Source organism: Anabrus simplex, chromosome 1 (genome assembly GCF_040414725.1).
Source record: "Anabrus simplex isolate iqAnaSimp1 chromosome 1, ASM4041472v1, whole genome shotgun sequence".
Lineage (NCBI taxonomy): Eukaryota > Metazoa > Arthropoda > Insecta > Orthoptera > Tettigoniidae > Anabrus > Anabrus simplex.
In genome coordinates this window covers 1,659,797,439-1,660,861,781 of record NC_090265.1, presented here as the reverse complement: position 1 = coordinate 1,660,861,781, position 1,064,343 = coordinate 1,659,797,439, and the positions used below count along the sequence as shown (strand labels likewise).

Genomic DNA, 1,064,343 nt, shown 5'->3' with positions numbered 1-1,064,343 from the left:
ACCCCCACCCCGCTACTTCCTTTCTGAATTCCCCATTATGTTTCATAATATGTTATTTATTTACTATTCACTTATTTATTACACATATATCTTATAAATACATTTGATTGCATGTCCCGTGGGGCTGTACTTCAATTAAGGCCATGGCGATTTCCTTCCCACTCGTATGCCTCTCCTATGGCATCGTCGCCGTAAGACCTATCTGTATCAATGCGACGTCAAGCAACTTGTAAAGACAAATTATTAGGTATAAAAATCGAAAGTAGTAATATTGCGAATGGACTTCACTTCCTCCATTAGCGTCATTATCTTTCTATGTTGTCGTAGTTTGTATGCTCAACAATTAAACTAATTTCTTCTTTATCACAGCTATCCTTGCTTGTAAGATCACATTCATGCTTTGATCAAAACATACATGTGGGAGTTATCCAAATTAGCTTTCAATTGCTCGGAAACTTCTTCACTCGTTTTTTAAAAATTATTCTATCCTCGGCAGCAGTTCGGCAGGGTGACATTCCTTCAATTCTATTAATTATTAGTTGTTTGTTAGGGAAGTTTTCAAAAATGTGTCGGATGTCAAGAAGAAAGTTTCTTTCAACAACTCACGTTGAGAAATCGGTTTCCCATGCATGCTGTACTATGCAGCGAGACAGCCGCACTGATATTGTTCCTGGGCCGGAAAGATGATACAAAAGAACTAGTTAGTTTTGTGTAATGTTCGATATTTTGTGAAACGAACTCCCTTCTTCCTTCATTTGAAATGGAACAAACATTTGAATGATTAGTCTCGAAATTGAGCTTTACATCAAATGTGGGGATACAATTGTTTTCGAACACACAACACATCTTTCTATCAGTCCAAATTCCCTTGTCCAGAGTTCTTGAAAAGTACGGTCACCACCTTTGTTAAGTTTCTGTTCTTTTCGGCACCGAAATATGTTTGTGATGTCCGTATAAAAACCACCAGAAAACGACACTGTTATCTCACTTGACTTTCGGACCTATCAGTGTAGCATTGTTGCCATATTGCACCTCCGAATGGAACTAGTATTTAGATTTTCGATATTTATTTCCTACACGCGAAACACTATAAGATATGAATTGTCCGTAGTAAAAGACGTATATAAAAGCATTATTATGTTCATGTGACGTGCCACCGAAATCGTGTTCGCGTGTCACCTAGTGACACGCGTGGCATAGGTTCGCCATCCCTGCTGTAGTATGTCGTACACTGTCGGTTCACTGTTCCTAGCCGACCTCTTTCACACTGCACCACATACACACACACACTTATACATATTCTCTCACAGCAGCTGGAGATAGACAGAAAAGAGCGAACACTCATTTCCCGGACAGAACTGTACTCATTGCACTGACTCTTCAACTCAAACCGAACCACTGACTGATCCGGTGCTCCAGCAGCTCTCACTTTCTGAACTCAGTCGAACTACTGACAGAACTCAACCCGTCTCAATCGCTATCGAAATTAAACTATTGAAGGTCGTCCAGCCTGCCTTAAATAGGGAGGTTGGCCCTACCAGGTACTTCACGAAAGGAAAAGTCTCCATAGTACCCTCGATTGGAATGCTCTGTGTTCATTTTCCTACCGTCGGAAGGCCTGCAGTAAGATAACGGACTGGTGGCAGTGGGTCTGGCCTTATGCGCTTGGCTCGTTCCTGACTGGTTGCTACAGCGGCGAGCTGATGTAGCCCTAAATCGCTGACGTCACTCGTGGCGGAGTCAGGCTAACTTGCTTCTCCCAAGGCCTTACAGTAAAATGGTGGACACCGTCACAGCATATTGTTGTAGACAGCTATATTGCTGCAGGCGAAGTGTGACCTCCTTCAGCTTTCTCTGTGCATGTCTCTTCAGGGGTGTTGTCGAGTAGTCGTGCATCCGAACTTGAGCTTTTTGTACCTTATCGGTTAGAAGCTGTGTTTTTCAGTGTCAGCTTGTTTGCAGTGACCGTGTAATAAACGAATTACATGCGTGTTCATAAAAACTGAAAGAAGGGCTCACAGCTTGTTTCATACAATCAGATGGGCATCTTCAGGTTCATGAAATCATGTCTGTTAAGTCTTCAACCTGCAGGATGGTTGAATCATCAAATAGCAACAATCGGGGCTATGCGTTTATAGGAAAACTACATAAACTTATAGCGCCGCTACATCATGAGGCGTACAAGCCATGATGAGGAGGGACGTAGTTTGTTGTAGGTTTTTTCACTTGGTCAAAACGTACTATTGCAGCACGTCTAGCTCTATGAGTAGCACCTGTCCAGACGCACTAATCGTGTTCCGAATGGCATTACTTAGCTCCTCCCATACCAGCCATAAATAAAACGGATCTTTTGGTGCAAGATACATACTGTTTTGATCTGTGCGGAAAGTCAGATGCAGACACACTGCATCAATCATTACATAGCAACAGGTGGACCTGAAATCACATCAAGCCAATATGAAATCACATTACAAAATATATCCAAGTACTGTATACAGTGTGTAACAAAAAGGTACAGCCAACTTTCAGGACACATTCCTCACACATAGGAAAAAACTGTTATATGGGCATGAGTTCCGGAAATGCTTTATTTCCACGTTAGAACTTATTTTCTACAACTCTACATAGTACATTGATCATGGGAAATACACGGGAACGGAACGTACCAGCATACCACACGAAACTCTTTCTTACATGAAATGTTCAAAATGCCCTCCGTTAGCATTGATATCAGTGCATCCGGTATTCACTGCGGTGGTGGGTTGCGAGACATTTAAACGCCTGGTGGTGTTTTGCGTGTAGCGAGGATACTGTATGAGTCCTTGTTAGAATGTTATCTGGTCGGTCTCCTTTACAAGTCCTCAATTTGTATTAGGATTGCAGTTGTTCGATTTCGAAACTACCGTTCGCATTTAATATTTATATACTATTATACCGGGTCATCCAATTAACGTAGTGCCGCGTGATGAATTCTAATGCAGTTTGAAAGTACTCACCCCTAATTTCTCGTCATGAAGAGGATCCTCATGGAGCAGATTAGGTTTGACGGCACTCCAATATCGGTTTTATTTTTAGGATAAATTACGTCCCGACGTAAAGTGAAACCACGCTTCGTCTAGAAGGCAATGATATTGTGATCAATTTCCCCGTTTTGCACTTTGTTCAAAATCGTCCACTAAATCTGATCTTACACTCAGGATCACCGGGTTTGAGTTCTTGCACCACAGTAGTAACTTCGTAGCCGTTTGTACGGAACTGTAAGAAATTCTCGTTTACTAAGAAATACGACTAAGAAATTTCTTGGGAGAATATTTCAGGCGTTGTCCTATGTCTTAGAGTTTTTTCTGTAAGTCACCTTCTTCCCTTCTTATCATTAATATTTCACGTTTCACGAAATTTATTAACTAATCTATGAACCGTCCCACGACTTGGAACTCGAACACATGGGGAATTTCTCTTGAAATAATCTCCTAATAGCTTGAGCGGGTTTTGTATGGACATACAAATGGTAAACAGTTTAAACACCGGATATGGAATATAATAATTAGGCCTATAGTTATTTTTCATTTATTCTGACTTTAATGGATAATTTGGGGATCTGATAGCTCATTAACGCTCCCGCTTCAGTGAGGAGATTAATCAAACCAAACCCCATGGCACTACAGCCCTTGAAGGGACCTTAGCCTACCAAGCGACCGCTGCACAGCCCGAAGGCCTGCAGATTACGAGGTGTCGTGTGGTCAGTACGACGAATCCTCTCGGTCGTTATTCTTGGCTTTCGAGACCGGGTCCGCTATCTCACGTCAGATAGCTGCTCAATTCTAATCACGTAGGCTGAGTGGACCTCGAACCAGCTCTCAGGTTCAGATAAAAATCCCTGACCTGGCCGGGAATCGAACCCGGGGCCTCCGGGTAAGAAACAAGCACGCTACCCCTACACCACGGGGCCGGCTCAAGGAGGAGACTACATGCGCTTTTTTTAAAATTTTGAACGTAAATCCGTTCCATTGAGAAAGAAGACCCCTCGAAAACTTGTCGAATAAAAATGAATGTTTAAATGTCTCGCACTAAAGAGACCTTAAGTAATTGTTCACTGTGAACGTTGCTACAGTTGTTTCTGTTGTGGGGTAGGCCCAAGCTTGTTACTGATGTGGAGGAGGTCTTGTTTTTAAACTTGTAGCAGGACAGAGTTATTAGAGCAGAAAACTGATTCACTGGAGCATGTACAGTATTCCCCTGTTGTTCCCTCGCTCTATGATCTAGATATTTTGGACTCCCCTGCCACCAGTGATGTGTTTGGTGTCGAATTTACGGTTCACTGGCTACACACATGGAGCTGTACTCGACATGATCAAAGCTCTCAAATAATCATTGTTGATAGATTGAGTTAAAAGACACAGAAATATCGAACAAAAATAATGATGTCTCACTGTGTCAGCTGTGTACAGAGCAGTCCAGAAGTAGCATATTATGCAGGTCGCTTCCAACACAGAAACAATGACTCTGCGCTTTGCGTCTGTTTCACTGGACCTTTTTGCTTTGCCGTTATGAATCCCAAGTGTAATGAACTAACATCAGAGCGGAACTAAGTAGAGCCTTCTTAGAAGTGTGTTGTTTATTCTCTTATGGTTCCACTGGTGACTATTTTAGTCTGTCTATTTTGTCTGTTTTCGTTTTTGCTGTGTTTTAGAACGGGGTTCCGCACAACACCAGCTCTAGTTGTTCGCACTTCGCCACCACGAGGTACGAAGCTGGCTTGTCTGTAAAGCTGACTGTTTTGAGCTTTGTCCAGGCCACTGTGTTACAATCGGTAACGGTGGTGACTTTTTTTTCGCAGTAGCTATATTACGCGAAACGTTTATAAAGGTTTGTACTTTTGTATTTTACCGAGCAAGTTGGCCATGCGGTTAGGGGCATGAAGCTGTGAGTTTGCATTCGGGGGATAGTTGGTTCGAGCCCTACTGTCGGTAGCCTTGAAGAAGTTTTTCTGTGGTTTCCTATTTTCACACAAGGCTGTAGGGCTTACCTTAATTAAGGCCACGGCCGCTTCCGTCCCTGTCCCATAGTCACCATAAGACCTATCTGTGTTGGAGAGGCGTAAAACAATTTTAAAAAACTTCTCTATTTTCATATTTCGCGACCTGTAAACCACTTTTTATCTGTTTTGAATGTGTCATAAAATGCTATGTAAAACCGAAAATGTTGGCTTCCAGACGTAAAACTAGTTTTAGCCCACATGCAGTACCGTTTCGAAATAATTAGGAAAACAGCAATAATTTAAAGTAAATTAAAATAATAATCATTTAAATATGGAACTTGGTTTAATTCGTGGTATTTTGTTTATGAGTTGCCCTGTCCCAGTAGGAAAACAATATTGCTTGTAATTATTTCTCAAAACGTTTCCACTGCAAAATGAGATGATATAATTCATCATCAACTCTCGTGTAAGATAATCTTGCGGTTTGCTTGAATCCCTTTAACTCCATTACGTACATACATAAATATGACTTGGTATATAGCGTGTATTCTATCTACTGGGATAGCAGCCAGAACAATGTTGAGACTTATACACTCCGGCAGAAGGACAGCACGTGGATTGTACGTAGATATCATTTATGTGGAGTAATTTCCTGGAAATATTTTGCGTGGCATACGTTGATGTATATAATGCATCTGAATTTAAATTTTCATTTGCTGTCTAATGTGTGAAAAATTTATTTAGCTAACGGTCGCGCGTGTGATTAACCTCCGTCATAGAAGAATCAAAGTGTGAGAGTAGAGCCAAGGCCAAGCTATGCCACACTGGGTTGAAGTTAGAATTCCCGTCAAGTTTTGATTGAACACTCGTTTTAATCAAGTTGAAAGAATGAAATAAAACAAGGAACAGAAGAACGTGCTGCACCTGAGTGCACTTGTGACAAATGCTAGCTCCCTCTCTAATAAACTCGGGAACGAACGAAATTGATGAATTGCGGAGGCGACGTAATTAATAACCGCATTGTTTCTCTGACGGAGTAATTCTGCAGGTAGTCAAGGTTAGGGCAGTGCTACGATATTGATCCAACTCTCCAATTTCCTTGTAAGTACGGTGTTTAGGCAGTACGCATATCAGTAGTGACGGAGTAGTTGCCTACATAACGGCGAACGCGGCAAGATTAACATCAGTAACTGAGATTGAAGATGGACTGGTATTGCGGTGCTTAGCCATGGCCATGTTTTGTGTGTTAGAACTTAGAACTGACACTTCTCTGATCAATAACGAGACATTCTTCTTCTTCTTCTGCTTCTTCTTCTTCTTCTTCTTCTTCAACCTGTTGACGTCTACTGCTGAACATAGGCCTCTTGCAATTTCTCCCATGTCACCCTGTGATGGACAGTGTGTATCCAGTTCCTCCTGGCATGATTAAAAGGAAGTTTAGATAGCGTTATTTTATTTCTGATTTAAGAGTTGGTGCCCGAGCCTTTCATTATATTCATAGTTTTAGTAGAGGCACTAAACGTTGATGCTTCATATGAGTGTCGCATTCTTCTTCTTATAGTCCGGATGTTGAGGCAGTAATTGGTTAGAATGCAAACTAATGTGGCTTGTAGGAAGTGTCTGCCCCCCTCTTCAGTAATATTGCGAGTGTAACGTATCTTCTAGAGGTTCTAATAGATTCGGTCCCTAATGTTTATGCAAACCCCGTACCGGAATTGTTGTCCGGGCTAGACTATACTTGTTATTCGCTTCAATAATATTACATTCCAACCTATAAATGCTTAAACATTCGGACTGTAATACCAATAACAAAACTAATAATAATAATGTTATTTGCTTTACGTCCCACTAACTACACTTTTACGGTTTTCGGAGACGCCGAGGTGCCGGAATTTAGTCCCGCAGGAGTTCTTTTACGTGCCAGTAAATCTACCGACACGAGGCTGACGTATTTGAGCACCTTCAAATACCACCGGACTGAGCCAGGATCGAACCTGCCAAGTTGGAGTCAGAAGGCCAGCGCCTCAACCGTCTGAGCCACTCAGCCCGGCAGTAACGAAACTGCAGTGAACAGAAATAATCTACGTAATAGAAAAATGTATAATGAGGTCAAGTAGCCTGTATACTAAATATACTGGAGATTCAGGCAAACAAGTGACATATTTTAATTTTGTTTCACTTTAATCAGCAAACATTACTGTTTTTGGTCGGTCATTCACTCGATATGTCGGTGTGTATACCAACCCTTAATTTCGTGCTAAAATGAGGGAATGGTTTTAATTAAACATTAACCTACAACAGATTCTTTTTTTTTTTTTTACAAGTTGCTTTACGTCGCACCGACACAGATAGGTCTTATGGCGACGATGGGACAGGAAAGGGCTAGGAGTGAGAAGGAAGTAGCCGTGGCCTAAGTAAAGTACAACCCTACCATTTGCGTGGTGTGGAAATGGGAAACTAATGAAAACCATCTTCAGGGCTGGTGAGAGTGGGGTTCGAACCCACTATCTCCCGAATACTGGCCGCACTATCGAGCTCGGGGTAAGCATATTAACTTCAGTTAAATTAAAACTTGTATTTTTCATTAGGTTTGAAATTAAAGCATTGTTTAAATTATTTTGAGCTACAAGAATTGAACAGTAGTAGTAATTAAAATAATTATTTAAGGAATATCTGGCTTTCTGACTGAGAAACACAAGTCTGTATGGTCTCAACTCCCTGCATATGTCAAAGACTGTTTTAGTTGGATATAGTTTGAGCTGTTTGTTAAACGGTTACGGTTAAAGCTATTAAAGATACACGATTCCTGGCAAACAAAAAATATTTGTTGAACTTAGTGGTTCAGTGAACAGGAATTTGATGAAGGTGACTTTGAAAATGTAGATCAGTGTCTCCGTATTCAAAATTCTCGGTTGATAACAGCTATTTAGATATCCTGACGTTCGTGATGTTTCAAAGATTGTGTTCATCGCGCGTTTTGTATCCTCGGTCAATTAAAAAAATGCCAGTAAGAGTAGCAAGTTCAGATCAATACACCACAAAAATCATGTTTGATGGGGAGAAGTTTCTGAGAAAGAGGTCTATAAATTAACCGTAATTAACGTTGCCGATAGGAATTACGGTCTTCCTGTAGCAGAAATTAGTAAGCACGAAACATCCTGCCTTTCCCTGTACCATATCTAGATCACATGTAGCCTAATTACCACTTCCATTTTGCAATTTGCAGCAGTGACAAAAGCGAATGGTCGAAAATGTTATTATTTGTTGAGAGTGCGCATGTTCCACTCACACTGGGCTAGTTGGCTATGTGGTTAGGGGCGCGCAACTGTAAGCTTACATTCGGGAGTTAGTGGATTCCAGCCCCACTGTCGGCAGCCCTAAAGATGTTTTCCTCGTAGTTTCCCATTTTCACACCTGGCAAATGCTGAGGATGAAAGGTATAAAGTGACAGAGAGGGATTCAGTTAGATGGAAATGTAGTAAGCAGTCTGGCCTATGCTGACGACTTGGTCTTAATACCACATTGTGCCGAAAGCCTTGGAACTTGAAAATAGGTGGAATGAGTATGGTATGAAAATTAGACTTTCAAAGACTAAATTGATGTCAGTAGGTAAGAAATTCAACAGAATTGAATGTCAGATTGGTGTTACAAAGCTGGCACAGGTTGATAATTTTAAGTATTTAGGTTCTGTGTTCTCCCGGGATGGTAATTAGTAAGTTTGAATCAAGGTGTACTAAAGCTAATGCAGTGAGCTCGCAGTTGCGATCAACAGTATTCTGTAAGAAGGAAGTGAGCTCCCAGACGAAACTATCTTTACATCGGTCTGTTTTCAGACCAACTTTGCTTTACGGGAGCGAAAGCTGGGTAGACTCAGGATATCTTATGCATAAGTTAGAAGTAACAGACATGAAGGTAGCAAGAATGATTGCTGGTACAAACAGCTGGGAACAATGGCAGAAGGGTACTCGGAATGAGGAGATAAAGGCTAATTTAGTAATGAACTCGATGGATGAAGCTGTACGCATAAACCGGCTTCGGGGGTGGGGTCATGTGAGGCGAATGGAGGAGGTTAGGTTACCTAGGAGAATAATGGACTCTGTTATGAAGGGTAAGAGAAGTAGAGGGAGACCAAGACTACGATGGCTAGACTCAGTTTCTAACGGTTTAAAGATAAGAGGTATAGAACTAAATGAGGCCACAGCACTAGTTGCAGATAGAGGATTGTGGCGACGTTTAGTAAATTCACAGAGGTTTGCAGACTGAACGCTGAAAGGCATAACGGTCGATAATGATTATGTATGTATGTATGTATGTATGTATGTATGTATGTATGTATGTATGTATGTATGTATGTATGTATGTATGTTGTACTAATAGTTATCCACGAGAGAGGACTGAATTCACCGGTAAAGGATATCTGTCTACGATATTCGAATGCTTGTTCTTTAGTTTTCCAATGGCGACGATGGGATAGGAAAGGCCTAGGAGTGGGAAGGAAGTGACCGTGTTCTTTAAGGTACAGCCTCAGCATTTTCCTGGTGTGGAAATGGGAAAACTAGGAAAACCATCTTTAGGGCTGCCGACAGTGGGGTTCGAACTCATTATCTGCTGAGAGCAAGTTGACAGCTGCGCGTCCCTAACCCCACGGTCAATAGCTTAGGTGTAGGTTGTTTTTTTTAAGTTGCTTTACGTCGTGCGGATACAGATAGGTCTTATGGCGACGATGGGACAAGCAAGGCCTAGGAATGGGAAGGAAGCGGCCATGGCCTTAATTAAGGTACAGTCCCAGCATTTACCTGGTGTGAAAGTGGGTAAACCACGGAAAACCATCTTCAGGGCTGCCAACATTGGGGTTCGAACCCACTATCTCCCGGATGCGAGCTCACAGCAGTGCGCTCCTAACCGCACGGCCAACTCGCCCGGTCTTAGGTGTAGTAGTAGTAGTAGTAGTAGTAGTAGTGCCACCTAACATCAAATTATGTAACTTTTTTCACATCCATTGTCCACAATAACTGGAGTGTTTACACCTTTATTTACACCTTCCACGGAGTTATTTTATGTACGAGTAATTTTCTTCCTTCCTGGCCTTGCCGTAAGTTTTTGAACGGTCTTTGCGATCGATCCATTGTGACCATGTGCTAACCATAAACCATGAACACAAGCAGTATGCAGGAAAAAACAAAGTAGGAACATAAACCCAAGATGAGAAAAAAATATTCTCACGCAAGCAGTTGAAAAATTTCTGTGGGCGTATCATGGAGTGTGGTTGGACATTTAAATGTCGATTCAAAGCACATGAGATGCGTTTCGGGGAAAACAAAAATATGTATATTTTTTTTTGCTAGTTGCTTTACGTCGCACTGACACAGATAGGTCTTATGGCGACGATGGGACAGGAAAGGGCTAGGAGTGGGAAGGGAGCGGCCGTGGCCTTAATTAAGGTACAGCCCCAGCATTTGCCTGGTGTGAAAATGGGAAACGACGGAAAACCATTTTCAGGGCTGCTGACAGTGGGGTTCGAACCTACTATCTCCCGAATACAATATGTATTTATAAAGGAAGCTCCAAACATACGTAAACACCGAATAACAAAAGCAAAATCGGCATTGTTTACGAAGACCGGCTACAGTCTCCCCCAGACCATCCTCGATGTTGTGCTCTCTTTTAAAAATAAAAAGCTGAAACCTGATCAGTAATTATGAGCGAAATTATCTGGAGTTGTATTCTTAAGTACGCTATACACAATAAGCGACATAGAACTTTCATTTACCGGGCGATTTGGCCGTGCGGTTGGGAGCGCGTAGCTGTGAGCTCGCATCCGGGAGAGAGTGGGTTCGAATCCCACTGTCGGCAGCCCCGAAGATGTTTTTCCCGTGGTTTCCCATTTTCACACCGGGAAAATGCTGGGGCTGTACCTTAATTAATGCCACGTCCGCTTCCTTCCCAATCCTAGTCCTTTCCTATCCCGTCGTCGCCACAGGGCCTGTCTGTGTCGGTGCGACGTAAAGCCAGTAGCTAGAACTTTTATTTCTTCACTTGTAAGGTACTCCTTAACGCTACAAAATGCTGTGGCTGTTAAGTTTAGAAGTGAACTCGTCTGTCGATTCAATCCCGTGAATTCCCTCTTGTATTTACAGCTCACACTGATCACTCGTAATTTAACTGCCCTACATCATTGTGCAAATGTTGATTATACAAACAGTATATAACCTTCGGTCGTTGTCTATCGCATAGTCATTTCGTTTATACTGTTTAACATATTCATAAACATTATGCATAAATAATTAGAGTAGATTGATGCTTTTATAGATTGAATTTGCTTATATAGTGTATACATTAATTGAATTGCAATGAGTTCCATGAACGTGTTGCACTGTTAGTTCATAATATGTTTTACGTTAAATATTGTGGTATTTTCCGTATAGGTTGGTATATTTTTCATCACTCACTATGCAGGGTTGTGCGACAGAATGAAGCACATAGAAATAAGCTTCAGGTAATCCTTTGTTTGGAAGTACCTCTATTCTTCTGGTTTCAGTTATTTTTTTAAATAAGCGTAAATGCAGAATTCAATCATCTTTTGGGTCTCTCATTTCTTCTTTGACCATCCGTGGCTGTATTTATTATTCTCCTCGATAACCTATCCTCCACTATTTGACTCGCATGATCCCAACATCGGGCGCAGGTTCTTCCAAGGTGTTTGGAGGGCGGGAAATGTATGATTGTCACTATTTGTCGCACGATATCGCCAGACACATGCTGGGGCTGTACTTTAATTAAGGCCCCGGCCACCACCTTCCAAATCCTAGCACTCTCGCATCCTTCCATCACCGCAAAACTTTCACGTGTCAGTGTGTTGTTAACCCAGTAGGAAAGAAAGAAGGATAATGTAGGAATACAAAATGTTCAATAATTATATAATTTAGAACAAGAATAGAATCACCCGCTTATAGCGTTAATCTTAACTGTGTCAAATTGCAAATGCCTATGGACTCACTCTGTATTGTCGGTTAGGAACCAGTAAAAGGCAAGGACAAAGTGCAAATTTTGCACCAGAATGAAAAACATATAGAGCTGCAGAAATGTCCCAGAAGTCGTATCTTAGGAATTGGTATCTTATTGTGAAATAACTCATCTAATTTGTCAGTAAGAAGAAGAGGAATGGAGACCTACAGGCTAGCGAAGGGAAGGAAGAAAGTTCGCACTCATACATTTTCTCCGCTACCACGGGAATTCAGTTGGGAATCGAGCCGAGGAACGATAAATTCCGCTCGATACAGCACTCCATAAGCTTCTTGTCTTCTACGTCGGCGCGAGTAAGGTTTGCTTTATCACCATTGGTTTTGAACGTGGCGAACAAAACTTAGGACAAACGGATACGTATTATCTGCATCGCCATCTAGTGGACATATCCGGGCTTAACTCCGCATCTGCCTCCTCTATCATAAACGGAGTGACATGCTCGATCTTGAATGTTCGCGGTTCACCGAAACAGATACTTCGGAAAGAATGCTCTCTGACGTGCTCTTTTCCTCTGTCCGCATTAGATTCGTTATCATCTAGAACTAAGGGCTTGCGTTCTCATTGCAACGTATAGATTACTCTACTGACCTAAGATACGTAGTTGGCGAACGTTGGTTGCCAGGGTTACAACGTTGCTCGGAAATTGGCGATGCTAATTCCAAATGACTGGGACCTTACTCACGAGATCCGATGCAGAATTGAGTAGGCCAGAACTTCTTTTCAGAGACGTAGAAAACTTTTGACAAGCCGTGACCTTCCATTACACTAAGGACACGACTACTCCGGTGCTACGTTTTCAGTTTTCTGTTATACGGCGTTGAGGCATAGACACTGTCTGAGACCGTGTGCAAGAAGTTGGAAGCATTTGAAATGTGGACGTACCGAAGGATGCTGAAGATACCTTGGACAGCTATGGCCAGTATAGACGTTTTGCACCGTATGAACAAAGAACCAGAAATTCTCACTACCATCAAGAGAAGGAAGCTAGAATACCTTGGTCATGTAATGCGGAACAGTAAATACCACCCTCTGCAAGTAATACTCCAAGCGAAATTTAATGGAAAACGTGGTCCGGGGAGAAGTAGGACATCATGGCTCGGCAACTTGAGCCAGTGGTTTGGGGTGACAAAGCTTACTCTGTTCAGAACAGCTATGAACAAACAATAGATCATGCTACTGATCGCCAACGTTCTGCGAGGACATGGCACATGAAAAAGAAGAGGAAGAAGAATAATTCCAAATAGACTCTAAGCCCAAAAATATATCAATGTTAAAACATATTTTCTGTACGCATTTGCCACGTTAGTTACGCGATGTTACAGCACTTCATTTGGCTCTAATCTGTTGTGTGTGTTGTTGTATCCACAGGGGAATATCTGTCAGCTGTGAAATGTTTGGCAAAAAACAACCGTCGTGTCATGTTCGCTGTCAGGGGCGAAGCCGAACTGAATCTGAACCATTTCTGCAGGACTCATAATACTGACCGATTAAGGCTTTAACCTGCTCGCGACCCCACAAGTGTGAGAAAAATTGGTCGAAGGAAAGGAAAATCCTTAGCCGGCCATGGCTGCGCTGCCCAGCCAGATGATCTGCAGACATTGGAGTGTCACGTGTTTAGCATGATGACACATTCAACCTTATTGCGTGGTTTTCTTGACGGAGACATGACGTCATAATTATGAAAAATTGTGCATGAAAACTTCATCTTGTGTATTGTTCGACGGGCCACTTCACTTACTTATCTGTATTACTGCTTATCTGTATTCCTGTTCCTATTATCACGTCGTCCATATTTCCCGACATCAGCCGGGCGTATTTGAGCATCTTCAAATGCCTTGAGATCGAACCCGTTTACTTGCGCTCAGGAAATCACCACTGTATCATCCGATCTATTCATTCTGCCGAATGATGGAATGGTAACTCAGCTAGCTTTCAAATTATGGAAATCTGCGTAACACTAGAATATAATAGATATTTTAAAAATCTAACATTTGGAATTCATGTGAGTTATGTTGATTCCTGTCTGACAATCTCCTCCATTGCGCTATGTATGTATGTATGTATGTATGTATGTATGTATGTATGTATGTATGTATGCACGTATGTTGAGTATTCAGCCCGAAAGCTTGTTTTATCCTTAACGGCTTTGCTACCAGCTGTTATAGAGGCGTCACTGAAGATGGGAAATGAGAAGTGATGTACTTTCCCGTTGCTTTCCTAACCGAACCAGAAGTTGCTAGTACTTGTCAGTCCGGCAAGCTCCCTGAAATTCATGCACCAACCCAGCCTATCAGCGTCATTTTCATACCATTCATAACAGGAACTGGCTGCATAAGGAGTGATATTACTGGCATCACTCACACCTGTCACTTTAAAGTTGCCAAAGCCAAGGATGAGACTGAGGCAGGTCAATGAATGTAACAAATTTATTCTAGCCCGTACCAGAAGACATAATGCACTGTAAACTCCCGCTAGCAAAGGCACCTGTTATATATCTACCTTTACCTGTTATATGCGTCAGTACGGAAGTCTTTCATAATTACGATCTCCTTGTATAATCTTGTTTTGCTGGCTTTTTATTCTGACGCTCCTTTGTTACGTTTCTGCTCCATCTGTCAAATGGTCGACTGGTACTGCAAACCATCCATTTAATAGTGGACGTATGTGCATTCAATTCAGCGGTTTCTCACCTATATCACTAGACACGTATAGAGAGATCATTGCATCAATCCATATGCGTTATCTCCCCTGCTGTGGAATGTTTAGGCAGCACGCATCATCAGCCAGCTTGATGAATAGCCTATATACATGGCGCGGGAGGCGAGCATCGTGCTGGCCGTGTAGTTGCAGTGGTTAACGGCGCATCTTGCTAATATGACATCCGGAGGTCAGAAAGCAAATATAGGATAGGAAACACAACGGCTCTGGTCTCGCCCTTGCGATTTCTTCACAAGTAGGATACCACGAAATGTAGTGAATCATGTAAGTCTACAATTGCCTTTTCCCCGAATCTGGAGAAGAGTGGAGGGGTGTATATTAGGCCTGTTGTTACATATCAAGGCTTTAATAATAATAATAATAATAATAATAATAATAATAATAATAATAATAATAATAATAATAATAATAATAATAATCGCCACTTGTTTTTGAACTCGAAGTGATGCCATTCGGGAGGCCTGCGTGATGATTTTGGGTTTTCCAATTGCACTGCCATCGAGCAAGACAAACTGATATTATTTTTTCCACGATTTCAGAAGCTGAGTTAATTGTTTGTCGGAGGAATCTTTCGTGTGTCGCCACGGGTCTTACGCCAACAATTAAATATGAAGCTGAGTGTTAACACTTTGCCAAGAAACCGACAACCTAGGTCGGGGTTGAACCGTTAATCTTGCGATCATGAGTAGATCTCCGTACCTTTATTCCACTGAAGCAGCGATCTCGGCTGCGTGGTATTTAAACCGTCGGTGGGAAATTAAAATATAACTTTCAACAGTTGTTGAGAGCATAGAAAAAGATGACGATCAGATAATCATGTCTGGTGGCTTAAATGTGTCTCACCGAGTGATTTGGCTACGCGATTTGGGTCGCATCGCCACTGGTCTCTCTTCAAAGAGGCCGAGATTCGAATACCAGTCAATGTTTGAGGGTTTTCAAATTGAGAGTTAAGTTCCCGTAGTTCGATTTTCTCATAATACTAGAGGTGAGATGGCTAGGGTCACGATACCAACCACCACGCAGAAGTACAAGCCCACTTACTATTTTCAAAAACAAAGAAGCAACTCGGTGTATTTAGAGGTGGGGGTGCGATGACAGTTACTTTCGAAAATGGAATGTACTAGAAAAACAGTACATTAAAAAAATTGCTGTTTGGCATTTGTGTAACTAAAACCTATTCGATTCTAATAGAATAGCAGAATTGTAAAATTTCAAATCCTGAGTAAGATCACAACTATTTTGTTACATAATGTCTGTCTGTTAGGTCATCAGCCCAGAGGCTGGTGGGATCCTCAAGTAGCACCACCAAAGATAATGAGGTTATAAGGAAACCCCAAAAACAAAAGGTAGCACAAAAATGAGGCGTACTAGGCAAGATGAGGAGTGAGGTAGTTTGCCATTGCTTTCCTCACTGGGCCAGAAAGTACTATTGCAGCACGACTGACCCTATGAGCAACATCTTTCATAACACTCATACACACTGGTCGTGCACTGAATGTCATTACTCAGCACCACCCATACCCCAGCAGCTTCCATATTTTCACAGCTATGGATGATACTGGGACTTCGGTGGAAGCTACACTTTACTCTGGCCTGTCACATAATACATTTTCAAATGGTGATTTAAAATCAGTCACGATTGATCTGCATTTAAGGATGTCGCCCAGCTGGCTCATTCCTTACCAGTTGTTTACCTATTCTTTCCTTAAATGATTTCGAAGAAGATGTAAATTTATCAAACATCTCCCTTGATAAATTATTCCAATCCTTATTTCCTCCTCCTATAAACGAGTATTGCCTTCTTGAACAACTTTATCTTCATTTTATGATCTTTCCTTCTTTTAAGGACTCCACTCAAGTTCATTCGTCTATTAATATCATTCCAAGCCATCTATCCACTGGCAGATGGAAACATTCCACTTAGTCGAGCTGTTCGTGTCCTTACTTCCAAGTCTTCCCAGTCGAAAGTCTGCAACGAAGAATACTCCAACTCTTCATGTTAGGCAAGGTATTCGCGAATAGAGGCCCTGGACACCGTCGGATCTCCTGGTTCACGAACCTCCTACAAAGGGCTGCTGGTTGACAACACCGGATGAAGCACCAGAGCAAAACTAATATCAGCTATAGGACCACGTCTATATGCGAATAGATCGCCACATGCAAAAAGCGAAGGATTATGGTACTGATTAATAGACTCACCTTGGAATCTAATTATTCTGTAGTTGGTGCGAAACGTTTCAGAATCACAATTACACTTCCTAATCGCCTAAAAATCACTAGCTGCAGGATACTTAACTATCGTGTAACTTTGTGTATAATAATTACAGTAGTGCCATTAGTGATTATCAAAGTGTGCTCCATGCTGAATGTTGGCGTACGAATTCCACTCTTCACTGGCTGCGAGCCGAGCTGTTCGGAGCCTGCATTGTGCGATGAGAGCTGCAAATATTGTAACAGCTCGGGTAAACCTGTCGGCGCACTGGCGTGGTTAGTAAACTTTAATTATAATCGATGTTTTAATGAGGCTGTACTTGAGCCACCGTTGCTTGAACAATTAATTCATTTAATAATGTAGCAAGATTTACCAGTTCTTATACTAGGGGTCGTGAAGGCTGAAAGGGAAAGGGTAATAATGTTACACATAATCGTGTTTTTCTGTGGGAAGGTAATGGGTTCGAATCCCACCGTCGGCAGCCCTGAAGATGGTTTTCCATAGTTTCCCATTTCGACACCAGGCAAATGCTGGGACTGTGCGTAAATTAAGACCACGGCCGCTACCTTCCCATTTCTAGCCCTTTCCCAACCTTCAGTCACCGAAAATCTTCGATGCGTTAGTGCGACGTTACACAAGTAGAAAAAGTAAAAATATTTAAGCTTTGTCTGTGACTGTGAGTTTATTCTTTATGAAATAATAAAAACTTTTACCTGTGACAGATTTTATTAAATTATTTGCTTCACTAAGCGTTTCGGAGACTGCGCCATCGTCATATGCTGAAATGATGATATATAATTGTTCCCCTGCGTGATACACATTTGTTTGCGCCGGAGAATAGGAACTATGTATATAATGAATTAATTACATCTATGTTGGATCAACTATAGATTGTGTCGTCTCAGAAATACGCATTTGCTGATAAAACTTAATATTGTTTTTAAATATTAATTTTCAGTTTTATCGTTGAGCATGTATTGCGCATCAACCGGGTGGGCAAAATAAAACTGGCTCTGAAAATATTTACAGTAAGAATGACGCGGGATTGACCCTTGTTGATGAACATCACAGACGGTGCTGGAAATGGCCTCATCTGAAGAAGTGAAAAACCGAGGATCCAAAAGTCGTGACTCCACTTCACTCAGAAACCACTAGCAGAACACATCACGTGAAGGTTCGTCCGGACTCTTGAACGCATGGACAACAGTAAATTTGTAAGGATACGGGTGGAGGACCTTTTTGATAATTTATTTATTTATTCATTTCGTATGGCAAAAATAAGGGTACTCAGAAAACATACAATAAACTTACATAAAATATTTACATGACAGACTGTAGGTAATATTTGGTTTGTTAAAATACAATGTCCAGTGTACGCAGCCAGGTCACTACTTCTTCGGTGGCACTATATATTTCTAGGATAGATCCATGGCACCTTCTTCTTGGACACTCCATAGCAACATGCTGGGTGGTCTGAGGCACGTTATCGCAGTCGTACAGTGGACTCGTAGTCTTTCCCCATTTGAAGAGCCAGAATTTACATCTTCCATGATTTGTCCTGATTCTGTTTAAAGATGTCCATTCCTTTCTCGGTAAGTTGAAACCAGGCGGAGATCTGCATGGATTTTAAGCTAAACGGTTCTTCTCAGAACCAAACAACAACATCGGCCCCTCTTTGTATATACTTTTTGATAATGTTTCGACACGACGATTTCTTAATTCCCACCTGCACAGATAAACGGCGTTGATATTTCGTCGGACTTCGTTCCAGGCTTTCCTTCACTCGAGCAATGTTTTCTGATTTTCGAACTCTTTTCCGATAGTTACGATTTTTATTCGCTACAGAGCCCGTTTTACGCCATTTTGCCATGAAGTTTTGCATTGCAGACTTTGCTGGGGATTTTGCCAAAACACTTCCAGTGTTAAACTCTTGCGCAAACATTTCCGCACAGGTTTTCCACGAATCGTGCTTCGCATAACTCTCAACAATGAACACGCACTGTCTTACCGTGACCACCACTTTGCGTTGCTTTCATCTACACTAGTGTCCAGAAGTTAAGCATAAGTTACGAGTAAGCAGGGCAACAGGAAATAGACCGCAAATCGCACGACATATGCACCTACTAACCTTACGTGCTCACTCTGTATAGGAAAGGAGTGTTCCCTGCTTTGACTAGCGGCCTAACCGCCATGTAAACAAAGCCAGTGCCTGCGCCCCATATTCCCTCAGTCGTGTTTGCCCTGTTATAGCCTGGGAGTCTAGCCTCGTAGTGACCGTGACAACATAATGGCACAACGACGCCATTTGGACCCCGTTTTGCAGGGTAGAATACTCGGCCACCTGGAAGCAGGCCAGACACAGACCGAAGTCGCCGTATCCTTGAACGTGCCACAGAGTGTCATTTCCAGGCTTTGGAGACAATTTCGAGACAGGAGATGTGAGACGTAAGCCAGTACCAGGTCGACCAAGGGTAACCACCCCACAGCAGGACCGATATCTGGCCTTGACCGCCCCACGAAATCGGAGTGCACCTACCTGCAAGACAATTGTCTACGGGGCTTGCGGCCGTCTCAGGGGTCGTCTTTCCCGGCAAACTGTGTATCGGAGGCTCAGAACAGCAGGGCTGTTTGTCCGACGTCCAGCGGTGTGCGTCCCGCTCACTCCAGCACAGACACGGGCCCCTTTACTGTGGAGCCGTCAACATCGAAACTGGACCATGAATGAATGGAAGCATGTGCTCTTCACAGGTGAATCCCGCTTCAGTTTGCAGAACGATTCCCGTCGCACATTAATCTGGAGAGAACCGGGTAGCCGATACAACCACAGGAACATCGTGGAACGGGACTAGTATTGTAGTGGTGGCGTCATGCTGTGGGGCAGCATCATACTGAATGGCCGTACGGACCTGCATATCTTCATGGGTGGTCCAAGGAACACTGTTAACGCTCGGAGATACAAGGATAAGGTACTGAGACCGCATGTTCGACTCTTTAGAGGTGCGGTTGGTCCAGACGATAATGCCCGACCGCACCGCGCTGCTCTGGTGGATGAATTTCTGGCTGGGGAAGACATTCATCCAGTGGACTGGTTAGCGAGGTCTGCGGATCTGACTCCTATAGAACATGTCTGGGATGCATTGGGAAGGCGAATTGCATCCCGTCAGCCTCCGCCACGGACCCTCCAGGACCTTCGCATTGCCCTTTCGGAGGAATGGGATCGACTGCCACAAGAGCTCTTGGACCCTCTGATAGAGAGCATGCCACATCGCTTCGAAACATATGTGGCCGTTAGCGGTAACCATACATCCTATCAGCAGCATTTTTTGTTGTGGAAGGCATTGCAAAGTTTTGTTAGTTGTTGTCAAAGGTGTACCTTAGGTATTAGAACCTTTCTGACAGTGCTTTTTTGGACAAGTTGTGTGACATATGGTGTGTGAGTCAGCTTCCATTTGTTCAGCAATCCGTCTGACATTCCTATCAGGCGGTATGGCCTCGTTTAGTGATTATGCTTAACTTTTGGACACTAGTGTAGTCACTAAACACGTCTGTTTCTCTCACTCACCCACTCACACGTAATGCCACTGTGACTTACTCTAGAGAGAGCATGCGGGAGATGCGTACGCGCAGACATGTAACAGCAACCGATTGGTGCATCGAAATTACGGTTTCCAGCATTTCCCGTGATTGGCAGTTCTCCTATTCATTAACAAGTGTCAGTTCCGCGTCAGTCTTTTAAATACTTTCCAGGCTAATTTTACTTTGCCCATCCTGTATTGATGTCTATAAATTTCTTGAGTTTCTAAAATGTTTTTTGAAATGGTTTTAGAAAAGTTGAATAGGGTAAAATTGGTGTAAGCTTTTCACATATAGAATTACTTTAAAGATACTTATGTGACAGCTTAAAACATACAATTTGGCAAAAGTACGGCTACCGGATGGGCCATTATTCGTGTAGAATTTGATGATCCTATATTTCCTATAAGTGTGTCAAACAATGAAATATACTTGCAAATATCACCAAATTTACGAACAATCCAGAAATATTGCCAAATCTAGCGTATAAGGGAGAGAGATACGACAAAAAGTCATAGGGCCAAAGTTGTAGATCACGCCGAATTGAACAAAGTTTGTGCCATCCGTTTTGTGATTCGACTTACCGTTTAGCCAAGAAATACCTCAAGAGGAATGTCTGCACAGGCATTAAAATTGATTCCATATTTCGATATCTTTGGGGTAAAAAGAGAAAAGTTTGAATTTTTCCGTCGGTTAGGGACTAAAAGCTATAATTTCAACAAATTTCAATTATCTACCTCGTCTGGTAGGTTGTGCCGCCATCTTGATTTGGAGAGACGGGGGATAAAAATTAGGAGGTTCCTGAAAATTTTTAAGCCCACGAAACCTATAGGTTGTCGCTTTGGATAAATTATACGACTGCTTTCTTATGCTGAGCCAAACATTTGAGGCCCCGCAGCGTGCCCCCTTCAGGGAATTTTGAGAATTTTCGATTTTTCTAGGGATCCTGGGGTCATCAGCTTCTCCCGTACCAAGCTTCAAATTTCTGAGATTTCTGAAAGTGCCTCATTAATTCACGTCTTTTTTCATTTTTAAATATTTATATATACATCGTTCCAGACCGACTTGCTTTTATATATAGATTTGCTTTAGGTCGCATCGACATATGAAAGTGAGTTGCCTGGTACAAGTAAGGCCGGGCTGAGTGGCTCAGGCGGTTGAGGCGCTGGTCTTCTGACCCCAACTTGGCAGGTTCGAACCTGGCTCAGTCCGGTGGTATTTGAAGGTGCTCAAATACGTCAGCCTCGTGTCGGTAGATTTACTGGCACGTAAAAGAACTCCTGCCGGACTAAATTCCGGAACCTCGGCGTCTCCGAAGACCGTAGAAGTAGTTAGTGGGACGTAAAATCAAATAACATTATTTATTATGGTACAAGTAAGTGGAAACGGTTCGTAAATCAGCTAGAGCTCCCGTGGTCGCCGATCCTTGCTTCTTGAGAGTTTCCCTTTTCAGTCGGCTCTTCGACAGGGAGGGTGTACTGTGGATGTATTTTACCGCCGCAATCTGCAGGGTAGCAGGAATACAGGCTCTTCCAAATCATGATGCAAGGTACGAATGAAGACAAATGTGGTCGTGGTAAAGGAACGTCGTGGCTAAAGAATCCGAAGAGCTGGCATAGAAAATATACATGCGAACAGGTTCAAGCACGTCCGATAAAGCGATGATCGCGGATATTCGCTAAGTGGATATTGCATATAAAGAAGCAGCATACGGTCAAAGGATAGTTCATGTAAAAAGAGAGTGGTTTTTCTAGAGTACGTTGGAAGGAACAGGTTACACTCTATTCGCTGGTGGCAATTACGTGGTTGTGCTGCGTTTACGGTTGGTCGTTGGCATTCCACTTGTCCCAGCTTGCTGTATGACGGGTGGTTGGTACACTCCTACCTGTGGTGTAGAGTGCTTGAGAATTAACACTATTTTGTCTATTAAACATTGTGGAATTTATACCTGAACAAATTGTAATAATGATAATTTGATTAATTTTATTATTAAATGTATTAAATTTACTATAATGATACAAAGATGTCTCCCCTCACTAGTGTGCTTTATTTTTTTTATTACTTTAAGTTGGAATGCGGAGATAATCGCTTGCTAAATTTTTACTCTGTCCAAATATTGGTTTGTATCGGGTTTCCTTTTTTCTTCACAATTTGCTTTACGTCACATCGACACAGATAGGTCTTATGGCAACGATGGGATAGAAAAGGGCTATGTGTGGGAAGGAAGCGACCGTGGCCTTAAGATACGGCCCTAGTATTTGCCTGTTGTGAAACCACGATAAAACCATCTTCAGGACAGTGGGTTTCGAACTCACTATCTCTCAAATGCAAGCTGACGGCTACGTGATCAAAACCGCGGAGCCACTCGCTTGGTGCAGCTTTCCGTGCAGTTAATCTCTTCAGCTCCAAGTAATTACGACAACCTTTGTTGCTTGTTGTTTAAAGGGGCCTAACATCGAAGGTCATCGGCCCACGACAACCTTTGTCGTGCATTATTTGGTTGATAGACAAGCGTTAGCCGTGGTCTGCAGCATCTACCATTTGTTCCGTCCACACTACCCTGCAGTATCGTGTGCAAAATATCGTCGTGCCTCAAGATATGTCCTATCCACTTGTCTCTTCTATGAGTTTATTTAACGAGTATGGCTTCTCTTCATTTCTTTTTAGCGTTTATTTATTTGTAATTTTATACACCCATGAAGTTTTCAGTATTCTCCTATAGCAGCACATTTCGATATCATCAATCTATCTCTTATCAGCCAATCCAAGAGTCCAGGTTTCACTTTCATACAGTAGTACACTCCAAACATATATCTTCACCAGACGTTTCCTAAGGGTCATACTGATATTATTGGATGTAATGAGGTTTTTTTTCCTTGTTGAATGCTGTTTACGCTTGCTGGATGCGACTGGCAATATCTCTTCTACTTCTTCCATCAGTTCTAATTTTCTGCCGAGATAAGCGGACTTTTGTACACTTTTCAACTGTCAAATTTGTGCTGTGGTGTGTAAATTGTAGTTTCGATTCAAAAACCCGTGCCGAACATTTCATGTAGTCCATTCCTATATCCTCTGCCTGCCCACACGAAAGTATCTCGCAGGCTAGGAAACCAAGGAAGCCGCAAGTTGGCGTGCACGTTGTACGAGAATAAGATAATAAAAAAGGAAGTTTACTGAAAAGTACCTCCTACACCAAAAAAAAATCCTTTCCAATATTCATCATCATCAAAATCATCATCATCATGTCCGGATCCATGGCTAAATGGTTAGCGTGCTGGCCTTTGGTCACAGGGGCCCCGGGTTCGATTTCTGGCGGGGTCGGGAATTTTAACCATCATTGGTTAATTTCCCTAGCACGGGGGTTGGGTGTATATGTTGTCTTCATTATCATTTTCATCCCCCATCACGACGCGCAGGTCGCCTACGGGAGTCAAATCAAAAGATCTGCACCTGGCGAGCCGTACCCTTCCTGAAATCTCCCGGCACTAAAAGCCATACGCCATTTCATTTTTTCATCATCATCATCATTATCAATATAATGTCATCAATGTAGCATGCTATACCTCGCATATCGTTCTGTCGCTAATAATTCTTTTTTGTTCTTGTTACAGGTATGTGCTGTCAGAATTTCAGATTCAGATACCTGGTAAGAGGCTAACTTAGTTTGCGTTGTTATGCACCTTCATTGACTTCAAAAGTAGAAAAACAGATGGCAGAATACTTCCAAATCTTGTTGATTCAGTATACATTTATGCAACAGCCACGTTACGAATGAGATGTTTACCGGCATTTCGAAACGAGTACGGTAAACTTATCACTTCAGTGGCTGTTGCGTACAATATTTTATTTAATACTATGGTGAATTTATTTTAAATTAAGTAAATTTAGTTATAAATAATTTTGATTCGTTGCGACCCGGACTGAGTGGCTCAGACGGTTGAGGCACTGGTCTTCTGAGCCAGACTTCGCAGGTTCGATCCTGGCTAGGCCGGTGGTATTTGAAGGTGCTCAAGTACGTCAGCCTTGTGTTGGTAGTTTTGCTGGCACGGTAAAGAACTCCTTCGGGCCAAAATTCCGGCACCTCGGCGTCTCCGAAAACCGGAAAAAGGTAGTTAATGGGACGTAAAGCAAATAACATTGAATCGTCGCGACGCAAATCGTCCATGTTTGATCCATACATTGACATTTTCTTCTTTTGTTTTTCGTACCTTGCAATGAAAAATATAAGAGGGTTGTGTATGGGGTTAAATTGTAATAAAACTTAGAAGTTGTTATTTGAAGCATTGAACAGTCTACTAAGCTAAATAGTCCTATGGTCCTGGATTAATGGAGGTAATACGAACTTCATGATATGCTGCGATATATGCGATATTTATCTGTTGGAAATGGATGACCCTATACATTAGTATTATGATGGCGGTATATTACTTGAACTGCGAAAGCTGAGACGCCATATTTTGTGTCGATAGTGCTGCAATCAGGCGGAGAAACAATTCAGTAAGGTTAAGTTCGGTGTTCCTTGATTCATGATTTCTCTGACTATCCCTGTTTACATTAGTGTAAAGTGGAGTTGAGTGTATCAGACGATTTGTAATAAAACAATGCGGGCAGTAATTACAGTACGAGAGGCCGATGACCTAGATGTTGTATGTTTAGTCCTCAGCCCGAAGGCTGGTTGGATCCTCAACAGCTCCGCCATCAGCTGTCTTAGATGGCCTAGGCATCACTGAAGAGGCGTACTAGGGAAATGAGGAGTGAGGTGGTTTCCCGTTGCTTTCCTCACCGAGCCAGAAGTTGCTATTACATATCAGTCTGCCAAGCCCACTGAAATGCATGCACCAACCGACCCTATGAACAATATTTTCATACCATTCATAGCAGGGACTGGCTGCAGAAGGAATGGCATTACTATCATCACTCATACCTCAGTCACTTTCATTTTGTCAAAGCCAAGGATAAAGCTCAGACAGATCAATGAAAGTAACAAAATTGCTCTAGCTCATACCAGAAGACATAGTGCACTGTAAACACTACATCTTGCCAGCAAAGGCACCACCTAGATGTTAGGCCCATTTAAAAAACAAGCACCAATCAATCAATTACAGTACGGTTAAGTGTCATTCTCCGTACTCTTTTGAGTACGGCAAGAAGGCAGTTACTTAATAGTGTGAAATAAAAATTCTCCTGTACATGTTTTACTAATCACTAAAGGCAGCCATAATATGAAAAAAAAAATGTGCATTACAAATTCATTGTAGACACCTGTACTTTTCAGCGTTCAGATTTATATTTAAGCTGCGATATGATTGTTACATTTCTCCTTATTGTAGGGAGTTGTCATGACTTCTTGTTCATGAGCGTCGCAGTTTTCACATGTTATCCCTTCTGCAAACTCAGGTGTACCGGATTACCTTTCATCAAACTTTAATTATCTCTCCTCCTATCCTGACCACGAAACACGATCTGACTCCTCTTTAACCATGTCTGTCACTCCAGGGCTTACAACCGCTCCTTTATAGTCACTGCCGCTAGGCTCTGGAATACCCTCCCTGCTACCATTAGGGATTTGCCCTCTCGTAGGAGATTTAAGATGGATTGCCGAAATCACTTGCTGGATAAATTCTAGCTGACTTGTACGATGACCGAAGTGTGAATAAGTGCGTGAATGAGCATACTTTCATAAAAATTAGAAATGTATTTGCTACTTAGAGGTTTTTTTACTGTCTTTCCATCTTTTATTATTACTATTCTTAGTTTTATAATTATTATCATGTTCATTTATATTGTCATATTGTACATTCTATAAATATTTCTATTATTGCTATCTCCATATTTGCTATTAGTACTATATTATTTTTTAAAAAGATTTGCTGTACCGTATTTAAAAATATATATCCGTTAATCATTTTAAATGTTGTGTTTAAGTGTCTAATTCCTTTCCTCTTTAGCTTTAAGTAATTCGATACTGAATCTTGGTCTCCCCCTACTTACCCTCCATGACCGAGTCCATTATTCTCCTAGGTAATCTGTCCCTCTCCATTCGCCCTACGCGAACACACAACCGAATCCGATTTATGCGAGTTCATTCATAACTTAGCCTTTATCTCCTCATTCCGAGTACCATTCTCCCATTGTTCCCACCTTTTTGTACCAATCATTCTCGTTACTTTCATGCCTGAAACAATTGAAAACGTTAAGAAATGATACACATATTTTAAAGTATATTTGTCTCCAAACCGTTTAGAGAAGGATTACATCATTATATACAAAATTAGCCGTATATATTAAGTTCTTTCTATTTGTAACCGCACAATACGCTGTGTAGGCCCTACCTAAGATTAAGTCTAATGCTGAAGAGGCACAAACACTCAGTCGCCGAGCCATGGGAATTAACTAATGGATCTTAAAGTCCCCCGAACCGACCGGGAATCGAACCCGGGACACCTTGGACCAAAGGCCAGCATGCTAACCATTTAGCCATGGGGCCGGACAAAAGTAAATTTGTGTCCTCGCCCCGAGGTGGTGCACCCCCAATAGAGGTGAGCTGCATGTACTTTCTTAACCACATAGCAGCCTTTCTGCCATTCTTAAATTTCTGAAGCCCCCGGAATCGAACCCTGGCCTCCGATGACGGCAGCTATTAGCACTAACCGTTACGCTGATGAGGCGATGAGGTGATGTGTAGACTTCAGATTCTTAGGCAATGGTAGGTTAGAATGCAAACTAATTCGGTTATTAGGAAATGTCGTCTACCCGTTCTACCATGGTGTAACGAGAGTAATATAAATTCTTGGGGTTCTGATGGACCTTACCCCTAACGTTAATGCAAAAATCATACCGTAATTGTTGTGCAGGCTAGTGTATACTTGTTACTCGGTTTAGTAAATTTGCATTCTAACCTGTTACTGCCTAAATATCCGGCCTCTAGTGATGTGTCAACCTTAAGGAAGATACTGAGAAGGCCAGTTGGCGACTACGTTAGTGTGACAAAGCTTCACTTCACTCTCTGCAGCATAGCATGAGTTACCCCCTCCACTACCTTCCTTCCCCTCCTTTCCCCACCAAGCTGGTGGCTTCGCGCAGCTTTGTGCCATCAGTTGGTAATCGCTCTACACCTTAATGTGGCGGTCGTCATGTGACGGTGTCATGGGTCAGCTACCTTGGTCACGTCTTGTACTTCAAAATAAATAAAAAGATTCCCATATATATAACGCTTTTCTTGAGCTATAATGTTTTGAAGAGTTTCATGGAAAGCGTTTCACTGATTTTTCGCTTGAGATTCCCCAACCCCGATTTGAAAGATATCTCACTAGAAAAATATGCTGTATGTAAAGATCGTGGAGTGGGCCTAACTTTTGCTATTGTGGTGGCACCGGTATGTGACTATTAAATACAACCAGTGATGAGAAGAGTACAAGAAAAATGTAATTGGTCACGTTTACAGTTACTTGAGAAATTTTTTACTCAAATTACAATTACAATTTTTAAAGTAATCTGTAAAATGATAATTACTTTACGGAATGTTAGTCTTAAGGAAAGCACTGATGGTTTTTGGGTTTGGAGCTGGAATAATACAAAAGTTCGCAAGGAAAAAGAAATTATTACTTCATTTTGTGTGCGGTTTTTTTTAGCAAAGATGTATTCAGTTGCTATCATCATTAGAAGAGACTAAACATGATATCTTGGAATTTTCGAAATGATTTCCCACCGTTTATATTTTAATTAATGAATTTGAGCGTTTGAAATGATTCTCCATTTAATGATGTTATTGTTATATCCCCACTAACTACTTTTATTTTCGAGAACTCTGAGGTGTCGTAATTTTGTTTCGCATACTTTCTATCACGTGCTAATAAATTACTCACAGGATCCTGACATAGGCTATTTGAGCAACTTCAAATACCACCGGATTGAGCCAGGATCGAACCTGCCAAGTTGGGCCCAAAAGGAGAGTCCTCTACCGATCGAGCTACTGAGCAGGGCGATTTTCCATTTACTTCGCAATTTAATTGGTTGGTTTTTAAAATTCTCATCGCTAATTCTCGAAGTCTTCACTGGGGTGAAATACATCTTTGCATTTACCGAAAAGATGCCCTACAGGGACGCTTGAAAGAATGTATGTTTAATTTTACCAGTAAGTACACCATTGAAATGTATTTGGAAGTACTGAAAAGGTAAGAAATTACCTCGTCCAGAACTGGTAAACCTGCTGGTTCTGCTGTAGTAGAACTAAAAAAGGTATCTTCATCACAATTTTCTTTTTCACATTTCTGCTTCCGTGTGATGTAGGCCTATATCAATTACTAGAATGTAACGATTACAATTTTATTTCAAGAAGTAAATTCTTTCTTTCTTTCTTTCTTTCTTTCTTTCTTTCTTTCTTTCTTTCTTTCTTTCTTTCTTTCTTTTTTGCTTTCTTTCTTAATCAGTTTACACTCCAGTGTTGGTTTTCCCACGGACTCAGCGAGGGATCCCATCTCTACCACTTCAAGGGGAGTGTCCTGGAGCGTGAGACTTTGGGTCGGGGATACAACTGGGGAGGAAGACCAGTACCTCAGCCAGACGGCCTCACTTGCTATGCTGTACAGGTCCATTGTAAAGGGCGGGGGGTAGGAAGATTGAAAGGGATAGGCAAGGAAGCGGCCGCGGCCTTAAGTTAGCTACCATCCCTGCATTTGTCTGGAGGAGAAGTGAGAAACCACGGAAAAAACACTTCGAGGATGACTGAAGTGGGAATCGAGCCAACCTCCACTCAGTTGACTTCCCGAGGCTGAGTGGACCCCGTTCCAGCCCTCGTACCATTTTTCAAATTTCGTAGCAGAGCCGGGAATCGAATCCTGGCCTCCGGGGGGGGGGGTGGCAACTAATCACGCTAACCACTATACCATAGAGGTAGACTCAGGAAGTATATTTACAAGTAAAGATTGTTTTTTGTAAAAAGTAACGATTACGAGTAAAAATTGCTAAGAATGTAATAGTTACAAGTAATTCGATTACTCTTACTCAATTATACTAGTGGCCAAAAGTTAAGCATAATCACTAAACGATGCTATACAGCCTGATAGGAATGTCAGACGGATTGCTGAACAAACGGAAGCTGACTCACACACCATATGCCACACAACTTGTCCAAAAAAACAGCTAAGGTACACCTTTGACAACAACTAACAAAACTTGGCAATGTCTTCCACAACAAAATATGCAGTTAATGGGGTGTATGATTACCCCTAACGGCCACACATGCTTCGCAGCGACGTGGCATGCACTCTATCTATCAGATGGTCCAAGAGCTCTTGTGGCAGTCGATCCCATTCCTCCGAAAGGACAATGCGAAGGTCTTGGATGGTCCTTGGTGAAGGCTGACGGGATGCAATTCGCCTCCCCAGTGCATCCCAGGCATGTTCTATAGGATTCAGATCCGCACACCTCGCTGACCAGTCCATTGGATGAATGTCTTCCCCAGCCAGAAATTAAGCCATCAGAGCAGCGCGGTGCGGTCGGGCATTATCGTCCATTAAGAGGAGGTCTAGACCAAACACACCTCTGAAGCGTCGAACATGTGGTCTCAGTACCTCATTCCTGTATCTGTGAGCGTTAACAGTGTTCCTCGGACCACCCATGAAGATGTCCAGGTCCGTACGGCCATTCAACATCATGCCGCCCCACAGCATGACGCCACCACCACCACCATACTGGTCCCGTTCCACGATGTTCCCGTGGTTGTATCGGCTACCCGGTTCTCTCCAGATGAATGTGCAAAGGGGAATTGTACTGCAGACTGAAGCGGGATTCATCTGTGAAGAGCACATGCCTCCGTTCATTCATGGTCCAGTGTCGATGTCGACGGCTCCGCAGTAAACGGACCCGTGTCTGTGCTGGAGTAAACGGGACGCACATCGCTGGACGTCGGGCGAACAGCCCTGCTGTTCTGAGCCTCCGGTACACAGTTTGCCGGGAAACGGCAACACCTGAGACGGCTGCAAGCTCCGCCGACAATTGTCTTGCAGGTAGATGCACTCCGATTTCGTCGGGCGGTTAAGGCTATATATCGGTCCTGCTGTGGGATGATTACCCTTGGTCGACCTGGTCCTGGCCTACGACTAAGATATCCCGTGTCTCAAAATAGTCTCCACAGTCTGGAAATGACACGGTGACCTTGGTCTGTGTCTGGCCTGCTTCCAGGAGGCCGAGTATTCTATCGTGCAAAACGAGGTCCATATGGCGTCGTTGTGCCATTATGTTGTCACGCTAACTACGAGGCTACACTCCGCACACTATAACAGGGCAAACACGATATGGGGCGCAGGCACTGGCTGTGTTTACCTTTCGGTTACGCCGCTAGTCAAAGCAGGGAACACTCCTTTCCTATACAGAGCGAACACGTAAGGTTGGTAGGTGCACATGTGCGATTTACGGTCTATTTCCTGTTGCCCTGCTTACTCATAACTTATGCTTAACTTTTGGACACTAGTGTACTTGGCAACTCGGAATACAACATTCACTGGTTCTCAAATCCATCCTATTGAAGAATATAGCTTAATGATGTATGATATTTGAATTTAAACACACTTTAAATTGTTTTCTGTTACAAACACCCAGTGGGTGTTTCCATGCCTCTCTTTGTTGTGTACTCATTCAAAGAGAGTGGTTGCGGAGATCAGAGTGCGCCTGCTGCTGCTGTTGTGTATTGGTATCCCCAGCCGTGGGGGCTTAATATATGTATTGTATATAAACTGATATATTCATTCTGGTAGGTTATTAAAACAGTTCCGATCAAATTACGTAGAAATACAAGCAATATGTAATAATAATGGGCAAATGAGAGCTCGTAATTTTAATAGATGGTGCGATCATTTAATAACAGCTGTTAGCAATATGACAAGTAACTCACATTTACAGTTAACAAGATAACTAAGTAAAACTACACAGTGGCCATTCTAGAATAAGTACTTTGGGTTGCCCCAAATTTAAAGTGCTCCTTTTCGTTAAATTAAAAAGCAGCACAATATTCAAAATATCACTAATGGGTTCATGTTAGCAGCATATTTTACAGAATGTTTCATATTGTTTCTAAACAATGCACTGCCTAGTTTTTTAATATAAAAATTTCCATGCTGTATTATAAACATGTAAAAATAAGTGAATCGACTGGAGCTGTTGTCACTACTTTTCAGGAGAAAGAAAAAACGTGCTTAAATCAAATGATGGAATTCACCATGAATTATTCTGCTTCCAATTTCACGTATACAGACTTACAGACTCTTCTCCTCTTTCTGCTTTTATATTTCATCAACTACGACAGGGGCCAATACAAATTCTCTTATTCCATTAATCCGCCATATTTAAACGGCTGTCTAGCATAGTTTAGCTTAGGTGTTTATTCGTGACATAGCACAACATAACTTGGCATTATTTAGCGTAGCGTAGCTTAGCTCTTTGTGTGTGGCTGCCTATACTCGACAGTCGATTCCTTCCACCTCCTTACTCACTTTCATTTACTATCGTTCATTAGCACCTCAATTGAGGTTGGCGACAGGAAGGGCATCTGGCCGTAAAAGAAACCTGCTATATCATTTAACCTCACCTCATCCCCGAACCCCGCACCGGTCAACGGGTCTAATGGGTAGACATACATTTATTACTCCCATGGTCACGGTACGTGGAAGTAGGTATGAGGGAGCAAGTGTCTGCGTAGTTCGGATCACATAGCTGTCAACTTGCATTCGGGAGATAGTGGGTTCGACCCACACTGTCGGCAGCCCTGAAAATGATTTTCCGTGGTTTTCCACTTTCACACCAGGCTGTACCGTAATTAAGGACGCGGTCACTTCCTTCCCGCTCCTAGCCCTTTCCTATCTCATCGTCGCCATAAGACCTATCTCTGTCCGTGCGAAGTAAATCATGTGGTAAAATAAAAAAGAGTATGATTTTTGTTAGGTGAACTCTTGGGTGATGGCGTCTGGTTCACGAATAAAGTGGTAGGTTTTCTCTTTCTCAGTTGAAATCACTGCTAATATAATAAGACGATCCGTGGTCATAGTCGTTCTTTTGATTGATAAACTTCGCTTTAAGATATAATAATTTCATAGTGTTCCGTATTGAAGCGAGTTCACTATTAAGTGGAAAGAAGATATATGATAGTTCATCCTTTCAATAAGTGCTATTAAAATAAGAAAAGTAATTTTTTTCATTCCTACCTAATTATAATTGGTACCGGTTTCGACCCTGGTAATTGGTATTGGTATCTTCTTTCAACTTAATAGTAAACTTCGCTTTGTCATGTCATTAGTCACAGGAAGAATGAACACATTTTAAAATAAATATTTCACTTTCTTGAAACGGCCATCCATTTTGTTAATTTTTGAGTAAACTCAAAAGTGTATTGTGTCAATCCTTGTGTTTCCTGTGCACAAGGAAAGCACTGACTGTATACAAGTGAACCCGAACTCCACCGACAAACTTTCGCAGGTGATTCAGGGATACCTTCTCATTGTATATTGACATAAGGAACCCGTGTTTTTCGGTGGCTTGTTACAATGCGATTGCATTTCGTTTGATTTCTTGCCCCAGTTAGCTTTGTGTCTGTATTGAAATGAAAATAATAATAATAATAATAATTTTATTTCTTTTACGTCCATTTTAAATGTTAATTCTTGACACATGCCGGGGTGTCGGTATGTTGTCCCGCAGGAGTTCAAGGTGCTGAAACCCAACGATACGGAGTTGTTACCTTTAAAACGCTCTTGAAATACGTATGATAGTCTTTTTTCAATGATTTGGATAACAAATCGAATAAATCATAATGAGCCTCCGGAAACCACGGGTCCTTTATACCAATATACTCAAAGGGTATCCCTGAACAACGTCCGGAAGTTTGTCGGTGGAGTTCGGGTTCACTCTGTATAAGTAAAAGTTTTCTCATCCCGACTGAGTGGAGTGGCCGCGCGTGTTAACGGCTAAGAAGCCAAGCTCTGCATTCTGGGGAAGTGTGGGTTCAAACCCCATTGTGGACTGTTCTGATAATAGTTTTCTTGAGTTTCCCATTTTCTTTCTCTCTCTATTAGTTTAGTCGATTCCGACTCTCCGTAACCCCATGAAATAAAATACGCCAATTTTCCCATTTTCACTTCCAGGCAAATGCGGGGAGAGTTCCTATTCATTGGCCACAGCCAATTCCTTCCATCTCCTTATCCAATTTCATTCGCCATCATTCATTAGTTCAATTGATGTTGGCGTCAGGAAGGGCATCTGGCCGTAAAACATTCCATGTAATTTTATCTCTCCTCGTGCTCGATCCTGAATCGACAAACGGGCCTAAGGGGTAGACACACATGCATGCATGCATGTTTTGTTTCTTTTTGCTACTTGTTCAAACGTCGCACTAACTCATCGAACGTTTTCGGCGTCGGAGGTGTGGGAAATGGCTAGGATTGGGAAGGAAACGGCCGTGGCCTTAAGTAATTTACAACCGGATGTGAAAATGGGAAACCACGGAAAACCATCTTCAGAACCGCCAACGTGGGACTCGAACCCACTATCTGCCGAATGCAAGCTCACAGCTGCACGCAGGCACACGCCCAACTCGCTCGGTTATATCCGTATTCGGGGAAAAAATGCTCTTACCGAGCATCGTAAGGCTACCTGGCCCATAAACGCTGAGTTGGAATGGCCTATCCTTTGATAGATACACCTTCACATTATTCCTCATTGCAGAAAACCTGTGCACTGTACAATAAACGCTATCTGCGGACAGCTTAAAGTTGTAATTTCTGTAATGTATAATTATGCATTTAGGGCGGCAAAATTAACCTTCGTGTGTTACCCATTGCTTTGTATTGTATATTTCTGAATGAGAATGGATGTATACATAATAGATTGGTGGATTGTGTGGGGAGGCAGACCAGCGAATTGTTCATTCCAATTGTGACTATTGATTATATGTCACTTGTTTATCTTCCTTTCGATAGCTGCTGTAATTGAATCACGGGTGAGTGGATATGTCGCGTCATATGTCATTCTTGCGTTACTTCATATGCAGGAAAGTATTATATTAGGATATTTGGAGTTATCTTCCAATTTATATTCTTCTATTTCTCAACCAGACGATAGTTTTCTTTATTTCTTATTCCTGTAACATTTGCACGGTAACACATTTTTTTATTAATTTGTCGACTGTTAATTCACATTTCAGCCATTTGGAAAGAGACTGGAAATTACAAGACGATGATATGGGAATGTACAGTGTCTACACTCCGTGAAAGGGAAGGATAGAGTTGCGGTCGTTGGTTTTTTTCCTTGCAAGGTTTCCGATGTTCCCTAATAAGGCGAGGATGAGGGCGGGGGATTCGTCTTGGCGAGAAGTGGAAGTCTTGGGAACGGGTTTAGTCTTCTCTTCAGTGTCGTTTTTAGATGTATGACTCTCCGTGAAGAGGTATGATCGGAAAACACGTTGTCCGTGTACAGTGAGAAAGGTGCGAGTTGTGAGCAACTATAAATTTCGAATATGTGAACTCAGGCAGCGTGGTCAAAAGTTAATGAGCACACATTAGAAAAAAAAAATGTGCACATTGATTGACGAGGTGTGGGTCTCAAGGTAATCGTAATCCATGCGCCGCGATCCATAGAGAATGTACTTCTAAAGGTGCAAAGAGAGAGGAGTGCTAGGAAATTACGAACTTCGAAGATGGTAAGGAAAGAAATTCTGGCATCTCCTAAAAATATTAATTAGTACATATTTTAGCATTTTCAAACAGCCGAACATGTACCTGTCAGAGTTACAGTACGCGAAAATGTCTTAATTACAGTAATAATACGTTGAGCGGAATACGACCCGTTTGTAGGAGGGGAGGGTAATGGAAACTGCTACGGGCTACTTCTCTTCGGAATAACCCATCGTACAAATTGTAAGGTCAATTCGGATACATTCCCGTGAGATTGGTCCGTAAATACATTCCGAAGATTGGACATCATCACCGTAGACAGTAACTTGAGAACAGGTAGGATTAGATTGCTACCTGTGTGGATCCACGAGCTTGGAGAGAAAAGTAGGGGAAGGAAAGTAATGGAGGAGATAACTACTGCAATACAGTTACAGTTAGGAGCCGACGTGAACACTTTCGTAGCAACTAGCAAGGATCATATAAGAGAAATAGATCCGTCACTCCTGTATAATAAAGTTGGCTGAGAAAACAGGTCATGGAAGCTACAGTGGCCACTTTCTCTCTGCCAACATAAGGAAATAAATCCCACGATAGTACCTCGTAGTAAACACGATGATGATAGTTGTTACTTTGTTAAAATTTTAATTGTGATAGAGATAATGATTGTATTTCGGTAGGAAAGTTGTATCTAAAGCTTCTCTCGTGTCTTTTACTTGAAAAGTAAATTGCAATTACCGTATTTGTATGTTGGCAATACTGTTATAATGCTAGCTTGTATCGTTGTTTCACCGTTCGCATTTTAATGTAAATTTACATCTATTAAGTGATAAATGCAACATTGATTACTGAAAATTTTAATGCAATTCATATAAAACCCAAAACGCCCATACTTGCCTAAATCACGATCTAACATAACCTCATTCTTTCGTTCGTTCGTTGAACCCTTTCCACGACTTTTATGTATGGGAATGGAAAACACTAGAAGGAAAGGATGAAAGTAAAACACAGCATAATGCACACAGTTTATATTTTGAATTTATTTATTCCAAACAGCAGGTAAGAAGCACAATCACACAGACGTTTACTCGCAACAGCTAGGTAGTTCAATGTGAAATACGTTCATGATCATAATACTACTGTATTTCTTCACACTAAGAACGCGCATAATTATAATTTCACACCATACTCTCGAAAAACTGGATCAAAAATCTCGTTCAATGCGAAAGAATCTCAACAAATTTTCGTCTAACAAGCACTATTACATACCGTACGACCAAGGTCCCTTCGCGCGCAACGATAACGGTGTTGTGTTTTGAATTTGCTGTACCACGCGACTGAATGTGTAATGCCAACCTCTACCTTCTAAATTAACCCTCTAAAGGAGAATTTTAGTTTTCATTAGTTGGCGGAGATCGATTGGCCCATCTCAGAACTGCTTCGGACGCTCCCTATGAAGTGTCACCCCCCTGGCAACTAGCGAAGTGAGCGTTCCTCCCCTCTCACTCACACTGCAGCACATGGACTCGCCCGCATAGGAAACGCACGTATTGCGCAGGTATGGTTTTGTGCCATCGGATAGTAACAGCGCTCTATACTTCCTGATGGAACAATTCAGCGGACTCATCCGGAAATACAGGCGTCAGGCTAAGCATACCTCCTCTCGTGCCATTGTCTTTCAAAAGAAATTATTTCTTATGTTATTATTTAACACGCATTTGTCAGATACAGGCATAGCCAAGACATCTGTGTGATAATTGTATTTATTTACCGCATGGCCATGTGAAGAGATCTGTAACCTTTATTTATAACATCGTTAATGTGATTACCTCAATGAAGATCTTTCCTTATGTTAACACCTAGGTACTTGCAGTGCTCCCTATGCTGCTTTTATCCCATCAACGCAGTAATGAAAATTGAGAGGACTTTTCCTCTTGGTGAAACTTATAACCTAACTTTTCATCCGGACTACTGACTACAGCGTGCGAAGTGAAGGACAGGAAGCGAGCCAGTCAGTCAGGTGGGCTCCGGGTGTCGGAAAAAGCCAGCCAGCCGGCTTTGGCTCAGCCGTGCCGGAACGGTCAGCTTATATACGCAAAACCGTTTTTGTATTAAGACGATCACAAACAGCCAGTTCCCAAATTAGAGGATTTAACTTTACATAGTTAAAATCATCGGCTGGGCCGGGGATCGAACCTGGAGTTGCGAGTTCAATTTTTCGAGTGGCCTCATGATCGCCACTTCTCCTTCCCGCAGGATGGCCGACGGGGTGTAAAAAAAATTGGATTTGACCACCTTGCTCCGAACCTCTTTCATGAATTAACAAAAAGATATGTTACATTAACTCCGTGGAGTGATGACTGCTTATAGATCCCCGGGGATATCGGTGGGCGAAATTCACCGTGTTGAAATAGCTCGGATACCCAGTCCTATAGAGGGGCTTGATTTGACATGCCCTGCTACGAAGATAGATACGAATAATTGTGCCTAGATCAAAAGACGTAAAATTTAAACATGGGAAATGGAGAGAAACGAAATAAAAGCTGACATGTGCTCACAAGAGAAAGTCTTGTGTTTGTTGAAGCAGTAATTATTGAATACTTCTGTTTTTTTATTTTTTTCGATTCATGTTCTCGTTAATGGACGACCGCGCGGCATTCATTACTCACGGTCGTCTTTTGACCGCTCGGTTCAGCCAGTTTTAATTACGGAGAGTCCAGCTGTAGTGGAGGGTGGTAATGCCCTTTTTCTAAGGACTTCCTTTCAATAACGCTTACAAAAGGGCTCATTCCATCTCATTCTTGCCTCTCTCCCTCGATTATAACGTATCGCCCTGAAGAGTATCGAGCGATCCTTACAGAACATTCCACTTGAAAGAGCGTGCGTCTTCCTTTTTATTTCCTAATGTACGAGTACCAAAGAACCGGTTCAAAGTGTATGGATTTCGAGCTCGGTGTCTTCCTTTTGTAAGAATTTTATTTCCTAATGTACGAGTACCAAGGAACCGGTTCAAAGTGTATGGATTTCGAGCTCGGTGTCTTCCTTTTGTAAGAATTTTATTTCATAATGTACGAGTACCAAAGAACCGGTTCAAAGTGTATGGATTTCGAGCTCGGTGTCTTCCTTTTGTAAGAATTTTATTTCCTAATGAACGAGTACCAAAGAACCGGTTCAAAGTGTGTGGATTTCGAGCTCGGTGTCTTCCTTTTGTAAGAATTTTATTTCCTAATGTACGAGTACCAAGGAACCGGTTCAAAGTGTATGGATTTCGAGCTCGGTGTCTTCCTTTTGTAAGAATTTTATTTCATAATGTACGAGTACCAAAGAACCGGTTCAAAGTGTATGGATTTCGAGCTCGGTGTCTTCCTTTTGTAAGAATTTTATTTCATAATGAACGAGTACCAAAGAACCGGTTCAAAGTGTGTGGATTTCGAGCTCGGTGTCTTCCTTTTGTAAGAATGTTATTTCCTAATGAACGAGTGCCAAAGAACCAGTTCAAAGTGTATGGATTTCGAGCTCGGTGTCTTTTGTAAGAATTTTATTTCCTAACTAGCGAATGTACCCGTGCTTCGCTACGGTATTCTACATTGTATTTGAATATCGAAGTAAATAGTGTACATGCATTAAATAAGATTGTTTTAAAATTGCATGTCTCTTAGCGTTATCCGAGAAAGAGCATGGGGAGGTCCCCGTACGTTGTTTCCAATGTAAGGTGGTTGTTATGGATTTGTGATATAACGGCAGGCTCACTTGCCTACTGCCATTCACAATCGAGTTGGGAAGTTTACATTATAATTGCAGGCCCCATTGCCTACTACGCGGACAGAATCGATTTGGGGACTTTTCGTTAAAATGGCAGCCCCCCTTTCCTACTTCCAGACAGATTACATTTGAGGAGTTTTTAATATATTGGCAGGCAATTACCCTACTATCACTCGAAATTGAGTTGTGCAGTTATCATTATAATGCCAGGCCCATTTTCCTACTTCCAGCCAGCTTACTGCCAGTCACACCAAGCTGGTGAGTTTCCATCAAAATAGCAGGCCACTATGCCTAATGCCAGTCACATTTTAGATGAGGACGTTTCTTTATAATGGCGGGCACCCTTGCCTACTGCCAAACACAATCCGGTAGGGGAGTTTTCAACAAAACTGCATGCTCACTTTCCTTCTGCAAGTCAAATCGAGAAGTGAACTATTCATTACAATTGTAGGCCTTCCTTACTAATGACAGTTACACAGGAGTTGGAGAAGGAACCCTTTCATACTGCCATTCAAAGTCGGTGTGGGGAGTACTGATTACAATAGCAGATCCACCCTTTCTCGATCGCTACAAATCGACATCAGTGAATATATATAGATCGACATACGAAAGTATATGCGTGTTTACAATATTGAAGACCTTCATTTACAGATTAACTGCTACTAAACGTACGTCATATCGACAAAGGATTATACCATAAGACACGCCGGATTTAGTGGCCTAAATGGCTGGTCCTATGATATGTCATCTATTCTTGGGTCAGATTGAGTTAGAAACGTGGAACAGGGTAAGGTTTTTGTAAGATTATCTCACATTACATTACTTTTCGGATAATTATGTGACAGCTACATACATAGCATTTGGCTCACATATGGCTACTGGGTGAGCCAATTTTCGTGAAGAGTTTGATGATTCTGTATTTCATATAAGTAATCGAAAGTATGAATTATGCATGTGAAAATTCCAAATTGACTTAACATCGATTAATAGAGAAAAATCAAACGTAAAAGGGATACAGATACGGCAAAAAGTCATAAGACCAAGGTTGTAGATCATTCCAAATTGAACGGAGATTGTGCAATCTGTTATGTGATAGGAATTTCCGAAGGTCTGCACCATCATTAAAATTGCCTGCATATTTCGATATTCTTCGTGGATAAAAAGTGAAAAATGTAATGATCTTGGATGTTTTCCGTTCGTTACAGGCTAAAACGTATAATTTTGGCAAATTTCAATTATCTTCTTTTTCTTCTGGCAGATTATGCCGCAATCTGGATTTTGGGCAAGGCGGGTAAAAATTAGGACTTTCAGGAAACTAAACCAAAAATTATGGAGATGGTCATTATTACCCCTTAAACGGAAAGCTGTACGAAAATTTCGCCAAAATAGTCAGTGTAGAGGCACACAGTCGTTACGATTTGATTGATATAGATAAGAAATCTGCTCCATGTAAAACACCTTTTGGGCTATGTCCGCTGGACTTAACCTGCAAAACTGACCATTCATGATATCTCCCGTAATAATCCTCCTGACGAAAAAATTCACATGAAAAAAAAAAAGATTTAGAGGTGGAATTCCATCACGTTTGGTCGATTTCCAGTCAGGCTGGTCTTGTTCTGTATATATTGTGGAAGAGTAAAATCACCATTACGGTTCCCTATAAACCGCTAGTCCATTCCGGAACATGAAATGTTATTTACGTTTAAAACCTACCTTTGGACAGGTGGATGCTAAATATAAATTTTGGTTCGAATGTCTTCAGTAGTTTTCAAGTTGTAAGGAATACGTTTTACACGCACCCGCTCGTGAGTTAAGTCCGATGGGACTTGTACAGAAAAACGGTCCGTTAATGATATCTCCCTTATTAATCCTCGTATCGAAATGATGCACATGAGAAAAAAGGTTTAGAAATTAATTTCTACCAAGGTAGGTAGATTTCCATTAAGTTTGGTTGTGTATATTTTGTGGAAGTGCAAAATCACTGTTTCGGTTTCGTATAAACCCCCAGTCAGTTCAGGGATTTAAAAACAATATTTGCCCTAAAACCTATCAAAGACAGGTGTATTCTAAATATGAGTCTTGGTGGAAATACATCCAGTAGTTTGTAGCACTCGCGTACATGCGGCGTAATTAAGGAATAAAATAATACAGTTAAGAAAGTTGTAAGTAACAGAAAATGGATTATAACTGAGGACAGCCGGATAACGACAAATATGTAAATGCCAAGTTAATGTATTGGAAAATCAAATGCCTCTCAATAAATTATGCTAGTGTGAGTTATGGATATAATAAAGCGGTAACAGAGGAGAAATTTAGGTCCAGTGATTCCTAGGTAAACAAATAATAAGATGACTAATGGTGTTATTACTTAATCTATTCGATATTCCGCCAATATCCCAGAGATAGGCCGATTGACGTCTCTCTTGCCTTCTACCCAAGGAACAACCACGAATTTAAAAGCATGATGAGGAAAATGGCAATACGTTACTTCCCTGCTGGCATGCAGTCAGAGACGTTGCCATGGTAACCTGTAGGTTCGTTGTCGGTCTGTCGGTCACTCAATGCAGAGCATGATACCAGCGGAAAATTGTAAATTTCTCCGTCATGTGAAGAGTAAGGCAAATTATGAACATAACGAAAGTTGTTTATAATGAAGAGACGTTTCACGTACGGTAAACGAAGTTTACAGAAATTCAATAGTATAAGAGAAAATGGAGGAAAACCATTCTGGCTTTCCTATAAACCCCCCGTGTATTCAAAGATTTTAAAATGATTTGCATATTGAAACCTTCCCCGGTATGAGTGTACTCTAAATACGAAGTTTGGTTGAGATCTATCCAGCCGTTTCGACGTGATGGTGGAAAAACCATTCTGGTTTTCCTATAAACCCCCCGTGTATTCAAAGATTTTAAAATGATATGCATATCGAAACCTTCCCCGGGATGAGTATACTCTAAATATGAAGTTTGTTTGAGATCTATCCAGCCGTTTCGACATGATGGTGGAAAAACCATTCTGGTTTTCCTATAAACCCCCCGTGTATTCAAAGATTTTAAAATGATATGCATATCGAAACCTTCCCCGGGATGAGTATACTCTAAATATGAAGTTTGGTTGAGATCTATCCAGCCGTTTCGACGTGATGGTGGAACAGACAGACAGACAGACAGACAGACACGAAACGTAAAAACCACCGATTCGGTCTTGAGTTGACCTAAAACGGATAAATATCTGAAAAATTGGCAAAACAAAAGAAATTACAGACAGGGGACCCCCTACAATTTTATTTATATAGATGAACGAGTACCAAGGAACCGGTTCAAAGTGTATGGATTTCGAGCTCGGTGTCTTCCTTTTGTAAGAATTGTATTTCCTAATGAACGAGTACCAAGGAACCGGTTCGAAGTGTATGGATTTCGAGCTCGGTGTCTTCCTTTTGTAAGAATTTTATTTCCTAATGAAGGAGTACCAAAGAACCAGTTCAAAGTGTATGGATTTCGAGCTCGGTGTCTTCCTTTTGTAAGAATTTTATTTCCTAATGAACGAGTACCAAGGAACCGGTTCAAAGTGTATGGATTTCGAGCTCTGTGAAGTCGACCACGAACCGTTTAGCGCTGTCACAACGGATTAGGCTTTCAAGGTCGGCGTCTTGATGAGTATAGAAAAAATGCGCGCTTGAAAAATCAGGGTTGAATTGGATTAGTAGCTCCGAAGGTTTCGCCGGAAACTACGTCCGGCATTCACAAGGTGTCCGTTATCTCCGAAGATCGGACCATTAATGGGGCACTCTTTCGAATCTGTCATGCTATAGATATTTACTCGCTGCCGAGTAAGATAAAAATAATAACTATATTTATTGGACTGCAGATACAGCCGGATCAACATGAATCCATGACCGCCTCCGTCGCGTAACAGGAATATTAACTGCGGTCGTCCTGGGCTCGGGTTTGATTCCCAGTACTGCAAGAAATTTAAGAATGGCAGGTTGGCTGGTATGTGGTTAAAATTGTACATGGAGCTCACCTCAGTTCGGGGTGTGCCTGAAAAGAATGAAGTCACGAGTTGACTAACATGAATCCCTAATAATTAACATGTTAATTTGTAATAAAAATGTTAAAAATGCATTCTGTAAATTCAAAAATGTAAAAGATGATGCAGTATAGTACAAAAACTTTCTCAGTGTTACGAAGGTGACTGTGGACGACTAAAATAATAATTTGTCTAACTTGCTCATAACATAACCAATTCACAATATACTAACATGTTCACGCAACGTAAACCGTATTAAACAAATACATGTATGATTTAAAGGGATGTGATAGAACCTGAGGACGTTCTCATAGAATAAAACGTGTCATTCTTTATTATGTGTTATTTTACAGGTATGTTACGGTATTATATGTGTTATATTAACTGAGTCGACACTGAACAGTATGTGGTTTCCTTATTAACAGAAATAAAAAATACAGGTGTGCCATCTACAAGTATACCCGAAGTATGCGAGAAGATAACGTCAATTTTAGTGTCCTTACAGCAACCTTTGTTCATCAACATGTTCAATAATAGTCAGTAACGTTGGGAACAATGTACGGCACGTGATGGTATACGTTTGGAACATATACTGCTCTAACGGTCGAGTGCACGGAACCTTGCCGATATAGAAACGGTGACTTATGTTTGTAATGGAACACCTCTGCCTCGCCAAGGGCTAATCCCATATCTAGTTCTGGCAATGTGTTTATGTTAATTGTCAGTCTAACCTTATCATTTGTTCGCATCGTCTAATGAGGTTAATCCAGATGAACAATCAAGTTTCACAGTAGCCCCTTTCAATCACTCGCATTCACTTCTTCTTATTATTATTTAATCTTACCTTATCACGTATGACCTACAGCTGGCCTTGTTCATAGATTAGTGTGTATGTCCCGAAATGTACTTCAAACCAATAAGAGGAGCTGTTGCGACCAACAAATGTTGAAGATTCTGACAACATTAGACGATAAGTCTAGGATTTTCCAGTCTGGAAGTTACAACTTTGTTCGGTGGCCATACAAGGTCAGTAAATGCATGGCAATACAGATGTCGTGAGCCTGCGGGTTGTTGCCCGAAAGCTACCCTTCGAGAGAAAAAGTCGGTGCATTATGCTCATTACGACGGCTTCCACCGTCGTTACGGGAAGGGGTGATTGTTAAAATCTGTGGGACAGTCATCCCTTCTTAACTCGATTGACAGGTGAAAGAAAGAGATCGGACCCTTCGAAGAGTCGGAGAGAGATTTTTTTAGAAGTATGGTAAACGATGTTAACCCAAAGACTAGGCTGCGCATATTGAAAGGTCGTCTAGCTGCGCGATACGCAAAGTGTAGGCGGATGGGGGGGGGGGGGGTAGTGGGGCAAAGAATGATACAGAGGGGTGCAACTATAATTGAAAGTTCATATAAGATTATAAAATTCATTTCCTTAATATGATATTATTATTATTATTATTATTTTAAATTAGTGTTATATTTACGAAGTCTAGCATGTCTCATTTTCTCACAATTCATGAGCCTTGCCATTACTTTGTGAATACACACATTTTTCTTTCGATTTATCGGAACTTCTTATCTCCCCCGTGGATGGACTCAAAGGATGCATTATCTGCACCCGCTGCATGTCGTAAGGTTATAAATTGCATTTCCTTAGCATAAATTAGCGTCATCAAGAGGGGAACAACGGAAGAATCTGTACTCGCTCTCTCGTCTTCTAACAAGCCCGAAACATATCCATGATTCTATGCTTTTCCGTGTAACGGAGAAAATGTACGGATGCGATATTTTTAAAAACAGTTTTCACAGCAAAATGAACCCAGACAGGGAATTCTGTTTGTTAGCCTTTCAGTCAGAGTATAGAGAGCGAACAGAACACTGTGCATGTGAATTATTCCTCGTACTGAGTGGGAGTACGGCAGTGTCCGGCTTCATGGTTAAATGGTTAGCGTGCTGGCCTTTGGTCACAGTGGTCCCGGGTTCGATTACAGGCAGGGTCGGGAATTTTAAACATAATTGGTTAATTTCATTGGCACGGAGCCTGGGTGTATGTGTTGTCTTCATCATAATTTCATCACGACACGCAGGACGCCTATGGGCGTTAAATCAAAGGACCTGTATCTGGCGATCCGAACTTATCCTCGGATACTCCAATACTCCACAGTACTGTAGTTAACCCTTCCTGTAGCGACATATATCATGTGTCTGTGGCTGAATCACAGTGATAAAAGGCGATTCAATGACAGTGATTTTTTTGAATGCATATTCTCCCTTGAAAATAGCGAATAAATAAAGAGCAAGATGCGAATTCCGTTGGAAGTTCGGTCGACTTCCACGTCGGCTTCTGCTCTCGCCAGTTATGTTCAATGTAAAACACACACACACACACACACAAAAAAGTGCGTAGAAAATCAAGACGAATTTTTGAAACTAGATTATATCATTATTCTTGTGAATAACCCCAGGATTATTTTGCATAAAGCTGTTGAAATTTGGTGCTGTTTAATGGAAGTTCTGAATTTGCACTTGATCGAGCATCATTTTGTTTTATGATCATGCTTTTAATATACATTCAAAGCTCATTGTTTTAGAAGCCTTTCTCGAGGACAGTCGATATTTCCTTCTGATGACACAAAGCATAGTTCTCTGCGAAACGTAAAGAATTTACCTTATTTCCTTAACACGGCATGCCCAAAAGCCTATATCACGTCTATAAGTACGGGCCGTGAAATCATCAATGGCAACATTATTATTAAAACTAAATCTTCTACCGCTGTTCTCAGGTATTCCTGAGGCCGAGGCAGACACTCTTGCTCAGTTTGGATTCGGTCCGCAATTTAAGGCCATGTGACTTTTCGCTTGAAAATCCCACAGCCCCTTGTCGCAGGTGCTCGAAGTTCGGCCGTCGGAGTAGGTAGCCACCAAGGAAGTCACTCTGTGCGATCATGCCTGCCATTATATTAGACAGACCTTACGCGACGATGGGATAGGACAGCCTCGGATTGGGAGAGAAGCGACCATGGCCTTAAGTAAGGTGAAAAAATTGGATACCACGAAAAACCATCTCTAGGGCTGCCGATAGTGGGGGTTCGAAACCACCATCTCCCGTGTGTAAGATCACACCTACGTGACTCAAATTGCGCAGCCAACTCGCTCGGTATTATTATTATTATTATTATTATTATTATTATTATTATTATTATTATTATTATTATTATTATTATTATTATTATTTCCTTTTTAATCCGTTTACCTTTCAGGGTTCGTTCTTCCCTCGGACTCAGCGAGGGATCGCACGTCTACCGCCTCAAAGGCAGTGTCCTAGAGGTTGAGACATTGGGTCGTAGGATAAAACGGGGAGGAGGACCAGTACCTCGTCCAGACGACCTCACCTGCTATGCTGAACAGGGGCCTTGGTGAAGGGATGGGAGGATTGGAAGGGATAGGCAAGGAAGCGGCCGTGGTCTAAAGTTAGGTACCATCCCGCCATTTGCCTGAAGGAGAAGAGGGAAACCACGGAAAACCACTTCGAGGATGGCTGAGGGGGGAATCGAACCCTCCTCTTATTTGACCTACTGAGGCTGAGTTGACCCCGAGCCCCCGTACCACTTTTCAAATTTCGTTGCAGAGCTGGGAATCGAACCCGGGATTTCGGAGGTGGCAGCTAGTCACGCTAAGCACTACACCACAGTGGCGGATATTTTATTATTATTATTATTATTATTATTATTATTATTATTATTATTATTATTATTATTATTATCTTCGAGTGGAGTGGCTTTGCGTGTTAACGCGCTATGCCTATGGAGCCAAGCTCTGCATTCGAGAGACGCGTGGGTTCCAGCCCCAGTGTCAGCTGTTGATTTATTATTTTAAAAAATGGTAATGAAATGGTGTATGGCTTTTTGTGCCGGGATTGTCCGAGGATAAGTTCGGCTCGCCAGATACAGGTCTTTTGATTTGATGCCTGTAGGCGACCCGCGCTTCGTGATGATGAAATGATTATGAAGACGACACATACACCCAGCCACCGTGCCAGCAGAATTAACCGATCATGGTTAAAATTCTTGTCCCTGCCGGGAATCAAACCCAGGACCCGTGTGACCAAAGGCCAGCACGCTAACCATTTAGCCATGGAGCCGGACATTTATTATGTCTTCGATTATGATATAAGATATTGTTTTAAATACATCTATATTTTACATCAAAGTTATCATTGTTGCTTTAATAATGTTCATAGTGTACTGTTCTCTAATGTTGACAGTACGTATAGTTATTAAATAATCAAATTAAAGACATGATCAAAACACTTCAGCATTTTAAAAATACGGTAATGCTATGCACCGTAAATCGCGGAGTGTATACCCAACCCTTATTCTGCTTCTCTACTAGGTCTGGTAGAAAGTGAGATGAATCTTCGTAGCGAATTTCTACGACAGGATGCCCTTCCTGACGTCAACCTCATCAGAGTATCAACTTGTGAAAGTTTAGATTTTATAATTCCACCTTTACAATACTGTAATTGTCTTTATAACAAAGACTACATTAAATTACACTCGTGAAACATGTTTCGTCCTCTTATAGGACATCTTCAGTCACAAATACAATACATAACATTAAAAATAAGGCAAGGACACATTAAAATAAGTAAATGCAAGTCTTTGTATACTGTGACGCGGCGTGATAGCGTCTTGTCAATCTTCAATGTTAAAATGGCGCGGTGTGAACATGATATGAAGCATGAAGTCCAATTAAAATCATATGTAAAAACTGTTGTTCAAAACAACTTGTCAATTATAAAACTCCGTAAGTGGCTATGCAAATAAAATTATGTGCATATTGTACATAAAACAGTGTTCTGGTGATGCCACATTGTAATAGATTTCTTGATTAGGAGGTGGAGTTATACTGATGCAAGTTGAACCTGATTGTGTGTTGACAATAGGGGCCTAAAAAGAAAAAGAAAATATGAATGAACTGAAGAATAAAATGCGGTATGATCAAGGCCTAACGTCTCAATCCGACGGAGGAATCAACCGCCCTCACTCCATATGAACACTGTGGAGAGCTTCGGAATTCAGTCCAGTTTTTCGGCACATAATCTAGCGATTATAAATAGTAAACGACCACCTCTCCTATTCTGCCGGCCAACATTCTGATGGTGATTTTTTTGTCAACAGGACACGAACCAGATAACCACCGTATTACACCACATAGACTTCTGTGAAGTTGTCTTCATGAGTTTGGCTCGGTATTACAGGGTTTCTTTACTTGATGCATTAAAGGAAGTAATTTCTCCAAGATGTAGGCCTACATTGAAAGCAACGTTTGATTTTTCCATATTTGGTATGGAGAAATGTGATGGTATTCGACCCACCGAGCGAGTTTGCCGTGCGGTTAGGGGCTCGCAGCTGTGAGCTTGTATTCAGGAGATAGTGGGTTCGAACTCCACTGTTGGCAGCCCTGGAGATGGTTTTGCGTGGTTTCCCATTTTCACACCAGGCAAATGCTGGGGGCTGTACCGTAATTAAGGTCACGGCCGCTTCCTTCCCATTCCTATCCCATCGTTGCCGTAAAACCTATCTGTGTCGGTGCGACGTAAAGCAACTTGCCAAAAAAAAAAAAAAAAAAAAAAAAAAAAAAAAAAAAAAAAAAAAAAAAAAAAAAAAAAAAACGAAAGTTTTCGGCCCATGCAGACTGTTTTATACAGCGATTTACTGGCAGAGATCTTCGTGATAATAGTTCGAAGATGATGATGACATATAAATAATAATATCGTTACCATCACCACCACCGCTACCACAACCCCACTAATTGTGTGCGCTTCTGAGGGAGATACTCTGAGGGCCGATTTCAGAAACGATGACAGTGTCTACCTAAACAACGCCCAAGTTCCATTACATAAACAGTGTTCAGTCGATAATAATAATAATAATAATAATAATAATTATTATTATTATTATTATTATTATTATTATTATAATTTTGTGTGGCTATTTCTAGCCGAGTGCAGCCCTTGTAAGGCAGACCCTCCGATGAGGGTGAGCGGCATCTGCCATGTGTAGGTAACTGCGTGTTATTGTGGTGGAGGATAGTGTTATGTGTGGTGTGTGAGTTACAGGGATGTTGGGGACAGCACAAACACCCAGCCCCCGGGCCATGGGAATTAACCAATGAAGGTAAAAAATCCCCGACTCGGCCGGGAATCGAACCCGGGACCCTCTGAACCGAAGGCCAGTACGCTGACCATTCAGCCAACGAGTCGGACGTTCAGTCGATGTTTAGTTAGACGTCATTTAAGTTTCAATATTGGCTCGAATATGGAAATAGAAGTATCCTCCATGCTACTGTTTGCCTGTCGCAACCAGTGAAATACGTCGGTGCACACGCCGAACGTTAGTCAGCTGCCCTCGGTTACATCGCGCATTCCTATCTATGAAATGTCACTGTAGAATTTGTCACAAATGGAACATAATAATTTCTTTTACTTGAATGAAGTAAAAAATCAGCGGTAAATTAAGAAATACCGCCGTTATTAGAGAAATATGAATACAAACTTAAGGCCTGTAGACAGGACTCCTTTATGTCGTATTCCGCTGCTGGTGCCATCCTCTGTTAATTTCTTGAGGTCCAGAGCTAGCACCGATGAATGGGAGTGCTATGTCTGTGGATTCTCATTGTCTTTGTCCATATGACTAGAGCGGCCAGTTCAAACAGCAAAATGGAGGTCAACAGCATTCACGATGTTATTTCGTTCTTCAATGAGGCAAATGACCATGTTATAGTGATGTGGCTGGAACTCTACGAAAAAAAAAAAAAAAACTAAGGGCGCATTCAATAACTTGGTGCTGCACATTACAGAGAAATATCGTAACTTCCACAAAAATGATATTGCATGATCCCTGGACCAATAAATATTTTTTATTTTTGTTCGAACGAAAATAACATGATCCCTGGACCAATAAATCACTAGTCCACAGAATTCTTCTTATGTACATTGGCCATAGCTTTTTGTCGCCTATTAAATTTTGCATATGGCGATACAATTCAGGAAATGATGTCATTGACAACTGAAGCAATGAAACGAAAGCAAAGAACTTCAGTGAACACAGACATCACACACGAAATTGTTGAAAGTGTAAGACAAACAGAAGACATACGTGTGTTATTGTGAGCGTAGCACCAAAAGTACTTGTAAAGTTGTAAAGTAGGTATACATAATATTCTCCAAAAATAAAATATTTCTTAATTTACCGCAGATTTTAGACTTCAACTGTGTAAAAGCAATTATTATATTCCATTTGTGACAAATTTTACAGTGACATTTCGTAGATAGGTCCTCTAACATATTACACAAATATGGCTAAACATGAGCATGGGCTTGCCCACAGATAAGAACATTGCTTTGTGTGGAAATGAAATCTTATAATATTAACCAGAGCAAAGCGAAACACCACCGTACGAGGAAGTGTAGCTTCGATTGTAGTGTTGTTACGGTGAGCGTAATCTTAATAGCACCGGCGAAGGGAAGATGAAACTATAATACTCTGCAGCCGAATGAGTTGTACGGGCCATATTGATATAGGCTTGCGTTCTGGAGATCGTAGGTTCGAAACCCACCATCGACAGTCCTGAACATTGTTTTCCGTAGTTTCCCCATTTTTACACCAGACAAATACTGGGGCTGTTATTAAGGCCATGGCCCTTCCTTCCTTCCTTCCTTCCTTCCTTCCTTCCTTCCTTCCTAATCGTTGCCAAAACTTATCTGAATTAGCGCGACGAGAATCCGCATAAATAATATTACAAAACTTACGCTGTAGTGTCACTATTATGTGTACTTGCTTGGCAGTAAATATAATTCCTGAAGAGCCTCCGTGGCTCAGGCGGCACTTCACCGCTGGGTTCTGTGGTTTAAATCCCGGTTAGTCCATGTGAGATTTGTGCTGGGCAAAGCAGAGACGGGACACGTTTTCCTCCGGGTACTCCGGTTTTCCCTGTTCATTCCAGCGACACACTCCAATATCATTTAATTTCGTCTGTCAGTCATTAGTCATTACCCCAGAGGAGTGCGACGGGCTTCGGCAGCCGGCAAGATTCCTATCCTTGCCGCTAGATGGGGGCACCAGTCATTTTCCATTCCTGACCTGGTCGAATGACTGGAAACAGGCTGATGATTTTTTTAAATAATCCCTCCCGGTTGATGTATGTGACAACCATCAGATGATCGGGACTAGTTGTGATATGGATGTAATCGATGGGACTTATTATTCCAGAAAACTGATCCCAAGAAAACAAAATAGGCTATATCGGCTTCTAAGAATTGTAGTCATATTGGCAGTCACCGGACTGACGTTGTGTCAAGCTATCTCCCCATACAATTCAAATGAATTGCTACGATTTCGCAGCGGACGACCAATAGGAGGCCGTCGGACTAAACTTCCTGTCCGGGAACTTCTCAATATAATATAATATAATACTAATTATATGTTTCATGGTACGGTGCATAGCCTCTGTTTGTGATTCAGTCATAAAATTTGAGGTTGAACAGTGTCTTGGGCAGTGTTTAAAACTGGCATGTTATACATCGGCTTTAGTCAGTCTTTGCAATGCGACAAGCCGTAAACATCGTCTAAATACCGTTTCTTCAATCGACCCATTAAGTAGACTCTTATCTAGATTTAGAGGAGGGTTATAAACATACCAAGTTTTGGAAGGAGAGAGGGAGAGAGAGAGAGAGTTGTTGAAAGACATTTCCATCCAGTTTCATGAATCACGCCGTGTTGACGTTCACACATCACGGTCGCAGCACAGTGTTTATTCTTGGGACCAGGAAGTTGTTATTTATAGACACATTCAAGTAACATTTTGCGTATTCTACTTTATGATCGTAAAACGTGGTTCCTAAGGACCGTTTTATAGAGCGATTTGCCAGCGGATGTGGTGATGGTTATAGTTTCAATCTGAAGTTTAAAAATAATATTTCTGATACTTCGAAGATTGAAGGAGTCGTTATAAGAGAGTGACTGAGGGATTTGGCTGCGCAGTACAAGTCGTGTAGTTGTAAGCTTGCATTCGGGAGATGATGGGTTCGATCTGTGAAGATATTTACTGTGCTTTCACGTTTTAACCCCAGACAAATGCCATATTGTACGTTTTACTGCCACGACTGTTACCTTCCGAGTCTTAGTTCTTTGCTCTCCCATTGTCGCCCGTGACCTACGTATGAATTAAGAGTAACGTCATGTTTCTAATATGGAATTGAGGAGCTTTCTTGCTAACAACACTTAAGTCATTTTTAACACTTTTTGCTTTTGTGATAACAATTCTTATTAACATGATATGCCGGGCTGAGTGGCTCAGACGGTTAAGGCGCTGGCCTTCTGACCCCAACTTGGCAGGTTCGATCCTGGCTCGGTCCGGTGGTATTTGAAGGTGCTCAAATACGTCAGCCTCGTGTCGGTACATTTACTGGCACGTAAAAAGAATTCCTGCAGGACTAAATTCCGGCACCTCGGCGTCTCCGAAAACCGTAAAAGAGTAGTTAGCGGGACGTAAAACAAATAACATTAACATGACATGCTCGCGTGTTTTCAGATGTAAATTGGGCGCGTCTTAAATGTTTCTTTCCACAGTTTGTACTGAAGCATGAACACGTAATTCAAACGAGAATTTTTAACATAAAAACAAAAATGACCTAAGTGGTATTTGCAAGAAAGCTCCTCAATTACAAGCAACTTAAATCCTTCTGTTATTGCCAGTCCCCCATTCACAATATTAGAGTAGTTCAAATGGTGAACAATACATAGTGCGTCTGTACCTTAAAAGGAGATTATGAGTTTGATGTAGTATTTGTCTGTCATTCGCACTCGTGTGTACTTCAGTTAGCTTCGTCCTTTACTACCTCCCCCTCCCCACTATGTTACCTATTTCCCGATAATCCAGAGGGATAAATCGAAGAAAATGATTGCGTGGTCTTATAGAGAATTTTCCTCTCTTTCTGATGATATTAAATGTAAAGTCATATATTGCTCATGTTCTGCGATAGCGGCAAAACTCCAAAAAATACGAATTTGGAGTTAATGCGGCATTGCAAATCGGTCTTCCTTCCAGCAGCAACACCGGAATATCTTCTCAGCTTTTACTTGGATCTCGGCAGTGCATTGTGTTAATCAGTAATGTTACATTGTAAGTTGTGATAGTGTTGCAGAATTTAATTTTATTTGCGGTCCGTCAGAAACTTTAAATGCATTTATCTCAGAACATTATTTTTAGTTGTGCCACCATTGTAGCTTACGAGAAAATAATTAATACAAGGCCTGTTTCTCACAGTTACGTTATTTTGGCGCGAATCTGTATTTTTGCAGATAAATAACTTCTCGCGCGATATATAATAAACGAAGTATTGAAATAGATAAAGGATTTTTGAATTACTTTATGTTGATAGAAAATGTTGTCTTTCCCTGGACATTATATGTTACGTCAGAATAAAGTTAAATATTTAATTTAATTTAATTAATTTAATTTCGCATGATAATACAGAAAATTTGGTAGCTAGAACCTATTTTGTTAATTACAATTTAGAGATTGGGTGTAAATAGTTGATTAGGTAATTTTTAAGGTAGTAGTAGATCAGTTAATTGTAACAAGAAAAGCATGCATGTATCAACAATAATTTGAAGTGTAATAAATGATTACTCTCTCCTCAGTTCCAGGCGATCTGGAAATAGGGGATGGGAGTATTCTATTCAAGTCTATTTTGTTATTGACTATACGTTGGTGACTAAGCGGTAAGAAATGTCTATAAATGTCTGAAATAGTTTTTAAAATATTAACCAGAGCTCGGTATCAGGTAGCATTCATAAGTTATCGCACTTCCGCCCAGCCTTGCATGTTGGTACATCGCCGACTGGTTCTGATTTGGTTGAATCTGGACCGTCCAGGGACACGGAAAAATCTATGAAAGGAATAACACCACTACCTGCGGAAGGGGGCGGACAGGCCTAAAAGTATGTAATTTATTCTAAATATTACTTTCCTTACATAGTTACATCCGTGATTTTGTATTATTATTATTATTATTATTATTATTATTATTATTATTATTATTATTATTATTATTATTGTATGTGTTGGGTATTCAGTCCGAAGGCTCGTTTTAATCTTCCACAGCTCCGCCAACAACTGTCATAGATAGCTTAGGCATCACTAGCGAAATAATGTTTCTCGTTGCTTTCCTCACCGAGCCGGAAGTTGCTATTACATATTATTGTGCCAATCCCACTGAAATGCATGCATCAACCGTCCCTATCAGTGATATTTTCGTACTATTGATAAGAGGGGCTGACTGCATAAGGAATGGTTTTACTAGCATCACTCATACCTCGGCCACTTTCATACTGTCAAAGCCAAGAATGAGACTGAGACAGGTCAATGAAAGTAACAAATTTATTCTAACACATGCCGGAAGACATTTGCACTGTAAACATTAGGTCTCACCAGCAAAGGCTTATTATTATTATTATTATTATTATTATTATTATTAGTAGTAGTAGTAGTAGTAGTAGTAGTAGTAGTAGTAGTGTCCGGCTCCATGGCTACATGGTTAGCGTGCTGGCCTTTGGTCACGAGGATCCCGGGTTCGATTCCTGGCAGGGTCGGGAGTTTTAACCTTAATTGGTTAATTTCGCTGGCACTGAGGCTGGGTGTATGTGTCGTCTTCATCATCATTTCATCCTCATCACGACGCGCAGGTCGCCTACGGGGGTCAAATCAAAAGACCTGCACCTGGCGAGCCGAACTTGTCCTCGGACACTCCCGGCACTAAAAGCCATACGCCATTTCATTTCAGTAGTAGTAGTAATAGTAGAAGTAAATTAAAATTATGTGTGCATTTAAATCGCTCTCTGAATTTTTACCTAAATTATTGTACCGTCGTTCGATCTGTACGGCATAAGGTACAATTATATGCAACAAACAAATATATCGGAAACTACGAGGTTTCCACTAAAAGACGCCTTTGGAAGAGTTCTGTCACAACGTGTGCCTGGCCTTGCACAATTCTGTATGCGCAGTAGATCTCGCATGAGCGCGCCCCTATGTAACGCCTGCTGTCTTGTAAGGTAAGAGACGCACTATAGCTTGCGTTAGCTTGTGAGCTTCATTCACTGAGTGTATTGACTGATCTCTTCTACAACTTCACGATTTCTGCACCTGTCTCTATCATATTATGGTCTGTATGCATATGTTTTCTAATAGTTCTTTGTAGAGGCCACTCTGACAAGAATAGTCTTACTTTCAATACTTACGAATCTTAACCTGATATATACCGGATAGGACAAATTGGCTTATGTTGGTTTCAGTTTAATTTTTGTGTGTTCCATCATCACGGGAATAGGTACAGATGGAGTTCATGAAAGTTGGTATTTATTTTCAGGGTAAAAACGTATAAGGTCTTAGCTATAAGTCGTCCAAAGTAGTTCAGCAGAAGGGGAGTATCAGAGCATCAGAGGTGTGAATATTGTTAGACTCAACACTGATTATTTTCGTTGTCGCATTACTTGTTACTACCTGCCCATCAAAATAAACGTATATCTTTTTGTGCTGCAGTGGGGGCTCTTTTACGTGTTATTTGTTGTCTGAGTATAGGACACAAGTTACATCTTTAAATTACATCAGTGATGATTGTATAGTCAATTTAGACTCCTGTGTCAATCATTAAAGCCAAATGTTGGGGATTTTTAATTCCTATTTTGAGTGTAATTAGAAAAAATCGAATTACATGAAGTGGTTGTGTGATATTTTGCTTTACTTGGAGCGCTCATATGACTCACTATATACTATCCAAACTCTCCGAAACTGAAGTTGCACAGTTGTCAACAGACCAAACAGAAAGATGTAACAATCTTAACCTAATATGTTAAAAATTATGGGTAATACATTATTTCACAAATTTCAGTCAGTTGGATTAGTATTTGATTGAAAGACAGGGAGTTCCAAGGTAAAAATTAGAAGGACAAGTGAAGGCAAAACCTAAAAACTAAGGCAATGTTATTTGTTAATCTTCTCCTTTGAATTTAATAATTTTCACACCTCTGTAAAACATAAAACTCAATGTAACACTGTTACGACCAGTTTGCATGATATTTCTTCATGACAAAATGTATTTAGAATATTATTTACATTATTTGTTTGTTCTGTGTTTGGTCCTGCTGAGGGATTATGGGATTACGGGCAGATTATTTATATTAATAGCAATCAAAGGCATATGGTAACAGTTACGCTACAGTTAGCATTGGTGGTAGAATGAATTCTCATTTCAGGGTAGGCCTATTTGCAGGGGTTCGAAAAAGTTGTAACCTTTTACCTTTTTTTGTTCATAGTTTACACGGATCATCTACTGAGAGGTGCAAAGTGCCAGGAAGGGACTGAGCTAGGTGGAAATGTAATAAACAGTTTGGCCTATACTGACAACTTAGTCTTGATGGCAGACTGTGCTGAAAGTCTGCACTCTAATATCTTGGAACTTGGAAAATAGGTGCAGTGAGTATGATGTGAAAATTACCATTTCCAACACTAAAGTGGTGTCAGTAAATAAGAAACCTAAGTAAATTTAATGTCAGGTCGGGAATACAAAACTGGAACAGGTAGATAACTTAAAGTATTCAGGGTGTGTATTATTCTTTCATACTGGTTTAAAGTCGCACTAGCCGGGCCCGTGGTGTAGGGGTAGCGTACCTGCCTCTTACCCGGAGGCCCCGGGTTCGATTCCCGGTCAGGTCAGGGATTTTTACCTGGATCTGAGGGCTGGTTTGTGGTTCACTCAGCCTACGAGATTACAATTGAGGAGCTATCTGACGGCGAGATGGTGGCCCCGGCCTAGAAAGCCAAGAATAATGGCTGAGAGGATCCGTTGTACAGACCACCCGATACCGCCTAATATGCAGGCCTTCGGGCAGAGCAGCGGTCGCTTGGTAAGCCATGGCTCTTCGGGGTTGTTGCGCCATGGGGTTTGGTTTGGTTTTTAAAGTCGCATTAACACTTCGAACGTTTTCGGCGACAGAATGAGGGGAAAGGGGTGGGATTGGGAAGGTAGCGACCGTGGCCTTACGGTACAGCCCCAGCATTTGCCTGGTGTGAAAATGAGAAACCGCCGGGCTGAGTGGCTCCGACGGTTGAGGCGCTGGCCTTCTGGCCCCAACTTGGCAGGTTCGATCCTGGCTCAGTCTGGTGGTATTTGAAAGTGCTCAAATACGTCAACCTCGTGTCGGTAGATTTACTGGCACGTAAAAGAACTCCTACACCTCGGCGTCTTCACAAACCGTAAAAGTAGTTAGTGGGACGTAAAGCCAATAACATTAAATTTAACTAAAATGATAAACCACAGAAAACCATCTTCAGGGCTGCCCACGGTGCGATTCGAACGCCCCATCTCCCGAATGCAAGCTCACAGTTGCGTGGTCCTAGCCGCAGGCTCCCTTGGTGATGTGGATTCTCCCAGGATGGTAGTAGAGTAAGTGAAATTTAATCAAGGTGCAGCAAAGTCAGCTCCCGGACGAAACCATCTTTACACCGGCTTGTTCTCAGACCAACTTAGCTTTATGCGAATGAAAGGTGGGTGGGACTCAGGATATCTTATTCATAAGTTAGAAGGAACAGATATGAGAGTAGCGGCAATGACCGCCGATACAAACAGGTGGAATTAATAATAATAATAATAATAATAATAATAATAATAATGGCGTGTGTCCTCCGGAGAGGCCTGGTGGAAGTCTTCTGATTTGACGCCCGTCCCGACCCTTCCGGGAATCGAACCCGGGACCCCTGTGACCAAAGGCCAGCACAATAACCATTTAGCCATGGAGCCGGACGGTGGAAACAATGACAGGAGGGTACTCGGTATGAGGTGATAAAGGCTATGTTACGAATGAACTCATTGGATGAAGCGGTACATGCGAAGGTTGGAACTTAAATGGTGGCAACTATTTATTTACAGCAGATACAAAAGAGTTACATGTTAGCAACCTTTACTGTCCTTCAATGTACTCACCAGCGTTGTGTATAACCCGTTGCCAGCGATGTGGAAGTCGTAGTATACCTTTAGCAGAGCCTGTTCTGTTGAAGGTGCGAATGGAGCGGTCTACTGCCTGTCGAATCTCTGCAACAGTTATAAAGCGAATGCTCACGAATCGTCTGGTTTCGATCACTGTCCAGTAACGCGGCTCGTAAAAGACGACCTGCCCGATGAATGTCCGCCACAGTTTGCCGACCATCGTTGAAGGTTTTTACCCAACGTGCCACTATTCTGTAAGGCAATGCAGATTCCCCGCAAGCCTCTTTGAAGACCTTGATGACACTCCAGTGTGTTCCTAAACGTATTCCTTTCTAACAGCTGGTCTTCCAAGATGCTTAACCTTTCCATATACTTCTTCGTTTCCTTAATCCATGCTGTAGTGGTCCTCTTTCTCCGGAAGTAATCGAATATCTGTTTGGTAAGTGTGTTTGCGTTCATTCTGTATAGATGTCCAAGAAACGCCAGCCTCCTTTTGTTCATGGTCTCTGAGATTCTTTCCGCCTTCTGGTAAACTTCTTTGTTACTCCGAAGTTTCCATCCGCTTTCAGTTTGGACAGCTCCCATAATTTTTCTGAGGATTCTTCTTTCCAGGACCTCTAGCTTCTCCAGCTTGTAGTTCGACAGGCATTCTGTTTTGAGCACGGTGTTGTAATGTTTTAATTTGGAATTCTAAGATAAGCACTTCTTATTGTAGATGTTTTTTGTCAAGCCGTATGCTCTCTCCATTTTTGAGATCCGATCTTCCACTGCAGCTTCTTCTAGTCAATTCTCCTGTATTGTCTCACCAAGGTACTTGAACTTCTTGACCCTTTCTATCCGTCCTATCTCTGATCCAGGAATTTTGGTCCATCTTTGATGTTCGTCATGAATTTGGTCTTTTCTGCTGAGATCCTCAGTCCTGTTTGGCTGGCGATTCTTTCCAAGAGGTTAATCTGGATGGTTGCGACCTCTGGACGTTCTGATAGTATAGCAAAGTCGTCAGCAAAAGCCAAGCAGTTGACTTTAATCCCACCTGATTTTCTCCCTAGACAGATCGGGATTGTCCCTTGATGTGCAAGTTCTCAGTTCCATATTCTCACTATATTTTCTAGGACACAGTTGAATAGGAGTGGGGATAGTTCATCCCCTTCCCTCACGCCTGTCTTGATTTCAAATGATTGTGAGAGATGTCCGAAGAATTTTACTTTGGAGGTTGTGCCTGTTAGGGTCTCTTTGATTATATATGCCAGTTTGGTTTTGACTCCAAATTCCCTAATGATCTTATCCGAAGTCTCTCTGTCCATCGAATCGAAGGCTTTTTTGAAGTCTATAAACGACACCACAATTTTCGTACCACTCAACATTCTGTGGCGGAGTATTGACTTCAGGTTGAATATTTGTTCGGTACAGGAGCGGCCTTTCCTAAACCCTGCTTGGTATTCCCTTCGTTGATGGCCCAGATTCGCTTCTATTCTGTTAAGAAGCAATTTTGAGAGAATTTTACAGACGATCGGGAGGAGGGACACGCCCCTATAGTTGTTGACATCCTGCTTGTCCCCTTTCTTATGCAGCGGATGGATAAGTGCTTTTTTCCGTTCTTCTGGGATTGTCTCCTTATCTAAGATTTCCGGTTCCGCCCACTTCAACATTTCTGCCATTCTTGAGTCCTCTCCACTTGCCCTGTTGTTTTTGAAGTTTTCAAGAGTTTCCTTGACTTCTTCCTTTGTTGGTGATTCGTCATCTTCTGTGTTCTCTGGTATGTCTGGAAATTCTAGTTTAGATGTTGGAGAAGGACAAGAGAGTGTGGAAGTACCTGGCTAATATCTCACAGTTTTCTTGGTTGTTCAGTCCTATTTTAACCTGTTCGTTTCGGAAGCTCAAACTTGGCGCTTGGTATCCTTTGAGTTTTCTATTGAAGGTCTGATAAAAGTCTCTGGAATCGTTCTTGACAAAGTCGGTCTGGATCTCTTCCAGTTGAGCTCTTTCAAATGATCGATTAGTCCTTCGAAATATCCTGGATGTTTCTTTCCTCTGTTGCCTGAATTGTTCCATGTGTTCCTTTCCTGTAGAGCATTTCCATTTTCTCCATTTGTCAGACCTCCCTGAGAGCTTCCTCGCACTCTTCATTCCACCATATTTCTCTTTTCCTCCTAACCTGTCTGAGTGTTTTCTTTGCGGCTTCATTGATTCCCGTGCATAGTTTTTGCCAGTTCCCTTTTCTGCTGTTTCGGATTTCGTCCCTGAAGTTTCTAATGATGTCTTCAGTGATGTTCATTTTGTTTGTGTTGTATCTCATTGTTTTAGGTGGGTCTATCTTTTGTCCTATTGGGAGAAAACGGATTTTATTATTATTATTATAATTCGCTGGGGCCATCAAGGACCACGTTAAGTCTTGTTGGATTTGACACTGAACTTGGCCTTCTTTAGAGCCCAAATTTCCCTCATTCTTTGTGAGTGGGCCTGCTTACGCTCCTCTGTCCAAGGGGCACCGTGTCTTCTCTTCGGTTGCTCGTCTCGGTTTAGCCCGTTCGTCAATATTTTCTTGCAGAAGAGATCTCTGTTAAGGGCGTCTTCAGCTGAGATATGTAGCATTTGCAGGTCTTCTTTGGTATTTCTAAACCAGGGAATTATGGTTTTGGGGTTTGAATAAAAAAAGTGAAAGATTTCTTTAGTTAACTTTCTTCCGTCCATTCTTTTCAGATGACCGTAAAATCGTGCCCGTCTTTTTCTGATTGTGTCGGTAATTTTCTCTATTTTGCTGTAGACTTGCTTGTTGGATCTCTTTTGATGGATTCCATTTCTGTACTTTGATCCCAAGATTCCTCTCACAATTTTGCGTTCTCTTTTCTCCAGTTCTTCAAGGAGTCCTTTGTTGGCATTTAGAGACAGGGTTTCGGCTGCATATAGAACTACTGGCTTCAGAACTGTTTCATAGTGACGTATCTTGGTGTTTTGGGAAAGGCATTTTTTGTTGTAGATTGTGCGGGATGTTTGGTAGGCTATTCCAGTTTGCGTACTCGCTCCTGAAGTGCTTCTTTGTCCAGTCCATTTTTCATGATGATCTCACCCAGGTATTTGAATTTGTCTACTCGGGTGATGTCCCCGTATTTTGTATGGAGTTTTGGTGGAGCCTCTTTGATGTTAGTCATTACTTCTGTTTTCTCAAACGATATCTGAAAACCAGTTTGTTCGGCAATTTCCTTTAAAATTTCTACTTGAGCTCTAGCGGTTTGTATGTCGTTTGAGAGAACAGCAATATCATCGGCAAATGCTAAGCAGTCTGTTGCGATCCCCTTGGATTTGGTTCCTATTCTCAAGGGACTGTAGTTGGTTTCCTGTAATCTCACCCGCCAGGTTCTGATGATCTTTTCAAGAACACAGTTGAAGAGTATCGGGGATAGCCCATCACCTTGTCGGACTCCTGTTTTGATCAAAGGAATGCGAGAGACATCCGTGGAACTTCACCTTGGATTTTGTATCGGTCAGGGTGGCTCTCATTAATGCCAGCATTTTCAAATCAACTCCAAATTCATTGTAGGTGTTTAGCAGGACTTCCCGGTCAATGGAGTCGTACGCTTTCTTAAAGTCCACAAAGACAGACACATACTGCTTGGACCTTAGTGTACAATATCTGATGATCGTTTTGAGATTTTGGATCTGTTCAGCTGTTGAGCGACCTTTTCTGAACCCTCCTTGGTATTCACCTATTTGATGTTCGACTTGTGCTTCCAAACGCTCCAGGATGGCAAGTGATAGAATTTTGTAAGTCACGGGTAGCAAAGATATTCCTCTGTAATTGGTGATGTTCTTCATGCTGCCTTTGTGTAATGGATGGATCAAAGCTATTTTCCAATCTTCGGGTAGGGTCTCCTTGTTCCAAATTTCTTCTGTTTGCTTTTGCAAGATATCAAGTGATTCCTCTGGGGCATATTTTCATAGTTCTGCTACTACTGAGTCTTCCCCCCGGCGCTTTGTTATTTTTGAGACGGGCAATGTGGCGCTTGATTTCATCTCTGTCGGTTGGTCTGGAATCTGGGTACCTGAGTAAGGGTTCCTTGATCTCACTGGCGCTTTGCGGTTTAGAGCAGTTAAGTAAATTCTTGAAGTAATCTGCCAGAATGCTGCAATTTTCTTCATTTGGCGTCGCCAGTGTGCCGTCCTTTCGCTCAAAGCATAGAGATGGTGGTTCATAGCCAGTGAGTTTGCACTTGAAGGCTCTGTAGTACTCTCTGCTTTCATTCTTCCTAAAGTTTTGTTCTATCTTTTCAATGAGAGAATTTTCGTATTTGCGTTTCTCAGTTCTAAACACCTTAGCTGCTTGGGCACGTAGGGTATTGTAGGTTTCCCAATCATTTTCTGATTTCGTAGAGTAGTACTGTTTCCACGCATTGAGTTTTTCTTGGAGGACTGATTCGCAGGTACCATTCCACCAGGCATGCTTTTTGCTTCTCTTGATTTCTGCAACGTCTTTGGCGGCCTCAACAAGGAGACTTTTGGCGTTGTTAAAGTCACAGTCATTTGGTCTAGCCTTCTCCTGGAACTCCTCGACCCTTTGCTGAAGTTTATCATTGTCGAAGCGTGTGATCTGTTTGGTTGTCTTCCTTGTGTTTGCGGGAATTGGTTTGAATTTGATAAGAGACATATAATGATCTGAGGCCTCATTGATGCCTTTCTTTACCTTGACATTCATAATCTCAGGGCTGTTTCTCCTGGAGGTCGCAACATGATCAATTTGGAACTCTCCGGGAGCTTGGACGGGAGAACGCCAAGTCATTTGCTTTCTGGGTAGATGGCGAAAGTGGGTCGACATGACCTGCAGGTTGTGATTTTCGCAAATGGTCACCAGTCTCTTGCCGTTGGGATTGGTTCTTTTGTGAGCAGGGTAATTTCCTATAACTTTCTTGTACTTCTGCTCACGACCTAGTTGGGCATTGAAGTCACCCAAAAGAAACTTGACATGGTGTTTGGGGATTTTGTTCAATTTTTCATCCAGTAGGTCCCAGAAATTATCAACTTCGTCTGGATCAGACTTGTTCTTATCGTTTGTAGGAGCATGTGCGTTAACTAGGGCGTAGGTTTTGTTCGCGCATTTAATTGTGAGTATAGACAATCTGTCATTCACAGGTTCGAAATTTGCAAGCGATTTAAGGATCTTGGTTCTAACAGCAAACGCGGTTCCAAGCATCACAGCTCCATTGAGGATTCCTTGGGCTTTGCTCTTGAAAAATCGGTAGCCTTTAGATTCAAAAATCTCTTCATCTGGTTACCTTGTTTCCTGTAGGGCTACTATGGATATCTGATTTTCGTGAAGAGCTTTGGTGAGGGTTTTCAGCTTGCCAGTTTGTGTAAGTGAATTTATGTTGAAAGTTGCTAGAAAGGTTTTAGATTTTGGCCTGAGTTTTTGACTCTTCGGGGTACACCGAGACGCTCCGACGCGTCTCTTGCATGATGTCGAGTCTCCCCCAGAATCCGAACGAGACTCGTGCGCCGTGGCGTTCACGACGAGGGATTTATCCGAAGATTTACCCCCTGGGGTATGTTTCTTGAAATGTTGTGCCATCATGCTTTTTGACTTGACTTTGCTTTGGACGGGTACCCATCCTTTTACAACTAAGGTTGTTAGCCCTAGAGGTTGCCTCAAGATATTTTCTGGCTTCTAGTCATTTACCAGTCTTCGCCGTAACCCTGGCAAGGGACCAGTTTTTTTTTTTTTTCACGGTGGTATTTTATTTCCCTACTACCCTCTGACTCTGCTGGCGGCAGAGCCAGCGAGCTTCCCCAATTCCAATGGGCCGCGCCCGATGGAGGTAACCGGTAAATCCCCACACGGGTATTATTATTATTAATAATAATAATAATAATAATAATAATAATAATAATATTATTATTTCTCCTCGCAGAAGTGAGTTGACAACGCGGTTCGAGTCGCATAGCTGTGAGTTTGCATTCTCGAGATGGGTTCGAATGCTGCCGTTGACAGATCTGATGATGATTTTTCATGGCATTTTCCTGTCTCGCAAATGCTGGGCCTGTACCATAATAAAATTACGTCCATGACAGCTAACTTCCCAGTCCTAAACCTTTCCCATCCTTCGGTCGCGGAAAATTTTGGAGATCTTAGTGCGGCATTAAAATCCACTAGTAATTAAGAATTTATTTCCCGTATTAATTAATTAATTAATTAATTAATTAATTAATTAATTAATTAATATCAAAACTTTGTTAGATCTGCGTATGAGTTAGAAAACATCAAAATATTCCGCGTCATCGTTGCTTTTCAATTATCTCTCGTCCTTCATACTCTCTAAGTTGCCGGAAGTGCTTTAGTTAATATAAATTTGTGATAATTTTTATGCAAAGGGAAGAACGATGATTTCATAAACCCCACGTAGAGTTTGGTTCCAGTGTATGGGATCCTCGCCACTATTACTTGATTCGAGAACTGGAAAAGATACAAAGGAAAGCAACACACTTTGCTCTGGGTGATCTCCGACAAAAGAGTAGTGTTACTAAGATGTTGCTAACTTCGGGCTGGGAAGCTTTGGGAGTAAGGAGACGAGCTGCTGCACTAAGCGGCATGCTCCGAGCTGTGAAGGCGTGGAATGACATTGTAAGAGCAGACGAATAAACTTGAATGGAGTTCTATTTAATTAGGAAAGATTCCAATTCAAGAAGTGGAATTCCAGAGGAGGAATTAGGGCAAATATTCGTTTGTAGGAAGAGGAATTAGGGATTGAAATAATTTTCCAAGGAAGATGTTCGAAAACTTTCCAACTTTAAAAAAAAGAAAAGAAAAAAAGAAAATACTAGGTAAACAACTGATAGGGAATCTGCCACCTGATCGACTGTCCTAAGTGATCGTTTGATAATGTTGTCGTGGGCACTTAAACTGCCAGTTCATTCGGTGTACTAAATTGAGCAGGTAACGTGAAAGGTAGACTTGTTTGGTGGTGATGGCAATTTTTTATAGTAGTACAAGTGGGCAACTATGATTTCATAGTACTAATGAGAGGAGAAAATGGAACAAGTCCGATCCTGTATCGGGTGAAGAAGGGAAGGGCCACGAAGGGCGTGAAAATGAGTGTCTAGGCCTCGCATTTCTAATGGCCTGGGAGGTGGAAGAGAAGAGGTGACCAAGGGAGAGATGAAAGTGATGAGTCTAGCATGAATACTTGGAAGCAGTGCCAGACTCAGCTAGATGCCCCATGGTGGCCAACCCACGCTCCTCTGGAAGTTACCCCCTTTTAGTCACTTTTTACTACAGGCAGGCGATATGTGGAAGTATTCTAACACCCCGCAGGAGAGTCTTAGTTATTGCTGTGTTAGTTTGTCTTGTATGATCTTGTACTCGTGTTGTGGAACATGAGGGAATTTACTCCAGATTATAGTAGCTTTTCATGTAGCAACGTAGTTTCTGAGTTGATTGAGTCCGTTCCTCACGGTTACTGCTCTCCGGGGCAGTAATGATGTTCACCTGCTCTACCGTTAGTACGTGCTGATGATGGTGTAATATACTGTGGCTATCTGCACACCGGGCAGGGCGGCGGGGCCCGTAAATATCTGAACAGTGGAGAACTTGAGCTCGATAGTTCAAGTGAAACATTGTCCAAGACTACGTCATTTTTTTCACCTCCCTTCTAGTTCAGCTGTGCTTTCTCATTGTTTAAACTCCAGTTCCCTTTTGTCATGACGAACCTGCCAAGTTGGAGTCAGAAAGCCAGCGCCTCAACCCCCGGCTTTATTTCTTAAACCTGAAATACTATGACTATACGATGCACGAGGTATGTATTGTCTATAGTACAAGATGTACATGAAAACGTGAATATGTGCATTTGGTGTGCCACCGAAATCGTGTTCGCGTGTCACTCGGTGACACAGATTCGCCATCCCTGAGTCCTAGGTATAATTTTTTTTTTCTATTTGTTTTACATCGCACCAACACAGATAGGTCTTATGGCAATAGGTATTAATACAAGGAAAGATCTTCATTGGGGAAATCACATAAATATGATTGTAAATAAAGGGTACAGATCTCTGCACATGGTTAAGAGGGTATTTAGTAGTTGTAGTAAGGATATAAAGGAGAGGACATATAAGTCTCTGGTAAGACCCCAACTGGAGTATGGTTCCAGTGTATGGGATCCTCACCAGGATTACTTAATTCAAGAATTGGAAGAAATCCAGAGAAAAGCAATTTCTGACAAAAGAGTAGCGTAACAAAAATGTTGCAAAGTTTGGGCTAGGAAGACTTAGGAGAAAGGAGACGAGCTCCTCGACTAAGTGGTATGTTCCGAGCTGTCAATCGAGAGATGGCGTGGAATGACATCAGTACACGAGTAAGTTTGAGTGGTGTCCTAAAAAGTATGAAAGATCACAATATGAAGGTAAAATTGAAATTTATCGTCGCCATAAGACCTATCTGTGTCGGTCGACGTAAAAGAAACTCGAATTCAGGAGGACAAACTGGGGCAAATATTCGTTTATAGGAAGTGGAGTTAGGTATTGGAATAACTTACCAAGGGAGATGTTCAATACATTTCCAATTTTTTTTGCAGTCATTTAAGAAAATGCTAGGAAAACAACAGATGGGGAATCTGCCACCTGGGCAACTGCCCTAAATGCAGATCAGTAGTGAATGATTAACTGTTCTGGTAACCACATGACCTGTAGTTTTTATATCCACCATCAGGGAATTTGCCCATTTATTTTGAAAACATGTAAGTCAATGACGTAAATATGTCTCAAAATAAACATGAAGCAGAACCAAACAAGGGGAAGGTGAAGGTTGTGTGCAATTTTGTAGGAATGCACGTTCGGGAAATATACTTAACTCAGTTTTATTTGATTCTATGACTTAACCCTTTCTCAAAACCAGATTCAGTTATGCCTATTTAGTTGATTACAGTCTCGTGAGGTCTCAATAGCGAGTTGGAGCGGCTGATTGAGTAGTATCTCTTCGGTCATTATCATCTCGAGAGTTACCCAAAGAGGTAGTTTCCAATTAGTTGGAAAATTTCAGCGAAGCCAAATATTTACAATGATGAACGGAAGAGAAGCGGTTTACTCGCGTCAATTCGCCAAATGAAAGGCAAATAATGCTGGCTGTTTCCCCGGGAGGTAAACAGCCTTCTGACAACGCCCAGAGCTTAGGCCTTTTAGAAGGAAACTCTGCTTGCTGATCAATACCTGTGACAGCGCCTCACAACTGGATGTGTGGGTAGTCCATTATTAGCTGTAAATATTTCTGCAATCTTATTTTTCACGGTGCTGTAGTCGTTGGATGTCGTAATATTGTTTTTAAAGATTGTATCCATGTGAACACCTCAGATATTCCTATTTTAGCGCACTTGTTAGCGACCGCAGGGCATCGAACAGAAACTGGCATTACTTCAACTTTTGTCCTGCTCCATGGCTAAATGGTTAGCGTTCTGGCCTTTGGTCACAGGTGTACCGGGTTCGGTTCCCGGTAGGACCGGGAATTTTAACCATTTGAACTGGCACGGGAGCTGGATGTAGCCTATGTGTCGTCTTCATGATCATGTCCTCATCACGACGTGCAGGTCGCCTACGAGCGTCAAATCAAAAGACCTGCACCTGGGGAGCCGAACATGTCCTCGGACACTCCCGGTACTAAAAGAGTCATACGCCATTTCATTTCACTTTCACTTTTTATGCCAGGTTCCTCAGGTACAATTTTCTTATGTCACTGTTCTTGGCCAGCTTTAGCGAACCGTCGTTGTTAGTTTTCCAGACCAAAGGAAGTCTATATTTTCACGACGGTCGCCTCCCCCTCACACTTTTTCTTGTCAGATACCGTAGATCATCGTTAAGTTGATCCCCTTTAACTCGGATCAGCGGATAACCCTGGCCGATTCGAGGAACAAGTAAAAAAAAAAATAGAATTGAAGGTAAAGAAGCCTCGGACGATAATCAGAGATAGAGCAAAAGCTCACAATAATCTTAGAAAATTGAATGTTATTTTGCAGGAGAACGACAGGCATGTTATTGCTTTGGTGTACCCAGTTATACTGTACTGTATAGCGAGAAGCTTACAAGATATTTCTCTAAGAAGTTTTTAAATATATTTCTGACGTGTTGTGTTCAATATAAAGAACATTTTATATGTATGCAGTGGGTTGGTGAAGATGTCTGTAGCAATTTAGCTGTGACAAGCCGTGTTAATATTATTGCAAGTTTGGAATAATGGTAAACCGTAGCGATAAAAACTACGCATTAGTGCCACTAATCGCCATCAGTTATATGTACTGCGTTATCAACCAACGCTGGGACAATTTTTCATTTCAATGCCTGAAGAAATCTACTGCTTTGGCGTTAAAAGAAGTCGACAAGCTAAGCTCGAAGATCATTTTCATCATGAAAAGAGCGCCCTTGCATATTGTTGGTTAAAGAAAGGAAGAGGTGAAATAGGAGGGTACAAGATCGGGATGTAATTGTTCCTCAATAACTGATTGTCACGGTAGTGGTTCCCGGTCGTGCATTATCGTGCAATAGCAATACTTGATGTCGTCCAGGTCGATTTGTTTTGTATTGTGCAAGGCGTCTCAGCTGTTGACTGTTTTCGTAAGTAGTGACTGTTTTATTTCTGACAAGCAACTCCCAAAACACGATACCCTCCTTGTCTTACCAGGCTTAACATAGAGCTTTCTGGGTGGGCGCTAGCTCTTGGTCGTGAGCTTGCCCTTTTTTTCTGTCAGGGCTCACTCATTCCGTTCATTTTTTTTGATGGCCACATAAGGGGACCATTTTTCATCATCTCTAACTATCGTGGACAAGAATGTTCAATGCTGTTTATGACCTAACCGGTAACGATCAAGCAAAGACGCACGATTGGTTACACGCTATTGTTGTGTCTTATAGCTGGGGGTCATCTGAAAATTTGCATCACGAAATTAGCGATACAGAACGTGTGACGCGATGTTACCTAGCAACCGTGCAGGCTGTAAATTGAAGTACTTATGGATGCCCATAACTGAGACATTATCAAAGCGGGGCGTTACAGTACAGTGGTCCATGTGATCTTGCAGACTGTGATGTGAAGTATTGATGGATGGCCATGACTGAGACGCATAGAAAGCTCTTTTATCAAAAAGGGCTGATTATTTAATTTGTGACAGTTCCATAAGCCATGAATCAGTTTCCCTCTTTCGATGGAATCCTACACTTGTCGACTCCAAATTCCATACAGCTGCGTCTCGAAAACTTTTCGGGGCCGATGACCTAGATGTTAGGCCACTTTAAACAACAAGCATCATCATCATCATCATCAAAACTTTTCGTTATATGAAAATAAATGAATCGTTACCAATTTGAGTTTAATTTATTGAATCATTTGATTTTTCCCAAAGGGAAATTTCACACCATTTTCAATTTACCATTCTTAATTGTTACTACGTTTGATTTTTGTGGATTCGTGTTGAGACCAATTTGCATAAGAAATTGATTGATCATATCTACATACCTATCATAGTTACAGCGGAGTCTTCATCTTTAGATACCAGAGCGATATCATAGGCGAAGCCCAGCGTTGCCAAATTTTCAAGATCATCCACAAGTGTATATCGAAGTTTAAAGACAATTTCATTATCGTTCATCTCCCTTAATATACAATCAATACCAGCATTGAATAATGGAGGCAATTAGGGCGAACCCTGAGCTGCTACTCGACGAATTTGTATGTCTTTGGTTCGTGCCGCTGCCTCGGGTTTTTCCTTAAATCATACGGTACTCACTACCCCCATTTCTGAAAATTTTTCATGGAATGTATATGTCCATGCACGACGGTTGACTGATTCCAAGTCATTACATTTCCTAACTCTCGGGTTAACTAACGTACCGTACGCGCACCTTTTAGTGATACATGGACACCCTGGTGCTGAATAGGTCGACATCGGGTATATTCGAGATTCGTATTGGCAACCTTTGAAACACAAACTATGATTCGCTTATGCATCGCTGTATGACATCTGGCGTACAATTTACGTACTAGTACTGTTGTTGTTTACAGAGCAAAGCCAAACCATAGAATTGATGCTGGGAACAGGATTTGCATCGAGAAATGTTATATAATGTTATATAAAGTGTGTATCACACAGTTGTTGGCTTAAGATAATAAAGGTTTAAAAAATTCATATCGATCGATCATATTATCGATTCAATTCAGATTTCATTTTCATTCAGTTGGCAGTATTACCGGAACCGTGAGAGCTGCCTCCTTACTCCACCCCCCGTACAAAGAAATATCGCTAAAAGGTGCGCGGACTATAGGTCATCATGAATCGAATGATGGTCTTCCTGAATGTGGATTGCCTTTCGAGTCAGTTATCCCGTTGTAAATGATTGAACCATTTTAGTACTCTTTGCGATAGCATCGTCTTTGTACACACTGCAAATGGTTCGAGCCGCCTCTGTTGCTTTTGCTCCTCTGTTACACTTGAAGAGAAATGTTCGTTCATCGCCACTTGGCACTCCATCTAACACTTTACCTTCTTTAGGGCAACACAATTCAAAGCAAATCTACAAGCACAATAATGGCACTCCGAATGACACCTTGAGTATCTCTACCTCAAGGATGCTAACTTATTTGCAAACGCTACGGACACATGCGTCAGCCTTATAGGGCCTATGTTCTCTCTTACTTTTTTTTTCTTTTTTTTTTTTTTCGGTTAACACTCGGACGCGCGGAGTTTTGGTTCACCTTCCGTGCGAGTCAGTTTATCAAATGTTGTTCTATTTCCGTTACAGTTGAACAGTTAAGCATATAACTGATAAGGATTTACTGAAATTACAGTGAATAGACCAAGTGAAATAAAATTGTATTTATTAAGATAATCAAATATCAATATAAATGCGTATTTGTAATTGCACAGATACTGTAATAATATAAACCAAAAAAAGGTGATAAATATAAGATCCAGAATATATGTTGAAAAATTATGTCCTACTTCTTTCGTCTATTTTCCACAGACCATTTTCTTACATTTTCTTTTCTTACATTTTCTTTCTTCTTTCTTCTTCGTTTGGTAGAGACAAAAATTAACCTCTGAATTGTCAAACAAAATTTCTCCCTTATCAGAATCATCTTCAAGAACTTCCTGAACCTCAAGACAGAAGCTCATCTTCGCGCAAATATCTATGCGACATTGAATAATCACACACAAATAGAAAAAACATAATACGCTACTAAAATATTTCACCGTTCACTATTGCATCTTTCCTACTAATGCAATTGTTGCCACAATGCATGCCTCTTTGTCATTGTATGGGCGGTATTACATCATACATAATAGCTATTGTCACTCTTGCGCAAAATGTGTTTAAGAAAACGACAAAAACGCATTATTAATTATTGGGCCAGAATGACTCACTTGGGCGTTTGAGGTAAGTTGCTGGATATTTCGGAATCAGTATTTGTTGCGTTGATCTTTTGTAAGTGTGAAGTACCTCAGAATGAATAAACGTCTTGAGAGTTAATGTTTATAACTTTAAAAGGTGTGAAACATGCATTTAAAAATGCCATCTGGTCAGATAGACCCACTTGGACATTCTGGTGTTAACCCAAATTCTCGTTTGCTTGAATCGGTTCCGATCCCAATTATTCCAACTTCAAGAAGTTCTTCTGTGCTTTCATTCTTTTCTCTTTCTCTTCTGAAAATAGTTAAGAAGGGTGTTGGTCTAGTTGCACTCGCCCGTAAATCAATAGTAATCATCTCCAGTACCAAATTTCCCGCATAGGTAGGGACCTACAATGCGTCCACGGGATCTCCTGTCCGTCGCAAGGGATGGTAATACTGAGGTTCTTTGCTGAGAGCGTATGTTGGCACCCCGTGTCCCCTAGTCTGGGACTGACTTGTACTAGGCTCTTGAATTTCATCTTTCCTATCCGTCTTCCCTTGATCAGATAGTGATCTTTTTCGACGACGATATTAGGTTTGAGAGGTTTATCGCCCATCGAGTCATTATTCAAAGGGTTGATTCTGGGCGAAAATTCAGAGTTCCAAATGCTCTGACTTCCCATACACGGCCTGTTATTGTTGGTCGACTTTTTTTGTACACCCTGCAGATAACGCTGGAAGAATGCAGTTCATCTGACAGATTTAACTTGTGCTGATGACAGAGATAGGCTATCACCATAGTCACCATCATTTATCAATCTCCCACTCCAGTCGCCCGGGTGTGGTTAACAAGCCTCCTCCACTCCTTTCTGTCATTCCACTTTTCCTGCGCCATTACATCCGCCACATCCAATGCAGCTTCACTCATGTCCTCCTAAATCCGATCCATCCACTTTCTCGGTCTTCCAACTGGTCTCTTTCCCTTAAATTCTCTTTCCAATTCCCTGCTTACTACCCGTTCCTTTCCCATTCTTTTTACATGTCCGAACCATCTCAGTCTTGCTTTCTGTATCTTCTGTACTAACGGTTCTATCTCGTCTCTGATTATAATTTTGAATTCTATCTCTTCTTGTCTTTTTAACCGTTGTTCTTAAAAATTTCATTTCTCTGCTTGGATCTTACTGCCTTGTTTATTAGTTACCAGCGTTTCTAGTCCGTATGTTAAAATTGGTATGCAATACTGTTTATATAATGTTAATTTTGTTCTCCTGGGTACCTTGTCATCCCATAAAAGCTCTCTGACTTGATGATAAAATGTTGTACCTTTATTAATTTCAGGATTGATTTCATCACCATAGTACCAGACGCTATTTGAGGTGATCGGCATAAGATACCGAGAAAGTAGGGGTAAAGGAGGATTATCTACAATCTTTACAAAAATCAGTCTGCAGTGGTTCGAGGGCTGAACAAAGAAGCACCAATCCAGAAAGCAGTGAGCCAAGGCTGCAGTTCGTCTCCTCGCCTTTCAGTTTTTATGTAGAAGAGGCAGTAAAGGAAATCAGAGGAGTATTTGGAAAGGGAATCACAATCCAAGGCGAGGAAATAAAAACTGAGATTTGGCGATGGTATTTTAGTCTGCAGAAGATCTGCAAAAAATGAATGGTATGGACACGGTCTAGGTGAAGGAGTATAAGATGAAGTCCGAAACAGAAGTACGGTAATGGAGTGCAGCCGAAGGAAATCAGATGGCATTGGAAGTGTTAGACTAGGAAATGAAGTCTTAAAGGAAGTAGATGAATATTGTTACTTGGGTAGTAGAATAACTAACAATGGCAGAATAATAAAATGCAGACTAGCAAAAACAATGAAGGCCTTTCTAAAGAAAAGAAATTTGCTCACTTCTAACATTGATATAGGAATTACAAAGATGTTTTTCAATAGCTCCGTCTGGAGAGTGGCATTGTATGGAAGTGGAACATGGGCATAACTAGCTCAGAAAGAAAGAGAATAGAAGCTTTTGAATTGTTGTGTTACAGAAGAATGCTGAAGGTGAGATGAGTAGATCGAATCACGAATGAAGAGATACTGAATCGAATCGGTGAAAGGAGAAGGATTTGGCGAAATTTGATGAGAAGAAGAGATAGAATGGTAGGACACATCTGAAGACACCCAGACTTGTTCAACAGGTGTAAGGGAAGACTAGGGCATGAATATGACAAACAGGTTAAAGCAGATGCAGGATGTAATAGTTGCGTAGAAATGAAATGGTTAGCACAGGGTAGGGTGGCATGTTGAGCAAAATCAAACTGGCCTATGGACTCATGACCCAAAACACCCCGAAACAAAAGTAACAACCAATATTAATGACTAGAATGTTCCCTGCAAGTGTAGGTAAGGATTGCTTCAAAGTTATGCACTGGTGATCAGTTACTAGCGTATTCTGCTGAGACTATTATCTCATTCTGTATTCCTGACGAGTCCAGAACAAGAAGAGTTAGCTATTCCGGAGAGTACAACAGACCAATGTAAACTCTCGGCCAACCTCTTAATTGGATCTCTTGTAAGTGGATTACCTGCTATCAGCAGTATTTTGGAAAACTTCCATTTATTTTAGTTGTATTCTGGTCCAACCTGTTCAAAACATTTTTTTAGCGTTGTGGAGAATCCTACAAATCGTGAAGACGTAATGTATTTAGTAGTTATTGCAAAGAATAGTGAAAACATCATTGCATACGGTAAAAGTTTCCTCCGATTGTGAAAAGATTTTTTTTTTCTGCTTGCTTTACGTCGCACCGACACAGATAGGTCTTATGGCGACGATGGGATAGGAAAGGCCTAGGAATGGGAACGAAGCTGCCGTGGCCATAATTAAGGTACACCCCCAGCATTTGCCAGGTGTGAAAATAGGAAACCACGGAAAACCATCTTCAAGGCAGTCGACAGTGGGGTTCGAACCCGCTATCTCCCGATTACTGGATACTGGTCGCACTTAAGCGACTGCAGCTATCGAGCTCGGTAAAGAAGAGTTCAAAAAATAAACCATATCCTAAGGCTGTAAAGAAGTTCGGCTCGATTCCCTGTAAGGAAGGAATTCGAGAAGTTTCCACATGAGACTACGTAGTTGGCCGTGCGCCTACGTTCGCTTGCGTTCAGGAGATAATTGGTTCGAACCGCACTCTCGGCAGCCCTGAAGATGGTTTTCGTGGCTTCCCATTTTCACACCAGGCAAAAGCGGGGACTGTATCTTAATTAAGGCTACGGCCGCTTCAGACCACTCCTAGTCCTTTCCTATCCCATCGTCGCCACAAGACCTATTTGGGTCGGTGCGACGTAGGAAAAACCCATAAGACTTCCATTTTTAAAGAGACACAAGGCCCTGCGGTTCTCAGCCTACACCAGTGGTGGGTCTACTCTAGACTACTGCTACATTCTACTTACGGACATATCTCAAGACAGTAATAAGATGCTCGAATGGAGTTTAAACACCTAAATTAGATTTATATTTAAAATGCTATATGATTCTCACATTTCACCATATTATTGGGAATTGTCATGGCTTCGTGTGCACGATCGTCGCACCTCCACATATTGAAGCTTCTGCACGGAGTTCTAAATTCAGATGTACCGTATTACCTTTCTTCAAAGTTTAATTACCCCTCCTCGGATTACAGCTATACACTAACTACTGTATATCTCTGTCACTCCAGGACTTACAACCTCTCCTGCGTAGTCGCCCTCCCTGCTAACATTAGAGATTTGCGTTCTCGTAGGAAATTTAATATGGATTGCCGAAATCACTTGCTGGGTGCCTCCAGCTGATATGTATGACTAGTGAAGTGTGAATGGGTGCATGAATGACAATATTTTCCTTAAAACTTTATTTGTTCGTTATAAGTGTATACTATACTACACTACAATTTATTTTAATCATTCTTCATTTATATTGTCATACTGCACCTTCTATAATTAGTTCTATTATCATTATATCCATGTTTGGTATTACTACTGTATTACAGGCATTTAATTGTGTCGTGTGGTTTTGTTGTAATTTTTATTATTTCTGTTACACAATTCTATAATTTTAATGGTGAGGTTGAGTATAAGAGATAGTCTTGAGCCTTAACTTCACCGCGAATAAAGAATGAATTAATTACTGACTGACTGACTGACTGACTGACTTGACTTGACTTTTCAGAAGAGGATATGTCGTTTCTAAATTTTTCGACTTCCTCACGGGCAATTAAACCCACGCCTTATCGGGCTAGGCACTTCCTCTTAAAACAACAATCGATCATCAAAATCACCTCACTCGGCGGTACTCGACCATAGCTGTTGTAATGAATAGGAATGAGCGATTGATCGACATTGGTTATATAATACGGAGGTTGTTGACATGAATATCAGGAAAATAATAGATCTTAATAAATGGAACTTGGCTGGAAGGTACTCGTAATGAAGTAAAGTGATACAGTTAAATATGAATGGTCAAATTAGTGAGGTCAGGGTGAGTATCGAGAAGATTAACGCTCTCAGCTGTAAAGGATACGAGCAATAGGGTTAGAGCCTCTACATATAAGGCGATTACCTCTGTGTTGATCTCCTGGGTATTAAAGTCACTGGGCTGTACAATCGCAAGCTCTTGACATGCAATAATACACTGCGGCAATAATCAGAGTTTCCAAAGGGTACCGAGCAAGTGGCCGTCCGGTTAGGAGCGCGCAGCTGTGAGCTTGCATTCGGGAGATAGTGGTTTCGAACCCCACTGTCGGTAGTTCTGAAGATGGTTTTCTGTGTTTTTTCATTTTCACACCAAGCAAATGCTGGAGCTGTGTCTTAATTAAGGCCACGACCGCTTCCTTCCCACTCCTAGCCCATTTTCCTATCCCATCGTCGACATAAGACCTACCTGTGTCGGTGTGATGTAAAGTAAATTATTGTTGTTTCCAAAGGGTGAACATTGACTTTGAATCATCCAGAATATTGGACCTTCCATTGCCGTTGGATGGTTTTAGAAATGACCGGGGAATAAGGTAGTAGTTACTTTCTCCCAGTTACAAGTTGTCTAGGTGGTTCAGTGGTACAGTGTTCCTCTCATGATCCCAGGTGCGCAGGTTTGATGATGGCATGTCAGTGTTGTTGGCATGTTGGTATCTCTTGTGGCACACTGCAAAATTAAATAAACTGTCCATAGGAACTGTCCAGTATAATTCCACACGTTCGTTGCTAGGTAGCAGCATGATCGAAAGGTCGAAATTGGAAGGCAGGCAAAAAGACCACTTTAGAAGATCTGCTGCTCTTTAGCTGTCCTAGTTACAAAGTGTTCACCGTTAAAAATCTGAGACAGAAAATAATTATATTGTACCAAAATCACACTTTTTATAGTAACTGTAACCGCATTCTTTTTCTGTGTATCATAAGTTCGAACGTGTGATTTTGTTGTTAATTATTGTGTTACTTCAGCGTCGCCGGATGCAGAGTGGGTCTCGGCCCACATGTGGCCACGGCTGGTCCGTGTCAGACAGCTCTGCACTCCGACCGGCCAACCGAGCGCAGAGGATGGGTGGCCACGGCTGGTCCGTGTCAGACAGCTCTGCACTCCGACCGGCCAACCGAGCGCAGAGGATGGGTGGCCACGGCTCTACCATGGCTCGTCGCCTGTGTATTCGTCGGCTGTCCTGAGAACGGTTTTCCATTCTTCTGCACTAAGGCAAATACCAGGACAGTTCCTAGTATAGGCCACGGCCGCCAACGCTCTCACCTTCACCGCACATCTCCTCCTCCGATACAAATCTCCTGGCCTGAGAGACTGCGTTACCGTCTAGGAGGCCCGCCTCCCCCTTCAGGGGAGAAATGAAAACATGGAGTAGTAGTAGTGTTACTTCAGGAGTAAACAAGCACTGGGACCATTCCCAAGAAATGAAGTGCCGCACTGAGACGACCGAGGCATCATTTACCAGTCTCCATCAAGTGCTCTGTAGCAGAGAACTACCATTACAGCTTCGTTGCTCCTTCTCGTGGTGTACGGAGTAGAGTACTGGGCTATGCCAAAAGCCATCATGAGAAGATTAGAAGCGTTTGAAATGTGGGTCTACCGCCGCATGCTTCGTATCAGGTGTGTAGACAGATTACGCAATGAGGAGGTATTGACCAGGAAGTGTAGAGAAAAAAGAACTGTGTAGGGATGTTTGGATCAAGAAGCTCTCCTAGTTTGATCATATCATGAGACACCCGGAGTCTCACACCCTCCTTTAAATAATTATACAAAGGAAGATCGAGGGGAAGAGAGGTTCTGGTAGACCCCGCACATCTTGGCTGGGAAACCTGCAACGGTGGTTCGGACAAGCAATTATTTTGGTATACCGCCCAGCTACCAACAAAACTAAAATAGCCAAAATGATCACCAACGTGCGATGACGAACATGGCGCTAGAAGAAGAACGGAACCAAGCAAGTTGGCAGTGAGGTTAAGGTCGCACAGCTGTGAGCTGCATTCACGACATAGTTGGTTCAAACCCCTTTCTCGGCAGCCCTGAAGATGGTTTTTCGTCGTTTCCCTAAGACAAATGCTGGGGATGTACCTAAATTAAGACCGCGGCCGCTACCTTCCCAATTCTAGCCTACTCCCTTTCTTCCGTCACCAAAAACCATCGATGTGTTAGTGCGACGTTATACGGCAGAAAACAGGAATTGCGTTTATAAATCTACTTGTCCTGTTTAAAAATGGAAAGGAGTATTGTTTCCTCTTCCTTAATCTCAGACAAATACACTGGGGGAAAAACATTCCGCGTATTAAGTTGGGTTCAGTACATATAGCACATAATTATTGTAGAAATGTTAAGTACGGAACAAAAATGGCCAACCAGACACCAGTGGTATACGAACCTACAACCGATTACGAGTTGGATGCTCGTACCATTGAGCTAAATCGTATTGTGTTCCTTTGGAGAGGATCTGAAGTACAGGTCTGGCACTACTGCTGAGTACGCGCAAATCGCCCGTTGAGATATTTCCTGTTTTAAATACAGTAGAACCCCGTTTATCCGAAATAAAGGGGGCGGAGCCAGTTCGGTTGACGCGTTTTTTTCGGATGACACATGGTAAATATTTTCGGAAGTTAAATGTCGAAATAAAAATGCATAAACTCTGTTAAGCAAAGGTGCATACTGTATATTAACATTAAAATGTTTATATGTTACTCATTGTATAAAGTCAGTGGTTTTCTTCTGAATTTTCTTGGTGCAGCGCTGTCGCGCAGCTATGTCGCGCCACCATTTAATCAACAATACATCATCTGGTGTAGATTCATTGCTTTGTTCAACAAAGCGCAAAGCAATTTGAAATAATTAAACATTTTTGTTACTACTGAACTGAATACTATATTCAGTAATTTTATTACATACTGTAATTAAGGTATGTGGTACTGTATTTTAATACAAATTCGAAATCATTCTTACCTCCAATGCATTAAATCCATCATCTGCTGTAACTCGATTCTCAGAACTGCTATTGTCAAGGTCGGAGTCGTCTGCATAATCTTCATGACGAATAATACAGTTGCTAATAATATAGTAATAATAATTCCTGCTTGTTCAAGAAAAATGTATCATGGAACGAACTAGAGGGTAAGAAACTGTTTTGTTTTATGCTACACATACAGTCTGGCATAAGTCATAATATAAAAATAGGGTTTGCCTAGTAGCTCTCAGCACATATAGCAAGAGAATTACTGATATCGACGGCTAAGAACGAGAGAGTAAAAACAAAATATTAAAATACAATTTTGCCAGAGCATTTCGGTTAAGCGAAGTTCGGTTAAGCGGAGCTCTACTGTAAAAAAACAAAAAACAAAAACAAAAAACAAACATGGATTCAGAATCCAACCCGATACATCGTGCTCGTGAAGCCGGAACGCTACCACCTCAGCCATCGACGGGTTGTGAATAGAGAAAACTTTTAAAAAATGAGAATACTGTGAATACCTTGAAGCCCTTCATTTCCAGATTGACTGGTTAGTGCCCCCTAATATTTTAATATAATACCTTGACGGTACGCTGTCACTATACAAAGCCTACTCCCAAAGTTTATTTCCCAGGTTGTGCCTCCATCAATCGATCTATCATCAATGATCTACCTTTAGGGCTGTCGCCCAAGTGACAGATTCCCTATCAGTTGTTTACCTAGCTTTTTTTAAACGTTCTCTTGACTTCTTCCTAACTTTATCTTCATATTATGAGCTTTCCTATTTGTAAAATTGACAGCCCGAAACATACCAAATAGTCGAGTATCTCGTCTCCTTACTTCCAAATCTTCCCAGTCCAAAGTTTGCAACATTTTCGTATCACTACCCCTTTGTCGGAAATCACCCAGAAACAATCGTGCTGCTTTCTTTTGGATCGTTTTCAGTTTTCGTATCAAGTAGTCCTGGTTTGGGTCCCATACACTGGAACCATACCCTAATTGTGGTCTGGTTATGTGAACGAATGCGATTCACTAAATGTCACTGTAATATTTGCCCCAAATGGAAGATAATAATTGCTTTCACTCAAGTAAAGTGTAAAATCTGCGGTAAATTGACAAATACCGTCGTTACTAGGGAAATATCTAGATAAATATGTATACGTACTTACGGGCTGTAGACAGGACTCCCTTATGTTGAATTCCGATGCTCTTGCCGTCTTCTGTTTCTTTCTTGAGGTCCCTGACTAGCACCAACGAATGGCAGTGGTATGTCTGTGAATTCTCATTATCTTTGTCCATAGGACTAGCGCGGGCAGTTCAAACAGCAAAATAGCATGATCCCTGGACCAATAAATATATTACTGTTTTGTTGAAAGGAAAATAGCATGATCCCTGGACCAATAATAATGAATAACTTAGGGCACAAAACAAATGAGCAACAACAAGAAAATGACACCTAATTAATTCAAACAACTTCAGTGAGCAAAGACATCACACACGAAGGTGTTAGACAAACGAAACATACGGAAGCGCTGCGACGTAGCGGAAAAAATAGTTGTAAGGTGGGGAATAAGGCTCTATAAGATGGGTATGCTTAGCTGCCAGTTTGGTTCATACGTGCTCGATGCGCCATGTGATCAAACTCTAGTTTCTCCTACAAGCGCTTGCTTCGTCACATTGAACGTATTGCTTTAATCACCGCGTGCAGGGACAAAATAGTGCTATATTGATGTGGATATTTATTACATAATGGTGAGTTGTTCTGCACGTAATTGTAGTAATGTTTCTACTGCGGGATACAGGTTGTTTAGATTCCTTTCTGGTGCATTATTCCTCCACTGCCTCTGACACACCTGCTACTTCAACTGTTGACGTAAACCTGCATCCATTTCCCACTGACATTACTACATCCCTTAATTCAGTCACATTGATCATTCAATATTCAGTTCTGTCCCCGAAGTCCGGCAATACGAGTTCAACATCCAAACACGACAGTTACAATATTTGTCAAAATTAACTTCATGACATAAATAATTTGTTTAACGTTGGTGGTAGTACAACAAATGCATTATTGAAAACTGAGATCTGTGGTAGGCCTATATGCAGACAGGTTTTAAACTGTGAGCTTTCTGACTCAAGCTCTGAAACATTTGTATTTTTAAAAAATTTGTTGGGTGGTCTAAAAAAACCAAATTGTGAAGTTATGAAATTAATTTGCAACTGTGAGGTCTTCTAGAGGGACTATAAGCATTATATTGCAAAATGGTGCAAATCTTGTAACGGAGAAAATTTCGAATGATAAATGTACCAGTACATGTTTTCTAAAGTGCTGTAATTTAAAAGAAAAAACGTTAGACACTTCTTCAAAATACGATCCTATGCTGTTGTGGACTTAAACAATAATGTATGGAAACGAGGTAAAATATATGGGACTGCTTCGGAAAAGAAGAGACAAATGTAAACACGGAATGGAATATTATTGTTTTGTAAATACTGTAATAAGAGGATACAGTCAATTTGTAAAATATTACTTAAATACATATTTTTTAATGTGCTGCCTGAGCAAGTTAACTGTTGCAACCCTCTGAAGTTTACTAAGGTGAGTCGTGTTGAGAAATCACACTGCTTCTCCTAAAATCAGAGCAATCTCTGTTTAAAAAAAAAAATCTGTTAACTTTGCCAAAGTCAAACATTGTCAGTATTCTCCACTGCTCGTGGGTCACTCCCCTTACAAGTCACTGGTGATTATCAGTGCAATACTTCAGGTTGGGAGAGAAGATACAGCTATAGAAGTAGTTACTCTATTCCTATTTTCTTCCCGAATGTAATTTATAACAACATAACATTTGTTTCATGAATGCTCGATTGAATAAACTAAAATCCTCTGTTCATTACAACTGCATAAGCTAATGAGATTCATCACACTCACCAAAAATTAATTTTATTTTACACTTAGGAGGTCTTTTTTTTAAAATAGGGCCTACTGGTAAATAAGAAAAGGGACTAAATTTTAGAAGAAACAAATAAACTTAAAGAATTCCAGTTACTTGGGTGTGTTCGTCTTCGTGCATCACATTTCAGCGTTATTTTTGTTCGAAGAATATTTTTCTTATTATTTCGACAACATTGAAAATAACGCAGAATCAGTATCACGCAAGTATGGAATACCGACTGAGATCATATGGTATCGAAATCTTCTATCACAATTTATATCTTTTCGACACTGACCGATTACCACATCAAATTACACGATTTAAGAATGACAGTAGCCTATATCAATACCACGGTGTCCCTCATTTCATTTGACGGTACCGCGGCGCATAGCTTACGATCAACCTATTCTACTTATCAATATAATAATAATAATAAAACCGATTTATTAGGAAGCTATTTTTTTCTAGTATTTCTCCAGTGAGAGTACATGTCTAGTTTGTTCGTTTATTAAAAGGCAAATTATCAACGACTTAGCTTTTACAATCACCGTCCCGAGTAAAAATTACACAATAATGTACGAAATATGCTAATATTATTTATGTTAACTAACCGTTTGAGTAATACTGAGAATGAGTATTTTTACAGTATGTTAGTCAACTGCCTTACCAACGCAGCGCAGGAATGAACCCTAATGGCGGGCAAGCATACCTAGTATTTAGAGAGCCCTAGTATGGAAAGGACTAAGATAACTGAGGTAGTTTTCTTGGCCTTAATTAAGGTACAGCTTCCGCATTTGAATGGTGTGCAAGTGGGAAACCGCGAATACCATCTTCAGGGCTGTCGAGGATGGGATTCGAACCCACCATCTCCCAACTGCATGCTCACACCTACGGGACTCGAGTCGCACAGCCAGCTCGCTCCATTAATCTTGATAATAATAATAATAATAATAATAATAATAATAATAATAATAATAATAATAATAATGTGTAAGAGGAATGGGACCGGAACGCCTAGCAAATAAGATCCTCATCTTTCAGGAAGGAAGAAAGACCCAAGTGATATGGCTGAAAGAAGTTCATCAGGATCTTAAAAAAATGTGGCATTGAGGAGGGAGATATTACAAACACAACAGTGTTCAGAAGGAAAATTGCGGAAGTGTCGGATCTATTCTTAGAGAAACCCAGGAACAAGAAGGGTGTTCTCGGATGAGGAACGAGCAAAACCGAGCCAGAGAATGCTCGTATTGGCGTAAAAAAGAAAGAATATCAACAGTCAAAGGAAGTTGTCATCGAACCCATAGCAGGTTGAAACGATCCTAAATAAATAAATAAATAAATAAATATAATAATGTATTTACGTTCCATTCACTACTTTTTTACGGTTTTTCGTAGACGCCGATGTGCCGGAATTTTGTCCAGCAGGAGTCAGAAGGCCAGCGCCTCAACCATCTAAGCCACTCGATTAACCGTAAAAATACTGTACTGTTAAGAACATCCCGAGGATGATTTTTTTCATCCATAGAATGATGAGTTCAATAATGGCGTTTGATCTCCGGAGAGAGACGTGGTGCAGATTTTTTGAATCGACACCTCTAGGCGACCTGCGTGTTTATGAGGATGGAGCTCTACCAGTGGTGAATTCTAATGTTGAAGGCAGCACACCCCCAGTCTCCGAGTCAGCGGAATTCCTGCCGGAAACTGATCTGACGACCCTTTGGACCAAGGGTCAGCACGCTAATCATTTATCCATGGAGCTGTATATGAGTTTAATTATATTACAAGGCTAAATGTAACTAGTGGTTGACTTCGTAATCACTTATAAACTTGTAATGGTGATTGGTGTAGGTGGTGGTGATTGTTTTAGGAGGAAGTTCAACTGGGCTACCATCCTCTATTTACACTAATCATAGGGAAAATATAGAAGGGGTCCAACTCTTTGAAAAATGAAGGTATTGGCCAAAGAAAGAAAAGGGCCACCATGGGCGTGAAAACGAGACTCGTAGGCCTCCATACCCATAACGTCGGGGTTGGAAAAGAAAGAGTTGACCAAGGAAGTTCGGATAGGATAGATGAAAGTGAGGAGTCTAACGCAAGTCGAAGCAATGCCAGTATTCTTCTAAGGGTCACGTCTTCGCTAACCCACACTCCCAACTTAAGAGCCCCTTTTAGTCGCCTTCTACGATGAGCAGGGAATGCCGGGGTGTTTTTCTATCGCTTTCATTCACAGGGGAATTGTAACAGTGACCCAGTATGGTGTCCGTTAAAAGAGTTACAAGGAAATAACTGTTGAGCACATTCTCTAGGATGGTTAAAATGCAACTTATTACACGAGAACGACTTATTAATATTTGGTGGTGGACTTGTTCATTACTTCGCAACGGTTCGTAGCTATTCCTTAATGCTGTATCGATATACATTGTTAACGGATGACACGCTGTTTTATTTATTTCTTGTATTTTGCATATAGCGGGTTCTTAATAAAAATCGATAAATATTATCTCTACTTTGTGATAGATTATCAAATTCTCTTCATGGTCGGTTGATCACTTTATTTTACACCAAATCATGTCATATTAAGTTTCAATAACTTACGAAGAGCAGTAGATTGTTATTGTCCATACTCGTGGCGAAGATAGGACTTTGGGGGCTTTCTATTTCACAATTTAATTAAAATTCTATCACATGAACATTAGAAGTAAAATATCAAAATTATTGTAATCATTTAAAACATTAACTCTCAAATTAATCGTAAAGAAAATGAAAATTCACAGCCTGCTTCCAGTCATTCGACCGGGTCAGGAAAGGAATGAATGAAGCCTCATCTAGCGGCGAGGATTGGAATTGCGCCGCCTGCCGAAGCCTGTCGCACCCCTCTGAGGCAATGATTAATGTCTGACAGATGAAATGAAATTGGAGGGTGTTGCTGGAATGAAAGATGAGAGAGGAAAACCGGAGTACTCGGAGAAAACTCTGACCCTCCCAGAGGTGAGAGGCCGGCACGCTGCCGCCTGAGCCACGGAGGCTTCTCTGATTAATCCTAATACATAATTATAATGTAAATACAATAATATGTGATAATTGATAATTATAATAGGAAATTTATGTTAGATTGCCGAAATCACTTGCTGGGTTGTTCCAGCTGACTGGTATGATGAGTTAAGTGTGAATGAGCATACTTTTCCTTTTAAAAGCGAAAGAAGTTATTTGCTCGTTATTTCTATTATCCGCATGTTTGCTATTAATAATAATAATAATAATAATAATAATAATAATAATAATAATAATAATAATAATACCGGTAATAATAATACACAAGAAAGGAGACTTGACTGACATCAATAATTATCGAGAAATCGCATTGGTACCTGTCACATACAAAATTTTCTCTAAAGCCTTATTAAATAGAGCCGAACCTCAACTAGACCCACAATTAGGAGAGTACCCGGCAGGATTTAGAAAAGGACGCTCTTGTACAGAACAAATACTCAATCTTCAATCAGTATTACATCAAGCAAAAATGGCCGGTAAGAAATACGTTGTCATTTTCGTCGACTTTACAAAGGCGTATGACTCAGTAGACAGATCTACTCTTATGAAGATTTTGCAGGAACTAGGACTAGATGAGTAGACCCACAACCTAATCAAACAGACTTTAAGCAACACCAGGTCACGAGTAAAGTTCAGAGGAACCATATCAGAAAGTTTTGAAATTAAATCAGGAGTGAGACAGGGAGATGGTTTGTCCCCTTCTCCTCTTTAACTGTGCCCTGGAAAAGGTAATAAGAGAGTGGCGAAGGGAATTAGCTAGAAAGGAGATTCCAAGTGGCATTTATCTGGGACATAAGCGTAATGAGCTCAATGTTGACTGTCTGGCGTTTGCCGATGGCCTGGCCATTATATCTAATTCAATAGAAACTTTAGTGAAACAACTAAATGTTCTCAGACAACAAGCAGCAAAGGTTGGGCTACGTGTGTCTCTTGAAAAAACACAATTCATCACGAACATCGGTGAAACTCCTTGTACGTTGCATCTGGAACAGAGAGAGGTCAGGAAAACCAACAGGTTTAAGTACTTGGGAGAATGGTTGGAATCTAATCTCACTGAAAGAACAGCTTTGTCAACTCGAGTTTTTTTTTTAAATTTATTTGGCTTTTGGTCCATCGACCATACAGCCAGCAAAAAACATTACAAATTCACAAGTCACACAGTAATATATATACATATGACAGACACAGGAATGAAATGACATAAATGGCAGACAGAAAAATCGCCTGAAAGTCTCTTTCACTTCACAAACTCCTGGATGTTCTGAAATTTACATTTTTTTTAACATGACTAAAATCAATATAAATGTCTGGTAAAATCAGAGCGGTCAAAAAGATACAAATTATATATTTAAAACGCTATATTTGAGAAATTGTGCTGAAGTCACATTCTCTGTTTGATAGGAGAAAGAAGAACTGGCACGCTGGTTAGAGACAGTCTCCTTCACACACATATGCCTTGAATATTCTGACACTCACAATTCATGATTTGCACTTTTTTTTTTTTCTGAACATGACGAAAACCATTACAAATTTTTGATTAAGAGAGGTAAAAATATTATTTTTAAAAAGGACACTAATTAGATATTTAGATCACTATTTTTGAGAAATTCGGCTAAAATCGCATATAACAACTCGAGTTAACAGGCTTGAAATGGCCGACCAACTGACGAAGAATACCTATAATAAAAAGTGTATCTCTCGTAATACTAAGACGAAGCACTACCGGACAGTCATCCGCCCTGAAGCCTTATATGCTTCAGAATGTTTAACACTCAACAGGAAGGGACTTACGGGAAAACTTGAAATCCGGGAAAGAAAGATAATGAGGAAGATTCTGGGGCCAGTCAAGGAAGGTGACAGTTCTAGAAGACGGCCTAACCAAGAGCTCTACGAGTACTGTGAAAGAATAACGAATGTAGCAAGGAAGAGACGCCTAGCATTTTATGGGCACATCTATAGGACGCATCCGACCAGGTTGACCAACCGGATTCTCAGCTACTGGCAAAATAGGAAGACCAAGTCACCATGGTTGATCGAAGTGGATAAAGATCTACAGGAACTGGGAATAACAGAAGGAAACTTAAAGGATCGGACAACACTCAGGAAGATACTTAAACATAAGGAGTTCCAGGACAGACTACCAACGAAGAAGACTGGCGCCCTTTGGACAAAGGAGAGGAAGGAGCAACACAGCCTGAGGATGCGCAACTACTGGGCAAACATCAAAGCCCATTCCAAAATGTAATAGTTGAATTTCGTGGTCCTTAGCTGGCCTATACGAAACAACAATAATAATAATAATAATAATAATAATAATAATAATAATAATAATAATAATAATAATAATGTTTTAAATTATTATTATTACTAACTCTGAAATTAATCCTAATACATAATTGTAATCTGAATACAATAATATTTGTAAATTATAATAGCTCTGATTAATTCTAATATGTAATTATAATCCAATGATAACAATAATTTGCCCATTCGCTTACACATTCATACCTTGGTCATTCTACAGTACAAGTCAGTTTGATTAATTAAGCAAGTGCCCCAAACTTAGTAAGGGAAGTCACGACTCACGCCCCTAATGTTGGGAGGGAAGAAATTTCATGACGTAGTAGCATAGATTATGAAAGAGCGCTTGTACCAAGTAGTACGGTGTAAAGAGAGGGACCAGACCGGATCGTGCAGTGGTGATGAGTTGTTGGAGAAATTTAAAGAATGAAGAAAAGTGATTTGGTTTATTTGAATTGAGTATACTGTGGAGAACAACTAGAGTTCACGACGGTCTTTCACTCAAGTAATAACAGTTTCCTATAATTGGCTGTTCTGTGGCTATCATAACGCCGATTAGAGATAAATCTAATGCAGCTACAGTATTTGAAATCCAGGCTAGTTTGTAATTATCTTGAGTTGTGTCTAGTAATGCAGTGTCACAGTAGTCAGCGGAAGAAGGCGTGTATCACGGGAGTATCCAGGGGCATGTTCGGTTCGTCGTGTAGCTCTTGTAAGGCAGACCCTCCAACGAGGGTGGGCGGCATATGCCGTATATGAGAACTCTGCTTTTGTAGAGGAGGATAGTGTTATGTGTGGTTACTCTCTGGTACCAGTAGCAACTTGGCAACACGTTCATATGGACCTTGTTGGCAACTGTTTCCTTATTAGTTGTATTGCATTCGCAACATCCATTATTCTCGCAACACCTTCGCTTTGCCAACAATTCTTGAATGTTAAATTTGTATCAAACCAGGTCTCAACGAGGTAAAATTAATATCGGTTTGCCTTCTTGCCTTAATTTTTGCAACTTTTGCAAGTACATACATCTCCAGTTAATAATATCTTGCCTTTCAAATGTTTTTTTTCTTTTGGTCCGCACTTTCTACAATAAAGCCTTTAATATCTTCCGCAATGTTGTATTTTTTCCGGTAAATTTAATTTTCTCTTCCAAAACCGGTGGCAGTTTTTATTACACGGCGGCACTACTTTTTGCCTAATATAAAAATCTTGAATTGTATCCCTAATAATGCGGTGATCAAATTCGTCAATAAATGCGTTTCGATTATCTATACGCTTATGTTACATTCACCGGCTGAACAATCCTTAATTTCTTTTCTAATGTGTTGAATGTTTTTCTCAGACACTGTACAGTGCATAGCTTTTCTAGCAATTGGCTTTGTTGAGGGATCAGATAGCGCTTTCTGTTCGGCCACATCAGCGACAACTTTCGTCGACACACTGTGTATGGTGAATCTCCGTTTCCGAACTGTGGTTTGTAAAGCCACACTGTTAAACAATACACACTTACAGCCGGATAAATAGGGGAAGTTTCAGCTACTGTGGCTGATTTGTTTTAGATACAATATGGTGAAAGTACAGTAACGGATGGAATGGTCAGGAAATGGGCTCGAACGTTACATGGTCGTGAACATGTGCATGACTATCCGTAGAGCGGCCGACCGTCTGCCGTCACTGACGATTTAGGTGTGTGCGGTTGAGGTGGTTGGTGGGAAAGGAACGCTACACATGCGGTGTTGTGTAAGTTTCAAGGATGATACAAAAGAAAAGACTGGTGTGGTTTGGGCACATTATGAGATGAGAGGAGGACTATGTGGGGAGGAGGGTGAACAGCCTGCAGTTGGTGGGAAGACGACCAAGAGATAGAAGGGCTGTATGGCAGATGACGTGGGAGAAGGGTCTGAGCGAGGAGGACGCGCTCGACAGGAAGAAATGCAAGAGGGACGATGGTCCTTAATTAAGAGTATGGAAAAGCTGAGGACAAGATAGCCCTGGCATGTAACCCACAAGGTAGCGGAGAAAAGGCAGACCAAGGAACACATGGAGTAGGAGTTTAACAGCGGAGGGAATAGAGAAAGGAGGGAAGATTTGGATCGAGATCAGGACAATGGCGCAGAGCAGAGTCCGGTGGCGGAAGTTCATTGATGCCCTATGCTCCACTTAGGAGATACAGGAAATACGTCAAAGTAAGTCAAAAACGGAGGAGGAGGAGGAGGAGGAGGAGGAGGAGGAGGAGGAGGAGGAGGAAGGAAGGAAATATTTCACCTTGCACATAGATACAAATAAGCACAACGAACATTATATCTACAGGTTCAGTAGTTTCTGAAAAAAGTGTATCTGTGAGGAACTTGTACAGTACCCACTATGCGCTTTTTTTTGAACGACTGTACATTACTTGTTCTTTACTTATCGATGTTTCTTTGGTGGAATGTTGCAACTCACCCTTTTCACTTGTTAAAGTCAAAAATATTCTTTGCTTCTTACCTGTAGATATAATGTTCGTTGTGCTTATTCACAGGGTTTGTATCTGTGTGCAAGGTGAAATATTTCCTTCCTCCTCTTCAGCTTTTGACTTAATGACTTATTTCCCGTATCTCCTAAGTAGAGCATAGGACATCAATGAATAAGGGTTTGAAATTAGAAATATCCATTCATTTTGTAGTTCTCTAGGAATGTCCATGAAAATCCTACAAATGTGGCAGAAATTGCTGGGGAGATTTAGATGGTAATGGACAACACCTTAACTGCAGATTGTCAATTAAAAATCACAGCATTGAAATACTGTTTTTGTAGTAATTATTGTTCTAGTTATAATTTTGCATTTCTCCGATAATTATTTTTATGCAAGAGGGGAGGCTATGATATGATAGCCGAGTAGGATTGTCACTAGCTTCGCAAGGCGGCCATGGTTCGAATCCCAACCAAAGGACATGGGAATTTTGAAATAAAAGGTGACGTCCCTGTAGCTTGGAGTACACATACAACTGGAAGTCTTGTTACTGTGATCACGATATCGACAGTACGGAAAACTTAATGGTTGCTTTTACTCAAAACTCGTCTGATCGGCCGTATTTAATTCCATCGCATCTCCTTAAGACAATGAGAACTTGTTTAGATGTGGGAATTCCAAGCAGGATCATGTCTAGTTTTAAATTATGACGCCGTTCACTGTTTTAGCTGTAACCTGGCTGCACTGGTGGTGATGCCAAAGTCAATCAGGTGTTCTGCCAGTCTTATGTAACCCAAATTCCCTTACAACAGCCTCGTTCCCCTCGGGTAAAACCAGATCCTCTGATATTTAATTTGTGTGAACGAGAACCTGTTGCACCACAGCTGACTTTGAGCAGGGTTTAACAGCTTAATACCTCTCCTTATATAATTCTGAACGTGCCACTTCCATCGAATAAGTTATATCAATAGTACTGACGGCTTTGAGTTTTAAAGTTCTGGGTGATTTCCGACAAAAGAGTAGCGTTACAAAAATGTTGCAAAGTTTGGGCTGGGAAGACTTGGGAGAAAGGAGACGAGCTGCTCGATTAAGTGGTATGTTCCGAGCTGTCAGTGGAGAGATGGCGTGGAAGGACATCCGTAGACGAATAAGTTTGAGTGGTGTCTTGAAATGTAGGAAAGATCACAATATGAAGATCAAGTAGGAATTCAAGAGGACAAATTGGGGCAAATGTTCGTTTATAGGAAGGGGAGTTAGGGATTGGAATAACTTACCAAGGAAAATGTTCAATAATTTTCCAATTTTTTTGCGATAATTTAAGGAAAGGCTAGGAAAACAACAGATAGGTAATCTGCCACCTGGGCGACTGCCCTAAACGCAGATCAGTAGTGATTGAAGTAGTGACTTACAATGATTGCCCATATGCTCTTGCTTTCTTATCCTTGTGATGCTTCCCATATTTGTGACACTCTTTTTGTTATCAACACCGAGAGGACTGTCATTGCATGTTAGATCAAACAGTGCTGCCCTCCACAATATCATCAGTGTTAATGACTTTAATGTGACTAGTGTACAGATGAAACAATGCACTGTCCACGTTTATTATGACTTAACATTATTATTGCGGCGAGAAAGGTTTGCCAAATTAAAGTTCTGAATAACTAATTTTCCAGGAAGTCAATATCCTTACCTCGGGGAACAGTGCCGAAACTGTTGCACCGGTTTCGGGTGAGCCAAGTTTTGAATAAGAGACTGCTATATTCAATTCCTCTCACTTCCTTAAGAGGGTCTATTTTTATTCTGAAAAACAATCTTTATAGCCTGTAGTAATTATGGTTAATATTACGAATGTTATTCATTTTTTTTAGATAATTGTTTATATATTATACTTTGTCGTACGACAGGCCTCAAATGATGAAAGTTTAAATAAATAAATACATTATTTCCACAGGTGTATATGAACAATTCCCTCATTTATTTGCAGATTTTTGCAAATATGTACTACGTGATCTAAAAATAAAATAATTGCTTGTGATTTATTTTAAGAGCTGGAAATGTTATCTGTGGGGAGAGTATACATATTAGGTTTCAATGAAAACAATATTTCTTCTTCTACTTATTCTTGTTTTTCTCTACAGTTCCTAGTGGACTTTGGTTTTTGCGACTGTTTTCCGTCAGCTATCCCGATTCTGTGTCATTGCTTTCCGTTTCATGTAGGTATACCGTTTTCCGTAAATTCCCCTGAACTCCATCTAGCCACCTGGTTTTGGTTCGATCTGGTCCTCTTCGTCCATCGGAGTTTCGGCGGCAACTCGAAATACTTGCAGCAGGCCTCCAATAGTCGGTAGTATCGTGTGTACTGTGTGTTGTAAGACGGATACAAACATTCAGTTCCCGATCGAGAGGAATCAACCACATAAAGTTAACATCCTCTGCCCGGCCAAGAACCGAACTCAAGGCCCTATGAGACGAAGGCCACTGCCCTGGTTATTCAGCCAAGGATCAGGACTTCATGTTGTGTGTAAGAATTAATCTTTTCCCTCATATTACGCCATGAATACATCCATACTTTTTCATTTGCAACTGTGGGTCAAAAAGATCCGACACCAGTGTGTATGTACCTTTCTGTCACGCGAGTTCTTAAGGGCTAATATACGTAGTTTAAGTCGGCTTTGTGTGTGTGCGCGCATTCTGTACGGACTCAGAACGTCATCCCAGTATAATATCATGGAAGATTCATGTGTGTATATGTATTCTCAGTGTATATTTAATGTATATGTTTTGTATTCTAATGTATTTCTAGCAGCCTGTTTGGTCTGGTACCTAAAGTGTGGCTTGGTGCATAATTTCACTGTGATACAGTATAGTTCTTCGCAAGAGGCAGTGTACTCTGCAGTCTGTTGATACCTGTTTCCTGCAACGCTCACGCGTACAACAGATTCAAGACCTACTCAGGTTGTGCGATGCTGGCACTAGACTCACTTTCGCGTGGCTTCAAGCCATGTTAGTATTGCTTGAAATGAACTTGCGGATCAAGCTGTAAAAGAAGCGGTACATTTGCCATCTAGACCTAAGGATTTATTCTCAGCTACGTCGTCGAACCATCTTGGCTTATTGGGTGTCGGAGTGGCTAGCTATAAAAACTCTCAACAAACTGAGAGCAATTAAGAAGACGACCGCATTGTGGCGGTCTTCTTTCCGGCCTTCGTGGAGAGAGGCCGTGCTTTTGTGTAGGCTGAGGATATAGATCATGGAAGGTCTACGCACCAAAGAGGGAAGCCTCATTTGATGCGTTTATGCCCTTTTCGGCTTAATAAAAGAGTTCATTTTTATTCATTTTTAAATTCCTCCCTTAAATTAGTTTATTTTCAATTTTGTTTCAAATTAATTTTTTTAGAGAGGATGGTTACCTGCTTGTATTCTCTCTTATAACAAAAATCACCACTCTGTTGTGGAGGTTAGTTAAATGGCAGTGGAGGGCGTGACAATGTCGATATTACAGCAAAGGGCAGATGTCAAATCTGTCAAAATATTAGGGAGGTCCACAGTTGTCTTTCGACTTGTTGGGAATTATCGGCGTAGAGTTCATCCTACAATGAACAACTGTAAACAAGAACAGCTCCAAGGAGCTTCTACGGTGTTTCAGTTTGTCAAAAGCATATTGAGTTGTGGCGTAAGAAAAACTGGCTGTTGCTATACGACAATACATTTGCACACCACTCTGTACCTGTCGAAGGGAAACTGGTAATGCAAGTGGTCACCTTTTCTCCACACCCTCCATACTCGCCTGATCTCGCACCGTACTATTTCCCTTTCCTCGCTTGAAAGCAAGGCTTCGTGTACGGAGATTTCATTCCGCCGAGACAATCATCACAACCATAAGAGCAGCCGTAGAGGATAGTCCCGTCACTATCTTCCATTAGTGCTTCCAACAGCTATACCAGCACTGGCAGACGTGCGTAACATCCAATTTCGACTACTTTGAGGAACAATGTGGAGGTGTGGAAGTGTACGCCGTGTTGTGTGACTACCTACTTTCTGTGCACCAGTCCACACATTTTGTTGGCTATGGTAGTATGCATATAATATTACCAGTGTTCAATACGAGACTTCCTATCGCGTTCGCGAGCCTTTGAGTTTCTGTGACAGTAAACAGTATAGCTACAATCTGGTGATCAATAATTTACTCTCGACTTCCTAAAAGCTCCAGTGTCTTGCCTTCAGCATGGTTATGCGCCCTAATTTCAGCTGTATGCCAGTTTATAATTGTTTTGAGAATAGTAGAGCTGATCTTGACCTCGGATGGTTATTTACTTATAGTTTGTTGTCTTTCCTCAACTTATCTCCATCAATCAAAATGAGCAGTTCACGAGACCGAATTCTTTCAAGTATCAAGCATGCAGCAGCTTACCTATACGGAATCGTAGGCATGCTGCGTTACATACGTTTGGTCTCACTAGTCATAGCGTTCTCTTAAGACGTTGGAGCCCACCTGTTTGCATTCTAACGCATTTGAGCTCTCTGGCACAGTTTTTTTTAAATTTGCTTTACGTCGCTCCGACACAGATACAGTGGTGGTCAAAATAATAGAGCCACCTGGCAAAGGTTTGGAATAAAGTACAAATTTATTACTAAACATGTTTGTACTATGATGGAAACAAAATTTTTCGTTGTACAGGACCCATTACAACAGAGTCACATTGTACCACAGTCAGTTATATAGATAACACAACTCAAACTAATCAATAATATTCAAAAGAATACCAGACCACAGGGTCAAAAAAATAGAGCCAATTGACACAAATATGTTGTACTTGATCGCAGTCTTACGAAATTTACAGGAAAAGTTGTTTTTGCACAGGAGTGAATTAGTACTCCGTGGGGTAACCCGTATTTTTGACGATTGCCCTGCACCTCTTACCCACAGAGTCGGCTAAACGCCTGCATTCGTCGCTGCTGATCGCATACCAGGCTCTCTGGATTTCTTCCCAAAGTTTATCTAAAGATGTAGCTTTTGAGCGGTCAATTTTCTTGTCTACGATCTCCCATGAGTTCTCAATGGGTGATGCGTCAGGGGACTGAGGTGGCCACTCTAATACTTCGATATGGTGGTCTTGAAAAAACTGCCTTATGATCCTTGCAGTATGCTTTGGATCGTTATCGTGCTGAAATTTCCATTTCAGCGGCATTTCCTCTTCAGCATAAGGCAGCATAACATTTGCCAAGATGTCTTTGTACATTTCTGCGTTCATTATACCATTGATACGGTGTATTGGGCCAATGCCGTACCATGAAAAGCATTCCCATACCGTAACACTTCCGCCGCCGTATTTCACAGTTTTTAAAGTGTACTTGGGATTAAATTCCTGCTTTGGTGGGCGGCGCACATAGACTTTTCCGTCTGAGGCAAATCTATTATACTTGGATACATCGGACCAAAGGATGTTCCTCCACCAAATATTAGGTGTTTGTTCATTTCTCCGGGCGGAGGCCAACCTTTTCCGAACATTAGCTTTTGAAACATGTGGCTTCTGTCTCGCAATGCGCCCATTCAATTTTGCGGATCTCAGTCGTCTTTGAATCGTTTAGGTTGATGGTTGAACATCATTTTTGTCGCTAAACAAAATGGCTTTCAGTCGTGGTGTTGACAAAAATGGGTCTTTCTTTACTTCCCTAGTGATGAGTCTGTCTACGCGAGGAGAAGTTACACGAGGTCGCCCCCTGTTCTCCAACTGCGGCTTTGTTTGTTTTGCCAGTCTAATGGTGTTCTGGACTCGTTTTCGCGAAACGTGTAAATCTTTGGCTGTTTGATTCATGGACATCCCACTTTTGAACATCCGGAACATTACTATACGCTCATCATCACTCGTATGCTTTGCTCTGCCCATCTAGAAGAATATAAATAAAACCAAACGTCAATTTACATACAAAATAATATTGAGTGGAGATTTGTTGACAAATAATATCGCTAGCCTCCAAAAGAACTGCAAAAAATCAATTTGAACGGGACTTATGTAAAACGGCTCTATTATTTTGACCCATAAGATTCTTACCTTTATGCCTCTTTTCGCACGTCTAGCTCAAACGCTCCCTTTCGCACGACTACAGATAGCAGCGACGTCTTCCCTGATGATGTCTAAAAGGGACTGACAACAGGGCACTCGTGGAGATTTTGCGAACTAATAGATATCCTAGTTCTTAATCCCCTCAATAGAGGTGGCTCTATTATTTTGACCGCCACTGTATGTCTTATGGCGACAATGGGATAGGAAAGGCCTAGGAATGTGAAGGAAGCGGCCGTGGCCTTAATTAAGGTACAGCCCCAGCATTTGCCTGGTGCGAAAATGGGAAACCACGGAAAACCATCTTCAGGCTGGCTCAGTTTCCTTGGAATTGAAGAATTTAGGGATCAGTTGGAAGGAGAACACGTTTGCACCAATGGTCTATGGAGCAGTAACTGAAGATGTCAATCAAAACTGTGTTGCAGAGCTGGAAACTACGAACATAACTGAAAAGTGGCGGCAGTGATTATTGTTGAAGGGAAAGTATGACGAGATGATCATCCCCACTTCACACTAATTAGAAGGGAAAAGAGAAGAGCTCGGATCATTTGTACAGTATGGTCCAGAATGAAGTACACCGAAATCAAGTATTAATTTATGTGACTTTGAGAATGCAAGACATGTTCCAGATATTAACCACCCAACGTAAAGAATCTTTCATACCTGTCCTGCAGGTTGTTAAACATCTCTGCTATTTTATCTGGACACGGAATGGACTATACGTCTGATGTTGGTCTTCAGCTGTTCAATATTTCGAGGCACTGGGTCTTTGTACACTTTCTCCTTTAAAAGACCCCACAAATGTGCATCTGGTGGTGAAAGGTCGGAAAAATTTGGCGGGAATGGATAGTCGGTTCGTAACGAACTGATGCTGTTTTGAAAATGTTCTCGCAATACACGCTCGTATTCTGAGCTGCGTTGTCCATTGCTCCGTCTTGCTGGAACCACTGCTTCGTGAATCACAAATTTCTTGCCCTTTTCGTTGACACAGAACGATTCCGGTTTGTCTAAATGTTTGCACAAGCTGTAGCATTGTTCTCTTTGTGGGAGGGATGTTATTGAATTCCTCTCGAAAACGTTCCGGCACAATCTTCACACATGGTCCCACTAATCGACCATTTCCACATGAGCGGAAATAATGCTCTACAACAAAATTATGTTTATTCTACCAAACCTAGAGTCATTGTTAACCACTACGTACTGTGACTACTTCGTTGGCAAGTGAAAGACAAACTGCAGCCTGACAAAAGACCTGCTCACTGGCTTGTCTCGCAGCACAGTGTCGCCAAGTTTGGTATACGTTATTCTGGGCGATGGTGTACGAGGAGGGTATCGGTTAATTAATGGCGTATGGCCTCTGGAGAGGTCTGGTGCAGGTCTTTTTCTAGTAGACGGCCTATTAGGCGACCTGCATGTCTGTAAAGATGAGGGGTGAGGATGATTTATAATGTTGAATACGCCACACATACCCAGCCCCCGAGCCATTGGAATTAACCAATTAAGGTTAAAATCGCCGACCCGGCCGGGAATCGAATCCGGGACCCTCTGAACTGAAGGCCAGTACGCTGACCATTCAGCCAACGAGTCGGACAGGGTATCGGTAAAGGGAATGGATATGAAAGGCGTCAAAATGAGAGTTTGCAGTGTCAAAAGCGTGGGGAAGGTACCGTAAGACCTATGATGACTGCTAGACCGAGAGAAGTTCGACGAAGGGTGGCAACGCCACGTTGAGCTTGGTATATCCACGTAACAGTGCAGAGGAGACAAACCTCTACTCAACAGTTACGAGATGACTTCTTGAGGGCAACCGTCTGCACAAACTGTACGTAATCCACAACGTAGTGCTCAGTTACGGTCATTTCGATAGATTCGACGTCTTTCACTAGAGAATCGTCATCGTCTTGAGAGGAGATGGGCCATCCAGCATCTTAATTGGGCTTGGATGAATGGCGTAATGCCATGATTGCTGATGAAACAAGGATATCACATAGGGCAGATACACGACGATAAAGGGTGTGGAAAGAAAGAATGCAGTGGCAAGTCCCGGCATGGTCCAAGACGTGCGTGCATTTGGAGGTGGTGGAGTAATGTTTGGGTGAAATTATTCATGACCGCCGTACACATTTGATACCAATTCGAGGGACGTTAACTTCCCAGCGCTATACCGATGAAATTCTTCGACCATTTGTACAAACCTTGAGGTAAGAATATGGTCGACGACAGTGCTCACCCTCCTCGAGGTGCATCAGTGAGGTACTTAATGAGAGAGGCGGGTATCAACCATATGAATTGGTCACCTAATTCACCTAATGAAATGCATTAATTATGCATGGAACAGGTCGAAGACGGCAGTTTATGATCGTCCACAATTTCCACAGACCAGTAGCGTAGCCAGGATCGGTCGATGGTGGGGTTATAGATACAAAATGGTAGAAAACAATGAATGTGCGTGTGTGGTGCGTGCATTATTAGAATACTGGTACAAGTGAATTAATTTGATATTCAGATTGCAGTGCACCAAAACATTTTACGTTAAAGTGCAGAGAGAATGTCGTGACCCTAGGGATGACAACAGGCTGAGGACTCGGGCTCGGAATTCTGGGAGCGTATAGTCAGATCGGCAAAATTTGAATATTAATTATATTCTAAACCCAAGAATATTCACACACATATATATACAAGTTACATATACAAATTTAAGCACAATATACTCTGACACCGTTTATTCGCAATCCATTCTCAAACGTCAGATCTTTCTGAATTAAGTCTCTATGTTACACTCTCTAATAAGTATATTCACTGGTTGAATACTTAACTACGGAATGGAATGGAATGGAATGGAATGGAATCGAAGTCCGTCCAATCGAAGTCTTCTCTCTTCGTCTCTTCTTTCTTCTGCGTAGATATCCACGGAATCCGTTACTCTTTCTCGGCGAGGCGTTATTCTCCCAAATATAAGAATTTACTAATTTATGACGATGATTATATTCCAACACCTACTTTAACAATCGGTGTGGTAAACCCTTGTGATCGCCCACTGACGAATCACACTTACTTTCAGAGCCTAATGTCCCTTTAACTTCTAACAGTTTTCAGCTACCGGTACTCATTCGCAGCTCTCCTAAGTTATCTCATCACACTAACAATTCTCTTGGCGATAGAGTCTACAGTTATAAAGCCCTCTTCGAGAGCTGCGAGTCAAAAAGCCTCTCCGAGTGATGAGCGTCAAAAGCCTTGCGCTTACAAATTCTGAGCTTATCTTCCCTATTCCCTTCTTTCGAGAACTCTCTACTTGATTAATCCACCACTACTACGCGTCACTTGTGCACGTCATAGTATCACTGTTCTCTGATTGGTTCTTTAGCATGGAACCACCCAATCACCCGCCAACTACATGTGATGTTCTAGAACACTTTGGAAGCTGTTTCTATGTCTCTTACACGTGACTCCGTATATTTCCAACCAGGAAGAAATGCGCATTTAACTTACACAATATTTCACACCATTAAGACACAAAGCTCTTGGCTTACGAGTTTTTACGCCACATCGAATATTCTAAATCCTTCTTTGGATTATTCTGTCATTTCTCTTATCACTTTCATTTATGAACTAAGAATTACGGACATATACAAACTCTCCTATAATTTCCTTTTATATGTACATGTATTTATATGCCTGCTACTTTTCAAAACACAGGATTTATACCCTGGAGGTCGCGGATTCGAATCCCATTCGAGTCCGTTCGCTCACTCTGTTAAATGCGAAATCGTCGGACTATGTACTCATACTTAATGCCTGATTACTTACACATACAATTGTTGATGGGCGCCAGCTACAGATAGATATAACGATAATAGAATGAGAGTCTTGAATATATCTAGGGTGTGAGGTAATAAGCTTACTTTGACAACATAACATATAGGTTCTGGGAAAAGGAGATCGGCGTTCGGTTTCCTCATTAAAATGTGAGGTTATATGATCTACTATTGAAATTAAACAATTAATTAATTTCTTACTAAGCAAAGTATATTCATTAAAAATTGACTTTAACGAGTGAGATTTACTGCGATAATTCAAATGATAATATAAAACTCTGATATTATAACTGAAGGAAACTATAGGGATAAAATTTGAAATCTCCTTGACCGGTCATTTAAAAGTTATGCAAAAAAATTTCCCCTCACTGTTCACTTGACTGTACCGCGAACACTTTGAGTGTGTTATAACGACGTATTCCTTTGAGTTGGTATCAGGTGTAGGTATCTCAAACCTAATTTGGTGATGTATCCTTCTACTTTCACAAACGAGATATAGCATGGCTTGAAATTATATTCACACTTCACAATCAACTTTACAAGTAATTCACTGATAACTGGTAGTCTGCATTACGACGACTCAATATTCGGCGTCACCTAACTGACACTAGAACTGAACCAAGCAGATGCACGAAACACACTCCGAACATATAATCCATTTGGTCACTGACGATTACGTATCCATATCACTGTTCCCCACTCGTCTCCTTCCAACCAGCTGAGCTATCCAACTGACTTCTCCAACTAAACTGCGGCCTCACTCTCCTTCCAACTTATCTGACCGACTGAGGCCTCACCATCCAAATGACGGCCGCTGTAAGATAAAGCCCATATGTATAGCCATTAGTTGACACCTAGTATAACACCCACGTCAGAGCTCAAAATAGATATGATGTCACTTCCACCCAGCTACAAATATTACAGATTATATTGAAATAGCCTCAGGCTAATGAGGGACTCCCTAAATGTGATCTCATCGCTAAAAGCATACAGTGACAGAGCGATGACTCGACAGTTACTGTAGCAGTATTGCACCATGCATTGCAATGTTTAAAAGGTAGTATCACAATTAATATATGCATATCTGATATTATGCATAAAGTCTCACTTTACATTATTTTGAGGCTAATACACACACACACATACAATAAATTAACTACAATGAAGCAAGCTATAATTAATGAATACATAGCGAAATCAGATTATAGAATAGAATCAAACAAGAATAATTGCCATGGTAATAATGGTAATAATAATAATAATAATATAAATGAGTGCTTGTAACGGGATTTGAACTGTTACAACGGCAATGGCAGGTTGTTTGCAGCTGTGCTGTGTTACACTCAATACAATTATAACAACAGCTGCTACTTGCAAGCACATGGCAATTCCTCTACGTACAAATTGTAGAAATAAACTATTTCGTCGTGATGTGGTCTTCTGACCATTTCCGTGCAGAGTGACGTTAGGCTAGATCCATATTATTTCTATTGTTTTGCGAGGAGGCTGCGAGGCCCCTTGAATGCCCGGGTCCGCCTGCATCGCAGGCCCTAACGTCACGCCTCTGCCCAACTGGTGTAGAGTCAAGTGATTCCTATAAGAGTTAGGCCGAGTATTTGACTGAGAATGTCTAGGCTTGTGCATTGATGGCGGGTGGTAAGTTTTATTAACTAAGATATCCCGTTAATAGGCAGGTCAAATTGGTAGATGTTATGTTCACTCATGTTTTAAGGAAAGCTCAATATAATCGTGAAAAGCTGTGCTGTATTTAATGACGAAGGGAAGGAAGAGGAATTAGGGATTGGAATAATCTATCAAGGGAAATGTTCGATAAATTTCCAACTTCTTTGAAATCATTTATTTTCTTACACTGATCGGGCAGAACATTATGACCACCTACCTAACAGCAGGTACGTCCACATTTGGCACGGATGACATCGGCAACGCGTCTTGGCTTGGAAGCCATTAGGCCTGGTAGGTCGCTGGAGGGAGTTGCCACCACATCTGCACACACAAGTCACCTAATTCCCGTAAATTCCGGGAAGGGAGGCGATGAGCTCTGACGCCACGTTCAATCACATCCCAGATGTGTTCGATCGGGTTAAGATCTGACGAGTTTGGGGGGCCAGCACATCAATTGCAATTCGCCACTGCGTTTCTCGAACCACTCCATCACACTCCTGGCCTTGTGACATGGCGCATTATCGTGTTAAGGCCTGGCCTTGTGACATGGCGCATTATCGTGTTAAGGAATGCTACTGCCATTCTTCTTCTTTTCTTCATGGGGGCTCTAAATATTAGTTCCTAATTAGCGTCGACCTCTAATATCTTTTGCTACCATGTTTTTTCCTTCTTTCCCAACTAGATATGCCTGCTCCCTTCACAAAGCTGCAAGTTGTTCTTATTGGGTCTTCTTGGATTTTTTCTCTCTCTTGACCTGGTAGTCCTAGAGTGGAGAGTCTGATTCTACCCAGCGCCTCACACTCGAAAAATATGTGTTCAGCTGACTCCTCTGCTTCATTGCATTTCCTACATATATTTTCTCTTATTACTCCAATTCTGTGTAGGTGTTTTTTCAGATGGCAGTGTCCTATCAACAGTTCTACTACCCATCTTATATTTTTTCTGCTGAGTTTCAACAGTTCTTTAGTATGCTTATTGTTTGGCCCTTTTATCAGTTCCTTTGGAAGCCTGCATTGCCACTGCCGCTGGGAAACATGTTCGTCATGCAGGGATGTACGTGGTCTGCAACCAATGTACGATAATTCTGGACCGTCATGGTGCCTTGCACGACCTCCAGTAGTCCCATGGATGTTTCACGTGAATAATTGAGCCGCTGCCAGCTTGTCTCCGTCCCATAGTACGGGTGTCAAGGAGCTGTTGTTGCCGATACAGTGGTGTTAACATTGGCACATGCGTGGGTTGTCAGCTGCGAAGGTTCATCCTTACGAGTGTTCGGTGCACTGTGTGTTCACACACACTTGTACTCTGCCCAGCATTGACGTCTGAGCTAGTTACGTCACAGTTCGCCGCCTGTCCTGTTTTACCAGTCTGCCCAGCCTACGCCGTCCGCCATCTGTTATAAGGGGTGGCCGCCCAATCCCTCAACGTTTGGACGTGGTTTCACCTTGGTTTCGCCACTTGTTGAAAACACTCTCCACAGCACTCCTCGAACACCCGACAAGTCGTGCAGTTCGCGAAATGCTCGTGCCGAGCCTCCGGGCCATCACAATCTGCCCTCGGTCAAACTTAGATAGATCGCGCGCCTTCCCCGTTCTGCACACGGACAGCACGCTCACTGATACTACATGCGCCGTGCGTGTGTCTCACTAGCAGTTATTCCTCGTCAGGTGACGCTGCTATCGCCTGGACGAGTTTATATCGATAGTAGGTAGGTGGTCATAATGCTCTGGTTGATCAGTGTATAGTATATATATATAATGATATGAGTAAAGAACTGGAATCACACATAACACTTCATGCAGATGATGTTCTACTGTATAGAGTTACAGGATTGTGAGTGACTGAAAAAAAATCTTCGAAAATGTTGTGAAATGGCTACCAGACAGTAGTATGATGGTAAAAGGGATGAAAAGTTAGGTTGTAACTTTCACCAAGAGAAGTCCTCTCACTTTCTCTCACTTTAAATTATTCTGTTGATGGGTTGAAAGTACCTCATGGGAATCACTGTTTTAAGTACTTAGGTATTAATGTAATGAATGATCTTCTTTGGGGTAATAACATTAACAAGGTTAATACGAATTACTGCCGGACTGAATGGCTCAGACGGTTGAGGCGCTAGCTTTTTAACCCCAACTTGGCAGCTTCGATCCTGGCTCAGTCCGGTGGTGTTTGTAGGTGATCAAATAAATCAGCCTCGTGTCGGTAGATTTACTGGCACGTTAAAGAACTCCTGCGGGACTAAATTCTGGCTCCTCGGCGTCTCCGAAAACAGTAAAAGTAGTTAGTGGGACGTAAAGCCAGGAACATTAATTAAGATTGCAGATCTCTCTTCATATCATTATGAGATTATTTAGGGATTGTAGTACAGATGTAAAGGAGAGGAGATGCAAGTCTCTGGTAAGACCACACTTAAAGAGTATGGTACCGGTGTATGGGGCTCTAACCATTATTACTTGATACGAGAACTGGAAAAAATCCAAAGAAAAGTAGCACGATTTGTTTTTGGTGAGTTCCGACAAAAGAGTGTTGTTACGAATATGTTAAAAACTTTGTGCTGGGAAGACTTGAGAGTTGGAAGACGAGGATGTTCCGAGCTGTCAATGGAGAAATAGCATGGAATGGCATTAGTAAACGAATGGGATTGAGTGGAGCTTTAACAGAAATGGAGTTAAAGTTGGAATTTAAAAGGAATAATTGGGGTAATTGTTTATTTATAGGAAGAGGAATTAGGAAATGGAATAGTTCATCAAGGGAGTTGTTCGATAAATTTCCAAATTCTTTGAAATCATTTAAAAAATCTAGGTGAGCAATCGATATGAAATCTGTTACTTGGTAACAGTCCAAAATGCAGATCAATAGTTATTTTTTATTTTTATTTAATTTATGCAATTATTTAAGAAAATACTAGGTAAACAATTGCTCATGGGATGACAGTCGTAAATACAGATCAGTGGAGAACGCCTTCACGGGTCTTGAAAGTATACGACTTTGTCTCGAGAGAAGATGACTCAAGTTAGTGTGCAGCAGCGAGTATTTTTAGCGAAGCGGCCCCTGTTATCCCTTGAACGTGCTCGAGGAGAACAGGGAAGCCTGTTACTTAGTAGCTGGTCGTCCTCTTTGTGATGGATCAGTCTCGTTGCGGGGGCGGTAAGCCTCTAGGACAGCTTGGCCGCTCCACCCTGCTCTCATAGACTCTTACTGTAGGTGTGCTCGAGTTATTTCTGGAAGTGTTGCGCTGGCTCTGCTCTACACCCCACTTCAATCTTCACTTTAGAACCGCGAAATGGACAAATAATTCACACGTTGACACCACGCATATCTTGCACGACGCAGATTACGTGACCGTTTACGACGGACTTGATGTTTACTTCATTTCTTCAAAACAAAATTCTAATAATAGATCCTGTAATTCAAGGATAAGTAACTGAAGATAAACTTTGAACAAAATATACAATACGCCACTGGAATAACATAAAGATAAGGCAACAGTAATTATAAAACATTTCAATAAAAGCTTTCTTTATCATATCTCTTGTATTTATGGGATTGCTCGAGCCATCCTGTCTTATGTTCACTTTTGCTGTGGGGTTTAAGCCAGAGTTTCCGCCTGAAATGTATGGCTTTTAGTGCCGGGAGTGTCCGAGGACATGTTCGGCTCGCCAGGTGCAGGTCTTTTGATTTGACTCCCGTTGGCGACCTGCGCGTCGTGATGAGGATGAAGTGATGAAGACTACACATAGGCCTACACTCAGCCCCCGTACCGGCGAAATTAACCAGTGATGGTTAAAATTCCCGACTCTGCCTGGAATCGAACCCGGGACCCCTGTGGCGAAAGGCCCGCACCCTAACCATTTAGCCATGGAGCCGGATGATTTTCGTCCTGACACGCAGTGAGTGATTCTTCAGGTGAAAATTTCAACCCAGTGTCCACCAGAATTCGAACCCCGACCGTACAGGTGGAATGCGGAAAGCAATATATGATACCCCTCTATCCATCTTTTGTTTTAACATCTTTGAAGGTATAGTGAGAGTTGAAACTCCCATTAAGGCCACACTTGGGATTGGATGGAGGAAGGATTTGAACCTCAGACGAAATAAATTATCGGCCCTGTAGTGGAGCGTGAATTAACACGGTTTTTTCAAAATTTAATGGAATGAGTTTCTAACCTGATTCCAAATGTTCCAACATTTCGTTCACACTTCGTAAATTCACCGTATTTTACGAATATCACCTGCTGAACCAACCTATAGTTGATAATCAAAAAGACTTGGGAGTACATTTTGACAGTACATCGTTGTTTCACACATAGACTGGGTCACCTCACGTGCTGTGTCACTCCTTGGTCTACTCTTCAGGTTTTTATGACCACAGATATAATTACCTTCAGAGCATTCTGTTTCCTGTATTTTACCGATTGCCGAATACGTCTGTCCTGCCTGGTCTATTTCTTCTTCAAATCTCAGCCACCGTGACCGTGTACAATATTTCTTCTGTGCAATCGGTAGAGCCAGAGTCCCTGTCCGTCGCAAGTTGAGCACTAACCAAGTGCTTGGGAAATTAAATCTCAAGATACTTTCTGCTCCGAGGAAAGGAGCCGACCTAAAGCTACAGTACAAAGCAGTTAGTGATTTATTTAGGTCACCAGAATTAGTTTCCTTATTTCCCCTCCACGCCCCTCCTCGAAGTATCAAAACGAAGACCCTCTTCCATATTCCTTACTCCCGGCTGTCTCTTCCCCAGACGTCCATCTCTATACGCATTCTAGCCATGTTTAATACCTTATCTATCAACAGGAACCTAGATATCTTCATATCGTGTCCTCCTTCCTCACATAACTTAATTTTCCTTCTGGTCCTTTCCTGTCTCTTCCCTTGTATTTAAGTGAATTTTCTTTTGTTTATGCCGTTGTTTATGTAAATATAGCATTGCAATACTGTATATACTTTCAGCCGACAAATATGTTTGACTGTAAACATGTCTGCGAAACAAAGTAATCTTTTTATTTCTCTACGAACGCTGAACACTGTCTTTCGTGTTACTTTAAGAATGCAAATAAAGACAAAATTATAATTATTAATTCAATCTTTATGAAGCATATTTTTTTCTCTTACGAAGCTTGAATTAGCTTATACATACACTAGCAGAAGTACCCGTTCTTCGTACGGGTTATCAGAAACTGGCTTTAGTCAAATACAGTAGAGACAATACGCGACATTTACGGATTTAGCCTTGCTAAAATGGGAGACAATTCGACGGTGGCGCTCCTAGTGACTTGACCTGAAAAAATCGCGCTAAATTCAAATATCAATGGAAATGTATATACGGAAATGGATAAATAAATTACGTCTAGAAAGAAAGTGTTATTGAGATATTAACTTCGAAGTTGCCAAAGCAATTCTGGATAAATGAATGAAGAATTATTTAAAAAGTTATATTCAGACTGAAATTAGACATATAAACAAGATGTGAAATTGACTGCTGTGAAATGGCTTGATCTTTCCTTTATGCACTACTTTTTTAGCTTTAGCATTCCTGCCTGAACTCTTACGGTTGGATTTGTCTTTTTTCTCATTTAAAAACATTGTATCATCACATTAAGACACTTGTCAATAAAAATATCGGCACATTCCTTACACATATGATGCAATGAATTAACATTTAATAGCTGGACAATTTTCCTCTTAACATGAAGCCTACTAACAGAAAGAAAATCTATAAAATCCCGGCTTTAATCTGAGAAGAGGGATAAAAGAAAGAAAAGTATGAAAATGTTGTCGATAGTGATGCTTTGAGGAATATTTACGTACAATGAGAGTAAAAATGTAACATACCCTTGGCTGTATAGTCGAGGATTTTTAAAGTCGCTGGCCTGGAAATGATCTGAACAGATCTTATAATTCTTATATAAGCATAACATCCCTTCTTTCTTGTACACCTTATCCAAATCACTTCTGTGACATTTCAAAACCCACAGATCACACCTACAACACCACATCGGTATTGAAGGTTAACTGCTGCACTATACAATAAAATATGCGTATTACATTTTAAGCCAGTTAAAATATGGGTCGAGCAGGTCAGAAGATTATGAAGTACTGTAAAGATCTCTGTCACTGGAAGAATATATTATATATGCAAACACAATATTACTTACATTTTCTTGTCACGAGGGAACCTGAAGAACGACCGCGCATTCTTCTCTACTTTATAGTTACTGCAGCCAAACACAGCACATACCATTCCCTCATGTTGAGAGGAGATATCAAGGAATGACACACGCTACTATTTAATTATGTCAATTCACTGAAAACGCGTAAATAACACCAAAAACTTCCAACAAAAATCCACGTGCTCTTATGACAGAATCAGTAGTTTTCAGGTCTACTCGCTAGAGAGAGCTCCAATAGCTGTCCCTCGATATCTCGCTCAGTGTCGCGTATTATCTCTACTGTATTTGCTTTAGTTACTCATACTTTCCGTGTGACTGACTTCATTAGATATTTATATCACTGGTGTATTTACTTAAGTACGTAGAAGTTATTTGTCATGTTTGGAATTATAGTGTATTTTCTTCTTCTTTTCATGGGGACCTATAAATATTAGTTCCTAATTAGCGTCGACCTCTAAGATCTTTTGCTACCATGTTTTTTCCTTCATTCCCACCTAGATATACCTGCTCCCTTCACAAACCTGCAGGTTTAGTGTAAGTATACTTCCGCTAGATAGTACCACAAATATAAATATTATTGAATGTATTTGTTTGATCCGACATTTCGTAACTATTACAAATGATCAAAGAAATACGCGATGCATAAAAGAAACTACTATAATTATCGAGATTTCTAGTTCTCATGGATTGTCACTCATGTCGCACATCATATAATGAATCTGAGTATAAATGTTGAGAATTTTTTTCAAGTCATGGGCGCACCATCTTGACAATTGTGTACAGTATATAGGTTGTTTTTATGGTTACAATGATCGTAAAAGTGGACCAAAATATCGGCACTAATAACATAAGTGATCCTACTACTCCATGATTTGATAGAAAATAGTTTAAACTATAGGTAACAGACTCCGCAAAATGCTGAAACCTAAGCCAGTACGTAAAACCGGAGGCCCGTCGGCAAACGCTGGTCGCTGTATTACGGAGATCTCCGGGGCTGTTATTTTTATACTTCACACACTTTCCATCCCCGCGCAAAGGAGTGCTATGAGCGTCTTACACAACAGTTTATTTTTTCCAGATAGTAAGTCATATGTGTATCAATTTTGGTTGGCAGCTATGCCCAACCGTACCTGCGTAATCTAGCTGCTGTAGAATCCTGGAGCTGACGTTGCCATGGTTACGGCCGTTCGTTTCTTTATCCGATTCCTAGAGCAAGGGTAGTGTGGTTCCAATATCTCCATAACGGTTGGTTTTAGGGCCTTAAAACATGTTTTCGGGCCCGAAGGGTTTACCGAGTTTTGTTGTTTGCGTCAAGGGGCTTAAAATGAGCTTTGTCTCGTCCTTGTACGACAAATTCGATTTCGCCTATATTAGCCTATTATTTTAATATTTTTATATCTTCCCCCGTCGCCCCTCAGCCCCCCCCTCTAATTGTTTTGAAAATAAAATACAGCCCATGTTACTCACTGGCAAAGTAGCTTTCTATAGGTGAAGTAATTTTTAAAATCGGTTCAGTAGTTTTTTAGTCTATCCGTTACAAACAAATATACAAATTTTCCTCTTTATAATATTAGTATATATATACATCATCGTTATAGACCGTTATGCCTTTCAGCGTTCAGTCTGCAACCCTCTGACTGTACGAAACGTCGCCATAATCCTCTATTTGCAACTAGTGCTGTGGCCTCATTTAGTTATATACTTCTCTTACCCTCTATAACATTATTCTTCTAGGTAAACTATCCTCCTCCTTTCGTCTTCCTCCGGGAGATGACTTCCTTCTTACAGAATAAGTTGACTGTTCATAATAACTGCGAGCTCACTGTATTAGCTTTAGTCTCATTTACTATACTACCATCCTGGGAGAATACACATCTTGAATACTTGAAATTATCTACCTGTTCCAGCTTTGTATCACCAATCTGACATTCAATTCTGTTGAATTTCTTACCTACTGACATCAATTTAGTCTTCGTAAGGTTAATTTTCATACCTTACTCATTGCACCTATTTTGAAGTTCCAAGATATTAGACTGCAGGCTTTCGGTACAATCTGCCTTTAGACAAATGTCGTCAGCATAGGCCAGACTGCTTTCCACATTTCCACCTAACACAATCCCTTCCTGCCACGTTATACCATTCAGCAGATGATTCATGCAAACTACGAACAACAATGGTGAAGCTATATTTTCACTCTGTACCCTGTCGTATGCTTTCTCTAGATCTATGAAACATGAATATAACTGTCTATTCCCCTCCTAGCATTTTTCAGTTACCTGGCGCATACTGAAAATCTGATCCTGACCGCTCCTCTGGTCTGAAACCACACTGGTTTTCATCCAACTTCCTCTCAACCACTGACCGCACCCTCCCTTCCAAGATGTCACTAAATACTTTGCCTGGTATTCTAATCAGTGAGATACCTCGATACTTATTGCAGTCCTTCCTGTTACCTTGCTTATAGATAGGTGCAGTTACGGCTTTTGTCCAATCTGAAGGTACCTTACCAACACCCCATACCAATCTTATTACTCTATGAAGCCATTTCATCCCTGCCTTCCCACTATACTACATCTTTGAGGTCTAATTTCATGTACAGTATTTATTTTCATACAAAAGTGTTTAATGGTCAGATTCAGATCGTCTTTTTAAAACAGTGCGTCCGTTGAAATTATGCATCCTGTAGACTACATAGAGCTTGGAGTGAATACGTGACTTCATCCCAGCAATGCTCTTCACACTGTTTCTGTTGAGTGGCGTACAAGCATCACTCGTGGTTTGCAAGCAGGAGCAAAGTACTGATGGAGGGGGAGGGTTGTTTGTCACTGTGCATACACAAAGAGCTCTACTGTAGAAATATGTCCATGGGAACAATTACTGAGTCGGACATCACTGCCACTTAATTTAGTTTCTCCTCTTTCCATCTTCTTTCTACGCTTGTTCTGATCTGTGCTCAGCGCTGTTAGAAGTCTCAAGCCTAGGCTGTGTTTCACTTTCACATCTCTTGTGCTCCTTTGATGAAGAATTATTCATCACTTCTTACATGGGTATAGGAGGTGGGGTTATTTTTCCAATCTTATTCAGACTATATTTCACTTTTTAAGATATCGAAATAAGCGAGGTGTCGTTTGAAAGAATAAGATCCAAATGTTTTAAGTTTGAGCAGAAATAAAATCGGACCATAGGGTCTCAAAATACAAGGAGTCAAAGTTCACCCTAGTTTTCGAAAACAGTCCTTGGATAAATTTCATTCGGACTTGAAAATATGATAGCTACATATTAATGTTATAAAACGTTGAAACATACAGGAAACGAAAAATCCAACGATATGCATACCATTTACGCTGGTTAGTTGCGTCAAAAGTTTAGTTGCAAAGTTAACTGAACTGTATAGGTTACGTCTCAAAACTCACGAGTCTCAAAAGTAACGGGCTAAAATTAGTAGAAAATAGTATGAAAACTCCCGACTTCAAAGTAGTAGCTAAATGAACATTCTATTGAGTCTCAAAATTCACACACCCGGACAGCAGGTGCTTGCAATGACCGCAGTAGTGCTGAGGTGCGCGGTGACTCATGCTGCCCTACACCTCATGTTTGTCCACCCACTTTTAGATGGGAAATCCCACGTATTGTTAACAGAAATTATCACCCTACATAGACCAAATTCTCAAAGTATAACACTGATCTTTACTCAGTTATTCTGCGTGGTGTCGTCGAGGAGTGCGCAACATGAATTCATTACTTCGCAAAAAGGTAAACTAAATTTGATGTGCAACGGTTATAGGTTTTATAAGCCGAGAGAAAACAAGTCGGGCGAAACAGTATCGTTTTGTCATAAAAGACTGTCGTTGACGTGTGCCAGTTAAGTTATAATTGCAAGTGACAATAGGGTTTTAAGTGAAACAGCCCATCAGTATGCGTCTGATGTCCGTGGGTTTCTCAACCTCCTGTCGCGTATGCTTTGTGGGGCCACACGACAGGCTCACCTCTTGATAAGAGATGTTTAATTGCGAGAGGGCACGCAGTTCCGGCTAGCGCTAACAATGAACCTTTTCGCACAATTCCGATTACATTTTCAAACAAGGTATGTACAGTCGTTATGTGGGTAGGGTGGGCTTTTATCCATTCAAAGAAACACTGGTCCGGCTCGTTAGTTTTGAGATTAGCCCAAGTAAAGAAACCTACTCTTGCTGTTCTTGGAATCGGTGAATTTTGGTACTCATGAGTTTTAAGACGTGTCTTCTGAGACGACACGACTTTATATAAGTCAGTTTGTTTCACATGTCGGTTTATTGTGAATCGTGGTGCAGTACAGACGTTTAAATTGCTCTTTTTTTTTTTCGATCTCATTGTATTGTAAACCTTTTTGCAGTACTCGCGTTTTAAATGTCTTCGCAGTAGGCTATCTAATGAGAAAGTATAAGAGCGTAAGAAGAGACGGGTTCAAGCTGCTGAACAGAATATCACCAGAGGCCCTATTTTATAGTTAATAGTCTTCTTCTTCTTCCTTCTCCTTTTCTACCGCCTTTGCCACACCTGTGGGGTCGCGGGTGTGAACTGTGTTTCACATGTAGATTTGGTCCTGTTTTATGGTCGGATGCCCTTCCTGACACCAACCTTATGTGGAGGGATGTATTCATTATTGCGTGTTTCTGTAGTGGTTGGCAGTGAGGTGTGTTGTGTGAAGAGGAGAATGTTGGGAGAAACTCAGATGCTTAGGCCGAGCGAGTTCGCCGTGCGGTAAGAGTCGCGCTACTGTGAGCTTACATTCGGGAGATAGTGGGTTCGAATCCCACTATCGGCAGCCAATGCTCACATCAGGCAAATACTGGGATGGACAAGTAGCAAAAAAAGAAAAGGAAAAAACTCCTCATCCAAGTACTTCCAGTTTTTCTTGGTCAAGTACTGTACTTTTCGCATTTTTTTGTTTAAGACTAAACATTCCACGGTATCAAGGCATTCCATTTTTATTGCAGAGCTGTAGGAAGTATTTTTGTTTTTACAGAAGGTTTTTTAAATTGTAAACACCTTTCGTCAATTATTCATAAATCAATTCCATTTCGTGAGCTCTATTTTTGCTTGCCTCTCTATATAGGCCGTTTGGATGTATTATATCTCCTACGAACTTCAATTTATTTATCATACTGAATCTGCCGTTTCTCTTCTTTTCATTATTATTATTATTATTATTATTATTATTGTTATTATTATTTTCCCGCCGCACAGACACAGGCAGACCTTATGACGATGATGGGATAGGACACAGAATGAAGCGACTGTGGCCTTAATTAAGGTACAGTGCCTAGCATTTGCCTGTTGTACGAATGGGAAACCACCGAAAACCATTTTCAGGCTACCCGCTGTCCCCACAGAATGCAGGCACACAGCTACGTGATCCGAACCGCATAGATCATGGAAGACTACTGGCAAAAATGAGTGCTATTGGACTAGAAAAAAGAGTGACTGAATGGGTGGCTATATTTCTAGAAAATAGAACTCCGAGAATTAGAGTAGGCGAAGCTTTATCTGACCCTGTAATAATTAAGAGGGGAATTCCTCAAGGCAGTATTATTGGACCTTTATGTTGTCTTTTATATATATATATCAATGATATGTGTAAAGAAGTGGAATCAGAGATAAGGCTGTTTGCAGATGATGTTATTTTGTACAGAGTAATAAATAAGTTACAAGATTGTGAGCGGCTGCAGGGTGACCTCGATAGTGTTGTGAGATGGACGGTGGGCAATGGTATGATGATAAACGGGGTTAAAAGTTAGGTTGTGAGTTTCACAAATAGGAAAAGTCCTCTCAGTTTTAATTACTGTGTTGATGGGGTGAAAGTTCCTTTTGGGGATCATTGTAAGTACGTAGATGTTAATATAAGAAAAGACCTTCATTGGGGTAATCACATAAATATGATTGTTAATAAAGGGTACAGATCTCTGCACATGGTTATGAGGGTATTTAGGGGTTGTAGTAGGGATGTAAAGGAGAGGGCATATAAGTGTCTGGTAAGACCCCAACTAGAGTATGGTTCCAGTGTATGGGACCCTCACCAGGATTTCTTGATTCAGGAACTAAAAAAATCCAAAGAAAAGCAGCTCGATTTGTTCTGGGTGATTTCCTACAAAAGAGTAGCGTTACAAAAATGTTGCGAAGTTTGGGCTGGGAAGACTTGGGAGAAAGGAGACGAGCTGCTCGATTAAGTGGTATGTTCCGAGTTGTCACTGGAGAGATGGCGTGGAATGACATCAGTAGACGAATATGTTTGAGCGCTGTCTTTAAAAGTAGGAAAGATCACAATATGAAGATAAAGTTGGAATTCAAAAGGACAAATTGGAGCAAATATTCGTTTATAGGAAGGGGAGTTAGGGATTGGAATAACTTACCAAGAGAAATGTTCAATAATTTTCCAATTTCTTTGCGATCATTTAAGAAAAGGCTAGGAAAACAGCAGATAGGGAATCTGCCAGCTGGGCGACTGCCCTAAATGCAGATCAGTATTGATTGATTGATTGATTGATTGATTGATTGATTGATTGATTGATTGATTGATTGATTGATTGATTGATTGATTGATTGATTGATTGAGCCAACTCGTTCGATGTGTATTGTTTTTAATGAGAACATCATTTCATGAATGGGTATGGATGGATATAAAAGCTCGAAATTTTGTTTTGATAGCATTTCAGATTTCGGAATCTTATTAAATTTAAGGTAGTGAAAGATGTACCTCCCCCCTTAAGTCAAGAAACAAGAATTTATTTCAGTGTTTGCTTCTATTCAAACTTAATAATTATTAACAGGCACAACTCGCACTATGAATCAGTTTATGTATAAAAAATAACATCCACAAACCGTGAAAATCCACAGCCTGTTTTCAGTCATTGAACCCGGTCAGGAATGGGATGAATAGGAATTGTGCCGGATGCCGAAGCCTGTCACACTCCCCTGGGGCAATGAGTAATGAATGACAGATGAAATGATATTGGAGAGTGTTGCTGGAGTGAAATATGCCAGTACCCGGAGAAAAACCTGTCCCACCTCCGCTGTGTCCGGCACAAATCTCACATAGAGTGACCGGGATTTGAACCACGGAACCCAGCGCTGAGAGGCCGGCGCGCTGCCGCCTGAGTCACGGAGGCTCTTAACTGATCCAAGAACCGTAATTTACCCTAATTGTTTCGGCGAAACGAATTTCTGTACCTGGTGTAGTTAAATAACAAGTACGGTTTTCTGCTGAATAGCTTCCACGCACCGCCAGCCTGGCTCAATAGGTCTTCCGAAGAACTGCAGCAATCAGAGCACTTTAATGAATGGAACACGTAAGCTTTTACTCGTAAACTTCTCCGCAGCGTTAATGGCTCTGCTTTATCTCCCCGCCTCTTGCGAATGTTGTGTTTGTTTAAAATAGCTCCTTCCTTCCGATACGGCGCGCTAATGTTTCTGTGTCTGCTAATTGTGGAATGGGCTGATCGTGAATGGATCTTTTAATTCCCTTTGGGAGCGATTTAAAAACTCGCAGTCTCAGTTTCTATAAACTAGCAATCATGCAATGATTGATTAATGCTTTAGTCCAGTAATTCCCGAAATGCCCTGACTTGCGAACCACTTTCTCAAAGATCCCTTATTAATATAGATAGCATTTGACAACCTTAAATTAACCCAAATTTTGCTGTATTTTGAGTAAACAGGCCTAATTTACGCTTTATTTCTAGACACGATGCAACAAATTTTTAAATATTACCTCTCGAGAGATGCTATTCGATTTGAAGCAAGTCCAAGAAAATCACTTTATCGTCTAGCGCAGGAAACGAACATATCCATGGGATCGGCCCACAAAGCTACCAGTCTGCCGAAAATTCGACCATATAAGGTTTGTGCAGGAACTTCACCAGACAGATTTCGCCGCAAGAATAAGGTTCTGTGATTAGTTTCGTGGAAGTATTTATAACGGAAATTTGGATCCGTAGCTGACGAGGCATGGTTCCATCTTTCTGGACCCCCTGTGGGTGGAGGATGCAGATGAATACACCCACGGTATCCCCTGCCTGTCGTAAGAGGCGACTAAAAGAGGGCGTCCAAGGAATGATGAATTTAGAACCATGAGACTAATTGTGGCTAGTACCATTACGTGCGAAACACCATGGGTCGACGTTATTTGTTACTAGTACCACCTTACGAGGAAAACCATGGGTCTACGTTACATAGGAGCAGTACAGTTATGTGAGAAACACTACGGGTCTGGGCGTTGTTTGTGATGTGTCATCGTGTACATTCCACCGGTCGGTTCCACTTGGTTCAAAATTGGCCTGTGTTACCTATGAGCAGTGCCACTTTATGGGAAACACCATGGGTCTACGTTGCTTGTGATTAGTACGACTATGTGAGAAACGCCACGGGTTGGGCTGGCGCCCGTGCTGAGTAGACCCCATCACTATGTGAGGAAGTTTTCAGTTTCATTTCGTTCACCTTGTACCATTAGGGGCGATGACCTAGCTGTGGGTCCCTTTAACCCCCCCCCCATGGCACTACAGCCCTTGAAGGGCCTTGGCCTACCAAGCGACCGCTGCTCAGCCCAAAGGCCTGCAGATTACGAGGTGCCGTGTGGTCAGCACGACGAATCCTCTCGGGCGTTATTCTTGGCTTTCTAGACCGGGGACGCTATCTCACCGTCAGATAGCTCCTCAATTCTAATCACGTAGGCTGAGTGGACCTCGAACCAGCCCGCAGGTGCAGGTAAAAATCCCTGACCTGGCCGGGAATCGAACCCGGGGCCTCCGGGTAAGAGGCAGGCACGCTACCCCTACACCACGGGGCCGGCGGGTCCCTTTAAACAATCAACATAACCATGCGTTGCCTGAGAGTAATACCATTATGTGAGGAACACCATGAGTATACATGGCCTGTAGTTAGTTCCACTAAGTGAGGAACACCACGGGAATACCGGCGCCCGTGATTAGTCCCACTATGTGAGGAATACCATGGGTTTGTGTTACCTGTGAATGGTGCCATTGTGTGTGACATACCATGGGTCTACATTATCTGTGATTAGTCAGTCCCACCATGCGAGGAACACCATGAGTCTATGTTACCTGTCATTAGTAGCACTATAGCTGCCTCTGTGGATCAGTGGTAGAGTGTCGGCCTCTGGATCCCAAGATAGCGGGTTCAAACCCGGCAGAGGTAGTCGGATTTTTGAAGGGCGGAAAAAAGTCCATTCGACACTCCATGCCGTACGATGTCGGCATGTAAAAGATCTCTGGTGACACATTTGATGTTTACCCGACAAAATTCATTAAATCTCAGCCATAGACGCCCAAGAGAGTTTCGGTTTACTCGGTCTGCCATCTAGTGGGCGTAGAGTAAAACGGAACGTCGAAATTGACGAGCAGACAGCCAGATGGCGTCAAATTGAAATGTCTGCACACGGTAGCTGAGGCCATACGATTATTATTATTATTATTATTATTATTATTATTATTATTATTATTATTATTATTATTATTATTATTATTAGCACTATAGGAGGAACACCCTGGTCCTGCTTTACTAGTGAGTAGTGCCATTATGAGGGGCCGGCTATATGGATTTTGGACCCCTTTAGATAATATCGGTAATTAAGGCATTGTGAATTGGATCCACTGATTGTGTGTCACTATCATATTTTTATCATCTTTCGTTTCAGATTCTAGTTAGTGGATACGTTTTGAAGTTTTCATTTTCATTTCGTTCACCTTGCACCATTAGGGGCGATGGCCTAGCTGTGAGGCCCCTTTAAACAACAAATAATCATCATCATCATCATCATCATCGTGCATCTTTCTGGACATGTAATTTCTCAAAATGTTCTATTGTGAGAAACCGCATATTGTACGGGAATTGCCAGAGCATCCCAAGGAGGGGTGTGGTGTACGGTAGGCCTAAGCGCATTGCGGATAATTGGGCCTGCAATTTTCGATGACCGCGAGAATTCAGATGTGTATGTCCGTTTTTAATGGACTGACACACAGGAATCAAAGGATTATGGATATTTTCAACAGAGCGGTGCCATAGCCCATACCGCTCTTAATTCTATAGACACTTCACGTCTAGTTTTTGATGACCGGATCCAATTGGTACAGGTTTTTGGCCCCTAGACCAGTCGACCTAACTTAATGTGATTTTTGTCTTCGGGAAACCTTAAAGGGCAAAGTTTACCGAAACAATCCCACTTTTTTTGTACAGTTTGCTTTACGTCGCAGCGACACAGACAGGTCTTAATGGCGACGATAGGATAGGAAAGGGCTAGAAGTGGGAAGGCTGTGACTTTAATTAAGATACAGCTAGAGAATTTGCCTGGTGTGAAAAGGGAAACCTCGGAAAACAGACAGTAGGGTTCGAACCTACTATTTCCCTAATACAAGCTCACTGCTGCTTGACTTGGAAGACTTGGGAGAAAGGAAACGAGCTGCTCGATTGGTATCTTTAAAAGTAGGAAAGATCACAATATGAAGATGAAGTTGGAATTCAAGAGGATAAATTGGGGCAAATATTCGTTTATAGATAGGGGAGTTAGGGATTGGAACAACTTACCAAGGGAGATGTTCAATAATTTTCCAATTTCTTTGCGATCATTTAAGAAAAGGCTAGGAAAACAACAGGTAAAGAATCTGCCACCTGGGCGACTGCCCCAAATGCAGATCAGTAATTGATTGCTTGCTTGCTTGATTGATTGATTAATTGATTGATTGATTGATTGATTGATTGATTGACCTTAACCGCACGGCCAATTCGCTCGGTCCCATATTATAGAGGAACTGAAGGCCTAAATAGCATGTGCAATAAAGTCAGTAATCGGAGCGGAATTACAGAAAGTGGCAGATACTTTGTTTAAACGATGTGCGGCAAGTCTTACTGTATACATCGTAAGTTATGATCTTCATTTCCGTGTTGACGTTTAACTAATGCAATTTTAATTATAATAATACAGTATTTAAATTCGTGGTCTTATATTATTCTTGTTTTATGTGTTGATTTGCCGGCAGTAACGGAACGCGCTCCCAACCGCTAACACGACACGCGACCAGGGGAGCGGATGTTGGCGGGCAGCTGAGTGATGCGGAAGTTTCCGCGTAAAATGAGAGCACAGCAGTTGCGGTTAGCAACATTATCCACCACGCATACCTCAGCAGCTTTCATGCTCTTGCAGTCACGATTCAGACTGAGACTTCGGTGGAAGCTGCAGTTTGATCTGACCGATGCCAAGAGACAGATACAAAAATAGATACAAGAAATAGTCACTCCTTAAGCCTGTTAAACTAATACCTTCGCAGTCGGAAGAAAGCAAGAGGCGACTAAGAGGGGGAGAGGTGGCCGATTAGAAAGATGAAAATGAAATTGTTGCAAGTGGAAGGAATGTAAGTCTCAGCTAGGGGCTCCGTGATCGCCAACACGCGCTCAAAGTTAAGAATCCATTACGTCTGCTTTTAGTTACTCTTAGGACAGGCAGAGGATATCGTGGATGAATGCAGTGCCTCCATCCGGAGTTGTCTTCCATTCTATGAATATGCACATACCATTCATGTTTCCTCTGCCCAATATCATCGACAAAATTGTAATTTCCGATTTGCAGCCACATTTAATAGACGTTTTGTTTATCTGATGGGATGTATCCAGCCTGTGGCCTCAGGAATTTAATTTCACGTCACTCGACTGTTATCTTGTTTGCGCGATTTACTGCCCAATCCTTTCATATGGAGGTTTGTTTTATATACTGCCTTGGTTAATAAAGTATCATGATCTCTGCGTGACTTCCAGACAGTGCTTATTTCATATATTAGACGACAGCGAAACAAATATATTTCTAGCAGCACTGTATATCCAGTCCAGATATTGCCGGGCAGGTCCTAAGACGGAAACCACTGTCGCTGATGCCGCAGTGAGGCAGAAACCATTGCACACATCAAGGGTGTCTGCTAGGGTTCGGATGTTTAGGAAAAGTCATATTTTTTTCTTTGTGTCTATTTTCTTGCCTGATTGGATTTTTGTGCAAATCAGGCGACTATCGTCACAATTAAGTTATTTTTATTTGTCTCATAAATGATTATTTTGGCTATTTTTGTCATACGGTTATATTTTAAACTATTTTCGTAGAAAAGTCATATTTCGGCGGTTTGACGACAGCTGTAGCTGTGCAAAATCCTCAACTTACCGAATGCTAATTAGTGTTCACAAAACTGCTTCTCGGTATCACATCTGCAGTTAATACAAGTGGAATACCCTTTGTATAGAATGAAGGTCACAGACCTCGACAGCTTAATCAACAGCAGTGATTTAACATTATCTAAATATGCACCAATAACGTCTTGTGGCGTAGAAAGGAGCTTCTCTTCTTACAAGAATGTGATAATCAGAGCATCTTTCGAACCTAATGGTTTCAAGATGAATCTTTCATACACTTCAATTCCCCCCGCGGAGAAGAATGAAAACTGTATGAGTGTTTGCCGCCCTACCATAATGTGTTGAAAGACATCTACTTAATTCCTTTTGTGGTGCTCAGTTTAAACTTTAACGCATTTGAATAATATTAATGAAATCTGGGCTTAAACGTTCCAAATGTTAAAAGAAAAAAAGAACTGATATCTAGTTTTCTCGTATTTTAAACCACCAGTGTAGGGCGCAAACATGTTTTGACTTTTAAAATGTTGTGTGATCTGATAATCTTAGCGAACTTAGTACTTTATAGGTATGTATTCACAAATGTTTAATAAATGAATCAAGGACAATAGTGTGAATAACTGTTAAACATGTATATTCAGAAAATTAATACCAAAGTAAGAATAAATAATTTAGTTAAATATGTATCAAATAAATTGGCGTATCGATTTATAATTTATTTTAAAACGACCATATATAGATTAATCCTTTCCGGGTCATATTTTGTAATTTTTCCGTCATATTTCTTTACTTTTGAGGTCATATTTGCTTGCTTATTTGGGCTATTTTAAGGTCTTAAACATCCAACGATCCAAGCCCTAGTGTCTGCAAACGTGGTGAAGCTCTTATAAATACCCTCTGTCACCGTATTAGAACCATGATCGCTGATGTCTTGTGGGGAAGCCAGTATAAAGTATGCGAGGAAGTATCTGGTGGTTATAACTTATCTTACCGAGAGAGTTCTCCGTGCGGTTAGGGGCGCGCAGCTGTTGGCTTGAATTCGGGAGATAGTGGTTTCCACTTCTCACACTAGGCGGATACCGGGGCTCTACGTTAATTAAGGCCACGACCACTTCCTTCCCACTCCTAGCCCTTTCCTATACCATCGTCTCCATAAGACCTATCTGCTTCGATGCGACCTAAAGCAACTTGAAAAAAAAAAAAACCTTCCCTTACGCGCACCCTTGCGTGAGCTCTTGAATGCACATTACAGGCGCGTCAGTGTTGAGTGCACGTGTGTGGTCGCTACTTTCGGTCTAGGAGTGGAGTGAGGAGTTTCAGCTTGTTAGAAATCTTGAGTGTGCATTCCAGGCGTGAGTGAATTTTCGGGTGTATTGTACATAGCTGTTGAGAATAGTAAAAAAATCGACAGATGTCCAACGAACTGATGCGAGATTTCATTGAACTATATCGACAGAACGAATGCCTGTGGAAAGTAAAATCACCTGCGCATGCTAATAAAAACCTACGAATTGAATCATAGGATAAACTTAAGTTAATGTAGCTACTTTCCTGATGTTGCCAAGGAGTTTGTGATTTTTTTAAATAAATACAATAAGAGGGTGTTTCCGAAAGAAATTAAAAACTGAACGAGTCGAAACGTTCTGGATCTGGGGTTGACAGCATGCACAAGCCGCCGTTATGGTATATTCATTTCATGTTGTTCACATCCGACCAGGGAACACTACGATACAGCTTGTCAAATTTCGATGCTGTGCCCGCAAACGAAAATAATTAAGACACAAGTAAGTACAACATATTTAATTTATTTTAATCGCTCCTTGGCTGGTATGGAGTTCATAATCACTGTATCTTGCTTCCTAGCACGATGCTTTATCTTTTCTAACAAAACAGTGAAAGCACTCTCCGATAAACGCATATAATTCTGGAAATCATCAGGGCTATTTTCTGATAACTCGCGAATTAACTTCAAGTGACTGAATTCTCTGTTTCATTAACCAGTTTTTATGATATCACCTGTTTCTTCTCTTTTTAACTTAATCCGCTTCATTTTGAATAGCTACGATAGCTCCAGCTAACTTCTTATTAAAAAGAACGGCATTTCCCTCGCTTTGCAGTGCATTTACAACTGAACATCTGTGGTCAAGTCGAAGAACGAGAGACGTGTAACATACGCACCCAGCACTCAAGAATGCACACTCCAGCATCACATTCAAGAGTACGCGTGTGTGACAGCCTTTAGAAAGGAAACTATTAATAGTACGCGTATCTTAAAGGCAGGGTTTATCAGGGGAATGTTCACACATGTGGTGATCTGAAGAGAAGCTTGTCGAGAGGTACCAGGCATACCCATGGAGATGCTTCGTACAGAGTGCTCTCCTTACGTTGTTAGACTGTCCTAGACAGCGATGAACACCATTTCGAGCACACTTTTTAGTCTGACGGATGGCAACGCGTTAAAAGTACTTCATTGAACTTAATACGTGATTTCTCTTCCGCATGTCCTTTACAATGTTTTGATTTTTAATGTTCATACAACCGCTGGTTTTCATCGTAGACACAATTGAGCATGGAATGTTTAGTTAAATTATAACCAGCCGGTGCATTAACGAGGTTGTAAATGGTTACGTATTTCTCTATATGGTTATGAGTGCATTTAGGGGTTGTAGTGAGGATACAAAGAAGAGTCACTAGTAAGACCTCAATTCGATTTTGGTCCCATTGTATGAAAAAGATCTAAAGGAAAGCAGCACGGTTTGTTCTGGGCGATTTCCGACAAAAGAGCAGTGTTTCGATAATATTGTACACTTTGGGCTGGGAAGACCTGGGAGTAGAGATGAGCTGCTCGACTAATGGTCGTATTCAAGAACAAGACTTTGAGGGGATATTTCACAAAATACAGCACATACAAATTGCCACACATGCTTGACATGACATGGGGTTTTATTGACACCAACAACGAGTGCACAAACAGGTCAACAAATAGCGCTGGACAGCAACACGTCAGCGGAAGTGACGTGAGAGAGGGCCTCAGATGCGCCTACAATCGCGGCATCTTGACGTTATCTGAAAAGGCACTGTTAGTGAAACTTACGTAATTTATTTTGGTGTCAATAAAACCCCATGTTATCTCAATCATGTGTGTCAAATAATACCTCTCTGCCTCAAATATTACATGAAGTATTGCCTCGTTAAAATGTTAACGGACTTCTTGGTCGCCCTGTATTTTACCTCAAATATTTGGTGCCCACGGCGACTGTCGGTACATTCTTAAATCCGATAAATAATACGATTTTCATTGGTTTGCTTGAGAAGCGATGTGGTCTCTTTAAGCGCATATTTGCCTACATATTTGGGCGATTTTTACGTCCTAAACATCCGAACCATAAAAATATTATTTCCTATTTTCATGAATGAGCGCAAAAACAACTAACACGTGTGCGAAGCCGTGATTAAAATCCAGTGAAGTGTCAATGGTATTAGGCAACAAGAGCTCCAAAATGAAACAGTTTTCGAGTACGCATTCCACGAAGATTTCGTTGCATTAATGAAATTACGCGATATTGCACGGGCTGGGTCTCTGAGACCAAATACTTAAAGAAGGGGCCTTCAATTATTTTTTCCGAGGGGTCCGAAATGATGCTAATATTGCAATAAAGGGGGCTCTGTGGTCCAAATATTTGGGTAAGACGGATGCTGGTCATGCTGTGATTGGTTCCTGGTTACAGAAAAATCATCCAGAGCCACACAGTACACTGAAGCATCACTCATTTCCTGCTTGAGTTTGGTACGAACATCCACTACTGACAATAACTCTGCGCCCATTTGTAATAAATTCGACTAGAATTACTTTCGCATTACTCGGAAATAACGTTCTGACAGTTTCAATAAGACACTCTTTCACAGTTTCAGCTCTGGCAAATTAAAGTTTTGCCCTGCCTAAAATCCAGGATACATTTGAAGACGCTTGTTACCTTTTTGTTGTTCTGTGGTTACTCATCTCTTGCGTTCTTGACCGGCCTCTGATGAAGCTTTAATCTTCCGGCATCGTGTAACACTGAAAATGAAAATCCACAGCCTGTTTCCAGTCATTCGACCGGGTCAGGAATGGAATGAATGAAGCCCCCATCTAGCGGCGAGGATAGCAATTGTGCCGGTTGCCGAAGCCTGTCGCACTCCTCTGGGGCAATGATTAATGAATGACAGATGAAATGAAATGATATTGGAGAGTGTTGCTGGAATGAAATATGACAGGGAAAACTGGAGTACCCGAAGAAAAACCTGTCCCGCCTCCGCTTTGTCCAGCACAAATCTCACATGGAGTGACCGGGATTTGAACCACGGAACCCAGCGGTGAGAGGCCGGCGCGCTGCCGCCAGAGCTATGGGGGCTCCACTCGTGTTCCACTGCTAAGTGAAAATTGTTGGTCGTAACTGAAATGTTTACTGCTCAAATTCCGCATTCAAAGCAGCTGTCTGATTCCATATTAAACTTGTCAGCTTTGCGTCTGTAGGCCTACGTTCAGGGAAAACGAAGAATTACGTCTCTTGTAGTCACTTACGAAGCAAAAGTCTGAAGTAATTGAAAACGGTTGTATAAACAACGCGTTATTTTTGAATTCGTGTGCGGAGCAGGGAACAACTAACTACTATATAAATGAGGAAGGGGCGAGGCCGCAGGCTAGAGAAACACAAAATGAACACTCACTGCCATCTGTGGAGCAAATAGGAAATCTCATATCTTCAAAATTCGGCACTGCCATTTGTGGAGTTGTTTTAGGGAAGGTGAAGTTGTACATTACTCCCTTAAGATATTTTTACTGTTTTTAGTCGTATTTTTCCCCTTTCTTACTCTTGACATTATGAACATAACGTTGGAATTCAAGAGGACAAATTGGGGCAAATATTAATTTATAGGACGAGGAATAAAGGATTGGAATAATTTATCAAGGGAAATGTTCGATAAATTTCCAAGTTTAAAAAAAAAAAGTTTAAGCAAAGGCTAGGTAAACAACTGATAGGGAATCTGCCACCTGGGTGACAGCTCTAGATGCAGGTCAATGATTGATTGATTGATTGATTGATTGATTGATTGATTGATTGATTGATTGATTGATTGATTGATTGATTGATTGATTGATTGATCTATCGATTATATATAAACCGTGCAGGTCCGGGGAAAATGGCATCGGGGTCCGGATCCGGACCGGAGTCCGTCATTTGAAGACCCCTGCTTTAAAGTATTTGGTGACACCCATGTACGTCTGTTTCCTTGATTTTCTCAGAGATGGAAGTAGGTGGTTCTCTCTTGTTTCCGCTACCTTCCTATCTAATCATGTTTAGTAACACTACAGGCGAAGTGTTTGCTTTCGCTCGTGATATGAGGAATATTTTAGTGCTCTCTCTGTAGGCCTGTCAGACACAACCCGTGCAGTCATATAAGTTTCTTCTTCACGCTATTCTGCCCTTTATTTCAAGCTGCGTACATAAATAGCATTTAGTTCTTATAGCGAATCTGGGGTAAAGGAAGGTGCATTTTCCGAATTTAACACCCGCCAATAAACTCAACATAATTCGCGCGCAAGAATATGCGGTACGTCCCAAATGCAATCTCAAAAGCAAAATCGGGCGTGGTCCGTACCTGAATGGGTGACCGCTCAGGTCTACCACATACTGCATCTCAGATTAAAAGCTGTGTCACCCAGTTACGTGAGAAAATGTCGAGAACCCGGCACCACACACTTACATTAAAACCACGTCTAAAACACACAAACATTAACAGGACTTCAAAAGAACGTCCAACCTCAAACATACAAAAACACACAAATAAGACCTACAGAGGAGCGCCAGGGGCGCACCGGTATCGGTACTCCTCACACCATAACCAGGGTCTGTGTCTGGGGTAAAGAAAGAAGTGAAACATAAAAATAGTGGGAATAAAAGAAGACGGTGTGCGCACTGCTAAGTCAGAAAGATTCGCTACTCGTGCTACCAGTGCAAAAAGTGCCTGTGTTTGGAGTACGCTGTATTGCTGCGCAGTGACATGTAATTGTAAGAGGGGGCCGTGAGCCCTAACTTCGCCACAAATACAAGAAGGAATGAATCAATGAATTTCTGTTGAATGAAACTGATAGTTGGGATTATAGAACCTACGTTTCAAACATTTTGAGTGTTACGTTAAATATAATATTAATATGTACACTTCATTCCAAACAATAACTGCATTGAAAAAAAGTATAATTGAGGTTAAATTTGTTGGTTTTCTGTGACGAAAATAAAGTAATTTTAAATAAATATTAAAATTTAGTCCGATTCTGTGGTGTAGTGGTTAGTGTGATTAGCTGCCGCTCCCTGAAGCCCGGGTTCGATTCCCGGCTCCACCACGAAATTTACAAAGTGGTACGCGGACTAGAACGGGTTCCACCCAGCCTCGGGAGGTCAACTGATTAGAGGGTATTTGATTCCCATCTTTCAGTGGTTTCCCACTTTTCTAGCCAAATGCCGGGATTGTACCTAATGTAAGGTCACGGCCGCTTTCATCCCTCTTCCTTCCCTACCCCTTCCAATCTTCCCATCCCTCACAAGGCCCCTGTTCAGCATAGCAGGTGAGGCAGCCTGGGCGAGGTACTGGTCCTCCTTCCCAGGTATATTCCCCGACTAAATGTCTCACGCCCCAGGACCCTGCCCTTGAGGCGCTAGAGGCGTGAATCCGGGAAAAGCCAACCCTGGAGTGTAAACGGATTAAATACAAAAAATAATTTTAAAAACCATGCACTCGCCTAACATATTGTGTGTGACCCGTTCACTGGCGGGTTAATGCACAATCAACGCGGAAAGTTTGCGTGGTTTCACTGTAAGAAAATATTTGAGAATACATCATGATTAGAATATTCTTCTTGGCCTTTTTCCGAATGTGTTAAGGGCGGCGTTAAATGGGCTATTTGGCTCAATTTTACGGTTGGATACCCTTCCTGACGCCAACACTATGGAGAGGGATATCATATTTATGGTGTGTTGTATGTAAATGAAGAGAAGTGTATTAAGACGAATAACACCACGCAGTAAAGTATTTAAACTACACGCAATTGAAATTCCCGTCCCCACCAGGAATCGAACTCAGGGCCCTGTGAACCGAAGGCCAGTACGCTGACCACTCGGCCAAGGAGCCGGACTCATCATGGCTAAAGTATTTCTGATGTTATGCTACAAAAAACTAGTCTGTCGTCATGCATACGGTTTAGAGACCGGTGTTATTATCTAATGGTTCTTCCGGTGTGGAACGTGGTAATTTATTTGCTCTGTCAGACGTTTCACATATATGATGTGGGCTTTTCAGTGACTGTCATGGTACATACTGGAAGAAGCGTTAAATCAAAGCAGCCACTGATAACAAAGAGAGAGGGATAATTAATTTTCCCTAGCTCATAAAATTATTAATGACCTACTCCACGTTACTTTAGAATATAGTGGTGAATACGGAAAAAAAACTATATTATCATATACCTGGAATAGTTGAAATGAAAATTGTGTAATTGCGAAGGTTGTCGTAGCTTTTTCACTTTTTCATTTACCGCTCATCTGTATTTTTAGGGTTGTCGCCTCGGTGGGAGATTTCCTATCAGTCGTCATCGGCAGGATAAGAGTTCGAGTGAAATCAAAGCCGCTCCCTTTGTTGATCTGTTGTGGTAGGGTGTCAGCTTCCGTATTCCACGATAGCGGGTTTGAACCCGGGAGAGTCGGAGTTTTGGAGGTCGCGAAATGTCCATTCGACATTCCATGTCTTAGATGTCAGGATGTAAATGATCTCTGGTGACACATTTGGTGTTCACCCGAAACAATTCAATAAAACGCAACCTGTCTGTCTGTTAGGTCATCAGCCCAGAGGCTAGTTGGATCCTCAAATAGCACCACCAAAGGTTATGCGGTTATAAGGAAACCGCAAAAACCAATGGCAGCACCGAAATGAGGCGTACTAGGCAAGACGAGGAGTGAGGTAGTTTGCCATTGCTTTCCTCACTGGGTCAGAAAGTGCTATTGCAGCACGACTGACCCTATGAGCAACACCTTTCATAACACTCAGATGCACTAGTGGTCCTCTGAATGTCATTACTCAGCACCACCCACAGCCATGGATGAGACTGGGACTTCGGTGGAAGCTACACTTTACTCTGGCCTGCGCCAAGAGATGGATACAAAAGTACTGTATCCATCATGAAATGGCAGCAGGCAAAACCCAACCATAGACGCCAAAGAAAGACTCGGTTTACCCTGACATGCAGTGGTCCTAGAGTAAAACGGAACATCGAAATTGACGAGCAGGCAGCCGTTAAATTAAAATGCCTGCACACGGTAGCTGAGGCCATATTATTATTATTATTATTATTATTATTATTATTATTATTATTATTATTATTATTATTATTATTATTATTATTATTATTATTATTATTATGTTAAAATTCAATGCTCCCCGTACGGAATAACAGGAATTAAGTCTAGTCAGTTAAGTATTGCCGACACCATACGACATGGAGTGCCGAATGGACTTTCTGTCTGCCCTTCAAAAATGCAGCGAGCTCTGTTGAATTTCAGTCCGCGATCTTGTGATCCATCGATCCAAAGAGGGAGCTCGAACACTTTAAAATTCAGTCTTTCCCCGGGCTAGCTTTTTGGTTTTATCACACCAGTTGTTTTTCTCTCTCAGGTTGTATTCGTTTGTGTGTGAACGCCAAACAATTCAATAACATATGTCCTGACAGCGGATAACTAACTCCAGTGGGATTAACAAACGTAAATACAACGCAGCTGAAGTATGCTGTTAGTTAATTTGCTGTCGACTTGTTGTGTATAGTGTACATCAAACGTTGTCGTTCTTCTGCTGTGATTGGACGGGGTTCAAGTACTACTTACTCTATCAGATAAACTGGTTGCAATCAAAGAGAAGTGCTAAACTAGCTGTACGTGTATTATAATTTCTCCCTCGGAAATGTTATTGGATTTTCCGCAACATTGTGGTCCTTTCTGACTTGAATATTTTGCGTAAAATAATATCACTTGAATATTTCGAGTAAAATAATATTAAGACATAATTCGTAACGAACATTAACAATGCTTCAAGACTTCCAAACACAAGATACGACAGAATCAATAGAGTGAATAAATTCAAATATTTACGGGAAATAATACAGCCAATTTGTCTAAATAAAGAAAGCAGATGGAATTGGCTTATCTATTAATGAAATACATTTACAATAAAAATCACTCTCGGTTAAAACCAAAGCCCAGCATTACAACACTTATAAAACTGAAATGTATTTATGCAGAAGAATGTTAGTCTTAAACAAAAAAAGAGAATCAATCTAAAAAAGGAGAAATTGAAGAATTGGATAAGAAAGGAAAGTGCTAGGGAAGATTCTCTGACCAAGAAAAGCTGGGGGTTCTTGGATCTGAAGAAGTGTAGATACATTGTAGTATAGATACAGTACATTTAGATAGTGCCGTATCTTGCCTGCTATATTCGTGTGTTATCTTTCGTGTGTATCTATTAGACCGTAATATTAATAATAATTTGTCTAAGCATTTAGCTTCGTTGGTAAACTTTGAGTACAGTAGTTCTTGCAAATTTCATTTCTGTTGTGCTTAGTAGTGACCTACGGTACGGTACCGGTATCGTAATTAGGATACGTCTGAAAGTAGTTTAAAAATTACTCTAGTGTACTGTACAGTAGTATACGAGTAATATCCTATTAAAATTGAGTGTGCTTATTTTATTATTGTAAAATATTTGTGTAGTACTGGTGTAGTAGAGGTATCCGTAGAAACTCTTACTAAAATACTGTTGTTGTAATTAGGATAGGCTTAATTGCAGTTTGGAATTGTGTAGTTCTTGTGTATTACTTTCGATATTCAGTAATTAACAGCAGTTTTTATCCTGTTAGGGGTTGTAGAATTTTTAAAAAAATAGAGCACGACTAAGTAGTATTGTAGTGTAGTCGTATATTAATTACCTTATTGTTGTGTACTATCCCAGACAATATATCCCTTCGTTCATTTATTTTTTGCAAATAAGTTATTTTATTTTTTAATTTAATTTTTCCCCCCCGTAAAGAATGACTAAGGAGCGCGAGTGTACTTATTGTGGGTGTGGTGAGGCATTGAGGGGTATGAGAGAGGAGTTGGAAAGTTTTAGGGAGATAATTAGGATTCTCACAGAAGACAGGAAGGAAGATAGGACTCCCTCAAACAATGTACAGGTTACAGTAGGTGTACAAGAGGGAGGGGAAGGAAAGGGAGGAGTTGTAGAAGACAGGTGGTCTAATGTTCTAAGGGGAAGGATATTGCAGGCTAAGGGCTCTATTCAGGATCAGAATTCAGGACAGGTGTCTGTGCGAAATCGGTACGAGTCACTCCAGGTAGAACAACAGAAGGAAGATGGACAGGGAACTGTTGCTGAGATGTGTGGAAGTAGGAGGAAGGGAAAATGTAGGAAAGGAAAATGTAGAGTAGAGGATAGGAAAAGACAGATGGAACAGGGTCATGGGAAGGAGAAAAGGGAGGAGGAAGTAGCTTCTGCAGCTATCAGGAAAGATAGGGCTGACCAGGAGGGGAGGGGATCAGATGAGGTGGGGAGGGTTGAGGCTCTGGTCATGTGGGATTCCATCGTTAGACACGTGGGGAAAGTGTCTGGAGGAAAAGGAACCAGGGTAGAATGTTATCCAGGAATTAGGTTGAGGCAGATGTTGAGGAAAGTAGAAGAGAGGGAGGAGGGGAAGGAGAAGGTGGTAGTGTTTCACGTTGGTACCAACAACGTAAGGCAAGCTGATATAAGTACCAACATAGTTGGAGATGTGTGGGATCTGGTAAATGCAGCACGGGTGAAGTTTAAGAAAGCGGAGATTGTTATTAGTGGAATACTGTGTAGGAGGGATACTGACTGGAGGGTGATCGGGGATTTAAATGAGACTATGGAGTGGGTATGTGGGAAACTGGGAGTGAAATTTCTAGATCCTAATGGGTGGGTAGGTGAAAGGGATCTGCGCTCAGATGGCCTTCATTTAAACCGCAGTGGTACGTATAAGTTAGGAAATTTGTTTGAAAGGGTAATAGGGAGGTACATTCAGGGAAACGGGATGGCCTAGGGAGCGGTGATAAGGGAACAGGGAACTGGAAATCAAGTAGGGATGACATAAAATTGTTAGTGTTGAACTGTAGAAGTATTGTAAGGAAAGGAATAGAATTAAGTAATTTAATAGATATATATTTACCAGATATTGTAATAGGTGTTGAATCATGGCTGAGAAATGATATAATGGATGCAGAAATTTTCTCACGGCACTGGAGTGTGTATCGTAGAGATAGGATAGGAATGGTGGGAGGGGAGTGTTCATTCTGGTGAAAGAAGAATTTGTAAGCTACGAAAAAGTTAAAAATGAGACACATGAAATTCTAGGTGTAAGGCTCATTTCTAAAGATAATAGGCAACTTGATATATTTGGAGTGTACAGATCGGGAAAGGGTAGCACTGACGCGGATTCGGAATTATTTGATAGGATAGTCAGCTATGTGGGAAACGACATGGAAAGAAATGTGATTGTAGCGGGAGATCTGAATTTGCCAAATGTCAATTGGGAAGGAAATGCGAACGACAGGAAGCATGACCAACAAATGGCAAATAAGTTAATATGGGAAGGACAGCTGATTCAGAAAGTGATGGAACCAACCAGAGGGAAAAATATCCTGGATGTGGTGCTGATAAAACCAGATGAGCTCTATAGGAAAACTGAAGTAATAGATGGTATTAGTGATCATGAAGCTGTTTTTGTGGTAGTTAAAAATAAATGTGATAGAAAGGAAGGTCTTAAAAGTAGGACTGTTGGGCAGTACCATATGGCTGATAAAGCAGGCATGAGGCAGTTTCTAAAAAGTAGCTATGATCGGTGGAAAACGGTAAATAAAAATGTAAACAGACTCTGGGATGGGTTTAAAGAAATTGTTGAGGAATGCGAAAACAGGTTTGTACCATTAAGGGTGGTAAGGAATGGTAAAGACCCACTCTATTATAATAGAGAAATAAAGAGACTAAGAAGGAGGTGCAGACTGGAAAGAAATAGAGTTAGAAATGGCTGTGGAAGTAAGGAGAAATTGAAGGAACTTACTAGAAAATTGCATCTAGCAAAGAAGGCAGCTAAGGATAACATGATGGCAAGCATAATTGGCAGTCATACGAATTTTAGTGAAAAATGGAAGGGTATGTATAGGTATTTTAAGGCAGAAACAGGTTCGAAGAAGGACATTCCAGGAATAATTAATGAACAAGGGGAGTGTGTATGTGATGATCTTCAAAAGGCAGAAGTTTTCAGTCAGCAGTATGTAAAGATTGTTGGTTACAAGGATGATGTCGAAATAGAGGAGGAGACTAAGGCCAAAGAAGTAATAAAATTTACGTATGATAACAATGACATTTACAATAAGATACAAAAGTTGAAAACTAGAAAAGCGGCTGGAATTGATCAGATTTCTGAGGATATACTAAAGACAATGGGTTGGGATATAGTACCATATCTGAGGTACTTATTTGATTATTGTTTGGTCGGAGGAACTATACCAGATGAATGGAGAGTTGCTATAGTAGCCCCTGTGTATAAAGGAAAGGGTGATAGACATAAAGCTGAAAATTACAGGCCAGTAAGTTTGACATGCATTGTATGTAAGCTTTGGGAAGGCATTCTTTCTGATTATATTAGACATGTTTGTGAAATTAATAACTGGTTCGATAGAAGGCAATTCGGTTTTAGGAAAGATTATTCCACTGAAGCTCAACTTGTAGGATTCCAGCAAGATATAGCAGATATCTTGGATTCTGGAGGTCAAATGGACTGTATCGCGATTGACCTGTCTAAAGCATTTGATAGGGAGGATCATGGGAGACTACTGGCAAAAATGAGTGCAATTGGACTAGACAAAAGAGTGACTGAATGGGTTGCTGTATTTCTAGAAAATAGATCTCAGAGAGTTAGAGTAGGTGAAGTTTTGTCTGACCCTGTAATAGTTGAGAGGGGAGTTCCTCAGGGCAGTGTTATCGGACCTTTATGTTTTCTTATATATATGAATGATATGAGTAAAGGAATGGAATCGGAGGTAAGGCTTTTTGCGGATGATGTTATTCTCTATAGAGTGATAAATGTTACAAGATTGTGAGCAACTGCAACGTGACCTCGAAAATGTTGTGAGATGGACAGCAGGCAATGGTATGTTGATAAACGGGGTTAAAAGTCAGGTTGTGAGTTTCACAAATAGGAAAAGTCCTCTCAGTTTTAATTACTGCGTTGATGGGGTGAAAGTTCCTTTTGGGGATCATTGTAAGTATCTAGGTGTTAATATAAGGAAAGATCTTCATTGGGGTAATCACATAAATGGGATTGTAAATAAAGGGTACAGATCTCTGCACATGGTTATGAGGGTGTTTAGGGGTTGTACTAAGGATGTAAAGGAGAGTGCATATAAGTCTCTGGTAAGACCCCAACTAGAGTATGGTTCCAGTGTATGGGACCCTCACCAGGATTACCTGATTCAAGAACTGGAAAAAGTGCAAAGAAAAGCAGCTCGATTTGTTCTGGGTGATTTCCGACAAAAGAGTAGCGTTACAAAAATGTTGCAATGTTTGGGTTGGGAAGAATTGAGAGAAAGAAGAAGAGCTGCTCGACTAAGTGGTATGTTCCGAGCTGTCAGCGGAGAGATGGCGTGGAATGACATTAGTAGACGAATAAGTTTGAATGGCGTTTATAAAAGTAGGAAAGATCACAATATGAAGATAAAGTTGGAATTCAAGAGGACAAACTGGGGCAAATATTCATTTATAGGAAGGGGAGTTAGGGATTGGAATAACTTACCAAGGGAGATGTTTAGTAAATTTCCAATTTCTTTGAAATCATTTAGGAAAAGGCTAAGGGAATCTGCCACCTGGGCGGCTGGCCTAAATGCAGATCAGTATTGATTGATTGATTAAGATTATCGATGTCGACAGCACGGCGGAAGGGGATTCATTGCGTGGGATGTTCCCCCGCCACTGAAACGTGGCTGGAAACCTACTTACGCAGCCAGATCTTGCCAGCACGACCTTGAGGCTTAACCCCTCGCCGGACGAGGTGTAGCGGGGCATGATTTGCACCCTGCCCCAGCGAACGGCCGTGTGCCGTAGCTGTCGTCTTCCTTCATCGGCGTGGTGGGATATTCCAACACTAGAAAGAATAGTACACCCTGGAGTGGGCTTGTTACTTCTTTTATTGGATGAATGTCGCTTTTTTGCTTAACGTCGTACCGACACAGATAGGTCTTATGGCGATGATGGGATAGGAAAGGCCTAGGAATGGGAAGGAAGCGGCCGTGGCCTTCGTTATGGTACAGTTCAAGCATTTGCCTGGTTTGAAAATGGGAAACCATGGAAAACTATCTTCAGGGCTGCCGACAGTGGGATTCGAACCCACTATCTCCCGGATGCTAGCTCACAGCTGCGCGCCCCTAACCGCACGGCCAACTCGCCCGGTGACTGTCGTATCAGGTAACTGCTGTGTGCGTTTTCACTTGTTCTATACTAACAAGGACAACAACGGCTTTACGTCTCACTAACTATGTACTTTACTACAGTATTTACATATTTTTCATTAACTGTAATTGTAATTATTTAACTTGTTTTTTCATTATTTGTAATTACATTGATAATTAAATTTAATGCAGTAAAATATAAAAAATTGTATGTGGTTAATTGTAAGAGAGGGCCAAGAGCCCTGACTTCCCTACGTTATGAAAACCTAAATAAATAAATAAATAAATAAATAAATAAATAAATAAATAAATAATATATACGTTTTTGTTTCAGGTAAGTTGATGATACCATAGCCGAGACCGAAACTTCGACATTACCAGTTGAAAGGTGAGCCTGTAATTATGTTTTATAATTGAACAATAACTAACACAGAAAGGGGGGAGGAAGGGAAGCTTTTGAAATGTTGTGTTACATAAGAATGCTGAGGGCGAGGTGGATGGATCAGATCGCTAATGAAAAAGTGATTGAATTGAATTGGCGATATTTGACCAGAAGAAATTATACCGTAAAGAATACAGTATGTACGTAAAAATAAAAGGTTTGCACACGATTGGGTGGCGTGAAGACCTGAATTAAAAGTGTATGGACTGGTAATTGATTATTTTAACTACTACAGTTCAGTAGTTTATTACGTGATTAGATCAGTGGCTTAACTAATGACTTTCCACGTGTGCGGCCGAAGTTTGAATTCCAGTTGATCGCTGGTTACACTTTTTTTTTTTTTTTTTTTTTTTTGCCTGAAAAATCGCATGGCACCAGGGAGGGTATCCATATCCCTAATGCCATATTAGAGCTACATGACCTTTACCGCGTAGCTTACTCGCTCGGGAAGAGTATTAGATTTAATTAAAATTCATTCCATGCGTGTGTGTAGGCAGATAGATCATAAGATCAATTCTTACGTAGTACATTGCCAGATGCTGTGATTCGCTAGTGTTTTATTGCATGTAATCATATTAGTACACATGTTTCACATGTAATTTTAGTAAAAGAGAACATATCCCCTCATGATGTGTATAATAACAGCATTGGAGACTTAACACCTTAGTTTTACTCGTTTACAGATGTTATTTTTTTATCGTTTTGAATCTGCCGTGGATTAAAATGCGTATTATTCTCTCTTGATCCCTTTGTTACCACCGTTTTCGTTTAGAATTTACCTGTTTGTTATTCCTTCTGTAGCTTCGCCATCTAATTTGATTGCACTCTGTTACTAAACACACACTGCAATATGGTAGCGAGATTACAATACATTGGCCGATTAAGAAAGTTCTATTAGGTGCTTATCGCTTAGAAAATCATGATGATCGTTATTCGTATGATGCACAAAATTAACTATAATGTGTTACAATACATCTCTTTCTCTTAATTTTATTTCTGTTATCGTAGTAGTGATGCGAACTACGAGGGAAAAAAATCGAAGCTGTATAATACAATCCTTGCGCATGCTGTAGTTTGTTGTTCATCCCTGAATTCGTTTTCAGTCGATCAAAGATCATTGATCTGAATATAGGGCTGCCCCAGGTGGCAGATTCCCTATCAGTTGCTTAACCTAGTATTTTCTTAAATGATTTCATAGAACTTGGAAATTGGTGTGTGTGTGTTTTTTTTTCAATTTGTTTTACGTCGCACCTACACAGATAGGTCTTATGGCGACGATGGGATGGAAATTGTTTTACCACATACCGTATATAGATGGCAGAGATTTCAGAGTACTACTAATTCAAAAGTTATCAGTTCGCAAGCCGTGAATGACCCACAAGGATCCTGGATTTTAGTATTTAGACGATGATAACTGAAAATATTAAAAATGTTGTAAATAAAGAAAACACTAAACGACTATCATTCAGGAGTAGTATAAATGATGATTTAAAATAGTCGCTGTTTCTTTTAAAATGTCCACCATATTTTTTCCAGTGTCGTGTGCAGGATCCCAAGGTTTTTTTCAGGATTTCCCACGTATGCCTCTGCTTCCGAATAGCAGATCCATCATGGATCAGTTTTCTGGGCGAATGTTATGTCTCTCACTTAGATGGGCTGCATGGTTCATAAATTTTATTTTCCTGGTCAACTTCCTTGGACTGAGAACTCTTTCAAGCCGATGGTTGGATCAAGAATAACCGCTGTCCGAGACTGCCGGTGGATGGCAACAATATCTGCTCTTCTGTTAGACTCCGTGGAAGAGATTCAGTGTAACCGAGTGGGTGGCTGCGTGGTTTGAGTCACGTAGCTGTCAACTTGCTTTCGGGAGATAGCGAGTTCGAACCCCATTATTGGCAGCCCCGAAGATGGTTTCCCATTTTCACACCAAGCAAATGCTGAGGCTGTACCTTAAGGCTACGGTCGCTTCCCTCCCGCTCCTGCCCCTTTCCTATCCCATACTCGCCATAAGACCTATCAGTCGGTGCGACGTAATGTAAAAAAAAAAAGACTCAGTTTATTTCTTCATAAACTGTCCACTTCACATCTCTCATTGAAGAGTCTAAGGTTACTCTTATTCTGTGATGACGGGTGTTCCTTAGCAATATTATCCTTGTAGCGGATTGTGCCCGCACATCTGCCAGGAATTGCTCGAATCGCTGAGAGGTTGCACATTTTGAGAGCATTTGCTTACTCGCTATTGCATAGTCCTTTCCGATTACTTATCCAGAAGTTTGCTTTAGGATGATCAGCATAAACTTGCATTATAAATGATAAGAAGTATTAAAAGCCTAGTGTTTTGATATGTTCATGTAGAGGACGCGTTAGTAAAATAAGTTTGTAGAGCGCAAAATTCTGTTCGCGTTGTCAAAATCTCATTTTCAGTATAAAATGTTTTATGTAACTTCAAATAGAACTCTATCGTTATTTCTACAGTACATATCTCAAGTTTTCTACGCCATCAGCTAATTTCTTCGAAATCTCTCGGATCCAAGCTAAAAAGTTCCCTTGTTAGGGAGTTCAGGCAGAGAAGATAGAATGCCATGCCGGATTCAGTTTAGAGTCCTGTGATTCCTAAGTACATTTTGGCAGCTGTGAAGTCGTGGGGAGGGGGGGGGGTGCTGGGGGGTAAGTATGCCTGTAGATTCTTAAAAATTCTAACTGTAGAATACTGTTGCGAGGTGTGGCTACCTTCTCATCAGTATTTAATACAAAGCTTGGAAAGAGTTCAAATAAAACAACTAAACCCCATATTGCAACAGCCCCGAAGGCCTGCAGATTATGATGTGGCGTGTGATCAGCACGACGAATCCTCTCGGCCGTTATTCTTGGCTTCCTAGACCGGAAAGTAGTCCAAGTAAGATCAATGAAATGGATCAGCTACAAAGGTTTGAGTGTTTCTCTCTCTTCGGCCGATTACGAGTCTGTTTGTCAGGCTATCAGTATAAGGATATTGCTCTCGCGCCGCAGATATGCCGATGCCCTCTTTCTTTATAAGTGTCTGACGAATAGAGGGAATTGCTCAGCACTGTTGGAGTTGATTCTATTACATGTTCCACATCGCAGTACTAGGCGGAAGTGTATTTTCTATATGACTAAAGTGAGAACTGTTGCTCGGGCAATATCATGGCTTCTGAGGGCACTATAATCACTGAGTGGGGTGGGTGAATCGGTGGACCTTCTTTTCACTCACCCGCCTCTAAAATTAGACGTGCCCTAACGACTTACGAAAATAGGTACTCTCTGTATTTATGTAGCCTATATAAACGTGTCTAGATTTAGTCTAAGCGTGGTAATTACTTTAGGAAATTGGTTTTATTTAATTTAAGGTGTATTTGTTGTAGTCCTATATCATTGAATCGTCTGTAATTGGGTAAATAACCTATTGATAATAAATAGCTAGCTATAAGAAACATTAGAAAATACTTGTCCTGAGATTAGGATTATTGGATCTATTGAGAAGCAATAGATACCACAGGGTCCGAAGCTGGATTGCTAGTTACCTCAAGAAGTTGAGAAAGTTTGAAGTATTTGAAGAGCTGCCATGTATTTCATCTGAGGATTCCCATAAGCGTGCTTACGTCGTAGCAAACGACAGAAAGAAGAAAATCGACTTCTTTATCGATCCAACTGTGATGTTTGAAGGAGGAAACACACCATCAGAAGAAGTTGAAGCTGAAAATAACAGGGAATCTTTAGGGGAATATTGCAAAAAATATTAAATCAAAAATAGATACATTAATTCAAAATGTTATTGAAATATTGTTTGAAGAGGGTTTAGGCATATGTTCACAACCTTTATGAAGTCTGAAGTCTGTCAGATCCTACCTAAACAGTTCTCTTGTTGGGGAGTTCAGGCAGAGAGAGAGAGAGAGAGAGAGAGAGAGAGAGAGAGAGAGAGAGAGAGAGATTCCAGATTCAGCTGGAATCCTGTGGTTGCTCAGCACATCTTGGTAGTTGTGAAGCTCCGCGTAGACAAGTATGGTAGTACGTAAGGGTTATTCTGCCCGAAGGCAGGCCCGAACCTCCGCAGAGGTGTTCCTGAGCCGGAGTTTACGTGCGGTAGGGTGGCCAGTTGCTTTCCGCTCTTCCATTCCCTTACCCCCCACCAACAGCGCGTGGCAACCCACCCAACTCTTGACCACGCCCAATGTCGCTTAACTTCAGAGATCTCACGGGATCCGGTGTTTCAACACGGCTACGGCCGTTGGCAGTATGGTAGTAGATTCCTAAAAATTCTAACTAGGCCTATATGGAAATAAACGTTAGGAAATACTCATTCTGAGATTAGGATCGTTAGTAATTCTTTGTTAAATAATGGGTGTGTTTCTTATGGTACTTCATAATTAAATTTATTTTATGTGACAACCGGATATTTCTCAGTAGAAAGGCTATTTGTGGCTGAAATTAGCAAACAGCTATTGAGATACTAAATGTAGTTTTTTATTCAGTCTAGAATGTTTGATTTGCAGCTAGATAATATCAGTCTAGATTTATACACCCGTTGATGAAAGTTTTCGTGTGTATCATTTGAAGCGCGTGGCAAACAGCTCATGTTTTTTGAATGGTGTGTAAAAGAGGCTTGTGTATTGATTTCCACGCTCGTTCAGTGCTCGACGTTCAGGTTGACTCAGAGCGGGAGAGTTACAGAAACCAACCCCTAGGATAAACACCAGAGGGAAGAGAGGATGCATGGGCCACTCTGCGGAAACATTAACTAATACGAGCTGCCATTTCAGCTCCTGGCTACCGTGCTTTCATTTAACTTCAACATAAACAGTAGCTCCCGGTTAGATAACGATAATAATTCAGTTGGTGTTAATTGTCTAACTCTCCAAGAAAATGGCAAAACATGCACCAAGAGAGAATTAACGCTGCTGTCAAAGCAATCTTTGAAATAAAAAATCGGAATACACTTTCAAACGGCTCAACGCCACAGTCAATTTACCTGCAAATAACACCAATAGCAACTTACGTATAGGAAATTTGAGAACAACTCAGTTTCGCAAACTGAGAAATTGGAAACCCAAGAGCTACTTTGCTTTAAAAAATGTCCGTTTGGAAACATCTAATGATCATAAATATATCTTTCAATACATGAAACTCAAATCGATAACGACAAATGTATATGCATCTAAACGAATCGTTTTCGAAACACGTCTGTGTGGAATTTGGAGTCGACAAGTGTAGGATTCATTGCGTCGAAGAGGGAAACTACCACGAATGAAGTAATTTCTCTAGAGTATGATGAGATGAGGCGTCTTTGCTAAAAGAGCCTTCTATATGTCTCTCAGTCATGGCCATCCATCAATACTTCAACAGCGTTTTCGGGTTGGCTGGGTGTTTTCGTCCAGACTCTCTTCCGGACACCACATGATTTTTCGGATAAAAATTCCAACCTAAGAACGACCTGGAATCTAATGTCGGCCTTTCGGGTGGAAAGTCACTAGCTAAACCACTACACTATTCTCACGCGGTTAAGACGGATCAACTAAAAATGTAATTATAATGTGTGCGGACAACAGTGTAGGCTGTTCAAACGGATTCATTGTCACATTACGCTAGTGATCCATGTTTGCAGTCGTAGTATAGACTATATCGTGTTCAATAAAACTATATATATATAGTTATACGAATCATTTACCAAAGAATCGCAGGACAATGTAAAGCCTAAGTAAGAGAAAACTATTTTGATTTTCAAAGAAATGTAGCAATACGCCAAGTAATTCGGACTATACATCTCACCTTTAAAGACCGAGTAAGGAAAGGCAAGTCCACGTATATAGCAGTTGTTGATCTGGAAAAAGCGTTTGATAACATCGATTATCCCAGGCTCCATGAGAATCTGAAGATTATCAGGATCAAATACAGGCAAGGAAGGGTTATTTATAATCTATATACCGGTAAATAAAATAAGAGTTTTGTCTGTACATTTCTCAGAATTTAGATAGAATGGCATTTCTGTATCGGACGTATCCACAGTAACAAGGAAATGCACTTTTTAATTTTCCGTTATGTCTTGTCTGTCTGTCTGTCTGTATGTATGTATGTATGTATGTATGTATGTATGTACGCGCATCACGAGAAAAGGCTGAAGAGAAATGAAAATCGGTTTGTAAAACCAGGGACACGTCGCTACAATCTAGGCCATAACATCAGGTCTACAGGGACTGGTCTGAGTACTGGAAAATGTCACAGCTTACAAGAGGAAAGCACTATGCTAAAATTCAGCCCACAATACCAATGCAAATATGGTTCAAGAATTTGAAACTAACTCGCAGACACCTTTTATCTTTAATAAGAATGCGTCTGGGGCATGGATGCTGTCCGAGTTATCTACACAGGATCAAGGTCTTCAACAACCCTCACTGCCCAGAAGACCCTGGAGAAATAGCCGACTTAACCACATCACACTGTCCTGTAAGAAGTACTCCCAACAACAGAACCATCTGTACTCTTATTTGGTGAAGTTAAATACCCCACTGCCAAATTCAGTTGCCATACTGTTATCAAACCTGACTCCACAATTGAAAAAATGAAAATCCACAGCCTGTTTCCAGTCATTCAGTCGGGTCAGGAATGGAATGAGTGAAGCCCTCATCTAGCGGCGAGGATGGGAATTGTGCCGGCTGCCGAAGCCTGTCGTACTCCTCTGGGGCAATGTTTAATGAATGACAGATGACATTAAATGATACTGGAGAGTGTTGCTGGAATGAAATATGACAGGGAAAACCGAAGTCCCCGGAGAAAAACCTGTCCTGCCTCCGCTTTGTGTAGCACAAATCTCACATGGAGTGACCGGGATTTGAACCACGGAATCCATCGGTGAGAGGCCGGCGCGCTGCCGCTTGAGCCACGTAGGCTCTCAACTATGCGCTGTAATTTGCCAGTATTTATCAGACTGTAATATTAATTTATAAGATATGACTTTTTCTTTTCAACCACGAAATGTATGTACCATAAATGTATGCTCACTCTGTAAATACTGACCGAATGGTCTTCCGAGGCCTAACGCTATTTCAGTAAATAAAAAATCTAGGCTGTAAATAATTTTATTGACACTGAGTAAAATGGTAGTTTAGGGGAAGGCCTAAAATGTAATTCTCAAATATTTGTTATTAGTAGTCCTATCGATAAATACTACAGAACTAAAGTAATACAGAATTAAATTTCCGACCATTTATGTCTTATGAATTTTTACCGTACCGGCTGTTATACCAGAGATATTCATGAATTTGTATTTTGTTGCTAAGTCCATATAAACGCCGAGACACGAGACAACGGGTTAACAGAACTTAACGAAAATCGGTATGTAGAGTTGGGGAATAAGAAACTACAGTCTAGGCTATAAATAATTTTATTCACCCTGGATGAAATTGTAAGTTAGGGGTAGGCACCTAAAATGTAATTTTTAAATACCCATGTTATTGGTCCTGTCGAAAAGTACTACATAACACAAGTTTTAGAGAATACGATTTCCGATCATTTATGGTTTATTCAGTTTAACCATACCGACTATGATAAGAGTGGTATTTCAGAGTCGGAAGAAAACTAAACATGAAGGCCTACAATATCGAAAGCTCATAAAATTAATCAACAACAACATTACATAGACCACTTTTGTTGTGATATTCTTTGTCTCGTCTGCTGCCACTCATCTCAAATAGATGGCATTGCTGTTGCATACAAAGTATAACAGCCTGCCTGATTATTGGCGGGAAATAGCTGGGGAGTTAGATAACTTCGTTCTTTAGCATGCCATTCCTCTGGTTCATACATTTTCTGATACTGCTGATACGTAACACACTGGTCCATCATAGTATTCCAGCTGTTCGATCCCTACTCTGAGGCACCGATTAGAATGAGCAGTGTGCACACTGAACGGTTGTCTGCGGCCTGGTCATTCCAGCTCTGGAACTTTGGACTGTTAGATCGGCAGCATATTACTGTTCGTTAAAAGTGAGAAAATGTGTGTGTGTGTTTTTTTTTCATTTGATCGAGTATTTCAATAGCATTGCTTTTAATCTCAACAAGACCTATCATTACGAGGAAAATTCCCTAACCCAGTCTTCACATGAGGAGAGACGTATTGTGACTTCCCCGTCGCGTTTCTGGGGTAACGTTAAGAGCTATGCACTTGAATACAACCTTACAACGTGTACACTGCTTATCCTAGAATTCTGTATACAGTGTAGAATTCCGTAACGAAGCACGGGTATATAACCTAGTCTGTATATAAATCAAAATGCAGTGGTCAGGGCAGATGTAATGGTAACCAGTTTGTACAGTTCCGAAAGACCAGGCCACGTGCGCGATTGGCCACGGAAATCACGCCGCGTCATTTTCTGGATATTCTTACATTATAAAGGCATTTAAAACTCATTATAAATAAAAACATAGTTCTAAATGAGGAAGTCAAACGTACAGTAATCTCTACTTCTCAAACACCCTCCCTCGCTCAGTCTTCCAATGTATTTCTTACAAACCAACAATACCCATATCCTAAGTCAACTATTGCCCAGAATCTAATCTTCTCCCTTCTTCTGAGGCAATAATACTACGACTACAGTACATAGCCAGCCTATTTCAAGGAAAATACTTGTTTCCATACATACAGCACTACTTTTCCGTTATTAATAAGCATTCAGTAATAATAACTAAAGACCATCATTTTCCGTTTGTTCGACTCCATGGCTACATGGTTAGCGTGCTAGCCTTTAGTCGCAGGGGTCCCGGGTTCGATTCCCGGCAGGGTCGAGAATTTTAACCATAATTGGTTAAGTCTGCTGGCACGGGGGCTGGGTGTATGTGTCGTCATCATAATTTCATCCTCATCACGACGCGCAGGTCACCTACGGGTGCCAGTTCAAAAGACCTGCATCTGGCAAACCGAACTTGTCCTCGGACACTCCCGGCACGCCATTTCATTTCCGTTTAATTCAACGCATTTTATCTGCCATGATCTTCCACTGGTCTATATCTACTGTCAACGAAGATCTTTTAAATCTATTCACCGGGCGAGTTGGCCGTGCGTTTAGAGGTGCGCGGCTGTGGGCTTGCATCCGGGAGATAGTGGGTTCGAAACCCACTGTCGGCAGCCCTGAAGATGGTTTTCCGTGTTTTCCCATTTTCACACCAGGCAAATGCTGGGGCTGTACCTTAATTAAGGCCACGGCCGCTTCCTTCTGGCTACTAGGCCTTTCCTATCCCATCGTCGCCATAAGACCTATCTGTGTCGGTGCGACGTAAAGCCACTAACAAAAAAAAATCTATTCAATCACAGTTAGATCGATTAAATTTAATTTATTTAATCACAATTTGTTAATCTCCTTACTAAGAAATTATTATTATTATTATTATTGTTATTACCTAATAGCTATTATATAAACAGATTATTTTGTATCAGTTACTAATTATAAATTGTCATCCCGTAACAATAACCCGACTCAGAGGGTGAGTGGGTGCAAAATATCAATATAACTGATTGAGCAGCTTGATTCTAGCACCGGCAGCTGTAACATCTCCGTTGGAGATGGATTAGGCCTATCGGAAGTATGGAGCGATTTGAAAGGAAAGGAACTATCCAGAAAGGTTTAATGTTTGTCCCTCCTCCTTTTTAATGTGTATATAGAGCAGGCGGTCAGTATCCTCTGTTGGTCGTAAAAGGCGACTAAAGGTAGGACCAAGGGCTCTAAACTTGGGAGCGTGGGATGGCGACCACGGTTCCGCTAACTGAGTCTGGCATTGCCTCCACTTTTTTCAGGTTGCTCGCATTCATCTTTCCTGTCCGAACCTCCCTTGGGCAATTCTTGTTCTTTTCCGGTCCCGACGGTGTTAGGTTTTCGTGGCCTAGGGAGTCTTTCACTTTCACGTCTTTCATGACCCTTGTCTTTCCTTTACCGGTATCTTCATTCTTCGAAGGATCCTACCTCTTCTTTTCTTCCTCCTGATTACTTAGGAGAGTATGGCTGCCCAGTTGTACTTACTCTTAACCCAATAACCATAACCACCACCACCACCACCACCACCACGGTAAAGCATTTTAAAGAGAAATACAGAAAATGAATTACATTTCAACGAGAGTATGTTAACTCTCTTAAGGTTTACAGATGGTTTTATTTTATTCGAGTTTGCAGAGGATCTGGAGGAATTGCTGGATGGTTTGGGCAGTCTTGTTGGAAAAGCTGTAGAATCTAATAACCGAGTAACCTAGTCACCGGCTTCTCACCATTACGGCTGTGATTCGTATCACGGCCAATGCCTGTGGGAATTTTACATTGTAAAATCACGGCTCTTTGGTTCGGATTGCATGTAAACTTGATAACCCGTGGCAGCGATCAGGATATCCACAGTCATGTAAAATTACAGGCTTGCTTGATTTGAAGACGTTGTACAGGATGCAGATAAAATCCAACGTAACATTGACTCTTTTCAAACTGTCGAAAACGCAAAGAATGACATGTTTCGTTCTACAAGGACATCCTCAGATCCTATCATATCACTTTAAATCATGCGCAGATACGTACAATATGGTTTACCTTGCGTAAACTTGTCAGTGATTATGAATTGGCGATGTTATGAACAAGTAAGACAAATAATTATGTTTGTAGTTGTCCTTAACTGTCACCTTAATTATTTTGAGAAAAATTTCTGAACTTATTTTTAGCTGTTAATCGTCCGTTACCTCCAGCAATGTACTGTAAAATGGTTGTTGTTGTTGTTCGGGTCATCATTCCATAGGCTGGTTTGATGCAGCCTTCCATGCCACCCTATCCTATGCTAACATATTCATACCCTGCCGTTTTTACCGCCTGCACGTCCCTCGAAAACTAACTGAACACGTCCTGAGTGTTAATATGCGTTCTATTATTATGTCTCTTCTTTCCTTGTCTTAAGAAAAGCCTTTGTTGCCCTTGGTAGTCTGCATTTTATGTCCTACTATCCACGGTAACTAGACTAGACGGTAGGGGTCACGCGCAGGCTGGCTTTGGCTGATGACGTCATCGGGTCTCCTCTGGCCGGCTAACAGTGAACGCGACCCATTGTATTTGTGCGTTTCTGTTAATGATTTGCTTGTTTTTATTTAACCATTTGCTTAATATTTTTCAATTTTGTCAAATGTAATTGCCGGTTGTTATGTGTAGATAATTATGTTGTAATTTATTTGAGTATTTTTTAGAAGATTACAAGTAATATAATGACCCTGTGCTTAACGATCTATTCCAGTAGCTTTCTCAGTATTAAATTATCTTTCGCCTCGTAAATAAAGTATTTACGGTTCGGTTTTCGTATTTTCTATCCATCCAGTGATTTTAGAACGATTTTATACATAGATTCATTTCTAAAACTCGTTACTAAAATTAAAAAACATGACCAATCGCACGGAATGTTTTTTACCGTTGTTTTGGCGAATTGTTGGTGTTAAGTAGTGTTGTAAACACCTAATATTATATTTATGTATAAGTAGCTATTTATAAGTGTGTATTGGCCGATTGAATGATGGTAAAAAGCCCCTGAAGAAACGTCAACCTCTTCCACCATATCAGGGGTCACTCTTTTTTGGGGGGAAAGAGGCTTCCACAGGCTTAGGCCATATAGACCTGTGGTACGGAGAAAACCCTCACAGTCAGAAAATGCGATCAAAAGTTCATTATTTAAAAGCACCTAAAAAATACACCCAATTTTTATGATGGTGCTAAAACTGCATACATATTTACATTATATAGGTACCACACAAAATATTTACACCTAGATGTTATTTCGTTGTTTTACATTATTTAAATAATTTTCTTAACTTTTTTCACACTTTTCCTCTTTTCATTAGGAGTTCGTTTACACCTCTTGTAAGAATTCATGTGCCTAAGTTTGTTCATGTTTTTCATCCTTATGAAGGTTCTGGTTCTAACAAAACATCAAACAACAAAATCTTCAAGATCAGGATATTTTTCTTAATTTTTTCATTTAACAATCTAAAGACTCCTGGACATTTCATAATGTAGTTTCCATGGAAGGCACTAAATTCATTTTCCATTTTAATAATAGAATTAATGCACTCATCCGTGGGTTTCATTTAGTACCCTCTCGAAATGTTTTCTAGCCAATTCCTAGGTGAAGGAGAAATGTTCACGGTTTGGATCCCGTACATATTATCTTTCTGGGGGTACTTTTTCTTCACCCTATAAGCTACATAGCCAGCAATCATTTCTAGTAGCTCGTTCTTCTCTCTAACTAGTTCGACAGACATGTTTGCATTATTTTCATCTTGAAAATGTTCCAGAAGTCCATTGTCAGCTGAAGTGGAATCATCATCCTCATCCTCAACATTACAATTTTTGTCGCAAGCTTCTCGATTTTGGTTGGACACTGCTTGGCAATGTTCGTCATTATCAAGTATGAAGTATTGAGGCACCTCATTTTGCGCAGACAAAACGTCTGCGCTCAGAGATTGGACATTTTTTTTCATCTGGACAGTTTTTGCTGTTTATCACTTCACCTGCATTCCGGCTTAAAATCAAATGATATAGACCGTAAGGTTACCGCCTTAGCAATGTCCTCAGATGACCAACTTGAGCATCTGCCTTTTACTAAAGCTTGCGGTTGACTTTTAGAAAAAGTACCCTCAAAAACTTGAACATTATTTTTTCATTTTATTATCTCGGTATTAGCTGCACTAAGACGGTCCCGAAGATCCTTATTTTGCTGTTTTAAGTCACAATTTCCTAGTCTAATTAACTCCAATTCTGCAGTCAGTTCAGCAATTTTCTCATTACAGAAACACTGATGTTTACTTCTGTCATCTAATTCCTTCCTCAAGATTGCATTATTAATATTTTTTGCTTCAATTGGCGCCTGCGATTGTAAAATTTGCCGTATCTCCTTACGATGATTTCGCTTTTGTGCCCTTATTTCACGATCTTTACAGGACTGACTCGCTAAATTATTACTACTCAGTGGTAAATTTAAATGTGGTACTGCGTCAGTCCTTAAATTACGTTTAATTGGAAGGTTTAACAAATCACCCTTCAAGTCCCTTCTGTAGTCCGAATTGTCGAAGTGTACAGAGCATACACGAGCATTCTCAATAGTAAAGGAGTCAGCCCGTTTACAGGCATTAATCCACTTTAATTTAATGTCACTGTTCTTTGGAGAACGATGAAATTTAATGTATAAATCCTTCTGGTGTCTATCGTGGTTAGAGCAACCGGCGACAGCACTACACACCATGGCACAGCACAGCACAACACAGAAAAAATTCAATTCTTACACTGTTGACAAGGTAAACACCATCACTAGACTAATAGCACTCTGCTTCGCTTAGCGAACAAGGGTGCCTTGTGACGTCAGGAGGCGTGGCTTGCTATTGCGCACCCACCTGATGACCCCTACCGTCTAGTCTAGTAACCGTGCTACTATCGTTAGTTATTCTACTACCGGGCAAGTTAGCCGTGCGATTAGGAGCGCGCAGCTGTGAGCTTGCATCCGGTAGATAGTGGGTTCGATCTCCACTGTCGGCAGCCCTGAAGATGGTTTTCCATGGTTTCCCATTTTCACACCAGCCAAATGCTGGGGCTGTACCTTAATTACGGCCACGGCCGCTTCCTTCCCACTCCTAGCCCTTTCCTATCCAATCGTCGCCATAAGACCTATCTGTGTTAGTGCGACGTAAAACCAATAGCAAAAAAAAGAAGTTATACTACTACCTAAGTAACAATATTTATCTACTTCCTTTAAGATTTAATTTCCTAAGCTAATATTTCCTTCATCACCTGACTTAGTTCGAGTGCACTCTATTACTTTTGTCTTGGGCTTATTTATTTTCATCTTGTACTCCTCACCCACGACTCTGTCCATCCCATTCAGCAATTTCTTCAGATCTTCTGCAGACTCAGATAAATAACAATGTCATCGGCAAATTCTATACCGCCTTTTCTATTTAAACATGTATCGGATGTAAAAGATAGGAAATCAGATATTTTATAATTTTTTGTTTACCCCTTTTAGAAAAATATTTCCGGAGATATGTAGAAGTTTCTGAAAACTGTAATAGTCCCGAATATCTCCGTTTATTTTTCCTCATACGGTAGAAACATATAGAAGATGGAAAATTATATTTTGAAAAACTTTTGTTACGAACAGTTCTTCGATACAACTAATATTAATGAAATCATGTGGCATTCACTCATTTTACCCCTTAATATCGCTCTGCTACTGTACAGCTACCAGCTTAAAGCACTCTCCGGATATCCCTCAGCTTAAATACCGAGTTTCAAGACGTTCTGTTTAGCCGCTTTTCTGTGATGTGACAGACCGACAAAAACTGAACAAGCTATTTTCTTAATAAAGACGATGTAGGCTATATGAGGCAAAAAAGTAGTGTAGGCCTACGGATAGAATTGCAATGTTATTTATACAGATATTCTTGTCGTCCGATTCCTTGGCTGAACGGACAGCTGAAGAGGCCTACGGTTCAGAGGATCCCGGGTTCGATTTCCGACCAGGTCGGGTATATTTATTCCGTATGGTTAATTCCTCTGGCTCGGGGACTGGGTGTTTGTGTTTGTCCCAATATGCTTCATACACTAACACAGCACACTACCAGCCACCAAAGGAACACAACAATTAATACATCATATATAATAAAATTCTTCCGGGCTGTTATGCCGTGGTCCACTCCTCTCGCTTCTCCCGGGATACAGGAGAGCGTATCTACACGACGCCACAGAAGATGACTACCGCAGCAGTAGTCGAAACGTCTGGGAGAAGCGAGAGGAGTGGACCACGGCATAACAGCCCGGAAGAATTTTATTATATTGACACCGGCCGTGAAAGCCTTCATACTTTAAATTAATACATCCCTCCACAGGGTAGGCGTGAAAGAAGGTATTAGGCGGTAAAAACCCATCTTCGCCACTACCAACATCAGCGGAGACAAACGTAAAAGATTCGTGATAATTCTTATCTGACATTCCTTTAGTTGATACGAGCTGCTTTATGACTCATGTCATGAACATGAATAAAAGTTACAGACGGGATAGTGTGGCCCTCGTCTTCTCTTGTCGCCTTTATCTTTTAAATTAATCCTGTTAAATTAGTAACATGCCGCTTAAAATTAAATCTAGTTTCTTGTTAGCTGCCCTTTAATTATTAACTAGTTACATCTTTGTTCACAATGAACACGGCTATATGACATCAAATACAATTTTACACAGGACGTAAAGATGTAGGCTAGTACTCATGAGACTCGTGAGTTTCTTTGCATCGTGTGTCTGTGAATACGTGTATATTTATTTATTTACATATTACCAAATTTTCAGTATGCGTCAAGTAATTGAAGAATGGTTTGAGAGGAGTTAAAAGTTACGGTTGTTTCATACATGGGGGCACATGACGAGTATCAAGGGAAAGTATGTTAGACGTACTGATGGGTTATGTGGTTAGGAGTGGCTTATTGCAGGCATTTAAAGGCACGTTACCAATCAAGCCGCAATGTGAATTGACGGTAGAATGAGTTCTTGTTTCAAGGTAGTTACGGAGGTAGAAATGGTTGTAATCTTTCACTTTTTTTTCATAGTAACTATACAAACATGGATCATGGAGGAAGTGTAGTTAGCAGGGGGTGGGGGTATTATTTTTACAATTTGAATGGAAGTAAACTTTCAACCTATTAGGTCGTGTTCATTACATATAGTACGTATGTTAAGTACAGAATAAAAATGGCGAAGCGGACACAAGTGGGAACCGAATCCACAACCTCCCGATTTCGTGTCTGTTGCTGTACCAGTGAGCTATGTTGGCCTAGGTCCTTTTTGCTCTGTTGGAAAGGATCTAATCTACAGATCTGGCACTACTTTCATCACGGTCGTGTTTTATTTGTAGTTCTCCCCTTAAAACACACAAAAGTAAAATACTGTGCCATTGACCTAGCCAGGACGGGAGGCCGGGGGGGGGGCGGGGGCATGGCGTGGCTGAATGTCAGTGGACTGGCTAGCCAGCTGGACTCGCGCCAGTGATTGAGCAATGGTGTTTCAACACTTCACATTCTATGCTAGGGTAGAGAGAAAAGAGGACTTCTTTAAAATAAGTTCCAGATTACAAATTTCTAAGTATTTAAACAGAAATAAACATAAATGTTTATATGATGATAGAATCTTCTGATGTTCGTTCAAGAATAAAACATATCATTCTATTTTAATTAAGTAGTCTGTTTTTCAGGTATAATACTGTTATCACATGTTTTCTTTTTCAAGTAGGTTGTAAATTTATTACTTAAAATTAGTTTCGGCAGACTGAAGAACCTTACAGTTATAAATTAACTGAGCCGAAACTAAAAAGAGATGGCTTTTAGTTATTACAAATCATTCAAGTGCTTAAGATAGGTATCCTTCCACGGTGGTATACATGAAATTGAATCAAGGTGTAGCAGAGTTAATAGAGTGAGGTCGCAGTTTTGATCAACGGTATTCTGTGTAAAACAAGTCGGCTCCCGAACAAATCTATATTTGCTTAGCTCTGTGCTAGTCTTTGCTGTGTGGGATGAGAGCTGGATGGAGTGAGAGTGATTGCAAGTGCAGACAAGTGGCAACATTGGCAGGAGTATACTCGGAATGAGGAGATAAAATCTAAGTTAGAAATGAAGACGATGATTTAACATGAATTAATGATTTAGCATAAATATAAGAGATCTGAAACTAGCCTCTATGAGGCCACTGAACTAGTTGCAGATAGAGGCGTTCAGTAATTTCCAGAGGCTTGCAGACTAAACACTAAAATGCATAAGTATACAATGAAAATAAGTGTTATGTATTTAAATTCGGGGGACATTTACATAAATTATCTTATCGTCACGATAGTGGTCACAGTTTTGCTGTAGACGTTTCTCTTGAATGGTGCTAATGAGTTAGGAATAGTTACGGAAGTCGTGAGGTGGAGTTTTGTCAACGTTTATTGTCCAATATTTACTCGCGGAGTTCATACAAACGCTCTTTTGTTGAAAGGGTCGGGGTGGTTGGTTATTGAATTCTTGCGGTGTGGAACTGCTGTCAAACTCTCGAGTTGGCCCAGGGGCGCCTCATTCTCTTCGAGACGCTAGTCACAACTGTTGTGTATTTTCTCAGCACCTCGAGCAGCGAACGAAACTTACTGAACTTTCTTTTGCAAATCATAAATCCACTATTCTGACTTATCCCCATGTCAGTCCCAGATTATTTTCTTGACACGATGTCTCGAAGGTGTCTACGTCAACAAACCAGAAAACATTGAAAAGTTTAATAATAATTATGCTGGGAAAATTGATGCGATAGGGCAGCAATTAAATGTCACCATTTCACCACCTGATGATAAGAGTATAAGCTCTCAAACGCGTCGTGGAATACAAATGAATTTAAAAAAAGTTACTGGTAACAATTTTAGTGATTTAATAGCGTATTCAATCATGGATAAGATCTACATTAAAACGTGGTTATGCGTAAGGTATTTTGTAGATCTTGTCAGGGTCTGGGTGGGGCGACTTAATTTGGCCCCGGCCCCGAGCAATTAACGCCACTGCTAAACTATTGGCTCCGCCCGCCGCTCGTTCTTTTTGCCACTCAGGAAGGACGAGTCAGAAGTGGAAGTTAGGCGCTCCCCGTGACGTCAACTGGAAGTCTAGAGGGTTGGACGGCGTGTGTTTTGGATGTATCACTTTCTGAAATAGTCTCGAGTCCCTGAGCCGGCCTGTATAAGTTGGATTGGCGGTCAGCAAGTGGGTTCTGTCGTGAAGTTGAGTCTGTCAAGTTTGCTTTAAGTCATCCTGTGACTGCCTCGAGTTGTTATATCCTGTCAGCGCGAGAGTCTGACGAAGGACGGCGAGTGGCATCGAACGAAGACTGTCGGAGTATACGACTGACGAATGCGTGCCATTGACTTCTTGTGACACACTGCACCATGTACTGCAAGACTGTGTAGTGTGTAAACGATGAAACTAGTATGTCTGTGGAACTGTCTTTGTGTGCAAGGAACTATAGTAGAATATGATATGGGCTTGGGGCTTTATGCCATGTCAAAAAACAAGGTGAAACTTTCGCAGAGAATTTTGCTCCGCATCTTCAGAAGAAAATCTCGACTGTCCACGAGGAAGACTTATACAATAATGAAAGTTTGAATTTAAGAATGCATTACCGTTGGAGCTGTAGTGGTACGCTAATTCGTCACCAGGTGGCTCGCTGTATGCTGGCACAGCGCTCCAAGCGGGAGCTGACGACAACATTAAGCTCCAATTAAGATGTTCTATCACAGCGTGTATGCATGAGAAGTAACATAGAGGACATAGACTAATCAGGGACGAATGTGGTAGAAGAAATAAAGAAACTCATAAAATAAAATACAATGGAAGACACCAGACCTGAAGAATGGAAAGAAAGTGTGTGGAGAAAACCAGAGAATGAATAACGATGTGAGACGGTGTGGAAGAGAGGGGGGGGGGGGGGGTCATAACCGATGTACACACGTATGGAAGTAGGACACTTAACACATAGCTTGGAATGAACCACCTGGTGATGACGAACGTACGAATTTGGAAAACACCGAAGCGAAATAATATAGAAAGGACAGGGAAGAGAACCACCTACGTAAATCCCTAATGGCTGGCAACAAAGTATTAATTGATAACCATTGTCCCTGTTGAAAGTACGTAAAAGTCCTAACTCTCTTCTCTCCCAGTCACGGATAGCCACCAACTGGGGAGAGAGCATTTATTAATACATAAGCGATTGAATGAATGAATGAATGAATGAATGAATGAATGAATGAATGAATGAATGAATGAATGAACGAACGAACGAGTGAAATGAATTGAATGAATATTCTCAGCTTACCACTAAGGAACCCCAAGCAGCTGAGAGAACATTCCATTATAGATGACTGAGAGTTAGTGAATGAATAAATGGACTGAATTCCCGCATGCATGAATAAAAACATATTTACAGAGTTATTCTACAACAACAACATTATGAATAAATCGATTGAATGAATGAATAGCTGCATTAATTGTTGAATGGATGATTTTTTTATTGATTAAATTGTGTTCATGTATGCATGAATGAATAAACACTCTTCTCTCCCAGTCACGGATAGCCACCAACTGGGGAGAGAGCGTTCATTAATATATACGGGATTAATCGAATATTCATTCGAATGAATGCTGTCAGCCTTCCGCTAAGGAACCCAGCAGTTAAGGAAAAAACATACAGTACTTGGAATCTTTTCCAGTTCTCGTATCAAGTAGTCTTGGTGTGGTTCCCATACGCTGGAATCGTACTTTAATTGATGTCGTACCAATGACTTATACGTCCTCTGCTTTATATTCTTTAATGTATAGAGTCCCTTAATCTTCGATCACCGATCTAGCTCATTAATAGAGGTAGGAATTTTATGTTGTGCACCTTAATGTCTTGTTATTAAAATATTCAAATTTAGTAGTCTTGCAAGGAAAACATGAAATAAACAACCTTAACTGTGTTCTGGTTGCACCGTTTTGCACCTTTTCTCAATGTCAGCACTTTTTAGCACTCCTCCCCCATTTCATGCTTTTTCTACTTTGCCGCGTTTTATTCCCATAAAAATTAAAAGAAACCGAACGTCTGCGGCTTAATCCACTTTCTTCCGTTCACTTTTTATAAAGGAATAAATCTCGTACAATTAGTATGTTTTTTGTTAGAATTTATGATATTCAGGGTGGTATCACATTACTTCTCCTTCAGCGCAGTCATGTTAAGGAAAAGCTTTCAGATTACTTTGCGCCTTAGTGAACTGTTATTAGGCAAAAGGTCCTCAAATCAGTTTGCGGTTCGTTGCACTACAGTCAGGAGATATCTTTTGAACAGAAAGAAAAGGAAGAAGGTGAAGTCAAACCGACCAATTAGCAATCCCGTCAATCAGTATTGCTGACTGCTAGAGTGGGGAACGAATTTAAACTGTTGTACATTTTCAGTGCAGAGTACACTTTGGCAAATGCGTGGTGTGTTTGTCATGCTCCTTTGTTGACAATATTCAGCATGCCGAAACAGAAAGTGAACGCTGGGAAAATGCATGATGTACAGTTTAGTGCATATGATATTAAAAGTCTGAGGTGCAATGTCTGTGATATTTTAATAACAATTGATGAGAAACGCTAACGTAATCAGTGTAGTCACGTCAAGTGGCATATAGTTGAAGAATAAGGAACTACAATATAGTGAACGTGAATCGCGACATCAGTTTGTTGGTGAGGCACTGGCCCCTTCAAAATTCAAGAAACGAAACTGATTTTCTTACTAATACTGTAAAGACGTTTGGGGCGTGTGGTGTTCCACTTTAGAAGCTTAACAACCCTGTCATGAAATCGCATTTGCAGAAATATAATGGAAAGACTGTTCCAAATGAGAGGACCTTATGAAAATCGTATCTTCAGCCTATGAACGAAAACAGATCAGGCAAGTAGTAGCCGATAATCCAGTATAGTTTTTTCTAGATGAAACCGCTGATAGGGTTTGAACATTTTAGAAACACCAGTAAAAGAACAGCAAGTGAAACTCATGTTTTTACTTATTTTCTGAACAAAACAGACAATGCCAGTGTGACGCAAAATATCAACAATGCATCCGTTATGTTGTCCGTCTAAAGGAACTGAAAATGTTCGAGTGTGGCTAGCGCTTTCGGACCTAGCGTCTTACATGTCAGTGGCTATTGCGAGCCTGAAATCTACTCTAATCTAAAGCGTGTGACCTGCATTGCACATAAATTGCGTGGAGTTTGTGAGGCACTAAAAATGACTACAGTTTTATTGTCGACGGAGACTGCAAGGTGCCAAAATTTAGGCCAGCAGGAGTTCTTTTCCCGTGCCAGTTATCTACAGTCATAAAGCTGACGTATTTGAGCAATTTTAATTTCCATCGGAATGAGCCAGGGTCGAACCTGCCAACGTGGGCTGAAAAGGCCAGCGCTGTACCACCTGAGCTACTTAGCCCGGCATAAATATTCATATGCAAACGAATTTGTGTCTTCCATGAAGAACATTCTGAAAAAGGTTCCTCTGATACAATATTTATCTTGTAATTATGGGACTTATTCTTCCAGCATCCGCAATTCTTACCGGATGGGGTACTGGGTTGAAGGCTACAGTGTTTTTCTTCAACCATTTTAAAGCTACATGTGAGTTCTTAGATACTTACCGAATGATTCCTCAGCTGTGAAAAAGGATTAAGACCCAGTACCTAAACAGGAATTGCAAGATAAACTTTTTACTGTGGATGTCACTCTTTCGTGACAACTGCCATTACAAAATTGGAGGAGCAATGTCCTCAAAGATGCGCAATGGACTGTTCTGATGGATAGGAAGGAAGCAGTGGAGGGTATTGAAAAGTGGAAGCTGGAGCAGAGCTTAGCCATAAAACCCGACGTTGAGGATTTTGCAACAAACAAGGATCTACATTACCAACTACAAACAGAATATTCATCATGTAAGTCTGCTTCAATCAATCAATCAATCAATCACTACTGATCTGCATTGAGGGCAGTCGCCCAGGTGGCAGATTCCCCATCTGTTGTTTTCCTAGCCTTTTCTTAAATGGCAAAGAAATTGGAAAATTATTGAACATTTCCCTTGGTAAGCTATTCCAATCCATAACTCCCCTTACTATAAACGAATATTTGCCCCAATTTGTCCTCTTGAATTCCAACTGACGTGGAACGTTCCTTTTCGATACACAATTACTTTTTTACTATTTGCTTTACGTCGCACCGACACAGATTGGTCTTATGGCGACGATGGCAAAGGAAAAGCCTAGGAATGGGAAGGAAGCGGCCGTGGCCTTAAGGTGCAGCCTCATCATTTGCCGGGTGTGAAAATAGGAAACCGCGGATAACCATCTTTAGGGCTGCCGACACTGGGGTTCGAACCCACTATCCCCAGAATGGAAACTCACAGCTTCGCGCCCCAAACCACACAGTCAACTCGCTTGATCAATTAATTACTGCAGATTCATTGAAAAAATCCGTTTCTGGACGAGCGACTTTAATAACATTGTGTTTTGGGACTGGTTTTAGGCAGCCTTTTTAATAAAAGTGTGAATTTGTGTCCTAATATGCAATGTTATCGGCTTTGTTATAGTTTGTATTGAATGTTTATATTTTAAATTTGCACCTCTTTGAGCCAAATTTTGCACCCAAAATTCCTACTCATTAACCTGTCGTTCGCATGAGTGTATTACATATACAAATTTTAAATTCTATGCACTTGAGGAATTGGAGCACTGTGAAACATTATTTTTATTATTGACTAGCATGTGCTTATTTTAATCAGACAGGTATCAACGTGGGAGAAAACTGTAAATTGTAAAAAATAAAATAAAAAAATAAAGAAATTCCTCTGCTCCAAACCAGTGTCACCTTGTATCTTTGCACGTGAGCTGAATGTTTCTCAAGAGTATCGGAGCGCGTGGTCTCGCTGGAGTCATTCTGGTGGTGAAGCACGTTCCTCTAATATAGTTTCCGATTCAGATAGAACTCCGTGTAGGCCGGATCTCTTTCCAATAGCCCCTTGAGTTCGACTCCTGAAGCTGTTACATAATGCACATCGTGGGAAGTGTTACTACCAGAAGCTCTAGCTGAAATCTCCCGTTCCTTCCAGCAAACGGTTCATTGAAACTATTTTACGAACTTAAATTATTTTACTGTGATTCGTGACTTTCATCGAGGAGAATTCGCAATAGCTAAAATAGATTTAGAACATCTAATAGAACGTGTGTTGAACGTACAGAAATATTCTCTACATGAGGAGTTCTTCACATTTTTAATATTGTGAGTACCACCCTAGGTATATGAGTACAGTGGTATCGAAATAGCTTTAATAATTAAAACTCTTATTTACGGTATGAATATTGTACAGCATTTGATCTATACTGAAGGGAAATCGATTTGAATTAAAATATTGAAGATGGGTTAGAATCCCACCTCAGCAGCCTTGAATATGTTTTTTCAGTCATTTTTAATAGATTTAAATGTCACCTGTGACATAAGTCCTTGGAACCATGCGGGCTTACTTCGGATTTGTTTCTCCCCCCTCTGCCCTTCCATGTGATATTTCATACGAAAATTTTACCCTAGGGGTGCGACCCTCGGTCGTCTGTGACAATCACGCTGACGATATTTGTTTTGGCAGTCCATAGTCTTTATTTTGGATCTCTGAAAAAGAAAGTTTGTAGTTCTACATGACTGTTCACATCGAGAACACAGCCACGAGAACTCCAATTACAAGTGTAAACCGAACTACAAGGACGTGACTCTTCATTTAAAAAAAACTCACGTGCCTTGGCTGTATTTTGAACCGAGCCCACCTAGTGAGAAGCTATCACGCACGCCGCCTAAGATCTCTGCGATCGTACCTCCTTGAGTGGTCTGGCCGAGTTCTAGGGGCAGCTCGTGGTTGCTCTTAATATGTTGCGGTTATCTCTTGTCCAACGTGGTCTATTGTATGTCAGAGTGCGAAACTATGGTCCAACGTTGTTGTTTTTTCTCCTTGGAACATGATTGTCATTATCTGCAGGGATTTAATGTGTTCATGTTTATTCATATTTATTAATTATAAGTAAATAATACAGCATTTTTGTAGCTTAACAATACCTGTATCAGCCCGTGTGAGAATTTAGTTCTTTCACAGAATATACATTTCTCTTACACGTCACTTTTCTTGGGAAATCCATTTTACTCTTTATATAACAAAGTTTATCCTGTAGTACGTCCTCATTCTTCGGCCAGGTACAGACGTTTCTTTCTCTACACATAAAACTGACTGGCTCCACTCACAGAAACCTTGACCACTTTACTTAGCCAATATTAATCGTCATAATTTACAATGACAGTTTCTTTGATTCTCAGTGAATATTCGCTTCCTACGAAGGAAGTATGATCTCAGTCTTCTGATTCTTGGAGATTACAATCTGTGGCTAGTATTCAACTGACCTTTGCTCCAACTTTTCTCCTGTTATTTCTGTTTATTTCCTTTTCAGTGACCTGAAATTGAAAATTATAACTTAAACTCTTCAAAACATCAAGAAAAAAGAAAAAAAACACTTTAAAATATAATTTGTGAATGTTAATATTATGTAAACACCGAACTATAATTGTGTTTCAAGTTAGCATTTTCCCCTTAAACTTGACCAGCTACATTCATATTTTAATAATTAGAGATACCGGTAATTATAACTTAAAAACATCACCAATAAATGTAATTACAAAAACAATATTCCTTTTTAAAATTATTACTTACCTTGCTCTCAGTACACAACAAAGTTTGCAGAGGTGTCACCTCACAACGAAATTTCTTTCCACAAATAAAGCTGTTTCCAGCTGCGCTTCTTTCTGGCAGTAAATTACTTCCTCCAAAGAGGTCACCACGAACTAAGCTTCCATGTTCAACGCAGAAAAACACCTTGCAGGAATGTCGTATGGCTTTTAGTGCCGGGAGTGTCCGAGGACATGTTCGGCTCACCAGGTGCAGGTCTTTTGATTTGACGCCCATAAGTGACCTACGCGTCGTGATGAGGATGACATGATGATGAAAACAACACATACACCCAGCCCGAGAAGTAACAGGAAGAATTGGTTAACGCGAAAGTGTCTAAGGACCAAAGTTGCATGTCTGGTCTATAGTATGGGAAATTATGCTGTATTCTATTGTGGGAAGGGAGATTGAAATATACACATTGACGGAAGAAATAACTTTTTATTGATAAAAGTGGCCAATCTCTACTTCATTACTAACGATATTATTTACTCACTCGACTCTTTTCTCGGTTATTTCCGATCATTTCATTGGATGGTACATAATATTTGTACGTCCAGTCCTTGCTTTTTCTTCTTTTTCGCTTTCGTTTTGCAGTTTATCAGTATTTCCGTATAGGTGTACAGAATTCTCCTTTTATTTAAACATTGCCAGTGTATGCATTGAATTTGAATTTGTTAGTTACAACGTGATACTGATGCTGATAAGCCCTTTTATGCAGCGCATACATTGAATAAAGTATACTGTGATTTCAAACCAAACCAAATCAAATCAAACCAAAGTGAACGAGAAACTAAAAGCTCACACATACACTAACGTCATACGAAATCATATTTAATCAACCAGGGGAAATCTAAATATGAACGTAAAATAATATTTTGACCCTGACAACAGCATCTACAGGCTCTACTAAATATAGAACTAATTGTCAACTGGTTCATCCCATGTTCTTTCATGATCAAATTAAGTTTGGATAATCAAAGGGTTTAACTTATTTGCAATAAAGCACTATAATGGTGAGGAGTAGTTAATTCAATTTTCTGAAGTATTAAAAAAAATTGAAGGCTGGGCTGAGTGGTTCAGACGGTTGAGGCGCTGTCCTTCTGGCCCCAACTTGGCAGATTCGATCCTGGCTCAGTCCGCTGGTGTTTTAAGGTGCTCAAATACGTCAGCCTCGTGTCGGTAGGTTTACTGGCACGTAAAAGAACTCCTGCAGGGCTAAATTCCGGCACCTCGGCGTCTCCGAAAACCGTAAAAGTAGTTAATCGGACGTAAAGCAAATAGCATTTCTAAAAATAATAGTATTAAAAAAATGAAGAATCTGTTTTCAAGAGAAAGGAAACCATTCAGATTTTGAAAGGTTTGCTGGCTTGCAAACACTTGCTGTGGCGAACATAGCATATACAGAATTTCTTCTGTAACGCCATAGATAAACAATTAATCCATGTTGTTTGGATCATCAGTCCATTTGTTGCAGCTCGCCATGCCACCATATCTATTTGTCATGTTCATGTCTTGGTCTACCCCTACCGTTCTTACCGCCTACACTTCCCTCAAAAGCTAACTGAACAAGTCCTGTGTGTCTTACGATGTGCCCTACCATTCATCTGATTAAATTTCGCCAAATCTTTCTCCTCTCACCTATTCGATCCATTATCTCTTCATTGGTGATTCGATGTATCCTTCTCACCTTCATCACTTTTCTGTAAAACCGTAAATCAAAATCTTCTATTATCTTTCTTTCTGAACGAAGGCCTGCAGATTGAGGTGATGCGAGGTCAGTGCGCCGAATCCTCTCGGCCGTTATTCTTGGCCCTGTCACATAGCTCCTCAGTTGTCTGATTGCGTAGGCTGAGTGGACCTGGAACCAGCCCTCAGATCCTGGTAAAAACTGATTTGGCCGAAAATTGAACCCGGGGCCTGCGGGTGACTGGCAGGCACGCTACCCCCTAGACCGCGGAGCCATCAGCAGACTACTGAGTCATTTTTCTTGTTTTAATTTCAATGCAACTAGACGCTCTTAAATGCTGTAGATTGTACCGGTGAATACCTTTCTACATGGAAAGGTGATGAAAATTCGAACTGAATTGTATAACATGGACCATAAGTCACCGCACTCTCAAGAGAACTCTAGAAACTGAACGACTGCGCTACGTGATTTGGGTGACATAGCTGCCAACTTGTACTCGGGAAATGGTGGGTTCGAATCCCAACATCGGCAGTCCTGAATATAGTTCTCCGTGATTTCCTATTTTCACACCAGTCAAATGTTAGAGCTGGAACTTAATTAAGGCTATAATCGCTTCCTTCCCAGTCCTTTCGTCGCCATAGTTGGTACGGCGTAAAACTGGAGGTGGTGGTGGTGGTGGTCGTGGTGGTTATTGTTTTAAGAGGAAGTACAACTGGGCTATAATCGTCTGTCAACTCTAATCAGAAGGGGAAAAATGAAGGTATCGGCCAAAGAAAGACAAGGACCAGGAAGGGCGTGAAAATGAGAGACTCCTAAGGATTTGCACACCTAGTGCCGTCGGGGTCGGAAAAGAACAAGAGTTGACCAAGGAAGGTTGAATATAATAAATTAAAGTGATAGTCCAGGCACAAGTAAGTGGAAGCAGTGCCAGGATTCGGCTAAGGGCCCTGTAGTTACCAACGAACGCTCCCAAGTTGAGCCCCATGAGGTCCGTTTTAGTCGCCTCTTACGACAGGCAGGGGACACTGGGTGTTATACTACCGCCCCCACCCACAACAGGAAAACGGCGTAATACCAATATTAAAAAGTTATTGTTTTAAGAAGAAGTGCAACTACGCAACCATCCTCTATTAACACTAATCAGAGGGAAAAATGGGAGGAATTTGACACTTGGAAAAGTAAAGATATCGGCCAAATGAAGACAAGGACGTGAAAATGAAAGACTCCATAGTCCTCGAATGCTCTAATACCGTCGGGGTCGGAAACGAGAAAACTTTGACCAAGGGAGGTCGGATAGGATGGGTGAAAATGAGGATCCTGGTACAAGTAGGCGGAAGCAATCCAGGACGCAGCTAAGGGCCCCGTGATCGCCCACCCACGCTCGCAAATTAATAACCCCTTGGGCAGTATTAAGCCTCTGAAAACATATTATGGGGCAATGCTGATTATTCCCTCGGTCTTATACACGCCTTGATATTTACAGAAGTGTTTAAGTAGAGATTATGTATGGTATATCTTTTTTGGTATATTTACAATTTGTTTTACGCCGCACCGACACAGATTGGTATTGTGGCGATGGGATAGGAAAGGGCTAGGAATGGGAAGGAAGCAACTGTGGTCTTAATTATTAAGGTACAGCCTCAGCATTTGCCTAGTTGGAAATGGGAAACCACGGAAAACCATTTCCAGAGCTCCCGACAGTGGGTAGCTGACAGTTACATGACCCTAACCGCATAGCCATTTGCTCGGTGGTATGGTAGTATGAAAATGCACGTAGTTTATAAATGGATCTTAATGATTGCTGTAGGCCTATCAACTATTATGGTAGAACGTTACTATTTCAAAAGTACTTGTGAATTAAACGCATGAAAGCTAGCGAGAGAAGAATATTTACGTGCACCTTTTTACAACCATCCTCCCCTCTCCAGTCCTCCCTGGTAACTAAGGACCCGTCACTCTTGTAATTTCTTGCTCTAGTTCGGCACCTCGCAACATGAACATTGTTGGAAAAGTCAACAGAAAAAGAAAAAGCTGCCGACGAGTGCATTGGATAAAGCCAACGAACAAGAGAATACACAAGAGCTAGTTCTACTTTTTTTAAATCCTGAGTTCTCGCCATCTTTCTCGCTCCACTAGGCGTGCAAAAAATTGGAAGTGGCTTCTGCACGGCGAAAGTAGCTTTCAATGAACCCACCACAACGATATAGCTTTACCTCTATTGAAGATTAACAATACGTACAAATCACGTCAGGGGGATGAACATGGACCAATTACGTTGAGCCCGACTCGAAATAAAAGTTCTAAAGTGGGAAAGTCTCATGAAGAGTTTCCTTTTTAAATATGTGGTCTCCAAATTCCAGCGAAAGAAAATTAGCATGTTCTGTGCATGCTAGTCAGAACAGCGTGAGTGACATGCCACTAAGAAAGCGTGTATTTCCTGGACTTCTCCCAGTTACTTGGGGTTGGTGGTGGTGATGGCGGTGGTTACCGTTTTAGAGGAAGTGCTGTTGAGTAACCCGCTTTACTAACACTAATCAGGTGAAAAACGAAAGAGGTCTGTCACTTCGTAGAATGAAGCTATCATCGAAAGAAAAGACCGTGAAGAGCGTGAAAATGAAACAAATTGCTCTGGCCTCCCAAACCTACTACGTTGGTGTGGGAAAACAACAGTTGGTCAAGGAAGGGTGTATGGGATAAATTAAGGTGAGAAGCTTGACGCACGTAAGTGAAAGCACTGCCAGACTCAGCTTGGGGACATGTGGTTGCCAACCCATGCTTCCAAGATGAAAGCTCTTGGATCCCCTTTTAGTAGTCTTTTACGACATGCAGGGGTACTGTGGATGTATTCTACCGACCAAGAGGGGACCAATTACTTCGGGTAGACACTACTCGTACCCGTGGATTTAATGCCAGTTTTACGGAAGGATGACCTTTTTGAGTCTAATTCTAAGTGGTGGGATGTATTCACTATTACGTGTTTTTGTGAATCTTGGTAGTGTGGTGTTTCATGTGTAACTTGAAATGTGTGATTTACAGCGAACACAAACACCCATTCTGTAAATTTGGGGAATAAACTAGAAGCGGCAGAAATAGAAGTCCCGGTAATTTAGTCCCACAGGAGTTCTTTGACGTGTAGGTAAACGTACTGGTATTTGAATACATTCAGATACCACCGAAATACACCGGGATCGAACCCGCCATCTTGGACTGAGAATGCAATCGCTCTAACATCTAAACACCACAGTCCGGCATCCTCGTTATTAGTTTTTTTTTTTTTTTTTTTTTTTTTTTTTCCTTTTCTTTGGATTTTAAGACAGCATAACCTTCCTGGCAGCACGTGATATTCAGGTGAAAACTGCATCCTTATGACCACCGAGATTCGAACCTTGGTCGTGTAGATGGAAAGCAACAGCTTAGGTAATGCGCTAATCATGCCTCCAATGGAATCGGGGCTTATACCAGGTGAGTTTTCAAAATGGAACGTTGTAACCGATGGTTGAGATTGCACGTAATACAGTAGGTATCATTTATTTAAAATGTGAATGCACATGGTCGAGGAGGGGCGGAGCGAAGTTTTGTTGGTTTGTTGTTTGTTTGTTGGTTTGTTTATGGCACTGGATAGAGGACAGTGGGACAAGCAGCGGGCACGTCAGTGAACTGAGTACAGTCATCTCACGAAATCTCCGCATTACCGACAGGACAATATGAATTTTGGAGAAGAAAGTATGAGTACTACAAATACGCGACCAATACGATGAAAAATCAGTAAACGAGAACAAACGAACAGTATTCTAAATATATAATGATAAGCAATTGCCGGGATGAGTGGCTGAGACGGTTGAGGCGCTGGCCTTCTTACCCCAAATTGGCAGGTTCGATCCTGTCTCAGTCCGATGGTATTTGAAGGTGCTCAAATACGTCAACCTCGTTTTGGTAGATTTATTGGCACGTAAAAGAACTGCTGCGGGACAAAATTCGGGCACCTTGGCGTCTCTGAAAACCGTTAAAAGTTGTTAGTGGGGCGTAAACACATTATTATTGATAAGCAATTGAATTAGGGATAGCTGCGTTTTGACGAAAGAGCGCTGTGTTGGGCCAGGTGAACGTAATACGGGAACCGTTCACGTGGGATGGAGTGGGACTTATGGTGCATCTGCCAACGTCCCCCATCGGTGAACGATACAGGAACTCTTACCGTCAGACCATGTCCATCCTTTTGTTCATTACAAACACTGTGCAGGAGACCTGTACTGTACCTATAGTAAGACAATGTACGGCACATCGCCCCCGAATTGTGGCTGATTGTTCCGATGAACAGCCACGGATATTGGTGCTTGTCTGGCCCTCAGAATCACCATATCCAATCTTATCGAACACATTTATGATACTGTCGAGAGGGATATACGCGCCCTGGGCCCTTTTCCGACCTGTCTTCGTGCGTTATGGGATGCTGTGCAGCGATCTTGGGTTATTATGGTTCCCAACGATTCCGGTGTCTTGTAGATTCCAATGCCGCGCCGCAGGTGCTACACGTAACTAACTACTGTAGGTATCTCTCCTTCAATTGCTTTCAGTGTATATGTACGGAACGTTAAAGGGAAAGGAACCACTGCATCACCAAGGGCTCACCGACAAACTGAGCAGTCAGATTTAGCGCGTTGCTGTAAATGCTGACAGAGCCGGATAATAGAGTAGTAGCTCCTGGCATGGCCAGATGTACTCGCATTGTAACACTGTGACTTACTGTTTCATGATATAATGCTACTTGAGACTGGAAGTGTGATTTTATGTTTCTCGCTGTATCACTTGAAGATTCAGCAGCCTGGATATTACGTCCACCGTTTTAAAGTTGGATGTAATCATAGTTCGTTTGAGATAAAATCAATTTTCATTACTTGAGCATTTTATAAAGCACTCGGTTAGCATTAATTATTCATGTGCTAATTTGGTGCGGATTGGCCTTTTAATTTAGTTTGTTTAATGAAGTTGTCGACGAGCTGCCAGATTGTCATTATCAGAGAATAGCAAAGAGAATAATTTAAAGGCGTCAGATTGCGAGTCCGCCATAAATAAAGCTGGTACAAGGCGACAAGACGAATCGCTGTCAATTGGTGTGGTGCTCGCCTTATTTATGTCGACACAGCTCCTTACTTACACTTCCCCTCACCAACACTGCCACAGTATAGGAAGCGTACAGGAAAGAAATTTCGCTCCAATCTGTGCGCCAAATTCTAGTGGGAATGACTAATTTCCGCCATATTGAAACGTCATACCTAGCTTAGAGTAAACTCTTGTTTTATACCTTGTGAACCTGAATTTGGAAATATTAAACAGCTTTAGTATGTACATTCATGTGAACACTTGCTTTATACATTTTGAATATTGCATTTCGATGGCCTGGTTCTAATACCACGTATCTGACAATGCTCTTCTATCCATTATTTTCCATAAGACTGGTCACGCCTCCCAACCACATAGGGATATACAGTTCATCAGAACTATTTTCGCCGCGTTCATTTTCCTATGGTTACGTGTAAAAGAAAATGAACCTTAAATACATCATACTGTAAAAGTGCGTTAATACGTCCTGCAAACATACATTCCTGTGGCACAGTAAGGCTAATTTTCCTTTACACGTCAGAATAGGAAAATGAACACTACGAAAATTGTTCTGATGGGCTGCATATCCAAGTGTAGCTGGGAAGCAAAATGATGGATAGGACGAACATTGTCAGATACGTGGTATTAGAAATAGGCCATCGATTTGTAAATATTTGTAATTGTGCACGCTTGACAATAAGTGATTGTAAGAAGGCATTCGATGGTGCTCAGCATTTAAGTGCAATACAAAGTTTTTTTTACAGCTTTCAGAAATACTACTAACGGCAAGTTAAGTATGTTTGTTTATTAATAAATTAGCAACGATAGATCACTCAGGACAAAATATTTTTTACAATTCAATTTAGCTATACGGTAGGTCTAACGACAAAATCGTGAATACTACATTTTCCAGTGCAAAGAATTGGGCTTTATACTGCAGAAGAGACCATTTGTTTATAAAAGGGTATGGCATAAGTATTTTTCAGTCTGTCGAAATGCTAAATATATCACTTGGAACGCTATAATTCACCTGTAAAAATAGATATTAACAACAGAATGATATGTTTCTTTCTACAAGAACATCTCAGTTAGTATGAAATCATTTTTAACCATGCGTATTAAACCCTTGGGAGGTCCATAAAGGATACCTACCTTCATTACCTATCAGCAGTTAGCATGAGATCTGTCTCTTGGGTCATTAACGGGTTCTTCGTCACTTGCTGTGGTAAAAGGCGGGTTTCAGTATTTCTAATCTATCTACTTAAGTGTAAGATCAGCTCTAGAAAATTTGTGGTTTATTTAAGAATTAATGAGGAAAATTCAGAAATCAACATTATAATTCGAACTCATCTTGTCCAGTCACGCAACACTAATTACAACGCAGAGGAGAGGTATACTGGTTTGAGAAGCTTTGACTTAACTGTCTGATGGGCATCCTTACTAGAAACCATTGTCACAAATTAAGAGTGAAGAAAAGAAAGTCTGGAAATCCTTAAATTCGGCTTCCATGTGAGGCTACATGTACCATCATAATGATTCGTGATGGTCCAGCCCTCGTAACATGAACTCTGGACTCTTGGTATAATTAAGGCAGTCCAATCGGTATGTGCCACACAGTGGTTGTACGGCATGGACTCTTAATTGAATCGATGTGACCTGCGACTATGTCATGGACCGACGTCTAACCTAATTTACTTTAAAGTCATTGTGGATGATGACCGCAAGGAAAGTGATGCTATAATGGCATATGGCCTTAATCTAAGTCACTGAGGTTGATGACCCCATGACCATCCAAGTTTCTACGCTGAAGGCTAAACATAATTTACATTGGTTGATGACCCAGCTTTCCACTTTACTAATCCCAGCACATTTAATGCTCAATCAATCAAAGTCAAATAATACAACAACAACAATGCTCACAATACTTTGCGGCAGTAAAATCCATTACAATCGGACATGCCCCCTTAAGCGTTACGTTAATAATTGAACTTTCCCAGCAAAATAAACTAAGATTTCCAGAATACATCTTCAAGTTAATCACTTGGCTTTAAGTTATTTCACAAATACGATTTCCACTGAGTTTAATAATTTAATAAATTGAAATGATTTTATAAATCCTAATTCACAACAAATTCTATCACCGCGGACGAATGGTTTCTTTAACAAGTCCCTACTCAAATTTATTTACGTCTTATTTTATAATGTTTATCGTCGCTTGATATCGTGCAGCTGGAAAACATTTACATATAATTTATTTCCAGTATTATATCTTGTTTCATGACATCACACCATAAGTTTAATCTAACACTAGCAGTTATTAACACTTGGATAACCCTAATTATTAAGTACTAAAAACCTGCATAAGTAACTCGACGTAAAATGTAAGCCAAATAATATGTCACATCCCATCATGATATTTACATAAGGCTTTGTGCATCCCTCAAAAATAAATCAATAACTACTACCAACACACTATTTTGGACACCCTGGAAATGGGTAAACTTCGCTCATCAGTCGAACTTCCGTGGTTTCAAATATACGTTCAGATCTCGGTTAAACAAGTTAATATTATAGAATGCTATCTAATAACATACACGTTACACATGGATGAAAATTTCTATTAGTTTCTTGCAAAATTACGAACTCCATTCTAAGGAGGAACACGGTCTGATTTTCTAACACGTTGACAGACCATAAAAGATACCGTTATCTCCCCCAGCGGCGACTTCGCCGATCAGCTGTCAATCGGAAGGAGCTACCCTCCGCTGTCATAGCTTTACCTGAAAACACCTGTTGTAAGTCGCGTTTAACTGGTCTCAAAAGAATGTAATCTCCGATCTCGCTGATAAAATTACAAATACGACATTCCTGGCTCAAACATGTACAGAGATTTACTTTAAGATGTCATTCAAAATTATACACGTCACAAACTTACACTTACGTGGATTCCCTCACGATTTCCAGCCAAACATTATACAAATAACTTCCTCGGGTTCACACAGAATATCTTGGCATAATTACAGGCTTCCAGTCACATGATTAACAAAAATCCTACCTCAATGCACATCTAACAAGACTTAAACCTCTTGCCTCAAACACGACAAATCTCAATGACAAAAAGAATGGAATAATAATCCTTAGAATCCACAGCGCATAACTACACACAATACTCTAATTATGGAACATCTTCGCATAACGTGACCTCGTAATTCTGAACTGGATTTCACAAAAAATGACTGACAAACTTTACTGTTATTTATTGTCAGTCAGACACAGTTTAAACGGACATAGAAATAGCAGTCACTTCGTGACAGATATCCACCGACCTATATTACTCAACACGAAAGCGCCTACACCCGATTGAAAATGGGTACCCACGGATTTCTTGCACCACTTCCGTCATAATTCAAACAGAAAATTTTACACCACAAAATACATTAAATAAGCTCACGGAAATGACGATCTACTTACGACGTTATATCGCTTCATAACCCTCAAATTGACTATTTACAACACATTACACGGCACTCGTAATAATTTATAAATATTATCCAAGCATGAACAAAAACAAATGACCTTTCGTCATATTTTCTGACATTTCACGAAACAAATGGGTGACCAAACTGCGTCATAAATGCCCATTACAAAATATAAGTGTGACATCATAAAACGGATACATAGGTGGTGATAGTGGCATTTCACCTACCTTAATTGCACGTCAGCTTCCATCGTATTAGCTCACCAGCAACTTTCAGATTTTTATTTAGCCATTTTAACACTTCTGGCTTCACATTTTATTTTATTCATATTTCTTTCCTGAAATAAAGGCACAGTAAAAAGAAATGCCCTTCACTCGATATTTTCGCGGACCGAACACGATTTCTGTCGACCGCACACAGATGCCTTCTTTTTTTCAACAGAGTATTATTTGAATTTCACTAATAGTACTTCGGCATTGAGATGACCGTCTTTACATATGATTTACACCCTAATGAACAAAATCTATCTCTACTTGGAGACAATACCCCAGCCACATCGGCCAAAATCTAAGTTTCTGCTGGACTTAGTCGATTACTCGCCGATCAATTTACTCAACAGTATGGCCTTCTTTCACGAGCTCTAATGATTCAATGCAGGGTGATTTCAAGATTGCGCATCCCTTTATTTATAGTTTTCCATCCCCTCTCTTAGACATTTTTTCCTTGCCGCCAAGAAATTTTACGTACATTTTCCAATCTTGTGGAAATGTATTTAAAGCAGTTTTTACTGTAACCAAGTACGTGCTAAATTGCTAGTGACATTGTTCATGAACATTTAAAATTATTTCGTACCAAATAGACTGGTTAATTGACCGCGATTGATAGGCACTATATTCTGACGACGTGGCATGGGTTGAATAGACACGCGCGACTTTCACGAAATTCCGTCGGAAACTGCTTAGAAATCTCAAATCTGTATTACTAAAGACCAATTGTCTCACACATAATTACAGGACTTTCATTACATTACGTTCACTGCTAATTCCTTTTAATAAATATATTTATTTAACCAACACTTTACTCTGTATCCATCCACCCTCGACACGTGCGAGTGTCGTCACATCTCATAGCGCGAGAAAGAAAGTAGCAACCTTCTTGCCTCGTGCCGCCTCTGCGAGATAAAAAATATATTCGAGCTTCTCATTACGATTAATATGGGGCCTCATGTGGTAACTTTAAGACGCTAATTTCTTGCGACACAAAGGTCATGGGTTCAGTATATATGTACAGTATTGTTCACGTTGGCTTGATTCAGTCTGCACACAATACAACTCAAAGATGTAGGACTTTCAGTGAGCGGATACCTCGTAAACATGATAATCCTTTTCTGAATTCAGAAAGAACATTTTACGTTACTGGATGTTGTTCTACACTATACGATTTTCTATACTACGCTGGTGTCTTGTATAAGAGCTGTAGATGTGTTATTATTATTATTATTATTATTATTATTATTATTATTATTATTATTATTATTATTATTATTATTATTATTATTATTTCTGATGAGGCCTGTTAAGGACAACGTGCCAATTTCAGTTCAGTTCTTGATACTTTGTTGTGTTCTTTTCCGTTCCTTCCAGTATTCTTACATCCTTTCACTATGCTGGTTTCTTTCTGTCCTCAGACCACTTCGCACCAGGTTTCTTGTTCAATCTTCCTTGGAATCCTTCAATACTTACTACTCTCTTTCTGAAAATATCTCTGTCCATCGTTTCTTCTTCTCTTATTTCTTTCTAAATCTTTTTTTTACTTCTTGAATCCAGCTAGTTGTTGCCTTTTTGACCTAAAGATACTTAAAATCCTTTTTGTTAATCTGGAATCATCCATTCTGTAAATATGTCCAAAAAATTGCAATCTCCTTTTTTCTTATTGTTTCTGTTGTTTTCTGTGTTCCTGTGTATTTCATCATTAGATCTTAATTTCCATACTTCTGTTGTTTTCACAGGGCGTAAGATTTTTCTCATTATTCTCCTTTCTAGTACCTCAAGTAGATAGACACTTTTTGTTATAGAAATTATTTGTGATACCATACATGCTCTTTTCATCTTGTGTACCCTTTCTTCAATGCCTTTGTTTTTTCTCCCCAAAATTAGTGAAAAAATGTTATGTTCTGTAAGCTTTAGATTCCAAATTCTTACAATTTTCTCTAGAACACGTTTGAATAGAAGGGGTGACAAACCGTCACCTTTGCCGTACCCCTGTAGTTATCTTAATAGGTTTTGATAACTCACCTTTTCGTCTTTGAAATTGTCAATAAATGTTTCACGTATTAGGTTTGCCAGTTAAGCTTTCACTCCAAATTCACGAATTGTTTTATCTATGGTTTCTCTATCAACCGAGTCAAAGGCCTTTTTAAAATCTACAGAAGTGACAATAATGTCCTTTGAATGCAATATCCTATGGAGAATTATGGATTTTAAGTTAAATATTTGTTCTGAACAATATCTACCTTTTCGCTATCCAGCTTGATATTCACCCAGTTGCTTGTAAAGTGATTCTATTGTATTCAGCAATATTTTTGAGAACACCTTGTATGCAATTTGCAGAAGAGAGATGCCTCTGTAGTTATGAACCTTTTGTTTGTCCCCTTTCTTATGCATTGGGTGTATTAGAGCCACTTTCCATTCTTCTGGAATCCTCTCTGTTCTCCTAATATCTTCAAAGATTATTATTATTATTATTATTATTATTATGATTATTATTATTATTATTATTATTATTATTATTATTATTATTATTATTATTGTCTTCTTTGCAAACCAGCTTCTAAAGCCACCTGTACCATGAATAGAGTTCCGTTTCCGAAATTCTGTATTATAACTGTGAATCGTCATTCAAGCGTTCTTGTTCCTTATAAGCTGCCTACGTGCAGCAGTAGCTGTGAGTTCCCGCAGCCTTTTTAGGGAAGTCGCTCAGTGCTTTCTTTCAAGGTATGCGATATCCGCTTCCGTGAGCTGGGACGACCGGATGGTTAGCCTCATTTGTTCTGATCTCCTATGGGAGGAAGTTCCGCCAGGAATGCCTGCAGGATGTTATTACATATAGTACAAATCCTGTCACACAACCAAGCACGTAAACATTTCTGGCGTGCTCTCCCGTTTCCTAGGTCACACCTTTGAATGTTATTGTGCCGTAAGACCGGAACAATGCATTTCATTTAAACTTTTCCGATCTAGGAGAGAAGAATGTCCCATTGACGTAATTATTATTTACATCGATTGAGGTAACTCTGGGTTACGAATACTCAAGCTACAGGACATTTTTTGTTTTGAGGCTTCCACCTTTTTAATTACAAGCTCGCCAGAGACGGGTTTTAGTTGTTATCCCTATGACGCACCCGACCGAGGAGGTTGCGATTGATACCATATATACGAGAGTTTATGAGTTACGTACCGTCAGAGTTGGGAAGTAATTGAGTAAATGTAATCTAATTACTTATAACGAATACTGTTTTAGTAATTTTTACTTGTAATTTACTGCTTGGAATACAATTGTAATCGTTATATTACAGTTATCATTGCATTCTATTAACAGATATAAATAGCGTGGAAGCAAAGACAGGAAAAGTGTGATGATGAGGATAACGTTTCGGTTCGACTTGAGGAGGTACTTTCTGACCTCTCCAAACTTCCAAAGACATCAAACATATCCTACAACATCCATCACTGCTGCGGATTAAACACACGTATTCCTTCAAGAGCCCATGCAGAGCTTCCTGTCGGAAAATTCTAAAATGTACTTCGGTTTAGCACTGAAAATTTTGAGAACGAATTATTTCTTAGTAAATGGCAAATTGTTTGAAATGCTAAAAATCGCTAACATCAAAATTGTGAAAAGAAAAAAAAACTATTTTGAAAGTTCGAAGGAATCATGCTTAGTTTCATTTAGTGATGATAGCCGCTTAATGACTCTGTGATAAGAAACATGAAGTAATTTATTTGGTACCATTCCAACCCCATGCGAAAAAAATGTCAGTGATTTCTATGAAGCAATTGCAGTTTTACTGATTATTTGTTGAAAAACTTATTTATAATTGTAATTAAGTACTATGTTTCTCAACTAACTGTAATTCAGCCCAATTATTTTTTCTTGTACTTTTGACATGGATATGTCGTAGGACTGGGGATAATCTGAACATTTGCGTGACGCGACGCCACTAAATGTGTACCGGAAGTGGCGTCACAAAAATGTTATCTAGCAGCAGTGACCTTGAGAGGTGCACGGGGCTGTATATTTGTAGAAATAATGTGTTGAAATAGGAGGCACTAGTTTAAAATACGTAGTGTAGTACCACGGCCATCTATAGATCTACGATGCGTAAAGTCGGCCGTGGTAGTACTAACATTTAGATCAATGGACTCCCTCCTACGGTACACAGTGTAGAAGTAATACGTGAATCCACAGCCTCCTGTTTATGCTATGTATTATGTCTGGCGGTCATCTGAAATTAGCAGCCGTTGATGTTTTACTTAGCAACAGTGACCTTGGAAGGTGTACGGGCTGTGGATTTGTGAAAATTATGTGAAATTATGCAAATAAGTAATTCGTTATTAAGATTTCATTTATTGAAAGACATATTCACGATCATTAGCTTTTCGCAAAGGGAAAGGTTTACAGTTTTTTTTTTTTCATTACTGCCTACCATATACAAAGGACATTAGTCCCTCGAATATTTATATTATTTTTTTCTTGTCAAATTTATTGCATCAGAAACAATATAAATGCCATGAAAATTGTCATATCTTATTTTAAACCATGCAAATATTATAATATACTCGTATTGAAGTCCTACGTGCAACTTATGTTTTTCGGATTTTTTCTACCTTGTATGTCGTAGAGACGCCCGCATTTCAAGGTGATACCTCATCTTAGGTTACGGTAGATGATTTGCAAATTGGCACGGGTATTGCTCTAATGAAGGGCTAACGACTGGTATATGACCTTCCGATTTGATTGAAGAGGCACATTAGGGAAATGCTGAGGGGGCAGTTTCCCATTGCTTTCCTCACCGAGTGAGGTGTTATTACTAGAGCCCGGATTATATGTAATTACATATTCTGTTCCCATATATGTAGCTACAAGAAGAGCTAAAATTTCGATGAATCACGCTAAAACGACCATTATTCCAGTAATTTAGTTACACATTTCTACATATATCGATGCATAATAAATATTTTCAATGATATTGCACATTTGAAAGAAAATACAATTCTTTTTTTTCACTACTTTTACATCGATTTAAAACACTTAAAAATGGTTTTAAAAGCCAGTACGTTTCTAATATCTAAAAATAATTTAATAATTTAAAGTGAAGTATACTGTCAAAGAATCGCATTCCTTAGCGAAGTGACGGTATAGTGTGAAGGGTGGACAATGAGATGTTGCTGCTGCTACTACGGAGAAAGACACAAAGTGAAAGTTGCGCTGAGGTTGGGTTGACCGCTTGGCAAAAATAACCCGTGAAAGAAAATACTTGCTCGAACTATATTCTGAGTCACAGTTAGTGAATCGCTATAGCACCAGTCGCATCCAAACTAGCGTCAAATGCTGGGGCTGTACCTTGATTAAGGCCACGGCCATTTCCTTCCCATTCCTAGGCCTTCCCTGTCCCATCGTCGCCATAAGACCTATCTGTGTCGGTGCGACGTGAAGCAACTAGCAAAACAAAAAACAAAAAAATTAAGATTGGATTTCAATTGATGAAGCCTTTACAAGTGACGGTACAATCGTGCTATACACAGTGTGTGTGACAAACGTATTGGGTGAATGGGAACAGCATTTAAAAACGGATCTTCACGTGAGAAAAAAAAGTGCTCCGTTGAAGAAACAAGTTCTTCTTAAAAGGAGAATGAGAACGTATCTTCCAGTATCATTCTTCATTTGTAATACGCACCAGTGACTTTATGTGAAGATGACAGGTCTTTTTCTGTATACAAGAACATCCTAACAGACAGAAGGCATTTGATGACTGCAGAACATTTGGAAAAATATTTAGTTATTAATTGCACCTCCAAATGAAAATTAGAGGTTGAATAACATCTGCACTTTTAACTTTTTCGGTTTTGTTTCCTTTTCTGTGTATAAGAATACATCAAATAAAGCTTATATATTAAGTTACATATTTTTTATTTATTACATATTTAACTATACATTTTGTCAATTTTAACTACATATTTATGTACATATTTCTCACTTTTATATTACATATAATCCGGGCTCTAGTTATTACACATGATTCTGCCAAGCCCACTGAAAAACACACTAACAAACCACTCATCACAGGGACTGGCTGCATGAGAAAAAAGAACGACTTTTCTCTTTGCGAAAATCAAAAGGTCATAAATATGTCTTTCTGTCATGGCCATCCACCAACGGCTGCTAATTTCAGATGACTGCCAGCCATAAGACATAGCCTGCACGGTTACTAGGTAAACGTTGTCTGGCCATCCATCCATACCTTACTTCACAGCGTGCACGGTGCTAGGGTTACACTTCCGTCACACATTTTGTGACGCTGACTTCCATAACGCAAATTTTCAGATGACTCCCAGCCATAAGACATATTTATGTCAAAAAGCAAAGTCATCTTTCTACAGGCCATTAAGGCCTTGCGAGGGATGGAAGGCAAAGGCTTCCACTATCCGTAACCTCGGCACTTAGTGGGGTAGAGTGCTTAGCTCTACGTCCGGCCGCCTTTGCCTCTAGGAAATAACTTGGTACTCATTCCTTGTTTGTGTAGGTTGAGTGAACCTTAGGACCATGTGCACCTCCGGAAGTGAAAATCCCGTTTCTTAAATTTCTCGACTTCCTGGCGGGGAATCGAACCCACGTCCTTCAGACTTGCTGCATAAGGAATGGCATTACTACAATCACTCATACCTCATTGACTTTGTCAAAACCAAGGATGGGACTAAAACAAATCAAAAATTAACAATTTTGCTCTTGCCCACACCGGAAGTCAAAGAACTCTGCAAACAATATGTCTTACAACGAATGGCTCTGGGCTTAGGATGGACATAAATATTACTGTGATAAACTTATCGGTAGGGATCATCGTAGTAATTAGCTCCGACACCTTTGTGATTGTAAAGCTGCTTGTTTGTCTCCTATGCTTCGATATATTACCAGGCTCTATTTTCCTGTGGATAAATGAATGTTTTACCATTATTAATATATTTGTATTTTTAATAATACTTCCGTGTTCAGTTTTAATTAGAATCTCCCTGCTGCGCCGGTAAAATAACCTTTTATTTTACATTACGCTTGTTTGTGAGGTGAAAGCGTAGTTTTGTTGTGACACCACAATAATTACAATGTAATACAAGCTTTACTCGCACAATACAAATTTCCTGGGACAGCTCAGCTTTCCACAGCGTGATATTCTTGTTTATTTTAAATCCTAACATGCTATTTGATCTCTAACCCCCCCCCCTTCCATGGCACTACAGTTCTTGAAGGGCCTTGGCCTACCAAGCGACCGCTGCTCAGCTCGAAGACCTGCAGATTACGAGGTGTCGTGTGGTCAGCACGACGAATCCTCTCGGCCGTTATTCTTGACTTTCGAGACCGGGATTTGATCTATAATCAAGTCGTAAATGAACTTCATGTTGCGTGTTATAAATCTTAAAATATCCATTTTGGTTAACTTGCTATATGGCCGTTGAGGTCAGTGAACTGCTTTCATTTTAGTTTTACAGTATGTGCTTCCCTCCTCGGTTTGTTGGACGTGGTGTGGTTATAGGTAAGGGTTACATCGTACGAGTTTTAGGAGTCTGTATAGGGCAAACGTACCCGATGTCGTGCTCTAAGGGCTCATGATAAAATATAATCTGTATTTTGTATCGATTCTAAATAATATTTTGTTAACACTGCTCATACAGAAACACTCTGATAAATATATTAAAATTAATATTGACTGGATACTGAAAGTAATGAGAGAACACAATTTGTAGCATATTCCTTCTGTCATGGTAGTATACCTATTTCTGTAAGTCTGTAGGCCTGTACCTAATTTTGTGACTCACTATACTAAAGTACTTTGTCACTATCAGCGTGTTCTTTGTTTAAGCACGCTTTATTATGGAAATGATTGATGAGTATTTGGAATCTCTGTAGTAGGTCTACCACTTCAGCAAAAGCAGCACCAGCAAATTTGCGTGCATCACTGAAGGTAAAAAGATTTGCCATTGGGACCGAATTCCTTTTATGTTACCGAGTGCGCAAGGTACCGAATTGTATTCATAGTTGGAAGAAAGCCACCTTCTCGCATGCCCACAATTAATTTCACCAGTTTTACCTCGCTATCGGACATTAGTGCAAAAGGTGTAACCATTAAAAACCATTTGGTGTTCTATCGCCTTCGTTGTGTCAACATTATCCTTCAGAGTACTCCATGGGATAGAAAATTATTTTACAGCTTTGGATATGGGATACTTCTCTTGTAAAATTTTCTGTAGTGCTGCCTGAAGATTTTCGGCTCATATTTTTTGTCTTTTTTTATTCGTAGAAATTTTCAAATCACTATTTCCCACAGTCTTTTAGAGTTTTTCCTTCATTATAGAGACATTTTATCTAAATTGCACAACATGTACATAAGAATGTTCCTTTTCATTAGCGATTCATGGTATCATCATTTTATTCAGGTAAAACTACAGTAGATGTGAAGCATAAGAAGCATTAAGATAGGAGACATTCATGATAATTGAAGGAACTGTTACCTTCGTTTCTGAAGACTGCAACAGCACTTCCTGTTGAAAACATGTTTACTATACAACTGGCTAGTGTACGCTAACGATCCTACGACCTTCAAACTTTAGCAGCAAGCGAGAGATTGAATGCCGTCTATGGGGGGGGGGAAAAAAAAGTCGTTGAATATCACAACCGTGAAACAGGGAAATTTCCAAGTCCTTTGGAATCATTTAAAAAAATATTAGCCAAACAATTGATAGGGATTCTGCCACCTGGGCGACAGCCCTAAATGCAGATCACTGATGACTGTGACACGTTTTGGAATTTACCTCCTATGTGCTTAACTTCGTGTGAAACTTAAGGAGGTACATCACAAAATAAGGTAGATTTATCCTGTATATATATATATATCAGGTGGACCTATATTTTGACGTATTTATTCCGCCTGGCGGAAGATGCCCATTGGGAGATTGTGCTGTGGATTTGGTATTGTGGCGGGTTATGCTTTTAACTAAAATTACTACACAGACAGGCAGCGTGTTTTACTATGCACTAAATTTATTGAACTGCTATTTTCAGTTAATTACAAATGCACTTGTGTTTACGTTTTCCGCTCGACTCAGCTTCTCTCTCTCTCTCTCTCTCTCTCTCTCTCTCTCTCTCTCTCTCTCTCTCTCGGGCGAACACACTGCACGCATGTGCGTTGACCTCTTGTTTTCCACATGGCTTCTAATAGCGCAGGATTGTTCCAGAAGAGTTCACAACTAGCAAGCAAGCTTCGATGAACTCCACGTAGCCGTCTGACGGACTCGCTCCAGATTGACTGGGGTGCGCCAGTGGCACTCTTCTATAGGTCCGTAGAACATTCTAGTAGTCCTTCGTCCAGATCATTCTGGGCACCTGGTCTATTGTTTATCAGCTTCCAGCTTCTTGTAGGAGCTTCCTTATCGCGAACCTCGACTATTCGCCGGCGCTATTTTGCTCTTCGTCCACATTTTGGCCACTGCGCCACAGTTGTCGTCTCTTACTGGCATTATTACCTGCCGTCCCGCACTCGGACTTTATATTGTCACAGTGTGTTAGTCTTTAATGATCCATTCGTTCTAGCTCCTGGTCTCCTAGTGCCTGGCTTCTCGTCCAGTATTATACTGTTCATCTTCCTGTCCTCCGTCCATCCTCGCCTCCTCCGTTGTACGCATCTAATGATCACCTGGTTTCCACTTCTTCTTCCTGGACTTCTTGCCAATTGTCCCATTATATTTCTGAGAATCTTTATTTCCATCAACCAAACTAGCCTCTTCGTATTACTACGGACATCTCTGGTTTCAGTTGTGGGAATCGTACTGGTGGAAATCATACTGCTTACCGGTGCATGTGCGTGTTGCTCCAGAGGATATCTCCGAAATATCGCAATACTCTCGCTGCTTCATCTTCACTTTTCAGCAGAACTCAGGTAGAGACAGTTGTTTAAATGCATCTGGAAGGCAGCTCCAAAGCGAGCAGACTGCAGTAAAATCCCTACATCCATGCATTTACTCTCGGTTTGCAGTAGAACGACGTAAACAATGCATATTTTATCACTCACAACTTTAAATAGCGAACCACGCTTTTCTCTTCTGCCCCTGAGACACTTTTGTTTATTGAAGATCGTGTGTGTTAGTTAAAAATGCATTGCTTTAGCATTTTTGAAATGGTGTTGCTTGCTTTTATAAACTACAGCTCCCCTGTCATTAGTGGTGATCGATAAGTTGCAATATTGCAAGCTTTTTTATTAAAATTTTTGCATGTTAAAGCTCTGCGTGTTCAATACCATATAATAGCGATAGATAAGCAATATACATCGACATGTTTCTTTTTGGAAGCGATCCCAGCGCAAAGCTGACAGTGTATATTGATAAAGATGTATGATGATTCATTACATCTCTTCCTCTGTCATCCTCTGATACGAATAACGATCTTAATGCTTTTAATTTCGTATCTAGACATTCAAGTTATTCTTTCCATGGTGATATTCAACAAAACTAACTTGTGATATAAATGTTGGAGGGTGGTTGCTTGAAAATGGTCTGACTAAACAATGGGTTTAGTCTCTGAATTTGCCTTGCGCCGCAAACTCAGCTGTACCATTATAAATGCACTTTGTTTTTGTGAGAGTACTACTTTTTTATTCTTTCATAAGCTTAACTTATTTCTACTTTAAATTCTGTTTACAGGATGGTCGGAAATAACGTGAACTATACTCCGCACGGCCTTACTTCTAAATTGAAGTTTCGCAAAACAAACGAGCATCGCCTTCCCTCTGTTGCCAGCGCGCTACGCCTGCGAGAACAGCTGATGCAATATGACCGCGGTAAACAGACCTTTAAATTGTAATACGAATGAATATGGATTGAAAACAAATTCACAAGAACTACACTTTCTGACAATATCTGGCACTAAAAGAGAATATATTAACAAAAAAAAAAGAGAATGAGGAAATAACACATCACTCACTGCTAATGGCTGGCACAGAAAGGAGGCTATGGCCTACAATGGGAACACTCCACTGATCTCAGAGTCACTGGAACCCTCCAACAATATGAAAAACACAGTAAATATTGAAGGAAAATGCAAAAGATTGCGAACCGTACCGAATACCATACACGTTGAGCGAGATAGTTTAACCACGTGGCGAATGTAAATATTAGAGTTGGCAACTAGGTTTCGAGATCGTACTCTGCCGATATAAATCGATATGAATGGCAGCTTGGGATTGGTTGGATGTCTATGCTTTAGCGCAGAACCACCAGACAGAGCCAAAATCTGCTAAAACGTCAATTTAGAAGTAGAGCCGTGCGGAGTTTAGGTATAAGAGCGTTACAGTGTTGGTCATACTGATAAATAATTTGAAAAAAAATGTTTTCTCGCGCCGTTGTCATATTATCAGCTGCTGAAATTAGCCAGTCAGATAGCTTCGCGGGCAGATTCAAATGATCTTTGCAGGGTGTTGTTGCTAAATCTCCATGTGGCTTAAAACAGACTTTTAGAGGACCAATCGAAGCAGAAAACTTCGCCGGAGGAGGGGACAAGATCGCGTCATAGCAAGCACGGTATGGCGACACCGGCTGAATCTCACCATGTGTTTGACGATTTCTCGACATGGTATTCAAGCCGGTCTTAAGCCATCCGCAGATTTAGGAAGACTGCATCGAAAAGTCCATTTGAATTCGCGCACGAAGCAGTCCGATTGGCTAATTTCAGCAGCTGATAAAATGACGACGACGGGAGATATGGAATTATTTTTTCCAAAATATGTATTAGTATGATCAACCCTCTAACGCTCATCTACCCGGTCCACGTTGTTTCCGACCGTTCTGTATATTAACTGTAAATTACAGGGAAATAATAATTAATGTTGATATGCACATCCTAACAATTACACATTTACTCTTTACCAATTTTACTTCAGTAGAACGACATAAACAATGTACAAATATTATCACACACACACACACACAACACTGCCTTTGGGCTGTAAGTTGGCATAACGGCACCTTTGTAGTTTCACAGAATAACCTAAACGCATTCAGTAAACATCGCAAACAAATTTCTTGCATTAAGTTGCAGCTTCGTTGTTATTAACTTCAACAAGTCTCATAGTCATTGACTGAATAAGGGTATTTATTTCTGCCACTCAGATTGCAGCTCACTCTGACAGAATTGTATATTTCAACCCATCACAGTCTCAAATTGCTGCCTGTTTATTGTGGTACAAACGCCTAGCTATGATTCCCCAGTTCTCAAATAGGTTTAACCCTTAAATGCACAGCATTGCACTTGAGCAAAGGAGAATATACTTGCTTGTTATATCTGCTTTAAGATTTTGTAAGTATGTTCAGTCCGTCAGCGATGCCGCTGGTGGGACCCTCAACAGCTCTGCCATCAGCTGTCATAGATGGCCTAGGCATCACTGAAGAGGCGTATTAGGGAAATGGAGTGAGACAGTTTCCTGTTGCTTTCTTCACCGAGCCAGAGTTGCTATTACATATCAGTCTGCCAAGCCCACTGAAATGCATGCACCAACCGACCCTGTGAGCATTTTCACACCATTCGTAGCAGGGACTGGCTGCACAATGATTGGCCTTACTAGCATCGCTCATACCTCAGTCGCTTTCATATTGTCAAAGCCAAGGATAAGACAGAGACAGATCTATGAAAGTAACAAAATTACTCTAGCCTATACCAGAAGACATAGTGCACTGTAAACACTAGGTCCTGCCAGCAAAGGCAGTTTAAGATTTTACAAGTGTCCATTTACTTCTGCGTTATAGACGAACTCGGTAGGGCTCTGCTAGTGTATTAAAAACATGAACAATCTTTTATTTTATGACTTCTTGCTAATCAGCTGGAGTGGTGTAAACTTTAAACAGTTAAGGTAAAATAAATAAAATGTTGTTTTACCTCAGAGAATTCGCGAGCAAGGACGTCACCTAAGATTGACGTCTGGCAGTAGCTACAGAAATCGTACAGCTTTGCAACGTGAAACAAATAGAAAAGTAGAAAGAAAAGAAAAAAACAAGAGAAATATCTTTACCTCATTCTGGCATATACATGTATAGGTATCAGAATTCGTCTTGGAGTGCAGCCGTGCTATATTGGATGTATCTTTAATGCAGAGCGTTGCTCAGATCATAACGCTTCCGCACCCAATATTACTGCTCTTTCGAACTTGCTCTTCTGAACGGAGGTCGTTGCAGTGATACTGAAAACTACCTGGCTCATCCAGTTAAACTTCATCCCATCGCTGGTAATGACTTGACCCCATTCTGAAGTACAAGACACGTGTTCTTCAGTGAAAGCCATTCTTGACTTCTATAATCGTTTAGAGGTGGCTTCAGTTAATCGTTTCCTGAAAGCAGGGTTCTTGTCACTCGCTAAAATTTGTCTTACGCGTCTTGCAGTGACTGGTAACTTTTAAAAAAAACACGATTTGAGGAGAATGCATGTTCGTAACTTTTACTTTACGAACAGTTAATCGCGTAGAGTGCTCTGACAGCTTGCTTCTCCGACTATACTTCCAGTTTGACAGACATGTTATCAATAACGCAACTTCATCGCCCTAGTTTCTTAGTAATTTGACGATTGGAGTAGCTCGTTTTAAACTTCAGTACTTATGTTCTCTTCAACTGAGAGATGTTTTCCACGTGGCGTTGTCTGGCTCCATGGATACGTGGTTAGCGTGATGGCCTTTGGTCACAGGGGTCCCGGGTTCGATTCCCGGCAGGGTCGGGAATTTTAACCATCATTGGTTAATTTCGATGGCATGGGGCTGGGTGTACGTGTCGTCTTCATCATTTCATCCCCATCACGACGTGCAAGTCGCCTAAGGGTGTCAAATCAAAAGACCTGCACCTGGCGAGCCGAACATGTCCTCGGACACTCCCGGCACTAAAAGCCATACGCCATTTCATTTCCCACGTGGCGTTGTGACAGTAACAGAGGGACGACGCTTGCAGACATTTCTTCCCATGTAACTGTATTGTTTTACAGTATTTACATCCACCCCCATGCAGGCATTAGAGGTTCTTTTATACCAATTTCCTCCCGTGAGACAGTGTTTTGAGTTTTAAGCAATGTTTTCACATGAGAAAAAATGGCAAAATGAGTGTGACATGATAACCCGAATAATCGTGCGTAGTATTTATCAGATATACTGTGTAACAACATTGAAGACTGGAAATTCCGAAGAAGCTTAGTACCAAAACGAATATTTCGAGAAATGAAATGTATAATTTGTGGATACAAAAATACCCTATTTCTTCAAAATTTTGAATCAAAGGATGTGGTCTACGACTCAGACGCGTAATTAGACAAGTACTAAGCACATGATGTACGAAAACAAATTAAAATTTCGGAAAATGGCTTCGTCCTAGTGTAGTTTCATCTGTTTAATAGCTAAAATTAAACATTTAAACAAAATTAAACTAAAGTAATAAATACATTTATCATACGATAAAGTCTTCCTCAAATATTTCATGTTAAGGAGAAACACAATGTAATTAATAATAATAATAATAATTTTTTTGCTAGTTGTTTTACTTCGCACCGACACAGATAGGTCTTACGGCGACGATGGGACAGGAAAGGGCTAGGAGTGGGAAGGAAGCGGCCGTGGCCTTAATTAAGGTACAGCCCCAGCATTTGCCTGGTGTGAAAATGGGGAAACCACGGAAAACCATTTTCAGGGCTGCCGACAGTGGGGTTCGAACCTACTATCTCCCGAATACTGGATACTGGCCGCACTTAAGCGACTGCAGCTATCGAGCTCGGTAATAATAATAATAATAATAATAATAATAATAATAATAATAATAATAATAATAATAATACACATATACAATAAAATTGTAAGTATAGTGATTTTTTTGAGCCGTTTCCGTGTTACTTTGGAACAAACCCATAGATATCGCTCGCACTTAGTCTACAATGTTGTTGTCGACAGCCCTGAAAATGGTTTTCTTTTGTTTCCCAGTTTCACACCACACAAATAAGAGGGTTGTACCTTATAAAGGCCACACCGCTTCCTTCCCTTTCCTAGCCCCAGCCCATTCCCATCCTTGCGTCGCCGTAAACTTTCGATGTGTTAGTACGACGTGGTGCGACGTTAAACCTCTAGAAAAAAAAGAAGAAGAAGAAGAAGAAGAAAGGTGTCAATCTCATTGCACTCTGGGCAATAGGCATCGAGGCTTCTGCCGGGAACAGTACAAACTGCAAGATCATTTGTGGCCGGGGATTTAAGATCGCATGTCCTTCTTGACACCACGGGATTTTCAACTGAAAATCCCACCCCAACAACACCACGGTCGTAGGTAGTCCATTCTTTGTCGATATCCAACTAACTTACTAGGTTTCTTCCACTCCGAGAAAAGAGATATACCTCTGCCGCGTTGGTGTGTAAGCGACTACAGAGAACTCGTGAAGATGTGGTATGGAATGTTAATGAAATAATTAGTGATATCTGAAAAAATCTCTCTTCAGTTTTGTCTTTGTTAATTTATAACTCAGGTTCTTACATCTGCCGAAACTAATTTTGAATACATACATTTCTTCTTATTCTACCGTTTGTCCCACACCTGTCGAGTCGCAGGTGCGAACTGTGTCCCACATGAGGAGTTGGCCTCTTTTACGGCCGGATGCCCTTTCTGACGCCAACCCTGTATGGAGGGATGTAATCACTATTGTACACTGACTGACAGAGCAAATGCAACACCAAGAAGGAGTGGTCAGAACTTTATGCCAATTGCAGGGTAGACTGACGTCACTGAGGTATGCTCATGATGTGAAATGCGCCGCTGTGCTGCGCACGTAGCGAACGATAAATGGGACACGGCGTTGGCGAATGGCCCACTTCGTACCGTGATTTCTCAGCCGACAGTCATTGTAGAACGTGTTGTCGTGTACCACAGGACACGTGTATAGCTAAGAATGCCAGGTCGCCGTCAACGGAGGCATTTCCAGCAGACAGACGACTTTACGAGGGGTATGGTGATCGGGCTGAGAAGGGCAGGTTGGTCGCTTCGTCAAATCGCAGCCGATACCCATAGGGATGTGTCCACGGTGCAGCGCCTGTGGCGAAGATGGTTGGCGCAGGGACATGTGGCACGTGCGAGGGGTCCAGGCGCAGCCCGAGTGACGTCAGCACGCGAGGATCGGCGCATCCGCCGCCAAGCGGTGGCAGCCCCGCACGCCACGTCAACCGGCATTCTTCAGCATGTGCAAGACACCCTGGCTGTTCCAATATCGACCAGAACAATTTCCCGTCGATTGGTTGAAGGAGGCCTGCACTCCCGGCGTCCGCTCAGAAGACTACCATTGACTCCACAGCATAGACGTGCACGCCTGGTATGGTGCCGGTCTAGAGCGACTTGGATGAGGGAATGGCGGAACGTCGTGTTCTCCGATGAGTCACGCTTCTGTTCTGTCAGTGATAGTCACCGCAGACGAGTGTGGCGTCGGCGTGGAGAAAGGTCAAATCCGGCAGTAACTGTGGAGCGCCCTACCGCTAGACAACGCGGCATCATGGTTTGGGGCGCTATTGCGTATGATTCCACGTCACCTCTAGTGCGTATTCAAGGCACGTTAAATGCCCACCGCTACGTGCAGCATGTGCAGCATGTGCTGCGGCCGGTGGCACTCCCGTACCTTCAGGGGCTGCCCAATGCTCTGTTTCAGCAGGATAATGCCCGCCCACACACTGCTCGCATCTCCCAACAGGCTCTACGAGGTGTACAGATGCTTCCGTGGCCAGCGTACTCTCCGGATCTCTCACTAATCGAACACGTGTGGGATCTCATTGGACGCCGTTTGCAAACTCTGCCCCAGCCTCGTACGGACGACCAACTGTGGCAAATGGTTGACAGAGAATGGAGAACAATCCCTCAGGACACCATCCGCACTCTTATTGACTCTGTACCTCGACGTGTTTCTGCGTGCATCGCCGCTCGCGGTGGTCCTACATCCTACTGGGTCGATGCCGTGCGCATTGTGTAACCTGCATATCGGTTTGAAATAAACATCGATTATTCGTCCGTGTCGTCTCTGTTTTTTCCCCAACTTTCATCCATTTCGAACCACTCCTTCTTGGTGTTGCATTTGCTCTGTCAGTCAGTGTATGTTTCTGTGGTGGTTGGTAGTATGGTGTATTGTCTGAATGTGTAGAGGAGAGTGTTGGGACAGACACAAACACCCAGTCCCCGAGCCTGAAGAATTAATCAGAAACAATTAAAATCCACGACCCGGCTAGGCATCAAATCCGGGACCCTCTGAACGGAAGAGCAGTACGCTGACCATTCAGCCAATGAGTCGGGCTTCGAATAAATACATTTATAATCTAAAAAAGAAAATATTGCAGTGAAGACTGAATTGAGATAAGTTCCAAATTTCAAGTGTTTATAAGGATTTAAATAGAAATAAACGCAAATTTTCATACATTTCTAAATATATTTGAGTGTGATATGATAGAATATGATGTTCTTTCAAGACGAAACTTGCCGTTCTGTTTTCAATTAAGTTTTTCTTTTTCGGGTATAAATCTGTTACTATGTTTTCTTTTTTCAGATTTATTTATTCAAAATTTGCCAGACTGAAGAACCCAACAGTTGTAAATTAAAATAATTAACGCAGTAGATTATATTGGAGCACTCAGATTGCACTGACGCATCATGTTGTGGCATTATGAATATCTACATGTCACAATGCGGCTGAACGCGTCTTACCACGCGTCAGCACAAGATCTTGATCTGCCAGATTTTCGTCGGACATGTTGAAGCATCAGAAAGTGTCACTAGTGATTTCAGAGACTCGTACGCTTGTTTATCAAGTTTTCTTTCCTTACAATTCCACCGAGAAATGTACATCTATAAAATCAGTAACGCATTTTCATTAAAATATACCTTTTTTACCTTTATACAACATATCTTTCCTGAAACGATATCTTGTCCCTCATTTGAGTATTACGTATTTCTATATTTGGCTTTACCGTGTTCATAAACGTCGAAAACTCTCCATTCTCTACAATCTTGTATACATTTCGGCCTAAGGTATTTAATCTCAAAAGCTAAAGGTGTTAAAGACGCGAAAATTTATATTTGGAATTTCCTTTAAAAAAAGAAACACGCACTTTGGAGGGGGGAATCAACTTAACTGGTAGGAAGGGGGGGGGGGGTGAAAAAAAGAGTTGAATTACTTTTATGAGGATACTTATATCTCAAAAACTGAAAATGTTACATACGTAAAAGTTAGTATTTGGAATCTCCTTTAAAAATAAACACACACACATTTGTTTTTTCGGAAAATCGACGTAAGGGGTGTGGGGTTGAAAATAAGTAAGTAAGGAGTTATAATATATGTTTATGAGGATACTTTATCTTAAAAACTGAAGCTGTTACAGACGTGAAAGTTGGTATTTTAAATTTCCTTTCAAAATAAAGAAATACGTATTTTTTTTTTGTTTTCGGAAAGTCCACTTAAGGCGGAATAGGGGTGTAAAGAAGTAAAGAAGCAGAAGAAGAATTCGTATTATTCTTATGAGTATACATTTTTCTCAAAAACTGAAGGTGTTACAGACGTACAGACATGAAAATTGGTATTTGGAATCTCCTTTAAAAATAAAAAAACATGTTTTTTTGTTTCCGGAAAATACACTTAGATGGGGGTGGGGGTGGGAGAAGGACTGATCAAGGGGTGGAATTCTTTTTATGGGGATACTAATGTATATCTCAAAAACTGAAGATGATACAGATGTGGGAATAGGTCTTTGGAAGCTCCTTTAAAAGTTAAAAAAAAAACTTGTATTTATTTTTTCGACTTGGAGAAGACTGTTTCTCACATGTTCAGTTCTATGTCGCATGGTCGTCTTTGCCCCAAGAGGTAATACCACAAACATGGTTTGCAAAGAATTTCTGGGGTAAATGAAACTCAATTTTTGAGTGAATTTTTATACTTTAGGAATTTTCAGATAATGTCTTAGTATAATGCGAGGAACGATTACTTCGATCAAATTACGAAATTCACGCGAGCGAAGCCGCGGATAATTGCTAGTTCATCATACAGGGAGACCATACGTCCGCCAGATCTGTTGAGCAAATTAAAACCCTTCTTCTCGGGGGGCCCTTGAGTGCATTTTTCTGATATATATTTTAGGTAGACTGCATAGATGTGTTGAAAGTGGTGGTAATTTGCGGAACGGAATCGATCTGGCCAGAAAGAGACCTACACCCTACGGGGTGATTAATTTAGTAGGGACTTGGGCCTCTTGTGTCGTCTGAGTCCATCGGTGTCGTAATTGCCCAAGGATGAGATGAGTTGATTGAGATTTGAGTTTATACCGGAATAGAATTTCCGGGAAGTCTTCTAGATTCTGGTATACATTTCGTCGATGTGGATGTCATTGTGGATGTCTCGATCCCGTTCGAACCATTGCGCACCGGATATCATGCGAGTGCACGATTCTGTACACGCTGGACTCGGTCCAGATGAGTTTTGGCTGCGATCCCCCAGATGGAACTGGCATACTCGAGGATTGGGCGAATGGGGGATTTGTACAGCAGGAACTTGTTTTTCTAAGTTAAGCCCATTGTCGGGTTTCATAAGGGGAATGAATTCTGAAAGGCGCTTGATGGCCTGGGCCGAAATATGGATTGGAAATATGGATTACCTAGGTATTTCATGACACTGGACCACCGGATCACTTCGCCGAAAAAGGCCAGTGGTTAGGGTTCAGTTCTGGTGCGTTTAGAAAAGAGTGTAGCGCTAGTCTTGGTGACATTAATTTTGATTGTCCACGCACGAAGCCATGGTTCGAAACTGGAGAGGGCTTCCTGAGGATAGTTTTGTACACTGGGTGGTTGCCAAGAGACAGAGGATATGACAGTGTCATCTGCGTACACATTGTTTTTCGCGCGCGGAGAACGGGTTTTGTCTGACATACATAAATTTAATAGCGCAGGTGAGGTAATCCCACCGTAGGGGACCCTAGCACTGATAGGACGGGGGTCCAACGGGGTGTTTGTTGACCTCGACCTGAAATTGCCTGTCTGCTAGGCATCTCTTCATGAGGTGGACTGAGTGGAAAACTCAGTAAGTTTGAGTTTGTAGGTAAGACCTTGGTGCCATACCTTGTCAAACGCGCGCGAATTGTCTAGAACACAAGATTCCCGTGTGCCTCCTATGATCTCTTCAGTGAGGCTCGTAAACTGATGAGTGCTGGAGTGCTCACTTTTGAAGCCGAACTGTTCGTCGTTTAGAAAATGCTTGTCCTCAGAGTTGACTCTGAAGAGGAGAAGGGATTCAAAGAGTTCAGAGGGAATAGATAAAAGGGAGCTGGGTCTGTAGTTTTGTGGGAAGGTGGGATCTGAGAGTAGTTGGGTATCATGATATTTTTGGCCGGTTTCCAGGGAGTAGGAAAATGAGCCTATCTGAAAATGGCGTTGAATCATTTTGTAATACAGGTTAATGCTTTCCTTGGAAGATTTTTTTTGAAAGTAGCAGAGATATTGTCAAACCAGAAGTTTTCCTGTTTTTGAGATTGCGGTTAGCGGTGAGCAGTTCGGAGGATGAGATAAATTTGAAATCAGGACGGAGATGGTGGTTGCCTAGATTTTCTATCTCGTCTTCTACTAGATCGATGTAATCATCGTCAGATGGGTCGATGGTCGGGGTACAAGTCGATTCCAGTGTACCAGCAAGGGCATCAACCGTGTCGAAATCTGAGTGCGCAATCCTCCTTGACCATGAAGGGATGGTATGCCAGTCCGATCCCTAGTGAACCTTCTAGCCATCCTGTGCAGTGAGTTATCAGCCACATTTAACTCGGCTAGTCTGGACTTCCAGACTCTGATCCTGACAGTGGTTTCCTCTCCTCTCAATTCCATACCGCTTTTAGGTGTGGATCTCTAGTAAAGTGCCACTGCTAATATTCATTCCTCTCAGCATTTATAGGATGTACCCACTCCCTTGTACTATCCAACGACAATGCTGTACCAATAGCTGCTGTAGTTTCCTTTTCTTCACTAATATCCGCTAAAATTTCTTTATCCATTTAGTGCTGTTGCCTAAAAATTAAATTCTGTAATGGTATTGTAAAGAATGGCAATCACTGAAAGCCTTTGCCCGACTAAAGGAAATTCATTGTATATTCGAACAAGTCAGAACAATGCGATCACTTCAGGCTAATGTGTTGTGCTGTGTTGTAGTCTGTAGTCGCCTTAAGCTTTTCCACGTTTCGAATTTCTGATCGCGCAGTTTCTTTCCAATTTAAAGGGAATGATGTTCATCCAGCAATAATTACGTTTATTTATTTCTTTACAGAAAAAACCGAACTGATCGCCAATGTTATTTTATTCAACGACACATTTTGTATAGATATTTCAGAAATGAAAAATATCAAGCATTTTGCTGATGATGGACTTTAGTTTCCGAAAACCGGACATTACATTTATGCTCATGGCGACTGTTGTATTAATTGAAATCTGTCAAGTCTATCCCAAAATGTTCCATTGAAGTTGGGTGTGGAATGCAATAATAACCTCTATAGATGAGGACATAGTGGGGGAGCCCCTTGACTGATGAGACTTTGAACATATAGACAGATTCCAGTTATATGCTGAAGGAGATTTTTAATTACCAACGCTCCCTTTCCACTAAGCACAAGAGAAAATTACCGTTTCAAATGAGCCGCTGTTAGCGTCTGCGCCTACCCCAATAGCAGAAGAGCGGATATTAGCAAGTTAATTACCTACTCGACAGAGTTCAAAGAAGAAACGGGATCGAAATAGAACTGTGTAACTATGTTGTTATAGCACTTGGTTACGAGCGATGGAGATATATCATTTGAACAGAGAAACAATTGCAGTCTGTTCTATCCAGAGAGAGAACTCAAGACAGCGCAATGGCAAATTTAAAACAAAATATGGTTTCACTTTTTAACAAGAGCATGGCCCTTCTTTTACGTCAAAGGTGGGCACATTTCAGCTCAATGAGCAGCGCTCCAGCACAGGCAAGTGAAGGAGTAAAGTATGCGCACTGACGAAGTTACAGCCCAGCAACTGCGTGTACGGTTCGCAGTTACAACTAGGGAAGGGACGCGTATCAATATATTTAAACTTCGAACAGATTTATTGTGTCTTATGTCTCGTTGCACTCAGTGCATATACAGTATGGCGAGAAAACAAAATAACTTATTTTGTGTTTACAGACTACATGTAATAATTACATACGTGTAAATATATTTATTTCATTAGGTTATGCATAGGAAACAAAATTAATTATTTTGATATGTAAGTAATAAAAATACTCCTTTGCCTACTTCCTGTAGTTATTGAAATACAGTAGGCCTGCATAAAACTTGTTCAGAAATACAGCATAAACAATGAACAACAAATAAACTGTGCGATTGTATTGCGTAATCATAACATACTCATCCAGGTAGATTGCTTGGCTTTGCTTGCGCCTTGATTTCGCATGTCACCATTTAGTCTTCACAGCACAAACTATTAAATATCATCTGCTCTCGGCTCTTTCCGCGCTCATGTCGTCAACTCAATGAGCTGGCTCTCTCAGTGCTCACCTATGTTTCACATGTTGTGACGGATTATCAGGATCTTCAAAACTAAATGTACCACGCAGAGAAATAGCCTGTTTTACTCTCTGATAAATTTATTACAGCCACAACAGTCTTCAAAACAACTTTTGTATATTCTGATTTTGTGCATTCTTGTTATTTTGTCATGTGTATGTAAGTACATCACACATTACGAAAGTTATATACAAAGAAAAACAACATGCCTTCAGCTCTGCAAACGCAAAAGAAACTCAACAAAAGCACAAAGTTGGTATTGTGAGATTTTGAGCACAAAATTATCGTTCGTGGTGTGGCAGATTAATGCCTTGTGTAGCCACCTTAGGCATTGAGGCATGCTTGAACACAGCGAGATATACTCAGCATAGAAGAATCAGACTTGTTTGGAACAGATTATTCCACTCTGGATTAGGACGGTGGACAATTGCTCTCTTCAGTCCACACCATACATGTTCAATACGGTTCATGTCCACAATATATGTTGGCCAATCCATTCGCTATATACCACGCGTTTCAAGGAACTGTCTATCTGGCTCGATGGGCACGAGCATTATCAAATGGTGTAAATCCCTCACGCACTGTGGCAGCAAATCCTGTAACTACAGGTTGGAGGATGATTTCTGTATGTATACCTGACCATTCAGATTACCCTGGATAAGAAATAGAGGCGTATGTCGACCAAACATGATCCCACTCCAAAACATGACGGAACCGCCTTTCTGCTGATAGCGCTCCAGGATGAAGGGCTCATTCAGTCTCCTACCGGATCGTCTCCAGACTCTGTTGCTTCTGTTGTATGGATGCAGGCTTATGGTGACCCTATTCATAAACGAGCGTACGCTTCCACTGTTCTTGCATCCAAAGGGTATGGGTTATTACTCACCTCATACGAGCTGCTCTGTAGTGTGGTTTAAGAGGAGCTTCTGGCGCGGACCAACTTGATATCAGTACTCGGTCATGCAGCTGATTTCACGCTTTGATCTAACACATTCACGCTGGTGGCCATTTGAAGATCACAGTGGAACGTGGAGGCAGTAGCAGTCGGCCTACGGCGTGCTGAATGCAACAACTACCGATGCTTAACTACCGTCCCATCTGCTGTTGATAAACGACCGTTTGTGTCACTCTGAATTTTTCCTAGCACTGGAGACATCACTTTCACCTACTCCAATTCCAGCGTCGACTTCTACTTGTCGCCATCCTTCTTGCAGCAGTGTCACAATTCGTATTCTGCCAGTAGCAGAATGGATACTCTTGCCATCTGTACCTCAGTCCTCCATGTGCAGCTATACACCGTCGACCTTACAAGTGTTGTTAAACTGACCGACACGACAAATACCTTCTATCGGACAAATATCGAACCTGATTTGTGTTTGACGTCACTTTGTGTTTCATGACGTATAGTGCATGCTGTAATCATGTTTGAAGTACCGTGAGAAACCGTAAAGAGAAAATAAAATGTTAGCCCTGTGTTTGCAGTATTCAAATATTTACAGTTATCTGCAAGCGTACTCTAGTTAGTTTTCCAATAACGCAGTTTGTACGCTCTAACTCAGCCGACTACACAGCACTTCGGCGCGTTGAACTCCTACTCTCTTCTCAAAGTGCACTGTCACCGTCGGAGTAATTAAGTCCAAAATTCAACTCACACGGCGAACTGAACTTCTTGTTCACCGTCTCGCTCCTCGCTGACGCGCTCCCGAATGATTCGTCGAGACTCACGACTGTGTCTTGATACACTCGAACTACCATGTTGGCTCTTTTCGTATGCCAGCGGAAGGATCTCGATCAAATTTCTCGTAGTTTCCGTTTCTACATCATTCCAGCGTCTTTCCATTGGTAGCCTGCTTTGAGTATCTTCGAACGAGCTCGCCAACTTCCTCATCGCGTGTCTCAACGGTTCTCTGGGGCTGTTATTTTTCTCGCCTCTTGTCCAATTACCTATTTTGATCTACAAGTAAGTGGTTTTTCAGTTAAAGTTTTATGCATGCGATCGTGTGTTCAATAATGTGATAGTTCAAATTTAAGTTCAACGCGTTGGCAGTCATAATGCCAAAGAGGCAAGCCGGGGAATACCTGAACTTCAGTGGAGTTACAGCGAGTAGTAAATGATAGGCTGTGGCACAAAATACAGTAATTTGTCAGTGTGTGTTTGTGTACATTTGTATCAACATGGTTGCTTGAAGATATGCTACGTTTATCATAGCCTATTTTCTTTTGTTTAAGTTCTTAAAAATAAGACGTTTAGCTACAGAAGCGATGTAGTAGTGGCATAGTATTTGATATTATTCTGCTTCATAATTGTTCTTAGAGTTAAGCACATTAAGCCCCTAAAAAGTAATGTCTATTATTTTGTACTTTATTGCTTATGGCAACCTTTAAAGTAATTTTTTTATACTCGTTGATTACATTGTTCGACACGCCGTGTCGAACTCATTTAATTGTGCACGCCCTTATATGAAAGAATATACAGGTTGAAGCGTAATTCGCGCACTCGGGCGTCGCAGCGCGACTCCTCACATGCCAGCAGTAAAAAAATGTCTCTTACAAAATTTCGTCTTGCGAGTATATCCGGCAGGAAAACGACGTTGAAGAGTAGCAATCTGGCAACACTGTAACGACATGTATGGTAACTACCTCCGTCAGCAGGAGGTTGTCGTACTGTACAGTTGGTGCAGTGGATAGAGTTTTGGGTTACCATGCAGGAGATCGAGTGGTCGATCCTGGGTTGAGGCGTATGTTTTTTCTTTCGTAAATGTAGTCCAGGTGGTATGGTGTCTGACATCTTAATCGTCAACAGCGATTGCAGCGGGTCCTCTAGAAACCATTTGCACTTACATACTACGATTCTAGAAATGGACGAACAATCGTTTTCATTGGTCAGCTTTGAAAGGCGCCCTTTCCACGTCGTGGGCGTGAATTTATTCACACCACTTCATCTACTAGATGTGAAACCTGTTTGTCTAACCAGGTATTTGTTGTTTCAGCGTTACAAAATGTTGTAAATGTAGGATACATGCCACCTCAGAAACGGTGTCTTACTGTATTACAGTAGGTAATGTCAGATGGAAATTAGCAAATAAAAATGCGCCTCAACCCAGGATTCAACCAGCGACCTTCTGCATGCCAACCAAAAACTCTACCCACTGCACCAACTGTACAGCAAGACGAGACTGTGATGACAGCGGTAGTTACCCTACATATGGTTACAGTGTTGCCAGATTGCTACTCTTCAACGTCCGTTTTCTACCGGATATACTCGCAAGACGAAATTTTGTAAGAGAGATTTTTTATTGCTGGCATGTGAGGAGTCGCGCTGCGACGCCCGAGTGCGCGAATTACGCTTCACCCTGTATATGAATGTATGGCACGGAGTACCGTAGTTATGAACGTGTAATGTACACTGACTTAGCAAACGTCATGGCATAGTCACCTAATAGCGTGTGGGGCCTCCTCTGGCCCTGCGATCTGCAGTGAGATGCCTTGGAAGTGAGTCGACAAGTTCCTGGTAGTTCTCTGGACGCAGCTGACACCAAATCGTTTGCAGAGCGGCCGCCAATGCTGGTCTGTTCGTGGGTGCAGGATCCATGGCACGGAGCCTGCGTTCCAGGACATCCCAGATATGCTCGATAGGGTTCATATCGGGGCTCCTGGGTGGCCATGGCAGTCGTTGGACCTTCGCTGCATGTTCCTGGAACCATTCCCGGGCGACGTGGGAGCGATGTGGCGGCGCGTTATCATCTTGAAACACCGCAGAACCGTCTGGGCGCTGGAAGGCCAAAAATGGGTGGAGATGGTCTCCGAGCAGCTCAGCATACCGCGTACCATTCAAAGTCTCATCCAGAACAACTAGGTCCATACCAGAAAAATGCACCCCAGACCATAACAGAGACACTAGCGCCCTGGACCACACCTTCGAGGCAGGCGGGATCCATCGCTTCATGTGGTCTGCGCCATACACGGTGCCTCCCATCGGCATGGTGCAGTTGAAATCGTGATACGTCCGACCATATCACGTTACGCCATTGTTCCAGTGTTCATCCCTGGTGACTGGTGACAAATGCGCGTCGTTGCGTCCGATAACGTTGGGTTAACAGTGGCACCCGTGTGCGGCGCCGGCTCCCATACCCCATAGAACCCATGTTCGTACGGATTGTCCGCTGGGAGACGTCTGTAGCACGGCCTGTGTTGAATTGAGCCGTGATTTGTTGCACGGTTGCCCGTCTGTCACTATTGACAATCCGTCTCAGATGTCGCCGGTCACGGTCATCGAGAGTGGCTGGACGGCCGGTCGTTCGTCTGTTGTGGACGGTGACACCTGCATTCAACTATTCACGATACACCATGGACACGGTTGATCGTGTGAAGCCGAATTCGCGCACCACTTCCGAAATCGCACTTCCCATCCGTCGGACACCGACCACCATACCCCGTTCGAACGGTGTCATCTCACGACGACGTTCCATGTTACACCTGTCACATGCACAGCCACTGCTCATAAGGTCTCCGATACAACTGCCGCTGGCACAGGGGGCATGTGGTGCGCAGACAACACACCTGCGCATCAGTGCTCCGCTATCCATTGACATTTGCTCAGTCAGTGTTCACGCGTCCAGGCTTGAGCTGTCTGATAACGTCGTGGGCTAGCGCTCGTAACAGTCGTTACTCTTGCACGTGGAATTGTCAGTCAGTTCGTGACTTTAACATGCCTAGTTTAAATATTTGGGATCAGTTATTGTTTCATATTGAGATACACTGCCAGACGCAAGGAACAAATTAAACACAGCCTGGATGAATTGGCACCAAGTTACGGGACAGCTCTTCTACGGTAAATCACGTTATACTTACAATCAAATATTTATAGAACGGTCGTTCGTCCAGTAGCGCTACATGGGGTGGAGTGCTTGTCAGTCGAAAAAAGACATGAACAACATCACCATGTCATTGTAAGGCAACGACCGCTTCCTTCCCACTCCTATCACTTTCCAGTTTTATTGTCGCCGTAAGAACTGTGTTGGTGCCATATAATGCAAATTGGTAGAAGAAAAATATGTATGTGCTGGGTAAATTTCTGTGAACGAGGATGCTACCATACTCACAATGAAAATTTATTCTCCAACGGTTTAGGGAGCCCCGGCAGATAATTAGTCCAAGCCGCGTGAACTCAAGAAGTGCCACGTCTCATAATATGTCCGAGATGCCCACTCTTATTCCGTAGCACCTAGTATCCCAGCTCTCAGAACCTGTTACTTGGCCACTGAGCCGTTAACCATGGTTCACGAACTTGGACGTGACAAGAACGCACGCCACTGAATGAACCCTGGATGGAAGAAATTCTTATCCGAAGATTTTTAGTAGATATGCGTTTTTACTATCTCTGTCATAAGAGCTCCTCTACCGTGTGAACCAGATGGCACACTCTTATTGAAGTTGCGGCTGAATGCCCTTTTCACTTACCTAGTCTGTAAGGCTCTCGCATTAAACTCACATTTTAGACGGTCTGCCGACTGGAGCTGTGCATAAAGGAGCCCGATATGGTTATCCTTTAGTTCAGTGGCGTGCGGTGAACACATTCATTACCCCAGCTACAGAAATTAAAACCCCTGCCTTTGTCTGGTGTAAAAATTGGAAACCACGGAAAACCATCTTCAAGGCTGCCGACAGTTAGGTTCGAACTCACTGTCTCCCGGATGCAAGCTCACAGCTGCGCGCCCCTAACAGCATGGCCAACTCGCCCGGTACGGGTACAACTTTGCGTATCGTGTTAATTGCTCTTTTGAGTGGTACGATATGCTTTTAATAATTTGTAAATGGTGGTCTTATTCTAATCTTGAGTCTGTATACAGGCCTAAACATTTAGTGTAATTGTAGTCAGCTTTTCTTATAACTTCATTATTGCGAGTGCACCTGCAATGCACTTCTGGATCAACTCCACTCCTTCGACAATCTTCAAAGATGTATCCAAGGAAATTCCAGTTTCTTCACGTCGTATAATAATTCCAGCTAACTAGGCATAATGGGTAGAGATGAAAGGGAGGTCGTTTTGAATTTCCGCTTCACTGAAATATTTATTCTTTTTTACGTCACAAATACCAGAAACTGCATTTTCAGAAAATTATTGGGTCGAGCCCCACTGTCGGCAGCCCTGAAGATGGTTTTCCGTGGTTTCACATTTTCACACCAGGCAAATGCCGGGGCTGTACCTTAATTAAAGCCACGGCCGCTTCCTTCCACTTCCTAGGCCTTTCCTATCCCATCGTCGCCATAAGACCTATCTGTGTCGGTGCGACGTAAAGCAAATAGCAAAAAGCAAAAAGATAATAATAATATTAATGCGTGCTTCGCCCACTATTTTGAACGTTCGTTGCATAGACGTCTCGTAGGACAGGCAGCGAATACTGTTGATGTTTTCTACGTCCACGCATTCTTTCTTCTTCTTCTTCTTCTTCTTCTTCGATACAGATGTTTTATCAGGGGTATGATGCTTGCCTGCGACACAAACTTCTCCACTATTTGCAGTCTTTTGACGTGGAAACCGACAGCAGCCAATGCATTACGGGACGTCACGAAAATTGCCTTAGACTGAAGTTAGACGTAATGTCTGAACGACACATTACGCGCCAGGAGTACACTTTGCTGTAATGTTAATAGTTCTCCACACCCATGTTGCCCTATGGTGGAACCGAGATTGCTTGCAGTTGCGTTAACAAGCTTTTTAGACCACGCCCTGGTCAATGTGACGGGATGATGAGGTGTCAAGGTGTACGGAACAAGTACCCAGGAACGGAGCGGATGTAATTAGCTGGAGTGTACCTCACTTCCATTCGTCTCTGCAGTGTTTACACCTACCGCGTTCCACGAGTTAAGTTCTGCATGGAACGAAGTTCTGCCTAGTACAGGACTATCAAAGGACTCTGACCACTACGAGAAGGTTAGCATGACAGTCGCGGCAAACATATGTTTGCGATGGACTGTAATTTGCCCTGGGTCAGTGTGCTGTAAGCACATACATTTCACTATAATCTTGAAGTTCTTAAACAGCAGAATCTCGTTAAGTCGGGTCAGTTGGGACTAGAGCCGATCCAGGATAACAAAAATCCGCGTCAACTAGAAAATGCGGGAAATATCAATAAAATGCAATAGATATAGAGAAAATTTCCTTTATATTGAACAAAACACGTTTGAAATATGTAACTGTAACTAAAAAGAAGTCTGTATTATGACAGAAAAATGGTGACAGCTGGCATCCGCTCGTTGGTGTGGCCCGGTAAGGATTAAGCGGAGTATGGCTCCCATGGGAACAGAGAGCCATGTTACAACTTACTCACGGAAAGGGACGAAGCGATGATTATCATGAAAACATGAACCACAGTCGTTTTTTTAAAATGGTTCCAGGAACAGTTGCTGCCCAACATCCCAGAACACGGTGTTCTTTTAATGGACAACGCTCCTTACACATAGTGCCGGTAGATAAGACTGGGGGGCGGGGGAAGAGGGTGAAACCTAAAATGCAATTAACCCTGGTTTTAAACATCTTTCTTGAAGAGTATACACATTTTTAAGTAATCATTTACCAGAGCACAACTATTCTATTAAATACTGCTATAACTCTGATCAAGAAAAGCAATAGTCCAGGTTGCCAAAACGATAGAAAACTAGAGATATGAGAACAAATGAGTGATGCTCTCCCACAAATAAGTATAAACATATAGGCGTGTCGTTTGAAATTTCACAGCTGGTGATGAAGGGAGTGAAACGTAAAATGCAAATAATCCGGGTTTTAAATTTCCCCCTCAATATCTAAATTGACGTGTCTTTTGTTTAAATTAAAATACAAATAAATAGTTATTTAGGCTGGGAAGTGTTGAAATGAAGACACTGTATAGATGATTACAAACACGTTATCACTCATAGCAAACCTGGTTACCGAATTAAGTCTACTTCTTGGAAAAGCAACTCATAAGCTCTTCGCTGTACAGTAGGCCTGCAGTAAGAGTGTGTGCACCAATTAAAGCAATACCTCTGCCTTTAAAACTCGCATAAAACGCGTTTTTGCTTTCTAACATGTTTATATGTAAGTTTTTGCTCTCTCCTTCTGTACATCCTACAAGGTTTATCAATTTTTTAAAAATTCTTCTAAATCAGTTCGGGTTAAAGGTGGTAACTTAACGAGGTTATTCTTTAAATCCGAATTAAAAGGGGACCAACTTAACCAGGTAAATCTGTAAATCTCAGTTGAAGGGGGCCGATTTAACGAAATTAATGTGACTTATTAACGAGGTTATTCTGTAAATTAGAGTTTTTGCTTTTCTGAGCACCTTGAAATACTACCGGCCTGACCCGGGATTGAACCCGACAACTTGGACTGAGAAAGTGTGCACTCTACCATCTGTGCCACTTAGGGCACACCATATCTAGTCCGAGGGAAAAACCGAACCTGGAGGGTGAATAGATGATGATGATGAAATATAATATTAACAAAAGAACGTATGAAAAGAGGCATACAGATAGAAAAAAAGATTTGTCATAACAAAGACTCGTAATACGAAGTGAGCGGGTTAGCCATTACGCTACGAGAACGCTTAAGATGATTAGGATACATTAACTTATACCCCGTGTCTGAAAACTGAAAAAGTAGAAAATTAAAGCCCATTTGAAATGATTTCCAAATAGATTTTGATTTTATATCCTTTTATATTTTCTTTGCGAAAGCTTGACGTATAAAATGTGTTCTCTAAGCTACCGATGCGAGAGGCTGGTGTGACCGTTGCAACTCAAGGGAAGCATTAATGTTCAAGATCCTGCAATACATTATCGGCCACTGTTACAGTATCATGCTTTTTTCGGTATACTAAGCTAATTTAAGTTGTATGTCACCAGAAATACAGCTAATAATGTTCAATTCTCAAAACTTGCCCGGCAGGTAAAGTCTTATCGGGCCCTCGAAGTAGCCGATAAATTACGCGCCGGGTAACTACGATTTATGCTGCCGATAGCGCTACCTGGGAGTGGTCGAACGAAAACATCCTTTTACGCGGAGGGCAAGTTACGCGCTACTTTACCAGTAGGTGGTAGAACCGGCCCAGTCAGGTGTATCAAACTTTGCTCGCGGTAAGGGCAGTGTCCGTGCTAGAAATACATGTGCACACGGGCTGTTGTTCCTTCCCCTCACTCGGCTTGAATTTCCCCTCATTGCTGACAGCGCTGTGCACGTTCAGATACTCGAGAAAGTATTTGTACACATCACATTATGCGAGAACGGGACGTACATTAGCGTGCATTTAGGGGCAAATATCAAAAGGTAATATAAATAAAACACGAATTGCATAGTTTGGAATGTTAGTTATGTCACCATCAGGAATTGCTCACAATATGAAGGTACGTCTGAAACAAAAAGACAACACACGCAAAAAGTATTCGTACACCATATCTAGTCCGAGACGTTTGTTCACTTTTCAGTACTTCGTCGGGTTCCCCTTTGCCTTTATTATTATATACAGTGGACGTGGGATGGAAGCAACTAAATTCTCGGTAACCGATGACGCAATGTTGTTCCATTCGTCCAGTATGGCAGTTTGGAGATCATTCCCGTTGGAGAGTACCCTGGATCGTACTTTTCTGTCCAATATCTCCCATACTTGTTCTGTCGGATTGATGTCGGGGTACTGGGGGGGTGTAGAAAGATGCTTTGGCACATTGTAAAGTATCCACATCTTTGTATTATGGGCGGTGTGTGTTTTGGATCATGAACATGAAATTGTGTTCCAAACCAAGTTTCCTAGCACTGGGTATAAGATGTGTTTTGAAAATATTTATGTGGCATTTGTGATTGACGGTTCTATCTATAAAACATAAATTTCCAACACCGGCAGCACGCATGGCCCCACAGACAAGAACGGAGCCCCCTCCATGTTTGACTGTAGGAGTGAGATTTCTGAGGTCCAGCTCTGTGTTCGGTTTTCGCCACACTAGTCTTCTCCCAACGGAAGCAAATACGCTGTATTTACTTTCATCAATGAAAATCACACGCTTCCAAAATTCGTCCTTATCCACATGTTTTAAAGCGAATTTTAGGCGTTTCTCGCGGTTCCTTTCACTAACAAAAACAATCCTCCTCGACACTCGACCATTATACCCTGCTGTTTTCAAGGTATTTCACACAGTATCCGTACATACCTTAACGCCCTACTTCTCCAACTTGGCAGCAATCTGATGGGCACTAGTTTTCGGGTCATTTTTCAAAGTTCGAACAATAAACGCTCTATCCCTCTGAGACAGTACTTAGGGTCGACCGCTTCTGGGCCTGTTCCGTACACTTTTATCCACACAGTACCTGTTAATGATGAATTGAACTGTCGACCGAGGTCGATTGATTATTCCTTGAATCTCAGACAGGGACTTTGTTTCATTGTGAAACTTGATAATTATTTTCGGTTCCTCTTGTGTTTTTTCATGCCCTTTTCGCCTCATTACGCTTGTTTGGACCTTGTGTCAACTGTAGGCGTACACAGCGATTGTACATACGCGATCACGAGAATTCCGGGTGGAAAAGGAAACAGGTAACGTTTGGGCGAAGATTTTTGCCAACCCTGAGGATGAAGGAGAAATAACCAAGGCAACATCACATGTGTTCGTCGTCCAGGAGGTGTGGCCTGTCCCGTTACGCACTCAGAGGTCACTCCCAACACCATTTTCTGGGGAACTGATTAAGATGTTTCTATGGTTAAATATTCTGGCTATACTGGCTTCTCCTAATCAAGGAAAACAATTAATTAACTGTAATTGTAAAAAATGTGCACAATGTAATCCCGCCCCGATACGTGTGGCATTTAATTGTTTGATCAGCGCTGACAATAACTCCATAGGAGCGATTTTCCAAACACCCTTGCTATTAACAAAGTAATGAAGAACCACATTCTTTCCCTTTTCCCTCATTAGTTTCCTCGAATCATTGAATTTCTAGAAATTTTTTTATTTTTATGGAAAACGAGGGCACTGTTTAAGATTATACAAATACAATTACTTTCGTGTGCAGGAAGCGTTCATTTTATTTATTTACATTTTTCTTACAAAATACACTCCTTCGTTTCTTTTAAGACATTTTACTGTGATTATTATTATTATTATTATTATTATTATTATTATTATTATTATTATTATTATTATTATTATTATTATTGTACTTTTACGGCCGCATTGGACCACTATAGTCAATTTATGTCCTGTCGTCTATGATGTTTCATGTTTTTTTCTTTTCTGATCTTCCAGTATTCCTTCATTCTATCTGATCTTCGTTGTCGTTCTTCTTCTGTAAAACCCTTTTTGTTGTTTCTCTTTTATCACATTTTGGTAGGAATCTAACTTTACTATTCTTCAATTTATTTACTTTGTTATTTACTTTACTGTGATATTATGAGAATAACTTATTATTAACCTACCATTCTTTTTGGATTGTGAATAATACTCTTCATTTACATGTCTCTTAAATGTAAGCATTTTGTCTTGTTTGTATACGTCATTTTATCCCATTTAATTTCTATCCCATTTCCCGTAATTATGTTAAGAAAAACGAATGATATAGAATATTTCAGTAAAAGGGTAGGCCCTAAATCTTTATGTGAAACAGTTACCTTCTTTCGTCTTAATTTCTTGCATTCAAATTTGATACCCATGTATATTTTAGTGCAAAGTATATTCATTCTTCTTTTGACAGTATCAGCATGAGTATTAAAGTATTTTAATAGGGCCAATGTTGACGAAATTATGGGTCATTCATTCTCACAGTGGTTGAGCGCGATAATAATGAAGTCTTGTTCGGGACCGCTATCATTTCAACCAGCGTTCTCACACAAGAATTACAAAGAAACTGGAGAATTTGACCCTCAATGAGTTGATACACACAGTACGTCTGTTGCCTTCAAGGACTCCCCTCATTCCCCTCTCACATCGTTGTCGAACCAAGGGGGACGTACGGGCAGGCGGGGAGCAAGAACCTTCCCGTCTGCGTGTTTCGTTCATGCTGATATCCCGAACTTCACTCTCTCCACCTCCCCTTCACTCTTCAGATGTGTGCATGTGTTACGTGTCTAATGTATGTGACTAATGAGAGTAAGCAGGTGCTGGGCGGTTCTGAGGGCTGTACTCATTTCTTCCCTAAAATGAATATTTCTGGCCACGGGATACTAAAGTTCTCGAGTGTACGTGAACTGCAGTATTTGCGTGTCACTGCATGTACATGGGCCTGGGAAGGGTCCTGCATGTGACTACAAGGACCTTTTCTTGGTGTACGAATATTTTTACGAGGTGCGTAATGTCATACTCAACTTGCACAGTCAACGATCTAGACCTCTTGATGCAATGAAATGGGGCAAAGGACGTTCAGGCATTACGTCTCACTCTGTATTAATCCAAACAGTCCCCGTGCATATCAATATATATTTTTGAGAGACGCCGTAAATGTATAAATAGTCAGCATTTTCAAGTGTACGAATACTTTTTCGAGTATCTGTATACCGATGCCAGGTCTACAAGTAATGGTTGAAACATGTCGAATGACAGATAAATATGTGTGTGTATGTGTACTTCTGTATCAACACGGTTAATTGAAGAAATGCTACTTTTATTGTAGCCTATTTTTTTTGTAAAAGCATGACCTTTTGCTCCCGTTCTAGAAAGCCAAGAACAATGGCCGAGAGGATTTGTCGTGCTGACCACACGACACCGCGTAATCTGCAGGCCTTCGGGCTGAGCAGCGATCGCTTGGTAGGCCAAGGCCCTTCGGGGTTGTAGCGCCATGGGGGTTAGGTTATGACCTTTTGCTACAGAAGCGATGTAATAGCGGCATAGTGTTTGGCATTATTCTGCTTCACAGTAGTTCGTAGGAGAATTGAGCCTCCTATTTTGTTCTTCATTGCTTATAGCAATCTTTAGAGCAATTATTTATTTTCCTGGTACATGATGATTACAGAGCATGTTGTTTCGCGCATTGTATACAAACGCCGTGTTGAACACATTTAGTTACCTACGTCCGTGTACGAAAGAATATATATACGGAGTACCGTAGCTAAAGTGTAATGTATACCCCTTCAGACTTGCGCTTTCGGATATCGTCCTGGGCTAGCGCTCGTAACAGCTGTTTCTCATGCTTGCAGAACTCTGCTCGTGACCATTAGCGGCGACTAGAGAAAACATTACATTTTTGTTCCACTTAAGCCGGCTGAAACTATGAATTATAGGAATTATTAAAAAAATGGTGCAAATTATTATATAAAATACGCACAAAATGTCGTTCGTCGCGGCTAACAGATTTGTATAGCGCCACAGCAAGTAGTGAAGACTTCGCAAATCCTATGAGGAAGGGTAACAGAGGTATATATTTTGCCAAGGTCGTGGACATTGAGGTGTGATTCACCTGCTTGCCGCGTGCATTCGTCAGTCTGGCAGTCTCTTTAATATTGTCTGTTAGTTTCTTAGAGTGTAGTCAAATACTAAATATTATTTTAAATTTTAAAATCACGCCGTACTTCTATTTGATTGTAATACATATGTAATGAGAACTTCCTAACTGTCTGACTGAATTTACAAACATATTAAACTGGATTTAACTTGATAAATCTGAATATCTGCATTTAAAATGGAAATTATGAAATTAACATTCATTAAATAAAATACACACTCGTCGAACCTTGTACTCACACTTACTTGTTACCTGCTTACTTACACATACGTTATTTGAAGGGCGCCAGCTGTCACTCAGTACAGCAATAATAGAATGAGACTCTTGACTATCTCTAAGGTGTGGGGTAATAAGCTTACTTTTGACAACATACCATATAAGTTCTGGGAAAAGGAGATTGGCGTTCGGTTTCCCCATTAATTTTGAGGTTAAGATATTTTACTGTCAATGAAATGAAACTCTGAATTCGTTTGATAGAACAATATATATTCTTTAAATAATATATCAAAAAATAGTGAGTCTTGTTGCGATAAAACAGATGAGAATATGAAATTATGACATTGCAACTAAAAGAAACTAGGCATGAATTTGAATTCTTCTTGACCGGACATTTAACAATTTATACGAAATATTTCCCTCACTGATTCACTTGACTGTACCTTCAACACTTTTAGTGTAATTACGACGTAATCCATTGCTCTGGTGTTTACTGTAGATGTGTCACGCCTAACGTGGTGATACATCCTTGAGACTGCTTCTTCTCCATATCATCTGACTTCTTTGTAAGTCAATATGGTATGACCTCTTGGTAGGTCCAGGGTTGCCCTCTCTGACTCCTTGGTAAGCCTTGCATCCGCGTCTTCCACTAAGTGACGGACCAACCATTTGGTCTCACTCTCTCAATGACCAATAATGGCTCACTGAGTCTTCACCATCTCTCGTTCACACTGGTTGGCTGACCACTTAAGGCCTCTTGATCTAGTAGACTACTTCACTGTACTGCATCCGTATAAGTAATGACTGACGCTACAATGTGCACCCACCTTATATAGACTTGGTTGACACAGCTACGTAATCTCCAGAAATAACAATGACATACTCCCACCTACGCGACAAATATTACATACAGTGGTGAAATAGCCCCGCGGCGATGACACCGTGCGCTCATATTCTAAATAAATACGATGACGTAGCCATGGCTTGGCGATGACTTGGCAGAATCGCCAGAGGTCTAGCAATATCACAACGTCACTTCCAATCTCTGATATATACAACAATTCTCACTGTACAGGTATTGAGTGTTATACTACACATACGTATATATGTATGCATCTAAGTGCAATCTTGCAAGCAACAGGCAATTGCAAAATTGAATAAAACGGATAATTACAACAATAGTACAATATCACAGATAACCTAATAATAATACTGACATAATAATAATAATAATAATAATAATAATAAAATACAGATAAAATCATACAATAATAAAAATACAGATATCATCTTGTAACGGGATTTGAACCGTTACAATTCGCCTCCCTCATAAATAAATCGAAGAACAAAGAATCGATTGATTTATGAACAAAATTATATATATATATAACACTGACACAGATAAACACTTTAAATAAGTATACAACAATAATTTTCTTTTTCAGCATCCATACATTTTATAATACATCACATATGAGAATTTTTCTCGCACATTGCCATCGTAGATAACTGTTCAGTGTCCCATTCTCATACAATTCGCAAGAGCATAGCCCTTAATTTAACACACACAAATAATTTTCAATCAATATACAACATTCTTCTCCTTTTTTTAACATATCAAAATATTTTGTGAAAATTCACTTATATGAGAACTTTTCTCGCATATTGTTATCGTAGATAACTGTCCAATGTCCTGTTCTCCGTTTTTTTGTCACACAGTACATGACAATGTAGCACTTATTCTTCCAATATACCAATACGACACTTGGTTCACACGCAAATTCGCAGATGTTAGTTTTATTTTGCCAGTTTCTCACAAAATTTAATCATCTTACTCTTATTTCAACAAATCTCACGTGAAATACTTCTTTACATATATAATACTACAAATACCGACAATATCCCCTTCCTGATCTTTTAAGAATATGCACACTCCCCGATACGGTTCACAATAGTGAAATACCCCTGATACAAAATAATAACTTCAACATATTTCCCGCCTCTGCAGATGATGAAATGGAACTCTGAGTAGCACTCTGTCACGCAAACTGAATCAATTTTGCCCTCATTGACTTACATATATCAATAAATCACATCCTTCTTGGCAACAATAATTAAAGAAACAATACTCTGGCTACAAGATGGTTCAATTATTCCGTAATCCAGCATAATGTTTATTTGTTCTTAGACTTCACTAGCATATTTAAGTTGAATGGGGTACTTACCTCCCACAAACGATCATTGGTCATTTACTACAAATTTATGTTCATATACGTGTTCTTCCTCACTTACCACTAAATACATCTCGATGCTTACCTAACATCGAACTCAATTACTCCTCCTGTAATTCACTCAAATTACCTCACGTCACTGCCTCATACCGACTATCCCTCGGATACTGGTCGTACAGGCACGTAACACACCCTAATATTTCCTCTCACTAGGAACAACTTCACTTACCTCTCATATATTTCAAAAGAACACACGTCACCAACACACTTACCTCAGACCATCATAATTAACACGTACTTCTTTGCTAGATTACTCCCAGAACAAACACACACTACCTAAATTAAAGTCCATTCTACTTCCATGCTTTGCAACCAAGTCAGCTCCTAAAATAACTGAATACACAAGTTTTGGTACAACAAGGCATGACTGAAACTTACAATTATCTTCAATTATGATTGGTACCGCTATCATTTTATTTACTCACTTTGACTCACCCAACGGCTGTTATAAGATCTGATAGTACCTTCACTTACCTTCTTCATATCACGATTTCCATCATTGGAGTTACTACCTCACTACTTACATCATATTCTCGGTATAACAAGTACTTACATCACTTTACCAGAACACTTCTTACGTCTAACCTACTGCTACTATTAATTACTTCATGATCTACGACTACGTCGTCACTTAAAACATTTGACTTATCACTACTTAGGTCACAATCACGTTGTTCTCTTAAATCTACTTTTACTACACAATTATCTACACTACCTACCTGTTTTTGACAACTTTTACCTTCGGACTGTTCACGTGACCTGTTTATGCAGTCCGCTGAGAGTTTAAAGTGCGCTGGCTCAATGATGGATCCTGAATAACACTCGTGTTAGGCCTATTTTCATCTCTATGACTCAAATCCCCACGCCTCCCATTGTCGGATTGTCTCGGGTAACTCTGATGACCTCTATCACTATTAAAATTCCTATTAGCCCTCGTCTGATCATAATTGTTTACTCTCCTCTGATAATTATCTGACCTGTTTCCCGCTCCCTCTACATTTCTACTTTGTGGTCGATTGCCACCTATGCTACTATTCAAAGCCTCAAAACTGTCTAGCAATACCTCCATTTCTTTGATAGTACTGACTTTCTGCATACACGCAGCTTCCCTAATCCTATCAGAATAATGTTTTAACATAATCCTTACGATATCGACTTCTGAACCAATACTATTAAGATTTTTCCAGATAAGCACGTGTGCCAGAAAGTATTCTGTCATAGACACCCCCTCCTGTTGTCTATATTTACCAAACATAATCCGTTCTCTTTCACGACCCTGGACATTCTCATCCCAAAACTTATTAATAAACTTCTCTTTAAATTCTTCCAAATTAGACATATTATTACGGTACACTTGAAACCAGGTTTTACTTTCACCGATGAAGGAATTAGACAAGATCTCTAACACGTATTCCCATTCGATCATATTATCCCTCAACTTATTTGCAAATCTTTTCTCAACTAATGTTAGAAATTCCATAGGATTAAATTGTTTTCCAGTAAACTTAGGCAAATCTTGGTCCCTACTGTATAAACCACTCGTTACTACTATTTCTCTTGTAATCTGACTTTCTCTCATTTCTTGCCGTAGTACCCTCTGGCAATTCAAAACTTTTTCTTCCGCCACTTTCTCCGCATTCTCTTTCATTATTCTCAATTCTTCCTGTAATTTTTCCTCTTTCTCGGTAACCTTCTGCGACAAAGTTTCTTGTTTATTCTTTAGTTCTCTGACCTGCCCAAGCTCTTTTTCAAACGTTTCTACCTTACTGACACATTCCTTCATATCTTGCCCCACTGCATTATGGATCTTGTCTAGTCTTTTATCTATGATCTCGTGAATTTCTTCCTGATTACTAGAAATCTTATTACTTAACTCTTTGATATTCTCTGTACAAGTTCCTTTGACATGTTCAATTTGAGTATGAAGATCGCTCCGATTCAACTCCATTTCACCTCTAAGGTCAACACACTCTTTATTTACCTTATTTTCTAACTTAGATATTTGACTAGTTACCTCTACTATCTTAGTATCTATTTTAGAATTTAGTGATTCACTTAACCCATCTATTTTCTCATTGGTCACATTAAAATTTTCTTTATTACTGCCAATTAACTCTTCCATTTGCTTCTTATTATTTTCATTACTAATACCAATCATTTGTTCCATTTTCTTACTTAGAGAGTTAATCTGTTTATTACAATTTTCATTATTAGTACTAATTAATTCTTTCATCTCTTCCTTACTATTTTCGTTACTACTAATTATTTGTTCCATTTTACTACTTAGAGAGTTAATCTGTTTATTACAATTTTCATTATTGGTACTAAAAAATTCTTTCATCTCTTTCATCTCTTTCTTATTATTTTCATTATTAGTACTAATTAATTCTTTTATCTCTTTATTATTTTCACTACTACTACTACTAAAAAATTCTTTCATCTCTTTCTTATTATTTTCACTATTAGTATCAATCTTTTCCCCCATACTACTGCTGAACTCGGTAAATTTGGCCATCAGCAAATTTAGAAAATCTTGGTTCATCCCCCCCCGCGATTTCCTTTTGAGTTTCAGTGTGCTTCTCAATTTCTGCACTTTTCTGAATTACCTCAGAAGTTTCCATTGTATTCACCTGTTCCCTACTCTGAATATCACCTTGGAAGTCCGCAGAAGCAATGACCTCGTCGTCACATGACTTGTTATTGTCTTCCTTGTCCATCTTTGGTTCACTAGTGATAGTACGCGATCTCAAATTAATTTCCCTCTTCAAATCCCTTGACATATCCCCAAAATACAAATATGTATCACAAAGTTACACTCCTAACATTTAACGGTAATAATTTTCGTTGGCTTAAATGCGCATACTCTTCTCAAAATGAACCTATGATATGCTGTCATTCAGAACAAGTACTGAATTTATTCGAGTCCCACGTTGCGTCGACACATTGTGAGTACTTCCTAACTGTCTGACTGAATTTACAAACATATTAAACTGGATTTAACTTGATAAATCTGAATATCTGCATTTAAAATGGAAATTATGAAATTAACATTCATTAAATAAAATACACACTCGTCGAACCTTGTACTCACACTTACTTGTTACCTGCTTACTTACACATACGTTATTTGAAGGGCGCCAGCTGTCACTCAGTACAGCAATAATAGAATGAGACTCTTGACTATCTCTAAGGTGTGGGGTAATAAGCTTACTTTTGACAACATACCATATAAGTTCTGGGAAAAGGAGATTGGCGTTCGGTTTCCCCATTAATTTTGAGGTTAAGATATTTTACTGTCAATGAAATGAAACTCTGAATTCGTTTGATAGAACAATATATATTCTTTAAATAATATATCAAAAAATAGTGAGTCTTGTTGCGATAAAACAGATGAGAATATGAAATTATGACATTGCAACTAAAAGAAACTAGGCATGAATTTGAATTCTTCTTGACCGGACATTTAACAATTTATACGAAATATTTCCCTCACTGATTCACTTGACTGTACCTTCAACACTTTTAGTGTAATTACGACGTAATCCATTGCTCTGGTGTTTACTTTAGATGTGTCACGCCTAACGTGGTGATACATCCTTGAGACTGCTTCTTCTCCATATCATCTGACTTCTTTGTAAGTCAATATGGTATGACCTCTTGGTAGGTCCAGGGTTGCCCTCTCTGACTCCTTGGTAAGCCTTGCATCCGCGTCTTCCACTAAGTGACGGACCAACCATTTGGTCTCACTCTCTCAATGACCAATAATGGCTCACTGAGTCTTCACCATCTCTCGTTCACACTGGTTGGCTGACCACTTAAGGCCTCTTGATCTAGTAGACTACTTCACTGTACTGCATCCGTATAAGTAATGACTGACGCTACAATGTGCACCCACCTTATATAGACTTGGTTGACACAGCTACGTAATCTCCAGAAATAACAATGACATACTCCCACCTACGCGACAAATATTACATACAGTGGTGAAATAGCCCCGCGGCGATGACACCGTGCGCGCATATTCTAAATAAATACGATGACGTAGCCATGGCTTGGCGATGACTTGGCAGAATCGCCAGAGGTCTAGCAATATCACAACGTCACTTCCAATCTCTGATATATACAACAATTCTCACTGTACAGGTATTGAGTGTTATACTACACATACGTATATATGTATACATCTAAGTGCAATCTTGCAAGCAACAGGCAATTGCAAAATTGAATAAAACGGATAATTACAACAATAGTACAATATCACAGATAACCTAATAATAATACTGACATAATAATAATAATAATAATAATAATAATAATAATAATAATAATAATAAAATACAGATAAAATCATACAATAATAAAAATACAGATATCATCTTGTAACGGGATTTGAACCGTTACAGTAATATTGTTTCTTTGGTTAAAGTATAGTACTGAATCAAAATCTGAAAAAAACTATTATTGCCGCACCTAAGTTAGTAAACTGTCAACCTTTACCTTTCTGTCGAAATTTGCTCAAAAACCATCAAAAACTTACCATTTTGTGGCTTTTTTTTTTTTTTTTGTTCAGTTTTGATGTGTATAACACCCCCACCCCCCCCCCCGCTCGCTATATCCCTCAACCCGGCTACTTTCTGTTTATATATACACTTTAATTTAACAATTTTCTCTCATTACGCCAATACATATCCCTTCTCTCTACGGCCCCCAGGTGTTCTGAACTTCAGAGCATGGAGGGAGGAATACTGAGTATGCTATTGCTTCCACTAATTCGAACCGAGCTCTCATAATCCTACATATCACGTCTCCACTTCTAATCCCCAATCGCCGTTACTGCTCGTGACCTCGATATACCTGCACTGAGCCGATGATGGGAGACGTGATATGTAGGATTATTAGAGCTCGGTTCGAATTAGTGGAAGCAATAGCATACTCGGTATTCCTCACTCCATGCTCCGAAGTTCAGAACACCTGAGGGCCGTAGAGAGAAGGGATATACAGTATATATTGCGTAGTGATCACATTTAGCAGACTTCTTCTATAATATGGAACCTGAAATGCCCACGGTCCTGAGTGAAACTGCATAGTATAGTTAGACCAGGAGTGATTACATCTCTTTCCTCATTCACTTTGTGAAGTCTCCTTTGTTATCAACTTAGATTACTTGCTAGAAAACGCTCATTAGTTACAGCTCTCTTCATCGTGAGGCATGGCCGCCTATTAGCCGTTAAAGCGGAAGAGATTATGGGGAGAATGAATCGATGAGGAAACTTAATCTTTTGTAGTCGATAACGCCACGTTTTAAGTGCTGGGAAACTTAGGAAGAAGTTTGGTTAAAAGAAGCGGCTCGGTGATAACCTAATTTACGGAATTTTACCGTATTTCTAAGCTACCAACGATAGTCTTGGAAACTCCGTCAGTCAAAGAGACTTACCGTGATTAGGGATTAACTACATCAGTTGACATCACTTCTTCGTACCTGATTTGGTTACCATGTATTGCTGAGGAAACTTAAACCTGTGCCATCTTGGTGGTTTTGTTCGCTGGCTTAAATGAGGTGAAATTCCAATTTTTATAGCTTGGCAACAACCCCAGCCATCGTAAAATACGATGCCAAAGAGCTTCGTTTCGTTCATGGGGAGGTTCTCAACGTGTAAATACACGATAGAACTAGAAGAATCGACATGATAGCATTTAAACACGACAGCAAGAAAGGCTATATAATGGATCCTACAATCAGAGCTTGCCACAAGTAAAAGCAATGCCAGGCTCAGCTAGGGTCCCCATGGTTGCTAACTGACGCTCCCAAGTTGAGAATCACTCCTGCGACAGGTAGGGGATACCGTGGAAGTATTATACCGCCTCCTACGTACAGGGGTGATCCTTGATATATAACTCTAAGAACTTCAATCTGACTAGCAGAATCTTCTATTTGTTTGATATCTGTGCAATCGTTGTTTCGTTATTTATTTTCGTGGGTGCTGTGACGCGCTGATAAGCTATATCTGCTTTGGTCTGCGCTCGCTAATTATAGCGAGTGATTAGCTATTGCCATTGTTGGTGGCTCTATGATAACCAGTTGGGAATTTACCGATCGGAATACCTCGCTCACGACCTGGCTCTGCGTTGCCATATGGGGGCGTCATTCAATAACGTGATTCACATGTGCAGTGAACTACACTTATTTTGAGATAACCTGAGGTGATTGAGCACGGTGAATTGTATTTCATGGGACAATGATATTCAGCATTCGAAATTTTTGAACAAGTACGCGGGTGTTTTATTTAATACAGGCGTACTTGCCACAAAGGGAAGATGAGTATCCGTTAAATGTTTTAAATGAAGAGTTACCTGAATCCGTTGCGATCAAAGCGAGTCAAAAAAAAAAGAACAGCAGATCTATCAGATAAAAATTAATGAACTAACATTATTGGTACAAAATGATTAAAGCTGACAGTACTCCAGAAATTTCAGTCCTTTCACTTAAATATGAAATAGTCTTGAACTACCACTACGTAAATGGAGATGAGACGTAAAGTACCAGAGAACCACTCATAAGTACAGAAAACCACCTACAAAAATATGTGGGCTATTTCGGGGTCACGGCTGTAAGTTTTGAGGTAGAATACGTGCCACGTGCAACCTAGACTATTTTCAAAACTAAGCATCTAAGCCGAATATTGTTACTTGAGTAGCAGAATAAATAACGATGGCTAAAGTAAGAAGGACATAAAATGCAGACTATCACAAGCAAGAAATTCGCTCACCTCGAACATTGAATTTTCGTCTAGAGCAGAGGTACTCACGCTGGCCTTCCGTCCCGCGGGTGCCCAGCACTGAAAGCGGGCGGGCAGGCGATGAGCATATGCTATTCACAGGCCGTGATTGAAGGTTGGGCGAAGTCCTCCCAGTCACTCTCGATCCCTGCAGCGATACCCGTTTGAATTAGAGTTAGAAAATAATTAAATAAAGAGGGCAGAAATCCGCTCATTTTCAATTTACGCTGTAAGAAATAAATTATCGACGTCCAGTGCAGTTTATGTATTTTGACCGGATACAAAAAAGATTTAGGCCTACAACCTCAAATATTTTTATAATTTGCGTAATGAATTACAATTTTTACTATTGAATTTTAAGAGGTGATTTAGAAACATTTCTAATACAGAGTTAAGGTGTATAAACTGTGTCTTGTGGTTGCTTGGGTTTAAATTATCTGATAAACTCACCAACAATCCATTCATGTTTACTGGGAACAACATCAGTTAGGTTTTTTTATTTGAAGGCGTACTTTATAACTATCTGGTAGATATATTTACATTGTTGTTGTACTTTAAGGGGCTGCCTGGCCGAGGCGGTAAAGGCGTGCTCGTTTCGCCCGGAAGGACGTGGGTTCGAATCCTCGTCAGGAAGTCGTAAAATTTAAGAAACGAGATTTCCACTTCCGGAGGTGCATATGGCCCTGAGGTTTACTCAGCCTACGCCAAAAATGAGTACCAGGTTAATTCCTGGGGCCAAAGGCGGCCGGGCGTAGAGCTAACCACTCTACCCATCACGTGCCGAGGTTGGAAGCCTTTACCTTCCACTCCTCCAAGGGCCTTCATGGCCTGTACGGAGTTGACTTTGTACTTCAATCTTGGATTGTAAATATCTATGTCTTCACCCGTGATGAAACTCCCCTCTCGCCATTTAGCTATTATCATCGGACGCCTGTTAAATTTTAAATACTATTTTCAGATATTCAGTGACAGTCACAGAACACTACAGCACTGTGCAAAATCAACCAGTAAACTTGTTGAATTAATTATATTACTTTTCGCTTCATGAATAACAGGAAGTTTACTTTTTAAAATGGAAATACTGCCATGTCCATCCAAGGAATTCTAAATCGTAGCTTGTACGCTTAAACCTCGTACCTTTGTAGATAGTAACAAAAAATTATAACGTGCCAGTTTTCTTTGAATCAATAAATATAAGAAAATAAAACTGACAGTTTATTTCGAGCGCAGTATAAATCAATCCGGAATATCTTGAAAGGTCAGGTTTTTTCGATTATATCGCTTTATTTTGAATACCGTACTGCACCCCAATCAGCATTTTGCTGAGTAGTGGAGGTGAGCTTCGTAATCAGAATTGAACGTTAATGTTCCCTCGCTTCCCTGCAAAGTGTGTCCGCTCCCTCGCTTTACTGTGACGTATGTCTGTTACGTAAGCGGCCCGCATTTACGTCACGCCAGCCCGGCCGCACTGGGCAAGCCTCAACCGGCACCCAGCTGAGCACCTCTGGTCTAGAGCGTGGCATAGTATGGAAGTGAAACAGAGACAATAAAGGGCTCACAAAGAAAGAGAATAGAAGCTTTTGAAATGTGGTGTTACAGAAGAATGCTTAACATAAGTTAGATGGATCGAATCACGAATGAAGAGATATTGATTCGAATTGGTCAGAGGAGAACTATTTGGTGAAATTTGGCCAGAAGAGAGAGGATGATAGGGAGACACCCAAGACTTGTTCAGTTAGTTTTCGAGGGAAGTGTAGGTAGTAAGAACAGTAGGGGTAGACCAAGGCATGAGTGATTACAAACAGATTAGAATAGATGTAGGTAGAAATTAAAAGGTTAGCACAGGATAGCTTGGCATGTGGAGCTGCATCAAACTATTGTGTGGTGTGATGACCCAAACACAATATCAGTATGGATTTGTAATTTCATTGTTGACTTTATGTCCTAATTCTAAACAAATTTACACATATTCGGTCAAGATTGATGTGCAATGGATCTGTGATATGTATGAGAAGTAAACGAAATGAAATGGCGTATGGCTTTTAGTGCCGGGAGTGTCCGAGGACAAGTTCGGCTCGCCAGTTGCAGGCCTTTCGATTTGACGCCCGTAGGCGACGTACGCGTCGTGATGAGGATGAAATGATGATGAAGGCGACACATACGCCCAGCCCCAGTGCCAGCGAAATTAACCAATTAGGTTAAAATTTCCGACCCTGCCGGGAATCAAACCCGGGACCCCTGTGACCAAAGGCCAGCACGCTAGCCATTTAGCCATGGAGCCGGACTATGAGAAGTAACATCGTGGAAAGAGATCGACGTCAGTATTACGGCCTAAAGTTAAATCTCTGTCTGTACTACGTAGAGTTGTGGGGCTTCGGTAGGCGCATCGGAGTCTCTTCACCATCACCAGGGTGGTCAGCATCCACACCCATGTATTGCAAATCATTTGTCACCACTGGGGCAGTAGATGGGCTCGGCTTAAATTTGTGACGCTGCCGATAAGCCTTTAGACGCTCGGCATTGGTGATTTTGGACTTTCTCGAATTCTGATAAACCGCTACATCCTACTGAATGCGTTTTCGATCATTTTGGAGTCATAGTGGTACTTTGGTAGCTGATTCGGTTGTTGGAATCAGATTTTTTTTTTTTTTTTTTTTTTTTTTACGATACCTGAAGTAGAAGAGAGGCTCCTTCCTCGATGCTTGGCACCAATCCGCCCCAAAAAGTATTAAAAAATTAAAATCCAACAGTTGGAAAAACAGTGTCCATATGGTCTCCGATAGAACTCGCATGATGTGTGGCCATAGCGTACCACATTCGTTGGGAATAATAAAAGAGCGGCAAAATTCACATACAATTGTCAAGGCTATTCTCTGTCACGAAATAGTCACACTCCCTTCAAGACGCTGTTTTCGGTGGCCACGGTGCAACTGTCCGCACGGCAAATAAAAGAGAAAAGGCACTGTTTAGCTCGAACTTATCCTTCGTCTTTGTCATTCATCTTTCGTGTTATTCAGTAGCCGACGCTGGCAAGCATGTTCAGTGCATTGCGGAGATCCACCGCCATGTTGAATTTCTAACCTAAATTTCACGAATTGGAAGCCAAAGTTTTACCGAATTTTACCCGTATGTCGCGAAGTTTTGCGAAAGAAAAAAATTAACCTAACCCATTGAAAGTTTTCACTCCTCCTCTGAAGGCGGTAACGCCTTCTTTCTGGCCAGGGAGATTTGATATGGTGAAGGTGAGGGGTGTCGGCGGTCATGGCCCACACTAGGAACTGTCCCGGCATTCGCCTGAGTGCAGGAGAATGGAAAACCACGACAAACCATTCCCAGGACAGCCGATGGTGGGGACCAGTCCCTCTGCGTCTTCCGAATGCAGAGTTGTAAAGGTACGGTAGAGCCGTGGTCACCAGGCCTGTACTCGGTTGGTCGGTCGGAATGCAGAGTTGCAGAGCCACGGACCAGTCGTGGTCACCCTCCGACATCGAGACAGAGAAAAGGACCAATAATATGGATACGAGGAATTTGTAAAGAAACTCTGGTAGCTTCTGCAGGTAAGATAGCTATATTAACACGATCCTTTCGAGTAAAAGCTGTGATAATCCCAATGTGAGGAATTACTGCGTTTAATGACACCAATTGTTACATTTTCTGATACTGTGATGCGCAATGCACTGCTAGGAAGAGTGAATTGGATATTGCACTAGCTTCTCTTGCTTCAAGAACCAATTTCCGAAGTTAATGAGCTTCGTGATCAGTGGTGGAGGTACGCCAGTTGTCAGTCTGTTTCATTTCACTGGCTCCTTGTTTCACACCATCCTTTACAGGTTTCAGTATGAATACACAACAAAGAAACCACTAAATTCCCAGTGCTCAAGTATGTTCATATATACGTTTTCAGTGAAGTTAGATCCGAAGTATTTCAATATACAGTATTTCAATATACCGTAATTTAACATCCAACGTGGACTTCCCTACAAAGTGAAAGTATTTCCGTCAATACCCCATTGAATTTATTTAATAAATGTCTAATGCAGTATTTTAAATTGACAGAGGCTGAAAGCTAATTTCGGTTCGCGGGAAACGTATTACATAGTCGAACAGTTTTATTTAATTAGTTTATGAATGCTTTCGAGCCTACACAATTATCGGTTAGTTCAACATACAAATCATTATACACCCCACATGTTACTTGGCGGTACTTGTTCAAATAATTACTCTTCGTTGTAATTTAAAAATTAATTGCCGTTAAGAAATATGTTAGGCTACAGTTTGTTTCAAAGATCTGTCGGCTGTAGGGCATCTCTACCTTAAGAGGGAGTATGGAGTTAGATGTTACGACTGCGAGTGAGAGGTAAATGATAACCTCGATTATAATTTTCCTCTCACTCGCAGTAGTAATGAAATAATTGGGTGGTTTTATAGATAATTTTTCGGTCTTTCTAATTATGCTAAATGCAAAGTCTGAATTAAATAATTAATATAAGGCCTATTTTCATAATTACGTTATTTTGGCGCGAATCTGTATTTTTGTAAATAGCTTGTCAGGCGACAGATACAAAACAATGATTAAAGCAGATATAGAATTATTTTTTGAAATGCCTCATATTGATAAAAATGCTGTCTTTCCCTGGACAAAAAAACAAAAACAAAGTTATATATTTTTAAAATTAAATACTACTTTAAAATTTTCGCGTGGTATTTCAGACAATTCGATAGCGAGAACCTATTTTGTTACCGATTGTACGTTGGCGATTAAGCGATAAGAGATGTTTATAAATGTCTGAAATATTTTTAAAACAAACCAGAGCTCTGTATTAAATAGCATTCATAAGTTATCGCACTTCCGCCCAGCGTTGCATGTCACTGCACTGCCTACTAGTTCCGATTCTGTTGAACCAGAAACATCCAGGGACACGGAGGAATTTATGGAAGGAATAAAACCACTACGGTATTTATTATATTGTAATTATTGCTTTCCTAATATTTATTATTATAACATTATTGTTATTATTATTAAATTTAAAATTTATAATTGATAATGTGTGCTTTTAAATTGCGGTTTGAACTTTGCCGTATAGTACGTGGCCTACTGTACCGTCGTTCGATCTGTAGGGCATGAGGTACAATATTATGTGCAACAAACAAATATTTCGGAAACGTCGAGGATTTTTACGCAGACGCCTGTATAAGAGTTTTGCCCCATCATATGCCGGGCCTTGCACAACTTTGTATGTGCAATATATCTGGTATCAGTGCGGATCATTTATCGCGTACTGTCTTTTTTTTTTCTTGTTGCTTTACGTCGCACCGACACAGATAGGTCTTATGGCGACGATGGGACAGGGAAGGGCTAGGAATAGGAATGTAGCGGCCGTAGCTTTATTTAAGATATAGCCCCAGCATTTGCCTGGTGTGAAAATGGAAAACCACATAAAACCATCTTCAGGGCTGTCAACGGTAAGATTCGAATGCAAGCTCACAGCTACACGACCCTAACTGCATGCAGATTTACTCACTCCTTGGTATTATTCGACAGGAGTAGGCTATATGCCGACACCAGTTTCACCCTCTCCCTACCTCATCGTCACACACCAACCAGATGCGCAAATCGCCCATGGCGTCAACTAGGACCACTGCCCGCTCGATCTGCATCCGATGGCTGCTTATACTGCCTGCTCATTACAACATTTTAACATGGCACTAAATGAAACACTCCGTTTACAATTACCCACAGCAGGTGGCAGCACCAACCGGCTCCAGACCTGTCGGAATGAAATAGCGGGAAATAGGGTAGTACTGTACTTGTTTTCAGTGAAAATGGTGTACTGCTGCGTGCCTTTCTGCAAATCAAAGAAAGGGAAACCAGAATGCCGTGGTATTTCATAAATACCTTCAAGTACGGAATTGCGTCGAAAGTGTTAAGTATTATATCCAGGGAAGGAAACAGCAAAGGAAGTAAATGGCCAGTATCCAGTATTCGGGAGATAGTAGGTTCGAACCACACTGAAAATGGTTTTCTGTGGTTTCCCATTTTCACACCAGGCAAATGCTTGTCCCATCGTCGTCATAAGATCTATCTGTGTCAGTGCGACGTAAAGCAACTAGCAAAAAAAAAAAAAAAAAAAAAAAAAAAAAAAAAAAAAAAAAAAATTCTGGGGACAATTGCACTGTTAATATGAAGGTACAAAACAGAATAATATGCTGTCATATATTCCATTACAAGTCCTTTGTTAGTAGTATAAAATACCGGGCGAGTTGGCCGTGCGCGTAGTGGCGCGCGGCTGTGAGCTTGCATCCGGGAGATAGTAGGTTCGAATCCCACTATCGGCAGCCGTGAAGATGGTTTTCCGTGGTTTCCCATTTTCACACCAGGCAAATGCTGGGACTGTACCTTAATTAAGGCCACGGCCGGTTCCTTCCAAATCTTAGGCCTTTCCTATCCCATCGTCGCCATAAGACCTATCTGTACCGGGCGAGTTGGCCGTGCGCGTAGAGGCGCGCGGCTGTGAGCTTGCATCCGGGAGATAGTAGGTTCGAATCCCACTATCGGCAGCCCTGAAGATGGTTTTCCGTGGTTTCCCATTTTCACACCAGGCAAATGCTGGGGCTGTACCTTAATTAAGGCCACGGCCGCTTCCTTCCAACTCCTAGGCCTTTCCTATCCCATCGTCGCCATAAGACCTATCTGTGTCAGTGCGACGTAAAAGCCCCTAGCAAAAAAAAAAGACCTATCTGTGTCAGTGCGACGTAAAGTAACTAGTAAAAAAAAAGGAAAATCTGGGGACAATTGCACTGTTAATATGAAGGTACAAAACAGAATAATATGCTGTCATATATTCCATTACAAGTCCTTTGTTAGTAGTATAAAATACCGGGCGAGTTGGCCGTGCGCGTAGTGGCGCGCGGCTGTGAGCTTGCATCCGGGAGATAGTAGGTTTGAATCCCACCATCGGCAGCCATGAAGATGGTTTACCGTGGTTTCCCATTTTCACACCAGGCAAATGCTGGGGCTGTACCTTAATTAAGGCCACGGCCGGTTCCTTCCAAATCCTAGGCCTTTCCTCTCCCATCGTCTCCATAAGACCTATCTGTGTCGGTGCGACGTAAAGCCCCTAGCAAAAAGAAACCAGTGTTGCTCCCTGAGTATGTACTTGATTTACTAGAAGATATTCGTGAGCCCCCTGCGTCAGTGTGTGTCACTTTGGAAACTGCATCCCAGGCAATGGTGTGTGGTTATTTAGTGCGGATAATCGAAGAAAAAACAGAATGCAGTACGTGCTTGAATAACGTTTCCACCTCAGTTAACGCTTCCCCATTGATGCACTTAATCAGACAGTCGGATAGAGGAGGTCTGCGCTATCCCCAGCAAAGATTTATTGGCCTAATTATAGGGCTACAGAAATTTGTTGAGGCGGCTCTACCGTACTGCAAGAAATCTGAAAGTCTGCTCCAGACTATAAAAACTATGTTCTACCTTCTTTGTGCCAGTGTAATATTTTAAAGTGTTTTAGTAACAATAAGCACCAGGAACTTGTGTCGGAAGCTGTGGTTGCCAAATTCGTGAAACCTCTACTTAGTAATGTAGGGAAGTACCATACAGAAAAAGTTTCAAGGTTTTCTTGTTCGTCAAAACCTCTTTCTGGAAAAGTCTTAAAGCTATAACTCTCTAGAGCAGCACTTTATACGGAAAATTCTTTAATTTTTCTGTTACTGTTGTACGCTTGTATGCTTATCTAGTTGTATTCACGCGATAATTGGGTACGGTTGGTGCTACCATCTAGCGGCAGATCGATTTGAAGTCGTGTTACACGTTTGAACATGGAATGAGCAGGCAGTATAAGCAGCCATCGGATGCAGATCGAGCAGGCAGTGACTAGGACATATACACGCACAAGGCCTCTCCGGAAGTCACTCATCAAATCGACTGAATTGATAAAATTTGCGTTCGCATGCTCCGCTTTTTATAGAGGACGGCGGGAGATTCTCGCAGTTTCCATCATTCCGACAGCCTTCTTCATTGTTGATAATTTTCCAGTTCCTTCTAAGAAGTTTCCGTATCACTTTTTTTTTTTTTGTTGTGATCTGGTACACGAGAGTCCCGTGGCGACACTAGGCCACTCTACTCGTCGGTTTCTGCGATTTGTGAAAAAAATTCACAACAGCACCAGCACGACGTACACTATGGAGGAAAAACAATCTGTCTATGACGGAGCAAGTCCGCCATGTCAGAGCTGAAACCTCCCTTCGCTGAGCTATTAGTATTCAAATTACTAGTGCTAGTTGGCAGGGTTGGAGAGATGTTGAATAGCATGGTTTACAAGGCAAGTGGAAGGCGGCAAGGCGAAGAACAGGGTGAGCTGATTACGGGATTAATATCTGCCGGGAGGGCATGTGGGGGACTTGGAGGGGAAGATGAGGTGATAGATGAGAGGAGAGAAGAGTAAGAAGTAACTGGGTTAAATGGGAGGGGTCCTGGTTGGTTGGGATAGCTGGTGAGTGACGTGGCGGGAATTGAGAGTGATTGAGAAGTGGTGGTGGAGAAATTTGTCGTTGCAGGTGCCTGGAGTCCTTATAATGCTTCTTGATGGCACTCTTGATGAACGGGCACCCCGGGAACGACGCCGCATGCTTCCCTTCACAGTTGGCGCACCTCGGCTGCAAGCGAGGTACCTGACAGTCGGTGTGACGGTGGGGGCCGCCGCACCGATTGCACCTGGTGGAGTTGGTGCAGGTACCGGCTGTATGGTGCAGCTGGAGGCAGTTATAACACTGCACGACGAGGGAGGGGCGGGGGGGAGGGGCGGGGGGGGGGGGAGGGGCGGGGGGGGGGGGAGGGGCGGGGGGGGGGGGGAGGGGGGGGGCGGTCTGACGAGTGACTGGTTCTGGGTTCGAAGTGGAAGTCTTCAGAACTGGCGTTCGTCGTCTTCTTCTTCTTCTTCTCCGGCGTGTCTGGGTGGCACTGCTGGTGAAGATTGGCAAGGGTTGCTCTGGGTCTTGGTGTGAGTTTTCTCTTGGCGATGGGGGAGGGGTGGGGGGAACCTGGGTGACAGGGGCAGTAGGTGTGAAAGGGTCAGATTTAATTTCTGGATCAGAGATGGGGTCAGTTTGAGATTCAGTGTCCTGGGTGTTAGGAGTCTGAGGGCTATTGCTGGAAGATGTTGGCTGTGCTGACATGATGACTGGATTAATAAGAATGGGAGATGGTACGTCGGGGATTTTTAATTTCTGAAGGATGGCCGGAATAAATTTATTATTAAGTGGGGTGATAAGGAGGTGATTATTGTGAGTTTCTTCAATAACTGCGATGTGACTGCTCAGGATCGGCTCAATGGCTTCAATAACGGCTTTTCGGATGGCTGGTATGGGTCCTGGGTTTGCAAGTGGAATAATGAGGAGGCTATTGTTAGGGTTAATGGGAGAAGAGGTGTTTTTCCTGGTGTAATGAAATGGATGCTGGTACGGGGGTGGCTCTTCAACTGCGATGTCATCTTCTTCGTCTTCTTCGTCGTCTTCCGAATCCAGGAGTGACTCCATCATTTCTTGCCATCCCGGAAGTTTGTCAGCGGGAGAGAAAGGGATTCCTTTACTGGCAAGGCGTTTGGAGAGGACAGGTAGGGAGTCCTGGGTTCGAGGGAGGATGAAGATTACATGGGAGTCGGCATTTTCGTCTATCCAGTGAATTTGGTTGGTAAAAGGGCGGAGAGCTGCGGCTATGCGTTGCCTGAGCAGTTTCATATTGGTTGGGGTGGGGTCTGAGGGGGGGGAAATGACCAGATAATTATCCATGGGTTTGGGGTCGGAATCGATAAATTCAATTTTCATCAGGTGGTTGAAGTTCACATATGGGCCCCAGCTACTCGGTCCACCGGGGGTATCCATAGTGAGTGAAAGAAAGAAAGAGAGAGAAAAAGAATTGGTGGAAAGGCAGGGGAGGAGAGGAAGAGACAGGAGCTAGCACTTGGTCAAACTCCTAGGAGGACCAGGGCTGGGTGCACTCGGGGGGTACCAGTCGCGCCAGGTGTAGTTGATAACCGGGTCGCGCCGGGACAAGTCGCGAACAAGCACACACCGAGTGCAAGACAAATAGCTCTTTTTCCTTGACAAATTGCTCCTTTGTAGTAGTCAGCCCTACGGGCTAGCGGTGAGTCGGCTGGGCTGGACTGGTGGACCGTTGAGCAGCCGGGGCGAATATGTGAGACCGCAGAAAGGTGGGCCCACGACTATATCTGAAGAGTCGGACCGCGCTGAGAACGGCTGGGAAAAGCAAGATGGCGGCCGTTGCCGGGGACTCTTGCTGCTGCTGGCGGTCGGAGGCTGGGGGCGAGCCGGGGCTCGCTCAGGCTGGACACTCGGCGAAGCGCTCCTGGCGGCTGGGTGCAGTACTGAGAAGTACCGCAGGCGAGAACTGTGACGGGAACTGGCGGTGAGCTGGCGGTAATCAGGAAGCAAGCTCGGTGGAGGGTTCTCACGAGGTCTTGACTGCTCGGAGCATGTGTGTAGTGTGTGTGTTTCCGTATCACGAGCCTCAACAAATTGTGGGTGGTATTGTTTTGCTCCCTGCTGGCCCCGCACAAATTGTCGCCGCTTGTTCGGAATTACAGCATTCCGTTGCCACCATGCTCTCACGGCCATCTTAGTCACAATGTAATGCGTGGTAACCGAATGTAAGCCACTTGATTTCCTTTGATTCAATAGAATTCTCACTAGACTAAAAGAATGCCCACCAGATAGACATTAAAACACACCAGATTAGGCGGGAAAGCCTCTAAATTGGCGACTCCGATTGCAGTACGCGGGCGTACGCAGATGGGGAAGGGGTTGGGGGGATAAATCCCCTCCGAAATTTTGAAGTTTAGAACTTGTGAATTATTGTGGCAACCATTTAAATGAAGATTATAGGTTGCTTATTGTTTTGCTTTTAATTTGAGCTACGTATTTGCCAACAATGTGTTGACGCTTCCAGTAATAAAGATTTATATATATTTCCTCTTCTGAAGGCAATCATCCTGAACCAATGGACTTCATTTCTGCACTTAATATTTTGCGGCAGCGATATTTTCCCAACAATACACCGAGTACTGAAACGGTTTGCTGTCTTACTAATAACTATTACCACACCAGAACGCTTTTTTAATCCCTAAAATATTTAAAAGGTTATTTGCAGAATATGACTGCACAGGAAAGATTGAATATGTCAGCTCTTTTGAATATACACAAAGAAGAACATGTGACCGTAGAAAATGGAATCCATGAGCTGGCAAAAAAAGCTAGGAGACGTATGTTATTGTAATAATCAACATGAAACAAATGTGTCTTAATTCACAATTGTGTTATTTTGAAAAAATAATTTAGTGTTTCTAATTTCACAATATGCACCCAACATTATTTTATACAGTAGAAGTCCTCAAATTTTAATATTTAATATCACCCCTGAAAATCATTTCTGCGTACGCCCCTGTTGCGGACATCCTCAATGATGTTATTGGCCTCTTCCATGTAAATGTTTTAGTGATAAATAGACTAATAGATAAGAAATACAAAAACACCGATATAAGAGGAAGTACAACTAGGCAGCCACCCTCTTTCAACACTAATTTCTGATTCTGGCCACTTTACAGATTTTCTTTGCACCTTTCGTGTCAGTCAACAAGATTAGTTAAACTACCGCCCTTGAAGCGGGACCAAACTTTTGATCGAGATGAACTAGGACTGTTTGTAAGAATTCCTGTTATAATTAATATGATATCCTACTCCCGCTCTTGCGTTGCTCTATTCAAATGAAGCTTACGAGGAGCTATCGATGGCCCGGTTCTGAATGCCGCACATACTACTTGAATCAATAAATCAGCGTTTGGGCTTGAGTGTGCTTCGTTGCAAAGCCACAGGAACGACTCATTAATGTCACTTCCTCCCATTCTATTTGGATTTTAGTGGATTTTAACGTCTTACAGGCGGGAAAAAGTTGACTATTTGTTCTGATAAATAAAACGACCCAAAAACCACGGCTGGTCGTTTGTTAGTCGCGTAATAATACTTCACTTAAATCCTGGAAGCGATTAATCGTCTTAATTGTGATATTTCAAAGTAGTGCAGTTCACACAGCTTGCTTTTAAGCTTATTTGTTTCATTTGTCTTCCATTTTTCAAGTTGGTTGATAAATGAGTGTTATAAAAGTACTGTTTCCTAATTAGGTCATGCAAATGGAAGATTGCGTTTTAGTTACAAATCTATAGTTTCCAAAAAAGAATGCCAATTATACTAATTTGCTTCTTCATCGTACCTTTGCAACACCTCAGAATCTGAATCTCTCAATGTGATGACCACGGTCCTTCAGTTAACATACGTTACTGTCATCTTTCCTATAAAACTCCTGTGATCATCTCCTATTCTTTCCCGATTCCGACTGAATGAGATTTGAGATGACTGGACGGCAGTGGCGGCGCGTGCTTAAAATCATTGGGGTGTGCATACAGAGCAGACAGTAGATTAAAACACCCCTATGAATAAGTTAAATCCCGTATGAATAAGTTGCTCCTCAATCGGTTAATACGTTTACGGGATCCCAGTTAGTCTATATCGTGTTGTCTAATTTTACAGAATAAACCGACACGAATGCAAATATGAAGTTAACACTAGGAATTTAAAAATAACTTGCATACCGGTATTTGCGGTAAAAACAAACCCACCCCTCTACTTCAGGGAATATATATATACTCATTCTACTGAAGGGTTACTATAATTTAATAATAAATATTTTAACTGCAGAAGCTCAAAGTAAAAATGCATTTTGTTAGCAGGTAGTTTGCGAAAAGCCTGTTTGATTCATTAAACAATTATTATGCTACATATGCGATTGACAAGAACAGCGCATGCGGTTGCTACTCCATGGTAGTAGCTCTGTGCCTTACCTACTGCCACGGACTATGGCGATACTTGCTGCCGTCTTTGGGATTTGAGAAGAACTTTAGGAGAAGGCATTGGAAGCTGACCAGTGGACCATGATCACACAGGAATTGTGCTCATATTCGCCATACCCACAGCATTTGTCCCTTCAAGTTCTAGCTATGCAATAAGCCCAACTTAGTAGTTCACGACGGGGTTGTGATCATTTGGCGAGGCACGTGATTCAAATGGAAACGGAAAGTGAATCGGCACTTACAACTTTGTAAATACGTTGTCAACGTATAGAAATTTTGTTCCCATCATACAATATCTTGTAAATTGTAGTTGTTTGGGATTGTCATGGTGTTAACGTGTTCTTGTGATCCTTAAGGTGAGACGCCCCTGCTAGACGGATTTTCATTTCCTATCCTTCAGGACCCTTATATTTTTGCCGAGACTGCAAAATACAAAGTTCATCGTTGTATGAAAGGAATTAAACGCATCTGAGCAGTGATGTAATATAAAGAGGGATATACATAGTTGTCGATATTCTGTAAGTTACTTCACTCTTCAAAACTAAATATCTTAACGACCAGGCAGTAAAGGCCTAGACCTAGAAAGATTCCGGATCGATTCCCTGTTAAGAAGCCAAAAGAAATTAGAGCACATGGCCCCGGGGTTTACTCAACCTACATAAAAATATGTATCACGTTGATTCCTGAGTGTAAAGGTGGCTGTACATAGAACTAAGCTCTTCATCCCACTCATTACAAAGATTACGGATAGCGAAGGCCTTTTCCTTCCAGTCCTCCTCGTGCCTTCATAGTCTGTACACACATGGCTTGATGGCTTTAGTATTTCAACTGCTACTACAGGGATCGATGAAATGGTATCGGTTGTCGTTTTAAGGGACAAAACAGTTTTTTCAACCATTCTGGACATTTTTATTTATGTTATTCTTTCGAAGATCCCATTAGCTGATGCTCGTATTAGGAACAGTACATTACAAAATTGGCATGCAAATTAAAATTTTGTTCTTGCAGAGTTGACCTGTGATTGGAAAGATGAAAGTGAAGAGCTTGACACAAGTAGGCGCAAATCCAGACCCAGCTAGGGTGACGGAGATCGCCAACCCACGCTCCCAAGTCGAGAGCCCTTGGTCCCCCTTTTAATCCGCTCTTACGACGGACAGGAGACACCGTGGATGTATTCTACCGCCCACAACCACAGGGGGTTTCTGGACATTGATCGCTGAAGAAAGAGCTCCCACGCCTCAGAATGAGACTGTTGGCTAAACAAGGGTCTCATGAAAGCCGAGAAAACAAAATACTACAGTACTAAGGTTTCCATAATCGAATAATAACGGGATCGGCGAGGACTGGGAATCTGGCATAAGTACAGGAAGTCAAAGCACATGGGTACGCTCCCAGCTGTGATTTGGGGGCTTGTCTGGCCGTTGAATGTTGCCTATACTTGAGAAGACGTTTCTTCACTGCAGATACACACTTGTATGTATGCAGGGCGCGCTTTACTTTGTTGATGGCCTGAGTTCTTACAAGAAGCCTAATGACGACAAACTTGGCGTGACATAAAATATGCACGAAGTCGCTCGCGGGACACTGCTATAAGGACGTTAATGAAGGCGGTGGATGACAGAAACTAGGAGGGTGACTTTTACCGAGTCATCATCATTTACCGTTCTCCTCCTGATCGCTTTTGCCATTCCGCTTCTGTTTTGAAGGTAGGCTTTTGCAAGATATTTATCAAAATAGAAGGTTTAACCCTGATTGATCTAATGCAATTGCCTGAAACAAGTGTATAGCACACAGTGGTGGATTGGGTATTCACTTTAGTAGCAAGGAGTTACTCACAGCTCTATCGATCCTTTTAGATCTCTGCTCACACAACTTTGATCGTTTACGTCAAGCGCTCATTATTTAATATTATTTAAAAATCTGCGTTGTAGTTTTCTAAGCGCTGTCTGCAATCATACATTGTTGGCATCTTTGTATTCACTCCCAGTAGCTCTGCTTTCGGAATTCTTTCAATCCTTGTCCTGGTATTTTCCTTAAGTTTCACTACAGCAAAGTTGCTCAGCTGGGCGCCCGTTGAGGTTAGCCCAGTGCGCCCGAGCTTGCTTGTCTGAGATGTGGGCAACTTACGTACCAAGCTTACGTCACAGCCAATCAAGAGAGCGGACACACTCGGCACGGGACAGACGCAGTGACGTTCGATTGTGACTACGAAGCTCTCCTCGCACCATTTGGCGAATTGTTGATTGGAGTACAGTATTAAAAAGAACATAATCGCAAGAAAAACCGACCATTTAAAAATATTCGGTTCGTTTCTACTGTGTTCGATATTAATAGACAATGTTTTATTTCCATATATTTAACATTCAAAGAAACCTGACACGTTAAAAGTTTCGCGTAACAAGCGTTCAAGCTACGATTTACATTTTCTTAAATGGAAATGACAGAATTTCCACTAAGAGGTGGTGGTGGTGGTGGTTGTTGTTGTTTTAAAAGGAAGTACAACTATATAACACTAATCAGAGAGAAAAAATGGCAGGGATCCGACACTTCGAAATGTGAAGGTACCGGCCAACGAAAGGCAAGGGCAACGAAGGGCGTGAAAATGAAAGACTCCCTAGCCCTCGAAAACCTAATAGCGTCGGGGGGTATGAAAAGAACACAAGAGTTGACCAAGGGAGATCGGATAGGATAGATGAAAGTGAGGAGCCTGGCACAAGTAAGTGGAAGCAATGCCAGGACTCAACTAAGGGCCCGGTGGACGCCAACCCACGCTCCAAATTTCAGAGCCCCTGTGTCCCCTTTTAGTCGCCTCTTACGACAGACAGAGGATACGTGGGTGTTATTCTACCGCCCCCACCCGCAGGGGGAGTACCTCTTTTAGTGTTCTGAAAGTTTGACACTTTCCCTTATCGTCCTTAGATGTTCTCTTGTATGCTGCGGTCAGCATCTTGTCAATTAACGCCACCGACCATTGCTATATGAAAACTCTTGAACAAGATGATTGTACAGGAACTATGATTTGCAGATATTCTTTGGTAGATTCTAGTAGGAGTCGAAAATAGTGGATCATAAACCCTTCCATCGTCCTTACGAAGTTATTCTTCCTGTCTTCACCGCCCTCTTAAATTAGTAACTGGTGGGTGATGAGATTATTTTACTTTCAGCCATATAATGCTTTTTGTCTGATTAGATAGTGCTGATTGATGACAAAGTAAGATGGGAGGAAATGTATATTACTAGCGGTAGAAAGAACGGAAACTGTCAGACCTCCCGACAGAATGGCCTCGAGAATGAGAAATTCACAGTCGAAAAAAAAAAGCTAATACAGAAAATGATTGATTGCTCAATCGATTAACTTTAAAAGCTGTTTCTTTCCTGTTCGTTTTAACGACCCCTGGTATAAAGATGGCTCTTCTTTTACCACATTCTCTCTACATTGACTCTCTTAAAACTTGATGTCGCGGTATGAATGCCTCTGTTAGTCTCTTGAGCTTCAACACCTTCGTATTTTCATATTTTTATAAATCTGAAAATTTTCAATTTTATTGCCCAAATACCAGAACGTTGACAGACCGATAGTTGGTTCACGTGTAAGCTGCCATTTCTAAGTCACTGGTAACGAAATGATTTTAGTTAATAACGCTATGAATTAGTTTCCGTGGGCCTCTTTGTACACTACACAGGTGTTACAATATGGTACGGCTTAACTTTTAAGGACACGTTGCTCACACGTAGAAGAATAGTATGTTTCATGGCCATGGTTCCGGAAACGCTTTATTTCCATGTTAGAACTCATTTTCTACAGTTCTACATAGTAGTACATTAATCATGGGACACAGGAACAGGGCGTACCAGCATACAAGAACTTTGTGCTTCCTCTTAAAACTTTCTGAAAGTAATATTCTGCGCAGTAGACGATGACAGGCTAACGCAGTTAATACAGACCTTTTTGACGTTTATTGAAGAGATTCAAACCAATGCAGACCAAACATGCATAAGTAGCAAAGAAACACACGAAAGCTATCCAACTGACAAGTTCGACTGTGAAATGTATTCGGTATTTATTGTCAAAAGGTTTCCATTACATTTTAGACACAACCTGAGTACGACATTGAACTCTTCTTCTGTCATTTACGAAGGAAAAGCGGGCGTAATGACATGATTGATGTTAGAATATGCTTGTATGCCATGGAAACAACACTGAAAACTGACATGATAAATACGTCGGATACAACTAAGTTAATGCAAAAAAAAAAGGAATAAGTTCAAGACATTAGATGCCATCAAGCAGCAGCGTGCTGTGGTAAAGAAGCAGAAAATTAACTGAGTTACTTAACTTACCAGTAGAAGGTATGATGTTCGTGTATCAGCTAGACATTATTTTATTTTATTTGTATAAGACATCTAAAGTAAAAAATCCATAATTTCTCTTTTTCAGAATGTCCAAACTCAATAGAACTGACATCATTGGCTGTGATGGATACTTCTTGTTTGCATTGCCAAGGAGAACCCACAGTGTTCATTCTGTCTAGAGCAACTTCCCGTAGTCAATACCAACAGCCTTTTGATGTTCCTAATTAAGGTACAACACCGAGGCGCATTGCGTTACCTACCCAAAAAATGCAAAATGTACAAAATGCAAATGTGCCGTACTTTAAAAAGAAATTGAAAGTGTATGTTGTTCTCAAATTTATACGAATATTTGCTTGTGAGGAACGTAATCAGGAGCCACTCCCTGACTCCGTTGTAACGAAGTTCCTCAAACATGCAATAAATTTTACAAATGACACTGGTTTCGTAAATAATTTCATATCAGATCCTCTAAGTCGGAAACTGCTAAAATTACGATTCCCATTATGCAGCAAAGTATTTACAGGTATTTAACGTTTATTATTAAACACACGTATATATTAAAATGTGAAGTTAATGTTTTCTTACTGCCATAAGTATGTCATATCTATTAATTCAATTCAAATGTGATGAATTTGATATCCCCGCCTAATAAAACCCTGCGGTTTAACAGGTCTAAACAATGCGATCTAGCGGCGCATTCTCAAACAACGCCGAGACGCTTGTCAGAACGGCTCTTTCATGGCCTTGTGGGTGTATAACGTAGGCAACGCACCACCACCACCACGAGAACTTTGACTTTCATACATGAAATGTTCAAAATGTCCTCCGTTAGCATTGATACACCCAACCCTTCGTCGCAGGGATACATCAGCACGTGCGGATTTCAATTGTCTTCGGCTATTCTGTAGACTGGCGTCCGAAGAGTTTAAATACGAAGATAAAACAACTCTATATTTCTGTGCTGAACATTTTGAACTCTGTATAGTTTATGAATTCCTTTGTATTTATTTTATATTGATGCACTTTAATGATCATTACTTCCGGTATATTACAGTTATTCGCTAAATAGGCAGAGATATTTTTTCTCTCAACCTCATTGCTCGCAAAATTATGGATACCATCTAGAACTCTTACTACCAATAGTCCGGCCCCATGGCTTGCTGGCTATCTAACCAGCCAATGTCGCGACTGTGGCTAATGCCAACTCCGGTTCAGTTGCCATGCCTGCTTTATATCGACGATTTGTTCAGAAAGCAGATTATTTTCGTTAGTTATTTTGGGTAAAACTGTTTAGATTTATTTAAACTGATGCCATTTATTCATCCATCACGTTTCTCCTCCGAGTTAACCCAAGCACAGGTAGTTCCTACGGAAATATTTACTTCGAACAAGCTCTCACAGAAAATGAATAGCGGACTGTAGCCTGGGGCAAGCCAAGTGGCGATAGTGGGATGCGATAGGGGAAGTACCACCCTCTCGCCTGTAATTTTACTGTCGCCGTTTCCAGATCCTACAATTAACAAAGCTTTGAAATACGATTTCAGCTCTTTTATTAGAGCTCTGTGGGGCAGTTCCATTGAAACAATCACCCATAAACTCCGTGGAGGCATTAAAGCGTTATGAGTAAAGACCGGATTATATGCAACATACAAAGCTCGAAATATGCATGGAAAATGCTTAAAATATGCATGAAAATATGCAACATCAAGTAATAAAAAACAAAATAATGATTATAGTTGTGTTATATAACTTTATTTCAAAAACAACTTACAATCGCCAATTTTTATTCAGAAAAAGGGTCGTTTATAAACTATTTTACATTTTGCTACTATGGTAAACAGAAACGATCAGGTACTGTTCCAAATGTTCAGTAGTAAGATTGTGTCGTCGATCGCTCAAAAAAAATTTTATAAGCAGAAAAGGTCCGTTCGACATCAACTGAGATAACTGGACAGAATTTGAATTTGGGTGCTATATTGGTACTTATTGTTTCTGGCAAAAGTTCACCCGTCCCATTAATAAAACTATCAATTTGACACAAAGGTCCAAAGCCTGGGTTATTTTTCAAAATGTTTGCAAACTTTTCTTTAAGTTTCCTCGGGAATACCTCCGGCAAGGAATCATTCGTTTACTACATCGTTTACTACACCTTCGATTGCCTCGAAATGTTCATTGTAAAACAACACAGCTTCGACCCAGGTACCCCCAACGAGTACCTCTGGTTCGGGAGGTAAAGACAAATTTTGCAGTTTTTCTTTTTAGGCCTTGATGCGAGCAGGTGCCTTAAGAAACACTTTCTTTGTTGATGGAATTCCCAAACGTGGATCGTACTTCTTCAGAGAGGCGATGTAGGCCTACTCCGTGAGCGAAGCACGTCACATGAATCATATTCGTGTAAAATACTTGGAGTGCTTTTCCTTCTTTGGTTATGTAGGGAGCAGCATCTGAGAGAAACACAAACATCCTTTCATCTGCAGAATATTCTGGAAATATCTTTTTAATGGCCTCATTCACAAATGTGGCGATCGTAGAATGATTTACATTTTGTAATTCTTTGCAGGCCACCAAATAGAAAGAGGAAGGTTGTCTTTTAATGCACCGACAATTAAATTAGCAATGTAACGGCCACAATTGTCGGTAGTTTCATCAGCTGAAATCCAAATGATGTTATCCTTGAGTTCATTGCGTATTTCTTCCAGAACGTGGAGATAAATTGTCGGCATGTATATTTTGATTTAAGCAATATTTGCGCAGAAAACCTTTGAGGATAGGGTTTGTAAGTTTGTGAAGAGGAATATTACTTGCAATGAATGCTTCACATAGATCCATGTTAAAGCGATTTTTGTCGTTTCCTCTGGAGGGTAAATCACTGCTACTGTTACTTGCCGCTGTTAAAAGTTGTTGTCGTGGGCCTTTCTTTTGCATTCCTGCGAGATGAAGATTTGTCTTGACATGCTGGTCTATTTGAAACTTTTGTGTGCACAAAACGTTTTTCTCGCAAATTCGACAGTATAACTCATTTCCGTCATAAGTAAATGTTCCAGGATGGTCAGCTATCCACGAAACGGCTTTTTTTTTTTTTTTGCGGGTGGCATGGTGCACTGCTCGTTACACACTACGCTTTTAACTGTGTACAAATAATAGAGAACTAAACTGAAACAATAGACGTGCGACAAACAAGGTGCGTAATTTATTTGCACCGGCATGAATCATCGCTATGGCAGGCGAGGGGATCAAGCGGGTGCGCGGGCGGCAGGCGCATTGACTCTGCGCAGTTATATGTCGTGGTCACTATAAAACATTAATTAAAACGAGACAGAGCTTGAGCCCGCCCTTTTAGATTTCTAAAATATTGTAAAAACATTCCGGCCTCAGATTTTACAACTTTAGATTTTGCACATTTCTTAGGTTTTGCTCAATGCTTATTTTAGATATTGCATAAGCGCCATATTTTTCCGGTATGCCAGTTCGATGCGGTAAATTAAAAAGTTGATAGAATAAAATTATTGCTTAATACAAATCAATGACTAAAATACTAATAATTAAAATTGGAAGTATTGTAGTATTGTAGTAATTGAAGTATGTTGTAGTAATTGAACGATTTCTTTAACATTCTCTCAATTTATTGTTACATTTTGTTACGCATTCTATATTACACTAAACTACATATCACTAACCTATGGAAATATCCAATCATATTCAAGATAGAAATATCCGATCAGATATAAGAACACATACGCGCATGAGCGAGTAATAAAGTATTTGGTAATACCGGTATCTAAGAATTGCCAGGTCCCGCAAACGAGCAAAATCTGGGGCTCGTGTGTATAGCCTTAAAATATGCATTATCGCCAGTTTTTAGTTAAAATATATTATAACCGTTGAAAAGGGGCTAAATATGAACATGCATATGCAATAAGCAAGTGCATATAATCTGGTCTTTAGTTATGAGTGTCCAGAGGAGAGCTTTCATGCTTTGTACCGGTTTTTGATTTTGTTCAAGAACTAACAGTGAGATTGTCTGCTTTATTTCTAAAGAAGGATAAATAATAGTTCAAACACTTACGGGAACAGACAAAGAAAGAGAATTGTCATCATCAACGAGTGGGCCGTGGGGATCGAGTAGTGTAGCTGTGAATTTGCATTCGAGAGATAGGAGTTTCGAATCCTATCGTGGGCATACCAAGATGGTTTTTCGTTATTACTCATTTTCAAAGCACGCAAATGCTGTGGCTGTACACTAAAGCCCTGTAATGCCCAGGTTAATTATATTGTGTTATAAAAAATTGATTTTCATTAGAACGTCTTTCTGTAGTCTTAGGTTACTGTTCAGTTGATACTGTACTAAATGTTTCAAACCTTTTCATTTGTTATGACGTAGATCTATCGTATGTAATATGTGTAGCAATGGGTAATAGATGGCACAGAAATTAAAGGCTACAGAGTTCAAAAGAATGCTCTTCTCTTTCGCTATACACTGAAATATATATATTAGACACATCATCTGATAGGAATACTTTTCATTCCACTCTTAGGTATTTCCCAATAATTTATTGATGTCGCAGACTTGTACGATGAAGGATAAGAGGCATTTCCTTACTGGAATAAAACTGAAATTATTTTAGAATGTTATGTTCAAAGGCCTGTGTAGTTAAGTGACTAGGTTTAATATAGACAATTAACTGAACTGTAAGACCTCAATAGTTCGTCATTTTTAAGTAATTTTTATGCAAACACACACCTTCGAGTTAGTGTGGTGAATGTATAATTTATAATTGGAAAGTCATGAATTTCTATTTGAATGCTTTCTGTGACAGGTGTGTCACACAGGGCATTTCAGAGTTAAGGCCACGGCTGCTACTTTCCCAATTCCAGCCCTTTCTCATACTTACGTTGCCGAAAAACCTTCGATGTGTCAGTGCGACGTCAAACCACTATGGCGAAAGTCAACTCGAGAGCTGAGGAGAAGTATCCTTCCGCGTGTGAGCACTTCCCCTGTTTCCCCTTCCGTCTCGGTTCTCCTTGTCCGCCACAACCGGCTTATTATTAACTCCGAGCATTATCTGACAAACACTCCATTCTCAAATAGTGTAACATCAAAAGAAATTACTTCGTTTCACATCGTTGTACTTCGATTACGTACCGTAGCTGTTTATTCCTGTATTGATCGTGTACAACCTACATATTGCTGACGGATACCGAGACAAGAGAAGCACGGTTTATTTTTATTTCATAATGAAATTTGTGTGAGGCACATGGGGACTTATAACGAAAAGTATGACGACATAAGTATACGATTCCGCTCTCGTGCAACGACTGTCAGTGCCAGTTTCTCACAGATCAACAAGCTGAAAACTCACCTGCGAGTGAGAATGCAAAATACAGTGTTTCCAAGAATGTTGTAAATATTGTCTCGTCATTCGGAAGGTAAAACCGAACTCATGATCTCCTCATGCCAACATTTCTGCAGGTAGAGGACAGTTACGAATATAAAGTAGGATACAATTATTTATTTATTTTTTTTTTTTTTTACATCGTTATGCCCTACTCAGGAGCACGGTTGAACTTGCTTAGCTGATGTGTTGGCCTTCTTTTCCTCCCAAAATCTCTTCCTCTCGCTGAGCTTCTTCCTTCGTTCTTCTGTCCAAGTTATAGTAGCTCTGGTGTTGGGTTTGTCTTCAAAGTGGTGATTGTCGATTTTGGTTCACTTCCATGTTCGTCTGCAGGAATACTACACCGGTGAAAACAGGAAGGTAGCAGAAGCCGGAAGTATGCAGCTATCACCGTCTATCAGAAGATGTTGGAAATACCAGCGCATGGGTCTCACAGACCCAACCCGTGCATTGGCGGGTTAAAGACAGTTTGGAGATGAGTAGAAATATGGCAAGAACGAGGTGAAGGAGGACTGGTAGATCATAGGACACATAACAAAGCTCCTAGAATAACTGTTCCGGAACAGGTGCTAGAGTCGTTGAAACTATGGACAATTCTCCGTTTGTGACTATCGGTAATGCGATTGCCGCATTGGAATTGCCAGTAAGGCGGACTACCGTGAGTCACAGACTCCATCCTGCAGGTATTCACAATCGCCGAGCTGCGAAAAAGGGGCTAAATCTTTCTATCTACAGAGAACTTCGCGTAGACTTTGCACTACAGAAAAGTGTTACTCCACGACAGGAATGGGAAATTACAATTTGGTTGGATGAAAATATATTTTGCTCCGATCCAGGTAAACAGCTGAAGTGTTGGCGTCCGGTTGGAAGCGTTATGAAGAGATCTTTGTCCAGGTAACTAATCATTCGGGTCGCGTCACATGGGGCGTATTGGGGTGGATCAGTGATGCCGGTCCAGGAGAGTTGACAGAGGTCACTGTTTTTCCTAATGTTCGAGCTATTTACCCCCTAGAAGTTTCCGTTATCAGGTTTGTGCAATATAACTGCTCTGTTCATACTGCACATGAAACCGAAGCTTTCTTCTTCGGGACATCATTAATCTGCACGCGTGTACCTGGCGGCAGAGAAGAGCATAGCAGTGGTGATATAGTGCCGACAAAGTAAGGTACTAAAAAGTGCTGTTAGACGTTAGGATAATGTTACTGAAGATGAAGAACATTGCAAAAGTAATGAATAGTGAAAGGGGTCAGACACTCCTACTAATTTATAAACACTTTACATTCAGACTTTATAGGAAAGTGAAATCTGCTGGTGATCAAGGTTGGAGATGCTCGAAGGAGAACTGTAATGCCAAACTGTTTACACTGGGCAGTGATCATGTTTTGTCTAGGCGCGTGGGAAATTATACTCATGATCCATCTTGAGAAGAGTACCTGCAAACATACTCGACTCTGGTTCCGTATCACAAACTGACAAGGAAACCAAATAAAGACATCCAGAAGAAAACTGCGCAGTGGCAAAATAGTGAAATGCGAAGTTGAACTTTTTGAAATGTGTTTCGTACAAATTTAGATGTTATCGTTACCTTAAAAATATCTTCTGAATAAAAGTAGCCTACGTGCAATTGAAGTTCGTTATTATGCACTTAGAACACTTTTTCGTCTCAATGTTATAGTTAACTTAAACATTTCATTCCGAATAAAGTACTCGCCGTAGGTCTTTGTCCATTTTTCTTTCGTTATGGCAATCGTAGCGTAGAAGTCTAGCTCTATCTATTTCCTTTTAGCCTAGCTTCTCTGCAGGTGCTTAGTGCACTGCTCTGCAGATGGCAAGGCCAGTCGTATTCTGAGGTCTTCATTGTAGGACTCCTTAGCGAGTTTGTAAATCATCCTTGACGGTGCTATTTTACCTCTTGAGCATATTTAATATAGCAGGGTTTGACACTTACCCAAGTTGTCCATTTCATGACCGTATCGGTGAGTATAATCAAGTTAATGTAAAGAACCACCCAATCGATACTTTATTTTATGCCTTAGGCAAAATAGAATATATATTAACAGTTACAGGACATGTTTCGACCACTTAGTGGTCATCATCAGCTTAGTTTCTCCTTTATACAGCTGATGATGACCACTAAGTGGTCGAAACATGTCCTGTAAGTGTTTATATATAGTCTGTTTTGCCTAAGGCATAAAATAAAGTATCGATTAGGTGGTTCTTTACGTTAACTTCTTGACTTACGATTTTCTCAAAATCTCTGCGTTTTAGCTATTCCCAAATCAGTTCCAGCACGTAAATGACTATGAGGGAGATAGCAGAGTCAAAAAGCGTAATGGCTAGGGGATTCATACGTGTTATAAATGCCACTATGTGACTGAACTGGCAGGATTCATCACTATCAACAGCAAACACTTCTTGTTCGGCGTCACATCCTTTCTTGGCTAGAAGATCTTGTAGCCGAAGTTTAACCGTAAGTTATTATGTCGTAAGTTGATTCAGTAACCCGTTAAGGGCAGCTACAAAGTTATCGCGATTCCTCTCTTCCATGTAGGAAACAAAAACAAAAAAACAAAAAAAACAAAAGAAACGCTGGAGGGTATTGGACCAAGGAACACACTACCAGAAGAATTATGTAAATAAGTTAATTTGGCTAGGATTTGAATCAAAATGTAAACGAGTAACGAAACAAGCGATTTTAGGCTGTTTTTTTTTGGGAACTGCATTTAGGCCGGAAGTGATTTTCGTTATTAGTTTTTTTTTGTTTGATAAAGCTATCTAAGATTCATAATTTGAAACCTTTCTGGACCCTTTAGCCCTTCAACTTCCGGCACAATTGAGGAAATTGCTTAATTTTACGTTTTTCGTGATATGAGGACACCTACTTTGTCTGCTAAGAGATGTTTTAAACATTAAAAAGACCGGGCGAGTTGGCCGTGCGGTTAGGAGCGGGCGGCTGTGAGCTTGCATCCGGGAGATAGTAGGTTCGAATCCCACTGTCGGCAGCCCTGAAGATGGTTTTCATTGGTTTCCTATCTTCACACCATTCAAATGCTGGGGCTGAACCTTAATTAAGGCCACGGCCGCTTCCTTCCAACTCCTAGGCCTTCCCTATCCCATCGTCGCCATAAGACCTATATGTGTCGGTGCAACGTAAAGTCACTAGCAACAAACATTAAAAAGGAGTAAGATAGAGTTAATATTTACATTGTACTTACAAAATGGTTCCTCTCTATACATTTTGAAAAAGATAAATTTTATACTCAAATAGAATTCTGTGTTAGTTGTATATAATTATTTTTTTTTTGCTAGGGGCTTTACGTCGCACCGACACAGATAGGTCTTATGGCGACGATGGGGCAGGAAATGCCTAGGAGTCGGAAGGAAGCGGCCGTGGCCTTAATTAAGGTACAGCCCCAGCATTTGCCCGGTGTGAAAATGGGAAACCACGGAAAACCATCTTCAGGCCTGTCGATAGTGGGATTCGAACCTACTATCTCCCGGATGCAAGCTCACAGCCGCGTGCCTCTAAGCGCACGGCCAACTCGCCCGGTAGTTGTATATTTAAACAGTATACCTTCATAGGAAGACTGTTATATGTGTGTAGATTTGTTTTGTGTCTTCTACATATCTGAAAGTGTAGAGAGAAATAGACAGACAAATGTGATATTTTTACAAATAGATTACTGAGATATAGTTCAGTCTGAAGAAGGATTTTGTTTTGTTCTTGTTTCAGGGAGGATATCCTGCTAAACTAAAGAAAGTGCTGATAGTCACAGCCCCACTCTGGTTCAAAGCTCCCTTCAAGATCCTGCGATTATTCGTCCGAGAGAAGCTGAGAGATCGAGTCTTCACTGTTAACATACCTCAGGTACATTTTTATTCTTCTGAGTATTCCTGTAAGCCATTAAACTGAAATGAAATGGCGTATGGCTTTTAGTGCCGGGATGTGTCCGAGGACTTCGCTCGCCAGGTACAGATCTTTTGATTTGACTCCCGTAGGCGACCGGCGCGTCGGGATGAGGATGAAATGATGAAGACGACGCATACACCCAGTCCCCGTACCAGAGGAATTAACCAATTTTGGTTAAAATTCCAGACCCTGCCGGGAATCGAACCCGGGACCCCTGTGACCAAAGGGCAGCATGCTAACTATTTAGCCATGGAGCCGGACAGCATTAAACTAATTGGGGTAATCACATTAACGAGCTTGTAAGAAACTGTTACAGATCTCTTCACATGGTTATGAGGGTATTTAGGGGTTGTTGTAAGGAGGTAAAGGAGAGGGCGCATAAGTCTCTGGCAAGACTCTAATTAGAGTAGGCCTAGTATACCGGGGTATGGGACCCACACCAGGATTACTTGATACGGCAACTGGAAAAGATCAAAAGGAAAGCAGAACATTTTGTTCTTGGTGATTTCCGACACAAACGCTGTGTTACGAAAATGTTGCAAACTTTAGATCGGATAGTCTTGTGAGTAAGGAGATGAGCTTCTTTACTAAGCGGTGTGTTCCAAGCTGCCAGTGAAAAGATGGCGTGGAATGAAATTAGCAGACGAATAAGCTTGGAGTGGAGCTTTCAAAAGCAGGAACTATTATAATATGAAGATAAAGTTGGAATTCAAGAGGGCAAATTATGCATTCATAGGACGAGGAATGAGGGGTTGGAATAATTTATCAAAGGTGATGTTCGATAAATTTCCAAGTTCTTTCAGAAGATTATTTCAAGAAAACTGGGTAACAATTAATAGGAAATCTGCTACCTGGGTGACAGGCCTGAATGTAGACCATTGATTGATTGATTGATTGATTGATTGATTGATTGATAAGTGAAAATTGGCTCGTAAACAAATGATTGTGATCGTTGAATTATGATTAGAGAGATTCACTACTTTGTAACATTTGAAAGGAGAACTACAGTGAGGGTGTAAAACAGGTTTTCTAGACGTCCCTAATTTGCAAATAAAAGTCTTACGACTCTTTTCCAGCCTAGGTGGGATGCAAAAAGCCCCACATTAAAAAAATATTAGCATCACTGTAATATATCTTGGTCGCCCACTATAACGTAATTTATTTCATAAATATTTAGTTTAATCTGTCTGTAAGGTCGTCAGCCTAGAAATTAGTGGGATTCTCAGATAGCACCACCAGAGGTTATGCGGGTACAGGGAAACCGCAAAAACCGATGACGGTGTCAAAATGAGGAGTGAGTGGTTTGCCATTGTTTTCCTCACTGGGCCAAAACGACCAGCCTTATGATAATCATATTTCAACATCCAGACGCACTAGTTATGATCTGAATGCCATTACTCAGCACTACTCGTACCTTAGTAGCTTCCATATTGTCCCAACCCTGGTTGAGATGGAACTTCGATGGAAGCTACATTTTGCTCTGGCTTGTACCAAGAGAGAAATTAAAAAATACAGGATCCATCAGGAAATGGCCACAGGCGAAACTGGTAGAGCACACTTCAAACACTTCAAATTAAATTATCGAGCGTGGAGCGTAGTAGCACGTGTCATATAAAAGAGAATGTGTTAGGTCCTATCTGTAGTTACAGACTGCTTTCGTATGGGGCGCTAGAATGTTTAAGTCGAACGTTGAAACTTGAAACGATATTGAAATTTACACCCATTCGAATCCCGGTGATGACACCCTTTAGGGTAAAAGTCCGTTACATTTTCTCATGTTAAGATTTCAAGTATTTTTATAATTTTGAGAATGGAAAAATAAAACTTGTTAAAATTGTTAAGTTCAGTGATAAGCTTGTGTAAACTCCTGTATGCAGCAGTTAAACTAAAAACAGAGCAGAGTCATAAAGAGCTGGAACTAATTACAGTTTATTTTTAAAAAAACTTGAAACTCATATTCATTTTCAAAGTCGTAATAAAGGCCTTTGTTTTTAGTGTCAACCTGTGTGTACCTCAGATTATATCGCGATCTCTAAAGAGTAAATTTATCGACAGTTCTAAAGTCTGCAACCCTTAGTGTCAACTGAAGGAAAGTAAGGCCAGTAGAAAGGTAGGGAAATGAGACACTGGGATATTGGTTGCTACTCTAAGGGGAATAATATTCTTTTATACCTAAAATCATAGAATAAAGAAAAGAGTTCCGACCATCCAAAGAATGAAGCCTTAAGACAAAAAACAGGCGCTGACAAGAAAGAAAACTACCGCACCTTTAATTTAGAATCTCATCCTTGCAAAATTTGTTGAACACTTGCTGTTTTCAGCAGAACGGAGAGACGAGTGGAAGCCGAGTTGGCAGATCAATTTGGCTTCTAAAGAAATGCAGGAACACGCAAACCAATACCGACTCTAAGCCTGATCTTAGAGACTTAGAGTATCGTTTTAAGAAGGTCAAGCCCACGTGCATAGAGATCTGGAAATCGTCTTTGATAACTGTGATTGGATCAAGCGGTTTGAGTTTCTGAGGCGATCGGGACCAAATATATGGAAAAAAGAATTATCCCTAATCTGTACAAAAAACAAACTACAGTAATAAGAATCGACGGATATGAGAAAGTGGAAACTGTCTGGGAAGGAGTTAATTAGGGCTACATGTTATCCTTTTTTTCTTCAGAACAGCCAATAAAATCAATGATAAAACATTCAATCACATTCCAAGAAGAGGAAATTAAAACACCGACAAGGAGAGGCCAAACCCTGCGTCCAACCGATTTCAACGAGCTTCAGTGTACCCGGCAGGGCGCTGGGGAGGGGGGGTGGTATGCGATTTCTAATCACTAGATTGCGCGCCAAAATGTGGATTAAATTCCAAATCTCTCCGCAGTGTTCATATGGAGTGAGGGAATATGACGCTGTCGATGGTGATTCGTCCGTCAGATGGAGATATAAACCTTTAAGCAGACCCCCTTGGTGCTGTTCGACAGGAGTAGGCTATGTGACGGCACTGGGTTTCACCCTCTCCCTACCTCAGTATCATCATCATCATCATCATCATCATCATCATCATCATCATCATAATCCCCCCACAGCCAGACGCGCAAGTCGCCTATGGGTGTCAAATAGAAATACCTGCACCAAGCGTGCCGGACATGTCCTTAGACACTCCCGGCACTAAAAAGCCACACGATAGATGGATAGATGAATAAATAGATAGATAGATAGTTAGACAGGTAGGGGACACCGTAGATATAATCGACTGTCGCCATCCACTAGGGTTATAAATGAAAAAATTAGCACATGATGGCATGGGTAGTTGCATCGAACCATTCTAGTGGACTGATGATCCAAAGTACAACAGCACTCGACCGAGGCCCTGTGATTGTCTCACGCTCTCAAGGGAAAATATTGTTTTGTAATGCAGTAATAACCAGGCCAAAAAATAGACGATCTTTTTTTTCTTTTTTTTTTTAGAAAATTACATTTTCATATCGGCGTGCTGTACAATCCTAAATGCATGTATTCAACCTCAGTCCGGCCCCATGGTATTCAGTAAACGAGGAGTCTATGAGCACTATTCAAGGAAACAGGCCCTCGGTCACGGACTCTATAACACCAAGGTGCTGCTGTTTCTCGACGGATGTACACAACAGTAACTGCTTGTTCCGTTTACTACAGCAGATTTATCCCGGTAAAATAGTTCCATCGCCATTTATTGATAGCTGTGTAAGGCATACCTTCCCTTTGAGATAACCGGACGATGATATTTCAGACATTCATTTTCCGGACATCCCAGCTTATAACTGTATCTGTGAAACATATTTTATGTATCGGATTAGTATTTTAAAATACGAGAGTGTGTTAACCTTGAAATTTTTGTAATAATTTCACTGTTTGCCTATAAATGTTCGTGATTTGTACAGAAGGGGCCTTAATCCATTGACTCAAGAAAGTTGAAAGCTTAAAATAATCAATAACTGTAACTGTTAGATATTTAATTTATTGGATTAGCGGTTTAAAATATGTGATCAGCCTTAATATTTTTGTAATATTTTAATTGTTTGACTATAAATATTTGTTATTTGTGCAGAAGGGGTGTAGGTCCAGTGAATTTTATGGTCCGTGAATGGAAATTGCATAGGTGAACATCTACATGCTCTTATGCAATCCATAACTGAGGTGTGACTTACCTAAATGCACGTTTTACATGTAATTTGGGTGATATATTGGTTCAAAAGATTATTTTCGTTTCCAAGAAAAATAACTCTTTTTGACTTGAGGCCCTTTCTGCATGAAGCGATTTAAATATTATCTACCATAGTTCAATCGTTAGAGCATCCGACGCAAGATCGGTAGGTTATGGGTTCGCATCCCATTGGTTTCTGATTTTGTTCTCTACTTAACATCACTTCGGCATGTGCTATATTAAATCAGCACGACCTAATAAGTAGCATGATGTTACTTTGGGATCATGATTGTACAGGTGGGCAGAATAAAACTGGACCGGAAAATATTTACGATAGGACTGGCGGGGGATTGACCCTCGTTAATGAACATCACAGAAGATGGAAATGGCCTCATCTGAAGAAATGAAAAACGGAGGATCCAAAAGTTCTGACTCCACTTCGTTCAGAAATCACCGGCAAAACTCAACATGCGAAGGTTCGTCCGGACACTCGCATGCACAACAGTAAATTTGCAAGGATACAGATGCATGTTCTTTTTGATGTTTCGACACGACGATCTCTTAACTCCCACTTGCACAGAGTAACGGCGTTGAGGCTTTCTTTCACTCGAGCAATGTTTTCTGGTATTCGAACTTTTTTCGGATAGTTACGGTTTTTATTCGCTACAAAGCCCGTTTCGCGCCATTTTGCCACCAAGTTTTGCATTGTAGACTTTGCTGGAGGTTTCCAGTGTAAGACTCTTGCGCAAACAATTGCGCACAGATTCCCCACGAATCGTGCTTCCCAAAACACTCGACAATGAACACGTACTGTTTTATTGTGAGCACAGTTGTGTGTGGCATTCAACTGGTCACTAAACACGTCTGCCCCTCTCACTCACCCAGGTGATGGTGGTGATTATTGTTTTAAGAGGAAGTACAACTAGGCAACCATCCTCTATATAACAGTAATCAGAGAGAAAAAATGGAAGGGATCCGACACTTCGAAAAATGAAGATATCGGCCAAAAGAAGACATAGGCCACAAAGAGCGTGAAAATGAAAGACTCCCTAGCCCTCGCAAACCTAATGGTGTCCGGGTCGGAAAAGAACAAGAGTTGACCAAGCGAGGTCGGATAGGATAGGTGAAAGTGATGAGCCTGGCACAATTAAGTGGAAAAGCAATGCCAGGACTTAGGTAAGGTCCCTGTTGTCGCCAACCCACGCTCCAAAGTTTAGAGCCCCTGGGGCCCCTTTTAGTCGCCTCTTACGACAGGCAGGGGATACCGTGGGTGTTAATTCTACGTCCCCACCCACAGGGCGACTCACTCACCCACTCTCACGTAATGACATAGCGTCGTGTTCGGGCGATGGCCACACGCAGACATGTGAGCAACCGATTGGTGTATCGAAATAACGGTTTCCAGAATTTCCCGTGATAGGCAATTCTCCTGTCCATTAACAAGAGTGAAGTCCGCGTCAGTGTAGTAAAATTTTCTGGGCCAGTTTTATTTTGCCCACTCTGTATAAATCTGTTCAATTTCATATGCTTAATTATTGATCATATTTCTGTGAAAGTTGACAGTTCATTTGAGATATGTGTATTGAATGAAATGAGCACTGTACGTGATTAAAATGTTTTGTGTGTCCTCAGCTGACGATCCATATTCCTCGTGGGTCACTGCCGTCCCATCTGGGAGGCACCCTGGACGTCGATCATGGCGCGTGGCTCCTTCACTGCATCAAGTCCATGACAAACCGTCATGGCGACTTGTGTGATATATCGTCACCCGGAACAGGGGAAGGGAGCATCATGGCTGCCCTACCAAATGGATCAGCCAACAGCCTGCAGGCTTACCAGCAGGTAAGCCAACTGTCTTCACGGCCTCATCATCTTGGGCAATTTATATAATCTTTGATAACAGGGTGCGGGAATAAAGAAATACTTGATCTAGACGAGGCAAATGCAAAACGAACACAAAAAAAATGCCCAAATTTCCTAATTGTATTTTCAGTATCCCTTTTTGGTTGAGTTTTATTAAATACTTCAATTAACAAGTTAATTAACAAATAAAGATTAGTTCAGAATAAACACAGTCGAACTTCGATATCTCGAAGTGCTTGCAGATGCTGAAAATAAGCTCACGGGACAAAATATTAGTCGCCGTAGTGTGCACGCACAGACGGATCGTTAAGCCTGTACGGATGGCGCAGAGAATGAGTCCCGTGCTCAACCGCATGTGCACTGCTCTACATGAGCATAAGGCAGTAGCGATCAGTGGAATATTGATGTTTCAAGCGGACAGTCTACGTCAACATGGGTTGGGGTGAGTTTCGTATCATGGATTAGGCCCTCTCACTGAGGTGACCACTAACAGGAACCAGCATGTTTACTTAAACATTCTGGATGATCAGATGTTGCTTTTCAGTCAACATCTGCATGATGAGTATGCTACTGATACCCCGATTTTTCAAGATGACAGCAGCAAAGTTCATCGGGCTTGACGCATATGTGACTGGTTTTATGAACATTACATCTCGATTGGCCTGCAAAATCGACTTACTTGAAGGATGTGATCGAGTGGCTAAAAGGGGCAATCGTGTTTGGCCATGCCCGTGGCCATACATACGGTGCGTGAAGTTGCTGTATTTGTTGGTGTTTCGCAGCGGGTTGTTCAACGTGTCTACAAGCAGTGGTGTACTACTCGTGGCCACGAAACACGTCTGAATTGATAGAGAGGGACCGGAGACGCGTTTCACGGCTCGTGAATCAACATCGCTTCCAAACCTGACAGGAATTGCTGCAGTCAGCGAATGAAGGTCCATCTCAACCTGTAGCGAAAGAACATTGCAACGGGAATTGCATGCGTTGAACACTTGATGTCAGTCACCTCGCAAGAGGCCATTGTTCACACAGTGACATAAAGCTGCACGTCGTCAATGGCCTAGAGTTCATCGAACGTGGACGCTAACTGACGGCGGAACGAAATGTGGTCTGACGAACCACGTTTTTGCCTGTATTCCAATGACACACGTCGTCGAGTACACCGAAGGTCAAATGAAGTATTTCATCCTTGGTGTGTGCAAGGTCAGCTTCAGGTCTGAGGTGGGTCTCTGATGTTTTTGGGGTGAGTTTCTTATCATGTATTGGGCCCGCTCACTGAGGTGACCACTAACATGAACCAGCATGTTTACTTAAACATTCTGGATGATCAGGTGTTGCCTTTCAGTCAACATCTGCATGATGAGTATGCTACTGATACCCCGATTTTTCAAGATGTCAACAGCAAAGTTTTATTTATTTATTAATGTCTTTCTGTACATGGCGGGGCTCAGGCTATGAAGCCTGCTATTATGCCAAACCATATAATTATGCACCTGTATAAACATAATATACTGAACATTATAACTACTTAAAAATAAGTTAATTATAATTTAAAGTTAATGTGAAATGTAATTTGTATGAAATGTAAAGCATCATAAAAATCATTTTAACATTTTAAAATTAATTTATAATAATTACTATTATTAGAGCTATATCTCGAAAAATATAAACTATAATGTTTCTAACCTTACATTGACATTTTATTCATTTAACTTAATAATCTAAAATTTAAGGGTACTTCTAAGAGTAAATCAATCTGAGTGTAGGTAAAATTTCCAGCACATTCTTCTGAATAGCTTTAGGTTGCTTATGTCTCTAATTTCAGCCGGGAGAGAATTCCAGGAACGTATGGTCCCCGGTACAAATGACTTGTTAAACGTACTACTGTGATGAGTGGGGATGGACAGCAAGGTTTGTACTGATGACCTTGAGGGTGTTCTGCTTGAGGGAGAGAGGTAGTTGAAATCTATTCTCAGATAATGTGGTTTACCTGTTCGCAGTATTTTGTGAAGAAGAGAAACAGCATGGTATTTACGTCTATCACATAATCTTAACCAGGACAGCTGATGGAGGAATGGGCTGATGTGGGAATGGAGCGGAACATTTAGAATGAATCGAATGCAGGCATTATGCGCCCGTTGAAGTTTAGAACCAAGTGAACAACTTATGTTATTATAGACTACATCACCATAATCAAATATTGGTAGTATTAGTCCTTGAATGAGCAGTTTCCTGGTTTTGACAGGTAGAAAATCTCTCAGTTTGTATAGTGAGTGTAATGAACCGAATACACGTTGACAAATTTTTGTTACGTGCTCTGACCAACTTAAATACTTATCAAAAATTATTCCAAGGTTCTTAACGGAGTCTTTCAGTGCTATAGGTGTTTCATTGATCTTGACAACCGGTACGTTGATGCTTTCTAACTTGGCATGCGCTTTTCTAGATCCTATTATGATGGCTTGCGATTTTAATGGGTTTACTTTCAGGCAGTGGCTACTAGTCCATTCGTTAATGTTAAATAAGTCTTCGTTTAATTTCATGGTTGCTTCTTGTATGTCATTCGGCTTGGTATGAATAAACAATTGGATATCGTCAGCGTATAAGTGATATTTACAGTTCGTCAGTTGTTCTGATAGGTCATTAATGTATAGGGAGAACAGAAGTGGTGATAACACCCCACCCTGTGCTACCCCCATCTCAGTATTTCGCCACCTAGACACATTGTCTCCCACTGACACACATTGTTTACGTCCACTGAGATAGGAACGTACCCAGCATAATACATTATTAGAAAATTTCATCATTTCTAATTTAGCTAGTAAAATGTCTTTATCTACGCAATCAAATGCCTTTGTGAGGTCGAGAAGAGTAAGAATTGTCATTTGTCCGTTATCCATTGCTAGCTGAATGTCGTTAGTTACTTTTACTAATGCTGTGCTGGTACTGTAGTTCGATCTAAACCCTGATTGATATCTGTCGAGTAAGTTATGATGTAAGAGATAGGCTGTCATTTGTTTGTGTACTAGTTTCTCCAGTACTTTTCCTAGTACAGGGAGAATACTAATAGGGCGGTAATCGTCAAGGGTTGTGGGGGTACTGTTTTTCTGCAAGGGTCGGATGATGGCATTTTTCCAGTTCCCAGGAAAGATTCCCGTCATAAGAGAGGTGTTAATAATATGCGTTATTGTAGGAAGAATGATGTCTAGAATTCTTCTTAAAAGGGACAGGTTTATTCCATCGTGTCCAGTAGACTTTGATTTTATGTCATTAAGGGCGCTCTTTACATCACCTGGAGTCACGTGAGAGAAGTAGAATGTTTCACCACCATGCTTTCCCTTTGAAAATATTCTGTCAATAGTGGCTCTCTTGGTATTTCCGTTCGTCTGGACGTTTCTTGAGCTAAAATACTCATTCAGATCATCCAAAGGTACATTACAGTTACTGTCCTTTGTCTTCGTTTTACTTAGACCCATATCTCGGAGAGTCTTCCATGCAACAGCAGAGTCATGTGTATTTAAAATTTCGTACGAGTAGCGTATTTTAGCGTTTCTTATCATCTGCGTGGTTTTATTTCGAAGTTTTTTATAATTCTCAAAATTTTCCTGCGCTGGATGTTTTACGTAGTAGCTATAGGCTGAGTCCCTATCTTTCATTTTATCACGAATTTCTTGATTGAGCCACGGGTTAGAGGGTCGCTTTACTCGAGCAGTACGTAATGGGGCATGTCTGTCGTATAAAGTTAAGAGAAGTTCGTTAAAATGAGATACTTTGTCGTCGATGTCCTTTATATACTGAATTGTGTGCCATGGTGTGCTCAGAGCGTCCTCAATGAGAGCTTCGTCGTTCAAATTTTTGAAATCCCTGTATTTGATTATCTTAGGCCTGTATTTTGGACATTTTAAAGAGTATGCAGCGTAAATCATGTCATGGCGGGAAAGGCCTGGCACAGGCATCTGTCCATGTGTCAATATACGGTCATTATTGTTTGCAATGATTAGGTCGAGGAGTGTGTGCGAGGTTGCAACATGGTGTGTGGGTTGCAAGGGCAGAATTGTCATATTAATTGATTCAAACATGCATGTCAGTCGCCTAGTCTCAGTGGTTTCATTTTTCAGGTCAGTGTTGAAGTCTCCCATTAAAATCATATGTTCATACCTGAATATTAAATCCTGTAGCGCTTCTTCTAAATCGGTGATGTTTCCAGTCTTCGGTGGGCGGTACACTACACCGAGTAAACACTTCGTACCACGAATTTCAATTTCTACAAACAAGAACTCCGCTCTGTGAGAGTATTCACTTGGCGATTTAAATATTACCTTGTATTTCAAATCATCGCGTATAAATATTCCGACTCCGCCTCCAGGCTTTCCCTCTCTGTCGTTCCTAATTAAAGTGTATCCACTCATTTTAACCAGCGCTGAAGGTATAGATTGACGCAGCCATGACTCTGAAATCATTATAGCATGCAGATTACAGGTTGAAAATATTTCGGAGAATTCTGAGAAATGTGGGACAATGCTCTGTGTATTGACATGTGCTATTTGTAGAGAAGTAGGGTAGGGCGCAAGAATGTCTTTGAGACGGTTAGCGGTATTCTGCGAGGGGGCTGGCACGACGGGGTAATGACCTGCCTGGGACAATGGTGAAAGGAGGCTGAAATTAGAGACATTTGTTTCCTGGTTGCTAAATGTTGCCAACTTGAAAGTTAAATGATGACAACTGATAGTAAGAAGTACCTACTACAACTATAAGATTATCACCTAATCAAAACTACAACTATGTGGAAAATTAACTTAAGTGAACTAAAATAACTATGGCGGTCCTTATATTACACAGAGTCTGCTCGTGACTAGCGAATACTGTTCAAATCTGAACGATTAGTTATGGCTATTTTGCGGTTCCCTTGTTTTACGTATACGATCCCATCTCTAGACCATACGTTCTGGACGGTAAATTTTGCGACAGCGTCCTGAAGAAGTCGGAGTCTTGCTGGAGTTAGGTCCTCGCGGATGGTTTTATTCGTGCCCTTAAGTTTCTTTTTGTTCGTGAACATAGCGTTCCTCTTACGGTATGACACAAACTTGACGATTATAGGTCGCGGACGCCCATTCTGGTTTTTCCCAACCCTGTGAGACCTATCAATGTCATCCACAGAAAGACTGACCCCGATTTCTTTCGCAATGTCAAGAACTAAAGTGTCAGTGTTCTCGTCCGCAGTTTCCGGTATACCGAACACACGTAGGCACTGCCTTCTCTGATACTGTTCTAAACAGTCAGTTTTATCCTGCAGTTCAGTTTTTAAATCACTGATTGTTTTGTCCCGCTCCTCTAGAGCCCTCCTAAGTTCTTCAATTACACTCGTATTAAAATTGATAGTTTCTTTTAATTGGTCAACAACTGACTTTGTTACCTGGTCCTGGATAAGGTTGGCAAGCGTGCCAAGTGTCTCCTTGCTGCTCAGCGCTTCCTGTACGGCCTGCTTAACTATGGCTTCCATTGGCACTTGCTTCACCTTGCGTGGCATTATTAATTTGTTGGATTTCTTGCCTTTTACTTTCACCAATCACTTCACTAACACTCACTCAGAACCACTGCACTAGTAGAGATAATGTTATACACTCTGAGCTGCCACACTACGAATATTCACCTGCTAAATCCACGTTCGCCACGAGCCTCGTATTCTGCGTCTATGCACTGTCCGCCATCAGTTCATCAGGCTGGACGCATATGTGACTGGTTTTATGAACATTACATCTCGATTGGCTTGCAAAATCGCCTTACTTGAACCCCATTGACAATCCGTGGTAAAACACCGACATCAGCATGCCCGCAATTTGAAGGAATCGCGCGATCAAATCCTCATCGAATGGCGTAACCTGGATGCGACGTACCTACACAACCTCGTGGACTCGCTTCCTAACCGAATCCATATGGTTATCAAATCCAGAGGTGGAGTTACACGGTAATAAATGATGCCTCTAATGATTTCTCCAGAGGTATCTATTTGTTTTGTCCGGTGAGCTTACTGAATTAGAAATTTAGAAAAACCACTAGCGTCTCAATTTCTGTACTGGATCTAGACGGCGGTGAGAGAAAACGTACATACAGCATTACAGTACGCGAACCTTTTCGTGATACTTGAGCTCCCTCGTGCTGCATCGGTAGACCTCGGTTATCTTCGAGATTCGCATTGGCAACCTTTGACACACAAACTACGAATCGCCGTGAGACATCTGATGAACACTTTACGTAGGTACTAATACTGCTGTTGTTTACACAGCAAAGCCAAATTATAGAATGCATGCTAGGAACAAGATTCGCATCGAGAAATGTTACATAATGTTATATAATGTTTGTGTGACACAGTTGTTGGCTTAAGATAATAAAGGTTTAGAAAATTACTATCGATCGATCATACTATCGATTTAATTCAGATTTCATTTCCATTCAGTTGGCAGTATAACCGGAACCGGGAGAGCATCCTTCTTACCCGTCACCCCGGTAAAACCTGATATCAAGAAACGCTTCGCTTACTGTACTTAGCATTTAAAAAATATATATATATATATCAGGTATACCGTTATTTACGTCCTACTTTTTGACACCACGTCACTATTTCTCATCTACACCTTAACATTTTAATATTATCATATTAAATGTTTTAAAAACCTGTTTTATTGATTATGCCTTAATAAAGGATGTTCTTATTTTAGGATACTTACAAATTAATATCTTTGATATGAAGTCCAGCGTTTTCCTTTGCTAGTGAAGCAATACACTCTGAAATGCAGAATATGCTTATTCTTGTATGAGACGATAACGTAAGTTCAGGTTCTACTACAGGAAAGGGTTCGATGAGGGGACGTTCTGCGTAACTTTAGTTACAGAAACATATTGTTACACCTGGGCTTCAAGTATGCTTCGAGATATTGAAACTTTCGGGTTGTAGAACTTCAAGTTATAGAAACATGTACAGTATATCATTCCATCGCGAAACGAAAATTCCTTCGAGATATCGAAAATTCGAGCTATACACGTTCGAGTTATAGAAGTTTGATTGTGAAGATAACAATAATAAAGAAGGATACAACAGATCTTAAGAATTTTAAGGAATAGCGGTCTCGACAATAAATAAAATAGGCGGTCATAAACCGAATTTAAAGGCCTAGTAAATTCCCGCTCATCAGGGTACACACGCGGGAGTACAGGCAGTATGGGCGGGGGACCAAGTTATAGAAAAGGTTGGTGCATTCGCGAACCGGTAAGGGATTGGAATAATTTACCAAAAGAGATATTCGATATATTTCCAACTTCTTTTATATTACTTAAGAAAAGACTAGGTAAACAACTGATAGAGTAGAGAATCTGTATCCCGGGTGACTGTTCTAAATGCAGGTCAGTGGTGATTGATTGAAGAATTTTGAGTGTTTATTTGTTCGATTACCTTAAATAGAGGCATGAGCGGAGCCAAAGGTGGAGGGGGGGGAGGGGTTGTTACTGGGGGTTAGACCCCCACATGGACATTTTACAAAAAGAAAATAAACAGAAAGTGACAATAAACAATACACTGAATACATATGTAGAACCAACAAATCTGTAATTCACTTATATCACTGTTATTAAAATGACACGTCATGCATGCACCTTCATTGTGTTCTACAATAATTTTGTAACTATATCCCCCCCTCCTCCCCATCGGCCGATCCTGGCTACGCCACTGAATAGAGAACAAGACAAGCTACAGAAAAAAAATGAAAGAAAATCGTGCCGCAGCAAATGTAAAGAAAGAGGATTCCGAAAGAAACCCAGTCGAACATAGTAAAATCTGGAGAAAATACAATAAATTTAACTTGCATAATATGAACCGAAAGCCTGCCTGCGTCCGGTAGTTCGCATTGAATTTACGATTTAAAAATGTCTCCGTCAACCAGGAGGGTAGAGCGGTGGTCACCCATTCCTCTGTTCGGTTGGCCTGTCCGAGTGCAGAGCTGTTGGACCACGGACCAGCCATGGCCACTTATGGACCGAGACCACTGATCTCTATACATGGATGGCTGCTAGCTTGGGTAGCAGTAAGTCTAATAGAAGATGACTGGCGTAGTAAGATGGCAGCGAGCGCACGGTGCAGTAGACGGGCAGTAGACCATGAGGAGCGCACTTGCTTTGTTTATGCTTAGTTCCTTCGAGCATACAAACAGATAGAGAGGTCGCTCCCTATGTTTCTACCGGCCAAGCGTGGCACGAACATCAAGCTCTGAGCGATCAGCTGATGTAGGGCAAACCAAGGCGGTATTCCATAAGAAGAGCATTACGGAGTGTTTTTAAATCCCGATTGAAGCGTGCTCCTTATGATTGATTTAAACTATTCAAGATGGTGACAAGTGCTATTCCCTTGGAATATTTCCTTTCCTTTTTGTGTGAAAAGTGTTGAGTATCACTATATATGTGTAATATTTTGGATGTGTTTACATATCAGTTAAGCGTTACGGTGGCGTGATTAGGCCTTACGTGGTTAACACTATAATTACCACTTTTCTATATACTAAAACGACGCACTATGAACTCTACGCTATAAGTCACACATTTACAAAGGAATCAAGATGAAACACATCAATGAAAAATCACTAGTTTAGATATTTCACTCGCTGAATTGAAACCACATGTTACTTCTGCATGTTAGTAAAATATAAACAAACAAGGGAACCATGCTTGTGCTACTACGATTAACACAAATACGAATTCCTAAATGTAAATAAATAATACAAATACGGTACATAATATATTTAAACTATCAAAGTATACATGTGTGGCAGATAAAAATTGAGTACTATCTGGAAGAGGTACAACGTTCTCTCCGTCAGTTCAAATTAAAATAGGTTAGGAGCGCGCAGCTTTGAGCTCGCATCCGGGATATAGTAGGTCCGAACCCCACTGTCGGCAGCCCTGAAGATGGTTTTCCGTGGTTTCCCATTTTCACACCAGGCAAATGCTGGGGTTGTACCTTAATTAAGGCCACGGCCGCTTCCTTTCCATTCTCAGGCCTTTCCTGTCCCATCGTCGCCATAAGACCTATCTGTGTCGGTGTGACATAAAGCAGCTACCAAAAAAAAAAAAAGCAAATTAAAATATTTCCTAACATAACGTAATTGTATTGAGTACGTAGTAAACCAGTGACTGTCAGCATGCCCAGCTGTACTTCTACGGCAAATACGCCGCAAAATACTTGAATATCCAGAGAAAAACACACAGTACACTATCATTATGCCATTACAGGAGAAGGGGCTGTGGTTCTGGGCTTTTAAATGTCCTGCGGGCTCATATTAAATGGCTTCTACAAGCTTTAAACAAGCCGGAATGACTAAAATAAAAACTGTTTCTGAAAGAGGAAGAATTGGGCTTTTTTATACGAATAAAAAGAAAAACTGAGTTTTTGGCTCAAAATACGAAAAATTTAGTCATACCTCCCCTTAAGAATGCATAATTTCGTGGCATACATGTATACAATTTACAGCAATGTTTCCAGGAACTGTGTTTCCACACGTATTGCGTTACCGATCGCTAATTGCATGTATACAGCATCTATGTTAATATTTACGGCGCCGGGCTGAGTGGATCAGACGGTTAAGGCGCTGGCCTTCTAACCCCAACTTGGCAGGTTCAATCCTGGCTCAGTCCGGTGGTATTTGAAGGTGCTCAAATACGACAGCCCCGTGTCGGTAGATTTACTGACACGAAAAAGAACTGCGGGACTAAATTCTGGTACCTCGGCGTCTCCGAAGACCTTAAAAAGGAGTTAGTGGGACGTAAAGCAAATAACATTATTATTAATAATATTTACGGCCGTTATTATACACTAATTTTCATTGCTATCCCGGAGATTTACTGACCTCGGAATGACGTGTCACTATTCCCAATGCCCTTATGCTTTGAGTGAACATGTCCATATATTTTTAGTTATTCCAATGCACCATTAATTGCGATTTAAAATTGATTATATTATCATTGCTTCCTCGTAAGGAGGGCTCTAGGATGGGTAACCAACATGGCGGACCGCGCGCTCAACTTGGCGTACTTTCTGCTGCAGCGGAGAGCTGCCATCAGCGATCCATGTATAGAGATCAGTGACAGATACCCGATCTGCATCTACCGAACTGGGAGGGTTGCCAACTCCGAACACAAAGTTTATCTTGCCTGGAGTTTCAGGTAAACGACGCTAGGTGGCGTGGCAACAAAATACAAACGGTGGTGTCTTAAGTTTAGGGGATGCCAATTCACATATTTCAATATTCATGAGATGATGGTGGTGGTGATTATTGTTTGGTAGCGAAGCACAACCGGGCAACCATCCTGATCAAAGTAGAGGTGGGGGAGGGGAGAATTGGTGGTAGTGATAGTTGTTTTAAGAGAAAGTAAAGCTAGGCAACCATCCCCTGTTAACAGTCAGAAAGGAAAAGGTGCGATCTTACGAGGAATGAAGATATCCACAAAAGAAATGGAAGGCCTCCGAAGGAAGTGAAAATGAGACTTCTTAGATCTTGCAAACCTAATATATTCGGGGTTAACTAAGGAAGGTCGGTTAGGAAAGACAAAAGTGAGGGGCCTGGAATAAGTATAGCACGCGAACCTTTTCTTGAGCCCTGAACTCCATAGTGCATAATGGGAACTAGAGCTCAAGAAAAAGTTCGCGTACTATAAGTGGAAGCAATTCCAGTCTCAGCGAGGGGTCTCGTGGTCGCCAGCATACCCCCTACGTCCCAAGTCAAGATTCCTTCGGGGAGCATTTATATTCAGCTCTTACGACAGGCAGGGACAAAGTGCATGTATTTATCGGCACATTTTATCTTTGTGCATTTACACTCTAGTGCTGAATCGGTCGACCTCGGCAATCTTCGAGATTCGAAGTGGCAACCTTTGAAACACAAACTATGAATCGCTGAAGCATCGTTGTGGGACATCTGGCGTACACTTTACGTACTAGTACTGTTGTTGTTCACACAGCAAAGCCAAACTATAGAATTCATGCTAGGAACAAAATTCGCATCGATAAATGTTATATAATATTATATAATGTGTATGTGACATAGTTGTTGGCTTAACGGTTTAGAAATTTCATATCGATCGATCATATTCTCGATTCAATTCAGATTTCATTTTCATTCAGTTGGCAACACTGTCGCAACCGGGACATCTCCCTCCTTACTCCTCTCCCCCGTACACAAATGCTCCAAGATAAAGTGTGCCGATAATATTCTGTCTTCTCTACCCTCAGGGGAATCCTTGGCTTTACGCCTTCCAGTCGCTCCTTATGTTTCTTATATCGTGGATGTTTTCCACTGAGCCCACGCGCAGAGGTTGGACATTGAAAAGTGGGAAAATGAAAGACTCCCTGGCTCTAGTATATCAATGGGGTCGAAAGATAACAGTTGGCCAAGAGAGGTGGAACGCCTAATGAACACAGGCTGCTGCGAGTACACGACTTGATGTCCTCTCATAATTCGGGACATGCTGCAAGAATCAGTTTTCCGCTTAGGAATATTCCCGAATCACGAGAGAGAATCATATTTTGTGTCCTTTCGGCAATATACAGGACCGTTACGAATAAATATGTTTTTACCGAGCTCGATAGCTGCAGTCGCTTAAGTGCGGCCAGTGTCCAGTATTCGGGAGATAGTGGGTTCGAATTCCACTGTCGGCAGCCCTGAGGATGGTTTTCCGTGGTTTCACATTTTCACACCAGGCAAATGCTGGGACTGTACTTTAGTTAAGGCCACGGCCGCTTTCTTCACACTCCTAGCCTTTTCCTGTCCCATCGTCGCCGTAAGACCTATATATGTATGGGTGCGACGTAAAGCGACTTGCAAATATACATTCGACAATCTACAGGACCGTTTTGAACATTGCGTGAGACCTAAGGGTGCACAGTTGGAACACTTGCTGTACCGACTCAATTAGATACGTGTTGCCGTCTTTACCTCGAGTGTTATAATGACGTATCTTTGATGTGCAGAGCATTTTTTGCAATTTCTGTATTGTGTGTTTTGCCGCATACTGTGTTTAGCTTAATAATAATAATAATAATAATAATAATAATAATAATAATAATAATAATAATAATAATAATAATAATTGTTCCGGGGTTATCTGTGCAACGCAGAGGTGAAACAAGGTGCTGGGGGAATGGGTCTCCACGATAGTCAAAGATTAATTTAAAACTTTAAAATAAAGGTTATATTTCCTTTCAGATCTTAAATTTTAACAAACTCTTCACTTGGTGAAAGAACAAGCAATTTTACTACAACACAGAGAAACCAAGAATTGGTAATTTACAATCTTGAGCTTCATGCTCATAATTTACAAGTTTTGTTTAGATAGACAAGAAGATATATCTCCCAAAACACAACTTTCACGAGCACTTTGCTCCAACGGTTACAAATTACGGCCTTCCAAAGGCACCACGAAAGAGCTTACATGCTCTACAAATTCTACCAAGGAGACAGCGCTCCCGAACTCTTACGGCCTACTCAAAGCAACCATTACCTATTACATTTTTACAATACTTTATAATTTCTGGCCTGTCTAGGCGCTACCTACATTTGACAAGATAGCAGTTGTATTTAAGAAGCAATATAAGGGTATCGAGTACCCGTACTACCGGGCCTTCGTGAAAAGAACAGGTTAAATTACTGGCCCAAACTCAAAAATGTATAGAGGCGTACACTTGCGCTCCTAGAAATGGTTAAAATCCTACTTGGGCTTGCAGCCTGACAATGCAGAGGATAATCGCACACTACTGAGGTGACTAGAAGGACAAGTTAATTTATGATTTACAAGAGAAGAACCGTTACAAAACCGTAGTCACCTCAAGATTAATTGAAGGGGAATTCAAGAAGGTAACACACTCTCTATCCCCGATTTACACTTTAAGTCTTTAGGACTTGCACGAAATTTTACATGAGAAAGAAGAAAGTTTACGTTTTAGGACATTGACTGTTACATAGTTAAAGATTGGAACCTTCCCTTCGGGTCAGCTTGGGGAAATAACTACTTAGATGGAAAAACTGTTGGCCATTAGCTTAGCTGATGTTCTGCCTGCCGAAGATAGAGGCCTCCGCCTCCTGCCTTAAACACACACACTCGGTAAGACGACGATCAGAAAGACAAGTTAACTCGAAAAAGCGACAGCTTTTATACCCGAGAGGAAGCTTCGAGAAGGCTCTGGACGAAATCCGAACACACACTCTCTCATTTTTATTGGATAAACACAACGTTACAAGAAGCCTATGATTGGCTGAAAAATTAATACAGAACGTTTGTGATTGGCCAGACTCCAAAGCTAGCGGGATGAGAAGGAATTGTTGCAAACCTTGAAGTATCCAAAAATAAGGAAAGCCAATTCAGTTCAGAAAATCTATAAACACAAACTTCTTTAAATTACTAGTTATTTCGCTTTGCACCAGAGTGCATGACCTCGGGTCTTTTATAGATACATCTATGGAGAAAAGTCCAAATTTCTTGAAAGAGTTATCGCAACCAGTGATACACCAAGACAAAACAAAGAAATTCAGCCAGTTTAGGAAAATTTATAACAACATTTTACTCCATCATTTAGTAGTGACATCTTTTGATCAACATCTCAACTTCTTTTACTAGATGTTTCCATTTTTATATGATGTATAGCGTTCTTCAAGGCGCTTCGTTTAAATGTACGGGCTTGAGGTGTACCTCCCGGTATAATAATAATAATAATAATAATAATAATAATAATAATAATAATAATAATAATAATAATAATAATAATAATACTTATTTTACGTTCCACCTACACTTTCACAGTTTTCAGAGACGCCAATGTACCGGAAGTTCGTTTCTTTTACCTGCCAGTAAATTTACCGACAAGAGGCTGACGTATATTTTAGCACCTTCAAATACCACCGGTCTGAGTCAGGCTCGAACCCACCAACTTGAGCCCAGAAGGCCAGCGCTCTACCGTCTGAACTACTCCGTCCGGCTAAACATATTGCGTGTCTGACTCGTTGGCTGAATGGTCAGCGTACAGGCCTTCAGTTCAGAGGGTGCCGGGTTCGATTCCCGACCGGGTCGGGGATTTTAACCTTCATTGGTTAATTCCATTGGCCCGGAGGCTGGGTGTTTGTGCTGTCCCCAACATCCCTGCAACTCGCACACCACACATAATACTATCCTCCACCACAATAACACTCAGTTATCTACATATGGCAGGTGCCGCCCACTCTCATCGGAGAGTCTGCCTTACTAGAAATAGCCACACGAAATTAAATTAAACATATTATGCACAGTAATATGCTCCCTCTGTGGATTAGTGGAATAGTGTGAGCCCCCGGATCCGACAGTCGCGGGTTCAAACCCAGCAGAGGTAGTCGAATTGTTGAAGGACGGAAAAGTGGCCATGTCTGTTTACTCTGGTGACACATTTGGTGTTACCCAGAAAAATTGAACCTCAGCCATAGATTGTCCAATTTCGAAAATGACACGCAGGCAGCCTAAAAAGCGTCAGATGAAAATACCTTCACACAGTAGCTGAGGCCATACTGTTATCATCGTTATTATTATTATTATTATTATTATTATTATTATTATTATTATTATTATTATTATTACTTTGCTATTTGCTATTTGTTTTATGTCGCACCAACACCGATAGGTCTTATGGTGACGATATTATTATTGTTGTTGTTATTATTATTATTATTATTATTATTATTATTATTATTATTATTATTATTATTTCAATAACATGAGTTTCAGAATAGAAAAATACTGGTACTCTTGCATAGTTACTGTTATCTTCTTCCAACACAGTTTGTTGTTACTCTTGTTGTATCGTTTTAAGAAATCTGTTTGATTATCAAACTTACGTCAATTTTCATAATGTTGTGCTTATTAATCAATGCATTTTAAAAGTAGTTTTTAATGTTGTCTTGATGTACCATTTGTCTAATATATTTGTGACACTCAACATTTGACTTTATTTCAGGGTGAGTTGATGTGCAGTAGCCATGCAGGGGGTGAGGGGGACAACTTGGCAGAGGGGAGGTCGAAAACACGAACGTGTCATTCACCAGTTTCTGGTCCAGAAGAAGAGGAAGAGGACTTGGAAATTACATCAGCCAGGGATCTGGACAACGGAGACATGTGGCAACATAGTTCTGGCAGTGGAGGTAAAAATGTCCCTTACAAAAAAATGTACATAAATTTCTCTGTCACTTTGGATAGCCATACAGGTGGTGGTTGTGATTTTTGTTTTAAGAGGAGGTACAACGGGACAACCGTCCTCCCTTAACACTAATCAGAGGGAAAATAGAAATGGTCCAACACTACGAAGAATGAAGGGCCACAAAGGGCATGAGAGTGTAAGGGTGGTGGTGGCGAATGTTGTTTTAAGAGGAAGTAGGCAACTGGGCAATCATCCTCTGTTAATGTTAATCAGAGGGAAAAAATTGGAAGGGGTCCGACTCATCGATAAATGAAGGCATCAGCCAAAGAAAGACAAGGCCCACGAAGAGCATGAAAATGAAAGACTCCCTAGGATTTGCAAACCTAATACTGTCAGGGTCAGAAAAGAACATGTGTTCACCATGGTAGGTTGATATGATAGACGAAAGTGAGGAGCTTAGTACAAGTAAGTGGAAGCAGTGCCGGGACTCAGCTAAGGGTCCCATGGTTGCTTACCCATGCTCCAAAGTTAAGTGCCAATGGGCCCCCTTTTAGTCGCCTCTTATGACAAGAAGGGGATATCGTGGGTTTTATGAGAGTTAAAGACTCGTTAGGCTTCACAAATATAACGTCGTCGTCAGAAAAGAGCAAAAGTTGCCTAAGGAGGACCAGATAGGAAAGATAAAGGCTAGGAGTCTGACATGAATAAGTGCAAGCAATGTTGAGCTCAGAATGAAAAAAAAAAAAAAAAAGGCCAAAGAAAGGGAAGGGTCACATGAGTCTTTAAAATTACAGGCTTCCTAGGCCTCACAAAGGGAAGGTGGATAGGAAGTGGTAGTGATGGTTAGATGTTAGTCCCCTTTAAACAGCAAAACAACAAGGCCAGTGGTGATGGTGATTATTGTTTTAAGGGGAAGTAAATTGGGCAGCTACCCTCTGTTAACACTGATCAGATAGAAAAAATGGAAGCAGTCTCACACTTGAAAATGAAGGTATTGGCCAAAAAAGACAAGGGCCACGAATGGCATGAAAATTTAAAGACTCCCTATGTCTCAAACACCTATTACCATCTGGGTCAGAAAAGGATAAGAGTTAACCAAGGGAGGTCGGATGGGATAGATGAAAGTGAGGAGCCTGGAATAAGTCAGTGGAAGCAATGCAAGGACTTAGCTAAGGGCCCCATTGTCTCAAACCCACACTCCCAACTCCAGGACCTGTGAGGAGTTCACCCCTTATAGTTACTGCAGAACAAGTAGATGATACAGTAAATCTATTGTATGTCCTCACCCATAGTGGAACAGGAAGCCCAGATTTGTATTTGTTAGGATTAGTACTACAGCACAGTGAAATATTACTGTATAACAATCTAGAGTCCAAATTGAGAGATCAAGATCCTAATTTGGCTATGTACCATTAACTATTAAATTCTATTTAATGAGGTTACATTGGTGGGTAGGAATCATGTGAGCAAAATTCAGTTAATGCTTGGCTTCATCTATTTTCTAAAGACCAGTGGTTGCTACTGCCTTAACCATTAATTTCTATTAGTTTTGTTATAGTGTGAAGATCTCATTCCAGAGAAAGTCAGACAAATCATGAATAAATATTATTTTTCTGTTAAACTATTGTGATTCTAATAAAGAAAGAGCATATAATTAAATAGTGTATTTTTAAACTAATTCTCATTTGGTACGGTAGCTCTTGTAAGAGCTACAGATTCATTGCTGATCTTATTTTCCTGTTTACAAGGAGAACTTGTGCTGGAACATTGTTATGAAGTTCTTTTGTTTCTTGTTTTAGGGATTTTTCTCTTTTAACTTCCTCAAATGCTAGTTAATGATGAAGTAATAAAGGAATATTAGTACTCTTAAAAACTAAATTGTGTGTAGTTCCTTTGTGTCTAGATGTGGTGCAGTCAACATGTACTTGGAAGTAAAATTGCTGAGTATTGGTTTAAAAAAAATCATTGACAGAACAATATTATGTGCATTAGGTTAAAATATCAAAATATTTATACTCATCAGAATCATGCATGGAAAAAAGATTAAAATTAAAAAGAATGATGTGTAAATACAAGTGACATATGTTTTGAACGTGCAAGATAAGCAACAGCACTGATGTACGCGAATTCAATGAAGTGGTGCTTTGGTTTCCACAAAGGTTAGAATCCTAATATTGTTGTATTGTTTTTTCTTAGTGATAGCACTGTTTCTGAGTTTTTGAGTACACTTTTAACAATTTATGAAACGAGTTGTTTTCATTGCTTTATGCTTGATTTAACGTGACTTGATCCAACCTAACCTTATCACTACAGGGCTCTTGTTTACATTTCCCTGCTGTTTTACAGTGACTTGGTGACTGTCTCCACCAGTTTGTATTCTAGACATTATCTTATATCACTGATACCATACACCTTAGCATGGGTTCACGCTTCTTGAAATATTCAGAAGACGTGGAAAATGAGAGTTGTTTATTTTGACTTTGCACACATTTTTAGTTTGCACTTAAAGCTCTGCATGTACAACTTCCTCCACTTTGCTCTCATACAGACTAAGGGATTGTTAAAATTCTGCCTTTCATAGATTAAATTCACTTGGTCTTCGATGAGCTAAGATGCGAAAGACTGCATCCTCAATCACTCATTGGTGAAAAGGAATAATTAATATGTGAACTAGTAGCCTAGAGCACCTGTATATAACCTATTGCTATACTTTTTACCTGTAGACTACAGTAAAGTAAATTATAAAAAAATTGTGTTCAAGATTGATGTGCATAATTAGAAATACTAGGTGCATAAACAGAATATTTTATCAGTCCTATTATTATTTCTCTGTATAGTCATATAGAAAGATAGGAATATGAAAATAAACACAACGGAATACGGTAGCACAATGACAGATCAGATTTTCTGTTTACAGGGAGAACTTTTATCAGTAATACCTTAGTCCTTAGCATGGATTCACAATTCTTGAAATATTCAGAAATTGCAGTCAGAGGAACATGAAGAGTTGTTTACTTGGACTTTGCACACATTTTCCTCTTGCACTGTAACCTTCAGTTACAAAAATATTTGCTTATAGTCAATATGTTACTGTTCTGGTGTAGCAGAGATCATCCACAATTGCTTTCAATAATTAGTCGTGTTGAATTCCCTTTCAAAATGTCTCCTTGCAGTATTTAGGGAAGGATGTCGAGCATGAAGTATATGTTCCTGTTAATGTCAGGGAGATCATAGTGCACAGGGAGAGAAATATTATTGCTTATAGTATGGTGTACTGTGATAAGTTTGTTTTCTTGCCTCACATGTGGTGGTGGTGGTGGTGGTGGTGGTATATGGCTCAGTATCGGCAACCAGAATGTTGAAGTGCATTTGGCTGTCGCTGAAATTAAACTCATGGTTTGGTTGAGCACTATTCAACCAGGTTGATGCTTAATATTCAACTATTGGGTGTGTCCTCTGTAACTTGTAAGACTCTATGACTAACAGCAAGGGCCCAATCATCAGTGTATCCAAACTTTCTGGATATGGTTTCTGGCATATGTGCTATATACAGATTAAACAAGACCAGAACAAGTACATTGTGGGATACTGTTAATAAGTTTCCTCTGTTTGCTCATATTGTTACTCATTAGTAGGGCTCGGATGTTTAAGACCTAAAAATAGCCCAAATAAGCAAGCAAATATGACCTCAAAAGTGACGAAATATGACCTCAAATTTGACGAAATATGACGTAAAAATGACAAAATATAACCCAAGAAAATCAATCTAAATATGGTTATTTAAAAATTAAGCAGATGTCTGTCGATACAGTAGATTATGGTAGGGCGGCAGGGCAGATAGTGCAGACTCACATAACCTTTTCATTCTTCTCCGCTGGTGGTATTGAAGTGTACGACAAGATTCATCTTCAAAGTATCAGGCGCGAAAGACCTCCGATTATCACTTAACGCATTCTTGTAAGAAGAGAAGCTCCTTTCTACGTCACAAGACGTTATTGGTGGATATCTAAACAATATTAAATCACTACTATCGAGTATGCACTCATCTTGAAATGCACTGGTACCTTCTCCTGTACGAACATCATTTCTCTTGCATACACTGCGAAAACCGTCACTTCGATTAAGCATGTTTTGAAGTTTCCTTTTTACACTGACACCAACTATTCCATGTGATAGTTGTGCTGAAAGTTCATCACTTCTCATAGTTTCAATACTTACATGAATTTCTAAGCTAGCAGCTTCTAAAGGAGTAATTGTACTCGATATGATTCCAAAGTTTGACTTAATATATGCCAGACTTTCTAACAAACTGTTGGAAAACCAATTCCTGCGCAATCTTGATAGAAGAGGCAGAGTATTCCACTTGTATTAACTGCAGATGTAATACAGAAGAGCAATTTTGTGAATACTAATTCTCATTCGGAAAGTTGACGATGATTTTGCACAGCTACAGTTGTGGCCAAACCAGCGAAATATGACGTTTCTACGAAAATAGCTCAAAATATGACCTTATGACCAAAAATAGCCAAAATATGCATTTATATTAAAATAAAAATCGCTTAATTGTGACGATAATCACCTGATGTGCACCAAAATCCAATCAGGCAAGAAAATAGAGACAAAGAAAAAATATGACTTTTCCTAAACATCCAAGCCCTACTCATTAGAACATGGAAACTTCTATTGCTGTGCATATTTTTGGTATGATTCTCAATTCTTAATCAAGAAATAATCTGTAGGAGTTCGAGCATCAATCCTTGTCTCAATACATTATCGTATACTGCTGTTAAATCAATGAAAGCCATTGAAGTCATTTGACGTTTCTGGAAATAAGCCTCAATGAATGATATCAGCAGTGCTATTTTTTTTTTTTTAATTGAAGGGGTACTCTCAGTTGTATTCGACAAAGCATCACGATCTTACAATTTTCGGCAGTTAAGCACAGTCTGGTAATCACTTTTCGGGCTGACATCATAGAAAAATTGATTACGCTGTTTTATTTGTGGTCAACATGTCAAGGTGATAACTGCACTCAGTATTTCTATCATTTTAAAATTAAGTGAACACGCAGTAGTAGTGTCTAATTTTGCTGATCTGCTTACAATAAATTCCACACTGGTAAAAAAGGCTGATCACTGCCATCTTCACGCTTCCTCTCCTTGCTTTCCGTGTCAGTTGCCAGGTGTCTCCCATGCAAGTGACTAATCTCATGGGTTTTTTTCTTTTTTTCTTTTTTTCTTTACGTCGCACCGACACAGATAGGTCTTAAATCTCATGTTTTAATCCATATTGAAATCTGTTGAGATGGAAATGGCATATGGCTTTTAGTGCCAGGAGTGTCCAAGGACAAGTTCAACTCGCCAGGTACAGGTTTTTTGATTTGACACCCGTAGGCGACCTGCACATTGTGATGAGGATGAAATGATGATGAAGACGACACATACACCCAGCCTCAGTGCCAGTGAAATTAGCCAGTTAAGGTTAAAATTCCCAACCCTGCCGGGAATCGAACCTGGGACCCCTGTGACCAAAGACCAGCATGCTAACTTGAAATCTGTTGATTTACAGTAACAAAGTTTTTATTATGATCCACCTGTTCAATACATTATAATGTTGTCACATTTAAAATATCTTAATTAATTAAAAAGTTATGTCGGACTTGTTTTGCTCCCTTACAGAGCATCATCAGCCAAATCTGAATCTCGAAGAATGGTTATGTTCGTAAATAATGTCTTAAGAACTATTAAGCCATTTTTTACAAACTTAAAACTTACTCTACTACAATATCATAAAATACAGAATCTTTGGAGACATGCCTTAATAACATTGGCTTAATTTTTTTTTTTTTTTGCTAGTTGCTTTATGTCGCACCGACACAGATAGGTCTTGTGGCAACGATGGGATAGGAAAGGGCCTAGGAGTTGGAAGGAAGCGGCCATGGCCTTAATTAAGGTACAGCCCCAGCATTTGCCTGGTGTGAAAATGGGAAACCACGGAAAACCATCTTCAGGGCTGCCGACAGTGGGATTCGAACCCACTATCTCCTGGATGCAAGCTCACAGCCGCACGCTCCTAACCGCACGGCAACAATGGCTTAATAGGAAAGATACATTAAAATTGTGGAAGAATGAATTGTTCTGAAGTATGTTAAAACAAGTAGCATGTCTAAAATCTTAGAAAGACGTGAAAATCAATCTTAAGAGCTAAATTTGAAGATTTTCTTTGCAATGAGATCTGGTAAAAAAGTTTTTTATCCCTTGAGGATAAGAGTCTATAAAGATTTGAAGATCTCGTCAATTTGATAACTGAACTTGTGACAGGATGAATGTTGGTCTTCATGAAATTTAAATGCTTGTCATTTGACCTCGGCGAATGCTATTGAATAAATATGTTCTTGTTGACATCAGTGACGTCAGTGAATTTAATAAGGCATGATTGAAAGTGACGTAAATCGACGATCGTTGTTGAAAGTTGTTAGGTAGTTTATCTTGTTGTATGTCTGTAACAAGAAAAGGAATCTTGTAAGTAATTGGAAGTTGTGTTGCTAGTTAAGAGTGTGCTTCTAGAAACTTCACTTATCCCTCCAATTGCTGTTTGTCAGTTTGGTGTTATCCGAGGTTGTGTGGTGACTGCCTGTTGTTCTGTGTCTACTCCTTGTGTTTTAAGAGTGAGGTGGTGGGAGTTGTTTGGAGGCAGTAGGGGTAGGAGGAGAAATGTTTATGGGTGTGGTTTTGGGAGGGGAATGTCTAGTAGGGGCTCAGGGAGGGGTTGTGTTCTTTAATGTTCCATGATTATTAGTTGTTTTGGGTATGAAAACTTTGGCAAAGCTACTTTTTTCTAGATTAAATGTATTTAAAAGTTCAGTTAATTGTTCGTGTAAAGGATTTCTTATTTCAATTTCGTCATTTAGACATATAACTTTTTAATTAATGAAGATATTTTAAATTATAATGTATTGAACAGGTGGATCATAATAAAACTTTGTTATTGTAAACAAAAATTAAAAAAAAAAGGTGTCTCCCTTTCAGGAACCATGAATTCACGTAATCCACAGGTTTGAAAATTCTTAGTGAAGGGCCAACCAACTTGATGAACTTGAGATTTGCTACTGTATTCAGATGCAGTGATGATCTTGTTGGAGTCATAATCAAGTTAATTTGTGAGAAGCCTCTTTCATATTCACTTGTCGAAATTGGAATGCTGCTCATAGTGTTAATGAGGCACAGGAGAGATATTGGGCATTTATTCTCAGCAAGTTATTCATGGAAACTTCTTAAGATTTGTCTTTCATGGAGCTTAAAACCTTTACACAAGTTTCTTATTTCTGCTTCTCCATAAGCTGCATCAGGATTTTCTGGCCAGTTGGTAGTGTCCAAAACTGTAGCCAATTCTAGGATTTCAATGTCTTCTGATGATAAAAAGCAGTGCTCTATACGCCTGCCCAGATACTCATAGCACTTCACAGCATCAATACGATTCCCTTTAATTCTTGCTCCTTTTTCAAGATTCACGCCTTTAAACATTAACAGTGTCTTCTGCTTCCAATGCTTCATTGTAGTATGGGCCATGTTTTGTCTTTCTTTCAGAAAACACCTTAATTTGCTGGCATATCTTCTTATGGACTGAATAAATTGTAATGTCACGTGCTTGCAAGTCAACACTAACTTCTGCCAACTCCTGAAGAGCATCACACATCAATGCAAGGTCTGATTTAACGACATTAGTTATGCGTTTAAGGAGCCCTCCGTACATGGCTTGCTCAGTTTTGTCTCTTTTGGGATCATCCTTGGCACTTTTCAAATGTGCCACTGAAACTTCAACATTTTTCCACACAGCTGAGACTGCTCTAAAGCTAGAAGCAACCCATGTTGTATCTAGAATCGGTCCAATTTTTAGGAGTACGGGTTCAACTTCTGCAGGAGCTTTCAATTCCCCGGCTTTTTAGGTGACTGGTGCTAAACTGTATACAGTTTATCAAGGAAAGATTTGAAGTGATTTATATGTGAGGGGAAATCTAGACTCACAACATCACCTATGGAAAGTTGTAGCCTGTGATTGGCACAATGCCAGAACAAAACATTGGGAAACTGTTGCTTTATTAAAGTAAATACACTCTTCTTCTTTCCCACCATTACTGCAGCCCCATCAGTTGAGACTGCAAAAAGATTCTGTTTCAGAAACTCATTATTGGCCCCCTCCCCCACTTCCCAGTGCTTCCAAATAAGTCATCAATGCACTAAATATACCTTCGACAGTGATATCTCACAATTCGTTAATTTCCATCCCTCCCCTCCCCCCCCCCCCCAAAAAAAATGTTGGTTGGCTGATCCATATCTGGAAGTGTTGTCCTCAGGCACATTATCAGTGATGACAGCTGAGTGTGGCACTGTCATCTATAAGGAGGGCAATTTTACTATTCCCATGCACTATCATATTTGCTACCTTATTTCTCATTTCTGTTGCGACATGAGAAACATTAATTATGCATGCGTTAGTTGAATGAAGAATGCGAAGAATAACGCCATTCAACTCCTGCATGTCAATTTCAGTTTTGAAATCGTGGAAGGCTTGATTTTTCTTAACTACTTTATATGCTGACTTTGGCAGATATTTCCTTTTCTTTTTCGAAAGCCTTAGCACATGCAATTTCCAAAGTTCACAGTTTTGCTATTTTTAGTATTTTATCTGTGGCCTGATGAGCTGAACTCTTTTTATGTTCAAATATTTTTTTGCAGAGATAAGCATTTGCTGACATTTATTTTCAGTTCCACCAGTTGCACATACAGAAACTGAAACCTATTGCTGTGAAATGTTTTACCACGAACCATTCCTACTTACTGCAAAATTCCAGATTTTTCTCCAAATCCCAGCATTCAGGAATGTCTTCCGTCCCACTGTTACACGCGACTGAAAACTTTGTTGTGGTCATTTTTTGCATCACCACACGACACTGTTGTGTTTCCCCGTCATTGTTTATGTTCAAATCATTAACTTTCAGCTTTTTCGATGCCTGGGTAGATGTAACGTACTTTGTTGTTTTATCATCCTTCAAAACTAACCACACAAACAAAATAACAACCTAACTCATGTCGTAGGTACGACATCGTAACTGTTGTAAAACCTTCAATTATTGTGATTGGTATATTTTGGTTATATTTTATTAAATGCTACATTATCTTTTATTAAATCTTATTTATCATATTCCCTGTAAATATGTATTATAAAATTTGTATAACCTCAAATACGTATTGTGTATAAGTTCAACCTCAAAATCTATATAGTTGAAACTCTATAATGTTCGTATATTAGATTTATTCTACTATAATTTGGTACATATGAAGGGTTCTGGAAACTTACTGTAAGGTTTATTATCCAGATACATGTAGAGACGTTAGGAATGTTGGAGAGATTTCCATGTTTATTGGTAAACACTAATGAAAGTTTTAGCTGGGTCCATTACTGGAGTACTCCATTCGACTAGTTGGTCGATCGATGTTTCGAGTGTGTTCCATTAGTGTTGAAAAACCCCTTCCAGTAATCGATAATTCTAGACGGTTGATCGAACAGTATATATATCGAGTTGTCAGTGAGTGAGTCGGTCAGGTTGGACTCAGAGGCAAGTGTTGGACTCGGAATGACTGTTGGGCTCTGAGGTGGAGGCGGTGATTTCAAGAGAACGTATGTTATAGTGCGCGAGTCAGTGTTGTTGATATCTGTACTTGTCAGAATCGACTTCAGGGTACTCCGCTATTAAGTGTTGTAGTGTCACTTGCTAGTGTGTATAATTGAGTGTTGTGACTTACAGTGACAATAAAGTAATTTACACAAGGAAGTGAACGTGTTCTTGTGTGATATTTATTTCTGTCAAATAAAATTGCAAGTGAGAACAATATATTGGCGACCGTGACATGATAGGACAGGACACTTCGAGGCTCAGCAATGAGGGTCGACCAAATGACCGTGGTGATTTTGCGGAAAGCACTGGCATCCTGAGGTTTACCAATGGCTGGAAGCAAAGCGGACGTACAAGGGAGGTTGCGCCAGGATTTGATAGATAACGAGGAGGACCAAGACAATTTTGACTTTGAAGTCACCTTGGAGGAAGAAACCAACGACCGGGTAAGCATTATATTCGCACAACTAACTGTTCTGATTCTGGCCCAGTCTGAAAAATCGAGGCCCAGGCTAAAAAAATCGAGGCCCGGTCTAAAAACATCAAGGCCCAATCTCAAGAAATAAAGGGCCGAATCAATTCTTTGGTCAAAGATCTGGAAGAAGATATTTAAAAAATTAATGACGAAATCAGCAGCTTAGAATTAGACATAAAGTAGTAAGTGATATGCACACCTTGGAAAACAAAGTTGAGGAGAAGATTGGAGAAATTGAGCGAGAATTCAACAATCTTAAAACCGAAGTAGGCCAGGAAGTTACGAAGTTTGAATCCGAGGTCAATAGAAAAATTTCATCCCTAGAGGAAAACATGTGTATAGGCAGTATTCAACCTGGCAGAGGTATGGACCACCCCTTGGGATACCGGTTGATCCCAGAGTTATCAAAGACAGCCTACCGGAATTTCATGGGAGGTTCGAGGAGTGTCCTAAAACATTTCTAAAGACATCGGAGTCTCTACTTGGTAGGACAAATATACCTACAAAAATTTATTTGCAAATTGTCGGCCAGCAAGTAAAAGCGTCAGCAGGAACTTTGTGGCAGAACATTAAAGGGCTCAGCCTCGACTGAGAGGAATTCAAGAAAGAATTCCTCCAGAGATTTGACTCTCTGGCTGTCCAAACATCAGTACAAAGTAAGTTCCTAACTGAAGCACAGTCCAGTGGAATGAGTGCAGGAGGTTTCGTAATTCAAAAACTCCAGCTCTTTAATCCTTGAACCGGTAGTTGAAATAGCTCTAACTGATGGGTGTGCAACACACATTTGCAGTACCTGATGTATGTCACTCTGACAGATGTATTATTCACAGAATATGCACATATAATACACTGAAACATTCAGCATGAGGTGGACTATTTGAAAAGTGGTTTTCATTTACCCTTAATGTAATATTTTTTAAAATTTTCTGCCCCTTTAATTGCGCCCTCAAAAAAATAAAAAAATATGTTTTACTTACACATCAAATATAAATGACTATCAGTTTTTCTGAAACTTTTTAAAATATACATTTGTAGATAAATTAATTCTGATGACAGTCATGCAAATTTTAAGTGAATAGTGTTAATACTTTAGGAATTATTCAATAAAAAGTACGTTACTTGATAGAGCTCTAACCGGTGGGTGTTAATAACCTACCTCAGGTGGCACAACACTTATCCATTATACTGCATTAGGCCCTGAATTTACAGATGCATTTAGTTCTATTAAAATATCTTCATCATTTAAATCCAAACTTGTAGCCATCATGTGTGCATGACACACAGTAAACAATGAAAGCAAGTCACAACAAAATCAACACGTGTTTCAAAGCTGTACGAATTGCGACCTTCATTTGTTTAAATATATCACACATAAATGGATGTATTGAACACCGAAACATTTCACATTCCAAGGAGAATACATGCCTGATGAATCCTGGCATCTAACGTAAATATCCACAACTTCTGCTACCTGTATTTACTGGTAAAGTAGACCTGACTATCTATCGTCAGCGGCGGTTGAGATAGGCGCACACCTGCCGATCTATCGTCAGCTACCGGTTCGAGGGTTAAGAGAGTCCACAATGGGGAAAATATGGACACGAGCGTCCCTTATATAATTGAACTGCTATATGATAAGGTTCGATCACTTGTTAAGGTGGCACAACCAAAAACATTTGAAGCGCTCCATCACATCATAGCAAAATTAGACGAAAAAACAAGTTACCATGCCTCAAAAACGAAAACCTCAACAGCGGAGGAACCCCGGAAATGTTACCGATGTGGGCGGACTGGGCATCTAAAAGACTGCTGCCCGGAAAACTATATTGGGACTGTTTGAGTCGGGGCAAGGATGGTTCTGGAAGAATGAAGAAGCCCCAGAGACATTACACCTGGCTAGAAGGTGAACACATTGGTCAAATCTATAGTGCTGATGAACCTAATCCACCCCACCCGGCTATAAACTTGACGATTAATGACAAGCCTTCCATCGTTATCCTTGACACTCAAGCTTCACACTCATTTGTGAACATGAATATGGCAAAATTATTAAATCCTGTTCATCCTGCTAAAGTGGCAACAGTCAAAGGGGCAACCCGTGACATACATTACAAGATTGAGGGTTATACCTTTCTTCAAGCCAAGAAGTCATAGATATACCAGTAAAGGTTGTCAAGGATTTGATACCTGTCATGATATTAGGACATGGCTTCTTAACTAAATATGGGGTAGTAATAGATTATACAGCCAATGAAATATTCTTTGGTAATAAAAACAGAATTAGGTTGGCATGGGTAGAAAATAAAGCCTTTGAGTCGGAAACTTTAGAAACCAATATATTGGCCGAAAACAGGGCTGTTGAGGGTGGAGGGGAAGGAAGACCTTGAGAAGTTGCTGAATAAGTTCCCAGAGATTATTACTGATAGAATTGGATTTACCACAATGGTGAAACATAAAATAATTTGCAAGGATAATGCCCCAGTTAAACAAAGGCCTTACCCACTTAACCCAGATAAATGAAAATTTGTAATAGAAAAAGTCAAGGAAATGGAGAACGAAGGATTGATTGAACCTTCATTACCAGGATGGACTTCTCCAATAGTACTACCTAAGAAGAAAAATGGTGATTACTGACTGTGTGTGGACCTACATCAGGTAAATAACAAGACTATATCAGATGCCTACCCCATGCCGGATCTCCAACATCTGATAAAGCAAGGTAGTGGGGCAAAAGTCTTCATTACCCTCAATGTGAACTTTGGCTACTAGCAAGTGGAAGTCGAAGAAGAGTCTCGACCGATGACTGCTTTATCCACCCCAAGAGGACTCTATCAATTCAGAGTCATGCCCTTTGGTCTTAAGAATGCTCCAACCAACTTTATGCGTTTGATGGACAAAGTTTTGTCCGGATACACAGGCGAATTTTGCCAGGTCTATCTGGACAATATCCTCATGTACAGCAAGACGTTTTCGGACCATTTGGAACACCTAGCTAGAGTCTTAGAGAGGTTGAGGATTCTCGGACTTACCTGCCAATTATTACAAGTGATTATTTTACCTGCCAAGTCAAGAAGTGTCAGTTCGCATCAAACTCAGTTGAGTACTTAGGTCATGTATTGACGGACAAAGGATTGGAGAGACAAACTGAGAAGAATAGGGTCGTTCAGGAGCAGGGAAGGCCTCGCATGAAATGCCAGGTACATCAATTTTTAGGCCTTTGTGGGTGGTACAGTGGCTTTGTACCACACTTTGGGTTCTCGCTGGGGGGTAAACCGCAGGTCCTGTTAGGTGTAAACTTGGATATGCCGACTTTCTCCAAGTTGCTAACAGATGGCAGATGGTAGCACGTGTATGGAGTTACAAAGTCTGACCAAGTTTCAATTGCAGCGACATCATTCGGAGGGTTTCAGAACTATGTCTGCCATTGAAAGCAATTTTAAAATTGAATGCCTTACATCCTTAACTCCTCTGTTCGCTGTCTCTTTCTTTCTAGAGTGGAATAGATAGCGAGACTACACCGGCACCACACATAGTCAAGCAACGGAACTAGTACAGTTGCGTATAACTCTTGAACTTCTGAGAGATGAAATCGTTAATATTTGATTTGAAAAAACTTAAAATCGTACTTCAGACAGTTCTTTGCATTATCATAATGCAATGAATGCCTTGCATTCAAGGAGAATACACCCCTGATTTCATTAGTTTCTTTATTCATTGATATGGTGAATAAGTACACATTACTTCTTTAAATTGTAAGAAAAAACAAAAGATAGTGTTATATTCCTTGAACTGATATCACTGATGAAGGGAATGGACGATTTTTCCGAAACATGTATGGTAAAATAAATAGTTTCCTATCATTATAAGATGTATTGACAAGGTGGACTCAAGTAAAACTCATTTGAATAGTTCTTTAATAGATACAGATAGGTCTTACAGCGACGATGGGATAGGAAAGGCCAAGGAGTGGGAGGGAATCGGCCATGGCTTTAGTTGAGGTACAGCCCCAGTATTTGCCTGGTGTGAAAATTGGAAACCACAGAAAACCATATTCAGGGCTGCTGACAGTGGGGTTTGAACCCAGTATCTCTCCGATGCAAGCTCACAGCTGCGTGCCCCTACCTGCACAGCCAACTCGCCCGGTATTGCAATTCTTCAAGGGATAAGGTATAAGAAAGTTATACTTTGCATTTGGGTGGTATGAGTAACAATTTCCTCCTCTGTTTTTTCTGATATATTGCAGTGTGTTATGCAACATTTAAAAATGTAAGCAGCAAATTAGCATCTTGCCATAAGATAGATCAGGCAAGGAAACTTTTCTTTAAAGACATCTAAAGCACATTCTTCTACCCTTCCTGTTATTTATGAGTTCTCTAAACATTAAAAACAGCTAGATCACTCAAATTGTGAAAGCAGAAATAAGTCATTCTTTTAGTGGATAAGCAGAATAACCTTGAGTTATAGAGAAAAAAAACAACAACAAAAAACACACACACACAAAATATGAGCCATTGCATTATGACCACCCCGACCAGGGGTTATTTAATGTGCCTGGAGCTGAAAGAGTAACACGCAATATGCTGGTAGCATGGTATATACAGGGAAATCCAGATATGATACTGCACAGACAAGAAAAAAAAAAAAATTATTGTAGAGGGACTCATCGTTATAATGAGGTATTTAGAATAATGGATTCTCATGTTAATTCATGAACACAGTAACATCTGCAAATTGAATTACATTAACTACCTGCCACATCATATCATTTAATTCCCAGTAACATGAATGAGGTTTGTTTCATTCCCACATCTATTTCTCCAATTACCATTAATTTCTGCTGCAGACGTATTTGTTTCCGGGAACGTGAAGCCATACTGCCAAAAATTGTGCTGTATGTATAAGGAAAGAGCACTTTGAACCATCTGCACTGTCTCTCCAGGGCGAAACATGACTGCTACAGTTACAACTCTCCGTGGCATATGTGTCAAGTCAAAACAAGATAACAAAGGGGCTGTTTTAGTTTTAAGTAGCTGTCTGATAGCTACAACAACACTGTTGTTTAAATCCTTCTGGTAGACACACTACCTAGATCTTCCTGGATTTCTGTAGCTGCTGAGTTCCCAGAGTTGCTCAACAAACCCACCCGTCAGGTATATACACAGCTATAAACACTCATGCTTGCTATGCTTACACAATAGGAAAATTCAATCTTCGTATGGCAGTAACAGATGTTCCTAATTACTTTTGTGCTTGGATTATCATAGTACCTGGAGGAAAACACATTACTGGGGTCTGAAAAGGCAATTGTAATGGATCAATTTATTCTTAATAAGAATATCGTAAAATTGAGCGGAATTTTACATTGAATTAATAGAATTTATTCTGAGACCGGAATATTTTATTGTTAGAAAGGGGATTATTGGTGTATCACTAATCGTTGTATGGAGATTTCACTGTACAAGGCACATCTACAGGCTTTCTGTTAGTAGTGTTTCCAGTGTTTTGATTGGGGTAAGCGGTCAATTTCTCCGCACTTGATAGAGAGCAAATTGTAATAGCATGCTGCCTTGGTATCAGCCTCTCTGAAACAGCACGACTTGTGGGCTGCTCTCATGCCGCTGTTGTGAGCATGTATCGAAAGTGATGCAACGATTGGCAAACAACGTGTGTCATCGGCAGCTCATTGATGCCAGAGGCCAGCAGACATTGTTCAGATGAACTGCGGGGCCATAGTTTGAGAAATTGCCAACAGGTAAAACGGTGATGACCAGGCCAATGTTTCCCAGCACACGGTTCATCGAACACTGCTGATCATGAAACTGTGGATGTGAAGACTCAGTTGTACTCAAGTGCTGATTGCACTCCACCAAAAGTGGCACAAAATCCTTGCCAATGGACTGTGGATGATTTGAAAAATGTCACATGGTCCGATGAATCCAGATTGCTGGTTCACCATGTTGACGGCCGAGTAAGTGTATGCTGATTTCATCAGAGGCTATGGCCCATGGTTGCACGGTCAGGCGGAAAAAGGCTGGTGGAGGAGATGTGATGCTCTGGGGGATGGTTTCATGGGGTACACATATTCTGAACGGTATCTGAATGTTATTGGGAACTGTCTCCATCCATCAACAGTGTTTCCTGATGGTGATGGCCACTTTCAGCAGGACAGTGCACCTTGCCACACTGCCAGGATTGTGAAGGACTGGTTTGATGAATATGGAGGTGAATTTGCTTTAATGCTGTGGTCCCCAGATAACCTTGATATTAACTCCACTGAACATTTGTGGTTTGTTTCGAAGAAGCAGATTTGTAATACATCACCACAGCCCAGCAGACTTTCCGCCAACTTGCTGAAGCGATGCCTTGTCAATTGGTCTAATTTCTGCGGTGTCCTATATCATATTAGGTATGTGGTTATAATGTAATGGCTCATCGAGGTATATACACACCAACACCACCACCACATCATGGTATTCGTTATGCTGCTGAAACCTTTCTGGTTTTCATTCATAGTGAACTGCATATGAAACTCTTGTGCAAGGAAGCAGGTGCTGCCACCTCTTGGATATTTCATGCATATACTACTGTATTCTTGCATGCTGAATGTTGGAAGTACACTGGATGATCCCATCAATGTGTCAATGTGCCTCGTAGGACAATCACACCATTTGACTGAACCCATGTTGTTACAATGCATGAACAAGGGCTGTCTGTTCAGGACATGGTCGGTGTGAACCATACTGATGTTGTGAAGATTTGGAATCGCTTCCAAAAAGAAAACAGGGAGTGTGGAGGATTTGTCTCATACTGGATGATTACTGTCAATGACAGCCGCTGAGAGCCAATACCTTTGCATTTAGGCCCTCAGGAACCTTGGTAACAGTGCAACACAGCTGTGCAACCACTTTTTGGAGGCTACTGGCACGGCTCTTATATCACAAACTATCCACAATCATCTTCACGATGTGAATCTGCATGCTAGGTTTCCATGGCGATCACTCTACTCACTCAGCACTAGCGTAATGCCTGTTACAGGTGGGCGAGAGAGGATGAAAGTTGCGACGTGTCCTCTTCACGGATGAGTGTAGGATCGCTCTCAGCTGTGACAATCATCAAAGTAATGTACGGAGACAGCCTGAAAGCACTGAACACCTCCATCACCATGCTCCACGGGTCCAGCAATAGGGAAGGTCCATCATGGTTTATGCCGGGATCATGTATGGCTGCCAGATCCCACTCATTAATTTTGAAGGCAAGCTGTGGGCAAAGGTATATCAGTACACTGTCCTCAAACCATTTGTGCTTCCTTTTCATCAACACATTGGTGACGGGTTCAACATAGAGGAGTATGATGGTTAGAGTGCACCTTGCGCCTGGCAGTTGACTACCTCCAAGAGGTCAGGGTCACTCGGGTGGAGAGGCCTGCATGTTCCCTCAATCTGACTCCCATTAAGCACACCTAACACCAATTGAGACGGGCTCTCCAGTGCTGCAGGAAACCCCCATGTGCCTTGGCAAACATCTGTAGGAAAACCGTCAAAGAACAGGACAGGGTGGACCAAAGACACCTAGATGAATTGGAGGACAGCATGCCTTGAAGGGTGCGGGCCTGCATCGGTGCCAGTATTGTGAGATTCAGATTGGTTGCAAGATGGCAGCTTTCTGAAAGAAGAGCTCTATTTTTGGTTCTGTATGATTGTGTCTGCAATACATTGTTTCTTTGCTGTACATTCTGTTGAGTAACATGTACCTATAAGATCATATGGATTACTGTCTGGCAAAAAACCAGAGTGATGGACAACTAACAGTCTCTCTCTCTCTCTCTCTCTCTCTCTACCCCTCCCCTTCCCTTCCGCATGTGGTGGAACCCTGCAGGTTGATTCGTACTAGAATAACCTTTCCTAAACCTGAACTGCCTTCTATCAAACATAATTTTGCAAACGTGTCTAATATAATCAGAAAGAATGCTTTCCGATAGCTTACATGTAACACTTGTTTGCTTGTCTAACTCTAGTCCTGTTTCTCTACGGGATCGGATATGAGATGAGATGAATCTGTCGTGGCTGGTGTTTATGACCAGATTCCCTTCCTGATGTCAACCTCATCAGAGGAGTTAATGAGATGAAATGAATGATGTGATATATGATAGTAGGAAGGGAGAGGGTGAAACCTGGTGCTGGCACATAGCCTACTCCTGTCAAATAGCACCAAGGGGTCTGCTCATGGCTTGACATCCCCATCCAATGGACAAATCACCATCAAGAGCATATATGCCTTCACTCCAGGCCACTCCATCTCCCAATGGGACATAACCAAATGTCTGAGCTGAGAGCGAATATCACTTGCTGGGACCTTGTAAGGCAACGGGCGCATTGTAACAGCCTCCTTGGCAGCCTTATCAGCTAATTCCCATCCACAGGGGGTCCAACACATGATACTAAGCCGCAATCCATGTCCGCGCCGAGGTTGCCCCTTTTAGTCGCCTCTTATGACAGGCCGGGGATACCATGGGTTTATTCGTCATCTGTGCCCCCCAGCAACAGGGGGTGCCTCTTAACTAGAGGCCCCAAGTTCAATTCCTGGCCAGATCAGCGATTGATCTGAGGGCTGGTTTGAGGTCCATTTAGTCTATGCGATTACAACAATTGAGAAGCCATTGTCCGATGGTGAGATGTGGCCTCGGTTTAGAAAGCCAGGAATAATGGTCGGGAGGATTCATCACACTGGCCACCCATCAGTGTAATTTGCAGTCCTTCAGGCTGACCGGTAGTTGTTTGGCAGGAAGTCCCTTTAGGACTGTAGTGCCTTGGGGGGGCAGTGGAGAATTTACGTTGATTACAGTTGGGCCCACGAGAGTTGAAGTCTGACATTTGAGCGGCGAAAGCGGTAACTACGAAGTAAGTTGCGTTGTCATAGTTACCTCAGTCTGCAGCTTATCACTCTTTCATACAGGCTGAATATTTAATCAACTATGTTGGCCTAATGCAATTCAATAAATTTTGACCCATTCCTAAGCTCGTGTTAATAATTCCGGCGTTTATGACGGAACATGCCATTGCTAATAAATATGAGATTTCATATTCACTAACCTGACAATAACCCCAACAAATGTACATATCAAATAGAGAATAGAACTGTACAACTAGCCACGGATTAACTTACAACAAAAAATAACAACGAAAATAATATTCAGGAAACAAACATGTCAGTAATTACATAAACCAGCAGCAACTAATGCAACTAACACAGTACTACCCGAATAATATCACAAAAGCGACTGAGAGCAAGCCAACCCACGTGGCGATAGCATCCTTAAATGTGGCATTTCTGTTATTGTTGCCATAACAACAGCCCATTTCCGAGCAGCGTTAGTCAACTTTTTCTTGCCGGTGGCGCTAAACGTCAGACTTCGACTCTCGTGGGCCCTACTGTAGAATATATATTGATTTAGAAAGGAACACTTCACATTAATCTTCAGATTGAAGTGCAGTTGGTCAAAGAAATGAGATTTACCATAGTGTTTAACACATTGGAGGGGCTGCCTGACCGAGGTGGTAAAGCACGCTCGGTTCACCCGGAAGGATGTGGGTTCAATTCCCCATTAGGAAGTCGAAAAATGTAAGAAACAAGATTTCCACTTCCGAAGGTGCATATAGTTCTGAGGTTCATTTGGCCTACACCAAAAATGAGTACCAGGTTAATCCCTGGAGGCAAAGGTGGTGGGGTGTAGACCTAACTACTCTGCTCCATCAAGTGTCCAGGTTACAGATAGTGGAAGCCTTTACTTTCCACCTTTCCAAGGTCCTTCATGGCCTGTATGAAGATTGCGTTTTAAAATTTTTTTTAACACATTGGTTACAGGCTCTGAACTCAGGCTGCTATGCCCTGTTGACCTGTTAAATATATCATGCCCGGATACGTATTGAGATCTTCACTACTGGAAGAATTTTGTGAAGTGTTTTATCTTCAAATATGTTTCCGAAGTTCTCACTGGGTTGTCTTTTGAAAAGTCATTCACACAGTCTTTGATTACTACATTCCCTGTTTATATCTTCACCGGCTGTGTCTTGAGTTACTCCTGTACACCAATACACAAACTTGTTGTGTGTTGTGTACAACTTGATGTCGAAGGATGAAAATAACTTACTTCAATAGTAACTAATAATAATAATAATAATGTTATTGTTTTTATGTCCCAGTAACTACTTTTGATGGATTTTGGAGACTCCAAGGTGCTGGAATTTAGTCCCGCTGGAGTTCTTTTCCATGCCAGTAAATCTATTAATACGAGGCTGACGTACATTATATGAGCACCTTCAAACACCACTAGACTGAGCCAGGATCAAACCTGTCAAGTTGGGGTCAGAAGGCTAGCGCCTCAACTGCCTGAGTCACTCAGCCTGCATGCTTATCCCCCTGCATGCGGGGACAGTAGTGGCGGCTAGAAGTGGTAGCCAGTGAAATGACTGGACAGTAGGCTTACACATGAGGACAAGTAATGGCTTCCACTTTAATGTTCTAGTGGCAGCCAGTAGCTAGTTTTTGTGTGTACGTGGTGAGTGCAACATTGTTAGAGGATGTGCGAGAACATGGAGGAGGTTGATGAAGAGTAAGAGGAAGCTGTTGGATGAGGCTGTAAGTGATATTGTAAATTGTTTAAGCGAAGAGCTTCAATAAATATTAACCAAAAATAGAGTATTTACATGTTTTCTGTGCCTGCTCCACTTTCTTTTGATTCACTCGCTTTCAGGAGTTCACCTCTGTACGTGGCCTTTATATCTTTTATACGGGCTCTCAAATAACTCAAGTTGGGAATTGTGACCCCCTAGTCTTATTGATTCACCTTTTAGCTTCATGACTGAACTCTTCCTCTTTGCCTTGTTGGCGTAATCAGAATGATGAACGTTCCTTAGTAGTACATAGTTTATGTAAGTTTCTAAAATTGTACCTATATTGTCCGTACTCCATTTTACACTAGTATTTGGTTTTGTCTTCACTTCTTCAGATTGTGAACACATTTCACAACAAAAGCAAATCACAAAAGTAGTTCCTCCTTCAATAGAGCCTAGCGCTCTACTGGCGGCCAGTACCTTTTAAGACACGTCCAGTAATGGCTGCCACTAGGTCACGTGACCCTGTTAAAGGCCCTCTAGTGTTTGTATGTTCACTAAACTCAAACATGCTTGAGTTTGGTGGTCGCCAGTAGCTAACTGGATGTTGAAGTGGAAGTACTCATGTACTCAGGGACAGTAGAGGAATAATTAATAGCAGCCATTACTGGCTAGTACTACTGGCCGCCACTACTGTCCCCATGTGCAGGGGGCTTTACTTACTTCAATGCTACTATCTGATTCACCCTCATTTGGTAGATATGATAGGGAGTCTGCATGTAATTTGTCAAAAATATTGGTCTGTTTACAGGAACTGCCTGTACTATGCCATCTTGACAGCAGCATTGATATTCTGAGTAACTCTACATTTCCCATAGGTGGGAGGGAGAATGAATATTTCAACTTCCTTTCACCAGAGATTGCCAGTTGACAAAGTATAATAAGTTACATAAATTAAAATTGGATATTTGGTGTTATCGTAATTCCTCACTAATTCTGGTATAAGTGCTTTTGCATTAATGATACTGAACCTTTTAATGTAGTAATTTATTTATTTAATGTATGGCAACACATTGGAATATACAACAATATATAAATTATATACTAAAATTACTAGGGCGTTATTACTATTAGACATAAAACAGAGTATATAATGACATTGTATGCACTTATATAGTGAGAGTTAACTTGTTTATCCAGTTAACAGCATCTGGAGTCAGCGTTAGAAAGTCCTTCAGATCACCCGAGTATGATATAATACTACAGTGCTGCACAATGTGTTGGATGGTCTGGGGAGTTGCTCCACAAACACACAATGGATTAGAAATTTTGTTCCATTTGTAGAGGAAGTCATTAAATACTCCATGGTTTGTACGAATCCTGTTGGCAGTTTTCCATGTACTCCGAGCCAGATCAAAACCAGCTGGTTTAATTTGGGTATTTGAAACGGTTATAATGTATGGTGGTGCATGTTGGATCCATTTTTCTTCCCAACGATCGTTTATATTGAAGCCCATATTGAAAAGTTCAACAGCAGATTTTATTGCTGGATGTCTGGATTTTAACCTGTACCAGATATTGCACTTGGAATGTAGTCATGAATTGGAAGGTCAGGGTGATGCAATATTTTCTTATACTCACATAACAAACCATCCTGTCTTCTCAGTGCAGGTGGATGAATGTGACTTAAAGTTGGAAGCCAAAATATTGGTGTAGATTTTAAACAGCCCGTGGTTGTACGCATTGTAGTATTCAGCTGGATGTCGAGGTTGTTGGTATGGTTGATGTTTAGCCAGACAGGAGCACAATATTCTGCTGTACTGTAGACTAGTCCCAGTGCAGAGCAATGAAGTGTTGCAGCTGTTGATCCCAATGTAGCCACACAGCTTTTGAAGGATGTTGTTCCTGGAATGAACTTTGGCTGTAGTATTATTCAGGTGTTGTCGATAAATTAGGGATCTGTCAAGTGTGACACTCAAATACTTATGAGTAGGATTATATTTAACTAGATTTTCATTAAAATAGATTTTCAGTTGTCGGTTTGCCTGTTTGTTATGAAGATGAAAACATGAAGATTCTGTTTTACTTGGGCTTGGTGTGAGTCACCACTTGAGGTGATACTGCCATAGGATTGAAAGATCATCTGTCAATAACCCATGGACATGAGCAATGATCATCCCCCAATGTAGTAATAACTGTATCTGATATAAAATTTAGATTAATTTTATATAGTTGAAAAGTATGCACTGAAAATTTTGGAATAGTTCCTGTGGCATCTATAATTAATCCTGTAACTTTGGTATTCTCACTAACACTGTATTTTTCCTTTAGGTATTAATTTTCTTGGACTGGATGCATGGAGACAAATCAAAGAGGTGTGCCTTTAGCAATCTTGGACTCTATATCCCATGACTCAACCAGAAGAAATTCTTAACCCATCCAACAGATGGTAATAGAGATTAATGAACTAAAGGTGCATAAAAAATAAGAATTCTCATAGCCCATGTACTACTGTCGGCAGAGAACTAGGAGAATTCTCAGGGCTCGTCACCAGTGTGTTATTAACAGAGAAAGTTCATTGTTTATTATGCTATAGTCATGTTACTGTCTCTAATACTTTCACTCAGAACATGGACATTCTTCTTTAGAGTTTTTTTCATTTTGTGTTTTTGTTTTAGGCCATAAATTGTCAACTAGCAATATCAATTCCCTATGCAGATTTTCTGAGAACAGTCACACTTTAGATAAAATGCTATCATATATGATTGTGCAATAAGAATGTCAGTGTTTGAAAGTATATATTTGTTTACAATTCTGGATGTGTTTAATTGTACCAGTAAAAGAGGATAAATGAGAACTAATATTAACCTTGCAGGAGCATCTTCCCCTGCCCCCCCGCCCTCATCAGCCAGCAGTGGCTTCTCAGATGACGACAGCCTGCACTGTGACATTGGACATGGAGTCACCTTGGAACAGTTTGTGGAGAGTGTGAGGAGTCGAGGGCGCGTTGGACTTGTCCAAGATTATGCTGAGATCCGAGCCCGGCCACCAGATGGTTCCTTTAACCATGCGCGGTAAGTATCTGTTTCAGAGAAATAGGAAAACTAAATTTAATTTTGGAGGACCTAACACACAAGTGTTATTTTCTATGTTACGAATGAGAGTTTATTGATATTTTGGCTTAATAGGGTGAAAAACCCCTATTCCCTCCTCATCTGTACCAGTTCTTCTAATGATTCCTTTTCTCCATCTGTGTAAGCCTAATTTTACTATTAAGATCATTTGTAAGTAAAATTGTAGAGCAAATGAAGTTGCCACAAGTTTGTACCAGTTCTTCCAACAATTCCTTTTCTCCGTCTGTGTAAGCCTAATGTTGCTATTAACCTGCAAGTGGTCGGTAGCCGAATTGTAACAAAAGTGGTTGCGCGTGAGACTTTCTCTCACATTAAACTTCATTTAAAATAAATATATCTTCTACAATTTTGCGGGGCATAAGAAGAAACGAATTATTGCGTTATACAGTTTAGATAAAAGAAAATTATGATCCGTATATTAGAGAGACAAATTGCTCCTTAATGGAAATTAGTCATTAGTTCAGTCACGTGTAAGTACGTAATATTCACAAGAGTGCCGGGCTGAATGGCTCAGGCGGTTAAGGCGCTGGCTCTCTGAGCCCAGTTTGGCAGGTTCGATACTGGCTGAGTCCGGTGGTATTCGAAGGTGCTCAGATACGTCAGCCGTAGATTTACTGGCATGTAAAAGAACTCCTGTAGGACAAAATTTTGGCACCTCAGCATCTGCGAAAACTGTAAAAATTAGTTATTGGGACGTAAAACCAATAACATTGTTATTGATATAGAACTTTCTGACAGTCGCAGTACAAAAGCAAGAATAAAGTACAATAGGTCTTCTCTGTAATATTTGTGTTAGGTGGAGTTTGTAACAGCGTTTATTTCCCACTCTACCTTCCCAAGAGAATCTCTGATGGATATGGCTAATTTGGAAATGAATTTGTCAAGCGATCTGGTTGACACGATGCCATCTCAAGGTCCAGGCTGAATGGTGTGAAATTGGTGACTAGGCACACGAAGGTAGACTCCCAGGCCTTGTGCGGAAAATGTGCGACTGGGAGGAGTAACATCTTAAAGAGAACATCTCTTCGACGCCAAAATAAAATAGCAACTTGGAATGTAAGGGGACTCTTGTTACCTGGGAAACTTCAGATCATTGAGAAGGAAATGGAAAACCACAATCTAGACTTGCTAGGTCTGTCTGAAACATACTGGAAAGGTAATGGCTTTTTCTGCACCGCAAAGGGTAATACGGTGTACTTTTCTGGACCAGATAATGAAAGCGCCAATGGCATTGCAGTAATTGTCCCTCTGCATTTGGCAAATCTAGTGGATGGATGTTCATGTGTTAATGACACAATCATCCACTTAGCACTTAAGGCAGAGCCATGTAAACTCCATATCATTCAAGTGTGTGCGCTTACATCTGTTTTGAGCGAAGAAGAAATCAAGAAATTCTATGGAGAACTAGATGATGTAATGAAGAATATCCCAAGTAAGGAAATGTCAGTGGTTCTTGGAGACTTTAATGCAAAGATTGGACAAACGAACATTGAGAGCGAGTTTAGACACGTCTTGGGCCGTTATGGCATTGGAAAGCAAAATGATAGTGGAGAGAGGCTACTACAGTTTTGTATGGAACCTGAATTATGTGTAACCAACACATTCCTTCAACATCATATTCGTCGACTGTATGCATGGTGCTCCCCTGATGGTCTTCATAGAAATCAGATTGATTTTATATTGGTTAACAAATCCTCTGTCATCAATGCAAAAACATACCCTGGTGCAGATTACCAACTACTGTTTATGGTGTTCCGGTTGAAACTCAGAGGCATGCGCCGTGTACCTTATAAAATGCAAAAGGTGGAAGGTGAAAACTCGAGGAGTTTTGGTGCGGAAATCCAAAATATTCTTTTGAACACTAGAAGGGAGCACTGATGAAGGGTCTACATGGGAAGACCTCAAACAAAATATAGTCACCATTGCAATGAAACATTCTTCTCCAATATAGAGTCATCGTAAGTGTTGGATCAGTGATCATATGTGGCAGCTCATAGAACAGCAGAAACAACTGAAAGAAACAGGTTTGCACATTCAAGACAGATACTTTAAGCTGTGTCGTGAAATCGAACGTAATTGCCGCTTAGACAAACATAAGTATCTGTCAGGAATCTGTGAAGAAATTGAAGCTCATGCCCATCACAATGAGACACGAGGTACATATATGCCGTAAAGTAAAATAACTGTCAAATAAATACAAACCTTGTGTATGGTCCATAGAAGATTCTAATGGTCATAGGATACATGATTTTGAAATTGTATTGAATAGATGGAAACAGTACTGTGAGGAGTTGTATAAAGAAACAGTACAGCCGATGATTGAATGGCGAGATTTTGAACTAGAACCAGGCATCTTACTTCAGGAAACAAAAGGGACAATCACATCGTTGCGACTGCACAAAGCACCTGGTTTTCACAACATAACGGCTGAACTACTGAAAGAGACGAGCGATATTGGTGCTAAAATTATCACAGACATTTGCAATAAAATATGGAGAAATGGTAACTGGCCAGCTGACTGTGTTACATCCATCTTCATCCTCTTTCATAAAAAGGGCTCAACAATGAAATGTGATAATTATATGACTTTATCATTAATCTCCCATGCTAGCAAGATCATGTTCTATATATCTTGAAAGACAGACTCCAAAATTATATTAGTTCACAGATTCCTCGTGAACAAGCTGGTTTAGTCAAAGGAAAAGGCACGAGAGAACAGCTATTGAATTGAAAAGAGCAGAGAATTCCAGCGTCCTATGATCATTTGCATTCTAGACTATAGGAAAGCCTTTGATTGTGTTCATTGGAAGAAACTTTGGCAAGTGTTATTGGAAATGGGCATTCCAAAACATCATATCTGGTTGATAAAGAATCTATATGAGTCTAACACAGCAGTTATCAGGATAAATGGCAAGATGTCTGAAATCTTCAAGACACAAAAGGGCATTCGCCAAAACTGTATATTGTCACCCCAGCTTTGTAATATTTATGGCGAGTACATCATGAGAACTGCATTGGTTGGATGCAGTGGTGGATTTCCTATTGGTGGCAGAAAGATATCGAATCTCCGATATGCAGATGACACTGTATTGATTGCCATGGATGAGGCAGAACTGAGAGCATCAGTTTGGGCTTGCAGATCAACATGCAAAAGACAAAAATTATGGTAGTTGATAGGCCTGGCAAGCTGAACGAACTCAGTGCCTTCAGCGAAATGGAAATGGTTTCAGAAATGTTGTGCCTGGGTGCCATTATAACTAGCAACAACAGCTGAAAAATAGAGATCAGGAGAAGGATTGCCATGGCCAAGAACATCATGTCTCAGATATCTCATATTTGGAAGGATTGCTCCATTTCTGTAAAGCTAAAGATGAGACACTGGTATTCTCTATCTTCCTCTAAGGTGCTGAAATGTGGACTTTGCGAACTTCAGATTTGAATAAGATCAACTCATTCAAGATGTGGTGCTGGAGAAGAATGCTTTGCATTCCTTGGACAGCATTTCGAACCAACGAATCCATCCTCAAGGAGCTGAACATCACTACCAAGTTATCGGCAAAATATCAACAGAGGATTCTCCAATTCTTTGGAAATACTGTATTATGCCTCATGGAGAAGGAAGCCTTGAAAAGCACATAATCTTGGGAAACGTGCCTGGGAAGAGGGAGCATGAACGAGCACCTTTACGCTGGACAGATAGCATAAAACATGCAACAGAGACATCGTTCACACAATCTACCCATATAGCAGAAGACCGTGGAGGATGGAAACGTATACAAAGGAATATCTTCAGAGATCACGATCCTCAGGATTGAGGAACCGATATAGACAGTTATTTCCCAGCATTTTTCACAGCATTCTTCCTCGACTCATAATTTTTGAAGACTCACATATCATTCATTGCAAATGGAGAACATTACGCGCACTACTTAAGTCAAATACTAACGCCTACAACAGGATAAAGTTTCCCTCTCGACTTCAGCGTAACACCAACGCCACTGGTCGCGCGGTGAGAGAACCTCTCACACAGGGCACACAAACTCGTACGAATCTTTGTTCCGACTAGAGAAGGGGATGCTTACCCTTCAAATGTGAATCGCCTTCCTCACGGCAGTTACCAACTCAGGTAGAAGAGGGAACAGTCACCTTCGTTGCATCGCTTAGAAGTAAACTCACAATACAAAATAATGTGAGAGAAAATCTCATATAGCGACCACTCGCAGGTTAAGAACTGTTTCTTTTTGCTGACAATTGTAGAGCCAGTAAACTGGCAGCAAGTGTGTAAAAAATATGAATAGCGGCCACACAGCTACTCTGACAAGAGTCACCACTACTGCTGTCCAATTCGTCTACATTCACTGTTTGTTTGCTGCGAGCCTGTTTTATATCCCCAGTGATGAAGTTCCAGACATTTTGAGGTGCAGCTGGAATGAGATTAGCCCCTGCTACTTTGGACGAAACACTGTTAGTTTCACGAAAAGGCCTAAACAGCTTACATGTTCTTAAAATTTGCAATCGATGAAATTAAATTATGGTTTCCTTCTGGGAAGTTAATTATTGATATAACAAATATGTATTTTACAAATTGGCCAAAGAATAAATATATTAAAATAAACTTGTTTTCATAGCATAGCAAGACATGAAAGTAGCGAGAATGATTGCTGGTACAAACATGTGGGAACAATGGCAGGAGGATACTCGGAATGAGCAGATAAAGACCAAGTTAAAAATGAACTTGTTGGATGAAGCTGTATGCATAAACCGGCTTTGGTGGTGGGGGCATGGGAGGCAAATGGAGGAGGATAGGTTACCTAGGAGAATAGACTCTGTTATGGGGGGTAAGAGTAGAGGGAGACCAAGAAGACGATGGCTAGACTCAGTTTCTAATGATTTAAAGATAAGAGGTATAGAAATAAATGAGGCCACAGTACTAGTTGCAAATAGAGGATTGTGGCGACATTTGGTAAATTCACAGATGCTTGCAGACTGAACGCTGAAAGGCACAATGGTCTACAATGATGTTGAATGTATGTATGTCACAGCAAGAAACATATCTCCAAACCTCCCTTTTCACTTGGCTCTGTGCGCTCAGTCACTGCACACAGCAGCTGCATACAGACAGGTTCGAACATATGGCTGTTGACTGTCACAACATATGACTGCTGTTTACTTGTTTAGACTCCAGACGAATCCGATGAACTACTCAGTCAATTCAGTTAACCCCAATGCACCCGTAAGCCGACTGGTACGCGCTCGAGCGCCTGGGCCAGGACTCTGCAAACGGACTGGTACGCTAGGGTGCAAGGTCGCATATTGGAGACGTTTGTGATATCTGTTGGCTTTTTCTGGAAACATTTCTACTGGAAATCTGTTCTTGGTGTCTCATAGTGTCCCCAGAATGGTCTGGTATGCTTCTTTGGCAAGGAGAATTGATTAAAATATCGATCCAGAAATTGGTATTCTGTTGTTGATAAGATGGCTGAGAAGGAAGTTGCTTCATCACGCGATATGCTCAGTAATAGCGAAATTCAAAGCTTACTTGACATTTTAGGCTCTGATTTCAGCAGTGATAGTGAGGAAGAAGTTATTAGCGATCCTGTGTGTGTTATATCGAATTATTCAAGCAAGAGTGAAAGTGATTTGAATGAAAATGATGAGCAACCTGTTCAATGGAATTGGGTGCCTGAACAGAATTCTCCAATTATTCACAACTTTTCTGGAGCAAGTGGAGTGAATCCTGGTAGTGGTATACGTAGAAATGTAAGTAGAGATTTCATTTTCCGGAATTACTTAGATGACAACATTGTACAGTTCATAGCAGACGAAACTAATAGGTATACCAGTGCTGATCCCAACTTTTCTAAGACGAACTCGAATGAAATACGTGTATATATTGCTCTTGGCATTCTAATGGGACTGGTACAAAAACCAACTATTCAGAGTTACTACACCCTATTTTAGAACTGTCATGCCTTGCGGCAGATTTCTCGAACTGAGTAAATATTTACATCTGGCTAACAATGAGGTAGCTGATACTTCCGATCCTCTTAGAAAGTTGCGCCCGGTTATGGAAATGATTGATACCAAATTTAGAACATTCTACACACCCGGCAAGAACGTTTCATTAGATGAATCACTGATGAAGTGTAGAAGTCGCCTTCATTTCATTTAGTACAACAAATCTAAGCGAGCACGGTTTGGTGTAAAGTTTTATAAACTGTCTGACTCAAAGAATGGTAACGTACATTCCTTCAAAATTTATGTAGGTTGAGATAAAGTCAATGAAATGCCAGCTAGCAGCAAGATAGTGATAGATATGATGTCACAGAGTAATTTACTGGATCAGGGCTATTGTTTATATGTAGATAATTGCTATTCATCACCATATCTATACCTTTATTTACACTCAAAAGGGACAAATGTATGCGGAACAGTCAGAGCTAATAGGAAAAATATGCCCGAAGAAATAGGTAAGGTACAGCTTCAGAAAGGGGAGGCAACTATATATTCTTGCAACAATATGTGTGCGATCAAATGGAAAGACAAGAAAGATGTTTTGATGCTCTCAACAATGCATGGACTGGACTTCGCTTGCACTGGCAAGATTGACTGGAAGACTGGAGTTATCCCATTCAAACCCACAGCTATTATATCCTACAATGCTAACATGGGAGGTGTAGATTTAGGAGATCATCTTCTTAGTCAATTTCATGTTATGCGTAAAACACACAAGGCATACAAAAAGATTTTTTTAATATTTTGGATAGGGTCCTTCTGAATTCTCACATTCTGCACCGAATTGTCAATGGGACACAGGATAGAACATTTAATGTTTTCGAACAGAAATTGGCAGAAGAAATTATTGGTTGCTCATTTCAAGAGGGGGTTGTAGCTAGACGTTCTGTCACACCTGGAGAGTTACCATCAAGATTGACTGGCCGCCACTTCCCAATCAAAGAGGAGCCCTCTGCTGCAAAGGGTTCCAAAACAACAAAACGGTGTGTTGCGTGCCTGAAACACAAGCAGAGGAACGAGACCACGTGGCAGTGTGATCAGTGCAAAGTTCCACTTTGTATGGACCATTTCCAGCCATACCACACACTAAAGAACTTCTGAGGTAAGATAATAAAAAATTTAAGTTTCAAAGGGAATTTTTATGTGTTATATTTCTGTATTGTTCTGTTTTTGTGTCATGAGCAATAGCGTGGAATTTCTCAATAATATAAAACAGGTCCCACGATAATACGTGCAGCAGATCACCCACTATACTGTTTTAACTGAGGGCTTGCAATACCAAGGTTGCATACTAAAATGTCGGTGGATTCCTAGCATTGTCAGTGCACAGGGCGGGTGGGTGCATATGGGTTAATTCACAGTCAATGTGACTGCTCCATACACTGTACTGCTTGACACGTATCACTAAATAATGACTAGCACTCCTCTCCAACACTACTGCAATGTTGTAACGACACTTACTGCTTGCATCATTGCCAACACTGGCCACTGAATAGCGACCACACAACAAGTCTGATAACAGTCACCACTACTGCTGTCCAGTTCAACTACATTCACTGTTTGTTTGCGGCAAGCCTGTTTTATATCCCTGGTGATGAAGTTCCAGTCCTTTTGGGATACAGCTGGAATGAGAACATTCTGGTTACACCTTCGAGAAGATCCACAAGAAACAAGACGAAGAGAACAATAGAAGGGAGAGTCCATCACTGTACCCTCCGGCTGGGAGTTCCCAGTTGACTCACTAGTTCCTTCCAGGAAATACCGAAAGGGGCTATAGACAGAGGGCTGGCATGTAACAGTAGATATGTATACATACACGTAAGAAACAGCAAAGAGCAGAAGCTTTCTGTATAAGCAAGTCCGGATAGAGTACATGATAAACATACATATACTGGTAGGTCCGAAAACATTAATTGCTCAGTGAATAAATCTTTGTTCCAGACATACTTATACTTGCTTTGAGTTTGAATTATTTGTTGTTATGTTTTCGATACTTTTTTGAGTCTCTTTAAAGCCCAAGGCTCCCTTGCGTTAAAACGGTGTTCAAGTAGCAGCAGCAGCTGTAATCAAATAGCCCAAACAACATTCACTTTCTTGCATCAGGCTTTCGACTTTGATCTCTCCCATTCAGTTTCTTAACTAAGGTTAGGTTGAATGGAGAATCCCACCTTCCAATATTTATTTGTTTTTTTTATTGCTAGTCTATGTATTTATTTAACATAATCCAGCTTACAATCTAATTACAACATTAAAAAGTACATTTTTCATCCTAATATGGAACATCTTCAGCTAAAAAATATCAAAAATTAGCATAAACAAATAAAAACACTTATGATGATGATGATGATGATGATGATGATGATGATGATGATAAGATAAAATGTTCCTTCATTTTATTTCAAACTCGAACATTGACTCGTTGAGGTTTTAGCCCAACATGAAGGAACATTTTGTCTTATTATCATCATCATCATCATCATCATAAGTGTTTTTGTTTATTCCAATTTTTACTTTTTTCTTAGCTGAAGATGTTCCATATTAGGCATAAAGTATGTACTTTTTAATATTGTAATTAGATTTTAAGCTGGATTATGTTACATAAATAGACTAGCAATAAAGAAACAAATGAGTATTGGAAGGTGGGATTCTCCATTCAACGTAACCTTAGTTGAGTTGATGCCAGTATGGGACAAAAATGAGATTTATAAGTTGTATTTAATCGTGTTCTCTCCCCAACAGCATTAGGTTTACGAGGCTTTGAATGTGTTTTTTCACATTCATTCCTTGTAAACACTAGAATAGTATCTTATTTTTTTAAGTTCTGGTCTATGTCAGTCCTAGACTCTAGGGATTACAAGTATACACATTAATAACTGCCCCACAGTAACGTGGGTTATAAGATGTTCTCTATACATGTCTGTACTTGAGACTAAAGAGCTAAGAGATCACTAGATGTGTCAGAAGAATCAACAGTGTAGGAGACAAAACTTGTTTTCTTCCTAATAATTTGAAACAGCTTGTTCCAAAATTCTCCAATGCTCCTTTTTCTAAAATCTTAAATTGTTGTTTGTTACAGGCTTCGAGCTAATGTGCCAAAGAACCGCTACACTGATGTTCTCTGCTATGACCACAGTCGAGTCCTGCTCTCTCAGATGGATGGAGACACATGTAGTGATTATATTAATGCAAATTTTGTTGATGGTTACAAGCAGAAGAATGCCTTCATATCAACACAAGGTACCAGTGTTCTAATAATTAAGTGCCATGTGTTTAATGATGGAGAGATTAAATTGTACAAGGACCTGTTTTGGATTGGAAGTAGAGCAACCTTTTAAACTTTCACATTTACATAACAACTTAAAATACTTAAAGATTTTCCTCAAAACTTAAATTTAGAAATTTTGTAATGAAGTGATTTCTTTTTAAGTTCTTTGTACAATTTGGTTCATAATAATTATGCTACACGCAATTCATAATGTTAATGATGTGAGAAAGCTAACTAAGAGCAGTATGACAAGAAGCAGGTGAAGTGAACTCGTGTCCTCATCCTGAGGTGGTGCAGCTCTCCTCAGGCACACCCCCATTGGAGGTGAGCTGCATGTACCATTTCAACCACATACCAACCCTCCTGCCATTCTTAAATTTCTGGCAGTACCGGGAATCGAACCCGGGCCCCCAAGGACGGCAGCTAATAACACTAATCGTTACGCTACGGAGGCGGACAGAAGCAGATAGGAGAAGAAATGGTTGCAGACAGAGGAAAATAAATATGCAAGCAATAATATTTGCCTAGTTCTTTAATATAATGTAAATCTCAAAAATAATTTATAATTGCACACTCTTATGTATATGTATGGAAAACAGAAATGTAGGAACACGTGAAGCAATCCTGACTTAACGTCTGATCTTCGAGGATCGAACTTAGGAGGACAAGCCCACGTACATGGCATTCGTAGATATAGAAAGGGATTTCGATAATGTTAATTGGACCAAGCTATTTGAGATTCTGAAGGTGACTGGGATCAGATAACAAGAATGCAGAATTGTCTACAATCTTTATAAAAATCCGTCTGCAGTGATAAGAATTGAGGGCTTTTAAAAAGAAGCAACAATCCAGAAAGAAGTGAGGCAATGCTACAGTTTGTCCCCCTCACATTTTCAATGTTTATATAGAACAAGCGGTGAAGGAAATCAAAGATGAATTTGGGAAGAGAATCACAATCCAAGGAGAGAAAATTAAAACCCTGAAATTTGCTGATAATATTGTTATTTTTTCTAAGTCTGCAGAAGATGTGGAGAAATTGCTGAATGGTATGGACAGAGTCTGCACCCGAACGATGTCGGGTAATGCAGGATATATTAGATTAGGAAATGAAGTCTTAAAGGAAGTAGATGAATATTCTTACGTGGGTAGTAAAATAAGTAACAATGACAGAAGTAAGAAGGACATAAAATGCAACTAGCACAAACAAGGAAAGCCTTTTTGAAGAAAAGAAATTTGCTCACTTGGAACATTGATATAGGAAGAAGAAAGATGTTTTTGAAGACTTTCGTCTGGAGCGTAGCATTGTATGGAAGTGAAACATGGACGATAACCAGCTCAGACAGAAAGAGAATAGAAGTTTTTGAATGTAGTGTTACAGAAGAATGCTGAAGGTGAGTTGAAAAATAGATCAAATCACGAATAAAGAGATACTGAATTGATTCAGTGAGAGGAGATTGATTTGGCTTAATTGGACAAGAAGAAGAGCTAGAATGATAGAACACATCTTAAACACCCAGGACTTGTTCAGTTGTTTTTTGAGGGTAGTGTAGGCAGTAAGAATGATAGAGGTAGACCAAGGTATGAATATGAAAAGCAGATTAGTGCAGATGTAGGATGTAGTAGTGTCTGGCCCCGCCGTGTAGGGAGCAACGTGTCCGCCTGTCACCCAACAGCCCCAGGTTTGATTTCTGGTCAGGTCAGGGGTTTTTAATTGTAAATGATTAATATCCTTGGCCTGGGGACTGGGTGTTTGTGTCATCCTTAATGTTCCTTTCATCACATTCAACACTTTACACTTCCGCCATTTACATAATACTCGCAGGTTTCTCACATATGGTGCAAGTAGGGGCAAAAGATCTTCATAGGTCAACACTCCAAACAAATAGCATTTTAAAAGTTAAAAAAATAATTATAAAAAATGATCTAGTAGTTGTATAGAAATGAAAAGTCTAGCACAGCATAGTGTGGAATGGACAGCTGCATCAAACCAGTCTATAGATTGATGATTCAGACATCATCATTCATATTGTTGTTTTCTTTAAGTATCCTTCTGTTCTGCGTTTTCATTGTCTTGGTTTATTTCTTATAGGAAAAAGTTAATATAATCATAGTAAAAATATTAAATTGGTCATTAATTTACCATCTTTTATAACCTTGTCAGCACTGATATAAAATGACATTCTCTTTCTATAGAAATGTATCACGAAAGCTAACTTGCTATTTCCCTCTTGTATTATTTGTCTGCTCAGTCAGAAAAATAACAATTGTATTAAACTAGAAGTACCACTACCATTATAGTATCATTATGAAATAATGATAAAAGTATTAGTTCATTTTGTTTAGTTGTAAAATTGTAAAGATTACTTGTCTAAACAGTTTGTTAATTTTTAGGTCCCTTACCAAAGACTTGCTGTGACTTCTGGCGAATGGTGTGGGAGCAACAGGCATTGGTGGTTGTAATGACAACCCGTGTCGTGGAACGTGGTCGTACCAAATGTGCTCAGTATTGGGAGGCAGACGAAGGAGGCGTAGCAACGTATGGAAACTTCCAGATAACCACTACATCTGTAGAACAACATTCGGATTATACAGTCTCAAACCTTCAGCTCCTCAATCTCAAGGTATATTCTTATTTTTATTTTTTTTGTTTTAGACGGTCTGTTGAATTGGACAATTGTCACGACTGTACAACATTTTCCACTGTGATGCGTTAAGAACTATATTTGTAATTGTCAGCTGAGGATGACCCTTAAAGGGTCGAAACTGGTACTGTGAATGATAATATGTAAATAAATGTATTGATAAGGTGGAGGCTACAGTATCAATCTTATGTTGTATCTTTATCCAACTTACAATGCATATTGCAGCATATATACTGAAAGAAAAGTTAGTAAATTACATTTTAATATACAGTTAATTCCTATATCCCTGTTTATAGGCTTATGTCCCTATGTATAGGTCTCGTACTTATTGTAACTCTTCCTAATGTGCCTATGCGTTCTTTAATAATAATAATAATAATAATAATAATAATAATAATAATAATAATAATACATTTTATTTATTTTACATTATTAATCAATTATATAAAGGATTTCTTGATTTCCTATCAGTCCAATATTTTTTCATTCTGAGAGATGCTGCCTTCCTTTGTTCTGTTGAAAATAATAAGAATAATAATAATTGTTACAGGGATACCGTGGTTTACAGAGGTGAAAGAAGGTGCAGGCATGAATGAGTGGATTAATTTAAAACTTTAAAATTGGAGCTATATTTCTTCCTTATATCTTTCGTTTCTTTTCAAATTTCAAACTTTAAACTTTGCTAAACAAATCAGAAATCAGGTACAGAACTAGCTCGTGAGCTTGGGTAACAATGTGAGAAAAATCAGAATAATCAACTAATAACCAATTAACAACCTGAGCTTGAAGTTCCCTAATAACAAATTTTACATGAGCACTATTGGCTCCTTTCAACCAACAGTCAAGGAGACAGGTCTCCCAAATTTCACATCAGTGGAGGAGCGTCTTTGCTCTACAAGTTTACACTTTAGGAGACTATTGTTGAAATTTACAAGTTCCTGGCCTATCAAAGGCACAACCTACATTTAACTAAACGAACAGTATTTACTGTCTTATCAGCTTAACAGTCTAATTACCTTAAAATGAAATGAATAAAGCTGATTTTTTGCTTTACGTCGCACCAACTCAGATAGGTCTTATGGCGACGATGGGACAGGATAGGGCTAGGAGTGGGAAGGAATCGGCCGTGGCCTTAATTAAGGTACAGCCCCAGCATTTGCCTGGTGTGAAAATGGGAAACTACGGAAAACCATTTTCAGGGCTGCCGATAGTGGGGTTCGAACCTACTATCTCCCGAATACTGGATACTGGCCGCAATTAAGCGACTGCAGCTATCGAGCTCGGTAAAGCTGATTTTAACAGGGGTAACAAGTACCCATTCTTCATGGCCTTTGGTAAAAACAAAAGGTCAAAGTTACTGGCAATGTTAGGAGGCAAACCCTTGGACTCCTTGAAATTTACATGAAATGCTTAAAACCCTACTTGGGCTTATGGCCCGATGTTGCAGAGGCTAAGCCTATACTACGGAGGTGACTAGATGGAGAGAAGGTCTACAAAATTAAGAGATAATTTTAAAGGTTACAAAATCATAGTCACTTCAATATCCAGTTGAGAGAGAGCACACTTCCCTAAGTTCAAGTAAGTTCTTTAGATTTGTGTGAGAATTTACATTAAGAAATAAAGGTTACATGGTGAAAGAAAAATTGAAACCTTCCCCTCGAGGTAGCTTTCAAAGACAATTACGTTGTTAAGCAGAATCTGCCATTACCTTGAGCTGTTGGGCCTCCCAAAGATTGACGAGGGAGCCCTTTCCCCCTGCCTCTGCCACGAACACACACTAGCCTAGAGCGATCACAAAGACAACATGGCCTGAAATGTCCCAGCTTTCATAGTGGAGAGGAAGGTTCCAGATTTCTCTGGGTTGAAACCCTGACACGCCCACAATTTTTATTGGCCAATCAAATAAATATAAAAAACCGTGATTGGTTACTTAAATAAATATACAAAAAATTTAATTGGTAAAAATTTAGAGTTGGCAGGAAGTGATAGAAGTGTATATAACTTTTGAACACCAAAAATGAACTATAAACAATTCAGTTTAGGAAATATTGACATACAAAATTACTCTGAAAATTAATAGTACATTTCATCCCAAAGGGCGCAACATAAGTTGATAGTAGCAACATCTGTCGAGAAATGTTCAAACTGTTTCCAAAGGCGCTAGTTTTAAATGCATGGGGAGGTACAATAGCAATAATAATAATAATAATAATAATAATATAATAATAATAATAATAATAATAATAATAATACAAAATCAATCAATCAATCAATCAATCATCCTCAATCTTCTCTACAGCATATACAGACCAAGATGAGTTAGAAATTCTGACAATTGAACGTGCCAACTGTTCAGTCGCACTATTTTACGCACTATTTTATAATGCACCAAATGTTCCGTTCTCATTTAACCTTTTCATTCCAAACCTGTATACAATAGAAGTCCGTTATAGCGAGAATTCATAACAGCGAAAAATTTACTCGCTCTAACGGATTGTCATTATATCCGATTTTTGTATAAAAGTCGGAAAACCCCTCATGTACATTAAAATCGGTATGAAAGGGCAATCAGTTTGTTCAAAACTTTCGTTTCCGCAGATGATATCCACACTACGGCTTACTTGTTTTTTTTTTTTTTTTCGTAATCCGATACTACGTGAAAGTGGATGTTTAATTTCATTCTGAAAAAATATAGTACCGTATTTCTCCGAATCCAAGATGAACCCCACGTTTTCCTTCAAAAAATTTAAATCAGGCTCAAAGGATCTTTGTAAAATCATATGAATGCCTTGTTGTACAGTAGGCCTATGCATTTTTAGGCTAATTTTAGACGCTGAACATTGACTTTTGTCATGCCGTGTTTCATTTTTTTCTTTCTTTTTTCGGCTGCACAATTATTCTTTATTTCCGCAGGTTTAAGGACCTTAACTTAACATTGGCATCATACTACCGAAGAGAACCCGTTGAAAATTTTCGGGCAATACCTATTCCATGCGTCTCTACAATACAACGATCCATCAGGAAATTATTCTTGGTGTCTATAAAACTGTTACTTTTACGCAGCATCAGATATAACCGGCTACCGCTACATGCACGTCTCGCTTGCCGGGTTCGGCCAAATTCAGCGGCTAGCGAAGTATAGGCATAATCGCGGACATTGAATGTCCATGAACGAGTTTATTGCGCCATGGTATGGCCATTCCGCCCTTTCGTTTTTCGTGCATGTACCTCACAATTTCATCTTCAACTTCTTTAAAACATCCTTGTTGCGGACCACTGAATGCATTTTTTGTACAGTACGCATTTTTTTAGCTCTTTGTCTTCACACTAACGCCAAATATTGGCTTTAGTTAGGCCTATGCCATATTTTCGTGCGGCTGCACAATATTATTCTACATTTCCGAGTGTTTAATAACCATTAACTTAAAATTGGCATCATAATATCGACTAGAATCCGTTGATAATTTTCCGGCAATACCTTTTCCACGTAAGTTATCTTTACAATATGACTATCCATCACGAAAATATTCCTGCTGTCTATAAAACTTAATTTTACTAAGCGTCAAGTACAATACAATAGTACAATTACTAATCGACTCCGACATCTCCTTCGAATTCACAATGAAGTATTTATTTATTTTCCACCTAGTCGATACAATGATTGCCTAAGGCAATTTTTATTGGTCAAAAGTGGTACATGTTTCGTATATTATCAACATCTTCAGCCACATAACACAGTTTAGATGAAAAATATAAAATTGACAAAGTAATGCTTTAGAGGAAGTGTCCTTGAAATTAACATAAGATTGACAAGATTAAAACAAACAAATAACTCAAGAGAAAATATATAAAAATTATTTCTACAATAGAAAGCAGTCGTCAAGGAAACACTTGTACAATATTCCATAGAGAAATTGTCCTAATAAATATTCTTTTCTTAATAATCCATGAAAAAAGATCAATTTAAAAATTAAAAATTATACATTTTATAAGTAATTATCGAAATGAAGAAATCCTGATATCACAGTGCGGCTCTTATTATTAATGTAGATGAAAATATAACTAATTCCTAGTTGTCAAATCTTATTAAGCCTGCTTTCCTTTGGAACAGTAACTCCTGTCATTCTTTCACAGTTTTGCGCCGGGTGTAATATTGATGATGCGTTCTTCCTTGTTCTTGCACCTGAGGAGGAGGAGGAGGATTGGGGGATATAGGTGTGTCAAGAACTTCCTTGCTGTCACCTATAGCTTCAACTGAGGAGGAACAAGTTGTAGGGCTATCTGTAGGTGGAGAAATTCCAATTCTTTTTTCTTGATCCTTCTCAAGCATTTTCAAATATACTAGAATTTGATAATATAATGGATTCTTATATTCTACAGCCTCATTAAGGTTATCATTTTTCTTTACAAGTTGGTCTAGATGAATGTACAGGTCTTCATATGTGTTCATTAAGCTGCCCTTTTTTAACTTTTTTATGATGGTCAGGTCTTGTTCTATGTTTGTAAATTTATGACCTGTGGCAGTCATGTGTGATCCCATTGCTGAGAATCTTCTATGTTTTTCAGCATTCACATGTTCCAAATATCTAACTTTAAAATTGCGGCCAGATTGTCCTATGTATGTGTTCTTACATTCAAAGCATGTGAGTTTATATATACCGGAATCAAAAAATTTATCTTTTTCCGAGAGATTTATTGTATCATGGTTGAAAATACTATGTTTCATGTTGTTATTGGTGGAAAATGCAATTTTGAAATTTTTTCTTTTAAATAAATTTGTTATTACATGAATGTTTGGATTATTATATGTGAACTTGATATATTTTTCAGTTTTACTAGGTTCGACTGCTAATTTAGATTGTTGCTTCTCCGAAAATTTATTAATTATTTTATCAATCATGTTATTGTTGAAACCATTCAAGAGGGCTTGTTGTCGGATAAACAACAGTTCTTTATTCCTTTCAGATTTGGATAAAGGAATACTAAACGCTCTGTTAATGTAACTATAATATGCTGATCTTTTCTGTGCCTCAGGGTGTAACGAGTTGTTCTTGATAGTGGTCAGTGTGAAAGTGGATTTTCTGTGTATTTTGAAAGAAAATCCTTTTTCTTCTCTTGTTGTGACTATGTCCAGAAAATTCAGTGATTTTTCAACTTCTTCTTCTAAAGTGAATTTTATATTGGAATCCAAATTATTCAATATATTTAAAACTTTATTGCTATCGGTGAGTCTGTTATCTATTATAGCGTAAACATCGTCCACATAACGTGTCCAAAAATCCAAACCCTCTATTTGATTAATAATTTTCGTGTGTTCCAAATAGTCTAAGTATATATTAGCCAATATTCCTGATGCTGGGGCTCCCATTGAAAGTCCTTTTTGTTGGTAAATTTTATTATTAAACGTAAAATAATTTTGATTTAACACGAATTTTAAAACATTAATAAAATCTTCAATTTCTGGTATGCTTACTAATTTGTTCTTCGTTAAATTCTTCTTAATGATTCTGATAGTGTCTTCTATTGGAATGTTTGTATACATGTTGGTTATGTCAAACGAACATGTCGTGTGAGATGATCCAAGTTTAAAATCTTTAACTAGATTGCAAAAATCCACTGAGTTTTGGATAGGTGTTTTACAATGAAATACGTATTTACTTGATAAGAAATTATGTATAAATCTAGAAGTTTTATAAATGGGGCTATTTTTGAAATTTATGATAGGTCTAATCGGTTCTCCCTGTTTATGTAATTTCGGTAGTGCTCTTGCAGTCGGGAGTCTAGGGTTCATATTTATTAATGTTTGCACATCATGTTCATTAAACAAGAAAGACGTGCTTTTTAATAGTTTTTTAAGATCCCTCTGAATACGTGATGTCGGGTCTTTATCAACTGTACTAAACGAATTGTTATTAAAAAATGTTTCTGTTTTTTCAATATAAACATTTCTATCTAGGGCTACAACTGTTCCTCCTTTATCTGCTTTTGTGATAATTAAGTTATTTAGTTTGATTTTTTGTTTCAAGTTATTAACCGCCTTGTTGGTGCCTCGAAGTGATTGTAAACCTTTTACTAAAATAGGAATTTTCTTCTTAGCTTCATACCTTAAGTCATTCTGTAAGTCTACAGGTAGATTCTGTATTGCTGTTTCAGTTTCAGCTAATGTGGTGATTAAATCATAACTTTTGTTTGAACTAGGCCAATTGAAATTAGGGCCTTGACTTAAAATAGAGGTTTCTTCTTCATTAAATTCTATCTCAGACAAGTTTTTAATTGGAGGTGGATAAACACTATCATCAAACGTAACATTAGGAACTAACCTTCTTTCTTCTCTATTAGATGCTAAATTTTTCAACTTAAATAATTTATTATCCAAAATTTCTTGTTTCATTTTAAGTGTGTTCTCCATTTTTTCATTGATATGTTTCTGGAAAGAATCCCATTCCAGAGGAAGCAAGTTCAGTGGTGCTGAGAGGTGCGCGAAGTACATTTTCTCATTAAGAAGTTTCTTTCTTTTATACATAAATTGAATTTCTCTTTTTAACCATATTTTATTGACCTGCATTTGAGTAAACTTATGATGATTAGAATAAATAGTTTTTCTTTGGGCACTTTTTAGAAAACTGGGAGTCAAATTATTTTTAAGGCATTCCTTCAAAAACACTATATCTTTTGTCACTTTAGCTATTTTCATCTTTAAGTTGAGGTAGGTGTTAGCTTCTTTGCTTGCCTGGTTGGCATTAGGATTACATAAAATCAGCTTCATGGTCCGTATCGCACTTCAATAGATTCACAATGAAGTATTTATTTATTTTCCACCTAGTCGATACAATGATTGCCTAAGGCAATTTTTATTGGTCAAAAGTGGTACATGTTTCGTATATTATCAACATCTTCAGCCACATAACACAGTTTAGATGAAAAATATAAAATTGACAAAGTAATGCTTTAGAGGAAGTGTCCTTGAAATTAACATAAGATTGACAAGATTAAAACAAACAAATAACTCAAGAGAAAATATATAAATTATTTCTACAATAGAAAGCAGTCGTCAAGGAAACACTTGTACAATATTCCATAGAGAAATTGTCCTAATAAATATTCTTTTCTTAATAATCCATGAAAAAAGATCAATTTATAAATTAAAAATTATACATTTTATAAGTAATTATCGAAATGAAGAAATCCTGATATCACAGTGCGGCTCTTATTATTAATGTAGATGAAAATATAACTAATTCCTAGTTGTCAAATCTTATTAAGCCTGCTTTCCTTTGGAACAGTAACTCCTGTCATTCTTTCACAGTTTTGCGCCGGGTGTAATATTGATGATGCGTTCTTCCTTGTTCTTGCACCTGAGGAGGAGGAGGAGGATTGGGGGATATAGGTGTGTCAAGAACTTCCTTGCTGTCACCTATAGCTTCAACTGAGGAGGAACAAGTTGTAGGGCTATCTGTAGGTGGAGAAATTCCAATTCTTTTTTCTTGATCCTTCTCAAGCATTTTCAAATATACTAGAATTTGATAATATAATGGATTCTTATATTCTACAGCCTCATTAAGGTTATCATTTTTCTTTACAAGTTGGTCTAGATGAATGTACAGGTCTTCATATGTGTTCATTAAGCTGCCCTTTTTTAACTTTTTTATGATGGTCAGGTCTTGTTCTATGTTTGTAAATTTATGACCTGTGGCAGTCATGTGTGATCCCATTGCTGAGAATCTTCTATGTTTTTCAGCATTCACATGTTCCAAATATCTAACTTTAAAATTGCGGCCAGATTGTCCTATGTATGTGTTCTTACATTCAAAGCATGTGAGTTTATATATACCGGAATCAAAAAATTTATCTTTTTCCGAGAGATTTATTGTATCATGGTTGAAAATACTATGTTTCATGTTGTTATTGGTGGAAAATGCAATTTTGAAATTTTTTCTTTTAAATAAATTTGTTATTACATGAATGTTTGGATTATTATATGTGAACTTGATATATTTTTCAGTTTTACTAGGTTCGACTGCTAATTTAGATTGTTGCTTCTCCGAAAATTTATTAATTATTTTATCAATCATGTTATTGTTGAAACCATTCAAGAGGGCTTGTTGTCGGATAAACAACAGTTCTTTATTCCTTTCAGATTTGGATAAAGGAATACTAAACGCTCTGTTAATGTAACTATAATATGCTGATCTTTTCTGTGCCTCAGGGTGTAACGAGTTGTTCTTGATAGTGGTCAGTGTGAAAGTGGATTTTCTGTGTATTTTGAAAGAAAATCCTTTTTCTTCTCTTGTTGTGACTATGTCCAGAAAATTCAGTGATTTTTCAACTTCTTCTTCTAAAGTGAATTTTATATTGGAATCCAAATTATTCAATATATTTAAAACTTTATTGCTATCGGTGAGTCTGTTATCTATTATAGCGTAAACATCGTCCACATAACGTGTCCAAAAATCCAAATGTTTATATTGAAAAAACAGAAACATTTTTTAATAACAATTCGTTTAGTACAGTTGATAAAGACCCGACATCACGTATTCAGAGGGATCTTAAAAAACTATTAAAAAGCACGTCTTTCTTGTTTAATGAACATGATGTGCAAACATTAATAAATATGAACCCTAGACTCCCGACTGCAAGAGCACTACCGAAATTACATAAACAGGGAGAACCGATTAGACCTATCATAAATTTCAAAAATAGCCCCATTTATAAAACTTCTAGATTTATACATAATTTCTTATCAAGTAAATACGTATTTCATTGTAAAACACCTATCCAAAACTCAGTGGATTTTTGCAATCTAGTTAAAGATTTTAAACTTGGATCATCTCACACGACATGTTCGTTTGACATAACCAACATGTATACAAACATTCCAATAGAAGACACTATCAGAATCATTAAGAAGAATTTAACGAAGAACAAATTAGTAAGCATACCAGAAATTGAAGATTTTATTAATGTTTTAAAATTCGTGTTAAATCAAAATTATTTTACGTTTAATAATAAAATTTACCAACAAAAAGGACTTTCAATGGGAGCCCCAGCATCAGGAATATTGGCTAATATATACTTAGACTATTTGGAACACACGAAAATTATTAATCAAATAGAGGGTTTGGATTTTTGGACACGTTATGTGGACGATGTTTACGCTATAATAGATAACAGACTCACCGATAGCAATAAAGTTTTAAATATATTGAATAATTTGGATTCCAATATAAAATTCACTTTAGAAGAAGAAGTTGAAAAATCACTGAATTTTCTGGACATAGTCACAACAAGAGAAGAAAAAGGATTTTCTTTCAAAATACACAGAAAATCCACTTTCACACTGACCACTATCAAGAACAACTCGTTACACCCTGAGGCACAGAAAAGATCAGCATATTATAGTTACATTAACAGAGCGTTTAGTATTCCTTTATCCAAATCTGAAAGGAATAAAGAACTGTTGTTTATCCGACAACAAGCCCTCTTGAATGGTTTCAACAATAACATGATTGATAAAATAATTAATAAATTTTCGGAGAAGCAACAATCTAAATTAGCAGTCGAACCTAGTAAAACTGAAAAATATATCAAGTTCACATATAATAATCCAAACATTCATGTAATAACAAATTTATTTAAAAGAAAAAATTTCAAAATTGCATTTTCCACCAATAACAACATGAAACATAGTATTTTCAACCATGATACAATAAATCTCTCGGAAAAAGATAAATTTTTTGATTCCGGTATATATAAACTCACATGCTTTGAATGTAAGAACACATACATAGGACAATCTGGCCGCAATTTTAAAGTTAGATATTTGGAACATGTGAATGCTGAAAAACATAGAAGATTCTCAGCAATGGGATCACACATGACTGCCACAGGTCATAAATTTACAAACATAGAACAAGACCTGACCATCATAAAAAAGTTAAAAAAGGGCAGCTTAATGAACACATATGAAGACCTGTACATTCATCTAGACCAACTTGTAAAGAAAAATGATAACCTTAATGAGGCTGTAGAATATAAGAATCCATTATATTATCAAATTCTAGTATATTTGAAAATGCTTGAGAAGGATCAAGAAAAAAGAATTGGAATTTCTCCACCTACAGATAGCCCTACAACTTGTTCCTCCTCAGTTGAAGCTATAGGTGACAGCAAGGAAGTTCTTGACACACCTATATCCCCCAATCCTCCTCCTCCTCCTCAGGTGCAAGAACAAGGAAGAACGCATCATCAATATTACACCCGGCGCAAAACTGTGAAAGAATGACAGGAGTTACTGTTCCAAAGGAAAGCAGGCTTAATAAGATTTGACAACTAGGAATTAGTTATATTTTCATCTACATTAATAATAAGAGCCGCACTGTGATATCAGGATTTCTTCATTTCGATAATTACTTATAAAATGTATAATTTTTAATTTATAAATTGATCTTTTTTCATGGATTATTAAGAAAAGAATATTTATTAGGACAATTTCTCTATGGAATATTGTACAAGTGTTTCCTTGACGACTGCTTTCTATTGTAGAAATAATTTATATATTTTCTCTTGAGTTATTTGTTTGTTTTAATCTTGTCAATCTTATGTTAATTTCAAGGACACTTCCTCTAAAGCATTACTTTGTCAATTTTATATTTTTCATCTAAACTGTGTTATGTGGCTGAAGATGTTGATAATATACGAAACATGTACCACTTTTGACCAATAAAAATTGCCTTAGGCAATCATTGTATCGACTAGGTGGAAAATAAATAAATACTTCATTGTGAATCTATTGAAGTGCGATACGGACCATGAAGCTGATTTTATGTAATCTCCTTCGAATGTCGACGAGAGAAATCGCTAGTGCACATAGCGAGGAAACGATGCCAAAGGTAATCGATCGAATGCAATATCATCACTGGGGTGCATAAATATCGGTAACGGAAAAAATCGCGCGCGCTCAATCGCTCGTAATAACGTGTGACTGCCCCTTTTTAGAGAACAATAATTGATCGAGAAATGCATCTATGCAAGCTAAGGGCGCCAATCTTTAAGTTGATGACTTAAAGACAAAAATTTATAATAAAGCTTGGACGGACTCTCATCACAGGGATGGGGTGATAGTGCACTAATCATTAAGCAGGAGAATTAGAAATCAAAAGTCTAATTAAGGCAGATTGATTAAAGTGAACTAGGAAAATACTATTTATTATATTGAATATAAATGACGACGGTTTAACGAGAACTGAATTTAAAATAGGAAATGAATTTAACAAAAAAATTGAATGACTCTACTTCGCGAAAACTTGCAATATTTTTAACTCGCTTGCTCACCATGTAGTCTTGTTCTGCTGGTCCTTGGAAAGCTTCCATCCTTGTAGCTGGAACATCACCGGTCGTCTTTGAGATATCTTCATCTGCAGCTAAGTACCATTCCTGCCTTGCAAATTGCATCAACCACTAATTGGATGATGGCTTTGAAACTATCACTCCCTGTTATGCTCTATCCCATATATTGGAGATGAGCCCTAAATCATAGTTAGAAAAACCTCCTTGGGTTATGTGGAGAGGATACTCAATTAACAATCCTTCCAACTTTACTGAAAATGTGCACTGAAGTTTCATTTCTATCTAGTTTAATGCTACCTATTATCTTAGACTGGTATAAACTGGTCTAATACAGAGCTGTTCGTACTTCCTGATGAGAGTGGCTATACACCCATCATTCAGAAATTCCTAAGTACCACGTCGTGGTAACGAAGTAATGAATGTAGAAGTGATAAACTATCACACTAGTCCACTATGGTACAACAACCATAAGACAAGTTATCAGACCTAAAGCGAAATACAAGATAGAAGAAGAATCAAGAAGAATGATGCCAAGAGCTCCAACACGCCCTTTTATAACCTTTTCTGGCTCTCATTACAGGTCGCTACACGTGGTCCAATCAGTTGACACGTCTCTCCCCACTCCAGATATTAAAGTTGATGGGTCCCAACCATGATATTAACTGTTCTTCTATTAGCCCTTTCACTCAGTATCCATGGCAACATGACGCTCCTTTGAAAATATAGGCGGTGATCAGTTTGAATTATTCTGGTCGAAATACAGTAGCTGTCGTTACAACGCTTGAACACGTACTCGCTTTTCCCAGAATTTGATGTCTAAATTTGTCCTTCCTTCTTCCTCAGTGATGTGGCAAGATAGAGGAAAATTTTCTGCTGCAAGTTAAATTTAAACGAATGTCGCAAGAATCTAAGTTAATATTAGGATATTCAGCCCTCGTTTACAAGTCGTAGTTACAAAGTAATGAAATGATAGTGAGCAAATGATCAAACATGAATTATAATAAAATTACATACCAAGATAAATATCATGACGTTAAATTCCTGAATTAATTACACATAATAAAATTAACATAATTACACTGTGACGTCTGGAACGTTACAAACGGATACATCATTGATAGGGTTCTCGCTGTAACCGAAGGACGATACATAGTTTAATGTAGGAATTTTGAAGCGACATAAAAATTAGTCGCTATAAAATGTATGCAGTACTCGCTATAGCAGACTTCTACTGTATTTACATTTTGGTGCAGTGCACACTCTGCCAAACCTGTACATATACCGTGATTGGTTACTTAAATAAATGTACAAAATTTTGAATTGGTAAAAATTTCGAGTTGGCGGGAAGAGATAGAAGTGTATATAACTTTTGAACACCAAAAATGAACTATAAACAATTCAGTTCGGGAAACCTTGACATATTTTCGTGGAAATGTTCAAAGAGGTTTGGTTTTGCGGTTATAACACTCCATTTTGCATGTTTTGGAAGGGATCTGATGTTATTTCACCTTCACTGGAGTTGTAATATCTTTCCCGCTATCATGGCATCTCAAAGTATGCACTCATCGCTTATTGATGAAGAAATAGAATATTTCCTCATAAATAGTGATTTCGAAGAGGAAGATAGAGAACATGTGTTGGGTGATGCTGAACCGCAAATAGCGTCAGACAAAATAGTAGTATAGCATATTGAAAGAGGAAGTGAGTGCTCTCTCGTAGTTAATAGGTGGTGGCAGCAGACTGAGCTAGTGTAGCTATGGGTGAAGAGCGCTGCTCGCATTGATACAATAAGCAGACATTAGACAAAACGTACACAAAATATATTCTGTAAGACTTCCAGTTGCCAGAATGACCTTTGAATTATTCCCTTTCATGTGCATGTGTGTACAGCCCAGGAATATTTGAATAGAGGAATCTGGTAAACACACTATTTCAGTGTCTTAATGTTAATGTGCGTCCACACTTGCGAGCATCTTGCAAGCCGAGCGGCTCATGAACCGCTCATGGAAAACAAATATCTGAGCGGCTTTCGAGCACTGCTTGAGCCATTTGCGAGCAGGATCAGTCTGTGAATTCCATGCAAAGATGTCTTCTGAGCATGAAACTCTGCTTTCTGTGATGGTAGCAAATGGTGCAGCTATGATTATAGCCTATTTAAATAAACAAAAGAAACCTCGTCGGTATTAGCGCACTGAGCTGAACAAAAAGCGGAGTGGGTCCAAATTAATGTTGGACATGAAGTTTCAGAGTGTTAGTGATCAATATAAAAAATTTACCAGGATGTCACCTACTGATTTTGATAATTTACTGAAGAGAATAGATCACAAAATTTCAAGACAGGAAACTTGCCTTCGCTCCCCAATTTCTGCTCAAGACAGGTTCGTACTTATTTTCCTTGAATATATTTTTGAAACGTTCACTTTTTTGTAATAGTACCCATTTATAGTTACCTTTTTTCACTTCCATTAAGGGATTTGGTCAATTCCTGACTTACATGTGTACTTAACATTTCAGGTTAGCAGTAACTTTAAGCTTCCTTGCCACAGGAGATTTGTACAGTAAACTGTATAAAATGTTAACCGAAAACATGTTGGGACAGCCATTACCAGAAGAACTTCCGGGTCATCAAATGAAGTTGCCGTACTTTTTCGTAGGAGATAGTACATTTGCACTTAGTGAAAATGTTATGAAACCATACCCGGAAGATCATGGCTCTGGAACTTACAAGAAAATCTTCAACTATCGATTGAGCAGAACTCGATGAATAGTGAGAAATGCCTTTGGTATATCAAGTTCAGTATTTCGAGTTTTAAGAAAACCAATGCTTTTGGAGCCCCCCAAAGCCGAAATCATTGTTATGTCTGTAGTAGTTTTGCATAATTACCTGAGGATTCATTCCCCTAACTTATACACACCACCCGGTTCACTAGACCATGAAGCAAACGGAGAGATTATTGAAGGAACATGGAGACACAATGAAGAGATGACTTCCATGAGACAGCTACGGAATGTTCCTAGGAGATCTTCTGCTTACGTATGCAAAATTAGAGATGAAATAGCTGACTGTTGCACAAAGGAAGGAGCTCTGCCATGGCAAAATATGTATGCTTGAAAAAGATAAAGAAAAGTATTCACTGTGTTTAGCGTCTGTCTTGGTTTATATCTTTTATTGAGGAACCCCAAAGGTTCATACGCAAACCATCGGCTTTTGTAAATTTCCGCAACTCCTTTAAAAGAAAAAGTAATTGTACAAAATATATATGATTGAATACGGTATTGTATAGGTACTACCTATTGAATTGCAACCTGTGTTCACTTTTGATATTTATTGGTTATTATATCATTACTTGTTTACTACAATTGTTACTTTAAAAGGATAATAATAAATGAACACGTCAAGCACAAAAGGGAAGTTCAAGCTTCATTTTATTTAAACACGAGAACTTACCTTTTCCAGTAGTGTGACTGTTTTTCTCTTTGCTCCTTTCCCTCCAGTGTGATCCCAACAAAGAAAATAATTTTTATCTTACATTCATCCGCGGGTCGTCCCTGTACCAATATCCCGTCATGCATCCTCTTTCACATTCTTTTTCAAGTGATCGCCTTTTTTCGGGTCCCATAAAACAGAATGTGTTCGATGAGTGTCTATTAGCGTAAGCACATCTTCATCCGACCAGGCTGCCATGCTCGCGGGATGCTCACTTTAGCCATACACACTTGCAAGCACGTTCCTTGGCCGTCCACACTGAGCGCGAGCATCCCTTTGTGTTCGCGTAGAAAACAGACTCCAGTACTCCAGTCGGCTCGCAGTGAGCGGCTCACAACGTGCTCGCTTTACGCTCAGTACCCCGTACACACTTGCGAGCATGGTAGTGTGAGTGGCCGCTTGGCTCGCAAGATGCTCGCAAATGTGTACGCACCTTTATCATCTGAAAAGATTTGAACATCTGTAATTCTGAAATGACTTACAAAGTATTCAGATATAGTTGAAACTATTATGCATTTCACATTATCTAAGACAAGTTTTAACTCTCCCTTGAAAGCGTTAGCTGTCCGAAACCTTGGAGAACAGTTTATTTTGACTTTCAAGCGCAACTTTCTACTTCATTTTTTTAAGGACATTAAACTAGAAGCTCTTTGGACATCAATGTACTATGTTTCTACATTGTTCACTGCATGTGCATAAGTTGTTTTCTAAATGCCACTGCTACAATATGATGACTTACGGCTGTCAGAACTTTGTATCAAAGGATACACAAATTTTCAAGAATCTTTGGCATCCAGTTTGATCAAATTGAATCATCCTTCAGCGGCAGCTAAGTGCCTTACTTTAATGCAATTTATGCATAATTTAAAACTTTTTATCTCCATTGTGACTGTTTCATCTTCAACTTTATAACGTCAAACCACAATGTTTCTGCGATATATGTACATTGTTTATGGACTATTCAATATGTTGTGCAATTCATGTTGTTGGCTGATGATGACCTTGACCTTAGGTCAAAACTACGAGGATTGGGGCAAAAGTCATGGCAACTATTTTTTTTTCTTGTAGATATGTGAACGGATCACAAACATATATGTGCCGTGTGGAAGTTCTGCAGGCATAGTGTGTATGCAGAACAACAGATGGCTCTGCGATAGCTGGTAGTAGCGCAGCGAGGGCTGTGAAATCAGTCAGTTGATGACTCGTGCGAGATGGAAGTAACCCATGTTGAGCAGCACGCTTACATCAAAATAGCCGTTCTCCGAGGGAGAAATGCAATGGAATGTCACAGTGAATTAGTGGAAGCCCTTGAGAATAATGCCCTACCATACTGTACAGTAGCACGGTTGGTAGAAAAGTTTCAGCAAGGCCGTGTGTCAACCAGTGTTGAGCAACGTTTGAGACGACCTGTCAGTGTGCGGACCGACGCGGCACGTACCGTCATCGAGCAGCTCCTGGATGAAGACAGACGATGGACGCTATTGGAGTTAGAGAGGGCAAGTGGCATCGAGAAACGCACCGTCCACAGGATATTGCGCAATGAGCTCCAACTGAGCAAAATCGCATCGCGGTGGGTACCGTATGCACTGACGGAAGTTCAAAGGTGGGTGCGCTATGCAATATGCTCAGACCACCTACACGCTGGCAACAGGACGGCGATCAATTCTTGTCACGAATAATTGCCATCGATGAATTTTGGGCCAGGGCATACGAACCAGAACTGAAACGTCACTCCACGGAGTGGTGACATGCTGGATCACCAAGGAGGCAGAAGGTCCGTCAGAATCCTTCCCCAGTTATATTGATGGTGATCGTCGTGTATGACGTCAGGGGTGTCATTGTTTGCCACTTTGTTCCACATGGCAGAACAGTGACCGCCCAGTACTGCAGGGACTTCCTGGTGCGACGGGTACGATGTGGCGTTTGGGAGAAACGTCTGTATCTTGTGGAGAGTGCAATAATCCTGCACGACAATGCAAAACCACATAAAGCAGAGTATGTAGGGCAGCTACTGCGATGTTGGGGATGGGAAGAAATGGAGCACCCACCGTACTCTCCCAACATTTCGCCCTGTGACTTTGATGTCATTCAAAAGATTTAGGAACCACTACATTGTAGGCGGTTTGCAACACGAGAGGACATTGCTAATGCTGTGCGCCAACAGGTGACCCGATTCACACATGGTGCGGCAAATGCTGGGGCAGATAGTATTCATCGCCTCCCACATCGTTGGCAGCGTGTGGTGTCAGTAGCAAGGGACTACTTTGAGGGTCTTTAGGCTCAGGTATGTCATGTCAACTTTATGTGTACTGTGTTGTCATTCTTTTGCACTGGGAAGGCCATTTTGCCCTGTATACTACCATAATAAATTAGCGTGTTACGATATTTCAGTGCTATTCATTGTCCACACATGTAGTTAACACCTTGTCCTGTCGTCTGTATATGTCACATTTTCCAACCGGACTGGTATCTTCAAGAAAAAAAATAGTTGCCATGATTTTTGCCCCAACCCTTGTAGTTGCAAATAAATGTTTCATGTGTAATGTAACCTGCATTACAAAATTTCATATTGAAAAGGTGGAACTAAACTTTTAATTTTATATGTAGAGAAACCAGTTCCGAACGAATTGAGACACTCGCTTGAGCAGTCTAGAACAGGGCATAGGGATTTAATACTAAATAGTATATCAGCATTCCATTATGACCATGCTGTCGACTGTTCTCATCAGAGTACTGAGCAAGTTGACCACACAGCTTGGGCCACACTTGGGAGATGGTGGGTTCGAACCACACTGCCTCACTTTTACACTGAACAAATCCTGGAGGAATTATGGCCATGGTTGCTTCCTTCCCACCCCTAATCCTTCCCTTTGTTTTCATAGGACCTACCTGTGTCTGTGCGACGTAAAACCATTTTTTTTTAAACTTCATTGTAACCAGTGAATGTTTCTGCATGGTCCAGCATTTCTGAAAAATTACTGAACACTTTTTGATATAATTTTCAGTGTTCATGAATTCTGTGAATGGGCACCACAACAAATTCCTCATGCGCAAAGCTGTGGTTGAAAGCTGGTAATAAGATAATGAGTTCGCAGATGTCTCGCTTACCACCATTTATACTCTTCACTCTTAAGGCGATACTCCTGGGATAGATATTTTTACCTAATGCATGGATTTTCATGAAACTTTGGGGGAATGTCACCTATATAAAAGTAGAGATATCACCAACAATTCTTTCATATACAATTCATAGTTTTTCAAAATAATTTTTTTGGGGGGGGAATTTTTAATTCCACTTTTTTCATGAAATTTAATTAACATTTTAATGAAAACTTGTAATTAGGTAGATAATACTTTTTTTTAAAGCACTATATGTCGTTTTTTATGTACATAATTTATATAAGGAGGTATATTGTACTAAAATTTGTGTAATTTTTATGTTCTAAAATTCTGCAATCAAAAATTCCGTATGCAGGTTTCCTAATATAGCTGTGATACATATACCATACATATTTTGTTACATTTGGCAGAATATTATGGGAGAGAAATGGGATTTAAATGTAAAATTACAAATGACAGGAAAATTAAAGCAAAGTTCAAGTGACGTTTTCTTTCTGATTCATTACCTAAAGTCACCAGAGCAGTATGTTTTTCCTTCCTTTTCTTTCTTAGCTTCAGTACGAATACTGGTAACTGTGGAAGCTTGTCTCTTCTTCCCTTTCCCCAAAGAGCAGAAAATGATTCACCTGCATTTTGTTTTTCACAATGCAACTTTTCCCGAATTGAAATTATGGGGATTGTAGTTTCTGTCATATCATGATTTTTGGCTATAGCTGTAGGACTTACATGGCTTGAAGTTGATGCGACACTTTCCTGATGAGAACAATCTGATTTCATGACCTTTTGTCCCTGGTTTCTTCAATGGAGACTCCTGTTCGGTAATAGCTGATACCCATCTCTTTCCTGTCAAAGGTTCAGCAATTCATCGCTTAGCTAAGGCAGATTTATGGTTACGCATATTGTTTATTCCCTTGGATACAAGCTATCAATTATTACAGCACACTATCTTTCAGTAATAATAGTATCTTAATACGCAACTGCAAGAGGTTACTTGCGCACATACTTCACAAAAGTCAACAGACTGGCTACCATCACAGAACTCACAAAAAAAAGATTAAACATACAAGAATAACAAAACTAACAGTTGTCGGCACTATTGTAGTACCATCAGGAATACCAATACAAGCATACAATGTTGCTCTATGACAGCCGAGTACTGAAATATTAGTCCATAATAGGCTTTATAAATTCATTCAGAAATATTGTAGATCTTACAGCTGGATATTCTGCATAAATATATCAGGATTGGGGTGGGAGGGGGGCTGTTGGCCCATCCCATGGATGCGTAATTGCAAAGAACAGGCATATTTGATTGAATGGAAACGTGATAATGACATCATTACCTAACAAAGCAGTTCAGCAGATGGTACACCAATTTCTGTCGTGTGCAGACTGGCATACAAAGCATTATTAAAGTGATAAATTGTTTAAATTCAATGGAATAACTTTGTGACAAGAAAATGCGGTCATTAAAAAAAATTTCGCTAAAATGACCAAAATATCAATTTTTACCTCTGGAGTGTCGCCTTAAAATCATTGGTTTTAATGCAGTCTCTTGTCATCCTTTTCATCATAGAACATGTAGCTCTCCATCTGTGTCTACTAATGCACTTACATTCATCTGTCATGATTAGTATACGACAGAGTTCCTCAATATGAAATACTATCGAGTGAGTTGACTGTAGAGTTCAGGCCATGTAGCCTTTAGCATGCATTCAGGAGATGGTGTATTTTAACTCCACTGTCAGCAGTCCTGAAAATAGTTTTCCCTGGTTTCCCATTTTCACATCAGTCAGATGTTGGAGCTCTACCTTAATTAAGGCCATGGTTGCTCCCTCTCCAATCCTAGCATAAAACATGTTGGTGCGATGTAAAACCAGTGAGGGGAGAAAAGTTATTTGGCAGTTTTCTAACTATTAACTTACGCCATTAAACTATCAAAGTAACCACTTTTACATTGCTGATTCACTGTTTATTTAAGCTGCTCTTAAAACCAATGGTAATGTTTGGAGTTATAATTCCATCTAAAATGTGTTATTTTAATAAATTTTTATCAATTACATGATGTTTAATGTATGTCTTATATTGTTTCTAGACGGAAGAAAGTCGAGACGTGAGCCATTACCAATTCACGTCGTGGCCTGACTATGGTGTTCCTCATAGCGCAATGGCGATGCTGGATTTCTTAGATCGTGTAAGGCAACAGCAGAGCAAGATGGTGGCCAAACTAGGAGACACATGGGCTGGACATCCTCGGGGGCCGCCCATCATTGTTCACTGTAGTGCTGGAATAGGACGTACAGGTCAGTCAAATCTACTGACATCAATATTTTCAGTGTACTGCATTCTTTATCCTTGAGTGGTCAGAGCCATCCTCTTTCTTTCTGTTCCTGAGGAGAATGGGATAGGGAATAAATTCCTTTCATTAAAACATCGTTTAGTCAAAGTATATTTGCTTTTTGCCTTATATGGAATTTAAAACATCTCTCTCAGTATCCTGTTGTTGCTGTTGTTAGAGATGACTAAAGGGAGACAGTGTTCCTGTAATCTTTCTCTACTCGGTATACTGATTCCCCCCCCCCTACTTTCACATCGAAGGTTGAAGACATTTCTTGCAGATCTTGCATTTTACCCTGAGTATCAATTTTCGTTTACGAGCACTTCTGTGTACTATTCCCCTTTTAGGACTGTATCCCTCTATCCCTCCTAGATGTCACATCTCTCACTTAATCCAGACATCATTTTGTAGGTATTCCGACAGGTCACTTTCCGGTAACCTCATTGTGCAGCAATTGTTTCAGAGCTCTTCCTCCAGGTTCAGCTAGATGCCCCGTGGTTGCCATCCCATGCTCTCAAATGAAAGTCTTTGGGGTACCCCTTTCAGTAACCTCTTAAGACAGGTGTATTCTGCCGTCCACACCCACAGAGGGTGAAACAGATTTTTTCACTATAGGTCATCTGTTTGTTCCAGAGAGAGTTCCCATGGATATCGTGTGTGGTTTTTTCCTTTTCTTTTACATGGACTATATGGAGACCTGCAGGGAAACTCCTCTCTCATAAAGATAAAGATGTCTGTTATTCTTCAAGTTATTTGCTGATTTGCTCCATTTGTTTAAAGGTTGGGCCGATGACCTTCGATGTTAGGCCCCTTTAAACAACAAGCATCATCGTTTCAACGTTTTATGAGAATCATCATCCGTCTGAGAGTAGAGTTCCCCTGGCTTCGGGAGGCTTAAAGTGACACAGTGCTAACATCTAAAAAGGAGCATTTTACTATAGTAATACTGTATCTTAACCAGATTTCACTTGTACTTTTATGGTTTTCGGAAATACCAAGGTGCCAGTATTTTGTCCTGCACGAGTTTTTCTATGTTCCAGTAAATCTACCTACATGAGGCTGATGTATTTGTGCCCCTTCAAATACCCGGACTGAGTCTGGATCGAACCTGTCAAACTGGGCTCGGAAGGCCAGTGCTCTGCCGTTCGAGTTACTCAGTCTGGCTAATAAATGTGTAATTCTGTTCTGTTTATACATATTGAACAGTATTGAAAAGGTCGACTCCCACTCTGTTTCACTGAACATTTACGCTCCTGTTCGTTAAAGCCCGCGTCTTGATTAGAGAGAGAAGAAAGCTACTTGGGAGAAGTATGCGTCTTCCATGACAGAATATGCTTCGTCATCACAAGTGTGAACATAACTCCGCCGTATCTTCAGAGTATATAACTCACCAATATTAACCAGAATCTCCATTTATAATAACGATTCCTTCAATCACAGCAGACCACAATGCATCACATTTCGCAGATAGTCATGAAGGGGAGGCTCACCACCTTTCTCCTTTGCCTCTACTACTTCATCCCCCTGTGGATGGGGGCGGTAGAGTAACACCCACCGTATCCTCTGCTTGTCATAAGAGGCGACTAAAAGGGGCCCAGGGGCTCTGAACTTTGGAGCTTGGGTTGGCGACACGGGGCCCTTAGCTGAGTCCTGGCATTGCTTCCACTTACTTGTGCCAGGTTCCTCACTTTCATCTATCCTATCTGAACTCTCTTGGTCAACTCTTGTTCTTTTCTGACCCCGACGGTATTACGTATGGAGGCCTAGGGAGTCTCATTTTCACGTCCTTCATGGTCCTTGTCTTCCTTTGGCTGAAACCTTAATTTTTCAAAGTGTCGGACCCCTTCCATTTTTTCTCTCTGATTAGTGTTATATAGAGGATGGTTGCCCAGTTGTACTTCCCCTTAAAACAATAATCACCACCACCACCACTCTACTACTTCATATTTCTATAAGGTTCCTTTAACAGAATTTTGGAGTGCACTCGCACTGTGCAGGGACACTGCTCCTGGGCTGGACAGAATCCACATTCAGATGATTGAACATTTGAGTGACCGATATCTCAGCGATATCCTCACCCTATTCAAGAGAATATGGAATGAGGGAGAGTTTCCATCTCAGTGGCATGAGGGAATTGTAATACCATTTCCATAGCCAGGAATAGATCCAAATATTCTGGATAGGGATAGCTGTCGGCCAGTATATCTAACAAATGGACTCTGTAAGCTATTTGAAAGGATGATAAACAGATAACTTGTGTGGGCTTTCGAAGAGAGAGGTCTCCTTAGTAACTACCAGTGTGTTTTTTGCTCCCATCATCTGGATAGACTGGAGAGTGCCATTCAGAAGGCCTTTTTTTGGAAGGAGCACGTAGTTGCCATGATTTTTGACCTGGAAAAGGCTTAATGACACTACTGGCAGTATGGGATTATCTCCACCGTACCCTAATGGGTATTTTGGGCTAATCTACCAGTATTTATTGAGAACTTCATGTCCCTCCTGTTCTTTCAGAGTCCTAGTAGGGAATGCTTGTTCTTAATATTACATTCAAGAAAAAGGAGAACCACATGAATCTATACAGAGTGTTAACGCTGTTCGCAACTGCCATCAACAGCATACTTACCATTGCTGGGCCCGCATTTGTTCCATCCCTGTATGTAGACTACTGTTTAGCTCTACATTTCAGCTCCGAAAGGATGGCATTTGCTGACAGATGGCTACAGCAAGCTATTAACAGATAATCAACAGATGGGCCTTGCATCATGGTTTTCGATTTTCAGCGGCGAAAACTTCAGTTGTACACTTCTGTCAATGTCGGCATGTGCACCCTAAACCAGAGCTGTTCTTGCAAGACAGTTTCCTTCCAGTGGTAGACACGTGCAGGCTTCTGGTTCTTCATTTGAAGAGACTAACGTGGCAGCCCCACTTTCGTCAGTTGAAAGTAGCCTGCATGAAGAGACTTAACATGCTTTTCTCAGCAGCACACCTTGCATTGTAGCTATGTTTTTACACGGCTGCGGTTCTTTGCTGGGTGGAGTATAATAGTACGGCTTATGGTTCAGCATCAAGATCTACACTGAACCTTTTAGCCAGTATGCACCGTAGTGGAGATCAGTGGCAACCGGACATTTCTGTATTAGCCTGATTTCCAGCCTATTCGCTGAATCAGGAGTTGCATCTTTGAGAAGAAGGCGAAAACATATACTCCTCATGTACACTGCCAAAATTTGTGAAATAGATCAACATCCAAGCTATCAGTGCTTCTTAATGCCCCGTATCAACAGAGGTATGAAAACCGTTGAATGCCACATTTGAATAATAGTATCAGTAAAACTTCATCTGTAAAAGTGCTTCTTCCTTTTAAAAAAAATAGCCCACGTGGTTCACCTGGCCATCAAAACTCAGCAGTGAAAATGTTAAAATGGTGTGAGCTCTTTCCACAGTTACGTCCAACATTTTTGCATGTTCTCTAATGGTCACACGAGTGTCCTCAGTCATGACTGTCACAGTGTTGATGGTGATCACAGTAAGGACGGTGGTGGGGCCCCTGCTCTTGTAGCAGCTTGCAACTCTCTCTTCCATCCTTAAAAGCTTTATGTCAATGGCAATATACAGCACAAGACATTGTAGACTCTCCATAAGCTCTATGAAGATCTTCATGTGTTCAACAGAAAGAAAAATTGATTGCATAACATTGCTCTCAATTCCTGCCATTGTGAACTTAGAAGAGGGTCAAGCTACAACCGTATTCAAGACGCTAGTGATGGAAAGCATTTGAATTCTGATAGGTGTAGCGCGCGATGATAGTTGAGGGTGCTTAGTAGTTTACGAATCAGCTGCTAGAGGACAGTGCAGTCGCCTGTTAGAGACTTTTGAACATTAATCTCAGACTTTATTCAACACCCTTTGTAGATAGACTCTCCTCCTCAAACTGGGGAGCGAAATTCAGCATGTCGGGGCCTCAGAAGAAGAAATGGGTGTAGAAAAATTAGAATTCATGAGGAGAGAGCCCGAGAGCCCATCTATTTAAAGATGACACTGTACGAAGATGTAGAGGTTGTTCTTGTCCCTTTGTGTTTTCATGTATGTCTTTGTCTACTTTTCTGTTGCTCCTTCCTATGCTGACCTCTCATTGTGTCTATCCTGTTATATGTTCCTATTCTTTTCTTCTCTTTCTACGTATTACTTGACGGAGATAATTATGTGCTGATAGCAGTTACGGAAATGTAATCTAGCTACTAAACCTCATGGTTTGGGTTTCGGCATTGACGTGTTTTTGTATGTTTTTTGGCTTCAGTAATTTTATGATGATTCAAACAGTATCGGAGTTGCTCCAGTCTGTTAAGCCATAAACTGGGAGATTCTGTGGTGAATATTTCTAAGTTTGCTCAGGTTTCATCCATTAAGCTGAACTCCAACCTACAAAACTATCCCACTTTTTCCATTTTGCCCTCTACTTGCCTGTTCAGTGTACTGTGTTTCTGTTTAGAACTTAACGCCCCCAGGAATTTATCCACACTTATATTTGTTTCATCCATCCAGCATTTTTTGTTTACTTAGCAATCAAGCTTGTAAATATTCTGCTCTTCAACAAACCTTGCATGCTTCATTGATGTTACAGAAAAATCACAATAGTGTACTCATTGCTAGATATAACTAGTAATAACATCAATATCAAATATGGCACAGCTACTTCTAATGGCTTTTGATTCACAACTAAACAAAAACAGTATATTCCCAAATACCACCCACCACCGAATAAAACCTGCACACCTGAATTTCTAACAACAAAATTTGGAAAAAAAGAAATTGCATGTTTACTTACCAATTTTTTAAATTTCTATAAATGGGAACTCAGTCACGATTCAGTGTTGTCAGAACTACCACCATTGGAACTTTGATCACTTTCACCTTCCCATACAAAGTTGTCCTCACTACCATCCATAGAATTTCGTTATCACCTGTCCTGATAGTAATGTTTTTAGGACCCTTAAGGTGGACTGTATTGTCTAGTGGCATTTCGAAGTAAAGGGGAGTCTGATCAGCATTCCCAATTTGAGAAGGCAAATAGAATTTTGCTTTCACAAACTAATAACTTGGCGATGAAAGGCAGTCAATTTTTCTTCGTAGGCAACCGGGAGACGACTTGAAATAGATATTATTTGTCTTCATATACACAATCCCTTTCTTCAATAAAAGTATCTTATCCACCCATGGCTTGCAGTAAAACCCTCCAATTTTTAGTTCCTTTGTGATCTCTAATGATTTTAGTTGATACATTTCAGTTGATACACCATAACCTAGTTCACGTCTTTCAGTCGTGTATTTATAAAGCCTTTCTTCAATTTCAGGAAACTGTGCACTGCCCTTGGAAAGCACTATGATCACCATTAATTTTTTAAGAACATTTCCTTCTTCTTCCTCCAATCGTAAATACATGATTCATCAATATATTTTCTGCTGGCGACATGATTTCAGATAGTTTCAAGTTCCGTTACAACCTTAAGTTTCTCACTCACTGTAAATGACCACAAATGCTTTTTAGAATTTTTCACTTGTTACCACTGCTTCTTCTTCATTCAGAACACGAAGTATTAATCAACTGCCACACCATGTGGTTCCGGTAACATGGAAGTGAGCGACGGAGCAAGATTTCAACCGTTGTCAAGTCACGTTACATGAAACCACTGTTGACGCGTCTTTGGAACAATGTATTATGAGACCGTTATACGAAAGGCTTACTGTAAATGTGACCCGGCTCCGAATTTAAGAAGCAATATTTCTGTAAAAGAAAAGTGTGGGTGGTATTCGGGAATATACGATATAGCAGCAAGGAAAGAAGCTTGAAGTATCGGTGGTGTGTGTTACATTTTTTTGTCACACTGTGCGCTTTACAGCCTGGCGAACTCTCCTGCTCTTGGCATGCCTGTCAACATTACTACTACTACTACTACTACTACTACTACTACTACTACTACTACTGTTCAAAAGTGTGTTTAAAACACTGTTGTCTACTTCAGTTAAATAAATGCCACTTGACTTTTAGGTTGCATAGTTGCAGGTTTGCATTCAGAAGATAGTGGGTTTGAATCTCACCATTGGCAGCTTGAGGATAGTTTTCTGAAATTCCCTGTTTTCACACCAGGCAAATGCTGGGGCTGTACCTTAATTAAAGCCATGGCCACTACTTTCGTAATCCTAGCCCATTCCCATCGGAAATATTCAATGTTTTAGTGCGATATTAAGTCACCCATAAAAATCAAAAAGCAAATTTTAATATTTATCTGCAGAATCAAGGATCTTGTTTAACCTTGAACTTACTATATTTACTTACTATATACTTGTTACAGAATCTTGTCATTTTATCATTTGCTTATGAGTTGAATATTAAATTGAAACTTCTTTTTTTTTCCAGGTACCTTCTGCACCTTAGACATCTGTATCAGTCGTTTAGAAGACGTTGGCACAGTCGACGTGCGCGGAACTGTCGAGCGAATTCGTTCACAACGTGCTTATTCTATTCAAATGCCCGACCAGTATGTGTTCTGCCATCTTGCACTTATAGAGTATGCTTTGGCCAAAGGACTTATTCCTCAAGTTGACCTCACTGGTTTTGATAACACAGTTGATGATGAATCTGACTAGAATTATTTCTTCTTTTGTAAATTTTGGACTAAAATGTTGCTATACTATTTACAAATTATGTGGTCAACTACTGCTGTGTTGTGGATTAGATTCTTAATCCTGGCATGAAGGACCATTGCCAATACAGTGATTGGCTTGAATGAAGAAAATCGACACAGCATCTGTCACAGAAGTCATGTATGATACTTCTACATTGAATGTATTCAAGGTGTGATAAGTTATCTTGTATATCGAGGTGAAAATGTTACATGAAATGTTATTTAAAGAAGCTTTTCCTTTGCAAGAAGTAAAAGCTCAATTTTGGCTGGACAGTGTTCAAACTCAGTGTATGAGTGTACGAGTGGATGGTGCTGGTTCGCAAGTTAAATAAACCTTGAGTGAATCTGTGTGTTAAACCATTGTTGTGGAAGTTGGAAGTGGAAACAAAAATTTTTAAATGAACTGTTGTAATTCAATGTTTTTAACTATCAACTCTATCTATTGTACATTATTTCTGTATATAATAACAAATATATAATATATAATCGATCAGTTACATATGTGATATGAGTAAAACAAGCTATGTATTGTGAATTTATTTACTTTTCTTCACCTTGATATAATACTTCCAAAAGAAAGCATACTTTCTTAAGACTAAAAGAAAACCATATCATAAGTGTTACTCACATGTGAACACTCTTACTTTTGATTTCCTTTCTTTTTTTTCCCCCTCCTATATGAATTAGAAGTAAGATTGAGCCCCAACTGTTAAATGTGATAGTGAACCAGCATATTTATATATCTAGAACTTTTTGGCCTGCTGGATCTTAATTCCATGTTTGTCTAATTCTGTGATGCTTCAGTTGACTTCTTGTTCACTTCCAGCCTAGAAATTTGCTGCATTGCATTCATTATTGCTGTTTTCTTTCAGTGTAAAATACTCACATTTTCATATGGTCTTCACAGTGATTCTGGCAGAACTGTGTACTAAAATTAATTGAATCATAATTGTCTATTTATTTATTTTTAGATACATCTTCATTTAAATGTGATTAAATATATACATACACACAGATTCTAAGTTATAATATGAAAACAGCTTAGAACTACAATTGAACTCTCTGTAATAAAAGTTCCTTCAAAGTAAGATTCTTGTGGTTAAATTTGTCACAAAATTTGTATTCACATATTAAAAACTTGACTCTTTATGATGCATGTTATTTGTTGTTGATGAAGTTACTAATTACTTGAGTTTTTAAGACGATTTATGATACATTTTCATGAAGAATTTTGATAAAGACTTTTGTGTAAGGATGTGTATTTCATTTATATTTGAAATAAGTTATATGTCAGTTTTAGTAACTATACGATGCATCATGCCACACATTTGGTATTGAAGTCATGTTTTTAATTTAATGGCATTGTATTTTGAAACAGAAGTGACAATAATGCAGAAATGATTTTGAGAATTAAGTTTCAAAACTAAGAGAAAAGGGAAGTTGATATTGTACAATGTAATATCATGTACAAACTTAACGTGTATTAGAACTGAATGTGTAATGTTTTCATATGTGCAACATTTTGAAAGGAAAATTATGACCCTGTGCTGTCCCTTAATTTTCTATTGCTGTTACTGTTGCAAGGATATTAAATATTCATCTTCAAATATCTTGTGTTTGTATCTCATCACTGCAATTATGTTCCCTGCTGTTTTTCTTGTTACTATTCTTCTGAAAATTAATTGTGATATCATGAGCAGAAAGGTTGTTGACGAGTGTGTTAAGGCTGTTGAAATAAAACATGGACTGGTGTTTGGAAATAAACACTATATTTCTTCGACAGCATACACTGTACCACAAGGGCAGCATACTAATGACAGTTCAAGAGAGTCTACAGATTAAATAACCTTGACCGCTCAGACATCCATCCCAATGTTGACAAAATTTCTCTGTACCATGTGCAAAGAAGGATGCTAGCTGCTGGCGGAACCTTTCTTCAAGGCAACAAAGGCGTTATAGTTGCAATAGGGCTGTAAGGTGGGCGATCCATAAGACTCCAGTGAAAACAATGTAGTGTTTCCAGTGTTGTGTTGACAGCATCTGGATGTGTATTTCATGAAGCTAAGCATACCTCACGACAGTTTTCCCGGCCGGCTATTTTTGATGGTCCTTCGGATTTTCCGTAAGATGTTGCAGTTAACGTTGAGTGTTGATTGGGGTCCCTTAACATCTAAGAATGCTAACAATGACTTTGCCTTCTTTGGCCTTGATGACCAAGGTTATCTCCATACCTGACTTGCCCTCTTCATTGCGGGCTTGAAATGGTTGCACCAAGTTTTGTCACCCATCACAATTTGGCATTGGTTGAGAGTTGCCTAGATACCCATTTGGAACACACTCTCTATGGGATGAAAAGTCAGGATGTGATTTTTACCAAGAGGGAAAGTCCTCTCAGTTTTAATTACTATGTTGATGGGGTGATAGTACCTAATGGGGATCACTGTAATTAATGTTATTTGTTTTACGTCTCACTAATTAAATTGTTATGGTTTTTGGAGATCCGAGGTGCCGGAACTTTTTCCCTTAGGAGGTCTTTTATGTGTCCGTAAATGTATTGCCATGAGGCTGACTTATTTGAGAACCTTCAAGTACCACCAGATTAAGCCAGTATCAAACCTCCGAAGTTGGACTCAGAAGGCCAGCGCTCTTATCGTTTGAGATACCCAACTTGGCTAGGGGATCGCTGAAGTACTTGGGTGTTAAGATAAGGATTGATCTTCATTGGGGTAATGGTATGAATAAGTTTGTAAAGAAATTATACAGATATTTTTGCATGATTATGAGGGTATTTAAAGGGTTTTAGTAAGGATGTAAAGGAGAGGGCATACAAGTCTCTGGTAAGAAGGCAATTAGAGTGTGGTTCCAGTGTATGGGACCCACACCAGGATTACTTGATACATAACTGGAAAATATTACTTGACGCTCAAAACTGGAAAAGATCCAAAGGAAAGCAGCACAATTTGTTCTGGGTGATTTCCAACACGAGTGGTGCTATGAAAATTTTGCAGACATTGGGCTGGGAAGACTTGGAAGTAAGAAGACAAGCTGCTCGACTTACGCAGTATGTTCTAAGCTGTCAGTGGAGAGATGCGTGGAATGACATTAGTAGACGAATAAGCTTGAGTGGAGCCTTTAAAAGTAGGAAAAAATATGAAGATAATAAGGGGCTGAAATAATTTATCTCGGGAAATGGTTGATAAATTTTCAAGTCTTTGAAAATATTTAAGAAAGAGCTAGGTAAGCAATTGACAGAAAATGTGTGCACAAAGCTGTGTGTGGATCCGCTGCTGAGGTTGACAGCCATTGACAGGTAGCATACGATGATATGACTGTCCTTCACCATCATGTCCATTGCGGCAATATTTTCCTGCATTAGTGCAAGTACCTTTCCAGGATTGGGAGGTCAGCCAGGCATTGCGACTAGTCTCAAAACTCGCACAGAACTTGAACACAGTGCTTCATTAGAACCGTGTGCCCCAAACACAACTTGTGTTTGACAAAGATTTCCCTTGCTGAAATACCATCTCTCCACGAGAATTGAATTGCACCTCGTTGTACTCGGCTGGACATATCCATCACACATTACTAGTGATGTGCAACGCTCTCACTCGAGACTCTCAAGACTGACATCATAGATCTCAGGACCAATTCTCCTGTGCTGTGATCTGTGTAACGTCCCAGTAACTATGAGTGTAAGCTTGATAGTGCATGATCAGCAGTTATTGTGTGAAATAATGTCCTCATATGGAAATGTGTATGCTGACAAATTTTGTCAAAAGCCTGGAAAAGTACTGCATGTTCATCTATGAACCCCTTAACAGAATATCCGTATCTTAAATGGTTCACGAGGTTTTTGAGGTGGATATCTGAGCTAAATAACCCTGTATAATTTGTGAATAGCTGTAGATAGGATGTACACCTACCTGGATACATATTGTTGTCCACAGGGTAGCTTCTTATGATGCAGACCGGTCCGGAGGTGTTCTCTGTGACGATTCGCCTTCAATGATATGTGTTTTAAAGTGCCAGATCATCCCAAAAGTACTTCTGCTGACGTATTTTTGCAAACAAGACAGTGGGCTGTATTATGTGGCATCTCTTCAAAATAAGCCCACAACCACGGCACGTTGAATTTCGGACATCGTCTTGCAGTTGTCACGTAGAATTGGAAACAATTACACATTGCACCATCATATACTGAAGTACCTAATTATGATGCAAATACTCTATAATTATTTCCTTCATTGCCATAATGTCTGCAAACACAAGAACTGGTCAAGTGGATATTGAATGTGGGGTCTGACAAATTATGAGTAATAATGATGTACACCTATAGTAGCCATCAGTTTCTGTACTTAGCCTATTCATCAGTTTACTTACCGCTACATACAATGCCAGAATGTGTGTCCTTTATAGTTACGTTATACTGCGTCAAAATAGAACTCAATAGAAATGAACGGCCTAGTCTCTTGACACGTATTTACGGAATGGAGATGGCCCGTGGTTGGCTATTCACATATTCAGTACAAACAACATTCAGCTCCGTCTATCTGTAGGCGTACAACGCGCTTCTCACCACACGATACAGGAACAACATTCTCGAGATCTCTCTAAATTTCTTTAATAGAAACAGATGCTTGCGCTAGTCTCGAGAAATATTGAGACCCTGTTTTGGACTGCCCATCACTACACATTACTGTTGCTTCAACCATCTCATCATCTTCGTCCATGCGAGTCAGACAGACCACATTCTCTGCTGTTCCAATAAGTGCCAAACCATGCAGTGCTGTACCCTCTTGGCTGCCCCATCGACTATTGGCAGAATCCGAGCTTCATTTGAACAAACCTCGCACAAATTTAACCAAGATAATTGTGACTATTAAGTGGTGGTGTATTTCTGTTTAGAGAATCCCCATTTTATTCCTTAGAATAAGGGGATTCAGCTGTGGTGTAATTTTTAGTAATATTAACTTCTCTAGTTTCTGTTCTATTCCGTAAAGAATTTCAACCCTGGTAAGAGAGATGGGAAAGGATGTACTCTGCAAATTGAGAACATTTATGAAGAAAGGTAGGTCCGAACTTCATTTGTGTCCATCCAAATAGCAGTTCTCCCTGGATTTCTACATTAACTCCAAGCACATTTTTGGGTGGTATTTAACATATGCCAGCATCCGTTTTAATTCTGGCTCAGTTACTTGAAATTTCACCCAGAGTTCAGACCATAATCCTACATACTAACAACCTTAGCTGATTATCATAATGTCTCCAGCTTGTGGAATGAATCAACAGCTACTGGGGATAAGAGCACAAACCAGACAGTCAGAAATTGCTACACATACATAGTTCAGATTCCATGTAAAACCAGAAGTCCCATACCAATGATCATGATATCAAGTCAAATAATTCTGCAAGCTAGCTTTTACTTTTTATTGGTAGAGCTTTATTATATATCTTCTCTTCTTCATTTTTTAAATGAGCATGATGAATGACTACAGCTCATTCGCAGTCTGTTTTTCTTTAACACGTTCGGTGCCACGTGCCGCCATATGGTGTCACGCTGGTCTTCAAGTTTGAGATGGTGGCAGAGCAGAGTTTCAGCTGATGCACTGTAGAAAATCAGCTGTGACAACTATGCGCGTAAAATTGGTACTACGTGAAGAGTGAACTACAGGATCTATTCCAGCTATGCATTGCTACTATGTGACACCATATGGCGCCACAGTATTTTTCCAAAATCACTGACTGGCCAGTGGTCATTCTCACAAGTGAAAGCACGCCAGGCGTTGTTTTTTCCTCATTTACATTCAAATTATCATTCAGTTTGCATAGTTGTGCAAAAATATAAAGAAATGGAAGATATTGGTAATATTCTTGATACCTATGGGAATCAACATCTATATCATCAATATTCTTGATGCCGGGCTGAGTGGCTCGGACTGTTGAGGCGCTGGCCTTCTGACTCCAACTTGGCAGGTTTGATCCTGGGTCAGTCTGGTGGTATTTGAAGGTGCTCAAATATGTCAGCCTCGTGTTGGTAGATTTACTAGCATATAAAAGAACTCCTGCGGGACTAAATTCCAGCACTTCGGCGTCTCCGAAAAACCATTGAATTAGTGGGACATACAACAAATAACATTAATTATTAATATTCTTGGTGGAAATGGTAAGCGACTTACCAAGAAGAGAATTAGTGCATTGGATATTTGTGAATTACTGATGGATTCTGCTGGAGAGAAAGATGTAAGTGTTGATGACGGTGAATATAACGTTAGTGACGATGAGTGCACTGACAGCATGATGGATGTATCAAGTGATGCGGAAGTGATATTATAGTTGGGGACGGTGCTGGTGCAAATGGTGTATACAATCATGTGAACAATGATAACTGGGGTCCTTGAGTAGGGGCCCAGAAAGATATTCCATTTACAAACCAGGAGCATCTAAATCTTCAGCCACAGGAGTACGCACAACAAGAATTTTGAATCGGTCTACAACAAACCCTCAAAGAAATAAAAATAAAGAGCAGACTGATGGCCACATGGCCCTTTTTTTAATTAACATACATACATTATCATTATAGACTGTTATGCCTTTCAGCGTTCAGTCTGCAAGCCTCTGTGAATTTACTAAACGTCGCCACAATCCTCGATTTGCAACTATTGTTGTGGCCTCATTTAGTTCCATACCTCTTATCTTTAAATCGTTAGAAACCGAGTCTAACCATCATCGTCTTGGCCTCCCTCTACTTCTTTTACCCTCCATAGCAGAGTCCATTATTCTCCTAGGTAACCTATCCTCCTCCATTCGCCTCACATGACCCCACCACCGAAGCCGGTTTATGCGTACAGCTTCAGCCATAGAGTTCATTCCTAAATTAGCCTTTATCTCCTCATTCCGAGTACCCTCCTGCCATTGTTCCCACCTGTTTGTACCAGCACTCGTTCTTGCTCCTTTCATATCTGTTACTTCTAACTTATGAATAAGATATCCTGAGTCCACCCAGCTTTCGCTCCCGTAAAGCAAAGTTGGTCTGAAAACAGACCGATGTAAAGATAATTTCATCTGGGAGCTCACTTCCTTCTTAGAGAACACTGTTGATCGCAACTGTGAGCTCACTGCATTAGCTTTACGACACCTTGATTCAATCTCACTTACTATATTACCATCCTGGGAGAACACAAAACCTAAATACTTGAAATTATCGACCTGTTCTAGCTATGTATCACCAATCTGACATTCAATTCTGTTGAATTTCCTACCTACTGACATCAATTTAGTCTTCGAGAGGCTAATTTTCATACCATACTCATTGCACCTATTTTCAAGTTCCAAGATATTACACTGCAGTCTTTCGGCACAATCTGCCATTGAGACCAAGTCGTCAGCATAGGCCAGACTGCTTACTACATTTCCACCTAACTGAATCCCTCCTTGCCATTTTATACCTTTCAGCAGATGATCCATGTAAATTACGAACAGCAAAGATGAATGATTACAGCCTTGTCTAACCCCTGTAAGTACCCTGAACCAAGAACTCATTCTACCATCAATTCTCACTGAAGCTCAATTTTCAACATAAATACCTTTGATTGCTTTTAATAATCTACCTTTAATTCCATAGTCCCCCAGTATGGCGAACATCTTTTCTCTCGGTACCCTGTCATATGCTTTCTCTAGATCTACGAAACATAAACACAACTACCTATTCCTCTCGTAGCATTTTTCAATTACCTGGCGTATACTGAAAATCTGATCCTGACAGCCTCTCTGTGGTCAGAAACCACACTGGTTTTCATCCAACTTCCTCTCAACCACTGATCGCACCCTCCCTTCCAAGATGCCAGTGAATACTTTGCCTGGTATACTAATCAATGAGATACCTCGATAGTTGTTGCAATCCTTCCTGTTCCCTTGCTTATAGATAGGTGCAATTATTGCTTTTTCCCAATCTGAAGTTACCTTACCAACACTCCATGCTAATTTTACTACTCTATAGCAGACCCTACACGATCAATAAAACTGTCAGTACCGAAAAATATTGACAGTAGTACTGATCGCGTGTGGACTGGAATGATGGAATGAAGGCCAGTACTGAAGCAGATCCGGATTTCCTGATCTGCGAGCATCAGTACTGTAGAGTAGTGGGGATACTGACAGTTATACTGACCGTGTGAGTGCGCTTGTCATTATTTCTGTCAGTATCAACGGAGCAGCGGTAGACGACAAATGCGTTTCTCACCAAGGCCAAGTAGAGGTGCTTGTGGAACCGTCAAGCAGGCCTATTGCAAAAGTTTATCGAGCTATATGAAACGCTGCCAGAATAAATGTACTTAACACAATACTTTACATGTTTCCACAACTGCTGTACTGATGAAAACTGGTGACATTATAGCGGAAAACTTTAAATCTTCAAAATTTATACCAGTTGTAAGATACCTCACTGTCACCGCTAATCTCTCTGCCACCGATAAACAGCACTGCATGTTTGTATTTTGCCTTATTACAAAAGGCTCTACCAATCTTCAAAATTTATACCAGTTGCAAGATACCTCACTGTCACCACTAATCTCTCTGCCACCAATAAACAGCAGCGCATGTTTGTATTTTGCCTTATTACAAAAGGCTCTACCATTCGTAGTAATTTCGCAAAAGTACCCTCACGCATTCGGAGATAGTTCTCATAATCTTCTGCTTCGGTATATTGTGTTTCCCTCAACACTTCATATGAGAATACTCTTCTTTTTTCCTAAGCCAATCTTGAACCCATCGTTTACGTTTAAAACTGCGTTTCATGCAGTACTAATATGATAGCAACAAAATGCCCGTCTTTTACGATCCATTTTGATAGAATACCGCAATTGTATGTTATAAATCTCATTCCGTAGTGACGGTTATTAACTTTATTTGTAAAGTGAGAATGCCGCAATGGTAAGCTAGTGCACTGGTACTGACCAAAATATTGACAGTAATAATGATCGTGTAAGGTCGCTACAATATTGAGGCGTACTGTCAGTATTATTGACTCAATATTACTGATCAGTATTACTGACCGTGTAGGGTCTGCTTATGAAGCCATTTCATCCCTGCCTTCCCACTATACTTCACCATTTCAGGTCTAATTTCATCTAATCCTGCTGCCTTATGACAATGGAGTTTATTTACCATCCTTTCCACTTCCTCAAGCGTAATTTCACCAACATAATTTTCCTCCTCCCCATGAGCTTGGCTGTTCACAACACCACCAGGATGATTTCCTTTTACATTGAGAAGATGTTCAAAATATTCCCTCCACCTCTCCAGTGATTCCCTGGGATCTATTATGAGTTCACCTGAATTACTCAAAACACTGTTCATTTCCTTTTTTCCTCCCTTCCTAAGTTTCTTTATTACTGTCCAGAAAGGTTTCCTTGCTGCTTGACCTAGCCTTTCCAGGTTGTTACCAAAATCTTTCCATAACTTCTTTTTGGATTCAACAACTTTTTGTTTCGCTCTGTTTCTTTCATCTACATACAAATCCCTGTCTGCCTCGGCCCTTGTTTGGAGCCATTTCTGATAAGCCTTCTTTTTACGTTTACAAGCTGCTCTCACTTCATCATACCACCAAGCTGTTCGCCTTTTCCCATCTTTACACACAGTTGTTCCTAGGCATTCCCTTGCTGTTTCTACTACAGCATCCCTGTATGCCACCCATTCACTTTCTATATCCTGAACCTGCACACTGTCTACTGTTCGAAACTTCTCACTAATCATATCCATGTACTTCTGTCTAATTTCCTCGTCCTGGAGATTTTCTACCCTTATTCGTTTGCAGACAGATTTCACTTTCTCTACCCTAGGCCTAGAGATACTTAGTTCACTACAGATCAGATAGTGGTCTGTGTTATCAAAATATCCCCAGAATACTCGTACATTCTTAACAGATTTCCTGAATTCAAAGTCTGTTAAGATATAGTCTATTATGGATCTGGTACCCCTAGCCTCCCACGTGTAGTGGTGAATAGCCTTGTGCTTGAAGAATGTAATCATAACAGCTAAACCCATACTAGCACAGAAGTCCAGCCAATGCTTCCCATTCCCATTAGCTTCCATATCTTGCCCACATTTACCAATCACCCTTTCGTATCCTTCAGTTCTATTCCCAACTCTCGCATTGAAATCGCCCATTAGCACTATTCTATCTTTGCTGTTGACCCTGACCACGATGTCACTCAATGCTTCATAAAACTTGTCAACTTCATCCTCATCTGCACCCTCACATGGTGAATACACGGACACAATTCTTGTTCTAATTCCTCCAACTGACAAATCTACCCACATCATTTGCTCATTTACGTGCCTAACAGAAACTATGTTGCATGCAATTGTATTCCTGATAAAGAGCTCTACCCCAGACTCTGCCCTTCCCTTTCTAACACCCGTCAAGTACACTTTATAATCTCCTATCTCTTCCTCGTTATCTCCCCTTACCCAAATATCACTTACTCCTAGCACATCCAGATGCATCCTCTTTGCTGACTCAGCCAGTTCTACTTTCTTTCTTCCGTAAGCCCCATTAATATTGATAGCTCCCCATCCAATTCCATTTCGTTCGCCAAGTTGTTTCCAAGGAGTCCCTCGCCTGTCAAATGGGAGTGGGACTCCGTTACTCCCATAGGTCCGAGGCTTGCTTAAAATGTTCTGAGCTCGGTAAATTCATGAAGCAGGATGCTACCCTGCTTGCACATAATCCAAGTGAGGATCTCTCCTCTAACGGGTTATGGACCACCAGTGAATTGTATAGTCCTAGCCGCCTGAGCACAAGGAGGGCCACGCCTCAGAATATGTCCGAGATGCCCACTCCCGTTCCATAGCAACTGGTATCCCGACTCTCAGGACCACTTACTAGGCCACTCAGCCGTTGCCCATGGTTCACGAACTAGGACGTGACTACAGTAACCCACAAACATGAACCGTTTATTTATTTATTTATTTATTTATTTATTTATTTATTTATTTATTTATTTATTTATTTGTCGGTCGGTCGGTCGGTCGGTCGGTCGGTCGGTCGGTCGGTCGGTCGGTCGGTCGGTCGGCCGGCCCTATTACAATATTTGCTCATAACTTCTAATCTGATGAAACATAATTAGAAAAATACAGGAAACAAAATAGACACAAAACAGAGTATGAAATAAAGAGTTACATAACTACAGTATAACAGCAGTAATAAAGATAAAGAATACAATTAAGAAAAATAAAAACAAAAACAGGCTAATTATATGTAATAATTGTTTACAACATTTCAAAAAATCAGATTTCTTATTTTGAAGTAAGTCTATATTCAGAGGATGTAATTTATTATACAGTGACATAATTCTGTATAGGAGTGAATTTAAATGTTTGTCTGTGTTAACTCTTGGCCAGGAAAACAAATTCCTAAGTTGATAAGTTAGACCAATATTGTCTATTTCATTGTTAACTAGCTTATAGACAAACATCATCGACTGACATTTTCTTCTGATATCAAGTCTTTCAAAATCAAACATTTCAACCATCCTGTGATACAATAAATATTTAGGATATTCTCCGCTTTGCCTGAAGTATATATATTTCAAGAACTTTTTCTGGATCCTTTCTATCAAATCTGTGTGTAATTTTGTTGATGGATACCAAATAATAGACATATTCCAGATTAGATGGAACTAATGAAAAATGCAAACAAAATAAAGACTTATTACTTAGGCTATATGAATGTCTCATTATAAACCCAAGGCTCCTGTATGCTTTATTCACAACATTTTTTATATGAGTAGTGAAACTTAAATCACTAGTTAATATTATTCCTAAGTCATTAATTTCAATAACTTGTTCCAATTGTCGTATGTCAGGTATTCAGCCCGAAAGCTGGTTTATTCCTCCACAACTATGCCAACAGCTGTCATACATGGCCTAGGCATCACTGAACAGGTGTACTAGGGAAATGAGGGGTGAGGTAATTTCACAATAAACAAAACAAATAATAAGATCCACCTTTTCAATACTATATATTACGTGAACATTTTCTACATTTCTGTTAAGTCATCACATTTATGAACTTTTGGTACCGGTTTCAACAAAACTATATGTCATCATCAGCGTAGAATAAATTATACAAAGACAATAAAATACATTGATCATGATCCTTATAGTGTCATAATAGTAGGTAGTTTCCCGTTGCCTTCCTCACCAAGCCAGACGTTGCTCGCGTATCAGTCTACCAAGCCTACTGAAATGCATGCACCAAATGTCCCTATGAGTGATATTTTCATACCATTCATAACAGGGACTGGCTGTATAAGGAATGGTATTACTAGTATCGCTCATACCTTGGTCACTTTCATATTGTCAAAGTCAAGGATGAGACTGAGACATGTCAATGAAAGTAAAAAATTTATTCTAGCCCACACCAGAAGACATAGTGCACAGTAAACACTACATCTCGCCAGCAAAGGCATCACTTGTTCCAATTGGGCATGATTAATTGAGTACGTAAAATTTATCTTATCTTTTTTCATTGAAAAAGTGATCTTCTTGCATTTATAATATTGAAGGGTAATTAGTTAAATTTGCTCCATTCAGACAAGATATTTAAATCAACTTGTAGTTCTAAACAATCGTGCACACTTGATATTGATGTTTATCATTTAATATTGTCAGCAAATAATAATACCTTTGAGAACCGAATTTTGCTAGGTATATCGTTTACAAACAAGAGAAACAGCAAAGTACCCAAATTAGAGCCTTGTGGTACTCCAGATTTTGTAATGTAATTATAAGGAAACATGTTTCTATAACTAAAAAAGTTATTTCTATGTTTCAAATATGAAACCAGAAGAGACATAAGAGACTGATCTAAATTATAATCCATTAATTTACTGACTAAACAATCTTTATCTACTTTGTCAAAAGCCTTTTGAAAATCGGTATAAATAGCATCTAGTTTGGAGCAATTATCAATCTCATTAGATACATACTGTACAAAGTTATATAAATTAGTTACTGTGGATTTCTTTGGCATAAAACCATGGGAAAATTAATTTGACATGATTAAAAATGTGAACATGTAGAATACTTACAAATATTTTAGCTGGAGATGATAGAACTGTAACTGGTCTGTAGTTATCTATTAACTGTTTCTTCCTAGATTTATAAATTGGCCTAACTTTGGCATATTTCCATTGTTTGGGAGAGGTAGAACCAGATAAGATAAGAGGAATAATATCTGGAGAGGTTCAGTTAATATTTCCCTAATAATAATTGTACCGGGCGGTACACCTCCACTCCGCTAATTTAAAATGTGCGCCAGTTGAAACTCCTCTGCTGGAGGAAGTCTGAACTTTATCTACGCTATTAATTCTTTACTTTCTCAGAAGATGTCACCACGTGGAAAATTTTGAGTTTTTGAACTGTGTCATTTTTGATGTGTTTTTGTTTCACTTGAAGTAAGAAGTGTGAACTTTCTCTTCTAGAGGACACTACTGAAGATCAACAATAGTGCAACCTAGTGAGGAGTCAAAGAACTATTTTGTTGGAGAAATTTTTATTTCAAATGTTTGTGTTTGCTAAATTTCTTTCTGTTATTGCTTAAGTTGGCTGTATACCCCTCTTTTCCCCCTTGTTTTAGATTTATCCAATCCTGAATTTCTTTGAGTTAATTCCGACCAATCCGATGTATCTTCCCCCAACTTGGAAATGTTTCTGTACCCGAGCCAATAAAATTATTGTGGGCGGGTGTTTTCATTCCCCTAACGCCTAGAACCTTCCGCGAGAGGATATAAACTGCTGATTTTTGGGTCTCTGCGCCACTTCTGTTCCATCTTTCAGTGTATTAAGTACATAGCAGGAGGCGGGAAGCGCCTCTTTCTTCGGCAGCGGTCAACAATAAGGTAATGGCCGATTAATTAATTCTTTCTTTGCTAGCTCAGCAGTTTAACTTTCGGGGCGGGTTCGAAGCGATCCACTATGTAACCTTTTCCTAAAATGTAACTACTCTTTTCTTCTATTCTCTTGTAAAGCTACATACTGGGATAGAGAGTGCTAACCCTCTCGAGCTCCCACTCATATTGTTTTGAGGTGAACTTATTTTTTTTTCACATCCTATTCTTCGATAACGTAAAACTATTGTTCTTTTCTTAAGTCACCTCTGTAGTATGGGATTAGCCCTTGCATCAGTGGCCTAAGAGCCAAAATAGGTCTTAAAAAACAAAGTGTATTAGGAGTGCAAGTTCGCCTCCTCTCAAATTGTTACCTTAGAGGTCATTTTATTAACCTTCTTTTCATTTACTAGACCTCAGTAGATTGGGTATTTTACCCCTGTGTTTAGGTCCGTTGAGGACAACTTGAAGGTGGAGTTTGGTGTGGCCTGGGAGAAGGCTTAAATCTGAGAGCGAGTGGCTCTTTTAAAGTCGATTGTGGTATGCCTCGTGGAGGCTTTTCTGTGTAATTTGGAGCAAGGGCTCCGAGGTATGAATGGGGTTTTCTGCCCCTCTGTTGAAACTTGTGTTTTGGAGGTAAAACTGGGCTGATTGCCCAAGCATTGTGTTTTCGGGGCTCGAAGCCCAAATCCTGTAAATATTGTGACTCCCCTTTGATTTGCTACTTTGTACCTGCCATACTTGTTATTTCTTTGTTTTTTGAAAAGAAAATATAACCTTGTTAAATTTTACATTAACTTTGATTCCGTAGTTTGAGACCCGTTCACGCCCGCACCTTCTTTCACCTCTACCTACCACCAAAACACGGTAACAAGTGGTAGCAGAGCGTGGTTGAATGGGTCTCAATTTAGCCCCTTTTGACGGCTAGACATTGTTTTGATCCGAACTCTAACCATTTTCTCAGTTGCTGGAATTTTTTGATTTTTTCCCAATTGTTCTGTCATCATGCCTGGCCCTCGCGATGTTCTCCTTCTTAACTATTTGCGCAAGGAGGAGTTGATCTATGAATTAACTATCAGAAATGTGCAATCTGGAGGCACGGTTGCAATAGACGCTAACAAGCTTAGAGAGTCCCTTGATTTGCCCATTTCCATCCCCAATTTGGGAGAGAAAGAAATTGACGACTCTCTTTCCACGATCACGGAGAATATTACTGGGCTCGCTTCTGTAGTTAGTTTTTTTGATGAAAATGATCCGTCTCCGAATCAAATTAAGCGTGTGCAAGGCAGGCTATATCATTTTTCGAATAGGGTTAACGATCTGCTGTCTCTAAAACTGAATGACGTTCAGAGGAAGGAAGCTAGTACGCTCCTGGAAAATATTTCTGAATTATCTAGTAAGGTCACTCAATTGTTAACTGGGGAAGTTCCTCCCAAATCTGATCAACCCACCATTGTGAATGCAGGTAGTGAGGAAGCGCCTCCCAAGGGAGAAGTCAATAGGATAACCGTTGCTGCTCAAACTATCCCTGCCCCATTGGACAACGAATCTGAACGCCGTGCATCGTTGAGTAACATCCGTTCGGAATTGACTTCCTTGCCATTGAAACCTTTGCCTACTATGTCACCCGGGTTTAGCAGCTTGCCTCATCCATTGGCAATGTTGCTCAGAGGTATCTCTAAGTTTTCCGTTAATACCACCAGTGATGTAATTTCATTTTTAAGATTTCTAGTTGAGTTTCAGGATCATGCCCTTGTGTTTTCTCTTTCTCCATGTCAAATTTTGCAAATTATCTATCCGTATGCTATTGGTATTCTCTCAGATAAAATCGTAAGAGCCATTGCCGAGCAATCATCTATTGAGGATTTCCATGCCCATTTGCTAGCTAACTTCATCCCGGCTAGGGCCAGGTCCTCCCTTATTCAGAAGTACTATTATCGTGTACAGCGTTTGGATGAAAACTTGGCTGATTTCATACAGGACATTAAGTTTTATACTAGGGTGTTTGCTCTTCACTTCCCCGAGGATCAAATTGTACAAGCTATTGTGGAAGGTATTTCACCATCCTATAGGTCATATTTGTGTTTCGCGGCGTGCCCGCAAACTTTCTCGGAACTTGAAGCATTGGCCGTCTCAGCGGAAGGAGTTAGATACGCCGATTCTTTGCGTGTCGCGAAAGAACCCCCGCCTTCCTTTAGTAACACTCGGCCTCCACCTCGCCGACCAGTCAATCCCCGTAAATGTTATGGTTGCGGGTCGCCTGACCATCTGCGCGACAAGTGTCCACTGATCAAGTCAAGTGGGACAAGGAATGGAGCCGGGTCATCACAAGGCTGTTTTAAGTGTGGGGCCTTCTCACATATCGCCAAGAATTGCCCAAACTCAAATAGCACCCCCTCCTGCTCAACTTCTGGTGCAAATTCCAGCTATGCCAATAATAAAAAGTGACTAGTGGCTTCGGCTGAGTCGACTAATCCATCTTCCCGAGACTCAGCCCCTAGTAAACAGGTTGTAAATGCAGAGAACGATCAGCCTTCAAATTCATCTTTTGAATGCCCTAAAGAATGTCTTAGGATTGCGGCGGATACCCCCGCACCTGTTCCTTTTCTTAAGATTGAGTTAAATAACGAGCCTATAACAGCTCTCTTAGATTCAGGAAGTGTTTGTTCGATTATTTCGGCTGAATGGTATTCTAAATTGAAAACTGTTTGTAAACTACCTGACTATGTCTCATCTCCTATTCAATATGTTTCGGCTAATTCATCTCCATTAGAAATTCTAGGTTCCGTACTGGTCAAAATTCGTATTTTTAAATTTACATGGAAAATTAAACTGTTGGTGGCTAAGCTCTTGTCTTGCCCCATCATACTGGGAGCGGACTTTATTTCTCACACTGGTCTTGTGCTCGATCTTCAGAGTAAGTCGTGCACATTCAAATTTGCGTCCAATTGTAAAATTCCCTTGTTAAAGTGTAATTCTGTGTCATGTTCATCTATTTCGCCTACCCAGGATGAGATGTTGTTAGACCTTAGACATCTACCTGAGGAACAGGCTGATAGTATTCGTAAATTATGTCAGTCGTTTCCCGAGGTGTTCTCTGATACTCTTGGTGTTACTGACCTTATTGAATACAAAATTGAGGTCACGGATTCGATTCCTGTCCGTTTTCCACCTTATAGGCTATCTCCACCTAAAATGAAGGCTCTGAAAGAAATTATCGATCAGATGTTGAAGGATGGTATTATTAGGCCCTCTAAGTCGGCGTATTCATCGCCTATTTTTCTAGTCCCGAAACCCCAAGGAGGCTTCAGGCCTGTCATTGATTACAGGGCTCTCAATCGGAAGGTGGTGTTGCAATCTGTGCCCCTTCCTGACCTTCATTCTTGTTTTTCATGGTTTCGTAAGGCCAAGTTCTTCACTATCTTGGACTTGAATCAGGCCTATAATCAAATTCCCCTTGCCGAAGAGTCTAAACACCTTACAGCGTTTGCCACGGACTGGAATTTATACGAATACAACCGCGTGCCTTTCGGGCTCCCCACGGGGGCAGCTGTGCTCACTAGGCTGCTAGATAGGGTCTTCTCCGACATCAAATTCGAGTACTTATATCACTACTTAGATGATGTCGTCGTATTTTCAGAGACCTTTGAGGAACATCTAGATCATTTGCGTGAAGTTCTCGATCGCCTTCGTAAGGCTGGGTTAACTGTTAAGTTGTCCAAGGTTGCCTTTGCTAAGCCCTCTATGTCATTCCTAGGGCATATTGTGTCACCCGATGGGGTAGCAGTCGATCATTCTAGAACACAGGCCATCCGTGATTTTAAGCCTCCCAAGGACATTAAAGGTATCGCCAGGTTCATTGGTATGGTGAATTTCTTCAGGAAGTTCATTCCTAACTTTGCTAATAGAGCGGCGCCCTTAAACCTTCTACGTAGGAAAGGCATCAAATTTGAGTGGGGACCTTCTCAACAAGCCGCTTTTGAAGACCTTAAATTAGCTCTCTGTAATGCCCCTGTACTTGCTATGCCTGATTTCTCGAAGAAATTCATCGTCCAAACCGACGCGTCGTCGTCGGCGGTAGCTGCAGTCCTTCTCCAAGAGACTGAACTAGGGAGGCGCCCCATCGCCTATGCATCTAGGACTCTTTCGGCTCAAGAAGCAAAGTACTCCATATATGAGCTTGAAGGTTTGGCAGTCTTATTCGCCTTAGAAAAGTTCCGTCTCTATCTGGAACACGTCAAATTCGACCTGGAGACAGATAATCAAGCCTTAAGCTGGGTCTTAGGTAGGCCGCGTCGTACTGGTCGTATAGCCCGTTGGGCCATCCGTATTTCTGCCTTCCAATTCGATGTCAGGCATATCAGAGGTACCGAAAATGTTGTGGCTGATGGACTCAGCCGTATGTTTTCTAACGATGTCGAGACCCAGGAACCGGCCGACAGTTCATCACCTCCCGAGTCCATACTATCTGGTGTTAATGCCATCTTAACAGATGCTCCCATGCTTTTTAGAGATATTGAGAAATACCAACGTGAAGATCCGACGCTGGCTCCGATAATGGAAACCCTTTCTTCTGGGGAACATGCTGTCCCTTATGTTCTGAGGAATGGTGTTCTATGTTGCCCTTCGAGGCATGATAAGATGATGAAGGTTGTTGTTCCAGCGGTTCTTGTACCTATGATCTTCAAGTATTATCATGAGACCCCATTAGGAGGGCATCTTGGTATCTTTAAAACTCGTGAAAAGATTCGTGAAATGTTCATCTGGAAAGGTATGGACGGTGAAATCCGTGAACTAGTAAAGGCTTGTAAATCCTGTTTGATTAGTAAACCAACCATGTCCACCAAGGTAGGCCTCTTGTCTTCGCATCAAGCATCGCGCCCCATGGAACGCCTGTATATTGATTATGTAGGACCCTTCCCCCAGTCGAAGGGAAATGCCAACAAATTCATCTTTGTATGTGTAGATGGTTTTACCAGATTTTCCTGGTTATTTCCGACTAAGCTGGCTACCGCTCAGTCCACCATTACTTGCCTAAATTCTATTTTTGCTTCTTTTGGTCCGTGCCAATATATTGTATCTGATAATGCTAAGGCTTTTACATCTAATTTATTTCGTAAATTCTGTTTTGACTTATCCATCTCTCATGTAACTACTTCTGCTTATTACCCTCAACCATCTCTGGCTGAACGGGTTAACCGTAATCTCAGGTCCGCACTTATTGCCTATCATCATGAAGATCATTCCAGGTGGGACACGTCCCTGCATTGGATAGCTTTTGCTTTGAATTCGGCGGTTCATGAATCTCACAAGTTTACTCCAGCTTCTTTGATGTTCAAGTTTGTTCCCAACTCGCCGCTCTCTAACCTCTGGTCTCTGAATGACATTCTACCCGAGACAATAGATCCGGATAACATTAAAGATCTTTGGAAGAAGGCTAAAGCCAATCTTAAAGTGTCTCATGAAAAGGTTAGGGAAAGGTATGATCGTGGACGGAGACCCACCCCTTTGAAGGTAGGTGACCAGGTTATGGTCAAAAATTTTGTTCCCGCGGGCAAGCTTGCCCCCAGATTTCATGGGCCATGCATCATTCTCGATTTTCTCACACCGGTTACATTGTTAGTAAGTAATCCAGCCACCGAGAGGATATTTAGGGTTCACCTGTCCCAGGTGAAACCGTTGTAAATTTTATGTCAACTTGCTTCATATAATTTTATAGGAATATGATGGTTATATTTTTTTTTTGAGTTCCACGCTTAAGGCATTCTGCTCCTTCTATAATATTTTGTTTTATATGTAAGCATTTCTTGTAAACCTCCCCCGACTGTTAAACTGCCATCCTGTCCTTGCCACGGCCATTACCACGCTCCCGTCTCCTGCTCCAATACACACTGTGGCTTCATAATATTAAATGCCATGGATATCTACACGCCGCTGGCCCCTCAACCTCTCCATAATGCCTGTGCCCTCAAAAAAGATGATGGTCCAACACAATTCTGCCGCCTAGCTTTATGTTTCAGTGCCCCCGCAGCCGCGCGGCGCCGTGCAGCAACTGGAGCAGAGGACGGGCCCCCTCGGCCCCAGCGAGGACGACGTGTGCACGGCGAGCCGGAGCTCTCCTCCCGGCCAAGGCTGATGTGCGGCGCACGACCTGCTACTTGCCCGCAGCCTGTATATGTTCACCGCGGGCGCGGCGTGCTTCAACACCTCTGCTCCCCTCATAGTGCGGGCGAGCGGTATCTCAGGGTACTTGAGGGGTCCGAGTGGCCTCCTTTGGACCCAAGCTGCAACGGCCGGTCTGGCCATCCAACTTCATCAACCTCAACTACATGGACAGTTACTATAAGCAATGACTACACTTGGGAATTCAACAGCAATATTTGGTGGACATTACAAAATTTTTCATCACTTTTAAGTATTAAAAGGTTATCTTCAGAATTCTACTTCTACTAACTTAAAAACTATTCTTCATCTACAACAACAAAATTTTGAAACTAAAGCAAACCAAATTAAGAAAACCTTATAAATTTTTTTGGCAATTAATCTCCATATCTACATCAAAACTTGGACTTTGTTTTCAAACAATTTCATGTGTCACCCCGGGAGGAACTTTTGGGGGGGGAGGTCTGTACCGGGCGGTACACCTCCACTCCGCTAATTTAAAATGTGCGCCAGTTGAAACTCCTCTGCTGGAGGAAGTCTGAACTTTATCTACGCTATTAATTCTTTACTTTCTCAGAAGATGTCACCACGTGGAAAATTTTGAGTTTTTGAACTGTGTCATTTTTGATGTGTTTTTGTTTCACTTGAAGTAAGAAGTGTGAACTTTCTCTTCTAGAGGACACTACTGAAGATCAACAATAGTGCAACCTAGTGAGGAGTCAAAGAACTATTTTGTTGGAGAAATTTTTATTTCAAATGTTTGTGTTTGCTAAATTTCTTTCTGTTATTGCTTAAGTTGGCTGTATACCCCTCTTTTCCCCCTTGTTTTAGATTTATCCAATCCTGAATTTCTTTGAGTTAATTCCGACCAATCCGATGTATCTTCCCCCAACTTGGAAATGTTTCTGTACCCGAGCCAATAAAATTATTGTGGGCGGGTGTTTTCATTCCCCTAACGCCTAGAACCTTCCGCGAGAGGATATAAACTGCTGATTTTTGGGTCTCTGCGCCACTTCTGTTCCATCTTTCAGTGTATTAAGTACATAGCAGGAGGCGGGAAGCGCCTCTTTCTTCGGCAGCGGTCAACAATAAGGTAATGGCCGATTAATTAATTCTTTCTTTGCTAGCTCAGCAGTTTAACTTTCGGGGCGGGTTCGAAGCGATCCACTATGTAACCTTTTCCTAAAATGTAACTACTCTTTTCTTCTATTCTCTTGTAAAGCTACATACTGGGATAGAGAGTGCTAACCCTCTCGAGCTCCCACTCATATTGTTTTGAGGTGAACTTATTTTTTTTCACATCCTATTCTTCGATAACGTAAAACTATTGTTCTTTTCTTAAGTCACCTCTGTAGTATGGGATTAGCCCTTGCATCAGTGGCCTAAGAGCCAAAATAGGTCTTAAAAACAAAGTGTATTAGGAGTGCAAGTTCGCCTCCTCTCAAATTGTTACCTTAGAGGTCATTTTATTAACCTTCTTTTCATTTACTAGACCTCAGTAGATTGGGTATTTTACCCCTGTGTTTAGGTCCGTTGAGGACAACTTGAAGGTGGAGTTTGGTGTGGCCTGGGAGAAGGCTTAAATCTGAGAGCGAGTGGCTCTTTTAAAGTCGATTGTGGTATGCCTCGTGGAGGCTTTTCTGTGTAATTTGGAGCAAGGGCTCCGAGGTATGAATGGGGTTTTCTGCCCCTCTGTTGAAACTTGTGTTTTGGAGGTAAAACTGGGCTGATTGCCCAAGCATTGTGTTTTCGGGGCTCGAAGCCCAAATCCTGTAAATATTGTGACTCCCCTTTGATTTGCTACTTTGTACCTGCCATACTTGTTATTTCTTTGTTTTTTGAAAAGAAAATATAACCTTGTTAAATTTTACATTAACTTTGATTCCGTAGTTTGAGACCCGTTCACGCCCGCACCTTCTTTCACCTCTACCTACCACCAAAACACGGTAACAATAATAATGTTATTTGTTTTACGTCCCACTAACTACTCTTTTACGGTTTTCGGAGACGCTGAGGTGCCTGAATTCAGTCCCGCAGGAGTTCTTTTACGTGCCAGTAAATCTACCGACACGAGGCTGACGTATTTGAGCACCTTCAAATACCACCGGGCTGAGCCAGGATCGAACCTGCCAAGTTGGGGTCAGAAGGCCAGCGCCTTAACCGTCTGAGCCACTCAGCCCGGCAATATTTCCCTACAAGCCAAAAATATATAAGGAGGTATCCCATCGGGTCCCGCAGACATTTTTGGTTGTAGATTTCTTATACTTCTATCGCTTTCTTTGGCCTTTAATATTTGATCTGTAAATTATTTTGTATATTTGATTCTACACCTTTATTTTTATCGACTGAGTAACGAGCTTCATTTTTTAATATACTGATTGAAAATAATCAGCAAAGGCATTTGCTATATCTTGATTTTTAATGTACTTTTTCCCATTATATTCCATTTGCACATTGTATACCTTCTGCTTTTATTTTTAACAAAATTTCATAAATTGCTCGCATTAGTATTCATTAAACGTGATTTTTATATCATGTTTGATTTTCAACCTAAGCGCTTTAAATTGAGTCAGGTTGTATTCTGACAGATATTTTATCTTCCTGAACTTATCCTGTAATTTAAGGTTCATAATGATATGTTTTGTAAACTATACAGGATACTTACGTTTATAAATTTTTACTTTGGGAATACATTAAACAAATGCTGAGTAAATTTTGTCATAGAAGACACGAACAGCTCCATCAATATTTTGACCCTTCATTTCCCCCCATTCCAATTTCTCAAAAGAATATATAATATAATATATTATATTATATTAGTTATTATTAGCTATTATTATTATTAGCTATTATATTAGTTATACGTCAACACGAAAATGAAAATCATAACCTATGATATAAAGAGTATACAGTTTTAAAAAATCAGCTCTTTTGAAATTATAATTATAATTTTTTGCCTCATTTACTTTAAACAACTTCAACACGTTATAACTGACACATAGTGGAGGATGAAGATTATCTTTATGTACTAAAGGGTCAACATCATCAACTATCACTAAATTAATGGTATTACTTAACACCAAATCCAAGTGTAGTGTCATTAATATTCTTGACATCATTCATTGACTCCATATTTACCAGATTTAAAAATCTACATAACAGCTTGGCTTTTGTACTCACCTTTGACAATTCATACGCAGTTCCTTTTATTTCTCGTATATTGAAGTCACCTAGAATTAATATATAACTATCTTGAAATAATGAGACGTAGCATTCGACTTGGTCAAAAAACTGTATACAAGTTTCCATGTTACTGTCAGGTGGAAAATATACAACACATATGTAGTCTTTTTTATTATTATTATAGGTTACTTTAAGCCACAGTGATTCATTTCCTGATTCCAAACTATTTACCCTATCAGAACATAATGTAGATTTAATGCTCACTAGAACTCCACCTTTTTTCTTATTAGTGGCAAGTAAGTCTCTATCTTTTCTTTAAACTATGTATCAATCATCAAATATTCCAGAATCATAAATCCCATCTGTCAATCACGTTTCAGTCAAATGCAATAATATCGAAATTACTAATCATCAATCAATCACTACTGATCTCCATTTAGGGCAGTCGCCCAGGTGGCAGATTCCTTATCTGTTGTTTTCCTAGCCTTTTCTTAAATGATTGCAAAGAAATTGGAAAATTATTGAACATTTCACTTGGTAAGTTATTCCAATCCTTAACTCCCCTTCCTATAAACGAATATTTGCCCCAATTTGTTCCCTTGAATTCCAACTTTATCTTCATATTGTGATCTTTCCTACTTTTAAAGACACCATTCAAACTTATTCATCTACTGATGTCCTCCCACGGCATCTCTCCACTGACAGCTCGGAACATACCACTTAATAGAGCAGCTTGTCTCCTTTCTCCCAGTTCTTCCCAGCCCAAACTTTGCAACATTTTTGTAACGCTACTCTTTTGTCGGAAATCACCCAGAACAAATCGAGCTGCTTTTCTTTGGATTTTTTCCAGTTCTTGAATCAAGTAATCCTGGTGAGGGTCCCATACACTGGAACCATACTCTTGTTGGGGCCTTACCAGAGACTTATATGCCCTCTCCTTTACAACCTTACTACAACCCCCAAATACCCTCATAACCATGTGCAGAGATCTGTACCCTTTATTAACAATCATATTTATGTGATTACCCCAATGAAGGTCTTATCTTATATTAACACCTTGGTACTTACAATGATCCCCAAAAGGAACTTTCACCCCATCAACACAGTAATTAAAACTGAGAGGACTTTTCCTATTTGTGAAACTCACAACCTGACTTTTAACTCCGTTTATCATCATACCATTGCCCACCGTCTATCCCACAACACTATCAAGGTCACCCTGCAGCCGCTCACAATCTTGTAACTTATTTATTACTCTATACAGAATAACATCATCTGCAAACAGCCGTATCTCTGATTCCACTTCTTTACACATATCATTGATATATATAAGAAAACATAAAGGTCCAATAATACTGCCTTGAGGAATTCCCCTCTTAATTATTACAGGGTCAGATAAAGCTTCGCCTACTCTAATTCTCTGAGTTCTATTTTCTAGAAATATAGCCACCCATTCAGTCACTCTTTTCTCTAGTCCAATAGCACTCATTTTTGCCAGTAGTCTTCCATGATCTACCCTATCAAATGCCTTAGATAGGTCAATTGCAATACAGTCCATTTGGCCTCCTGAATCCAGGATATCTGCTATATCTTGCTGAAATACCTACAAGTTGTGCTTCAGTGGAATAACCTTTCCTAAACCCAAACTGCCTTCTGTCAAACCAGTTAATAATTTTGCAAACATGTCTAATATAATCAGAAAGAATGCTTTCCCAAAGCTTACTTGCAATGCATGTCAAACTGACTGGCCTGTAATTTTCAGCTTTATGTCTATCACCCTTTTCTTTATACACAGGGGCTACTATAGCAACTCTCCATTCATTTGGTATAGCTCCTTCAACCAAACAATAATCAAATAAGTATTTCAGATATGGTACTACAGGGTGGCGCACGAATAGTTGACACATTTGAAAAGCAAATATAAAATGCAACTTATGTACTATGTTGTTAAAATTTTGCGCACACCTTCCCTGTTTCATGGAAATATCTGTACAGGTGACACTGCTGCTTTGTCTCCAAATGCCTGCATTCCAGTGAGCTTTCTGCCATGACTGACCACGGCTGACTCTCCGTTCAGCAGCGCGCCAAATTGGTTATCTTTTATTGCGAATCAAAAAATGTTACGGCGACACAAAGGAAATTTTGAGCTGTATTTCAGATTAGGTGGGCACCAGCAAGGAACACCATCCTTCGCTTAAACAGAAAGTTTGAAGAACAAAGCAGGTGAAGGAATAAATGCGACCTCGTGCACCAGCAGTTCGGTCTCCTGTGGGTCGCCATGCAGCGCAGCCCACCCAAGTCAACACGGGGAGCTTCAAGAGGAAGTGGAATATCGTGCCATTCAGTTCAAAGAATGTTACACGGTGACCTTCAGTTGTACCTGTACAAAATTACTGTACTACACAAGCTCACAGATCTTCACAGGTTCTCTGATGAAGCCTATTTTCATCTCAACGGAGCAGTTAATAAACAAAATGTGCGGTTTTGGGCTACAGAAAAACCAGACATTATTCACTTAAAAACACGCATGGAGAAAAGTGAGTCTGTGGGTAGCTCTGTCAAGTCATGGGTTAATTGGACCATTTTTTTTTTTCAGTCAGACATGCTGGGGAATGAATTCATGGCTGAAATTCTCGCTAACCGTATTCATACGCAGTGGTTTATGCAAGATGTTGCAACGCCTCACAGAGCTAATGATGTTCTTGAGTTTTTGAGGGGAGTATTTCGTGATCGTGTAATGTCTCTAATGCCTCCTTAAAGCCCTGATTTAAATCCTTGTGGTTTATTTTTATGGGGCTATTTGAAAAGAAAAAAAAACTCTTCGCTTCAAGACCTCAAAACCGCATGGAAATGCGTGCTCAGATTTTGCAGCTCTGTAGTGAAATTCATGAAGACCTGTACCGCAAAGTCGTAAGAAACATGCGTACTCGCCTCGAAGAGGTTATCCGCCGCAGTGGAGACCACGTTGAACCTGTGATATAGTGAAATGTATTTCCAGGGTCCAAGCTGCCTGTGTCTAAAATTTCATGAGTGTTCTGTGAAAAATCAAGTTGTTATTCTAAAATTAAATGTGTCAACTATTTGTGCACCACTCTGTATATCCCAACCCATTGCCTTTAGTATATCCCCAGAAATCTTATCAATTCCAGCTGCTTTTCTAGTTTTCAACTTTTGTACCTTACTGTAAATGTCATTGTCATCATAGGTAAATTTTAATACAGTACTTCTTTAGTATCGGTCTAGGAAGCCAAGAATAACGGCCGAGAGGAGTCGTCGTGCTGACCACATGACACCTCGTAATCTGCAGGCCTTCGGGCTGAGCAGCGGTCGCTTGGTAGGCCAAGGTCCTTCAAGGGCTGTAGTGCCATGGGGTTGGGTTTGGTTTGGTTTTACTTCTTTAGAATTACTCATCTCCCCTGTCTGGACATTACCCTTGTAACCAACAATCTTTAAATACTGCTGACTGAATATTTCTGCCTTTTGAAGATCCTCGCATACCGTACACACTCCCCTTGTTCATAATATTTCCTGGAATCTCCTTCTTGAACCTGTTTCAGCCTTAAAATACCTATACATACTCTTCCATTTTTCACTAAAATTTGTATGACCATCAATTATGCTTGCCATCATGTTATCCTTAGCTGACTTCTTTGTTAGATTCAATTTCCTTGTAAGTTCCTTCAATTTCTCCTTACTTACACAACCATTTCTAACTCTATTTCGTTCCAACCTGCACCTCCTTCTAAGTAATACATTATAAAACAGTATACCAGTTTTTGTTCTAAACCCTCTAAAATTTTGATAGTAAATCTCTAATGTACTATTAACATTTACAATAGCCATTGGTACACTGATTCTTTAACTTTATAATATCGTTTCCCTCGTTAATGCTGAAAATTGCAGTATTTCCACCTTCGCTTTAGACAGCAATTTCCTCCTTTCATCGCACAAACTTTCATTTACGTATACAGGATTACTATAAGTATACCCGAGATCAATGGTAGAGAGATTACGTTTAACACACCTTTTCCTTATCATACTTTATTTCAAGGATCTATGAACAAATTTCACAATTATAGGAGGAACTTGCGCATTAGCTCGCTGGAGAAGTTGGTGACATGCATCTACATCTTCTTCTTTAATTTCCTACATCCTGTACAGTTGTAATTACATTTTCACTTGGCTTAACCGGGATCCCATGAACTTTAATCGCATTGATTCTAGAATACTGTTCACAATCAACTAGTCTTAATTTTAAATTAATATTTTCCTCCTTTAGCATATTGCTTTCATGTTTCAGGTCTTCAATACTTTCAAGATAACTACTAATAATTTCAGACTGTTTTCATATGGTTCATGGTGTGGGTTACTGTAGTCATGTCCTAGTTCGTGAACCATGGGCAACGGCTGAGTGGCCTAGTAAGTGGTCCTGAGAGTCGGGATACCAGTTGCTATGGAATGGGAGTGGACATCTCAGACGTATTCCGAGTCATGGCCCACATTGTGCTCAGGCGGCTAGGACTATACAATCCACCGATGGTCCATAACCCATTAGAGGAGAGATCCTCACTTGGATATGTGTAAGTAGGGTAGCATCGTGCTTCATGAATTTAGCAAGCTCAGAACATTTTAAGCAAGCCTCTGACCTATGGGAGTAACGGAATCCCACTCCCATTTGACAGGCGAGGGACTCCTTGGAAGCAACTTGGCAAATGAAACAGAATTTGATGGGGAGCTATCAATATTAATGGGGCTTATGGAAGAAGGAAAGTAGAACTGGGTGAGTCAGCAAAGAGCATGCATCTGGATGTGCTTCGAGTAAGTCATATTCGGGTAAGGGGAGATAACGAAGAAGAGATAGGAGATTATAAAGTGTGCTTGACGGGTGTTAGAAAAGGAAGGGCAGAGTATGGGGTAGGGCTGTTTATCAGGAATACCATTGCACGCAACATAGTTAACATTAGGCACGTAAATGAGCAAATGATGTGGGTAGATTTGGCAGTTAGAGGAATTAGGACGAGAATTGTCTCAGTGTATTCACCATGTGAGGGTGCAGTTTCAAGTTGACAAGTTTCATGAAGCATTGAGTGACGTTGTCAGGGTCAACAGCAAGGATAGAATAGTGCTAATGGGCGATTTCAATGCGAGAGTTGGAAATAGAACTGAAGGATACGAAAGGGTGATTGGTAAATGTGGGGAAGATATGGAAGCTTATGGGAATGAGAAACGTGTGCTGGACTTCTGTGCTAGTATTGTTTTAGCAGTTATGAATACATTCTTTAAGCATGTGGCTATTCACCGCTACACATGGGAGGCTAGGGGTACCAGATCCATAATAGACTATATCTTAACTGACTTCGAATTCGGGAAATCTGTTAGGAATGTACGAGTTTTCTGAGGATTTTTCGATGATACAGACCACTATCTTATCTGTAGAGAACTAAGTATCTCTAGGCCTAGGGTAGAGAAAGTGAAATCTGTCTGCAAACGAATAAGGGTAGAAAATCTCCAGGACGAGGAAATTAGACAGAAGTACATGGATATGATTAGTGAGAAGTTTTGAACAGCAGATAGTAAGCAGGTTAAGGATGTAAAAAGAAAATGGATGGCATACAGGGATGCTGTAGTAGAAACATCAAGGGAATGCCTAGGAACAACTGTGTGTAAAGATGGGAAAAGGCGAACATCTTGGTGGAATGATGAAGTGCGAGCAGCTTGTAAATATGAAAAGAAGGTGTAACAGAAACGGCTCCAAACAAGGGCCCAGGCAGACAGGGATTTGTACGTAGATGAAAGAAACAGAGTGAAACAAATAGTTGTTGAATCCAAAAAGAAGTCATGGGATGATCTTGGTAATAACCTGGAAAGGCTAGGTCAAGCAGCAGGGAAACCTTTCTGGACAGTAATAAAGAATCTTAGGAAGGGAGGGAAAAAGGAAATGAAGAATGTTTTGAGTAATTCAGGTGAACTCATAATAGATCCCAGGGAATCACTGGAGAGGTGGAGTGAATATTTTGAACATCTTCTCAACGTAAAAGGAAATCTTCCTTGTGGTGTTGCGAACAGCCAAGCTCATGGGAAGGAGCAAAATGATGTTGGTGAAATTACGCTTGAGGAAGTGGGAAGGATGGTAAATAAACTCCATTGTCATAAAGCAGCAGGAATAGATGAAATTAGACCTGAAATGGTGAAGTATAGTGGGAAGGCAGGGATGAAATGGCTTCATTGAAGATTAGCATGGAGTGTTGTTAAGGTACCTTCAGATTGGCCAAAAGCAGTAATTGCACCTATCTATAAGAATGGGAACAGGAAGGATTGCAACAACTATCGAGGTACCGGTATCTCATTGATTAGTATACCAGGCAAACTATTCACTGGCATCTTGGAAGGGAGGGTGCGATCAGTATTCGAGAGGAAAGTGGATGAAAACCAGTGTGGTTTCAGACCACAGAGGGGCTGTCAGGATCAGATTTTGAGTATGCACCAGGTAATTGAAAAATGCTACGAGAGGAATAAGCAGTTGTGTTTATGTTTCATAGATCTAGAGAATTATTAGATGTAAGGAACTTCAAGTTTTTTATCCGTATTGAACTGAGATCACAATTGAATTAAAATCTAGCAGGTTCCAGATCTAGAGAAAGCATATAACAGGGTACCGAGGAAAATGATGTTCGCCATACTGAGGGACTATGGAATTAAAGGCAGATTATTAAAATCAATCAAAGGCATTTATGTTGACAATTGGGCTTCAGTGAAAGTTGATGGTAGAATGAGTTCTTGGTTCAGGGTACATACAGGGGTTAGACAAGGCTGTAATCTTTCACCTTTGCTGTTTGTAGTTTACATGGATCATCTGCTGAAAGGTATAAAATGGCAAGGAGGGATTCAATTAGGTGGAAATGTAGTAAGCAGTCTGGCCTATGCTGATGACTTAGTTTTAATGACAGATTGTGCCAGAAGCCTGCAGTCTAATATCTTGGAACTAGAAAATAGGTGCTCATTGCGCGTCATCATCAGCCAATGAATCAATTGAGCAAAACACAACTTATCAAACAAGAATATAAAACACATGATAGCACTTACAACAAAAATGTTAAATTATGACTAGTTAAAATATAAAACACATGACAGCAAATAAAAATATTAAAAGTTAAATTTTAACAAGTGAAAATGTTGAAAGCAAATCAGAGAAGGTAACCCAGTTGTTAAGGTATGATACACGAGAAAACAGTCCAGCTTGAGGTGTATAGAACATAAGGTGTATCTTATAAAACACTTGACTGCATGTACTAAAACAAATTTTAAATGTAATGTAAATTGATGAGAGTATGGTATGTATGACCATCTAAAACACATTAAAGCACCTATAATGTCACTGTTAAATTATATAAGTTGAAATGATGAGGTGCGTCTGACCATAAAGTATAAAATTTGAGAAGGTGTCCCAGTTGTTGAGTTTTGATACACAAGAGAATAGCCCAGCTTGAGGTGCATAGATTATAAGGTAACCTGTGTTATCAGTGGGAAGAATAAACCTTGCTCTCTTAAGTTGTGGCAATTAACAGGCTTAATTCAGGTGGTTCCAAAGCCAACAATGTGGTTATGTGAAGATCATAATTTGAATCAACGTTATGATTCCCAGTTCAGTATGGAGACCAGTTCACCTCAGTTTATGGAAGTGTTTACAATGACTAAACAGCGAATTAAGAGAATTGAATTTCATTTTGAATGGTCCGTATTGAACTGAGATTGCAATTAAATTAAAAATTAAGAGTAAAATATTTCCACCTTTTCAATACAAAATCAAGTATTGTGGGTTACATTATGGAAGAAATGTTGGTAGGAACCCACATTGCGGAAGAAACGTAATGTTACCCGATTACTTGATTTTGTATAGAAAAATGGAAATATTTTACTCTTAATTTTTAATTTAATTGTAAACAGACCAATCCTGGCATAAAACATATGCCCACACAAATCACACTGAATGGATGGAGGAGGGCGGGGTTTTAATTGTCTGAGTTTTCCTGCTTATCGCTTGGCCTCTTGATCTCTGTGGCGTTCTCTTTCAAACAAGTTGACAGCGGTGGATGTAGTGGTCTGCCACAGTGAACGGTCCACAGCACATTCTTCCGATATCTGTATATCTATACCAGTTGACTTCATGATGTGTTTCAGCTGGTCCTTAAAATGCTTATAATAATAATAATAATAATAATAATAATAATAATAATAATAATAATAATAATGGTATTTGTTTTACGTCCCACTAACTACTTTTTAAGGTCTTCGGAGACACCGAGGTGCCGGAATTTAGTCCTGCAGGAGTTCTTTTACGTGCCAGTAAATCTACCGACACGGGGCTGTCGTATTTGAGCATCTTCAAATACCACCGGACTGAGCCAGGATCAAACCTGCCAAGTTGGGGTTAGAATGCTAGCGCCTTAACCGTCTGAGCCACTCAGCCCGGCTTTAAAATGCTTAAGAGGGGCTCCATGAGGTCTACCGCCGGAGCAAAATTCATCATAAAGAATTTGGCAAGGAAGCCTGGTGTCGCCCATGCGGTGAACATGGCCTAACCATCTCGGTTGATGAGCAGTGATTGTTGCCTCAGTGTTATTTAGCTGCACTTTGTCAAGAACTGCCATGTTCATCACATAGTCCTCCCACTTAATATTGAAGATGAATCTCATTTTCTGTTGGTGGAAGCGCTCAAGTATTTTTTGATATCACGGTGATGGTGTGTCCAAGTTTCGTAGCCATACAGAAGCGTGGAAATGACAACAGCTTTGTACACCATGGGTTTGGTATGGAGTTTTAGGTCATTATTCATGAAGACTCTGTACATTAACCGTTCGAATGCTGCATGAGCAGTCCCAGTTCTTTTATCAACATCTTGTTGTCAGGTACACTGTTTAGACAAGATGTGAAAAGTTATCAACCTGTTGCAGTTGTGTGTCTAAGATGCAGATACTGAACCCAGGAAGAGTTAATCCTGGGGCAGGTTGTGCAAGTACGGTACCTTAGTTTTTTTCGCATTAATGGCAAGACCAAAGCGACCACATGCAGTTTTAAAGCAGTTGACTGATTGTTGTAGTTCTGCAGGTGTTAGAGCAGGAGATGCGGTGTCATCAGCATACTGCAGTTCTGTCACCCGGGTAACCAGAGTACGTCTTTGTGAGCAAAGTCTTGCCAGATTGAAAAAAGGCCTCCATCAAAACAAAATTTAATCTCCATGCTTAAGTTGTTTGCAGATGATTCATGCAGCATGGCAGCCATGTTACAGTGCAAAGAGTGTAGGGGCAAGCACACAGTCTTGTTTCAATCCATGAGTGATTGGGCATGAATCAGATACTGAGTTACCATGAAAAACCTGTCCAGACATGCCATCATGAAGAGCTTGAATCAATTCTGCAGAATGTTCAGGACATCCAAAATGTCTCAATACTTTCCACATAGCAGATCTTGGTACTGAATCAAAGGCTTTTTCCAGATCATAGAAAACTAAATACAGAGGCTGCTATTGTTCTCTGCATTTTTCCTGGAGTTGTCTAGCACAAAAGATCATATCTGTTGTGCCTCTGGATGTTCGGAAATCACATTGAGACAGGCAAAATCCTCTCTGAGATAACTCTGAGCTGGTTTAATAGAATTCTTGCAAGAATTTTACCTGTAATTGACAAAAGCAATATACCATGGTAATTTCCACATACGGTACAAACGCCTTTCTTGAAGATAGTGATGATGGTAGTATTCTTCAAGTTGTCAGGTACTTATTGAGTTTCCCATATCATGAGGATGAGTATGAACAGTCTAGTCTTCAAGGGTATACCTCAATTTTGTATCAGTTCCAGAGGGATGTTATCAGGACCAGGAGCCTTTCTTGGTTTTAGTTGATTGAGTGCTTTTGTGAAGTCTCTGTATGTAGATGGAAATGCCATCCATGGTTGTTGGGGCTGCTGAGGGATATTACAAAGAAAGTCCTCAGCAACATTGAAGATATGATTTAGAAGCGCAGAGAAATGTTCCTTCCAATGCTCTAAAATTTCTCCATTATCAGTTAAAATGATGGAGTTATCAGCAGTCTTCAATGACCCTGATGAAGATTGAATTGGACCATATATCTCCTTTATGCCAGCATAGAAGTTTTGCAGGTCACGGGCATCAGATAGTCTTTACAGTTCTTCAGCTTTTTGTTGCCACCAGTTATTCTTATATTTCCCTAATTTGTGCCTGACATTTTCCTTTAAGTTCCTAGAAATGTGACTTCTTCACATTAGAAGACGGATCTTGAAGATAGGATAGATGGGCTTCCCGTTTGGCATTGATCAGACATTTAATTTCATTATTTTCATCAAACCAGTCCTGTCTTTTTTTCCTCACAAAACTAATTCTTTCCTCAGCTGACTCAGTGTGGCCCATTCCTGATTTGTACTATCACTGCTGACTAGATGACTAGCCAGTTTGTTTGAGATTGCATTTCTGTAATCTATAGCAATGGATTCAATTTGAAGTTTAGAAGTATCAAATTTTTTTCTGGGAAGGTTGTGGATGGATCTTTTTGATTTGTGACAGATTGAGTTTCTCAACTGGCAAAAAAGGAGCTTATGATCTGTCCAGCAGTCATCAACGATTCTTGCAGTTCTTGTAACAAGGTCATCTTTTTTATCACATTGCCTGGTGATGATATAATCGAGGATGTGCCAGTAATTTGAGCAAGGATGCATCCAAGTGGTCTTGTAGCGATTAGGCAGGCAGAACTGAGTATTAGTAATGAAGAGTTCATGTTCAGCACAGAAATCAAGAAGCAGTAGACCATTGGCATTATAGTTGCCAAGTCCATCTCTTCCCATCACATTGCCCCATAATTGGGTATCTTTACCAACTCTGGCGTTGAAATCACCAAGTAGTAAGAGTTTGTCTCTTGGTGGTACGTTGGTGATGGTAGTGCTCAGCAGGTTGTAGAATTGGTTTTTAGCTTCTACATCAGCATCCAAGGTGGGAGCATATACACAGATGAGTGTTATAGATTTGGCTCCAGACAGTGGGATTCGGAGTCATAATTCTTTCACTGACAGCGGTTGGAGTTAGCTGATAATCATTCACCAATGTGGTCTTCACAGTGAATCCCACACCATGAATGCGGTGTTCTCCCTCATCTTTTCCCTTCCAGAAGATTGTGTAGCCTGAGATGAACTCTGTAAGTTTACCTTTGCTGGACATTCTGGTTTCACATAAGGCAGCAATATCAATGATCATTTGTCCAAGCTCATTGGTGATAAGTGCTGTTCTTCTCTCAGGTCTGTTATTGTCTTTCAAATCAAGTAGGATTTGAACATTCCAGGTTCCTATAATCAAAGTTTTGGTAATCTTCGTTTTTCGACCACATAAGGGGTGACCCGCTGGGTGCAGCCTCCCAGCCGGCTGAGTGTGATTACCGATGTTTAGTCCACATTTTGTAGGGCCTTCCCCATTCAGGGTGGGCAGCGGTGATCCTAAATAGGCCTCCCAAACACAGACGCAGGACCAAATTCCTGAGTAGTCATGGGATCTCAGAGAGACGAGCATCACACATCTGCTGCCAACGTGCTGATCCGGTAGAGGCTTCCAGTTTCACCCGAAATCGTGCCTCCACCATCCTTATCCCAATGCCGTTGGACTTGAGTTCAAGGGAGTGACAGCAGGAAAAAGTACCACAAGCGGGATTTTGTTTAAGGTGTATCACAGCTTGCAAGGAAGTGACCCACACACTATGATCTGGGAACTATACCCTGCGGCACTACTACAAGCCTATTGACCCTATGAAGAAATGAAAAAAAGAAAAGAAATTAAATGCAATAACATTTTTAATAATGCTTGATCAGTCAGTCTGTTACCACTGATCAGCATTTAGCCCAGGTGGCAGATTCCCTCTCAGTTGTTTACCTAGTCCTATCGTAAATGTTTTCAAAGATGTCAGAAATTTATCAAACATCTCCCTTGGTAAATTATTCTGATCCCTAATTTCTCTTCTTACGCCCTCCTTTACTTTTTTTGTATCAAATATTGTTTGTTTCTCTTATCTTTTCATTCTTTCTATCAGCGTTTACAATTTGTATACTAATTTTACATTAATTTCTCTTTTAAGACATTACGAAAGATGGCCATTTGACGTTAACCTATTGTGTAATGTTCTACTTTGACAAAGAAAACTATTTTAACTATTTTTAGCTATTCACTTTCAATTGAGCAATCCTCATTCTCACATGCCTGCATTAGCATTCTAGTCAAGTACCGGTAATAGCATAATTTTTCTACACTGTAAAATAAAACAAATACTTTTCTGTATGAATTTTTACAAAATAAACATTTTTCAAGTGTTCTGGAAGTTTTAAGCAAGATTTGATGTTCCAATGAAATATGAATGTACACTTTGTTGTCAGTTTCTCTCAGCTCAAAATTACTCAAGGAGTTGAAACATTTACTGTTTCCTGTGTTTTCTTGTACTTTCTTGACTTGTGGTAATGTTAAAACACTTTTAACTTGTAATACTTGAATAAGTGCAACATACATGGTATTGAATAGGTGGTAAACATATATTTTCTGGTCAATAAAATATTGTAAACAACATTGTCAAATTCAATACAGAAAAATTATGAAATTCATTAGTTACAATACTCTTTGGTCAGAAACTACCACTGGATCTTTTCCAGTTCTTGAGTCAAGTAATCCTGGTGAAGGTCGCATAAACTGACACCATAAATTGGTGTCTTACCAGTGACTTAACTTACATGTCCTCTCTTTTACATCCTTAAATACCCCTAAATGAAATTAGATCTTCATAATTATTTGAAATTCTGTATTTAAGTTGAGCAGTACCCAGAGAGCGCTCTATGCTATATAATTAGTAGGGCCCAGATGTTTATGACCTAAAAATGTTAGAAATATGCAAGCATTTATAACCTAAAAATGTATTAAAATATGACAATGAATATGATTTTTTGGTCACATTTTCAAAATCTTCAAAATCTTGGTGCTGTTTAAATTAACATTATAATGAAAATATACTCTTAAAGTCTAGAACATTCAATAATAATAAATAAGTAAAATATTAATTTCATTATTATATTTTGAATTTAATCAATTACTCAATCCAGAGGTAACTCTCGACTGTGCACAGAATGAAATGTCAAATTTTGATGGGCGATCAGAAAGAATTACAATAGCAAATTATATAGATTTTAAAGTTTTCAAATAGGAATGATCTTCTATTTTCACGCAACATTGACTTGTAACAGGGAAAAGACTGCACAACAGTCAATGGTCGTTGGGCCATATTTGAAATACGTCAAATCATTTGAGTTCAATTGAGGGTCACTATTCTGTTGCTTTACACACATCTGTCTCTTTCTATACAGCTTACCCTCCTAATTCACATAAATATATATTTGTAAGAAAGATAATTGTAAGAAATTACAGGCGACAATTAGGAGATGTGAAAAATCCATTTCTGAGAAGACTGAAAGCAGGTGTGCAAAATGAAATTTTAAAATATTATCACAAAAAATGAAAATTCAGAGGGAAATATGACTATAATATGAAAAATTACCATAAAATGAAAAAAAACTTTAATAGAGCCAAAATATTACTTTATATGACCTGTGAAAATTGCATATATTTAGTCACCGTACACTGATTTAGCAAATGTCATGGGATAATCACCTAATAGCGTGTGGGGCCTCCTCTGGCCCTGCGAACTGCAGTGAGACACCGTGGAAGTGAGTCGACAAGTCCCTGCTAGTCTTCTGGACGCAGCTGACACCAAATCGTTTGCAGAGCAGCCGCCAATGCTGGTCTGTTCGTGGGTGCAGGATCCACGGCATGGAGCCTGCGTTCCAGGACATCCCAGATGTGCTCGATAGGGTTCATATCGAGGCTCCTGGGTGGCCATGGCGGTCGTTGGACCTCTGCTGCATGTTCCTGGAACCATTCCCGGGCGGCGTGGGAGCGATGTGGCGGTGCGTTATCATCTTGAAACATCGCAGAACCGTCTGGACGCTGGAAGGCCAAAAATGGGTGGAGATGGTCTCCGAGCAGCTCAACATACCGCATACCATTCAAAGTCTCTTCCAGAACAACTAGGAGGCCCATTCCATACCAGGAAAATGCACCCCAGAGCATAACAGAGACACCAGCGCCTTGGACCACACCTTCGAGGCAGGCGGGATCCATCGCTTCATGTGGTCTGCGCCATACACGGTGCCTCCCATCGGCATGGTGCAGTTGAAATCGTGATTCGTCCGACCATATCACGTTACACCATTGTTCCAGTGTCCATCCTTGGTGACTGGCAACAAATGCACGTCGTTGTGCCCGATGACGTTGGGTTAACAGTGACACCCGTGTGTGGCGCCGGCTCCCATACCCCATAGAACTCATGTTCCTACGGATTGTCCACTGGGAGACGTGTCTAGCATAGCCTGTGTTGAATTGAGCCGTAATTTGTTGCACGATTGCCCATCTGTCACTACTGACAATCCGTCTCAGATGTCGCCAGTCACGGTCATAGAGGGTGGCTGGACGGCCAGTCGTTAGTCAGTTGTGGATGGTGACATCCGCATTCAACCATTCACAATACATCCTGGACACGGTTGATCGTGTGAAGCCGAATTCCCGCTCCACTTCCGAAATCGCACTTCCCATCAGTCGGGCACCGACCACCATACCCCGTTTGAACAATGTCAGCTCATGACGACGTTCCATGTTACACCTGTCACATGCACAGCCACTGCTCACAAGGTCTCCTATACAACTGCCGCTGACACAGGGGGTGTGTGGTGCGCAGACACCACACCTACGCATCAGTGCTCCGCTATCCCATGACATTTGCTCAGTCAGTATAGATAAAAACATGCTTAACTTGTATTTTCCATGGAAATAATATAAAGAAATAAAATATATGTCATAAACATCTGGGCCCTAATAATTAGTATACAGTGGCATAGCAATATTAACGGGACCAAAATAGGAATAGTTAAAATTTTCCATTATTTATTTAAACTGCCATAAGACAAAGAATACTAGTTGCAATAAAAAACAATTTATAACATGTTGAACTGTTAAATAAATTGAAGTTTAACTATATTCACTATATTCTTCATAAACAATATAAATGACTCCTCAGAATTTATCAAACTTTACAGTGACAGAACGGCCACCTCTTGGCTTACTTAGAAATCAAAAATAACATGCAGAAAATTAGCTGCATAGGAAAATTGTACAATGGTGTACAACGGTGATTGGATAGAGGAAGATGGAAAGGTGCTATAAACATCCCAACCCGACAGGAACTTGACGAGGGAAATCGATGTTGATGATGATGACGATGATGATGAGGAGGAGGAGGAGAAGGAGAAAAATATGGGCAGCATGAAATGTGTTCTCCACATCTTCTCCAATGAACAGTCTGTTAAAAGAATACTTCCTAGATAGAGGAAGTGATCTACTTGTTCCAGAGATGTGTTGGAGATGGAAATACTGAAATTCAGGTAGGTTGTTCCTGGAGATGGCTGTGTGAGTATTTTCTTTTTTGGAATGTTGATGGTCAGTCCACATGTGCATATGCCCTACTGAAGCAGTTAACTAATATGTCATGTTCAGCTCAGATGACAAACTTGGAAATCAAAAAGGTTGTACCTATACGGCAGCTATTTTAATTTAATCATGGCATATGAAGTAGCTATCTGGGATGATACTACAAGATGAGTATTTGCTTTCAAGTCCGCCTCCGTAGCGTAACGGTTAGTGTTATTAGCTGCCGTCCTCGGAGGCCCGGGTTCGATTCCCGGTACTGCCAGGAATTTAAGAATGGCAGGAGGGCTGATATGTGGTTGAAATGGTACATGCAGCTCACCTCCAAAGGGGGTGTGCCTGAAAAGAGCTGCATCACCTCAGGATGAGGACAAGAGTTTACTACTTTATTTGCTTTCAAAATACAGAGGAATATTTTATGTATAATGCCTCATACGCAATAAAAAACATCATGCAGACAAGTATTTAACAATCTAGAAATATCAACTTTCCTATCTCAGTTTCTGTATGCCATAATTATGTAGGCATATGTCTATGACAATCGTGATAGCTATGCCAGCAGCCAGACTGATCACAGCGTGCGTATCTTCTTTTTTGGAATTTTGATCAGTCCAAATCATGCATATGCCCTACTGAAGCTGCTAACTGATAGTTGCAGTCCGTCAGATGTATCATTTGGAGAAACATTGTTATCTGCATATTGCAGTTCAATTACGCAGGTGAGACTTGTAAGCCTGTCTGATGAGAGTCTGGTTTGATTAAATCGTCCTACAGCAAATCTATACTTAATTTCCACACCTGTGTTGTTTGCAGAGGATGTTTTGTACAGCATGGCTGCCAGGTACAGGACAGAGGGTCTTGGTGCAAGTACACAACCTTGTTTAAGCCCATTAGTGGTGGGAAATTCTTCTAATATTTCTTTCCAAACATATCACAGAGTGCTTGGATCAGTTCAAGTGTTAAGGACAGCCAAACTATCTTGAAACCATCCACTTGCTTCTCTGTGCACTATATCAAAGGCCTTTTCCAGATCGCAGAATAAAAGCAGAGGATTTTGTTGTTCTCCACACTTCTGTAGTTGTCTCGCACAGAAAATCATATCAATAGTTCCTCTGGAGGGACAAAACCCACAATGAGGTTCAGGAAGTAAATACAAATAAGACATCAATAAATGCTCTAGTTTGTGCCAAGAGAATTACTACTTCCAACGAAGGATGGTAATAGGCAGATATGAACTACTTGAATAGCATATTTTATTCAGTGATCTCAGATAATTTGATACAGGCTGTTCTTTACTTCACAGAAGGTAGTACTGAACCATACCACTACACTTACCTATCGAGAAAAAGTTTCCTGGCATAAACATGATTTCTCAAAGTAGGCCAGGAATGGTGACATCCTGAATGTCCAAAAATAACTTGCAGTTATCTAGTACTGAGTGAGCTGGCTGTGCGGTTATAGTCGTGTAGTTGTGAACTTGCACGGTGGGTTCGAATACCTCCGTTGGCAGCCATAAATATGGTTTTCCATGATTTCCCATCTTCACACCAGGCAAATGCTGGGGCTGTATCTTAATTAAGGCCATGACTGCTACCTTCCCAATCCTAGCCCTTTCCCATCCTTCTGTTGCTGAAAACCTTTGATATGTTAGTGTGATATTAAACTACTAGCAGAAAAAAATCTAGTGGTCAAGACTTGCAAATAAAGGTTTGCGTATAAAAGTATTCTTCTTCTTCTTCTTCTTCTTCTTCTTCTTCTTCTTCTTCTTCTTCTTCCAACTAATCGTCCAGCTCCATGGCTAAATGATTAGCGTGCTGGCATTTGGTCACAGGGGCCCAGGGTTCGGTTCCCGGCAGGGTCGGGAATTTTAACCATAATTGGTTAATTTCCCTGGCACGGGGACTGGGTGTGTGTGCCGTCTTCATAATTCTTTCATACCCATCACGACGCGCAGGTCGCCTACGGGAGTCAAATCAAAAGACCTGCACCAGGCCTCTCCGGAGGCCATACACCATTTATTTATTTACCAACTAATCTAGGTTGGGACTTGGTGCAGATTTGGGTCCAGTTTCACAGCTAGATGCTCCTCATGATGCTAACCCTGTACGGAGGGATTTATTCATTACTGCGTGTTTCTGTAGTGGTTGGTAATGTGGTGTGTTGAGTTAACATTCTTGGCCCGGCCCTAATGACAGAAAGAAATACTAATGGTGTTAGTATAAGCAACTAATTCAAACATTAAAAAAAAAAAATTAAATCAAAGCCGGTCTAGAAAGCCAAGAATAACGGCCGAGAGGATTCGTCGTGCTGACCACACGACACCTCGTACTCTGCAGGCCTTCGGGCTGAGCAGCGGTCGCTTGGTCGGCCAAGGCCCTTCAAGGGCTGTAGTGCCATGGGGTTTGGTTTGGTTTTTAAATCAAAGACCTGAAGTATATCTGTAATGAACACAATTTTATATTAGAATTTACAGCATGTAGTGTATACTACTTGTAATGAATTTCCCCTACCTTACACATGCTCTTCATCAGGGATGTATCTGGCTCCTTGGCCGAATGGTCAGCGTTAGTGCTCTTCATGTCAGAGGGCCCCAGGTTTGATTCCTGGCCAGGTCAGAGATTTTAACCTTAAATGGTTAATTCCCTTGGCTCGGGGACTGGGTTTTTGTACTGTCCCCAAACATTCCTGCAATTCACACACTACATACAACACCATCCTCCAATACAATAACACACAATTTCCTATACACGGTAGGTGCAGCCCATCCTTGACGGAGGATCTGTCTTACAAGGGCTTCACCAAGCTAGAAATAGCCACCCAAAATTATTATTATTTTCATTACTAGGAACGTGCTGCTTGCTCGGCTGCTCAAATAGATTTCAGTACCGACATAAGGAATCAACGTGTCGATCAAGATCAAATTGCTCAGAATTCCCTCGTGATATAAAATATGTATGCACTCTGAATTGTAGTAGAGTGAATTATGAAACATACTATACTGCACGAGATATGCAAGCACTGACAGTAAAGCAGTATTATTTATTTAACTAGCAAGTTGCCCATACTCTGCTACAATTTTAAACTGAAGGTTAATTTTGAAAGTTTTTAAATTTTGGAAATCCCATTGTCAGTGGAACTTGTATGGTACACCCACAGTATCGTCCATCAATTGTAAAAGGCAATAAAGGGTGATATCAGGATGTGAAAACTTGTAAGATGTGGTGTGGCTGCCACGATACTCATAGGCAGGTCGAGCATTCCTTCTATTTACACCCTGCTCTCCCTTTCATCTTTCCTATCATGTTGGTCAACTGTTACACTCTTCTAACCCCAATGATAGTTGAAAATGAAGTGGAAAACCACAACATTGACAGACTGGGCCAACTGAGAAGCATTATGAAGGAAGTGGAATTTTCAACACTAGCAAAGGTACCAGTAACACAATGCACTTTTCCGGATCCCAAGACCTAAGTGCCAATGGTATTCCTGACTTTGCTTCCAATCATCTATCAAATTTAATTAGTGAGTGTACATGTATTAATTATGAAATCCTTCATGTTACAATCTACACATATTGGTTTCAGTACTATTGCCACACATCTGTAACAGTATTGTGGTCAGTAGTGTAGCCAAGATCGACTGATGGGGGGTTATAGTTACAAAATGATGATAGAATGTAATGAAGAGAGAGAGAGAACGAGTGTGAGTGTGTGTGCACGCGTGCATGTGTGTGTGATGCATGCATGAGTGTCATTATAAGTACACTGATACGAGTAAATTATGTTGCTATTCAGATTGCAGTACTGGTACATTGCAAAATTTTACATCAAAATACAGAACAAGAAAAATATGATCAAGGTGAATAGTTTTATGGCGAATGATATGTTCAGAATACTATCTAAATTCCAACTTTTGAGGCTTCTTAGAAAATGGATTCAAGAGATCTGTTGGTTTTACAATTTTTTCTCTGTGAATATTCAAATGAGCCAACATTTTGAGTCAACTTTCACTTGTTTATTTTCAGATTCTATTTGTTTCCTTTTGTAAAAATTCCATGGGGGAGGGGGGGAGGGACTTTAACCCCCAGTAAACCCCCCTTGGCTACGCCCCTGATTGTGGTTCAGACAAGTTACTCATAGACGGCTTGCCATTCTCTTACTTGAATACAGCTTGACCTTTTTTGAGATTTGACGTCGTCTGTTTGAGCTTATTGACCTGGCTCAAACACACAACTACTCTTCACTCTCCCTTTTTTTTTTTAAATGTGTTTGTAGATAGTGGTATTTTTAGGATTGAACAATACAAGATGGTCAGGAACAGAACAGTGTTGTGTACACAGCTCATTACTCAGGTAATGGTGGTAAGCATCGCTGGAATGTAGTCAACAAGTACAGTATACAACGTGATACCTTTTTCTGGTAGTCATCATGACCGAAATCAATGGTACTTCTTTTGACGTGAATGTTGTACAAGTCTCTGCATCAACCACAGAAAAAGAGACTAAAGATTTCTATGACCAGATCAAGATTGCTCTGAGACACAGGGAAAAGAATGAACTTACTGTAATCATAAGAGAAGGAGGAGGACGAGGTAAATATTGCTTTAAGAGGAAGTTCAACTGGGCAACCATCCTCTATTAACACTAATCAGAAGAGAAAAATAAAGAACCAAGCATGTTACCCATGCAGTTAGGATCATGTAGCTGTGAGCTTGCATTTGGGTAATAGTGGGTTCGAGCCCCTCTGTCGGCAGCCCTTAAGATGGTTTTCCATGCTTTCCCATTTTTACACCAGGCACATGCTGGATCTATACCTTAATTAAGGCCATGCTCTAATCCTTCCCACTCCTAGCTCTTTCCTATCCCATCGGTGCTATAAGATGTATATATGTTGGTGTGATGTAAAGCAAAATTGTAAAATAAATTAGTAAAGAAGTCCAATCCTCTGAAGAATGAAGATATTGGTGAAAGAAAGGGAAGGGTCTCGAAGGTCATGAAAATGAATAATTCTCTAGGCCTCACAAACCTAATATCAACAGAGTTGGAAGAGAATAAGGGTTGATGAGGGAGGGTGGACAAGAAAGATGAAAATGAGGAGTCAGACACAAGTAAGTCGAAGGAATGCTATACTATGAGGAGAGTCCCTGGATCCCGTTTTAATCACAAGTTATGTACGAAGGAACAATGATAGGAGCACATAATAGGATGAACAAAACACAACGAGAGGTCAGTGGGCAAAGAGGCCAAAATAGAAAGAAAACTCAAGGACAATCTCTACTTCATAAACAGCCATCTTCAAATAGATTGGTTCTCTCCTCAACAATCCCAGTTCTTCTACATCCATTTACTTCCAGTGTGTGACTAAGGTGATATTAGTTGGGATGAAATTTAAGATAATTAATGTGAGAATGAGAATACATTAATAGAACATTTAGATCTTTACAAGTATTTGGGATGTGTATTCTCCTAGGATGGATTAGTGAAAACTGACTTAAGATGTGGCAGAACTAATGAAGTCAATAAATTCACAAATGACAATATCCTTCCATTGTTCTGCAGCTGTGATATAACGAGAGAGTTGACCATGCGGTTAGGAGTGTGCAGCTGTGAGCTGCCATCTGGGAGATAGTGGGTTCAAATCCCACTATCGGCAGCCCTGAAGATGGTTTTCCGTGGTCTCCCATTTTCGCACCAGGCAAATGCTGGGGCTGTACCTTAATCAAGGCCACGGCTGCTTCCTTCCAATTCTTAGCCCTTTCCTATCCCATCATCGCCATAAGACCTATCTGTGTTGGTGCGACGTACAGCCACTAGCAAAAAAAGAAAAGCAGCTGTGACAATATCCTTCCATCATTCTGCAGCTGTGATCCCTACCCTCTTAGAATTTTCCTTGGACAACTACAGTATACCAGCTACCTTCGATATTTAACAATGAATTTTTGTGATATGTCATCAATTTATGTTAATTTTATGAATTCCTTTGTAATGTTAAGTATGGCACCAAGAAATATTATAGGGAATGGAATCTGAAGCAACAAGTAGGATGGATTAAGGAAATTAGAGAGGATATGGAAGAAATAGAAATAACTCTGGATGATTTGCAAAACAAAACAGAATATTTAAAGAAACTGAAGAATATAAAAATAAGATTTATAACAAAAATAGACAAATGTCATACAACGAAAAGGGTATTTACAGATGAGGAATGGCAGAAAGGATTGGAACACATTAAAAGCTACTGGGCAATTTGGAAAGAAAACCTATTGAAGAAGATGACCAGGAAATGATTGACTGAAGAAGAAGAAGAAGAAGAAGAAGAAGAAGAAGAAGAAGAAGAAGAAGAAGAAGAAGAAGAAGAAGAAGAAGAAGAAGAAGAAGAAGAAGAAGTTTGGTACAGCACACAACATGACATTAACAGTAAAATTTCTTGAGAGAAAAGTAAATTAACAACATACGGTATCACATAACCTATTAATGTGCCACTTTCTATTACAGAAACATACACTGGCAGAAAAAAATATCCAAACACCAAGAAGGGGTTGTGCTAGATTAACGAACATTGGTAGGCATGTTTATGCATCTGAAGGATTATATTGATTCAAATTTTCCACAAATCGCATTTGTGTGGCGCTAGTAGCAGCCCCATGACGTTGCACATTAGGTTTGCTTTTAATTCGGGCTCTACTGTGCGAGAGCATTAGTTACCTGTGAGATTGGATGGAGTGACTGTGATTTGGTCAAGAATGCCTTTACGATTACGAAGAGGCCAGTATCAACAGCTTACTGCGGTTGAAAAAGGCCGCATAATAGAGCTACGTGAATTTGGATTTTCCTTCCGCGCTATTGCAGAATGACTTGGCAGGAAGGACTCCACTGTGCATGTGTGCTGGCAGCAGTGGTCACGAGATGGTACGATCACAAGAAGACCAGGCTCCAGACGTCCTCATGGTACCACCAAGAGGGAGGACTGTTGTATTCGGCGTATGGCTGTGGTGCAGTAGACTGCGTCTGCAAGAGGAATTCGAGTGGCAGTTAGCACCATAGTGACAGAATGAACTGTTCAAAATCGGTTACATGAAGGACAACTCCGAGCCAGACATCCACTTACCCCAAACCACCGCCACCTGTGACTTCAGTGGTGTCAAGCGAGAGCTCATTAGAGGATGGAGTGGAGGTCTGTTGTGTTTTCCAATGAAAGCCCCTTCTGCCTTGGTGCCAGTGATGGCTGTGTTTGGTTAGAAGGAGGCCAGGTGAGTGCCTGCATTCCACCTGTCTGTGGCATTGACACACTGGACCTACACCGGGAGTTCTGGTCTGGGGAGCAATTTCCTATGACAGCAGGACCACTGTTATGGTTATTCCATGCACCCTGACTGCAGATGTGTACGTACGTCTGGTGATTCGACCCGTTGTGCTGCCATTCATGAACAGCATTCCCAGGGGTGTTTTCCAACAGGATAATGCATGCCTCCATGCCACTGTTGTAACCTAACGTGCTCTACAGTGTGTCAACATGTTGCCTTGGCCTTCTCAATCCACCGATCTGTCCCCAATCGAGCATGTATGGGACATCATTGGACGACAACTCCAGCGTCATTCACAGCCGGCATTAACCGTCCCTGTATTGACCAACCAAGTGCAACAGGCATGGAACTCCATCCCACAAGCTGACAACCAGCACCTATACGACACAATGCATGCACGTTTGTATGCCTGCATTTAACAGTCAGGCGATTACATGGGTTATTAATGGACCAGCATGGCACATTTGCGATGGCTTTTCTCGCGCAGATATGTTACAAATATGTTGCCAAGATTTCTTTATTCTACATTTCTTATTTCATGGTGTTTGGATATTTTTTTCAGTCAGTGTACATGTGAAGGACAAGCCCAGGTACATGTACTGTAGTTTATAGATCTACTATCTGCATCTAACGAGAAGCTTGTAGGTATTGCACGAATAATAGATACTACATTAAGCTACAAACATTAGTCGTGATAAGCAGTGCAGGCTCTCTGAAAGACATATGTGATCCTTGCAAGGACACAGTAGATTTGTCAACAACAAGATTTCAGGGAGGCTCTTTTAGCAATAGTATGACAGCAATCAGCTTCAGAGATCCTGAATTAATTGAATTCAAGAGACACTTTTATAAAATTGAAACAAACAACATTCACCTTGGAAAGAGCAAATGAAGAGAACATCCTTGTAAAATATAGAACAGTGACAAAGGAAAATTATTTTTAAAATGTATTTATTAGTAGACAAGTAGAATATCATACATCATAGTGAAAAAAGTGACGGAAACAAAAGCATTTTTTAACATCTGTTCAAATGAATAGATATAGTTTTTAAAATAGGCTAAAATAATAAATACATTTTCTTCCCATTTCACCACCCCATCCAACCATCTATGATTTCAATTATTTTAATTTTTTTAAATTCATGTAGATTTTAAGTAAAACAAGGTACTCATTAAGAGGTTCTTACAAAGATAAATACAGTACTTAGTAACTTCACCTAAGTGTTGTAAAACAGCTGAAGATGTTCCAAATGGAATGAAACATGTACTGTAAATGATTAATTGATTTGCTTAATGCATATATAAGTATCAGAAAGGTGGAAATTTACTGTTATTGATTCATTGTACATACCACTTAATCAAGCAGCTCATCTCCTTTCTCCCAAGTCTTCCCAGCCCAAACTTTACAACATTTTTGCAACGCTACTCTTTTGTCGGAAATCACCCACAACAAAACGAGCTGATTTTCTTTGGATTTTTCCCAGTTCTTGAATCAAGTAATCCTGGTGAGGGTCCCATACACCAGAACCATACTTTAGTTAGGGTCTTACCAAAGACTTCTCCTTTACATATGTCAACAAAGTGTAAACATTAAGCTGCTGCCTTAAATCCAAAGAACTGGCCTGAAGAGAAGTTTAAATAAACCTGTAACTAAATGAATTAATTGATTAATTTACCCGATCTTTTATAAAACAAATATTTATCTTTAAAAAGTGAATGTGTACTTCATTACATAGACACTCACTGACAAACCTGGAAGCAAATCGGAGAATTGATTGTAGGGGGAAACTAAAACAAACCCTAGAATATATGCCCTGCAGGGAAAGATCTATTGGATGTTCGATGAACAGATGGAATGAAATAATAACAAACCACATAGTGTGATACCTGGCTAGTTGTCACTCATGAGATTTACAGCTGTACGTACAGTACATTAATTTCTCTATTTGACAGGCCACATGTTTCTTTCTTCTTCTGAGGAAGTTCTGTCTGCTCCTCTTGTAAATCACTTACCATACCATTCATTGGGAACCACTGATCTATACCTATAAGAAACTGTCTGTTCTTTTCTTTCAAAGATATGTCTCACACGGAAGGGTAATGGCAGGTTTGGTTTTTTTTTTTTGGAGAATAGAACTAAACTATTTTTGTTTTCTTATTTTCTTTTCTTCTTTCCAAAGATTTAGCTTCTATGGTGCAATGGTGTGGACAGGAGAGGGAGGAATAGGTGAGCAGTGTAGGTTTCCCCCATTTACCTGCAAGCAGCAAAGTGGTCACAATTCACAAGACAGGTTTGTCCTGTCCTTGTGAGTAGATCACATTACACTATCTGTGTGGTGTGGAAGTGTGTTTACATTGTGAGGAAGTTTGTACAATATGGTCGCCCTCCACAATGAGACAGGCGGTAATGTGAAACTGTTGGTGGATTACTTTGGTATTTCAGAAGATGCAAAGAAACAGTTGTCAAAAGAAGAAGCTGTAATAGCACAGGCAGATACACTTTTAATTGATGAGGAGGTATCAGATGAAGAAACTGATAGTGACGTGATGGTGAGTGATGAAGCAATGTCACCAATGGCAGATGTCCAGGGAAGTAGCAGTTCATCTTACCAGCCATTATTTCTGAGTAAAATGAAAACGAAGTTTCCAAAATGAATTATGGCTGATGCAAACAAGATAGAGACCAAACAACCATAGGAAAAAGATGGAAATTTTGATCCTTCCCATCTGTGTCATCCTGGATTAGCAATTGATATGACACCTCACCTGAAAGAGTCTTGACACAGAAAATAAAAATAAGAAGTAGAACTGTGTTATAAAACTTCCAAGACATGTACAAACAATGGCACTCGTCAGACCCAAACAGCCTACAGGGTGTTATAAACCATGGTGTGCATAACTATTTTATAGTAAATACACTGACTGACAGAGCAAATGCAACACCAAGAAGGAGTGGTCAGAACTTTATGCCAATTGCAGGGTAGACTGACGTCACTGAGGTATGCTCATGATGTGAAATGCGCCGCTGTGCTGCGCACATAGCGAACGATAAATGGGACACGGCGTTGGCGAATGGCCCACTTCGTACCGTGATTTCTCAGCCCACAGTCATTGTAGAACGTGTTGTCGTGTGCCACAGGACACGTGTATAGCTAAGAATGCCAGGCCACCGTCAACGGAGGCATTTCCAGCAGACAGACGACTTTACGAGGGGTATGGTGATCGGGCTGAGAAGGGCAGGTTGGTCGCTTCGTCAAATCGCAGCCGATACCCATAGGGATGTGTCCACGGTGCAGCGCCTGTGGCGAAGATGGTTGGCGCAGGGACATGTGGCACGTGCGAGGGGTCCAGGCGCAGCCCGAGTGACGTCAGCACACGAGGATCGGCGCATCCGCCACCAAGCGGTGGCAGCCCCGCACGCCACGTCAACCGCCATTCTTCAGCATGTGCAAGACACCCTGGCTGTTCCAATATCGACCAGAACAATTTCCCGTCGATTGGTTGAAGGAGGCCTGCACTCCCGGCGTCCGCTCAGAAGACTACCATTGACTCCACAGCATAGACGTGCACGCCTGGCATGGTGCCGGGCTAGAGCGACTTGGATGAGGGAATGGCGGAACGTCGTGTTCTCCGATGAGTCATGCTTCTGTTCTGTCAGTGATAGTCACCGCAGACGAGTGTGGCGTCGGCGTGGAGAAAGGTCAAATCCGGCAGTAACTGTGGAGCACCCTACCGCTAGACAATGCGGCATCATGGTTTGGGGCGCTATTGCGTATGATTCCACGTCACCTCTAGTGCGTATTCAAGGCACGTTAAATGCCCACCGCTACGTGCAGCATGTGCTGCGGCCGGTGGCACTCCCGTACCCTCAGGGGCTGCCCAATGCTCTGTTTCAGCAGGATAATGCCCGCCCACACACTGCTCGCATCTCCCAACAGGCTCTACGAGGTGTACAGATGCTTCTGTGGCCAGCGTACTCTCCGGATCTCTCACCAATCGAACACGTGTGGGATCTCATTGGACGCCGTTTGCAAACTCTGCCCCAGCCTCGTACGGACGACCAACTGTGGCAAATGGTTGACAGAGAATGGAGAACCATCCCTCAGGACACCATCCGCACTCTTATTGACTCTGTACCTCGACGTGTTTCTGCGTGCATCGCCGCTCGCGGTGGTCCTACATCCTACTGAGTCGATGCCGTGCGCATTGTGTAACCTGCATATCGGTTTGAAATAAACATCAATTATTCTTCCGTGCCGACTCTGTTTTTTCCCCAACTTTCATCCCTTTCGAACCACTCCTCCTTGGTGTTGCATTTGCTCTGTCAGTCAGTGTAATACATGATGGTACATTGCAACTCTGGGTAATGAAATTTAAGCAGATAATTAACCCTTGCAATTCCCTGCTGTTCAAAGCTTCCAAGGTGTGGGTAAGAAAAGTTTAAACAAAACAATAAGATCGTCTGCTGGAAAATAACCTAGTAGTAAGTTAGTAGGTGATTGGTTGAAAGGGTGGCTGATATTGAACAAAGAGTTTGTGATTTCTAGAGAGAAATCAGGTCTCTCATTGAGGATAAAGTTCTGTCACCAGATCAAGTAATTAATGCCGACCAATCAAGATATGATAAGTTGTGATCTGGATGAACCCTCGCAGTGAAGTGAATAAACCAATCTCTGGTACAGTTGGATTCATTGCGACAACTACCAATGTCATATGAGAATGTCAGGGATTGTGATGGATGGTGCGCTACTATCTTATTTGTATGTCCTTGCATCAGAGCCCAATGGCCATTTTCCTGTAAATGTGACCATTAATTTACAGAACATCAAGGTGTTTGCAATGACAAAGAAGGATTTAAAGATCTTCATGGAACAAGCAATGTGGCCACATATACAGGCATTTACTAAATTTCTTCGTTTGGTTGACTTCTGGACGACCAATAGGGGTGATAAACTATACAGTTCTATAGTTCCTGAAGGCAAATTCATCAAGAAACGAAGTCCAGCAAAGTGTATGGGCATTGTAAAGCTTGCTCAAAATTTTATTCCATATAAAAAAATGTTGTGAAATCTACCATACACACACATTTACGGTATGGCATCTTTTGACAATGATACTAACATATGGCACAGAGACCACTCCTTACACCTTTGGTTGCTTTTTAATTTTCCTGTTCTCAGCAGCAAGATTTTCTAATTTAATGAAACTTACATGTTTTTAAATGCAGCTTCACCAAGATTTTCCTGATGTATTTCAAACACACTTGGTGCACTGATTCAAAGGAGGATTAACAGAAGAGTGTTTCTGTGAGAAATATGACCAACCTACTTTCATTGAATGTGCACACTGTGAGAAATGTGTATGCATTGACTGCGCTTGTATTGTTGACTTGCATATTTTTTGTCTCTGATCATCTAATCAGGTCAGAAAATCCTTTTGTTGAGTGTTTGATATATTACTGACTAATCCGTCACAAATATTCCACTTGTTTCATAATAATTCGTATGATATCTTCATAGTCATCACTGTTACGACTGTTATCTTCGGTTGTAATAGTCCATAGCATCTTAAATTAATTATGGTGTACATATCCAGCAGCCATTCCCAAACTGTGACCTGTTAACCTCTGGGGGGCCGCATCGATAATCCAAGGGGTCACCAGTAATAATGGAAGTTGTAAGTACTTAAAGACCAAAATTTTATTGCACACATATAATTCACAGATCATTACTTTAAATTAGAAACTATGTCTTCACTGTCGTACCATGTAACTTACATACCGGTACAGTATATGTAACTCCTAACTTGGGCGACAGATGGTACACGTTAGCAGCGAACTATTAGTAACTCTTAAAATGTATGATAGATGCCATGGGATGCCTTCATTGCTAGTTTGGCTTGGTACACAACCAATTGCGCCAGTGCAGTCAAGTATGTTGCTTGATGCTAATAGGTCCATCATTTTATATTAATATAGACCCTATCTTTGCTCTTCCACATACTCAAAGTTAAGGAATCCAGAAGTGAACAGTAATAAAGTGTAAGTATAATAGTACTCGCAGACGATAATATGGATTGCTGGTTGAAGACAGGTTTGTTGAAGCATGCATCTCATTCAAAGAGTGATGCTACCGAGTGTGTTACGGAAACAACAACTGCCAGCTGAAAATTGTTGAATGAGTGCAATGACGTCGTAAAAATACTTGGAACTGGGATTTACTGAGCTGAATGTTGGATACGATGAAGAGCCTCAGTGTGTTTTGTGTGGTGACGTTTTATCTAACGAGTGAATAAAATCATTAAAATTAAAACATCATTTCCAAACCATCAGCTGATGAGCTGACTGCTACTTTTGCAATAAACTTGCTGAATTTCATGTATCGAAGGAAGTACTCACTGGAGACAAGGGAAACATAGTTTTAGCACCATATTAAGTATTCCTATTAAATGTAAAACATGGCCAACCACATAGGTACCATTGGAGAGAAGATAGTAGCCTACCTGCAACATAATTGATGGTAAATACTGTACTTGGTGAAAAATACTCAAAAGAATTGTGAAGCACTAGCTACTCACAATATGCCTCCACATCTAGATGATATGATGAAAGAAGCTGTGAAATTTATTTAATTTAATCAAAGCCAGGCCTCTAAATTTCTGATTACTTTTGAAGCTATCCAAGGAGATGGGGAGTGATCATGAACATTTGCTAAAGCATACAGAGGTTTTAGGTGGTTGTCAAGAGACAAAATGTTTACTCGCTCATTTGGACTGAAAGATGAAGTTAGCCTATTTATGTATGGAACTTCAAAGACTTCTTAGGATTTCTCGTGGCTTGCCAGACTTGCTTATTTAGGAGAACATATAGTCACTTGAATGAATTGAATTCAAGTCTACAAGGATCATAAGTCACACTCTTAACAGGCCAAGATAAAATATACAGAATGTAAAGGAAGTGAGTATATGGACACACTGAATCAGCAAAACCTAACTTGGTTCTTTTCCAACAGTTCATGCTTTCTTGTCTACAAATGAAGAAATACTACCAAACAGAATAAGTGATGTAGGCCTAATGATAAAACACCCAGAATTACTGAATCTGCACTAGGCAACATTTTCTGCCTCTGACTGAAGAAAATCTCATGGATCAGAAATTCATTTTTGGAAAATGAACATTAACTGCCCTCCGTTGCAGAAGATCAACTAAACAAAATATTTTGTGACTTATTTTTCTAGAAAGACAAGCTTTCATTTATTTCAATTAATTCCAACGAGTCTGCAGGCTCATACATAGGAATTGTACAGGATATTACATACTGGCGGGCACTTACACATCAAAATATAGTTTGTGTATATAAGATTATTAGTAAATGGTTGAGCACATACACACATACAATCTATAAAATATATACATCATCAATATGAGGATTACAGAGAATTATTTCTGACTGTATTTACATTTACATAACAAGAAGGTTGCAAAGGTAGAAGAATAGATTACACAGTATTTTCATTTACATAACATGAGTTGCAGAAGTACAAGAATAGATTTCAGATTATTTACAATTATATAACATAAAAGTTGCAGATGTACAAAAATTGATTACAGAGTATTTACAGTACATATACATAACACAGAGTTGCAGAGGTACAAGAACAGATTACAGAGTATGGTATTTACATTTATATAACATAAAAGTTGCAGAGGTACAAGAATAGATCCGGACAGTTTGCAAGATTGTTTGGGAGAATGACTTAAATGACAACTGATATTTTGATTTAAAGAGCACTGTACCTTTCCCAAAAATAATGCTTGACTCTTTGTTTGAATTTTGCCAAAGTTGGTGCTGTTTTTACCTCCACAGGGATCTTATTAAATAACTGGATCGCAGAGAACTTCAAGCTGTTTATACCATATTTATAAGAGTGAACATTGTATGAGGATTACAGAGAATTATTGTAAAATGTAAATGTAAATGTAAATGTAATCCTCATACAATGTTCACTCTTGTTTTTAAGACCCTGTACCACAACCAAATACAGTAGAGACTGTATTTGCCACAACTGCACATCTATAATCGATTTCTGCATCCATGCATGTCCCTTATACCCTACGATTTTTTTTAGAAAGACAGTGCTGCCTTAATGGCTTTCAGCCGGGCTGAGTGGCTCAGACGGTTAAGGCGCTGGCCTTCTAACCCCAACTTGGCAGGTTCGATCCTGGCTCAGTCCGGTGGTATTTGAAGGTGCTCAAATACGACAGCCCCGTGTCGGTAGATTTACTGGCACGTAAAAGAACTCCTGCAGGACTAAATTCCAGCACCTCGGCGTCTCCGAAGACCTTAAAAAGTAGTTAGTGGGACGTAAAACAAATAACATTTTAATTATTATTATTATTATTATTATTATTATTATTATTATTATTATTATTATTATTATTATTATTATTATTATTAATGTCTTTCACGACGACTTACTTGTGTCAGTGTACCTTTTCTGCTCTCACACAAATGAAAACAAAATACAGAAACACAGCTAATATAAAGCCTAATCTTTGGCCTCAGGTGACTATGCTTGAACCAGACTTAAGACACTTGGCCCCTGGAAAACAGCACTATCCACCCTATTTTTCCAACAGCTGTACCAAGTGAATGTTCTGAAATAAGTTTCCAGATCCAAATTATTGTAATTATTAGCCAAGTGTCACGCTGCTTTATAATTTTCATGTAGGCCTAAATAGGAAGTATGTTCATGTATGGTACCGTACGGTACTGTAAATGAAGTTAAATTAAAGTTTAAAGGAACCAAAGTAAATATTAGGCCTACTTATATGAATAAAATTAAACAGGGTGACATTACAAAATTCTGTCTTTTGCTTACCGAACTTAAATACCGGTACCGGTACCTACTGTACATGTTCTGCGGCTAAGGGGTCCGTGGATATGCATACGATATGCTGAGGGAGCCTCAGGTACAAAAAGTTTGGTAAACCCTGATAGACGATAACTATTCTGTTTCACTTAATAATTCAGTGTTTCAAAAAATACCATAGGCCTACCTGCAGTTATATTACGATTCAAAATTGTCTCACAGTTTTTTTTTTTTTTAGAGCAGATGAGTCAAAGTGGGTGGTTTTAGCAGAATGTTCATTTTCTACACTTAGGAAACTCAAATTTTACACCAGAGCTACCGTGAAGCAAGACCGTTTGAATCATGAAGCATTATTGAACATCGATAGGAACTGAAGCTCGAACCTCTAATCAACGAATTAATAAAACAGCTGCCACGAGAAGTTCTTTCCACGATCTCCCTGTTTAGGTGAGTAATCATTTATTTAATTTTATATTGTATCCCTTACTGTGATTGTATACGCTCATTACGACTTTTAACGAGCACACCCCAGGTTTCAAAAGTGTATTGTTTTCCGGAGAAAAGTAATGGGATTATCAACCTAAACGATAGTGTTAACATAACAATAAATAAAGTTCTAATCAGAAATGAAATTTCCCTCAGTTTGAATCGCCTATACTTAAACGCCGATGAGTAGAGTGACTATGATCTCCTGCTATGATATTGTCATTGATAATGTAAGTAGCCTGAATTAATAATTTATCAGCGGCCACTTAATTATTAGCTAGGGTTTGAAATTGATTTAATGATTGATATACCACTATTAAACTCAGTTAATAATTCTCAAAGCTGAATTGCATTGAGCGAGTAATAATTATCTAACCTTTCTGTATCTGAAATCACTTCAGTTGCAGTCGATATACATTTATGAAGTAGGCTATTATTATATATTTATTTTTCATTCTCGTTTATATAGAATAAAGGAGTTGAAAAACTTCTCAAGGAAAAGGAGAGAAGATGCGAAAGAAGGAAACAAGAAACAATCGCTTATTACCTCCTTCACTGACAGTCCTATTCTGACCAGCAGTAACTTTGCAGCTTTAGAAGGCTGTGGGCGGATTGGAGCTAAAAACATGGCTGACAGTGAATCGGACGTAAGCCCTCAGAATGAACAAAATAGAAATCTACCGACTGGTCCGCGAGTGGTGACAATTTATAAAACCGAAACCGGGTTTGGTTTTAATGTACGAGGACAAGTGAGTGAAGGTGGGCAGTTGAGAAGCATTAATGGCGAGTTGTATGCGCCTTTACAACATGTCAGTGCAGTGTTGGATGGAGGGGCGGCAGAAAAAGCTGGTATTCGCAAAGGGGATAGAATTCTGGAAGTGTAAGTCTACTGTTTTTGTTTACCATATTTTATGTTATTTCATTGGTGTTTCAATCACAGCATTTACTCATAGAGTTCCATGGTAATTGCTGTTTAATTTAATTCATGTTTTTATTGGAAACGATTTGAATACTTTTATACAAAACGATTTACTTTTTAAAATGTTGTGTTTGACTCGCGAATATATCTTTGGTGATTGAATGTCCTCTGTCTAGTTGACATCTCTCATTATTACTGCTTTTTGATATCTTAGGTTATGTATGACTATAGTGCCTCAAAGCATCTCTTTTGCAGAATATTGAGTGAAATTTGAAACGAATATCTTTTAATAAGTGTACTCTCGTTATATGTTAATTCTGATTGTAAAATGCAGCGATTTATTTGGTGAAATCCGGCCATGCATAGCTTCTTCAGTACAAAACTGGCATTAGATACATGAACATATTAGCTTTAATACACATTCTCCAAGATACTGATTGCATAGTAGGTAGAAGAACGTTTTCGAGCCTTTGACAAGATTAATTCATTTTCAACTTATAATCAAAATCCTTTATTATTTTATATGACACTTTATTCTCCTATTTTTGACACATGGCCTACGGTCCATAGCCTCACTGAATAGCTTAATAAGCTATTATTTATTTTTCTAATCTGTATAATTCAGCGGTTATACCAAAGATTAGTTTGCTTAATAACACGTGGATGACAGTGATGTCAGTTGTTGTTGTTTCCATTATTTTTTCCACATGAGTTATGTCTGTTAACATATTTTATCTTTTTTGTTATGGAATGAATAATTCAATTTCACCTCTGACATTGTTTTGTTAGGTTGGAGGGTGGATTTGGTATTGAACGACTATTACATAGAAGTCCTGAGATTATTTTAATATACACTCAATGTGAAACTGTGTAAAACACATGATTAACAGAGTTGTCACCAGATTAATTCCCTAACCCATATTCGTGCACGTTAGGTCACCGGTACATACTTTTGAGAGAGCCAGAAGGTATTTCGAACCTGGACAACAGTGGCCTTAGGCGGCTGTCACGCAATTATGACAAATTCTGCAATAGAATATTTCTGTGGAACTTGTCCGTTTTACAAATACAGTATTGCGGTCCATATTCAAATTACTGGACGATTAATACTGGGTTCATTAAAGACTCAGCCCTGATAACAGCTATATCCCGAGGCCTTGGATGGTGTAACACAACAATAACAAAACGACTTAGTTATTTTTAATCGTCGTCGTATTTATTTCTACGTTGAAGATTTTAGAAATAATATACATTTCGTATTTTAATTGCTTTCTTATAGGAATTACCAAGTTAAGTGATTCTTTTTTCTTCCTACGCAGTATTTCGAGTTATACAGTTCTTATGTTTTGCAGAAACTTTTCCGCAGTATATTGCCTGACTAGTTGCGTTAGTCGGGTATGGCATTTTAGTCTAGGCGCTTGGTTATTAACATATTAGTATAGATTGGACGTCATATTGTTTGGAAATTCTTATTTTCAATCAGATTTTTTTTTCTGCCTTCTTTTTTTGCTAGTGGCTTTACGTCGCACCGACACAGATAGGTCTTATGGCGACGATGGGAGAGGAAAGGGCTAGGAGTTGAAAGGAAGCGGCCGTGGCCTTAATTAAGGTACAGCCCCAGCATTTGCCTGGTGTGAAAATGGGAAACCACCACGGAAAACCATCTTCAGGGATGCCGACAGTGGGCTTCGAACCCACTATCTCCCAGATGCAAGCTCACAGCCGCGCGCCCCTAACCCCACGGCCACTTTGCCCTGTCCAATAAGATATAAGCGTGTGAACAACGAGTGCTTCTCATATATATTTACATAAAAGAAAAGCCGTCCACCACGAACCAGAAGTGGGGTGCTTCCAGAACATTTCCTTGGTTTAGGGGCTGTTTTTCATTATACTTAAACAATCGGGTTTCTTCAGTTTGCTATCATATTGCGGCATATTTCTTCTCAGTTCTGTGACGTTTTGTATTAGAGGAAGAGAAGGCGTTTCCAAATAATAAACCCGTTTATGTAACTTGAGTGTTATCTTACTGTTCCTAGAATGCGGTAGTCTATATAATTCAATTCATTTGCATGGGTTTCCTGGATGGAAATTCTCACGATATGGCGTTTAAAATATTTTTGTAAAGTTAATGGTCCAAAAATAACTTTTGATAAGCAAAATCAATTAGTACTGGATTGATTTAGGTCCTGTATCTTGTACTATAGTAAGGCATGTCATTTTGTTATGAAAGGGTAGTGGCTCCTGTTTGTTTTGGTGCAGTTACGTGTGCGGCGGTGCTCAGTTCTTTATCGATCCTCGGCAGTGCGCGAGGCGCGCTCTATCGCCCAATTCGGTACCCTGACCCGTCCCCACTCGAAACATGCTACATACCAATGTTCGAGTTACTCGATAAGGCATCGTGCAGTAATCTGGAATATTTTTGACCTATCTTAGAATATTTTAATCAAAGCGTCGGTGCGTCGTAATCTAGAGTGTAATTTGAATTGTTTACTTTGTTATAACTTTGTAATTCGTCAGTATTGCCGAAAGATAGTTATGAAGGTAGTTGTCAGTCGGGTACTAGTGGTAGTTCGGGCGCTGTGTTGGAAAAACGCGAAAGAGCAAGATATTAGAACAGCCAGGATTTTGGAGTGTTCGTACAGTAGGTTATATAAATAGGCTACTAGTTTATGAAATGTCAGTAGGTATAGCTTCTTCTTGTGAATTATTTTTTCCAACACTGTATATTTGGGTTCTTTTGTGATTCCAGGCTAAGTGGCTGTATTCAAATCTCAGTTGATGGTAATTATTATAAAAAGTTTTCACCAGAATAAATAGAATGGTCTCGCCTTGCAGTTAATAGCATTTCTTGAGATCACGTGACTAGCTACTTAACTGGATACCGTTTAAGCAGATTTACTATTGTTGGATTTAATTTTCAAGGTTGAACAGAGGAGTGCTCGGTGTAGGAGTCTAGAAGTGCTTGTCCTTAGCCCTATCGCATACAACTTATTTCAAAATGTTAGACATTGCACGTGGTACAGTGTAGTTTTGAACGAACATTTTTTTATAGTGTAGGGGCAATACTGTTTACCTACAGTACTATTTGCCTTGAAAAAGGAATAAGACCGAGTAGCTCAGATGTAGAACGTCGGCTTTCCGAGCTCAAGTTGGCGGGTTCCATCCCGACTCATTCGCGTGGTACTTGAAGGTGCTCGTGTCGGTACATTTACTGAACTCCTGTGGGACAAAATTCCGGCACTTCGATGTCTCCGAAAAGCGTAAACGTAGTTGGTCGGACGTAAAACTATTATTATTATTATTATTAGAAATAGAGCAAGCTAACGTCAGCGACACAGACGGTTAGTCGTCCCAAAATAGCGGGTGTTCAAATTGGACAACTTCGTGTTATTGCCCTCCGGTTCGTTAAATAAATCGTGCGTGGTTAAATTCCGACACCACGGCGTCTCTAAAATCTGAAGGGTCATTGAACAAATACCGTTATTATTAGTTTAAAATCTATCTCGTTTTACTGTACTTTGTCCTCAGGGGCAATCGCCAATTGGGAAAATTCGAAATAAATAAACAAATCAAGAAATCTTACATTGCACTTTTATCAAACGAAGTGGTTTGGAGAGTGCATATAAGTCTCTGGTAAGACCCCAACTAGAGTATGGTTCCAGTGTATGGAACCCTCACCAGGATTACCTGATTCAAGAACTGGAAAAAATCCAAAGAAAAGCAGCTCGATTTGTTCTGGGTGATTTCCGACAAAAGAGTAGCGTTACAAAAATGTTGCAATGTTTGGGTTGGGAAGAATTGAGAGAAAGAAGAGCTGCTAGACTAAGTGGTATGTTCCGAGCTGTCAGCGGAGAGATGGCGTGGAATGACATTAGTAGACGAATAGGTTTGAATGGCGTTTATAAAAGTAGGAAAGATCACGATATGAAGATAAAGTTGGAATTCAAGAGGACAAACTGGGGCAAATATTCATTTATAGGAAGGGGAGTTAGGGATTGGAATAACTTACCAAGGGAGATGTTCAATAAATTTCCAATTTCTTTGAAATCATTTCGGAAAAGGCTAGGAAAGCAACAGATAGGGAATCTGCCACCTGGGCGACTGCCCTAAATGCAGATCAGTATTGATTGATTGATAAACTTCCATAGAAGAATATACTTGAACTTAAGTAAAATAAATTAAGATTTAGAAATTCTCTTCGATATGGTGTTCAAATGTATAGATTATTCAGGTATTAATTTTGTAAGTAACGCATTAATTTGAAGCTTTTGAGGATTGGACTTAAAGGTGAGGCATCTATTCACTCAGCGAATGCATGGAGCAGCGAGAAGATGCAACGTTGGTAGACATATCCTAGTTCCGGTAGCAGTGCTTCCCAAGGTCAGTAGTTCACAAGCCTAAACGAGCGCTTGGCGCTTCCGGCCAGAGATCCGGGAAATCACCAGCGGTTGTTGGTTTTCTTAACCTCCTGAGACCCCCGGTATAGAATATTATACCTTAGGTTTGAGGCATGATGTGGCCTCTTGTATTGTCACTTGCTACATTTCTAGCACATGGTGACATCTGTGGGAACTAGTGAGAACTATCAGTGCAGAAAAAATCAGAATATGCTTTAACTCTTTCCTTAACCCCAGAACCTAGTTTAAGTCAAATCTTGCAAAAATCAAAGTCCCGGGTCTCAGGAGGATATAGGTATTTTCGTGCTCATGCCCACTCCAGTAAAGAATTCAGGCTGGCCAGAAATCTGAGACATGTAGGCGTACTGTAGTTTCAAAATGCTGCTCAATTTAATAAAACAATTATTTTTTAAAGTTAATGCCTTCTTTAACTTGCCTACTCTGTCTTCTGGTATGGGCTAAAATGAATTCGTTACTTTCATTGACCCGACTGTCTCATCCTTGGCTTTGACAATATGAAAGTGAATGAGGTATGAGTGATGCTGGTAATGTCATTCCTTATTCAGCCAATCCTTGTTTTGAATGATGTGAAAATGTCGTTCATAGGGTTGGTTGGTGCGAACATTTCAGTGGGCTTGGCTGACTGATATGTATTAGCAACTTCTGGATCGTTGAGGAAAGCAACGGGAAATTACCTCACTCCTCTTAAATTACTCCTACGCCATCTATGAGAGCTGATAGCGAAGCTGTTGAGGATCTGATGATGATGATGCTTGTTTAAAGGGGCCTAACATCTAGATCATCGGTCCCTAATGGAACGAAATGAGACGAAATGTAATGACAATTTAAAAGTCCAAAATCATCCACTGACCAGAATTCAAAACGTGATGACGAAGAATGAATGGCTGAACACGGAAACAATCAGTGGTTCCCACCTGCAATGTTTAGGATTTTTTTTTTGCTTTACGTCGCACCGACACAGATAGGTCTTACGGCGACGATGTGATAGGGAAGGCCTAGGAATGGGAAGGAAGCGGCCGTGGCCTTAATTAAGGTACAGCCCCAGCATTTATCTAGTGTGATAATGGGAAACTACGGAAAACCCATCTTCAGGGCTGCCGACAGTGGGGTTCGAACCCACCATCTCCCGATTACTGGATACTGGCCGCACTTAAGCGACTGCAGCTATCGAGCTCGGTGTGTTTAGGATCTAACCAGCTTTCGGGCTGAATAGGCTACTCAACATACATTATAGAAATACTATTTCGACATAGTTAAATATAACGTCATGAAATGATCTTCGGAAACATAAATATCGATTTTGTCTTGTGTAGATGAACTAGATAGCAACATGCTCGACACTGACTGGAGTATTCCGAGGGAGTGCGATTCTGGCTGCCTAGCGTAAACTTACAAGAGTTGGTGGGTTCGAATCTTACCATTTGCAACCCTGAAGATGGTTTTTTGCGTGTTTTTTTACATTTTCACACCACATACACTTTCTTCCCTGTTCTATTCCTATTCCATCGTTGCCAAAAACCTTTGAGTTAGTGCGACGTTGAACCACTAGAAAATACATGCAAATAAGTATGCAACGTACTCAATTTTATTTCAATTACTAGCTGATGCACCCGTACTTCGCTACGGGATTTTCAGAAAGACTGACTTTGTTGTTCTCCTCACTGAAGTCAACATACGTCATCACAAAAACGTCAGTAGGAATGAAGCGATTAAAAGCAATGTTTCACACAAAACACTCGATCAAATGAAAACCCCCACATTTTCTCACTTTCAACGAACAGTGCCGATCTAACAGTCTAGTGTTCCGAAACTGGAAGGACCAGGCCGTGGACAGCCTTGAACACTCCTTTGCCATTACTCCGTTATATGCACACTGTTCATTCAAATCAGTGCCTCAGAGTAGGGATTGAATAGCTCGAATGCTATGATGAACCAGTGTGTTACGTACCAGTGCCGGTAGTATCAGAAAATTTATGAACCAGAGAAATGGCATGCTAAAGAAGAAAGTTATCTAACTCCCTAGCTACTTCCCGCCATTATTCAGGCAGGCTGTTACACTCTGTACGACCGGGAGAGTTGGTCGTGTGGTTAGGGGCGCGCAGCTGTGAGCTTGCATCCGGGAGATAATGGATTCGAACCCCACTGTCGACAGCCCTGAAGATGGTATTCCGTGTTTTCCCATTTTTACACCAGGAAAATGCTGGGGCTGTACCTTAATTAAGGCCAAGGTCGCTTCCTTCACACTCCTAGCCCTTTCCTATCCTATCGTCACCATCGTTTGGTGCAACGTAAAGGAAATTTTAAATATAATCGGTACGCAGCAGTAATCCTATCTATCGGAGATGAGCGGCAACAGAAGACACAAAGCACATCACAACAAACAATGGTCAATATAATATTGTTGATCAATTTTATAAGCTTTCTATATTGTAGGCCTTCACATTGTTTTCTTTCGACTCTGTGATATTAGGGCGTCTTATAAAATTATTTATAGCGTAGAGTGTAGTTCCTTATTCTCCGACTTAACATTACCGATTTTCGTTAAATTTTGTTTACCCATGTTCTCATGACATAGCGCTGATATGGACTTAGTAACAAATATCCAAATTCATTAATATCTCTGTGATAATAGCCGGTACTGTAACAATGTATAAGACATAAATGATCGGAAATTTAATACTATATAACTTTAATTATGTAGTATTTATCGATACGACCACTAATAACATAAATATTTGAGAATTCAATTTTAGGCCTTCCTCTAAACTACCATTTTAATCAGCGTGAATAAAATTATTTACGGCCTAGATTATAGCGACTTATTCCCCGACTTTGTATACCGATTTTTATTAAGATACGACCGCTAATAACACAAATATTTGAGAATTAAATTTTGGGCCTTCCCCTAAAGTACCATTTCACTCAGCGTGAATAAAATTATTTATGGTCTAGATTGTAGCGACTTATTCCCCGACTTTTCATACCATTTTCATTAAGATAGACCACTAATAACATACATATTTGAGAATTAAAATTTAGGGCTTTCCCATAACTAAGATTTCAATCAGCGTGAATATAATTATCAATCAATCAATATCAATCAATACTGATCTGCATTTAGGGCAGTCGCCCAGGTGGCAGATTCCCTATCTGTTGCTTTCCTAGCCTTTTCCGAAATGATTTCAAAGAAATTGGAAATTTATTGAACATCTCCCTTGGTAAGTTATTCCAATCCCTAACTCCCCTTCCTATAAATGAACTTTATCTTCATATTGTGATCTTTCCTACTTTTATAGACGCCATTCAAACCTATTCGTCTACTAATGTCAATCCACGCCATCTCTCCGCTGACAGCTCGGAACATACCACTTAGTCGAGCAGCTCTTCTTCTTTCGCTCAATTCTTCCCAACGCAAACATTGCAACATTTTAGTAACGCTACTCTTTTGTCGGAAATCACCCAGAACAAATCGAGCTGCTTTTCTTTGGATTTTTTCCAGTTCTTGAATCAGGTAATCCTGGTGAGGGTCCCATGCACTGGAACCATACTCTAGTTGGGGTCTTACCAGAGACTTATATGCACTCTCCTTTACATCCTTACTACAACCCCTAAACACCCTCATAACCATGTGCAGAGATCGGTACCCTTTATTTACAATCCCATTTATGTGATTACCCCAGTGAAGATCTTTCCTTATATTAACACCTAGATACTTACAATGATCCCCAAAAGGAACTTTCACCCCATCAACGCAGTAATTAAAACTGAGAGGACTTTTCCTATTTGTGAAACTCACAACCTGACTTTTAGCCCCGTTTATCAACATACCATTGCCTGCTGTCCATCTCACAATATTTTCGAGGTCACGTTGCAGTTGATCACAATCTTGTAACTTATTTATCACTCTATAGAGAATAACATCATCCGCAAAAAGCCTTACCTCCGATTCCACTTCTTTACTCATATCATTTATATATATAAGAAAACATAAAGGTCCGATAACACTGCCCTGAGGAACTCCCCTCTCAACTATTACAGGGTCAGACAAAGCTTCACCTACTCTGACTCTCTGATATCTATTTTCTAGAAATATAGCAACCCATTCAGTCACTCTTTTGTCTAGTCCAATTGCACTCATTTTTGCCAGTAGTCTCCCATGATCCACCCTATCAAATGCTTTAGACATGTCAATCGCGATACAGTCCATTTGACCTCCAGAATCCAAGATATCTGCTATATCTTGCTGGAATCCTACAAGTTGAGCTTCAGTGGAATAACCTTTCCTAAAACCGAATTGCCTTCTATCGAACCAGTTATTAATTTCACAAACATGTCTAATATAATCAGAAAGAATGCCTTCCCAAAGCTTACATACAATGCATGTCAAACTTACTGGCCTGTAATTTTCAGCTTTATGTCTATCACCCTTTCCTTTATACACAGGGGCTACTATAGCAACTCTCCATTCATCTGGTATAGCTCCTTCGGCCAAACAATAATCAAATAAGTACTTCAGATATGGTACTATATCCCAACCCATTGTCTTTAGTATATCCCCAGAAATCTGATCAATTCCAGCCGCTTTTCTAGTTTTCAACTTTTGTATCTTATTGTAAATGTCATTGTTATCATATGTAAATTTTATTACTTCTTTGGCCTTAGTCTCTTCCTCTATCTCGACATTATCCTTGTAACCAACAATCTTTACATACTGCTGACTGAATACTTCTGCTTTTTGAAGATCCTCACATACACACTCCCCTTGTTCATTAATTATTCCTGGAATGTCCTTCTTGGAACCTGTTTCTGCCTTAAAATACCTATACATACCCTTCCATTTTTCACTAAAATTTGTATGACTGTCAATTATGCTTGCCATCATGTTATCCTTAGCTGCCTTCTTTGCTAGATTCAATTTTCTAGTAAGTTCCTTCAATTTCTCCTTACTTCCACAGCCATTTCTAACTCTATTTCTTTCCAGTCTGCACCTCCTTCTTAGTCTATTTATTTCTCTATTATAATAAGGTGGGTCTTTACCATTCCTTACCACCCTTAAAGGTACAAACCTGTTTTCGCATTCCTCAACAATTTCTTTAAACCCATCCCAGAGTCTGTTTACATTTTTATTTACCGTTTTCCACCGATCATAGTTACTTTTTAGAAACTGCCTCATACCTGCTTTATCAGCCATATGGTACTGCCTAACAGTCCTACTTTTAAGACCTTCCTTTCTATCACATTTATTTTTAACTACCACAAAAACAGCTTCATGATCACTAATACCATCTATTACTTCAGTTTCCCTATAGAGCTCATCTGGTTTTATCAGCACCACATCCAAAATATTTTTCCCTCTGGTTGGTTCCATCACTTTCTGAATCAGCTGTCCTTCCCATATTAACTTATTTGCCATTTGTTGGTCATGCTTCCTGTCGTTCGCATTTCCTTCCCAATTGACATCTGGTAAATTCAGATCTACCGCTACAATCACATTTCTTTCCATGTCGTTTCCCACATAGCTGACTATCCTATCAAATAATTCCGAATCCGCATCAGTGCTACCCTTTCCCGATCTGTACACTCCAAATATATCAAGTTGTCTATTATCTTTAGAAATGAGCCTTACACCTAGAATTTCATGTGTCTCATCTTTAACTTTTTCGTAGCTTACAAATTCTTCTTTCACCAGAATGAAAACTCCCCCTCCCACCTTTCCTATCCTATCTCTACGATACACACTCCAGTGCCGTGAGAAAATTTCTGCATCCATTATATCATTTCTCAGCCATGATTCAACTCCTATTACAATATCTGGTAAATATATATCTATTAAATTACTTCATTCTATTCCTTTCTTTACAATACTTCTACAGTTCAACACTAACAATTTTATGTCATCCCTACTTGATTTCCAGTTCCCTGTTCCCTTATCACCTCTCCCTAGGCCATCCCGTTTCCCTGAATGTACCTCCCTATTACCCTTCCAAACAAATTTCCTAACTTATACGTACCACTGCGGTTTAAATGAAGGCCATCCGAGCGCAGATCCCTATCTCCTACCCACCCATTAGGATCTAGAAATTTCACTCCCAGTTTCCCACATACCCACTCCATAGTCTCATTTAAATCCCCAATCACCCTCCAGTCAGTATCTCTCCTACACAGTATTCCACTAATAACAATCTCCGCTTTCTTAAACTTCACCCGTGCTGCATTTACCAGATCCCACACATCTCCAACTATGTTGGTACTTATATCAGCTTGCCTTACGTTGTTGGTACCAACGTGAAACACTACCATCTTCTCCTTCCCCTCCTCCCTCTCTTCTACTTTCCTCAATATCTGCCTCAACCTAATTCCTGGATAACATTCTACCGTGGTTCCCTTTCCTCCACACACTTTCCCCACGTGTCTAACGATGGAATCCCCCATGACCAGAGCCTCAACCCTACCCACCTCATTTGATCCCCTCCCCTCCTGGTCAGCCCTATCTTTCCTGATAGCTGCAGAAGCTACTTCCTCCTCCCTTTTCTCCTTCCCATGACCCTGTTCCACCTGTCTTTTCCTATCCTCTACTCTACATTTCCCTTTCCTACCTTTTCCCTTCCTCCTACTTCCACGCATCTCAGCAACAGTTCCCTGTCCCTCATCTTCCCTATGTTGTTCTACCTGGAGTGACTCGTACCGATTTCGCACAGACACCTGTCCTGAATAGAGCCCTTGGCCTGCAATCTCCTTCCCCTTAGAACATTAGACCACCTGTCTTCTACAACTCCTCCCTTTCCTTCCCCTCCCTCTTGTACACCTACTGTAACCTGTACATTGTTTGAGGGAGTCCTATCTTCCTTCCTGTCTTCTGTGAGAATCCTAATTATCTCCCTCAAACTTTCCAACTCCTCCTTCATACCCCTCAATGCCTCACCACACCCACAATAAGACTCTGCTATGGAGGTTAAGAGAAGTAGAGGGAGACCAAGACGACGATGGTTAGACTCGGTTTCTAACGATTTAAAAGGTATAGAACTAAATGAGGCCACAACACTAGATGCAAATCGAGGATTGTGGCGACGTTTAGTAAATTCTCAGAGGCTTGCAGACTGAACGCTGGAAGGCATAACAGTCTATAATGATAATGTATGTTGTTGTTGTTGTTGTTATTATTATTATTATTATTATTATTATTATTATTATTTATTCGTTGTGCCCAACTTTGGAGCGGGTTTGAACGTATTTTGCACAGTGTTTCTTCTTCTTTTCTTCCCAATATCTCTTCATTTTTTCACTGTGTTTTTTCTGCGTGTTTCTGTCCAGCCTGTATTTTTTCTTGTTGGTTTCTCTGCAAATTTATGTTTGTTTACTAAGCTTCTAAATTTCATTCTATCTTGAATGGTTTCATCCTCAATACCCATTTCTTGTAGATCTTCATCATGAATTTCTGCTAACCAGTTGTTGCGCGGATTTTCAGGGTTAGAGCTAGATTTATAATTTTCTTTGTCAGCCTGTTGTTATCCATTCTGTGGAGGTGTCCGTAGAATTTTAGTGGTCTCTTTCTGATGGTATCTATGATTTTTTCTGTGAATTGAAAAATTTCGTGTGGTTTCTTTTTCATCCAAATTCCATTTTCGAACTTTGGTCCCAGGATTTTTCTGAGAATTTTCCTCTCTTGTTTCTCAATGCTTTTCATTTGTGACCTGCCGCCAATGATCAGTGTTTCAGATGCATAAAGTGCCTCTGGTTTGATGACTGTATTGTGTCGTAATTTTGCATTTTTGGATATACATCTTTTGTTGTATCTGTTCCATGTGATTTTGTAAGCCCTTTGTAGTTTAGCAGTTCTTTCTTTGTTAGCTTCCTGATTTAACCCTGCTGGCTGAATAATTTCACCTAGATACTTGAATTTGTCTACTTGGGAAATTATTCCACAATTGATTAATGGTTGATTGTCGAATCTTGATTTAGTTCCTTCCATAAACTGCGTCTTTTCAAATGAAATTTGAAGTCCGGTTTTTGCTTCTATTTCATTCAATTTTTCTATGGATTGGATTGCTTCTTGTCTGTTGTTCGAAAGGATAGCAAGGTCATCTGCCTGTTCCCCTATCGGGCGCGTCCCAGGTGGTGGATCGGGGGGCTCGCCGGACTTGTCCGGAGGGCTTGAGGGAAATAAAATACCTCTCGCGGACCAAAAACAGGCACAGCCAGAAAGCATCTTGAGGCAACCTCTGAGGCTCAATACCTTAGTTGTAACTATGAGATTGACAAAGATCAATCTCCCCATTATCTTCAACTTACTAGCATAATGGCAACGTCAGTTAATGATACTACTACCCCAGGCCCTAGTATTCATACTAGGTTTTCTCGGTCATCGGATTCTGGGGGACCGAGAACATCATGCGGGAATGTATCGGAGCTTCCCAAATCTCTTCGCATAAAGGAAAAACATTTTATTGGTACTTTAATCATCAACACGCTTCGCAAAATTGGAAAGTTGAAGCACTTAACAGACATTATTATTATTATTATTATTATTATTATTATTATTATTATTATTATTATTATTATTATTCATGGAACTTGAATGGGCTAGGAAGCGGTGATGACAGTATAGAATGCAGGACGTAGAGTAAGGATGGGATAAAGTTTTTAGTGTTAAGCTGTACGTTTGTAAAGAAAGGAATAATCTAGAACTACTTTAATACCGTACATATATATTTACCAGAATCATGACTGGGAAGTGATATTATGGATGCTGAAATTTTCTCGCTGAACTGGAGTGTTTATCGTAGAGACAGGTTAGGAAAGATAGGAGTGGGTCTATTCATTAACGAGGTGGTAAAGAAAGAATACAGATCTCTTCTTATAAATATGAGAGTAAAGGATGTAAAGGGCAGAGCGTATAAATCTGCGGTAAGTCTTCAGTTAGAGTATGGTTCTAGTGTACGGGACCCACATCTGGATTTCTGGAAGAGATCCAAAGAAAAGCAGTACGATTTGTTCTTGGTGATTTCTGACATAATAGTGGTGTTGCGAAAATGTTGCAAACTTTGGGCTGGGAAGACTTCGGAGTAAGGAGACAAGCTGCTCGACTAAACAGTATGTTCCGAGTTGTCAGTGGAGAGACGGTGTGGAATGACATTAGTAGAAGCTTGAGAAGTAGGAAATATTATGATATGAATATAAGGTTGGAAATCAGGAGGACAAATTGGGACAAATATTTATAGAACGAGGAATAGGGGATTGGAATAATTTATCAAGGGAATTGTTCTATACATTTCTAAGTTTTTGAAACCATTTAAGAAAAGGCTAGGTAAATAAATCACCACTAATCTGCATTTAGGGCAGTCGCCCAGGTAGCAGATTCCCTATCTGCTTTTTATCTAGTCTTTTCTTAAATAATTACAAAAAATTTGAAAATTTACTGAACATCTTCATTGATAAATTATTCCAATTCCTTACTCCTCTTCCTATAAACGAATATTTGTTCCAGTTTGTCCTCTTAAATTCCAACTTTTCTTCCTACTTTTAAAAACACCACTCAAACTTATTCGTCTACTGATGTCATTCCACGCCATCTCTTCCAATGAAAACTCGAAACATACCACTAAATCGAGCAGCTCGTCTCCTTTCTCCCAAGTCTTCCCAACCCAAAGTTTGCAACATTTTCGTAACGCTACTCTTTTGTCGAAAATCACACAGAACAAATCAGGCTGCTTTTCTTCATTTATTTCATTTCTCGAATCAAGTAATCCTGATAAGGGTTCCATATCCTGGAACCACACTCTGGTTGGGGTCTTACCAGAGACTTATATGCCCTGTCCTTTACATCCTTACTACAAGAATTGAAATGGTATCTGCCACCTAGGCGACGACCCTAAATGGGATCAGAGGTTATTATTATTATTATTATTATTATTATTATTATTATTATTATTGAGCAGTAAAATTATTTCACATCTTGAAATCCGCCTTCCCTGAACTTCTCCGTAATATTCATTTGTGTTTGCTTTTCATGTTTAATAATTATTATATTTTCTCACAGCCCTGCTTATGCCGCCCCTTCCTCCTCATTTTCATGGGTAATGACTTTGGGAGACTTGTGGATTTCTGTCTTACCATTGAAAATCTCCGAAATATTCAGTGGTTTCTTATGTGAACACTGTCTACGGTTACTCCCCAAACCTAACTCCAGGTAATTGGTAATGCATACAGCCATATGTATACAGCATTTTATTTATCTAGCGAGTTGCCCATGCGGATAGGTCGCACAGATGTGAACTTGCATTCGGGAGATGGTGGGTTCGAATCCTACCGTTGGCAACCCTGAATATGGTCTTCCATGGTTTCCCATTTTCACACCAGGCAATTGCTGGGGATGTACCTTAATTAAGGCCATGGCCGCTATCTTCACAATTCTAGCTCTTTCCCATTCTTTCGTCGCCAAAATCTTAGATGTATTAGTACGACGTTACATCACTAGCAAAAAACAAAAATCAAAACATTTCGGGGGCAATTAATCTGTATCAAATTTTAGAACCCCCACAAATCACAAATAAAGCACAACCATCATAATATATATAGGCCTACACACACACACACACACACACACACACACTTATTCAAAACAATAATAATCCATGGGGTGTGCGGCAGAAATCTTTCAGTGTTTGTGTGCCAGGTGTATATAAATACACAGCGTCCTACAACGTGGATTTTACAAACTTTGTATAGCTGTTGTTCACATATTTTGATGATATTTTTTAAAAGCACTTTGCATGCACGTAATCAAGTTTTCTTGGAAGATTAGCAAACTTATGTAAAACTTCATCAGGCACATGAATATCACGATGAATGGACTGTAAGGCAAGTCCTGATTTAGGTGATGTATCTCTCAGATGTTTCTGTAATTGTTTCAGTGGGGGGAGTATTTTTGCAATAGCAATCAAAACTGGTAAATAAGGTAATATCTTGCAAATAACATACTTATTAGGGAAATATCATTGTTTGTCACATTTAGACTGCAATTTTAAAAATATCTGGACCATGGGACCATTTTTTTCGCTATAATGTATATTTTCTATCATTGTTTTCTTCAAAACACGAGTCTCTTAATTTCTGCAGAACTTGACAGCAGGCTGAATAGACGGAGAATCACTGAATGGCGTCGAACGGCAACCAAAGTAGTCGTGTGTTAAAAACTCCCCTTATGATAAAATAAAGTTTTCATTTCTTTGTACTGATTTTGGCTAAATGTTTGTGCTTTACTTGAAATTATCTCATTACTGGAGGTTCGGGAAAGAAGACATTTCGGGAAGGGCAACGGCCATACGCCCATGTATATATATAATACTAAATCTACACAGTGTTTGCGTGCAGTAGTACACGGGGCTAACGATCATGATGACGATAACTGTCCCGAACCCGAAAATATGAAGCTGAAATCACTACTATGTTTCTCTATGACACTTGAGAAAAATTATAGGAGACATAAAAGTGGTTCACCGAGCTCAGTAGCTGCAGTCGCTTATGTGCGGCCAGTATCCAGTATTCGGTGTATAGTGTGTTCGAACTCCTCTGTCAGGAGCCCTGAAGATGGTTTTCCGTGGTTTACCATTTTCATACCAGGAAAATTAAGGCTGTACCATAATGAAGGCCACGGCCGCTACCTTCCTCCCATTCCCAGCCTATTCCTGTCCCATCGTCGTCATAAGACACATCTGTGTCGATGCGACGTAAAGCAACTTATTAAAAAAAGAAAAAAGAAAGGTTCAGAATGACCATGGTGTTCAATCTGGGACTAGCGTATTGGAGTGTAGGGTGGTGTCGTGGTCTGGCAGAACGAGTTACATAAAGAGTGATAGTAACATGATGTTAATACTGGAAATCCCAGCATGTCCCTGAACGATATCAGACTAGGCTAGAGGTCTTTCGCCTCTGACTACATGAACCAGAGTTGGATAATCGTGCCATAAAGCCTATGCTGTATGAACCTCGTTTCTTCCTTTTGTTGGACACAATTATCAGATTAGGTTCGCGTGAAAGGAAATGGAGAATACATAGAGATTACGACAGATCCAGTTTACTGTACTTCAGTAGTACAAAGGAGACTGGTTAGCATTAAATAAGCTTTCATAGCTTTTTTTTTTTTTTTTTAGATAACTTTTGCGTTTTCTTAAGTATCTCGTCTTCAGGCGAAGATGTTTCTTTTCCGTTCATACTCCATCCTCCTAATTTTTAGAGAGATACATAATTCATTATATTACAGGAATTGTTCCTAGTTATGAATGTATCTGGAGCTGTTCATGGAATCCTGTTTAATGAACAGTAAGGGAATTATCCCGTTGCCCCTACCCTTAAAGCAATCACCGTCACTAAAACACAATAGCTTGAATCGGTCATTTGAGAAACCCCACATGTCCACTTATGATGAAAGTTGAAGTTATCACTGAACTCCGACTCTATGCAACAAGATGCAACAGAACATGGAGAAACACTACTTGTTCGTTCGTTATTCACAAAATTTGGTGGCGTCATGGAATTTGATTGATTTGCGAAACCGCCCAAGTCCTGGACGTGTGGTGTTTCTCACATGACTGGCCGGCTTTGGTATTGTCAGAAAAAAGATTAGGAAGCAGGACAGAATTGATACCCCTAAAGAGTATCTATATCTCATGATTATGAACAAATTTACAGTCGAGATGAATTATAAGAGAAATGTACTGACAACAGAGTCTTATTCAAGAAATATCTCACCGAGCAAGTGACCGCGTGGTTTGGATCACTTTGCTATCAGCTTGCATTCGGGAGTTATTGGGCTCGAATCCCACTGTCGGCAGCCCTGAAGATGTTTTTCCGTGGTTTCCCATTTTCACACCAAGCAAATGCTGGGGCTGTACCTTAAGACCTGTCTGTGCGACGTAAAGCAGATTGTAAATTAAAAAAAAAACCAACAACCCGGAATCGAAAGCAGCAGTCCAATGCTTCCAAATGCATGAAATCACGTTGTCTGCAGACCACATCGGTACAAACAATGTGCATACCATGCTGCCATGGATGTATCCCAATCAATAAAACAAAGATATATGATGTAAGGAAATTGGAAAGGTATATTCTAGAAATGTCAGAAAGGAATTTCTATTCGGAACTCGGAGTAGCCAGCTAAACAACAGTCTAGAATTTGAAATAATCGGATTAGCGTAGCCACTATTCTGAGTGAGAAACTTGATGAATATTGTTACAAAACTATAATCTATGTGCGTAACGATTTATTTGTTACAAACGTCTTCCAGTGTTCAAATAAGCTCTCATAGTTGTAGAAAGGTAAATTTAAAATAAATAACCCTCTTTTCACCTGCAGTTGTTACTACTTACTTGCACATGGAACCTCACTTTTCTTTAAATTATGTCAGTCATCCCAGTCGTCCAACACAGTAAAACGCAAAAAAGAAAACAAAATCTAGCGGTAGCATTTTATAAAACAAATTATTGTGAAAAGTGTTCAATGACCGCTTGTGCCGGTATTCGATCCTGTAACCTTTGATATTTATATGGTATTTGTTCTTTCGAGTTTCTGGTCGCTCAAAACAAGATGAATATGATTTGTTATATTGACCTGTATACTAATCTGAAAGCTTGTATTACATTTTTCGACCCATGTTGTGAAACAGTTCTTGCTAATTGGTTGCAGAGACTATCTGGGTAATAACAGCTTAGTAGACAGCTGTTGCCGGCCCCGTGGTGTAGGGGTAGCGTGCCTGCCTCTTACCTGGAGGCCCCGGGTTCGATTCGCGGCCAGGTCAGGGATTTTTACGTGGACCTGGACCTGAAGGCTGGTTCGAGGCCCACTCAGCCTACGTGATTAGAATTGAGTGGCTATCTGACGGCGAGATAGCGGCCCCGGTCTAGAAATCCAAGAATAACGGCCGAGAGGATTCGTCGTGCTGTCCACACGGCATCTCGTAATCTGCAGGCCTTCGAGCCTAGCAACGGTCGCTTGGTAGGCCAAGGCCCTTCAAGGCCTGTACTGCCATGGGGTTTGTTTGTTTGTTTGTTTGTTTGTTTGTTTGTTTGTTTAGACAGCTGTTGCCACTATCGAAGTCAGTGATCACTTTTTTTAAAAATGTTTATAGTTCTACCTCCTGTTAATACAAATTCACCGTCTGAATAGGTTTCATAAAAGCACAGGTTATGAGATTAACATTCATTCACGAGGGTAACGACGTCTCACACTCCTAAGTGAATCAGCGACAATAGCATTTGTTTTATAGCTCTAATTCTACTTGTACTTAATGCAAGCAAACTGTTCATATAAGTACCATTATCTTATCGGTAATGTATCAATCAATATTTGTATTAGTCCCCTGAAAAGATACCTTGGAATGAGCTTTCAGATTGTCCCTGGACTATAGTACCTCTTAATTCTGAAGGCCGCGTCTCATACGGCGTATTCACCACAAAAGTTCATACTTTGACAGTGATATTACCTCGGCTGTTTGTGGCCTGTAAGAGCTACCATATTAGTTTTTATGTTTTTAATAGATACAAAAATGCTGAAATGGTCAGGTAGAGTCACTGTATTGGAGAATGTGAGAAACGACCGCATTCGTGAGAGTTTCATGTTCAGGTCCATTTCTTACATACTTCCCGAAAGCATAATTTGACGGTCATATCATGAATAGCCCAGAAGACCATATGATTCCGACAGTAATGTTAATCAGAATTCAACTGAGAGACCGAAGAAGGCCTCGTCGAACTTGGATGTCCGTTATAAATAGACATGCGGGAAGACCATCTAAATCCAACAATAACTCGGGATAGGAGTCCATTTGACATTTATTGTTGTACGATGTCGGTATTTGAAGATCTTGGGTGAAACATTTGGTGTTAACTCAACAACATTGCAAATTCAGCTATAGATCCACGATAACAAAGACATTTACAATATAAAAAAGTTGAAAACTAGAAAAGCAGCTGGAATTGATACGATTTCTGGGAATATACTAAAGACGGGTTGGGAGATAGTGCCATATCTGAAGTACTTATTTGGTTACTGTTCGCATGAAGGAAGTATACCAAATGAATGGAGAGTTGCTATAATAGCCCCTGTGTATCAAGGAAAGGATGATGAACATGAAGCTGAAAATTACAGTCAGTTAGTGTGACATGTGTTACGTGCATGCTTTGAGGAAGAATTATTTCTGATTATATTAGACATGTTTGCGAAATTAATAACTGGTTCGATAGAAGGCAGTTCGGGTTTAGGAAAGGTTATTCCACTAAAGCTCTACTTGTAGGGTTGCAGAAAAATATAGCAGATATCTTAGCTTCGGGGGGTCAAATGGACTGCATCGCGATTGAACTATCTAAGGCATTTGATAATGTAGATCATGGGAGACTACTAGGAAAAGTGAGTGCTATTCGACTAGACAAAAGAGTGAACGAATGGGTGGCACGGTATCCCCTGCCTGTCGTAAGAGGCGACTAAAAGGGGTGACCAAGGGATGGTGCCATTAGATCCATGAAACTACATGGGTCGACGTTACTTGCAGATAGTACCACAGTGTGAGGAACATCATGGATCTACGTTACCAATGAGTAGTGCCTTTATGTGAGGAACACTACGGTTGTGTGGTTAGTAGGGTCTACGATTATTCCACCGAATCGGCGAGCGGCCATTCGGCTGCGCGAACTAATGTCTATGTACCGTAACGCTGTGCTGGAATGTGTCGGTTCCCCTGGGTTCAGAATAGATCTGCGCTACCTATGAGTAGTACCACTTTACGAGAAACACCATGGGTGTACGTTGCCTGTGATTAGTATCACTACCTATGTGGTAACAACCACGGATTTGGCTGGCGCCCGTGGTAAGTACCACTATGTGCGAAAACCATGGGTGTGCGTGACCTGAGAGTAGTTCCATTATGTGACGAATACCATAGGTTTGTATCACCTGTGGTTGTTAACCTAATGTGTCATACATCTTGAGTCTACAGTGCCTATGATTAGTAGGACTATGTGAGCAACACCATGAGTATGCGTTGCCCTTGTTTAGTTCCACTTAGTGAGTTACACCACGGGAATACCGACGCCCGTGATTAGTCCCACTATGTGTTGAACACCATGGGTCCGCGTTGCTTGTGAGTTGTACCCTTATGTGCGAAACACCATGGGTTTGTGTTACCTGTGAGTGATGCCATTGTATGCGACATACGATAGGTCTACATTTCCTGTGATTAGTACCACCATTAGAGAAACACATTGAGTCTACGTTACCTGTGATTAGTACCACTATGGGAGGAACACCGTGGTTGTACCTCCCAGTGATTAGTATTATTATAAGGGGCCGGCGGCGACCTGGATTTTGGACCCCTTTAGATAATAATGCATCATCCCAGTAATTCGGGCTTTGTTAATTGGATCCACTGATTGTTCTTGTTTCACTATCGTTTTTTCATCATTCGTTTTAGATTGTGGTCAGTGGATACATTTTGAAGTGTTAATTTTAGTTTCGTTCACCTCTTACCATTAGAGGCCGATGACCTAGTTGTTAGGCCCCTTTAAACAACAAACATCATCATCATCATCATCATCATCATCATCATGAATGGGTGCCTTATTTCTAGAAGAAAAAAAGAATTCAGAGAATTGGAGTAGGTAAAGCAATATCTGATCCTGTAATCACTAAGAGGAGAATTCCTCAAGGCAATATTATTGGATCTTGATTGGCTTGAGTAAAGAACTGGAATCAGAGATAAAGCTTTTTACGGATGAGGTTATACTGTATAGAGTAATGAATAAGTTACAAGATTTTGAGCAACTGCAAAAAAACCGAGCTCGATAGCTGCAGTCACTTAAGTGCGGCCAGTGTTCAGTATTCGGGAGATAGTAGGTTCGAACCCCACTGTCGGCAGCCCTGGAAATGGTTTTCCGTGGTTTCCCATTTTCACACCAGGCAAATGCTGGGGCTGTACCTTAATTAAAGCCACGGCCGCTTCCTTCCAACTCCTAGCCCTTCCCTGTCCCATCGATCGTCGCCATAAGACCTATCTGTGTCGGTGCGACGTTAAGCAATTAGCAACTGCAAAAAGACCTCGACAATGTTGTGAGATGCAGGTTGTGAGTTGTGAGTTTCATTAATAGTAACGGCCCTCTCAGTTTTAATTACTGCATTGATGGAGTGAACGTTCCATGCGGTTCACTGTAAGTACCTAGGTATTAATAAAAGGAAAGATCTTCATTGCGGTAATAACATAAACGGGAGTGTAAATAAAGATTACAGATTCTTGCACGTGGTTATGAGGTCTTCTCGGGGTTGTAGTAAGGATGTAAAGGAGAGGGCGTATACGTCCCTGGTAAGACCCACCCCAAATAGAGTATGGTTCCAGTGTATGGAACCCTCTCCAGGATTACTTGATTCGAGAATTGAAAAAAAAAAAATCCAGAGCAAAGCAGCTCGATTTGTTCTGTGTGATTTTCGACAAAAGAGTAGAGTTACGGAAATATTGCAAAATTTGGGCTAGGAAGACTTAAGAGGAAGGAGACGATATGCTCGACTGAGTGGCATGTTCTGAGGTGTCAGTGGAGAGATGGTGTGGAGTGACATTAGTAGACGAATAAGTTTGAGTGGTGTTTTCAAAAGTACGGGAGGTCACAATATGAAGATAAAGTTGGAATTCAAGACGATAAATTGAGGCAAATATTCGTTTATAGGAAGAGTTGGGGATTGGAATAATTTGCCCAGGTAGATGTTCAATTAATTTCGAAGTTCTTTGCAATTATTTAAGAAAAGACTAGGTAAACAACAGATAGGGAATCTTGCCGTGAACAGCGTCGGTGGTGGTGATTGTTTTAAGAAGTACAATTAGGTAACCATCCTAAAAATGGAAGTGATCATGCACTTCGAAAAATGAGGGTATCGGCCAAAGAAAGACAAGGGCCACGAAGGGCGTGAAAATGAAAGACTCCCTAGGCCTCGAATGCTCTAATACCGCCGGGGTCGAAAAAGAACAAGAATTGACGAAGGGAGGTCGGATAGGTTAGATGAAAGTGGGGAGCCTAACACAAATGGAAGCAGTGTCAGGATTCAGGCGAGGGCCCCGTGGTCGTCAACACACGCTCCCAAGTTAAGAGCCCCTGGACCACATTTAGTCTCCTATTATGACAGGCAGGAGTTACCGTAGGTGTTAATTCTACCACCCACACCCACAGGAGAACAGCGTCGCATGCCCTCACTCCCTGTGAACACTGCGGAGAAATTTGGAATTAAATCCTGACTTTTGGCACGTAATCTAGTGATTAGAAATATACCACCTCTTCTCCTACCCTGCCGGTCAACATTCTGATAGTGAATTTTTTTGACCAACGGGCTTCGAACCGGCCAACCACTGTGTTAGACCATGTAGACTTAACGATCATGGCCACGAGGCGGGTTTTCTTTGGTTAACATACTGTGATCGAGTTTGACAGGTATAAGTTGGGATCACTACTGCAACAAGGAAATTGATAACCACCATTTCCTCTTGAACCGAAGGACATCTTATAAAGAGAGAATTTTTAGCCTGTTGCGACAAAGAAAGCGATGAATAGCTTGTTGTTGCTACTAAAATTAGGGGATATGATAGCTAATAACATCGACACTAATTGCTTACTAAGGCGATTGAGGTTCGAAGCCCACTTAATGTATTTTGTGTTCTTGAAGCGAAAAGTCGCTTCCCTGACGGTCCGATTTTGCGTAAAATTAGGAATCCACAGTCTCATAAAACTACGAGTTTGGATTTTATTATTTTATTTCTACAACTGTAGGACGCACTCCACTATATTGTAATACAATCTTAAAATATCCTTTCAAGAGAAGACGAAGAAGAGTAAATCATCTCCGCCTTCCTGCTCCTCATCTCTCTATCAATACTAAAATGTAAAATAATCGTTTGGCCTCAGCTACCGTGTTGCAAACTTTGTGGTGGTACCATTTAGGCAGCCTGCTTTACTAGTTTCAGAATTCCGATTGTGCTGCTTTGTAGCAAAGAAAGCAGTATTGATTATTCTGGACAGATGTAATGGCTGATTTGATTTAAATTTGTCGAGTGACTCTGTGTGCCCCGCCAGAATTCTTTAGCATGCCAACAACAAGATGCCAAGATTTAAGGATCGAATACCTCGAATCCGTGAACTTTGGATAGTGAGTCGGACACACTACCACTGATCCACCGAGGCAGCTAATTAGTTCATGTTCTGTTATTACCACGTTCATCCTCGCCCAGTATTTCTTTATCGCCTCTACATCATATCTTCCTTTCATCTCTGCTTCTTCTTACTCTTATTAAATCTGTTCAGATCATCGTCTACCGCTTTTTTCACACCTTAGTGGGTTCGTGGGTGTGAACTCTGTCGCACATATGGACTCGGCTTTGTTTTACGTCTAGATGTCCTTCCTAGCGCCAACAGACTGTGGAGAGGAATATATTTACAATTGCTTGTTCCTGTGTGATGGTTCGTAGTGTAATGTGTTGTGCGTGAAGGGACGAACAGAAATACCCAGTCCCTGAGTCGGAGGAATTAACAGCACGTGATTAAAATCCGTGACCCCGACGGGAATCAAACTCGGGGTCCTCTGAACCGAAGACTACTACGCCAACCATTCAGCCAAGGAACCGGACATTAAGTCTGCCCAGATAATGGTCTTTAATTTTTGCTCAAAGGTTGTATGTATCATTTGCGTTTCTCTTACAAATAAGTCGTTGCTCGAACTCCAAGAGATTGGCGGGTTATGTCATGTTCTGAGATGGTTCGTGACTAGACTCACTTATTGTTGTTTACATTCCTCTTGCTGGCGTGTGAATGACATGAGAGATGAGCACGGCTGGACAACTGCTGAGGTCACAAGTCCAGGTCTTCTCAGCAGTGGCATTTGAACGTGATTAAAGAAGACAATGAAACAACATGAGGAGTTAATTTCATAAAAAGTACTCTGAAGCCTGAAAGAACGACGTGCGAGTAGTTGGAAAGCGAAATGTGTGGGCAATAGTGAAATAATCTTCTTCTGGCCGTTTTTCTAATTTATTATGGCCGGACGCGATGGGATTTCGTGCAGTTTTACGGCCGGATGCCCTTCCTGGCGCCAACCTTATGTAGAAGGATGAATAGACTACTGTCCTCGTTTGTGGTAGTCGGTATGCATGTGAAATAGGCATGAGTAAAATAAGGAGTAATAAAGGAAGTACGGGAGCTGTGAGTCAAGATTTCCTACTTGATTATAATATAGCTACAAATATTATTGTACTTGTTTTTTAAAATTGAAATAACAAATAACGTAGTTCCACCTATTCAATACAAATAAATAAGAAATGTAGAGTTACATTTCTATTTAATTAAAATTATTTACATTTCTATTTAATTATAATTATTTATTTGTATTGAATAGGTTGAACTACGTTATTTGTTATTTCAATTTAATTGTGATACAGTTCAATACGGAACATCATTAAATTTTTATCTTGTTTTTTGGTCAATATAATTTGGTCTGTACACTCCAGATATGTACCTCATATTTCGTTTTATCTTTGTTCAAGTTCATTGTGATCTTTCTGTTTCTGTATGTCATCACGAAACTCTGTATTTAGGTTCAAGGATAGCCAAGTCGTGCACTAGGTTATATATTATTTTGTTAGTATACACTAGCACTGCAATAAAAAGGGCCCAAGACAGGAAATATAATTCTTCCGATAATATTAGATGTATAGAAAAACTTAATATAAAACTTTGTGGCTGCAGGTTTCTTGGGACTCGTTACACTGCTATGTGCAACATAATGGGACAGCGTAATTTTAGAATAGAATAGATTTATTTCGTCTGGCAAGATTAAGGCCATTAGGACAATATTTGCATTACAGAATTAATAGAAATGGACTACAAATGAGACATGTTACAGTTATTATTATTATTATTATTATTATTATTATTATTATTATTATTATTATTATTATTATTATTATTATTATTATTTGCTAGTTGCTTTACGTCGCACCGACACAGATAGGTCTTATGGCGACGATGGTAGAGTAAAGGGCTAGGAGTGGGAAGGAAGCGGCCGTGGCCTTAATTAAGGTACAGCCCCAGCATTTGTCTGGTGTGAAAGTGGGAAACCACGGAAACCATTTTCAGGGCTGCCGACAGTAGGGTTCGAACCCACCATCTCCCGAATACTGGATACTGGCCGCACTTAAGCGACTGCAGCTATCGAGCTCGGTCATCTACTAAACGATATAGTATTCTGATATAAACATTAGAATTAAAACATTAATGATAATGGCGATTATGTACACTATTATTACTTGACCATAGTGTTCACAAAAGTGTACAAACTTAGCCAATTTTTATCTAAATAAATACAAGGGGGCATTCGCTACTCATCACCACCGATTTCGCTCAAATTTATAGAACATGCAGGGCCTGGCTAGAAATGAAAGTACCTGAAGTGGGAACTACAGATGGCCAAGCGTATAGAACTTAAAAATAAAAATATGAATGTTGACGCGGCTCTTGCACCGTATAAGCCACTTATGTTAGAGCGCACGCCGAGCAGTTGTTGGCATAGCGGTAAGATCTCGGACTGGTAATTCGATGGTCGTGGGTTCGACTCGCCTTGTAGAGACTGGTTTTTTCTGTCAACTTTTATATTATTCATGTTCCAGTTAAGCAAAGAGGTGAATGATTCATTTTATTTATACGCAAAAGGCATAGAAAATTTAAAGAAATTGGGATTTCATTGTCAGACTTTCTTCTTGCGCCAATAATCTATTGTTTGTGTACAGCCGCCAGGAGCCACGTTCACTTGTCAGGTGAAAACGAATCTTACAGCGAAACGACTATTCACGTTTATGGCACATTCCCCAAGGAGGGGAGATAGCCAATAAAGGAGAAAAAATAATTTCTGTTTGAACACGTCGGGAAAGTTCGCAACTCCCAATTTTCTACAATTGTGTGCTCATTAAAAAAATGACGTCCTATATGCCTTTTGCGTACAAATAAATACATTAAATAAATTAAAATAAATGAATAATATAAAAACCGAGAAAAATATTCTCGACATGGGGAGTCGGACCCACGGCCATCGAATTACTAGTCCAAGCTCTTACCGCTACGCTAACTACTGCTCGGCGTGCGCACTAACGTAAGTGGCTTATACGGTGCGAGAGCCGCGTCAACATTTTAATTTTTATTTTCCATACGCTTGGCCAGCTGGAGTTCCCACTTTAGGTACTTTCATTTCTAGCCAAGCCCTGCATGTTCTATAAATTTGAGCGAAATCGGTTATGACGAGTAGGGAATGCCCCCTTGTTAGTAATAACAGCTTGTTTATATACAGTGTACATCTTGATTACAGGCTAATCTATACTATTAACATACGAACAACTGCTTCATTTATTATGTAGTAGACATTGGTGACAACGTTGCCTGAAACTAGCAGATGAGGCCCCTCTGTCAGGAACAGGTAGTATATTGCAGTGCCGTACTGAAGAAATAACAAATTAATTCTTGTACCTTGTTGTACGATGAGGTGGTGTCGATAAGAATGTATTAGTTTTTTTGACCGTCTTCCGAAATTATTGTGGTGAAATTGACAGTACAAGTAGGGAGGTGAATGTGAGTAGAATATTCTATGAAGAAGGCATAAAGTATGAAGATTACGGCGCTGTTTGAATTTTAGCCAACCAAGTTCATCGCAGACAGGTGTAACGTGGTCATAGTAACGTAGGTCACATATATAACGAACACAGGCGTTATGCGCGTGTTGTAGTTTTTCATTAAGAGCAGCAGTCAGGTCGTTGTTACACGGCGTCACAGTAGTCGAAATGAGTGTAAATGAGGCGTTCCATCAATACCCGAGAAAATGTGTTGTGAAATCTTCTAAGTGAGTTAAGTGTCTCAAATACTTTTTCTGGAAAAGTATAATCTGCTGCTTGCATGAAAGATGTTCGTTTATGAAATCGCAGAGATCTTTGACTGATTCACTGAAAGCAATTGGTGAATTTTGTTGGTAGAGTTTTGGGAAAGAGAAGTTGCTTATGATTTTTGAAAGAAGTCGTGGTGAGAAATTATTATAGCTTGAGATTTCACGTTTTTGAGTCTGAGTCCATGCGTGTCAGTCCAGTTATAAATTTCTTGTAAGTCTCTATTGAAATGTTCAATTTCATGACTTAAGTTTTTCCGATTCACATTGCAAGTATAATTGTATATCATCAGCGTACATGTCGTGTCTGCAGTGGTTAACCGACGACGTAATATTCTTGATATAGATGGGAAATAGAAGTGGTCCTAGGACAGATCCCTGTGGGACACCAACCTCTACGGATTGCCAAGATGAATCTTCGTTATTGTTATTTCTTACACACTGCTGACGAATCCCAGAGATATTAATTCATCCACTGGAGACTGTTTGTTGAAAAATGAAGCTTAAATAGCTTGGAAAGTACTATGTCTGTGTACCAGTACTTTTATAGCAGTTCGAACTTGGAAGTGCGATGGCAGAAACGTATCGTAATGTGTTAAAGATTTGGTACGGTGATTCAATTTCGTAACGGACTCTACTGTACATTTCTAGTCTGAAAAATGTGCCAGGGACCAGAGTCTCCAAGATGAGGAAGACATAGGGCATACTCAAAGGTGGATAACGACCTTGTTAAAGGCACATGTACTGACAAATCCACGCTCCATTATCGGGAACTTGCCTGATAGGGGCGTGATAGCCGAGTGTCATTTCCACTGGCTTGTCAACGAGGCGGCCGCAGTTTGAATCTCTGCCACTACATATGGGACTTCTGAAATGAGCAGTCACATATTTCATCTGCGTTGTCCATTCGGTGAATATTTTAATAATTCACTTACCAGTGCTCGCTGCTGAGGTTTGGTGGAACTCTCTCGGTGCCATGCTTAATAAGCTTTGAACTTGAACAATTTGCAGTTTGGTCAACAGTCCACTGGAGCGAGAGAGAGAGAGAGGAGGTGGGGGTGGGGGGGTTCCTTAACAACTTGTTTTGTTGTAATGTTCATACTGATGTGTGTGTTTGTAATTTGTGGCTATGATCGCAAGGAAGCAGCTGTGGCCTATCTGTTTATACCGTTCCGGTATTCGCCTGGAGCTAGAGATAATGGAATACCACTCCTAGGATGGTTCTCCGTTGTATTTCCTGCAGTTGAGAGCAAACATTATACAGGTGATGTGATATCGCAGAACAACTGCACTGTTTACTCAGTAGGCATAATTGTATCACGGATTGAGTTGGCTAGGTGTTTTGGGTCTCGCAGCTATGAGCTTTAATTTGGGAGTTAGTGGATTCGAATCCTTCTATCAGCAGTCCTGAAGGCAGTTTTCTGTGTTTCCCATTTTCACTCCAGGCAAATGCTCAAGTTGTACTGTAACCAAAGCCACGGTAGTGTAGTAGTAGTTCTCATTGCGTGACTAAAATTGGGTGTTGGCTCAGTGAAACATTGTATGATACTTTTAATAAAATTAATAATATTTAGCTTATTCTGAATCCGTAAAGAAGTCTCTTATACTATTTTGTATACTTTCTTATACAATACAAATATCGTAATCCATTGGTGACCTGGTAGTTTGTTGTTCTTGATCACGAACCTACTACACTGGCGTAGTTGGGGGAGAGGTGATACTCCCACGTGGGACGTCCCGGGTGGCGGATAGGGGGAGTCCTAACCGGCTTGCCGGCGGACTTGAACGAAATAAAATAGCTCTCGCGGACCAAACACACATCCTCCTGTGGGTGGAGGACGCAGGCGAAGAATACCCCACGGTATCCCCTGCCTGTCGTAAGAGGCGACCAAGGGATGATCCAATTAGAACCATGAGACTGCTTGTGATTAATACCATCACGCAGGGAATACCATGGGTAGCATTTACTTGCGCGTAGTACCACTATTTTAGGTACAGATTAGGTTGTGATTAGTAGCGACAGTGTGTGAATCCGGGTGGGTTTTACAGTACCTGTTATTAGTACTACTGTATGAGCGACACCATGGGTCTGACTTGCCTATGATTAGTACCCAGTATGTGAGGAACACCACGGGATAGTATGAGTCCCTGTGATTAGTACACGTATGTGAGGAACACCATAGGTTTGCGTTGCCTGTGACTGGCGCCGCAATGTAAGAAACACCATAGGTCTGTGTTACATGTGCGCATTACATTACCTGTAAGTAGTACCGTGATATGTGGAATACCGCGAGTCTATGCTACTTTTGATTAGTACCGCACTATGACAAATACCGTGGTTTTACTTTCTTAGCGATAAGTGCCATTATGAGGGGCCGATGACGTGGATTTTGGACCCCTTTAGTCTACAAGCATAATCGATTCAGTATTGTGCTTTTAGAAGCAGTCCCTTGGTCAGTAATATTATTGTTTAATGCAGAAATTTTCTCACGGCACTGGAGTGTGTATCGTAGAGATAGGATAGGAAAGGTGGGAGGGGGAGTTTTCATTCTGGTGAAAGAAGAATTTGTAAGCTACGAAAAAGTTAAAGATGAGACACATGAAATTCTAGGTGTAAGGCTCATTTCTAAAGATAATAGGCAACTTGATATATTTGGAGTGTACAGATCGGGAAAGGGTAGCACTGATGCGGATTCGGAATTATTTGATAGGGTAGTCAGCTATGTGGGAAACGACATGGAAAGAAATATGATTGTAGCGGTAGATCTGAATTTGCCAGATGTCAATTGGGAAGGAAATGCGAACGACAGGAAGCATGACCAACAAATGGCAAATAAGTTAATATGGGAAGGACAGCTGATTCAGAAAGTGATGGAACCAACCAGAGGGAAAAATATTTTGGATGTGGTGCTGATAAAACCAGATGAGCTCTATAGGGAAACTGAAGTAATAGATGGTATTAGTGATCATGAAGCTGTTTTTGTGGTAGTTAAAAATAAATGTGATAGAAAGGAAGGTCTTAAAAGTAGGACTGTTAGGCAGTACCATATGGCTGATAAAGCAGGTATGAGGCAGTTTCTAAAAAGTAACTATGATCGGTGGAAAACGGTAAATAAAAATGTAAACAGACTCTGGGATGGGTTTAAAGAAATTGTTGAGGAATGCGAAAACAGGTTTGTACCTTTAAGGGTGGTAAGGAATGGTAAAGACCCACCTTATTATAATAGAGAAATAAATAGACTAAGAAGGAGGTGCAGACTGGAAAGAAATAGAGTTAGAAATGGCTGTGGAAGTAAGGAGAAATTGAAGGAACTTACTAGAAAATTGAATCTAGCAAAGAAGGCAGCTAAGGATAACATGATGGCAAGCATAATTGACAGTCATACAAATTTTAGTGAAAAATGGAAGGGTATGTATAGGTATTTTAAGGCAGAAACAGGTTCCAAGAAGGACATTCCAGGAATAATTAATGAACAAGGGGAGTGTGTATGTGAGGATCTTCAAAAAGCAGAAGTATTCAGTCAGCAGTATGTAAAGATTGTTGGTTACAAGGATAATGTCGAGATAGAGGAAGAGACTAAGACCAAAGAAGTAATAAAATTTACATATGATAACAATGACATTTACAATAAGATACAAAAGTTGAAAACTAGAAAAGCGGCTGGAATTGATCAGATTTCTGGGGATATACTAAAGACAATGGGTTGGGATATAGTACCATATCTGAAGTACTTATTTGATTATTGTTTGGCCGAAGGAGCTATACCAGATGAATGGAGAGTTGCTATAGTAGCCCCTGTGTATAAAGGAAAGGTTGATAGACATAAAGCTGAAAATTACAGGCCAGTAAGTTTGACATGCATTGTATGTAAGCTTTGGGAAGGCACTTTCTGATTATATTAGACATGTTTGTGAAATTAATAACTGGTTCGATAGAAGGCAATTCAGTTTTAGGAAAGGTTATTCCACTGAAGCTCAACTTGTAGGATTCCAGCAAGATATAGCAGATATCTTGGATTCTGGAGGTCAAATGGACTGTATCGCGATTGACATGTCTAAAGCATTTGATAGGGTGGATCATGGGAGACTACTGGCAAAAATGAGTGCAATTGGACTAGGCAAAAGAGTGACTGAATGGGTTGCTATATTTCTAGAAAATAGATCTCAGAGAGTTAGAGTAGGTGAAGCTTTGTCTGACCCTGTAATAGTTGAGAGGGGAGTTCCTCAGGGCAGTGTTATCGGACCTTTATGTTTTCTTATATATATAAATGATATGAGTAAAGGAGTGGAATCGGAGGTAAGGCTTTTTGCGGATGATGTTATTCTCTATAGAGTGATAAATAAGTTACAAGATTGTGATCAACTGCAACGTGACCTCGAAAATATTGTGAGATGGACAGCAGGCAATGGTATGTTGATAAACGGGGCTAAAAGTCAGGTTGTGAGTTTCACAAATAGGAAAAGTCCTCTCAGTTTTAATTACTGCGTTGATGGGGTGAAAGTTCCTTTTGGGGATCATTGTAAGTATCTAGGTGTTAATATAAGGAAAGATCTTCACTGGGGTAATCACATAAATGGGATTGTAAATAAAGGGTACCGATCTCTGCACATGGTTATGAGGGTGTTTAGGGGTTGTAGTAAGGATGTAAAGGAGAGTGCATATAAGTCTCTGGTAAGACCCCAACTAGAGTATGGTTCCAGTGTATGGGACCCTCACCAGGATTACCTGATTCAAGAACTGGAAAAAATCCAAAGAAAAGCAGCTCGATTTGTTCTGGGTGATTTCCGACAAAAGAGTAGCGTTACAAAAATGTTGCAATGTTTGGGTTGGGAAGAATTGAGAGAAAGAAGAAGAGCTGCTCGACTAAGTGGTATGTTCCGAGCTGTCAGCGGAGAGATGGCGTGGAATGACATTAGTAGACGAATAGGTTTGAATGGCGTCTATAAAAGTAGGAAAGATCACAATATGAAGATAAAGTTGGAATTCAAGAGGACAAACTGGGGCAAATATTCATTTATAGGAAGGGGAGTTAGGGATTGGAATAACTTACCAAGGGAGATGTTCAATAAATTTCCAATTTCTTTGAAATCATTTCGGAAAAGGCTAGGAAAGCAACAGATAGGGAATCTGCCACCTGGGCGACTGCCCTAAATGCAGATCAGTATTGATTGATTGATAGTTTCTGGGAATGTGGGACATTGCGGGTGGGATCCACTGATTGTTTTAAATTCATATCCATTCATTCTTCGTCATCACGTTTTGAATTCTGATCATTGGATGATTTTGGACTTTTAAATTGTCATTACATTTCGTCTCATTTCGTACCATTAGGAGCCGATGACCTAGATGTTAGGCCTCTTTAAACAACAAGCATTATCATCGATTTTTCTTGATATTTATGCTTAAAATCAAACATGTTTCATAAATGTGACTTTCCAGCTTATGCTCTATTGTTCATGACTCAAACATAAAGCAAGGTTGTGACTGTTGATGTCGAGAACATGGCCAGAAGAACTCCAGTTTTATTTGGAAGCCTAACTACAAGGACGTTACTTTTTATTTTAAAAATTCCAAGTGTATTTGTCGAGGTTCGAACCACGGGCGCCTTGCTACTCGGCTCTCACGCTCCATCGATTGAACTTGATCTGATTTACATTTTTATGCATGCCCTGGTGAGGAACATTGAACTTAGGAATATAAATTCACCATTGTTGTAGCCCGAAGCTAGATTGACGCCGCATTGCTTTGTCTGCGTTATGGTGCATATTGAGCGTGTGAGTGGGCTTGTAGTCACTACATAGGGTTTGGCACGAGCTCTAAGCGGAGTTTGGCTCGTGAGGCTGGGGGTGGTGGCGATGTCTGCGTTCGCAATGCGTTTTCTGTAAATAGATGAGGGCCAGCTTTTCAAGACCATTCTCAGCTTCCTTCCAGCACTTGCACACCGTCCTCGCGTCTATACCCAGTTTTGTTGTTTATGCGCCCTGTTCATAAAACTAAAAATATAAGCTGTCTAGTGTATCATGAATAGCAACATCACATGTGTGATGAAGGGATATCCTGTTCCCTTTAGATAGTGTAAGCACGCTTCCGTTGCTCTGTTAAGGAAACTTTTAGAATAAATCTCATGTTCCTTAATGGTTGCATTTCGTATTGTATAGCATGACTAAAGCATAGTACGAATGTAAAGCCAAAATTAAGTAGTTTGATCCTAATCTAGGTCGATTTTAATCGTATTTCCAGTCTTACTTCAGTCCGTTCCTTGTCAAATTTTTTATGTTTGAGAGCTCCTGTCTCACGCCTAGATCCTAATAATTGAATTCCTAACCGGTACTTTTACTGTCAGGCATCTTCCTTGACAGTTTGAGTCGGGAATAAAATATTTGTAGTATGATACAGTTATTATTATTTATTATTTATTTATTATTATTATTTATTATTTATTTATTATTATTAATAATAAATAATAATAATATTAACAAATACGTCGCAATTGGGAAATATCTCGGTGGCAATGTCACTTACAGTGTGATAATAAGGTAAAGTTAAATCATAATTACACAACAACAATAAAACTAAAACAACAAAAGTACAAGCAAATCAATGGAAAGAAATAGTACAAGAAGAAATACTACTAGTTTAACATTTTAAATCCAGCATCATTATATACAAATTCACTCACTCTTAAGTAGGCCTATATCCAGTGCTTAACATTACGGCTTACTACTAGCTTAACATTACGAGTGATAATAAAGTAAAGTTATAACTAGAGTACCACAAGCAATTCCATGCAAATAAAATATTACAAGAAATACTACTAGTTTAACATTATGAATCCGGCATCATATACAAATTTACACACAACTTATGTATTTCCAGTTTGTGGACATCAAAAACAAGACATGCAGTTTAAGTACCGGTCATTGGAAAAGCATCACACCAGATAGCCAGTGCCCTCAAGAAGCAAGAAGCTTCTCAACCATTAACAACCTTGGTCAGATCCTACCTCACTCAGTCCATACCCTGATTAATTCAAACAGAGTATTATCAATAAAATCACCTATAAAAACTATGCATGTTCTTACATTGGACTGACTGGAAGAGGATTTGAAATTAGATTTAAAAAACACCTGGCGGCACTTCGGCTACATAAGCAGGAAAAATCAGCAGATACTGCACAGCTTCATGACGTAAGGCATGAAGTATCAAATATACAAAATTCTCTCACCATTTTACACACACATCAAAAAAGGTATAAAACTGAACATTTCAGAAACTTTAGACATTTATAGACATCAGTTGTTTTTATTTGATCGTATGGTGATTACAGCTGTTGAACAGATCCACAAGTCCAAGTTTTGCAGCCACTCGACAACACTTTCTGTGAGAAGAAACCGGTCGCTGGGTTTTCCGGGATGTGAATGTAGAGGGTAGCGCAGGTTGACATAGTCCGTGGTCTGTTCCTCCTCATTGCATTCACACAGTAGAGAATCTATCCACTCCCACTTATGATGCAAGTATTTGCACCATAGACGTCAATTGGATGGGTAAGTTGAAAAAAGGTACATATTTCAGAAACCAATTCTAAAAAAAAACCCCTTTTTTTCAAGAATACCAGTTGTTTTACACGAAAGTCTTTGTATTATTGATTTATACCTTGAAATTATTGGAATACATTGTGATACGTATATAGATCTAAATACAACGATTTATAATATACATGTAGATGTATTGAGGAATATGTTCTTTTTCCAACTCAGTATTTAACAAGTGAAAAAAATATAAAATAGTTTTAGAGCATCAAACGATAAATAACGTGACATCCCGTTACGTCATATCACGTCTAGTCACGCTACGTAACACATCATGTCACACTGTGTGGGAAAAGAAATACTCTTATATTATTACCACGAAGTTATAGACATTGAAAATGTAAAACCACTATTTTCTTAGATAAAACATTTCTTGAACTGCTTGAGTTGAAAAAATAACATTCCTGGTATGTCCTTTCTTCAACCCATTTGCTTTTTCCTAATTGTGATGTGCTGACTTAAACGTAAGGAAACGGTCCCTTTTCTTGCTCAATTGATGTAGATACCTTCAAAGAATAACATGGAAATTTCAATTTAGTTTGTCATTTTTTGAAATATGTTCCTTTTTTTCAACTTACTCATTCAGTTATTAATCCTCAACATATTCTCTGTGGTAAAATATGATAAATATGGTAAAATATAAAATGAATATTTCACAACAGTATTAAGCGTTAGCAGCAGTTGAGACGACACACACCTATAGTTGATCCAAAATAATGTTATAAATTCACAATGAACATAACTCCTATTCTTAAATGCAATACTATAATATTTCTCAAAAACAATTGTGTATCAAGTAGAGCAACAATTATATGTCGCCATTTTCACCACCTGATGATGGAGCAAAATATCTAAAACTCGTTATAAAGTTATTATTATTATTATTATTATTATTATTATTATTATTATTATTATTATTATTATATACGGTTATATATAAAGCAGAATGTCTGTCCGTTCCGCATACAAATTCATACCGTTCCAATAACCTGAACCAAATTTTCAGGATCCTGCGGGTAGCCCTGTCTACAAAAAAATGTAACAGCCCTCTCCATTCCGTAGATGTAACCCCTTTGGCACAATAATATAGGCGAAATAGCAATTCGGTCGTACAGGCACGAGACAAAGCTAATTTTAAGGCTCACGACGCGATGAACAAAAGTCTGGAAACTTGTACGGGGCCGAAAACAGTGTTTTAAGGCCTTAAAACCAACCGTTATGGAGGTATTGGCACCACATTACTCTGGCTGTTGAAATCGGATGAAGAAATTTTCGGCCGTAACCATGGCAATTTCAGCTCAAGGATTCTACTGTAGAATACAGACCTGGTGTTATTGGTGTGAAAAGCCAAGTAGAGATTGTGTTTAAACTCGTGGCTATGTCGTATGGCTTTTAGTGCCGGGATATCCCAGGACGTGTTCGGCTCGCCAGGTGCAGGTCTTTCTATTTGACTCCTGTAGGCGACCTGCGCGTCGTGATGAGGATGAAATGATGATGGTAATATGCTGAGATACTTATTGTTTCTGGAACCACATTTCAATATTCTTATCGGCAAAAGTCTGTCGAGATGCTTACGGCTTCTGAATCAAGATTCCCATACTCTTTATCAGCATAATGATTGTGAATAGCATTTACGTGTGACTTTTGTTATTTACGAGAGAGTCTGTTTAAATATTTTAAACTCATAAATTGGTATACACAAATGTCTTAATGTTTGCAGAAAAGCACCGTTAGGTGTGGAGGTAGGTGCATCATCGAAAATAAGGTCGCTGAGATGAACAGTGACAATCCGAATGTCGTTTTAAGTCCAAGTTCAGCCACATCGGTATGGGGGAGAAAATACTGTGGCAGTAAGACACCCATTGAACCCCTTTGAGTGGGGGCGGGAAGGGGGTGAAGTATAAAAATAATAGAAAACGACCAATATTAATGTAGAATCTATAGTTCTCGGGGATCGCTGAGATGAATAGTGTCACTCCATATGCCGTTTAAGTCCCATCGGCACGGGGCTGAGAAAGGGTGAAAAAGAAATAGTCTAAAATGACCGAGATTACGGATGAATGTGTGTATGTTCATGCATAGCTCTCAACCAAACTGGTACACGTACGACGTGCTATCAGGAAATCGACTATGGGGGCAAGACACCCACTCCTAACATCCCTAGGGGAGGGGGTGAAATGTTAAAAATAACCCAAAACTACCAATATTAGGGTCGAATCCATGGTTTTCGGGGTCGCCGAGATGAACTACGACACTCCTGATACCGTTTAATTCATAGTTCAGTCACAGTCGGAATGGAGATTGAGAAGGGGTAGGGCCAGACTAACAAGGTGTCCCCCGAGTTGCTTGAGAGGTGTATGTGCTCTTTATTCTTCATCACTATTTCTACCCTTCTATTCTCACCATCTTTAATTTCATTCCTCTTCCTGTCTGGCCACCCTCTCTGCCTCGGGTAGATTAGGTTAGACATTACAGAATTTTTTTTAAAAAAATTAAAAAATTAAATAAAAAATAATTAGGTTAGTACGGAGGTTTTATCCTCCCCCAATCACAAGTTTCGGGTCGTGGCGAGGTGATGCATGGCTACTGGGAGAGTAGTTCCAAGCGACCCCCTCCAGATACCGGGCGCCCTCTGGAGTATATAGCCTTGCCTCCGGTAAATCTCCTTGGCTCTGCCGGAGGTCGACCTCATATTTCCGTGAGTACTCGTGGGACAAAAGACGAAACCTCTTTCTCTTCCTTCTTTTACAAAGGGTGGCACCCTTCAAAAAACAGCGTCAAATATTGCTAAGAAACGTAAGCGGTATACTCCAGTTCCTGTAGACTACATGAGTGACGAACGTCTTCCTCGATTCCTGGTTGCTTCCAGGGTCGATGGTAAAAGTTTCCTTGACGAATGTCCTTTTATGATAAGCAATTCCATCGAAGAAATTGTTGCTGGTGAAGTCGACGAGATGCGCAAGCTCCGAGATGGATCCGTACTTATCAAGACATCTACGGCTGAACAGTCCAGACGGCTACTTAAAGCCAAGTTATTCGGTAAGGTAGAGGTGAAAATCGAGAAGCACCAAACCCTTAACTCTTGCAAGGGAGTTATATTCCACAGGGATTTGGTTAAGTCTTCCGATGATACGATGATCCGGTACCTAGCACGTCGGGGTGTAACCGACGTGAAGAGGTTGCAGAGGCGTGTGGGTGATAAGCTACTCGATACGGGTGCTTTCATCCTTACCTTCGACGCTGAGACCATACCTGAACGAATAAAGGTAGCAATGTATCGCCTGACTGTTCGTCCGTACATTCCGGCACCAATGAGGTGTTATAACTGTCAAAAGTTTGGCCACACCTCATTGCGATGTACAGGTTTGACGACCTGCAAAATGTGGGAAGTGCGAGCATGCTGGGGTTGAATGCACACCACCACCTGTGTGCGTCAACTGCCCGGGTACGCATGCTCCAATCTCCAAGGAGTGCCCCACATTCAAGCGGGAGAAGAAGATCCAGGAGATAAAAACGCTGGATAAGCTATCTTATCCAGACGCCCGGAGGAAGTTCAAATCCATGGCTGCTCCGGAGTTCTCCATCTCATTCGCGGAAAAGGTCGCAAACGTACGGATCACTCCACAGAGTTTTGTACAGAACACCGGTACTGAAAATGCATTGAAAAGTCAAAGCCAGCAACAAAATTCAGTAAGTAAAGAAACTGGAGTTTCACCATGTGAAAAACCGAAAAGAGCGTTACTGTCGACGTTGCTTGGGAAGGGCCCTTCCCAGGAACGTTCGGCTGGGAAGTCCTCCCCCAACAGGGCGGGGGGAAAGACTTCCCCAAATAGGGCTGGAAAGTCCAGCCCTCCTTCCAATGCCCAGATCATAAAGGAGGAGAAGGTGAAGCCACAGAGCTCCCTTAAAAAATTGGAGAAGAAGCCTTCTCCAACTCAGTCGGGGTCCACAGGATCACCGAAGAAATCCGGCAAGCCATCTGCCGGCTCTCCTCCCAAAAAGAGAGAAACGGTGGGCAAGAGCGAGAGGCCCCGACGCCCTCTTGTTCGATCACTTTCTGGAGAACCTAGTTCTCTCAGAAAGAAGGCCCACTGTCCCAGACCAATGAGATCACCGTCCGCGGAGGGTCCAGTCACTGCGCCTCCTTCTTCTGAGGAGACAATGGAGACCGAACCACTCATTGTCGTGGATGGTGACGACAATACCGGCAACAACGGCGGAAAATGGCAGGTAGTTGACAAAAAGAAGGGCAAGCAATTGTCCTAATTTCGCAACACTACCAATCCACACAATGGCACTATTGCAGTGGAACTGCAGTAGTTACCACTGTCGTCTAGCTGAGTTACGTCAACTGATATCCGTCTATGCGGCCTCCATAGTCTGTCTACAGGAATCTCGTTTGAGACCTGGACACGACACGACTATGAGAGGGTATCGTCTTTATTCCAAAGACAGAGTAGCTGTGGATGGCGCGGCAACTGGGGGCGTTTGTACCCTAGTTCGCTCCGACATCTTCAGCGAAGAAGTACCGCTCCGTACTCAGCTAGATGCAGTTGCAGTTCGCACTCCGTTGCCAGTAATGACAACGGTTTGCAACGTGTACTTTCCACCGGATTATAACCTTGATATGCATGCACTACAAGATTTGATCGCTCAGTTGCCTCCTCCTTTCCTCATGCTGGGGGATGTGAACGCCCGTAACACACTATGGGGTTCTCCGTCTTCCTGTTCTAGGGGGAGGAAGCTCGAGCGAATGATCAACCTATTTGATCTTTGTGTGCTCAATACAGGGGAACCGACACATTTCAGTAGCGCGCATGGCACATTCTCACACCTGGATGTCACTTTGAGTAGCCGTGCGCTAGTTCCCCTGCTACGGTGGCAAGTTCACGACGACCTCTGTGATAGTGACCACTTCCCGATAATTCTGTCTCTCTTGAATCAAAGACAGTCCGAAGTACCCAAGCGCTGGTTACTTCGGCGGGCAAATTGGCCAGAATTTACAAAACGCGCAGTGATGGCTGATGATATGCTGGAGTCTGTTGACGACCACGTCTCTTCCATTACTACTGGAATTTTGGCTGCTGCAGAGGAAACAATTCCTTCCTCGTCCGGTATTCGTCGCCGGAAGCAGGTCCCATGGTGGACGGACGAAATTGCAGCAGCCATACGTGATCGCCGACGGGCTTTTAAACATTATCGTCGGAATCCTACGATGGCCAATCATATCGCATTTAAGCGTCTGCGCGCGAAGGCCCGTTTTTTGATTCGAGAAAGTAAGAAAGCTACGTGGGAAAAGTATGTGTCATCCATCACGGCACATACTCCTTCATCACAAGTGTGGACAAATCTCCGCCGAATTGTCGGAGTACAGAATGTGCCCTCAGTACCCGGAATCTCCATTAATGGAGATATAGTTACGATTCCTTCAGTCATTGCAGACCACATCGCGTCACATTTCGCAGATACGTCCAGCTCTAGGAGATACGACCCTGCATTTCTTCCAATTAAGCGCGAAGCAGAGGCCCACCATCTCTCTTTTGCCTCTAGTGCTTCGCATCCCTACAACGTGGCCTTCACGGAGTGGGAGTTGCGAAGTGCACTTGCGCTATGCAGAGATACGGCTCCTGGACCGGACAAAATCCATAATCAAATGCTTAAGCATTTGAGTGACAGATGTCTCAAGGATATCCTCACCCTATTCAACAGAATATGGAGTGAGGGAGTGTTTCCATCTCAATGGTGTGAGGGAATTGTAATACCAATTCCCAAGCCAGGTAAAGATCCAAAACTTCTGGATAGTTATAGGCCAATATGCCTTACAAATGGCCTCTGTAAGCTATTTGAAAGGATGGTTAACCGGCGCCTTGTGTGGGCCATGGAAAGGGAGGGCCTCTTGTCTAACTACCAGTGTGGTTTTCGCTCTCATCGGTCTGCCACTGATCATCTGGTCAGACTGGAGAGCGCCATTCAGGAGGCCTTTCTCCGGAAGGAACACCTAGTCGCCGTGTTTTTTGACCTGGAAAAAGCTTACGATACTACCTGGCGATATGGGATTCTCTCCACTCTACACCAGTGGGGGTTTCGGGGAAATTTGCCAACGTTTATTGAGAACTTCATGTCCCTCCGTCTCTTTCGAGTCCGAGAAGGGAATGCATTTTCTCAATATTACGTTCAGGAAAATGGAGTACCTCAGGGATCGGTACTGAGTGTCACACTGTTCGCAATCGCCATCAACGGCATAGTTGCCGCTGCTGGGCCCGCAGGCGTTCCATCGCTGTATGTAGACGACTTAGCTCTACATTACAGCTCCGGAAGGGTGGCGTTTGCTGAGAGACAGCTACAGCAAGCTATTAACCGAGTCGACAGATGGGCCCTGCAACATGGTTTTCGATTTTCAGCAGCGAAAACCTCAGTTGTACACTTCTGTCGACGTCGACCTGTGCATCCCGAACCAGAGCTCCGCTTGCGAAACAGTGTCTTACCAGTGGTTGACACCTGCAAATTCCTGGGTCTCCATTTTGATAAGAGACTTACGTGGCAGCCCCACATCCGTCAGTTAAAGGTTGCCTGCATGAAGAGACTTAACATGCTTAAGTTTCTCAGCGGCACTTCGTGGGGGGCTGACCGTGCGGTACTGCTACGATTTTACACGGCGACGGTCCTCTCCCGAATTGACTATGGAAGTGCGGCTTATGGCTCAGCATCAAAATCTACGCTGAGCCTTTTAGACAGTATTCACCATAGTGGAGTAAGGCTGGCAACGGGTGCTTTCCGTACTAGCCCCATTCCCAGCCTGCTCGCTGAAGCGGGAGTTCCACCTTTACGGATAAGGAGGCAGCAGTTACTCCTAACGTACGCTGCCAAAATTCGTGAAATGCCGCTACATCCAAGCTATCAATGCATCTATCGCACCCAATACCACCAGCGGTGCCAAGACCGGCCGAATGCCACACGGCCGGTTGGGTTTCGGATTGATAGCTTGTGTCATGATTTGAATATTGATATCGGTGGTTGTCTTGAACGAACTCTTAGCGAGGTACCTCCGTGGTTGGTTCCGCGACCGGATATACGTCTAGATCTACTCCGTGGACCCAAGGTGAACACGGATTCCTCCGTTCATCGGAGGTATTTCCAGGACTTTGTTCACCAATATCCGGCCGCGAGACTTATCTTCACGGATGGTTCTAAAATCGGAGATAATGTTGGTTGCTCTTTTGTCATTGATGATATGAGTACGAAGGTCTCGCTCCCTAAAGTATGTAGCGTGTATACTGCAGAGCTTTACGCCATTTTAGAGGCTCTGCAGTTTGCACTGCGTAACGAAAGAAGCCACTTTCTGTTGTGTACCGATTCGTTAAGCTCTCTGCAGTCTATTAAAACCTGTTTCTCGCAACACCCACTGGTGCAGCGGATACATGACCTTCTAGCCAGGTTAAGCGATGCTAGCACCAGAATTACTTTCGCGTGGCTTCCAAGCCACGTTGGGATTGCGGGAAACGAACTTGCGGATGAAGCAGCAAAGGAAGCTGCACTTTTACCTCCAAGACCCGTCAATGTACCTGCTAAGGATATTTGTTCTCAGCTACGTCGAACCATCTTGGCGTTCTGGGAATCGGAGTGGCTAGATATCCGAACTCCCAACAAGCTGAGAGCAATTAAGAAGACAACTACCGTGTGGCGGTCCTCTTTCCGACCTTCACGGAGAGAGGCCATAGTACTGTGCAGGCTGAGGATAGGTCATTTACGATCCACGCACTCTTATCTCCTAAAGAGGGAAGACCCCCCAGTGTGTTCTTGTGGTGCCGAATTCACCGTGGCCCACATCCTCACAGAGTGCGCCGATCTCTCTGGCCTAAGACGGAGCCTCGGCCTGCAGGAAACACTCGAACGCATACTAGCCGATGACGCGACTACTGCTGATCTCGTCATCCGCTTTATGTGCGACAGTGGACTGATAAGGGGTATGTAAATTACAAGTGTACTGTTACTCAGGGAACGTACGTTCCCTTTTGATACGTTAGTAATCCTTTCGGCCTAGTTTTATAATTATTTTTTGTTTTATTTTGTACTGCGTTTCCAAATTCCTTTGTTGAATAAATAATTTTGTTTTATATTTTAAATTTCTTTTCCACTTATTTGTTCAGAGAGGATGATTACCTCGTTGTACTTCCTCTTAAAACAAAAATCACCACCACCACCACCTGAGAAGGGGTGAAAAAGAATATAAAAACGGCCGAGATTATGGATGTATGCGTGTATGTTTCAGCACAGCTCTTATGGATGACTTACTACCTGCAAAAAAAAAAAAAAAAAAAAATACTGTAGGGGTAATAAACCACATGCATCCCTTGGGGCGAGGATAAATTTGGGTGACATGCAGAAATAAACGAAAACTACAATATCAGTGTAGTGTAGTGTAGTTTTCTGGGTTCATGAGATTAATTGCGACGCTCGGAATGCCTTTTAAGTCCAACTTCAGCTTCCATCGGCATCGAGGTTCAAAAGGGGTGAAAAAGAAAATGTTCAAAATAACCGTGAGGAGTGTTGATTCCATAGTTTTTGGGGTCCCTTAGGCTGATTGTCCCAGTGTCAGTTGAAATCGCGTACTCTATATCTACAGTGCGCCGGGAAAATACACACAGTTATAACGTACTTTTATTATTTCTTTGAAGGGATCAGCTACTTCCCAGACAGTCTGGGGTACCACAAGGAAACAGTTCTCGAAACTAAATAACCTCAAATTAAAAACTTACAACTATACACGTAACAATATTTATAATCTCCAAAAGAGTTCTATCAATGTCACAAGAGAGAAATCTATACAAATTCACTTCAAACAGGTAATGCAAATCCTAAAAGTAAACATTCAAAAAAGTACCCGAGCAGAGCCGGGCACTGCAGCTAGTTATTTCATAAAGCATATACTCTTATATCTGAATCATGGTCGAATTTGCCCGCTTGGTGGCCATGATCGTTAAGCCGTCAAGTCTATATGGTCTGGCATTGTTAGTCGGTTGGAGTCCCGTTGGTGGAAGACAACATTCACCATCGGAATGTTGACGGATAGGATAGGAGAGGTGGTGGAATACAATTTCTCGTCATTAGATAGCGTGCCAAAAGCCTGGATTCATTTCCAAAAATTCTTCACAGTGATGCTTTGGTAGTGGTTTGTCCGTTAGATGGCGACGTTAAGCCTTCTTGAGCAGGCCCCAAGGTTTTTCAACAGGAGTAGGCTGTAAACCGACACTGCGTGTCACCCTAACACCATGCAATATACAGACGCGCAGGTCGCTCATGGGTGTCAGATAGAATGACCTGGACCGGGTGAGTCGAACACGTCCTCGGTCATTCCCTGCGCTAAAAGCCATAACGATAAATAAATTCATCGGACAAAAATTATTCACCCTAGTGCGCACACACAGATGGACCGTTAAGCCTGTACAGATGGCGCAGCGAATGAGTCCCGTGCTCAATCGCACGCACACTGCCTCTTCGAGAACATAAGGCAGTAGCGATCAGTGAGACATTGCTATGTCAAGCGGACAGTATACGTCAACATTGGTACATGTAAGGTTGTGACAGAGTGGCAAAAAGGGGCAATCTTGTTTGGCCGTGCCCATGGCCATACGGTGCGTGATGTTGCTGGATTTGTTGGTGTTTCGCAGCTGACTGTTCGACATGTCTACAAACATTGTTGTACTACACGTGCCAACGAAACACGACGTCAGAATTGTAGTCGGAAAAATATCCTGACTGAGAGGGACCGGAGACGTGTTTCACGGTTGTGAATCAAAATCGCTTCCAAATCCAACAGGGATTGCTGCAGTCAGTGAATGAAGGTCCATTGCAACCTGTTAGCGAGAGAACATTGCGACGGGAGCTACATGCAATTAACGTTTGGAGTCGGTCTCGTCGCAAGAGACCTTTGCTCATACAGGCACATAAAGCTGCGCGTCTTTAATGGGCTAGAAATAATCGAACGTTGAAAGTAGCTGACTGGCGGAACGTAATGTGGTCTAACGAATCACGTTTTTGCCTCAGGATCAAGTCGGAGGTGGGTCTGTGATGTTTCAGGGGGTGTTTTTCGTATCATGGATTGGGCCTGGTCACTGAGATGACCACTAACATGAACCAGCATGCTTATTTCAACATTCTGGATGTTCAGGTGTTGTCTTTCAGTCAACATTTGCATGAGGAGTATGCTGTTGATACCCCGATTTTTGAAAATACCAACAGCGAAGTTCATCGGGCTTAACGCATATGTGACTGGTTTTATGACACTCCCCTCCCCCCATTAAATCTCGATTGGCCTGCTTAATCACCTTACTTGAACCCCCATTGAAAATCTGTGGGACATGTTGGAATAGCGGGTAAAACGCCGACATCAGCATTCCCGCAGTTTGGTGGAATTGCGCAGTCAGATCCTCATCGAGTAGCTTAACCTGGATGCAACGTACCTGCACAATCTTGTGGACTCACTTCCTAACCGAATCCAGGCGGTTATCAAGTCCAGACGTGGAGTTACACGGTATTAAATGATGCTTTATTTATTTCTCCATGGGTGACTAAATTTTTGTCCGGTGAGCTTACATGAATGAATAAATAAATAGTTAACGTGTTCAATAAGCACTGCCCAAAATAACCACTCGCATTGCAGTTTGGCTTTTGCAGTTGAATGCCGTGATTTCTTCTTGCATTTTGTTTGTAAAAAAATATGAAAATAATGGTCTGTTATTTGAAACTCTTAAGACGAAGAGTTGATTGGTTTCCTTTTAATTTAAAAAAATCTTGTTAATATCAGTTATTATTGTGGACAGCTTATAGATTATATTTGTTACCAGTTGTCTCATCATGGTCCGTGGTTTAAGTAATATGCTCTCCATTCGATCACGTTAACCTTATATAAAATTCATTTGAAATTAAAGGTTAGCGTTGACTTATTGCAGTTCATATTCGATTGAACCTTTGAGTGGTTGCTCTCTGTTTGTGTTCATGTGAAAGGAGGAAATGATTTTGTATCTTATCTTTTCCTTTGATTTCTGACTACCTCGTTGGATTCTATTGATCAGAGCAGTAGCACTCTTTATAATCTTATCTTGTTTGTTTCATCTTCTTGACTTGACCTTTGTGTATCTCCTCTTGGGAAATTGGGAAAGAAAATCGATTTACTGTTTCTTGTGAGCAGAAACGAAGGAATTGTTCTCCCGTTATTAGTAAATACACTATCTTTCTGAAACATCCCTTTGAAAGATCACAAGGCACCTGTGACCATTGGCTATTGAAGTTCTTTATCCTTGCTTGTATGTGCTTTTCTTTCTTTTTCTGATAGGTAATGAGAAAATGGTGAAGTCCGCTTGTTGTGTTAGAAATAAGCGAAGGCGTTTTCAATATAGTAAATCATAGTAATCTTCTTAGATTTTTCTCGTTGAGGTGGTGTCCGCTCTTCCAATAAATGCACGCTACTTCGTGCGGTCTATCGCGTCTTGTAGATTAAGATTCTGGGGTTCTTAGGTCAGCGTACATGGTGTCCAGCCATCTTATTTAAAGTCGTTCTTCGTTGCTTGTAACCTTCGACTGTAAGATGGTAGGCTGAGCTGACGACGGAGTTAGGTGGTGCTCGTAAGATGTTCACAACAACGATTTCTTCGTTCCTGCATTTTTCCTTTGATCGGTGCGTTTAGCACTATTTTGGCTTCTGAGTGTATGATTCGAAGCAGTATATTGATTCATTCAACTGTCCGATTGAATCGCATCGCAGCAAGCTCACGGTACACGATTCAGCTGACTCGCAGTGGTGCACTCACGGATCAATGATACAACACACACACGGGTCGTTATCGGAGCAGTGGATGTTCGCAAGCAGCGAATTTGCGCTGCGGGTGAGACAAAGAATCGTACGCTATAACGACTCTCGTTCTCAGGTCATTTGAAATAATACCCACTTACATTCATTGTCCTCTTCTTACAGGGAAGTTTAAAACAATAATAGTTCGATTTATTTGCAGTGTTGAAAAGGTATTCAAAACATAATTCCATAGTAGGTAGTAAGTACGTAGGCTATTAGGTGATTCTGTTTGTTAGTTTCATGAATGTTATTGTTATAACTTGGTTGGCATTCGACAATATTAATTCAACTTAGCTCTCTATCCTACCCTACGAGTATGAGTCATGCTCATGAGTCTCATGACCACTCAAAATTATCTGTTGTATATTGGGAAGAACCCGTAAGTATTCTCTCAGTTCGAATGTTGCATCATTGCACACGACTTCTTCTTTATTTTTTATTTTTAATTGATAAATAGGGTTCCAGAGAGCAAGAGCTCTGTCAAGAGGGACAACACATAATCACAACAATGGCGGATTAAGATCTAAAAGTGAAAGATTAATAATAGTGGTTTTTCATTTGCTTTGAGTATCACTCTTTACCTATCAAACAACAAATTTTTCGACTTTTAAGGTGACTTTGGAAATACAAAATATAAGAGAAATAATTGTTACTCATTCGTAGTGCCTAAGAGGTACTCCTTAAGCTTATTACGAAGTAGCACAGTTTTAGAGATGATTGCTATATTGTCAGTAACGCTGTTATATTATATTCAGATATTAGTAAGTGTTGCACTCCCTTAGTGCCAAACCTTGTATAATTTTGAAAAACGTGTATTTTTTTTTACCTTGTCTTATATGATGGTTCATGTTTGTGGGTTACTGTAGTCACGTCCTAGTTCGTGAATCATGGGCAACGGTTGAGTGGCCTAGTAAGTGGTCCTGAGAGTCGGGATACCAGTTGCTATGGAATGGGAGTGGGCATCTCGGACATATTCTGAGTCGTGGCCCTCCTTGTGCTCAGGCGGCTAGGACTATACAATTCACCGGTGGTCCATAACCCGTTAGAGGAGAGATCCTCACTTGGACTATGTGCAAGTAGGGTAGCATCCTGCTTCATGAATTTACCGAGCTCAGAACGCTTTAAGCAAGCCTCGGACCTATGGGAGTAATGGAGTCCCACTCCCATTTGACAGGCGAGGGAATCCTTGGAAACAACTTGGCGAACGAATTGGAATTCGATGAGGAGCTATCAATATTAATGGGGTTTACGGAAGAAAGAAGGTAGAACTGGCTGAGTCAGCAAAGAGGATGGATCTGGATGTGCTAGGAGTAAGTGATATTCGGGTAAGGGGATATAATGAGGAAGAGATAGGAGATTATAAAGTCTACTTGACGGGTGTTAGAAAGGGAAGGGCAGAGTCTGGGGTAGGGCTCTTTATCAGGAATACCATTGCACGCAACATAGTTTCTGTTAGACACGTGAATGAGCGAATGATGTGGGTAGATTTGTCAGTGGGAGGAATTAGGACAAGAATTGTGTCCGTGTATTCACCATGTGAGGGTGCAGGTGAGGATGAAGTTGACAAGTTTTATGAAGCATTGAGTGACATCGTGGTCAGGGTCAACAGCAAGGATAGAATAGTGCTAATGGGCGATTTCAATGCGAGAGTTGGGATTAGAACTGAAGGGTACGAAAGGGTGATTGGTAAATGTGGGGAAGATATGGAAGCTAATGGGAATGGGAAGCGTTTGCTGGACTTCTGTGCTAGTATGGGTTTAGCTGTTACGAATACATTCTTCAAGCATAAGGCCATTCACCGCTACACATGGGAGGCTAGGGGTACCAGATTCATAATAGACTATATCTTAACAGACTTTGAATTCAGGAAATCTGTTAGGAATGTACGAGTTTTCCGGGGATTTTTCGATGATACAGACCACTATCTCATTTGTAGTGAACTAAGTATCTCTAGGCCTAGGGTAGAAAAAGTGAAATCTGTCTGCAAACGAAAAAGGGTAGAAAATCTCCAGGACGAGGAAATTAGACAGAAGTACATGGATATGATTAGTGAGAAGCTTCGAACAGTAGACAGTAAGCAGGTTTAGGATATAGAAAGTGAATGGGTGGCATACAGGGATGCTTTAGTAGAAACAGCAAGGGAATGCCTAGGAATAACTGTGTGTAAAGATGGGAAAAGGCGAACATCTTGGTGGAATGATGAAGTGAGAGCAGCCTGTAAAAGTAAAAAGAAGGCTTATCAGAAATGGCTCCAAACAAGGGCTGAGGCAGACAGGGATTTGTAAGTAGATGAAAGATACAGAACGAAACAAATAGTTGTTGAATCCAAAAAGAAGTCATGGGAAGATTTTGGTAATTACCTGGAAAGGCTAGGTCAAGCAGTAGGGAAACCTTTCTCATTTTTTTTTTTTTGCTAGGGGCTTTACATCGCACCGACACAGATAGGTCTTATGGCGACGATGGGATAGGAAAGGCCTAGGAGTTGGAAGGAAGCGGCCGTGGCTTTAAGGTACAGCCCCAGCATTGGCCTGGTGTGAAAATGGGAAACCACGGAAAACCATTTTCAGGGCTGCCGATAGTGGGATTCGAACCTACTATCTCCCGGATGCAAGCTCACAGCCGCGCGCCTCTACACGCACGGCCAACTCGCCCGGTAGGAAACCTTTCTGGACAGTAATAAGGAATCTTAGGAAGGGAGGGAAAAAGGAAATGAACAGTGTTTTGAGTAATTCAGGTGAACTCATAATAGATCCCAGGGAATCACTGGAGAGGTGGAGGGAATATTTTGAACATCTTCTCAATGTAAAAGGAAATCATCATGGTGGTGTTGCAAACAGCCAAGCTCATGGGAAGGAGGAAAATGATGTTGGTGAAATTATGCTTGAGGAAGTGGAAAGGATAGTAAATAAACTCCATTGTATTAAAGCAGCAGGAATAGATGAAATTCGACCTGAAATGGTGAAGTATAGTGGAAAGGCAAGGATGAAATGGCTTCATAGAGTAGTAAAATTAGCGTGGAGTGTTGGTAAGGTACCTTCAGATTGGACAAAAGCAGTAATTACACCTATCTATAAGCAAGGGAACAGGAAGGATTGCAACAACTATCGAGGTATCTCATTGATTAGTATACCAGGCAAAGTATTCACTGGCATCTTGGAAGGGAGGGTGTGATCAGTCGTTGAGAGGAAGTTGTATAAAAACCAGTGTGGTTTCAGACCACAGAGAGGCTGTCAGGATCAGATTTTCAGTATGCGCCAGGTAATTGAAAAATGCTACGAGAGGAATAGGCAGTTGTGTTTATGTTTCGTAGATCTAGAGAAAGCATATGACAGGGTACCGAGGGAAAAGATGTTCACTATACCGGGGGACTATGGAATTAAAGGTAGATTATTAAAATCAATCAAAGGCATTTATGTTGACAATTGGGCTTCAGTGAGAATTGATGGTAGAATGAGTTCTTGGTTCAGGGTACTTACAGGAGTTAGACAAGGCTGTTCGTAGTTTTTATGGGTCACCTGCTGAAAGTTATACAATGGCAGGGAGGGATTCAGTTAGGTGGAAATGTAGTAAGCAGTTTGGCCTATGCTGACGACTTGGTCTTAATGGCAGACTGTGCCGAAAGCCTGCAGTCTAATATCTTGGAACTTGAAAATAGGTGTAATGAGTATGGTATGAAAATTAGCCTCTCGAAGACTAAATTGATGTCAGTAGGTAAGAAATTCAGCAGAATTGAATGTCAGATTGGTGATACAAAGCTAGAACAGGTCGATAATTTAAAGTATTTAGGTTGTGTGTTCTCCCAGGATGGTAATATAGTAAGTGAGATTGAATGAAGTTGTAGTAAAGCTAATGCAGTGAGCTCACATTTGCGATCAGCAGTATTCTTTAAGAAGGAAGTCAGCTCCCAGACGAAACTATCTTTACATCGGTCTGTTTTCAGACCAACTTTGCTTTACGGGAGCGAAAGCTGGGTGGACTCAGGATATCTTATTCATAAATTAGAAGTAACAGACATGAAAGTAGCAAGAATGATTGCTGGTACAAACAGGTGGGAACAATGGCAGGAGGGTACTCGGAATGAGGAGATAAAGGCTAATTTAGGAATGAACTCTATGGCTGAAGCTGTACTCATAAACCGGCTTCGGTGGTGGGGTCATGTGAGGCGAATGGAGGAGGATAGGTTACCTGGGAGAATAATGGACTCTGCTATGGAGGGTAAGAGAAGTAGAGGGAGACCAAGACGACGATGGTTAGACTCGGTTTCTAACGATTTAAAGATAAGAGGGATAGAACTAAATGAGGCCACAACACTAGTTACAAATCGAGAATTGTGGCGACGTTTAGTAAATTCTCAGAGGCTTGCAGACTGAACGCTTAAAGGCATAACAGTCTGTAATGGTAATGTATGTATGTATGTATGTATGTATGTATGTATGTATGTATGCATGTATGTCTTGTATGAATGGATGTCAGTTACTTTAGGAAGTTTAGAGTTGGTGAACATTTTATTATTCAAGACTATGAATAAGATGTGATGCATTTAATGAGATTGATTGCAGTGGAAATATGTGTTTCAGAGTACATTTTATTTCGAGAATATAGTTGGTAGAGTCCATACATAAATCTAATGACCTTTTTTTGTAAGACCTGCGATGTATTTGAGTTATTTTGGGTTACTTTGCCCATAATGAAACACAAATAAGAAAGTCGTGATTGTATCATTGTGAAATAATATTAGACGAAGGATGTCAATTGTTAGTAGGTACTTAATCTTGGCAATATAACCAACCAAGACAGAGATTTCATTTTTTAGGTTTAATATATGAGGTGTCCAGGAGAGAGCACTATCAATTATTAGTCCAAGATATTTATCTTCATTAACCTATTGCAACTTTGATGAACCAAATAATATATTTGTAGTTGCATTTAGGATTTTTGTGATTTATGGAACATCATACAGACAGTTCTTGAGTAATTGGCTGTTAGATTTTTTCTCAGCCATTCATCTAGGATATGCTGAATTTGATGAATAGAACAGTGAAGTATCATCTGCCAAAAGTGGTATTTTACCTTTAAAAGAGCACAGGGCTATGTCGTTAGTATATGAGAAACAAAATTGGACCCAATATGGAACCTTGTGGTACACCCAAGGAGACATTTTGTAGTTTACTTGTATTCATGCCAGTCTGAACATATTATTGTCGATTTGATAAAAAAAAATCCTTAAACCAGAGCAGTACCGGACCTCTCACACCAGCCTTTTCCAGTTTGTACAGCATATCATTTCATGGCTAACAATATCAAGAGCCTTTTTTAATTCGATAAACAACCCAGCACTTGTAACTTTTATCAATACTATTTTGAAGTTCAATTATAGTATCGCCGGGCTGAGTGGCTCAGACAGTTGATGCGCTAGCCTTCTGACCCCAAATTGGCAGGTTCGATCCTGGCTCAGTCCGATGGTAACTGAAGGTGCTCAAATACGTCGGTCTCGTGTTGGTAGATTTACTGGCACGTAAAAGAACTCCTGCGGGAAAAGTTCCGGCACCTTAGCGTCTCCGAAAACCTTCAGAAGTAGTTAGTGGGAGGTAAAAACAATAACATTACCACAATTATAATATCCATTATGGCAGGATTCGCCCCAGCCTTTTCTCTGAAGCCATATTGAAGTCTAGAAAAACAATTGCATTTTTCGAGGTAACTAATAAGCCTAACTTTGACAACAGTTTCTAAGATTTTAGATAATGCAGGTGGTACTGAGATGGATCAGAAGATTCCTGGGTCTGATCTATCATTCTTTAATGAATCAGAGACAATGCCTTTTGCCAAAGAGCAGCTGATAAATTCAGATATTGGACCAGAGAATGCTTCATTACAGATTTTGAAAAGTTTACTGGAAATACCATCGCTAGCAACTGAGTGAGGATGTTTGAGAGAATTGATCATTGCAGACACTTCTTCTGGAGAACATGGTTCTAAGAAAATGTAATTAGGATGATGGTTGATTGTAGCAGTACGCTCAAGATGTGGAACAATATTTTCTAGTTTGATACGAGCAATATTGATTGTTGACTTTGAAGGTTTACCAAGAACTTCATTTATGAGTTGCCAGGTGTGTTTAGTGTTGTTCAGATTGTTTTCAAATTGATTATCATAATACGGCTTCTTGAAAGACCTTTTCAGTGTTTTAACCGTATTGCAGTAACTTTCATATTCTTATTTAATTATACCATTGTGTTTTTTTTTCAATTTACTGTAGAGAAATGCTTTATGCCTGCAGAGTGATGAAAGTTCTGGTGTGCACCATGCATTCAGAATGCTGTTTGTATATCGATGATGAAATTTTCTAACCGTTGATGCTTAGTCAAGACTATTTTGAATGTATCATTTTAAAGCAGCATATCGTCGTTGCCGGGACGAAACCTCCTATGTGTTAATATTTTTGGAGATATACTGACACGCAGCACATACATTATGAAGAGCGAGAATGCCTTGTCAACTGTCACACAATATTGCACCTTAGATGACAGAACCTTACCGGCCAAAGTTCTAAGCTAAAATATTTCACATAGGAGGTTTTGTCCCGGCAACAACGATATGAAACATTTATGTCCCCGCCATCTATCCACTGGAATTGGTGTTCCTCAAAATACGCTCTAGGCCTTTCATAATCTTTATGTTTATACAGTGTTGCCAACTTATATTTTCATAGTCCGCTAAATACTACTAAAAATCAGCTAAAATTCCGCCAAGAAATCCGATCTCAAATAATGAGCAATAATGCACTGCACTCACCTGACCTGTGAGTTTCACCGGGATTAATCCTCTGCCTGCGAGCCGGCGAGCTTAAAACTTGTAGGCGTTTTAGTGCCGGGTGCAAACTACCTCAAGGGCCACACACAAAACAAGCCAGTTCATTGCCTTCCTTAATAGCATAAATATGAATGCTACTCTCACACAGTTTCATTATCTGTAGTCATTCGTCAACTAAGAGATAAGTACCCTTTCCTCATGCATTAAAAATTTATGATACCATGATCACATAACATCAAATCCAAATAATATGTTTTCCTCATGTGACTGCTAGCTCCTGACAAGAAATACGGAAAAGCTCGAAGACAGACTGGAGTACAAATTAAAAAGAAAAACGTAAAATGGATAAAACACTAAATTCCGCTATAATAAATCTAGAATTCCGCCAAAAAATCCGCTGTCCGCTAAATGATATATTTCTCCGCCGACAGTCTTCTACTTCCGCCAAATTTAGCGGAAAATCCGCTAAGTTGGCAACATTGCATCTGAGTGTAGTTTTGGCTCACTGGGAGTAAAATTAGATGTCTTTGAAATATCCGAACAAAAGAGCAAGAGATTGTGGTCACTTCTCTCATCAATTATGTTATGGTCAATTAGTAAATTGTTCGAACTCAGTATGAGTTACAGATTTCCAGGCCGTAGGTTTGCATGAACATTTTATATTCTTTAGTTTGAGAGTAAATTTATATTAAAGACACCAACAACAATGATATTTCTATGATTTATTTTGTTTAGTATTATTTCTCAATCATCGAATCACGAGATCACCTGTGTACGTTGACAGTGATTAAATGAGCCGTCTGACGCAACAACTTAACTAAAAAAAGTCGTTGAATCACACAACCGTGAAACAGGGAAATTTCCAAGTCCTTTGGAATCATTAAAAAAAATATTAGGCAAACAATTGATAGGGATTCTGCCACCTGGGCGACAGCCCTAAATGCAGATCACTGATGACTGTGTTTACAGATATTTTTTCATTTAATTCCGTATACTTATTTAATGGAGTTGTCACTGTGGGGGGGGGGGGGAAAGACTTTGCAACATCAAAACTTGATGCGAAGAAATGGCTGCGGGAGAAACCGAAATCTGAAAGCTGGATGACGCATAGGAAGGCAGTCCATAGAATGAAGACCAGATGGCAGCAGCCAGCATTGAATGCTATTGCTGCTGTCTATCAGTACAGAGATGTAATAGGAACGGCGACTCTAATATGCTGTGAATCGGATCACTGTATCGATTCAGTAACGTGAATGGAATCAACATACAGGCGCTACTACGACTAGGTCAGCACTCTGTACCATATAGTGAAACTGGCCTTACCAACGTGCCATATCTTTTGATTTTAGGCGGGTAGGCATTTTCCTATCACATAACACGTATATCTCTGAATCGCTTCGTTCCTACTCCTAGCCCTTTCCTATCCCATCTTCGCCATAAAATCTGTATTGATGGGACGTAAAGCAACTTGTAAAAAAAAAATATCCTGAATTTCATTCAGGTAGCTTTGATTCTTGCTCGTACATCATAATTTAAGACAGCCCTCACTCTGCAATCGAGATCATAGACAGTGGAATGTACCTGCGTTGTTAAGAGGACTCCATTCATTTGTATGGCGTCAGGAGACGGAATCGTTTCTAGGTACTCAAGTCTTACGTGGATGTCCATACGAAGGCCAACCCTTTTCAGATGATCAAACCATACTTCTACTCCAATTTGAAGATTCTCTCTGGTGCCTGCGGCAAACATCACATCATCAGCATATGCTATTGTCAAATCAAATCAAAAAATCAAAATCTCTTTATTTGCAAATGAGGTGTCTACCTCGGTGGCAAATGGTACACTAAAATACATTATTGTCAAGCACTAAATTTTAAATTAACAGGAGACGAAGAAAATTTTCCTAGAATACAATATTATACAATTTACGCTAATATTTTTTTCTATTAAACACACACATCATCCTTAATAAATTTATATTGTTTACAAAATTCTACTTATAATATCTTAAAACATAGTCAACTCATATACAGTACGGTATGTGAAATAACTTCTAATAATACTATACAACTGGTATAAGATTAAAATTAACATTGAATTTATTTACATATTTATATTTTACCCATTTTGGAACCTAAGTAGCATAACGACCTGCTGCGTCTTAACCAGAGCCCCTTTTGCCACCACTTTTCAGAGTTCCTGAAGGGCCTTCACAGCTACCGTAGCGGTCCCAGGGCCCTCGAAGTCCCCACTGTACTTCACCCCTACAGGCAGTCCCCTACTTGGGCTGTCCAAACACCTTAGACCAGGGGATGGAATTAATTTAATCACACACATTTATTATTTACAATATCCTGCACTGGTCGAATGCCCTCTAACATTTAATTTATTATCTCTGTTGTTGTTTATTCTCTTCTTGAATATCTGTACAGATTTTGGAAAGGATCAAACACTACCCCTGGTAAACTGTTCCACTCCTTCACGCCCTTCCCAATGAAAGAAAATTTACCCCAATCGCTTCTGCTAAAATTCCTTCTAATTTTGTACTTGTGGTCAGTTCTACCAATATAATTATTTTCCAACCGAAGCCTCTCACGGATATCTCCCCATGCTTCTTCTCCTGTATAGGCTCTATATAATCCTATAAGTCTACTTTTCTCCCTTCTCTTACTTAAAGTTTCCCACCCAAGTTCCTTTAACATTTCTGATACACTACTCTTTCTCCTGAAATCCCTTGTTACAAACCTTGCTGCTTTTCTCTGCACACCATCTAGTTCATAGGTATTCTTGGTGAGGATCCCAAACCCTGTTTGCATATTCCAATAATGGACGAACCATACTTAAGTAACTTTTTTCTTTTAATTCTTTGTTGCATCCTTTAAGTAGCCTCATTATGACATGTAACGATCTGTATGCTTTCCCAACAACGTCATCAACATGACCCTTCCAGTGCAAATTACTTTCAAATCTCACACCTAAGTATTTGCACTTGCCATCTTTTGGGATAACTACCTCATCCAAAGTATATTCAAATTCAGTTTTAAAGCTCCTGTTTGTAAATGTTGTAACAGTTGATTTGCCTCCATTAATCTTCATATTATTTTCTTCAACCCATTCCTGGATACTGTCAAGGTCCCTTTGTAATTCTGAACAATGCTCAATGTTATTTATTTCCCTATAAACAATTATGTCATCTGCATACAATCTTATTTTCGATGTTATATTGTTCCCTAAGTCATTTGCGTATATTAAGAAAAGTAACGGACCGATTATACTACCCTGTGCAATTCCCTTCCAGACTTTCTCTTCCTGTGATATATTATTTCCTACTTTGACTTTCTGAACCCTTGAATTTAGAAATGTTCTTATCCAACGTATAACCCTTACGTCCAATCCTATTCCCTCCAATTTCTTTAATAATATTCCATGTTCCACTCTATCAAAGGCTTTGGAAAGATCTATGGCTATGCAATCTAACTGGCCTCCTGAATCTAACTGATCTGATATGTCCTGCTGAAATCCCACCAGTTGTGCCTCGCAAGAAAATTTCTTTCTAAATCCGTACTGGCTCCTCATGAACCAATTTTTATCATCACATATCCCTCTGATGTACTTTGCTATTAAACTCTCCAGTATTTTACAAACTATACTGGTCAGGCTGATTGGTCTGTAGTTCTCTGGTTTCCTTTTATCACCCTTTCCTTTATAAATTGGTATTATTATAGATTCCTTCCATTCCTTTGGTATCACACTATTATTTATGACATAGTCAAAGAGAAATTTTAAATAAGGCACTATATACCACCCCATTGTCTTTAATACCTCCCCAGTAATTTGATCACTTCCTGCTGCTTTTTCTTGCTGAAGCAGTTTGATTTCTCTGAAAATATCTTCATTTGTGAATGAGAAGCTTCTTGTTTCCCTCTGTGTCTCTCCCTCTCTATCTTCTGTTACGGTTTCCAAGTCCTGACAATCTTCTACTGAATCTCGGAATTCCCTACTAAAGAGGTTTGCTTTCTCAGTATCTGTTAAATAGTGTTCACCCCCTTCTCCCACCATTGTAGGAATTTGGATTCCTTTTCCTTTTTGATTCCTAATATATGAATACAGCTTTTTCCATTTCCCTTTGTGGTCATTACCCTCTTGAAGAATGCCATTCATATAATTCTCTTTTGCTTCCTTTTTCACTCTATTCAGTTCCCTCATTAGTTGTTTTCTAGTTTCTCTATTCTCAATACTTCTGTATTACCCACCCCTTCTCTCAACCACGATTCCACTCCTATCACCACATCCGTCTCATAAGATTCCATCAATGTACCGAATTTTAATTGTTTATTTACTACACTCTGACAGTTTACCAAGAGCAATCTCAGACCTCCTTCCTCCCTAAAACTTGACTGTTGCAATTGGGTAACGTTTGACTCATGAGTTGAGAACTTCCCTGGAACCCAGATCCTTGTACATAGATCTTGATTTAAGGGTCTGGGTTTTCTGGCAAGTTTCCCTGTATGTGCCAGTTTAGTGGTATGGGTTTTCTTAAGTACCGATTAGTTTGCAAATCTCTGTTGATAATTGTAGCAATTTGTCTACAGAGAGTTGCTTTTCCATTACCATTTAGATGTAACCCATGTCTAGTGAACATTTGCCTGCCAAGACCTAAAGTATCTACTACATAGACATTTCTAAAACTCTTACATAATCTCTTGATTTTTATATTTACATCATGTACAGCTTTGTTCACACGTGAGTCCTCTAAAAGGTCATACCTGGGTGGCACATTTACTACAATTACTTTTGAGTCAGGTAGTTTGGAAATCTTACCTCTGAGAGTCGTAATTAGTTCCTCACCTTCATTTGCAGCAATGTCATTTGTACCACTCACAATCACCACATAATTGTCCTTCTCTAACACAGGATCACAACTTGAAAGGACGTCTTCAATTTTGGCACCTGGTTTTATTAGTCCTAAAACCTCAGTCTCTGGATTCTGCAGCTCATCCTTGATGCCTTTTGCCATACCCCGCCCTTGACTGTCTGCGTAGAGATGAATCTTTGGCGATCTTGACTTTCGGTTGGTTTTCTTACCTCCACTGGATTTAAAATTATTTGGAAAACTTGGTGTGTCTTCTTCTGGAACTTGCTGCAATAACTGAAATCTATTTTGGCACTGCAAAGAGTTTTTTCCCGGTTTTAAGTTGTACGTAGTTTCTCCCATATATTTAACATTAGGCCTAAAATGGCCACGCGACACTTCCGTCCACGGCGATCTTTCTTCTCCAATGTCTTCTTTATCTTCCAGTTTCTTTATTCTGTCCTTTAAGCATTCATTTTCATGTTTCAGAGCGCATAAGTCCTCTTGTAGCACTCCTAAAATCTTAATTATAGTTTCGTAAGTCTCTCTTTCTTGTTGTTCTGCCTCACTATCAGTTTGTTTACACTTGTCTATGAATGCCCTTCAGCAAGTTTCGTGTTATGATGTCCATCACGATAATAAATAGTGGCGGAGAAGGAGCCAATCCTTGATGAATGCCAACTGTCACAGGGAAGATGTCAGTTGAAGGGCACCGCAGTTGGCAGCTGGTTTTGGTGTACAGCATGTTCACCTGCTATCCGTGGCTAATTGGTTAGCACGCTGGCTTTTGGTCCAAGGGAACCCGGGTTGGATTCTCGGCTGTTTCGAGGATTTTAACCCTCATTGGTTAATTTACTCTGACTCGGGGAGCTAGCGCTAAGAAATTGTTAGTCGGGTGATAAGTTTTTTCATGACGGTCCTCACTTTACCAGGTATCTGCAGGCAGGCAGGTTGTCCGGCACTGGTGCTTCTTTTTTTTCCCCCCCACTTTTCACACTACGAACGACAGCTTTGACTTCACCTATGGTGATGCACTGAACTGATCCTGCAGTAGCCTTACCTTCTTGAACTGGTGAGTGAGAGGATTCTCTGTTGGATATTTCACTGAAATAGCGTTGCAAGACCATCCTGCTATCATGTAGTCTCCGACCATTCTTATCTTTTACTTATACCGGCTGTATCTAAATTATTCCGACCAAAAAGTCAGCCATTTCTTAGTTGGTTTATAGAAACGGAGCCAATCTCATCAATTTATACCACAAAACTTAGTGGCTAATATGGACCGAAAACACACACACAAAAAAACTTGTATCCTGCCTGCTGTGGCTGTAAGTGACTGCGCTAAACGAACGAGAAACTTGTGCATTCGCATCGAGCATTATCTCTGTCTCCGTCTACCATACACCCCACTTCCCCTCCCCTCCCCTTTCCTTCTTTTCCCTACTTTGAAGCACAGCAGCGGACAGCGATTTGCGCTCTGGCAGAGGAAATAGGGCGAGTTCGACAATTTGAATCGCACGCCCGGAAGTAACAAAGTAGTTAGTCTCATTTTATCGAAAAGAAACATTTCTGATTGCGTCATCTTTCCTTGCGTAACACGAAGAGCATCCATGATATTTTTTGTCGCTATAGTTAAGATACATTCTGTATATGATGCTCAGCATCCTGCCCCGCTCTACACCGTATACATGCCAGTCTGTGGATGATCTTGTCCCATTCCTTCGTTACCAGTTGGTCGTATGAATGTTGGTGATGATCCTCCGTGGTCTGAGAAACTGCTCTCTTTGCCTTTTTAATGTCCTGGTGTAGGAATAGGCAATGTTCCGTGGCTTTTGGAAAGTTAATAACTACGATGCTATCCAGATTCAAGCTACAGTATCCACTATGTTGTCTGGTTTAATACTAATGTTATTTGCTTTACGTCCCACTAAATTTTCTGGTTTTGTTGCTACTGCATTTAATGGCTAATATTGCAATTTTCTATCCTACATTCTTAATCTTTATGGGAATTTTCTCTGAAAGTCTGTTTTTCTATAGTTTCTCTAATGATGAGCATATCCTTAAACAATTCCGGCTGAGAATAAGAAAAGAATTTCGGGTTCCGAAGTACCGGTACCATCATAATAAAGGTAAAAGGAACAGGTTACTCTCTTGGTGGAAAAACACACTCAGGCCAACTGTAGTCTTTCCCTATGGCCGGAACTTCTCAAATTTAGGTTCCTAGTTCACTCAGGTGTAAGTGAGGTACTCCGTAGCTTGCAGTAAAATATTATTTTCGTAGATTGAGTGTAGACAAATTACCGAGAAAGTGTTTGCAGTTGTAGTGGAATTTGAATCTCTGTTCCCCGAACAGCCTGCTGATCTTATCGTCAGTGCTAACAGTGTGTAAATTCAGTTGTACCACAGAGGATTTGGTCCATATGTCATAACTGAATACATTATTTCCAATATTTCGTTGCTTCATCTGTATTAATTTATGCCTTGTATGTATGTATGTATGTATGTATGTATGTATGTATGTATGTATGTATGTATGTGTATATATATGTTCCGAACTCATCCCGAAGGCTGGTTGGATCCTCAACAACTCCACCATTCGCTGTCATAGATGGCCGTGGCAACACTGAAGGGGTATACTAGGAAAATGAGGAGTGAACTAGTTTTCCGTTGCTTTCCTCACTGAGCCAGAAGTTGCTATTACATTCCATTCTGTCATGCCCACTGAAATGCATGCCCCAACCGACCCTATGAACAACATTTTCACACCATTCGTTGCAGGGACTGGCTGCATAAGGAACAGCATTACTAACATCGCTCGTACTTCAGTCACTTTCATATTGTCAAAGCCAAGTATAAGACTGAGGCACATCAATGGAAGTAACAAAATTGATTTAGGCCCTACTGGAAGGCATAGTGCACTGTAAACACTAGGGTCACGCCAGCAAAGACATATTTATGCCTTTACAAGTAGTAATGATTTCGTGTGGCTAGTGCCATCTTGGCGCTGTTCTTGTAAGGCAGATGCTCTGTCGAGGGTCGCGGCATCTGCCGTGTGTAGGAACCTGTATGTTATTGTGGTGGAGGATAGTGTTGTGTATGCGTTTCAAGTATGTTGGAGACAGTAGATATACCCAGTCCCTGAGCCAAGGGAATTAACCATCTAAGATAAAAATCCACGACCCGATTGGGAATAGAACCCGGGGCCCTCTGAACCGAAGAGCACTACACTGAATATTCATCCGAGGAGCCCCTCGTCCCTGTATATAACTAAGTTACTGAGAGCAGTAACTAAAGATAGTAAAAACAAGTAACAAGTAACTTATGCTAATGACATAGTATGCACCGTTCGTAGCAAACTACATGACTTAGTACGACGTATTACCATTATATAATTAATGGAAATACTTGAGTACGCATGAGTTGGCTACGCACTTAGGAGGAAATCTCGGCAAGATGTTTTAAAATAGGCTAATATGGAGAAGTTCCCGAATCTCAGTGGGAGAGAATTCCGCAGTCTAGCACCGGACGCGTCAAGTGAACTGTTGTACACTGATGTACGACCAGCCAAGTGTTTCGTAATAGGGGATGGCGTGAGTTGTATACTTCAGTGAAAAAAAAAAAAAATGAACGGATGCAAGAGTTCATTGCCTTCTGCAGTTTCCTTGTTTGTTCCTCAATGGCATTAAGTAATACAACATCACAGTATTTGAGTATGGGTGACACGAGCGTCTGAATTAATCTTATTTTCTTATTGTGTGAAAGATGTGACTGGTGAATTTTGGAATGATGGAGCGAAGCATATACTTTCCTGCAAGTATCAGTTATTTCTTCATTCCACTCTAAAATGTAATTTAAAATGACCCCAACGCTTTCCACGGACTTTTGTAGTGGTATTACTACACCGTTGATAATTCGTGTGGGTGGAGGCCTTACTTTTTAAATCGCTATAGTCCTTGCCTATTCACTAATAGTTTGTTTCGTAATTGGATTAATTAAAAACGTTCTTACTATAGCGCATTCCAAGTTAAGAAAACAGTATTGCTCTTACGGACCTACAAGGTGAGACACCCACAATTCCTCGCGATATTATGCTGTACTTTGTAATATATTATGAAAGATAGATAATAAAAGGATGAGGCGTTTTTGCTCGTGAGTTATTAAAATAACTGCATACATTTTTCTTGAATACATTGGTAGGGAGGAAGCACAATGGCGGAAACAGCCATCGCTTCCTTGCCTTCCTTCATTTTCCTTCTTCTGTGTTGCTCTGACAAAAGCCTCGTGTAGTCCCTCACTCTGTGAACCGCCGGCAACTCAATTCTGTAGTGAAGTTATCTAGAGTATTTATTTGTTGCGTGTGTGATTTAGGCTTTAAATCAGTGCGTAATTGTCTTGTGTTGAGTGAGAGTTATGCGATAAGCCTACGTGTGTGATTGATTTCTTCTTGTAACTTTAATACTGTGATCTTTTGTAACGCCAGAGTATTTATTTCTTGCGTCGGTTTTCTAGCCTTTATTGCCTGGAGAAATATAATAAATGCAGTTAAATGCATCCCTCACCTCTCGAGCCTGTAACAATTATTTGTCTGTTTTCTCCCCCAGTTTGCTTTACACTTAAATGCTGAGATTTTTTTTATGTGCCGTACTTGACCTCTGATTCTGTACAAACCAAAAATAATCCCTGTAACCCAACCCCCTCCGTCCCCTTTAGTTCATAAAAATAATGTGTAGCTTAGTTTCTTCCGCTTTTTGTCTTGAACTTAAATACTGAATTTCACAAATTTATGTGCCGCCGTTTTTTCGTGATGGTGTTGAACAGAACAGAGCCGTTTGATAATGCAAGTATGGCAACCCTGTTGTCATAAGAGCAATACTATTTTCTTAACATGGAATGAGTTATAACGTAGGAGTTGATTAGGTTTATCTTATATATTAAAAAAAAATGCTTGTTTGTTTGTATTCTAAAGGTTCAAAAACTACTTCACAGATTTCGCTGAAAATTTCAGACTTTGTTCTTGTTGCTCCTGAGAGGGTTATGGAAGTGGTTTGACATGTTAAGTCCTCATCATTCCCTATATTTAGGCCCTTTGGCCAATCGCAATAGGCTAATATAGCGAAATGTCGAGTCTGTCGTACAGGGACGAGACAAAGCTCATTTGAAGCCTCGCGATGCTAGGAACAAACCTCGTTATGTTCCTACGGGACCTGAAAACCAAAAATAATCCCTGTAACCCAACCCCCTCCGTCCCCTTTAGTTCATAAAAATAATTTGTAGCTTAGTTTCTTCCGCTTTTTGTCTTGAACGTAAATACTGAATTTCACAAACCAACCTCTTTCGAGATATTGGCACCGCAGTACCCCGGCTCTAGGAATCCCCTGAAGAAGTGACCCGCCGTAACCATGGTAATCATGGTTTCTAGATTATCGAAAAAGACCAATATTAGTGGCGATCCATAGTTGTCAGGGCTGCTGACAAAATTATAGATGTAATAATTATATGTACATGTCTGTCTATATCGGTCCCTCAATCCTGAAGATCGTGATCTCTGAAGATATTTCTTTGTACCTGTTTCCATCCTGTACGGTCTTCTGCTATACGGGTAGATTGTATGAACGATGTCTTTGTTGCATGTTTTATGCCATCTGTCCAGCGTATAGGTGCTCGCCCACGCTCCCTCTTTCCAGGCACGTTTCCCAAGATTATGTGCTTTTCAAGACTTCCTTCTCCACGACGCATAATATGAGCAAAGAATTGGAGAATCCTCTGTAGACATTTTGCCGATAACCTGGTACTGATGTTCAGCTCCTTGAGGATGGATTCGTTGGTTCGAAAAGCTGTCCAAGGAATGCGAAGCATTCTTCTCCAGCACCACATCTCGAATGAGTTGATCTTATTCAAATCTGAAGCTCGTAAAGTCCATGTTTCAGCACCATAGAGGAAGATAGAGAATATCAGTGTCTGTGTTAGTCTCATCTTTAGCTTGACAGAAATGGAGCGATCCTTCCAAATATGAGATAACCGAGACATGATATTCTTGGCCGTGGCAATCCTTCTCCTGATCTCTATTTCTCAGCCGTTGTTGCTAGTTATAATGGCACCCAGGTACAACATTTCTGAAACAATTTCCATTTCGCTGAAGGCACTGAGTGCGTTCAGCTTGCCAGGCCTATCAACTACCATAATTTTTGTCTTTTTGTATGTTGATCTGCAAACCCAAACTGATGCTCTCAGTTCTGACACGGTCTAAAAGCTCTGTCATTTCTGCCTCATCCATGGCAATCAATACAGTGTCATCTGTATATCGGAGATTCGATATCATTCTGCCACCAATAGGAAATCCACCAGTCCATCCAGCCAATGCAGTTCTCATGATGTACTCACCATAAATATTAAAAAGCTGGGGTGACAATATACAGCCTTGGCGAACGCCCTTTTTGTGTCTTGAAGATTTCAGACATTTTGCCATTTATCCTGACAACTGCTATGTTAGACTCATATAGATTATTTATCAACCAGATAAGATGTTTTGGAACTCGTATTTCCAATAACACTTTTCAAAGTTTCTTCCATTGAACACAGTCAAAGGCTTTCCTATAGTCTAGAAAGCAAATGATCATAGGAAGCTGGAATTCTCTGCTCTTTTCGATTAGTTGTCGGATATTCAGCAGCTGTTCTCTTGTGCCTTTTCCTTTGACGAAACCAGCTTGTTCAGGGGTAATCTGTGAACTAATATAATTTTGGAGTCTGTCTTTCAAGATATACAACATGATCTTGCTAGCATGTGAGATTAACTATAAAGTCCTATAGTTATCACATTTCATATATATATAAAATAACATGTCCTGACTGACTGACTGACTGAATGACTGACTGATTCATTATCGCCGAGCCAAAACTACTGGAGAGGACGAAATGTAATTTTGGGGATACATTTATATTAGAGTGTAGGTTCTCGCTAAGGGAGGATTTTTGGATATTCCGTCGCTAACGGGGTGAAAAGGTGGGGGTGGGAGTGAGAAATCTTTCAATGACCATATCTGTATCTCAAAAACTTAAAAGTTTACAGACGTAAAAATTGGTATATAGAATCTCTTTTAAAAATAAAGAAACAAGTATTTCTTGTTTTTGGTAAATCCCCTTAACGGAAGTGAAACAACGGGGAAAAGGAGTTGAATACCTTTTATAAAGATACTTATCTAAAAAAACTGAAGACGTTGCAGAGTGAAAATTAGTATTTGGAATCTCTTTTAAAAATAAAGAAACTTGTATTCTTTCGTTTTCGGAAAATATATATTTTTTTTTTGCTAGTGGCTTTACGTCGCACCGACACAGATAGGTCTTACGGCGACGATGGGATAAGAAAGAGCTAGGAGTTGGAAGGAAGCTCCCGTGGCCTTATTTAAGGTACAGCCCCAGCATTTGCCTGGTGTGAAAATTGGAAAACACGGAAAACCATTTTCAGGGCTGCTGACAGTGGGATTCGAAACCACTATCTCCCGGATGCAAGCTCACAGCCGCGTGCCCCTAACCGCACGGCCAACTCACCCTGTGGAAAATCATTTTAAGATGGTGAAAGAATTGAAAAATTATTTGAATTATTTTTACGAGGATACTTATATCTATAAGAAAACTGTTGCAGACGTGAAAATAGGTATTTCGAATCTTAAACACGTATTTTTTGTTTTCGGAAAATCATCTTTAGGGGGGAGGGGAGGGTGAAAATAAATGAGTTGAATTCCTTTTATGAGGGTACTTATATTTCCAAAACTGTAAATGTTACAGACGTGAAAACTGTTTTTTTTGAAATCTTTTTTAAAAATAATGAAACAAGTATTTTTGTTTTCGGAAAATCCACTTAAGGGGTGAAAAGAATTGAAAAAGCGGGTGAATTTTTAAAATGAGTACCGGTATATCTACAGCACATATACTGTATGTCAAAAACGTAACATGTTACAGACATGAAAATTGGTTTTTGGAATCTTTTTAAAAATAAACATGTATTTCTGTTTTGTTTTCGGAAATCCACTTAGGTGGGGTGAGGATGCCGGCAGGACAGATAAAGGGGTTGAATTATTTTTATGGAGATACTTATATCTCAAAAACTGAAGATGTTGCAGACGTGGAAAAAGGTACCGGTATTTGGAATCTCTCTTAAAAATAAAGAAACATGTTTGTTTTTTGTTTCTTTTCGACTTGAGAGAAGTCTATTTCTCACATGTATAGTTCTATATCGCATGGTCATCTTATCCCCAAAAGGCAGTATCACAAACGTAATTAACAAAGTGTTTCTGGGGTAAATGAAACTCAATTTTTCGGATTTTCAAATTTAATGATTTTCAGATAATGTCTTTGTACAGTACCGAGGAACGATTACTTTTAATAAAATAATTACGAAATCCACGCGAGCGAAGCCGCGGACAACTGCTAGTATTATTATAAACTAGCTGATGTACCCGTGCTTCGCTGCGGAATTCTACATTGTATACAGAATTCTAGGTTAGGTAGTGTACACGTTGTGAGCAACATTGTCTTAAATTGTATAGCTCTTCACGTTACCCTAGAAACGCGACGGGAGGTCACCAAACATCTTTTCTCATATGAAGACTGAGGGAATTTTCACTGTAATGGTAGACCCAATTTCATATCATCAGTCACAATCAGGTTGGGATGTTTTCATTATAATGCCTTTTTACATCCTCAGAAAGACTGTCTTAGTGGTTTTCCCAACTGAAATGAACATACAATGACGTCAATAGGAATGGCGCGATTGAAAGCAATGCTTTCATATTACGAAATACTCGTTCAAATTAAACACCACACATTTTCTCACTTTTAACGAACAGGACTATGCTGCCTATCTAACAGTCCAAAGTTCCAGACCTGGAATGACCAAACCGCAGACAGTCGTGATCCGTGAACACTCTTCGGCTTTCTTCGGCGGAAAGAGGGTCGAATAGTGGAGACTCCCGGGGCAAAAACTATGCCCAGTTACTATTCTGTTTCCCAGGAGTACCCGATGAGTCGGAAAACATCAATTCACTACACTGGCGGCGGAAAAATCTATCTGACTTGAAGGCAAATTTTTCCTCCAAGCCAGAGGAGAAACACCCTCTTCACTGCTGGTTTGGAATAAATTGAATGTAGAATTTAATAAAAGTGAAGAGAAAGAAACGGCCCTTTTCAGAGTTGAATTTTGAGTTATTTAGTGAATATTGTGATGTTATAATTTGGAAAAGGCCTAAATTGTTATTCTAGACCAGGCCATACTACTACTACTACTACTACTACTACTACTACTACTACTACTACGACTACTACTACTACTACTACTACTACTACTACTACTACTACTACTACTACTACTACTACTACTACTACTACTACTACTACTACTACTACTACTACTACTACTACTACTACTACTACTACTACTACTACTACTACTACTACTACTACTACTACTACTACTACTACTACTACTACTACTACTACTACTACTACTACTACTACTACTACTACTACTACTACTACTACTACTACTACTACTACTACTACTACTACTACTACTACTACTACTACTACTACTACTACTACTACTACTACTACTACTACTACTACTACTACTACTACTACTAAGTGAGGCTCTGCCTTAAGTATGCACACTGCTCATTCAAAACAGCGCGTCAGAGTAGGGATCGAATAGCTGAAATACTATGATGATCCAGTGTGTTACGTACCAGCAGAACGGTATCAGAAAATGTATGAACCAGAGGAATGGCATGCTAAAGAAGAAGGTTTTCTAACTCCCCGGCTATTTCCCGCCAATATTCAGTCAGGCTGTTATACTCGGTACGCAGCAGTAATCCCATCTATCGGAGTTGAGAGGCAGCATAAGAGACAAAGAACATTACAATAAACAATGGTCAATGTAATGTTATTGTTGATCAATGTTATGCACTTTCGATATTATAGGCCTTCACATTTCGTTTTATTCCCACTCTGAAATACCACTCTTATCATAGTCGGTACGGTAAAACTGAATAAAAGATAAATGATCGGAAATTGTATTCTCTATAACTTTAATATATAGTACTTTTCGATACCGGTAGGACCAATAACATTGGTATTTAAAAATGACATTTTAGGCGCCTTCTCCTCAACTACAATTTCAACCAGGATGAATAAAATTGTTTATAGCTTAGACTGTAGTTTCTTATTCCCCTACTCTATATACCGATTTTCATTAAATTCTGTTAACCCATTTTCTCGTGGCTCGGCATTGATATGGACTTGGCGACAAAAATACAAATTCATGAATATGTGTTATCATAGCCGGTACGGTAAAAATGTATATACATAAATGGTCGGAAATTTAATTATCTATAAGTTTGGTTATGTAGTATTTATCGATACGACAATTAATAAATAAATATTTGAGAATTACATTTAGGCCTTCCCCTAAACTACTATTTCACTCAGCGTAAATAAAATTACTTATAGCTTAAATTGTAGTGGCTCATTCTCCGACTTTGCATACCAATTTTCAATAAAATAGGACCACTAATAACGTAAGTATTTAAAAATTATGTTTTAGGCCTTCCCGTAAACTACCATTTCACTCAGCGTGAATAAAATTATTCATAGGCTAGATTGTAGCGACGTATTCCTAGACTTTGCATACCAATTTTTATGATGATGGGACCTCGAAAAACATAAATATTTGAAAATTAAATTTTAGGCCTTCCCCTAAACTACCATTCCTTTCAGCGTGAATAAAATTATTTATGGCTTAGATTGTAGCAACTTATTCCCCGACTTTGCATACCGATTTTCATTAAATTCTTTTTGGCCATTTTCTAGTGATGCGTGTACATACATACATACATACATACATACATACATACAGGCAGACAGACAGACAGAAATTACGGAAAAGTAAAAAGTGCATTTCCTGGTTACTGTGGACATGACCAATGCAGAAAATTCTGAGCAATGTACAGACAAAACTCTTATTTTATATATATATATAGATTTTTTGAGTGGTGGCATCAATATCTTGAATTTTTTAATAGGTTATAGATTTGTAGGTAATCTGCATAGAGGTGGTGAGTAGAGTTGTGTGACAGCGATACAATTAATATAATAAATACATAGAAGACGTCCAAGTACGTAGTATTCCAGTCTGATATTGTATCATGCGATACTTACACGCTGACGTCTGTTAACGAGGTATGAGGAAAAAGTGGTAGGGCAGAAGAGCTGAGATGAAGTTCTTGTAACTTAGCTAGTGAGATGTCAGTATTAACAATGTCAGATGTTCTGCTGATATCTTAGAACAGTTATAAATGTTTCCATTCACTAAGGCTATCGCAGTGTTGTGTCCTTTCCTAAATCCTGATTGAAGGGCATCTAACAGTGAATACTTTTCCAAATATTATACGAGTTGCCTATGGATCAGTTTTTGTAGGATTTTAGAGAAGGCTGAAAGTATGGATACAAGGTGATAATCTGATGCAGAGTTTGGAGACTTGTTTGGAATATGAATAATAAGGAAATCTTTCCATTTAGCTGAAAAATTATCTGCAAAGAAACAGGCGTTAAAAATATCTGATATTAATGACACTATATCATTGATATTAGTAATATAGGAGGTAATAATATCATTGGCTTCTACAGATGGAGACTCATTCTGAACTATATATTTCCAGGCTTCATACTGTGACAGTTCATTATTTGAGTGACGAGTGATCCGAAAGCTGTTGCCTTAGAAAACAGTTGTAGGTATTTTCACTGATTCTCTGTTCATAGAATTTCCCTAGCAAAGTGATTGTTTAGCTCGTCAAGCAGAATTTCGGGACATTCATCACGTTCACGGATTTACCAATACCTAACGATCGGAGTTGTTTTAAGTTATTCCTAAAAGTCGAAAATATTGAAATTTCTTGTTACGGGCAATTGTTTGATCTCTAAGAGTCGTACTATACGTAGACCAAGGTCAGTTTCCTTCCAGACCTAGTCCAATTTAATCACAAATCGCACACGGCAATACCGATATCACAGCCACACATGTTATCAGGCAGTCTTCGAGCGCACTTAGTGTACACTCCCCACTTTCAATTCTTGAAAATAGTATTTAATTAAAAGTTGGAGAGTACCTAGTCCACTCCTCTCGAAAGTGTATAGCCTATGGGTGGTTCGTTAAAAAAAGCATAAAAAAGAAAACAGGATAGTAATATAAAAAACTGCCATTAAATGAAATAGACAGCCTAATTAAATATGTTTCCAAAATCATACTTCCTGTCTGTGCAGTCATTATTGCTGGGCTGGGTGGCTCAGTCGGTAAAGCACTGGCTTTCAGAGCTTGAAGGTGCTTAAATACGCCAGTTTTATGTCGCTAGATTTACCGGACCGTGAAATAACTCATGAGGGACAAAATTCTGGTACCTCAACGTTACCGAAAACCTCAAAGTAGTACAGTAGTTTGTAGGATGTTAGAAAATTATTATTATTATTATTATTATTATTACGAGAGAAATACAAACACAGCTTTGTTCATTTGAAGAAATAGATCTGCTTTGATGGCGTCCAGTCATTGAGTCTTCTTTTTTTATCTATCTTGGTAACCGGAGCTCTGTTAAGCTCCAGGGATCTGAAGCAAGTATCGTGGCACTGATAGCAGCTATCCTCGGTGTGAAATGTCTCCACGATTTATTCATATCTCCAGAAAATCCTGTCATAGTGCCCGGTATTTCAGAACTTGAGGACACGCATTTCAGGCCCAGTGCCATATAATTGCTGTACTAGTTACCTTCACTTCCATAGATCCCACAACACTGTTTATCAGAAGATTTTGCCACAGTGGAACTCGAAGGGCGTAAATCCGATATCATAAACGCAAAGTGTGAATCGTAACAACTATCGACCATATAATGACGATTGAAATTATCCCAGAAACTCGTAGGAAATCCTTCAATCACTATCTCTACTGATCTGCATTTAGACAGTCGCCCAGGTGGCAGATTCCCTATCTGTTGTTTTCCTAGCCTTTTCTTAAATGATTCCAAACAAATTGGAAAATTATTGAACATTTCCCTTGGTAAGTTATTCCAAACCCTAACCCCCCATCCTATAAACGAATATTTGCCCCAATTTGTCCTCTTGAATTACAACTTTATCTTCATATTGTGATCTTTCCTACTTTTAAAGACACCACTCAAACTTATTCGTCTACTGATGTCATTCCACGCCATCTCTCCACTGACAGCTCGGAACATACTTAATCGAGCAGCTCGTCTCCTTTCTCCCAAGTCTTCCCAGCCCAAACTTTGCAACATTTTTGTAACGCTACTCTTTTGTCGGAAATCACCCAGAACAAATCGAGCTGCTTTTCTTTGGATTTTTTCCAGTTCTTGAATCAAGTAATCCTGGTGAGGGTCCCATACACTGGAACCATACTCTAGTTGGGGTCTTACCAGAGACTTAAATGCCCTCTCCTTTACATCCTTACTAAACCCCTAAATACCCTCATAACCATGTGCAGAGATCTGTACCCTTTATTAACAATCATATTTATGTGATTACCCCAATGAAGGTATTTTCTTATATTAACACCTAGGTACTTACAATGACCACCGAAAGGAACTTTCACCCCATCAACACAGTAATTAAAACTGAGAGGACTTTTCCTATTTGTGAAACTCACAACCTGATTTTGTAACCCCGTTTATCATCATACCATTTCCACCGTCCATCTCACAACACTATCGAGGTCACCCTGCAAGTTTGTTTAGCTTTGAGACTTTTTAAAATGGTGCTGTAGTAAGCAATACAATCAAAGCCTATTATGTAATGAATGAAAAAGTGCGTTGTATGATATTTTATGAGCTGTAGCCAAGGATTAAAGCCTCAAGGTTATTCAATGACAGGCGGGGAATTCACGAGTCACTTGGTTTCCGTTATATGGCTCTCTGGTTCTTTTATAAGTTATTAATCCTATTTATTTTTATTATTCACCTTTCATTTTGTTCTGATGGTTCAGCAAAAATTGCATTCATTGAATTAACATGTTTTGCTCTACCGTGGCCCTACTTCTGATCTCATGAGTGAGGGTACAGTCTGTACGGAAGAATTTTTACGTTTATTTTTCGATCTCACGCCTTTCTTGTTCAGGAAGATCATGATTCCACCGATTCTGTTTAGGTTAGTTTATGGTTTTTGCTACTTCCACTCTACGAACCTGCTACGCAGGCGTAGCAGGGGGAGAGGTGATACTCCCACGTGGCGCATCCCAGGTGGCGGATAGGGGGTTCCTAACCGGCTTGCCGGCGGACTTGAGGGAAATAAAATACCTCTCGCGGACCGAACACACTACCCCCTGCGGGTGGGGGACGCACATGTAGAATACACCCGCGGTATCCGCTGCCTGTCGTACGAGACGACTACAAGGGGCGACCAAGGAATGATTGAATTAGAGCCATGAAACTATTCTTGATTCGTACCATCATGCGGGGAACACCATGGGTTGCATGTACTTGCGAGTAGTATCACTAAATTGGTACGAAATAGGTTTGTGATTAGTTGCAGTAAAAAGCCTGGCCTGGTGGTTTCCAGTACCCGTGCGTCGTACCCATGTGAGCAACACCGCGGGTTTGGGCGTAGCCTGTGAGTTGCACCGCTATATGAGCGGCACCGTGGGTCAGCGCGTTGCCTGTGATTGGTACCCACTATGTGAGGAACACCACGGGAATACCGGCGCCCGTGACTAGTACACCTAGGTGAGGAACCTTACCGGTTTGCGTTGGCTATGAGTGGCGCCATTGTGTGCGAAACACCATAGGTTTGCGTTACCTGTACTAAGTACAATACTTGTGAGTAGTACCATCTTGTGTGGAACACCGTGAGTCTTCGCTACTTTTGATTAGTACCCCAGCATGACAAATACCATGGTTCTACTTTACTCGCGACATGTACCATTCTGTGGGGCCTTAGTCGTGGATTTTGCACCCCTGTAGGCATCAAGCATCATTGTGCTTTATAAATGGCCCCTTGGTCAGAAATACTATTATTCACGACCTTTTTTTGTGTCTGATTCACTGTTTTTGTTTTTTTTGTTTTTTTTTGTGGGGTTCATATCCATCCATTCATTCTTCATGACACTTTTTATTTTATTTTGTTCAGTGGATTAATTTGAACTTTTGGTTATTTCATTTCATACCTTCTAACAAGGGAAGGGTGCGTACCGGAGAATCGCCGATCTTACGTAAATTTTACACACACCTTAAATGAGCCAAGAATAACACAATGGCCAAAATACTTCTTCTGGAAATTAATTTATGCGACCCAGCCCTTTATAGGACAGTGGTATAATAATTTACCATCACCATTATCTCCTAAAGTAATGACAGTACTGCTTATTTCTACCACTATGTTTGGAGTGAAAATGGGACCAATATATGCACACTACTTACACTGAAGAAAATGGAAATTGCAATACTCAGAAGGAGTGGTGCTACATTGCTGGAATTGAACATACAGGACGAGTGTTCGGTTGTGATTCGTTGATTACACTTTCAGGTCCCTCTGACCGCTAGTTAAGACAACAATCAATACAGGATGTGCCCACCACGAGCTGCAATACATTGATGAATTCGTCGAGCATGGGGTCAATAAGGCCCTGGATCGCTTCCTGAGGAATTGTGGCCCATGCTTGTTGCACTGCACGGATCAGTTATTCCAGAGTTGTGGGTGGCTGAGGACGCTTGGCCAGTTGTCGACCCATCATGTCCCACACATGCTCAATAGGACTGAGGTCCGGGGATCTGGCGGGCATTCTAAGGTTGTGATGTGGAGAGCTTCACTGGAGATGCGTGCAGTGTGAACCCGGGCATTGTCCTGCTGAAACATCCCATTAGCAAGGTTCGCCATCATAGGGACAACCACTGGATTGAGTACCCTATCAACGTACTGTCGAGCAGTCATAGTGCCCTCAAGAAGCACTAATTGTGATTTCACATTAAAGCCAATATCTCCCCAGACCATAATGCTTGGTGTTGGCTCCGTGTGCCTCTCGACAATAAGATCTTGGCGGCCCCTCTCCCCTGTACGTCGGCGCACACGATTCCGGCGATCACTGCGGGCAAGACAGAAGCGCGATTCTTCACTAAAGACGACCCTATGCCATTCGTCGACCCACGTCGATCTTTCTCGACACCAGGCCAGCCTTACACGTCGCTGTTGGGGTCAATCGAACACCTTCTGCAAGGATACGGGCTCGTAAGCCAGCTGCACGCAGGCGATTACCAACTGTTTGTTTTGTAACGTGGGGTGCCACAGCTGGTCGAATTTGCTCTGCTGTTGCATGGGGTTCCATCCGGGTCATTCGAATGATGCGGCGATCCTCTCTCACAGTTGTTTGTCGCGCTGGGCCTGTACCAGGTCTACGAGTGTGGGTACATTCATTTGACCACTGCTGCCATACATGTTGTACCGTAGATGCCTGTCGGCCAACACGTGCAGCGACAGTCCTTAGCGATAATTCATCCTCACACAGCCCAATTATCCGAGCCCTCTCAAACGGCGACAGTTGTTGATAGCGTGCTCTTCTCTGTCGTCGAGGCATGTTTGACGGGGAACACTTCACTGCACAGAGTGCAAGTCAACTTTTTCAGACCAGCTTCTCAGAGGTCCCGAGGGACCAGTGAGTGATTTTAGCCCGTCGACCAATGTTTCAGGCCTTGAGTGCTATTTCATAATTCGGATAGTAGGGACATAACGGTTGTAGGAGAACTGGTATAGTTGTGTGGGGATCGAACTGACCAGGATATGGCCTAGGCCCCAGGTGGGGCCAGAGGTGCCCTTAGTAGGGCAGGGGTTAGTGGGGGGTCGTTGGCACTCTGTGGTTAGAGTCCAACGAAGAGGGGGGGAGGCAACATCAGGTGGATGGTTACCCATCCAATAAGTGGCCATTCCCAATGTTGCTTCATAATTAAATTTTGAAGATAGAACATAATTATCGGAGGAAGTTAAGGGGAGTCCGAGAGGGTGTAGGTGTGGCAGGGGGTAAGATGAGGAGTTAACTTCTTGGGGCAGGGCGGTGTGTGAACTGGGGGGGAATTAGCTAATAATTAGCTGGCAGCTTGGCATGGGCTGATTAAGGGACGAGAGTAGCTGGATGAGGAGTAAGTTGAGGAGGGTGGAGTTGTCGAGACTTGGCAGGGCAGGGTTAAGGGTAGGAAGAGGAGCTGGGTTCGAGGTGGTGACAGAGCGGTGGTGAGGCTGGGGAGGGTGTGAGGAGTGTGCGTGCAAGTGTTGTGAGTGTTTATGGTGTGCTTTAATTGCCCGCTTAAGGTAAGGGCAGCCAGGGTAGGAGGCTGCGTGACTGCCTTCGCAGTTAGCGCACCTCGCCTGGGCTTTAGGTATCGTGCAGACAGTGTGGCGGTGAGCGCCACCACATCTGTTGCACCTGGTAGCCTCTGTGCATGAAGCCGCAGAGTGGCCCAATTGCAGGCAATTGTAGCACTGTGTAATGAGAGTAGAGGGGCGGGGACGTGTAGGTGTACTGTGAGTGTTTGGTGTTGGTGGGGGTTTTAACCGGGAGGCAGGTTTGTTACGCCTGCTCCCAGTTTGAGTGTACTTGTTAAGAGTTACCTTATCCGGTTGTGAGACTAATGGGGTCTCACTTCCGGACTCGGTAGAAGGTGGGGAGTCAGTGACCTTGGCCGGTTGTGAGGCTAATGGGATCTCACTTCCGGGTTCGGTTCCGGACTCGGTAGGTGGTGGGGAGTCAGTGACCTTGGCCGGTTGTGAGGCTAATGGGGTCTCACTTCCGGGTTCGGTAGGTGGTGTAGTGTTGGTGAGTGTTGATGTGTGATGGTCAGGGGGGATGGTGATATCAGACTGAGAGCTCGCATCCACAGATGAGGCCTCGAGATGGCAAGTGTATGGAAGCAGCTTAAGGTGAGTAAGCTGTCTCCATAGAGCTTGAAAACTATCCTCGTTGTCCGTAAATATAATTACATAGCCGTTCTCGAGTTCCTGCATCAGCTGGATATGCTCGGAGATGGAAGATGTGGCTGTGGATACGAGCTGGCGGAATTTACTTGCAGAGAGGAAATCAGTCATGGGTGGAAGGACCAGTGGGAGGAATTTGGTATCAAGATCTTGAGCCAGAAAAAGAGGTTTACGGAACGGGTTTTTGGTGGATTTTTTGGGTTTAGGTGAGTCGGAAAGTGAGGGGGACTTGGAAGTTGATGATTTGCGCGATTGAAGTTCGGCGTCAGTGATTAATAATGAGCGGGACGGGTCCAAGATTAAAGGACGCGCCTTAACGGGTGAGGAGGGGTTCATGATTGTGGTTGTCAGGGGTCCCAGCTACTCAGTCCACCGGGATAAACCTGACAAATGGGAGGGAGGGTCGGGGGGGGGGGGAAGGTGAGGATGGAGTGCTGGGTGGGTCAAACTCCGAAGAGGACCAGAATAAGGCGCGCTCAGTGGGCACCAGTCGTGTCAGGTATAGTTAAACGGATCTCGCCGGGACAAGACACGAGCAGGCGTTCCACTGAGCACTAGACAAATTTGCTTGATGATACAGGGCAGCCCTAGGGCTAGGGGCAGGCTGGGTGGCTGGGCTAGATATATGGCCTGTCGAAGAGCTGGTGCTAATATGGCAGACCGCGCCAAATATCCTGTAATTTAGTTATTATCCCAGTGCCGGTTTCGCTATTGCGATCCTTATCTGGGCTGTATTGGAAAATAAGTATAAGAATGATAAATATTATTTTTGGTGATAATAATAATAATAATAATAATAATAATAATAATAATAATAATAATAATAATTGATGTAATTGTTGTACTGGCATTTCTATGACTGTATTGCTATTGTTGCGTATTTGGGGAGCGCGATTTACTTTTGGGACCATGGCTGCTCTATTAATTTTTCCTGTGTAATAGGTTTCAGTGACAGGTGAGGTCAGGATGGTTGTCTGTCCATGACTGTACGTGCCCAGTGTTGCTTAACGGAAATTTTTTGCCGTTCAGCATACAACTGGCCTTGTCACTGTTGTGTGCACGGGATTTAAGGTAATCCCGTGTGTCAGGTGGTCTTGACACTGTAATTGTGTGGAAAATGTTTTAATATAAATGTGCATAGTTCGTTGTGGTGCACCCGCCTCGGTGTCCGAGTGTTCCAGTGTTTTGATAGAGCTTCAGGGAGTGAGGTGTTTGTGCAATTCAGGAAGTGAGGACATGTTCTTGCTGACTTGACGGGGGTGGGATGTTTGGGGTTTCTGGGTGAGATTTAATTGAGGATCAGTTGCTTGGCAGGCATAGTGGGGAGTAGAGGCTGATCCTGGGTTGCTATGAGCTTGGTGAGTAGGCTGATTAGGGCGTGGGAGGCTTGGCAGGGCTGGCTCATGTATGCAGTGGTAGGTGGTCCTGGGTTCGAGTGATGTAAAGTGTCGTGTCTGAGTGGTGTCTGTGGTGTGTTGTGGTGAGCTTGTATGTGCCTGGCGTGTCTGTAATGGTCCCGAATTGCCCTCTTCAGGAACGGGCAGCCAGGAAATGAGGCGGCATGACTGCCTTGGCAGTTCGCGCACCTCGGCTGGCTGCGTGGTACAGTGCACTCAGTGTGACGATGAGGACCGCCACACCGATTACACCGCTGAGCCTCTGAGCACGAGGCTGCAGAGTGGTTCAGACGAAGGCAATTGAAACACTGTGTGATGAGTGTTGTGTGGGAGGGGGTGCGGGTTCGAGTCTCTGTGGTGTTGGTGTTGGGTGTTGGTGATTTCTTTGACTTAGGGGCAGGTTTTTTACGCCTGCTCCCAGTCTGAGTGTATCTGGAGTGTGTTTCCGCACCCGGTTGTGAGACTAATGGGGTCTCAGTCCCGGGTTCGGATGCTGGTGGGGGGGAGAGGGGGGAATCTGTAATGATAGGTGGGTCATCTGTCTGCGCGGTCTGGTGTGCATGGTTTAGGTGAGTTTGTGAGATTTTAGTGAATGTTAGTGGTGTAGGGTTGGTTTGGGTTTCTGTATGTGTTGTGTCCAGTGTTTCTGTATGTGTTGCGTCCAGCTCTGTTTGGGCAGCTGCTTCGGCGACTGGCGCGTACCCAGAGCACACTCTGTAACGGATGTTCTGCGTTTTAAGATGTTCAAATATGGCGCTATAGCTGCCCTCAATATCCATAGGGAATAAAATGATACATCCGTTAGAGAGCTCCTGCAAGAGCTGGACATGTTGTATGACTGGTTGGATGGCTGTATATATGCGTTGGCGGTGAAAGGGCTTGGCAGTGTGTAGGTGGACTTCATATGATATGGGAAAGATGAAGGGATCATACCAGGTATTTTGGTTATTGGCGCGAAAGTCTAATGGCTGTTTGAAATTGGGAGTGGTTGGGGGTTTCGTGGACATGGTAGGAGGTGGGAGCGTCAGTGTCTTGGCTACTCAGTCCACCAAGGTGGTCCTGACGGCTGATATGGGCTAGGGAGCTTGGGTGTTTATGTTAAAAACACTGGAACGGTCAAACTCAATAAGAGGACCGGCGCGCTGTTAGGTGCTCACTCAGTGGGCACGGTCGAGACAGGTTTAGTTTTTCCGTATCTCAACGGGACAAGCCTCGAACCAGTGACCACACTGAGGGCTCTGACAAATTTGCTTGGCAGACGGCGGAACGACTGGACCCAGAGTATATCCGGGAAGGCGGACCGCGCTGAGAACTTGGCAGCCTCGACGTTGATTGGCTGGCCGAAGAGTGCGGGCGAGGGCTCGTGGCGACGGCGAGAGCGAGTGGGCAAGCTGGCTCTTGGCGGGCGACGGCGGTGAGCTGGCAGTTAACAGGGTGCAGGCTCGGGCAGACGTCAGCTTAAACTCTTGATGTACTCGCCGGTCAATGATGATGCAAGTCAACTACGCTACACCAGAGTCCGTATACTGGAGTTGATTCCTCCGCGACCAATCACGTGGGGAGACCTGTAGCAACAATCCAATGGGTCTGAAACTTCGATCGTACCTACATGGCATAGTTCCATATCTTGAAAATCAACACAAACGACCAATGCCTTCATGGTGTTGCAATTTCCATTTTCTTAAGTGTAGTTTGCTCTTCCTGCTCAATGGAACAGAACTAAAAGAAAACGCCTTCGGTGGTAAAATAGTATGCCACTCCCCGTTTGGTGGGAGCACGTTGCGGTTGTTCATGTTTGTGTGAAGTTGATACTGAATTGCTTAAGTCATCTTCTAATTCCAAAAGATTGAGGTATGTTTACAAAGAATACTGATATATATTTTAGTTTCAGAATTTCGTTTCCGTACAGTTGTATTGTTTTTATCTTTGAGAGAATGAGATATCTGAAAGCATGCACGAGATTTCTAACCCATGGCAGTCTGTAGGCTACTTCTTATAACCCTTTTGTTAAACAAATACAAACTGGGCCGGAATACAACATTATTACAGGAACTTCAAATATTTCGTTAACAGTATTGCATATTGGCAATTACATTTGCTTAACATGTTATATTGTTACAGCTGCCGTATTTATCACATAACGTCAATGGGGGTTGGAGACACGTACATGATGCATATGTGGGGTTGCTTTTTTATCCACCATCCTGCGAAGGATCACTATCAGGGAAATTAATAATAATAATAATAATAATAATAATAATAATAATAATAACAGCAATATTAATAATAACTCTTTTTTTAGATGGAGGGAAATTGCTTGATGGAGCTGGAAATCGAGCAGCTGATGTCAGTCACTGTCGAAATGGCATTCCAGTCGGACTTGGAGGGTGGTTCAGGGGCTGAGGACAATTTACCTGTGCATCAAGTTAGGAACTACATGCTTCTTCAGAAGCAGCAGCTACCTCGTCTACTAAGAGATTTTCTCCAAAATGAAGCCCAGCTTTCATCAGTCCGATTCTTCTGACTTTGAAAGTGATGATGTCTTTCTCAAGCGCACTGCAATTCTTGAAATGGCAGTGCCAGAAACAGAATCAAGTGATATTGAAGAAAATAGTGAGTCTGAAAATGCTGGTTCTGAAGGGTATGATTTTGTAAAACTGGGTGGTCCTGCAAAGAAGTAAAACACTGTATACTTCAATCAGTTGGTTGGCTGTAAGTTGCCTGTTGATGTCACGAGTCCACTGTTCTCATGTTATTTTTAAGTCTTGATATTATTTCTGTTGTGGTACAACACACTAATTTGTATGCGAGTTGGGCTGGGATCGATTTGACATTGGGTGCTGAAGAATTCAAGGCATTTCTGGAAGTACTCGTTGGTATGGGAATTCATAAATTACCCGGTATGCGATTGTATTGGTCTAATGGTTAAAACTTTTACTACCAAATCGCGAAAGTGATGAGTGTGAAGAGATTTTTCAACATTTTACATTCCCTTCGTCTGAACGATAACCAGAAAGCTCCACCTCGTGAATCCCCACATTTTGACAAACTTCATAAAGTAAGACCTTGGATTACCCCCTTGAAGAACACATTTTTGCAGATTTATCAACCATATCGCCATCTTTCGATTGACGAAAGCATGATTGGATTCAAAGGTAGACATTCTATGAAGCAATATATGTCCATGAAATCTACAAAGAGAGTGCTGTGACGGGGTACGTTGTAGCATTTGGCATTTACACGTGTAAAACAGCCGGTGACGTTACTTATCGGACTAGGTGAAAAAGTTGTTCTAACATTGGTCAGGGCTTTTGAGGATCTGTTCTACTGTGTATATTTTGACATATTTTTCACATAATACCGTTTCTTAGAACACTACTTTCTAAGGGTATATTTGCTTGTGGAACATTAAGATCTAACAAATTATTACCGCAAAGACTTTCTAAAGAGGGATAAAAAAAATGAAGCCGGTGGCAGTGACTAAGCAGTATGGGGACATCAGTCTTCAAATGGAAGGATCGTGTTTGTAACTAGCAACCTGCGTAATCCCCTCGTACATCAAAATATACTACGTACTCGGAAAACTGTCTAGCGTGAAATGAAATGGTTGCCTGTCCAGGAAGCATTGCTGAATATAATAAATATATGGGAGGTCTAGATTTAGCCGGTCAGTATGCATCATTTTACGACATTTCCTGGAAGAGTAGGCGATGGTGGATGAAGATTTTTTATTACCTTGTTGAATGTTGCATTATTAACAGTTTCATAATTTAGAAAGATGAGATGTAAAAGGCAGGACAGAGGAAGTTCTTATCCCACCTACAGTTTCGATCCAAACTAGCCAATGAACGCGTTGGTGCATTTACAAGCAAGAAGTAGTCCGGATTTGTCTCATCCACTGGGAAGGTCAGAAAGAAGAACCATCCATATGGTGCTTCAACCATTGACAACACTATCAGATTGTGTAATGTTGGCGCTCACATTCCTGAGATTGGGACTTACCGCAGACGTGCATATTGCAGCACGAAGAAACGGCAAAACATGTGGGAAGATTGCTTTAGACCGTTACACGAGAGTGGGTAAGGCATGTGAATTATTGCTATATTTTATTTCGCTGTATTTTAGTTATATGCAATTTGTCCTAATAATATTTCCAGCGTGCAGAAATTATAATGTTGATGATTTTATAATTAAATCTGATCTACTTTATGCTTTAGCGCATGGTATCGTGGATGTATCGACATTTAAGAGTGGTGGTAAATTACTATACCACTGCCCACAATGTATTGTCAGTTGATCTAAATGGGCTGTGGTGTAACAATTTACCACCCTATTAACCCTACCTGAATTTTTATTTAATTGCATTTCAAGCTTGGCAGAACGCCAGTTTACAAAGTTTCATTATTTCTGAACAACCCCCGGACTCCTGTCCTATAAAAGGGTTAGAGAAAGCGTTGAATTTCGTATGTTTGAATTGGCGCGCTCGGCTACGCAGTACTGCACCGCGTGTTGGGTTCGCTCGTCGAGAGGCCGCTACTCCACCTACCCGCAACTCGCACTGTCCAACAGCTGATGTGAGGCCACGCTGACATTCGCTTAAAAATGAATGCGAGCTTGCATCCGGGAGATAGTAGGTTCGAATCCCACTATCGGCAGCCCTGAAAATGGTTTTCCGTGGTTTCCCATTTTCATACCAGGCAAATGCTGGGGCTGTACCTTAAGACCACGGCCGCTTCCTTCCAACTCCTAGGCCTTTCCTATCCCGTCGTCGCTATAAGACCTATCTGTTCGGTGCGACGTAAAGCCCCTAGCAAAAAAAATAAAAATGAATGCTGTTCAATGTTGGAGAAGTGGTAAGCGGGATCCGCTTTCGTTTTCGTCGGTGAACCAAAGTTTCATCGTATCAAAAGCAAAAAAAGATTTATATTTGTGGAAAAAACATGTAAAGAACAGTTGGGACGTGTCGCGACAAATTCAGGGCAATAGCTCGTACTGTCAGAAAAACCTATTTTACCCATCAAAATAATGAAATAATTCACGATGTGACCATCCGGCAGATGGCTATGCAAGTTTTTCATGAAGAACAAGGCGCAGGTTTTAAAGCATGCCACACGTGGGTACGCAATGGTATTGTGTGGCGAAAAATAACATCTGGCAAGTGGCGAACTTATGGGGCCTTTATGCATCACTTCAAGAGAGTGAAGACATCACATCTACCCAACTCGCCCGCATCTCTTGGTGAAAGGGAGAGTATAATCCTTTAGGTGGCCTGACCCACCCCTTCAGGGTGGAGAATGAAAGGTGTGATTTGTAAGACGTGAAAGAGCATGTTTTCGCATAAAAATATTCATGCTGGTTGCACTAAATCCGGAAAAATGGGATCTACCCGATGTACTGTATGCATAAGTCTTTTCCGGATTCACTTAGAGATGGCGCCAGCGAACAGTACGCATCGTATTAATTTGACACATACGTGTTTGTTCGTCTGACATTAACCTACCAACACACACAAGTTGAGTCCGCCAAACACTAGCGTCTGTGTTGGATCGTTCAGTGATTATGTCGACGTTTGTGTCTGAAAAAGAACATTTGCGGCACGCGTTGTTTCCTTATTTACGGTAATCAAAAGAAAAAGACTGTGCAAAGTCATCGTTTGCTGGTAGAAACATATGGTGAACACGCTCCATCGATTAGAATATGAGACATGGATTCGACAATTGAAACGTGGTAATTTCAATGTGAAAGGCAGTGCGCGCTCTCGTAGACCACAGAAGTGCGAAGACGAGCAATTGCAGACGAAGCCCGGCGAAACCGTTAATGCACAACGCTATCGCCAACAAATGATTAATTTAAATCACGCATTGATCGGAAGACGACCGGAATGGGCCAGAAGACATGGGATAGTGATCTTATTACACGACAATGCGCCGTTTCACACAGCAAAACCAGTGAAAGGCACGTCGTAATCGCTTCGATGGGACATCCTTCCGCACCCGCCGTACTACTGCGACCTGGCGCCATCTATCACCTCTTCGCATCAATGGAGCAAGCGTTCGCAGAGCAGCACTTCAGCAATTTCGAGGAAGTTGAAAAATTGCTCGACGAATGGTTTGCCGCAAAGGAGAAGCGGTTTTTCTAGCATGGTATTCGTAACTTTTCTGAAAGAATGTGTAGAAGCCGATGGCCAATATTTTGAATAAACAAAAAATGAATTTCCTTTGAAAATTGCGTGTTTTCTTTACCACAAAACCCGTCAAATACTTATGCATACACCTGGTATACAAGTGAACGAATAGTTTAATGGCGTATTCAAGCAAAATACACCGTCCGATAAAGTTGCGGTCATTCGGGATTCCTTTTCTGGACATAAATTTACACAAAATGAAGATAATGTACAGCTGACGATGATCCCTCCTGGTGCCACAGCTTACTGTCAGCCCTAGACGTATACGGGTTTAGAGTATGGAAAGCCTGTGTACGCAGATTATCTGACACTGTTCGATTATTGAATTTGGATATCGTTTGACGCAGAGGAACACCATCTTGAAAATTCAATCTCTGACATGTTCCACTTGCTCTTCTCGCTTTGTTAGGTGTGCTCGACGTATAGTCCGCGCACCTTTTAGCGATATTTCTTTGTACGGGGGTGAGGTGTAAGGAGGGAGCTCTCCCGGTTCCGGTAATACTGCCAACTGAATGGAAATGAAACCTTTATTATCCTAAACAACAACTGTGTCATACATTATATAACATTTCTCTATGCGAATCTTGTTCCTAGCATGAATTTTATAGTTTGGATTTGCTGTGTAAACAAGAACAGTATTGGTACGTAAAGTGTACGCCAGATGTCGCACAGCGATGCGTTGCCAATACGAATCTCGAAGATACACGAGGTCGACCGATTCAGCATTAGGGTGTTCATGTATCGCTAAAAGGTGCGCGTACTATAGAACATCTTTGTGCTTTCAATACTTCTACCACGAGCATCATTGTTACAGAAAGTATAAGGAGTAACTTGCTTTCGTGTGTAACGTCCCTTGTTATAAAGGTTAATCTTTATTTTCACCATAACAATCTTATTCTATTGACTTGATTGACCCCCACAGTCAATGCAGATATTAAATTATTTCTCTTAATGCTGCTACATAATCTTCGCGACGTACTACGCAATTACCCGGTCCCTCGACGAGTGAACCCAACACGCGCCGCAGTCCTGCGGAGCCAAGCTCTCCAATTCAAACATACTAACTTTAACACTTCCTGTAGGTCGCATAAGTTGATTTCCGAAAGAAATGTTTTGGCGTTTGTTAATCTTGGCTCGTTTAACGTGTGTGCAAAATTTGCGTAAGATCCGTGATTCTCCGGTACGAGCCTTTCCCTTGTAAGATGATTTTTGTTGAATGGGAGGGATAGAACTAATATATGTTGAAATCTTCCAGCGATAGACATGGAGCAAGTAAAGTATTATTTGCAGTCAAACTTTCTGCTGATAAAGTTGGTGCTCCGTGAGTGTCCGAATTTAAACTTAAAATTGTGGATTCCAAAATAACTGGACTTATTGTTAAAATAGATCACTACTAAACAGTAGGGTATAAAATGTAGGGATGGCATTCTGCTCAACGGCCATACCTTTTTGGTATCTCTAAAATAAACAGAGAAATTAGACTAAAGTGATTCGGCCACGTGAAATGAAGACTTGGAAATTGTGTGGAAAAGAGAGTGCAGGGCCTGGAGGTGCCAGGAAGGAGGATAGGCATACCTAGTCTAAGGTAGACAGATAAAATGAACAGATTTACAGGAAGAGACTGGACGAATAAGGAAGCCCTGAATAGAGAAGATTTGCGGAAAGGGAAATGTTGACCCCATATGGGAGTGGGAAAATGATTAATTTAAAGAAAAATAAGAACCAGCATCCTCCATAGGAGCACACTACTGAGACGTGTATGATAACTACAGAACTACTAAAAAAGAACACACATATTTGAGTCTGTCGTTGCGTCCACTTATTTCTTTCAGGACCTTTTTTTATACAACGCTCAAAGAGAGTTTTGCATTTTCTGGTTTACAGCACGTTTTATTGTGTTATATGTACAAACGTGAATTATACATTACGAAGGATATATACGAAGAGAAACATACCCAGCTATGCAAAAGGAACAGAAATGCAACAAAAGCATTAAGTGCGTAATGTGAGATTTTGAACACGAAATTATTGTTTATTGTGTGGCCGATCAGTACCATGTATAGCCACTTCAGGTCCTCAGGCTTGCTAGAACACGACGAGGCATACTTAGAACCAACTAATCGAACTTGTTTTGGGACAAATTATGCCACTCTGGGATAACAGCTTCAGTTAATTGCTGAATGTTAACTGGAGGATTAGGACGGCGGGCAATTGCTCTCTTCAGTTCAATCCATACATATTTAACACAGTTCACACCATTCGCGTATGCCGTGCATCTCAAGGAACTGATTGACCACTCTGACTCGATGGGTATGAGCATTATCATCTATTAGCGTAAAGCTCTCGCCCACAGTGATACAGGTTGGAGGATGTTGTCTCTGTATACAATACCAGTCATGTTACTCTGGATATGAAGTAGAGCCGTACATCGATCAAAGATGACGAACAGGACGGAATTTCCTTCGTGCTGATGGCGCTCCAGTTTGAAGGACTCGTTCCGTCTTTTACCGGATCGCCTCCAGACTGATACTCCTGTTGTATGGATGCAAGCTTATGGTGGACTCATCAGAAAAGAACGTACACTCCCACCGCTTCTGATGCCACGGGCTATGAGTGTTGCCCACTTCACACGAGCTGCCCTATAGTGTGGTTTAAAAGGATCTTCGGGCATAGGTCTCCTTGATATCAGTCCTCCGCCGCGCTACCGACTTCACTTTGTCCGATCTGACTCATTCACTCCCAATATCCCTCCGAAGTACCTGGCAGAACGGAAGTGGCAGTAGCAGGGGCCTATGACGTGTTGAATGCAACAAATACCGATCTTGCTTGCGAGTTGTTTTGCGTAGGCGTCCCGTCTGTTGTCTATCAGCAACTGTTTGTGTCTTCCTGAACTTTTCCAAATTCGAAAGACATAACTTTGATTCACTCCACTTCTCTCATCCCTCTTGCAGCAATGTCACAATTTGCATGCGATCACTTGCAGACACGGGTACTCCTTAATATATTTATCTCAGTCCTATACGTGCCGTCTATACACCACCGACTTTACAAGTAATGGTAAACTGACCTACACGACAAATACCTTTTATCGGACAAATAACGAACCTGATTTGAGTTTAACGCAATTTTGTCTCTCAGACATTGGCCTACAGTGCATACTGTAAACATTTTTGAGGTACCGTGGCATTATACCATATGAAATCATAATATGTATGACTATTTTTCTTGAGCACGAAATCTGACCTCCTTTGATCACTTGTTCGTATCGGATTATACTAGTATTGAAGTATCCAAACTGAACCCGGACTGTAGAATGCCTTTTATTCTCCTGTTTTCCATAATCTTCCAGTTATCGTATTTATTTAAGGGGAGCTCCGTCATGGGTGGATGACGGAGATAATTGGGTTCCGTAAGAAAAAAAGAAAAAGACAATCGAAAGTGGTGTTTATTATAATATTGTGCGGAACAAAACTAATAAAATTTCTGCATCATGCTGTTCAGGTTTACGAGCACTCAGTTAATAGGCTTATGAATGCAGTAACTTACTGACGTTAATCCAGGTAACGAAAATCTTTTCGGTGTAGGAGTTTGAAAATTATATTCTCAGTTCAAAGGTTTAAGGTATTAAACATTTAGAAATATGCCATCATAACAGTGGACTTCATTGTCATAAATTTTTTTCTCAAAGTTCATCCTTAACTGTCTGGCTCCTTGGCTAAATGATCAGCATGAGGCATTTGGTTCTGAGGACCCTGGATTCGATTCCTGGCCTAGTCGAAGATGTTCATCGCATCTAGTTAATTCCTCTGGCTCGGGGATTGGGTGTTTGTGTTAGTCGTAAAACACACTCTTCATAATCCCTCTGCACACCACACTACCATCCGCCACAGAAGCCCGCAGTACTGCAGTGCTTACATCCCTCCGCATATGTTTGGCGTCAGGAAGGGCAAAACTATACCACTATTAGCAATGCCACCTATGGTTGGCGTTAATAAGAATCGTTACGATTGCAGTTCTACTTTTGCCAGTTCTACTTTTGCCAATCGGCTGCGAGAGAGGCGAGATTACAAGAAATGCTTAAAGAGGCCTTCAGCAATCTGTCAGATATATTGACAGGGTCTTATCTTTTGTTTCTCCTTAAGAAAGTACTGAAGTCCTTTGGCAAAATTGGGAAGCATCATCGTTTGATATCTTCACATTGTTATAGATGTATGCCATATACTCGTATGCCTGGCAGTGGGGTGTCATCGTCCAACCACCTTCACGTTGCCGAATTCTTTCTATGTTGTTACTATGAGTGCGTTATGCATTTCCTGAACATTCTGTGTACTTGATGAGCTTCCCTTTCTATGCATGGCAAATGCTGCTACGTTACTTTATATGAACTGCATTTATCATGCCTCGGACAAGTTGGAAACTGCTTTTTAATCACTTCATTCACCTGCACTTCCAGACCTCATGAAAGCTACCCATATGGAACGGGACAGTCTTCCTGAACGTGACTTATAACAGAGATACCACGTCATATTAGGGACACACACAGTGCCAAAGCAGCTCATGGACGGAACTAAGGAGCACTGAGAAAGAACGAAATCTGCATATGACAAATACACCAATAATGTCCTTACATTACACGGCACTTGATCTGTCCGTGGAAACGAAGTTGGTAACATAATTGCATTTCTTTTTCTTTTCTGTTTATTTCCACCTTTATTTTTAATTAATATTAATATTTAAAAACTAAAACCTTGATATATATATGTGGCTTCGTGTAAATTTCTATTTCAATATATACAATCATATAATTTATACCGGTACCTTGGTTTCTGTTTCTATTTACCATCTCCTTACTTAATTTCATTTATTACAATTTATTGTATTCGGCTGTTTGCGCGTGGTGTCATATCAAGCAAATAAATGAACAAAAAGAAACTACAGTAGTACTTACATTTTTGAATTACAGTATTCATTTTGTATCCATGTAAGTGCATCTCAGCATTGAACAAATTGGTAGACTCACTGTGTAGTTTGATTGTTTAATAGATAATCGTCTGTGGATGTGGAACACGTTTAAGAATGGTGTCCTGTTTATTTTGATCTCTTAGCTAAAACTTCGCTAGTTGCTGTCAAATTTTTAACTGAGAGCTCTCTGTTATACTGAAGGACTTCAATGTTTCACAGATTTAATTTAATGTACAGCATGTGAAATCTAAATTAAAGCTCCGTTAATTTTCACTCACAAAAATAAAATAAAGTTTCTTATAATTTCTTGCTCTTTTTAAAGTACGCACTGACTTAACTTTTAGAAATAGTCTCAATACTATACTTTATTCTAGAGAGACCGAGCTCGATAGCTGCAGTCGCTTAAGTGCGGCCAGTACCCAGTATTCGGGAGATAGTAGGTTCTAACCCCACTGTCGGCAGCCCTGAAAATGGTTTTCCGTGGTTTTCCATTTTCACACCAGGCAAATGCTGGGGCTGTACCTTAATTAAGACTACGGCCGCTTCCTTCCCTCTCCTAGCCCTTCCCTGTCCCATCGTCGCCATAAGATCTATCTGTGTCAGTGCGACGTAAAGCAACTAGCAAAAAAATTATTCTAGAGACTTTGCAATTTGCTCAGTGTAATGCAGTAATTTGAAGCCTTCCTAAAAGTTAACTAATTGAATATTCGAACAACGTACTTGAAATACAGCAACGCCATTCTGTGGCGATCATACTCTGCGATTTTATGTCTACATTATATTTTATTCTTCCATATATTGCAACTAATTGTTTTATTTTTCTATATCGTGCAGTGATCACTTGGATGTATGAAAACTTTGATGTCCTTTTCGGTATATTTTATTTGTATGCAACGAGATATGGCACAGGTCTTAATTTAATCAATCAGATTTAGATGCTCATATTAAATATTTTTCTTGTGTTTTGGAAGGTGATGAGATGTTATGTTATTACCAAATTAATCTCAAGTAGTGAAGGAAACTGGTAATTTAGCCATGGATCAAATTGATGTAATGCATTAACGCTCGTGTTTGTATTTTATGCCCCTGATCTTACGGGATGTAAATAGAATATCCTGTGGCAGAAGCCGCTGTAGATAGGATATATTTCACGTTATCACATTGGAATTCATATTAATGCGTTCAGTACCCCTTTTTTGACGTCATAGGCTTCTATAAATGGCTGCTGTTCACAGGAGTTGACACATTATTTATGAGCCTGGTGAAGAATTGTTTTTCTGTGTTAGGAATCAAATTACATATTCAGTTTTGCTTCAGCATTCCAAAACTGCTTTACGAGAACAAAATAGAAATAGGAAAGTGTCAAAGTTGATTCTCTTATTTTGTTTGCAAACTTCGTGACCGAGGAATTCTTGTGTATGGATAGTGTTTGTAAAGGGTCCTCTTTCCTCCGTTTTACTGCAAAGGAGTATGTTGAATGCTTTTACGAATGTTGGGCTTCAGATGTACAGAGTGGCGCATGAAAAACCGCCCCGTGTACAGACTGATGCTGCCTCATTGTTATTGTCGCCCGCCTATTGCCACCTATTTTTGCGAAGCTGTTGCGACTTTACCATTGCCAGTATGAAAGCCGTGAAGATTCGGTTTGGACATGTGAAGTGCTCTGCGAAATATATTCTCTTCAACAAAGAATCGCAATAGTGGAGGCATTCTTATCTATCGGTCCATATAAGATGACATGGGACATTTTTTGCAAACAAGTTTCCTGACGTTTTTGTACACGCACGCACATTAATGGTGTCCCGACATAAACAATCAACACTGCCCCACTCCAGTACTGAAAAGGAGGGGAGAGAGTAAAGGGATAGTGTTGAAGGCCACTCCAGTACTGAAAAGGAGGGGAAGGGAGTGAACAGGTAGTGCTGAATACACAGTGTGTGTATTCCCGGCGTTATACTGTACCATTGTAATAAGATGGCTCCTATCCTATCACAGGTGAATCGAGGACGTATTATTGGCATGTGGGAGGCTCACATGGCACAAGCAATACCATGCAGTCTTAAGACAGTTTGGAGATGGATAGAAATATGGCAAGAACGAGGTGAAGAAGGATTGGTAGACCCGATATAACGCAGCTACAAAATATTCCTAACTAGTGTAAAATACTTTTCGGTTAAAAACCTCCTTTACCTCTTAATACTGTAATTATCAGAGTAGGTTACTTTTTAATTTTTTTATGTTCAAATGCTATATGTTCGGGGCGTCGACCTATAGAGTTCTTTTGCCCCTGCTTGCACAATATATTGGAAATGCGGAAGTGTTGAGTGTTGAATGTGAGAAACGTTAAGGACGACACAAACACGCAGTCCCCAGGCCAGGGATACGATCATTTACAATTAAAACCCCCTGACCCGGCCGGGAATAGAAGCCGGGGCGGCCGGACGCGTTGCCCCGTACACCGCGGGGCCGGACGAGCAGGTAACCTAATGCTGTACTTTAATACATCCGCCACTGTGCCCATTTCGATCACAACGAAGTCTTGTAGCGGGCTGTCTGCATGCAGTCCATGCAACAATGCGTTAAGCGAAAAGGTGAGTCATTGTGCCTTCGGCACTACTCCTTCACTCCCTTCCCCCATGTTTTGTACTGGATTGGCCTTCAACACTACCCCTTCACTCTCTCTCCTTTTCAGTACTGGAGTGGAGCAGTGTTGATTGTTTATGTCGGGACACCATTAATGTGCACGTCTGTACCAGCATGAAGCAGTATACAGGATTTAGTGAGAAAGTGGCGTACAACAGGGTCAGTCGGGGAATAAATAAATAAATAAATAAATAAATAAACAAATAAATAAATAAATAAATACAGATCGAGTCCCGTCCGTTCGTACACTTGCTGTGGTTGCGAATATTCGAGCACGAATGATCCCAAGTTCTAAGAAGTCGATATGTAAATTGTCGCAACATGTGAACGTTTCGCGTAGGTCTTGTCAACGTGTTTTACACAATACGGTGTCGAAACCCTACAAAATGGCATGTGTCCAAGAACTGAAGGAGGAAGTCAAGGCAAAAGGTGTGAATTAACTGCACATGTCTACTTGAAACTATTGTGAGTGAGTGGATTGTTGCACCCGCTGCTGTATTTCATGAGCGTTGAAGCTTGGTTCTATCCGACAAGAAATGTAAACTTCCAAAAAGCCAGATACTGGTCAGCAAACATTCCCTATTTGATTCATGAGGGCCATCTTTACGATTTAAAAAAAATCGGAAAGTATGGTGTGCTGTGTATGCATGTCGGGTTGTGAGTGAAACAAGGGTAAACAGCGATGCGTATGTGGGAATCCATGAGCAATTTGACGTGCAGTTGACGCATCCTGAACGTTCCTACGCTATCCTTCAGGATGGGGCGATCTGTCATACTTCTCGCGAGTCAGCCTCACGAATTTGTGAAAGATTCACAGAAGAAAGGACTGTCAGCAAAGGATTGTGGTCGCTGCAATCGTCCACTTGACTTTTGTCTGTGGGTCAGTTTGAAAGGAAAAAAGAAAAAAATACAGAGACAATAGAAGACTTGAAGGAGAGAGAGAGAGAGACACTGAGTGATAGCACTTCACTAATTAGTGGCTATTTACAAAAGTCTCTTGTCCTCACAGCGGGTCTCAAGCTGGCAGTCTTCATCTGAAACGGCGATCACTCGTAAGCTTGACTGATAGGTCTCATCTTTCGCTTGCACCACTGTCACTTCACACAGCAGCTCCATGCAATCAGATTCGAACACACGAACTTTGGCTATCACAACGCAGGAAGACTGTTCGCTTGGCTCGATTCCAGACAAGTCTTATAACGCTCACAATCAACTCACGTGGCTGCTCCTTTCACTGAACTCGTAGCTTAAGACTTGTAGCTGACTACTCAGCACTCACCGCAGTAACACAACTCAACTATTTATCAACTCAATTACGAGCGCTTGTTCGCGGGTAGCCTGCTTTTATATACCTGGTGATGAAGTTCCGGTACGTTCGGGGTGCGACCGGATTAGGAGCATTCTAGTTCCGTCTTCTAGAAAATCCGCGGAGACACCAGGCAAAAATTACAATAAAAGCAGAAGCCGTCACTTGCCCTCTCCAGCCTTACTCACTCATTCCTTCCAGGAAATACCAGGGGGCTACAACAGTGCTGACAGTCGCATGACCACGTAACTGGTTGTGATGTCTGACGTCTTTTCTATTCTGAAAGAAAAGATGCTAGTGAACCTGGGAAGGGGGTTCCACTTAGCCTACTGTACCTTTCTATGTTGGTACTAGTTGCTATGATTAGGTTTCTTACCGCAATTTGCTTTTTCTTCCCCATTTCTCCTTGAGTTGAGTCCTGGCATTCCGATATTTCTCCGGGCTGATTAGCCCAAATGGTAGACCGCTGACCTTACGAGCTTAGGTCGGCGGGTTCGACCTCGGCTTAGGCGGGTGGTGTTTGAAGGCGCTCAAACGCGACAGCCTCGTGTCGACAAATTTACGGGCACATAAGAGCATTCCTGCGGGACGAAGTTCTGGAATCTTGGCATATGTGAAAATCGTAAACGTAGTTATTGGGGCATAAAACTAATAATATTATTCTTGTATTTAATTACGTTGAACTAAGTGAAAAAGAAGACTGAAATTGATGCAGATATTTAAATATAGTCATTGAGCACTGGAATCACCATGATAATCGCTGCTTTTCGTGTCATGTTTTCTGCTATATGGCCCAGGACATCAAATACTTCCTTCCAAATAAATTTCTTCCTCTCCGGAGAAGTCTCTTGAGACGGGGCCGATAGTTTTCTACGTAGTTGGTATGTGTTCTAGTTAAAATACTTCTTAATCATGTTCCCGTCTGGTTTTGCTCCTTAAAACATACAAGGTTAATCACCTAAGATGTTACACGGAAATAACGTTTAAGCCATTAAAGATATCGGTATTCTGTTTTCATATTCGTAAATGATACTCAGGGACTTGTAAAATAATGTGCTACGTATTCCCATGGGGTGATTAATATCAGACATATTGATAGTAACTCCATATTTTTAAATGGAACGGTACAAATTCATACAGATGGCCTAAAAGTTCAGCTGAGTACAAGTTCAAATATATAAGTATTTTCAAAATCGGACGGTTACTTTTTGAGATATCAATAAGAATAGCATGCGCGGTTTTGCATGCCGCATCAGACAGCGTGAAGTCGGGCAAGGACATATTGGCGCGCAAGCAATTTCGTGGGTGTGATTCCAGCCACAGAATGGATACCAGGCATGTAAGCATATCGTCATACACATGTGATGAGTTTGCAGAGTGTGTATGACAGGCGAACTCATGTCAGGACAACGAGGGTTAGTGTTTTTAAAAGGAATAAAATAATAAGTATGACTTGAGAATTGAGAAATAAACATAATACAGGACACCTGACGATCTACTTCTAGAAAAGCAAATGAATAATGTGGTAGCGTGCATTCGGGTTCGAGTCTGCCTCGCCCGACCTGAAAGTGATTTTCATGGTGTCCCATGTTCAACACCAGGCAAATACCGGATTAGTACCTTTGAGATAGGCCACGGCCGACGTCCTTTCCAAATCCTTCCCATTCTCATCCGTGGGAAAAGACGCCAAACTGAGCGCAACCTGTTACACATGGATTTCAAAACCAAAGAAACTTAAATCTCCCTTCCCCGTTTTGTGTTCGCCAGTCATACAATAACGTTGCACATCCAGGGTATGTTACGGTACATCACATTATGTGTACGATAGTTTACAGTAGGCCTACATACCTGGTATCCGCTTTGTGGTTGGAATCAATGCCAGGAAATAACTTGGGTGCCTATACGTCCTTGGCCGACTGCACGCTGTCTGATGGGGCATGCAGAAGACCAAATGCGGTTTTTATTGATATCTCAAAAAGTAACTGTCCGATTTTGAAAATACATGTTTGAACTTGTACGCGGTTGTACTTTTAGGTAAGCTGTATGTATTCGTACCGTTCCATTAAAAATATAGAGCTAGTATCAATATCTCGGTTATTAATCACCCCATGGGAATAAGTAGCACATTATTTTACAAGCTCCTGGGTATCATTTACGAATATGAAAACAGAATACCGATATCTTTAATGGTTTAGACGTTATTTCCGTGTAACAACTTACGTGAATAACTCTGTATACACCACTACCATCCGCTCTTAAAAAAAAATGAAGACCTACAACTTGTTTTCCAGTCTTTGACCGGGTCAGGGATGTAATGAATGAACTATATATAGGCTATTATTACAATGGGGTCGCCTCTCCCAAGGTGATTATAAATGACTGATAAATGCTATGCAATGATATTGGAGTGTGTTGCTGGAATGAAAGATGACAGGGAAAACCGGAGTACCCGGACAGAAACCTGTCCCGCCTCCGCTTTGTCCCTGCTCTTTGAGTGATCTATAAATGTTTATTTTTCGTTTCCGCAGTTCTTGACAAACTGCTGATTTGACTATCCATCTTCAAAGCCTTATTTCGATGTACCTGAATGCATACCGTTGTCGGTCTGGACATTGTATTACAAGCTAGGCTTAACAGACCTTTCGTCTGAATCGGTTATCATAATATAAATGGGGTGAAATATGTTTACCAAGCTGTGATTGCTGTGATGATTGGCAATAGGTCCTATAATGGATTTCGTGAGTGGCAACTGGAGTGTAGCGAGAGAGTTGGCCGTGCGGTTAGGGGCGCGCAGCTATAAGATAGCTATAAGATAGTGTGTTCGAATCCCACTGTCGGCAGCCCTGAAGTTGGTTTTCCGTGGTTTCCCCATTTTTACACCAGCTAAATGCTGGGGCTGTACCTCAAATAAGACCACGGCTACTTCCCACTCCTTAGCCATCACTTCGTCTCCATAAGACTTGCCTGTGACGGTGCGACGTAAAGCAATTCTTAAGGGAAAAAATCAACTGAAGTGGAGCAACACAGCTCCAATTGATTGGCAGGCCTTATTTAGTGTTCAACATTCACCAGCTGGCTATAATCTCCCAAGAAAAATCTGCGTTGTCCTCAATGGAGTTCGCACCAATCATGGACAACAATTTAATTTTATGGAGCTTGATTGATTGTTTAGTGTTTTAGTTTTCTTTCTTTTTTCAGTTCTTTATTTTTATTTTTAACTTATAACACTGTACTAGCCATTAATAAATAAATCGGGAAACTTCAGAAAATAGTTGAAATATGTATCCATGATCTTGCTGAGATTCCTAATCGCGAGAGAGAAATCAGCAGGTTACACAAGTAATTTTCGTATTTGCTTGTCTTTTGTTTGGTGCTTGATTGTTAATTTGATAGTAATGCGGTTATTGAACGAACTGGTTTTGAAATATGTAACTAGTCTTAAGTGTGTTTTTTGTTTAACCTCTTTCATTTGCTCTAGACTTGTGTATTCACGGTGTGGTATTAAAGATACGATACATAAATAAATAATAAAATAAATAAATACTGATGTTAACAATTGCTTCAAAATGGTACAATTTTGATCCGTTTGTCTTAAAATGTTGGTAATTTCAACAGGGAATCCTTATGACACATTGTTTTAATTGCGTGGATAATGCATGCTTATTAGTTTACGATTCCAAAGTGTCCGAATGTTGAATCTCAACAATTTTCTGCATGCTGGTGAACGCTACGGACTCGAGCGTGTGACGTAATACACCTGTTGAAGCAGTCAACCTGCTATCATAAATTTAATGGATCACGTCTAAACTACCTATGTCACTCAGCTCTGATTTGTCGTTTTATTCCCAGTTTGGCATTTACGTATTCATGCCATGCTACTTAATTTCACGAGAGTGAATCGTTGTATGAAACAGCATCCAGTTTCTTCGAATATCCATGTGGTACTGTTTAGCGAGTGCTACCAGGCATTCCTGGAATGAATGCTGCAATTTGCATACTTAAATATCCATATCATAATGTGGCGTTCATGTTCTCCATCCTGCTTGCAATCTAATCACAGCTGTGTTGGTAATCTATCAGTTAATGACTTTCCTAGCGGGAAGAATGGTTCGGGAAACACCGTGACCAGGTGCTTAGACCGAGGCCTCGACTTAGACTGCGCAGTCTGGATAAATTACCTTTCTGTGGGAGGAAGGATTTAATTTATTTCATTTAACACGGATTTGCATTTGCTATACGTTCTGCACACAAATTATCTTTAGTGGGCTGGTGTTGTATGTGAAAACTTCAATTTCGATAACGGTGGTCTGGGTAGAACGTGTAGATATTTAATGCGTCCCCTTTAGCATAACACTGGGCATATTTATACTGTCAACGGAAGACTCAAATTCTTTGGCTCATCATGACAAACAAGCAAATGCTCTTTGAATATGTACTGTATTCGCCTATTGTACGTTTAGCATTTCTGCAATAAAATTAATTTAAATACTACCCAGATACTGATGTTTTTAAAATATGGCATACTATCTACAAGCTTGTTACTGCATCAAATAAAATTGTATGACGCAGTGACAGAACCATACGTTTTGCGCTCATGTTTCACTGTTCTATCAAACTTTGAGTGCTGCTTTATAGTTTTAAAATTGAGAAAGCTACTTACAAATTCGGATGGACTCATTTCGACTACGAATCCAGTATTAACTGGGTATTTTTGCAATTGTGTGTTCACTAAATTCTAGTGCACTGTAAAATTACCGTGCAACCTCCTTCCATGTGACCTTGCCGCGGTGGGGAGGCTTGCGTGTCCCATTGAAGCAAGTAGCCGAGCCATAGGTACAACCAAAGACCACGTGCAAAGACTTTATTACTTATCTAGACTCACAGAGCGCGGTGATGCTATGCGGAATATTGAACACTTTAACGCATCGCCGCGTTGTGGGCGCTTATGCTTCGAATTCATGGCTAGGACGCGGTAATGTTATCAATCAATCAATCAATCAATCAATCAATCAATCAATCAATCAATCAATCAATCAATACTGATCTGCATTTAGGGCAGTCGCCCAGGTGGCAGATTCCATATCTGTTGTTTCCTAGCCTTTTCTTAAATGATTTCAAAGAAATTGGAAATTTGGATCCAGATCCAGATAAAAAATCTCTGTCCTAGCCGGGGATTGAACCCAGGGCCTCCGGGTAAGAGGTAGACACGCTACCCCTACACCGCGGAGCTGGCATTTCATATTCAGAAAATTATTTTTAAAATGTAGGCCTATCTGATTTTTTTTTTTTGCTATTTGTTTTACGTCGCACCGACACAGATAGGTCTTATGGCGACGATGGGACGGGAGAGGGCTGGAAGTGGGAAGGAAGCGGCCGTGGCCTTAATTAAGGTACAGCCCCAGCATTTGCCTGGTGTGAAAATGGAAAACCACGGAAAACCATCTTCAGGGCTGCCGACAGTGGGATTCGAACCCACTATCTCCCGAATACTGGATACTGACCGCACTTAAGCGACTGCAGCTATCGAGCTCGGTCTGATTGTTTTAGAAAGATTTCTGCAATCATGTAGTTTTTAAACAATCTGTTCAGAGAATTGAGTAAAATTTGCTGTAATGACTTATCAGAGAGGAATAATAAGCTATGTACATTTCATAGAAAGATTTTATTTCACAGGTTTCCTTTTTGTTGATATTGAATATTATTGCTGTCGGTACAGGAGTTTGGAAATATTTAATTCGTGTGTTCTCCAGTCTGCTGAGAGACAGGCAGTTTTTATTCCACGATATGTAATCATACTTAAGATGTAAACTGCTGTCATTTGAACATGTCTTCGCATCTATATCAATAAAGTTGTAGGGGTCCGCTGTCTGTAATTTCTTTTGTTTTGCCAATTTTTTAGCTATTTATCACTTTTAGGTCAACTCAAGACCGAATCGGTGGTTTTTACTTTTCGTGTCTGTCTGTTTGTCTGTTTGTCTGTTTATCTGTTCCATGATCACGTCTAAATGGTTGGATAGATCTCAACCAAACTTCATATTTAGAGTATACTCATCCCGAGGAAGGTTTCGATATGCATATCATTTTAAAATCTTTGAATAGACGAGGGGGGGGGTATACAAAAACCAGAATGGTTTTCCTCCATTTTCTCTTATACTATTGATTTTCTGTAAACCGTGGACCGTACGTGAAACGTCTCTTCATTATAAACAACTTTCGTTATGTTCATAATTTACCTTACTCTTCAAATGATGGAGAAATTTACTATTTTCTGCGGGTATCATGCTCTACATTGAGTGACCGACAGACCGACAACGAACCTACAGGTTATCATGGCAACGTCTCTGACTGCTTGCCAGCAAGGAAGTACCGTATTGCCATATCCCTCATCATGCTCTTAAATTCTTGGTTGTTCCTTGGGTAGAAGGCAAGGGAGGCATCAATCGGCCTATCTGCGGGATATTGACGGAATATCGCTGGAGGTTATAACCGCCCTCGAATAGATTAAGTAATTACACCATTAGTCATCTTCTTATCTGTTTACCTAAGAATCAATGCGCCTAAATTTCTCCTCTGTTAGCGCTTTATTATATCCATAACTCGCACCAGCACAATTTATTGAGGGGCATTTGATTTTCCAATACATTCTCTTGGCATTTACATATTTGTAGTTATCCGGTTGTCCTCAGTTATAATCCATTTTCTATTAATTTCAACTTTCTTAACTGTATTATTTTCTTCCTTAATTACTCCGTATGTACGCGAGTGCTAGAATCTACTGGATATATTTCCACCAAACTTCACATTTAGAATCCACCAGTCCTTGGGTAGGTTTTAGGGCAAATATTGTTTCTAAATCCCTGAAGACTGGGGGTTTATACGAAACCGAAACCGTGATTTTGCACTCCCACGAAATATACACAAACGAACTTAATGGAAATCTACCTGCCTTAATGGAAATTAATTTCTAAACCTTTTTTTCTCATGTGCATCATTCCGATACGAGGATTAATAAGGGAGATATCATTAACGGACCGTTTTCCGGTACAAGTCACATTGGACTTAACTCAAGAGCGGGTGCATGTAATGCGTATTTTTTACAACTTGAAAACTACTAAAGATATTCGAACCAAACTTTATATTTAGCATCCACCTGTCCAAAGGTAGGTTTTAAAGGTCAATAACATTCCATGTTCCCGGAATGGACTGGTGGTTTATAGGGAACCGAAATGGTGATTTCACTCTTCCACAATATATACAGTACAAGACCAACCTGCCTGGAAATCGACCAAAACGTGATGGAATTCCATCTCTGAAACATTTTTCACGTGCATTTTTTCGTCAGGGGGATTAATAAGGGAAATATCATGAATGGTCAGTTTTGCAGGTGAAGAGTTTGATGATTCTATATTTCCTGTAAGTGATTGAAAGTATGAATTATGCATGTGAAAAGTCCAAATTGACTTAACATCGATTAATAGAGAAAAATCAAACGTAAAAGGGATACAGACACATCAAAAAGTCATAAGACCAAGGTTGTAGATCATTCCAAATTGAACGGGGATTGTGCTATCCGTTATGTGATAGGAGTTCCCGAAGGTCTGCACCATCATTAAAATTACCTTCATATTTCGATATTCTTCGGGGATAAAAAGTGAAAAATTTAAAGATCTTGGAAGTTTTCCGTCCGTTACAGGCTAAAACGTATAATTTTGTCAAATTTCAATTTCAATTTTTTTCGTCTGGCAGATTATGCCGCAATCTGGATTTTGGGCGAGGAGGGTAAAAGTTATGACTTTCAGGAAACTAAACCAAAAAAATATGCAGACGGTCATTATTACCTCTTAAACGGGTAGCTGTGCGAAAATTTCGCTTAGAGGACCGAATTAAGAAAGACAAGCCCTCGTAGATGGCGTTGGTAGATCTAGAAAAGGCATTCGATATTGTTGATTGGACCAAGCTGTTTGAGATTCTGAAGGTGATCGGGATCAGATACCGAGAAAGGAGGATTATCTACAATATATACAAAACTCAGCCTGCAGTAATAAGAATCGAGGGCTTTGAAAAAGAGGCAGCGATCCATAAAAAGGAGTGAGGCAAGGCTGCAGTTTGTCCTCCCTTCTTTTCAAAGTTTGCATAGAACAGGCGATAAAGGAAATCAAAGAGGAATTTGGAAAGGGTATCAAGGTTCAAGGAGAGAAACCAAAGCCCTGAGGTTTGCTGATGACATGGTTATTTTATCTTAGACTGCAGAAGGTCTGGAGAAATTCATGAATGGACAGAGTCTTGCGTAAGGAGTACAAGATGAAAATAAATAAGTCAAAAACAAAAGTAATGGAGTGTGGTCGAACAAGGTCAGTTGATGCAGGAAATATTAGATTAGGAAGTGAAGTCTTAAAGGAAGTAGTCGACTATTGTTACTTGGGTAGTAAAATAACTAATGATGGTAGAAGTAAGGAGGACATAAAATGCAGACTAGCACAAGCAAAGAAGGCCTTTCTTAAGAAAAGAAATTTGTTCACCTCGATCATTGATATAGGAATTAGTAAGATGTTTTTGAAGACTTTGGCCTGTAGTGTGGCATTGTATGAAAGTGCAACATGGACGATAACTAGCTCAGAAAGAAAGAGAATAGAAGCTTTTGAAATGTGGTGTTACAGAAGAATGTTGAAGGTTATGTGGGTAGAAAGAAATACGAATAAAGATATACTGAATCGAATTAGTGAGAGGAGATCGATTTGGCTAAATTTGACCAGAAGGAGAGATAAAATATTGGGCACATCTTAAGACACCCAGACTATGGTACGGATATGACAAGCAGATTAAAGCAGATATAGGATGTATTTATGTAGAAATGAAACGGTTAGCATAGGATAGGATGACATGGAGAGCTGTATCATACCAGTCTATGTACTGATGAATCAAGCAACAACAACAACATACATAAGGCAAATGTAACATTACCAGTGGTAACTGTGTATATGAATAGTTAAAATATCCGTACATTTGGCTGTATTGTGAAGAAACCCGGAGAAAACGTTGCAGCAGCCAAACGAGGTAGAAGTACTGAACTTGATATTCTTATCTTCTGATGCATGTTCTTCACATTGTATTTTAGCTATCACAATTTTGGAATTTGGTACACATAACATTATTTCGTAGTGCAGGATCAAATTGAAAGCCAATACATGCGTACTTTTTGTAGGCAAGTTATGACTAGGAGTCGCACGCAGTTTCGTAGTCGCTTGTTTACAATACTGTACAACAGACCAACGGTCAGTTGTAACACCTGACGTGCTGCACTCGCGCAGGTGTTCTAGCGGATAATCCGAATCATATCTTACAAAACGATTCTCTCTGCACGTGCGTGTGGGCGATTGCTTTTCTCCGTTCTTCCTTGCCTTCTCAGAAATTAAACCGAGTTCTCTCCTTTATTTATTTCTGGTTTATGATTAATTCCGTACTGTCCTTTTCTGAAATAGGTCCTTGTTACGTGGACTTCTTAAATTTTTACAAGTTGCTTTTTACGACGCACCAGCACCGTTAGGCCTTAAGGAGACGATGGAATAGGAAGGGTCTGGGAGTGGGAAGGAAGCGGCCGTGGCCTTAAGTAAGGTACTGTACAGCCCCAACATTTGCCTGGTGTAATGAAATGTCGTATGGCTTTTAGTGCCGGGATATCCCAGGACGGGTTCGGCTCGCCAGGTGCAGGTCTTTCTATTTGACTCCCGTAGGCGACCTGCGCGTCGTAATGAGGATGAAATGATGATGACGACAACACATACACCCAGCCCCCGTGCCATTGGAATTAACCAATTAAGGTTAAAATCTCCGACCCGGCCGGGAATCGAACCTGGGACCCTCTGAACCGAAGGCCAGTGCGCTGACCGTTCAGCCAACGAGTCGGACATTTGCCTGGTGTGAAATGGGGAAACCACGGAAAACCATCTTCAGGGCTGTCGACAGTGGAGTTCGAACAGACTGTCTCCCGAATGCAAGCTCACGGCTGTGCGCCCCTTAGCGCACGGCCAACTCGCTCGGTTGGATATTTATTACATGTCCAGTTGCCTCTGTGTATCTTTTACTCACATAGTTTTCCATTGATTTTATATAAGCTCACATAAAGCAGTCTTATAGTCTACAGAAAATTACAACAGGATTTCATCACGTTGACTTTATTTTTGTGCTACAGAGGTTTATTCTGAAGTAGCTGCAATAGTCGTCAAGTACCCGTCGTTGACGGGTAGTTTTTATGTAATTGCTGTAATAATGCCATCTAGCAGAGACGCATGGTGGCAGAAAATACAAAGCACACCCCAGCCAACAACACTTGGTCAGTGTAATGTTATTGCCGATAAGCTCTTGGGACTTAACTTACATATTGTAGAACATCAGACTTTATTTCATTCCGCTTCAGTGATGTTAAAGCATTCGAGGCCTAGCCCCCAACCGGGTGAGTTGGCCGTGCTTGCATCCGGGAGAGTGGGTTCGAATACCACCATCGGCAGCCCTGAAGATTGTTTTCCATGGTTTCCCATTTTCACACCAAGCAAATGCTGGGCCTGTATCATAATTAAGGCCACGGCCGCTTCCTTCCCACTTCTAGTCCTTTCCTATCCTATACCATCATCATCGCCATAAGACATATGTGTCGGTGCGACGTAAAAAGCAAATTGTAACTTAGACGACTTAGCAATGAAAATCTATATTCGTGCCGTGCTGAAAGCCTCAGACGATTAAGGCGCTGGCTTCTGAGCCCGAGTTGGCGGGTTGGATCCTGATTCAGTCCGGTGATATTTCAAAGGCTCAGATATGTCAGCTCCGTGTCGTTAGATTTACTGGCACGTAAAAGAACACCTTCGGGACAAAATTCCGGCACCTGGGCGTCTCCGAAACTGTAAAAAAAACTTTGAAACAACTTCATTTATTGTAAATTCGTGAATATCTCCATTATTTTTGTTACCGTGTTTTGGTGGATCAGCAGAGGTGAAAGTAGGTGCGGGCTGGAAGGGGTCTAATTACAAGTTCGAAAGATGAATTAAAATTTCAACAAAGGTTATATTTTCAAAACTTAACAGTGGTGACATAGAATTTGAAAACGTAACAAGTCAACAACAAGTCAAAATCAGGTACAAAGAAATTATAAGTGTTGGGGGATAATTACAAGATCTGGGCTTTGAGCCCCACACTTACAATCCTTGAGCTATTAGCCCAATTTTACCAAAGTACAGAATTAAACAAAGGGGCAGAAAACCCCATCATGCCAAGGAGCACTTGCTCCTAACTACAGTGTTAAGCCTCCTAGAGGCACTTTCCAAAATACCAGAAAGAGCGGACCTGCTCTCAATTTTACAAGCCTTATCAAAGGCCACAACAACCCTTACTCCTTACTGCCCTCAAGGCACAAATACAGTGAAACAGGGGTATCTAATACCCAACCTACAGGGCCTTTGCATGAAGAAAACAAAACATCAGGATGAGTTACTGGCCCAAAGTACAGAAGGAACTGGAGGCGTAAACTTGCACTCCAGAATACACCTTTAAAACCTAAGTGGCCCTAGGCCGAAACACAGGGGCTAATCCCAAGCTAAGGAGGTGACCCGTGTGAGAAAACTTTAATATATTAAGGAAGAGAAGAAGCGGTTATAAAAACGTAGTCACCTCAGTTTCAAAATGAAGCGGAGTTCGAGAGGGTAAAGCACTCTCTATCCCCGCTTTACTGTAAAAGATATTTGTAGTTTTTACATAGACTGAAAGGAATTTACATTTGAAAGGTAGGTTACATACTAAAAGGTTTCGAACCCTCCCCGAGAGTTAAACTGCTGAGCTAGCGAGAAATAAAGATGTTAACAGGCCATTACCTTGTTGAAGAGCTACTGCTTGAAGAAAGAGGCGCTTCCCGCCCCCTGCTACATATCCACACACTAAGTTAGATGTTACTGAAGTGGCCCCGAGACAAGAAAACCAGCAGTTTTTATACCCTCGTGGAAAATTCGAGACCTTTCAGGAATGAATAGACACACCCCCTCAACTTTATTGGATTGCTTAGAGCTACATATCTATATCGAAGAAGACATACACTATTGGTCAAAAATTAATTAAATAAATTCGGGATTGGCTGAGTTCAAAACTGGCGGACAGAAAGATTAATATTGCCAACCCAAAAAATAAAAGAACAAAATGTAGTAAAGACAAAACTTAAGAATACAAAATTTCTTCAAGAAAGTTCATTCCTTCGCCCCAGAGTGCGTAATCATAGTTTTTAGTAGAGACATCTGGTAGAGAACGTCCACACTTCTTGATCAGTTACAAACAAAAACACATCAAAATTCACACAGAGCCATCTTCGGAGAAACTGTTGAGTTAATACAGTTTTTTATAGTTCAGGCTTTCTCCTGTAGAGGAGTTTCAACTGGCGCAATATTTGAACTAGCAGCGTGGAAGTGTACCTCCCGGTACAATTTTATCTCGTGTGGTAAAAATGTATCACATATAAAATGTTGTAAAATAGATTTTCTATAAAATTATGTACACGTTTTGGAGAGCATTTTTGAAACATATAGGCCTACTTATCGCGAATATCTCAATTATCTATATATTAAAAGTTCACTGAAAACTGCTTTGTCCGTCCATCAAGCCGTTCTACTGGACCGATTGGCTTCATTATTTTTTATTCTCTCTGGAATCAACTGCCGGTGAATTATCGGGCACTGACAGGTCTGAGTTCAGTCAACTTCGAGTAATCCTAAAATGAAATCACTAAATGACCACTGAAATAATTGCAGGGGAAGGCTCACTCTAGCTAGGAATACATTCGTACTTAGCGGGGTTGTTGAGCGATTAACACCTTCATTTATATTCTGATATATACGTTTTTTATCCTTTTTCGCTATTGGTTTTAACGTCGCACCAACGCAGATAGGTCTTATGGCGACGATGGGACAGGGAAGGGCTACTAGGAGTGGGAAGGAAGAGGCCGTGGCCTTAATTAAGGTACAGCCCCAGCATTTGCCTGGTGTGAAAATGGGAAACCACGGAAAGCCATTTTCAGGGTTGCCGACAGTGGGGCTCGAACCCACTATCTCCCGGATGCAAGCTCACAGCTGCGCGCCCCTAACCGCACGGCTAACTTGTCCGGTATTTTTATCCTTAGTAAGGTGATTGCATGCAGCCGTGTTTGATTACTACCTATCAAGTCAGAGAGTATACACTTACTCTGGTCTTGGAAGAATAACTTACATGCTGCTAAGAGAAAACAATCGACGTACGCACAGACGGGAAGGTATCAAGTCGGCTAGCCTTCTGTATGACCATTAATAAAGCGCAGAGACAAACTCTAAAAAAGTGGGTGTCTACTTACCTGATCCAGCATTCAGTTACGGCCAATTTTATGTTGCACTATCTTGGGCTTCGTTTGAAAATTACACGATGCGCCCGAATGGTCGAAGCATAGTGAATATTGTATGGAGAGAATCGTTATAAACTACATTACGAATGAATCAGTTATTATATACCGGTATTAAATGTTTATAATACTATTGAAACGGGCAGACAAAGCTATATGACTACGACAGGCATATCAAGACGAGTTATCTGACCTATTTGTAACGAATGCTGTGGAGCAGTAGGGGTCCACTAGTTCTAAGATTATTCACTGATAAGCTAGAACATTATGGCCACCTACCTACTATCGATATAACACCGTCCAGGCGATGGCAGCGTCACCTGACGAGGAATGACTGCTAGTCAGATACACGCACGGTGCATGTAGTATCAGTGAGCGTGCTCTCCGTTTGTAGAATGGGGAAGGCGCGCGATCTGCCTGAGTTTGGCCTAGGGCAGATTGTGATGGCCCGGAGGCTCGGCACGAGCATTTCAGAAACTGGTGTTCGAGGAGTGCTGTGGTGAGTGTCTTCAACAAGTGGCGAAACTAAAGTGAAACCACGCCTAAACGTCGAGAGGTTGGGTGGCCACCCCTCACTACAGATGTCGGACGTCGTGGGCTGGGCAGGCGTATAAAGCAGGACAGGTGGCGAACTCTGGCGGAACTAACACCAGAATTTGATGCTGGTCAGAGTACAAGTGTGTCTGAACACACAGTGCACCGAACACTCCTAAGGATGAACCTCCGTAGCCGACGACCCATGCAGTGCCAATTTTAACACCACGATGTCGGCAACTACGACACGTGACCATCGTCACTGGACGTTGGCGCAGTGGCAGAGCGTTGCATGGTCCGATGAATCCCGATATCTTCACCATACCGATGGGAGGGTGCGAATCCGTCGTCTTCCAGGGGAACACCTCATTGACACCTGTACTGCGGGACGGAGACAAGCTGGCGGCGGCTAAATTATGCTCTTGGAAGATTCACGTGGGCACCCGTGGGTCCAATAGAGCTCGTGCAAGGCACCATGGCGGCCGAGAAGATCGTACACTGATTGCAGACCACGTACAGCCCTTCATGACGATTATGTTTCCCTACGGCAGTGGCATTTTTCAACAAGATAATGGGCCATATCACAAGGCCAGGAGTGTGATGGAGTTAGTCGAGGAACACAGTGACGAGTTGCAATTGATTTTTGCTGCCCCCCCACCAACTCGCCAGATCTTAACCCGATGGAACACATCATGGATGTGTCTGCAGATGTGGTGCCAACTCCCTCCATCGATCTACCAAGGTCTCATTGTTTCCATGCCAAGACGTGTCGCCGCTGTTATCTGTGCCAAAGGTGGACATACCGGCTATTAGGTAGGTGGTCATAATGTTCTGGCTGATCAGTGTATATTAAATGTTTATAAAAAACAGCTTTGGCCAGTCCGTCCATCCGTTCTACTGGCCGATTTGATTCATTTTCTTGTTTTCTCCGGAATTACCTGCCGTTGAATCAACAGGCATTCATGGGTCTCTAAGTTCAATCAGCATTGAGTAATCCTAAAATCAAATTACCAGTGACCACCACAATAATAGCAGGTGAAGGCATACCCTAGCCCGCAATGCGTTATGTGCTTAGCGGGTTAAATACAGTTAAGGAGCAATATCTTTACATAAGGATATGACTTACTATATGAAGAAAAATACTGTGTGTGTGTGTGTGGGGGGGGGGGAAGAGACACCCCTAGCATCCCTACGATGGGGAGTTGGGAGGGAGTGACATGTAAAAGTTATCGAAAACGTCCAATACTAGTGTCGAATCCATATACAGTATTTCGGGGTTGATGGGATGAATTGTGACACTGCGGATGCCGTTTACGTGCAAGTTCCTGGCATGGGAGAAGGGTTGAAAACGGGCGAGAAAGAAAACGTCCCAAACGATCGAGATTAGTGTTGAATCCACCGTTTCCGGGTTCACTAGGCTGATTGGTGACTTGTTTAAATTACAGAATCATGTACATCATATCTAAAAAGCGACGCGTAAATACATATAATTATAACTTATTTTTGTTATTTATTTGAAGGGATGAACTACTTCGCAGACAATATGAGCTGCAACAAGCTCAGAACTCCACGCGAAACAAAATAATTTGAAACTAAAACTAATTTAATACACAATAACTCAAAACTACAAAATATTTCGTAAAATACCCATCAATATCACAATAAAGATATCTACAAAAAATGAGTGGTGCCATTATGTGTGATATATCATGGGTCTACATTACCTGTGATTAGTACCGTCATGCGAGGAACACCATGAATCTACGGTACCTGTGATTAGTACGACTATAGGAGGAATACCATGGTTCTGCTTTACCAGTGATTAATACTATTATGAGGGGACAGTAGCCTGGATTTTGGACCCCTTTGGACAACAAGCATCATCTCGGAAAATAAAGCATTGTGAATTGGATCCACTGATTGTTTTGAGTTTGTCATTTTTTCATCGTTATTCGTTTTAGATTCTAGTCAGTGGATACGTTTTGAAGTTTAAATTGCCGTTTTATTTCGTTGCACTTCATACCATTAGGGGCCGATGACCTAGCTGTTAGACCCCTTTAAACAACAAACACCATCGCCAATATTATTATTATTATTATTATTATTATTATTATTATTATTATTATTATTATTATTATTATTATTATTACGGTATGCGCCAGGACAAACAGTAGGCTACTGCAATTCCCACGTATATACTGCGCATGTACTTAACGAAACCTGGATGTTGTTTAACAGAACTAAAATTGTTTTATGGTTGATGCATAGTATAGCGAAGAGTTGTTAAAATGATTCTCACAACAGTGCAAAACGCTGGTACTATTTCTATTCATACTGGGTAGGACGTGCGAATGACCAAAGCCCACCCGAGTAGCGGGTTGTTGGTAGGATTCATCGTACAGAAAGCGTCCTCATTCAACGAAAGAGCCGCACAGCTCGGCCTGTTACAATGACAATGATAAACATGGGCGTGGCTCCTTACCCAAATATTGAAGTCTTCCGGAAGAAATCCTCTGCGAACAGATTTGTAAATGGATATCAGTGCAACATCCATACGTCGATTGTTGAAGAGATCACATTTGGATAGGATATCATTTAAGTAATTTTGAGCCGGGCTGAGTGGCTCAGACGGTTGAGGCGCTGGCCTTCTGACCCCAACTTGGTGGGTTCGATCCTGGCTCAGTCCGGTGGTATTTGAAGGTGCTCAAATACGTCAGCCTCGTGTCGGTAGATTTACTGGCACGTAAAAGAACTCCTGCGGGGCTAAATTTCGGCACTCGGCGTCTCCGAAAACCGTAAGAGTAGTTAGTGAGACGTAAAGGAAATAACATTATTATTAAGTAATTTTGACTTTCGTGTCAGAATTGTGTACTGTGTTACAGTGCTAGTAGTGGTAAAGTAGGACCCAGCGTGCTTGTCTAATACCTAGATACGAATGTCTCATTCACCTCGACGGATACATGATTGCGCAGACAATTTGCCTCCTTGGTTTTGAACGGCCAGACATTGTTGTTCAGAAACTCCGCCATTCTTTACCTCTAACAGTACGGTATACCATATCTGCAAAAGGTGTTCCGGAAAGACGATTGTGGACATTCTCTGTCAATAAACCAGGATTGGTATGAAAACCTCATTATCACACCATATATTATGTATATGTGAAGATTTTGTCGTGCATAAAATATTGCACATCAAACTCGGTTATTCCAAAAAGATAAAGCCACTTGCCACACTGCAGAAAATCACTCCCTGTTTTGGTGAACTCGTACTTTCCCGCGGAACAAATTTTTCTTATCCCTCACATTCACCTGATCTTACACGTACGCATGGGGGTACGTTAAAGGTGTCTGATTTTCCGGAGAACCCGCTGATAACAATTGTGGAATCGCAGGAAAATATCGTAGCGTTCTTGTACAACTTGCAACAACCTTCGTTTGCAAACATGTTTCAAATAAGTATTGTTTGGAACATAATGGAACAAACCCGTGGGTCCCCTGAAATAAAAAAAAAACTCTACTGTATTATTCTACGGTAGTAAACGTCAGGAAATACTACAGTATTGCTGCTCATGATGTTAATGCTGTGAGACGCAGTGCCTACTTGAATGGGGGAGCTACTCTTAAATTCTTGTATACCAGCTCAGAGCGGTTTGTTAATTGTAACTACGGTAACGTACACAACTGGCGGCACTAGAAGTGGCATTATAATCGTTGGACTGGATACCTGGCGTGGAAACATTTAAAAAGAAAAGGAAGGGGAGAAACATAATATCCTGTATTTGAGTTGTGAAGCCATGAATTGAAGGCTGTATCAGTAGACCCGCGGGTAATGCTCTGAAAAATCGTAAGGAAGTGAGGATATATTCAGGCTAAGTTATTTCAAGTTTTGCGCAAATGGTAAGAATGTGGTCTTGTTGCAGTGGCATTTGTGTTCATAGATACCAGTGGAATAGATGAGGGAACGAATGTAGTGGTTTCGTAATTATCGGGAGTTGTAGACGACAGTTAGCGTCTTTCTTGTAATGCACGTTTCAAGTAATTTAAATTTGGAGTGCTACTAAAACGAGCACTCGCCTAGATCTGGATTTTAAACTATTGGTTCAAGCATTTGTAAGTTCCTTTCAACATCCTGCACCAGGAGTCTTGTTTTAAACTAGACAATGGAAAGTTCATGGACTGTAGACTACACGAAATACAGGGGCCCGACATTTTTTAAAAAGTACGTTCCGTTTGAAACGTGTGTGAGACGAATTTTGAAACTCTGATTTGGCGAGACTTTTCTTTTATATAGTCTTCACCTTATTGCATAAACAGGAATAGTATATTGATTACTCAGGATGAGGGATTATATATTAAATATTTGCCAGGTGGAAAGTTCGTGAGCTGCGAAGTAGAAGAAATATACTCTGGCGCCAAAAAATATTGGCACACCTACCTTTATCTACTGTATACATTCCACACAAATAAAGGTGATGCCAAGACACTGTTGTATTTATTGACATGTACAGTGGTGAACAAAAGGTTCTTCGAGTATAATTGCTTTCTCACAATAAAAATAATACTTTACGAAACAAAATCAGTTGCTGCACACATCGAAGAAGTATTGGCACACCTATGCACAAATGAAATTAATGTCTCTGTAATTCACGTAACTCAAGTCTAGTAGCTTGCGTGCATACCGTTGGCGTTGATGACAGCTTGTAAACGTCTTGGCATGGAGGGAGATCGACCATTCCTCAAACTACACCGTCTGAAACTCCCGCTTCTCAGTAGAACGACATTTTCAAGCTTTTGTCTCCAAGTGAGCCCAAAGATGCTCTATTGGGCTCTTTGTGGAGTGAAAACTCTTCTTAGTCCATTATATAATAATCACTCCCGCGTTCGCAGAGCTGTATGTTTCGGATCGTCGTCTTGTTGAAAGTAGAAGATGCCACCAAGACTCAGTTTCTGTGAACTGTTACGTAAGCGGCCTCGCAACACATCCATATATTTACGATGATCCATGACACCTTCAATAATTGCCAAGTCACCAACACCAGCAGCGGCCATGCATCCCCAAACCATTATGCTTCCTCCCCCATGTTTTACTGTAGGTAGGACATGTTGTGATAGGAGCTCTGTATTTGGTTTGCACCACGCTTTTGTATTTCCATTAGATCCTAACAAGTTAAAATTGGATTCATCAGAAAACACAGAATTCCAAAATTCAATCGATTTCTTGACATAATCTTTGGCGAACTGCAAGTGTTTTTTCCGGTTAACTTCCAATATAAATGCTTTCTTGCTGGGGGATCTCCCATGGATATCAGCTGCGTTCAAAACATTCCTAATAGTTTGAGCACTGATCTGTTTGTTGGACGTTGACTGGATGTCTGATACAATCGACCCTGCACTTTTAAAGGGCTCTTTTACCGGGCGAGTTGGCCGTGCGTGTAGAGGCGCGCGGCTGTGAGCTTGCATCCGGGAGATAGTAGGTTCGAATCCCACTATCGGCAGCCCTGAAAATGGTTTTCCGTGGTTTCCCATTTTCACACCAGGCAAATGCTGCGGCTGTACCTTAATTAAGGCCACGGCCGCTTCCTTCCAACTCCTAGGCCTTTCCTATCCCATTGTCGCCATAAGACCTATCTGTGTCGGTGCGACGTAAAGCCCCTAGCAAGAAAATAAAATAATAAAGGGCTCTTTTAGTGCAAGACGAACTATGCTTCGACGCTCCCTACATGTAAGAACTCATGGACGTCCAGATCTGCGTTTGTCTGTTGTACGAGTCTCTTGAAACTTCTTGGTGATTGCCCGCACCGTTGTATAAGTAACAGAAAGTTCTTTACCAATTTCACGGCAACTTTCACTCTGCGAATGCAACAAAACCACCTTGTTGTGGAACGACACGGAATGCTCCTTCCTCTTCGGATTCATCGTGACAAGTGAATGATCCATACACTGGCAGTCAGGTAAGCGACGGTACTGTTTGTCAACTCCGATTGCACAATCTGGTACTCGCGGCGGCGCTGTCTGTAACGCTCAATAACAAACGTCGTACAGTGTGCCAATACCGTTTTGAGCAGGAGAAAACTCTAATTTAATAGATTACATGTGTTTCTGTTGTGTTGGGAAAATAGTTTAATATACAAATTATTTCCTTTATTGAGTAAGGGTTAATGGCATACATATATTAATGTTCATAGTATTTATTCAATTGTATTTTATGGGAAAAGGTGTCTGTGCCAATACTTTTTGGTGCCAGTGTATAGGCTATAGGCCTGACTCGTGATGTTTAACAAGTTCGCTGGTTCACTCCGCGGCAAAGAAGTCAATTTTTGATGGATGATCAAAAATGTTCTCTCTCCATCATTGAAAATACACAGCCTGTTTCCAGTCACTCGATCGGGTCAGAAATGGAGTGAATGAAGCCCCTATCTAGCGGCGAGGATAGGAAATATCTGCTGCCGAAGCCTGTCACACTCCCCTGGGGCAATGATAAATGACGGACAGATGAAATGTTAATGGAGAGCGACATCATTAAAATAGATATATTTAGATGCTATCCAGAAAAGCTTTCGCTGTTAGGTGGCAGCAAAATTGGAACGTCGAACACAGGTTACCTATAATAGCACCAGTTCAAATCTGCAATTCACTTGGCGTGGTCATCATTTGTATGTATATGTCTTTCTTTCTTTCTTTCTTTCTTTCTTTCTTTTACTTATGTCGAAGATTCTCTCTAAATATTATTTTGGTAATTATAAGTGAGGATTGCGAGAGGATTGGAACTCGGTTTTGTTAACATAGAGGTCATGTTAGTGATCGGTAAGTACCTCAGTGGATCAAAGTTAGTCAAATGAGCGAAGTTGGTGATGGTGGTACTGATGTTTTCAGAGTAAGTCCAGCTAGGCAACTTTCTTCTTCTTTTCCTCGTGGCATTTATCGTTTACTTGAGGTTGGCAACACGTATGGATTAAGTCCAGGTTTTCGGCGGATGCCTTTTCTGACGCTAATAAAATGCGTGAAGGGATGTATCCGTACTGCGTGTTTGTGTTATGGTTGGTAGTGTAAAGTGTTGCACGGAATTAAGGATGTGTAGTAAGACAATCACAAATAGACGAATTAACCAGAGGTAGCCGCGTCTGGTCAATTTCCCTAGCTCGGGGACTGGGTGTTTTTAGTAGTCTTAATACATATTATCTCTCCATTCACACACAGGGCACCATACTATCAACCATAACAGAAACACGCAATAGTGAATTCGTAACACCTTGCCACCCTTTGTTTGTCATAGTTTATCAAAGAACCAAGAGAAAATATTAAATTACCCTCGAATTGCAGACTCTTTTTCCATACCGAAGAACAAAGGGTATGGACAGCCCCGTACAAGATTAATGGGATGAGCAGTCACTTTTTTGAGACCTATGAGTAGCTACTGTGCCCAAATATATCACGATAAAAGGAACAGAAGCAGTAATGGCCACAAATATATTTTGGATGCACAACTGAAAGTCATTTTTCAAAATACAGTACATTTTTAGTGTAGAATGTTTTTTATAAGATGATACAGTACATGCTACTGTATTATTGAAATGGATCGACTTCTTCTATTTGTATAAAAGACACAACAAATGCAATATAGCATTCATTTTTGAAAAGGATCAGTACTGGAGTGGTGCCGTTTCTTAAGTTACTTCGCCTGTCAATTCGCACAGCAGAAAACAAATGAATTAACAGGATTTTTCACTCCTTCCCTGTTAGAAGACTTTATTTTAATATTTGTGGTAGAGATTTTGCGCTGGTAAAATGATGTATCTGAAAATATGATCGAATTTATTGGGCAGCGGAATATGTTGAATTCATTGCAAAATTAGGATATTCTAGATGTTGCTGCGTGGTGGCAAAGATTTTACGAAATGTGTTGCTTGTCTAAGGAATCACAAATAGCAGATAAGTGTCTTGGAATGCAAAAGTAAATTTACAGCCTGCTATATTCATGGAATTCAAGTATGACTTCAACCATCCAGCAAAAGTTCGTTTGAGCTGAAAATGTTCACTTCAACAGCTGAGGAACACCCTGATCGCCGTGCATACACAGGACAAGTTCCTTTCAACGTCAAAAAAAGTTAGGACTTGTCTAAACGGTCGTGTTATAACCCTGAAGAACAGTATAACGTTTTTACAGAGATATTCCTACATGGAGTACTACCGCAACAGACAATGATGAGTGAAGAAAATACCTTTCATATTCATTTCATGTAATATCTCAATGTTTTTACATTTTTATGAGGCTCAAAAATTATGCACGATTTAAATAATAAGACTAATTATTTTTCTTTTAATACTTTTCACAGCCTTCACTTAGATTTATCGTAAAGTTTCACTGCAGTCGTATAAGAAGCTCAGTTATATACATTTAAAGTAGCATAAGAAGTTAATTTATTAGCTTCAAATTGCAAACTGCTTATACGCAACTAAAAACAATCCAAGATAAATATAATTTTCCAACAACTATGAGAGATTGTTCAGATACCGTAATTATTTTGTTTCTCCCAAAAAATTAAGATTCATGCAGTTGAACTCTTTCTTAAATAAATTTAAATTGTGGAAACGGTTAATTACTTCCGACATTATTGTAGACTGAACGTTGAAAGAACGGCCTATGATGAAGAATCTTTGTAAGTTACATTAACGTTGAAGCCTTTGCCGCCATGTCTGGGTTCATTTGATTGAATACGAATTCAGTCTGAGGGAGATTAATATTGAAGTCATATAAATGCTGCCCGGCTCCACCGCTAAAATGTTAGCACACTGGCCTTCGGTCGAAGGAATCCCAGGTTCGATTCCCGTCCGGGTCAGGGATTTTAGGTTTCATTGGTTAATTCGTTTGCCTTGGGGGCTGGTTGTTTGTGCTGTCTTCGTCATTAACATTAATCTTAAGTAAGGCCCCATCCTCACAGATGCACAGGTCATCTACGGGGTGTCGACCCGAAAGGCGCACGACATAATAATAATAATAATAATAATAATAATAATAATAATAATAATAATAATAATAATAATAATGTCTAGTTACCAGTTAGTATTAGTTCCCAGACGACGTCAGAAATTGCATTCCTACTGTCGCCCTTGTGTACCTGTGCAGCTATTTCTTATTCGCAAGCGGCACAGGTTAATTTACATCTAAACACCTTCACGATTTTCAAGTCACGACATATGACATTCTAGACTGCTGGAGATGCATGTTGAATTCCTTAACTCGTTTATATGCTCTTAAAACTATGTGACTAGGGCATAAATCAATGACGGTTGGTAGGTATTGACAACTGAGGTCAATGATCCTAGGAGGGGAATCGGTATAGCGGCGTGAGAGTTAGTCACGCGAACTCTCACATCGAACGTAGCTATTGAGGTCTCTTTTTTCCATTTTCCTCTTATAGAGTGGGTGATGATTTGCAGGTCGCATTTTGCTCCTAATAGTTGTCAGCTGTCATGTCTGTGTGAATGTGTCCACTTGAAGATATTTAAATCTCCCGTCTTGAGTCAAGTCATCAGCCCAAAGGGTGGTTGAATTCTCAAATAGCACCACTAAAGGTTATGCTATTATAGGGAAACAGCAAAAACCGATGGCCGTCACCATCATGAGGCGCGAGGTTGTTTTCCATTGCTTTCCTAACTGGATCATAATTTGCTATTTCCGGTGTTCGATACACCAGAGCTTTCAGGTGCCCCCACAAATAAAAGTCTAGTGGGTTTAGGTTCGGAGAGTATGGATGTCAGGGAACCGCGGTACAAGATGAAGAGTGTCTTGGTGTCAGTATAGTGGAAGGCTGAGAAACCATAATTATGTAATACTAGAGGGATAATTTCAGCGCATTCGTGATGCAATGCGACGGCGGGCTGCTGCATATGTCAGTGTTAACGGAGGGCATTTTGACCATATCAAGCAAGAAAGAGTTTCTTGTGGTATGCTGGTACGTTCAATCAATCAATACTGATCTGCATTTAGGACAGTTTCCCAGATGGCAGATTCCCTATCTGTTGTTTTTCTAGCATTTTCTTAACTGATTTCAAATAAATTGGATATTTATTGAACATCTCCCTTGGTAAGTTATTCCAATCCCTAACTCCCCTTCCTATAAACGAAAATTTGCCCCAATTTGTCATCTTGAATTCCAGTTTTATCTTCATATTGTGATTTTTCGTACTTTTAAAGACACCACTCAAACTCATTCGTCTACTAATGTCATTCCACGCCATCTCTCCATTGACAGCTCGGAACATACCACTTAGTCGAGCAGCTCGTCTTCTTTCTCCCAAGTCTTCCCAGCCCAAACTTTGCAACTGTTTTGTTACGCTACTCTTTCGTCGGAAATCACCCAAAACAAATCGAGCTGCTTCTCTTTGGATTTTTTCCAGTTCTTGAACCAAGTAATCCTGATGAGGGGTCCCCTACTCTGTTTAGGGGCTTATCAGACACGTGTACACCCTCTTCTTTGCATTCTTACTACAACCCCTAAACACCCTCATAACCATGTGCAGAGATCAGTACCCTTTATTTAAAATCCCATTTATGTGATTACCCCAATGAACATCTTTCCTTATATCAAGACCTAGATACTTACAGTGATCCCCATAAAGAACTTTCACCCCATCAACGCAGTAATTAAAACTGAGAGGCATTTTCCTATTTGTGAAACTCACAACTGACGTTTAACCTCGTTTATTATCATACAATCGCCTGCTGCCCATTTCACAACATTATCAAGGTCATTTTGCAGTTGCTCACAACCTTGTAACTTATTTACTACTCTATACAGAATAACGTCATCTGCAAAAAGCCTTATCTGTGATTCCACTTCTTTTCTCATATCATTTATATATATGAAAACATAAAGGTCCAATAATACTGCCTTGAGGAATTCCCCTCTTAATTATTACAGGGTCAGATAAAGCTTCGCCTACTCTAATTCTCTGAGATCTATTTTCTAGAAATTTCTAGCAACCCATTCAGTCACTCTTTTATCTAGTCGAATTGCACTCATTTTTGCCAGTAGTCTCCCATGATCTACCCTGTCAAACGCCTTAGACAGGTCAGTCACGATACAGTCCATTTGACCTGCTGAATCCAAGATATCTGCTATAACTTGCTGGAATCCTACAAGTTGAGCTTCAGTAGAGTAACCTTTCCTAACCCCGAACTGCCTGCTATCGAACCCACCGAGCTCGATAGCTGCAGTCGCTTAAGTGCGGCCAGTATCCTGTAGTCGGGAGATAGTGGGTTCGAACCCCACTCTCGGCAGCCCTGAAGATGGTTTTCCGTGGTTTCCCATTTTCACACCAGGCAAATGCCGGGGCTGTACCTTAAGGCCACGGCCGGTTCCTTCCACTTCCTAGGCCTTTCCTATCCCATCGTCGCCATAAGACATATCTGTGTCGGTGCGACGTAAAGCAAATGAAAAAAAAAAGCTATCGAACCAGTTATTAGTTTCGCAAACATGTGTAATATAATCAGAAAGAATGTGTTCCCTAAACTTACATGCAACGCATGTCAAGCTTACTGGCCTGTAATTTTCAGCTTTATGTCTATCACTTTCCTTTATACGTAGGGGTTACTATAGCAACTTTCCATTCATTTGGTATAGCTCGTTCATGCAAACAATAATCAAGTAAGTACTTCAGATATGGTGCTGTTACGAATAAAATCAATCTGTTTCATTACTCTAATTTATTTCAGGATAGCCTAATAAATGGACACACATATATTTAAACACAGACAATTCTAACCAGTTATGAATGGTCACACTAATTACCAGTCTATTTACTCTCTCTTCTGTACACACACCAGGGAGTCCCGGCCTGTTATTACCTGGGAACGGCTATAATCCTTACTTTCACTTTCCCAAAGTCCTGTCACCTCCTACAGCCGCTGTGCGTAGACAGCTGGATTTGAACACAGTGCCACTGGCTATACAACACACGACGACTGTTCGTTGGTTCGACTCCACTTATAGTCCAGTCGTTCACATAGTCCCATGCAGTGAACAACTAAATAGCCTAACAGCAGGACGATACTCACAACAGCGAACATTAACACAGGTCCATTTATCCTCGCACTCATCATAGCGCGTTTCCTCGCTGGCTCAAGGTGATCCTCAGTCCACAGAATTAAACGAACACACAGTACAGTCTTCCGCTCTCTTGCCTGCAGTTCATGCACTCGCTGGTCTCTCCGACACCACAACAGCTCCTGGTTCAGACCTCCGTGGGACACTAGCGACAGCCAACTCCTCTGTCGCTCTCATCCCAGCCACCGAACCCAAACGCATTGAGTCTCACACGGAGTCCAGCACTGACTCCGAGTCCAACACTCATTGACTGTCCGCAGCTAACCTCCCGTTTTATTGCTCCTGTGATTTTGCCCAGAAATTTCGCGATGTCTCTAGAGACCGAACATTCCCGTTGAATCTCCAAGAATCTCACAGAGAAGCCGGCCGCCGAGAACAACACACGGGAATGCCAGTCCCAGCCCATAAGCCGACTGGGAGATTCCAGGTTGTCTGAGTCACCAGCCCCTTCCTGGAAATACCGAAAGGAGCTACCACGGGGCTGGCACGGAACATTCCACCCCCCCCCCCCCCCGCTTCGAGAGCTGATCGTCCCGACCTGTAATCTTCTCAGCTGTTTTTCTGTACGGCGCCCGTCGGTCTAGATGTACCACCATCTTGCACTTTGGCCTGAGTCGTATTCGGTAGCTGACGTCAATTATTCCTCTCAGAACGTGGTAAAGGCGTTTCCAGATTTTCTGAAGCTTGAAAGACAAGCATTTCTTCCTTACGGAATTATATAGCCATCCTAGGTCGCCCTCCTGATTCCCATGGTATCCGCTCGTTGGTCGTGCCTCACCTTCACTCGGTCACTCTCTGTGCTCATACTCTCCCGGGCAGCGGCGTGTAAATCCTCTGGTCTCCTTGTCAGATCCATGCAGTGCATATCGGTCGGGGTAGAATGGTGTTCAGGGTGGCCGAACCCCAAATACAACGGAAGTCGCAGCTCTCTTTCGCCGGTGAATATCCCGTGGCCTCTTGCACTACGGACTGGTAAGCCAGGCGGACCAGGGGAAGGTGACGATCCCCGTCCCTCTGCATTTCCATCCAGGTGTCACGGCTCCAGTTTCTTTCGAACCCCACGGTGATCACTCGGCAGGAAACTTCATGCTCGGCCTCCCTCCTGGAACAGAACTCGCAGTCTTCTGGACAAGATCTTCGGGACAGAGCGTCGACCAGCGGAACGTGCTTCATCTTGCGTGGACCCTCGTCGACATTTCTCTGTCAGTCACCCATCGTCTTCTGGCCGTCTTCCATCTTCTTCTACCCCCTGTGGGTGGGGGTCGCAGATGAAGAATTCAACTACGTATCCCTTGCCTGTCGTAAGATACGACTAAAAGGGGCCCCAGGGGCTCTCAGTTTGGGAGCGTGGGTTGCCGACCACCGGGCCCTTAGTCGAGTCCTGGCATTGTTTCCACTTGTGCATGTCTCCTCACTTTCATCTATCCTGTTCGACCTCCCTTGGTCAACTATTGCTCTTTTCAGATCCCGACGGTATTAGAACATTCGAGGCAGAGGGAATCTTTCATTTTCACGCCCTTCGTGGCCCTTGCATTTCTTCATCCGTTACTTCATTTTTCGAACTGACGGGTCCCTTTTTTCTTTTTTTTATCTTTCTATACCCCCTGAGGTTGGGGGACGCAGACGAAGAATATACCTACGGTATCCCCTGCCTGTCGTAAGGGGCGACTAAAAGGCACGATCAAGGGATGATTGAAATAGAACCATGAAAGTACGGTACTTGTGATTAGTACCATCACAAGCCTTGGGTCGCCTTTACTTGCGAGTAGTACCACTATGTTAGGTACACGATAGGTTTGTGATTAGTAGTAGCAGAGACTGGTTCACTGTGGGTTTCCAGTACCTGTGATTAGTACCAATATGCGGAACATCACGGGCTTGTGTTGCCTGTGACTTGCATTATTAAGAGAGACACACCACGGGTCTGGGCGTTGCCTGTGATTAGTACCACTATATGAGCGGCACTTGGTCTGCGTTGCCTGTGATTTATACCCACTATGTGTGGAACACCACGGGATAGCAAAAGTCTCTGTGATTAGTAGAAGGAATGTGAGGTGCACCATGGGGTTGCATTGCCTGCGAATGACACCGTTATGTCAGAAACACCATAGGTCTGCGTTACATGTACGACGTAAAATAATTGTGAGTAGTACCATAATGTTTGGAACACCGTTAGTTTACGCTACCTTTGATTAGTACCGCAACTTGAGAAAAACCATGGTTGTACTTTACGAGCAATAAGTGCCATTATGAGGGACCGTTGACCTCGATATTGAACCCCGTTAGACAATAAGCATCACCGACTCAGGATTGTGCTTTGCAAGCAGTCCCTTGGTCAGTCATATAGTTTCTGGTCGGATCCACTGATTGTTTTGAATTCATATTCATCCATTCATTCTTCATTATCACTTTTTTAATTCTGGTCAGTGGATGAATTTTGTGTCGGCCCCGTGTTGTAGGGGTAGCGTGCCTGCCTCTCTCACGAAGGCCCCGGGTTCGACTCCCGGCCTGGCCTGGGATTTTTACCTGGACCTGAGGGCTGGTTCGAGGTCCACTCAGCCTACGTGATTAGAATTGAGGAGCTATTTGACGGTGAGATAGCGGCCCCGCTCTAGAAAGCCAAGAATAACGGCCGAGAGGATTCGTCGTGCTGACCATACGACCTTCGGGCTGAGCTGCGGTCGCTTGGTAGACCAAGGCCCTTCAAGGGCTGTAGTGCCATGGGGTTTGATTTGGTTTTTGGATGAATTTTGTACTTTTAAATTGTCATTGCATTTCATGTCATTTCGTGCCACTAGGGGCCGATGACCTAGATGTTAGGCCCCTTTAAACAGCAAGCATCATCATCATCATCATCATCTTCTTCTTCTTCTTCTTCTTCTTCTTCTTCTGACCATCTCCTGGTGGTCTTTCGAATTCTTCTAGCCGTCTTATATCCCCTTTAACCACCTCTCTCGGCTTTCTACTATTTTCTTCTGGTTTTCTTCCATCTTCCTATAGCCTACATCCAACTTCTCCGTCATTTTCTGGCCTTCTTATGTCTTATTTTCGCCGTCTTTCATTTCCTTTCGATTGTCTTCCATCTTCTGATTTTCTTCCATCTTCTCCGCCATCTTCTTTTGACTTTCTTCCATCTTTTGATTTTCTTCCATCTTCTCCTCCATCTTCATCATCATATCGAAGAGCGCATTTAAGTGTGCCTCCAGTTTCGTGTGGCCTCTGGTCTCAACTGCCATGCAGTAAATAACAAAAGATGAAAAAAAAAAAAAATTATATGATTGTGCATTCACTATACACCGACGTTCTGGAATGTTCTCGATGGCGGTCGAAACCTGCAGTGCCTGGTCCTCTGATTCACGCTGATTACAATGATGTGTCACACATGGGGTCTGTTCTAACTTCTGACACCTTTTGTTACGAATAAAATTCCATCTGTTTCATTACTCTAATTTATTTCAGGATGGCCTAATAAATGCGCACACACACACACACATTTAAACACAAACAGTTCTGACCAGTTATGAATGGCCACACTAATTACCAGTCTTTTTACAAATCTCTCTTCTGTACACACACCTGGGAGTCCCGCCCGGTTGTTCCCTGGAAACGGCTATAATGCTTCCGAAAGTCCAGTCACCTACAGCGGCTGTGCGTAGACAGCTGGATTTGAACACACTGCCACTGGCTATACAACACATGACGACTGTTCGTTGGTTCGACTCCACTCAGAGTCCAGTATTTCACACAGTCCCATGCAGTGAACAACTAAATAACTCAACAGTATTCAACAGCAGGACAATACTCACAACAGCGAACATTAACACAGGTCCATTTATCCTCGCACTTATCATAGTGCGTTTCCTCGCTGGCTCACGCCAATCCTCAGTCCACAGAATTAAAAGAACACACAGTACAATCTTTCGCTCTGTCGCCTGCAGTTCATGCACTCACTGGTCTCTCCGACACCACAACAGCTCCTGGTTCAGACCTCCGTGGGACACTAGCGACAGCCAACTCCTCTGTTGCCCTCAGCCCAGCTTCCGAACCACAAAGCACTGAGTCTCACGTGGAGTCCAGCACTGACTCCGAGTAAAACACTCACTGACTGTCCGCAGCTAGCCTCCCTTTTCATAGCTTACGTGATTTGGCCAGAAATTTCGCGATGTCATTAGAGGCAGAGCATTCCTGTGGAATCCCGAAGAAACTCACAGAGAAGCCGGCCGCCGAGAACAATACACGGGAAGGCCGGGGCCCACCGCACAAGCCGGCTGGGAGATTCCAGGTCGTCTGAGTCAGCAGCCCTTTCATGGAAGTACCGAAAGGAGCTACCTGGGGGCTGGCACATAGTATTGTATCCCGAACCAGTGTCTTTAGTATATCCCCAGAAATCTTATCAATTCCAGCCGCTTTTCTAGTTTTTTTTAAGTTCTGTTACTGTATATTTCCCATGATTAATGTACTGTATAGAGTTGTAGAATGAGTTCTAAACACGGACATAAACCGTTTCCGGACCCATGACCATATAACATATTTTCTTCTTCTACGTGAGTAGAATGTGTTCTGCAAGTTTGGCTGTACCATATTGTTTCACCGTGTATTATCGGATGACCGTTTTTCTACAATACTTTTCATTTGAATGTCAACATTATAGTGATTTAACTTCCTTGTTTTGTCGATTGTTTGTTAAGTAAGTGATTGACAAGCGAGATCTGTTTTGTTTTAGTTACACTTACAAAGTGGTTATTTTAAATGAAATGCGGGCTACTTAGGGATTCTGATAAAATAATAAGGAATTTAATTCATGTATATCAAATAGTAAAGACCCTTTAGTTTGTGTTTTTACACCGTTTATTATTATTATTATTATTTACAGTGTTCGAAAAATAAAAGTTCAATGAAGATCTTTCGTGAGCAGTAATGACAAATAAGTGGGATTATGTATATCGAATGTTTATTGCATTCTTTATTAATATCAACATTTCCGGCGATATATACTTATAACTGTACTGTTGTGCACTGAATGGGCATCTATCGAGGACATTACGGAACATATTTTATTGTAGATTTATCTTCAGTTGCAGTTGAATTACCAGTCATAACTTAGTTAAGATTGCGAGTTCATGTTTTAAAAGCCTTTGGCTTCACGCACTGGTGAGTCTAACAGATTAAGAACTTGATTCCAGAGAAAAATGATCTAGATCTTTCGCCGGAAACTGTTCGATTTTATGTTTTGAAGTGTTCGGCGTCGTGAAAGTTTTCTTTACTGATACGTTTTATAGGTGCGGAATTGTCCTGTCTATACTTAAAACTGTAGAAATAACAATTAAATTGTAGAAAATCGTGGGCATACTTCAGTTTTCTAGATGTATTCTCATGATGTTAGCTTCCTTATTTAAGGGAGATTGTTCGTACACGAAACATGGAATTGAATGCATTAGGCTTTATTGTTGTTTAGATGAGAGGAATGTCGACAGAGGAAAATTACGGGAGTAATTATGTTGTGATTATCACGACTCATAATCACCAAGGTAATGAGAATACTTAATAGGTAGGCAATTCCGGGACTGTGCACTGTCATTGGTCAGCAGCCTGGACGTCATCGGGAAGAACACGACTACGGTCTTCTATATGCTCTATACTACTGAATGTGGGTGCTGTTTCTCGAAGTGTCTCCCTCCTTCCTTATTCAGAGAACTAATTTTGTGGCTTCGAGCATCTTTTTAAATCATTGATATTTTAAATATTTTTTAATATGGCCGATAAAAATGCATAATGTTAGTGGTAGCCTGGATGAAGTATATAATTGTGAATACGAATTTCTTGTAATTGTACCGGGGGTACACCTTCTCCGTCCAGTTAAACTGCGCGCCTTCTATAAGGCCATCTATGTAATTGAACTTGAACTATCTAATGCAAGATACTTGGGTTTTCAACTATGAAATGTGTCTACAATCGGCCTAAATGCCCTACTGGCGGGACAATTCTTCTGTACTCTAGGAGGAGATAACATTGCATCTTGCAGAAGTTTCACCTTGGTTGAGTCACCTGTTATCGCTGTATGGATTAATTTGGAATCATAACTCCGATTGTTGGATGCGCTAGCGATAAAGTAGTTAAGTTGTAGAAATTTAGCAAATTTTGTGTGTGTGTGTGTGTTGTGTGATACATTTAGTTCCACACATATTGGTGTTTAGTGTTTGTAGTAATCTGCGATTAGTGGTATTTATTTACAATTTTCGCACTGAGTAGTTCCGTAGGTGTTCGCTAGATTACAACCTGTAATTTAGGAATGCTTGAAATAAGAAATATCTCTTTCGTTTTAATATTATTATTACAATATCAGTAGATTTGTTGATAAAATATTTACAAAGACGGATATTAAAAAGAGTCGTAACTTCGGCAGCGGTTATTGTCTATTAGTGCAGGTATTTGACAGGGTATTCCAAATAGCATGATACTTTATTAGGCTTTTGGGCTTATGCCGTGTCAAGAAAATAAGGTGTCATTCAGACAGAAATAGAAGTTCCTTCGACTAGCTCAGAAACAAGCGGTCTCTCGCATGAATCCGGATGCTAGTAAAACTGTCGTCAATCTTTCCAAGAAATCCTTGGACGAGAACCAAACGGCAGTTCTAGCTAGGGGTCTTAATTTCGCTGCCGCTCCCTCTAAAATTCCCACTGAGGAGTGAGTTACTTCCGTTGAGGCAGCCACCCACAAACTACCTACGGATGAGGCTGAGGAGTTAAGACAGAACTGTGTGAGACTTGTACCGTACCCCTCCCTCGCTAAAGATATATGACGGAAAACATAATACACGACGGGAGATTCGAGGGCGTGGATCCCGACCAGGAAAGGCAGATAACGGCCCCGAACTGGAGATGTCCCTCATTAATAATGCATGACAAGAAAGTAACTAACTAATAGCAATGAAATACGAATAAAATTGAATGGGGGTTTATTTATATAAACATGTGTTTGAGTCATCAGTCCATAGACTGGTTTGATGCAGCCCTCCATGCCACCCTATCCTGTGCTAACCTTTTCATTTCTACGTAACTATTGCATCCTACATCTGCTCTAATCTGTTTGTCATATTCATACCTTGGTCTACCCCTACCGTTCTTACCACCTACACTTCCTTCAAAAACCAACTGAATAAGTCCTGGGTGTCTTAAGATGTGTCCTATCATTCTATCTCTTCTTCTCGTCAAATTTAGCCAAATCGATCTCCTCTCACCAATTCGATTCAGTATCTCTTCATTCGTGATTCGATCTATCCATCTCACCTTCAGCATTCTTCTGTAACACCACATTTCAAAAGCTTCTATTCTCTTTCTTTCTGAGCTAGTTATTGTCCATGTTTCACACAAAAGTCTTCAAAAACATCTTTCTAATTCCGATATCAATGTTTGAAGTGAGCAAATTTCTTTTCTTAAGAAAGCTCTTCCTTGCTTGTGCTAGTCTGCATTTTATGTCCTCCTTACTTCTGCCATCGTTAGTTACTTTACTACCCAAGTAACAATATCCATCTACTTCCTTTAAGACTTCGTTTCCTAATCTAATATTTCCTACATCACCTGCCTTCGTTCGACTGCACTCCATTACTTTTGTTTTGGACTTATTTATTTCCATCTTGTACTCCTTACCCAAGACTTCATCCATACCATTGAGCAACTTCTCGAGATCTTCTGCAGTCTCAGATAAAAATAACAATATCATCAGCAAATCTCAAGGTTTTGATTTCCTCTCCTTGGACTGTGATTCCCTTTCCAAATTTCTCTTTGATTTCATTTACTGCCTGTTCTATGTAAACATTGAAAAGAAGAGGGGACAAACTGCAGCCTTGCCTCACTCCTTTCTGGATTGCTGCTTCTTTTTCAAAGCCCTCGATTCTTATCACTGCAGACTGATTTTTATACAGGTTGTAGATAATTCTTCGTTCTCGGTATCTGATCCCTATCATCCTCAATCGTAAATAGCTTGTTCCAATCAACATTATCGAATGCCTTTTCTAGATCTACGAATGCCATGTACGTGGGCTTGTCCTTCTTGATTCGATCCTCTAAGATCAGACGTAAAGTCAGGATTGCTTCACGTGTTCCTACATTTCTCCTGAAGCCAAATTGATCTTCTCCCAACTCAGCTTCAACTTGTTTTTCCATTCTTCTGTAAATAATACGTGTTAAAATTTTGCAGGCATGAGATACTAAACTAATGGTGCGGTAGTTTTCTCACCTGTCAGCACCGGCTTTCTTGGGAATAGGTATAACAACATTCTGCCGAAAATCGGATGGGACTTCTCCTGTCTCAAACATCCTGCACACTAAATGAAATAACCTTACCATGCTGGTTTCTCCTAAGGCAGTCAGTAGTTCAGAGGGAATATCATCAATTCCAGGTGCCTTGTTCCTATTTAGGTCACTCACAGCTCTGTCAAACTCTGACCTCAAAATTGGGTCTCCCATTTCATCAGCATCAACAGCCTCTTCATGTTCCAGAACCAAATTATCTACATCGTTACCTTGATACAACTATTGGATATGCTCCTGCCATCTTTCTGCTTTGTCTTCTTTCCCTAGAAGTGGTTTTCCACCTGAGCTCTTAATATTCATGCACCTAGATTTCCTTTCTCCAAAGGTTTCCTTGATTTTCCTGTATGCAGCATCTACCTTTCCCAAGACCATACAGTCTTCGACATTCTTGCACTTCTCCTTCAGCCATTCTTCCTTAGCTACCTTGCACTTTCTATCCACTTCATTCTTTAATCGCCTGTATTCTTTTCTGCCCTCTTCATTTCTAGCATTCTTGTATTTTCGTCGTTGATCAATCAGGTCTAGTATCTCCTGAGTTATCCACTGATTCTTAGTTGATCTTTTCTTCCTTCCTAACATTTCTTCAGCTGCCCTACTGACTTGATTTTTCATGACTATCCACTCTTCCTCTATTGTGTTTCCTTCAGCCTTTTCATTTAGTCCTTGTGCAACATATTCCTTAAAACAATCTCTCACACCCTTTTCTTTCAACTTGTCTAGATCCCATCTTTTTGCATTCTTTCCTTTTTTCAATTTCTTCAACTTCAGATGGCATTTCATGACCAACAAGTTGTGGTCAGAGTCCATGTCTGTTCCTGGGAAAGTTTTGCAATCCATCACCTGGTTTCTGAATCTCTGCCTAATCATAATGAAGTCTATTTGATACCTTCCAGTGTCTCCAGGTCTCGTCCACGTATAAAGCCGCCGTTTGTGGTGTTTGAACCAAGTATTGGCAAGGACTAAATTATGATCAGTGCAGAATTCAACCAGCCGACTTCCTCTTTCGTTCCTTTGTCCCAATCCGAATTCTCCTACTGTACTACCTTCTCTTCCTTGGCCTACCACTGCATTCCAGTCTCCCATCACAATTAGATTCTCGTCACCTTTTACATGTTGAATTAAATCTTCTATCTCCTCATATATTCTTTCGATTTCTTCATCATCCGCTGAACTAGTAGGCATATAGACCTGCACAATTGTGGTGGGCATTGGTTTGGTGTCTATCTTGACAACAATAATTCTTTCACTATGCTGGTCGTAGTAGCTTATCCGCTGCCCTATTTTCTTATTCATTATTAAACCAACTCCTGCATTTCCCCTGTTTGATTTCGTGTTGATAATTCGGTAGTCGCCTGACCAAAAATCCTGTTCTTCCTGCCAACGTACTTCACTTATACCAACTACATCTAACTTTAGCCTATCCATCTCCCTTTTCAGATTCTCTAACCTACCACAACGATTCAAACTTCTAACATTCCACGCTCCGACTCGCAGAATGTCAGTATCCATCTTCCTGATGATCGCCCCCTCTCGTGTAGTCCCCACCCGGAGATCCGAATGGGGGACTATTTTACCTCCGGAATATTTTACCCGGGAGGAAGCCATCATCAGTACATCATTCATACAGAGAGAGCTGCATGTCCTCGGGAGGTAGTTACGGCTGTAGTTTCCCGTTGCTTTCAGCCGTGTAGCAGTATCAACACAGCTAAGCCATGTTGAGTATTATTACAAGGCCGTATCAGTCAATCATCTAGACTGCCGCCCTTGCAACTACCGAAAGGCTGCTACCCCCCTTTCGATGAACCATTCGTTAGTCTGGTCTCTCGACAGATACCCATCCGATATGGTTGCACCTGCGGCTCGGCTATCTGCATCATTGGGACACGCAAGCCTCCCCACCGCGGCAAGGTCACATGGTTCGCAGAGGAGGTATATAAACATATATCAGAAAAAAATATCTTCCACCCGCTCTAAGGATTCAATGACGAAGAAGGTCCATCCGTGTTCAGAGCAGGGTGCTGCCCTCTGCGGTACAGTTTGGGAAATAGTTAAGTCAGTCAATACATATTTGATACAAACTCTTAGCAATTACGGGAAAGGTTACATATTATGAACATGCTAAACGAGCATGTTTCATCATCACACAGCCTCCTTTAATATGTGTCTTCTCTTGGTGATCAGGCAAGAGACACATTTTAAAATGAGACCCAAAGACTTATAATTAATATATGCACACATCTAAACACTAAAGAACCTTAAAATCTAGCTAAAACTGAAGGAAATACACAAGACACGTATAGTTAAAGAAATGTACACAGCCACGCATTATGAAACTCAGTTCACCTCACTTTCAGGTTTAGTACTTTCTTGAATAATAACAACACGCTGAATTAATCAGTCTTCCCCTTTTTTTCTTTACGCAATTTATTTAATGTCTTCGCGAGTGAGCGTCAAGTAGCCGATGGAAAATGAGATTGAGTCCTCTCTTCTCCAGGGAATTTGCACTCCCGAAAAATTTAATTTCCATTTACGGATGACATCAAAGACAGGATTCACATTAGCATTCACATTTGGATCACGAGCAGGTCTAGAAATAGGGGAAATGGGCTCCACACGGTCCTTCAGGTTTGTGAGAGGTAGTAATGCAAGTCTGTGAGCACAGCATATCTCAAACATCAATATAATTAACACCTTACGACGTGCTCACCATTTGAATGATAGTTCCATAACATGTTTAAATATCTTGAAAAGAAAACAAACCACAAGGATATTGTTCGGTCGTTTCTTTCTACGAGGTAAATTACATTTTTATTTCCAAGCATTAATTAAGACTCCATCATCATCACGACAACAATAGCCATTACTCAGATAAAGGGTTACAAATCATCATGGAGTAGAGCGAATCCAGATATAAAGGAAGTATGCAGGTATCGGGATGGCCGAGAATGGAACACGTTAACAGCGAAAAACACAAAAAGACGGTTGGAACTAGGTCAATATCATGTTCAATGTTGTCATTTGTCACTCCCAAATATTCATCAGATGATAAAAAAAAGTTCAAGCCGCAGAAGCTACAATGTCATTTCATACAGTTTTCCATCACCAGTCGTACAAATCAATGGACTGCACAGCTAAATTGAATAAGAGTATGTTCTTAGGTTCTGAAGTAGCACAGAAACTGACCTGTGCAAGAACTAAAACAGAAGCCATAATAAATAATGTTATTGCTCCTCACTCCACAGATATTATAATTGAAACTCTTAACAATAAAGTTGCATTTTGTAGCCTAGGAACAGATGCAAGCAATCATGGTGCACTAAAGTTGTTTCCAATTGTCATCCAATTCTTTGATTACAAAAATAATGGCATTCAGATAAAAGTTATTGATTTACAAGCATGTCCAAATGAAAGTTCTGAATGTATTTCCTCCTATATTTCAGATACTCTCAAAAAGCTTAAAATTATTTCTAGATGCATTGCATTTTCTGGAGACAATGCCAATGTTAATTTTGGAGGCCTTGCACGCAGGGAAGGGAAGAATGTATTCTCTGCTCTCAAAAAAGACTTGAATAAAAACATAGTAGGTGTTGGATGTCCTGCTCACATTCCACATAACTGTTTGCAACATGGAGCTGATGCTCTTCCTGTTGATATTGAGTCTGTGGTGATGAAAATTTTCAACTTCTTTCATATATATGCAGTGCGCACTCAGGAACTGAAAGACTTTTGTGAATTTGTTGATGTAAATTATCTGCAGCTTTTAAATCATTCTGAGACTAGGTGGTTAACATTGTATCCAGCAGTTGAAAGAATCCTGCAATTGTTCCCAGCTCTGAAATCCTACTTTCTTTCTCAAGGTAGGAAGTCAGTGCCTTCATCAATTAGAAACTTCCTTGAAAATGACGTATGCGAGCTCTATCTTTTGCTTCCTTCCTCAGCCATGCACATTTTTCACATTAAAATTTGGTCACTTGAGAAAGAACATAGTTCAGTTGTAGAAGTGCTTGAACTATTAGAATCTGTCCAATCTTCATTGAAAGGCAGACTTGAAGGTCAATTTATTCCCCTTAAAGTCAGATAGATGTTAAATACATTTTCAGAAGATGGTTTGGATAAAGAATGCAAAGTGTTTGTGGGGAATGTATCTTATTTCTATGGAACCTGCACGGAGTACTTGGATAAATGGATGAATCCTATGGAGGAATTCAAGTGTTTCAAATGGTTGAAAATTCAAAACATTAAAGTCCTCAGCTTTGACGATATTGTACCATGTATTCAGTACTTACAGTCAAAATGTGTAGAAATAGATGATTCAAAATTATTCGACCAGTTCTGCAACGTAAGGGCTTATTCTAAAACTAGCTCATGTACCCGTGCTTCGCTATGGAATTCTAGATTGTATACAGAATTGTAGGTTAGGTAGAGTACATGTTGTGAGCAAGACTGTATTAAATTGCATAGATCTTTCTGTTACCACCGAGCTCGATAGCTGCAGTCGCTTAAGTGCGACCATTATCCAGTAATCGGGAGATAGTGGGTTCGAGCCCCACTGTCGGCAGCCCTGAATATGGTTTTCCGTGGTTTCCCATTTTCACACCAGGCAAATGCCGGGGCTGTACCTTAATTAAGGCCACGGCCGCTTCCTTCCACTCCCTAGGTTTTTCCTATCCCATCGTCGCTATAAGACCTATCTGTGTCGGTGCGACGTAAAGCAAATAGCTTTCTGTTACCCTAGAAACGCGACGGATAAATCGCCAAACGTCTTTTCTCATATGAAGACTAATGGTAGGCCCGCTTGCCTACCATCATTAACAATCATGTTGGGGTTCTCCTATAATGGCAAGACACTCCGTCTCCATCTGCCTTTTTACATCCTCAGAAAGACTGTCTTAGTGGTTCTCCCAACTGAAATGAACATAGGTCATTAGAATGACGTCAGTAGGAATGGCGCGAGCAAAAGCAATGATTTCACAAATGATCAAATGAAAAGCCAGACATTTTCTCACTTTAACGAACAATACTACGTTGCCGATCTAACAGTCTAAAGCTCCAGAGCTGGAACGACCAGGCCGCAGACAGCCGTGATACGTGAATAGTCTTTTTTCGGGGGGGGGGTCGAATAGTGAAGATTCTCAGGGCAGAAACTATGCCCTTTTACTAATCTGTTTCCTAGGGGTACCCAATGAGTCGGAAAATCGCAATTCACTACACTGGCGGCGGAAAAATCTATCTGACTTGGGGGCAAATTCTTCCTCCAAGCCAGAGGAGAAACCCCCTCTTCACTGCTAATTTTGAATAAAAGGGATGTATAATTTAATAAAAGTGAAGAGGAAGACGCCCTTTTTAAGAAATGCTCTTTTCATGGTTGAATTTTGAGTTACTTAGTGAATTGTGGTGCTATAATTTGGAATATGCCCAAATTGTAATTCTAGACCAGGTCATACTACTACTACTACTACTACTGTCCGGCTCCATGGCTAAATGGTTAGCGTGTTGGACTTTGGTCACAGGAGTCCCGGGTTCGATTCCCGGCAGGGTCGGGAATTTTAACCATCATTGGTTAATTTCCCTGGCTCGGGGGCTGGGTGTATGTGCTGTCATCATCATTTCAGCCTCATCACGACGCGCAGGTCGCCTACTGGTGTCGAATCAAAAGACCTGCACCTGGTGAGCCGAACCCGTCCTGGGATCTCTCGGCACTAAAAGCCATACGCCATTTTTATTACTACTACTACTACTACTACTACTACTACTACTACTACTACTACTACTACTACTACTACTACGTGAACCTTTGCCTTAACAGTGCACACTGCTCATTCAAACCAGCACGTCAGAGTAGGGATCGAATAGCTGGAATACTATGATGAACCAGTGAGTTACGTACCAGCAGAACAGTATCAGAAAATGTATGAACCAGAGGAATGACATGCTAAAGAAGAAAGTTCTCTAACTCCCCAGCTATTTCCCGCCAATATTCCGTCAGGCTGTTATACTCGGTACGCAGCAGTAATCCCATCTATCCGAGTTGAGCGGTAGCATAAGAGACAAAGAACATCACCACAAACAATGGTCAATGTAATGTTATTGTTGATCAATGTTATGCGCTTTCAATATTGTAGGCCTTCACATTTAGTTTTCTTCCGACTTTGAAATACCACTCTTATCATAGTCGGTACGGTGAAATTGAATAAAACATAAGTGGTCGGAAATTGTATTCTCTATAACTTTTCGATAGGACCAGTTAGATAGGTATTTAAAAATTAAATTTTAGGTGCCTTCCCCTAAACTACAATTTCATACAGGGCGAATAACGTTTATAACTTAGTCTGTAGTTTGTTATTCCCCAACTCTATATACCGACTTTCATTAAATTCTGTTAACCCATTTTCTCGTGGCTCGGCGTCGATATGGACTTCGCAACAAAAATACAAATTCATGAATATCTGTGTTATCAAACCCGGTCGGTAACAATGTATGACATAAATTATTGGAAATTTAATTCTATATAACTGTAGTTATGTGGTATGTATCGATAGGACCACTAATAATATAAATATTTGAGAATTAAATTTTAGGCCTTCCCCTAAACTACCATTTCACTCAGCGTGAATAAAATAATTTATAGCCTAGATTGTAGTGGTTCATCACCCGACTTTACATTCCGATTTTCATTAAATTCTCTTTAGCCGTTTTCTCGTGATGCGTGTACATACATACATACATACATACATACATACATACATACATACATACATACATACATACACACAGACAGACAGAAATTACGGAAAAGTAAAAAAAATACATTTCCTTGTTACTGTGGACATGACCGATACAGAAATACCATTCTTTTCAAATTCTGAGCAATGTACAGACAAAACTCTTATCTATATATATATAAAGTAACTTGTCCTGACTGACTGACTGATTCATCATCGCCGAGCCAAAACTACTTGACATAAAGAAATGAAATTTTGGGGATATATTCATTTTATGATGTAGGTGCTCGCTAAGAGAGGATTTTTGGATATTCCTTCGCTAAGGGGGTGAAAAGGGGGGTGAAATTTTAAAATGAGTGTATCTATATCTCAAAACTTTAAAAGTTTACAGATGCAAAAATTGGTATTTAGAATCTTCTTTAAAAATAAGGAAACACGTATTTTTTTGTTTTCAGAATATACCAATAGGAGGGGTGAAAAGGGTGAAAAATGGGGGGAAATGGGTTGAATGCCTTTAATCAGGACACCAGTACTTATATCTCAGAAACTGAAGATATTACAGACCTGAAAATTGGTGCTTTTGATCTTTTTTAAAAATAAATAAACACGTATTTTTTTGTTTTTGGAAAATCTAATTAATACGAGGGTGAAAAGGGGGTGAATTTTTAAAATGAGTGAGTCTATATCACCAAAATTTTTAAGTTTGCAGATGTAAAAATTGGTATTTAGAATCTTCATTAAAAATAAAGAAAAATGTATTTCTTTGTTTTCGGAAAATCGCAATAGGAGGAGTGAAAAGGGGTTAAAATGGGTTGAATGCCTTTAATGAGGCTACTTATATCTCAGAAACTGAAGATATTATAGACCTGAAAATTGGTGTTTGGGATCTCTTTTAAAAATAAAGAAACACGTATTTTTTGTTTTTCTGGAAAACCCAATTAAGGGGGGTGAAAAGGGGGTAATATTTTAAAATGACTGTATCTATATCTCAAAACTTTTAAAGGTTATAGATGTAAAAATTGGTATTTAGAATCTTCATTAAAAATAAAGAAACACGTATATTTTGAATCGGAAAATCATAATAGGAAGGGTGGTAAAGGTTGAAAAAGGGGTCGAATGCATTTCATGAGTCTACGTATATTTCAGAACCTGAAGATATTACAGACCTGAAAATTGGTGTTTGGGATCTCCTTTAAAAATAAAGAAACACGTATTTTTCTTTTTGTGGAAAATCCAATTAATGGGGGGGGGGGGGGTGAAAAGGGGGTGACTTTTTAAAATGAGTGTATCTATATCTCAAAACTTTTAAAGTTTATAGATGTAAAATTGGTATTTAGAATCTCCTTTAAAAATAAAGAAACACGTATTCTTTTGTTTTCGGAAAATCCCAATAGGAAGGGTGTAAAAGGGTGAATAATGGGTTGAATGCCTTTCATGAGGCTACTTATATTTCAGAACCTGAAGATATTACAGACCTGAAAATTGGTATTTTGGATCTACTTTAAAAGTAAAGAAACACGTATTTTTTCGTTTTTGGAAAATCCAAATATTGGGGGGTGAAAAGGGGAGGTGAATTTTTTAAAATGAGTGTGTCTACATCTTAAAACTTTAAAATTTACAGATGTAAAAATTGGTAGTTAGAATCTCATCTAAAAATAAAGGAACACGTATTTTTTGGTTTTCTGTAAATCCTAATAGGAGAGGTGTAAAAGGGTGAAAAATGGGTTGAATGCCTTAATTGAGGATACACATATCTCAGGAACGAAAGATAATACCGAACTGATAATTTGCATATGGGATCTCCTTTAAAAATAAAGAAACACGTATTTTTTAGTTTTTGGAAAAGCCAATTAATGGCGGTTAAACAGGAGTGACAAATTGGGGTGAATTTTTTGAAAGACTATATCTACAGAATATCTTGGAAATGTAAAATGTTACAGACGTAAAGAGTGGGTGTAAATCTCCTGTAAATGTAAAGAAATATAGGTGATTTGTTTTTGGAAACTCCACTTAAGGGGAACTCAAAAGGGGTGAAATTTTAAAATGAGAATGTTTACAGTATATCTAAAAAAACTTAATATGTTACAGAAGTGAAAAATGGTATTCTTTATCTCTATTAAACATAAAGAAACGTGTACTTTTAGTTTTCGGAAATACCACTTGGGTGGAGGGGAGGGGTAAAAGTGACTGAAAATGGTGTTGAATTCTTTTAATTAGGCTACTGATATCTCAAAAATGAATATGTTACAGACGTGAAATTTGATATTTGGAATCTGCTTTAAAAGTAAAGAAACACGTATTCTCGGGAAATCCAATGAAGGGGGGGGGGGGGGAAAGGGTAAAGAATTGAAAAATTAATTGACTGAATTGTTTGAGAATACATACATCTAATAAAAACTAAAGTTGTTACAGACGTGAAAATTCTTATTTGGACCTCCTTTAAAAACAAAGAAGAAAGCGTTTTGGTGGGGAAACCATCTTGGAGGGCGGGAGTGTAAAGGAGTTGAATTCCTTTCATGAGGACACATAAATCGAAAACTGAAGAAGTTAGAGTCGTGATAATTGGTATTTAGAAGATCCTTTACTATTAAAGAAACAAGTATTATTTGCGGGAAAATTCACTTAAGGAGGGGGGGGGGGGATTATTGTGAAATGAAGTGAAAAAAGTGAATTATTTTTATGGGGATACTTATATCTCAAAACTGAAGGTAATAGACGTGAACATTGGTGTTTGGAATCTCCCTTAAACATAAAGAAACAAGCATTCTTTTAATTTTTTTTGGTGGGGGCGGGTGGCGGTAAATAAACTTAACGGCGGTGGGGTGTAGAAGGAGGTGAGACCTATTGATTTTACTGTTATTAATGTACTTATAAGCATCCTCCGTTGCTCAGGCGGCAGCGCGCCGGCCTCTCACAGCTGGGTTCCGTGGTTCAAATCCCGGTCACTCCATGTGGCATTCGTGCTGGACAAAACGGAGGCGGGACAGGTTTTTCTCCGGATACTCCGGTTTTCCCTGTCATCAGCCATTCCAGCAACTAATAATAATAATAATAATAATAATAATAATAATAATAATATTCCGGACCGTCGTCAAATGTGCGGACCGCGCTGGAAACGGCTCCTGGACGGGTAATGACTAAGAATGCAGTCCGGCCGCGTGTTCAGTGCCGCCAAGGCACCCAATATGACACCACGCCAGATCTCCTGAAGGATTTTATCCATATTAAAAAAGTTATAGGAAAAGATGGCAAAGATTTACTGACCCAACTGACCGCGAGGAATTCCTGAGCCTAGCCCGGGAAGTACAAAATCGATTGCTGGAAAGGAAGATTGAAAAATGGGAGGAAACGTGCCGTAATCTAATAGAAAACGAGTCAGATCGGGAATTTTGGTGGATTCTCGCAGAAAAAGAGTCAGATAAGGAATTTCGGCGGATTATATGTAAGACAATAAGCATTCAATTATAAATTTCAGTATAATACCGTAGCGAAGCACGGGTATCTTGCTAGTTTTATATATGTAGACTTCAACTTTGGATAAAGATACAACACTAGACCAACAATGGTCTGTTTTTTTTAATAAGTGCCAGAACATATTTTCTGAACTTTTGAACATTTGCCCGTTTTTCTTTGCCATAGCAGGCAGCAATGTCTCCACTGAACGTGTGTTTTCATTCATAAATGCTCAATGGACAAAGGAAAGGAACCGTTTGTTGGTAGAATCATTGAAAGGAATGTTACTTGTGAAGTTCAGTTTCAAAGATGTGTCGTGTGAAGAATTTTATAAATATGTACTTCAAGAAAACAACTTGCGTCTTCTTTCAAAAGTAGGTTCTGTTGAAAAATACAGCTTCAAGGAAATGAACTGCTGCAAGGACTGATCATTAAGTAAGGTATTTCCTTTTGTAAAAAGTTGTGTGTAATATATGTATAATTTTGTTATCGATTGTCAGGCATTTTTCTTAAATGTCCTGCTTTTTGCTAAGTAATGTCCTGCATTTGGAAATTTTCAGTTGGTAACCCTAAGCACGGGTGAAGTTCAAGGAAGCGGAGATTGTTTCAGTGGAATACTGTGTAGGAGGGATACTGACTGGAAGGTGATTGAAGTTGTAAATGAGACTAAGGAGTGGGTTTGTGGGAAACTGGAAGTGAGATTTCTAGATCCTAATGGGTGGATAGGAGATAGGGATCAGCGCTCAGATGTCCTTCATTTAAACCGCATTGGTACATATAAGTTAGAAAATTTGTTTAGAAGTGTTATAGGGAGGTATATTTAGGGAAACGGGGTGGGTGGCCCAGGGAGCGGTGATACGGGAACAGGGAACTGGAAATCAAGTAGGGATTACATAAAAATGTTAGTGTTGAACTGTAGAAATATTGTAAAGAAATGAATAGAATTACGTAATTTAATAGATATGTACTTACCAGATATTGTAATAGGACTTGAATCATGCCTGAGAAATGATATAATGCAGACATTTTCTCAAGCAACTGGAGTGTGTATCATAGAGATAGGATTAGGAATGGTAGCAGGGGGAGTATTAATTCTGGTGAAAGAAGAATTTGTAAGCTACAACAAAGTTAAAGATGACAAACATTAAATTCTAGGTGTAAGGCTTATCTCTAAAGATAATAAGGAATTTGATGTCTTTGGAGTGTACAGTCCGGGAAAGGGTAGCGCAGACACTGTTTCAGAATTATTTCATAAGATAATCAGCTATGTGGTAAACGATCAGGTAAGGAACGTGATTGTAGCGGGTGATCTCAATTTACCAAATGTCAATTGAGAAGGTAATGCTAACGGCAGGAAGCATGACCAATAAATGGCAAACAAGTTAATATGGGAAGGGCATCTGATTCAGAAAGTGATGGCACCAACTAGAGGGAGGAATATTCTGGATGTTGTGCTGGTAAAACCAGATGAGCTCTATAGAGAAATCGAAGTAATAGCTGGTATTAGTGATCACTAAGCTGTTTTGGTGGTAGTTAAAAATAAATGTGAAAGAAAGGAAGGTATTAATTTAGGACTATCAGGCAGTACCATATGGCTGATTAAACAGGCATGAGGGAGTTTTTAAAAAGTAACTATGATCGGTGGAAAACGGTAAATAAAAATGTGAACAGACTCTGGGATGGGTTTAAAGCAGTTGTTGAGGAATGTTAAAATACGTTTGTACCATTAAAGGTGGTAAGGAATGATAAAGATCCACTGTATTACAACAGAGAAGTAAAGAGACTAATAAAGGAGGTGCAGGTTAGAAAGAAATGGAGTTAGAAATGGCTGTGGAAGTAAGGACAAATTGAAGGAACTTACTAGGAAATAGAATCTAGCAAAGAAGACAACTAAGGATAACATGATGGCAAGTATAATTGGCGGTCATACAAATGTTAGTGAAAAATGGAAGGGTATGTATAGGTACTTTAAGGCAGAAACAGGTTCCAAGAAGGATATTCCAGGAATCATTAATGAACAATGGAAGTGTGCATGTGAGGATCTTCAAAAGGGAGAAGTATTCAGTCAGGAGTATGTAAAAATTGTTGGTTACTAGGATAATGTCCAGATAGAGGATGTGACTAAGACCAAAGAGTACTAAAATTTACCTATGACAAATGACATTTACAGTAAGATACAAAATTGAAAACTAGAAAAGCATCTGGAATTGTAAAGGTTTCGGGGGATATACTAAAGACATTGGGTTGAGATAGAGTACCATATCTGAAGTACTTATTTGATTATTGTTTGCATGAGGTAGCTTAAATAAATAAGTGGAGAGTTGCTATAGTAGCCCCTGTGTATAAAGAAAGGCTGATAGACATAAAGCTGAAAATTGCAGGCCAGTCAGTTTGACATGCAGTGCATGTAAGCTTTGAGAAAACATTTTTTCTGATTATATTAGACATGTTTGCGAAATGAATAAGTGGTTTGATAGAAGGCAGTTTGGGTTTAATAAAGGCTATTCCATTGCAGCTCAATTTGTAGGATTCCAGCAAGATAATAGCAAATATCCTGGATTCAGGAGGCCAATTGGACTGGAACGTGATTGACCTGTCTAAAGCATTTGATAGGGTGGATCATGGGAGACTACTGGCAAAAATGAGTGCAATTGGACTAGACAAAAGAGTGACTGAATGGGTTGCTATATTTCTAGAAAATAGATCTCAGAGAATTAGAGTAGGCGAAGCTTTATCTGTCCCTGTAATATTTAAGTAGGGAATTCCTCAAGACAGTATTATTTAACCTTTATGTTTTCTTATATATATCAAAGATATGTGTAAAGAAGTGGTATCAGAGATAAGGCTGTTCGCAGGTGATGTTATTTTGTACAGAGTAATAAATAGGTTACAAGATTGTGAGCAACTACAAAATAACCTCGATAATGTTGCGAGATGGACAGTAGGCAACGGTATGAGGATAAATGGTGTTAAAAGTCAGGTTGTGAGTTTCACAAATAGGAAAAGTCCTCTCAGTTTTAATTACTGCGTACCGGACGAGTTGGCCGTGCGGTTCGGGGCGCGCAACTGTGAGCTCACATCCGGGAGATAGTTGGTTCGAATCCCTCTGTCGGCAGCCCTGAAGATGGTTTTCCGTGGTTTCCCATTTTCACACGAGGCAAATGCTGGGGCTGTACCTTAAGGCCAGGACCGCTTCCTTCCCATTCCTAGGCCTTTCTTGTCCTATCGTCGCCATAAGACCTATCTGTGTCGGTGCGACGTAAAGCAAATAGCTTTAATTACTGCGTTGATGGGGTGAAAGTTCCCTTTGGGGATCACTGCAAGTACCTAGGTCTCAATATCAAGAAAGATCTTCATTGGGGTAATCACATAAGTATGGTTGTTGATAAAGGATACGTATCTCTGCACATGGTTATGAGGGTATTTAGAGGTTGTAGCAAGGATGTAAAGGAGAGGGCATTTATGTCTCTGGTAAGACCATAACTGGAGTATGGTTCCAGTGTATGGGACCCTCACCAGGAATACTTGATTCAAGAACTGGAGGGGGAAAAAAAGAGAGCTCGATTTGTTCTGGGTGATTTCAGACGAAAGAGTAGCGTTACAAAAATGTTGCAAAGTTTGGGCGGGGAATACTTGGGGAAAGGGGACGAGCTGCTCGAATAAGTGGTATGTTCCGAGCTGTCAGCGGAGAGACGGCGTTTGAGGACATCAGTAGACGGATAAGTTTGAGTGGTGTCTTTAAAAGTAGGAAAGATCACAATATGAAGATAAAGTTGGAATTCAGGGGGACAAAATGGGGCAAATATTCGCTTATAGGAAGGGGAGTTAGGGATTGGAATAACTTACCAAGGGAGATGTTCAATACATTTCCAATTTCTTTGCAATCATTAGGAAGAGGCTATGAGAACAACAGATAGGGAATCTTGCCACCTGGGCGACTGCCCTAAATGCAGATTGATTGATTGATTGATTGATTGATTGATTGATTGAATTATTTCTTAAGGGGGAGTTAAATTCCATCTAACCTTAGTTTTGAAGATTGTTTTGTTCTTGTGTGTCAAGGTTGTCAACACTTCTTCCCCCACCCCCCTCAGTCTCTTCTATCTATCAACCAGTAAAAATTTTGTGAATATTTTCTCTGAAATGAAAATGAAACCTACAACCTGTTTTCCAGTCATTGACCGGGTCAGGGATGTAATGAATGAAGCAGATATAGGCTGTTAGTACGATGGGGTCGCCACTCCCAAAGTGATTTATGAATGAATGATAGATGCTATGAAATGAGAATGGAGAGTGTTGCTGGAATGAATGATGACAGGAAAAACCGGAGTACCCGGAGAAAAACCTGTCCCGCCTCCGCCTTGTCCAGCACAAATCTCACATGGAGTGACCGGGATTTGAACCACGGTATCCAGCGGTGAGAGGCCGACACGCTGCCGTCTGAGCCACGGAGGCTCTAATATTTTCTCTAGTCGATTAAAATTGAGGGCGTGTACAGGTATCCGGCCTATCTGTGAGGTGTTCTGAAAACTTTCCTCGAAGTACTATAAAGGCTGGGCGCTTTAGGATTGTATCGTAATCTTCTTTCCAGTTGATTATGTGTGGCGTATTCTAAGGAGGCGGGGCCGCACGTCGGCGTTCGGAAGGACCAGCAACTCTAGGCAATGGCGGAATTTTCTTTACATGTGATAGCTCCGGCAGATAGCTTGAGGGGAAGTTTTCAAACTTCTTTTATGCATGTAAAGTTCTAATTTCATGGTTTAAATGTAGATTTTTGGCAAGGCTGAGGACTTTGTTCAAATCCCTACTGGGGCACTTGTAATGTAACAGAACAAATATTGATTTCCCTATGGTGATTCCCATTGAACTTGGTATGGGCTGACTAAAGGTTCTTACTCTAAAATTCTTAACGCTCTCTTGGAATTTAATATTTTTCATTTAGTCACCCCGGCGAAGAATAGGCTTATCCTCTGTATCGTTGGGCCCACTTTGGTTTTAAAAACTGCTAGGAGTGCAAGTGTATCGCCTTCTACTCTTTGTTCATAGCCAATAATGTTCAACCGTTTTCTTTTTACTTTAAGGCCATTTAGCATGGGCACTTATTGCCCCTGTCGATATTCGTGTAAAAGAAAGTGAAAAACTGTTGAGCAGACGATGAGCCAAAAACAGGGCCAAGTGACTGTAAATATATTGTTATATGAAGATTGTCAAGTATAACCTTGTGCGCTGTAAGAAACTTAAGTCTCTGAGAGGCTGGACTACATTAACTTTTGGAACTAGGACTCCTAGGCTGTGTTAACTAGTGGAGCAAACATGCCCTTATAGAAAAAGTGTTATTTTCAGAACTACAATGCTCATCCCCTTGTATGTTATTACGTTGATAATTCTCTCCAGTTTTATACCTGATGTTTTGGACTTCAGGTCATTATTGTTGGAGCTGACGAGCTCATTATAATCTTGTTATATTTTATTCAGATCTATGTATCAGATTTTAATTAAAAAAAGAGGAAATAAATATTTCGAATTTTGTAGTGTTCAGTTCAACTCGTGTTAATTCCTTGTCCGCCCATTCATCTCAGCACATTCTTACACCTCTGTATGCCATGGAATTTCCGTATCAGTAATATTTCTCATAATATTAAATCACTAACATGACCCCTGCCATGGAGGTTATACTATGACTAGTGGCCTGTCGTAGCAATAGCTGCGGGAAAAAAAAAAAAAAAAAAAGAACAACACACAAACCAACCCTGATGATAACGGAAGCGCGAGAAAAGTAACAGAAAGTATGCTTAACTGCCGAAGACCCTTAATTGGCCTTTAAACTTACGCTTCCGTTGTGACTATATATACAAATATTTTGATCCTTTTCAATTGCCTTGTCATCTGCTTGTGCATGCTTGTAACAGTCCTGTTTTAATCACTCTGATGAAGTTGGCTACAGTACGCTGTAAATAATTGCATTTGACTGTCTTATACATTGGTTGATTTTGTATTTCATTGTAAACTATAATTTTTTTTTTTGCTTGCTTGTGAAATACCCTTCAGTTTGAGGGAACTGACCCTGATAAGGCGTGGTTATAATTTTAATTTGTACATTCGTCGCAGCTTTAACTGTACTAAATGCCACCTAGGCCTATAACTGACCATGGCTGAAAATGCATCGAGGTAATTAAATACCTATTTTGTCAAAACTTCGACCCTGTGCTTTGTTATTGGTCATTGCAAAAGCAAAACGTAACGGGAACTGGCTCCTTTTAAATTTGAAAGAAGGTTACTGTCAGTAGACACCAAATGAATCCTAAATAATAATAATAATAATAATAATAATAATAATAATAATAATAATAATAATAATAATGATAATAATAATAATATAATAATAATAATAATAATAATAATAATAATAATAATAATAATAATAATCGTATGGCCTCAGCTACCGTGTGCAGACATTTCGATTTGACGCCATCTGGCTGTCTGCTCGTCAATTTCGACGTTCCGTTTTACTCTAGGCCAACTAAATGACAGACAAAGTAAACCGGATCTCTCTTGGGCGTCTATGGCTGAGATTTAATGAATTTTGTCGGGTAAACACCAAATGTGTCACCAGAGATCTTGTACATGCCAACGTCGTACGACATGGAGTATCGAATGGACTTCCGCCCTTCAAAAAATCCGACTACATCTGCCGGGTTTGAACCCGCTATCTTGGGATCCGGAGGTAAATTACCTGATTCTTGGAAGCACCTGTAATGACCTCTAATTTTATAATTTTGTCATACAGTTCTGTATCGTACGCAGTCTATTTACTAAACCAAAGTCCATGTGCATATTTCATATAAACATTACAATTGCACCAACTTTCAATTTTAATACTTGTGGAGGCATTCTAGATGGCATAATAGAGTGTAGGTAATTCTATGGCTTATGGAATCTGTGTCAGCATCATCATCTGATAAGAGTATCGACACCGTTGTATTCGTTGTATTCCTTGATTCCTCCTGGAATTACGTACAGAACGTCTTCATTTATGCTATTACAGTCATCAATATTAAAGGACTTACAATTGCTCTGTTGTAGTAAGCTGAAGAATTAGTGAATACAATTGCCGAAAACATGACTTACCAATGAATCGTTATTTATAAGGTCCTTGGGAAGTCTTATTATATTATTGTGTATTTCACTTTCAATTTCATTATTTCCTAATTGCTTTATTTACATTTTTTTTACAATTTGCTTTACGTCGCACTGACGCATATAGGTCTTATGGCGACGATGGGATAGAAAAAGGGCTAGGAGTGGGAAGGAAGCGGCTGTGGCCATAATTAAGGAACAGCCCTAGCATTTGCCTGGTCTGAAAATTGGAAACCACGGAAAATCATATTCATGGCTGCTGACAGTGTGGTTCGGACCCACTACCAAGTTCACAGCTGCGTGACCCTAACCGCACGGCCACTTGCTCTGTTTTCCTAATTGTAGTAGTAGCCTTTTCGGAAGGCTTTGCACGCATATTTGTTTCCAATTGCAATACTTAAACTTTTTGGCCATATTTGAGTATTCTGGATACATACCACAATTACCTGATCTCTTCCACCTTTGGATGCCATAGCAGACGTGCCCCCGATTTAAGCGGGATACTCCCTATTTTTGGTCCTTCCTCCCTCTCTCCTGATCGCAGAGACTTATCTTCCGATTTTGAGAACAGATTTAGTTTTTCTGTACTTTTTTGAAAATCCTATGTGTTTCTTCGTTCTTTAAGTAGCTGGAGAGAATTGATGTTCAGTGGGCACCGGAAAGACAGATGCAATCAGCTGGTGGTGTTCTTAAATATGACAGAATCTCTAACGTAATGCTTTTTATTGTATCATTTCCACATAGCAATGCAGATTGTGAGACTATTTGTTAGCATATTTACAAGAACACAAAATCATTTCAGTACAAAAATTTCCCGAAAAGAATTCTGAAAAAAAAAAAAAAACAAACTTAAAAACCTGTTCAACAAGGCCAGTGCTTTAACCATTAATCTAGTTCAGAAATTTGTGAATTGCCCTGAGTTCTAAAGCTCAGATACTTGCAGTATTTCATTATTTATAAAATATATGCAGTATTTCGGTATTTATAAATAAATAAATAAATAAATAAATAAATAAATTGAGTAGTATAATGTGTTAAATATTCTTGAAAGTTACGTAATCAATTATGTGTCATAAAATGTCTGGATATGCCGCAAAAAACTTCCTGATTGTTGACTTTTGAAAGTTGGCACGTCTGCCACAGGAAGAACTTGGCGAAAATCTCCCCCCAAATATGACAATCTTACTACTCATTTCTTTTTCACATCTCATAATGTTCTTTAGTAGGCGATCAATGCAGTTTACTGCTAATGCGGGAATCATCGAAGCTTCACTAATAACAAATAATAATAATAATAATAATAATAATAATAATAATAATAATAATAATAATAATAATAATAATTCTAAAGGCTAATTCCTTGTCGAAGCAACCACCCTCTTTTTTCATTGGCTGTTCGTTTCAGTTCCATGTAGGCTAATTGTCACAACCTAACCTCCTCTAGATGTTGTCCAAATATTTCATCCTAGGTCTTCCTCTTCCTTTCTTTCCCAGCACTTTCCCTTCAAGAATGTCAGTGATGAAGTGATGAAGATGTGTGTGATGACATGTCCAATAAATTTTAATTTCCTGTTTTCCATTTCCTTTAATAATCCTCTCTCTTAACGTCCCTTAGACTTCCAGGTTGGTTTTTCCTTCCGTCCAGCTCGTTCTGGTCATTTTCCGCCATATCCAGGTTTCAGCAGCTTCCAGTCGATTCCTTTCTAATTTACCCAGAGTCCAACTCTCACTTCCATACCGAAGTGTACTCCATACGAATGATTTTGCAAAGGATTTTCTGACATCAATATTCATGTGTGTGCTGGTTAAAATGTTTTTCTGGGTCATAAATGCCTGTTTTGCCAATGCTATTCTTCTCTTTACTTCCAGGAAGCATCTATTATCCTCTGTTATACTACCGAGATAGCAATTGTTTCACTTAATCAATTCTGACTTTATCAGTTTTTATATTGATTTTAATCTCTTCCATATTTTTCCGTACTAACGTTACTTTCGTTTTCCGCTTGTTTAATTTCCATAGTTTGAGTGTCTGAGAAGACTTTCAGCATTCTGTTCATTTCTTTTTCTGAGTCTGCAATTAATACGATGTCATCTGCAAATCTGATACAATGTATCCTTTCACCATTGACTTTTATTCCCTTTGTCTTCTCCTTCATGATCTGAATAGCTTCCTCAATGAACACGTTAAATACGGTGATAGGGGACAATCTTGTCAACTCCTTTTCTAATCCTTACTTTTTCATCCACCTGATTGATGATTATTTTTGTGCTTTGGTTCAGATACAGTTGATTAATCATTCTTCTATCCTTCCAGTCCAGTCCTATTTTCCTCATAGTTCCAGACAGTAGTTCCCAGTTCACATTGTCAAAAGCTTTTTCTAAGTCAATGAAGTTGTTCTGTTCATTTCCACCCTTCTCTCCAATAACATGCGTAAGGCCAGAATTGCTTCTCTTGTTCCTCTGCCTTCTCTGAATCCAAATTGGTCTTCTCCAACATACTTATCTACTTTTCCTTTTATTTTGTTAACTATGTTAATGACTATCTTTGAGGCATGTGTTAATATTGATAGTGTTCGTTAATTAGTGCAGTCAACTGCCCTTCCCCTGTAGGTGGGGGACCCAGATGAATACACCCACGGTATCCCCTGCCTGTCGTAAGAAGCGATTAAAAGGGGCCACAGGGGCTATCAACTTGGTTTGGCGACCACGGGGCCCTTAGCTGAGTCCTGGCATTGCTTCCATTTACAGGTACTTGTGCCAGGCTCCTCACTTTCATGTATCCTGTCCGACCTCCCTTGGTCAACTCTTGTTCTTTTCCAACCCCGACGCTATTAGGTTTCTGAGGGCTAGGGAGTCTTTCATTTTCACGCCCTTCGTGGCTCTTGCCTTTCTTCGTCCGTTACTTCATTTTTCGAAGTGACGGATCTCATCTTTGTCTTCTTTTTTCTCTCTGTTTACCCCCTGTGAGTGGGGGATGCAGACGAGAAATGCACCCACGGTATCCCCTGCCTGTTGTAAGAGGTGACTAAAAGGGGCGACCTAGGGATGATCGAATTAGAACCATGAGGCTACTTGTAATTAGTACCACCACGCGGGGAACACCATGGGTCGCTTTTACTTACGCGTAGTACTACTATGTTAGGTACGAAATAGGTTTGTGCTTAATAGCAACTGAGTGCGCTGTCGGCTTTTACAGTACCTGTGTTTAGTTCCACTGTATGAGTTCTGGCTTGCCTATGATTATGATTAGTACTCACTATATGAGGAACACCACGGGATAGTACTAGTCCCTGTGATTTGCGTTGTCTGTAAATGGCGCCGCAATGTGCGAAACACCATAGGTCTGTATTACATGTGCGAATTTCATTATCTGTGAGTAGTACCATAATGTGTGGAATACCGCGAGTCTACGCTACTTTTGATTAGTACCGCCACATGACAAATACCATGGTTCTACTTTACTAGCAATAAGTACCATTATGAGGGGCTGATGACTTGGATTTTGGACCCCTTTAGACTACACGCATCATCGATTCAGTATTGTGCTATAGAAGCTGTCCCTTGATCAATAACACTGTTGTTTACGTCAGTTTTTGTGAATTGAGGCATTGCGGGTCGGATCCACTGATTGTTTTAAATTCATATCCATCCATTCATTCTTCATCCTCACGTTTTGAATTCTGGTCAGTGGAGGATTTTGGACTTTTAAATTGTCATAACATTTCGTACCATTAGGGGCAGATGACTTAGATGTTAGGCCCCTTTAAATAACAAGCATCATCATCAACATTAGGTATGATTATAGTTCTGCATTGTGTGAAGTCTTCTGGCACGATTCCTCTTTCGTAACATTCATTTATTACTCTGAATAATTGGTCTTTCATGTTGATACCTACATCTTTCTGTAATTCTGCTGGGATGTCATCAACACCGGTTGCTTTTCCTTCTTTCAGACTCCGAAGGGCATGTTCAAATTCATGTCTCATGATTAGAGGACCTTCATTTTCTCTTCCACACTCATTGATGTCTTCAATTACATTATTTTCATTCTTGAAGTCCTTATCATCGTACAGTTCTTTTATGTATTCTTTCCAGCGAGCACATCATTATCTTATCGTTGTGTACCAGTAATATTCCTTCTTTATTTTTTACTACTGCGGATTTGGTTCTGTTTTTTGTACTGAAGGGCACTGATTTTTTTATAAACTTGATCCTGTTTTTCCTTTTTTATTTCTTCTATCTCTTCAGCAATGCTTTTGGTCCATTTCTCTGTTACTTCTCTGCATTTGGTTGTGATCTGATTTTTAATCCTTTTGTAGTCATCTGCATTGTTTTCCTTCCTGAGCTTATTCTTATTCTTTTCTTGAATTAGATTTAGTATTTCTTCTGTCATCCAAGGTTTTCTGTGCTCCAATTTCCTTTTTTCCTAAAAGCTCATTTGTTGCTTCAGTTATCCTCATCTTGATGTTATTCCACTGCATTGGCTCATCACTTACATTATCTACTTTATTTGTTCGTTCTTCAAAAGCCACCTTTGTTCTGCTTCTTTCAGTCCTAATCTCCACTTCTTTTTGATAGATCTTTTGGTTCTTTTAAATCTAATGTTGCACTTGGTTAACACAAGTGTATGGTCACTATCTATATCAGGACCTGGATAGCTGTGGCATGATTTAATCTGATTCCTGTATCTTTGCTTCATTAGTATATAATCTAACTGAAATCGTCTTTTGTCTGGCGCCTCCCACGTGTACCTTCTTCTAAGAGGAACTTCAAATAATGTGTTCGTAATAACCATATAATTTTGACTGCAGAAATCTACCAAAGTTTCACCTCTTTCATTTATTTCCTCCAGACCAAAGTTTCCTACTGTCTTGTTGCCTGCATGGGATCCCACTATTGCATTAAAATCGCCCATTATTGCGACATTATCTTTTTCTTTAGCTAGTTTTAATAGTTCTTCAGTATCTTCATACATAGTCTCCACTTCTTCCAAGCCATGAGCCGATGTTGGGAAATATGTCTGAATTATTACCAAGTTCACAGGTGCACTATTAATTTTCACCATCATTAACTGGTCGCTGACATGGTAGGTACTGCAAACATTATTTGACCATTTTCCTCTTATTAAAAGGTACACTCCATGCTTTCCTCTTTTCTCTCCACCACTATAAATTCCTCTAAACTCATCGCTCTAGAAGTCTCCATTTCCTTCTCACCTTGTCTCACATATATCTAATATATCTACCTCATTCTACCTCATCTGGTCTTTCACTTCATCCAGTTTTCCCGCTTTCAGTAGCATTCGTACATTCCATGTTCCCATCTTCATGGCGGTTTTAGGGGGATTTCGCTTGCTAATGACCTGAGAAGCTCCTGCCAGATCTTGGATTTCGAAATCCGTGATCAGTAGTTAACGTTTCCTCATTAAATAATAATAATAATAATAATAATAATAATAATAATAATAATAATAATAATAATAATAATAATAATGATAATAATAATAATAATTGCTGATTTTCGCAAAACGTCTGCTTCTGAGCTGTTCTATTTAATACTTAATATTTAATTTGTTATTGGAACAGGCAAATCAAAAATCCTGTGAATTGTCTTACTACCTGATAATAACAAAGCTGCAATTCTTATCCATACAGCAACAGTTGCAATCTCACCTCTGCTTAAACTTGAATAAACAAATGTTTTTCCGTAGCCTCTTGGAGCTTATAAAATAAGATGTTCTGACTAGATTTCACAGAGTCGTTTATCGGACTAACATAGAAAGATCTGCATAGACAACTTTCTCAGAGCCCTTTATCGGGCTGGCGTAGAGAGATCAGTGGGGACAACTTGCATAGAGCCGTCTACCTGCGAATTAAGTTAACTGCAATGAGCTAAGCATCGTATTATTGAAATAAATTAGTATTTTACGTCAATAAGGTTCTTAATGAAATCATATTTTTCTAGTAACCCTGGGATGGAGACCTTTCTTTTGACGTTGAAGGTTATTTTTGCGGTTTTTTCACGACATTGTTTTATACGTTCAAATTATATGTGTAGATGTTAAGGCCGTAAATCTAATCCATTGCTACTTACGGAGATGCAGACCTAATCCAGATTTAGTATTGGAAATGCTAATTTCATGTCTTACTCATTGCACTTCCTTTGAAGCTCCTAGTTATTAAATTGCAGATTTTTTGCACTGTTCCATGTTTCGTCATAGGCTAAGCAGCTTACTTCCTATCTACCCATTCATTATTACAGAAATTAAATGTACAGAATATGGATATACTAAGCATTGAATGTTGACTTGCAGGATTATACATCTTTCATTTAATATGTACAGTACTTCACAAGGGAGAATGATAGATAGCCATGATATATCCTTGATTTTATGGCTTATGAAACGGGAAAGACTATCATGTCCATGATTTTGGGCCGTGAAAGCAGTAAGAATCAAAACAGTAAATGGTCGACCGAGCGAGTTGGTTTCGTATTTTGTGTTACGTAACAGTGAGTTTCTTTCGAGAGAGTGATCTTGAGCCCCACTGTCAGCAGTTCTGATGATGATATTCCGTGGTTTCCCATTTTCACACCAGAAAAATGCTAGAACTGTACCTTAATCAAGGCCACAGTCACTTCCTTCAAAATCCTAAACGTGTCCTATCCCCTCACCAGCATGCGACCTGTCTGTGTCGGTGCGTCGTAAAAAGTCACCACTAAAAGCCATATGCCACTTCTTCTACCACTGATCTGCATTAGGGTGGTCGGCCAACTGGCAGATTCTATATAATTTGTTTAACCCCCCTGTCCCCCCATGGCACTACAGCCCTGAAGGGGCTCTCTCTGCCGTTAATGTTGGCTTTCTAGACCGGGGCCGCTATCTCACCGTCAGATAGCTTCTCAGTTCTAATCACGTAGGCTGATTGGACCTCGAACCAGCCCTCAAATCTAGGTAAAAAATCCCTGACGTGGCCGGGAATCGAACCCGGGGCCTTCGGCTAAGAGACAGGCGGGCTACCCCTACACCACGAGGCCGGCATAATTTGTTTACCTAGTCGTAAATAATTTGAAAGAAGCTAGAAATTTTGAACATCTTCCTTGGTAAATTATTCCAATACCTAACTCTTCTTCCTATAAACGAATATTTGCCCCATTTTTCCTCTTGAATTTTAACCTTATCTTCATATTGTGATCCTTCCTACTGGGATAGAGTTGGTAGCTCAATGCTCGGCCGCCTTTGCCCCAGGAATTAACCTGGTACCCAGTATTGGTGTAGACTGAGTGATCCTCAGGGCTATGTGTCTCTACAGAAGTGGAAATCTCGTTTCTAAATTTTTCGATGTCGTGAATCGAACCCGCACAGTTACTGCTTCGGCTTGACAGTCCCTATGATTGAGAGTATCCGTTGTAAAAGCAGTGTGCATAGTATATTATTTCTTTTCTGACGCTGATTCTTCATGGATAGATAGCATATCTTTAGACTCAGTGATATCAGTGGCAAGTAAGATTGTCGTTCTTTAACATTTACTGGTTTACACGCTATTTCCTATTGACTTCTGCTAAATTTAGAACACACTTTACTCACAGTGGCTTTATTTCGGGGTACATATTAATTTTAAGAGGCTTGTTCCCCACTTGTTATTCCATCCACGTACCAACTTTTATAGATATCGTTTAGTAATGGACCTCGTGAGATGTATTTAATACCCATAGAATCTCGCCCAAGCTTGTCATTCCTATTTAATTGTGCAACTCTCATCTCTATAATCTTCCTTAATCAACTTAGTTGTCTGCCGCTCCCGACGGTACTGGAGCATCGATAGTGTTGGCTGCATTTAAGTTACCACATTTTTATTTACCTTTTCCCATTGCCACAGTGTTTTTTTTAAATATATTGATCATTGTAGTACTATGGTGATCGTCACTTTGGGGGTGTCGAATCTCCGGGGTATCCGATGGACCTCTATAGCGTGTCCGAGAAGTTTCATTTCTTCGCACTCAATACCTCTAACACTCCTTTTAGGGCATTCCTTCTCTATTTAAATTCTAATCACTGAGGTATTAGTCTGGTTAATGACACAATTCTATCACTGCGCCTTCATGGTTACAATAATCGTCAATCCAGTTTTAAACTCGTGTGTTGATAGACATAAAATTTTGACAAATATAGATGGCGACAAGAGAAAGAATATAAGAATTTTTAATTATATTTAGATAAAAAGAACATTCGTGTTTAATGGAAGTAAAAAAAAAATCTAACAATTGGTATTAATTGGTTAATATTTGAAGAAGAGCAACTCGGTTCTTAACAGTAGATTGGTCCTGGCTCAGCCCGGTGGTATCGTCAATAACATAATTATTAACAGTAGATTGCTTTATTTTTTCTATCGGATTTCTTGTGGTCAAGACCTTTTGCCATTTTTATCGGGTTTTATAGACTGATGGTAACTAGGATATTATTCACATCCGTGTTTCATTTCGTGTTTTTTGTTTTGTTACTCTTACCCGATCTCTTTCCATCCTCGAGGAGTGATTACGGTCTTCGTCAATGGGATTATAAAACCGCAGTGAAAGTCGCCTTTATCGCAAACGCCAATAGTCAATAGCTTATATTGACGACTTACCCAGTACTCATTTTACGTGGAGCTCTTGCAGCAAGTCGCTCAGTTTTACTTGTCTGAACTTATTCTTATGCTGAGTACAAACGACTGGAGTTTAGAATGTAAATGATTGCATTGAGCGGGGAGAAAAAAAGAAAGTGGATTCCTGCACGTACGAGAACAAAAGAGGGATGACGGAGAAGAGTCCTCTTCAAATCTAATTCTCGAAAGGCTGTTGAGACTTCTTCGCTGATGACAGCAGCAACTGCGCTCTAAAAATGGCAATATTAAGGAAATGAGTTTTCTCTGTTAGTCCCGGCCAAGTGCCAACACTATCCCTAGCGGCACCCTGTACCGTGGGTGTTATTTTTCCAGCCTGCCGTTAAACTCACATTCACAACACATACCAGGGTAACAGCAAATCAAATGTTAAAACCAAAGACTGCTACAGCATTGACTGTGATAATAGTAGATTATTCCTATTAATGAATTACAGTCACAAGATAAACAATCTCTTTTATTGGATTTTCAGTTCGTGTTGGCCTATCTTTTTATTGGGAATAAATTTGTCTATCGGAAGCAAATTGTCCCAAGTCCATTTCGGCAAACGTGGTCTTATTGAGGACACGAGTTTGCTTTGGTCTTGTTATAATAAGATTTTTGTGTTCGGTTTAGAGGTAAGGTAAGGTAAGGTAAGGTAAGGGTGTATTCTGCCCGAAGGCAGGTCCGAACCTCCGCAGAGGTGTGCCTGAGCCGAAGCTTACGTACGGTAGGGCGGCCAGGTCTTTCCGCTCCTCCATTCCCTTACCCCCACCGACAGCGCGTGGCAACCCATCCAAATCTTGACAATGCCCAATGTTGCTTAACTTCGGAGATATCACGGGATCCGGTGTTTCAACACGGCTACGGCCGTTGGCTTTAGAGGCAAGTTATATCGTATTCTGTTTACAGAATTCTAGAACGCGAAATAAAGTATAATATCGCTCATGTCTTTTTCCCTTTCGAGGTATGTTGTCCTTTCACTCACTCCCTTGTAAAATGACTAATACCGGGCAAGTTGGCCGTCCGGTTAGGGGCGCGCAGCTGTGATCTTGCATCCGGGAAATAGTGGGTTCGAACCCCACTGTCGACAGCCCCGAATACGGTTTTCCTTGGTTTCCCATTTTCACACTGTTGGAGCGACATAAAAAAACACTTAATAAAGCACGTGCCATATTGTAACGGTTCAAATCCCGGTACAAGCATTCATCTGCATTATTATTATTATTTTATTTGTATTACTATTATCGTTATTTGTATTATATTATTATTATTATTATTATTATTATTATTATTATTTTATCTGTTATTATCATGTTTTTTGCTATTTGCTTTACGTCGCACCGACACAGATAGGTCTTATGGCGACGAAAGGACAGGAAAGGCCTAGGAATGGGAAGGAAGCGGCCGTGGCCTTAAGGTACAGCCCCAGCATTTGCCTGCTGTGAAAAATTATTATTATTTTATTATTATTATTATTGTTACGATGTTTTGTGGACCGGCAGAGGTGAAAGAAGGTGCTGGGATGAATAGGTCTCAACTTACACGAAATTAAAGTTAATTTAAAATAGGTTATATTTTCTTTTCAAGATTAAGAAATAACAAGTATGACAGGTACTCAGTAGCATATCAACAAATTAAGAATGTACAATTGCAATTTGTTAATGGATTTGGGCTTCGAGTCGCCAGACACGCAATCCTTGAGCAATGAGCCCAACTTTACCTATGTACAAAGTTCAACAAAGGGGCAGAAAACCCCAATCATGCCAAGCAGCACTAGCTCCCAATTACCCAGTTAAGCCTGCTCGAGGCACACAGAAACCAAATTTAAGAAAGAGCAACACGCTCACAAAGTTCAAGCTTATTCAAAGGCCACACCAAACTCAACCTTCAAGCTGCCCTCCAGGCACACAAGAACCGGGGTAAAAATACCTAACCTACTGAGGCCTATTCAGTAAAGAAACAGGACAATTACATGGCCCCAAAATACCAACTTGAGTGGAGGCGTAACTTGCACTCCTAATACACCTTTTTAAAACCTATTTGGCACTAGGCCGCTTATGCAAGGGCTAATCCCATACTACGGAGGTGACACGATAGGAAAACTATTACATTACGAAGAGAAGGGAAACTGTTATGAAAACGTAGTCACCTCAAAACAATATGAGTGGGAGCTCGAGAGGGTCAGGCACTCTCTATCCCAATTTGTAGTTAAAGAGACAGAATTTATACCAAGTGTCTTTTACATTTTAAAGGAAAGTTACATGATAAAAGTTTCGAACCTGCCCCGAGGGTTAAACTGCTGAGCTAGCGAGCAAAGAAGTTATTACAAGGCCATTACCTGATGGATGAACAGCTGCCCGAAGAAAGAGGCGCTTCCCACCCCCTGCTACATAATCACACTAGGATAGATGTTACTGAAGTGGCGCGGAGACCAGAAAATCAGCAGTTTAAATACCCTCGTGGAACATTCGAGACCTTTCAAGAATGAGAACCCACACCCCCCTTAATTTTATTGGGTAGCATAAAGCAACATCTCCATATCGGAGAAGACATACGTTATTGGTCGAAAATTAATTAGAGAAATTCAGGATTGGCTAAATTCAAAACAAGCGGAAAGAGAAGGGTTATACTGCCAACCCAAAAAATAACTGAAAGAAATTTAACAAAGAACAAACTTATGACTACAAAATTTCTTCAAAAAAGTTCCTTCACTTCGCACTAGGGTGCACAATTGTAGTTCTTAAGTAGTGCCATCTAGAAGAGAATGTTCACACTTCTTACTACAGAGCAAACAAATATAAATCGAAAAAGACACAGTTCAGAACTCTTCAAAATTTACAATAGCGACATCTTCTGAGAAACTTTAGAATGAACATGGTAAAGTTCAGGCTTCCTCCAGTAGAGGAGTTTCAACTGGCGCAATGTTTGAATTAGCGGCGTGGAGGTGTACCGCCCGGTACAATTATTATTATTATTATTATTATTATTATTATTATTATTATTATTATTATTATTATTATCTGTATTATTATTGCTATTATTGTAACTATTATTATTGTTTGATTCAATTCAATAATCTGATTTCGCTATGTATTAATTATCGCTTGCTTCATTGTAGTTAATTTATTGTATATACAGGGTGGCCCACTTAAACGTTTCACCGCAGATATATCTGGATCAACAAGAGATATTGAAAAATGACTTTCACGGGCATGACGGCAGGGAAGGGGCTAATTAAAGTAAATACTATGAGCCAGTCTAAAACGTAGGAAAATAGTATTTTCAACATCAACTTACGTTTTTCAAATGGACATCCTGTATTATTTCGTAAGCAATCGTTAATATGAAAAATCACATAAGTAATGGCGTTTGTTTCATCGCAATAGGTCAATTACATCCAGAGATATTGCAACGTGAAGTTGACGCTTGAGATAAACGAAACGCGCAGCAGTTGCACATCCCGAAATTCCAGTACGAATCTCACGGTCCTCTTACTCGCGATATGATTGCCGTAGTACAATGCGACAGGCGCTATACTTAATGCTATTTGCACTGCTATCAAGAGGGATGAAAATAAGAGAATTTCGTTACAGTAACTTTGCTGTACGAATTATATGTACATTCTGAAGTGTGTGTGTGTGTAAAGCACTGTACTGTGTAGGTAAATAAAACATGCAAGAGAGAAACCGTTATTTACATATCCTTTTGCTGTGGCTGGAAACCCTTCTCTTGTTTTCATCCCTCTTGATAACAGGGCAAATAGCATAAGTACAGCGCTTGTCGCATCGTAGTACGGCAATCATATCGTGAGTAAGAGGACCGTGAGGTTCGCGCTTGACTCTCGGGATGTGCAACTGCTGCGCGTTTCGTTTATCTCAAGCGTCAACTTCACGTTGCAATATCTCGGGATGTAATTGACCTATTGCGATGAAACAAACGCCATTACTTAGGTGATTTTTCATGTTAACCATTGCGCACGAAATAATACAGGTTGTCCATTTAAAAAAAAACGTAAGTTGATGTGAAAATACTATTTTCCTACGTTTTTGACTGGCTCATAGTATTTACTTTAATTAGCCCCTTCCCTGCCTTCATGTCTGTGAAAGTCATTTTTCACTATCTCTTGTTGTTCCAGATATATCTGCGGTGAAAGGTTTAAGTGGGCCACCGCGCGCGCGCGCGCGTGTGTGTGTGTGTGTGTGTGTGTGTGTGTGTGTGTGTGTGTGTGTGTGTGTGTGTGTGTGTGTGTGTGTGTGTGTGTGTGTGTGTGTGTGTGTGTGTGTGTGTGTGTGTGTGTGTGTGTGTGTGTGTGTGTGTGTGTGTGTTAAAACCATGTAAAGTGAGAGTTGGTGCCTAATATCAGGTATGGATATGTTTTGTGAAACCTTTTGACATTGCAACATATGGTGTAATACAGTAACTGTCGAGTCATTGCTTTGTCAATGTATGCTTTTAGCGATGAGGTAATATTTAGGGGGTTTATAGTTTGCTTGAGGCTATTGCAACACAATATGTAACATTTGTAGCTGGGCGGGAGTGACGACATATCTGTTTTTAGACACAAGTTGTCACATGGTATAACACCCACGTCCAGTAATCGGGAGATTGTGGGTTCGAGCCCCACTGTCGCCAGCCCTGAAGATGGTTTTCTGTGGTTTCCCATTTTCACACCAGGCAAATGCCGGGGCTGTACCTTAATTAAGGCCACGGCCGCTTCCTTCCACTTCCTAGGCCTTTCCTATCCCATCGTCGCCATAAGACGTATCTGTGTCGGCGCGACGTAAAGCCCCTAGCAAAAAAAAAAACACCCACGTCAGAGCTAAAAACAGATATGTCTGTATCCTATAGCAGCGAATCAGTGGGAAGGAGAGTTAGGCCACAGTTGGTCAGTGAGTCAGGGAGGTGAAGAAGAAGAAGCAGCAGTCGCATGGATACGTAATCGTCAGTGACCAAATGGATTATATGTTCCGACTGTGTTTCGTGTATCTGTTCGGTCAATTTCTTGTGTCAATTCGGTGACAGCCGAATATTGAGTCGTCGTAATGCAGACTAATAGTTATCAGCGAATTACTTGTAAAGTTGATTGTGAAGTGTGAATATAATTTCAAGTCATGCTATATCTCGTTTGTGAAACTAAAATGATACATCACCAAATTAGGTTTGAGATGCCTACAGCTGATACCGATTGAAAGGAATACTTCGTAATAACACTCAGTGTTCAAGGTATACATAAGTGAACCAGTGAGGGATACATTTCTTATACATAGGTTGTTTTGCCATCCGGCAGGTTCAGTCATGGCTGTGACCTCCATATCTCTCGATCTTGTGCCCTTTTCTTCACTGCTGCATAATCTTCCTTTCTTTTCCTAATGCTGTCTAATAACTGGTATCGTCTCCTTCCCCTTCCTCGTTTTCCTTTTATCATCCCTTCAATTGCTATTCGTAGGAAAGTGTTGTGTCTTAGATTATGCTCTGTCCAATTTTTCTTCCTATTTTGGATTACGGACATCATGCTCCTCTCTTCTCCCACTCTCTTCAGAACTTCCTCATTTGATATTTTATCTTCCCACTTTACTCCTTCAATTCTTCGCCAAATCCACATCTCAAATGCCTCTATTCTTCTCTGTTCTTCCTTCCTTAATGTCCATGTTTCAGCGCCATATCGAGCTATACTCCATACGTAACACCTTACAAGTCTCTTCCTCAGAGCTTTCTCTAGCGGGCCACAAAGCACAACTATATATGTCCGGTCAAGAGGATTTCAAATTTAATGCCTACAGTTTCGTTAAGGTGCGATTTCAGAATTTTATATCATATCTATATTATCGTAATAAGTCTTGCCATTTCAATTATCAATTTAAAGACTGCATTTTGTTTAGTATCAAATAAATTAATTGTTTCATTTCAATAGTAGATCAGATAACCTCACATTTTAATGGGGAAACCGAACGCCAATCTCCTTTTCACCTTTATGGTATGCTGTCAAAGTAAGCTTGTTACCTCACACCCTAGAGACTCTCATTCTATTATCGTTACATTGATTTGTAGCTGGCGCCCATCAACAGTTGTAAGTGTAAGTAATCAGGTATTTAGTGTGAATACATAGTCCGGCGATTGAGTATTTTATTTCAGGTATAGTTTAATATTGTTTCATTTTAATTCAGTTTCATATCTTCGAATGAGATAATAATCACAATATGACACTTGGTTTCCGCTGTACAGAAATAAAGTTTTTGTGATATTAATACCACTTCTTTTTTCTTCCGGTCGAAAGAATAAACTCTTCGCTGTTGGTTTCATGCGGAGAGTGGCAAGATATTTACAACTAATAAATGTTTACCGGTGAAGACCCGCTCCTCGACTAAATGGCCAGCATACTGACTTTCTGTTCAGAGAACCCCGGGTATTAGTGTTGGCTACTGAATGCATGATTCGAAGCAGTGTATCGATTCATTCAAGTGTCCGAGTGAATCGATTCACAGGAACGGCGAGCTCACGGCATACGATTCAGCTTACTCCCAGCGGACAGTGCTGAGTGGCGCACTCACGGGACGTTGACGGGCAGCCGAGCTTCCGCTGCAGCGAGACAGTGAATCATGGCACATCGAAAGAATCGTGAACGAGCCGGCTCAGTGAGACACAAGATACACACGGGTCCTTATCGGCTCACTGCAGCGAGACATACAGTGAGCCATGCTACACTGAAAGAATCTCATGCTATAATGGACTCTCGGGCTCAGCTCATTTGAAAATAATACCCATTTGCATTCACTGTCCTCTTCTTACAGGGAGGTTTAAATAATAGATGGATTTATTTGCAGTGTTAAAAAGGTAGTCACAACATAATTCTGAAGTAGCTAGTAAGTAGGTAGGCTATTAGGTTATACTATTTATTAGTTTAATGAATCTTAGTATTATAACTTAGTTGACATTTGACAATTAAACTCGACTCTAGCCTGCCCTGTGACTATGAGTCATGCTCATGACCACTCAAAAGTACCTGTTTTATATTGGGAAGAACGGCTCAGTATTCTTTCAGTTCATATCTCACATCGTTGCACAAGACTTGAATCATATGTGGACAGACGCAATAACAGTATGTTGAATCAGAAAACCAGCGGGCTACTGTACATCTCGGGTAGCCGATACAAAATATGACGATTAAAAAAATCCTCAGCTGATAGAAAAATACATATTTTCAAAAATGACTGAGCGAGTTGGGTGCGGTTAATATCGCGTGGCTATGCGCTTGCATTCGGGGGATGGTGGGTTCGAATCCCACCGTCGGCAGCCGTTAAGATGGTTTTCCGTAGTTTCCCCATTTTCACACCAGGAAATGCTGGGACTGTACCTTAATTCAGACCATGGCTGCTATCTTCCTAATCCTAACCTTTCCCACCGTGCGTCGCCGGAAACCTTCGATGTATTAGAGTAACTAGCATTTTTTCTAAGAAAGGAGTTCATAGTATGAAGACCGGACGGCAGCTGCGAGCACTGAATGCTGTTGCTGCTGTCTTACCAGCACTTACTACACAGATGCAGTAGGAGCGGTGACCAATGAGCCGTGAATCGGATCACTGTATCGATTCAGTAACGTGAACGGAATCAAATGAATCGATTCAGTAAAATGAATCGAATGTCCCATCACTACCGGGTATGATTCTCAGCCGGGTCGGGTATTTTAACTGTGTATGGTTGATTGCTCTGGTTCAGAGACTGGGTGTTTGTGATTTTCCTAATTCAGTTATCTTTATTTGCATGCAAAACCACAGTACTGACTACCACATAAACACACTATAGTTAATACATCCCTCCGCATATGGTTGGCGTCAGGAAGAGCTTCCGGCCATAAAACTGGGCAAAATTCACGTCAAGTGCCTACCGTAACAAATTATGAAAAAAGGACACCGACAGTGCCAATGCACTATGAGAGACTTGTGGGAATCGACATCTTTATCAACTGATGGCCAGGCAGGCATCAATTTTTGGTAATGAGACAAAGTCTCTCATAGTGCATTGGCACTGCCGGTGGCTCCAAGAAGCCTACACAGTGGCCTCCACGGTACGCACTAGCCATGCGTCTTGGTAGTTGTGCTATTTACAAACTGATGAGCCCAACTTAGCGCACTGGGGCTAAACGCTGGCAACCAGGAATGAGTTAGTTGGAAATTTTATGATGTCCAATAACGGTCCCTATGGGAATCAACATCGTTGATCGTACAGGTTCGTACACCAAGAAACAGTTCCTTGTAATCACATGCAGGGCCGTTCTCAGGCCCATTTTCATGTAGTGGTACGAGAGTACTGCAATCCATGTACAATCGCTGTGTACACCTGCAGTTGACGCAAGGTCCAAACAAGCGCAATGGGGCGAAAAGGGTAAGAAATAACACAAGAGGAACGGAAAATAATTATCAAGCTTCATAATGAAACAAAGTCTCTGTCTGAGATTTCACGAATAAACAATCGACTTCGGTCGACAGCTCAATACACCATTGCCAGGTATTGTGTGACTGAAAGTGTACGGAACAGACCCAGAAGCGGTCGTTCCCAAGTACTAGCTCAGAGGGACAGTACGTTTATTGTTCGAACTGTGAAAAAGGATCCGAAAACTAGTGCCCCTCAGATTGCTTCCCAGTTGGAGAAGCGGGGCGTTAAAGTATGCACGGATACTCTGCGAAATACCTTGAAAACAGCAAGGTATAATGGCCAAAGTACTTTTTGTTAGTGCATGGAATCGCAAACCGCCTAAAATTCTCCTTAAAGCGTGTGGATAAGGGGACGAATTTTAGAAGCGTGTGATTTTCACCGATGAAAGTAAATACAACGTATTTGAATCCGTTGTTAGAAGACTAGTGTGGCGAAAACTGAACACAGAATTGGACCCCATAAATCTCACTCCTACAAACATGGAGGGGCTCCGTTCTTGTCTGGGGGGGGGGGGGGGCGGGGGGGGGGCATGAGTGCTGCCGGTGTTGGAAATTTGTGTTTTATAGGTGGAGCAATGGAACACAAACATACATATTTACATACATACATTGTCATTACAGATTGTTATGCCTTTCAGCGTTCAGTCTGCAAGCCTCTGTGAATGTACTAAAGGTCGCCAAAATCCTCTATTTGCAACTAGTGCTGTAGCATCATTTAGTTCTATACCTCTTAAATCGTTAGAAACTGAGCCTAACCATTCTCGTCTTGGTCTCCCTCTACTTCTCTTACCCTCCATGACAGAGTCCATTATTATCCTAGGTAACCTATCCTCCTCCATCCGCCTCACATGACCCCATCACTGAAGCCGGTTTATGCGTACAGCTTCATCCATCGAGTTCATTCCTAACTTAGCCTTTATCTCCTCATTCCGAGTACCCACCTGCCATTGTTCCCACCTGTTTGTACCAGCAATCATTCTCGCTACTTTCATGTCTGCTACTTCTAACTTGTTGTTGTTGTTGTTGTTTGAGTCATCGGTCCATAGACTGGTTTGATGCAGCTCTCCATGTCACCCTATCCTGTGCTAACCTTTTCATTTCTACGTAACTATTGCATCCTACATCTACTCTAATCTGCTTGTCATATTCATACCTTGGTCTACCCCTACCGTTCTTACCCCCTACACTTCCTTCAAAAACCAACTGAACAAGTCCTGGGTGTCTTAAGATGTGTCCTGTTATTCTATCTCTTCTTCTGTCAAATTTAGCCAAATCGATCTCATCTCACCAATTCGATTCAGTATCTCTTCATTCGTGATTCGATCTATCCATCTCACCTTCAGCATTCTTCTGTAACACCGCATTTCAAAAGCTTCTATTCTCTTTCTTTCTGAGCTAGTTATCGCCCATGTTTCACTTCCATACAATGCCACGCTCCACACGAAAGTCGTCAAAAACATCTTTTTAATTCCGATATCAATGTTTGAAGTGAGCAAATTTCTTTTCTTAAGAAAGCTCTTCCTTGCTTGTGCTAGTCTGCATTTTATGTCCTCCTTACTTCTGCCATCGTTAGTTATTTTACTACCCAAGTAACAATATTCATCTACTTCCTTTAAGACTTCATTTCCTAATCTAATATTTCCTACATCACCTGCCTTCGTTCGACTGCACTCCATTACTTTTGTTTTGGACTTATTTATTTCCATCTTGTACTCCTTACCCAAGACTTCATCCATACCGTTCAGCAACTTCTCGAGATCTTCTGCAGTCTCAGATAAAATAACAATATCATCGGCAAATCTCAAGGTTTTGATTTCCTCTTCTTGGACTGTGATTCCCTTTCCAAATTTCTCTTTGATTTCCTTTACTGCCTGTTCTACGTAAACAATGAAAAGGAGAGGGGACAAACTGCAGCCTTGCCACACTCCTTTCTGGGTTGCTGCTTCTTTTTCAAAGCCCTCGATTCTTATCACTGCAGACTGATTTTTTTTACAGATTGTAGATAATTCTTCGTTCTCGGTCTGATCCCTATCATCTTCAGAATCATAAATAGCTTGGTCCAGTCAACATTATCGAATGCCTTCTCTAGATCTACGAATGCTATGTACGTGGGCTTGTCCTTCTTGATTCGATCCTCTAAGATCAGCCGTAAAGTCAGGATTGCTTCACGTGTTCCTACATTTCTTCTGAAGCCAAATTGATCTTCTCCCAACTCACCTTCAACTTGTTTTTCCATTCTTCTGTAAATAATACGTGTTAAAATTTTGCAGGCATGAGATACTAAACTAATGGTGCGGTAGTTTTCACACCTGTCAGCACCGGCTTTCTTGGGAATAGGTATAACAACATTCTTCCGAAAATCGGATAGGACTTCTCCTGTCTCATACATCTTGCCATGCTGGTTTCTCCTAAGGCAGTCAGTAATTCAGAGGGAATGTCATCAATTCCAGGTGCCTTGTTCCTATTAAGGTCGCTCACAGCTCTGTCAAACTCTGACCTCAAAATTGGGTCTCCCATTTCATCAGCATCAACAGCCTCTTCATGTTCCAGAACCAGATTATCTACGTCTTTACCTTGATACAACTGTTGGATATGCTCCTGCCATCTTTCTGCTTTGTCTTCTTTCCCTAGAAGTGGCTTTCCATCTGAGCTCTTAATATTCACACACCTAGATTTCCTTTCTCCAAAGGTTTCCTTGATTTTCCTGTATGCAGCATCTACCTTTCCCAGGACCATACAGCCCTTCGACATCCTTGCACTTCTCCTTCAGCCATTCTTCCTTAGCTACCTTGCACTTTCTATCCACTTGATTCTTTAATCGCCTGTATTCTTTTCTGCCCTCTTCATTTCTAGCATTCTTGTATTTTCGTCGTTCATCAATCAGGTCTAGTATCTCCTGAGTTATCCACTGATTCTTAGTTGATCTTTTCTTCCTTCCTAACATTTCTTCAGCAGCCGTACTGACTTCATTTTTCATGACTCTCCACTCTTCTTCTATAGTGTTTTCTTCAGCCTTTTCATTTAGTCCTTGTGAAACATGTTCCTTGAAACAATCCCTCTCACTCTTTTCTTTCAACTTGTCTAGATCCCATCTTTTTGCATTCTTTCCTTTCTTCAATTTCTTCAACTTCAGATGGCATTTCATGACCAACAAGTTGTGGTCAGAGTCCACGTCTGCTCCTGGGAAAGTTTTGCAATCCTACACCTGGTTTCTGAATCTTTGCCTAATCATAATGAAGTCTATTTGATACCTTCCAGTGTCTCCAGGTCTCGTCCATGTATACAGCCGTCGTTTGTGGTGTTTGAACCAAGTATTGGTAGGGACTAAATTATGATCAGTGCAGAATTCAACCAACCAACTTCCTCTTTCGTTCCTTTGTCCCAATCCAAATTCTCCTACTGTACTACCTTCTCTTCCTTGGCCTACCACTGCATTTCAGTCTCCCATCACAATTAGATTCTCATCACTTTTTACATATTGTATTAAATCTTCTATCTCCTCGTATATTCTTTCGATTTCTTCATCATCCGCTGAACTAGTAGGCATATAGACCTGCACTATTGTGGTGGGCATTGGTTTGGTGTCTATCTTGACGACAATAATTCTTTCACCATGCTGGTCGTAGTAGCTTACCCGCTGCCCTATTTTCTTATTCATTATTAAACCAACTCCTGCATTTCCCCTGTTTGATTTTGTGTTGATAATTCGGTAGTCGCTTGACCAAAAACCTTCTTCTTCCTGCCAACGTACTTCACTTATACCAACTACATCTAACTTTAGCCTATCCATCTCCCTTTTCAGATTCTCTAACCTACCACAACGATTCAAACTTCTAACATTCCACGCTCTGACTCGCAGAATGTCAGTATCCATCTTCCTGATGATCGCCCCCTCTCGTGTAGTCCCCACCCGGAGATCCGAATGGGGGACTATTTTACCTCCGGAATATTTTACCCGGGAGGAAGCCATCATCAGTACATCATTCATACAGAGAGAGTTGCATGTCCTCGGGAGTTAGTTACGGCTGTAGTTTCCCGCTGCTTTCAGCCGTGTAGCAGTATCAACACAGCTAAGCCATGTTGAGTATTATTACAAGGCCGTATCAGTCAATCATCTAGACTGCCGCCCTTGCAACTACTGATAGGCTGCTACCCCCCTTTCGATGAACCATTTGTTAGTCTGGTCTCTCAGCAGATACCCATCCGATATGGTTGCACTTGCGGCTCGGCTATCTGCATCATTGGGACACGCAAGCCTCCCCACCGCGGCAAGGTCACTTTTTTTTTTTTTTGGCTAGTTGCTTTACGTCGCACCGACACTGATAGGTCTTACGGCGACGATGGCAAGGTCACATGGTTCGCAGAGGAGGACTTCTAACTTATAAATAAGATATCCTGAGTCCACCCAACTTTCGCTCCCATAAAGCAAAGTTGGTCTGAAAACAGACCGACGTAAAGATAGTTTCTTCTGGGAGCTGATTTCCTTCTTACTGAATACTGTTGATCGCAACTGCGAGCTTACTGCATTAGCTTTACTACACCTTGATTCAGTCTCACTTACTATATTACCATCCTGGGAGAACACACGTCCTAAATACTTAAAATTATCGACCTGTGCTAGCTTTGTGTCACCAATCGGACATTCAATTCTGTTGAATTTCTTACCTACTGACATCAGTTTAGTCTTTTAAAGGCTAATTTTCATACCATACTCATTGCACCTATTTTCAAGTTCCAAGATATTAGACTGCAGGTTTTCGGGACAATCTGCCATTAAGACCAAGTCGTCAGCATAGGCCGGACTGCTTACTACATTTCCACCTAACTGAATCCCTCCCTGCCATTTTGTACCTTTCAGCAGATGATCCATGTAAACTACGAACAGCAAAGGTGAAAGATTATAGCCTTGTCTAACCCCTGTAAGTACCCTGAACCAAGAACTCTTTCTACCATCAATTCTCACTGAAGTCCAGATGTCAACATAAATGCCTTTGATTTTAATACTCTACCTTTAATTCCATAGTCCCCCAGTATGGCAAACATCTTTTCTTCGGTACCCTGTCATATGCTTTTTCTAGATCTACGAAACATAAACACAACTGCCTATTCCTCTCGTAGCATTTTTCAGTTATCTGGCGCATACTGAAAATCTGATCCTGACAGCCTCTCTGTATTCTGAAACCACACTGGTTTTCATCCAACTTCCACTCAACTACTGATCGCACCCTCCCTTCCAAGATGCCAGTGAATACTTTGCCTGGTACACTAATCAATGAGATACCTCGATAGTTGTTGCAATCCTTTCTGTTCCCTTGTTTATAGATAGGTTCAATTACTGCTTTTGTCCAATCTGAAGGTACCTTACCAACACTCCATGCTAATCTTACTACTTTATAAAGCCACTTCATCCCTGCCTTCCCACTATACTTCACCATTTCAGGTCTAATTTCATCTATTCCTGCTGCTTTATGACAATGGAGTTTATTTACCATCCTTTCCACTTCCTCAAGCGTAATTTCACCAACATTATTTTCCTCCTCCCCATGAGCTTGGCTGTTCGAAACATCACCAGGAAGATTTCTTTTTACATTTAGAAGCTGTTCACAATATTCCCTTCACCTCTCCCTGGGATCTATTATAATTTTGCCTGAATTACTCAAAACGCTGTTCATTTCCTTTTTCCCTCCTTTCCTAAGATTTTTTATTACTGTCCAGAAAGGTTTCCCTGCTGCTTGACCTAGCCTTTCCAGGTTATTACCAAAATATTCCCACGACTTCTTTTTGTATTCAACAACTATTTGTTTCGCTGTGTTTCTTTCATTTACGTTTGTATTCAACAGTAGATATCAGATATCTAATTTATTTACGCGGTCCGATATCAGATTTCAATACTTTATTATTATTATTATTATTATTATTATTATTATTATTATTATTATTATTATTATTAGTGACCTCATGCGCCTCTTTACAGTAACATTTGGAATATTATGATTATTAGTGAGCAGTCATTCGGTAAGGTGTACAAAATGAAACTGGTCGACTGGACACCGCTGGGAATCGAACCCACTACGTGTTTCCGCTCACTGACTCATGTCTTATTCTTCTTCTACCGCTTTTCCTAACATATGTAGGGTCGCGGGTGCGAACTGTGGTGCACATGTGGATTTTTCCCTGTTTTACGGTCTTATGCCCTTACTGACGCCAACCCTGTAGGGAGGGATTTATTCATTAGTGTGTGTTTCTGTGATGGTTGGTAGTGTGACGTGTCTAAATATGAAGAGGAGAGTGTTGGGACAAACACAAACACGCAATCCTTAAGCCAGAAGAATTAATCAGACACGATTAAAATCCATTCAGCCGAGGGATCGGATACAGGTTCATAGTAGACATGTAAGCGAAATAAACTGGATATGGATACTGTTGGAGCGTGTGTGATTAATGATTATCAAAACTCAGTTTTCTAAATCATGTGCCCGGTTTCATAAATTGATCTCCAAGAACAGAAATTTGCTTGAAGAAATCCACAACAGAGAGATGAAAGAGGAATAAGCCCACAAGATGATAGAGCATTGCCACTGCGCCTACTTTATAAGAGAGTTCTTCTTCAATTAATAACATTTTTATATATGAATCCATTAGGTAAGGTACACTATCGTTTTCTGTTTTTGTTCACTTTTGTCTTAAATACTCTTCTTATAAAAATTAAGCTATAAGGCGATATTTTCATTTTCCTGCGCATGCTTGAAAATCGTTCCTTCTTTGGAAACCTTGTGTAGTCGATGCAAATAAAATTATACTTCAGATTATTTCCTCATAGTTCGTATTTGTCTTGAATTACGTACACGAAATTCAAAAGAAGGTTTAGTTCAATTTTTGTTTTTGTTTGTTTGTTTGTTTGTTTTTTAGGACATCATGGGGAAATGGCTTAACAGAATTTCTCTCTACCGAGCGAGTTGGCCGTGCGGTCAGGGGTGCGCTGCTGTGAGCTTGCATCCGGGAGATAGTGGGTTCGAATCTCACTCTCGGCAGCCCTGAAGATGGTTTTTCGTGGTTTCCCATTTTCACACCAGGCAAATGCTTGGGCTGTACCTCATATAAGGCCACGGCCGCTTCCTTCCAACTCCTAGGCCGTTCCTATCCCATCATCGCCATAAGACCAATCTGTGTCGGTGCCACGTAAAGCCACTAGCAAATAAATAAATAAATAAATAAATAAATAAATAAATAAATAAATAAATAATATATATATATATACTGTGTTTAACCACAGGGTTAGCCAGGTTGTTCACTAGACTGTGTATTATTTAATATACAGTGGCGTAGCGATATAAAGGGGACCAAAACAAATGCCAGATTTGCCCGTTAATATTTGCTATATCGAAAAGGTATACATGAGAAAAACCAGGTGAAAAACATAATTCCCCTTTATTTTATGTTTCATAAGGCATAATGACGGAGATATTCGCTACCACATTATTCTTATACTCTCCTGTTGCCACTATGGTTGTGAGTGATTAACAATATTAGTCAGTGACGGATAGAACAGCTCATCCATAATAAGTTGAAATCACTTTCTCATGTCCCGGTTTCCACTAGCGCTTCTGATCAGCGGCGTCCTGGATTCTCACTTTTGAAGTATAGCAACCCATTAGGATGGTGCTTTTCCCATACTCAGTGGACGTTCCCTTTGCAATTATCAGCCCGGTTCTCCTAACACCACTTGTTATTAGAGAGATAGATTTGATCATAATGATCTACCTCTGCATCAATGCAAGAGTGTCGGCCTCCGGACCTAAAGATTGCGAGTTCATAACCGTCAGAGGTAGTCGAAATCCGGAAGAGCAGGAAAAAGTGCATTCGTCACTCCATGTTGTACGATCTTGACATATAAAAGATATCTGCTGACACAGTTGGTGTTTACCCAATAAAATTAATTAAAACTCATCCTCAGATTGTCCAACAGAGATCCGTATCTTTGCTATCTGGTACAGTGAAACGGAGCGACGAAATTTACACGTGGGCAGCCTAAATGGCATTAAAAAGACTTGCACATAGCAGCTGAATCTGTACGGTTATTTATGTATTTATTTACCTCAGAAATAAATTGCTAATGGAATGGTAGTCCCATTTTTATACTTTGAACGGTCCTATTTGATAATTAAGGGTATCTACCGCATTATTTTTCGTGGCTTACCGTATGAACTTGGTTGGTGGACCAGACATCCGCAGTGACCACTTGGGCGCCTGAGGGAGCGCGGCGTCGCCTTAACGAATTAAGGCGAAATGGACGAATCCAAATTTATATCCTGCAGCTTACTTAGCCTTTCACACATATAACGTACTGTTTCGCACTATGTCTCATGGTTCATAAACTTGCGTGTTTGGTTGTTTTAAATTACATTTTGTGTCTCTGCAACGGTTGTCAGTTCTGTTGTCCAGCAGTGCATTTGAACATAATTAAAATCAGTGTGACGTCATGCGGTATTGTCCGTTGTTAGGACTTCGAATCTCTACCTAGAGAAAAGTTTCCTGACTACAATCCTTTTCAGTTGTTTTCCAATTCTCTTTTTATTGTTAAAGGAATGTTTTCTTGAAGGGGACATTCCTTCTTATCCAATAGTTTCTCTCTCCCCCACTCCCACTCACTTTCTCCCGGGTATCTTGAAGGAGCGAAATTCTTTCGTCCGATCTCAGGACTACGGCGTATTTCGGCTGAAAGACTAAACTTCCTCGTGCCATCATCTCCTTTTCACAAACGTCAAACAAGTGTTATAATAGTATTTTATTTCAGGCCCCGGAGTTCATGTCTTCAGCTAGTTGGGCCTACTTAACCCTCATTCGATCCAGTTGTCGGAACGGGCGGTAATATTCCAGCTAATGTCGAAGAATAGGAACGTGTTCGTAGAAATCTGTATTAGAATTGTATATTTACCGTGTAAAGGAACGTATTGTATGACCATGGAGTGTGAAAATTTTACTATGAAGCAGTAATGAGGAGAATCATAAACAAACTGAAGTAGATAAGATATATATTTTATATTGCTTAGTTATAAGTAGTAGTATATTTTATATTGCTTAGTTATAAGTAGTAGTAGTAGTAGTAGTAAGTGCGGTTAATATTGTTATTATTTGAATCCGTAATTGGAGAATTAATCTGTTGATGATAAATAAACAAATCAAATAAAATCTTAGAGGTGAAGCTTCCACGGTGTGAAGAATTATTTAGTTTAATTTGCGGGTTGAACCGTGTTGTAGCTGTCTGTACATCGCGTACAGTTTGCCGAAGTTTCGAATACATTGCAGTATTCTTTGTCAAGGCGACTGAAATACCCCTACTCGATTCGAGGTAATCAGTCTCCCAGGCAGCAATTTACACTACTAGAGTGGCCCTGACCTTGGCCTTTTATATCCTAGGCTTTCTGGCTGACGTAAGCGTCTCGTGAGCGTTCTGGAAGGTATGTGTCACAGCCAGGTAGTGGGGGCTTGCCCGCGCTGTTATGTAATGGGGTTTCGGCTCGTGTGTTTATGTTGTGGTCTGTATGTCTTAAACTATGAATGATAGGCATCCAAGAATTACTCATTTTTAATGTATGGCAATATCGCTGTTTTCGGGAGGGTCAGTTCTTGTTTCCCGTTGTTTTCTCTTACGGTGGCCTTTTCTTCGTTCACTTCTGATTTTTTAAAGGACTCGTCGGATGTTATTCAGCGAGTAGCCATTTTTTCTGAGGGTTTTCGTGAGGTGTTCTTTCTCTTCCTCGAGGTGCTCTGCGTCTGATATCGCTATGGCCCTGTTCACCAGTGATGTTAGGACAGCCTGCTTTTGTGATGGGTGATGATGAGACGAGGCGTGTACGTACCTATCTGTGTGTGTGGGTTTCCTGTATACTGCGTGACTCAGTCCCATTGGAGTTGCGCTTACTAGGACATCCAGGAACGGTAGTTTTCCGTCTACTTCGATTTCCATGGTGAACTGAATATTTGCGTGAATAGAGTTGAGATGGTCGAGGAATAGCTGTAGGTTATTGCTCCCGTGAGGCCAGATTACGAATGTGTCGTCCACAAAACGGAGAAAACATTTGGGTTTCAGGGTGGATGTGGCTAAGGCTTTCTGTTCGAAGTGTTCCATATACATGTTTGCTATTATTGGAGAGAGTGACGACCCCATCGCGGCCCCTTCTGTCTGTTCGTAGAACTCCCCGTTGAAATAGATATACGTGGCGTTAAGGCATTCTTTAGCTAGTGTTGACAAGTCTTCTGGAAGTTTCTGGTCTAATAGCGGCACCTTGGTGAAAAGTGACGTGACGTCAAAACTTACTAATAAGTCCGTACTTTCAATTGATTGGTAGTTACGGAGCTGGATGAAATGTCGGGAGTCTTTCACGTAGGTTTCAGTGTGTCCTGTATGTGGCTGAACTAGTCCGACTAGGTAACGGGCGATACCGTGCGTCGGAGATCCTATAGCGCTCACGATAGGTCGCAGAGGTATACCTTCTTTATGGATTTTAGGAAGGCCATACAATTTAGGAGGTATCGGGTCCGAGGATATCAGTTTCTTCTGTATTTCGGCTGGGATACCGGAATATTTTACTAGTATGTGGAGTTTGTTCTTAATGCGGTTGGTAGGGTTTCTTATTTTTCTGTATGTAGAATCGGTGAGTTTCTATTTTCTGAGTGTAGTCGGTGAGTGTCATTATCACCGTAGCGTTGCCTTTATCTGCGGGTAGGATAATTGTTTCCGTATCTTGACGTAGTGCTTTTAGGGCATGAATTTCTTCTTTGGTCAAATTGGATGGCGGCGGCTTTGCGGTTCTCAGTAGACATGATATATCCTATCTGATCTCTGCAGATTCGGTAGGAAGGTGTCGGATTGCATTTTCAACTTTGCTGATTATTTCTTCCACTTCTTCGATTTCTTTCAGTGGTAGCCAAGGATTCCTACGAAACAAGGCACGGAATATCATTTGATAAGACCAAGATCCTAGCAGCTATCCCTTGGAATCTGGAAAGGAAAATCCGCGAGGCTATCGAAATCAAGAAACATCCGAACAACATAAATTTAGAAGAATGATATAAGATCAGTAATTCTTGGATGACTATCGTTCATAGTTTAAGACATACAGACTACAACATAAACACACGGGCCAAAACTCTATTACATAACAGCGCGGGCAAGCCCCCACTACCTGGCTGTGACGCATACCTTCCAGAACGCTCACGAGACAGCCAGGGCTTACGTCAGCCAGAAAGGCTAGGATATAAAAGGCCAAGGTCAGGGCCACTCTAGTAGTGTAAATTGCTGCCTGGGAGACTGATTACCTCGAATCGAGTAGGGGTATTTCAGTCGCCTTGACAAAGAATACTGCAATGTATTCGAAACGTCGGCAAACTATGCGTGATGTACAGACAACTACAACACGGTTCAACCCGGAAATTAAACTAAACAAATCAAATCTTCATTAAATAGTGAAACATAGCGTCAAAGAAAGGATAAAATAGACTCCATAAACAATATTAGCATGGAATTTGAGCAAAACACTTTCCGACTGACAGAAAACTAATTGCACACCTACTGTATGCCGACGTTTAAGGGAATGTGGCTAGTTTCGAACTCTTTCTCTCTCATGACTTTTCTTCCCAAACATTTTATAAATTCTATTTGTGGGCTTACTTGCGACTCTAACGTTTATGGCTATTCGGTCATTTATCTGATGGACGCCCTTTTGACGCAAAGTATGGAATTCAGAGTTTCTAAAGTGTATATTTTTAGAAAATGCGAGGGAAAGAAAGCTATACTGAAAGCGCGAGGGGTGTATAGAGAGTGTATTCGCTACAATATAGTACAGCTTTCAACGCCCTATTAGTGTTCAGAAGGACAGAAGTCAATGTTTTCCATTTTACTTTACGTCGCAGGGTGGAGATTATAAACACATACTCACTGAACACGGGTGACTGTCAGTCAACCCTGATACTGGTGTCTATTTCTATGATACACAGTGAGTGACATCTAGTAACATAACCAGTTCGTGTGTTTGTTGTGATTCATTCTACTACTATGACCTTCATCCAGGTGTGTTATATTTGCCTCATGTCGCTTGCCCGTGCGACTGCAGTGACCAACAATATACAGAAGCAAACCACTGCACTGAGCGCATGTTCAGTTTATGTTTATTGCCTTACATAAAAATATTGTGTCTTACAAAGTACCACTGAAACTACTGTACCTACAATTCGTCGAAAAAAATTACTTATATCTTCCAAATATAATTCTCTACTACTCCGTATAGCGGTACAACATTCCCTTTCACTCTGTGTATATACAGTGTGTTCGGAAGCTGTAGTAACTGTGGTATAAAAAGGACAGTGTGTGAATTTATAGTATGCTGAGACCATTTATCTTAAAATTTTGCCTGCTTAGATGGGTAGCTCAGGCGGGTTCGATCCTGGCTCAGTCCGGTAGTATTTTGAGGTGCTCAGATACTTCCAACTTCGTGTTGATTAGATTTATTGACACGTTGAGCAACTCCTGCGGGATAAAATTCAGCACCTCGGCATCTCCGAAAATCGTCAAAGTAGTTAGTTGGATTATTAAATGTTGCCAGGTGTTTCGTGCGTCAGAATTTGCTGTTAAATATCTGTGTGGTACTCTTGGTACAGTTAGGAATGTTAGTGTTAAACTGTAGAGTTATTGTAGGAATAGGAACAGAGTTAATTTAATAGATACATATATTTACCAGATATTGCAATATGAGTTGAATCATGGCTGAGAAGTGATATTACGGATACGGAAATGTTCTCCGGAGACTGGAGTGTATATTTTAGAGACAAGATAGGATCGAAAGGAGGGGGATCATTCGTACTGTTGGAAGAAGAATTTGTAAGCTATGAAAAAGTTAAGGATGAGAAACATGAAATTCTAGGTGTATGACTCATTTTTAAAGTAAAAAATAAATTTCGTGTGGCTATTTCTAGCCGAGTGCAGTCCTTGTAAGGCAGGCCCTCCGATGAGGGTGGGCGGCATCTGCCATGCGTAGGTAACTGCGTGTAATTGTGGTGGAGGATAGTGTTATGTGTGGTGTGTGAGTTGCAGGGATGTTGGGGACAGCACAAACACCCAGCCCCCGGGCCATTGGAATTAACCAATGAAGGTTAAAATCTCCGACCCGGCCGGGAATCGAACCCGGGACCCTCTGAACCTAAGGCCAGTACGCTGACCATTCAGCCAACGAGTCGGACATTTTTAAAGTTAATAGAAAACTTGATGTTTTGGGGAAGTACAGACCTGGAAGGGATGACGCCGACGCGGAATTATTTGATAAGGTATTCAGGAACGTCATTGTACGGAGTGATCTCAATTTACCAAACATTAAGTGGGAGGATAGTGCAAACGACAGAAAGCATAACCAAGAAGTAGTAAATAAGTTAATCAGAAAATGAAAGAAGAGCTGAATCAAAATGTGATTGAACCAACTAGAGGGAACCTTACGAACTACGAACCCTGTTTTAAGTATTTCGAAAAATGTATCACATACCCGCCAGTTGCTGGGAGGTGATTGGGTTGCTCTTCGGTGTGCGGGGATCTATCTCAACATTTTCTTTCACTGTCAAAGTATGCAAGGAAAAATATATTCTTCGTCGGGGATGGCTTGTAACCGTACAACAGGGTTACAGACTCCATTCTGTATTTATTATTATTATTATTATTATTATTATTATTATTATTATTATTATTATTATTATTATTATTAACCAGATTCATTAGATTTTATATATTCTGTTTCTCATCATTTAGACTGTAATAATTAGGTATCGCGTATATTATTGTATTTAATCATAGGTAAGTGAAATTAATTTGTAATTATTCTGTATTGTAGTAAGTGAGATTTGTTGGTTTCATATTGTCATGCTGTGGCTTGTAACTTTGGCTAGATGAGCTGGCATAGTATTTTGCAATCGAGGCTATGTTTAACTGGGAATGTTGTGTACAAGGAGATTTCCCGGTGACGCATTCGGCCTAGTCATTCTTGGTCCGCTTGGGTACGCTTAGACAGCGCGTGACTGATGACATCAGTGCGTGGACACGTGATTGCGACCATGTGTCAGTATTCGCCAGCTACTGTATGTGGAAGTGGAAGGGATGAACAGTGAGTGGGGAGATGAGTCGTCATCGCGAGGTGATATAAGGTGATGCTACGATAGGGAGAGGTACTCAGTTCATATGGACTCAGTTCATAAGCAGTTGATATCGTGCAGATCATATGTAACAGTCAGATGTATCAAATGGAAGAAGTGGTCTTAGTGTGATGGTCAGAGCTAAGAGTTGTGTATGAAGAGGTAATAATCGAGGAGGTCTACAAGTGGTGCTTGTATCCGAGCAGAGACGGGTACTATGCTGATAAAGAAACATCATCTTCTTGTGAGGATGGACTTCACAAGATGTCTCCATAATATTTTCAAATCTCTTATAATATATTGAGTGGACGTAATTACATTGGAGCTCCCTACACGCGTACATGGTATGTAGGCCAACTCCTTGTTATATAAGAAGATTACAACAGACGGCTCCCGACTTCAGCTCACAGGTTTTCCCAAGAATTTCAAGTTCAACAGCGGTGTATGCAGACAACAGGTAATTAAAGCATCAGACGTTATGCATTCATAACATGAAGAAGAGTGTAATCAGCGGCGATATCACATCTCACTTCAAGTTCATGCCAATAGCTTTTTTTGTTTGGATTAAATTTTCCTTTTCTTTGTACCGCAAATCTCACGATATATTTCTTTTGTTAAATTAAAAGACGTAAATGATTGTTCATTGTGACGTAAATTTAGTCATAAACTCAGTTTTATTTTTAATTATAATAAGTGATTCCAGTTCCATGTACAATCCTCAATTGTGGAAATGCAACAGTAATTTAATATTGTCCTGATCCATATCCCTGTATATTGCCAGATATGTGAGTTTATCACCTCACGCCTTGAGATAATTGATATAAGAGGTATGCTCTACCGAATTTTGTTGTTTTTCTTAAAAAAGCAACTGGCGCTCAAACAAATGTTATGTATATTGTGTGAAGGAGATGTAAGTATAAGAGTAGTGGTCGGAGTAGCCACAGGCTGTACAACAGGGGAATTTCAAAATTAAAAAATACATAAGCTCATTTGTTCTTACAAATAGTGTGAAAATTTGAATAACATTACAGTACATTACTATCATTCAGATGCTGTTACCGTACAGTGCCCCTTGGTTTAGGGCAGCTATCCCTTGTGGCTTTTCTCTCTGGACGTGGTGATGACAAAAGTAGATTAGCTCTGTAGAGAAACTGAAGTGATCAAGAAGCTGTTTTTGTCATATTTAAAAATAAATGCTTTAGAAAGGAAGATAACGAAGTAGGACTATTAGGGAATATCATATGGTTGTTAAGGAAGGGATGTGGTCGTTTAACACCCCCCTGTGGGTGGGGGAGGCAGATGAAGAATTCACCCACGGTATCCCCTGCCTGTCATAAGAGGCGACTAAAAGGGGCGACCAAGGGATGAACCAATTAGAACCATGAAACTACTTGTAATTAGTACCATCACGCAAGGAACACCATGGGCTGCATTTACTTGCGCGTAGTACCACTATGTTAGGTACGCGATAGGTTTGTGATTAGTAGCGACAGTGTGTGATTCAGGATGTGGGTCCTACAGTACCTGTGATTCGTACCCCTATATGATCGACACCATGGAATTAGCGACACCATGGTTCTGCCTTACCTGTGCTCAGTTCCCACTATGTGAGGACTTCCACGGGATAGTACGAGTCCCTGTGGATAGTCCACTTATGTGAGGAGCACCATCGGTTTGCGTTGTCTGGAAATAGCGCCGCAATATGCGAAACACCAGAGGTCTGTGTTACATGTGCGCATTACACTACCTGTGTATAGTACCATATCGTGTGGAATACCGCGAGTCTCTGCTACTTTTGATTAGTACCGCAACATTACACATAGCATAGTTCTACTTTCCTAGCGATAAATACCATTATGAGGGGCTGATGACCTGAATTTTGGACCCGTTTCGACTATAAGCATAATTGATTCAGCATCGTGCTACAAAAGCCGTCCCTTGGTCAGTAATACTATTGTTTTGTGCCAGCTTCTGTGCATGTGAGGCACTGTTGGTCGGCTCCACTGATCGCTTTAAATTCATATCCGTCCATCCATTCAGTCTTCGTCCTCATGCTTTGAATTCTGGTCAGTGGAGGATTTTGGACTTTTAAGTTGTCATTTCATTTCGTCTCATTTCCTACCATTAGGGGCCGATAACCTCGATGTTAGGCCCCTTTAAACAACACACATCAATCAATCATCAATCGTGGACGTTTAAGAAAGTAATTATGATCGGTGGAAAATGGTGAGTAAAAAAAGTAAGCAGGCTGTGGTATGGATTCAAAGCATTTGTTGAGGTATGCTCCTGTGGTAATGGTGATAAGGATAAGGAATGACGAACACCCACTACTATATTTTATAACTGAGAAATAAAGAGATTAAGCAGAAGGTGCAGGTCAGAAATATATACAGTTAGGAATGGTTGTGTAAGTAAAGAGGTATGGAAGGAACTTACCAGGGAATTGAATTTAGCGAAAAGTCAGCGAAGGATAACATGACTACTATAATTGACTGTCACATGAATTTTAGCGAAAAATTTAAGGGAATGTATAGGTACTTTCAGACAAACAGGTTCCAAGAAGGATATTTCAGGAACCGTTAACGAAGAAGGGGTGTGTATAGCCTATGTGAGGATTTACAGAGGGCAGATGTTTTTAATCAGCAGTCTGTAAAAATAGTTGGATATAATGAGTAATATCCAGGCAGAGGAAGTGAATAATAATAATAATAATAATAATAATAATAATAGCGAAGTTCCTGTGATGACAAAGATATTCACAAGACGTTTCAAAAGTTGAAACCTAGAAAAGCAGGTTAAATTGATAAGATTTCTAGGGATATACTAAAGGCAGTGAGTTGGGATTTAGTATCATATCTGAAATACTTACTTAATTACTGTCTACACGAAAGAGTTAAACCAAACAGATGGAAATTTTTCTGTATGTAGTAGCCCCAGTGTACAAAGGGAAGGGTAATAAACATAAAGGGGATAATTACAGGTCAGTCAGCTTTACATATGCTGCTATGGAAGCTTTGAAAAAGCATTTTTTTTTTTAAATTCTATTAGACACGTTAGTGAAATACTATGCGAAAGAAGGAAGTTCGAGTTTGGGAAAGGTCATTCCAGTAGGCTCAACTTGTGGGATTCCAGCATGATACAGTAGATAGATTCCGGAGGTCACATGGACTTTATCGTCATTGAAATACCTAAGGGTAGATCATAGAAGACTGCTGACGAAAATGAGAGCTAATGGACTACACAAAAGATTGATTGGACTCGGAGAATTAAAGTAGGTGAAGCATTACGTAGTCCGTTAGTGGTTAAGAGGGTGTTCCGTTAGGCAGTATTATTGGGCCCTTGTTTTTATCTAAATGAAAGATATGAGCAATAACAGGAATCACAGAAAACGCTTTAAGCGAATGAGCATAGAGTTATAAATAAGTGACAGAATTGTAAGCGATTGCAGAAAGCTTTCGACTTTGTTGCAAGATGGGCAGCAGACAGTGGTATGATTGTAAACAGGGTGAAAAGTCAGGTTGTAGTTTGACCAATTGGAAAAGTCCTTTCAGTGGAACTACATTATGGGAATCAGTGTAAGTACCTAGGTGTTAATATAAGGTATTATTTTCATTGGGATAATCAAATTAACGAGGTTGTAGACTGCAGGTCTCTTCACATGGTTATGAGGGTATTTAAGGGTTGTAAAAAGTAATTAAAGGAGAGGGCTTTTAAGTCACTTTAAGACCCCACTTTAAGTATGGTTCCAGTGTATGGGTCCCTGACCAGGATGACTTGATTCGCGAACTGGAAATGATACAGATGAAAGCAGCACGATTTGTTCTAGGTGACTTTCGTCAAAAGAGTTGCATACATTGGTCTGGGAAGACTTGGAAATAAGGAGACGAGATGCTGAACTAAAAGTGCAAGGCAGCTAAAGAAGAATGGCTGAAGGAGAAGTGCAAGATGTCGAAAGTTGCATGGTCCTAGGAAAGGTAGATGCTGCGTACAGGAAAATCAAGGAAACCTTTGGAGAAAGGAAATCTAGGTGTATGAATTTTAAGAGCTCAGGTTGAAAGCCACTTCTAGGGAAAGAAGACAAAGCAGAAAGATGGCAGGAACATATCCAACAGTTGGATCAAGGTAAAGGTGTAGATGATTTGGTTCTGGAACAAGAAGAGGCTGTTGATGCTGATGAAATGGGACCCCAATTTTGAGGTCAGAGTTTGACAGAGTTGTGAGAGACCTAAATAGGAACAAGGCACCTGGAATTAATGACATTCCCTCTGAATTACTGAATGCATTAGGAGAAACCAGCATGGCAAGGTTATTCCATTTAGTGTGCAAGATGTATGAGACAGGAGAAGTGCCATCCGATTTTCGGCAGAATGTCGTTATACCTATTCTCAAGAAAGCCATTGCTGACAGATGTGAAAACTACCGCACCATTAGTTTAGTATCTTACGCCTGCAAAATTTGAACACGTATTCTTTAGAGAAGAATGGAAAGACAAGTTGAAATTGAGTTAGAATATCAGTTTGGCTTCAGAAGTAATGTGGCAGCACGTGAAGCAATCCTGACTTTACGTCTGATCTTAGAGGACCCAATTAAGAAAGACAAGCCCACGTACATGGCGTTGGTAGATCTAGAAGAGGCATTCGATATTGTTGATTGGACCAAGCTGTTTGAGATTCTGAAGGTGATCGGGATCAGATACCGAGAAAGGAGAATTATCTACAACCTGTATAAAAATCATTCTGCAGTGATAAGAATCGATGGCTTTGAAAAAGAAACAGCAATCCAGAAAGAAGTGATGCAGGGCTGCAGTTTATCCCCTCTCTTTTTGAATGTTTACAGAGAACAGGCAGTAAAGGAAATTAAAGAGGAATTTGGAAAGAGAATCACAATCCAAGGAGAGGAAATCGATGGCTTTGAAAAAGAAACAGCAATCCAGAAAGGAGTGATGCAGGGCTGCAGTTTATTCCCTCTCTTTTTGAATGTTTACAGAGAACAGGCAGTAAAGGAAATTAAAGAGGAATTTGGAAAGAGAATCACAATCCAAGGAGAGGAAATCAAACCCTTGAGATTTGCCGATGCTATTATTTTACCTGAGACAGCAGAAGATCTCGAGAAGCTGCTGAGAATGGTATGGACGAAGTCTTGGGTAAGAAGTACAAGATGAAAATAAATCAGTCCAAAACAAATGTAATGGAGTGCAGTCGAACGAAGGCAGGTGATGCACAGGAAATATTAGATTAGGAAATGAAGTCTGAAAGGAAGTAGATGAATATTGTTACTTTAGTAGTAAAATAACTCACGATGGCAGAAGTAAGGAGGACATAAAATGCAGGCTAGCACAAGCAAGGAACAGCTTTCTTAAATATTAAAAAAAAAAAAAAGCTCACTTCAAACATTGATATAGGAAATAGAAAGATGTTTCTGAAGACTTTCATCTGGAGCGTGGCATTGTATGGAAGTGAAACATGGACGATAACTAGGTCGGAAAGAAGGTATACAAGCTTTCGAAATGTGGTGTTACAGAAGAATGCTGAAGGTGAGATGGACAGATCGAATCACGAATGAAGAGATACTGAATCGAAGTGTAGCCGGTAAGATCGGTGGGGATAGACCATGGTATGAATATGACAAGCAGATTGGAGCAGATATAGGATGCAATAGTTACGTCGAAATGAAAAGGTTAGCACAGGGTAGGTTGGCATGGAAAGCTGCATCAAACCAGTCTATGGACTGATGACTCAAACAAGAACTTTCGCACTATTATTATTATTATTATCATTACCGAAATATTGTGGACCAGAGAGGTGTAAGATGATGCTGGAGTGAATGAATGGACAGTGACATGATCAGAGAGTATAAGTTAAAGCGCTAAATTTTGAAATTTTATTTCTTTTCATTTTTTAGTTTAAAATTTGGTGGTTCCAAAATCTGGATGAACAACAATATTATAAAGATGAGCTCGTCAGCTCCCACAATAAAAATGACTTAAAGTAAAAAATCAGATACAGTAGAGAAGATTATCGACACAATAATTTACGATAAATGAGCATTGTAGTAGCTCTAAAGATACACTATTTTACTAGAGCATATTTGCTCCACTCACTTACATTCTGGGAGACTGAGCTCCAAAATTTACTACAATCCAGCCTATCAGAGGCACAAATTTCTTACAAAATTACGCTAGATATACTTCACAAATTGCGTTTACTGTCATTTCTGCTCGATAGTCTGTTACACACTCGTCTATAAATAACGACAATTTAAACAACGGCAATGAGTGCACGTTCTAAATGGCCTTAATGTACAAAAATAAAGGTTTAAGACGATCGGCCATGAACAAAATGCTAGGAGGCGAAACACTTGCACTTCCTTTTGAAAAAGAAAATGCCACTTAAAATTCTAAATATGCTTATGGTCCGAAGTTGCAGAGGCTAAGCCTATACTACAGAGGGGTAACTAGGTGCGAAATATTAAGTACCAAAGCAGTTTAAAGAATTTAGAGGTTTAGAAAATTTTACTCACCCCCATACCAAGTAGAAAGGGTGTTAACGGAGGCTGAACACTCTTTGTTCCCTTAAATTACACGTTTGTCAGCAGGGATTTGTATAAAGTCCTCAGATTTTCCGAAATTTTAATTTAAACAATTATTTTAGAACTTTACATTAAGAAAAGGTACTTGAAACCTTCCCCTCAAGTTCTCTGCCTGGATATATCACATGTTAAGAGATGTTTACCATTACCTTGAGTTGGAGCCTTTGGAATGCAGGCCTACAGCCCCTGCCTCCTATTACGCCGTACACGCACTAGACCGGAGCGGTGAAGACGACAATACGGCACTAAGGCGCACAGCTTTTTTAGCGTCTCAGAGGGGAAAGTTCCAGAACTCTCTTGAGCTAGGCAGAATGCCTGTACACACCCCTTATTTTATTTGGCTAGAGAAATATACAGAAAATTCCTGATTGGCAAGGAAGAAGGAAGCCGTAGGAGAGTGACAACCTTAGCACATAAAAAATCTTCATAACTTAAGGTTTATAAACATTGAAAATTGAAAATTCACTTAAAAATAAATTGTCCGTAAAGCCGCCAGAGGGGGCACATGGCCTCTTTGTCAAATCCATTTTGCTGAATCCATTCCCCAAGGTATTTAAATTTACATCTAAAGGTTAAAGGTATCAGTAACTTGATTTGAATTAATTCAGGATTCACAGTACAGATAGCCTTTTAGAAGGCGCGCAGTTCAACGGGACGGAGAAGGTGTACTCCCGGTACAATTATTATTATTATTATTATTATTATTATTATTATTATTATTATTATTATTATTATTATTCAACTTCGCTAATCGGCCAACTAGGGACCACGATAAGCCTCACTCTACATTCTGGCATTTGTTCATTTTTCGCTTGATCCACATCGTCTTCATTAGCTCACTGTGTTTAGCACGACGTTCTTCTGTCCATTTAGCACCAGTTGCCCGTTTTTCGTCCCGAAAAGTCCCAAAAGTCTTGATGGCTGATCTGAAAAGATTTCGGTCTAGTGCATATTCTGCTTGTAGGCCCAGTTCTTGACATTAACGCACCATGGCATTGCCGTTTTTGGTTTAGAGTCAAATATACTGAAGATACGTTTCGTCCATCGAGAGTCGATCATCCGTCGTATATGACCGTAGAAGCGAACTCTGCCTTTACGCATTGTGTCCGTGATCTTCTCTATCTGAGAGTATACTTCTTGCCTGGATTTTCTCATGTAGATGCCATTTTTGTAGTTTGGACTAACTATGATTCTCTCTAAATCCGCAATCAAACATTTCTCGGATAGGATACGGCATTCAGATGCATACAGCGATACTGGTTTGATGACAATGTTGTAGTGACGAATTTTTGTGTTCAGGGAAAAGCACTTTTTTTGTATATGTTGCGGGTGGTTTGGAAAGTGACTTCCATTTTCTTCATTCTTGCTGCTATGTCCTCTTTGTCAAATACATTTTGCTGAATCCATTCCCCAAGGTATTTAAATTTACTAACACGGTTTATCGTACCATATTTGGTGTTCGGTTGCGTCGTATCATCTTTGATATTTGACATTACTTCTGTCTTTTGAAAGGAAATTTGTAAATTTGTTCTGCTACTTCCTTCAACACATTTATCTGTTCTGTTGCACTTTCAAAATTTTCTGTCATGAGGGCTATATCATCAGCGAACGTTAAGCAATCTATTTCCACTCCATTTTTCTTTGTCCCAATCCTTACGGGTTTGCAAAGGTTTCTTTCTTTTAACGTCTTTCGCCACTCCTGTATTACCTTCTCAAGTACGCATTTGAACAAAGGAGGTGACAGCCCATCTCCCTGTCGAACGCCTGTCTTGATCTCAAAGGGTTCAGAGAGACATCCTTGGAATTTCACTTTGGATTTGGTATTAGTTAGTGTTGCCCTTATTATCTCCAGCAGTTTCTCATCGACTCCCATTTCTGCAAGGATGTTAAGCAACACATCACGGTCTATGGAGTCGTATGCTTTCCTGAAGTCTACAAATGTAGATACATAGGTTCGACCTCTTAGCATATGGTATCTTATTATGGTTTTTAGGTTAAGTATTTGTTTCGCACTTGATCGGCCTTTCCGAAAACCTGCTTGGTATTCCCCAAGTTTGTGTTCAACTTGCTGTTCTAGTCTTTCAAGGATGGATAGTGACAGGATCTTGTAGGCTACTGACAGAAGAGAAATTCCACGGTAATTGTTCACATGTCTTATATTTCCTTTCTTGTGTAAAGGATGGATCAAGGCTAGCTTCCAGTCCCCTGGTACATGTTCTTTTTCCCATATATCTACAATGGTTTGGTGTAGGATGTCAGTTGCTTCTTCCGGGGCATGTTTCCACAGTTCCGCAATCATGGAGTCTTCACCAGGAGCCTTGTTATTTTTCAGTCTCTTTATATGGCGTATGATTTCATCGCGATTTGGTGAAGATGATGGCAGGTTTTGGCGCACTGGTTTGTTTGTTTTGATGGGGTTGGCTGGTTTTTCACAGTTTAGAAGGTCGTTAAAATACTTAGCTAAGATTTCGCAGTTTTCTTCATTTGATGTTGCAAGAATTCCATCTTTCCTTAGAAAGCAAAGGGAAGGTGCCTTGTATCCGTGTACTTTCTTCTTAAAATTTCTGAAGTATTCGCGGGTCTCACTTCTATGAAAGTCTTGCTCAATCTTGTCCAGTAGTTCCTTTTCATACTTGTGTTTCTCACTGCGTATTATTTTTGCTGTTTGTGCTTGTTGTGTTTTGTACATCTTCCAATCTTCTTTTTTCGAGGTGTAATACTTTTTCATACGATCCCCTAAGGTCTTCTCGTAGTCATCGTTCCACCACGTGTGCTTCTTCCTCTTCTTGATTTCGGCCACTCCTTTTGCATCTTGTATCATCTGCTTTCTCGTGCTGTTGAAGTCTTTTTCCACTGGTTCGGCAAGTTCTTTGAATTCATTTTCTCTTTCTCTGAGCTTTTTTGTGTCAAAGCGAATTATGGTAGGTTCGTTCTTATTTTTGTTGAGAGGGATTGGCCGAAACTTGATTACTGATACGTAGTGATCTGAGTCTATGTTTATTCCCTTTTTTACGGTAACGTTCATGATTTCCGGACTGTATCTTCGAGATATAGCAACATGGTCTATTTAGAATTCTCCTATTGTTTTGTTTGGGCATCTCCATGTCATCTGTTTTCTTGGTAAGTGACGAAAGTGTGTTGACATCAGTTGGAGGTTGTGGTTATCACATAGTTCAACGAGGCGTTCACCATTCTTGTTTGTTCTTTTGTGTGCTGGGTAGAGCTCAACAACTTTCCTGTGTTTCCGTTCACGTCCTGTGCATTAAAATCACCCATTAGGATCTTGACGTGGTGTTTCGGGATTTTCGCTAATCTGGCATCCAGGACGTTCCAGAATCTATCCGTGCCTTCCAGGTCTTTTTTGTTTTGTTCATTAGTTGGAGCATGTGCATTGACTAGCGTATATGTTGTATTTGCACAACGCAGGGATAGTAGGCATATTCTATCATTAACAGCTTCAAAATTTGAGACTGACCTAAGGATTCTGGTGTTGACAGCAAAAGCTGTGCCGAAGATAGGGGTGTTTTTCATTACTCTCTTAAGGGATCTGCTATTGAAGAATCGATACCCTTCAGACTCAAACGTATCTTCGTCAGTGAAGCGAGTTTCTTGCAGAGCTATTACTCCGATTTTATTTTCATGGAGGGCATTGGTCAGCTGTTTCATCTTACCAGTTTGTATTAGACTGTTTATGTTGAACGTTGCCAAAAAAGTCTTAGATATGGGTTTCAGCTTTCGTGACTGTTCAGGATGTCCAAGACGCTCCGACTCGTCTTTAGCATGATGTTGCATCCTTCCCAGAATCCGAACGGGATGCATGCGTCGCTTGTCGGCGACGGTGGATTTCTTTGAAAAGTTGCCACCTGGGGTATTAACTTCATGTCTTTGTTTTACCATCATGCTTGAAAAACTTTAGCTTGGAGCAAATTGCTCATTCTGAATACAACCAAGGTTGTTAGCCCTGGAGGGCCTCAAGATGTTTTTATTATTATTATTATTATTATTATTATTATTATTATTATTATTATTATTATTGTGCCAACCTATAGCAAGCGTAGCGGAAGAGAAGGAAGTGGTGGGCCTATGGGGCTGGACAGATAAGCACTCGAATCATAGTGCCAAATCTTTATTATATAACAGATTTAAATTTGCCTTGTTTTGATAACATTTGCTACGCACCTTAATCATAAACTCTTTCAGACTCTTTGTCCAATATATAGTAAGAACACTCTCGTATAACATATAATTTACAACCGTGACACAAGGTCACCTAGGGAACCAGCCCATTAATTTAAAAATACAGTTAATACAAGCTTAAGAGGAGGGTATCCCACTTCATTTAATCGCCAGATACCAACAGGTAATTCTAGAAAATAGCGTGGCTAACAATCTAAAACTATTACACTTTAGGTAAGCACGAGTTTACCATAACATTTAAACAGCTCTTAGAACTGCAGAGAAAAAAACTCTTCGAGTTTCTAACAGACGCGACTTACACATTACTTGGCATTACACGAAGGTGCGTAAAACCTTGCCACTTCATTATAAGGAACCTCAAATAACATTACCCCTGGCTTTACAACTCATGGTGAAAGACTTTACAATTTAAAGATCCCCATGCAAGGGGTACGACATGCTTCATCAACCAAGAAGTGAAAAATAGTACAAGAAATAACGAGCATTAGCACTATGTAAACACACCACCAAGACCTTTACAAATAAAGGTTACAAATAAGTTTTTCGCCAACCTAAAACCTTGATTTCCTTTCATTACATTACTAAAAGGGGTCCAACCACCTCATACCCTTTCTTGGTAAGACATCGGGGAACTATAGAAATTTCAGCTCCTACCTCCATGTCAGTGGAACCTAGTTTGACTTCCACACGACACCGGCTCGTATATGTGTCGCCTACAAGCACGAGAAGCAGAATGTTCTCTGTCAGTTCGGTCAACCGTGACCTTGCCCAAGGGGCGAGGTGACGTGTCCAGCGAGTCAACGATTGGATTCCCCCGAGAGGAGCAGGGGAAGTAGCCCAAAGACATGGAGGCATGAGAGGAGGGGAAACGCTTCCAGAGTGGGAAATATCCACTTTCTCTGGAGCCATATTTAATAATCAAGGAATGACACTTTATTAAGGGAAGGAAGGCAGGCTGGAAATGAATACGTAAACATATATGCATATACAAAAAAACAGTTTCAGATATAAAGTGGCACACAACATTAGAGCCTGGTCAGGCTGAATAAAATACCAAAGGGCCGAGGGAGACTTCCCACGGCACAATAATATATATATATATATATAATTATTATTATTATTATTATTAGAAACTATCGGATAGTGGAATACAGTCATTTATAACGTATTTTGATGCTATTTTAATTTTTGTGCTTTTTTTTTTTTGTCTCCTGTGGTATTAGGTTTGCAAAGCGAACGGGTTGCTTAATTTCCATGTTCTTCGAGCCCCTCCCCATCTTTTGCTGATACCCTCATTCTTCGGAGGGTTGGGCCTTTTTCATTTTATTCGAGTGGTGTTGAGGGAGACCAGTTACACTGTTGTACTTCGTATTAAAACAATAATCACCACCATTACTACGACCTGTAACGCCGTTAACCTTGTATGTATTTAAATTTTGAATTTTGCCTTCACTTCTTTTCTTCATTAGAAGTCATTTGTGCCGGCCTCCGTCGTCTTACGGATATCGAACCGAGCAAGTGGCCGCGAGGTTTGGCTCACGTAGCTATCAGCTTGCATTTGGGAGGTAGTGGGTTAGTGTCCCGCTGTCGGCAGCCCCGAAGATAATTTTCCGTGGTTTCCCATTTTCACACCATGCAAATGCTGGGGTTGTATCTTAAGGGCACGGTCGCTTCCTTTTCACTCCTAGCCCTTTCCTATCCCATCATTGCCGTAAGACCTATGTGTGTTGGTGCGACGGAAAGTAAATTGTAATTTTAATGGATAGCGAATCTGTTTCTTACTGTTTCTTACCGGCCAAGTCATGGATTTTTACCTTGTTCTGCGGGCTGGTTCGAGGTCCACTCAGTCTACTATCGATATAAACCCGTCCAGGCGATAGCTTCACCTGGCGAGGACTGACTGCTAGTCAGGTACATTCACGGTGCATGTAATATCTGTGAGCGTGCTGTTCGTGTGTAGAATGGGGAAGGCGCGAGATCTATCTGAGTTTGACTGAGGGCAGAATTGTGATGGCCCGGAGGCTCGGCACGAGCAGTTCGGATAATGCACGACTTGTCGGGTGTTCGAGGAGTGCTTTGGTGAGTCTCTTCAACAAGTGGCGAAGCCAAAGTGAAACCACGTCCAAACGTCGAGGGGTTGGATGGCCACAGTACAGATGGCGGACGTCGTAGGCTGGGCACTCTGATAGAAGGAAAGGCGGCCAACTGTGGCGGAACTAGCATCAGACTTTAATGCTCGACAGAGTACAAGTGTGTCTGAACACACAGTGCACCAAACACTCCTAAGGATGAACTTCCGCAGCCAACGACCCATGCATGTGCCAATGTTAACACCACGACATCGGCAACTATGACTGAAATGGGCACGTAACCATCGTCACTGGACGTTGGCGCAGTGGCAGAGCGTTGCATGGTCTGATGAATCTCGATATCTTCATCATGCCGATGGGAGGGTGCGAATCCGTCGTCTTCCGGAGGAACAGCTCCTTGACACCTGTACTGCGGGACGGAGACAAGCTGGCGGCGGCTCAATTATGCTCTGGGGAAGATTCACGTGGGCATCAATGGGTCTAGTGGAGCTCGTGGAAGGCACCATGACGGCCGAGAAGTATCGTACACTGGTTGCAGACCACATACACCCCTTCATAACGATCATGTTTCCCAACGGCAACAGCATTTTTCAACAAGATAATGCGCCATGCCACAAGGCCAGGAGTGTGATTGAGTGGTTCGAGGAACACAGTGGCGAGTAATTTTAATGGGTAGCGAGTCTTGTTCTTACTATTTCTTACTGGCTATGTCATGGATTTTTACGTTGTTCTGCGGCCTCCAAACTCTCCAGATTTTAACCCGATCGAACCCATCAGAGATGTGATTGATCGTGGCGTCAGAGCCCATCGCCCACCTCCCCCGATTTTACGGGAATTAGGTGACTTGCTTGTTCAAATGTGGTGCCAACTCCCTCCAGCGATCTACCAAGGCCTCATTGTTTCCATGCCATGACTCGTCGCCGCTGTTATCCGTGCCAAATGTGGACATACCGGCAGTTAGGTATGTGGCCATAATGTTATTACTGATCGTGTATGTGGTACGTCAGCTGGTGTTTATAGTTCATTCTTCAGTCCGTCGATTCTGATGCTTTTCTTTCAAAGCGGCACTCTTGTCTGACTCTGTACCCGGGTCAGTTCCGTTTGTAATGCAGATCGGTGTGCTACAAAGGCGGCCAAGCTGCAATGTATGACTGCCGGATCGTGGTCATACCCAATCATTTCTGTACGAAAAGCGCCCAAATTCACAGAAGACGTAGAAAGCTGAATAAACCCAATCGTGATCGCATTTCTTTACATGTAAATGGCGCATGTCACCTAACGAGAGAAGCGTTTGTGTTCAAATTACACGAAAATTGATAAGAAGATTCAAATATAGTCGCCGAAAACGGCTATAGGGTTCTTCCTTGTAAAATTATGCAATTATGTACTTTTTTTTTTGTTTGTGACCTTTTTTGTATGTAACAAGTTGTTACTAAACAGTTATTAACGTACACATAATCTTTGAGAATTTGCAGAAACCTTGACCACGTTTGTACAAGCAGGTTTATATGTTTTAAAATCGTTCTCATATTCAATGTTAAGTTAGAAATTAGGTTTTATATAAAAGTATCCAATTTTGATAGGTTATGCAGGTTATTTGGTCTCTATGTTTCAAAGAATGTGAAATAAAATGTGCCTTTAAATGGGATTCTGGGTATGAATGGCATTGTTTTAAGATTGCTTGGATGTATATAATGTTATAGTTAGTTAAATTTATATTTTAGGAACTGGAGATCGTCAGATGTGCAGAAATTTTTGTGGAGATTACATTTGTGGATAAAACTCCTCATACACAGTCTTTTCCATCAAAGGTCGACAGCTGCAGGTGAATCAGTCAGTCGAGTTTACGACTTAAAACCTGGACCTGGACGCTCTGGTAAAATGTTAACATGGACATGAATCACTGTTTTTTTGGAGATTCATGGTGAAGAGATAGGCAAGGATATTTCTGTAGAGCAAGGAAAGTATTACCTCTTATTTAAGGACTTGCAGATCATGAATAAGGATCACAGCGCTTTGTAAAACAGTACTTTGGTAAATATCCAGTCATAAAAGTGAATTTGTATTAAGTTTTGTCGTAGTGTCATGCAAGAATTTTATCGACAGCATTTATATATTGTGTCAAAGGGAGGTGGCAAGCCTCCGTGGCTCAGACGGCAGCGCGTCGGCCTCTCACCGCTGGATACCGTGGTTCAAATCCCGGTCATGCCATGTGAGATTTGTGCTGGACAAAGCGGAGGCGGGACAGGTTTCCGGGTACTCCGGTTTTCCCTGTCATCTTTCATTCCAGCAACACTCTCCATTCTCATTTCATTGCATCTCTCAGTCATTAATATACATCACTTTGGGAGTGGCGACCCCATCGTAATAATAACCTCTATGATTCATTCATTACATCCCTGACCCGGTCAATGACTGGAAAACAGGTTGTAGGTTTTCATTTTCAAAGGGAAGTATTGGAAGAAAATGAAGAAAAGTTGTGCAAGCAATGGTGTTATAAGGAGCATTGTAAGAAGACTGGTAAGGAAGTTATGAGAGTTGCTTTTGAGTGGTGGTGGTGATTATTGTTTTAAGAGGAAGTACAACTAGGCAACCATCCTCTATATAACACTAATCAGAGAGGAAAAACGGAAGGGATCCGATACTTCGAAAAATGAAGATATCGGCCAAAGGAAGACAAGGGCCACGAAGGGCGTGAAAATGAAAGACTCCCTAGCCCTCGCAAACCTAATAGCGTCAGGGTCGGAAAGGAACAAGAGTTGACCAAGGGAGGTCGGAAAGGATAGATGAAAGTGAGGAGCCTGACACCAGTAAGTGGAAGCAATGCCAGCACTCAGCTAAGGGCCCCGTGGTCGCCAACCCACGCTCCAAAGTTCAGAGACCCTGGGGCCTCTTTTAGTCGCCTCTTACGACAGGCAGGGGATACCGTGGGTGTTATTCTACAGCCCCCACCCACAGGGGGAACTTTTGAGAGGGACACCGAATACTGTATTTAGAAAGATACTTTAAAACCATAGTTTTTGTTTCCATGACGAGTATGACTTACCCATTATCAAAGTAGTGTTTTACCGGGCGAGTTGGCCGTGCGGTTAGAAGCGCGCAGCTGTGAGGGAGATAGTGGGTTCGAATCCCACTGTCGGCAGCCCTGGAGATAGTTTTCAGTGGTTTCTCATTTTCACACCAGGCAAATGCTACGGTTGTACCTTAATTACGGCCACGGCCGTTTCCTTCCCATTCCTAGGCTTTTCCTATTCCATCGTCGCCATAAGACCTATCTCTGTCGGTGCGACGTAAAGCAACTAGCAAAAAAAAAAAAAAAAAAAAACTGTAGTGTATCCAGTCGAACTTGATCATATCTTGAAATTTTAGCTTCATTACTGAAAGTAAACATCCAGGTGTTGTTTTGTCATATCTTACATTGGTGGTGTTAGTCTATCGTTTGAACTTGGCACATGTACTACTTACCCATTTTGACGTAATACAGTAGTTTTATTGTTGAATATTACGGATTCACAGGTGTGGAGGTTAATAACAGAATGTTGAGTGCCTGCTGAAATACAGAATATTGTAAAAGAAAGATACAATGGTTTTAAAAGTAAAAATGGTAAGAACCCGTTTTCTGTTGTAAAGCCTCAAGCAGTTGTGGATTTTGGAGCAGTTAGTCATTGAGTCCAGTCAAACTCTGTTTTAAAGCTTCAAGATTCGTTCAGACATCAATAATAGCTGAAACATCTTGATGAACTTTTGTTATGGAATCGTGTAACTTTTGATGTTCAAAATAAACTTGACAAGGATAATGATGCACGATTGGCTGCAATATCATGTGGAGGTACAAAAGATACCTGGCGTTCATATTTTTCTTTCTTTTCTCTTAGACCGGGGTTATCTTTCACATGTGGGAGACAAGGAGAATAATGTAAAACTACCAAATAAGGAGGTTAAGGAAGGGTTTATTAGGAAACTAAGATAAATGTATATAGTATTGACTGATTACCAGAAAATATTGGAATATGCTCAGTCATTTCTGAAACTCTTCTTTCATTAGGAAAATTTATGAAACATTAAAAACAGCTTGGCAAGACTTAATTTATGATGAACTGAACATTGGCAAAATAATCTTACAACAGTGCATCGAATTCTTTCAAATCCATTGCTTGACACAACTTAAAAGTATGGTAGTGAAATTTTACATTCGATACATGAGATTTCTTTTTATCTAAAAATAAATATGGAATCAAATTGAATGGACATACGCTCAAGGGGTGAATGAATATAGAAACAGTTTCTCTGTCGGTTTAAAACAACTTAATTGTTGGCAAGTATTTTGATCTCTTCATCAACACAACCTACTTCCCCTTTAGTAGTAAAGAATACATGTTAATGGATTTATTGCTGATAATTTATTAACTTAGTAATTTACATGAGGAATGACAAAGTACCCACTATGGAGGATATTTAAACAAAAGTAATTCGTTTACATTAATGTGCTTTTCTTTGTTGTATACTGATGAACTTTTCACAATGGTTATCTTTTCAGCTTAACAAATAGCTAAAGCTGTATTAAAGAATGTTATTCATTTTCACGTTCATTTATGCAGTAAAAAATTAAAACTTTTGATGTTGAAACATTGTAATGCATTTTCATGAATTTTGTTGAGATTTGTATAATATTGTGGTTTATGTTAAAAGAGAATTGTATAATGAAGAAGTAATTTCCACAGCAGGTTAATAACTATCTTATGGTTGAGTAGAAATGTAGTGTAACAATATGTTTTTATATCTTGTGTTTATGCCATCATGTTAGTGATGCCTGTTTCTATCATATTATCCATTTGTTAATAGTAAGTCAGTATCAGTAAAATTATTCGAAACTTATATTAAAATAAAAAATGTATAATAACCCATTATGCTGCAGACATCTTGGTCACTTCTTTAAAATAACGTATGTGGGAAGGTTCATCTCAGAATCGCTGTTTTAATAAATTAAATATAGTAAACTAACTAAGCTCGTGTATAGTAATTGGGTTTGTTTGTATTACAATGCACAAAACCAAGGTAAGTCATGTTGTCTACGAGGTATTTATCATTGTATGGACTCGGGGAAACTTTTCCTCTAATTGTATAATTATATTACTAGTTGACTTATTCTCGACACCTCTTCTACAGTTTGTTGCTGGTTAAATATTCTTCCTTTACATATTTTGTTTTCCTTAACATTTGTCCTAAAGATACACCTTTTTTTTTTTTTAGGCCAACACTCACAGGTCTACCAGAACATTCATCTTTAAATAACCCTGGCACTTTTTTTAAACAAATTAACTTAGGTATATATGTTAGAAAATCACAGATAGACATTTGTGTAAAGTGTTTTATATCTTACTTCATATCCTCATGAAATTCCTCATTTTCTGCATGTATACATACTGTATATACGGGTAATGAATAAATCTTGATCTCCTTGTAGATTTTTTCGGTGATACAAGGATGGGAAAGGGCTAGGCTTGGGAAGGTAGCGGCCGTGGGATTAAATAAGGTGCAGCCCCAACATTTGCCTTGTGTAAAAATGGGAACCACGGAAAACCATCATCAGGGCTGCTGAAGGTGGGATTCGATTCCACCATCCCCCGAATGCAAACTCACAGCTACGCGACCCAAACCTCACGGCCAACACTCTCGGTTTGTAAAAGTTCAATTTTGTCACCGTACTTATTTTTTATATTGTCATAGTAAAATCTATACGTGAGTAATTTTGATAATTCCTATATACAAAATCCCCCAAATACCGGTTTGTTTAGATACATTTCTTTGTTTTTATCACGGGTGTGAACTGTTCTCGTTGATGATACCCCTGCATTGATTGAGAATAGAATTAATAAGCTTTGAACATTCGTTATATCTGTCTGTACCGAGCGATGGCTGCGCGTTTTGGGTCACGTTCTTGTCAGCACTTTTTTTCTGCCATCGTCGCCATAAGATCTATCTGCGTCAGTGCGATGTAAACATAAATGAATGTTCGGTGTCTTTAACACTTGTATGTTTTTTCTAAGCCTTTCGGAAGTTGCAAGGGCGGCAGTCTGGATAATTGACTGATATGGCCTTGTAATAATCCTCAACATGGCATAGCTGTGTTGATACTGCTACACTGCTGAAAGCAACGGGAAACTACAACCGTAACTAACTCCCGAAGACATGCAACTCTCTCTGTATGAATGATGTACTGATGATGGCTTCCTCCCGGGTAAAATATTCCGGAGGTAACCTAGTCCCCCATTCGGATCTCCGGGTGGGGACTACATGAGAGGGGGCGATCATCAGGAAGATGGATACTGACATTCTGCGAGTCGGAGCGTGGAATGTTAGAAGTTTGAATCGTTGTGGTAGATTAGAGAATCTGAAAAGGGAGATGGATAGACTAATGAAGTACGTTGGCATTGGTCAGGCGACTACCGAATTACACAAAATCAAACAGGGGAAATGCAGGAGTTGGTTTTATAATGAATAAGAAAATAGGGCAGCGGGTAAGCTACTACGACCAGCATAGTGAAAGAATTATTGTCGTCAAGATAGACACCAAACCAATGCCCATCACAATAGTCCAGGTCTATATGCCTACTAGCTCAACGGATGATGAGGAAATCGAAATAATATATTAAGAGATAGAAGATTCAATACAATATGTAAAAGATGACGAGAATCTAATTGTGATGGGAGACTGGAATGCAGTGGTAAGCCAAGGAAGATAAGGTAATGCAGTAGGAGAATTCGGATTGGGACAGAGGAACGAAATAGCAAGTCGGCTGGTTGAATTCTGCATTGATCATACTTTACTCCTTACCAATACTTGGTTCGAACACCACAAATGACGGCTTTATACGTGGACGAGGCCTAGAGACACTGGGCTGTATCAAATAGACTTAATTATGCTTACGCAGAGATTCAGAAACCAGGTGTTGGATTGCAAAACTTTCCCAGGAGCAGACGTGGACTCTGACCACAACTTGCGTGTCATGAAATGCCACCTGAAGCTGAAGAAATTGAAGAAAGGAAAGAATGCAAAAGGATGAGATGTAGGTAAGTTGAAAGAAAAGTGTGTGAGGGATTGTTTCAAGGAACATGCTGCAAAAGGACTAAATGAAAAGGCTGAAGGACACACAATAGAGGAAGAGTGGATAGTCATGAAAAATGAAGTCAGTAGGGCTGCTGAAGAAATGTTAGGAAGGAAGAAAAGATCAACTAAGAATCAGTGGATAACTCAGGAGATACTAGACCTGATTGATGAACGACGAAAATACAAGAATGCTAGAAATGAAGAGGGCAGAAAAGAATACAGGCGATTAAAGAATGAAGTGGAGAGGAAGTGCAAGGTAGTTAAGGAAGACTGGCTGAAGGAGAAGTGCAAGGATATCGAAGGTTGTATGGTCCTAGGAAAGGTAGATGCTGCATACAGGAAAATCAAGGAAACCTTTGGAGGAAGGAAATCTACTGTAGGTGTATGAATATTAAGAGCTCTGATGGAAAGCCTCTTCCAGGGAAAGAAGACAAAGCAGAAATATGGCAAGAACATATCCAACAGTTGTATCAAGGTGAAGATGTAGATAATATGGTTCTGGAACAAGAGAGGCTGCTCATGCTGATGAAATGGGAGACCCAATTTTGAGGTCAGAGTTTGACAGAGCTGTGAGCGACCTAAATAGGAACAAGGCACCTGGAATTGATGACATTCCCTCTGAATTACTGACTGCCTTAGGAGAAACCAGCATGGCAAGGTTATTCCATTTAGTGTGTAAGATGTATGAGACAGGAGAAGTCCCATCCGATTTTCGGCAGAATATTGTTATACCTATTGTCAAGAAAGCCGGTGCTGACAGGTGTGAAAACTACCGCACCATCAGTTTAGTATCTCATGCCGGCAAAATTTTAACACGTATTATTTACAGAAGAATGGAAAAACAAGTTGAAGGTGAGTTGGGAGAAGATCAATTTGGCTTCAGAAGAAATCTAGGAACACGTGAAGCAAATCCTTACTTTACATCTGATCTTAGAGGATCGAATCAAGAAGGACAGGCCCGCGTACATGGCATTCGTAGATCTAGAAAAGGCATTCGATAATGTTGATTTGACCAAGCTATTTAAGATTCTGAAGGTGAATGGGATCAGATACCGAGAACGAAGTATCTAAATAAAAATCAGTCTGCAGTGATAAGAATCAAGGGCTTTGAAAAATAAGCAGCAATCCAGAAAGGAGTGAGGCAAGGCTGCAGTTTGCCCCCCCCCCTCCTGTTCAATGTTTACATAGAACAGGCAGTAAAGGAAATCAAGGAGGAATTTGGAAAGAGAATCACAATCCAAGGAGAGGAAATCAAAACCTTGAGATTTGCCGATGATATTGTTATTTTATCTGAGACTGCAAAAGATCTAGAGAAGCTGCTGAATGGTATGGACGAAGTCTTGGGTAAGGAGTACAAGATGAAAATAAATAAGTTCAAAACAAAAGTAATGGAGTGCAGTCGAACGAAGGCAGGTGATGCAGGAAATATTAAATTAGGAAATGAAGTCTTAAAGGAAGTAGATGGATATTGTTACTTGGATAGTAAAATAACTAACGATAGCAGAATTAAGGAGGACACAAAATGCAGATTAACACAAGCAAGGAAGAGCTTTCTTAAGAAAAGAAATTTGCTCACTTCAAACATTGATACAGGAATCAGAAAGATATTTTTGAAGACTTTCGTTGTAGCGTGGCATTGTATAGAAGTGAAACATGGACGGTAACTAGCTCAGAAACAAAGAGAATAGAAGCTTTTGAAATGTGGTGTTACAGAAGAATGCTGAAGGTGCGAAGGTTAGATCGAATCACGAATGAAGAGATAGTGAATCGAATTGGCGAGAGGAGATCGATTTGGCTAAATTTGACGAGAAGAAGACAGGACTTGTTCAGTTGGTTTTTGAAGGAAGTGTAGGTGGTAAGAACGGTAGGGGTAGACCAAGGTATGAATATGACAAGCAGATTAGAGCGGATGCAGGATGCAATAGTTACGTAGAAATGAAAAGTTAGCGTAGGACAGCGTGGCGTGGAAGCTGCATCAAACCAGTCTATGGACTGATGACTCAAACATGTTTTTTTTAACATTCTCCATTTACTTTTCATATATACTATTCTTCGTCAATCTGAAACGATATTTTTCTGAGTAATTTTTGATTTCTTGTCGTAGAGTGGCTTAGGCCATTTCCCGTACGTATTTTACCTCTTAGTGTAGTTTTGTAAATTTCACACCGGGCTAATTATTTTCTCTTAGCAATCTGTAATCTAAAATTTATTCATATTTATTATATTATGTGTACATCAGTTTTGCAAAATTTCTTCAGCATTAAGTACATGTTGTTTTTCTGCCGGTGAATGTAGATAGCAACATATTTACAGTTAGCAAAATATATAATATTAAAATAATGTTTAGTTGATTTCTTATGTAAGAGCTTACAGTTCATTTCCGTTATAGCTTCGTCCGTTTCTAACAGTTTAATGTGATTGGAATTAATAACTCTATTAAATAAGTCCATTTATGTGTATTGATTTAGAGTTTTTAAAAAACACAATAATACTCCAGTTATGCGGATTGATGAGTGCTGGACGTGATTGATACTTAAGTAAATTTGATAAAGTTTTGTGTACTTAACTCAAAACTAGATTTCGCTTCACATCCGTTACCTCCAGCGCAACGGCTGGGTTGAATCCAGTTTACTGTTATCGACTGTGTCTTGCGAACACAAGCATATATATGCCCTACGGAAGTGAATGGATCACTAATATATCTACAAAAAGATCGCATATTGGCGCAGTTATGTCAATATGATTTGACTCTCCGGTATCCTTCGTCTGTTAAGATTTATGCTGGTGGCTCAAAAATACCAATAAGGGGCGTAGAATGTGCATTCTATTGACCTGAACAACATGAAGCTCAAGGTTTACGTTTGCCAGAACATATTTCTATCTATGCAGCAGAAGCTTTTGCCATTATAGAAGCCCTCAAATATGCCAGACGATTCTATAGTAAAAGTATCACTATCCTTACTAATTCACCGAGCGTCCTTTCCACGCTATCTACACCGCTTACCCCCCAGAAACCCAATATCTACCACATTAGTATTATTCAAAAAACATATGAACTCCAAAGACGCGGTTCCAGAGTAAACTTCGTATGGGTCCCTGCCCACATCGGGATATCACATAATGAATACGTAAATACGTTAGCGAAGGAAGCATGTGTCAGTGGACAGGTCGTGAGTACTCCCAGCAACTTCATGGATTATACAGTGATTATTTACAAAAGAGCCTGTAGTCAGTGGACGAAAAAGTGGGAGGAAACAAAGAGCCACAAAGGTAAATTTTACTCAATGATCGAACAGAATCCCCGCGACGTCCTTGGTTCGCACAATGGAACGCTCAACGACGATTCATCTCGACAATCACTCGAATGCGATTCAGTCACGGAAGTTTTAGAAGTTACCTTTATCGCATCAACGTAGTATGCACACCATACTGCTCATGTGATGGCCAGTCGATTCAGGACCTAAATCATCTCTTTTTTGCATGTGCTCATTACCACCAACAGCAAAATGTGTTGATTACAACTCTGTTTCAGCTAAGCAACAGTTACCAACTTGTGTAAGTACACTACTGGCGACTAAAGACAAAACGTATATACTATTATTAGGAACTATGTACCAAAAACTTGTCTACAAATTTGACTGATTTTATATGGATATTTATGTGATTATAATTCGATGATGTGCAACATATATGCCTTTTATACATTCCAAACTGTGACTTGTAATGAACTGTAAAGTTCAAACCAGCATACTGTCATATCCAGATGTCTGTTTGGTCTGATACTGATCTAAAGCCAAATAAATTTTTAAAAAACACAAGCGTATCTGAATGAGAGAGTGGAAGGGGGGGGGGGCGGAACTCCGTTAAGCGCACTGATTTTATCACTTCGTTTAATTATCCCTTCACTTGAGCAAACACACGCTGCTTATGTATGCCTTGGAACTGTGTCATACAGTTGACCACGTTGTAATATTGTCTACGTATGTAAGCTTGCTGTAGAAAGTTCTGAAACAATGCACATAATTTTCTACAATAAAATATGCGACGAAATACAAGTAGCAGTAGGCTACCATGTAGAACATCATTATACAATGACTAGTGACTCTTGAATCAGTAATGGAACACTGGACCATCTGCATCCACTAGACCCAACATTCCCCCTTCAGCTCGTCTGATGTACCGCGCGTGTTTACAGTATCTTCTGGTGTGGGCTAAGGGTGGCGTGGCGCATCTTGACTTGGGATATGGCTGTTCAGTCAACAGAGAGAGATAATTTACCGTACTTAATCTCCAACGCAGTCGTCCCGCGAGGCCGTACCTTGCAATCGAACTTTTGGGTCCGTGGATACCACACTGATCCCTTCTTGGCGCTGAATTGTTGACCTTATACTATACCAAATAAAGTACGTACAGGATCCAATATGGAGGAGTTTCCTCACACACCACATATAATAAAATTAACACCCAAAATAAACATAATAATAAATACATTGCGTTGTAATATAGTGCGGGGGTGCGATATACTTACTATCACAATATTTCGAGGATAATATTTTTTTCTGATATAAGCAAGCTTTTAGTTTTACGTGACTGTTGATATCGCAATCACAGCATGTGACCTCCAGTTTTACGTGAAATTCGAATTGCGAATTTTCGTTTGAAAAATCCCATGTGTATTGGCCGGGATTAGAACCGCGGCTGGATTGGTGTAAAACGAGTGGCGATACCACTCGGCTATCGCACCATTTCATAATTTAAAAAAAATTTTACTTTCAGCTCATTTCCAAAAATATACAGTATTTGTTGGTGTCTCAGACAGTTCAGTGAAGCAGTTGTGATCATATTGAATGACTAAAAGTATATGAGAGAAATAAATGTACTTTTTATACCATGCATATTAATATTTTTGTTCTTTTCTAGGTGAGTATTTGCTGCTGATACTGGTGAAAAAAAAGTTTCCTGTTATCTGTGAGTCAAACATGTTTAAATTTAAAGGGGCATTTGGATGATACTTGCTACTTCATAGTAAATGTTTTGATGTGAGTAGTTTTATTTCATATTCTGTTGTGATGCTGTATCTTCTTTACGAAGATTTTTGTGGGCACCGAGAAATATACCTCCTATAAAATATAAATAACACGATGAGTCTGTCGAAACACGAAATGTAACTATATAATATACCTGTGAAATGGACAATTATTAGTACATTTCACAGGTATGTCATAGTGTTACATTTCGTATTTCAACGGACCGAAAAATTATAAGTTACACGAACTGAGTCTACACTGAAAATGAATGGCTTCCTTCTTTGTAAAATGAAATAATACACAATTGAATTTTAGAGATCTGAGGTCGTGTCTGATGATTCGGGAATTCAATTCCTGTACCTCATCCACATCTGAAAACGCGCTTTTGAGGGTAGGGTAAACTGGTTATTGCACAGTTCAAAAAATTAGGAGAACATGTTTTTGAACGTATGTCATGCTCCACAAAACAATACCTCACACCCAGGTACCGTATATTTCCTACTAAACCTTTATTCTTTACCGTTGAAGTATACAAAAGAACATCGATGAATTCGCGTTCATTTTCAGAACACAAGCGGAAATGTCCAAATAGGGGCGAAAACAATGTGATACCAGTCCTCCAGGGTGGATTTTTTTTCTCACGGTTGGAGAGCTTCAGTACGGTGTATTATACCCTACAGGGCATAAAACAGTAATGGATTACAGAACTTACCTGCTTATCTGTCCGTAAATAACTGCACCAGCCTAGCTGCAACCAGCAGGGATACTACACTATTAATTTGAATTACGGAAATGAGGAACTCCATTGTTACTTGACTCTTTACTAGACAAAGCATAGTCGATTAAAAAATAAAAACATTTAGTTATCATAATACCTCCTTTACAATGGATCGCACTCGTAGTGCAAAGATAACTGCCGTAAAGGCTTACATTTGTAATTTACAAAGATAAAATCATGTGATGACTCGGTGCAGGCGAGTAAATCCGTGAACCAAACCTGTATCCTTCTTTAGGGAACAACCATTGGAGTAAATCCGTGAACCAAACCTGTATCCTTCTTTAGGGAACAACCATTGGACCTACAAAAATAAAAACATAATGCCAGGATTAAGGACGTTAGCAGAGATAAAGCTATTACTAAAGGTTCCCTCACATTTTGGGGAAATATACCTACAAACAGCAACTCCGCATGTTACAAACGACGACTAAAATATACTAAACACTGAAGCTACAGTATATGTTACCCAACTATATATAAATTCATAGGGATGTGAACCCATATCTTCTGAGTAATCTTTATACTTACTAGATAAACTAATAATCATAATCCCCTAGTACCAAGATATCATATATACACATGCACATCAATATAGACAAGTAAGTGGAAAAGAAAAAGAGAAACAAAAGAAGGAATAGTTGTCACAAATAACTCTCGGTCTGAAAGAAAGGATCCCTTGCAACACTTGGCTTTTAAAAATGGCTGCGACTTCTTGAAATACAGTGTTGGGCCATTGACCTGGTTGTCTAGCCAGTAAAGCCTCCCCCTCGCTTAAAAAATTGTAAACAAGGCTGCCCCGTGACATGGTTTCTCTGCGTTCTGGACTGAATGTCACAAGAGGGTTCTCATTTTCGTTTTCTCTTGACAAACCTATAAGCCATAACATAACTTCTTAAAACAAATAAGGAGCCAATTTACATTCTATATATCTGGCTCTAATAACTGACCACCACGGGCCTAATTCATATCATGCAAAGTACTATACCGTACTATTTCTCATAAAATCACGACCGTCTATACTTATGACGTGCCTGGTACCCTCTATGTAGGTCCAAGGTTCAAGTCCATGTTTGGCAGAGTGAAACGGAGTCAAAGATTTTAATGGCACTGCATACAACGTGGTTTTAATTTCACCAGGATTCAATCAAATAGATACATGCATATAAATCATACTCAGACAGCATGCAAACACTACGTTACGCAGATCTATCTATCCTTCCAAATAGAGAGAATAATAAACTAATTCACATGGTCCTTATTTACAAGAAAATTATTTCCGCCGACAGAGTCTAAGGAATATACTGATCTAATATTCACTAAACAACCTTAAGTAACACTTGGTACTCTTCTTCCACCACGTAACATAACTCACGTTGCTATTCCCTACATGCAAACATTTATACCTTACAATTTAAGAATTTTAAAACCATCGTAATAACTAGCCTGATGGGCTATAATCAAGTCGTATCCTACTATTTACATACTTAATTACTACATTTCTGCGTAACGACATGCTTACACGTATAGTTCACTTATCTATCATTTGGTGACTTCCTTATCTCTCCTTCAGGGTTAGGCTGTGCCTTCTTAGCCCATTATGGTAGCGATGTGGTCCTGGGTCGATCCTCTCGGTCCAGTCTCCATGGATAGCTCGTTCATGAGGCCGTCTTCTTGCGGTTGCGGTCGGAAGGTCTCGTATCACACGTCTCTTGAAACACGCCACAGGTCTTCACTGGAATGAAGTGCCGAATTTTTTAACAGCACGGCACTACAGGTACTTTTACTTAATTTCAGAGGCATAAATCATTACTGGCGATCTGGGACGTTAAAAATCATTGTTCCCCTTTAGCTGCTTAACCGCGCACGAATGTATATAGGCAATATATCTGCGATATGAAATCAGCAACCTAATCGGTCTAACAATTTATCATTATCTCATGCTCGACTGATTCCGACTCGTAAGTCTAGCAAGAATAACACAAATGAGTTTAGTTTATACTTGCACTTCTTCCGCATTTCGCGATCTATTTGCGCGGTTACCCGTACCGCTTCTTGATGAAGTTTATATGTACGGCATTGTCTACCGTCGGACAATTAGGCACTCGAGACCGCGCTGTAAAGCGTCTAAATACAATCATACGATTGAACAATTACTGCAAAGTTTATGGATCACTGATACGCTGAATAAATGTTATCAAACTGCACTAAAGTAATCGCAGTCTTTGTCCTACACAAAGGTTTCTGGCGCAAATACAGACAGACACGCGACACGCACTAGCAGCAATCTCACCGTCGAATAAACAACCTCAGTCCACATCCCTCAGCTCTTATAGGGAGCAAAAAGCGAAGCGACGCTGGGGGAAACTCCCTCAAAATCCTCTTGAGTTTGGTATGCAGCCACTAAACAGTTTCCCACGGTGGTCAGATTAGTGCGAAGTTATAATCTCGTTACTTGTTAACGGTATTACACGTATAATTGGCTTCTTAAAATTCCGGAGATAATTTTCATCTTTTTATTATTCTGGAAAACCTTCAGATAGAGGAGATAGCCCTCGATTCCCATGATGTGGTGAACCTGACTACTCCCGCTTAAAATATTGTTAGGGTGGTATGGTACTTCCCAAAACAAAATTCTTATCTCTCTTTCCTTCCCCTCCCGAACACATCTTCTATTTCACTCATGCATAGCCACACCCTGCCTAGGGAATCACCTCCTAAGTTCCCGCGTTCTTTACGGCATCACGCCCTTACATTTGGCGTCATATTGCGCAGTATTTCATCTGCGTTAAATATCGCCTATTAGTGAATGAACAGAATGGTTCAGTATGTCCTCACAGCTTGGCACCTACGTGGCATGCTCCGTATAAGTCGACGGAGGTCACGTTGCGGTATCAGGTCCCATTCTTCAATGAGAGCCTGTTCGAGGTCTTGGAGAGTCTGTGGTGGAACAGGACGCCCACGAACACTTCTGTCAAGCCTATCCCATGCATGCTCGATGGGATTAAGGTCGGGACTCATTGTTGGCAATTCAATCTCTTGAATGCCCAGTTCTCGCAAGACAGCTCTGGTGATGCGCGCTACATGAGCCCTGGCATTGTCGTGCATGAGTACAAATTTAGGGCCAACACCGTATGTAGCAACCAACACATGCTATAGCAGTATCTGCTCGATGTAGCCCGCAGCGGCAAGATTATCACGGGCGACGACAAGATCCGTACGGCCATCAATACTGATGCCACCCCAAACCATCACAAAACCTTGTCCGAATCGGTCGCCTTCCTGGACAACATTTAGCATGTAGTAGGGATGTGCCACTCGATCGCCTGCTCGAGCGGGCTCGAGTGCTGACGTCACGAACTGGTGTGTCGAGCTTGCTCGAGCAAGATAGAGCAGCACAGAATTCCTTCATGACGTAGGGTTGCATGCACTCTAAGCAGGATGTGGGTGTTGTGACTCGAGCCACATTTCACTCATTCTTTTTGGTCTTCTTCACATTCCGGCATTACATTTTAGTAGAGTAATTAGCGATCATTCTACAGAAGTACGGACGTACCACAAGTCGTAGTGGACGCATCAGTTTATTAAACCGAGATATGCCCAGAATAATTTTTGCTATCAAATTTAACTGACTGCTCGACATGAAGATGAGCTCCGTATAGTGATAACATTTCTGTGGTTTTCCTATCGTTATTTGGTCGCTACTTCCATTTCTGGTTCTTCTGATTATTGGATGTATCATTTTTATAGCATATTCTTTCCAGATTTATTTTAGTGCTATGATACTATTTCTCCTACACGAAGACGTGTTTATATACAATACACCATTGGTATGACGGGCCCTTCGATACTTAATCTGTATCCATTTAATTTCATATTGTGCTGCCGTTATGCTAATTAGGAAAAAGAAAAGGAGAGAATAGTAATAATAATAAAATTGAACAGAACTGAAGTCCTGAGTCCAATAGGATATAACTGAATTTTCAGGATGTTTTAAATTATGTCTCACAATCCGTAGATATTGCATGTCGCAAAAATGCATCGCTGGACACATAGGGCTGGTGTTATGCTCTTGTAATTCTAGTGGCTTAGTCAAATAATTCAATATATTTCGATGTAAACTTATTTTATTACCATGAACATGCGGTATTTGACATCAAAGAGCAAATAAAATTGCCACGCAACTGATTTAGTACAAGGATATCACTCATAGATGGCGGGCCATACTCCTGCTGGAGTACTGCTCGACCTACATCGAGCTGCTCGAACTGCGCTCAAGCCCATCCCTAGCATGTACTGCTCACCACGGGGTCTCCTTACACGTTGACGTCCATCACTCTGCATCAGGGGAAATCTGGACTCGTCTGTGAACAACACAGGTCTCCATTGGCGAAGTTGCTAGTTGACGTGGTTGCGGGCAAACAGAAGGCGAGCTGCGCGATGTTAATGCATTAAACGGGGCACCCAGACAAAACGTGTGGGTCGTAAGGACACTTCTCTTAACCTGTTCCTTACTGTCTTGTCAGACACCGTGACTCCAGTGACCCTCCCGAGATCTTGTTGCAGTTCTCTGGCGGTTGCTGAACGACGACGCAACGCACATATGGATCAAAATGACGGCCCTTGCGACTTGAACCTCGTTAAGATGTCTCATGGGATGTGCTGGTTGACTGTACAACATGCTTAATTGACCACATTAGTCTGTGTACCTATCAACGACACACGGACGCACCGCTATTCATTTTGTTTTGAGGGATCACCTGACAGTTTAATGCATGGCTACGTCTACAGATGGAGTATAACCTCGATTTGACATACCCTGAGTAGCTAAGGTCTCAAGGTATGCTGTACGACCATTGGAACCCCATCTACCAAATTAACGTTCACATACCAGACGTTACAAAACATGTTCCCCTTACTTTTTGAACTGTGTATTATTATTGTTACGGAGTTATCCGTGGTAGTTAGAGGTGAAAGAAGGTGCGGGCGGGAATAGGTCTCAACTACAGAATTAAAGTTAATTTAAAACTTCAACAAAGGTTATATTTTCTTTTCAAAATCAACAAATGACAACAAATAACAAAAGTGTAACAGGTACCAAGTACCAAGTAGTAGATCAACAATTTAAGAATTTACAGATTACAGTCGTTACAAGATTTGGGCTTCGAGCCCCAAGTTTAATTCCTGAGCTCTCAGCTCACAACCACCATAGTTGAAGGGCAGAAAACCCCTAAGTACGAGGAGCACTTGCTCCTAATTACAATGTTAAGAGAACAAGAGCAAACCCGCTCTCAATTTTACAAGCCTATCAAAGGCTACAACAAACTTCATTACTATCTGCCCTTAAGGCCACAAGGAAACAGGGGTAACTAGTACCCAATCTACGGGGCCTTCGCAGGAAGGAAAACAAAACAAATGGGTCAAGTAAATGGCCCAAAATACAAAATGAATGGAGGCGATAACTTGCACTCCTACACCAAGTTTTGTCTAAAATCTATGTGGCGCTAGGCCGATCATACAGGAGCTAATCCAAAGCTAGGGAGGTGACACGTATGAGAAAACTTTACTACATAAAGAAGAGCAGAACGGTTATGACAGCGTAGTCACCTCCTCTTTCAAAAATGAAGAGGAGTTCGAGAGGGTGAAGCACTCTCTATCCCCGCTTTATAGATTTGTAATTTATAGATAGACAGAGAAGAATTTACATTTAAAGAAGGTAGGTTACATACTAAAGGTTTCGAACCCTCCCCGAGAGTTAAACTGCTGAGCTAGCAAGAAATAAAGATGTTAACAGGCCATTACCTTGTAGATGAACTGCCGCTTGAAGACAGAGGCGCTTCCCGCCCCCTGCTACATATTCACACACTACGAGAGATGTTACTGAAGTGGCCCGGAGACAAGAAAATCAGCAGTTTTTATACCCTCGTGGAAAATTCGAGACCTTTCAAGAATGAATAGACACACCCCTTCAACTTTATTGGTAGACTAGGAATTACACATGAAAACCTGAGGAAGAAATCTATGATGGAGGAAAATTAATTACAGAAATTACTGATTGGTTAAATTCAAAACTGGCGGAAAGAGAAGGGTTATACTGCCAACCCAAAAATGAATGAAAGAAATTTAACAAAGAACGAACTTAAGAATACCAAATTTCTTCAAAAAACAGTTCCTTCACTTCGCACTAGGGTGCATAATTATAGTTCTTAGGCAGTGACATCTAGAAGAGGACGTCCACACTTCTTGCTAGATAGTAAACAAAAACACGTCGGAATAGACACAGTTCAGAAAATTTCAAAATCACACCATTTACCATAGTGACATCTTTTAAGAAATAGTAGAATTAGTTCAGTTTTCAAGGTTCCAAACTTTTCCTGTAGAGGAGTTTAAATTGGCGCAATATTTGAACTAGCGGCGTGGAGGTGTACCGCCCGGTACAATTATTATTATTATTATTATATATATATAATTCGCTGGGGCCATCAAGGACCACGTTAAGTCTTGTTGCATTTGACACTGAACTTGGCCTTCTTTAGAGCCCAAATTTCTCTCATTCTTTGTGAGTGGGCCTGCTTACGCTCCTCTGTCCAAGGGGCACCGTGTCTTCTCTTCGGTTGCTCGTCTCGGTTTAGCCCGTTCGTCAATATTTTCTTGCGGAAGAGATCTCTGTTAAGGGCGTCTTCAGCTGAGATATGTAGCATTTGCAGGTCTTCTTTGGTATTTCTAAACCAGGGAATTGTGGTTTTGGGGTTTGAATCAAAGAAGTGAAAGATTTCTTTAGTTAACTTTCTTCCGTCCATTCTTTTCAGATGACCGTAAAATCGTGCCCGTCTTTTTCTGATTGTGTCGGTAATTTTCTCTATTTTACTGTAGACTTCCTTGTTGGATCTCTTTTGATGGATTCCATTTCTGTACTTTGATCCCAAGATTCCTCTCACAATTTTGCGTTATTTTTTCTCCAGTTCTTCAAGGAGTCCTTTGTTGGCATTTAGAGACAGGGTTTCGGCTGCATATAGAACTACTGGCTTCAGAACTGTTTCATAGTGACGTATCTTGGTGTTTTGGGAAAGGCCTTTTTTGTTGTAGATTGTGCGGGATGTTTGGTAGGCTATTTCCAGTTTGCGTACTCGCTCCTGAAGTGCTTCTTTGTCCAGTCCATTTTTCATGATGATCTCACCCAGGTATTTGAATTTGTCTACTCGGGTGATGTCCTCGTATTTTGTATGGAGTTTTGGTGGAGCCTCTTTGATGTTAGTCATTACTTCTGTTTTCTCAAACGATATCTGCAAACCAGTTTGTTCGGCAATTTCCTTTAAAATTTCAACTTGAGCTCTAGCGGTTTCTATGTCGGTTGAGAGAACAGCAATATCATCGGCAAATGCTAAGCAGTCTGTTGCGATCCCCTTGGATTTGGTTCCTATTCTCAATGGACTGTAGTTGGTTTCCTGTATTCTCACCCGCCAGGTTCGGATGATCTTTTCAAGAACACAGTTGAAGAGTATCGGGGATAGCCCATCACCTTGTCGGACTCCTGTTTTGATGTCAAAGGAATGCGAGAGACATCCGTGGAACTTCACCTTGGATTTTGTATCGGTCAGGGTGGCTCTAATTAATGCCAGCAGTTTCAAATCAACTCCAAATTCATTTAAGATGTTTAGCAGGACTTCCCGGTCAATGGAGTCGTACGCTTTCTTAAAGTCCACGAAAACAGACACATACTGCTTGGACCTTAGTGTACAATATCTGATGATCGTTTTGAGATTTTGGATCTGTTCAGCTGTTGAGCGACCTTTTCTGAACCCTCCTTGGTATTCACCTATTTGATGTTCGACTTGTGCTTCCAAACGCTCCAGGATGGCAAGTGATAGAATTTTGTAAGTCACGGGTAGCAAAGATATTCCTCTGTAGTTGTTGATGTTCTTCATGCTGCCTTTTTTGTGTAATGGATGGATCAGAGCTATTTTCCAATATTATTATTATTATTATTATTATTATTATTATTATTATTATTATTATTATTATTATTATTATACCTACCTTTATTCATAGCTGCAATTCAGCTGATAATGCATTAGTAGCCTATAGAAACACACTCATGGGGTCGCGTAGCTATGAGCTTGCATTCGAAGATGGTGGTTTCGAATACCACCGTCGGCATCCCTGAAGATGTTTTTCCTTGTTTTTTCCTGTTTCACGACAGGCAAATGCTGGGGCTGTACCGTAATAAGGCCATTGCCGCTACTTTTCCAATCCTAGCCCTTTCCCTTCCTTGTTACTGGTGTCATCAGTCCATAGACTGGTTTGATGCAGCCTTCCATGCCACCCTATCCTGTGCTAACCTTTTCATTTCTGCATCCTACATCTGCTCTAATCTGTTTGTCATATTCATACCTTGGTCTACCCCTACCGTTCTTACCACCTACACTTCCTTCAAAAACCAACTGAACAAGTCCTGGGTGTCTTAAGGTGTGTCCTATCATTCTATCTCTTCTTCTCGTCAAATTTAGCCAAATCGATCTCCGCTCGCCAATTAGATTCAGTATCTCTTCATTTGTGATTCGATCTATCCATCTCACCTTCAGCATTCTTCTGTAACACCACATTTCAAAAGCTTCTATTCTCTTTGTTTCTGAGCTAGTTACCGTCCATGTTTCACTTCTATACAATGCCACGCTACAACGAAAGTCTTCAAAAATATCTTTCTGATTCCTGTATCAATGTTTGAAGTGAGCAAATTTCTTTTCTTAAGAAAGCTCTTCCTTGCTTGTGTTAATCTGCATTTTGTGTCCTCCTTAATTCTGCTATCGTTAGTTATTTTACTATCCAAGTAACAATATCCATCTACTTCCTTTAAGACTTCATTTCCTAATTTAATATTTCCTGCATCACCTGCCTTCGTTCGACTGCACTCCATTACTTTTGAACTTATTTATTTTCATATTGTACTCCTTACCCAAGACTTCATTCATACCATTCAGCTGTTTCTCTAGATCTTCTGCAGTCTCAGATAAAATAACAATATCTTCGGCAAATCTAAAGGTTTTGATTTCCTCTCCTTGGATTGTGATTCTCTTTCCAAATTCCTCCTTGATTTCCTTTACTGCCTGTTCTATGTAAACATTGAACAGGAGGGGGGGGGGCAAACTGCAGCCTTGCCTCACTCCTTTCTGGATTGCTGCTTATTTTTCAAAGCCCTTGATTCTTATCACTGCAGACTGATTTTTATTTAGATACTTCGTTCTCGGTATCTGATCCCATTCACCTTCAGAATCTTAAATAGCTTGGTCAAATCAACATTATCGAATGCCTTTTCTAGATCTACGAATGCCATGTACGCGGGCCTGTCCTTCTTGATTCGATCCTCTAAGATCAGATGTAAAGTAAGGATTTGCTTCACGTGTTCCTAGATTTCTTCTGAAGCCAAATTGATCTTCTCCCAACTCACCTTCAACTTGTTTTTCGATTTTCTGTAAATAATACGTGTTAAAATTTTGCCGGCATGAGATACTAAACTAATGGTGCGATAGTTTTCACACCTGTCAGCACCGGCTTTCTTGACAATAGGTATAACAACATTCTGCCGAAAATCGGATGGGACTTCTCCTGCTTCTCCTGTCTCATACATCTTGCACACTAAATGGAATAACATTGCCATGCTGGTTTCTCCTAAGGCAGTCAGTAATTCAGAGGGAATGTCATCAATTCCAGGTGCCTTGTTCCTATTTAGGTCGCTCACAGCTCTGTCAAACTCTGACCTCAAAATTGGGTCTCCCATTTCATCAGCATGAGCAGCCTCTTCTTGTTCCAGAACCAAATTATCTACATCTTCACCTTGATACAACTTTTGGATATGTTCCTGCCATCTTTCTGCTTTGTCTTTTTTCCCTAGAAGTGGCTTTCCATCAGAGCTCTTAATATTCATATACCTAGATTTCCTTTCTCCAAAGATTTCCTTGATTTTCCTGTATGCAGCATCTACCTTTCCTAGGACCATACAGCCTTCGACATCCTTGCACTTCTCCTTCAGCCAGTCTTCGTTAGCTACCTTGCACTTTCCGTCCACTTGATTCTTTAATCGCCTGCATTCTTTTCTGCCCTCTTCATCTCTAGCATTCTTGAATTTTCTTCGTTCATCAAGCAGGTCTAGTATCTCCTGAGTTATCCACTGATTCTTAGTTGATCTTTTCTTCCTTCCTAACATTTCTTCAGCAGCCCTACTGACTTCATTTTTCATGACTATATCCACTCTTCCTCTTGTGTTTCCTTCAGCCTTTTCATTTAGTCCTTTTGCAACATGTTCCTTGAAACAATCCCTCACACTCTTTTCTTTCAAATTGTCTATTTCCCATCTTTTTGCATTCTTTCTTTTTTTCAATTTTTTTCAGCCTCAGATGGCATTTCATGACCAACAAGTTGTGGTCAGAGTCCACGGCTGCTCCTGGGAAAGTTTTGCAATCCAGCACCTGGTTTCTGAATCTCTGCCTAATCATAATGAAGTCTATTTGATACCTTCCAGTGTCTCCAGGTCTCGTCCGCGTATAAAGCCGTGGTTTGTGGTGTTTGAACCAAGTATTGGCAAGGAGTAAAGTGTGATCAATGCAAAATTCAACCAGCCGACTTGCTATTTCGTTCCTTTGTCCCAATCCGAATTCTCCTACTGCATTACCTTCTCTTCTTTTTCCTACCACTGTATTCCAGTCTCACATCACAATTAGATTCTCGTCACCCTGTACATATTGTATTAAATCTTGTATCTCTTCATATGTTCTTTCGATTTACTCATCATCCGCTGAGCTAGTAGGCATATAGACCTTCCCTTCCTCACGTCGCCGAAAACCTTCATTGTGTTAGTGTGAATTTAAACCACTAGAGAATATATGTAAATTACTCCCCTACACGGAAAAAGCATAGAATCATAGATGTTTTTTCGGGCTTAGAAGGTGAAAGAGCGAGTGCAGATTCTTTGGTTATTCCCGTCTGGGCAGCCTCTTACGACGTGCGTGGGAATGCATCGTTTCACTCTGCCCACAGGGGAGACAAGAGTTCCAATAAATCGAAATAAATGTGTAGCATCATGATCTACGCCCAAGAATATGGCAGCTGATCCAGCACACAATATTCCCGTACCACGTCACAAGACAGCGCCACCTATCGACATCTACATCCAACAAAATGGTCGCTGAATTTAACACACAATTTTATGGCAATATACATCGCAAGATACGTATGAGAAAAATTATATTGCCTTCGGTGACGTCACCGTGTGCAGTGGCTTTTGCTGTGAACTAGAAGAAACGCCAGTCAGACGGCGCTGTTTGTACCTACTGTTGAACCTACCTACTGTACTCTCATAACTCATAACATGAGGAAGATGACGAAGACTTCATATAGATCACGTGCGGTTGTGGCCTTAGGTCACGCGGTCACATACCCTACCATTCTTGAAGCATTTAAAATAACGCGTATTTAAGACGTGATTTTACTGTAGAAGATGATTTTTGTGGCGTTTATATGTTGCGTCCTTTTCCCGTATGTTGGAAGAAATTTGGTAACATAGCAATGGTCACATTCTAGTTGTGGACTTCTTCTCCCAGTTGCCAACACCAACACCATACCTCACTTGCAGCTGCGAGAGAAGGGGGATTACGACGAAATCCACTGAGAAAGATTTTGAGACCGGATACTTGGGCGCTGTAATGCATCTTCCGCACAGTTCATATTCTGTGCACTAGCAGGGGGGAGAAATAAATCTAATATCGATGTAGGGATTTATTAGTTATTTCAACTTCTTCTAGCGGAATTTAGGGGATTTAGCAGATCCTTTCGTGGCTGTTGTTTTTCCATTCAATTGTGTTGGCCAGACTGAACCAAACAAAAGTAATAACCAAGAAGTAAACATGTGGTTAATGCCAGTTACTTGTATATTGTAGTGTGCGGTGACGGTACATATCGCTGTTCGACACTTTTTGAGGTTATTTTTGTGTGTGAATATTCAGGAGTTATTAGTGTATTATGTGTACCAAAGGGAATGGCCTCTCCTGTTAACGCGCTTTGGCTATGAAGCCAAACTCTACATTCGAGAGACGTGTGGGTTCGAATCTCATCGTCGGCTGGTTCAGATAATGGTTTTCTGTGGTTTTCCATTTTCACTTCTAGGCAAATGTCGGGGCAATTCCTATTCATAGGCCTCATCCGATTTCTCCCACCTCTTACCCAATTTAATTCACCATAAAGCATTTCATCTTCATTAGCTCCTCGTTGAAGTATTGAGTATTGAGTGCTGGGGAATATGGAAGTCTTTGGTTTTGGTGGAGCGGGAAGGAACACGGAGAGATAAGAGAGACGTCCGAGCGGTAATGCGGTAATGTCATCTAAGATCCCGTGGAGGAAACAGGCCAACTACCTGTCGCCTGACGTGCAGCGGTGACACATTTATTGCCCTTGATACCTGCTGCGTAGACGATTTCTGAGCTTTGGGTTTCTGTTCCTAACAGTACTTAAGGTGTCTACCAAGCTGAAGAGCGCACAATCTGATGTAGCATTTCTCTTAAGCTTTTATAAATAAATTGAACAATAACGCAGAGCAGTAACGCAATCATCTCCCCCCCACCCCCACCCTTGCCATGCATTTTTTACCATGAAAACAGTCGGTGATCAACCCGTGTTTTCTTATCACACATTACTTCTAATATTTCTGATACTCTGACAGTCTTGCGCTGAATAGCCGCTCGGAATGCCAGTCGTTAAGCGTGTTAATACTCGCACTGTGTGTGTAAATTAATTAATTTCGTGTGGCTATTCCTAGCCGGGTGCAGCCCTTGTAAGGCAGAGGGTGGGCGGCATCTGCCATGTGTAGGTAACTGCGTGTTAGTGTGGTGGAGGATAGTGTTATGTGTGGTGTGTGAGTTGCAGGGATGTTGGGGACAGCACAAACACCCAGCCCCCGAGCCATTGGAATTAACCAATTAAGGTTAAAATCCCCGACCCGGCCGGAAATCGAACCCGGGACCCTCTGAACCGAAGACCAGTACGCTGACCGTTCAGCCAGCGAGTCGGACCACTGTGTGTGTGAAACCAGTAGTATTTCAGCTTGTGGAACAAAGAGAATTGTCGTGGTGTCGTCGTTTATCAGCCGATTGATTTGGTTTATGACTACTTAGGCTCGACTTAGTGTGTAATTATTTTATTAGCTCTCTCGAAAGGGACCGTCTATTTTTAGATCATTGATTGTTAGCCACTCGACGCTGTGTCCCTCATGGACCCTCATGGAACGTGAGAACATGATCAGTGACGTCACTGATAGTCGAAAGCTCACTCATGCGTTGGAATGTAGTTTGCTTGTTAGTACACCTTATCACTTTGTGTGGCACATTAACGTAATTGCATTATTACTGATGCTAGTTACTGGCAAAGGATTTGTTTACTGTAACGTGCGTTCTGGTTTTGACGCAATCATTTCGCATGGTAGGTTCTGTTCTGAAAAACTAATCTACATGCATCTCTTGTTGATTGTCTTTACAAATTATACTGAGCAACATCGGAGTGTTCGTAATCCTTGCCATTTGTAGTCGTCATAATTGGGAGTTTTATAGGACACAAGCACGAAGAAACCTATTCTTCAGTTTCGATGACATTGATGGAGTGATTATTGTTATGAAATATTCTTGTAAGTGGATATCTTCCTGCAAGAGGAAAATGTTTTCTCAACGGAACATAACGTCATTGAAACTACTGTTGCCAGTTCATAGTCAGTTTTAATATAAGCTTGTCTCCCTCTAGTATATATCAAAATCATGTCCTGTTCGTTGAAGTTTTGAAACATATGCAGCCGCTACTGGTCCGAGTATTTTTTCTGTAAGCACTACATAATTTATAACATTAATGATGCTATGGACGGTGTCTTTTTAAACTGCTTGAACTGGCGTAAAAATGTTATAGTTTTCAGTTTGAAAAACGTCTGTTATTTTAAGGAAACCTAAACAGCAGTTTAGGACATTCTAGGTCGCAACACTTTATTAAGCATTTTAATGTTCAAAGAAATTCGCATTTATTTTTTTTTCTTCAGGAAGTGGAACCACACAGGCCTATACAGGGTTTGTCATAAGTAACGCATACAAATAAAGCCAACATTAACTGTTAAAAATATGTTCGGACATGTCTAATTTAATATTTGAGAGGAATATTTTCAAAGAATAATTTAAAATCAGCCATTATTCTATAGAATATGACGTCATCGACAACAGTTTTAAATGGCAACTTATTCTTTTCTTATTATTTTTCAGAAAGAGACTTACTTTCTTTAGTTGCATGCAAAATTTTATTTGTTTCATACAGGAGGTTTGGTTGCTACGGGAACAGTTTAATTCTTGATTTGTTTTATTACCTATCTCCACAATGTGCACAACTACTGCAACAAATACATTTCAGATTATTGATTAAGGTGTTCAGAATGTTTTATTAGCTTTCTCCACTATTTACAGTACTGCAAAAAAATGAATTTTACATTATTTCATTATGTTAGGTGTTCAAAATGCTCCCCATTTACAATGTGGCAGTGGCTAAGTCGAAGTGTGAATTCCTTCCAAACATTCTCAATTGCTGCTTGTTGTACATCTCTGCATTCTTTCCCGATTCTCATTTTCAGTTCTTCCGTATTAGCAGGCGTCTTAACAAATGCTCTACAGTTCATTTCGAATATCTCCGTAAGAAGTAATCATGTGGAGAGGGATCTGGTGATATTGCAGGGCACTATAAATTTTCTTCTTTCGAGCCATCTATTTGGAAAAACTTCTTCCAGATATTCTCTCACATGGGCAGCATAATGCGGGGGAGCACCATCTTGTTGATACCAGATTGAATCGTGAGGAATGTCTGGATCTTCAAAATTGTGGATGCAAGACAGCAAGGAATTAGAACATCACGCAAGAATTCCAAATAACAGTCACCTGTGTTTCGTCAAAGAAGCAAGGACCAACAATTCTGGTCGCCAGAATCTTCCCCCCCCCTCTCCCCACACACATATGTTTGAGGATTCTCTCTCTCTCTCTCTCTCTCTCTCTCTCTCTCTCTCTCTCTCAACGAAGCGACTTGGCCGTGCTGCATTCGGGAGATAGTGGGTTCGAACCCCACTATCGGCAGTCCTGACGATGGTTTTCCGTGATTTCCCATTTTCACACCGGGACAATTTGTAATGGTAACTTATTCTTTTCTTATTGTTCTGAGAGGGACTTATTTCCTTTAGTTGCATCGAAAATTTCTTCTTCCTTATCAATCGTAGCCCTTCCCTATCCCATCGTCGCCATAAGACCTGTCCTGTATCGGTGGGATGTAAAGCAGATTGTAAACACGCGCGCGCGTGTGAGTGTGACAAAATTAAGCTTTATCAGAAAATAGTGCATTTGGTGCAAATTCTATCGCAGGGATCAGCTATTATCTCACAAAACTAACTTTCTATCAAAGTTATCTTCCATCAGTTCCTGCGGGGGGATGGACATTGTAAGTACGGTATTAATATCGATACAATGTTCTTCAGGATTTCGAGGTATCAAATGCAGCTTCTAATTATTTGAATAAAGAGTTGTTCTCGTGGTTCATGGTGTAGGTTACTGTAGTCACGTCCTAGTTCGTGAACCGTGGGCAACGGCTGAGTGGCCTAGTAAGTGGTCCTTAGAGTCGGGATACCAGTTGCTATGGAATGGGAGTGGGCATCTCGGACATACTCTGAGTCATGGCCCTCCTTGTGCTCAGGCGGCTAGGACTATACAATTCACCGGTGATCCATAACCCGTTAGAGGAGAGATCCCCACTTGGACTGTGTGTAAGTAGGGTAGCATCCTGCTTCATGAATTTACCGAGCTCAGAACACTTTAAGCAAGCCTCGGACCTATGGGAGTAACGGAGTCCCACTCCCGTTTGACAGGCGAGGGAATCCTTGGAAACAACTTGACGAACGAAGTGGAATTGGATGGGGAGCTATCAATAGTAATGGGGCTTATGGAAGAAAGAAAATAGAACTGGCTGAGTCAGCAAAGAGGATGCATCTGGTTGTGCTAGGAGTAAGTGATATTCGGGTAAGGGGAGATAACGAGGAAGAGATAGGAGATTATAAAGTGTACTTGACGGGTGTTATAAAGGGAAGGGTAGAATGTGGGGTAGGGCTGTTTATCACGAATACCATTGCACGCAACATGGTTTCTGTTAGGCACGTAAATGAGCGAATGATGAGGGTAGATTTGGCAGTTGGAGTAATTGGGACGATAATTGTCTGAGTGAATTCACCATGTGAGGGTGCAGATGAGAATGAAATTGACAAGTTTTATGAAGCATTGAGAGACATCGTGGTCAGGGTCAACAGCAAGGATAGAATAGTGCTAATGGGCGATTTCAAAGCGAGTTAGAAATAGAACTGAAGGGTACGAAAGGGTGGTTGGTAAATATGGGGAAGATATGGAAGCTAATGGGAATGGGAAGCGTTTGCTGGACTTCTGTGCTAGTATGGGTTTAGGAGTTACGAATACATTCTTCAAGCATAAGGCTATTCACCGCTACACATTGGAGGCTAGGGGTACCAGATCCATAATAGACTATATCTTAACAGACTTCGAATTCAGGAAATCTGTTAGAAATGTACGAGTTTTCCGGGGATTTTTCGATGATACAGATCACTATCTGGTCTGTAGTGAACTAAGTATCTCTAGGCCTAGGGTAGTGAAAGTGAAATCTGTCTGCAAACGAATAAGGGTAGAAAATCCCCAGGACGAGGAAAATGACAGAAGTACATGGATATGATTAGTGAGAAGTTTCGAACAGTAGACAGTAAACAGGTTCAGGATATAGAAAGTGAACGGGTGGCATACAGGGATGCTGTAGTAGAAACAGCAACTGTGTGTAAAGATGGGAAAAGGCGAACATCTTGGTGGAATGACGACGTGAGAGCAGCTTGCAAACGTAAAAAGAAGGCTTATCAGAAATGGCTCCGAACAAGGGCCGAGGCAGACAGGGAATTGTACGTAGATGAAAGAAACAGAACGAAACAAAAAGTTGTTGAATCCAAAAAGAAGTCGTGGGAAGATTTTGGTAATAACCTGGAAAGGCTAGGTCAAGCAGCAGGGAAACCTTTCTGGACAGTAATAAAAAATCTTAGGAAGGGAGGGAAAAAGGAAATGAACAGTGTCTTGAGTAATTCAAGTGAACTCATAATAGATCCCAGGGAATCGCTGGAGAGGTGGAGGGAATATTTTGAACCTTCTCAACGTAAAAGGAAATCTTCCTGGTGGTGTTGCGAACAGACAAGCTCATGGGATGGAGGAAAATGATGTTGGTGAAATTACGCTTGAGAAATTGGAAAGGATGCTAAGTAAACTCCATTGTCATAAAGCAGCAGGAATAGATGAAATTAGACCTCAAATGGTGAAGCATTGTGGAAAGGCGGGGATGAAATTGCTTCATAGAGTAGTAAGATTATCATGGAGTATTGGTAGGGTACCTTCAGATTGGACGAAAGCAGTAATTACACCTACCTATAAGCAAGGGAACAGGAAGGATTGCAACAACTATCGAGGTATCTCATTGATTAGTATACCAGGCAACGTATTCACTGGCATCTTGGAAGGGAGGGTGCGATTAGTAGTTGAGAGGAAGTTGGATGAAAACCACTGTGGTTTCAGACCACAGAGGGGCTGTCAAGATCATATTTTCAGTATGTGATAGTACATATATCACACCCCCGAATTATATGTAGAAGTTAGATATATTATTGTCAGTATTCGATTTATTATTATTATTATTATTATTATTATTATTATTATTAGTATTTCATTTATATATTTTGCCATTTATATTGGTAAGCTGGAAGATATCCACATATGTAGGTATGAGTAATTTGTTTTGCACGAGTGGGAAAACATTGCTTTAATAACTCTGGTAATTTGAATGAGTCATCTGGCTACCCCAGTGTTTGTCGATGTACTTGTGTCAGGAAATTCATGAGTCATGTATATATCCCAGCCTGATGAGATGAGCTTGTTGTTGTACCAGGGAAATTTGATGATTCATGTAAAACTCCCGAGTGTTTGTTTATAACTTGGGAGAAAGAAGAGGTTTACTCATGATTGGCTGGCAAGCACCAATCTAGACGTATCATCTGAGAGGAGGGGGATGTTGATGTCTATAAAGGTTGATGATACGGCGGCAACCAGAAACATTGTGAGAGTGATTGTAAAGGAACGAGAAGGAACTACTACAACTACAAGCAGTAACACTGTATGAAGGAACGACAACTGACGCACTGTACGGGAAGGAAGTGGTGCTGATACACGGTACTGGAGTGACACGGCTGCAATGGACTGGACTTCAAACGTTCGTGGAGCGTAGTCTTGTTATGTTTGTGGAAAGTGGCTGATTGTGGAGAGTGCTTGCGCATTAAGTATTGTAGCACTTGTGGCGGCCTAGCATTATATGTTGGTGAAAGCTATCTCAGACTTTCCATAAATTTATATGTTGAGGATCGACAGACGTATGTATATATCTTTACAACAAGTGTTAAAATATGTGAACACAGTAGTACAAGGTACAGTATCTGTGTGATGTGATAACTGCCGATTATGAGAATCGGTAAGTCGAATTGATACAGAGACAGTGAAGGGTATTTATCTTCATACATGTACATTGTTCATCGGACTATTTACAAATGGTAACTTAGTTCTCGCTTTCGTTTTCCCACGATTTTCATTATTTTTGTTGTTGTAAATATGGAGTCTTCCAGCAATATTTTATGTGTGTATTATATGTATAATGTTGTATGTTGATGAGGTGCTCATGCACGGAATTTGTTAAGAATATAGTTAGCTATTTTAGAATCAGTGTTATTGATGAACCTAGGTGCAGTTCCTACCTAATTAGTCGTTTTCAGGAGGTTAGGTAAGGCCTGCAGCAGGTGTACCAGTACGCAGCATTATGTACACGCCCTGGGATATAAAGTTTATCATGCTCTTATCTAAATTCGAGGGATCCATTCTGGTGAACTCTGGCGCCCATACTACGGACATTTTGGTTAATTATGCTTATTAATTTTATTAAGTTTTTGAGTAATTTTATTCATATATTTTTATTCATGATTTTATTTATTATAATCATCAAATAGTTACAAGTATGCTCCAGCTAATTGAAAAATGCTACGGGAGGAATAGGTAGTTGTGTTTATGTTTCGTCGATCTAGAGAAAGCATATGACAGGGTATCGAGGGAGAAGATTTTCGACATACTGGGGGACTATGGAATTAAAGGTAGATTATTAAAATCAATCAAAGGCATTTATGTTGACAATTGGGCTTCAGCGAAAATTGGTGGTAGAATGAGTTCTTGGTTCAGGGTACTTACAGGGGTTAGACAAGGCTGTAATCTTTCACCTTTGCTGTTCGTAGTTCACATGGATCATCTGCAGGGAGGGATTCAGTTAGATGGAAATGTAGTAAGCAGTCTGTCCTATGCTGACGACTTGGTCTTAATGGCAGATTGTGCTGAAAACCTGCAGTCTAATATCTTGGAACTTGAAAATAGGTGCAGTGAGTATGGTATGAAAATGAGCTTTTCGAAGGCTATATTTATGTCAGTAGGTAAGAAATTCAACAGAATTGAATGTCGGATTGGTGATGCAAAGCTAGAACAGGTCGATAATTTCACGTATTTAGGTCGTGTGTTCTCCCAGAATGGTAATATAGTGAGATTGAATCAAGGTGTAGTAAAGCTAATGCAGTAAGCTCACAGTTGCGATCAACAGTATTCAGTAAGAAGGAAGTCAGCTCCCAGACGAAACTATCTTTACATCGGTCTGTTTTCAGACCAACTTTGCTTTATGGGAGTGAAAGCTGGGTGGACTCAGGATATCTTATTCATAAGTTAGAAGTAACAGACATGAAAGTAGCAAGAATGATTGCTGGTACAAACAGGTGGGAAGAATGTCAGGACGGTACTCGGAATGAGGAGATAAGGATTAATTTAGGAATGAACTCGATGGAAAAAGCTGTGCGCATAAACCGGCTTCGGTGGTGGGGTCATGTGAGTTGAATGGAGGAGGATAGGTTACCTAGGAGAATAATGGACTCTGTTTTGGAGGGTAAGGGAATTAGAGGTAGACCAAGACGACGATTGTTAGACTCTGTTTCTAACGATTTAAAGATAAGTGGTATAGAACTGAATGGTGCCACAGCACTATTTGCAAATAGAGGATTGTGGCGACGTTTAGTATGTTCACAGAGAGGCTTGTAAACTGAACGCTGAAAGACATAACCGTCGTTAATAATTATGTATGTATGTGTATGTACGTAGAATTGTTCTCTTGAAGTGTTAGTAAAATATCTTGGTCTGTGAACGGTCTTTCGGACCTTTTTGTTTTTATATCTCGGGCATATCCTTCTTCTATGAAGTTTGTTTCTCTTCTACTACGAAATAATTTGCCGATTTTGATTAGTTTCATTGAAAAATATGCATATATCTTGTGTGCTTCTTCTATCACCAACTCCTATCAACATCAGGATGTCAGTCCTTTCAGCTTCTGTAAAATCATTTCATTTTATACTGATATCGCGAATGAAATACAATAACTGATACACAAGTCAATAATTTAACTATTACTATAGCAACATACCTGTATGAAACAAATTAAATTTTGTATGCAACTAAAGTAGTACATTTCAGAGAGAAAAATAAGTAAATAGGTTACCATTTTACAATTTTATTGATGTCAAGTCGTGTAGAAAAATGGGTGAATTTTTTTTCGAAGTGCTGTATTCCTCTCAAACTAGACGTGTCCGAAAATTTAAAAGTGATTTTATTTTTGTCATTAAAGACCCGTAAAATACACTGTGAAATTACGTTTTTAAATAGCAAGAGAAAAGTGGTTTGAAACGTAAAATCCGGCCCTAGAATGTCACGTTTTTCAATTTCCGTATTCCGTGCACTGCCAACTTAGCGTATTTTCCGCTAAATTTGGCGGAATTAGAAGACTGTCGGCGGAGAAATATACCATTTAGCGGACAGCGGATTTTATTGGCGGAATTCTAGATTTATTAAAGCGGAATTTAACGTTTTATCAATTTTACTTTTAAAAAAATGTACTCCAGTCTGTCTCTGAGCTATTCCGTATTTCTTGTCCGGAGCTAGCAGTCGCATGAGGAAAACATGTTATTTGGATTTGATGTTATGAGATCGTGGTATCATAAATGTGTAATGCGTGGGTAAAGGGTACTTATCTCTTTGTTGACGAATGACGACAGATAATGAAACTGTGAGAGAGTAACATTTATATTTATGCTATGAAGGAAGACCGTTTAATGAACTGGCCTGTTCTGTGTGTGGCCCTTGAGGTAGGAGATTCACCTAGTTTGCACCCGGCAGTAAAACGCCTACAAGTTTTAGCTGGCCGGCTCGCAGGCAGGGGTTAATCTCAGTGGAACTCGCAGATCAAGTGAGTACAGACATTTACTATTATTATTATTATTATTATTATTATTATTATTATTATTATTATTATTATTGTTATTGTTATTATTATTATTATTATTATTATTATTATTATTATTATTATTATTATTATTATTATTATTATGATGTGCGTATGGACCCAATGGATCACGCAAAGCTTTAACGATTCAGTTTTCTGAGTTGCCAAACAGCTCTCATCCATTCTCCGTGGATCTTTTTTCGTTCTTCTGTCCACTTTGCTCCAGTCTTCTTTTTCACTTTGTTCTCTGGTTGCACTTTCCATCCATTAATTTTTTTCCTATAGAAGTTTCTATCTGCGGTGTCATTTGAGTTCATCTGGGCTTTTTCCAGATCCTTCTTCACTTCCAGTACCCATGGAATATTTTTAGATGTTAGTAGGTGAGAATCTTGTATGTCAGTCTACTTTCCGGCAGTCTGCGGACGTGCCCATAAAATTTCAGACGTCTTTTGCGGATGTCTGCTGCAGTGTTGCAAAGCTCTTCTGTCACTTTGCGTGACCTCAGTCTATATCCATCTTCTGTTTTTCAGGGGCCGAGAATTTTCCTTTACTATATTATTATTATTATTATTATTATTATTATTATTATTATTATTATTATTATTATTATTATTATTTGAGATCGGATTTCTTGGCGGAATTTTAGCGGATTTTAGTAGTATTTAGCGGATCTTGAAAATATAAGTTGGCAACACTGATTCCGTGCATTGAATACCAAGATTGTCCATATTTTACGCTTGATTTAGAAGTTGTAAGTTCCACTATTTCAGAGTAAATTGCGTGATTTGGAGATGCTAATTGTTCACGTTCGGGAGTATTTCAATCCTAGCCCAGCTAATACCCGTAAAATTTTTGAATAAGGCACATACTTGTGGTTTGGGTTCCATGTAAAAATGGAGGCCCCATGGCTATGGTCGCGATGTCAACTGTAAAATAAAGCTCCAAGCTTGCTTGTACGTTTCAGTTCAGTAGCTTCTGTCCATAGTGTAGTTTCTTATGGTATTTCTGTCGCATGCTGGTTGTGGTGTTTAGAGGCAGGGTCATCCTGACCGGCTGACGAAAGCTGTACGATCCGCTGCTTGCCGAGGTCAATCGGGTTCAACTCCTGCCTGAGCTATCTCTTGGTTCCGCTTGGATGTTTCATAAACCTCCGTGTACAAACTTTTCACTAGTTGGATGTTATCTGCTAGAACCTACTGTCAGAATTTTTTAATTCGCACCAAATAATAATCGAATTTTTACCTTTAACAGAAATGTCTCAATAAATTAGGCCTTGTAAGTCCTCTCTTTATCTGTACCTTTTCGCCGTTTGTATTGTCAGATTTTGAAACGGATTATTCTTGATCAGATCTCTGAATTTTGTTGGTTGTGCAACTTTTTTACCTTTCTTTCTAAATTAAATATTGCTCTGGTTCATTTTTTGTAAAATTATTGCTCTCAAAATATTAAAATTGACGTGTCCGATAATTTAAAAAAGTGAATTTTAGTTTTATTGATATTATGTGTTATTAAAACACTTTTAGACTTGGTCGGTAGCATTTTGAAACTGTTTATTAGAAGCGTTGACAGAGTGGTCTTGGATCCAGGATGTAGTGAATTGCCAAAAGATTAGAAGTGGATAAGTTATTTAAGGAATTAAAATATATGAATTCTTACACAGCTGCTTTATGTTGATGTATTAAGTTGGTGTATTTGCCAACTTTCAAAACTGAATGCCTTAATTAGGCTGAACCACTCCGAGATGAGAGGTTCGAACTTCTGCTTTTTACAGCTTCCAGGTACGGGTCCTTGGTTGAATGGTCAGCATAGTGGCCGTCGGTTCAGAGGGCACTGGGTTCGATTCCCGACTGAGTCGGGGATTTCATTTTTAAATAGTTAATTCCCTTACCTCAAGGAATGGATGTTTGAGCTGTCCCCAATATCCCTGCAACTCATAGATCACACATATTATCCAGTGCAATAACACGGAATTTCATATCCTCGTCGGAGAGTCTGCTTTACAAGCGCTGCACCCGGCTAGCCACACGACATACTACAGCGGCCAACGTTAGTATGATTTTTCCCTTGATATTATTTCAGACTACTACATTGTCTTCAGTTTCGCAGGTTATGCATTTCTATGTAGTCTGAAACCATGGTTAAATGGTTAGAATGTTGGCCTTTGGTCCAAGGAGTTCCGGGTTCGATTCCCGACTGTGTCGGTGATTTTGACCTTCATCGGTTAATTCCTCTAGCGCGGGGGCTGGGTGTTTGTGCTGTCTTCAACATTAGAATTCATTTTAGGTAGGGTCCCATCCTCACAGACGCGCAGGTCGTCTATAGGGCGTCAACTGGAAATACCTAGACCAGGCCTATCCAGAGGCCATACGCCATTGTTATTATTATTGTTATTATTATTATTATTATTATTATTATTATTATTATCTATCCACAAGTTAACCACGTTATCTTAATCCTCCTCCTCCTCCACCTTCATTCTTCGAAGGATCGAACCTCTTCCATTTTCATTTCTTATTAAAGTTAGGATAGTTTCCCAGTTTAACTTCCTCTTAAAACCACTATCACCACCATTACTTTCGTTCTTAACAGAATACAGTATTTCAAGCATTCGGACGTGACTTTTAATAAGCATTTTAATAAAGGATCGTCCACCATTGAAAATGTTCATTTGTGTTCAGTCTCCAGTGTTGGTGATGTACATGAAGTTATCGTCAGAGTGGGAGAATTAGCAAAGCAAAGTCGCCTCCGTACAGGCCATGAAGGCCCTTGGAGTAGTGGAAGACAAAGGCTTGCATCATTGTTAATCTCGGCACGTGATGGGGTAGAGTGGTTAACTCTACGCCCGGCCGCCTTTGCCCCCAAGAATTAACCTGGTACTAATTTTTGGTGTAGGCTGAGTGAACCTCAGGGCCATATGCACCTCCGGAAGTGGAAATCTCGTTTCTTAAATTTGACGACTTCCTGACGGGGATTCGAACCCACGTCCTTCCGGGAGAACGGGAGAATTAACAGTCAGTAATATATATATATATATATAAACCACCAGTCACAACCTGGCCCTCGCAAGTCCTAACTAATTTACCTCACCCAGCTGTATACGTAGGAGACTTTAATTGCCACAATACCCAGTGGAAATATAAGGAAAGTGATAGTAATGGTGAGGCTCTTACCAACTGGACTTATGATAATAATATATACCTTGTAGTTTATGCTAAACAACGAAGACTCTTTCAGGTCTGCAGCTTGGGAACAGGAATACAATCCTAATTTATGCTTTGTGACGACAAATGAAGACCGCCTACCAGTAAGAACTTCCAGAATGATTTTAGCGGACTTCCCACATAGTCAGCACTGGCCTTCATTGATATTGGTACAACTATCCCTTTGGTGACATCCTCCCTCGCCATCGATGGAATTTTCGGAAAGCCAACTGGGAAGCCTTCTTGAACAACCTAGACAAGTGGCTTGACTGGATCCCCCTACTGCAAAGAATGATTTGTGGGAGCAATGATAAGTACAGCAAAAAAGTTCATTCCGAGAGGGTGCCGGAAGCAATACAATCCAGAGTGGAATGGTGGCTGCGAAAAACAGTATCAGGAAGTTCTTGAGAATGACGATCCAGAAATAGCTGATGAATTACTACATAGCCTCCATGCTGCACGACGTTAGAAATGGATCGAGGCAATAGAGACTTTAGACTTCAAGGCATGCAGTAGAAAAGCCTGGCTGCTTCTGCGCAAAACTGGGTGAGAGCAAAACAACTCGAATTGACTCTCCAATATTTCCGAATAAAATCGCAGCCCATATTGCATTTACAGATGTAAAGGCAGATAAAGCACCAGGACCTGATGAAATGTATCCAGAATTTATTTCGAACTATGGCAAATACCGCAAGAAGTGGCTGGCAAATTTATTCTCTAACATCATAAGGACAGGCATAATTCCCCAAGATATGAAGCACTCTAAAATTGTTGCTATTCTCAAGCCAGGAAAACCTAGTGACCAAGCGAAGAGGTATCGTCCAATTGCATTATTAAGCACTATTTACAAGCTGCTTGAAATACTTTTTAATAACAAAACGATACTGCAACAAATCCCCGTGGAGCAAGCTGGATTTGGCGGAAACCGTAACCGTATTGATCACGTGATGTCACTAACGACCTACATAGAAGCAGGTTTCCAAAGGAAGCTGAAGACATCAGCCGCCTTTTTAGACCTGTCTGCTACGTACGATCAAGTATTGAGACATGGCCTCCTCTACAAATTCATGAAAGTAATCTCTTACAAGAGAACAGCTCGACCTATCTCATTATGCTAGACAACTGAAGCTACTTCAACGTCTGGTCTATCAGACCTCGGAATGTGGGGATTGCAACTGAATTCTGTAAAGATAGAAACAGCATGCTTCCTACTCCTGTAGCAGATTAGCAGACAGACAACTTCTGTCTACTTTGGAGGCCATCAACTCAAGCACAAGACCCACTCCAAGTATCTTGGGATTACTTTAGATAGAACGCTGTCCTACAAGAGGCATCTCTAAAATACTGCAGCCATACTAAGAACCAGAAACAATGTCCTCCATATGTTATGTGGCACTACATCGGGTTTCTCCGCCGACACACTGCGCATCTCTGCACTTGGATTGATCTATTCAGTGGAAGAATATTGTTCTCTAGTGTGGCTAAACAGCGCTCACTCAAGAAAGGTTGACACTCACCTAAACAGCACAGTGTGAATTATCAGTGGAACTATAACAACAACACCCGCCTTCTCGTTACCAATCTTGAGTCATATACCTCCTCCAGACCGTCGGCGGAAGAACGCTCTTCTTCGGGGGTACAGGAAAATGTTAGACAACCCTCAGCTTCCGATATGTAATGATATGGAGGATTTACAAAGACACCGGCTAGTATCTAGGCATCCACCAATGATTACTGGTAAGGAATTATCTATGACAAACTTCAACACTTGTTAGTTCCTGGAAAAAAAGCTGGCAAGAAAACTGCCCTCCAAGCTGTCAAACTCTACCCTGCTTCACGTGGAAACTTCCTGCATTTGAATAGTCTCGCAGAATTTGGTCTGCCTTACATAGAATACGGACCAACCATGACAGGCGCGCAGATACTCTCCATAGGTGGGATAAATTACAATCTCCAAAATGTGACTGTGGAGCTGACAGGCAGACAATCCGCCACATTATACAGGTCTGCAAGACCAGGTTCTATAATGGGGACTTCACCAACTTCCTGATCGCAACTGATGATCTCATAAAATACGTCACAAATTTAGATATCTCAGTGTAGTATTTATAATATAAAGAAAGTATTGCTTGCCTAATTATAATGTGTAGGCATACGATAAATAAATAATAAAGGATTGTTTAAAGAACCAAGAAGTGCAACACCTAACTACTGTAGAATTTAACAAAAACTACTATCGAGACAGCCGCCTCGTTATTTCAGCCCAGTGAAACACAATTGAGGGTAAGGTAGTTAGTAAACTTACGGAAATATCGCCTCGATGAAAATTATTTTCCTCTACATTTATGAAGTGCGTATTTACTGTATTTTCCTCTTGACTTTGTGGATTGTACATATTTATCGAATGTCGTAAGAACAGTTCGGTAGATTTGACAACAACCTCGTTGCGATAACCTGCTTATTGGTGACAGTTTGAATCGACTGATGGAATATTGCAGTCACTGTACACACAGTGCGAGTTTCTGTTCGAGCAAAGCGAATGCGGGAAAGGATCTTGTTTATTTTCTGGCTCCTAACTCTGTATTGTCGTAATGTAGTGAATTTATTGATTATTCTAACAAATTATGTGATAATTGTTCGTTTAGGATGCAATAATGATAACCTGAAGTGATACTAGCGCATATCTGCTTCTTATTTATACGGGGAAAATGTTTCTCTCGTTTATTATTTCATCAAACTTAATTTTAACATACATCTTCATTATAGACTGTTATGCCTTTCATCGTTCAGTGTCCAAGCCTCTCCGAATTTATTGAACGCCTCCACAATCCTCTGTTTGTTACTAGCTCTGTGGTCTTAATTTTATTTATTATAAAACATAATTTACCTCCCATGTAGATACAAATCCTGAACGCTCTGATGTGATTTGTGTATAGTACGCGAACCTTTTCTTGTGCCCTAGTTCCCATTCAACACTATGGAGCTCAGGGCTCAAGAAAAGGTTCGCGTACTATACCTTGTTTGGAAATCTCGACCGGTTTGTCCGACATAGAATTTGGAGCATCCATTACATTTTTGCCCCAGGGACTCCCAGGTTGGGAGCGTGGGTTGGCGATCACGGGGATCTAAGCTGAGCGCTTACTTAGCTCTTTCACTTACTTGTGTCAGACTCCTCACTTTCGTCTGTCCTAACCGAACTCTCTTAATCAACTCCTTCGTACCCCGACAGTTTTAGATTTGTGAATCCTATGGGGTCTTTCATTTTCATGACCTTCGTGGCCCGTTCTTTTCTTTGGCCGATATCTTCATTTTTCGAAGTGTCGGGGCCCTTCCACTTTTCCCCTCTGATTACTGTTCCCAGATGGTTACCTAGTTGTACTTCCTCTTAAAATAATAATCACTACCACCACCTCCACTACTGCATCTGACTTTATAAACACTAGGCAAGTTTGTCTGTGTGCAGAATGTTATTTTAGGTTGAATTCTGTTAAATGTCTTGTTCTTTATTCTGAATATTACCTTGTAAACCCCCCCCCCATTTTTTTCATATATTTGAGTGTGTCTTAAAATATGTTAGTGCAATATGCCTGTATGTTGTGAATTTCGGGTGTGTCGTTATTTTCGTTCTCGAAGACTATCAATGAATGTGTGTTTGTAACCATTAGGGCAATGGCGTATCATTTCACAGGTACGTTTCCTTGAAATTCATTTCCGTGCATATAAAATAATACTTTGCGTGACATTTATTGTCATGAATTGGCCTACTTGGGCTGACTTCGCGAGTGATTCCCCTGTCGGCGTGAATGAGATTCTTTGGATCTTTCCTTGAAGACTGAAATTAATGTATTAGGAAATATAAGGGATGACATTTTCCTTTCACTGAAAGCGAATATCCAGAAAAATCATGTGCATGATACCGAGCGAGTGGCTGTAGGCTTCAGGTCACATAGCTGTCAGCTTGCATTCAGGTGATAGTAGGTTTGAACCACACTGTCGGGAGCCCTGAAGATGGTTTCCAATTTTTACACGAGGAAAATGCTGAGGCTGAAAACTAATTAAGGCCACATTCGTTTCCTTCCCACTCCTAGCCTTTTCATGTCCCATAGTCACCGTAAGATGTATGTGTGTCGGTGCGACATAAAGCAAATTGGTACAAATAAGAAAAGATGTGCGTGGTAGCTTGGAATTGTGCTTCGTTTATCACTTTCTGTGTGTATTTATAGCATTAAAAGCTATTGAATATATTTTATCTATATACCGGTACAGTTTGTTGCTTTCCCTTCGCACAATACGTGTAGCAGTCCCCATTTATACCTTACCCGATTTTAAAATTTAGAGACTAGATGTCCTGCACCGTGTGAATATCTGAGTCCTTTACTTTCGTCAATATTATTCCCTGAAATGTCATACAGAGATATAAGCATAATAAATTATTGACCAAGCGAGATTTCCGTGCGGTTAGGGCTACGCAACTGTAAGCTTGCTTTCGGGAAATAGTGGGTTCAAACCCCACTGTCGGCAGCCCCGAAGATGGATTTCCGTGGTTTCCCATTTTCACACCATGTAAATGCCGGGGATGTACCTTAATTAAGCGCACGGGCGCTTCCTTCCCAATCCTAGTCTTTTCCTATCCCATCGTCGCCATAAGGTCTATCTGTGTCGGTGCGATTTAAAACAAATTGTAAAAGTTATTATAAGTACCTTTTCAGTTCTCTACAATCATATAATTTACCACTCTCCCTTTCCATTGACGGAAATCATGTTATAAGTTAAAATCTTAAAGCAATTAATACATTTCAGAAAAAGCTAAATAGAAACTCCATAATAGGCTGAAACCACAACTGAGTGTCATATTTCCACTTGTAATCGCGTTTAGAAAACATCGATAATAATAATAATAATAATAATAATAATAATAATAATAATAAAATGGCTTTACGTCCCACTACTTACTTACACGGTTTTCGGAGACGCTGAGATGTCAGATTTTTTCCCACGGGAGTTTTTTCATGTGCCGGTAAATCTATCTACAAGAGGCTGACACATTTGAGCATCTTCAAGTATCATCGGGCTGAGCCAGGCCCGAACATGTCAACTTGGGTTTAGAAAGCCAGCATCTAAACCAGCGATAACAAATATTTTGTCTACTTTATCCCAAAATCTCCCCAACGCTTTTAGGCCTAAAAACTCGCTCATCCGCTTCGTACGAGAGAGGACATTTTCGGTCGTTGGGCAGAACTGTACCAAAGTACTGGTCATTTACACGAAAGATAGCGAAATATACGTGCCCTCCTTCTAAACCTATGTTGTTAGAAGACTTAATATGAACAGTATATTGATTTTGTGGTACGTAACTGCACCTGAACACCGTCCTCTTTTATCACGCATTTCTCTTGTAGTTATGCTTTTAGGGCTCTCTTTTTTACTGGAGAGAAGCATCGCAAGTATACTGTAATATCTGAGAATGTTTACATGTAAGAAATTTAAACCACTTAATCCACACAGTTTTAAAAGTCCCTTATTTACATTGGTGAGTATAGCGGAGTGAGCTTTTTGCCAAACAACTGCGATTTCAACATGCTCCGCTGGCTACAGCGATTCTCTCGTAGACGGTGGCACCAATGCTACCTCTAGTGTATAATTTACTAACTCTATGGTGCGATTAACACTTTGGTAAAAGGGCATCCAAATGCCTTCACAAGGACCCGAAGATAGTATCTAGCAAAGTAACATTAAGTTGGAATACAATGGTTTCATAATATACTATGTGTACCTCCGTTTCTGTTAATAATCCATTAATGTACGAACGGTAACGCAAAAGTATTCGTCCGCTATGTTCTCTGTGATGGGGAAATACATGAGCCAGGGTTCCTGCGAGCAGTACGTGCTGATGGTGCAATACGTAAACATCACGTTCAGAGCTAGAATGGGTAAGACCAGGGACAACACTCGAATTGTTGAATTTCATAAAGAAGAACAATCGCAACGATAAATTACTGAGAAGACAGGAATACCACGATCAACAGTAGAAGGTATTACTCTCGGGTCCAAAACTACTTCGACTTGGCTGTACGTCCCACTACTACTTTTCGATTTTTGGAGACGCTAAAGTAAACTCGTGTCCTCATCCCGAGGTGGTGCAGCTCTTTTCAGGTACACCCCTGCTGGAGGTGAGCTGCATGTACCATTTCAACCACATACCAGCCCTCCTGCCATTCTTAAATTTCTGGCTGTACCGGGAATCGAACCCGGGCCTCCGAGGACGGCAGCTAATAACATTAACCGTTACGCTACGGAGGCGGACTTTGGAGACGCTAATGTGCCGGAATTGTGTCCCACAGGAGTTCTTTTCTAGACGCTAATGTGCCGGAATTGTGTCCCGCAGAGTTCTTTTTTAAATTTTCCTACCGCTTTTCCCCACACCTGTGGGGTCGGGGGTGTGTGGATTTGGCCCTATGTTACGGCCGGCTGCCCTTTCTGACGCCAACCCTATATGGAGGGATGTAATCACGATTGCGTGTTTCTGTGGTGGGTAGCAGTGTGGTATGTTACATACATACATACATACATACATACATACATACATACATACATACATACATACATACATACATACATACAGAGATGACGGAAAATTAAATATGGCATTTCCTTCTTACTGTGGACACGACCGATCCATAAATATAATTCGTTTTTGATTCTAAGCAATGTACAGACAAAACTCTTATTTTATATATAGATTATTTCGTAAAATCAGAGTCCTTGAGTGCTCTTGTCTCTAACCACAGTTGCAGTTTGTATTTGTCTGTATGTATCTCGGGTAGCAGGTATAACATTATACGCTCTTGAACCTTGGTTTGCTCTTTTGTTACTCCAGATGTTTCTAGTGATAGCCGCTCCGCACGACTGACTCGGCATGCATGAGAAGGATCGACTGACCTTGTTCGGTGCGTTGGTTGCACAGCTAATCTTGATTTGCCCTTCGTGGAGTGAGGTGTGCGTGTGCTATTAGATCTTACCCCGGTTGGTTATTTTTAGACTATTACCCTCCAGTGCTAGAAGTCATGAGTTCGATCTTAAGTGGCAGAGACAAGAAAAATAAATTCTTTCGGAATAACCAATAAATGTAACGTATCCACTTAAAACTCGGCTGTGAATGCTTCCTTCTTATACGGGTAGTCATCTTTTTAAAAAGTAGGCTACATTGTGATTACCTCCTGTGTGTTTTATGTGTCGGGAAGGATGTAGCATTGGCTTATGAAAAAAGCACCATCTTTGCATTCGCCTGGAATTGAAATTAGATACCGTGCGGTTAGGGTCACGCAGCTGCGAGCTGGAATCCGGGAGATAATGGGTTCGAACTCCACTGTCGACAGCCCTGAAGATGGTTTTTCGTGGTTTCCCTTTTTCACACCAGGCAAATGCTGGGGCTGTACCTTAATTAACGCCACGGCTCACGGCTACCTCTTTCCCACTCCTAGGACTTTCCTATCCCATCGTCGCCATAAGACATATCTATCTATCTGTGTCGGTGCGACGTAAAGCAAAAAAAAAAAAAGGTAGCGGAGGAGAACAGTTTTCAATTCAAAACAATTGATTTACGAATTCAGGTAAATCTATCTCCTAAATCCAGTGAGGCCTATGCATAGAGAATGGGTTGTCTTGTTCCCGAAAGACCTGTGGTAACAGCCCTGTAATGCTGTAGGACGTCATTTCCAGCCCATTGTTGGGCGGAAGAGCAAGAACCGATTATGTCACCGCAATTATTATTTTTATAAATGCATGATCTAAAAGTGACAGATATACGCATTGCAAGTTATTGTTATAGTGGGAAACTGACTGTTCGCAGTGTTGATAAAAATCCTGTATTATCAGGATGAAGTTCTAATCACACCGACATCTCATATGAGAGAGACCTAGGTTGCCATATTTCTCAGATCATAATAAGGGACGCAAGCGTACAATTGGCGGTTTTCTCTGCTTCTTCTTCTTCGTCTTCTTCTTCTGCTTGGCATTTTCCAATTACCCTAGGTTGTCACTTTTGTATGGATTTAGCCAATTTTTACGGCGACACTGATGCCAATCCTACGTGGAGGGATGTATTCACTATAGCGGTTTTCTGAGCGGTTTGTGGTGTGATCTGTGCTTACTGTGGTGGTGATGGTGATTATTGTTTTAAGAGGAAGTACAAGCTTGACAACCATCCCCTAGATATATGCGTGCAGCTAGTCTTTAACATTAGGAAACAATACCGGCAAATGCCATGCATTTTACGTTGTGACGTCTTCCAATAAGCATGTCGTAGAGTTCTTTTTGTAGATAAGAGTCTTCCCCGTACCACTTGGACCATTTGTGAAAAAGCATTTTATTTCCACATTTACATCAGTTACTATATGAAGTATGTTATTGACGATTTCTGTGCGTTTCCCCCTAAGAAGCCGATACATTTGCTCTCCCAGTGCTGCTGACTCGTCAGCGTTCAGAATATCCTGAATGATTTCATTCTCGTAATCATCGAACACCTCAAAGCGAAAAGTTTGTATTCATTAGGCTATTGGAAATTTCTGCCTTCTCTTGATTCATTGTTTTATAGACAATAATCGGGTAAGTGCGCTTGAGGGCGGCGGGGGGAGGGGGTGGCGTGATTAGCCCAGTGGCTTACTGCTGGCTTCCCACCCAGAAGGCCGACGTTCGATTCTTGGTCAATCCTGGGACGAGATTTTCATCTCAATCACGTGGCGTCAGGAAGGGTATCCGGTCTTAAATATAAATAAAAAATGTGAGCCTGGGAGGTTTTCAGTGATCCTAGAAATAACGGAGACAAGCTGAAGAAAGTTTTTTTTTTTTTTTAATCCAGCAAGCGCGTTTAATTGCGACTTTTATAGACTGTATTTTGCCGAGCTGCGTGTATAAAATCTTCTGCCAAATTTTCTTTAAATGTTTCCAGGAGCCTTTAGATATTCAGTAGATCCAAAAAAAGCTTCGGATCGCTGTGGACATTTTAGATGGGGCAGGTTCTCGTAATCCTTCTATACATTGTTGATCGCCATAGGCTAAACCACGAGCTGAGCAATCTTGTTTATATGTCTCATATCGGATGTCATTTACAGTTCGAAGATCTTCAAAATGTTTGCGTCTTTTACATGATAAAGCAACAATTGCAAGTGATATAGTTCCAGTTGCGCAATATTATTTACTTTGTGAATCCTACCAAAGACTCAAAGCTGGCGAACTCTCTGCACCCGGTCACTCGATCTTTGTAAATACGGTGCAGATTCAAATTGACTATTCGACTTTTCAGCTCTTCTTGGATGTGCGGTGACTGTGTCTTGATTAGAAACAGGGCTAGGTCGAAAATCAATTGCGATTTTTTTCACTTTTAGAAGAGTTCACCTGTAAGTTCTCACTTTAATTTTCACGCTCTTCTAAACATTGCGAAGTTTGAAGGTTGTAATTTGTGGACGTCCACTAGGCTCATTAATGCTTCGTTTAAACATACACACTGTTAAAGAAAACCTAAGTGATAAAAGTATTTGTTTCCAATAGAAAACCGCATTTGTTACTATGAAACGTTACCGTACTTCTAACATTGATTTTCTAATGTAATAATTGTTTACATTAGAAAACCGCCTTCTGTTGCTAGGTACTTAAACGTCTTGAAATCATCGAAATGAAAATGAAATGGCGTATGGATGGCTCTTAGTCCCGGGAGTGTCCGAAGACATGTTCGGCTCGCCAGGTGCAGGTCTTTTGATTCGACTCTTTTAGGCGACCTGCGTGTCATAATGAGGATGAAATGATGATGAGGACAACACATACACCAGGCCCCCGTGCCAGCGAAATTAACCAATGATGGTTTAAATTCCCGACCCTACCGGGAATCGAACTCGGGACCCCTGTGACCAAAGGCCAACACGCTAACCATTTAGCCATGGAGCCGAACATAATAGAAATTAGAACCGTTTTCGCGAAAGCTAGTACATTCGTCCGTCCGTATAAAGCCACATGACTGGTACACTGACATTAATGTTTACCATTTCCAGATACGTTAGAAAGTTAAAATTTTACGAACTTACAGCTTTTAGTCTGTAACGGACGTGAAGATTCCAAATAGTTCAATTGTTGAATTTTTTACCCCATAAAAAATGAAAGTCTGACGAACTTTAAAGTCGATGCATATTTTTTGACGTATTATGACTGAGCGGTAAATCCTATTTAAAAAACTAAAACAGATTGCGCTAGCAGTACCGGATGGTAAGAGATTTACAAGTTTGGTTCAATGACTTGTATCTCCATCTCTTACAGCTTAGGTAGAGCCTAAAGCTAATCTTTGATTTTAGATAATTATCATGGGCGCCCGCAGGATCTTTTCCAGGGAGGGGCACATTAACAATTTTCTTGAATATAAAAACCAATATAACGTCAGCAACATTAAATTGTTTACAGAAACTTCCAGTTATAACATATGCTAGATGACTGTCAGTAATTTCAGTTTATGAAATAATCTGGTATGATATTAAACAATTGAACATCAACATCTTTAGAATTCCAGGGGGGGCAAGTGCCCCCCCTTGCCCCCCCTTGCGGGCGCCCATGATAATTATTATTTAAACAGTCCGGCTCCATGGCGAAATGATTAGCGTGCTGGCCTTTGGTCACAAGGGTCCCGGGTTCGATTCCCGGCAGGGTCGGGAATTTTAACCATCATTGGTTAATTCCGCTGGCACGGGGGCTGGGTGTATGTGTCGTCTTCATCATCACTTCATCCTCATCGCGACGCCCAGGTCGCCTATGGGTGTCAAATCAAAAGACCTGCAACTGGCGAACCGAACATATCCTCGGACACTCCCAGCACAAAAAACAGCCATACACCATTTCATTGTTTTAAACCCATCCCATAAACTGTTTACACTTGTATTTACCATTTTCGATTGATCGTAATTATTTTTCTTAAAATCCCTCATGCCTCTCTTCTTATCTACCATATGGTATTGCCTTCCTTTTCTATCGCATTTATTATTAACTACGACAAAACGACTTCGTTATAACTTGTACCGTCTTTCACTTTAGTTTCTCTGTAGAGTACATCTGGTTTTATCAGCACCACGTCTAGAATACTTTTTTCCTTTAGGACAGGTTTTCCCAAACTTTTTTTTTTCGTACTGGGCGAGTTGGTCGTGCGGTTAGAGTCACGCAGCTGTGAGCTTGCATCCGGGAGATAGTGGGTTCGAGCCTCACTGTCGTTAGCCCTGAGGGTGGTTTTCCGTGGTTTCCCATTGTCACACCAGGCAAATGCTGGGGCTGTCCCATTAAGGCCACGGCCGCTTCCTTCCCACTTCTAGCCTTTTCCTATCCGATCGTCGTCGTAAGACCTATCTGTGTCGGCGCGACATAAAGCCAGTTGTAAAAATAAATAACTTTTTTGCGTCTGAGGATCCCTCAGCATATCGTATGCTTATCCAGGGACACCTAGCCACAGAACATAATAATGAATACAGAACATAAAATAACATAATTTGATAATGTTACGATATTTGATTTTAATCGTTTAATAGAGGTCTAATATTTATCTTCCTTTCAAGTTTAATTTAACTTCAGTTATATAAACATACTATCCAGTTGCATAAACTTTATAAAACAGTGTGACATTTGGATTATAATTTACAACAGTCTGGTGCTGGAAACTTACTTGAAGAAACCCACTTGGTACAGTTGTTTGATCAATGGGACGGATTGTGCTGTTTTCCAAAGACAAGCGTAGTCGCTCGAAACCGAAGATCAGCCTCTTCATTAACTCTGTTTCTGTACTTCATTTTCATTTGTGTGAAAGCAGAAAAGGTACACTCACACAGGTATGTTGTCATGGAAGGCATTAAACGTAGTATTTCCCTTCTGGAAATGGTAGAGTATAGAGGACGTCATGGAGACCTGGAATTTTGATACAGAGTCTTCAAAGGAGAGTTACAGGTTACTTCGGCTAGTTGAACTTCCTCAAGAGAAGGCAGTTCATGTTCAGTTTCCAAGAAGGGATTTTTGATTCACGATATTTTCTCAACCAGAGGCGGAAAATAATATCTGAGTGTGGATCCTAGGAATTCCAAATGTTTCACCATTACATAATTTACACTGCCTCGTAATGTTCCTTCATTTTTAGACAGGGAATAATCAAATTAGGTTTTGCTGATTCGGCGTGTTGCTGAGTACGCCTGCTGCATTTGGATCCAATAATTGGTGCTGAGGAATATTCTAGGAAAGAGTGATTCAGAGCCGATTTCAATAATTCAGTAATGTATGTTACTAAACAAACAAAACATATTCGGCTTCTCTTAGTTTTTATCACTTTATTTATACAGACATATTGTACTAACATTTTTGGCGTAAGCTAGTTGCAGTTTCGGTAAGTTTTGACATGAGACCACATTGTAACATTTTTTCCCTATAAAGCTTCCGTTTACCACCGGTGAAACGTGCTTCACAAATTGAAAATCCAGCAATTAAAAGATCGTAATTGTCAGCTTATTTATATTTTTTGCCTGCATTTTCTGTGCTGTTATATTTGTGTTTTAATTGCATTGTTCTGTCCTCCTCGTTTCTCAGCCTTGAACACTGGAGGTATTAACTTTTTTGATGTCTGTGACTGATGTATAGTTAGCTATATTCATCTCCACCAGCGACCGTGACTCAAGTAGTAATAAAAAGCTAAGTGCAATAATAAAAATGGCTCGCGGTGTTTAATTTAACCGGGGCAAGCCTGCGCGACAGAGAGCTTGGAGGTGATGGCCGTTTGAGCAAAATTGACACGCATGACCCGCCAAGACACAAGCGTGACTGTATCTTTAACATGTCTCCTACTGAGACAGGAAGTTTGGATGTCAAAGTTTTGGGTAACAGACTTATAAGGGTTTACTTTTTTCCGGAACTCTTTGCGAACGGTCTGTGTTTGAATGAGAATCATACAGTTAAAAATATACATCTGAAGAAGAGAAAAGAAAATAAAGACTGGAGAAATGTAGGTTTTTGATAGTGTAGCGGAATATTCTATAAGAATTAATTCTAATACATGTTGATGGATTGCTGTGTTAACTATGACTTGTACTAGGTATCGGGTAGAGTTCCTTTGTACCGAGGGAGTTGGTTGAGCGGCCTGGGTCACGTGGCTATCAGCTTGCATTCGGGGCATAGTGGAATCGAACCCGTACTGTCGACAGCCCTGAAGGTGAATTTCTGTGGTTTCCAATTTACACACTAGGCAAATGGTGCAGCTGTACCTTAATTAAGGGGACGGTCGCTTTTTTTTCCCCAGTCCTAGCCCTTTCTTTTCTCACTGTCGCCATAAGATATAACTTACTATATCTACGTTGGTGCGATGTAAAGCAAATAGCAAAAGAAAGTTCTTCTTAGAAAATTGTGTGTGTTTAACGTTTCATCAATTACTATCAGTATTAAGACACACCAAACACCCGGAATTTTGCCTAAAACGTGTCTCTCTCGCATTTTAATTGCAACTAGTTTTTAGAAATAACTCGGTTCTTGTGATTTTTCTCCGTTTTTCCTGACACATACATTATACCGGGTGGGCAAAATAAAACTGGTCCGAAAAATATTTACAATGGGACTGACGCGGGATTGACCCGACAAAGTCTTCAATGCAAACCTTAGTGGCAAAATGGCGTGAAACGGCCTCTGTAGCAAATAAAAACCATAACTCTCCGAAGAGAGTTCGAACACCGGAAAACATGTTCGAGTGAAGGTTAACCTGAAACAAAGTCGGATGTAATCTCAACGCCTTTTATCTAACCAAGTGGGATCGTCGTGTCGAAACATTATCAAAAAGGACTTGCATCTGTATCCTTACAAATTTAATGTTGTGCATGCGTTAAAACGTCCAGACGAACCTTCGCGTGTTGAGTTCTGCCGATGGTTTCTGAGTGAAGTGGAGTCAGGACTTTTGGATACTCAGTTTTCACTTCTTCAGATGAGGCAATTTCCAGCATCATCTGTGATGTTCATTAACCCTCTACTGCATACTCTTGCCTTTAGGCAACAAATAACTTTTCACCTGTATAAATGGATAAATATTGTAGACAGAGGTAGTTTTACGGCACACCTTCAACTGTACAATCAATTAAACACATATCCCAGTGATGCCTTTTTTTTTTTCAGAGCCAGTTTTATTTTGCCCACCCTGTACATTTTTAGTTTACGTTCCATTAACTACTGCGATTTACGATGCGCCGGAATTTTGTCTCACAGGGATTCTTTTACGTACTAGCAAGTCTACCGACACGAGGCTGGCGTATTTGAGTACCTTCAGATACCACTGGACTGAGCCGGGATCGAACCCGCCACGGTGGCTCAGCTGCTCAGCTCTTATGTCGTCCTGAGTCACTCAGTCCGGCGTTACACAGAAGCATCGAAATTCTTCCTCCCTACAGAGAATGTGCCTACAGTTTCTCAAAAACTACTGCACGCAGTTTGATAGAACGTATAAATCCAATGAATGGGCACAAATACAAAATCTACTCACAGGTGAAAGCTAGTAATGTACAAGTACTTTCTGCTCGCTTCGTTTCCCGCGTAAGTATAGCGGCGTGTGTTTATAATACCGGACCTGATTGTTACTACGTCGTTTGTGGTGTAGAAAGCTGGCAGTATAGTGAGCCACTAACTTACTGCTACAATATTTTTATTTACTACACTATCTGGGTTGGATTGAAATGATGATACGTCTGAACATACGGTAGTTTAAAATCATTGTAGTGTATTATAGTAGGTATCTTATTATAAATTAGTGTGTTTATTCTATTACTGTGAAATATTTGTGTAGTATAGTATCTGTAGTATCTATAGTGTCTGTTGTATCTGTATTAACCCTCTTACTAGAATTCTGTTGCAGTAATTAGGATAGACTTAACTGCAGTTTAGAATTGTGGATACCTAATTCTTGTGTATTACTTTCGGTTTTCAGTAATTAACAGCAATTTTCATTCTGTTAGGGTGTAGTAAAAAAAATTCGTACAACTAAGTAGTATTGTAGTGTAGTAGTAGCTTATATTAATTACCTTGTTGTGTGATCTTTGTGAACTATCCTAGACAATATTTCTTCCCTTTCATTTTTATAGGCAATATTTCTTTCCTTTCATTTTTATTTGCCCAGAATAAGTTATTTTATTTTTCCTGTTCTTCCCATTATTCCGTAAATAATGGCTACGCAGTGCATGTGTAGGAACTATAGGTGTGGCCAGGCATTAAGGAGTATGAGGGAGGAGTTGGAGAGTTTGAGAGAGATAATTAGGATACTCTCACTCTCAGAGGACAGGAAGGAAAGTAGGCCTCCCTCCAATAATGAACAGGATACAGTAGGTGTAAAGGAGGGATGGGAAGGAAATGGGAGAATTGTAGAAGACAGGTGGTCTAATGTTTTAAGGGGAAGGAAATTGCAGGCTAAGGGCGCTGTTCAGGATCAGAATTCAGGACAGGTGTCTGTGAGAAATCGGTACGAGTCACTGCAGGTAGAACAACCGAGGGAAGATGAGGAACAGGGAACTGTTGCTGATATGTGTGGAAGTAGGAGGAAAGTAGGAGAAAGGGAAATGTAGTGTAGTGGAAAGGAAAAGACAGGTGGAACAGGGTCATGGGAGGGAGAAAAGGGAGGAGGAGGAGGTAGCTGCTGCAGCAGTGAGAGAAGATAGGCCTGACCAAGAGGGGAGGGGTTCAAATGAAGTGGGTAGGGTTGAGGCTCTGGTCTTAGGGGATTCCATCGTTAGACATGTGGGGAAAGTGTGTGGAGGAAAGGGAACCAGGGTAGAGTGTTATCCAGGAATCAGGCTGAGGCAGATGTTGAGGAAAGTAGAAGAGGTGGAAGAGGGAAAGGAGAAGGTGGTAGTGTTTCACGTTGGTACTAACAACGTAAGGCAAGCAGGTATAAGTACCAACATAGTTGGGGATGTGTGGGGTCTGGTAAATGCAGCATGGATGAAATTAAGGTTGCGGAGATTATCAGTGGAATACTGTGTAGGAGGGATACTGACTGGAAGGTGATTGGGGATTTAAATGAGACTGTGGAATGGGTATGTTGGAAACTGGGAGTGAGATATCCTAATGGGTGGGCAGGAGACAGGGATCTGCGCTCAGATGGCTTTCACTTAAACCGCAGTGGTACATATAAGTTAGGAAACTTGTTTAAAAGAGTTATACGCAGGTACATTCAGGGAAACGGGGTGGCCTAGGGAGCGGTGTTAAGCGAACAGGGAAATCAAGTAGGGATGACATAAAAATGTTAGCATTGTAAACAAAGGAATCGAATTAAGTAATTTAATAGATATATACTTACCAGATATTGTAATAAGAGTTGAATCATGGAGTGTGTATCGTGAAAGAAGAATTTGTAAGCTACGAAAAAGTTAAGGATGAAAAACATGAAATTTTGGGTGTAAGGCTCATCTCTAAAGTAAATAGGCAACTTGATGTTTTTGGAGTGTACAGACCGGGAAAGGGTAGCGCTGACGCTGATTCAGAATTATTTGATAAGATAATCAGCTATGTGGGAAACGATAAGGAAAGGAACGTGATTGTAGCGGGTGATCTCAATTTACCAAATGTCAATTGGGAAGGTAATGCGAACGACAGGAAGCATGACAAACAAATGGCAAATAAGTTAATATGTGAAGGGCACCTGATTCAGAAAGTGGTGGAACCAACTAGAGGGAAGAATATTTTGGACGTGGTGCTGAATAAACCAGATGAGCTCTATAGAGAAACTGAAGTAATTGATGGTATTAGTGATCACGAAGCTGTTTTTGTCGTCGTTAAAAATAAATGTGATGCAAAGGAATGTCTTAAATGTAGGACTATTAGGCAGTACCATATGGCTGATTAAACAGGCATGAGGCAGTTTAAAAAAAAAGTAGTTATGATCGGTGGAAAACAGTAAATAAGAATGTAAACAGACTCTGGGATGGGTTTAAAGCAATTGTTGAGGAATGTGAAAATAGGTTTGTACCTTTAAAGGTGGTAAGGAATGGTAAAGATCCACTATATTATAACAGAGAAATAAAGAGACTAAGAAGGAAGTGCAGGTTGGAACGAAATAGAGTTAGAAATGGTAATGGAAGTAAGGAGAAATTGAAGGAACTTACTAGGAAATTGAATTTAGCAAATAAGTCAAATAAGGATAACATGATGGCAAGCATAATTGGTGGTCATACAAATTTTAGTGAAAATTGGAAGGGTATGTATAGGTACTTTAAGGCAGAAACAGGTTCCAAGAAGGACATTCCAGGAATCATTAATGAACAAAGGGAGTGTGTATGCGAGGATCTTCAAAAGGCAGAAGTATTCAGTCAGCAGTATGTAAAGATCGTTGGTTACAAGGATAATGTCCAGATAGGGGATGTGAGTAATACTAAAGAAATATTAACATTTACCTATGATAACAATGACATTTACAGTAAGATACAAAAGTTGAAAACTAGAAAAGCAGCTGGAATTGATAAGATTTCTGCGGATATACTAAAGGCAATGGGTTGGGATATAGTGCCATATCTGAAATACTTATTTGATTATTGTTTGGTTGAAGGAGCTATATCAAATGATTGGAGAGTTGCTATAGTAGCCCCTGTGTATAAAGGAAAGGGTGATAGACATAAAGCTGAAAATTACAGGCCAGTCAGTTTGACATGCATTGCATGTAAGCCTTGGGAAAGTATTCTTTCTGATTATATTAGACATGTTTGCAAAATTAATAACTGGTTTGACAAAAGGCAGTTTAGGTTTAGGAAAGGTTATTCCACTGAAGCTCAGCTTGTAGGATTTCAGGAAGATATAGCAGATATTCTGGATTCAGGAGGCCAAATGGACTGTATTGCGATTGACCTATCTAAGGCGTTTGATAGGTAGATCATGGAAGACTACTTGCGAAAATGAGTGCTTTTGGACTGAGTGACTGAATGGGTGGCTAGATTTCTAGAAAATAGAACTCAGAGAATTAGAGTAGGCGAAGCTTTATCTGACCCTGTAATAATTAAGAGGGGAATTCCTCAAGGCAGTATTATTGGACCTTTATGTTTTCTTATATATATCAATGATATGTGTAAAGGAGTGGAATCAGAGATAAGGCTGTTTGCAGATGATGTTATTTTGTACAGAGTAATAAATAAGTTACAAGATTGTGAGCGGTTGCAGGGTGACCTCGATAGTGTTGTGAGATGGACGGTGGGCAATGGCATGATGATAAACGGGGTTAAAAGTCAGATTGTGAGTTTCACAAATAGGAAAAGTCCTCTCTTTTAATTACTGTGTTGATGGGGTGAAAGTTCCTTTTGAGGATCATCGTAAGTACCCAGGTGTTAATATAAGAAAAGACCTTCATTGGGGTAATCACATAGATATGATTGTTAATAAAGGGTACAGATCTCTGCACATGGTTATGAAGGTATTTAGGGGTTGTAGTAAAGACGTAAATGACAGGGCGTATACGTCTCTGGTAAGACCCCCAACTAGAGTATGGTTCCAGTGTATGGGACCCTCACCAGGATTATTTGATTCAAGAACTGGAAAAGATCCAAAGAAAAGCAGCTCGATTTGTTCTGGGTGATTTCCGACAAAAGAGTAGCGTTACAAAGATGTTGCAGAGTTCGGGCTGGGAAGACTTGGGAGAAAGGAGACGAGCTGGTCGACTAAGTGGTATGTTCCGAGCTGTCAGTGGATAGATGGCGTGGGAGGACATCAGTAGACGAATAAGTTTGAGTGGTGTCTTTAAAAGTAGGAAAGATCACAATATGAAGATAAAGTTGGAATTCAAGAGGACAAATTTTGGCAAATATTCGTTTATAGGAAGGGGAGTTAGGGGTTGGAATAACTTCCCAATGGAAATGTTCAATAATTTTCCAATTTCTTTGCGATCATTTAAGAAATGGCTAAGAAAAGAACAGATAGGTAATCTGCCACCTGGGCGACTGCCCTAAATGCAGATCAGTAGTGATTGATTGATTGATTGATTGATTGATTGATTGATTGATTGATTGATTTGATAATTTAGTTGTAGAGGGGCAGGAGACGCACCCAAGAGTCTGGTGTTTACCTCCCCAAACTGTCGGAATTTTATAATTATGGACTCTCGAGTTTGGGCTTATAATTACAAACGAACCAACAGGCCTATTGAAAAACTAGTTATACCAAGATTTTCGTTATGTAATTCTCCGTTAGATTGTACAAGATACATTTATTTTTGAAGTTCTTTAATTATATCTTATTGGGGTTGTAAAAATTGTACGATTTTTTTTGCTTCCTTAAAATACACACATGAAAAAGTACTTGACTAATGGTAATGAACTTTTTATATGTTACAGTCACATGTGTTGGTATTGTAATATTCAAGTAGTGTATGAGTTACGAGAAAGGAAAAGTTCTCTACTAGATTTTGCTGTTGTTTCTATAGTATTTTTGAAGTGATTTTGGAGTTACGCCAGCTATATTGTGTACTGTTACTGCTACAGTATTGGTTAACTACACTACCTCGTGGATTGACGCTAAAATGGGATATATTTTATCTCGCCATAGGTGTTATTAATGGCCAGCCTACGGTATTACATTCATGATTACGCTCCACTCTGATGGAGTTTGGCGTGGATGTTGACAGCTGTAGGTTCTCTTAAAGAACAAAATGCTCGCCTGTGAAGGTAATTGGAACGAATAGTGTACTCAGTCGCCGACATAGTTCATACAAATGATAGTTAAGGTTGGCAGTTATTTCCAAACTGCCGACGCTGCTATCCGTAGTTTACCGAAACGAGCGGTGTTAGTAAGAATAAATGGGCCCAGTTCTCCTCAGATGGGTTTAGTGGGCCGGAACAAGAGGGAATAAATGAAAGGGAAAGGAATGGTTACTATGGGTACCTCTAAATCAATTACTGTGTTCACTTCGCGCTATCCACTGTCGTGGACTGCGTAACTTACAGTTATTATTAAATGCTTTTGAAGAATGTAGATGTAAATATATTTCATAAATTGTGGATGCTTTTCAGCTCATTACATAAGACAGTAATCGACTAGTTTATTTGAAATCTATCCAGCAAGCGGCTGCGCGGTTTGGGTCACGTAGTGTTATCAGCATGCCTTCGGGAGACAGTGGGTTCGAACACCCCTGTCGGCAGCCCTGAGGATGGTTTTCCGTGGTTTCCCCACTTCGCGCCAGGTAAATATGTACGGTCGCTTCTTTCTTACTCCTAGCCCTTTCCTATCTCATCACCGGCATAAGACCTACCTGTGTCGGTGCGACGTAAAGCAAATTGGAAAAGAAGGAAAACTATTTGAAATCTACACGATCCAATTCTTTGTTGGGTACCTTGTTAAAGTGTCATTGTTTAAGTAGCCTTTCTCGTGGACAGTCGAGATTTCTTCTGAGGACGCAGAGCACAGTTCCCTGCGAAACGTTAAGAATTTCACCTTATTTTCTTGACACGGCATAAGCCCAAAAGCCTATACAGTATCGTGTCTTTAAGCACGGGCCGTGAAAGCATTATTGACAACATTAATGACAACCTTTTTATATTGTTTATGAATGAGTAGTCCGGCTCCATGATTGAGTAGTCACCGTTTTGGCCTTCAGCCCTTGAGGCTCCGGATTAGACTTTCGGTCGGGACGGTTAATTTATTTCGCCCGGGGACCAGGCTAAAGCCACACCAAAATTCGCTACGAGTTATGTGTGCTGTGTGTGCTTCCACTTGAAATTATTACTAGCATTTACCCGCGGCTTCGCACGCGTAGAATTCCTTCCTGTTAAATATGAATTTCTAGTTATAGTAACTCATGTCTGCTGAAATAGTGGCAGTGCTTCAGGACTTCATGTGAACAGGTGAAGCTTGTCAGCGTGAGTATAGCTGGCGGAACCGGCACATAATCCAGTCCCTTAAGTAGACAACTGAGAGAAATGGAAGACCGGACCTTGAGGTAGCGGGTTACCGTTCCCCATTCTTTACCTCCCTCGCCATCGAAATAGGAAGGATGAATCTCTCCTTGCCTCCTTAGCTGAACGCAAGCGAACTGAATCTACCGTAGAGAAAGCGCGAGTACAGTGAGACCTCTTTAAGCCAACCAGTTAACCCAAAATCAGTCTTTTAGAGGGGTGTTCTTCTTAAAGGGAATACCATACTACTACTAGGCCTACTACTACTACTACTACTACTACTACTACTACTACTACTACTACTACTACTACTACTACGTGTCAGAGACGAAATTTGTCCAACTATCCGTTACTTGTGGAAAATTAACACCAAGATCAGACGCAAATTTTTAGGAATCAAGCATTCGAAAACAGCGTTGTTCATTATTTTCTTCGTATGGTTGCTTCCGTTTTTTCTTATCGCCTTTATAGTTTTTATCTGCCTATTCCTTTAAGTACGGGTTGCGTTTTGTGGATTTGTCTTTTTTCCAGTCTTAATTTCGTTTGCTGTACCATATTGTGATCTTCCTTTATGGCTCTTCTTTATAACGTAAATTCGTTCTTCCTGTGGATGAATTTCCATTTTTCTCTTGCCTCCACTCACTCCTCTCTAGTAACAATGAGAAATGGACATTCCAAGAATAGTGCAAGTAAGAACGTACAGGGATGTACAATGTCGCACTGTTTGTTATAGTTCCCTGGTCGTCTGAAAGGGTATATGTTATTGATTTATGAGCAAAATTCATGATCGTTGGTCGGGGAAAGGGGTGGTCATCTTAAAGAGGGAATATCATTCCGTACAAGGTGAAAGTGGTCGGTAATAGGGCCAGTAGCTTAAAGGGGTAGTCATCTGGAGAAGTTTGACTGTATTTTCTTACACACTTCCTAAAATGATACTACTGACTGCAAATGCATATCTCACTTGATCGTATTTAAATTGTATTGCTTACCGTGTAGTTTATTTACTGAAGATCTTGGAGGGTTTTAAAATATTGGACCACCGGGCGAGTTGGCCTTGCGGTTAGGGGCGCGCAGCTGTGAGCTTGCATCCGGGAGATAGTGGGCTCGAACCCCACTGTTGGCAACCCTGAAGATGTTTTTCCGTGGTTTCCAATCTTCACTCCAGGCTGTACCTTAATTAAGGCCTCGGCCGCTTCCTTCCCATTCCTAGCCCTTTCCTATCCCATCGTCGCCATAAGACCTATCTGTGTCGGTGCGACGTAAAGCAAAGAAATATCTTGGACCATGTATTTTACCTATAATTTTTTCAGACTTCGCGCTGAACAAGCGAGCGCCCTGGGTCGCTAATTCGAAATGCTCCTTCAACACATAACTTTCTGGAAAAGCGTTGAAGTTACGAAGAAAATGGATATGGCCATTTCATAGGAAAATTAATTCAAAATCATGTGTGTATGCTCCTTTTGTTGGTAAGACTTAATGATTTACCGGTTGTTTTGGATATTATCAGATAAAGCATGCGTCAAAACACACAAGGCATCTTTTGCGGAAAACTACTAAGGGTAGAAAGAAAATGTACTCAACCCTCTACCCTTCCTGCCTTTGAAATGTGGCACCGGCTTGAGTCATCACAGGGTCGCTGACTGGGTACTACCCACAGAAACCTCTTCGAATATTATAAAACTAATCTTAAATTAATTACACAGGAAGGATAAAAAGAGAAGAAAAAAAATGATTAAATAAAATCTGAATGAGAACCTTTACGAACACAAAATTTATTAAACTAGACTTTGGCAAAGCAAAATATTTCTGTACAAATCAATAAATTCTTCGGACCAAATATTGTTTATAACCTTTTGTCAACTCCGACAATAAATTTTAACATCATGACTCATAAATTTTCAATCCTCTTCCAAATGACATTATTCAAATTTGATTACTATTTCCTTTTATCTTATTTACCAACTCTACTCTAAGGCCTCAAAATTTAACTCAATTCCATTCTGCTCACATTTGGTTATCACCATATTTCAAATTTTCAATAATAAAAACAAATAATCATTATAATAATTTACCATCGTATTTTCGTGAATTCGTCAGAGTGACCTTTAAAATATTAATATACAACCAGACTTCTTCATTTATTCTCTGAGTAAACAAATTCAATTACTCTCTCTCGACCTTCAAATTACAACATCACTACTATAAACCTTGTAATTGCAATTACTAATTACCAAATTATCTACTTGATTATAGCCTTCCATTTAAAAATGCATGAGGTTATGTAAATTCATTAAGCACAACATCCGCCGTGTAATCCATGAACTTGTCATTTGAATTAATTAAATTCATTAAATTCATTTTTATTCACTAAATTCGTGACCATCACGTCAGTAGAATTTGTTACCTCTAAAATCAAAAATTTATCCAGTTACGTTTGTAAGATTTGTTAAATTAATCAATATTTTGATATATCATAAAATTATTCATCACAAAAATTTATATAAAACAATCCCAATTATTATTTGAGTCCGAAACTATTTACTTATTCTTTCTCAATACCATCCTCCACTCATATGAATGCCGATAATATGGAACGTACGCACGAAATCGATAGTAACCCTGACATAACTAAATTAAGTTAATTCACCGATTCATCTAAAATTAAAAATATCTCGCATATGCTTAATTAGCTGTTTATTAACACAAAAACATATCATACCCTGTAGCAAGACCTACACTACAATGATAATGCACCTTAACCTACACTGAATTTACAGACAAGGGTTAAAACCTCACTGTCACAAGTACATACAACCTCATGAACTGAATTCAACATCAAAAAAAATATATTGCAACTGCAAAACAGAATTTACATTGCTCATACACTGAAGAACATATAACATAACAAGCACAACATAATTCAATCATATAGTCACAGGGGAAATCCTTATCCACTGACTCGGCCGGGCAACGAACTCCGACCCTCAACACGGCATCATTACAGTGACCTATCACTACACTCGCCGCAATGATCTGTCACGAAGTCTAGCTATCATTATTTAATCTAATTGTGCTGTCCTGAGTTCCACAAACAGAATTTTCTTACGGATGAATGCGATATTTTGTTACTTATAAGACCCTACCAACGTTACAAGGCTCCCTCTAATACACAACGCGCCGACCCGGTCTGTAGCCTTATCTCACGCCCCGGCTCATTTCGTTAACACGGCATTTAACTTGTCCGCACCCACTTAAATTCTCTCTCTCTCTACTCTAAATGAAGCCATATGTTCCTCCACAATATCATGCGTCTGTGCGAACAGTTACTAATTATATATAACACTCTCAATATGTTTTATTCATTTCATATTTCACGTATTATTCTACATTTTCCACTCCATTATCAGGAACACGTATATCATTATGCCGGTATTTACACATATATGGCGCTATACAATCATTGGTTCGACTCTTGCGGTTGGCATTTTGTGTCTTAGAGGCCCCTACTTCAACACTAGCTAACTACCTCTCGGATAAATTTTAGGATGACATTTATTCCCTACAGCACAAATTTTACTCATTGATTAACGGTACACGTTACTTACTGATGACATATATTTTCCATAATCCCACTGTAATGTGCCATAAATCCCGGGTTCGAATCTTGGGTCAGTGAAAATTTTCTTGACGAACATCATGCGACATGCCAATTAAACTATCTACTCCCTCTGACTAATATCTTACTGATGCCTCCTAACTTACGTTAAATATTTACACACACACACGCACGTTAATATTTATTAGAAGATCGCGCACTAAGGAAACTCATTATTTCACACACGTAACAGAAGATCATTATTTACACACATTATTTCCTCACTCGCGAAGACCATTTCAACACACGCTGTAATATCACAAGATTTATTCCCCCCTAGGCATCAGTATAAATTTACCTAAAATCTAACTATCCTTGCTACAGTACTAAAAAGGAAATAAACGAATAATCATGCATTAATATATTTACACATTAACAGCTAATCATGCACATGCCAGATATAATGAATCAGGGTACTTATCGACTCGGCGACGCTCCATACTCAGCTCCACGGCCTCATGGTTTCAGGTCGGCCCCATGATGTGCATAAGCCATCATTCTAACGGCCTGAATACCTGAACTAATACCATTCTTCATCACCATGGTCTTCATTTGTAACTTAAATGACTTTACACAACTTCACTTCTGAATACACTAAAACACATATGAAAAAAAACCACAGATATAATTAAATTATTCTAACACACAAACACTTATTCACAATTGTAGTAAACACTTTATCGCTGCTCTGTTCCGCGAGTTTCACGTGGCACTGAAAAGCGTCCTCGCATCGACCTCGCTCCGATCCTATTTTCGGTTAATATCGTAAAATCACTTTCTTGAGTTTTACCAGATTTTGGTCGTTATTGAATTAACAACGTAGTCTATTTTACCCGTAGTATGCTATCGACTACCAATTAGCGGACTAAAGAATGCTCCAGATTAGGGTTCCTCATGAACCACATATACGATGCGTCCGACCCGTTCAAATTTCCGTAGCAGAGTGACTCTTCTTAGCGGCACGCGTCCTCTTCAGGCACGCCGGATCCTAGATAGGGAGCTCGGGGAACCCCATCAACAATGATGTAACGTCCCGTCACATATGCCTGCAATTATTTATTCCAATAAGTTGTTACAAATATGCCGTCTTTAATTATTATTCTCAAAATAGTTCAATATTGTTTTCACCTTATCCCCTGGTGGATTTAATTATTTTTTAAAGGTCATTTAGACAGCATCCATCTTTAATTTACCCCCATCATTCCAAAACTTGCTATGCTGCTATTCGCTGCCTGAAAGTGTTGCCAACTTAAAATTTGTGACCTTGGTCACACGTCTCATGGAATATTCCAGTACTTCCCATTTCATTATCAACTGACCCTGACACGTGGAACTTGTCTTTAAACTTGTGTAAGCGAAATGGCGCCACACATCCGGCCTATAATGTAACTGTGTTTCATTTCCTTGTATGCCATATAAAATTATAATATTCTAAAGACAATGCTATGAGCCAATTGGGCTCATCATGATAATTTCTTTGTACAATATTGAATTCTATGTACTCTTGGTGAGCTTTATTTTTAAAAGGATTAGATGTAAATTAAATGTAAACTGGATAACAGAAGAGAACAAGCGATGAACAAGTCGAAAGATTAACTGAAAATTGCCCTGGCACCGTAAATGGAAGCTAAATCAGACCTTGTTTAGGTCTGGAATCGAATCGTTACGATGGTTCCTGGTATATCCTTTACAGTGCAGTACTCTTCTTAAAACGAGCGAGTTGTAGATGCAGCTCGGGTCGCGTTGCTGTGATCTTACATTCGAGAAATGCTGGGATATGGGTAGCCGTGAAGGTGAGCTTTCGTTGTTTCTTGTTTTCACTCCAGACAAATGTTGGGGTTGTAATTTAATATAGCTCTAAGACACGGCCACTACTTTCCCAGTCCTAGCCCTTTCCCATTCATGCGGTGCCGAAAAGCTTCGTTGTGTTAGTGCGACATTAAACCACTGAAATAGCGTATGGCTTTTAGTGCCGGGAGTGTCCGAGGACATGTTCGGCTCGCCAGGTGCAGGTCTTTTGATTTGACTCCCGTAGGCGACCTGCACGTCATGATGAGGATGAAATGATGATGAAGACGACACATACACCCAGCCCCGTGCCGGCGAAATTAACGAATGATGGTTAAAATTCCAGACCCTACCGGGAATCGAACCTGGGGCCCCTCTGGCCAAAGGCCAGCATGCTAACCATTTAGCCAAGGAGCCGGACATTAAACCACTAACAAAAAGGTACTCTTCTTAAATTTGTTTGTAGTTGATCGATTTATGACGTGATAAAGTAAAACTTTCTTATATATATGAACTTTCGGTTTTGTTAAGGTACTTTTTTTGTCAAGCTATGTGATACAGTGATACAGTATTAAATTAGGGGGCCAATGTAGACCTACAACTTGAATACGTATCCGTAATCGAAGCTCTGCTTCCAAGTTCTTCCCTCTGAATGTTAAGTTATTGACTTACTTTCACCACCATTTCCCCATGTTACTATGGGGTGGGTTGAGCCTCCAGACTTAACTTAGGTCTTGGCTGGGGTTTTAAGATTTAAAACCGGATACCCTTCTCGCTCTCTTTCCCTCGAATTTCATCTCCATCATGCGTTTTAGTATTCTTTCATCCTCCATCATTTTTACATGTCCAAACCATCTTCGTTTACTCGTATAAATTCTCTCATTTAGATTTTCCATTCCGACCTCCTTACTCACAGCTTCGTTTCTCAATCTGTCTTTTCTTGTCTTTCCTATCATATTATTTAGGTATTACATTTCGCTGGCTTGAATTCTACTCCCCTCCCTACTTGTTATTATCCACGTCTCAGCCGAATAGGTTAACATGGGTGCATAATACATTTTGTAGATTATCTCTTTACACTTCCTTGGTACTTTCTTCCACGAACCTACTACGCTGGCGTAGCAGGGGGAGAGGTGATACTCCCACGTGGCGCGTCCCAGGTGGCGGATAGGGGGGTCCTAACCGGCTTGCCGGCGGACTTGAGGGAAATAAAATACCTCTCGCGTACCAAACACACAACCCCCTGTGGGTGGGGGACGCAGACGAAAGAAACACCCACGGTATCCCCTGCCTGTCGTAAGAGGCGACTAAAAGGGGCGACCAAGGGATGATTGTCTTGCAACCATGAAAAACTACTTGTGATTAGTACCACCACGCGGAGAACACCATGGGTCGCTTTTACTTGCGCGTAGTACCACTATATTAGGTACCAAGTAGGTTTATAAGAAAAACCATAGGTCTGTAGTATATGTTGAATTTCATAACCTGTGAGTAATACCATAATGTGTGGAATACCGCGAGTCTCTGCTACTTTTGATTAGTACCGCAACATGACAAATACGGTGGTTCTATATTCCTAGCGATAAGTACCCTTATGAGGGGCCGATAACTTGGATTTTGGATCCCCTTTAGACTGCAAGCATCATCGATTCACTGTAATGCTATAGCAGCAGTCCCTTGGTCAGTAATCATATTGTTTTACGTCAGATTCTGTGAATGTAAGGCATTGCGGATCGCATCCACTGATTGTTTTAAATTAATCTCCATCCATTCATTCTTCGTCCTCACGTTTTGTATCCTGGTCAGTGGAGAATTTTGGACTTTTAATTTGTCATTCCATTTCGTTTCATTTCCTACCATTAGGGGCCGATGTCCTCGATGTTAGGCCCCTTTAAGCAACAAGCATCATCATCATCATCATCATCATCATCATAATCATCATCGGTACTTTCTTATTCCAGACTAACATTTGTATGCGTTCTTCTTAGGGAGTTTACAGGGGATTACATGTTTCCTTCAGTAATTTATACGAAGTAACATGGCTCTCTTACGTTTAATGCATGTTAAAATTATATTTTCCTGCGGAAGCGCGTGGCAGTATCGAGAAATACGATGAAGCTGAACAAAGTCGAAGGGAATGAGGACGATTTTCGAATTTATTGTACGGTGCAGTACCTGGTCCGAAGTTGTGCGAAATTTTCCGTTGTTTTCAGGTTGCATATTGTATCTCTGACCACTGGCGTGGCGCTCTGACGGTGATACTTCCCTCAATATCTGCCCTATCGAAAAGAGTAAAATGGCTCTTTAGTTTTTTCCTTTACCCACCTTGAAGTGACATGCACGATATGTCCCACGGGACTTGGACTAAAAATCCAATTTTTCGTAATCATCTGCCTTATTATTCGTCGTACGATAAATACGTACATGATATAAAGGAACGGAAATAACATATTCTTAAACGTTTGGTACATACAGTCTTTTGATAGACCCAATGTTAACGAAAATATTTGAGAATAATCTTCCTACACATACCAACTCCATGTGATTACCATGACATCATATGCACCTGATAACACAATTCTGAGTGAGTAGATTCTAAATACATAATTTGGTTGAAGTAAGTCCAGCAGGTTTCCACTTGTATGAATATACAAACAGATAGATAACCAGACAGACACCAAAGGGAAAAGTTCTACCTCATGTTTCGTCGATGTTCACTAATTTTCAAGCCGAGTTAAATATTATGCATCCTCTGATTTTCACCTGTTGTGGATCCTTCAAATAACGGCTGGTCTGTGAGGGTGTCTGTCACTAGCTACAGGGCATGAAGCCCGTAGAAAATAGTAATTTTCTCCGTCATTTGAAGAGGAAGCAAAATTATGTACAGAACAAAAATTATTTTAAATGAAGGGGCGTTTCACATATAGTCTGCAGATTTTACATATAATCAATAGTGAAAGAGAATTAAAAAAAAAAAAGCTCCTTTGGTTTTCCTATAAACCCCCAGTCATTTCAGTGACTTTAAAATGATATGTATGTCGAAACCTGCTCCTGGATTAGTAGACTCTACCAGGTGTATGCATAAGTTTTTGTCGATTTTAGTGATAAAGAAAACACGTCATTTTCAAGGGAAATTCATTTTTTGTTTATTCAAAATATTGGCCATCGGCTTCTACACACTTCGCCCATCTTTCAGGTAAGTTATGAATACTTGCCAGGAAAAATGCTTGCCTTTTGTGGCAAACCATTCGTCGAGCCATTTTCCAAAGTCCTCGAAATTGCCGAAGCGCTGCTCTGCGAGCGCGTGCCCTTTGATGCGAAGAGATGGCACCAGGTCGGGGAAGTACGGCGGGTGCGGAATGGGCCAGAAGACATAGCAAAGTGATTTTGTTACACGACAATGTGCATAAACATGATTTCCTGTAAGGGACAAGAAGAAGTGTTGATTGGCTACAGGAATGAAAGTCATGAGAGACATGACATCAGTCAATTTCTTCTGGTTGACAGGGAGTTGATGTCTGTTTTTTACTCTGAGCTGAAATTGATCATGTTCCACAAGTCTTCCTTTCTTCTTGGTGCGAATGTCTGCATACTGAACTGGCCCTAATAAAGTATAACATTGCTTAACACCTAGCTGAAAAGGGTCCTTGATATTCAATTGAAATTGTGTAGCTTCACTGAAGTGAACTGAATCTCCAGTTGTGAATTTAGTGAGTATTGATAGCAATGACTTGAGATCATCTAAGGATTTGAAGTCATCTCTTTTCATCTTTGTCACAATGAAGTTTTTTGGACTTGCCGACTTCACAACATCCACCCATTCATCTGGGGTATATACTATTGGACGTCTGTTTCTAGCAAATAGTTCAATGCGACCAAAATTGCGATAACAATGGAGTCTAGTGTGACCCACCACAGGATAGGAATGCTGCACAATTTCAAACCTCTTGGTTGCCACAAGAGATTTTTCCAAAGCAACTAGAGCCCAATTCTTTGCCTGTCCCTTGCAGTTATCAGTTATTATATGGAGTTCCTTAGCATGTGGTTTGGCTATTTATAGATACTTTATCAAGCAGCTACCAACTTCCTCAGAATCTCTTCTTCCTTCGTTTTCACTCCACAGAAGCATGTAACCTTTATTTGTTCCACAGTCATGTATTCCATAGTTGTACGTCCACAGTTTACGCTTATAAAATGCTGGTCCTGCTGTCAGCTTAGGGGTGGGCAATGTTTGCTGCATGTCCATTGCTATCACATGGTATTGTTGGGGATTCTCTTTAGCTAAAGCTAAAGATGAAATCATATTTTGCCCACTCTCTACACTTCTAAGGTGTAATTCATATTGAAGTTTCTTTTGTGCTAACTCGTCTTCAGGCAGCTCCGAATTGCTCACAGTAATTTGAAATGAGTCACACTTTGGACATGTATCAGATTTTGGAATTTTGAATCCTGTATTATACTCAGTGACAAACATTTCTCTGAATTTACTTTCAGACACAGCGGTGAGCTGGTATTCCTGGCAATAGGTAGAATATTTATCGCGGAACAAAGACGAAATCGTTAAATCACAATCTAAGTAAACTTTATTGGGGTTCTGTTGTCTACTGTAATGACTTCTGTATTTCGGTATAGCATCAATAAATTTCCGAACACCTTGCACAGCTTCCTTTGAAAATTTATGAGCGTGGTTCGTGTGTTTACCTGAAAGGAAAAATGAAGTCCATGAGCAAATATGTATTTTAGTCACAAATAACAGTTATGCAGTGATATTCAGATCACTAGCATTAGGATTGTGGAGAACTGAGATTATTCCTTGAAACAGCCTTCCAAGTCCTAGAGTACTTATACTAAAATTTAAAATCTATGAAAAATCTAGAACTTCAGCTTTCAAAACTGTACTAACAAAATTTATACCCCCTAAAATGCAACTTCATTTATCCAGGTTTCAACCCTGGCACCTTCAATCTAATTCCCAACATATAATACAAACCTTTAGAAAATATTACAGCAAAATTTAAGCAATTTAACACTACTAAAACTATCATAAAAGGATCTGAACTATTATTAAACATGATAACCTCTCCTGTCCTCCTTTGGGATAGGCAAGCACAACTTAATTTTTTGCTGCAAATTTCTCACTCGTCTAGCATGATTTTGTAATCCATGAACATTCAAAAATGCCTCCTTGCAGATAGAAACTTGAACACCATGTACATTCACATGATATGAGAAAGTCACTGCCCTGGATGAGGTTTTATTCTTTGTCTTTTTCGGATAGCTGAAAATAGAAATAAAAGGTTATTAATATTAGTTATTATTAAATGTGACAACAATACATGAAAGCTAAATGCCTATTTATGGAATAAACCAATAAGATTTAAATATCCATTTATTCAAGACATCTATGGTCCAATTTTATTAGAAACAGGTTCTTCTGCATTGAAAACACTCTGTGTAATAAAAGAAAACAAACCTTCGCTTTTTTGGCATCATTTTTATGTTTCCCACTAAACATGCGTTCTGGGTATTGAAATACCCCAAGTCCCAGAAAGAGTGAAAAATATTCTCTTCCTCTCCAGCAATTTAGTGAAGCATCTATCGGAACAGCTGCAAGGAGGTCCCAATGAAGCTGCATCAATGGTTTTTAATGACGACCAGCATTACGTCTTCGTTTGGCCTTCACCACTTTCCATTGGTTACTATTACGCCTCCTTTTCCTTGATGGGTTTTGTTTTCTTGGTGATTCCTCAGGCATTCTACTAACTTCAAGCTGTAAAATTAGGAGTAACAAATTCAGACAATTTCAGATGAACATAGTTATAAGCCACACCAATAGATATTTAACTGCTAATTGCCTTCACATGATACCCTATGTAAATATTATTGTTAATATTAATAGTTCTACTAAATAATTATTCTATGGTTATCAAGTCTAACGCTATTGTTCATGCATTTCCATAAGATACGAGTTATTTGTAAAGTAAGCAGAATGAGTAAAATGCAGTCACAAGCCACAATCTAGAGGTTATCCATGATAAAATATGCCTATACTCTTACCAAGTTGTCATTAGAGCTGGAACTGCTGCTTGATGGGTGCCAAGAATCATCACCATCTGTACCAAAAAGATCTGACTCTTCACTTTCAGCTTTTTTTTTATTTTTATTTATTTAGCTAATAGATTTACAACCCGTGTCTCACCTACAGGTATATCACGGGATATTTACAGTTATGATAACAACATATGGATAAATTATTGAAGTGAATGGAAGATTTTCTTGAGGTATTCTGTTACTTCGACAGTGTTCCAGTGGTATTTCACAATCGTCGGCAGGGGAGTTGATCGTAGCACAGCTGGTCGTTCTCTTGAGTACGTGGTGCATTCAGTCAACAGGTGTCGAGCAGTCTGTGGAGATTTTGCCGGTCAGCTGCAGAGTGGTGAATCCGTTATGTTCATTTTATGGAGATAGGATTTAAAGCGATCATGATTTGTAATAAACTGGGTGGTTATGAAGTTGAGCCATATAGATGAGGACAGTCTGTGTGGTATATTAGGAATTAATAATTTTGTATAGAAGGAATCTTCGAAGCTGGTATATATGGAATTCCAGATTGTTGTATAGTATTCAGTTAATACTTGTTTGGCATAATTTAATTTGTAGTCTATTGTAGATTTATAGCTGGCAGCAATCCTGGCAAGATAGTCAGCTCCCTCGTTCCCCCGCAGTCCAGTGAAGAGTAATCTTGTTTGTTTTGTTGAGTGTAATAAGTTTGTCTGATTTTAGTGGCGAGAGGATGGGTAGTTTTCTTATTAGCTGCGGCAAAAATTCAGCTTTTGAGTCAACATGAATAGCATAAGTTGAAGTATAGTTTTTATGTAGTTCTATCCATTCCACAGCCATGATGATGCCCAGTAGTTCGGCCTGGAATACCGAGCAATTGATATTCAACCTTTTTATTTCAATGAAGATTTCCTTCGAGTTTTTCTCGACTATCATTCCTGCTTCGACATGGTTTTGCATTTTCGATCCGTCTATGAAGATGAGGACGTCTGCTTTATCTACAGCTCCTGAAGTATTTATGTTTATGTGATTATATCTAGGATGGTTTCTTCTTGATCTTGTTTGGACTTCAGTTTCTTTCAGTGAAGGAACTACTGCGTTTGAGGGTTGACCTCTGGAGATGGCTTTGATGTCGTTATGTAATAGATGAGAAAAATGTTCCACCGATCAATACATTTTTCTCATCTATTACATTGAATCCAATCAATACGGAATATGAAACTTATAAATAATAATTTGATGTCGTTATGTAAAAGAATGGCTACATCTATGGGCATTGTGCAGGCTATAGCTTGCAAAGCATTGTTTAAGACTGTTCTTTATGCCTTTGTTGCAAATATCAGAAAATATCGTTGTATTTGTTGCAATTTCAGTTTGGCTCTTTTTGATATGGAGATCCTCCATACTTCTGCGGCATACAATATGACGGGTAGAATAGCATGATTATATATTGTCATCAAATGATAAGACATGCCCCAAGTCGCTTTGGAACATCTGACTAAGTTGTTCCAGATTTGCACTATTTTAATGTCCAGGTATTGCATGTGCGGGTACCAGTCCATTTTGTTGTCCAGCATTACTCCCAAATACTTCATTCTTGACACAACGTTGAGATCCCAAGCTTAACTGAAGGATGACTGGTATATTCTTCTTTCTTCCTGATATGCATTGGCATTAGTGCTGACTTTTCCTTAGATATTTCAAGTTTGTGTTTTTCGCAACAATCCCGCACGATTTCAAGGGCTGTCTGAAGCGTGGAAAGGATATGAGAATGAGAAGGACCTCTGAACATGAGCGTAACATCATCAGCATAAACAACTATATCCAGACCGGGCTCATTTGATAGCTGTACAATTAAGCCGTTAATGATGACGTTCCATAGAGCGGGACCAGCGACTGAACCTGGGGGACATCCTTTGGTGATGGCTTTTGAGGTTGAAGTCTTTCCCAGGGTGAAGTGGGCTGTGCGATCTTGTAAGTCGTCCTTAATGATGTTAAAAGTGTTTGAAGGGCAGTTTTTTCCCCGTAAGCGAGCTAGAATACTAGGGTGCCATGCATTGTCGAAAGCACTTAAAAAATCTAGAGCAAGAAGACAGCTTTTCAGTCCAAGTCTTTTACACTGGTGAACAAAATCCGACTCGGCTTTTATTGCATCTGTAGTGCATCTTCCCGCTGTGAATCCGTATTGTTGTGATGGTACCTGCCCGTTGGCTTGGAGAAAGTAGTTTAATCTCTCCATAGATAGTTTTTCCAGACATTTACCAGGGATTGATAGTAAGCTGATCCCTCGGTATCCTGCTACTGACTGCAGTTTTCTTCTGTCTGCTTTAGGAATTGCTATTACGTTGGCGTTTTTCCATATTTTAGGGAAGCATCCGAAATGCAAGCAATTATTGAAAATAGTTTTCCAAAAATTTGGTAGGGTATTGTGTATACTTTTAACTATTGCTCCATCCATTCCATCGGGTCCTGGGCACTTTTTATCGTTAATTTTGGTTATAATATCCTCTACTTCATGGTCTGCAAATTCGAGTTCCGGTTGTGTGTTAGGGGCCCTAAAGTTCGAGTTTATCAATCTGATGGTCTGTTGTTCATCATCATCAGAATCCGAGACATCACCTGGAAAGAATTTTTCGAGCAGTGCCTTTGCTGTGTCTATCTCTGACGAGGTTGAGGATCCATCAGTTAGGGTTAAAGTAGTTGAAGGCATATGTTTGGTAAAGCCTGTTTTACTACCCTTGTAAATTTTCCAAGGAGATTCTTTGATATTCTCTGTACAGAATTGTTTCCAGGATTCACGTTTCGCTTTAATTAACTCCAATTTGTATTGGTTTCTGAGGGTTTTAAATTTATTTTCATAGATAATTTTAAGTGTTGGGTTTCTACTTTTCTTCAGTCTTCTTTTAGCTGCGTTGTTTCCTGAGGGCATTTAGCTGGGGAGACCACCAAGGCTTGAAATTATTTGTTGGTAAGAAAGGTGGGAAACAGATTTTATTTATTTCATTAAGTTGTTGCCATATGGATGTCAGAGTGTCTTCCAGGTGTGTTTTTGTGTTAACATAAATTAATTGCGTCATCCATAGATTGCCGATTTGACTGATTTTGTGTTGGAATAATTTCCAGTTTCCTACTTGCGTAGAGTTGCTGACTTGACGAATTAAGTTTCAAGAGGAGGTGGGAGTAGATAATTCGTAGGAAATAAGGTTATGATCCGATGGAGTGTCTTCTTCACTGACGTGCCAGTTCATAATTCTGTGGGCTAAGTTGGCAGATGTGACAGTAATATCAATCCAGCTATCCCCCTGAGCACCAGATAATGTGGGACCATCCTTTTCATTTACTGTGATCAGACTGTTCGCAGAAAGAATTCCACAAGTATTCTGCCCCTAGCGTCTATGATTGGGCTGAACCAGAGACTATGCTTACAGTTGGAGTCTAGACCCCAGATGAAGTTAGTTGGGTGCATGGAATTCAGGAACACTTGTATGGGTGAGAGATCTTGCTGTAGTGTATCATACGGAGGCAGATATGAATTGGCTATGTAAATATCTTGATTGTCTGACAAACCAATGATAGCATTATCAGCAGTGGAGAAACGTGAAGTAGAATAAAATTATGTGAGATGTTGCTTTTGACGAGAATGCAGGCTCTAGGGTCGTTATCAGACGTGATGTAGTAGGATGTGTAATTTAATGGAATAAAGCAGGGTATTCCATTATAACAATAGGGTTCTTGGTTGAATAATATGTCAACATTGTTGTGATTTAAAAATAATGATAAATGCGCCATAGCAGCTTTGCAGTGATGAGTATTTAATTGTGTACGTACAAGAGTATCCATGTTAGAAGTCGGTCTTGCTGCTAATTATTGACTTTATTCTTTGAATTCTGGGGCATTCTTGGTTAAAGGCGCTGTGGTTTATGTCGAGCTTCTTGCTGTTGTTTTGTACGAATGAATTGGCTCTGACGCAGTTAGCACAGCGTTGAATTCGTGGGTTATCACAATCTTTCCAGTGATGATCACCGGCACATTTTGAACACTTTTGGTGGTTGGAGCAGAACTTAGAAGTGTGTCCAAATCCTAAGCATTTAAAGCATCTAATGACCATTATGAAGTCTTCAACTCTGCACATGGTCCAGATTAGTTTGATTTTTTGGAATACAATCAATTCTCTCCTTAAATCCGGGCTTACTTCAGCAACAATCTGCCTGGAGTCGTCAAATTTTGCTTTCGCAAATCTTGTTTTCAGTGTTGGTTCTTTAAGGTGAGTCAAGTTGTTCTGCTGAATGCAAGGTTCTTTAACACTACTTAAGGTTGGGCCCAACGGGAGCCGAGCTGCTGTTGGTTAGCGAAATGACGTCACAGTAGAAGCAAAGCAGTCGAGCCCAGAGCGCGTAAATCAGTAGGAATCTCATAATATCAGCAAACATTACAGTTTCTCAGAACTAATTGCAGACCAGACATAAAGATTAGTGCTATTATAAAATTGAAAAAGAGTACAGCATAGTAACTTTTCATTATTTCCATTACGAATAAGGCGTAAATATAACGTGACGGCACACTGACCAACGCTTGAAATTTATTAACATTTCCAAGTTCCTCTATTTAGTTTGAGGAAGGTTACGCGCTTTCAAATCTGCACGCATAAATAATATTTAGATATAAAATCTTTGTCATATTAAATCTTTACAGCAGATATTCCGTGATGGAACTACCGTATGTTAACATACGATATACTGACTCACTTCCGCAGGTATCAAGTTTAATGCTTAACACATATTATAACAGCAGCAAAAGTAAGTTCATATTCGAAACAATGCATAGATAGTCCTGGAAAACCTACAACCTGTTTTCCAGTCTTTGACCGGGTCAGGGATGTAATGAATGAACCATACATAGGCTATTATTACAATGGGGTCGCCACTCCCAAAGTGATTTATTAATGACTGATAAATGTTATGAAATGGTAATGGAGAGTGTTGCTGGAATGAAGGATGACAGGGAAAACCGGAGTACCCGGAGAAAAACCTGTCCCGCCTCCGCTTTGACCAGCACAAATCTCACATGGAGTGACCGGGGTTTGAACCACGGTATCCAGTGGTGAGAAGCCGAAGCGCTGCCGTCTGAGCCACGGAGGCTCCGCATAGATAGAGTACTTTTTAAAAATTAAACAATAAGAAAGAGCAGAAAAAACACTTCATTAGAACACAGTCCTACCTGTGAGATTAGATATCATGAAGTGGTTGCTTTTGAAGATGAAATCCACTGTCGTGCCTTTCGCCGATGAGCTGCTATGGATTTTTCAGCTCTTGTCCGAATGTTCATTTGTCGTATGTGTATACATATTCTCGTTCTAACATACTTTTTTAATATTTCTGGTGGTACAGCGGGGAATTTACTGCTAATTATTTGACACACTTTGCGTATAATATTAGGTATGCGTCACAGTTCAGCACGTCCGTGAGTGTCCCTGAAAATTAACTCAAATTCCTTTATTTGGCTTACCATTCTAACGATGGAACGAGTAGACCTCCCCGAGATAACATTTCTATCCATCCCACAGGGGCTGTATCAGAAGAAATGGAAAGCATTTCCCCAGTGGGGCTTCGCATTGACCCGTCATATTTTCTTTCACGGTCGGCGATGTAGCCGGCGAGGTACCGAAATCCCTCTGCTGAACAATCAGGTGTCGCTGTAGATTGCGGTGAATTTTTTTAAATTTTATTTTTTATTTTATTTTTTATTAGCTTTACGTCGCGTTCGACACAGATAGGTCTTATGGCGACGATGGGACAGGGAAGGCCTAGGAATGGGAAGGAGGCGTCCTTGGCCTTAATTAAGGTACAGCCCCAGCCAGGTGTGAAAATGGGAAACCACGGAAAACCATCTTCAGAGCTGCCAACAGTGGGGTTCGAACCCACTATCTCCCGAATACCGGATACTGGCCGCACTTAAGCGGCTGCAGCTATCGAGCTCGGTCGGTGAATCATTAACGGCACAGTTTTCTATCGCAATGATACTGTACAATGAACACATAAATTTCACTCCAACTACTATTACACTGTTCACGCAACTAACGAAAAGAAAATAAGTGCACCTCACTGCACGAAACAGAGCAACTTAACAGAGATCTCACAGAAACGAACTACGACACACACACTACGCAAAATACAGTAGGCCACTATATAAACGAACAGCAATATACGGAAAGAAATTACGGTACGTATAGTTATTACGTGGACATCCTTTCTTTATAAGACAGATATATATATATATATATAAACAACGAAATGAGATACACGTGCGGCTAAACGAAATGAGATACACGTGCGGTTGTATGCTACACAGTCACGGTGCTCCTGTGATGACGTCACGAGCAGGACGAGGGAAAACTAGCATCTACTGCGCAACCAATCTGGGCCACCCGTGTGCTGAATGGTGATGTCTTTTATTTCGGAGTCGTCTATATCATTGGGGACGAATTTTAGGAGTACTGTTGGAAGTTTCTTCTTCGGGTGTTCTACAGAGACTGTACTTAATTTTTAAAATTCCATTTCTAAAACGTCACAATCCGAATTATTGTTGCACTCGAGTAGCAGCTTATTGTTCGCTAAATTTTTCATCCTGTGAATACCAACTTTCAGTGCCTTGGGGTCTACGGATTCCTTAATCAGCTGTTTTATTTCATGTCCATTCATGCTTGGGTCGGCCGGTTTTATGATGAGGCAAGCAGATGCTTGCTGGATGGGGCCGCTAGGTGTCGCAGAGTGGCTGAGTAGTTGGGTTTGCCTGGGCGTGATAGCTCCTCTGTCTACCGAGAGAATGCGTTAGTTGTTCACTATACAAGCGTGGAGTGCTTCTGTCTTCCGCTGTTATAACTTTCTTTATTGTGAGTTCCAAGTCCGAAAACATGCCACTAATTCTATTTAATAGATCGTTCATCTCACTCACCGATGTTATTGCCTCTTCCTTTAATGTTCTGCCCATCTTGCTTCTTGAGTTTAACGCTTGTTTCACTTTTTTTAAATGTTCGCTAGACATCTACTAGCATCTACTGCGCAACCGATCTGGGCCACCCGTGTGCTGAATGATGATGTCTTGTACGACAGTCACTAACTCACTTCCAGCTTCTTCCGCCATCTTGGCCTCGTCTTCACTTTCAGCTTCATTATTCTCCAAAGTCCTCAGAGCAAGAGAGAAATCTTCATTCACTCTTGATTTCGACGCCATTTTGGTGTGGCTTATGACTGGGTTAGTTCTGAAATTGTCACTAGATGGCAAAGTAAAGAACTTCCACCTATCATATGCTGCCATCTTTTGTCAATGCAAGAAACAACTTAGAGCCCTTCAATTCGTAAAAGTCGTAAATGGGACGCAGGACCTATATTTTTATTTAAACACATGCAGTCATCTGAGAACCATTTAGCTAGATGAAGTGAGATGAAGGAAACTCTTTTAATAACTGTTATTTTTTTCCTATCGAATACTCCCATCCCAGTGGTGCATTTGCACTGTAGTGAGTCAAGGAGCTGGTTTAAGGCATCACGCTTTTGGTAATGCCCCATATAACAGTTACAGCAGGTATCAACGGAGTTGTGTGTTGTTCCACATTTCGTCCTTAAGTTCTGCACACTAGTGGAATTAGTTGGACGTAAAACCAGTAATTGAAAACATTTATGTTGAGAAATAAAATCTAATGTGTAATAGATAAAAGCAAATAAATAAATAAATAAATAAATAAATAAATAAATAAATAAATAAATAAATAAATTAATTAAATTTCCACATTGCAGTATTACTGAAATAACCTTGTGTGGATTTTACTCCAAATTGCCGTGTACTTAAATACCAAATTTTATGAAATTATACTCTGTCGTTTCGCGTGACACCTTGGTAGGACAGACAAGAATTGAAATCTGAGCTATCACTTACGAGATTGAAATTTGAACTGTACAGACGGTAGGAGATTCATATATGTAGATTTTGAACTGTTCGCCGAGGCAATATTGCGTTGTATTTAGGAAAAAATTATTGTTTGTCGTAATACTTACCTTGCATATTCTTTAATGCAATACTTACCGTGTGTGGAGTTTGCTAAAGGATTGTTCATTCGTTTTACGTTAAACGAACTTTTACTTTGTATCTGTTTTTGTTAATTTCATGTATTGCTTGTGCAGTAAAATTTGTTCCGTTATCATTTTTAGGAAGTGTATGGATTTGAAGAAAATTAACAGTATAAGGAGACCGAAAGCGGTAACTTGAAAGTGGGACGGGACTTGATGATTTGACACTTCTCCACAGCCAACAAACCACTGTTATCTGTTTCTCCTCCTTTCTTTCTTTCCGCGCAGCTTTTCCCACTCTCTGATCCGGGTTACGGGTGCGATCTGTGTCGCTCACGTAGTTTAGCACCCAGGAATCGAACATGGGGTCCTCCCAGTGGAATGCCTCTAACGCTGACCATTCATCTTAGTAGATAGACCAGTCGATTATTCATCTGTTATAGTATGTTTCTAATTTTCATGCAGTAACATGGAAAATCCAGCATAACATCACCTTGTCTAGATCAGCAGGAAAAAAATGGGAAATCCTGGTCCAGGTGATATATTTCAAAATATACGCCAGAAAATCATCAGAGTACGGAGAGGCGGAAGAATGAATTGCCTTGGAACTTGACCCTCATGACGACAGGGTCTATAGACATTTATGCGTGTTGGGCTTACGAAAGGAAGTGTCTCGTATGAAAGTTGAGATTTTATGTTGGTAATACACAATGGAGTTACACACACACGGACAGAATAGCTCTAGAAAATACATTTCGGATAAATATGTCCCGAATGCAGGGGAGCTCCGGAAATGTACCAAAGCGCGTCAGTGAATCCTGTTGATATCTTAACAGCCAAAGAATACTCGGAATGATTAGGTAGGTTCCTGTAAATCACTCATCAGCATTAGTAATGATATACAATAAATCTCTGTTACAATCATAAGGATGTGTTGCGACTGGTATATGCTGATAACTATCTTGATAAATGTCTTTATTAATATCGGCATACTAAAACGTCAACTTAACATTATTTATGTATTGGACAAAAAAGAAATGAGATTCTCATAAATCATTTAACAGTACCATTTGATCACAACAAGAATGCAGAGTCACTGCTCCTGTTTCAAACCTGTAGCAGATACAGTGAATAAAAGGAAAATCAACTCGGCGATCACCTATTATCTATAGATAAGTCGTAGAACGAAGAAGTATAAGGATATTAATTTATCTATTATTATTATTATTCATAGGTGTCGTAGTTAAAAGTTCGTATGTGTTAATTGTCCGTCAGGGATTATTATGTCAAATATTGGTGTAATGTGAATTCAGTCCACGATTTCTGATTTGGATGGGCTAACTGCTGGTACTTTTAGAAGGATACATGGATACCTCGTTCCCGTATCGCATTGCCAGGAAGAGGAAATGTAAAATTATCCTTACATGCATAATCACTAAGACTTTACCATCGGATCAACGTTATTTTACTTGTAATCTGACCTGTGTAGCTGTGTAGAATGATAGTAGCACACAGCTTTGAATTCAAGAGAAATCTTTAAACCTATTTATCTTGCTGGACACTGCTTTTTTATTTAATTTTCACATGGCCGAAAAACTGAATTTTAATGTAACAATACATAAGATGTATTCGTATTTTGCTTGTTGATTTCCTTCTAGTCAATATTTCTTCCAGAAGTAATATCTGAATTTAATGATAAATGGAGATAATCCAATTCCATCCTTTCTCATGACTATAAAACCGTATGGTATCCTGGTGCCGTATGTATGAAATCTTATGCCGTCTCTCTGTTGTGTGTTTTTTTTTTTTTTTTTTTTTTTTTTTACATTTATGTTACGCAGTAGGTAATGAAAATTGCGTATTATGAAGAGTACTAGCTTGATTTTTGCACATGCAGTTCAACATGACAATGATGATGTCGACGCATTGTGACGTAATAGTACGTCTTGACTAGCAGACGCCGTGCTGTAAAGGTGGGTGGCAACTTATCAAGCAGAAGTGCCACGCGTGTTGCATATGTGCAGGCTGCTGTAATCGTAAGAATAAGAACTAAGATAATACAACTCGCCTTGCTTATAGCTTTGGTTTCGTGTCCATCTGGTTCGATCATATGGGAATCTCCGTTGTTGAATTTTCTGATTCATATACCACATCTTTAATCAAAGAAATTGCAACCAGAATGATCTTACTTATCGCCTTGAATTGTTAAATTTAATCACTCCAATAGTGATTGAGCGTTGAGGGCAATAAGAATCTCTTCCAAGCTAAATATTTACGAGATCTAATTTAATTACAAAACAATGTTGTCCTTTTACACGTAATGCGACGCGTATGATTCTGAAGACTGCTTACGAAGTGGTATTCGCTATATGTTTTGAGTTGTAGGGCTGTAATTAACCAGTAATCTGTCATTCGCCTGTAGAGTGGATGTTCCTTATGATAAGAATGTTACATTGAGGCGGTGACATGCAAAACTTACCTTACTCAACATAATGAGTTTGAGATATTCACTGAAACCTTCTCGCCTGCAACTTTTACACCTTCCCCTCATAGTTAAATATTTTTTTATTTTGTTCTGTGATGGTTGCATACCCGAAAATTAACGATGGTAACAAAGTTTTATTTGTAAACGAGAGAATTTATATAAAATATTGGATAAGCCAAGTTTTGCTGCTAAACGGTGGATTAGATGAGTTTTGCAGACACAGAATCTGGTTTATACAGGTTTTGTTGCTAAATCCGTGTTGAAGAGTTTTATTCATTTTTATTGACTGTAGAATAAATTTTCATCACAATTTACGAATAGCAAATGTATTGACCATTCTAAATAAACATGAAATCTATTGATCTTCGTGCACTAGTTCGTTTTTTTTTTGTTTTTGTTTTTCTCTGCCAATTTCAGACACTACGAACTTGCATTAGTTTCCCATTTTTATACCATGCAAATATTGGAGCTATAGGCCTATCTCAATTAAGGTCACGGTCGCTTCCTTCCCATTCCTATCTCATCGTCGCCATAAGATGTAAAGCAAATTGTAAGAAGAAAAAGGAAAGACCGTAAGAGCAAATCAGTTCAACTTTCTAATAACATACATACTTGTAATAAGCTATTTGTTCTGGATGTATTCCATCGTCTCTATAATGTTCCCCAACAAGTCGTCCACTTTTTAAACTTTTATTTTTACTAGGATTTAGATTGATATAGGTTAATATTCTTATTGATTGCCCTTTCTGTCAAATTAATTCTGTTGAAATAAAGTCCGGCTCCATGGCTAAATGGTTAGCGTGCTGGCCTTCCGCCCAAGGGATTCTGGTGTCGATTCCAGGCCGAGTCGGGGATTTTAACTTCAATTGGCCGATTCCTCTGGTTTGGGATTTGGTGTGCGTGCCATCTTCAACATTAGAATTCATCATAAATAGAACCCCATCCTCACAAACGCGCAGGTCGCCTATTGGAGTCAGCTCGAAAGACCTACACCAGGCCTCTCTTGGTCATCATACGCCATTAAAGCTGAAATAAAATTACACTCCTAAACTGTTTGTAGGATATTAGAAGTTTTGAAAAAATCAATGAATAACATGGTTACAAGATGTGGAGAACACAAGTTTTGATGGAAACTAATTTCAGATTGGGCAAGTTAGTGTTTTTTTGCAAATATATTATTGTATTTTTAATATATTCATAGCAAGTTTTGTGAATAAATATGATTAAAATTACCGAAAAGAATACAGACAAATTCAAAGCTAACACCATCTCTAATTTTGTTGTCTTGGGATAACGCAAAGTTTTGTATCTCATCGCATCATGTGTAAAATGAATGGGTTATGAAGTAATTATTTTTTATCGTTATAATCTTTGCATTGCTACATTCTGATCATTTTCAGAACAATATGTATATATTAACACCCCTTCCTTCCCCTAAACGCTAAGCATGTACTGTTTTCCGTAATTACCAACTTTCAGGATAAGATTAATAACATCTGTGATGTATAATCATTAATCATAGTGACTGGTGTTGAGGACAATAAGAATCTGTTTTCCGCAGACAATAATTACGAGATTGAATTTCACTAAGGAACAGTGCCGTCCTTTACTTCTAATTCGACTTGTATAGTTGTTGGTGGTAGCATCACTAAGTATCCTTGATTATTCCAACACCGATTCTCCCTTGAGTGTAGTTAATATTCTTGACTACTTCTCTGATTCTCTGTTTATAAAACATAAGTTTATCAGTCCATTTCTTTTTGTAGCATTTCGCGGTTACTTGACTCATTCTGAAAAAGTGGTCTTAACAATCCTTCAGTATTCTAACACCATACTTGTTTTACTGTCTTCTTTTTAGTGATACTCCGTTATTTAATTTACGTTGCCTGGGACCTTAATAAGATTAATACTTGTTCCATTGTTTACCGAGTGGAGTGGCCGCGCGTGTTAACGCGCTACGACTATGGAGCCAAGCTCTGCATTCGGGAGACGCGTGAGTTCGAGTATCACCGTCGGCTGTCCTGAGAATAGTGATTTCCCACTTTCACTCCCAGGCAAGTACGGGATAGTTCCTATTCATAGGCCACAGCCGATTTCTTCCAAATAGAGATTACCATACCCAAGTCCCAAGCTAATTCCGTAAGCATACACCCTAACTACGACTCTGTTTCTATCTCAAATCTCATCCTCTTTATATTTTAAAATCTAGAATCACAATTTCTGTGTGCATGGAGTAAGTTTTCAAAATTTAACCGTTTTAGGTTGTCATAGCTCTTCACCTATTCTGAAGTTATTTTGTGCTTTCTTTTTCTATCTGGTTCTTGTTTTCTGGTGAAACATTCTAGAAAGATATCCTCGTTGCCTGAGGGAATATTTGTATTTAGGAAGCCCTCACACGATGCAGTTGAGATCTCTGCATTTCGATAGTTTGACTCAGTTATTCCGTTATAAAATTCAAGTTAGTCGCCATACTGACTTCTGATGATGATGATGATGCTTGTTGTTTAAACGGGCCTAACATCTAAGGTCATCGGCCCCATACTGACTTCTAGAATTTTTCCCCAGTGTACGAATTTTTCTACATTCACTGCAGGAAAAGTGTAGGGCAGCGCATTATCTCTTGTTCCTAAGAAATCTGTTTCAATTCCAGACGTGAATACTCGGGCTAATAATCTTGTTGTTTTGCGTCTTAATACAACACCGCTTAAACAATTTAATTACAACCACAAAAGAGACTATCGCCACTAGCACTCTTGCTAATACATAAGGTTGATGACCCTTGAAATGGCCGCAACATTTGGTCTTGATATACATGCCCCTGAACACAGACGTCGCAGTATACCCCTCCTCGTTTAACATCTTCGCTTAGACGAGGTATTAGCTGTGGACTCATTCCGTTATTCAATGCTGTTCGAAGATTGCGTTTGCTGTTTGGAAAATGCACTATCTTCTAAAATGCGGGGTTTAAAATCACAAAAATGTCCATGAAGAAGTGTATTTGCGGCGGAATGCAAGAACAGATTTCTTTTCTTTTCACCCTGCTTCAAAATATAGTGGAAGTAAGACTAGACTTCAAATTAAAAATGGTTAACTACACAACACCAACTTAATAAGGAGTATGTATGAAGATTGTATTGATTTGTATATTTTACAAATATATTGACTTTTCTAAATACCCACTTCTCAGGTCATTTGCTGCCAGAATTGCAGCTGTATAAGGGCCTACCTACATTTGTCAGCAGAGTGATCAGGTACCATCAAGTCGACGTCGACTTTTGGCGACTGCATGGATGGACTACCTCCAGATGTTTGTCTTCAACCATATACTTAGATCTTTCGGTGACATGTTCATGTTGGATTTGATGGAGTCGATCCATGCCAATTCTGACCACCCTCGTCTCCGAGACTCCTCCACCTTCCCAAGCTTTATAGTCTTTTCTGTGAGCAGAATACATCATATTAATTATCGTCTTTGTTCCGGAAGATGGACCTTTTATGTGATGATATATGACTGACGTATGTGTCAGCTGAGAATGGCTTCAGGGTAATAAGTGGGAGATTAAAGGGTTAGTTAACGATTGCGTTGGCATAGTAGGCCTATATTCCTTGACTGGCCCTTAGCTGAGTCCTGGCATTGCTTCCACTTACTTATGCCTGGCTCCTCACTTTCATCTATCGTATCTGACCTCCCTTGGTCAACTCTTGTTCTTTTCCGACCCCGACGCTATTAGGTTTGCGAGGGCTAGGGAGTCTTTCATTTTCACGCCCTTCGTGGCCCTTGTCTTTCTTTGGCCGATACCTTCATTTTTCGAAGTGTCGGACCCCTTCAATATTTTCCCTCTGATTAGTTATATAGAGGATGGTTGCTTAGTTGTACTTCCTCTTAAAATAATAATCACCACCACCACTTCCTTGACTGGGTGGTGTCGCGCCCCGCGCCCTAGGCTGAGTCAGCGAACTAATTGAGATCCGGTTCTGTAATGAACAGACCGTTGAAACGGTAACGGATAGTAAGCATAATTTAGTTGCCTTCAGAATGTAATTAGATTTCGTCGTATATTTTAATATGCATCAGAAAAGTTTTCGAAATGTAACCGTCTTACTTTATCATAGCTCTTCACATATTCTGGAGTGTTTTTCTCGATAGAGCCAACTGTGGGCTATGAATACACAAGCAACGTGGCATTTTTTGTTCTCAGGCTTTATACACTTTTCTTTACATGCTCGCCGAAAGCTTCTCCTTCCGCGAGATATTTCGTGGTTTAGCAAGTTGTTTTTGCTTTATGTCACACCGACACAGATAGGTCTTATGGCGACGATGGGACAGGAAAGGCCTAGGAATGGGAAGGAAGCGGCCTTGGCCTTAATCAAGGTATAGCCCCAGCATTTGCCTGGTGTGAAAATGGGAAACCACGGAAAACCATCTTCAGGGCTGCCGACAGTGGGGTTCGAACCCACTATCTCCCGGATGCAAGCTCACAGCTGCGCGCCCCTATCCGCACGGCCAACTCGCCCGGTAAGTTGTTTCTTAGGTGTATCCCTCAATTCTACAAGTTCCTTCCGAAAAACAAGTGTCTTGAATTTCTTCCGATCTTATACCATTTCTACTTAACAGTATGGACAGCGTAGTAGTCTTCAGTTCAGAGGGCCCCGGGTTCGATTCCAGGCCGGGTCGGAGATTTTAACCTCAAATGGTTATTTCCCCTGGCTCGGGGACTGGGTGTTGTGTTCCCAACATTCCTGCAACTTACACACCACACACATTATCCTCCACTACAAAAACACGCAGATGTCGTCCACCTTCGTCGGAGAATCTGCCGTACAAGGCGAGCTGAACGATAAAAATTGAGATGTTGAACTGCATGGTTAAAATCTGCGTAACCTACGGATTTTTCATATGAAATCTGTTTTCTTGTGTAACAATGTTGTAGGAATGATTTGAATGTCAGGTATGGAATATACAACTGGAACGGGTGCATCATTTTAAGTACATACTTAGAATATGTATTATCACAGGTTATATTGTAATCGATAAAAGTGAAATTGAATCGAGTTTTAAGACGGCTATTGCAGTAGGCTCGCGGTTATGATCAACGGCATTTTGTAAGAAAGTTCTCGAATTAAACCATCCTTACATCAGCCTGTTTTCAGACTACTTATTTACTCGAGTCAGGAGCAGTGCAAATTTTAACATTTCTCAATAAGTGTGTAAAATAGGAAAGTATTTACAATATAAAACAACAATTAAGTAATGCTATTTCTAAGGGAAGTTAATGAAATAATCTTCGCCCAGAATCGGACAACAGCAGTTGCATTTTCTTCAGCCATTGTCAGACTGATCCTGTTGCATGGGAGTGAAAGCTGGGTGGACAAGGATATCTTATGATAAATCGAGTGTGACATACATGAAAGTAGTGAGAATAACTGCCGGTCCAAACAGTTAGGAACAGTGGCAGGAAGGTATTCAAAATGAGATGAAAGCTGTGTGTAGAATGAACTTGATGGATGAAGCTGTGCGCACTAATCGGCTTCGGTGGTGGGGTCAATCAGAAGAATGGAGGACGTTGTTTTACCTACCAGGGTAATGGACTGCTGGGCTAAGTAGCTCATGCGGTAGAGCCGTGACTTTCTGAGTTGAAGTTGGCGGGTTCGATTCCGGCTCTGTCCAGTGGTATTTGAAAGTGTTCACATACGTCAGCTTCGTGACAGTAGATTTCCTGGCACGTGAAAAAACACTTCTGGGACAAAATTCCCGCACTTCGGTGTCTTCTAAAGCCGTAAATGTAGTTAGTGGGACGCAAAACCAACATTATTAAATTATGGTTTCTTTCTGGGAACTTAATTTTTTATGTAAAAGCCAAAGGTAGGTATTTATGCAAGTGTAAGTGTTACACTTCTCTGCAGTGGTGACTAAACGGCGCACTAGCCGCCAGCATATGGACAATGTATGGCGAACCAACTGAAAAGTTCACTGCTACACTTGTCGCCAGTACAGGCTATGACAGTATTGTTTTCTATATATGGAAGATCATTACTTTGTGTAGACTAAACTAAAATCTGGCACTTTTTCCTTTTGGTTGGCGTGTGTACATATTTATATAACTTTAAACTTGCACAGTATGGATTGAAGATACGCCCTAGTAAACTCACTTATCACTAATTATCTCCTCATAATACAGCTAACAGTACAACCAGACCAACGTATGGCGACGACTTGCTCTGGTGAAAGGAGCTTGGAGAGTGATAAAGGCTCGCTGTGTGGTAATTGTGGCAGACGCAGACAAGTCTTGTTGACCTTGCGATCGGTTGATGTCCGTTTCATCAAGGCCAGCTCTGACCAGCCAGCCTCTTTCTGGTACCGGTAGTTCCAAGCTTTTAATATCCGTAGTTTACTGGTTGTGCGTGTTTAGTACTGAAAAAGTGTATTTTACCATTGATTGATTGTCCATCATGCACACGCATTTTTCTTTTGTGCTTCTGCTTTGTGGCATTAAATAGCCTACCCTCAGAGCTGTGCACACTAACTAGGTTGGACCGCTTGTAACAAATCTTGGTTCAAATGTCAATTAGGACATCATAAACTTAATGTTAGTCTAATAGTCATTCTGCCGTATGATAATGTTTACGTAGGTACTTATTATTATTATTATTATTATTATTATTATTATTATTATTATTATTATTATTATTATTTTTTTTTTTGCTGGAGTTTTAAAATGGAACGTGATGTTTCGAATCCTCGATTGAAATTAATTTAACGAATACAGCCAATGGTCAATAAGATACACAATAATAGCTTAAGCTAATCAGAGTTACGAAACTTGAACAGCGATTCCACTCCTAATTTACAGTTCTTGGATACCAATCACAGTATTTCTTGCGTAATAATTTACAAATACAGTGTATATTTGATCATGAAAATATTTGCTCGTGCATAGTTCATGATTTAAACCATAAATTGCGAATCGTGTGACGATGTCCCTTAAGTCGTAGTTCGTTCCTTTACAATATGTCGTTAGTATAGCATCTGTTGCATAAAATTCACTCCAGATTTAACTTCTCTTTCATTGCCTCTTTTCAAGTACTTCGGTTGTTTTGACGGTAGATGGCTGATGGTACTTTATTCTAAGGTCTTCGTTTAGTAAAGATTCCCTTGTTAATTCATAGGCCATTCATGAGCGATTGCAATGAAATTTAGGAGAATAATCAATTAAGACATCAGAACATCGCTGCACGCCTCCCGTTGTTATGTATAGTGTCCTCAGAATGACAAAATAATAAGTGGTTTTGAACAGGAATACGGCAGTTTCCTCGCTTGTGTCAATAAAATATTATGTAAATAGAAGGCACGTTTATATATAGATGACCATGATTCCACACTAGATAATATTTCATCATCCATTATGAACGATACAAAAGTATTGAAACCCTTGCATTTTGATATACAGTATTCTGTTTTGTGTTGTCAAAATCTCATTTTAAGTATGAAGTGTTTTATGTTGCTTCAAAATTGAACTATCGATTTATTACTACAGTGAAAGCCCTTTTTTAAGAAACTTGTCAGTTGAAGGTTTCCACAATGATCAAAGCATAACGAGACAATGAAATGTATAACTTCGGCTTACAATGATAATTTTGTTGATTATATTATTCTTATAACTTTGTTAAAGTACGAGACTTATAGCAGTGATTTCGAAGCAATGAAATTGAACCTCGTAAAGCTAACAAAGAAAGAGTTCGCAATTCCGGATCGTCTATGTTAAACTGCTTCCAAAAATTTACACTGAATCGAGGAATAGTCCCTCGAGCTCCTACCATTAATTCTAAGCCTTTAATGTCCTTCAACCCAAATTTATATTTATAGGCCTAGTAAGATTTGATCGGTTCATAGACCAGTTTCTCTTCCCTATAAGCGTCTTCCGGCTGGTCCGTGGAGATTTAGAAACGAACTGTGGGGTCTTTATATCGCAGAATTTTAGATAATTATCGTAATTATTTTAAATATTTAGCCATACGCTAAATAAAAATTCGCAGAATTTTGAAGATCCCATGGGTAGCGTGCGTCAACAACGAGGAGGTACAGTACTCCGTCGTACCGAGAAACGTCTCTTATTCCTCGCAAGACGCAAGGAAGCGGCATATTTACGTGAGATGATGATGGTGGTGGTGATGGTGGTGATGGTGGTGGTGGTGGTGATGGTGGTGGTGGTGGTGGTGATTATTGTTTTAGGATGAAGTACAACTAGGCAACCATCCTCTTAAACACTAATCAGGAATAAAAAATGGAAGGGATCAGACACTTCGAAAAATGAAGATATCGGTCAAAGAAAGACAAGGGCACGAAGGGCGTGAAAATCAGACTCCCTCGCCCTCGAATGCTTTAATAGCGTCGGGGTTGGAAAAGAACAAGAGTTGACTAAGAGAGGTCGGATAGGATAGATGACAGTGAAGAGCCTGGCACAAGTAATTGGAAGCAATGCCAGGACTCACTTCAAGGCCCCGTGGTCGCCAACCCAGTTTCCAAGTTGATAGCCCTTGGGATCTCTTTTAGTCGCCTCTTACGACAGGTAGGCGATACCGTGGGTGTTATTCTTCCGCCCCCACCAACAGAGGGACATATTTCGGCGACATCTTCCGAAATGACAAACACAAACTGGTACTATTGTTTACAGAAATCAAGATAGAAAGGAAACTTGGACGTGTGCGGAGAATATTATTCTGGATGCGGTACCTTCGACAGTGGTTCATGGGTATAGTGCGCATTGGTGTCACCCAAATATCACTATAAAATTTGTCACAAATGGAACATGATAATTGCTTTTACACATATCAAGGTGAAAAATCTGCGGCAAATTAAGAAATATTTGATTTTTGGAGAATATTATGTATACGTACTTTACCACTTTACAAGTACATTTGGTGTTGCGCTCACAGTGACACACGTATGTCTTTTGTCTTACACTTTCAACAATTTAGTGTGTGATATCTGTGTTCACTGAAGTTCTTTGCTTTCGTTTCATTGCTTCACTTGTCAATGACATCATTTCATGAACTGTATCGCGATATGCAATATTTAATAGGCGACAAAATGGTATGGCCAATGTACATAAGACAAATTCAGTGGACTAGTGATTTATTGGTCCAGAGATCGAGCTACTTTCGTTCGAACAGAAATAAAAATATTTATTGGTCCAGGGATCATGCTATTTTTCTGTTGACCTCCATTTTGCTGTTTGAACTGGCCGCTCTAGTCATATGGACAAAGATAATGAGAATCTACAGACATAACACTCCCATTCCACGGTGGACCTGAAGAAAGTAACACCTGAAGAAAGTAACAAAAGACGGCACCAGCAGCGAATGGACAAAGATAATGAGAATCCACAGACATAGCCCTCCCATCCCACGGTGCTAGCCCTGGATCTGAAGAAAGTAACAAAAGACGGCACCAGCAGCGGAGTACGACATAAACTAGTCCTGTCTACAAGTCTTAAGTATGTTTTCGTATTTCTCAAATAACGACGGTATTTCTTAATTTGCCGCAGATTTTTCACTTGATATGTGTAAAAGCAATTATTATGTTCCATTTGTGACAAATTTTCTTCTTGCTATTTGCTTTTACGTCGCACCGACACAGATATGTCTTATGGCGACGATGGGAGAGGAAAGGCCTAGGAATTGGAAGGAAGCGGCCGTGGCCTTAATTAAGGTACAGCCCCGGCATTTGCCTGGTGTGAAAATGGGAAACCACGGAAAACCATCTTCAGGGCTGCCGACAGTGGGGCTCGAACCCACGATCTCCCGATTACTGGATACTGGCCGCACTTAAGCGACTGCAGCTATCGAGCTCGGTGTGACAAATTTTATAGTGATATTTGGGTGATACCAATGCGCATCGTACCCGTGGTTCATTATCCACTGCACGACAACCCTGAGTAGGGAAAACGCAAAATAGGAAATATTACTCCATGACAGTCGCCAACCTTATATGAGACAGCACAGGAAGAAGAAGAAGAAGAAGAGGAAGATATTATGATTATGATGATATGATGATGGTGATTTCTTCCTAATATGAGTGTGAATGAGGGGAAACAATGTGTAAGCCGGAATTCGAACGTAAGATTTTCCGACAGACTTGGAATGCTCATGATCATGATTATGAATGTGAACGTGACCTATTTTGTGAAGTATTTAAGATTACATTGTTTGCAAGAGTAAGTTGGTAAGGCAGAACATACGATGTTACTTCAGGGCGTTCTGAATTTGCTCTCTTCATTCGTAATTTAGAGCAAGTTATCGACGGATGGGACAGCGAATTAGCAACGCAAGGGTTGCCACTATATTACGATTCGACATAACTTTTAAAATGTATATCCATTTCAGTCTTCATTCAACAGCTTCTCAAATACTGGTTAAGCTACAGTGAAGGTGTCTTCCTGGTTTAGTGGACTTCTTACCTGCCTCGGAGTACCTTATATTTACAGAACTAGCTATTGTCTTCTAAATACACTGCCTGACAAAAAAAAAGTTAAGCACCCAGAAGGAGTGGTTGAAAATGAATGAAACTGCATATGCTGAAAGACCATGTGGCATTATTGAATTGATTACAATGTGAGACGAAAGAGACAAGGCCATTGGCAGTTACAGGTGGAATGTTGGTGCCAGGTCAGTAGGGTGTTGGACACCCCTGGCCGCAATGCATGCCTTTATGCGGTTCAAGTTCGTCCACAGTTGTTGCAGCTGTCCCTTCAGATCCCATAGGTTGGTACTGGGACGGAGTCCCCTTCCAATGTCATACCACATGTGTTCAATGATAGAGAGGTCCGGGGATCTTGCTGGCCACAGGAGGACCTCAACATGCTCTAGGCAAATCACAGACACACGTGCTGTATGTGGACGGGCATTATCTTGTTGGAACGCAGGGTGCTGTGCCATAAAGTGTATGACGTGTGGACGCAGAATGTTTGTGACTTATCGCTATGCCGTCAAAGTCTGCCGAAGCGCTATTAGAGGTGAGTTGAACGCATATCCTATGGCTCCCCACACCATGATGCCAGGGATTATGCCTGTGTGTCTTCCCACAATATGGACAGGATCTGTCCTCTGCCCTCGACGCCGCCAAAACCCGCACACTATGGTCATCGGAGGCTATGGAGAAGAGCGAGCTCGATAGCTGCAGTCGCTTAAGTACGGCCATTATCCAGTATTCAGGAGATAGTGGGTTTGAACCCCACTGTCGGCAGCCCTGAAGATAGTTTTCCGAGGTTTCCCATTTTCACACCAGGCTGTACCTTAATTAAGGCCACGGACGCTCCCTTCCTACTCCTAGCCCTTTCCTGTCCCATAATCGCCGTAAGATCTGTGTCGGTACGACGTAAATCAACATCTAAAAAATATTATGGAGAAGCGGGACTTATCACTGAACACGATGCAACTCCAGTCGTCCTCTGTCCATGCCTCCCGGGCAAGGCACTACTCCAAACGCAGGCGTTGGTGTTCTGGTGTCAATGGGAACCGGCGCATGGGGCGGCAGGACCCCAATCCGGCGGATGCGAGTCGACGAGACACTGTGCGGGAACTCACAGGATGTTGTAGAGTCTCTAGTACATGTTCGCGGATGGCGGGTGCCGAAGTAATGGGATCCCGCAAAGCTTGGCGCACCATACGACGGTCCTGCATCGGGGTGGTGTTTCTTGGTCGGCCCGAACCTTCACGACGTGGTTGGGTGCCGTCATGTACCCATTGAGTTCAACATCGTGCCACTGTGACACCTGAATGGCCCTCGTGCCTGGCAATTGCACGATACGACCAAACAGCCTCATGCAGTCCCAAAATGCGGCCTCTGTCAAATGGTGTCAATTGGTGGATAGGCTGACTGACGCGTCTGCGATTCATCGCGGGCGCTTCGTATCGTACGTAGTCCTCTCTGCACGCCTTGCTTAACTGTCTTACAACAGTTGGCTGGTAACAACTTATCAACAAGAGGACGGTGCCATCACGAATGCACTCTGGTAAACCCCATGAGGGTGGGAGACGCAGATGTAGAATACACTCGTGGTATCCCCTGCCTGTCTTCAGAGGTGACTCAAAGGGGCGACCTAGGCGCGGACATGGATTGCGGTTTGGTATAATGTGTTGGACACCCTGTGGATGGGAGGGGCTGAATTCATTTACAGGTAATCCCTGCTTCTCGTAGAAGGCGACTAAAAGGGTCATGTGGCCATTGGTCCTCTCTTTATTTTTTATTGTTTTTTAGGGTTGGTTGTAGACCGATTCAAAATTCTTGATGTGCGTGCTGCTCGGAGATGGGTCTCTTACGTTTGCTATTACGCCCGAAAGCCGCTTATGACCACCCAGGGATCTTGCGGGTGGGAGCGTCATGTACCCGTGCAGTAGTAGCCGCCTGACAACACAGGTCGCTGCACAGATAACGTCCAACATCGGACCCCGGGCAATGCAGGCCACGACCAGGTGGGTATTGTCTTGGCTGCTTGGTTCGGCTACAGAGGCCCCTGATCGAGTGGGTGGCATTCGAGGAGGATGATTTCGGGCATGACTTCGAAACGTCTTCGACCAGGCGAAGGTGGTCCTCCACCGAAGTCTTTAACTTGTGATTCCTTGAGGGGTTCAACCTCCTGGGATCAAGCGCAGCGTGAAGGAATGGGATCCAGTTTCCCTAGGCTTCTGGTCGCTACCAGCACTGATGGGAGTGACTTCAAGCTGGTAAAGTCTATTCTGTTTAGCAGGCACACAGGTGTCTACGGCGAACTGGAAGATCTGAAGGAAATGCGCAACGGTAGTTTGTTACTAAAAACGCGCACTGGCGTGCGAACTGATCTGTTGCACAAGTGCGGCCACTTTGGCGATATTCCCGTCAAAGTGGAAGAGTACAAGACCTTGAATCTGGTTCGTGGAGTTATCTTCCACCATGATCTAATCTTGAACACTACCGATGAGTTGAGGGAAGACATGAAGCACCGTGGTGTGACATACGTCCGGCGCATTACGCGCGAAGTCATCGGCGAGGACGGTGCCACGAGTGCGTTCATTGTCTCCTTCAAATTGTCAGTGTTACCAGACGAAGTCAAGGTAACAATCTATCGCTGCGATGTGAGGGCGTACATCCCGCCTCCCATGCGCTGTTATCAATGCCAGAGGTTCGGGCACATGATATCTCGTTGCTCGAATCAGTCTGTATGTGGTACATGTGGCAGAAGAGCTCGCGATGCGGAGGAGTGCTCAACTCTTTACAGGTGCACTAACTGCCCTGGGCTTCAATCACCTCGAGATCGGAACTGTCCGGTATATCTCGGTGAGAAGAAGATCCAGGGGATCAAGACCCTCGATGGTCTTTCCTACCAGGAAGCGCGCCATAAGTTCAATGCTATGAATGCACCCGCCAAGATGTAAGACTACACGAAGATAGCACAGAGTCTTCCAGGTTCATCGTTTATATCACCTAAACATGTAGAGATCGCTGCGCCCAAAACGGCTGTTGCTCCTGCGAACAAAGCCGCAAAGAGTAAAAGCTCCAACGGGGGTCCACCCCACCTTCGACCACAAAGAAGTCTGTGTCGGCTGGGGCTCCTAAGCCGGCGCAGCAGGAGGTAGTCCAAGTCAGAGGTCGGTGAAAGCCGTTCCCACGCCGGCGGAGACGGCATCGTCGACCAGGGCTGCGAAAATATCTCCCAGCCCGTCTAAACAAGAAACGAAGGCGGAGAAGCGGAGCGCCCTTACCAGGAGCTCCCGCAATTCTTCTGTGAAGGGAAAATCATGCCCTCCATGTGGAGCGTCAGCACGTACGCCTGTTCCTAAACCTGCGCGCTCGCCTCGTAGGATGAAATACCGCCCCCAAAATACTTCGAATATCTGGGCGTCTGTTCCACCGTATGTTGATGATGGGATGGACGTCGAGCTATCATCTACATCTACGGATGTGGATATTTATAATGTTCAGGTTTAAGAGCATCTTGTCGTTCATAATCTAACACCCTCTCTTTTAGTCCACATTATGGCATGCTTACAATGGGATTATAACGGTTATGACAGGCATCTTGCTGAGATGTGTCAGCTAATTAGTGAGCATTTGACGAGTATAGTCTGCATTCAAGAAACTAATCTCAGACCATGTCATCACACGGTCTTGAGAAACTTCAGATTATACTCGACAGAACGACAGTATGCTCACCGGTCTTCAGGTGGCGTTGGCATTTTTGTCCGTTCTGATACCAATAGTGAAGAGGTCCCACTAAGAACCCCGCTGGAGGCTGTAGCAGTTCGCGTTCCGCTGCCTGTCAAAGCAACAGTGTGTAATGTTGATTTTCCACCAGGCCAGCCTCTTAATATAAATGATGTAACTGACCTTATAGATCAGCTTCCACCTGTAGCCTTTCCATTGGGTGATTTTAACGCCCATCATCTTATATGGGGCTTTGAAACGCCTTGCCCCAGGGGAAGGGAATTGGAAAAATTAGTGAGGGAGTTGGATTTATGTATTATGAATACAGGTGAACCAACTCATTTCAGTATACGTTATGGCACATACTCTTGAATAGACGTCTATGCAGCCGAACGCTGGTTCCCCTGTTTCGGTGGAATACGCATGATGATCTCTGTGACAGTGACCATTTTCCCATTATTCTTGCTTTATTGAAACAAAAATCCGTCGAGGCTCCTCCTCGATGGATCCTTAAACATGCTGATTGGCCAAAGTTCACATCACTAGCTGTCTTTAAAGGCGTGCCCAGGCGGAGCGTAGACGGCGATATTACACATCACAAGTTATTCTTACTGCTGCTGAGGAGTCCATTCCATCGTTTTCAGGGACTCCTCGCGGAAAACTCGTTCCTTGGTCGAACGAAGAAATTGCAGCAACTATCAAAGAACTCCATCGCGCTCATAAACGCTATCGTAGACAGCCTACTTCGGCCAGTTTGGTAACATTTAAGAAACTCCGTTCTAAGGCACGAGTTCATATTCGATAGAGTAAAAAAAGCTTCGTTAGAGAGATATGATTCGCCTATGACGTCACATACCCCGTCATCTCAAGTGTGGACTAAACTTCGACGTATTTCGGATATCCAAGGATCATCTTCAGTACCGGGAATTTCCATTGCAGGCAGTATCGTCACTGGACCACTCTCGATTGTTAACCATCTAGCCATTCATTTCGCGGATGTGTCTGGCTCCGGGAATTACCATGTTGATTTCCTCGCTCTGAAGCGGGAGGCAGAACGCCATTACCTTAGTTTTGCCACTCAAACTTCAGAGTACTATAACGTGCCTTGTACGGAGTGGGAACTTCGCAGCGCCTTGGCGCTTTGCAACGACACGTCTCCTAGATCAGACTATGTCCATAACCAGATGTTGAGACACCTTAGTGAGGATAGTCTATTATATCTCCTTCGTGTGTTCAACCTAATCTGGATAGAGGGCGAGTTTCCGTCTCAGTGGCGAGAGGGCATAGTCATTCCTGTCCTCAAGCCTGACAAAAATTACAGACCTATTTGTCTTACAAACTGCTTGTGTAAGCTATTTAATAGGATGGTAAATCGCCGACTTGTATGGCGTCTGGAGAAACAAAGGACTGTTGTCCGAGTACCGATGTGGTTTTCGAGCCGCTCACTCGACCACTGACCAAATTGTACGCCTGGAGATTTCTATTCAGTATACATTTCTCCGCAAACAGCATTCGGTGGCTGTTTTCTTTGACTTAGAAAAGGCCTATGACACCACATGGCGATATGGTATCCTTTCAGTCCTGCATCAGTGGAATTTCCGAGGTAACTTGCCGGTATTTATCGCGAATTTTATGTCCCTCCGTCTATTCCGTGTTTGAGTAGGATCGGTTCTTAGGGTCACTGTTCGCGATTGCCATAAACGGTATTGTCGCTGCTGTTAGTTCAGCAGTAATACCGTCGCTATATGGGGACGATTTTGCTCAGCATTTTAGCTCGCAAAATATGACAGTCGCAGAGCGACAATTACAGCAAGCTATTAGGAGAGTGGAGCAGTGGACCTTAGAACATAGTTTTCGGTTTTCCACCGCAAAGACCTCTGTTATGCACTTTTGGCGAAAGTGCCACTGTTCACTGACATCCTGAGCTTCATTTAGGACTTGTCGCTCTTCCCGTAGTAGACACTTACCGATTCCTTGGGCTCGTTTTTGATAGCAAATTATCGTGGGAGCCACATGTGTGCCAGTTAAAAGTGCAATGCACTAAGTTGAATATTTTGAAGTTCCTTAGCACTGCTAATTGGGGGCTGACCGCACGGTGCTCCTACGATTTTACAGGGCACATATCTTATCCAGGTTAGACTACGGCAGTGCAGCATATGGATAAGCAAGGAAAAGCGTCCTTGCGAAACTGAATAGCATCCATCACAGCGGTGTTAGGTTGGAAACGGGAGCTTTTCGTACAAGCTCCATTGCTAGCCTGCTCGGTGAATCTGGTGTGCCGCCTTTACACCTAAGGCGCCAGCAAATGCTTCTGTCCTATGCTGAAAATTTACGGCAGATGCCACTTCACCCAAGCTATCCTTGCGTATTCCGCAATGGAAATCGTCGACTGTACGCTTTTTATCCTCGAGCAACGTAGCCGATTGCAATGCGCTTGGATAGCAGTCACAGATTGTTTGACGTGCCTTCTGTTCCCTGCTTTGTCAGACCAGCAAGTGGGGTACCTCCGTGGATAATACGACGACCTGAAATAATCCTGGATCTTCACACTGGCCCGAAGGAAAACACGGTCCCTTCGATTTATCGGAGGCTCTTCCTGTCCGTTGTTGGCCGGTATCCAGGTTCAGTCGTCGTTAACACGGATGGTTCGAGGGCAGAAACGAAAGTGTTCTGTGTGTTCGTTGTCGATAACGATAGGTTTCTTTTTGCTCTCCCGGAAACCTGTAGTGTGTATACAAGAGAGCTCTATGCTATCTGTGATGCTGTGCGGCACGCACTCTCCGATGAGCGCCGACACCTTCTGGTGTGTACTGACTTCTTGAACTCGCTACAGTCTATTGATACCTGTTTTCCTCGGCACCGTCTGGTGCAGCGGATCCAGGACCTGCTTGCTGGCCGGGTGTTCGGATGCCGGCACCAGAATCAAGTTTATGTGGCTCCCAAGCCACATGGGTGTAGAGAGAAACGAGTTAGCAGATAAGGCTGCCATGGAGGCAGTTACATTACCCCCGTTGCTTTACAAGGTTTCAGCAAGTGATAGCTCTATGCTATCTGTGAAGCTGTGCGGTACGCACTCTCCGATGAGCGCCGACACTTTCTGGTGTGTACTGACATCTTGAACTCGCTACAGTCCATTGGTACCTGTTTTTCTCGGCATTTGGTTATGTCCCGTTGGGATTTCCAAATAAGCTGAGAGTGATAAAAGGTACAACGAAGGTATGGAGGACTTCCCTTCGGGCTTCTCGGAGGAAAGCAGTGTTATTATGCCGTCTACGGATCGGCCACTGTATAATAACGCACTTCTATTTAGTGAAAGGAGAACCCCCTTCGGTGTGTACTTGGCGATCATCTTACCGTGGTACACATCCTTACGGAGTGCGTGGACCTGGTCGATATACACCGTAGTCTAAAACTCTCGAGTACCATCTCCCTCATCCTGCGAGCTGACGAGCAATCAGCAGACCTCGTCATCCGTTTTGTGATGGATAGTGGTATTTTTTGAAAATGAATAACCTACAACCTGTTTTCCAGTCTTTGACCGGGTCAGGGATGTAATGAATGAATCATATACAGGATGTTAGTACGGTGGGGTCGCCACTTCCAAAGTCATTAATTAAACCTGTCCCGCCTCCGCTTTGTCCACCACAAATCTCACATGGAGTGACCGGGATTTGAACCACGGTATCCAGCGGTGAGTAGCCGACGTGCTGCCGTCTGAGTCTCAGAGGCTCCAGTGGCCTTTTTTATCGTGTGTAATATTGTCTTTTTCCTTCGTATATTTCTGTTATCTGCGGTTTTATCCCATTGACTCTATTTTAGTTCGTGTTGGCGTATTTTAATGTGTTTTTTAACTTCTAACTTGAATTATATATATATCTGTACTTCCAGACTATGTCTTATTCCATTGTCACCTGTATTTTTGTATAATTTTATTAGAAAATAAGGCATTGCGAATTAGATCCGCTGATTGGTTTTAGAATCCTGGCGGAATAGGTAGTCATTTGTGGGAGTTTAAACGCGAGAGATGCATGTCTGCAATTAACGGACCTGTTTTCAGGGTAATATTCTGGCACTCCATCTTCTCTGAAAGTAATAATTATTGAAATATTCTTCTTCTTCTTCTTCTTCTTCTTCTTCTTATTATTATTATTATTCCCTACTTCCGGTTGAGCACTTTTTTGAATATATACGATGAGTCTGAAATATGGGTACACATTCGATGCCATCGTGTTATGGCAATGTTATGGTTGCGGTAAATGTGTCACCTCTGGAAAGAGAATTGTTCAAATTGAACGGCAATGCACTAAAACCCAATCAGTCACTCGCCGTTCACATCGAAACATATCCGGAAGGACTCTGGAAAATCACTCATTGCTTCTCGATATACAACCTCTGGCAATAAAATTCGGTGAATAGTCGTGTACTATCAACATAGATGAGCAATGTACAACAGTGACCTTACTGTCCTTCGAAATAGTATTCTCCCATAACCATGCACTGCTGAGTTCGGCGATACATGTCGTGGAAACTTTGCAAGAAGGCTTCCTCTGGGATGGTGTTCAAAAGCCTCGTCACGTTTCGTTAGATGTCAGGAATATCGTCAAATCTCTTCCCTTTCATAGCGAGTTTGATTCGTGGGAATAGGAAGAAGTCTGGAGGATTGAGATCTGGCGAGTATAGGGGATGTTCAAGTTGCACCACTCCCTTTTTTGCCATGAACTGTTTGACGATATTGGCTGTGTGTGGGCGAGCGTTGTCATGGACAAAAAAAACATGGACCTTGTGCGTACTGGGGTCGTACCCTGCGTAGACGTTTCATGAAACGGGTCAAAATTTCAATGTACCGTGCAGCATTCAACGTCGTTCCCACAGGTAGAAATTCCTTGTGGATAATGCCTTAACTATCGACAAAGGTGATGAGCATCGTTTTGATGCGTGACTTTTCGGCTCTGACCTTTCTCCGATGAGGGAACCCGGAGAACGTCATTCCATGCTTTGCTGTTTCGTTTCAGGGTCGTATCTGACAAACTAGGTTTCATCCTCAGTGACAATACAGTTCAAGAAATTTGGTGTCGCATCCGCCGTTTCGACAAAGTCCTGTGAAGCCTCTAAACGTGCCTGCTTCTGATAGTCAGTCAAGTGATGTGGCACAAGACGAGAACACGTTTTCTTCCCTAACTTCTGGGTAACGATTTGTCGCACGGTTTCACGGTTAAACCGCAGTTCATCCGCTATCATGCGGCCAGTTAATCGCCGATCGTTCGTGATTAATGTAGTCACCTTCTCAATGTTTTCGTCACTGGCGGCGGTCGCCGGTCTTCCGCTACGGGGGTTGTCAGAAACACTTCCCGGCCTCATCGAAAACGGGTGAACCACTCGTACACACTTCAAGGACAGTGCTTGATCTTCATAAACACGTACCAGCATCGCATGCGTTTCTTTCGGTGTCTTGCCAAGCTTAAAAGAAAACTGTGTTGATCTGTTGGTCGTTCATGTTCCTGTTCGCAGTTCAGAACCAACGCACTAAACACGCACTGTGTTAAACAGGTCTTACACGGAACACACACGATGCTCAACTGAATAACGTTGGGAGCAGGTGGTCAAAACCTGCTGCTACGCAGTTGCAGCGTTGTGTGGCGCCAGTGTTGCCGGATTGACCGTTCTGACTTCATTCACCGAACTTCATTGTCACAGGTTGTATGTCCTCTGGAACAGAATGAAGTTCTTCCTCTGTGGCTGTTTTTAGCATGTCGTTGTCTCGCAGTTTCCGAGCATAAACCTTCTCCTTCAAATAACTTCACAGCCTTTGGTCACAGGTTGTAAGATCAGAGGAGCAGTTAGACCATTGATTGATCCTCTCCTTCCCAACCATCTGCTTGGCAATTCATGGTTCATATTTCTATCACTGCAATAGCATAGGGAAGGGGGCGCAGTGTCCTTGTAACGTATTCACTCTTGCCAACAGATGTGCGACAATATATGACTGCCGGGTGACCTTAATTTTGATATAAATACATACTTGCTCATATACTTCTCCATAAGCTGTATCCCATGGGCGGCGGCCTTCAAACTTATGGCTTGAAGACGATAGTTGATGATGATGATGATGATAATAATAATAATAATAATAATAATAGGTAATGAAGCTATAAATACTCCCAGAGGTGGGGTGACGAAAACACTAACCATTAAGTACATACTAACTTGGGAATTAAGGATCGTTAATAAGAATTTCTGCATTAACCAATTAAATTATTATTTAATAGGATGAAATACGTGACTGCACATATGCGAACTCTGAACTTACGAAAGCAAAAGAAAAATTGAATGAAATAAAATTTAATAAGCTGTTCTTTTGCGCGGAGACTTGCAGTAATTTATGCCATTAGCTGTCTGACTCGTTAGCTGAATGGTCAGCGTACTGGCCTTCGGTTCAGAGGGTCCCGGGTTCGATTCCCGGTCGGGCCAGGGATTTTAACCTTCACTGGTTAATTCCAGTGGCCCGGGGTCTTTGTGTTTGTGCTGTCCCCAACATCCATGCAACTCACACACCACACATAACACTATCCTCCACCACAATAACACGCGGTTACATACACATGGCAGATGCCGCCCACCCTCATCGTAGGGCCCGCCTTACAAGGACTGCACTCGGCTAGAAATAGCCACACGAAATTAAAATTATGCCATTAGCTCACCATTTGTAGACTGTTATCTGGACATGATATATGTAGCAGCTGATGTTTGATGAACCTCTCGTGCTGGCGTCGTCATCTGTCGTCGTATGTACCAGTCCTATTTCTGATTCGTGCATAGGTCACTAGTTGAATAACGACTTTCTTGACTTGAACACTTCTTACAGTACTCCTTACATAAGGTTGTAATGAGACCTAATTTTAATAGCAAAACCACCTTGGGTTACGTTCATGAAGAGAATACACTTGTATTCTTCCGTATTACAGAATTGTAGCGTAACTAAATACATAACAAAATTTCTCCTGTCCTATACCAGTCGAAACCGGTCTTTCGTTGACTTTAACTCTCGTAATTGAGATAATCATGTCTTAATGAGAGTAATGTTGAGTAGTGTTCTTACTCAGATACAAAGTAAACTAAGTTAAGATCTTCAGCAGTTAAGACCTTCTCCGATGTCAAGACGTACAGCCCTCCTCCGATGTAATGATAGAATAGATTCCAATTGACCGATAGCCGCTCCCTAGCTCATGGCGTTGATGTATTTAGGCTCCAAAATCTCCCTCCATGTACCATATCACATGGTCCAGTAAGATCTAATGTACTATCCCTTCTCCTATCCATCGTTGTATATCAAGCATCTTGTTCCATAACGTCCATTCACATAGGTTGAACTTTCCTGGGCAATCAAAGAGTCATGTAGCGAACTTCGAAATGTAAGCCTTAACAAGGCTTTAACTGTCTCTTCAGAGTATGGAAGGGGTAAGGACTCTTGCACTCTTGATAACGTCTTTTTTCCTGGTAATGGGCTAAAATTAGCATGGTGAGTCCGGTCACCTGACCTCGGCTACTGGAAATTTACTGCAAGCTATTATGAGTGATGTTGTAATACCTTACTCAAGAAGTCGTTCGTTCAGAATACGTTATAGCCGTGATACAAAGAAATGAGATGATGATGATGATGATGATGATGTGAAATGGATGACTAAGAACTCTATATATAAACATAATTAAAAATGACCTACCACTAATTAAATATATACATCTTTCCAATTAATTACACAGTTCGATAATTTTGTAAATGCTATGATGTTCCAAACATCACATCCTGTTGGAATAAGCTATGTTTGTGTTCATTACTTCGAATTCATAGCACCTCGAGTTCATGAAGAATTTCACACCGATCAGCATTAACAGGTTCAAGTCACGCTTGTTGTCAGGACTGTGATTGATTCGAATTTTGAACATGTCTCTTCAATGACTCGAGGATTATCTCTGTAGTATAATAATTACAGTTGTGGCGATTTAACCATTCCGTTCACATCAAAACAGCTTCATCAAAAGAGTGCAATTTGTGAAACCAAGATTCCTCGTTTTCATATCCCCTTCAAACAGATTCACACAGTTCCAACCAACTGTCAGGGTCATCCTTGCTGCATCGGTACTACTAGGAGGCCTTCCATGAGGTTTTCCTTTCTGGATGCACGTAACTTTCAGCTGTCGTTTTCTCCACTTTCCTACAGTCGATGGCAGCAATGCTGCATTGAAATCACGCCTCGCCAGTCTCGCCAGGCTCGCGGCGTCACGATCAGACTGGTATTGACGTCCGAAACGGGGGAGGAGCCTACGGTCAGCTGTTTCTAATATGGCGGCGAGATAGTGACGGGAAATAAACACGAAAGTGATCGGGTGTGCGTCTGTAGGATTTATTAAGTGTTCAAAATGTCTTTGGTGTCATGTGCGCAACTGTTGAGAGTTGTCGGAGATTTCACGCGTCCATTAGTGGAAGGGGAAGAAATATTCAAGCGTAATTACTTGATATGTGTAGGTAAAAAGTTTGAAACAGAAGATGAAACTGGTGTTGTAGTGTTGTGTTTACAATCATCCCACATCGATTCAAAACCCCACAAAGTTAATGTTGTCTTGAACAAAGGGAGTGAAAATGTGAAGTGCAACTGTGCATGTTAAGCGGGTTTGTCAGAGAAATGTTACCGTTGACACGCTAATGCACCTTAACAGTTAAGCTACTGTAATTTTCCACTATTAGAGGTTATGGAGTAATTTCTTGTTGATTTGGTCCATGCCAAAGCCTTAGCCAGGTGACGGGGAGTTACCTGTCTTGTAAACTGTAATATTGGGGAAGAAATAAAATAATAATTCTACTAAGTAAATGTTGTAAAGCAAATAAATCCTAGGCTTTATACAGGCTTGTGTTGGAACAGCCCACATCCTAATCTTAATATTCTTCCATTTTTACCATCAGCACAAAAGTTAGAACTTAGAACCGACAATAATAAGTATAAAAATTATAACTACCTACAGAATATGCAGAGCAAAGTTTGAAAATTATAATTAAAGAATACTATAACCTCTACAGTCACAGCTGTTTGGGGTTGAAGAATACTTGGTTTGTCCAATTCTACCAAATAATTAGGTTATGGCTTCTAATTTATGATGATCGGGCGAGTTGGCCGTGCGGTTAGGAGCGTGCAGCTGTGAGCTCGCATCCGGGAGATAGTGGGTTCGAACCCCACTGTCGGCAGCCCTGAAGATGGTTTTCCGTGGTTTCCCAAATGCTGGGGCTGTACCTTAATTAAGGCCACGGCCACTTCCTTCCCATTCCTAGACCTTTCCTGTCCCATCGTCGCCATAGGACCTATCTGTGTCGGTGTGACGTAAAACAAATAGCAAAAAAATCTAATTTATGATGGCAAAATACTACGTATTTTCTTTCATTGAAAGAAGTATTTTATAGACAATTTAAATGCAGTGTTTAATTACTACCAGTTAAAGATATTACTCACACGTAGATAGTTAATTTACTGTCTGCTGTTACACATATGAAGAAGTTTACTAAGAGCGGATTACATTCTATGTGCGACACAGAAGTATTAGGTTACAAGTTTATCAGTATTTTTGATGTAGCTAAATCTTTGTGAATACAAATTAGAGGCAATAACTATCAATGAGTACAATAAACAGTACCGGTACCTACGCTGTGGAAAGAAGTCGTCTTCACGAGAATGCAGACTGCACACTGTCATGTATCGCGTAACGCGTTTTCCAATTGACAGCGTGGAAGCCCATCTTTCTCTCTGAACTTTTTGTACAGGAAAGTAGTGAAGAGATTTCGCATCCGTTTTATACGATTTGCAACCGTATGCAGAGCAGTACCTCCTCAAATTTGACAATTTTCTTTCTGTTTCCATCACGACGTCAATGCTTCGCCATGTAAATAAAGCTCACCAGTCATTATGGTGCAGCTTCAACATTCTTCCGCGTGGCTGCGCCATCCAACTTTTCTGACGTCAATACAGTTGCCCACGCTGTAAATCTCGTACAGCATTTTCAGCGCCATCTTAGCAAATGACGTAATCTCTTATCTGAAATGAATGAATGAAGGTTAAAATATTTTATAAAAATCATTTGTCGTTTCCGTCTATATACTACATTTACTTGAGACGTGTAGGCATATATCTGACTCGCCCTGTAGTCTATATTCTTAATTGGCCCTTCTCACTTTTGCGATATTCTCACTCCGAAAATCAAAGAGGCAGCTATTGTAGAATAGGCGAGAAAAAGGGACGTGGCATGCAGCTTCAGAATTATTATTATTATTATTATTATTATTATTATTATTGATTTAGAAAATTCTACTGTTGAAGAAAGGTTACACGAGATGGAAAGGGTATATGGCATCACTAAGAATTTTTACAACATGAAATGTTTATCTAGACATCTTAAAAAGGCACTACAATACAGCGGTGAACCCAGAATATCTTTGAACTGTAGTTTAGATAAACTGGGAGTACTAGAAAGAATCATCACGAGGGAAAATCTTAGGTCCAATAAAAACAACAAAACAATGAAAATTAAGCAGTAATAAAGAAATATAACAGAAACAATAAGAAAAAGGAGATTGCTCTTTGTTTGGATATATCTATGGAATTGATGATAACAGATTGACAGAACAGATATTCAAGTACCTTTGGGAGAAAAAATACGGCAACGAGCTGGATACAAGAGTTCAGGAAAGATTTAGAAAGAAATAAAATAAAAGAAGAGGAAACTATATAGGCCTATAGAGAGATATTTTTAAAAAGAAAGTTTTAAGAATGGAAGGATTCCAAGGAAGAAAAAAGGAAACGAAAGCCTGTCCGAAGTGATCTGAGGAGAGAATAATAAAGCAACGATGGAGTACTGGAAAGAACGAAAGAGGAAACATCAAAGGAAGGATTAATTACAAATAATAATAATAATAATAATAATAATAATAATAATAATAATAATAATAATATCTGCTAGTGCATACATTGTAGTAACAGCCTACTGGCAACATTTATGAACCGCCGGTCTTATGGCGTTAATGATCCTAATTTAACAGCAAAATTAACCAGTCCAGTCTGAACACCATCAGATGCAGGCTGCATACACCCACCTTGGAGGTCTGACAACGTTCTTGTGCTTCACGTGTACTAGAAATACTATTTGCCCTCGTGTTTTGAGGCCATGACTTTCATTGGAATGTTACATAATAAATACAAAGTTACCAACGATGTTACTTTCACCGCTTCGTGTTTGCCGCGGAGCACGTACTCTATAACGGGATTCCTGAAGAGCAAGTTAGGCTGTAAAGTTGGTCTGGGATGTTAGGTGTGTCTTGGTTTTGTTAATGCGTCTCGATGACCTTGCCGCGGGTTACTATAGGTTGCACAACTGGGGCTACTTATAATGTAACGGTGCCGTTATACTAAGGCTTTTGCTAACCAGCTCATGCGCTGGGCGAACATGTTGGGGTATCTGCATCGGTTTGAGTTTGGGATTCGAATACTGTCTAGTGATAAGATACGGAGAAACTTGTCATAGCTGTGCGAGTTCAGCATCGGGGCTGAATCTTATCTGAAATCAGGTGGAGAGAAACGTGTGTTATGATGTGGAGTTATCACGGAAAGTTTGTGCATGCCACTTTTTTGTAATGTATCTGAGTTGTGTATGTCGATTTCTTCCTGCTATTTTGCCATGTTTGAATGGGAGTTCATGTGCAGTGTGAAAGTAATGCAGCTACATATGATGCAAGGCAAAATATGTTTTCTGCCACTGTGTTGCGGGTTAACGAATATTTATGCTCATGTTCAATCAGCCCAAGAGTCGTACGAGTCAAGTCTACGACAGACTGGACTTGCCTTTTCGTGTGCCAAATGTCAACAGAAGATTATGTAATACTTTTGCGCGCACCGTTAATGAGATGCAAAGTGTAAATACAAGAGCTCAAGTGAAGGTTTGTAGTAAGGGATTGGCAAAGTTTCATCATGACTAGGTGGTTTTTCATTTCGCGATCCGGTATGGCAGTCGCGCACCTACCAAGTAGGCGAAGGTCTAACGTTGACACGTTCCAAGGTATTTGTATAGACTCTATGAGAACTAAATTGTTCAGTTACAGCTCCTCACCCATGCTGTTCGAATGGTTGTTTAAAACATTTCTGCCACTACGGAGCTAATTATCTGCATATGAATGTGACAGAGTTTTTAAATAGTGAATTTGTATCACAGTCTGATGTTGCAGTTCAACTTAGGAGGTGTGAAGAATATCGTGTTCAATAAGTGTATTTTTAAATTATCCTGTTTCTCTACCGCAAATTCAACAACGATATAAACAGTTGCATCATACTAGCGGATAAATAATGTTGTTGTTAATTCGGATAGGTCTGTAACAGTGACAAGATGTGCTACACTTTCGAAGGTTATTTAACAGATCAGGAGATAAAACTTGTCTGTTCCTTCATAATTCATTCGAAAGGAAGTAACTGCATCGATAAGATTTCCTAATTTGTTAAGATTTGTACGACGATTATTCGTTTTTGTAATGCTCCTAAACTATGTATATTTGTGGTCACAAATGACTGAACTTTAATAAGTTTGAATGTTTATGTTAATGAAATCAGGATCGCGTTGATGCCTCTTCAAGAACGTAATTAAAATCGATATAAGACGAAAATCTGAATTTAATGAGTATTTATGTGGAGAAAATGTATGGGAGTCCTTTGCATTTTTGTGCATTTTCCCTACAGTGTTAGAATACTTGAATCCACTCGAGAAATTTCTTTTAATTTGATTAAACACGTTTGTACGTTCCTCTTGAATATCATGTTTTTTTTATTATCGCTTACAGTAGACTTAACTCAAACTTATTAAAACTAAAATGGGATATCGGGCCGATGACGTAGATGTTAGGCCCCTTTAAACAAGCATCATCAAAATTGGATATCTGCTTAAAAGGATTGATTGATACAAAGGTAGTGTAACATTTAAAGTTGCAAGAAATCAAAATACATAGTACACAACATGTTTTGTTTACTTATTAACGTACGGTCCATTTTCTGTGTATTTAGTACAGGCCGGGAGGAAGAACTTTAAATACTACGTAAACATGTCAGCAAAGCACCCAGCCTCAGTTGGAGGCTGGTATGCTCTTTCCATTTGAAAATGCCGCCCGAAGCCGTCGAGAAAGGAACCCAGACACGCTAGCGTACGCTTCCAATAATACGTAACCGCTATTGCAAGTGTTGCAGACTGAGATGAGATCTTTTTAACTACTGTAGTTTTAGGCTATTCATTTTGATGGTATAGAAATGGTGTGAGGTAGTGGATTAATATTTCTCACTTTTTAACCAGCTGGATCAGAAAGTACATCCACTCATTTCTTTACTGACGAAGCATCTTCAATGTTATCTAACTAGGTCGAGTGTTTTGGTTTGAAGTTTCTTGCGGACAATTCTATCTCTCTCTGTGGACACAGCTGAAAATTCTTCCCGATATAGGTGATTGTACAACTCTGGAAAAACTCGCATATTGTTGTGTGTTTGCATTACTGTTTTCGACGCGGTAAATTACACTTCCGCGCATGTTGATTTACGTAAGATCGCGGTTATTATCAATATATATGAATCTTTTCCTATACGTCGATTGTACTACTTAATATAGTAAATTCCCGGTTATTTGTGTTTCTCTTATCCGGTTTGCGGGTTATTCGCGTAACCTAAACAATTAAAAATATTAAAACATCATAGAAATACATTAATGAATGTACGAAGTGAACATTATTTTTCCTGCTTATGAACTAGGCTTTCCTTGAGTTGAGTTGTTAAAAATTGTAAATTTTATGACCAATAAACCCTGTGCCATGTGACAATAGAGTACCGAATCCATTGTTAACGATCTAGTGTGAAATTTGTACATATTGAATCTTTCTGTTGTTAATCAGTATGTATGATTTCCATTTTATCTCGTCATGGCTGAAAAAGGAAAAAAGAAACTTTTTTAAACAGTAAAGCAAACGTTGGAAGTTATAGAAAAGGAACATCCGCAAAGGAAGAGTCGGCTGCTAAGTTGGTTGCGGATGATGGAACAGGAGTACAAACTCTCGGCAATTTTTAGAAAAGCTGGAGGATTTTGTGTGGAACAGTGATAGCGGTAGACAAGTTTGCGTTAAAAGTTTACGAAAGCCTACATTTAAATGGACGGATCTCGCACTTCTGCAGTGATTCGGCCGAAAAAGGTGTGCAAAATGTTATCACTAGTAAATGCGTACTAAGACAGTTGTTCCTTTAATTTTCATTGGATTAGATTATCCGTGTTTTTCCCTTTTTTGTACATGTCCTTACCTTTTTTAGCCCGATTAACTCGGGAGTTCACTCCAATCTTAGCTTCTTTCCACGAGACTAAGCTGTGTCGTACGCTGGAATGTACTTAATTCAACATGATTCTCTCCGCCTCAACGTGTGTCTGAATTGGTCATTTGTTTTAATCGTTTTGAATTATGACCATGGCTTGTAGGTGTATGAATATGCGGATCGTAGTTGTACTCTGAAGACAAAGAGTCCAGATTATATTTCATCGACTACATCGACATTTGTATGGTATCATACAGTTTAATAGTCACTGCTGTCCAAAGTACAGTGATTGCAAATTATCCAATGAGTTAATTCATATTTTAATAATATAATTATCTTTGCCGTTGCAAACCTTTTCTGCTGATGCGATAATCGTTATACGAATATTGTCTTTTTAAATCCTCACTTTCGTACTAATAATGCGTTAGGAATCATTGACATAACATTGGAGGCGATGACCTTAGTGCGATATATATTTTTTAATTTTAATTATGTGTGACTTTTAATAACGTACGTTATTGAATGAGACATCCGGATTAATACATCTTTATAGGTCTAGGCTATCATATTCTGACAAAGAAATACTGAGGTCAGAGTTTATATTCTTATCATTTTCAGTGTTTCAGTTGCATATCGCTTCAAGTGCTTGTTGATTGGCAAATGCGCCGATCAGCTTCCCAAGAAAGGTTCACCTAGTTTCACAAGCCGGTTTGCTCTGGCACGAGAGTGCAGATTGTTACCGAGGGAGAAAGTGACGGTACGTTCGCGTTAGGAGTACTACCTCTACCAAGCAAGTGCTAGTGATTTGAAGTAGTGACTTGGACACAATGTTGAGTTACCACGTGTGCGCGCTCCAGTATTCACCACCTGCAAGAAGCTACACCAAAGTCCCACAGAACGACCTCCACCGCTGTTTGACAACTCCAACTGTAAAGGCTTCATATCACAGGTGAGAGAGAATACGTGGCTGTTAAGAACCCAAGAATTACATGCTTTCGAATAAGACTGGTGCCGTGTGATTATTATTATTATTATTATTATTATTATTATTATTATTATTATTATTATTATTATTATTATTTGAACCACAACAGTAAAGATGTATTAGTTTGTTCCTGTGTTTGTAAACATTTTGTATCGTGCCATTACTAGATTTATAATGTTTATTTCTGTGCTGTAAAGTTCAATTTTGACCGAGCAAGTGTCCGCGTAGTTTGGGTTCACTTAGCTATCAGCTTGCATTCGGGAGATCACCCACAACTATCTCCTAGAAAAGAAACAACCTCCCACAAGCCCCACTGTCGACAGCCCTGAAGATGGTTTTCTGTGGTTTACTATTTTCACACCATACAAGTGCTGGAGCTATATTTTAATTAAGACCACGGTCGCTTCCTTCTCACTCTTAGCCTTTTCCTATTCCATCGTCGCCATAAGACCTATCTGTGTCGCTGCGATGTAAAGCGAATTGAAAATAAGTCAATTTTACATTGATTAAGGCATCAGAATATTTCAGAGCGCGCTCTCTCTCTCTCTCTCGCTCTCTCTCTAGTTTTCTTTTATAAAACTACATTTTATAATCAAATTTATAAGAAATTGATTGGCGTGTACAGTTCCTCACCAACAAGCATATCATAATAATGTAATTGTTCGGATAGATATTGTGATGCTTTAAAATGACTCTTTCTTTCTTTCTTTCTTTCTTTCTTTCTTTCTTTCTTTCTTTCTTTCTTTCTTTCTTTCTTTCAGGATGCATGGCACTTTTCACAGAAACGTATTTCTATCTGTTAAACATTCTCGGCACCTTTAAGCAGACGCCAGGAACTGTAAACACAGTTGTCATGATGGGATCATGATGATGAGGTTAGAAAAGAGAAAATTATGGTGTTACGTTGAATCAAGCCACGCGGTGAACATAACAAGTTTATGATTGTTAACACAAGCCGCGCTAAACGATAATGTTTAATTTGTCTGTCAAAGGGAGGTCACACCTATGGGGTCACTGATTTCGTTCTACTTTCGGAGGTTGATCGACGTAAAAAAAAAAAAAAAAAAAAAAAAACACCGCGTGTTCTGAGGATTTGTGTCATGGGCTCTAATTTAACGAGTAAATGGTCCTTCACATTTAACAGCCTGCATATGCTGCGTATGAGTATCTGTGTCATCGCTGCGCTGGTAGCCAGCGTTTCTGACCTCCCTCGCTGGCGTATCGCATTCGAGGCTCACCTGCACCACAATTTTATTTTCTTCTCCCTTTTTATTTTACCATTTATCTGTTTTAATCTTTGGCATTGTCGACTAGGACTTATGAAAAATCGTTTATGATCGTCCTGTTGTGCCGCTCATGCCTTGATGATTCTTTACTTTATGGTTTTATAACCACTGCAGCAGTTACGATAAAAGATGGGAAGACAGTAAAGCTGTTTACAATTTACAACAAAAATTAGTAAAATAAATAATAATCATGCTACGAGTTGTTTAGGGGAAGTGTTATTTACGATCTTCGCTATAAAATTAGCCATATCTTTTCTTTACAAATGAATCACTTTGTCATAGAAGGGAGGGGGGGGGGGGCGTGATTAGCTCAGTGGCTTAGCTTCTGGCTGCCCACCCGGAAGGCTGAGGTTCGAATTCTTCTCGATACTTGGTCGAGATTTTCATCTCAAGAATCACGTTGTGTCTGGAAATCCCGGCCAAAACCAAAATGAGCCTGGATTGTCCCAACGACCCCAAAAATAGCTGGGATATGCTGAAGAAAGTGTTTTTCATTTGTCATAGAATAAATCACGGCGGGTTAACAGTGTTAGTCTACCTATGTACGATCGTCAAATACATTATGAATTATACATTTATTAGAACGTGAACACATTTTTGATTGGTAATTAGAGGAACCACTGATTTTGTTACAACAGTTAGTATCCGTCAATTAGTACCAATGTTCTTTTAAGTCAATTGAAGAAAAAGAAAAGGGAGAAGAAAAAATTAAGTAGGAATTATCAGAAACATTTAGCACAGTTTATATAATATTTGACTAAAACTTGGCCACTTCCAGTGCATTTTGTGTGGCCTGGTAAAGGTAATTTTCTGTGCAGGAAGCTGGACACAACCAACATTGAAGCATATGTTAAACAGACTGATTTCCACAATCGCACTGAAAACTGTTGTCTTCAACGTAGTCCCATCTTGCCAAATTAATTCTCGATCTGCCTACACCTTCTCAGCCTATTCAGGGACTTCCGTTAGCCAATCCTTGTCCAGACTAGGGGGTAAAGATTCAGAGATTCGTTTCCATCTAGGAAGGAGGGAGGTGTGCCCTCCATAGTTGCAATCTGGCATTTTCAGCAGTGGATCTAAGTACCTTCGATGTTCGAAGGAAACTTTCCCTTGACTTTATTCATTGCGGGTGCGGTTGTTGCCCACGCAGGGGGTGAGTTCTTTTCTGCTCCATTTTCTGTCTTTCCTTATTCACAGCTATTTCTCTACGAGCAGGGTATGGTTCTGTTCCTGCAAGATGATAATGCCATTCGACTGGAGTGGATTTCAAACAGTCTGTAATAATTCTGCACATGTCGCTTAGAGCTACGTCCACCTGATTGCCACGTGTCGAAATATACCAGACAGGATAGGCGTAGAAATGAGGCGTTGGCTCTCCTCGAACTAGTGACGCCCTCATGGAAGTCAAGAATGCTGACTACTAGACTAGCATTGTCCAGATATTCTCAAGCAAATTGCGAACATTTGTGCAGGCTGTTAAGTGTGAAAGACCATTTTCTCGTTATATAAGGGCCAGGGGCACAAACCCTCGATCACGTACTTTTTATGTCGATCCCCCCATAGTTTGAACGAGTGACCCTATAGCTCTGGCCTCATCTTGTCAGTGGATTCTGTACAGAGCTCGTTTATTAGCTTCGTGGAAGCTGATTAGGCAATTTCCCCCTGTTCCTGTAGTTATGAGATCTAATCTTACTACAGTCGGTTGACATTGTACGAGTGGCTTGGTGAGAGAGACCCATGTACGTAAATACTTGTATTAATGCATATATTGAAGTCAAAAATCCGTACATCATTGGAGTTATTTAAACCATGAACAGTTGAGATATTTTAAATGCATATGATTGTGTTTTACGAACACTGTTGATGATAATATTGCCAGGTTCGATTGCCGACCGGGCTGAGGATATATTATATATGGTTAATTTCTCTGGGTGGGGGACTGTGTATTTGTATTTGTCTTAATACACTTCTCTTCATATACACTGAAACAAACACAGAAACAAGCAATAGTTGAATATATACTTCAATATAGGGTTGACGTCAGGAAGGGCATTGAGTCGTAAAACTGGGTCAAATCCATTTCACGTGCAAAATCACATAAAAATTCACAGACAATTTAAATATTTCCAATACTTGAACACTACATTTTACAGTAGATTGAGTGGTACAGTGACTTAACAGTAGCTTAACATTACAAGTACACCACCGTCACATACTAATTCACAAACCAACCCACCAATCTAACGGCACTACACCCATTATGGGCATTGGCCTACCAAGCGACCGTTGCTTCTTGTAAGCCCGAAAGCCTGCGGATTACGAGGTGACGCATGGTCAGTGCAACGAATCCTCTCGGCCGTTATTCTTAGTTTTCTAGACCGGGGTCGCCATCACACCGTCAGACAGCTCCTCATTGCTAATCACGCAAGCTGAGTGGTCCTCGAACCAACCGTCAGGTCCAGGTAAAAGTCTCTGACCTGGCCGGAAATCGAGCCCGGTGCCTCCGGGTGAGGGGCGGGCACGTTACCTCTAGACCGTGTGGCCGGTATACTCATTCACAGGTAATTGACATTTTCCAAATGCCTGAACACTATGATCTACAGTAGAATGAGTGGTACAGTGACTTGCTGTTGGCTTAGCATTTTAAATGTATGTAATTTTAAATCTCAGTGGCACTGTCTGTTAGCCGTTGTCCTACTGATCCTAGAATAGCAGGTTCAATTTTCGCCGAGGCCAGTTATATTTTGAGGGTATTTAAACACACATAAATTCGGATCACTGTCTTTCGACCCAGTATTGAACTCAAGTGGGACAGAATTATGAATTTTCATAAAACCTGAGTGCTACTTTGTTTATTACACTTATCTTTAACTCTTCCGATCGGGTGATATAATATACCTGCATGACACTGCGCTATGAAATATTTACCATGAGGACTAGGAAGCTTTATTCGTTCGTGCATAGTTTACGAGATTTCTGGCGGTATAGTGCACTCCCGTCCCTTCCAAGCAATAATTCCATGCCGGTGCTGTGTAGAGTAATCTGAAGTTCTGCGTCCGTGTGCTTTAATTGATCTTTTGATCTCTTTTTTTATCTTCGCGATTTCCTTTTCTCGTATTTCACGTTCTTCGAGGACGAAGACAGTATCATTTTAATAACAAATTTTATCTTGAAAGTTTATCTTTTAAATTTAGTTTCACTGAGCGAATTGGCCGTGCGGGTAAGCTCGTGCAGCTGTGAGCTTGCAGTCGGGAGATAGTGAGCTCGAACCCCACTGTCGGCAGCCCTGAAGTTGGGTTTCCGTGGTTTCCCATTTTCACACCAGGCGAATGATGGGGCTGTACCTTAATTACGGCGCAGTCGCTACCTTCCCACTCCTAGCCCTTTCCTATCCCATCGTCGCCATAAGATCTATCTGTGTCGATGCGACGTAAAGCAAGTTGTGGTTTTTTAAAAAACAGTTTCCATGATGAGCGTTTGTGAACTTTGAAACATGGCTGGTTTTTAAGGCTCTTCAAGGAACATAGCATGGGTTGCAGAAATTTTGCAATGTTCTGTAGAATATTTTACAGTGTGAAATTTCTCTAGCGACTATGTTGTATAATTAAGTCCAGCAGTCTGATGTGGAGCACTCCTTACTAATAACACAATCGTAGAAACCGGCCTTTTGGTGCCTAATGTAGCGCTCATGTCGGAATATTCAGGTCCACAATGGAGAGCTACTTATTCATACTACTCCAATAATAATGCTGAATTCAGAGATGCACAAAACGTGGCTTTGGGAGCAAGGGTGCATGTTGAAGTTCTTGCCTACCTCTTTGAACCTCACGTCCTCGCCCATCACCTCACTCATAACTATCCATTGTCCCTTTATTAAGGCATAGCCCCAGCATTTGTCTGATGTAAAAATGGTAAACTACGGAAAACCATCTTCAGGGCTGCAGACAGTGGGGTTCGAACCCACTGTCTCCCGAATGCAAGCTAACAGCTACACAGCAGTTGAAATAGTAGATTGTAGAAAGAACGGGAAGAACAGTTATTTTATCAATTATAGTGGGAAGATAGTAGATATTTTTTGTGCTCAAAAATGCATATGGAGGATTTTTAGACCTAATATAGGATACATTATGAAATGGTAAACTGTTCATCATACTGAAACACGTAGCAGAAATAATCCAAATTACAGCATGTAGCTGTTGGAATATTTTGCTGAAAGAGGGTGTAGCTTTTCGACTATACTCACTAATTTAAAATCATATCAAATAGCATTAAAATGAAAAATACGAAAATTAGTATTCATAAAATAAATATTCAATCGTCGGACCTTGTATTCGCATTTAGTTCTTACCTGATTACTTACACATACAATATTTGATGGGCGCCAGCTACAACTCAGTCCAGCAATATTAGAATGAGAGTCTTGAATATCTCTAGGGTGTGGGGTAATAAGCTTACTTTTGACAACATACCGTATAGGTTCTGGGAAAAGGAGATTGTCGTTTTGTTTCCCCTTTAAATTTGAGGTTATCTAATTTTACCCTTAAAATGAAACGATCAATTAATTTGATAGAACAAAATATATTCTTTAAATTATTTCGATAAAAATAGTGAGACTGGCTGCGATAAAACAGATGAGAATATAAAAGTATGACATAACAACTGAAAGAAACTAGGCATTAATTTGAATTCCTCTTGACCGGACATTTAAAAATTATACAAGAAATTTATCCGTCACTGGTTCACTTGACTGTACCTTCAACACGTTGAGTGTAATTACGACGTATTCCTTTGCGTTGGTGTTTGCTGTAGGTGTCTCAAGCCTAATTTGTTGATGTTTCCTTTTTGTTTCACTGACGAGATATAGCGTAGCTTGAAATTAGATTCACACTCCGAACATGTATTCCATATGGTGACTGGCGACTAAGTATCCATGTGACTGCTGCTTCTCCATCCAGATGACTGATGACTTATCTCAGTACAACACTCCTTGGCAAGTCTCTCCATCCATATGACTTCGTGGCAAGTCTCTCCGTTCATATGACTACATGGTAAGCCTCTCCCTCCAACTGAACTGACCGACTGAGGTCTCACCTTCCAATTGACTGACGCTATAAGACGCTGGTCCAAGTATATATGCCTTAGCTGACACACGTACGCAATCTGCAGAAGTAACTGTAATATTACTCCCACCCGGCGACAAATGTTAGATAAAATGGTGAAATTGCCTGGGGCGGCAGTATTTTTCTCCAAAAAAAAATGAGCTCATCGCTAAATGCGCACAATGACAGAGCGATGACTCGGCAGTTACGCTAGCAGTATTGCACAATATTGCAATGTCACAAGCTATTTCACACAATACCTCCACATCTGATATCATAGAGCAACTGTCACTGTACATGTACTACTCACACATATATACAGGGTGAAGCGTAATTTGCGCACTCGGGCGTCACAGCACAACTCCTCACATGCCAGCAATAAAAAAAATGTATTTCACAAAATTTCGTCCTGCGAGTATATCTGGCAGAAAAAGGACGTTGAAGAGTGGCAGTCTGGCAACACTGTAGCCACATGCATGGTGACTACCTCTGTCATTACATCTTAGTCTTGCTGTACAGTTGGTGCAGTGCATAGAGTTTTGGGCTAGCATGCAGGAAGTCGAGGGTTCGATCCTGGGTTGAGGCGCATTTTTTTAATTAGCTAATTTCCATCGGACATTACATACTGTAATACAGTAAGACACCGTTTCTTAGGTCACATGTATCCTACATTTACAACATTTTGTAACACTGAACACAGCAAATACGTGGTTAGAAAAATAAGAAATTAGACAGTTGAAACAAATGACCCATCATAGGGCAGAATAACTACACAAATAATGTCACTTTCGAGGCGCTGAAGATAATAGCACAGTACAATAACACATCTACTTGTCTTTTACATACTACATGTAATATGAGCGCTCAGATGTAGCATATTAGCAATAATACTGCCCATATCAATGACCGCATGACCTTCACAACAGAATACGTTGTCCTCAGAACGACAGATGCACAAATCGACCTCCCTGCACGTCCAAACATTGCGCAACCCGCCGCATCATACAGCTCTGGACCCTTCGAAGCATAGCTGCTTCTACAGTAACAAGAGCAGCATGAACACGCGCTAACAATTCTTCCACATTTGTTAGCGGAGTAGAGTACACGTGCTCCTTCAGGTGTCCCCACAGAAAGTAATCCAGGGGATTTAGGTCAGGTGAACGCGGTCGCCATACAACTGGACCTCCACGTCGAGCCATTTACCTGGAAATATTCTGTCCAAATACTTTCGCACATTAATTCCGGAGTGTGGAGGTGCACAATCATGTTTGAACCATATCCTCTGCCGAACATGTAGTGGAACATCTTCCAGCGGATCAGGCAGATAGTTAGAGAGGAATGCATGATACATTCGTGCAGTCAACCGGTGAGGCAACATGTAGGGGCCCAAACACCTGTCGCCCAATATTCCGGTCCAGACGTTGATACCAAAGCGAACTTGATATCCACGGTCGCGGGAGACGTGCAGGTAAAATTCACACCAATGGTGGGCATTGTGCATATTGAAGACACCCTTACAAGTGAATACTGCTTCATCCGACCATAGTACGGTTTTCACGAAGTCATCGTTTGCTTTCTGTTGTTGTTTGGAACCATTCGCAGAATTGCATCCGCTGATGGCGATCTGCAGGATGCAGGTGTTTCGTGAAAGAATAATGATACGGGCGCAGCCCATGCTCGTGCAGCATGTTAACGACCGTGCGTTGCGGGACACGCAGCTGCCTTGCTACGCTACGTGTACTTCGCTGAGGTTCTTGGTGTATGACCTCCAGAGTGTTTCCTCAGTAGCTGGAGTTCGGCGAGTCCGTGGACGACCTTTGTCACGCAGTGGTGGACGCCCGAAGGCGCAGCTCCAGACGACGAAATACATTTTTATCTGGATGGCGTCGACGAGGATATCTCGCAACATATTCACGAGCGGCAACACCAGCCCGGTTATCAGATGCACCAAGGACCAGAAGCATATCCACATATTCATCGTTTGTGTATGCCATACGTCTGCCACACTGGTTTAGAAGTTTACAAGAAGGACATTCGATACGTGTACGCATGTACATTGAAATCTGCCACTCCGCTCGCCACTAGTCCCTGTCTGGTGGACAGCGCACACACTGCGTAATAAACACGCCGTCAGTCCTGCATGCTGTTCCACCTAACGCGCATTACCCCTCTGACAGATATTGCTCTGCGTGATTCAACCCGGCACTGCTACTTGTGAAATGGTCGGTTTCGAATCACACTGTGTCCCTAACAGTAATAGACGTATGTTTCCACAATTCCATCGATAGAACATTAATGCTAATAATGAAATGAAAATCCACAGTCGGTTTCCAGACATTCGACCGGGTCAGGGATGGAATGAATGAAGTCCCCATCTAGCGGCGAGGATGGGAATTGTGCCGGCTGACGAAGCCTGTCGCACTCATCTGGGGCAGTGATTAATGAATGAAAGATGAAATGAAACGATATAGAAGAGTGTTGCTGGAATGAAATATGACAGGGAAAACCGGAGTACGCGTAGAAAAACCTGTCCCCTCCGTTGTCCAGCACAAATCTCACATGGAGTGAACGGGATTTGAACACCACGGAACCCAGCGGTGAGAGGCCGGCGCGCTACCGCCTGAGCCACGGAGGCTCTTAAATAATAATAATAATAATAATAATAATAATAATAATAATAATAATAATAATAATAATAATAATAATACATTGAGATACGTACTAAACAGCATGCGGTTACCAGACGCAATGTTGAAAGTCATAATTAGTGGGATCATGGTGATAACACATATCAATTGTAACCGAGTTTGGACATTATTCGCAAAGCACGTTGCTAGGTCTGGTAACGTAAGGCCCTAAAGAAATTTAGTGGACGTGAAACGAGGCAAGAATAGTATTTGGTACGTATCTATGGGATCATTGGAGGAGGGTACAAAGAAAACAGGTTTCGCATCTGGTAGATGAAGTGGTGCGAATAAATTCACGCCTACGACGTGGAAGGGGTGTCTTTCAAAGCTGACCAATGGAAACGATTATTAGTCTATTTCTAGGATCGTAGTATGTACAGTAAGTGCAAATGGTTTCTAGAGGACCCACTGCAATCGCTGTTGACGATTAAGATGCCAGATACCATACCACCTGGACTACATTTACGAAATAAAAAACATACGCCTCAACCAAGGATCGACCCCTCGACCTCCTGCATGCTAACCCTAAACTCTATCCACTGCACCAACTGTACAGCACGATTAAAATGTGTTGACAGAGGTAGTCACCATACATGTGGTTACAGTGTTGCCAGACTGCCACTCTTCAACTCCCTTTTTCTGCCGGATATACTCGCAGGACGTACTTTTGTGAGATACATTTTTTTTATTGGTGGCATGTAAGGAGTCGCGCTTCGACTCCCGAGCGCACGAATTTCGCTTCACTCTGTATACATAACAAATTGACTATAATCACGCAAGCGATAATCATTACAGAATTGAATTGAATTGAACAATAATAATAGTTACAATAATAATAATAATAATAATACAGATATCATCTTGTAACGGGATTTGAACTGTTACAAGGGCTTTGAAATGTGTACTTACGAGTACGACTGTTGAGTTCTGCCTAATCTTGGACTATTAACTATTTCTATGAGGACTGAAGCGGCATTACTGTTATCTTGGTGAGGGCAACTAAGAGGGAAGTAAGATTGAAGTTTTAAGTGACTAACCATTCTAAGTGAGTGCATTTGAGCATTTTAAAAGTGAAACTCGAACCACTCGAACATGGCTTTCTGTTCGAAAATATCGCTGGGATTCAAACTAAGGTCACCTAGATGAGAAGCTAGCGAATACATTACCCAGTCAGCCAGCTCGCCAACTAAGGGAAGGATTCATATCCCATTCTCAATTTTCCAAGAATTAGTTTTCTTCTTCAGTACCTGCGAATTCGTAGATCGTACCTAGTAAGCAACCTACGTCAGTTCCCTTTCCAATCCTTGACGTTGTTTGCAACGAATACGTTCGTTAGAACTAGCACACGAGTTATCAACTTCCCACTTACTAAATGCAGGGGGACTGTTGATCACGATGATGCAGTCTGTGAGAAACAGAAGCAGCAGTATGTTTTTCGTACGGGAATGCACATATTAATAGATGTTTATGGTATTACTCTGTTGGTAATGTAAGAGAGAGGGTTACCGCCCCGACATGCCTTTTCGCATTGGTCTCGTTAGTCATTTACTTTAAAAGAGCTTGGTGGGTCTAACGGACAACATATGCCACCCGTGAGAAGACTTCAGATGTCTCTCTTCGGTGACAGCTGCGTTTGAAACTCAACTGGCCGAACCTTTCAATTCGTCCCAGCGAGCAATTTCAAGTTTGCTCTCGCCGACTTACAGTTCTGTGTGGAATAAACCTGAGAGATAGTTCATTATTTTATAAAGAACCACAGCTTCGAAGTTTGTTATAAGTACAGACTGAAACCTCGAATTCTGCTTTAAGGGTATTTTCCTAGAGGTATAACCTCTAGCGACCCTATGTATCATGTGATACGCCATCTGTTTTATCTTTTTCTGGCTCAGACAATTAGTGTAACTCCTGGTGACCTTTTATATCATACATGATACATTCTGCGTTTTATGTTTGTTATATAGAGAATGTTTGCGTAGTTGTACTTCCTTTAAAACAATAAAAGCCGCCGCCGCCACCACCACCACCACCACCACCACCACCACCACCACCACCACCACCACCACCACCAATCTACCGGATGAGCCATGCAGCCCGGCCCTTAAGCACAATTTTAATAGTTTACTTTATAAACGAGCCGAAAGTCGGCAACCTTACAGAAGGTTGTCTGTAATATATTAGAATAGGTTAATAATAATAATAATAATAATAATAATAATAATAATAATAATAATAATAATAATAATGGCTGAAAGAAGTTCATCAGGACCTCAAAAAATGTGGCATCGAGGAGGGAGATATTACAAACAGAACAGTGTTCAGTAGGAAAATTGCTGAGGTGACGGATCTGTTCGTAGAGAAACCCAAGAGAACAAGAAGGGTGTTCTCGTATGACAAACGAACAGAAGCGAGCCAGAGAATGAAGGAATATTGGCGTAAAAATAAATAACATCAACAGGCAAGGAAGTTGTGTAATCGTAACCCATAGGAGCTTGAAACGATTCTAAATAAATAAATAAATAAATAAATAATAATTTAATGTCCGTTGTATTCCACAGATTTTTAAGAAATGCCAAGATATTGGAATTTCGTCCCGCAGCAGTTCTTGAAAGTGTTGGAAGTCAGCGACACGGAGTTGTCTTTTTTTTTTTCTTTTTGAGCTGCATGATCTACGAGGATTAAGAAAAAAGTAGTGACACCATATTCATATATAGACAACTATTTATTTTAGAACTACTATGTCTCTATAGGCCTTCAGTGTAATTCCTTGCAACATGTTGCACCCGTTGTCAGATGTGTGGAAAGAGCAGAGTACCAGTAGTAATACCGCTTTCGTAGATATCCGCGACGGAGCGCCATATCGCTTGAAATAATATGGCGTCTCGTGTACGAAGGAATCTCTTCCCTTGGCGTGGGTCCCAGCGCTGCGAAGAGGCGGCCCTCCTGCTGATTGAATCGAATAATGCGATTACAACGAAATTAAATTAAAACATACATTACATAACAACAAAAATACAACAGAAGAATGTCCTGAAAACAAAATATTACAAGGAACTGTATCAACACTAGAAGTTACATGATGTCACAGGAAGGGGACTAAAACATGAACAAATACTATGAAGTATATGAAGTTGATATATTTCTTGAAAGTATTAACATGGCGGACAGTGCATAGACGCAGAATTCGAGGCTCGTGGCGAACGTGAATTTAGCAGGTGAATTTTCGTAGTGTGGCAGCTCAGAGTTTATTACACTATCTCTACCAGTGCAGTAGTTCCGTGTGAGTGTTAGTGAAGTGATTGGTGAAAGCGTAAGGCAAAAATTCAATAAATTAATAATGCCACGCAAGGTGAAACAAGTGCCAATGGAAGCCATAGTTAAGCAGGCAGTACAAGAAGCGCTGAGCAGCAAGGAGACACTTGGCACGCTTGCCAACCTTATCCAGGACCAGGTAACAAAGTCAGTTGTTGATCAATTAAAGGAGACTATTAATTTTAATACGAGTGTAATTGAAGAACTTAGGAGGGCTCTGGAGGAGCGGGACAAAACTATCAGTAATCTAAAAACTGAACTGCAGGATAAAACTGACTGTTTGGAACAATATCAAAGAAGGCAGTGCCTATGTGTGTTCGGTATACCGGAAACTGCGGACGAGAACACTGACAACTTAGTTCTAGACATTGCGAAGGAAATCGGGGTCAGTTTTTCCGTGGATGACATTGATAGGTCTCACAGGGTTGGGGAAATTCAGAACGGGCGTCCGCGACCTATAATTGTCAAGTTTGTATCATACCGTAAGAGAAACGCTATGTTCACGAACAAGAAGAAACTTAAGGGCTCGAATAAAACCATCCGCGAGAACCTAACCCCAGCAAGACTACGGCTTCTTCAGGACGCAGTCGCAAAATTTAACGTCCAAAACGTATGGTCTAGAGATGGGATCATATATGTAAAACATGGGAACCGAAAAATAGCCATTACTAATCGTTCAGATTTGAACAGTATTCACTAGCCATGAGCAGACTCTCTGCAATATAAGGACCGTCATAGTTATTTTAGTTCACTTAAGTTAATTTTCCACATAGTTGTAGTGTTGATTTAGGTGCTAATCTTATAGTTGTAGTAGGTACTTCTTACTATCAGTTGTCATAATTTAACTTTCAAGTTGACAGCATTTAGCAACCAGGAAACAAATGTCTCTAATTTCAGCCTCCTTTCACCACTGTCGCAGGCAAGTCATTACCCCGTCGTGCCAGCCCCCTCGAAGAATACCGCTAACCGTCTCAAAGACGTTCTTGCGCCCTACCCTACTTCTCTACAAATAGCACATGTCAATGCACAGAGCATTGTCCCACATTTCTCAGAATTCTCCGAAATATTTTCAACCTGTAATCTGCATGCTATAATGATTTCAGAATCATGGCTGCGTCAGTCTATCCCTTCAGCACTGGTTAAAATGAGTGGATACACTTTAATTAGGAACGATAGAGAAGGAAAGCCTGGAGGCGGAGTCGGAATGTTCATACGTGACGATTTGAAATACAAGGTAATATTCAAATCGCCAAGTGAATATTCTCACGGACCGGAGTTCTTGTTCGTGGAAATTGAAATTCGTGGTACGAAGTGTTTACTCGGTGTAGTGAATCGCCCACCGAAGACCGGAAACACAACGGATCTAGAGGATGCCCTACAGGATTTAATATCCAGGTATGAACACATGGTTTTAATGGGAGATTTTAACGCTGACCTGACAAATGCAACTACTGAAACTAGGCGACTAACATGCATGTTTGAATCCATTAATATGACAATTCTGCCCTTACAACCCACACACCATGTTGCAACCTCGCACACACTCCTTGACCTAATCGCTGTAAACAATAAAGACCGTATATTGTCACATGGACAGATGCCTGTGCCAGGCCTTTCCCGCCATGATATGATTTACGCTGCATACTCTTTGAAGTGCCCAAAATACAAGCCTAAGATAATCACATGCAGAGATTTCAAAAATTTGAACGAAGAAGCCCTCATTGAGGACGCTCTGAGCACACCATGGCACACAGTTCAGTACATAAAGGACATTGACGACAAAGTATCTCATTTTAACGAACTTCTCTTAACTTTATACGACAGACATGCCCCATTACGTACTGCTCGAGTAAAGCGACCATCTAACCCTTGTCTCAATCAAGAAATTCGTGATCAAATGAAAGACAGAGACGTAGCCTATAGCTACTATGTGAAATATCCAACACAGGACAATTTTGAAAAATATAAAAGACTCCGAAATAAAACAACGCAGTTGATAAGAAACGCTAAAATACGCTACTCGTACGAAGTTTTAAATACACATAACTCTGCAGCTGTATGGAAAACTCTCCGCGATATGGGTCTAAATAAAACAAAGACAAAGGATAGTAACTGTAATGTACCTTTGGACGATCTGAATAATTATTTTAGCTCAAGAAACGTCCAGACGAATGGAAATACCAAGAGAGCCACTATTGACAAAATATCTTCAAAGAGAAAGCATGGTGGAGAAACATTTTACTTCTCTCATGTGACTCCAGGTGATGTAAAGAGCGCCCTAAATGACATAAAATTAGGGTCTACCGGACACGACGGAATAAACCTGTCCCTTTTAAGAAAAATTCTAGACATCATTCTTCCTACAATAACGCATATTATTAACACCTCTCTTATGATGGGAATCTTTCCTGAGAAATGGAAAAATGTCATCATCAGACCCTTGCCGAAAAATAGTACCCCTATAACCTTTGACGATTACCGGCCTGTTAGTATCCTCCCTATACTAGGAAAAGTACTGGAAAAACTAGTACACAAACAAATGACAGACTATCTCTTACATCATAACTTACTCGACAGATATCAATCAGGGTTCAGATCGAATTACAGTACCAACACAGCATTGGTAAAAGTAACTAACGACATTCAGCTAGCAATGGATAACGGACAAATGACAATTCTAATTCTTCTCGACCTTACAAAAGCATTTGACTGCGTAGACAAAGACATTTTACTAGCCAAATTAGAAACGATGAAATTTTCTAATAATGTATTATGCTGGGTACGTTCCTATCTCAGCGGACGTAAACAATGTGTGTCAGTGGGAGATAATATGTCTAGATGGCTAAATACTGAGATGGGGGTAGCACAGGGTGGAGTGTTATCACCGCTTCTGTTCTCCCTATGCATGAATGACCTATCAGAACAACTGACGAACTGTAAATATCACTTTTATGCTGACGATATCCAATTGTATATTCATACCAAGCCGAATGACATACAAGAAGCAACCATGAAATTAAACGGAAGACCTATTTAACATTAACGAATGGACTAGTAGCCACTGCCTGAAGGTAAACCCATAAAAATCGCAAGCCATCATAATAGGATCTAAAAAGGCGCATGCCAAGTTAGAAAGTAGCTATTTACCGGTTATCAAGATCAATGAAACACCTATAACACTGAAAGACTCCGTTAAGAACTTTGGGATAATTTTTGATAAGTATTTAAGTTGGACAGAGCACGTAACAAAAATTTGTCAACGTGTATTCGGCTCATTACACTCACAGCACAAACTGAGGGACTTTCTTCCTGTCAAAACCAAGAAACTGCTCGTTCAAGGATTAATTCTACCAATATTTGATTATGGTGACGTAGTCTATAATAGCATAAGTTATTCACTTGGTTCCAAACTTCAACGGGCGCATAATGCATGCATTCGATTCATTCTAAATGTTCCGCTCCATTCCCACATCAGCCCATTCCTCCATTAGCTGTCCTGGTTAAGATTATGCGATAGACGCAAGCACCATGCTGTTTCTCTTCTGCACAAAATACTGCGAACAGGTAAACCAGACTACGTGAGAATAGATTTCAGCTACCTCTCTCCCTCAGGCAGAACACCCGCAAGGTCATCAACACGATCCCTGTTGTCCATCCCCATTCACCACAGTAGGATGTATAACAACTCATTTGTACCGGGGACCATACGTTCCTGGAATTCCCTCCCGGCCGAAATTAGAGACATAAGCAACCCAAAGGTATTCAAAAGAATGTGCTGGAACTTTTATCTACAATCAAAATAATTTACTCCAAGAAGTACCCTCAAATGTTAGATTAAGTCAAATGAATAAAATGTAATTGTGAGATTAGTAACATTGACAATTTTCGAGGTATAGTTTTAATAATAGTAAATACTATAAATTCATTTTAAAATGTTAAAAACAAATTATTAAATCACATTTCACGTCAATTTTAAATTATATTAAACTTATTTTTAATTTTAAGTAGTTATAATGTTCTGTTTACACAGATGTACAATTATATGGTTTGGCATAATAGCAGGCTTCGTAGCCTGAGCCCCGCCATGTACAGAAAGACATTAATAAATAAATAAATAAATAAATAAATAAATAAATAAATAAATAAATAATATAATATAATTACGACCAGTCGCGTAGGAATTGTCACAAAATGTAGCCAACTTAAAATATTCCATTTCAAGCAGCGTAGTATAAATATTATAATGCGGTTACTCACAATTCATACCAGATTTACAGAAAATAATTACAACTACGCAGTGGCATAGACATTCGCACATATATTAAATACTTCCAAAACCTGAACACTGCGAAGAGTAAGAGAGAACTAAGAGGCCTAACTTAGCCACTACTGAAGACAAGTAAATACAGTAGACTGGGCGATACAATGACTTACTACTAGTTTAACATTACATTTACAGCAACATCGCATAGAAATTTATACGAAGTTATCGGGATATTGAAGTCCTTTCTTGAAACATCTTACGTTTTTGGGAAACGTTTCTAAGGCTGCTGCAGTTAATGTGTTCCAATGATCAAATCCCCAATTTACAAACTAATATTTACCATCGTCGCCATAAGACCTATCTGTGTCGGTGCGACGTAAAGCCCCTAGCAAAAAAAAAATATATATATATATATATATTTACCATGGTTGGTGTTCTCTTGTCTTCCTTTACTTTAGGTGAATGAGCGGTCCTGCTGATGTAACAGAGGTTGTCAACAGGGATACTCTAATACATTCATTTTACCTTGACTCGTTTTTGTAAGCAGAGAATGTGACATCTCGTATGTTCAGATTTCCCGAATTTAGGGTGTTCTATGTTTACTGAAGTGGCACCAGTTTTCTCTGCATGGAATTCCTGCCAGATGCCATCTGGTGAAAGCGTGACCGAAGTTTATCACTGATCGTGCAATGCACAAAGATTTACAGTGCCCTGTAACGAGTACTTAGGCGATTGTTGTATTGCTGTGTTAATTGATGGCACGTAACGGGCAGTTATAGAGCTGCCCGTGGAAATGAGAGCTTAAGGAAAGATTCAGTATCGAATATTGTCTCGTTTAAAAGTGACTTGTATATTATACTAGTAAAATACCCGTGCTTCGCTACGGTATTATACTGAAATTTATAATTGAATGCTTAACATTTATATATATAAAATAAGAGTTTTGTCTGTACATTGCTCAGAATTTGAAAAGAATGGCATTTCTGCATCGGTCATGTCCACAGTAACAAGGAAATGCATTTTTTACTTTTCCGTAATGTCTGTCTGTCTGTCTGTCTGTCTGCTTGTACACGCATCACGAGAAAACGGCTGAAGGGAATTTAATGACTATCGGTATGTAAAGTCGGGTGATAAACCACTACAATCTAGCCTACAAATTATTTTATTCATCCTGAGTGAAATGGTAGTTTAGGGGTAGGCCTGAAATGTAATGCCTATTGCTCACGGTAAAATGTTTCGTAAAATTTGTTGTAGAATTAATTTTATAAAAATTTGGTGAAAACAAGTTGTGTTGCTCACGGTAAAATTATTTATAAAATCCGTTGAAGCATCAGGATGTCCATCTATGAACTCACTTCTGAACTAAGACGTGTATGTGCTGCCATCTATCAATACACATTTAAATCAAGAATCAGCTGTTCAACTTACATTGCTTTTGAGAGTATAGCTCCAACAAACAAAGCAAAACCTGCTGCTTTAGCTGCAATTATATGTTGTACGGTGGTAAAAAGGAAGAAAAGAAATGCCAAGAAATGCTGGACGCGGGATTGGATCAAAAGAAAAGAAGGTAGAGGATTGCTGTCCTTGGTCGAAATTTACTTGAGGTTAGAAGACCAGCATTCATATAGGAATTAGGCGATTGTGTTTTCTGCCTCTCTTGTTGCATTTCTGTTGTGGTAATGTGGCGTTTTAATTTCATGCAAACAAGGATATTTCTGGTATTCGTCCAGTAAAACGCTAACAGCTTCCTTAGTTTGTTTACAATCGAGCTTCACAATCTTCTCACGACGTAGCGCCAGCATCATCGTGATGTCAGCTTCGCGGATTGGTTCGTTTCGTAAAATTAATTTTACGGAATAGACCGTGAGCAACAGAAATTTTATAAAATTAAATTATTGTACAATAAATTTGACAGAAAATTTTACCGTGAGCAACACGCTTAATTCTCAAATAAGTTATTTGTGTTATTAGTGGTCGTATCGATAAATACTACATAACTAACATAACTTTAGTTATGTCGTAAGTTAGTAGAAGTTACGTGAGAAGTTATTAAATTTCCGATCACTTATGTCTTATACATTGTTACAGTACCGCATACAGTCAGATATATTAATGAATTTGGATTTTTGTTACTAAGTCCATAACAGCGCCGAGTCACGAGAAAATGGGTGAACAGAATTTAGTGAAAATCGGTATGTAAAGCCTGAGAATAAGGAAGTACAGTCTACGATATAAATAATTTTGTAAGACGCCCTAATATCACAGAGTCGAAAGAAAACTAATGTGAAGGCCTGCAATATAGAAAGCTCATTAACTTTATCAACACATTGACCATTGTTTGTTGTGAGACATGTTCCTGAGTCGCTGACTAAATTTTGAAACATATATAAAACTCTGCATTTAATTGAAATTATGAATAGCTGCATTTAAAATGGAAATTATAAAAATTAACATTCATTAAATAAAATACACACACGTCGAACCTTGTACTCACACTTACTTGTTACCTGCTTACTTACACATACGTTATTTGAAGGGCGCCAGCTGTCACTCAGTACAGCAATAATAGAATGAGACTCTTGACTATCTCTAGGGTGTGGGGTAATAAGCTTACGTTTGACAACATACCATATAAGTTCTGGGAAAAGGAGATTGGCGTTCGGTTTCCCCATTAATTTTGAGGTTAAAATATTTTACTGTCAATGAAATGAAACTATGAATTCGTTTGATAGAACAATATATATTCTTTAAATAATATATCAAAAAAATAGTGAGTCTTGTTGCGATAAAACAGATGAGAATGTGAAATTATGACATTGCACCTGAAAGAAACTAGGCATGAATTTGAATTCTCCTTGACCGGACATTTAACAATTTATACGAAATATTTCCCTCACTGATTCACTTGACTGTACCTTCAACACTTTGAGTGCAATTACGACGTAATCCATTGCTCTGGTGTTTACTGTAGATGTGTCACGCCTAACGTGGTGATACATCCTTGCGACTGCTTCTTCTCCATATCATCTGACTTCTTTGTAAGTCAATATGGTATGACCTCTTGGCAGGTCCAGGGTTGCCCTCTCTGACTCCTTGGTAAGCCTTGCGTCCGCGTCTTCCACTAAGTGACGGACCAACCATTTGGTCTCACTCTCTCAATGACCAATAATGGCTTACTGAGTCTTCTCCATCTCTCGTTCACACTGGTTGACTGGCCACCTAAGGCCTCTTGATCTAGTAGACTACTTCACTGTACTGCATCCGTATAAGTAATGACTGACGCTACAATATGGAGCCACCTTATATAGACGTTGGTTGACACAACTACGTAATCTCCAGAAATAACAATGACATACTCCCACCTACGCGACAGATATTACATCCAGTGGTGAAATAGCCCTGCGGCGATCGACTCGATGCGCGCATATCTAAATAAATACGATGACATAGCCAAGGCGCGGCGATGACTTGGCAGAATCGCCACTAATATTGCACAATGCCCCAACGTCACATCTAATCTCTGATATATACAACAATTCTCACTGTACAGGTATTGAGTGTTATACTACACATACGTATATGTGTATACATCTAAGTGCAATCTTGCAAGCAACAGGCAATTGCAAAATTGAATAAAACGGATAATTACAATAATAGTACAATATCACAGATAACATAATAATAATACTGACATAATAATAATAATAATAATAATAATAATAAAATACAGATAAAATCATACAATAATAAAAATACAGATATCATCTTGTAACGGGATTTGAACCGTTACAATTCGCCTCCCTCATAAATAAATCGAAGAACAAAGAATCGATTGATTTATGAACCAAATTATATATATAACACTGACACAGATAAACACTTTAAATGAGTATACAACAATAATTTTCTTTTTCAACATCCATACATTTTATAAAATATCACACCTGAGAATTTTTCTCGTACATTGCCATCGTAGTTAACTGTTCAGTGTCCCATTCTCTTTTTCTCTCATACAAATCACAAGAGTACAGCACTTGATTAAATACATACAAATAATTTTAATTCATTATACTACATTCTTCTTTTTTTTTAACATATCAAAACATTTTGTGAAAATTTACTTATATGAGAACTTTTCTCGCATATTGTTATCTCAGATAACTGTCCAATGTCCTGTTCTCCGTTTTTTTTGTCACACAGTACATGACAATGTAGCACTTATTCTTCCAATACACCAATACGACACTTGGTTCACACGCCAATCGCAGATGTTAGTTTTATTTTGCCAGTTTCTTACAAAAATTTAATCATCTTATTATTACCTCAACAAATCTCACGTGAAGTACTTCTTTACATATATAATACTACAAATACCGACAATATCCCCTTCCTGATCTTTATAAGAATATGCACACTCCCCGATACGGTTCACAATAGTGAAATACCCCTGATAAAAAAATAACTTCAACATATTTCCCGCCTCTGCAGATGATGAAATGGAACTCTGAGTAGCACTCTGTCACTCAAACTGAATCAATTTTGCCCTTGTAAAGTTACATATCTCACAAGAAATCACATCCTACTTGGCAACAACAATTAAAGAATCAATACTATGGCTACAAGATGGTTCAATTATTCCGTAATCCAGCATAATGGTTATTTGTTCTTAGACTTCACTAGCATTTTTAAGTTAAATGGGGTACTTACCTCCCACAAACGATGAATGGTCATGTACTACAAATTTATGTTCATATACGTGTTCTTCCTCACTTACCACTAAATACATCTCGATGCTTACCTAACATCGAACACAATTACTCCTTCTGTAATTCACTCAAATTACCTCACGTCACTGCCTCATACCGACGATCCCTCAGATCCTGGTCGTATAGACACGTAACACACCCAACAACACATTTCCTCTCACTAGGAACAACTTCACTTACCTCTCATATATTTCAAAGAACACACGTCACCAACACACTTACCTCAGACCCATCATAATTAACACGTACTTCTTTGCTAGTTTCCTCCCAGAACAAACACACACTACCTAAATCAAAGTCTATTCTACTTCCATGATTTGCAACCAAGTCAGCTCCCATAATAACCGAATACACAAGTTTTGGTACAACAAGGCATGACTGAAACTTACAATTATCTTTACTTATGATTGGTACCGCTATTATTTTATTTGCTCACTGTGACTTACCCAACGGCTGTTATAATATGTAATAGTACCTTCACTTACTTTCTTCATATCACAATTTCCATCATCGGAGTTACTATCTCACTACTTACATCATATTCTCAGTATTATAAGTACTTACATCACTTACCAGAACACTTCTTACGTCTAACTTACTGCTACCATTAATTACTGCATTATCTACGACTACGGCACTACTTAAATATCTCACTTAACATTACTTAGGTCACAATCACACTATACTTAAATTTACTTTCACTACATAACTACTTATACTAAATACCTGTTCATTTTCTACCTTCAGCCTGTCCACTTACCGGTAACTTACCCGATTCCCTGTGAATCTGAAATACTCTGACTCGATAACGACACCTGGATAACATTCATATTAAGACTATCATAGTCTCTCTGATAACTCAAATCCGTACGCCTCCCATCTCCCGATTCTCTCTGATTACTCCTCTGACCTTCTCTCTCATAACTCAAATACATACGCCTCCCATCTTCCGATTCTCTCTGATTACTCTTCTGACCTTCTCTCACATAACTCAAATATATACGCCTCCCATCTTCCGATTCTCTCTGATTACTCCTCTGATCTTCTCTCTCATAACTCAAATACATACGCCTCCCATCTTCCGATTCTCTCTCGTTACTCTTCTGACCACTATCACCATCAACACAACTATTAATCCTCTGCGGATCATGATCACCCCCTCTCCTCTGATACACGGCTAACATTTTCCCCTCTCTCTCTACGGTACTACTTTCCCCAGACATCATGCGCTCTCTCTCGCACGCGCGCCCTAGCACACATTCCTCCCAAAGCCTATCAATGAACACTTTAATCTCTTCTAAATTAGACCTATTATCCCAGTACACTCGAAACCATATTCTACTTTCACCGATAAAAACATTCGACAAGATTTCCAGTACGTATTCCCATTCAATAATATTATTCCTCGACTTACTTGCAAATCTTTTCTCAACTACTTTTACAAATTCTATCGAATTAAACTGTTTTCCAGAAAACTTGGTTAAATCACAATCCCTACTGAACAAACCACTCGCCACTATCATTTCTCCCGTCATCTCACCTGTACCTTCTTGCCGTATCACTTCCTGGCAACTCAAAATTTCTTCTACCGCTACTCTCTCAGCATTCTCTTCCACTATTCTCACGTCTTCCTGCAATTCTTCCTCTCTCTCTTTCACCTGCTGTGATAGCGTTTCCCGTTCTTTCCGTAGTTCAGTGACCTCCACAAGTTTGCTTTCAATCTGCTCGATTCTACTAATCTGTTCCCCCATCTCTTCCCCAACTACATTGTAACTCTTGTCCAATCTTTTCTCGACTACGTCATGAATTTCTTCCCGATTACTAGAACTTTTATCACTTAATTCTACGATATTCTCTGTACAAGTTCCTTTGACATGCTCAATTTGAGTATGAATATTGCTCCGATCCAATTCTATTTCACCTTCCATTTCAACACACTTTTCATTTGACTTACTTTCTAACTTAGATGTTTGATTATTTATCTCTAATATCTTAGTATCTATATTACTAATGATCACATTACAATTTTGGTTATTGATGCTAATTAATTTATCCATTTTGCTACTCACAGAGTTAATCAGTATATTAAAATTTTCATTACTAGTACTAATTAATTTCTTACAGTTTTCATTACTGATCTCGGTAAATCTGGCCATCATTAAATTTATAAAATCTTGGTTCATTCCCCCCGCGATTTCCTTTTGAGTTTCAGTATGCTTCTCAATTTCTGCGCTTTTCTGAATTTCCTCAGAAGCTCCCATCGTATTCACCTGCTCCCTACTCTGAATTTCACCTTGGATGTCCACAGAAGCAATGACCTCGTCGTTACATGACTTGTTACTGTCTTCCGTGTCCATCTTTGGTTCACTAGTAATAGTCCGCGATCTCAAATTAATTTCCCTCTTCAAATCCCTTGACATATCCCCAAAATACAAATATATATCACAAATTACACTCCTGATATTTACCGGTAATACTTCCGCTGGCTTTAGTTGTGCATACTCCTCCCAAAATGAACCTATGATATGCTGTCATTCAGAACAAGTTCTGAATTTATTCGAGACCCACGTTGCGTTGACACATTGAGACATGTTCCTGAGTCGCTGACTAAATTTTGAAACATATATAAAACTCTGCATTTAATTGAAATTATGAATAGCTGCATTTAAAATGGAAATTATAAAAATTAACATTCATTAAATAAAATACACACACGTCGGACCTTGTACTCACACTTACTTGTTACCTGCTTACTTACACATACGTTATTTGAAGGGCGCCAGCTGTCACTCAGTACAGCAATAATAGAATGAGACTCTTGACTATCTCTAGGGTGTGGGGTAATAAGCTTACGTTTGACAACATACCATATAAGTTCTGGGAAAAGGAGATTGGCGTTCGGTTTCCCCATTAATTTTGAGGTTAAAATATTTTACTGTCAATGAAATGAAACTGTGAATTCGTTTGATAGAACAATATATATTCTTTAAATAATATATCAAAAAAATAGTGAGTCTTGTTGCGATAAAACAGATGAGAATGTGAAATTATGACATTGCAACTGAAAGAAACTAGGCATGAATTTGAATTCTCCTTGACCGGACATTTAACAATTTATACGAAATATTTCCCTCACTGATTCACTTGACTGTACCTTCAACACTTTGAGTGTAATTACGACGTAATCCATTGCTCTGGTGTTTACTGTAGATGTGTCACGCCTAACGTGGTGATACATCCTTGCGACTGCTTCTTCTCCATATCATCTGACTTCTTTGTAAGTCAATATGGTATGACCTCTTGGCAGGTCCAGGGTTGCCCTCTCTGACTCCTTGGTAAGCCTTGCGTCCGCGTCTTCCACTAAGTGACGGACCAACCATTTGGTCTCACTCTCTCAATGACCAATAATGGCTCACTGAGTCTTCTCCATCTCTCGTTCACACTGGTTGACTGGCCACCTAAGGCCTCTTGATCTAGTAGACTACTTCACTGTACTGCATCCGTATAAGTAATGACTGACGCTACAATATGGAGCCACCTTATATAGACGTTGGTTGACACAGCTACGTAATCTCCAGAAATAACAATGACATACTCCCACCTACGCGACAGATATTACATCCAGTGGTGAAATAGCCCTGCGGCGATCGACTCGATGCGCGCATATCTAAATAAATACGATGACATAGCCAAGGCGCGGCGATGACTTGGCAGAATCGCCACTAATATTGCACAATGCCCCAACGTCACATCTAATCTCTGATATATACAACAATTCTCACTGTACAGGTATTGAGTGTTATACTACACATACGTATATGTGTATACATCTAAGTGCAATCTTGCAAGCAACAGGCAATTGCAAAATTGAATAAAACGGATAATTACAATAATAGTACAATATCACAGATAACATAATAATAATACTGACATAATAATAATAATAATAATAATAAAATATAGATAAAATCATACAATAATAAAAATACAGATATCATCTTGTAACGGGATTTGAACCGTTACAGTTGTGATGTGCTTTTTGTCTTCTGTTTCCACTTATCCCCGATAGATAGGATTACTGCAGCGTACCGAGGGTTTTTTTAAATTTGCTTTATGTCGTACCGACACATGTAAGTCTTATGGCGACGATGGGATAGGAAAGGAATAGGGGTGTGAAGGAAACGACCTTCTTTAATTAAGGTACAGCCTTGTGTGACGGGTGTAAAAATGGGAAACCAAGGAATACCATCTTCGGGGATGCCGGCAGTGGGGTTCGAATCCACTATCCCCCGGATGCAAGCTCACAGCTGCGCGCCCCTAACCACACGGCCAACTCGCCTGGTCGTACCGAGTGTAACAGCCTGTCTGTATATTGCCGGGGGAAGTAGCTGGGGAGTTAGATAACTTTCTTCTTTAGCATGCCATTCCTCTGGTTCATACATTTTCTGATATTACTGGTACGTAACACACTGGTTCATCATAGCATTCGAGCTATTCAATACCTACTCTGAGGCACTGATTGGAATGAGTAGTGTGCATATTTAACGGAATAATGACAGAGGAGTGTTCACGGCAGTCTCTGACCTGGTTATTCCAGCTCTGGAACTTTGGACTGTTAGATCTTCACCGTAGTACTGTTCGTTGAAAGTGAGAAAGTGTGCGGTTTTTCATTTGATCGAGTATTTTATATGATAACATTGCTTGCAATCGCTACATTCCTACTGACATTTTTGTAATGACCTATGTTGAATTCACTTAGGAAAACAACCAAGTCATCTTTCTCAGAATCCCGTAGCGAAGCACGGGTACATCAGGTAGTTTTATATATAATCCGCCAACATTCGCGATCTGACGGCAAAGTTCCTCCCATTTTTCAATCTTTCTTTCCAGCAATCGATTTCGTACTTCCCGGGTTAGCTTTAGGCATTCCGCCCGGTCACTTGGGTCTCTAAATCTTTTGCCATCTTTTCCTATAAGCATTTTTAATATGGATCAAATCCTCGAGGAGGTCCGGCGTGGTGTCGTCCTGGGTGCCTTGGCGGTACTGAACCCGCGGCCGGACTGCATTCGTAGTCATTAGCCGGCCAGGACCCGTTTCCAGCGCGGTCCGCACATTTTGACGACGGCCCAGAATATTATTATTATTATTATTATTATTATTGAATGGTCCCTTTCGGAACACACGAAGCTTTATTTATGATTTCGTTTGTGGAGGATCCAGGATGCTTTCATCTGTTGATTAAAGATCCTCTTCCTATCTTCCGTCCACTTGGTACCTGCTCTTTTTGGTACTTCATTCTCTGGAGTAACTTCCCACTTGTCAATTTTCTTTCTGTATATATTTCGATTCAAAATGTCTTCAGGTTGAATTTGTGCATTCTTCATGAAGCTTTTGTTTGTTGTATCCAAGGAAAATTCTTCAGTTTGTCGACTCTTTCAAGAACTTGGTGGGTTAGTCTGGTTTCTGGAAGTCTCTTAACATGTCCATAAAATTTTAGCCTTCTTTTCCTGAGGTCTGCCGCAATATTAGATAATTTTTCTGTGGATTTCCGGGTTTGGAGGCGGCACCCTTCTCCCGTGTGTCTTGGTCCTAAAATTTTCCTCATGATTGTTCGCTCTTGTTTTAGGATATTTTCTAGCTCGCCGTTTCTATGAAGCGTTAGTTTCCCCTGCATATAAAGCCTCAGGTTTGATTACAGTATTGTAATGTTTAATCTTAACGTGGAGAGACATGCATTTTTTGTTGTAGATTTCTCTTGTTCTCCCATAAGCTCTTCTGAGTTTTTGGACACGGTTGTTTTCGGCTATTTTCTCTTGTCCGGTTGGTTCGAGGATTTCGCCCAGGTATTTGATGTGAGGGACTCTTGTTGATTTGTCCGTATTTTGTATTGAGACTATGGATGTCTAGTTTTGCACAGAAAAATTCAGTTTTCTGGAAGGAGATATGAAGTCCGACCTCTCTGGCACATTCTTAGAGAATTTGAACTTGCTTTATTGCTGTGACTTCATCACTGGACAAAAGGGCCAGGTTATCTGCGAAGGCTAAGCACGGAATTTCAAGCTTGTTTTTTTGTGTCCCAATGTTTGCTGGGTTCCAGCTATTTTGTGCTTTCAGTTCTTTTTCCCATTCCCTCATCATCTTATCTAGAACGAGGTTGAAGAGGAGGGGTGACAGTCCATCTCCTTGCCTGACACCAGTTTTTATCAGGAATTCGTATGAGAACATTATTATTATTATTATTATTATTATTATTATTATTATTATTATTATTATTATATGTTTTTGTTTGTTTGTTTGTTTGTTTGTTTGTTGGGTATTCAGCCCGAAGGCTGGTTGGATCCTCAACAGGTCCACCATTAGCTGTCATAGATGGCCTAACTGTCACTGAAGAGGCGTACTTGGGAAATGAAGAGTGAAGTAGTTTCTCGTTGCTTTCCTCACTGAGCCAGAAGTTGCTATTGCATATCAGTCTGCCCAGCCCACTGAAATGCGTGCACCAATCGACCCTATGAGCGACAATTTCACACCATCCATAGCAGGGACTGGCTGCATGAACAATGGCATTACTAGCATCACTCATACCTCAGCCACTTTCATATTGTCAAAGCCAAGGATAAGACTGAGACAGGCCAATGAAAGTAACAAATTTAGTCTAGTCCATACCAGAAGACATAGTGCACTGTAAACACTACATCTCAGGGGCGAATGCTGGTCATGAAAGTCAGGCTTGCTCTTCCATTCGTGAAAGTTGGTGGGGTGGGACATGCATAGTTCTGAATGAATAAAATTCATAAACCCAAAAATCGCTAAATCACATGAACATTTTAATCATGCATTCAAACTGGTTGTCACACCTTCAATAATGGCCAAAAGAATAACAATCAGACATATTTTATAATTATTAACAAATCATGACAAGCCAGTGATTATATAATTTAAAGAAGTAAACGTCAAACTATGTACACAGAAAAACTGCAACTATTTATTAGATCTTCCTACTTGAAAACAAACTCTACTCTGCGGCTTCTCTTTACAAAACCATCAATAACTTCATCATAGAAAGAGGACTGGAATCTAATTTTTGCAAGCAATCCTTTTTCAATCGACAACATAGCTGAGATACAGAGAACGAACGTACATATTCTCTGTTTTCCTCCCTGTGCTGTGTCTTTAAATCTGGCAGCGCCGGACAGGGCCTACCATTCTTAATAATGTCTCTTTTCTCTTGGATAGTCCTCCGATAAAATAGATTTGATAACAAGCTGTCAATAATGCACTGTTCGGAACCCATTGCAGTACCGTACGTCAAATCATTCAGAATAGATGATCAGGAACTTACAGTACACTACTCACTAACACAACACACTAGATCTGTAGCTCTCAGACCAGAGCTTCCAACCACACATTACAAACGTGACAGCTTGCAACCGGCCTTGGAGAGAAGAAACCTGCGCGCGCATATATTTCTCGCTGTGTCGGCAGCGCTACTGAAGCTCCTAAGATATGAGCAAGCCTCGCTGGACTCGCCAAGATAAATGCAGCACGCGATTTGTATAATGCAGATCTATTACAGATACGGTACATATTGTAATTTTTGTAACTCTCCTGCTTTAGAAAAATATTGCGCTTGCGCAGCAAGCGTAGCATGCTCGGAGAAACCGCCCCTGCTACATCTTGTCGGCAAAGGCCTATTATTATTATTATTATTATTATTATTATTATTATTATTATTGCTGACAATGTGACCAGCACCATTGTTGTGCGTAGGCAAGAGCGCGGGATTTCTGGCGATACGAATGATGTACTTCCGTGTATTATTGACCTTATTACAGAGGTGAACAATTGCACGGTCAATATCATTCCTATCGTTTATTTCAAATGTGTTTACATTTTTATTTATATGCCAGGAGAATATATTGTAAAGTTCTCCAAAGGAAAAGATGGCTCTTGAAAATGAACCCAGGAAGGATTAAAAACGATAGGGTTATGATCAGAATCAAGTACATTATGAACAGTAAAATCAATTGGTCTCAACTCCTTTTTCACCCCACCGCCGTTGATCCCTCCCCCTCCAAAAAAAAGGAGGCGTTTTTCTTTATGTTTAAAGGAGATTCCAAATACCAATGTTCACGTCTGTTACCTTCAGTTTTGGGATATAAGTACCCCCATAAAAAGAATTAACTTTTTCATATCCTTTCACACACACACACACACACACACACACACCGTAAATGAATTTTCCGGGGAAAATGTTTCTTTATTAGAAAAGTATCTTGTAAATACCAATTATCACGACTGTAATATCTTCAGTTTTTGAGATATGTGTCCTCATAAAAGGAATTCAACTCCTTTTGATCCCCGCTCCCAATATGATTTTCCCCCCAAAACGCGTTTTTCTTCGTTTTTAAAGAAGATCCAAATACCAATTTTCACGTCTGTAACAACTTCATTTTTTATTAATGTATCCTCATACAATTAATTCAATAATTTTTTCAATTCCCCCTCACCCTTTAAGTGTATTTCCGAAAACAAAAAATATGCATTTCGTTATTTTTAAAGGAGATTCCAAATACAAAATTTCACGTCTGTAACATCTTCAGTTTTTGAGGCATCAGTACCGGTGTCCTAATAAAAAGAATTCAACCCCATTTTCAGTCTTTTTACCCCCCCCCCAAGTTATTTTTTCGAGAACAAAAATACATGTTTCTTTATTTTTAATAGAGTTAAAAATACCCTTTTTCATTTCTGTAACATGTTAAGTTTTTGAGATGTACTGTAGACATGCTCATTTTAAAATTTCACCCCCTTTTTGTTCCCCTTAAGTGGAGTTTCCGAAAACAAATCACCTATGTTTCTTTACTTTTACAGGAGATTCTAAATACCATCTTTTACGCCTGTAACATTTTACGTTTCTGAGATATGCTGCACTCGCGGCATTAAAAAGCCATACGATAAATAAATGATTAAATATTCGGTCCACATAACCAACGTTCCCCGCTCGCACCCCCCCCCCCCCTCCCCCTAACAGTTTAATGTCGCATTTAAAACATCGAATTTTTCAACAACGCAAGTGTGAGAAAAGGCTAGGTTTGGGTAGATAGCGGTCGTGACTTAAGGTACAGCCCCAACATTTAACTGGTGTGAAGATTGCAAACCACGGAAAACAATCTTCAAGGCTGCCTATAGTTTATTCCAAATTTGGCTTAATGAATTATGCTATGAATTGAAGAACAAAGCCTACAAGTGGCAAATTGAAAAAAGAGGAACTTGTTAAAAGGTTATATGTAAAAATCGGGCGTGTTGTTAAGCTAGCTTAACCTATTTTCATGGGCATCTGTTGAGTCATTGCTTTGCTGTGAAGCCAGTTCATCTAAATAATCTTAAAATTAACAAGTTACGTTGTTTGTCAGAAATCTTATTTCATCATTTATGGTTATTCAAAGTAGGTAGCATTCCTCAGCGAACACGTTAGTACGTTTTTCATATTTCTATGTGCTCAGTATAGACATCGGTGAGCTAACCGTTTCTACGTGGTGCCAAAGAATACTTTTACTCACAGGTCCCTAAGAATCAGGTTTTTTGTGGAGGCCTGAATTCACTGCTCTTGCATTACCACTCTCGGCTAGACCTTTTTAAAGTCAGATTGAGCCATGAACCAGAATGGAACTGCCCAGCGTCAATAACGTGTAAAATGATTACAGTTTTCCCCAGATTTTAAATTCCGTTCTGAGTTTCTACACGTAGAAGTACACGGAGCTGATGACCAATGATATTCCCGCCCTAATACAAGTTATTCGCAGAAACTCCCTCCAAAGGATTACAGTTACAACTATTAAATTTCCCTGTTCAGTACGGTGGTTTGGAGAAGTTCCATCTGTCGTCCGTTTTGCCGGTTACACACGCCAGGAAAAAATAAAACCACATACACAGACGAGGAATTAGAAATTCAATATCGCCGGATCCGACAGCTTACATAAACGGCAACATTGTAAGTATAAAATATGCCTCTAAACTCGAACTGTAAACATATGAAGTAGTCACGATCAGTTTCTGAACTGTACTTTTGGAACAAAATGAAACAGTTTTGCCGAATTCGGACGTGTAGAAAGTTACGCAGTATTTATCTTCGACAGTTATCATTCACTGGATACCGACCTATTTCCTGATATTACGGTTTAAAGTCGAAGGGGACATATACTATGGCGCTTGTTCAAGCCGAATCTTGGGTAAGGTCAGACCGCACAGACTGCAGGAACCGGCTTCATGCGTAAGCTACTTTCGGTTTCACATGCCTTAGACTGATACCACTTAGCAGTGGAGTTGATCCTGTTGGTGGATTTGGCACGGCGTGGACTGCGCCATGAAGCTAGAATCGAAGAAAGCGTTCAAGTGACATTTGTGCAGGAGACTGGCTTATTACGTGGCATGTGTACATAGGATATAGCGGTTGACGTGTTTCTTTAGACGTGAATAAAACTCTGTTATTAACGTGAAATAAATAAATTGATGTTTTTAAAGGAGACACATTTCTCGCCTGCAGATATATAATAAAAGGAACGATAACACAATGCAAGGTAAAAAGCATAGTACCAGGTGTTGAACCGCGGCGACTTTCGGCGCCCAGTTTCAATGTAATTTTCTTGGGGTGGTTCGGCTTTCATTACAGCCACATTCCAAGATGGGATCACTTTTCTAGTACCTACCGGTTCACCTTCCCTGAACTATTACTGATGGTTACATTCATATGGCTGATGACTTCCGTTTCCGTAGTCTCTAAATGAAGTAGGCCTGCATTGAGCGCGATCGCATAGCGGTTAAAATGCTAGTCTCCTAACCGCGAAGGTCCCAGGTTCGATTCCTATTAGCAGCGGGAATTTTTATATCGTCGCCATAAGACCTATCTGTGTCGGTGCGAATTGAAAAAAGTAGGCCTACAATCTTCTTTTTCTTTCGGATATATTTCCACCGACTTGTATACAACCTATCAGAAAGATGAAATGGCATAAGACCGCTATGAGTCAGCTTGATAATTTTTGAGAAGCTGAAGAACTGCCTTAGCCTGGTGCAGCCCTTGTAAGGCAGACCCTTCAACGAAGGTGGACTGCGTCTGCCTTGTATGTGAAACTGCGTGTGTTATGTGTGCTGTATGAGTTGCAGGGATATTATGGACACACAAAAACCCAGCCCCCGAGCCATTTAAGATTAAAATTCCCGACCCGGTCGGGAATCGAACCTGGGGCGCTCTGAACTGAAGGCCACTACGCTGACAATTTAATAGGATACAGACAGTGCCTTAGGTGGAGCTTGTTTATTTAAGTGTGCATGTTTGTTGATTATCGTTTCAATGTGCCCTCTTCTCTTTAAGATAAAATATCCCTGTTCTGCGAAAACATGTTAAGTCAACAGATAATTCGATGTTTTATCAATGTTCGTAATTAAAGTCAGTAGTGGCAATGAATACATTGGTTTAACCTGTGCTTATCAGTTCTCGATAGCGTGTTTATGATTTCACGGAGGCCATAAGCTTGCGGACTGAACACAGTCTGTGAAAAAAGTAAATTAGTTTATCTGACTATTCCAATAATATTTCTAACTAGCCACAGTTGCTGTTTAATTCTCGTAAAATGTTTTCGTATTATTATGAGAGCTTGTTATTTGTGCAAAAGATGTCGTTAAGAGTATATATTATCCGCTTTAGATAAAATTATTACATTTTCTTTGGTGTGGTATCTGATGGCCGTTTTCTTCTGCCGCTTTTCCTACGCTCTGGCGGCCCTGCTTTATGGCCGGATGCCTTTCCTAGCGCTAATTCTAAAGTGGAGGGATGTACTTACTCTTGAGTGTTTCTGGGATGGTTGGTAATGTGATATGTTGGAAGTATTTGAAGAATTGTTTATTGTGACAAACTCATATTACCAGCCCCTGAGTCAGAGGAATTAACCAGGCGCGTCTAAAATCCTCGAACAGACCGAGAATCGAACCCAGGGCCGTCCGAACCGAATGCGATGACGCTGTCCACCCATCCAAGAAGCCGGCCTGTCTGATAATATTCGTATTAAACAAATACCGTTTAGCAGATTTTAACGTAATCCCATGTTTAGATTATTCATATTCAGTGAACGCAACGTCGTCTTGACGCGTCCTCGTGGACGTCCTCTTCGCAGCTTTCATACCTATACATGATGGTAGTTCGGTAGCCAATAACAACAGCTCCCACAGTAATTTCAAACTAATAGTGTATACCATCCATGGTAGTATACATCGTAGTATTTTATGTAGCTAGCTTGTTGTTTCAGTCGTCATGTTGGCCCGTCTTTTTTTGAGAAACGTATGAATATTCTCGATATTCCTTTATTTCTGTAGAAATTTTTTGTGCACTAGAATTCGTATTAACCTTAAATAAATGTTCGCCGGAACTTGTTTACTTGTTTATTTATTTGCTGCATAGTGCCTCTGATGTGTGATGATCCTTTGCTATACTTGTCGGTTTCTGCGATATGAGTACAATGGCCTCTTGGATGTTTCGAAATCTCACCCACTAGGATTATCTCTATGTTATATTCGTTGCCTACGCTATAATACAAGGCCTTGAAATGCACTAATGAAAACGGGTGCCATCTTAGTTCACCATTCAGCCACTAGGATCGCGCTGTTGCCCCCTTGTGTTCGCATGGCCGTGTATGTCTATAAGTAAATTATATCCTAAATAAAGAGAGCTGAATGTTGTAGGTGTCTACAGTTTTAAAACTTTCCTACTCAGGGGCTTCTTATCGAGTTTCAAAACTTTCTCACTTCTACTTGAGTGGCTCGAAGCAATGTTGTCTAATAGGGGTCTCAGAAATTTTTGGAGTAGAAAAAGAGGTAGTTTGTCGTCTTTACACTCTCTACACTTAATTTCACTGATGAACCTGGCTTTCAGAAAAAACGTACACATTTTTAGTAGCTGTCGTCGGGGTAAATATTGCACAGCAGAGGTAACAAATTCCGTCATGCGCTGCAGAAGAGCCACAAACGATGATTTCGGGCATCTGAGGGCTCCTCGATCTTGAAAGCGAATAAGACACAATGTTGGACTTTCACTAGCTGGAGAAGTGATATGTTCTAAACAGCCTTCACAGTCTGTTTGTTCTTCTGCCACACGCACTAAGTATCCTGCTACCATAGCTAGAGAAATACCAGGTATTGTAGCTGTTGAAACAAATTAATCATATTTATTTACTAGCGAACACTTAAATAAAAAAGTATTGTTCACACAGATCTAATGTAATTTACCTTGCAAGGGTTTTGTAATGATAGACATTACGTGTTCAGGAAGCTGCGGAATTTGCACATCATCGCGACTTTCATTCCTTCTATATCTTTCATCCATCTGGCACATTCTTGGTTGTAGTAAACTGGTTCATACATTGCGGATCTTATTTTCATCCCTCAGCTCAACATTGCCATGTTTTGATGCCGCAATAATTCCTGTATGGAGCGTTGTTTCGATTGCGTTAAGGCATGACCTTGCGTCCATTGTGTCGTTGTATCCCGCTTTTGCGTCGTAGGTGGCTAAAGAAAAGCTCGATATCATCGCTTGTTAGATTCCTCGTCAAGACATAATGAAAATTTATACTTATGAGGTATTTTACGCAGGCCACAGTGGATTGGGTAGTCAAGACCAACGCCTGATACGTTTCCTTCGTGAATCTTTTCTCTTTCTCTGGATGCATTTGAATGTTCTTGACATATGACAGGAAATCATTTATTAACCAACTGAGGCGTTCATCTTCAATGCTGAAAAATGCCGGTTTGTTCTCATTCCTGGAATGTCCCATACGAGGTGTTGCAGACATCATGGGCATCGAACCACTTCATAAAATGCTCCATGAAAGAAATTGTTTCTTTTAAACTGTTCCTGTCTTTAATGTTCTCGGGACAAACCACCTCCATACTCTTCAGACCAGCGATTGTTTCAGGGGAAAATACAAATTTGGCTCTTGCTACATTCATTTTCTCCAAATTTGTAGGGTAAACTACTTTTCTGGTTAGTTTCCTCACCGGCTTATAATTGAAGATTTCTGGAGTTTGAAAAGACCTCTCAAATGATCGCCGGTCACGATAGCATTGTTTACAAAAAAGTCTCGTGACAAATGTTGGGATCGCACGTTTTTTATGACGTGACTGGGATCGAAACTTAGGAACAGAGGCCTAGCTTTATCAGCTGGATGTCGTATCTCATGCGTAATGCTTCCTCCATAATGTTCCGAACATCGAAACATTTACCTGAGAATTGTCGGTCGCAATTCTGATCACTCTGAAACCACACTCTTCAACAGCATTTAACGCATCCAAGGTTAATTTTGCAAGTTGTGAGCCCGTAACGGATGAAATGAAATAGAAAGACACCGGTATTCTGTAATATGTAGAGAGTCCCTTGAACAAAATGCAGAGTAGTTTATTGGCCAACCTATCTTCGATTCCAAGAGCGTCAATGTCAATGTCATTCAGTCCAATAAACATATCTAATTTCCTGTCATACATAAGTTTCGGCTTTATGGACATTTCATCTATTATAAGGGAACCAACCTTTTCGTTATCGTTCACTAACGACAGTTTTTCTGCCAGTAATCGGGCTTTAGTTAGCGAAGTTATGCCCGTTTCCCCTTTTGAGTATCCAACATACGATTTCAACGTTTTTGGGTGAGGAAGATGCAAAATATCGAGTGTTCTGAGAAGCCGATAACCAGTTGGCGACCTTGAAGATAATAGCACACAAATGTTAACTGTAGTATCCTGGTATTTACATTTCTTTTTTCCAAAGCTCTGAAGTTGTTCTAACAAAAATTTTGCTTTCATATTACCTCCCTCAGCTTCCTTCTGAATTTTAGAAACTTGACTTGCAAGATTTCCGGGATCCTTCTTTACCTTACTAAGTTCTGCTTCCAAGTCACGAATTTTTGCGCGCAACTTCTTAATAATTGTCACGTGCTTTCTATTTCTTGTGATCTCCTTCCTTAATTTCCTGGTAATGTATTTTGGTACTGTTGATTTTAGGACGGGAGAAAACTGTGTACCTACTGTTGTGGTGCCTACATTTATCAGGTCAGATTCTCCAGTATTATCAGGCACAGGAGAATCCGATTGTTCCACACATTTTCTCTTATTTCTTATATACTCATTTTCACTGTCCGTTTTTTCAAGCTGTCTTGTCTTAGGAGCTTTTCTACATTTTAAAGTGACTTGTTTGTGTTTGGAGAACTCCGTAAAAACTGAAGGGACTTTATTAGGCAGGAGTGTCTTTTTAGATGTACTTATACTAAAGTCTTCTTCTCTGAAGTGTTTACTGCACACCCTCGATTTTTCTGTAGGAACCCAGAGAGATCCCGGTTTGTCTCCTCTGCGAGATATAGCAACAAGCCACCGTTCTTTTAAAGCACTATTCACTGGAAACTTGTGAAATGAAATTCCACTACCTATAATTTGTCGTGAATGACAATAAGGAACACAGCAATAAACCATGATTGAACCTGCGAGTGCTTATTATCACAAGAATACACACATTCATAACCAACTCAATACACACGTTTAAAGGCGCGAACCTGGTAACAGGGGGCAAGGTAGCGATCCTAACGGCCCGCCAATGAACTGCAGTGTGACCACTTCTATAGCGTTTTACGGGCTCTATTTCCAGGCCGTGTATTATAGCGTAGGCAACGGTTATATTACAGTTAATCATTTCCTAGAATTTTTTTGTGAGTAGTTCACATTTCAAAATACTTCACCGGATCATTCCTTACAACAATTTTCTCTGATGAAAAGTTGCTGTATTATCGAAGACTGAAAATCCACAGCCGGTTTCCGGTCATTCGTCTGGGTCAGGAATGGAATGAATGAAGCCTGTGCCACACATAATTACCTTCATGTTTTACTTTCTGATATAGCATTTTTTTACGATGTCATAGATCAGTCGATTACCGAGCTCGATAGCTGCAGTCGCTTAAGTGCGGCCAGTATCCAGTATTCGGGAGATAGTAGGTTCGAACCCCACTGTCGGCAGCCCTGAAAATGGTTTTCCGTAGTTTCCCATTTTCACACCAGGCAAATGCTGGGGCTGTACCTTAATTAAGGCCACGGCCGCTTCCTTCCCACTCCTAGCCCTTTCCTGTCCCATCGTCGCCGTAAGACCTATCTGTGTCGGTGCGACGTAAAGCAAGTAGCGAAAAAAAAAAAAGATCAGTCGATTGTGACTAGTTAGTGTTCTCAAACATGACGTGTAGTTTATCACGATTAGACAGATGGCACCTCATGTAATGAAGGATTGCCGAACGATTTCTTTCTAGCTTATCTTTGATTCGTTTGCTCTCTGCTCGGGAGACAAGAATGGCTTGGGTTAAAACGATGGAGGCGCTGGGCTACGAGATGATTCTCATCTCTTTTAACTGGGATTTTAAAATGATTCATACCCAGTATGGCTCTCTGTTTTGAGTCATTGTATATGATTACTTAGAATCTATGGATTCTATTCCTTCAAGCTTCAGGTATTTATCTTAATTTCCTCTCCTTGGCTTGCCATAATTATGTTCGTTTAGTGTGCTGAGAGATCCCTGGGGTATGATGCGCAAAGGTATCACCCAAATATCACTATAAAATTTGTCACAAATGGAACATAATAATTGCTTTTACACAAATCAAGTGAAAAATCCCTGGCAAATTAAGAAATACCGTCGTTTTTTGAGAAATATGAAAACATATTTAAGGCTTGTAGACAGGACTGGTTTATGTCGTACTACGCTGCTGGTGCCGTCTTTTGTTACTTTCTTCAGGTCCAGGGCTAGCACCGTGGAATGGGAGGGCTATGTCTGTGGATTCTCATTTTCTTTGTCCATTCGCTGCTGGTGCCGTCTTTTGTTACTTTATTCAGGTCCAGGGCTAGCACCGTGGAATGGGAGTGCTATGTCTGTAGATTCTCATTATCTTTGGCCAGTACAAACAGCAAAATGGAGGTCAAAAGAAAAATAGCATGATCCCTGGACCAATAAATATTTTTATTTCTGTTCGAACGAAATCACTAGTCCACTGAATTTTTCTTATGTACATTGGCCATATCATTTTGTCGCCTATTAAATATTGCATATCGCGATACAATTCATGAAATGATGTCATTGACAAGTGAAGAATGAAACGAAAGCAAAGAACTTCAGTGAACACAGATATCACACATGAAATTGTTCAAAGTGTAAGACAAAAGACATACGTGTGTCACTGTGAGCGCAACACCAAATGTACTTGTAAAGTAGTAAAGTACGTATTAATATTCTCCAAAAAACATATATTTCTTAATTTGCCAGGGATTTTTCACTTGATATGTGTAAAAGTAATTATTATGTTCCATTTGTGACAAATTTTATAGTGATATTTAGGTGATACCAATGCGCACTATACCCGATCCCTGTTCTGTATATTATTCTTCTATTTATTTGCTGCTGGCTTATTTCTGTGTCCCTCCTTTTCTTCATGCCTGTTTGTTATGCATTCGTTCCTACGTAGGGGCGGAAGGTAACACTGATCCATTTGATCCGTGTGTGTGATGAGTTCTTTTGTGTTTTGATTGGAGACCTTTTATATTCTCTTCGGCTTCGACGTCTGGCTTGAGCTTATGTTCTGTTATATGTTTAACGCTGATGCTGTACGATTCATGTTCGCCTTGATATGCGATATGAATGTGTCATGTGGCGTGTAAGTTAATTTTGGTTAATTTTGGTTATGGTGTTGACTGGGTCAGCCTTGTCTATACTGCGGCGACCCAGGTGTCTGGTCTGGTCTGTGCTCGAAGACTTTGCATATTTGGTCTCTGCGTGTGTGTGGGTGTAGGCGTTGTGTGATTGTCGGATCTGTGTTATTTTTCGTTGCCTTATGGCAATTATTATTATTATTATTATTATTATTATTATTATTATTATAGCTTACTATTGTTCGCGGCTTGCTCAGCGAATTTATTTGCCTATTTCGGGATCTTATTCTCCATTCTGCTGGTTTCATTTGACTCATGTTTATTTGCTTCCGTAACTATGACAACTCCTTTTAACATCCTTATGTTCCATATTTGTTCTTTTTCTGTCAGCTTTGATTCTCCGGCGTTTTGATTTCTGGGGATACAGCCTCTGTGGAGATTGTTGGGAGCCATGTTCCTTTTAAAATAATTGATTAAAGTTTTGTCTCATCTGAGGAGCTGCATAATAAGTTTTTTTCTTGTGTGAAAGCTGCTACTTTTACCTCTTATTGACGTCTTGCCTTTGAGAAAGGAATGCTTTGCATCGAATTTTAATTATCACTGTCTGATGATAATTGAATACAACTGTCACTTTCCAAAATACTTCTGTTACGCCAGTGTAAAAAATTCATGAGATTGAATTTAACAAGTCAAACGACTCGATTGTGATTAAGATACCCTCATGGATTATGTATGTGAACATCGGCCTCCCTGTATCTCCCCATTTTGCTTGTTTTATGCCCACATTTTAATTCTTTTGCCAATTTTATGTTAATAAACCTTATAAATGTTTTTGGGTACATGCCTTTTATACTTTATTTCTCTAGTGCAAGAGGCCCGGATTCAGCTCCTGGCAGTTTCTAGCCAGTTTCGACCGGTCCACAGTAGATAGGTAGACCTATGTAGTTGGGTGGTGTAAGCACCCATCTAGCGGCGAGGGTAGGAATCGTGCCGGCTGCCGAAGCCTGTCGCACTCCTCTGGGGCAATGATTAATGAATGACAGATGAAATGAAATGATATTGGAAAGTGTTGCTGGAATGAAATGACAGGGAAAAACGGAGTACCCGGAGAAAAGCCTCTCCCGCCTCCGCGTTGTCCAGTACACATCTCACATGGAGTGACCGGGATTTGAACCACGGAACCCCAGCGGTGAGAGGTCGGCGCGCTGCTGCCTGAGCCACGGAGGCTCGCTGTATTATCGAAGACTGTTTTTGTGTAATTATGTTAATTGTATATCGCAGTTAGCGGCTGTTTGAGTTAATTAAGAGTTCTCTTTTTAATTTGAGTGGTATTTATATAAGCAGTGCAGTTGAAGTGTCATTGCCATTAACTCTCGCCCGTATCTGACCTGTTACCTCTACTTTCCTTGTTGGAAAAGTGAGAACTACCTCTTAGCCTAGAAGTTCACAATATGCAGGGCTTTTATAGTAACTTTCGAACCCAGAACTGAGTCAGACATTATCTCAGTTGATGATGCTTGTGACACATTCCTATCCATCTTATCTGCATGCCCTTCCTTGGTAAACTATTATTTTCTTTTGAGGCGACTATATTAATATTAGAACTGCAGGTTCTTTCTTTCTCCTTTCCTGCCCTACTGCACTCTTCATTTGAGGAGCCCGATTTCTTTCTCCCTATATTCAGACCTAACGACTTAAATATAAACTACCTAAACCTAATCATTAGTTCAGTGTTTAGAACTGCATCTTATGCCATATTCTTTTCTGAAAATCTCCCGAATGCTAGTTTACATCCACGCGGCCGATTCTGCATAGCCAAGACGCTCGGTTCCTATTTTTAACTACTTTTATGACCACGTTATTGTCCCTTGACATATGTATGTATGTATGTATGTATGTATGTATGTATGTATGTATGTTCAGTCTTCAGCCCTAAGACTGGTTGGATCCTCAACAGCTCCGCCACCAGCTGTCATAGATGACCTAGGCATCACTGAAGAGGCGTACTAGGGAAATGAGGAGTGAGATAGTTCCCCGTTGCTTTCCTCACCGAGCCAGAAGTTGCTATTACGTATCAGTCTGCCAAGCCCACTGAAATGCATGCACCAACCGACCCTATGAGCAACATTTTCACACCATTCATAGCAGGGACTGGCTGCAGAAGGAATAGCATCGCTCATGCCTCAGTCACTTTCATATTGTCAAAGCCTAGTATAAGACAGAGACAGATCTATGAAAAGTAACAAAATTACTCTAGCCCATACCGGAAGACATAGTACACTGTAAACACTAGGTCCTGCCAGCCCTTGACATTTACCTCTACCTATGTGCCTAACTGTCGAAGAAACATCAGGCTCCCGTGCAACGTGGCGTCTTGAGCTACTGTACTTCATAAATAAGGATGCATGTTGACCGATCTGGTGATGAATGAGGGCACTTTTTCAACAGTAAGGTGACGTTGAAATTTAAGAATCAGGTTGACATAAAATATAGTTAACATTATAATGTAGGATTTAAGTAATGAAACACAATCTCGCTTTATGGATCGAAATCTGACCGTCCGCTGTAGAGATACAGCGCTGATAATCGAGAGTTGTATGAGGTGACGACGGAGCTGTTGTCTGGCTGGTCACTGGCTGCCTGTTATCGAATAGTGCGGTCTGCAGTTTTGTCCGATTTGTAACGAGTGGTATTTAAGAGTATCTCGGTGGTGTTGGAAGTTCTCAGAGTAGTTCTACTGGCGGGGTTGGAAGAAAAGTGTTTAACCAACATCCCCCATAATTTCTAGGAAACATGTTATATGAAGAACGTGAGGTTCGCCCTTTTTTTACTAGACCTTTAGTATTTTTGCTGTTAAAAAGAATTGTGGTAAATAAATTACTAATCTATCCTCAGTACTGCTTCCGTGAAGATGTGTCACGCACCTGCAATGGGTAGCAGCCAAAACACGTATTATTTTACTACGCAGTAGACATTTGTGTCTATATCTACTTCGCCACCTTTTTTGTCTTATCTTGCAGCTGTACCAGAAGCCCGTGGCCTCTAAACACATGGAATTTCGTTAATCGGAACATGTGCCATGTTAAATCATCCTACATCGGACCTGGTAAACAATTTACGAATTCAGGTAGCGAGGAGAAATGAGTGCAGAAATATACTGTCTTACTAGAAAGGCGCGAATACAGTAGTTTTTTACGATGGAAACGTAAACTTTGTATTCTTGACAGACCAGGTACAAAGCATATGTTGCCATGAATTCCAAAATATAAACGCAATCAAAAGCTATAAAAATGGCCACTATTATTTTTCCATTCGATCCTTTGCTGGCAGGACCTAGTGTTTACACTGCACTATGTCTTCTGGTATGGGCTAGAGTAATTTTGTTACTTTCATTGATCTGTCTCTGTCTTGTACTTGGCTTTGACAATATGAAAGTGACTGAGGTATGAGCGATGTTAGTAATACCATTCCTTCTGCAGCCAGTCCCTGCTATGAATGGTGTGAAAATGTTGCTCATAGGGTCGGTTGGTGCATGCATTTCAGTGGGCTTGGCAGACTGATATGTAATAGCAACGTCTGGCTCGGTGAGGAAAGCAACGGGAAACTACCTCACTCCTCATTTCCCTAGTACACCTCTTCAGTGATGCCTAGGCCATCTATGACAGCTGATGGTGGAGCTGTTTAGGATCCAACCAGCCTTTGGGCTGAAGACTGAACATACAAAGCAATATTCTTTTTTAATGGTCCTCAGTATTACTCGTCACATCTTGACCATAGGTACCATATGTTATAAACCTATGCAAGATCTTACTCAGGATATTGCGTTATCGAAAATTTGGAGTTTCATAGTATATACGCAGTTCATAAGTTGAGTTTACTCATGGACTACAAATGGTCATAAAAGTAGTGTTGTCCCCTACATGCATAGTCGACAGGATTCAAGTTCCTGGGCTTGATGAAAATCCATGAACGATGTAACTCCATTGATTACGTCGAACGGGACAAAATTAAATCTGCTCCTTTAAAAAAGTAATTTAAATTATACGCATCTGTAAGTGGAATAGGCCTATGCTCTTTCTTACAACTAGATGTTTATATGTTAAGGATATTATAAAAGGCTTACGATAACAAGAAGGGGCCACAGCTATGGGGTTACAAATTTCGTTCAAAATTAGGGAGGTTGATCTACGTCAAAAAATAAATAGATAGGCTACTTGCCTGAGAGTTTGTATAACGAGGAAATGATTCTTTAAATTTAACAGCCAACATACATGTTGGCAATTGGTAGATCAGTATCTGCAGAACCACCGGTATTTTGGTCAGCCTTACTAACTTCCTCGCGGGCGTCTCGGGATCGAGGAGTGTCAGCACCTAAGTTTTACTTTTTTTCTTTTAGTTTTTTTCTCTTTATTTGGAAAATGCTGGGTTTTATTGACGAATAGTATGTTTACATTACAAAATATGTGGTATAATATTCCTATATTTAAAAAATGAAAATGTGTTCACATTCTAATAAATGTGTAATTCCTGATGCATTTGTTTGAAGATACGCTATCGTAAAATGTTAAACCGCGAATTACGAAATTGCCTAGAAAAGATGTGACGAACATGTACAGTACATGTACTAAATAAAATATTCTCAAAACAATTCATAGCATGAGTGTTGAATGTTGAAATCGGAATGTACTCGTATACAGTCTTGCGAATACAGTTGAGGATGCAGTAATGTGGTGGTGATTGTTGTTTGAATATCAAATACAGTTAAGAATGGTGATGGTGGTGGTGGTGGTGGTGGTGATTGTTTTAAGAGAAAGTACAACTAGGCAGCAATCCTCTTTATAACACTAATCAGAGAGACAGTTGATTCGTGCCAAGACTTATCCTTCGCAAAATATAGAAAAGTTGTCTGTTTCGGTCACATCTTCCGAAACGACAAATATAGCCTGATACAGCTGGTCATAGAAGGCAAGATAGAAGGGGAACTTGGGCGTGGGCGGAGAATAATTATAGACACACTCAACCATAACGGAATTAAATACGCTTATAATGTAGATATCGGCAGTTCTTAAAAAAAAAAAAATAGAAAAATACAAGTTTGTGCTGCTCAAGCTAGTTCCACTTCTCTTGATGATTTACTATGTTTACTTTTCTGAGTGCAGTTACTTAAATCCATATATATTTCTAAAATATTGGAAAATACAGTGAAAGAAAGAAACTTCAACAGTGCCCACAATTTTTCGGGAATTTATTAAATGGCAATTGATAATTATTTGACGTTTTTCAATAGGTACCCCCCTGTGGGTGGGGGCGGTAGAATAACCCCCACGGTATCCCCTGCCTGTCGTAAGAGGCGACTAAAAGGTTCCTCAGAGGCTCTGCACTTTGGAGCGTGGGTTGGCGTCCACGGGACCCTCAGCTGAGTCCTGGCATTGCTTCCACTTACTTGTGCCAGGCTCCTCACTTTAATCTATCCTGTCCGACCTCCCTTGGTCAACTCTTGTTCTTTTCCGACCCCGACGCTATTAGGTTTGCGAGGGCTAGGGAGTCTTTCATTTTCACGCCCTTCGTGGCCCTTGTCTTCCTTTGGCCGATATCTTCATTTTTCGAAGTGTCGATCCCTTCCATTTTTTCCCTCTGATTAGTGTTATATAGAGGATGGTTGCCTAGTTGTACTTCCTCTTAAAACAATAATCACCACCACCCCCTTTCAATAGGTAGCGTACGGTAGTTCCTTTTGTTTAACCTTGTTTTAATCACAATAATGGATTTGCACGTTGATGCCACGGTCTTTTCAACGCGGACAGTGTTTACTTCATTGCAGTCTTATACATTTGCGTAAACAAGCTCGTTGCGAAATAACTTGCTCTATGTAGGTCACATAAATAAGAGAGAAGTAGGACACTCATTGAAAATTATCGATGCCGAGATACAAATTGCTTTAATATTACTAATGAAGTGCAATTTACTAGCCTCCTGGGTTGAATTCTTGGACGTTTCTTACTGTAGCTTATGTCTGTGTAATAGTGGTGGAAGAGCGAGATAGTGGAGGACTCCTATGAAATGAAATGCATTCTAAGAAGGTGCAAAAGTAGCCTTTATCGTGTGAATCTGATACTGGATCGGCGGATGAACAGTACGAAGATCTTATCAAACAAGGGTCGTTTGAGAACGACTGGAACTAAACATACGAGATACGATCCCTTGCTTCCAAACACTTTAAAATATACTGGTCCCGTTAATTACGCAGTGTTGTTTTCCTTCTCTTTCCAAGACAGTAGATTATTATTATTATTATTTTTTTTTTTTTGCTAGGGGCTTTACGTCGCACCGACACAGATAGGTCTTATGGCGACGATAGACAGTAGATTTGATCCCGACTGAAGTCGAAGGCACATGAAGGTGTTAAAATGCAACAGTTACATGCCATTGGCTACCACCATGTTGAAGAACTTCTGCGGGATAAAATTCCGACATTTGAGCATCTTTAAAATCCTCGGCAGTTAAAGATACGTTTAACATCATATGTCATAAAACGTACCAAATTGATATTTGCATGTAATGGAGGTGTGTAAGCGTCAAGGGATCTACGTATTCACATTGAGTTTGTTTAATACTCCAAAAAATGGTTCTGTGGTCCACCGCGAGTGCACTGCAATAAATCGTAGTCCAATTAATACTCCATTAACACTGCTAACTTATGGCACTGCTTCTAGGTCAGCAACTGACGTACCCTATACAGAAAGATTTGTAAACGAGAAATTATAATAATTAAACGGATGTTGTACTGTTGATTACTCGTAACATAACAGTATATACGATTCCATACATACATACATACATACATACATACATACATACATACATACATACATACATACATACATACATACATACATACATACATGCATTATCATTATAGACCGTTATGCCTTTCAGCGTCCAGTCTACAAGCCTCTGTGAATTTACTAAACGTCGCCACAATCCTCTATTTGCAACTAATGCTGTGGCCTCATTTAGTTCTATAGCTCTCATCGTTAAATCGTTAGAAACTGAGTCTAATCATCGTCGTCTTGGTCTCCCTCTACTTCTCTTACCCTCCATAACAGAGTCCATTATTCTCCTAGGTAACCTATTCTCCTCCATTCGACTCACATGACCCCACCACCGAAGCCGGTTTATGCGTACAGCTTCATCCATCGAGTTAATTCCTATCTTAACCCTTATCTCCTCATTCCGAGTACCGTACCCTCCTGCCATTGTTACCACCTGTTTGTACCCGCAATCATTCACGCTCTTTTTATGTCTGTTACGTCTAACTTATGAATAAGATATCCTGAGTCCACCCAGCTTTCCTCCCGTAAAGTAAAGCAAAGTTGGTCTGAAAACAGACCGATGTAAAGATAGTTTCGCCCGGGAGCTGATTTCCTTCTTACAGAATACGTACTGTTGATCGCAACTGAGAGCGCACTGCATTAGCTTTACTGCACCTCGATTCAATCTCACTATATTAACATCCTGGGAGAACACACATCCAGCTTCGTTTCACCAATCTGACATTGAATTTCTTACCTACTGACATAAATTTAGTCTTTGAAAGGCTAATTTTCATATCATACCCATTGCACCTATTTTCAAGTTCCAAGATATTAGACTGCAGGCTTTCGGCACAATCTGCCTACTACACTTCCACTTAACTGAATCCTTCCCTGCCACTTTATACCTTTCAGCTGATGATCCATGTAAACTACGAACAGCAAAGGTGAAAGATTATAGCCTTGTCTAACCCCTGCAAGTACCCTGAACCAAGAACTCATTCTACCATCAATTCTCACTGAAGCCCAATTGTCAGCGTAAATGCATTTGATTAATACTACCTTTAATTCCATAGTTCCCCAGTATAGCGTACATCTTTTCCCTCGGTACCCTGTCATATGCTTTCTCTAGATCTACGAAACATAAACACAGCTGTCTATTCCTCTCGTAATATTTTTCACTTACCTGGGGCATACTGAAAATCTGATCCTGACAGCCCCTCTGTGGTCTGAAACCACACTGGTTTTCATCCAACTTCCTCTCAACCACTGATCGCACCCTCCCTTCCAAGATGCCAGTGAATACTTTGCCTGGAAATACTAATCAATGAGATACCTCGATAGTTGTTTCAATCCTTCCTGTTCCCTTGCTTATAGATAGGTGCAATTACTGCTTTTGTCCAATCTGAAGGTACCTTACCAACACTCCATGCTAATCTTACTACTCTATGAAGCCATTTCATCCCTGCCTTCCCACTATATTTCACCAATTCAGGTCTGATTTCCTCTATTTCTGCTGCTTTATGACAATGGAGTTTATTGACCATACTTTGCACTTCCTCAAGCGTAATTTCACCAACATCATTTTCCTCCTCCCCATGAGCTTGGCTGTTCGCAACACCACCTGGAAGAGTTTCAAAATATTCCCTCTACCTTTCCAGTGATTCCCTGGGATCTATTATGAGTTCACCTGAATTACCCAAAACACTGTTCATTTCCGTTTTACCTCCCTTCCTGAAATGAAAATGAAAACCTACAACCTGTTTTCCAGTCATTGACCGGGTCAGGGATGGAATGAATGAAGCAGATATAGGCTATTAGTACGATGGGGTCGCCACTCCCAAAGTGATTTATTAATAGATAGATAGATATATTAATAGATAGATGCTATGAAATGAGAATGGAGAGTGTTGCTGGAATGAAAGATGACAGGGAAAACCGGAGTACCCGGGGAAAAACCTGTCCCGCCTCCGCTTTTTCCAGCACAAATCTCACATGGAGGGACCGGGATTTGAACCACGGTATCCAGCGCTGAGAGGCCGACGCGCTGCCGTCTGAGCCACGGAGGCTCTTACCCCCCGTCCTAAGATTCTTTATTACTGTCCAGAAAGGTTTCCCTGCTGCTTGACCTAGCCTTTCCAGGTTATTGCCAAAATCTTCCCATGGCTTCTTTTTGGATTCAACAACTATTTGTTTCGCCCTGTTTCTTTCATCTACGTACAATTCCCTGTCTGCTCGGCCCTTGTTTGGAGCCATTTCTGATAAGCCTTCTTTTTACGTTTACAGGCTGCTCTCACTTCATCATTCCACCAAGCTGTTCGCCTTTTCCCGTCTTTACACACAGTTGTTCCTAGGCATTCCCTTGCTGTTTCTACTACAGCATCCCTGTATGCCACCCATTCACTTTCTATATCCTGAACCTGCTTACTATCTACTGTTCGAAACTTCTGACTAATCATATCCATGTACTTCTGTTTAATTTCCTCGTCCTGGAGATTTTCTACCCTTATTCGTTTGCAGACGGATTTCACTTTCTCTACCCTAGGCCAAGAGATACTTAGTTCACTACAGATCAGATAGTGGTCTGTATCATCGAAAAATCCGCGAAAAACTCGTAGGCCTACATTTCTGACAGATTTTCTGAATTCAAAGTCTGTTAAGATGCTAATGGGATGCTATGGATCTGCTACCCCTAGCCTCCCATGTGCGGTGAATAGCCTTATGCTTGAATAATGTATTCGTAACAGCTAAACCCATACTAGCACAGAAGTCCAGCAAACGCTTCCCATTCCCATTAGCTTCCATATCTTCCCCACATTTACCAATCACCCTTTCGTATCCTTCAGTTCTATTCCCAACTCTCGCATTGAAATCACCCATTAGCACTATTCTTTCCTTGCTGTTGACCCTGACCACGATGTCACTCAATGCTTCATAAAACTTGTCAACTCCATCCTCATCTGCAACCTCACATGGCGAATACACGGACACAATTCTTGTCCTATTTCCTCCAACTGACAAATCTACCCACATCATTCGCTCATTTACTTGCCTAACAGAAATTATGTTGCGTGCAATGGTATTCCTGATAAAGAGCCCTACCCCAGACTCTGCCCTTCCGTTTCTAACACCCGTCAAGTACTTTATAATCTCCTATCTCTTCCCCGTTATCTCCCCTTACCTGAATATCACGTACTCCTAGCACATTCAGATTCATCCTCTTTGCTGACTCAGCCAGTTCTACTTTCTTCCATAAGCCCCATTAATATTGATAGCTCCCCATCGAATACCATTTCGTTCGCCAAGTTGTTTCCAAGGAGTCTCTCTCCTGTCAAATGGGAGTGGGGCCCCGTTACTCCCATAGGTCCGAGGCTTGCTTAAAATGTTCTGAGCTCGGTAAATTCATGTAGCAGGATGCTACCCTACTTGCACATAGTCCAAATGAGGATCCCTCCTCTAACGGATTAGGGACCACGATTACAATGCAAGATTTACCCAATGTTCTGTGATACTTAAAATGGCGCGTTGGCATTGTCACAAGGTCCAACTTCGTAGCATGCTTTTCGAAAATAAATTCTGGCAGACTGATATGTACGCTAATAGGCAATTTATCTTGGAACAATCACCACGCCTCTTTAGAGACGTCCAGGCTAGCTATGTCAATTCATACTAGAACTGTTGGGGATCAGTCAATCTTGAAACATTGTTATAATGGATATTTTGTAACTTAGTGCTTGTTTTGAGCCCATTTTAAGTACCGGTACCACAGAACATCATGCGAATACTCTTGCATTGTAATCGTGTATCTTATGTCCGTTTAATTATTATCATTTCTCACTTACAAATCTTTCGGTATTGAATACGTCAGTTGTCGATCTACTGAAATGTTGCAAAAGCAGTTACAATGAATTTTTGAAACTAACGCTCTCTCACTGTAATTTTTGCGAATATATTTTCCGAAGGCTTTTGAACTTAACCACCATTCTTACCTTCGTGTATGTTAGAGGCACTTCTGCGTGGTGTTTTGTAGCAATTTTGCAGCAGTGCATACATAAGCCATTAATGTAACGTGCACGAAGTGACGTATTCTTTCTCCCTTTCCTATTCTTCCATTGTACACACATAGTAGAGATGAAATGAACTTAAATGGCGTAGGGCTGTTAGTGCCGGGAGTGTCCGAGGACAAGTTCGGCTCGCCAGGTGCATGTCTTTTGAATTGACTCCCATATGCGACCTGCGTGTCGTGATGAGGATGAAATGATGAAGACGACACATATAATTACCCAGCCCCCGTGCCAGCAAAACTAACCATTTATGGTTAAAATTCCCGACCCTGTCAGGAATCGAACCCGAGACCCCTGTGACCAAAGGCCAGCACACTAACCATTTAGCCATGGAGCCGGACATACGTAGAGATATGAAGTAATGACGAGCACACTTCACAGGAAAGAAATTGGTTCATTCAGTCCATTTATCATTCCATCATAATATTCCATCTATTGTTAGCGTTATTCTGATATTTGTTTATAAGTTGAAAGTATGGAATATAGTAAAGTGGAAACGCATTTTAAAAATTAATGTTACTGTCCGAGAAGGGACTTACCTTAAGTAACAGACAATTACTACTTTACTCATAATCATTGTTCTGTGAGCTTGCATCCGGGAGATAGTGGGTTCGAACCCTACTGCCGGCAGCCATGAAGATGGCTTTCCGTGGTTTCCCATTTTCACATCAGACAAATGTTGGGGCTGTACCTTAATTAAGGCCACGGCCGCTTCCTTCCCATTCCTAGCCCTTACCTACCCCATCGTCGCCATAAGAGATGTGTGTGTCAGTGCGACGTAAAGCAGGTTGTAAAAAAAAAGAGAGAAAAGTAGTCATTTTGAGGTTATCGATACACGATATTCTTTGGCTTTTTTCTTTTTCTGTATACTCCTTGGTTTCCATAAGAGAGAAAGAAGACTGCGTGTGGCTTCCTGTGTATTAATAATTTGTGAACGTAATGTTCATCGTTTTAATAAATTGTGATTTGCTCCTGAAGTGAGATTTATTCACTACCACTTTTAGAACCTGTAGAGACGCGGGTAGCGTAAGCAATATATTGTAAGTCATTTATTTAATTGCTTCGTTAGGCGACAAGTTGCGCCGCGAACTCTTTGTGTTATATACAAATAATGCAATACGAAGTACTGACTACCAATTATAGTTTATTATGTTTTACATTTCACTCTATGCCGCTATGTTGATGTGCTCTTCCTTGAAAGTGCAAGAATTAGCAAAACTTTCCCCGGCTTTTATTATTTTATAGCCTTTTAGCGGACTGGTCCCTGTTGCTTAAATTATACTCTAGTCCGGTAACTTTTTGTTGTATCTCTTGTTCCGTCTGATGGAAATTGATCTTGTATCAAGGAGGATTGTTCCCTTGTCTGTTATTGCCGATTTACTTTCAGAAACGCATTGAAATAGCTTATAAACTGGTATCACAAGTCGCAGCCTTGTTTATCTTTCTTTTTTATTTTGTCAACAATAGAGAATTTCCTCGCAAGTATTCCTTGTGCGAGTTCAAGTTGGGGAAGTGGTGAACATGTAAGAAAAACAGGAGCCGGGATGAGTGGCTCAGACGGTTGAGTCGCTGGCCTTTTGACCCCAAATTGCCAGGTTCAATCTTAGCTCAGTCCGGTGGTATTTGAAGGTGCTCAAATATGTTAGCCTTATGTTTGTAGATATACTGGCACTAAAATAACTCCTGCGGGACTAAATTCCGGCACCTCGGCGTCTCCGAAATCTGTAAAAGTAGTTGGTGGGACGTGAAGCAAATAACATTATTATTATTAGTAGTAGTAGAAAAACAAGGATTAAATGCATAGGCTAAATTAATTAAATAAATAAATAAATAAATAAATAAATAAATAACAAGCATATACAAATTTGATACGCGTTTTTGGAGTACCGGAAGACGATTTAACCAAGATTATTTTACAGGTCAAAAAGCCACGTACAGAGACTGGGGGACTGGGACCTTGTTAATGTCAACCTGTGAAGAAATTGTACATGCACAGTAGCTCTGGACTTGAGTGCTGCATTAAAAAAAAAAAAAACCACACTCTGCTGATACAATCATTCATTGAATGAATGGTCGGCATTTCATGAGAATTTGGCCCAGTCTTAACGTCCGATAGCAATTTCTACCGTCATCCTTATATAGGAGGATGTATTCACTATTCTGTGTTTCTGAGCTGGTTGGTAGTGTAATGTGTTATATGTACTGTAGATGAAAATATGTATTATAACACGATCGCTTAGTCCCCGAGCCAGAGAAATTAACTACACGCAATCAAAATCTATAGCCCGGCCGGAAATCGAACCTGAGGCTCTCTGAACTGAAGACCATTACGCTAACCATTCAGTCAGGGAGCCGGACAGCAATGCTTATAATAATAATAATAATAATAATAATAACAGAAGTACAAGAAAGTTATAGGAAATTACCCTGCTCACAAAAGAACCAATCCCAACGGCAAAAGACTGGTGTCCATTTGCGAAAATCACAACCTGCAGGTCATGTCGACCCACTTTCGCCATCTACCCAGGAAGCAAATGACTTGGCGTTCTCCCGTCCAAGCTCTCGGAGAGTTCCAAATTGATCATGTTGCAATCTCCAGGAGAAACAGCCCTGAGATTATGAATGTCAAGGTAAAGAAAGGCGTCAATCTGGCCTCAGATAATTGTATGTCTCTTATCAAATTCAAACCAATTCCCGCAAATACAAGGAAGACAACCAAACAGATCACACGCTTCGACAATGATAAACTTCGGCAAAGGGTCGAGGAGTTCCAAGAGAAGGCTAGACCAAATGACTGTGACTTTAACAACGCCAAAAGTCTTCTTGTTGAGGCCGCCAAAGACCTTGCAGAAATCAAAAGAAGCAAAAAGCATGCCTGGTGGAATGGTACCTGCGAATCAGTCCTCCAAGAAAGACTCAATGCGTGGAAACAGTACTACTCTACGAAATCAGAAAATGATTGGGAAACCTACAAAACCCAACGTGCTCAAGCAGCTAGGGTGTTCAGAACTGAGAAACGTAAATTCGAAAAATCTCTCATTGAAAAAATAGAACAAAACTTTAGGAAGAATGAAAGCAGAGAGTACTACAGAGCCTTCAAACGCAAACTCACTGGCTATAAACCACCATCTCTATGCTTTGAGCGAAAGGACGGCACACTGGCGACGTCAAATGAAGAAAATTGCAGCATTCTGGCAGATTACTTCAAGAATTTACTTAATTGCTCTAAACCGCAAAGCGCCATTGAGACCAAGGAACCCTTACTCAGGTACCCAGATTCCAGACCACCCAACAGAGATGAAATCAAGCTCCACATTGCCCGTCTCAAAAATAACAAAGCGCCGGGGGAAGACTCAGTAGTAGCAGAACTATGGAAATATGCCCCAGAGGAATCACTTGATATTTTGCAAAAGCAAATAGAAGAAATTTGGAACAAGGAGACCCTACCCGAAGATTGGACAATAGCTTTGATCCATCCATTACACAAAAAAAGGCAGCATGAAGAACATCAACAACTACAGAGGAATATCTTTGCTACCCGTGACTTACAAAATTCTATCACTTGCCATCCTGGAGCGTTTGGAAGCACAAGTCGAACATCAAATAGGTGAATACCAAGGAGGGTTCAGAAAAGTTCGCTCAACAGCTGAACAGATCCAAAATCTCAAAACCATCATCCGATATTGTACACTAAGGTCCAAGCAGTATGTGTCTGTCTTTGTGGACTTTAAGAAAGCGTACGACTCCATTGACCGGGAAGTCCTGCTAAACATCTTAAATGAATTTGGAGTTGATTTGAAACTGCTGGCATTAATTAGAGCCACCCTGACCGATACAAAATCCAAGGTGAAGTTCCACGGATGTCTCTCGCATTCCTTTGACATCAAAACAGGAGTCCGACAAGGTGATGGGCTATCCCCGATACTCTTCAACTGTGTTCTTGAAAAGATCATCAGAACCTGGCGGGTGAGATTAAAGGAAACCAACTACAGTCCATTTGAGAATAGGAACCAAATCCAAGGGGATCGCAACAGACTGCTTAGCATTTGCCGATGATATTGCTGTTCTCTCAACCGACATAGAAACCGCTAGAGCTCAAGTTGAAATTTTAAAGGAAATTGGCGAACAAACTGGTTTGCACATATCGTTTGAGAAAACAGAAGTAATGACTAACATCAAAGAGGCTGCACCAAAACTCCATACAAAATACGGAGACATCACCCGAGTAGACAAATTCAAATACCTGGGTGAGATCATCATGAAAAATGGACTGGACAAAGAAGCACTTCATGAGCGAGTACGCAAACTGGAAATAGCCTACCAAACATCCCGCACAATCTACAACAAAAAAGGCCTTTCCCAAAACACCAAGATACGTCACTATGGAACAGTTCTGAAGCCAGTAGTTCTATATGCAGCCGAAACCCTGTCTCTAAATGCCAACAAAGGACTCCTTGAAGAACTGGAGAAAAGAGAACGCAAAATTGTGAGAGGAATCTTGGGATCAAAGTACAGAAATGGAATCCATCAAAAGAGATCCAACAAGGAAGTCTACAGCAAAATAGAGAAAATTACCGACACAATCAGAAAAAGACGGGCACGATTTTACGGTCATCTGAAAAGAATGGACGGAAGAAAGTTAACTAAAGAAAACTTTCACTTCTTTGATTCAAACCCCAAAACCACAATTCCCTGGTTTAGAAATACCAAAGAAGACCTGCAAATGCTACATATCTCAGCTGAAGACGCCCTTAACAGAGATCTCTTCCGCAAGAAAATATTGACGAACGGGCTAAACCGAGACGAGCAACCGAAGAGAAGACACGGTGCCCCTTGGACAGAGGAGCGTAAGCAAGCCCACTCACAAAGAATGAGGGAAATTTGGGCTCTAAAGAAGGCCAAGTTCAGTGTCAAATGCAACAAGACTTAACGTGGTCCTTGATGGCCCCAGCGAACTATATATATATATATATATATATATAATAATGAATATTGAATTTTCACGACCGCATTGTAATCGAAACCGACTTTCAACCTATTAGGTCGTGTTACGTACATTTAGTACGTGTTAAAGAGATGTTAAGTACAGAACAAAAATGGCCAACCAGACACCAGTGGGATGCGAACACACAACCTCCCGATTTCGGGTCGGTTGCTCTACCAATTGAGCTATGGTGGCCTAGGCCATCTTTGTTCTGTTGGAAAATAATCACTCACTCACGCACTCTATAGTGTAATGGTAATAGTACCAGAACTGTAGCTTAGATTGCCACCATGTTGTAGACATTTCGATTTGGCGCCATTTACTCTGCTTGCATATGGCACAGAAAACAGACCACGAACCTACTACGCTGGCGTAGCAGGGGGAGAAGTGATACTCCCACGTGGCGCGTCCCAGGTGTCGGATAGGGGGGGGGGGTTATAACCAGTTTGCTGGCGGACTTGAACGAAAAATAGCTCTCGCGGACCAAACACACATCCCCCTGTGGGTGGAGGACGCAGGCGAAGAATACACCCACGTTATCCCCTGCCTGTCGTAAGAGGTGACTAAAACGGGCGACCAAAGGATGATCAAATTAGAACCATGAAATTACTTGTAATTAGTACCAACACGCGGGGAACATCATTGGTCACCTTCGTTATTAGTAGCGACAGTGCGTGAATCAGGGTGGGTTTTACAGTACCTACCGGTGATTAGTACCACTATATGAGTGACACCATGGGTCTGCCTTGCCTATGATTAGTATTCACTATGTGAGGAACACCATATGTTTGCTTTGCCTGTAAATGGCGTTTCAGTATTGTGCTTTTGTAGCAGTCTCTTGGTCAGTATTAATACTACTATTGTTTAACGCTAGTTTCTGGGAATGTGGGGCATTGCGGGTAGGATCCACTGATTGTTTTAAATTCATATCCATTCATTCTTCGTCATCACGTTTTGAATTCTGGTCAGAGGATGATTTTGGACTTTTAAATTGTCATTACATGACCTAGATGTTAGGCCCCTTTAAACAACAAGAATCATCATCAGAAATCAGAACTCTCTTGGGCGATCTAATTACTTTCGTCGCGTGAACCCCAAATGTGTCGCCAGAAATCTTTTACATGCCGGTATCGTACAACATGGCGTGACAGAAGGACATTTTTTGTTTCGCTCTAAAAAATCCGGCCACGTCTGCCGGATTTAACCCCGCAGTCTTAGGGACCGGAGGTATATGAAGAAGAAAATCAGCAGCAGTCAGATGTTCTCACATGTATCTACCATGTAGCGATTTCACTCAATTTCTTACAAATCTATGATGTATCGAATGCATTTTTTGTAACTGAAAACTGTGTGGTTCAGAATGAATACTGTTACCATTGCCGTATTCACAAAAAGGAGCAGGCTTGTAGTTTTATGTAACAGAGGACATTGTGATTGTAACCACATGGATACGACTTCATTTCAGACATTCCTCATGCATCGGATGGCGCCTCATTCAATGGAAAGCCAGTGCTGTCTTGTCACTTGCTCGGAAAGTCGTGGTAGACAAAGTTAAATTGTCATCTCATCAAATCGTGGAATTTTCACTGATGCTACCTCTACGCCATAGGACCAATAATAATAATAATAATAATAATAATAATATAGTTTATATTAATGTTTTGAGGATGTTAAGAATTTGATGTGCTGTATTGAATGCTGGATAATTTTGGTTTGCCACGAGGATAAGGTAGCGCAACACTGCACAAATCAACACGATGATCTGAATTGTAGTCACGCAACATCTGGTAACCAGAACCATTGTGGCAAAGAAGCTGAAATCTGTGCCCTGCCAGCATGCGACATAATCACTCACGCACTGTCGCTCCCGGCGAGGTGAGCACTATGACTGCGAGGATTCACGATCTTCGCGGGCCCTTTTGACTTCAGTATTGTCTGGAAGTGACTCCAGGCTCCTGGGAAATGTGTGCGGTTCAAGCGATCACAAAGCGTTAGCTCACTTTCTCAACCCACAATTCATGATGTTGAAAGCGTGTTTTTGGAGATGGTGGGTTTGAACTCTGAAAATGCTTTTTCCCTACTTACCCATTATCCTATCAGACAAATGCAGGGGCTTTTAATGTAAGTATCTTGTAGTTGTAGTAAAAAGGGTGAAGGAATGGGATGGTTGAGTGAAGTATGCGAAGAGAGTAGTTGTCCTTGGTGTGTAGCTAAGCTGAGGGTATTTCCTAAAACGCCTGCTTGTTCCTGTAACTGCTAAACAAGAGGAGTTTTGTTAACAATTCGTTTTAGGTCAAGTCAAGACGAAATAAAGGAGATTTGTTAGTGCTTATAATAATGTGCATTACCACTGTTAGCGCCTTTTTTGCGATACATGCTTAGTTAAGCTCCTAAAACTTTTCTTGTTTCAAATTCATTTATTTTTTTCCTTCGATATGCCTCGTTGGTCGACGGAGTGTATAGTCCGATCACATCTTGTTAAGAAGGAGCCTAACTATATTCGGAAGTGCCAATATTTTATTGAACTAATTTCTCTGAAGACAGAATGAAACTATATTGAAACATCATATTCTCCAGCTGCATTACAGTTGACTACCGTATATCCTTCAAGGTTTTCTGGTGTAAATCCATACCTCGTTTCAGTCAAGATGTATTGGTCTTTCGAGATATGCTACATATGAGGACGAGGAATCTAAGGGAATGATGATAAAAATTGACATACTATACTAGAATCCCTGATTATTTATCGTCTTGTGTAACATGTACATTGTAAGAAAAACATAATTCTTCCATGCCCATATAACTAAAAAGCCATAACTTAAAACAATCATTTTCACTTGCCACCAAAAAAGTATTGGTCTGAATTAACATAACCCAATTTCTTGATCCTTCTTGAACGTTTCAGTACTTGGTAGGTCCTCCTTTCCTCTTTATAATCTCAGCTAACCTATTTGGCATCGCTCGTATCAAGGTTTCCGTAGTTTTCGTTGGTATGTTATTCCATTCAGTGAGTAAGGCTTCTTTCAGGTCAGCTTGGTTTGATATTGCATGCTTTCTCACGTTTTGCTCCAAATAGTGCCACAAATTCTCGATGGGGTTGATGTCAGGATATTGTGGTGGAGTTTTCATCCAACGCAGTGTGTTATATAACAGCCATAGATTCGTATTCAGGGCTGTGTGTTTGGGGTCATTATCTTGCGTAAACGTATACTTTGCTGAGAGTCCCATTTTTTGTACACTTGATGGAAGAAGTGTCTTAAGGATGTTAATATATGCTTTGTGATCCATAGTCCCTTCAATGAAGGCTAATTCGCCTACACCATTCGCACACATGCAACCCCACACCATCAGGGAACCACCTTCATGTTTCACAGTAGCTGTCAGGTTCTTCTCTTCAAGTTCAGAAGTCGTCTTCCTCCACACAGTCACTCGTCTGTCTGACCTGAAGAGGGTAAATTTACTCTCATCCGTGAAAACGACTATCTTCCAATCCTCATAGATGTCATTAATGTGCTCTTTAGCGTTCGCAAGTCTCTTCTTTCTGTTAGCCTTACTGATGTACGGTTTTCTACGGGCTATTCTGCCCGCATATCCTCTTTCGCGTAGCACATTTCGGATGGTTTCAGATGACACTTACACTCCTACATCTTGTTGTAACGCAGCTGCTATCTTCGGCGCACTTAGCTGAGGATTTTGGGCCACATTACGCACAATTTGCCGTTTGTCTTGTACTGATAACTTTGAGGGACGGACACTTCGTTGTCTATTTTCTATTGTCTTTGTTCTTTTGTACCTGTACACAATATTTTTAACAGATGTAACAGCTCTTCCAATAATTTCACTTATGTCCTTGAAAGATTTACCTTCCTGAAATAGTCGCACTACAATCCTCCTTTCTTCCACGGTTGTTTCTTTCATTTTCCTTCTCATTGCTATTTGAACACGGAAACAGTGCTGAATATTACCTTCTGACGTGTCAGCACAGACACAATGAGCCAGATGCGGCAGACCGCTCGATGTCACGATGATATTGTGTACTAGACCAATACTTGTTTGGCGTGTAATGAGTAATGACGCACGCCGTTGTATTACTGGTCCGTTTGCAAACAGCGTGAATCTTCTTGGCTCTATATTAAATCTACTGATGTACTTGACTGTCTTACATGTCTGCATATGTATAATTCCATTATATGCACCATTATTAAACAGTTCCGTTCATACCACGGCTATGGGCAGACCAATACTTTTTTGAGCCACTGAATTCCTTCTGACACCACTTTTGTTACGAATAAAACATGCTGACAAGACCGATTAGTTAACGCGAACGCTCCACAACTACTCAACACACATCACTCGACAAGACAAGACAAGACCACTCTACACCACCCACTGCTGTTCGAGGCGAGCCTTCTTTTATATACCTAGTGATTACGTTTTATACTCGGAGTCAATTGAAGTCCTGAGCGGTTTGTTTGATGTTATGTATGTCATAAACGCTGCTTACATTACCTGCCAAGTTCAGGACGAGAACTGAGATTGAGAAGGGGAAAGAGGGGAAGTGTTCACATGGGGGAGAATATTTTCTTCAGTTTTCTTCACCTGATTACCGGTATAACATCAAAAGGGTCACTTAGGACTTGAGTTGACGCCGACTATAGTATCTTCCGGGTTCGGTCAGAGTACGAATGCCTAGTTTCGCCTTCCAGACGATTCACGGGGACACCAGATGGAGGGGACGAGAAACCAAGGTCGTCACGTGTCGACCGGTAGCTCTCCAGCCTCACTCATACCCCCCCCCCCCCAAGCGAATACCGGCGGGCGTTTGACGAGAGCTGACAGCCACATTACTACGTATCAACATACTATATATCTAAGATAACCTGTGCTGCTGACTACGTTATTTCTTGCTTGCCATGGCAACAGCTGTTTAATAGGGATGGGACAAACGGTTACTTTCCTGTATCATGTTCCACTGTATCCGTTACAGTGTAGTATTAGGTTGCAGAAAGGGGCCCATTCACAGTCGAGCCGGTTGGCGAGCCCGTCCATGTATAAAATCCACACCCCGAACCCGACTGGCTCGACGGTGACCATACACTGGCGAACCCGTTGGCGGACCAGTCCGCCAGTCTGTATTGCAAATAATATGTACATTGCCTAGTTTTTGTTATAGAGAAAGTGGGTTCGAATCCCACTGTCGGCAGCCCTGAAGATGGTTTTCCCTTGGTTTTCCATTTTCACACGAGGCAAATGCTGGGACTGTACCTTAATTAAGGCCACGGCCACTTCCTTCCAACTCCTAGGCCTTTCCTATCCCATCGTCGCCATAAGACCTATCTGTGTCGGTGGGACGTAAAGCCACTAGCAAAAAAGTGTTTTTGTTATGGCCCAACGAAAACATTCCAAAGTGGCTGTAGCTGTTGCAGAATTTGTGCAATGATGTAAAGAAGAAGGAACGTGGGTGAATGAAGGAATGGTTGAGAGATAAACCAGGATTTTCACACGTCAGCCTATTAAGAACTCTGTGCGTACAAGAGCCTGCAGATTATAAGAACTTTCTGCGTATGGATAGCGACAGTTTTTGCGAAAAATTGGAGTTGATTCGGCCAAACATAGAGAAACAGGAGAGATACCATCTGTGCTGAAGAGAGGTTAATTGTAACATTGCGATTTCTAGCGACAGGGAGAAGCTATGATGACCTGAAATTTAGCAGTGTAATATCTCCTCAGCTACTTGGAAAAATCATTCCTGAGACGTGTTGGGCAATCTTCGATACGTTGCAGTCGGAATATTTGCACGTAAGTGGGCCTACGCAATTTTGATTGTGATGTATTATAAGGTCCGCCTCTGTGGTGTAGTGGTTAGCGTGATTAGCTGCCACCCCCGGAGGCCCGGGTTCGATTCCCGGCTCTGCCACGGAATTTGAAAAGTGGTATGAGGGCTGGAACGGGGTCCACTCAGCCTCGGGAGGTCAACTGAGTAGAGGTGGGTTCGATTCCCACCTCAGCCATCCTCGAAGTGGTTTTCCGTGGTTTCCCACTTCTCCTCCAGGCGAATGCCGGGATGGTACCTAACATAAGGCCACGGCCGCTTCCTTCCCTCTTCCTTGCCTATCCCTTCCAATCTTCCCATCCCTCCACAAGGCCCCTGTTCAGCATAGCAGGTGAGGCTGCCTGGGCGAGGTACTGGTCATTCTCCCCAGTTGTATCCCAGACCAAGAGTCTGAAGCTCCAGGACACTGCCCTTGAGGCGGTAGAGGTGGGATCCCTCGCTGTGTCCGAGGGAAAAGCCGACCCTGGAGGGTAAACAGATGATGATGATGATGATGTATTATAAGATCGTTTTTATAAAACAAACGTAATATTCTTTTGAAAGTGATTAGTTTGGGAAATGTTATTTCACTACTAATTATGAAATACAGAAAATGCCACTACTGTAGTAATGTATGATACATACTTACAGTATTAACAAGTTAAGTGCAGAGGCGCGAGAGTCATATATGTCATAGCACAATGGTCTATAGGCTAATAATATTTGTACGAGAGAATCGGGAGACCATGGATTCTTCTTCTTCAAATTACTATTATTACTATTATTATTGTTGTTGTTATTGTTATTATTATTAGTGTTCGAATGTCGCACTAACACATGGAAGGCATTGCGTGACGGAAGGCTCGGAAAGCTCCAGGACTCGCCCGGTACATTTCAATAAATTCTTCCCGGAACTGCTTATTCTTCTCAAAAGTCATTGTTATTTGAGGTAGGCCTAATTAACTCACACAGAAACCAAATTAAGCTACAGACGAAACCGCAGTGAGCCGGTCAGGTAGTGGCCATACACACACTGACGGGTTGGCGAACCGGTCGGGTTCGCTGGTTTAGCAGTCGAACCGCCAACACGGACCCAACCTCGAGCCCAACCCCTAACAACCCCCCATACACCTTCGAGCCGGTCAGTGCGACCAAGGTCACGAACGGGCTCGCCAACCCGCTCGACTGTGAATGGGCCCCTTTTAGGATATAAATGTAACCTAATACAAGGTACAGGGCAGCTTTTGGGATGAATAGTCGTTAACCCCCTGCTGCCTCTTGCAGCTCCTAACCAGTACGTAAATAGCGGTACTCTATCTCCCTCTCGCTTTCTCCACTACCTCCATCCCTTTCACTTGGTAGTCACTTACTATTCCAAGAAATGTTTGCAGTGACCCATTTACATTCCTAGAAATACTACTACGTAGTCAAAACAGGAACCAGTTAAATGACTTTTTAACATCATACACATTATTACATTTATACAGCATAGTGATAGACAAGCAAAGAATACCCGAGCAATTGATATTAATTCATGATTATTATTTCATTTATAAAACTATACAAAATAAAACCCAACATGAGCTGCAATACTTTAGGAGAATATTAGTCTATACTCTACGCAATAGGTAGGAATTCATGTTTAAAAACAAAATCCTGCCCAAGTTCTTTGAGCTTAAGCGTGTTCGGCGATCGTTTATCACTTGCCCTGCTTTAGAGAATAATCTTTCGCAGGGCACAGAGGTAGCAAGAATGTTGAAGTTCAGCCTGACCAAGTTCGATAAAGTTGGATAGATGTAACAGTTCTCCTTCCACCATTGTAGTGGGTCCCGACTTCGGTGCAGCAATTCGTCATCCAAGTAGCGATTAATTTCAATGGCAGCAGCTGACAATGGTGTACCTAATAAAGAAAAGAACGATTATAATAATATGTCTCATAGGTGTTTATTGTTATTATTATTATTATTATTATTATTATTATTATTTATCACCATCATATCAACCTACCTGTGGGTTTTCTCGAAGATGTCACTTTATCAAAATCAGTCCAAATAGAGAATTCACTCCTGTTGTCATCTCTTTCCAGAACTTGTTTACCATCATCTGCGTTAGCTATAACCTGCTCTTGTTTGTTTAATTTTGATAGCAGTTCGATTGTACGCTTCTTTGCTAGTTCTCCTGCAGTCTTGTCTGTGAATGCCAGTAACTTGAATCTTGGATCCAGAAACGTACATAAGGCAATCGCTTCGTTGTACTCTAGATTTTTGAATCTTGTAGTGAGTCCCTCATATAATTTGTTTACAACGCCGATTACTGTTTCACTGAAGGGCTCAATTAACAGTTTTCGGCAAACATTTGTGAGGCCATTTGTCAAAATAAGTACTTGGCTGCCTGTTACATACTTATGGCCACTCATTATGTGTGTAACCTCTTCAAATGGCTTGAGAACAGTACAAAGTTCCTTACAAAATGTCCATTCCTCTTGCGAAAGGACCGGGATACCTCTATTTATGAGAGCTATTGAAGTTTTTATTGCGTCCTCTAGTTCACAAAACCTTTGTAACATATGGTAGGTGGAATTCCACCTCGTGGGGACTTCCTGAATGAGTTTCTTGGGATGGAAAGAACCCATGTTCTTTTGCGCTGTCAGTAGCTTCTCCATGCCCGTCGTGCTTCTTTTAAAATACGCCACTACATGTTTTACTTTCTCCAGTAATAACTGTATCTGTTTCAATGCATCCTGGACGATTAAATTTAAAGTGTGCGCATAACAGGGAAAGTGCTTCCATTGAAGTTCATTTACAACAGCATTTTTCATATTAGATGCGTTGTCCGTTACAACGGCTACAATTTTTTCGGACAAATGAAATTTGTCTGAAATACACCTAATTTCAGCAGCTAAATTAACACTTGTGTGGCTATGAGGCAAAATTGAACATTCCAGCAAAACTGACTCTAGTTCGAAATCTTCATTTATGAAGTGTGCAGTGACAGCTAGGTAGCTCTCTGAATTCCTAGACGTCCAGGAGTCTGTAGTTAAACAGACGCTGAAGCCGACATTAAATGTTCACGAACAACTGTCATACACTGTTCATATGCTGCTGGAACAAGTGATGATGAAATAGTCTTCCTATCAGGCAAAACGTAGGCAGGGTTTAATCCAGTACAAAAAGCTGCAAAACCTTCATCTTCCACTATAGAAAAAGGCTGAAAATCCACGGTAAACAACCGTAATAGTAGCTTGTCCAGCTTCTTTTTCTGCACATCACTCATTTTACTTTGCACTGGCAAAAATGATGACAGCGACTGTTGCTTCACTGCCCCACGGGCTGCAGGTGATGATGAAGATTCAGGAGGAGGGATAGGTACACGAGGTGGCACTTGCGATGGCTGTCCAGGACCTGATATTTGAGTACTATGAACATTATCAGACCCACATGCACTGGTAGAGTTTTGAGAGTTTAACACGGAAATATTTATTGTTGGGTGCCTTCTTTCAATATGTTTCTTCAAGTTAGAAACCGTTCCCCTGTAACAAAATTTTTGCCCACATAAATCACATCGGGCAGATTTATTTACATCGTCTGTGACAGTGAAATAAGACCACAGAGGACTCGTCTTCTGTCGTTTACTCATCTCGTACAGCACAATGTAAAACACGAAATATTAACTGGAAAGACCACGCGGAACTGTTTCGAGAAACTACACAACTGTATGTATTCCCTCTTGTAAACCTAATACAACGCTCTTGAGACAACTAATGAATATCTGTAATTCTGTAACCGGCTGACAAGTAACAGTGTAGGAATGTCAGTACTGCCTCTAAGCGGTTACAAATGTATCGCTCACGCATGCGCAGGAGTGCGCGCTTAAGTCTAGCTGCCATGCTTGCTTGCAGTCTAACATCCGTTAACCAATCAGGAGCTCCCTTGGTTTCGCTGAGACAGTTACTTTTGTATTAGGGTCTCGGATGGAACATAATATTTATGGAACAGCTTACTGCGATGGAACAGAATACAGTATCATAATACGATATGTAACTCCCATCTCTACTGTTTAACCACTACCTACTAATGGAAACAGTGAGAGTAAGTAAGAGGTAAATGCTACCGTAAGTGACCAAATTAGATGGGTTTTTCTCTCTCTCAATTTTTTTAACGACACGATGGGATAGGGTAGGAAAGGAAAGGAGTAGGGCTGGGAAGGGAGCGTCGTTGGCTTTAACCGGTACCGGTACTTACAAGGTGTGAAAATGGGAAAACCATGGAAAACCATCTTTAGGGCTGCCAGATTAATGCTTACAGCTACGCGGCTCGTATCATGCAGCTAACTCGCTCGGTGAATTAGAAGAATCCTATTCTATTTGTTTATAGACTATGTGTAGGGGTTATTTAATTAAATGCCACCAGCCTAAACAATTAGGGCACCTAACCTTGTACTGTACTATGCTTTTTATATTTGTGTCAGCTTAATTAAGATCCTCTCCACCATTTTGAGACACCGTCCGCCACTAGGTTCAGCTGATGGCCAACGAATTTAATTGAGAGAATCGTTCATTTGTTATACCATTTTATAACTTATTGTTTGTTTCTCAGATAAGTGGAAGCTGTGATAGTTGAATAGCATCGCCACAGCTTCTCACAAGGCGCCCGCGGTTCGAACTGCGGCCGATGCATGTGTAATTTTGGAAACTGAAAGTTTCGTCCCTGTAGTTTGGATTCCACATAAAACTGGAGACCCCGACGCTCTGATCACGATATCAACAGTCACGTTAAGTTACAAGCTTGCTTGCTTTGCTTGTTTTCAGGTAATATTCCGGCGTATGTCAAAAAACTCATTGAACTTTCTGGACTTTCCAGTTTATTATTATTATTATTATTATTATTATTATTATTATTATTATTATTATTATTATTATTATTATTTTTTTTTTGCAGTGATTGAGCCCAAGACTCCTGTTGACCACTATTGTAGTAAAAATGCAGTGTTCCAAACTCTTCGTCCCTGTGGAGTAATTTTTACACGGCTGAATGGAGATCTGGTGATTCGAGTGCGTCGAACATTTGTGTGCATCTCATTTCTATTCTGTGGTTTAATCGATATGGTCACCGTCAGAAGTGTGTGACAGAAAAGGTGCTAAGCGCAATACCCAACTGATATCAGCATGTGCAGGGAGGGCTTGGAAAGGACCTCCATTGGACATACCGAATCACTTCTCGTGTCAGCTTTCTACCAATGAGATTAGGATGTCTTGGAAACTGAGAGGGAACTTGAAGTTTGAATAATCTATCATTCTATTCGCGAATCTGAAGAAAAAAATCTTGAAATCGATACAGAGTGTAGGAAAATAATGCACTTATTTTAGTGGATAATATTGCTAGGTAAGAGTAGAACTTACGAAATGGTAAAATGAGGAGAAACCTAAAATTAAGGTTAAATAGGATATAAAGAGGAAAAAATCTACTTGCAGTCGTTTGGTCTGTACTATTCTGTGGTATTTTAATACGCCAGGCTGTTAGCGCAACATACAGCATTTGATTCGTTTCCTCTGTTGTCAAATCAGGCGGCAGAGCCGATACGATTGAGTTTCAATGACATGTACTCTTGAATGCACACCATTGTCTTTGTGCAAAATACACTGCACTTTCATTTATTAACAGCCTACGCAATGACATGCCGCCTCTTAGTCTTACCGCTTGAGTGAAAGGTGTCGCATTAGATTCTAAGTGTTTAGATTCAGAACTATATATCAGCCAAAAATGACAACGTGATGCTTATGTTTATAATTGCTGCTGCTGTCTGGATAAGTTAATTATCGGTTTGGGTTTAATGCACTACATTTTTATTCTGAGTCATCGTTTTTAGTTATCTGGCTTATCAGGTATTTTCTCTATTACATTCACTGGTTACGTCTCAAAACTCACGAGCTAAAATTAGTGACAAATAGTATCAAAACTCACGACTACAAACTGGTATCTAAAGTAAACATGCTAGAGTCTGAAAATTCACGACCCCGGACAGCAGGAGCTTGCGATGACCGCAAGAGGGATGAGGTGCGCGGTGACTCAACGCTTCCCTTTTTAGTTGCCTCTTACGACAGGCAGTTGATACTGTGGACGTTATTCTGCCACCCCAATCACAGGGGGAAAATAATGGCTGGCAACTGAAAGAGATCGAGGTGTTATTATTATTATTATTATTATTATTATTATTATTATTATTATTATTATTATTATTATTATTATTATTATTATTATTATTGCTTAAATATTTTGCTCTTGTCTTAAAGGTAATATGATGCATTTTTAACCTTTCACATAAATTTATAATAATGACATGTGGCCTTCGGGGAGGTCTAGTGCAGGTCTTTAGAGTTGACGCCGTATAGGTGACCTGCACGCCTGTGAGGATGAGGCCCTACCTAAGATGAAGTCTAATGCTGAAGACGACATGAACACCCAGTCCTCAAGCCATAGGAATTAAGTAATGAAAGTTAAAATATCCGACCCAACCGGAAATCGAACCAGGGACTCCTTGGACCAAAGGCCAGCATGCTAACAATTTATGCATGCAGCCGGACGACATGAAATTAAAACAGGTATATTGCCCGTTGATAGTTAAAAGAAACTGTCAGTTGGTAGTACTGGGGCTTAGTTCCACTATGCGGCCAGAAGGCGGCATTTACTTGAATAAGGAATTTTATTTATTTTTTTGCTATTGGCTTTACGTCGCACCGACACAGATAGGTCTTATGGCGATGATGGGATAGGAAAGGCCTAGGAGTTTGAAGGAAGCGGCCGTGGCCTTAATTAAGGTACAGCCCCAGCATTTGCCTGGTGTGAAAATGGGAAACCACGGAAACCCCTCTTCAGGGCTTGCGACAGTGGGATTCGAACACGCTATCTCCCGGATGCAAGCTCTCAGCCGCGCGCCCCTAACCATACGGCCAACTCGCCCGGTGAATTTTATTTATGGATATTAAAGATCAAGTCAGTTAATTCACTCATTTAGTTTCAACACTTGGAGGTACATTTGAAAAAGAAAGGCGTATTTCTATTTTTCGTAAGAGTTCATCTATTCGCTTATTTCAATAGATTGTGTACCCGACACACTTAAACCGAAAAAAATATTCATGACGCATCTGATTATTCTGTGCGATATAACTGAATGATATTTGAAACTCATTCGATTATTTAAATTGATTATTAATTTTCGATTATTTAAATAATCGGATGGAAGTTATTCGATTATTAAAAGTATTCCATTATCCCATCACTAAAAGGGCGGACATTTATTCATTCAAGGAGAACTGGCCCTGGTCGTGAGTTTTGAGACTGGCCCAGGTAGAGAAACCTGGTCTTACTAATCCTCTTCCTGGAATTCGTGAGTTTTGAGACTGCACTCATTCACTAACTCTGTGGGGTTTAACCGTGCACTTCTGTACGAAAGCAGCTCAGCTTGTTCACATGACTGGGATTAAAATTCAAGAATTCAAGAACTTCAAATATGAATTTATGCCTACGACTGGGTTTTGCAACTAATGGGACGTAGTGTGTCGATCACAGGTTCCAGTCGCTTCCACTTGGGTCTTCCTTTTTACAACTTTCAGCAGTGCCGAACCTCCTTGGTCAGTGTTTGTTCTCATATCGTGGGGTATTAGGTTTTCGGGTTTTAGGGAGTATTTCATATATACGCCTTGCGTAACCCTTTGCTTTCTCTAGCCAATACCTTCATTACGAAGAATGGGAACTCTTCCAGTTTCCATTAGGATAAGTGAAGAGGAGAGGTAATCCCGTTGTTTTGGCGTTTAAACCACCATCACCACCGTCGTATCATTTAGGTGGTCGAGGGCATAGTCCCGTTCAATGAGTGTAAGATTTCCGAAATGTAAATATCGCTCGGATTTCACGTAATACTGTTGGTCTTGTGGCTTTTTCTTATTCTTCTTCAAAGTATCATATCAGGTCCCCCGACTTGGCCACCACTGTGTCGAATGTTAAGCGATTTCTTGCCAGATGGAAAAGTATTTCAACAGTGTGAATTCCTGACCATTCTGTAATGTTCCCAAGCTGTAATGTACGTCTCTTCCCGGCTCCTCTTCGACTTTGTATTTTGCCGTGTAAATCCGTTGTAAGAACTGGTAACTGCCATTTCTGATGAGAGGCCAAGGTAAGAACTGTTGTGGCGCGTTATTGTTCAAATGAGTTCCCGACTTGCCCTTGTCCTTGGTACGTTAGTCGAGCAACCTACGAAATCCTGAGCATCCTCCGGGAAGTCCACATTTCAAAGGCTTCCAAACGTTTCATTGATATGCTCTTGAGGATCCACGTTTCCATACCATATAGCAAGACTTGTTTATTATCCTTTGCCTAAGTTATAAATTTAGGTGGTCATTTCAAAAGAAAACACTTTTTGTATATGTGTTTCGTGCTATTGCTGTCCTCTGTTTCACTTCTTACTTGTAGCTTATAATCAAGCATTTAAAGCACCATACAATTTCATGTCACTAACACTTCACTTATTTAAAAAGTGAATCTGCCAGGATCTCAGATGTACATATTTTGTGTTTACTCGTCTTCATGCCAAAATACTTGCAGCATCTGTTGAGGTTTGTGCTATGCGTGGTACATTTGGTTGACTGCGCCAGAGTTTACTGCACCGATAAGATGCCTACGTAGAATGTTGTGGGTGACAATTCGAACAGCTGTTGTAAACGACATTTAGTGTCCAGTCTCTTAACTTCACTGTGAGCACTAACGACTATCACTTCATTGATTATCCGTTCTGCATTGTTTGAGAATGTAGAACCCTTTGGAAAAATAGATTAAATAAATTGTCCATTATGTCGTTCCTGGCATTCCCAGGTTTGCCCTGACGAAGGGTTTCGTCTTGGACTGTACGTTCCTAGTCGAAAGTTGTACTTTGACCACTCTATTGGCTACTTCGAATCACTCGGTATGAGCCCAATGCTTCTTGATACACACCATTCATTCTGAAGATGCCCACCACACGTTAAGAATTCGCTACAGCGCAGTAATCCGAAAGCCCGCTATAGAGATCACTTGACCAGTACATCAGTTCGAAAGAATGATTAAAATCTGCTGCCTTGACTCTGAAGATTAGATCACGTGAAATTACACGTAAAATGAACTGCTTCAAAATGCTTTCGCTTATCACGCAATATTTGAAAGAAATAGAAGTCTCCAGTAAACTGTTAGTGGAAGGGAACGTCGCTCTAAAATTTGCTTTTCTGTACACATCCCAAGACTTTTTTTTTACATTATTGATCTTTTTCTTTTTGTTCTTTAAATAACAAACCATCATCTCGACTGACTGCACGTTTTCATTCCTGCCGCTCTCCGACGAGTGTTTACTTTCGCGGAAAAGTGCAGAGTCGTGAAATACTTGAGAGCGCCTGAAGGCACGCATTCACCTTTTGGCGAATTCACCCTCCTGCAATTTACATAGTCTAATTACATTTCGCCTTCGGTTGAGTAAAGCGAGATATGGAACTTCAAACAACTGCCATAATCCACTCCTTCAGCTTGCTGGCGGTGAATTTAATAGTTAATTGTCGTATCTCCATGCTGATAAACGACTGAAGAACACGTCCTCTTGAACTGAAAGTTTAATGATTTCTGTAGCTTGACCACGGGCTTCTAAATCCAAAGATTGCAATGTTAATTATACCATAGCGTAATGGAAGATCATGTGACAGTCATGCCAAGTGAAGAATCTAATGTATCACCTTATTTGCTTCTCTGTACGTATATACACTGAATTGAGAATGCACAAATCGATCAGTCGATCAAGATTTGAATCCCAATCAACCTTTTTGCGATAGATGCGTACGCTATAATTATGCTACAAGGACCTACAAGGCTATCTTAAATTATTATTATTATTATTATTATTATTATTATTATTATTATTATTATTATTATTATTATTATTATTATTATTATTATTGGTTGTTTACCATATGGCCAGCTGATAGTGATAACGGATAGGGACTGGTGCTACATCATCTCGCCATGAGGCCTGTGATGGCTTCACTATGAGGTGGGGAGGCCATGGAAGAAGGGTAGTAGTGAATGGTCGGTACAGTTAGAATACAGTACATTAACTATTTCAGTGGGTGGTTTCTGCATCGGGTTTTATTGTTAAACTGGATCAGTGCTCTGTAGATGTTGCTATCGTGGACTTGACGAACAATAGTGACATTTATGGGAAACGTTGTTCGTTTTTGTTCATATCTGGAACAAGAAAATACGACATTAAAACCAGCATAATCGTAATCGTCATGTGGGTAAACTTTCGAGTTAGTCACTCCAATGCGGTGTAGATGGTGAGGGAAAGCTAGCTTTATGCTCGTAAGTCAGCCGAGTAAAGTAACTATATAACCTCCCATAGCCAGGCGCGTCAAACTTAAGTTTCATGATAAGATTGGGAAGCCGAAGTTGAGAGCATCGTTCCCAGGTGACGGATAGTTTCGGCGGCTGTATTGACTTCGGGACGAGAAGTGATGGTATCGTACCTCATTTCTAACCCAGGATACTCAGTCCATATGCAGTTACATTTATCACTTAAAGAATTTTCCATGGTTACTGACTTACAAAATGGGTGGTATGAAAAAACCTGAGTATTTAGTATGTACGTTGTTGATCAATTTGTGTTCATGGTCTTGAACTCTTTAGCTGAGCAAGCATATGCTTATGCTACGGAGGTAGTGTAGTAATAATATGCTCCCTTTGGATAGAGTATAGCTGATAGTTTTCAGGCGTACCTGCTGATTTATTGCTTTGTATATATTTAAAACAAATTGCTGAGATTACGAGTATTAACAGAGTAGTACTTCACGGGAAACCTTTCCCAGGAGATATGGGAACATGACTTTTAAGAACTTTCAAATGCTGTATCATGTTTCGAAACTGAATTCATTTAGACCGAGATAAACTGAAAACACGAGGAGATGCTACTAAGACGAATTAAATTAAAAATAGTTTGAAGACCAGTAGGTGACTTTCCATCCACTAAACAACCGTGCCTAGAAATCTTTTTGAGGTGATGGATCTCACCGTTACTTAAGTTGCAGTGTGGATTCAGTTTCATCAAATTGATTTTTAAATGTTTAAAAAAAAGTGTGGTAGGAAAAGTGTAATTTTCCTACAGAAATTTTGCTCTTCGCTGTACTCATGTAATGGTAGTAGTGATAAGTGCTTATATAACATGAAATGCTATCTTTGTTTAATGTCACACTTCTATTTCCGCCTCATTTTCATATTATCTTTTTCATTATCGTAAACCGTTTCTATCTCCTTCTCGTACATGGCTTATAACTTGGTTTGAATTCATTCCAAAGCCTTCAACTTTTTTTTTTTTCCCGACACTCGTTAACAGAACAGAATATTCCCGTTAAACGTTTGCGAATGTTATTGATTAGATATTTTCCATTGCTACGAGTAAAATACTACATTTGCATGCAGACGGATCGGAAATCAGAACACAATGGTTGAAGATATGTTGACATATGAATAGCCGACCGGTTGAGTGTCGTATCCAACATAAACATCTCAATTTCAAATGATCCATATGGAAATGTAGTTGAGTGTCTGCTTGGTCGAGTGAAAACCTTTTTGTTCTTAAAATGAGTATATACTTGTTGGGCTGAGAAACTCGTAAGAGTTCATGCTCGTGAGTATAAACTTTGAGTAAGAACCCTTGTTTTATTCTTGATGATCATGTGCTATCAAGTCAACGTCGACTCGTGGCGTCTGTATGGATGGGCGGCATGTAGATGTTTCGGTCTTCAACCATATACTTCAGATCCTTCAGTGACATGTTCATATTGGATTTGATGGCCTGGCCGCGCTAGTCTGAGACACCACCACCTTCCCAAGCACAATAGTCTTCTCCAGTGAGCCAGAGTGTCTCATAATGCACCCAGAAAATGACAGCTGTAATCTTTTAATGAATGCCTCAAGAGACAGGTCTGGCTTGACATTTTTGTCATGCCCCGGTCAGGGCACCACAGGCTTGTTAGGTTTTTGGTCTACTACGTGACCGCTGCTCAGCCTCAAGGCCTGCAGATTGAAAGGTCTGCTAGGGAATTGGTTTGACTACAGAAGGTGGTGCGTAGGGGAGACCGGGGTATTGCCGAACACCTAAGCTTTGAAGCGAGATTTTACGAAAGTTTAAAGACGGGAGAAAAAACAATGTGGATTAGTAAAATCCATCGTATTTACCCCGTAAGTACTCACAATTATAATATTCAAATATAGTTAGAAGTGTTTTAAAAATCAGTTCCAAACAATTACTGCAAAGTTCGGCATTACCCCACTACCAGGGGTAATAGCGAACATTATGTTCGCCAATACCCCTCATGCAAATAATATGTTCAAAATGATGTGAAAACTATATTCAGGCTACTAAAGTATAACTTACAATGTTTTGAACAGTATGATTTAGGCGAAACTCTTATTGACACTTTCTGTTACAAAAATCACATAAGTAACGTTCAGATTTATTTTCCCAAGAACTGCAGTCTTTGTGAGTCCAGTGCTTGCAAGATGCATTTGAACATTTATACCATAACTCATTGTCACGTCCGAATTCCGCACAAACACAACATAACTCGTCAGAATCAGTTTTGGATTCACCATCCATGTCCAAGATATCGACAAGATCAACATCTTCATCAGTGTCGTCACAAATATTTTCACTTACATCTTCATGTTCTGATGATCCAAAATTAATGGACCTACTGCATGAAGGCTTGTCAACGATATTCTTCTTTTTTCTTCCAACACCCTTTTTAGATACTGCGGGCACTACCGACTGTTTCTTTTGGGCATTCAACTTCCTTCTCTTCTCCTTTTCTTGAAGTCTTTCTTTCATTGGAGTTGCTGTTAGATGTTCTGAATGTTGTTTCTTTCGTCCACCTGCACCACGATATTTTTGCCCTGAATTTGATGAAGGGCCTGGGATTGGTGAAATATCTGCAAGAGAAATGTACCCATTTCCCTTTTGATTGGTACGAACTGGCAAAGCCACATGATCTGCTGAAATTGTATTTGGCCTGCTTTCAACTCCTTCACGAATCTCTTCCTCTGGTCGTTCTCCTTCTTCAGGTGTCTCATTGTCATGAACAGTTCTCACTGTAGCACCAAGGAAGTCCTCCTCACTGAAAACTCCTGGGTTAAGAGGGTATATTCCTGTGGTTCTAAAGCCGGACACCCCTTTCTCTATGTTCGCTACTCTGATAAAGGCTCTCTTGAAAATGACCGGCACATCTGACATGATGATCTTTGGGTTCTCTCTCATGTGAATATCACATTCTTTATTGAAAGCTGCTTTCAGAGGCCCATAGAAAATGTCAAGGAGTTGCATGCGATGAGAAGAATGTGGGGGTAATGATAGCATGCATATACCATTGTCCTTGCAGAAATTATATGAAGACAAAGAAATGTGGCTGGAGTGATTGTCCAGCACTAGAAGAACCGGGTTTGATCTTGAGGCACCAACAAAAGAAGCAAAATGTAGCAACCAGGTGTTAAACAACTCTTCTGTGATCCAACCCGATTTGGAGCAAGCATAGATTGTTCCTTCTGGTCCACCGCGACGAAATTCGGCTTTAAGGCGCAGTGCAGGAAAAATCATCATTGGGGGAACGTACGATCCAACAGCATTCATTGCACAGCATACGGTGATTGTTCTTCCCCTTTCTCCACTAGTAGCAGCTCCTACCTGCTTCTGACCTTTGGGAGCCAGAATAGTACCTGGTTTTTGGACACAACTTAAGCCACTTTCGTCCATATTAAATATCTTCGATGGAGGGAAGTTGTACTTAGCCATCAGTTCGGACAAGAGTGAATAAAACCTATGAACTTCCTCTTTGTTGAACGCTGTTATGCGATTCAGACTCGTTGCCTCAGGTTTCCTTACGCTAACGGAAGGATTTCTTTTTAAGAATCCAGGTAACCAATCGTCACAGCTTCACGTTTCTCTTTATTGAAGTTATTGGTGATTTCATTTTTTTCTGCAAACTCAAATGCAAGACGTCTTAATTCGCTTGGACTAATTCCATAGAACGCTTTGGCTAAACAAATTACATGACAGGCCATATCTTTTTCTTGATCTATAGAAAATACAGGTTTTCTCCCCATGTTTGGTGCCTCCGTGTTACCAGATTTAAGTCTATCATATAGAGTAGTAACAGGAATATTGAATAATCTAGCTACTTCTCGTATAGGTCTGCCTTCTGCTCTAACTTTCTTGGCTCTTTCGAGGTCCTCCTCTGTCCAGCTCGCTTTTGCTGTCTTCCTCTTCGGATTCCTCATCTGAAACGTTTTTAAGATGTGTTACCGGTAATAAATAAACTGAATGAATAAGTGAACAGATAAATAAATAAATAAATAAATAAATAAATAAATAAATAAATAAATAAATAAATAAATAAATAAATAAATAAATATCTGTGATACACAAAACGAGACATATCACCCTAAATTGAATGCTTTAAAATTAATAAAATGTGCTTTATTAATCGCAAAATACGTGGGGCAATGCCGAACAAGTTGTTCGCGATAGCCCCGTTGTACGCCATGATATTGCCTTATCGTTAACTTACGAAATAAACGGTTTAAGAGAGTTTTGTAGGGTTGAGATATTGTATAAATGAAGGTAAATTTTACAGGTACCATCCATGAAAATACAAAGTAGCCAAATATGTACTTACTTTTGCAATTAACAGCTACACAGTGTTACAAGCAGTCGCGTAGTAAACACGTTTGACTTCCTCACACTGGCGTCTTGCGGCCAACTGGAGTTTAGGCTGATGCGGAATTCAGAGGAGCACTCGCGCTAGGTAGCAGCACCAATTAAGACACAGGCATGCCAACCGTTGCCCGGAAAATACCCTGTTCGCCATTACCTCAGTGTTCGCCAATACCCCGGTCTCCCCTAATCAGCGTGACGAATTCTGTCGGCCGTTAATCTTGGCTTTTTAGACCGAAGCTGCTGCTTCACCATCTGACGGCTCCTTAATTGTTCTCACGTAGGCTGCGTAGACCTCGACTCACAAGGAGAGGCTAGACCCTGCCTTCAACCGATTTCAACGAGCTTCGATGTACTGTACCTTTTGGGAGACAATCAACAGTAACTCTTGTGTAACGCTTTCGTTTTCGAAAACATTGTGGTCAAATGTCATGATGCAGGATCCACTTTGGACGAAGCGGAGGTGATAGAACACTAAAATGCGAACACATCTTATTTAAACATGTCAGGTCTGCAGCCTAATAATTTCCAAAAAATTAATGAATCCCAGATTCCAATACAACAGGTATATACTTGGAGAGTTACAACGCAGTCAACTGTAGTGGTGGCCGAGTGGTCAACCTGCGAATCTCGACGACGTGGTTTTAAAACGTCATTCATTAAACACAGATGTTTCTTTGCCCTGGACGAAATTATTCCTGTAAAAAATATTTCGATAGGATCCATATCATTCTGCATGAAAGAAGGATATATTTTGTGGTTACTTACTCTTATACTTGGATAAATAATTGGGGAGAAGTCAGTGCTGTCTGTGCGGTTTGGGTCACATAACTGCGAGCGTGCCTTCGGGAGCTAACAGGTTCGAATTCCACCGTCGGCAGCCCTGGTATTCCGTGGTTTCCTATTTTACACCAGGCAAATGCTGGAGCTGTACTTTAAGGCCACGGCTGCTACCTCTTTCCTTTCGTTGCGTTCGCGAATTCATTGTGTTATTACGTTGTAAAACCACTCGCAAAAGAAAAAAAGTGAAATCGTATTTTAGGCATTCTAGAAATATTTTCTGTCGTTTCCATGCGTACCTTAGTACTTTGGATTTTGTCTACGATCGGTTCCTGCTACACTTTAGCCCCAGTTGGTTACAATTACACACAACACACCGACACGTGTTTTCAGACAAGGCATCAAACTCCCACACTAAATACACGAGGTTGTTGAGCATTATCTCCCAAGTCATGTACGTGAAACAACAAAAACAAATTTCCTACCATATCCCCTTTTTAAAAAAAAAAAAAATTTGTTCCAGGCAGTATGAGATTTACCCGATTATGGATTGTGAATGATGTTCTTTGAGGGAGTGAAATGAGGTTTGTGATTAACGAATGGCCTGCATGCTTGTTTACCGAGCCTTTGCTGAAGCTTTGCTTTTGTTTCACAGGAATGGGGTGAACGTGGAAGGCGCCACCCACAAACAAGTGGTGGATCTCATCAAGTCAGGTGGCGATGTCCTCACCCTCACAGTCATCTCCGTCACACAGCAGGTGAGGGTAGTGCAACATATTAATCTTCATAGAGCTTCTAGAGTTGAAATACGGTGACTATTAATAGTGAACTGCTTACCCAAATACATATTACTTCAACAGCATCAGAATGGTTCAGAGGATTCGCTGATAAAGAGAAGAGTAGCCTTGCTTAGAACAAACAACCTTCGGTTATAGAAAATGTAGTTCTCCACACAGTGCTCGGAAGTACAGCCATCTAGCACCACCCGTGAATTATCGGCAAGCCTGTGTTTCCAAAGCCTCATTTACAGCGTATGTCCACCAACTGGACAGAAGTATACAAAAGTAGACGAGCAGATCCATTTAAGTGCTGACTGCGGCTCAGACCCTGTGATGAGTTACTATCTGAAACGAACTTCTCAGAAATTACTTAGGCGACCAGTCCTGAAAACTCACTATGATTTGCAGTGAAAAATGACTCCTTTTTGCGTAATCTTGAGAACAGGAAACTTAACACTACCGGTAGATTCTTCGTGAGAAAGAACGTTAATAATTTCGTCAAGGAAGTAGGGTGAAATTTCGAAGGTGCTGCTCAGTTCCTCTTCGAACTGGTTCTAAATTGTCCTGCAGTTGATGCCAAGTTGTATTATGAGCAACTGAACCGCATTTTAAGACATCGCCGAGCTTTAGTTAATATAATAAAGTGCTCTGTTTTTCGGTTTGGGCTATCGTGCAGTATTTCAGACTTTTCACACTCGGATGAAATTCCGGCAGCCATTGAAGGTGAACAGGCTAAGGTTAGTGACATTGTTAAGAATACCTTGTTTCACAACCTAACCAGATATTTCAGCTGTTGCGTGGTGGTAACAGTTATGCCTGGTAATTGGCGTTGGTAGTTGTTAATGTTTTAAGGGTAAGTACATCTAGGCATTAATCCCCTCTTGACGGTAATAAGAGAAAAATGGAAGTGTTCTACCTTTCGAAGAATGAAGGTATTGACAAAGGAAAGGGAAGGTCCACGAAAAGCGTGAAAAATAAGACTTCATACGCATCGCAAATCAAATACCATCAGGGTCGGGAGATAACAGAAGTTGACCAAGTGAGTTAGTATAGGAAAGATGAAAACAAGGAGGCTGGCACAAATAAGCGGAACAGTCTCAAACATATGGGGCCTAATAGTTGCTAGCCCCCTGTCCGCAAGTTGGTAGCTCTTGTGAATTACCCCGTTTATGTCGCATCTTATGCTAGGCAAGGGATTTCGTGGATGTATTACTCATATCTGTTTTATTCTCAGATTATCCCTTCCCATAACCACATAGTTGGTTAGAGACCGAAATTCACGTTGAGCTGCTCAACGCAGTTGTCTCAATTCTTGAAACAAAAATCTGTAGTATTATGAAAATTATGTGGGTTGTTTGCAGTTACTCCAGCTAGCACCCACCCATACTGATGATCGCGCTCAAACCGCGGAGAAAGGAGCTGCTGGAATGTTAGCGACTGTAGTTTCAGGATGTTATCTCGCTGCTGCAAGGTAGCAGGTACTGTGACTCGTCGAAATCAGCACTCTGTGTAACGTTCCAGACGTTACAGTGTAATTATGTTAATTTTATTATGTGTAATTAATTCAAGAATTTAACGTCATGATATTTATTTTGGTATGTAATTGTATTATAATTCATGTTTAATCATTTGCTCACTATCATTTCATTACTTTGTAACTACGACTTGTAAACGAGGGCTGAATATTCTAATATTCACTTAGATTCTTGCGACATTTGTTTAAAATTAACTTGCAGTAGATTTCCTCTATATTGCTACATCACCGAGGAGGGAGAAAGGACAATTTTAGACATCAAGTTCTGGGAAAAGCGAGCACGTGTTCACGCGTCCCAACGTAAGCTACCGTATTTCGACCAGAATTATTCAAACGAATCAACGCCTATATTTTGAAAGGAGCGTCATGTTGCCATGGATAATGAGTGAATGGACCAATAGAAGAACAGTTAATATCAGAGTTAAGACCCGTCAACTCTAATATCTGGAGTGGGGAGAGACATGTCATCTGATTGGACCACGTGTTGCGACCTGTAATTAGCACCAGTAAAGGTTATAAAAGGGCATGCTGGAGCTCTTCTTGATCTCTACTACTGGACTCGGCTGCATTCTACTTGATCTTCTTCGTTTGATTCTACGTTAGTATTTTACTTCATTACCACGACGTGGTACTTAGAAATTCCGAATGAGGGGTGAATAGCCACTCTCATCAGGAAGTACGTACAGCTCGGCTACAAGACCGGTTTGAACCAGTCTAAGTCAATAGGTAGTATTAATCTAGATAGAAATGAAACTTCAGAGAACATTTTCAGTAAAGTTGGAAGGATTCTTAATTGAGTATCCTCTCCAAATAACCCAAGGTGGTTCTGCTAACTATGACTTAGGGCTTATCTCCAATATACGGGATAAAGCATAATAGGGAGTGTTAGTTTTGAAGTCATCTTCCAATTAGTGGTGGGTGCAATTTGCAAGGCAGGAATGGTACTTCGCTGCAGATGAAGAGATATCAAAGACGACCGATGATGTTCCAGCTACAAGGAGGGAAGCCTTCCAAGGACCAGCAGAACAAGACTAAATGGTGAGCAAGCGAGTTAAAGATATTGCAAGTTTTCGCGAAGTAGAGTCATTCAATTTTTTGTTAAATTCATTTTCCATTTTAATTCAGTTCTCGTTAAACCGTCGTCATTTATATTAAATCTAATAAATAGTATTTTTCTAGTTTACCTTAATCAATCTGCCTTAATTAGCCTTTTGATTTTTAATTCTCCTGCTTAATGATTAGTGCACTATCACCCCACCCCTGTGATAAGAGTCCGTCCAAGCTTGATTATAAATTTTATTTTTAAGTCTTCAACTTAAAGATTGGCGCCCTTAGCTTGAATGGTTGCATTTCTCATTTGATGATTATTCTCCGAGTGGGGAAGTCACATAAATGCCGCTCCAACGTGTGGCGAGAAAATCATTAAGTACGGAGCAGTTAATGACAGTAACGATATCAGAATTAGTATTATGGGCAAAATTTGGATATCCACGTTTCATTAGGAGTGTTTGATTGTGGGAAGGGTCATGGCTGATCAGACGAAAGAGGAGAGGATGTTGCGCAGTGGACGGGCGATAAAAAGCAATAATGTATTGAGTTCAGAGGAAGAGTTGTGTAGTCTAGTAGAGGAAATTGAAGATAGAAGTGTAAGTAGTATGGAGAGTGAAGGCAAGCAGAAAGAAGTCAGTATGGAGTCAGATGATAGTAGGATGGGGGGCGAAGTGGAAGTGAACACTAATAATAAAAGTAATAATAATGATCAGTTAATGGGAATGATGCAGTTAATGTTAAGTAAGATAGAGGACAGTAAAACTGAAATAAAAAGTGAATTAGAACAAACTAAAGCCGAGCTTAAAGGTGAATTAGAACAAACTAACACTAAAATTGAGAATATTAAATATGAACTTAAAGAACAGTTAGAGCAAACTAAAGCTGAATTAAGCAGGGAGATGAGGGAAAATAAGGAGGAAGCGAATCGGAGAATGGACGAACACAGTAGGCAGTTACGCGATCTGGTGGTAAAAAATGAACATTTTAATAAGCGATTAGAGGACCAGAAAAATGAATATGAACGGCGAGGGAAAGAGGTAGAAGAAAAGTTTGCGGGGCAGAGAAGTGAATTCCTGGAATTAATGGGGAAGGAAAACAACTCTACTAGGGAGGAAGTAATGAGGCAGGTCACTAGTATTGATAAGAGAGTTGAGACTCAAAGAGGGGAAATACGGATATTTAAAGACCACGTCCAACAAGAGATTGACACGGTAAAGCTTAGAATAGAAGATGAGACCCGGGCAAGTGAAGAAAGGTTTACGATAGCTGAAGAGAATAAGATTGAAATTAGGACATTGAAAGAGAAGCAGGTTAATTTGGAGAGAGAAATTGATAGGAGAGACAGAGATGTAGAATGCCGGATAGAGAAAGCAGAAAATAAGTTAAAACAGGTGGCAAGGGATAAACAGGTTTTCACGGGAAGGCAATGTCTAGGAAATAGCTACATTAGGGAAATTGAACTACCTAAATTTAATGGGAAACAAACGAACCCGCTAGATTTCCTTAAGATGATAGAAAAACGATTTGAAAAGCGTCTAGAGGAAGGGTCTATGGACTGGGAAGACGTTATGGAAAATATTGACCATGCTTTTGTAGGAGAAACTCGGTCTTGGTTCATGGTATATAGGCAGACGATGACGAACCTGAAAGAATTCAGAAATAAGTTTAGAGAGAAATTCTGGAATGAAGCGATACAAGCTCGGGAGAGAGAAAGGGTGGTATTTGGGAGGTACAAACAGCATGAAGGAGTTACTATGACCGAGTACTTCCTGGCACATGTCATGATTTGTCAGAACTTAGATGGTATAACCGAGGGGTCTGATGTAGTAAGACTACTTTTAAGACATTTTCCGGACAGGGTGAGAGAAGCAGCCTGCATGCAAAAAGTTGGTACTATTCAGGAAATGGAGAACCTATTAGGCAGTTTTGATGCGTTAGGTAACCTTAGGAGTAGAACGGAGAATATTCAGAACTTTAGTCATCACAACGGAATGAGACATAACGGTAGAACACAGAATCACGAAGCTCGCAATCAGTTCAGACCTCAGCAGAACAGCAGGAGCGGAGCACAAGAATATAGGACAGGAAATTCCCAACGGAGGCCAGAGCAATGCACTAATGAGTCCAACGTCAATACACAAAGGGAAACTTTAAACTAACTAGAGGCTGTAATGTTAGGTCAGAATTCCAGCCTAGTATGAAGGTAGCGAAGTGTCTTGCCATGAAAGTGTTACCATATGACCTAGATGTTAGAAACGATTTGTTGTATGAACCCGAGCAGAATAATGGAGATTCAAGTAATAAAGTATATCCCGTTGTTAAATTGAAAGTCTGGGGGGCGTGGGTTAAAGTTTTGATTGATTCTGGTAGCCAAATATCATGTATTAGTTCTCAGTGGTATGAGTCATTAGTGAAACAGGGTATTCAGTTGGAGGAAATGCCTGTTAAGTCTACTTTCATCATTACGGCTGTTGGAAAGAAGTCTAAGCAAATTTGTAAACAAGTAGTTGTCCCGATTTGCATTAATAATTCTATTAGCGTTCAGATCTGTTTGGTAATTCCGCATTTGATATTTGATCTTATCTTGGGATCTGACTGGTTAACGTTAAAATTGGCTCAGTTAAATTACAATGATCTTATGCTAAATTTGAGGTGGAATAATGAGGATATCAAAGTCAAGTTTGAGGAGGAAATTCAGAGGAAAACGGAAGTTAGTACAGTGTGGAGAATAAGAGAGGTTTCTAAAGTAAATGAAGAGGCTAGTGAGGGCCTGAAGTTGTGTCAGTTGTGGATTAATGAGGATAAAATATGTGGCTTGAAAGAAGCCGTAAGTAGAAATGAGTTGAATGAAGTCCAGAAGGACAAGTTATTTGAAGTGTTATGTGAACACGTGGAGATTTTCTCCGAGAAACCTGGTGTTACCCATCTGTATGAACATTCTTTTTCTGTGCTGGATAAGACTCCATTCAGCGGACCGCGATATCCGATACCACACAAATATGCAAAAGCCGTAGAGGATCAAATTCAAGCTATGTTAGCAGACGATGTGATTGAATTATCAAACAGTCAATATGTTAATCCCTTAATTGTTGTGCCTAAGTCTGATGGATCAATACGTTTGTGTATTGATGGCAGGGAGATGAACCGACGTATTGGTGCTGATCAGTTGAGATCACAAACCATTGAAGAGTTGATACAGAATTTTCAGGGTAAGAGTTGGTTTTCTACGTTAGATCTTAGGAGTAGTTTTTGGCAGATACCTTTAAGATCAGAAGACAGGCCTCTTACTGCTTTCAGTTATAAGCATAGTTTGTACCAATTTAAGCGTGTTCCTTTTGGGACCCGTACGAGTTCGGCAGCTCTTATTCGCGCACTTAGTATTGCCTTGGGAGATGATACTGGAGATTATGCTACTATTTATATCGATGATTTGGTTATAGGATCTAGTACCTTTGAAGAGCACTTGGACCACTTGGAGAGGGTTTTTTCTAAATTAGAGTATGCTGGTTTTACTCTGAAACTTGACAAATGTGTTTTCAGTAGACGAGAGGTGACTTTTTTGGGGCACCGTGTATCGGCAATGGGAGTGACGCCTGAGAGCACAAGAATTGAAAAAATATTGAATACTACGACACCTAGAAATATTAAGGAGCTCAGATCGTATATTGGTGTATGTAATTTTTTCAGACGATTTGTAGTGAGATTTGGTAACTTACTAGAGCCATTTAGAGAACTATTGAAAGCTGGCAGTAAGTGGGAATGGACACAAGATCATGATAGAGCTTTCCTAAAATTAAAAGGAGGATTCAGGCAGGCGGTTGTTTTGAGATACCCCATGCCCGATAGGAAGTATGTGTTGCTGACGGACGCATCTCACTGTGGTATCGCTGGTGCACTATGTCAAGTAGATGATGATGGTAATTTAGGGATTGTGTCTTTAGCTTCCAGAGGTTTAAGTGCTGCTGAAAAGCGTTATACTATAACGGAACTTGAATTCCTAGCTATCGTATACTCCCTGAGTAAATTTAGGATGTATGTTTTAGGTACCGAATTTGAAATTAGGACGGATCATCATGCTCTTTCTTTTGTATCCAAGTGTAAATTATCATCTAACAGAGTTAGTAGATGGATACTCGCCCTACAAGAGTATGATTTTAAGGTAACTCACATTAAGGGAAAGAATAATGTCCTTGCTGATTTATTGTCACGTGATCCGAAGTTGAGCGAAGAAGGTAGCCTTCTAGAGCCACGTGAGGGCATTATTATATGTACATGTCTGTCTAAGGAAAATGAAACTGCTCTAAATAGACTACGTAACCTATTGGTTGAACAGTCGGTAGACGAAGAATGTCGGGAACCTTTGTCTGTACTTCAGGGAGGAGAGCAGCTCACTGTGTCACATGGTAGGCACACGTACAAACTGGTTAACGGGTTTCTAGCCAGGAAATGTAGCGAGGATCTCTGGGGGATTTGTGTACCCAAAGCGCTACGTGTGGAATTGATTTGGTTTATCCACAAGGAATTAGGACATTTTGGAGCTAATAAAGTTCTGTATGAGATCCGACAGAATTTTATATGGGACAAGATGGGAAGAGATATAAGAAAAATTCTTTCCACTTGCGATCTGTGTCAGCGTAGCAAAGTTCCTAACCGCTATTTAGAAGGACCTCGTCAGGCAGTAATCTCAGAAAGACCTGGTGACTTGGTGTGTACTGATTTATTTGGACCTGTGGTTAAGGGACAGTTTGGCTTCCAATATATTTTAGTCATTATTGATGCTTTCTCGAAATTGGTCAGATTATACGGTATGAGAAAAGCCACTGGAAAATCTTGTAGTCGTATAATCAAAGAGAAATATATCCCTGAATTAGGTACTCCTCTTAGAATATTATCAGACAGTGGACCGCAATTTATTTCGAGAAAATGGAAGTCCATAATTAGAGAGCTAGGTATTACACAGGTTCATTCATCTATTAGATACCCTCAGGGCAATATGTGTGAGCGCGTTATGAAAGAGTTATCTCGCATGTTTAGATGCTTAGTGTTCGATAAGCATACAGCCTGGGTGGCTCATTTATCCCGCATAGAGACATGGATCAATGCAGTTCAACATGAAAGCACGAGATTGACGCCGTCACAAGTTCATTTTGGTTGTAAGCCTCAGAATGAACTAGTGAGAGTGTTAGGTTTGCCTGAAGAACCACCTCGTAATGCTGAATTTTACGTCCGAATGGCACGGGAGAACCTGATTAAATCTGGAGATAAACGTAAAAGGCAACAGAAACGTAAAGTACTGGATAACTTTGAGGTAGGTGATATGGTTTTGGTGAGAGTTCCCATGTTGTCAAACAGTGAGGATAAGGTGACTAAGAAATTTTTTCTGTTATATCAAGGCCCTTATAAAGTACATCGTAAACTAGGACCCTGTGCTTACAAGTTAGCGGATGGCGAGAGCGTAATGAATGGTTCATATAACATTAGTAGTTCAAGGAGATACCTGTCGTGTGAGGTGGCTGAACCGGATTGTGAGATATAGGTCAGTAACTCGGGGAAGTTGCTACTTGTTATGTCAGACTACGAGTGGATGAGTTTACGTCTCTATTGTGGTGGTATTTCCTAGTTGTGTTTGTAAACAAGAGAGGTGTTTGTGTAGCGGTAGAATTACGCTCGTTCATTGACGATCGATCATCTGTTTTCCGTATGTGAGGCCATGAAATTTTATATATTTGTTTTCTGAGATGTTACAGAAGGCTAATTAAAGCTGACGACGGCAAATAATTAATTTTTCCGTATGTGCATTTCTAACTTGCAATAATTTTACCGTGAGCTTAAATCACGTGTGTATTCGAGTGAAGTGTATTACACCCTGCTTCAAGATAAGTTTGAAACATTCGAAAGAGTGATAAAAGTGTAAATTGTTTGTATCATTTGTTTTCCATGTTTCTAATGTAATAGATTGGAAGAGAACGTGTTATTGCTATCTAGCAAAGAATGTCGGAGAGATGGGGAGTAAAAGGACAGATAGACACTCGGCAGAGTCTATAATCTGAAATTGTATATATATTATGTTATATTTTCTAGGATAATCTTGTTTTTTTTTTTTTACAAAAGTGAAAAGTTGCTCATGTTGGGCATAATTTAGCATCTAAACCTCAAGATGAAATGAAATAACAGACAGTCGCAATGGTAAGCAGTCTAAGAGAGATATGATGGAAAGAGTGAGAGATAATTAATTGTATGAAAATACTGTCGCTCGTTATGGGCAGGTAATAGAGGTATTTCAAGTCAATGTGGGAGTAAGTGTGTGAGTTCTCAACTCATATGATATTTGTTAAGAACTCATGGGGGCGTATGTAACGTTCCAGACGTTACAGTGTAATTATGTTAATTTTATTATGTGTAATTAATTCAAGAATTTAACGTCATGATATTTATTTTGGTATGTAATTGTATTATAATTCATGTTTAATCATTTGCTCACTATCATTTCATTACTTTGTAACTACGACTTGTAAACGAGGGCTGAATATTCTAATATTCACTTAGATTCTTGCGACATTTGTTTAAAATTAACTTGCAGTAGATTTCCTCTATATTGCTACATCACCGAGGAGGGAGAAAGGACAATTTTAGACATCAAGTTCTGGGAAAAGCGAGCACGTGTTCACGCGTCCCAACGTAAGCTACCGTATTTCGACCAGAATTATTCAAACGAATCAACGCCTATATTTTGAAAGGAGCGTCATGTTGCCATGGATAATGAGTGAATGGACCAATAGAAGAACAGTTAATATCAGAGTTAAGACCCGTCAACTCTAATATCTGGAGTGGGGAGAGACATGTCATCTGATTGGACCACGTGTTGCGACCTGTAATTAGCACCAGTAAAGGTTATAAAAGGGCATGCTGGAGCTCTTCTTGATCTCTACTACTGGACTCGGCTGCATTCTACTTGATCTTCTTCGTTTGATTCTACGTTAGTATTTTACTTCATTACCACGACGTGGTACTTAGAAATTCCGAATGAGGGGTGAATAGCCACTCTCATCAGGAAGTACGTACAGCTCGGCTACAAGACCGGTTTGAACCAGTCTAAGTCAATAGGTAGTATTAATCTAGATAGAAATGAAACTTCAGAGAACATTTTCAGTAAAGTTGGAAGGATTCTTAATTGAGTATCCTCTCCAAATAACCCAAGGTGGTTCTGCTAACTATGACTTAGGGCTTATCTCCAATATACGGGATAAAGCATAATAGGGAGTGTTAGTTTTGAAGTCATCTTCCAATTAGTGGTGGGTGCAATTTGCAAGGCAGGAATGGTACTTCGCTGCAGATGAAGAGATATCAAAGACGACCGATGATGTTCCAGCTACAAGGAGGGAAGCCTTCCAAGGACCAGCAGAACAAGACTAAATGGTGAGCAAGCGAGTTAAAGATATTGCAAGTTTTCGCGAAGTAGAGTCATTCAATTTTTTGTTAAATTCATTTTCCATTTTAATTCAGTTCTCGTTAAACCGTCGTCATTTATATTAAATCTAATAAATAGTATTTTTCTAGTTTACCTTAATCAATCTGCCTTAATTAGCCTTTTGATTTTTAATTCTCCTGCTTAATGATTAGTGCACTATCACCCCACCCCTGTGATAAGAGTCCGTCCAAGCTTGATTATAAATTTTATTTTTAAGTCTTCAACTTAAAGATTGGCGCCCTTAGCTTGAATGGTTGCATTTCTCATTTGATGATTATTCTCCGAGTGGGGAAGTCACAAGTTCCTCTTCGAACTGGTTCTAAATTGTCCTGCAGTTGATGCCAAGTTGTATTATGAGCAACTGAACCGCATTTTAAGACATCGCCGAGCTTTAGTTAATATAATAAAGTGCTCTGTTTTTCGGTTTGGGCTATAGTGCAGTATTTCAGACTTTTCACACTCGGATGAAATTCCGGCAGCCATTGAAGGTGAACAGGCTAAGGTTAGTGACATTGTTAAGAATACCTTGTTTCACAACCTAACCAGATATTTCAGCTGTTGCGTGGTGGTAACAGTTATGCCTGGTAATTGGCGTTGGTAGTTGTTAATGTTTTAAGGGTAAGTACATCTAGGCATTAATCCCCTCTTGACGGTAATAAGAGAAAAATGGAAGTGTTCTACCTTTCGAAGAATGAAGGTATTGACAAAGGAAAGGGAAGGTCCACGAAAAGCGTGAAAAATAAGACTTCATACGCATCGCAAATCAAATACCATCAGGGTCGGGAGATAACAGAAGTTGACCAAGTGAGTTAGTATAGGAAAGATGAAAACAAGGAGGCTGGCACAAATAAGCGGAACAGTCTCAAACATATGGGGCCTAATAGTTGCTAGCCCCCTGTCCGCAAGTTGGTAGCTCTTGTGAATTACCCCGTTTATGTCGCATCTTATGCTAGGCAAGGGATTTCGTGGATGTATTACTCATATCTGTTTTATTCTCAGATTATCCCTTCCCATAACCACATAGTTGGTTAGAGACCGAAATTCACGTTGAGCTGCTCAACGCAGTTGTCTCAATTCTTGAAACAAAAATCTGTAGTATTATGAAAATTATGTGGGTTGTTTGCAGTTACTCCAGCTAGCACCCACCCATACTGATGATCGCGCTCAAACCGCGGAGAAAGGAGCTGCTGGAATGTTAGCGACTGTAGTTTCAGGATGTTATCTCGCTGCTGCAAGGTAGCAGGTACTGTGACTCGTCGAAATCAGCACTCTGTGAGAGCTGGCGTCGTATCATGTATTTATACAATCGGAAAACACTATCTAGGTGCTGAAGTTCATAGGCCTACATTATGTTCGGCCGGTATTATTTTTACTGTTTGTCGGAGTCATGGTTATCTTCTTAGATAATTTTTCTGACATCAGTGTCATTGTGGACTCCGTGTGAGTGTAAAAGAGCATGTTTCTTGCACTTGAAAATGGTAGGAAGATTTTTTAAACAAATAGTAGTGAACAACTGCTTTGACGTTTTTTCCTGACCAACCCCATTTCATAGTTAAATTTTCTGGCTTGAACATCCCCCCCCCCACCTTCTTAACTTTGTTACTTATGCCAGCTGATTCATATAAAATCACAAATAATTTTGGCATTAGCTTCCCTGGAGGAACACCATAGCCAAGACCCTATACGATTGCATGGTCGTCTTTCGATTGCACTATTCCCTGAATGTACCTTTAAACACAAGTTCTGCCGGGCCGAGTGGCTCAGACAGTTGAGGCGCTGGCTTTCTGACCCCAACTTGGCAGGTTCGATCCTGGCTCAGTCCGGTGGTATTTGAAGTTGCTCAAATATGTCAGCCTTGAGTCGGTAGATTTACTGGCACGTAAAAGAACTCATGCGGGACTAAATTCCGGCACCTCGGCGTCTCCGAAAACCGTAAAAGTACGTAAAGCAAATGACATTATTAAACACAAGTTCTTCCCATGGACATTTCTTCATTAAAACAACTCTTACCGTCATTGTAAATCTGATCATCGGTGTTATGACCCCGTGATCAATTTGCAATCGTGTTTTGAAAGTCTATATTGGGCTGATGACTTATATGCCAGGTCCCTTTAAACAAACAATCTTCATTATTATTATTATTATTATTATTATTATTATTATTATTATTATTATTATTATTATTGAAAGTCTGTATTATCTGCTCTTGTTGGGATATATCTCGACTTTCCGTGTTGTTGCAAATTGTTATTTTACGGATTCCTATATTATTATGCTTTTTAAAACGATCCGGTCTAGATGAACTAGTCTTTAAATAATTTTCGTCAGTTTGTAATTCGATTCGCATGCCTTTAATGTCGCAAACTGTTGTAAGTCACTTCTTGCACAATTTGATTAATTGCAGGCCACTTTAGGAATTCTTCAAATGTGCATTTATTAACTGCCTTAATTTTGTCCATAACATTCTGTGCCTGTACAATAAATTCCTTCATTTCGTACAACTTTCGTTAACTACTACGCCAATCCTGGGTGGAGGGATGTAATCACTGTTGTGTTTGGTAGACAACAGACTGAGTATTAAGAGGAGGGTGTTGAGACATACACAAACACCCAGTCTCCGAGCCAGAATAATTAATCAGGCGTTATAAAATCCCCGATCTGGCCGGGAATCGAAACCGGGACCTTCTGAACCGAAGGCCTCAACGCTGACCATTCAGCCAAAGATTCGGATAACTGTCGTTCACTCGTTAACCATATCAATTCATTTTTCATTGATGACCACGATCTGTGATTGAATTTTTTTGCTTGTGCTGTTTGGGTGTTCCTGGAATCAGCCAATAATTCAGGACTTGCACCTTTTCTGCTGCAGAAATTTATCTGCGGTTTTTTTGTTTTGTTGTTGTTGTTGTTGTTGGAGAAGAATCATACCATGTCTCTTGATTGCTGTGATCTGCTCGACTCGCCTTCGGAATATGATTCTTAACGTACCATGCTCTAGAAATGTATATTTGCGTGGCATAATTACGCACCCCTGGTATGAGGTACTTACAGTGATCCCCATAAGGAACGTCCACCCCATCAACACAGTAATTGAAACTGAGAGGAGTTTTGCTATTTGTGAAACTCACGACCTGACTTTAAACACCGTCTGTCATCATACCATTGCCTGCTGTCCATCTCACAACATTATCGAGGTCATTTTGCAGTTGCTTACAATGTTGTAACTCATTTATTACTCTATACAAAATAACATCATCCGCAAAAAGCCTTATCTCTGATTCCCCTTTTATATCATTTATCTATATAAGATAGGGTCAGTGGGAGGAAAACTACAGTAAGTTATGCAATTGAATTTGTCAAAGTATGGCTCAAACGCGACACTGAAACTCTGTTCATTTGCACACAGTAGATTAGTGATAATTGTCTTACAAAGAGGAGATGCGTCGATGGAGAATCCCTGAAACAAAAGTAAAACGTTAATGTTTTGGGCTTACCAGCGATTCGAGGCACAAGAATATCGACACTTATGACACACAGTTATAATTATGAAACAGAGGTACGAAATGAGTAAATTCTATTAATTTAAAACGTATCTCTCTGGACATTCACAGGCAAGATGATTAATTAAATTTCAACAAAGCACAGTGGTCTATTCTGAGAGGAGTAACCCAATCCTGTCTTCGAAATAACCTAAGGATCTTGACATTACTCAACCGTATAAACTGAACAAAGCTTCCGTGGCTCAGGCGGCAGCACGCCGGCCTCTTGCAGCTGGGTTCCGTAGTTCAAATCCCGGGCACTCAATGCGACGTTTTTCCTGGACAAAGCGCAGGTGGGACAGGTTTTTCTCTGGGTACTCCGGCTTTCCCTGTTATTTTTCAGTCTAGCAACACTTTCCAGTATAATTTTATTTCATCTGTCAATCATTAATCATTGCCCCAGACGAGTGCAATAGGCTTCGGCATCCGGCACAGTTCCTATCTTCGCCGCTAGATGCGGGCTTTATTCATTCCATTCCTGGCCCGGTCGAATGACTGAAAATAGGCTGAAGATTTTCATTTTCATCAATTGAAATGTTCTGGGATATTAGCTGGGGTAACAATACTGCAGTGTGCATTGGAAGGGTGTGGCCGAATAACGAGACAAGTGCCAATTTGAGGAAAGTAGAAATTTCAGTGAGGCCTGTTCTAACGTGATTCGTACTCTGTTCAGGGGAAATCCGCTAGAAAGCGAGGTAGGGTCGATTTAGTTGAATGAGCCGTATTTTGTATGTAGCGGAACAACGGGACACGTGCTAATAAGAGCACTATCGTTTCGTGCAGTCCCTGCTAACCAGTCTGGGCCTTCCTTCCTTCCTTCCTTCCTTCCTTCCTTCCTTCCTTCCTTCCTTCCTTCCTTCTGAGTCTAACAAGTTTGTTTGTGCTTTCTCAATCTTTATTCAACTAATTCCTGTTCGATGCCTAGGTATGTCGGATACCGTGTAACTATCGCAAAGTCGTCTAAATAAAACATGTAAAAGGTCTATTAATTCTTCGCAATGGGCTTGTAATAAAAGGAAATGATTGTGGGATTCTGGGCAATCGTACGTTTCGATGATAGGTTTTGAAGTTCCTGGTAAAATTGCGCCGAATTATAAATTTTTTCGAAGCTGTAAGATACATATCTAAGAACCTATATACTCAATGGTTACTTACGTACTTACCTAAAAACATTATTACGTAACGGTATTATTTCTTCGATTATTCACACCCTGATCAAGCTGCATCCCTCCCATTAGCAGAGTTGCCAACACGTACAAAGAAGTCATGAGTTATATTTGTCGTATTATACGACTCTTCACGAGGAACAAATCTTATATCGAAATAAATGAAAGGTTTCACAATCTTAGCATATTAGATCGTGCTTCTCAAACCTTGTTTTACCGCACGACCTAGAATGGAATAACGGGGCACGTGCACTGTCAGTCCTAGGTGGAAGCAGCATGAGCTGAACTTCTTTCAGCTATTTACTTTTGCCTCTCCTGCATGAAGTGCCCAGTGGCGTTTGTCCCGTTGTTCGGCCCCACCATTTAAAAAAAATGTACAATTTTTGGAATATTCATCTCCAGCTTATGTACAGTTTGGTGACTTAATAATATTCGACTGCAGGTTTCATATCCTTAAAACAAAAAATCGGTTATTTTCTGACTAGCTGATGTACCCGTGCTTCGCTACGGAATTCTACATTGTATACATAATTGTAGGTTAGGTAGAGTACACGTTGTGAGCAAGACTGTATTAAATTGCATAGCTCTTAACGTTACCCTAGAAATGCGACGGATAAATTACCAAACGTCTTTTCTCATATGAAGACTGCGTTAGGGAATTTTCATTGTAATGGTAGACCTGCTTGCCTACCATCAGTCACAATCAGGGTGGAGAATTGCATTAGAATGGCAGACACTCACTTTCCACCTGCCTTTTTACACCCTCAGAAAGACTGTCTTAGTGGTTTTCCCAACTGAAATGAACAATAGGTCATTACAACGACGTCAGTAGGAATGGCGCGAGTAAAAGCAATGCTTTCATGTGAAATACTCGATCAAATGAAAAACCACACATTTTCTCACTTTTAACGAACAGTACTACGCTGCCGATTTAAGGGCCGCTTCACACTAGGAGACAGGAATCGGCGACCAGAATCGGCTACAGAGTAGTTCAGGTGAATTCCATGTCGCCGTGCGGTAGCCGGCCGCGGTACATAGCCGCCTTCCCCGGCCTAGTGACAGTTTTTATAACGAGGTGTCAAGCAGAGAAGTGTCTCTTGCTGCTCTTATTATTGTCGAAAGGAAAGAATGAAAGCTTCGTAGGTTTCATTCACAATCTATGATGAAAGATCGTTTTGGAAAAAAGGACTTTTCTATAAACTACCCCATGATTTATGTGACCATGGTACCAAGTTTTTTTTATAGTTACCGGTACTTCACTTTTCTCTGTAGACTACTGAGAAGACGGTACTATAGTTGTTCATACAGCCTCATTTTGAAAATTGTTGGTTGATTCCCTTCAAAAGTAAAAGTAAAATCAAGAACGCTCGCAACAAGGTGCCTTAAATATCGGTCTCTCCACAACTCCACAACTCTCCTGCCCTTGTATTGGCAAAATCTTCTCCATTATCTTTCTATTCTCCCTGACTTTTTCCCAATCAATTGAGGTCGGCATCTGACCCAATTTTACGGAGCGATGTATTTACTATTACGTCTGGTGTGTATAGACGAACAAAACCATCCTGTCCCCGAGGCAGTGGCATTAACCATACGATATTAAAATCCCCGACCGAGCAAACGGCCGCACGGTTTGAGCCACGGAGCTATCATCTTGCGTTCGCGAGTTCGAACTCCACTATAGACAGTCCTATAGAAGGTTACCCGTGTTTCCAATTTTCACAGCAGGCAAGTGCTAGGGCTGTACTTTAATTCAGGGCAAAGCCGTTTCCTTCCCACTTGTATCCCTTTCCTGTACCCTCGTCGCCATTAGACGTATGTATCGGTGCTACCTAAAGCAAATTGTAAAAAAATCCCCGACTCGTTCGGGAATCGAACCCAGGACCCTCTGGACCGAAGGACGCTATGCTGAGCATACAGCCAAACAAGTCGGACAGCAAAATGTCAATTATATTGAACATTTAATAAAAGTGTTGTCGCTTATATTTGTAATATTTTAATTACAAAGCTCGTTCCTCTTCTCGATGTTCTTTCTTTAAAGTCGCTGAAAAATTGTGGCATTACTTTATACCGTGTATTTCTCTTCTCAACTTCATTACTATAGCCTATTCGTCACAGTTGAAGTTCCAGATGGACGCTGCTCAGTTTATATAATTAAATCATTCGTACTGAATGTAATGTATTTATTTAGTATAGCTTGTAATATTCTGAAACGGAATACGCAACGGGAAGGAACTTAAAATGCACAATGATACTGAAGGGTGGTTTGAATGGAACGCAAAGAGGAGAGTAGCTGGGCTACACAGTCGCCTAGTGTGAAGACTCCCAATACAAAACTGTGCTTCACCAGCTGTCACCAGCCGGGATTGTGGAATTTGCCTCGGCGACCGGTAGCGGGAATGAGCTACTGCAAGGTCAGTCGCCGTGCTTCTTTCTGTAGCTCGGCTACTGAGTCGCCCAGTGTGGTCGCCCGTGCTTGTGAAACATTGTTTTAAATGGAGCTCTGGAACTTAAACTGTGACGAATAGGCTATAGTAATGAAGTTGAGAAGAGAAATACATGGTATGAAGTAATACCACAGTTTTTCAGCGACTTTTTTTTTTTTGCTATTGGCTTTACGTCGCACCGACACAGATAGGTCTTATGGCGACGATGGGATAGGAAAGGCCTAGGAGTTGGAAGGAAGCGGCCGTGGCCTTAATTAAGGCACAGCCCCAGCATTTGCCTGGTATGAACATGGGAAACCACGGAAAACCGTCTTCAGGGCTGTCGACAGTGGGATTCGAACCCCCTGTTTCCCGGATGCAAGCTCACAGCCGCGCGCGCCTCCAACCGCACGGCCAACTCGTCCGGTTCAGCTAATTTAAAGAAAGAACATCCCAGGAATGGAACGAGCTTTGTAATTAAAATATTACAAATATAAGCGACAACACTTTTATAAAATGTTCTATATAACTGAGATTTTGCTGTCCGACTTGTTTAGCTGTATGCTCAGCACAGCGTCCTTCGGTCCAGAGGGTCCTGGGTTCGATTCTCGAACGAGTCGGGTTTTTTTTACAATTTGCTTTAGGTAGCACCGACACATACGTCTAATGACGACGAGGGTACAGGGAAGGGATACGAGTGGGAAGGAAGCGACTGTGCCCTGAATTAAAGTACAGCCCTAGCACTTGCCTGGTGTGAAAATGTGAAACCACGGATAACATTCTTCAGGCCTCCTATAGTAGAGTTCGAACTCACTATCTCCCGAACGCAAGATGATAGCTCCGTGGCACAAACCGCGCGGCCGTTTGCTCGGTCGGGGATTTTAATCTCGTATGGTTAATGCCACTGCCTAGGGGACTGGGTGCGTTGTTTCTTCGTCTGTACACACCACACGCAATAGTAAATGCATCGCTCCGTAAAATTGGGTCAGATGCGGACCTCAACTGATTGGGAAAAAGTCAGGCAGAATAGAAAGATAATGGAGAAGACTTTGCCAATACAAGGGCAGGTAGGAATTATTTTTTAAATTATTAATTAAGTTGTGGAGAGAACGATATTTAAGGCACCTTGTTGCGAGCGTTCTTGATTTTACTTTTACTTTTGAAGGGAATCAACCAACAATTTTCAAAATGAGGCTGTACGAACAACTATAGTACCGTTTTCTCAGTAGTCTACAGTGAAAAATGAAGTACCGGTAACTATAAAAAAACTTGGTACCATTATCACATAAATCACGGGATAGTTTATAGAAACGTTCTTTTTCCAAACGATCTTTCATCATAGATTGTGAATGAAACCTATGAAGCTTTCATTCTTTCTTTAAAGTATGAAAGCGTTCACGGCCGGTGTCAATATAATAAAAATCTTCCGGGCTATTATGCCGTGGTCCACTCCTCTCGCTTCTCCCAGACGTTTCGCCTACTGCTGCGGTAGTCATCTTCTGTGGCGTCGTGTAGATACGTTTCCTGCATCCCGCTGGCGAAAGGTCTGGGAGAAGCGAGAGGAGTGGACCACGGCATAATAGCCCGGAAGATTTTTATTCATTCTTTCTTTTCGACAATCATAAGAGCAGCAAGGGACACTCCTCTGCCTGGGAACTCGTTATAAAAACTGCCACTAGGCCGGGGAAGGTGGCTAAGTAGTGCGGCCGGCTACCGCACGGCGACACGGAATTCACCAGGGCTACTCTGTAGCCGATTCTGGTCGCCGATTCCTGTCGCCTAGTGTGAAGCGGCCCTAACAGTCCAAAGTTCCAGAGCTGGAATGACCAGGCCGCCGACAGCCGTGATCCGTGAACACTCTTTGTCTTTCTTCGGAGGGGGGGTCGAATAGTGCAGATTCCCAGGCCAAAAACTATGCCCTTTTACTAATCTGTTACCTACGAGTACCCGATGAGTCGGAAAATCTCAATTCACAACACTGGCGGGGGAAAATCTATCTGACTTGGAGGCAAGTTTTTCCTCCAAACCAGAGAAGAAACCCCCTTTTCACGGCTAATTTTGAATGAAATGAATGTAGAATTTAATAAAAGTGAAGAGGAAGCTCTTTTTAAGAAACGGCTCTTTTCAGGGTTGAATTTTGAGTTATTTAGTGAATTATGGTGCTATACTTCGTACCAATCCTCACGTACGGTTTAGAGACATGTACCCTACTGAACAAAGACTTCAGTAGAATCCAAACAACTGAAATGAGATTCATTAGAGCCGTGAACCAAACAACCAGAAAGGACAAGATCAGAAATGAAGTGAATAGGAAAGTAGCTGGTATTGAGGTTCCCTATTATCAGTGTCATAAATAAACGCAGACTTCAGTGGTATGGGCACATAATGAGAATGAACAGGGAAAGACCTGCCAGAAAATATTTCGACCTTAATCTCGTAGGAAGAAGACCACAGGGAAGACCAAGAAAACGTTGGATAGAGACTGTAAGATCAGATGAGGAGAGAGGACACAAATGGGAAGATGTACTGGATCAGAAGATGTATGAAGACAGAAGAAGATGGCGAGCGCTTGTACACCACACCCGGGAAACTGGAGTTGGGAAATGACGATGATGATGATGATGATGATGATGATGATGATGATGATGAATTTGAAATATGCCTAAATTGTAATTCTACACCAGGTCATACTACTACTACTACTATTACTAAGTGATGCTCTGCCGTAAGTGTCCACACTGCTCATTCAAAACAGCGCGTCAGAGTAGGGATCGAATAGCTGGAATACTAAGCTGAACCAGTGTGTAACGTTCCAGCAGAACGTTATCGGAAAATGTATGAACCAGAGGAATGACATGCTAAAGAAGAACTCCTCAGTTATTTCCCGCCAATATTCAGTCAGGCTGTTATACTTCGTACGCAGCAGTAATACCATCTATCGGATTTGAGCGGCAGCAAAAGAGACACAGAACTTCACAACAAACCATGGTCAATGTAATGTTATTGTTGATCAATGTTATGGGCTTTCAATATTGTAGGCCTTCACATTTAGTTTTCTTCCGACTCTGAAATACCACTCTTATCATAGTCGGTACGGTAAAACCACTGCCTGCTCGATCTGCATCCGATGGCTGCTTAAACTGCCTGCTCATTCCATACTCAAACGTGTAACACGCCTTACAAACAATCTGCCGCTAGATGGCAGCACCAAACGTACCCATTTACCGCGTGAATACAACTAGATAAGCATACCAGCAAAATTTAAAATCTGAAAGTAAGAGAAATATTAAAGAATTTTACGTATAAAGTGGTGCTCTAGAGAGTTATAGCTTCAGCACTTTTCGAGAAAGAGGTTACGACGAACAAGAAAACCTGGAAACTTTGTCTGTATGGTACTTCCCTACATTACTAAGTAGAGGTTTCACGACTTTGGCCAGCACAGTTTCTGACACAAGTTCCTGGTGCTTATTGTTACTCAAACACTTTAAAAAATTACATTGGCACAAAGAAGGTAGAACATAGTTTTTTATAATCTGGAGCAGACTTGAAGATTTCTTGCAGTACGGTAGAGCCGTCTCAACAAATTTCTGAACCCTCATAATTAGGCCAATAAATCGTTGCTAGGGCTAGCGCAGCTATCAATGGGGATGAATTAAATGAGGTAGAAACGTTATTCAAGCACGTGCTGCATTCTGTGTTTTCTTCGATTACACGCACTAAATAACCACTACATACTAATCCCTGGTAAGCAGTTTCCGAAGTGACACACACTGACTCAGGGGGCTCACGAAAATCTTCCAGTAAATCAAGTACATACTCAGGGAATAATAATAATAGACGGCCTATTAGGCGACTTGCATATCTCTGAAGATGAAAGCCCTACCTAGGATGATTTCTAATGCTGAAGATGCCATACACACCCCAGCCCCCGAACCACTGGAATTAACCAATTAAATAAATAGGCCCTACTTGCGTAAATAATAATAGTAATAAAAAGAGCAGTATATTGACACGATATTATACTGCTAGCAAAAGACTCGTAATGGAATCTTAATCTGCTTACCCTCCAGGGTTGGCTTTTCCCTCGGACTCAGCGAAGGATCCCACCTCTACCGCCTCAAGGGCAGTGTCCTGGAGCTTCAGACTCTGGGTCGGGCGGATGAAACTGGGGAGGATGACCAGTACCTCGCCCAGGCGGCCTCACCTGCTATGCTGAACAGGGGCCTTGGAAGGGATAGACAAGGAAGGGTGAAGGAAGCTCCCGGCATTTGCCTGGAGGAGAAACGGGGAACCACGGAAAACCACTTCCAGGATGGCTGAGGTGGGAATCGAACCCACCTCTACTGACCTCCCGAGGCTGAGTGGACCCCGTTCCAGCCCTCGTACCACTTTTCAAATTTCGTAGCAGAGTCGGGAATCGAACCCGGACCTCCGGCGTTAGCAGCTAATCACACTAACCACTACACCACAGAGGCGGACAATGGAATCTATGACAGCATATTATTCTGTTTTGTACCTTCACATTAACAGTACAGTGTCCCCAGATATTATATTACTTAGTATGTAATACTTCAAACCTTACGCTTACCATTTTCTGCAATGGTGTTTGAAGAGCTCTTGTTAGACGGCTCTGTGCTTGAATCCCTTCTCTTAATCATCTCTGAAATTAGCGGTTGTTTATAAGCTGGATAATCAGGGAAAGGGCTGGGTACAGATCCTGTTTTTAATTTTCGCGTTTTGCTGGTCACTTTGAAATCGTCATTTACAAAATGTAGACTGCAAACCACGGAATAATCAGGAATCCATTTACTTCCCTTGGTGTTTCCTTCCCTGGATATAATACTTAACCACTTTCGACGCAATTGTGTACTTGAAGGTATATCATGGAATGAAATATCACGGCATTCTGGTTTCCCATTCTTTGATTTGCAGAAAGGCACGCAGCAGTACACCATTTTCACGGAAAACAAGTACAGCCTGTCCTATTTCCCGCTATTTCATTCCGACAGGTCTGGAGCCGGTTAGTGCTGCCACCTGCTGTGGGTATTTGTAAACGGAGTGTTTCATTTAGTGCCATGTTAAAATGTTGTAATGAGCAGGCAGTATAAGCAGCCATCGGATGCAGATCGAGCAGGCAGTGGGTAAAACTGAATAAAACATAAATGGTCGGAATATTGTATTCTCTATAAAAAAAAAAAAATTATGTAGTACTTTTCGATAGGACCAATAACATAGGTATTTGAAAATTAAATTTTAGGCGCCTTCCCCCAAACTACAATTTCATCCAGGATGAATACAATTGTTTATAACTTAAGACAGTGTTTTCTTATTCCCCTACTCTATACACCGACTTTCATTAAATTCTAATCCAAAATTCCAACCCATTTTCTCGTGGCTCGGCGTCGGTATGGACTTGGCAACAAAAATACAAATTCATGAATATCTGTGTTATCAAAGCCTGTACGGTAATAATGTATGACATAAATGACCGGAAATTTAATTCTATATAACTTTAGTTATGTAGTATTTGTCTATAAGACCACTAATAATATAAATATTTGAGAATTAAATTGTAGGCCTTCCCCTACACTACCATTTCACTCAGCGCGAGTAAAATTATTTATAGCCTAGACCTAGATTGTAGTGGCTCATTCCCCGACTTCACATACCGATTTTCATTAAATTCTCTTCAGCTGTTTTCTCGTGATGCGTGTACAGACAGACAGACAGACAGACAGACAGACAGACATTACGGAAAAGTGAAAAGTGCATTTCCTTGTTATTATGGACATGACCGATACAGAAATACCATTATTTTCAAATTCTGAGCAATGTACATACAAAACACTTATCTATATATATAAAATAACTTTTCCTGACTGACTGACTGACTGACTGACTGACTGACTGACTGACTGATTCATCATCACCGAGCCAAAACTACTGGACATAGAGAAATGAAATTTTGGGGATGCATTCTTATTAACATGTAGGTGCTCGCTAAGGGAGGATTTTTGCATATTCCGTCGCTAAGGGGGTGAAAAGGGGGTTAATTTTTAAAATGAGAATATCTATATCTCAAAAACTTAAAGGTTTAGAGTAATGAAAATTGGTATTTGGTATCTCCATTAAAAATAAACACATATTTTTTGTTTTCGGAAAATTCCATGAAGGGGGCTTAAAGGGGGGGGGGGGAATGGGTTTAACACCTTTTATGAGGAGACTTATATCTCAAAAACTGAAGATGTTAGTCATAAAAATTTAAATTTGGAACCTCCTTTAAAAATAAAGAAACACGTATTTTTTGTTTTTCGAAAATCCAAATAATGGGCGTGAAAAGGGTGGGTGAATTTTTAAAATGAGTGAATCTATATCTCGAAACTGTAAAAGTTTTCAGACGTAGAAATTGGTATTTAGAATCTCATTTCAAAATAAAGAAACACGTATTTTTTTGTTTTCGGAAAATCCCATGAAAAGGGTTGAAAAGGGGGGAAAAGGGGTTGAACACCTTTTATGAGGAGACGTATATCTCAAAAACTGAAGTTGTTACAGTCAAGAAAATTTAAATTTGGAACTTCCTTTAAAAATGAAGAAACATGTATTTTTTGTTTTTGGAAAATCCAAATAATGGGAGGTGAAAAGGGGGGTGAATTTTTAAAATGAGTGTATCTATATCTCGAAACTGTAAAAGTTTACAGACGTAGAAATTGGTATTTAGAATCTCCTTTCAACATAAAAAGCACGTATTGTTTGTTTTCGGAAAATCCCGTTACGATGGGTGAAAAGGAGTGAAAAATGGGTTGAATGTCTTTAATGAGGATACGTATATCTCAGAAAGTGAAGATACTACAGACCTCAAAAAAAAAAGGTATTTGGGATCTCCTTTAAAAATAAAGAAACATGTACTTTTTGTTTTTGGAAAATCCAAATGGTGGAGGGAATAAAAACAATTTTTAAAATGAGTGCATCTATGTCTCAGAACTTTCAAAGTTTACAGATGTAAAAATTGGTACTTAGAATCTACTTTCAAAATAATACACACGTATTTTTTTGTTTTCGGAAAATCCCAATAGGAGGGGTGAAAAGGGGTGAAAAATGGTTGAATGACTTTAATAAGGATCCTTATATCTCAGATACTGAAGATATTACAGACCAGACAGTTAGTAAATGGAATCTCCTTTAAAAATACAGAAACTTTTTGTTTTTGTTTTTGGAAAATCTAATTAATGGGGGTTAAACAGGAGTGACAAATTGGGGTGAATTTTTAGGAAGACTATATCTACAGTATATCTCAGGAACGTAAAATGTTACAGACGTAAAAACTGATATTTGGAATCTCCTGTTAAAGGAAACGAGTATTCTCGGAAAATCCAATGAAGGGAGTGGGGGGGGGGGGAGAAATTGAAAAATTAATTGAATTAATTGTATGAGGATACTTACATCTAATAAAAACTAAAGTTGTTACAGACGTGAAAATTGGTATTTAGATCTTCTTTAAAAATAAAACTACGCGTTGGGGGGGGGGGGGCGGAGAATCATCTTCGGGGGCGGGTGTGAAAAGGAGTTGAATTCGTTTCATGAGGACACATATCTCAAAAACTGAAGATAATCGGTATTTAGAAGATCCTTTACTATTACAGAAACAAATATGTTTTGCCGGAAAATTCGCTTAAGGTGGGGGGGGGGGGGGAGTGTGAAAGTAAGTGAAAAAAAGTTAATTATTTTATGGGAATACTTATATCTCAAAACTGAAGGTAACACACGTGAACATTGGTATTTGGAATCTCCTTTAAACATAAAGAAACACGCCTTCTTTTATTGGGGGCGTTATCAGCTTAACCGCGGTGGGGTGAAAACGGAGGTGAGACAATTTGATTTTACTGTTCCTAATGTACTTATAAGGAACCTCCGTGGCTCAGGCGGCAGCGCGCTGGCCTCTCACCGCTGAGTTTCGTGGTTCAAACCCCGGTCACTCCATGTGAGATTTGTGCTGAGCAAAGCGGAGGCGGGACAGGTTTTTCTCCGGGTACTCCGGTTTTCCCCGTCATCATTCATTCCAGCAACACTCTTCAATATCATTTCATTTCATTTGTCATTCATTAATCATTGCCCCAGAGGAGTGCGACAGGCTTCGGCAGTCGGCACAATTCCTATCCTCACCGCTAGCTGGGGGCTTATTCATTCCATTCATGAGCCGGTTGAATGACTGGAAACAGGCTGCGGATTTTCAATGTACTTATTCTGATCATAAACCGATCATTTTTAATCTTTCCTGGGTTCGTTTACAAGAGCCATCTTTTCCTTTGGAGAACAATAATAATAATAATGTTATTTGGTTTACGTCCCACTAACTACTTTTTAAGGTCTTCGGAGACGCCGAGGTGCCGGAATTTAGTCCCGCAGGAGTTCTTTTACGTGCCAGTAAATCTACCGACACGGGGCTGTCGTATTTGAGCACCTTCAAATACCACCGGACTGAGCCAGGATCGAACCTGCCAAGTTGGGGTTAGAAGGCCAGCGCCTTAACCGTCTGAGCCACTCAGCCCGGCCCTTTGGAGAACCTTCTTAGATTACAGTAGATTCTTCTGGCATATAAATACAAATTTAAACACATTTGAAATAAACGATAGGAATGAGATTGACCGTGCAATTGTTCACCTCTATAATAAGGTAAATAATGCACGGAAGTATGTCATTCCTATCGCCAGAAGTCCTGCGCACTTGCCTACGGGCGACAATGGTGCTGGTCATACTGTCATCAATGACAATGGCAGCAGATGTAATTTGCCGCCAAGTAGAGGTCTTTTATCTTGCTGTGGGGTCCAGAACATCAATAATAATAATAATAATAATAATAATAATAATAATAATAATAATAATAATAATAATAATAATAATAATAATAATAATATTCTGGACCGTCGGCAAAATGTGCGGACAGTGTTGGAAACTGGTCCTGGACGGGTAATGACTACGATTGCAGTCAGGCCGCGGGTTCAGTAGCTCCAAGACACCCAAGACGACACCACGCCGGATCTCCTCAAGGATTTGATCCACATTCAAAATGCTTATAGGAAAAGATGGCAAAGATTTAGGGACCCAACTGACCGGGTGGAATACCTGGACCTAGCCCGGGAAGTACGAAATCGATTGCTGGAAAAAAGATTGAAAAATGGGAGAAACGTTGCCGTAATCTCTCAGAAAACGAGTCAGATCGCGAATAAGCATTCAATTATACATTTCAGTATAATACCGTAGCGAAGCGCGGGTATCTTGCTAGTCTATATATATAAAATGACTTGTCCTGACTGACTGACTGACTGACTGACTGACTGACTGACTGACTGACTGACTGATTCATCATCGCCGAGCCAAAACCACTGGACATCAAGAAATGACATTTTGGGGATATATTCATATTAAGATATAGGTGTTCGCTTAGAGAGGATTTTTGGATATTCCGTCGCTAAGGGGGTGAAAGGGGGATGAAATTTTAAAATGAGTGTATCTATATTTCAAAACTTTAAAAGTTTACAAATGTAAAAATTGGTATTTAGAATCTTCGTTAAAAATAAGGAAATACGTATCTTTTTTTGTTGTCAGAAAATCCCAATAGGAGGGGTGAAAAAGGGGTTGAATGCCTTTAATCAGGATACCGGTACCTATATCTCAGAAACTGAAGATATTACAGACCTGAAAATTGGTGTTTGGGATCTCCTTTAAAAATAAACACGTATTTTTTGTTTTTGGAAAATCCAATTAATGGGGGGGGGGTGAAAAGGGGGTGAATTTTTAAAATGAGTGTATCTATATCTCAAAACTTTTAAAGTTTATAGATGTAAAAATTGGTATTTAGAATCTCCTTTAAAAATAAAGAAACCCGTATTTTTGTTTTCGGAAAATCCCAATAGGAAGGGTGGAAAAGGGTAAAAAATGGGTTGAATGCCTTTAATGGGGCTACTTATATTTCAGAACCTAAAGAAATTACACACCTGATAATTCGTATTTGGGATCTACTTTTAAAATAAAGAAACAGGTATTTTTTCGTTTTTGGAAAATCCAAATAATGGGGGAGTGAAAAGGGGGGTGAAGTTTTAAAATGAGTGTATTTACATCTTAAAACTTTAAAAGTTTACAGATGTAAAAAATGGTATTTAGAATCTCCTTTAAAAATAAAGAAACATGTATTTTTTTGTTTTCAGAAAATACCAATAGGAGGGGTGAAAAGGGGGATGAATGCCTTTAATGAGGATACTTATATCTCAGAAACTGAAGATATTACGGACCTGAAAATTGTTATTTAGGATTTCCTTTTAAAAAAGTTTTTTTTTTTCTTTTTCTTTTGGAATACCTAAATAGTGCGGGGTGAAAAGGGGTGGATTTTTAAAATGTATGTATCTGTATCACTTTAAAAGTTTGCGCATGTAAAATTTGTTATTTAGAATCTCCTTTAAAAATAAAGGAACACGTATTTTTTTTCTGTAAATTCCAATAGGAGGGGAGTAAAAGGGTAAATAATGGGTTGAATGCCTTTAATGAGGATACATATATCTCAGAAACTGAAGGTATTACAGAATTGAAAATCTTATATGGGATCTCCTTTAAAACTAAAGAAACAAGTATTTTTGTTTTTGTTTTTGGAAAATCCAAGTAATGGCTGTTAAACAGGAGTGACAAATTGGGGTGATTTTTTTGAAAGACTATATCTACAGAATATCTGAGAAACGTAAAATGTTACAGACGTAAAAAGTGGTATTTGCAGTCTCCTGTAAATGTAAAGAAACAAAGGTGATTTGTTTTTGGAAACTCCACTTAAGGAGAACTAAAAAAGGGGGTGACATTTTAAAACAAGAATTTCTACAGTATATCTAAAAAAACTTAACATGTTAACAGAAGTGAAAAATGGTATTTTTTATTTCTATTAAAAATCAAGAAACGTGTATTTTTAGTTTTCGGAAATACCACTTGGGTGGAGGGGTGGGGGGGTAAACGTGACTGAAAATGGTGTTGAATTCTTTTAATTAGGCTACTGATAACTCAGAAATGAAGATGTTACAGACGTGAAATTTGCTATTTGGAATCTGCTTTAAAAGTAAAGAAACACGTATTCTCGGAAAATCCAATGAAGGGCGGGGGTGAAGGAATTGAACAATTAATTACTTAATTGTATGAGAATATTTACATCTAATAAAATCTAAAGTTGTAACAGACGTGAAAATTGGTATTTGGATCTCCTTTAAACATAAAGAAAAACGCGTTTTGGGGGGGAAATAATCTTGGGGGCGGGAGTGAAAAGGAGTTGAATTCCTTTCATGAGGAGACACAAATCAAAAACTGAAGAAGTTAGAGTCGTGATAATTGGTATTTAGAAGATCCTCTACTATTGAAGAAACAAGTATTTCTTGCCAGAAATTCACTTAGGAGTGTGAAAGGAAGTGAAGAACAAGTGAATTATTTTTATGGAGATACTTACATCTCAAAACTGAAGGTAATAGACGTGACTATTGGTGTTTGGAATCTCCTTTAAACATAAAGAAACACGCCTTCATTTTTATTTTTGCCGGGCTGAGTGGCTCAGACGGTTAAGGTGCTGGCCTTCTAACCCCAATTTGGCAGGTTCGATCCTGGCTTAGTCCGGTGGTATTTGAAGGTGCTCAAATACAACAGCTCCGTGTCGGTAGATTTACTGGCACGTTAAAAAACTCCTGCGGGACTAAATTCCGGCACCTCGGCGTCTTCGAAGACCTTAAAAAGTAGTTAGTGGGACGTAAAACAAATAACATGATTATTATTATTATTATTAATAATTTTTTGGGGGGGCGGTAAATGTACTTAACAGCGGTGGGGTGTAAAAGGAGGTGAGACCAATTGAATTTACTGTTTATAATTTGCTTATAAGGAGCCTCCGTGGCTCAGGCGGCAGCGTGCCGGCCTATCACAGCTGGGTTCCGTGGTTCAAATCCCGGTCACTCCATGTGACGTTCGTGCTGGACAAAACGGAGGCGGGATAGGTTTTTTCTCCGGATACTCCGGTTTTCCCTGTCATAATTCATTTCAGCAACACTTTCCAATTTCATTTCATTTGTCATTCATTATTCATTGCCCCAGAGGAGTGCGACAGGCTTCGGCAGCCGGCACAATATAAAAAAAACCTATTGTCACCGCTAGATGGGGGCTTTATTCAATCCATTCCTGGCCCTGTCGAATGACTGGAAACAGCCTGTATTTTCGATGTTCTTATTCTGATCATAAACCGATGATTTTTAATCTTTCCTGGGTTCGTTTTCAAGAGCCAGCTTTTCCTTCCGAGAAAGTTCTTAGATTACAGTAGATTCTCCTAGCATATAAATAAAAATTTAAACACATTTGAAATAAACGATAGGAATGAGATTGACCGTCCAATTGTTCACCTCTATAATAAGGGTTATAATGCACGGAAGTATGTCATTCGTATCGCCAGAAATCCCGCACACTCGCCTACGCGCGACAACGGTGCTGGTCACATTGTCAACAATGACAATGGCAGCAGATGTAATTTCCGCCAAGTAGCGGTCTTGCATCTTGCTGTGGGGTCCAGAACACATATAATAATAATAATAATAATAATAATAATAATAATAATAATAATAATAATAATAATAATAATAATAATAATCTTGACCGTCGTTAAATGTGCGGACCGCGCTGGAAACGGGTCCTGGACGGGTAATGACTAAGAATGCAGTCCGGCTGCGGGTTCAGTACCGCCATTGCACCCAAGACGACACCACGCCGGATCTCCTGGAGGATTTGTTCCATATTAAAAATGCCTATAGGAAAAGATGGCAAAGATTTAGGGACCCAAGTGACCGGGTTTAATACCTGGACCTAGCCCGGGAAGTACGATCAATCAATCAGTCAGTACTGATCTGCATTTAGGGCAGTCGCCCAGGTAGCAGATTCCCTATCTGTTGTTTTCCTAGCCTTTTCCTAAATGATTTCAAAGAAACTGGAAATTTATTGATCATCTCCCTTGGTAAGATATTCCAATCCCTAACTCCCCTTCCTATAAATGAATATTTGCCGCAGTTTGTCCTCTTGAATTCCAAATTTATCTTCATATTGTGATCTTTCCTACTTTTATAAACGCCACTCAAACTTATTTGTCTACTAATGTCATTCCACGCCATCTATCCGCTGACAGCTCGGAACATACCACTTAGTCGAGCAGCTCTCCTTCTTTTTCTCAGTTCTTCCCAGCCCAAACTTTGCAACATTTTTGTAACGCTACTCTTTTGTCGGAAATCTCCCAGAACAAATCGAGCTGCTTTTCTTTGGATTTTTTCCAGTTCTTGAATCAGGTAATCCTGGTGAGTGTCCCATACACTGGAACCATACTCTAGTTGGGGTCTTACCAGAGACTTATATGCCCTCTCCTTTACATCCTTACTAAACCCTTAAACACCCTCATAACCATGTGCAGAGATCTGTACCCTTTATTTACAATTCCATTTATGTGATTACCCCAATGAAGATCTTTCCTTGTATTAACACCTAGATACTTACACTGATCCCCAAAAGGAACTTTCACCCCATCAACGCAGTAATTAAAACTGAGAGGACTTTTCCTATTTGTGAAACTCACAACCTGACTTTTAATCTCGTTTATCAACATACCATTGCCTGCTGTCCATCTCACAACATTTTCGAGGTCACGTTGCAGTTGCTTACAATCTTGTAATTTATTTATTACTCTATGGATAATAACATCATCCGCAAAAAGCCTTACCTCTGATTCCACTCCTTTACTCATATATATAAGAAAACATAAAGGTCCGATAATACTGCCTTGAGGAATTCCCCTCTTAATTATTACAGCGTCAGATAAAGCTTCACCTACTCTAATTCTCTGAGAACTATTTTCTAGAAATATAGCAACCCGTTCAGTCACTCTTCTGTCTTGTCCAGTTGCACTCATTTTTGCCAGTAGTTTCCTATGATCCACCCTGTCAAATGCTTTAGACAGGTCAATCGCGATACAGTCCATTTGACCTCCTGAATCCAAGATATCTGCTATATCTTGCTGGAATCCTACAAGTTGAGCTTCAGTGGAATAACATTTCCTAAAACCGAACTGCCTTCTATCGAACCAGTTGTCTGATATAATTCTGAAAGAATGCCTTCCCAAAGCTTACATACAATGCATGTCAAACTTACTGGCCTGTAATTTTCAGCTTTATGTCTATCACCTTTTCCTTTATACACAGGGGCTACTATAGCAACTCTCCATTCATCTGGTATAGGTCCTCCGACCAAACAATAATCAAATAAGTACTTCAGTAATGGTGCTACATCCCAACCCATTGTCTTTAGTATATCCCCAGAAATCTTATCAATCGCAGCCGCTTTTCTAGTTTTCAACTTTTGTATCTTATTGTAAATGTCATTGTTATCATATGTAAATTTTAATACTTCTTTAGCCTTAGTCTCCTCCTGTATCTGGACATTATCCTTGTCACCAACAATCTTTACATACTGCTGACTGAATACTTCTGCCTTTTGAAGATCCTCACATACACATTCCCCTTGTTCATTAATTGTTCCTGGAATGTCCTTCTTGGAACCTGTTTCTGCCTTAAAATACCTATACATACCCTTCCATTTTTTACTAAAATTTGTATGACTGCCAATTATGCTTTCCACCACGTTATCCTTAGCTGCCTTCTTTGCTAGATTCAATTTTCTAGTAAGTTCGAAATCGATTGCTGGAAAGAAAGATTGAAAAATGGGAGGAAACTTGCCGTAATCTATTAGAAAACGTGTCAGATCGCGAATTTTGGCGGATTCTCTCAGAAAAAGAGTCAGATCGCGAATTTCGGCGGATTATATATAAAACAATAAGCATTCGATTACAAATTTCAGTATAAACCGTAGCGAAGCACGGGTATCTTGGTAGTTTTATATATATAGATGTACGCTTAAGTTTCCTTCTTCACATCATAGGTATACCGTATTCTGTCATCTCCGTAGAGCGAAGAAAGGCCCTGAGAGTGGTGGAAGGTAAAGGCTTCCACTATCAGAAACTTAAGTAGGCTACTTGTTGGGGGTAGAATGGTTAGCTCTTCGCCCGGCCTCCATTGCCCCCAGGAATTAACCTGGTACTCATTTATGGTGTAGGGTGAATGAACGTCAAGACCCTGTGCATCTCCACAAGTGAAAATCACGTTCCTTAAATTTTTTGATTACCTGACCGGGAATAGAACCCACGTCCTTCCGGGTGAACAGAGCATGCCTTTACCGCCTTGGCTAGGCATCCTCTATAGGTATAGTACCATAAAAAATAAATTGTGCTCCAATATGAACTGCAATATTGACAATGTATTATTAATAGCAGTAAATATATTGGGTTAATATTAATGGAGAGACGCCCTGAAGATGACGGGGAATGTAGCAGCAGTTCGTGCTGTGCTGGTCGATGCCTCGACGAGAATGAAACACTTGCACACTTCTTTAGTTCCTGCCAGCACGGAGAAACTCTGCGTATCGCTAGGCATTATCAAATAAGAACTACCATCGACCAGGCCCTCAGAAGATGCGGATTCACCGTTCATGAAGAGATCCACGGTTTGGCAGAGAGCAGAAGCACTCGAAGGATCGATATAATTGCTTACAAAGACAACAGTGTATGATATATAATCGCTCCAGTAGTCCGCTTTAATCCTCCGCGAGTCAAACTGATGATGTTGATCGTGAGAAGAAGAAGAAGAAGAAGAAAAGGAAGAAGGTATACAAGCCCACAGTTCCTTTTTACAAGGAAGAACACAAGCTAAAAAAGATCGAAGTCATGGGCTTGCTAATCGGGAGTAGGGGCAGGATACCTTGAAAATTCTTTCAGTTTTGCAAGGCATTCCACCTGCCAAAATCCTTGAGTATTAATATTGGACTCTCTGTTGAAATCATCAGTAAGTATTTTAAGAAAACACCTTCGGTGATTTGATTTAAAATTCAGTAGACTTTCTGTATATTTTTCTCTGTTACACAATATCAGTTGGTATTAAGTATACTTTGTCTTCTAAGCAACCTCTAAATTGAGGAAGCGTTACTTCCTAATATATATATATATTAGATATATTTAACGTCTAGCGTCTTGTTGATCTATATACACTAACAATTGAATCAAATTTAGAGTAAATGCCTCGGAGAAAATGTGCCGTTTATTTTCTACATTTGCCTACAAGAATGGACTTAGATTGAACTCTGTGTCAAATCATGCCGAAAACTTTACCTTTTCAAATAAATTACGGTACTTGTATGTGACCGTGTGGGACAATGTGTGAATGGCAGATTCGTAGGATACTTTGAGCAGGAGAAGGTATATGAGATCAATATAACATTGGTTGGTCAACAGGTCAACTGAGTGAATGGAATGAGGGTACAACTATTGAAAATCCTCAGCCTGTTTCAGGTCATTCGAAGGGTCAGGAGTGAAGTGAATGAAGCCTCCATCTAGCGGCGAAAGTAGGAATTGTGCTGGCTGCCGAAGCCTGTCGCACTTCTCCGGTGCAATGTTTAATGACTGACAGATGAAATGAAATATTGGGGAATGTTGCTGGAATGAAAGATGGCAGGGGAAAACAGGAGTAGCCGGAGAAAATCCTGTCCCGCGTCCGTTTTTTTCCAGCACAAATCTCATATGGAGTAAGAGGGACTTGAACCACGGAACCCGGTGGTGTCAGGCTGGCGCCCTATCACCTAGGCCAAGGAGGAGGCTCTTGTAAAATTTTATGAAAACATATATATCGTCGGTAAAGAAACAATACTTCGAATATTATAAAGCTCTCCCTCTCCATTACGCCCCATAAGACTTCTCACGCCTCCCAGCCATATATGGACATGCAGTCCATCAGAACAAAGTTCTTTGTGTTCATTTTCCTATGCTAAGTTGTAAAGGAAAATGAACCTTAATTTACTTCACCCCCTTCATCTTCATCTTGCTGTGGTTTAGTCAAATCAGTATCTAGAGTTATTTCTCTTTCCAGGGGTTTAGACCCATAATGTTTTAACACTTCATCAGCAATTTACACTACCTGACAAGAAGCACCTAGAAGGGGAGGAGGAAACGAAATGAAGCTTAATGTGTTGAGATGATACGTGATGCTGTTTCACTGATTACAAAATTGAGTCCAATTTGCAGAGAACTTGGCAATACGAGCTCACTTATCAGTATGACGTTGCAATCCTTCAGGCCTGGATGCATGCACTGATTCAGCTGGGAAGCTGAAGCAAGCTGGCCCACAACTATTGTAATTGGTCCTTGATATCCTGGATACTGGCACTGGGGTGGAATTGACATCCTAGCTGGCCCCATACATGTTGAATTGGGGACATATCTGGGGATCTTGCTGGCCACGGGAGTACAGCAACTTCACGGAGACAGTTCATAGGGACACGTGCCGTGTGTGGACGAGCATTGTCCTGTTGAAAAATGTCACCACTATACTTTCGCTTAAGAGGTAACACATGAGGACGCAGGATGTCCATGACGTACCATTGTGGCATCAGAGTTCCCTCAATCACTACCAGCAGTGACCTGAAGTCATACCCGATGGCTCCCCATACCATGACGCCAGGAGTAACACCACTTTGCCTCTCTCAAATATTGGAAGAATGGAACCCCTCCCCAGGTCACCGCCATACTTGCAGACGATGTTTATTCGGGGTATTGCAGAACTGCGATTCATTGTTGAACACAAGGCAACGCCATTCATCGACAATTCATGCTTCCCGGTCGCGGCACCTCTCCAAACGCAGCCGTTTTTGTTGTGGTGTTAGCGGCAGCCTACGCATGGGACTTAAACACAGCACATCTCTCAACCACGGTACAACCCCAGTTTCCTGGAACCGATGTGAAAAACTGACACGATGTTGTAAACTTGCAACTGTTTCTGGCCGTGGTCCCCGTTATCTTGGTGGTCACGTCCCGGCCCCCTACTGAGTAATCCCTTGCTAATTGCCTTTTCCTCATCTTTTGATATTTGTCAACACAGCTACATTCCTAATACTGAGGCCTCTAGAGGAAAATATCCCCGCGCATCACAGTCCTAAGTGTTTTCCTTTCATTCAAGCAGTACAAATATAGAGAATTGTGTATGACCCTATTGAGCCCTGCTAGTAGATTCTTTGTCGCTACGTCAATTGCACCCCCCTCCCCTTGGCTACGCCAGTGCGGTTAAGGACAGAGAATCGAGTAAAGGATTTCGTTCAAGCGTATGCATCCCAGACTAGATGCAAAGAAGCAGATGTGGATAAATTCCTGGAGACACTGGAGAGAGAAATAAATAATGTAGAAGCGACTGTCATAGGAGACTTTTATGCAATGGTGGGATGCAACAGAAAAGGAATGAAAGAAGTAATTGGACCTTTTGGATATGAAAAGAGGAATGAAAAGGGAGAAAAGCTGGTGGATTTTCGTGTTAGAAATGGGGTAAGTGTGGGCAATACGTGGTTCAGGAAGAAGAATAGTAGAAAGATTACAAGATATGGATGGGGAAACAGAAGGATAAAGACAGTAATTCATTACTTCTTGGTGGAAAGACCAAATCGTAGACAGTTGTTAGATGTAAGAGCCTTGCCGCAAGTAGCCTTTTTGAAGACGATAGAGTAGTGGTAGTAAAAATGAAAGTAAGAAAAATGGTGAAAAAGAAAGTATGAGAGAAGAAAGTAAAAGTGTGAAAATAAAAATATTTAGAAGTAAAGGAAAAATTCCAATACAAACTGCAACAGCACATATCCAGAATTGAGGTGGAGAGTGTGTAAGTGGAATGATATATGTTCGAGAAGGCATTTGGAAGCTGTGCCGAGAGTTGTTGTGGCAGCTTAGCTGAAGGAGTGAAAGATACAGAGACTCCATGGTGGAATAAGAGGATAAAATAAGCAGTAAATAAAAAAAGGAAGTTTGCCTGCTACGGAATAGGGATAAAATGGAAGTACAAGAATGTATCAAGAAATGAAAAGAAGGTGCAAGAAAGTAGTACTTGAAGAAAATAAAAGGCTAGGAAGGATTTACACGAGAGTTGGAAGATGTGTGTAGCTATTGACGTCCGAAAGGGGGGAGGAGCTTACGGTCAGCTGTTTCCAATATGGCGGCGAGATAGTGACGATAAGTAAACAAGCCAGTAATCGGGTGTGCATCTGTTGGATTTATTAAGTGTTCAAAATGTCTTTGGTGTCGTATGCGCAACTGTTGAGAGTTGTCGGTGATTTCACGCGTCCATTAGTGGAAAGGGAAGAAATATTCAAGCGTAATCACTTGATATGTGTAGGAAAAAGTTTGAAACAGAATATGTAATTGGTGTTGTAGCGTTGTGTTTACAATCATCCCACATCGATTCAAAACCCCACGAAGTTAATGTTGTCTTGAGCAAAGTAGGTGATAATGTGAAGTGCAACTGTACATGTACACCGGGTTTGTCAGAGAAATGTAAACACACCGTAGCCACGCTAATTCACCTTAACAGGTAAGCTACCTACTGTAAATTTTCACTATTAGAGGTTATGGAGTAATTTCTTGTTGATTTGGTCCATGCCAAAGCCTTAGCCAGGAGTGGGGGGAGTTACCTGGTTTGTAAGCCCCTCCCTGATATCTTGAGGAAGAAATAAAATAATAATTCTACTTTGTAAATGTTGCAAAGCAAATAAATCCTAGGCTTTATGCAGGCTTGTGGTGGAATAGCCCACATATTGTTAATGTTCTCCTTCCATTTTTACCATCAGCACAAAAGTTAGAACCGACAATAATACGCTGTGGAAAGAAGTCGTCTTCACGAAAATGCAGACTGCACACTGTCATGTAACGCGTAACACGTTTTCCAATTGACAGCGCGGAAGCCCATCTTTCTCTCTGAACTTTTTGTAACAGGAAAGTAGTGAAGAGATTTAGCACCCGTTTTATACGATTTGCAACCGTATACAGAGCAGTACCTTCTCGAATTTGACAATTTCCTTTCTGTTTCCATCACGACGTCAATGCTTCACCATGTAAATAAACCTCACCAGTCACTATGTTACAGTTTCAACATTCTACCGCGTGGCTGCGCCATCCAACTTTTCTGACGTCAATAAAAAGATGCAATATGGACTTCTAAGAAGGAAGGAAAAAGGAAGAGTCTACACAAAACAGGTAGAAGGGAAAAAATGGAGAGAGATAATAACACAACCAGGGGATATAGGGAAAAGATGGAAGGGTTACTTTAATGAACACCTGAATGTGAGAAAAGGTGTGGCTGAGATTATAGAGGTAGAGTGTGGGGGGACAGAGTCCGGGAGTGCAATCAGAATTGAAGAGGTGGAAACTGCTGTTAAAGAAATGAAAGTGGGGAAAGCAGCAGGGTTGAATGAATTGTGTTGGGAAATGATAAAAGCAGCAGGACTCGTTGGTCTAAAATGGCTTTAAAGGCTATTTTACATGTATTTGGAAAGAAAAATTTGTACCAAATGAGTGGAGTAAAGGGGTAATAATATCTGTGTTTAAGAAGGGAGACGAGAAGACCTGGTGATAATTACCGAGGAATCGCACTCAACTCGTATCTCGGGTAGGAAAAATATTAGAAAGTATACCAGAAAAGAGAATGAGAAGAAAGATGGAAGTGCAGTTGCAAGAAAAGCAATATGGCTTTCAGAATGTAAGATAAACACTGTACTCTTATCTTCAGCATGGGGCAGTTTAAAAACATTGAGAATATGGGATTTCCTGATGACATTCCTTGATTTAGTACCGTAGTGTTGTGTACCCAGAGCAAAGGTATGCAAAGTAATGCAAGAGAAAGGATTTGGAAAACAAGTGTTACAATATGTGCAAACAATGTACAGACATTTTTGCAGCAGTGTCCAGATACGTGGGGAAGACGGATTTTACAATGAAACTCGGCTACAAGAAGGAAGTGTGCTGTCACCACTGTTATCCATAATTGTTACGGATGAAATTGTGAAAGAGGTAAAGGTAAGATATGGGGACAGGGAGCTGAAGTTAATGCAGTTTGTAGATAATATTGTGGTGTGGGGAGCAAGCAAAGAGGAAGTACAAGGTCAACTCAACATGTTGTGTGAGGTTATTGAAAATTATGGAATGAAAATCAGCGTGGAAAAGAGTAAGACAATGGTGTTAACTTAAAAGGGAATTATAAAAACAAAGAGATTCTAGTACTTAGGAGGCAAAATGAAGGTTGCAGGACTGGGCATGGAGATCAGTAAAATGATTCAACATGGAAATGCATTCTACCAGAGTGTGAGAAATCTGAAGTGGGGGAAGTCCCAATAAAGTGTAAAGAATTGTCGTAAAAGATGTACTACTGCCCAGTACTGACATATGAAGCAGAGAGCTGGACAAAAAATTACAAAAAGAAAAAAGAAAAAACAGGAGAGTAATTTCCAGTCCAGTAAAGTGAAATTTTAAAAACTTATGATAAAACAGACGAAAAAGGACAGAGTAAGAAATGAGGATGTCAGGTAGGAAATTTGAGTGGAAAAGCTTTAGGATAGAATGAAGAGGGTTAAACTGAGATAGTCTGGACATGTTAGGATGATGGACCTCCCCTACGAACCATGTGACCTTGCCGCGATTGGAGGGCTAGCGCGTCCCAATGAAGCAGATAATCGAGCCGCAGGTGCAACCATATTGGATGGGTATCTGTCAAGAGACCAGACTAACGAATGGTTCATCGAAAGGGGGGTAGCAGTCTTTCGGAAGTTACAAGGGCGGAAGTCTAGATGATTGACTGATATGGCCTTGTAATAATACTCAGCATGGTTTAGCTGTGTTGATACTGCTGCACGAAAGAAAGCAACGGGAAACTACAGCCGTAACTAACTCCCGAGGACATGCAGCTCTCTATGTATGAATGATGTACTGATGATGGCTTCCTACCGGGTAAAATATTCTGGAGGTAAAATAGTCCCCCATTCGGATCTTCGGGTTGGGACTACACGAGAGGGGGGGGGGGGGGCAATTATCAAGAAGATGGATACTAACATTTTGCGAATCGGACCGTGGAATGTTACAAGTTTGAATCGTTGTGGTAGGTTAGAGAATCTGAAAAGGGAGCTGGATAGACTAAAGTTAAGATCTAGTTGGTATAAGTGAAGTATGTTGGCAAGAAGAGCAGAATTTTTTGTCAGGCGACTACAGAATTATCAACACAAAATCAAACAGGGGAAATGCAGGAGTTGGTTTAATAATGATTAAGAAAATAGGGCAGCGGGTATGCTATCACGACCAGCATCGCGAAAAGGATTATTGTTGTCAAGATAGGCACCAAACCATGCCCACTACAATATTGCAGGTCTGTATGCCTACTAGTTCAGTGGATGATGAGAAATCGAAAGAATATATGAAGAGATATAAGATTTAATACAATATGTTAAAGGTGACGAGAATCTAATTGTGTTCGGAGACTGGAATTCAGTGGTAGGCCAAGGAAGAGAAGGTAATGCAGTAGGAGAATTCGGATTGGGACAAAGGAACGAAAGAGGAAGTCGGCTGGTTGAATTCTGCACCAATCACAATTTAGTCCTTGCTAATACTTGGTTCAAACACCACAAACGTCGGCTGTACACATGGACGAGACCTGGAGACACATGAAGGTATCAAATAGACTTCATTATGATTAGACGGAGATTCAGAAACCAGGTGATGGATTGCAAAACTTTCCAGGAGCGGACATGGACTCTGATCACAATTTGTTGGTCTTAAAATGCCGTCTGAAGTTGAAGAAAATGAAGAAGGGAAGGAATCCAGTGAGATGGGACCTAAACAAGTTGAAAGATAAGAGTGTGAAGAATTGTTTCAAGGAACATGTTGCACAAGGGTTAAATGGAAAGGCTGAAGGAAACACAGTAGAAGAAGAATGGACAGTCATGAAGAATGAGATCAGTAGGGCTGCTGAAGAGATGTTAGGAAGAAATGAAAGACCAACTAAGAATCAATGGATAACTCAGGAGATACTAGACCTTATAGATGAAAGACGAAAATACAAGAATGCTAGAAGGGGGCAGAAAAGAATACAGGCGATTAAAGAATGAGGTGGATAGGGAGTGCAGGGCAGCTAAGAAAGAATGGCTGAAGGAGAAGTGCAAGGATGTTGAAAGCAGTACGGTCCTAGGAAAGGTAAATTCTGCAAACAGGAAAATCAAGGAAACCTTTGGAGAAAGGAAAACTAGGTGTATAAATATTAAGGGCTCATTTGGGAAACTACTACTAGGGAAAGAAGACAAGGCGGAAAGATGGTAGGAACATATCCAACAGTATCAAGGTAAGGACGTAGATGATATGGTTCTGGAACAAGAAGAGAAGATGCTGTTGAAATGGGTCAGTTTTGAGGTCAGTATTTCTAAGAGCTCTGAGAGACCTAAATAGAAACAAAGCACCTGGAATTGATGACATTTCCTCTGAATTACTGACCGCTTTAGGAGAAACCAGCATGGCGAGGTTATTCCATTTAGTGTGCAAGATGTATGAAACAGGAGAAGTGTCATCCGATTTTCGGCAGAATGTTGTTATACCCATTCCCCAGAAAGCAAGTGCTGACCAGTGTGAAAATTACCCCACCATTAGTTTAGTATATCACGCCTGCAAAATTCTAACACCTATTATTTACAGAAGAATGGAAAGACAAGTTGAAAATGAGTTGGGAGAAGATCAATTTGGCTTCAGAAGAAATGTAGGAACACGCGAAGCAATCCTGACTTTACCTCTGATCTTAGAGGGTCGAATTAAGAAGGGCAAACCCACGTATATGGCGTTCGTATATCTAGAAAAGGCATTTGATAAAGTTGATTGGACCAAGCTATTTGAGATTTTGAAGGCAATCGGGATCAGGTACCGAGAAAGAAGAATATTATCTACAATCTATATAAAAATCACTCTGCATTGATAAGAATCGAGGGCTATGAAAAAGAAGCAGCAATCCGGCAAGGGGTGAGGCAAGGCTGCAGTTTGTCCCCCCTCCTTTTCAGTGTATATATAGAACAGGCAGTAAAGGAAATCAAAGAACAATTTGGAAAGGGAATCACAATCCAGGGAGAGGAAATCAAAAAGCCGAGATTTGCCGATGATATTGTTATCTGAGACTGCAGAAGATCTGGAGAAGTTGCTGAATGGTATGGACGGAGTATTGGAGAAGGAGTACAGGATGTAAATAAATAAGTCCAAAACAAAAGTAAGGGAGTACAGACGAAATAAGTCAGGTGATGCAGGAAATATTAGATTAGGAAAGAAGTCTTTAAAGAAGTGGATGAATATTGTTACTTGGGTAGTAAAATAACTAACGATGGAACACGTAAGGAGGCCATAAATGTAGGCTAGCACAAGCAAGGAAGGCCTTTCTTAAGAAAATAAATTTGCTCACTTCGAACATTGATATAGGAATTAGAAACATGTTTTAAGACGATAACTCGCTCAGAAAGAAAGAGAAGAGAAGCTTTTGAAATGTGGTGTTACAGAAGAATGCTGAAGGTGAGATGGATAGATCGGAATCACGAATGAAGGGATGCTGAATCGAATTGGTGAGAGGAGATCGTTGTGGCTAAATCTGACGAGAAGTAGAATGATAGGACACATCTTAAGACACCGAGGACGTGTGTAGTTGGTTTTTGGGAGAATTGTAGGGGTAAGAACGGTAGGAGTAGACCAAGGTATGAATATGACAAGCAGATTAGAGCAGATGTAGGATGCAGCGGTTATGTAGAAATGAAAAGGTTAGCTGAGGATAGGGTGGCATTGGAGGCTGCATCAAACCAGTCTATGGACTGATGATTCACACAACAGCAAGATGATGGAAGGGGGAAGGATGCTGAAGTGGGTGAAGGAGACTCAGACAGGAGGAGGGAGGAAGGGCAGACCCAGATTAAGGTGATTGATAACTATCAGGAATAGTATAATTAGAAGACAGCCAAATTGGAACACAATGAGCATCAATGGTGGTTGGATACAGGAGAATGGAAAGATTTTGTTAACATTCCAACCTGGCTCGACGGGGAAAATGATGATGATGATGATGATGATGATGATTATTATTATTATTATTATTATTATTATTATTATTATTATTATTATTATTATTATTCAGAAGTAGGCTGCGCCAAACATTGAGGATCAGTGGTGGTTCATCCGTTAGGTAGCAACTTGGAGCAGACCTCTTGGTATTATTCGACAAGAGTAGGGTAAGTGCGGGCACTGGGTTTCACCCTCTCCCTACATCACCATCATCATCATCATCTCACACCCTGATGCGCAGTTCGCCTATGGGCATAAAATAGACTGCGGTTTCCCATTTTCACACCAGGCAAATGTTGGAGCTGTAGGGCCTACGTTAGTTAAGGCCATGACCGCTACCTTCCCATTCTCAGCCCTTCCCCATCCTTGCGTCGCTGAAAACCTGTAATGTGTTAGTGCAATGTTAAACAACTGGGGAAAAAATAGAAAGATCTGCACCATGTCTTCGTACACTCCTGGCACGAACACCCATATGTTGAATAAATACATAATAAACGCCTAATTGCTGAATGAGAAATGTAAAAGGGAAGTAAATGTGAAGCAGAGGAAAGAAAGAATGAAAATTCTGTGTATTAGATATCCCTTTAATGAATTAGTCTTCAGCGTGGGGTAATTTTGCCCTCACAGGGTTTATTATGTGTCACTACATACAGGTAATAACAAAATTATTCAGGCATTATTATGAATTTTAGTCAATAATATAAAACGAGTGCCTCCGTGGCTCAGGCGGCAGCGCGCCGGCCTCTCCCCGCTGGGTTCCGTGGTTCAAATCCTGGTCATTCCATGTTAGATTTGTGCTGGACAAAGCGGAGGCGGGACAGGATTTTCTCCGGGTACTCCGGTTTTCCCCGTCATATTTCATTCCAGCAACACTCTCCAATATCATTTCATTTCATCTGTCAGTCATTAAATGGGGGCTTCATTTCATTCCTGACCCGGTGAATGACTGGAAACAGGCTGTGGATTTTCATTTTCGTTATGAAACGAATTTCTGTTAGGAACTGTCCATACTGTCATACCGGAATCGGCAGTGAAATTTCGCAGAGACAGTGAGGAGACCCATAAAATAAGCGAAAAATAGCGATGTACAAAAATTTAGCTGTCATTTCGAACCGGAAGTTTTCGAAATCTTAATACAAAATCCGTGTGACAACGCAGCTTAGTGGACAACCCTTGCTTCTTGCTGGCTCGCGCGGCGCACAGCGGAGTGGAGTTGCAGTTGTGCTGGAGAGAGAGAGAGAGAGAGAGAGAGAGAGAGAGAGGGGTGGCAGGCTGCCACTCCCCAAGGTCACTTTATTGTTACGGAACGAATGTGAAATATATTGTAAATGAGGTGCGTTAATCGCATGATAAAAACAAATATTTTTGGCACCACGCACAACGAATATGCACTTTGAGTCCACATTATTCTTCAGTTTTCTTTACTTGCTTGAAGGCAATATTTCGCAAGCACTTCAAACTCGGGAGGTCTCTTCGTTGTATAATTGGTTGCGAACGACGAATATTCAATCATGTCATTGAACTGTGGGGATAAACATCAAACTGAAAGTCTTCACAAGTCGGTACAATGTCTGTTAAGCGGCGATACAAAGCCTTCCACTTCCGGAAGAAAAACTTGTCCAAGGGCTTTATTTTCCCTGTAGTATCGGGAGGAATCTGGAGAACTTCTATACTGTTGCCTGGAGGAATGTCTTAAAGACAGCTCTTATCACTATAAGTAGTCCAGTAATCTAACAGTAGCAAACGCTTCTCTTCCGCAAATGGGAAGAAGGATTCTTTAAACCAATAGTTTAATTCCTTTTCCCCCCATTTCCCCTGATTCTGTTGCTGTTACAATGATATTTCTGGCATGAAACATTTCTTTGGAAACTCTCGGACCGGAAGTTCCAGTTGCCTCCTGTAGTACAGTGAGTCATTTCGGGAAAAGAGTACCGGCCATACGAATGGGTGACTGCACTAACTGATAGAGCAACTGTTTCTGTATGTTTCTTACCAACAAACGATAGAGTCCTTTTTGCTTTCATTTCGCGCATGAAACCACTCTGATCTGTATCGTATATTGAAGAAGGGGTGTAGTCGAAAAATCGCTATGTAGTTGCTTCCACTAATTTCCTTGCGACTATATCTTTTTCGTCTTTTTCTTGCAGACAATTATGGGATACAAATTTCGTAAGTTTTCTACTTTTTATTCTGTACTTTTTCTTAAAACCAACTAGCACATGCGCTAGTTCGCCCCATTGAAATCTCTCTTGAAATTTCCAAGGCCCACAGTCGCAGGTCTTCATCGCATACATTACGCTTCAGTCTTCTTGCTTCTGTAAAGCGAGAACATAATTTTGTATGTATCAATTTCCTTGTGTTCAATTTGGCTTACTGATGTAGATTCTAATTGGTTCCTCCAGGGGGGGGGGGGGGAGCAGTGGGACCGCCCCCCCCCCAAATATTTCCTGAAACTAGAGCGATGATCACCCGTTGTTTTACGTACGGTTCGAGCAACTTAAAAACGTACGCCGAAATGTTAAGTTAACGTAGCGACAAGAATCTACTAGCAGGGCTCAATAGGGCCATACATAATTCTCCATATTTGTACTGCTTGAATGAAAGGAAGACACTTGAATTGTGATGCGCGGGGATATTTCCCTGTAGAGGCCTCAGTATTGAGAATGTAACCGTGTGTTGACAAATGTCAAGACATAGAGAAAGTGGCAATTAGGAAGGGATTACTCAGTAGGGGGCCGGAACGTGACCACCGAGATAACAACATCGTGTCAGCTTTTGCATATCGGTTCCAGGAAACAACAATGTACTAGGGATTCTCGGGTTGTACCGTGGTTGAGAGATGTGCTGTGTTTAAGTTGCAGCGCTTTAAGTTGCAGCGCTGGGAAGACTGTGACAGGATTGTGAGCTGCACGTTAGTTCCTCATTTTGTGCCATATAAGTAACTTTTTTTGAAGAGGAACCGTTCTGTTACTGAGAAGCCAACACCATGTGCATCCTCGGTAAGTTATGAAAAAGTTTTTTTACTTTTAAAATAGCAATACAATCGCGGAGTCGTGCCTAAGTTCGATAGGTAGGCCTATATATTTTATCAAATGGCCGGGGACTGATTGGAACCTCAAATGGCACCATCAAAAGTGCGGGTAACTATTTTGTAATTGGCGGGCGTGATAACTCAGTTCCAATGGTTCTATTTTATCATCAGGACGGCCCAGGCTTGAATCAATCAATCGATCAATCAATCAATCAATCAATCAATACTGATCTGCATTTAGGGCAGTCGCCCAGGTGGCAGATTCCCTATTTGTTGTTTTCCTAGCCTTTTCCTAAATGATTTCAAAGAAATTGGAAATTTATTGAACATCTCCCTTGGTAAGTTATTCCAGTCCCTAACTCCCCTTTCTATAAATGAATATTTGCCCCAGTATGTCCTCTTGAATTCCACCTTTATCTTCATATTGTGATCATTCCTACTTTTATAAACGCCATTCAAACTTATTCGTCTACTAATGTCATTCCACGCCATCTCTCCGCTGATAGCTCGGAACATACCACTTAGTCGAGCAGCTCTCCTTCTTTCTCTCAATTCTTCCCAGCCCAAATTTTGCAACATTTTTGTAACGCTACTCTTTTGTCGGAAATCACCCAGAACAAATCGAGCTGCTTTTCTTTGGATTTTTTCCAGTTCTTGAATCAGGTAATCCTGGTGAGTGTCCCATACACTGGAACCATACTCTAGTTGGGGTCTTACCAGAGACTTATATGCCCTCTCCTTTACATCCATACTACAACCCCTAAACACCCTCATAACCATGTGCAGAGATCTGTACCCTTTATTTACAATCCCATTTATGTGATTACCCCAATGAAGATCTTTGCTTATATTAACACCTAGATACTTACAATGATCCCCAAAAGGAACTTTCACCCCATCAACGCAGTAATTAAAACTGAGAGGACTTTTCCTATTTGTGAAACTCACAACCTGACTTTTAACCCCGTTTATCAACATACCATTGCCTGCTGTCCATCTCACAACATTTTCGAGGTCACGTTGCAGTTGCTCACAATCTTGTAACTTATTTATCACTCTATAGAGAATAACATCCGCAAAAAGCCTTACCTCCGATTCCACTCCTTTACTCTTATCATTTATATATATAAGAAAACATAAAGGTCCAATAATACTGCCTTGAGGAATTACCCTCTTAATTATTACAGGGTCAGATAAAGCTTCACCTACTCTAATTCTCTGAGATCTATTTTCTAGAAATATAGCAACCCATTCAGTCACTCTTTTGTCTAGTCCAATTGCACTCATTTTTGCCAGTAGTCTCCCATGATCCACCCTATCAAATGCTTTAGACAGGTCAATCGCGATACAGTCCATTTGACCTCTAGAATACAAGATATCTGCTATATCTTGCTGGAATCCTACAAGTTGAGCTTCAGTGGAATAACCTTTCCTAAAACCGAATTGCCTTCTATCGAACCGGGTATTAATTTCACAAACATGTGTAATATAATCAGAAAGAATGCCTTCCCAAAGCTTACACCAATGCATGTCAAACTTACTGGCCTGTAATTTTCAGCTTTATGCCTATCACCCTTTCCTTTATACACAGGGGCAACTATAGCAACTCTCCATTCATCTGATATAGCTCCTCCGACCAAACAATAATCAAATAAGTACTTCGGATATGGTACTATATCCCAACCCATAGTCTTTAGTATATCCCCAGAAATCTGATCAATTCTAGTCGCTTTTCTAGTTTTCAACTTTTGTATCTTATTGTAAATGTCATTGTTATCATATGTAAATTTTATTACTTCTTTGGCCTTAGTCTCCTCCTCTATCTCGACATTATCCTTGTAACCAACAATCTTTACATACTGCTGACTGAATACTTCTGCCTTTTGAAGATCCTCACATACACACTCCTCTTGTTCATTAATTATTCCTGGAATGTCCTTCTTGGAACCTGTTTCTGCCTTAAAATACCTATACATACCCTTCCATTTTTCACTAAAATTCGTATGACTGCCAATTATGCTTGCCATCATGTTATCCTTAGCTGCCTTCTTTGCTAGATTCAATTTTCTAGTAAGTTCCTTCAATTTCTCCTTACTTCCACAGCCATTTCTAACTCTATTTCTTTCCAGTCTGCACCTCCTTCTTAGTCTCTTTATTTCTCTATTATAATAAGGTGGGTCTTTACGATTCCTTACCACCCTTAATGGTACAAACCTGTTTTCGCATTCCTCAACAATTTCTTTAAACCCATCCCAGAGTCTGTTTACATTTTTATTTACCGTTTTCCACCGATCATAGTTACTTTTTAGAAACTGCCTCATGCCTGCTTTATCAGCCATATTGTACTGCCTAACAGTCCTACTTTTAACTATCACATTTATTTTTAACTACCACAAAAACAGCTTCATGATCACTAATACCATCTATTACTTCAGTTTCCCTATAGAGCTCATCTGGTTTTATCAGCACGACATCCAGGATATTTTTCCCTCTGGTTGGTTCCATCACTTTCTGAATCAGCTGTCCTTCCCATATTAACTTATTTGCCATTTGTTGGTCATGCTTCCTGTCGTTCGCATTTCCTTCCCAATTGACATCTGGCAAATTCAGATCTCCCGCTACAATCACATTTCTTTCCATGTCGTTTCCCATATAGCTGACTATCCTATCAAATAATTCTGAATCCGCGTCAGTGCTACCCTTTCCCGATCTGTACACTCCAAATATATAAAGTTGCCTATTATCTTTAGAAATGAGCCTTACACCTAGAATTTCATGTGTCTCATCTTTAACTTTTTCGTAGCTTACAAATTCTTCTTTCACCAGAATGAACACTCCCCCTCCCACCCTTCCTATCCTATCTCTACGATACACACTCCAGTGCCGTGAGAAAATCGCAGTCGATACATGAAACATTTTTAAAATGGGAAGTCACGTTCTATTGATACGGATCTACTTAAAACACAGATTCCGTCCCTTACGTTTCCTTACACTTTTGAGCTACAACCGCATCATTTATTGTGGCGTATTTTGAGTATCCAACCATTCTTCGGACTTACCTTGTACGTTAAATAGTGAGTGCATGCAGTGGCGTACCCACAGAATAATTTCAGTGGGTGGGGTGTAAGTCCAGGCCATTAGTGTGGATACAACTTTTCCTTGGAAGAGGGGTGTGAAAAGATTTTTTATTTTTTATTTAGAATTTGCTTTACGTCGCACCGTAGGTCTTATGGCGACGATGGGAAAGGAAAGGGCTGAGAGTGGGAAGAAGCGGCCGTGGCCTTAATTAAGGTACAGCCCCAGCATTTGCTGGTGTGAAAAATGGGAAACTACAGAAAATCATCTTTAGTGCTGCCGATAGTGGTGTTTGAACCCACTATCTTCCAGATGCAAGCACACAGCTGTGCGCACCTAACCGCACGGCCAACTCGCCCGGTGGATATAAAAAGAAAGCTGGTCCTACCGAGTGCGGTGACGGATCTTCAATAGATATTGTTGGTTTTGATTGTTACCATGTAAAATTATAGCTTCTGTACTCGTAACATACACCGGCTGCATTATTGAAACTGTTCGTAAAATTGATAATATCATTCTTCGTTTGTGAGGAAGTAGAATCTTTATTTAATTTGTCTTCTTAAAAAAGGAACCACTTTGGTACTACACTCCGTGAAGGCGACTACCGTCCAGGCCGTAGATATTTCGATTACGGGAGACTCAAGCAAAACTCTATTGCACCCAAAAACAAGGTTGTATCCTCCCGATCCCATGCCTTTCTTAACTCTGTCAGTGCCGGGAATCGAATGCAGAATGCCTTAAGTCAAATTCGAAAATAAGGAGACCTAAAAGTAACCAGCCGGCCCCACGGTGTAGGGGTAGCGTGCCTGCCTCTTACCGGAGGCCCCGGGTTCGATTCCCGGCTAGGTCAAAGACTTTTACCTGGATCTGAGGGCTGGTTCGAAGTACATTCAGCCCACGTGTTTATAATTGAGGAGCTATCTGACGGTGAGATGGCGGCCCCGGTCTAGAAAGCCAAGAATACCGGTGAAGAGGATTCGTCGTGCTGACCACAAGACACCTCGTAATCTGCAGGCCTCCGGGCTGAACAGCCGTCGCTTGGTAGGCGATGGCGCTTCGGGGCTGTTACGTCATGGAGTTTGGTTTGTAAAAGTGAACAGAGAAGGAAGCGACACCCCTGCAAGGCTCCTTAGCTTCCAGCTAGTTCTTCTGTCTGGCCTCGTGCATTAGGACAGTAAGAAAACGTACGCCTTAATAAATGCTCCTCATAAAACCTTTGTAAAAATACTAACTGCATCTATTTATAACAATAATCACAAACGCCTTCTTTTCATGTGGCTCAGTTGGTTGTGTCTCTGTCCTTCTGAGTCCGAGTTCGCAGGTTCAAATCCCGGCTTCGATCGGTAACCCTTAAAACGGTGTTGAAATGGCAACAGCTCAGTTTCTGACACGTTAATAAAAATTATACATACGAATATTAGCGTCACAAAACTCTAACTTTAAACTACTATATTCTGTATCCCAGGCTTGGGAGGAAAGTAATTAACAATTTACTTTTCGTCGCACCGACACAGATAGGTCTTATGGCGACGGTGGGATAGGAAAGGCTTAGGAGAGGGAAGGAAGCGGCCGTGGCCTTAATTAAGGTACAGCTTCAGCATTTGCCTGGTGTGAAAATTGGAAACCACGGGAAAACATTTTCAGGGCTGCCGACAGTGGGGTTCGAATCCACTATCTCCCGGATGCAAGCTCACAGCTGCGTGGCCCTAACCGCGTTGGAACTAATAGGACAAGGTAAACCCTACATAGCATATGTTGTAACGCGTGTTTTTCTTTACCAACTAACAAAATATCTATACCCATACGCTTTACATTATTTATTTATTTATTTATTTATTTATTCCTTCAGTACAATGGCGAAGTTAGGGCTCCAGACCCTCTCGTACACTTAAGCACATACTAATCAGAATCTTAAATAAAATACTGAGATACTTAAAATAGTTAAAACGACATAAATTAATAGAATTGAAAATACATTTCAATAAATTACTTACTAACTTAATATTAGAACTAATTAATATTAAAAACTCTTAAAAATGGCTAATCCTCAGGAACGCACACATTCATACTTCAACCATTCAGTCAGCTGTCCTCAGCAGGTAGTCTCGGCAGGTGACCTTAAATCGTGATTAAAAAAGGCTAGTTTCTCTGACCTGAACTGACAGGGAATTACATAATCTGGCGACAGTCACCACAAATTGTCTATTAATTTTATACGTGCGGTGCAGTGAAGTAGAAAGAATGACTAGAACGTGTATTTAAGTTGTGAAATGATGATAAAAAGATGAATTTAGAAGAAATATACATTGGCTGACTTTCAGCTACCACTCTGATCACCATCGTTAAAGTGTGTAGCTGCCGACGTTTATCAGACATCAGCCATGAGACAGCCTGATAGTATGGGGCGATATGAACATCGTACCCGATATTGTAAATAAATCGCAGGCAGGAATTCAGTGCTCGTTGAAGTTTAAGTGTTTCTTCTCTCGTCATGTCAACTAAAACAACGTCACAACAACCAAGAATAGGGAGAATGAGTGTCTGTATTCGTTTGACCTGTAGCTCAAATGGAAATACATCCCTCTGCCTCTGCCGTTTGAGAGGGTGAAAAACTCCAAAAATCTTTTTACGTATTTGTTTCGTCTGATCAGACCAATCAGCTGCTTCATTCATCATTACGCCGGGATTTTAAACCGTTTTACTGTAGGGAATAATTCAGTAGGATCGGCGGGATTGCGACATTGTTTGAGCAGCTCAGTCATTTTCGTGATCCAATTATAATTGTCTGAGTTTTTTTGCAGTTTAGTATAAGAGAGCTTCGTTGTGCATATACAGTACACTGAGTCGTCTGAGGTCCCTGTTAATGTCTTGCAGTGTCGATGTGTGTTATTTCCTGTCACAGATGGTATATCATTGATAAAAATACAGAAAATTAGGGGGGCCGCAGAATACTGCCCTGTGGGGCAACACTAAGTTTCATTTTCCATTTAGAGGGCTTGTCGTTTACTGTTACACGCTGTTGACGGTTACTCAAATAAGAACTAAAAACCTTAAGCACAGCCAGGTCAAAATTTAGCAGTTCCATTTTCTTTATCATAGTTGGAATTACTATAGTGTCAAAGGCGCTACTGAAGTCAAGAAGTATACGTATAGTGAGCAGTCGTTTGTCCATAGCGTTTCTAATGTCTTCAGTAACCTTCAAAAGTGCTGTCGCGGTACTGTGACCCTTCTCAAATCCAGCATTTTTATTTAGGTATTCCAGAACTTCCTCGTATACTAAACGTTCAAAGCGCAGGGAGTACGGACATAGGACGATAGTCAGAGGGTGATTGTGGGTCTAAACTCTTAGGTACCGATATAATATTGGCTGTTTTCCAGGCAGTAGGGAAAGTTCCGTTTAGTAAACAGTAGTTCAGTATGTGCGTCAGTATAGGCGAGATAGCACCCATAATGTTATGTAAAAAGTAATAGGAATATCATCTACACCTGTAGTCTTCGATTTAATAATCGAGTACAAAGCCTTTTAACCTGATTTTCTGTGACACTGTGAAATGTGAATGGTGGATTGGCTGGAGGAGAGGGCGGTGAGTCGGTGCAGTTAATTTGGGTAGGTTGATTATTTATTCTACTAAAGTAATCGTTCAGTTTGTCAAGTGGAATGTCAGGAGTTGTCTGTCTCTGTTGATGCTTTCCTATTCCCAGAGCTCTTCTTTTTTTTTTTTTTGCTAGGGGCTTTACGTCGCACCGACACAGATAGGTCTTATGGCGACGATGGGATAGGAAAGGCCTAGGAGTTGGAAGGAAGCGGCCGTGGCCTTAATTAAGGTACAGCCCCAGCATTTGCCTGGTGTGAAAATGGGAAACCACGGAAAACCATCTTCAGGGCTGCCGATAGTGGGATTCGAACCTACTATCTCCCGGATGCAAGCTCACAGCCGCGCGCCTCTACGCGCACGGCCAACTCGCCCGGTTCAGAGCTCTAAGCTGGTCCCGTGCGCGATTAGAATTTAAGTTGTTAGCTAAATTCCGAAAATATATACATTTTTTTAAAATTTCTGATTAACTGCTTTGTGCGATTTCTTAAGATGCGGTAAGATTCGAAGTCTGTGTCATCTAGGTTTGTTTATAATGTCGAAATAACGAGTCACGGTGGGCCATCATTCTCTTGCCTTCATCATCTAGCCATGGACAAGAAGGACGAGGAACCTGTATTCGACGCGTGTGTGTGTGTGTATATCTTTGCCGCATTATTTGTATAAAATGTCACTTCTTTATTGCTTATCACATGGCCATTATTATAATAACATTACCGTATTTATTCTAAACCAGAATATTGCATCCTTACTCAAACTGTTTATTCTTGCATTCATTTCACTTGTACTCGGAATATATGAAATGCTGCAGTTATGTTTGGATGGGAGTAACAGAGGTAGACGGGGGACGGGGGCGGGGGGGGGTTGTCGCTCATGAAGTCCAGACACCTCAGGAGTTTTAACGAATGCACTTTTATTGAGCATTTTATATATAATGTATATTACGGAGTCCGATTCATTGGCTGAATGATCAGTGTTGAGGCCTTCGGTTAAGACGGTCCCGGGTTCGATTCTCGGCTGGGTCGGGGATTTTAATCGCGTCTAATTAATTCTTCTGGCTGGGGACTAGGTGTTTGTCCCAGCATATTCATATTCAGACAACATACTACACCACCAACCACCAAAGAAACACACAACACTGATTAGATCCCTCTATATAGGGTTGGCGTCGGGAAGGACATCCGGCCGTAAAACAGGGCCAAATCCACATGTGCGACACAGTTAGCACCTGCGACCCCACAGATGTGGGAAAAGCGGGGGAAGCGAAAGAAGAAGAAGAAGAAGAAAAATACTATTAGCTTCCGGAATCCGCACAAATCCACCACTCTTACTTGGATCCAAGGACACCCATTTCCTTTTTCGGTATTCTACACCACCTAAACTATGGAAGTTTGGACACCTATCAAAATAAAATTCTGGATGAACGCCCCCCCCCCCATCCTGGCTACACTACTGCCTCCACCTGTACAATTGTCGTAGTGACGTCACCTTACGACAGCTTTGCGAACAGTGAATAAGGAAAGCCACTTCTTACTCCCCTTATTTAACCATAAATTTACAGCTTTTCTCTTGTACGCAAGATCTACGGTTTGTTTCACTTTCTTCTGTGGACTAGAAGCATAGTTTGAACTAAGAGACTTGCTAGGTGACTGCGGTGTCTCTTCACTGGATTGACGGAAATCAGAATCGGGGCTCAAAATCGGATCCGTATAACACATCTTGTTCCTGGCAGTAGTGTGCTGCATTCTCTTTCAGATAATGCAGATGAGGTGTCGCTGCTTTCACTGTCACTTTCTCTCTCACTGTTTCTCTTCAGATACGACTTCGAGACGATGCTAGCATCCATGGGATGATTTTTCAATTAGTTCGAACACATGTCGATCCATCTCCCTTTCTTCTGATTTCATGGGAAGAGATGAGACCCTTTTTCACGGAAATAACGTAAAACATACTCTAGAACATTAGCCGTTCTTAGCTGTTCTTTCAAAGGAAAATGTGTCAACTGGCTAGCGCAGAAAGCTCACGGTAAGCCGGTCGCTTCAGCTGGTCACGTCACCGGGGCTGTCCACGTCGAGCTATACGCTGACGGGTGCAGTTGTATTAGACATTTCCGTATCGATTTCAGGATCTTATAGATCGAAATGGCAGCTACATTTTTGTACATTGCTTTCTTATGGACCCCTCATTCGCTCTACCAAATTTCATTGTCGATTTCGATATGACAGAATGGGCAGTTCCCTTGTTAGAACACGTCATTGAAGGAACCTATCTGTATTATATATAGAACTACCTAAATATATTATGTAAATATAGATCATGTTATGAGAGATGACAGTTTCTTAATGAAGCAGAATTATTCCGGCAGTTTCTCATCCTGCTTTGTTCAGCCCTACAGGGTAGTGCTCTTGAAGGTACAGAGTTCCAGCAACATGTCAGTGAGCTTAATATTGACTGTGCTCTCATTGAAACAGCATTGGAACTTAAAGGCATTTAGTAGTATGGCATGATGAGAAAGGCAAAAGCATTAGACACCTTGCCAAATTGCTTCAAACCCCCTGTGGCTGGGGGACACAGATGAAGAATACACCCACAGTATCCCCTGCCTATCGTAAGAAGCGACTAAAAAAGGCTACTAAGGGATGATTGAATTAGAGCCATGAAACTACTTGTTATAAGTACCATCACGTGGGGAAAATCATGGGTCGCCTGTACTTGCTAATAGTACACTATGTTAGGTACACAATAGGTTTGGGGTTTACAGTACCTGTGATTAGTACCACTATATGTGGAACACCATGGACTTACGTTGCCTCAGGATTGTGAGAAACACCACGGGTCTGGTTGTTACCTGTGCTTAGTAGCACTATATGAGCGACACTGTGGGTCTGCGTTGCCTTTGATGAGTACCCACTGTGTGAGGAACACCACGGGATAGTCTGAGTCCCTATGATTAGTACACCTATGTGAGGAACACCATGGGTTTGCATTGCCTACGAGTGGCGCCGTAATGTGAGAAACACCATAGGTCTGCGTTACCTGTGCGACGTACAATAGTTGTGAGTAGTACCATAACTTTTGGAACACCGTGAGTCCACACTACTATTGATTAGTACTGCAACTTGAAAAATACCATGGTTCTACTTTACTAGCAATAAGTACTATTATGAGGGGCCGTTGATCTGGATTTTGGACCCCTTGGGACAGCAAGGATCATTGATTCAGAATTGTGCTTTGTAAGCAATCCCTTGGTCAGTAATACTAATTTTTCAATATAGTTTCTGGGAAGGTAAAGCATTGCGGGTCAGATCCACTGCTTGTTTTAAGTTCATAGTCATTGTTAGTTATCTTTTTGAATTCTAGCCTGTGGATCGATTTTGGAATTATTTTTAACATTCATTATTGTGAGTTGGTTCTGCTGATTATTTTAAATTCATATTTATCCTTTCATTCTTCATCATCACGTTTTAAATTGTAGTCAGTGGATGAATTTTGGACGTTTTTTACTTTTAAATTGTCATTGCACTTTGTCTCATTTTGTACCATAGGGGCCGATGACCAAGATGTTAGGCCCCCTAAACAACAAGCACCACCATCATCATCATCATAATCATCATCAAATTGCTTCAAATGAAGAGAAGTTCATTGGCTGATACCATCCATCGATGTAAGAATAAAGACAGAACAGGGGTGAAAAACACGTTGGATGTCCCAAAGTCCTTGCAGTCTGAAGAATGAACGACTGTGAGACAAATAATAATCCTAGGATAAGTACTCCTAAGGTGGCCAAACCATTAGGACGACTCTGAATAAAAGCTGGCTGCAACGGTAGAGTCGCACGAATGTAGCCCACACTTGCGAGAGAAATAGGTGTAAACGATTGAAGTTTGCGAAGGAGTACGAAGATAAATGAGAACTTTGGTGGGAAAAGGATATGTTAGCAGATGACAGCAAGGTCAGCGTGCATGGTTCAGATGGTAAGCTGTTAGTCTGGAGAGAAACTAACCAAGAGCTAGCAAATAACAATTTGATTAGGACTGTGAAACATGGTGGTGTACATGTGATGGTATTGGGGCTGTATGCCAGCTTTGGGTGTGGGCGAGCTGGTGTTTATTGAAGACATCTTGAAAAAGGAAGGCTACCTAAACATTCTTTGCCAAAATTTACATTTAAAAAAAGTGCAGAAAAACTTGAAATTGTTGGGAAATTCATGTTCTATCAGAACAACCACCCCAAGCATAACCCCCCATATTGTTCAGATGTATCTGCTTCTAGAATTGCCCTGAAGTGCTCCATCCTCCACTACAAAGTCCAGATATAAACCTGATTGAACACCTGTGCACTGAACTTAATGACAAGGTTCAATCTAGACCTCCGTAATAAGTAAAATAGGAACTGCTCAAAGAATGGGGGGAAACCTCCTCATAAAAAACAAAACACTTTCAGCACAGCATGTCATGATGTTTGATGGAGGCTATAAAACAGTAGGGTGGTCCAACCAGTTATTAATTTGGAAATACCGAGCTCGATAGCTGCAGTCGCATAAGTGCGGCCAGTATCCAGTATTCGGGAGATAGTAGGTTCGAACCCCACTGTCGGCAGCCCTGAAAATGGTTTTCCGTGGTTTCCCATTTTCACACCAGGCAAATGCTGGGACTGTACCTTAATTAAGGCCATGGCCGCTTCCTTCCCACTCCTAGCCCTTCCCTGTCCCATCGTTGCCATAAGACCTATCTGTGTCGGTGCGACGTAAAGCAACTAGCAAAGAAAAAAAAAGGAAATAATTAAACTTTATTTTCTTTGACATGTATCCAAATAATTTTGTTGCCAAGAAGTTGTCCATATTTATTTTCAGATTTTGCTTATTCTAGGAAACATTAAGTACTGTAATTTCTCTTTATCATGGCTGTTAGCCTATAGTGTGTAATTTTTTACAGGGATATTATAGTGTTATATGTGTTATAATCAGTGTTTTCATCAGACTGAGAAGCTTTAAAGTGACATATATTGCTAAAGGTTTCTATTTGAGGCAAGCAGGTAACCAGATGCTATATAGTTGCCCTTGGAGAAGCAAACAAAGAAAGAAAGAAAGAAAGAAAGAAAGAAAGAAAAAAGGTTTTGCTTTGAATACCGTGAAATTTGTAGTGAATTAAGTTAGTTGTCTAGGCTGGAGTAGGTCAGTATTTTCAATTACTGGAGTATACTGTATATCCTCTGGTAGAAAATTTACTCTGGTTGAAGCATTACACTTTGTGAACCTTCAGATCTGAAAGAAGTACTATTTAAAGGTTAAGAAGTCATTCCAAGTTGGGTGGGTAGTCATCAGAAGATGAAGCTGAGAAATTGATAGTTTTTTAGAACAGACAAAGAAAATTGCAATTACACTATAGGCCTACAGTTATTTTGCAATTACAGAATTGTTTATTGTTGATAAGCTTAACGATAATAGGTATTTATTTGATCCTGTATTGACTTGTCTGAATCTATTAAAGAAACTATTTAAAACAGCACAAACTCTTCATTTTTCAGGAAGCAGAGCGTCTCGAACCAAGTGAAGACCCAACGGGGTTCACGTATATCGACTACAGTGAGAAGCGATCGCTTCCCATATCGGTACCGGACTATCACTACTTGGAGAAGGGTGGTGAGCGATATGTGGTGAGTATTCAGCAATACTTTGTATTTTTATATTCTTCTTCTTCTTCTTCTTCTTCTTCTTCTTCTTCTTCTTCTTGCGTTCCGGCCTTCTAAGGACCACGTTACAATTTCAATTCTTCCTCCTTAGTTCTTTCCTTTTCTTCCAGTATTCTTTCATTGTTTCACTGTGCTTCTTTTTCCTGTCTCCTGTCTTCAGTCCACTTTGTGCCTGTTTTCTTTTTCTTCCTCCCTTGGAATCCTTCCATTTGTAAGACTTTCTTCCTAAAAATCTTTCTTTCCAATAATTCTTCTTCTCGTATGTTGTTCCTTTCCAGGTCTTTCTTGACTTCTTGAATCCAGGTGGTAGTTGATTTCTTTTCCCAAAGGTACTTGAAGATTTGTTTAGTTAGTCTATTGTCATCCATTCTGTAAATGTGTCCAGGAAATAGCAATCTCCTTTTTCTTACTGTTTCTGATATGTTTTCTATGTTCTGGTAAATTTCATTGTTACTTCTTAATTTCCAAAACTCTGCAATTCTTAGAGGACCTAATATTTTCCTTATAATTCTTCTTTCTAATATTTGATTATTATTATTATTATTATTATTATTATTGTTGTTCATTTAGGAAATTTATTACAATTGTAAGTAGCAGTTGGTCGAATGAGAATTTTGAAAGATTGATTGTTTACTAAACTACTCATCCTTATCAGTATCTCCCCCTCCCCCAGCCTTGTGAAATTTATGGTTTTGTTTACCCTATTTGTTAGAAGCTGGATATTAAAGATATAATCCTCGGTGATAGTGTTGTCGCTAAGTGGTTATCCATAGCTTCCCATTCAACTCCAGGCAATTACCAGAGTGATACGTAACATTTAAACTTCAGTCTAAGCCCTAATTACAATTATGCAAACCAAAGACACCGCAGTTGCAGTGGTTTGCAGACTTCCTAACAGTTATAATCGGGAAAGTCTGCCAGGATAGAACAGATTCTGCTATTCTTTTTGTCATGGTCAGTAATTCAAATATGGTAATGAGTTCACAGGAAGTTTAACTATTGATGGTGGTGATTATTACTTTAAGAGAAACTACATGAGGAGAAAGGAAGAAGTACAGTCCTTTGAAGAATGAAGGCATTGGCAGAAGGAGGGGAAGGGCTACGAAGAGCATGAAAATGAAATACTCTCTAGGCCTTGCAAACCTAATAACATAGTGGTCAAACAGAATCAGCAGTTGACCAGGGAAGTCCAGACAGGAAATATAAAAGTTAGGAACCTGGCACAAGTAGAAGCAATATCATACTCGGTAAGGAGACAAGTTAGAAGATTGAAAAGAAGTAAAAATACACTACAAAGGAAAGATGTCTCATTTTTCCTTTCTACCTCCTTTTATTTTTCATCTTTATTTCACACTCGTAAAGTAAAACTATCAGACCAAAACTGAGCATTCGAATTCCTGGTCATCGCTAACAGTAGTTCACTATATTCGCATTATACAACTGTGTTTACTGGAAATGTGTCTTAATGCAGCACACTGTTTGTTTGTTTGTTTGTTTGTTTGTTTGACAAAAGGATATCAGCTCACTTACAATGAAATTCTACAAAGATAGTGAATTTTACATTCACAAATGGTGGAGACCAAGAATGAAGTAAAACACTCAATAGACATTGATTTATCTTTAGTTACGAGGATTGGAAGTCAATTGCTCCAATATTTGCTGTGACACACTGGAGCGTTTGCAGGTAACAATTCATAGGAAATGTTTCTGAGAAAAATAAATATTGTAATAATTTTATTGGGGGGGCATAGGATTTGCAGAGCTTACAGGGGAAATGCACCAGCTTAAAAAGTTTTGGAATTACTGGTTTAGACAGTTTAGACAGCATTGACTTAGGTGACAGTTACATATGAATTTCCAGTTCTTCTCCATTCTGTTCTGATTGTTTAATACTTTCCTATTTTAGTGCAGAGGTTTTATGTTTTGTTTCTGAACTATGATGTAGTATTTTGATATGTTATTAGGTGTTTAATATCTACATGGCAGGGCGACATCTGTGCTCCCGGAGGTATAGGGAGTTCTCAAATCTACACCTCAATCTTAAGAAGGAATTCATCGGTTTCAACTTTCCTAAACTGCCTGGAAAATGGCCTTTCACGTGAGTATCAATCTCAATTAAGAAAATCTATCAAGCTCTTGATTATTAACTGCTAACCCTATTGCAGCATGTGTAGATGTTCTATTGACCCATGCATTGACATAGTGTGTCCTGGAATTGATTATTTCCTAACAGGGGAGCTGGAAGCACGTACTATATTACTGCTCCTTTGTAACTCTGTCAATCTGTCTGGAATTTTGAGAAAAGGGCAATTCTTTGGATTGCATCGAGTCTCTTGAAGATTTATCATAATTGAGAAGAGTATTTAATGATACAAAGATGGTAAAATAATCTTCATGAACAGCATGTGTGTTTTCATTATTTGTGTGATTGATGACAAATGATTCTTAACTAGGAGGATGATGCTAGTTGAAGAAATTTGTCACACCAAAACAGGCAACATTAATGAAAAGAACACATTTAAATCAATAATAATAAGGATAAAGGGAAATATATCAAATGACTAGACAACAGTTATAACCATCACAAGTTTCGGAGACACACGTTGCTAGATACAAAAACAAACAGGATTACCAACATGACAACTAGTGAAGGATGTGGGAAAACGGGCTGGGATCCCTAAGAGGATGGACTATTACTTGACGTTGTAGGGAAAGAAACGTTAATGCGTTTACCCTTCAGTCGACATTTACTGACAAATTAAAAGAAGGCTTAACATGAAAACAGAACAACAGCAAATTAAAACTAAGGTAAAACTTTTGCCAATAAAGGTGTAACAAAGAATAATGTAAATGAACCATGAGGTTTGTATGCATGACTTTCAGAAAACACAAATTTGACATTACAAGAATCTGTGCTGCTGCACATCAATTACTAAAACATTTCTACCTTACTTTTTTTTTTTTTTTTGCTAGGGGCTTTACGTCGCACCGACACAGATAGGTCTTATGGCGACGATAGGATAGGAAAGGCCTAGGAGTTGGAAGGAAGTGGCCATGGCCTTAATTAAGGTACAGCCCCAGCATTTGCCTGGTGTGAAAATGGGAAACCACGGAAAACCATTTTCAGGGCTGCCGATAGTGGGATTCGAACCTACTATCTCCCGGATGCAAGCTCACAGCCGCGCGCCTCTACGCGCACGGCCAACTCGCCCGGTACCTTACTTTTCTTTAAAGCCATATTTAACTTGAAAACGCAAAACTCTTCACACAAGTGCACAATGAAACATAACCGGTGGCATCCTAATTACAGACGGTAATCTTTTAAAGTTGTATTGAAGAAAATTGAATCAACTTTACAATTTGATTTACAAGGAAAATAAAAAAAATGTGAATTTAAAAACTTAATGCAGAGGCCTTTGGTGTTGCTGCCTTTCATATACGCTTCAGTGAAAGATGCATAGCTCCAATATGCATGCATTAAATCGAAACGGAATTACGGGAGGCATTCCTCGAGGAAAATTAGTTTTACATGTAAACAACCAAATATGTTAATTTAAGGAAAGGGAATTGCCTCCAAAATCAAAAGGATATGCCTAGCTGCAGAGCTAAGGCATTACAAGAAAGGTGGCTAAAGACAAGGTCTAAGGTAAACTCCGGATCTAAAAAGTAATTTACATATTAATTTAAAGTTCGAGAGGAGGTGGCTAGAGCCCGCTGACAGGATGACACCCAAAGTGCATCCGGCTGTTAAGCCGTACAACAATCCAAGGACGCGGACAAGAGCCCTGCTCCCAACAAGGAGCCGAAGGCCGGAAATTGAGAAACATGCAAAAAGCCAATCAGGGAAGCTCACTACAATTCAGACATAAATTTTCACCAATTACCATGGTTGTTAATTATTATTATTATTATTATTATTAAAAAAGCGCACGAATGTACATTACAAAGATTATTGACTGTTTTAGTCTTTGCTATAATCGCATAGAGATTTGTTGTTGTTTTTACATCTTGTGATGTGATATATGTCACAGAACTGATCACACAGCGAACACTCACATTTTTCATTTGGGTCGTGATAAGACATATTTTTACATGTTTTATGGTGGTACCCGTGTACTGCTAGTTTTATTATCACATGTCTTAGCTTCTGGTTGGCGTTCGTCCAATTTCGATCCAACATGGCATCTGTGCTGTAGAACTCTAGCGGAATTTCTTCTGTCTTCTTTTTTGCATTTTGTAGCTTTGATAGTGTCTAACACCTCTGCTTTGGTGATGGGAGGTAGCGCTTCAAGCTGGTTGTTGTATTCAGTTTCGTACGCCGCCTGTTTCCTTGCATTGTTAAGAATATGAGTGAAGTGCGTTTCCCAGGTTCCTATTTCTACGTTGCTAGTTCTTGATGATCTTCTGGGTCTGATGGCTACATATGGGTCTTTTATTGCTTCTTCAGCAGTTTTTTCACCTTCTTTCTCTATGTATTGAGTACGTTTTTGTTTTAGTAGGTTCTTGTAATATTTTCGTTTTTCACCATATATTTGTAGGTCTTCTGGTGTTGACGTCATCTTGGCTTTATGCAGCGCATTTAATGTGATTTGTCTTTCTGTGTAGCACTCCTTGTCGAACCACGGTTGAGCTTTTCTTGTGTTCAGTTTGTGGGTTATACTTGCTTTTAGCATATTGTTGATTGTTGCTAGGGCTTTGTTTAAATCACTCTCCTTGATTGCCTTTTCTGCTTCAGTTACATTTCCTAATACTCTCTCTAGTTCTGCCAAATTTATCTTTCTGGATACGGTGATTTTTACATTTGTTTTAACTTTCTTTGGAATCTTGAGCTTTTATTGTGACCAAAGAGAACTACATTTTTGATGATAAAGTTTTTTACAAGTTCTCGAACATTTCTATTGCGACACGAAAGTTCTCATCAGTGTAAACTGCACGTGTGGTATAGGCTGCCTCAAAAATAAGGATCCTTTTAAATTTTTCTAACACATTTCAAAATTACAATACAATTTAGTTCAATAATTCTTCTTTAGAGTTCATGTACTCCATCTTTTCTTGAAAACACAGTCACAAAATTCATTACCTGAAATATGTGATACAGGCATTTTTAACCTGCTTGTGTTTAGATAACTGAGAATCTGGTAGGTGTTTCGAAGTTTTGTCTTTTACATTTTTAATCTAACTAAAGGTCATTACACATTTACTTTTAAATTAAAATGCAATTTCTTTATACAGTATAGTAGTATTAAAATAATTGGAATTATTCACCAGATTTATTTTTGTTTTCGTGACAAATATTTTAGGTTGAGTGAACAGCAGCTGGATGCGAGACGAAGAGGTTTAGAACAATACCTTGAAAAAGTGTGTGCAGTACGAGTCATAGCTGAGAGTGATATTATGCAAGAGTTCCTCACAGATGCTGATGATGAACAGGTTAGTTTTATTTATTTTGTGTGACATGTGAATATTCTTGTATTGAAGAATGATGACTTCAGAACAAATCTGTTGAATAGATTGATCAGCAGACCATGCTTACACCACTTTACTTTCACTTTTGAAGTTTGAAAGTCATTGATATTTTATCAGAAAGTAAAACTACCGAGAGTGAAAATACATGTATCTCAAGAAAATGTTTTGTGGATAAATGATCAAATCCTGTTAAATTTTAGGTATCTGGTGTAGGGCAGGTCTCGTTATTTACTTCAAGTCTAATAGATTTTATAGTAGTAGTTGTAGTAGTAATAGTAATAATAATAATCATGGCCTCAGCTGCCGTGTGCATGTATTTTAATTTGCAGTCATTTAGATTGCCTGCTCATAATTTTCACAATGCGTTACTTTAAAACATTATATAATAGGAATCAGTCGAGGGATGTCAACACGGAAATGGAAGTTATAAAGTATGACTTTGAAACATTAATTTTTTCCCCCCAGTATTAATGCCTCCTGGCACTGCATATTCCTTCTGCTCAGCCATTTCCTGAACAACTTAATGCTAAAGCATATGCATAGAATCAAATGAGTCTGGCTTCACTAACCTTATACTGATTGTGATGAAATTTATTGGAGACCTTCTGAATGAGTCCTAATGTTTTCTGTTGTGGTAGGTTGTTTAGCAGTGATCTTTGTGAAGAGGCATACAGCAGCTTGTACAGATGTACCTTGTTTCACTCCATTTGCCTTTGTTGGAACACAGCCTGCACAATCTTGTAATATTGAACTTGCATTCTTTAATGTTACTTGGGCATTCGGAATAATTTGCTTTCTGTTCATTAAATACTTTGCCCGGATCTAAACACGTGGTCAACCTGGCAAGCCATCTGTCCCACCACATGGCTCTTTGAATGACGTAAACACGAGGTCAGAAAACAAAGAAAATGAATCATAAAACAGAAGAAGAGTAGAAAACAAGGTAACATGAAATAAACAAAACCTTCAACACCGTGATTCTATCAACCTTGACCACCAGTTAGTTGCAGAAGTTCCAGTACACAAGTCTCATGAACAAGAGTTAACTCAGGACCTGTCGGCAATGTTCAGCCAGCCAAACATGAGTAGACTCGTTTTCTGTCAGCAATGTGTTATAAACATACAAAATTTGCCTGGAAAAAAAAAATTAAAATGGCCACCTTAGTCAATACAATTCTTATATTAAAATCCTTTAAGAGATTATTGTAAGAAATTGGTACATGTTTCAGCCATTAGGCCTTCTTCAGCCACATATTAAAATACAATCCAGAGACAAAATGGTGAGAAAAACAAATGGTACAAGTAAAACTGTTTAAAAAGTAAGCAAGAAATGGTTATGTAACAAATGTTAACCTTGATGGAGGAATCAGTTAAAAATGGTGTAATTAGTTTAGTATAAAACATATGTCTGGGCACTTATTCTTAGAAAACCATTACTTGGAATATCTTCTTAAAATGTTGTAGAAAAGTACAATTTTTTTTGAGAATTTTCTTTTCTATGTCTGAATCGGAGAAAACTCGCTGAATAATTAAAAATATGCAGTGGACAATACATTTACGTAAAACAAGTTTCCGCTTGGAGTCGACATGGAATAATGATTTTCTACATTAACTTAATGAGTGGTAGGACATTCCAATTAAAATCTACAAAAAGAGAAAAAGAAAGAAAGGTACGAATTTCATAGAAAAGGCAGTGAAAAGAAAAAACATGGGAGAGCAAAACAGTGCAAATGCAAAAGACCAAAAAATTGTGACTTACTTCTTGTTGACATGTTGAATGGAGGAATCGTAAAGATAAACAAGTGTGTACTACAGTGGGAACTGCCAGACAGTTGAGTTGAGTCAGCTGGAAGCTGGGGAAAGTGGAGGGAGGAGGGAAAGAGATGTTAAGTAAAGGGGGGGGGGGGGAGGATTTTGTGGGGAGAGTTGTTAGTTGTAGAGGGGTTTAGGCTTCCTTGCAATTATTGAACATAATTATTAAGGCCTCGAAAAAATGTTGGACTGCCACATGGAGGCACAGAGGCTTGCAGACTGAAAGCTAAAAGGTTTAACAGTTTGTAATGAAGATGTATATCTGTAAGTATGTCGATAATACTGATTGTCTCAGGCTGTTTACGGGTAGCCCAGTTTGTCTCCAAACACTCACTCATGGAATACCATGGATGAGTTGACAAGCATTCATTTGTAAAAGCTTCTAATGGTTGCTTTTGAAAACCTTGTCTGTTTTTGTAGAAGTAGTAATATGTATTCATACATTGTAGTATAGTTGTAATTCTAGATGAAACCATTGCTGTAATTTTTACTGGGCTTTCATGCAGCTCTGGTTAGTTTCCAATATCCATAAGAAGAGCATGGCTAGTAAATCTTGAGTTACAGTATCTGGAAATATGCATTCAAGATAATGTTTGTGAGTGGAAAGTCTGAAGGTCATCATCATCATCATCATCATCATCATCATCATCATCATGTTTTTTCGCTCCAGCAAGCCAGGTGTGGTTGTGTACGAGCCTCCTCCAGTTTGTTCTATCCATCCACAGATGCTCCTCATATATGTGACACCAGTTCACATATCTAATTTCAAGGTCCTTCATTATCTGTTTTTCCCAAACATTATGAGGTCTTCCTCTTGGTCTCTTCCCAGGAACATTGTGGTCAAAGTATGTTCGAAGAGTCCTGTGAGGGTTTTTCTTTTCATGTGACCATACCATTGCAATCTCTTCACTTCTAGAGTCTCCAGCAAGCTTCTCTCCAATCCAAGCTGTTGTCAGATATCCACATTCCTTATTTTATCCATTTTTGTTTTTTGTAGACAAACTAGATATATTTTGTATGAGCTGATCTTGGAAACTAACAGAAATGTTTCATCCCAGAGTATTTGACTTACAGCGTGATAAAATTTGGAAGCTTTCTGTATTCTGTTACTAATCTCTTGATGTATGGTATTGTCTGATGACAGAACACTACCTAAATACTGGAAGTTGTCTACAATATCCATCTCCTCATCTCCAATTCTTAGATGAACAGTTGGAGAGTTTCTACTCATCACAAAGCCAACTGTCTTCGTTTTGAGACCTAAGGTTGTAAAAGCTTCATGCCAGAGATCTAGTCTAGTTTGTACTTCCGCTTCTGTCTCACCCCATACCATTACATCATCAGCAAAAACCAGAGCATTAGTTGTTGGATCCTTTCTCTTAACTGCTTTTAAAACTTCATCCATTATGATTATAAAGAGAAGTGGTGAAAGACAACTTCCTTGCTGGACTCCACTCTTCATTTCAAACCAACCTGACTTTCCATCCTGGACCTGGACACAACACTTGGTTTCATCATATAATCGTTGTACTTGTGCTATGATGTCATTGGGCACTTTCTTATGTCTCAAACATTCCCACATATGCCTGCGTGGTACATGGTCATATGCTTTTTCGATGTCAAGAAAAACAGTTATAAATGTGTTACCTTCCTACCAATACTTCTCATAGAGCATTCTGGTGGCAAAAATGAGGTCTATAGTTTATCTATGAAGCCTAAATCCATGTTCCTCCTCCTCAAGTGTAGGTTCAACATATTTTCTAATCCTGCTCTCAACGATGGATTTGTAGATTTTGAGGCCATGTGACAGCAGAGTTATATCTCTGTAGTTGGCACATTTCTTTCTATCACCTTTTTTTCAACAATGGGATGATGACTCCTTGCTTCCAGTCATTGGGTATTACATTCTCTTTCCAGATTCTATTTAGTACCCTGTACATCCACTGTTGTGCTACCTCTCCTAGTGTTTTGATCATCTCAACACTTAATTCATCTGATCCAGTTGATGTGTTGTTTTTCAGATATTGTTGTCTCTACTTTCAACCATGTCAGACTAGTGGTATTTGTGCTGCCAAAATCATAAGGTTCGTTGTCTAATAGAGTGACATTTTAATAACAGTTCAGCAAAGTTTCAAAGTGCCTTTGTAACTCCTGTGATATTTTGGTCTTATCCCTATTCACCTCACCATTAGGAAGTTCTACAGATTGGATAGATTCATTTTTAGTTCTTCTATTCTTAACAATACTGTATAACAGTTTATTTATTTCCATCCTGCATTATTTTGGTAGCCAGATCTCCCTTGCATTTCTGCTTTTCAGCTGCAACCAACTGTTTGACCTGTAATTTTTTCTTTCTGTACAGTGACAGCATCTCCTCTCTTTCATGTTGATCTCCCTCCATTCTTGCTTAATATAAGAATCTTCTTGCATGGTTTCTATCATTGATAGCCCTTTTAATATCATCATTCCACCAGGCAGTTTCTTTAGGTTTTCTAATTTGACTCTGTCTTCCACATACTTTTTCTGCTGTACCAACCACAACCTTCTTTAGAGTATCCAATTCTTCATCTACCAATTTCAGTTCTTCTCTCGGCAACAACCTGCGGACACCTTCCCTGAATTCTTCCTTTACACTTGGCTCGGTTAGTTACCAAGTTTTTATTTTTGGGACTCTTTTGTTACAGACTTTGGGAGGTCTTTCCTCTGCAATACCTGCAACCAACAGTCTATGGTCTCCACCAAGGTCTTCACTTGGAATGACCTTAACATCATTGACATTTTTCCATACATTTTGATCTATTAAAATATAATCTATTACTGTACCTATTTTATCATCCCAGCTATATCTTGTGATTTTATGGGAGCCCCTTTTCTTAAACCAAGTGTTACTCACTATCAGGTTGTTTCTCATGCATGCTGTACTACTGCTGCTGCTACTACTACTACTACTACTACTACTACTACTACTACTACTACTACTACTACTACTACTACTACTACTACTACTACTACTTTATGGTTTTTGGAGACGCCGAGGCGCAGGAATTTTGTCTCACAGGAGTTCTTTTACGTGCCAGTAAATCTACAGACAAGGCTGACGTATTTGAGCACCTTCAAATACCACCGGACTGAGCCAGGATCGAACCTGCCAAGTTGGGGTCAGAAGGCCAGCGCCTCAACCGTCTGAGCCACTCAGCCCGGCACTACTACTACTACTACTACTACTACTACTGTATTTGGAGTATGCTATTTCAATTCACTAACAAGTCATCAAAGGTAGTAAACTCATGACGAAAAGATAGGGATAAAAAGGACTTGCCAAGGCTTGGAAAGACACGCTAATAGCGCATTAGAAATTATGAAAAGGTACATGTAAGTGATAAATCGAGTCATATAAACTGTGAATGAAAGCAACACCATGACAGATCAGGGAGGGGGCGAGAGAGAGGGAAGGACAGTCATCAAAACACAAAAGTGAGGACAATATCCACATAACCAGCAACACAGGACAAATTCAGGAGGAGAAAAGTTATTTTACTGCTTGCATTCATCTTTGTTGTCTGGTCTATTTCTTTTTCCTATCTTTATCTGTGCTTTTTTCTTGGCCCACATTTCCCACTTCAAGACTGAAGATCTATCCTTCAAAGGATGTTAATGCCCATCCTCCTATTGAAGCTGGGAAGCAGAAACAAGCTATTTGAGAGCTGAGAAAAATGGATGTAGAAGAACTGGGATTGATGAACAGAGTATATATATTTGAAGAAGGCAGTGTTTGAAGATAGGGAAGGTGATTAGCCCATTGGCTTGACTGCTGGCTTTCTACTTGTAAGAATGAAGTGGTGGTGGTGGTGGTGGTGGTGGTGGTGGTGGTGGTGGTGGTGGTGGTGGTGGTGGTGGTGGTGGTGGTGGTGATTATTTTAAGAGGAAGCACAACGAGGCAATCATCCTCTACATAACACTAATCAGACAGGATAAATGGAAGGGATCTGACACTTCAAAAATTGGAGATATCAGCTAAAGAAGGACAAGGGCCACAGAGGGCATGAAAATGAAAGACTCCCTAGGCCTTAAATGCTCTGATACCGTCAGGGTTGACCAAGAGTTGACCACGGGAGGTTGGATAGGATAGATGAAAGTGAGGAGTCTGGCACAAGTAAGTGGAAGCAATGCCATGACTCAGCCAAGGGCCCTGTGGTCACCAGCCCAAGTTCAGAGTCCCTGGGGCCCCTTTTAGTCACCTCTTACAACAGGCAGGGAATACCATGGGTGTTATTTTACTGCCCCCACCCACAGGGGGTGGAAGAATGAGGCTCGAATTTCGGTTGATCTTCCTGGTGTCAGGAAGGGCATCCGGCCTTAAAACCCTGGCCAAAACCAGATTGAGCTTGGGAGGCTCCAGCGACCTGAGAAATAACTGAGAGAAGCTGAAGAAAGCGTATGAAGATTGTCCTTGTACCCTATTTCTGTTACTCCCTTTTTCTCTACAGTGATAAGTCATTGTGTTTATCCTATTATTTGTTCCTTTTCATGTTCTTCTCTTTCTATGTGTGATAATGATTGATCAACATGGAAAGAATTAACAACAGAAAGAGGAGTGAAGTCTAACATGGAAATTCAGAAGGACAAAGACAGTCTCCAGATCTTCATATTCTTCTTCTTCCTTTCCTCATTTCCAGTCTTCTGGATTGGATTGTGAATCAAGAATCTCTACAGTTTTCTATCTCTCCACCAATCTCTTCTTTCCTCCAATATTTCTTCTACTTTTACTCTCTTCTCTATACTCTCCTTCACTGAATCCTTCCACCTCTTTCTGGGCCTTCCCCGTTGTCTTCCTCCTATTTTCCCCATAAATACTCACTTTAGAGTTCTATCCTCCTCCATTCTCACCATGTGTCCATACCATTTCAGCTGCCTTGTCTTGCAGTTTAGGGAATCCAATTCCCTCTCTGATTTCTATGTTTCTGATTTTATCCTGTCATGTCTTCCCAGTTATTCCTCTGAGAAATTTCATCTCTGCTGCTTGGATTCTGCTTTCATCATGTTTTGTTGTTATTTGTGTGCCTGCCACATATGTCATACTTGGTGTGTAATACATTGAGTACAGAATTTCTTTGCATTTCTCTGCCACGTGCAGGTTCCACACTGTACCTCTCCCACATTGGTAAAACCCATTGGCTTGTTGGATTCTGTTTCCAGTTTCCTAATTTATTTTTGCACGTTCTGCAAGTATACTCCACAAAATATTTTAAGCTTTTCACAACTAATTGTCTTCCACATAATTCCATATTCTTTCTTCCTTCTCTTCATATACTGCCGTCTTCAGATAGAGAGGCCTTTCTCATCGATCCCAGTTCTTCGACATCCATCTCTTCTCAATCTCCTAAGAGCTCATTTCTGCTCCCCAGCTATATCAGAATGGCAAGTATCAACACTCATTGAGAGGCCATCTCAATATATCTTCAGTCTTGATATAGAAAATGTAATCGTCGCCATAAGACCTATCTGTGTCGGTGCGACGTAAAGCCACTAGCAAAAAACAATTAAAAAATAGGAAATGTAGGATGAGGAATACTAGATAAAGGCAGAAACACAAGTTACAGCTGCACAGGCTATACTGCATAGCCAAGCATTAGTTTCTTAACTCATCCCTCCTCAGTTAAGACAACTGCTCTCTAATGGGAACGTAGTACTAAAATACTTTTGAGCCTTTCACATCTTTCTTTACATTGTTTCTTCTCCGTTACCAAGCACAGAATAATTTTTACCTGTTTTATAGTTTCTGAGCAACAGTTACAGTTCTATGAGTTTAAGTTCAGATTCAATGAATAATATTTTGATCATAATTATCATTGTATTTTTTGTATTCCATAGGGAAACATCTCTCCAGTGGACCTGAAAATTCTCCTGCCAGATAGAGAAGTGATAACTGTGTCTGTCAAAAAGAATTCCAACACAGAGGAGGTGTACGCAGCTGTTGTGGACAAGATCCATATGAATAGGAAAACATCAAAATACTTCTACCTCTTTGAAATTGTAGAGTATAACTTTGGTAAGTTTTAAACACATATCTTCTATAGAGAATTACGTGTTTTCTCACTTCTTAGTTCAGTAGTCTCTTTCAGTTTTAGTATTTGGTAATATCGTATTCTGAACTGCTAGTGTATGAAGATGTGGACGTTGCGGTTCCTCTCCGTTTCTCCCTCTCCCACACTGGCCTGACATTGTGCTTGGTCTATTTCATTTTCCTTTCAGTGCTCCCATTTTTCTGTATGTGAAAAGATTGCATTAATTATTCCAATTTTCCGTGGTTTCCCATTTTCACACCAGGCAAATGCTGGGGCTGTACCTTAATTAAGGCCACGGCCGCTTCCTTCCAACTCCTAGCCCTTCCCTGTCCCATCGTCGTCACAAGACCTATCTGTGTCGGTGCGACGTAAAGCAACTAGCCAATTATTCCAATAACCTACTGTGCTCTCTACTGTAGGGCACAACAGTTTTTAAATTAATGAAAAGGGTACCTGTCTTTGCTTATTTGTTGATTATAGAAAAGCGTTGAACAACATGAAACATGATATCCTTATACTTCAAGTGAAACATATGAACTTAGAAGATGTGAAAAGACAGACAGACAGACAGACAGACAGACAGACAGACAGACATCATCATTATAATAATCGTATGGCCTCAGCTACCATGTGCAGAAATTTCGATTTGACGCCATCTGGCTGTCTGCTTGTCAATTTCGACGTTCCGTTTTACTCTAGGCCCACTAGATGGCAGACAGAGTAAACCGGATCTCTCTTGGGAGTCTATGGCTGAGATTTAATTAATTTTCTCGGGCAAACACCAAATGTGTCACCAGAGATCTTTTACATGCCGACATCGTACGACATGGAGTATCGAATGGCCTTTTTTCCGCCCTTCAAAAATCCGACTACCTCTGCCAGGTTTGAACCCGCTATCTTGGGATCCGGAGGCCGACACTCTACCACGGATCATTATAGACTTATGTATTTCAGCGTTCAGTCTGCAAGCCTCTATGAATATACTAAGTGTCGCCACAATCCTCTGTTTGCAACTAGTGCTGAGGTCTCATTTAGTTCTATACCTTTTACCTTTATATCGTTAGAAACAGAGTAACCATCGTTGTCCTGGTCTCCCTGTACTTCTCTTATCCTCCATAACAGAGTCCATAATTCTCCTAGGTAACCTATCCTTCTCCATTCGCCTCACATGACCCCACCACCGAAGCCAGTTTATGCGCACAGCTTCATCCATCGAGTTCATTCCTAACTTAGTTTTTATCTCCTCGTTCCGAGTACCCTCCTGCCATTAGTCCCACCTATTTGTACCAGCAATCATTCTTGCTACTTTCATGTCAGTTACTTCTAACTTATGAATAAGATATCCTGAGTCCACCCAGCTTTCACTCCCGTAAAGCAAAGTTGGTCTGAAAACAGACCGATGAAAAGATAGTTTCGTCCGGGAGCTGACTTCCTTCTTACAGAATATTGTTGTTCGCAACTGCGAGTTCACTGCATTAGCTCTACAACATCTTCATTCAATCTCACTTACTATATTGCGATCCTGGGAGAACACACATCCTTACTTGAAATTATCTACCTGTTCCAGCTTTGTATCAGCAATCTGACAATCATTTCTCTTGGCTTTCTTGTGTACTGACATCAGTTTAGTCTTCGAAAAGCTAATTTTCATACCATACTCATTGCACCTATTTTAAAGTTCCAAGATATTAGACTGCAGGCTTTCAGCACAATCTGCATTAAGACCAAGTCGTCAGCAGAGGCCAGACTGCTTACTACATTTCCACTTAAATGAATCCCTCCCTGCCACTTTATACCTTTCAGCAGATGGTCCATGAAAACCACGAACAACAAAGGTGAAAGATTACAGCCTTGTCTAACCCCTGTAAATACCTTGAACCAAGAACCCACTATCTCCTGGATGCAAGCTCACAGCCGCGTGCCCCCAACCACACGGCCAACTTACCCGGTAAAACCCATACTAGCACATAAGTGCTGCAAATGCTTTCTGTTCCTATTAGCTTCCATATCTTCCCAACATTTACCAATCACCCTTTCATATCCTTCAGTTCTATTTCCAACTTTCGCATCGAAATTGCCCATTAGGACTATCCTATCCTTGCTGTTGACCGTGGATGTGATGTCACTCAAGGCTTCATAAAACTTGTCAACTTCATCCTCATCTGCACCCTCATATGGTGAATACACTGAGACATTTCTCATCCTAATTCCTCCAACTGCCAAATCTACCCACATCATTCGCCCGTTTACATGCCTAACAGAAACTATGTTGCGTTCACTAGTATTCCTGATAAACAGGCCTACCCCATACTCTGCCCTTCCCTTTTTATCACCCATCAAGTTCACTTTATAATCTTGTATTTCTTCCTCGTTATCTCCGCTTACCTGAGTATCATTTACTCCTAGCACATCCAGATGAATCCTCTTTGCTGACTCAGCCAGTTCTACTTTTTCTTCCATAAGCTCCATTATTATTGATTGCATTCGAGAGATGGTAGGTTTGAATCCCACCATCGGCTACCCTGAAGATAGTTTTCCGTAGACCAGGCGAGTTGGCCGTGCGGTTAGGGGGGCGCAATTCTGAGCTCCGGGAGATAGTGGGTTTGAATCCTACTGTCGGCAGCCCTAAACATGGTTTTCCGTGGTTTCTCATTTTCATAGACAAATGCTGGGGCTGTACCTTAATTAAGGCCACGGACGCTTCCTTCCCACTCCTAGCCCTTTCTTGTCCCATCGTCATCGTAAAACCTATCTGTTGATACAGATGTTGATTCCCATAGTGAACCTGAAATATTTGTCCCGAATGAGTAAATTTATTATACCAGTATATTTCGTCCATTATTGGACAGTATAAATTTTCCTGCTAACTCATTCCTGGTTGCCAGCATTTCACCCTAGGATGCTAAATTGGGCTCATCAGTTGGTAAATAGCACACCTACCAAGACGCATGGCTAAGGTATACCCTGGAGGCCACTGCGTAGGTTACTTGGAGCCACCGGCAGTGCCAATGCTCTATGAGAGACTTAGTCTCATTTCCAAAAATTGATGCCTGTCTGGCCATCAGATGATACAGATGTTGATTCACATAGGGAACCTGAAATATTTGTCCCGAATGAGTAAATTTATAAAGTTGGTCCATTACCATTTACCAGCTAACTCCTTCCTGTTTGCCAGTGTTTCGCCCCATGCGTCTTGGTAGGTGTGCTATTTACCGACTGATGAGCCCAACTTAGCACACTGGGGCAAAATGCTGGCAACCAGGAATGATTTAGCTGGAAAATTTATAATGTCCAATAACGGACCAACTATATTGGTATTATAGACCTATTTGTGTTGTGCGACTTAAAGCAACTTGATAAAAAACAACCACATATAACACTACAACATACCTGTAAATAATAATGCACACTATTAACTTTGATACCTGTGTGGGGGGAAAAACATCACAGTGAAAACATCCTAGTGTATAAGTGGGGATAGTTTTATGAAATTAGCAGCAGACATTTCAGGTGGAAGGAATTTCAAAATCTTTAATGGCAATTGGTTTTCATCACATGGTTGGTCCTTTCTTTGAAGCAGAAAGGTATTTTCATGATAGGGACAGGGAGGGAAACAGACTACCAGAATGTAACCTAAAAAATGAATTGAAGAGACAAGGTGGAGGGAGCTTTGATTATCGAGCAGATATTGACAACAGTATAAAAGCTGTGAGGTGGTACGACAGTAGATGTGTTACGGTTGTGTCTTTTGTTTGCTGTAGTTCATCCAACAGTAAATGTGCATCGTCGGTCTGTTGCAACAAAGGCACATGTAGAAGTCTCAAGACCTAAAATGATCAAAACATACAATGAGGGAATGGGGACTTCGACTTGAATGATATGGTTGATGCATTGTTCAAGACTGTCATTCGAGCAAACTTTACTACTTGAGAATAGTATTCCATTTTATTGGCATTTTGTATGGTAAACGCATGGTTATTGTACCGCAGCCATCTCAGAAAGGGGAGACAAAAAATATATTCCTCTGGCTACATTCAGAGTTCAGATAGCGGATGGCGTTATGAAAGCTGGTGAAGTATGCAAAGGTCATAAATGGGGACAGCAATCACTTGAAGAAAGTAAGGGAACACCAAAGTGTTGGCAGTTTGCATCTAGACCACTTGCAGATGTGAATTTGGATGGAATTAGACACTGGCCACAAATGGATAAGAAACAGCTTTGCTAATTGTTCATTGTTGCCTGTTCTACCATAAAATGTGAAATGTGTAATGTGTCTTTATGTCTGAACAAGAACAAGAGTTGTTTCCAAAACTTCCACACCAGGTAATGAGAAGTAAAGGACGAAGCAGATTAGATAAGTACAGAAAGTTTTCTCAAAGTTACTAAAAGTGACAGAGAAGGATTACCATAATCACAATTTGTCTCACTCATTCATAACATCAGCAGTTCAAAATCATTGAAAAGTTTATGCAACAAAAACAGTATTGTACTTTATGCGTATAATTTAAAGTGATTTGATAGAATCTGAGGATGTTCCTGTAGAATGAAACATGTTATTTCTTGTTTAATAGTTTGTATTTTCTTTAACATGTATGTTATTGTGTTATATGTGTTATTGTTTTTGACAGACTCAAAAGCTTTAAAGTTACATTAGTTTACAATTCTGTATATAGCAGGTACTTGTATATATTGCCAAGGTAATTACATTTTTAGATAATATAAGGGATCTAAGGGGTAGCATGTCTGCCTTTTACCTGGAGACCTTTGTTTTGATTCCTTGCCAGGTCAGGGATTTTTTACCTGAATCTGAGGGCTGCTTCAAGGTCCACTCAGCTTATGTGAGAACAGTTATTTGTCACTGAGATAGCAGTTCTGGTCTAGAAAGTCAAGAGTAATGGCCTTAACATTGTGTCAGTTTTTATATCTTTACTCAACTTTTACTTCATAAATTTTATTCAAAACAAGAATTCTAACTCTTGCAGTTAGGATATTTTATTTTTGTAATCAGCTCTGTCATACCTTTCAGTGTTTGTTTTTTGTACTTTTCTAGAACGAAAACTACAACCAACGGAATATCCTCACAACCTTTACATACAAAATTACAGTACGGCAACGTCTACATGTTTATCTGTACGTAAATGGCTCTTCTCCTTGCCGCGGGAGCTGAGCCTTGCCTCCGATGATCAGGCAACCACATTTATTTTCTGGCAAGCTGTGGATGAGGTAAATCGAGGTCATATTCGTGCCGATGACCGACTGTACCAGCTTAAAGCACTACAAGATTCGTCCAGGAAAAACGAGGTAAGATGACAGCTGGAAGCTCGGTTAACTCATTGTGTACTTATGTTGCGAAATTTACAATTTCATTAAACATCATTGAAAAGAAAAGTAATGCCATGGAATGTTTTGTCTTTAGTTCCCTATTCAAGAGGTTTCTATTGATCTAGTATTGTAATACTAACTCCAAATTTTGACAAAGATTTTGTGCTACCTCATTAAATTACCTATCACTTAAAATTTAGAAGATCTTGGTAAGGGAAGCAATTGAAGTCGGTGGGAAGACAAGTGTGAAAGTGAGGGAGAATGAAACAGCAAGAGCTGCCATAAGAGCAAGGAATGTATCATGAAAATAAAGAGACTGAGAGAAAATTAAATTGGAACTCTTAAGGGATGAGGTAAAGTTGAAAGATCATAAACAGGCATACCAGGACAAGAAGCTGAAGGTCAAAACGGTAATTCAAGAAGAGAAGACAAAGAGTTGGGATATTTTTTGCAAAGAAACTGTAAGTAGTTAGCAAGGGCAATATGAAGTTACTCTACAGCATAGTCAAAGGCAAAAGGAAACTTTCTTTTTTTTTTTTTTTTGCTTTACATCGCACCGATACAATCATTCAGTCACTACTGATCTGCATTTAGGGCAGTCACCCAGGTGGCAGATTCTCTATCTGATGTTTTCCTAGCCTTTTTTTAAATGATTGCAAAGAAATTGGAAATTTATTGAACATCTCCCTTGGTAATTTATTCCAATCCCTAACTCCCCTTCCTATAAACGAATATTTGCCCCAATTTGTCCTCTTGAATTCCAACTTTATCTTCATATTGTGATCTTTCCTACTTTTAAAGACACCACTCAATACAGTTAGGTCGTATGGTGACAATGCAAAAAGAAACTGTTGGACATTATCAAGGCACTTGAAGATGAAAATGAGAATACAGGGTGTTTCAAAAAGGACTTTACAACTTTGACAGCTCATAGTTATTTATTCATTTCAGTTACAGGCATGGTTTTGGTGTCATCTTGACTGACAATAGATCAAGTTTTGACTCACGTGGTATGCTAGTACAGAATCGCGCCACTGCAAGCGCTAGCGGCAGTTGCAGCAAAGATGGCTGCCTTCGCCGGTCCCGAACACGCTCACTGTGTGTTTTGGTTTGAAGAGTCAAAGACGGCGACAACTGTGCAACATAATTTTCATACAAAGTATGGTAAAGATCCTCCCAGTAGGCCTACTATTTATGAGTGGCATAAGTGCTTTACTGAAACTGGATGTTCGGTAAGCCATAAGAAATCCTCAGGTCGTCCCCGTACGTCTGACGATGTAGAGCAAGTGAGACAACGCTTTCAGTACAGTCCTGATTTATAAATTTCATTTTTGTTCCATATTGCACCAGCCGGTACCGTCCTTTGAGCTGGTACGAGTACAAGACAAGATAAGTAAATACATAAAGATGAAATTAAACACTGGGCACATACCCCACACCAAAATAATTTCCAAGAAAAGACAACTTACCTTTGGATAACAAAAGGTTCCCGTGGATACTAGAATAAAACTGGTACAGTATTAACTGGTACAACGAATTGCAAGAAAGACCAACCAGATATGGAGTTTAAAAGAATTTAATTTTAAAATATTGAAGAGTGTTTAACAACTGAGGAAAAACAAAATGTAATCCAATTAGGCTCAATGAGCTGCAACGTAATGAAGTTAATTAATAAATTAAACTTAGATAACTAGGAAAAGAAGAAAATAACGGCAAACTCACAATAACAAAGACGGCCGTCATTTAAATAAAATAGGAAGAAAACAACCTGGTAGCTTAAGTAGGCCTACGGCAAGAGTTAAGTTACCTATCTGTAATCTCAATTACTTTCCACCAAAATTTTTAATTACTTTTAATATTTCAGAAAACACTGGACCAGGTTCAATTTTGTTGCCATGAGCTTTCACAAGTGTCAAGATTTTAAAAGGTCTCAATAATGAACCCAAAATTGGACCCCAAAAAAACACAACAGAAAATCGGGCGGGGGAAAAAAAAAAAGAGTCCCCAAAAGGGTAATTAAAACATCAATCAAGAGACCAAGTACACCCCCAAAATAGCGCAGAATGCCAAAGTCATGCTCTAAAGGAAAAATCCACCCTCCACATTAAGTCCAACCATCATAAACAATCATTAAAAATTAGTAAACGTCGCCATGGTAATGGTGCAGGCAAAATTTACGAGGCACCAATCCCAAGGAACCCACAATAATAGAACACGAGAAAGAACAAAAGAGACTCAAGGATAAAGAATAATCAGAAATAAGATAAAATAGAGAGAAAGCATGACACCAAAATAAATAAAATAAACAAGGGACCGAAAACCAGAAATAGACGCTTGTGGGAACTCTTTCAGGCATTACATAAATGAATTATACATTTCTTTAGGGCAAAACAAAACCACCCCGTAATTCCCGAGAACATTGCTTTAAATATAAAATAACCGTAGCCAAAATTTTGGGAGCAAGCTTTTAGAAAATTACAAATGAGAATCCCATGTTTCAGTAGAATTACCAATACTGAAAAGGTTCTTTTTCTTTTTTTTTAATGATTACATTAATTTCAACAAACAGACGATTTCCAAAGTGCCGCTTAAAATTCGGGAAACATCCGGAGAGGAAGATTTATATGAAGTCACAGACCCATTGATGATGAAGACTAGATGCATGAAGATCTAACTTACAGTTCCAATGTAGCTTCCATGTTCTGGAGATGCGTTGTTTACATACTCACAAATTTATTTACCGTAGTCATACTTAATCCACAAGTAGGAAGGCCATACCAATTCTAAAAATAAATAAAGTTCTTGAGGATGAATAACATCCTCGCAAATCAACGGTTTTATCCGAAATTCATGGTTACACAGATTGCTAGCGTAGAGCCACAAAGAAGTTGGCTTCTGATCGCCATGATAGCTTCCAACAGACAACGGGCCGCTACCAAGCCAGAGAGAGAAGTTCATTACGTAACAATCCTCGCTAGCCCTGATTGGCCAGCGACATAGGCACGGCTAGAGCCGGGCTCGCTTGTGCAGAAGGTAGACACTAGTTTACCGCTGTTTGGCACAGAATATGCGAAACACAGACAGACAGTTCGTGAAATAAAATGGAACAGAGAGTATTAGGCAAGTCAAATAATAAGTTAGGAGTATGGCCTCCAGTAACTTAGAAGTAGTCGTAGAAAGCAAGTTTGAAAGATGAGCATAATGTGACACAATTTCTACAGCGATAGCCACTCCAAAACATAAATGGGGAAGGCTAAAAACGTTACCTCGGTAACACGTATTGATAGCCATCAAATGTCATAAAAGAAAGAAAAGTTCCACCTGATCAATACTTTTTTATTATCACATGTATGATAGAATTCACATGTATATTAGGACCGGTTTCGACCTTCTACAATGTCATCCTCAGCTGCATTAGAATCTTATGTTGGCATTTTTGTATTATGCCTCATTCTTGAAAGCTTTATGACATACTCTGAAATTTAACAACATTATTTTGATTACACTTTTGCTAAGAGTTCTAATGTTACAACATAGCTAAGATTATAACATGTTAAATACTCTTATTACATAATATAATGACCCAATGTACACATATAATTATAATAAAAATGAGTTTGTCTTTTTTCTAATGCGTAATGAGTATGTAGGAATAGATTACCATAGGCGTTTGCCTATTCAGTTAAAATAAGCTCCATTCTTATAAATGTTTAGTCATGTATGAGGCGAGCTTTGTTGATACTTGTGAAGTGATTAATGTTATAGCAGTAAATTAGCAGTAAAATACGCTAACCAAATGGAATTATATGCTGATAGTTCAATAAAACATATTATATATCTACATTAAAATACTAGCAAACATGGTTAAACGTGCTTGAATGCATTTTTGAAAGTCTAAAACAGCTAACAAGAATAAATCTTGCGTTGTTTTGCAGTACGTATTACATTGAAATAATGTGAAATTTGCCCATTATACAAACATATAAACACATTAAAATATTAAAACATTGTAAGATATGTTTCGACGCAAATGTCTGTCTGTAGTCTAAATTGACAAGTGACAGCACATTCTTATGTTGTTTTAAAAAAAGACTGATGAACATGTGAGTTACAAGCCTGTATTTGTATAAGCTTAGCCGATACACTTTGTGTATAACTCAACCATTTTATCTTTCTTGTTATTGTGAGTTGAACATAATCCTGGCTTGTTTGATGTGGCTGATGTTCTGGAAATTGTTCAATTCGAATGACAAAGTCATAATTATTGGTGGCTCTTTCCTTTCTTATGATGTTGGTGTTGGTAAATATCTGTAAGTCGAAATGAGTGAATTAGAAATTTTTGTTGAATTAAAGTTTGCGTACTATTGTATGAGTTCTGTGATAATCTACTTACTGTTGTGGAGTGGTTGAGATGTATGCTGCTTGGCTGTCTGTCGCATATTGTATCTCGTACTTCTGGTGTTGGTGTCGCCTGTTGTGAGGGGGGTGGAGGGGTGAGTGGGGGAAGCTTCGGTGTGTGTATGGGCGGAACCAGGTATGTCCGCTGTCTGCGCTATAGCTTGTGTATGACGTTGTTTGTTGACTAATCTGAGGTAATCATTCTTTATGATAGGGATAATCTTATTAAATAAAATATTAGTTTTCTCAGTTATTTCATTAATATTGTAATTGGGGTTTGTATATTGATCAAATGTTATGAATAATTCTTCGTTTATATTAAGCAAAGGACCTTTGGGATTTGTATTTAAAATTTTCAAATCATTACTTATATCCGTAAATTTATGCTTGTATTCGTGCATGTGCTGACCTATTGCAGAAAAATGATCAATTTAGACTACAGACAGACATTTGCGTCGAAACATATCTTACAATGTTTTAATATTTTAATGTGTTTATATGTTTGTATAATGGGCAAATTTCACATTATTTCAATGTAATACGTACTGCAAAACAACGCAAGATTTATTCTTGTTAGCTGTTTTAGACTTTCAAAAATGCATTCAAGCACATTTAACCATGTTTGCTAGTATTTTAATGTAGGTATATAATATGTTTTATTGAACTATCAGCATATAATTCCATTTGGTTAGCGTATTTTACTGCTAATTTACTGCTATAACATTCATCACTTCACACGTATCAACAAAGCTCGCCTCATACATGACTAAACATTTATAAGAATGGAGCTTATTTTAACTGAATAGGCAAACGCCTATGGTAATCTATTCCTACATACTCATTACGCATTAGAAAAAAAGACAAACTCATTTTTATTATAATTATATGTGTACATTGGGTCATTATATTATGTAATAAGAGTATTTAACATGTTATAATCTTAGCTATGTTGTAACATTAGAACTCTTAGCAAAAGTGTAATCAAAATAATGTTGTTAAATTTCAGAGTATGTCATAAAGCTTTCAAGAATGAGGCATAATACAAAAATGCAAACATAAGATTCTAATGCAGCTGAGGATGACCTTGTAGGAGGTCGAAACCGGTCCTAATATACATGTGAATTCTATCATACATGTGATAATAAAAAAGTATTGATCAGGTGGAACTTTTCTTTCTTTTATGACATTTGAGCACAGTCCTCGAAAATTGACAGGGCGTGCTTCTCGAGAGCTGGGCGTCGCACATACGACTATTTGGCGTGTGTTGAGAAAACGGTTACATCTCAAACCATACAAGTTCACAATGGCACAGCAACTAAAATACACTGATAAGATTACTTGTAAGGACTTTTGTGTGGACATGTTACATCGGTTGGAAGAAGATGAAGATTTCATTGGAAAGATTATCTTTAGTGATGAGGCAACTTTTCACTTAAGTGGTAAAGTTAATAGACACAACTGTGGGATCTGGGGCAGTGAAAATCCAGTGAAAGTGCTAGAACATGAACGTGATAGCCCAAAATTGAACGTATTTTGTGCATTGAGCAAGAGCGAAGTTTTCGGGCCCTTCTTCTTCAGTGAGAAAATTATCAAGGGAATAGTGTACTTAGATATGCTGGAAAACTTTTTAATCCCGCAGATTGACGCTGATGACCAAGTACTCAGCATACATTTCATGCAAGATGGCGCACCGCCACACTACCTCTCCGACGTCCCGGATTTCCTGAATGTACAATTTCCGGGTAAGTGGATAGGACGAGGTGCACCAATTGCATGGCCCCCATGCTCACCAGACCTGACACCTCTAGACTTTTTCTTTTGGGGATTCGTCAACGATACAGTGTTTGTTCCACCCTTACTGGCTTCTCTACCAGAACTCAGGCGTAGAATCTGTATCGCAATTGAACGAGTCATGCCTGACATGCTGCAGCGAGTTTGGAAAGAAATCGACTTCAGATGGGGTGTGTGCCCCATGACCACTGGAGGTCACATTCAACCTGTTTAGTCAAGATGACACCAAAACCATTTCTGTAAGTAAAATGAATAAATAACTATGAGCTGTCAAAGTTGTAAAGTCCTTTTTGAAACAACCTGTATAATCAGAAAGGAAAGAGACATCGGAGAGGTCCTGGAGAATTATTTCAATCACCTCCTGAATGGATCAGAAGAAAAAAATAAAATTGCCATGAGTAGATGAAGTCAATGCTGTTATCATCAAAGCAGCAGGGTTATAGGATCTGCAGTGGCTACACATATTACTTAATGCAGTGTGGAAGGACAACAAGGTACCTGCAGACAGGAACAAGGGTGTTATCATTCCTTTGCTCAAGAAAGGGAATAGGCAAAAATGTACCAATGATAGAGGGATAACTCTGTCATATGGGCTGAAAATTCTTAAGACCATAGAGCAAAGGTTGCAAAAAATTATAGAACTGCAGTTGAAAGAGGAACAGTATTTCAGAAGTAACAGGTCTGATCTTATATTCAGTGCCAGAATGCTGATGCCAGTGTATTTGGAGAAAGACAAGAACTTGATCAGGGTATTTCTGGATATTGGAAAGGCATACGACAGTGTCACAAAGGAGAAAATCTGGCACCAATTACATTGTTAGAATAATCTGCTATAATGTTGTCACTGTTCTGTTTCTGAGTAGCCCTATCAAAAAGGGAGAGAAAAAAAATGTAGAGTTATCTGGTTGCTTAATTTAAACTTATTTGAATCTTCAACATACTTTCTCATTGTTTTCAGATCCAGACATGAAACTTTTTTTTTTCCCACTATGTTATATACACAAAGGCCTCTAACTTAGTACTAAATCAGAGAGAGAGAAAGAGGGGGGGGGGGTTAGGTGGGTACCACAAGACATAGTATATTAAATTTCAGTCAACATAGACATCTCTTGGAACATATTTTCATTCATATTTGATAAAACATGGTCAACGAATGAAATGTCGTATGGCTTTTAGTACCGGGATATCCCAGGACGGGTTCGGCTCGCCAGGTGCAGGTCTTTCTATTTGACTCCTGTAGGCGACCTGCGCGGCGTGATGAGGATGAAATGGTGATGAAGACAACACATACACCCAGCCCCCGTGCCATTGGAATTAACCAATTAAGGTTAAAATCCCCAACCCGGCCGGGAATCGAACCCGGGACCCTCTGAACCGAAGGCCAGTATGCTGACCGATCAGCCAACGAGTAGGACACATGGTCAATTATTTTCCAGCACTTATTTCTTCACATATGTGATAGTGAATGATGGCCATGGAATCGTCGATGATACTCTCTCTAGTAAATTTGAGATCTTGACGTGAAATGCCCAGTGATGCAAGAACTTGACAATAACATTTAAAAAATAACGGATAGCCTCGGATGGTTGGCGTTTTTATTGCATAAGGTCTCATGGACAGCAACAATTCGTGGCATGTCGGTTGACCTTAAGTGATACAGGGTTCTCTAGAAAAAAAGCTAAGAATGTAACAGTATTTACAATAAGAGGGTGCTTATGTAACAACAGCATCACAGAAATAGTAGGTGCATTTTCTTATAACAGATTTACATAAACGTTTTAGTCAGCTAAGTGGGGGAAGGGTGCCCAGACCCTAAGCCCTCTTGTAAATCCACGCCTGCAAAAGAAGAAATAAATTCTTTGAATAAAGAAATTTCTCAATCCTATTACCTTTCTAGAAATGTCCAAAAGATTACTTTTTTTTAAAAGGGAAATAACCCACTATTTAAAATTAACTTTCCTTAAACTTGGTTCAAACACCAAGAACGACGGCTGTATACGTGGACGAGACCTGGAGACACTGGAAGGTATCAAATAGACTTCATTATGATTAGGCAGAGATTCAGAAACCAGGTGTTGGATTGCAAAACTTTCCCAGGAGCAGACGTGGACTCTGACCACAACTTGTTGGTCATGAAATGCCATCTGAAGTTGAAGAAATTGAAGAAAGGAAAGAATGCAAAAAGATGGGATCTAGACAAGTTGAAAGAAAAGAGTGTGAGGGATTGTTTTAAGGAACATGTTGCACAACGACTAAATGAAAAGGCTAAAGGAAACACTATAGAGGAAGAGTGGAGAGTCATGAAAAATGAGGTCAGTAGGGCTGCTGAAGAAATGTTAGGAAGGAAGAAAAGATCAACTAAGAATCAGTGGATAACTCAGGAGATACTAGACCTGATTGATGAACGACGAAAATACAAGAATGCTAGAAATGAAGAGGGCAGAAAAGAATACAGGCGATTAAAGAATGAAGTGGATAGAAAGTGCAAGGTAGCTAAGGAAGAATGGCTGAAGGAGAAATGCAAGGATGTCGAAGGCTATATGGTCCTGGGAAAGGTAGATGCTGCATACAGGAGAATCAAGGAAACCTTTGGAGAAAGGAAATCTAGGTGTATGAATATTAAGAGCTCAGATGGAAAACCACTTCTAGGGAAAGAAGACAAAGCAGAAAGATGGCAGGAGCATATCCAACAGTTGTATCAATGTAAAGATGTAGATAATTTGGTTCTGGAACATGAAGAGGCTGTTGATGCTGATGAAATGGGAGACCCAATTTTGAGGTCAGAGTTTGACAGAGCTGTGAGAGACCTCAATAGGAACAAGGCACCTGGAATTGATGACATTCCCTCTGAATTACTGACTGCCTTAGGCGAAACCAGCATGGCAAGGTTATTTCATTTAGTGTGCAAGATGTATGAGACAGGAGAAGTCCCATCCGATTTTCGGAAGAATGTTGTTATACCTATTCCCAAGAAAGCCGGTGCTGACAGGTGTGAAAACTACCGCACCATTAGTTTAGTGTCTCATGCTTGCAAAATTTTAACACGTATTATTTACAGAAGAATGGAAAAACAAGCTGAACCTGAGTTGGGAGAAGATCAATTTGGCTTCAGAAGAAATGTAGGAACATGTGAAGCAATCCTGACTTTACGTCTGATCTTAGAGGATCGAATCAAGAAGGACAAGCCCACGTACATGGCATTCGTAGATCTAGAAAAGGCATTCGATAATGTTGATTGGACCAAGCTATTTATGATTCTGAAGATGATAGGGATCAGATACCGAGAACGAAGAATTATCTACAATCTGTATAAAAATCAGTCTGCACTGATAAGAATCGAGGGCTTTGAAAAAGAAGCAGCAATCCAGAAAGGAGTGAGGCAAGGCTGCAGTTTGTCCCCTCTCCTTTTCAATGTTTACATAGAACAAGGCAGTAAAGGAAATCAAAGAGAAATTTGGAAAGGGAATCGCAGTCCAAGGAGAAGAAATCAAAACCTTGAGATTTGCCGATGATATTGTTATTTTATCTGAGACTGCAGAAGATCTCGAGAAGTTGCTGAATGGTATGGATGAAGTCTTGGGTAAGGAGTACAAGATGAAAATAAATAAGTCCAAAACAAAAGTAATGGAGTGCAGTCGAACGAAGGCAGGTGATGCAGGAAATATTAGATTAGGAAATGAAGTCTTAAAGGAAGTAGATGAATATTGTTACTTGGGTAGTAAAATAACTAACGATGGCAGAAGTAAGGAGGACATAAAATGCAGACTAGCACAAGCAAGGAAGAGCTTTCTTAAGAAAAGAAATTTGCTCACTTCAAACATTGATATCGGAATTAGAAAGATGTTTTTGAAGACTTTCGTGTGGAGCGTGGCATTGTATGGAAGTGAAACATGGACGATAACTGGCTCAGAAAGAAAGAGAATAGAAGCTTTTGAAATGTGGTGTTACAGAAGAATGCTGAAGGTGAGATGGATAGATCGAATCACGAATGAAGAGATACTGAATCGAATTGGTGAGAGGAGATCAATTTGGCTAAATTTGACGAGAAGAAGAGTTAGAATGATAGGACACATCTTAAGACACCCAGGACTTGTTCAGTTGGTTTTTGAAGGAAGTGTAGGGGGTAAGAATGGTAGGGGTAGACCAAGGTATGAATATGACAAGCAGATTAGAGCAGATGTAGGATGCAATAGTTACGTAGAAATGAAAAGGTTAGCACAGGATAGGGTGACATGGAGAGCTGCATCAAACCAGTCTATGGACTGATGACTCAAACAACAACAACAATACTCATCTGTTACTGACCTAGTGAGAGAATGCCAAGCATATAAACAGTATTGTTAACTCTCTTGTGTAGCTATGTATGTGTGTGGGGAGTTGTTCTTTACAAGACATTAATGTGTGTGGAGATCAGAACATTTCATTGTCATTGGATGTAACCTAAGAGTTCCATTACACTGTACTTTTCATTCCGCTTCCTTTTTTTTTTTTTACAGTATCTACGCCTTGCAAGAGAATTATCAGGTTACGGAGAGGTTGTATTCCCTCATTGTTCATGTGACTCGCGAAAAGAAGGTCACGTCATTGCATCTGTAGGATCTCAAAGCTTCAAACTTCAAGCGTGTCGGGAAGATGGTGCTTTAGAGGTATGAAATAAATGTTAACTTACCAAGTGAAACTTGTAGAAGTATATTTTTCTTTTCAGCACTATCATCATCATCATCATCAGTTTTCCACTCCAGTTGCCCGGGTGTGGTTTACGAGCACTCTCCACTTCTGTCTGTCCATGTACCACTCTTCTCTCAAGACAACATCCTAGCTGACTCCTCTTGTTCCTATGTCCTCTTTCACTTGGTCCAGCCATCTCTTCCTAGGTCTTCCTACCGATCGTTTTCCGGCCACGACTGTGTGTAGCCATTGTTTTGCTGTCCTTCCATCATCCAATCATTTGACATGGCCAAACCATTTCAAACGGGCCCTTGTCACTTTTTCATTCAGGGATGGGTACACACCAGCTTCCTCCCTTATTCTTTCATTCCTTACCCTGTCCCTTTTTGTCTTCTGTACCATAGTACGTAGGAACTTCATTTCAACATAAAGTTTATTTACTTTAAAGTAGTAAATTCAGTCAGTACCAGTTTCGATCCCTATGGGATCATCATCAGCTGACACACAAAGAAATAGTTACAAAAACATCACATATGAAAGATTACACCTTGTAAAACTAGTCCAATTAAATCAGACGTTAAAAGTTGTTTGTTAAAATATTAGTGAGTATATCTTTGGTTAAAAGCACCTGCTGTGTGAGGCATATGACCCCACTATGTCTAGACTATTATACATTAAATGGATTTTACATTTGTTTACATTAGTGTTTAGGATATTACACTTAATATAATTGATCCATTTGATTCAAGCATTCAGACTTGCTTATTAAAATGATAAATATGTCTATCTTTGGCTTAAAAAGTACATTGTTGTTAAGGCATATCGTCACACTGTGCCTATATTATTGAACATGGAATGAAGTTTGCACTTATACACACTAGTAATTGTAAATTTGTTGTAATGTCTTGAAAATATTTGTTATTTGAGGCTTATCACTTCATTGTGTCTGATCTATGAAATGTCAATAGGATTATTTACACTTTTTGCATTGATATTTAGGATATTTCACTTTTGTATAACTAGTCCAATTGGAACAAACATGAAATGCTTATTGAAATGTAACTTTCTTGGCTAAAAAATGCTATATGATATGTGTTACCTCATGCACCTATTTTATTGTGCATAAAATGAGGTTTATACTTGTTAACATTAGTACTATGAGATTGTTATCGTCTATAGTATATACATGAAAATTTTTTGATCTGACATGGCAAGCCGGTTAAAAGTAGATAAAATAGTAAACTAATGGAATAGGTTCAGTTTCTTATTCATACTGTTTGTTTTTACCACTTTGCACTAGTAAATTGGTAAGTGTATGGCATATGTATGCTAAATTAAAGTTTATATTGTTTTTCCATTTATTACAATTTTTATAAATTGCTGCTAGTGATAAAGTTATCTTGGTCTATAGATATCGTTGAGAAAAGTTGCGTGTGTCGTTGCCGAGTTAAATGGTGACTATTAGAAAACATTGTTAGCGTAAATTGTATAATATTGTATTATAGGAAAATTTTCTTCTCTTGTTAATTTAATATTTAGTGCTTGACAATAACATATTTTAGTGTACCATTTGCCACCGAGGTAGACACCTCATTTGCAAATAAAGAGATTTTTATTTGATTTGATTATGAGTTGAATTTCGTTAGAAGTTCCGTGCATCTTGATGAAATTTAAATTATGTAGTTGTTAGCCAGTGCACGTTTATTGTGATGATAGCGTGGAGGCTTCTTGTATGTTGTAGGGTATATGTATCTGCAAGTAGAAATAATCGGTATAAGAGATGGTGTATTGTGGACTGTGGAAAGTGAGTTGTATGTTATATTACTTACGTTGAGTGTTGACGCTGTGTGCTCTGCGCGGCTGCCTGTCAAGATCTGTTACGTGTTATCCTAGGACTGCAGTTTGCGGCGGCGGAGGGGAGGTTTGGAGGGATGGGTGGAGCGCTTGTGAGGGGAGCGGGGTTGGAGGAGGGGAGATCTTTGAGCGGTTTATTTGTATGTGAGGGTTGTTGTTTGTTAATTCTTTTTAAATAATAATTTGTTAGGAGGGGAATGACTGCATCGAAAAGAATATTGTTTTTATCTGTGGTTTCATTTAAGTTGAAATTTGGGTTGATGTATTGGTCTAGGCCTATGTAGAATTCCTCTAGTATACTGAGCAAGGGGCTCTTCGGATTGGTATTGAGGATTTGCATGTCATTATTGATATTTGTGAATCTGTGTTTTTGGTCGTTGATATGTTGTCCCATGGCTGAAAAGTGTCTATGCTTGATTGCATTTATATGTTCGTTGTATCGTATTTGAAAGTTTCTTCCGGTATGCCCTATATAGCTGGCTCTGCTGTCATTGCATTTCAGGCGGTAGACACCCGAGTGGTTGTATTTATTGATATTATTGACTGATTTGGAATTGTATAGTATGTCAGTATTGCTACGTGTGGTTTTGTAGGCTATTTTCAAGCCTTGTTTTTTAAGAATGTTAGTTATGGAGTGTATGTGGTTATTATTGTAGGTGAATAGTGCATAGTCTTTTTTATCTTTTACGGTTCTGGTTAAGTTGGTTTTTATTGTTTTTTTATTTTGTTGATAATTTGATTTATCATTTCTTTTTTGTATCCGATCTGTTTGGCTATTTCATGAATTAGGTTCAATTCTTTGTTTAAGTCTTTTTTCGTGAGTGGAATGTTGTATGGTCTGTATATCTTTGGCTTAAAAAGTACATTGTTGTTAAGGCATATCGTCACACTGTGCCTATATTATTGAATATGGAATGAAGTTTGCACTTATGCTTTCTTGTGGGTGTGTGGGTGGGTGGAATCTATTTTTATTGTGTTAGATGTGGGTAGGTTTCCTGTATATGTTGTATGTTAAATGGTTATTGTGTCTAGTTATGGATATATCTAGGTAGTTTATTGTGTTGTTATTTTCAGTTTCCATAGTGAATTTTATGTGATCTAGGATTTTACTTTCATTGGTATGCCTATTATCTATTATAACAAATACGTCAACAAATCTACACCAAAAGGGAATGTTGTCTAGTTTTTGGATTTCTTGATATTTTAGGTAGTCTATGTATATTTCAGCCAGTATACCTGATGTTGGTGATCCCATGGGTAATCCTTTTTGGTGGTATATAGTATCATGGAATTTAAAGTAATTATTGTTATGGTTTTATGTTGTAGTAGCAATCAATACGGAGATGAAGCTAATAGACTATGATGGAACTTCATTTCTGCGGCTTGTAGTTTGCTATCCACTTGTTGGGTTGTTGTGCAGGTTTCTAGGCCATATGTTAGTATGGGGGTGAAGTATGATTGGAATAGAATCTGCTTTGATCTTAAGGGAACTTGTTCGTTCCAGAGGAGGTTCCGAACTTGATGGTAAAACTGAGCTGATTTTTTAATGCGGTTGTTAATCTCATGCTGTATTCTGTTATCACTTGAAATGATGCACCCAAGATATTTATATTGGTCTACTGTTTCCAGCTGTGTACCTTCCAGCATTATTTTTCCTTTCTTCTTCTGCCTGTTGACAGACATAGTAACAGTTTTCGATTTATTTATTGTTAATCCGTGTGCTTTCAAATGTTCATTCCAGGTGTTCAGCCTCTCTTGGACTTCCTTCTCTGTATTTCCCCAAATTACTACATCATCTGCAAATGCAAATGCATTGATGTCCATATTGTTCTTCTGCTTAATTTCTTTCATGACTTCATCCGTGACAGTGATAAAAAGTAAGGGTGAAAGGGTACTGCCTTGTTGCACTCCTTTAGTAGTTTGGAACCAATCAGAATTACCGTTTTTATCTGTACGCAACTGCAGCAGTCTTCGTAAAGCATTTTAACTTTCTGGATAAGACCTTTGGGTACATTTTTCTTTCTTAAGCATTCCCATATAGTCTTCCTTGGAACACTATCAAATGCTTTTTCGAGATCCAAAAACACTAGTGTTAAGTCTTTGCCCTTCTCCCAATGCTTTTCTAACAGTATTCTAAGTGCAAATATGAGATCCGTGTTCTCTGAATCCATATTGTTCTTCCTGTAGTTGTGGTTCTATTATTTTCCTTAGCCTTTTTTCAAGTATTTTCTCAAATATTTTCAAACCATGAGACAATAAAGTGATCCCTCTATAATTGCTACATTTCTTCCGGCTTCCTTTTTTGAAGAGAGGTATTATTATTCCCTTTTTCCAAACATCTGGGACTTTCCTATCCTTCCATATTGCATTAATTACTCGATGAAGCCACTGTATTCCATTGCACCAGTTGCTTTGATCATATCTGCACTGACTTCATCAAATCCTGTTGATCTTTCTTTGGGCATACTATTAAGGGCAGTCTCTACTTTCTTCCATGTTGGCGGGCTCTCTTGGTCAGCCTCATCATTGCAGCTTAAACTGACCTGCATGGTTACATCATTGGAGTCTTTCCCAGTACAGTTGTATAAATTATCAAAATAGGATTTCATGATCTTCCTTATTTCTGTCTCTTCCCTGACTATGTTACCATCTGGTTCCTCTATTGCTGTTATGTATTCATTGTCTCTTATATTTCGTATTGTTCAGTAAAGTAATTTAGAATTAGCTTTGCTGTCTTGCTCTAGTTTATCTGTGAAATCAGTCCAAGCTTTCTGTTTTTCTTCGGCCACAATTTTCTTTACTCTTAGCTTCTGATCTCTGTATTTCTGCTGCAGTTCGTTTACTCTAGATTCATTCCTTTGACTTCCTCTTTGCATTTCTTTGTCTTTGGCTTTCCTGGTTTCATTTTTTTGCTTTCACAGCAATCTTCACCCGATCGTTCCACCAAGGAGTTTCTTTTGCCTTCATTTTGCTATTAGTTTTACCACAAACTTCTACTGCAGCTCCGACAATGCTTTCTTTGAATCTAGTCCACTTGATGTTGCCTTCTTGTAATGCATCTGATGGTAATTTATTGGTCACTTTTTTTGTGTATTCAGCTTGTTTCTCTGCCTTCTTTAGCTCCCATGTCTTGATTTTTGGTTTCCTGTATTTCTGAGGTCTGTAAATTTTAATGTACTTTATTGTTGCGAGGAGAAGTCTGTGGTCACTGTCCAGGCTTTCACTTGGTATAACTCTGACATCACATATGGCCTTTCCTGCTTCATTGTCTGATATAAAATAATCTATCAGAGTTTTAGTATCTCCATTCCAACTGTATCTTGTTAGTTTATGACTTAGCTGCTTCTGAAACCAACTGTTGTTTATTCTCAAGCCATTCCTTACACATAGATCTAGAAGACTTTCTCCTTCTGGGTTCCTGTCTTCATAACCATGTGGACCTAGTACATTTTCATATCCAAGCCTGTCTGATCCAACTTGAGCATTTAGATCTCCCATTACTATGATATTTTCCTCTCTTTCTATAGCTTCTTCTAAATCAGTTCGGAATTGTTCTTTTTCCTCTTCGTTATAGCCAGTCTGTGGGGCATACACCTGGACTACTGTCAGCACACTCTTGTAAGAGAGATGTTTAACTTAATAATTCTATCATTAACATATATTACCTCACTGATGACATCAATGTCCTCTCTTAATATAAAACCTACACCATTTTTTGCTTCTGTTTTGTTTCCATTCCAATGTAGTTTGTATCCTTTTCTTAGCTTTCTTGTTCCTCTTCCCTTCCACTTTGCCTCACTCAGGCCAAGAATACAGAGGTTCCTCCTTTCCATCATATCTATCAGCTCCTCGCTTCTGCCAGTCAGGGTCAGGATATTTAATATTCCAATTCTGTGTTTTGGACTCTTTCTTTTGGGCTTCTTCTCAAAACATCGTACTTGAACATCAGCCTTACGGTCATCATACGTTGCAGATGTTTGAGAAGATGTGTCTATCCGGTATTTGTTTTGCGATCCGAGGCTCGTTTTGTAGTTGAAAGCAATCGATATAACCCTTCAGTTGACTTGCTAAGCTTAACACTGCTGGGGATTTTCTGTCAGGGGTATTCTCCCTTAGCCTTTGGCAGTCCCCTACCTCACTGCAAGGCAGCAGCTGATGAATTTATGTATCATTTCCTACACAAGGGTCACATCAAACCTTCTAGGGGAAACTCCTCCACCCGTAGCTGTTGGTCTTCCTCTAGTTTGTAGGATGCTAAAAGGTTAGTTTTTTCCACCTATTCAATACATATAAATTTTATAAATTAGGAATTTATTATAGATTCCACTTGAGACATGTTTCGCCCTTCATTGAGGGCATCATCAGTCAAAATATCACCTCAAGGTAAAAAATCAGGTAACTGGTTAGTAGTTGACAGTACAAATTAATACATATTATTAATACAATTACAAAAATTAAGTATGGGAAATAGTTGTACAAAAGAGATGGTTGAACATATAGGTTTATAGATGAAAAGTCAGCACCAATGCCTAAAATTAACATAGTAGAGTTCGGCAGTGGTGCTCTGGAGAAACAGTTGACGCAATCATAGGGAAATAAAAAGTTAAAAAATATTTACATTAAAACAATTAAGGGAGAAAAGTTGTTACAAACATTGACGCCGAACACTACAACTTTTCTCCCTTAATTGTTTTAATGTAAATATTTTTTAACTTTTTATTTCCCTATGATTGTGTCAACTGTTTCTCCAGAGCACCACTGCCGAACTCTACTATGTTAATTTTAGGCATTGGTGCTGACTTTTCATCTATAAACCTATATGTTCAACCATCTCTTTTGTACAACTATTTCCCATACTTAATTTTTGTAATTGTATTAATAATATGTATTAATTTGTACTGTCAACTACTAACCAGTTACCTGATTTTTTACCTTGAGGTGATATTTTGACTGATGATGCCCTCAATGAAGGGCGAAACATGTCTCAAGTGGAATCAATAATAAATTCCTAATTTATAAAATTTATATGTATTGAATAGGTGGAAAAAACTAACCTTTTAGCATCCTACATTCAGTATCTTCAATACGGATAGCAATGATTTTCATCAATTCCTCTAGTTTGTTGGGTTTGGTATCGGCCACCCAACCCTCGGCCAGACAGTCGCAGGTGTACCGTCTACTGTCACATACGGTAGCAGGATCTCTCCTGACCTGACATTTACTTTTCAGCACTATATGCCCTCCTATTATGGGCTGGTTGTACTATTTACTGGTGTAAGAGCAGGTAACTTCGCCACTTTATAAAAGGTTATCTTCCTTCAATGACCTCAGATAATGCTCTGATAGATTTAATAGGTGATCTTACCTAACTTTGGTGTGGCGAGTTCAAATATGCTTTCCTTTTTTTATATCACTTAAGGATTTTTCACAACAGCCGCATCATTTCCTTTAATATCATGACTCTGATCACATTTCACTAAATTTTGATACCCCTTAAAGATTAGTAAAAATATATTTAATAACCGTAAATGACTTGCTAAAAAAATTAAAAAAATTCTGAGGTCTGAGATGCTGTAGGTGAATGTAAATAATTTTAACACACTGAATTTAATGCTGGAGTCCAGTTTTCTTACAGTGTACAAAACCAATGTCATAAAAGTTAGTTTTTACCTAATAAAGTGTACTGTAAAATAGAAGGAAAACCTTGTACAACATAAAACAGAATACCTAGAGTACATACCTTTACAAATCACCACTTGAAGAAAAACTTTTTTTCTTTACCTGGAAGGAGAGTTGTGTTGACCAACGTTTACAGCCGTGTTGCTTAGTTTCTCTCTTCAAGTACCAGCAGTAGTCAGCTAACATTACTATGTTCCACTGTCTCTGGTATCTTCTTTCAATTTCCTTTATTTGTTGGTGGAATCTTTCATCCTGCTCATCACTAAGGGCTCCCAAATAGTCAGGGGAAGTAGTCCAGTAGATTATTCAAGAAATTGAGTTTTAAACTCATGTTGCAGTTGAGAGCTTGAAATCATTTAAATATGTTTTTCACAGTTGTCTTACAATTCATGTCTTTTATGTTCCCCAAAAATTTATCAATTTCTTCTCTGAAAGCACACCATTCCTGATGTTCAGCATCATTCATAGTGCCCAAAAATGCAGTTTTCTTCATAAGTAGCCTAATCTGCGGTCCATTGAATACTCCCTCTTTTAGCTTCTGACGAGTGGAAATCTTTGGTTTAAATACTCCAGGCACTTACTTTTGTCCAGTGCTTTTACAAATTGCTTAATGATCCCAAGTTTGATATGCAAAGGGGCTAGTAGTATTTTTATAGAACCAACCAGAGTAGCACAAATTACATTTTTCTCTCCAGGAGTTAAACTTTCCCTTGTAGGCAACTCTTTTGTTACCCAATGTTTCTCTCTGCTTCTACTATCCCAGTGCCATGAAAAGCAAGCACATAGCAAGATAATGGTTACCTTTACATATCCACACAATAGCCACTGATGTTCCTGGTAGTTAATTTTTTTCTAGAATCAACTGAAAATTTTCATAAGTTTCTTTGAGAAAAACAGAATGCCCAACAGGAATAAAAGGAAATTCGCCAACTGAAGACTATGGCAATTATATGCTAAGATACATTTATGTAAGGGCTGCGTTTATCTTATCTTTTCTTTCCTCATATATATTTATGAGCTAATGTGTTTTGGCACTCTTCTCTTCAGTGCTATCAGTGCTGACAGATTTATTACTTCCCATCACCGCTTGTCTTGTCATTGAATCGCTCAACCCTCCGAGAATTTTAAACACATGACCGGCCAAAGATAAAGAACTGAGGGTAAAACTGGTGTTTTATTTCACAAAAATATTCTCTCTGTAGGTTCGCTTTTTTCTGTTTGTTATTATGTAATACACTATAAAGTTTCCAAAGCATTCAATAAATCCAATACAATATAACATTGAGGTTCGACCACCATCTCTCACAGATCAAATCCGCTTCATAACAAATTGAAGGAATTGTCGAAAATCTAAATTCTTATGCATAGACACAGAATACTTAAAAGAACATGCTCAGGAATTCAAACAGTCACTGGAGACCAACACACAACATGGGAAGAACTTTGTGAGACCATCCAATAATCATCAAAGAAACTCGGCCAACCACCACGAAACTGAAACACAGATGGTGGACTTTAGACTGTGACAGAGTCCTGGAATCGCACACAGAAGGCAACATCCAAAACAATCAGATGTATTAAATGCTCCTTTCATCACAGAAGATTGGAGAAAATTGATGGTGATTTCAAAAGGAACAATACGCAAAATTTTTACAAGACATTCAGGGAAGAACTAACAAACTTCAAGGCACCCAGTCTTTGCTTTTGTCGCCCTGATGGAACAGTTGAGACAAATACAAAGGCCAATTGTGAAATCCTGAAGCAGTTCTTCTAGAAGCTACATGACAGTTAACCACCTACAGAAAGACTCCAATTTCATGCAACTACTCCAAACAAAGACTCGGTACCACCTACACACGAGGAGATACGAAACATCATATTACATCTCAAAAGCAACGATTTTAATCAGAAACGAAGTAGAAATCATTAATTTTTATCTAAGCTGTAACCTACGAACTTATCTTCAATGCTAATATCTCCGCATTACTTATTAAATTAATTGGTTTTGATCAGGTGCAATGTTGCATAGTGCGCTGCTAAAGATAGATGAATGGAGGGGTTGAGCTAGTGTGAGGATGTTGACTGCACTGGATATTCGACCAATCCTGACAGTGGAGAAAGGTAATACATAGCTGCTTTAGTCCTAAGATATACAGTAGAAGTCCGCTATAGCAAATACGGCATATAACAAGAACCCCGCTATAACGACAATTTTTGTCAGTCCCTTCAGAATTTGTATAGTAAAGTGTGTATTATCCTTCGGTTACAGCGAGAGCCCTATTACTGAGACATCCCTTATTACAAGCGGTTTTTTCCATTACCAATATTTATGCATCCCAGCGATTATGTTGCATGCAATCAATCTCCTTCGGAATCGTTTCCTCACTATGTCCACTAGCGAGTTCTCTCATCGACATTCGAAGGCGATTGGAAATTCTAAGTTCCCATGGAGGGAATTAGATATTTTTCCACCAATAGAGCATATCAGATCAAAAATTAGATGTATGGCTTTTCAGGCGTTTGCTCTATTAACCAGCGTTTCACCTGCGTACACCCCAGCGTCAGTGGGTAGGGTCTTACACATCCCACTCTGATGAGTCTAGTGTCATTAATGATTCATGGAATGTCCTCGTTGTCACCTGTTTCTGTCTTAAAGTACCTATACATACTGAGCAGTGGGAAAGGGCGGAAAAAGCGGCGGCCCAAGGGGGCTGGAAAATAAGTCGTATTAAATGAAAATGCCAAACTTTAACAGTAACAACCCGCCAAGCTTCTTTTTATACAATGCTGAAAGCCTTAACTCCTTTAAATATATCAAACCCCAACAACTCACAATTAAAGAAGATTATACCCGTATGCACTTTCAGAACTACAGCAGGATAAGAATGAGGGAACCAGTCCTCACTATCAGGTACATGTTCACACACTTTTATGAAGGGTTTCTCGAGCTGACTCCCCGAACATAAGCCGGGTATCGAACAGCAATAAGTATAATAGACACTTTCTGAATATAAGAGAAACACACTAAAAATTCATAAACTTAGCAGTAATATTAAGAGTAGTCAAAAAACAAGGCCATTCGGTACCTTAACAGGAAGCAATGCTTTTAAGGCGTATAGAAAATGTGCAGCAAATTACAGTGCCCTCGAAAAACAACACTAACCTAATCCCACTATCGGGGAATTGCCCGTCTTAACAATTTCCAATATCTGGGGCAAGTGAGGTACATGATTAGTTATCAAGAGCCTTTCCCAGAAGGGGAAAACATTTCAGCCAAGAAAACACATTCTTTCCCAACTCAGTCGAACACATCAACTTGAAACCTTAAGTAAAGATAATATTGAACACTAGGCTCCTACCATTACACATTCATAAATTTTCATAATTACCTCAGGCACCTTTCCAAGTAACAACATTTTAAGGGTACTGTATCAAGGTCCCTTTCTGTCTTACCTCCGTGCTAGCGTGCCGGGTTCAAAGGGTCGCAAGGCGAGCCCAGAAAAGCAGCGCACTGCACCAGTGCCAACAGGAGATTGACACTGCGACCAGACAAGGCCACGAGGAGCAGCTCACCAGTCACGTGGACCAGAACTCCCCTCTAGAGGAGAGGGGCACGAAGCGAGTGAGAGAGAGAGAGAGAGAGAGAGAGAAGGGGGGGGGGGGGGGTTGCTCTCAAAGCAGGCAGGACACTTCAGAGCGAGGTAAAATCTGCATTTCTGTGAAGACATACGAGAAGGGAGGTAACAAATTTATTCCTTAAGAGGGGGCAAAGCATAGCAAGGCAAAGTACATACAAATACATCGAAGAAATACACAATACATAACACAGCTTGCAAGCACATACAGTAAGACGTAGAGAAGAGAAGATAGGCCGGGGAGAAAAACAGTTTTTACACAGCACACATACTCTTCCATTTTTCACTAAAATTCGTATGACCACCAATTATGCTTGCCATCATGTTATCCTTAGCTGACTTCTTTGCTAGATTCAATTTCCTAGTAAGTTCCTTCAATTTCTCCTTACTTCCACAGCCATTTCTATATTTCTTTCCAACATGCACCTCCACCTTAGTCTCTTTACTTCTCTGTTATAATATAGTTGATCTTTACCATTCCTTATAACCTTTAAAGGTACAAACCTATTTTCACATTTCTCAACAATTGCTTTAAACCCATTCCAGAGTCTGTTTACTTTTTTATTTACCATTTTCTACCGATCATAGTTACTTTTTTAAAACTCCCTCATGCCTGTTTTATCAGCCATATGGTACTGCCTAATAATCCTAATTTTAATACCTTCCTTTCTTTCACATTTATTTTTAACTACCACTAAAAACAGCTTCGTGATCACTAATACCATCTATTACTTCAGTTTCTCTATAGAGCTCATTTGGTTTTACCAGCACCACATCCAGAATATTCTTCCCTTCATACTATCTCGTGTATCTGTCTGGATCTATTATTGTTGTTCAAGTACGCTTTGTCCTTGCGCAACCTACAGCTGTTGCAGGAAGATTGTATAATATTAAATAAGTATTTAAGGGTATGTTTTTACTGATATCTTGTAAATGGTACATGATAAAGCATTTCTGTTTTTTCATTGAATTCTACACACTAATATTAGCATTGTTCATCTATTTTGATGCCTGTTAAAATATTTCAAAATATTATGAAATGAATTCAAATTTCCTTAAATTTACATTAAATCTCTGACATTGATATACATAAAATATCCAATTACATAAAATCTGTACATGTTATTCAACCTCTAATTTTTATTTGGAAGCACAGTTAATAACTAAATATTTTTCCAAATTTTCTGCGGCCATCGATTGCCTTCTATGTTAAGATGTTCTTATGTATAGAAAAAGACCTTTCAATTTCACATGAAGTTACTGGCGTGGATTTCAAATTGCCCAGCGAAGAACTATTTATTGTAGACTTACTAAAGCAGGGAAGGTCCTCATTAAGAGAGAAGAAATTTGATCTCATGAAACACAGATACACTTATTATAAAAATGTTTCTGAAGACTTTTGTATGGAGTGTAGAAGTGAATCATGGGCAGTACCCGAAGAAGAAAGTAAGGAAGAAAGAAAAAATGAAATGGCGTATGGCTTTTAGTGCTGGGAGTTTCAGAGGACATGTTCAGCTCGCCAGGTGCAGGTCTTTTGATTTGACATCCGTAGGCAACCTGCGTGTCGTGATGAAATTATGATGAAGACGACACAGACACCGAGCCCCCGTGCCAGCAAAATTAACCAATGATGGTTAAAAATTCCCAACCCTGCCGGGAATTGAACCCGGGACCCCTGTGACCAAAGGCCAGCACGCTAACCATTTAGCCATGGAGCCGGACAGAAAGAAAGAAAGGTAGATAGATAAAAGGCACTTTTAACATGTGAGATTTAACCGAGGACTGACGAAGGGATCACAAACGAAGAGTCACTAAATCTGTGAGGAGAACAATGTGGCAAAGTTTGTGCAAGGGAAGACACAGTTCGAGACACCCAAGACTTACACCGTCAACATAGCTAAAGGATGCGATTCTTTGACAGAATACCTCCCTTGAAATTGTTAAATTATTTTTAGATGTTACGGATGTACAGGCTTTTTAAACTATTTGCAAGTGTTTAATTACAAATCTTAAGTCGATGTAAAATTAGTGAAAAAAGAATTGTTTTCTTTCAAATACACTATATCCTTCAAAATATTTAAAATCTGTAATGTGTATCAAAATACTTCTTACGAATCTAAATATTTAAAAATATGTTACTTTAAACTCCTGCAATAATGGTCCTTTTAGTGTGATTCTGATTCTTGTAGCTACGTATACGAGAACAGAATAGTTATCAGGCACTTTGAGGGTCAGATAAAACTGTACGTACCAAGTATTATCGAGAGCTGAAGTTTCTTCATTCTATTCTTCGCTGCACACAACCGAGATCAGCTCCCTGAATAGATAACAACAGTGCTTAGCAACATTGATGTGTATGTATAGAGCAAAATTTACGTTTGCAGATTGCAATCATGAATTACTTTCTTGATATCATTGATCTTTCCTTTGATGTTCGTGGATCTGATCAAATTACTAGTGGTAATTTTTTTAAATATTTATGATGATGATGATGATGATAATAATGATAATAATAATAATAATAATAATAATAATAATAATAATAAATACCGGGCGAGTTGGTCGTGTGGGTAGTGTTGCGCAGCTGTGAGATTGCATCCGGGTGATAGTGGGTTTGAACCCCATTGTCGACAGCCCTGAAGATGGTTTTCCGTTCTTTCTTATTTTCTCACCAGGCAAATGCTGGAGCTGTACCTTAATAAGGCCACGCCCGCTTCCTTCCCACTCCTAGGACATTCCTGTCCCATCATCACGATAGGACCTATCTGTGTCGGTGCAATGTAAAACTTGTAATATTAATAGAAACAACAACAACAAAGCATGCAGGCAATATGGAATGGCTCCAATCATAAAGATGTGGTAAAGCCGTCTGTGGTGGTATGGTCACATAAATAAGGCAGAGGAATCGACTGTGGCAAGAGGTCGTTCGCACTGCAAGTCGATGGTGAAGGATCAGTTGGAAGACTAAGGCAACGCTGGCTTCGTACCCAGCACAGTGACCTCAGGATTGCAGGCCTACACCCTCACCAGGCCCGTGATCATATAAAATGATGACATGGAGCCAGAGTAGTGGACCCTGCCTCAGAGCGAGATAAATGCTGAATAGTAATTAAAACATTACAAGATGGTGGTTCAACCAGAGGTGTCATACAGAAGCGATACTCTTTTTAAAATCACTATGAGAAACAGAATTGACAAAATCGTAAATGTAGAGAGAATAATATCTAGAACATGCATAAATTAAAGACTAGCTGAAACCTGTCAAGGCCTGACGGTCAATGGGGTAAATATTTTTTGAAGGATTTCCTTACATACGACATTCCTTAGACTTTTCTTCATGTTGCACTGACACGATGGAGTAGAAGATAGCTAGAAGTGGGAAGTGACCATGGCCTTAATTAAGGTACAGCGACAGCATTTGCTTGATGTAAAAATGGGAAACCACAGAAAACTATCTTCAGGGCTGCCGACAGTGGGGTTCGAACCCAGGATTTCTCAAATGCCAGCCGATAGCTATGTGATCTAAACCATGGAGCCACTTGCTCAGTGCATTCCTTGTACAATTACGTTTTGGTAATATTTCAACTTTCGAGAAAATTATGACATCTTTTGCAAAAGTGAAAGTTTTGCCATAAATTTCAATTATGATATCATCATGTGGTAAACTTCTGGGTGGTAGTTCAGTAACTTTTGATCTGTCACTATCTACAGAAAGGTTGGTCGCCGTTACTGATTTCTTGCAAAAAAATCAGCAAATTCCATTTTTTGTGGTATTGCCCGCATATTTTTTGTAAGCAGCGTAATTTGAAAAAGGGTCAAAGGGAAGAGTATTTAATACATTATAAATAAATAATTGTTTGGTGATAAGCATGTGGCAAAACAGGCTAAATCTTTATGAAATCTCCTCCAACAACAATAATTATAATTTTCCCACAAGAAGAAATGGAATGTTCTTACCTAGGATATATTTTAGAAGATGATTTACACCCTTAACTGAATGACTATTTGCCATTAGGGCTTTATCTCATATTGAGCTGTGATAATCTAATATTGCCAGCTGCTTTGGAATTTAATTTTAATCCAAACACTACCGGGTGAGTTGGCCGTGCGGTTAGGGGCGCACAGCTGTGAGCTTGCATCCGGGAGATAGTGGGTTCGAACTCCACTGTTGGCAGCCCTGAAGATGGTTTTCTGTGGTTTCTCATTTCTATACAAGGCAAATGCTGGGGATGTACCTTAATTAAGACCACGGCCGCTTCCTTCCAACTCCTAGGCCTTTCCTATCCTATCATCGCCATAAGACCTATCCGTGTCGGTGCAACGTAAAGCCACTAACAAAAAAAAAAGAAGGCAGCCTTGGAGTACTGGCGAGTGCTTTGGCCAATCAGAATATTACATTTTTCTTTAATAATATAAAAATATCTGGTAAGAAATGTTTATGCTTGTAAAGACAGTCTGCAAATCTACAGACCAAGAGCTATCGTCAGAATGCTTGACAATGTCAATCGGTTCAGCTGTTCTCTTATATTTGCAGTCACAAAATCAACCTAGTGTTCTTCTGTAATTGAGTTAAATCTGGGAACCAGGGTGGCCATAAGTCCATACTAATAACATGGTCGTAAAAAAAATTCTCAATTAAGTTGAATGTGTCATTAGCTCTATGACAATTAAATTGAAATAACAAATAATGTAGTTCAACCTATTCACTACCAGTAAATAAGAAATGTAGTGTTACATTCCTATTTAATTATAAGCGGAAGCGGTACCAGTTTCGACCCCAATCTGGGTCATCACCAGCCGAATAAAATGTTAAAACAATGCATAGGTAAATAAGAAATTAAAGAATGAGTCTTTCACAAAAACAGTTGAAGAAGCAATATAAGGGGATAATGGGGATTGGCACTGTGCGATTTTCCTCTAGATTTTACTATTTAAAATCGCACAGTGCCAATCCCCATTATCCCCTTATATTGCTTCTTCAACTGTTTTTGTGAAAGATTCATTCTTTAATTTCTTATTTACCTATGCATTGTTTTAACATTTTATTCGGCTGGTGATGACCCAGATTGGGGTCGAAACTGGTACCGCTTCCGCTTATAATTAAATAGGAATGTAACACTACATTTCTTATTTACTTGTATTGAATAGGTTGAACTGCGTTATTTGTTTTTTCAATTTAATTGTGATACAGTTTAATATGGTACATCATGAAATTTTTATCTTTATATTAGCTATATGCGCAGTGGCAGAGTCTTGCTGAAAATATCCATTTCGACAGTCGGTGTCAGTCAGCTAATCAAAAAATGGTCTGAGTTTATTATCCCTGTATCTTTGTGCATTAATTGTGCCCTGAAAAAAAAATAGGTCCTGTAGTTCTGTATCCATTCACTGCGCATCATATTCCAATCCATTCTTCATGTAGAGGAATTTCGTATATGTGATGGGTTTTTGTCTGTACTTCATTATCTGTTATTCTGTGTTGAAACGTACCCTTGTAAACGGAATCATACTTTGTCACAGAAAAATATTAAGCATGGATCAATTATTTAATCATGAACATTTCGCAACATCCAATTACAAAAACTTACCCACTTATCATGATCACGTGGATGCAGTTCGTGTGCTACAGTTACCTTGTATGGTTTTAATTTTAACTTTGTAGCCCACCATGTTGAGCTTTTTGAAACCCTGGCTTCTTGGCCAAGTTGTCTTAAGGATTTTGTGGGCATATATTCTAATCTTTCTGCAATTTCATTTACTTTTTCCTTGTTCAGAACACGTTTTTCTTAACACTTCGCTTGTTATCGAGTAAAGAACCATTTCCTTTCAATTGTTTACAAGTTTCTGCATGGTCTCTCTATGTGGAGGGCGTACACCTAGAAATTGTGTTACAAATTGCCTAACAACTTCCCAGCAAAACTCTGTATTCACATAATTATCGTACATAAATACCCTTTCCTCTACCATGTACACATGTGGAGGCATTATCAGAAATATACCCCGCAGTAACACTTCACAACTCGAGAACGGTTGGAACTATAGATCAGCACTTAATACACGTTCTAAGAATGGACCTGAACCGCGAAGTGTGGGCATTTCCATGCTGTCACTGCGCTGTTTAATGGGCGCACCTGCTGGCCAACTGATGAGAGAAACTCACTGTACAAAATTAATCTGATAGTTTACTGAACTGATTACAGGAGTAATTTTACTATTATTTGGTTAATAGCTTTTGTGACGATCATTGAGAAGTTAAAAAAAAAATACAATTGCAAAAAATGTATCTTTGTCATCCATTGATCAGTAATGCCATCTTGTGGAAGCGAGTTGCTGCAGCAGAAGAGACGGAGAATATATCAACCAGTAGTGGTCAGTCATTGTAATGCTATAGTTCATTATCTCCTTGTTAACTCAGAAGTTTGTGAAAAATGTAATATTGCAAATATCTCTGTTATTATTCCATGAACTGTAAAAATGCATGAAACACAATATATCGGAAAGTATATTTAGCACAGGAAACATTTATTTTTAAACAGAGAACTTTGATATATTCTGTTTTGGCTCCCTTAATATTGATACTCCACTGTATGCTATTCAGATAGTTCCGTATATAGCATAGAACACAACCCGGCTATCCCTGAACTTAAATACCAAGTTTCAAGAGTTGAAACCTATTTTCTACTTTTGTATACCCATTCCAAGATAAAAACAAAGTGTGAGGCAAAAAATGAAAAGTACAGACAAAATTATAATTTTATTTTTATAGATTTAAGGTACATATGTATGTATTAGTGCCAAAGGACAAGAAGTCGCCTTTGATTAATTATATGCTTCTTAAATTTACTAAAACTGAAATGTATTCTTTTATGAATGTATCGTTTATCTTTATTTCACTTGTAAAATTACTGTGTTTTCTCTATTACAGAGTCAGGTTGTAGAATTTTCATGGCCAACCATCAAGGAATGGGAAGTTGATGATGAATCAATGGCATTTTGCTTCCAGTATCAGCGTCCAGAAAAGAATCCTCGATGGGTAAAAATATTTACCCCCTATGTAAGTGCATGAACATGTTAAATTTATTCCTTATACGATCATTCATTGAAACAGCCTCTGTCATCCTTTGTTCTTCTCTCTACCTATAGTCAAACAAATTAGCCTGTCATTGACATACTTTATTTACCTCTTCCTTGTATTTATGTACCTTGATTATCCATGCCTCGATTAATCGTTCTGTGGATTATCTGTCACTGAAGAAAGGGAAGCTATTCAAATTCGACAACCACAAACATACTGTATTGTCCATTCCATCATTGAACGAATAATTTAATGTGCCCATTCCCAGTCTACGGTGCATGCTGTATATGTTGGTCACTTCTACCTACTGAATGATACCTACAACTTGTCATGATACCATGTAACTTTGAATGCATCTTTTCCATTTCATTCTCTCTATGGGTTAAATATTTTCACCCATTACTGTATGGTAAATATTTCGCAATGCATAGGAATCAGAAACCAGCCTAACAGTCGGTCACCGTAAGCTTCTGCTATTAATAGACATATAAGCTGCGTGCTGTTGTGCAAAGGAAAGAAAAGGAAGAGTGACTGATAAGTTGACATTTCATAAAACGTTGAGTTCATAATTTACAGCGAAGAGAAAATGTGTAGTTTTAACAATAGAAAATAAAGTGAATATAATTGAACAGTTAAAGGAAGGTGCACTAGTCTCAAATTTAGCATCAGAGTTTGGTGTTGATGTGACAACAGAGTGGGACCTAATGAAGTATAAAGAACAAGTTTTGTGATTTGCGGTGGTTCTGACAGTTCACATGGACTTGCTAAAACAAAAACATTCAAAGCACATCTTTAAAAGAAGGATGCTGCATTTTTCATGTGGTTTCAGAAAAGGAGAGGCAAAGGTGTACCTATTAGTGAGCTTACGATAACAAAGCAGGTACAAATTTTGCATGAAAAGATGGGGCTCTCACGGTCCTCACCAACGTCGAATGGTTTGTTACAAAGATTTAAGGATAGATGTAGCATTTGAGAATTGAACATCGAAGGAGAAAAATTAAGTGGTGACAGCAGTGCAACAGAAAACCATACAATTGAGTTTTTGCTAGTGGTTTTACGTCGCACCGACACAGATAGGTCTTATGGTGATGATGGGATAGGAAAAGTCCTAGGAGTTGGAAGGAAGCAGCTGTGGCCTTAATTAAGGTACAGCCCCTGCATTTGCCTGGTGTGAAAATGGGAAACCACGGAAAACCATCTTCAGGGCTGCCGACAGTGGGATTCAAACCCACTATCTCCCGGATGCAAGCTCACAGCCATGCGCCGTCACTCCTAACCGCACGGCCAACTTGCCCGGTACAATTAAGTTTAAGCGCATAATTGAGAAGTTCAGTTTTGTTCCAATTCAGGTGTGTAATGCAGATGAAATCAGGCCCTATTGGAAGTGCTTACAAAGAAAAACATTGGCAGCTGCTGAAGAGAAGTCTACTTCTAGTCACAAATCTAGTAAAGAGCGTGTCTCCATCTTGTGCTGTGCTAGTGGTGATCATAAATTAAAATTAGCTGCTTTTGGTAAAGGAAAAAGTCTACATTCTTTCAAAGGAACAGTGATAAATGTTTTCCATTAGATTATTCCGTCTGTTAGGTCATCCGCTCAGAGGCTGGTTGAATCCCCAAATAGCACCAAGGTGCATCCTGAGCATTTGCCTGGTGTAAAAATGGGAACTCATGGACACCAAAGATTATGCAGTTATAAGGAAACTGCAAAAAACCAATGGTGGCACCAAACTGAGGCGTACTAGGGAAGATGAGGAGTTAGTTTGCCATTGCTTTCCCCACTTGGCCAGAAGGTGTTACTGCAGGACGACTGACCCTATGAGCAACATCTTTCACAACACTCAAATGCACTGGCCGTGCTCAAAATGTCATTGCTCAGTACCACCCCTACCCCAGCAGCTTCCATATTGTCACAGCCATGGATAAGACTGGGACTTCGGTAGAAGCTACACATTACTCTGGCCTTAGATTTTTATAACAAATTTGCATGGATGGCATGCAATATTTTCAGAATTTAGTTCCACAATAAGTTTGTTCTGCAGGTTCAAGATTTCTTAAGAGTCTAAAGGCTTGCCATCAAAGGCCGTCCTTCTCTCTCCTGAAGGTGGCCCAGAAAACAATGCACCACAATGTTTTTCTCAGCCCCCAACAATGGTACGAATGCAAAACTTTAGATATGAATTCTTTGAAGTTTTTGGAGTGCGTGCGCAAAGTTTCCGTTTCTTCCGACAGATAGCATACTTGCAGCAATGGTTCAACATGGCGTCTCTAAGTAATGTCTGTTACAAGCAGCATGTTGTCATTGAATTTCTCACTGCTGAGCAAGAAACGGTTGGAAATATTCACAAACATTTATGTGCAGTTTATGGAGTATCAGTAGTGGACAAAAGTATGGTTAGTCACTGGGCATGGAGGGTGAGGCCATCCGAAAGCATTTTGACTGTGCTCCAAGGTTTGCAGCAGTTGAGGAGGCCACCCACGGCTTTCACACCTGACGAGATGCAGCGTGCTGATGTGCTCATTCACGATGACCGATGCAGAACAACTCGAAAGTTGATGTGGGAGCTGTCAATCAGCAAAGGAAGTGTGGGTGTAATCATCAGTCTTCTTGATTACACAAAAAAGTGTTCACGATGGGTTCCACGCCGTTATATGGAGGAACACAAAACTCTCGGAAAAAAACATTTCTTCTGAGTTGCTGCAAATTTTGAAGCTGAGGGGGAAGCCTTCTTGTCTCAGATTATGACAGAAGATGAAACCTGGGTTCACCTTTTTGAGCCCGAAACAAAACAGCAATCGATGGAATGGTGCCATGCTGACTCTCCACAGAGGAAAAAATTGAAAGCAACTGCTTCCGCTGGTAAGGTTATGATCACTGTGTTTTGGGACTGTGATGGTGTCATACTCATTGATGGGATGCCGAGAGGCACCTCCATTAATTCTGAGGTGTGTGCGAACACATTAACCAAACTCAAGAATCATTTCCAGCAACCTGGACACCATAATAACCCAGGTGGTTGTTTGCTTCAACATGATAATGCAGGCCCTCTCACAAGTTTGAGGACGTTGGAACACATCACAAAACAGGGTTGGACTGTGTTTCCCCATCCAACCTATAGCTCTGACCTAACTCCCTAAGACTTTCACTTGTTTGGGCTATGGAAAAATGCCATTCGTAGGAGACATTGAGGATGACAAAGAGGTGATTCGTGCAATGAAGAAATAGATTCATGAACAGTAGGGTTGGGCACTATGTCCCTGTTTCGGCACGCTGTGCCGGTGCACAGTTATGTTCCGCTGTTCCAGAACACCAAGTGTCAATTGTTCTGAAACATTCTCAAGCGAGATGGAGACACTGACTCGCTGTCCCGTCAGAAGCGCCACTATGCACTGCCCTTTGCCTACTAGCTGAACTGTGCAGTGGGCGCACGGGACAGGGACTGTAACTGCGCAGTGTAGAGAGAACTTCGAGAGGCAACATTACATGTTCTGCGCCAGCGGGAATGTGCCTGTACGGAACGTGCTATGTGGTGTGTACCTGTGTGTAGTTATGGCCATGTCCAGCATAAAGCTGCACGGAACGTGAACGAACAGTCGGATCACTGAAATTCGCGCCCAATAATAATGTTTAAAGGCTGCTTTTAGGTTAAGATATTTCCAGTCAATATGAAATACACATAACACGGTTACAATGACAGTGCAGGTGTGTAAAAGTAACTAATTCAAGAATATTTTCACCAGTTGAATGTATTGGCCTGTATTGTGAGTAATTAGGGCCAGGGTAAAACTTTACGGCACGTGAGAAAGCAGTCGGAACTCTGAATGAAATACTCACTCAAAAAATCATGTCTAAATTTTCTTTTCAGGATAAGAATATTTTCATTCATTCTGAAATACACCTGTCACAATTACACTGGCAGTACAGGTGTTTACAAATGTCACAATGTTATTTTCACCAATTAAAAGTATACTCGCACAGTTGAAGAAACATTCGTCAGTACTATATTAACGTACACAATATACAAGCTAAACACGAAGTGGGATGTTTAAGTTTGAAATGTCTTGTCATTGTGCCGGTTGAAGGTCCCTTTGCAGACAAAATAGAACATAAATTGCATTTCACTCTGTCCGGTTTTCTTCTAGTAAAAAAGTCCTGAACAGGACTCCGATGCGACATTATGCAAAGTTTACCGTCTTTCGTACGGTTTAATTACTTTTGTACTGTTATGCTCTTTGCACTTCGACTTCCTTCCCTCTCAACTTCCATTTACCTTCTTTAATATTTCGAAAATTTCCCTCAACATTTTCTCGGGGATTGACCTTAAAAATTAATTTGGATTTTAAGGAAACTTTTAAGCCCAAGAAAAATATAGGTCATCGCTTTGGAATTAAAAATATAACTGGATGAAAACATTGTTGTACTTGCGTGCTGTTATGCTCTCTGCACTTCGAATTCCTTCCCTCTCAACTTCCATTTACTTTCTTTAATATCTTAAAATTTCCCTCAACACTTTCTCGGGGATTGACATTAAAAATTAATTTGGACTTTAAGGAAACTTTTAAGCCCAAGAAAAATATAGGTCATCGCTTTGGAATTAAAGATATAACTGGATGAAAAAATTTTTACACTCCAGCACAGGGTGGCACACAGCCAGTATCGACAGTCAGACACAGCCTAGGCCAACGAATCTATCTAGTGCGGCCTTGACACAGTACGTTCGGTACAGGCACATTCCAGCTGACGCGGAGCATGTCATGTTGCCTCTCGAAGTTCTCTCTACGACGCAGTTACAGTCCTGTGTCCCGTGTCTCGGCACTCTGTACCGAAACACTCCGCCTCAAGCTCCTAATGTTGCGGAACAACTGAATGTTCCGGTCTGCCCAACCCTAGTGAACAGAACAAGGAGTGGTGCCGACAGGGCACACACGCCCTTGTATCTTGCTGGAGTAAGGCCATAGAACGGGAAGGATTACATGGAAAAATAGAGAGTGTAGAAGAAACATCATTCTCTCTTGTGTATAAGTTTCATTGAGTTCAATAAATAATTGTTGAAGAAAAAAATATGGTGCATTATTTTCTGGGCTACCCTCATAGCTTGGCATGGTGGAATATAATTGCTAGCAGCCTGGGCTGCTAAAATGCCAGAAATTGCACCACTATGCATCTCCACCCGGAACAACCCAGTAGATAGATAGATAGATAGATAGATAGATAAAGAATGGGTGAGCCCTGCCTCCACATGTAGGTCTATGAAGACCCTTTGTGTCCCTTAAACGGGTTTGCCTAGTCCAGCCCTAGTGCTCCTATAAAGGATACCAGTGTCCGGATGTTGGGATTCCTGATGTCTTCCAGGCTCACGAAATGTTAGCCAAGATATCGATGTCTAGTGCTTGCAAGAGCCTCGCACTGACACAACACATGCGCCAAGGTCTCTTCCTCCCTACCGCATCTTCTACACATCGGATCCTCACTGATTTTCATGATGTGTAGGTGTCTCTGTAAGGTATTGTGGCCTGTCAACAGTCCAACTACCATTCGCATTCTGGTCCTATTCAAATTTATCAGGCCCTTTGATTTCACGTGCCTGCCTTGCTATGGTTAACCTCTTCCAAATGTCTAAGTGAGACTGGTTTGTCCATTGGGACATTACCAGTTTCACACTTCGGAGTGACACTCCCAGAAAAGGCTCTGGTCCTATGAAAGGACCTTTTGAGCCTTGTTTTGCTAGTTTGTTAGCTTCTTCATTTCCACTGATACCTGTATGCCCAGGAACCCATAATAGGGTAACTGAGCCAAGTTCACACAGCTGATCTAACATCCTTTGGCATTCCCATACCATTTTTGATGTTCTAACTGTGCATAGTGCTTTTAACGCTGCCTGGCTATCGCTGCAAATGGTGATGCATCTTCTATGTCTAGGCATGTTCCATATATGTACAGCACAGGCCAGTACTGCATATACTTTGGCCTGGAAAACAGTAGCATATTTATCCATGGGAAGGGAGAGCCTTGTCTTAGGCCCCCAGACCCCGGCGCCTGTGCCCGTCTCTGTCCGCGAGCCATCTGTGTACGATGTACAGCCCCCAGACCTAAGACGGGCCCCAGCATCCGAGGCCCACTCCTCCCTTGTGGGTATCACCACTGTGAACTTATAATTCAGATTAAAACTAGGCTTCATCAGGTCCCCGATCATCATTGTCATAGGGCAGGTCTGGTGAAGCCTTGTAAGAATAGAGGCATGTCCTCTATTCGGATTCTTGAAGGACCATCCTCCGAGTGACCAGAGGTGGTAAGCACTCATTCCCGCTATTTCCTTAACATATAATTGTAAGGGGGGAAGACCTAGGATGGCCTCCATTGCACATAATGGTGTAGTATCCAGTGCCCCTGTTATTCCTAGACAAGCAAGTCTTTGGACACTGTTTAACTTGATGGTCACATTTTTACTCTCCGAACATGGCCACCAGACTAAAGATGCAAAGGTGTTCGTGGGCCGTACAATAGAAATATAGAGCGCTGGACCACCTTAGGTCCTAGGCCCCAAGTCTTTCCGACGGCCCTGCGACAGGACCACCTTATGGTCTATATGTTTCTTCCAACTTAGTCTTGCTTCAAGGATTACCCCTAGGTACTTAACTGAGGTTGTCTTAACTAATTTTTTCCCAAATAGGAAAGGCTCTGACAGTCCGTCTAGCCTCCTCCTCCTGGTAAATACCACAAGCTCCGTCTTGTCGGGATTAACCGACAAGTCCGTGTCGTGGCACCATCTTTCCACCCTACGTAGGGAGCTCTGTATGAGCTCCGAAACCATACTGGGGAAATTTCCCACCGCCATCAGGCTAATGTCATCTGCATAGCCTTGGGCGTAAATTCCTCCAACATTTAACCTGGTAAGTAGTTCATCCACTACCAGACACCATAATGTTGGTGATAATACTCCTCCCTGTGGACACCCCCTGTCTATATTAGCTCTCAACATTACTGCGTTGAGGGTAAACAGAACTTGACGGCCCTACAGTGAGGCCATAATCCATTTTATGAGCATCCTGCTCACTCCTCTTCTTTCTAGACTAAGTTCTATGGAGCCCAAAGATGTGTAATTAAAGGCCCCTTCTATATCTAGGAATACCACCATAGCAAGTTGTTGCTGATCCAAGGCACTCTCCAGCCTAGAAACTAGCTGGTGTAGTGCCGTCTCAACCGACTTCCCTGGTTGGTATGCATGTTGATGAGGATGCAGGGGAAAGTCTCGTAATACTTTCTCCCTGATATGTCTATCCACCAGTCTTTCCAAAGTCTTAAGAAGGTCTAGTATATGAAGACCTTCCAGGTTTAGGTATATACACTACCTTCGCCTGACGCCACAAGGAGTACACGTACCCCATAGTGAGACAGGCTCTAAAAATTCTGACCAGGTATTTTATAAGGATTGCACCCCCTTCCTGGAGAAGTGCTGGGAAGATCCCATCCATTCCTGGGCTTTTATAAGGGGCAAAAGATTCTAATGCCCACTTCACCCTTCTTGGGGTAACAATCTCTGCGGCTTCCTTCCAGCCACTTCTATCGGGTCTGAAGAATCCGCTGGATTCTACTTCACTATTTGTGACTACTGAACCTGGAAAGTAGGCATCAAGCAAGAAGCTCAGGGTCTCCCCCTCTGTAGATGTATATCCACCCGAAGGTGACTCCAATGAGCCCAGCCTTGCCCTCCATCCAAGGTTAGAATTCTATGAAGCCTTGCCGCTTCATGTTGACTCTCGATGGAGTCACAAAACTGTCTCCAAGATTTCTTAGAAGCCTTTTTGACTTCTAACTTGTACTTTCTTTGTGATTCTTTATAAGAATATAGACTTTCTTGATCCTGAAGTTCCCTGTATTTATTCCAGAGCCTTCGTGTGTTTCTCCTCAGGTGTTCAAGATAATTGTTCCACTTGAAGCTTCCTGTTACTCTTTTTGCCTTAACGTCTGGGCAGTTTAATTCATAAGAGGTAACTAGTGTCTGTGTGAGAAAGCTCACACTGAGCTCCAGCTCCTCTTTGTTCTTAATTATATTTGAGGGTCCTCCTTCCAGTCCCCTCCTCACGTCCTCCCTAAAAGACGTCCAATTGATCATCTAAGGTTTCTGTAAGATGGGATCTCGAGGGAGCCCTCTATATGAAACACAATGTGTCTATGATCTCACAAGGAAGGCTCCAACGAAACTTTCCAGTCTTTAAATTCCTGTATGATTCCCATGGAACCCAGGGTAAGATCTATGGTCCCTTCACTCCTATTATTGATGAAGCTAGGGGTATCACCTATGTTGATGATCTCAAGATCAGTTGTATATAGATATTCTATAAAATGCTCTCCTCTTCGGTTTGTGTATTTACTTCCCCAAATGCTATGATGAGCATTGGCGTCGCAACCTACTATGAGGTTAAGTCCTTGTCTCCTACAGTATATCGCCAGTCTCTTGAACTCCTCTGGCGGGGGTGGAGATTCAGAGTCTCCTGGGAAATATGCCGAACAGACAACCAGATCTCTTGGCTGTCCGCCCTCTTCATATCTCACCAGAACTGCTACAAGGTCTCTAGTAATGAAGCCCGGTATAGCCCAAGCTCTAGGCTTCTCCTCTGCCACTCCACTGAATAGAGTGAAGCTTGCACATTTTAGTCCCATGATATGCCCCTGTCTAAGCCAGGGTTCTTGTATCAGGGCAACCGAAAACCTGCCTTTCTGGATACTTCTTATAAGTACCCTAGAGGCTGCTATACAATGTTGTATGTTTGCTTGTATGAAAGTAATCATTCTTTACTTTCATGCAATACTTTACCTTATGCGGTCTCCGGAACGTGGAGCCTCTTCTCCCGCGATGAATCTGGAGGTTTGGCTGGCCCCGGCTCCTGCCCAGGCTCCCACTCTTCGCCCCTGTTGGCCTCAGTGTTGTCTGGGGTGGGGTTGGTCCTCTGCTTGTCATGTTTGCCCTCCACCAGGGTGAAGGTAGCAACATGCACCCTGCAGAAGATCTTCTTCCCCACCACTTTTTCCACATCTCTGGAGTCCATGCGGACCACAAGTCGGACACCTCTCTTCTCCACCTTGCGGTTGTAGACTCTCCAGCTGTTGGGATTTAAGCCATGGTTCTGGCGTGCCATTCTTCCCAAAAGGACGTTGTTGTCCTTTGGTTGTCCTGGTATCCAGACCATGACTCTCTTATAGGAAAGGAGTTTATCCATGTCCACAATTGTGAGCCTGGCTCCTTCCCACGGTTGCATGCCTGTAACAAGGCTAGAAAGCCATGCTACAGTCTCGTCGTTCTCTGCGATAATGATGGCCGCACCTCTCGACAGATAGCAATCCAGGAACTGAGGCTTAATGGGCCCCTGCTCTGGAAGCTCATCTATCAGATTGGTGATAGCCTCCTTCACAGATTCCACCTGTTTCTCAGTTAGCTGCTGGTCAGGATATCCTACTGGCACTATGGCCATCTTGATCCCAGCTTTAGCTATCCTGGCATACTCCACCTTGGGTTTTTGTGGGCCTGCCGATCTTCTTCTGGGGTTGCCCCCGACAGAAGTCGTTTCCCCACTGGCATCTTGGTGGGTGGAGTCCTCTGTGCCCTGAACAACCCAGTACGGCATGGACTGACCAGATGATAAAAAGGATGCTGGTATATTTGTGTGTGTGTGCGCAGTAGGAGAATCAGCCAGTAAAGTATCAGGGAAGGTTGTAGAAAGTTATAGGTGGCAAGAGTTTGGCAAGGAGTGCAATGAATTAGCATTGGTAGGTGGTAAACATCACAGAACCGTATGATGCAGGCCATATGAGAGTATAGAGGATCTTGTTTGTAAGTAGAATTGTTACAAGCTATGGATGTGCTAGGTGGCAGCCGGACTTCATAGAGCTGCAGGTAAGTGTGGCTGTTACTGGGCAGAACCAGAAATGAGTGGACCTCCAGCTACGTCAGCAATTAAGTGCATTTGACATTCTGGAGGAGTCAAGGTTGAAATAGTTTGGTCAGCTGATGAGAGTAGCATCAACCTGAATACTTTTAAGACTATTTTGAAAGAGAAGTACAATCAACTCCAGTTTTAGTGAACTCAGTTATAGTGAACTTTCAGCAGTACCGAACAAAAAATATCATTGGTCTTGATTCACTTTGATGTAAACATACACTAAATATTTTGCTTATAGTGAACCCGTGACTTCAGCTTTAGTTGACCTGGGGGCCGATGACCCTAGATGTCAGACCCCTTTAAACAACAAGCATCATCATCATCATCATTAGTCGACCTGTCTAAGGAAGATGGTCCCTGTAATAGCAAGAGTACAGTTTATTTTTGTATACATTTTCTGTATAAAGTTGAATGTTTTGTCTGCTGAAGATCTTGTTTTGATAGCACTTAAGAGTTGTTGAGAATACAGAATAAGTGAGGCTAATGAGGGTCTGGGGAATGTCAAGATCCAGCGCAGAATTACGAAACCCCATCAATTATACACTGACTGACAGAGCAAATGCAACACCAAGAAGGAGTGGTCAGAACTTTATGCCAATTGCAGGGTAGACTGACGTCACTGAGGTATGCTCATGATGTGAAATGCGCCGCTGTGCTGCGCACGTAGCGAACGATAAATGGGACACGGCGTTGGCGAATGGCCCACTTCGTACCGTGATTTCTCAGCCGACAGTCATTGTAGAACGTGTTGTCGTGTGCCACAGGACACGTGTATAGCTAAGAATGCCAGGCCGCCGTCAACGGAGGCATTTCCAGCAGACAGACGACTTTACGAGGGGTATGGTGATCGGGCTGGGAAGGGCAGGTTGGTCGCTTCGTCAAATCGCAGCCGATACCCATAGGGATGTGTCCATGGTGCAGCGCCTGTGGCGAAGATGGTTGGCGCAAGGACATGTGGCACGTGCGAGGGGTCCAGGCGCAGCCCGAGTGACGTCAGCACGCAAGGATCGGCGCATCCGCCGCCAAGCGGTGGCAGCCCCGCACGCCACGTCAACCGCCATTCTTCAGCATGTGCAAGACACCCTGGCTGTTCCAATATCGACCAGAAGAATTTCCCGTCGATTGGTTGAAGGAGGCCTGCACTCCCGGCGTCCGCTCAGAAGACTACCATTGACTCCACAGCATAGACGTGCACGCCTGGCATGGTGCCGGGCTAGAGCGACTTGGATGAGGGAATGGCGGAACGTCGTGTTCTCCGATGAGTCACGCTTCTGTTCTGTCAGTGATAGTCACCGCAGACGAGTGTGGCGTCGGCGTGGAGAAAGGTCAAATCCGGCAGTAACTGTGGAACACCCTACCGCTAGACAACGCGGCATCATGGTTTGGGGCGCTATTGCGTATGATTCCACGTCACCTCTAGTGCGTATTCAAGGCACGTTAAATGCCCACCGCTACGTGCAGCATGTGCTGCGGCCGGTGGCACTCCCGTACCTTCAGGGGCTGCCCAATGCTCTGTTTCAGCAGGATAATGCCCGCCCACACACTGCTCTCATCTCCCAACAGGCTCTACGAGGTGTACAGATGCTTCCGTGGCCAGCGTACTCTCCGGATCTCTCACCAATTGAACACGTGTGGGATCTCATTGGACCGTTTGCAAACTCTGCCCCAGCCTCGTACGGACGACCAACTGTGGCAAATGGTTGACAGAGAATGGAGAACCATCCCTCAGGACACCATCTGCACTCTTATTGACTCTGTACCTCGACGTGTTTCTGCGTGCATCGCCGCTCGCGGTGGTCCTACATCCTACTGAGTCGATGCCGTGCGCATTGTGTAACCTGCATATCAGTTTGAGATAAACATTAATTATTCGTCCGTGCCGTCTCTGTTTTTTCCCCAACTTTCATCCCTTTCGAACCACTCCTTCTTGGTGTTGCATTTGCTCTGTCAGTCAGTGTATATAAACTTTGACGGTGGAAGAGAGCTGATGATGTTGAAATCCTCAGGAATATCAAGCTGGCATATGGTATTCCTGCCTGTTGACACCAACATCGGTGCTCCAGCTCATCGACCTTGGCATGATCTGCAGCTTCAAGAGGTATTACAGAAAGGAAGTGATGCTTCATACAATCCCAAGCTTTGGAATCGAAGCAGAAAGTACCTACCGATATTCTCATTGCTATCCATTTTGCTCATAGACTGCTCCTTTCTTATGGTCTGATGTTGTTTGATAAATCATTGCTGGAATTCTCATGATAATGACCTTCTGCAGGACGAAAATCCACAGCCTGTTTCCAGTCATTCAACCGGGTCAGGAATGGAATGAATGAAGCCCCATCTAGCGACCAGGATAGGAATTGTGTCATCTGCCAAAGCCTGTTGCACTCCTCTGGGGCAGTAATTGAGTGACAGATGAAATGAAATGATATTGGAGAGTGTTGCTGGAATTAATTATGAAAGGGAAAACCGGAGTTCCCGGTGAAAAACCTGTCCCGCCTCTGTTTTGTTGAGCACAAATTTCACCTGGAGTAACAGATTTGAACCACGGAACCCAGCGGTTAGAGGCCGGCGCACTACCACCTGAGCCACAGAGGCTCGCACCTTCTGAAGGATACCGATGTTTATTTGATGGTGCTAATATTCAAGACAGCCCTTGTGGTATCTTGCTGATTGTCTCCTCAATGTTGCTTATTGATTCTTAGATAGCTGAAGAGACCAGTTCTAGAGCCACAAGCACTGACACATCAAATATTCCATACCTTCTTGTTATTGTAGAACCTGGTGGCCATTTTCTCTTTGATTTTATTCTATTCTTTTCAACATTTGCCAGTGTCAGTTTGGCGCTTCTACTTGTTATACTTTAGAATGTCCTTGTCTTACTTTTGCTAGATTCCATGTTTCCTTGTAGAACCTAGTCATCTTTAAACAGTTAGAACCTGTCACGGGAAATCAGATCTATTAAGTAGGTCAATGTGCAATTGCCAGAATGTGGCTACAAGGCAGTCTGGCAAATCATCTTGCCACCTGACGATGGAATGCTCTCACCATTTCTACAAGAGAATAGGAAGCAACAGTTCAATGGTTAATACAAATGAATTTCAAATCATAGTGTAGATGCCTTATGCTAAATAAATAATGTCAGACTGCACCTTAAATAGAGACAAGTGCTCTTTGCAGCCATGTGGATAACAGATGTTGCATGATGAGTTTTCGAGTCATTACCTTCACTTAAGGCCATCACCCCCTGTGGAGGAGTTGCTTATCTCAAAGCCATTGCCCACTATTTGGATTTGAATTATTTGCTGCATGCCAGTACTTAGTATGGGACCTGATGCCTCCAAATAAGACTGTTCATGTCTTAATTAACTTTCAGAATTCTTTTTCCAAGAGAAGGTACTACAAGTTTTGAATACTTGCAGTAGAATATTATACAATGAGGCCTTCTTTTGTATGAAACTGTTTGATGAGAAACAAATTATTTCAACTCGAAAAGAGTATAGCACAAATTATTTTTTAATATATGAACTGGAAAAAGCTTTGAATGTCTTTGGCTGGCTTAGTGAACATGTACAACATTTTAAAACTTTAAGGAGTTAATAATTATAATCGGGAGATAGTATGTTTGAATCCCACTGTCGGCACCTTTGAAGATGGTTTTCCATGGTTTCCCATTTTCACACCAGGCAAATACTGGGGCTGTACCTTAATTAAGGTCACGGCCGCTTCCTTCCAACTCATAGGCCTTTCCTATCCCATAGTCGCCAAAAGACCTATCTATGCTGGTGCGATGTAAATCCACTAGCAAAAGAAATATTTAAAAAATAATAATAATGATAATGGTGGTGTGGGTTACTGTATTCACGTCCTAGTTCATGAACCATGGGGCAACGACTGAGTGGCCTAGTAAGTTGTCCTGAGAATACCATTTGCTACGGAATGGGAGTGGGCATCTCGGACATATTCTGAGTCGTGGCCTTCCTTGTGCTCAGGCGGCTAGGACTATACAATCCACCGGTGGTCCCTAACCTGTTAGAGGAGAGATCCTCACTTGGACTATGTGCAAGTAGGGTAGCATCCTGCTTCATGAAATTACCAAGCTCAGAACATTTTAAGCAAGTTCAGACCTATGGGAGTAACGGAGTACCACTCCCATTTGACAGGCGAGGGACTCTTTGGAAAAAACTTGGCGAATGAAATGGAATTTGATGGGGAGCTATCAATATTAATGGGGCTTATGGAAGAAAGAAAGTAGAACTGGCCGAGTCAGCAAAGAGGATGCATCTGGATGTGCTAGGAGTAAGTGATATTCGGGTAAGGGGAGATAGTGAGGAAGAGATAGGAGATTATAAAGTGTACTTGACGGGTGTTAAAAAGAGAAGGGCAGAGTCTGGAGTAGGGCTGTTCATCTAGAATACTGTTGCACGCAAAATCGTTTCTGTTAGGAATGTAAACGAGTGAATGATGTGGGTTGATTTGGCAGTTGGAGGAATTGGGACAAGAATTGCCTCAGTGTATTCACCATTTGAGGATGCAGATGAGGATGAAATTGACAAGTTTTATGAAGCATTGAGTGACAATGTAGACAGGGTCAACAGCAAGGATAGGGTAGTGCTAATGGGCAATTTCAATGCCAGAGTTGGAAATAGAACTGAAGGATACAAAAGGGTGATTGGTAAATGTGAGGAAGATATGGAAGCAAATAGGAATGGGAAGCGTCTGCTGGACTGCTATGCTAGTATGGTTTTAGCAGTTACGAATACATTCTTCAAGCATAAGGCTATTCGCTGCTACACATGGGAAGGTAAGGGTACGAGATCCATAATAGACTAGATCTTAACCGACTTCAAATTCAGGAAATCAGTTAGGAATGTACACGTTTTTTGAGGGATTTTTCAATGAAGCAGACCGCTATCTGTACTGTAGTGAACTAAGTATCTCTAGGCCTAGGATAGAGAAAGTGAAATCTGTCTGCAAACGAATAAGGGTAGAAAATTTCCAGGACGAGGATATTAGATAGAACTACATGGATATAATTAGTGAGGAGTTACGAACAGTGGACAGTAAGCAGGTTCAGGATATAGAAAGAGAATGAGTGGCATACAAGGATGCTTTAGTTTCAACGGCAAGGGAATGCCTAGGAACAACTGTAGTAAAGATGGTAAAAGGCAAACATCTTGGTGGAATGATGAAGTGAGAGTAGCTTGTAAACGTAAAAAGATGGCTTGTCAGAAATGGCTCAAAATATGGGCTGATACAGGCAGGGAATTGTACACAGATGAAAGAAACAGAGCGAAACAAATAGTTGTTGATTCCGAAAAGAAGTCGTAGAAAAATTTTGGTAATAGCCTGGAAAGGCTAGGTGAAGTAGCAGGTAAACCTTTCTAGACAGTAGTAAAGAATCTTAGGAAGGGAGGAAATGAACAGTGTTTTGGGTAATACAGGTAAACTCATAATAAATCCCAGGGAATCTGTGGACAGGTGGAGGTAATATTTTGAAAATCTTCTCAACGTAAAAGGAACTCTTCATAGTGGTGTCGCGTACAATGGAGCTCATGGGAAGGAGGAAAATGATGTTGGTGAAATTACGCTTGAGGAAGTGCAAAGGATGGTAAGTAAACTCCATTGTCATAAAGCAGCAGGAATAGATTTTTATTTTTAGACCTGAAATGCTGAAGAATAATGGGAAGGCAGAGATGAAATGGCTTCATAGAATAATAAGATTAGCATGGAGTGTTGGTAAGGTACTTTCAGATTGGATAAAAGCAGTAATTACACCTACCTATAAGCAAGGGAACAGGAAGGATTGAAACAACTATCGAGGTATCTCATTGATTAGTATTTCCAGGCAAAGTATTCACTGGCATCTTGGAAGGGAGGGTGTGATCAGTGTTTGAGAGGAAGTTGGATGAAAACCAGTGTGGTTTCAGACCACAGAGGGGCTGTCAGGATCAGATTTTCAGTACGACGAGAGGAATAGACAGTTGTGTTTATGTTTCGTAGATCTAGAGAAAGCATATGACAGGGTACTGAGGGGAAAAGTTGTTCACCACACTGGGGGACTATGGGATCAAGGGTAGATTATTAAAATCAATCAAAGGCATTTATGTTGACAATTGGGCTTCAGTGAGACTTGATGGTAGAATTTTTTGATTCAGGTTACTTACAGGGGTTAGACAAGGCTGTAATCCTTCATCTTTGTTTTTTTGTAGTTTACATGGATCATCTGCTGAAAGTTATAAAGTGGCAGGGAGGAATTCAATTATTTGGAAATGTAGTAAGCAGCCAGGCCTAAGCTGATTACTTGGTCTTAGTGGCAGATTGTATGGAAAGCCCGCAGTCTGATATCTTGGATCTTGCAAATAGGTACAATGAGTATGGTATGAAAATTAGCCTTTCAAAGACTAAATTGATGTCAGTAGGTAAGAAATTCCACAGATTTGAATGCCAGATTGTTGATACAAAGCTGAAATAGGTAGGTAATTTCAAATAATTAGGATGTTCATTCTCCCAGGATAGTAATATAGTGAGATTGAATGAAGGTGCAGTAAAGCTAATGCAGTGAGCTCGCAGTTACGATCAACAGTATTATGTAAGAAAAAAGTCAGCTCTCAGATGAAACTATCTTTACATTGGTCTGTTTTCAGACCAACTATGCTTTACAGGAATGAAAGCTGGGTGGACTCAGGATATCTTATTCATAAGTTAGAAGTAACAGACATGAAAGTAGCGAGAATGATTGCTGATACAAACAGGCGGGAACAATGGCAGGAGGGTACTCGAAATGAGGAGATAATAGCTAAGTTAGGAATGAACTCGATGGATGAAGCTGTACGCCTAAACCGGCTTTGGTGGTGGGGTCATGTGAGGCGAGTGGAGGATGGTAGGATACCTAGGAGAATAATGTACTCTCTTATGGAGGGTAAGAGAAGTAGAGGGAGACCAAATGACGATTAGACTCGGTTTCTAACGATTTAATGATAAGAGGTATAGAACTAAATGAGGCCACAGCACTAGTTACAAATAGAGGATTGTGGCAACATTTAATAAATTCGCAGAGGCCTGTAGACTGTACACTGAAAGACATAATGGTCTATAATGATGGTGTGTGTATGTATAATAATAATAATAATAATGATAATGGACTTGAATAAATTGAACATAGGGAAGACGTCATGCGAAATCATGAAGTCTTGTAGATCTTGGTAGATAAACACACATTTGTGGTGAAAACTAGCAGCAGGATTGGTATGAAGTGGCCAGAAGAAAGGAAGAGGCGACACTGAGTTCATGAAGAGATTTTGGAAGAATACGAGGGCGAAAGTCACCAAGTCAGTGAACAAGTTCCATTGTTCTCTATGAACAGGCATATCAAAAGAAGGAGAATAATAACAATAATAACAACAACTACTACTACTACAACTACTACTACTACTACTTTCAGCATGCGAAGAGACCTGGTTCAGGTCTTTTGAGTTGACGCCTGATAGGCGACCGGTGCATATATGATAATGGGGCTCTACCTATGATGAATTCCAATGTCATGGCGAATAGAACTAGTGAGAATGTGCTCCCAGAAAAAGTATTCGTGCAAGTGAACTTCAGGCAAGTGGTAATTCCAAACAAGACAGTTTCCTTCATTATGTGTGTGCCTCGAGTGAAGTCATTCCTAGAAGTGCAATATATTTTCATCAAAATAAGTATCTTAAACATAACCATGATTTTATGTAGGCCTTGTCCGTGACTGTGAATTCATTCTTTATGAAATAATAGAAGCTGTTACCAGGCACAAGTTTTAATTTTTTTCCACTATGTGTTTCAGAGACTTTGCTGCATTGTCAGAAGGTGAAATAGTGATATGTAGGTACTGTAATTGTTGCTCTACTTTACGTCCCACTAACTATAGGTGCTAGAAAGGTTCTCCTGTAGGAGTTCTCTTATGTACCGATAAATCTACTTCCACGAAGGTACATAATTGTTTTCAAAGAATATTATAGTATTGCATTTAAGAGTAGGAGCTATGTACATTATGAATTTATAACATCTTTGTTGGGTCAAATATAGATGTCTGTCATCTCAGAAATATGCAGTGCTGCTAGAGCTTAATTAATTGATGTCTGTAAATTTCCTGAGTTTCTAAAATATTCAGTCTTATCCTTTTTAATAGTGAGTTTTATTGCAGCCATTGGCCATTATGATGAATATGTATTTAATACTATTCACTGCACAGTGTATTAATCAAAATACATTGCCTGACAAAAGAATTGAAGCACTTAGAAGGGGATTAGGAAACGAAATGAAACTTCATGCGTTGAAAGGGTATGTGATGTTATTTCATCGAATCAAATTTACAAAGAAGTTGGCAGTACGAGCCTACTTATCAGTATGCTATTGCTTCCCCTCTGGCCTGGATGTGCACTGATTTGGTTGGGAAGGGTATCATGAAGTCGTTGTTTCCTCTCCTGCAGCAAGTTGGCCCACAACTGTTGTATTCTTGATATCCTGGATACTGGCACTGGGATGGAGTTGATGCCCTAGGTAGTCTCACACATGCTTTATTGGGGACATATATGGAGGCTGGCTGGCCACGGAAGTACTTCAGCATCATCCAGACAGTTCATAGAGACACGTGGCATGTGTGGACGAGCATTGTCCTGTTGAAAAAATGGCACCTTGATACTATCACATAAGCGTGGCACATGAGGACATAGGATTTCTGTGACGTACCATTGAGCCGCCATGAGTTCCCTCGATCACTACCAGCCATGATGTGACACCGTACCTGATGGCTCCCCACACCATGACACCAGGAGTAACACCGCTGTGCCTCTCCAAACCATTGGAAGAATGGGACCTCCCCGCAGGTCGCCGCCATACTCACAGACTAGGGTCATCTGGGGTTGTACGGAACTGCGGTTCATTGCTGAGCACAACACGACTCCATTCATCAGCAGTCTGTACTTCCCGGTCATGGCACCTCTCCAGACGTAGCCGCTTGTGTTGTGGTGTTAACGTCAGCCTACATATGGAACAGGAATTCCCTAATCCGGCTGCTGCTAGTTTCTGACAAATGGTGTGGGATGACACAGAATGTTGCAGGGAGCCATTACTTGTTCTCGAATGGCAGGCACAGATGTGAATCCTCCCTTGTGGTTAGATGTGGTCGATCGGAACCTTGACAAAGAGAATGCCTGCCATCACACTTCCTTGCAGTCCAACATCAGGCCACTGTCACATCCGAATGCCTCAGATATTGCACAATTTGACCAGCCAGCCAAATGGAGACCCACAACGAGGCCCTTTTCAAATTCTTGTCAGATGCTGATAACACTGTCTCACGTGAATACACAGCATCTCCGTGTTCTTCAGTGATCATTGAACATCTGATGCTGTTCATGTCAAGTAGTTCGTGGATGGCCGGCTAAGAAGAAATCTACAACTGAATTTCCGGAAATAAACATTAGAAATAGGTTTTCTGCCCTAAATAATCTAATCCTGGAAGAAAGTGATCGCGCGCGTGAAACCAAATCATCGCGATCCGTTGCCGTGCCGAGTTTAAAATTTAGGCCTAGAATTCAGATTCAAGACCCAGTTAGGCCTAAATCAGCGAAGGTAGCTGTGTTTGGTGATAGCCAAGGAAGGGGAATTGCGGGAGTTATTAACGACGAGAATATAGCAGCAACCGGAGAAATATATCCAGGAGCTTCTATCAGCAGTGTTGTGGAAAACGTAGAAGCAGCAACTAGGAACTTCGGGAGCGGCGATGCAGTGCTTATCATCGGTGGGACGAACGACGTAGCTCGCGACGACGCCAAGAATGTAAGATCACAACTTAAACATACACTAGGGAAGCTGACCCACACTAACGTTTTTGTAGTGAACGTGCCCCACAGGCATGATTTGAGTAGAGACTCGTGTGTGAACATTGAAGTGGACAAGGTCAATACAGATATTGTTAAAATTTGTAAACATTTTCGGAATACTCAGGTTATCGAATGCAGCAGTTTTGAGAGATACTGTTATACAAAACATGGCCTTCATCTAAACAATTCAGGTAAACGAAAGATAGCAAATATTGTTCTAGATTTTATTAATCTTAAGATATGTACTGTAAAACAGGCAACTCCCTTGAGTTATAATACTGACCAGGAAAACTAGTAGAAAGAGCCAGCTGTACTTCAAGCTGGCTCAGTCAACTAGAAAAAGAAACTCAGGATAGTAAGGAATTTCAAGTTACCCAATTGCAACAGTCAAGTTTTAGGGAGGAAGGGGGTCTGAGATTGCTCTTGGTAAACTGTCAAAGTGTAGTAAATAAACAATTAAAATTCGGTACATTGATGGAATCTTATGAGACTGATGTGGTGATAGGAGTGGAATCGTGGTTGAAAGAAGGGGTGGGTAATAGAGAAGTATTTCCAGAAGGGTACACAGTCTATCGTAGAGACCGAGGAGATAAAAAGGGAGGGGGGGTGTTTATTCTGGTGAAGGAAACTTACTGTTCACATGAATGGTTTACCGATGAAAGGGATGCAATATTAGGGATAAAATTAGTTTGTGATAATATGAAGGAGGTGGGAATTATAGGAACATACAGGCCTGGAAGAGAGGAAAGAGACATGGAAATCTTTGAAAAAATAATAGATTATACTCATAAAAACAATAATAATGATATGGTAATAATTGGGGGAGATCTAAATTTGCCTGAAGTTGAATGGAAAGGAGCTGCAAGTGAAGCCCATGAACAGAAACTGGCAAATAAGTTAATTTGGGAGGGAGGATTTACACAAGTAGTACAAGAACCGACTCGTCTCAATAACTTACTAGATGTATTCTTGGTTAAACCACGGGAAATTGTTGATAAAACTGAGGTAATTGAAGGAATAGGAGACCATAAGGCTGTAATAATGGATGTAGGACTCGTACCAAAAAGGCTTAATAAGAGGGTTACACAAGACAAGAAATTGTACAGAAATACTAATGTTGATGAATTTGGGACTTACCTTAAATCACAATTCAGTTGTTGGATAAGTGAAGGGAGTAACGTGGATACACTTTGGGCTAAATTTAAAGGAATTATTTGGGAAGGAGAGAAGAGATTTGTACCTGTTAAGAAGGGTAAAATGACCTCAGACCCTGTTTATTATACAAGGGAAATAAGAAAATTAAAAAGAAAATGTAGAATAGTAAACAGGAAAATCAAAGAGGGTAGGGAGAGTAGAGAAACTAGAAAACAGCTAATGAGGGAACTGAATAGAGTGAAAAAGGAAGCAAAAGAGAATTATATGAATGGCATACTTCAAGAGGGTAATGACCACAAAGGGAAATGGAAAAAGCTGTATTCATATATCAGGAATCAAAAAGGAAAAGGAGTCCAAATTCCTACAATGGTGGGAGAAGGGGGTGAACACTATTTAACAGATACTGAGAAAGCAAACCTATTTAGTAGGGAATTTAGAGATTCAGTAGATGATTGTCAAGAGTTGGAAACCGAAAGAGAAGATAGGGAGAGAGACAGAGGGAAACAAGAAGCTTCTCATTCACAAACGAAGATATTTTCAGAGAAATCCAACTGCTTCAGCAAGGAAAAGCTGCAGGAAGTGATCAAATTACTGGGGAGGTATTAAAGACAATGGGGTGGTACATAGTGCCTTATTTAAAATTTCTCTTTGACTATGTCATAAATAATAGTGTAATACCAAAGGAATGGAAGGAATCTATAATAATACCAATTTATAAAGGAAAGGGTGATAAAAGGAAACCAGAGAACTACAGACCAATCAGCCTGACCAGTATAGTTTGTAAAATTCTGGAGAGTTTAATATCGAAGTACATCAGAGGGATATGTGATGATAAAAATTGGTTCATGAGGAGCCAGTATGGATTTAGAAAGAAATTTTCTTGTGAGGCACAACCGGTGGGATTTCAGCAGGACATATCAGATCAGTTGGATTCAGGAGGTCAGTTAGATTGCATAGCCATAGATCTTTCCAAAGCCTTTGATAGAGTGGAACATGGAATATTATTAAAGAAATTGGAGGGAATAGGATTGGACGTAAGGGTTACACGTTGGATAAAAACATTTCTAAATTCAAGGGTTCAGAAAGTCAAAGTAGGAAATAATGTATCGCAGGAAGAGAAAGTTTGGAAGGGAATTGCACAGGGTAGTATAATCGGTCCGTTACTTTTCTTAATATACGCAAATGATTTAGGGAACAATATATCATCAAAAATAAGATTGTATGCAGATGACATAATTGTTTATAGAGAAATAAACAACATTGAGGATTGTTCAGAATTACAAAGGGACCTTGAAAGTATCCAACAATGGGTTGAAGAAAATAATATGAAGGTTAATGGAGGCAAATCAACTGTTACAACTTTTACAAACAGGAGCCTTAAAACTGAATTTGAATATACTTTGGATGAGGTAGTTATCCCAAAAGATGGCAAGTGCAAATACTTAGGTGTGAGATTTGAAAGTAATTTGCACTGGAAGGGTCATATTGATGACATTGTTGGGAAAGCATACAGATCATTACATGTCATAATGAGGCTACTTAAAGGATGCGACAAAGAATTAAAAGAAAAAAGTTACTTGAGTATGGTTCGTCCATTATTGGAATATGCAAACAGTGTTTGGGATCCTCACCAAGAATACCTATGAACTAGATGGTGTGCAGAGAAAAGCAGCAAGGTTTGTAACAAGGGATTTCAGGAGAAAGAGTAGTGTATCAGAAATGTTAAAGGAACTTGGGTGGGAAACTTTAAGTAAGAGAAGGGAGAAAAGTAGACTTATAGGATTATATAGAGCCTATACAGGAGAAGAAGCATGGGGAGATATCCGTGAGAGGCTTCGGTTGGAAAATAATTATATTGGTAGAACTGACCACAAGTACAAAATTAGAAGGAATTTTAGCAGAAGCGATTGGGGTAAATTTTCTTTCATTGGGAAGGGCGTGAAGGAGTGGAACAGTTTACCAGGGGTAGTGTTTGATCCTTTCCAAAATCTGTACAGATATTCAAGAAGAGAATAAACAACAACAGAGATAATAAATTAAATGTTAGAGGGCATTCGACCAGTGCAGGATATTGTAAATAATAAATGTGTGTGATTAAATTAATTCCATCCCCTGGTCTAAGGTGTTTGGACAGCCCAAGTAGGGGACTGCCTGTAGGGGTGAAGTACAGTGGGGACTTCGAGGGCCCTGGGACCGCTACGGTAGCTGTGAAGGCCCTTCAGGAACTCTGAAAAGTGGTGGCAAAAGGGGCTCTGGTTAAGACGCAGCAGGTCGTTATGCTACTTAGGATCCAGAACGGGTAAAAAAAAAATAGTAAATAAATAAATGCAATGTAAATATTAATGTTATACCAGTTTTATAGTATCATTTGAAGCAATTCCACATACTGTATATCAGTTGACTATATTTGTAAGTAGTACAGGAGATATTATAATTAGAATTTTGTAAACAATATAAATTTATTAAGGATGAGCTGTGTGTTTAATAGAAAACATTGTTAGCGTAAATTGTATAATATTGTATTATAGGAAAAATTTTCTTCTCTTGTTAATTTAATATTTAGTACATACATACATACATACATTACATACATTATCATTATAGACTGTTATGCCTTTCAGCGTTCAGTCTGCAAGCCTCTGTGAATTTACTAAACGTCGCCACAATCCTCGATTTGCAACTAGTGTTGTGGCCTCATTTAGTTCTATACCTCTTATCTTTAAATCATTAGAAACCGAGTCTAACCATCGTCGCCTTGGTCTACCTCTACTTCTCTTACCCTCCATAGCAGAGTCCATTATTCTCCTAGGTAACCTATCCTCCTCCATTCGCCTCACATGACCCCACCACCGAAGCCGGTTTATGCGTACAGCTTCATCCATCGAGTTCAATCCTAAATTAGCCTTTATCTCCTCATTCCGAGTACCCTCCTGCCATTGTTCCCACCTGTTTGTACCAGCAATCATTCTTGCTACTTTCATGTCTGTTACTTCTAACTTATGAATAAGATATCCTGAGTCCACCCAGCTTTCGCTCCCGTAAAGCAAAGTTGGTCTGAAAACAGACCGATGTAAAGATAGTTTCGTCTGGGAGCTGACTTCCTTCTTACAGAATACAGTCGATCGCAACTGCGAGCTCACTGCATTAGCTTTACGGCACCTTGATTCAATCTCACTTGCTATATTACCATCCTGGGAGAACACACAACCTAAATACTTGAAATTATCGACCTGTTCTAGCTTTGTATCACCAATCTGACATTCAATTCTGTTGAATTTCTTACCTACTGACATCAATTTAGTCTTCGAGAGGCTAATTTTCATACCAAACTCATTGCACCTATTTTCAAGTTCCACGATATTAGACTGTAGGCTTTCGGCACAATCTGCCATTAAGACCAAGTCGTCAGCATAGGCCAGACTGCTTACTACATTTCCACCTAATTGAATCCCTCCCTGCCATTTTATACCTTTCAGCAGATGATCCATGTAAACTACAAACAGCAAAGGTGAAAGATTACAGCCTTGTCTAACCCCTGTAAGTACCCTGAACCAAGAACTCATTCTGCCATCAATTCTCACTGAAGCCCAATTGTCAACATAAATGCCTTTGATTGCTTTTAATAATCTGCCTTTAATTCCATAGTCCCCCAGTATGGCGAACATCTTTTCCCTCGGTACCCTGTCATATGCTTTCTCTAGATCTACGAAACATAAGCACAACTGCCTATTCTTCTCGTAGCATTTTTCAATTACCTGGCGCATACTGAAAATCTGATCCTGACAGCCTCTCTGTGGTCTGAAACCACACTGGTTTTCATCCAACTTCCTTTCAACGACTGATCGCACCCTCCCTTCCAAGATGCCAGTGAATACTTTGCCTGGTATACTAATCAGTGAGATACCTCGATAGTTGTTGCAATCCTTCCTATTCCCTTGCTTATAAATCGGTGCAATTACTGCTTTTGCCCAATCTGAAGGTACCTTACCAACACTCCACGCTAATTTTACTACTCTATGAAGCCATTTCATCCCTGCCTTCCCACTATACTTCACCATTTCAGGTCTAATTTCATCTATTCCTGCTGCCTTATGACAATGAAGTTTATTTACCATCCTTTCCACTTCCTCAAGCATAATTTCACCAACATCATTTTCCTCCTCCCCTTGAGCTTCGCTGTTCACAACACTACCAGGATGATTTCCTTTTACATTGAGAAGATGTTCAAAATATTCCTTCCACCTCTCCAGTGATTCCCTGGGATCTATTATGAGTTCACCTGAATTACTCAAAACACTGTTCATTTCCTTTTTCCCTCCCTTCCTAAGATTCTTTATTACTGTCCAGAAAGGTTTCCCTGCTGCTTGACCTAGCCTTTCCAGGTTGTTACCAAAATCTTCCCATGACTTCTTTTTGGATTCAACAATTATTTGTTTTGCTCTGTTTCTTTCATCTACATACAACTCCCTATCTGCCTCGGCCCTTGTTTGGAGCCATTTCTTATAAGCCTTCTTTTTACGTTTACAAGCTGCTCTCACTTCATCATTCCACCAAGATGTTCGCCTTTTCCCATCTTTACACACAGTTGTTCCAAGGCATTCCCTGGCTGTTTCTACTACAGCATCCCTGTATGCCACCCATTCACTTTCTATATCCTGAACCTGCTTACTGTCTACTGTTCGAAACTTCTCACTAATCATATCCACGTACTTCCGTCTAATTTCCTCGTCCTGGAGATTTTCTACCCTTATTCGTTTGCAGACAGATTTCACTTTCTCTACCTTAGGCCTAGAGATACTTAGTTCACTACAGATCAGATAGTGGTCTGTATCATCGAAAAATCCCCGGAAAACTCGTACATTCCTAACAGATTTCCTGAATTCGAAGTCTGTTAAGATATAGTCTATTATGGATCTGGTACCCCTAGCCTCCCATGTGTAGCGGTGAATAGCCTTATGCTTGAAGAATGTATTCGTAACTGCTAAACCCATACTAGCACAGAAGTCCAGCAAACGCTTCCCATTCCCATTAGCTTCCATATCTTCCCCACATTTACCAATCACCCTTTCGTATCCTTCAGTTCTATTCCCAACTCTCGCATTGAAATCGCCCATTAGCACTATTCTATCCTTGCTGTTTACCCTGACTACGATGTCACTCAATGCTTCATAAAACTTGTCCACTTCATCCTCATCTGCACCCTCACATGGTGAATACACGGACACAATTCTAGTCCTAATTCCTCCAACTGACAAATCTACCCACATCATTCGCTCATTTACGTGCCTAACAGAAACTATGTTCCGTGCAATGTTATTCCTGATAAAGAGCCCTACCCCAGACTCTGCCCTTCCCTTTCTAACACCCGTCAAGTACACTTTATAATCTCCTATCTCTTCCTCGTTATCTCCCCTTACCCGAATATCACTTACTCCCAGCACATCCAGCTGCATCCTCTTTGCTGACTCAGCCAGTTCTACTTTCTTTCTTCCATTTAGTGCTTGACAATAATGTATTTTAGTGTACCATTTGCCACCGAGGTAGACACCTCATTTGCAAATAAAGAGATTTTGATTTGATTTTGATATACCTTACCAGGCCTGCTAACAACACTTAACATGAACAGTACTAATGCACTCTGGTGACCGTTCTATATGTCACAGAGAATTACAATTCTAATCATTTACGTACCCACCGATGGTGTGTTTGTGTACAGAGTTACATTGACATCTGACCATTTCTTCTGGGTGCTTTTTTTTTAAGGCAGTGTACTCCTCTTTGCACATGCTAGGAAGTGATATCTATCACATGGTTTCCCATACTGCTTACATTTGCAGTCTGACGTTGGCTTGTGAAATTTCTTGTTTGTGTTATATAAAGGGAAATGCGACTCCAGTGACCCAAACTCGTATAGATATTTATATATTTGATATTTATTGTTCTGTGTCGTTTTGATGTGCAGCAGCTGTCGATTTTTCATGCTTATGTAACGGAAGTGCCACCACGTGTTCTTGAAATCTGATGTCAAATCCCCTTCCAGTTTGTCCATTGTAAAAACATTCACAGTTTTTGAAGGCAATTTTGTATATGCCAGTCTGGTTCAGTGATTGTGGCAGAATCTGATCCAGGTTGTTTATGGCTGATAAGCTGATGAGTATATTTTGCTTCTTGAGGGCTCTGGCTATTTGGTATAATGTTTTTCTAATGAATAGTATGATGCGATATTGCACGTCTTGTTTTGGTGTTCACTTTCTTGTATTGATTCTTCTGCTGTTTTCTTCCTGATATTTCTAAGCATTTTATCTATCATACGTGGATTGTATCAATTTTATGTGGCCGTTTTATTTATGAATTTGAATCTCTTTATCCTACATTCATCAGGTTAGGTTAGTTTTAATGCTCAGTGAAGCATTGCTGAAAATGTTTACCAAGCTCTTGGAGACTCGTCAACTAAACACTCGCTCTTACTACAGGAACATCCTGATCATATCTGCATGCACCACCAAACAGTGCAACCACTCCTTCACAGTAGGCGCAGCATGAGTCTGGAACTCCATACCGGACAAGTTATGGAGCCTGATTTTGGACTCCTCGTTCAAAAACCAGTATAAGAAATATTTAAGATCTGTTTAGTTGAATCTGTTACTACTGTTAAAATTATTTGAACTTATTAGCATTTATTTTTCTTCTTCTCTTCCCATTATCTTCTCATCCTCTTGCTGTGTTTGTTTTTACGTTGTTTAGTCCATCCTGTATTTAGTCGGGTGGACTTAACAGAAAATTTGTGTTTTGTGAATTAAGGTTCTGAATTTTATTCCTTCTTGAATGGTTTCTTCATTAATGCCAATTGCATTTAGGTCTTCACTGGTTTATTTTATCCAGTTATTGTGATTTTTCATTAATAATGCTAAGTTTAAAATTTTCTTTGTGAGTTATTATCCATTGTATAAAAGTGACCAAAAAATTGTAATTACTGTTTCCTGATTGAATCTGTGATTTTTTTCTGTATCTTGATAGGTTTCATGCGATTTCTTTTTCACCCAAATTCCATTTTTGCATTTTGGTCCTAAGGAATATTCTTTCTTGTTTTTCAATATTTGAGATTTTCCACCAATTATAATAGTTTCAGATGCATAAAGTGCTTCTGTTTTAACTACTGTGTTATATTGTCGTAATTTTGCAGTTTTTGATATAGTTCTTTTATTGTATCTGTCCCAACTAGTTTTGTATGCTCTTTGAAGTTTTGCCATTCTTTCTTCATTAGCTGGCTGATTTAACTCTGCTGGTTCAGTAATTTCACCTAGATATTTAAATTTATCTACCTCAGCGATATTTCCGTAGTAGTAGTAGTAGTAGTAGTAGTAGTAGTAGTAGTAGTTTTTTGTTGTTGTTGTTTTAAAGACATCACTCTGTGTGGGAGTTGGATTTCCACTAACTAAAAACCCCTGCCCTCTTCACTCAGCCCATTCTGGAACTGCTTGACGGCATGACATCAGAATGGAGTGATGTATATTATTAAGTTCTTCCTTTCTCTTCTTTCTCCTTCATCCCCATAATGCTTGTCGCCATTGCCTTTACTGTGTTCCAGGCAAGCGGGCTCTCCAACGTAATCTGAACCAGATTCCCTGGCGTGAGCCGTCGGCCAAGTTGTTGGCAGGCTTTCCTTCGTTCTTCTTCCCATCGAACACAGTAGAAAAAAGTGTGTTCTACTGTATCCCTTTCAGAACAGTACCGACAACCATCTCCCTGCGTCTTTCCCATCTTCATGGCATATACGCTGAATCTTCCACGCCCTGTCAGGATCTGCGACAGATAGTAATCTACCTGCCGATGTCTACATTTAAGCCAGTCTCCTATGTCGCGTATTAGCTTTTTTGTCCATTGGCCAACATCGGTTGTGCCATCCCATCGGTCTTGCCAATCTAGTAAGAGTTGGTTCCTGAAGGCTTTCTTTTCTTCAGCAGATATAATCGCACCCCTTTCATGCCAAAGTTTTCTCTCTACAACAAGGAGGTCAATGGGAATACTGGCAGCTACAACTTGTAAAGCTGCTGTCAAAACAGTTCGATATGCACAGGTAACTCTGAGCATCATCTTCCTCTGTACTCTTTCCATAGCTTTTCGGTGAATCTTCCTCCTGAGTGCATTGTGCCAGATAGGTGCAGCATAGAGTAAAATGGAATATACTGCAGAGCACATAATCTGTCTCTTAACTGTTCTTGGTCCCCCGATGTTAGGCATAAGTCTGGCTAAGACATAAGTTTGAGTCTACCAACTTTAGTGCGGTAATAATGATACTATACAATAAAACTTTTACCAAAGGTACAGTAGTAGTAGTAGTAGTAGTAGTAGTAGTAGCAGTAGTCGTCCTAATACAGTCGTAATTATTTTATAGGATAGTTTTTTAATTATATCTAACTTACTGTTAATTGTATTTGTTAATGTTGGTTTGGTGTAAGAGGAGACTTCAGAACCTTAAAACTATGTCCGTCAAAACAAGCCAAATAAATGAATAAATGAATGAATGAATGAATGAATGAATGAATGAATACTACCAACCCTCAAACTATTGGAATTAACCAATGAACATTACAATCCCTGACGCAGTCAAACCCAGGACTCCTTAGACCAAAGACCAGCACACTAACCATTTAGCCATGGAGCCAGACTTGAAATAGTTTAAAATATGAGACACCTTCATTGTACAAGAAATTCAGGAATTCAGACTTATTATTTAAGAAACTATTTAGTATGGTTTTCAGCTACATCCAGTAGCAGCGATTGGAGTTAAATGTGGGGAGGGGCAAAAAATGTGTATACGACAAAAAGTACCCGGGTCTATGGCTATAATGGGAGAAGGGCGAGGGTATCAAAATTGAAAGATATCTACAAAATGTTAAAGTTTTTGGAGCTCTCTGAGGGAATTTCGATAGAGACGTAAGTTTGAGTCTACCAACTTTAGTGCAGTAATAATGATACTATACAATAAAACTTTTACCAAAGGTACAATAATTAGACATGTATTACAATTAAATAAAAGTTTGGAGTGATTACACAATTAAAATGTCATTTAGTATCTGACTGCACACTAACAAAGAAACAGACACTAGATAGAACTGCACAGAGACATGCACTGGGTCAGACGGCAGTCTGATGAATGCGTGCGGTAAGCGGGTGAATCATACCCCGGTGTCCATGACCTTAGCAAAAATATACCCCTACTACCCTTCTTCACAGCACATGCTACACGCTGCTGCGCGAGTCTCGACTACTCGCCAACTACTTGCTGTGATGCTGTACGAATCGGTTTGCAGCAACGAACGACATTTTTATGTGTATTTCTGCTAAGTATTTTTCTTATTAATTATAGAAATTAAAAGAAGGAATTAGCTGAAAAAGCAATAAGGACTGTAAAAATTGCTTTTTTAATAATTCATAGTTTCAAGCGATTTTTTAAATAACTGTTAGGTTCTTCAGTCTGCCAAAACTTTAAAAATTAAGGTTGTTAAAATGGAATATTTTTACCTCCACAAAGTGGGGGGGCGATTGCCTCCCTTGCCCCCTCTAATTGACTCTACTGGCTACATCCAGTGGGTTTAAGATGGATTTTATTGGTCAGCATTACTGTAGTAACTCCTATAAAGAAAGATGATATTTTTTTGATTAAGGATGTAATATGTCATGAACATCAAAGGTCAAAAACTGACAGGAAATAGAACTGGCTGTGGAATATCTGTTTTCTTTCTCTTTATTAACATTTGTATTCGTTTTGTTATGCAAAAAATTATAATAGTGATTAGACATTAATGTTTAAATTTATTTCTTTGTTAATCTGAGGAAGATTTTTTTTTTTAATTTCAGTATATCTTTCTGCTCGACTGCTTTGAGAGGATACTTGAGGAGAGTAAATGGGCTGATACGGGCGAGTGACATACGGCCAGCCGATAGCTGCAACCATCGTGTTCGCAGTGCCGAGTACGTGTCACTTGATGTGCTGCTCATCCATCCTTGACTGCCCTCACCCCAGAATTGCCTCCAGCACCGAGTTGTGATGGACCATAGCATCATGTCATTTTTCACCCTCCCGTCACATTCCGCATCTTACCACCATGAGACTCTGCACTTCGTATTGTGAAACTAAAGCAGGTGGTGTCATTAAGTCACTTGTTATCCTTGGTAAATAACCACCTCCCAAAAGACTGCACCGTCGTAGTAGGCCACCAGAGCTGTATTATACCTTTGTCCCACTGTGTCTTAAATATCATCACAATTGCAGCTGGTACTTCAAAAAAAATTTAAAAAAACATTCTGGATAAATCCATGATGCACCCCATTTAATTTAAATGATGGACTTATGTACAGCTTGTAATTTCATTTGATAGGCCTAGTCCCAATTTTCTACTATCATTGTACTAGAGCTAACCTATTTACAGTTTGCACATTGATGTATAATATATATTAATTAAATTACATGTTTGACTTTCATGGCAATTAATTTAAGATTTTTGTACTAATCAGAATAGTAGAAAGTTTATTAATGGAAGTTATCAACGACACACAATCTTGCCAAACAGATCTCTTCTACATATCATATACAAAACTATTTTGAGAGATGTGGATGATATTAAAATGCAGTTGGATAAGGATCCACTAGTAGGTACTCCCAGTGAAGTTACTAGTGTGTAGTATGCTGCTCTTAATACCTATAAGCCACTGTTATGAACTTACTAACTAATGATTAATTTCATCTTCAGTCTCAGCAGAAAGAAAAAAAGCTTTTTTTGAGTTACTTCATGTGGAATTAGTTTCTTCTGACGATGGCATTCTATCTACATAACCCTATCATACATTCTGTTAAGTCAGTTGTGTGTGTGAGGGAGAAACTGTACAGTATTCGGTATGAGTGTTAAAGTTCCATCTCAGTTATCAAACTATGGTTTCTTGATTCTTTCATATAAAAGTGCTAGTTTATACTTAGCATAGTACATAGACAGTTTTGAAAGTACCAGAAATATTACTTTTCCATGGCATTTATAAATACTGTACTGTATGTACATTAGAAATGATGACATTGTTTAGTAACAAAAAATATTATGCATACATCTTGAGATTTACTAGTGTCTTCTGTATATACACTTACTATCTTATGTTGTAAAACATTATTTTTGGAATAGACTTTGGCCCAAATTGTATTCTGTATTCATATTATGGCTATTGTTAAGATTAGCCAATAGAGTGGTCAGTTCTTCATTGGAATGCTGAGCAATTGCAACGTGGAGTATGATGACGTACGAAAAAAGCCATCCAATATTTTCAGTATAATTTAGTGGAGTGTGGGAAGTGTGTATGGGACTTTGGATGAGCACAGTAGAGAAAAGATTTTTTATTTTAATGATTTGTTAGCATAATAAGTTTATACTTCTAAAACTAGTATCAAATGATGAGTTGAGCGTTGTATAGAAACCATTAAAGAGATATTCTTTCTATTGAATTTTGTTTCTACAGTTATAAGCCTTGAGTTTGTTATCCCATTATCACTAAGCTGTGTGATGAGCAGCAACACCTGACGAATAGACTGTTAGAGTAGTAGGCAGCATTTATCTAGGTATCACAGCGTTCCTTTTTTTTAAGTTAATAAATCTTTATCCAACAGTATGCAAGAATGATGGATTCATGTGTATTTATTGACTTACCAGTTATTGTACTTGGTGCTGAGTAATGAGTGAACACAGTCAAATTTCTATTAGTTCTTTTTCCAGGTTAAACCTTGTTGTTGTTCTTGTTGTTGTTTTGTGTACTGTACATTTTGTACATGTTACTGACATTTTGAATACATTGCAGTGTTCTTTATCGAGGTAACTGATGTTTCCCTATTGTATCTGAGCTAATCGCTCTCTCCAGACAGCTAAAATCTCCTACGAAGATGATCACTGTGCCTCCCCTTATATAATTGCTCCAACTCCAGGCTCCTGTGAGCCCCGAGAGCATCTTTGAAACTCACCAGTCTTGCTATTTCCACTGCTGTTCTATAACTTGAGGGGTTGCCCTGTCTTTTTATGATGTGATGTACATACTGGTAATTTGTGTATAATAAACACCTAACAATTGCTGATTTTGTAGCTTTCCTCTAAATTCTTGTTGTGAAAATAAAATTGGAAATAGAAATAAAGAAACAACCAAACGACATGAAATTCATTTTGTGGAAATGGAAATAAAGAAATACCCAAACAACATGAATTTAGAGGGAAGGTACTAAATTAGCAATTTTTGGATGCCTATTACTCACAAATTGCCAGTCTGCAGGTCAGATAATGTAAGATAGGATGATCGCCTAAGTTACGAAACAGCAGCATAAATTGCCCTGCTGACCGCTGGGCAAGACGCACATTCTAGATGTTCCAAAGATACCCTCAGGGCCTGTGGGAGAAATGATACAAGGCAAGGCACAGTGACCACCTCTGACGTTGATTTTAACTGCCCGAGGAGATTGAATACTTTGGATCAATTAATTTGACCATTTTTGTGGTCTCTATTGGTTCATATTGGCTTTTACCATTAATCTAATTACACTGAAAATCAGAAGTTTAATAGGAGTTCACCTTGTCAATACTATACACTCTTGAACAAAACACTTTGTTTATTATATTAATCTACTTGTACATGTTTTGAGAACATAATCCATTCTCTTCCTTAGTGAAAATAATTCACTAAAAACATTGATAACTATGACTATTTCTTTTTCTTCTCATAAAATCCCTGTCCAATTATGGGATTGCAAATAAAACTTTGAGCTACTAGATATAAACACTGTTGTCCAATTTTACAATTTATTTTTAATTTTTAATTGTAAATCGGACAACAGATTTTATTATCTAGCAGCTCAAGTTTTATTTATTATCATGTAAAGGAATTGAGATAGTTTTTATTACAGGAATTACTCATCAGTATTTTCTCAAAACTTGTACCAGTAGATAAATGTAATAAACAAAGTTTTCTGTTTGGGTGTATAATATTGACAAGGCAGATTCCTATTAAACTCCTAATTTTCAGTGTAATGAGATTACTTCTTATCAAGTTGCCTTGATAAAGAATACTGCAGTATATTTGAGACGTCGGCAACCTATACCAACAACGTGGTCTAACCTGGAAAGAAAATAGTAATTTAATAGACCGTGGAAGCTTCACATTTAAGATACAGTCAAATTTGATATTTTAGCTTGCAGCTTGATATTTTAATTTTTCTTCCCATGATAGATATTGCAGTATTAACCTTGGTTATTTTTACTCTTTTGTTTTTGTTTGTAGTCAATGTTGTACTATAGATTACCTGTAGATTGGTTTCTTTTTCTGAGAAAAGATTTTTTCATGTGTCATATATTACCTTATATTTTTGTTATTTTGTAAAATACAACAGTGCAGCAATCGTTCATTTTCAACTTGTATATATGGTAAATAAACTTTATTTCATGGTAGTCGTGTATGTACAATAGTTCTGTCATATTCATGGGATAGATAAATGTGGAGCTGAATGTGAAAATATTGTGCATTTTTGTGATCTGTAAGGACTCCACATTTACAATATCCTGTTTGATAACATTTTTACTTGATATATTAGCTTGTATCATATGTTACATTCAAGGTATAAATAATAAGTACACCTTGTACATTGAAAAATATATTTATTTTAAAGTTTATTTTGATGCTGTCATATATAATATTAGCCTAAAACATCTTGTATTATATATTTTCTGCTGAAAAACTTGGCTGTTTTGTATATTTACTGTATAATATTACGTGTAACAACAGAGGAAAAGATAGAAATGAGTATAAAACTCAGGCATGTTAAAAATGTGTATATTGAAGGTAACGAGCCTTTTTCACTCCCACCCCCGAAGAAATACTAAACAAAAGAAAATATATATATATATACACATATATTTTTTGAACTGGCCTTGAAAATATGCAATGTAATGTTTGTAACAGGCCTGCTTGTATTGGTTGATGAACTTAATGCTGTAGTCTGAGTTTTCCTTATTCATACAAACTTCCTTTCATTGTTGTGTAAGAAGCTATTTTCAGAAATCTTTGAAATTTGGAGCAGTAAGCTTTTAGGAGTGCCAACAGCAGTCAGTAAATTATTTTTTGTTATTCTTTCTTTATTCTTTCTTTCTTTATTTCTTTCTTTCTTTTCACCTGTATGTGTTGTGGAAGTATATTGCTTGTCATCAAGAACCATTTCTGTCTGTGAGTTTGTAAATAACGCAAGAAATGGATGGAGGAACCAAACCGATAAAACAGTTGCATTGTTGGAATGTAAGGCAGCTTGGAATAAAAAACAAGAGCAACTTGAGAAGCCCAAGAACTTCTCAATGTCTTGCATAGGAAATGTTTCTCATGAGTGTCTCGAGAAGAATAAACATGCTTCTTAAGTGATGCGGTACACTGGAAGCTATAACATGCTATTATGTCTCGGTCAATTAGACGAGTCCGGAAGCATTTTTAGTTTTCCATTCATAGTGAATAGCATAGACATACATGCAGTCCGGAAGAAAAATAGTTGGAGGTCTAATTAAATCCAGTGAACCTTAATCAATCAATCAATCAATCAATCAATCAATCAATCAATCAATCAATCAATCAATCACACAATACTGATCTGCATTTACGTCAGTCACCCAGGTGGCAAATTCCCTATCTGTTGTTTTCCTAGCCTTTCCTAAATGATTTCAAAGAAACTGGATATTTACTGAACATCTCCCTTGGTAAGTTATTCCATTCCTAACTCCCCTTTCTATAAATGAATATTTTCCCCAATTTAACCTCTTGAATTCCAACTTTCTCTTCATATTGTGATCTTTCCTACTTTTAAAGACACCACTCAAACTTATTCGTCTACTAATGTCATTCCACGCCATCTCTCCACTGACAGCTCGGAACATACCACTTATTGCAAGAGACTATCTTCTTTTTTTCCATATTGATTAATGTATTTAATTGGTGGAAATCAAAGTTTTATTGTTCTCCTTTTAACATACCACTTAGTCAAGCAGCTCATCTACTTTCTCACAAATCTCCCCAGCCTAAACTTTGCAACATTTTTGTAACACTACTCTTTTGTCAGAAATCACCCAGAACAAATCAAGCTGTTTTACTTTGGATTTATTCCAGTTCTTGAATCAAGTAATCCTGGTGAGGGTCCCATACACTGGAACCATACTCTAGTTGGGGTCTTACCAGAGACTTCCATGCCCTCTCCTTTATATCCTTACTACAACCCCTAAACACCCTCATAACCATGTGCAGGGATCTGTACCTTTTATTTATAATCCCATTTATGTGATTACCCCAATGAAGATCTCTCCTTATATTAACACCTAGGTACTTACAGTGATCCCCATAAGGAACTTTAACCCCATCAACGCAGTAATTAAAACGGAGGACTTTTCCTATTTGTGAAACTCACAACCTTACTTTTAACCCCTTTTGTCATCATACCATTGCCTGCTGTCCATCTCACATTATCGAGGTCATTTTGCAGTTGCTCACAATCTTGTAACTTATTTATTACTCTATACTTGGGTAGTAAAATAAGTCACAATGGCAGAAGTGAGGAGGACATAAAATGCAGACTAGCACAAGCAACGAAGAGCTTTCTTAAGAAAAGAAATTTGCTCACTTCAAACATTGATATATAGGAATTAGAAAGATGTTTTTGAAGACTTTCATGTGGAGAGTGGCATTGTATGGAAGTGAAACATGGACGATAACTAGCTCAGAAAGAAAGAGAATAGAAGCTTTTGAAATGTGGTGTTACAGAAGAATGCTGAAGGTGAGATGGGTAGATCGAATCACGAATGAAGAGATACTGAATCGAATTGGTGAGAAGAGATCAATTTGGCTAAATTTGACTAGAAGAAGAGAGAGAATGATAGGACTGGTTCAGTTGGTTTTTGAAGGAAATGTAGGTGGTAGGAACGCTAGGGGTAGACCAAGGTATGACTATGACAAGCAGATTAGAGCAGATGTAGGATGCAATAGTTACGTAGAAATGAAAAGGTTAGCACAGGATAGGGTGGCATGGCAGCTGCATCAAACCAGTCTATGGACTGATGACTCAAACAAACAAAATAACATAATCTGCAAAAAGCCTTATCTCTGATTCCACTTCTTTTCTGATATCATTGAGATACAGTGTATATATATATCATCATCATCTTCCTTCCAAGTATTGGGCCATGTGACCCGTTACGGTCTTGCATTTTACTTTTTGCAAGACTTGAAAGCAATCAAATGTCCTTCCGATGGGTTGCTAGCCTGAAGGAAGTGTATATATATATATATGTAAGAAAACATAAAGGTCCAATAATACTGCCTTGAGGAATTCCCCTCTTTTATTTGTTACAGGGTCAGATAAAGCTTCGCCTACTCTAATTCTCTGAGATCTGTTTTCTAGAAATATAGCAGCCCATTCAGTCACTCTTTTGTCTAGTCCAATTGCACTCATTTTTGCCAGTAGTCTTCCATGATTCACCCTATCAAATGCTTTAGACAGGTCCATCTCTATACAGTCCATTTGACCTCCTGAATCCAAGATATGTGCTATATCTTGCTGGAATCCTACAAGTTGAGCTTCAGTGGAATAACCTTTCCTAAACCCGAACTACCTTCTATCGAACCAGTTATTAATTTTGCAATTAGCATAATCAGAAAGAATGCTTTCCCAAAGCTTACATGCAATGCATGTCAAATTACTGGCCTGTAATTTTCAGCTTCATGTCTATCACCCTTTCCTTTACAAACAAGGACTACTATAGGAACTCTCCTTTCATTTGGTATAGCTCCTTCATGCAAACAATAATCAAATAAGTACTCCAGATATGGTAGGTACTATATCCCAACCCATATTCTGTAGTATATCCCCAGAAATCTTATCAATTCCAGCTGCTTTTCTAGTTTTCAACTTTTGTATCTTATTGTAAATGTCATTGTTATCATAGGTAAATTTTAATACTCCTTTAGCATTAGTCACCTCCTCTATCTGGGAGGCTGAGAGCAGAAGTCTGGACTAGATTTTATTTAATCATGTCAGAAGTCAGTAAGCAAGTCAGTGGTACTATAAACATTATGAACAGTCATAAACTCAACTTAAATGTAAATTAGATACATTGTGACCAGTGTTTCACCAGATCACAGGCTCTGGGTCTTGCATACATTGCACATTGGAGGCTGTATTTGTAGCTTAATCTGCATTATGTTTTTCAAGTAAGTAGGTGTAATTTTACAGTGTACGTCTTCGTAGCATAATGTTTTGCACTATTGGCTGTTGTTGGGGGCCTGGGTTCGATTCCTGGTACTGCTAATTTTTTTTTTTTTTTTTTTTGCTAGTTGCTTTACGTCGCACCGACACAGATACGTCTTATGGCGACGATGGGACAGGGAAGGGCTAGGAGCGGGAAGGAAGCGGCCGTGGCCTTAATTAAGGTACAGCCCCAGCATCTGCCTGGTGTGAAAATGGGGAACCACGGAAAACCATTTTCAGGGCTGCCGACAGTGGGGTTCGAACCTACTATCTCCCGAATACCCGATACTGGCCGCACTTAAGCGACTGCAGCTATCGTGCTCGGTAGTACTGCTAAATAAGGAGGGCTGATTTGTGTAGCTTGCCTCCATTGGGATTGTACGTGAAAAGAGCTGTGTCACCTTGGGATGAGGAAACAAATGTACATTTTTTAAATTTTACAGTTAAATACAAACTTTTTGTAAAATTAATTCAAGAGAAAGCACAATTCAAAGGAATAACAACTCTCGGTTTTGTTTAGTTGAAAATAATATTGAAAAGTTCTTAAAAGTGTGCTTTGTTCTGCATCATTTCATTTCGCAAATAACCCATTGTTGATATTAAAGATGATCTAGTATACAGTCTTCTTCTTCTTCACCTTCTTTTCTGTTCATGGGGGTTGACATTTCTGACAATTCTTTTCTATTTCCCTCAGTCCTAAATGATATGTTCTGTTAACTGCTTCTTCCTGCGATCTTCCTGCATGCAATCAATCCATCTTCTGGGTCTACCTTCCACCTCCATGCCAAGCATTTTCCTTCCTACACAATTCTTATCCCTGCACTTAATGTGACCATACCAGAGCAGTAGTCTTTCTTGGACTTTTCTACATTAGATGTTTCAGTCACCTTAACACTGCCTCGTATAAAGATGTTCTTCAGATACTTCCAGCTGTTTATAGTGTGACTGCACTGTTGACCAAGTTTCTGCACCATACAGCATTGCAGGTCTCACTGCACATTTATAGGCTTTCCCCTTTGTTCAGATATTTAGTCACATGTCACAGAGCATACCAGATAACGTTTTCCAGTTAGACCAGGCAGCCTGAATTCGGCAGGTAATTTCAAGATCTAGATTACCATCAGCAGACATAGTGGATCCTAAGTACTTGAAACTGTTCCGTACCTGGAGCTGGTTTCCATCCATCTGAACAGTTCCCCTCAGGCACATGTATTGAGTCTTATTCTGGCTGATTTTGGCACCTTTTTCTTTTAGGTATCTTCTCCAGCATTCTAGTTTATCTTGTATTAAGTCCACCTTTTCAATACCAGTCAGTATATTGTCATAAGTGAAATACAAATACATTCATAGCATGCATGTTTCGTCTGAATATACAGAGGTAGGACATCTTCAGCTAAGAAAAGACTAGGTACAAATTTCCAAAATATTTAGAGATATAACTTAAAAACACGTCAAGATGTCCTATATCAGGACAAAAGGTACTATTAAGAATGTAACTGCATTTTTCTTATGACAATATTTATTGTCTGGTTCAAAAGTAAGACATCTCAAGAAAAGCTAATTCTGAGTTTTGTGTCTATGAAATCAGACATTCTTGGTAACTTCTTATTCTTTTTCCTTCCAAGCCACTGTAGAAAAGTGACATATAACACACTATTCCTGTTCAAAAGAACCGTACTATATTTAGAAAAGGTGCAGTTATGAAAAGTCCAGCCAACAATTGTGGACATGTAATTTTTTTGGTTTAGTTTGGTTTTAATTAGCGATATGACTTATTGCAGTACTCAACCAGAGAGAGATTAAAAAATGGAAAAGAATGATATAAATAATTAAAATTCAACAATTTTTGAGTTAATACAATATTAATTTCATTTCTTCTTAGCATATTGATGGCTCTATAATTCACAAATATAAGGATGGGATGTTACCACTTAATCAATACTATATACATACAAAAATATGCATATTTCATGTCACATTACAGTTTTTACTGGTTTTGGCCTTTATAGGCCATGTTCAGCTGAATATAGTTATAATTCTAAGTTCTAAAATAGCACAGTTCACTGTTGTCTAATATCACTACTATTACATACGTTATCATTATAGACTGTTATGCCTTTCAGCGTTCAGTTTGCAAGCCTCTGTGAATTTACTAAACGTCGCCACAATCCTTGATTTGCAACTAGTGTTGTGGCCTCATTTAGTTCTATACATCTTTAAATCATTAGAAACAGAGTTTAACCATCGTCGTCTTGGTCTCCCTCTACTTCTCTTACCCTCCATAGCAGACTCCATTATTCTCCTAGGAAACCTATCCTCCACCATTCACCTCACATGACCCCACCACTGAAGCCAATGTATGTGCACAACTTCATCCATCGAGTTCATTCCTAAATTAGCCTTTATCTCCTCATTCCGAGTACCCTCCTGCCATTGTTCCCACCTGTTTGTACCAGCAATCTTTCTTGCTACTTTCATGTCTGTTACGTCTACGAACAGCAAAGGTGAAAGATTACAGCCTTGTCTAACCCCTGTAAGTACCCTGAACCAAGAACTCATTCTACCATCAATTCTCACTGAAGACCAATTGTCAACATAAATGCCTTTGTTACGCTCCCGTAAAGCAAAGTTGGTCTGAAAACAGACCGATGTAAAGATAGTTTCGTCTGGGAGCTGACTTCCTTCTTACAGAATACTGCTGATCGCAACTGCGAGCTCACTGCATTAGCTTTACTACACCTTGATTCAATCTCACTTACTACTGTATATTACCATCCTGGGAGAACACACAACCTAAATACTTGAAATTATCGACCTGTTCTAGCTTTATATCACCAATCTGACATTCAATTCTGTTGAATTTCTTATCTACTGACATCAATTTAGTCTTCGAGAGGCTAATTTTCATATCATACTCATTGCACCTATTTTCAAGTTCCAAGATATTAGACTGCAGGCTTTCGGCACAGTCTGCGATTAAGACCAAGTTGTCAGCATAGGCCAAACTGCTTACTACGTTTCCACCTAACTGAATCCCTCCCTGCCATTTTATGCCTTTCAGCAAATGATCCATGTAAACTACGAACAGCAAAGGTGAAAGATTACAGCCTTGTCTAACCCCTGTAAGTACCCTGAACCAAGAACTCATTCTACCATCAATTCTCACTGAAGACCAATTGTCAACATAAATGCCTTTGATTGGTTTTAATAATCTACCTTTAATTCCACAGTCCCCCAGTATAGTGAACATCTTTTCCCTCAGTACCCTGTCATATGCTTTCTCTAGATCTACGAAACATAAACACAACTGCCTATTCCTCTCGTAGCATTTTTCAACTACCTGGCGCATACTGAAAATCTGATCCTGACAGCCTCTCTGTGGTCTGAAACCACACTGATTTTCATCCATCTTCCTCTCAACGACTGATCGCACTTTCCCTTCCAAGATGCCAGTGAATACTTTGCCTGGTATACTAATCAATGAAATACCTCGATAGTTGTTGCAATCCTTCCTGTTCCCTTGCTTATAGATAGGTGCAATTACTGCTTTTTTCCAATCTGAAGGTACCTTACCAGCACTACACGCTAATTTTACTACTCTATGAAGCCATTTCATCCCTGCCTTCCCACTATACTATGTGTAAAGAAGTGGAATCAGAGATAAGGCTTTTTGCAGATGATGTTATTCTGTACAGAGTAATAAATAAGTTACAAGATTGTGAGCAACTGCAAAATGACCTGGATAATGTTGTGAGATGGACAGTAGGCAATGGTATGATGATAAATGGGGATAAAAGTCAGGTTGTGAGTTTCACAAATAGGAAAAGTCCTCTCAGTTTAATTACTGCGTTGATGGGGTGAAAGTTCCCTTTGGGGATCATTGTAAATACCTAGGTATAAATATAAGGAAAGATCTTCAGTGGGGTAATCATATAAATATGATTGCAAATAAAGGCTACAGATCTCTGCACATGATTATGAGAGTATTTAGGGGTTGTAGTAAGGATGTAAAGGAGAGAGGATATTTGTCTCTGGTGAGATCTCATCTTGAGTATGCTTCCAGTGTATGGGACCCTTACCAGGATTACTTGATTCAGGAACTGGAAAAAATCCAAAGAAAAGCAGCTCGATTTGTTCTGGGCGATTTCCGACAAAAGAGTAGCGTTACAAAAATGTTGCAAAGTTTGCTGCTCTACTAAGTGGTATGTTCTGAACTGTCAGTGGAGAGATGGCGTGGGATGATATCAGTAGACGAATAAGTTTGGATGGTCTCTTTAAAAGTAGGAAAGATCACAATATGAAGATAAAGTTGGAATTCAAGAGGAAAAATTGGGGCAAATATTCGTTTATAGGAAGGGGAGTTAGGGATTGGAATAACTTACCAAGGGAGACGTTCAATAAAGTATGAGCTCGCATCTCAGATCCTCTATTAAGAAGGTCTCCCTGGTAAGCTCATACACTAGCCTTGATCTTGGATCCTGCAAATAACATTATGTTCTTCATCTCCAATGGCCATTCCTTGTTCATTCTTCATCTGCCTGATGTGTGTGAGATTTTTTAATGCTCTGTTGCATGGCTTAGCAATTCTGAAATTCTTTGCCTCTTCATTTGCAGTCTCTAATTCTTTGTAGACTTCAATCCATGCAGCTGCTTTTGCTTTTCCTACCATTTTGCTATTTTATTTGCCTTTATTTGTATGTATTTGGCTTTATTTGTATTGTTCTCTTTCATTGACAGTTCCTGATTCATCCGATTTCTTTTTGGCTTTCCTTTTTAGTCTTGATTGTATCCTGGAACTCCCCTTTCTTCCACCATGTTTCTTTATCCACTGGAGCACCTTTCGCAGATGTTTTAGTCAAAACTTCCACTCCTACTTTCCTGATTAATTCTGTATTTATTGTCCAACCTTCTCTGAACTCTTTCCATTAACTGTGTTTCTTGCAGAACCTTATCCTTGATCCGAAACCTGTATCTTTGTAATCTCCACCATTTAATTCTTGGAGTCATTTTCATCACTGCTCTTTTCTTCACACCCGTGCATTCATAGTCAAGCGCTAGCACTCTGTGTAGAGGTGTCACATCTTCTCTCATTATGACTGTACTATTCTTAACTTCCTTAATATGCATTTGTCTCCATAAGAGGAAATCTATTCAGCATGAATTTCCTAAAATATTACCTACTACTTTGACTGTTGGTGGTTCTCCTAGTTATGTGGCTTCACCCATCATCTGTAAAGTTAATGAGAACCCTGAGTATATGCTCTGTATTTCTTGTCTTAAGTATCTGAACCTGTTAAACAGGTAATATAACTTCAGTTTTTCTGAGAAAAACTAGTTATTTGTTTTGTAGCCGATATGAATTCGGCACTGGAGTTTCAACCATAGGGGTTTCCATTAAACAAATTTGCAAGTTTTGTATGTATATAAAATGAAACATGTTAAATCTTTCTACTAGCAAGACTTCTTACTTAAGTTTTAACTGAATGATGAAAGAATGAAAGTTTTATTTTTAGATCTTTGCTATGTTAAACAGAATGATGTGATAATAACTTTTAGAAGCTTCTGTTTTTTAATGGGTCATGTTTCATGGATAGTTATGAATAATTAAGAATATCAGCTTTTCAGTTGTTTTGTTCCTTAATGAATATTCAAGACTACATGAAGTCCTCGAGGACCTATTGGAATGAATTTGACCCTTCTGTCCTCTCTTTAACTCACACTCTCATTAATCATATTGGTTGTCCCCAACAGTGCGGCTGATGGATATCTACCATCTTTTGTGAAATTCTGCAAATATATTATTTTTCCATAAAATGTGTAATAAGTAGATCATCTCATATTTGAAATCATTATTTCCATCATATGAGACTGAGTCTATAAAATTAGAACAGATGGAGGGCAGTGACTTACCATTTAAGATCCAAAATTTTCAACTGCAGCTTTTGTCAATGGAAGATAAAATAAATATAGTAGTGGGGCTTTTTGGAAGATGTCATAGGTGTGGAGTGAGGATGAGTGAAGATCGAATGCCTGTTTTGAAATGTGATTGATTTTTTAAAGACCAGGATGTTGCATGGTCATGAAGGGTACTTGATTTGGCTACTTGGAGAATGTGGGGAAAGAGTTCATGGCTCGGGAAATCGCTGTCAACCAACTGGATGCACTAACTCCCAGCAGCAAGGTCTTACCTTGGGTAGTTGCTGTCGTTGTAGGTGGCATGGGCTTTAGGGATGGAACAAATCCATTAGCATTGGATGCAAGGCTGAACCCCCAGTCACATTCAGGCACCCACCAAATCTCAAAGACATTCTCGCTTGCTACGAACCACATTTCCTCCAGCCACTCTGGCTCTTGAATACAACCACTGCAAGATCTGCTCTCTTACCGGGCTGAGTGGCTCAGACAGTTGAGGTGCTGGCGTTCTGACCCCAACTTGGCAGGTTCGATCCTGGCTCAGTCCGGTGGTATTTGAAGGTGCTCAAATTCGTCAGCCTCGTGTCAGTAGATTTACTGGCATGTAAAAGAACTCCTGCAGGACAAAATTCCAGCACTTCGGTGTCTCCAAAAACCTAAAAGTAGTTAGTGGGACGTAAAGCCAATAACATTATTATTAACATTATTAGATCTGCTCTTTAATGTTATGTCTAAATACTTGTAATCTGAAGTGTACAAGTTACCAAAGGGTTGTTTCTTCATAAAACTTGATGGAGAAGACTCCAGAGCAGGTAAATAAAAGTATCGTCTGGCTCAGATCAGTGCTATGTGGTTGTCATTGATTTCTCATTAACTTTAAATCTCTTAAGGTATTGCAGAAAAAGAAAGGAGGAGCCACAAAACCTCATTCAGAATATCAAGGAGTAAGAAGAAAGTTAAAGATAAATCAACAAACTGAAAAATGCAAGAAAATATTAAAGAAATTTAAGGGACAAACGATGGAAATTCTAAGAGAAAGCTTTACTGAAGGCTGATTATGATTGGCTGACCTATGAATGTCTATCTATCTATCACCCATTTTATCCTTCTTCAGAGTTTATGTATTAGGGCCATCTTCTTAACTACCTGGTATTTGATATGAGCTCTGACATGGACACCTAACTAGGATACCAAGAGCAAATTGAGATAAATTCCCCATTTAACATTTGGAGGACAATGGTACCATTATAATTGACCCATCAAGTAAGAGTGTATTTCCGAAGCACCCTTTTATAGTCTTAATTATCTCTATGAGAACATGTTTCTAACCTGAAGTGTAAGCTCCTTGACATCACCAACTTTATCTCTTTTTCTCTTAAATGAATAATTTGTGAAGTATAGGATTAAAAGGAAATAAGAGTGAGTGGATTTTTGTTTATTAATATTTTGAATGGTCCTTTTCGGTCAGGGCATGTGAGAATGAACACCATGATTTTGCTCTTTCAGGATCAAAGTTGCAATAGAATGAATGAGTGAAAGAAAATCTTATGAGAAAATGATAAATCTTGTAACTTGCTTGAGTAATGAAATTAAGTTTAAGTTCCCAGTTGTGATGTGTTTCAGGTAGTAAGACTTGCATTGGTGTGGCCAGTATTTGACTATCTTGCCAGCTTTGAAATGTATCACTATGTTAAACTTGCCAATCATATGACTTTTTTTGACAAGTAGTTAAATTCTGGCCCTACTGTGCTCCTTAGATACATTCCATTATGAAAGATAATTCAGTTCCTGGAGAAACTTCATGTACACGAAGAATAATGTAAATGTTTTAGTCAGCTCAACAAAATCTAATTTTCTGTGCACCATTATGTAATATATGAAATTATTGTACAGTAAAATATGATACATGAAATATTTCATGTTCAAATAATATGAAATTAAAGACAACTTATGATAGTTATTTAAATAATTCCTTGTTACAGCATATATTTTATATCCTTTATCTTTGTCCTTTAGTTTGCAAAACTGTTTTCTGGCAGCTTTGTTTGAAAGATAGATTCCAGAGGATAGAGTTGCCAACTCTCCTGTGTTAAATGGGAACTCCCTTGTTCTTAGGAATTTTTAAACCATAACTTGTCTTCCCTTTGGCATTAATCTAGAGCTTCCATATTTAATAAAATGACATCAGATGGATAATTACATCTGCTGTACATTTTAAAACTATCCTTTCTGGGTGATAATTCTACCATTGATATCACTATGTGTTGGCTGGGTAGATGAATGAACACAGAAACTGGTAGCGCTTAACTCTAAAATTTATAAACTTCCTACTAATAGCTACTTACACAACTACATACAGGCACACTAGGGCCACAACTTATACTCACAATACAGAACACACAATTACTCTCTCTTATTGTTCTCAATGTTCAATCACCTTAGTTCACATTAAGTCTTCCTCGGTTAACCCATTCCAGTCTGGGCCTTAATATCCCTAACAAACGTTCCGAACTGGGCATTTTTTAAGGATATTTAAAACATTATATCTCTGTACCTGTAGGAGATATTTGCACGATTCCTTTTCCTTTGTGGTTGTTTGAGCATCTAGTTGTGAAAAATGCTATTTGTATTATGTCAACTATCACTCGAGATGTTAAAATTGTTTATATATTATACCATGTTCTGCAAATGGAAAAAAGGTCTGACGGATAACTAAGCAAGTACATTTTTCTGAAATACTGTTATATTTACCCTATTTTGCTAACATAAAATGTGTATTGCAATTACAAAACAACAACAATAATGAGTATGATATAAAAATAATAATTTTTCATAATAATAGTAATAATTACGGTAATGAAAATGGGAGCTCTTTTGAAATTTTATTTTAATTGATAAATTTCGTCAAAAGTTACTCAAATGTAAAAATATTGTTTCATTTTCCACAAAAGACTTCTGAGAAAGAGAAAATACAGTCTTCTAAACGGACAACTTTACTAATATGTAGACAATCTTACGCATTCACGCAAATTTGAAATATGCAGAAACATGCGCTAGGCCGTAAAACAAACTCCAATCATAATGAAATGTAAGAAGTTGTTTCGAATTCATATGTCAATAACATGTTCATTTGTGCATAAACTTATGATATATAATAAAATATCGAAAATATCACTTTCGTCAAGCACGTGTTTGCCGTGAGAAGCCATGTCTTAGAGCTCACTGAGTGACAACATCTACTGATGCATGTTGATCGAAAATATTGTAAATTCTCTGACTTAGACATACAATATTGCCATCTACGTAAATACTTAACTCGTAACTAATACATGAAGAAACACGATGTAACTACCAGAATGCGTGCATAGCTCGTGTTCGATTTTTTGTGAATTGTCAAACCTTACTATGGGCTATGCCCGCAGCGCGGCCTGAGTGTAATTTTGGCCGCTGTTAGCTCGCAGTTAGACCGGAAAGAGTTAACACAGTTGCACTCAGTCTCACAGTTACTCACACTGCCGGTATCGCAGTCCTCGGTTCCCAGCCCTTGTCACAGTTAATTATGACATACAATGTCCACCTCCCGTTGACTTCATTCACTGTCCCATGCTGTTAACACAGTTGCACTCAGTCTCACAGTTACTCACACTGCCGGTATCGCAGTCCTCGGTTCTCAGCCCTTGTCACAGTTAATTATGACATACAATGTCCACCTCCCGTTGACTTCATTCACTGTCCCATGCTGATACCTAGCGTTCTCTTCCACACTGCATCAGAACGCAATGCTCGCTCACAATAGTTGGGCCAAGAGACACAACTTCACACGACAGACATACAGAACGAACCCTCAGTTCCATGGACAGGACACTCCACAGATTACCTCCTCAACTCAGGCACACACACTGAACTCTCTACTTAAACTGAACTGAATCCACCATTGGCAAGTCTTACATGTCTTATGTAACCAGACGGCCTTTTGCGAGACTTCGGACAGTAGAAGCCCGTGGAAGCTTCTTGATATGGAAAGCTCTCGGTTCAACAATTCTCATTGTTTCTGCACAGCTTGAGACTTCCAGCGACATAGCGGCCACTGACAGCAATGGCAGCAGGGTCTGACCAATGCGTGCCAGCTCTCTCCTGTCAGGTTGGCTGTGTGATGAGTAGCGAGACTCCATTGCAGTGACATCATTCATGATCCAGTCCAGGCTCGGCTGCTCCTCCCCATGACTTACGATAAAATAGTGGACACAGAAGCCATGCGTCACAATATCAATGGCGTGACTTTGTGAATACGTAGCAATATGAGCTATGACAAAAATTACCCTTTTACTTAACACCCAAGAGGTCACACCCGGAGCAATTTGCCGCATTTTTTAAATATTTGTTAATAATTTTGTTGCTAGCGTCTGTAGGGCTTAGAGCACTCGTTTCATCCCTCCCCTCCCTCTCTCCGCCTGACGTTGATTATCGTCAGTGTATTGCCTGCTGCGTTCTGGAGTCGTTTGTTTTCTTTCACTCTCACATCTGCCACGGCAAATTGCCTTCAAGCGACTCCTCGGTTAGTGTATTCTTTCATGACTGCATTTCCAAGAAAGTTTCTTAAGTAAAGTTCAAGAGTTTTATGGTGGCTTTCAGTGAAGTGTGGTACTGTAGTTTTATCTTGAATTGTGACCAAATCATTCATTGAAATGTACAAATGCAAACGTCAAGACAATTTGCTCATGTGCGACCTCTCACGTTCTTTAAAAACTCACGTAATTTTACCAGATTTTTCAAAAACATTTCATTAATTTTTTACATTGAGAAAATATTGTTACTGGGTAATTATGTTAGTACTAGTTGAAAGGCAGTTAAACAGGGTACGTATTTATAATTTTATCACTGCAAAAGGAAAATAGCAGCTCATTAGAATATTAAGCGTGAACAATTTGCCTTCGTGCGACCTTTACAATGGCGAAAAATGAAAGTATCCTCCTATTCAATACATCATATATTCCGTCATTAGACGGAGTAAACAAGTTCAGACATGTTTCGGCTCGTTTGAGCCATCTTCAGTGAAAAAATTAGGGGGGTTGGAATAATTATTTACATAATATGAGTTGAAAAAATGCCAAAAAACATAATGAAGGCGTAAATGAAAAAACAAACAAAAGAGAGCCTAGACGGAAACAAAATAGCACAAATATACAATATTTACATCAATATGCAGAGCAAAACAACTTATTGCGACAAAAATTCAGTGAAACAGGTGTTAATTTGAAATAATAATTGATACTAAAAACTGCGTTAACCTAAGAAACAAGGGAATGAGAAAACAAATGATGCAGATGGAAATGAATAATGGTAGCACATGGTGGGGTTGTGGACCTCATAGTTTACAAATTATTAGTTTATAAAAACGACAAAACAGTTTGAAATCGCTGTCAAAATCCTAGTGGAAACCCATCACATCAAAATGGTCAGGAGGAGAGCGGGAGCAAACATTTTGAGAGAAGCCAAGCCTGAATTAACCTGCAGGCGAAAAGCCTGTGATAAGGAGAAAAAACACCTTAAATTTAAGGCTTCAGAAATAGCAGCATTCTTAACATCTTCTCAATCTAGCGGTCCCTTTTTTCATTATTGTTTCAAAATGTTGGCTGGTGTTTTGCCTTATTATAGAGGGGTTCTAAAACGGGTGCGACCTCTCGCGTGTTAACACTCCGGTCAGTGTGCTTGGATTTTCTTGTCTTGTTTATGATTTGCTGCTGTTGTTGTACATAATTTTTGGATCTGCTTTACCTGTAATAATGCAATATGGATGGTCACAAAACTCCTAAAAAGAAAGGAAAATGCTTGTGTGTTTATCTGAAGAAAAAAAAAGAGAGAAGATGATTATCCATGGATCAATGTGTAAAAATGAACACTTATAAGGCATATTGCTCGCTTTGTAAGCATGATAATAAACTTAACCATGATAGGTTAATATTGTGTTTGGTCCGTATTGACTGGTCTGAATGTATAATATAACTATTTATAATAGTTTATTTAAATCCGCCTTGATCAATACACTCATTAAATGAAAGAAACACTATTTATTAAACCATACATGTTTCGGGAAATCTCAACCATTCCCCTTCATCAGTGGTTAGATCAAAGAATAACACAATTTGACACAATCTTTTGTTTTACAATTTGAAGGAGTATAGTGTCCCAATACAATATATCAAAGAGTACAGAGAACTTATGAAATATTATAAAAATGATCAATACATACAATTTTGGTTGAACTGAATGAGAATACTATATAAATTTAGGATCTTCAAGTTTTTCTTCTTTTCTTCTTCTTTTTGTTCCTTAAATGATTATGTTAACACGCGAGAGGTCGCACGAAGGAAAAGTGTTCACGCTTAATATTCTAATGATTATAGCCATATAATCATTTAAGGAACAAAAAGAAGAAAAGAAAAAAAACTTGAAGATCCTAAATTTATATAGTATTCTCATTCAGTTCAACCAAAATTGTACGTAATGATCATTTTTATAATATTTCATAAGTTCTCTTTACTCTTTGATATGATGTATTGGGACATTATACTCCTTCAAATTGTAAAACAAAAGATTGTGTCAAATTGTGTTATTCTTTGATCTAACCACTGATGAAGGGAATGGTTGAGATTTCCCGAAACATGTATGGTTTAATAAATAGTGTTTCTTTCATTTAATGAGTGTATTGATCAAGAAGGATTTAAATAAACTATTATAAATAGTTATATTATACATTGTAAGCATGAGTCGAGCATAATTCATAGCAGTAATTCAGACTGTGTGCAGTTTGCTTACGTGCATGATGAATTTTGTTTTACGAAAAATGTAGTAAATAAAAAAATTGACTGATTGTAATATTGTGGAAGAGTGAGTAAATTTTGTTCAGGTGTCTCCGGAAGTTTCCCTGTTGAAGTTGGCGTACATCAAGGTTCACCCTTGAACCCAATTTTATTCAATGCTTTTATTAACTATCTGACAGAGCAGCTGATGCCAGATCTACCATGGACTCTTTTATACGCGGTCAACATCGTACTAGTTGGGTGAAACACGTGCAGAGGTTGATGCAATCTTAGAACTTTGGAGGGAACCATTGGAGAAAAATAGACCTGGAATTAGTCATAAAAAGACTGAGTACTCTAACTTCACAAAGCCAGAAGTTCAAGGTCTACCTGAGAGTCTACCTAGCACAAACGATTCCAACTGAGGTGCTCCCATGGCCCCGGCCGGCACCGGCAGCAGCCCCGGTGCTGTGTTGTAGCCCCGGTGATGTGGTGGGGGAAGGAGGGGAAGTGGCAGAGGCATAACCACAGGTTGTCAAGTCAGCGCGCAGCTTACGAAAACAATATTATTTATGACAATTCTGTGAACACATAAACAGACAATTTATTCTGTACATACATTACTTTTGCCTTAATACACTTTTAGCGTTTAAGTCGATTGTTGACGTCGTTTTGCAGCAACTAATTTACCAATATTAGGTACAATATAATACAAGGAGTGCAAACAGAACAACAAGTAGGTCTCAAGAGGCTAGGAGTAACACTAGACAATTACGCAGCAGAAAGAAAAATATACGAACAAGCCCAATTTGGAACATACGACAACAATTCAAATTCTACCTCACATTAGAAAGTGTTTCTTCACCAACAAGTTTGTTCATGAACAATATTCTTGTATTTACAACATAAAATTAATGCCAATATATTTTGTACAAATGTTACTCCAGCAACATAGAGAACAAGTTAAATGTTCATAACGTAGGCAATTATCAACTGTAGAAAATTGTTAATATAGTTAACGAAGTTTCAACTACAATCATACAAGTCAAGCAACATTGAATCAATACAATTAGCCAGATCTCAAAAGGTTTTTTAAAATAATTTTATAGGATGTTCACCAGATGAGTTTTCGTCAGTAAAATGTTGGATAGATTTTAGACAAATATGTTTTAACTTAAAGACATAATTTTATTGTTATATGACTTGTAAAATATCATAAGATTTGTCAATCAGGTTTACAAGCATAATTTAATCGAATAGCATAGATTCATGATCTTATATAACCTTAAGTAAATAATAATTGGCTGATGATGCTCACGAAAAAGGAGCAAAACATGTGCCATATCAACAACTTAATAAATATGTAAGTTTTTATTACGTTTTTATTGTATTGAATAGGTGGTATTTAACAAAATTATAAGAATTTGTATCACAAGTAGATCTTCAATATGGACAAAAAATTAAATTTATAACCTGCAATGCATAAGTTATACCAAACATTGACGTAAATTTTAAGGCAAAAGCATGAAGTCTGGGAAATTCTTGTGGATGAACACCTGCGTAAAAGGAAATTAAATCACTGTTGTAGTGGTAGTACCTGTCCTTGAGGATTGCGTTGCACTGTAGTTTTATCAGCCCTGTTTGGAAATATGATGGTGATTTTTCAGGATGCGCTGAAAATGGGGTCATAAATATTTCAAGTTGAGGTGCCATATCATTCATTTCTTTGAATTGGGCATTGAATTCATAGTGCAAAGTCTGTAATGACATCTGATAGTCAGTAATATTTTTGTAAGTAGACAAATGTAATGTTATTAATGAAGTAAAATTGTCAAAATTTCCGGCTTCAAGCTGACTTTTCAATAACAAACTTTGCATTTTGAAAGCCTTAATTCTATCACACATGGTGCTAATCAATGTGTTTCTCTCTTGCAATGAAATATTTAAATCATTGAAATAAGACGTTATGTCCGCCAAGAATGCGAGATCAGCTACCCATTGTTTATTCCGCAAAGTTGGTTGTGGAGAACTTTTCATCTCCATGAACAGAGCATTTTCTTCAATTATTGCAAAGAAGGTTGCTAGCATTTACGCACAACTTAATAGCGCACAATACAATAAAAGGGAACGTCGCTACATTCTGCCTCGAGATCTTTTAAAAATTCTTTGAAGTGCCGATGGTTCAAACCTTGCATCAGCAGAAATTTACACATTTTGACACAGTATCCATAACAGATTTAAAGTTGCAAACAGTATTTTGCACATAATTGTTCTTGATGTAAAATACAATGTACTGCGTGGAGTAAGTAGGTGGGGAAGGAGGAGAACAGTGCTGCTGAGTGCAGCGCTGGTGCGCCCCAGCACTAAGTGCTCGAGTTGGAACGGCCTGACCTAGCAGGTGAACCACTGGTAATGATGGACAAATTCAAGTACTTGGGCTCTGTTATTGCCACTGATACCACGTTCGATGATGACGTGAAGCACCACTGCATCATTGTTGGATGAATGAAATTGCATTTGCGGACAGGTCTTATGTGAAAGGTAGATGCCTGTAAAGTTGTCCTTATTTACGGCTCTGAATAAGGCAGAGGAAGTATGATCACAGAAATGCAGTTGCCGGGATGGTCGGAGAGTGTCACACAGCCTGACAGACTGTGCAAAGAGCACATGCGAGGATCATTTAATACTGCACCTGTCGGTGAGAAACTGGAGGAGCAGCAGTTGCGCTGATACAGGCATGTACAATGTTGAAATAAAGATCATCCCTAGAGTTCGTGGTTTATAGCATTTAAAAATCAGTGATTTAGCGTTTTGATTTTCAAATTTAGCATTTTGTAGCATCTAAACTTCTCAAATTTAGCATTTTGTAGCAAATTGGTTAAAAATAGGCATAATTTGCTAAATTGCACACACAACAGTTAGGAGTAAAATCATACTGTTTAATCACACATTGCTCGTCATGCAGTTTTGAATTCACTATGGAAAATAAGACAAACATCAACATAAGACTGCAAGAAGTATTAACGAACATACAGGAATATGCTTATTTTCAAATTTACAAACACAATTTCAAAGTGAAAAATACTATTTTGAACGTATTTATTTATCACAGTACAACACACCTACAAGGAAGAGGAATTTTAATGATGATTTAAGTACAACATGCCAATTATTTAAAAGGTGTCCTCCTTCATTTGAGACCGCCTATCAGTTACAATTATGTTGTACTTGCTAAAAAAAACTCTACATCGACACTGTCCGTAGAGGCCCAAATGCACAGAAGTGCTGCCAAGGAAAGCTTGCAAAACATTTTTTTCTTCTTCAAGTTTTTGATTGCAGAGTCGGCACATCAATATAGGCCATCTGTATCCTTACATAAAAATGTCCCGATTTGTGACTTTCGGCATGCTGTTTGATCGTCACTTTGCTTCTACCCATGGCTAACAGACAATAAAATAAATCGCTACCGTACTTTTAAACAGAACTACTACTCAACACCAATGTCAAGAATAACAGACTAAGATCAAGGGTCAACACACAAAGAGAATGAACGTGGTGCTTGAAAGTGTATTTGCTGTTTGACTGACTGGTCTTTGCAGTGCTCTTTAACCAGTGAAAGAAATTCCACACATTGAATGATTTAACCCTTTGGCCTGCCATTACTTGTGAAAGGAAATATTCCCTTCCATACTATTTATTTTTTGTCACTTTAACATAAATTTGATTAATCACATAGGCTACATAAGAACACACAAAGCAAAGTGAGCTTTTAGCTCATCTATAGTAACAGGAAACCAATGTTTTTGTTCGTAAGTATTACTGGATTCAAGGGAAGCAGATAAATTAGCAAGAAATGTAGAGGCATAGGTATTGGTTTCCTTAGTAACGTGATCCCAGAACTGTGGGGTTAGAAATTCATTCCCTAAGTCCATTTCTTTCAGATTATTACCCAACCCCCTCCTCACTATAGACTGAATTTCAAAAACTGGTTTACACGTTACAGAAAGATGCTTATTGTCAACAAGATCATAATTCCAAGTATCATTTTACTAGACTTCTCAACGGGCGAGTTGGCCGTGCGGTTAGGAGCGCGCAGCTGTGAGCTCGCATCCAGGAGATAGTGGGTTCGAACGCCACTGTCGGCAGCCCTGAAGATGATTTTCCGTGGTTTCCCATTTTCACACCAGGCAAGTGCTGGGACTGTATCGTAATTAATGCCACGGCCGCTTCCTTCCCATTCCTAGGCCTTTCCTGTCCCTAGGCCTGTGTCGGTGCGACGTAAAGCAACTAGCAAAAAAAAAAAAAAAAAAAAAAAAAAAAAAAAAGGGGGGGGAAACTAGACTTCTCACTCGCTCTTGTTGCATTCTGGCATTCTGGTTTTGTCACGTAGTTTCAATTGGCACTATCATCTCGGAACTGAAATCGGAATCACTTTCATCACTGTCATTTGAAGAAGAAGTATCACTTCCCAGAGAATCTTTTCCACTTTCAACATCACTATTTTCAAGCCAGTTACGAATAAACTCATCCATGCCGCCATGATTGTTTACAACGAGCGGCAAAATGAGGTGCTTTTTATTTTCCGTATTTCAGCTCAGAGTTACTATTTACACAGATAAAATAGCTTCAGGTATCATCTGACATCGGTTAGGCTGCAAAACAAAGAGAATAAATCTCTCCGACCAGCTAACTGCGATAATGAACTTATAGATATTCCGTGCACCAAGACGGAAGTGTCCGTCAAAGCATGTTACCGCTTTACGATCGCAATGGGCGCCGTAATAATTATTTCTCCTGAAATAAATAACAACATTTATATCTTATTTTTAAGAAAAATGCATAGTTTTTAAAAATATATGTTTATTTCGTATAAAACTGAGAGTTTCGCATCTATTTCGCATAAATTGTATAATTTCGCATTTTGAACCAATTTCGCATTTTATCGCGAATTCGAAATCGCTAAAAACCACCCGTACGGGTCATATAAGATGAAGGCACATACACTGACAAAGTTTCGGCATATTTCGCATTTATCGCAAATGCTAAAAATCACAAATTCTATTTCATCCCATACAGAGAGCTCTTGACTTTGAAGAACCAAGATGAGGACAAGGACGTCCTAGAGCAGCAATGTGGCAGTGAAGAAGCTGAAAAGGCTTTGAGGAGAAATGGCATTTCAGTGGCGCAGACATCAAACCGAAGGGAATACTCTTTTGAGGATCAGAAGAGCCAACTCTTGAGTGATACTCACAGGTGCCCGTTACGGGCACATAGATGGCCAGGAAAGAAGAGGAAGAAAAATCATCTGTTATGACTGAGGCAGATGCCAAAGTTCAGGAGATAAGCAAAATTCGTGGCTTATTCTCGGTATACCAGCATCCAATTCTTGCACAGAATGGATGTTTATTACATTCTGTTGTCTATTACGTCTTCAGCCCAGAGGCTGGCTGGATCCTCAAATTAGTTATACAGAGAAACCGCAAAAACCAATGGCGCACCATAATGAGACGTAAAAGCCATGATGAGGAGTGAGGTAGTTTTCCATTGCTTTCCTCACTGGAGAACATTTGTTTGCCACTACTTTTCTCATTGGGACAGCAAGTACTACTAATGCAGCACAATTAGTCATAATGAGTAACACCTTTTATAATATTCAGATACTCTAGTTGGCTGAGATACCACTCATTCCTCTGCAACACCTTCCGTACTGTCACAGCCATAAATGAGGCAGAGACTTCAATGAAAGTTACATTTTGCTCTGGCCTGTGCCAAACAACAGACTGCATCCATCAAGAAATGTTCATACATGAACAGCAAATAGTCTGACTGTAGGAATCATTGCAATATAAATTTCATGAAAGCTGAGTCTCAAATACGGTAAGTGTTAATTTTGAGTACTCATGCCAACAATTTGTAAAGTATGTAAAGACTAACCATAAACAAAGCTGCTGCCAAAAATGTAAACAATTGTAGTTTTAAGTAATTGTTAAGTACTTTATTTATCTGTTTGTTTGATGTCATTAGTCATTAGCTTGCCTCAAGTCTCCTTAGTTGGACTAAAAATAGTTGACAACCCTACAGTAGGGATTTGTAAAGTCCTTTGAAATACACAGGTGTGTCTTTTACACTCCTAGAGTTATAGGAAACTAAGAGCATTGATCATTCCAATGTATAATAATTTCGTGTGGCTATATCTAGCCGAGTGCAGCCCTTGTAAGGCAGACCCTCCGATGAGGGTGGGCGGCATCTGCCATGTGTAGGTAACTGCGTGTTATTGTGGTGGAGGATAGTGTTATGTGTGGTGTGCGAGTTGCAGGGATGTTGGGGACAGCACAAACACCCAGCCCCCGGGCCATTGGAATTAACCAATGAAGGTTAAAATCCCTGACCCGACCGGGAATCGAACCCGGGACCCTCTGATCCGAAGGCCAGTACGCTGACCATTCAGCCAACGAGTCGGACATTCCAATGTAATTGGTCTGGTATTGCATTATTGGAAATACTCTGTACACTGCCAGGGGAATTTTTTTTTTTTTTTAATCATGCAACATCGTCAAGGACAAGGTTATTTTATTCACAAGCGATGTGACAGGTAGTTCATCATTGCAGCAGTATATCATTACAATTCAGACCAAATGAAACATACGCCACAGTAAAGGGTGTCCAAACAGTCGCATCAATACACAGTCTACCCCTCTCGGACGGCTATGCAGGCATGTATTTGCGCATGCAAACTATCATAAAGATGCCGAATGGCATCCTGTGATAGATTGTCGCCAGCATCTTGCACCTTGTATTGTGGTTCAGCAATGGCTCTTGCAGGCTCTGGAGACGTGCAAGTTCCTGCTTCATCATGTCCCATACGTGTTCAACAGTGATCTTCGTGACCGGGGCAGTTATTGTACACAACGTAGAGTACGTTGCATCGCAGAAGCTGTATGGGCAATCAACAAGCTGTATGGGGTCATGCATTGTCCTGCTGAAAAAGCACATCACCTTCCTGTCAAACAAACTTATTCGTTTACTGATGTCATTCCACGCCATCTCTCCACTGACAGCTCGGAACATACCACTTATATTAATTAAATAAAACTAGTATGTTTTTATTGTTTACCCATCTTAAAAATTAAGACTTCTCCTTATCAAATTGTTAACATAAAAATTAATACATTGGACGGTACATGTTTCGCCTATCAATGTAGGCATCATCAGGCATAGTTTCACCTTAGGAAAAAAATCAGGTACCTGATTGGAAATGACTTCTGAATACTGTTTATAAGTAACTATGTCTTTCAAAATGGATGAGAGATCATTATACAACTTAACAATGTTTGTGGAAATTGTTGTTGTTGTTGTTAGTCGTGTAGTCGCTTTCGACTCTCCGTGACCCCATAGACCAAAGTGCGCCATTTCTTCCTGTCATGAATTATTTTCCGAAGTCTTTCTAAATTGAGAGCCTCTTCTCCTGTTACCATCAGTCTTCCCCAGCATTAAGGTCTTTTCCAGTGAATCATGTTTTCTCATAATATGACCGAAGTACTTTAGTTTTTGTCTGAGTATTTGACCTTCCAGTGAACAGCCTGGGTTGATTTCCTGTAATATGGACTTATTAGACCTCTTCGCAGTCCACGGAACTCTAAGGAGTTTTCTCCAACACCATAGTTCAAATGCGTCTATTCTTCGACGCTCAGCCTTTCTTACTGTCCAGGTTTCACTTCCGTACATTGCTACTGGAAAGACCATAGCCTTCACTATACGAATCTTCGTTCTTAAAGTTAAAAAACATAACAATTATTTGAGAATTATGACATAAGGTGGTTGGTTCTTGATATTAAAAGTTATTACAATATGGTTAAAAATCAGAAAGCACATTCAAATTAATTGTCAAATGATTATTGTTAAAAACTTGAGGAATGTTGAACATTAACATTTCATCTGGTAATAGTCCTTGGTTCTTGAAGTTGATATTTTGCATTTATGTGCTTCTAAATTCGAAGAATTTTCATATGGCATGATTCTTTATGAGATAGTATTAGTTTGAATGCTGGATGCCGTAGGCTATATTATTGTTGTAGACATCGTTGTTGGACGTGCTGGAGTAAGTGTGCTAGTCAAAATGGAACGCTGTTGTAAAAATTGTCAGTCGGTAGATAGCCAAGTGTGTGATCTGTCATTAAAAAGTTTTCTTTTAATTTATTGAATTTTTTGAATTTATTTATTGATTAATTTATTGGTTCTTCAATAAATTAAAAACATTTTAATTTTTTTGTAAACACAGTGTGAAAATTGTAAATAATACCACTGAGATAATACAGAGCTCTTGGAGCAGCCAACCACTCACTAGCGCATCCAACAATACAAATCGAGTGCACTGTACGACCCAGAGCCATCTACAGTTAAAGCCGTAAGATACGCTTGGCAATGCTGTATCTATCTGTCAAGCGGAGGCCAAGAGAAAAGGGGGCGTGTCCGATTTTGAATGAGTTCACCTATATTCACTACATTTAGACCAACACGATGATTATGATGAATGCACACTCTTCGTAAAATGATACTAAGAAACACACACGTCAGTAAACGCATTCACTGAAGTTAGAAATACACATTTTACATGAATAAAAACAAAAGACTTTAAGAACAGTACTCACAAGCTCAATATGTGGATCATTGACAGCTTCCTCCGCTTAGTGTTTTTATCCTCACTGCTGACATAACCCATGTTCTTCATCTGATTTCAGCACTTATGTAACACGACATTGGAAAATGTAGACAATAAACAATCTATCGCACCATTATTGTCATGCCACAATGACGGCATTCAAACCAGAACTGTTGATTGTCATCTCTTCCTAAAGCAGCTCAGGATAGAGAGAACAGAACTTCTTCATAATTTTCACAATCCAGGTAAGTCTTCGTATACCACTGTTCTGCATACACAAACAACACAGTGTGATGGCACCACTAATCCACCAGATAGGGAATCTGCCACCTGGGCGACTGCCCTAAATGCAGATCAGGATTGATTGATTGATTGATTGATTGGTTGATTGATTGATTGATTGATTGATTGATTGATTGATTGATTGATTGATTGATTGATTGATTGATTGATTGATTGATTGATTGATTGATTGATTCAGACATGCTGTTTCACTCGATATGCAGCAGTAATCTCATCTATCGGAGAAGAGTGGCAGCAGAAGAGACAAATCACATCACAACAATGGTCAATATAATGTTATTTTTGATCACTTTTATGAGATTTCGATATTATAGGCCTTCATATTTAGTTTTCTTCCAACTCTAGGAGGTTAGAGCATCTAATATAAAGGCAGTCCTTCTTTCATCACATCTTAGTCTTCAAGCAATCGTTCCTTTACGATTTTTTATAATAATCTTCTTCACATTTTTCCTTGTCTATACGGACCGCTGAGCACACGGTTTTACATCTTAAGACAATCATGACAAAAACCGTCGCTAATTAACATGATTAAACAGTGTCTCTAGGTGATTTCCTACAAAAGAATAGCGTTACAAAAATGTTGCAAAGTTTGGGCTCAGAAGAATTGGGAAAAAGAAGACGAGCTGTTCGACTAAGTGATATGTTCCAAGCTGTGAGCGGAGAGATGGCGTGGAATGACATTAGTAGATGAATAAGTTTGAGTGGCGTCTTTAAAGTTGGAATTTCAAGAGGACAAATTGGGGCAAATATTCATTTATATGAAGGGGAGTTAGGGATTGGAATAACTTACCAAGGGAGATGTTCAATAAATTTCCAATTTCTTTGAAATCTTTTAAGTAAAGGCTAGGAAAACAACAGATAGGAAATTTGCCACCTGAGCGACTGCCCTAAATGCAGATCAGTATTGATTGATTGATATCCACCTCTGAAGTTCTTCAAAATTGGGATCGCCTGTTTCATTACCCAGCAGGAGACCTAAACAAGTGTCACAGTTTATCCTTCTGGATATTGTCCTTAGTGTATGTCCAGAAATGTACAGCATAAATTACGCCTGACGTCTCAAAATGCCCACCAAAACAATTCACATGTTAAAAGTGAGTCTAACTTGTTTATTACTCCAATAATGAGCCAATAACATGCCTTGATGGAATTAGACATTTCTGATTGGCTACAGCCAAACCTCACTTTTCCATACCATCATCACCACCACCGCAACTCTAGAACACCCTTAATCGTAGTTTTCATCTCACTTTCTAGGACTTGAAGTGCAGTAGCGTTGTAGTTACAACCAATAAGCTATAAGTACTGACTAAACCTTCTTTATAAGTTATCACTTTGAAACTTTCTTGACAGTAAATAATTTGCTTTCACAGTACCAAATGAAACTTTTTGAGTAGAGCCTAACTCTTCTTCCTTTTAGTGCAAATAATAATAATAATAATAATAATAATAATAATAATAATAATAATAATAATAATAATAATAATAATAATAATACTGTTATTTGATTTAAGTCCCACTAACTACTGTTACTGTTTCTGGAGACACCGAGGTGCCTGAATTTAGTCCCTCAGGAGTTCGTTTACGAGCCTGTAAGTCTACCGACACGAGGCTGACGTATTTGAGCACCTTTAAATACTACCGGACTGAGCCAGGATCAGGGAGCAAGGGCTGATGATGCGTAATACATAGCCTCTCTCAGCCAAATGTCAAACCTAACCTTTTCGCGGTGCTCCCTGTTATCACAGACTGGGTAAATGGCGACCGAGTACCGGCGGTATAACCGAAGTATACACTGTTAAGAAGAGGAGAGGAAATGCTCTTTCTTCAATATATACACCAACATCCGTGTAAGGGCCAGTGCCTTGGCCTTAAGGTGGCAGTCCCACCAAGGTACTCGGAGTGTATGGGCCAATAACTCGTAAGCTCCTAAATAAACCTATTAAAGAAACAGAGATGAAAAATAGCCGGACGGACAAAAAGCTGACGACGTTTAGCACGAAACAGGTAACACGATTTGGATGTTGGAATGTTCGTACAATGAGAGAACCTGGGAAGCTGATACAGATCATCAGAGAAATGGAGAATTACCGACTGGATTTTCTTGGTTTAAGGGAAGTGAGATGGGAGGACTTTGGAGAAATGAAGTGCCGGAATAGAATGACCCTCTTGTACTCAGGGCGAGAACATGGAGAGGTTGCAAGGGACGGTGTTGGACTGTTTCTGAGCAAGAGAGCAAAGCAGGGACTCTATATCAGAGTCACCTATGGAATGGCACCCTATATCAGAGCGAATTATCATAGCTCGTTTTCAGAGTAACATACGCAATATCTGCGTAGTGCAGTGGTATGCCCCAACCGAGCCGTCTGAAGAGACAGTGAAGCAGGAATTCTATGCAGCATTATCAGGCGTTTTAAAGAAAATAAAACGGAAAGAAGTTGTCCTGCTCATGGGAGACTTTAACGCAAAAGTGGGAAAAGATAATGAAGGAGTGGAACACATTATGGAAAACATGGGCTTGGTGAGCGGAACGAGAACGGCGAATTATTCATTAACTTGTGTGCAGAACATGATCTGATTATTGGAGGGACGCTTTTCCAACATAAGGAGTGCCATAAAGTCACATGGGTGTCGCCCGACCATCGCACAGAGATTCAAATTGATCAGGTGGCAGTAAGTCGTAAATGGAGGGGCTCGCTTCACGATGTGAGAAATAAAAGAGGAGCGGATGTTGGATCTGATTATCACTTGGTGATGGGTTGGTTTAAGTTTAAGATATCAGCAAACACAAGAATTTTCCAGAGGCGAAGTGGACTTTATGGCATTGGCAAGCTGAAGAAGGAACCGATAGTAGAAAACTTTAGGTTACAGTTGAAAAGCCGGTTTGAAGTCCTAGATCTAGAAGCAAATGAAGGAGTAGAGAAAATATGGGAAGCCATTAAAAAGACTTTAACAGAGACCTGCGAAGAGGAATTAGGTCATAGAGAGTTGCTGAAGAAAGAATGATGTCAGAAGAGACATGGGAGAAGATTAGACAGTGGAGGGAGACGAAGCAACTTATCCTCAACTCTAGGACACGGCACATTAAAAGAGAACTTGAGAAGAAATACAGAGAGTTAGACAGACAAGTGAAAAGGAGTGCTCGCAATGACCGACGTAGGCAGGTCGAAGAATACGCAAGCCAAGCCGAAATAGCCGCAAATAAAGGTGATGTGAAGGAACTGTATCGGATAACGAGGACATTATCCAAGAGGAGTTATAGGCACAAGCGTCCCATTCGTTGTAAAGGAGGGACTATGCTTACTGGAGAACATGAACAATTCTCTAGATGGAAAGAACATTTTGAGGAAATACTCAACCGAGGAAATGATCAGGTAGATGAAGTCGAAGAAGAGGAATGGGATGGTGATGCTCGCATCCGTGTTGATGAGCCTTCGACAGAAGAGATTAGAAAAGCACTTAAACAAATTAAAAGTGAGAAGTCTCCTGGGCTAGACCACATTCCACCTGAAGCCTTAAAAGTTGAAATAGATGTAACAGCTGCAGCATTATATATCTTATTCAAGAAAATTTGGCAGGAAGAAAAGATGCCAAAGGAATGGAAGAACGGGCTCATAGTTAAGCTGTCTAAAAAGGGAGACATAAGTAACTGCAAAAACTGGAGAGGAATTACATTACTATCTATTCCCAGTAAGGTAATCACCCGTACCATCCTCAACCGTATTAAAACAACAACTGAGCAGAAGCTAAGGACGGAGCAGGCTGGCTTCCGAGAGAGTCGTAGTTGTGTAGACTTGATCAACACTCTTCGGATCATCATTGAGCAGAGTTGTGAATGGAACTCTAATACGTATATGCTCTCTGTGGACTTTGAGAAGGTTTTCGACTCAGTCGACAGGGACGTCATGTGGCGCCTGTTACTGAAGTATGGAATTCCCCGGAAGATAGTCAACCTGACTAAGGAGACATACAATGGCTATGAGTGCCGGGTGGTTCATAAAAGCAAGCTAACAGAAGCATTTGGAGTGACCTCCGGAGTTAGGGAAGGGCGTGTCCTGTCGCCTATCATCTTCCTCCTGGTGATAGATGATATCATAAGGAAGTGTTCGCAGAAAAGAAGGGGTTTACAGTGGGTACTACTAGAGAGACTAGAAGATCTGGACCAGTGTTGCCAACTTAGTGGACTTTCCGCTAAATTTGGCGGAATTAGAAGACTGTCGGCGGAGAAATATGTCATTTAGCGGACAGCGGCTTTTTTTGTCGGAATTCTAGATTTATTATAGCGGAATTTAGCGTTTTATCAATTTTAAGTTTTTTTAAAATTTGTACTCCAGTCTGTCTCTGAGCTATTCCGTATTTCTTGTCAGGAGTTAGCAGTCACATGAGGAAAACATGTTATTTGGATTTTATGTTACGAGATCACGGTATCATAAATTTGTAATGCGTGGGGAAAGGGTACTTATCCCTTAGATAGCGAATGACGACATAATGAAACTGTGAGAGAGTAGCATTTATATTTATGCTATGAAGGAAGACCTTTTAATGAACTGGTCTGTTCTGTGTGTGGCCCTTGAAGCGAAGCGAAGCGAAAACAAGTTATTTCATTCCTCTCCTCAAACGAGGAGGGGCGGGCCATCAGCTCAACGAAGGAGCTCTTCGGCCGTGTAGAGGAAAGAAGTGGTGGAGAAGTTAATAATCGAATCTAGGGGGGGGGGGGGTGTCGTACACACCAGAAGGGGAAAAGAGTGAATGAATCTGGCGTAAGGGGGACCGCCACAACAAGCCGGGACCCAGGGCGAAGCCCCCAAAGCACCCCGCGCAGGCAAACCCCTACGAACAGCAGGGGAAGAGGGGACAATTGACTTTATTTAGACTGATGGATCTCGGGCGCGCATTACAGAAAGAGATATTTATTTACAGAGATGTACATAAGCGTATTACATAAATGGAGCTGGTAGAAAGTGGGTTGAAGGTGGAGGGTAGTATTGTGAGAGAAGGTAGGAAAGTGTGGCGGTAATGGTGGTAACGGAAGTGGCAAGCAGGCGGAGAAGGTCTAGGGTCGGGAGGGGCGGTAGGAAGAAGTTAGGTTGTGGAGCGGGAAGGGGTACCGCTTGCGGTGGTGGCGTGGGTGGCGGGGCGGGCGGCGAACTACGAGAAGAGGTAAGAGGAGGGGAACGGTCGGGGCGGGGTGGGGAGCGAGAAGGCTGCACGCGATATGTTCGCCCGCGAAAACGGACGCCGGTGGTGATGAGATGGTCGACGTCGGCTGCAGAGGAGAGTTGGAGACGAACCATGAAGGTCGGGCCGCTGGAGTTGAAGATGCGTAGCGCTCGACGGGCAGGGACGCCGGCGAAGGTCAGTTCAGCTAGGATGTCTTGTTCTGTGAAGGCGGGGTCCAGGCCACGGATGACACAGCTCGGTGACGAAAGCCGGTGCTGAGCTGGTACGGAGAAGTCTTCAGTGTTGGGGGAGAGTGGCGGAGCTGCGACGGTAGCATCAGTGAAGGGGGCACGGGACGGCTGAGTACTAGAAGGTAGGGAGATAACGGGCGCTGACATGATAGAAGAGGGGTGACTGGACGTAACAGTGCAGGTAGAAGTAGACGGAGCAGAATGGACAGAAGTGGTGATTGTGGTGGTGGTGGTGGTGGTGGTGGTGGTGGTAGTAGTAGTAGTAAACGTGGGTGAGGAGTGAGTAACGGTGGGAGGGATGGTCGGAGAGATGGGGAAGTCAGGAAGGGAAACCATTTGCCGTAGTAGATGCTCCGGAGTAGGCACTGCAGCATAGTCAGCATCATATAGACGGATACCGTTTTCAATGATGCCAATCGGTGGGCCTGGAAAGCGGAAGAAGGCGACGACATCTGGAGAAGGTTGTCCTGATAAGCCATCCTGGAGACGAAGGTTCCGCTGCGGCGAATTTCATCACGGATGGAGGTTGGAGAATAAGAAGTGTCCACGCCCTTGATTAGGCACGAGTACATGGTGGAGAGGGGAGGCGACAGCCAACTAGCCGTCTGCCCGTTTGATTTTCCTTGGGCCGACTGGGTAACAGTAGAGATGAGCGCCACCCAGCCGAAAAAAGCGTGGACATGCGATGTTCGAAGAAGTGTGGCCCTTGAGGTAGGGGATTCACTCAGTTTGCACCCGGCCTACAAGTTTTAGCTCGCCGGCTCGCAGGCAAGGGGTTAAACCCAGTGAAACTCTCTGATCAGGTGAGTGTAGACATTTACTTTTATTATTATTATGCCTTTGCTGGCGAGATGTAGTGTTTACAGTGCACTATGTCTTCTGGTATGGGCTATATCAAATTTGTTACTTTCATTGACCTGTCTCAGTCTCATCCTTGGCTTTGATAATATGAAAGTGACTGAGGTATGAGTGATGCTAGTAATACCATTCCTTCTGCAGCCACTCCCTGTTATGAATGGTGTAAAAATATCGCTCATAGGGTCGGTTGGTGCATGCATTTCAGTGGGCTTGGCAGACTGATATGTAATAGCAGCGGCTGGCTCGGTGAGAAAAGCAACGGGAAACTACCTCACTCCTCATTTCCCTAGTACGCCTCTTCAGTGACGCCTAGGCTATTTATGACAGCTGTTGGCGGAGCTGCAGAGGATCAAACCAGCCTTCGGGCTGAATATCCAACATACATGCATACATACATTATTATTTTTATTGCTCATTCTTTGAGATCGGATTTCTTGGCGGAATTTTAGCGGATTTTTAGTAGTATTTAGCGGATCTTGGAAATATAAGTTGGCAACACTGATCTGGACAATGCAGACGATATTTGCTTGCTGACACACACCTTTCAGCATATGAAAGAGAAACTCAAATAGCTAGAAACTAAGGCACGAAAAACAGGACTCAATTCCAGTAGGACCAAAGATATAAGGCTGTTCTCAAATACCCAAGAACGATTTTGTCTAGATGGACAGGAAATTGAAAATGTAGATCAATTTTGCTACTTGGGAAGTATGGTAGATAAACAAGGCGGGGCTACAGAGGATGTTAAGTCACGCATAAGGAAGGTTAATGGGGCATTTGTGCAGCTCTATCCACTGTGGAAAAACCGTGCCATGTCTCAACGAACGAAATTGAGGATCTTCAACAGTAACGTCAAGTCAGTCCTCCTCTGTGCATGTGAGGCCTGGAAATTACTAAGATGCTGCAAACCTTTGTAAACCGGTGTCTGCGCAGGATCCTGAACATTCATTGGCCGGACGCGATTAGTAACGAAGATCTATGAGAAGTGACTGGGGAAACACCCATTGGAAATCAGATCAAACAGCGGAAGTGGGGGTGGATAGAACACACGTTGAGAAAGCAGGATGGAGCCATTGAGAAGCAATCCCTGGAATGGAATCCGCAGGGACAACGAAAGCGGGGTCGACCACGGCAGACCTGGAAGAGATCCGGTTTTTTTCTTTTTTTTTTTGCTAGTGGGTTAACGTCGCACCGACACAGATAGGTCTTATGGCGACGATGGGATAGGAAAGGGCTAGGAGTGGGAAGGAATTGGCCGTGGCCTTAATTAAGGTACAGCCCCAGCATTTGCCTGGTGTGAAAATGGGAAACCACGGAAAACCATTTTCAGGGCTGCCGATAGTGGGATTCGAACCTACTATCTCCCGGATGCAAGCTCACAGCCGCGCGCCTCTACACGCACGGCCAACTCGCCCGGTGAAGAGATCCGTATTGGAGGAGGCAAGTGAGGCAGGAAAAACCTGGGGAGAACTACATCGGATGGCCCGCAGCAGAGTCCGCTGGCGAAAATTCATCGAAGCCCTATGCTTCTGAAGGAGCCACAGGAAATAAGTCAAGTCAAGAGCCAGGATCGAGCCTGCCAAGTTGGGGTCAGAAGGGCAGCGCCTCAATCGTCTGAGTCACTCAGCCCGGCCTTTTAGTGCAAAGTTAGAATTGTTCCCTTAAAAATGTGAGGCAAAACGAAGAGTGTGCTTTCACTGCTATCTTCACGATACTCTATACGATTGTGAAGCATTTTAATAGAATTATTTGTACACATCTAACACCAACACTACAAGAAGTGGTTCCTATATATTTTAATAAATATCCATTTAGTTGAGACCACTTTGGTATTTTACCACCTGCTAAACATGTTATTTCTTTTACCAACAGCTGATAACTCAACATACACAGTGACATATCTTGGTGAACTTTGAGTAAATGGGCTACATTTGGTACATCAACCATCTTCTTGTTTACCTTACTCTACATTTCCAGGCTCTTACCTTCAGGATCTCTTCTTTTAACACCTTTCGATGACAAATATTTTGGCAAATTTGGAAAAATAATTGGACAGGCATCAGGAAGAAGCTCATGAGGTTTAGGTGGTAGTATAGTTACGTTGACTTTACTATCACAAATGTTATCCCCAGTTGAAAAATTTTCGTGTATGACATGTTTTATGAATATGACTGAATCATTCCCAGGTTCCCAGTAATCCCGTTTAAAGTGACAATTCTTCTTCTTCTTCTTCTTCTTCTTCGTCTGTTTACCCTCCAGGGTCGGTTTTTCCCTCGGACTCAGTGAGGGATCCCACCTCTACCGCCTGAAGGGCAGTGTCGTGGTTCTGCAGACTCTGGGTCGGGATACAACTGGGGAGGATGACCATTACCTCGCCCAGGTGGCCTCACCTGCTATGCTGACCAGGGGCCTTGCAGGGAGAAGGGAAGATTGGAAGGGATAGAGAAGGAAGAGGGAAGGAAGCGGCCGTGGCCTAAAGTTAGGTACCATCCCAGTATTTGCCTGGAGGAGAAGTGGGGAAACCACAGAAAACCACTTCCAGGATGGCTGAGGTGGGAATCGAACCCACCTCTACTCATTTGACCTCCTGAGGCTGAGTGGACCCTGTTCCAACCCTCGTACCACTTTTCAAATTTCGAGGCAGAGCCGGGAATCGATCCCGGGCCTCCGGGAGTGGCAAAATGACAAATCCATTCTTGTTTTAATTCCTCGTCTGAAGGAAAACTAAACGAGGTAACAAAACCCTTTTTAATCCTATAGTTGTTACGATACATGGAGTCCGCCTCTGTAGCGTAACGGTTAGTGTTATTAGCTGACGTCCTCGGCGCCCCGGGTTCGATTCCCGGTACTACCAGGAATTTAAGAATGGCAGGAGGGCTGGTATGTGGTTGAAATGGTACATGCAGCTCATCTCTATTGAGAGTGTGCCTGAAAAGAGCTGCGCCACCTCGGGATGAGGACACGAGTTTACTTTTACTTTTGTACGATATATAAAGACACAACATTTTCTGGGCTTCTGTAAAAACACGAAACATTTTATTAATAAGCCAAATTTAGTCCGCACTTTCATAAACAATAACGTTATTGATTTAACGTCCCAGCAACTACTTTTACGGTTTTTGGGAGACGCCGAGATGCCGAAATTTTGTCCCGGAGGAGTTCTTTAACGTGCCAGTAACTCTACCGACACGAGGCTGTCGTATTTGAGCACCTTCAAATACCACCGGACTGAGCTGGTCTTAGAAAGCAGTCCAAGCTACTCAGCCCTGTTTAGCCTTCACATTGTTTCAATAATAGGCTCTACGTATGCTTATTCTATCACTTATCTTGGTATATATATACTCGAACCTATCCGTGAAAAATTAAATGAAACACGAGACGAATTTCACTAGACATCAACATACACGGATAGATCCTGCGCTTTCACTTTGGCCTCAACTGGACGTTGCCAAACTTACATGACTCTGGCTTGTAACCGTAGTCGGCTATGGTACATCCCAGAGCCATCTACAGTTAAAGCCGGAAGGTACGCTTGGCAACGCTGTATCTATCTGTCAAGCGGAGGCCGAGAGAAAAGAGGGCGTGTCCGATTTTGAATGACTTCATCAATATTCACTACATTTAGACCAACACGATTACTATGATAAATCCACACTCTTCGTAAAATGGTACTAAGAAACACACACATCAGTGAAGGCATGCGCTGAAGTTAGAAATACACATTTTACATGAATAAAAACAAAACACTTTAAGAGCAGTACTCACAAGCTCAATTATTGTGGAGCGATGACAGCTTCCTCCGCTTAGTGTTTTTATCCTTACTGCTGTCATAACTCGTGTTCTTCATCTGCTTTCAGCACTTATTTAACACGACATTGGAAAATGTAGACATTAAACAACATATCGCACCGTTATTTTCACGCCCACAATGACGCCGTTCAAACCAGAACTGTTGATTGTCATCTCTTCCTAAAGCAGCTCAGGATAGAGAGAACAGGAATTTTTTATAATTTTCACAATCCAGGTAGTCTTCGTATACCACTGTTCTGCAGACACCCACAACACAATGTGATGGCACCACTAACCCCCCTCTGAAGTTCTTCAAAAAACTTTCTTAAAAAACCAAACCCCAAACGCCATGGCACTACAGCCTTTGAAGGGCCATGGCCTGTCAAGCGACCGCTGCTCAGCCCAAAGGCCTGCAGGTTACGAGTTGTCGTGTGGTCAGCACGACGAATTCTCTCGGGCGTTATTCTCGGCTTTCTAGACCGAAAAAAAACTTTCTTGGCAGTAAATAATTTGCTTTCACAATTCCAAACGAAACTTTTTGTAGGGCCTAACTCTTATTCTTTTTAGTGCAAATAATAATAATAATAATAATAATAATAATAATAATAATAATAATAATAATAATAATAATAATAATAATAATATTTGCTTTACGTCCAACTAACTACTTTTATGGTTTTTGGAGACGCCGAGATGCCAGAATTTAGTCCCTCAGGAGTTATTTTACGTGCCAGTAAATCTACCGACGCGAGGCTGACGTATTTAAACACCTTCTAATACTACCGAACTGAGCCAGGATCGAACCTGCCAAGTTGGGGTCAGATGGCCAGCGCTGAGCCACTCAGCCCGGCCCTTTTAGTGCAAAGTTCGAATTGTTCCCTCAAAAATATGAGGCAAGACAGAGAGTGCTTTCACTGTTTACCTCGCAAACTCTATGCGATTGTGAAGCATTTTAATAGATTTATTTGTACACATTTAACACTAACACTACAAGAAGTGGTTCCTATATAATTTAATAAATACGCATTTAGTTGAGACCACTTTGATATTTTACAATCTGCTAAACATGTCATGTCATTATTTTTTCCTTTACGCCGCACCGACACAGATAGGTCTCATGGCGACGATGAGATAGGAATGGCCTAGGAGTTGGAAGGAAGCAGCCGTGGCCTTAATTAAGGTACAGCCCCAGCATTTGCCTGGTGTGAAAATGGGAAACCACGGAAAACCATCTTCAGGGCTGCCGACAGTGGGATTCGAACCCACTATCTCCCGGGTGCAAGCTCACAGCCGCGCGCTCCTAACCGCATGGCCAACTCATTTCTTTTAACAGCACCTGATAACTTAACATATACAGTACGGTGGCATTCATATCTTGGTGAATTTTGACTAAATGGGTTACATTTGGCATATCATCCATCTTCTTGTTTAGCCTACTCTACATTTCCAGGCTCCTACCTTCAGGATCTTTTTAATTAACACCTTTCGATGACAAATATTTTTTGGCTAATGTGGGAAAATAATCGTACATGCATCAGGGAGATCATTAGGTTTCAGTGGTAGTATAGTTACGTTGACTTTACAATCACAAATTTTATCACTTTCGTGCGTGTGGCTGAATCCTTCCCAGGTTCCCAGTTATCCCGTTTAAGATGAAAAATCCAGTCTTGTTTTAATTTCTTGTCTGAAGGAAAACTAAACGGGGTAACAGAACCTTTTTTAATGCTATAGTTGTTACGATACATGGAAACACAACATTTTCTGGGCATCTGCAAATACACGAAACATTTTATTAATAAGCCAAATTCAGTCCGCACCTTCACAAATAATAACGTTATTGATTTAACGTCCCACTAACTACTTTTACGGTTTTCGGGAGACGCCAAGATACCGGAATTTTGTCCCGGAGGAGTTCTTTAACGTGCCAGTAAATCTACCGACACGAGGCTGACGTTTCTGAGCACCTTCAAATACCACCGGACTGAGCTGGGCTTAGAAAGCCAGCTCTACAGTCCAGGCTACTCATCCCTGCTTAACCTTCACATTATTTCGATAATAGGCTCTACGTATGCTTATTCTATCACTTATCTTGTTATATATACTCGAACCTATCTCCGTGAAAAATTAAACGAAACACGAGACGAAGTTCACTAGACATCAACATACACGGACAGATCCCGCACTTTCACCTTGGTCTCAACTGGACGTTGCCAAACTTACATGACTCCGACTTGCAACTGTAGTCGGCTATAGTACGGCCACATAAAAATTTGCCTTTCTAACCATAAAGTTGGTAACAGACATAACATATTGTATGTTTCTGTCCCTGGAGCAATGTTGACACTCTTAGGGTAATTTTGTACTACAAAAGGAAGGTTATTCTGAGGGTAAGAATGAAAAATAAAACATAAAAAAGAAGTTTTGAATATGGGAAAATTATCGCTTATTAAATTATTTTTTGCCACACACGTCTCTCAGTCTGCAAGTGGTGGTGATGATAATACAGTCGTTTTAGGAGGAAGTACAACTGGGCAACCATCCTCTACTAACACTAATCAGAGGGAAACTTGCAGACGTCCAAACCTCCGCAAAATTAAGGAATCGGTCAAAGAAAAGTCCGCCTCTGTGGTGTAGTGGTTAGTGTGATTAGCTGCCATCCCCGGCGGCCCGGGTTCGATTCCGGGCTCTACCAGAAATTTTGAAAAGTGGTACGAGGGCTGGAACGGGGTCCACTCAAACTCGGGAGGTCAACTTAGTAGAGGGGGGCTTCGATTCCCACCTCAGCCATCCTCGAAGTAGTTTTCCATGGTTTCCCACTTCTCCTCCAGGCAAATGCCAGGATGGTACCTAACTTAAGGCTACGGCAGCTTCCTTCCCTCTTCCTTGTCCATCCCATCCAATCTTCCCGAGCCCCTGTTCAGCATAGCAGGTGCGGCAGCCTGGGCGAGGTACCGGTCGTCCTCCCCAGTATAATCCCCCGACCTAAAGTCTCACGCTCCAGGACACTGCCCTTGAGGAGGTAGAGGTGGAATCCCTCGCTGAGTCCGAGAGAAAAACCAATCTTTGAGGTTAAACGGATTAAGAAAAGAAAGAAAGAAAGAAAGAAAGAAAGAAAGAAAGAAAGGGAATAAAAAACTAGGGCCACGAAGGACATGCAGATGAAAGATACCCTAGGCCTCATAAACCCAATATCGTCGGGGTCGGAGGAGAACAAGAATTGACCAAGGAAGATCGGCTCGGACAGATTAAAGTGAGGAGCCAGGCACTAAGTGGAAGGAATGCCAGGCTCAGCTAAGGCTCCATGGTTGCCACCCACGCTAGCAATGCCGAGATGGTACCTAACTTAAGGCCACGGGCGCTTCCTTCCCTCTTCCTTGTCTAACCCTTGCGATCTTCCCATCCCCCCACAAGTCCCATGTTCAGCATTGCAGACGACGCTGCCTGGCCGAGGTACTGATCCTACACCCCAGTTGTATCCCTCCCAACCCAAGTGGATCTTCCCATCCCCCACAAGGCCCATGTTCAGCATAGCAGATGAGGCTGCCTGGGCGTCGTACTGAGGCCCCTTTTAGTCGCCTCTTAGACAGGCAAGGGTGCTATTCTATCGACCCACAGTGGATCTCAATATGGATATCAAAATATTTGAAAATTACGTACTACCCTGCCAGAGGATGAGAGTGAATAAACCAAGTCACTTTCCGATGTACGAGTTAAATCTTGTAAACAGAATTGCTGTCCAGTCCTCGCTCACAGGACTGGCTTCACTGACTGAAAATGGTGGTATGTTACGAATTACGGACGAAGGCCAGCGGCACTCAAGTGCCTGAGGCAGCACATTCCACATCATGGTCCGCAGGACCACGTTAATCATGTGAATCGTGCTTGGTTATACACTACTGTCCAGTCATGTTCCAGCGACATCCTGGTTCCGGTACCTGTCATGCTTTCCTAGCCTGCCAATTATTATCTTACGACTGCCACAATAGTTCATCTAAAACGATAGTTCTCAAAATTATTCGCACTCCGGACCTCCTTACCATGGATCAGTATTTCAGTGGACCCATTTTATGTTAGTAGAATGATTCCCTGTCCGCCTCTACGGTGTAGAGGTTAGTGTAATTATATGCCACTCTCGGAGGCCCGGTTTCGATTCCCAACTCTGCCAAGAAATTTGTACGAGGGCTGGAACGGGGTCCACTTAGCCTCGGGAGGTCAACTGGGCGGAGGTGTTCGATTTCCACCTCAGCCATCCTCGAAGTGCTTTTCCATGGTTTCTCACTTTTCCTGCAGGCAAATGCCTGGATGGTACCTAACTTAAGGCCACGGCCTCACCCTTCCCTCTTCCTTGTCTATCCCTTCCAATCTTCCCATCTCCCCACAAGGCCCATGTTCAGCATAACAGATGAGGCTGTCTGGTCCTACTTCCGAGTTGTATCCCTCCCAAACCAAAGAGTCACGCTCCAGGATATTGCTTTTGAGGCGGTAGAGGTGGAACTCCTCGCTGAGTATGGGGGCGGGGGCATCCAACACTGGAGGGTAAACGGGTTAAAGCCCGGTTCACACTAGATGTGCCGAGCCGTTCTGAGCAAGACTGATCAAAAATCGCTTATATGTAATTCAATGGAATCGTTCTCACTTCATGTTCCGAGCCGTGCAAGGAAAGATCAACTGATCATCTCATCGGTCTCCATCCGATCTGAGACCGGAACGGCTCGGCTGGGATCGTCAATGATCGTCTAGTGGGAACGCGTGAAGGGCCAAGGGCGAAGAATCAACAGGCTGCCGCTCCTCACTTGTGCGATAACCATGGAATTGAGTGCGCGCGTGAGTATCAAGAACTGTATGATTTATCGCACAAAAAATACAGCGACATGAACCACACGTTGAAGCTGTGGTCCGAAATCTCCGAGAAAGTTGGACAAACTGGTAGAATTTTTATTCATCGTCAACTAACTCCGGAAATAAGGTGAAAAATTCTACTTCTCCTTTTCACTTTGTCAGCATTTGATGCACCCGGAACCTGCAACTGGGCCTATTCTCCTCTTCTTCGTCCAAAATCAGAGCAATTTTAATTAATGATTTGATTGAAAAAGGCATTTTAATTTTTGGCACTGCTGTTTACTAGCGGACCTACTGGGATAGTTCTGTTCGTGAAGTTGATTTGGGCTCGTTATTTCACCCAGAGACCTACTGGGATAGACTGAACAGAACAGGGAGACCGAGCGTGGATCGGCTCGACCGCGGAACGTATAGTGTGAATCGGCCTGGATCGATCCACGCCCGGATCATGACTTGCTCAGAACGGCTCGGCACATCTAGTGTGAACCGGGCTTAAGAAAGAAAAGAAAGACAGAATGATTCCCTGAACAGGATGATCAACGTTTGGGCTTTCGGTTCAGAAGGCGCCGGGTTCAATTTCCGGTGAGGTCGGGGATTTTAATTGCGTCTGGTTAATTCCTTTGACTTGGGGACTGGGTGTTTGTGTATGTCCCAACACATTCACACAGTACATCACACTACGAACCACCACAGAAACACGTAATAGTGAATACATTTCTGCGTCAGGAAGTGCATCTGGTCGTAAAATAGGGCCAAGTCCATATGTGTAACACCGTTAAAACCCGACATTCCTCCATGGTGTGGAGTAAGTGGTAGAAGAAGAAGTTTCTACACTTGTGGAATAATAAGTACAGGTAGGTTAGATTTTGAGGTTGTTTTTTGTTTTATTTAACAAAATTCAAAAAAAGAAAAAAGTTCTGGAAAGTCATTGGGCTTATAACTGGCACTAGAGGGACAGTTACTAAGGAGGTGCTGGATATCGTAAGAATTAAAAAAAAAAACGGTGTCAAATTTCGCTTTGGGAAAATCAAGTGATCATAAATATGTCTCTCAGGATTAATTTATTTGCATCTAATAAATCGTTTTCGAAATTTGCAGTCGAAAAGAGTAGGATTCAGTGCCCCAATTCAATTCTAACATGATACGATCTTTTCTACTTAAAAACACCACTCAACCTTCGTCTACTAATGTCATTCCATGCCATCTCTCCACTTGCTGCTCGGAACAACCCGCTTAGTCGAGCAGCTCGTTTTCCCAGCCCAGAGTTTGCAACATTTTCGTCACAATACTCTTTTGCCGAAAATTACCCCGAAAAAAATAGAGCTGCTTTTTCTTTGGACTTTCCCAGTTCTCGAATCAAGTAATCCGGGATACACTGGAACCATACTGTAACTGAGGAATCTCTGTTCAAATTCGATATTTAGTTCACATGCATGACAGTAGTTGAATACTGTCGAATGCCACGTGCAATCCAGACAAAACAAATGTAATTCCTAAAAAGTTGCGCCATACCTGATCACGGGTACGTTAATGCACTTTTTATACTGTTGTTGAGTTTTCCCACAACGTTCTTATGGTGGAAATGGCGTCTTTAGAACAGACACTCCTCAATTGTGGTCTTACAAGTGACTTACATGTCCTCTCCTTTACATTCTCACTACAACCTCTAAATACCTTTATAACGATATGATGAGATCTGTAACCTTTATTTACAATCTCGTTTATGTGATTACACCAATTACCGAGCTCGATGGCTGCAGTCGCTTAAGTGCGGCCAGTATCCAGTATTCGGGATATAGTAGGTTCGAACCCCACTGTCGGCAGCCCTGAAAATGGTTTTCCGTGGTTTCCCATTTTCACTCCAGGCAAATGCTGGGGCTGTACCTTAATTAACGCCACGGCCGCTTCCTTCCAACTCCTAGCCCTTTCCCGTCCCATCGTCGCCATAAGACCTATCTGTGTCGGTGCGACGTAAAGCAACTAGCAGAGGAGAGAGTGATTACACCAATTAAGATTTTTCTTTATATTAACACCTAAGCACTGAGACTTTCCTAACTCACTTACTAACTTTTGAAACATATAAATCTGTATTTTAACTTGAAAATCTGAATATCTGCATTTAACATGAAAATTATGAAAATTAATATTCATTAAATAAAATACACACTCGTCGGACCTTGTACTCACACTTTCTTGTTACCTGCTTACTTACACATACGTTATTTGAAGGGCGCCAGCTACCACTCAGTGCGACAATAATAGAATGAGAATCTTGACTATCTCTAGGGTGTGGGTTAATAAGCTTACTTTTGACAACATACCATATAAGTTCTGCGAAAAGGAGATTGGCGTTCGGTTTCCCCATTAATTTTGAGGTTAAGATATTTTACTGTCATTGAAATAAAACTATGAATTCGTTTGATAGAACAAAATATATTCTTTAAATAATGTATAAAAAATAGTGAGTCTTGTTGCGATAAAACAGATGAGAATATGAAATTATGACATTGCAACTGAAAGAAACTAGGCATGAATTTGAATTCTTCTTGACCGGACATTTAACAATTTATACGAAATAAATAAATCCCTCACTGATTCACTTGACTGTACCTTCAACACTTTGAGTGTAATTACGACGTATTCCTTTGATCTGGTGTTTACTGTAGATGTGTCACGCCTAACTTGGTGATACATCCTTGTGACTGCTTCTTCTCCATATCATCCGACTTCTTTGTAAGCCAATATGGTATTACCTCATAGCAGGTGGTATCCCTCTCTGACTCCATGGTAAGCCCTTGCGACCGTGTCTTCAACTAAGTGACCGACCAACCTTTGGCCTCACTCTCTCAATGACCAATAATAAATGGCTCACTGAGTCTTCTCCATCTCTCGTTCACACTCGTTGACTGACCGACTGAGGCCTCTTCATCTAGTAGACTTCTTCACTGTTCAGCTTCCGTTTAACTAATGACTGACGCTACAATATGCAGCCACCTTTTATAGACGTTGGTTGACACAGCTACGTAATTTCCAGAAATAACAATGACATACTCCCACAACGCCTCAAACTGTTGCATGTAATGGTGAAATCCCCCGGGGCGGCTGAGTCTCTGAGCGAATTGCTAAAAGCTCACGATGACGTAGCCATGACGTAGCAATGACTTGGCAGAATCGCTAGTAGTGCAAAATATAACAACGTCATATCCACATCTGATATATCGAAACTCTCACTGTACATGTATTGAGTGTTATTTTACACACACGTATATATGCATACATCTAAGTACAATCCTGCAAGCGACAAGCATTGCAAAAATTGAATTGAATAAGAATTATAACAAAATAATAGTAATCTCACAGATAAAATAATAATAATACGGACATAATAATAATAATAATAATAATAATAATAATAATAATAATAATAATAATAATAATACAATAATAATGATACAATAATAATAATAATAATAATAATAATAATAATAATAATAATAATAATAATACAGATATTATCTTGTAACGGGATTTGAACCGTTACAGTACTTACAGTGATCCCCACGAGGAACTTTCTTCCCATCAACACAGTAATTAAAAGTGGAGGAACTTTTACTCCTGGTAAAACTCACAACCGAACTTTTCATCCCGTTTACTATCATACCATTGTCTACTGCCAATCTCATAATTTCATCGAGAATTGTTTGCAGTCGCTCACAACCTTGTGACTTATTTACTACTCTATACAGAATCCGCGTGCCTTTGCTGGCAAGATGTAGTGTTTACAGTGCACCATGTCTTCTGGTATGGGTTAGAATAAATTTGTTACTTTCATTGACCTGTCTCAGTCTTATCCTTGGCGTTGACAATATGAAAGTGGCTGGGGTATGAGTGATGCTAGTAATGCCATTCCTTATGCAGCCAGTCCCTGCTATGAATGGTGTGAAAATGTCGTTCATAGGGTTGGTTGGTGCACGCATTTCAGTGGGCTTGGCAGACTGATATGTAATAGCAACTTCTAGCCCAGTGAGGAAAGCAACGGGAAACTACCTCACTCCTCATTTCCCTAGTGCGCCTCTTCAGTGACACCTAGGCAATCTGTGACAGCCAATGGTGGACCCGTTAAGGATCCAACCACCCTTCGGGGCGAATACCCAACATACATACAGAATCCGCAAAAGTCATCATGTGTGAATCCACTTCTTTACTCATATAATTTATATATCAGATGGTCCGCTAGCGCCATATTTTCTACTAATTAGTGTACCGCATGCAATAATGATAAGTGGGAAATCAACCAACTGATTTTCCTAGGGATATTATTGTTTGCAGGTTATTTACGTCAGAATATGAAGAAATAACAACCGGACGGCCCGTCGCTGCCTGTTCCTAAGCGCTACCCGATAAATGACTTATTATTATTATTATTATTATTATTATTATTATTATTATTATTATTATTATTATTATTATTAACGACGAAGTTAGGGCTCCTGGTCCTCTCTTACACTTAACCACAATATCAAAATAAGATTATGCTATATTACAAACAAAGAAAAATTAAACTTATCTACGATAATAATCTTATATTACAAACGCAGCGTAATTAATTTAACTGTCCGGCTCCATGGCTAAATGGTTAGCTTTCTCGGCTGGGGAAGAAATTTCTTATCCAAAATATTCGTTCAGGGACCCCCAAAAGGAGCTTCGGGAACCCCCAGAGGACGGCGGACCCCACACTAAGAACTACTGATCTGAAAGACTTGAGGCATGACTTGTATGGACCGTACTCTTTAGCGCAGATCTTTAAAAACACAGCATTGTACTACGAAATTAGAACATCTGATCCCCCTTCTTGAAATACGCTACAGCTGAGCTGTGATATTTTATCCACGTGGATGTACGCGAAAAGGCGTTGACACTTGGCACGAGGGGAGGCGATAAATCTCAATCAAGCACGCGATCACGAGCGTAAGATAATACAAGGGAGAAATGCACATACGACACTGACTGACCTTGAGTGACAATAACACTCTCCTGATTATCTTGGAAACTAATGAACGTTAATATAAAGTGGCGGAGAGGGTTTCAGTTAGGTGGTCTACGTATGCCGACGACTTGGTCTCAATTTGCTGAAAACCTGCAATCTAATATCTTGGAACTTGAAAATAGGTGCGCTGAGTGTGATATGACTTTTCCAAAACAGTGGGGAAGAAACCAAGATAATTGAATAACAGGTTGGGAATACAAAATTGGAATAGGTGGATAATTTCAAGTATTTAGGATGTGCATTCTCGCAGGAAGCAGTAAGCTTGCAGTTGTGATCAACAGTATTCTGCAAGGAAAAAGTCAGCTCCCGGACGAAACCACGCCTATCTTTACACTGGTCTGTTTTCAGACCAACTTCGCCGGACGGGAGTGATTTATGAGAAGCAGTAAGGAAGTAAGAAGTCGCATTGTTGTTACTGAGGAAGCCTTCATCAGAAAGAAAAGACTTCTGTATGTACAGTTGGAATTGATGTTAAGGAAGAGGTTGGCAAAAATGCTGTATTTGGAGTCTGGTGCTGTATGAAGCCGAGACCTAGGCACTAAGAAAGAAAGATGACATGAGACTAGAAGCATTTGAGATGTGGTTATGGAGAAGGATGGGATGGATATCCTGTGCAGAAAGGGTAAGGAATGAGCTGTTGATAGAAAGAATTGAAGAAAAAAAGGAAACTATTTAAATACCACACATACAAAGAAAATAAACTCGGAAATTAATAGTTGGAAAGCAGTGGAGGTATCGGTTACACGTGCAGGAGATTACGGGAAGAATATTAAAGGTCAAAATCATAAATCATAAATATATTGCAGAAATATAGATCACTAGAAACAGACAAATAAATGTCAAGGAAGAGGCTGGGAAGAGAAAGTTTGCTGATGGACAATTTAGAAGTGTTAGTAAACTGAAGGAGTGGAAGAGGATGATCAGTTGGTGGACAGTGTCAATAGAGAAAGAAGCTACCAGCAAACGAAGAGAACAGTTGAAGACAGAAACGCACGGAGAGATGATGCGTGAAGACCTGTCTAAGGCCAGAACACCCTAGATAAGCTAGCATAGTTTTATATACATCCTATAATAAAATGGAAGAAATGGACTTTCTACTGTAATATTGAGAGAAAGACTGCAATCAGTTTAGTGATTCCCGAGATTAAGTCCCCATGCACAAACTAACTTACGAACGCTCTCTCTTTTTAACATTAACTAGCTGATGTACTCGTGCTTCGCTACGGGATTCTCGGAAAGACTGACTTGATGGTTTTCCTAACTGAATTCAATATAGGTCATTGCAGAAACGTCAGTAGGAATGTAGCGACTGAAAGAAATGTTATCATATAAAATACTCGATCAAATGAAAAACCGCACACTTTCTCACTTTCAACGAACAGTACTACGGTGAAGATCTAACGGTCCAAAGTTCCAGAGCTGGAATAACCAGGTCGCAGACTGCCGGGAACACTCCTCTGTCATTATTCCGTTAAATATGCACACTACTAAATCCAATCAGTGCCTCAGAGTAGGGATTGAATAGCTCAAATGCTATGATGAACCAGTGTGTTACGTACCAGTAATATCAGAAATGTATGAACCAGAGGAATGGCATGCTAAAGAAGAAAGTTATCGAACTCCCCAGCTACTTCCCGCCAATACACAGGCAGGCTGTTACACTCTGTACGACCAGGCGAGTTGGCCGTGTTGTTAGAGGCGCGCAGCTGTGAGCTTTCATCCGGGAGGTGGTGGATTCGAACCCCATTGCCGGCATCCCTGAATATGGAATTCCGTGGTTTCCCATTTTCACACCAGTCACACCAGACTGTACCTTAATTAAAGCCTAGGCCGTCTCCTTCACACCCATATTCCTTTCCTATCCCATCGTCGCCATAAGACCTACCTGTGTCGGTGCGACGTAAAGCAAATTTAAAAACAACCGCGGTACGCTGCAGTAATCCTATCTATCGGGGATGAGTGGAAACAGAAGACAAAAACACATCACAACAAACAATGGTCAATGTAATGTTATTGTTGATAAAAGTTTATGAGCTTTCTATATTGCAGGCCTTCACATTAGTTTTCTTTCGACTCTGTGATATTAGGGCGTTTTACAAAATTATTTATATCGTAGACTGTAGTTCCTTATTCTCAGACTTTACATACCTATTTTCACTAAATTCTGTTTACCCATTTTCTCGTGACTCGACGCTGATATGGGCTTAGTAACAAAAATCCAAATTCATGAATATCTCTGTGATTATATGCGGTACGGTAGCAATGTATAAGACATAAGTGATCGGAAATTTAATAACTTCTTACATAACTACTACTAACTTACGACATAACAAAAGTTATGTTAGTGATGTAGTATTTATCGATACGACCACTAATAACATAAATAACTTATTTGAGAATTACATTTCTGGCCTTCCCCTAAACTACAATTTCACTCAGCGTGAATAAAATAATTTATAGCCTAGATTGTAGTGGTTCATCACCCGACTTGACATGCCGATTTTCATTAAATTCTCTTCAGCCGTTTTCTCGTGATGCTTGTACAGACAGACAGACAGACAGACAGACAGACAGACAGACAGACAGACAGACAGACAGACAGACAGACAGACAGACAGACAGACAGACAGACAGACAGACAGACAGACAGACAGACAGACAGACAGAAATTACGGAAAAGTAAAAAATGCATTTCCTTGTTACTGCGGGCATGACTGACACAGAAATACCATTCTTTTCAAATTCTGAGCAATGTACAGACAAAACTCTTATTTTATATATATAGATGAAGATTGTAGGCAATTCTAAATAATAGCCTAATTGCACGTACACCTCCGTGTGGCCATTCTTTGTGAAAATTCGAATGATGTTTCCTGAATTACCACAAATAAACCTTAGAGATATGATGAGGTCAAGCTGTCTTCCCGTGATTTTTGGACAAACATCTAGAGAGACAGGCACTGAACCTACTTTCGATATTTGTATAGCTAATTCGAAAAAAAGCTAAGTGTGGGGCAAACATTTCAAGTGTATTTTATTTATGCAGGTGTAACGTGCGTAGGTTGAAGAAAGCCCAATAAATGTAACTGACACTCTCACACTCTTCTAATCCCCTGTTCCGCCCGAGTATACAAAGACCTGTGTGGACGCTAACCGGGAGCTTGGACGGTTTTGTGCGTGTTTCACAGAGTGCTTGGTATAAGTATAGCGTATTCAAAAAGTAAGTTCACAATCACTATATTGCAGCGAAATCATCGTTTCAAAACTTGTATTTCCGAATGTCGGTAGCTACGAGGGTAAATACTGTCTCTGTTTTACATTTAAATAGTATATCATCTATAAAGACAATGTCATCCAAGGGAAAACTATGAAAGACTGTTGAATAACATTTTTCGCCCTTACTGAAAAAACTGTAACATGCCTGAAAGTTTTAAAGAAATGTCAAACGCTGTCATGTATTACCTTTTTCCTCTAACTGATGTTGGAGGACTACATTTGAATTAAGATAGGAATGAGGAGCAATAATTCTTCAAACGCTTTTTGTGCGTCAACCTGTAGATAACCCGAGCTCGACCCAGAGCTTTACTTGGAAACTACGGTATTAGGCGAACAGGAGTTTTAGAGAGGTTAAGTAAGGAACGCTGCTGAGATCCCTTCCATATAATGTTTTAAATTGCCCAGTTTAAAGGCAGAACACCCCAGAAAGAGTCTGCCAAGGCGACTGGTGCCTAGCCTAACGGCATGAAGCTATCTGAGTGTAACGTGATCAGCGTAACGGCATCCTCAGCCCTATTGTTTGGTTTTCGAGGCCGAATCCGTTACCTCTCGTTTTAGGCATCTCCTCGTGAGTCTCAGGAGTAAACTACTTTCCAGCCCTCAATCCAGAATTAAAATCCTTAGACCAAGCGAGTTGGCCGTGCGGTTAGGAGGGGGAGGGGGGCAGCTGTAAGCTTGCATTCGGGAGATAGTGGGTTCGAATCCCACTGTCGGTAGCCATGAAGATGATTTTCCGTGGTTTCCCATTTTCACACCAGGTAAATGATGGAGCTGTACCTTAATTAAGGCTACGGCCGCTTCCTTCCTACTCCTAGCCCTTTCCTATCCCATCGTCGCTATAAGACCTAAAGACGTAAAGCCAATTGTAAAAAAAAGAAAGAATCGCTAGGCTGGTCAGAAGCCGAACCCGGGTCCCCGAAGTAAGAGTCTGCGTCCTACACCTACACAACGACTTTAACACTCCCTGGATTATTCTTCTTCTTCACTTAAAAATCCGTTCGGCTTCTTCATTGGCTGACATGGATGATCCCCCTGTGGGTGGGGGCGGTAGAATAACACCCACGGTATCCCCTGTCTGTCGTAAGAGGCGACTAAAAGGGGCCCCAGGGGCTCTGAACTTCGGAGCGTGGATTGGCGACCACGGGGCCCTTAACTGAGTCCCGGCATTGCTTCCACTTACTTGTGCCAGGCTCCTCACTTTCATCTATCCTATGCGACCTCTCTTGGCCAACTCTTGTTCTTTTCCGACCCCGACGCTATTAGGTTTGCGAGGGATAGGGAGTCTTTCGTTTTCACGCCCTTCGTGGCCGTTGCCTTTCTTTGACCGATATCTTCATTTTTCGAAGTGTCGGATCCCTTCTATTTTTCCCTCTGATTGGTGTTATATAGAGGATGGTTGACTAGTTGTACTTCCTCTTAAAACAATAATCACCACCACGACCTGACATGGATTATGTAGGAATGTGGACATTGATCCCTGCTCGGAATCTTTATACTGTAGATCTCTCTGTGGATCAATGGTAGTGTGTCGGCCTCCGGATTCGAAGGCTGTAAGTTTAAACTCGGCAGAGGTAGTCAGATTTTTTAAGGGAGTCTATATGTAAAATATTTTGATGACATATTAGGTGTACACTGGACAAAATTCATAACAACTCAGCCATAGACGCCGGGGAGAGATTCTGTCTTCTCTGCCATCTAGTAGGTCTAGAATAAAATGGAACGTCGAAATTGAAGAACAGGCAGGAAGGCGTCAAATTAAAATGCCTGCTGGTAACTGAAGTGGTGGTGGTGGTGATTGCTGTTTTAAAAAGAAGCACAACTGGGCAGCCATCCTCTTTTTCCGCAAATCAAAACAAAAACCGAGCGAGTTGGTCGTGCAGTCAGGGACACGCAGTTGTGAGCTTGCATTCGTGAGATACTGGGTTCGAACTCCACTGTCGACAGCCCTGAAGATGGCTTTCCGTGGTTTCCCATTTTCTTCTCCTTCTTCTTCACAGTACCATATCAGGTCCCCCTGACGTTGGCGATCACTGTGGCAAATGCTGTACGATCTCTTGCTAGGTGGAAAAGTCTTTCAATACTGTGAATTCCAGTCCATTCTTTGATGTTTCCAAGCCAAGATGTTCGCCTCCTCCCGACACCTTTTCGACCCTGTATTTTGCCTTGTACAATCCGCTGTAAGATGAGGTAACGGTCATTTCTAAGGATGTGGCCAAGGTAAGAGATCTTCCGGTGTTTTAATGTGTGAACGAGTTCCCGACTAGCTCCTGCCCTTCTGAGTACTTCTTGGTTCGTTAGTCGTGCAACCCACGAAATCCTGAGCATCCTACGGTGGATCCACATTTCAAAGGCTTCCAAGCGTTTCACCGATGTGTTCTTTAGAGTCCATGTTTCCATACCATATAGCAAGGCTGGTCATATATAGCACTTGACCATCCTCTGTCTAAGTCATTGCAAAATAAAGATTTCATTTTTTGTAAATATTCTTCGTACTATCGCTATCCTCCGTTTCACTTCTTTCTCAGGATCCAGTTGTTCAGTGACAATGGCACCCAGATATTTAAAAGTGGTTACTCTCTCAATCTGTCGGTTGTTTAGCTGTAAGATTGCCTCAGCATAGGCACGTCTGCCGAAGATCATGAACTTGGTCTTGTTTACATTTATTTTTAGTCCCATGTCCTCACTTACTGCACTTATATTATTGAGCAGAATTTGGAGACCAAAATTTTCACACACGATGACTGTATCATCCGCATATCTTATGTTGTTAATTATGCCACCATTTACGTTTATTCCATATTGGTGATTTTGTAAAGCTGTTTTGAAAATTTTATCCGAGTAAAGGTTGAATAACAATGGAGATAAAACACAACCTTGCCGGAGCTGTACCTCAATTAAGGCCACGCCCGCTTCCTTCCCACTCCTACCCCTTTGCTAACTCATCGTCTCCATAAGACTTATCTGTGACGGTCTTATGGAGCAAATTGTAAAAAGAAAATAAAAAAATCGAAGGCTCCGACACAGCGAAAAATAAAGATACCGGCCAAAGAGAGATAAGGACCACAAAGGGGCCATACGATTATTATTATTATTATTATTATTATTATTATTATTATTATTATTATTATTATTATTATTATTATTATTATTATTATTATTATTATTATTATTGGTATAAAGGCCAAAGGCAGACATTTATACAAGTGGAGGCACATGCTTCCCCTAGTGCACTGTCACTGCATTGTCCTACATAAAGGCTTGCAGTGGTGTCTCAACGCCGCACTAGTCACCAGCGTCTTGGAAAGGTGTAGCAATCCAACTGATGAGCCCACTGCTACACGGGGGGCGAAACGCTGGTAATTTCACGATTGTCTGTCTGTTAGGTCATCAGCCCAGAGGCTGGTTGGATCCTCAAATAGCACCACCAAAGACTAGGCCTATGCAGTTATAGGAAAACCACAAAAACCAATGGCAGTACCTAAATGAGGCGTACTAGGCAAGACGAGGAGTGAGGTAGTTTGCCATTGCTTTCCTCGCTGGGCCAGGCAGTGCTATTGTAGCACGACTGACCCTATGAGCAACACCTTTCATAACACTCAGACGCACTGGTTGTGCTCTGGATGCCATTACTCAGCACGACCCACACCCCAGCAGCTTCCATATTGTCACAGCCATGGGTGAGACTGGGACTTCAGTGGAAGCTACACTTTGCTCTGGCCTGTGATTAAGAAACCTAAAAAGTTTAAATGATTATTATTATTATTATTATTATTATTATTATTATTATTATTATTATTATTATTATTATTATTATTATTATTATTATTATTATTATTTTTAATCACTAAAATGAAATGGGAATTGCAAGCGGAGTCAGATTGAGTTGAGGTTAAACAAATCCGATTGGACTAAAACAGGCCTAAACAAATTAAATATATATGTATTAAGTATCCAGTCTATGGTTTCGCTTCATAGATTTGACGGTCATTGGATCAAACAAGGGTGTAGTAACATGTGTGCACAGTTTTCCGTCCACAGAATTCCATTCGCATCCAGAACACTGATACGGCATGTATTACGCAAGATATGTGGTAGTGAACTAAGATCGAAACATGTAATCACAATTAACTCTATAACCCTCGCCTTAGACAACGCCAATCAAGATTACCGCCACATTATTATAGTTAGAGAGTAGCCCGTACGTGCAGTCTGATAATTGAAGCAACAATATAATGACTTAGACCGACGGACTGGCACCCTACTTGCATAGTCACGGTTCGAAGAATAGTATGAAGTTCAAACTAATTTGAAAAAATTACAGCAGTCTCTTGACGTAGTTTCAGAGCGGACCAATGAGCGTTGTAAAGTCATAAATCAAAATTATTTCTAGGCAATACGTTCAACGACAGTGTTCAATATCTCAGTTTAAAGAGGAAGGATAATGTACCTAGCAACAAGAGTCTGATATCGATATGACGCCATGTTGAAATACTATAATCGCCGTGCAGCGTGGCTAAAATCAATCTAGCTCTGGACTCTGACCTGGTTCCACGTCATTTGAGGTGTCATTTGTTTAGTATCAGAGAGTTCTATAAATATGCATGGCGAAGAGAGATCACAAAGAGAACATTTGAGAAAAACGTGCTACGAAATATTGCGAAAAAATTATTCGACAAAATGTCACGACATATGCATAATAAGTGGCTTCAATTATAGGAAACACAGAGAGGATAGAAAGTTTTTTCTGAATTCCAAAAAAATCTAAAATCACCAATGTTCAACTTATCGGGAGCATCACAAAGTTAAGGCGGCCGAGTGTATCTGCTGCCCCAGTGGCGGGAAACGATTTGAAACTCACGGAGATGGATGTGTTTTCTCCCAGGATGATAGAATATTAAGTGAAATTGAATCAAGGTGCAGCAAAGCTAATGCAGTGAGCTTGCAGTTGCGATCGTCAGTATTCTGTAAGAAGGAAGTCAGCTCCCGGACGAAACTATCTCTACATCGGTCTGTTTTCAGACCAACCTTGCTGTACGAAAGTGAAAGCTGGGTGGACCCAGGATATGTCATTCGTAAGTTAGAAGTAACAGACATGAAAGTAGTGAGAATGATCGCTGGTGCAAACAGGTGGGAACATTGGCAAGATGGTACTCGGAAAAATGAGACAAAGGGTAAGCTAGGAATGAACCTGATGGACGAAGCTTATACAGTACATCAACCGGCTTCGATGGTGGGGTCATGTGTGTACGAGGATTGGTTGCCTAAGAGGGTAATGGACTTGGTAATGGAGGGTAAGAGTTGTAAATTGAGATCAAGAGGACGATGGTTTGAGTTTCTAATGATTTAAAGATAAGAGGTATATAACTAAACGAGGCCACAGAGTTAGTTACAAGTAGAGGATTGTGGAGGCGTTTATTACATTCACAGAGTCTTGCAGACTGAACGCTGAAGGGGATAACAATGTGCAATGGAAATGTATGCATGATGTATGTATTACGAAGTTGTGAGATGGACAGCAGACAGTGGCGTTGTTGTTTCAGTCATCAGTCCACAGACGGGTTTGCTGCAGCTCTCCGTGCCCCCTTTTCCTGTGCTAACCTTTTCATTTCTACATAACTGTTGCATCCTTGATCTGCTCTAATCTGCTTGTCACATTTATACCTTTGTTTACCCCTACCATTCTTACCCCCCACACTTCCTTCAAAAACCAACTGAACAAGTCCTGGGTGTCTTAAGATGTGTCCTATCATTTTGTCTCTTCTTAGTCTTATTATTTTCTTCTTCTTAATTAGTTTACCCTCCAGGGTTGGTTTTTCCGTCGGACTCATCGAGGGATCCCACCTCTACCACCTCAAGGGCAGTGTCCTGGAGCTTCAGACTCTGGGTCGGAGGATACAACTGGGGAGGGTGATCAGTACCTCGCCCAGGCGGCCTCACCTGCTATGCTGAAAAGGAGCCTTGCGGGGGGATGGGAAGATTGGAAGGGATAGACAAGGAAGAGGGAAGGAAGCGGCTGTGGCCTTAAGTTAGGTACCATCCCGGCAACCCACTTCCAGGATGGCTGAGGTGAGAATCGAACCCACCTCTACTCAGTTGACCTCCCGAGGCTGAGTGGACCCCGTTCCAGCCCTCGTACCACTTTTCAAATTTGGCAGAGCCGGGAATCGAACCTGGGCTCCGGGGGTGGCAGCTAATCGCCACTACACCACATAGGTGGTTTGTCTCTTCTTCTGGTCAAATTTAGCCAAATCGATTCAGTAATCTCTTCATCTGTGAACGATCCATCGATCTCACCTTCAGCACTCATCTGTAACACCACATTTAAAAAGCTTCTATTCTCTTTCTTTCTGAGCTAATTATCGTCCATGTTTCACTCCCATACAGTGCCACGCTCCAGACGAAAGTCTTCAAAAACATCTTTCTAATTCCTATGTCAATGTTCGAGGTGAGCAAATTTTTTTTTTTAAGAAGGGCCTTCTTTGCTTGTGCTAGTCTGCATTTTATGTCCTCCTAACTTCTGCCATCGTTAGTTATTTTACTACACAAGTAACAAAATCCATCTAATTTATTTAAGACTTCATTTCCTAATATAATATTTCCTGCATCACCTGACTTCGTTCGACTGCACTCCATTACTTTTATTTTGGACTTATTTTATTTTCATCTTGTACTCCTTACACAAGACTCTGTCCAAACAATTCAGGAATTTCTCCAGATCTTCTGCAGTCTAAGATAAAATAACAATATCATCAGCAAATCTGAGGGTTTTGATTTCCTCTCATTGGATTGTGATTCCATTCCCAAATTCCTCTTCGATTTCCTTTACTGCCGGTTCTATATTCTGGATTGCTGCTTCTTTTTCAAGCCCTCGATTCTTATCACTTCAGACCTGGGTGACTGCCCTAAATGCAGTTTAGTGGTGATCCAGCTGAGTTCTTCCTGGCTTCAATAACTGCATTTGTTATATTTTTTTGCAATTGCCTTTACGTTGCACCGACACAGATAGGTCTTATGGCGACGAAGGGGTAGGAGAGGCCTCGGATTGGGAAGGAAGTAGTCGTGGCCTTAATTAAGGTACAGCCCCAGCATTTGCCAGGTGTGAAAATGGGAAACCACGGAAAACCATCTTCAGGGCTGCCGACAGTGGGGTTCGAACCCACTATCTCCCGGATGCAACCTCAAAGCCGCGTGCTCCTAACCGCACGGCCAACTCGTCCGGTCATTTATTATATAAAATATGTAAATCTGTCATTGTTCTGTGTTCAGTATTGTAAATAGTTATCTTGTGAAATCATGTTTCTCTTTTCAATTTGCTTTACGTCGCATCGACATAGACAGGTCTTATGGCAACGATAGGATAGGAAAGGGATAGGAGCGGGAAGGAAGCGGCCGTGGCCTTAATTGAGGTACAATACAATTCCAGCATTTGCCTGGTGTGATAATGGGAACAACGGAAAACCATCTTCAGGGCTGCCGACAGTGGGGTTCAAACCCACCATCTCCCGAATGTAAGCTCACGGTTGTGCGCCCCTAACCGCATGGCCAATTCGCTCGGTATGTTTCACACTTATTATACTGTATATTATGATATGGTTTTTACCATACGCTAAATAAATAAATAGGGGTGACTGTTTGAATAAGATGCTCCGATGCGCTCATCGAAGCTCCCACGACTCCGCTTGACACAGACAGTGAACTTTGGCTCGTAATACTGATGTCATCTCTTTCCGTACATATGTTACTTCTTTTATCACGGACCAATTGCACATCGACTTAGTCTTCAAGATGTGAAAACTTGTAGGCCCGTTTGAGAAAAGAAGAAATGACAAAATATGAATAGAAATACAGCATGGGATATTCGAGATTAAACTACGAATCTTTAATGAACATTGAACATGAGATTGGAAAAATAACCATTAACGTTAGTGATGTGAGGAATGTAAAGGGGTGGGCATACAAGTCTCTGGTAAGACCACAATTTGAGTACTGTATGATTCCAGTGCATGGGACCCTCATTAGGATTACTTGATTCGAGAACCGCAACAAGTCCACAGAAAAGCAGCTCGACTTGTTCTGGGTGGTTTCCGACAAAAGACATTACGAAAATGTTGCGAAGTTTGGGCTGGGAAGACTTGAGAGAAAGGTGACGAGCTGTTCGACTCAGTGGTATGTTCCAAGCTGTCAGTAGAGAGATGGCGTGGAATGACAATAGTAGACGTATAAGTTTGGGCCTAACATCGAAGGCCATCGGCCCTTAATTTGGAATTCAAGAGTACAAATTGGGCAAAAACGTTTATAGGTAGAGGAGTTGGGGATTGGAATAATTTACCAAAGAAGATGCTCAATAAATTTCCAGTTCTTTGCAATAAGTTAACAAAAGGCTAGCTAAACAATGGACAGGGAATCTGCTATCTGATGACTGACCTAAATGCAGATCAGTTTCCTATCTTATTTTATTCATATTTCGTGTTGAGATATTTTGGAGCGTCTTTATTGCTTGTCATAAATTCCGAATTGTCGAAAAGAAATATGTAGCACTGCCTTTTCTAGAGAGAGAAATGCATATTTCTGCTTCCCCCATTTGGAGGCTGCCAAAAAGCCAAAGCTTACCGCACATGAAAAGTTGATTAATAGCTACAAGGGTCGTTTAAAATATGTCTCTTTCAAAAAGTTGATTTATTCCGTTGCAGTATCTACATTGTCTGGTAGAATAGCTAAATAATCTGCAGTTTAATTTCCTGAAGATCCTTGCAGTTTGATTTTCCATTCTCTGATCACTTTCTGTAAAACACGATTTTGATTTCAAAAAGTTTTGCGATTATTATTATTATTATTATTATTATTATTATTATTATTATTATTATTATTATTATTATTATTATTATTATTATTATTTATTGTGCGTGAACGGTCCCTTTCGGAACACACGAAGCTTTATTTATGATATCGTTTGCGGAGGATCCAGGATGCTTTCAACTGTTGACTAAAGATCCTCTTCCTTTCTTCCGTCCACTTGGTACCTGCTCTTTTTGGTACTTCATTCTTTGGAGTAACTTCCCACTTGTCAATTTTCTTTCTATATATATTTCGATTCAAAATTTCTTCAGGTTGTATTTGTGCGTTCTTCATGTCCGCTTTTGTTTGTTGTATGCAAGGGTAATTCTTCAGTTTATCAACTCTTTCAAGAACTTGGTGGGTCAGTCTGGTTTCTGGAAGCCTCTTAACATGTCCATAAAATGTTAACCTTCTTTTCCTGAGGTCTGCCGCAATATTAGATAATTTTTCTGTGGATTTCCGGGTTTGGAGGTTGTACCCTTCTTCCGTATGTCTAGGTCCTAAAATTTTCCTCATGATTTTTCGCTCTTCTTTTAGGATATTTTCCAGCTCGCCCTTTCTATGAAGTGTTAGAGTTTCCCCAGCATATAAAGCCTCAGGTTTGATTACAGTATTGTAATGTTTAATCTTAACGTGGAGAGACATACATTTTTTGTTGTAATTTATCTTGTTCTCCCATATGCTCTTCTGAGTTTTTGGACACGGTTGTATTGGGCTATATTTTCTTGCCCGGTTGGTTCGAAGATTTCGCCCAGGTATTTGAAGTGGGGGACCCTGTTGACTTGTCCGTATTTTGTATTACGACTATGGAAGTCTAGTTTTGAACAGAACAGAATAATTCAGTTTTCTGGAAGGAGATATGAAGTCCGACTTTTCTGACACATTCTTGGAGAATTTCAACTTGCTTTATCGCTGTGACTTCATCGCTGGACAAAAGGGCCAGGTCGTCCGCGAAGGCTAAGCATGGAATTTTAAGCTTGTTTTTTTGTGTCCCAATGTTTACTGGGTTCCAGCTATTTTGTGCTTTTAGTTATTTTTCCCATTCCCTCATCACCGTATCTAGGACGAGGTTGAAGATGAGGGGTGACAGTCCATCTCCTTGCCGAACATCAGTTTTTGTCAGGAATTCGTCTGCGATTTCTCCCATGAATTTTGCTCTTGAGTTCGTGTCAGTGAGGGTCTGTTTGGTCAAGTTTAGCGTTTTGGAGTCTAGTCCCTATTCTTTCAGGATGCTGAACATAGATTGACGATCAGTTGAATCATAAGCCTTCTTGAAATCTACGAAGGTACAGATGATTGTAAGGTTTCTGAGTGCCCTGAATTTTAGAGCTGTCTTGAGGTTGAAGATCTGTTCAGTGCACGATCTGTGAGGGCGGAACCCAGCTTGATATTCACCAATCTTATGCTCGAGTTGTTCTTGTATTCTTTTCAACAGGCATGCAGAGAAATTTTTGTAGCCGACTTCAAGGAGGGAGATTCCCCTATATTTGTTGACATCAGTTTTGTCTCCTTTTTTGTGAAGTGGGTGAATCAAGGCACATTTCTAGTCTTCGGGGAGTTTTTCGTTTTTCCAGATTTTCCGTATGATTTCTGTAAGTTCTTTGAGTGAATTTGGACCAAGATTTTAAGGAATTCTGCAACAATCCCGTCTCTTCCTGAGGTTCTGTTGTTCTTTAGTCGTTTAATGTGACTCTGAATTTCTTCCTGGTTTGGTGGAGGTGATTCTGGGTGTGTGAAACTGGATGCTTCTTCATGAAATCTTTCAGTGGGTTCGGGGCAGTTAAGAAGTTCTGAGAAGTACCGTGCAAGTTCTTGGCAGTTTTTTGTTGTTGTTAGTAAGCGCCTATTTTCCGTCTTGTTTCCTGAAACATAAGTTCTGTGGAATGTGTCCTAGGATTTTTCTGTGAAAGTTCTGTATAAATACCTTGTGTTGTGGTCTCTAAAGTTTTCTTCAATTGAGTCCAGTCGTTCTTTCAGGTGCTTTCTTTTTTTCTTGCCTGATGGTTTTGTATACTTGTTTTCTGGTCTCATAAAATTCTCGTTGAGTTTTCTGAGATTTTCTACTGTTGTATTTCTGAAATGCAGATTTTCTTATCTCTAGAGCTTGGTTGCATGTTGAGTTCCACCAGGGGTGTTTTGTATTCCTTTTTAAGGCTACCATTTCTCGTGCCTTCTGTATGATGTTGGTGTGGAATTCTTCCCATGTTTTCGCTGGTTGATTTTCCCATGCTTCTTTTGGATCCGTAACAGGAATCCTATTTATGTCAAATTTCTGTTGTTGGATTTTCTTGGGGTGGTATTTTCTTGGAGTAAATTTTACTTTAACTCTTGTCAGGTAGTGATCAGAGTCGATGTTTGCTCCTCTTCTCACTTGTACATCGTGTACCTCTTTCTGTAGCGGATATGAGATAGCTACATGATCAATCTGAAATTCGCCAATGGATTCAATGGGGGACCTCCAGGTTTTTGTTTCTTGGGATGCTTCCTGAGGGATGTGCACACGATTTTAAGGTTGTAATGTTGCCATAGTTCAATGAGTCTTAAACTGTTTTTGTTGGTAAATTTGTGCGCCGGGTAGAGGCCGGCGGCTTTTCTGTGTTCCTTTTCTCGGCCGATTTGTGCACTGAAATCGCCTAAGAGGATTTTGACGTCATTCTTTGGAATTTTTGACATTACCTTTTCAATTTTGTTCCAAAATTTGTCCACGTTTTGGAGGTTCTTCTTGTTGTCTATATTAGTAGGAGCGTGTGCATTTATTAATGTATATACTTTATTGGCACACTGAATCCTCATGGTCATTAGGCGATTGTTGATGGAATTAACTTCTTGGATCGAGTTCAGTATACTTATATGTACTACGAAGCTCATACCAAATAAGGGGGTCCTATTTAGAATCTTTTGGTCTGTTTTACTTTTGAATATACGGTAATTCCCATAATCCAAGATGGCATCATCAGTAAATCGAGTTTCCTGCACGGCAAGGATAAAAAAATGTTGCCGATCAAGTTCTGTGACTAAATTTAGTAATTTTCCTGGTTGAATCAAAGTGTTGATATTGAATGTACCAATGTACGTGGTGGTTTTGTGGGATAGTTTACCAGAGAGCTCCGACTGTCTCCCATGTTTTCGTGGTCGTTCTGGCTCCCCAGAATCCGAAAGTCTGGTTGCCGTCTCAATGCGACGGTTGGATTGGGTACCACCTGGGGTAATGATGTTACTACGCTCACGAATCACATTTGGCTTGTAACAGGAGATCCAGCAGTGCTGGGTGCCTAGAACCAGGGATTGTTAGTTCCTGGAGCTTGGTATTGCCGCCGCACCCACAAGGTGTCAGACGCGGACTAGGAAGCCGGTGAATACCACTCAGACGCACCTGGATTTTAAACAGGCTTTATATTACTATCCCAAAAAGCAAGGATGCCTCTTACGGCAATTCCGCCGTACCAATGATCTTCAACTCCTCCTTCACTGCCGTTGAGGTATTCACTCATAACCCTGAGCTGGGACCCTTACCAGATGATACACATCGGGTCAGTGTGCTGTGGGACTCACATAGGCAGGAGCGCCACTCCCTGGGCAGGGCTGCCTCCGAAGAGGGTCCCTACCTAGTACCTGCTATTATTATTATTATTATTATTATTATTATTATTATTATTATTATTATTATTATTGTTACGGAGATTTCGTGGTGGGCAGAGGTGAAAGAAGGTGCGGGCATGAATGTGTGGGTGTAAAACAGTCAGTAAATTAATTTTAAACTAAAAAAATAGAGCTATATTGCTTTCTCCTTTTAGTTTCCTTTCAGATGTTAAAGTTTAACAAAACAATTCGCTAAGCGAAAGACAAGATTTCGGGTACAACAATGAGATATAGAAGTAATTAAACGTAAGGAACTTCATATTATTTGTCCGTATTGAACTGAGATCACAATTGAATTAAAAATCTAACAAGGTCCACCTTTTTCAATACAAAATACAATGTTGTTGGATGGTCTTTTACAACATAAATTTCATTACAGAACTAGTTTCGGTGTTCCTCTAGACACCATCATCAGCTGCATATTAAATGAAAAAACTTGGCTATATAAACATGGACAACAACAACATATTGCTATACGTAACTCCTTAATATATATATTATGCTAGGTTAAAAACTCTAATTTGTAACAAGAAAATCCTTGTAAGTCAAAAATATAAAATCTCTGAGTGATGAGTTGTTTCAAATTCCGTAGTGGCTATTAATCTATAAATCGTAAATGTCAGTTCTTGTACGATCTTAAAATTGGGGAATAAAGTTGAATACAGTCCTTTAATGTTGAAATGTTCATTTCATATATACGTTAATAGCCATTTGTTGGATAAAAACTCGTTGTGTACAATAAAATGATTATACTGCGCCGTCTTCTTAACTTTGTTGGTGTGCAGAAAAGTAGTTATTATGCTGTAAATGTAATGGTTGGAACTGTGATTTTAATTTACCCTAAAGTTATTAGGCGGGCATAGCTTCTCAGTTCAATGCAACCCTGTAATGATTAAAGCCCAATGTTAATACAAAAGCAAGGGAAATTGATGAAGAACTGATAGGATTAAACTATTGATGAGGCCAACTCACCTTCTACGGCTGTATACTTCGCGTGACGACTCGTTGTGCTGCATTGTATTTTGTATTGAAAAAGGTGGAACTTGTTAGATTTTTAATTCAATTGTGATATAGAAGTAATATAATAAATGACAAGAGCACCTCTGCTCCAGGAAATTATCTAGGAGACTATCCTCCAAACATCATACCATTCAACCTTTACATTAATAGGAGGAGTGGTATTCCTCTATCAATTTAAAATTAGGAATATGTTTTCAAAAATTTCCAGGCCTATCAAAGGCACAACCTACATTTTACTAAATCAAACAGTACTGTCTAAAACGCTCAACAGTCTAGTTTCTTTAACATGACATGAATGAAGTTAAACAAGGGTAATAAGTACCCATTCTACGTGGCCTTTGATTAAAACAAAAGGTTCAATTAATGGCCCAAAAACCAAAAGGGTAAGGAGGTGAAAACTTGCACTCCTAGAAATTTAAAATTGAATAACTAAAACCCTATTTGGGCTTATGACGTTACAGAGGCTAAGCCTATACTACTGAGGTGACTAGATGGAGAAACATTTTTAGATTACAAGATAGAAAATGTTACAAAGTCATAGTCACCTCAAAATCAAAGTGAGAAGGAATACGAGAGGGTACCTCACTCTCTTTTCTCTTATATCGGTTAAGTTCTTTCGGCTTGTTTGAAATTTACATTTTTGATAATAAAGTTACGTAACTAAAACTTTGAAACCTTCCACTCGAGCTAGCTTTCAAAGACTACCACATAATTAAGCTTGAACTGGCATTACCTTGAGCTGGTGGACCTCTCGAAGATGGACGAGGCAGCCCCGCCTCCGTTACCAACACACACTCTGTAGACTGGCGATCAAAAGACAACTTGGTCCTATAATAATTTCGTGTGGCTATTTCTAACCGAGTGCAACTTGTACGGCATACCCTCCGACGAGGGTGGGCGGCATCGGACATGTGTAGGTAACTGCGTGTTATTGTGGTTGAGGATAGTGTTGTGTGTGGTGTGTGAGTTGCAGGGATGTTGGGGACATCACAAACACGCAGCCCCCAATGAAGGTTAAAATCCCCGACCCGGCCGGGAATCGAACTCGGGACCCTCTGAACCGAAGACCAGTACACTGACCTTTCAGACAACGAGTCGGACAACTTGGTCCTAAAAGTGCCAGCTTTTATAGTCGAGGGGAAGTTCCAGAAAACTCTGGGCTAAGGCCCGACACACCCCCAATTTTCACTGGATAATCAAATAAATACCAGAACATTTTGTCAGAAAAATAAATATACAAAATTTGTGGTTAGCCACCGCCTTAAGTTGGCGGGAAGAGAGAGAAGTGTTGATAACTTTTGAACACTGAAAACAAAGTATAATCAATTCAGTTTAGGAAACCTTGAATTTTAATAGTTTATCTTCACACCAGAGAGCACAGCAAAAGTTTATAGTAGCGACACCTTTTGAAATATGTTCAAACTTCTTGCACTAGTGTTGCAAATTTTATATTTTAGATGGCATTCTCCAAGGCGCTTAATTTAAATAGGGGGCGGTGTACCTCCGGTACAATTATTATTATTATTATTATTATTATTATTATTATTATTATTATTATTATTATTATTATTATTTATCGTTTAGGCCACTAAGGACCGCCAGATCTCAACTGTTTGTCTTCTTGCGGGCCCACCAAGTTTTCATCCTTTCGCAGTGTGCTTTCTTCCATGCTCTGAATAGACATGCGTCGGTCTAGTTGGAACTTCTTCTTGATGAACCTGTCTAAGTTTGTATATGAGTGGTGCTCGGAGTTGAATGCCTGTTTCTGTGATTCCACACTTTAAAGGACCCTTATCGATCTCCACCAATCAAGGAGGAATCGTCTTGAGACTTCTGAAATAGGATAATAAATGTTTACAGATTCTTTCAGCTGGCAATCTGAAGAGGTGAACGTAAAACGTTATCCTTCATTTCCAGATTACGCTGGATCTTTTCGGGGTGGGAGTATATTTCTAAGTTACTCCAAAATCTGTAAACACCATCTTTGAGGTTGGGACCGAGAATTTTTGGATAATCCTCCTTCCCTTAATTGCCAGTTTTCAAGTATTATTATTATTATTATTATTATTATTATTATTATTATTATTATTATTATTATTATTATTATTGTTGTTGTTGTTGTTGTTGTTGTTGTTTTTAACGAACATTGGGAAAACTGAAGGGCCTCAACTTGTCATTCCGCCGGTCGCCCAAAAGGATGCTGATTCGGTCCTACTAGTAGTGTAATGTAAACCGGAACTGTCGATTTCTTTAGCTATTAAGTTCTAGACTGTGTGTTACAGGCACCCGCGCACGTCTATTCCTGGTCATTATTCCATGTGCACTAATAAAAGAGGCTATCAATAACGTGGTTTACTGCTGATTGCGTGGCGCTGTTCTGCTGGGAGCTACCACATCCTTGAGTTACGTACGAGAGAGCAACAGGTAGGTTTTGTCTTATCTATAGAAATAAAGTCACGACCACCTCACGGCAAAATTGTCATCCAGGCAAGATAGCTTCTCGACACCGCCCCCCACCGGCCCTCCGTCCCAAAAAACTTAACAAAGTGGAAATGGCGCAAGTAGGGTTCTGTACTTTTGCCTTGTGTGAATGTAATTGATTTTTTATCTTTATAGGAATACTAGCAATTGTACCCGTGCTTCGCTACGGTATTCCAGATTGTATACGGATATCGAAGTAAATTACTGTACATGAAGTTAATAATACATTTTAAATTGCATGTAAATTGGCGTTATCCGAGAAAAAGCATAGGGAGGTCCGCAGACGATGTTTCCAATGTAAAGTGCGAGTTGTGGAGTTGTGATTATAACGACAGGTGCACTTGTCTACCATAATTCATTATGTTTTAGAAATGTTGAATAGGGTGAAATTTGTGTAAGATATTCACACAGTGCATTACGTTTCAGATACTTATGCGACAGCTTCAAACATAGAATTTGGCTCACATATGGCTACTGGGTGGGCCAATATTCGTGTAGAATTTGATGATCCCATCTTTCCTATAAGTGAATCAAACCATCAATTGTACGTGTACAAAGTGCAAAATTTAGGTAAATCCAGAAATAGAGAAAAATTTAATGTATAAGGCATAGAGATACGACAAAAGGCCAGAAGTTGTAGATCACTCCAAATTGAACGGAGATTGTGCAATCCATTTTGTGATACGACTTACCGTTTAGCCACGAAATACATCGAAAGGAAGGACTGCACCGTCATTAAAATTGCCTCCATATTTCGATATTTTTCGGGGGTAAAAGAATAAAATTTTTAAACATCTCGTAAATTTTCTGTCGGTTACATGCTAAAAGCTATAATTTTGCAAAATTTCATTTTTCTAACTTGTCTGGGAGATTGTGCTGTGATCTTGATATGGGGGAGGGGGTTAAAGATCAGGACTTTAAGGAAACTTTTAAGCCCATAAAACCTGTAGGTTCTGGATAAATATCACCGACTGTGTTCTTATGCAGGTTTGAAACTCCCAGCATGTACCGCTCAGAGAATTATGAGAATTTGAGATTTTTCTAGGGATCCTGAAGTCATCAGGTTGTCTGGTACCAAGTTTTAAATTTCTAAGATGCCTAGAATGGTCTCACTAATTTACGTCTGTTTTCATTTTATGCCTTAATTTATACATAGTACAGCATATATAGATCGCGCCAAACAGACTTCCATTTATTAGTGTGGATAATATTTTACCCGCTTCCCTAGTGGTTCCAGGGGCGTCTTACTCCCACAGTACGTTTTCCAGGTAGTAAGTCATACTTGAAAGTCATACTGGAACATACACACGTCCATTATCTCGGTCATTTCTGACAATTTGTTTTTTCACCCTTTCTCTCCACCTATGCCAAAGGGGGCTGAAGTTAGACTTTAAAAATACGGAATGTTACTATTCATCTCAGCGACCCGGAAAACTATGGATTCGGCAGTATATTCGATTACTATTATATCTCACCCCCCTTCCCCCACCCTAAAAGGGGGCTAAACTTTGAGTTTTAAAAAATCGGACTGTTACTATTCATCTCAGCGACCCCGAAAAGTATGGATTCGACACTACTTTCGATGATTTGTATATCTCAGTCCTCTTGCCCCCCCCCCCGCCCCTAAGGGTACCTGGGGTGTTTTACCCCCATGTGGTTTGTCTCCCGATACTAAAAATTCGGAGTGTCACTATTCACCTCAGCGACTGTGTATTCGACACTATTATTTCTATGTATCATCATTATTTCTATATGTCACTCTCCCATCGCCCCCACCACCAGGAAGGGGGCTGAACTTGGACTTTAAAAAATTCCGGAGTGTCACTGTTCATCTCAGCGACCCCGAAAAGTATGGATTCGATGCTATTTTCGATTATTTTTATATCTCAACCCCCTCGCCCCCCCCTGCCCCTAAGGGTTCTGGGCTGTCTTACCCCCATATGGTTTGTCTCCTGATACTAAAAATCCGGAGTGTACAATTCACCTCGGCGACCCCGAAAACTATGTATTCGACACTATTTTCGTTTAATTTTATATATCACTCCCCCCTCGCCCCCACCCCAAAGGGGGCTGAACTTGAACTTTGAAAAAATGTCCGGAGTGTCACTATTCATCTCAGCGCCCCCAACTGTATGGATTCGACACTATTTTCGTTAATTTGTTTATCTGACCCCCCTGGCCCCCTCCGCCCCTAAAGGTTCCTGGGCTGTCTTACCACCACGTGGTTTGTCTCCTGATACTAAAAACCCAGAGTATACAATTCACCTCGGCGACCCCCGAAAACTATGTATTCGACATTATTTTCGTTTAATTTTATATATCACTCCCCCTCGCCCCCCCCCATGCAAAAGGGAGCTGAACTTTGACTTTTGAAAAATCGAGAGTGTCACTGTTCATCTCAGCGACCCCGAAAACTGTGGATTCGGCACTTTTTTCGATTATTTTTATACCTTGCCCCCCTGGCCCTCCACCCCTAAGGGAGCTACGGATGGCTCACCCCCACAGTGCTCGTCTCCAGATAGTAAGTCATAAGTGTACGAAGTTTGGATGAAATTGCTCCAGTGGTTTAGGAGGAGAAGTGTCATTTACACACACACATACATACATACATCCATTTTTATATATAGTAAGAAAAATATTATGCTTGCTTTATTATTACATGGAGAAATTTTATTTTGAACACTGCAGACATCTAAACTTAAACTGTATAACCGAAGAAATTATTCGAATCCGAGGAATGAATATTACTTCGCTCGCGGCATGCCCAATCATGAGAATGGCTTCAATAATATTAGTCATCAGTTTCAGAGTCGTGTTCATTGCAGAGGGCAGGATTCTTATTCTTAAGAAGGATAATTGGTGCCACAATCGTCCGCTCTAAGATGTTCGAGGGTACTCCAGGTGACTCCAAGTCTTTCGAAGCTCTGCCATGTAGTGAGATAGACTTGTAACTGTGTAGAACATCGGGTAATTATTGTAAAAGTTGCTTGGTGAAAGAAATGAATGACCTGATATATGATAGCAAGAATGAAGAGGATGAAACCCGCCGCCGGCACATAGCCCACTGCTCTTGAATAGCTCAAGACTTAACGTCCCGATCCGACGGACGAATCGTCATCAACACCGTCATATGCCCTCACAAAGACCAAACACAGCTTCCTACGTCCTGGACGTAAAATGGCTCCTTGAATATTGTGTTCTCTACCTATCTTATGTACGTTGCCTAGCGACAGCGACACTATGCATTTAATCTTGGTGACAGCACGTTGGATTGTCATATCCCAATGCACGTTTTCCGATGGTTTTTCGTTCATAACTCACCAACGAAAGCGAAATTGAAAATTCCGGCTTCGAGGTGCATTCGGGCCCCCTTCTATCTACCCATGTTCAAAATTTCAGATCTCTGCGTGCTGTAGATTTTGCTGGGCATCGCGCACACACAGACAAACACTTTATTTTATAATTATATAAGATGATCTGCAGTTTGTTTCGTTAAAATGTGTGTTACATTATTGCAATAATATGTATTTATGTTAGGTTATCTTAGGCTTATTTAGGGCTTGGAGTGATCAGTAGTATGAAATACTGGCTAAATTATTCGTTTCTTTTGAAGTTATTTTTAATTGAATCAACAGTATTAGGGCTACATCAAACTCAGGAAAAGCAAATGGGTTCGGTAAAAAAGAAAGCTAGAAATGACTAGGCATATTTGTATCGACAATATTTATTGTAATTGTACAAACAATTTGGTATAGATAATTCAAAATTACAATTAAATCTAGGTTACTCAATTTCAAAACATAAGGCATTTTTCTGCAAAATCTTCTATAACAAAATCAATGGTTATTTCTTTCAGAATATCAAATTCAGCTGAGATAAGAGACATTACTACAGGAAGTTCCTGTGCCATACTTGATCCATTTTTTAATAATTTTTAATTTTGAAAAGATCTCTTCCCAGATGCTGCATTTACTGGGAGTGTTAATACAGTTCTCAAAGTCATATTTACAGTTGGAAAACGTTCATCCAAAGAGTTATTCGTGATGAATTTGAGGATATCATCTGGCCTGTTTTCACAGTCTTCAGGTAACAGAGTCAGAATTACTATAGAAGTGCTGCAGTAAACTTGGTGTTGTGGTAATCTATTGTTTTACTATAATTAGTTTAAACATATCTTGTTGGTTATTGGGCAAAAATTGTGAATAAGCAGAAAATGTATTCTAAATCTCCGAATCGTAGAACATTTTGTCGTTCCTTGCCTTGACACCCCACCTACCTTCGCCTTAAGGCGGCCCTGAATAAAATTATAATTTGTCTGTACACTTCCAAATTTTGTCTCGTACATTGGTTTTATCTCGAATAAGGTTTACAAAATTCGAAAGTAGGTACAGTTTACTTTTGTCTGTCTGTCTACCTGTTTGGATGTGTGTGAGAACATCATGGGAAAATGGCCTGACAGAACTTCTTGAAACTAATTATTTAGGTTCAGAAATATGCGGCGAGTGCACTAGGCTGTAAATTATCTGATTAACATGCAGTGACATTGCGATATTAAGGGCGCAAAAGACAGGAAACATAAAATTTCTCCCTTAATATTAGATATATCGAAAAACCATACATTATAAAGGTCGTGTAAAATAATAATAATAATAATAATAAACGACAACTGTTTGGATCAAACAAGTCGAAATTGATCTCAATAACGGCAAAATCACACCTACAGATATCGAAGACCGTAAAAATTTCAGACATAAGATCTACACTTGGGAAGTATGGAATTAATTAATTAAATTTCCAAATATCTTCGAAAATATTTGTTCCATTTGTAAACTACTGTAAAATTTCCTACTATTTACAGCATATTTATTTATTTTTGTGAATATAACAGGACATGAGTCCCAATTAACAATGTTCACGACAATAATTGTTACTTATATGTAAAACATTAACTAGAATATTCTTTAAATAATTTATCAGTGACACACAAGTCACGAAGCACAACATAACTAATATTACATTACGATACTAAATAATTTTACTACACGGGCTATTATATCAGAGATATTCACGATTTTTTTTTTTAGCCCGTCAGCGCTGGACATTGAAATATTGTTCAGTCGTCATGGTTACGAGTTAAATAGCGATGATAGTCGTTGTTATTATTTTTATGAGGTTCAGTGGTGGTGGCAATTATTGTTTTAACAGGGAGTACAAGTAAACAACCATCGTATATTAACACTAGTCAGACCAAGCGAGTTGTCTGCGCAGTAAAGATCGCGTTGCTGTGAGTTTGCATTTGGGAGACGGTGGGTTCGAATCCCCTCGTCGGAGTGTTGTGTTGTTAGGAGGAAATATGAAAGTAAATGTCAGACTCAACTAGGCGAACAGTGGTTGCCAACTCTTGTTCCCCAGTTCAGAGCCCATGGTCCCCCGTTTAGTCACCCCCTTACGACAGGCAGAGGAAATCGTGGATATATTCTCCCGTCCCCACGCACAGGGATTTTTATAAGGTAAAAAACCGCGTGATCGCCAGCCCATATTGATCAGAAAGTAAATGAAAATATGAAGAGAAATAATACGAGAAAACGGAGTCGTGAAGGGAGATGAAACTGAAATAAACCATGTCCTCGGATGCCGTAATATCTCCGAGCTGGAAGAAAACTAAACGCAGTAGCCTATAATGTCCACATCATCATCAAGCATTAGACTGATTAGTTGTCATAAGACATTTCCACCTCATCCTGACATTTACCGCTTCCTTCATTGATTTCAATTAAAATTTGATCTAGTTTTTATTGGTGGATGTTTTCCTTCAATGAGGCCTTCTGCCACAGATCTCACTACAATGGAGTGGCCCATTCAAGACCAACTACAACCTATAATATTGTAGTTGGTCTTGGTCCATTGTTTGACCCCATAGAGTTAGTAAATACGATACACTAGAAGTAGCACTGACTCTGCAGTCGCGTGCGAAGTTGAACGAGCGCGCTGTTTGGCTGGATTGTTTGACACTGTCACTACTGGAGCTGCCCGATAAATTGAAGTATGTATTCGGGAGACAGTAGGTTCGAACCCCACTGAAGATGGTTTTTCGTGGTTTCCCATTTTCACACCAGGCAAATGCTGGGGCTGTACCTTAATTAAGGCCACGGCCGCTACCTTTCCACTCCCAGCCCTTTCCTGTCCCATCGTCGCCATAAGACCTATCTGTGTCGGTGCGACGTAAAGCAACTAGCAAAAAAATAATAATAATAAAATTAAGTATATACTTCTCTGAAGGAAAATGCCACCCTCCTGTGCAGCTGATGACTGCATAGAGAGGTTCATAAAGGGCAATGGCATACCGTTTCATAAGTATGTTTGCTTGTGTATAAAATAATATTTTGTGTGAAACTTATTGTCATGTGAATTGGCCTACTTGAGCTGACTTCGCGACTGATTCCCCTGTCGGCGTGAATGAGATTCATTCGATCTTACCTTAAAGACTGAAATTAATGTTTTAGGAAATATAAGGGATGATATTTTCCTTTCACTGAATGACCATGTGCATGATACCGAGCGAGTGGCTGCAGGCTTTAGGTCACGTAGCTGTCAGCGTACATTCAGGAGATAGTGGGTTTAAACCTCACTGTCGGGTGCCCTGAATATGGTGTCCAATTTTTGCACCAGGCAAATGCTGGAACTGTTCCTTAATTAAGAACACAGTCGTTTCTTTCCCAATTCTAGCCCTTTCCTGTCCCACAGTCGCCGTAAAACCTATCTGTGTCGGTGCGTTGTAAAGCAAATTGGTACAAAAAAAAAATAATTAAAAGATGGAATTGTGCTCCATTTTTCACTTTTTGGGTTTATTTATAGTATTAAAAGCTACTGAATATATTTTCTGTATATACAGTTTGTTGCTTTTCCTTCGTACAATACGTGTAGCAGTCCCCATTCATACCTTACCAGATTTTACAATTTAGAGACTAGATGCTCAACACCGTGTGAATATCTGAGTCCTTTACTTTCGTCAGTATTATTCCTTTAAATGTCATATAGGACTATATACAAGCATATATTATTGACCGAGCGAGTTAGCCGTGCGGTTAGGGCTGCGCATCTGTAAGCTTGCTTTTGAGAAATAGTGGGTTCAAACCTCCACTGTCGGCAGCCCCGAATATTGGTTTCCCATTTTAAATAATGGTATTGGCTTTACGTCCCACTAATTATTTTTACGGTTTTCGGAGACGCCGAGGTGCCGCAATTTAGTCCCGCAGGAGTTCTTTAACGTGCCAGTAAATCTAAGGCTGACGTATTCGAGCACCTTCAAATACCACCGGACTGAGCCAGGATCGAACCTACCAAGTTGGGATCAGAAGGTCATCGCCTCAACCGCCTGAGCCACTCAGCCTGGCTGGTTTCCCATTTTCACACCAGGTAAATGCTGTGGGTGTACCTTAATTAAGCCCACGGGCGCTTCCTTCCCACCCCTGGTTCTTTCCTATCCCATCGTCGCCATAAGGCCTATCTGTGTCAGTGCGATGTAAAGCAAATTGTAAAAAATATTGTCTTTTTCAGTTCTCTTCAGTAATATAATTTACCGCTCTACCTTTCCGTTAACCGAAATCATTTTACAAGTTAAAATCTTCAAAGTAAATCATATATTTCAGGAAAAGCTAAATAAAAACTCCACAATATGCTGAAACCACAACCGAGTGCCATATTTGCACTTATAATCATGTTTAGAAAATATCGATAATAATAATAATAATAATAATAATAATAATAATAATAATAATAATAATAATAATAATAATAAATAATGGCTTTACATCCCACTAACTACTTATAAGGTTTTTGGAGACGCTGAGTTGTCGGAATTTTTACCAACGGGATTTCTTTCATGTGCCGGTAAATCTATCTACAAGAGACTGGCATATTTGAGCACCTTCAAGTATCACTGGACTGACCCAGGCTCGAACCTGCCAACTTGGGCTCAGAAATCCAGCGTCTAAACACGCGATGACAATATTTCGTCTACTTTACCGCAGAATCTCGCCAACATTTTTAGGCTGCTCGTCCAATGGAAGCGACTACACGCGATTACGAGATCACTACATATCGGAGACGACATAGCTAACAGCTTTAGGATGTGCATGATTACGCATGTGGAATCTCTTTCAGTTTGCAGCGAGACCAAAGAGGTATTTTCACCGTTGTGATTCTTTTATATGATACCGCAACAGACTACTTCGTACCCGTGTCTGGGGTGAGAACCTAGAGAGGGTAGATGAGTGGCCAGATAAAGCCGAGGCATGTGTGTGTGTGTGTGTGATACCGCAGTGAGATATGTGTGAAAGTAGCCCGAGGAAGTTTAGATGTGAGAATAGGCCAAATTAAAGCCTAGATTCGAACCTGTGTATTCTAGATGCGATGCGTGAGAAACCGTAAAGAGATGCGAATTATGTATTTGAGTACAGGCTGTTGTGAGGCTTAATTACGGCATAATATTGAGGCACAGTTTGATGTATAATATAATTTCGTGTGGCTATCTCTAGCCGGCTGCAGCCCTTGTAAGGCAGACCCTGCGTGTTATTGTGGTGGAGGATAGTGTTATGTGTGGTGTTTGAGTTGCAGGAATGTTGGGGACAGCACAGACATCCAGCCCCCGAGCCATTGGAATTAACCAATGAAGGTTAAAATCCCCGACCCGGCCGGGAATCGAACCCGGGACCTTCTGAACCGAAGGCCAGTACGCTGACCATTCAGCTAACGAGTCGGACACAGTTTGATGTGTCATAATGAGATGCAAGTTTAGCTCAGAGACCCGCTTCTCTGACAACGCGTTGAAAGACGAGAATGCTTTTGAAAGCCGAGGGGAGAAAGAGTTGTTTTCCCCAAACGCAGGTAAAGACTGTCGATGTTGGTTGGCCAACTGAGCCGCAATGAATGAATGAATGGGGTGTACACACAAACCCGTTATCCAGACCGAGGTAGGTTAGTTCTGTTTGGTGTAAAAATATTTCGCCGTTCGCCTTCTCTCTCTACAGCTGACTAGGGGTTGCTAAGTTAACCGGCAATCACCCGCCGTGCAGTTGACATCCAAAACTCTAGAGGTCTTATGTTCGAAACCAAGGACCCTAGACGATGACGTCCAATATAATATATATATATTCTTTTTCAGGATGTGTTTATTTAGACCTTGCGTGTGTTTGTCCGATGTGTTTTTGTCCATTGTTATTGTATGCATCGTTGATCAGGGGATTTACAGCACGTGCTGATTTTGAGGTTGTGAGGTTCTGTTCCCTCTTCAATTTGTTCCGGGTGGACCCTGTGATTGTAAAATCAGTCTCCTTTTGGGAGTATATACCAGTCCCAAGCAAGCGTTTATTATATTTGATTACTGACTAGTTCGATTTGTTTAATCAGGAAGAGATGTGCGAATCTATAATTATTATCATCATCATCATCATCATCATCTGTTTACCCTCCAGGTTCGGTTTTTCCCTCGGACTTAGCGAGGGATCCCACCTCTACCGCCTCAAGGGCAGTGTCCTGGAGCTTCAGACTCTTGGTCGGGGGATACAACTGGGGAGTATGACCAGTACCTCGCCCAGGCGGCCTCACCTGCTATGCTGAACAGGGGCCTTGTGGAGGGATGGGAAGATTGGAAGGGATAGGCAAGGAAGAGGGAAGGAAGCGGCCGTGGCCTTAAGTTAGGTACCATCCCGGCATTCGCCTGGAGGAGAAGTGGGAAACCACGGAAAACCACTTCCAGGATGGCTGAGGTGGGAATCGAACCCACCTCTACTCAGTTGACCTCCCGAGGCTGAGTGGACCCCGTTCCAGCCCTCGTACCACTTTTCAAATTTCGTGGCAGAGCCGGGAATCGAACCCGGACCTCCGGGGGTGGCAGCTAATCACGCTAACCACTACACCACAGAGGCGGCATCTATAATTATATTTCAAGTAACGAGACGAATCAGATCGAAGCTACGTGCCATGCGCAGTTTAATTTATCTGAATCCTACGTCTAAAACACAATAACACCATCGTATTCTACAATAATAATTGTAATTTGGGTTGGAGATACGTGTTTCTATTTAAAATTATGAAGGCGAATTTTATTGTAATATTTTTATTCATCATCATCATCCGTTTACCCTCCAGGTTCGTTTTTTCCCTCGGACTTAGCGAGGGATCCCACCTCTACCGCCTCAAGGGCAGTGTCCTGGAGCTTCAGACTCTTGGTCGGGGGATACAACTGGGGAGTATGACCAGTACCTCGCCCAGGCGGCCTCACCTGCTATGCTGAACAGGGGCCTTGTGGAGGGATGGGAAGATTGGAAGGGATAGGCAAGGAAGAGGGAAGGAAGCGGCCGTGGCCTTAAGTTAGGTACCATCCCGGCATTCGCCTGGAGGAGAAGTGGGAAACCACGGAAAACCACTTCCAGGATGGCTGAGGTGGGAATCGAACCCACCTCTACTCAGTTGACCTCCCGAGGCTGAGTGGACCCCGTTCCAGCCCTCGTACCACTTTTCAAATTTCGTGGCAGAGCCGGGAATCGAACCCGGGCCTCCGGGGGTGGCAGCTAATCACGCTAACCACTACACCACAGAGGCGGACAATATTTTTATTTATTTTTTTAATTTTGGAAGATTATCATTCTTTTCCCATGCTTGTTGTTAATAAACATTTCCACCTTATTTCCTAGAGTTCTCATTTACGAACAATGTATTCTAGAACCTTTCCTATTGATTTTAGGTTCATTTTAGATAGATTTTTCGACCCATACTTTTATGTCTGAACGTTCCACGCAGTGTCTCCGCTGAGCTAGGCAAAATGGAAGCCAGGGGAAGGTACAGTAGCATGATAATTTGGAGGGAAAGATTAAGTTGAATAGTACAGTCTCATCTTCAGCATGAAAGCTGTTTTCACCTGAAGAAATCGGCATTTAACTTCAGTCTTCCGTCCTCTGTACTCTTCTGACCTAGGTAAGTGAAAGACTTGACTTGTTCTGTACCTGAGTCATTAAGTTTTAAGCGAAGAGCTTTTGAAAATTTCGAGATTTTCGTGCATGTTGTCTTTGATGTGCTTATTTTCATACCGTATTTCTTCACCGATGATACAATCCTTGACAGCATTGCCCGCAAGAATGGTTGATCAACTGCAAACTTAATTACTTTTATGAGTATTCCATTGATTGTTCTTCCTAAACTTGTGTCTTCTAGAGCTTTTGCTGTCATCAACTCACCAAAAGCATTACACAGAATTGGGTATTGAGTGGAAGTGCAAAGTTAATGGTGTACCATAAGGTTCTGTACTTGGCCCCTGTTATTTATTTATTTTATCTTTGAATGACATCTCTTCTAAGTTGGAAAACTGCAACTACTATCTCTATGCCGACGACTGCCACACAAAAGTGAATGACATAAATGCAGCTATTGAAAATATGAACCGAAACTTAGAGCAGATCAAATCGTATCCAGCTGGGAATTCTCTCTCAATTAACCCAACGAAAACACAAGCTATCATACTAGGACAGAGAAAACTGCTTGCCCATTTACACAGTCTACAACTTTCCGTCATTCAACTAAATGGCGATACTCTCCCATTCTGTGAATCAGTAAAAAGCCTTGGAGTCACTATAAATGAAACTTTAAACTGGGATGAACATGTCACTAATGTATGCAGGAAAGTTCATTCGTCACTTCATCCCCTTAAGGTTCACCAAACAGTATTAAATCTAAACTTAAATATAAGAATGGTTCAAACATTGATACATCCAATTTTTAAATATTGTGATGTTGTGTTTCTGGATGCTACCAGTGAACAAAATAAGAAACTGCAGAGAGCTTTAAACTCCTGCATTACATTTTTTTCATGGAACTTTGCCTTACATGTATCCCCTTTTTATGCACAACTTTCTTGGTTAAAAGTAGAGCAGCAGAGAAATCAGCATGTATCAATTCTTATCTTTCGACTCTTGACTGAAAATATACCTGAATATATCTCCAGTAATTTCCGTTTTCTATCTTCCTTTCATGACTGTGACATGCGATCTGGGTCAATAATTGCAATACCTCCACACCATATCATCTGCCTTCAGTAAATCTTTCCTTGTGTCGGGCGCTAGAGTATGGAATGCTTTACTCCCTGAAATTAGAAATTGTTCCTCTTTAATTACCTCAAAAGACAGCCTAAAAATGTCCTCTTGAATGCGTAGGCTATATTATGTAGTTATGTGTGAATATGTGAGTGAATGTCTTGAGTGAATAGTTCCCAATTGTTTTCATAAATTACTGTTATATTATATGAATTTCACGTAGAGTAGTTAATATTGAATTTATTTTGTTCATTTTAGACTTAGGATGTAAATCTTTTAGTTTTAGTCTGTATTAAGTTATGTCATTATATTATATACAGTAACTTATATAATGTTTGAACATATATAATGTATTCAGTATCAAGCCGCATAATGTGGTTAAGTGTAAGTGAGGGCCAAGAGCCCTAACTTCGCCATAAATAAATAAATAAATAAATAAATAAATAAATAAATAAATAAATAAATAAATAAATAAATAAATAAATAAATAAATAAATAATACACGGATAAAGTGAGCGAAGTGCTGTCCTTGTTGCCATGTCACTGTGCGGGGAGTGACGAGTCAACGGGAGGCAGATAAGCTGGGCGCGCCTGCCGGCCAACCAATGAGAGAAACTCACTGTTTTTTGGAAGCGTGACTTTTGATACGTAACCTTGACCGTCATGTCTTGACGGGTTTCAACTAATGTAATTAATATGGTTAAGTACTGAATAGGTAGAACTTTACAATAAAGTGTTTTAAAGAATTGAGTTCATCAGCATACACTTACTGTTGTTAATTGAGGTTAAACCACTAATAAAAAAGTTAATTGAGGTATGCTCTCTCTCTCTCTCTCTATCTATCTATCTATCTATCTATCTATCTATCTATCTATCTATCTCTCTCTCTCTCTCTCTCCAACTGTCTCTCATGTCCGCTAGATGGCATTGCCGCTATAATTGTGTAGTCAACGATGGGTTCAACGGGTGAGAATCTCAGCCACTGTGTATAACGATCTATAACGACTCGGCGGCTAGCTGTTCTGTGTAGTAGTTATGCTTGTACCTGCTAAGCCCTGTATGACGTCGTGGTAATACTAAATGTCATGCAGATTTATTGCTGATATCGTTATCTGTTTGTGGATGAGATTGCGCTTTATTATTGGATTAAGGTGTTTTTAAGTACAGTATAAACTGTACCAGAGGAAATTTATTCCCGTGCTTACTGTTCTACTTTAACTGATGTGCTTTGTCATTGGTCTTAACAAAAAGACCTCGTAGTACCGAGCGAGTTGGCCGTGCGGTTAGGGGTGCACGGCTGTGAGCTTTAGTCTGGAAGATAGTGGGTTCGAGCCCCACTGTCGGCAACTCTGAAGATAGTTTTCCGTGAATTCCCATTTTCACACCAGGAAAATGCTGGGGCTGTACCTTAATTAAGGCCACGCCCGCTTCCTTCCCACTCCTAGCCCTTTCCTATCCCATCGTCGCCATAAGACCTATCTGTGTCGGTGCGACGTTGATCAAATTGTCAAAAAAAGAAACCTCGCACTACAGGACTAGTCCCGCCACGCCACTGTCACCATCGCACCGTTCCCGTACTCCCGCAGATAACCCATCAGCTTAGATGAAGGGATAATCAATCAAATTAATGTTCTTGGTTTTACGTCTCACTAGCTACTTTTACAGTTTACGGAGATGCCGAGGTGCCAGAATCGTGTCCCTCGGCAGTTTTTAACGTGCTGGTAAATCTACCGTTACGAGGCAGACGTATTCGAGCATCTTCAAATGCCACCGGACTAAGTCAGGAACGAACTGCCAACTTGAGCTCAAAAGGCCAGCGCTCTACCGACTCAACTACTCAGCCTGGTCAATGGATACTCATACTGAAAAACAAAACAATAAAATAACAATAAAACTTACCCCCATTTCAGTAAGTGTCGAAAGTGCTCTCTCAGGCTGTAGACAAGCATCGTACCGTGTTATGATATTCCGGTTCACACGCTCTGAGATAAGTTTCCGTACAGCGTACAGAGTGATCGCAGTAATTGATTGGTTTAGTGCGTTTCATGGATTCTGAATTATTAAGTGCTGAAAATCGAATTTTCGTGTGATATATATTTTAAAATGCAATTCGCACCGAAATTCGCAGACTAGCTGAAGCATTGTCATCCCTGGGCGAGCTATCCTACGGGTCAAACGGCTGGTAGACCATCCCCTTTTCCAGATGAACACATCCCGTTTGTACCAATGATCACTATGCATCACCACTTTGGACCAAGAAGGACAACTTGTTTGGACCAGGAAGAGCAATCCTTTGGACCCAGTCGGTCGAGCAAGGGCAACATCCCCTTCCCATTTTTAATCCTTGCGATTTCCTCGTTAACGACCGTCACGCTTTTGAAGCTTAGTTGGTCGGTTGTGTTTACATTCGTTGAGCGCGGTGTGCCAGTATTTCCCCAACGAGGGACACAGCGTTATCAACTTTCCGTTTTAACTACTTGACCTGTGAGAGAGAGCAGCGAGTCTGGACATAACCGCGTGCAGCTATGCAACACTGGAGGCCAGACAAGTGAATCGGCTCCAGGACCAGCACGCCTTTGAGTACTCCGCGTGGACTGTCACTGACAAAGCAAGCATTCTATTGGCCAAGAGCCATCTGCTATTGGTCAGAACATAGGCAACTGTAGACAGTCATAAATCTGGTTACTGTGGGAATGTGGTACTGCTTAACGTTTGAGTTGTCGGTCGTTAACGTGGAAATTAAGAGAACTACACAGGCTTAGGACTGCCACCTGTTAGTGGCATGGTTAAAAATGTTGGTTTTAAAATTCGAAGCCGTTGCTCTTAGTCAGAAGTCTGAAATAAAAACCTTGCACTTGTTTCGTCCTTCCTACACTATGCGTACATTCATACATCTTCATTATAGACTGTTATGAATTTCAGCGTTCAGTCTGCAAGCCTATGTGAATTTAGCAATCGCCGCCACAATCCTCTATTTGTAACTAGCTCTGCGCCTCGTTTATCTCTGTATCTCTTATCTTTAAATCGTTGGAAACTGAGTCTAACAATCATCGTCTTGGTCTACCTCTACTTCTCTTACCTTCCATGACAGAGTCCATTATTCTTCTAGGTAAGCTATCTTCCTCCATTCACCTCACATGACCCCCAACGAAGCCTATTTATGCGCACAGCTTCATCCATCGAGTCCATTCCTAACTTAGCCTTTATTCCGTATACCCTCCTGCCATTGTTCCCACCTATTTGTATTAGCAATCATTCTCGCTATTTTCATGTCCGTTACTCCTAACGTATGAACAAGATATCCTGAGTACGACCAGCTTTCGGTGCCGTAAAGCAAAATTGGTCTGAAAACAGTCCGATGTAAAGATAGTCGTCCGGGAGCTGACTTCTTTCTTACAGAATACCGTTGATCGCATCTGCGACCTCGCTGCATTAGCTTTACTGTATCTTGAATTAATCTCATTTACTATACTACCACCCTGGGATAACACACATCCTAAATACTTGAAATTATCTACCTGTTGCAGCTTTGGATCACCAATCTGACATCCAATTCTCTTGGATTTCTTACCTACTGACATCAATTTAGTATTTTTAAAAATATTTATTTCTTAAAGGGCACCTGAGCCGTGGCTCATACAGGTGCAATACATATCTGATATACATGTAACAGAATTAGGAGATAACACAGAATCTTAAGTACATGAGAATAAACAGAATGTGAGTTAAACTCATTCTGGAGGTACGATACTTTTTTTCTTTTTTTTTGCTATTTGCTTTACGTCGCACCGACACAGATATGTCTTATGGCGACGATGGGATAGGAAAGGCCTAGGAATGGGAAGGAAGCGGCCGCGGCCTTAATTAATTAAGGTGTGAAAATGGGAAACCACGAAAAACCATCTTCAGGGCAGCCGACAGTGGGGTTCGAACTCACAATCTCCCGATTGCTGGATACCGGCCGCACTTAAGCGACTGCAGCTATCGAGCTCGGTACGATACATTTAACGTATACAAGTTACATAGTCAAGATAACTCAGATGTTCACAGCATCTTATGTAAATACTTTACACGTTTCTGTTTAAATGCAGAAAATGAAGCAGCCTGTAGAATATGCTCAGGAAGTGAGTTATACACATGTGCATAGTAGTACCGTACAGATTTGTTGCCATATTTAGTTGAGTTAATTAATTCAATGTGAATTTAATTGATACCTCTTGTATTGTATGAATATCGGAATTTGTCACACATAAAGTATTGGAGTGAACCGAATTATTTATCAATTTATAGACCATCACAGCTGAAGCTTTCTGACGTAAAGCCTCAAGTGGAAGAACATTATAATGTTTGTATAGATAAGCTGTTGGTGTCAATGTAGGTACCTTAGAAAGTATTTTAATGCTCTCTTGTGTAGAATTTCAATAGTCTGAAAGAGCTCTTTACTGCAACATGCCCAAATATGTACCATATAAAGTATATGACTTCGAATAAGAGCGTGATAAATATTCTTTAGTAGAGTGTTAGTAACTTTGTATTTAAGTCTATTAAGAACGCCAATTCATCATCATCATCTGTTTATCCTCCAGGTTCGGTTTTTTCCTCGGACTTAGCGAGGGATCCCACCTCTACCGCCTCAAGGGCAGTGTCCTGGAGCTTCAGACTCTTGGTCGGGGGATGCAACTGGGGAGTATGACCAGTACCTCGCCCAGGTGGCCTCACCTGCTATGCTGAACAGGGGCCTTGTGGAGGGATGGGAAGATTGGAAGGGATAGGCAAGGAAGAGGGAAGGAAGCGGCCGTGGCCTTAAGTTAGGTACCATCCCGGCATTCGCCTGGAGGAGAAGTGGGAAACCACGGAAAACCACTTCCAGGATGGCTGAGGTGGGAATCGAACCCACCTCTACTCAGTTGACCTCCCGAGGCTGAGTGAACCCCGTTCCAGCCCTCGTACCACTTTTCAAATTTCGTGGCAGAGCCGGGAATCGAACCCGGACCTCCGGGGGTGGCAGCTAATCACGCTAACCACTACACCACAGAGGCGGACAAGAACGCCAATTGTTGGTGTAATTTTATTGTATATCATCAGAATATGAACGCTCCAAGAGAGGAATTCATCAAGAATTATTCCTAGGAACTTTGTCGCTCTAGGTATTTCGCAGTCATAAATTTTGAATGTAATTTCAAGAGAAAGCCTGCTTGCTGGTTTATGAAAGAAGATATAATTTGTTTTAGTCAGATTAATAGTTAGACGATTTACAAGAAGCCAATTTTGAAGTAAAGCAATATCGGACTGCATCATGATTTCAAGGTTATCCGGTAAAGTGTCCGTGTAAAACCCGTTAGTGTCGTCAGCAAACAGAGACAGTCGCCCGTACAATTTTAGTTATTTATTTAGCGTATGATGCTACAGTTGACAATCAACTACTGTATGTACAAGTTCTTAAAAGGCACAAAAAATAACTATATACATTATATATATATACAGGATGAAGCGAAATTCGCGCACTCGGGCGTCGCAGCGCAACTCCTCACATGCCAGCAATAAAAAAATGTCTCTCACAAAAGTTCGTCCTGCGAGTATATCCGGGAGAAAAAGGTCGTTGAAGAATGGCAATCTGGCAACACTGTAACCACATATAAGCACAGCACATGTTAGTCGTGCTGTACGGCTGGTGCAGTAGTTAGAGTTAGAGTTAGAGGGTAACTACCTCTGTCAGCAGGTGCTAGCCGTGCTGTACAGTTGGTGCAGTGGATAGAGTTTTGGGTTAGCATGCAGGAGGTCGTCCGCCTCTGTGGTGTAGTGGTTAGCGTTATTAGCTGCCACCCCCGGAGGCCCGGGTTCGATTCCCGGCTCTGCCACGAAAATTTGAAAAGTGGTACGAGGGCTGGAACGGGATCCACTCAGCCTCGGGAGGTCAACTGAGTAGAGGTGGGTTCGACTCCCACCTCAGCCATCCTGGAAGTGGTTTTCCGTGGTTTCCCACTTCTCCTCCAGGCGAATGCCGGGATGGTACCTAACTTAAGGCCACGGCCGCTTCCTTCCCTCTTCCTTGCCTATCCCTTCCAATCTTCCCATCCATCCACAAGGCCCCTGTTCAGCATAGCAGGTGAGGCCGCCTGGGCGAGGTACTGGTCATACTCCCCAGTTGTATCCCCCGACCAAGAGTCTGAAGCTCCAGGACACTGCCCTTGAGGCGGTAGAGGTGGGATCCCTCGCTAAGTCCGAGGGAAAAACCGAACCTGGAGGGTAAACAGATGATGACGATGATGCTGATGATGCAGGAGGTCGAGAGGTCGAGGGGTCGATCCTGGTTTGAGGCGTATGGTTTTTATTTCGTAAATGTAGTCCAGGCTGTATGGTATCTGGCATCTTAATCGTCAACAGCGATTGCAGCGGGTCCTCTAGAAATAATTTGCACTTACTTACTACGATCCTAGAAATGGACAAACATTTGTTTTCATTGGTCAGCTTTGAAAGACGCCCTTTCCACGTCGTAGGCGTGAATTTATTCGCACCACTTCATCTACAAGATGCGTTACAACGTGTTCAGGGTTACTAAATTTTGTAAATGTAGGATACATGTGACCTAAGAAACGGTGTCTTACTGTATTACAGTATGTAATGTCCGATGGAAATTAGCAAATAAAAAAGCGCCTCAGCCCAGGATCGAACCCTCCACCTCCTGCATGCTAACCCAAAACTCTATCCACTGCACCAACTGTACAGCACGGCTAGCACCTGCTGACAGAGGTAGTTACCCTACATGTGGCTACAGTGTTGCCAGATTGCCACTCTTCAATGTTCTTTTTCTGCCGGATATACTCGCAGGACGATCTTTTGTGAGAGACGTTTCTTTTTTTTTTATTGCTGGCATGTGAGGAGTCGCGCTGCGACGACCGAGTGCGCGAATTTCGCTTCACCCTGTATATACAAACTCCACATTAGAAATGTTAATGTGGGGGGTCTTTCAGTCTCTTAGAGACGAATGTTCAGCTCTTCCAACCAAGAGAGTGCCTCAGGGGTCACTCGATGAATGTCCTCAATGGAACCAGCAAAATCTCGCAGAGGCCAGTCCTTCAGAATGTGCAGGATGGTTTGCACTTCAGCACCACAGTCACAAGCAGGAGAGTCTTTCCAACCCCACTGATGCAGAGCAGAAACACTTTTTCCTACTCCGCAGCGTATCCTGTTGAGTGTGGTCTAGGTGAAGCGAGGAAGATTGAACCCAGGCAACGTTGTATTTGGATCCCTGATGTTGACAATGCCATAAGAGTGTGATTGAGACCATTCGTGTTTCCATATTTTATCAGGCTTGACACGTGAATTAACTAATTCCTTTGCCGTCTTCCAGGCAGGTTTCCGTGACAACGCTGCTCAACGTCCGTAGGTTTAACATTAAAGTATGCTACACGTGTCCTCTGGGTGGTGCTAATAGAGCAATAACAACAATAAGAGGCCACCGTACTGCCCTACAGGGACTCACGGTTATGACAATCGAGAAATCAAGTTACAATTATAGTGATCCTATATCATTCATAAATATGAAAAAAAGAATGGGACCTAGTACTGACCCTTGAGGAAACATCTATATTTATAAGCAATGGGATAATTTTCACATTATTATAGGTCAAAATTGTTCTCTGCCTGTAAAGTAATTGATAAACCAGTTTAATGTTGTTCCTCTAACTCCAGCAGCTTCTAGCTTCCTGATTAAAATATCACGATCCACTGTGTCGAAAGCTTTCTTCAAGTCAATGAATAACCCTACAGCTATATTTCCTGAGTCTAAGATTTCCTGAAGTTTACTTATTATATTGCATTGTATGTACCAGAATTTGGTAAAAACCCATACTGATATCTGTAAAAATAATTATTTTTAAGTAAAAAGCTCAGCAATTCTTTAACTGTTTTCTAAAAGTTTAGATAAGATAGGCAGTATAGAAATTGGACGATAGTTATTTACGTCAAATGTATCTAAACCTTTGTATATTGGTATATTTTTTGCGACCTTCAACATTTTGGGGACAGTAGTCTCATTAAACGATGTATTTATAAGTTGTGTAAGATAGGGGACTAGATATGGAGCCAATTTCTTTATAAGTTTGTTACTTACGCCATAACAGTCACAGCTACTGGTATTTTTCAGTTTCCTGATTGTATTTAATACTTCATTATCTTTGGTAGGGTGTAAAAATAAAGAAATTGGGAGTGGTTTTACCCAGTGGCGGCTCATGGAAAACTCGTGCTACAAAAAACGCTAAATACGCTGTTGTCAATCTGCATATTGCCATGATGAACAACTTATAAGTTACTAATAATAAGTTAATAATAATGGTAATTTTAACAGCTTTTCTCACTATTTGTAACATAGAACAAACAAAAAACATTAATTTGGAAGCAGATGAATTCGACAGTTGTCTACGAGATAAATAATTCATTCGAGAAATATTGTTTTTACTCACCTAATGGCGAAATACGAAGTGCGTACGGCGATCTTTCTTGCTCCAAAACTTGTCGATCACCTTTTGGTTGAAATTCTTTATTTCCGAGTTAAGCCTTTTCCTCGATTGATAGCATCGCTATTGCATTCAAACGTTCCTGACACATAGTATTTGGAAGGAACATTTTAATCCTTTTATGACTCGTAAACCATCTTTCCGGTTCTGAAGAAGTCATTGGAGTCGTAATCAAAATCCTGAGCAATTCTGTTATTTGGGCGAAGGTATCTTGCAGTTTGTTCTTCAGGATCAGTTGAAGCAAAGGAACTGCACCGTTAGTTTCTCTGAAAGCAGTTCTTTCATACAGAACGCTGAGCTCAGTCATTAGTCTATTCTTGTCTGGGAGTCTGTATACGTCACACACGGAGTTAGGTAACTCCTTTTACAGGAACTGTTTTGAATATAGGCTAAAATTCATCGAATCTAATAAATTTACAACCTCTAAATAAGAAACACACTCAAATCTACGACCTAACTCTTCAGCGATTCGATCAAAAACATCCTTAGCATACAGACGATGAGGAGATCTGTAAAAGAATGCAGGAAATGCAGGTAGGCTACATAAAAATACGCGCGCAGATTGATTTTGAGAGGCCGCGTGTTCTAATACGAGGTTGAGGTGGTGGGCGTAGCAGCGAATGTAATTGGCTAGGGGATAGTGAGCTTTGATTTTCTTTTGAACTCCACATCTTTCACCACTCATAATAGATGTTCCATCGTAAGTTTGGGCGATAATTTTCTCTTGGTTAACCCGAAAAATACTACTGACCTGCTGAATTATGCAGTTGGATATTGCATCTGCAGTTTGTCCATCTGGATTAAAGAATCCCCAATTTTTTCAAGTATTTGGCCACATAATATGTATCTGAACACAATTGCTAACTGTAGCTCTTCAGAGACGTCAGTAGTTTCATCTGCTATGATAGCAATGTACTTAGTGTTATATACACTGACTGAGCAAATGCCATGGGATAGCGGAGCACTGATGCGCAGGTGTGTTGTCTGCGCACCACACGCCCCCTGTGCCAGCGGCAGTTGTATAGGAGACCTTGTGAGCAGCGGCTGTGCATGTGACAGGTGTAACATGGAACGTCGTCGTGAGCTGACACCGTTCGAACGGGGTATGGTGGTCGGTGCCCGACGGATGGGAAGTGCGATTTCGGAAGTGGCGCGGGGATTCGGCTTCACACGATCAACCGTGTCCAGGGTGTATCGTTAATGGTTGAATGCGGGTGTCACCGTCCACAACAGACGAACGACCGACCGTCCAGCCACCCTTGATGACCGTGACCGGCGACATCTGAGACGGATTGTCAACAGTGACAGACGAGCAACCGTACAATAAATCACGGCTCAATTCAACACAGGCCGTGCTAGACACGTCTCCCAGTGGTCAATCCGTAGGAACATGGGTTCTGTGGGGTATGGGAGCCGCCGCCGCACACGGGTGCCACTGTTAACCCAACGTCATCGGGCACAACGACGCGCATTTGTCGCCAGTCACCAGGGATGGACACTGGAACAATGGCGTAACGTGATATGGTCCGACGAATCACGATTTCAACTGCACCATGCCGGTGGGAGGCACCGTGTATGGCGCAGACCACATGAAACGATGGATCCCGCCTGCCTCGAAGGTGTGGTCCAGGGCGCTGGTGTCTCTGGTATGGTCTGGGGTGCAATTTTTCTGGTATGGAATGGGCCCCTAGTTGTTCTGGAAGAGACTTCGATTGGTACGCGGTATGTTGAGCTGCTCGGAGACCATCTCCACCCATTTTTGACCTTCCAGCGCCCAGACGGTTCTGCGGTGTTTCAAGATGATAACGGGCCGCCACATCGCTCCCACGTCGCCCGGGAATGGTTCCAGGAAGATGCAGCGGAGGTCCAACGACTGCCATGGCCACCCAGAAGCCCCGATATGAACCCTATCGAACATATCTGGGATGTCCTGGAACGCAGGTTCCGTGCCATGGATCCTGCACCCACGAACAGACCAGCATTGGCGGCCGCTCTGCAAACGATTTGGTGTGAGCTGCGTCCAGAGGACTACCAGGGACTTGTCGATTCACTTGCACGGCGTCTCACTGCAGTTCGCAGGGCCCGAGGAGGCCCCACAGCAAGGAGCTTAGAATACTCAACAGGTAGGCCATTCCGGACATGTGTGCTGCCATTGGTCAGCGGCTTGTGACGTCATCGGGAAGAACAAATCTGCGGTCTGTAATATTCTCTTGCATGAAATGCTGAATGCAAAGTAATATTTATAGTTTCTTTTGCGCTTTCAAATAGGAATGTGCTGGGGCTGTACCTTAATTAAGGCCACGGCCGCTTCCTTCCCTCATCGTCGCCATAAGACCTATCCGTGTCGGTGCGACGTAAAGCAAATAACAACAACAACAACAACAACAAAAATTGGAATGTTTTCCTTTCATGACTTGAAACATATATTTAAATCATGATAATGTTTAATGAATAAGAGAAAAATAGAAAATATTTATCGTAGGGCAAATTATAGTGCATAATGTATGTGCCAGCCTCGTAAGCCTTAGTTAGGCATGTTTTTTTTGTTAATTGTATTACAATGAATTAGTATTTCTTAATGGGGCTGTACCTTAAATTAAGGCCACGGCCGCTTCCTTCCAACTCCTAGGCCTTTCCTATCCCATCGTCGCCATAAGACCTATCTGTGTCGGAGCGACGTAAAGCCCCTAGCAAAAAAAAAGTATTTCTTAAAATTGTTTTAAAATTTTTCTTTTTTATCAGACAAGACGGATGTGGATTTCCTTCCACTATCTGCAGGCTACGGAGCTCAGTGGGCTGTTTTTGCTACAGTATATTTTAAATATCCTTCATAAGGTGAAGTTAGCGACATTGTCATCGGCTAAAGCTTGAGGTTTTATGTTAAGGCAGGAAATGTAATCTATGGCTGTTAAGGAGATACAACCCAGAGTAGGTTCTTTTTTACTGCATTCTTCTTCATTGCTTCCCATTTGGCCTTTTTGTTCAAATGTCGATACGAATGAAAGTCTTTGTCCTAACATACAAGGCAATGATTTTCCTATCAGCTTCGAGAAATTTCGAGTGTATAGTCGATGTTATTCTATTACTTTGTAGCACCTTGAAATACAGTGTCCGTGTAAGGAAGCAAAAGTAACTTTAAACTCCATTGTCGTAGCCAACCACTCAGGGGAAGGAGAAGTGAGGCCATCTTTAGAAATAATAGTGATCCAGTCTTGTTCAGAGGATAGTTTCGGTTCAAGACGACATATCCGTTTTTGTTCCCAACGAACTGTCGATGCTTTTACACTTGTAGGCGATGTAACCTGCCAAGTATTTTAAAGCATCGTCTGTTACATCTTCATTGGGAATCGTTAAACTGCTCAGGTCAATATGAAGCAGCAAGTTTTCATCACTTCCATCAGAACTCAAAACATCGGACGGGGAATTCTGGAATGCTTCTTCCGTTCCTTCGTCAGGTGGCAGGGGGTCAGAAAATGTAGAATGTTGACTTCTGTCCTGAGCAACAGAGGCTGCATGTCGTTCGCGTTTCCAGTTAATATTAGGAGGCGCATTCTGTTCTTCACTTCGAAAGGAGTGGGATTGTTATAAAATATACCGGACCCCCTGTGGGTGGGGGACGCAGATGAAGAATACACCCACGGTATTCCCCTGCCTATCGTAAGAGGCGACTAAAAGGGGCGCAAGGGGCTCTCAACTTGGGAGCGTGGGGTGGCGACCACGGGGCCCTTAGCTGAGTCATGGCATTGCTTCCACTTACTTGTGCCAGGCTCCTCACTTTCATCTATCCTGTCCAACCTCCCTTGGTCAACTCTTGTTCTTTTCCGACCCCGACGGTATTAGAGCATTCGAGGCCTAGGGAGCCTTTCATTTTTACGCCCTTCGTGGCCCTTGCCTTTCTTCGTCCGTTACTCCATTTTTCGAAGGGACGGATCCCTTCTTTTTTATCTCTGTTTACCGCCTGTGGATGGGGGATGCAGACGAAGAATACACCCACGGAATCCCCTGCCTGTCGTGAGAGGCGACGAATAGGGGTGACCAAGGGGTGATTGTATTAGAACCATGGAACTACTTTTGATTAGTTCCATCTTGCGGGGAACACCAAGGGTCGCCTTTACTTGCGGATAGTACCACTATATTAGGTACACAATAGGTTTGTGATTAGTAGCAGCAGAGAGTGGTTCACTGTGGGTTTCCAGGACCCGTGATTAGTACCATTCTGAGAAACACCACGGGTCTGGCCGTTGCCTGTGATTAGTACCACTATATGAGCTACACCGTGGGTCTGCGTTGGCTGTAATTAGTACCCACTGTGTGAGGAACACCACGGGAATACCGGCGCCAGTGATTAGTACACCTAGGTGAGGAACACCATTGGTTTGCGTTGCCTATGAGTGGCACCATTATGTGAGAAACACCAAAGGTCTGCGTTACCTGTACGACGTACAATACTTGTGAGTAGTACCATCATGTGTGGAACACCGTGAGTCTACGCTACTTTTGATTAGTACCCCAACATGACAAATACCATGGTTCTACTTTACTAGCGACAAATACTATTATGAGGGGCCGTTGACCTGGATTTTGGACCCCTTTAGACAACAAACATCCTCGATTCAGGATTGTGCTTTAGAAGTGGTCCCTTGGTCAGTAATACTATTTTTATGATAGTTTTTGGGTCGCATCCACTGATTGCTTTAAATTCAAATCCATCCATGGCAATTTTTATTTTGGTCAGTGGATGATTTTGAACTTTTAATTTGTCATTTCATTTCGTACCATTAGGGGCCGATGACCCAGATGTTGGGCCCATTTAAACAACAAGCATCATCATCATCATAAAAATATACCGAGACCCCGAAGTCTAGAAAAATAATTTTTCAGACAGTCTTGATTCAGTCTGGAAGTCAAAATGTACTTTGCCCCAATGCCTTTCACAACTCTAGAGCGTCCAATAAGGGAGTTCATGGATCTTAAAAACCCTTTCCGGAACGGAAGAAGACTGCTTCTTTTCCCCAGCTGTATACTCGAGCACATGTCAAAAAATATTTAAAAGTGTTTTTGACTTCGATGTTTGAGGCCGTAACCACTTCTAAGGCTTGCGTCTTCGTCGTTAGAAACCCTTGAGTTCAAAACATCGAATACATTATTTATCAATTCAATAATATTCCCCTCATTATGTTTGTGTAGAATATATTTAATTGCTTGAGCAGTGCGACGTGAAAACAGCTGTGCAGCCATTCTGACATTCTCACGAGGACGTCCAGTAACGTTCAGGTGACCCTCTGATATATGGAGTACGATTGAGAGGTAACTTTTCTGATGCCTTAGGAGATCTCATATTAGAGTCTTTGTCACTGTCGTCCCATCTGGCAAAGTGATTTCATCATCAAGACAATTTTTTTGCTCCAGGAGAATATTTTTCTTCCGCAGAATCACTCATTTTTTTCTTCAGCTCCGAAATTTCCTGGTTTTTCATTAATATATCGAATGAGGAACGGTGTCTGTGTTGGTTGCCTGGTATAGTTTCAGTTTCTTCGGAGATAAGGAGTCTAATGCTGTTACGGCCCTTTTCCTATCTGGTTTCGTGTCACTGCGGTGTTCTCGCTCCGTTATAACCTAAACAGAAAATAAAGGTACCGGTATTGTTGTTTCTGAGCATGTTACTGTTAATAACAAGCATTTCAAGTCTAAATGTAATTTTAAATTTAAATTTAATGCCGAGATGAAGGAAAGTTAATGTGACTGCACTAGCCTCAGTTTTATTTCCATGCCAATTCGGTATTTTCTGGAAAGGAACAGCGTCCGATTTCAATATCGTCCGTACTGCGAGACCCAGTAGATCATTTTTCAAATTTCGTTCATAATCATCTGGAAGAAATTGTTCTGAACATATTCTTGCATTATTAATGTTTATCTTGTCCATTCGCTTACACCGAGCTGCCCATGTATTTTGGAGTGCCTCTTTCTTTGGGAATCAATGGTATACTATATATGTCCTGAGTTTTGTAACCAATATTATTACACAGAGCAACGGCACAGTTAGTCCTATTTTTACTCATTTCACTTAAATACTTAAAACACTAAAGAAAGCAATCGCCTCTTAAATGAGAAACGAAGTGTTTACACTGGTAAGTTAGATTTTATAACATAAACCTCACTACTTATCACCCACAAGCTCAACACAACCAAGACTTCAAAGCGAGTGGCGAGTTCAAAGCTCACTGTATCTTCCCAGTGACGTCACGTTAGACTTGACTCGTTTGCCACCAAATGCGCGGGAAGCCGGAATACACCCCCCTGCCCCACACGCTATTAGGTGACTATCCCATGACATTTGCTAAATCAGTGTACTTCCTCCAGTATCTTTTCACGACAGACTTCCAGCATACAGTCTAGCAATTCATTCTGGATGGTTTTTGACGTGCCCTTAAATACCTTATTGGATTCCATGTGTTCCTTAATGGCATTGTCCAGACTGCTCATTAAATCAACTAATCCCAAGAACACTCCTGGATTTTCAGATACGGAAGACTCATCATGACCACGTAAAGCTTGTTCGAATGCCCCACAAAACGTTATACAATCAATGATTTTAGACAAAATATGCCTATTCTTCTCTCTTTCTGCATTCTGTCTATAAATTCTCGTGATATGCCCTACTAAGTTGTGTTGCAATATTTACATTTCCTAGAGCACTCAAGTCCACTACATTATTGATGTGTTTTATGTTCGACGAATGCTTCTTCGTATACTCGTTTAAATGCACCAGATCCTTCACACCTTTCGTACTCCACATGTCATTATTTCCAAATAAGACACAAGGGAAATAAAACAAAGCACTTCTTACATCACAGCCACATATCAAACTGTTATTGTTGTAAACTTGACGTTCAATAAATTTCCAATTTCTTTGAAATCATTTAGGAAAAGGCTAGGAAAACAACAGATAGGGAATCTGCCACCTGGGCGACTGCCCTAAATGCAGATCAGTATTGATTGATTTGATTTGAACTTTACAGTTGAAATGCCTGATATAACTGGATTTTTTCCCTAGAAGCCTTCTCAGTTAAATTTAAGACTGGAGTGGGACGACCTATAATTTTTATGTTCACTTTTCTTCTAAAGTTCTCCTAGAAATTGGTTGTTTTATCAAACTGTTCACACTATTCACGCTGTATACTCACTTCCCAACTTACACCAGTGCAAATAGAATCGTGGGAATATAGGCCCTCACTAAGAACACTAGATTAATGTCACCTGATATACACTGCAGTGGATAAATAATTGAATAAATTTCCTTACTTTTTACACAAAAGGAAGACGGATATTTTAATAAGCATTGGTTGGTTACCTTACAACATTATTTTTGCGATAGATTACCCACACGATGCTACTCTCTAGTGGCAGAATCGCTTATCACGTTCAACATCAGGGTAGCAGGAGGCAACGAGCACTTCTACCCCCTTGCGGGAGGAAAAGTAACTCTAGATGGGATCAGTGAAAGTTGATCACGGTTCATGGTATACTCCACCGGCTACGGGGAGTGTTGCAAGCTTGGCTGCGCCTGCGTATTGCTTCCTTCAGGCTGCAGGGCTGCAGGCCAGAGCTCATTTTGACAGCAAGGATGGACATGAGCACGAGCCAAGTTCCCCGGGAGAACGGAGCTAGGTGTTCGACAGATCCCGTCCTGATTTTCACAAAACATAAATTCATACCGTTCTCAAAACACAGAAAAGGCACCAGGATAATTGTACTGAATATAACTAATTCCTTATAGATCCAAACTACGTGCTGCAGCCAGGTAGCACACATTGACCGGCCGCCTTTGGTTTTATCTGGAATATTAGCAGCTAGATTTTGACCAATATTAGTGAAATATGAATTAAATGTTGTTAATAACTCTAGTGGATTTAGAAAGGCTCATTTTCATACCATACTCATTGCACCTATTTTCAAGTTCCAGGATATTAGACTGCAGGCTTTCGGCACAATCTGCTATTAAGACCAGGTTATCAGCATAGGATACACTGCTTACTATATTTTTACCTAACTGAATCCCTCCATGCCACTTAATACCTTTCAATAGATGATCCATGTAAACTATGAACAATAAAGGTGAAAGATTACAGCCTTGTCTAATCCTTGTAAGTACCCTGAACCAAGAACTCATTCTACTGTCAATTCTCACTGTAGCCCAATCGCCAACATAAATGCCTTTAATTGATTTTAATAATCTACCCTTAATCCCATAGTCCCCCCCCCCCCCCAGTATTTCGAACATATTTTCCCTCGGTACTCTGTCATATGTCTTCTCTAGATCTACGAAATATAAACACAACTGTCTATTCCTCTCGTAGTATTTTTCAGTTACCTGCGCCGCATACTGAAAATCTGATCCTGAAAATTCCTCTGTGGTCTGAAACCACGCTGATTTTCATCCAGCTTCTTCTCAACCACTGATCGCAGCGACAGCACAAGGAGGATGCCATTTTACGGGTTCCTACTGTACTTATCTTCTTATTATTCCTATTTTTCCCAGTTTACTGGTGCAGGAGCTTGTTACAGATTTGACCTAGTTTTACAGCCAGATGCCCTTCCTTATGCTAACCCTATACCGTTTTCTTAGGTGGTTAGCAATGTGGTGTGTTGTGTGTAGCCCTACATAGAGAGAAACCTATTTAGACGAACACAAACACTCAGTCCCCGAGCCAGAGGAATTAAAAATACGCAGTTAAAATCGTAGCCCCGGCCGGAAATCTAACCCGGGGCCCTCTGAACCGAAGACCACTATGCCGACCATTCATCCAATGAGCCAGACAATACCGTAATAGTTCTATATGTGAAAAACTAATAGATTACAACACAGTAACCAAACCTGAAGCATTACATGCATCGGAAATCTTGATCACTGAAGGCAGATCACTAACTGAAGACGTAGAAAAGCTAGACTGTGGTGTAGTGGTTAGTGTGATTAGCTGCCACCCCCGGAGGCCCGGGTTCAATTCCCGGCTCTGCCACGAAATTTGAAAAGTGGTACGAGGGCTGGAACGGGGTCCACTCAGCCTCGGGAGGTCAACTGAGTAGAGGTGGGTTCGATTCCCACCTCAGCCATCCTGGAAGTGGTTTTCCGTGGTTTCCCACTTCTCTTCCAGGCAAATGCCGGGATGGTACCTAACTTAAGGACACGGGCGCTTCCTGCCCTCTTCCTTGTCTATCCCTTCCAATCATCCCATCCCCCACCAAGGCCCCTGTTCAGTATAGCAGGTGAGGTACTGGTCATCCTCCCCAGTTGTATCCTCCGACCCAGAGTCTGAAGCTCCAGGACACTGCCCTTGAGGCGGTAGAGGTGGGATCCCTCGCTGAGTCTGAGGGAAAAGCCAACACTGGAGGGTAAGCAGATTAAGAAAGAAAGAAAGAAAGAAAGAAAGAAAGAAAAGCTAGAAAAGTAAATAGCAACGTATATATTTAGTCCAGTCTCCATATAGGGAATCTGGATGAAAAGAAAATCGCATAGCTATATCAACATTCTGAGAAAAAAGGAACCCTCAGGCGATTGAAATTCTATGATCACATTCATAGAATGAACCATGATGAGACTGATCAAAATAATTCTCAACCTTGCCGTCTTACTGAAAATCAAGAACGATTGGCAAATAGAAATTGAGAGAGATCTCCAGGAAATCGGTACCACAATGGAAACTATACAGGAAGGATCTGCATTCAGAACAGTGGTCCACTTTCACCGATTTGCAAACAAAGTCAAAGTTTAAACCAACAAAACATGGACAAAATAATGCAAGAACAATTTCAGGGAAAAGATGAGAGTTTTTTTTGCTAGTGGCTTTACGTCGCACCGACACAGGTCTGATGGCGACGATGGGATAGGAAAGACCTAGGAGTTGGGAGGAAGCGACCGTGGCCTTATTTAGGGTACAGCCCCAGCATTTGCCTGGTGTGAAAATGGTAAACCACGGAAAACCATCTTCAGGGCTGCCGACAGTGGGATTCGAACCACTATCTCCCGGATGCAAGCTCACAGACGCGCGCCCCTGATCACACGGCCAACTCACCCGGTGATGAAGATATTCTGAAGACAGGAAAGAAGACAGAAAAATACGAACGCTTTAATTACCATTATAGGCAAGGTGCATATGACTGTTTTATAACTTGTTACTTTATTGATAATAAAATGGTGACCATTGAGCTTGTTCTTGACTGTTGTGGCAGATGGCAGGCATGATTGTTCCCGACTAGTTCAACAGATGACATGCACGAAGCAAGACTGTGGTTTGGGGATTTTAAACTCAAAGCAAGACACATAAAATACAGGAAATGAATTCAAGCAATTTCTGGCGGCGTTAGTGGTTCGAAATCAATATCATTTTCAGAACTCGTGCTTGACATTTTGGATTGCTGCAATTGCTGCGTTCAAGACTTGAGGATTGTTCCGAGTACGATATTAATTGATATCGGATATGGTTAATTGGAACAATAACAGTACTTTAATGTATGTTAAGATACTGTGACGTCACATATAATTAGCGTATTATAGCATAGTCGAACAAAATACTTCAATAATTCTACTCAGTTGGGTATAACAATCCATGTGTTAGGCTGTTTGTGATGTTAATTGAACGCATTACTGTAAGGAGGTGGCGAGAAAAGTGCCAAAGAACGTTCACTTCCACTCCCAAGCTACAGAAATTGAGTTACTACTGCTGATCATTAGCGTAAGAGTGACAACTAGGACACTGACATTGAAGCAATAATTACGGATCATGTGCTAACTTGCTTTGTACAGTCTCTCATTGACAGACTGGAGTAGGTCCAACACTGACTGTACATAATTGCCAACGGTCCTACGCTAATTCTTCAAAGACATTCAGTGGGTAGCCACTGATGACGAATGAATCCTGCACTGGATATATCCAAATCGACTGGCTGCTTCTGTGGTGTAGTGGTTAGCGTGATTAGCTGCCACCCCCGGAGGTCCGGGTTCGATTCCCGGCTCTGCCACGAAATTTGAAAAGTGGTAGGAGGGCTGGAACGGGGTCCACTTAGCCTCGGGAGGTCAACTGAGTAGAGATGGGTTCGATTCCCACCTCATCCATCCTGGAAGTGGTTTTCCGTGGTTTCCCATTTCTCCTCCAGGCAAATGCCGGGATGGTACCTAACTTAAGGCCACGGCCGCTTCCTTCCCTCTTCCTTGCCTGTCCCATCCAATCGCCCCATCCCTCCACAAGGCCCCTGTTCAGCATAGCAGGTGAGGCCGCCTGGGCGAGGTACTGGTCATTCTCCCCAGTTGTATCCCCGACCCAAAAGTCTGAAACTCCAGGACACTGCCCTTGAGGCGGTAGAGGTGGGATCCCTCGCTTAGTTCGAGGGAAAAACCGACCCTGGAGGATAAACAGATTAAGAAGAAGAAGAAGAAGACTGGCTGCTTTGTTGTCCTTCCTCCTTCAGAGAGAAGAACGGAACTTAATCTTCTACTGTCATCACTCTCATCAGCATTTGTTCCGCAGAGAGATAGTTTCCCTTGTATCCGTTTCATTCGGGTTGTAGATTTCCTTTCACCATGCATTTGTGTAGCGTGTCAAGACTGTAATGAAATGTGCCAGGGATTTTTCTCCGCAGCGATTCTACAGTAATCATGACCTGTTGTTAGAAATAGTATTGAAGTGGCAGTAGACCGTGCTGAGTAGCTGAGACGGTAGATCGCTGGTCTTCTGACTCAAAGTTGCCAGGTTCGATCCTGCTTCAGTCCGGTGGTATTTGAAGATGCTTAAATACGCCACCCTCGTTTTGGTAGTTTTACTGGTACGTAAATGGACTTCTGCGGGACAAAATACTGGCACATCGGTGTCTACAAAAATTTCAAAAGTAATTAGTGGGACGTGAAACTATTATTCTTATTAGTATTTCGCCCTTCCCGCGTCCAGGATAGGTGACGTAAAGAAATCCCGACCAGATCTCGGGTTCATTATTTCAATCTTCTTTAATATTTTTAACGTGGGATCCAGACAACGCTGATACGCTAAATAGTTATATCTCTCATCAGGATTGATTGACGTCTCCATCTGACGTATCATTAAATTTCAAGAGAACCGATAATTGAACGACTTAAATCTAAGTTAACCTTATTTACACCAGAAAACTTCAAATGACACATCATATAGTCTTAACTATTAACATGTATTCAATAAATAATTACGTAGATAAAACACATAAGTTGTGAAATTAAGTTTGGAAATTATTTGAAATTAGCTCTTGTGGAATATACTAATCCTCTAAGCTCATATTATTTTAATTGATCCAGTTGTTAACACAATTGAAATGAGTTATCGTTCATATTTAATTATACATTCGTAAAGAAATTAATAAAATGCATTTTAGCATGGGAAGTTACTGGTTAAGTTAATTTGAAAGATCATTCTTTACATCAGTTCTCGTTGATTTTTGGTTTGAGACAAGATTCGGAGAATATTAGTATTTTGATTTGTTAGCCTTTCAAGATAAGCTTTCGGAAAATTATAAGTTTCTTAATCGATAACACAAGTTTGCTTCTATTTAAATTATTATATTATTCCTTATCATATTTGATGTTAATTTGTTATTAAACGCAAATCATCATTGGACGTAAACAAATATATCAATAAATAATCTGATGTGCGAGTTATTCGAAGTATTTTGCATACGGAAAATCACTTTTGAAGACACTGTGTAATATCTACTCTCAATTATATTCGTTATACCATATAGTTCTAATTATCCATGTTAACCTACGTATGCCATCATTATTTTTGGAAAATGTGATTTCAAAGTAGAAGTATCAGGTTAAAATAACCAAGTGATTAATCAAATCAATCTTATAAGGATTCCTTTTGATGATCTTAATCTATAATAACATTTCATGTATGTGTTACCACGTCACCATTAACATATATGGATTCTTGGACAACACATCATCATTGTACAATGAACGCACCGTATATGATTCTACTGTGCGTCAATATTTCTTTCTTAACATATCAAATACATCATTTACCTCTCATATTTCGTCCTTATTCCTTTAATAATAATCTCTATTTTCTTCATATAACATCATAACTCATTTTATCTCATATATTCTCATATTCTTTCATACATTTCGCATATATATCTTAATTGACGCTAAAATAACCATATTTTCAAATATTCGTCATATCGGATCAATATCTTCTCAAATAACATTCACAAATCTTCAGTCTGCCATCATATCTAAAATATATAGAGGAGAATCGGGTAATATGGAATAGTCGGGCAATATGGAATACCACAATATCTTGCCTGTAAGGTACTGCTCTCACGTGGAAACTCGTCGAATTACGGTAAATGTTCTCATGGTGCTTTGTATTCAGTTTCGACATGCTCGTGAGTGAGGTTAGTGCGTGGAGCAAGAATATTTGTTTTTCATATTTGAAAAGCTTTTGCAGATAATTCTTTTAAAGCTTGTATTAATTACCAACATTGAGTTTATTCCTGGGAAATCCAATGTTATATATTGTACAAGAGTTGCTTATATTGCTACACCAGTGTAACTTCCTTGTTGTGCAAAGTTTATGGCATGACGAATCCTTTAATTCAAACATGGTGTGTCGGGATATATGGAATATTGTTTTAGTTTCAAAGTAAAATTATGTTTAAAATTAATTAAAATTAATTGCATTAATCCTGGTATATTATAACATGTAACTACCTATAGATCTCAGTTTCTGCATCTGTGACTTTTGTCACTGAATGAACAAGTGACTGTAAAAAGAAAACTCTGAATAATTAGTGTATACAGATTATCATTTAAGTTAATTACCAATTTTATTCTTTCGATTTTTTAAAATTTCTGTACGTCCACCTGTAAGAACGTTCCTTAAATATAACTGAAAGAATTTATTGAAGCTGTATTTTAATTTACATATTATTTACCCTACTATTCCATATTAGCCGACTATTCCGTATTACCCACCAAGTGCAACTTTTTGAAAGAAATACTTTTGACGTGAAGACATTAACAATTTACAATTTTAAAATATAGAGAATCTTGGCTAATTATTTTCCAAACCATATTTTTTTTTAATTTCATAACTGATTTCGGTAAGAAGTTATACTGCCAAAAGTAAATGGTATTCCATATTATACGACTCTCCTCTATCCTAACTTATTATGGTAACATATAACCTCTACTTATCGTAATATCACTTGGCATTGCGTATCGAAGATCCCACAATTATTCCTCTTATACACTTCACTAATGATACAGTACAACATGGCTAATTGGAACTCTTTGCTTGCATTGAAACATTATTATCACTTTATTACATTCCCTAACTGGGGTTTGTCTTATTTCTGATAAAGACTACCTGTTCCCTTCTAGCATCGGCACATATAAAAATCACTCATTTAAAACATTCTGAAGACACTAAACACGTATCTATTACTGTGGGCTCTAACTACAAAATTACTAACCTTGTTTCTATTTATCGATATATACATTTTATTAAAGAAACTTATCTTTTTCTGTCGCTTTCCGGAATGATATCTGGATTCTGGTCATTCTGCTCGGCCGGTCATCGTGATGTCATCGGGCACCAGGGATCGTCTCTGCCATGTCGGTTCAGCTCTGAATCATCCATATAGTCAACCTCAAATCTTCTTAGAAAGCCATGGTGTCCTTCAAAAGCTCGGTTGAAAAGACAAAATACATTGATGAAATCAGCTGACATTATCGTTTTCAAATTCTTCTTAGATAATTTAACTCTTTGATTCCGCTTAATATTGCTTCAGTAGTATAATTGGATGGTTCTGGCGCCTCCTCCCGCGGGAAATTTGAATTCTGGCGGGAAATTTGAATTTTGGCGGGAAATTTGAATTTGTAAACAAAGCCACGTGCTTTTTGACAGCTGTCATCGACAACAACGCATCGCTAACCTCACTGCTGCCATCTTGACGGGCCTAAACCTCAGTGGTACCAACTTAACCTAACTAGCGCGAGGTAAACAAAGCCACGTGTTTTTTGACAGCCACGTGCTTTTTGACAGACAACAACGCATCGCTAACCTCAGTACTGCCATCTTGACGGGCCTAAACCTCAGTAGTACCAACTTAACCTCACAAGCGGGAGGTAAACAAAGCCACGTGTTTTTTGACAGCCACGTGCTTTTTGACAGACAACAACGCATCGCTAACCTCAGTACTGCCATCTTGACGGGCCTAAACCTCAGTAGTACCAACTTAACCGAACTAGCGCGTGGTAAACAAAGCCACGTGCTTTTTGACAGCCACGTGCTTTTTTGACAGCTGTCATCCGCCATCTTTAAACCACAGAGCACTGTGCTGCCCTCTTTATCGTAGTAGATGTAAATTCGTCACCTGTCATCGGCAATGCTGCCATCTTGGCGGGCCTAAACCTTAGTGCTACCAACTTAACCTAACTAGCGCGTGGTAAACAAAGCCACGTGCTTTTTGACAGCCACGTGCTTTTTTGACAGCTGTCATCCGCCATCTTTAAACCACAGAGCACTGTGCTGCCCTCTTTATCGTAGTAGATGTAAATTCGTCACCTGTCATCGGCAGTGCTGCCATCTTGGCGGGCCTAAACCTTAGTGTTACCAACATAACCTCACTAGCGTGAGATAAACAAATCCACGTTCTTTTTTGACAGCTGTCATCCGCCATCTTTAATCTATAGAGCACAGTGCTGCCCTCTTTAGCTACTTACCTTTGAAATGTGGTGGCGGATAATTTGAAAAATGCTTTTTGACAGCAGCCATCTTTGAGCACCGTGCTGCCCTCTTTAGCTAGATACCTTTGAAATGTGGTGGCAGGCAATTCCACATGACAGCAGCCATCTTTAATCAAGAGAGCACCGTGCTGCCCTCTATGTGGTGGCGGCAAATTCTACATGCTCTTGTTTGGAAACAAACTCACGCGCTTTTTTGACAGCCGTCATCCGCCATCTTTAATCAACAGAGCACAGTGCTGCACTCTTTAGCTAGATACCTTTGAAATGTGGTGGCGGCAATTTGAAAAATTGTATGTGCTCTTGTTTGGAAACAAAGCCACGTGCTTTTTTGACAGCTGTCATCCGCCATCTTTAATCAATAGAACACTGTGCTGCTATCATGCGGACAATTTCGTCAGCTGTCATCCGCCATCTTTAATCCACAGAACACCGTGATGCCCTCTTTATGACATGTAGTAGCGGGCAATTTGAAAAGTTCTGTTAGCTGTTATCCGCCATCTTTAATCAAGAGTGCACCGTGCTGCCATCTTTAGCTAGATACCTTTGAAATGTGGTGGCGGCAAATTGAAAAAATCCACGTGCTCCTGTTTAATAAACAAACTCACGCGCTTTTTTGTCAGCTGTCATCCGCCATCTTACATCGCAAACCTCAGTGCTACACTCTTTAGGTACATACCTTTGAAATATGGTGGCGGATAATTTAAAAAAGAAAAATTCTACAGCAGCCATCTCTCGACGCTAATTGAACAAGATGGTGGCTATACATGACTCCTTAAATGTGCTTATGCAAGATGGCCGCTATACATAGGTTCTTATGAGACGCCCTTGGGATGCTTGCACAAGATGGCGGTTATACATGGCTCCTTATGAGATGCCCTAGGGATGCTTGCGCAAGATGGCGGTTGCTCTTATGAGGCGGCTTAAGGGTCCTTGCACAAGATGGCTAGAGACGCCCTGAGGATGCTTGCGCAAGATGGCGGACACAAGATGGCGGCTATACACGTCTCCTTATGAGACGCCTTAAGGGTGCTTGTGCAAGATGGCTGCTGCTCTTACGAAGAAAGCTAGCTTAGAGGCTAACGCGTCTTGCTAGTTCGATTCATTAAATTTGGGGCTTAAATGTTAAATATCTCGAAAGCAGTGCATCGTAGAGCAAAACGGATACAATTTTTTCTGCCCAGTACCTCGGTTCGCAGTACGAGGAACAAGAAAAACATAGTCTAATGATGAGATCAACGGTTCGGTTCCTACTTAGGCCCTTTGGCATTCGCTCTGTTTTAGCTTGTATTGAAGCAAGTCTTCGTAACATGATCAGGTTTAGCTATGGTAGAGAGTATAACGTGCCGTGCAGGTTCGATTCATTAAATTTAGGGCTTAAATGCAAAATGTTAAATATCTCGAAAACGGTGCATCGTAGAGCAAAACCTGATACCTAGGTTTGCAGTATCAGGAACAAGAAAAAAACATAGACTAATGATGAGATCGACGGTTCGATCCCTACTTAGGCCCTTTGGCATTGGCAGCTATCTAATTCTACAAGATGGGGGCTATACATAGCTTCTTATGAGGCAGCTTAAGAGCGCTTGCACAAGATGGCTGCTGCTCTTATGAGACGCCCTAGGGGTGCTTGCGCAAGGTAGCAGCGACAAGACGGTGACTATACACAGCTCCTTATGATACGGCCTAGAGGTGCTCACACAAGATGGTGGCTGCTCTGATGAAGAAAGCTAGCTTTGCATCGTGCAGGTATCTTTACAGCACTAAACCTCATACCTTTGAAATGTGGTGGCGGGTAATTTGAAAAATTCTACGTGCTTTTTCTTAACAGCAGCTATCTTTAAACAATAGCGGCTATACATAAGCTGTTAAGGCCTCCTCTTATGTCAAGGCATAGCTCTATCGAACAAGTTTAAACCTGCATCGGGATAGCTAGAGTAAGCACGTGCTGCAGTGATGACGTCATTATGCATGTTTAGATTTGCAAATCACTAAAGAAACATAACAAGACTAGAATCGAACACTGCACTCTATGCCGTTAACTTTATCATGTGATCGGAACATTGATTGAAGTGTTTAGAACGCTAAATAAGTAGAACCGAACACTGTACTCGATACAACATGTGTTTAGAAGATGTCAGGGAATACCTTTGTTCTAAGAAGATTAGGTTACTGCACATTCCTTGTAGGGCTAATAGGCTAAAGGGCTAATGGGCCAAAGGGCAAAAGGGCTAAAGGGCTAATGGGCTAAAGGGCTAATGGGCTAAAGGGCTAAAGGGCTAGGGTGCCTCTCCTCTCTTTATCCGGGCTTGAGACCGGCTCTACAACTAGAGGCGGAGTTAACACCCTAAGGAAGGAAGAATGTTGGGAAATAATCTATACGAATATAGCTACTCGATCGACTATATACTACAGATGGATGACTTAGGTGAGGGTAAGCGCTTACTTAATAATACCTATGGCACGGCAGGGACGGGCTAGGAAAAGCGGCGGCCCGAAGGGGCTGGATAAAGGTCGTATTAAGCGAAAGATACCAACACCAATTAACAACGATATCTCGCCAAGCTTCTTTAATTACAAGTTCGGAAACTTTAACTGCTTTAAAAACATCAAGTAACAACAATTTACAATTAAGAGGATAATACCCGTATATACATTCAGAATTATTACAAAACACTAATGAGGGAGCCAGCCCTCTCTACCAGGTACAAGTTCACATGCATACGTGAAGGGTTTCGCTTTGCAACTTCCCGAACATAATATGAAAGACCTTCAAATATTACAATAAGGTTGAGAATAAATTAAGCATGGCCTTCCGAATTCTTAACCAACGCAACGCCCGAAGGCACATAGAGAATCCGTAGTGGATTACAATAACGTAGAAAAGCAACACCTACTTAACCCCACTATGGAATGTTTCGGCCATGAAAATACTTTCTTTAAACTGAATCAAACACATCAACTAGAAATCTTAAATAAAGATCGAATCCAAAGCACAAAGTTCCTATCATTACACAGTGACAAGCCTCCTTTATCCTCAGGCACCTTAAATTTCGACATCTTAAGGGGACAGTACAATAGCAAGATCCCTCTATCTCTCTTACCTCCGCGCTAGCGTGCTGGGATCGACGGGCTAGAAGGCAAGCCCGGGAGATAACAGACTGCTCAGAGTGCCAACAGCAGAATCACCCCGGCCGGCCGAGGAGAACGACCGCGAGCCGAGCAGCGGTCACGTGGACCGAAACTCCCCTCTAGAAGAGAAGGGAGTTGCAGAGGGGCGCGAAGCAAGAGAGATAGAGAGAGCTCGGAAGGGAGGGAGGACTCTTCAGGGCGAGAATACTTCTACATTTCCCTCAAGACATGTGGAACGGGCGAAAATACATTTATACCATAAGAGGGGCAAGGATAGGAAATAAAATACATGTAAATTCATCAAATTACACAATACATAGTACAGCTTGCAAGCACATACACTGTAAAAACACTGAAAAAGGATAGTCTGGGAGGGGGGGGGGGCAGTTTACACGGTTCAGATCCTCCCCGCCTAAAAGCCGACGCCGGAGCAGATGAGAGTAGACCTTAAAAATACAATATAAATGCAGTTCTTCTAAAAAGAGTTCCATGCGGTTGGAAAATTCTCCTAGTTCAAGGAGAACACATTCCCAAAATCACTTCAAAACTCCAAATTCAAATTTGAATAGAAATGCACATAAGGAGATTCTGTGCCTTTAATAATCTCCTGTTACTAGGAGCAGACTTTTGTAGAATAACAAGTGGACTCGGAAGAAGGAATTTGAGCCACACCAAAAGTTCATAAGCGGCACAGGAACTTGGCGAATAAGTGACAGCGACGAATTTCCCACTCGGTCCTTCACATAGCTAGGTCGCAGCAGGTGAGCAACCAGAAAGAGTTGTGCGCCATAAGAACAGATAGGCACGAAGATAGAGGCTCCGAAGGCGTAACATGGTCCATGAGGAGCGGAAAAACAGGTCACAGCCAGGGCAAGACGTACCAACAGCTCCACCGAGGGGCCCTCTCAGAGAGCTCGGCAACAGGATGCACCAAATGACTGGAATAATAACAGAGCCAACAGAAGTCTGTCTCTTTGCACCTTTCAAGGAAGGACCGGGGGTAGGTCGACAACGCCAGGCCGCATAAGGACCCGGCAGCAGCGCGGAGGTAAGGCGGGAAATCAAGAAGGGAGGGAGAGAAAGGCCGGAAGGGGCGTGAGGTAAAAGGAAATACAAGAACAATTAATCAAAAGATACCGTTTAACAATGGTAAACATTTTAAAATACAACAAGATATCATCCTTAACTAAGGAAACCCTCCACAAGTGATTCGAAGCGAGGCGAACTTGGTGCAAATGGCACCAACAATTTAGGCAGGCTTGACTTGAGAGAGGTGGACTCTAAACACCCTCTCCGCCACGGGGTCCCTCAGGAGCAATGTGACAGGAGTCAAAAATTTAATGACAGTACAAGGCCCCCAAAAGCGGGGGGAGAGCTTACTCGAAGGTACAAAATTCTTCACAAAAACCTTATCACCGACGGCCAGGCTGACAGGTTTTCGCCCCTGATTGTAACGTTGCTGCTTCCTTAAATTAAAGACCTTAAGGTTAGCCATAGCACGTTTCCACGTAGCCCTAACATTAGGAGGATCGATATTCTCCGGCAACAGATCATTTATATTCCACAAATTTGACAAGGGTGAGTTAGGTATGAAACCAAACATGAGAGAAAACGGGGAGGACTTATGCGCCTCATGAACAGCAGTATTGAAAGCATAGGTTAACCAAGGAACAGTCGTATCCCACCTCCAAATATCTTCATGATGGAAGGCGATAAGCGCAGAGCGCAAATTACGGTTTACCCTCTCCGCGTACGACGGCTGAGGATAGTAAGCAGAGGTCGTAACGTGAGAGATAGAAAGGCCGAAACAGAATTTTTTAAAGCAATTGGACGTAAAAGCCCTCGCATTATCGGAAACTAAAACTTGACAAGGCCCAAACGTAGAAAAAATGCTTTTCAAACACCTTACCGTGGTGTCAGCAGTAGCAAGCTTGGTAGGAAACATCCAGGTAAAGCGAGTGAAAGCATCAACACAAACAAGAATGAACCTATTACCATCCCCTTTCGATTTGGGGAGGGACCCGACGTAGTCTATAAACATACGCTGCATAGGGCGAGTAGCTTGAGAAGAAGATAGAAACCCGACCTTAGTATTCAGCGGTGGCTTGCTAATTTTACAAAGCTTGCAAGCTCTAACCAATTCGCGCACTTCACCATCCAATCCCTTCCAAATGAAATTCTCACGGATTTTCTCTCTTGTTTTAAAGACCCCGAGATGGCCCGCAAGGGGAGACTCATGAAAATATTTAAAAATCATGGGCACGAGAACGGCAGGTACCACCACCTTCATCCTTTTATCATGGCGAGCCGTACAACACAGAACTCCGTTCCGTAACTCGTAGGGAGCAACCGGTTTACCTAGCTCTAAATCTTGGATGATGTGTCCCAAGTAAGGGTCTTCTCTTTGAATTTTTCCAATGTCATGATACAATATGGGGGTATCTGACAGAAACGCCGCAGAAATCGGCAGGGCAAGGGACTCAGCAGCAAAGGGTTGATCATCTTGAACCCCCTCGGGAGAGTACATACGGCTTAAAGAATCAGCCAAAATATTATCCGACCCCCGGATGTGGCGCACTTCGAACTGAAAGGCAGAGATCCTGATCGCCCACCGGGCCAAACGGCCAGTTCTTCGAGGACGACCCAGAACCCAGCTCAACGCCTGGTTGTCCGTTTCAAGTTGGAATTTAACGTGCTCTAAATACATCCGGAACTTCTCGAGGGCAAATAACACGGCTAAACCTTCAAGCTCGTACACCGAGTATTTCGATTCCAGGACGGACAAGGTCCTGGATGCATAGGCAATCGGGCGTCTGCCAAATTCTGACTCCTGCAACAACACCGCGGCGACAGCGGATGCAGAAGCATCGGTTTGGACTATAAACTGTTTAGAAAAATCGGGCATGGCAAGAATAGGCGCATTGGAGATGGCCAACTTAAGATCTTCAAAGGCGGCCTGCTGAGAGGGTCCCCAATCAAATTTAACCCCTTTCCGACGCAAGGAGTTAAGCGGGCTGGCGCGCTTATCGAAGTCCGGAATGAACTTGCGAAAAAAAATTATCATGCCGACAAACCGTGCTACGCCTTTCACATCCTTAGGGGGGGGGGGAATTCTCGAATGGACTGGGTACTAGAGAGGTCCACGGAAACACCGCCAGGCGAAACCACATGCCCAAGAAAAGACATCTGGGGCGTCGCAAAGGAGACCTTAGAAAGCTTGACGGTAAGGCCCGCCTCCCGAAGGCGCATCAACACTTCCTTAAGGTGCAACAGGTGCTCCTCGAAAGTTTCAGAATAGACCACAAGGTCATCCAGATAGTGATATAGGTAGTTAAATTTAAAGTCCGAAAACAGCTTATCCAAAAGCCTAGTAAGAACGGTGGCGCCCGTCGATATGCCAAAAGGGACGCGAAAAAATTCGTATAAATTCCAGTCTGTGGCAAATGCTGTCACATGCCGCGACTCAGGAGCCAAGGGGATCTGGTAGTAGGCTTGATTTAAATCCAAGATAGTAAAATATCGAGCCTTCCTAAACCAGGAGAAACAGGAGTGTAAATCGGGGAGCGGCACGGACTGCAACACAATTTTCTTATTGAGGGCCCTATAATCCAGGACAGGCCTGAACCCGCCCTGAGGTTTAGGGACTAGGAAGATGGGCGAGGAATAAGCGGACGTAGACGGCTGAATAATCCCCTGGTCAAGCATCTTATCGATGGTCTCCTTCAGCGCCTTCATCTTAGGCGGAGACAAACGGTAAGGGGGAATACTTACTGGAGTTGAATCAGAGAGTTCGATTTTATACTCCAAAAGATTGGTCACGCCCAATTCCTCAGAAAATACGTCCGATAAAGTGTCGCACAACTCCCTCACACTCCGCGCCTGATCCTCAGGGAGATGGCTAAGATCACACACCATCTCCTCTTGAGGGGGCGTAACCGACCGGAAAGACACAGAATTAAATGAACCAAGGGGAATCTTTACCGATTGAGAAAATCTGAACCAACAAACCCCCTTTTGTAGGTCCAGAACCAATCCGGAGTAAGAAAAGAAATTTGTCCCAAGGATTACGGGACATGACAAATCCTTGGCTACATAAAAGGAGAACTTCCAAGAAAAGTTAGACACTCTAATTTTACTAGTGAAGCTACCTATAATATCGACCATAGAAGAATTGGCTGATACACAGGAAACAGAGACAGGAAGCAAGTCCGAAAACTTACATATAGCTTTATGTGCGATATACCATTTCTCGCTGACCAAGGAAACTACACTCCCCGAGTCCAGCAAGGCCGATACAGGCTCGTTCCCCATTTCAACCTTAATGAAGGGAGCACTACCTTTCAAATCCGCAGAAATCCGTAAACACTCGGGCGGAAACGTGTCACATAAAGGCTGAACAGAAGCACAACGAGGGCTGTCATCAACTGGGGGACCGTGAGGGACGGAAGCCCCCTTACCTAGTCAGCTTGACGCTGAAGTTCCAGCACAGTTCTTCGCAAAATGCCCCGGACGCCCACACTTAAAACAAGCCAAATTGCTACTCCTATTAAGAACACTGGCATTAGCCGACGTGCCCACCGGGCGACGACCAGGAGTCCTAGTGGGACAACGGTTCCGCAAATGATCGCGTGATCCACACTCATAACACCTTCTCAGGTCTGCAGGCTTTCTAGAAGCGGGAGCGCCGGATACATAGGGCGATGAAGGACTACTTCCCGTACGCAAGGTGTCCGCATGACGAACTCCTTCCGCGGCGACGACCATTGCCTCCAACTCCGAAAAATTGCGGGGATGGGCCGCGAAACACAAACAAGAACGATACAAGGGGTTTATGCCCTCAACAATAGTCGAGACGATTTGTTCTTCTGAAAAATGGAGCGCGAAGACCCTGGCGTAATGTTTAATATCCAAAATGAAATCAGCCAACGACTCATCATTACGCTGGACTCTGAAGTAAAATTTCTGCACAAACGAATTTAACGCCCTAGCTGGAATAAAATGCATCAATAAGTGCGCGTGGAATTGCTGAATAGTTTCCTGTTCCTTAATGGCCTTAACAATCTTATACGACAACTCACCACTCGCGAAGGGATAGATAATCTGCAATATATGACTATGAGAAATTCCAAAAACCAGGGCATGGTCCAGGAATTCGACCAAGAAACGAAGGAAGGCTACAGTGTCGCTCGCCGAATTGACAGAGTAGAATGGGGCCCCCTTCAACATTAGCGTTAATGGATGAGGAATATTGGAGAATACAGACACATTTGACGGTGGGATAGATTGCAAAGGTTGCTGTTCTTGCTGTTCTCCAACCTCTCTATTCCCTATAGGTTTATCCGAATCATCTCCACCTACCACGGAGACCAAAACAGGTTTGGTTTTGCCTGCCAATTTCGTCAACCATAAGTCAGTTTTCTCCAACGAGCTAAGCGCTCTACCTTCCAAGTCCTTGATTTGGGTCCTCAATTCATCCTTTAACTCCAATGACAAAAGGTCCCCAATACGCTGAACATAATGCGTGAGGCGACCTTGAACTCTCCTCAACTGATGACTAGACACTACGTCGCTTTCCAAAAATTCCATAATTGAAGCAATATCAGTTAAATTAGTATCAATCAAGGACGCGGCACTGCCCACCTCGCCATCGGTATAACAGGGTACAACGACTGGCTTATCTAAGTTGGTTCGTAATAATGCTTCATCGTTCTTGACCGTACCTCGAGATTCAAGTTTCCGAATGGTCAACTCATACAGTAATTCTTCCTTTCGGAGTGAGCCCGGATAAGCTACATCTCGAGTAGACATTTTGATAACTTAAGGGACAAATGGGGCACGACGTGGCGGAGGGACACCGAGAGACCCCCTCCCAAGCGATCAAGTACATGTACTAATACGACACCAGCCCCATACAACCACGCTCTGCTACCAGCTGGCACGGCAGGGACGGGCTAGGAAAAGCGGCGGCCCGAAGGGGCTGGATAAAGGTCGTATTAAGCGAAAGATACCAACACCAATTAACAACGATATCTCGCCAAGCTTCTTTAATTACAAGTTCGGAAACTTTAACTGCTTTAAAAACATCAAGTAACAACAATTTACAATTAAGAGGATAATACCCGTATATACATTCAGAATTATTACAAAACACTAATGAGGGAGCCAGCCCTCTCTACCAGGTACAAGTTCACATGCATACGTGAAGGGTTTCGCTTTGCAACTTCCCGAACATAATATGAAAGACCTTCAAATATTACAATAAGGTTGAGAATAAATTAAGCATGGCCTTCCGAATTCTTAACCAACGCAACGCCCGAAGGCACATAGAGAATCCGTAGTGGATTACAATAACGTAGAAAAGCAACACCTACTTAACCCCACTATGGAATGTTTCGGCCATGAAAATACTTTCTTTAAACTGAATCAAACACATCAACTAGAAATCTTAAATAAAGATCGAATCCAAAGCACAAAGTTCCTATCATTACACAGAGACAAGCCTCCTTTTTACCTCAGGCACCTTAAATTTCGACATCTTAAGGGGACAGTATAATAGCAAGATCCCTCTATCTCTCTTACCTCCGCGCTAGCGTGCCGGGATCGACGGGCTAGAAGGCAAGCCCGGGAGATAACAGACTGCTCAGAGTGCCAACAGCAGAATCACCCCGGCCGGCCGAGGAGAACGACCGCGAGCCGAGCAGCGGTCACGTGGACCGAAACTCCCCTCTAGAAGAGAAGGGAGTTGCAGAGGGGCGCGAAGCAAGAGAGATAGAGAGAGCTCGGAAGGGAGGGAGGACTCTTCAGGGCGAGAATACTTCTACATTTCCCTGAAGAGATGCGGAACGGGCGAAAATACATTTATTCCATAAGAAGGGCAAGGATAGGAAATAAAATACATGTAAATTCATCAAATTACACAATACATAGTACAGCTTGCAAGCACATACACTGTAAAAACACTGAAAAAGATAGTCTGGGAGGGGGGGGGGCAGTTTACACGGTTCAACCTACACGACGTAATTCATGCTCTATTTCAAAAATATATTCTTTGTACTGTGTGTAACCAGCATCATGATAGGCTCTTAGCAGTTGTAAACGTTTTACGAGTACGTTGGGGTCTTTACAGTACCTTATATCTACATAGGGCAACAGAGGCTTGTTGTGAACTTGGAGTCTATATGCAGACAGTTGATGTGTAGGGACTTGTTTTGATGTAATACGTGCTTCAGCAGTAGCGTTTCTAGGTACAAACTTAACTTGTTTCGATAGCGATGAAGCGTTGAAATTTCCTTCTTCTTTACCTTGCATCTCTTCTTGAGATGTTTGCACTGCGACAGAACGTGTAGTAGGCTTAGGAAATGAAGTAAAATCATCAAGCTGTAATGCCAATGAATTTTCTTCTTCTTCTTCTACTTTCCCTTTACTACTGTTTTGATCAACATCATTATCCTTATTATCATAATCATGATCTTGCCTCTCTTTATCTTGAAGTTTGTGCTTAGTAACAGAACTCGCAGCAGGTCTAGACAACAAGGGAGAATTAAAAATCTCTCGCAGAGGTGTACTTTTTAAACATAAATCAGTGTTCCCTTGAATATGGTTGAGCTCTTTGTATTTTGTTCCCGATGAAGCTACATTACACGCGGCTTCATGACGTTGAGCGTTGTATGCGTTCTTGAACTCTCTTCTACAATGTTTGCATTGAAAAATTGTCCTACATGATATCTCATGACGTCTCCTGTGATAGCTTCGGGAAAATGCTTTTCCACACTCTTCGCAAATATACCTAGAAGTGGGTTTTCCCATGACGGACTTTTATCTTCTACTAACAGATTCTTCTTTAAATCTACTTGACATTTGTTACTCTCTACTTCGATGATGCGAACAGCTTAGCGATTAACAGTAAACTAACACAAAAGCGTATAACCAAGGTAGCAACAGTAAGGTTTAAGCCCATCAAGATGGCAAGAGTGAGGTTAGCGACGTTCTGTTGTTGGATTTTAAATTTCGCGCTATAACATGCATAAGGTGGTAGCCTTGAGGTTTACCGCCGTAAAGATGGCAGCAGTGAGGTTAGCGACGCTCTATTGTCCTTCAATGTGAGGTTAGGGTCCGTCAAGAAGACAGCTGTCAAAAAAAGCACGTGGCTTGGTTTACTAAACAAGAGCACGTGGCAGTGACGTCACGGTCACGTAGTATGCAGCTTCAGAATGCAAAGTTCAATGTCTACACCTACGTAGTTAACACTCTGCTATGTTCACAAGATTTTTTTCACATAGTTATTCTTTATGCTTTAAGTTCGTGCACATAGGTTATGATAATATAGCAGCACATGTACAAGCGATGGTCGCACGCTCGCGTAGAAGTTGTTTAGTACGATAGTTGATGTATGCATTATCAAAAGGTGATATGTACACGCTTTTAAACCTTGCTATTCTTACTGCTACAATGTTCGCAAGATTTTCAAAGATCGCTATTCTTTACGCTTTAAGTTCAGTCGCATAGGTCATGCTAAAATAGCAGCGCAAACACATGTGAACCTTGTACATTCTAGCAGGATGTGTTTAGTACGATAGTTGATGCATGAAAAATCGATAGGTGTTGTGTACACACTTTGAAACTTAACTATTCTTCATGCTTTAAATCCGTGCACATAGGTTATGCTAAGATAGCAGCACACTCTAGCGAGAGAAGTTTTGTACTCTAGTTGATGCATGTATAATCGATAGGCAATGCGTACACGCTTTTAAAACATTGCTATTCTTACTGCTGCTGCTATGTTCACAAGATTTTTATACATCAGTATTCTTTATGCTTTAAGTTCATGTGTATAAGTTATACTAAGTTAGCAGCATACTTATAAGGTTGTCGCACACTCTAGTGGAAGAAGTTTAATATGAAAGTCGATGCATGCAGAATCGATAGGTGATGAGTACACGCTTTGAACTTGGGTATTCTTTGTGCTTTAACTTCATGCACATAGGTTATGTTAAGATTGCAGCACACACACAAGCGATGATCGCACGCTTTTGTGGAAGAAGTTTAGTACGATAGTCGATGCATACATCATCGATAGGTGATGTGTACACGCTTTGGAACATAGCTCTTCCTTGTGCTTTAAGTTCGTGCACATTGGTTAGGGATACACAAAAGCGATTGCTACATGCTCTAGGGGAAGAAGCCTAGTACGATAGTCGACGCATGTATCATCAATACGTGATGTGTACACGCTATTCTTTATTCTTTAAATTCACACACATAGGTAGCAGCACAGAATTGCGAACGCTGTACACTCTAGCGGCAGAAGTTTAGTACGGTAGTCGATGTATGAAAAACCGGTAGGTGATGTGTACGCGCTTTGTAATATAGCTATCCTTTGTGCTTTAGCTTTATACACATACGTTAGCAATACACATATGCGATCGTTGTACACTCTGGCGGTAAAAAATAGTCGATGCATACAAAATCAATAGGTGATGTGTACACGCTGTTAAACATCGTTATTTGTTATGCTTTAAGTTCGCGCGTATAGGTTATGCTAACATAGCAGTGCAATCTAGCGGAAGAAGTTCAGGGTGATGTGTACACGCTTTGAAACATGGCTATTCTTTGCATTTTAAGTTCATGCACATAGGTTATGCTAAGATAGCAGCATAATCTAGCGGAAGAAGTTTTAGTACGAGAGTCGATGCATGCGAAATCGATAGGTGATGTGTACACGCTTTGAAACATGGCTATTCTTTGCACTTTAAATTTATGGGTATAGGTTATGCTAAGATAGCAGCACAATCTAGCGGAAGAAGTTTAGTACGAGATTCGATGCATGCAAAATCAATAAGTAATGTGTACACGCTTTGAAACATGGCTATTGTTTTTACTTTAAGTTCATGCGTATAAGTTATGCTAAGATAGCAGCAGAATCTAGCGGATGAAGTTTAGTGCGATATTTGATGCATGTGAAATCGATAGGTAATGTGTACACGCTTCGAACCATGGATATTCTTTGTACTGTAAGTTCATGTGTATAAAATTATGCTAAGATAGCAGCACAATCTAGCGGAAAATGTTTAGTACGAGAGTCGATGCATGCAAAATTGATAGGTAATGTGTACACGCTTTGAACATTGCTATTCTTTGTACTTTAAGGTCATGCGTATAGGTTATGCTAAGATAACAGCACGATCTAGCCGAAGAAGTTTAGTACGAGGGTCGATGCATGTAAAATCGATAGGTGATGTGTACACGCTTTGAAACATGACTATTCTTTGTACTTTAAGGTCATGCGTATAGGTTATGCTAAGATAGCAGCAGAATCTAGCGGAAGAAGTTTAGTACGAGAGTCGATGCATGCAAAATCGATAGGTAATGTGTACACGCTTTGAAACATGGCAATTCATACTGCTGCTCTGTTCCCAAGATTTCTAAACATAGCGAATCCTAATGCTACTCTTAACGACGTAGAGCTGAGGATTGATTGCGTGACCGTGACGTCACTGCCACGTGCTCTTGTTTAGTAAACCAAGCCACGTGCTTTTTTTTGATAGCTGTCTTCTTGACGGACCCTAACCTCATATTGAAGGACAATAGAGCGTCGCTAACCTCACTGCTGCCATCTTTACGGCGGTAAACCTCAAGGCTACCACCTTATGCATGTTATAGCGCGGAATTTAAAATCCAACAACAGAACGTCGCTAACCTCACTCTTGCCATCTTGATGGGCTTAAACCTTACTGTTGCTACCTTGGTTATACGCTTTTGTGTTAGTTTACTGTTAATCGCTAAGCTGTTCGCATCATCGAAGTAGAGAGTAACAAATGTCAAGTAGATTTAAAGAAGAATCTGTTAGTAGAAGATAAAAGTCCGTCATGGGAAAACCCACTTCTAGGTATATTTGCGAAGAGTGTGGAAAAGCATTTTCCCGAAGCTATCACAGGAGACGTCATGAGATATCATGTAGGACAATTTTTCAATGCAAACATTGTAGAAGAGAGTTCAAGAACGCATACAACGCTCAACGTCATGAAGCCGCGTGTAATGTAGCTTCATCGGGAACAAAATACAAAGAGCTCAACCATATTCAAGGGAACACTGATTTATGTTTAAAAAGTACACCTCTGCGAGAGATTTTTAATTCTCCCTTGTTGTCTAGACCTGCTGCGAGTTCTGTTACTAAGCACAAACTTCAAGATAAAGAGAGGCAAGATCATGATTATGATAATAAGGATAATGATGTTGATCAAAACAGTAGTAAAGGGAAAGTAGAAGAAGAAGAAGAAAATTCATTGGCATTACAGCTTGATGATTTTACTTCATTTCCTAAGCCTACTACACGTTCTGTCGCAGTGCAAACATCTCAAGAAGAGATGCAAGGTAAAGAAGAAGGAAATTTCAACGCTTCATCGCTATCGAAACAAGTTAAGTTTGTACCTAGAAACGCTACTGCTGAAGCACGTATTACATCAAAACAAGTCCCTACACATCAACTGTCTGCATATAGACTCCAAGTTCACAACAAGCCTCTGTTGCCCTATGTAGATATAAGGTACTGTAAAGACCCCAACGTACTCGTAAAACGTTTACAACTGCTAAGAGGCTATCATGATGCTGGTTACACACAGTACAAATAAGATATTTTTGAAATAGAGCATGAATTACGTCGTGTAGGTATTATTAAGTAAGCGCTTACCCTCACCTAAGTCATCCATCTGTAGTATATAGTCGATCGGTTAGCTATATTCGTATAGATCATTTCCCAACATTCTTCCTTCCTTAGGGTGTTAACTCCGCCTCTAGTTGTAGAGCCGGTCTCAAGCCCGGATAAAGAGAGGAGAGGCACCCTAGCTCTTTAGCCCTTTAGCCCATTAGCCCTTTAGCCCATTAGCCCTTTAGCCCTTTTGCCCTTTTGCCCATTAGCCCTTTAGCCTATTAGCCCTACAAGGAATGTGCAGTAACCTAATCTTCTTGGAACAAAGGTATCCCCTGACATCTTCTAAACACATGTTGTATCGAGTACAGTGTTCGGTTCTACTTATTTAGCGTTCTAAACACTTCAATCAATGTTCCGATCACATGATAAAGTTAACGGCATAGAGTGCAGTGTTCGATTCTAGTCTTGTTATGTTTCTTTAGTGATTTGCAAATCTAAACATGTATAATGACGTCATCACTGCAGCACGTGCTTACTCTAGCTATCCCGATGCAGGTTTAAACTTGTTCGATAGAGCTATGCCTTGACATAAGAGGAGGCCTTAACAGCTTATGTATAGCCGCTATTGTTTAAAGATAGCTGCTTTTAAGAAAAAGCACGTAGAATTTTTCAAATTACCCGCCACCACATTTCAAAGGTATGAGGTTTAGTGCTGTAAAGATACCTGCACGATGCAAAGCTAGCTTTCTTCATCAGAGCAGCCACCATCTTGTGTGAGCACCTCTAGGCCGTATCATAAGGAGCTGTGTATAGTCCCCGTCTTGTCGCTGCTACCTTGCGCAAGCACCCCTAGGGAGTCTCATAAGAGCAGCAGCCATCTTGTGCAAGCGCTCTTAAGCTGCCTCATAAGAAGCTATGTATAGCCCCCATCTTGTAGAATTAGATAGCTGCCAATGCCAAAGGGCCTAAGTAGGGATCGAACCGTCGATCTCATCATTAGTCTATGTTTTTTTCTTGTTCCTGATACTGCAAACCTAGGTATCAGGTTTTGCTCTACAATGCACCGTTTTCGAGATATTTAACATTTTGCATTTAAGCCCTAAATTTAATGAATCGAACCTGCACGGCACGTTATACTCTCTACCATAGCTAAACCTGATCATGTTACGAAGACTTGCTTCAATACAAGCTAAAACAGAGCGAATGCCAAAGGGCCTAAGTAGGAACCGAACCGTTGATCTCATCATTAGACTATGTTTTTCTTGTTCCTCGTACTGCGAACCGAGGTACTGGGCAGAAAAAATTGTATCCGTTTTGCTCTACGATGCACCGCTTTCGAGATATTTAACATTTAAGCCCCAAATTTAATGAATCGAACTAGCAAGACGCGTTAGCCTCTAAGCTAGCTTTCTTCATAAGAGCAGCAGCCATCTTGCGCAAGCACCCTTAAGGCGTCTCATAAGGAGACGTGTATAGCCGCCATCTTGTGTCCGCCATCTTGCGCACGCATCCTTAGGGCGTCTCTAGCCATCTTGTGCAAGGACCCTTAAGCCGCCTCATAAGAGCAACCGCCATCTTGCGCAAGCATCCCTAGGGCATCTCATAAGGAGCCATGTATAACCGCCATCTTGCGCAAGCATCCCAAGGGCGTCTCATAAGAACCTATGTATAGCGGCCATCTTGCATAAGCACCTTTAAGGAGTCATGTATAGCCACCATCTTGTTCAATAAGCGTCGAGAGATGGCTGCTGTAGAATTTTTCTTTTTTAAATTATCCGCCACCATATTTCAAAGGTATGTACCTAAAGAGTGTAGCACTGAGGTTTGCGATGTAAGATGGCGGATGACAGCTGACAAAAAAGCGCGTGAGTTTGTTTATTAAACAGGAGCACGTGGAATTTTTCAATTTGCCGCCACCACATTTCAAAGGTATCTAGCTAAAAATGGCAGCACGGTGCAATCCTGATTAAAGATGGCGGATGATAGCTAACAGAACTTTTCAAATTGCCCGCTACTACATGTCATAAAGAGGGCAGCACGGTGTTCTGTGGATTTAAGATGGCGGATGACAGCTGACGAAATTGTCCGCATGATAGCAGCACAGTGTTCTATTGATTAAAGATGGCGGATGACAGCTGTCAAAAAAGCACGTGGCTTTGTTTCCAAACAAGAGCACATACAATTTTTCAAATTGCCGCCACCACATTTCAAAGGTATCTAGCTAAAGAGTGCAGCACTGTGCTCTGTTGATTAAAGATGGCGGATGACGGCTGTCAAAAAAGCGCGTGAGTTTGTTTCCAAACAAGAGCATGTAGAATTTGCCGCCACCACATAGAGGGCAGCACGGTGCTCTCTTGATTACAGATGGCTGCTGTCATGTGGAATTGCCTGCCACCACATTTCAAAGGTATCTAGCTAAAGAGGGCAGCACGGTGCTCAAAGATGGCTGCTGTCAAAAAGTTTTTTTTCAAATTATCCGCCACCACATTTCAAAGGTAAGTAGCTGAAGAGGGCAGCACTGTGCTCTATAGATTAAAGATGGCGGATGACAGCTGTCAAAAAAGAACGTGGATTTGTTTATCTCACGCTAGTGAGGTTATGTTGGTAACACTAAGGTTTAGGCCCGCCAAGATGGCAGCACTGCCGATGACAGATGACGAATTTACATCTACTACGATAAAGAGGGCAGCACAGTGCTCTGTGGTTTAAAGATGGCGGATGACAGCTGTCAAAAAAGCACGTGGCTGTCAAAAAGCACGTGGCTTTGTTTACCACGCGCTAGTTAGGTTAAGTTGGTAGCACTAAGGTTTAGGCCCGCCAAGATGGCAGCACTGCCGATGACAGGTGACGAATTTACATCTACTACGATAAAGAGGGCAGCACAGTGCTCTGTGGTTTAAAGATGGCGGATGACAGCTGTCAAAAAAGCACGTGGCTGTCAAAAATCACGTGGCTTTGTTTACCACGCGCTAGTTAGGTTAAGTTGGTACTACTGAGGTTTAGGCCCGTCAAGATGGCAGTACTGAGGTTAGCGATGCGTTGTTGTCTGTCAAAAAACACGTGGCTGTCAAAAAACACGTGGCTTTGTTTACCTCCCGCTTGTGAGGTTAAGTTGGTACCACTGAGGTTTAGGCCCGTCAAGATGGCAGTACTGAGGTTAGCGATGCGTTGTTGTCTGTCAAAAAGCACGTGGCTGTCAAAAAACACGTGGCTTTGTTTACCTCGCGCTAGTTAGGTTAAGTTGGTACCACTGAGGTTTAGGCCCGTCAAGATGGCAGCAGTGAGGTTAGCGATGCGTTGTTGTCGATGACAGCTGTCAAAAAGCACGTGGCTTTGTTTACAAATTCAAATTTCCCGCCAAAATTCAAATCTCCCGCCAAAATTCAAATTTCCCGCCATAATTCAAATTTCCCGCGGGAGGAGGCGCCAGAACCATCCAATTATACTACTTGCTTCGAATAATCTCAATTGCTATTTGGTATTAGATATCCAATATGTCTGCTAATATTTCAAGTTTATCTCGTATAGAATGGCTTTTCTAGTTATTGATCGTTTATGCTGCGATGTACTGAATATCTGCTTTTATAGTCACGGACTTGTCTTTGTAGATTTTCTATGCCGCTGGTACTCAATTTATACGTCTCGTATTTCAATATTTCTTGCGTATTATTTATTCCTTTTATATATTCTTCTATAATATTCTTGTTCAAACGTTATAAACATCTCTCTTTTCTTAAATTCTTCTTTCGTTATTAATTAATACCCTATAAGATGTATGCAGCTTCTTGCTCCGAACACGTCCAGTCACTCGAGTTCGCTTTTCATTTGTGATTTTTAAACAGTGTTGGTTTTAACAATTCGAATGTCTATTTTGTCTTGGTCACTGTCATCGTGATCTTATTCATTCCGACTTTGCGTTACTCTCAACTTCCTTGGCATTTTATATAATTTATTCATTGTGTCTAACTTCATTACTGGTAATCGCGTTCGTCTTAATTCGATTGAGCTTAATTTCTGGAATAGTGGAATGGCACAGTATTATTATCTTTTTTTTTACATCGTTATGCCCTACTTAGGAGTTCTATTGAACCAGCTTAGCTGATGTGTTGGCCTTCTCCTCCTGTTAGAAATTTCTTATCTGACTCCATATTTATATGAAAACATGCTTTATTTTCTCTCATGCAAACTATATTGAAATTCTGCAATGTTTATAAAGAAAAACAAAAACAACAACCACATTATTAGCATATTACCCCGTGATAGTTACTTGCTCCTAGAAACTCTCAATCAACAGTTCATAGAGATAACAAGTTCAAAGAGTAAACGAAGTATTTATAACATCCTCCCACCTTGGACTTGTGGGAACAATTTCAAAACTGTACTCTTCTATGGGGTCCTCCAACTCACCCCACTTCAGTCACAGTACTTGGTGTTAGCTATCACTACACGACCACTTTTTAGATCAATGCCCATCATTGTGACAGGTTCGTCTGTGTTTTTCTTTCTCTCTGACACAATGATATCCTCATCATATTTGCCTTCATCAGCGTGATAAACAGGCCACTCCTCTTCAGGACTTCTCAGCCAGAGGGGTCCCTCACACCAGTTAGATTTCGTCAATTCTGATGGATAGCACCCTCTTGATAGTAGGTCTGCAGGATTATAAACTCCAAGTACATGCCTCCATTGTTGTGGGTCAGTAAGTTGTCTTATTTCATTGACTCGGTTGCAGACAAACGTACACCATGGTTCATTTCTTCTAATCCATGCAAGCGCAGTTGTGGAATCACTCCAAAAGTAACCTTTCACATTTTCTAAAGAAAGGAATGATCTGACTAACACAGTTATCTACGTACATATATTTCATCAGTTTCCGTGCTATCAGTTCATCTTTATAATTAACAGTCGAAAGATGATATCCATTACAGCACCCAATATAAACGGACTACACGTGGCTCCAAAAATTACACTTGAATGTCTATAAGTCTTCAGCTTCATACTTCTGAAATCCTCCCACCATAAAAATCGGAGATAGTCACGATCTTCAGCTCGTACTTCGATAATTTGGAATGCTTTTCTTACGTCTGCAATAACATCCAGCTATTTCTCTCGAAACCTTAAAAGAATTTCAGGGATAGTTTGAACGTAATTAGGACCTCTTATTAAGCAATCGTTTAGTGAAAGCCCTTCGTTTGTTTTGCATGAATCATCGAAAACTGGTCGAACTGGAGTAGTAAGGCTTTCAGATTTGATTACAGATCGGTGTGGAAGATAATGACAAGATTTCTCTATCTCTTCCTGTGGCACTTCTTCAATAAAACCTTCCGCTGTCCAGTCTTTAAATATTTTGTCGTATTGTGAGAGGAGACCTGTCTTTTGCAACTTCTGCGTAGTCGACTGAAGTCTTTTTTCTGCTATTTCCTTATTGGACTGGATTTCCGGATGACCCTCCTTCCAAGGAAGGCCAACTACATAACGTCCATCTTCTTTTTGGGTTAAAGTATTAAGTAGATATTGGTTCGCTTCCCGATCTTGTTCTTCAGGTGATTTTATTTCTACTGGATCCTGAACACCAATCGTTTCAGGATTCCACAAGTCCGTGATTGAACCATCTCTGTAAGCCATCGTGATTGTTGTATTTGCCATATTCACTTCAGGAGAGTTGTCAGTTAGTTCTCCTCCCAAAGTCCATCCTAGCTTTGCTTCAATGGCTGTAAGACCATTCTTAAGTCGAACAATATTTCCAATTAGAATTTTAGCATAGACATCCATTCCAATAAGAAGCTGAATTTCTGGACAGTTATCGCCTACATCGCTGATCCATATTTTCTTCATTCTAAGTTCTTGAAACAACGTAGAGCACGCTGGAACTCGTGGGACTGACTGGCAAATACGATGCTGGTCCCTGACTTCGACTTCACAATCAACGTTACCGCCTGGCTTTTGGAGCTTGATTGTGTACTTCTTGTGATTTATTTCCGAGGTCTTGCTTCCACCGAACAGAACATGGGAAACCAACTCCTCAGCGTGTGATTTCAATCCGCTTTCTTCAGCTGTTTTCTGCAAGATGTAGGATCGTTGAGAGCCACAATCCAAGAAAGCTCTCACAGTTTTTCTTCTGCCATTTCCGTGGACAGTAACCATCAGTGTTTGTAGTATTGCTTGACGAATAGGTGTATGACAAGCCATGTTTGAAGTTGTGTGAAGCTGACTGGCTTTCTCTTCTTTCTTCGATTCATCCTTATCTTTCTGCAAAAGATCAGGACATATAACCGTGGCATGCTTCTTACAACAAACCAACCACCTAATATTTGATTTACAGTTCTTTGACAAATGATTAGGTCGCAAGCACGTGAAACAACGCTTTTTATCTCTAACCTTCGATCTTCTTTCCTCAACTGTCATGTTTGTTGTTTTGAAACACTTCTCGCTGTCATGGGCCTTTTCACAGAAGATACATAACTCTTCTGAAGTATTGCTAAGTACAGCCACTGTAGGTATACTCATCTTATCTTTAATGTGCTTCCTATCTACTTTTGAAAAAGATCCCATCCTTTCAGTCTTTCCTTTCGCTTCTGTACTACCGAAACCTGACAGTGCTAACAGTATTTGCTGCTCATTTCGGACTTCACTCTTGACAAACTCCATTAAACAATCAAGTCGAGACATTCTAGGTTCCATTTCATTTACACCCTGTTTAGAAAATGGACTTCTCTGCCATGCTCGTAACGTTTCTTCTGGTAAACTCGACTCAACCAAGGGAAATAACCATGTACCTGGATCTGTGCCGGTCAGGTTTAAGGTACTGAGTGACCGTAAATGCGATTCTAATTTAATTGATAAAGTTGAAAGGGGAAGTTTATCATTTTGAGTAGCATTCGAAATTACTAGTTTCAACAGTTCTCTTACATAGACTTGCATCAGAAGGTCATCCCTACCGAATCGTTCTTTTAACGCTTCGATGACTTTTGGATAATTTTCTGCTGTTTGAGGGTAACTAAGAACAATTGCCTCTGGTTTTGTGCCAGGTTTCATTGCCTGTAATAAATACTGAAACTTGTCACTGTTGTGCAAAGTATCATCTTCGTGTATCTTTCGGAACTGAGACCAAAACCCTAACCATTCATTAAGATCTCCATTCAATTTTGGGTAACTTAAAGGAACTCCTTTCCCTGTTATGATTGCCTACCTCATTTCCGAACATCTCACTAGGTGGTGGACTAATCTTTCCTGCGAGCAAAAGTGTATTGTTTACTTGAACCTTAACAACCTCAAATTCGTCACTATATTTCTCAGTACTTTCTCTTTCAGATAAAATAACATTATCCTCTGCATGACTGTCTAATAAATGATCCATTATTTTCACGTCAATTTCATGAAGTTCCTCCATTAAATTTTCTAAACGGTTAAAATTTGATTGCAACAAGTCACGATCCTGTGAGGTAATTTCTGTTACAACAAACGCTTTAATACATTGAAACCTCTTTGTTTCACATTGCCTAATTGGCGTCCTACCCTTCTTTAGCCGTTCCATGTTGCTTCCTTCTCTTCTTGGATAGGAATAATTATTCACGATTACTCACAACTCTCTCGCCTTGGACAGGAATATTCACAGTAAGTTATATACGTCTCCGATCAGGTCGGAGGTCACCAGATGTTAGAAATTTCTTATCTGACTCCATATTTATATGAAAACATGCTTTATTTTCTCTCATGCAAACTATATTGAAATTCACCTTCTGCAATATTTATAAAGAAAAACAAGAACAACAACCACATTATTAGCATATTACCTCATGATAGTTAGTTACTCCTAGGAACTCTCAATCAACAGTTCATAGAGATAACAAATTCAAAGAGTAAACGAAGTATTTATAACACCTCCCAAAGTCGCTTCATCCTTCGTTCTTCTGTCCAAATGATAGTGGCTCTTGTGTTGGGTTTATCTTCAAACTGATGATTGTCAATTTTTCTTCTGAATTTGCATCTGTCCTGTACATTGTCTTCCGAGATGTTGATTTCCTCGAGATCTGTTTCAGTTTCACTAAGTCAGCTCTTCTTGGTTTTATATGAAAGGGCCAGGTTGAGAATTCTTTTAGTTAGTCTGTTACTGTTCATTCTGATAACGTGTCCATAAAATTTCAATCAGCTTTTGCAAAAAGTGTGTGATATTGTTCAGAATGACATATTTCCTGGGATGATTTTTCCCTCCATATTCCCTCTGTACCTACTCGGCCAAATTTTTTTCTTAACATGTTCCTTTCCTGTTTCTCTGTCTTTGGTTAGAGACCCCAACAAATAATTAAGATTTCTGAAGCAGATAACGATTCAGGTTTGATTACTGTATTATAGTGTCTAAGTTCTGCTTTCCGAGATTAATTCTTTATTGTACCTGTTCCAAGTGATCCTGTAAGCTTTCTGTAATTTGGAAATTCTTTCTCTATTTGCTTCGCAGTTTAAACCAGAGGGCTGCACAATTTAACCTGAATATTTGAATTGGTTCACCTGAAAGATTTTGCCGAATGTAGTTATGATAGGTTGTCCATCTAAGTATCGTGAAGCTCCTTCCATGTACTGAGTTTTCTCATAAGAGATTTTAAGTCCCGTTTTGATGACAATTTCATGTAATTTTTCATTGGAATGAATTGCTTCTTGCCTGTTATTGAAAAGGATTGCTATGTCATCCGCAAAGGCCAGACAGTGCAAGTGAATTCTATCTTTAAGTAGTCTGCCAAGGGTTTTCCCTTTAATTTCCTTTCCCCAGGCCGTGATTACTTTCTCAAGTACGAGACTGAACAGTAACGGAGATAATCCGTCTCCTTGACGAACCTCGGTGTTAATATTAAAAGGCTCAGATATTTCGCCTAGGAATTTATCTTTTGAAGTAGTGTCATTTAATGTTTGTCTGATTAATGCCCTGGTTTTCTTATTCACTTGAAATTATTCTAGAGAACTGAAAAGTGTTTGACGGTCTATGGCGTTATATGCTCTTTTGAAATATACAAAAGTAATGACGGTTTGTCTTATTTTGCGTATTTGTAGGATAGTTTTAAGATTAAGGATTTGTTCTGTACAGGATCTTCCTTTTTGTAAACCTGCCTTGTATTCACCAATTAAATGGGCTGTTTGCATCTCAAGTCTAGTGAGCAGGATTTTGGAAAAATGTTTGTAAGCAAATGGTATCAAGCTAATTCCTCTATAATTATTGATGTTGGTTTTTCCCCTTTCTTGTGTAGTGGATGGATTAACGCACATTTCCATTCTTCAAGGATTTCATCAGTGATCCAGATTTTTTCAAGAATCGAGCGGATTTTTCGTGGTATGTTCTCACCTCCTATCTCCAGAATTTCGGCAATTATGCCATCTTCTCCTGGGGCTTTGTTATTTTTCAGACTATGAATTATTTCTTTGATTTCTTTCAATGTTGGGGGTTTTGAATCTTGATTAGATGAGGGTGTTTCAAAGGTGAATTGTTCTGTAGGGGATTCGCAGTTTAAGAGATTCTGGAAATTCACTGTTAGAAGTTTGCAATTTTCTTGATTATACGTTTCTAATGTTCCATCCGGGCGTTTGAAGCAAAGGTCTATCTAAGGCATTTGATAGGGTAGATCAAGGGAGACTACTGGCAGAAATGAGTGCAATTCAACTTGACAAAAGAGTGACTGAGTGGGTGGGTAAGTTTCTAGAAAATAGAACTCAAATAACTAAAGTAGGCGAAGCTTTATCTGTCCTTGTAATAAATAACAGGGGAATTCCTCAAGGCAGTATAATTGGACCTTTATGTTTTATTATATACATATCAATGATACGTGTAAAGAAGTGGAATCAGAGATAAGTCTTTTTGCAGATGATGTTATTCTGTACAGAGTAATAAGTAAGTTAAAAGATTGTGAGCAACTGCAAAATGAGCTCGATAATGTTGTGAGATGGACAGTAGGCAATGGTATGATTTTTAATTTAATTTCGTGTGGCTATTTCTAGCCGAGTACAGCCCTTGTAAGGCAGACCCTCAGATGAGGGTGGGCGGCATCTGCCATGTGTAGGTAACTGCGTGTTGTTGTGGTGGAGGATAGTGTTATGTGTGGTGTGTGAGTTGCAGGGATGTTGGGCACAGCACAAACACCCAGCCCCCGGGCCATTGGAATTAACCAATTAAGGTTAAAATCCCCGACCCTCTGAACCGAAGGCCAGGACGCTGACCATTCAGCCAACGGGTCGGACAATGGTATGATGATAAACGGGCTTAGAAGTCAGGTTGCGAGTTTCATAAACAGGAAAAGTCCTCTCAGTTTTAATTACTTCGTTGATGGAGTGAAAGTTCCCTTTGGGGATCATTGTAAGTACGTAGTTGTTAATGTAAGGGAAGATCTTCATTGGGGTAATCACATAAATATGATTGTAAATAAAAGGTACAGATCTCTGCACATAGTTATGAGTTTACTTAGGGGTTGTAGTAAGGATGTAAAGGAGATGGCATATAAGCCTCTATTAAGATCCCAACTAGAGTATGGTTCCAATGTATGGGACCCTCACCAGGATTACTTGATTCAAGAAATGGAAAAAATCCAAAGAAAAGCAGCTCGATTTGTTCTGGGTGATATGCGACAAAAGAGTAGCGTTACAAAAATGTTGCAAAGTTTGGGCTGGGAAGACTTGGGGAGAAAGAAGACGAGCTGCTCGACTAAGTGGTATGTTTCGAGCTGTCAGTGGAGAGATGGCGTAGAATGACATCAGTAGACGAATAAGTTTGAGTGGCATCTTTAAAAGTAGGAAAGATCACAATATGAAGATAAAGTTGGAATTCAAGAGGACAAATATTCTTTTATAGGGAGGGGAGTTAGGGATTGGAATAACTTACCAACTTACCAACTTAGTTGGAATAACTCGATAAATTTCCAGTTTCTTTGCAATCATTTAAGAAAAAGCTAGGAATACAACAAATAGGGAATCCGCCACCTGGGCGACTGCCCTAAATGCAGATCAGTAATGATTGAGTGATTTATTGATCGATCGATTGATTGATTGATTGATTGACTGATTGATTGATTGATTGATTGATTGATTGATTGATTGATTGATTGATTGATTGATTGATTGATTGATTGATTGATTGATTGATTGATTGATTGATTGATGCCAGGTGCCTGGTAATTTGATAATTCTTCTCGGAAAGTTTTGTAGAAGTTATATGCATTGTTTTTTGTAAAATCTTGTTCAGTTTCTGCCAATCTGTAGTGATCATATTTGCGTTTCTGAGAACTGATGATTTTTTATGTTTGTTTCTGTATTTTGGTGAATTTCTGCCAGGTTTGTTCAGTTTTATGATAATTCCATTTATGCCAGACTTTCACTCAAATGTTTATGGCCTTGTCGCAGGTTTCTTTTCACCATCTATGTTTGCGTTTCCTGGGCGGTGTGCTAACATTTTGGGAAGCCTTCAAAAGTATGTCTTTGATTTCTGTCCAGTTCGAAGGATTGTGAGTAGGGATACTTTCAATGAAATTACTGGTGTTCTGTTCGAGTAATTTCGGGATCGACGCGCAGGGTTTTTGTTATTCTTTGTTTGGACGTGTTTGGTTGAAATGTTACCTTGATTAAGGTTAGATAGTGGTCAGTGTCAATGATTCCTTTTTTAACTTTCACATTCATAATTTCCTTTTTATTGTTCTTGGAAATTCTCCCAAGTAAAAAATCGACGATCTCTAGTTCTTTTGTGTTGAAGGGCCCGAAAATGTGTTGACATTAATTTGAGATCAAAATGTTTTGCGAAAGTCAATTAGCCTTTCTCCATTTTTACTAGTCCTATTTTGCGCTAGGTATAGTCCTACAAACGTCCTGAATTTCTTTTATATACCAATTTGGGCATTAAAATCTCCCAATAGAATTTTTATGTGATGTTTTGGAATCGCGGCTGTAGTTTCTTGTAACAATTCCCAGAAGTCTTCCAACATTGGTGGATCTTTTCGATTGTAGTTATTGGTGGGAACATGCGCATTAATCAATGTAAAAGCTTTGTTTCCTGATTTATTGGATAATGTTGAAATTCTTTCAGAAGGTGAAATAAAGTTAAGTATTAAGTTAATAATGTTCCTTCTTAGAGCGAATCTAATGTCAAATGTAATCTGTGTAAATAATAATAATAATAATAATAATAATAATAATAATAATAATAATAATAATAATAATAATAATAATAATAATAATATTTCACCATAATCATTGTACCACGCTTGGGTGCCATTTGTAATCTAATTCAAAATATATGAATAAATAACTGAAAATTTACTAAAACAAATTAAATTTGAAAAAAATGATTAATCGAAATGTCCGTAGTATGGGCGCCAGAGTTCACCAGAATGGATCCCTCGAATTTTGGTAGAGCATGATAATTATTTCTCTCCCAGGGCGTGTACATGTAGCTGCGTAGTGGAACATCTGCTTCAGTCCTTACCTAACCTTCAGAAAACGACTAAATATGTAGGAACTGCACCTAGGGCCATCAATAACTCCACTGATTCTAAAATAACTGACTATATTATGAATAACATCCGTGCATGAGCACCTCATCAACGCACCAAAATATACATAAATCACCACTCACAAAATACCGCTGGAAGACTGCATATTTACAACAACAACAACAACAACAACAAAAACAGTGAGAAAACAAAAGCGAGGACCAAGCTACCATTTGTAATCAGATCGTTGAGCAAAGCACATATATGTAGATGAGTACCCTGCACTGTCTCTGTGTATCAACACGACTTGCAGATTCTCGTAATTGGCACTCATTATATCACACAGGTACTGTACCTTACAATACTGTGTTCACTGACTCTAATACTTGGTTTGAAGATACATTCACTTGAGCAACATACGCTTGTCGTTCTAAAACATAAATTCTGAAAAGTCTGAGATACAGCACCCCACAGCCTTCACCAACATAGAATACCAAACCGCCACAAGTGATACAATAGCCAGTGCCTAAGCACTCCACATTTGTAGGTCAGTCACGTTCCACAAACATAATAAGACCACCTTCCACCATAATTTGAAGTCCAGTCCAGTACCGTTTCGTATGCTTCTCGACGTCTGATCACATCCCTATATAGACATCAGCTTCCTCCTTCCCTCACATGATACGTCGAGATTGATCCTGGCCATCCAATCACGAGTAGATCCTCTTGTCAAGACCACGCCCTGAACCTCTCCCGGATCCCATGACAATAACAACATCAACAGACTCTGGAGTGTTTCACATGAATCATAGGAACTTTCCGACTACAACATCAACAAGGCTACCTCATCAGAATCTGGGCTATACACATGACTCATAAAAATTTTCCACGTTGAAAATAACACTGTTTTCCCATCCGTTTGTACGAAAAAAATTACTCGTATCACCCTCTTTCTTTCCCCGGGCATAGGACCAGCAACAGCAACTCCTGAGCTACTGCATCCACCCAGTAGGTACTGCAGGCGGAATTATTATTATTATTATTATTATTATTATTATTATTATTATTATTATTATTATTATTATTATTATTATTATTATTATTATTATTATTATTATTATTATTATTATACCAGCCTGTGAAACAGACACTCCTAATGCTTCACTATCAAATTTGAATTAATATCCAAGTGACTTTTTAAATTTTTGTAACTGTTATTTATTTAATTTATTTATTTATTTATTTATTTATTTATTTATTTTATTTATTTATTTATTTATTTATTTATTTATTTATTTATTTATTTATTCTTAATCTGTTTAGCCTCCAGGGTCGGGTTTTCCCTTGGACTCAGCGTGGGATCCCACCTCTACTGCCTCAAGGGCAGTGTCCTGGAGTGTGAGATTTTGGGTCGGGGGTTACAACTGGCAAGGAGGACCAGTACCTCCCCAGACGGCCTCACCTGCTATGCTGAACAGGATACTTGTGGGGGATGGGAAGATCGGAAGGGATAGACAAGGAAGAGGGAAGGAAACGGTGGTGGCCTCAAGTTAGGTACCATCTCGGCATTTGCCTGGAGGAGAAGTGGGAAACCACGGAAAACTACTTCCAGGATGGCTGAGGTGGGAATCGAACCCACCTCTACTCAGTTGACCTCCCTAGGCTGAGTGTACTCCGTTCCAGCCCTCGTACCACTTTTCAAATTTCGTGGCAGAGCCGGTAATCGAACCCGGACCTCCGGGAGTGGCAGCTAATCACGCTCTGTGGTGTACGCAGAGGCGGACTATTTATTTATTTATTTTATTTTATTTTATTTATTTAGTGTCCACGTCGTAAGTAAGATTGTATTAAATTGCATAATTCTTATCGTTATCCCAGAAAAGCGACCGGTAGTCACCATACATCTTTTCTCATGTGAAGACTGGGTTAGGGAATTTTCAGCGTAATGGCAATCCTTCTTGCCTACTATCAGTCACAATCAAGTAGGGGAAATTTCATTATGATGGTAGGCCCACTTGCCTACTGCCAGTCAGAAACGAGTTGAGAATTTTTCATTATAATGGCAGACACTCACTCCCCACCTGCCTTTTTACATCCTCAGAAAGACTGTCTTTGTGGTTTTACCAACTGAAGTCAACATAAGTCAGCCGTGAACCACGAGTGCGACTAAAGAAGCCCTGGCTCGACACTCTGCGGGAGGACATGCATGTGGCGAAAGTCTCTCCTAAAGATGCACAAGACCGCATCAAGTGGAAAAGATGTTAGGTTAGGGTCGTGTAGCTGTGAGCTTGTATTTGGAAGATGGTAGGTTCGAATTCCACTGTCAGCAGCTCTGAAGATGTTTTCTGTGGTTTCCCATTTCCACACCAGGTAAATGCAAGAGATTTAATTAAGGCGACAGCCGCTGCCTTTTCAATCCCAGCCCTTTCTCATTCAAGCGTCGCGGAATACCTTCTATGAGTGTGTATGAATGTTTATCTTCATTATAGACTGCTATAACTTTTAGCGTTCAGTCTGCAAGGCTCTGTGAAACAACTAAATGCCTCCACAATCCTCCATTGCGATAATCCGTGGCACCGTTTAGTTCTACACCTCGTATAGTCAAATAATTAAAAATTGGGTCTAACTATCTTCACTGTCTACTTCTCTTACATTCCATGACCGTATCCATTATTCTCCTAGGTAATCTATCCTCCTCCATTCACCTCACATTATCTGGTCACTGAAGTCATTTTAAGCGTTAATCCATCGAGTATATTCCTAACATAACCTTTATGTTCTTATTCCGAATACCCTCCTTCCATCGTTCCCTCCTGTCTTTCCCAACAATCATCCTTCCTACTTTCAAGTTCGTTACTTCCAATTTAGATTTCTTGATTCCACCCCACTTTCACTCCCATACAGTAATATCGGTCTGAAAATAGACCGATATAAACATGGTTTCGTCATGGAGCTGACTTCTTTCTTACAGCTTACTGCGATAACTTTGCTGCACCTTGACAGTCTCACTTACTATACTCCCATCCTTGGAGAATACACATCCTAAATACAAAGGGCTCTCGGAAAGTTTTGCAATACGCAGAAACGGTTGGCTGGACACCCCTCTTATGGTGAGGGATGAAAGGAGATGTGAAAACCGGTCTAGAAGACAGCAAGCCGCGACCCTCATAGCAGTTGTTACCAAGCAGTGGGATTGAAAGCAAGTTAAGATGTCAGTGTGGTCTAAAGATGAATATCGCGCAATTATCCGCTACAAATTTGCTCGTGGATTAACTGTTGACCAGTGCCTGGAGGAAATTACTCCTGTGCTGGGAAAAGACTGTCCACATCGGACAACAATTTTCCACTGGTACAAAGAGTTCCAGAGGGGGAAATTTTTGGGTTGAAGACGATCCTCGGTCTGGGCGACCGTCTGAATCAGTGTCTTGTCTTAAACTGTTTACCCTCCAGGGTCGGTTTTCCCTCGGGCTCAGAGGGGGATCCCACCTCTAACACCTCAAAGGCAGCGTCCTGGAACCTGAGACATTGGGTCGGGGGTACAACTGGGGAGAATGACCAGTACCTCGCACAGGCGGCCTCACCTGCTATGCTGAACAGGGGCCTTGTGGAGGGATGGGAAGATTGGATGGGACAGGCAAGGGAGAGGGAAGGAAGCGACCGTGGCCTTAAGTTAGGTACCATCCCGGCATTTGCCTGGAGTAGAAGTGGGAAACCACGGAAAACCACTTCTAGGATGGCTAGGTGGGAATCGAACCCACCTCTACACAGTTGACCTCCCGGGGCTGAGTGGACCCCGTTTCAGCCCTCGTATCACTTTTCAAATTTCGTGGCAGAGCCGCGAATCGAACCCGGACCTCTGGGGGTGGAAGCTAATCACACTAACCACTACACCACAGAGGCGGACCTGAATCAGTGACTGAGGAAAATGTTGCAGCAAGAGAGGCGGTTGCCATATCGGCAGTTAGAAGAGACCTTCCACATCCCTGCACCAGCTATTCATTCATTTCATTTGTACCATACTTGAAATGATCTACCTGTTTTAGTTTCGTCTTCTCTACCTCGCATCCAGCCCTCTTAGGTTCCTTCCATTTGGACATTTCATTCGTCTTTGAATTGCTAAATTTCATATCATATCGCTGCACCCCTCTTCAAGTTCCAAGATATTAGACTGCAGGATTTCAGCATAGTCTACCACTAACAAGGGGAGGCTATGACCGATTCGATCAGGCATGACCAGGAGTATAACAAGTTCAAGTAGTAAGGCGCTATTCTCAACCGTTTCCGAGAAATTAATTAATGAAAAAAATGCAGTGCCCTTTGTGCAAGCTATGTTTACGAAAAAGACTACGAATTCGTGGCGCAGCGGCAAGAGCTCCGCTTCGTAAGCGCGGGATTGCTGGGTCGAATCCCGCCGATGGACGACCTTTTTTTTTTTTTTTTTAATATTTCACATCTCTCACATATTAAGGACCAGGCGAGTTAGCCATGCGGTTAGAGGTGCGCGGCTGTGAACTTGCATCCGGGAGATAGTGGGTTCCAACTGGGGCTGTGCCTTAATTAAGTCAACGGCCGCTTCCTTCCAACTCCTAGGCCTTTCCTCTCCCATCGTCGCCACAAGACCTATCTGTGTCGGTGCGACGTACAGCCACTAGCAAAAGCACATAATAAGATGTCTTCAGCAAAGTTCATTTTCGAATCAATTCCAATAAATTATGTTTTTAGCAAACATAGCTTGCCCGTGACGGCACTGGAATTTTTCTTTTTTTTTTTCTTAATCTACTTACCCTCTAGGGTTTGTTTTTCCCTCGAACTCAGCGAGGGATCTCACCTCTACCGCCTCAAGGGCAGTGTCCTGGAGTGTGAGACTTTGGGTCGGGGGATGAGCAGTACCTCGCCCAGGCAGCCTCACCTGCTATGCTGAACAGGGGTTTTGGTGGGGGATGGGAAGATTGGAAGGGATAGGCAAGGAAGAGGGAAGGAAGCGGCCGTGGCCTTAAGTTAGGTACCATCCCGGCATTTGACTGGAGGAGAAGTGGGAAACCACGGAAAACAACTTCTAGGATGGCTGAGGTGGGAGTCTAACCCACCTCTACTCAGTTGAACTTCCGAGGCTGAGCGGACCCCGTCCAGCCCTCGTATCACTTTTCATTCGTGGCAGAGCCGGGAATCGAACCCCGGGCCTCTGGGGGTGGCAGCTAATCACACTAACCACTACACCACAGAGGCAGACACTGGAATGTTTCATTAATTAATTTCTCGGAAACGGCTGAGAATTGCGCCTTACTACCTGCACCTGCTATACTCCTGGTCATGCCCTACACGTGTAAGGTGGATCGAACCGGTCACCCATGCGCCATAGCCTCCCCTTGTAAGACAAAGTCAGCAGCAGAGGCCAAACATATCAAAGCATTTCCACCCAACTGTTGTCTCCGTTGTCTGAAACCACAGTGGATTTCATCCAACTACTGGCCGTGCGGTTAGGAGTGCGCAGCTGTGAGCTCGCATCCGGGAGCTAGTGGGTTCGAGCCCCACTGTCAGCAGCCCTGAAGATGGTTTTCCGCGTTTTCCCATTTTCACACCAGGCAAATGCTCGGGCTGTACCTTAACTAAGGCCACGACCGCTTCCTTTCCATTCCTAGGCTTTTCCTATCCCATTATCGCCATAAGACCTATCTGTGTCGATGCGACGTAAAGCAACTAGCATTCAACTACTACTACCACTACTACTACGAATCATGTTATTGGCTTTACGTCCCACTAACTTTTTCGGTTTTCGGAGACGCTGAGATGCCTGAATTTAGTCCCACAGGAGTTCTTTTACGTGCCAGTAAATCTACCGACACGAGGCTGACGTATTTGAGCACCTTCAAATACCCCCGGACTGAGCCAGGATCGAACCTGCCAAGTTGGGATCAGAAGGCAGAGCCTCAAACGTCTGAGCACTCAGCCAGCCACTACTACTACTCAACCTGGGAGCGTTGGTTGGCGACCACGGTGCCGTTAACTGAGTCCTGGCATTGCTTCCACTTACTTGTGCCGGGCTCCACACTTTCATCTATCCTATCCGACCTCCCTCAGACAACTTTTCCGACCCCGACGGTATTGGAGCATTCGAGGCCTAAGGAGAATTTTTTTCATGCCCTTCGTGGCCGTAGTCTTTCTTTGACCGAAGTGTCGGACCCCTTCAGTTTTTCCTCTATGATTAGTGTTAATAAAGGATAGTTACCTAGTTATAATTTTTTAAAAAATGTGTTAGATTCTTCGCTCTGCCGAAATTTAATTTTGAATAAATAAATTTATAAACTATCTGAAAAAGAAAACATATGGTAACACCGAAGAACATAACTGAGTCGAAACTGATAAGTGCTCTCATAAAATAGTTGCACTTCCTATTAAAACAATAATAATCATCACCACCGCCACCAGTGTCAGCGAAATTGAAATTTACTCGACGGTTCCTACGGATCAATTACTTTTGTCGGGTAGATGGAGAATGCACTATCGGAAGTCTTTAAAATGCCAATAATTTTTGACACGGAGTGCCAAAGATCTTCGCCCGCCTTTCAAAAAGAAAAATCGTCTATCTCGCCCGGTAAACTTGCGAACATAGGATTATAATGGACTAGATAAATTTCCAATTTCTTAGAAAAACATTTAGGAAAAGGCTAGGTAGACAATTGATAGTCCGCCTCTGTGGTGTAGTGGTTAGTTTGATTAGCTGTCACCCCCGGAGGCCCGGGTTCGATTGCCGGCTCTCTGCCACGAAATTTGAAATGTTGTACGAGAGCTGGAACGGGGTCCACTCAGCCTCGGGTGGTCAACTGAGTAGAGGTGGGTTCGATTCCTACCTCAGCCATCCTGGAAGTGGTTTTCCTTGGTTTCCCACTTCTCCTCCAGGCAAATGCCGGGATGGTGCCTAACTTAAGGCCACGGCCGCTTCCTCCCTCTTCCCTGCCTATCCCGTCCAATCTTCCAATCCCCCACCAAGGCCCCTGTTCAGCATAGCAGGTGAGGCCACCTGGGCGAGGTACTGGTCATGCTTCCCAGTTGTATCCGCCGACCCAATGTCTCAGGTTCCAGGACGCTGCCTTTGAGGTGGGATCCTTCGCTGAGTCCGAGGGAAATACCGACCTTGGAGGGTAAGCAGATTAAGAAGAAGAAGAAGAAGAAGGAGACAATTGATAGCGAATCTGCCACCTGGATAACAGACCTAAGTGCAGATTATTAATTAATTAATTAATTAATTAATTGATTGATTGATTGATTGATTGATTGATTGATTGATTGATTGATTGATTGATTGATTGATTGATTGATTGATTGATTGATTGATTGATTGATTGATTGATTGATTGACCGAGTCCGCTCATAGGTTGGTTAAGACGAGGTGGTATATCCGTAGAATGGTTACACCATACAACTCACTTGGAATGCATAAACCTCGCCTGTTCAGCATTATGCCACGAGCAACAGCCGTGCACTCTAGCATCATAATTAGTCCTAGTGGTTGAAACAAGACACATTAAGCAATTACCAGAGGCTTGTTCAATGCCATTTACTGGACGAAGCGTGTCTCTACTGGAATACTTTTAAAGCTTTCACCAAGCGATAGCAATTAAGACCTGGTTAATTCGGCTAAATTTCTGCAAACAGAAACCTCTCTTGGAATTCTAAAACTGTACATCTTCAATCAATCACTACTGATCTGCATTTAGGGCAGTCGCCCAGGTGGCATATTCTCTATCTGTTTTTTTCCTAGCCTTTTCTTAAATGATTGCAAAAAAAAATTTGGAAATTTATTGAACATCTCCCTTGGTAAGTTATTCCAATCCCTAACTCCCCTTCCTATAAACGAATATTTGCCCCAATTTTTCCTCTTGAATTCCAACTTTATCTTCATATTGAACCCTTGAACTTACCATTCCATCGTTGGTCGGCCACAGCTGCTACAGTAGAACAATATAGAACTCTTAAATCATGGGTCGTTGCGGGAATAAATTCGGTCACGATCTTAACCAAACGATGGGGTTCAGAAGAGAGCCTAACTACTTGAAATGAGGAGCAAATATGTGCTTACTAACTTTTATTAAAATTGAAATGACACGACAACATTATTATTTTAATATAAATCCTTGAAATAAAAAAATTATAAATTATTTATTATTGAATGTTTCAAACGCAGTCACATTGCATAGCGTTGATTTATTTCTCACAATATCGAAGAGAGGCTTCGGAGAAATTAATACATTAGTGGACAGCGAAACTGAAAAAGGAAAGACCTGAAAACCGGGCACCTATAACTCCAAACGAGAACTGAGAATTAATCCACATGATCCGTGGAAAATCTGACTTTCAACAAGTAGAACGCCTGATTTCCTCTCAATTAAGGTTATCCACCAGTCGAATACCCTTTACGGATACGGAACACCCGCCGAATGGACCCTTAATCGAACCAAATTGACTATCAGTTGCTTTGGATAGGTTGCGAAATATTATGGGAAAGCATGGTGTTCACTACGAGTTAACAGCATCATTCACAATTGAAATAAAATTCCACCATGTATTTGTCATTCATGACACCCTTAAGTGATAAGGTAATCCCGATGCTAAATGTGCATCACCCAAACAGCTGTTCGGAAGGAACCAACAACAACATGATCCGCCAGGATCTTACGTTACGTCGTTCTAAAGGAACAACACTGCGAAATGCAGGAAACATTTATTCATCACGCATTTAGAAGAAATGCCAAACACTGAAGTTCATTAAAAAGTGGTAAATCACTTGAAAAGTATTATTATTGAACCGATTTTCAGGTTAGAAATGGTTATGTTACGCTTAATAAAATTACCAGTCTACATTGAAAAATACAACAAAAGGAATTCTTTCCTTTCTCAAACAATGACTACCATTACAGATCCATCTACTTATTGTTTGTCCCAACACACTACCTATAAAGTGATTACAACTACGTATAAAATGAAAGTACGACAAAGATTGAAAATAAAATAATACTACTGGCTGACGAATCGAAACCACATTCGCAGCTCAAGTCTCACACTAATACACTGAGTGTCAATATGCACACTAACAAAACGAAACGGACGTCAGAACGACAAAACAATTAAGTCCGTAAAATAAAATAACATATCGAAGTCATTAAATCTCAACACGCATGGAGAATTACAGTAAAATATTTAATCACCATCAGATCGATATCCAATATTTGGGCAACCCTCATTCGCCGATAGCGGCCCCGTTATCTTAGGGAGCACCTTCCAGCTGTTTGGAGCTGCGCACAAGTTGACCTCATTATTACCGATCCAACCCTCTTCATATTTTACTGTAGATGCTACCTTCGCCCAGGTCACTTCACAAAAATAAAAGAAACATCTAATCTGAGACTTGAATATGTACAGCTGACATCCCAGACCTATCGTCGGGCTCACTTAAAATCTGTACATCCTAACACTAATCTCTATGTACACGATACCTTCCAAATTCTATCGTCGAGCGTGAACTAGGACGTCTCATCATCACTAACTCCAAGGATAACATGTGACGTCCTAAATCTATGGTCGGGCGTAAAAATGGGTCGTACTACGCATCCCCTAGCATATCAGGCGAACTATCAATTTCAAACAAACTCTGACATTTCAATACACAGGAACCACGTCTCTTACTATTAAACGAATGCAAGTCGGAAAATGCAGTAAGTCTCTATCTCGTTACAATACGTGAACTCGAAAATAAATATACGTGACGAACAATTCTCCAACTCAATCACAATCTCAGCCTGTGCAATAAATTTTAGGGAAGAAAAATAATTCCCAACACATGTCTACCCTTTAGTGGATGTTGCCCCAAAATAATAATCATCACTACCGCATTGGAAACTCTCAAATCGCCTACCGTCAATTCCAAATATTTATATCAATGACATATCCAGTGAAACGAAATTCAATACAACACCAACCATGTATTCTAAATGCTCTTTTATCCTTGAGGTCACATTATCTTAATATTCATACGGGCTTTACGTAACTAGTCACCCGACTTTTACTACCAAGATTTTTAACCTTTACTAGAGTCGTTTTCACTTGGGAGCTTACTAGAAATCTACAGTGCCTCACACAGTAGTCGTCTCAAATTTCGGATTGGTAGCGGAACACACTACAGCCTGTCACAATACAGCCTGTTTCCCAAATACTTCCTCGGCAAACATAGCCTGTCTCAGACTCATTCTCCTCGCCTTATCCCAGCAGTATCACTTAAAATCCAGGCTCCCTTTCACCTTCAATATTCCTATCCCTCTCATCTCCACATATATAAATTCTTCGCTCTCAATCCATTTTTCTTATATTTCCAAGACCCTTTTCATATTTCAATCCTCTGGTGAAAACAACAACCATTATAAAATACACCTCTTTACTTTACTGTTACTACACTTTCGGACCTCGAGAATACAAGAACACACCGCGATTTTCCGTATCATCGATATACACGATGTCACAAAATTTTACTTCCCATGAATAAATATAACTCTATCGAATTTCACTGGAATTTTCTAAATGCCTGCGATCCTTGTAAAACATACTGGTTGAATGCACTTTTAACATAGAAAACTTTCTTTATCCTGCGGTAGACATTATTATTATTATTATTATTATTATTATTATTATTATTGACAAACATTTCTGAATTCAACTGATATTTGAAATTAAGACATTCGCCACGACTATTTTACCATTATAGATTTCCTAATTTTCCTCACTTCGGACAATATCTCATAGAACATTAACACCAGATTTAAACGTCGCATTTTACAGTTTCTTGACGTGAAATTTACAAACTAAACTTTTCACACGCTGACCAAAATTATAACTCTTTTCGCCTGATAATTACAAATCTCAACCCGACAGTCATCTTGAAAAATTTGTTGGGACAGACAATAAAATCTAACTTCAACATAATACAAATATAGACAGGCCTGCAAATGGCGTCATCCCCAGTATTCTGGCTACATTGTCGCCAGCTGACCTCGTGCCTTTAGCCGCACATTGGTACAAATAACATCATCTTCTCCAACATATCAATCTTACACACACTGCCTTCTCACACGATATTAAATTACAACACAAATCACGCACTTTCCTCGTTATAATTTGTACCACAAACCTACCTCGTTCTGCAGTCAACTGCGACTGTCTGCCTTCTTCCCAGAGTTGTCTCTCTCTGTCACCCCAACATAACAGGTGTTCAACAGATAACGAAATCAGAACTACTCTGACTAGCTTCCCAACTCTCTTACCACTTTTAAACGCACATGAGGTGATACAATAAAATCTGCTGTGTACTTTAACAGACGCTTATGCTTTCACAGTTTGTCGGCAAAATGTTCAGAAAAATTTCTATCACCTTCCCTTTCTAACAGAAGATGTGGACCTCAGCCACGAACATGTACTAAGTTATTCATAGATCAATCTCGTACAATTTTCTGCTGACGACGGGCGTAAGCTCCCGCTGCTTCAAAAACCAGATCGACACTGAAAAATATGCAGTGGGGGGTTCCTTTTATAGTCTTAGGAGAGACGCTACACACACTACTAAGCTTGATTGCGTAATCTGCTAATTTCGCGTCCAATAGACCGATTTTCATGAAACTTGTTCCAGAATTCCGGACAGACTTGTGATTTATTTTGGATGTTAATCTCATAATTTTACCACACTCGCAACAGGTGAAATGAATTATTTCTGCCCGGGCGTTTCGCGGGTTTTCTTCATCCATTGACCTTGGCACGTGGAGATAGTCCTCGGATCTGACGCGGATTTGTACTTAGGCTTAACTGCATTTATATTTTACCATGGGCGCTCTGTCTTCACATAGAGTTTAAGAATAATTTAAATTATTTATTTCTTTATTTACTGTATTGACAAAATCTCTCGTCACGCAGAATTCCGTGAATTTGAAGAATTATCGGGCACTCGAAGTCCGCCGAGGGGTCACGGTATTTCACGAGTTTGCCGCGGGTGAGATCGTTCCCACGCGACATCGAGGCTCTAAGAGCGCAACATGGCTGCCCTCAAAAATAAAATTAGCTTGTTGATTTGAAATAAATATTGAGAAAAATAAAAAATATTTTTCTCATCGTAGAATTATGGGTTCAATATTGTGATCTTTCCTACTTTTAAAGACACCACCCAAACTTATTCGTCTACTGATGCCATCCCACGCCATCTCTCCACTGACAGCTCGGAACATACCACTTAGTCGAGCAGCTCGTCTCCTTTCTCCCAAGTCTTCCCAGCCCAAACTTTGCAACATTTTTGTAACGCTACTCTTTTGTCGGAAATCGCCCAGAACAAATCGAGCTGCTTTTCTTTGGATTTTTTCCAGTTCCTGAATCAAGTAATCCTGGTGAGGGTCCCATACACTGGAACCATACTCTAGTTGGGGTCTCACCAGAGACAAATATGCTCTCTCCTTTACATCCTCACCACAACCCCTAAATACCCTCCTAACCATGTGCAGAGATCTGTACCCTTTATTTACAATCATATTTATGTGATTACCCCAATGAAGATCTTTCCTTATATTAATACCTAGGTATTTACAATGATCCCCAAAGGGAACCTTCACCCCATCAACGCAGTAATTAAAACAGATTGAGTTAATCTTGAATTTTTACTTTAGGGGCATATTAAGGAACTTCAGCTGGACAAAATCCCGACACTCTGGCGTTATTTAAAATCTACAGCAACTGAAGGGACATTTAACAAATAACTTTCTTCTACTTAAGTATAAACAATTACATTATATGATAATTGATAATTCTCTGTTCATATGGGAGGGCGTGGTTTCGATTCCCGGTCAGGAAGCTTGTAAAATTTAGGAAGAGGCTTCCGCTTCAGAAGACTCACCTGCTCCTACGGTTCGCTCAGTCTGCACAAAAAATGCATACCAAATTAAATTCAGGGGAGAGAGGCGGCCGGTCATAGAACGAGCCACGTTATCGCACTTTGTGCTGAGTCTTCACCTTCCACTCGTCCAAGGGCCTTTATGGCATATAAGGAGATGGCCTTGCTTTCCTTTTGTCATTGATGGAAATTGTGATGATGGCAAGATTTATTTATTTATTTATTTATTTATTTATTTATTTATTTATTTATTTATTTATTTATTTATTTATTTTATTTATTTATTTCTCTTCACAAGCAGAGTTACATATTTATAAAGATGTACAAAAATGTCTATGAAAGCTAAGAAAAATGAATTGTGCACTAAAGGTTCAAATTGTGATGCACCAGAAATTAGTGACGTCGAGTGCATTCCTTGTGGCCTCAAGCAGCCTTTTCTCCGTACATGTGGCAGGACAGAGATGACATTCTAGCAGATGAGCTGTGTTCTACACCTCACCACAACCACTCAAAATAGAATCCACCAAATATCCCCACTTTTGCAGATTGGTCTTGCACCTAATAACACTCGAGCACATCCTATTTAAAGATCTCCACGTTGTCCAGCACTCCATCTGTTCAGTTGGTAATTCTTCATGAGGTGTTTTCCATCTCCAAGATGTTCAACTCCAGCTCACCACAAAGTGAGTCTTGGTTACTGTTGTGTACCTTCAAGTTTCTGTGTGGTCTTAAAATAAACTTTTGCGTGAAATTAACCGTGGTACTGCTGGTTGAGTCCATATAGCGGATGTGTTTGGCATTTTATTGATGTGGTCTTCTCCTTTCGAGCTGCTACCTCACGCGGATATCAGGAGGTGCGATGCCAGCAAGAGAGTACAATTTTTCTCGCAGTAGGTCTTATACAGCCTGTGATGATGCGACACGTTTCAATGATTGCCACGTCTACTTCTTTGGTATGACAAGATCTGTACCATACTGGACAAGCGTACTCTGCTGTCGAGTACCATAATGCTGGTGCTGAGGTTCTCCGATAGAAACCGACTCACTTGGTTGACATTCTACATAAATGCAAGGTTCTTGTATCGATAAATTTACACTACATCAGGGAGAATTTCCTGGTAATTAGTTCACATTCTTCAGCTACTGTATTTCCTAACTAGACACTAAAGTAATCATCATGCAGTTCTAGAATGATACTCGCTTTCGCTCGTTGGGGGCTGCGCCCCCAAACCCCCCATTCCTCTACATTACAAGTGGTCACATGGAAAATTACTGTGACGAACCGGTACTTCGTTACGAAAAACGGATTGGGCCACCAGACGGCTCATATGTTTGCGTACATGTTTGGTCCTCTAATTTTTTTCTCGTACCGTACATTCACGATTTATAGAAAAGATAGCGTTAAACGTTTCGACGTGGTGAAACTTACGTACGATTCTCACAAGATAAGAAATGATTTTCCTAATGTAACGGGGAGCTATAGTCTTGAAGGTTGGTAGGTTTATCGTGGTTGAAACGCTCTATATTTCCGTTATTTGATGTTTTGTCGTACCTGCATCGTTTTCACCGTAGATTGGTTGAAAACCTTGGATTAGGAGTACAGTGTTTACGTTTTACTTTCGTTTGTCCATTTTTGCAGGGTGCTAGAATCATGCATTTTGCTCACGTGTGACCTTCGAACGTTCGAGTGAGCCTGCTAAATTTCATGAATCTATCGGTCTTATAAATGTGTAACACAGTAAAATTATTTACGGAAAATGTAAAAATAGACGTTAAATCTGAAAAATGCAGCTCTGTCTAAGGCATAAGGGATCAAGATACGATTAAATGTCCCGGGTCATAAGTTGTAGATCACTCCATGATCGTATCCGAACGTCTTGTCCATTTGGTCGTAGGACTTACAGTTTAGCCACCAAAATCCTCGAAACGTTAGTTAGCACCATAATGAAAATTACTTCCAGATTTCGATATTTTCTGGAGATAAAAACGTTAAACAATACAGCTCTTTCGAATTTCTCCGTTGGTTGCAGGCCAAAGTTGTAACTGCGACAAATTTTAATTTTCTGGCGCACTGCAACATATCGTCTACAATTTATTTTAAGGGAAGGGAAGTAAAAATAACAAAAAAATCAACATTTGGAACTTTTCCACAATACAGCCTAATAGCTATCATATTGCCAAAATTTCAAGTTTATAGCTCATGCCGAATTGGGTATACATTTATATCAGCCAGTGAGCCAAACGGTTTTATATATATAATATAGAGCCAGGCAATGTGCATGCTAAATAGTGCAGACTTTGATTTGGAAATTTATTGCGGGAAAACGGTACGTCCTATCAAACTACGGATTGCACCATCAGACGACCCCTTTAGTCATCTACATTACTGTCTTAGGCATTTTATGGTGTCTTGCCTACGTATACCAAAGAAGGAGGTGAACCTTTTCGATTCATGTCAAATTTCGTCCGCTTTAAACAAGTTGAAAAATGATTTTGCCAACTTAGCAGACAGCTACAGTCTTGAAACTTGGCACGCTGGACGACAGTGCAATGACCTACAATTTCGGTTATTTGAGGTTTTGCCGTATATCCACGGTCTTCACCATAAATTGATTAAGTAACATACATTATGCTGAAATTAGGTTAGTGTTTCTACATATTCCTTCAGTTTCCCATACATTCAAGGCAGTAGAATGATGAAAGTCGGTATACATATGGCCAATAGTCGTGCCAAGGAGCATGCTGAATTTAGTGCATCTGTCTGTCTTATGAGTGTGTTAATCAGTAAAAAATATGGAAATTTAACAAAATTGACAAAAACCGGGTGAATGAAGCTGAATCTACGGTAGAAGGGGTCGAGATAAGATAAAACGTCATAGGACCAAAGTTGAAGAACTCATCATTTTGAGCAAGAAAGTTCAATCCCTTTATTGATAGAAATTGCCGTTCAGCCACAAGATTGCTCGAAACGAAAGTCTGTAACGTCATTAAATTTAGCTTCATATTTCGATTTTTCAGTGGGTTAAATATTCAAAATTTGGACTTGTTGCAATTTCTTCGTCGGTTACAGGCTTAGATCTAGAGCATTGCCAAATATTAATTTTGTAGGGCTCTGCATCATGGCGTCCGCCATTTTGTTTAGGAGGGAGGGGGCAGAAATTAAAAATGGATTTTTTTGGAATTCTTCCGTAGGTTGCAGGCTAATAGCCATAATATTGCCAAATTTCTAGTTGCTAGTACAACTGGAATGGTCTAACCCGAAATTTGAGTCCGATACTTTGATTGGTTTGGGGGGGGGGGTGGTGAGGAGTAAATGTGAAAATTGGAGCGTGTTGGTATTTTTCCTTCGCTTACAGCCCAATATCTATCAGACTGACGAATTTCAACCTTCAAATTCATGTGGAAGGGTTTAACACGAAATATGAGCCCGATATTTAGATTGGGGGCAGGATATCTATGCAAAAATTGAACGTTTTGGAAAATTTCCATGGGTTCCAGCCTAATAGCTATCAGACTGCCGAATTTCGTGTATCTGTCCTATGAGTGTGTGAATCAAAAAATAAATAATGGAGGTTGAAAAAAAAGTGACCAAATTTGGGAAAATGAAGTTCAGTCTAAGGTAGAAAGGGTCGAGATACGACAAGAAGTCTTAGGACCGAAGTTGTAGATCACTTCATTTTAATATCAGAAAGTGCAATCCATTTACGATAGCAATTACCATTCAGCCACAAGATAGCTCGAAACGAAAGTCTGCACAGTAATTAAATTTGGCTTCATAATTCGATTTCTTTTAGTGGGTAAGGTATTAAAAACTTGAGCTTGTTGCAATTTCTACGTCGGTTACAGGCTTAGAGCTAGAGCATTGCCAAATTTCAATTTTGCAGGGCACTGCATTATGGCGTCCGCCATATTGCTTGGGGAAGGGGGCAGAGGATTTTGATTCTGCGGGGTGGGGGCTAAATACGAAAAATTTGAACTTTCTGGAATTTTTCCTTTGGTTGTAGCCTAACAGTTATCCGACTGCCAAATTTCAAGTTCCTAGCTCATCTGGAAGGGTCTAACCCGAAATTTGAGTCCGATATTTTTGAATCGGGCAGGGGCTATATGAAAATTTGACCTTCTTGGAATTATTCCTTGGATTACAACCTCATAGGTATCAGATTGCCGGCTGGAAGGGTCTAGCACGAAATTTGAGTCCGTTAATTTTTATTGAGCGGGGGGGGGGGGGAGCTAAATATGAAAAATTTGAACTTTCCGGATTTTTCGATGGGTTACAGGCTAACAGGTGTCAGATTGCCGGCTGGAAGGTTCTAACACGAAATTTGAGTCCGATAATTTAATTGGGCGGAAGGGTGTAAAACGATGTTTGAGTCCGATATTCTGATTGCCGGGCTGAGTGCGGCAGACGGTTAAGGCGCTGGCCTTCTGGCCCCACCTTGGCAGGTTCGAACTTGGCTCAGTCCGGTGGTATTTGAAGGTGCTCAAATACGTCAGCTTCGTGTCGGTAGAGTTACTGGCACGTAAAAGAACTTCTGCGGGACTAAATTCCGGCACCTCGGCGTCTCCGAAAACCGTAAAAGAGTAGTTAGTGGGACGTAAAACAAATAACATTATTATTATTATATGATAATTTGATTCGGTGGGGCTAAATATGAAAAATTTGATCTTTTTGGAATTTTTCCTTGGGATATAGAATAATAGCTATCATATTGCCGAATTTCAAGTTCCTATCTCATCTGGAAGGGTCTAACACTAAATTTCAGTCCGATATTTTATGGGTCGGAAGGGGGCTAAATATGAAAGATTTCAACTTTTTGGAAATTTTCCTTAGATTGCAGCCTAACAGCTATCAGATTTACGAATTTCAAGTTCCTAGCTCATCTGGAAGGGTCTAACCCGAAATTTGAGTCCAATATTGTGATTCGATGGGGGGGGGGGCTAAATATGAATAATTTGATCTTTAAAGAATTTCCCCTTGGGTTACAGCCTAATAGCTATCAGATTGCTGAATTTCAAGTTCCTACCTCATCTGGAAGGATCTAACACGAAATGTAAGTCCGATATTTGATGGGTCGGAAGGGGGGATTAATATGAAAAATTTCAACTTTTTTGAAATTTTCCTTGGGTTGCAGCCTAGTAGCTATCTGATTGTAGAATTTCAAGTTCCTAGCTCATCTGGAAGGGTCTGATGATGATGATGCTTGTTGTTTAAAGGGGGCTAACATCGAGGTCATCGGCCCCTAATGGCACGAAATGAAACGACAAAGTAAAAGTTCAAAATTATACACTGACCAAAATAAAAAATGTCATGAAGAATGAATGAATGAGTGTATGAATGAATGAATGAACGAATGAATACACTTGAATTTAAAACAATCAGTGAATCCGACTCAAAAAACTATCATAGTTAATAGTATTACTGACCAAGGGACCACTTCCAAAGGAAATCGAGGATGCTTGGTGTCTAAATGGGTCCAAAATACAAGTCAAAGGCCCCTCAGAATGATACTTATCGCTAGTAGTGTATAACCATGGTATCTGTCCTGTTGCGGTACTAATCAAAAGTAGCAGAGACTTGCGGTATTCCACACATTATTGTACTACTCAGAGGTTATGAAATTCGACATTAATACAGACCTATGTTTTTCTCACTTTGCGGCGCCATTCACAGGCAACGCAAACCTATGATGTTCATCACATAAGAGTACTAACCACAGGGACCTTCCCCTATCACGTGGTGTTCCTCAAAAATGGGTACTAATCACAGGTAAGGCAGGTCCATGGTAGCTATCATCCCATGGTCCTGCTCATATGGTGGTACTAATCACAGGTACTGCAAAAGTCGACCGCGCGGTGCTCCTGTGTGCTACTAATCACAAACCGATTTCGTACCTAATATGGTGGTACTATGCACAAGTAAAAGCGACCCTTGGTGTTCTCCGCGTGGTGGTACTAATCACATGTAGTTGCATGGTTCGAATACAATCATCCCTTGGTCGCCGCTTTTAGTCGGCTATCACGACAGGCAGAGGATACCGTGGGTGTATTATTCGTCTGCCTCTCCCACCCACAGGGGGGGTGTGTTTGGTCCGCGAGAGATATTTTATTTCCCTCAAGTCCGCCGGCAAGCCAGTTAGGACCCCGCTATCCGCCACCTGGGACGCGCCACGTGGGAGTATCACCTCTCCCCCTGCTTCGCCTGCGTAGCAGGTTCGTGGCTGGAAGGGTCTAAGAAGAAATTTCTGTCCGATATTTGATTGGTCGGAAGGGGGGCTAAATATGAAACATTTCAACGTTTTGGAAATTTTCCTTGGGTTGCAGCCTAATAGCTATCAGATTTCCGAATTTCAAGTTCCTAGCTCGTCTGGAAGGGTCTAACCCGAAATTTGAGTCCGATATTTTGATTCGGTGGGGTGGGGGCTAAATATGAAAAATTTGATCTTTAAAGAATTTCCCCTCGGGTTACAGCCTAATAGCTATCAGACTGCTGAATTTCAAGGTCCTACCTCATCTGAAAGGGGCTAACACGAAATTTCAGTCCGATATTTGATGGGCCGGAAGGGGGGATTAATATGAAAGATTTCATTTTTTTGGAATTTTTCCTTGGGTTGCAGCCTAGTAGCTATCGGATTGTAGAATTTCAAGTTCCTAGCTCATCTGGAAGGGTCTAGGACGAAATTTCTGTCCGATATTTCATTGGTCTTAAGGGGGGGGGTAAATATGAAAAATTTCAATGTTTTGGAAAATTTCCTTGGGTTGCAGCCTAACAGCTATCAGATTTCGGAATTTCAAGTTCCTAGCTTATCTGGAAGTGAATTTGAGTCCGATATTTTGATTCGCGGGGGGGGGGACAAATATGAATTGTTCGTCTTTTTGGAATTATTCCTTGCGTTACAACCTAACAGGTATTAGATTGCCGGCTGGAAGCATCTAACACGAATTTTGAGTCCGATAATTTGATTGAGCGGAGGAGGGGGGCTAAATATGAAAAATTTGAACATTCCGGAATTTTTCCTTGGGATACACCCTAATAGGTATCAGCTTGCCGGTTGGAAGAGTCTACCACGAATTTTGAGTCCTATTATTTGATTGGGCGAAAGGGTGTAACACGAAATTTGGGTCCGATATTTTGATTCGGTGGGGGGGGGGGGCTAAATATGAAAAATGTGAATTTTGTGGAATTCTTCCTTGGGTTATAGAATAATAGCTATCAGAATGCCGAATTCCAAGTTTCTAGCTCATCTGGAACTAACGGGTCTAACCCGAAATTTGAGTCCGATATTTTGATTCGGTGGGGGGCTAAATATAAGAAAATTTGACTTTTTGGAATTTTGCCTTAGGTTACAGCATAATAGCTATCAGATTGCTGAATTTCAAGTTCCTAGCTCATCTGGAAGGGTCTAACACGAAATTTCAGTCCGATAATTTGATTGGCCGGAAGGGGGGCTAATATGAAAAATTTCACCTTTTTTGAATTTTTCCTTGGGTTGCAGCATAATAGCTATCAGATTACCGAACTTCAAGTTCCTAGCTCATCTGGAACAGAAGGGTCTAACCCGAAATTTGAGTCCGATATTTTGATTCGGTGGGGGGCTAAATATAAGAAAATTTGACTTTTTGGAATTTTGCCTTAGGTTACAGCATAATAGCTATCAGATTGCCGAATTTCAAGTTCCTAGCTCATCTGGAAGGGTCTAACACGAAATTTCAGTCCGATATTTTGATTGGCCGGAAGGGGGGCTAATATGAAAAATTTCACCTTTTTTGAAATTTTCCTTGGGTTGCAGCATAATAGCTATCAGATTACCGAACTTCAAGTTCCTAGCTCATCTGGAACAGAAGGGTCTAACCCGAAATTTGAGTCCGATATTTTGATTCGGTGGGGGGCTAAATATAAGAAAATTTGACTTTTTGGAATTTTGCCTTAGCTTACAGCATAATAGCTATCAGACTGCCGAACTTAAAGTTCCTAGCTCATCTGGAAGGGTCTAACCCGAAATTTCAGTCCGATATTTTGATTGGCCGGAAGGGGGGGCTAAATATGAAAAATTTCACCTTTTTTGAATTTTTCCTTGGGTTGCAGCATAATAGCTATCAGATTACCGAACTTAAAGTTCCTAGCTCATATGGAACAGAAGGAACTAACCCGAAATTTGAGTCCGATATTTTGATTCGGTGGGGGGCTAAATATAAGAAAATTTGACTTTTTGGAATTTTGTCTTAGGTTACAGCATAATAGCTATCAGATTGCCGAATTTCAAGTTCCTAGCTCATCTGGAAGGGTCTAACACGAAATTTCAGTCCGATATTTTGATTGGCCGTAAGGGGGGCTAATATGAAAAATTTCACCTTTTTTGAAATTTTCCATGGATTGCAGCATAATAGCTATCAGATTACCGAACTTCAAGTTCCTAGCTCACCTGGAACAGAAGGGTCTAACCCGAAATTTGAGTCCGATATTTTGATTCGGTGGGGGGCTAAATATAAGAAAATTTGACTTTTTGGAATTTTTCCTTAGGTTACAGTATAATAGCTATCAGACTGCCCAATTTCAAGTTCCTAGCTCATCTGGAAGGGTCTAACACGAAATTTCAGTCCGATAATTTGATTGGCTGGAAGGGGGGCTAAATATGAAAAATTTCACCTTTTTTGAATTTTTCCTTGGGTTGCAGCCTAAAAGCTATCAGACTGCCGAATTTCAAGTTCCTAGCTCACCCGCAAGTGGGCAAACATTAATGTCAGTGAGTCAGTGAGTCAGTGAGTCAGTCAGTCAGTTAGCCTTGTGGCTTTATATATATAAGATGTTCTGAGTGTTACATTAATTGACAGTAAAACTTGGAAAACAGACTGCCCACCGGAAAGTTACGGATTTGCGAATATGTGGAACAACAAATCATTAGTGAACTTGAACCTGGTAGTGTAATTAGGTAAAGCAATTGTGATGTCACGTAGAATATCAGAAAGAGTTCGAAAAATGTTATGATTAATCCTGGGGATAGCCGTATATGTAAACGTGTTAAAAGCGAGGATTGAAAGAAGCAGTGACCGGTACAATTGGTACTTTACTTTCTTTTCAGCCGTAGGCCTGCTCATCATCAAGAATGGTGATTAATTGATTGATTGATTGATTGATTGATTGATTGATTGATTGATTGATTGATTCATTCATTCATTCATTCATTCATTCATTCTTCATTCAGTGATGCCATTTCACGCCATCTCGCAAGCTGAAAACGTGGAACTTACTGCTCAGTCGAAGATCTCGTCTCCTTACTCGAAGCCTTCCCAGCGCGAAGATTGCAACATTTTGCAACACTACTCTTTTGTCGGAAATCACCCAGAACAAATCATGCTGCTTTCCTTTGGATCTTCTCGTATCAAGTAATCCTGGGTGGGTCCAATATAATGGAACCATACTCTAATTGGAGTCTTACCAGTGTTTTATACGGCCTCTCCTTTACATCCTTGCTACAATCCGTAAATACTCCCATAACCATGTGTAGAGATCTGTAAGGCCAACAAACAGACGAAGAAGAAGAACAAGAATATTTCCTAGCAGTAGTCACCTCGGTGGTTCAGTGTAGTATCCGATTCATAAACCTAAGATCGCGGGTTCGATCTCGATTGATGTAGTCCATTTTCAAAGAGTGGTCCAAATCTTGGCACCCTATGTCGTTGTTGTTTGCATGTTAAGGATCTCTGCTGGCACACTCAAGTGTCCTCTCACAAAAATTACATTAACTCAGCCATAATATCTGTTCCGGTAGAATTCCGCCTTCTTCCAAGATATCAGCACAATTAGAATGTCGAAATTGCTAGGCAGGCCTCCTGGAAGGCACCACTTCAGAAGGTCTGCATCCTCAGCAGCTGAAGCCATACGACGATTATTGTTATTTATACCTAGCAATCAACACGGTATATTGTTAGTGGAGGCAGCACCTCAGCTTAAAGATAATAATAACGTTATTGCTTTTACGTTCCGCTAACTACTTTTCGGTTTTCGGAGACACCAAGGTGTCTAAATTTCGTCTCGCTAGAGTTCTTCCACGTGCCAGTAAATGTACCGACACGAGGCTAGGCTGACGTATTTGACCACCTTCGAATACCACCGGACTGAGCCAGGATCGAACCTGCCAAGTTGCTCTCAGAAGGCCAGCCCTCTACCGTCCGACCGAGCTCGATAGCTGCAGTCGCTTAAGTGCGGCCAGTATCCAGTAATCGGGAGATAGTGGGTTCGAGCCCCACTGTCGGCAGCCCTGAAGATGGTTTTCCGTAGTTTCCCATTTTCACACCAGACAAATGCCGGGGCTGTACCTTAATTAAGTCTACGGCCGCTTCCTTCCACTTCCTCGGCATTTCCTATCCCATCGTCACCATAAGACGTATCTGTGTCGGTGTGACGTAAAGCAAAATAGCAAAAAAAAAAAAAAAAAAAGTCTACCGTCCGAGCTACTCAGCCTGGCTCACCTTAAACAGGCCTCTCTTCTGATATGATTCGATCTAAGTGCACGATGACCGAATCAATTTACACACAAATGTACACTTACCCACACATACAATTGCAATAATTGAAAACGGATGACAACAGTCTAGTGGCTATTTACAAACTCTTTAGTCCTCATTGCACGTCTCCAACTGGGCAGTCTTTACCTGGAACGGCGACCCTTCCGTAATCTTGATTAACAGCTCACCCTTTACCTAGTTTCGCACACTCAGTCACCCCACTCAGCAGCTTCACGCACACATATTCGAACACACAGTCTTTTAACAATCACAACGTACGACAACTGTTCCTTGGGCCAACTCCAGAGAAGTCCGTCACCTACACAATCATTTCACATGGCCGCTCCACATGGTGAACTACTCGACAAGACAACACAGCATCACTAAACAATACTCCTCCAATACACTCAGCGACGACAAACACGACGAGCTCTACTACTGCTCACTAACTTCAACAACAACTACTGCTGTCCAGTTCCCCAACATAACTAGAACAATACTCCAACTCCACCGGCACTGACGCTCACTCTGGTAAAAAAAACTCACCACCCACAAGAGCTCCGACGACAGCCAGCACTACTGATGTGCAACTTCACAATAAAGTTTTCTTGAATAAGAAATTATTGCGAATTGCACTTCAAATAATTAGTACTTGTGAAATGTACATTTAAATCTGAAGAATAAAGCATTATTAGTTTATAATAATATAATAAATATTTCATGCTGTATATTATTATCGATACTTATTAATGAATACATTCCTAGCCTCTTCTCTCATTCGTTAACTGGCTATGGAGCTTTCACGTTCCAGAAGGCCCACGGGGAAACTAAATGAAGGAGAGGTCGGTGATGAACCCAAGGCCGGCTAGAAGTCTCCAGCCTGACTTACTTATCGCTTCCAGGAAATACCGAAAGAGGTCGCTTAAGTACATAACAATAGTGTTACAGATAAAACATTGTTTGTTAATCGCTCTAATTTAATACTAGAATGACCCAATAAATACACACACGCACAATTGAATTCAACTATGAATGACCAGATTCCACTAATTGCTGTTTATTTATTCATTGTGTGTCACTTTGTTACCAAAAGTGCTTTCAATGCTCTGCATGCACATTACAGTCTGTCTGACCATGTTTGACAGTCGAAGAAAGCAATCGCAAGGACGTGTATTCTGAAATACTACCTGTTCCAAAACATTTATCTTTCGTCCATTAGACTGTTTCACCCGAAAAAACGGTTTCCACTTCCTATGTGGAGAACAATAAGCCGTTTACCCTTGCCAGGAGGAGATTTCAATCCACTCGATAATCATCTAAGAAATCCATCTTTACTAGATTTTACACTTTCATCTTTCCAAATTTTCGTAGTGTGACGTTGGTGACGAGTATTTGCTCTCCCCAACCATATTTCGAATACTGCATTTGTGATTTTTTTTAAAATTGTGTCATTCAGAATTATTTCAGTCTTGTATTTTACAAGTACCTTCTATGTGGCCTTGCCCAATTTATTTGGTACCATCTCGGTCATTGTCACCATGAAATTATTTTACCTTAACGTTCTCTCTGAACCCTTATTATCTTGGTCTGGTACGATTCCGCGCCGTATGTTGTAGTTTCTTATTGAGAGCGAGTCTCTGAATTTCTCTCTCTCCGTGCGGTGAGCCATGCTCATTATCGGTGTGGTCCGCCATGAGTAATCCTTGGAGTACGATGGAGGCAAGACGTGTTTCGTTCTCTCTCCTGGGTCGTTTTCCGATCCAACACATAGATAAAGGATAACAGTGTTTCTACATACTTGTCCTTAGTGCTGATCTATCAACTTTGGGAACGTCTTCCTTTTATTATAAATTTGTAACTTCTAGTATATTTCAGTTATGTGCGTAACGGATAGTAGTACACTTCTCCAACTCCAACAAAGCAAGTAAGTCTTTTCTTCATTTCTGTCTTGGATCTGCTTCCTGCTGCGTGAAGAATTATGAGTGAAATTCTTTCATCTTGAGTATCGTCGTCGGTCTTGGATTTATTATGTCGTCCAGTTTTTTTTGGTTACCTTAGGTTTTTCTGAATTGGGTTTCCAAACTGTATCAAGTTATACATGGGATCCGTTTGGTGAAAAGGAAGTGTAATTAATTAAAAACCAATTTATTTGATAATACTAATGAGTAACTATGAAAAATCTCTGTGTATAATCTTTAAACTACGCGAGATTTCACTTGGGTACCAGTCTCTTTATTCGTTTTAATTTCTTGTTTACATCTGTTTCTGCTCGTTTAATTTTGACTGTGCTTGGGTAATCTTTCCCTTTCCCTTCGTATTTTGGTTGGACCTGTGTGTTATTTGGGTTCATGTTTTCGGGGTTGCCAAGGACTCTTGGCGTATTTGTCACCATGGCAACTGGTCATGGTTGTGATTGTGTTTGTTGTTGTTCGGTGGCGTTCGGCTTCTCTTAATTATGCATGTGAGTTTCGGTCCGTTTCTTCGGGATTTTTCATTTGTTTTCCATACCTTATGTAATTTTATGTATTCCCCCTTTATTGATCCTTTTATTTTTCTGGCCTTCTGCCTGTTTATGTCTGCTATTTTCTCATCCGGGTTGCATGTACTGGGGGCCGTGTGAAATCTCCGTGGTGATTAGCCTAAGTGTTTTCGGTGTAATGAAGATATTTATAAGTTAAAGAAATGTTGTGAAAAGAAATACTTATTGAAGACGCAATGCATAAAACATGTTAATATTTCACACGAAGTTGGATTGGTTTGAAGTTATACGAAATGTATCTGGTAATTTTATTTTTCCGTCCGGACGGCACGTTAAGTTTTTCCTTTCTAAATTTATTTGTAACCCAGTTTGGGTGGTTTTAATTTTGGACGCTTCCCTGATAGTGATGGCTTAATTCATTTATTCTTTAAAATAAATAAATATGTAAGTTATGTTCATTATGAAATACTTGTCCTCTTTATTGTAGATTAGAAATTTTACTGCCGTACCAACATTTATTTTGATTCATGGTCTCTGGGTAACGGATTGTTCAACTAAGATTGTGGTATGCTTTGATGGTAATGTATTATTTTGCTACTGTCTTTAATTTTCTTGTTCCTGTTTGACTTCTACTGCTGACAGTCGGTTAGGCGGTAGAGTAGTAGTGTGCCCTGAATTTACCCATGTTTCAACAAGGAAATAAATAGATCTATCCTCTTCACGAAATTTTAATCTGATATAAATACTTCATTCTGCACAACACTATTTCATTATTTTCAATAAGCGCCCACTGGCGATTTCGGGACACGTAAGTGAATTTCTTAATTTTCAAAAGTCTGTGAAGAGTTGCACGAGAAAGTGTAGGCAATGCATTGCCACTATTAACTGAAGCTAATATTTTTTTAAAGAGTTGGTTTTTCATTTCATAAAAGGAAGTCGTGAATTTTTTCCGGATGTCTAACGTAAAACTGTTGTAATTTTCACTTAGCATCGTAGTTTTCCGCAAACTATTCCGTCAAGTGACTCGACTCCCTACGTCGGGAATATGTAACGTATTTGTATATACATGTGGGACGAATAAGGAATACTCAAATTATATTGCCAATAATGAGCAAAAGCAGCATATATTAGGCTTGCTACATTTTTTCCAAACTATGCAAGATAAGCAACTTAAATTTTTAATGCAGATGTTCATATAGGGAGTGCGTTCATAAAACCAAACCTCACACAGATTGCATACTACGACTCTCAAACGTGGTGAGACAGACTGTAGTCAAATACAGTAGAGACAATACGCGACACTCAGCGAGGTATCGAGGGACAGCTATTAGGGCTCTCTCTAGCGGGTAGACCTGAGAACTACTGATTCTTCATAAGAGCACGTGTATTTGTGTGTGAAGTTTCTGGTGTTATTTATGCGTTTTCAGTGAGTTGACATAATTAAATAGTTGCGTGTGCTATTCCTTGATATCTCCTCTCAACATGAGGGGAAAGGTATGTGCTGTGTTTGGCTGCAGTAACTATGAAATAGAGAAGAATGCGCGGTCTTTCTTTCGCTACCTCGAGACAAGAAAATGTAAGTAATGTTGTGTTTGCATATATATTCTTCCAGTGACAAAGAGATTTTTATAGTACTTCATAATCTTCTGACCTGCTCGACCCATATTTTAACTGGCTCAAAATATAATACGCATATTTTATTGTATAGTGCAGTAGTTAACCTTCAATGCCGATGTGTTGTTGTAGGTGTTGTAAACATGTTCGTGACTCGCTGACTATCTTTTGAAACATATTAAACTGCATTTATATTGAAAATATGCAATAACTCCACTTAAAATGGAAATTATGAAAATTAACATTCATTAAATAAAATACACAATCGTCGAACCCTGGACTCACACTTACTTCTTACCTGCTTACTTACACATACGTTATTTGAAGGGCGCCAGCTACCACTCAGTGCAGCAATAATAGAATGAGAATCTTGACTATCTCTAAGGTGTGGGGTAATAAGCTTACTTTTGACAACATACCATATACGTTCTGCGAAAAGGAGATTGGCGTTCGGTTTCCCCATTAATTTTGAGGTAAAAATATTTTGTCATTGAAATAATACTATGAATTCATTTGATAGAACAAAATATATTCTTTAAATAATATATAAAAAATAGTGAGTCTTGTTGCGATAAAACAGATGAGAATATGAAATTATGACATTGCAACTGAAAGAAACTAGGCATGAATTTGAATTCTTCTTGACCGGACATTTAACAATTTATACAAAGTATATCCCTCACTGTTTCACTTGACTGTACCTTCAACACTTTGAGTGTAATTACGACATATTCCTTAAATCTGGTGTTTACTGTAGATGTGTCATGCCTAATTTGGTGATGTATCCATGTGACTGCTTCTTCTCCATATCATATGATTTCTAGGTAAATCTGTATGGTATTCAACTAAGTGACCGGCCAACTTTGGCTTCACTCTCTCAATGACCAAAGACTACTGGATCATTGAGTCTTCTCCATCTCGTTCACACAATGGCCAACCGTGGCCTCTGCTTCCAGTAGAAAAACGACTGTCCACTTATCCATTTGACTTCTTCACTGTTCAGCTTCCGTTTAACTAATGACTGACGCTACAATATGCAGCCACCTTTTATAGACGTTGCATGGCACACCTACGTAATCTCCAGAAATAAACATTACCTACTCCCACATACGCGACAGATATTACGTCTAATGGTGAAATCCCCTGGGGCGGCTTAGTATCTGAGCGCATTGCTAAATGCTCACGATGACGTAGCCATGACGTGGCGATGACTTGACAGAATCACCAGCAGCATTGCACAATGTAACGATGTCACACTCAAAGTCTGATATATAACAATACTCACTGTACATGTCTTGAGTGTTATTTTACACATACGTATATATGCATACATCTAAGTACAATCCTGCAAGCGACAAGCATTCCAAAATTGAATTGAATAAGAATGATAAGTACAATAATAGTAATAATATCACAGATAAAATAATAATACTGACATAATAATAATAATAATAATAATAATAATAATAATAATAATAATAATAATACAGATATCATCTTGTAACGGGATTTGAACCGTTACAATTCGCCTCCCTCATAAATAAATCGAAGAACAAAGAATCGATTGGTTTATGAACAACATAATATATATAACACTGACACAGATAAACACTTTAAATGAGTATACAACAATAATTTTCTTTTTCATCATCCATACATTTTATAAAATATCAAAGGTATGAGAATTTTTCTCGCACATTGTCATCGTAGATAACTGTCCACTGTCCATTCTCTGTCTCTCTCATACAATTCACAAGAGTATAGCACTAGATTAAACACATACAAATAATTTTAATTGATTATACTACATTCTTCTTTTTTAACATATCAAAATATTTTGTGAAAATTCACTTATATGAGAACATTTCTCGCATATTGTTATTGCAGATTACTGTCCAATGTCTTCTTCTCCGCTTTGTCACACAGAACATGACAATGTAGCACTTATTCCTCCAATGCACCAATACGACACTTGGTTCACACGCAAATTCGCAGATGTTAGTTTTATTTTGCCAGTTTCTCACAAAAATTAATCATCTTATTTTTATCTCAACAAATCTCACATGAAGTACTTCTTTAAATTCTTAATGTTATAAGTACCGACAATCTTCCCTTCCTGATCTTTTAAGGAATATGCATACTTCCCGATACGGTTCACAATAGTGAAATACCCCTGATACAAGAGAATAACTTCAACATATTTCCCGCCTCTGCAGATGATGAAATGGAACTCTGAGTAGCACTCTGTCACTCAAACTAAATCAATTTTGCCCTTATTAACTGACATATCTCAATAAATCACATCCTACTTGGCAACAATAATTAAAGGCTTAATACCATGGCTACAAGATGGTTCAATTATACCGTAATCCAGCATAATGTTTATTTGTTCTTAGACTTCACTAGCACATTTAAGTTGAATGGGGTACTTACCTCCCACAAAGGATGAATGGTCATGTACTACAAATTTATGTTCATATACGTGTTCTTCCTCACTTACCACTAAATACATCTCGATGCTTACCTAACATCGAACACATTTACTCCTCCTGTAATTCACTCAAATTACTTCACGTCACTGCCTCATACCGACTATCCCTCGGATACTGGTCGTTATAGACACGTAACGCACCTCAACACATTTCCTCTCACTAGGAACACCTTCTCTTACCTCTCATATATCTTTAAAGAACACACGTTACCAAACACTTACCTCAGACCATCATAATTAATACGCGCTGCTTTGCTAGTTTCCTCCCAGAACAAACACACACTACCTAAATCAAAGTCTATTCTACTTTCATAATTTGCAACAAAGACAGCTCCTAAAATCACTGAATACACAAGTTCTGGTACCACAAGGCGTGGCTGAAACTTACAATTATCTTCAATTATGATTGGTACTGCTATCATTTTATTTACTCACTGTGACTTACCCAACGACTGTTATAATATCTAATAGTACCTTCACTACTTACATCATATTCTCATTATCACATGTACTTACATCACTTTAACAGATCACTTCTTACGACTAACTTACTGCTACCATGAATTACTTCATTATATGCGACTACGTCATTACTTAAATATCTCACTTAACACTACTTAGGTCACAATCACACTACTCTTAAATCTACTTTCACTACATAACTACTTATACTACATACCTGTTCAACTACTACCTTCGGCCTGTCCCCTTAACTTACCCGATTCCCTGTGAATCTGAAATACTCTGGCTCGATAACGACACCTGGATAACATTCATATTCGGCTTATCATAATCCCTCTGATAACTCAAATCCGTACGCCTCCCATCTTCTGATTCTCTCTGGTTACTCCTCTGATCCTCTCTCTCATAACTGAAATACATACGCCTCCCATCTTCCGGTTCTCTCTGGTTACTCTTCTGACCCCTATCACCATCAACATAACTCTTAATTCTTTGCTCATCATGATCACCCCCTCTCCTCTGATACACGGCTAACATTCCCCCCACCGGGCGAGATGGCCGTGCGCGTAGAGGCGCGCGGCTGTGAGCTTGCATCCGGGAGGTAGTAGGTTCGAATCCCACTATCGGCAGCCCTGAAGATGGTTTTCCGTGGTTTCCCATTTTCACACCAGGCAAATGCTGGGGCTGTACCTTAATTAAGGCCACGGCCGCTTCCTTCCAACTCCTAGGCCTTTCCTATCCCATCGTCGCCATAAGACCTATCTGTGTCGGTGCGACGTAAAGCCCCTAGCAAAAAAAACATTCCCCCCCCTCTCTCTACTATACTACTTTCCCCAGCCATCATGCGCTCTCCCTCTCGCGCGCGCCCTTGCACACATTCTTCTCAAAGCCTATCAATAAACTTTTCTTTAAATTATCCTAAATTAGACATATTATTCCAGTATACAAGAAACCATACTTTACTTTCACTGATAAAAGCATTCGACAAGATTTCCAGCACGTATTCCCATTCAATAACATTATTCATCAACTTACTTGCAAATCTTTTCTCAACTACTTTTACAAATTCTATAGGACTGAACTGTTTTCCAGAAAACCCAGTTAGATCACGATCCCTTCTGAACAAACCACTCGCTACTATCACTTCTCCCGCCGTCTTACCTGTAAATTCCTGCCGTATCATTTCCTGGCAACTCAAAATTTATTCTTCCGCTCCTCTCTCAGCCTTCTCTTCCTCTATTCTCACTTCTTCCTGCAATTCTTCCTCTCTCTCTCTCTCTTACCTGCTGTGATACCGTTTCCTGTTCGTTCCTTAGTTCAGTGACCTCCACAAGCTTGCTTTCAATTTGTTCATTTCTACTAATCTGTTCCCTCGTATCTTCCCCAACTGCATTGTAAATCCTGTCCAATCTTTCCTCGACTACCTCATGAATTTCTTCCCGATTATTAGAAATTTTATTACTTAACAGTACGACATTGTTACTGTTCTCTGTACATACTTCCTTGACTTGCTCGGCCTGAATATGAAGATTGCTCCGATTCAACTCCATTTCACCTTCAATCTCAACACACTCCTCATCTAACTTGCTTTCTAACTTACATTTATGATCATTTGCTTCTAATATCTTAGTTTCTGTATTACTAATAAGAGAGTTAATCTGTTTATTAAAATTTTCATTTTTACTCTGAATTATTTGTTCCATCTCTTTCTTATTATTTTCACTCATCTTTTCCATTCGTTTATTACTATTTTCATTACTATTACTAATTAATTCTTTCATCTCTTTCTTATTATTTTCACTAATGATTTCGGTAAATCTGGCCATCATCAAATTTATAGAATCTTGGTTCATCCTCCCACCGACTTCCTTTAGAGTTTCAGTGTGCTTCTCAATTTCTGCACTTTCCTGAATTATTTCAGAAGCTTCCATCGTGTTCATCAGCTCCCTACTCTCGACCTCACCTTGGATATCCTTAGAAGCAATGACCTCCTCGTCACATGACTTGTCATTGTCTTCCTTGTCCATCTTTGTTTCACTAGTGGTAGTACGCGATCTCAAATTAATTTCCCTCTTCAAATCCTTTGACATAACACCAAAAAATACAAATATATATCACAAAATTACACTCCTGACATTCACCCGTAATAATTCCGTTGGCTTAAATGTGCATACACTTCCCAAAATGAACCTATGATATGCTGTCATTCAGACCAAGTTCTGTATTTATTCGTGCACCACGTTGCGTCGACTCATTCTAAACATGTTCGTGACTCGCTGACTATCTTTTGAAACATATTAAACTGTATTTATATTGAAAATATGCAATATCTCCATTTAAAATGGAAATTATGAAAAATAACATTTATTAAATAAAATACACAATCGTCGAACCCTGGACTCACACTTACTTCTTACCTGCTTACTTACACATACGTTATTTGAAGGGCGCCAGCTACCACTCAGTGCAGCAATAATAGAATGAGAATCTTGACTATCTCTAGGGTGTGAGGTAATAAGCATACTTTTGACAACATACTATATACGTTCTACGCAAAGGAGATTGGCGTTCGGTTTTCCCATTAATTTTGAGGTTAAAATATTTTGTCATTGAAATAAAACTATGAATTCCATTGATAGAACAAAATATATTCTTTAAATAATATATAAAAATAGTGAGTCTTGTTGCGATAAAACAGATGAGAATATGAAATTATGACATTGCAACTGAAAGAAACTAGGCATGAATTTGAATTCTTCTTGACCGGACATTTAACAATTTGTACAAAATATATCCCTCACTGTTTCACTTGACTGTACCTTCAACACTTTGAGTGTAATTACGACATATTCCTTAAATCTGGTGTTTACTGTAGATGTGTCACGCCTAATTTGGTGATGTATCCATGTGACTGCTTCTTCTCCATATCATATGATTTCTTGGTAAATCTGTATGGTATTCAACTAAGTGACCGGCCAAATTTGGCCTCACTCTCTCAATGACCAAAGGCTACTGGCTCATTGAGTCTTCTCCATCTCGTTCACACAATGGCCAACCGTGGCCTCTGCTTCCAGTAGAATAACGACTGTCCACTTATCCATTTGACTTCTTCACTGTTCAGCTTCCGTTTAACTAATGACTGACGCTACAATATGCAGCCACCTTTTATAGACGTTGCATGGCACACCTACGTAATCTCCAGAAATAACCATGACCTACTCCCACATACGCGACAGATATTACATGTAATGGTGAAATCCCCTAGGGCGGCTGAGTATCTGAGTGCATTGCTGAATGCTCACGATGACGTAGCCATGACGTGGCGATGACTTGACAGAATCACCAGCAGTATTGCACAATGTAACGATGTCACACTCAAAGTCTGATATATAACAATACTCACTGTACATGTCTTGAGTGTTATTTTACACATACGTATATATGCATACATCTAAGTACAATCCTGCAAGCGACAAGCATTCCAAAATTGAATTGAATAAGAATGATAAGTACAATAATAGTAATAATATCACGGATAAAATAATAATAATAATAATAATAATAATAATAATAATAATAATAATAATAATAATAATAATAATAATAATACTGATAATAATAATAATAAAATAATAAAAATACAGATATCATCTTTTAACGGGATTTGAACCGTTACAGTGTGATCTGTTGGTTTTGAAATGTCACAGAAGTGATTTGGATAGGGTGTACAAGAAAGATGGGACGTTACGCTTATATAAGAATAATAAGATCTGTTCAGATCATTTCCAGGCCAGCGACTTTAAAAATCCTCGACTATACAGCCATGTTACATTTTTACTCTAATTGTACGTAAATATTCCTCAAAGCATCACTATCGACAACATTTTCATACTTTTCTTTCTTTTGTCCCTCTTCTCAGATTAAAGCCGGGATTTTATAGATTTTCTTTCTGTTAGTAGGCTTCATGCTAAGAGGAAGATTGTCCAGCTTTTAAATGTTAATTCATTGCATCACGTGTGTAAGGAATGTGCCGATATTTTTATTGACAAGTGTCTTAATGTGATGATACAATGTTATTTAAATGAGAAAAAAGACATCTAACAGTAAAAGTTCAGGCAGGAATGCTAAATCAAAAAAATTAATGCATAAATGAAAGACCAACCCATTTCACAGCAGTCCATTTCACATCTTGTTTATATCTCTAATTTCAGTCTTTAAATAATAACCTTTTTGTTCCGGGATATCTGTGGAACAGCACAGGTGAAAGAAGGTGCCGGGATGAATGGATCTAACTACAGAGTCAAAGTCAATATAAAATTTTAATAAAGGTTATATTTTCAAGAAAACAATAGAAATTTGATAGCTTTTCACTTTAGGGAAATTACAAAGACATAGCAATCTAAAAACAAAACTTAGAAGGATCCAAGAATTTTAACTCTCTTGGGTTACAAGCCCCGAGTTTTACAATTTCGAGCTCCTAGCTCAACGCCCAAATTTGTTCAAGGGCAGAAATCCCCTATTAACATGGAGCACTTGCTCCCACTTTACAATGTCAAGCCTCCCAGAGGCATTCTTATAACACTAGAAAAGAGCTGACACGCTCTCAGTTTTGCAAGCCTATTGAAGGCAATATCCGACTTTACAATTACTTGCCATCAAGGCACAACTTACAAAAATGAAACGGGGGTATCTCGTACCCAACCTACTGGACCTTAGCAGAAAAAGAACAGGTTAAGTAAATGGCCCGAAACACCAAGTTGAATGGAGGCGTGTACTTGCACTCCCAAATATGCATTATTATTAAAACCTAAAAGGCACTAGGCCGATGAAACGGGCTATTCCAAAACTATTGAGGTGACTCGTATAATAATAATAATTTAAGACATTACAGAAAGGAAGAAAACCAGTTACAAAACGTAGTCACCTCAAACCAATATGAAGGGGAGCTCGAGAGGGTAAATCACTCTCTATCCCCGAATTACAGTAGCAGATGGGAGTTTTTACATAAGCCGGCAGGAAATTACATTTTTAGAAAAGTAGGTTACATGGTAAAAGTTTCGGACCTTTCCCGGGGGTTAAACTGCTGAGCTAGCAAGAAATAAAGATGTTAAACGGCCATTACCTTGCTGAAGAACTGCTGCCTGATGAAAGAGTCACCACCCGCCTCCTGCTTCACATACACACACTCAGTTAGATGTTGATCAAATGGCCAAGAGACGTGAAAATCCGCAGTTTATAAACCCTCGGGGAAAGTTCGAGACTTTGCATGAATAATTAAGCCACACCCTCTCAATTTTATTGGTAGATGAAAAAGTTACACACAAAATCGAAGAAGAAGCCTGTGATAGGCTGAAAATTAATTACAGAAATTAGGGATTGACTGAATTCAAAACTGGCAGAAAGAAAAGGTCAATATTGCCAACCCAAAAATGAATGAACATAATCTAGTAAAGAACAAACTTATGAATACAAAATTTCTACAAATAAGGTTCCTTCACTTCGCACCAGGGTGCATGATCATAGTTTTTTTTGTAGTGACCTCTATGAGAGAATGTCCAAATTTCTTGATAAATGGTAACCAAAACATGTTGAAATTCACGCAGTCCTGGAAGCTTTACAATCACAAAATTAAGGTAGTGACATCTTCTGAGTAAAAGTTTAAGTAGATCTAATCCCAAGTTCTGGGTTTCTCCTGTAGAGGAGTTCTAATTGGCGCAAGATTTAAATGTGCGGTGTAAAGGTGTACCGCCCGGTTCACTTTTAAATAATTCTTCATTCATTTATCCAGAATTACTTTAGCAACTTCGAAGTAAATATCTCAACAATACTTTCTTTCTAGGCGTAATTTATTTATCCATTTTCGTTTATGCATTTCCATTGATATTTGAATTTAGCGCGACTTTTCAGGTCAAGTCACTAGGAGCGCCACCGTCGAATTGTCTCCCATTTTAACAAGGCTAAATCTGTAAGTGTCGCGCATTCTCTCTACTGTATTTGCTGTAGTACTGCTAGCAAACTATCAGAAACGCTGTTCTGAACTGTGATGATTGATCTTTGGTCAGAATACAGAATATAATGTACGCGACCACAAAACTATTTTTCGATACGATACTATTATCTAAACCGCGATGTTAAAAATTAAACGGAATATTCGGCGAACGGTTTAAAGGACGCACCATTCGCGGAACAAAATAAGAAAACCATATTGTTCTGGGCAAAACCGTACATCTGGCAACCTTACTGGGAGGTCTCCGGTATGACTCACTAATCCCTTCCAGGAAATGCCGAAGAGAGCTATTAGAGAACTGACACGTAACAAAATTTATGCCGAGGAGCACTTTAAACTGGTATCCACCGCCCAAGAGTTTTACAGTGGATGCACAGTTATAGTCTCAAATATAACCCCGTGGTCACCACTCCAGGCATCCAGGTTAACATCCTCTGGAACTATAAGCAAAATCCTTTTTTAAAGTATGCTTCGTGTGTTTGTTTGCAAGTTATTATTATTATTATTATTATTATTATTATTATTATTATTATTATTATTATTATTATTATTATTATTATTATTATTATATTAACAAATACATCGCAAGGGGAATCTGAGACCTTGGAGCAAACCGAGACATAGTCTCACCAATGACGCGGGCATTCCGAGGCTCCTGCATCTCCTCTGGTCGATCTCCGGATTGTGCTGGGGAAAACCAGCTCAATTTAGCAGGGAAACCTTTCTGGACAGTAATAAATACTCTTAAGAAGGGAGGGAAAAAGGAAATGAACAGTGTTATGAGTAATTCAGGTGAACTCATAATAGATCCCAGGGAATCACTGGAGAGGTGGAGGGGATATTTTGAACATCTTCTCAATGTAAAAGGAAATCATCCTGGTGGTGTTGCGAACAGCCAAGCTCATGGGGAGGAGGAAATTGGTGTTGGGCCTAAGGAAGTGGAAAGGATGGTAAATAAACTCCATTGTCATAAAGCAGCAGGAATAGGTGAAATTAGACATGAAATGGTGAAGTATAGTGGGAAGGCAGGCATGAAATGGTTTCATAGAGTAGTAAGATTAGCATGGAGTGTTGTTAAGGTACCTTCAGATTGGACAAAAGCAGTAATTGCACCTATCTATAAGCAAGGGAACAGGAAGGATTGCAACAACTGTCGAGGTATTTCATTGATTAGCATACCAGGAAAAGTATTCACTGGCATCTTGGAAGGGAGGGTGCGATCAGTGGTTGAGAGTTAATCGGATGAAAACCAGTGTGGTTTCAGACCACAGAGAGGCTGTCAGGATCAGATTTTCAGTATGCGCCAGGTAAGTGAAAAATATTACGAGAGGAATAGACAGCTGTGTTTATGTTTCGTAGATCTAGAGAAAGCATATGACAGGGTACCGAGGGAAAATATGTTCGCTATACTGGGGGACTATGGAATTAAAGTTAGATGATTACAATCAATCAAAGGCGTTTATGTTGACAATTGGGCTTCAGTGAGAATTGATGGTAGAATGAGTTCTTGGTTCAGGGTACTTACAGGGGTTAGACAAGGCTGTAATATTTCACCTTTGCTGTTCGTAGTTTACATGGATCATCTGCTGAAAGGTATAAACTGGCAGAGAGGGATTCATTTGAGTGGAAATGTAGTAAGCAGTCTGGCCTATGCTGACGACTTGGTCTTAATGGCAGATTGTGCCGAAAGCCTGCAGTATAATATCTTGGAACTTGAAAATAGGTGCAATGAGTATGGTATGAAAATTAGCCTCTCGAAGACTAAATTGATGTCAGTAGGTAAGAAATCAACAGAATTGAATGTCAGATTGGTGATACAAAGCTAGAACAGGTCGATAATTTCAAGTATTTAGGTTGTGTGTTCTCCCAGGATGGTAATATAGTAAGTGAGATTGAATCAAGGTGTAGTAAAGCTAATGCAGTGAGCTCGCAGTTGCGATCAACAGTATTCTGTAAGAAGGAAGTCAGCTCCCAGACGAAACTATCTTTACATCGGTCTGTTTTCAGACCAACTTTGCTTTACGGGAGCGAAAGCTGGGTGGACTCAGGATATCTTATTCATAAGTTGGAAGTAACAGACATGAAAGTAGCAAGACAGATTGCTGGTACAAACAGGTGGGAACAATGGAAGGAGGGTACTCGGAATGAGGAGATAAAGGCTAATTTAGGAATGAACTCGATGTATGAAGCTGTACGCA

At 40.4% G+C, this 1,064,343-nt stretch overlaps 2 protein-coding genes across 3 annotated transcripts in view; both read left to right on the top strand.

The window, feature by feature from the left end:
- LOC136858665 (tyrosine-protein phosphatase non-receptor type 9) overlaps positions 1–326,836 on the top strand; it is a 524,482-nt gene extending 197,646 nt beyond the window's left edge. The window contains exons 2-9 of the mRNA XM_067138380.2: positions 241,024–241,158; positions 247,013–247,222; positions 262,260–262,443; positions 286,073–286,271; positions 295,423–295,583; positions 298,003–298,232; positions 318,302–318,509; positions 324,960–326,836. Coding sequence (XP_066994481.1) covers positions 247,109–247,222; positions 262,260–262,443; positions 286,073–286,271; positions 295,423–295,583; positions 298,003–298,232; positions 318,302–318,509; positions 324,960–325,189 — 1,326 coding nt within the window. The 5' untranslated portion in view covers positions 241,024–241,158; positions 247,013–247,108 and the 3' untranslated portion in view covers positions 325,190–326,836. The remainder of the gene's footprint in view (positions 1–241,023; positions 241,159–247,012; positions 247,223–262,259; positions 262,444–286,072; positions 286,272–295,422; positions 295,584–298,002; positions 298,233–318,301; positions 318,510–324,959) is intronic.
- A 54,476-nt stretch (positions 326,837–381,312) lies between these two features.
- Snx27 (sorting nexin 27) lies at positions 381,313–895,384 on the top strand. Of its 2 annotated transcripts, none has more exons than XM_067138378.2 (10): positions 381,313–381,570; positions 757,457–757,559; positions 815,013–815,141; positions 817,142–817,275; positions 820,478–820,607; positions 828,327–828,504; positions 833,571–833,821; positions 844,528–844,677; positions 862,793–862,921; positions 893,755–895,384. In XM_067138378.2, exons 1-10 carry the CDS (start codon positions 381,317–381,319, stop codon positions 893,821–893,823), a joined length of 1,527 nt encoding a protein of 508 aa, XP_066994479.1. In that variant the 5' UTR covers positions 381,313–381,316; the 3' UTR covers positions 893,824–895,384. The 2 variants fall into 2 exon arrangements, with proteins under 2 accessions (XP_066994479.1, XP_066994480.2); XM_067138379.2 differs by lacking the exon at positions 381,313–381,570 and adding an exon at positions 680,150–680,413.
- The last annotated feature ends 168,959 nt before the right edge of the window (positions 895,385–1,064,343 follow it).

What these genes read in the sequence shown, in the direction of transcription:
- Snx27 (XM_067138378.2), top strand. Translation starts at nt 381,317, where the DNA reads ATGGCTGACAGTGAATCGGACGTAAGCCCTCAGAATGAACAAAATAGA. An exon ending in CAGATGCTGATGATGAACAG is followed by an intron (nt 820,608 to 828,326) that starts GTTAGTTTTATT and finishes TGTATTCCATAG; the next exon opens with GGAAACATCTCTCCAGTGGA. An exon ending in AATTGTAGAGTATAACTTTG is followed by an intron (nt 828,505 to 833,570) that starts GTAAGTTTTAAA and finishes GTACTTTTCTAG; the next exon opens with AACGAAAACTACAACCAACG.